We start from the raw sequence: 1,093,225 nt of genomic DNA, 5'->3' as shown, positions 1-1,093,225 counted from the left end.
AATAACGGAGAGTTATAGTCAACCTTAATATGAATAGATAAATGTTAGAAATGTTACCATAAAAATCTAAATTCTAAGCGATCATCTATTTTTAATTTAAAGATCGACAACAGAGGTCGAACTCTCAGACTTCAAATCAACCACTAAACTCAATTTATTTTTAAATAAAAGTCTTCACGTTTATTGTCATTAAAAGCTGACATTAATAAATATTATATTATTATGCTCAGTATGTACATTAAAATTTAGATGACATTAAAATATCGTATAATTTATACAAACTACGGAGGACGGATTCTTAAAAATCCAAATACGTCACGTTGACGTCATGAGGTGATACTTTCAAATAATTCTCAGATTAGCAAGTATTATACTGATGTGTCGAAACCCTTATAGGTGGTGAAATACTAATACATACATATATACAATAAATTATATGATAGATCATCCAATTAAGGAATAAAATAGGGCATAATATGCTGAATATACGTATGTTATATGCATATCGCAAACACCACTTCCGGAAGCTCTTATTTATTTACTTATTCGTCAGCTAAGAGGAGTTACTGTTGAGTAAAAGTCTTGCTTACGAGATCGTAAAAGCAATAAAGTACACATAAAAAGCATGCATCACAATAAAGTAGACTTAAATATAAAGTATTTAAAAGAAATCAAACTTAGGTACTTATAAAAAAGAAAAAGAGTTATACGTCCTAGTTTAAGTGTTAGTAAGTTAAGAAGAAAACGACAAACTGAGACAAAGAAAGAGGATATGATATTATAACTTATGTTCATTTACCTATCTACATCCACGCGGTATAAAAGAGATATTGTATACTCAGTTTTTCTAGAGTATATATATACTCAATTGTATAGATATACTCAGTAGTTGTGGACAATCAATTTTGTTTTTAAAAGGAAAGTGAAGTCTAATAAATCAAGCCGATTACGAAGTCGAGACATATGTCTGTACCTAAATGTACGTTTTAAGTTTATCACTTATATAGGCGTATACAGACAAGACCAGAGAAACGAGCTAGGCGCTATGTACATATATTTAGTATTTTTCTTCCCAGTCTTAGGGTGTGTGTCCGAAGCAATTCAATGAGCTGCACTATCTAGAAGCACACCCAAGTCTTTGTGGACATTTACTTCTTGCAACGGGAATTGGTTAATATTACTCGTATACAAAGATGACACAATATATTTTATATGTTTTGGCGGAGTTATAATAAAGGTTTATTTTTAACCGATTTTAACAAAAAAAGAAAGAAATAGTTTGTAACGTAAATATCAAATTATAGAAGATGATATAATTAAGGACTAGGCAACCGAGTTTATATTGTTCATTGCAAACAAATATAAACTCGCAGAAAATATTTTATTCTTCATCAACAGAATTTATTTTTTTAGTTTATGTATAATAAACTAAAAAAATAATTTTCACTATTCGTGTACAAATCTAACACTGGAACCAAATTCCCAAGAAAAACTTAATTTCTTTAGAAATTATTCAAAGATAGACTATGATTTATTAAGAAATATCTAATTGCAATTTAGCAATATTAATTAGAAATTTCTCGCATAATTTCATTGTTCTCAGGGCGGTGTCAGGAAGTTGATTTACATAATTAAACGGTGAGGAAGTGTTTTAAGGAAAATTTGTGACAATATTTTGTTTTCTAAGGACTACTGTCTAATCTGCATTAACTTACTGACGTTCATTGTGGTATTTTTACGATTAATTTCGTGGGCTGCACTTAGATTTTGTTTGCTTTTCTTAATCACCGGCCCTTAAGCCTTTTCTTATTTCTTAAAACAATTAATATATAATTAATTGTCTTGTCAAATAAAAGTGGGAGCAAAAAGGTCAGTGATTTTTGATGTTAATAGTCTTATGACATTATTAATAAGATTTCCTCTAAAAAGGGAAGGGAAATAATAATAATAAAATAATAATGTATTTTTATTTAGGATTCAAAGCATCTTTCAAAACACTAGCAGCAGCGCTGGCAGCGTTGACAGCTCCCTCCAAAAACTTTGGTCCCTCATCTGCCAACGTCTTCATCAAAACATCAACATTCTTCTGCTGCTCTGTAGCGAGTTTGCTTATGGCCGCTTGGAATTTTGACAACTCCACATTTTTAACGTCAGCAACATCGGCAAATAGCTTACGCGCCTTTTCTTCTGTTACTTTCACGCCGTCGATGATTTTGGCTATAAATTTTAAGAAAAAATATTGGAACAAACTAATATAATGTAATTCACATTCTCTTCCAAATGCGAATATATTATAACAGTTGCAATTTAATAGACAATACGTTTAACCAAGACAAGCGTGTATCAAACCTGGTATCACTTATCCATAAACTCCAACAATTACTAAAGAAATTCTTATTAAATAAATATATATGTATGTGAAATACTACATTTCTTTACATATTATTATTGCTTACAATCCTTCATCCATTTTATGAGATTATCAACACTGTTTTGACTGTCACTTTGTAATTTCTTAAAAGCGTCCTCCATCACAGAATAAAATTCGAAAAAACAATATTAAAAGGGTATAATAATTTCCTAAAATATGTTGGTTCGTTTTTTGTATTTGCTTTATAAAATTATTCAAAATCTAGTAGGAAATGTTGTTTACCTACATAAGTCAATATGAACTGTCATAGAAATCATTCTAAATCCAGAGACATCGAAGCATAGCATTATTAGCTGTGGTTCTTAACTATCAAAACGACGGATCTGTTGCAATGCGCACTGCGCAGCGCGGTATTTCAAAATTCATTTTGCATGTTCAATTGATTTTCCTTTTGAATAAAATTGCGTTAACTTTTCAAATACTACATATATCTAAACTCTTGAACTTTCATCCCATCACCTATAAAAATGTGTTCATAAAAATTTTGTCTGTATAAAATGAAAGAAAGAAAGAAAGAAAAAACTTTATTATACACAATATACAAGATATTTAGATTAAGTAAAGTGCACTGGCCCCCACACTAGGATTCCCTGTGTTGTGAGCAGCCAGTATCTTCCTTTTGACAAGTAAACAGTACTTTAAAAATTAGATTAATGATTTCTATTTCTGACACGTTGGGTGCGCTCAATTTTCAGCATTGAAGACAATGCCGCTCCACCCCAAACCGATATGCAGTAAGATAATATCGACTGGCATAATGCAGTGTACACTGTCTTGATTGTATGTGGATCAGCAGGCTTTCTAAGGCGTTTGAAAACATTTATAAGTTTGCGAACTCGGGAACATAGGTAGTTTATTTGAGGACCCAACAAAGCCTTGAATCAATAATTAATCCCAGGTATTTGGTTGTTTTAGTGGGTTCCAGAAGAGGACAGTTGCAGTTGCTGTGAAAGTTCAAAATGCAGTGTTCTAGCGCTACGCTACTTGTTTATAAGCAAGAAAAGCATTATAATGTTTTTAAAAGTGAATATAGAGTGGATTTATAGTGTGAATTTAAGAAACGATGGGTTCTCTGTAGTGCCCTAGCAGCGGTGGCGATGGCAGTTCTGGCACCAAAATATGGGGCTTCCGGAGGCAAATTTTAAGCATGCACACGTAGTTTAACAAAATGCACAATCAAACGTGTAATAATCATTTTACTTCGTTTAACATAAGCTTTATAAATAATTTATCCGACTTCCTTAGAGTATTTAAAAAGATTAATGTCGCATCAAAACTCTTTATAAAAAAAATTGTATTTGACCCAATTTCATTTCATTTCAAATTCACTTTCTTCCACATTCATTTCCTCTCTGTATTGCGATACTTATTCGTTGAGCGAGGAAAGCACCAGCTCTGGAGTCACTGGTACAATCTACCAGGCGCCAACTTAGATCTTTAATTATTTAATTGCCAAATTTAAATCCACTTGTTAGGAAATAAATAAATATTTGAAATAAATCATTATGAAGATTTGTATTTTAGTTTTAGTACTACTAATTATGTTCAAACAATCAGCTTAGTATCACAGTAGTGAAGAAACGGATAGAACATTATTTTATTTTAGACTGAGAAATAACATTAAAACGTGCTTAAATAAAATGTATCATATTCGAATATAGGCAGTCCTCGTACTTACGTTAGGTTCTCGAAATACGCGACGTAAATCGAAACGACGTAAGTCGAGACATATTTTTTCGTATGTTTACATGGAAAACTCAATGCCTGTCTGTAAATATATTTTCATAAAAACGCACAACGGGGAAGGGCCCCGCGCACTTCCGCCATTCCGGTCCGCGTGACGTCGGAGATAGCATGCGCTGTAGATTTTTTTTTGTCACTCCTTATAATTTTTAGGGTACTTTCGGAAAGAGATAAATAATACTGTATTTATATTGTAATACTTTGATACTATACATTTTTAATGCTTGAATACTGTAGAATTTATGACAGAATATGAATACGTTACATACTATAATATATTCCATAATTAATTTTGAGGTAAAAAAAAATCATCTAGTTTGATAATTCCGCGCGAATAGGGCGCGAAATTGTAAACTATGAAAAGTATGTTTTATTTATATTAACTTGTTTCCCTCGATAAAAGAGTTATGTATATACTGATACAATTTCTAAACTCATTGAGATGTCATCGTTGAGTGAACCTTTAGATTTTGTCGCACTTTGGCCGAGTTTCTTTATAAAGATTATAGTATTTTATCCATCGTATTAGATTTTAACTTTTAAATAAGAATATAAAATTATTTTTCTATAGGCATTTTCCATACGGAATACACCAGCCACCTCCCTTTATCCTGTATCTACTTCAAGTTTCAACTCGGGGCATCTTCCATTTCAACCGCTTCGCGCCAGAGTTTACTTTTTTTTTAAAAGACAATTCATACCAATTGACCGAGTCCCATGCTAAGCTGTTGAAGCTTGTGTTTTGGGTACTAACTAGGCAACGGATATACATACATATTATAGATAGATAGACATATAAATACATATTTAAACACCCAAGACCTACGAACAACACCAAATGCTCATCACATCGATGTTCGTCTCAGCCGGGGATCGAACCCGGGACCCATGGATTCGCAGTCAGGGGTACTAACCACTAGACCAATGAGTTATCACTTCTTGACAGCCTTCCACATAAATATTGCTAACGTAATTTTATGTGCTGTCACTGTTAATGCACTATCTGTGGCACTTGACAGACGTGTTATGGAGGGAGGACTTTGGGCGGGAAATCCAAAAAGAGCGCGCGTACATTATAGTTTTATTTTCAATTTTAGTTATTTTTGCTTAAAATTTAGTGTAAATAGCCGAGTTTAGAAGTATTGACCCTTAGAAATGGGGCGGGGATAACCCGCCCATCTCAAATAAACGTCCTCGCGTTGAGGTTCGTGGTGATGATCCCGAAGCGGACTTTGGCGTTGGCGGTGGCGGTGAGCGTAATGACTCTTATTTACCGTTTTACAAACCGAATTATAAAAGACTTTATACCGAGAACTCTGTTAATACCGAGTTTAAAGTATTTGTCGAAGCTAATAAGGACAGTCTGGGCAACAAGAGCACCATTTACTTAAACCACATTTTTGCAACTGAAGTTAAAGGTGTGACGGCAATTCAAAGAGCTGCTTGAATACTGAATCCCACTAAAATTGCAGTAATTTTAAAATTTTTGAAAAGGTGGGAGCTTGTAGTTTATTGTTTATCAGAATGCCAAATCATAAAATGACTGCTTAACGACTGATTTGAGAGCGACCGCCGATGCGAAAACCGCTGTGTGAGTTCGTGAAGTGAGTTACAGAATCGCAGGGCTGTTGTGTAAATTGCAGCGGACCTCATCTAGCCATTTCAAAAGTATGTCCAATTAAAATGAAGAAAATTATGGAAAAAAATACTGAAATTACTTATGCAAGTGCTACCTCAACTAAACAAGTGAATAACAATGACTTTCCCCCACTACCAACATCAAAAACACATGTATATAATTCTGTAAATACACATGTAGAATCAAAAACACATGTATATAATTCTGTGAATACACATGTTTATCACTAAAGGCGCGTGAGGAAGTGTTTTAAGGAAAATTTGTGACAATATTTTGTTTTCTAAGGACTACTGTCTAATCTGCATTAACTTACTGACGTTCATTGTGGTATTTTAACGATTAATTTCGTGGGCTGCACTTAGATTTTGCTTGCTTTTCTTAATCACCGGCCCTTAAGCCTTTTCTTATAAACGAATAAAGAAAAACATTAATAATTAATTGTTTTGTCAAATAAAAGTGGGAGCAAAAAGGTCAGTGATTTTTGATGTTAATAGTCTTATGACATTATTAATACGATTTCCTCTAAAAAGGGAAGGGAAACAATAATAATTAAATAATAATGTATTTTTATTTAGGCTTCACAGCTACTGCTAGTCAAAGCACTTGAAGCAGATCTGGCAGAGCTGGCAGAGCTGGCAGAGCCGGCAGAGCCGGCAGAGCTGACAGCTTCCTCCAAAAACTTTGGTCCCTCATCTGCCAACGACTTCATGAAAACATCAACATTCTTCAGCTGTTCTGTGGCGAGTTTGCTTATCGCCGCTTGGAATTTTGACAACTCCACGTTTGCAACGTCAGTAACATCGGCAAATAGCTTACGCGCCCTTTCTTCTGTAATTATCACCCCGTCGATGATTTTGGCTATACATTTTAAGAAAAAAATATTGGGACAAACTAATATAATGTGATTCACAGACGCAAATATCTGATAATTCCAAATGCGAATATATTGTAACAGTTGTAATTTAATGGACCAAGACAAGTGTGACAAACCCGGGGTCTTATCTATAAACTCCAACAATTACTAAAGAAATTTTTATTAATATATATATATATGTATGTATAATGTAAAATACTACATTTCTTTACATATTATTGCTTACAATCCTTCATCCATTTTATGAGATTATCAACACTGTTTTGACCGACACTTTGTAATTTCTTAAAAGCGTCCTCCATCACAAAACAAAATTCAAAGAAAACAATATTAAAAGGGTATAATAATTAGGTATCTTAAATCTGTTGGTTCGTTTATTTACGTTACAAAATTATTTAAAATCTAGTAGGAAACGGTGTTTACCTACATAAGTCAATATGAAATGTCATAGAAATCATTCTATATCCAGAGACATCGAAGCATAGCATTATTAGCTGTGGTTCTAACTGTCAAAATGACGGGTCTGTTGCAATGCAGATGCGCACTGCGCAGCGCGGTATTTCAAAATTCATTTTGCATGTTCAATTGATTTTCCTTTTGAATAAAATTGCGTTTACTTTTCAAATACTACATATATCTAAACTCTTGAACGTTCAACCCACCACCTATAAAAATGTGTTCATAAAAATTTTGTCTGTTTAAAATGCAGAGTTCTAGCGCTACGCTACTTGTTTATAAGCAAGAAAAGCATTATAATGCTTTTAAAAGTGAATATAGAGTGGATTTATGGTGTGAATTTAAGAAACGATGGGTTCTCTGTGGTGCCCTAGCAGCGGTGGCGATGGCAGTTCTGGCACCAAAATATGGGGCTTCCGGAGGCAAATTTTAAGCATGCACACGTAGTTTAACAAAATGCACAATCAAACGTGTAATAATCATTTTACTTCGTTTAACATAAGCTTTATAAGTAATTTATTCGACTTCCTTAGAGTATTTAAAAAGATTAATGTCGCATCAAAACTCTTTATAAAAAAAAACTTTTTTATTGTGACCCAATTTCATTTCATTTCAAATTCACTTTCTTCCACATTCATTTCCTCTCTGTATTGCGATACTTATTCGTTGAGCGAGGAAAGCACCAGCTCTGGAGTCACTGGTACAATCTACCAGGCGCCAACTTAGATCTTTAATTATTTAATTGCCAAATTTAAATCCACTTGTTAGGAAATAAATAAATATTTGAAATAAATCATTATGAAGATTTGTATTTTAGTTTTAGTACAGTAGTGAAGAAACGGATAGAACATTATTTTATTTTAGACTGAGAAATAACATTAAAACGTGCTTAAATAAAATGTATCATATTCGAATAAATATATTTCCCTAAAAACTAATTTAGATTTCAAATAATATAAAGAATGTACATATATACTAATAACATAATTTTTTTTTAATTATATCTCAAATTCGTTTCCCATAATGCATGCAATATCTTATATCATTTATTTCAAATTTATATTATTATATTTAGTTTCTCAAGTTAGCAAAATTATGCACTGTTAATTATTTAAACTTTTTTTACCACGCTTCTTTTTATTAATCTCGATTATTCAATTTAAACTTACTCTTAAGTCAAATCCATGGTCAGCGTATATTAAATTATATTTAATAATTAAGTACCTATCGTATTATGTAAAAAGGCAAAGATTTTTTATTAGTTAATTTAATTTAAAGTAATAAATTGGTTGTAGATTATGAAATTATTGAAAAATGAAAAAATGAAAAAATATTTATTCAATCACTTACAATGATAACAACATGTGGCTGGAGCCTCCATTTAAGTATGTATAATATACTTGTGTTTGGAGTATCCGCTCTTCCTAGGTACACTTAATTAGGTATGTAAGTTTAGACAAAAGGGAATAATATTACAAAAACAAAACAATATTTATACAAGTTAAAAGATGCATCGTGTATGAGTGATAAATTGAGGGGTGTTCGTTGTATTCAGTTAAGTGTATGTTGATGTGTGAGAGTGTAAGTGTGTGTGAGTGAGTGTGTATGAGGTATGTGTGTATATGTCTGTATCATATGTTTGAGTGTGTGTGTTCTTTTAGAGTGTAAGATAAAAGTAGACTTTAGAATAGTAATTCTTAGATAATAGATTCAACTTCTTCATAGGTTTGAGTTTTTAACCAACAATTTATAGTTATTTTACATTTATATTTATTCATATTATATAGATTTAATTCCTTGTTTAATTTATTATATAAGTTAGCAGACTGGTAGCAGTACTGTCTATGAGCATATTTAGTTTTAAAAGTTGGTAAAGAAAAAAGCGCGGGAAACTTCGTTCATGGTAGACGTATTTTTCACGGTGTTGAATATTTAATTTAATTTTACTAGTTAAAACGCAGAGGATAAGCTGGTAGTTTTAATTTTTGTATTATATGTAATCTTTATATCATATTTGTGTATAGTGTCATCGTGTAGTCGGTAAGTTTTTGTAATTTCTGTAAATATTGTATGAACAAGCCCCCCGATCTAGGTCGGGGGGATGATGGCCTTGTTGGCTTGAATCTCCCTGTGGGATCAAATGTATCTGTTGGTTCACAAGATGAATTTGACAAAATGGATACCGATTGTTCGGTATCATCTCAAACAGGTGAAGGAAGTCGTAAACGAACACGTTATTTGCGCCTTTGTCGGCAATGTACGAAAATTAAGAAAAAGAAAGGTAGTGGCTCTAGCGGTGATTACTGTCAGTGCGAAAGCTTATGCAATGTAGAAGATGAGTCAATTTTAATTAAAAAGGTTACTTCAAAACCTATATCTCAATCCACGTCATCTCCACACTTGCAAAATAATAATAATTCACATAGCACACCCTCTCGACCATCAACATCTTACACGGAAAATTCAAATATCTCTCAAGACTCTAACGCGGGAAATTTAAACAACACCACAACTTCAGTAACCAATACGGACCCCCGTTCGATTGGCCGTACTGAATATGTTTCTACCGATGTTTCCCCTTATTTTATACATGTTCAACGTATTCAAAGTTCACCTGACGACGGGACCATTCTCCATCCAATAACATTTGGCAATTTTTTAAAGCAGAACAAATTTAATAATATTATTCCCGGAAGTGTAAAGCGTATAGGAAGAAACAGGTGCGTAGTTGGCTTTTCCGATTATAAAGACGCCAATAATTTTCTTAACTGCAATCTTTTGGAAACGAAAAAGTTAAAAGCCTTCATTCCCACTTTCAGCGTAACAAGAATGGGTCTAGTTCGCGGGGTCCCAGTAGATTGGAGTGTAGAGGAAGTTCAACAAAATGTATCCGTACCTATAGGCTGCGGCAAAATACTTAAAATAAGACGTTTGAATCGCAAGGTAAAAATTAATGACTCGGTTTCTTGGAAACCCTCTGAATCAGTTGTAATAACATTTGATGGGCAAGTTTTACCAAAAAGGGTTTTCATGTGCTATAATGCTCTTCCAGTAGAAATATATATTTATCCTACCATACAATGCTATAAATGCTGCCGTTATGGTCATACCAAAGTTCAATGTCGTTCTAAGACTCCAATATGTTATAACTGTGGAGGTCAACATGCAGGTGTATCATGTGACAGGTCAGATAAAGATCCTCTGTACTGTGTAATGTGTGAAGTCGAAGGGTCCCATTCAGCGATAGATAAGTCATGTCCAGAATTTGTGAGACAGACAGAAATCAAAGTTAAAATGGCTCAGAGCTGCATGTCTTATGCCGAAGCCAGTAAATATTTTTCTTCTATTAAGCCTTCATACGCAGATGCATTAAGTTCAACAATTCCGGAAGTACCAAAACCCGTATCTTCCGCAGCGAAGTCTGTATCTCGTAATAATTATACTAATGCCTCAAATAAAAAGACAATATTCTTAAAACCTCGCTCTCCTCGTAAACCACAACATGGTTATGATCGTGTTGCTCATTATAATGTTTTAAAAGATTTCCAAGTTCCAGAGCCTAAAAATGGCAGTGCTCTGGTTGGACACAAAAATAAAGAAGAAGAAGAAAAATCTGATGTATTAGAAATGATACTAGCATTATTAACTAGTTTAATAAACTCAAACTTATTGAAACCGTCCCACGTTGCCTCTATTAATGAAAAAATTAAATCAGTTAATGTTATTAAAAATAATGGATTCCAAGATAATTCAATGGAATTGCAGGAGTGTTGTTCCAAAGAAACATGATTTGATATACTTGATAAATAAACATTCTCCCGTTGTTGTTGCGTTATCTGAAACGTGGTTGAAGCCAGGGTACCTATTAAGGATCCCAGGATATACCTGCTTGCGTGATGATAGATTTGATGGCCATGGTGGCGTAGCGTTACTTGTCAGGAACTCAATTAATTTTTCTGAAATAGCGTTTTCTTCATTAATCTCTAATGATGCCATTAATATTGTCGGCATAAAAATTGATAATATTTCTATAGTTTCCATTTACCTAGCTCGTTCCTCTTTTGTTATTCTCAATAGCGTTAATAATTTACTTTCTTCACTTAGTCGTCCATTCCTTCTATTGGGTGACTTTAACTCTCATCACCAAATGTTTGGTTGTGGCACTACTGACTCCAATGGTGTACGTTTAGTTGAAATATTAGATTTACATAATTTGTGTTTACTTAATACTGGCTCACCAACCAGACGTACAAAGCCTAATGAAAAGCTTAGCGCGGTTGACTTATCAATTTGTACTCCAGATCTTGCTTCTTCTCGTTCTTGGTACACTTCATCATCTACTTTTGGCAGTGATCATTTCCCGATTATCATATCCTCACCTATTAGACGCTCTCCTTATCAAAAACGACAACCTCGTGTGAAATATAAATTAAATAATGCTGATTGGCTTGCATTTAAAATCCTTGTCGAATCTAAAATAAATGATTTGCCTGAATTAGTTAGCGGTGGTGAGACCAATTCCTCCAAAGCTTTGGCTACATGTTTAATAGAATCTGCCGATCAGATTTTTTCTGTCAAACGAAATCCGTCTAATAAGATTCCTTTTCCTCCATGGTGGGATAGAGAATGTATGGTTGCTGTAAGCAGAAGAAAGGAAGCTGAGAGAGTCTATGCTGAGGACATGTCCAATGAAAATTTAGATATTCTCAATGAAGTTATTAGTACCACACGTAAATTCCTCAGAGATAAAAAGCAGGCAGGCTGGAAAAAATTTTGTACTTCTTTATCTCCTTCTACGTGCCCTTCAGAAGTTTGGACAAGTATTAAACGTTTTCGATCTGCTTTCAAAGAATCTTTATCGTCGTCTTCACTTCCCCCTTTTTTAACAAATGCCTTTTTAGACAGATTAGCTCCTCCATCAGCTGCTGAATCGATCTACTTTCCTTTGGAATCGTCTTTGATAGATGACACTTCCTCTTTAAACTCTCCTTTTTCATTACATGAATTGAAAGGTGTGCTTTCACATGTTAAAGATTCATCTCCTGGTCAGGATGGTATTATGTACTCATTTTTATCTCATCTTGGTGATACTGCCTTAATGTATTTTTTAAATTTAATAAACTCCGTCATGGTCACAGGTAATATTCCTGAAACATGGAAGTCTCAAGAAGTTATAGCGATTAAAAAACCTAACAAACCTACCAATGATGTTGCCTCATATAGGCCTATTGCGTTGTCCTCCGTTTTAACTAAAATTGCTGAACATCTTGTGAAGAATCGTTTGGAATGGTTTATAGAAAACAATAATTTAATAGCCAATAGTCAATACGGTTTTCGGAAGTCAAAATCTACAATAGACAATTTAGCTATATTGACCACAGATATTCGCATAGCTTTTTCGCGTGATGAAGATATTGTTGCTGCCTTTTTGGACATCTCTGCCGCCTATGATAATGTGAACATTTCTATTCTACAACGCAAATTATTAGAGCTACAGGTTCCTACGTTATTAATACGTTTTATCATCAATTTACTATCATGTAGATACATATCATTAATCGTTCAGAAATATGATAATATTACCGAGTTAAAGCGTACAGTTTTTAAAGGCCTTCCCCAAGGTTCGGTACTAAGCCCACTTTTATATAATATTTACACGTATGATTTAGAATTATCTATAAATTCCCATATAAATGTGCTACAATATGCAGATGATCTTCTTTTTTATTCCGTTGATAAATCTGTGGTTAAGGCTTGCAATTCCATGTCTAGTTCACTTAATTGTCTTAATATCTGGTTAGTTAAAAATGGCCTAGATCTATCAGTTTCCAAAAGTTCTATAGTCGTATTTTCCAAAAAACGCACAACTCCTATAATAAATGTGACCTTCAATGGTCAATCTTTGCCACTCCAAACAAAAATTAAATTTTTAGGAGTTATATTGGATTCAAAATTGTCTGGACTTGCCCATTATGAACATGTTGTTATGAAATGTGCACAGCTGCTTAACATCATGAAATGCCTTTCAGGTGTATGGTGGGGTGCTCATCCGTTTTCTATGAAACTTGTGTATAACGCTCTTATAAGATCTGTTTTAGATTATGGCACATTTCTCTTAGATGGAGGAAGTGTCTTGGGAAGTAAAAAACTTGATGTCATTCAGTCAAAAGCTTTGAGAATTGTGACAGGAGTAATGAAATCAAGCCCATCCAATGCTTTACAAGTAGAATGCTGCGATCCTCCTTTAAAATTAAGAAGGCAATTTTTAAGTGATCGATTCTTGTTCAAATCTATGCAGTTTTCTAACCACCCTCTATATGGAAGGCTGCATGAATTGAACAATATTATTTATACATCCCGTTACTGGCGTCACAAATCATTACCATGTCTAATAATAAGCTTTCGTAAATTTTTAACATTACACAGCCGCATTCATCGATCTCCATCATTACCCATATTTATGACACAATTCAATTCTTTAATTCTTGATCCGGATATAAGATATAATATAGGCGTCCGTAAGCAAGATATTCTGGAAACAAATATTCGTTTCATGAGTAGCGTTGAGGAACAAAATTGGGAAGGTTGGGATTATATTTTTACAGATGCCTCTAAAATCTCTGTTGATAATTGTGTTGGAGTTGGTCTAATTCATTGGCAACATAAAATAATTCAAAAGATTAAACTTCCTCCTGAATCCTCGGTTTTTACTGGAGAGTGTTTTGCTCTTTTAAAAGCTTTAGAACTAGTTATTTTATTAAAATCTAAAAGTACAATCATATTTTCAGACTCACAAAGTGCACTACAATCTCTTGAAAAATTTCCTTTCCAAATGAAACTTTGTTATCCTATTATTTGCGAAATACGTGATAAGCTTTTAATATGTTCTCAAAGAAATTACACCGTTATCTTTGCATGGATTCCAAGTCACAGTGGAATTAAAGGAAACGAGAAAGCCGATGAGCTTGCTAAAGAAGCTATAAAGGATGGAGACATAGTCCCATACATTAATTATTGTCATGATTTAGCTGCTCTTCCGAAAACCCATCTTTGGAAGTCATGGAATGATGTTTGGTTGAGAAGCAGCAAGTTCAAAGGCAAACATTATGCTGAAATTCAACCCAGGATCCCCAGTAGACCATGGTTCTTTGAGGTTAAAAGTTCTAAAACTGTCACTTCTATCATTTCCAGAATGCGTTTAGGACATGTTTGTACACCTCATCATTTAGCAAGGCTTCGTATTATTGATAGTAATATTTGTGAGTGTGGAGAAGATATTGGTGACCTTGACCATATTTTCTTCTCTTGTTCCCAATATGACCGTACCTCCTTTCTGAATTCTTTACAATCACTTCATGTTCCGTTTCCGACTAAAATCTCCTGCCTTTTGCTTTATCCTTTATTGTATTATAATGTATTAGCTTCTTTCATAATCTATAATAATATTAAGATGTAATATGTTTATGTACATATTTTATTTTTAACCAGCTTATCCCTTTATTTCCTTCTGATGTCTTTGTTTATTTTTTTTCGCGTGTAGTTTCCCAACCTTTTACTTGAAACTGGCATAAAGTTGAAGCTGTTGCCATAATATAAAAAAAAAAAAAAAAAAAAAAAAAAAGTTGGTAAAGGTGCCACATTATGCCTTCTACGTCTGTTCAAAATACTAGGATCATATCCAATATGTCGATGGGTTCTAAGAGTAGTTTGCAGTACATACAACTTACGTACTGACAGAAGATCGCTAACCGCATATAACATTTCCGTAGGGAATCTGTATGGCTTAAAATGGATAACTTTGAGTAGTGACCTTTGTGCTCTCTCCAGTTCCAGGAATTTTATTTTAATGGCACCACCCCAGGCCGGAATGCAGTATATTAATATTGACTGCGCAAGAGCAGTATAAATTTGTTTTAGGAGGGCCGAGTCAGCTACGTGTCTTAGATTTTTAAATAACCATATGAGTTTTCTTACTCTAGCCATAACTAGCTCTATATGATCGCGCCATGATAGGCGTTGGTCTACCATAGTACCCAGGTATCTTACGCAGTTTTGCCGCTTAATAAAATCGCATGAGCATATTATAGAATGAGGTGAGCCACAAGTATGTATTTGAATAGCAAACGTCGGAGGTGGTTGAGAGGAGTTATAATTGGAGAAGCATACATAGTTAGTTTTAGAGGTATTGAGGGTCAAAAGGTTATCGCTGAGCCACTTAGCTATTCTTGCAAGGCCCTTTTGGGAATTATTTTTAACAGCCTCCCAGGTGTCAGCTACAAAAACGACAGCAGTGTCGTCAGCATAAGTGAACATTGTTCCCTCTTCTATATCCATGTTACATAAATTATTAATATATACAAGGAATAGAGTGGGCCCCAATACACTTCCTTGCGGAACTCCGAAGGTGATTTCACATTGTTCACTTTGGTGTTTTCCTATTTTTACACTCTGTTTTCGATTGCATAAATAGTCTTTGAATAATTTCAAGGGAATTCCTCTTATGCCTATTTTCTCCAACTTGTCGATAAGGTCTGTAATTGATACTGAGTCAAATGCCTTTTTCATATCCAAAAACACTGCAGCACATTTTTTGTTTTTATCCACAGCATTAGTAATAAGCGATGTGAGATCCAACACGGCATCTTCTGTCGATAAATCCCGTCTAAAGCCATATTGACTTGGGGAGAGGATATTAAATGTATTAAGGTAGTTCATTAAACGTTTATTAATTATTTTCTCCAGTATTTTGGCAATAGGTGGTAAAACAGAAATAGGCCTGTAATTGCTTATATCCGTTTTATCATCTCCTTTGTACACTGGGGTAACTACAGCGATTTTCAGTGCATCTGGAAAGACACCTTGAGCAAAGCATAGATTGATCAAATGAACAATAATAGGGACAATTATATCAGCAGTTAGCTTTAAGAATTGGGTAGGAATGCCATCCCAGCCTGGAGCACTATTTGATTTTAACCCCATCAGGACATTAAGAACCTCATCATTGTCAGTATCTCTTAATACAAATGAAGTTAAGTGAGGATAATTCGAAGTAGTTTTGTCAGAACAATTGTATGCGGGTTGTTGTGCAAGGATACCTTCTGCTAGTGATTTGCCAACTTGGGTAAAATATTGATTACAATGATCTATAGACTCTTGTGCTGTTTCTTTACAGTGGAGCAGTTCGTAATTGTCGCTTTTATTTTTATTCCGATTTGTAATATTGTTGACAGTTTGCCATAATTTTTTTGAGTTGTTTTTATTTAGAATTAGTTGCTGTTTATTATAATTTCTTTTTAGGTTTCTGATTAATTTATTACAATAATTTCGATATCTACGGTAAGTTATTTTTAAAATTTCATTATCAGGGTCTAATTTTAGCTTTTTCTGCATGTTATTCCTATTTCTGACACATCGTAGAATGCCCAAAGTCATCCATGGCTTAACTACACGATATTTGCATGTAATGATCTTAGTGACTGTATGTAAATCTAAGGTTTGTCTTATTTTACTTAGTAAGAGCTCTATAATCATGTTGGGGTTGTTTAATGAAGTTAAGTCAGCCACCAATGTGCTATCTCTTAGAGTAGCTATCGCCTTATCGTAATCAATGAATGTTTTTGTCTTAGTGGAAGCACCTGACTTTGGTATATTGAAGAGCCTTAAGAATATGGTGGAGTGATCAGTGACAGAAGTATTTATTACATTTATATTTGCGGAATGTTTATTTTTGTCTAGTCTCAGCATAAAGTGATCCAGACAATTACCATACCGTGTAGGTAGTACATGGCCAGGTAGCAAGCCGTGCATAGCCAGCATGTTTAAATAGTAAAGCCGGTTATTACGCTCCTGCTGCGGAGCATCATTTCTGTCAATCAGGTTAATGTTAATATCCCCGGTTATAATTAAATTAATACAATTTTTCAAAGATGTTAAATGTCGGTCTAATGAGTCCGTGAAGGGCTCGGAATTAGTATGTGAAGGGGACCGGTATATTCCTAGCACGGTAACTCCACAAAATAAAATTTGGAGGCAGGATGCATGTGTTAGAATAATTTCTTTGACATTGACACTGTGTTTTCTAGAAACATAGATAACAACACCATCACATTGGTTTATATGGTTTGTAGTCGAATAAGAAGTGTAGTTCTCCATTTGGGGTATTGGTTTATCACTATCTATTCTACATTCAGTTAAAATTATCAAATCTGCTTCAAAATTAAGCTGGGCAAGGGTGAGTTGGAAATCATCTAACTTGCTGTATACCGACACAATATTCTGAGAAATTATTTTTAAATCATTTTTATGAAATTTAGGGGATTGGTTACATATGTCATGAACATCACATAAGCTAGAATTAGCCACCTCACTATTGTCAATTTCTGTTATCAATGAGATTACGTTATCCATAATTGGATGGAATTTTAAATAAACCATTCATTTTATTAGCTTGTTGGTTATGAAGTGTGTTAAATAGTCTACTTATTATGAAAGTATCGCGTACTGATAATGTGTGAATATGTTTGGAGAAGGTGTGTGTGTAGTAGTGTAGGGCCGAATCCAAGCCTTTGTTAATAAAGTATTTATGTGTCTTGGTAGTAGTAATGAGTAATGTGTGTACAATCGGGAACAAAATTTGATAAAAGAATAACATAAGATATTTTACTATGTAGTTAAAAAGATGTGGTTTGGGTGCTATTGGGGCAATATGTAAAACTAGTATGAAATAACATAATATGGTAAAACAAAAATATAAAATGGGCCGAGCAAGCAAAGACAGAGAGAGATAACAAGGTTCAAGAATTAAGTCTAGTCATTGCTCTCCTAGTAGTTTTTGGACGATTGCTTCATTATTTATAGTGATAATGGGTGAATTTTCAGATTTTCTGACGTAGACACGGCCATAGGAAGTCCAGCAAAACTTATAAGATTTTGATCTCATTAGATCTCTAGCAAGGAAGTACAGCCGAGCCCTGGAGGCGGTCAGCTGTTCTGCTACGTAGACAGGGATATTTTCTTGACCTTGTGATTTTAATCCTAGGTGTTTAGCTCGTAATTTATCCTTGTTCTTCAAGTTGTATGTTTTACAGGCCTGTAGAAACTTCATTTTTAATAAGGTAGTGCTTAATTCAACTATTATAGGGGAACTAGCATTTCCCTCCCTCTTAAATCTTATCCTGTAAATATCATTAATGTCTTTTTCACTCAACTGACAGTTGACTGATTTAGCCAACTCTAAGGTCATAATTATAAGGTCTTCTTTTGTTTCCTTATCAGCCTTGGGTGCATTTTTTATTTCAATGTTATTCTTCAATCTATCTCTTTTTAAGTCTTCTAGCTGTCCCTCCAAAATAGAAATATGTTCCTTGTCCTTTTTCCTTTCTATTTCGAGAAGTTCTAACTTCTTTTTAAGTTCTACATTCTGTTCAGCGAGGAAGGACATAGTTGTCTGGATATTTGTGTTTGTCTTACTTATTTCGGTAAGAGTGGATTCAAGCTTTTTGGAGCCACTTTCTTGCGATTTAAACATTGTTAAAATGAGTGTTTTTATCTCTTCTCTAAAAACGTCAAATCGGTCCACATTCGTATCATCTTCTCTTCTTCTCTTGTTTCTCAAGGCCACATAGTTGGGAGGAGTGATTTGTTCCATTTCCATACCAATTTGATCAATGGCAGATTCAGATAGTGACTTATCTCCAATAGGATTCATCCTTTATTATAATGAGTTTAACAGTTGTCTATTCGATAGTACAAGCAGATGTTTGCAAAAAATGTGAATGCACTAAACAATGGAATGTCCGATAAGAAGTTCCCGATGGCTCAAGGTAAATAGGCCAATAGATAATTAGTGGGCGTGGCCACAGTCACCTGTTGCAATCAGCGCGGGCGCAGGACGCAGGTAGTGGTGGTAAGCGGGGCACGAGTGTGACGCTGGTAGGGATGTGGGCGTGGCGTAAATTCACAGCTTTAGGGGATTCGATAAGATTAATATTGAGTGGGATCAATACCTTCGATAGTGGGGTGATCGGGCGCAGTACCAGGAGCGCACGTAGTAATTAGATGGTTGCTTGACTACACTTCACTTTGTTTATGTTCTCCTAGTAGACAGTTATATTTATTTTTCGATTTGAATTTATTAAAATTAAAATACAAATAAAAATAAAGCACTCAGCACGTCTACACCTTATGGCGATCCGGGGGGAAGAGGATTTATTAAATGATTACTTTCAACGGCTAAAATATACACAATGGTAAGCGAAATATGTTCTCATTTTAAAACGAATGCTAACTGGATATACTTACATAGTACCTATTTTTAATTAATTAATATATTTCGAATATAGACATCATCCGCTCGTGTACAAAAAACTTTTTTTAAATCTTGCTAAAGTTAGATTTATTTAAGATTTCAAAAGTATCCATTCCATGTACTTAGGTGCATATAATGAAAACACATTGAGATGTCATCGTAGAGTTTGTCGCACTTTGGCTGAGTTTCTTTATAAAGATTATATTATTTTATCCATCGTATTAGATTTTAACTTTTAAGTAAGAATATAAAATGAATTCTTCTATAGGCTTTTTCCACACGGAATACACCAGCTACCTCCCTCTATCCTGTATCTACTTCAACTCGGGGCGTCGTCCATTTCAACCGCTTCGCGCCAGAGTTTACTTCTTGACAGCCTTCCACGCAAATATTGCTAGCGTTATTTTATGTGCTGTCACTGTTAATGCACTATCTGTGGCACTTGACAGACGTGTTATGGAGGGGTGAGTCTATAGTTTACACCATTTAAATACATCACAATATCACCCTGATATTTATAAAACGAGACTTAGCGCGAACTATGACTCCCGTAGGATAATATCCAATACAGTTTTGACTTACCGGAGTCAAACTTAGCACTAAGTCTCGTTTCTGAATCTTACCCTTAGGTTAGGGATACACGTAAATATAGATTTGAAGCTTGAAGGTAAAAGTAAGCTAAACAAATAACTTCAATTTCGTGGTTAGTTTAGAATATTTCATACTATAAGATCTTAATTTAATCGATTTCTGTACTTTTAAGTGCATTGCTGGCCAGCTCAAGTGGTCCGTGTGGGTGGTTATCTCTGTCTCTCTATGCGAATGGTGCTACCCCTCTACTTGTTGGATGCAACTATGTATTATCCTTGCTTACTATACCAGTAATACATCTTTTATTGGTAAGTTTGAGAAACTGATACGGATTTCACTAACATTTTATGGTACCTATTTTCACCGTCATATAAGCAAAAACATATTTTATGTGAATGAAACTGTTTAATAATTAATTGTACCAGCAGTAGGTACTCGGTTGCTTTATTGCCTAATAGTTAACGGATTCTTTCTATTTCAAACGAAATATAAATTCGTAAAAATCATCCCGAGAAAAGCATCATTGCAATTGAAACGAAAACACGATAGTAAAAATATAAAGGAAAATTTATATTCTTTCTTTTTTGATATTTTACTCGTTGCCTGCTATCATATTGAACTCTGATGTGATATAACAAAACTAGTTGATTTTAGTGTGGCAAAGCCCCGACCCCTTCTATGGAAGATCTAAAAACAGCAGCAGTTACAGCAGTTTTGCCCTATTTAGTGGGCATTTGTGGTGCATCAAAAGTGCAGAACAGTAAGTAAATAAAGTGTATTGATGATCTCTGGCTTAAACAATGTTAAATTTAGGTCAAAAGGATTTTCAATAACAATCGATTGTGTACAATATGTATGTAGAAAATGCTTAAAAGTAGGTTTTCACTACCTAACAGCATAAGTAAAGATATCATAAATTTAAAGAGAAACCCCCTTTTCTATGATAATCGTAAATAAATCGAAATTTGTATCTGTAAATATAAGGTTTTATTTTTTTAAACAAATAGGAAATACCAAATAGGAGATACTTATGTTGTTAATTAGATATTGTGTTAGTTCATTATTTTTTTTAATCAATACATTTTTGTTGTATACTCCTTTTTAAATCCTTTTACCTCCTTAAGGCTGATGAATATTACGACTAGCTAGCCTGGCTAGCTAACACTATTTAGTAAACAATTAAATTTAATGAATCAGTGGCGCTACAACCTCTTTTGGTCTTGGCCTCAGATTTCTGAATCTGTTTCATGATCATTTTTAAATCTTATAGGTGATCAGCCTCCAGTGCCTGACATAGAGATATTGAATTAATGAACGACTCTGAGTGTGACAGTTAGGATAAGATATAGACCTTACATTATAAGTATGTGTTTTTTACTGATTATATTTTTGTTATACCTGGATTCCAAATTGATACCAGACGCAATTGTCTATGTTACACGTAACCATCACGACTGTTGTTTTCGGACATTTTTAAATCAATAGGCCGAACGACCAGCAAACTTGCAGCGTTAGTGCTGTTATATGTGGACTGCTGTAATTTGCTGCGGGAAGCTGAAGGCGCTCTGTATGTGTCCGACGTCTTCACCGCATTGGTCCTCGGTAAGTTCATTTCTATTTTTATTATAATGCTCTTAAAAATATTCATGTTTGTGTCTGTTTTCCATTGTTAAATTAAATACACACTTTTAAATACAATTTACCTATTGTGTCTCTTGAAGTATCCAGTTAGAAACAAATTTAGTAAAAGTTTGGTGGGCTTGAAAATTATATGAAATTTGCGACGAATACTTAATAAAATATTTGTATACGAACCTTTTTTTCAGTGGCCAGCTGGCTGAGCACAGTAGCGGCATCGAGCTATTTATACGTTAAATGTACAATTCTGGACATTAACGAAGCGCAATTGTTGCAGCTCGTAGCGACACCAAAATCGAGATTTGGTGAGATGAATACCACAGACTTTCATAAATAATTAGTTTAAAAAAATAAAGTCTTTTAACATTATGACATTATGATAAAAGACTCATTTCTTTTCATTAATTATAGCATCGTTGTAGCATTGTTGCGATCGTGTCTATTATTGAATCTTAGGGACTAGCATAGTAGACTTTTAAACGAATTCTGAAGGATGTTTACAATTTAATGAATATTTTTTTATAATAGCAGAAATACTTAACGACTTTTATTTTTGTGATCGATTTAAAGTCTATTTTATTATAACATGTATTTCATTTTTCTTTTATAATTTCAACCGTTAGCCATACTGTGTCGTCCATTATATTATCTCAATGGGACATTTTTTTTCAGATTGGATTTCATCAACTTGTCCCAGAGAGGGATTATACCTACTTCCCACCGTGTTCCTTGCGCCGGCGCAGGCATTTTTACTGTCATCTATATTTTTTGACACTGATTTATCTAACCTACCTGAATAGTTTGATTGATGAACATGGAAAATACCTACTAAATTAGACCCAACACATAAGAGTTCAATTTCTTTCATAAAAAATCTCTAAAAAAAATTGATTCATATTATGACCGTCTGCGATCTTCACTTTATTGGTTTCTGATATCGTTGGAATTGGACATTTGATGTATTTAGGCTTGGAAGCACGTGGCTAAATTTCGAAAGTGTATATATGTATGTTTATCTACAAAATTCTCAGTTGATCTCGGTCTCCAGCTTTAGCTGATTTAAATCAGCTTTGTTCCAAGTTATGGAACACACTAAGTTTAATCAAAACTGGTTAAGCAGTTTTTAAGATGTGTATACACATTTCTAGATCTATAATATAGGTAAGCATCTAGGTAAACAGGTATTTGAAGTCGATTATTTTTTAATTACTCCTAAAATAAAAAAGATAATTTAATTATTCGTAGAAATAGTTATTACCTATAGCTACCTCATCAGAAGCAGTAGATTACAAAAGTAAATAAGTTTTATTGAATCATTTCGTCTATAATTGGAATTATAATTAAATTAAACTTATGACTGAAGTAGGCAACTCATTTAGACAAAGATATAAACAGAAGCCTACGAGAAGCATATGATTTATATAATTTGAAGGCTACCTTTGTTAAATTGTAATAAAACCTTCGAATATAAATCTACGAATTTTATATTTATGAGATAACTTTATTTAGCAAACTCGTTAAAAATAAAAATTACCCAAGAAGGTACATTTAAGTTAAATTACCATCTTATACATTGACAAATGACTTGTTTTTATTAATAAAAGACTGTTTATTCAAAGTTTTTGTTGTATTTTTTAAATAGTTGCTAAGAATCTAAAATTACCACTAAGCTGGGACTCCTATCACTGTTGCTCTCTATAAACCTGTAACGTAATAAAAACAATAATAAAAAAAGATTGATTTTAAAGAACGAGAGTCAAACAAGATTACACAACATTTTACACTTTAGGACTAATAGGATACTACTGCTGAACTTCCTTAGTTTAGCTGGCAACAAAACTATATAGAAAAATGGATGTAGTACTACAATTATAACAAAAATACACATCATTAATACTCGCTGTATGGGTATTAAATGTTGCGTGTAATATTTGTATTTTGGATCGTTTGTTGTCTACCTATTTACATTTTTTATCTGTTATAATTTGATATGACAACTGTTCTTTGAATATTATTAAAATCATGATATTTGAATTTCACAAAATTATAAAATGTGTGTTTTGCTTTTTGTCTACCTATTTCTTACTTTTAAAAAACTAGAAAATTCTCAGTTAAATTCAGTGGACAATATTATTTTGTTGCTGAAAGATAGTGAGTAAAATGTCTATCTAATCTACAAGGAAGTATGTAAATTCAACTAATAAATTACCATATATTGAGTAACCAAGGTACCATACCTACTCAAATAGGGTTGGGTGTTAAATACCACCGCACTTTTTTGACGATACTAATTATCTAGGAGTGTCCGGGGGACCTTCATTGGAACACCTCCAAGTGAGTTTTGCTCCGGAAACGCGTCTAAATATTTTTATAAAAAATTTAAAGTTTTGTGTAATGTATTAAAATTTGTAAACAATCCGCCATTTTCTACTTTTCTATTGGTTATAAGTGATGTGACGTTCACTTAAAAAAATCGTGTTTTTAATTTATCGATTGTTAATAATCGTTTTATTTATTTATCGATTATTTCCTCATTTTTGAAATTTAAAGTTATAGAATAATCAACATTGAAATTAACCTAATTTCGTGTTGATAGATTATAGGGTTCCGAAATTTTTTGAAATTATCGATACCTACTCGTCTGTATTTTCTAATTAGTACTTGTATTTCATTGTTTGCAACTTTCTATATTATTTAATTTTTACTAGAATAAAGTGTTTACTTTAATATCCAAAAAGTACCCAAAACCGAATCAGAGCACCCCACTATCCACGTGGTCTTGTCTGTCTTACCCCTAGAGTGTATATAAATAATCGGAGGCGCGGAGGAAGAGCAGCCCCCACCCGCTGTAACAAAGCACAGGCATTATGAAAGCTGTAGCGGCTGAGGCTGGTCGCCGAAGGCGACCAAAAAGCCGAGGTTGCGGAGGCTTGAATAAAATGCCTGTGCTTTGGTACGCAAGGGTGGAGGGGCTGCATTTCCCGTAGCGCCGGAGCTGTCCACAAAAACAAATATTATTTAGATTGGTTAGGTTAGAGTTAGTATATGAATATGTGGTCGCCGAAGGCGACCAGGACGCCAAGAAGCCGAGGCTTGAATAAACAATTACTATTTAGATCGGAGCTTTCCACAAAAACAAATATTATTTAGATTGGTTAGGTTAGAGTTAGTATATGAATATTTGGTCGCCGAATTTTCAATTATTTTTAATATTAAAATCGAATACAAAAATCGATTTTCACTTTAAAAAAAATCGATTATTTTTCACATCCCTATTAATTTTATAAACTTAATCGGCCATTTTGAATGTGGTTTATGCTAGACTAGCGGTAATTAGTTTTACAGTGCAAAGTTTACTTTATAAATCTTTATAAAATTTTTGACGCGTTTCCGGAGCAAAACTCACTTGGAGGTGTTCCAATGAAGGTCCTCCGAGACTCCTAAATAATTAGTATCGTCAAAAAAGTGCGATGGTATTCAAAACTGTTACCGAAATGGCGCGGAAACTATTTGATGATGTCGCAGATGTCACACACGTCAAGTTGTCTAAATTTGAATCGGTTTTGACGAAACTCGTACACAATCAAACAAAAAGTGTTGGTGAGTTGGTGAATATGGTGTCGAAATCAAATATTTACGAGAGGTCATCATTTTTAGACACTTTAGCTTATATAGCTGGGTATACAGATAAAAAAAATTAAGTTAACGTTGATAAAAACTGCGGTTTCATTTATGCTAAACATATAAATTACTAGCAACTATTCCTTTTTGATAGCATGGTACTAATCAATTTGTAATGTTCAAATGCGTTACTAATTACATTTTTCACATTCGACGTGATAATATTGTTTTAATAGTAAATTATGTTACTTCTTATTTATTTGTTTCATAATCGAATATATAATGCTATTAATAATATTATTTCACAAGAGTAAGGCCAGCCGTACACGGACTGCTTCAAGCAGTTATGACCGACTGCTTGAAGCCGCGACCGCGCGGTGAACTATAGCCATTCATTCGCTGCCGTACACACGACTGCTCGAGCAGTCGCGACCGCTTCAAGCCGTCAACTACATGATGAAATTCCATCGTGCTGTCGACCGCTCGCGAGCAGTGGCGAGGCATACACTGACTGCTCGAGCCGTCGGCGGCTCTAGAGCAGTCGACAGCTCTACGACCTCCCCCTCCCTTCTCTTCTGGCCTCGCGGCGTCTAGTGTCTCTCTGTCTGAATCCATGACTAGACTGCGGTAGAAATTCAACTGCTCGAGCGGTTGGTAGAGACTGCTCGAGCAGTCAACAACCGACTGCTCAAGCAGTCAACGCCGACCGCTCGAGCGGTCCGTGTACGTCGGTCAGCCGCTAACTGCTCGAGCAGTCCGTGTACGCCCGCTCTAACTGCTGTCTCTTGACAACGATGACGCTGAACCAATAATGTAATTTTATTTGATGTATCAGATGTGATAATATAATAGGGATAATTAAAAAGTTTTTACTAAAAAAATCATAGAAGTTTTTATGATTCATGCAATTATTTCTAAAAATAAGCTACTATTTTGTTTCAATATCAGATTTAATGATTTGATTCAATGAGTAGGTTAGGTTTCATTTCATCTCATTAAATTTCATTTCATATCAATAAAAAATTCTACTGAAGACTTGGCTGCATGGGCGTACCGCGTAGTTCCCTTTGCCTACCCAGAATGAGTGAAGAAAACAAAAAAAAATCTCTGCTTATATTCATTAATTACGGTAGGCGCCAAAAAATGTCTTTGCGAGTTTAGTTGTTTGTTGCACAAAATAAGTAATTTCGACGATATTTAGTTTGAATTAACACCACCGCAAAATTATAAATATTTTTAATTAAATTTCTTCATTTTTTCGCAACTGTATTAAATTTAGTTGTTCAGTACACGCGTGGAACCGTCATCGACCTCACATTTGTCGGAACTCTTTGCAATGACAGGCTTTCCGCACTCGTAATGAAATATACTATTGTACTTAGATTACTTCGTAAAGGGGAAAATAAAACAACAAGTCCGGTAACAATATTAATTACATCAACACTATTCGTAATAAAACTAATAATTTACATTTTAGTTCGTCTGAATGAAACATAAATAAAAATTATATATAAATTATTCATCGCTACAACCACCTGAAAGCAAAATAAATAAAGGCGTATGTTAAACTGTAGGTAATGCAAATAGTGGCAATAAAAGTCAAAGGAACTGAAACCATCAAACCGGCAAAGTGAGACCTTATTCTCTAGAATAACAAAACAAGATTATGGAATCTCTTTGTAAATAACACTGATACAGAAATATGACTCCAGGTATTCGCTAACAGAATGCTTTTTGACGTCATAAATAAGGAAATTTGTTGGGTCATATTTGGCCAGAATAAGGTCTGGGACAGAAGCCGTATTGTTCGAAGTCTAACACGAGACGAGGTTAGCACGTTGTTTTATAATTTCTCACCTTCTGCAACAGAGGTGATACTATAGGAAATGCGCAGACACGCCCAACTGAATGCCCGGCGCGGGCGCATCTCCCGCGGCCGCCCGCAGAGGGAAGCAGTAGTTGAGCTCGACGCGAGCCACTCGCCCCAAGCGAAGCGCCACTCCCGCCCCGCACGACACTCGCACGGAGGACAGTGACTCGATTATGGCTTGCGTCTTCTCTTCTGCGGACAGACGGTTTTTCCTTTTAGACAGATATTTTATTAAGCTATTGCATAGATTTTATCGCGGGTTTTGAGCGTGGCGACCGAATTAAGAAATTCCTAACACACAATAACGTAATATAGGTGCGGCCAATACGCGTTAGAGCGGGACAGAACGCATACTGCGTCTCACATCTCTATGACGAGATCGGTGACGTAGCGTAACCGCGGCCGGTACGCGTTAGAGTGAGACAGACCGATAGTAGATAGTGGTCGATTGAATTAATATCAAAGAGAAAATCTGCATAAATAAAAAAGAAATAATTATAATTGCATAAGGTGATAAGAAATTCTATGCAATAGCTTAACCGCGGCAGTTCACACGTTTTTTTTAATATATTTTAGCGACGCCTAGTTTTAGTTAAAGTAATCTTTCACTATACAATATTTACCTGGATGCGCCAAACATCCTCCGTTGAGGAACAGGTGAGATCTAAACAGTTCTCCCAACCCTCCCTTCCCCGGCTGGAAGGGGAGAGGCGTGTACAGGTGTAGACCGGACGCCCAGTACATCTGGTGACAAGCCACGTGACAAAGAAATAATTATAAGGATGTCAAAATTAGAATTATTTTAAAATCTCGTCTTTTATAATTAGGTTCCGAAATTTAGTTTAACCCGATTTGATCAATTAATTGCCTCCACTCACCGTGCCACCGGTCGCGAGTCCATCGCAATGCGGCCCGGCGCCTCTCTGCTGAAATCCACGTATAGTGGCAGGTCCGCCTAAGTAGAAGAGCTCCGGTATCTCCGTCCCGAAGACGTCGTGGAGCACCCCGGCCGCGCCCGTCAGTTGGACGACCTGAAACAGATAAATTAGTACCGGTTTGTTTTTAATTAGAGATATAAAAAATGAATGCCCACTTACGACACCGGGCAGGATCTCCTTATTGGCCTCGGCCTGCAGCTCCGTCTTAATGTTAGCCACGCCCCCTCCTAACCCTGCCAACTCGCTCGAGAACTGAACCCAAGTACCGTGAGTGGGGAAAATGGCCTCGTCCCGATGGTCCACTGTCACGATGTGACGGATCACCGACTTTAGGACTGGACCTGGAATAACATTTATTTATTACTACTGCATTTTTATGAACACTTTGTAAAAGAAGTCAACTTAAACTAAATGTTGGTGTATAAATCCACATATACATTATACATAGTAAATATTTAATTACCTACTAATATTAGTATATAATATGTTCACAAGCAGTAAAAGACATTATTCTTACCACTGCTCTCTCTTACTTTGAAGCTGGTAGTTTTACTAAGAACGGACGCATCGCGCACCATGCCCTCCCATTGAAGGTTATGTTTGGTCTGAAAAGTGTCCAAAATAACGGCATAAATATACAACATTTCTTGTCTCAAAGTTAACTTATAATGTTGAAAAATCTCACAGCGGGTGAAGTCCTAAAGGCGACGTCCAATAAGACACCTCGATCCAAAAGCCTGTACCCAGACCATGGATATTCATGATTCTGTTGGTACACCGATGTGGTCACGCTGGAAATAAAGCAACCAAATATGATACAAATACAATCGATCACACCTACTATTATTGGGCATCTCAGTAAAGTGAATGAATAACTTACACCGGTTGCAGGGCACTCTTCGGGAAAGGCTTAGTGGCAGCCACGCTGAAATTAGAAGAACTGCGGTGACCGAGGCTGTATTCTGCCGACACCCGTTCACCACGACCCGCCACATTTGGCAGACGGACACCTAGATGAGTGAAGGTAAGATTTGTACCTTACTATGACTAGGACCAAAAATGTGAATAGACATATATTTCTTAATCTAACCTAGAATTATATAAACATGAAAAGTTCTGCAATGATGACATTTTTATTTAGTAGACCCAAAGGAAAAGTTTCTTTTAATCCAATGACAATGCAGCAACTGAGTATAATTTTCAGTGCATATTAAATATATTACTAAACAACAGTTCTGTGAAGGCAAGGCAATACCCCGATCTGGATTCGTACAAACTTTCTATGATAGATAGGTATGTTAAGACGTACCTAAAACTAAATTCCCTTCATTTTCACTAACAGTTGTGTTGATACCTCCCACTATACGTGATAACTCACGCACTTGAAATGTCACCTGAAACTCATAAAAATACTATTTTTAATTTCCTTTCCAGATTTCACAGCTGAATACTGAAATTTCAGTTACACTTTATTTTGCAAAAAGACTACATGGAGAACATTTAAAACTAAAGACACAAACGCTTAGCTGCATATGAAACTCAAAACTTGATGTAAAGAAATAATTAAAAAGAAATTGTATACCTCTAAGCCTTCAGGTGTAGATCCAGGACCGTTGGAAACATCAATATATACACCTATATCTTTGAAGCATCCCAATGAATCTAGTGAGCGACGAGCCTGAAGTTTTTTATAAGTCACTTTATATTTATATTTGTACAGTTGTTTTTATAAGACACTAGATCACCTTGTGAACTTACTATCACCTACGTCTATTTGTGTGTTGTTAAACATTTTTATTTAAAACAGGCCAAAGAGGTCAAGACTTCATACTCAGCTATGAAACACAAATTACACAACACACAACCGTTGACAATTTTTTTATTTCTAAAAAGACATCAACAATTTCCCAGGTAGGAACAGTTTTTATTGAAAAATTTAATTGTAGTTTTTAATATTTTTCATTGTTTGTTTACCAGCAATGGAACTTTCCCTAAACTTACCACAAATAACAGACAAACAAACAGTAATTTATTTTACATACATATATAGATAATAAATAACATTTGAAAATTTTATGATTGATTACTTATGTTTACCTTGTGTGCTTTCAAAATTACATCTTCAAAATCTGTAGCATGGAACAGTTCATCAACAGCACTACGGACAATATCATCTTTTGTCCTGCTTAATCCATCTACATGGACTCTGTCAACACGTGCCTATAATAACAGGTTATGATATTGATAAAATTCAGAACAATGTTTGAAAATGCATGTAAACAAAAAGATTACTCTAGTTGGTGAACCAAGTTCTCCACAAATGTGCTTAAAGCAACATTTTATGGATAGTAATTTCATAATAAATTAAAACAAAATTATTAAAATGTAATATTACCATTAATAATATTATAAACAAATACTGTCCCCCGGACAAACCTTACCCTGACTCCATTTAGTTTAATTGTGGGTTTTGATATAGCCACCTCTAATGTTTCTGGTTCATCAAGCTCAAACAAACCACCCACTGTGCTTACATTGTCAGCTTGTGCCTAAAAAACATTCATTTATCAAAATAGTTATGGGTTGAACACACTTTAAGATAACAAACACAAAAAAGTTGTCTCCCCTTTTTAATGGCAGAATTAAAACAAAAATTCGTAGAGATAATAAAATAAAACTACGGGTTTCAATGCGACTATATTTTGTTTTCCTAACCTTTTCGTAAAGACATTCTTCTGAGAAAAAACACTCACCTTTGCGTGCACTGTGCCCATTTCTATTTAAAATATTATATTCCAGAATTAAATAATTCCAGAAGTTAATTTTGAATTTTTCTTGTTTTTTTAATTACATAAATATTTTTCACATTGACAAATGACAATTGACATATTGTCTTCCTTCCAAATGTTTAATACTCTCTGAACTCTGAAGGATACTTCCAAATCCAAAGTTCAAGATGACTTGTGATCAAAAAGATTCTAAATCCTTTTTCACCATTTTAGAAACTCTAATAACGTGGTAGCTATCATTGACGCAATCAGCGATAAGGATTTTCACTATTAAGTACTTGACTGTGAAAGCAAACCACTTACAAATTACAATAGTAATCCCAAGCGGGGATTCCGGGATTTACTACAGCGTGGCAGATTAATATACAGGGAGATACCTTGTACCTAGTTAAGTACCTCTACCAAATATGAGCCTCATATATATGGCCACCCGTCAAGGATAAAGGATCAGATTAGTAAAAAAAAATAATCATCAAATATTTTCGAGCGCGTCAGATTAAGGTAGGGTGAGTTAATTACATGTGCCGATTTCCACAAGCCGAAGTAAGAAAAATTCGTCGATAAATACGTGCGGCTGTGTGATGTCTATATTAGTTTAAAAATATTAACTATGAGTAATATTAACATAAAGTGTGTATTTTTTGGTGAAACTACTTTGCAAAAATGAATAAAATTTACATTATAAACATTAGAAAAATGTATAAATATTTTAGAATATCGTCGACGTAAGCCGGTTCTTTCGGTTAATATTTATTTTTTATTTTTTTTAAGCATTTTTTAAAATTAATATATAATTAATACAAATTATAATTGAACAACATACACTTTTTGATATTTTCAGAACTTATCAATCAATTAAGCTCAATGATTAAACATTTTTTTTAGATAAAATTATCTAATTAGGTGAATCCCTCCAGATAATCGTTTGATTATGAAACATCACGTCTAGGACATAAAGATGAACCATATACTTATATCTTAAACTGACGCGGTTGAGTATTTCAAAATGGCGATTTTTTTGCACATTCTATTAATGACTGCGAGTTTACGTCACATCCAAATCGAAAGATTATAAGATGAGAGCTTTTTTTAGGTTCACTTAACATCCCCTTAGAAAATCTGACGCGCTCCTTTAAATTTTTTTTTTCATATTCAACCCATACATACGACCACACCCACCATGCGTACAATCAGATTAACATACGTACATTAATACAAATACGTGCTATCAATATCTGAGGCGCTCGAGTATGTCCATGGCACTGTTTTTTTACATTTTTGAAAATCTGTAGCCGCTCCCCCCACCGATGAAAAGATATCGCTGCCATGTAATGTTTTCAAGGGGAAGGTGATTAGGTTTTTGAAGTCAAGGTGCTTCTATAGCGTAACCGAATATTTAGAACATGTATGATATGATATGTACAATAATATAATGATACAAATAATATAAAAACTGACCGATTCATATGACTAATAAAGTAAAATTCCTTTAAATACAAATTTGCGCGCCATTCTGTGTGGCAGAATATGCGAACTTATGATTGTACCACCTGACACATTTTTGTACCATATTCTTGCAATAAATTATTATTATAATATTTAATGAACTTTATTTCTCATTACAAAAATTATTTTTTATTTACATGAGAAATTTAATATTATATACGAACGAGATACACGTCGCCATCAGCTAGCCCAATTTTAGTCTAATGGGCTCATTCTGATGTGTATCTTTTTCTGATTAATCACTCTAATATTACGAACCTTAAACGGCAACTGATTAAACAATTGCACACCCTCAATCCTCATACCTAATAGACCTCTTTAAATAATTTGTGCGCGGCTTTGTCGAGATAAGCAAGTTCGGATTATAGGAGATATACATTATATTAAAAAAAATCTTTTTTATTATCTAAACTTCGCAACTCAATAGGTCTCAATGACGCTCGAGTAAGTCCGAATTTAGCATTTTTAAATTTATTTTAGTTGCCTATTTATCAATTTTTAATAATTATTATTATTTCTATATAGGCTATGACTATTGTAAATACTTTTTGCCAATCATTTCTTATATTTCACATTAGATTAAGTTATTTAAAACCTGCTCTTAATTTAGTGTTTTACTAATAATAACACGGTAGACGAGGTTATAAAGTTGATATGTTTGGGGGTATTTCAATGCTTTTCTAATTTTCCACTGATGTTTGGAGGAAGAAAGTTGTGCTATTTCTTCAACTTAGTAGGAGGATAATATCTCAGCACTCAGAAACAGTCATAAAAACTAGTGTCCCCATAATAGATAAGATGGGGTACTCGTTTACTTAATTTTTTACCCAAAAAAATTCAAGAAAGTTTTAGCCATAAAATACATATTAAATTGGATATTATTGGATTGAATACATATTAGATTGGCTCATTGGTCTAGTGGTTAGTACCCCTAACTGCGAATCCATGGGTCTCGGGTTCGATCCCCGGCTGAGACAAACATCGATGTGATGAGCATTTGGTGCTGTGCTTAGGTCTTGGGTGTTTAAATATGTATTTATATGTCTATCTATCTATAATATTATGTATGTATATCCATTGACTAGTACTCATAACACAAGCTTCACCAGCTTAGCATGGGATTAGGTCAATTGGGGTGAATTATTGTCCAATCAAAAAAAAAATTAAATAAATAAATATTAAAAAATCAAACTAAGAGTGCAGCAACATTTTATTTACAATTATGCTTGACTAGATTTTAACTAATTTAAAATTTTAATTATCTACTTAATATAAGAGTGACAATACTAAAAAATTCAAATCCCGACGATACATAGGTGAAACTTAATAATAACATTATCACTATCTCACTTGCGCGTTAAGAAAATGATAAAAGAAACAGACGCCTTTTTTACTTTTACCGTATACGATAAACATAAGGATAAACCAACATACAGGATGTCACTATATGACCATCATATCCCCTCTTAATATGTATAAGAAGTGCTACAAAAATACATCGAAATATCCTATTCAAAATACACATACAATCGTAGGAACTTAAAATAAGGCGCAAATAAAATATTTCACTAATGAGTGCCCTTTGCGACGTGGAATATGTTGCATATTAACTATTATATTACGTTAAGATTACCTATTTCTAAGACAAACAAAATTGCAGTATTATAAAAAAAATAACAACGTGATACTACTTATAAAATACAGATATCCGATTCATTTATTTAAAACGGTTTTGTGCTACTAAGCTAATAACTTCATATTTATAATATTATATTAAATGTTAGGAAATAACGACAATTTACAATTTTCAATAAACTATCCTTTACGGTGACTGCTGATAGACTTTCACATATCGCTATATTTTTCCTAGTGCTTTAGGCTTAGTGTTGAAACAGTAAAAAAATCGGGTGAAATTATTATTTCTATTTAAATTTGTGCTGCGAACAAAAGAGAGTAAGTATATTTACGATAATGAACGAATTCCGTCTTTATTTACTACTAATCCATATGTATATATATATATATATCCATACCGATACATAAGCTTTTGATCTCAGGTTCTCCGTCTTTTATTTCCATACGTACCCGTGAAAACGTATGACACAGACAAAGTTACAATAACGTATCAATATTTTAATTGAAAGTGGTAAAAATATAACAAAAAGTGATGTGTAACATAAATTATCTAGTGTTTCATTTCACTTCGCTTGCAGTTTTTCTAGTAATTCTTGTAGAGCAAGTGCTTTGGCCAGACGGCGTCTAAAGTCCTGAAAAAAGAGATATAATATAAGAATATGGATTATGGTCCCATATGGCTTCACTATTGTTAATCAGTTGTCTTTCGACTAAACTGCAGTTAAGCACTTGAAGAGTCGAGTTATCTAAGTGATGCTCGCAGTCGTTCAAGGCGCGTATAGATTTTTCTTAAACGATAACACGCATTGAACAGCAAAAATATTCTTTGTTCGATTTATACCTGATGTAAAGCTTCACCGCCCTTCGGTACCCTGGCAGCAAACATATCTTTGGACATGAGACACAGTGCCTTCCCGTTCATGGGAAACCGTTCGGGTAGACCACCTCGACGAGAGACCCAGATGCCCACGTCGGCGCGACACCAGCTCCGCGGGTCTGGAATCAATAATTGTTCATTACAGGAGACCGTTTATTGTGTTTAATATTTCTAAAAAGAAAAGTGTGGCAGAACGAATACAGTAAAAATAATAATAAATTTAAATAGTGTATCTACCTAAAGGTAAATCATCTTCTTGTAAGACTCTCAGGTCCACTGGGCCCCATACCCCATCTGTGGGGGGAACTCTGTCGCAGCGAGCTTGACTTGGCATTTTGAGCATCTGAAAGTAAAATATGAATTTACTTCTTCATTTGTTTCAGTAATAAATAATTATGTTTTTTGTTTATAATTTATTAATATATACTGGTCGCGGTTGGTGACTTGCTAGTTCTATTTATTATGCTGTTAGAAAAGTTATTTAAATCTATTTATAGATTTGTTATCGATCTTATCGGTATTAATAACTTTGAGGTCTCGATGACGCTGAGTTAGATGCACGGTTATACTTTCAGATTTACGAAAATTATTAGCAAAATCATTTTTGTAAATAGTTTTTTTACTACGAGTATTAGATAACAACTGTCATTAGTTCAGTCGCGTGGCCCACATCCGGTTTCCGCTATACTCTATAGTCTACGGTTTCCGTCGTATTGTCGCCATACAAGTTTTTATTTGCGTTTCCCGATTTTTGTGTAACGGAAATCCGATGTTATTATGTTTATTGATGTACGTCCTTGCAATGACAATACATAATACTTTGAACTAATAATCCGTATAGTTAGCTGCATAATAGAATGTATCTATCGGGGCCATTTACACGATTATTGGGATTTTATATTGCAATTTTCATATTTTTCTCAAGATACCTAAACATAATTAGGACATGCTCTGATCAGAATTAGTTATACTTTTTTGAAAACGTCTATCTAAATCGATGCCTAAGTCCATTCATTAGGAAACATAAACGAAAGCTACAAAACATCCTTATGCAATTACACTGAAAGTTTTCTCGTTTAATCTTAATTAATATATAGTACATACAGATGTCCCATTAATCTCTAATTTTTTTACCAAGAGCATGTGCCGTATATTTCCCTAAACGAGTGTAACGGAAACGTTCGCGCCGTCTTCCCGCCAAACAGGCGGACGCTCCATAATCGAAATCGACACTTCCGCTCAATTCGAAAAAGGAACGTATTGTCGGTGACGTTCGATCGTTTAACGTCTCATTGTTTTGTAAATAGGCAGATGTAATTAGCTTCCTTTCATAATTAGCGGCTGCCTAATATCTCATACTGAAAGCGTTATTGGTTTTAGCAAATATATTATAGCAATTTATAATTACTACTACTTTTGGTATAAATTAAATATAGATTCTTTTCAACAATTTTATTTGCACTTTATGAAAATTTTGTAAACATAAATTGATAACACACATGATTATTAAATATTAATAAAACAAATTTAAAATCTACCTTATCTTAATACTTATAATTAAAATAATATACCTACTAGTTTCATAATAACCGCTACTTGCATAAAGAATGAACATAGTAAGTACTAAGTATTGAAAAAAGAAGGTACAACGTGATTTGGTTTAATTCAAAGAAAGAACACGACACCGGAAGAGAGAAGAACGCGGGAAAGTGATAATTATGGCGGCGGTGGTCGTTAGAAAGTTCGCAGACAATTGGCGGAAATTGGCAAAAATGTACAGCGAATATTGCTTCCTTATGAATAGCATGCTATCATTATATAAAAAAAGAGTTAAATTGTAACGACGTATTGGGCTAGGGACCAATGAGTATTTTATAATACAAAACAGTTTAAATTTTCTATGTACCTACCTAAATATCAAAAGTAAGCCTAGGTAAATTTCAGAAATAATTGTAAATAACCTTAATTATACATTATTAATATTTTTTTCTCGATTACGTATTCATTTACTATGAGACTGATAGGTATATATGTTATTTTAATTTAATTGAAATCATAAAAATACAAATGTTTGTATTTCATGTATGCATTAACTAAAAAATATAATTTCATGAAATAAATTAAATTAAATTTGCAGAAAAGAATATATTTTAGGTTTCCTAGTGAATAATGGAATGGTGTACAACTCACCAGACTAAGCTGCAAAATAAGCTAGACTATGCAATCCTTAAACACCACACAAACACTTATTTACGTCTAAAACACAACACTTAATAATAATTTACGACGTTTAAAATGAAATACTGCAGGAACAAGCGCATCTGTGCAACGTTGAAAACAGAATGACCGATTTTGATTTCTGTCTTGACTCTTGACTCTCGAGTCTTGACTGACGCAAATTTGAATAGAGCCGAGAATACCCTTAACCTTTTTCAACATAAAAGAGCACATGTACTTTGACTTTGACATGCAATTTAGACTCTTTCCCACGATGTTTAAGACGACATTACTAAAACAACTTTTAATTTTCAGGTCATTTTACAGTTGGGTGATATTTAAACGCACATTGCGCGGTTTTGTAGCCGGATGCGGGATTTTCTCTGTCCCTCTCGCACTTACTCAAAATTTAGAAGTGGATATGTGATAGAGATTGTGTTTTTGAATCGATAATGAATTCACGCATCCTGTCAGCATGTGGCCTGAAACTAATCGTTTCCGTATCTATGTTTATAGCTAAAACATCAGATGTTCCTGTCTATCATCATGAGATATTCAACCATAATTTCTATGTGTTACAGTGTATTTTATTTTCTTTTTATACTTGATTTTGATGTTTTAGTTATACGAGTGGTAATAAGGGCGCACGTTTCCGCCGCTATTTCGGTTTCCCGCCAAATTTATTTTCGGAAATGGCGGTCGTTTTTTTCTGCATATTTGACACTCTTATGAATGGAGACATGTGTTTTTGATGTGTATGAAAATTTATGAGTGTTGTATCGTAATTTTAATGAGGTTCAAATAAGCTACACATTACTATGAATTAAATAAGTGGATTAACAATTTTGAAAAAACTAATATTATTTGGTCGGTTGGTTTTGATGAAAAGTTATTTGCTAGCACTTGCTACTCTGGCTACGAGGATATGTGGGACTCAAATCAAATGAGGCAGTCTCTCTGCCACTCAGCTCAGAGCTGGATGAGCAATAGCTACATTAAGTACACCTTATGTGATGATGATAGTTGTAAATTAGTAAACGCATTTGAAAGCTGGACGGTGCATTTTTTATTTGTGTAATTAGGGTTAATACCAATGATATAATAGGTACATTAATTTTTTAATGGCTCGAGTAAAAGCATTAAAAAAACCAAGGTATGGCTGAGCTACGTAATTGTTAATTTGTTAATTTCGTCAGATCGTTTGATGCAAAAAGGAAAACCATGTTGGTCAAGACGTCTGAGACTATATAAAATTAATAAAATAAACAATAATATCCGCTCACCGGACGTTGGGATCAAAAAGTTAATATTTGAGTCTTCCGTCTGCTAACTGCTTCCGTTAGGTTTTTGTATATAATAAAAGTATTCACAAACGATTTCTGTTCCGGTGGCTCACAATAGGCTATAAAATTAGGGATCTTAAACTGTCCCTTTCCTGTTTTTTTTAACCAAAAGACACGTATCCTGACCGGAAGTCGTGATTTGTAAATGGAACCCAATTAAGCAGATTATTTTTCATGTAGATTTTTTTGGGGTTATTTATTTTTTACGATTGTACTATAGTTAGCTTCTTGATGTACATATTGTATAGGTCATTTACCGGATTTGTTTCTATATATAATATAGTACAGTTATTTATCACCTTTTTCTACGTCTATATCCACTAATACAATTCCATTTATAGATATATATGAAAAAAAGACAAATATCAGAAACAACAAACAATGTTCTTTTTATCCCGATTCTATGCAAAGTCACGTATAACATTATGTAAACCGGCATCGGCTAAAAATAATAAGATGCAGTGGATCTGCAGCCTGCATGTCTGTTTGTCGTTATGACAAAAGCTACGCACCTACGTGATTGTAACAAAAGTCGACTTTGTTTACTCTCGTCTCCGGGCCGAAAGATATTTATAATGCTTTCCTGTCTTTTGTTGAATCGTTTTTGTTTGCCGAAATTATAATGACAGTACTGAAACGTCCGGTCCATAAACAAAGAGTTCATTATTTCAGAGAAAATCTTTTATAACTCTCTTTGTTGTAATTGAAAACAAGTTATTACAGAAGTATTAGCACGATTTAATATAAAAAATAATCTTTTTATTTTAGCACTTTTATACTTGACTTATCATTTTTATTTGAAAAGCGAGCGGCACGGGCGCACTGTAACTGTAACTATTATTTATTTATTAACACTAAATGGCCCCCATATTAAGTTATCACAACACACAATAATTTCATTAAACAGCTTTATTCCTACTACCGCTATTTTATTTGGTTACGTCATAGTTACAAAAAGAAATTCCCAATGTAAAATATGAAAAAAATTGTACTTAGTAAAATTATAGCTTTTAATAAAACGTATTGGTTGGTCCGAAGACCTTTAAAAAACTGTCAAGCGGAAATGGCGGCAAACAGTTTTGATAAAAACAAGCATTATCCGTTAACAATATCTAAATAGATTTGAGTTGGGTTTGCGTCAAGCCGGAATTCATCTAAACAGCTTATTTCGGGACAAAATAAAGAAATTAGTTACATCCGTTTAGGTGCTGTCAAAATTTGGCGGGACGGGTGCCCGCGCAAAAACGCCACAGAGCTTAGAAACCTTTTTTTAGAAGCAATTAATAAATTAACTCATAATAAAACCAAACAAAACTTCATATAATGTAAGGTAAAGTATAAAATTCGCGGATGCGTTTAATAATATACAGTAATATGTTATTATGTGTATATTAACATACATATATGTATGTATGTATATTTAGATACACACAACATTAATTATATATAAATGAAAGCCTAACTAGAAGAATAAAACGTTTATTTATGTTTAAATTGAGACATGCAAAGTTGAGATTTCAATAAGTCTTTTAAGACGATTAAGGAAAATGAAATGTTAATTATAAAAAAATAATTATATGGATCATTATTGATTTATCTAAAGAGATTTGATTTGTTAGTATATTTATTTTCAACATGACTTAAAATGTTGGGTACCCCTGTCTTTTTTAGGCCCTTCCTGTGGATCTCACGTGGCCACATATTTTAAAACCCATCAATCTTTGGTGTATCGTGCTAATCTTGCCCTTTTTATTGACATTTCTGATGTCACATTTTCTTTTTTAACGTTAACTTTGAATTTAATGACTTTTTACACTTTTTTTTAACGTTTAGATATCGTAAATTAAAAACTAACTCTTTACCACTTCATTACCACTTATTACTAAAATATTTTTGATGTAAATCCTGTGTTTTCATCAAATATACCGGCTATATATATATATAAAGCTGGACCCTCGATACAAAAATAAATAAAATGTAGTTGGTTGTGAAGTTAGTGTTAGGCGAATGCTACACGCTCGAATGTGCTAATAAGTTAATTAGTTGACGACACGTCAAGTCAATCCAAGCTGATTGTGTCAATATCGTTTTACCTTTCAGAATCATATAATTATCATTACATAAATTATTAAAGAATTTATGTAATGTTCTAATGATAATTAGTTTGGCTATCAGCTACGAGTACAATATTGACAAATATATATGAGATCCCGTGTTCCGGTGACTTGTCCAATTATTAATTTTAAGGGTGGCCGACTTCCGTGATTTGTTAAAATAGGAAATGTATGCAAAAGCACAAAGAATAATAGTTTTATTGTCCTGTTCCGTTTCCTTTTGTAAAAAGGACATCCGCAGGGACCAGGAAGACGGATTAATTGTTGTTTGTAGTAACTTTGTCGGTCAGACCTTCCGACGCCCCAGCGCATTTGTTGTATACTGACGATTAATAATAATAATTTATTTATTGCAAGAATATGGTACAAAATGTTAAGATGATAAAATCATAAATCGTTCGCATATTCTGCCACACACGATGGCGCGCAAGTTTGTCTTAAATAATTTTACATTATTATTCAAAGTCAATTCTTATATTATCTAGTCTATTATATTATATACATTACATCATTAGCTTTATATCAATTACGGTGTTTCATGCAAATAATCATTTATTGAATAGTACATTTTTTCTAAAAGTAATTCACTAAGTCGCTTTTTAAAGAATCTAGACGGAAGATCTTTTAATTCTTTTGGTAATTTGTTGTAGACTTTAATTGCCATACAAAAGCTGTTTTTCCGAAACAGTTCCAGATTGATTTTTGGCACAGCCAATTTCTTTCCATGTCTACTTCTTACTTCAACAGCTACATTCGACTTAAAAATATGTATGTTTCTGTGCACGAATAAGGATATCTCTAAAATATAAATACATGGAAGAGATAAAATGTTATGTATGTAATTTCTAAAAGGATAATATGTACAGTGTACACTCAAAACATGCGTACCCGAAATGGTATACTGATGAAATCAGAAATTAATCGTCAAATAAAATGGAAATCTAAGCTTCACAAGCGTTATAAGAGAACTACTCGTGAAAAAATAAAGGGGATCATTATAGACCGGTGGCGATTCTGTCAACACTAGCGACGGTAATTGAGTCAGCGCTTCAAAAGTGCATTCTCGGCCATATTAGCCATCTCAACTCTCTGACTCCCAACATGGATTTCGACGAGAAATTTATTTCTAGCTTCTGGACAGGCATAATACCAGTTGTGAACAGTGGGGGACAAGTTCAAGCAGCCTACTTTGATTTGCAAAAAGCATGGTTGATAATGATCTGCTCTTGCAGAAATTAGCGAAATTGGTTTCACTGCGTTATTGATTCGGTTTATGGCTAGTCACATACAGACAGGGAGCAGTATGTTTAATATGCTGTCATTCAATTTAAGAAATATTTAAGTTGGTCTTGAGTTTTTGAAGTGAAACTTCTTTAGGCGCATGAGCGTAAAATTTTTACGGATGAAACGCAATAATAATATTAGCGTCACGAAGATATGCAGCGTTTTTGTCGAAGAAAAGGGAGAGAGCGATTTACATGAGGTTCTACCTATCCATTTTACCTCGTTATGTATCTAACTTTGTTTGTCTCGAGTATGGTAGGGTACAAGATAGAGGTAAGGAGGGACCTTACTATTACAATATATTTTCCTTAGAGGTAGAATATATAACGCGGAAATGTTGGAGAGACTGGGACTGCAAGTGCCAAATAGTCACACTCATCGTCGTAAGAGGCCGTAATGGCTTGCAGAGCCGCGAGCGCGTAAAAATTTACCTACTCAGGGAAGCATCATTTACGCGTGTCTTGCGCATTCTGTATATAATTGCATGTAAGACGGATATATTTGTTGGATATAATTGCATACTGGCGGAATTAACAAGGATTAATAAAGGAAATAAAGTTAAAATTATTTAAAACGTAAAACCTAAATTTAATCAAAAATAAAATTATATTAATAAGTTTTCTATTGTATAAGTATTAAGTTACTGCAAGAATAGAAAATAAGGAACTAAATAAATTTATTTTCCGACTACCACGAAAGTTTTTTTTGAGTACACTATAGCCTATGACATTCTAACAACGTAGCTTTCTCTTAGTAAAAGCCAAAATCGGTTCAGTAAAACCAGATATCCTCACAAAGTTTACCTCGTTATAATATTAGTATAGACTTGCAACTAAGGAAAACGATTTCGTGATAAATTATTTAAGTGTTCCCGTTTTTGCTAAATTTTTCATTGATGCATCGCTGCTTTTTCAATTTGTGAGTCTAGTGCGATTTATCAAACGAACAAACTGTTCAGCTGAATCTGATATTTTTAGCAATCTATAATTGAAAATGTAGGAAATCACTGAGAGATAAATTCAAGGAAATTAATATACTTACCTTTCCCTCGCAATATATTTATGAAAATATTATGTATGTATACAAAAATAGTGATAAGTTTACTAGAATAGAACATACGCACAATGTTAATACTCGCAAAAAACGCAGGCTGCAATTTCCCCGTACTAGACTATCTAAAGTGAGTAATTCTTTTTTGGGAAAAGGGATACTCTTCTTTAATAAAATCCCAGAGGCTCTTTTATCTCTGCCTTTTAATAATTTTAAGAAATGTATTAAAGAAAAGCTGTGTAAAAAAAATATTGGTTGTTTGTAAAGTAGGTTTACGATCGAGATGTTTACGTGATAACGTCTTATTGGTGATATAAGTTTTTGGGAAGTAAGGAATTAATGAAGATAACAATTTTTTCAAATTTTAAATTACATCTATCGTTTTATTCACACTTTTGATGATAAATTTCGGGTGTAAAATGACAAGTTTACTTATTCGACTATGATATAATGATATACATTTTTCTTCATACATTCACGGAATGACTGGCAGCGCTCGAGATGAGACGGGAGATCGGTCCGTCTCTCTCTCGTTATACCTGCGATCGCGCTCGTGAGGTTTTGGTGTGACACAAGTTTCTGAACATGTCACCCGACTTAAACGATTTTAAAGACGACTACCAAGAGTTTTTTACGCCGGCTTTTTCTCTTGGCCTACACCCTCGTCTTCTTTGCCGATGAGTAGGGATGCCCACAAATTCAAATTGAATGACGTGGAATAAGTAGTAAGTGGCTTATGTTCCATAATAAACATATTTTAATTTACAAAATTAGTTTCGATGGTGTAGTGCAGTGGTTAATACAAAACTCCGATTCCCAACCGTGCATACCGCATAGCATGAGCTTCCCCGGCGCGTGAAACACTTTATTATTATCTACACATCTTTTTTTGCAGATAGAGTCACAAGAAATGAAACAAAAAGAATAGTTATGATTGGAATTATTTATTAAAATATTATTTACAATATTTTAACGTCTAACTACTTATGGCGACATCTATGATCTAAACTTAAAACTATACGTTTTGTTCAATGATGGGATAAAAAGGATATTTTAAGACACTTTCGTATAACTTAATTATTATCACATGAAAACCTTTTTGGAAAAGGAAAGAAACAAAGAAGAAACGTCACGAACCAGCCGTGAATCATAACCAAAGCGAACGAAATGCAACAAAACGGTAAATTCGGTTTAAAAAAAGCTTAAAACTATATTTACACGATTTCGGAATAAATAGAACAAAATATACAAACAGTTTATACATAAAACTTTACAAATTAATTCTATATACAATATTGAATATTCGATTTGATGGAGGACATCATACACCCCAAAAACTGCTCGTCGATCCTTCGCTATGGCCGTAAACAAAAGTAGTAAAACGTTAAATTATGGCAAAAACTTTTCGAGATAATTACGTTAAATGTACTTTTATCAGAAATTCGCAAATGTAGGAAGTCCCCCACGTAACGTTGAAATTTGGTTTCAAAAATGGGAATGATTAAATACAGTTCGCATAAATGCTCGAGCTCTCGTTCAATCGAAGGTTTGTGATGACACCTATATCTCATAAATCGGATTTTCTGTGAGGACCTTCTTAACTTCATAAAATGACACATTTCTGCAGGACGGTTTATTTTGGAAAATAAAAACGACACGGAACTAGGGCAACGGGTTCTATTAAAAAAAAAACTGCTGTTAAAAGGAATTTCAATAAAGACATACAAACTCAGTCATAATATTCCCAGTACCCTAGTTCCATTCACAACCTCTCAAACGGTCAAGCTGGTGATCAATTGTTGACATAGTTTCCCATACTCTCTCTGGTCTCCGGAAATTCTTCTCATTTTCAAGCCCTTCATCTCTTTCGCTTTATTCTCGCACACGACCAACTCGATCTGAATACCTCCGGAATACTCCAAATTCAAAAAACCGGTCAGCTCATCGGTGTTACCGGTTTCGACGATGTTCTGGGGCGGGACGGTCTTATTTATGGCCTCTTTCAGTAATTCCACTATCCTGTGCGAGTCGAGTCGGGAGCAGACCGTGGAAAGCGCGACTTCGTAGTACTCCTGGACGCACGAAACCTGTTGCGGGCTCAGCAAAATCGGGATTCTTTCTTCCGGTCGACATATCTCCGTCAACCTCAAATCCATAGTGGACCGTTGAATCTTATCTAAGTCTTCTCTTGGCAGACACACGTCTTCGTAATACTCCTTGACCTCTCCTAAAACGCCTTGAGCGGAGAACGACGTGCGAGGCGTTTCGCCCTTTTCTGAAAAACTACCGCGACCAAAATCCGACTTTTCCGAAAAGGAGGATCTGCCTAAATCACCTCGTTCGGAAAAACTACCGCGGTCGGAGAACGAAAACGATTCCCGGTGTTCGGAAAAACTCCCCCGATTTTCGCTAAATCCGGAGCTGATGGAGACTATATTCGAGTAGATAGATTGAACGTTTTGCTCACAATTCGGGGAAGCGTTGGCCGAATCGTTGCTGAGAGAATCGTCGCTGAAGCCGAGCGACTTGTCGCTGCCGCGTCTCGGCCTTTCCAGAAATTTGTCATCTTCTTTCGGAGACGACATTTCCGAGTCTTTGTCTACCGTTTCCGTTTCTTGGCTGACTTTTCTGCCGATGCCCTTGGTTATCGACGGTCTGTCGTCCAAATCTGACGGTTCCGAGATGACGAATTGCGGGAGCGGGTATTTAGAATTCTCCAAACTGTCGACGCTGTCTTCGGAACTCGAAGCCACGAGGGTAATTTCGGAGCCGAGACAATCTGTCAAACTGATCTGCGGATGGGTCGACGGATACGTCGAATATCGCTGGACGTGGTCGCCGACGTGGTTTCCGTTGCCGATTTCTTCTCGGATCATGTCGAGCGGGGATCCAGGATTCGATATCGGGGAGTTGTTCAAAGATCTATGGGCGACCATATGGATCTGTGGATGAATCAATAACTGCGGGAAGTTGGTTTCCATTTCCACATTACTACGGAGGTCTAAGGGAGATTGGCTTTGAGGAGTGCCCCTGGTGATGGACCCGGTGTGGAGATAGCTCAGACCTTCGGTTATCTGGTGTAAGGGAGACCCGGGACTGGAAACTCGTCCGAAATTGGTAAACGAATGGATAGACTTTAAGACGTCTTGAGACACGTGAGGCGAGTAGAGGGAGTTCAGGTTCAGCCCGAGCTTCAACGCCAGATCCTGTAAAGAAGAAGATATCACGTAATCGGATTGAACGGTTCCATTTCAATTTACTCAGAAGTAGAAATGCACATTTCTGATTGATCAATAGAACGACAGATTAAATAAAAAGTTACCCTATCTCTCGGATAATCGCCGGACAAGTCGAGAGGAGGTGACGCGCCCGCGTGTATCGGCGATCCTGGAAACGACAAAATTCACGCATATTGTTATATTTTGTGAAAAACAAAAATAATTTTACTGTTTTCGTCATATTTACCGGGCAGGGAGACCGGATAAAGCCGCGGTTCAGACGGCGAAGTCCCACTCTGTCCCGAACGGCGCTCTAATCCTCGCTGAAATAAAACATACAAGAAAACCGTAAAAGTATTTGTGTACAATTCGTTTCATAATACGTATCGAGGACAGAGAACTGAGAAGTCAACACAAATACAATACCCATACCTGCAGCTGCTGATATTCCAATCTCGCCGAAGCTATGTCATGAGTCTGTCTCGGGGGCGAGCACTCCGCTCTCCTGACTGGCGAATATCGTTCCGAGTGCTCGCGAGCTGTTTAGTACGACATTCATTCATTAATATATGTCCATCCATATAAATTGTCATTAAATCTGATTCTTCCCGACAAATATTCCTACTTTCATTCAGTTAAGTAGATATAGTTAATAATTCCAAATGCAAACACACTCAACAAGCCAAAAACCACAAAAACAGTGCATAATTATAAACAAATAAACCTCACCTCGCCTCGCCGTAATTACACATCCATTGATTTATTCTTAACATCGGCGAGTCGAAATAAAATAATATCGGAAAAACTATAGAATCGGTCGATATAATTTTATTTTCCTAATCTAAAACTCTCCTCCACCCGAATAACAGTAAATCAATTTACCCATTTCCTGGACTGTCGGCAACATTTGAAGTTTACCGCGTTGAGGTCCCGAATACTTTCGTTGCCTGTTGTACGCGGTGCCGGCCGTTATGGAACCGCTCGGAATCGTGTTGCCACTCGACAAAATGTTATCGACCGGCGTCCCGCTCGTGATGGATCCCATCGGAGTGCCGACGGAGCCCGAGTCGGGGAAACCGTTGCCTCCGAAATTAGAAAACTTCGCGATTCCGCTAGTTATCGAAGCCACATTCGGGTTCGCATTTGGATAATTACACGTGTTAAGATTAGGAGTCCCGCTCGTTATGGACCCCGTGTTGTTCAGAGGTGGGCCAGTATTCATCGAAGCGATGTAATTTTGCTTCTCTGCGGGGTAACATTCACTATCCATATTATTATTTAAGTTGTGCGTCAGGGCCGCGTTGAAGTTCGGTGTTCCGCTAGTGATAGATCCAATGTTGCCAGAAAAGTTGAAATTAGTAATAGAATATTCGACGCTCATCGGCGTTCCGGAGATTATGGAGCCTTGGTTTTGGACGGGGACCGCGACGGCACCCTGATTGGGTGAAAATGGACCCCCGCTCGGGGTGAACGGAGACGCGGCTTGCGAGGGTGTCCCGGATTTGATCGACCCCATAATGCTCCCCTGTGGAATCGTTTCTAGAACCGGTTTCATAGATTTGCCGAAGGTGGGGGTGCCGGCCGTTATTGACCCCTGATTTGGGGGACTCTGGCTCGCATGCGGGGGACTCGAGTAGCCCTGATGGTACTGTCCCGGTATGGGTGGCACGTATTTATAATTAGGGGTTCCGGCGGTGATGGACCCCTGACTCGGCGGGCTCTGGGTGGCGCGCGGGGGACTGGAGTACCCCTGGTTATATTGTCCTTGAATCGACGGCGGTAAGTAGTTCCTTTTCATCCTCGCTTCGACCTCCATAACTAATTCCGGACTTATTACTAGTGTTAAAAAAAAATAAAACAAAATTAAAAAAAACACAAAAATGCATAGCCGCATGCGCCACTACAGAGACGTGATTTATTTAAATACCTCTCATAAAATGCAGTACCGAGTGTTACGCTAACTTAGCAGTTGTGTTTAGATAGGCCAAGAATTATTTTAATAAATCACGTCGATCGATCAAATGTACAAAACTACCTACAGCAGGCGGAATTCTACTTAAAAACAGCTCACTGACAGGGACAAACATACTTTTTACTTTAAGCGAGAAATTCAAGAAAATGGAAATCTAAATAAAGAAACACATCGACATACACTACAACACTTAAACCAATCTTAAGATGGATTCAATTTTTCTACGTATTTCAGAAACTCAAACGCCAATTTGTATTTTTGGGTTGAGGGGAATGGGGTTTAGTCTACAATATTTTACGCTTAATCAGTCTTTTAGAAACGATCTCCTTTAATATTAAAGTGCAATAGAAAGACGGGTGACTACAGAGTCGTAAGAAGCCGATCCACTCACCGGGGGGTCTCTCGGTGACCGTCAGTAGACCGGTTCTTCTGACACGTATATTGGCCGACGACGACGGAGAAGAACTCGCCTGCTGAGAGAGATATATAAAAAATTAAATCCGTGCCGGTAAGATAAGAATCTGGCATTGCGCGTCTCCGTCTGACACTCACCATGTTGCTGGATGCGCAGACGGTGGCGGCGTCTTCCGGCGTGGCCATCGTGTGGCGCTTGTTACTCCCGCGGTTCAACATGTACCTGCAAAGTAATTACGTGCTTTACTCGAAGGGACCGAGGGCAAACGGCGAGTTCCGTCGAGTTCCGTTAAGGGCGGACCTGCACAGATTGGTATTGTATTGCGAATCCGACGTCTGCTCGTCCGTCCGGTCGCCCTCCTCTAAGCGATTTGTCGTTCCGCTGTCGGAGACCTGCGAAAAGCAAACGAAACACTGAGATTAATATCAATTCATTGAGAAGTATCGTATCGTTATTCTCAATTGAGTCGTAACAGTGCGTATACGTACGTGATGCGGCGCAGTGTGCGAGTGTGCGCGTCCGACGTGCGCCCCTCCGTCCGACGCGCGTCGCCCGAACGATGAGGCTAAACATATTATTCATATTAGTAATTAAACTATGATTATTTGTGACGTTTTTATTTTTAATTAGTGCATGTAATTCACTGGCGAAAGCTTCCACAGTTAACATAAGATTGACTCCTCACCGTGCTGGAGCATAGCCTGCGGCGGCTTCAGCAGCTGGTGGTCTTTGACGCTGAAGTGGTGCGGAGGCCTGTGCTGCACGGCTGGCAATTTGCCCGCCAAGTCCGTGTGGGGCAGGAGGGACACGCGGGCCGCGGCCTGGCGCTGAGGAGGCAAACGGTGCCGGTGATGTTGATAGACATTAAAGCGTATTTGTAAATTCATTAATATCACATTATATTTTCTGTAGCTCTTTAGAAATGTCGGAGAGACTGGCCGTTTTCTTGTTTTGTTTAATGTATGTTTTGTATATTAATAGTTTTCTATTGTATTAGTATTAAGTTACTGTAAAAATAGGAAATAAGGAAACAAAATTGTGTGAATATATATCGGTTTAAAAATAAATTTGTGTTTTTGAATTTTTTTCTGCAAAGCTAGTAATAATTTATATTATTACTAGCTACTAGTTAATTATAAATTGGCAAAACACGAGAAAACAGACCGGTATTGTTCTGATTGTGCTCCCGACTCTACCAAAAATGGGTCACCGTTAGGTAAGAATAAATGTTATCTTTGAAACGTGTCGTCCCATTTCGATCGAATCCATGACTCGGCGCTGGTATAATCATTCCAAACAATAACTTACGTGTAAATGAGTCGATGCGCAAAGTGGCGCCGGTCTGAGATCGGCCGAGGCGGCTCCGAACGACGACTGCTCGCCGACCTTCAAAAGTTTTAAATAAACATAACAATTATTTAAACACATAATTAAGATAATTGTTTACCTAAAAATAAATATATTAAAAAGAAAAAAGCTTCCCGTACCGGGAATCGAACCCGAGCCTCCTGGGTGAAAGCCAGGTATCCTAGCCACTAGACCATACGGGAGATGAGAAATTGTCTGAAATTGCCGTTTCGATTACGAATTTCTAGAATTTTCTCATGGGCCGCTCCTTCCTATCGCATACGGTAAGTGTTAACAGAAGTAAATAGGTAAAAGGGGCACAAAGACGCACCTGCGCGTGCTGCGCGTGTCGGCAATCGCCCGGCCCCACGGTGTGGCGTCTCGTGGCGTGACAGTCCGTCACTCGCTGAGGGGGCTCCTCTTTCGGGATCGACACTTCGCCGAACTGAAAGTCAACATTACCTTTATCGTATGAGGACAAATGCCAATTTCAACCACAAACATTTCTGTAGCGAGGATGACCTTCCTCTGCCTTTAATTCATTTTAGTATGACCTATCTTTTAAATGGCAAGCGGTTCTCACGTAATATTAGTACGTAATTATTGATATAATAAAAATGTTTACCCTCTCGAGTCCATCCTCGTTTCCATCTCCCGTGAGATAGGCTAAGGTTTCTTCTGCTTCCATACTCTCTTCACCTTCAACCTCATTCTGAAATGCAGAAAAGAATAGCGGATTATTTTATCTAGTGCTTGTAAAATACATAAAACTCTACGTAATCTTAACAAACTCACCTTACAGCTGGTGAGATCCAAGGGCAGGCCTAGGTTTGATTCCAGTGAATCTGAAACCATTCATAAAGTATATTTGTACAGTATCGGAATCTGTTTTGTTCTAGTTTTAAAAAAATACATTTTATCAGAATTGAAACGAGATAAATCAAAGCAAGCTCATACCAATTTGTGCGATCTCGTCTTTTTGAGTATGTTTGTCCACAAGAAGATGGTAAATGGCGGAGATGTGGTCGAATCTCTCTTCTTCGACTGACTGAAATGCAATTATAAATTATTATAATACATTCAAAATTTACTCGGATACACGAAAACATTTCATAATAATAATAATTTAATTTCAAGAATATGTTATAAAAATTTGATGGTGGGACAATCTAAACTTGGAATATTCTGCCACATATATTATTATAATAATAGTTATATGTTACATTACAATATGAGTCATATCATTACAGACAATTCTGATATTATTTGTTATGAAATATTAATAAATATTTCACGCAAATATTCATTAATAGAATAAATTATTTCCAAAATGTACTACACATTAAGTCGATTTTTAAAGTCTAGTAGGAAAATCTTTAAATGTTTTTGGTAAATTGTTATAAACCTTGATTGCCGCAGCCAATTTCTCCCCATGCCTACTTCGACAGTTGTTCATTCCCAGTTGACTTGAAGATATTGATGTTTTTATGAACGAATAAGGACATTCAAAAATATACATAAATTACCTGTTGTATAATCTCGTGTGTAAGCCCCGGTAAGGTCAGCATCTGCGCAAGCGCACTGCTCGCCCCAATCGACGTGTCGTTTACTCCAACGTGACATGCGCAATGGCCATCTGATAACTCTAAAAAAAATATGAAAACATTTAATGCAAAGTTCATCACATTTTGTATCTTCCTCTTTCACAGCACGGACACTGTTAAATATAAATATTACCTACAAAGTAATATCTATAAATAATTAAATTAGTTTATTATTTTTTAATATGTATTAGCAAGTAGACAAAACTTTATGTCTCAAACACTTTGACCACTGATAATATATGTATATCTATAAGATAGCATAAAACTCTAGGTTATACAAATATTAATATACCGTATGTTTGTGCGGTTAACGTGTTACAATGTGTCCGAAGCCACCTGTGCCTGCCCACCGCTCGAAGCGTCAGCCGCCTGTCCGGCTCGACCACAAGCATGTGACGGATAAGATGTTCGCAATCTGAAATGAATATTCCTCCTTCACGTGTCGGTTATCGCAGCGGCTGCGCAAAGCACCAGCAGGACTTCCGCTCACCTTGTGACATAAAATAAGGAATCCTAAACTTCCCGCTGACGACCACGCTTCGCAATTCACTCAGCGTACCACCGTCGAACGGCAGAGCACCACAAACTAATACGTATAGTACCACACCCAGTGACTGAAAATGTTCAAATTGAGATGATGAATTATTTCTTGTGTTAGGTTAGGAGACAATATCTCTGCAGCATACCTACCCAAATATCAGCTTTCGGTCCGTCGTACTGCCGGCCTTCAAACAACTCGGGCGCTGCGTACGGGGGGCTCCCACACCACGTCGACAATGGGGAACCCGATGTGTACTCGTTACTGAACCCAAAGTCTGCTAACTGCAATAAGTGAGTTATTCCAATATTTTGTGCTCCTGTAATGTGCCTTTTTTTAAATACCAGTTTAGCTGAGTTACCTTAATATTCATATCCTTATCCAGCAGTAAATTCTCCGCCTTTAAGTCGCGGTGGACCACCCCGTTCGCGTGGCAATAGCCGACCGCCGCCACCATTTGGGCGAAGGCCCGCGCCGCTTCCGACTCGGGCATACGGCCTCGCGACACTAGGTGATCTACCCGCAGGTGGGAAACATATCATCGATATATTGACGGGTTCTTCACGTTCAAACGAAATTATTAACTTACTTTTCGACGGTATGAGTGTAGATACGATTAAATGAAACGCAGTAGAAATTAGGTAAATACATAAAGAGAAGACATGTCGCAAACTCGTCTCACGCGCATATGCTGAGTCTATTGTGTAGGAAATTCTACAATTTCTATACGATTTGTCTATTACCTACGATACCAAAGATATATAAATCACACACTACGAGTGATGGAATTAAAGTGAACTTCTTGGGTACATAATTATACTACTATAGCCTGGACAAAATCAAATTGGTTGCTGATTTTTTGCTTTAACATATTTTTGTTATTATTATTATTTTAATTTTTTTTTAATTTATAATGCTACAAATTTAATTTTTTTTTGTATCCCACACACTGTTTTGTTGTGTTTTTTTTTTAATATTTTTATTACTCTTTAATGTTAATATTCTACGGTTTCGATATTTGTAAATATGTGAGGAACATGTATTCTAACTTTTTTAGTATAGTAGTTTATTCTAAGAGTACATTGTCTTCACATATAATTATTTAGCAAATGTAACAAAATATTGTAAACCTATTTTAAAAGAGTAAGTGTGGAGTTTCTTGCCCATTCTTCTCCACACGAAACTACCTTTTGGAAGGGGCAACTAGAATCTTCTTTATATATTTTTTTTTGACGTTCAAAAGTGCCATTTTAGATGGTCTAATTGAAATAAATGATTTGACTTTTGAGTTTTTTGACTACAACTGTCACTCCTAAAAATTTTATTCGAGGCATGTCTCGTAATTGTGGGACCGGTGGTTAGGTTATAGAAAATTCTTTTAATACTTACCAAATATCTCTCCGTTCGGAGCATATTCTGTCACTAAGTATAATGTATGTGTACTCTCCATCACCTGAAACATGAAAAGGCATTTCTGTAATAGAATACTCAGATTTACAGAGGTAAGCCATCACTATCTGTAATGCCACTGTCCTTACTCCTCACAACGGCATGAGATGAATATTTTATATGTACGTAGTTGTGTATTTTCACGATACATTTGTTATCAGTTAGATAACGTTCCATTGTAAGTGAATTTTTGAACTCTTGGGACTGAAACCTGATCTTCAGAAAACGAATGCTCACCTGATACAATTTGACTATGTGTGGATTCCGAAGTCTTTTCATTATTGCGATTTCCCTGAATGTCTTTTTTAAATTGTCTTCGTCTAATCTTGATTTGTCTATTATTTTTATTGCCACCTGAAAGAGAATAAAATATTTTCAATAGTCGTTTTAGTTTGACAACACAACAAACAGATATTAAAATAACTACAGTATATTTTTTTTCTTACGACATCTATTACTGATGTGATTTTGTTGTGTATGGATTGAAAAGGTATATTTTTTTAATATTTATTTATTAAGTCAATGATTTGCATAATATTTTAAAGACTTTTATCTTCTTGACTCAGGCATAGCTCCCTATTCGCTTTGGATTCTGATTAGGAGTACGAAAGATAACAAGTGTCTGGGTGTGTCAAGCTCTTTTAGCGTTAGTCTCATCTGCTCACAAATCTAGCAGTATGGTAGGTAAAATCGTTAGATCTTATTCTACAAATTACGAGATTGCGGATTTAACAAACATGATAAATGGTGAGCATCCGGCTCAGCCTTGATTATACCGTCTAACGTCAAGTTTCAAAGGAGCTGGGACGATCCTCTTTATAAATTTGAATTCCTAAACTTATTAGGTCAAATCTAAATTACTGACTGGCTGGTAGCAGTGGGGTCTAAGTAAGCCGGCACCGGGCCTTGGGAGGATGGGACGAGTTTTGGTATGGGAGTAGTATCCCATACCAAAACTGCCCTTGAGCCGTTTAATATTTTCCGCCTGCTCTGCGGCCGCCCCAGCTTTTGTGCTTGTCTGTGGGAGGTGAGACAGGGCTATCGTGTCCACACAAGTAGCATAGCAATCGCATACCAAAGCCCGTCCCATCCTCCAAGGCATCAAAGACTTTCCATCCGGCCGCTCGCCACGTAGTGTTGCCCAAAATCGGTCTTGGTCTTGCAGTCTTGGTCTTGTTCTTGCGTTTTTGCAAGACCAAGACCAATACCAAGACCGCCTTATTATAGCAAGACCAATACCAAGACTGAACCCTGCAAGACTTGAGCAAGACAATACTTAAGCCTGCAAGACTCTTGCGTCTTGCAGTTAAGACAAACTGAGATTTGGGCGTTATTAAGTAGGTATTTGGTTTCAATCCCGATTTTGAGAAACGTTCCTCAGTATCAAAACCGTAGGTATCACAAATCATAACACTAAACTAAGGGCTGCAGTTGTATTTGTAATTGGCAACGTGCCGCTCGTCTGAAAGCACCCTGAAACGTATTGTATTGATTAGGTAGGTAAGTACTTATTATATTTCAACAATTTATTAAGTAGGTAGCGTGTTAATACTCACAAATCTGTTCCCTAATAACTTTCTAGCAAAGTTCATACCTTGTAGGTATCTACCTATAATAATATGTTATGCTTGTTAATGTCTAATGTGCAGATCTAACGTTAGTACTCGTAGGTTGGTATGTGCTTAAAATTATAGTTAACAAAATTATATAAACATCATGTAGGTGTGAAACTTATGTTTCAAAGTTTATATTATTCTTCTATTTAGCAAAATTTAAAACTAACAGCGAGTCGAGTAGGTCTAGTAACAGTTTCTACGGCAGCCAATACTATGGTACAGACGCCAGCACATCAAGGTACTACAATCTATCAAATTTCTTCAACAGATTTTCAAGTTTATCGCTAAAGAATTAAGGTTCAAAGTTGATTGGGGAAATGTGACGTTCTGCGAATAAACTGTTGGTCGGTCGGTGTATTAAATACCTACTTATTTGATAATTTACCGACAAAGACGCGGTTTGCAACAAGTGTAACACAGCATTTGACACTGAGCGCCGCATTCGCCGACAGAGGCACACAAATTTTTACCTATTTTGGTAGGGTTGGTATAGCAGTATAAAATTAAATGACCTTGAAGATGTCCCAGCAGTAGGTAGGTATAAATTGAATGCCCTGAGTTTTTTTTATTTAAATACATTCTCACACTGGCTTGAATTCGAACACTACAGCGTTAAAAGCTGTCGGGCGAGATGATAATTAATAACTAAGTAGGTATTGCATCTATTGAATTGCGAATATTTTGATTTCGAAATAATCATTGTTAATATCGGTAAATGGTAGATAGTGAGTGATACCTAGGTACTAAAATGTGAGCAGCAAGATTGAAAAGTGTATATGCCATGTCAGTGCTTTCAATAAGTTTATTTTAAAAAAGCTCTCTAGTAAGATTTAGAGTTTACCATACAATTACACACAACATATTATTGAAAAACAAAAATTATGAAAAAGATATTTAGACTGAGTACTTAGGGTCGATTCGACCAAACAAGAGTAAATCTTAATCTTAGAATAAATCGTCAGTTAATCGAGAGTAAATAAATTTTACGTTTTACCAACTACAAATTCTAAGAATAGTGGGCTTATTCGGGAATTGTAACTATACCGCCGTTTCGCACGGAATAACAGCTATTCCTAGAATAATTTAATGGCGTCAGTCAGTCCAATCAGCTGATTTCTGTCATTTCACAAATATGTGTTCTGTGTTTTAATTTCAAGTCAACGCAACGCACTACATTAATAGGCTGGCATTGTATAATGAAACGTTTAAACAATTTATTATTTATTTATTTATTTATTTTTAGATTTTTTATTTTCTATAATATTAGAATGAAATTCTCTAAAAAAACTGGGCTCAACAGAAGTTCCTGTTTAGACGAAAGCCTCAAACAAACAAGAAATAAAAACTTTTTGTTGTCGTTTGACACCTGTTAAAAGCTACTTTTTCACACTATAATACGGCAAAATCGAGTTGACATGATGTATGCTCTTACACTGTCCCGTTGTAGAACAACATTTATTTGCCGAGTTTTATTTTCGTTCACCATTTTCTTGCTATTCGCGTATTGTTATTCCTAGCGCAATTATACTATCGATTACGTGGACAAACGACTATGGATTTACTCGAGATTAAAATCATGGAATAGATTATTCTTGGTATAGTTACTCGTGTATAAATTGAAGTTTGGTCGAATCGACCCTTAGGAAATTAGTAGAAAAAATATTCTATCGTGGATACCTAGTTATTAAAAAGTGGATAAACGTTGTGTTTACTTAATTTTATTTTTCTGTGCTAATGCCAACATCGACAACCCCACCAAAATAGGTAAAAATTTAGTCCGCTTCTAGACTTTGTGTTGCCGCCGTCGCTTTCATGTCAAAGGTCGCCGCCACTGCCCATGTTCTAAAGAATAAAATAAGTTTCCGGGTGCTCAGAACGGACGCAAATAGATTATGTTGTCCTCGCAAGGAAGAATGTAGTCGTAAGGATAGGTAGATTTTATAAAAATTGTTATAAGTAATAAAAATATACCTAGTTTATATTATTACTAGCTGGCCTGGCGAACATCGTACCGCCTAACAGTCGATTCTTTATATTTATACTTATTCTGCTATTCGGGACACCGGTCTAGCTAGTAAGATAAAAAAAGAAAATTGATAAGACAACAAATACATTATGTCAAAAAATAAAAATTTACCTTCCCGGAACCCCTCCACTAACACTTGAACTTTATGCTATGGTATTAAAGTTCAAATTCACTTTTAAGTATTATTACGAATATTTTGTATGGGAATATAGAAAAGTGTTGTTTTTAGACTGATTCACTCAATTTTATTTTAATTTTTCTCCGTAAGAACCATCTTCGTACTTCAAGGTATATTATTAAAAAAAATTAGACAAATCGGTCAAACTGTTTTCATGTTATGTCGTGACAACGGAAAACGGGTTTCATTTTTATATATATATAGATTACCTATTATACCTTTTTAAAGGACATTGCACTGCAAAATTGGAAGTGGGTGATTTTAACAAACTTGAAACGTGGAAAAGTTCCAAATATGAGCGACGTCATATTGCTTTACGCATTTTGTTTTAAAATCATCGAGAATTGCAGTGTCGGTTTATCAACTTCTATCGTACCTACTCTAGTAGCGACTATTGTCTTCAGCGATGATTTAATAAATAAATAAAAATAATCGTCGTGTATGTACGACGATTATTTTTCTAAGGAATACAATTTTGTTGTAGTAGGTACCTACATCGTTTCTTACTTAGGTACACATACTTTAACGACAGTACCTACGTAGCAAAGCGCGCCAGTCACGAGTACGACAAATTGCCTAAAAAATGTACCTACGCACACTGCAATGAAATCTGCTAATCTCAACACAATGCCTGTAGCCTGCCTGCTATTATTGGTTGATGAACATTGTACATTGGTGAATGCTCCAGGATAGCCCGCAAGCCCCCACAAATAGCAATAGGCAAATAGGTATTTGCAAGTCTTGCGAGACTTGCGAGACTCTTGCTGCAAGATCAAGACCAAGACCAAGACTGAGAGCGCAATACCAATACCAAGACCGAGACCAGGTGTATTGACGCAAGACAATACCAAGACTGGCCTAAGTCTCGTCTTGGTCTTGCATTTGGGCAACACTATCGCCACGTCTCTAGCGATGCCAGTTGGCTCCAAAAGGACTGACTAGTTTCTTTAATATCATATTTACAATTTATTCAGTATTGCATACGTACTTAAGTCGATAATTTATGTACAGAAAGTCACTGACATTTTTCGTAAATTACTTCTATTTTGTATAAACTAAATAGATTTTATAGTGGGCCGGACAACTTTTAATGCATCAGCTAGTAGTCCTAGAATGAGGAACAAAACATGTTTTCTTGTTATCAAAAGGTGTCAATGTAAATAATCATAGTGTTGAATAAATTAAATTCAGTTTCGTAAATATGTGATGTATGGCGCAGTACATTTAGGGTCTCACACAGGTGGGCAGTTATCAGCGAATTATCATTATCAGCATCACTATCAGTTTATCAGCAACTGATCTTGAGACATGTAATATCACGTGACCGTTCACCGCAATTTCGACGAGTAAACTCAATAAAAAACTTTGTTCTTAAGAAACTCATGAAACTGGCTTCATTAAAAGAAACTTCGACTTTGAGAGAAAAGAGGGCGTTACCATGAGCGCTTAAAACGTGATTGATATCTTATTTTTGTGTATTGTAAAACAAACCTTGAGCGAGAGCGATACAACGCTATTTTCTTTAACAGAAATCGAGTGTACCAGTGACTACCTATAGGCACTGAGGTTTTCTCGAGTCTAACACATTTGAAAAACAGAGCTAAAAGCATATATTTTAGAAGCTCGATATACCGTATCGTCTCACTTGGCACTCCACTATCGATTTTTTTAATCCACTATAGTAAAGGTTAGTGTGCGATAGGACTATACGTGAATCTCGCAATTAGTCTGTAAAATGCCTGGTAAACATTTTATTTTAAAATTTTGTCAGACCTACCAATATGTCTGACTAAATTTTTAAAAGATTATCAGCACGTCTCGGGTCACGAGGCTAAGGGCACACCCTTGACACGTGACCTAATTGCTGGTAGGGTCGCTACAACAGTGTACTTTCTACAGTGGTTCAAAGAAACGGAAAAAACTCCAGCAATCAAAAGTGTTTTAATATTTATTCTGAAGGTACTATTACAAATGCGCACTTTAATAAATATACTAGGCTTATATTTGATACATTTTCTCTAAATATAGGTAAATAACATTAATCAAATAAAACTAGAACTGCGTATTGTTAAATTATACATTATAAGTTAAATAATATTTTTTCAAGCAGCTAACAGTTTAAGAAAACAAATTTTGATTTAAGATTTATTACCCCACTGTGAAAAATATAATATAATGCAGACAAAGTCGCAAGCTAGCTGTACGTATCAGGATTGCACTCAAATGCGAATAAAAAAGCCGGCAACCAGTCGTCGACCCGCCTTGGAGCGGCCTTGCGTATGGTTTTTTCTTTTGTTTTAGCCCTTTTACGAACATCATTTTTTACCTATGACTTTGTCCACATATGTATATTTGTGCCAAAATAATATAATTTTGCATTTGAGAAAGAAATATATATTTTCATAAATATATCTCATGTAGTTAAAATGTTTTTTTACTATAATACTTTTCTTAACTTGAAAAAGAATTACCAAAACGGTTATAGTCGAGTGTCGGTTATATTTTTGATTAATTCATATTTATTTTCCATACATTTAGTATATTGGCATTTGGTATATTTTATATACTTTTCGTTACTACATGACGAATACATATATATATACATATATGTAAAGGGTTTGTAGCCCCTTTGAGTTCCAAATACGGCTGCGGACCGCTGCTAAAGTTTTTCATACAAAAAGCCAATTTTTAATTCGATTAACTATTAGTTTTTAACAAGTGCTAAACCTTGTGGCCAGGCTGAAATGACCGACCGTAAACGTAAAATAAGAAGCATTTAGCATTTAATATGTATTTCTTTATTGATGTTCATAAGTGTACATTGTGTTACCTAAATAAATAAATGATTTTTGACTTAGGCCCAAAGGATTTGCGTAAGGAAAGAAAATTAGGCCGCCCCAATCGATCTTCGCGACGCTCGGTGCTGCAACTAGACATCGACAATATTATGCTTGTCGTGGGCCGAACTGAAGATAAGAAGACAAGTGGGTACATACTTTAAAAGTCAATTTCAAATGCGTCGCCGGCTCATTATGCTGGAAATTGACAATTAAGCCTTCAAAAATGTAGTGTTATACATTTATTTTTGTACCGGAAATAATAAAATCTACCTATATTGAAACATATATATTTTTTCTTGAGCCAAATATAACTATGAAGGTGACATTTTTGTCATTAAAATGGCGTAACTTTTTTCATATACGAGTACATTCTGCGGAATAGTCTTTGAAGTCGGTATTGGTGTTACTGCTACCTCTTTACCTAATGGCAAAATTAAACTTTTCCCAACCATTGACCCAGTAGTCCAGTAGGATGTTCAAGCTATCCAATCATTTTAGAGTGTGACTTGACTAAGTTATAATACTGTGCTTAAATAATTATTATAAACCCACAGTGTTATGCAAGCTCGTACAATATACAAGAAAAAGTTTAAACTGAAGGTGCCCTTATTTATGGACAATTAGCATTAGGAATAGTATAAGATCCCGCTATACAACGACCTTCACCGAGATGCTTATTTAATGAAACTTATTTTATATTTAATTTAATATGTCAATAAATATAATCCATATGGGTTGCCTAGCAAATTTCAGTCCAGAGTATGTTTAATTAATATTTAAAAAAAAAAATTTTTTTAATAATTTGCATGTAGTAAATTTTTTGAACTTTTTTCAATCAATATTTTTAATCAGGGTAGTATTATATATGTATCACTATAACCTTCTTTTATACTAAAGATGTATATATACTTTAGTGTCACATAAAAAATATACACATAAATAATTAATTGATTAAAAACAACCTAACGTTTGCATATTCTATGGTCTTCATACGTTCGATTGGTATAGAATTTATCTAATAATCATACCGGTGAAATGTTTAAAAAAATATTTTTTTTTTAAATTAATTAAACATAGTCTGGACTGAAATTTGCTAGGCAACCCATATGGATTATATTTATTGACATATTAAATTATATATAAAATAAGTTTCATTAAATAAGCATCTCGGTGAAGGTCGTTGTATAGCGGGATCTTAGACCAGAACTAAATAGGTGAAATTAATAATTTATAGTACACGATGTAATACGCAAATTAAAATATAATATGCTATAGTATTAAAAACTATAATTAACGTAAACTAGAAAAAGTAAATACATATATTATACATATACCTATGTGTATTATAAATATATGTTTCATCCGTATGACCATACCACTGCGTTCCAGGAAAATATATTTGAAATTTATCATTCCTCATAATTTATTTTATAAATATGCTTACCTCAGATGTGTAGCCAGTGATAATAAATAATATTTTTGTTTATATGTGCCACTCAAAACAACTATAATTATTTCAATATGGCCACATTTATTTTGATTAGCTTTGAGCGAACTTATCTTAGATAAACTGTTTATGCTTTTATACTAGTCTCCCGGCAGGAATCGCACGAGTTACATGATTGAAAAAAAAATCTTATAAACCGTAAAAGCAATTATCGTGCAATTATAAGAAACATAGTTATTACGGAGCCTATGACGTTATTTAAATTGATTAATATAAAAATCATTAAGATTTTTTCATACATTTCATTTAGGCAGACATAAAATTGTCGTTTATTATATTATACTAATACTTGCTAATTCCTGATTAGTGATCCTTTGATTATTGAGTTGCTTCTCTATTGTCTAAATAATAATCTAAAATAAGATACAAAAATATGTTTGGGGATACGAGTGCAATAGGGGTAGGATGACGTTTTGTCTATGGGTAGACCGTTTTATAGGAGCCCCATAACCGAAGTTTTCTACTTTACGCGGTGTAATGTTATAGAATTTCACAACCACTAACACTACATACACATGTACATAGTTCAAGTCTAATAAATGGCGATACTTATTCGTTGAGCGAGGAAAGCACTAGCTCTGGGGTCACTGGTACTATCTACCAGGCCCCAACTTAAATTAACACCAAATGGAACAAAATCGAAGTTTGAGGAAAGAGTTTTATATTTAAGCCGTTTATAATTTTCCGCCTGCTCTGCAGCCGCCCCAGCTTAAAACTATACTTAACTTTTAAAGTACGAAATATATAAATAAATAAGATGTTTTCATCTCATTTATTTTAAACGATGATAGTTTATTTTACTAAGCGACCCACCATTGAGGTGAAAATTATTACGTACAACCTTCAAAATACGGAAATGAACCGCGTTTTAAAGGTCTTAAAAAAAAAATATGCAAATATTTAATTTAGTTTTAGGGTCAAATTAAGTCGAATAATTTCAAAAATGTTGATTTCAAAAATTTTATTTAAAAAAAAATTAAAGGAATAATTTATAGATAATATTAACATGTCGACGACGACGACATAGGTGGAGGTTTCAGTTACCTTAAGTTATTAAAAAATAAAATTTACCATAGTTCTTCAGGTTCTTGCTTAACTTTCACTTTTGTATATACATAGTATTTATAGCATATAGGTATCAAGTGTAACCTTATATATTTCTTTAAAACATTAAGTAGATGGAATATGAAATAATACACTAAACCTAATATGTAGTAGAAAATCTTCGATAAAGGATTCTTTTAGTAGACATCTCACTTTATGATACCGACAAAAAGTGTTATTTTAAATTTAGAGGATAGAAACAATTTTAACCTTATGTATGTTTAACAATAGCTGCCAGATTTCCTTAGCATGTTTAAAAAAACTATTAAGTTACTGGAAAGGTTTAAAACTAGCAATTATTATTAAGACCAAATGTTGTTTTAAATGCAGTTGTATAGGGAAGGACACATTTGAAGTATACAATTGTATTACAGTGTGCATTTGTAAAAAAAAGCTTACTATATTATCTACTATAAAATAAATATATTTATTTTATATATATATAAATTTAAAAAAAACCAAATTAGTTTATTTTAAGAATTTCCTAAAATCCACTAAGTAAAAAAATGTTTAAAGAACTTTATTTCTCATTACAAAAATTATTTTTTATTTACATGAGAAATTTACTATTAAGTATATACGAACGAGATACACGTCGCCATCAGCTAGCCCAATTTTAAAAGGCATTCTTCGCCTTTTAAATGTTCTAAAGCATGCTTTCAGACAGCTGAAATGCTGCAGCATGAATTGTTTCATATGAATAAATGTGTCTTAATAACTATGTTATCTTATATTCCTAATTATATTCAAGAAACCACGGGTTGGGTGCAGGAAATACATATAAAAGCTAATAATGTAGGCATAATTTCTATCTTACAATTTCTTTGTGATTATAACAATAGTGAGCTGTGGGAAGATTTCTAAGACATGCGGAAACTATAATTGTCCATAGGTATGAAGAAGAAATTATATGCTCTCATTATACCAGTTCAATGTACTAATAAACTTTGTAACACAAACTCTTGATCTAAACTTAAAGTCTTGGCACAGAGATTTTTGAAGAACAGCTGCAAACACTAACAAAACTTGATATTGCTAAATATTAATTTTTAAACTAAATAGATATAAATTATATTTGCTGACCTGTATTTCAAAATAAATCTTATACTTATCTAGGATATATTATATATACAGTATTCCAGAATGTCAATTAATCCAGTTTTAAGAATGATTAAATGCTCAACATGCTTTGTAAATAGTGAGGTGCAAATTTTTCATTAAACTTCTGCCATAAAAATTAGTTTTTTTAAGCTAAAAGACTGCAGACACATTGATAGAAGTTGACTGTCCCTATTTATTATAGTGTAAACATAATTGGACAGAAAGACACCTGATTGCTTTTGCTAAAACAGTGTAATGTGTAAGTTTTCTATCCAAAATACACAGTAAAGAACATTTTAGAGTTTGTTTTTATTATATAAGATTCCAATAAGACGTCAGAAATAGACTTACTACTAGGTTTCTATGCTGTGTTTATATGATTATTAAAATATAGCAATATATTTTATTAACTTTGTCAAACTTTAATAATGTATATTTCAAATTGGTGTGAAACTTTAAATTGGAACGTAAGTGGAATCTAACTCTGCTTTTCAGGAATAGTCAAACTATTGATATAAATTATCAGTCAGATGAATGAGGAATAAGAATCTAGCTAAGACATGTTTTAATTGGTAATTTTTCCTATACTACAAATAGTATATCTGTTTAGTATTTAAGTAGTGTTACTCCAAGATGGTTTTAACAACATAATTGATCTGAGTACATGAAACGATGTTGCCAATTGAGAATAATTGTCGCACAAGCATTTTGGAGGTCACATTTATGATAACAGAATAAAAAAAGGAGAACTTTTTAAACGATTTGTATAAGCCGGCCGTGTTAGAAAGCGATCAAACTAACACAATCCAATTGTAAACAATGTATCACACAACCAGCCGGGTTATAAGTTTATTTTTTTTCTCAAGTCCAGCAATTTTGTCTGTCTCATTCAAGGGATATCTCTAACCTGATTTTAGGTCTTCGCCCGATGTCACGCCAATACCAACACAACACATACACTAAATAAATCCGGTTTCATCTGGTATAACAAGAAAACAGAAAATAAAACACAGAACCACTCGTGATACCCACCTTACTTTTAGTTATAACATGTGTAGCGAGTTTAACAACTGCAAAATTTCCGGTCCCTATTGTTTTTTCCAGCTCGTAGTTTCCAACACATACTAACTGGTCGATCGGAAAATGCTTGCTTTTGTGCAATGGCTTAATATTGCAAGCCATTTTACTATCCGATCGCGAAAAAACTACGTGAACCCATACGGTATGGTTGCTCGCAGATTACTGAAGTTAGTTCGACTATCGGCCGCCGCAGCGCTGTCGTCACTCACGTCACTCGCTAGGGAAGTACAACTGAGTCTTCAAGGTTTCATTAATGATTTCCAAATCACAATAACAATTATAGATGGGATAACATTTCGAGATTTGATTTCTTTTTAATTATAATTTTATCTAATACAGCAATAACCCTACAAGATACATAATAATTATAAATGTTAACTTATGAAATCGCTCAAAAAATGATAACACTGTCATTATCATTGGCTACAGTTGTACATCCCTGACTCTTGAAAAAAGTAGCTTAATTCACTACCTTTACTCTACGCGTATTGTCTCGCTCTAACTGGTAAGCTGTGTTAACGTATGATAGAGATGGCATATCCAGTGGGGTGCAGTGACGTCAGAGGTCGCTGCTTACGTCATACGCGGCAAATTCAAACGAGTGATCGCTCACGTCAGTAAAAAATATCGATTTTTCGTCTCAAACTAATATTCAAAGGTACAAAGGACTGACACTATTTAGGATTTCTTTGTTATAGATACACTTGGTCATGTGAAAAGCTCTGTAGCCATCATAAAATTTGTAGTCATTGTACCACCTTCCTATATGATGAAAATAAAAGTATAGTGATGAAAAAGAGATTTCAGTTTAATGAAAAATATTACTTTATTAATTTTATAAAAACGACTTGTCAAGCCAAATACTAAGTACAATTATCGCGATATGTAATAGTTATTGTTTCATCGGTTATACACAAAGCAAAAAAGCCCTTAAAAAGGCACGGTGGCGATGCAATTAATTTGATCTTCTCTCGATACTGCTTTCGTTCTAGCAGAAAGAATGATTCTTCGGAACCATTCAAAAAAGTAATTTTCAAACTGATTAATTATTTTAGTTTGAAAAATGTAATTGCATTCAAATTTGAGAACCTCCGCCATTTTTGAATTCGGTAAAATTGGCCAAACATTGTCCATTCAGTTGTAAATGCATGTAGTTTATTCATAAACCTGATAAAACATATTATATGCTTTCTGATAAAGGAGACAGCATGATCTATATAATATAAGGAGATTGAATGGGTCATTTACCCATCCTAATTCATTCATGTGATATTATTGATTCATAAGCACTTCACAAAAGCGCCCTCTAGTTCGAACGTTTACAACTTTCACTTTCCACGCACTGACCTGCCATAATTCTGTTGACCCTATATCGGTTGGGATTTGGATCATTATTTTAAGTATTTATTGAGCAACGAATTTTGGCTAATGACGATTTTATTACGTGTATTTTATTATTACCACATTAAATGTGTTATAAAAGTAATGTTGGAGAAAATGAAACACAAATTAAATAATTTACTCATTTATATAATAATAATATATATCTATATAATCTGTTACGTATTATACAATAATGGACCGGAGCCCAGCGATTTCAAAAATGAACAATAAATTATTATTAATACAGCATTCGTAACAATCTTTGGCTAAGTAAGATTCTTTTGCAACTTTGGGGACCCCAACTTTGGACCCTAGCGTGAGTTTCATCTTACATGAACCGCGGCCTTCGAAAGTATAGATTAAACCAAGACCGACACGAAAAAGACATTCAACATCCATTTAAAATGTATAGTATGTAGTTTCTCAGTTTCTCTATTTCAGTGCAATAATAATAAAGGTGAGAAAGAAGTCCGCAGCCATTTTGAGATATATTCGAGACGATTAAAATGTAATAAAATAAAACTCGCGCTAGGGTAAGACGATAAACTTTGCAAAGACAACAAACATATTAATCCTTAACTTATACCAATCGAAGTCCCCAAAATCATTAAAACGATCAACAATTAATAGAATTATAAAACATAAATGAACAGAAAAACAATCACGCAGGCGCGCTTACCGACGACTTATATTAAACTAACGGCCATCATTCAAATCGCTCGTGATTTTTTTCGTACCGGCTATAGTCTCACACGCAAGTAGCGAAGATGAACATAATTGCAAATAAAAGCCCATCGAACTCAAACTCCACGAGCCTCGGACGCTTCGGACGCCGCGTCAGTTCACCTATTTATATTCTGTATGACGTAATTTATGATTTCTCAATTTTTATAACTATAAAAACTTTCACTCGTAGAAAGGACTTCGGACACGATGCGTAAAAGCGGACGTGTCCGGTCGAGTTCAATTGCCGATGGCCGGTCGATGGAAACCGTTGGTTTAAAATTTTACCTCTTCAAACCACTTTCGCACTATCATTAAGGTAACATAAAAGTGTAGGACTACGAGTATTCAAGATCGTGATGCGATTTCGAGAAACACTACTAACGTTAACGCAAACCGAGCGGCTAGTGTCAACGTCATACATTGACATTTTTCCAAGTTTTTATTATAATCTATAATAATAATGAAACGGCACTCAATAAATGTTATTTTTATATATATATAGGTTTGAATTAGGCAAGTAACAATATACAATATTTAAATGCTTTAATTATTATAATACAATCCCGTTTGTATTCAGGTTTTTCTAATATTTCAGGTATATTATAACCGTTGATAATGGCCAGAAGCACCTTTGAATTATCAAAATCGTGAAGTATTTTTATAAATAATTTGTTCTAATCTCTCCTTGCGTTAAAATAATTACTATGTGCTTTCGACCCTAACTCACGTATTATATATTGTTACAACATAAACGCGCGTCTAAATGTATTTGTAAACGGAAATACTGAATATATTTGAGGTTCAAATAATAAACGATACTAAGAGTGTTGATAGATATACTCTAGTATCTAGTTCTCTAGAACGGAAATCAAATTAAAATCCATTTTCAAGAAATAATTTACTCGTGAATGAACATTTATAATATAAATTGGACGGAGCACAAATTTCATTATCAAATTTTAGACGCGCGTCCAATTAACGTCCGACTCTGATATTGAATGTATACATAACCAAAAACTGATAAATGATTTGGTGAATTACTAACATTGATTTGTAAGTAGAATACTGCAATCGCCGTTTTTGATACAAGTTTATACAAAGAAATGCAAAATTCTATCAAAAACAATGATGACGGCGCGATGATATATTTACATTTAACCTAAATTAATAAATAAGCACTGGACGGGCTGTTTCGATAATATTTGAAAGGTACATCGTATTAGTATTCCAAGCGACATAAAACAATTCCAGTGACGTGTCGTATCGAGTTCTGACTCAATTATACAAACACTAAATAAGCATTTATTTTGCATTTAATACCCTCCCTTAACCGAACTAACAAATTAAAATCCTATTCTAGTTCAATGTACCTTTGAAACATCCGCAACACCCCGTATAAATGATTAGGCACGACGAACGTGTACGACACACGACAAACGCTTTCGCGACGCGTTTATGCAAATCTCAATCAAATCTCAAAGGTAATAAGGTCTAAATCAATATGTTCGGCTATTTCCTAATGTAATCGTCTCCTAAAGTCGACGCATTTTAAACTGAGTCGTCGGGCAATAAATGTCGCTATCGATACTTAGCTGCGCACGCGCTCCGACTTCTGATTGGTCGTCACGAGTAAGGGTTATTGTTTTTCTATAAATATAAGATTGTTTGTTATGACCCTCATTGCATTATTTACGCTACGGAGAATTTATTTACTAACGTGGTTTTGATGAAATTAAATGGTGACATGTATCTTACAAATTATTATTTTTTATTTTAGATAGCGAAAAATTATTCCTATTAACATAATTTAGCATATCGACCGTACTTATCTCGTTATCGATATACATCTCTTCAATTCTTACGCACAATCTCCCGTAAGTGCGAGCGAGACAGACAGATAAATATGAATTACGACCCGAAGCCTCATTTCTAATGCGTCGACTGCAGTCAGGAGAGCAACCTTTACAACTAACTTCTATCACTATTTGTTCATCCCTCTCTATCCGCTACTTAATAAGGCAGCCGTTTTGTACATGAGAACTGTCACACGATGACTATTATGTATCTAAAAACACCGACGATTCCACACGAAAAACCTATTCCACGGTCACTGACGTTCGTCCGCTAAACCGTCGCGCGCGGAATCTTCGGGTCGTTTGGCGGAAATTGATCTAAATGTATGAACGACCGGGACTAGCCCGTTCACAAAAGCTCGGTCGCGTGTGGTACACGTGTTATGTTAGTCTGTTCACAGCAGACGGCAGACTCGAGGACAGACGACCGCCGTCGCCTTTGCGGCTCTCCATTCTGGAAACACATTCAATTTGTTACGAGAGCTCTATACGTCGAATGAAATATACAAAATAAAGAACTCACAGGGCGGAGGCGGCGTTCGCTACGTGGAGGAGGCCAACTCGTAGAACAGCACGTAGGCCTCCGACGACACCACGTCGCGGGGCTTTATCGGGGACACTCTGCAATCGTAAGGTGGCGGGTGAGAGGTCTGAAGGGCGAGGTTTTATTGAATTAGTCGGATCGGGATGCGGACTCACCTGGAGTCGTTGTACTCGTGCCAGTCCCCGGTGTACGGGTGCTTGCAGTACGCCGTGTAGTGGCCGGAGTACGTGGTGCCTGCGATTTCAAATATACGTCGTAAAAATAAAATTCTCGTGTGACAATGTTCGTTCCCATACTCCTTTGAAACGGCTCGATCGATTCTTATGAATTTTTTTATGCATATTCAGTAAGTCTGAGAATCGGCTACTATCTATCATTCAAACCCTTATGTGATAAGGGGTGTCCACCCAAAATTTTATTTTTTATAAACAAATTTTGTTTTCGTTTTTTTTATTACATATTTTCTCTCACGTTAAATTTTATGAATTTATGTGTCTGTCTCTTTTTACTGTTGCTTTTTATTTCATCGAATTTCCAACTTTCATTATTTTAGTTTTTACCAAATTAAAGATATAAATAAAAATTTAACATTAAAATATTTATTTTTGAAAGAAAAGTTTATGATAGTGAAAAAGGCTTGATATTATTAATTATAAAAACTTCGTTTTTGAAGATTTCACTTCTACCACGTGTGATTGCATACGTGAGTTGTTTTTATTACTTTTAACCAACAAATATAATGAAAAACAATCAATAGATATATTCAAAGCCTCTCACCCGAATGGTTACTGACGGCGTAGAGGTTGTAGACGGCCGAGCTGGTCTTGTTGGCCGCGAGAGGAGACATGTCGAGGCCGGTCAGAGGGAACTCCACCACCACGCTCAGCTTGCCCCGGAACCGCTCGGTGGGGGAGAAACTGCGGGTTTGAGAGATGTATAGTTATACCGATCTGTCTACGAGAGAAGTGAGACAGGAACGGGAAGAACAAATTACCGCTTCAGATGCAGCACCAAGACCTGCGGGAACTTCTGGACCGTGAACCATTTGAGGCACTTCCGTCTCACTCCGCACTTTGAACACGTCTGAAAAATATGAAATGATATTCAACGCAACCGTATATCGAATCTAACATATCGGTGCAAGAAATAATTAAAAGAATCAATTAAATAGAAAAATTACCGGCTTCTCATCTCCATCCAACTCTTCCTCTTTGACAAAGTGCTGAAGACATTGCTGCAACTTGAGAGTGCCCGTGCGAGACGGAATTGGCAAACTGCAATAGGAAAATTCAAAAAATGTAGATGCAATCAATGAAAACTTGGAATATTGGCCGATGTCGCCAATATAATAATTCCATTAAAATATATTATAATATTATAAAATATATTAAAATAATATATAATAAATCGGCACACGAAATGTCTTAATCTTCCCTTTCTTTTCTATGAGTGCAACACTCCATTTCTACCTACAGTGCGTAGAAAGTACACATGTCAAGAAGTAAAACTTCTTTGTAAATTAACTATTGCTAAGGTAAATGCCCCAATAGGTGATCATGTACCAGTATATGATCACTCCATGTATTTATATATCTATATTCACACTGTTTACACACTGTATACGTACTAATGATAATATAAATAAATAAAAAATACTGCACAAGACGTTATGCGACAGAATTGCCATCTAAAGTTCTAATATGTTCCTACTAAAGGAATACATCAACAATAGCGTGTTGCTTCATGCTACGATCGCCCTTTCTCACTCTCTCTCAATGGGTCTCAATCGCTCCCTCCCTTTCCTTTGACAAAAACGCTGCACACGTGACGATAAAATAATCAATTGGATACGAAATAGCGTTACCTCAAATCCCAGAAGGGGTCGAAGGTGACGCTGTCGTGTTTGCAGTAAGTGCAGCGCAGCGTGGACTTGAGTTGTCCCACGAAGATGTCTCCCACTCGGCTGTCCTCCATGCGGAGGTAGCGGTTCCAGGCTTCCGCCGCCTTCGCTGCGTCGCTGAAACGTTTCGACCACTTCTTCACTCGTTTATTGTAATATATCGAAACCAAAAAAAGATATCCTGGATAACAGAACCCATTAAACTTTCAGCAAACACGAACCATTTAACAATGAGATACAATTTGTAATGTATTCATTTTTCAAGTCGCAATTTTCCTTTTAAAACATGATAATGAACATTGCGTGCCTCAGTTGCAAGGTTTCAGGCATTCGTGGAATAATAATCGGTAATCAGGGAATCAAACTCCCGATCTCTGCGCTGATTCCGTAGACTTACCATGGGCTGTAACATAATATGATAAAATTACCTCAAACTTTCGTCAATCTCTGTCAAAATCGGTTTGGGTTTAATCGTGACTCGGTTCACATCTTCGTGAAGACCTTCGAGCAGGTAGCGTAGAAACTCCTGAAATAAAGTTTTATATTTATATTTACCCTTTTAACATGGTGCCAAAGAAATAGAGATACCGACCTGTGCATCCTGCTGACTGTATCCCATGAAGCGAGGCGCGAAACGTTGAACCTGCGACTTGAGCGACGTCGTGTTCACGACGGTATCGCGTTCACCACTGCGCCACAGCTCTTTAATAACGCTCGCGAACGCTGCAATCGAAATCATTATTTAAATATCCGCGATTATTTAAAGAGATGAGCATAACTACAGACGGCAAATTATTTACCTGGTTTTTATATTTTAAATAGTAAAAAAAAAACTTCAAGGGACACCCGGATGGAACGAAGTTCCTTTCGATTAATTAGTGCAGGAATTGTAATTTTTTTTTAAAGTTATTCTAATATTTTTTAGTATTAACAAATATAATGTAATATAAACTTAATCAGTAGGCTCAATTTTAGTAATAATTGGCTTGTGGTAACTGAAGTAGGAAACGTTTGGGATTCTATTTAATTAATATTTATTAATTAAAAATATAAATAATATAAAAGTTTATTGATAATATAATATTACATTTAATAATAATATATTAATATATTGGAGATGCGATATGTCATCTTGCAACACCAAATATGAAATATTATATTTAAATTAATACATTTACACTGTTCAATACGAAACGAAAATAACTGCCTTGCTTTCTATGAGAGATAGAGAGAGAGAGACTGACTGACTGACAGAGAAACACGGGCACGCCGCACAGCTTATAACTAAAGCAAAAAGTGTCGTTACAACTTTTGGTTTTAATTTTTCCATCTGTCCGTCACCTTTCGCAACGCGCGATAAGGAACTTCGTCCCAATAATATTTAACACTAGCTATACTCCGCTGTTTCCCCACTTTACACGGTTGCAGCCTAATTGATTCACAAACTCCGACACAGACCACGCAGACGTCCTAAGGAGTTCATCTAAAAAGATGAAGAGAAAGAGAAAGACAACTCACCCTTGATCAACGCGCCCTTCATACAGCTGAGCGTGGTGTTAATGTCGGCCGTGTACTTCTCATCCGACACATATTCGAGCAGTGGGCGAGTGTTCGAGAGACATTGGAACACGCTGTTCATGAAACAGGTGTTGCCGATGTTGCGGAGACCATTGAGACCTGCAAGAAGAGTACATAAATATCAATAAGTATTTGCGAAGTGAATTAGAGTCGCCAAATGTTGATATCTGATATGTGTATCTGTAGTATCAGTCTGAGGGAATATTACTCTAAAATTTCTCACCACTAGCAGTGGAAAGTTGGTCTGTCTGCGGCTCGCTGCTCCTGCGTAGGCCGCTCGGTCCACTTTTACCCCCAGCCAACTCCTAAAATTTGCATTTATACAATTATTTACTCAAATAATATTAATTTGTACACGTCCATTCGTTATTTGCTGTCTATTTGTGAGTGTCGAGCACATTCACTAGCATGGACATCTCAAGCTCCCTATCTCGGACTTAGTTGATAGCGTATTTGCAGAAACGAATGGATATATACACGATTTTATTAATAACAGAAGCATTCCAGCGTTCATCCTCAAAATGAAGGCACACAAGCTCAAAGCGATCTACATTTCTCTAATTGGTATGCTTTTGGCAAAAGTAATTTAATATTTACACTATTATTTGAAAGAATTCATTCACAAGTGCCTAAGTATACCAACTAAAGGCCTACATCGTGCCAAAACAATGAAATTATTTTCTCATGACCATATGATCAATTTATAAGCAAAAAAACAAGTATTTTTTACTTAGTTTTAACCATCTGTTGAGCTGTATTATTTAAAACTCAATCTAAGTATAATTTAAGATCACATTCTACCAAATATCAGGTGAACTCATGCTTTACCTTGTATTAACAAAACATGTTTTTAGACCTCGAAAGAGACCTTTTAGGTTCTGTGTAAGAATGATTGATACTGATTATGCGCAAGTTCTCAATTGTATCTCGTTAGCCATGACTGATATAAAGCACTCGAAAATGAAATTTCGCTTTTAGTTTAAAAAAACAGTTTTATTTACATGATTAACAGTCTTGCAGGAGTAGATGTATTAGTTTTATTTCAAACTAACGCGTTAAATGCATGCGTCAGACGTTAAATAGACACACACTTGTGTCTCTTTCAATTAAGTTTGCTCAATTAATGAAAGATAATGATTTCCTGAGTACACGAAAAAACACTATAATGTAGCTTGAAGCAACAATAACAAATCCACTCTAAATCTTATCATAATGTACGTAAGAAGATAAATGTAGCCGATCAGAGCCCAGAAAGAACTTTAGAAAAGTATATTAGGTCTTAACATTTTTAATATAAATGACAATGGTATTTATCCTAAGGAGTAGAGAGAAGGCAGTCCGGGATAATATAGCTTCAAACTACATAATTTGTTTTACCATCCGAGGGTAGTTCATCGAAACGCCCGACATTCGACGCCTGTCACCTCCCAGACGAGCGCCAGACGCGCGAACTATTGGACGTGCCGCACGGACAAAAACATTATATTTATTATTAAATAGATACAGTTGTTTTGTCGTTAATTGTAACAATAATTAAATCGCGGAGATTATTGAAGTTTATAAATGTCGTGTCTACCTGATAGTGCAGGCCATAAGTGGGTACTCTTGGAATGGCCGGTCGAGGTTTGTAGCAGCGCCGGCAGCCACACCTCATTGCGCAAAGCAGACAGTATCCCCGTAGTCACGCATGCTAGTATCACGAGCTCCAAGTACCAGAACATATGTTGATTGGAGTCGACTTGTTACTAATTTTATCACTAGCACTGACAATACGCTTTTAGCACTATTAAGTTCAAACTTCTGATTTCTCACTATGTCACTAAATCACTTCGGTTATTATTTGGTACTTTTAAGAGAAGTTAATTTAAAATTAACTCGAAAAATTGTTTACTGGTAACTTTAACTTGGTGTTCTTGAGTTTCAGAACCTTTAACGAACTAACTGACCTAATATTATGATGTTTTTATTATAGATTTTCATTTCAGATTAATTTCTTTTTTAACCAAATTCGAGAGTAGTTGCCACTGTCTTTAAAAAGTATATTTTAAGTTCCCTAATATGTAGACTTTAAATCTGTTTCATAGAAAACTCGTTCAGAATAATATATATTATTTGTTTACACGTTTGAATTAAGTTCCGCGCCTTTTGGCTTTCAATCAAAATCCTCAATGTCTAATTATTTCGGTACAAAATTCTAATATCTAATAATTTATATAATATAATATATAATTAAAAGTCCCACCGCTATTAATTATCACAGTCATTTGTCTATTCATATTTTTGTTCCTTACACAACATATAAGTGAGAAAGTAGCCCTTATCACAAAATTTGAAATGGGCAAAGAAAATCGGGGTTTCAATCAAAGTGTCAATATTACACGAAAAGTCCCCAAATCACACACAACCTTGAACAAAACTGTCTCTTTCATTATCATTCAAATAAAAATAAAGTTTATAATAAGGAGCACATGAATCAGAATCCAATAACCACAGATATGCGAAAATAGACAAGGTCATCGTCCATAGTTCAAGCATAATTACGTAATACACGGATTAAAAATGGCGGAATTTTCGATTCCCGCCGAAAAGTGACGTCACGATGTGGTCATTTCGAAGCCGCGGGCCCGACTGGGCAGACGCCGGTGAAGTAAGCCAAAAGACGTTGCCAAATTTCACAATGCATTTATCAATGATTTGAATGATAATAAGGGGCGTTATCGAGAAAAATCGTTAAATTCAACTATCGGAATACAATAAATAAACTTCTGCATGCGATTTTACTCACGTGTTTACAAAATTACCTCTTCAAAACAACGCAAATAAAAGTATTCAGAGGTAGTATACTTTTCCTCGGTGTAACATTAGTTTGAAGGCAATTTTCTCTTTACTTAAGCGCCTAGCAACCGAACTGAACGAGATAATGATAAGATATCAACGCCCTCACATTTACGTTTCAATAGCGTACTTGGATGACGTCATACACGACCAACACGCAAGCACAACTTTTTCACGGCACGTTACATACTATCTTTACTTTAGAGGGCTTCATCAAAAGAAAAACATATTTAATTAAAGTGGTGACTAACTAATTTCAAATATCGTAAATTTCTTTATCCAACATATAAAAGCTGTCCGTATTTATTGAAGGAGCTGTCGAAACAGGCTGCCACGGCACGAGCAAATACTCTAGGATCTCTCAGGATGAGTTTCACTACGGAACAGTGAGTATCATCGTGGAGACCAGAAGCCACCGAAAACCTTATGAGATAAGATAAGTATGCCAATTATAATAGGTGAAAGTTATATTAGCATACATTGCGAATCAGTCTTTTAGGTGATGCCTATATTTATTTCGATACGATATCAATCGACATGTAGTAATAAATATTTATTCTAATAAAAAACAGAATATAAAGTTCAAGAGATACTTTCGCACAAATACCTTACACGATTTGGAAATTCACCAAAGAAAAAAAATATTAAAACGCATTCACCACCGCCACGAAAACGTAACAAAATTAATATAAAATCATTTGTAAACATAGAAAATTTGACATTATTTTTTACTATTTGTCATAAGACATCATAGTTAAACAATTGGTAATTCTATAAAGGTTTTATATAAACTCTGGACTTGTATTATGATGCTAAATAGACTTTTTCAGTTTGTCAGTTTAATCCTATTTCATAGAAGAGACCGTCATTCACTCAATTATTGTATTATTCTTATTCAGAATACAGGATACAGGTACCACAGATATGTGTCCATTATATTAAGTTATGCAAAGTCCTGGCACAAGATATAATAAAATTTACAGATTCTAACAATAATGTCGCGGCTTAGTCGTTCTGACGCATTCTATAACGTAATAGTAATCTACGTTCATTTCTATGTTGATTACACAAACGACTAGTTATAATGGTAACAACACCTACGATGATATCTGGAAAATATAGTTTGTAACAAGGCTTCAAAATTCAGAATAAAGTCGAATAAAAATAGGAATCTTCAGCAGAAATTAGTCAACTCGGGATAAAGTCGGTCATCGGCCTAGTTTATCTGCCAAATTGTATTTGGTACACACCAACACTTATAAATCTTTTCTACAACCCTATTTCACTATGAAATACTTTAGATTTACTTAAATTACAAAATAATAAGCACTTTTTATTTAAAGGGGCAAATCCGTAAATCTCGCGGGCTTTTCAACAAAATGGCAGCTAGTGGTCAGATGTCATTTACATGATTTGATGTTAGGGTACATAAGTTTGTTTGATTTTAAGTCGTTAGACGAAGCCTTTTCAAGATCTCGATTCATTGTAATGCACTTAAAAAGTTTTTTTTAATTAACTACCTAAATATTATGTCAATGACGCACAAATTTAAATGCACTGACGAAAAGGAAAAATCTCTAATAGCGCGGGCTTTTTCGCAAGATGGCAGACCAGTGTCAACTGTCAATTCGCACGTGGCTCAAACGTGGCGCTAATTATTTTTGCTGTTTATATATAGAACAATTCATTTGACATGGCAATTTTTCAATTTCTCTGTTCGGCCTCTGATTTAAATAAATCAATTAAAATTAGCAATTTACATTTAATGCTGATTATAAATCACCACTACGTAAATCTTTGATATGACAATGGCTAGTACGTCTGGCTAGGCTATATTATAATTGTCTGCGACCGGCATTTTGATCTAGATTCGAAGCATCTTCCGCGTTCTAAATATACCGCGTGGCTAAATATTTTCATTTCAAATGTAGTCTACTTATACAAATTAAATTTTCACCAACTTAAACTGTATTAATAAAACTGTGCAAAAGATATGATTACCTTTAATAAAATACTTTACATGGACATACTAGTTAATGTATATAGTGCACGCAGTTATTAAAAAGAACGGTCGAGTATAAGGTTTAGAGTGAAAACGTAGCGCTAAGTTTAAGCACAGATCCTTCATTCAAAACTATTTATTAGGAATTTATTTTGCGTCAAACCAGTATCAAACAAAATAGTTTAAAGAGTCTCTAGTCGTCGTCATCAATGTTGCGATATGCCAAAAATAAGGCCAAGATTCAGAGTCGAAACTTAACACAAGCATGACTCCCGTGGTTTTTGATATTATTAGTAGTTTGATAATATTTAGTCGTAAGGATGGACTCTGAATTATATTGACTTAATATTAATGATTGTTAGTGAAAATGATAATGCATTCGATTTCATATACTCTACTAATAACCTTCGATAGATGTATCTAATGTAAACTAAAAATAATAATTACGGTTCTAAAGTATAATATACGAACTAGGGAACATTAGTATGACTCACCGTTTTGATATCATCATAGTCTTTGTCCAAGATCCTCCTTCGGGCGGGTGGCGTTTCGGAACTAGAATCAGTGGGCTCACTGATCGTGCTCTCCGTACTAGTTTCCATAGAGTTTATTCCATCTTCCAACTTTTCCGATCTTTTCTTCAAGTAATTCTCGTGTTCAAAGGTCTTATTCTCAAAACCAGTCGGCGATTCTTCCAGTTCTGTATCTATGTACTTAATCTTCTTCTTATCTGCTTTCGGGGAAAGCCCTGAAGCCACCGGTTGCGAAATCTGTATATAGGACGCGAAATTCGACGTATGTTTTGGCGTTTTTACTTGCTTTTCTATATCGTTCTTCAAATTCCTAACTTCAGGGCTACTTCTCTTATCTTCTACGTCTCCATTCTCCGTTTGTATAACCGTTGATCTTTCTAGAATCTTCCCGATTGGGTTATTAGGATCCAGTTGACTCTTGATACTGGCCAACTTATCGGTTTTCGAAAGCGAGGTACATGTGATGGATTTGTCTAAGGACGGTTTCGCTAAAGACACTGGTTCAGATAAAGTCTTGCTGATGGTTATATCCGAAAGTTTTGTTGGTGATTCGTATCTGCCATTCTTTTCGCTCGGCAAATGTATTGGGACAGGTTGGTCGTCTTTCGAGTTGTATTTTGTATATCCGCTCGTTCCGTTTTCGCAATCTTTGAGCTTATTAAGATATTGCTCCACCGTGTTGTTGGTATATTTGGGATCGTTTGCAGGTAGTTTGGTGACTGTCATTTTTGAGTCGATTCTCTTTCGTATTTCGGAAACGGATGGCACTTCGTTTCCATTGGTATCTTTTATGCCGTTGGTCATAGAGTTTCGCTTGCTGTACATTGGTGGGTAGGTGGGCGATGTTTCTTTGTATCTTCTGCCTTCCGGTTTCTGGTCGAAAATGAACACTTAGGGCTTTGCCACGTTTAGCTTAGGAATAAAATTGATTTCTCAGTTATTGGAAACTGTCAGATTTCAAAATCATTCCTAGCTAAATGAATAAATTGAAACATTATATCTCAAAACGTAAAAGTAAAGTATTTATACGCAACGTTTTAAAATATGGTATTGTAAATAATGGGATATAGCGTGTGATTGTGTGTTAGTTCTAGAGAAAACGCACATGCGCCTAATATTTGATTTGCTGTTACTACTACAATGCATTTGCTTATGTCGCTTTAAAGACAATCGCTTTCAAACCCCTTAGCAATCCCTTTAACAAAATCTTTGAGAGAAATACATATCTTATATATCATTGTTCCCATTCGCAAATAATCCTAAATACATATCTGTACGTCGTGAAGATTATTAATAGTCTTTCAAACGGCATATTTGAAGCATATTGGATAGCTCAGTGCGATGTTAAGAACATGAACACACAACACACGCTCAAACGTGGCCAACTATATACAGTGCCTGCATTTTATAATTAAATCTATCACTGGTCTGGAACTATACTTTATTCTTTGAATATTAGTCCAGTCCTTGAATATAATACAGCTGACTCTGTTTTTTATCTTATATGATGCGAAGAGAGATAGCAATGAAACAACTTTAATGTGAGATTTATTACAGAATGAGACAAGTGATAGACTTTATATATTTATACTTTATGACTAATGTAACCATTTACTTATTTTTCTTTTCTTTTATGGGAATTATTTAAAAATTATTCATATTTCTAAATTGTACACCCCAAATTTCCTTCAAGTAATAACAAAGGTATTTGTATATAAATATATGATAACCCTTTTCCTGATTTCCCCGAATTGTTTCTCTCTATTAATATTCGTAAAATCTACTTTGCACAGATATTTATTTACCTCGGATATGGTGGCTGTCCTCGGCTTTCGTATTCTCAACTCGGAAGCGGGAGGGCGGCCTATATCGTTCGAAATAGACTTAGATCTTGATATCTCGTACTCTTTCTGAATCCGTTGTGTTAGCGGCACATAGTTAGCCGGCGAGTATTTGTTGTAGAGCTCAGCGGTCGACATGGCAAGAGCCGCCGAGCTGAGGACGTCCCTTTTTTTCCTGAGAAGCAACGCTTTTTGTCATAAGCCGGACAAAAAAGTCACGAAAATTCAGTTTCATTCAGTTATTTGGCAAATGTAAATAACTCAGACTATTCGAGGTCGATCGATTTGCTAAGTCAGAGCCGAGTTCGTCAAATTACGCAGTCGGTTTCAGTTTTAATTGGTGGAGACCTTAGAACAGCTGTTTTATCAAAACCAAGACGAATTCGAAACACAAATAAGGGTAACAATTCATTAAATGTGATTCATCGATTTTGGATGATCTTAAATTGACACTGCTGCGTCACTCGTTGTACTTCGCCCTTCCACGCCTTAAGCTCAACCGTGGATATAACACAATCATCAGGGCCGATCTCAACAATGCTTCCGCTGAAACCTTTTCAGCCTAACAAGGAGTGCTATGCTCTTTCGTGGCCTGGCTGAGGGACCATAGCAAAAGGACATGCATAAAGTTCCACTTCATCAGTACATATAAAAGCAATTCCGCTCACCTGTTAGCATCATTCGTTCTGCTACTTTCGCTCCTCGTAGTCGACACATCTCTAGATCTAGATTCACTCCTTTCTGTCCTATATCTCGAAATCCCACTATCCGAGTCTGTCACACTTGGTGCTCTGGATGTCCTCGAATACTCCACTAGCGAGGTTTTTCTTTCCCTCTTGCCGTCGATTTCTGAATATTTAGATCTAAATTCGGTAGTTCGATCTCCAAAACTACGGCGTAGAGTTGACGTGACATACGTTCCACTACTGCGGAAGTAGGGGTTGTCTAAAGAGGACGTGAGTGAAGATCGGCACCCCGTAATGGGGGAGGATGTGGGGGTAAAACGGGATTGAGATACAACAGGCATTTTTCTATTTGATTCTTGGTGGGCGCTGTCTTTGCATTTTCATTTGGACCTGAAACAAGGAGATTTTTGTAAAATCTATTGTCACATTATTCAGCTTTTTTTTAAATACTAGGAATAAAATATATTGTAATGCTACTACTACATTTGTGAAATTAAGTCAGTAGAAACCTTTGCTAATGAATAACGTCAAACCGATTGAAGCTTTAACAATTTGAATTGTTTGCAGTTTAAACAATAGTATATATTATATAGGGACTGGCTAAAAGCCAATTCACTAAATACATTATCAAAGGTATGTATGTAAGTCTGTTAAGAGAGTTTTACTAACCTAGTCATAAAAATATTTGAAATATATATTTTATTATTGTGTTTTGAAATAATAATTATAATAATGACTCCATTAAGGATATGTTTCCTGATTATTGAGAATCTGCGATTAAACATTAATTACAATAGTACAGGGACAGACAAACTAACTTTTGAATGTTTAGGGTCTCTATTCATTTCTGTCTCTGTTAACGTGTATGCCACCTAATGGCTGCACGGTCAAACCTACTATTCATGTAAAACCTATATTGAGGGCAGAATCAGTTAAGTAACAGTTATGTAATAATGCAGTCTAAGCTGAAGTAATACCTGTAAGGCTTCCCTGCAGAAACTAATGTTTGAAGATATTACAGAAACAAATGCACTACAAGTGCCATAACATTAATACAGTTCTACATTAAGGTGCTTTACATATTAAATAATAAAAATACACTTTCTATGATTGTGAAATGCTAAGGGTATGCTTGAAGTATGTATAGTATACTGCTGCTACTCTAAACTTAAAATTGTTTATTATTTACTTACATGAAAATTTTAAATGTTCAAGATTACCTTGGTCACAAAAACATCGATTTTTGATTGGAAAGAGTCTTAACATACAATAGTATGTTAAAAAGCTGTGGGTATCTATAAAAATTCAAGCATATTGCTGAATAATCTTCAATATTTAATATGATTGTTTTAAATTATAATTATTTTCTAAATTTAATTGATGTAGCTACAAATTATGTTATTGGAATATAATATTATGCTTGCAAGGTCATGACTATGAATATCTTAGATTGACTTGAAATATTAATAAAAAATTGATAACATTAACAAATCTTCTAATATTCTTATAATGAATTGCTTACATTTTAATATTAACATGTGTATATAATATAATAAAATGTTTACAGTTGTGTTTTCTGATTAACTTTTAAAATACATCAATAAAATTAATATCAAATAGACAATGGAGTTGCTATAACCAAAATACAGATGCAGAAAGTAAACAACATATGTATATTAATATTTTAATACATATTTAATTGTTAGGTTTTATCAAGGTTAATTTAATAAGGAACAGCAAACATATGAATAATTTTAATTCTAGTCCTCATGATTAATGACAGTAAATTACAATGAATAGGACAATCTGGATACTTTTGTAAAGGATTATGCTATAATATGTCAACCTTGATGAAATAGCAGCCAGTTTAACCATTTAAAAGTGAGTACTATGTCAAGGCCATGAGAATTTTAGAAAATTACGAACCGTGGCCTTAAGTCATAAAAATATTCTTTGGCGACTTTTTAGGTGAGGTAATTTGATACTACGATCAAAATTTATATGTAATGACGCGAATACAAAGCCATTTCGTCATGATCATTTCAAAATCTGTTTATTCACTTTCTCACTTACCGGGCCTCTGGCAAAATCACGAAATCACTCCAAAAATACACCTTGATTTATTTTTAGCGACAACAAACTTTGTGTGTTCAACGCAATAGGATTATGAAAATGTTAAACGAATTCACATACAGATAATCGATAACACAAATAGATTATCGAAATAACATAATACTCACAATAAATGAAGGAATCTTCGCAACTGTAACTAAATTTAAAAAAATATTTATTCTATCTTCACAGTTCGGTGGAACTAGATTTATAGCACACACACACTTCTCCAGGCACTTTCGTTTTGTAAAATTGATGGAAAATGGACCGTAAACGTCCGTATTAGATTTTTCTTGATCGCTCTTGTAATTTTAGAAAAGCAGGCTCCATTTGAGTGACGTCACTCGAATTGGCAATCCTACCTATTTGCTTGACTTCCGCCTCAAATTCTTCAAGGATTTTAGTCCTTCGTCCCTTTTAATAAAGTTTATAGTTAGCACAGGCACTACCCTACACTGACAGCTGACTTTTGGTATTTAGTGTTGCTCTACAAAATAATTGTCTCTTTTTACACCCATGGAAATAAGACGTCACCGCATGACTCATCGATGGTCTTGTTTTAAATTTAATAACATTGAGTGTCTGGAATGTTTGAATAATTAAGCAAATTGTTAGTCATTGCTTGAAACAACTCAGATTGTTTTTATTATTAGTAAAAAAAAAATCAACATTTAAAAAAAGGAATCAAATGTATCACTAGATGGCGCTTATCTCGATAAAAATATTTAAATCTTCTATTCAATAATGGATGACGCCACCAGTGATTTTGGTTCTTGAAAATAAATTAATATCTCTTGATCATGAAATATTATAAGAGGTAATGATTAACCATTTAACGCCCAAGAGAATGACATATTAGAACCTAGAAGAATTGGAAACCGAAAAAAATTCTGATTCGGGCATTCAATAATTAGACTTATTCAAACACCTAAAGGCATATGAGATTTAAAATATTTCACGTAAAGTTACATCAAAATACCTCGTATAGTTATAGTCTTCCAAAGTTTGAACGAAAAAACATTTTTCATGGGTAGGCAATACCCATTTGCAAAAAAACACAATACTTTTGTTATATATAGCGTGTAGAATCTTATTCTTTTACTTCTAGTTAGGTGGTTTTATTTTCTCAGAAATAAAAGTGAGTTTAGTGTTAATATTTGAAACATTTCTGGAGATTTGGTATATCTCTGTATATATAAAATTCTCGTGTCACAATGTTCTTTCCCATACTCCTTCGAAACGGCTCAACCGATTCTTATGAAATTTTTATGCATATTCAGTAAGTCTGAGAATCGGCAACTATCTATCTTACAAACCCTTAAGTGATAAGGGGTGTCTACCCCATAAAAAAATATTTTTAGACACATTTTTTTGTTTTTATTTTTTTACGTTAGGTACAACATACATGTGATGTTTTCAAGGGGAAGGTGATTAGGTTTTTAAAGTCAAGGTGCTTTTATAGCGTGACCGAATATTTAGAACATAAGTTTAACAATTACTCATAAATGACTTGACTTCTTATTATGACATTTGCATGCCTATTTATATATGGCTGATTGTGCGGACTTTTCTTGTTGTTCGATTTTTTTATTTTGTACCACTATCTTGGCAAATAAAGGATTTATTTATTTATTATTTACAAAAATACATACAACCCTTAATTTTCACCCCTCTACGATTAACTGCTATTTTTTATTATAGCAAAAAGTTATGTTTATTGAACTAAAACAATGTTTCTTAGAAATAATATAGGTACATGGCAAAACAACGTTTGTCGGGTCAGCTAGTAATATTATATAAAACAAAATATTATATTAAATTGTAATTTTATAGCGACGTCCAAGGGATTTTTATTTCTATGTGCGCACTTAGCTCGAGTGTTTTTTTTTTTTTTTCAATAATTGGTACGCTCTTTTCTTGTAGGACCTTCGTGCAGCGAAGGAAATTTCGTGAGGCCTGATACGGTATTAGAAAGAAAAAATATCACGAAACAGATGAGGCCTATATAGGTATAGGTTTATATATAAATGATTGTAGCGCCATTATCGATATTGTATGGCTTACCAGGCCATTTCAGTATTTATAAGTTTATTACGTTTAATAATAAAACATTAAATATGTTTGGAAGTCATTTAATTAGGTACACAAAATACATTACACTATACATTTCTGGTTTAGTCTGTGAATAATTTAGTAAAAACAATAAATAAATTTAAATAAATTAGTTACTTCCAGAAGTAATATAACTATACAGGATGGTCAAAAAGTCGTGGATCAAATGCAAGTAGGGGATAGATGAGGTCATCAGCTGCAAAAAACGGGAGTTGTTCTACGGGAGGTCTATAAGCTCAACCTCTGCAGAGTTATAATTTATTTTGCGTTTTTATAAGAAAATTGACTTTTTTTACTAATTCTTATTAAAATTCGAAAAAATCTACATCCTGTATCTTTTTCATAATATCCACTATAACTAGGTATTTATAGTTATTTATTGAGTGTATTGAAGATAATATTAAGTTATACGATATAAATTTTTTTTCAAATCATAACTTTTTGTTTACTTCGGACTCCACTGTGAAAAAAAAATACTCTACCGAAAAGTGACCCTGTAATACACGATTGTGAATTGTGTGACTTTTTGGCCAACCTGTATATACTTAAAACAATAATTATATAAAAATAACTTAAAGAGTCAATAAACAGAACCGTAATCAGTTTTTATTATTAGATTTTAATTAATTTACATCATCATTAATCTACTTTACAATATTGAATTTCAATTAAATATTTTTTCATATTTAATACATGTTCGGCGCAGTCTTCATTTTGCTTAATCTAAACAAAAGATGAATTTGTACTCATTGCGATGTCGGTAAACATCAGATTGCTAACTGTAAGGCCACCAAGTAATATTCAATATAACTACAACTATATTTTAATATTGAGTTTTTTCTCTTTTATTTGGTTTTTATACCTTTTTTTTTACCTAAAACTACTTTAGTAATTAGAATAAAACAAGAGAGGAGAGAAGTATGAATACATATTATTTACATTTAGATACAGAAATATTATTGCATTTTATTCCTTTAACAGAAGGAATGTGTGCATATTATCGCCATTTCATATTTTAAAGGAAAAGCTGTGAGAAGGAAAGGAAATAAATTTTTCCTATTAACATTTGACACCCAGATGGCCCCAAAATATAAGTTTGAAGTACTTAGAAAGCATTACAAACTTATCATTTGGAGTTCTCATCAAGTTCCTCCTATTCAGAGGTGAGGGGACGCTTCTTTACATTATTTCCACGTATGCTTCTATCTCGTCCTCCAGTATGCTCTGTAGTCTTCTGGTCTTCCTAGTCTTCGTGTGGAATGTCCCACAGCGAGTAAAGTTAGCAGGCTATACAGTCTCTCCTAAATGGTGTAATACTGTACTATACAACCTACTACCTCAACCCGACATGGTCTATTTTACCTAGATAACACTAACAATCATTATAAATGAAGAAATTAAGAAGAGAGTTCTCTACATTTTAGTACATTTTATTAAAAAGATAAAATCATTATTTGCACAAAAAACTAGCTATATGAAAACTAATTACATAAATTTATAAAAACAAAATCTACGTAATAATAACACAACACACATAATAAAAAGGTAACTAAAAATGTTGAAGCGTCGAAATCCCGCCAAAACTGTTCCCGCGTATCACCAAACTTGTGTGGATGACGTAGACTTGCGACTAATAGCCGTCACACGAAATTCGCATTCCTCTATCTTTGACAATTGACATTTTATGAATCTCAAAAATATAAATCACGTCACGAAGACAGATTATACTCTTTAGAGCAACATAGATTATAGTCATTTATGGTGTAATGCGATACTAAATGCTGATGAGAATAGATCAATAAATTGGATATCGGCAAAAGAAGGGGCAGAATCGTCCGTCAAGAAACTTTGTACGGACGCAATACGCGGTTATAAACGTGAGACGGAAACGTCGCAGTCTACTCTTCCATACGACTTTGCGCACAAGTTCGGGTCTACGGGTCCCAGTTGAGAGGGTCCAAAGCTAAGTGGGAGAAAAATTATAATAGGTCAACAAAATATCAAGTAGATGTGGCAGACGCAACAAAATGTGCTTTTGCATATCGATTAAATTAAAAACAATAATGAACATAATATGTTAAACAAGCAAACATCAAAATAAATATTAACTACTTAGCGTGATTCTAAATTAAATGGTACATGTACAATGACGAAAATCCAAATATGAAGACAATTATTCTATTACCAATAGCCACAGTTGTATGGAGTCTTGTAACGTTCCCACGGGGCATGGGACATTTATTACATCTGTATGATTAATTTTGCTTTTATATCCAAGTAGTCGGCCTTTACCTGATACACTTAACAGGCAAAACGAGACAACTTCCGCCATCCATTTTAAATTATATGATAAAATACAAATCGGGTTCTTAGTTAGAAATATGTTGCGAATATATGTAGGTATATGAAAAAATTGCGAAATGAGCAAAGATCTTATCGACTCAGTTGTTTCCAAGGAAATCGCGGACTAGATATTGACTCGGCTAAGATCCGTCAGTCCTTTTATAGAAACCATAATGAATAATATAATATATTTAAGATTGACATTCCAAAAGGATAGAAGTAATGAAAATCAATAGTGAATTCCCGTGACGTATGGACGGATGGGAACAAAACCATCATAGTGATAGAATCTTCATTGGTGCATCCGTTGGCTGCTGCGACTGGTCCAGATTTCTTCACTTGGCATTTCCTCATCTGCGCCCACCGTCCTGAAAAGTGACGATTTTTTATATCATACGTGCAAAATGTATGTTTTTTTAAAAGACCAAAACTTGGAGTTTCCTTAATTCACAATCAAAACTATTTCTTTTCAGAGCTGGTGCTTTTCGCAACACAGTTAGGGAATGCTGCCAGCTTTGAAGGTACTCTGCCACAGGGGCTGAACTTTTTAAATTAATTTCTTAAAATAAATCTGGATTTCGTGGCACGTATAACAAACAATAAGCGAACGCCGAGGAACATTTTATTTCCCAGATTGACGCGAGCTAAGTCTTAGAGGGAAGTAAGTGTAATAAAAGCAAAAATTTGCACAACAGGTGTGAAGCTCAACGGTAAGTCGTGGGAAATTGAACAGATGTTTCGCGATTTTACAAAAATAAGAAAAAAAACCGCTAAAAATGTTGAAAAAACACTAAAAAACCGAGCGTCGACAACAAAAGATCGTCTTTGTGCTTTTTTATCGATTCGCTACAGTTAGACGTTTAAGGGAACCGAACGGAAACATCACAATGACCTAGTGTAAATAATTAGACAATTGGTTAATAGAATTAAATAATCTAATTTCTATAACGTTATTGGCAAAATATTATTAAAGACGCAGAAATCTCATTGATTAGGTAGCTTATCAAACGCACGTAACAAAATTCTATGATATTTTAATGGAAACTAAAAAAGGCAGTTGAGGAAAACCCATTTATAAAGGGAAACTATACTTAAATCCCAAATAATAAAATAGTTATTATTTGGGTTTTAAAACAATTAATTAAATTATATCGTAGAAATTGTATACCACAGTATATACTACTCAGATCACCTTTACAGTGATAAGCAAGATAGTGGTTAACAAAACACAGGAAGACCACAGATCCATAGACGAGATCAGCTGTCTAGACGAAGCCGCCACCCCCGCCCTCCAGCCGTCTAGACATCGCTCAGACACCCCCTGGCTAACTTGATAGCGAGATTCTAGCTGGGAGAATCTATTTAGTAGTTTTTGTTAAGTTGCATTAATGGGATTAATGTGAGCGTGACACTCGAGTGCCACGGAGCTAAGTCTTCTCTCTTCTCATCAGTTCTTCTCACTTCTCGTAAATTAAAACTAAATTCAGAGTTGTTGTATACGATGCAAGGCATGTCTACTGCCTATCATCAAGTAGTCCCAGTCGGAATTGCTACGTTACTTTTAAACCATCTGAAAAGTCCGAAAATTTCACAATTCAACGTGTAATTATTTCAAAGAGAAACGTTATCAAATGCGTTTTCTAAATAACCGCCTGTTTCAGTGTGAATAAGTCATTAGTTCCAGTAGAGAAATACAAGAACAACGCGACAATACTGTACAAAGTGTACTGTACTGTACGAGTAAACATTTTGATATTTAAAATTCTATTTAGATTTAAAATATTTATAAGTATTGAAAAGTCTTGATCGGAACTTGGCTCACCACTAGATGCTAGACTATAGCGATCAAACCCCATACAACAACCTCAAATAATAATGTAAACAGAATTGCATCAATAATAGTCAATGTATGAAAATTCATGAAAATTGGCATACGTTGAACTCGACGTAATCGGTCTTTGACCTCTGCCACGCAATGACCCTCGACAGGTCGTAGGTTCAATACCCACTCGATATAATGTTCCTGTCTGTTTATTTTTATACTTGTATTATATCGATTTTATAAGTCGTAATATATTTTCAACTTAGCTTTTAATTTAGAATAGCCACGTAAATTTTCTTTCATAAAGGTATCTTCTTAGAATAGCAAATTCAATTAAACTTAATATTTGCTTTTAATAGCATCTTTTGTGTCAATTATGTATTAATATAAATATATAATAACAACCTGAATATATCTCCTCCTCAATTTCCCTTAATGCTGACTTTCACCGTTTTGCTCTTCCTGGAATTGAGAAAAAACTAATTAGAAATTATATTACGATTGTTAGAATTAAATTCTTAACATCCTAACTAACAAAAAGAGTGGCGGAGAGTTTATTGCCAGTTCTTCTCTTCCGTTCTACGCTCTTGATTTGAGAACTGGCAGTAAATGATTTTTTTTTGACGTTCATAAGTGTACATCTATATGAATAAATGATTTTGAATTTTCTGTCATAAACTGGTGCGGAAATATCCTGATGTGTTCATATGGCTTATAAGTTATAACTATACCATAACATTAGCTACCTTAAGGATATATATAGTAATAATAATATTGTCTAGGACGGCGTGTCGAAGGCTCATAATGTGAAATCTTGTGTAATATAGGTACTTTTAATGGCAAAAATCTAAACGATTTCTTTAAAACTTATCTGCCAGTGTTCGAACTGAATACATTTGGTTGTTTGTTTAATCTTGATAACAATAACGGTTGTACACAAAGCGATATGATTTTCAACATTGTAAACTGTTTTGCTAGTGAGAGCTGCTTTATTAATTGTAAAGTTTACTCGATTTCAATGAAATCAAATTTTTTTTAATAATTTCTAATTTTCATTGGTTTCTTAAATTTGGGAAATTGGTCTTAAATTTTTTTAAATGTCTCGGTTACAGCAAGTTGTCACCTGAAACCGTTACTAATGCAAACTCTAAACCAAAACTAATGTTGGTTGTCCCCGTGACTCCCAATGGGGCAAGGGATATCCATCTTTACGTCTTTGATTTCCAAGGCAAGTGAATAATCAGTGCAACCATCCGTCTACGGTGCCTACCAACCCGCAACAATAAGCGTTCCGACAAGAATCAAACGGTGTACCTTCATGTCATTTAACAACAAAGCCAGGCTGGTACAACGATACAGTAGAAGATCAGAGAGACTGCTGCCTCACTGGGTTGAGGACCGGAATCATTGCATTGAATGTGCCTCAAACGAATAAGCACCTCTTACGCTATTATTCAGCGTATGCGTCTGCGCGTCTGTCCCGTTTCCGGTGACAATTATCGCGAGTGACGTCACAACTCACGCCTCTAAAGGGAGATGGTACTATACACTATCCTCCTCTAAGTAATGCTAGTGATGTATGACCACATATCATTCGAGGTTTCACTAACTTACTTCACTTAAGTTAAAAAAAATCCTTACAAATTATTCCAAAAGTTTCCAGTTGAAGATTAGGTCAAGGAACTGGTTTACTTCTCTTCTTTATTGGATTTTAAATGATTATTTCCTTCTATTTATAGCGCATTGTCTAGCTTATTTGGTAGTAATTCTCTGATATTTCTCATGATGAAAATAGCAGTGGATATTATATAATATGTGCATAGGCTCCGATATGATTTTGTCCCATTCGGTAACGAGACCCTTGGTTTGTTGGATCCTAGCGCTATAAGGCTTTTTAAGGAAATAGCAAAAAGGTTAGTCGACATCACAGGAGACCGAAGAGCTGGCAGCTACCTCGGACAAAGAATTAGTCTAGCAATTCAAAGGGGGAACGCTGCCAGTATCTTCGGAACCTTGCCAAAAGGCACTCTTTTTAATAATATATTTTAGTTATTATATTATATTTTTTAAGATTATTATCGTCATATTGTATATATTAATGAGAATATATGCAATAAACAAATTACGTTCGAGTGATGTTCAGGTACTGCCAAAGTCATCTCTACTTTATTATTCCTCGAATGACATAAAGACGTCTTTATCGTTGACAATAAATCGCTCTATTGACGATTGCAAGCGAGAGTGCCTTTTGCCTGCATTTTCGGTTTCATCCTTAATTCATATCAGAAGCAGTATTTTCCGGCTTTTGGCTATATGAATATATGTTACACATATACAAATTTCGATGAGATATTGTAAAAGTGTTGCTTTTGTTAATATAATAGTTCCTATGCATTTTAATTTTATAGAACAGGGGATAAACGGTCGGAAAGCTCATCAGCCTTGCGATTCTGTAACTCACTTTTTGAACTCGCACAGCGGTTTTCGCATCGGCGGTCGCGCTCAAATCAGTCGTGAAGCAGTCATTTTACGATTTGGCATTCTGATAAACAATAAACTACAAGCTCCCTCCTTATCAGAATGCCAAATCGTAAAATGACTGCTTCAGTTAAATATAGATTTAACTACGATGTAAGCTAGACCTCGACGGGACCTTGGCAATTGAAATGTCTGTTTAACCCATATTCAAGAAGCCAGACATGCAATTGACCGGTTTGCAGCCACATTTGGGATAAAAATATCAACTCGCGGCAGACTGCAGCTAGACATTTTTTTTCTTTGTGACCTCCTTCGTAACCGGTTGGCGTGTGGTGTACGTTGTGAGATAGGGCGGGTCATTTTATTTTTACAATTAGCTCTTCAAATATGGTCCTATAATAGTTTATTTGTTCTGCAGTTATTCTCTTCCGTTCGCCCTTGATTTGAGAACTGGCAGTAAATGTAAAATTAGAAGTATTAAATGTATATTTCTTTTTCGACGTTCATAAGTCTACATTGTGTTACCTATATGAATAAATGATTTTGACCTTTTGACATTTATAGGAGAAATGTATAAATGTGCCGAAAATACTTATAGGTTAAGATTTTACGCTCTCATAGTCATCTATTAAATGAATGATTAAATATGGAATAAAATCTGTCAAAAACTATAATTACGTATCAGGATACATTGCTTTGTTCTTATTAATCTACTTATTTGATTACATTTACATAAATGTACTTTCTCACGTATAATATGTATATTTATTGGATTACTTAAACCCAGAGACAACAAAGCGCAGCCACATATCAGTTACCCGCCTCAGCGAGTGAGTTACACCAGCTCGCTTTCCTCGATACTTGAGGTGTAAGAAGCCAGGCTGGTTCTTGGAAGTTAGTATGTCCGTCTGTGCGAGTGTCACGAATTGATTGACGAGTTTAAATCTAGATTCTAGAATTCAACCGCTGCATAACTAAGTAGTTGGAATTCTCAAAAAACCCGTTTTATGCTGCCTTCGCTTAAATAACTATCATCGTAGTTATAGCTCAACTGTAGGTACCTGTTAAGCCTTTTATTTTCAAAAACATGACACACCGTAGGTATATACCATATAGGGCCTAGTGTTTTAAACCAGTTTTTTTAATTGTTTTGTTTTGCAATTGCAATTTGTTTTGCGCAAGTAGTACCTATTCGTATAGGTCGCCAATTTACGCAGTATTTTTCTTAACTCGACTTAAAACCTTGACTTTAAAAACCTTAATGCGTCAGAATACAGAAAAAGAGAATTTTTGTGTAAAACAGTGGGTATGATTAGCGCCATTACCTATTAAAATCGGTTAAAAATTGGTTGAAGCAAAACGCTACCCAAAATTTATCTTCGGATTGTTCTTATTTCGCCAAACGGAGATTCTTTTGTTACACGCGAATTTTGTTGTTTTTTTACGAACGAATACAAATGATATGCCTCTTTTTCATATATAAGGGTACTCAGAAATATTGTTGCTTTCATTTGAAACATTTGTGGCTATCAACAGAAAACATTTTAACTTAAATTCTAAAGAGCCTCTAACTTTCCACTTAACAGATGATCTTAAAATTCTACCCAAATTGGTTTAGCCAACCTATGTCCAATATTATCTGTTCATAATTCCTGTTTTCAAGAACAGTCTTCTTCAAAAAACAAATTTCATATACATGTACCTAAACTATTTTTAAATATTTGAATTTATTTTTTTCACGTAATCATGAGTAATATCCACACGACTCTAGCGCATTATAAAATGCGAAAAAAGTAAAAAAAGTTGTATTGTACGCATCCCTTTCGGGGTCGACAACTTTTGTTCCATCGCTTTTGGCGCAGCTGATTTCAATTCGCGCAGAAATAAATAAAAAAACTCAATGGCTATACTAATTATTTTGGCGGGTACAGTGATAGCGAAAAGATGTTATATTACGATACTTGGTACACACATACGCACTTGCATTAACTACATAAATGCAAAAGTTGTTTTGCAGCTGACTCTGACAAAAAAGTTGCTTTTCTGTTTTATCATATATGACTACCACAAAGAGTATTTTAAGAGTTAAAGATTAGTGTTTAACCAACCAAACAGACAAACAAACTCTTGATATTTTTCTCTGCGTAAATGTAGGTACGTAGGAGTGCCAAACATTGTTGAATCGAAGCGAGGAATTAAAATAAATAAAATTATTGACAACTGAGAATACTAATTATTCAATGCTTTTTAAATGTAACATTGCCCACGACTGTACTTTCGCGAAATCCCTTTTTACCCCAAAACGGGGTATAATTTTTTCCGCTCAGTCACGCGATTCTATTGATTTTTTTAAACCTTTATCAATTTTTTACTTGACAAAAGGGCGCGAACAAAAGATCGATTTTTTGTATCGGATATCGATTTTTTGCGAATTAAAAGGATTTTTCAATTGGCACCTAATTTGATGTATAGATTGCAGAAAAAGTTTTCGGTTCGACGAGCTCCGAATTTTAACGGATAAAAAGTTATGTTAGGTTAGGCAATGTTTTATTTTGTGTTTGATAAAGTAGTTATTATCAATTTCTATGTGACATTGTTGTATATTACATACTAGCTGATCCGGCAAACGTCATTTTGCCATGTTTATCATTTATGGTTATTGTGCCTCACTCGACATAGACAGGTATAGTGTGTTGCGGACTTTTTTGTAGATATTTATAAGATCTACAATTACTTAGAACATTTTATGGTTCTATCTTTAATAGTTTAGGCAGGGTACGCAAAATAAGTAACTTTTTTGGTTGATTTTTTACACCTTGTGTCCGAAAAACCCTAATATCTTACGGAACCCTATTTTTGTTCAAAATTAAATATAGCCTATATTACTCGTGGATAATGTAGCTTTCGATTGGTGAAAGAATTTTTAAAATCGGTCCAGTAGTTTATGAGCCTATTCATTACAATCAAACAAACAAACAAACAAACAAACAAAGTTTTCCTCTTTATAATATTAGTGTAGATTTCAAAGCCGCCTTCGTAAGTGTAATGTATATTTGTATGTTTAAAAAAAAATCTCGAAAAAATCTGTAAAGTTAATAAGAATTAGTATTACAACTTTTATCATCCGGAGACCTGTTTGTTTTGTCTAATATTATTTAGGTATATACATTACAATTTTTTTCGATGGATACCCTCCTATCCATCCAACCTATCCTATCATATCCATCGAGAAAAGCTGCAGGGCGTGGCACAGCTATCTATGGTATTTTCTGGATTTTTCTTTAATTTATTGATTAGTTATTATTTTAAATAAAAAAGTGTGTAAATCAAGACTGTTTCTCTTAATATTTGACTAAAGGTCCACTTATTTATCGTTTCGATACAACTTTATTAAAAGCATTAAACCAGTCGAAATTCGACTAGAAGTAGTTGAACTATTCGTGAGCACAAATATAATTAGAATTACCTCGTCGAAGGCTCCACGTGCTTTTTGTTGTATATGAAATTATCCCATTTTCCCATCGCCCAGCTGTATTAAGGCGTGTGGGCAACAATATGTCTGACGCAGTGAAGCGCGGAGTCTCATGACCCACAAGGTTATTCATAATAGATTTAAATACGTACAATTTGGGAATAATTATCTACGAACGACTCCGCTTTGAGGTGGCCTTTTTGTGGCTTATGAACTTCACTTTGTTGCGAGGCCTTGCGAAAAAGACACATGACATGATTGTGCTTGCATAGTCTCCATTATACTTCGATGTGCTTATTTGCGAATTAATGTGGATGAAGCCGCGGTCCTGCTAATGTTTAGCCGACTCTGTTCGCCTTAAAAGCGAACCTCTTTGACGCTAATATTTTTTACGACAAAGACATTGCTACATGTCAATCGAAGGACATCAGCCAATTGAACTCAAATCCACCTTTGTGGCTTTGGGTAACGTTTCGATTCCCGAGGTAAAACAATTGTTCTGGGTTCCATGGTTATGTCTATCATAATTAAATAATGGACACAGAATATAATTTTTTTTAATAGGTACAAACTTTACAATGACAAAAAGACAAGGACTATTCGTATATAGGGTCGTCGTTGCATTTAAGTGGAGAATGGAGATGTGATCCATGGGGGCATGGGACATGAAAAATAAAGGACAAAAACTTCGGTGCAAATTATTGAATGATAAAAAAAGAAAGGAATATTTAAGGCTTTTAAGTATAATTCTGTTAATTAAATCTTAAAACTGAAACACCTATAAACGTAGTTTCATTAGAAATGTTTTTTTTATTGATAAAAATGGTGGTCAAAACGTTACCTGACTTCCATTTAAAAATCAACCCCACCTTCACATAACACTCTTTTTCACTATTTCTATAATAACACCTCATTTAAAAGTAGATTCAATATTCTAAAATCTCTACAATTCACAAATAAATACAGTACAATCAAATCTACAAGCGACATACAAAATTTACGTAAAGAATATAACTTTTTGGTTTCGACACGACACGACCTTCCTCTGCGGATTTCGCACGAAACTGGCGTATCAATTTTTTTATGTCTCGTCTGTACTACCAACATAAGAGAATGTCGAAACACTTTGAACCATATTCGGTTCCATTAAGGTTCAATTTTCATTCACAAGTTATCCAGACAATTTATCGTCAATAATAGGGCATAGTGAATGGGATTTTTATGAGTAGACGAGACCATAGTGAGGAATATTTTTTTAATAATCTCAATGGATCTAGACTCAAAACTTATTTAGTTAGAGGGAAATACTAGAAAATAAATGTAATGAAGGTGTGTATGGTTTTTTGTCTAAAGTAAATGTAATAAAATTTTAAACTTACCAAACATTAGGTCCCGCTTCGATTTCTCAGAAATCTGAAACAAAATAAATGAATTATAAATATTGAATTCCCCAATGTGAGACATAGGGCAGACACATTTCTGAGGCTATTTCTTTTATCTACAGATTTGCGTGGGATTATGGCTATATGATTTACGAATTATTTTAAGATATTCTTGTAAGTTTAAATTTATTAAATTATGTTTTCCTATTACTTATTTCATAGTTTATTTTTTTGAATGTGAAAAAGTTTGTAGAATCAATATCTCTCTTAATATTATCTCCACACCAAACTATGTTAATCTGACGAACCACTGAGCTTATTGATAGATATAAGTTTTTGTTTCTGCTCCTGACCTAGGATAAACGATACATTGCGGTAGGTCATTTATGGATTATTACAAAACCTAAGTCTAGTTTTTGCCAACGCCTTAGTAATATAACATTTATTCTTTACATTAATGTTAAAATATTCAGTAAAAATCGAAAAAAATCTAAAATTCGTTGCACATAAAAATAAAGTTGGAAAAAATTATTCACCCCATGCATTTTGGACTTTGGCCCCGATTGGTTAATAATATGGGGTCGTATGCACCAATGGCGGGTAACTTTCTCCCCATGGTGAAATTTAGGGTTTATATAGAATAATAGGATTTAATCCCCAATGCACAAAATGCATTTAAAAAATTAAAAATAGTTGTGTTCAAGTGGAAATAGGTGACGCCACTGATTCACACAACAAACTTAATATTACAAAATATAAGTATAATAATATACCCATATATATGAATTAACAAAATAAGAACCTTCACCATTAATTAAGGCAAAAACAACTGTTTGTGAATTATACCTACCTATGCTATATTCAGAATTGTTAATTGTTTTATTATAAGTAAACTAAACTAATAATAATCTCTAAATGAGGCTAAGGACAGACCAACATATCTATTCACGTCTATTTGAAATAATTGTTGAATCACCGGGAGTCAAACACCTCGTCTATACGTTATGTGCGTTAAACACTAAGCTACTGAGATGTTCCAACATTTGTATCGACATCAGATCACAGCGCATAATATATTTATGTAAATAATTTCAGTTACGTGTCCCGAACTAATTAACTCAATTAATATAAATTGTTAATAGCATTCACTAAACGAAATAATTATTGGATTGAAGCCACGGACGAAAGGTAGTTTATAAGACTAATAATACACGTAAAACGATTCGTAATCGTTAAGTTATAGAAACGCGGATACAAGTCTGTGTGTGCGTGATTCAGTTGAGTACTCGTCTCGACCGGTTTGGCTACCGTGATACGCAGACAGTGTTCTTTATCACACGACACGAGAATTTCCCGTCTTTATAAAAACATACGAATTTAAATGTTTGCCAATGTTTTTACGAAATATAATATAGATCTCTCTAGCCTCTTTTATATCCACCATAAATTAAAAGAAACAAGTAGTTAATTAGTGTCTTGACATACTACTATAACCTAAACATCTAAAAACAAGTTTTTGTAATAGAGAAATGTGCTTAAATATAATATAGTTAAGTATATTAAGATTTATTAGACAAAAATAGGCAGAAACTCACAACGGAATAGAAGAATGTTTCATTATTATCTTATTAAGCAATGGCATAATATAGGTATATATTTGTGTTTTAATAAAAAAAATTACCTTTATATTTATATTAAAGTAATGTATCTCATGATTGTGATTATTTAAACTAGTTAAATTATTGAAAACTGATAACTTTCATAATGATTCTCATGAATTTCCAAAGAATTGTTAGAATATTTTGACTTAAAAGTTGATAGTAAATTAAACAATAATTAGACACTTTTTTATTTAGCTTTATGAAAGTCACTTAATCATAAAATACAATAAATTTAAGTTAAATAATGACATGAAATAGAAAAACGTCTGTAGATAACTAACGCGCAACACAATGGAAACAAAGCAGAGTTCACGTGGCAATGACACGGTGGCGGGTTCGAGTCCCGTCTCGGAATATTCTATCTTCAGATCAATGGAAAGATTCAAGACCAGACAAGATGTGACATGATAAAATGTATTATGTTGCTAAAACGCAAGCATTGTTCAAGGATATACGTACAATCTTTATATACATACATAATACTATATTTTTGTTTCTCTTTCTCAATATAGTATACTAGTTATCTTGTTAATATGTGACATACATGCCTTATATGGGTAATTTATTTAGAGGTTAAAAGGACTATTTTTAGTAGGAAAACAAACCCAGGACCAATGAACAAAACAATATTGTATCTATTGAGATGGCCCCTCTCACATTGACACTGATTTTGTAATTTATGCCTTTTAATTATTACTATTATCTTTATGTTAATATCCCATTTTAACTGTTGTATCCAAATTTTAATTCTATTGTATTAATAAAAGGACATCTTAAAAAAAATATTAAAGTAAAAAGTCCAATTGGAAAGTATTTTTTTGACATTAATTGCCCTACGATTGCTCATAATACATATTTAATTACATATATTTTATTTACGTGATTATATTTAGTAACAAATCACGTTTATCTTATTAAATTAATAATGATATCATTTTAAAAGTCTAATATATATAACCCGAAGGAGATGAAGCAGACCAATGGTATAAAAAATATTTGATGTTAGAAATAACTATGTAAAGAAAAACCCGCGTTAAGAAAAATGTAAGAATCTGGCGTGTATAAAATAATTATCTATTTAATAATAAATATAAATATAAAAAATGGATACGTATAAATAATATCCTATAATAAAATAAATTTTTTTTGTCTTGTGAGGGACGAGACACCGGTATGTACGCCGTACAGTTTATAATAAATAATTTCTTTTTCGTGAAAACATAGTTTTGAATATCTTGAATATAGTTTTGAATATTTTAAATTCATATTAACAAAACTAATCACTTTGCACTTTTCTGCGCTTATTATGGTTCTTCTACTTGACGCTAGATGGCGCTAGTATAATTGAAAATTAAAAATCTGAATTGTATAATGGTTTGGAGATAAAAATTAGTTCATCAAGGAGATACTTAATTAAATCCTAATGAATAAAATAAAGGTAACTAAAAAACTGCTCTAGCAATAAAATAAGAATTCATTAAAAAGAAATTGATCGAACAATGAATTACATTACTGTGTAAATATATAAATAGCGAGTCGAAATTAAATATCTTATAGGATTTTAATATATTTTTCGGTTTTCTTGATATTTTGTACATTAACGATTTTGATACTTATGTCCTATGTATGTTAAAATAACTTATTTAAGTGATATACATTTGACTTCGAATTGAAATTGTTTAATATTCACTGACTCATTTAAAAAAATATTGTAAGGACAACACTTAATACCACTTTTAATCCACCACCATACACTAGTGTCGATTTCATATTAAGTTAACTTTGAATATAATTATTACGTAAAACATTTTTTTTTTCACACAAAAAAAAATTTATAATATAATTAGGGTTATTTTGTTATCAAGACACAAATATTACAAAAAATCATCAATATTATTTTGTATACAAATTTAAACATTTTGTATACAAAATAATATTTTTTTAGTCAAAGTACTTAATTTTATAATAGATAGACAAATTAGAAATAAATTAATAGATAAATTAGATAAAAAAATAATTTTGAAGTAGATTTAATAATAGGTACATACCCTTACATAATAATTACCACAATCACATTAAATGAAATCAAATACACAAAATGTTGGTAAACTTTAAAATCACTCCTAAAATGCTTTCACTAATTAAACATATTTTGTTTTATGATATTTCTTTCGAATTAAACACAAACCACACAAGTTCTATATATCACAGGAAAGACGCTAAAAAAAGTTTAAAAAGCCCAAACTGGTTCATCAATTACTCGTAAAATAAATTTGAGTCAGATTTATCACACTGCATCCGAAACTACTGCACTACATTCTGAAAAATCTAGACTTAAAAAAAATGTCAAATCACCTAAGAAAGTCGTGAAATACGGAGAGACCTAACCTCTTTAAAATGTATTAAATTCAGCTTGAAGGAGATAGCTGCTATTTTAGGAGCTCTGTCTCAAATTAGGGTTCAATGTACCGGCCTACTGACGTCGCGTAGCTATCTCGCTCGAACTTACGTAATTTAACGCCGTGCGGGAAGGACGGGGTACAGTCTACTTTTTGTTCCGAACTTGAATTTCGATCAATATACTGCGACTATGCAGTCTTGATTGTTGGATAAGTTTGAGGTGTGCTCAATTTTTTTTATTTTACAAGTATCGTGTAAGGAGAAACATTAACCTAAGTGGTATTTATAAGACAATATATTATGAAAGTATAGGCTAAATTCATTTTATTGTAGTGCCCTTTGTGAATGTCGTCAGAATTTTAACGAATAATATATTATATAACTTAAATACGTAAATATAAATAATCTTATTAGAATCTTGTTTGCAAGTCAAATATATAATAATACTACATCAATACAATAATTAGTAATAATAACCTGTTTTTATGATATTTATTATTATTATTATTTTTTAACAATCAAAACTCAGTATAACAATTGAACGCCAATGTGGTTGAGAAAGCAGCGACCTTGAAGCAGTGAATGGCGCAAAAAGTAGAATGCGTGAATCATGCAGCTTGGCTTCATAGAATTTCGCATAGCGACTGTCACCTAGCAACAGGAAACTATTTATAGATAGCATTAAAGTGCGACTAAGGGTTGTGCAAAATTTAACGAAATTATTTTATATATTAGTTATGTATTTAAAGATCACACTTATGAAAACAAAACAAATAACATAAACAAAAAAAGTGCGAGCGAGGGAAAATTCTTTGACAAACAAATTTTTAAGTCTTGTTCATATTTATACAAATCTAACACTTTTGGTTTCTAAGACTTGAAGCGAGGAAAAAGGAAGATATGTTAGGAATTTAATTGTCATTAAATTAGTAAAAGTGTCGAAAATTATTACAAATTATGAATTTAATTTTTAAATTTATTTCTTCGATCACGTGTCATTTTAATTTACAATTCGTCATTTGAGATTTCAATAAATTATTTTGCATAAAATATAAAATACCTACTAATATTTCATAAATTCTCTTTACGAAATTTTAATTTTAAAAATAGAATTTCTATAAGGTAATTTGCCCTTCTCACTCTCTCTCAATCGGTCTCAATAGCTCTCTTCCTTTTCTTTGACAAAAACGCTGCACATCTTCATGACGCTAATATTATTATTATTGCGGTACATCCGTAAAAATGTTACCCTCATGCGCCTAAAGAAGTTTCACTTCAAAACTTTTCTAAAGCCTCGATAATAGATGTAGACGAAGTACCTGAACACAATACTTATAACATCTTATCTATAACTTTACTAATCAGAAGTCTTGTTATGTAGTACTCATAGTACTGTTATTAGTAGGCGTAATAAATTATAGATGAATAAAAATAAAGATTTAATAAAAAAATTGAATAATTGGTAGGTAGGGTAGGGCGGGGCTAGTTGAGCAATTTTTCACTTGCTTGGATATAGCTCCTCAATGATAAGTCTCAATGAGTTGTTATGTGTCCTGATGGATTAGTAATTTATCCCTTAACAAAAGTGTCCATAGTATTATTTTGTAACAAGTCCAATATAATAGCTACAGATGTTTAAATGCAGAAAGTCAAGTATGCTCAATGTACCCCATAGGTGGGGTAAGTTGAGCAAGGGTATGGGGCAAGTTGAGCACTAAGAATGTCTAGGCCAAACCATGGGTTCTATGTTAACTTGAGATGAAGTAAAATATTTGTTAGACAGTCAGCTTTTTATTTATAGTCTTTTATTGACAGAACAACAAAACTTAAAGAAATTTTCTTTGTATAATTACCCGAAACTAGAATCAACAAAACATGAGCATCCATATCTATCCATTACTTCCAATAATTTCTAAAAAAGATTACCAAGGCTGGTGGGTTCGGGTTTTTGTATTTTTTTGTTTTAAAAACATCATCAACCATTATTTTCCGGCCATCTTATTTGCAATTCAGCTGGGTGGAATTTCAATGCCAAATTTAGCAGCACACTCTTAGGCAAGGCGATGGTCGTCTTTTGGAGAAAAATTCCATTTGTAGCAAGTATTTTTTCAAATAGTCCTCCTGTAAGGGAGGATATACTTCCCTCGGTGTTGTATAGCCCATAAATAAACCATCACTTTCATTTAATTTTTTTTAAAGTCAACCCATACCGAATTCTTTAGCGGCGGCATTCACACTTTTTTCCTCATCGTGGACAGCCTTTGCAGCATTATTTAAGTATTCAGTAGTGTAAGAACATCTCCTCCTCTTGTAAGCATCCAAACAAATATAAAAGATTCATTACTCATCAGTTGTTTAAGTCGTGGAGTTAGTTAAGCTATAGTTGCTCAACTTACCCCAACCCGGAATTTTAAAAGAAAAGTGGGATTGTAAAAAAATTGCCTAGAATTAGACCCAAATCTTATTTACAAATCAAAAATACAATAATCTTCTGGAAGATTAACACTGTCCTGATTGAAAACAGAGAACATTAGACAAAGACAGACGAAAACTTGCGATAAACAATGTTTTTACTTTTTGGTCACAAAATAAACAAAACGCCGTGACACTTCACTCACTCGTCGAGCTGCCACTAGCTATTGTGCGATGATTACCCCTCCTACGACTCCTTCTTTTCGCTATTTGATACTCCCGCGTAAGGTGAATAGTTTCCGAGATATTTCGATTGCCCAACTTGCCCCTATGCTCAACTAGCCCCGCTCTACCCTAATGTTTTTTGCATGTAAGTTATGATTTTTATTTAATTCATTATAACGAGAATTAAAATAAAGGGAAAAGGTTCTTGTTGGCAACCCTTTTCTCTGTTAATTAATCGTCTAGGCAACTCGATTGCGACAGTATGATAAAGCCACTCGAGATTCTTGATTCATAATGTGGTTATCATTAAGAAAACATTACTTAGATACTATTAAATAAAATTAATCCCACTGCAACTATTTAATAAAATAAGATGTTTTACATCAAAAGAATGCTCATAGTTTCAAGCCGAATGTAAAATAAATTTTACAACATCTAATATTGACTCCTGCCTTCAGCATTAATTTTTATTATTATAAAACGACCATAAAATTCAGCTCACAACAATTACAAATGTTTTATGCTACTCACAATCGTCATTGGTATTCACGCAAAATACTAAAACATCTAGTAAATATACCTACTAATTATGAAACTTTACGACAAAGACCCAATTAAAAGCAAAATACAAAGCGCAATTTATTAATCCTTGTTCCATGTTTATTATCACAATCAAACTGTTGACATAAGGTAAGTGTGAGTTATTTTTAATTGTCCAACAAAATCTGAGTTACGGACAGAAACAAAATAAAACTTTGCTTCGTTTTACCAACGATAATAAGTATATTCTCAGTTACATTAACTTTTTTAGTACTTACTAAGTTCACACTTTCATATTATTATTATTTTTTTTATATTATGGCAATAGTTTTGACTTTATGCCAGCTTTCATATTTTTACGTCTACATATTTTGATCTTCAATAGGTTTTTTTATGACAGGTAAACAGGCAGGAGGCTCATCTGATGTTAAATGAGCATACATACCACCGTCCATGGACACTCACACTGTCACAAGGCTGGCAAGTGTTTCAAGAATGAGGGTAACTAACATAGATCCAAAAAAGAACCTAGATATTATGCTGCTTATTAAACGAAATGTTTATTTTTATTTTCATTTTCAGTGAAAAACTTGTACCTAGTAGTAATATATACTATTTATACAATAAAGTTGTGTTATACGCCTACGTTAAATAAAAACAATATAGCATTTTGAGATCAAACTCTGCTTTGCGGACATCTAACGGACCTCAGATATTAAATTACACCGAGAAATTTAAAAAACAGTGGGATAAAAATAAAACCAATAAATATCACAAATGACCATTTAAATTTGCATTAGTGTATAACGCTATCCAAAAATAAAGTATCAAGACTAATTATTGAGAGTGCCGGTTTTATGTAGGCGGGAGGCGTTGCGTTAGAGCGAGACGGCTGTAACTTGTCAACTTTGTCTTTAAAGCTAACGGTGCCGGCGCCCGCGCCACTCGACCTCAACGTTTTATAAATCGAACGTTCTTATTTCTTAACCAACTTTTATAAAAGGAGGATCTTAAGTTCAATCTTTTTCTCTTCGACAAATCCAAGGCTTGAAAACCAATGACTAAGTACGACATAAAACTCGTACTTAGTGAATTTTTGGTCTTCACGAATTCACGTATTTCTCAGGTATGGTTCGATATTAAGAAAAAATTTAATTAAAAATGTGCTAAGTATATTATATTACAGTCTGAGTTTTGAGATAAAATATTCATTGTTTTTCTTTTGTTGTAGAAAGTTATTAATTTTTATATAATTAAAAAAATGAATTCGTCACAGCCTCTCATCTTGATTAGAATAATTTTGACACGTTTACTCGTGATGCTTGATAAAAATTGAGATCAATTTTTCAATACAAAAGATATAGTTTGCCTTATTCTTTAGACTTCACGCGTAAATAAATGAAAATATACTGGAAAATATTTGGGAAATCGGTTACTGTTGCTAGGCTTTATAATAAAAAAATATGTTTTCTAAATAAATAGTAAAATACAATCACTTTATTAAACAAGTCAGTCTCACTGAATATTGTTTTGAGAACTTGAAATAACAAGGAAGTAAACAAATATGGCCTTAAAATATAATGTCAAATAATACTCTTATGTATGTAATTTGTAATTATTATTTTTCCTAAGAGATCGTTTATATTTTTTAATAATGACGATAATAACATTTCAAAATATTCATGTGGTTATTATTTAATAATGTTAGGTTGAATTGTAATTCACCTAAAACAATATATTATATGTAAATTGTGTTTTTGGTAAGCGTCTCAAATTGGTCAAAAGGTTGAAAGTTGAAATAAATAATACAATTCGCTTTAAATTAAATTGGAGCAATTTAATGATTTTGTGCGAAATATTTGGTAAGTGCAAGTTGTGACGTCACTTCCCACCGTCGTGGGACTTCCTGTCGATATCCGGCCCACGGTTGTAATTACCTAACCACATAAAGGACAAATACGATATTTATTACTATGTAACATGCAATTTAACGAAAAAATAAAAATGGATTAAATGAGATGATAGGAGAAGAACGTCTGAAATTAATTTTGTTCAATGTTCGAGATATTTGAGAAGATTTTAAAAACAGTTTCAGATTATTTATTCATGACTAAACAATCTTTACCTAGACATTAATAGTTCTAATTCTGTAAGTCTCTGTAGTGGTCTATATTTTAAAAATCATAATTTCAAAAACGTCAAAACGCATCTGTATGCAAGATGGCGTCCGTATGACGTTTGTCAGTAAACACGTAAACAAACTTCAAGTTTTTTACGTGTTCATTTTTATTCTTAAATTATATAAATACACTTTCATTATATTTAGATCAACGAAATTAAACTTGAAGACAGCATTAGAATTAGACAGGCGATGACATTATTTACAACTGTCATCAGTGTCGATTCAACTATGTAATCTGTGAGCGTTTTGTGTCACGTGACTAGTGTTTAAAAATCAATTGTTTACGTCATGGATGAATTTAAAAATGAGTGAGACGAAACAGAGTTTAATTGTTATCGGCTATAACGTATTTTTTATTAAAAATAAGCAAAAATATTTCAATATGCTAAGATATTTATAAAAAAAATAAAAATAGGGTAGATAAAGTTGGAGTAGGCTATTCGGACAGAGGCCGCATCTTAGAGTAGTAAAATTCTAAATATAGATACCTATCTGTTTTTGTATAATCTATCTATGCCAATAAGATGTTGATGAATAAAGACTTATTATTATTATATGGTAAAACAAAAGCAGACTTTGTTTAATTATGTATTAGAACTTCTGCCCAAAGACAATAGAATACAATTTTAAATGCGTCGAGTTTCTTTTTGATTTCAGACAGTGTTAGGTTTATCATTTTGTATAACGCAAACGCAATTTGAATCAATATTTATTTATTTTCAAAACATGCATCATTTATGATATTTAATCGAAAATGTGTAAATTGTTATCAATACTAACCGACACATTCAAACTATTGAAAATAATAACAGTTGTACGACTTATCAAGGCTATTAGTCCTAACATTAAAAGTTACACAATATTTATTAAAATTGTAAACTATATTTACTATGAATATTTTCAATCTGTTACATAAATGCATTTTAACGAAAACAATATTGTGTCCAAAAGATTTCGTTGACGTATTATGACGTAAGTTCATTCTATATAAGTACCTATTCAGGAAACTGAAACATCAGATGCCCTATTTAGCATCTGATGTTAAGTGATAACATGCTCATGGACACTCTCAATGCCAGAGGGCTCGCAAGTGCGTTGCCAGACTTTTAAAAAATTGTACAAGATTTTTAAGTTTTTCAGCGCAGTTTTCAACGAAGGGCAGCCCGTGTGTCTACCACCGAATGCCGAATGTTCCAATGGTGGACGCCCAGAGGGGGATCCCTGGAGAAACCCTGGGTAAATCTCTGTTCGAACTGCAGCTTCATACTTTTTTATGGGCACTGGGAGTCTCATTTAGGCACGAAACTAGAGTACAATAAGATGAACATATTGCATCTCTTCGCGCCGGTTCTCTGTGAGAGGTACTCCCTCGTTCGTGCCTGTCCATTTGGCTGAAGCACCAAAGCAACAGTACCTATGGCACTCCCACTAGGAACGGGGTTGACTGATTGCACTGGTGAAATAACCTCATTATGAAGAGGTAGAGAGGAATGCTTTTGTAATTTTTTATGATGGGGTTTATATGTTGCTTATATATTAACTTAACTGCTTGATTTCGATTATTGATTTATATATTAATTCAAATCTCTCTTAACTAGACCTTGGTTTGGTGCCTATATGTTTAGTCTCTAAGCTAAACATGGTAGTAGAGTAAGGAGGAACGATTACCAAAGAGATGCAATCTCAGGCAACCCAAGAGAACGTAGCAACACTGGATTATTATTAGCAGCAGTTTTGGTGGTTCGAAGTATAGACAGAAAATTAAAGGGATTACTTAAAAAAAATAAAATGAAATAAAAATAAAATATGTTTATTATGGAATATATGATACAGGTATCACTTATTCCACGTCATTAAATTATTAATCCCTACTCATCGGCAAAGAAGACAGAGGTTGTAGGCCGAGAGAAAAAACCGGAAGAAAAAAACTCTCGGTACTCTTTTAAAATAGTTAATAATCAAACAACACTTATTTTAAAACAAATATTGCAAATTAATTAGCCTGTCTAGCACTAGTCCCAGGCCCTTTTATCAACTAGATAATCGTTAACTTTATAGTAAGCCTTTTTACACAGCTTTTCTTTAATACATTTCTTAAATTTATTAAAAGGCAGAGATAAAAGAACAGTTAATAAGTACTTATCAAAATTAAACTATAGAAACAATAGTTAGACCACATTAAATCAAAACGCTGACTAATTCGACCTTGTACAATGTAGGTGTTATCGCGTGACGTCATTATAAACGTCACCCACTCTAGGAATGTTTATAATGTACACTGGCCTAGTATAAAACATTTGTACTTATAATCGAACTCTTGATTTAGGTGTATGGCACCCGTGAACAATACGTTGCGTGGTGGTGAGGAGATCAAAGTCATTCATAGTTTTATCAACACAAAGATGGTTTATAAGATTTTTTTAAATTAAACATTGACTGCCAGTTCTCAAATAGAATGCGTAAAATGGACGAGAATAACTGGCAACCATTTCTAATTATCAATATAAACAAAGATTAAAGTATTTGATCTCTTCAAAGGTGGATTGTTCATATTTAATTTCTTTCGGAAAACGTTCACGAGTTAGCCAGAAATGCGATTCTAATAATATAAATAATAATGAGAGTAATCCACTGTTTCAAAAGAGAATTTAACGCGTAGATATATAACAATAATTAATGATCATAGCGTATTATTAAAAATGTAACTAAAATACTATAAGAAATTATAAAAAAATTTGTTCCTGACAATTTCATCCATAACATTGGCAGCCATCGAATAGATAACAATTGAACATGTATAAATAAATCTTTTTCGGATTAACTCTGAATTTCTTTTTTAATTTTATGAGCTGAATCCCATTAAATAATTCTTTAATTAATACAATTTAAATCTTTGTAAATGATGAGTTGAGTTTAATAGAAATCAATTTGCATTATAAAATACAAAAAGTAATAAAATGCAAATGATGTCCGCGCAGTTTGACAGCTCGAAGGCGAAAGGGCTCGAAGGGCGTGCGCGCACGCATCGCATTGGCCAATTCGAACGACGCATCTTGCATTCCATATTCAAACTCATAGACATTTTCTATTGGTCTATTTTTGATTGGTTATTTTTTTCGGATGCACTCGTGCGGTTTGGGTGTATTTTTTGTAGCTTTTTATTTTATGGTCTACGCGATGTGTCTATTGGCCGTATGATAAATAGTTCAGTAGGTTTTGATATAAGGGAAGGATAAAACTTATATATTTAATTATAAATATTTTGATAGTCAAAATATTGTATCTTTTACGATTTGATAAAAACATAATGAAATAGTGTCGTGTTTCTCAAGGGACATTATTTTAATATTTCAATGTCCGTAAACATATTGTACCTATATGTGTCCTTTATCAAGTGCATATCTATATATATCACGTAGGGCTACGTAGCTCTCACAGATATGGGAGAACGAAAAATTTCCACGTCTATTTCTAGAAAGCACAGGAATTGTAATTTAATTAAATAAATAGAAACAGTCGAAACGTCGAGCTATGTGAAGAATGTAATAAATTTAAGTTTGTATTATTTACGGAAGTTTCATTATACTTATTCTAAAATAGGTAGGTACTTGCTTTTTTTCGGTAGGTAGGTACCTACCTATTTTAATGCAGAACCTAAATACGCTGATGGACAGCCAATGTACGGTAGAGCGAGTTTCAGAAAGCATGAACGCAAATAGTTTTAAATAAACTATGATATAATGCAGATATAGAGTATTTGGTTTCTTTGCTGAGTAAGACGTGTTGTGTGTCAGTAGGTCAGTTACAGTTGTAAGCAATTTAGAATATGTGGGCAGACATTCCTAATTATTCTCCGTGATTCTTTGGCGTAAGATTAGAGCTAAAAATCCTCTCCAATGTCTTTTATCTATCTATTTCTTAAGGGACTTCATTAAGAGTTAACGGTTATATTTACTGCTGTAGGTACGCCTTCTTTAATCTGCCATTAAATGTAGCAGCTGAAATGTGTTCTTTATACCTAAATAGGGATAATTGAATGGATGAATATCGGTGTATGGATAATTTGCTATTGTACCAATTATTATACAGACGTGAATACCTTTTATGCAAAGTATTTATTTATTTACACTTCGTTTCCCTAATATACAAAATCATACATATAAAAAAAGTTATTAGTTACATAAGTTATTAGGCAACGGGCGGCCTTATCCCAAACAATCGATATATTCCAGGCAACCCTATGGAACAATTAAAAAGAAACACCTACAGAGGGTAAAGTACAAGAAGAGTATAATTAATTAACAAAAAAAAACATGTAACTAGGTATAATTAAATTAAGTAAAATAGGCAAAGTAATGTGTAGGTATTACGAAAACTTTGTTCCTTCAGTTTACACTCCATGCTCATTTTGAAATTGATTTGATGAATTAACCATCAGATATTAATATGAAGTGAAATATTATTGGGTAGAATTGTCAGTCTCTAGTGCAAGTGACATTTGGAGAGATAGAAAATATGGTTTATTGATCATAGAATTGATAGTCAATAGTCAAATCATTTAACTTAATCACCTAAAATGGCACTTTTGAACGTTTAATAGAATATAAAGATGAACTAGAAAGTTGCCTATTCCAAAAGGTAGTTTCGTGTGGAGAAGAATGGGCAAGAAACTCCACACTTAGGTACCTACTCTTTTAAAATAGGTTTCAGAATATTTTGTATAGGTACATTAGTTAAATAATGTGAAGACAATGTACTCCTAGAATAAAACTACTATACTAACGTAGGCACAAAGTTTTACAAATTAAGCAATGCAGCGGATAGGTCAATTGATGACTTCATATTGTGGCTGATCATGTACCTAATAGTCATAACTCATGAGGCATAGGGCAAAGACATTCTTTCATCTTTGACTTACACATATTGCCCATTTAGCTCTGAGAGCATATAGGAGCCAGCTTGCACATGATAAGAAAATCCGTTGACGAACCCAATCTCATGGTTGAAAATCTTCTATCTTCGTCATCTATGGTGTATGTCGTCACCACATAAGGCACTAGGTACCTGCCAATGCCGGCCTACGAGTAATAGCTATATTCTATTGTTTATATAAATAAACGCGTGGTTTAATGAACTCCAATAAGTTTTATTTGAAACAATGCCCTTTATCAAATATCAATGCACTCTGCAAGGTCATTGCACTTTGTAATGCGATAGTCATGTTGTCATAGAGCGTCAATAACATTTAATTACGGAATGGGGATTGGCGCAATTACTACTATGATTTTCTATTTGGAATACCTAGACATGTTATTGCAGAATCAGTAGTTTTTTTTATAAAATCAATAAATTTATCTAATTTTACAGATTTAGTTTATGCTATGCTATGCTGGCTAATTCTGTATGCTAATAAATAGGTAAATAATATTTTTTTAAATTTATATTTAAGCATCTTGATATGATAGAGATATGGGTTACGCAAATACTACACATTTTATGATACTACGTATGACTTTGAAAGCATAATGTACCTTTAATAAAACAAAAAGGCTGTAGCTGGTACAATGCGAAAGGGAGGGAGAGTCTCTTGATGCGGTCGTGGTGGGACTACTCAAAATGGTATTACTAACCCGGTTCTGTTACCCGGAGTAACAGAGTAGGTACCTGGAGGGCGAGTCCCACGTACCACTGTTGCTTTTAGTACACAGACACCCAAAACTACAATATTTATTCTCGTGTCACAATGTTCGTTCCCATACTCCTCCGAAACGGCTCGACCGATTCTTATGAAATTTTTTATGCATATTCAGTAAGTCTGAGAATCGGCTAATATCTATCTTCCAAACCCTTAAGTGATAAGAAATTTTTTTTTTAAATTTTACCTAGGATACAAAAATACATAGGTACAACCCTTAATTTTCATCTACCCTCTATATGATCTCCCCTATTTTTTATTTGTTAGTTAAGAACTTATAACTTGAACTCTGAGGTTTATATAGGTAGAGAAAAGTCACAGAAAAACCTAAAAAGTTTTCATTTCAGAAAACCGAACAGTCTCTGGGGTAGCATAGCAAAACTTTCCATGTTGGTATGTACTAAAAAGGTAGGCTAGGCATTAGGGAGAAACGAAGTTCGCGGGGCCAGCTAGTAGGTATATTATATATATTATGTTTGGTAAACTAATTGCCTCTGGCATTAGACCTGTGAAAATAAAAGTGCCAAAACGATAGCACGCTATGACCAGACGCAGTAAAAATAGAAAATCCAAGAATGATTGACAGTGACACAGTTTTCCTTAAATTTTATTATTGTAGCCAACATCAACTTTGTCCTTCGTATATGAAATCCTTTTAAGTACAGTCTTAACAACGAGTTTATTAAATCCGTTTGAAGGCACACAAGGAGAATAAGTGTAACATATAATACACAGTATTTTTTGTTGTATAGGTCTACGTAATTTATTGTGTTTTCGCTATATTTATTTAGGAATGTATTTTTTTATAACTTAACATAGGTAAGAATTAATGTTCAATAGTGATAGTAAACAAACCCCTTATCATATAATGTAATTAATTATTAATTATAAGTAATTGCGTACTTGAAGCATTTATTTATAAAGTTTGTTGACTTGTCATTGTTCCTTCAACGTATTGACATTTAATACTGACCTACGACAAATCTAGTTATTAATATATATTTAATTAAATACAATTGTAGTTTATTAGAAGAATGGAATATTAGTTATAAAAAGAAGTATAACGAAGTATATTTCGATAGAATCACACAATTACATTATGTAATTGAAAGAAATTGCAACATAACATAGCCCCAGCTTTAGTTCATATAATTTCATTGGATCGATTCAATCTATGTTTGTAGTAAATAACTCATCGTACGAGGAAGGCAAACCGAAAAAGAATTAGATCGATAACACGAGCGAACACATAGTAAGAGCTCTGAGCCTTGGTCATAAGGGATTTAGTGTCATGGCCGTGTCAGGAAGAATGTATTTTGAGAAATTTGTCAAGGGAAAGGAAACTTTTTATACCATTCTTAGTCCAACGTACTTGCCTACCTGATACCAGATTGGAGAAGATGTAGGTTAAAGAAAAAAAATTTTTTTTATTTCAGAAATAATATACCTACATGTCCCCCTCTGAGCGGACTTATGTATTAGGTCCTACCTTCATACCTACTTTTAAATTTTTTTTTTTTTTTAAATCAGTCTCTATAATCGAAAGTTCTATATAATAACGATATAAAATAAAATAAATCAGTGGCGCTACAACCTCTTTAGGTCTGGGCCTCAGATTTCTGAATCTGTTTCGTGATCATTTTTCAATCTAATAGGCAAGTAGGTGATCCGCCTCCAGTACCTGACACACGCCGTCGACTTTTTGGGTCTAAGACCTCCGGTTTCCTCACGATGTTTTCCTTCACCGTTCGAGCGAATGTTAAATGCGCTCATAGAAAGAAAATCCATTGGTGCCAGGGATCGAAACTACGGCTTTAGGGATGAGCGTCGCACGCTGAAGCCACTAAGCCAATACTGCTCAACCTGCTCAATAACGATATGTCTTTCATTTTCTTTAATAGACAAGTAGGAGATCAGCCTTTTGTGTCTGACATATATAGGTACCCTATGTTTATTATAGGATGAATGCCATTACCGTAACAGCAAGTTTTAATTGTGTATATTGAAAAAAGGAGTTGAGATTCATGATATACAACTATAAATTAATTATAAATCGGTTCGTGTAAATGAGGAAATCATTATTATGTTGTTGTTTTCTCAAAACATTGTTGCTCTCACCTTGAAAAAGGTTTTGTTGTTTAAGACAATACAAAAAACGTTAAATTATTGAAAATATTTAAATGAATATTCACAGCGTATCTATTATATTTCGGGGCGCAGAATTTGAATTTCTTAGATGTCCGGGGACATTAAATTGGTAACTCAGCATCATGGTGTGGACACTAGAGTATACTGGGGTGGGCACGGCCCACTTTGCCACCCTTCTACATACGTCTATGACAAAAACTGGCGCAGAATCTGTGGAGCACAGGGCAGACTCTGCGCCAATCTTTCCGTTTACATACAAATATCTTTTGTGCCTTATTAAATAAATGAATCGCCAATATATGGGAGCAAAATATTATTCTGATCATTTATTTATGAAAACCACAAGTTACAAAAGCTTCAGAGAGAGATACTTTTTATGCAGGTTTCATGGTTCTTTATTTCAGGTTATTTATTGTCTGGGCTGTCATATGGTTATATTATAAGTAGTTAAGAGTTTAACAGTTAACTTATAGGAATTTATGTCCTAAACCCTTCTTTTTTATATTTTTCCGCAGCTTGAATAATGACTAAAAGAAATATTACTTATTTTCCATGTTAAGAATAAATTGATTTTGTTTTCAATAAAGTATTTTTAGTTGTTTTGATTTAATCGGTTTTATTTATAATATTTCCTGTCTTATGCAGTTCTTACATGAACGAAAAAGAGAGGGCGAACCGAAGCTATGTAAATGTTGGTACAAATTACACAAAGACATGTATTTGTAATAATATAAATTTAATTTTAAAGTTCTTTTACAATGTGTCAACAAAACCCAAAAGATCTTTTTATGTACATAATTAATTCTCTACATATTTTACATTAAATAATATTAACAACAAATATACCTTATTTTTTTTAAATTATATTTCTGCGTGTAAAAATAATAAAATCATAGGTATAAGTAAACCTCTTTTGTAAGACGTCGACGCCGATTTTCAATATGGCGCTCCTTAAGTACTTCTTGTGACGTAATGGTTTTAAAAATACACCTCCTTTGTGCTTTTCTCACTCAATACTTCATAAACAGCCTTAATACAAGTAAATTAATTGAAGAATTAAATTAAAAAAAAAACTTTGGGAAAAATGCCAAACAATTACCTTAATTGAAAACAACCGAGCAGATGTTCGATAAAAAAAACGATTTTCAAAATGGCGTGTTCATGTTCCGAATTCAAAAATTGGAAAGCTACTTACGTTGACAACATGGCGTCGGACAAAGACGACGAGGTATCCATTTTCTTTCACTGTTACCGGGAAAATGTGAACGAATTTTCATTTCTAACACTCCTGAATGATTTTCATGATATCTGATTTGATTCATGATTTTTTGCGAATAAAGGCGATGCAGTCGCACGGATGCACTAAAGTGTACTGACCTAGGGCGCGATGCAACGCGCAGGGCTCACACATATGCATTACGCACACAGGCGAGCCGGTGTAATCGACTTTAAGCTTTATAACGTGAAAAGAAGGTTTTATATTTCATTTGAGAGCGTATTATGTACTGCGTGGCAACAGTCTGAACTCTGCAAGGCTACCACGATAAGTTAAAATTGTGATTGTGAAATTATAGAAAATTCCAGACTGTCTTACATAGAGTTATAGTCTAGGCCGATGCCGTCATCGTTAAGGAAAATCCAGAATTACGAGTTATTCTTATAATTGTTAATCTCGAATAGGTGAAACGGAGGCGAAAAAAATCAGAAAAGTGTATTTTCCGGCGGCAGTTTCTTACGATTTGAAGTATATTTGATAGATTGTTCCAAATACCCCTGAAACTAACTTAACATAGACGCTTGGTTTGACGTGGTACAAAAACGTACTTTATATACTTATTAAGCCCAGTATATAGAGAGCTAGCAACGAAAGGTCATGAAAATTTCTTTAGTTGCATTGCCCTATAAGAAAAAATAGACCTTAAAATAAATTATTTGATACACAATCCCGTATAGTATATGATATTTCTTAATCAATCATTAAATATAACTTAACAAACGACTCTCAGTACGTGTTAGTAAAAACCCCGCACCACTGAGAGTAGATACGATGGTATCTATCTTACTACAGGTAAACCTTTTGCTGCTTAGAGCCACTTTAAACCACCATGGCTTCTATGGCACAGTTCTACGGAATCATAATTTATGCTAAATGTCACCCTTAGAGGTTCCCAGAGTTGCTTTGTTATTCTAGCAAGGAGACATGTGAAGACGGTTTAAAAAAACTGGATAGTTTTGAACAATTAAGTTTACTATATCTCCCTATGTTTATCTAAGAAAGCCCATATTATTACCAGTTTAACGTGCCAAAAGAAGAAAGCTGGCTTACAAAAATGAAGCGAAATCTATTCACTACATTTCATAAAAGAAAGGCTTATAGGATCGCTTTTATTCGATCTAGGTACGTTTACCGGAAAAACGTTTTTTCTCTGACAGTTTCGAGAGGGTCAATCAGTGTTAGAGATACGAATAAAATATCATTATATTTAAGCGTTGAATATTTTCAAATTTTAACTGTAACTGTATCAAATATCTAGGGCAAAAAAATATAATTTAAAGACCGAACAGATCTTGCGCCTGAAAGATACTTTGGTCCCTTACAAGAAGTACTTAAAAATAAAGACTTCCCATTGGTAGCTAAGAAAAAGGTTTTCAACTAATATATCTTACCATGTGTCACAAACGGCCAGAAACATTTTTTAAAGTCGAGAAAATTTCAAAGAGGCATGGTTGGTGTAACATTAAGATATCGCAAGATTTCAATGGCTTCGCGTACCCAAGATTGGTACGCGAAGCCATTGAAATCAAAAAAACACCCCAATTTCAATAGAGAAGACGGCCTAAAATTGTCAAACACCTGGGATCCAATAATATCCAAATTAAAATCTCAAAAAGAAAAACAATCCGCGAAAACAGAGGACACCGTGAGCCATTTTTGCCAAAACCCTCCATCTTTTAGTCGATACCAACTCCGGGGAAATAAATACAGATAATGCAACTTTCTCTGCAGCTGTGATACTTTTTGACATTCAACATCTTTTGTCTTCAGTCACCGTGACCACGCACGCTGTAAAGCACGCGAAACGTCGGATAAATTTAAAATTATGTCAAATAGTTGTAAATTTATAATAATACATAACTTTAATCCGGTAAAAAGCGTTTTTCTTTAAATGTGCAATAAGGGTTATGTTAATCAAAGACAATACTAGAGATAAGATTAACGATCAAAGTAGAGGCCATTATAAACAAAATAAGGTAATTGAAATGGCACTAGACCGGGCACATGACGAGAGATAGCAGGTTGAAATGGACAAAACTTATTACAACCACGTTATGGCAACCACGAGGAAAGGGGAAGACAAAGCAAGATATGGGCAGACGATATAAAGAGAATAGGAGGCACAACTTGGTCAAGAAGAGCTAACATTAGAAAATAATGGAAGCAGCTGAAAGAGGCCTATGTGGCACAGGACACACTGATCACCAGATTAAGTTAGGTTATGTAACCAAAACAAATGTTTATGTACCTACATTATACTGGGTGTAAGCAATAAAGGCTTAATAATATCTAATAATAACTTTTTTTTTTTAATTTTGTAAATTTTGTCATATTTAACACTACTCAAGACGAAATTGTCACTTCATTTACACAATACGTACGTACCAATAGCATCATTATTTTTAAATTATATATTCAACCATCCACCGAACCAAGAAATTAGGTACTGTTCTATCCAGTAGAGCATCTTTTTAAGTAAACAAAACTTTTACATAAATTTGACGAAATTTTTCTAGTGCTCTCAAAAACTTGTTTGGCCTTTAGAAACAGCACATAAAACAGACTTCTGTACTAATTAAACATATTGAAGTTATTACATATTAACAAGAGAATTATTCAATTAGACTCCAATTCAATTAGACAAAATGCTCAGACGAATTCCGTCGCGTGACATGGATATTTATATGTATCTTAATCAGAAACTTCGTAAGATAACAATCAAATAATATATTTCTGAGATAATGTACAGAACAATAACTAAAATTAAAATATAGTAACTAAAATATATTATTAAAAGGAGTAGGTACCTTTAGGTAAGGTTCCGAAGATACTGGCAACGGAAGGGGGAACCCTTTGCATAGCTAGAAATAAATTATGTCTTAATGATTGTATCTTATAGCAGTGTTGGCCTAGTGGCGTCACCGTGCGACTCTCATACCTGAGGTCGTAGGTTCGATCCCCGGCTGTGCACCAATGGACTTTCTTTCTATGTGCACATTTAACATTTGCTCGAACGGTGAAGGAAAACATCGTGAGGAAACCGACATGCATTACACCCAAAAAGTCGACAGCGTGTGTCAGGCACTGGAGGCTGATCACCTACTTGCCTATGAGATTTAAAAAAATATCATGAAACAGATTCAGAAATCTGAGGCCAAGACCTAAAGAGGTTGTAGCGCCAGTGATTTATTTATTTTAATGATTGTATTTTAATTCAACAAAAACAAACAAGAGCTATTATTACATCTATTGTTTTAAAATATATTTTTTATATAAAGTAAGCTGATGATTACATTTAATGGTGTTATTGTAACCATAAAAATAATTTCTTGGCCTTTTTTTGTGTTGTTTTGTATAGTTTTTGGTCAACGCTCAAAGTATTTAAGGGAATCAAGCAGATCTGCTTACGTTTTCTCAAAAGACACTTCTTATTTCTGAAACATGGTTTCTACCCACTCCTCTGTTACTATCTCTCTTCCCTGTTACAATTTAATTGGAAATAACTGACTCTGCACGCGTGGCGGCAGAAATTAACTTGCGGTCTTACATCTCCTTCTCCACCACTCATCGCCACAGCCCCCACCAAGCAATGCAGATGAGCGTCTTTTTATTGAAGTTTTTCTATTCAAATCTAAAATTCTCGAAATCAGAGTCATCTATTACCCTTTTTCATCTGTAGACTACATTGCTTCCTTTAATTTTCTCCTAATAACAAAACACAAAAGACATGGTAACACAAGCTTGTTAAAAAATTATTCTCGCTCCAGAAGACTTTTACTCACTCCTACAACGTACAAATATTAAATCTAAATGCTATGCATTCAGGCCCGGGCCTTACTCCCTAACTTTTTCCTTTTCCTCTCCTCCCCTTGTCAAAAAGAATAGACAACTTGCTGATTTGTTGCTTGTTGCTTGCTTTCTTATACCTCTTTTCTCAGGCTTTTTTATTTAATTTAATGAAATCGTCGTTGCATAAAACTAAAGATAAAAACATAAATTACTAGAAGAACAACAGGCGTCCTTATCGCTAGAACGCTAGCGATCTCTTTCAGGCAACCCTAGTAGGAAATCAAAAGACTACTAGAAGTGAATAACTAAATAAACAAAAAAAAAATTACAAGTAATGATGAAAAATTATACAATTACTAAACTGAAATAAAATGAAAAATTTAAAATAAATCATTAATCACACTTAATGCTAGCTAGTTTCCAATATGCAATAAAAATTAATGAGAAAACACATGGGTTGTCAAAAAAGTTTTGTCTTGTCATAATTGTCAAGTGCTGAAGGGGTGTTTATGTAGAATAGTCTAGTCGACAAGTTGAAAATGGAACAAAATAGAGATACTGCTCTTAAAATTATGTGCGATAGCTCATTGGATCCGGAATGACGTCTAGAAAAATGTGCTAAAAGCGTGTATTAGCACATAAAAAATTGCAAAAGTTATAGACAATTAAAGATGATGCCAATATTTAATAAACTATTAATATTTAAGAAATTTCAAATAAAGATTCTGAAAGAGGAGGAAATTTCCAATAGAAAACTCCTAACTCCCGGAACTCTATCTCCATTATTTATAGTTTTAATTTAACGCTGAAAATAGGTCTGCGCGTGACATTTTTAGGATTCGCGCGTGGCGTCAAAAGCGAGTACGGCACATTAATTAATTTATATAAGGTATTGAATTTTTTTTTTAAATTTGAAAAAATTATGGTGTGTTCTGAACACTATAATTAATTTATTCCCGTTGAAAATTTTACTTAAAGTTAATTTTTCAACAAGTTAAATAATTGTTAACTAACGAAATTTTCTCGAACGACCGTCTTAATTGTAAGTGAAAAAAAAATGTTTAAATAATGGTCGTAAAAATATTTCGCTTCGTAGAGCCTTTCTTACATACATACTTAACAAGATCGTGCCATAAAAGTTAAAAAAATATTTATACTTTGTTTATAACAATTTTTTTACTTAAACGAAAACTTAAAAATCCATGTAATGTTGTTAAAAAAAATTTTTTTTTCTAAATCATCATATAATAGTTTTTTTATTAATACAAGATATTTATTGATTTGCAAAAAAAAAAATTCCCGCCATTTGTTGATAATTTTTTTTTTAACAAATTGATTAAATCAATATTTTTAAAAAAAAATTTCACACAACTTTATTACATTAAAAATTTTATGATTTTTAAAAAAAAATTTTCCTTAATAACAATTTTTAATTGTTTATAATCGTTTTTTTTAATTTTCTATTGTTATATATGGTCGTTAGTTAACAATTATTTAACTGGTTGAAAAATTAACTTTAAGTAAAATTTTCAACGGGAATAAATTAATTATAGTGTTCAGAACACACCATAATTTTTTCAAATTAAAAAAAAAAAATTCAATACCTTAAATAAATTAATTAATGTGCCGTACTCGCTTTTGACGCCACGCGCGAATCCTAAAAATGTCACGCGCAGACCTATTTTCAGCGTTAAATTAAAACTATAAATAATGGAGATAGAGTTCCGGGAGTCCGGAGTTTTTTATTGGAAATTTCCTCCTCTTTCAGAATCTTTATTTGAAATTTCTTAAATATTAATAGTTTATTAAATATTGGCAAAAAACTAAATGCCATTTTTTTTTCATCTTTAATTGTCTATAACTTTTGCAATTTTTTATGTGCTAATACACGCTTTTAGCACATTTTTCTAGACGTCATTCCGGATCCAATGAGCTATCGCACATAATTTTAGGAGCAGTATCTCTATTTTGTTCCATTTTCAACTTGTCGACTAGACTAGAAGACTTTAAAAGACGTTAGAGAGGTAAGCAAACGTATCGTTTCAGGGAGCGTTTTTTACAACTCACAAGATCATAATTGACTTGGCGAAAAAGGATGAACTTCGAGAAGTAATTTCTAAAATGCATCTTTCAGAGGAGTGTCATATATATTATAGGGACCTAAGAATTTTATTTTATTTTTAAGATAAATTTAGTGGTTAAATTAGCATCAACCGACGAACGCCTTTATAATTTTCGCGTCAGATTTAGCAGTTCTCATTTTTGCTATGGCCCTGTTTTTCTGATGAATTGTTTTGATCTCATCAGAGGTCCAGGAAGCAGGTAAATGTTTGAGTTTAACAACTGGGGCGTCCTTGTCAAAGAGGTCGGTGATGGAAGATGTGATTAACACAATTTTATCATCGAGGAAAGCAATTGAACAAACTCACAACAAATGAGAAAGCAATTGTACTCCAGTCAATTTTGAATGCATAACCGAGCAGGCATTGATGGCCTATTCGACTAAAGCCACCCATAACTTCTGTTTAGCTGGTTTAAAGGTGACATAGAGAAGGTCGTGGTGAGTTAAAATTGTCATCTCGGGGATAAGCAGGCAGAAATTTTACTTCTTCTGGTGGTCTCCATAACTGAATGTCGTACTTTTCTGAAATGCCTTGACTGATTCCAGATTGTTCACTCTCCATTTTACACCCACCATACTTGTACCAGTCCGAAAATTTACAAATTAGCATTTATTTAAAAAATCTCTTAATCACCCTAACTCTGTGACAACCGTTTAATTCGTAGACACTATTTAGCTACACTATTAGTACTGAAAGGTAAGTTATAGGTTTAAACAAAATATTGTGTAGAGTCTTTTATAGTGTAAGGTTTCAATGGAGACAATACAAGTAATTTTAGTAGTAAATTGATCTTCGCAATTCGTATTGCCAAACTGCCCGTTTTCTCAGAATTTTAAATGTATAAATTAATAATCTTTCTTTATAATATCTCTACAGGTACTTTTAGTTAACTGGGGTCGCCCAGACCTTAAACTTCGATCACATTTAATTTTTTTTTTGGTCTATTACTAATAATAAAGTTATATTCATATAAGTTAGGTAGATATATTTGAATGAATAAATATATTTTCCACATTGTATAATTATATAAATATTAATATTTTATTTATTTTATTTACTTACAGAATATGTGCCAAGCAATAATTGTACTCCCTCGTACACACTAGCTTTAACTACTAAAAAACTTTATTACTCTGTATAGGTACGTAAATAAAAAACAAAAGCATCATACATTCGTCTCTCAGTATCCCCAACCTTCTATAGACAATTTATTTGATTTCGTTTTTAAATATTATCTTCTACAACCAAACCACAACAGGCCTGCTTAGGTGTTCAGGAGTAGGGAACTTTATGTCCAAATTCACGGCTAAATAAGCAAAATGTTGAGATAAATTTACTTTTATATTTTTTGGGACAGCAGTGTTGGCCTACTGGTGCCAGTAGACAACACAACATTTGTTGACGAAAGGCGGCCCAAGGTATCAAAAGTGTAGGTTCGCTGTGGAGTGCAGATGAGGAGTTAAAGTTATGACTGTTTAAGAGGCTGGATCCATAACATATAAACCAGGAACTAATTGCTTTGTTTCTATATAAAGGTTTCAATATGTTGTAAGTTACCTACTCTCAATCTTGATCGTACGTTTGAATCAGGGCTGTGCAATAATGTATACTAATTCTAGAAGCGCATCATCATCATTACAGCCTTTCAATATTTGGTCCTATGAGCGACAACTTTTAGAACCTGTTAATATTTGTTTCCATCACCGGTGGGCGGTGAGGCATCACTTTAGTTTCACTATCTCTCCCGATTGTCTTCTAAGAGTCTGGGCACTCTCACTTGCTTCACTCGGGTAATCTATTCAATTCAAGTCTTTTAATCCACATAGTTTTCATAATATCATAAAAGAAAATGTATTTACATATTGCATATATTTAATAATGATATTGGATTTTGACAAACATAGGACGTTTTTCATTAAGAGAGCTTGGCCGTCAGTATCATGACGCGTCCTGTCCTGAGAAAGAGGCAGCAATATGTGGCCCAGTAAGCTATTATCCAATGTTTAACATAAAAAAATCGTTGAATGCTTTAAAAAGAGTTAATAGATAAGATTGAGGGGGCAACACTTTATACATGCCTAGCTATTGGTCATATGTTGTTGGCTAATAGCGAACCGGCAAGTACACGTTATCACCACGATAACCCTTCACCTTGTGGCCATGAATGCACTCGAGATATTAACGTTGTTGCAATGGACTGTACTGTCGTGAAGGAGAATCGGTAAAATGGAAACAATTCAGGCAAACATGTAACAGATTATAATGTAGAGACGTAAGGTCAGTTATTTTAAATGTAGTTTAAATCACAACAACTGCCAAATGATATTTCTCGACAAAGTAGGTACGACAAGACAAGAATGGGACTGGATACACGTTTTTGTTTTAATTTTCCAATATGTATGTCAAAAAAGACTTCTTTGGGCATAGGTGGCATGGCCTTATTAACTTCCGGGTTCTTTCAGAAGAACCACGCATTAATCGAGTACGAGACTGAGGTATGGTGACTGTTGGCATATACTGCTAGATAGATCCAATGGCAGTGGACAATAGTACTGACGAAATTATGCATCCTGCATAAATTCAATTCTAGATCTCTCTAGTGCCTAAAATAAACCTAGCGTTTGACACTTAGGCCATCGTAGCCTTTTGATTGTACCTCTTAATTATAATTGTAACATAAGTACTGTATTGTCAAACACCACACACACCTATTGTAATACATATCTGTTAATAAATAATAAAAAAATGTAACAATGCAACTGTTTCTTCTATAGCTTTTTAAAAAACAGAATTTATTATAAATTAAATTACGAGCAAATTCCTATTAATTTTGTACAATTTCCTTTTAAATTATAATAATTCCTGGAGACATTTAAAATTAAAAACAATTACCTAATAATAATAATCATGTATACGCAATTTAGTTGTATAATGTATGTTTTATAAATATTGTATATATTTGTATTCAAGTATATATTGCAATTCAACATCGTCTTAATCCGATAAAAGCAGTATTTAAACTCTTTCCAACCCCCATCAAGGTCGTGGGCCCAGAGCATCGCCTTGAGATACTCCGCATGAAAAAACAAATAAAAAATCCAAAACTTGTACGCTTATCAATTATTCTCCGACCAGTTTTATGCTTGTAAGTGAAATGGCGATTTTGCAATCAGATTTTGGACTCTCTCTCATACAAAATAAAAGAGATTTTCGAGTGTCGCACTGCCAAAGGCCTTGGTGAGGTAAGACAGTGGGGTGTATAATGTATTGCTGTTGCTACGTGCGTCTAAGCTTTGAGCTGGTTTCTGGAATCGCTTTCTGTTTACGTTTTTTTAATAGGACAATAATTGGTGTTCTAGAGATTATCAATACGCATATTATTAAATTACTTAAATTATAGAGAAATGTATTATGTATTTAAAATATAATTTGATTTAAAAACTTTAAACGTGTGATTATTAAAGAATAGTATCTACTAATCATACAAATAATTTATGACAACAATTCAATAAAACAATCAAATATAATAATACCCTATGATATTGTATTATCTAATAAAGGTTTGTTGGGACTGTAGAGAAAATATATATAATGAGTTTGAGTTTGAGTTTGAGTATTATAGGTGTCTATGTCTATGTCTATGTTGACAGTTATTAATTTAAAAAAAAATGTTATCATGGTAAGGTTTACACCTAAAGGTTTATGTAGCTAATTATATAATTCGTTGAAAATATTAAAATTGTTACTATTCACAAATCTAATTTTAATCAACATATTGTTAAGGCGAAATTATCATGAAATTGTATCCAACCATTTGGCTTATCTATTGCACGAAATGAAAATGCTAAAATGAGACTCCACTTCAATAATGCCAAACGCAAAGTTTTCAGACGGCTTCATTTTCCACGATTTCGGAAATAAAAATAGAAAAATTCAAAATATACCAAAATCGGATAAACTGTTCAATCACAACAGTGTCGTAGAAAATCGTTTTCATTTTATGTATTTTTCTACTAATTTAATTCTCATTAGTGGTATTGGTATCTTATACATTTACTGCTCACCAAAATAGTTGGTGAAGCTATTGGTTTATTCCATACCTTACAGTCGAAGGTCTTAGGTTCGAGTAGCTTGTAATAGTTTTCAATTGAGTGATGTCACTCAATATGGAAAAATGCCTTTTGGGCGTAGCGTGACTCGCAGACGTCCTTTAAAATGTTAAGGGATATAGACTTATCATCATGGAGTATCTACTACCTTCAACAAATCTGATATAGTTTTATCTTATTATTAATTTAGTTCGTATCCTTATTAAATATGAAGTTTTGAGCCTTATTTTCTTTAAATTACCCAATACACTCCGGTATTAAAATACATGAAAGAATGCAAAAAATATATAAAAAGTTTTATTATTAAGTGAAGTGAATTCAATTTTAATTTTCCAAACGAATCCACGTTAAAAGTTAGACCAAACCTGCAGCCAAAACAGCAGTAGCGCAGTGATATAGTAGTAATTCACAGACAGACATATATATAGAGCCTTGTGCGGAAACTCAGCCTTAGTTCAACGACCGGATCGACAGACCGTCTGCAGTGTGGTGCCAAACAGAGCGGTTTTATCATAACGCCACTAACTCACAACTAAATATTACTCTATTTTTTATGCGCAATCGGTAACATTTATACGTCTTATATAATATACACTATCTTGAAATATTGCGGATGCTTTACTACAGGCACAGATAAAAGTATTTTTATACACAACTTTTTTTACATAAAAATAGGTTCGATCATGAAATCTGGCAGCATCTGTGGTACACATAATAATTTCTCGTTACTTTAAAAACTTACTTGTGTTTTTATTCTCGACAGGTCTCGGTTGGAAATATGTCTGGAGAGCGAAACTACTTTTCTTAGGAAAATGCTAAGAACGACTACTAAATATCTAAATACACTTGTCATGAATCATGATAGATTCAAACATGGGTAAAATCTAAATTGAAGTGAGAAACGCCGCAGTGAAAATCTAGTAAAGTAGGTACACCTACGTAAACAACAATCACTCGTCCCTTTTAACACTAAACATTTAGATCACGATGTAAAAAGTGTAGTTAATAATCATGAATGTGACCTAGATGGGACGACCTTTACCTAGAAATGACAATCAGGTGGTATGAAAGTCAAATCAATCGTTATCGTTGTGTTCTGATAATAAACACCAATTTTCTCACTACCGATAAGAAAATATTCGCATTGTTTAAATTCATTTTATGTAAATCATTTATATTTATTGATTTTAAATTTAATCGCCACTTTGCTATGATACCAGGGGCACCTTCTATTTCTAGAATGGGTGACGAAAGATCATATGGTCTAGTAGACGTAGACAGTAGACACTTATAGTAGATTTGAACACTTATGTATCACTTATTATCTTAATGTTCAATGTTTAATAGGTATTTTTTACACTTTATTATATAAAATGTATATGCATTGCATTATGAATAAAGCACGCTACGAAGTTGTTATAGTGTCTATACAACAATTTTCTCTTTATAAATGATAAATGATTTATTTCTGTAAGTAGGTTTTTACAAACACTTTTACACGTCAAACATTTTTTTTTTTAAACTAGATGAGATCGACGTTTCCTATCTGACTACTCTGAGAAGAAACGCCGAAACAAACTCAGAGGTCACAGTCTCTTTTAAAGTCCAGACATAACTAACAGGATTATCATCATTGAAATGGGCAAAGCTGAAAAGAAGAGCAGTGAGCATGGAATCTCAATTAATACCGTCAATATTCTGTTTGTAAGATTTCCATACTTTGCAGTTAATTCCCTTTACCTTGTCCTGACAATAGAAAACATAACAGATATTTTAATAAGATGCTGTCGTTCATCAGCGTGCGTATCTACATTTTAGCAATTCATCATTATTATTTTAACATGAGACGTAATAAAACAAAAATATATTAATTTTATTTTCTAGAAACCAGAAATTAAATTAAATATAGTTAATGTAGGTACTTTAAGATGTGTAAAAAGGTTTTATGTAACGAAATAAACGCGTAATAATAGAACAGTCTTAAGCGAAATTTTATTTGAAGTGGGTACCTAAATAAAAATACTTTACGATTTTTGAATGGGTTCGCTTTAACTCGGGCCATACAACACCGAGACGCCCAGACATAGGAAGCCTTTCTTTCGTCCCCGTCATTCTCGTGCAACGACCATATAACCATCTCACTCTAGTCGCTGACTATCGAAATCCAGGCAGAATTGAATCGTCGGGTCATTGACCTGCGAAATCTTCTAGATGGAGCAAAAACGGGTTTACTAAACTAATATTTTAGACCATCCGGGTTCCTATAACTTACTAACGTATATGGACAAGCCCTAATCGTATATATACAAGTTTTAATTTTATATGCATTGGCATATTATATATATATGTATATATACTTTTTTTAAAGTAAATTACCATCAACATGAATATCGTTGCCAGAACAGACTAACACTAATACAAATACATTTCATTTTACTTCGGTTACACGTATAAGCCTTCGCTTTACTCAAAACAATCACTGCATCGTCAGGAATCGAACCCAGAATCGAGTATTCTGATCCAAATGCCACGTTGACGGCTACGCCTTTATTTATTAATTAAATTATTTCTGGCATGGTACGAGTACAAGATTGATCTGCGTTTTACAGTATGTATAATAAGTACATCTATCTATCTATAAATAGATCTACGAGATGTCAAACTCCAATACGTTTGTGACATACCCTAGTAGCGTTGGGCCTCTACTACTCTACTACTACTGAATCTAACCACCGAAGTAGTGTGTTAAATAATATTATTTTATGAATTTATTGATTGATAACATATTTGAAATATTTATATAATTGAAAAATCCGGAAATCATTACGCTAATAGGTATGAATGCTATAGGTAGGTAGTCATCGATTGATGGATTTTGAAATAGATTGGAACCTTGGAATTAGCCGAATGTATAAATGAATACACAAAATGTGGTGAATTGTACAAGTTTAGTGGGCAGCGTTTGGTTTATTAAGTGCAGAGTGTGCATTGAATTCCTGTCGAAACAATAATAATCATCTAGGTACCTACTCGTACAAGTTTTGCATATAAATTAATTTAATGAATGCCTCGAAGATTTCGTACAATGTATATTTTTATTGCAATCGTAAAGAGGCTCCGCTCTTTAAGAAATGTTAAGATAAATTTTTTGGCAAATGAACAAAATTCTTCATTTTGATTGAATTGGCTAAGTGGCTTTGGAATTTAATAAACTCACGATCATGAGTGCTTCGGCTAATGTGTAATCATAATCGAATCGATTTTTTTAATTACTAATAAAGTACCTACACCTTATTCGCATAATATCGTTATATGGTTTCATGTAGGTAATTATCAACTACAGTCAAAACCGTTTATAACGACATCGTTTACAACGACCTATCGGTTATTACAACCAGATTGTATGGTCCCGTCCGAATCCCTATTAAACTATTCAGTAAACAAACCGCTTATAACAACATCGGATATAGCGACATATCGCTTACAACGACGAAATTTTATCGATATTCATCGACTATAACGACCAACCGCTTCTTGTCTCAGCAAAACAAAACAATACAAACGATTTTAAATCTTATTTATAAGCATTGAATGAATATTTAGGCATATTATTACCTACGCACTTTCTCCCAACGAACAGTTTCAGCCAACAACGATTTCGGAGGCTCTTAAAGCTGTAACAATTTTGCAAAAATTTGTTGCCTTTAACGAACAGTTTGATACTGGTGATACTCATACTTTGAGGAGTATGAAACGTAAAATGCAAAAAATATTTGAGACTGGGCTAAAAAAAAAACAGACCAAAATGACTGATTACTTTTGTACCTAATTATTTCGTAATAAATATTTTTGTTTCTTTTTTGACTTGTTAACATATTATAATATTAACATACCATATTATAACCCATACCTACCTATTCTAGATCGATAACTATGATAACATAACTATGTACATACATATATACTGTACATACATATATACTGTACTTGTGTATATGACATTGCTTATAACGACTATCGGATATAACGTCGGCAACTATCGGTCCCTTCAATGTCGTTATAACCGGTTTTGACTGTATAACCAAAAATACAATTGCCATAAATATACAAGTGTCCCATAAATCAATGTTAAATCGTAATCGGATGCTAGGACACGGTTACACCCAAAAAATTAACTATAAGGATTACAGGTTCAAAATTATAATTTCATCCAGCTCTCCGAACGAAAAAATGTACCAAGCAATCTTGGCAAATGGCATAAAAAGATGGCGCATTTATGTCAAATTTCAAACACTTACAAATTGTTTCAAACTTCAAAACAAAAAAAAATATTATTTTTACTTCGACAGGCGACTTCGTATTGTCGTTGATTTATCGGACCTTCGACATAGATTGCGAGAAAGAGAGATCTAATCTCAGATATCTACTAAAATATATTAATTCATCTAGGTAACTTAATTAAAATAAGTCTAAATTTGCATTTACTGCCAGATCCATAATATAACAGACACAATTAGTGTTCCCTCTCTATGGATAGAGTAGCTTATTTAAAAGCACATTCTTAGTGCTATGTTGGCATGGACTAATATAGATTGAAATATCTAGATCACCTAGATAGCCTATCGGCGATTATCGCTATCCGAAGATAAGCGCAAGGACACCTAAATTTGCATATTATCAAAAGTCCTATTCAATTTATTTTGTTTTATACTAATTTATTCACTGCTTTTAATTAAATATCGTCATTAAGGCATGTGCCCAATTATAAATCACTAATTAAACTCTATCAATAAATTGCTTACCTACTAGAAGTGAAAACTCTTTAAAAAATGGACACCTAAGGAAATTTATCTTCTATGGTCGATTTAATTTAATTAAATGAAATTTAATTGTGTGACGGAGTCAGTATACTTATAATCGTGTAAATTAATACGCGTGAAAAGAATTATAATTTTTTTAATGAATTCTTTAAGAAACAACAATAAGACGTGTTGGCAATAAAAGCAAGAAGTTTTTTTACGATTTTTAAATTATGTGAATTATTAAGATTAAAATTGCCATTGCAATTGTCGTTCACACAAATGAAATCTTCCTTAAGAGGAGTAGAAGGTAGTTTGGGGACGGTCAGGAGGAAACTTTTGGCTGCCAATATCAGGAGTTACCGCCCGGCCCGTGGCTCTAAATTACTCAGCACCGTGAAATTTTTATTTGATTCAATTACCTGAATTCAACCTTAGAACATATATTTCCTTAGGTGTCAGATTTTTTGCAAAAGTGTATATTTGATTGATTAAAAATATTCGTAAATATCACATACAAACATTTCTTAGAGCTTTTACTTAATCAAAAGCGTTATTTTGTAGTATTGCGTTCAAGGACAGTATCTAATATCCAATTATTTCGATTAAAAAACAAAAGCAACACTGTTAATGAAACAGTCCCTTGTCCCTCGCAATAAAAAGCAAAACACACGCGTCCCTCCAAAACTGTCTGTCAAAAATAAATCAAAATTGGAACGCCCGCCCATTGGCCGGTTCTTTTTCTTCTACGAATGGGGAGCGCTATAACGTATATAGCTATTATCTATGCCTCTAGGATAGGTTATGTAAAACAGGTAAGGGTCCTTTTTTATGGTCATAGACCAATCGTGTGTTGCCATTTTTTGTGGCAGGGCTTTTTGGTTGAATATCTTAAAGTATACATAGAATTTTTTGTCGGTTATGTTATTTATAACTGTATATTATATTAGAGAATACATACTTCGTCCTCAATTTGCATTTCAGTAATAATTATCTATATGCTTTGTTTAGCTTTTGGTTATTTATAACGATTTTTATATTTAAAACACAGAGTTTTAAATTTAAAGGTTGATTGCTACGTCTACTACGTCATTGATAGGATCTACTACGTCATATTTTCATATTTTTTGGGTATTTGGATTAATCAAAATATATGGGTACAAGGTTAGTAGATAATATTGTTAGTATGTTCATTTAAGCAATTTCTTATGTCTTTTGAGTTCGAAAATTATATAGATATCTACTAATTATATTTAATGCCAACGTGTTTATTTTAGGGAATCATTTAAAGTGGAAATATAAACTCAAACTGATCTATGAATGATCCTTCGGTTTTTTTATTATTTAAAAACCGGAATTTTATTTTCAGCTTATAATGCCACAGATTGTAGACGCCTTAATTTTTTTTAGATTACCTGGCTTGTTTATAACAAATCTTTAACTTGATAAGGATGTATATGTATATCTAAGCGGAATAAATAAATATTAACCCTGATTCATAGGAACTAAATCAGTTAGTAACAATGTATTAATGCAATGATCTAGAAAGATAGTTACCAAGAAAAGAGTGTCATCGCAGCGGAAAGGGAATTTATAAGAGAGTGACGAGCTAGCAAATTGAGTGATTTTTTTTATAAATCAGAGTTATTCAGATACACTGTGATTATTTTCAATTTAACAAGAACACAAAAATAATATGTCATGTTATGCCCATGTGAATATAGTGATGGTCAAGCCACATAATCTGACTATGTTGTAGAGTAGGCACGCGAGATTAGATACTTTTTACAGTGCGAGCCGAGTTCCACGCCTATGCAACTTTTTATATCAATATCTATGGGGAGATTCTATACTAGAATAGAATACTATATAGAATACGCAATTCCACCCATATCACCTCGACGTCCGTTGTTCCACAAACTGAGCGTTTTTACGGCAGTTTTCGCACCACCACCATGTGGAACTACCGACATAAGGTCCTTCAAGAAAAGAGCGTACCAATTCTTAAAAGGCAAAGCACTCGCGAGCCCTCTGCCATTGAGAGTGTCCATGGGCGGCGGAATCACTTAACATCAGGTGAGCCTTCTGCCCGTCTGCTCCCTGTTCTATAAAAAAAACTTTTTTGATGGAATAGTGAGTTTCCGAATTCCAATGGAAGTACAAAGTAAGGGAGCGAGCTAGTAACGAATAAATTTACAGGAACCATTCGATCAAGCAGACGTTGTTATCATCACAATCTGTCAAGTAAACATTGACGTATTTTTTTTAAACAGACGATAAAAAAACGTCTAACACGTGTAGACACGTCATCGGTATTCGGAGCTTACTCGGAAGTCGATCTCTATTACGTAACTTCCGCCTTCGTCTTTTCAAATCAGAAGTAAAAATACACTCCTCGTGTCAAGAGAAACTTACAATCGGAGAAGTTCTAATTTATAATATGTGCGTTTTCGCTAGACCGTTGCCAATGTGCGAAGCAGTCTTCGTTGCCCATTGAGGTATTAGGAACTGTTTTGTGTTTTTTTTAAATATGAGCTTCGTTTTTAAGAGAAAGAGTTGAATATTTCGCAAATTGGTGATAAACTTAAACTCAAAATTCATATAGGTAAACAAGTACACTTATGAACGTCAGAAAATAAGTTAAATTAATTCTAAATTTACATTTACCTACTACCAGTTCGCAAGTCAAGGGCGTAGAGCGGGAAAGAAGAACTGGCAAGAAACTTTACGCCACTCTTTTTAATCGCTAAGTTTTGAGTACAAATTGTTTGAACTGGAGCTACCCAATCAATCTCAAGGATTAGGATCATTTAAGTATTCGTCAAGTTTATAATTTGAGTTTATAATGTGTCTTCAGTCCTATACCACAAATGAGAGCAGATACATTTCTGTGGCTGTTTCCGTCATTAGTTGTAAAGCAAATTATTAAGTAGCGGCCTTTTATGTCTAGCAACTCGTAACTAGCGGTTTATACTGCTTGTTAGATTAAAAAAAGAAAATAATACAATCCTGGACTCACCTACAACTTTTACTGTCTTCTGCTTGTCATCCTCAGCCATACCCAGCCATGGACACCATTTTCGGCAGCATCTGTCAACAATCAAATTCAGTTTACGTTTATTTACATTACAGGACATTTTCTCACATTCTTTACATTTTCTCTGCCGTCCAAATCTTCTGATCTTTTTTATACGCGAAACAATGTACCTACACAATTAACCAAAAAGCTAGTTGCAGCTGGCCAACCCGTTGCTTCGATATCTATTAAGATTTTAGTATTGAGTCTTACCACGCAATATCAGACGATGTAAAATTGTATTGAAATGTTATAATGGACTCTTTATATCGCAATTTTTATATAAAGTAAATAATGGGAAATATGTTTAGCAAAGCCCTGCTGATGGAGGGGGTCGTGCCTCAAACTACTTACTGAAATGGGGTCTCATAGACCAATAGAAGAAATAGAAATATCTAGGCGACATTCCCATAGCACCCCTATAATTAATATTCACTGTACCTGTTTCCTGGGAATGTCCTTGCCTCGAAGAAAGGGTTAAACTCGTCCTGTCCTTGCTTATGTTAAGGGGTAATTCAAGTTCAAGGTTAAGACTAGAATCTTAACTGAGGGTTCAAGATTCTAACATTCGCAGAACAGTGTGCCCGTGGACGAATGGTTCAGCCTTAGTTTGATGACATAATCTTAAGGTGGGAACTGACCAACGTTACGAGGTGTAATGTAACATGTAATGTAATGTCACACAGCGAGCATTCGTGCAGTCAGTACGTCGTGTTACGGGGAAACCAGCGAGCAACGAGCCGCTCGTTGCTCGCTATGAGTGCTCCACCCGGCTGTCGGTTTTTTGGCGAATCCTTTGACTGTTACGCGGTTCAGTAATTACGCGTCGCACATCGCGAGTGATCATGATTATGATTTTCTATAAATTGTGTCTTTTTAAGTACTTTTGGTCCAATTAAATTCAACAGTTCTTCAAAATCGAGACCTGCGTACAAAGTTTTTATACTGTCCAGTAATCATTTGGTTTTTAATATTGCAATCAATAACAAACCACCTCATACGCCTGTGTTTTTAAATAAGTTTTATGTCCAATAAAATTTTCACTTCTTCTTAATTTGGATGAAACAATAATTAAATAGAATGAAAGATATCAACATTATCACTATCACATCTCGTGAACACTGGCGGCGAAAGTGGAGCACAGAGTTTTGACGAGCATGTTACGCCGATTTTAGAACACAGCGTAACATGCTCGATGCGTAAAGGTGGGAACTGACCAACGTTACGAGGTGTAATGTAACATGTAATGTACTGTTACACAGCGAGCATTCGTGCAGTCAGTACGTCGTGTTACGTCGTGTTTCCCCGTAACACGACGTACTGACTGCACGAATGCTCGCTGTGTAACATTACATTACATGTTACATTACACATCGTAACGTTGGTCAGTTCCCACCTTAACACGCTTGATGCGAATGCTACATTACACCTCGTAACTTTGGTCAGTTCCCACCTTTATATGACTTATAATAATAACATGTAAGGCTTGTGGTGCCTAGTGGTTGCGGGTTAACCCTGAATCACGGCTGTGCATCAACGGGCTTTTCTTTCTATGTACGCAATAAATACTCGCTACTTTGAAGGATTAGAGAGAGTTATGAGGGTGAGGTAAAGAGATCCTTTAGACCTAAAAGTCGACGGCGTTTTCCAGGCACAGAAGGCTGATCACCTACTTTCCTATTAAGGAGAAGAATAGAAACCGCTTGTAGCGCCACTATTATTATAACTTCTACACTACTTTTTTTACTACAAAGACAAAAAACGCTATCAGGATGTTTAAACCATGTAATGCATATTGGCTCGTGCGTGCCGGCCTCTTTTTAAACACTCTTCCCTCATAGGGAATTGGTGTTTGGGAATACATTAATTGAATGTCACTGACATATTTATTCGTATCTTTTTTACTTTAAAACTAACAGATTGTAAATGAGAAGTTAAAATTTAGCAAAATTATTCTTATAAGTAAATGGTATGCAATTAGTAGATTTTTCTGTAAAAAGTATTTACAATAGACACAATGTCTAAATGAACTCGTTGTGGGTTTGTCTATGAGGCGGGCTCTCACGTTAAAATAGATTATCTATTTGGGGTGAATATTAAATGAGTACTAATAGAAATAGAAGAAATATACATTACCCTAGAATGACCCTCGACTATGATTATATAGAGAGGGTCATAAATCGTGGATAACTAGTATATAACTATTTCAACCAAGCCGGAACACGATTGGTAGATACCTAAGTTTAATTTTTTGTCAAATCCTTTTATGTATAACTTTTTTACTATTGATAATAGAAAAAAAGGTATTTTATACAAGGGATATAAAATAAAGGACGCTTATGGTAGATACGTTTATTAATTTAGTCTATAATAAACTAACGGATATGGAATGCAATTAATTTAATATTATATTTTACACCACACTCATATTATAAGATTTATATTATTCCTGTAGATATATGTATAAATAGGTTCCATTAGCAGACACGTTTGTGTTGCAAGAAGATTACCTATATAGGTTTACTATTTATTATTAAGGACCTTCTGACCATCAGAAGACCATCATTATCCTCATCTTATTATATCATATATTATATAGATTTATTCATATATATTTTATTCAAGCGAGAAAGGTTGGTTTCTACCTATATACCTAGCAAACATTAAAATTAAGACTAAAAGTCAGTTGCGAAAACCTTGGTCCATTTTGGGTTAACTTCCCAAAAAATTTGTATTGCTTCGATGGCCAATTTAGCCGAACCTCTCAGAGTCAACCATTAAATCATCTCTGATGGATTATTTGAATGAGTTTTACTCAAGAAGTAATTTAGAAACATAGAGCAGTGGAAGACTGAAATGATAGCTTCGATCTAAACTTATTTAGATGTTTAATAAATTGTACAAATACAATTCTTAATCAGTGACTCTGAGGAGATACGTCTACAACAGTTTTTTTATATTATTTTCCTTTACCAATATAAATTGAATAAATTGTTATAAATGGAGATTTGACTTATAAATGGTTTTATTTATAAACTTTTGTTAGCTTACGTCACAAATGTTATAGAAATGTTCACTCGGTTAAAAATCTATGAGTGTTTAAAATGTAGGATACCAGTCCATAAAATTATTGAAGTAGGTCGTACATTTTCACCAAAATATGGCAATGCTGCTAATTGGAGACAATCCAAATGAAATTTCACATCACATTTCAGTGTGAAAAAATAACTATTTTTACGAGAAAGGTTAATTCAAACAGAGTTCATTTCGAAAACTAAATATTTTATTCATGAACTTGTGACTCTTTCGACAATCGATGAGTCTTGAAATATTATGAAATTATTCATTTAAACCACTCAACTAATGTTGATGAATCGAGTCGAAGTTAGCGACTCCAACTAGCAACGAGGCGACGCTAAAATGTCACGGTACAAAATTGGTCTGTACAAATCTTAATAATTTTTTTGGGCATGATAAGCACGTGGTACCAAGTAAGGTATAATACGTTCCATTCCAGGGACGCCTTATTATATTTTGGTTATCATATACCTAATCCTATGGTTTTTACACAGTAGCTTATGAGGTAGATTTAGTAAGGTGAACTGTTAGTGATGCTAAATTCTATATGGTATTGCGTAGATATATTTGGCATGGCATGGTATTATCAATAGATAAACCAATGATTTCAATAATTTCTTGTGTAGTTTTGATTAAGACTGTTTTGGATCAAACATATTTTGTATGTTTTGCCGTTTTAATTTAATAAACTGTTTCTAGTTAATGTGAATTGTTTTTACTTTGGCACACAGCATAATAGTAATATTATCAATTTATATCTAAAAAATTATATACTGGTATATTTTATTAACAAATCAAGAATGATGAAATAATAACAAAAGTCCACTGATTGAAATTACGTATTACTATTAGAGCACATTATCTATATAATATATTCACATTTATTTAAACTTTGCTTAATTAATTAACGAACAACATTCACCTACCTACATTGCAAGAAGAATGCATTTGTTATAAATATAGAAATACTTGTAAATATTATAAAGTATGGTTTTTTTAATCGTGTAATACATATTTTTTTACAAATTGAATGTTATACTTACACAATTAGTCAGTATTTAGAGTGAGGTTTCGAAGGGTTCACCTCTATGGATATTATATTTTATCCACTTATTCTGTGTTGACAAGTAAATATAAATATAATGGGCTATTTTGTACGTAATATAATTTGAGGTAAAAATCCCAATATATACGTTGTTATATCTATTATACAGATAACATAGTTTTCAACGCTGTTTTTCGATTTGTTAAGGAAACGTTTGATTGCTATAACATATAATTTTTTTAAGTAAATATTTTTTACTACATTTAAATAGTATTTAAAGTAAAGGGACATAAATAAAAAGTTGAACTTTATGTGAAACATCTCGTCGCTGATGGCTTAACGAATTTGTATGAAGTTTGGAGTAGGTACCTATACATAACGGAAATATAGAAATACCCAACGTAAAAGCGCTGTCTTCGTAACCTTTTTATGTCTGTCTGTCATTTGGGTTTATTATGAACGGATGACAATGACATAAAAATAAGTTAGGTATTTTGATTAAACCATGGTATTTCTTAACATAAGTAGGTACAGGCATCATATTGAAATCTACATCTTTTGAATATCTAACATTTATATTTATCTAAAACAATCTCATTGATCTGTACATTTAAGAGGAGAGGCAGACACCGAGACAATTTACCTATACCCATAGGAACTTGGAAGGAATAAGAAGAAAAATATATTAATATTTAAGTTTAACTTGTCAAAAATGATTTTTCTTTTAAATATAATATGTATTACGTGTACATTTATACAAAATAATCAGTCGAAAATAAATAAATATGACCATTTGTAATATTAACACTGGGTCAATATCCAATAGGTATGTGGGATGTGATGACGATATATATAGGTACGATAGTTGTAAAAAAGCCTTAATTTAAATGAAATATGTGTTTTACTTACCAATATATAAATAAAATCCAGAAATAATCCAAAATTGTAATTTTCACAGAAGCTTCTCTAAAACCGTTCCGCGCCAAACACAATCACTCAATAAAATGTCTATAGACATAATGTTTCAGCTCTTTTTTTACAAAAATACACTTTAATAATAAATACCGGGGTCCGTGGATGATAAAAATAAAGTCACTTTTACAGGCCTATTGAAATCTTATTAGAAATTACAATACTAAACATGTGCAAAAATTTCGCGAATTCGCGCGTTTGCCGTGAATTTAGGCCTAAAATCCGTTTGATAGACACGCGCGCGCGCTGGCATAGAACGTATTAAACATTTTTTTCGACAATTCGCGACAGATAATAAAAGGATAAACGCTTGATAAGGATTTCAGCACAATTTAATTTAATATTCACAATTGAGAACTAAAAACACTTCGAAATTCGCGAAACTATTGTGAACGAAAGAATTAAAGCAACAGGAATAAGGGATGCTTAGGGGTTGGCGAGTGATTTGAATATGACATGGTTTTTTTGTTATAAGGGTCTGGAAGGGTTGCAGAAGGGTTGCAAGGGGTAGCTAGGTACGTCTATGGGTGATGCTCGGCCGACTAGCACTTGCCAAATGGTAAAGTTAGCTCCGCCAGTCACCTTGCCCGGTCGACCTTATGGATTGTGTTATGCCTAAATGTAACACTCGTAGGTATGACATATACATAAAAAAATGGGAATAATTTATGCCTATTGGTATCAACTGTACTTAAGAAAAGTACGCATTTGTTCGAATGCCTACTAATTATTATACAATACAAGGTGCCTACCAAGTGCTTAACTAAAACTTAATTAATTATGAATTACTTAATAGTTAATATTAATATCTTATTATCTCGACACAATATACCTAGCGTGCAACTTCACCAATTTTTTTAACCATAAGTTTATGTATGTTTCGTCCTAATGAGATGAACTGATTTTGATGCAAGAGTGTGTGTTTGAAAGTGGGTAATTGACGTAGGCACAATTGTATGCTTTAGAAAAATAAAACTTGTTTTCTTTTGTAATAATTACTTTAATATACTATAAATAATACAAACGTATTTCTATGGGTTTACTCTTTGTAATACAGATACAATGTTTAATATTTTTACAGTAGGTATAAAATAAAATCATTTAAGTAGATATAATATTATGTACCGATCTCCAATAAAGCTGTATCACAAAACTTTTACAGAATGATTTAATGATTAATTTAATTAGGTAACAACCTTTTTCAATAGCTACCTATTCCTTATAATTACTACAAATGGAAAAGTGAGTTCTTTAATTGTCGTGTAGGGAGGGTCAAAGAATAGATACATCTCTGCTCCTGTTTCAATGATAATTTATTTTAAGACAATTCGGTGTTCCATCTTTTTGTACTCTCAAAATGATGTTTTGCCATATTACGATCCTGGGACGCCCTAAAAATTTAGTAAACCCCTAAGCCATTAGGGAAGCCACAGGTTCAATGTATCTATCTAGTAGTTGCGTACGGGGGCTTCCTGGTTGAGTTTTACATTTTGTATTAGATTACTTAACAAAAGTATAAATACATAAAAATGAGGTCTAGAACTAGGCCAGTTAGGTCTAAACCATGCTTGGAGGTAGACAAAGGAATGTCTTTCTTATTCTTAACACACCGTAACTCTTAGACGGGGAATTGAGTAAGCACATTTCTGCGCCTGTTTTCACAGCCAGTAGGTACCTAACACAAAACGTCGATTTATGGTCTAAGCCATCCCGTTTTCTTCACGTCTTTTTCATCGTACGAGCAAGTGGTATTAGACTCATGGAAAGTAGAATTGGTGCACTTGCAACGCAAGATCGCAAGCTTTAATACCAGCTCTTTTTTTATATACAGAACTGGCCAGACGTTTGGAGATGTTGGTCTGTAGGATACCACGCCTGTCCAGGAGATGCTTATTTAGACGCCGTTTAAACGAACTAGGGAATATTAAACTTTCTAGGGAAGGTGGAAGGGTGCAAGGAGTTCCATTTCATTGCTGTTTTTACAAAAAATGTCGACAACGAAGGAGTGAAACTCCAGCGTGCTTCTAGATGAGTGTTGTTCAAAAGGGGAGGGCGGAATCAGGTTGTGTGAGTGCAATCTATAGAAGACTGAAAGGCAGATATTATAGTTATAAAATGAGTTAATTATTCGTTCTCCGTTGTTTATGTTGTTAAAATAAAAATTATACCGGATTACTAGAAAGATTTAGCTTGCCATGTAGTAAGGCTTATAAATTATGAGCGTTTGACCCACTTAACGGACATTTTTACTGTCACGTAAGTTTTATCCTAGACATTTCTATGGTAATATTTAAAGCTGACGAGTTTCTTTGTTAAGTTGAATGATATAATCTCAGCAATGACTGATTAGAGTTAATAAAATCTTTTTATTTTAGATAGACAACATAAATTTATCAAAAAGGGGTATAGATATCACCACTACGACCGAATAAAAACTATTTTCTTCGTTTTAATATATTAGGATTTTTTCTTGACAATACCATTGTTTGCGGTTATGTTTTTAAGAGATATATTTTTTTTAAAGATCTTAGATAAATAAGCTCTGATGTCCAAAAAATCTTATAATTTATTGAACTAAGAGTAATAAAAATAATATATTAACACAAATAATAGCTCAATAGCCAGACACCTTATTAATTAGATCCATATAAGGAAATCGAATTATAGCACGATAAAACTTTTCTTAATTAGGAGGTGTTATATTAAAAATAAAAATGTTAAGCTTGCATTATTAATCTTTGATGTTGCCTGTTGTGAGTACTTCTACTGTCATCTATAGTGTAGTAGTAAACGATACTATTTTTCTATTATATGCCATTCAACACTAGAGGGCAGTATACGAAACTAGGAGTATAACTACGAGTTACTATAATTTAAAAAAATATATAATTATAAAGGTTATAATGATTTTTAGACATAATTAAAAAAACCCTGCCATTGTTCTATTATATTTAATGATGGCTACCCGAACAACTAGCGTCACAACGATGACATATCATATTTTGACAGTCGAATCAAGTAGCGGCTAACTTCTCACAATTACGCGAAACAATTTTTAAAACATGGCTTCAGTTAAGTTCGCTGTTATTGATGTTAATGATTTTCTATCTAAAAAGCAATCATCCGAGCCAGAATTGGCCGCAGATTGGGCTAAATTAGAAGAACTTTATAACAAAAAGTAAGTACCTTTCGCATGCTCTTAAACTATTTTAAATTTCCACTTATGTTTGACTTTGTTTCCAGGCTATGGCATCAACTCACTTTAAAAGTTCAGGATATGGTCCTCCTTCCATCATTGCAGAAAAACGACAATTTAATACAGCTTTACAATAACTTCCTTACCATATTTGAGAACAAGTAAGTTTCGATTGCATATTATTAGGCATTGTACACAGATATGACAACATTTTGTACAGTAGTCTAATTATTTAAACGTCTACAGGAACTAATTTTACCAGTCCATTAAATTGTTGAATTCAATAGATGTTTATCTAGATTTAATACTCTATTTTTCAGAATAAATCCACTCTCACTTGTGGAAATTGTTGTACATGTTATAAACCAGTACACTAACAAAAAAGATGCAGTTGCTTTCCTGGAGAAGGTTGAAGCAAAAGTGAAGATGAATGATGAGGCTCTTGCTCTATGTAAAGTAAGCATAACCAGTATAGTAAGCACTTTATTGCAGTTAAATTAGAATTTTGAGACCAGATTTTAGGGGTAGATAGGCAGGCCTCTGTAAAATATCATAATGGGAAAACTATTAGGCTTTAGTTTAAACTTTAAGAAAAATCCTGTAGTATCCATTTGGACTCAAAATTACATATAATCAGTTTATTTCATTAGTATTGTAATGAACATGTATACTTTGAGTTAAAAATAATATAAATATTCTGGCTCTGGTGTGATGAGATCATTTGTGTAATATGTTAATATATGTTAATCTTTTCACATTGATTTATTTCAGTAAAGGTTTTATCCCGGATTTTATAACAACTTTCATCCTGAAACAAAGTAAAGTGACCTTTCTTGAAGGGACACCACTGACCTAAAGTCATTTGAATTACATTCACTATTAGTAAATTAATAATATTTTTTAGGTTCTTCAAGGTCAGATATATTTAGAACATCTAAATGATTTAGATGCTACAGAAAAGATAATTGAAGATCTAGAAGGGAGCTTGGAAGATGCTGATGGAGTAACCCCTGTCCATGGACGGTTTTATAAGCTAGCTTCTGAATATTATAGGTATAAATTAAACTTATGCATTATGAAACACTCCACTACCTATTTTAGATTAATACCAATATCACTGATGTGTATCAAATAATTGTATAAAATTAAACTTGGTTAATTGTGAAGTGTCTAACAGAATAGTATAAAGTTTGGTAAGGTTTTTAACTTTATTTTTATTAGGGTTCGTGGTCCAATGGGTCGTTACTATCGTGCAGCCCTCCGTTATGTGGGCTGTGCAGGTGGTGGTGCAGCCCTTGAACCTGCAGAAAGGCGTGCCTGCGCATTACGCCTTGCGCTAGCCGCTGTACTTGCTCCAGATGTTTATGAATTAGGAGAATTGGTTAGTATTTGTATTTAATTTCACTTACTGTATGGAATAAGTTAATACAACATTATTGGTGATAATTAATAATTATACAAAAGAGGTTAATATATCCTTACCAAATTATTAATATAATATAAACAAAATAAACACATTTCAAAAATTGTTTTCATAATTAATTATTACAAAGAAAAGAAATTAATAAAAATAATAATTAAAAAGTCAAGATGTAATCAGAAACTCAAAAGTCAAAATCATTTATTCATATAGGTAATGCAATGTATACTTATGAACATCAAAAAAGAATAGATATAGAAAACCCATCTCCAGCATATAAACTTTATGAAAAACAATTTTATAATTAGTCTTGTACTAAAATGCCACAGCGTTCATTCTGTGGTTCAAACACATTTTACTTTCATTTGTTAATAATCTCTTGAAATTTCGTTTTTGTATTTCCAGCTCGCTCACCCAATATTGGAATCATTAGAAGGTACACCAGATGCCTGGGCGTGTGAACTCGTCAAAGCTGTCGCTTCTGGGGATGTAGTCGCCTTTGAGAAGATACGGTTAGTCAGAAGTGATATATTTTCTGGTTTCACCTTATTTGAGTTTTAAAGAACACCCTACCTATTACTGAGAAAATTTCTTGTTTATTGAAGAACTGACTTAAACGAGCCAATGATGTAAAAATTTAAAAGGTTTTTAAATATTTCAATAAAATACTATTTCAGGGCACAAGCCCCGCACCAGGAGTTACATCACGCAGATCGTCAGCTGAGACAGAAAATCGCCATCTTGTGTCTTATGGAGGTAAACTTTAATATGTATACAACACACAACCTTTTATACATAACTAGCATATTCTGCAGACCGTATTCAGTCAAAATTCCTTTTAAAGGATGTTACCTAATAAATGTAAAAAAATTTAGATGGCCTTCAACCGTACATCTTCTCAGAGAAAGCTAACATTTGCGGAGATCGCTCGTGAGGCGAGGGTCCCTCACGATGAAGTGGAATTGCTAGTAATGAAGGCCCTAGCCGAGAAATTGATAAGAGGGCATATTGATCAGGTGAGTTTCTAAAGATAGATTGCTTTTTTGTAATTTTTTTTAAATTTAATGACACCAGGGACAAAAACTGGTAATGTAAAACATAGTGCTGTTAAAAAAGCTAGATTTAAGTATATTTCAAAATATATAAAATGCACTGAAGCACTACTTACAATAAATTACGGAAAAGTAAGGATCGTTATGAAATTTTCGTACAATTGTCGTCGAAAAAAATATCTTTTAAAATTTCATTACAGTATATCAAAGTAGAATCTATAAAATCAGTGTCGTTCGTTGAATATGAAAATGAATTTTCGTTTTGACAGGTGAGCCAAACGGTTCACGTGAGCTGGGTCCGGGCGCGCGCATTGGGTCGCAGCGGTGCCGGTGCTCTGGCCAAGCGACTCGACATCTGGTGTGCGGCTGCGTCTGGCGCCGCCGAGCTTCTGGCAAACGCGACGCCTGATATTCTTACCTTGTAGAAAAAGAATTATATATCACGTATAAAAATAAATCTGTCTACTGTCAGATGACACCCAATAAACAATTTAATCTACTATCAAGTTAATTGTCATTTGAAATTGTTTTAATTTTATCATTGCAGTCATGAGATTTAGGTGATTCCAGCATTATAATTTCAATCATATTATTACATAGAACATACAAAACATGATACTTAGTAGGTACGTACGACATTCTGAACTTTTAAAGACATTTCACAAATCATAAAATAGATAAAGAATTTGTTAATGCTACGACATCGCCCATCTCTGGGTTGGCTGTGCTATTAGCTAAGATATTAAAATTGCAGCTTATCATTTAAACTCGTACGTAGAGCAATATTTTTTTAGTAAAAAAAAAAACAAATCTTGATAACTTCATAACGATCAATAACATCCGTATTTATCGCGTTGAAATCCTATTTTGCAAATTTAATGCCGAAAACTTCGTGTATCAAACCTTCGTTAATTCCATGATTTAGTTTTTTTTTCCCTAGTATCCTTAAGCATATTAAAAAAACGTTTTAATTTGTTTAATTTTTTTACTATCCAATAAAAAATTAATCTCCCCTTGCAACTAAATTACGCTCTCAGTATCAGCTGAGGAAATTGATTTTGTATTTCCCGCTAAGTAGTAGACACGTCATTCTGAGTCTATTTTCCGTAAATGTTGCTATTTCGTGAACTTGCAACTGCTCTGTTTATGGCAAATTACCTTTTTTTGAAATACCATTGAAGGTAAATTTACCTTTAATAATTACAATATCACAGACCCAGAAAATTAGGAAGTTCAAAAGATTACCATAAATGCACTACACTAAAATATTAATTCGACATGCTAACCTAACTATATAAGAGAAAACTCTTACATTCTTGTTTCAACAATGCGCACGCACTTACGTTAGTGAATTGATATAATATAAATCCTATAGAAACTCGCAAAACGCCTACTTACGCGGTAAACAAAAGGTAACAAATTATCATTAGCTCAAACACCTAAATAATTATTTGTTTGCTTCAATTTATTTCTTAACTTAACATAGTAAATTCTTATGTGGTTGAAATTGTTAATGGTATAAAAAGCGTATGCTTTTATCAAGGGGAATTTATGGCACTTATAGTGGCAACACCATAAGGCACGCTCGGCGTTCCTGCAAATGGTGTTCGCTTGACGGGTGATCGCTCGCCGTCAAAATGCAATCGCGATGTTTTAAACGTAATTAAAACACTAATTGGACATATTTTCACGTTAATAAACCACCGTGAATGGTAAGTACGATATGCGTGGTCTTAAATTTTCATAAAATTACGTAATAATTTTCGTGTCTTAGGGGCCATTTTCCGTCCCGCTCGTTTGTTATGAGTGTCAATTATTTACAATTCGGTACATACATGCGTCTCGCTCGCACACAGTTTTCTTGATACGTTTTTCTGCGAGAGAAAAGCGGGACCCGCGATGGAAAAATATGAATAAATTCTGTGCTCTTAAAAATTATTGATTTTTCATCAGTTAAATAAGCGACGCAGCTAATTTCATACGCAGCTAGCGGTCAAAAACGTAAGTAACTAGAATTCAATAGTTTTTCTTATTTGTGCTCATGAAAAGTCACATTTTTCAGCGCATGATGGTCCGTCGACCATTTTCTTACGTGTTTTGACCTCATCTAAACATAGATTTGAGTAATTGTTTAAATATTGATTTTTTTGAGTTCGCGTGTGTTGACTCAGGGTTGTTTATAACTTGGGGCCTTTAACTATTTTGGGAACGACCAAATGCTTCGCTCTTATTTAAATCATTACATTCAGGCGTTGTGCAAGTGTTTCACTGGGCCCAATAAATAGACACGATTTTCGTAGGTAAGTTTTTGTTATTGTTTTAATACAACTTACTTCATTACGAAATAAATGTTATAAGTTATATAAAACGTTATAACGTTTTCTTCAATATTCATTTTGTATAATATTTTTTTATAAAAGGAATACAATTTTTTTAGTTGAGATTTGGTATATTCTCTTCTACGCTCATGGTATTTACGCATTCTTACAATATTTAACCTGTTTTAATAAGTAGAGATCACGAACAATATCAAAAACAAGCTAAATATCGCGTTTTTTTAATGTATGTAAATATATGTAATTTATTTAAATAAAATTCACATTCGGGTTAAAGCATATCTTCAGATTTTTAATGATTTTTTAACTACTAGTTGTTGTCCGCGGCTTTACGTGTGGATTTAATCAATCAACGTTTCAAAACAAATAAAGTAACGTAAACCATCGCTAACACGTCACAAACATACATATACTTACATCAACAAGTATATAATATATAGACGCGCCACTACGTATTATTAGAACTATCGTGTTCTCTCTATAGATGTATCTCTATTAATTACTATCTATTGATTTCAAATATCTAAATAAGTTTCTTTGTTAAACGTATAAAACTTAGTTTTCGTTCATTTGGTCTCATTTTTATCAGCGATGACCAAGCCTGTGCAACGATAAGATACTAAGGGACCTATATATCAGAGATCTCAAGATAACACATTAAGACCCTTAGAGATTACAAGTCTTTTATATAAAGATATAGTCATTTTAACGCATATGGTTTTGGTGTTGCCTGCTCAATTCAAATTTTGAAAAGAAATTATCGCAAAACTACACGTGTAATATATTAGAATTAAATGAATTTCCATTATTCGCAAAAAAAGTTTTTACGAATTATATTTACTAATTAGAAAAACGTTTTCCATAATGGTTCGTAAAAAGTCCCTTGCAACCTTATCAGTGTGATAACAAAACCGCATGGAAAACGGTTCAGTTATTTAGGGGAAAACCGCAACGTTGCCATTTAATTGGTTAAAATTTGATAATAGAAGCTGGACATCCTATTTCTGCCCAAGCGGCCTTATACCAACATCTATTAACACTTCGGTAACAGCACAGTTTGTACTATAATTTACTTATGCGAGGTCTTTCCCTGATTGTGAGCGTTGTACCTAGCTGTGTAAAAGGGATTTTCATTACGCCTTTGAGTTCATGTCATTTTCACACGTGTATATTTCTAATATATTTTCATAAGTGTTTGATTGTCCACTTTGTTAAATAAAATTCTATGAATCACTATAGTATAGGTTATAATATTATCTACAAGTAAAAGAATGTGGTCAAATTATAAACCTTCGGCATTTTTAATTAAAGGTTAATATCTACTGTTTCTTCGCGACGTAAAAGACAAACATAAACCGAGAAACATAACATATATATTATATGGTATATACGTATATTAATTGGTAAGGTAGATTATGCCCTAAAACCTATCATTAAGATCAGACATCTTTGTACGCGGCTATAAATATAATCTTCCAAAATGACAATTCACGACGTTCAGATTATGTCATAGACCAATAACAATGCAATTTGTGTTTCAATTATTGTATTGTTAACCACATAATCTTACATTTATTTATATTAATGGATACACGTTAGAGCCCAAAACTGGCTTCACTACGATCCTAAATCATTTAAATATTAAATGCTTACGCTTTTAAGCACTGAATTAATTATAAGTACGCACTCTACCTTCGCTACAGAATTTCTGGAACCATTTCTCGGAATGACTGCACCTAAGCCTGTGAGCGAGAATGGTTACCTATCAGTCTTTGCATCGTTCTTCGTTCATCGTAAAAACTACGTCAGTAATATCGAAGATATTAGCCTTATATCTTTTTATTATTAGTATTTTCTTTTTTTAATTTCCCAAAATTTTAAGTATCCCATTGAGCGTATTAATAATCTCAAGGTCCCATCTATACCTTACCTATAGTTCTTCAACGATTTTAGCGTAAAAGTATTAAAACATTTATTCATCGTAAATAACATAGGATGCAATCGTAATGAATAGGTCATCTTACAGTCGGTAAATATTCATTGCGCTACCAAGAAGCATGGTCTGGCCTCAAAATGTATCCGAATATAGCCCAGCGCTACAGACCCCCGCCCGGGTTTATTTTAGGCGCGCCCCTAAGGTCAACAACCCTGGACCCTCGCTTTGTTTTTTAACGTCTAGCGTTTGTTTCACTTACTTTGAATTTTCTAAACCTCAAGACTCAGATAAGAAGCGCACCGAAGACAATTTCTTATAATCTTTATTGAGTATATAGACCCAAATCTATATTATTACGAACATAGCACAATGTTTAATACTGAAAAGTATTCTAATATAATCGTAATAAAATAGAAGAACAAGTGTTGTAAATTGTATTATAGATAAATTATGGTGGAAATCGTTTTAATTCATTATCACTGTTTAAATATTATGTATTAAAATCACCAAGTCTTTTCCTTTCCAAGCAAATTATGCGACAAAACAGACTTGAATAACCCCTCATTACGTATATTTATTTCATGTCAGACAAAAGAAATAGATAGAGAGGTAATTAATGCGTGTGAGAGAGACGGTGGCATGCCGGAAAATCCCCTTCGTAAAAAAGTTATGAAAATCAATACGACTGACTAGGGTCTCTTGGCGGCTTATGTTAAATTCTTTTTGACCCTACTTTTATAACTTGTGTATTTTTCAATATTTTGTATCGTCATTAAATTACGTTTCAGTATAAATGTTTTTGAATTTGAATTTTTGACACTTTGATCAATTTTCTAAGTCATACAAATGAAATAAATGTTTTTAATTTTCGATATTTGTTTCAGATATAAGCGGCACTCCAGTATTTACTTATAATCTAGTCTAAAAAGTTTCTATATTCTTTGTACTTATATAATCTGTGATACATTTGGATTTGTGCAATTTATCGGCCAAAGATATATTATGTTAAACTAATCGGTTATGGAAACCAATATGGCGTTACCTCCACAGCAGTTTTGCGTGAGGTGGAACTCCTATCATACTAATTTACAGGTCAGTTTATATCACTACTATGTTTTAAGTGACAATTAGTTAATAATAAATAATATATTATGTTAATAATAATGACCTTCGTATATTGCTTACAGTCAGTATTTCCTCGTCTTCTCCTCACGGAGCAGTTCGCCGATGTGACGTTGGCCTGTGAGTCTCGGCAGTTGAGATGTCACAAGTTGGTCCTCTCCGCCTGTTCGGCCTATTTAGAGAGATTGCTGCTTCAGAATCCTTGCAAGCATCCCATCGTGCTTATGAGGGATATGAGGTATGTAGACGTGGAAATGCGTGATTTGACTCTCAACTTAGTTGGTTGATCTTTTTATGAGTGATTGAAACTTGAATTCGGAGTGAAGATTTCACGTAGGTCAACGGAGTGAGAATTTTCCGAATTCCGTCTGCAAAAACCAATCTTTATTACAAAATAAACACTACCAATTTAAATAAAAACATTGTTAAGTCATAAGTGCCTTTTACTTAAGGCGCTTTGTTAAGCAAAATTTTCTAGTAAAGTCTTTTGTATATTTATTACATTTTTAAAATAAAATAATATTTATGATTACCATAATTGTCTTATATTTTAGAAAAGATAGCTTATAACATCAAGTGTAGGTAAAGCACTATATATGATCTGGTGAACTTTAATAATAAATAAATAAGTCTAAGTCTTGTACTAGCGTCAGTATTGTCGCATAATTAAATATTAATTTGAGTATTATTTCATCTCCAGGTTCAGTGAAATGCAAGCGCTAGTGGATTTCATGTATAAAGGAGAAGTTAACGTAACTCAGGAGGAACTCCCCAGTCTACTGAAGTCCGCTGAAGCGCTGCAGATCAGAGGTAGAGCATAATATATGTAGTTAAAACAGGCAGGAGGCTCACCTGATGCCAGTTCTTCTCTTCCGATTTGAGAACTGGCAGTAAATGTAAAATTAGATAAATGCTTCTTATATTTCTATATATATATTTCTTTTTGACGTAAATGACCTATATAAATGATTTTGACTTTTGACTAAGTGAAACCGCCGCCCATGGACAGTGGACACTCCCATTGCCAGAAGGCTTGCAAGTGCGTAGCCGGACTTTAATTTATCTTAAAAAGTTGATTAAAACCTTCGAAGTCACGCCCTTGAATCCGTGACTTAAGAGGTAAACTCGTGTCAAAATTATGCAAAAGGCGTCCCTAATTGTTATCGTATTTATAATTTTGTTGGTTTTGTTTCTTAAACTTTCTTGAACGTAATCGACATTACATTGTGTGCTTGGCTTATTAAAGGCCAGTTCCAATAACGTATACGTTCATAATCCTACATGGAGTTGCCTACTTCAATATGATTAGTTTCCATTTTTTTATAATTCTGTAGTCATAGATCAGACAATGCAATTCATTACTATGTACCATACTAGCCGTTTCGCGCCCGCTTTGCTGGACGAATTAAAATAAATTTTATGTTTCATTATTTTATTTTTTTTCAAATTTTTATTATTCTTCTTTTTAACTTCCCGCTAAGAAAATTGAAATATTTCGAAAATCGAGTTTTTAACAGATGTTGACGTTTAGAGGTTCTAGGAAGCCTCCCCGAATGTTTCCGCGGTGAAGTCCGTATGGATAAATTTTCATAAAAGTAAAACAGCAATAAAAAAATGAAGGAACGTTGGAATTTAATAAATAAGCCATAAACCATCTAGGAAAAATTTCGCATCGAATGGTCGATACGATCAGTGGTTTAGGCGTGATTGAGCCTCAAACGAAGACCATTTTCATTATATATATATAGATAGATAGAAATATATCATATTCTGACCTATGGCCACAGAATTATAATGACGGGCAGAAGGCTCACCTGATGTTAAGTAATACCTGCGTCCATGGACAGTCTCAATGCCAGAGAGCTCACGATTTGAAGGCATTTTAAGAATTGGTACGCTCTATTCTCGAATTGGTTCGATAACACTTCAGTGGGTAGCTGTGCAAAAAGGGGTGGATGCGCGGCCAAATCTGCCATAAAAAACGCCCAGTTGTGGAACGACGGACGTCGGAGTGATACTACTGGTGGAATTTCGTATTATGCCTTGCGTTAAACGTTCCGAAAATATTTGCATCATACGTAATTGAAAAGTCTTTAAATCTTTCTTGATTTGTATCTCATTTAAATAAGAAATCTTTTTTGCCAGGCCTATGTTCGAGTGACCCCGGTTCGCTCTCAGAAGTTAAGACTGAGAACAAGGACTATTCGGTGGCGAGTGAGGCCTTGGTTGCGCACGCGCAGCGAGACAATACTAACGGTGAGATGATACATATTCTTAAAATTATATTTTTTTTATAGGAAAGTAGAGGCACAAAAACTTAATTTAAACTATATAAAAATATTTACAGGCCAACAACAGCAAAAGATAACAACGAACGGACAGAAGAAGCGTAAATCAGAAGAGAGGGAGAGGGGTTCCGAAGTGAAAGAGGAGACGGTAGAAGAGGATGGACTTTACTACGGCGAGTTGGACCAGGAGCATATGGAGTATCAGGAGGTGAATTTGTTTTTTTTATTCCACAGAGAAGAAGAGGAAGATTTATTTATTTTATATTGAATAGCTATAATAGGTTTTTTATTTTGGTAATTTTATTTATACTCAAAACATTCGTATCAATAGTTAGTATATTCTATCTTAGTAAAGCTTAAATTTAAATTTAATCATTGTTACCTTACTGTTAAGCTAGTAGGATAGTCTAGTTATATCTTTGTAAATAAAACTATCAAAATCCCTCATATTTATTTAATAATCAATTTTATATTAAAGTTATAGATTTCGTCTTTATATTAAAGTTACGTTTTTCGTTTAACAGGAAGAGGAAACTAGCAAACCCGGAAGTAGCTTAGGACAAACTTCGGGTAAGTTTTCTTTTATATATATTTTTTTTTATTTTTCAAAACAATGTTTATTTGCAATGTGACTTCATTCGTCACTTGCTTTTTGTTTAAAATTTATTTTTTAATTACGCGCGGCTAAATCGGGTTTAAGTGAGTGAAGATCATATTGTGAATGGCATTGACAAGATAAATGACAGTCTGTAAGGTAGGCCAATTTTTTTAGTATTGCAACTGGATTTGATAGATTTCGGTAGAGACGTGAACCATGAATGTAGTTGCGAGATATTTCTCTTTTTAACCAGCTTTTTCTCTTACAGACATGTCATTTGTCATCGCTGCATTCATGGTTCACGGTAGTTGCGATTTAAATTGATTTCTTTTTATTTTTTTCAGCTCGTAAACCCTACTTACGCGTGAAGCCCGAGAGCGAATTGTTTTTTCAAACGAAGTTACAAAACTTAGCCAACTCCCAATACATAAGTAAACTATCAAAAATGACCCCGACGGAAATCCAAAACGAATTTTCTAAATATGGCATCACCAATGTGAGTGACGATTTCGTCCAGAAAACCTTAGAGAACGACTACTACAAGTCCTGGTTGGAACAAAACGGCGAATTAGAAGTGTCCTTATTGAAAGCTAACCAAATAAAAAAGAAAAACGAGGCGAAAAACCAAAAATCTGAGGTCGAACTTATTCCCCGACCGAAGGACGCCGCTAAAGAAGTTTACCCAAAGATTGGGGAAAAGTCGATCAGGCGTCGCGGCCGTCCACCGATTTTCAAGGACAAAAACGTTGACATCGGCGACACAGTGTTGAAAGCGGATTTGGATCAATTTCTGGAGGGAAAAGAAGTCAGTTCCTCGGGGCTTTCGAGGAAGGACTTGGAAAGGGTTATGATGGGAAAGTTCAATCCAAACAGACGCTATTCTAACGAAGCTATGTGGGCGGCTCTCATGGATGTCAAGAAGGGAGGGAGCATCTACAGGTAAACGATTTCTGTGTTAAAGTGAATTAAGTGAATAGGGACACATTATTCAGTCAAAAATTAAACAGTGATATATTTGTTTTAGTTGTCAAAGCTTATTAAAACAATTTGACAATTTCAGAGCTGCTCAAACACACAAAGTGCCGAGAAAATCGCTGCGCAATTGGATGAAGAGATGCCACATTAAGTCTTCGTTCCCGATGCCGCAACAGCTTAAACAGTTCGTGGAGAACAGTAAGAAACAACGCGAATTCAAAACTGACAATATCGAACCACAAATCCTGGAAAGCGAAGAAGCCAATTACGATCCCGAAGTCGATTTCGGAAAGCATTTTTTGTCGTTTACAACGCATATGTCGAGCGAGGACGAGAACGGTAGAACGCTCGAGGATTCTACCAAAAATGAGGGCAACTCTGCTCTTAATATGTCAATGCATGAATAACTTATTCATATTTAATATTACGACAGGGTTAGTTTGTGTGTTAGTCTCGTACACGTTTTGTATTTTTCAAAATTAATATTTTTTATGATTTCTATAGATGGAGCTTAATTATTGTTTATTTTCGAAATAACCCTGTGTGAACATCGCGCATAATAGTATTAGGTTAATCGGCACCAAACAACTATCTTTACCTATACATTTGATACTGCTTTAAGTGAAAACATCATTCGGAGAGTTGTCTCTCAAAAAAAATAGTATTTTTAATACAACGCGCATTGTAAAAATATAACATATTTTTATTGTTTCATACATATGAAACAATAAAAATATGTTATATTTTGTTAATATCGGTTAATAGGTTCTCGTAAAGTAAGGCAAAATACACATGTATTTTGCCTTACTTTACGAGAACCTTGTGCCCTAGCACCAACGTATGGGAAACTTGGGATTTGTCAGACTGTTCGTCCAAAGAACTGCCTTATATTATGCCAAATTGAATTTTAAATTACCAAAGTTAATCACCATATAATAAATATTTAAAATATTAACATTTTTGCCAAAAAATAGAAACACATTTGTCGTATGGTGTGAAAATGGCTGCCAAAGATATTAACAACTTGCAGATTTAAAATTTATATTTATTTGTTTCCATTAATTATTTTTTTAAATCCAAAGAACTCGAAAATGATATGCTGTGCATAAAAATATTTAAATTGGTTTTACTTTTTAATAAGATTTTATTTAATATTATATTTTAATAGGGAATTTAAATTATTATTTTTAATAAATACTAACAGTATATAGATTGAATCAATTTGTTCCACGTAATATACTGTTTAATTTATTTTAAATGTGCAATAATTAGTTTGAATGCTGCCAGTAAATTCTACCATTTTGGTAGTCCCGGCATTTTATTTTAGTTGTTATATAGTAATAGTAAATGTAATGTAGTCGGGTAACATTGAAACGTTAAAGTTAGATACCAAAATGTTCATTTAGAACAGTTTTGAAATACTTTAAAACGATTTATTTTCCTCTAAAACAGTTATTGTATTGATGTTATCCAAAAGCCACGTTATCTCTATTGAATACTGCCGATTAGTTCTGGTTTTCAAATATAATAAAATCATCTTTATAACACAAAAAAATATATTTGTGATGAACGTAACGTAAGTTAGGACTGATAATTATGCTTCTCTTTTGACAAATTGATGATTTACAGTACTGACAGGCAGATTATTCAATAGAGATAGTAAAAGGCGTTTATAGTACATAAGTAAAAATTTGGCCTTAACCTCGTGCTTGTCTGGACATTGTCCGTTATAAAAGACTTAAAATTTTAGTATCTTAGTGTTTTATCCAAATACACAAAAGTCAATCTAATTAGGCGCTGCTTAAAATTTTCTACACTTTTAAGTAAATCCTACATTTGAGTGGCATTTGAGTGTTCGGGGATTATTGCAGCAGCTATAAGTTTTTAATATTTATTATCATATAGAAGTATTAAGTGTTTTAGATTTAAACGAGATACAGTTTGTCATCTCTCAGAGATGCCAAAAGCCCTTTGAACTATGTAGTGTGTAACTGATGTCGTACTTAACGTGGTACTACATCTGTATAAACTTTAAACGTATGTTTAATTGAACTGAGTATACGGTTGCTGTGGCTTTGTAATCTTACTTGTACTTAATATCTATTTTATATAACTTGTTAAACAGGCCTAACTGAAAACATTATTTTTTTTTGTTGCTTAGGCGTTAACGTTGCGACGGTTTAAATAGTAAACAAACAATTTTATAACATTAAATAATTTGAACGAAGAAACCTAGTAGATATATTATGATTGAAAGTAAAAAAGCCTAAACTACGTTCCTATCTTAATTTAGCTCGCAAATATTCTACTACCAATAATGATTATGTCTGATCTATTCTCAAAAGAAAATATAGAACTCGAAGTGTCCTTTGTTCGTAATAATGAGGGTAACTTTGGAATTTAATTCAGAGTTTGGATGCCTTTCTTTACTTTCTATGGACGTATTCTACTAAATATTGAATCGTATGTGTTCAGTAGTGTTTTTAATTGGAATTTATGGTTATAGTGTTGCCAGTAACAAATATTTAGTAGAATATTACGCCCGTAATCCATGAAGTGCCTATGTAGTATATATAACATATACATAACTTTAGTACGTAAGTATAATTATTGTAGATAGTTTATATACCAATATGTACTTATTGCCTTAAGATTTTACGGTTTTATTTGACTATTTCATAGGAAAATTTCGCTGATAAGTATGAAAAAAAATATAAAAATTAAATCCACTGTTGAAGTGTATAAAATCATTATCAAGTTATGTTATTACTTCTAAACGTTTGTTCACAGTATTAATTTTGTCTTATATTCACGTTATATTATTTACTAATATTATGTACTTAGTAGAATAATTGGAAGTTTGAGTTTTATAATGCATAGAGATAATGTTATAGTAAATGTATTGTCAATTTATAAAATTATACGTTTATTTTATCCGGTTTCTCTAATAATACGAAATTCTAAGAATTACATGAAAGTAAACAGAACTGCTGGCTTGCTTCAATTTTTTATGTTAACAGGAAGATAGAAATAATTCGTTGCTACGGAGTGATAATTCACAATAAGACGACAATTTTGTATTACTATTAATATATTTCGTGTTTAACTTCTTTAGGGGGTTTTTGTTTACTGTATATTTAATGTTATGTTAGAAACCGGATTTTTTAAAGTAAGTTGACGAGTCTGCTATATAACTCCGCCCGAAAATAATAATGTATGTTATATGTCAATAAATATTTATATGTATGCAACATACTTTTTTTATTTTAAACGTTTACTAAATATGCATATTTATATACTGTAAAATCCAACCAGTCGCAATACATCTTCATTGCAAAGTGTAAAGTACAACCCAGTGCGTCTTTTCCTCGCTTTTTACGCGCTTTCCCACCCCTATCCTGTATGAAGCCAGGAAAAGAAACCGCCGTATTCGTAACTGTCAAAATGACGTTTGTCATTTGACGTTTTCTGTGTTGCCACAATTTTCTACCATTAACCGGTTTCTTTTCCTCGCTTGCAGGTGTGCGGACCTCCACGGAAATTGTGACGCGACATTTCATCGACATGGATGGAATACCTCTGAACGTGCACGCGAGGCCGAGGCTAGTCGGACGGCGACCGAACGCAATCGTCAACATAGAGACAGACGTATTTCAAGAGAAATCGTACAAGCAATATTCGTCTCAGCATCTGCGAGACGCGTTGATTGCCGTCAAAAAGGGATATAGCGTCTATGCTGCTTCGAATAAATATGGCGTGCCGCGGAAAACTTTACGGAACTGGATGGAAAAGTATGATATAAAAAGTCAATTTTCTAAAGGACGACGCGGGACAAATAGGCCGACACAAATTTTGGATCCTTTAGACTTAATGTCGGAAACCAGGTCCGAGAGGTTTGAAGATGGTCTGTAAGGTCAAAACTTAGCAGGTGGTTTCGATATAAAATGTTATCCATCGAGATTTATGTATGACCTTTAAAAATTATAGCTCAAAGAGTGCAATTATACTGCGGTATTTCTTGAGGAGGATAAGAAATACCTACCAGATAGCACGTGATTAAGGAATATAAATTAAAAATGGTTTGAAAGTTTTATACAACATGTAAACCCCTAATTTAAATGTATGCATTTAGCCTTTTATTCAAGTACACGTTTACTTAATATGCCAAAAGTATTTTAGACTGTAATCGTAAAATATTATTAGGATTAACTGTATAGTTAAAAGTCAAGTTTTGTCTTATTTATTCAATAAAAAATGAAAGTATTTATTTGTACAAAATATCACCATCTATTGTGTCTAGTAAGTATATTTATTTTAAGTCAATTGAAGATGTACTTAGATAGCTATAATTAACCAATACAATCTTCATAATATTATTAGTGTTTATGAGTGTTAATAATTAAAAGTCGCGGGTCTTGTTTTTTTAATCTAGTCTATACATAAACATAATTTCAGTTACATTTTACATTATTTATGTACCCCTGCATTGATTTATGTACTTACGATTAATATAATAAATTTATGTAATTTTACATGTATAGGTAGGTATTGTAAGTGTTAACAGCCTGCAACATAGTTTTGTAAACTACTATTTTTTTATATTGCAATTTAATTTCTACCAAAAATATTATGTGCCAATGTTTAATTTTAATTTTGTTCCTAAAAACCAAAGTTGGTCATAAAGAATTTATTTAAATGAATTTAGCTATATAAGGAATTTACGAAAAAAATAATTAGCAAGAATCATTAGATCAATTTAATAAATAAGCAAGTTTTGTAACGGTCGGGGATTTTATATGCTCCAGCAGGTGGAATTTATTCATTTTAATATCGATTTCGGCGTAAATAATTTGTTTTTATAAGCACTTGTAATGACGACACGTGTGTGACATCGTCGTATATTGAGAGCTAGTGCATTAAAATCGAGTTTCGTTGCAAGAGACCACCTAATTATGAAGTAATTGAAATCGTTATGGATCTTACAGAGAGACCTGCCATGGCCGTGACGAATGCTTTTTAAGGAAGTTTATAAGTAGGTCATAAGCCAACAATTATTTTTAATGTATCAAATATTTATATATAACAATTTGTACGAGATATATAAGGTTTGTAAATTAATATAAATAAAATGGTAAATGTTGTGTATATAGTATTTTATTTAACTAAACAAATTTTATATATCACATATACAAAAAATATATTAAGTAAATGTAAAAAAGTACATAAAAATACTACTAATATTCCTTCGGAATGTCTAAAAAATTAATAAAACTTCTTTCAGGGATGTATAACGCGATTAATTACGTTAGTAACGTAACTCGAAGTTTTATTGGCGGTCTGTACGTAGTTTCACGACTCTTGCCTTAGGCAATATATTTAGCATATCTATGAAACTCTGAATATCTCTTTGAATGGTTATTAAAACCTCTTTAGAAATAAAGAACACTTCTGGTTGTATAGAAATATTTTACTTTTAAATTGGATGTAGTCTGTGACCAGTTGTCAAACACACACAAAGATGTCATTTCTAAAAAAAACGTCAGTATGTATTGCGCATTATCTCTATATATTATATACATATATAAAATTCTTGTGTCACAATGTTCGTTCCCATACTTCTCCGAAACGGCTCGACCGATTCTTATGAAAATTTTTGTGCATATTCAGTAAGTCTCATAATCGCATATATTTCAAACCAGTGATAAGGGGTGTTCACCCGAAAAGATTTTTTTTTATTTTGTAGACAACATTTTTCGTTTTTATTTTTTTATGATACAGCATACAAAAATACATACAACCCTTAATTTGACCCCTCTACAGTCAACCCCTATTTTTTATTTGTTAACTAATCTTATGATTTGAACTCAGAGGTTTATTCCGGAAAACCGAACAGTCCACGGGGTAGCATAGCAAAGTGTTCCATGTTGGTATGTACTAAAAAGGTAGGCTAAGTAAATTCACATTAAGGAGAAACGAAGTTCGCGGGGGCAGCTTGTAAAATATATAATTTTGTTCAATCATTTTCAATACTTAGCAATCAGAAAATGAATTGAATTCGTAATTTATTAAATATATTTTCTCTTTCTCTGAACCTAATAGTTTAACATGGCATCATGATTCTAAACAATTTTTTTATCTAATAGTGTATCGTTTCAGAGTTCGCGATAGCCAACGTGCAGTGTCAATACGATGGAAGTGATTCTGAGAAATCTGAAGGGTCAATACGCACTACGGGCGTCACTGGAGAGCACAACTATGACGCTAGAGACGAGCCCCCAGCGTTTATTATACAGCAAGTGCCAACGGTAACCACCTCATGGTTTTCGGATCATCGTTTTTACAGCGGTTTTGATTAGTTAGCTTTTCTAAGAAGCCTGGAAAAGATAGCTTGCCTATATATATTTGTGTATCTTTCTGTCAATTAAAATATATTATTTTACAATCAATGTTAATAGAAATTTGTATAAAAAATAACGGATTCATAAATGGTCTTTTTTCCAGCCGCCAACATCGCAGTCCAAAGGTCCATTTGTAGAAGTGAGACCTACCATCATGACTATTGGGCCAGGGTATGGGCCCTCCGTCAATGTAATTCACGTCGGGGACCGACCACCGGTGAGAAACTTGCCTTAACCCGTTTTGACTAATCACTGTTCTGTCTCTTTCCATTAGTGAGTAAACATGGTTTGATAGAAAGAGACGAATGAGCTCAGTTGTAAATTTATTTCTATTTTAATAAATTCTATTGAAATGCACATTTTCAGACCAGCCAATCCCAAGGCCCAGAATTCAACATGAACAAGCGAATCCGGCGCAGCGAGGTGGAGCTGCGTCAGGCGGCCGACTGCGTCAGTCGAGGCCTCACCTTCCAAACTGTGTCTGAGCAGTTTAACATCCCCATATCTACTATACGGTAACATTTCAATACTCAATGGTTAATTATCAAAATGAGTGATTTTCGTTGATTTTTGGGCCAAAACTTGCCGGTTTCGGCGCGATATCTTTTTTTATGACGTGAGCTAAACCTATGCAAATCCACTGGTGCACATCTGGGGTTGGGTTCAATCTAAATATTTGTTGTTGTGGTATTTAATCGCCTTACAAATATGTTTCGTGGAAATTAACTCCAGAACTTCGGGTTGTATTTATAAGAACGTTGTGTACCTAGGTACGTCTGTACCACAAATAAAAATATATTAGGTATATAATATAATGTACGTTACTAATTAAAAATATATTAACTAAAAAGCGACTCGGTTTTTTAGGCATGTTTAGGGTATTGAACTGTGTGTAATTTCATATTAGGATTGCAATGTGATCATTTGCTGTCACAGATGTACAGATTGCGGACATCCTCTTGATAATGAGTATTGAATTTCTTTACTATATGGTTAAATTTACCTATATTTGTATATTTAGTATGTATAGTGAAACCTCGTAATACGGCCATACGAAACGGCTATAAGAAATTGTGGAAATAATATATTATTAAAACATTGATATAGACATGCCTAAGAAAAATTTATTGTGAATACAAAGGAAAGTTCGTTGTTGCAGAGTATATTGAACACTTGTTTTTCTTTAAATTTTTAGCACAGACTTTAATATTTTTATAATTTATTTGCAAATATTGTATAGTCTGATTTTCTTCGCATACTATGCCAGCCACAATGGCGTACACATATTTCTTATATTCACATAAGCTAAAACCATAGCTTACAAGGTTTGGTTTCACTTTGGCAACACAAAGCTTGTAAGTATTTATTTTTTAATACAGTTGCTCAAAAAGTGGCGTATTGCAGGGACGTATAGCGTTTGGGATGTGGGCTATTAGTTATTACACACTCGTGCTTTTTCTTTATCTTTTCCAAACACGTGCGTTCTCTTTCTCAACTGTCAAAATAATGTCTATTAAAAAGAAAAAACCAACCACGAAGTTTTTATGATTCATGCAAATATTTCTAAAAAGAAGCTATTAATTTGTTTCAATATCAGATTTAATGATTTGAATCAATGAGTTAGGTTAAGTTTCATTTCATATCAATAAAAAAATTCTACTGAAGACTTGGCTGTATGGGCATAGTCCCCGTTGCCTACCCAGAATGGGTGAAGAAAACAAAAAAACTTATATTGCTTATATTCTTTTACGGTTGCCGACATTTTCCATAAATGTTCTTTATTAAATTGCTTAATTTTTTCGCAACTGTATTAAAAATAGTCGTTCAGTACACGTGCGGAACCGTCATTGCAACTTGTTCCGACTGTCAACCTGACATTTGTCGGAACTCTTTGCAATATCAGGCTTTCCGCACTCGTAATGAAATATACTATTGTTTCAAGGTGTTTAATACGATTTCAGTTTCTTCATGGCGCGCAAAGGCATCTTACCGAGGCGGAGGCGAGGACGGAGTGCTCAAGTTAGTTATATTATTAGTCTTCCCAAAAATAAACTACTACTTTATGAAGTACCCTAATAATCCTTGTAAGAACCAATACCTCAATTGGTCAATAATGTTATTTTAATGCCGTTAAACAAACAGCACTAAATTCCTTAAATCCCATTGGCTACGAAGTTGAAGATGTATAAGTTATTGAAACTGCTTTCAGTTTAGTCGCCAATCCACTAGCCCCGAGCCACCTTTTCACATGCAACACTTCAAGTTGCCCAACATGCTCGCGTTGCCGGCCGAAGATGACCCCCCGCAAACCTAGACTATCCTTGACACAAATGTAGTGAAGTGTAATCGATTAAGTGACTAAAAGTGTACAGTGATGACGTCAAACTTGACAACAGTGAAATATGTGTAAAGTGACTAATTCGGTTAAGTATAATTTTATAGAGTATCAACATTTTATGACATGTAATTAGCATGCTATTATTTGTATATTATATCTATCGCACATGAATAAAACAAATTGGGTTATTTTTGTTCTGTCAAAGAATTAACATCGGTATTTTGACTAATAAATATAAGTGACACAATTATTATTTATACATACATATATGTATATTATACTATTAGTTATGAGTATTTGGCAATGGCTATCTGTATGTGCATTTTTGTGTTTGTTCAAATAATTTATAGAACAAGAGTATTAAATGTATCGTGTTTAGAATGTTAAATGTGAACTTCGTTGTATTAACCATTTTGCGATAAATTTAAACAACTATAAATAACGGCTTTAATAATGAGATCTTTCAGGGTCGCAGGTTCGATTTCTGCTGGTTAAAAGTTAAATATTTTAGATATGTAGGTATCGTTGAATATAAGAATAATGATAAAGAATATATAGTGGCCTAAGATAAATATGTAATAAGTATATTATTATAATTTTAATATAGTTTTATTTTAGATCTGCATTTTTATTATTATTTAAGAGGAGAGTCACATTAACAATTTTATTACAACCTAATCATCACACTTTATTAATAAATAAACACAGATTGATTTTTATTTAAGATCTGCCACCAATAAAACAGTATTATTTTTTTGTTAAATAGCAATAAAACAGTGAAAATAGTCTACAGTTTACACATACATAATATACACAATGTTATTTTTGTGTCCCTTTAGTATATTTTAATATGTAATGTAGTAATTAGCTTATACGAATTCCAATCACGAGTTGTCATTAGCATAAGGTTTATTACGATCAAATATTAAAATTGCAGTTTTATGTGCAGACAATTACAACGTGAATAAAGCAGCAATATAAGTTATGTAAATAATATATTTTAAGTGCCATAAGTATTTAGATTGATGTATAGAAAACTATAGTTTTGCAATGTGTAGGCGTGATTGTATGTAGAAATAAATATTTTTATCTAACCACGTTTTTATTTCAACAATACATCAGTCTTATCCATTTCAAAGTCATTCAGCGTTAGAATGCTGAGTAACAAAGGCTATATTTATTTTAAACTGTTTTGCGAATTGCACCTAATTAAATTTACGTTCTAAGGGCGATTTCAGTTAATTAAATGAAATTTAATTGTTTTTACGTAGTCTGTATACTTAAAATCGTGTAAATCTAAGGCCAAACAATAAGAAGTGGTCGGAAATAAAGACACGAAGTTAGAGTAGAATAAAGTTACAAATGTAAAAACCTAATGAGTGTGATCTCCTCTTGCCAAAATCGCAGCTCGGCCGAGAACATCTGTTTTAAAGAGTTCATCAAATTTGAATAATTCACTTCACGCGATTATAAATTTATTTAAAAGAAAAGGTCTAGTCGTCTCGCCCATTTATAAAACTAGGATTAAAAAACACCAATATTTATATGCCACATTATTGATGGGTGTTCAATACTTCAAATCTAAATAAAAGACAATTATCTAAAACAATGTTTATTACACTAACAATGGTAAGGCATCAGTATATTTTGTACTATAACAATCGTTCATGAAGATAATTCTAGAACATGAAAGGTTTTGTTTGTTTGTTTATGTCCACCATTAAGTTATTATATATCACTTATCCTTACAAGGCTGAACATTATCACTTCAAACAACAAAATCAAGTTTATATATTATATATATAGTAGACTTATAATTTAAGTTAATCTGAAATTGCTTGACATCAAAGAGTTGCCAGAACGAAATAAACTCATTGACATTTAACAAACTGATGATTTTGTTATCTTCCGAAACATTTATATCAGCGACAAACAAACAAACAAAAACGCTATAAGCATAATTACTAAAGAATTCAATGATATGTTCAATTATTGTATTTCGTTGTCATGAAAATGATAAGAAATTCCGTAACTCTTTAAGTACATTTTTGTGCGAAAGCTGTGGAACAATCAAAACGAGTACCCGTTTCATAACTACGATCTCAAAATATCACAAACACTAAACCCTATCATTAGATGGCGCTAATGAAATTTCTTTTTCTTGTCTATGGCAATTTCCTCTCTATATATCTTACTTAATCCATAACATTTTAAACAATATAAAATTATGTGAATTTTGACGCATTGCTTGAGTCAATTAAAGAAGAAAACAGTAAATAAACTAAATAACTAAAATAGATTTATATTTATGAAACAGGCAAACAATCGAAACGGTGATGACCTATTTGACATAGAAAATCTAACACATTTATATACACTTATTTATACATAAAGCAATTTGGTCGGAATTTTCAACTTTATTGATACAATTGTCTTCAAAATACATAAGTAATAAAGATTATATATGTGTTTAGATTAAGTTTTGTTAACGATAAAAAATTCAATTAAAAAAATTTTTTGCGAATTCCACTATAAAATATTGTGTGTTGTATTTTGAAGAAAATGCATTTCCTAATTAGCACATTTTAAAGATCTTACTTCCGAGATGACAACTCCTAATTTATAGATATATTGGCGACTTTGGTTACACAATTACCCTCCTCCAAAGTCATTCAAATGTTAGATCAACAAAAAACTCATCTAGCATTTCTCTCCTACATTTAGTTAGTTTGGCAGATCACATACTCTTTGCCAGTTCGATTTGAAAAACGCACCAAGAAATATCTCTGCCCTCATACTGAGAGAATTATGCTTGGAGAATGCTTGTTTAGTTCTACCAAAATCCCCAATTTATGTTAATATGTATAATTATCAGAGTGCAATCAACATATTCCTTTATTATACAGGGTATCCTTATGTTATTTTTTTCAATTCTGATTTAAAATAAGTAAATATTTGTCTGAATTAAAAATAATTTGCCAAATCAGTTCAATTAAAATATAATTAAAGGGCTTTCCCTGTAAACAGTTTTGTTTGTTAATACTTTTCAGGACACCCTATAACTTATCGTACCCGCGATATATTAAAATCGTAATTCACCTAACCGCCATTTTTGCACGAAAATGGCTTAACTTAAAGTAAAGTCGAATCAATTTTAAGTAAATTAAAAGAAAACATAAAACCAGTTAAAAGTAATTTTGATAACGGCGATACTAAACTTATTTTCAGTAATTTTACTTAAAATTGACTCAACTATATAAAGATTATATACACATATGAGTATTGTAAGAAGGAGTAACAAACCACATATTTACTGTAAACAAATAATTTTATGAAAACCAGTTTTTTTCTATAGAATGCAGATATATAGCTTTAGAATCTACTCGTAACGATTACGATTGGTTGAATATAGAGCCCAAATAAAAGCGAATTCAAAGATTTGTGTAACAATATCCATATACAGTTGAAGTTTGATTAGGTACACATCGCCATCTCGTGAATGAATATTATTATGTGTACTCTTAAAAGTGGCAAAACATTCTTCAAACAATCTATAAATATAAAACTAATTATCATAATCAGCTGGAATATTAACTACAGATCTTTTTCACCGAGAAGCAATATTTATTTGAGAATAGAATCATTCAAAATTAATTCTTGTCTAAAGCTATGACGACTGACTCTCTTCCAGCAGCATAGCAACAGATAACACATGAACTTATTTTTCTAAATAAATGATTTATTGGGAAGCAGAAATTGCAAACGCAGGTGTGAGGCAAGACAAACACATTCGTTGATAACGATCACAGAGACATTGACATATGACTTTAAAATTAATTCTAATGATGTGTTTCGAGGTGAGCTGGTGACTTCTAATCCTAAGTTTCAATGTGACACGAGTCAATTAAATCTAGGAGCTCCATGAAAATCCAAGAAGTCCTATATTCAATTGGCATTTATATTGTACATTTTAAGCTCAATATAGTCTATGACAGTTGACACTTGTCAGTGCACCAAAAAGCCTATTTATGACAACGAAATATTAACTCTCTTCAAATTTGTTCGTGTCAAAACAGCCTTTTTGGCGTGAGCGTAAACCGCCTCGATTCACTGACATAAAAATAGAATACAAAACTATGCTTAGATGAAACATTATAGAAATCTACTACTTTATGTGCAAAACTAATGTGTAGGTAGCTAAGGCACAATAGACATATGTGGCACATGGGCCTACTCACGTGGGCAAATAAGGTGAGGAAGTAGAGTGGTCCATAGATTTGTTACATTTTGTCAACGCGTTAAAGTAAAACACGTAATTAATATATATTATTTGATTAACGTGTTTATACAAGCATTTATTAAAACTAAAACGCGTAACAGATATTGAAAGTAACAATTATTTTATATCTATGTTGCCCCGAGAGCTTTAGTATACACTATTATTTTAATATTAACCTTTGATTCCACAGGATTCCGTTTATTTATACTTGAATTTATTTTTTATTCTCTATTTTAAATGTATCTCTAGAACGGAACCCTCATTCGGCAACAACGGTCTCGTTGTACACGTTATCGTTAGCATTAAAATCACTGTCTATGGCTGGCAAGTTGTCTATAACAGAACTTATCGTTTCTGGAATATTATTATTTATATTTTCTATTTGGGAATTCGTAACATTACCGTTTGAATCGTTTTCGGTACTCGGGACGTGACCGGCGGTTAATTCATTACCGTTTGTATTATTACCGTTACAGAACGCAAAATTACTCGTTGAAGTACCGGTAACGCGACCGGGATTACCGTTTTGACCCACGTCGTCGTAGCACGGCGGCATTTCAATGTTATTCGTGGCCTCGTTTTCCCTATTGATGCCCTCTCGACTTAGATATTCCGGGGGAGGTCCATATATTTTGTATCTCATCGCCTCGTTGTACGGCGGGGGTCGATTCCCATCCAGATGCGGGTAGTTCTCGAAGTCCGCCCCCAACAAGCGAATGGTCCTGCCGTTCAAAGTGTACGTGTCGTTCGAGTTGAGACGCACGAAATCCAGATTGTCTATGTCGATTTCGGCGATGTCCGGCGTGTCCGGGCGGGGCTCGCGACGGTTGAACCTCGGTATGCTGAGCTGAAACCTTCCCAGCTGCAGCGTCAGCGGCCGAGGGGCGTGAGTCAGCTGGTCTATGACCCTGTCTAAGGTGTTCCGACGTAGATTGCGTCGTCTGAAGAATTCTATCGGCGTCGCCATGTAATTGAGGTCTCGGCCTAAGTTGCTGAGATCCGGGTTCGTGTAATATAATTCGGAACTCGGAATCGGCGAGCGATAGTCCGAGGGTGGATTCCGCGTCGGCGAGTTGTCGAGTGAAGAGGATCTCACGTCGGTCATTTCGACGTCGCCTTGAGTCGGGACCTGGAAATTTGTTTAATATAAAAGAATAATAAATATTAATTAGCAAAGTCTACCTAATAACGATTACGTGACTATAAAAAATGAAGAATTTCTCGAAACCTCATTTAAAACACATAATTTAAATTTTTCTTAGATTCGTCCCAGAGCCGAGTTCCTCTAGTGACTTAAGCCTACGTCTCTCATCCCTGAGGTCGTAGGTTCGACCTATTAGATTGGCAAATTTTCTGAGAAACAGAAATTCAGATTTCTGTCAGCTCGGACCTAAAAAGACCTGAATAATTTTTTACTTATTTTAATAGATTCGTAATATAAGTTTGTCGTCGGGTCGATCTCCAACCGGTCCAACCACTGAGAGTAAATAAATAATTCTACCTGAGAATATCTCGTACAAAACATGGAGCCGAGCCGCGAAAGAGCGAAGCCAGAGTTGACTGGATTCGTGACTTCGCACATGGGCGTAGAAGTCGCGCTTTCGGGTTCACCCTGAAATATAAAATATGTATAAGAATTGTTCTTATATTATATTGATTTCGGCCCAATTTAGGGCCCATGCTCAGTCGCTCTAGTGCGCAAAATTAGACCTCAGATATAAAATTTAAAAATTGATTAAAATTATAGCAATTTAAATGTCAAATTACCTGTGTCTGCTGCCGCGTAGGGCTTAATGCGGGTAGATCTAAAAGTCGCGTAGATTCGTAACGCGGAGGGTAGCGAGCCTGAAAATTCTAATTCTTATACAAACTGCAAATTTAGTTACACCGCTGAATTAATCTCGATAGATCTTTAAATTTTTAGCTAAATGTATTGTCTTTTAAATAATAAGTTAATACAAACACCAAATCACACAAATTTTATAGGTAAAACAATATGCATACTCACCGAGTAGTGATGCGCCGTATCGCGATGCGCGTGCGCATAACCGCGTAAAGCGGCTCTCTTCATGTGCATCTTGCACAGTGCCGATACTAACAGAACCACTGCTATCATGAAGATCAGGGCGCAAGCTGGAATTATTAAACGATATAGAATTAGTTGGGAATCAATTTAATATGAACGCAGCTGTTTGTAGTTCTTAATTCTGAAATGAAGAATTGTATTTATGGATGTCTTTGGTTTACGTGAGTGCCATTAAGAATAAGAATAATTTTTATTTTCTCCCAAATAACATTAACAGCCACACTGACCAAAAACATAAAATGATTTAATATAATTTATTTCAGGTTAAGAGCAACTTCGCTTTACTTGTCATACATCAAAAACAAATAATAAAAGTGTATATCAATTACATTTAAAAAAGTTTTCAGTTTTCACCTTAAGAATAGTTAAATTGGGACAAAATTACCTGTGACCGTGTAAATAGTGGATTGTATGAATGTTAGATCGTCTGTGGCGTGTCTGTCTTCAGAGCGAGTATATTCGAGTACTTCGTCGCCTTCTGAAATTCAACAATATTTCAGTATTCCATCTTCCAGCATCGGTCGTTCCACAACTGAGCGTTTTTAAGGCAGTTTTTGCCGTACACTATGTGGAATCAGCTGCCCACCGAAGTATTTCCAAACTAATTCAAATTAGCGTCCTTCAAGAAATGAGCGTACCAATTCTTAAAAGGCCGGAACGCACTCCCGAGCCCTCTAGCATTCGAGTATCCATGGGCGGCGATATCACTTAATATCACGAGCCTCCTGCCTGCCCATTTACAAAAAACTACTATATTATTGCCCACACGAAAATATATTAACAATTTTGTTTTATCACCTTTAGACCTACGGTCTTACTAATAAAGATTTATGCACATCGTATAAGCCTGTTATAAGAAAAATGTTACTAATAATTCCTGAATTGACAAGGTTGATGTATACTGCAGTTGTAACAAGTGTCTGGTTTGTATGAAGACTTGTACATTGCTTATACAACGCAGAGGCCTAGTTTAACGGGTGCATAAGACAAAAATTGCGTAATTTTATCTGATTTCGCGTTTGACAGCATTTTTTGACTGTTTAGTTCAAGGAAAGATTTAAGTTAGTAGGTATTTGTGTTTGTTGAAAATAGATTTTATAGATCAAATGGAAGATTTAGATAATGTTGATATGCAGCTAATACATACGATTGAAGATTTGCCGCCTCCAAGGAAAGTCTAAACATACCAAACTCGGTGCAATCCGTTATTACTTTCGCATGGCGATTTCAAAACAAAATACCGCTTTTCAAAGAAGTATGTTATGAAGATCTGTGACATAGTGCGAGCTGATGTCGAAAAGAGTACTAGAGGTGGAGGGTTTTCGATTTAGGTGTCTTCTTCATGGCTTCTCAGTGTCATTAGAAAATGCCAAATTATATATAGTAGCACTGGCAATCCTCCCCAATATTGCTATTGATATCAAAGAAGACCTGGATGTTACGAAGACCTAGACGCCCCCAAGCAATCTGGCTGGACAAGCTGCTAGAGCTGCTTTTATTGAAACATATTTTTAAGGCTGTTTTATTTACATAGGTGTGGATAGTTAAGGACTTGAAATAAATAAAAAGTTATATTTCATTTAAAACAGGGGTTTTATTTTTTTTATAAGTATATAATTATTTATTTAATTGCTGCTGTAACAATTTGAGCCTTAGAAGATGCTTCTGTCTAGCCCTTTCCTGAGCTTCGGCAAGTTGCTTCTGTTTGAGCTCATGTGTTTCAGCCATCTGCCTTTGTTTTGTTTCGTGCTCTTCCTGGAAACACTGGAACATTACCGTGTTGCGGAGTTTGGCACTTTCCACTATTTGAGATGCCTAAAAAATTTAAGTATGATCGTTGAGGGGTTTTGAATGAAATAGTCCTTTCTCTATCACATTGATACTAACCTCTTCTAACTTTTGTACTGCAGAACGCGGCTTTTTATGTAAAATTCTAGTCCTCTTTGTCTGAGGTTTTGGAGTTTCTATTAGCTGCAAATAATAAAATGTTATTAGTATATTAAGTAAATGTGTATATAATAGCTTTGGTTGATAAAATAAATACAACTTACATTAGAATTATGAGTTGTATCAGAATTATTAAATCAAACGTCAATCAAACACGGCGGGTTGCCAGGGTAACAATAAATAAGGGTCGTTTTGTTATTCAACCAATACACATCGATTATTGGTCAAAGAGGTGTTTATGCCCTGTACAAGCTCTATTCGCTGAATTACTATCACCTTGTCATAACGCATGTATAGTGATTTTTTATTAGTAAGACCGCTAGTGTATAAAACGCGTATAGACCTCGGCGGTCGTGAGATCCAACCCCGGCTGTACACTAAACATTTGTACCTACGATGTGTAATATTAGCTCCCCATTATTTTTATAGTTCCTCATAATCACCATCAAGCCGTGCATATCTGGGATGCTCTGAACAGCAACTGTCCTGCTGACAAAGGACATCCGCCGTGTGACAACACGCCGCTTCCGGTATGCACCTGCCGGTTGAGCAGTTCAGGCGATCATTTCCTGTAAACATAAAATAATTCCTATAATTGTTTTTAAGAGGATTAAAATTAGCATTTCTATTCATTAACGTGAACTAAAGTTTATTATAACAGTAGTTTTCACCGATTTTACATAAAAACAGCATCGCAACCGTTGTCAAAAATTATGTAAATATATGATGTCTGCACATAAGGCTATTGGCAATTGCTTTTATGTATGTGAACAAATTTATCCTTGACATCATTAACGTTCAATTAATATCCTCAAATAAAAAAATAAGGGCATTTATGGTGTAAGTAATGAATAATATGCACTTACTCTGACAAGGCAGTGGTGGGCATATATCGAGCGCTTCGTCTTCGCCGCGTGCGCAGTCCGGTTTCCCGTCACACACGTACCGAGGCAGCACGCAACGAGCGCCGCAAGAGAAAGCTCCGCGGGCGCATTGGGAGCCTAACAAATAATAATACACTGTATGGACTGTGATGATTTAGCCTTCGAGCATGTGAGATACATTTGAATGGCGGATTTCGGCGAACAGATAGTTCTTCAAGTAAGGAATAACAAGGAAACAGTTATGCAGCCTACGACACCAGGTGGTTCGGCAACAAGAAATATTGTCCCAGCAAATTAAAGTACATACTTGTCTATAATAAAGTCTCTTCCGTGGTAGGGGATAATTTTAAAAAAACAAGAACAGAGGTTCTTTTTCTTCAAAATTCGCCTAAAAGAATATACAGTGTAAACTCTATATAACCACACTCAAGGAACTGTGCATATTGTGACGTTAAATAGAAAGAAGAAAAGTGTATTTCAGACTAGTGTTAGTAATTACAATTACATAAAAAACAATTCTTATTTGAAGAAGTGTGTTATTGTATGAAAGACAAGCTCAACCAACTAAAGCCGAGTGATTTTGAGGCTTTAGGGGGCTTGTCTTTAATTCGAAGGTAGTTTACACTGTATATTTTTAGTTATTATAATTACCTCTCTTCTGCACTAGTAAATACTTAGTGATGCTAAATGGTGGCGATGAGCACATGTAGTGACCACTGTCTGTCAGCTGAAGGTCATACTTCTCCAATTGACTGCTGCTGGCCAGACCGGAAGGCGATACTGTGAAGGTGCTGAAAGAAATATTCCTGATACAGAATCTGTTAACTTAATCGTCGAAATTGATTAGTTTTCCAACGAAAATGATGATGACTCAACAAGATCTATGTTTATCCTTTTTCTAAGACATTAAAAATAACAAACTTTTGTGTATACAAATACAATATACATACTAGCTGAAGCATGAAAGTGGAATGATTGGACATGGAACCTGATTAAATCTGAGACAAACCTTCATATTTTAATGAAAACTTATTCACTCATATAAATATGATGCTCAATAAATATTTAACTATGTATTTTATTATAAAATAAATTTATGCAACAACGTTATTGATTATTGTTACCTGGCCCCAGTATTATTCCCAACATAGTTCCACACATAGGCTCTTGCAGTACTATCTCCACGAGTGGCACAAACCAATGTAAGGTTATCGTGCACCCGTCTCACAAGTACATCTATGTACTCCACTGCCCCAGGACTGTAGAGTGTCAACGAGGGTATTTGGAGATCACTGGTACCTAAACATTAAAGCTTTATATTATACATACAAAAAATATACAATAATTATTCAGTCTTAATAATATTTAGTTGGGTCTAATGAGATTCATGCATTCTTCCTAGAACTATAATTGTATTTGTACGATAGAACCTCGATAAGTCGAAACTAGAAAATATTTTTTTGACGTGATAACGTCTTTAAAATCGTTTTAGTCGGGTGACATGTTCAGAAACTTGTGTCACACCAAAACCTCACGAGCGCGATCGCAGGTATAACGAGAGAGAGACGGACCGATCTCCCGTCTCATCTCGAGCGCTGCCAGTCATTCCGTGAATGTATGAAGAAAAATGTATATCATAGTCGAATAAGTAAACTTGTCATTTTACACCCGAAATTTATCATCAAAAGTGTGAATAAAACGATAGGTGTAATTTAAAATTTGAAAACATTGTTATCTTCATTAATTTCTTACTTCCCAAAAACTTATATCACCAATAAGACGTTATCACGTAAACATCTCGATCGTAAACCTACTTTACAAACAACCAATATTTTTCCCTTTCCTTCAAGTCCCAATACCACAATTCCTTGAAACCTCACCCTCTATTATACAAAATAATCAGAGAGTCCCTGTAAATCGTTTTGGTACATAATTTACCTCTAATAACGCGAAAAATTTAATTGGAATTCGGGCCTCTGTAACTCGAATATGTATTATTTTCTCAAAGAAGGATAAGTTACCAACTTTAAGGCTTTGTCGGGAATGTTAACCGCAAGTAATTTGTTGTCATAGTAAATTTTACAGCAGTTCTTTGGCAAAACACTAGTTCTACCACAGTTTGCAAATAAAATTGTTAAAAACATGAGTTCTGTGAACTTCAAAGAGCTATCAAAAAGATGTTGCTGTACAATTTGTCCTATTAATAAATAGTGCACAAAATCAAAACGGTCAAAACTTGTCCTGCAAAAGATGACAAATTGCAGAATTTCCAGGCTTGGAGGAGGGGTTACCCTTAAATGATTTGAGCGGTGTTGGAGCCAAAATATACTCTAAATCATAAATAAATTTCAGGGCTTGTAATGGTTGTGGCAGTTCAAAAAAAGGCATGAACTTGTATTTAAAAATGTTAATGGGTAAAATGCAAGTTTCAACAAGGAATCTTGTAAAACTGTAACCACTATAAAAAACTGTTATGAACACTGTCATTATCATTTGTCGTCAACAAAAGCTGAAATCGAAGAGATTTCTGTTTCACAATGCAATTACCAATAAAAATTATTAAATGTATAAACAATACTGCCTTGAATTTATATTGCAATCTATTTACCTGTAAAATGGAAACGGATGGCCTTTAACTTTGGGAAGTAATGCAATCAGTAATCAAGGATAATGTCATCAGTTGTCTATTTAATCGTTTATTGTTTTACTGACCATGATTTCAGCTATTCATAGTAAGGCATGTAAACCCTTAAAGGACTAATATAATAATTTTAAATAAACATTTCAATAATAAATTAATTTAGATAAATAAAAGAAGAAATAAGAGAAATATCACAATTATAAAATCCACTACATAATTATAACAATTTTAAACATTAGAGATTTAAAACTACCCCACAACTTCATTGTTTACAGCATTAACTACTTTATTTGTAAATAACTTAAAACAAATAAGTTATAATGAATATTAGAGAGAATTACTTTGGTCATTGTATAAAAATTGTGTATGTACTTATGGGTAGTTATAAGTTATATTCTTAATATAAATGACTTTTTTATAAAATGCACAAATTCGAAAAACAAAGCTGCCTCATTCAACATAATCAAAGATTTTAAAATTTGGTTACAATACTGTCTTTTTCGTTTTAATTATTCATATTTAATATATATTTTATAATATTTAGGACGAGAGTGAAAGGATTCTAAGATTTTATAGTTACCGTTAAGAGAATACGTAGGATAGCTCGTTTCACCAAAATCTTACGCATCGATATACATCTATGGTGTTCGTATTTGGGCAATCTAATGTTTTATTTAAATATATTCACAACTCAATTTTAATAAAAGCCTTACAAGCATCAATAATTGAAAAAATAAAACATTCTTTGCTAATCGTTTAATAACAACCTGATGTTGATATTGTTTTACCATTCAACCTATTCTGAAAATTATAATACTTACATGTTTTAAAACTTATTAATAGGACGGATACAAACAAAATCACATGTTTTACGCGGTTAAACATTTTTATTTATTTTACATTTTCACTGAACTGACATCTCACAAATTACGCCATTTTTGTTATTTTTTTTAAACTACAACAACTTATAACTTTGTCTAATAGTGGTAAATGGATTCAAGGCTTTTGGTTTTTAAATTTTTTATTATTTTGTTACAACTTCACATTTATCAAATATTTTAGGATAGTATTTATTTTATTTTCTGGCACTTAATATAAATTATAAACCAATGGTAATAAGTAATAACAGTATCGAATGAAGTGAATCATAAAAATAATACTCAAATAATTAATTTCTTTGGTAAACACCGTAGATAGAGTATACAACCATAGTCCGTCTACGGTATTGACTCAAGACTGAGCCAGTAACGTTTCGAGTTTTGACAATTGACAGTAACATTAGAGAAAATCACGAAAGACAAAACTCAAAAGTCAAAACGTCTAAAAAGTAAAAACACAAAATATATACACAAATGATTCACTTGTTAAATCTTGATCATAAATCGTAATATTTTCTGAACATTAAGAGAAAGAAACATTGGGCACATAAGTGGAACAAATTCTCCTTGCTAAATACGACGTATCTATAAAATGGATTTAAATAAACTCCCAAATGACAAAAAGCTTGAGCTTTGTAGGAACTATTTCAAAGGTAAGAAGAAAGATGTTTTTATCTATTTAGCTTAGCTTCGTTATAAATGCTGATTTGTTTGATTGCAATGTCTGAAGTAAATGACTATTTTTATCTACCTAGTCGCAGGCTTTATTCTACCAGATTTGATAATATAAATTGGGCTCAATGTATACTTACTAAACTGTAATTATTTCGCCTTAAGGTATGTGTTCATATTTTTGGGGTTGAAGGTATATCTCCCTACCTCTGAAAACCTCTTTATAAAACTTTTTTTCACAAATAACTTTCCCCTAATAATTTGTATATTAAATATCTATCAATGCAAAAAACTGCTAAACAGTTACCTCCTTCTTGTGATCTAAACTATCAGATTAAGATTTCTAATAAAAAATTGTGTATGTTATTGAACATTCCTTTATGCATATTTATACACACAACTTTCATCATAAATAAATTTTATGTCTTCATAAATTTCAGCAAAAATCAATCGACTTCAATGTGTATACTCAATTATGTTGTATACCAAATTTAGTTTCATTTTGAGATGAGTAATAATTGTATAGGATGGAAAATGAATAAACATTTAGGATATTCTAAATAAGTATATTTTTTTAGTTGGATGTGTATTTTTGCCATTTGTGTGGGCTGTTAATGCAGTGTGGTTCTATAATGATGCCTTCAAAAAACCAGCATTTGAAGAACAAAAGGAGATAAAAAAATGTAAGTCCTCAAATACTCTTAAAAAATATAAAGCTACTGTAATTGCAAAGGAACATGTTTGAATATTTAATCTGGTTAACTTAGAAACATAACTAGCTAACAATTGAAAAATTCATGTATACTGTTTACTGTAAATTAATTTGTATAAAATTTACCTAAATAGGTTTTATATGCATGTAATTGCATTAGAGTTACGTTTTAGGAATATTACAAGATTTGTTTCTTTTTTAGATGTGGTATTTAGTGCAATTGGAGCAATAATATGGATTATAGTGCTCGCTGTTTGGGTGGCAGTATATCAACTGAATAGAGTAGCATGGGGCTCTGTTGGAGATAGTCTTACATTTATTTTACCTTTGGGAAGGGCTTAATATGTTATAAGTATAAAGCTATTGTTTATAAGTAAAATGATTGTACGAAATAGAATTGACATATGCTGAGTGCATTGAATGTGAGTGAGTTGTTTAAGTATCATACTTTACATCACCTGCTGACTAGAAATGATAAAAACCTTGTATTTAATTCATTAATATAGTCAAGATTAATTTGTCTTTTTAATTATGTAATATATATTTTGTTATAATTATTTGGCTCATACAGTGCTGTCGCTAATTCTTGTAGTATGTATGTAGCGAGTTGTAACGAGTTGTAACATTTTTCTGTACCCAAGTATAGTAAAACGTTTCGTGACCACCTAGTGACTCTTTATACCTAAAAGTTACCATTATGTGGTGTAAAGTACTGGAACGTCAAAATAATATGAACAATAACGCCTAATTGCTCCGCATCGTAACGTTTTATTAAAAGACAAAAAAAAAATCATTATGTTAATACTTGAACGCTCCCTAGACCAGAATACTATTTTGAAAATAGCTATTGAATATACCAAGAGCAGTGTTGGCCTAGTGGGTTCAGCATGTGTCTCATCCCTGAAATTTTAGGTTCAATCCCTGGCTTTGCACTAAAGGATTTTCAATGACTTGTTTGTCACACTATTTTTATTATTATTATATAGTTTCTTTGTAGGGTCTTAAATCAGTTTGAAAGCCAAACATTTGTAGATAAGTTTCTAAAACTTTAATTTACATATTATCTACCTAACATACTGATGTGTGGGTAGCATCAAAATGAGTAAAAAAAGTTACAGTCAATATGTTTATTATAAATATAATACTGCTACTCGATGCGCACGAGTCGCGGCGATGCCAGCCTCCTGTTCTGACGTATTTTTTGTACTTCTGATTTCACTATTCTGTAAATAAAGTTTAGTTATAGAACCAAATAAATTATTATTTTACATTTGTATTTCTGATTATAACTTACAGCTTGTTAATTAAATATGGTTGCCCTATTAAACTTTTTATAACTTACTACGGAGGATTATTTATTATATGAAATGAATGGCAGAAATCAATATTGATAAAGAAAAGTATAAGAATTTCGTTTAATCTAAATTCTAAATCATTTTAAATAAAACTGTCAAATATCGAAACTTAGGTCATCACTTTATATGTTATTGGATATAAGCAAATACACAAGTATTATTAAGAATGCTAAAAACAGGTATGACATTTTAAGTTTCGCTTTTTGTATTAGAGAAAATTACCGTATTAGGAAGACGAGAGCCATATAGTCGCATATAATTAGCATATAAAATACATGCGACCAACTTCCAGCACTTGACACAACTCCTGCTAATAAAGGACCAACAGCTGCTCCTAAACAAACAAAAACACATATTGACATATTTTCTGATGCCCACATCATCACATGTAACCTTGAATGAAAAATTTTCCCATCCTGGTTATACATTTAGCACTAACCCAAAAAGGAAGTGGGGTTGAAAGTGACAACACTAAATAATACATACAACAGTTGACTAATATTATAATTTAAAAAAATCGATTAAAGATATATTTTTAATCGTAAATTCAAATTTTATTTCTACAAATTACATTCAAATGATGGTTTCATAACAAAGCAATAATTATTAGACAAATGTAGAATCTTATTTAATACATCAAATTTAAAAAAGCTTACTATACTTATGTACTGATAATAAATATATATACTTACCAATACTGCCCGTCCCATCAATGATGGCAGTGACAGTGGCTAATGCTTGTGAATCACCCGACAAACTGCTGTGTGTTCCTATTGAAACAAAAATAAACAAGTTTATTCTATACAAATAAAGTACTTTCTCAAAACAATATGTTTACTAAATGTTTATTTAATATTACTTTTGGGAACTTTTATTATACATACAGTAAAAGCTCCCTATTCGCGCTTCCTTTATTCGCGTTTTCACTATTCGCGGATAAAAAAAATGCAACCCAATTTCTTTATTCGCGGCAAAAAATTTCTTTATTCGCGGATCTAAAATTTCATACAAAATTCCAATAGGTGTTTAACGCAATATCATATAGATAATATGGAGTGTAATCCTGATATGAATGTTATGGAATGCTGGAAGAAATTTGACATAGCAAAATGCATCGTAAACATAAAAGAATCATTGGACGAACTGAAACCACACACATTGAAGTCATGCTGAAAAAAGCTATGGCCTGCTCTGACTGCGGAAAATGACGAAGAATCCGTGCAAGTTCAAACTTTGACTGCAAACATAGCCGAAATTGCAAATGGAATAGGACGAGATGGGTTCGAACGGACAGAATCAAGTGACATTCAGGAATTGCTTGAATAGCAAGATATAGGTATTAAAAACTGCCAAGCAAGAGAAAATAACAAAATTCTTCAAACCATTGCCTAAGCATGAGGATAATAATTACATAATCAAAATGTTCAATAACATCAATAAAATTGATTTTCTTGTATATTTGTGTTTTTTATTTTGGCACCTAGGAACGTAACCCCTCCCTATAAACCCATATAAATTACCATTCTGTATTCACGGTTTCTGTATTCGCGGCATATTTATGGAACGTATACCCCGCGAATAAAGAGATTTTACTGTATATAGATTATGGGCTCTTGAATCAAGAATACGATTTATAAACTCTTGTGCTATTATGACCATTAAATAAAAGTTTTGATTCAATGTAAACTTACCCAGCTCCGCACTAACCGCCGTAGTTATCAATGCATACGGTCCGTTAACTAATACACCAGCTATTACAAGTAACCCTATGTTCAAATAATAAGACGTGGCACCCCACCACTGGTAGAAGAGAAGCTGAAAAAGATTAATTTAACATAGATTATAGCGCTTAATAAGAGAGATTTTTTCGTTCTTAAAGTTATACGATTTCTAGGGGATTCTAAGATTTGAAGGCGAGTCGGGACTGTCAAAAATTGTGTTGTTAAGTCTCTGAATCATACCCATTTATAACAGATATAGTGACAATACCAGTTCCAGTAATATTATGAGGAAAATAAGGGAATTGTTAGAACAAAGTGAAATCAAGTGACAATTACAATTAAAACAAAAACCAACGATTTACGATTATGATTAGGTTAAAATCGCAACAGCTGTATAACTCACCGTTGGAGCGCATAGGAAGTAGAAAACGGTGCAGACTATACCCGGACATCCGACTACGTCCGATAAAAGTCCGGCCACGATGGCGCCCAACACTCCACCGACGTCAAATGCTGTACTAACTTCACCAGATTGCCGTGGAGTTAGGGATGCTGGAAATTACGTACATTTAACATACAATACATAACTATATATATATATATAGTTATGTATATTAGTTATATATACATATTTATTATATCTTAATATATATATTTCTTGTGTGCGTGTGTATGTGACTGAACTCCTCCTAAACGACTGGACCAATTTTGATGAAATTTTTTGTGTGTCTTCAAGGGGATCTGGGAATGGTTTAGATTCACAAATCAGCCCGCCGCAGTATGATACAGCATTAAAAAATACATACAACCCCTAACTTTCACCCCTCTACGATCAACCCCTATTTTTTTATTATAAATGATATACATGGCGAAACGACGTTTGCCGGATCAGCTAGTATATGTATATATATATAATATGACATTCCGCAACCCAGTATGTTAAGTCTAGTCACTAGTGACACATTTCTGTGCCTTTGAGAACATAATGAAAATCTTTTTTACCAAAATTAAAACCCACTTACGGGAAAACTTATCCCGTGAGATCTCTTGGGTGTAGTTATTCGTAATTAAATTCGAATAATTTTATTTAAATCTATTAAGTAAAATTACACACATATTTTGTAAATTCGAACGCTGAATATACCTAATTCTATGTTATTAATAGAATTAAACATTAATACTATATACGGACGTAAATTAGTATTATATAATAATAATAATAATAATAATTTATTTTTTGCAAGAATATGGTACAAAATGTTAAGGTGATACAATCATAAATCGTTCGCATATTCTGCCACACACGATGGCGCGCAAATTTGTCTTAAAGTATTTCACATTATTATTCAATGTCAATCCTTATACTATCTAGTCTATTATATTATATACATTATCATTAGCTTTATATCAATTACGGTGTTTCATGCAAATAATCATTTATTGAATAGTACATTTTTTCGAAAAGTAATTCACTAAGTCGCTTTTTAAAGAATCTAGACGGAAGATCTTTTAATTCTTTTGGTAATTTATTGTAGACTTTAATTGCCATACAAAAGCTGTTTTTCCGAAACAGTTCCAGATTGATATATATATATTATCTCACTGCGTAGTCTATTTTCGTGTCCATACATATTCTGGTAAAGAAGATTACTCACTGGAAGACTTTATATAAAGCGGCAGCCAATAGAGAAAGGTATAGCTGACAAGCTTTGCGAAAAACAAGGATAGAGAAAATTCTATCACTCCGGGTATCAACATCGCGCGAGAGAGAGAGACGGCGCCAGTGTGCGATCGAGAGCGACCGAGGAGTGCGCTCGATTCTGAGGGCTCCTCTTCTTGATACTGTAAAATAAAAATACAAATTATGGATTTTCCGAAATATGTGTATATTATTAATTGGGGATTTTAAAGTGGCTATACATACATATAATGTTAGTCATTTTCCAACTATTGATTATATGCAGTATTATATCCGTTAGTTGTTTATAGAAACTTACCGGGGGCGAGTTAGCAGAATGTCGGTTTGGTCGTAGGCTGGCTGTCTGGAAAGCATGCGATTATTACATTGTTAATGTGCAAATATCAGTTTTGTGATATTAGTATATTAATAATCTCCTCATACAACGTAGCTATATCCAAATATGGTTCAAAGGTGACGCGGTATAATAAAATAGAAAATTAGCCGCAATTACCTGCCATTAATTATTGTAAATAAATTGCTAAATAACCATTATTTTTACAATTCTTTAAAGTATACGATATACTTTAAAATGACGTAAAATTGATAAAAAAACATTATCAGCAAATAATTAACACGAAAATGAATTTCAGATAACTTCGGCAATTTCTTGTAGCAACCTATCGCTAATCCATTGAATTAATTAAAAATTAATTATATTCAATAATACTGCGTCACCGCGAGCAATAAAATTTATGTAAATTAAAAAAATATACACACCTGATCACCAACAATGACCTGTGACGGCTCTTCTTCATCAACAGATCTTCGGGCCTGTCTGCTCGGCTGTAAAGGTCTAAATTTTAATATTTTTGTGTGGAGCTTGAGTTAGGAAAACCAATCAAGAGATGCACTTGAACCAATCAGGAACTTCTTTGAAAACTTCTTTGGAAAATTAATTTTTGAGTCTTGTTCATATTTATACAAATCTAAAAGTTTAGATTTCTGAAACTTAGAGTTTAATGAATTTAAATGTCATTAAAATATTAAAAGTGTCGAAAGTAACAATTAACAAACAACAATTTGTTTTAAATTTATTTCTTCGATAATAAAAACTCGTGACATTTTAATTTACAATTCGTCATTTGAGATTTCAATAAACTATTTTGCATAAAATATAAAATACTAATATTTCATAAATTCTCTTTACGAAATTTTAAAAATAGAATTTCTATAAGGTTACCCTTCTCTCTCTCAATCGGTCTCAATCGCTCTCTCTTTACTTCGACAGAAACGCTACAACTTCGTGACGTTCCGTAAAAATTTTACCCTCATGCGCCAAAAGAAGTTTAACTTCAAAAAGTAATACTCACCATTGGTCTTTCTACAGTGAGACCAACGCATCTCGGTTCGGCAGCGAGAAACAAAAACACCAGAAAGCCTACTATTCCCATAACTAACGCTGGGTAGACGAACGACAACGCCCAATCACTTTCCACATATTCAGCCGCCATTACTGTGCCTGTAAAATAATAAATATTTACCGAAAAGAAAAACTTATTTACATACGTCATACTAGTCGTTTTAAAGTATATTTAAGAATTTTTATAACTTATTATATATTTAAAATTTACCGTATGTTATAACGAATTCTTACCCAATATATTTCCCAAAGACGTATGCGAGTTCCAAATTCCGAAAATGAGTCCCTTTTTACTATTTCCGAACCATTTACCAACTATGGCCACCGTGCCGGGCCACCCAGTGGTTTGAGCTATGCCTGCACCTGCCTGAAAGTTTACAGGTGATTACTATAACATAATATTTTTTCATATGTTTTATGTCCGAGGGCAGATTCCCTTTACCACCGTGAACACCATGTGGGACTCGAGTTTCTTGTACCCTAATGCCATTTACGAGTATAACACTATTTTTAACTCTACCGGGGCTAAGCACTTTGTGCACAAATCATTTTCTTAAAAATTAGTTAATTACATCACATTTACCAAAACCTCAACAGTTTTCTAAGTGACACTGATGGAAACATTGAAATAGCTATTCGTAGAGTACCGCAACCTCCGACTAACGTTAGTTAGTCGTACTTCTTAATGTTTTTTAACTTATCTAATAATATACATTATTTATTTCCTCACCTGTACAATGATATAATATGATATGTCATGTATATTAAATGTTTTCGCGAGGCCGAAGAGATAACACAAAATTGCTGAAAACAGCATCCCAAATGAGAGGAAATACCTCAAATCCACTCTTTCGGCGATCATACCTGAAATCCGACACATTCGTAGAATAACAAAAAGAATTCATATTTATAAGGAGAAGATAATATAGAAGTGATTTAGAGGGTAGACTTGAAAAAATTAAGGAAATGAAATTGTTCGAAGTGCAGTAGTTGTATTGGCAGATACATTTCAGCATTTGATCAGCATATGAATTATTACTTGCTTTGCCGCACTCCTACATACTATAGATTAGACGCTTATCAAAGTAGTCGTCTAGTTAGACGGATATATACCGAGGACTCATAGCAATTAAATAAAACCACTTATTTTTCCTCGTTGTAATTAATGCCAGCAGTTTAACATGCAAGCTAATAATATAATCAAAAATGAGGTATACAATGGAAGTGACACTATATTATTGAGCACTGTCATATACAATCTATTTAATATATCTTACCGGATATAAACATAGCCCCTGCATAGCTGAATAAGAAAGCGGAGTCAAGAGCGCCAAGTAGCGTATTCGCGTCATCCGTATCTGTAAGTATAAGCTACATATATTAAAAATACAACCTATGTCCAAGATCTTCTTAATCCTTCATATTGTACCAAGTTACTAAATAAATTATTATGTATGTCCAATTGCTAAATAAAAATAAATCAGTGGCGCTACCACCTATTTAGTTCTGTGCATCAGATTTCTGTATCTGTTTCATGATCTATCTATCTATTTGTATTTATCTAATATATATTTGTCTATCTAATTCTAAATCTAGGTGATAAGCGTAGTGTGCTTGGCACGTGCACGTGCACGCCGTCGGCATTTTGGGTTTTTGGCAAGCCGGTTTTCTTACGATGTTTTTCTTCACCGTTCGAGCGAATGTTAAATGCCCACATAGAATGAAAGTCCATTGCTGCACAGCCGGGAATGGAACCTACGACCTCAGGGATGAGAGTCGCACATTGAAGCCATTAGGTCAATTCCTAAATACTAGAATATGTATTTACTTACTGAACGGAGCCCAATTACACCACTGGTCATCAGCGGCAGTCAAGCCCGGCCGTGGTGGTAGCGCACTGCAGTTCTGATGAAGGATGCTCTTAACCACCGATATCGGTTTTCGCGTTAGGTGATATGTCATGTATGTAAAGTAGGTGAGGATTAGTACGCTCGCTTGGTACCTGAAATAACCATATCGCTACATTAAAATTGTACGCAGAGCATCAATGATATTTAAAATGTTAATAATCCAATGTAGTATAGCCCTTATTGTGTCTGAAAGAAGTCCGTTGTGTATGACACGCATTGTAGAAGAAGTCTGATTTCTGTATATCACCCTTAGAACCACTTTCCTTCTCTAATCATCCTTCTGAATCTTACGCTTAGTAAGCCGATAAATATGGTTTTTCAACACAGCGCATGTACGATTTTTTTCTATTAATATATTATTTTCTTGCCGATGTTAACATCACCAAGAAAATAACTCTGAGGTGCAGGTAAACTATATAATATAACACTTTCGCGGAGTATAAAGTTTCATTTGATCATTTTTTGTTCCTAGTGATAAAATGCATTACCGTGACTCATTGGGATCGGATGTCACATGTGTTATGTTTTGTAATTTGTATGTATGTTGTGTATATAGTCTTGTAGGTGATTGATTAACGTGTCGTATTGAAACAGTGACGTGTTCAGACAAGAACATATCAGAATAGTTACGGTCGTGTGTTCTGAAAAGAACAGTTTCATCGTGTCGTAAGACACGGTAATTTGCCCTGACAAGGGCAGTTGTCAAACGTTTTCGTCGTGAAACAAGAATAATATGTCCTGAAAAGGACAGTTGTTAGACGTTTAGTCGAGATACGATAATTTGTCCTGAAAAGGACAGTTTTCAGCGTTATCGTATTGCTACGATACCGAAGTGTTCTGAGAAGAACACGTTCGTACGCTTCGACGGCTGCGTGCAGAAAAAGGCCAACTTTTTGCCGCGCCGCAGTTTTATCGCCTACTCTGGTACCTGCGCAACCAATCAACGCTCCGCATCTTGGCACCACATGTCAATATTAGTTGTAAGTGTAGGATAATTTTTAAGTATAATTGTACACAGTTTTGTAAATAAATATCATTCATTCACTATTCCATCTTCACCTCTTCTCTACAAGTAATTAGGGAGTACTCATTTAACATCGACCAAGTAATTCTGAACCAGTCAACTTCAAGCAAACATCCCTAAAGTGGTGACCCCGAGAAGAACAACCCCGTGAAGAACAACCCCGAGAAGAACACCAAGAAAATTGAAGATGTCGACAACAGAAAATTCCGGTACAGAGCGTCAAACTTCATCAACACCGTCGAGCCAAGAAGTCTCCGGTATTTCACTGTCGCTCCGCGTGCCACTACCTCATCCGCAACAGCCAACCATCGACACACTCATCGGTGAAATAAGAAGATTGTCTTCGGAAGTTGCTGAGCTACGAGCACAACCTCGCGACAATTACCGCAACAACCGCTCTCGCCACCGTTTCCAATCACGCCCGCGGAACGCATCTCCATATCACAGCGAAAACCGACGAGAGTCGCAGATGGAAGACCGAAGCCGAAAAAAATCTCCGATGCCGTACTGCTATTACCATCATCGCTACGGTATGGACGCGAAGAAATGCGCACCACCATGCAGTGTCAAGCCCATTAACCAGTCGGAAAACTAAAAGTAACGCTGGCCGCGGCGGGAACTGGCGTTACCGAATCATCACACCGCCTTTTCGTTACCGACAGGGTAACGAAACTTACCTTTTTGGTCGACACAGGAGCCAATATCTCCGTGCTACCAAAGAAAAAAGGCTCACGCGAAAAACCACTGCCGTTTCAACTTTACGCCGCCAACAACACTGTAATTCCTACATACGGAGAGAAGTCACTCACACTCGATCTTAACCTCCGAAGACCATACACATGGAAATTCGTCGTAGCAGATGTGTCCAAGCCAATCCTGGGAGCAGATTTCTTACAGTACCACCACCTCATTGTCGACGTAAAAAACCGACGATTGATCGACGGGAAAACACAGCTGGTAACTAACGCTCAACTCAGTACTGCGGGCATACCTACAGTTCGCAGTATAGACATTGGGCAAAATTACCACAGCATACTAGCCGATTTCCCAGGCACAACTAGGCTCACTTCAATGAAGCTTAGTCCTAAACATTCCGTCGAACACTTCATTGAAACAAATGGACCGCCTCTTCACTGCAGGCCACGCCCCATTGCGCCGCATCGCTATTCGCTACGAAATGGTCAGGAAAGAATTTCAGAGCATGATTGATCAAGGGTTATGCAGACCAAGCAAAAGCCCTTGGGCATCACCTCTTCACGTCGTGCCAAAGAAGAATGGAGACCTACGCGTGTGTGGCGATTACCGAAGGCTCAACGCTATAACCAAGCCCGATCGGTATCCCATACCACGCATCCGTGATTTCACTTACCAACTCGCAGGGAAGAAAATTTTCTCCACACTCGACCTCAACCGCGCCTACCAACAACTGCCAGTCAGCGAGCAAGATGTGGAGAAAACCGCCATAATCACACCATTTGGCCTTTTCGAGTTTCCGCGCATGTGTCCTGGTCTAAAGAACGCCGGCCAGACATTCCAACGTTTTATTCACGAAGTACTGCGCGAACTCGACTTCGTATTTCCTTTCGTTGATGATCTACTGATAGCGTCAATTGACGAGGAACAGCACCGAAAACATCTACGCACCGTATTACAGCGACTAGAAGAATACGGTATTACCATCAACCCATCAAAATGCGTTTTCGGCCAGCCAACTGTCAAATTCCTCGGTCACCAAGTCACGGCGGAAGGAATACAGCCACCCCAAGAGAAGGTACAGGCTATCACAGACTTTCCAAAGCCACAAACCGTAGAGGAACTGCGACGTTTTCTCGGTATGATAAACTTTTACCGCGAAAATGTCAAAGACGCCGCCTCCATACAAGCGCCGCTAAATACTTATCTGCACAACATCAAGAAGCGTGACAAAACTAAGATCGAATGGACCGCTGAATCATCGCAAGCTTACGAGGCATGTAAAGAGAGCATAAAAAACGCCGCTTTACTCGCTCATCCGTCTCACCATGCGACGCTTGCGATATTCAGCGACGCGAGCGATAAAACAGCTGGTGCCGCACTCAACCAATTTGTCAACAACACATGGCAACCACTCGGCTATTTTTCGAAGAAATTCAGCGACGCACAGACTCGCTACAGTACATATGATCGAGAGCTACTCGCCATCTATATGGCTGTAAAACACTTCCGAAAAATGTTCGAGGGACGTGAAATAATAATATACACGGACCACAAGCCGCTAACTTTCGCTTACACAAAATCAAATACAAACAGCGAATCACCGAGACGCACCCGACAGCTACTTTATATCAGCGAATTTACCACTGATATTCGACACGTCAGTGGGTCTCAAAATGCAGCCGCAGACGCATTATCACGCATCGACGCAATCACGTGTCCATCGCCGATTGACTACAATCAACTTGCAATAGCTCAAGAGCGCGATAGCGATACAATTCAAGCACTCGGTTTACAGAGCAACTTATCTTTCAAGGAAGTAAACCTGCCCGCGTCAAACATCAAATTACTCTGTGAAACTTCGACCTCATACATACGTCCGTACCTACCTGAAGAATACCGACGTACCGCATTCGACGCAGTACATAACGTTAGCCACCCTGGAATAAAGACCACGAGGAAATTAATTACGCAACGCTACTTTTGGCCCTCAATGAACGCAGATGTCGGCAAGTGGGCAAAAGTATGCCTACAGTGTCAGCGCGCCAAAATACAACGCCACACAACAAGTCCATTATCAATTTTTTCACCAACCGAACGATTCGAACACGTGCACATCGATATCGTTGGTCCGCTACCTACCGCGGCCACCGGTCATCGATACCTCGTGACAATGATCGACAGAGCGACGAGATGGCCCGAAGCATACCCATTATGCGAAATAACAGCCGAAGACGTCGCCAAAGCATTATACGAAGGTTGGATTTCCCGTTTCGGTTGCCCTGCTACAATAACAACGGACCAAGGACGCCAATTCGAAAGCAGAGTATTTGCATCTCTTTCTCGCTTACTCGGAATTGAGAAAACGCGTACAACATCATACCACGCACAATGTAACGGTATCATCGAACGATGGCACCGTGTCCTTAAGGCCGCATTGAAGGCAAGACTACAGACCGCAAGAAGCTGGATTAACGAGCTACCAACCGTCCTACTCGGATTACGCGCCGCTATGCGAAGTGACACCGGCGTAAGCGCCGCCCAACTTACCTACGGATGCAACATACGCTTACCCGGTGATTTCTTATCAACGACCCGCGATAACGTCATTATGGACTCTGCCTACATCGATCAGCTGCGCGACGCAATTCGTAACTTGCAACCAATGCCTAACCAACCACACAGCAACACAAAACATATATTCGTACACCGCGACCTGCAAACATGTGAATACGTATTCGTACGCATAGACGCCGTAAAGAAGCCATTACAAGCACCCTACGACGGACCCTATCGCGTGCTAAAACGAGACAGCAAGATATTCACGCTGCAGTTACCTAACCGTGAAACAAACATCTCTATTGACAGACTCAAACCCGCCTACACAATTGCCGAGCCAGATGTGCCCACTGATACAGTACCGAGTACCTGCAACAAGCAAATCACATCAAGTGCGAACGAAACACATGAACCATTAAATAGCCTGAAACATCAAAACGACAACAACCTGAAACATCAAAACGATAACAACCTGAAACATAAAAACGACAACGACCTGAAACAACAAGACATTGGGAACAACACAATACCTACAAGGACAACTCGCCGAGGCCGCGTTATACGCCTGCCGGTACGCTTCGCTAGAGGGGGAATCCTGTAGGTGATTGATTAACGTGTCGTATTGAAACAGTGATGTGTTCAGACAAGAACATATCAGAATAGTTACGGTCGTGTGTTCTGAAAAGAACAGTTTCATCGTGTCGTAAGACACGGTAATTTGCCCTGACAAGGGCAGTTGTCAAACGTTTTCGTCGTGAAACAAGAATAATATGTCCTGAAAAGGACAGTTGTTAGACGTTTAGTCGAGATACGATAATTTGTCCTGAAAAGGACAGTTTTCAGCGTTATCGTATTGCTACGATACCGAAGTGTTCTGAGAAGAACACGTTCGTACGCTTCGACGGCTGCGTGCAGAAAAAGGCCAACTTTTTGCCGCGCCGCAGTTTTATCGCCTACTCTGGTACCTGCGCAACCAATCAACGCTCCGCATCTTGGCACCACATGTCAATATTAGTTGTAAGTGTAGGATAATTTTTAAGTATAATTGTACACAGTTTTGTAAATAAATATCATTCATTCACTATTCCATCTTCACCTCTTCTCTACAAGTAATTAGGGAGTACTCATTTAACATCGACCAAGTAATTCTGAACCAGTCAACTTCAAGCAAACATCCCTAAAGTCTCAACGCGAGGTCGCGCTGGAGCGTTTTTAAAAATAATAAATTTTATTTCTAATCAATATTTATTTGACCGGTTACAATGGTGATTAGCTTAAGACTCACTTAATATCTATTATTTGAGACTGGGAGCTAGACAGTCCGTCAGTAGTATTCATTGGAATGCACGTGGCTGTTTCTCATGATGTCTTGGGCCTAGACAGTCAGTGGGTGTTTCTCTTTACAGATTGGGAAATATGTCTTGTGACTGTGTAACTATATATGCTGCACGGCCATTTAAAAATGTTTTCATTATTACAATGATTGTAATGTTATATGTTATCTATAGCTTTAATTTGTCATCGCCGTCCCCCGAACTAAATTTTTTTTAGACAATTCCTTAACTATTTAGGATTTATTTTAAACCTGCCTTAAGATGATGCCCAGTTGTGATATTATACATTTATGATAAGCAAATTACAAACTCGTTAGGGCTTGATTGTTGTCCATATGAACAAAACAAAATTCACCTGCGAATAAAAATAAATATCTTCCTCGGTCCTCCTAACTCCCAGTTAAAGCTGTCCAGGCAACACATTATTAATAGCATTGTGTTGTTAATTATTTTCTTCTTCAACGTACTAGCCTATCCATTATCATTTCATTTATCTATGACCAGCTGTCTCTATGAAAAATTGCCTGTATTTACATCGAACACTAGACAAACGCCTTTTCTTATAATCAAAGAGCATTCGATTTAAATAGATCAGGAGAACTTGAACTTAGGCAAGGGTTAAGGGCTACCTTGGCGTCTGCGACCCAAGCCAGCTTAAGTTACGTTACATCCAATTTCCTGATAAGGAGATCATAAGGTTATTGGCCTTGCAATATATAATTGCGATTACATATGTGTTTTGCATATCGTTGTGATATTCTTAATGATAAGACAAAAAAAAAATGATTAAAAAATATTAGAGATGTAACCACCAAATAAGGCATCATAATACATCATCAGTTTTTATCTTAACAGATGATACACACGAACTATTTTTCGCTAGGATTCGATACCAGAATTTCATAATAAAATAAAAAATAAAATATGTTTATTATGGAACATAAGATACATGTATCACTTATTCCACGTCATTAAATTTGAATTTGTAGGCATCCCTACTCATCGGCAAAGAAGACAGAGGGTGTAGGCCGAGAGAAAAAGCCGGCGTAAAAAACTCTCGGTACTCTTTTAAAATATCAAATCATCAAACAACACTTATTTTAAAACAAATATCGCAAATTAATTAGAGGTAGCCTGTATAGCACTAGTCCCAGGCCCTTTTATCAACTAAATAATCGTTGACTTTATAGTAAGCCTTTTTACACAGCTTTTCTTTAATACATTTCTTAAATTTATTGAAAGGCAGAGATAAAAGAGCCTCTGGGATTTTATTAAAGAAGAGTATCCCTTTCCCCAAAAAAGAATTACTAACTTTAGATAGTCTAGTACGGGGAAATTGCAGCCTGCGTTTGTTCCGTGTATTAACATTGTGCGTATGTTTCCGAAGTAAACCTTATAAATGAGTCCATTAAAAAAACCGCTTACTGATGTTAAAGCGATCATAACTTAGGAGAACTTTTGTCGTAAAGATTTATTTAATAGTATGTATTATAGTTAAGACAATTATTGCTGCCTTTGGAGGAGATAAACCTGCGTGCATTGGTTCATTTAAATTAAATTAAGATTGACATCTATACGGGTTATCGTTTATAATCCGTGAGAATGTTGAATTAAATCTATTGATCTGTTCATTCATAAAAACTAGACAAAACCGTGTCGAGGACGATAAGATCGTTGCACATAGTCATATGCAAGATTGAATCACGAAGTTAGATTCACTAAGGTCAAATTAACGTAATCAAAGTCTTGGTAAAAATATTAACAGATTGATAGAGAATGGAAGACAAAGAATGCTTAAGCAATTTACTGAAATAGAAAATCCTATTCTATAAACAAATGTGTCAGCTTTTGCCTTAATAGATTATATTAAATGTTTAACAATTAAATAACCTAATTTTGAGAGTGAAAAATTTGGAAACTCTGATTGAGTAAACCATCCAAATAACATATGACGCAACAAATAATAAGTGGTTCTATTGTAGTTCATTAGTGCAGTTAAATAAACTGTTGAGTAGGATCTCTCAATTTCTAAATAAATGAGTTGGTCCCTCAGTACTAATCTATCAAGTAACAATATTTAACAACCTAGTTATAAATGGGGAATCTATTCAGGCAACATACTTAAGTATTTACAAAACATATTATTCCTTTGTTTGTTTCTAAGCAAATATTCAACTGTTAACATTCAATTTAAACCCATTGTTCTGTGATTGTGTTTCTTTTTAATATAAAATTAGGAAGTAATGCTATATTGGAGAATGATTAGATATATAAAAGTGTTTTTAATGTCTTTGATTAAAATCTTATCACCAATAAAGATTTATTACTACTTTAATATCGCTTCAGAACTATAATTTAATAGGTAAACTTAATATCTAAGCCCAATAAGCAACAAAACCTATAGATTAATACATCATCTAGATTCTAGAACATGATTTGGCACATACAAAATAGCTGGTTACTATTTGTTAATTAAAGAAATAAATATAATGTATCAACAAATTTTAATCATAATAAATTACTGCAACATTAAGATTAATGAAAGAAATGAATAAATTTTATTTGCCTTTAAAATACTAAATTTCAATAAAATTTATTATGACTATAAAACTATATTGTATTATCAGCAGCTCACTCATTAAATGACAATGCTAATATGAGTCATATCCAAAATGTTACCTCAATACTTGTTTAAATATTATTACAGCTTAAGTTATAATTGTATTAGTTTATTTAAAGTAAAAATATTCATTTGCTAAATATGAGCCTATAATTGAATTTGCTCACTTGAATTTTTCTAGTCAAACATTTAATTGTTTCTGTTATAGGATTAATTTTACAGACACTATTGTTTCACATATAATACATACCATCTCAGCCTGTTTATTTGCCATCTCGGACACCACCAACTATTGAACTTTTCTAAAAACTGTAAACCGATTGGCGCGTCTCTATGAATACCGCTCATTGTAATGAAATGCAAAAATTTTCTTTTCATTAAACTTAAATCTACACCACTCGGGCGTTTCATTCATTGTTTAATATCATACACATTGTTTCTAAATAAATTAATGTTTACATTCACTAAATAACTTCACTTTTATTTATACACAGTACAGAACAGTTTATAACATATTTGATTTGAATACTTAAGAGAATATGAGGAGTCTATGCTATGAGCTATCGTAAAATAAATTATTGTTGTTCTTTGTTTTTTTTCTTTGAAAATACAAAATCAAAATATTTGTAGGAACACACGTCTGACATCGGTGAGCTGACACGTCAGTAATCAAATAAACACAGCGCGTTAACAATACAGTGACACTTGTGACAATTCAATCCAAGTGTTTCTAATCTAACGTTATACATTAAAATTTTTTGTCTACGAACGGCTATGTCAAAATTACAGACTATGTAAACATTTGTGAAATTACAGACTATGTAAACATTTGAATAATTTCAAAATTTTCGGAACCCTACACTAATTGAAAAATGAAGTTAATGTAATGTATGTACATTTGACAAGTAATGGTTAAATTAGGTTTAACTTTAAAATTAACAAATGAGGAAATAATCGATTCGATTAATTTAGCGAGAATGTCACATCACTTTAAACCAATAGAAAACGAGAATGTCACATCTCTTATAACCAATAGAAAAGTAGAAAATGGCCGTTTCACAATTTGACGATTTCAATTCGATAGATTACAATCTACCGAATAATAATACGTTAAATTGTAAGCAGTACGCTGAGGTTCACAATCTTTCGACACTTTATAATCTCGCGAGATAGATTACAATCTAACGGTTTTTACAATTTTACGTTAACATATCCAATCAATAGAATCACCGATTATCATAACTTAGTCATAAATAATTATTTTTAATTGCAAAAGTATTTTTGTTTCTTCGACTTTGTAATGAAACCTCTGCACAATCTAGACTGAGAATCATTGGTTTTTGTATAGATTTTCAAGACATTAGTATGCATACACAGTAGTTATAAGTAGTAGTAGTATAGAGTATGTTATGAAGGAAATGATAAAATATGAAATACCGTAGCGTATTATAATCATTTAGCCTAACTATAGTCTCCATCGCCCTAATGAGGTCGGGGTTGGCCCACCAAACTTTATCTCTTTGCTATTTGAATTAGTTATTTATGTTCAAGTATGTTAGTAATTTTTTTTTTTAAATTTTATAGGAGGCAAACGGGCAGGAGGCTCACCTGATGTTAAGTGATACCGCCGCCCATGGACACTCACAATTTCACCGGCCTTTCAAGAATTGGTACGCTCTTTTCTTGAAGGACCCTAAGTCGAATTGGTTCGGAAATACTTCAGTGGGCAGCTGGTTTCACATAGTGGTGGTGCGCGGCAAAAACTGCCTTAGAAAACGCTCAGTTGTGGAACGTCGGACGTAGAATTGTATATATAAAGTACTTGCAGTCAACCAGTCTTTGTTTAGTATTATATAAAGTTTAATTGTCACCAACTCTTATTAGTGCATTCTATTAAAAAAATCAATTGTGTTTTACTATATTTTATTTATACAACTACGGGAGGGCTTTAACTTTCATCATGCTAGAATTGACGTTGTTATGATGTTTAAATTGCTCCCACAAGATAGACCAGAAAATTTACCTCCTACATGTCATAAAAACTTGGGAGTGGGTGGTCTAGTGGTAAATAACAAAAATGAAATACTGGTTGTAATGGAGAAACATTGAACATTCACATTGGAAATTACCTGGGGGATATGTGGAGAGAGGTATAAGATGGCTTTTTATGCAACCATAAAACCAAGGAATTATTAGAAATATTATAATCTAATGTTATGTTTTTGTAGATTAAGACATAAAAGATGCTGCAATAAGAGAAGGAGGAAACTGATGTTGATACCATTTTTGAATCTATGGTCACCTTAAGACACACACATAATGCTATGTTTGGCAATTCAGACATTTATGTTATCATTTTGTTAAAAGCTATCTCAGATATAATCACTAAATCAGAATTAGAAATCAAAGCTTGTAAGTGGATTAATGTTGATGAGTTTTTAAACCATCCTGAGGTCATTGATTTTAACAAATTCATTGTGAGACAAGCATTAGATTTAAAGACAAGAAAGATTAAATTTGAACTTCTTAAAAAAACATTGAAACTAAAAATGTTTGTGAGAGACATTACTTGCCTTACAATTGAAGATGTTTAACATGCAGATATTTTAAATCACAACTCATGGTTAGTGGGTCACCTATCATTCCAAAATAACTATTGTTTATGGTTGGTATTTAAATTATTAAATACATTAAGATACACAGATTGGTTGATTGGCAGTTTCCTTTCCTGAAAATATATTTTGGAATCTGTATAAGTAAAAAATGGTTAATGAGCTCAAAAACTAATTAAATGGTTCTTTATTTGTAAGATGTAGGTACCTATACAAAAAATAATTACAATAATTATATACACAAAAACAGACTATCCAAAGACAAAGTTTAATCTAAGTCAGGGACTTGGGATTTTTTGCCAAAATGCTGCCATCTTCTTAATAACTGTCAATAACCTCAAGCATTGACTTTATAATTCCACCTAACATTGAATTAGGGTAATTAACTACAGTTCCCTGGGGCAGAAATTCCAAACCAGACATGGGCAATTGTGTCCAAGTACCCCGAGTAGTGAGGGTCACGCTTTAGAAATTTATCATAGCTTTTACGTAGCATTAAAAATTTCATAGCATTTTTTCTGAAATGAAAAATACAATTTTCAATTGTTTTGACTTACTTTCATATTGATTTAATATTTAAAAAATTACAAAATATGTAAGAAAAATGTAACTTACTGATCAATAACTTTAAGAAGCAAGTATAAAAAATTTAGTAATGGATATTGAAATGGTGGAACTCTCTCATTTAAATTTGGGTGAGACCTTGTATATTCCTTGAAAGCCTCATGAGCCATTTCCTTATTTTTCAAACAAAGAATTTGTAGCATTGCCTGAGCTATAAACATAGCTATTTCTGACTTATTTCCTTTAGTTGTATGTAATTCTATCAATTTGGTAGCAAAAGCAACACCATCATTTGAATGTAAGAAATGCCTATAAGCAGATGTTAACTTCTTTTCTTGCCAATACACTTCTGCAATTCTCTGAAAATTTCCTTATAACATGATTTAAGAAAACATTGATATGTGTCATACATTAAAAATGGATGGAGAATGAGATTGTACAAAAAAGATAAATTGATGGTACATAATATAGTTTATGGGCTTGGACTAGAGATGCTGTTGGCCAATAACTATCAAAAGAAATCCACCATATGTATGTATTACATTCTCATGAAAGTTGAGTATATTATACATATACCAGTATCATATTAATTTGTGTATCCATGTATACAATATCAAATTTAAAAGAAAATGTATACCTTATGGAGTAAAGGATGGCCTCTCGTATTTTTATCCATTGACCACTTTAATGCAGTTATCAAAAAGGTTTCCCTCTCCACAACATTTGGTTTTATCTTAGAAAAGAGTTGAGCAATTTTTTCAATCCATTCTTCACATGGTTGTGTGTGCGATTTTATGAGTACATCAAGAAGAAGTATCGCCAAACCTGTACCACTACCTTGTTGATCACATTCTAACAATATGTTTGCACCGCTTTGTAATAATTGTAGCAAATCACCATACTTCTTTTGATTAAGGTATCTACAAATTAGGAACATCAGTTAAGTAAGTAAATTCCATCATTAACAAATCTATTTAAGTTAACTATGTAGGTACCTAAAATAAAGAGTTCTGTACATTTGAAGTGCTTCATAGTATTGACCCGCATTTACGGCTGCTTCAAGTTTTTCCAAGACTCTAGCGACACCTCTTTCTCCGCGGGCCATTGTTTATATATTCTTGAAAACTTAGTTGTTAAGATGACTTCTTCAAATTAACATTGAATTTTACAATAAGCAACGAGGAAGGAAATTAGTTTACTTCGGTCAGCGGTCATTAACAATTAGCAAACTGAGAAATTTGTAGGAGGTTCGTCTTACAGTCATAAGTCATAACATATAGTCAGTTCAGTGTTGTAAATTTTCATTGTCAGAGGAACTTAAGTTTAACAGTTGTCATAGGTTTGTAAACTATCAGCTATCTGCCGTCATACCATAGACATAAAATAAAAAGCTAATTTAAGTGAGACTATAAATGTATAGAAAAACATTCAAGAAAGCCGAACTAAGCAACCTCTTTATGTCTTAACTAGGGATGTGAAAAAATAATCGATTATTAAAAAAATCGAAAATCGATTTTTTACACGATTTTTATAATTAAAATAATCGATTATTTATATAATTGAAAATCAAGCATAGTCGATTTTTCATCTGCCACCTCCCGATATTATGTCTGGTCTTTTATAACCCGGACCTCGAACTATTAGGGATGTTCGATATACTTACATCGATGTTTACAATGCGATAGGTACATTGAATCCGATTCTTTGAAGATATATTGATATACTCGATGCATTGATGTTTTTTTGTAAAACATCGAAAGGATGATAAAACCAGTTAATTTTACAAAAACTCAAGTTTGAATGGAGTAAAATAAAAGTAAAATAAATTTATTCAGCATCACAAGATTACATACAATTAAAAAGACAACAAAAATACTGCAATGTGCTACTGAAAAGGCATATACTCAGCATTTATCAAATTTCACCTAAAATCTATCAAAACGAGATTAATAAAAAATCGATTTTTTTTTTATGCAGAATGTCACATCCCTAGACTCTTTACTGTCTCTTTAGTTCTAATTGCACTCTTTTAACTAAAATAAATTTTTGTCTCTTTCTGTCAAAATATGTTTATGCTGTGCTTAAAATAAACAGACTTGTACTTAAGTTAAAACGGTGCAATAATACTGATTTATTTTTAATGAATGAGTTCTAGTGGCGTAAAAGCCCCATTGATTACTTTCATGACTAAAAGCATTTGTGTAATATCTACCACCTACCACAATAATTAGTAGTTACTACCAACATATGTATATATACATTCTACATACCCATATAGGTATAATTTAAAATTAACAGCTAATTATTGTATAAAACAGTAATGTTATCACTATTGCTATTACGAATAATTAAAATTTTATTATCCGTGTAATTATACAATAAAATATAAGTTTTACCTAACATTATTATGTTTCCTATTGTAAGTTTTATATAAAATTAGGTTTTTAACAACCTGAAAATATTATTAATTAGTTTTAAAATATCTCCAGAAATGGGTAGGAGCTTTCATGCTGGTATTGGTCCAGGGGAGCGTGGATATACGCAAAACAGGCTGGCTAGACCGATTGGTGGAATATCACAGACATCACTTTATCCAAGATTTACAGAAAATACCAGATGTCCAGCTAAAGGGTAAGATAGCCACCATAGATATAAAAAGGAAACTACGTTAGGATTTAAATCGCCGTATTTTCAGCCAAAGTCGCCAACGCCCCACCTGGCTATTTAGATTCTGAGGATTGGGATTATTCGTCTGTACTACGTCTGCTATCGCTCATCAGACAAAGCGAAGGGCTGGGTCCTGTGAGACGTGTGTTACGACATGCTTTACAGGCTACACGACGCATGAGCATTAAGGAGAGTTTGAAGTTGTTTCCCAGTTTGCAGAAGGTACTAGCATTTTTAATCTTATATTATGTCTTTTATATTATCAGTCTTAGTCAAGATTCAAAGATTCAAAGCCTTTATTTTTTAACTAATACAAGAGAACAAAATATAGATGTATATAAAAGAAAAAAGTTTAACAAGCACAGCTGTCCTCTTGTATAGCTTGCCTTTGTGGCACAAAGGCCTCCTCCCACTGTTTCCATTCCTTCCTATCCCTGGCAAGTCTTTGCCACAGAGGACCAGTGGCTTTTTTAAAGTCATCAGCCCACCGGGCACATGGTCTTCCTCTCTTTCGCTTGGTGTTGTAGCGAGGTGTCCATTGGGTGACTTTTTTCGACCATTTTGCTCTCTGGCCTCTGAGCAGGTGTCCTGTCCATCTCCATTTAAGCCTTTTGGCTCTGGTCATTCCATCTTCCCAGTTGGTGATCCTTCGGAGATCTACAGCTCTTTTCCTATCATTCCGTGTGTAACCTAGTATGCTCCTTTCCATACTTCTCTGGCAAGTCACAAGCTTTTGACTTGTGACTTGCTTAGTGGTCCAAGTTTCGCAGCCGTACGTTAGGATAGGTAAGATACAGGTGTTGAAGATGCTCCTTTTGATCCTAAGTGGGTACTCTTTATTCTTTAGGATGTGTTTTAATGACCAGAATCTTTTCCAGGCATTTGAGGTTCTTCTCTCTATTTCCTGATGGGCTTGTTCTGTCATGGAGATGAGTTGTCCCAAGTATATGTAGGTTGTCCATATTCTAGGTTTTCGTTCTCTAGGATAATAGTATCTGCTGTTCTGTTTGTCATGGCTTTTGTTTTTGATTTGTTCATTGTTAAACCCACTTCTTTGCTTTTGGTTGCCAGTTCTTCGATCATAGTTTGTAGTGTTCCCGGGTTGTCAGTTATGAGCACAATGTCATCTGCAAATCTCAAATGGTTGATCCTTTCTCCATCTATGTTTATACCGCAATCTTCCCAGTGTAGGTTTCTGAAGACTTCTTCCAACACACTAGTAAAGAGCTTAGGCGAAAGAGGGTCTCCCTGTCTGACTCCTTTTTTGAGTGGGAATGATTCTCCCAGCATCTCCAGCTTCACCCTGGCCGAGCACTGGCTGTAGACATTTCCGATGAGTCTAATGTATTTCCCTTCAATGCCTTGGTTTTTTAGCGCTCTCCAAATGCATGGGTGCTCCAAAAAGTCGAAAGCTTTGCTGTAGTCGACAAAAGCCAGATACAGGGGATATCCATATTCCTGGCACTTTTCGACAATTTGCTTCAAGGTGTGCATGTGGTCTATTGTGGAGAATCCAGACCGAAATCCGGCTTGCTCGATAGGTTGTTGTTCGTCAAGTTGTTTGGTGATGCGGTTGAGAATGATTTTTGCAAAGACTTTATACACGTTGGACATAAGACTGATAGGACGATAGTTGCTAAGGTCTTCTTTGTCTCCTTTCTTGTGGATTAGGATTATTGTGCTTTGTGTCCATTGTGTAGGTATGTATTCAGTATCCAATATTTCATTGAATAGATTTGTTAATGTTGTTAGTGTGTCCGGAAGTGCAATTTTGATTGTCTCATTTGTTATGTTGTCGGGGCCAGGGGATTTTTCATTTTTCTGTGTCAGGATTGCATATTCGACTTCCCTTTCTAAAACAGGTGGGATAGGTTCTTCGTGTTCTGGGTCAGGGTTGGCATATGTTTCGGAATTGTTGTTACATGAGTACAGTTCTTTAAAGAAGGATGTTGCAGTATCTAGTATTGTTTTTCTATTTGTAACTAAGTTTTTGTCCTGTTTTTTGAGTCTTGGTATCCATTGTTTAGGTGGTTGTAGTTCTTTTAGGGCTTTTCTTATTCCTCCTGTTTTAGTAATATGATTTATTATGCAGTCCATTGTTTTTTTTGCTTTATCCTTTTTTATACTCTTGTTAATTTCTTTGCTGATCCTTGTTATTTCTTTTAATATGTCTTTATCCTTTTTGTTCTTGAATAATTCTTTTCTTTCCGAAATTAGTTGTTTGGTCTGTGTGCTTAATATTTCCTTCGTCTGTTGTTTTGGTTTTTTAGCTTGATACATTCTGTTTATTTCTTTATTGTATCTTTCCTGCATTGCGTTCGGGGATTCTAGCAGATGGTTTGCGTCTAATTTGGTAGTAAGGGTGTATTCCTCAGAAGGTAGCACTTGTTTGTAGCGTTGCCTAGATTTAACCTGGTTTTTGGAGTGTAAGGTTGCTCTGACCATTCGGTGGTTGGTGTAGAAGTTGAACTGGTTGATTACCTTTACGTCTTTGAAAGCTTTGGGTTGATTGCTTGTTATGAAATCGATTTCGTTATGGTAGCTACCGTCTGGTGACTTCCAGGTCCATTTTTTGCTAGGTTTTTTCTTAAAGAATGTGTTGAGGATAGCCAGGTTGTTTTCGTGACTCAGATTTACTAGTCGTTCTCCGTTATTATTTCTCTTTCCTATGGTGTATTCGCCGATGATATTTTCTTCTCCTGATCTTTGCTTGCCAATTTTCCCATTGAAGTCTCCCATAATTATTAAGTTTTTTTCTGTTACATCTATTGCTTTGGATAGTTGATGATAGAATGAGTCTTTTGTGGCTTCTTCTGCTTGTTCTGTTGGTGCATACACTTGTATCAAGGTCCAGTGTTCTCTGTAGCCTGTTATCTTTATTTTTAGGATTGCTATTCTTTCTGAGATGCCTGTGAATTCTAGTATGCTGTTCTTGAGTTCCTTTCTGACCATGAAGCCTACTCCGTAGTGTCCTTTTGTCTCTCCAATAGAATATAGAATGTAGTCGTCATGTTCAGTGATTTCTGTTCCTAGTCTTCTGACTTCGCTAAGGCCTAGAATGTTCCATTTAATGTTCTTGAGCGCCTCTTCCAGTTCCATAAGTCGATCGCATGTTCTTAGTGTTAGTACGTTGAGCGTGCCGATATAAATATTGGTGTTTATTTGACTTCGTTGCTTAGACTTTGGTAGGTTGGGCTTTGGTGGGTTTGGATTTGGTAGGTTGCTGGAGTCAGCTGGAGGGCTGCGGTCGCGCTTCCCCACGGAGACCGCTGTCCGGCTTGGGGAAAGGTATATTTTGTTGGTTGTTTGTATTTGTTCTTTGGTTTTATTTTTGTTTTGATTCCGGGGACAGCTGTGTACTAATTGTTATTGGTTAGATGTTTCTGAAATAGAATTTGTTCTGTGGCGTATCATTTTTTCAAATGCATTGGTTACAATCATTTTCTTTGGCTCCGTCTGCCTTGTACCTTCATAGCAGTCAGATTGCGTTGGTGTTTTAGATGGTGAGCGCTTCCTTTTCTCAGTTGCCTTGGTTGAGTTTGTTTCCTTTATTATGAGCCGATCATATCGGATGAGAGCCAGATTTCCTTTCTTTCTTTCTTCTTGTTGTAGGGACTTTAATTCTTTTCTCTTCTGCAGTACTTCTTTGGGGTAGTCTTCAGACACGTATATGTTTGCAGGGAATCTTTTGTTGTTTTTTAAGATTTCTATTTTTCTCCATGCTAGAGTAAACTTTATGAGAATAGGCCTGCGTTTCTGGTCGACTTTAGAGCCAAGTCTACGAGCTTCACTTATTTCCCATTTATCAAAGTTGTCCAACTCGCAATCTTTCCCCACCTCGTTAAGGACCTTCAGGACCAGTTGTAGGAGTTCTGCATTATTGCTTTCGTTTTCCTCTACTCCGTGGAGTATTAAATTATTTTTTCTGACTTCTCTCTCCAGATTTTGCACCTTATTCTTCATAATTGCCACGTCGTTTTTAAGTATTTTATTCTCTTCTACCAACGGTTTCAGTTTTTCTTCTATTGTCGACGCCATACTTTGGGTAAGGCTTTTGGTGAGGGCAGTTGTTTGCTCACGAAATTCGTCCCTAGTATCCTTTTTGTTTTTATTCAGCTTTTCGTCAATTTCCATTATTTTTTCTAGTAGACGTGCCAGCTGTTTCTCCATGGCTGTGAGTTAGCGTTAGTACGTGTGTGTAAAATCGATTTTTAGTTGGCAACACTAAGTTAGCAGCACTGGTTGGTAGTTGGTATCACCGGTTGAAGTTTTTTATTTTGCACCCTGGTATGCTTATTTTCGCATTTACGAAAACAATCTTGCGGGCACTGCCCTCTATTGACAATTAGTTAGATTAGTTACTTTATATTATTATTAAATATATTTCCGTAATTGCACAACAATAAATGCTCTCTTTAAAAATGTCTCAGTAAGAATTGCACTGCAATAAATGCTCTTCACAGTAATGTCCGTTTCAGTACTTATACTTTATATTTAAGCAACTCACAATAACGGTCGTTGATCCAAAATAAACACGTATTAGACAGAAAAAACTGTCAATCTGGGATCTCAGTTCACTTACACAAAGTTTTTTTTTTTTTAGTTCACAATTTATAGTCACCAACACAAAATCAGTTTTGAAAAGTCGAACTATTTGTATATATTCCGTACTCCACAAAGCACCTATCACTTCCAGAGATGGACAATTCACTAATATTGCCTTATTATTGCTATTTATGATATATTTCTACTTTTAACTATATTTAATTAATTATGTTATGACTACCCGCACCGGATCAGTCTTAGTACCTACCTTAAATTCTAAAGACGTATTATGAGTTATAATATAGCCTCTGTTGAACGTTAAGTATTTTAAGTACCTACGTTAATAACCTTTTGTTCTTTCTAAACTAACATACACGTTTTATAAAATAAAACAGAATTCACTCTCACATCTCGTTTTGTATCTTTCTAATTCATTTGTGTAAAAAAAAATTGCAAAAATATAAAAGTCAGACAAATATAAAAATTTAAATGTGTCTAGACCTGTCTAATCTGCGTAGACCTGTTTAATCAATAAACAGTTATATTTGTTTCAAGATATTGAGATTTTTCAGGAAATACCAAACGATTTGTATTACGACATCGAAGAAACTGTCGAATATTACGACGATGTGAAAACACCGAAATATAGCGAAAATAAAACATTGGAAAATGCAATTATTGTTGTAAGCAACCCAGTGGAAGCCAGGCTGCCAAGTGCTATGATAAGTGTTCATTTACTCAAGTATGTATTTTTTTTTACTATTTTTTTTAAACTTTTATCACTTATCACATTGTTCGTAGAATAACATAATTGTATTCAAGAACAAAGTGAAGTCGCCTGTAATTTAAACCCAAATAATTAATTCGTTATCTATTTTCGTGGTCCATACATTGTTTTGTTGTACCTTTGTTTTTTTTAGAGAAATCCTAGAAAACCGAGCGAAAGCAGCAAGATATATGCCTAAAACAAAAATGACATTGTAAGTAGCGTATTTAATGTAAGTAATTTGGATAAAGCAGTGTTGTTAGTGGCTTCAGCGTACGACTCTCATCCCTGAGGTCGAAGGTTCGATCCTCGGCTGTGTACCAATTGACTTTCTTTCTGTGTGCGCATATGTGTGTCAGGCACAGGAGGCTAATTAGCTATTTGCCTATTTGATTGACAAATAATCATTAATTTGGCTATTGTATTAATTTTTTTTAAAGGCTTTGTTTATTAAATGCATTGAACTCTATGGCCGTGACTTTGATTAACGAAATGATGATTGGGATATAAGTAAAAATTAATAGCGGTGCCGATGCAGATTTTAATAATGACGCCTTTAGTTGCAACCACAGCACAGATAAGTAGAAACTTTACAATCGTACCTTCTTAATAAGCCAGGACCTACGCACAACGGACCAAATCTAAGGGCGGAAACTGAATCAGACATACAGATAATCGTATATCTTTAGCTATCACCGTTAGTATCTGCCTAAAAGGGCAGTCTCATCAAATGAATATGTTTATATTTCATAAGGGCAATGTGTGTTGAAAGGAAACTAGGAATTTGAATTTAATATATATTTTTTTATCAACAGCATATGGAAAGCGAAGAACAATACAAGGCTATCTTCTAGCGCACCTCAGGATGCCACTACTCTGGGAGACAGCGCGAGCGGTAGGTTTATTCTATAGTACAGACACAAAAATCATCAAGATGTTAAATGAATCCATGTTAAACTGTCACTTATTCGGTATATAGTGATACATATTTATGAAACATTAAAAAAACAGACCATCGAACCGTATACGAAAACTGTTTCCATATATTTTGTCTCAGGCCCATAAATATAATTCCACTCATTCCATTTCAGTGACCGGGATCCATGGATCAGGCAATTCGTCTGTTGATACCACTACTGTTGAGTAGTGGAATTTTGGTTTTAAAAAAGGTTTTTAAATAAATAATATGATCTATATTTAAATATTATTCCAATTCCTATGAAGCAACTTCATGCTAAACATAATACAAATCTATTCTAAAGCGAAATTTTATTGATTTATATTTAATAACATATTGTTTATATCTCATTTCAGCATAAACATTTGAATAATAGGACTTAATATAAAATTTAATAGAATTAACAGATTGGCGATTTTTTTGAAATTCCATAAACTCTTTATATCTTCAAGTGCCAGGTCCAGGGCATCTGTGATCTGTGAAAATAAGTATTTTTATAAGTAAAATAGTTGCATAATCGTTGCTTAAAGAGTACCTCCAATTTATGTTGTGTTGAGATATTTAACCAGGTATAAAGGAAATTACTTGCATTAAACAACTTACCAAATGCGGTAACCAACATATAATAAATATCATGGATATGGCCACAATAAGTTTGCTGAACACCACCTCCTGTTTCTCAGCCGATTTCATACTTTTCTTATTTAGGGTATATTTAGATAATGTTGTAACTACACCTATGTTACATAACACTAGGGTTATGCATATTGAAAAACCTGAAAATAACAATTAAAGTATCAAGTTGGAACTCTCATTGGGAGGATACATTTAGTTTAAACTCGACTTAAAAAAGTAATGATTTGTGAGTGGCTTTTCACGTATGTAGGTACACGAGCAATTTTAAATGAATGACATTAGGCGCGTTATTTAAAAGCGCGCAATAGGCTAACAAAATTTATTATTTCACTTATCTTCTTTGTTCTCACTCTTTAAATAAGTTATATCAATATTTTGTATTGATAAAAAACTTACCAAAAATTACAAATGCTATACCATACGCGTAGTCTAAATCATTTGTAGCACCGTTGAAACTTATACAAGTCTCCTTTTCTGCGTTGTAGTATGCGCCTAGACCCATTAAAGGGGCTAAAGTGAATAAAGAAGCCAGCAAAAGTATTGCACATAGCCGTTTTCGGATCGTAGATGTTGTAATTCGCTGAAAAAAGGACATAAGTTATGACTTTATATGAATAGACCCACTCAGGTTTCGCTTGGACAACCTTGGACCTAACAATTATATACTTACCTAATGGTCTAAGATCCCGCTATACAACGACCTTCACCGAGATGCTTATTTAATGAAACTTATTTTATATATAATTTAATATGTCAATAAATATAATCCATATGGGTTGCCTAGCAAATTTCAGTCCAGAGTATTTTTAATTAATTTAAAAAAAAATATTATTTTAAACATTTCACCGGTATGATTATTAGATAAATTCTATACCAATCGAAAGTATGAAGCCCATAGAATATGCAAAAGTTAGGTTGTTTTTAATCAATTAATTATTTATGTGTATATTTTTTATGTGACACTAAAGTATATATACATCTTTAGTATAAAAGAAGGTTATAGTGATACATATATAATACTACCCTGATTAAAAATATTGATTGAAAAAAGTTCAAAAAATTTACTACATGCTAATTATAAAAAAAAAAATTTTTTTAAATATTAATTAAACATACTCTGGACTGGCAACCCATATGGATTATATTTATTGACATATTAAATTAAATATAAAATAAGTTTCATTAAATAAGCATCTCGGTGAAGGTCGTTGTATAGCGGGATCTTATACTATAAACCTTCCTCATGAATCATCATAATATATTGGTGTACATAATCAATTTAGTATTTTACCGTAGTTTTTGAGTTGATCGCGAACAAATAAACTGACAGACTGCAGGCAGAGGACTTGTTTATATTTAATACAATAATTAGACATAATATACAGTCGCTGACCCTTTTATGGGCCTTATTAAGCCTTCAAAGTATCAAGTATCAAGGTTTTTTTTTCTAGATCGCAATCATATATCTCTCATCGTTAGGGCAGCGATTGTATTGCGTTTTCGTTTGTCAATTTTTTCAACAAACCAACAAAAATAACCAACCAGTTATTATCCAGAGATTTGTACACAAACTTTACCTCTTTATAATATAATTATGAGATATGAGAGTTTTGGGAGTCGCTGCCCTATCCTGCTGGCACGCTATGCTCGGGAGCATACCGAGATAGTCAGTCTGTCCATTAAGTCGTGTCATAACCGTGCTTAGACCGTGTTTATATGAGACCGACCTACTTTATATGAGTTTATAAGTCAAGTCCTTCATACGTTCGTATTCACAATGGTGGTGATAAATATCATTTTCGCCTTAAATATCATATATATCCATAAGTGGGCATATACTTACGTGGGAATAAAAAATCGGGTTTCTTATCGCGAAAAAGCGGTCTATCGCTATGACAACGTCAGTGCAACCTCCATTTATGCCAAACATACGACTGACAACGTATAATGCGCAGTAATATCGACTTTTAGATGCTGTAGGGCTTAATTGATACAATAATTGTGCACAAAGCAGAGCAATCTGTAAACAACAACGAAAAAAATCTTTTTAATTAACAGGCAAACGGGCAGGAGGCTCATCTCATATTAAGTGATAAAGCAGAGGGCTCTTTTTTTGAAGGACCCTAAATTGAATTGGTTCGGAAATACTTCAGTGGGTAGCTGGTTCCACATTGTGGTAGTGCTAAAACTGCATTAAAAATCGCTCAGTTGTAGAAAACACACAAATACATAATTATATACATAATCAAGCGTTAGATTAATTTACGCCTAAATTAATAAAACCAAAAATAATTTAAGTTTTAGATTGAAGCTACGGTGAACTAATAAAAAAATCATCCACAGGAACTCAGTGGCATTCAGAGATGGCTTTGAGCCAAGTGTGACTGTATGTCGAATCCAGATTTTTTTTATTGCGAGAGTCGACTAAGTAGACCGCTACTGACATAAACGTATATAACAGCTTTATTAAAAAAACTTTCTTCGTTAGTTAATAAAAACGGTAATATGTATAAAGATTGTTTTAGGATGGATTGTTAGATATATAAATTCAAAAATAACTTACCAAAGCAGCTGCATTATTCAGAGTCAATATTGTGAGAAGTAATTTTTGTTTTGCACTTTTCACTTTATTACCAAATAGTATAAAAACAAATGCTACTAAGTTTACTAGAATACCAAATGCCGATCCTATATCAACTATAATTGATATATAATACATTAATGAACTATTATTCGTTAGATGAATATGTGACGTCCCATTATTCAAATATGCCATGTTGTCCTGAAAATAGTTAGAAAACAAACAAAATCTAGCAAAATATAATATAAGAATTTAAAGTTACGAGCGTGTTGTCGGTTAAGATTTTCACCACTATAATGAATGGCAAAATAAGTAATTCAGATGTATACTGTTGGAGTATAAATATGATTTTGATTTATCAATTACATTATTCCGTTTGACCCTTTGTTTAGTAATGAAAGTATTTTGGTGTAATGCGTCAGAACGGGGAAAATAAAACAGTTTAAACGTCATTGTGGGTTTTCCATTGTTCTACCACGCACGATAAAATCAATATAGAATAAGGAATAGCTATTGAATATTACGAATAAAGAGATTCATATAATATAGTAACAGTAACCCGCGATTTCGTCCGCTTGGAATATTGACTTTTAATTCTTTAAGCTTATAAATTTGCAAATAAAACGCATACATACATTAAAATACATAAATTAAATAGCTATTTACGGTATTTTACTGCATATATTTAATTAAAATTTTATACACGATGTTTTTAAGTTTTCCCATATTTTTTCAAGATTTTGTGGGATCACTCGTGAGCATGTCTACAGCCTTGGGAATTTTTGTTCTTCTAAATGAACACCTACTTAAGCGTATGTCCTTGAGCTTCATTTATTAGCTTTCAGGGGAAACACTCTTAAACTGAAGTGAAAAACATTTTCTCATCTCATGATTATAGCATTAATTATAATGTTCCAGATGTGTTGAGTACCTTTCAGAATAGGACTGGAACATCATCTTTCACGGCGTACTCCTTATAAAGAGCTAAGAAACTCTATAAGGGATATTGTTGAATACCTATGAGTGTCTATAACATTACCTACTTATAGGTATACACGACAACATCCCCCTCCACTGACATTATTTGTTTCTTTATACGGTTAACTATCGAATTAGTCTGCGCCAAAATTGGCCTATCACACAGCCAATCCTGTTGAACCATCTTTATTTGAAGATCAGGATAGATATTATTTTCAAGGTTTTCTGTTTTATCAACAGAAATCTCAGTGTAATCATATCGTTACTGTCTGTTGGCATGTAATTTTTAAAAGAGGGGCTGCATGTTGCCCTTTATGAGAATAGTTGAGAAGTTCTTCTCGCATTTTTAAAGTGAGATAAAACTTTTTTATTTGTACCCATAATACATATCAAACAGGCATTTTTTTTATTTGTGGGGTACTTCTTCAAAAAATAAGCGGGAGGGTTTGTCTAAAGTCACTATCACTAGCCAAAAGTACCACTATCCCTCTTATCTCATTTTATGACATCATAGGTCAACCCAAACAAACAGATACATTCTTTCGAGCTCACATAGTAGTTTTAGAACTGAATGTGTTGGAATTTGTAAAGTGATATCTATTTCAACTCCTTGAATATTTAAACAATAACTAACTATTTAAATTTGAAAAAATGTTGGCTGATCATCTATAGTAAAGAGCCAATTCTATGTTAGATCTGTCCTTGGATTGTAAACGTAGTAGAAAATCCAGCCCTAACAGCATCATTATCTACTCCGAACGACGACATTCAACGACAAGACGACAAACAATAATTATATTTCCTTATTCTATTTAAAAAAGCCGCAATTTATAGTAATAAACTAATAGTCGTACAAAAAAAGAATTTAAAACACGTTTACTTTTCGAATCTTCATGACTCTGCAGTAATCAATAACGCATGAAGCTCAGCCTCTAAAAGGCGACGTTGCCCAGTTTGCTCTAATGTTTTTTTTTTTTATGGCTCTGGCACGATTTGTGCATTAGCCAACGTCAAGTATAGGATTTTTTATAATTCGTGCTTGTCTTTAAAAATTCGACCGTGTCCTCCATGTACGGTTTAGGTACCGGTACCGCACAACCCTCCCAAAGGCCGAGAACAAATTTAAATTAAATTAAAACTTGCCCTCGGACCGGGAATCGAACCCGGTACCCGGAACCCTCACCTAGCTGCCACTTAATAAGACCGCTAGGCTATGAGGCCCCCTGCTCTAATGTTTACCCTTCGGCATCCAAACTTTCAATTATTAAAAAAAATATGGATTACTTGAGGGTTTTCTATACATTATCAACCTTATTTGTTCTACAGAAGTGGTAGTTTTTTGAAATTAAGGGTACACTCATTCATCCTGATTCATTGTGGAGAATAAATTTTACTCTAAATCTTACACATACTGCTTTCAAACACTGTTCGAACAGCAATCGAACCTACGACTTGAGGGTTGTGAATCGCGTGCTTAACTACTAGGTTAGTTAATGTTAAATTTTAACTATTCCAATACTGGGTAGTTTAGTAGGTAATTTTTGTTTTAATTCTTACTTTCAAGGTCTATTGGTGTTTCGCTAAGACGAAGAAGTGTAATATTAATTACCTACTTTAATTTATCTACTTCCATCTCAAAAGCGCAATAAATGCAACGTGTTTAAGTTAGTCCCACAAACCCGTACTGCGTATATAATATTATAATGGTGGAATATTCAACGGTCAATTATTTTACTCTAGCCAACTCCCAGAAGAATTATAATGTCAATTGTCGAAACTGCTGCGAAATGTCAACAGTCTTGAGTCTTGCTCTTGACACATATATAGCATACGCAATACGCATAGTCTCGGCAGGTTTGGCTCATGTTTGTTTTCTTTTTTCTAACCTAACAATGCGTGGTACACTAAATAATTTTTAAAAACTTAAACTTTGAGTTGAATGTGTAATTCTACAATGAATCATTTAGAGGTATTTAAATTCTGTAAAAATCTTGGCTGTTGTGATATATGTTGTATTCGTTACATGGGATACAAGAAATATAGTGTTTACGAAAATTCTAAAACATTTGTAGAACAGGTATGTTTTTTTACAAAAACAATTGAATTTGTTGAAATTGCCCACACTGCAATATTAAAAAAAATATTTTGGAGAAATAAACTTTCAGTAACATTGAAACAGGATTTTTTAATTTAGTCCAGTAGTTTTTTAGATTATTTGTAACAAACCTACCAAAAACAATAATTAGAACCTTTATGTCTATAATAATATAAGTTTAGACATGATTAGCTTCATCTTAAGATTGTTGAGACAAAAAATAAGTGATTATAATTAACCATAACTGTGTCTTGTTTTATTAATACAGATACGGATAATCTATTTGTACTAAAATGTATACTGATTTCTAGTATCAAGATGCAGCTAAGGACAAAATTCTACATAATAAGGATAGTATAGTTACTAGTGAAACTATTATAGCTCAAAATAATGAGACAGGTACAGAAATAACGAATGTTTGTGTTATAAATGATAATTTGGATATTAAAGAATCTGAAAAACAGGAAACCATAAATGTTGTTGATAAGATAATAGAAAATTATGAAGAAAAAAGTGAAACTCCACCAAGTAAGAAACGTAGGTTGGATGTATGTGTAAGCTGTCTTGGAGTATTGCAAGAAGAATTCTGGAGAGATACATTTGTGGTTATCAAAGATATGATTTTAAAGAAGGGGTACATCTTTTATTATTATTTTTTTTAATTTCGTATCAAATTTTAGGTTGACTTATACTTGATTTAAAAAATTTCAGGTATGAATGCAAAACCTACACTTGTGGACTCTCTGCTCCCATATCAACTATACTAAGAGAGAAAATAATAACATTAAAAATTGTTGAAGCATTTCCAGAATATGATCCCAGTGAGTAATAACTTTATTATAATATTTGTATACATTATAGAAAAATCTTGTATGTAGTCAAGATTAAAATGTCCAAATTTATTGCAAAAAGTTTATTAAACTGTTTATTATATAGCCTAGCTATGAAATTAATATTTGATCTAGTACATAGAATAATGCTTTTAAAAATTCTAGCTATATACACACAGCTCAAGGATGCATGGAAAATGTCCTTCAGACCTAAAGTCGCTGATTTTATTGACAAGTCATTTGATTTGGACTCACCATTGCTCATCATGGTACATTTGGATTATCCGGATGATTTACAGGTAGGTGGGGAGATATTTCTGTTTTTTCCATGTTATAATATTTTGAGTAAAATTTTTGTATTTTATTTTTATTACAATCCATTATTTTGATATAATGATAGCTTCTTGCCTTGCTAAGTGTGAAGATACTACTTATTATAGAATTTAAAAAGCTTCATTTGGATTTATATTTTATTTTGTTGGTGGAAGTAAGTAAGTAGGAAGTTCTCAAAATATTTTTTTTCCTGTTCAATCTTTTAGTCAAATGACAGAATTGTAGTAAATTTTAATAATAAAAAAATTAATTATATTAATATATTTCAGGAGTTAGAAGTCTTAAAGAAAGTTGACCCAGATCTATTTGAAAACCGCAATAGATATAAGAGGAGATTTCCTACAGAATTCACGAGGCAGTCAGTTGAACAGGTATTATTTTGTATTTAAATAAGTATTATTCTTATATTTTAAGAAATCAATTTAAATGTTTTATTTTCCTATCAGGCTCTAGAAGATGTCAAGCTCTCAAACTTAATGTCTTCAGGTGCCCAATTAACAGTGAGAGGTCACGCTCAGTGCGTTAGTGTTGTAGGTGCGCATGAGCCGGTCTATTTGGGAGGCAGGTGAGGCATTTCTTGCTTTATATTTTATAATACTACAAAATATGGTTCTGTATTTGTCAATTAGTCTTTTTCTTTTAATTAGTATTCATCTGTTACGATCTCGCTTTGGTTAAAAAAATATTAAAGATTTATTTATTTTCTAGATTCGACAAAACTAGAAAATAAATAGTTAATAAAAAGTTTTTTTCAGATATATAAAACTAAGCAGAAATCTACCTCAAACGCCGTGGATTTTAAAGAACGTAAGAGTACTACCGAATTCAGTAGAAGAAATCATATTTGAGCCTCTCGCGAAACTGTTAAAGTAAGTTTTCATCATTGTGCATCCATCCACTTGCCACTGATCACTGTTAGCCACTTCTGATGATAACTTGGGTTCGCGTGGGACAAAAATTCAGCTGCCTTTCCAACTCCAACTGACAATAACTTTATTCATGTAGGTAACCAAGTACACTTATGAACCTCAACAGAAAAGAAGATGAAATTGATCCTAAATTTACACTTACTACCAATGAGAATTGTTTGAACTGGAGCAAATCAATCCCAAGGATTAGGATCAATTAAATAATCGTCAAATTTATAAAAAAATAATTTACGTTTAACGAGAGTTTTTAGTTTATTCAGTGATATTTCTCTAATTTCTCTCTCGGGAGTTTGTTGTAAAAACGAATACAATTTCCATATAAGGAGTGGTTTATCTTGGAGCCTGGTTGGTGGTACGCTTAGATTTGTTCTGTTTCGAGTATTATACTGGTGAAAGTCACCATTTGTTTTAAATTACATTAGTTTATATTTTTTTGTACATACAACAAAGCTTCAAGAGTTTATTGACCAGATAGTGTCATAATATTTAATTCTTAAACTTATTCCGTACCTCCTTCCTCGGAGAAACACAACGAATACCCCGAACAGCCCGCTTCTGCAGCACAAATATGGATTGAACCTCTGCAGCAGCACCCCACAGTAGAATACCGTACGACATAACTTTAATAATAATCGTTATCCCTTTTGCTTTTGTAACTACTACTTGAGTATACATGACGCATTTAAAACAATTCTACATCTCTTTTTACGAATACAGACACATTATAATTATTAATGATTTCGTCGGTGTCACTTAATATCAGATGAGGCTCCTGTGTTTTGGCCCCCTGTTATAAAAAATTCAACTTCGTCAAATATATATTTTTTTTAAATCTGAAAACATATTACGGTGCGCACGTTGGGCGCCATTGTGTTAATACACCAAAACGGATCTGTGTTATCTAAATGGAATTAATTGTATTATTTGTTCTACAATCTGCATAATGCACCTTATTTGAGACACAAATTCCTCAACACAGCATTTAGGTTAATTTTTCAAAAAACATCATTTGAACGAAAAATACTACGTACGGAATGATACGCTTCTACAATAAAATCTAATCATGACTGTTAAATAAATTACCAAAGAGAGAGCCACTTATATTACCTTGAATAATACTGGAAACTTGTACACAAAATATAGATAAATATCCGAAACATTATATTCCTAGGACGTCATTTTGCTATTGCGGTTTTCAAATGCAACGCCATCTGTTTAGTTAAAAGGCTAGCCTGTTAATTGAACGGCTAATTAAGCTAGTTGGCTGCGACATATATATAGTTGTCTGTTATAATGTTTATAGCACTCTATTTCTCTGATAATATAATTATTAAGAAGTGTTAATAAATAATAATTTAAAACGTCATTTAATCTTCGTTATGTATGTTTTTAGTTTGTCTGACTCTGACGTGGAGACCCGGTTAAAATTTATATCGGCTGGAAGAGAAGATGTGGACGTGAGATGTTTGGGCGATGGAAGACCATTTGCTATCGAAGTATATATATATAAATTTGATTTTCGTTTAAATTGTCTTTTAAATATATTTAGTTGTGTTAAGAGTTTTTAAGTCAGTCTTGAAGTTAGACCCTTGATTTATTACTATCTTAAGTATGTAAGAACATAATTGATCCATACATGTGTGACAATATTTTTACGTTTGTGTCCGTAAGCTCTCTATTAAATTCCAGGTTCTTCAATTTATATTTTAAAAAACCTTACCTGTGAAATATAATTCTCGATTAGTATAGAATGTTGAAAGATCTTTTAAAATTCTTCTTAATGTACGAATCTGAAAACATAGTAGAATAGATGGATATACAATTGATTTCATTGTCTTAATAAATAATATATTATTTTGGCATTCAGCTACCAGAATATAGTAAATAAATAGGGGTACACGATTGATTATCCTTTAAATAATTAGATAGCTAGTTAGGGAATAGTTCTGCATCTTAATTAAATAATCATATAGATTTCAGATCCAATAAGGCAACTTACTAGTGAGGAATTAAATGGCGCATGCGCGGAAGTATCCAAAAGTGGTGACGTCATTGTGAAATATTTGACTTATTTGACCAAGTGAGTTTTTAAATTATCTTAAGTTGCGATTGTTTGATTGATTTGTTGTTTTTTCTTATTTAATTAATTTTGAATCTACTATTTAGAAAACAACAATAAGTTTCATTTACTCTTCTATAATTTTCCATTAAACGTCCATAATATACTTATACTTTTAAATAAAATAAAACACTTGTTTGGTTGTATAATTCTATGAGGACATAATATATCTTATCTTGTTTTAATTATCATCAAATTTATCCACGTAGGTCTGTGTCTAGTAACACAAAAATTGTTTCACCGAGGATCGAATGCAGGACCTCCGTCTTTTTACGTCATATTTAACCACAAAGGCACAAATGAATTTTTTTCAGAGACGATTTAATTCAATTAAAAAAAGGTGAAGAAACAAAATGTAAGACGTACGAGGCGTTATGCATCAAACTGACACACTCCAAGTTTGACGACGTACGTATAATCCTACTTAAGGTATTGGGCATATCCCTTTGTTCCCTGATCAACCCATTTCGAGGGTTTTCTTTTTCGCTATTAACAGTTCTTCGTTCGGCGAAAGAAAACATCGTGAGGAAACCGGTAACAGTCTGAGTCGAGACTTAAATTGTGCTTAATGCAACTTCTGTATGTTAATTCGACAATTTCACTGAATCTAACCCTTACTGATCATATTCTCACAATTAAAAAAAATACCAATGAAAGAGGCAGAAACGTGTCTGTTTCGCTATTCTCGTTATTCGCTAGTCTCTAATTGGTTTAGGGTCTCTAGGTCCGCTATTAAAATATATTTGTCATGTTCAATTGTCTACATTTGCTTCTATAGGACAAAAACATTTTTTTGTCATAAATTCATAGTATCCCGATTCTCCCTTCAAAAGCGAGATATTATACAATTTTACCCTAGAGATTCGAACCCAAAACTTTGAGTTTATCCAACATTCAGCGAGACTATGAATAAGAATAATAAATATCAAATCTATATATATAAAAATGTTATGTTGGTTTGTGTACGCTTCAAAAACTCAAAAAGTTCTGAACCGATCGATATGAAATTTTAGCATGAAATATAATCCGCATCAAGGATTGTTTTATATTTTTTTATTATTTTGCATTTTTTTCCACAAGTATTGCAAAATTAAACTTATATATGAAATGTTTTCTTTGTTTGTTTCTCATTTCTCACACAATGTGCCACAGCCCACAGGCCTTACCTTACCAATACTTTGTCAGGCCAATGGTTGTAACGATGTACATTTTTTAGAATAAAACAGAATCCGTAAAGGTGACCCAAGAAGATATAGATTACATAAACAAATATCGCAATACAGAGGCGGATGACCCGGTCCGGATACAAATCACTCAGAAAACCCCAATTCGGGTGTTACATCGACGACCTTTGCTTACAAGAAAAAGAGAGATCCTGGATTTACAGGCCAGGATTGTGCCAGGTATGGGTTTTTAGAGGCAATATATATTTTGTGCGCATTTAACATTTGCTTAAACGGTGAAGGAAAACATCGTGAGGAAACCGACATGGCTTAGAACCAAAAAGTCGACGGCGTGTGTCAGGCACAGCCCTGCGATTCTGTAACTCACATAGCGGTTTCTGATAAACAATAAACTACAAGCTTCCACCTTTTCAGAATGCCAAATCATAAAATGACTCCTTCACAACTGATTTGAGAGCGACCGCCGATGCAAAAACCGCTATGTGAGTTACAGAATCGCAGGGCAGGAGGCTAATCACCTACCTGCCTATTAGATTTAAATATGATCATGAAACAGATTCAGAAATCTGAGGCCCAGACCTAAGGAGGTTGTAGCGGCACAGATTTTTATATATTTTGTGAAACTGGGTAACTTGTGATGTTGTCTTTCAGCATTAAGCTTCTTAGTATTAAATCTTTAAATGAACAAATGATTTCAGACCAGCCCCAACTATTTCTCCTCTCAATTCGTACGTCAGCGGGAACGTACGTAAAAGAGTACGTACACGGCGAACTCGCCCGTACGCATCCGTCTCTTTCGCACGCGTTGAACGCCGATATCGATCTTCTCGCTCTAGACGTGACTCAAGTGCATTTGGAATGGCCTCCGAAATAAAATTATTTTTGAATTCTTTTCATCTTTTAATATCTGATTTAATCACTAAGGTGAAAATAAAACAATAATATTAAAATCACAATTTAATACTTATTTTACTGGAATGTCTTCCACCACAACCATAAACATTCAAAATACAAAGATTATATCACAGACAGAAAAGCTATTAGTGTGTCAAATGTCAAATTCTTTTTTGTCTGTGCACAAAACTTAAAACTATAAGGACGGAATTCAAATCTAAAATACAATAGATTGTTATTAGAAGTAAGTATTGAATGTTTTGTCCCTATCATTCTCATAAAATAATTAAAATGAATAAACGGGACAAAACATAATATGATCATTTTTGAATAGTTTAAAAATTATATAATTTTCCATTTACCCTTCCATCCGCTGGGTATTGACAAATAATCTTTATACTAATATAAATACACAACCAATATGTTATATGTTTCTTTTTAGTTGAAATTCTATAGAGTATAGACAATATTCTTTTTAAATCAGGCATTTCTTCCTTAAAATAGGAATCATAAATATAGTTCTCCTAATTCACGTACTTCGAAAACGTTTATATATACATATATTTATTGATTATACTTATAGACCAGTCATTATAGACATTCGAAATCGAAAATTGATAATAATTCCAAAAGTTTTCAAACTTCGGTCAAGTGAATGGTACATTGGGACGACAATAAATCTCATTTTGCACCTTGTCCGCAGTCCGGAACATTGTTAAAATTGCAATTAAATTAATTTTTGCTGTATGGTCGTGAAAAAAATTCCAAAAGTTCTGCAAACTTGGGGAAGTTTTCGATATAATATTTCATATCACGTATAAAATTTGCAACCAACCTAAGTGTACGGAACATTTTTTGTTATTTATTTTATTTTCGATATATCTGTCAAATTTGCAGAACTTTTGGAACGTTTTCCTTCAGTTTAATAAAGAAAAACATTAATTTTCAATAACAAAAAATGTTCCGTACACTTAGGTTGGTTGCAAATTTTATACGTGATATGAAATATTATATCGAAAACTTCCCCAAGTTTGCAGAACTTTTGGAATTTTTTTCACGACCATACAGCAAAAATTAATTTAATTGCAATTTTAACAATGTTCCGGACTGCGGACAAGGTTGCAAAATGAGATTTATTGTCGTCCCAATGTACCATTCACTTGACCGAAGTTTGAAAACTTTTGGAATTATTATGAATTAATTGTCTTGACTGACTGGACTATTACGAGTATAACATAACACTTAAATTAATTAATGTTTCATCATTTAAATGAAAGTACATAGATAATATAATATTATAAAAAGATTAAAGATAATATATGTTCAGTAGGAATTATTGAAAATTATCTTTTATAGTGAACCTCCACCATTTACAATTAAGGTTTGAATTCACTTATATAGACAACAATTGGTGCATCTAAGAACAAGTCTTGCTTTTGTAAATCGATCTGAATAATTTAAGACATACAAACATCTCTCAATACACAATTAAAAATCTCCTAAATTTGATTGTGTAACAATTTAATACTGATATATGTTACTATAGCAACGTGTACAAGTAGTAGATAATCGCCGGAGCCCAACAACTCTGGAGCATTGTGAAGCCAAAAATGGCGGCAAAAATGAACCACAGCAAGACTATAATCATAACTTGCCATAAAATATGGACGACTTTTAATCTGAAAAAGAAAAACTAAACTAAATGGGTGGGCCTTACGTATCAACAAGATTGTGAATTCACCATTAACTCCACGACACGGTTCAGCAGTATGGGTTCTGCTTTTTAATTACGTTATGTAACATAATATATAATGAATATATATTTTTACTAATATACACTACTACCTTAAAATGAACTTTAAAATACTCACATGGCGTCTTTAGTTTTTGCGGCAGGAATTGACTTCTCACTCTCTTTGTTCAAATATCTTCTCACTCCCAAATGGAGATTCACAAAGTATTCTATCCACTGGAAAAATAATAACTCCCTTTCATTAAAACGCATATGTTTAAAATGGTTAAATATATGTACTTCTTAAGTGGTTTTAGGTCCCTCAAGAGGGTAGACTATTATTTCTTATTTCATTAATTATTTAAGATAAGTAAAATATCCTTTCAAACCCATCAGGCAAAGTAAAATTATTTAAAAAAATGCCGTTAATAGAACACAAGACATATATAGGAAGGGGCACACTCACATATATAGAAGATATATTAATATAGAACAAATCCTCATCCACACTATTAAGCTGCGTCGCTAATTCCCTTGTATTAGGATTATGGAACCTCCATTCGGAGAAAATGAATGTTTCCAAACGAGCCAGGGAATTCCAGACATTTTTGTGTAGACGGAATAGTCTGAAAATACCATTAGAGTTAATAAGCCTTACAATTCAATATATCTTTTCTGAGAAGCGAATCCACCAAATAAATAAATAAAAAGATCTTTTTTTAAATAGAAAATTCATAAATTCTACTTACATGGGCTTGCCTCCAGTAATCCTTAGTAACATGTCGAGCAAAATGGCGGGAAAGAAATGAACAAAGATGGCCGATATACGGAAGAGGAAGAGCGATGGAACAAATTGTAAATGCGGGTACCTGAAAGAAATATTGTAAACAAATGAACAATATTTCTAATAAAAATGTACTACTAAATAAAATGCTTTATGCTTTATCTGTTAAATTAAGACTGATATATTACTTTATTTACATCAAGCCCATATAGTAAAACATATTTCACATAAAAATCTAAGCAGTACTAATGCAAGGAATCAAGTTATCTTTGCCATTTAAGATAATCCAAAATATATATTTTTTTAATTACACATATTGGGAAATAACACACAAGTATAAAATATTAAGGCCAATGAACTCACAAATCCATTGAATAGATAGTAAGATTTAGCCAAATGAAGTTTTGTTCTAGAACTAAAGTTACTGCTTTTTAAATTGTCTTACCAGACAGCACTCTTAAGTGGGTAATTGTGAAGCATTTCATTGACAACAGAGTTCAGCATATTCCAACGGAAAGGATTCTGTGTTGAAGTCGTACAGTGGTAAACTGTTAGACCTGACCTGAAAATATCATATTCGCATAGTTTAAGGAACGCTTTTATGACCTTTTCAGAAAATACAGTGTACACTGTACACTCTACATAACGACACTCAAGGGACTGCATAAAGTTAAATGAAAAAAAGAAAAATCTGTATTAGTAATTACATAAAAACAATTCTTATTTGAAAGCTATCCTAACGCTTTTGTTGCATCAGCAAATATGTTGTATTTTTTTACTTGTTTTATTCATATCTTGCGATATTGAGACTTCGTAACCTTCGTGACAAAGCACGTGTAAGCAATCCCAATTTGTCACAAAAAACGGATTTCTTAGAAAGTTCGGTACGTACCTATGATTATATAAGGACAAAAAGCGACAAAAGAACGTACACAGCTCCGCAGTCTTAACTAATTTCGGAAACTTAAAAAGTACATTTTATTATTTTAGTGTCGTCATTGAGGGTAGGTATTTGTAGAGTTTTCGACTCTTTAGAGATGTTTGTCGTTAAATCGATGAACGTTACATAGAGTTTACACTTTAGTTAAAGTAGACTAACAAAGTTAAACTAACTTAATTAACACACTTAAAATATTATAACTCCATAAATGTCTCCCATACTCACTTCTGTTTAGCAGCGTGCCATCCTGCTACAAGTAGTTGGTTAATAACCACATCAACTGGAATATAATCAGCTATGTTTTCTGTTGAGAGGGGTAACCGACGGACAACACCTAAAAAATATTATTAATAAAATCCAATTTGTCAACCATTGCCAGAAAATGATTGTCGAAATATGACCGTGGTAAGAAAAACAACAGTAAAACAGATTTGTGCTAAGTGGTTTCAGAATAAAGAAATGTTCCCACAATTTTTGTTTAATGACAATAATACAATTTGCGCGAAACCTCATTATAATTATTTATTTAAGAAACTGCTAATACTCCGTATTAATATTGTTTTGCTCGGTAAAACTTTCAAATAATAAAAAGCATATTGGTACAGAAATAATGATATAACTGATATGATTTGAAATCATTGATGTGACCCAAAAACAGGATATTGTTCTGCTAGAAATGAGAGAAAATAGAAACACAAAATATTATATCAAAAAGATAAAATATAGTCAAAGCATTATGTTTGTTTATAATATAGTTAAACTAGTTTTAAGCTGGGTGATTGGGCTGTTACAAAATCATACCTTTAGCGGCTCCCATAAGAAATCCTTGGGGTCCAACTTTTGAACAAGTCCAGCCAATCACAGGTTCTTTCCAGGATGCCACAACTGGAAAATAAATAAATAATAATCAGAAATATTTAACAGCATGTTGTACCACTTGCCTGATAAATGTGGTGAAGCTGATGATGATAAATTAATCCTTCAGAATCAGTGTCACATCAATATTATTGCAAAGAGTCACAAATTAGACAAGATATAATAGATATCCACATAATACTCACTCATAGAAGGCCGGACAATTGTACAAGGGAATAGATTTGAGCAGTTCTTAACTTCATGTTCTGCAAGGTGCTTTGTGAATGTGTACGTATTTGGGTGTCCACGAAGGATGCTAAAAAGTTTTAAATAATATTCGTAATTTGCTGTAAGTGTAAATAGTGTTATTACGTATTTGTAATTTTTTAATGTTACATTGAACCTAAAAAAATTATCAGTATTATGTATCCTTAACTTATTTGCAGTAAGCTCCGATGTTAAATGTTACAACTTTAAATATATGTAACAAAACAATATAAAAATATAATATTGAATAGTTTCAACTAAGGCATAATCTACTCACGTCTTCTCCATATCTTCCAAAGCTTCATCAGACAAGCGGTTAACAAGATTAATCACACTGTCAACATCACCTGGAGTTTCATATATTTTTTCTTCAGCTTCTTTTAAAAACGAGTTAACATAGGCCGAGGATACATGCACCATTACCTGAATTTAAAATATGTACTTATTTATAAAACAGGTAACTTTGGAAACATTTAAAATTATTTATTATTATTATTAAAAAAATAAGTAATAAATAAATACTTTAACAAACATTATATTTTGATATCTATCAAAAAAGTAAAACCACATAAAAATTCATGCAATTGTTTGAAATCAAATTAAATCAAAATCATTTAAGGCTCATTTAGAGATTTTGCCTTTTCACTGTGGTTTTCTAGATTACTTACCTTCAAATCTTTAATCTGTTTACACAATTCTAAAATTCTCTTTGTCCCTAATACATTAATCTTGACAGTTGGTTTCAAGCCCTCTTCAAAATCAAGGGTAGCTGCTGAATGTATCACCACATTTACATTATCTACAAGAAGCTGCCGATCTTCTGGAGATAAACCTAAGTCCTCTACACCTACATCTCCAGAAACTGGGATAAGTTTATTGAAAATGTCTTTTGAGTGGTTTTCTAGCAATTTTTCGAAGACCTGAAATTTAAAAATAAAAAGTTTTTTATTGACTACTAGAACACCTGCTACTGACTAGTCCTTTGTAAATGCAGAGGTTTTCTAAAAACTGTTATTTTATGTTATTTCTAATTAAATTTAATATGGTCTTCCTAATAATATAAATATTAAAAGTTTTGTCAAATTGTAAAAAAACTAATCAGGTAAACTATGAGTGAAGTTATATGTTCTTTAGGATTAATTCATATGTGTAATATGTATGAGTGTTTGTGTTTTAATTTTCAACTAACTTTATTTTAAAATTTTGTTTTGAATGGTTAATAAAAATCATAGGAGCTTTTATTACCAAGTGATATCTTATAAAATTATAGTGTTTAATATGAGAAACTTGTGGCCAAACTATACTTACAGGATGACCAGGAAACTCATTCAATCTCTCTGATATCTCCTTGCCCTTCTTCGGCCGCATTAGCAAATATATTTTTCCAGAATCTGGTATACATCTCAGTATTTTCTCAATAAGGCACAAACCTACGAATCCCGTGCCGCCAGTAATAAAAAAATTCTTTCCACTGTAAAATGCTCGAACTAACGACTCTCCCGTCATTATTTTAGTTAATAAAGAGTTTGTCTGTAAAAAATGTGTTTGAAAGTTATTTTTATAAATATAACGAGAGTAAAAGTAAAACTTAAATCATAATAATATGTCAAATCAGTAAACAACAGGAGGGCTGGAGGGACAACGAGTTGAACAGTAACTTCAAATTTCAATATTAGTCGAAGTCCCCTTTTGTCACTGCCAAATGCCAATTGACAAATTTGAAAGTTCTCATGTTGTGAGTTATTAATTGTTTATGTAATTTTTTTAATAATTGATAATTAATTCATTCAATAATACCAACAGCTAAAAATGTATAAACTCTTAATAATGATTAAAAAAAACACATAAAAAATAAAATAAATATGAATGCAATGAATAAATTTTACACTTATTCAAAATTCCAATAAGTTTTATGAAATTCAAAGAGCCGTGAACCGTAAATTATTGAACTACCTATTTTGTAATTTACTATACTATACAAAGTATATTAAGTTTATTATTTTTATGATTATTCCCCTGTTTGGATACATCTTATTCGCTAATAAATGGTTAGGTTTTCTAATGATGTTAACAATTTCACAAATAGCAAGAATTCCATCGCAACTATCTCTGTTCTCAGTGTGAGTTGTGACCCAATACATATTTGATGGATTTTCTTTTTAGCTTAATTACTTAACCAATTTCGTTGAATATTTATTTGTTTAAATATACCTAGACGACATAAACGCTCGATATATAAAAATCGATACGAGGGGGGGTTAAAAACAAATCTTAAATAAACTAAGCGAAAGCCAAACTGAATAATAATAATAATAATATTATAATAAAGTCATTTAATCATTTAGGTACAATTTGTACTCTTATGCATGTCAACTTCCCATCTTACAGCGGCACTAGTGCCCACACATTGTCATCGTCTATGAATTCCCGAACAGTGTAATATCCTTCCTTTGTTAGGGTTTTCTTGATGCAAAGCTTAAACTCATGTATCGGAAGTTTGGTTACACGGTCCGGAATCTTGTTAAATATCTGTATACATTTCCCCATAAATGAGTGAGCAGTTTTATGAAGTCTGAAATCTGGAAAATCAAGTCTATTCCTTCTTCTTGTGTTTAAATTGTGACAGTCACTACGCTTTATAAATTTATTAACGTTTTTATAAACGTACATAATATTTTCATACACATATCGGGAGGCAACTATTAAAATACTAATCTCTTGAGTATCGAATCACCTTCTTATTCGTAATAAGATACATTTTAATGTTCACTTGGCTTATGATAAAAACAAACTTAACAAGTGTCTAATAGCATCGGTAAACAACAATTATTACAGGTGGTGGACGCAATGTAACCAGATTTCTAAGTAAACGTTACCTAATCACAAACAATCAAATCAAACATCCTTAAAAGGTGACATTACTACGTTTTGGGGTTAAGAAAACCTACGATCGTCAATCATACATACCTAATATAAATCCTATATTATACAATTAATTGAACGGAAACCAAATCGCAAGAATTCCGAAAGTTTTGGGTTCAATTTTTTCGAAATTTTTTTTTAAATTTTTTTTACAACGATATACAGTGTAATGTGTATTTTTTTTGTTTGGTTTAACACAAAACCCATACATTAATTCGCTCTCTATAACGAAAGAATGTGTCTGTCTTAATGCCCAATTTACGGGATCTCTACGAAACGAACATTTGGACGATAAAAAGTATTATACGAGGTCTATAATAAGGTTGAATGGCCGAAACCAGCGAAGTCATTGCATAAGTAAAAAACTTTTGATGGCCCAGCTCCGATTAGTTTCAAAGGTTGTGTTTTTCTGGACCCGAATAGCATGAGTTCGGTTAATTTGTCTGTGGCGAGAATCAAAACGTACTTATTACGCTTTCTGATTTCACTAATAAGCGAATTTCGATAATTTTGTAGCAAATTTGTTGAGAAAACAAAAAATAAAGTGGAACAGACACATAGATGTGCAATTCTAAAGATGTTTTCCTCACGGTCTTGTAAAGCACTTTTTATTTAAATGTAAGTGCATTTTCTGTATAGGCAGGATGGGAGCATATTTTATGTTGTTTAAATTGCAGACACAAATGTCTGCTATTATGATTTTATTGTTCCAATTATTGTTCCACCAGAAATCAACTCTAAGATATTCTGGTTTCACCACGTGTCATCACTATGAAATTATAATATTATATCAAAAATCCAAATTCAAAATTCAATATCTTGTTTTAGAGACTAGATTCTTTAAGCAACTTAGATAAACGCGATATATAATACAATTTTCCTAATATTAACCGTTGATAATAATTCTACAATGATGAAGTCGCGAGCAAAGGCTTGTAAGTAGGTGTTATATTATACGTAATAATGGAGAATGTCGAACGTGCATCGGCCTATTTATTGCCACTATACCTAGGTGCGGTGTTACTTAAACTATAACACAGCTTTGCTTGTACCTTATGAGAAACTCTATTCATAACAGAAAACATCAATATTGGCTCAGCGTAAATAGTGGGAAAGATTTGGAAGATATTTTACGTATCATAAAAATGTTACCCGATAATAATCGTTACTTGAAATGGCAGCAACGTTTGTGAGGCTACAACATTTTTATATAATCGAATATGATAAAAAAAACGAAATGTGAGTACACTTTGGTAGCTTGTTTAAAGATATTTTTTCCGAGATTGCGAAGTAATTAAGTGCCAAAAATTTGGAACTTTCTTTTTTGAACTCAAAATCTTCATAACCTTTTTAAACCAACTCGGATACTCCACGCTCAATGGAGGAATTTTCCACTGACCAGAGAGTGCCAGTGACCTCAAACATTAATAACATGCGAGCTAGTGTAATTTAAAAACAATGTAAAATAGGCTTTTCAACTATGGAAAATTTTAGAAGATTTTATATCCACGAATTATATTAGAATTTGTAAATACTCTTTTTATATTAATGAAAATAAAGATCATTTACTTTATATACTGCATTGTTTACTTGTTTATGTAAACAATGGTTCTCACAGTTACATTAACTCAGTAAATATATAATTCTATACAATGCAGTTATCCTTGACCAGTTATTTTATTAGTCTCCTCGATTATATTGCGTAGAATAAATACAGACTAAAATGTCCTCCTTTTAAAATATAACAATTTAAGATGCTTTTAAATAATTACTCTGATAATCTTCTCCATTACACTGTCTTTTCTATGTGCGCAAAACACTTTCTAATATGATGAAGGAAAACATCGTGAGGAAACCGACACTTTGGCTAAAAAGCGATATAACATTCGCATCAAATGGACAAAAACAATTGTAAGTACATTAAATTAAAGAAGGAAGAGGAATCAAAAACTAATTTCTTTCTACACTATTTCACTCAATTCAATAAAATGGTACTACATTATTTATTATTAATATTCTCGTCTGGGAATATCCAGCCAGTAACCTCTAACTGCATTCCGTTTCATAACTTTCCTTCTTTATAAACCCACTATCCAAGCACAAATTAGGTGCCATATCTGGGAATTTGCTTAATTAAAGTATAATTTAATTATCATTTCGGCAAACCCTCGCAATGTTTAAGATAATAAAAACATACATTTAGCTTTACTGCAACTTTTACGGATGTCATAACTTTTACGATTATATTTTTGGGTACATGAATATTAAATTTGAAGTCCTGCATCTCAACTTTCTAAAGGTATGCTCTTTAATTGTATTTTTTAAACGAGGTTATTATCTTGTGTTTCATGGCTGTTGCCTCAAAACCGACTATAGTACTTTTAACTTGTCTACATAAAATACCTTATAAGTATACAATGAAGATTCTTAACTATCTTTAATATATTTTAGGAGATGTCATAAGATTGTAGGATGGGACATGCTGCGAAAACAAACTCTAAACAAACATCGCTGCACATACTGCTGGACTGTCCGACGTATGGGCATTCAGTTACGAACTAGAGCTAAAAACAAATGTGGCTGACAAAAGCTTCATTGCCCCAGTTAATGACACACCCGAAAATAATGTAACTGGAGAATATTCGCGAACGGATAGTTCAGCAGCTTTTGGTGAGCAGTGTTGGCTTAGTGGCTTCAGCGTGCGACTCTCATCCCTGAGGCCGTAGGTTCGACGTAGGCACCAATGGACTTTCTTTCTATGTGCGCATTTAACATTCGCTCGAACGGTCAAGGAAAACATCGTGAGAAAACCGACATGTCTTAGACTCAAAAAGTCGACGGCGTGTGTCAAGCACTGGAGGCTGATCATCTACTTGCGTATTAAATTGAAACATGATCATGAAACAGATTCAGAAATCTGAGGCCCAGACCTAACGAGGTTGTAGCGTCACTGATTATTATTTTTGGTTCAGCAGCTTTAAGTAAGGAATAAATAAGAGACAGTTTTGCAGCCTGTCAAACCAGGTTCGGCAACTCATGGAATGCAGTCCCAGAAGATTGAAGTACATATATGTCTATAATAAAGTCCATGTTAGGGAAAGAGATATGTTATTATGATTATTATATAAATAAATAAAAAACTTATAATGGGATACGATTTCTACTTTTACGGAGTATTTATAAAGTAATATGAAGACGTTCCATATTTGGTTTATAATTTAAAGAATTTCCGAGGAACCAAATTATGGATTGACCACTTGACCCTTAAGTGGTCAGTGAAACAGATTGTGTATTGTCGTAAAGGTTACATTAACCTTTTATTTTCTCATTTAAATTACTTCGCCACAACCAAGGTATGTATTACAACTGTGAATTGCAAAACCTCTGCAAGAAAGTTTTGCTTTCCCACCGCAAACCGCAGTTTTACATAAACAAAGAGGGTTATATATATATATGTAAACTTTTGTTATGTAACATTTGTACTCGTCAAAAATCGTACATGAAACCTGATCAATATCGATCTGCGAATCTCTTTTTATGCAATGGTATCAGACGAATTCTGCAATAGTTGAAATTCTGCATTATATAATAAACTATTGAACCGTTATTGCTTCGAAACGACGTTTTCAGATCGCCATTTTGATTGAACGTTTTTGTCGTATATAACCGTTATACCTATATAAAATCTCGTATTTCAGAAAGTTTTTGATCCGTTTCCCTGTTAAGCGATATTAGTTCTTTAAGAGCAGTGTGGGCCAAGTGGCTTCAGCGTGCGACTCTCATCCCTGAGGTCGTAGGTTCCCCGGCTGTGTACCAATGGACTTTTTTTCTATGTGCCCATTTAACATTCGCTCGAAAGGTGAAGGAAAACATCGTGAGGAATCCGGCATGCTTTAGACTGATTTATTTTACTCAATCTTTCCTCAATCAGGAACAATTATTTAAAGCAGTCTATTGGATTAGTCAAGGTCAGTTATACATCGCATGGAAAATGGAAATACAAATCTAAACAATCAGCCTTCGTTTTCAATTTATCTCAGTCTTTAAATTTCATTTCATATATATTTCATAAATATTATAAAGTAGTAATTGTTTTCGGATAGGATTTTTGGTAAACTTATTTAATAACATGCTTAATAAATGTACACGAATTATAAAAAAATTAAAACCTATCTTCTCTTTAATATTATATTTAATATCTAACTGAACTTCATGAATGTTTTAATATGCATTAATTTAATCTAAAAAATCACATTTTAATGTCTAAAATCTTCTAAATGAATTTGGAACTTCTTTGAATTCAACCGAAAGGTTTCCTTTAACTAAGTTACGAATTCAAACGTCTATATAATTAATTTATATTATGTAAAATATATACAGTTATTTTAACGGCCATTGCGGAATAAAACGTCCAAAACATAATCTATAATTAAGCTTGCTTCTTTCTTCTGCTTCCGTTGCTGTGCACATAGGCAAGATTTTCTAATTGTTTCAGATGAATATACTCAGAGAATTAACAAGCTTCAATTTTATTTTAAATAAATAAATATATGTATGTTTTAATTGGCGATATCAACATCTAGCAAGTCCGTTCCTTTATATAAAGAAATTGATGTTTTTATAACATTTTTTTTTACATTATAATTTAAACTACATACATACTAGGTGTGTTATGGCAGTTGGCACTGTATTTGTTGTGTTTACAAATTGTCATGCTTGGGAAGTTTTCCATTATGAAAGGAAGAAAATTAAATGTTTTTCCATTTTTTCAAAATAATTATATTACTTCCTATAACCAAAAAGTATTGTTAGGTAATTATAACGTCTTAATAAAAATAACGCTAATATTTAAAAATTAATGGGCCGACTTGAAACATTTAAGTAATTACTACATAGTATACGAAAGATTGGCGTAAAACCTTAAACTGCCGGTTAATATTCTGTATGCCCTATGAATATTTGAGTTAAATAGAAACGCCTGACCATATTTATTTAACTTTCACTTACCCAAATGAAGTTGGTAAACAAATTCACACAGTACTCCACTGACGTTTAATATTCGCGACAGCACGCCTTAAACTGGTTTTACGGTTCACTGTTTTAGGGATACCACTTTAAAGCTACACTTTTTGAACTAAACAAAATTAACTCGCAATAAAACATTAATAAATAACCTTTTACACTACAGAATAATTATATGTATAAATATATAAATTCAATTAAGCCCTTAAATAGTTAAAAAGATTTCTTTAAGAGGACTGAAATAAATTAAACAACAACCAACTTGAGCGGAAATGTTTTTTTATTGAATATACGTATAATGGGACAAGTGAGATTTTTTATGTTCATTATTAACCATATTGAAAAAGAGGCTCAATTTGCGGGAAAATAGAGACTGGCAACATTCAACGTAAGTCTTGATCACGCACCCGTTAAACTTCTTCCGCGCGTGGACATTTCGTTCTATCACAATAATATTTCTGAAGTAATGACATTTTAAAAATTAATTTTATTTAGCCAGAAATGGATATTTAAAAATTTACTAACTTAATAAACTCAGCGTTTGAACAAAAATTAACAATAATGTATTTTTTTAAATATTATAGTTAATTCAAAAGGTACATCACATCACCTTTACTTAATTGATATTGTTTGTTTGTTAAGTAGGTCATTTGATAAAAATTTCTTTACTGAACGGATTAAAGAGTGGAAAATTAAACACAAAATGTCATTTTAATACATATTTTTATTGCAAGATTTCTCTACATAATACTACATTTAAAGACTATTCAATTATTACATATCAATAATTAAAAATTTACGATACACAATAATCGAAAAATCCATCACATAAAAAATGTATTATCTACATTACAATATATTAACGTGCCTTAAAAAATTAAACGTCATACAAAGCACCGAAAAACAATGGCAAAAAAACATTTTACATTTAAAAAATAATATAATGCAAAAAAAATTAAATATCGAAAAAAAAAATCTAAACTGCCATCTTTTATGGCAAGACTGTAAAGCTTAATCTAGTTCATTACAAACTATGCAAAACGGTGCAGATGAATAGTTGACAATTAACATTCTCACTAGAATGAAACGTGAAATGTCAATTATATTATATTCATTGATTCAAAATTGAATTAAATATTTCTAATTTTTAAGTAAAATGTGATAAAAATATTATTTTCGTTGTGATTTATTCTTACATAATAAATAATTAATTAATTTACTTCTATGAATTTTCCACTATTGTTTTTTCATACATAAAATGAACATCTATCGAATTACTCTATAATAATCAATATGAGATTCTTAAATAGAAAAAAATACTTTTTACAATACTACAAACGATTCAAAACCGGTATTTTAATAACCTTGTTATTAATGTGGTACGAATAATGAGTGATTTAATTCACGTATCAAAGGTCGAAATGTATTCCAATAATTCCATTAAAAAATTCCATTGAAATCATTTACAATTTTATTTATATTTTAACTGAAATCTTTTTCGATTTCATAAGAAATCCAAATCTGCTCGTACCCATAAATTATTACTTATACGAGATAATGTATGGGTTCGATTGTTTTTAATCGGGTAAAAATAAGCTTTTTATTTTTGTTTCTTAAGTTTTAAAGTTTAACAACTTTTGAAAATTCCTAACAATTTCATACGAACGTATATTAGATTTTTTGACTTTCATCTCCTCTTTATAAATGTCAAGAGCATACAAAAGCTTATGAAAAATGTAAATGAAGAACCGAAGAATTAAATTAACGTTAAACCTAACCTAAATGAGCATAATCAAAATTCAATGTTGCCACATAAAGCTACCATGCAATTAAAGTACTTCTTAAAAACTACTAAATACTCTCAACTTACACTAATTAAGTACTTTAGGAATGTGTGAAAATAAAATAGGACTACTTTTCAGATATCTTATAAATAAAGTAAAATCTATATAATCTATAAACTTTACGTCTTGTTCTAAACGGGGTTGCGCGTTCTAATAATTCATTACGTGGAAAAGTAATCAAAGGAACTTTCAAAGATGTCTACCAATTAAACCTAACTTAATTTGATTGTCAAAGGTACTATACACTTACCTACATATTACCATTAAAGCAAACTCTTATGGCGACTTTATTTTTAACACATAGTAAATTAAACGAAGTCTCAATAAAATAGCACCTATTTTGTGCTGCAGATAAATAATTCTGTGAAATATAAATGATATATTAGAATTTAACGATCAATGGACCTCAAATTGCTTTTTAAATTGATCTGTCACGTTAATTATTTTCAAGATCATAATATATATTTGCTCTCATGGATTTCAATTGGCTATATTTGTCGGAAAATCAAATGATAATTGATAAAATATTTGTAAAAATAAAATCTAAAAATATAAATTAAAGACTAAAATTAAAAAACAGGTACAAAAAATAATGATTTACTTTTATCTAACCTTAATTTAATAAGTGATGTCTTGTTAAAGGCAAATGGGGCAGACACAAACAGCTCTGATCTTTTTTTTTGTAACTGGGTAGTAATAGTTGACTCACAATTCTTGTGAAAATCAGATAAGCGTTTATTTTAAAGGAATTAATTGCTTCTTGTTTACTAAGGTAATAATCGTGTATTTTTTAAGTTAACTAATTCATTTGCAACTGAGCAATAGATGGTTGACAAGAAGAAACGAATAAAAAATTAAGTTTCGTGATAAAAATCTGGGTTCAAAGGCACCCAAAACAACATGAGCTTATCTAATATCTAAAAACTGAGAAACGTAATCAGTTAAAAAAAATCATACAATAAATATAATGTATTGATACTGATAACTGGGAGTATTTTCTTATCCTATATATAAATCTATTTCCCATTATATATAAAATAATGTCTAGGACGGACAATAATATAATTGCACTTTTGGGAATGTATTTCACTATTTCTACCATTTATTTTTAATTATGGCAATCTCTGTAGATGTGTATGTTGAATTCGACGAACTGTATTTTGCTCTCTGAATTCAAGTAGCATAATTCCTGGAAAGAAATGATTATTAGATTACAGAATACTTATATTATAAATACGTCCTCCATTTGATACAAAAGAAACTAATTTCTTAAATGCAAGAGAAATTTAGTTTAAAAATCGTGAAGATTTTACACTCAGCGCTTAGATTCATTATTACGTTCTTGTGTGAAGAGAATTGTCAACAAATAAATAAGATATAGTAATTAAGGAATTACTTAATTCTAGTTCTAAATTGCTTAGCACACAATATGTTTTCCGTTTGAGAAAAGCAACAAGGCGCTTAGCCATTGCATTTAAAACTAGTCCTTTAACAATATTGTAATAAAATCCAATCCAATCATATTAGAAAAACAAAGACAATCAATTAAAATGGTTCCATACTGTAACACGGCACATCTGAGGCCAAAACCTAAAAGGTTGTAGGACCACTGTTTTAATATAATAAAAATACGTTTTCGACTTGTGGGACTTGAATAAGTGTAATAATAAAAATCGTGTCGAACTGTAAACCTCGCTTGAATAGAGTCCCTTTTGTGTTTCTTCACGCCCGAACCAAGTAACCTATCTCAATCCATAATCCACCATATGAGATAGTAATCTTAATCCTTAAATAATAATTAAATATTGTAACAAGTGTGCCAATAACCAATCGACTGTATGATTGTAATAGCCATCTGTCGATACAAGCTATCCATGGGAGGTCGGATCGGTGTCTGTGGATAGACCTTTGTATGAAAATGACAGTTGACGAAAGCTCGATTTCAACAGTTAATTATTTTAACAGATTTTAACGTACACCAGTTTTTTAAATAATTAAAAAAGTGTTTGTTATGTTTTAAACATACACATGTATATTTTAATGTTATTTGTACGGATTTATTTACATACTTTACTTATTTGGTTTACATTGATTATCAAATATGAGTGAAAACTCGGTAAAATGGAACATCAAAGATCTTTTTTATCCGTCGTCAAAAATGGATTTTCTTCGTAAGGTTTGGTTATTGGGATGCAGATAGGAGATCGATCGGTGTCACGGTCTGATCTCAGATTATTATCAATCTGAGATTGTGGATTAATTATTGGGTTCGGTGTCAGGCACTACAGGGATCTTTCAAAATAACAATCTACTAAACCATACCCTAAATTCTAAAACAACAAACATTTGGAAATAGATCAGAACCAACCTTGATAGGGACGAAACTGCCTCGTAGCTTCAACGTCCGGTCCATGTTACACTCGAGTGTGAGCTTCGAAGACCACACATCCATGCTCGGAAGAGGCTTCGCTATGTCTTTGTTAAGTTGACAGTTCTTGTTCGTGTCGTATTTGCATTGGAGATCGCATAGACGGAGATCGCGGAGTTTTGACGATCTACAATTTATTTTATTATAATATTGTTTTTTAAATTTAGTTTAGTGATAATATTAGTAAAGCTAACTTAATAAACCTTCCCTGAACCACCACAAATATTTCAAGATTATAATTAGCAAAATCGGACCAGCCATTCTCGAGTTTGAGTGAGACAAGCGAATAGCAATTCTTTTATCTATAGATATTATATCGGTGTATTGTGGATATAGTATAATATTTATGTTTTAAATTTAATTAGAATTTTTGAATAGTCATACCTAACGAAACAAATCTTATTAATTACAAACGTAAAACTTATCTTACCTGAATAATATATCCACGTGCTTATGGTGCAAACAATGAGAGAGCGGGATAGAGTATGTATAGTTGTGTGGGGCGCGAGCGCACACTGACTCAGTGAATACGGTTATATTTGAAATCGATTTACTGCTTATTCCCACCGAAATCGTGTCGCATTCTGTGGATAAATTGCATAATAAATATTTGTTTAAAGGTAAGAAAATATATCACATATAAATGACATAATTGACTACACAAATATATCACATAGACCTTTTTATTCTTTGTTATATGAAAAGGACCCACGTTCTTTAAATTCTCATATAGAGTATTATGCCATGTTTATTCATTAAAGTCTCAAAAAAGCATAGTTGTTAGTATTTATTTTTTATCTAGAATCTAGATCAACTGATAAACAAATGAGATAGGTATTTCTCTTCTTCCATTTTATATGCACTACATGTATCAGTAGAAACACAAACCTCGTCCAATCTCGTCCGATTGACTTAATATCATCTCCTCCGAACTGCTCTTCAAAATCCCTTCTCCCTCCTCCCCCACTTCGACTTCCCTCTTCATTCTCCCCTCACTAATATTCTTGGCGTCTAGGAAGTTCGACTCCGCTATAATTTCTTCTTTTAAATGTTTCTTCATCTCCTCTTTTATTTCCGATGTGTTTTTATCAGCTAAAAAGTTCGAAAGATTGTTATAAAGTTTTTAGCATTTCTGTAATAATTCTTATATTTGACATCAAATAGTAATGTAAAAATGTTATGTGTATGTGTTGTTTACTTTTATGTGTCAATTTATAATACATACCAATGACTGGTGTAATAATTTTCTCTTTGATAATAGGCTCTAGTGGTCTAGAGTAGGTTTCATTGAGGACTTTGTCGGGTTTTCCGCGCTCCAAAGGTTCCTGGCTTTCATAGGTCTGTGGGGCGTCTAGGCACGACGACTGCAATTATAAGATTAATCAGAAATCTATTAATTTGTACGAGCAAGGTTCTGGCCCCTTAGCTTTTCTATTAAACACTTCGTGGCTCTAAGACTACAAGAAAATTAAATTATAAGGAGGGCAACGGACGGCCTTATCAAAACAAATGAATTCTTTAAGTGAACCCTGGTGAAGAAAAAAAGAACAAAATAGAATGGAAATGTTTAACAAGCGTTAAATTGTACCTCTGTTTATGGTACTATAATCAAGCTCTACTATTTCTATTCTTACCAATACATTCATCAACCAATGAGAAAATTTTCCAATATCCTGAAGGCAGCAATAAACAAAAGATACTGGTAAGATTGCGATATTTATATATAAAATGTTACGACAATTTCTCAACTAAGCCTTTATATTAAAACTAGAAAGAACTTCATTTGTAACTTTTGCTTCAAATACCCACAATTTTTAAAAAATAGTTTCGTTCTTTACTCTTGTTGTAAATAACAAAGATAATAAGAAATATTTTGAAAGTAATTTAGGCTAAATTATTAGCTCTTGTTCCCTTTGGAGTAGAGACTCTTAGACCATGGGTTCAAGTGCACAGGAGCTAATTAAAGATTTAAGTTGGTGCCTGATAGAACCGGTGACCTCAGAGCTGGTGCTTTCCTCAACAAATAAGTATCGCAATACAGCGAGGAAATGCTGCCAGCGTTAAAGGTACACTGCCACAGGGACCAAACTTTTTTAAATTTTAAATTATTTTTATTATTACTATTAAGGTTAAGAAAATTGTAAATACTGTAAATAAAGTAATTTAGTCTAATATTACATTGGCGAAAATTGATTTAAAACAGGACAATTAATTACCTGGCACTCCGCATCCAACTCATTGTCCGTGTTGATAGTGAAGGCACATCCTCCTCCAATGACGTCTGCGATGCGACTGATGGAAATGGGTCCCTCCCAACGAGGGGTCGTCGAAGTTTGTTCCATGTCTGGTAATAAATCAGTAATTTATAATATGTTTTGTGTCTTTATAATAAGACAAGTCCCGTATCTTCAAACAACATGATAACAATTATATTTATAGTACTGCAATACATCGTATCAGAAGATCATTATCTCGATTTTAAAAGATATTTGTTGCGCTTGCGACCGCGACGTCTCGTGGTAAATTTATAAACTAACTAAAAGTCAGTGATTAATTCGTGTAGTTATTTCGACACTATTTTTATGTTATATATATTAAACTTGTAAGATTACTAGAGACACCGGAAACACGTTATAATTACAGAGGATCTTTTACTATGGAATTTGAAAATACTTACGTAAGACATTTTTGACGTAGTTCCTAGATGCATGTAGAGTGGTCAAAGTCGGGAGTGGCGGATCTATTGATGTAAACTCCGGATTCTTGTGAGGGCCTTTCTCTAAAATAAAACTTTTCTATAACAAATACAGTATCAACAGATTAAAAAAACCTGGCTAGACTTAAATTGCCTTAAAGCGGCCACTGACGATACGTCCATTAATCCGAATGGAGTAGTCGTCGTCCAAAATCGTCTCATGAATGGTAAAAAAGTATTCCATTTGGATGGACGTCAGCCAGCTCTGGATTTCCAAAAGGATTGAAATCCATGCGTCCAGGCCAAATGGACGTCATCCGTGGCCGTCCGTCAATGGCAGAAACGTGCGCCACGCCATATGGAAGCAGTCCGAATTGTCCGTGAATGGGCGAAACGGCGTCCATTTTTTTGAGGTTTTTGTTTCAGTTTATGTTTTGATGTCGATGGTGGTGCATGTGCTGTGTATTTGTCAATCGTTATAATTTTTATTATGTCTTTGTCCGCGCGTGACTTTGTGTTGGAAGTAATAGAAAAATATAAAAGTATTTATATTTTTAAATAAATATATTTATATTATTAAATAAATAAAAGTATTTCTTTGTTTCAACCAATCCTTCATCAACCTTCTCTTAGGTTTTTTTTTGTCTTTTTAATAAAATACACACAACTGCTGCCACCAGTAAAATATTGTTATCCATAGTATTATTTATTTCCGTTCCGTACGATTGCAAAGTTTGAAGTGACGCCATGCGTCCAAATGGAAGTTTTGTGAATGGTACCGTATCTCGATAAATTTCCATTTGGAGTGCATCCAAAAGGAAGTCTACTAAATGGACGTATCGTCAGTGGCCGTCTTTAGACTCAAAAAGTCGACGTGTGTCAGGCACAGGAGACTGATCACTTACTTGCCTATTAGATTGACAAATGATCATAAAACAGATACAGAAATCCAGACCTAAAAACGTAGGTGCCACTGATTTATTTATTTTATTAAACTCAATGGTCAATAAACATGCGTATATATCGATAAAATAATCACCTTTCGCTGTTTTCTTCGTAGCTGCATGTTGAGGTTTTGAATTCTGAAAATTTATTAATTGTTAGTATAGTTTTTCTCATTTCTACTTTGGCCAAACAATTGGCAACTGTAAAACTGTTATTACCATTTAGGCCTGAACAAAGCTGGAATATTATATAAGTAGACATTGTTTATATACCTGTATTTGGTTTTGATCAGGCGGCGTTGCTCTATGTACGGGCGCATTGTTTAAATTAAACTTTCCATAATGTGGGTAGTTTGAAAATTTCTCGTGCATCCGTATCTCTTTCATAGACAATAGTTCTTGGTGCTCTCGGAAGTATAGAGCTGACATTACGACGAGACTGCAAAATTTTACATATTAGAATATTTTAAATTTAATAGGATAAAATAAATTCAAAGTATTAATAACAAGCGTAAAAGTAGAAAATTCCTAGTTATTGGATAGCCTAACGTTAATCAACATACAAAGTAAGTTAAAAAACTATTTTATATGCATTTGTCGGCCTCCTGACAAGACTGCTATTATAACATTTATACATCCAAACCACAGCAGTTTTCAAATGTAACATATCATGATTTAGATTATAATATTATATGTAATAAAAAAAACATCGAACTAGTGACAAAAAGCAATAAAATGTAACTGAAAACTTTATTTAATTGAAAGAATTCTTTAATATTTGGTTACCTAAACATAATACAAGATTAAAGTATAAAAACGTTAGTTGACGAGTACGTACCACACAGCCATAATAAACACCAATATAGTTATTACAATTTGTAACAGTTTATTCGAAATCAGTTCATTGCCATCATATCCATACTTTTTTCCGCAACACATGTTGCCATAAGCAACATCTCTCATCCATAGACACGACTCCTTCCTCGTACTTATTTCGTCTGGCATCTTTTGTGGAGTTTCCAACGTACTCACATACGTAGGATAATTGCTGTCCAAATTTTCAGATTTCTCCGATTTCGAATGATATCTAACACATGTTTTATTATAGTTATAATATTTTCCATATTTCGAGTAAACTTGACAATTTTTGCACTGTTTTCGGGTGTATTTCGGGGAGTTGTGACTGAGTTTATGGCAACCCTCGTGTCGGCGGATAGAACGCGCGATATCTCGTATTTGGTCTATGGAAATGTTGCCATCGCTGTAGAATGATTTCGAGGATGCCGAGAGTCCTGAGAAACGGGAGTCTAGAAATAAAAGAAATACTTTGTTTACATACTAGGCATTACATAATCGAACTGAGATGATCGTTATTTTAGTTCGGAAGACTGATAATGCCCTAATTAACAAAATAACAGACTAAGAAATATAAAAAAGCAAAAAGGGTCGCTTCGAGTAATATTCGCGTGTTGTTCCCACGAGAATGTAAATGCGTGCTCTTATTTCACCATTTCCTGATAGAGGACAAATCTTTGTTTTTGATTTATTTTATGATTATTAATTACTTAAGATGTCATGTGGAAGATGGTGTAATGGTTGCAGCTCCTTACAAACGTTGTGTAAAACAAAAAACTTGGCTATTAAAAAGAGTGGCGGAGAGTTTATTGCCAGTTCTTCTCTTCCGTTCTACGCCCTTGATTTGAGACCAGTTCTCAGCAGAGAGTATTAGCAGGCCAAAGTCGTTGCATAACAAAAACTTTAACTTTTTTCATTTTATTAGTAATTTTTAGTTGTTATGTTATTTGTATTATGTTTCAATGGATAAAACGAAATAGATAGATTGGCTAACCGTTACTAGCACTGGACCTAGCACTGTCTCTCCGCTGCAGTCCAATCTTGCAGAGTCGTCTATTCATCTTCTCGAGCTGATCTATCCGTGACTCCAGGTGCCCCGTCACCTTGCACAGCTCCTTGACAGCACCTAAGTTCTCCATGAAGATACGATCCTGGAACAATGTTTAGGACGATTTAAAATAACGCCATTTTCACGATAAGCTTAGTTGGATTTGTTTATTTAAAGTATTTTCTGTTATATTTAACTTGTAATTTGCTATACTAAAATTTGTCTATGTATCTATGTTACGCATGCAAATAGGTTAAGTAAAAATATAATACAGAGATCATTATTTGTAGAAAAACTTGCAAGAAATTACTAAAAAAGGGCAAACTCGGGCAAAAAAAATACAAATAAACTACTACTACAAGAACTGTATTGTATAAGGCTGTTCAAATATGCATTTAAAAATACATATTTGACGTCCATTAATAACTATATACACGGACTCTCTATCATATGTTTATATAATAAACTATGAAGTGATCCTAAGCGATCATGATAAAAAAATTTACTTAAAATATTCTGATTTCTAAAAAAACTTTTTCTCACCTTGTTAACAACCAAAAACTTGGGAATCGTATCTCCGTTGGGTAATGTGACATCGCCGGCCTCTTTTACTGCGTCGGGTAACACTTTCCTAACTTCCTGTGCCAGTACACCCGTGTCACGTGAAGTGGTCCGTGGGTCCCAGCCCACAAGACCCGAATGTTCCGCGAACGATGGGTCGTAGTTGAATCTATAAAAGAAAATATATGTAAGTATATAGCGAAATAGAATAAAAATAATAATAATAAATTGAAATTTTACTTAAATGTATGTAGCTATGTAGATATTTTACATACCTACAGATCGAAATAAAAAAATGGTTTTTGCCGACCAATAAGTTCCCCCCCTTAAAATAATTTATACATTTTTGAGATAAAGACTATCTATATGTGCACTATATTTATAATTAATTAAAGTAACAAAAAAATTACACCGATTTCAAATACTTAGGTAAATAATTGGCATACCTATTTTATATGTCTAGAAATGCGTAAAATATATACATATCGAGGAATAGATTATGACGAAAATAGTAATTGCTCAGTAAATTGTAATTTAGCTGATTATATTTAATAATAATAAATAATAAATACACAATCATTCACAGTTTTTTGGTTTTCCGTTAAACAAACACAAGAGATCGAATAAATGATACTTCACTTACTTAACAACGCGTATGTTCGCAACATTCTTCAACTGTTGCGCAGTGTCCAATTCCACAATATCATGCTTTGCGCGTGCGTCTGACGGATGCACTATATGACCCATCACTTTCAGGTTACCTGAAGACATAGTATGACTACTATTAACGATAATACTCGTCTTACTTATAGACACACTTTGAAGATTATATTTATAAATATACATTGATGGATTACCTACTCATTTATATTTATTATATTTTTGTCGTTTTTGAAGTTCGATGAGCAGAACATTACTGTTTTGTTAAAGGTAAAAAAATGAAAGGCTCTTTTAGACATAACATTTCTACTAAAAGAACACACAAAATAACAATAATAAAAAGAACGAGAGAAAACAATTGTTTTTCTTTTAAAGAACAAGGTATGTTTTAAGTGTGTATGGAATGTAATAATACTAATACTTAGTAGAAAAAAAAAATGCAAAAGTTAGCAGTCTGGGTAATGACGTATACTACTGGCATCTAAAATGCATTACTTTTGTCCCAAGATTTGATTCTCTTTCCCTCCTTATTCTTCTACTACATTAACTGGTAAATAATTATTAACATTATCTGACATCTTTGTTCCAGTAACAATAAGTCACATTTATCTTACGAACAAATTAATTTGCTTGACTTTTTACTGGAAGGCTTGCATGAGTGATGCTATGATGATGCATAGCAGAAATTTATGGGCGGTAGTTAGCGTTTAAAATAATCTACCATTAATAACACAGCTCTCATCCGGTCTGTCCGTGTTAATCCCAACTCGTCCGTTGAAATGCACGCTGTTCTCCGACACTCCTCGCTGCCACCAATTCTCTGAACAGTCAGACTCGAATTGGCCGGGATTTGATGCCTAGAACAATTAAAACAATGGTGCAAAATATTTATAAACACATAAACAAAAACATTATTATGTTGATTTTACCTGACATATTATAAAGACTTATTCATACAAATAGTGTTTGGCTCGTTTATTTATACATAACGACACAGGAGAGATCAAACATCTAATCTATTTGGGTTATAATTACTTTGTACCATTCACGGAATACAACAAAGTAGAATAGTATTAAAATTTATTTGCCTCTTTACAACATTGCATTTTACGGGTTTACATGCTGGTGCCTTTAATAGGACTGTAGAAGTCCTGTGGTAACAGGTCACCAACCTTCCAATACCGACAGATAATATACAAAAACATGACTATTACTAAAGAAGAATGAATGAAAGATGTAAGAATTAATAGTGTATGGATTATAATTTTACTTTAAAAATAGGTTTAGGTTTAAAGACTTTATTTCTCAAAAAAGACAATAAATGTCACTTACATGAGAATAATACTCTAGATAACATAACATTGTAGTCGTTCTTAAAATAATCACAATAAAATATAGCCGTACATGCAATAAATTTAAAAATAAATTATTTAAATTAAAATTATTATTTAATTGATTTTAAAAGTAATTTTGTTTAACATATTCACTTAGCTTCGATTTGAATGAATTGATAGAAGTAATATTTTTTATATTTGTGGGTAGTTTATTAAACAGCTGTGCGCCTTCGTAGGTAAACATTTTTTTGCCGTAGTTTGTACGTACTTTAGGTAATGCAAGATAACTCGTTCGACGCATACTTCGTACACGTGGCGGTTTAGAGAAAGCTAAACTAGTATGGAGAGAACTTGTTATAAATTTTTTTACAAGAATACATGTGTGATAAATATAAAGTTGTTTTAGATTCATTATGTTTGTGTCTCGATATATATTTATGGTAGGTGCAAGACAATTATACTGGAACAGTATTTTTATAATTTTATTTTGTAATACTTGAATATTTATTAATTTAGTTTTAGCGGCGCTGCCCCATACTTCAATTAAATAAAGTAGATGTGGCTTGACCAACGAGTTGTAGATGGTGTAAAAATGAATTGATAAATTCTAATACAAATCCTTTGGCTAAAATATTCAATTAGTAACCCACTTTCTCGCAACTTTTGCATGCTATATTTTTGCTGGATTTGACTTGTTTGAAAGGGTTGGCATATCACCATACCTACATACATACATGACTCACATTGAACTAAGATTTACAAGGATAAACTCACCCGTACAATAATCCTGTCACTCGCATGAGCAGCCACAATATATTCACTGGTAGCCGTGTGAGCCTTGAGGGCTACCACCAGCTGGAAGTGCCTCTGGTCAGGGTTGGGACGACCCTTCTTCCGCATATTGTTGTTCGTCGTTTCCGCAAAATGCAGTCGACCGACAGTTATTTTAGAGCCTTCACGACGGAGTTCCACACTAGAAATAAATGTTACAATTTGTCTAACTGATCAATTCGTGCAGCGAACCGAAAAAAGATGGAATCCGAGATGTGGTTTTGGAGGAGAAAGTTGCGAATACCATGAAAAATGCAAAAAGAACCAATAATGGACTTATTTTTTACTTTATTCTTTCTAAACCAACTTTTTTTATCTTTCAATAAAGTTCACAAAAAAGAGTGCGACTTTACATGAATTACAACAATCTAGCCTATACAGTAATTATGGCTAATAAGTAATATTACGTTGACTTTTTTATTTTCGACAATACTAGTGAATAGCTTTCTTCTTTTTTTAGTAATGTTCATTAACAGTCTTAGTGTTCTATAGTTCTGACACTATGTTCGTGTGTCCGAGATACCGCACTTGCACTTACATTCACTACACTAGGTTTATTAACTCAAAAGGTTTGGTTCTCTCTTATAAAAGGGTGCTTAGCTACTTCGGCCATATTTCCAGGAGAGAACCGAATAGTCTCGACAAGCTGCTAATGGTAGGGAGGAGTGATGGAAGAAGAAGTCCTAAGGGAGGAGGGGTCCCTTGAGACAATTATGTGTCTTAACATCCCTAAAGCACTAAGACAAGCTGAGGATAGAGTGGTGTGGAGGCAGCAACTGGACGTATTGGCTTTCCAAGACAGGCACCACCTTTAGTAATGAAGACTACGAAGAAGAGAAGAATTGCCGGCGGAATTGAGGCTTATAAATTAGTATTACTGGCTATAAGAAGAAAGGACTATTAAAAGTAGTGGTGGTGACTTATGGTAGCACGATGCTAAATGGGGATTTACTCGAGCGTCGTAGAGACCTATTGGGATGCAAAGCTTAGATAATAAGAAGAAAAAAATGTTATATGATATATAAATTTTCATCGGTGGGGGAAGCGGCTATAGATTGTTAAATATGTAAAAAAAAACTGTTGCATGGACAACCTCGAGCGCGTCAGATATTGATAGCATCAATGCCCTACGTATTTTTAATAATGTACGTATGTTAATCTGATCGTTTGCATGATGCGGGTGGTTGTATTTAAGGGTTGAAAATGAAAAAAAAAAATTTATCGAGCGCGTCAGATTTTCTAAGGGAGTGTTAAGTGCACCAAAAAAAAGCTCTCATTCACTAATCTGACGATTTCGATGGGACGCAAACCCAAGGCCATTTTCATAATTTGCAAAAAAAAAATCGCAATTTTGGAATACTCAAGCGCGTCAGATTAAGATATATGTGGTTCATCTTTATGTTCTAAACGTACTGTCTCATAATCTGACGATTATCTAGAGGGATTCGCATGATCTGACAAAAAAAATTTTGTTCAAAGAAATAACATTTCTATGCATTTGAGCTCTCCCAGCTCGAAAGTCTGATAGAAGTTTCATAGAACACTATTTTTTGAATTTTCAAACAGCAATAACTTTTGAATGGATCAAGCAATTTTCGCGGTTCGCGGCATTCGACGCAGTTTTATCATCCTCATAAGTAATTTTGCAATTTTAATTGATCGAACCACAAATTTCGGAGTAATCCCGAAAAAACACTTTTTCGAGTTTCTTTTGTTCACGATATCTCTCGAACTAATCAACCGCTTTTGACCAGCTTGGTGGCGATCGACGTGGTTTTTCAAGCTCAAAGGCGGATTAGTTTTTGAAGTTGATCGATAAAGAAACCACTTTAAAAAAAAAAAATCTTATTTTTTTAAAATTTTTCAAAATCTATCGGTCCGAATCGGTTCAAATTCACAGGAAATGTAATTTTGAGGGAAATATTTAGAGCGCCGTTTAGTAGATTCCGATCGGTTTAAGGAAATGTAGGCATCACGCAGCTGCACGCATTTAACTTTATCGACGAATTTTTATTATTTCGGCTTGCGGAAATCGTTAGATTATATATTTTTCATTCTTCTTGAATTATTTCCTTCAAAATAAAAAAAAATTAGCTACGCACGAGAATGTCGAGAAGACGTTTTTTTTTTACAACTTTGTTGCCCTCCCCTTTTTTTCCGTCACTCTCAAATTGTCAGATTAGTGGAATATACACTTTTTAGGATGTAATTAACTCACCCTACCTTAATCTGACGCTCGGGAATTTCTGATGGTCAATTTTTTTTTACTAATCTGATCCTGTCTCCTTCACGGGCGGCCTTATATATGGGCCTCATATTTTGTGGAGGTACTTAACCGGGTACAAGGTATCCCCCTATATATTAATCTGCCGTGCTTTAGTAAATCCCGAAATCCCCTCTTGGGCTCCCCTACCATTATAAAATTAAGTAAAATATTACGCAAAAATGTGCTTAAACTATGTACATGAACTAATCATAATGCATTTGTAATTTTCGCACTAGTTACATTTATCGATACCTAATCTAAATCTATCTAGCTAAATGCAGTATCAAGTATCAAGCCATCAGGCCAGACAATAAGCTAGTGAAAATACTCACGGGACGGGATGAAATGGCTTCTTTGTTCTATCGGATTGACTCTGTTCTATCCGCACTTCTTGACTTGGATCTTCAGCCTAGGAATGCAAAAGTATGTTATTAAAGGACTTTAGGACATACGGAAAAGATAAATTATTTTATTTTACCAAAACCTTTTTAGAAACTTTATAGCATTTATTTATTTATTAAAGTTCAGCACATCATATATAATGCTATATCTACAGTATATGTTACAAGTTATCTTTTCTAAAATACATGACAAATATGATGTTACAAATGTTACAATTAATATTATATTTCCAATTTTAGATTTTCCTAGTTTTTTTTTGGTTAACAATAAGCAGACAACGGATTAGCTATCAGATAGTCACTTAACTTTTCTTGAAAAGCAAAAGCTATTTATATTTAATTACGAAAAACAAACTATTTATTTACTAAAACAACTAATTCTGCTGCTTTTCATATATATATATTACCTTGACTCCATAAAAATGCAAACAAAAGCTGTTAATCTTCTTATATCCGTCCACAGTCTTCGTATACTGCGGGTCGCCTGACACTTGCATCTGGCATGTGACCTGGAAGTGGTTCTTCTTCTGGCAGACGAAGGCTTCGTCTATTTGGGAATAGTTAAAGCCTTTGTCGGCACCCACTATGTAGGACGGGGGCAAGCTGTGGGATCAATATACCATATTTTTAAATAAAAAACATGGTTTTCTTTTAAAAAATTTAATAAGAACATACACATATATCTAGTTTGTGGACAATACTTACATTGGCTTCAAATTACTATCAAACAGAGCGTGCCACGAGGCCTGTTGGAAGTGGCTGAAGCGTATACTCTGCTGTGGAACGTCATCACCAGCCTCTGAACCGTCTACTGAAGGTGGGGGACGGACTATATTTTCCGGGGACAGGGCCGCTGCAAGGAATATTATTCACGATTAAACTGACGGATGGATTCTGCTATATACTGGGAAATGTCATGTATTAATAACGTAAGTACTAAGTACGCATTCAAGATTCATACATCAACTTTCTGATAAGATTTTTTTTTAATATAACAGGGGGCAAACGCGCAGAAGGCTCACCCATAGACACTCACTTTTCCGGAGGGCTCTTTTCTCTTTTCTTGAAGAGAATTCTACTTAGGGTAAGTAGAATTAGTTAAAAAACTTAAATAGGACTGTCACTCGACTCCACTGGCGGAGGCCAAAACGAACTTCGTTTTTACTGTTGAATTTAATATTTTTCATGGATCGCCCTATACCTAAAGATTTTTCATTAATCCGTTTCTTATGCACATCTAGCGGTCTAACATTTAAATGCCTTTTTCCTTATAGGTTTAAACGAGTGCATAAAACAAGTCCTCAGTGAGTAACTATTATAAAACTGTTTCCTTATTAATAAAATAAATTATTATTGTATTCATCCGTTTCATCAACACAGCGTAAACAATAACAGAAAGAGAAGAAAACCTGACATAAAACATTCGTTTAAACAAATGAAGATCACCTGGTTCACATTTAACATCCTGCGAAAGTTTCCTCTTCTTCGGCTCTTGTAGGTTGGTATACACTGGTGTGACTTCATGGCCTAATGACACGAGCTGTGTCGTCATCAGACCCGGTTCTATATCCGGCATGTCTACTCGCATTTGGCTGTACCTAAAAGAGAATATATTAGACCACAAGCCCATGAACAAAAAATACCTGTGAAATGACCCAACGTGAATTACGCTTAGAAGGCTGTTACTCTATCTGAAAATAGCTCTGAGCAATATGCCGTCATTTCTGAGCGGTACATGTGAGTACGTGAGTGAATGGACTTTCTCAGGTACAATGGGGGAATTTCGACTAATTATTAATGTACGGCTTTGTTATAAGTGTATAGATGATTAAAAATAAATGTCGAAAAACCTAGTGCCGTACAAAAGCGATGGTGCCGGAAGTCGGTGCAAATTTTTAATTCGACGACAGTTGCAGAAGCAATATAGGTCATTTATTACTGTACGGCATTTGTGTGATTCCTTTTGGACACATATACAGATACTTTACCCGTAAACGCCGTACATATTTCCAGCGGAGCGGTCGAAAGCCAAGGGTCGGAACCCTACCCCTACACCCATATACCCTAAGGTCATTGTAAAATGTACGGCAACATGTTCAAAATATTATTTAACACGGACAATAATGTTTTATATTTATGCCGTCCAAATATTATAGTTAATATTTGTGTAATTAAATATTTATCGAAATTTCAGGATTTACCAAGTTCTTACTGCTGTAAGATCAGAGCATAATGTACGGCAACTTGTTTTTTTACATAATGTTACTAAATATTACCGTTGTACATTATAGCCGTTCATTATAAATGGTAACAAATAAAAATATTATGATAAAAAATATATGAAATTTCCGAAATTTAGATGACTTTTCAAATGCTCCTAGAGTAATATGGGGAGTAATATTTTCAAAGATTATTGTTATTTTATATGTAAAAAATATAAATAAACAAAAAAAACCAGATGCCGTACATTTTACTCCAGATTATTCTTTACAGCTGATAAAAACTTCGACGACGTTTGAGGTGTCCCTTAAGGTCATTAATAACTGTACATGTCTGAGTATACTACCATAAGGCTGTAAAGTATATTTACAGCCTTATCGTACCAGCAGAGAGAGGTAAAGGAAAAATATTTTTAACAAAAATAAAAATATAATACAGGGCGTCCCAAAGTTATGAGACATGAAGGGAAAGTACCTTAAATATCGCAGATAGGGTATTTTACTAAAAGAAGACTTTATGTTATTTTTAAAAGTTAGTAATTCTGCATTCAAAGATTCTTTAAAAACTACTTGCCTCGTCTGGAAATCGAACCGGCTTAAATTAAAAAAAAAAACACCCCTACTTTTATGATGCCAATCGAAAGAATGGCCAAAACCTAATAACTTTTCTAAAGTAACAGACTCGTAGGGGATTTTTTTAGGCCGAATACGATAGATAATGTTTTTAATTTGATTAAAAAGATATATTCACGCTCTTCCTTTCTTTTAAAATACTATGTTACTTAAGAAGAGTTATTAGTTTTTGGCCATTCTTTCGATTGGCATCATAAAAGTAGGGGTGTTTTTTTTACATTTAAGTCGGTTCGATTCCCAGACGAGGCAAGTAATTTTAAAAAAATCTTTGAATAAAGAATTAATAACTTTTAAAAATAACATAAAGTCTTTTTTAGTAAAATACCCTATCTACGATATTTAAGGTACGTTCCCTTCATTTCCCATAACTTTGGGACGCCCTGTATTGGTAGGCGGTGGTAGCGGACTATCGAAAGTGTACGGCATTTATCTTTTATTGAAGATTGTCTAAAGTATTAATAACCTGTGTCATTGCCGTACAGATAAAAGTCACCGGAAAATGACTCTTTTCTGAGGAAAGTAATTTACCCCATACACCTATGTGTTCCACAAAAAATGTACGGCATGCTGGAAAATGTTATCTATTTGTGAAGTACTCTCAAGATCATTTAATTTTATGTTGTTTCATATCATCATCACCTATATGCTAATCAGACATATGTTGCGACCCTTGGCTTTCGACCGCTCCGCTGGGAATATGTACGGCGTTTACGGGTAAAGTATCTGTATATGTGTCCAAAAGGAATCACACAAATGCCGTACAGTAATAAATGACCTATATTGCTTCTGCAACTGTCGTCGAATTAAAAATTTGCACCGACTTCCGGCACCATCACTTTTGTACGGCACTAGGTTTTTCGACATTTATTTTTAATCATCTATACACTTATAACAAAGCCGTACATTAATAATTAGTCGAAATTCCCCCATTGTACCTGAGAAAGTCCATTCACTCACGTACTCACATGTACCGCTCAGAAATGACGGCATAGTGCTCAGAGCTATTTTCAGATATAGTAACAGCCTTCTAAGCGTAATTCACGTTGGGTCATTTCACAGGTATTTTTTGTTCATGGGCTTGTGGTCTATATCAATTAAGAACGTCTTTGAAAAAGCAGAGAATAGTTCGTATTGAGGGAATGTAATTAAACATGCATGAGATCCGGCTGCAGGATTAGTGCATTCATTGGTTATTTGCTAAAAACCAAATTTTTATATATATTTATAATTAGGAGAATCTACCAAGTTGCCTATAAAAATTTGGACGCTAGTCTTTTTAATTAAATGGGAAAAAAATAATTCACTTGTTTTTTAAATAAAATATTGTCTCTACATCACGGCAATTTACATAATGATTTAAAAAACATCACGGCCGCACCTCTTTGCAACCAGATGTAAACAGGTATGATTTCGATACATTTATATCAATTATTATATATCAAATCGAAGCTGTTTTTTTTATTATATGTATATCATTTATGGGTGCCCAATCAAATCTGGCCGCGAATAAGGGTTGCTGCCTGTTAAAGATGATAAATATTTAAGGTAGAGTGAAAGAGAGTTAACGCGTAACATCATTTGTCAGACGAGGATAGCGATTGCCGGCTGTGCGACGCTTTTAAGCCATTGCGCATGCGTCGAATGTAAGTGTATCTAAATGACAAATCACGTTAAACCTACCTGTTCTGATACACCGGCTCCAATCCAAGCTCATGTCTGACGCTTCTCAGACCTAAGTCTGACTCCTGCATCACCACTACATCATTTCTTAGGACATCCTGCTCTATATTGTCTTTTATTTCATCGTATATGTACTCTTCGTTTTGGAGGACCTGGGATAAGTAAAAGTTAAGTTTAAAAACTTCGGTAAGAAACCATTGCTAGATTCATGTGTTATTTTAGATGGCAGAGTGTGTTGTATAAAACGGGGGGCAAACGGGCAGGAGGCTCACCTAATGATACATGGCAACTCACACTGCCAGAAAGCTCCCAAGTGCATTGACGGCTGTTTAAGTTGTCCTGGGTAGCTTCCGCATAGTAGCAAAAACTGACTTAAAAAACGCTCTGGTTCCTTCAAGAAAAGAGCAATGTACTGACGAGCCCTCTGGTACTGAGAGTGTCCATGGGTGGCGGTATCTCTTAACACCAGGTAAGACAATTGCCTGTTTCCTTCTGTTCTCTAAAAAAAGTGTGGAGGTGACACCAGTGGAATTTCGTATTCTGCCTCGACGTCAGAAGATATAAAATCGTACAATTAGTTTTCTGGTATAAGCGATAAGCTTTTAGTGTTAAGATTGCAACAAGGATACATTTAATAGGTATTTGACGCTTTATGTTAACGAATAATATTGCTTAAATGTATTTGTGGATTTGATAAACGTTGATTTCTGCTTTACCTCATGAATGTTAAGATGCTCGGGCAGTAGCATATAATCTGGAGCCAGTATCGTCTGGGAGACCGCAATACTTTGTGAGACATGTGTGTCTGGACTATAGGGGTTCTCTGAACCCGAGTCTGGTGGACTATCAGGCAATTGGTGCCCGCTGAAACACAATCACACATTTGATAAAGAATTTCATAACTTTTGAGTGTTCCCTTAAGTTTGGCACAAGAAACAAAAGAAAATCTGTGATCGTCATACGTTGAGAAAGTTTTGTTTAATATATAATTTCCTATGTTACATGTACCCCCCTCAAGCGACATACACTGACATCGCTTACATATCGTGTATTAATTTTGCTACTACTAATGGTAGGGGAGCCCACGATGCTAAATGGGGATTTACTCGAGCGTCGTAGAGACCTATTGGGATGCAAAGCTTAGATAAAAAGAAGAAAAAAATGTTATATGATAAATTCCTTTTCATCGGTGGGGTAAGCGGCTATAGATAGTTAAATATGTAAAAAAAAACTGTTGCATGGACATCCTCGAGCGCGTCAGATATTGATAGCATCTATGCCCTACGTATTTTTAATAATGTACGTATGTTAATCTGATCGTTTGCATGATGCGGGTGGATGTATTTAAGGGTTGAAATTTAAAAAAAAAAAAACATATCGAGCGCGTCAGATTTTCTAAGGGAGTGTTAAGGGCACCAAAAAACAGCTCTCATTCACTAATCTGACGATTTCGATGGGACGCAAACCCACGGCCATTTTCATAATTTGCAAAAAAAAATCGCAATTTTGAAATACTCAAGCGCGTCAGATTAAGATATATGTGGTTCATCTTTATGTTCTAAACGTACTGTCTCATAATCTGACGATTATCTAGAGGGATTCGCCTGATCTGACAAAAAAAAAATTAGAAAAACGATTCACCGAAAGGGCCATCCCTGCAACTTCCCGCTACTTCCATTCCTGGGCGCTTAAAATTGATATTTTGAGCTCGCTGAGTTCAAAGAAATAACATGTCTATGCATTTGAGCTCTCCCAGCTCGAAAGTCTGATAGAATTTTCATAGAACACTATTTTTGGAATTTTCAAACCGCAATAACTTTTGAATGGATCAAGCAATTTTCACGCGGTTGGCGGCATTCGACGCAGTTTTATCATCATCATAAGTAATTTTGCAATTTTAATTGATAGAACCACAAATTTCGGAGTAATCCCGAAAAAATACTTTTTCGGGTTTCTTTCGTTCACGATATCTCTCGAACTAATCAACCGCTTTTGACGAGCTTGGTGGCGATCGACGTGGTTTTTCAAGCTCAAAGGCGGATTAGTTTTTGAAGTTGATCAATAAAGAAACCACTTTAAAAAAAAATATTTCTTATTTTTTTAAGATTATTCAAAATTTCTCAAAATCTATCGGCCCGAATCGGTTCAAATTCACAGGAAATGTAATTTTGAGGGAAATATTTAGAACACCGTTTAGTAGATTCCGATCGGTTAAAGGAAATGTAGGCATCACGCAGCTGCACGCATTTAACTTTATTTGTTATTTCGGCTTGCGGAAATCGTCAGATTATATATTTTTCATTATTCTTGAATTATTTCCTTCAAAATAAAAAAAAAATTAGCTACGCTCGAGAATGTCGAGATGACGGTTTTTTTTTACAACTTTGTTGCCCTCCCCTTTTTTTCCGTCACTCTCAAATTGTCAGATTAGTGGAATATACACTTTTTAGGATGTAATTAACTCACCCTACCTTAATCTGACGCGCTCGGGAATTTCTGATGGTCAATTTTTTTTTACTAGTCTGATCCTTTCTCCTTTACGGGCGGCCTTATATATGGGCCTCATATTTTGTGGAGGTACTTAACCGGGTACAAGGTATCCCCTATATATTAATCTGCCGCGCTTTAGTAAATCCCGAAATCCCCTCTTGGGCTCCCCTACCATAAAGAGCATACAACGTATTCCTTGAGCCAGATTAGATAAGAACACTCTCAAGCATCTCTTAATAAAATCAAAATGCCTTATATTCATTCAGGATCTCCGACTTCATCAATGCAGTCTAGAAGCAGACACAGATCTCTTCTAAGGTATAGAGAACTAAGATTGGAAGGGCATTTTTTTACTTAAACAAATTTTGCTATAGCTCTTTGCCATATTTCATTTAGTGGTTAGTTTTTCTGTAGATTATTGTCCCAGGTTCAAATCCAATAGTTCAAAGTAAGTTACCGTGCGATGTTTGCATACAACTAGTGCCACAGACGAGTACGTAAAGCCATTGCGCGGATTATCGAGCGTAATATCCAGACAAATACGCAGACTCAATAAAAACTATCATGGCTAAATCGGCATTATTTGATATTTAGTCAGTAATCTCTAATATGTGACTTATAAGTCGATACCGAACATGCGTGCGTCCGAACTAATACCAATTCACACTTCACACAGTTAACTTTCTTTGTACGTAAAATATCGTAAGAAAACATGTATTAGCCCATTAAGGTTTATTAAACGGGATCTTACCCGATTCGGCGTGCATCCAAAGGTTGCGGCGCGTAGCAATTTTCGCTAACCGGCGCCATGTAAGCCTCCAACTCGTCTATCAGACCTGGACCTGAAAAGTATACTTGTTAATAAGACATTCGACAAACGTTAAATATTTTGTCACGTTTATATGCAAAAATGTGATAAGGGCAGAATATTCAATAGCTATTTAGTGATTAAGTTTTGTATTAGATACAGGCTTGTAATGAATTTATTTAAATTACATAAGATTACAAAGACTACGTGGATGGAATCACACGGGAAAAGAAGAGTGGCCAGGCCAAAAGTGGGTTGATGACTTAATAGAAATAGCAGGAGAAGACTGGGAGAATATTGGCAAAGATAGAGTCATGTAAAGGGTTGGAGGAGGCTTTACCAAAGAGGGGTTCATTTTCACAGGCGAAGCACATTTTACTACCAACATTTAATAATAATATAAGCCTTTATTCAGACAGAAATTTTACATAATTTTAATCTTAACTATTGTCTCTAGTGACAACCCATCTGTTTGCCCAACTTTGACAAAGGCCTCCTCCATTTCATTTCACTCTGCTCTGTTCTGAGCTTTCCTTGTCCATATTTTCCCAATTACGGATTTTATTTCGTCTTCCCATCTTCCAAACTGTCTACCTCGTTTTCTTCTCTTATTTCTTGGGTACCAATATATGAAAGACTACCAACATTTAGCTATAAGTAAATACTAACAACATTTGAAATGTAAATCAAGAATTTGAAAATAAAAAAGACTTTATAATTACGTTACATAATATTTAAACAATTTAAGCCGCTAACATATTTAGAATGTACAACACACGGCGAACAAAATAGCGATATATTTATTTAGTCCCATTAGCGCATTCAACCAAGGAAATAGCAGGAATTCTAATTGAGACATGACACTTAATAATTTCTTTGTAGCTAGTCCATTCGTTGAGGCTATAGGATTAACTACAACCGTACGCGGTAAAAATACCGAAATAGATTAAATTTAAAATCCACTTTCCATTTTAGCGTGCTTTAGAATGCATTAAATTTACAATAATTAATCACATTTCCGCCACATTACGCGTTGTCATATTCCAATAGGACAGGTCGATTTATGTTCTTCCTCAAAAAGCTGTTGCTAGGGGATCAAGCTAATACAACCACTATTTAAGCCTTGACTTGTTTAAGCTGTCGCGGAATATGCTTAAAAGGAGTATTAATAATATCCAAAGCGCTAAATAACGTACATACCCTCACACACCATCACACAACACATGTGAATTAGGAATTACTTTGTTACATTTATTTAATAATTTTAATTGATTTTTTCCTTTCGTAAATGTTTGAACTTTTTGTATATATTCCATCTTTTGCTATATCATTAGTATGATTGTTTAGTTATAATTTCTGTTAGCTGGATTAAGAAATAAATAAATAAAATATTGCTTCTAGAATTATGCAGCTTTAAATAAAAAACGAATAGTACAAATTATGACAAGTGCTTTTTTAGATCAGGCATTTAAAACAAAATAAGGATTATTTCTCAAAATGTAACACCCGTAACAGGTAAATTTAAATATGTTGACAAAATTAACTTTTTTTTAAAGCATTGAGAGTGATACCGGACATTTGCCCATGGACATTCTCAATGCCTTTTAAGAATTGGTACGCTCTTTTCTTAAAGGACGCTAAGTCGAATTGGTTGGTGAATGGTTGGAATGTAAAACCATAATTAACAATCCTTTCTCTAATTTTATATGACAGTTAAAATTAACGAAAAACGTTAAATGGATTAACCAACAATGACCTAATTAAACCAGACCTGTCTTTGTGTGTAAAACTGTAATTTCCAAAAAACACTAGAAAACTCTTTCACTTAACGTCTGTTTGTCACAAGTAACACACGCACTGTGTTACATGTTGCATTGCGTCACGCCTAACCAAGTGTGAAGAAAATGCTGTCGAACAAAATTAATTTGGATGTTTTACGAACAGACAAAAACTACTTTTGTCACGGGTTTATTATGGGATGCTACTTGTGTGGACACGTTAACTCCGTTTTACCTCCCTCGGACAAGCACAAAAGCTGGGGCGGCCACAGAGCAGGCGGAAAATAACAAACGGCTCAAACATAAGAATCTTTCCGCCAACTTCGATTTTGTTTCCTTTAGAGACTCTTGGGCAGAGATTCAAGTGCACGGGTGCTAAATAAAATTTTTAGTTGTTATATATACATAGTAGGTACCGATGAACCGAGCTGGTGTTTACCACGCTCAACCAATAAGTATCGCAATACAGCAAGAAAATGCTACCAGCGTTAAAGGTACACTGCCACAGGGACCAAACTTTTTAAATTTGTTTTAATTTTCTATTCATTAATTTTTTATTTATTAATTTTAATCATTATTATTACTATGTAGGTATACTACAAACCGTACTCCTGCTAAACAAGTGTTTTATCTATATACATAATTAATGTTTGGATATCTCAGGGCATCATCGTGGTCCATGATATTCGTCAGTTCGATATAAATTGTGCTTTGTGAAAAATCAATAAAATCCCCAAATGTCTTAGATATTATTTGTAGAGCCAAAATCAATTTTTCTGTTATAAATAAAATAATATATAAATCGTTACTTTATACAAAATTGTTTCCTTGTGTAACTTCTTCGCCTCGATTTCTCAAGGATCTCGTGACTATGGGGCAACCTTGAAATTTTTATTAATTATCAGATAAGAAATAATTTTATAAACCGATAATTTAATACCTGCTCCGTAAGTCCGTCCGTAGTTTTAATTTAAACTATAAAATCACAAAAAGACTCCGAGATAAAATAGGACATTTTAAAAGTTTTCTCTTTAATCTATTTCACAATAACATAACAATAAGATAAAGAATCCGAGTGAAACGGGGTGAATGGCTGAAACTGAATTCACTTGCACTGATCTCGTGACGTCATAATTATCTCGAATAAGGTGGATAAGCGTATAATTAGATTCAAAGAAATATTAAATAATACTAACTACAATTTACAATTATTCCGTGGTACATGGTGCACGTTTAGTATTACAACTAGGGATGCATCCGATACCGATACCGATATATCGGCGATACTTTGGATTTGCCGATATATCGGTATCGGCGATATTTTAATTGCCGATACAACGATACTTTTCAAATTTCGCGCTTTAAAAAAAGTAATGTAAAAGCGCATCTTGTTTGATCTGGGGCGTGGGAAACGAGGCACGGACTATCTATGCCCCTCACACCCGCTTAGTCTCCGCGTATTGCATTTCGCTAGACACTTTAGTTGGTTTTTAAGTGCTATCGCGCGGAGTATTTTTTCAATACCAAATTAAATAAAATACAGAATTACAAAAATCTTATCAATGTTAATTTTAATTATTAACAGTTATTTATTTTAATTTAACTATTACTCTTAATTTTATTTACTAAACCTTTAATCTTATTCAAAGTTTGTAACTGTTTATATTTTATAATAAATATTAAAAACTTTAACCAGACTTGATATATTTTACCTTAATTTAATTTGAATTCAATAAGCATTAGTATCGGTGGTATCGGTATCGGAATCGGCGATATTTCTATAAGAGTATCGGTATCGGTATCGTATCGGCAAAAAGGCGTATCGATGCATCCCTAATTACAACTAATCAAACACAAGTCTTTTAAGACATTAAGTATGTGTGAATGTGTAAATGGGTGAGTGTGCGCGTGTATTTGAGATTGCAGCTGAGAGTTGTACGCTGTCTGTTAGTTTTTGGCACTTCAGAGTCATGCCAAAATACGTAGTAAGGCCTCCGTAGATTCGAAATCAATTCGAGATTTGTGAGTCTGTATCTGGATAGTTTGAATATCTCAGTAACCATAGATTAGGAAATTTTATTATAAAGGATGAATTACGGCAAGTTCGCAAGTTGCGGCAAGCATTTGAGGGAGCGCAACTTTTAAATACGCCTGCCTGCGTTGACAAATGACAACTGACAACACAGTTGGCGCCTTTAAGAGACGTTTGGCGTGCTCTGACTGACAATTAACTATAGATTTTGTTAAATTACTTCTATTTATTATTTATTGTTGTTGTTTCTTTGTATTCATTTTTGGATTGTGTCTATTAAACAATTTGTAAATGCTGTCTTCTGTTTCTTCCTTAATTTTGAACTTTTCGTATGAATTAGTAAAATTTCTCATACGTAAGTGAATTGTAATGTTCTTAACGACAAATAAATAAAACTTAAACCGTATTAATAAAAAAAAATAATCAGTCATCAATTTATCGACGTGGAACCAGCTGCCCACTGAAGTAATTCCGAACAATTCGACTTAGCGTCCTTCAATAAAAGACCGTACCAATTCTTAAAAAGCCTGCAACACACTTGCGAGCCTTCTGGCAATGTGAGTGTCCAAGGGCGGCGGTATCACTTATTATTAGATGAGCCTCTTGCCGGTTTGCCTCATATTACAAAAAAAGCAGCCTAATTGCGCTTCTTTAACTATATTAGTTTTTCATCTCTTTCTGTCAGATTGTGATTACTCTATGATGACAAGTGACAGATGAATACTTTAGTTGAAACGCCTGCACTGATCTAACTTTATTATTTGTTTAGGTTACACCAAAAAGTCATCTGTAAGTGAGCTCAACTCAGCTTGATTGAAACAACATTTGACACTTCCACCATTTGGGAAAATCTCGCAATTGCATGTATAAGTTTTAGACTCACAACTCCAAAGTTGTACATTCGAACCCAGCCAATTTACCAATTTCTAGTGCGCAATTAACACTTGCTCGTAGGAGAAAAGCGTAAGTCCTCTAAAACTCCAGAGTCAGAAATCGAAAAGCTAAATAATTGCTCTATACGCATAAATGTATGTCCCATGCCCTGATTGGGGGTTACAGGACATGATACATCGTATAAATACACAATTCACGTATCCACCTGTTTCACGCATGACCAGCACGGGTTCCCATAAACACGACAAATTAGCGATAACATTAAAGGGCGCGTGTGTGCGCTGATCCGAATGATTTTGGTAATAACACAGGTGGCCAAGGGTAAGTCACCACCTTTCTAATTTAAAAATATAATATCCATGAGGCCGTTTACAAAGAGAGTAGTGGAAATAGTGATGGTGACGCTGCGTAATTCTTAATGTTTTATTTTTATCAGAATAAAGTAAATGACATTAGCTAGACGACATTGACACTGACAAGAGCTACACGACAGATGATGATGGTTTGAAAAAAAAAAAGTAGCGGCGGAACACAAATTGTCCACAATTTATCAGCCTTTCACAGTACTTTAAAATAACTACTACAATTAATTACTTGAATTCATTTCATTAAATGAATTCTAAATCTAATGTTACAAAAATAACATAAAGACGACCAGATCTTTCGATCATGCACGACATGGTTTCGCGTCTAAACGAAAAAGGCATTTCTATGCATAATAATCATAATTACATATATAATTTATAAACACGTGTTTTCTACATCCGATTATTTCAAGGAAATATGAATGGAATATTATACCTTTTGATTACGCGTAAGCATACCGGCTGGTAATGTTTTATCATCAGAAGAATGAAAATCAAGAAAAATATCAAATTGTACTTTAAAAGCAGCAATCGATAAAGTACAGTGATAAAATTTTTTTAGTAAGTATAGTTATTATAGCCTGACTCACAAGTTTCGAAATAGGTTACATGATTTACAAAAAATTCAATAGCAAATTTATAGCTGCCTTCAAGTAAATTTTATACAGGCTTTTAGTAAATGTATCTGTCAAATATATACGCAACAAGGTGTATTATTTTTTATCATATTTTCTGTTTATTTTGTGATGTGTTTTTTATGTATCTAATAATAAATAATTAAAAGATTTTCATTTTCAGGTGAAATAAATTGGATCTTCATTTGGACAGATGATATAATCCTATTACACATCCTGAATGATAAATCTATTTCACAACAGAAGCCATCTGTTCCTCTAAAAATCTCTCCTTTCAAATGAACCCAGTGTTTCTAGATAAATAAACCTAGTGCAACTCAGCCTATAGACATCTTACAAACATGAATTACAAGTTGTGCTAAAGCGTTTCTAAAATAATTATTTCTCACGAAAAAATAGTTATATTTTACTGGTTATCGCCATTAACGCTTAACTAAACGGAAAATACGCAATATATATTTATTATCACTATATCAAATAACAGGTTTTTTAGGAACTGAATTTAACAGGAAAACTCTTTTAAAATACTATATAATTGATAAGGCCAAAAAACAATCAAATCATTCATATCAAGACGTGTTTTTAAGTGAACTAAAACTGATTGGATAGGGATTGAGTACTATAGAAAGCGGCCGGGAAACATTTGATGTCTAGATGATGCAATTGTATTATCTAATGATGCAATTACATCATCCACGAAATTTAATAAAGTATTTATTTTTTATATATTCACTAATAAGTCGTATTCAAACGACTTATGGCTGTTAAATCGTTACTTCGTTCTGTTGATATGACCGAAACGTATACGAGTAGTTATATATTTGCTTTAATTTTTCTTTTTTTCTGAAAGAAATCAACTTAAACGTAGCTCACACACTGTTTGACTGTGTGTTCATGATTTTTTTTTTAGAGAATAATGTAATTAATCTATAGTTGTAATATTTGTAAATATGTGAGCTCATGTATCTACATAATAATTTAGTATAGTATTACTATTATAAATATTAGTATTTATAACACCATGCTCCTATTTTATTTTAGTACAGTAGTTTTTTTCTGGGTCTTCAGATGTAATTATTAATCAATGTACCTATTGTAAAAACTATTTAAAAGAGTAAGTATAGAGTTTCTTGCCCATTCTTCTCCATATGAAACTACCTTTTGGAAGGGGCATCTAGTAAATTTTTTTAAATTTTTAACTTGTAATTTTGATTTTCAAAAGTACCTTTTTAATAGGCTTAATTGAAACAAATAATTTGACTTGACTTGACTTATTTCCTGAAAATCGAATCTCAGTAACTACTACACTTTTGAAGATTGTTTTATTAGTTAATTATGAAGGTGGAATCTAATAAATCAAACAGTGCCACTTACAGTACATAAAACACGTTATTTCGCTCCATTAGCAATGCTTACTAGAGCATTCGACACTGCAATGTTATTCCTAATAATACATAATATTTTCCAATTTGACATATAGGGACTTCTCCATATGGCTAACAGTGTCAATGTAATTATACAATTAAGTAATATTGACAAATTACTAGTGTGTTCTCTATTGACGTCACAGCAAGGTAACATAATAGTACCTACTACCTACCCAAGACAGGGAAAGAGAAAACAGCGCCGCACTGGTATACTGAAACTTCTGGTCTTGTGGCCAGATTTCTAGCTATGTCTTGTGATAATTAATCTTCTTCTTAATTATTAAGAAGGTGGTCAACCTTGTGTCAGGCATAGACCGATCGGTTTTGTAGGTCTAAGGCATTTTGTCACCGTATGAGCACAAAATACAAATGCACAGAGGAAATAAGTTTCAATGCAAAAACACGAACTTATTACAAAACTCACAAAACACGACGTTTCATGCGATAATTAATAGTAATATTACCTAACTGTAATACCATTATGTCGAGTTATAAGTAGCTTAATTCGCCTGTATAATCTTGAAATATTAATGTGCAAATCTTTGTTGAGCGTGATTTACGTAAAAACCTAAAGCATTAAATACCTTGATTTCTTCCCGATGGCCTAGGCCGTGTAGTTTCTCTATTCCCGTCCTCCATATGCCAAGAATATTCCATTTTAAACTCACATTAAAACATATTTTATGTCACATCTAAGACGCAGACACAAACACACATTGCAAATTCAAGTCTTCAATTAATCAATTAAATTATTGTTGATAATTAAATTACTCTAACCTTAATCTAAACCGTAACTAACAATGATTAAAATGCTAAATTAGCAATAAATTAACACAATCGAAAGTGAAAAAATTAATGACACAAAAAATGCCAATGCAGACAAAAAACAACTTCAGTTTTCGAATATGTTTGCTCAATACGTCCAAAGACAAGATAAACTTGAAACGCACTGATCAAACAACCCCTGCGCGAAAGAGATATCATGTGTATTAGGGTGTAGGAGGGAAAAAGACATCCATATTTACTATCATTCGGTTTCAGCGGCGAATGCGGTTTTGAGGGAAATATTGACCAATAGGGGTTGGATTTATATTTAGTTGCTCTTTATACAAAAACCAGATGTATTTTAAAGCAATAAAGTCGATAATAGTCAAAAGACTTATTTTAGGGTGTTTTGTATGGGGTAAATGAAATCAGTGATTAGCCGTTTAGCGTTTAGTAATATATTTACTTTATTAAATATAGGGTCAGATTCTATGTTTATCTATCCATCTATTGAACATCGTAAGGCCAAAATGTACATTTACATGAAACTAAATTGCACGAGTTTTCCAAAATTTCTTGCCTGACTAAGCGATGTTTCAATATACTTTGTATTTGACTTATACCTGGAGAAATACGAGATGATGCCATTTTATTTCAATGAAAAACACTTATGCTTTTTTAATGGGACGCCAACGGACAGGAGACTCATCTGATGTTAGACCAGGAATTCCTTTTAGGAAATGGTACGCTCTATTCTTGAAGGACCCTATAGGTGTCATGTTAGGTGAGCATATTTCACGCTTCAACGTAGCCAAAACTGCTGCACCATTCTCGATGCGATCGTGCGTGAAATGTGATATTGTCAGGTGTGCTGTGAGCTGTGACATACAGCTGGCGATTGATTTTAATAAAAACGGTTAAACAACGTATTTAAAGGATTACACATAAAGAAATAATAATACACTAAAGCTGCAAGTATATATGGGCCTTGGCTTGATATTGCATCTGTTTCTCATAGAAGTAGCTAGACAATAATTTTTTGGGTCTAAGGTAAGTCGACACAGCCGTGATCAGAACATATGATCCTAGAGTTGAGAGACACGGCTCTTATCACGAACGAAAGTGTGATTTGTAAATCTCTTTCAAGTTCCGAATCTATTGTCTTTTCTGCTCCTTTAATTATGGGCGGGTCCACATACTTGTCGATCCAAATATATAGGTGTATCGTAGTACGACAAGAAATCTGCGAGGTCAGGGAAGAAATTGTGATCTTTCAAATGGCTTCTACTCGAATAGAAGGGTCGGGTGTGATAAAAATAGAAAAAGAAGATTTTTTTTTTTAAATTTAATATTTGCGAATAAAAATAAAACTATTAACATGCCTTTAACTATAACTGATGTCAAATTAATTATATTTACAGGATTTTTTTGTACCAAAGCATTACAAAAAGAGGGGTATGTGCACTCCTCCACTCACTCCAGGCACTTTGATCTGATCTGGTGAGCTATACCCATTAAAACCTCGGGTCAAAGAAGACAGGCAAAGCACATTTGGGTAGCTTTTGCAATCCCGCAAAACCAATCCTATTTACAGATACAGTTTTAATAGGTTTTGTTTTCAAATCACTTACGCCCCTACCATTCAGCCATGTCAAATAAGTAATTTGAATAATTGCTATTTACGACAAGTAACTCCCCCATAATAATAGTAATTACACCGTGGGAAGTACGGGTTTCGACAGGTGCGTTCAGGTGGTGGCGTCCTTTTTTACTTTCATTTTTCCTATCTTACTTCTTTCTTCATTACTGAAGGTCCTGTTGGTGTTTCCTCCTGTCTTCGGCAAGCAGAGGATCAGTCTCGGCGTCTCATGCCTTCCAATCTTCCAATCACCACAAGCTTCCCCAAGTTATCGGTACCTCTGCGTGCTATGTGTCGAAGTGCCGTGAAAGAAGCTTAGGATGCTTTAGTAACACATTGAAGAAAGATCAGTCATCACTTGCAATTGTTTGAGAATTACGTCCTTTTCGTTGTCCAGGGAGTCCTGAGTCTAATCCTGGATATAGGTTTAGTTGGAGTGACGAGTTAGGTTTAAGAAGATCTATGATGAGTATAGAAAAACTATAACACTGCTTAATTCTGCGTAAAATATTCGCATGAACACCTGTTAAAGGGGCAAGATTTGGACATACTGTCAAAATCATGATATTCACTGATAGACCGTACAAAAAGAACTTCAAATGTAAAATTTTAATTTCAGCGCTTTTTTCCGGGAGACTTATTCCCAAATTTCATATTTAACATATATCTGTTAACATAACCGCAAAGTTATAAAATCAATTATTAGCTATGACGCGCTAAAAGTTCTATTTTAATTGTAACATTACACCATTGATAGCACGGCGCCACACGACAGGATTTACGCGTTAGATAGACACGTGCATCATTGTGAGTTGTGACATTCAAAAATCTTCAAATTAAAATGATGTCATTCCTTTTTTACTCCATAGTGGTTTATTGGTGTTTCCTGTACTTTTAGTTTATATTTATTAAGCAATAATAAATTTTAAAAATTACTATTATTAACCAAACTGTGGATCATCGTAACAAAAATACAAAATTATACTACAATCTGATATGAACTATGTATGTGACTATTCTTTGGAAACACAAAATAGTGTATCACGAAACATCTCGACAATTATCCAACTATAAACGTAAAGTTGAAAATAAGATAAGAACTATCATAAACATTAATTATTGGAAAGCTCAAACTATACTCCTATTTCACCATTATACCCAAAACATTGATCGAGAATTTTCTTATTGAGCAAACTTTCCATGGTAACTCCAGGGTGAAATGTGAAAACATTAAATTGTATCACTTGATACCTGCGATATCGACTCCTTACGTAATAATAATCCCGCATAAGTTTCTCTGATTACCTATCTTTACAGACAATTGGTCAGCCAGAAGAGAAGTTTTAAAAGGAAACTACAGCCTAGATTTAAAAAGGACTTTTATGGACACTAGCATTCTTCCATGCCTGGTCTACGGGGGCCAAACTTGGACAGCTACCAAAAGAGAGAAGTCGAAGTTGACTAGAGCCCAGAGAACAATGGACCGGAGTATTCTAAGAATCAAAAAGATTCACAAAATGCAAAGTGACCACTTTAGGGCGAAAACGACCACTTTAGGACCAGGAGAAATGGATCTAGTAATGAGGCCTTTACCCAAAAACGGTCCATACTGCAGAACACGAAGTAAAAGATATCATTTCAATTAGGAAAAACACCTTTTGTATGGCAATTAAGGTTTACAGTAAATTACTAAAAGAATTAAAAGATCTTCCGACTAGAGTATTTAAAAAGCGACTTGGTGTATTACTTTTGCAAAAATAAATAAATTATTATTATTATCAGCCATCTGTGCCTCAAGACCAAGTTTTGGGTCTAACACTAAGATGGAGTCATGCGGAGTCGAGACTTAGGGTGAGATCTATAGAGCGGACTTAGACTTTGCTCTGACTTAACTATCGAGCTAAGACACAGTCGGTATTTATAGAGCAAACTGCGAATCTCTCCGAGTGTTGGCTTAGCTTAATCCCAAGTCCACGAAATCGACGACTTACCAAAAACTTTGACTATAAGCCTAACAAAAATAATGGCCTAACATTTGCTTTACCATCATATCTTTTACTGGACTTTTTATTTTTGTCGGTTTTTAATGAACGGTGTTGCCATTTTGTATCGGAGTTCCATAGACTTTGGGAAAAATAGAATTTGAATTCAAAGAAATTATAAATGATCTTGATAAATACCTATGAAATGCATGAATTAAAATAATTACACATTATTATGGTATTTATTGTTGTTTATTTATATTATTTATGTAATTGTTTAAACCCCATTTTTGAGAAATCTTAAAAATAACTGGTGTGATTTTGTATGTCACCTGGCAGCCCTGGCATATTATAGTGACAACGAAATTCAAACTATAACCTAACCGATGTCTCTCGCTTCACATCTGTTATTTTCGTTTCCCTGAATCTTCTACCATTTATTACCTGACCACCCTAAAAAATTTGAGATAGGAGTGGAACATATGAAATTAAAAAATCTGTTAGAAATAGAATTTCTTCAACAAAAATATAAATTAGTATTAGAAATATGTATTACACTTAAAAAAAGAATCAGAAAATAAATGATTAAAATGAAACATGTTTTGTTTTGATATTCTTTATTACCAAACAAATTACCTAGTTAAATTGTGCAATCACAGATTGCCGGAATGCTAGACCTGTAGGAGATCTTTCATTGTTTCTGTGTTACTCAACTTCTGCTGTCAGCAAGATCACCATCATCATAAGCATCCCCTCTCTGTATACCTATATTATGCAATACAGCACAAGCTATAATTATATATAACTAGTATTTGTCAATTTTGACTATAGTCCTAGCTGTAAACATGGAAATTTCCTTTTTCACACTCCGAAAAACCTTTCAAAAATATGCCTAGTTCTTATTTAAGAATACATAATTATAAATATTGTCAGCTCTTGTCATTGGATTTAAAAGTGTTGTTAAAGTGAAGTTAAGTGCTGGATAACCGCTGTCACCTACTAAGACAGGCGTTTTCTAAATATCCTGCTGTCGTGTGAACTGCCAGGCCACCTAGTCACTATAGCAAATATTTCCATATCAGGCCCTATTATTGCTTGCACATTTACAGAAAATTACCCTTTTTTATTTCTGTATGCTTCAGAGTGAGCAATACCTTTGGGTCTATTAATTTTTATATGGGTGCAGTCAATAGCTCTGATTATACTGTTTAGGTCATGGTGAGTATTATATGATCTTCCTAATTCTTCTAACTTCCTTTTGGCTGTGTTCATATTTCTTGGAAAATTTACAAATCTAAGAAGTAATTTACTCAATTCTGCAGAGACTTTATTTATAATTAAACAGACTGTAGATTGGTTTATGCTGTTCAGATCACTACACACCATCTGAAATGTCAATGAATTATTATTAGTTACATATATGTTATGTTTCTGAAAGTCAGAAGACAAATGTCTTCAACATATTATGTATTTAAAATCATTTGAGAATACATAGGTATAATATTCAAATCAAAAAACCATACATATTTATGAACACAATATTACCTGAAAACATCCAGTTGCATTTTTATGCCTTAATGCAATAAGTATTTGCGGTAGGTTTGGCGATCCTCTGTTGTTATAAGGTTGCAAGTTTGTAATGATCAGTGGCAGGATCACATTTAATACCGTGTGTTTCAAAATACGGTTCCTTCTTTTGAATTCATTCTCACCGTACAGGATGGAAGGATTTTGGTTGTATTCGTTCCGAACATATACAACACTTTAGGCAAAATTTTCAATTGTTGATATTTGATACAAGTGCTCTGTTGCTGTTGTCAAAACAATGCGATCCGTTCTACGTAACAAAATTATTGTCATCTTTAAATAATTAATACATTTTCTAAAGGTTACTCGTAAATTTCTAGTTATTGCAATAATAAAATAAATGAATACATAAATAACAATTAATTGAAGATATATGTGTACCGTTTTAGATGCTTAAATATTTGTTATTGTTTACTTTTTAAAAGGATAATAAAGAAAGTATTGCATGAAATGAAACATCAATTTGTATTTTGACATTTGCTGTCTTAGCTTGGGCTTAGCTTAATCTCACCCTTAAAATGTCTATAAATACGAAAGCATAGTTTAACCTTAGTGTACACTAAGCAAAGTTTTTCGTAAGGTAAGTCTGAGAAAAGTCCAAGTGCGCACTATAGATCTCACCCTTAGTGTTGTCTCTCGTATGTCAATTCCATTAGTATTTGATATAGGTACGTTAAGTCTCTAAGGGTCAGATTCAGAAACGAGACTTAGCTAAGTATGACTTCCATATGTCGAAAACGTATTGGATTTGAAGTTTCGTTTCTACCCTAACACGTATCGTTTTCCTAACGGTACCTTTATAAGAAAGAGCAAGTGCGGACATAAATCCATTGCTGCATAAGATATGAAGACACACGTCATGATTAATTCACACATTTAGGCATAGACATAACATTTATTACTTACAAAACCCACACACAGAAACACACAAAATAACAATATATGAAAAAAATATAAAAAAGAATGAGAGATAACAATTTTTTTCTTTTAAAGAATACGATATGTTTTAATTGTGTAATGCGTGTGTGCTGTGGTTGTAATTGGCCCTGGCTCAGCATTATACTGAGGAGCAGAATGTTCCACAGCGCTGGTCATTCTGCCAGAGACCACAGCAGCTAGTTTAGCATATATAACTTACTTGTGTGCCTAAAAGTAGGTCATACAACAAATTAGTCCCTTGCTAATTAAAACTATGTACCAGCCGTAGTCCTAGGTTTTTCTAGGGAAAGCGCATTTGACTCACGTATTATTGAATTCTGCCACGAGTCATAGTTCGTTGAAACTTCACCTGCAAAACGGCACGTCTTTATGGAACGTGAATAAGTAAAAATAATATTAAATAAATCAGTGGACTTACAACCTTTTTAGGTCTGAGCCTCAGATTTTTTCGTATCCGTTTCATGATAATTTGTCAATCTAATAGGCAAGTAGGTGATCAGCCTGTGACTTTTTGGGTGTAACTTTGGTTTCCTCACGATGTTTTCCTTCACCGTTCGAGCGAATGTTAAATGCGCAAATAGAAAGAAAGTCCATTGGTGCACAGCCGGGGATCGAACCTACTACCTCAGGGATGAGAGTCTCACGCTGAAGCCACTAGGCCAACACTTGTGCTGAGTAAAGATTACTTTAGCATTTTCGAAGAATTTAACAGGATTAATTTAATAAATGCCGTTTATGATTCTCAGTAAAAAAAGTTATTGGTTCGATGGAAGTAACAGGCTTAAAAGGCTTATTTATTTATTTATTTACACTTCGTTGCATAAAACAATAAATGAAACACAATACAAAAAATTATAAGGGATGGGCGGGCGGCCTTATCGCTAAAAAGCGATCTCTTCCAGGCAACCCTAGTTAAAGAGAAAAACTAAAAAAAAGAAACATGATTCGTGCGAGAAGTGCAGAAACAAATGTTATATAAAAAAAAAATATATATACATAGTACCTTAATCTAAAGTACCTAATACAGAAAAAAATATTAACAACAGACTAAAAACTTAAAAGCTAATCTTACAAATTTATTTTTTATCGGTACAGTCTATTTTTAAAACCCTAGGTAGAATTGGTTCTAAAATTCTTCAGTGGGCAGCTGATTCTACATAGTGGTGGTGCGCGGCAAAAACTGCCTTAAAAAACGCTCAGTTGAAAACGACAAACGTCAGGAAGATACTGGTATACTTTTGTATTCTGCCTTGACGACCGATGATGAAACTCAGCTGCAGATATTATCTAAGCACCTCATCCGATCACTCTCCATGGTAAATGCGATAGAAGATCAAATATCTCTACGCAACACCATGGGATCCAGCCGCTTGGAATTGTTTCAAAAAATTATAGGTAACTAAACCTACGTAAGAATTATTTATTAATTAATAACTGTAGTTACCTATCAATAGAATAAGTGTGATATCAAGAAAAAAAAAATTAAGTATAAAATTTGTTTCAAAGCCCTAATGCTACGCGTCAAGTGCTAAATATTTTCGAATATTGCAGTTGTTTATTTTGATACAATACAATACAAAGCCCTTTCAAGGCTGTATATTATTGATCCAACAAGCCGAAAGGCGTGGCCACCGTAAACACTTGACCAATCAGAACATCGCGTGCAAGTGACAATTAAGTATTATGTCAATTTTGACATATTAAAAGGAGTTAGTCTAGTTTGTTACCGTGACGATGTTTAAACTTTTTAAATAGGTATTGGGACACGTTTCTAGCGTCGTCTGTATGTCTTCTTCTTGGGAATGTTAAGCGTTCGAAAACTATATAAATAACACAAAATCACAAAATATGTTGATAAAGAAATTCGAAAAATTTATGTTTGATAATTGCTTGAGCTTTGAGGAAGGTTTTTATGGTGAGAAAAAATTGGAAAATATTAAGTTTGATTTAGTACTTAGCTTTTTATTTCGGAAACGCGAACACTATGGGGAAACAAAGCAAAATGTTCTATTATATTTGTATGTAGCTCCTAAAACGCTAAGTAAACAATCATTATTAAGGTGAAACGAATATCTACGACGGGAACCTGGTATAAAATAAAATATATATTTTATACCGGCTGCCCCCGCATTTCTGGATACATAATATGTAAATTATTGCAGCAAATTACTTTTATTTTTCAGTTTTGACAGTTATTTCAAGTCGGTTTAATTACCTTTCATTAATTTCATTTAACAAGGACGTTGTTTGCTCTTTAAGTAAGAGCCGAACACCGGATCTGTACGTTTTTTTATGTCAGCTCGAAAAAGAAATTATTAATGCATGATGCGGGGATATGAGAAATATATAACACCAGTCGTAGACGGAATAGTTCGAGTGCGTTCTGTGCCTGACAAGCCGTCTGTACGACGTTGACGTTATACCTTCCAATTGAACGCACGACCTCACTAGGCCTAGTGCTTCTAACTCTCGCCGTCTTCAGTCGGTAGCTCATGTCTGAGCGTCGTGGTTAGCAAGAAAGCGTCTGGAGTAGACAATCTGTTTCCACCGCTTTCTGTCCAGCCCCTCTCTTATGATAGTGTATAGTTTTGAGGACGATGAGTCTTTCACGGTCCATCTGGTTGGTGAACAGCCACGTGAACTTTTGCCTTCTGTGTTACCAACCACGATCAGTTTCTCCAAGTTCTCATCGCCTCTGCGCAATGTAGCTTCTAACAATTCATAAATACCCAGCCTATCCAATATCGCACGAAGACGTGAAACGAGTTACTTTAATCAATTCTAAAAATCAAACCGTGAAATCAATTCGACGGCCTTGACATTTAAATGATTACATAAATCTTTTCACATACCTAATTTCTATCCAAATAAAAGTGATTTAATTTTACACTCACGCTAAACCAAATTTTATTACACGAACGTACGTAATTGTTTCTGGGTATAGTCGAAGAGAATTTGTACAAAAGTATTCTTTGAACAAACAAATATGAAAAAGTATTGATTAACATACTTATTAAATGATTTAATAATTTATATTACAGTACAGTTCATAACTTTCCCCAGCAACAATGAATGTAACCTAATGATTGGATTCATAATTTGTTATTAAATCATTTTGTAACACGCGTCTTATGATGTTTTGCCAAACGCCTACAAACAAGCCAAGACAAGGCTCTTCGCATCCCACAAGGGGCAGAATCCGCCACGGGGCTTCTGAACATTATTTACACATTCAAACTAAACATAAGCCCCGTGTGCAACTGTGACGAAAGAAACAACCGAACGATGGATCATTTACTACGACTGCCCGACTTTCGCAAGAACGTTGCGGTCTGGAGCTGGAGACTGAATGAGGGTGTCCAGGGATAGGCTACAACTTGCTCGAGCACAGATATGTCACTAATACGATTAGTACAAGAAGTGACATGGGTAACGCGGCCATCAGACCTAGTCAATAAAGTCTCTTTTTAGGAAAAGGACAGAATAGACATTCAAAAACACTGAATCCTGTTGCTCTGTCATAATATAAAAATGTAATTCCAAAAATTCTCTAAAACTCCATTCAAATCATTTAAGTCTCTACTTCGTGTTTATTGCATTATCGGCCACTTGATCACTTGATTAAGGAAAATATATAATTGAATTACCAAAAATTACATTACTTTGAAAAATAGTATGATATCTTGTAACCTCCCAATGGGACAGGACAACTCCCACAAAACAAAAAAACAAAAAGAAATAAATTATTAATCGTTTTTCTTTAAAGAATATAGGTTCAACGTTTGGTGTTGACACTTCTTTTTCTTATTATTTTTAACAAACAAGTGCTGATGCCTATATAGACTTCTTGTTGCCAGCTGTGGTGCTATACCAGCAACAGCCACATCTAAATAATCCAACGATTTTTAAACAACACAGTGCACAATCAATGTAGCAGACATTCGCAATAACGAATCCATCGGGACCTTAATGTAGAGGACGTCACCATCATAGTTAAAATGATTGCTGGAGCCTACGAACAAGGTTCCACCATGAATTATGAGGCTATTCAAATCATTGACACCATGGGCCTAGTGAGAAGATTGAAAAGGATTTGAACTAGTGAATTCGTGTTAGTGCACGTTAGTATTAAGTGCTAAACAGTGGCAAGTGAGAAAACCCCACAAGAATAGTCTGTGTTCCACTTAATAGAGACTGAAGTAGCGTTATTGGACACACTATAAGTTAAATATTCTAATTAGTTACTTAGGTAAGATATAAATTACTTATTAGTTTTAAGTTAGGTTAGATCGTAATGTTCCATTATGTCTAAATGTAGAGACAATGTATTAAGAGAAAAATCTTTTTGTTAGACATGTCAGTTTCAAGTTTGTCTTTGGCGTTAATAGCGAACTTCGGAAAAAAATATCGGAGCAGGAGTTCAAATGCACTACCACTATGTTGAGAACGCTTAACCACTAGGCTAACATTGATAAATGCTTATATAGACTTCCTAAACATGTTTTATATTTTAGTCTTTTATTGTATGTATGTCATACATATGTAACCAACTACAAATTGTGCAAACAATGCTTGTCAATCAAACGTCAAAACAAGAAATTGTGTTTGGAATTTCAATTTAAAATACTAGAATAAAATCTGGTTTTAGTCCTGATTACCGACAAATTTGTGACGATCCAACCTGAACGGTACATGGGGCGGAAAAAAATTTATTTTATTGAAAAGGGCAAGAGGCGCTCCTAGTGACACCGCCATCACTTATCTAAGAAGGCTCTCAAGTGCATCAGCAAGAAATACTTCGATGGGCAGCTGTATGCATTAAAAACTGTCTGTGTCTGTATCTACATTGTGTCTTTAAATGTTTGAATTACACAAATATTCAGATAATTTTTTGTGTATTTTATTATATATAATATTGGTCCCATAATACCCACAAATGAAGGCTAGTTACACCAACCACCAGTTGAGACAGACTTTAATCCATATTTTATCTAAACACAGGTGTTCAGATGTTACACACGAATTTCAACCTTAATTCAACACCATAATATCGCACTTCCCATAAAATTAAGTACAATAGGTGTTTTTCTATTGTTAATCATGGGAAATTCTTAGGTAAGTTTTCCTTTGTCTATCGTGACACTATTTTTTATATTTGCCTTTTGATATTTCCAATGTTACGTATAGTTGATACTTTAATTGAAATTTCGTCTGTATAAAGTCTGATTTCAAAATCTGGTATTAAATAAGATATTTACGGGGGCAAACGGACAGAAGGCGGCTCACCAGAAGTTAAATGATACCGCCGCCTATGGACATTCACAAGTGCGTTGCCGGCCTTTTAAGATATGGCACGCTCTTTTCTTTTGCAAAACTAATTGCACTATAACAACTAAAGTACTCATCCGTCTCTTTTCAAAACAGCGTAAACACAATTTCACAGAAAAAGACTACAGAGTCCTTTAGCAGTCCTTTTGAAGGTGCAATTCATTTTTTTGACACATGACAAAAACAAACAAATTGACGTACATAGAAAAAATTATATGTTAATCTTTATAATATCGTAGAAGGTATAAGCTGTTAAGTTCAGTTGGCATTGAACCTTGAGTAGCTCGTATATTTTGATTTGTAATCGGCTATTTAAAAAAAGTTACATAGATAATTTTCGAATATTATTAATGATTTAGAAAGTAGCATTATAACATTAATTTTTTATTATTAAAAACAACCGAATGACTTTTCCATCTTGACCTGTGTATAAAATTTTTAAAAGTTTGTGATATTCCTGAGTTTTAAACAGTATCAATGCTTTATAGTTATGCAGATTCTTGCAAATATTTTAATTAAGACTCATTAGAATGTCGGCGAAGTCAGCAAAACTTATTATTTTTGCACGATATTCTTAATGGGCGGATAGATAGCCCAAATTTTGCTGTCGTTAATTTCTCGAAGAATCCCTCCACCGTATGCGACAAGATACAATTGTTCCATATGCCTCGTACGAACACGAATTACCTGCATTATTCCGTTGTTTAGCAGGAACAATTTAGTTTTTCCTTTGGAATATTCAGTATTAATTGTCGTTTGTTTATTGTTAAATTTCTGTTTTCTTTTATTTTTTTTTCTTTTTGTCTATTAATGTGTCTACTTATGTTTTCTGTTTCATCTATATTATTTAAGTAAACTATTTTGTTTTATAATATGTATTATAACTGTGAGATTACTAATAAATAAATAAAACAAATAAAGTTACATGTTAAAATCTAACTTTTTAATAAACTTCGAAGCAGATACCTTAAATATTTCACAGAAAGGTATAAGACAAAAAATAATCTCATAAGGAAACCATTTTTAAATATCAACCACAAAAATATATCAGATGAAAAAGAATATGCAAATATAACCTTTTGATAGTATATGCCCGCTGAAAATCAGTGTTGTCTTTGAACAGTGTTAGGCCCACTAGCTAAAGTAATTTTGTTTTATATGCATTAATTAAATTATTTTAATCAGTGTTGCTAAAACCGTTTAAGATCTGGGACAGATTTCTGTATGGTTCGTGATTATTTCTAATAGATATGTAGATGATCAGCCTTCTTTCTGTGCCTGACATATTCCGCCACCTTTTTGGATCTAAGGCGGTTTACTCACGACGTTTTCCTTCACCGTGAATGTTAAATACGCACATACAGAAAGTCCATTGATGTACGACCAGGGATGAGAGTCGCACACTGAAGCCACTAGGCTAACAGCTCTCAATCGTTTTTTGGTGGTTACATTTTAGAGCACTGTTAAAAAAAATATAACCGACAAAAATAACCTTGGATTACACCAAAAGTTTACTGGTCTTTTTGCGAATACAGCTATAGAAAGGTGAAAAAGTCTGTTTATATAGAAACTTTGAATAAACCAACGCTTGAACTGAGCTATGCGATCATTCCACATAGCGGTACCAAATTTAGGTCAAATGGCCATAGGAAATACAAATTATGTAAGACGTGAGTCATTTGAAAGCTGTCTCAGTTTTAATGCGATATAAATTTCATCCAAAAAGGATTTTTCCTCAAAACCTTACAATCGAAATGATGTTTTTTGTTTTTTGTTAAGTTAAATTAAAACACCTCAATGTTTTAATTTGAACTGAAACATGAATAATAATAATAAATTCCGTTCCGACCTATACTAATATTATAGAGGTAAGATTTTTTGTGTATTCGTACCGAGAGATACTGTTTCATAAAATTATCTCTACTAAGCAACTACTGTGAGAAAAAGAAATAAAGCCTTTTAAGAAATGGTATGCTCTTTTCTTGAAGGTCGTATTGGTTCGGAAAAAATATATATACACAAAAAAAAAAAAATATATACATAATACATATAGTTATTTAGATAAAACTAATGGAAAAAACAAAGCAATTTAATCATCTGGACAATATTATAAAAAGGACACATGAAAAAGAAAAAGTGCACATGAGTCACGATAATTTTAGATCAGTTCGTACGAAAGTTAGGGATACGATGTGAACAGGTAATGTTTGTACAGTAGACATTTAAAGGAAGATAGAGAAGGAGCTAAGCGAAAAGGGATGGGATGTGAATTCCATAGCCTCATTGCTATTTTTTGGATTCAAGGATTTCAAGGATGTAGTTTTATGGATATACCTAAACGGAAACGAAATGCAATTAAAATTGGTTATGTAATATTTCTATATATAAATACATTATAATCCAGTGAAGTGTACGTAATAAATAAACTCATATATATGTGGGTTTTTCTCGTTCATCAATATCAATAGAAATCTTGCTGTTATTATATTATTCTCTATTATTTATTTTCTAGTATTATAGTTTCTTTATTCCTACATAATTATGTATTGACAGTATATATTGGATTGGCGGAGCCATGTGACTTCTTCGATAGAAAGTCCCCTTCCTTATTCAAAGTAGGTATAATAAGATTTAGTAAAGTAGAAGTCTTCCACAATCCGTTTCACAGGGCATTTTTTTGCGGACTGTGGAATCGACTCCCGGTGAGGTTCTTCCCTGAGAGATACGACCTCCAACTATTCAACGTTAGAGTGTACTCTTCCCTCAAAGGCCGGCAACGCACCCACTAAAAATGGGTGTGTGCGAATATCTTACTTTGTTTTACTCATCGTAATGCCCGTTGGCACACCTTTTTTAAATAAATAAATAAAATTCTAGAAATCGATTTATGTAAATAATCTTATAATATAGCGATATCGGTATTTTACGTTTATATATAGGTATGTGATAACATAATCGTCGCGTTAATTATTCAATAAAAATTGGACACAGGATGAGAAATTTCATAGAAATACAAATATATAAAATCTGTTCTATTAAACTGTTAATTAGACAGAAGTAGAAAGCAAGCGACGCTGGTGCGGGTCACTCGAAGGGTCAAAGGGCTTGAGAAGCATGTCAAGGGATGTACTTGGCTAACTATATGATAGGAACACAATGACACTAACAGACCAGCAGATAATGCGGCTATCCGCCGTTTATTATCTGTCCGATAGGGCTGACACTGAACAAATATTATTAAATTAAAAAGAATTGTATTTACTCATTAACTTTATCTGAATTAGTCGTTCAAACCCGTCCACAATGCGCTGTTGTTTCTATACAAACATTTGTTATTATTTTACTTGGGTTTGGACTTGACGCATTATTCATACATCTTGTATAATTTTATTCTGAAATTAACGATTTATTCCATTATAGAGTTTTAATTTGTTCTCAATGATACAAGGTCACAATACCTGGCGTGATTATGGATAACGTGCCGAAACGAGTGCAGTGTTCAGTATCAAGTGTTTTAATTTTAAACAGCGGGTGGCAACCCTAGCGTCAGCTGAACGATTTGATTTGAGTACAATTGATATTGTGAATGCGAACTCCGATACACTGAATAACTCAAGGTTCAAAGATATTTTTAACTGCCTTTTTTGGAAGGAATAAACACTAAATGATTAAAAGAATTTGACATGATAGAGGCGTGTTACCTTACATATAAATATGTCACTAAAACATATGCAGACATCTCTGGTCTTGACCTATGACGAAACATATAGTTATACCTCCTATAATTCGTTTTCGTATAACGCGTTTTTCGTTCCCATATAACGCGTAGATGAGTGTGAAATTTATAATGATCTGTCAATTCCATAATTAGTCTCAATTGTGTTGTTTTAAATTTAATTAAATATGTTGATATATCGTGTTTAATTTTACTTACTAATTAGAGTACATTTCTCTTATAGACTTAGCGTTACATATACGTATGTTATCTTATTTTATACTGACACCATAAAGTACTGGACCGATTTAAAAAATTCTTTCACCATTTGAATGCTACATTTGTCACTGATTAATATAGGCTATTTTAATTGCATGAAAAAAATAAGTAACCCTACTAAAACTGCAATAATGTTACCCAAGGTGTAAAAAAATGCCTATAAAATATCTTTCATCGCATGCGCTGCGAAACCTATTGATAATAAAACAAAAAAAATGTCCCACAATATTAAAGAACATATTAATATCTACAAAAAATTTTAAACAACAAATGACTACCCGTGCGAAGCCGGGACGGGCCGCTACTCGCTAGTAAGGTATATTAGTCATAGATATTATAGCACAAAGGTAAGTTACTAGACTTATCTTATTTACAATTATTTTGGAAATCACAAAACACTTAATCAGTGTAATTCTATCGTTTGAAAATGACTCACCTGTCTCTTTTCATCATAGTGTAAACACAATATGAGAGGAAAAGACGTAGTAGACAGAAGTTTAGACAGGGTACGTTATCCTCATACTATGCATCTAACTTCCTTAGCTATAAATGAATGTTATGTCCTTATTACTGACCTTATAAATAAACGTGACAAAACATTTAAAGTATTTTAGACCAGGTATAAAGCAGTTATAATTTCTGAATTGCGAAATAATGTATAATTACTAGCCTACAATTATTGTCTATGATCTGTCTATAAAAAATTTGTAAAATGAACATTTACAAAACAATGGGATGTTTAAACTATGACTCATGTTATAGTACATTGAACTTACAGTTGGTAAACTATGACGCAACATCACCGTAAGCGCAAACAAAAACAGATAAAAGTTCATTTGTGCATTTTTAAGATGTCGGGACTTGTTAAGCTCACAACTTATCACATTTCTGGTAAATAATAAGTCAGATTAATTAATTGAATAGTAAATGGAACTTTAATGTTAACTAACCATTTTTTCAAATTATGAACGTAAGTTTATTTGCATTGTCAAATAAAGCAATGATTAACACACAATAAACATTAATTTCACATAAAAAATAACTATGTATATCAGTCTTCCAATATCATAGCAACGTATTTAGCTTTATTAAACTATCTTTCTGAATCATACCAGTTTTTATATAATAAGAATTATCAATTATGGTGTTGAGATAACCAGGATCCGTGCAGTTTTCATCTGGTGATTGTGTAAGGTATCAAAGGTAAGCATAATTGCCGCACAGACATTTAAATTCCAACGAATATGTTCTTTAATGCAAACCGCATAGCAATATTTATACAAATAATGTTAAATAGAGGTCTTAGGAAAAGAGGGGACAATGTGTTTCTTCTACTTTAATTCTCAATAAATTGAACCACGGAAAGGAATTTTTTATAATATTTTTGAATAATATATCAAAATTGACATTTCAAAATAATATATAAGATAACTGTCACCACTACTGAACTGTAAGCGAATCCACGTAAGTGATCTGTTTTAAAAATACCGCAAATTTACGATAATTTACACGCGCTTGTAAGTTGAATAACTGTTTCATGTTTGTTAACTGTGCTCTTGGTTCTTGTCAAAACATGCCAGAATTAAAAATGAACATAATTTCACGAATTTCATTTGCAGATGTTAGAATTAATCTCCCTTCTACACAGCCGATTTGAAAAATAATCCGTAGAAAAAAAAATCGTGTACAGCAAGATCTTGTAAGTTTGACTACAATTATTGAGTTCAAATTTTCGGTAGTCATCTTTGGATTACGCAAAAAAGAGAATGGGAAAGAAAAGTTCACGGTCAAGTCTTTCATTAAACCACTTAAAAGCTCGATAGGTACATCTTGAATAAAAGTTCTACTGATATCAGTGTTGACATTAGTTCGTTTCGAGTTCCTTACAGCAAAATGACATAGTTCCTAGCTATAGCAATTTAAAAAAAATTGAATTGCAATGTCATCGTGGTCATATGCGTTTCACAATACAGGTTCCTAAATTTTTAAATACACAAAGACCTGCGTTCAAAATAAACCCACCTCTATTTGTCATCCTATTCAATAAGACGACATCAATTGACGAGCTCTTTTTGACTAACCTTTTAATATCATTATTACCTTTTGTCATAGTAACACAAAGTATCGTAAATAACTATTCAGTCTTAAATTCTATTCGGGTCATATACATCTCTAACAACTTCTCTTCTCTGAAAATATCAGCACCAATTTAAACAATTAGGCTCTTCCTTTTGAAACACTATTTGACACTCACGTTACTTCTGATTATATTTACTTTTAAATACCCATTTCTTTGATCGTTTAGTTTAATAAGAATGTTCAGCCTACTGTGCCTGACACACGTTCTTGAATTTTTGGGTATAAGACATGCCGGCTTTCTCACATAGTCTACCTTACGAGAAATTAATTGTACTGTCAACTGTGTATTATAACATAGGTGTTTTAACGTTTAGGGTAGAAAATGGCACACCTAATTACTAAGCCAACACTGATCACCTACAATACAATACCACATACAATACAAGGTAAATACGGAAGGTTTGAAAGTATTAGTTTTAATAACTAGTTTGTTAGAAAGTGGGACGCGTTTTCTACGATTTTTTTATTGATAAATTTTAAACTAAAATATAAATGATACTCACTCAGAGGCTCAAGATCGGAAATTACATCCATTTTTTAAACTTCTTTTTCACTTTAAATGGATGTTTTAATTTGTCATCCATTTCTGTATTTTCTCACTTCACCATTGCACATATTAGACAATTAAAAACACATTGAAACAGATATAATCAAACAATCACTTCACAATGTCCTAAAAGATTTTAAACTGGTTTCACTCATGGATTAATAAGTATAACACTTTTATGACAATTTCACCATATTACATTAAGCGCTTAAAAGTTTTTATAACTTAGTTTTGTTTATTTTATGTTGTTATCAAGAATATTCTTCATAAGTTCACAGCGAAAACACAGGCGCACGTCATCCGTACAAACAGGTTTTGTTTTTTCTCCGTACTATTGACCACGTGATCGATTCCTGCTGTTTAGTGAACGTGCGTGTCGCTAGATGGCAGTAAATACAATACATTTAGTTTGAGTAACGCATTTTCAAAATCTTTATACCAAGAACTATGAACTTCTTATTATTTCATGGCAAAGCATTTTTGTTGTTTGACATAAAGCTTTATTTTAACTAAGCTTTAAATTGAAATATAGATATCTATATTCATTTTATATATAATTACTTCGTTATTTATATATAATGTGTACTATGGTAAATGTTTTATTTTTTTTATTTATTTATTTATTTATGTAATATGTATAATGCGTATACGCAGAAGAAATAAAGATCTATAAGTTTAGTTCCAGATATACATATTTTGTAACCACAATCCAATAGTAAACTGCTGGATGGCTGCTGCATCTGTTTTAAGAGCTATGAAGAGCTAACCGTTCTATGAAATTTTTGTAATATGTGGCTCCATCTAGTTTGCCATAGATACATAATTTAACTTGATCGTCGGGCTTTCCGCAAAAATCTATTTATATAACATATTAATTACTACGAGTAAATAACAATAAAATTAAAAAGTATGTAAACACAATACTTTAGAAATAAAGGAGGTTTTAGTTTAATTTCAATTAATTATCGATGTCATCTATCTTCTTCGCGGTTTTACAAATAAATTTGAAAAATACGTAATAGACCACAAGCCCATGAACAAAAAATACCTGTGAAATGACCCAACCTGCATTACGCTTAGAAGGCTGTTACTATATCTGAAAATAGCTCTGAGCACTATGCCGTCATTTCTGAGCGGTACATGTGAGTACGTGAGTGAATGGACTTTCTCAGGTACAATGGGGGAATTTCGACTAATTATTAATGTACGGCTTTGTTATAAGTATATAGATGATTAAAAATAAATGTCGAAAAACCTAGTGCCGTACAAAAGTGATGGTGCCGGAAGTCGGTGCAAATTTTTAATTCGACGACAGTTGCAGAAGCAATATAGGTCATTTATTACTGTACGGCATTTGTGTGATTCCTTTTGGACACATATACAGATACTTTACCCGTAAACGCCGTACATATTCCCAGCGGAGCGGTCGAAAGCCAAGGGTCGCAACATATGTCTGATTAGCATATAGGTGATGATGATATGAAACAACATAAAATTAAATGATCTTGAGAGTACTTCACAAATAGATAACATTTTCCAGGATGCCGTAAATTTTTTGTGGAACACATAGGTGTATGGGGTAAATTACTTTCCTCAGAAAAGAGTCATTTTCCGGTCACTTTTATCTGTACGGCAATAACACAGGTTATTAATACTTTAGACAATCTTCAATAAAAGATAAATGCCGTACACTTTCGATAGTCCGCTGCGACCGCCTACCAATACAGGGCGTCCCAAAGTTATGGGAAATGAAGGGAAAGTACCTTAAATATCGTAGATAGGGTATTTTACTAAAAGAAGACTTTATGTTATTTTTAAAAGTTATTAATTCTGCATTCAAAGATTTTTAAAAATTACTTGCCTCGTCTGGGAATCGAACCGACTTAAATGTAAAAAAAAACACCCCTACTTTTATGATGCCAATCGAAAGAATGGCCAAAAACTAATAACTCTTCTTAAGTAACATAGTATTTTAAAAGAAAGGAACAGCGTGAATATATCTTTTTAATCCAATTAAAAACATTATCTATCGTATTCGGCCTAAAAATATCCCCTACGAGTCTGTTACTTTAGAAAAGTTATTAGGTTTTGGCCATTCTTTCGATTGGCATCATAAAAGTAGGGGTGTTTTTTTTTTAATTTAAGCCGGTTCGATTTCCAGACGAGGCAAGTAGTTTTTAAAAAATCTATGAATGAAGAATTACTAACTTTTAAAAATAACATAAAGTCTTCTTTTAGTAAAATACCCTATCTGCGATATTTAAGGTACTTTCCCTTCATGTCTCATAACTTTGGGACGCCCTGTATTATATTTTTATTTTTGTTAAAAATATTTTTCCTTTACCTCTCTCTGCTGGTAAGATAAGGCTGTAAATATACTTTACAGCCTTATGGTAGTATACTCAGATATGTACAGTTATTAATGACCTTAAGGGACACCTCAAACGTCGTCGAAGTTTTTATCAGCTGTAAAGAATAATCTGGAGTAAAATGTACGGCATCTGGTTTTTTTTGTTTATTTATATTTGTTACATATAAAATAACAATAATCTTTGAAAATATTACTCCCCATATTACTCTAGGAGCATTTAAAAAGTCATCTAAATTTCGGAAATTTCATATATTTTTTATCATAATATTTTTATTTGTTACCATTTATAATGAACGGCTATAATATACAACAATAATATTTAGTAACATTATGTAAAAAAACAAGTTGCCGTTCATTATTCTCTGATCTTACAGCAGTAAGAACTTGGTAAATCCTGAAATTTCGATAAATATTTAATTACACAAATATTAACTATAATATTTGGACGACATAATTATAAAACATTATTGTCCGTGTTAAATAATATTTTGAACATGTTGCCGTACATTTTACAATGACCTTAGGGTATATGGGTGTAAGGGTAGGGTTCTGACCCTTGGCTTTCGACCGCTCCGCTGGAAATATGTACGGCGTTTACGGGTAAAGTATCTGTATATGTGTCCAAAAGGAATCACACAAATGCCGTACAGTAATAAATGACCTATATTGCTTCTGCAACTGTCGTCGAATTAAAAATTTGCACCGACTTCCGGCACCATCACTTTTGTACGGCACTAGGTTTTTCGACATTTATTTTTAATCATCTATACACTTATAACAAAGCCGTACATTAATAATTAGTCGAAATTCCCCCATTGTACCTGAGAAAGTCCATTCACTCACGTACTCACATGTACCGCTCAGAAATGACGGCATAGTGCTCAGAGCTATTTTCAGATATAGTAACAGCCTTCTAAGCGTAATTCAGGTTGGGTCATTTCACAGGTATTTTTTGTTCATGGGCTTGTGGTCTATAAATAATCAACTCTATTTTTCATAAATGAAATATAGGGTCATAACAAGGTCACAGAGCACATACAATACATAATTACCTCAAAAGATAAAACTATACCATACTATAATATAATATATACTCTGATCGTTACGAATCCCGTTACTATAGCAACCAATAACAAACTTATATTCGGTGTCGGAATCAGTAAAAATCTTGAGCATATTTTATAAAAGTGACATTTAAAAAGGCTTAAAAGTGAGTTTGTTTTATATTTGTAATGTAATTTATCTATATTACATATCAATACGATATAGTAATTCAGCTAGTATGACCATGCACTTCAGCAATTAAAACGTTCAAATAAAAGAATTGCAAAATTATTAATGTTAACAAAACATTGCAGGGAAAAACCTAAAAATGCCGGAATTAATAGATCAGATGTACTGTTCGCAACAGATCGTCATCCCACCGAAGTTTCCCTACGCATTAAAAAGATATTGTAAAGGTATTTATAGAGATTTAAGTATATACAGGGACTACATAGCACTCGCATAGACCATTTCTATTGCTAAATTCTTTATACACAATAATTTATAATGGAAACTATGAATTGGACATAGAAAAAGACACAACATTATACCTATTTTTATATATCAGTGGCGCAATCTAGGTTTCAATAGCGACAACTTTTTTCTCAATAGAAAGACGAAGTAATAGGCGGCTATATATGAAATTATTATTTTTTATATGCGGCCCTGGTTTTGGTCCTGTGATAAATAGTATGTAACTAACGTCACGAAAATAATTAGAGACCTCACTAGCTTTAGGCAAGCCAAATATATTATATCTTATGATATATTTTTTCTAGCGGCAATAAAAACACAACCATACGATCTTCTCCGTTGGTCGTACGAGTATTTTACAGCGTTGGCAGAGAATAGGCCACCGCCAGTGAAACTACGACTGGAATATCCCATTTATAGTACAGAGGGAGGCCTAACTAGGGGGTGTTTAAAGGTTTTAGCTGCTCAGGTGAGAAGTGAAGTGGTAATGTTAAAATATATACGAAGCGATGATGCATTTCGTATGATTATAATTGGTCAATCGGAAAGACAAATCGTGTCGCAAGTCTGTGATTGGACTAGAGATACTTTTGACCAAGGGCTAATAGCTCGTATGATACAATTTGACGGTTGCAATATGTTACGCGCCATTGATTCATCTATTGTTTTGCATTAAAGGCTTAGGCGAGAGTTTCATGGAGATTTGAAATAAAACAACCTTTAAGCAACAATTTTGGTTTATTCAAAATATCTGATATATTGATTGCTGAAGATCCTGTTTGACAATTCTTAGTACTTTTTTAAATTACGAAATAAATGATATTTTCATGAAAACAACCATTTCATGAAATTGTCCTCATTTTTACCTTAAAATAAATAAAAAATCTTTATATTTATTTGGTACATCTTCTATTATACATACCTACTGTAAAAATCTTGTGTCATAATGTTCGTTCCTATGAAATTTTTTATGCATATAGAGTAAGCCTGAGAATCGGCTACTATCTATCTTTCTCATCATTAAGTGATAAGGGAAGTCCACCCCAATTTCTTTTTGTTGTTTATATTTTTTTATGATACAGCAAACAAATAAAACATACCCTTAATTTTCATCTACCCTCCACGATCAACCCCTATATTTATTTGTTAATTAAAATCTTATCACTTGAACTCTGAGATTTATATAGAGAAAAATTCACAGAAAAACCTATAAAGTTTTCATTCCGGAAAACGGAACAGTCTCTGGGGTAGAATAGCAAAATGTTCCATGTTGCTATACGTACTAAGAAGGTAGGCTAGGCATTAAGGAGAAACGAAGTTCGCGAGGCAGCTAGTTATTTAATTATTAGTTATTTTTTAGCTTTTTTTCTTTTTTTCTAACTTTTCAGCTAAGTCCTTGTAAATCTCTCCCCCTACCAATGGTCCGTAAAGCCTGGAGAGGCTTCTGTCTGGACCCGCTAGAGTTGAAAAGGATTTTCTGTCTCTGCGAGATCTATTTGAGGGAGGAGTTCGTCTCTTTTCTACACTTTGTTGCTGTAGCCGCTGGGTTACTCACAAAGGTAAGGGCAAGTTCTAATAAAAAAAAATCATTAGTCATATGAATGTTGGGGTATATGACGACATATTTAGTAAAACTAAGATATTTGTTAACTTGGTTGACATTTAAAGTCTCTGCAAAGTTTATTTATTAATATCTTCACTATGAAAAGAAAATCCAGGAAATAGGACTAGATAAACATACTTCCAAATTAAAAAAAACCTTTATTGGTAACTTCTCTTTAAGTCTTTAAATAAATTAAGTGATTTTCGAGATATGTTAAAGAGTTTTGTTCTGAAAAGATTAAGAAATACTAAAATCGCAATATTTTTGAATAATAACGACAAACTTTTTATATTTGCGGTGACAACAATGAATGCTCAGCTAATAATACGTGGAGTAAAATTTATAACTTCCTTTCATGATATTCAGTCTCTGACACACACAATGATCCTTCTGTGTGAGACTCTCACCAAGGAGCCAGACGGTGGATCAGCAGCTATTCCGGTGGAAGACTTCCTGATGATGTACAAGTTCTTGGCTAATGTAGACGCATCGAAGGATGTGAAGTATTTGAACGGTTATAGAGAAGGTAAAATTAATACTCCAAAATGTCGTAGAAAATCAAAAACGTTATAAAATATAGGTTTATTGCTGGCGCTGGTCTTATATAGTTTTTACCCACATAAAAATACTTTTAAAGATTGTTGCACCGGTGTTTGTTGTTTGATACCAAGTTGAAAGTTACTTAACTGGACTTTTAGACTTTTCGAGCCTAGTAGACTTAAATTGGGACGGCTGATCTCGTTCGTATATACATATTAAGTTTCTCATGTAAGTAAAATACATTCTCTTTGTAATGAGAAATAAAGTTCTTTAAACACATTTACGTTTATCTGTTAAGTACATTTAAGTAAATTTTTAAAACTTACTCTATAGGAGCGCCTCCAAAGACCGAAGAAACGGTTGAAGAAGAGATCTTGACTAGCACTATCTCCGAAACACCTTCCGTGGTAAGTTACAGATATTAAAACTTAGACTTATTACTATTTTTTTATTAAATCCTTATTCTATTAAATCCTTCTTGAAAGTAAGGCATACGCCAAAGAAAGGCACTTGAATTATACATTTATTAAACACTATGAAAAGCACCATAAGCACCACCCTTATTGCACATTTAGTGTCTCAAAGGCCGGCAACGCACCCACTAAAAATGGGTGTTTTTAGGCGTCTCGCAGGCTCGTTTGGCCCCCCTATTGTATTAAAATAAAACCTGATCCAAAGCTTAAAGGAATTGTTGATTGTCTGTTCTATTGTCTGAAGTGTGTATCGCTATACTCATAATTAATCAGAAAAATATAGGTATAGATTCACTGATATTTTAACGATCGGATACATATAGCAACTCTTAACAGCTATCAGATGATTATTGGCAAGACACGACCGATCTCCAAGAGCTCACGGTGATAAATGACCATCTTCCCCGAACGCCAAGATTAAGTCAACGGTTGAATATGCCTATTTTAGGCAAGATTGAAAGGTCTCCATCTATTGAAAGAGAGGGACAGATAGAGCGGGAAAACTATTTAAGGGAAAGGAAAGGTTATACAATATGATTGTCATTGGTAAATCTTAATTTTGTCATCATTAAATTTCCTTGTCACTAGATACGCCATAACTTTAATACTGATTCCGATAGCAATTTTGACCTATCGTACAACATTATTTTGAAATACAGTAAAAATAAATTGAAAGAACTACATAGAAATTACGTTTGGCCGATAGTTTGAATTACAATTATTGGAATTGACACTATTTAGAGCCAATTAGTGGGTCTAATTGTAGATTTGCAAGGGTTTTCCTAGAAGTCGTACAGTCAGTGAATTTGCTTAAAATAAATTAGAAATAGATACCGGCAAACATCTAGAACAAATTTCGTTGCGCAGAAGCGATTTTTAGGTATCACTGGGAGAGGGGGCGGCGGGCGGCGATACACAGATCACGTGATTGGTAAATCAGTTGACGTTTGTGTCCCGCGCTGCGTAACATTCCTCCACTCCTTTGTTTAATGCTCAAGAAGTTTGCCGGTATCTGTACGAATATTAAAATCCAGAAGGTTCTCTGTAATATTCCTGGGTAAATAAAGTATAATGAAATATGAAAATTAAAATATATAGCATGAGCAGCTTTGAGTCATACACTCAATATATAATATGCTTCATACATATATACAAGTAGAGCAAATTAGTTTTGTTAGGTGATTCAGGAAGTTTTTTAGCTTTCGTTATTAAAAACTACGGAATTTAAACCTCGTGGGCTTTGAGGTTTGCAATTGACCATTTTTGTAATGTTGAAAGCACTGTTACGTTATTATAGTTCGTTAGTTATAATCTTAAATATTTTTCAAATTACGTTGAATTTAATTTATTTTCTATACTATTTTGAAACTAAAATACAATGTTGCCCTCTATATAGACTGTATTATCCACATTTATTATAAAAAATGTTACAGGTAGAGCTGTACCGAGTGAAGAAGTCGAAGTTAGTTTAATTGATATGTCTCTCATCTCAATTAGACAAAAGTTGAAAACCATTTTTCAGGCTTACATTTTTATAGAACAAGGGCGCGGGTAGGTGGCTGGTGATAACTGCCACGCATAGTCACTTTTGCGTAGGATCCAAGCATATCTAGAGGACAGGGCTGTTGCCTGTCTTTATCTTAGGTATCCAGCTTAGTGGTTCTAGTCATCAGTAATTCGACATCATTAGATGGGAACTAGACCATTAGACCATATCCTGGATATGGAATGGCCCGGACCATTTAGTCCCAAGGTCATTTTGCAAATACAGTTGTGACTCTTCGATTCCAGAAGATAAACCACTCCTTATATATAAATTGTATTCGTTTTTACAACAAACTCCCAAGCCAAATTAGGGAATTATCACTAAATAAATTCAAAACTCTCGTTAAACGTACTTTAATCAATAGAGCTTTTTACAAATTTGACGAATATTTAAATGATCGTTATCCTTGGGATTCATTTGCTCCAGTTCAAACAATTTGTAGATAAAAAAGAGTGGCGGCCAGTTCTTCATGCCCGCTCCACGCCCTTGACTTACGAACTGGTAGTAAATCTAAATTTTGAATCAATTTAAAATCCTTCTGTTAACGTTCATAAGTGTACTAGTTTACTTATATGAATAAAGTTATTTTGAGTTTGATAGTTACTTATAGTAGTTAAAAAAAGACTAGTATTTTTTAAATAGTATCCACGCCCTTATAGTTTATAATATAGTAATATTAGAATTTCATTCCCTTTATTCACATACAGGCTACAGCGCAGAGACTAGAGATTTGCGTGCGAATTAGATATTAAACTCATTTTAAGTACTTTGTTTTAGAAAAAACTTCGAGAATTAAGTGCTTCCAAAATGGGCCTGGAAGAAAAGAAAGAAGGTAAGTTTCTTATTACATATATATTCGAAAATAACTCCGAAAGAACTTTAACCACGCAAACGGATGTGATGTGTATTGATTGACGATGAAAGGGTGTATGAAACTATTTTATTTTATTTAAAGCCTTAATTTATTTTCTGATACACTAATATCTAATTATCCTATGTGTTGTGAATATCTTTTTTTAGTTAGTATGTATCAAGAGGGTCTACGTAAGGGCCTCCTCCAAGGCTTGCTTACCGTTGTACCTTTTTAATGTTTAGCAAGCTCCTTTCCATACCTCGTTGACATGTATTTATATTTTTTGTTTTATTAGAATATTTCCATGTTTGGTATGCAATTGATTTAATAATCGCGTTCATAACATGTAGATAAAAAAGAAGAAAAAGCAGAAAAGAAGAAGGACAAAGTTGAAATAATCGTTACTGATGAAGAGAATAGGGAAATACCATACGAGATTTACGGTTACGAATTTATTTTTAGCTATCATTATAGTAGTGTGTGACTGTTTGTTCGTTCGTCAGTTGTAGTATACGATTGCCAACAATGATCCAATCACGATAGCTAATAACAAATTAAAAGCCGCCCTCGCGAGAAAGCAGAATCAATTATATTACTACAAGATTTTTCTTAAATTTATTAATTTTATTATATTAAATTAATCATTTATTATATAATATTTAATTAACATACGTCAATTATTAGTCTTCTCATCATATACAAGGGTTTTGCTTACGTAGATTACATTTGTCACAAAATTTATCAATAAAATAAATTAAATTAGTTACATTTAGGTACAAGCAGTCATTATCATAGTAAGTAATTTAATATTGTTTTTTTTTATATCCCCAAGATTGATCATTCAGCATTTGAGCAAAATTTTAACTAGTGCACGGTATATTTTATGCCTAAACTTACCCGTTTTGTTTTGGCACAGTTATCAAAAGAAATAGTATGTTATCGCATTACTATTGTATGTGAACGATATATAGCTAAAGAAAGAATGTACATGAATTCATTTATTAGGAGAAACAAATACTACGGCAAACGACCATGAAATAGTAGAAGAAGAAGAAGAAAAAGATCAAACCAGTGAAGAGAAGTTTGACGCTGTAGCATTCGTTAATGAAGTAAAGCTTTTTCTTAAACGTAATTTTAAACTGATATGGTATCGAGTTGATCACAATGGTTTCCATATAAAAAAGGTGGTATGGTAACAAACACAGAACTATGTTTTGATTTTGATAAGAAGGCCGTAGTTGTGTCATGTCTGAAAGAATTTTCTCCTTTTCTTTCTTGGGTCGTTAAGATTTATATCTCACGTAGAAAATTCTTATCCTTCAAAATAAAAGCCAAGTTTCAGAGATCATTTTGAATAACTAACACGTAAGATTTTTAAGTCGAAGCCAAAATATTTTTTTTTGACGATCTTATGGTCGATTTATAAAATGAATAATCAACTAATATTATTAAATAATTTAGCTATACGTTGAACGTGAAGAAAGACGGGAAGACCTCGAGAGAACGTTTGAGGAAATAGGCGACATCATCAATAGATTCAAATCAGCTAATTATGATCTTGGTTAGACCTTTCCTTCCTTTTTCCTTTTAGTCAATAAGACGTTTGCCTTAATTAATTAAATTTGATATAGGTAGATCATCAGCACCTTTGACTCCTAATCCTAAGACCAGTCCTATAAAACTCACATAATCATAAGAGTTTACCTGCTGCATATTATTTATGAAACAAATTTCGAAATTGTTCGGAAATTTATCTCAAAATCTGCGTTTGCGCGATACAGTATTGATGTCTGACACACATACAACTACCCAATTACTTTATAGTGTTAACATGAAATGTCGTAGGTTCTCTCAAAGCTCATTTTAAATCTGCATAAAAAGGCATGCAATGCAATCAAAGTGTTGATGTCCTAGGGATGGTGGCTGGGCGTCAAATGTCCACAACGAGTGGGGAGTTCATCGTGCAACACATTGAGAGGGAGATTATGGATTACATTGATGAGCAGATCGCTATTCTACCGGATCCTGATTTGAAAAAGAAAAAGGTACTTAAAATGTTAAAAGGTACATAACAAGAGAAGAGAGTTGCTTATGTATTGTTCCGAGCTTCTGAAAAACTATGCTTCTAGTTCTCGGCATATAGTTAGAAAGCCTAGAAAACACGCAAAATATATCCAAGATGGGCCGCAGTTTATAGTCATCTATCTTATATTTTAAATAAATTTAATTACCCTGAAGTATAACACAGACATCATATTCTTGTCTCTGTTTTAATTAAGTCTCTAAAACCTGATGAAATTTAACGACAACTTGAGTTATACCTCTAAAAGTTTACAATAAACAAGCACATTTTAGTTTATTTAGTTTTAGTAACACATTATGTACAAATACATATAGCAAATGCTACGAAAGAAATTATGTAAATGTTCAGGCTAAACCAGAAGAAGTGGCAATGATCCGAGAAATCTTGGAGACGTTCCTGGATGAGAATATGGATGTGATTGTACCTGAAGTTGAAGAGGTGGAAGAGGAAGAGCAGCCCATACCTGAGGTACTAGTTCCAATGTTACGAGGCTGCTTATGGGTTCTAGATAAATGTTTAGTTTATAGATTTTGAAAATAAAAAGCGTCAAATATAATCTCTCATCACATTAAGAATGATTTATAGTAATTATCGATAATTTATTTTCTAGTTTAGCTTTTTAGGGCCGAATTCAAGTGAATTGCGTCTTGTGTACACAGATATTTTTCTTGACAACTAATAATATGAAAAAAAGAAATATAGCTAACAGTGATACAGCGTTTGAGACTTACAGAGTTTCTTTAGATTACTCCTGAGGCCCAGGGTTAGAAATAAGAGAAATGATTAGGGACCTCATAGCCTAGCGGTCTTATTAAGTGGCAGCTAGGTGAGAGGTACCGGGTTCGATTCCCGGTTTGAGGGCAAGTTTTAATTTAATTTAAATTTGTCCTCGGCCTTTGGGAGGGTTGTGCGGTACCATGCGAGCCGTACATGGAGGACACGGTCAATTTCTAAAGACAAGCACGAATTATAAAAAAAATCCTATACTTGACGCTGGCTAATGCACAAATCGTGCCAGAGCCATAAAAAAAAAGAGAAATTGTTAATTAAGAATGACAAAAGGTTGCATTAGAAAAGGTAAAATTACAAACTATATTTCTTATTTCCACTTTCTTTTAGATAACTGTGGTATACGCAGTCCCAGGTATAGGACCCGTGGTTCCAGAAGACTTAACAGTGGACTTTGAAAATTACATCCTAGAAGTTAGCAAGGTCCAGGCAGATGTCGTTATGCCCAGGAATATACGACACTTTATGTGCCCGCCACTGGAAAAGTGAGTATATAAATCCAGAAAGGTTTGTGCGTATGTTCACATGTCAGAAATGTTTTACATAATGAGCACTTCGACATCATTTTAATATTGGAAATGATTAATAAAGATAATTTAGTTTTTAAAATACTAAAACTTAAATGATTTACCCCAGCTTTAAGCTGCTGTCAGCTTTTAAGTCAAGTGAAACTATTCAGGCTGATAGTGTTACAAGTAAAACGTAAAAATTAACTTTCCATCTTAATTATAAAAGTAACTAGGAACTTAAAATGTTTTGTCCATTTCACTCGTCTCTCTTCAAAAATAATGGAAACGTGACAAATCATCTATAAATAATTTATTAAGAGTGAATACTTAACTCCGTCATTGGTGGCTTGCATGTTGAGTAGCAGATAGTAATAGATTTGTGTTCGATTCTCGCGTGGGTCAAAAAATAAATAAGTGGTTTTGATTACTAAGAAAACGTTTAATGGTAGTTGTACCTCGAATACGCACGTAAAGCTGTTGGTCCTGAATGTACTCGTGGTACTGTGATCATGTCGAAGATCTGTCCCGTTGTAGTATGAAGGTAGATCCAGGGGGAGAGTCATGGGGGTCATGTCCCCACCCCTCCTGGAGCTTGGACAGTTTCGCTATGATCTATAAAACTTAAGGGTGAGTACCCTGACGCAAATACAATATCCGCCGTTTTATCACTTATGAAAAAGATTCCTTATCTTTTAGTTTTTTTTTTAATAAAAAAGGGGCAAAACGGGCCAGAGGCTCACCTGATGTTTAGAGATACGGCTGCCCAATAGACACTCAAATTTCCAGAAGGCCCGCAAGTGCGTTGCCGGCTTTATTAAGAATTGGTACGCTCTTAACAACCTATAACATCTGCGTATATGGCAAGTCTCATTCAAGATATAAGCCTCTGTGGTCAAGTTATTATCGAGAACCTTATAGTTATCTATACTTTTAGGTATGAAGAATATAATTATGAAACACCGAAGAAGGAGGAAGTGCCCATGGGCGGTGTAATTACTGATTAAAAAACATCTTATTAAATCATGAACACTATCTCTTTAGTAGCTTCGTCTTCTACTTGTCTCTGTAGTATCTCTGTTCTAACGCAAAGTATTGCAATTAAATCACAACTTAGCATTGAAATCCTTAGTATACCTGTAAGATTACCTCTCCCCTTATTCATTAAAGTACTCATTTGTATTTTTTCATCACAGTGTAAAGAAATGTTTAAAAAGGCAGTGAGTACTATGTGTTGTTTCTATGAACAATTCATATACTTGAAATTGTATATCAGATTAGGCTATTTTAATAAAGACATGCACGTGTTATCGTATACATAAGGGTATAAAATAAAACATCAAAAACTTTACATTGTTTTTAATTTAATTGGAATAATCGTAACCTCCCTATATGCCGTCCTATCACCACACACCGATTTCCTAACATTCTATCTCTGTCTCGCTATAATTGTTAAAATTTAAGATTTTATTAGACATGAATATGTCAAGTGAGACATATTGCTTGGTCTCAATCTCCTAGAGAACTGGCCGGTTAGAGGCAAAAAAACAACGTGTCACAGATTTAAATAGAACCTCTTTTCCTAATCGTCTATTAATAAAGGTTTTTATTAAATATCCAAATAGTTTTTTATTGGGATAATATAGATGTTTTATTTACACGATTTCCTCGCATATTTAATTTATGTACGTATACAGAAAGGTACAGTATGAGTAAATTCTTCTGTGAGACAGAGACAATCCAACATTGAGCGAATTATAGACCAGCACTAACTTTCCACGAAGATACGGATTTACAATAACCGTTGCTAAGCGAAATTATTTTAAAGCACTCATACGTCTTAATGAATGCCACTTACCAGAAGTCTTTAATGCACAACATTTTCATACAAATAATAGTAAGAAATAAGTTTAATCATTTTAGATTCTTCACTAAATTGTTTATTACTTTTTTAAATAAAGAACCACAATCAAGTTCTGAATGCTTCGTTTTGTCTATTGACAACGCCTTTGCTTACATTGATTTTTAACAACAATTACAAGTTGAGCTTTGGAACATACACCGTATTCAGAAAACGGGAATATATATGTTAAAGTGGCATTCATTAATTACTATCTCGATACACACTCTACAGCCAAAAAATAAATGTAATTTTTGCATATTTATATATTTGGATTTAACTATAACTAAATTCTATATACACAATTATATACCGCCGAATTAAAATGTTCAAATAAATACAATTCAACGCAAAATATTACAATAAAGTAAGGGAAGTTCAAAATGTACATATATATACTTACAGTAAGAAAACAAATCATCGTTATAACTCACTTCCGTTTAGGAATCAAATATCACTCTAGCTCATTGCCCTACGCAAAAATGATTTATTCTAAGCAATGTATTCATTATTGTACATTTTTCCTCTTTTAGCGACAGCCTGTCTAGCGAAAATAGCATCTTATGACTTTCAGACCACAGACAGCAGACAAATAAAATTAATTATTTATTGACACTCGACGTAGGCGTCATTCGATCTTTATTTATATATTCTGTGGACTTTGAACATTCAGAATTAAGACCTCAAATATGAAAGGTGCAATCACTTATTAAACTGCTTAGTTGTTTCGTAGCTGATGTGTCACAGTGCTCATGTTCAAAAGTGTTGCAACAATATGCATCAGAAATCTCAGAAGGGTTGACAATTCTTAATACCAGCAATCTTACTGTGTAACTTCAATAAGAAGGCTTTCAATATTCGTAGCGCTGATTTCACATACTTGGAATTACGTATTACGAGAACTCAATCAAAATCGCTATTAAAGTTACACTGTAAGCTTACAGGAGTTAATTGTAATATTACAATACCCGCCTCACTTTGCTGTGAGTTATATTACACTTAACGACAACAAAAGATTTCACCTCGCGTTATTTAACAAGCGATTGTTTAAACAACAAAATGGCTGCCATGTCGCGCCATCAAAATGTCACCTAATGAATACGAAGCTTTATTACTATCTACAATAAATAAGTCAGCGAAAATCATTGAGACTCGATTAAAATCGAATCGATTCCATACTCGCAAAGTTAACTTATAATTATTTAACACTGGTTAAGGAATCGTCTTCCTAATGTCGATCTTTAACCGATACTACTGGCAGCATCAAATTTGAGTGCAAACGGAACAATCGATACTAAAAACCGATTCTAATCGAACTGTGACGAATCGAAAGCTATCGCGATAGACTTATCATTAAGAAAAAATGCTAATCAACATTTTGTATAAACTTAGGCATTACTTAACAGTACAACTTACTTCATATTGCGTGGGTATTTTTACACTGTCAATGCGAAAATAATGAATTTTTGGTTGTTATTCGGGAGTTCTAAAACATTACAAAAACCAAGTTCCTACAACGAATTTATATGGTGATAAAATAAATTTTGTTAATCATAACATTCAGATTTCTTCAGTCTTTGTGTTAATGAGTTTTTACTAATAAAACGAGGGTTATATCGATAAAATTTGCTGTCCTTTTCTGCCTTACGCTCAACGATAGAGATAATTGAATTCGATTTACATTCCAGATTGAGTTCTTAAGTAATGTCCGATCTAAAAGAAATATCAAAACTCTTTGGAAAATAACAAGAAAGATTTGAATAAGGACTAGATAAATGTAGTGCTGTATACTTCCCCAGTGGCTAAGCCGAATCAGCCCGACATGTGGCACAATTGTCTTAAACCATGATTTCATATAGGAAAACTAGCATAATTTCATATAGTTCCATCTCTTACGTACTTTAACTGTTAGAAAGAGATAAAATTATTTATCACACCAACAAACTTCACAATAATGCTTGCAAAGAATTCGCATTATTGTGTCTTGTCTTTATCCTTTAAATGTCCGTAGAATGAGACAAAACATTGGACGAGAGCTATCACAATAAAATAATTCTTAATCCAGCCTTACTTTGTCCATCATTCAAATTTAGTAAGTTTTGTAAGTTGTATTAATTACACACACCAAAACATTAAATCCCGATGATAGGGTAATGCAAGTTTGTTGTGGGCAGGACAAAATATGACATTTCTAAACATTATTCATTATCCCAAGTTTTAAATAACATAATATTATTAAGCGTCACTTTCTAATCTAAAAATTCGTCATTAACATAAATCTTTGGAAGCAGAAAATTGGGCACCATATAGAAAAAGGGAAGATTTTTATACTTATTATTTTTAAATACCACAATGTCATGACATCACACACACGCCTTGGTGGCCGTAGACAAGAAACTTTGCCACGGGTGTGAACCACTAACGCCTCCCTAACGTGACCAAGCATTAGCCACTTCATTCTTGTCTATGGCCCCACGTCACTTTCCATTTGGAAACATTGAACGTTGAACTTCTACATATTAACTAAGCAATGTTTCAAAACTTAAAATTTCCAATTTTCATTGCAACCTCACATGCGCAAGTCTCTTAATTTTAAATACATTTTTAATTTTGTGTCACTAACTTTGAGCTTATGGTTATCAATGGCCAATTTGTAAGCCGATCACTTAATATTTTGAATGACAGTTGACGGGTTAAAAGTTACTGTCAAACGTCAATTTTATTCCACAAGGTAAGACAAGCATTCAGTAGTTTCTAGATCAATATCAAAAAATTTCCTAATTTCCCTACGAGTCTAGCACATAAAAAAATTTACTAACAACTTTAAATTTAAACCTATCAAGCTATTCAAATAGCCAAGTCAAAACGGTTGCTATTCCCAATATTTTTCTGACAGTGTGTTCTAGTGTAGCTTTATGCAAGAAAATAATAATTACGGTCTGTATGCAATAGGTACACAAATAGGCGATTTAGAATTAATTCGCGTTTAAACCCTACCTTCAAACACGGCCATAAAAACTAAATCAGTCTTTTAACAGAAAAGTGCTAATCTATCCCCTTTAATCACCACGTAAACACAAATGGCCAGAAAGACACGAATTATGAATGAATTGTGAAATTAATGAAAACGGGGCTAAGTTAAAACTTAATGTATTAACAACTACCAAGTTAACAGTGTATTTCAAGTATTTAAACGGTAATTATTGACAATTCATTTAGATAAGTATCGAACACACTGTCAGTAACATTTGAAACCGGACAAATGAATTATCAAAATAGTTTGACATGACAGCTTGGAAAGATCTCAGTTAGCAGTTAGGCAAAGAGCAATTTCAATAGTTAAGATTCTGCGCCGCCAAGTCAAAATGGTGCCCATACAATACGGAGAATTATTCAACACAATGAAACGAATTCCGAACGGAAAGAGCAAAAGACAAACATATGGTACGGAATATGACAGCTGACACTTTCCGCGTGGAAAGTTTTCAATTGCCGAGAATAACCCCGCAGGACATTTGACATTACATTTTACGTTCCTGTACCTAAAAACTGACATCTTATGAAAAATTCGCAGAGACTAACGGAGGTTAAGAACGTTTCGAGAACTTACAAGTGTAATGGATTGTTATTTTTTACTATTGTACATTATATTAATAACAGTTTTGAACTAATTCACCATTAATTGATTACGTATTGAGCTGATATATACTCGCGCACGAAAAACTTGGGAAGTCCACAAATGCCTTTTTCATTAAGTTGACATAAATTCAGATAATAAATATAAAACATATTTACTGTGAACAGTTTTCTAAATTTCGTTTCGTCATTAATGGTTTATTTAGAAATTACGTTTTATGATCGTCCCAAATTAGACGGACGCGAGTGTTGTTACAAAATATATTAATTAACGTTACATTGTAACAATAAGGTAACGAATTAAAGGCTTAGCTGGGAAGAGAAAGATACCGTGCGACTTTCAACCTTATTCCTTGTCAATTAAGTTAGAAAATTAGTAAAGGACGAAAATCATAAATTCTACTTAGATTTTAGGAAATCAAGTTGGCAGTTAAATCGTTAACAAATTCTACAATTACGGGTCATTCACAAAGATAAGTTCCGACGTAAATATAAATTTAATAATCTGTCAAGCCGTCAATGTCAAAAGTCGCACAGACTAAGCGGCGCCATCTCCTGAGCTAACCGCGGAAACAGCGTGAAACAAAATCGATTAGAATGCAGAAGCCCCTAATAATATTATATTAAGCATCAGGCGATCGGTAGGAGGCGGGCAATTCTAGATAATAAGTCCCAGATTCGATACCAAAGCGTTCGAAGAGCATTCGAGCGGCTGAACAAAAATCGCCAAAGGATGAAAACTGTCGCCACTTTGGTTAAAGTATGAACTATGTGTAACCTGAAACGAAGGATTCAACATATTAAAATAGTACTAATTTAACGTAAAATAGGAAATAAAATGTTGTATTAGTTAACACCTCTAGGAGGGAATGTTTAACATATGCCCTGCCCGTATTGAATAGAGAATGTCAATCAGTGGCGTTATTTTTATGCTTGACGCTTATGAGTACTTTTAACTTGTCCCTTCTCTAGTACCTCCTGGATTTGGTCCAGGTACGACAAGGCCTACCCAACCCGATTTCACCACCCACGGTTGCCTTGTATGTCCTACTTCCGCTTCTCATTCATCCGTTCCTTCTCATCTCGTATCCTTGTCATTACGCCCCCTTTTAACACACACTGCTCATGTAATACTTATCCTATCACGCAATGTTACACCACACATACTTCTTAAAGCTCTCATTTCCGGCACATACTCTCGTTCTCTCTCTGCCGCACCCAACAGTTACTACGGTAAGTTAACGTCGCCATAAGCAGTCCAATATGTAGAGCCACAACTTTCACTTACAGTGTTTGTATAGATACCCTTTATTAAAAAAACTCACCGCCATAAAATAGCTCGCGACTTTGGCAACGTTTCGGGGCTCTCCTTGAAGAGAAACCTCCGGATCCCCAAAACGTACGACTCGATATACGCGTCCCAGTCGATATTGCTGACGTCGAAGTCGAAAGTGGTCCTATCCTGAGGCGAGAGATAGGTGCAGAGAGCCTTCACGTTGTCGTCGCTGAAGGCCCATTGCCGCGTCGTGAAATACTCTAAGCAGGACGAGGCCTTTTCTAATTTGCTTTGAACGCGCATCATTCTAAAAAAATACAGGGGTTAGAACTACCTCATATCATTTGGGTGCTTAAGACCCTATCCCAGCACGAATTGCTGTGTCAGTGTCTCGAGGTGGACTGCGGGGCGCAGTGGAGAGCTGGGCGCGAGGCCCGTAATAACAATTCTTATGTAAAACATTAAATTAATGTAATTTTATTAATTTTTTTTCTGAATTGGATTACTTGGCTTGCATTTACATTTTCGTCATAAAATGAATCCAAAGTGTCAAAAATTGGCTATATTTGGATTTTTTTCAATCGAGCGAAGTTATTTAAATCGTGTATCGATCTTTCAAAATGGATACATACTAGGGAATGCAATCTCGACTCGAGATCGTAAATTCGAGATCCCGCGGGATTAGAAATATCAATTCAGCGGGATCCCGAGATTTTCGAGATCTCGTCCAGTTTAAAAAATGTGAATTTCACATGACTGAATACGATAAAAACTGCTTCTTTGTGATAATGACGTTAATTAAAACAAATTATTATTTGAAAGAAAACTAAGGCTAACTTAATAATTAACAGTTTTACTAACATAAACATAATCAAAACAAAAGTAGATATAGTTTTGAAAGTTACTTTTAAAAAAAAAAGTGTATCAAGAATGCTTTCTGATAACCGGGATCTAATGTTCGTTGCGATGTACCCAGCTGCTGAGAATGCTCTCTCCAACTCATCACTGGTTGGCTACAGCGTGAATAAGCAATTTTATTATGTAAACTGCAAAAATCGCCCCCTTGTTCCTCTACACTCAAATAAATCCATTTCTTTTTTTATTACTGACTCTAATTTGTCTAAGCTTGTGGATACACGTGTAAAAGGACTTTTAGACTCGGAGAGTTTCTTCTAATTAAAGTGATGTATTAGTTAGTGTAGCAGTAGCACTTATACATATTCCTACTACTACTCTCTATTAATCTCTATTTCGATATTTGCTTGGCAATTGGAAAGTCTCGTTGCCTTTCCATTGCTCCAAATCATTTTGAAAATTATTTGGATTTATCATCGAAGAGACCAACTTTTCTGAGAGAGTAGTTTTTAGGTCTTCTAGCTTTCGAATCATGAAACGCAACGTATGTTCTGCACTAACTAAATCAGTATCTCCCAATCCCGTCAATCCCGAACGGGATCTCGTCATATTGTGCTTCGGGATTGATCCCGAAAAATTACACGGGATCTCGCGAGATCAGAATCCCGCGGGATCGGGATTGCATTCCCTAATACATACACTACTCAACTACACCATATATTTTTTCAATACTTCAAGAATCGATGACGAAAAATTAAAAAAAAAACAATATACTTTTTTGGAGTTTGGCGACCAGATGGGTCATTATCGCAAGCATAATATCTTAGTATCTAAATAAATTGGCTTACGAAGGTTTATTTCCCGTGACAGCAGTGAGGATATCAAAGAGAGCTGCAGGTGCCCGATGCTGAAGTAACATCAGAATCCGATGTTTGAGACGATTGTTCGTGATGTCTCCTCCAGGGTACCATACTAGGCCACCTGCAATTCATATTGTATCTTGTTGGTATTGGATGACAACATTTTTCAAGCTAATTTAATAAAAAAATACAAAAACATACGGCAAGTAATTAAAGACTGTACGGTATACTCACTAAAAGGATGTTTTCTCATGTATTTAAAGCTGGTCTTGACAAAGCGACGCCACGTGATGGGGTTCTGTTGTCCGGTACAACAGTTATACACCACTACCCCTTCGCCACTGAAATTATTAAAAACATAAAATACATAGTTGACACTTTTAGATTGATATCTGTTAAGTACTTAAATATTTTAGGAGTGAGAAAATTCGCGCACGTACCTACTCTTAGTTAGTTAGTCTAATTAAGGTTGCAAGTTGCAACGTATATCTTGGATATGCAGAAGAAATAGAGTCGGGGATAGGCCTTGTGGGTCCCACAAGGGGGACCCCAGATTTCACCGGTTTAAAGTCGGAACATGCTCCATCCATGACGACCTTGATACTCCGATCTGCTAGATAGCTGAAGATCCAGTCGCATACTAAGTCAATCTCGGGGAGCCCATAGGCTGGAAGCTTCGAGAAACTTCGAAGCTTCCAGCTAACTTCTTCTGTACACTTTATGCCACACCCGATCGAAGGCTTTCTTGGACTCAATTGCATCTATGTGTAAGTTGCCTAATGGTTAATCTGATCAATCACTGAACTTAAGTTCAGTTAAACCAAAGTTTAAGCTCATTAAAATTTTTGCCAAAATGACGCTATATTCTTCTAGACTATTGTAACTCTAGTTTAGTTTAATTGACATATGTCTATACATACCACGCTAATTACTTTTTTTAATATTAAAATAAATAAATTTTCACAGTCCAAGTTAATTCAGCCACACACTATTTATCGCTTACCCTAACTTAAGAGAATGTAGCGTTTACCGTCTCAAATGCGTCCTCCAAGCGCAGACTATCATCAGATTAATCACAGTATCCACTGGAACCAGGTCTGCCACCTTATTCCCAGTGCCCAACATAGACCTGAAGACACCCTTTCCAACCGCCGCAATTATCCCGTTGGGACCATTCCAGTTGTCCACCCATCCTTTCACTGGCTCTTTGACAGAGGACAGCACTGGAATGAAACATTAAATGAAATAAAACTCGTGTAAGTGTTGCAAATCTTTTTCCATTCCCTTTAATCTTCGGCGGGAGAAACTAAGGGGTTACTGTGATACAAATTGAAAATAAGAAATGCTCACCAATCGAAGGTCTGACGATGGCAACCGGCAGATTCCCGCATTCCTTGATAAGCATGTCTTCCGCCAATGCTTTGGTAAATGTATATGTATTTGGTCTGTCACCTACACAAACAAATTACGCTAATTAGCTTACGCACGAGAAACATATATGCTGAGGACAAAAAATCCCTTTATCGACGCTAACCATATCTCAGTTAATCAGGCTATTACTCAATGTCTGCTTTGCGATTCTGTAACTCACTTTTCGAACTCTCACAACGGTTTTCACAGCGGCGGTCGCGCTCAAATCAGTCGTAAAGCAGTCATTTTACGATTTGGCATTCTGATAAGGAGGGACCTTGTAGTTTATTGTTTATCAGAATGCCAAACCGTGAGTTACAGAATCGCAAGGCTGTACTAAATGTTTCAAAATCCAGTAACCAATAATCCGAATAAATTAGTATTTATAGAAAAGCATTGCGAGTGTAAGTCCAGCATGGTAGCATTTTTTAAAAATCTTTCAAATCTTCCAAAGTTCTGTTTATTGGACACTGCTTAATTGAAAAAATAATATAATAACATTTAAAGAAAATTGTATCTTTAGTTTCACTCTTAAAAATAACTGTCATTGGACTCCGGTCCGGTCATACCGACTAGATCCGGCGTGATCCTATCGACAAGATCATCTGGCAACGTCTGCACCAGTGTGACTACGTGTTCCGGATGCGCTGGAGGTGCGTACACTCTCTCCTCGACAGCTTCGCGCTCGCAGTTGCAGTACGCTGTAGAAACGTGTACTAGGGCCTGCAATATATTAGGGAATCTGTTGTTATAAACAATTATTTAATGCTATTTCAGTGTCTTAGATGCTTATTTTGCGCATACACAGTATTTTCAATGACTAGAAAAAATGTAGTAGGTGACTACTACGTACTGTTTTAGCAATGGTGATATATATATATATATACAGGGTGGTCAAAAAGTCGTGGATCAAACGCAACTAGGGGATAGATGAGATCATCAGCTGCAAAAAATTGTTCTACGGGAGGTCCCTAAGCTCAACCCCTGCAGAGTTATAATTTATTTTGCGTTTTTATAAGAAAACTGACTTTTTTTACTACTTCTTATTAAAATTCAAAAATATCTACATCCTGTCTTTTTCATAACATCCACTAGATTGGTTCTGATGAGTCCTTGTGTTAGACATACTATTTATCGTTGTTTATTGAGTATATTAAAGATAATATTAAGTTATACGATATAAAAATGTGTCAAATTATAACTTTTTGTTTACTTCGGACCCCACTGTGAAAAATAAAATACTCTACGGAAAAGTGACTCTGTATAACAAGTCTTGGCGCATTTAATAGGGATTCTGAAAAGGTATTACACATGGCCATGAGTCGCACTAATAACTTTCTTGTAACTTGTAATTGATTGTCTCATTCAATGTGTGATACTAAATTTTATACACAAATGTCAAGCAAAGCAAAGCAGTAAGCACGAGTCACTTACTTCCAAAGCTAGCATACGATGACACAGCTGAACCAACTGTTGGGTTCCCAGCATATTGATGGTTACCGATAGCTTCAGTTTCTCATCAAACTTGACAGTTGCAGCTGAATGGAAAACTATTGACACCTGCCAAAAAAGAAATAAAAATTAATTTGGCATTTAGTTCGTGATATCTATCATGTGCGTGAAACGGAACCCATAAAACCAATTTAACCAATTCATAAGGGCAATAATCAGAATGAGCCTAGTAGACGGCTGATGGTGACATGTATCTCGTTCGTATATACATATTAAGTTTCTCATGTAAATAAAATACATTCCTTTTTGTAATAAGAAATAAAGTTCTTTAAACAATATAAAAATGTAATTTTGAATAACTTATGAAAACCGGAAATACCTTTTGACACAGCATGGTTTGATCGGCAGCGCTGATGCCCAACTCCGGCTCCGTAATGTCCCCCACTATCGGAACTATTTTGGTCAACTCCTGCGGTCTCTCTCTTCTTAATGTCTCGAATAACTGAAAAAGAGTTTAAGAAAAAGATGGTCATATCTAACCGATTTCGTTAATTTATTCACCGGTAAAAAGTTACATGAAGAGCTTGGGGTCGTAGGTTCGATCCCCGCCTATGCACCTACTGTCTATGTGCAAATTTAATAATCGCTCGAACGGTGAAGTAAAACATTGTGAGGAAACCGGCATGGCGTAGACTCAAAAATTCCTATATATGCCTATAGAAATCATCACGGAACAGATAAAAAAAACTGAGACCCAGAACTAAAAAAGGTTGTAGCGCCTTTGGTATTAAAAAGTTACATTCCTAAGTGACATATATCTCATTAAGATTAATATGTTTCACTAAAGAATTCGTACAGTGAACTGCACAGTGATAAGTAAAATTCAATAACGTTATGATAACGTCAGATAATAGAAACAATCAAATTTGTATGAATCGAAAACTTGAATCACGCCGTAAGAATCTAATCAGAAGTACGGATGTATATATTGAATAACCTGCTACTCTACGAATTCCGATTGCCACAGCCGATCGAATTGTATGCACTTCTCTCAATAGATATAAATCGTAGCGCTAATGACACAAAAAAGAAACCGCGCGGGTAAATACTTAACATTAAAATCGGCATGGCAATCGTCATGGGCTTTCGCATTCGGTCTTTTATGAAATGGTACAATATTTTCTTGAATTGGTTCGGATATACTTCAGTGGTTAGCTGGTTACACATAGTGGTGGTGCGGGCAAAAACTGCCTTAAAAACGCTTAGTTGTGGAACGACGGACGTCGAGGTGATACGGGTGGATATTTGTATTCTGCCTCGACGCTGCTAAACAACCAAGGATGGTCAATCGCTCTAGGCCACTGCTGCTTCACGACAACTAAACTGCACACACACACACACACTGCACAACAGACTGCTACCAAATCAGATGGGCTTCAATCGGAATATCTAAGACATCCACCGTACTCCCCGGACCTTGCTCCAACAGTGAGATTAAATTTTTTTTGGAAATTTGGATAACTTTTTGCAAGGTAAAAATTCAACTTTTTGGGTAAAGGAATCAATGAACTACTTTTAAGATGGCAAAACGTACCAATATGTACCAATGCTATATATGAACAGATAGCATTGGTACATAATATTATTAAAATATTAATTAAATACATTTTATTTAAAAATAAAAATACTTTTTGTTCCTCCCATACAAAACGCCAATTTCATATGTAAGGACCTAATATATTTGATTATGAACGTCATTAAGCATGTTTGCAGGCTGTTTAGAAACGCCTCTGAGACGAACTGCTCTCTGAAATAAAACCCTCCGTAACGGAGATTAACGAAATAGTTTTTAACTTACCGGTGACTGTGTAAGTTCGCTAAGCCGTGACGCCACATCCTGGCCCCGTTTAGGCCTCATCAACAAATATATGTTCTTTATTTTGGGACAGCTTCGCAACAATTTCTCGACTAACACCTGGAAATTGTAAATCAGTCAAATGAAATCTACGCACTTAGTCTCGTGTTTAATTCGAGAACCTGTTTCCATCTCATTTCTTCAGGTTATATATAGATATCATTTACACTTGATACAAATGATATTATGTAAAATATATTTATAGATAAAATTCCTGCCACCCAAGGTTCATATTAAATAGGAGCACCAATAAGAATCAAATCAGAACAAACCTAAGCGTACGACCAACCAGGCTCCAGATGATAAACCACTCCTTATATGGAAATTGTAGTCGTTTTTACAACAAACTGCCAAGCGAAATTAGATAATTATCATTGAATAAATTCAAAACTCTCGTTAAACGTAAATTAATCAATGCTGCTTTTTATAAATTTGACGATTATTTAAAAAAAAATAATCCTTAGAATTGATTTGCTTCAGTTTAAACAATTTGTTTGACTCAAAAGTTGGCGATTAAAAAGAGTGTCGGAGAGCTTCTTGCCAGTTCTTCTTGCCCGCTCTACGCCTTTGACTTTTGAACTGGTAGTAAATTTACATTTAGAATCAATTTATTATCTTTTCTGTTGACGTTTATGAGTGTACTTGGTGAACTATATGAATAAGGTTATTTTGAGTTTGGGTTTGAAAATACATAATAGTAAAAAGGAAATTTTATTGTTGTTTAACAATGATTATAACTTTGAATATATAATTGACTTTCTCTTAAACATATAATGTACAGTGTTAAAAAGGTATGTGCTTGCACGCAGCGATTGATTCGTTTGCCTCTGCCCCTTAGGTTTACGCCTAGTACGACTAAACCCCCTTAAATGAACGTGGGTTAAAACTTTGATTGGTTTTTCTTACCTTTCCCATGAATCCCGTGCCCCCCGTGACAAATATAGATTTCTCGGCGTAAAACTCGGCGACGGGCACATACTCCTGGCTCGGGAAGGGAAGGCAGGCCATCTTGATAACGGTTATGCTATGTGTGCGTTCAATTCACTTCATGCCTTCTACCTGCCATCTGTAAAAGAACATATTGCATGAGGTTCCTCTAACATGGACCTGTGAGATGAAGAGGTAGTGTTTGACTTCTCAAATCTCTGTTTTCATCTCAGGCTTAAAACAATTGATAAATGTATACATTCATTTTTATTTGTTAAATGTGATTATTCCTAATCTTTTATAAGATATTAAATATATAGGCGGGCGGCGATTACAGAAATATCATAGCGTAGATTAAATGCGATAAATCGTATTATGAGTATTCCTAGAATCATTTACAGGCAATTGAGTGATAAGATTATTTGAACAGTAAAAAATCGGAAATCGGACTTTTTTGATAATATCTATTTTTTGATAATTCTATTATATTTCAAGGTCAGAAATTTATCAAAATTGCATTGACGTATATGTGAGGAGTCCCGGAACCCTCAAGGGTTTAGTTATCCCCATGGTTTTATGAACATTTTATAAATAAATAATAATAATAAGACTTGGGAAAACCCTGATCGATTTCTTCATGATATTTTGCCCATAGAACCGTGGTTTTAAGGCACGAGATCAGTGTTGCACGGTTAACCACTAGACTAGACACTCTTCGTGTGAATTTTCGCTATCTAAGAAATCCAAATATTGAAGCTAATCGATTACCACGAAGATATGTTGTAGACACATTATTGTGTCGGTACGATACAAGGCTGTACATTTTGCTCACTCAGGCTTTCTTAGTTTTGTAAGCGTGGCGAATTCCTAAATCGTCGGAGTTACGCCCCGAGAGTATAGACGTAGGCACTCTCTTCAACGGTTACATTACATTCATTCGTTATTATTATATATTCATTATTTCGCTTCAATTCTATTGTTGTACGCGAGTGGTTAATACATAGTAAAACTAAAATCTTCCATTATTTAAAGCACCCCGATGACCCAAGAACCGTATAGTAACTGTCCCACTAACGATTTTCTCTTCATATTTAACATATTGTTAGTATATGATGGTGCTATGTCAAGTGCCGGAAATTGAATCAAGTGCGTGACTAGGCCACGGAGGTAGTAGAAACAAAGGCCAAAGAGAAAAAAAAACTTTTACAAAAATGTCGCAACAAAATTACCCATTTTCTACATACAACACACTAAACACAATACTCACATAGTATGTTAAAATATTTTATTATTTTCTGCACAAATTCCTTATAAATTGTCAAATTTCGGATATATGAGCGACATTGTATTTTTGTAAAATGCATGCAATTCATAGATAATAATTGATAAAATCGATACGAAACTGACATTTTATTGTATTATCTATATACTCCAGGGTGCAGCTTGTCAGTTTTCCTTTTTTTGAACCAAAAAGTTTAATAATAAAAGTTTAATATATATATATATATACATACATATATCTAATATATATACAAGTTGACCTGGCAAACGTTGTTTTGTCATGTATATTATTACTTTTTTTAGTCCAATAAAAATAACTATCTATCTTCTTTAATAAACAATAGGGGTTGATTTCGGGGCTGAAAATTAGGGGTTATATGGATTTTTGTATGCTGTCTCATAAAAAATAAAAATAAAAAATTAGGGATTTCATTAAGGGGTTTGAAAGAAAGATAGTAGCCGATTCTCAGACTTACTGAATATGCATAAAATCTTTTTATAAGAATCGGTCGAGCCGTTTCGGAGGAGTATGGGAACGAACATTGTGACCCGAGAATTTTATATATTAGATAATCTCACATGTATTTTTGACAGCGCTTTCAATGCTTTTAGAATATTCTAGGTTCAGGATATCTCTAGCCGGCCTAAGTTCCTATTATAACATCCTACTGATTATCTTAATATTTTTTAGCGCAGTAAATAACTTATTTGTATTAATTGTTTTTCACTACCTAAAGAAATGTATTAAACGATAAGTTATTATTTTTATAGAGAGACAGGGTACTATCCTATTAATTTTATATGTAGGAATTTATTTCCAACCCACAAATATACCTACAGTATTTACAATATTCTTAACCTAGATAGTAATAATAATAATAATTTAAAATAGATGATTAGAAAACTTATTTGAATTTAAAAAGTTTGTTTGCAGGCCTTTAATGCTGGAAGCATCTCCTCGCTGTATTGCGATACTTATTCGTTGAGCCAGGAAAGTACCAGCTCTGGGGTCACCGGTACTATCTACCAGGCGCCAACTTAAATCATTAATTAGAGAGTGCCTGTGCACTTAAACCCCACGGCCGATGTCTCTACTCCAAAGGGATCAAAATCAAAGTTGGAGGAAACACTGTTATATTTAAGCCGTTTATTATTTTACAATTAACTACGTACGTTTTTACTACGTTTGTAGTACTAGCGTAGTATACACACAAAAGAAACGTCGAATTGATAACCTGCTCCATAGGTTTTTAGGTGGTACTAGTGCTTCACTTCATTCACTTACGAAGTGAAAAACACTTCTCTATACAGATTTTCATCAAAACTCTTTAAAATATGGCGATATTTTTAAAATATCACGCCTACGTTTCGCAATAATCCTGTATTGGTGTTATAAGCTATTATTAGGAAGTGACATTGTAACTCAACCCACATTGAATAAGGCTGGTCATATGCTAGAGTTTTCTATATAATATATCTCAGATTGGTTATTTTTTATATGAGTTATCTTATCTTATTAATCAGTATCAAAATTATATTACTTAGGTGTTTGTTACTCGCGTGTATAAGTAAATAATTCAAAGACATATGGCAATTTTGTTAGCCAAAAATCCAATACAAACTTCCATAGTTTTTAATTGAAAATTTCCCTTAGTTAATTTACCTATTCAGATGCGCTACTTCCAGGAATCGTTCCTTAGTAGAGTTCACTGTTATGCAAATATTTCAACTTAACCAAGGCTTTAAATAAACAAAGCATCTAATAGACAAATAACTTTCTCTTTCTTCTGTTTTTTCCATAATTACGTAAAATATGCGTATCATAACCACTATCATGGAGCATATGTATTTTTTTAAACTGAATTTGTGCGTTAAAGCTTTTTTAAATTTTATAAACAATTTAGCGCACCATAAACTCAAAAGAATTGTTTAAAAAACGTTTCGTATGTAAAAGCCTTAAATATAATACCTAGTTCCCCAGTATTGTGACCTAGCAAATCGCATTGTGTGGCTTATACAAAACATGTTGCTAGGTATAACGCATTTTACTGAATATCGATAAAACCTTAGCAAAAACTAGGCTTTATTTTATTTAATGCGTTAAGATTATATTTACACGTTGCAATATTAAAAAAAACAATTTGTCAGTAGACTGCCGTGTGGCTATTAATCTCTTCCAGCCACAGATTATAAAAAAATACAGCCAAAATGTTTATGTAATCTTCTGCTAAAGAAAACACTTTTTTACCGGATTGAAGTTATGTATTATTATAAATTTACAATTATTTTACATAATCTTCTGCTATAATTAGTCCCTGTATCATCCTACGTCTTAAAAGGTCCAGGCAGACCAGGAAGCAGCTGCTTACCTTCTTCGGTCTCTGACCTAGCGCCTCTACTACGATAAAATTGTCGGCGTACCACTATAAGATTGATAATTCGGTCGCGTCTCCACAATTATAATTAATAAATTTTACGATTGCATAAGCCTTTCTCAACTCAGAGGTCAAATCACGGCTGGCCGGCGGTGGACCAATGGATTTTGCTATGTGCCAACTTTTTGTGTGCCAACTTTCTCGTACAGTAAAGGTAAACATCGCGAGGAAATCGGCATGTCTTAGACCCTAAAACCGACATGTACACGCAGAGCACTCACCTGCTTATTGTTTTACAATTGCATTAAATATATTTATTTATTGAAGTTTACTACATATTATATAATATATCTACAGTATATGTTACAAGCTATCTTTTCTTACATATATGACCATATTGGTAGATTTAAATGCTACAAAAAATTCAATAATAAAAATTAAATAAATCAGTGGCGTGACCTCTTTAGGTCTTGGCCTCAGATTTCTGAATCTGTTTCATGATAATTTTTTAATATAATAGGTGATCAGCCTCCAGTGCCTGACACGCGCCGTCGACTTTTTGGGTCTAAGACATGTCGGTTTCCTCACGATGTTTTCCTTCACCGTCAGAGCAAATGTTAAATGCGCACATAGACAGACAGTCCATTGGTGCACAGCCGGGGATCGAACCTACGACCTCGGGTATAAGAGTCGCACGCTAAAGCCACTACGCCTGCTCTACAGAAAAAAATGCAATAATACAGGAAAAATACTAGCAAAACAGTGGATTAGGTATCAGATAGGCACGTAATAATGCGTTCTTTAAAATTAATCAGCCCACTACCGAATATTCAGCTCCGGTTAAGTACTATTGAATCCGTTATAATCGCGAATTCAAATGAGAGGTGCCTGAACTAATATGCGATAAAAGTACGTGTTCAGTCTTCTGCTCTACAAATTTTTGCAGTTATTCGAACCGAAGACCTTCAACCACATTAAAAACCAGCACGTGAGCCAGTGGCGGTTTGCATACCATTAGGGTCTGAAACGTGCATTTCCAACGTGGCTATGTTGTAGCGTTGTCAGCCAATGGTGAGTCACCAACTGTGACAAATCATTTTAGTGTGTCAGTGAAAGTCGGAGAAATTACAAATAATTCATTCATAGCTGAGAAGTTTATAGGTTAAGTCAAAGTTCCATAATTCCGGGATTCAATTATCAAAAGAGAATTAGTTGATTTGGGCATTTTTTATACATATTTCAAGAAAACGTTTGGAAGGATGTGTATTGTGTAATGTACGTTCATCAACGCGAAAGTCTATAAAATTAGAAATGTTCGTAATTTCAAATCAAAACAAACTATACATTTAGCATTATGTAAATAGGAATATTATTTTATTTATTACATTATTCGTATTTGTATTTTCCATTTCCGTAACCTAAAAGTAATAATAAAAAATTAAAACAAATTTTAAAAGTTTGGTCCCTGTGGCAAATTTAAATTTTAAAGACTCTAATATCTTTTCATTCGTTACTTGTCTATTTCTTAGTAGTATACAACAAATATAGTAGTACAAGTATAAAAGTACACTGCAACAGGGCCCATATTTTTAAATCTGTTTTAATTTTCTATTTATTAATTTTTAATTATTATTATTACTATTTAGATTAAGAATATTGTAAATAGTGTATATTCATTATATAAATTTAAATTATGAATTAATTTATTGATAGCTCACGTATTTATTAACAATTCTTCAAGTTTTGTCATTACTTTCACTGTTATTAAGAATTTAGCTTATGCAACGTTTTATAACGATTATAAAAATATAATATAATGACCGAATCGTTTATCAGTGCTTATCCAGAAAGTGAATCAATCAAATAGATAAGGTTTTCTTGCACAAAATTTCCTGTTGGACAAGCCTTTTAGAGATAAACTTTAGCGTCGACATACTTTCAGGAAATAGTTAAAGTACGCAAAACACATAAATTGTATTTGTTAGAAAAATGGATCAATCAGAATAATTTTTTGAAAGAAATAATAAATAAAACATTTTCGAAGTCTAATAAAGTATTCGTATTTTTCTGATATAAATAAATTAAAACTAGATAAAATACTCACAAAATGACCAGTATAAACGTAAAACTTAACTATTCAAATTACTTTCGAAAACGAAATTCGTATGTCTCACACATTATGGTTAAAAATAGCTTACCTATTGGTTGGTTTGTATCGAAAAATGTAAATTAAATCAAAAAACCTAAAAGCACGCAGTTAATTATTTAATTTAAAAGCATTATTTCTTTGAATTCCTAATTTATTTCTCTACTTATGGTTTTAAATTACAAATGCGCTACGTACAAACTTTTTTACGTTTTAATTTCCACCACACCGTATGCTAAAGGATTCACTGCCCAATCTATAACTTCCTTCTTAAATAACTGAACGTCTTGAGTTACACTTTTCTTTACAAATATTATATATTCTACCATTGATAATTTAATTCAAGAACTACTGCTGAATAATAAATGAAATTAAAAATAATATTGATATTGGTTACGTACCCAATCACAATTTTATATGACACACTTCTTTTCCCGACGAGAAACGCAGGCGCACTGAAGAAAGATAAACATTACGCTTCTATAATAAAGAAAGTTACATCTTAATGTTTAAAGTAAAAACAACTGGAGGTATTATAATAAATGATCTTTATAAGATTGATTTATCTTGTAGGGTTATTAAGAATTTCGATTTCGAAAAGCTGCTTAGAAACAATTAAAAGTAAAACATGTTTTTGATATTTTTTTTTAAAGATAATCAAATATACAGTATTTACAATTTTCTTAACCTACATCGTAATAATAAAAATAAAATTAAAACAAAATTAAAAGGTTTGGCACGTATGGCAGTGTACCTTTAACGCTGGCAGCATTTCCTCGCTGTCTTGCGATACCTATCCGTTATTAATTTCGGAAACCACGACTCATAAATATATGACGTTACAAAAATGTTGTTCACTTTATAGCTTACTTAAAAAATAAAAGGCATAAATCACTCGGAACTCTAAACTATTGGTAGAAGGCGGTTGGTATGAAACAATTTGGTTATAAATGAATATTATTAGAAAAACACACGCATAAATATGTCCCAATACATGGTCGCGTAACTTCACTTGTATATGTATATATATGTGTGTCTATATAACTTTGGGTAGGCTAAAATTTAGCGACTACTTGGTGTTTTTAACTGCGTGAGAGTCTGGAATCGTCGGAATATTTTTAATATAAATCGAATCTATTATGGGGTGCGATTCCTCAAGACTTATTATTAGTATAATTTTATACTGTTGAAAAGCAATTTGGTGAATTCGAATAGATGCTGAAGACCATTCATCTTTTCAAAGCATTTCCGTTAGAGTTAAAAAAAAATGAATTCGAGTTCATGGTTAAGGTAAGCACTATGCGTTACCCAAAGATCCTCAGGTAGATTCTTCCTGAACCCTTGATAATTCCTGGTTGGCACAGAAATATATAAAATAGAAATGAAATTCGTATACCGCATGAGTTTTTAAAAGTACTCTTTATTTTGCTTTGGATCTTTAAAAACAATATCAGGGGCCAAAAAAGCCCAAAATTCATTTCGCACAGATACAAAGAAGCATTTTTTCTCTCAATATAAACAATATTAGCCAAATGAGGATATCCTTACATTATAAGGCGCGGGAATGGAGTTAGGGCTGTCACTCTTCACTATATTTCGGCACTAAGAAGCCATTTATTAAATTGCCACTTTGTACACTGATTTTTACCATCGACTAGCGCGACTACATTTACTTGAAACCCTGCAGTTCATACAAAGTAAAAGCGTGAACTAACTTTCTCGTCTGACAAAATCCTATCGAATCTTGTCTCCTTTCTAAACGTACCTACGTCTTTCGCCGTTTACGTACGTTCGATTACGAGTATCGTTAGAAAGTATGGTGCGTAATTACCAGATGTACAGATGTATGTATCGATCATCAGATTCATTCAATAATAGCTCACAGTTACTTAGGTCGATTAAAAAAATAACGTTATCACTTAACGTCGGGTGAGCCTCCTGCCCCTTTGCATTAAAAAAAAGTGCGTGCGTACAAAGTACACATGTCAGAAGTGAAATTTCTTTGTAAATTAATTATTGAGTAATTAAACTGCCCAAATCCCATAATTTAATTATGCCAGTCTTTCTTTATTAATGAATGATACTAAAACTACTTAAAAACCAGAACTAAAATTAGTTGTTATTTATATAGAAATACCACCATAAATGTGGTAACAATTACCAAATAATATAACAAATTAATTATTATCATAATTGCTAACTTATGTCCACATTTTCTAAAATAGCCAACTGGGTCTTAGCAAAAAGGTCTTAGTTCTGTGCCCTTAAAAATACAAAACCAACAAAAAAAATGGTAATTCTGTTACTTAATAAAATAATAATGATATTGATATGTATTAAAAACACCATTGGTGTTCAAGTATGAATAATTGCACTACAGTATTATACTAGCACATCTTTATTATAGAAAAAAATCGACAAAAACGCTGCACCGCTTCGTGACGTTCCGTAAAAATTTTACCCTCATGCGCCTAAAGAAGTTTCACTTCAAAACATGGAGTCACGGTTTATATAGCCTGGCACTACTGACAAATATAATCATAGCTAAAACATGTTATATAATACAAATCACAGGTATATTTACTTACTTTAACCTCCGCCGTCCGCTGGGCGTGAAGATAATTTATTACCTAAGGTTTTTTATTAAACAGTGAGTTGCTCTTTGGTTTTACGTGACTTAACGTTAAATTATTTTTATAATTACATATACAATTTTTCCTGTTTGCACGATTTTAAATATATTTTGGTGATAAGATAACCTAATTCCAGTTATCAAGATAAAGTAAATAAATAAATAAATCGTTTATTTGCAAAGAAAGTGGTACATTTCGATCGATTAATTATAGAAATCCGCAAAATCAGCCATATAAATATAGCTTTTAAATTAACGATTTGTAAGACTTAACAAATACAATTCGTCGTACTTTTACACTACATACAAACTTTTGAAATTTTAATATTGGTTTCTATTATATAAATTTACAACAAATTACTATTTGACACTTTGATTTATACAGAATTCTTACTTATTGAATACATATAGATATAAATATTGTTTTAAACGAATGACATCCCTAGCAATCTAATATTAGGCGAACACTGAACTTTAAGTGTTAGTGACCTACATTTCGCACGTGAATCTGTCAACGTCGTCAAATCGTCGTGTCGCAGATGGTTAGAGGTTTGATATCCGGAAAAAGAAATATGTAAACCTGTATTATTTTCTAATTTATTTTGATATATATATATTTTTTTTAAACTGTTATTGAAATTTACGTTTTTGGTAAATGTGTATTCACTTTGATTATTATATATTAGTCGACACTCGATAATTTGATATTCTCAAAACCAATGTTAATTGGTCCCCTCGCTAATTTGAAGTTAAAACAATAGTATCTTGCTTGTCAACGTGCGATAATTTGAAGTCCGGGCCTCAACTATTATTTGAAGTGTTTATAATACACAGACCTGTCATTTGTTTTTTTTTTAATTTGTTTTGACAATGATAGTCTGTAGTCGCTCACTCGAAGATTACGGACTTCTTTTCGAAATAAAAATTTGTGACTAATGGTATTTAATTGTTCATACATAATAATAATATAGAAATAATAAATAACGAATTATCAAACTCTTATTTACTGGAGATCCTACCCTAGTGGTTAATTAAAAGCTTGTTATTTTGAACTCTTGGTTATTAGAAATTTACCTCTGGTCTGGAGTTTTAAATTATCAAGAGTATACTGTACTGTTATTATTAGTAGCTGAAGCAATACTAATAATAAAATAAATTAATTAACCAGTTTAACAAAAAGAGGTGTTACAAAATATTTCAAGGGGGTTTAACTTAAAGGTAATTTGAATTATACATTGCAATGACGGTCAATTGGAATTATAGCATGTTGAAGTACGTGTTTCAAATTTTTATTATAGTAAAATAAACTGGTTATGCGATTTTCTAGCGTCGACGTTATGTAACCGATAAAAAACTTAACAATTATATAATGTCAAAGATATGTCTTCATTTCCAAATCCTTTGATTGTATAATAATACGTTTTAATATAGTTTTTGTTAATTTGTATAATGGTGCACCTTGGTAACGGAATTTAGTAAAAAATTAAGGATTATATAGATTGATATATGACAAAATCTAAAATATGTTACCCAAATGTCATAAGTAACTGTTAAGTCTAATTAATAATATAAGTTAACTCAAACACAAAATAACTTTATTCATATAGAGACAAAGACCACTTATGAACGCCAACAGAAAAGAAGTTAAATTGATTCTTATATCACATTTACTACCAGTTCGCAAGTCAAGGGCGTAGAGCGGGCAAGAAGAACTGGCAAGAAACTCTCCGCCACTCTTTTTAATCGCCATGTTTTGAGTCATACAAATTGTTTGAACTGGAGCAAATCAATTCCAAGCATTAGATTTAAATTTTAAATAATAATAGTAAAAATGATTTAAAAGTAAATGATTAAATCGCAGCAGTATTGGCCTAGTGGTTTCTTCGTGGTAGGTTCGAATCCGGCTGGACCTGGCTTTCCTCCTATGTGCGCATTTAACAGTCGCTCGTAAGGTAGGGAAAATATCGTGAGCAAACTGGCTCGCTCGGCTTACACCCAACAAAACGACGGCGTGTCTCAGATACAGGAGGCTGATAACCAACACAATTAGATTGACATATGATCATGAAACATATAGAGAAATCTGAGGCCCAGACCGAAAAAGGTTGTAACTGGTTTTTTTTAAAGATTTAAATACTTTTTACTCTCTAGGTCCGTATATATGACAACAATCCCATACTTAATATAATATGTAATCGAAAAAAGTATTTTCTGTTTTTATATATTAAAATTTAAAACCGTGTCAAAATGTAGATCGCGTTCCATGCTTTAACTAGACGCTTCCAACGGAAACATAATCAAATTAAACGAGTTACCACTTTTAACTGGTTACGGCACGTTATTGTCTACAGAATACCCAACTATCATACATTGTCTGTAGCTTGTTTTATTTGGGAATCAAAGCCCGAACTGAAATTCGAACTTAATGAGCTGAATGAGGAAGACGATTAAAAGGAGTTAAGCTTAGATTTTCAATCGGCGAGCACACCCTGTATCTTCAATAAGGATTTCGATGGTAGTCTCTAATCGCATAATTCACCAGTAGACAAGAAATAAGTAGCTTTTGTAGGGTGGGCAATGGGCTGAAAAGGCTCACCTGATGTTGAGTGATACCACCGTCCATAGGCACTCACTCTGCATGCTCGCGGATGTGTTGCCGGCCTGTTACAAGTCGGCACGCTCTTGAAGGACTTAAGAATTTTCTTAAGTCAAATGACGTCATATTATAATTGAATCACAGACTTAGAAGATTATCAGTACATATAACCCGTGAATAGGTTTATGCTGACTACTGCCAGCTTGCAATGATAGAACATGCTACTGTACAGTAGCAAAAAGCTTTCAAAAAGTAAGTAACTTCTTAATAAGAGATTTCCAGTTTGTTATTTCTTATGTACGCTCTCCGGTTGCTCGAAGACGTCTGGACCAATTTAGAAAAATCTTTCTTGTAAGTGCGTGCTCCTATTTCACCATGTCAACTGTTAATAGAGGACTACTCTTTGTTTTTAAATTATTAATTAACTATTAATTACTTAAGATGTAACGTGGAATATGGTGAAATGGTTGCAGCTCCACAAACATTGTGTTAAACAAAAAAACTTTATTGCCAGTTCTTCTCGTCTGATGTACGCCCTTGAGAACTGGCAGTAAATGTAAAATTAGAAGAATTTAGCCTTTTATATTTATTTCTTTTTGACGTTCATAAGTGTAGATTGTGTTACCTAAATGAATAAATTATTTTGATTTGATTTATTTTTAAGAGGATTGATCAGCAGGTTAAGTAAAAGTTGAAGTTATGTTTTTTTATAGTGAAACACAATGTGGTCAAGTCGAAGTAATGAATAGCTTATGTTTTGAGTTGGTTTTAAAGTCCAATGAGGCAACAGGTAACACCGGCTGCCAGCGGGCTCCAACTTGAGTATATTTACGGCAGTAGTCCTCGCTCGAGTCCGGAGGGAGACGACAAGCCCACCAGACCTAGCTTAGTAAATAAAGTCCCTTTCTTGGATAGGGGAGAATAGGCACTCCCCTATTTGAGTTTCCTGCCATGGATCTGTCCGATCGCCTGGATAGTAACGTAATAGGGGACTAAAAAACCAAGTTCGAAGATAACGTTTTTAATTGTAATATTTAATTAACAACATATACAACTGTTACAATATTGCTTACAAACGTGGCACAGCCCTAATTATCGTCATATTTTATTTATTCCACAGTAGTACAAGAGATTTTTAATTTTCATCTTAGAGTCAGGATATGACTCTCGTATTCACTAATAGCTTACCTGAAGATTCAATATCTGATATTGTCTAGATATATAGACCTTGGTACTAAAAGTAAAAAGTAAAAAATCATTTAATCATATAGGTAACATAATGTACACTTATGACTTGTCAGTAAAGAAATACATATTAATGCGTCTAATTTAACATTTACTGCCAGTTCTCAAATCAAGGGCGTAGAACGGGAGAGAAGAACTGGCTGGAATGCACATAGCACACATAGGAAGACAGATTTTAAATTTAGTGTAACCTTTTATGAGATTAAATATCTATAAACCTTATGTCAAATCCCATAAATAAATTTGACAGTTAAAGTTTAATTGATCAGAATTGAAAAATTCAATGCTTTTTAGATAAAAGTGCGCAAAAGAGCAGGAGGCTCACCTGATGTTAAGCTATACCGCCGCCCATGGACACATACATTGCCAGAGGGCTCGAAAGTGCGTTGTCGGCCTTTTAAGAATTGGCACGCTCTTTTCTTAGACCATAAGTCGAATTAGTTCGGAAATACTTCAGTGGACAGCTAAAACTGCCTTAAAAACGCTTAGTTGTGGAACGGAAGTCGAGGTGATACGGGTAGAATTTTGTATTCTGTCTGAATTGATTTAGTCAATAAATACCTCAATAGTACCTGAATAAATATTCACAGATCTCGCTAAGGGAATTTGGGTGTATCGATCGCAAAATTCAACTTCCATAGGACTCCCAACTCTGAGGTCATCGATTCCAATCACGGCTTTCGTGTCTTTTTATCGTGAGGAAAAAGGTCGTGTCTTAGACCCACAAATCGACATCTGTCAGATCTGACTGATAGCCTATTTAACGATAAAAAATAAAAGGAAACCGATGCAATCTGAGGCGAAAAACTATACACAGTTGTATGGTAATTCTTTTGAAGGACAAAATGGGTCCGTCCTAAAGAAATGGGGCATACGCATCGTATGCTTGTAGTGGCGTCCATGCGTTGGGTTGTCTCTTTCCCTAAAATATATCGATAGGGGCTGATGGCTGGCCATGCGTCATACTCGTGACGGGTGCTACTTTTGGTGTACCAGTCACTTGGATTAGTGGACTTGTGACACAGGACTTGAATTAGTGTTTGCGGTGATGTTAGTTATTTCGACTAAGTATTTGCGTGTTGTTCCCACGAGAATGTAAGTACGTGCTCCTATTTCTCCATGCCACCTGCTGATAGAGGACAAATCTTTGTTTTTTTCGTTTATATATTTATATTTTTTATTATTATAGTTAATTATTTAAAGTTGTCATGTGGAACATGGTGTAATGGTTGCAGCTCCTTACAAACATTTTGTAAAACAAAAAACTTGGCAATCAAAAAGAGTGGCGGAGAGTTTATTCAGTTCTTCAGTTCTTCTCGTCCGTTCATCCTTCATTTGAGAACTGGCACTAAATGTAAAATTAGAAGCATTTAATATGAATTACTTTATTGACGTTCATAAGTGAACATTGTATTACCTAAATGATTATGAATTTGAATGTAACAAGTTAACTATCCAACTGCGGATCCAGACAGATCCAGACAGACTGCGGATTAAAAAAATTAATTCGTCGACCAGAACGAGTTTTATGTTATTTAGTTTTCAGACTTCATGTTTTTAAAGTTTTTATTATTGTTAATTAGCAAGAGAATTCGCGAGCGGAAATTATAATTGAAATTGTTTATGCTCTGTGTTTAATAAATGTATATTGTTTGTTTGAGTTTACAAATATGTAGTCATCATGTTTGTGTGTCTATACAATAACTCAATGGCACATATACAATGATATATTAATCATTTCTGGCAAGTAATGATCAGTCTGCTAATCTAAAACAAATATTATAATGCCGCCAATCAAATAGAGCCTTCTAGTTATTGAACTACCTATTGAGGTACAGTAACGTCTACATACGCCGAGGAAAAGTTTGATATAAGACTTTTCAGTTTCAAATTCGATATTTGGTATAGCAAATATTGAAATTGCTGTGGCGATTTAAGAGTAAGGGCGTGAGAGATAAAGATATTCCTTCTTTTGTAATTCTCTCAGAATATTTATCAAATGGATTATGTTTAAACGTTACTTATATAATTTACATGCATATGTGGGTTAGATTCTCAGGGAAGAGAAAATTTCACCAGACATAAGGAATCGGTGCCACTCTAGGTTATAAGCTACATGTATGTTAGGTTTCACAGTTCTTTAACGATATTTTAATATCATATATTACATACATTGGGGTAAACGCCTTTTTTAGGTATACGGCACGCCTAGATCCATTAAAAATTATCTCATCGTTTGAGAGAGTGCGCATGCTTATCGCCTCATTCAGGCCCGACAAGGACAAATATATAATTTTGAGACCTCACAAAATTAGGTAAAACCTCTTTAGATTATTATGTCATTGAATCATTAATAAAAAAAATAAAATGTCAAATTCAAAATTGGAACGGCGTTTAACGCCGCATTATATCTTTATAGGTCACTGTTTGTAGGTCAGTATATAATATGAGAGTAAAAAGAAAATTACTTAGATAATTGAATAAGTACTCACCTATTTTTGAAATTACGGTAACACAAACTTCACTGGCACATTATAAATGGGTTATTTATTTTTGAACGTGTCAAATAAAGGTTTTATTTATAAAAATCGCGGTCGTTTCGGTGTTTTTGTCGAAGCCGGTGTAAGAACGTATGGAATAAAAAAATCAATCGGGAGACAGCGTTAGGCGGTAGCCATTTTGAAACTGCTTCTAGCTGCCTGGATCGCGCATGCGTCCCGGGTCGTACAAATATAGACTAAACACTGTCCTATTGCTAGCTCTAAATAACGCCTACACATATGCAAACATTAAAAACAAAAGTTTAGTTAGTCAAAAAAAACTTCGATTTTTTTTTCGGGAATCGAAGTAAAGTTTCACTACTAACCCCAATTAGAATCATAATTTTCGCGCGGAGTCCATCATCGATGTTACCATTTAATAAATTACAATAGTCAAGTATTCTACTTCTCAAGTTTTTATGGTTTTATCGAATATTAAAATAAACGCAGATAACACAAATCACACCAGCTGACAAAATAAGAATACAGACAAAAACTCGAAATCATATCTTTATATTTTTCCTTTTTTTGTTATCCCTAAGAGTATAATTTTACTAACACAAATCAAACACAATATTTTAGAATTACGAAACTATGCCGAGTTTGTTTCGTTAATAGGTAATTCTCACAAACAATCGGGAATAGGTCATCAAACAATGTTACTTATAACTCTTATGCCAGGAAAATTGCAAAATAATGAAACAAATTGGTTGATATACAGGCTAATTCAGTTCTCTTAAAAAAATAACTTTGCGACAAGCGTTACCCACGTAACGCTTGTCGCAAAGTGATTTTGTCTCGACCCCAGGTATAGGTGTTTAATAAAACCCGCTTTAAATCATATAATTTATTTCATATCCTCATCTTTCAATTCAATTTTATCACTATGCTTTATTATTTCGTCGATTCTATGTAAATCTTTTAGGGAGACCTCCCCGGTGCCTCTTTCTCGTGGCTGTGGTTGTGTCGGGTCAGGTTTCCACCCCACAAAGTTTATTATCTGGTATGTCGCTGGTACCCCACGAGAGTCTTTCTCGGGAAAATCCTGGAAACAGCGATATATGAGGAAACCAATACTTAAAATGACGGCAACGGACTCGCGAGCCTGGCATTATGAGTTACCGGTACTTAAGAAGGTTCTTAACTAGCCCCTTTACGGGGGTATGTAAACACCTAAATTGCGACAGACGCACTTTCGTTTTTTACGTGCGCGCTATACGTGAAGGCCATTTAAATTTCCATGGCAATTTTTTTCTTGCGTTGAATTTTAAATCACGTAAGCTGTTGGGTACCTGATAAAAATAAATAAGTGAAATAATACTAATTGTGATGTAAACGCATTAAATAGGACAATGTAGTCTATGCAAAAAACTCTGTACATGTCTTAATAAATTGACATTTAGATCTCTTTGGTTTTTGGATAATCTGTATAATTTGGCTTAAGTGACATTCATATGCGATGTAAAAGAAACAGAATTTTAACCATGAATTTTTTTAGGAGTAATATTTGTCCACTCATGTTTTCAGTTAAGTATTCTGTTTTATTGTAACAAATAATAGCTATTTTACCGGAGACTTAAATAAGTCTCCGGTAAAATAGCTATTATTGTAGGGGAAATCCCCTTAAAAATATTATCAATCGAATTGCACCGTTAACTAAAGTAATTTAACTGACATTTTTAAACACAACATAGACATTATTTGACAGAAACAGTACTTTAGTTAAAATTGTGCAACTAGACGCGCGTCTGAATAAGGACGAAAATCTACAGAGATTTCCTTTCGTACAAAGAATCTCCAATCCGTAAAATAATAATAATAATAAATTGATTCTCACGATACAACAAGCAGCGCTCCGTGGACGTATTTGGAACTAAACGGAACCACGAGCATTTTCGAATATTTTTGTACTATCAATCCCTATAACCTATGCTAAAACTAAACAAATCCATAAAAAAATTTAAAATGGACACCAAACAAATATATAACAAGTCTACAATACAAAAAAAAATATCGATAATAATTATTTTGGTTAAAATAGTTAAGTCTGATTTAAGTTTCACGACTCACGAGTCACGGGGTCTGTTTTAAAATGAATGTGAGTTTAAAAAATTAAACAACATACTACATTGCAATTCAGTAATTTTCGAAATATTTTTTTAAGCAATATAACATTAGATTTAAATTTTATTTAGTAATTCCAAAACAATAAACGCGCTGAGGTGGTTCGTCAAAGTTATAATATATTGTCGCATCGGAATCTGAGAGCTATGGAATAGATTTTGCACTGTGTGTATGCAGACACTTGTTTTCTATAACTTCATTGTAAATGGACAATATCGAAACATTATACTACAACAGTCATTAGGACTGTACATACCTAAATACGTATTTCATATTTTTTTTGTGTTATTTTTATGTTCTAATACTATACGTGTAAAATTCATAAAATCATATTTTTCTCGTATTTTTAAGCATATTGTTTTATACCTTATAAATAAATACCATTACAGCAATATACTTTAAACTGGTATAGTGCCATTATACTGTAATTCAGGTAATAAAGGTAAATATATTTTACCTACCTTTCCATACATCTCTTCATATATAGCGGCAGCCGCGAATTGCGTGTCCTTACTTAAGCGCAATGGTCTATTTAACGCCGAGTTTCCTTCCCCAGCTAATCGTACGTCTTTCATCAAGTGCCAGGCAGACGGATAGTATACAGTTATCGAGTCTACATCAACTGTTTGTAGGGTAAATCCTGCTCTAAAAGCCAAGAAATAAGGGTCTTGGTTTTTGTTTGTCTTTCGAGCAGATTGACTTGGTTACCACCAAAACGAAACGATCAGATGAGAATGTAATTCGTTTGATTGTGATTGGACAACTGAATCGCTAGTCGATGTGATGTGTGAGTGATGTTTTCCTTCACCGTTCGAGTGAATGTTACATGCACACATAGAAAGAATGTCTATTATTGCACAGTTGGGAATCGAACCTACGACCTCAGGAATTGTAAGTCGTCAGCTAGAGCCAATAGGCTAACACAGCTCACATTCAAAATGCGTGGATGTCCAAAACTACTGAACCAACTTTAATGAAACTTGGGATTACACCCTAAGTAATATGCCTGATTTAATAAAACGATATTACTGTCATACAGAGGACTGACCAGATCATCAAACTCATATATGCAATTCCAAAATAGTCAAACTGATTATCTCCTTTTGTTAAGTAAATTAAAAATAAAAGATTAGTCAACATAAATGGTCAAAATTTAACCTTTAACTTACGAATTCAACAGTCCACCAATATCCCTTATTCTTGTGAATGGAGAGACATGTGGATAGACACCACCGAGTCGCTCGGTCTCAGCTAATTGTAGGGACTGTCTTAACTCCATTAGAGTGTCACCACCAAACACACAGGCTATAAATACCTAAAAGGAATATGAATTAGCTAGCGGCTTCATTCGGAAAATATGTTATATGCAATATTAAGTCATCACAAAAGGATGTGAAAACAACCAGCAAGAATAGTACAAGTAGTTCAGAAGTAAAAAACAAGTAACTTAATGATTGGAAACAGGATGCTTTATCATGTATAATAAGAGATCTCTTCCAACCAGCCCTAGCTTAATGTATCCTGTTCCATACCTGGATAAACTGAATAGACTCATAGACACTCTCTCTCATATACAAAATACTTCTATTAACGTAGATATTAATCTCTGGCTAAGTAGTTCAACACCTAGAGTATATGGGGTTACCTCCATCTTCATGGCTAGCAAATAATGTTTCAGATTAAGGAAATATGCAGACACATAATATTTCCCTTATTAGGGGGAATAGAAACAACTTTATTTTAGTAAAAAGGTAAGACAAATCTGCCTCATCTCTCATACAGTTGTTATGGTTAACAAATAGTTAATTTGCTGACATAGACTGCATTTTATTTATATGCTAAAGATAAATTGTATTACCCCATCTGGTGTTAAACATTTCATGACTCGATCAAAACATCCTGGTAAGTCGTTCACCCAATGCAATGATAGTGAAGAGACCACAAGGTCTACGCTGTTTTCTGGAAACTGAAAAAAAACAAAATAAATACAGATAGTCTTTTTAGTAATAAAGTCAGTCAGTTTTTGTTTCAACCCATGATACATTTTAAATTGTTTATTTATTGGCATAGTTTAAAAAAAACATTATTCATATTTATTCCTTATTACTTGATACAATAAAAATTTATGTTAGGTATTATATCTTTTGCACTAAGATGTATATTTTTGAAAATTTATATAAACAATACAGGTAGAAAAAAATTAAAACCCCTATATCGTCTTTATTGCATAATATACAAGTACTGACATCAATATTTTCTTCATCCATAACATATTTTTCTACTTTCACACCATCACCGACAATGGCTTTATCTAAATGTGTTTGAGATGTGTCACATAGAGTAACTTTTTCAACACTATCTGGTAGAAAGTGGCGGGAGACATAACCTCTGCTAGCACCTGAAAAATGTACTACATTAAAGACAAGCTCAAACCCATAATTCATTCCCCAGCCAAGTGTTTTTAGACCAAAACGTACCAAGCTCAACTGCATTTTTGAAAGTCCTTTTGATGTCAAAAATACGATCAGCTGTTCTCCAACCAATCTCTTCCTTTACATACTCATATAAATGATAGTCTTCTAGCTGCGCAGATCTTTCCTTTTGCAGAATCTTAGCTTTTCGATCAAATATGTTCATAGTACGGTAAACAGAACTAGCTGTTTTCTGCTTGGGAGAGTTTGTACTTCGATAGCGAAGAGAATTACGTAAAAAAATATTACTTTTGTAACATATTCGTGAGACAATTCCCGCCTGAGCCATTGTTCACTTTAAAAACCAACTTTATACTACTCGACTCGATAAATTAAACCTTAAATTAAGATTTTTGAGATCCACTCCTTTAACTCATAATGTATTTTTATAAGAATTTACTCTAATAATAAGCCAAACTTAAGTTAATAATCCCAGTGAATACCCAGTTTACAGACAAGCAAATTATTTCTTAATGTTTATTAGTGAATTAATCAACTTCAAGATCAAGTATCAGCTGATTATGACAACTGACACTTAATGTGATAATAGTTTGGACTTAAAGCAAAACCAGTAACTAATGTCTAATAATATTATATCTGTGATCTGTCCTGTGAGTTCTTAAAATTCTATCACAACATGAAAGTCACTCGAAATTTTTCTATTAGTTTACATTAAAGTGCAAAACAGCGACAATAATAATTGTAATCATATTACAAGACCTTTCATCGTAAATGTGTTAAAGGAAGATTACTTTTTAATAGACGTCGAATTATTGATGTAAAGGTATGCTTATTGCTTATATCTCATAAAAATTGCCCAACTAAGTACTACTAGTGAGATAATTTTATTAATACCTCGACGTAATTGCTTGATTTTATTCTAGAATGATGTGGCCTTTAATATTACGGTTTTTACGAACAAATGCGCCATATATTACATTGCCTGTCGCGGCTGTAGTTGGAGTTATAGGTTATAATATAGAAGGACTATTATCTGATAAATACACACCATATTCAAGTAAGTCTTCCCAATTTATTTTTATATAGTGATTTATTTAAAATATCGTTTCGAGCCATATTATGGAAATTGACGTTATTAGCTGTATATCTAACAAAACTGTCATCATAAAGTTCATTAAATTGCATGCCTATTTTTTATAATACTTTTTAGATACTACTTGATTTATTTAAAAAATATTTTGGCTTCCTGCGTTTATCTCGATATAAAAAGATAAGGTGTATAATAGGATAATTTTAAACTTTAATAATTTAATGATATTCTTTATTGCAGAACCAGTTCAAGATCAAAGACTAGATAGATTAGAGGATGAACTATTGAAAGATCCAACAAATGTACAAAAATTGAAATATAAAGCTAATGTATTAGATAAAAATGTATCGCCTTCTTTACAAAAAGATTAGTTGATTTTAGGTTATGTTATAGCTATTAGCTAGTTAATTTCTGTTTTTGTTAATATAACATTTTCTATTTGAAGAATGGTAATCTTATTGAATAATACTAAACTGGCAACAGTTTACGTTGATCACAGATTATAGTAGCGAATACACAGACTACTTCATTTATTCATTAATGGTTGTATAATGTACAACCATCTGTGTCTTCTATATTATTCTATTATAATATGTATTTGCTTAAGAAATTTCAGCGCTAAATTTTCATCAAATGAAAATACGTTTATTCAGTTTAGATGCGTCTAAGTGCATGCATATTATGAATTTCATCAAATTTATTTGATCAATTTGCTTGATATAAATATGATTGTGTTCTTCTGTAATATATATTTTTTAAACTGGTAACAATCAATTGTCAAACAAAAAAGATTACGCTGTCATTGGCTGACGAAAAAAAACCAACGCGCTTCGCTTCTCTTTTGGAATTTATCGTATCGTAACAAGGCTTCCTTTTGTATTACACTCAAAAATGTTTTAAAATCTTCATCACAATCATGTAAACAATAGTGAGAATTTAAATTTTTGTACCTTAAATCTTGAATTTGTGCTATTTCTTGAAATAATTGATAATTACCGATCAATAGAACAATGGCATAGGCATCGCGTCACAGGACTCGGGATAATTTTGGAATTACCGTTCACTGTTGAAGAGTATGGAGCCGGCCGGTAGCGACAACAACGACAGATCTGGTGTTAAACGTGAAAAAATGGCAGAATCATACAATGGTCAGGAGAATGTCACCTACGAAATGCAACCAAAACAAGCCACGGTGCGTTATTGTTGTGACGATTGTGATTTAACGTTTGAAGGCCTAGAATACTTGATTTTACATAAAAAGTTTCATGGGAATGAAAAAGATACTCCACAAATGGTACCAGAACCTACAATGGTTGTAAGAGAAGGTCCAAAAAAGAGGAGGAAGTTTAAATGTGATCAATGTGATGTTAAAGTAAATTCTCAGTACCATTTGGATATACATCATAGTAAGCACGAAGGAAATGCAGCTAAAAAGTATATATGTCAGGTATGTGATCGTAGCTTTGTAGCCGCCCAATTTCTTAAAAGTCACATGCAGTCTCATTCAACAACAAGCACAATTAATTGTGAAATTTGCAATAAGAACTTCACAGGGCAAGCTTATTTAAAGCTCCATATGCAACTCCACAATGATATAAAAAAGTTTAAGTGCTCTAAATGTGATGAGATGTTCCCTACTAAAAACTGCTTAAAGATTCATATGAAAAAACACTCTAAAGTGAAGAATTTCAAATGCGATTGCTGTCAGAAACTCTTTGTATCAAAGATTACTATGGAAAAGCATCGCCAGAGCCATGAAGGGCAGCCTATGGACTGTCTAGTAAAATGCAATCAATGTGACCGAACAATGCATTCAACTTTGCTTCGGACACATATAGCCAGAGCACATCCATCAACAATTGATGATGATGTCAAGCGACCACATAAATGTACAACTTGTGGTAAGAGTTTTATTGTTAAGATTAACTTGAACCTACATATTCGTGTCTGCCACCCTGATCTAGCAGACCCTGAAGATGAAGATGATGATGTAATGACGGATAATTCTTAGTGTAGGAAGTATAACCTATAGTGCTAAGGCAAAGTAAGGTATAATCTGTACATACAAAAAATTGCAATTCTGGTTCCTATTTTTAATTTTAAAGAATACTGAATATATTATAAATTTCCTTTTATGAGAAACATTGTATTTATTTATATATAATCTAATTAATTAATTTTTAACCAATAACATCAGAATATACCTTACTATATGACTGGCTACTTAAAATAACATAAATTATATTGATTTTATTTCTGGCAGCTTCCTAACTAAAATTTAATTGGATTTAAACTCAGTAAGCTTCTACAAATATAAAGTTTTTTTGATCTGACTATAGTGACTAATTTGTCATATCAGTGTGTTTTTTTTTTTGTAAACATTCCTTTATAAAATGTTTCTAAATCTATGAATATTTATTTATTGAATTAATTTGGATTAACAATGACATACCTTACATGGGACTTGAATCATGATTCAAGTACATATATGAAATGAAACATAAAATTTATAATCTTAAGTAATCAGCCATATTGCCTTTTTTAATTTTAAGTTTATATCACAGTTTTAAGTATTGCTTATGTGATTTTTTTACACAATAAATATTAAGCTTTAGATTTTGTCTTATTACCCAGTTTTAGTACAGTACTATATTCTATTCAGGCTTATATATGTTTATAATAAATTATTAGAAATAAGAAATATAATATATATTATAAAAAACAATACAAATATTTTTTTCATGAAGAAAAGAGTATTAAACCCCTAATTCTTTTTCATGTACCTATTATAATTTCGCGGTTTATTGCTTAAAAGCCGTTTTCAGAAAAAAAATTATATATAAACGCAATTAAAGTAAATCTAAATGTTAAAAATTGCATAGCAAAGTCTGATTAAAAGGGCGTTACAAAGATTATCGACATTAAAAAAATATAGTGATATATAAAATGTATTTTCACTCTGATGAAGTCGCGAGAACCAAGTAAGACAGTACATACAAAGGAATAGTTATCTAATGGTATGTGGAAAAATCAACGTCTCGTAACAATTACGACTGTCAATTCGTATCGTATCATATCGTTAGTAGGTGGATTGAAATCGGGAAGATTTCAAAAGAAGAAGAAAAAGTTTTAATAAAATTTCTTGAATTATTTATTTAATTATTATATTTCAAGCTTAAAACCTAGGAGAAATAAATTAATTCCATCATTGTGATTTCTGTTTTTCAGACTCTTCTTTCGTCTCTTCTTCAGACCCTTCTTTCGTCTCTTCTTCAGACCCTTCTTTCGTCTCTTCTTTTTCAGCGGTTTCTTCAGTTTCAGTTTGCTGTAAAAAATATAGAGATTTAACATTGTATAATAGCATTTATATCTCGTAAAGACTTTTTAATGACAATTACGAGTAGGTTATAAACCTACTAAATAGTGTTTTCTCGAAAAGTGAAACCGCTGTTGTTTTTTTCATGAGGTAAGTTTAGTATCGTCACGTAACAGCAAGATTTGCGATGTAGAGGATATTTCACGCATTACCTTTTAGCAGAAAAAACCTATAAACGCGCCTAAACCACTGCGCTTCTCATCTCAAGACAGTGGTCTTATTTTCCAGCAACTATACTTGATCAAATCTGCGCTTCCACCCGAGACCATAAAAAATAAACCGTGCTTTTTTGAAGTTATACTTCTTTAGGCGCGGTATGAAAAATTGATGAGAGTGAAACTTTACGATGCGCGCGCACCGTGACACAAAATTAACAGAATGAAGTTAGTGGCGCATGTTGGCACGCACGCCGCCTCTGTTCACTGTGTATTTATAATATTAATCCACATGCTTTGAGTTTCTACATTTAAAACACGTGTTTTCATAATACAAGTGCGAATTTTATATGTGCGTCTGAATTATAATCAGAAGTGATTTAAATTGAATATTTAAATCAATACTTAAATTAATATTAGAAAATAATAATAAATATTTATTTATTTAATTTTTCAAATGTAAACTGAACTTTATTGACTATAATGACTCCTTTTCCAGTCTTTGATTATTTAATTGTAATTAATTATTTGCATGAAATCAAAAACTATTTTTAATAATGCCAAAGAAGTATAACTTCTTACGCGCGTACATAAGTACACGCACCCTTTTTTTTTTTAATTTGTCCCTATTTCTAAATGAGAAAAAACCATCAAAATCGGCTCACACTAATTCATAACATTTGTTAAGAATTAGTTAGGCACATTCTGCCGCGTACGACCTCTGTGAATCCAGCTGCCCGTAGAGGTATTTTCAAGCCGATACGACTTAGGGGCCTTCAAGGAAATAGCGTACCATTCCTTGAAAGGTCGGCAACACACCTACACGCCTCCGGGGTCGTGTCCTTGCGCAGCGGTTATGACTTTTTTCAAAGTGATGCTGGTTGGCCTTCTATCCCATAAAAGGTGTTATGAAATATACTCACATTCTGCTTCGCAATATCATCATCTTTCTTCTTCTGTAGAAAGGCACTGATTTCTCTTATCAACAGAAGCTCCTCATTTTGCTTTTGGGACAAAGCATCGAATACTTTCACAGGAGCTATATCGGGGTTTCCCATACTCTCGACAAATTCGTTGTAGCGAGACATAAGTGCGTTATAGCGCTCTTCCGGAATTTGCATTTTGATCTGAAATTTTATTATAAATCTTACGTCTGTTTCGATTGTGACTTATGTACATATAGATTTTAAACAAATAAAGGTGGCTCTGGTCGTAGTAAAAACCTCGGCATTTTTTAATTTAAAAATATAGTAGAAATATTGCTTAATGGTTAATTCGAGATCTCCAAAAATCGTATAAAAATTTGACTTTTTGTAAGCTAAGTAAGGGAAAAACGGGGGCAGGTATTTAAAAATTTAACAAAAAGTACTTTACCTTTTAGACAACCAATCTTTACGGTAACAAAAACTAAAGTGTCAATTAGAAATAGTAATTTAATATTTTTTAAAGTCACTACGAGAAGGGGATATCAACACACAAATCTATACAACTACATTTATACTAATATTTACAAAACAGGAAATATTTGTAACTTACTAGTACCTACTATTAATGAAATAACTATGGCGAAAGCACAATGAAAATGCTGCACAAAAATTGTTTTTTTTCTTTCTAAACATGGCATAAAGTAGCTAACGAAGTCAAATTAAACTTATTCTAGTTAGGAAATGAACATACATATTTTATCAAGCGATTTAAAAATGTTGTCAACATCTAAGGCCAAAAGTCGTTCTAATTAAAATACATTTAAAAAATAAATTTACATAGAGACAATACAAATAATTAAGTCAACTATGCCAAGACTTGATTATTTTTACCGATTTTGATAGTTTCGGTTAAATTCAGGAAAAAAAGTCAAACTTCTATAAATTATATCTAGGTGGCGCTACTTACGGATTACATAATATATTTATATAAACACAATTTCCTTTAATAGATATATACAATTTGAAATATTGAGAAGTGAAGGCGAAGTAAAAATGTAAATTATTATAATAGAATATAAAAATAAATTTCACCCCTTGTTTTATTTAGTACGTAAAACGGAACGCAAAACCACCCCTCGAAAGTGATTCAACCCTCCGACTAGCCCCGATGTTTGCCGATCAAAACCGAGCGCCCCGCTTGCGAAATACCACCAAAAACAATTTTTACACCACCACAATTATGTAATTAGTCAAAATAAAATATTTTTTACAATTTTACCAAGTTAGTTAGGTGTAAAAATATTCAAAATCAAAGTTTCGCCATGTAAATCTATTTTTGTGTTCAAAAACGTGATGAGAGGAATATTGATTTTTTAGTGACTGACGTTGTATGCGGAACCTGTGTTTAGTGTTGTTTTAGTGTTTCTTTTAAGGTAATGTATACATTCCATTACTTCCCACTTATTTTGTTCATAGAAATATATAACGTTTTATATTATACGAAACCAGAGACGAAACATTTGTGTCCTAAAATAAATTGAAATATCGAATTTATTTATTCACGAATCTATGATCGAATGTTAATCGCATAATATTTAATAAATTAAATTCGACCTCTTTTTATTTAACGACGTTTTTTAATATTAACAATGACCACATTGTTCACTGCTTATTTCTTATAAGCGCTTGTAATTAAGTAAATTGTACAATAAAATGTCAATATAATAAAAAAATAACTATACAGATACAAAAAGAGATTTTTCAAATAATAGATTTGCTAAGAGATGTTAGCAAAAATATGAGATACTTGCTATCTAAATATAAATGATAAATATATATTAATTAATTTACAAGAATATGGTCATAGAATAACACTACGTTGTTATTGGCATATGAAAATACTTTTTGTCTTCTACGCAGTCGAACTCACAACCAGTGTGTCTGATATACGCGGGTTATTTATAAGAAGTTAAATCGATCGATCGGTACCAAAAAGGCACAAAATTAATAAAGCATGTGGCTTTACAAATTAAATTCATAAAATATTAGAAAGTATTTAAAGTTCGTTCGAAAATTATTTAACTGAAATAAACGCCCTTTAAAAAAATTTCTCTCAATTATATCTGCAGTCGCCTTTAATTTTCTACACAAGATCAGATTGCGGTACAAATATTCTTTTGGGATTATGCCAATCGTTTATTTATTTAAAGTGACCCAATACGATAAGTCAATCGGCAGCAACGTCTATGATTACGTATTCAGGAAAAGATTTTATCGCCGATTTGAATCCTGAACTTAATAATTGAAGTAATCTGTGTAACCACTTGTGGTATGATTGTAGTTAATGTGATATACGAAAAGCTGATACATAAATAGCTTTTATTTTAAATTGATATATACAATAGGCGTAATGGTACGATTAAGTCGGGAATTAGCGCTATGAGTACGTTTGTCAAAACCGTATTCGTTGTGTCATAAATATGTATATTGTATATATTAGATTTTAAATTAATGATTCGATTTGGCTAATTTATTTACATGATTTAAATTAAAATTCTACTTTCGTAATAAAGATCTTTTAACTGATATGTTTTCGTAATACATTTTTTAACTTTAATGATACTTTAACGCTTAGAAATATATCAAAATTAATTAAATTAACGAGCTATGCCATCACTGACAAGTTTATTTATAGTATCGACAATCTAAAATATATGTATTCCTATCTATTTTAAGTCCTTTTCTCTAAATAAATACAATATCTTGTTACCCTTTATTAGCACACAAATATACAGAATTTACAATAGTCTTAACCTACATAGTAATAATAATAATAAAATGATAAATATAAAAAAAACTAATTTATTTAGTTTTGTCCCTGTGGCTTTGCTTTTAAAGCTGGCAGCATTTCCTTGCTGTATTGCGATACTTATTTGTTGAAATCGAGGAAAGCACCAGCTCTGAGATCACCGGTCCTCCGATCTCCATGGTCAACTTAAAACAGTCTGACGATAACAAAATGTTAGCTTTATGTCCCGGCAAGTAAATGAAGTTCTTAGATAATACAAATTAGATTTGCTTGTTCGTGAAGTATTTATTGGTGTATAGCTTATACAAATGAATGTGTTACATAGTGGGTACGATAAGCGTCAACTAGGAATATCAACAAGCAAGTTTCTTTTATAGAAGACGAAGGGTAAATAGTATTTGTTCAAGAAAGTTATGTTCGGCCTCCTGTGGCTTCCATATTACAATTTCTGGGCCTAGTAAAAGCAAACCAAACAATAAAAAATAGGTCAAGAATACTTCAGGTAATTTAAAACTGCTTTCACGCTAAGGTACAAATTCTTTTTAGCATATAAATTTTCTTGATTTTTCGCCGTCTTTCATATTACATATTTCAGAATGTAACTGAAATATCATATGATTTAAATGATATTGAGTAGGTACAACATGAATAATGATTATCAATTGTTACCAAAAAATTACCAGGCTTATTATTATTGATTAATATTTTTTATTCAAAATATTTGAAGCGTATGACAGACACGAGTTGTGACGTTTGTGTAGTCAGTTTGCTAAGAAGTTTATTGCAGGCGCTAGAATTAATTATCGTTGCTGAAAACAATATTATATTAACTATATTTACAACCCATTAATTTCTATAGTTAATATGAAAAAAAAATTAACTACAGAAATTAATCAAATTAATGAAATTAATTTATTTGCGCCTGTTTTCTTTAGGTAAAGGGTTCAACCGACTTATTAAAAATAACTTGTGTGTTTTCCAGATATAATGACCGTCCAAGCAGGATTGAGAGTCCACCAAGAGTCGACATGACGCTGTAAACATGGAAGGGGGCACCACGGCCACGGAGGCCTATCAGTATGTGGGGCCTTTTCGCCTCGAAAAGACCCTGGGCAAGGGGCAAACTGGTATGGTCTTATTGTCTTGTCTTACGTTGGTTGGGACATACCAATACTGTTATTGTTTTTGATTCCCTTAAGATAACTTCGCATACATCTTACATATTCAAACATAGTGAGTAGTTTTCTGTAGATGAAAATATATGGGTATGGGGTAATATTTACAGTATTGACTATGTAAGTGTTTATGAATATCGTTGAGTAATTCATGAGTGGGGTATTTTCTATTGAAATTCGTTTGAATGTTACATATTTATTATCATTTCTAATACAAATTAAAATATGTCTCTGTATCGTTGAACTCGCCTTTTATTATCGCTTTCGTCTAGAACAACTTGAAAGAGGGGGTTTGTGAGTTGATCTGAAAAAGAAATGTTTAGTATAGAAGTTGCAAATTTAAAAATTCCTGAAGTCTTCAGGTCATGAGTTTATTGATGATTGTTCCCGTCGAATCGATCGGATACCTAAACCATGTAATTTTATTAAACCACAACTATGATGTTTAGAATTAATGCGTGTGTAGACAATATTTTTTTTTTTGCAATTCACAAATTGTTTATGTATAGCATTACCTAGTTATCTGTGGAGATTTTGACATAACAACATTATTTCAAAAGACATATATTCTTCGTCTTTGACGTTTGTTACTGTCTGGAGTTGGCAAAATAAATAATTCTCTTCAAAATATAGTATAATTTGCTCTCACAGTTAGTAATTAAATAATAGTAGTGTATAAAACATTTTGCTCCTTACACAATACGTAACAAACGTCAAAGAAAATATGGTTTTTGAAATAATGTTGTTATGTCATACAGAACTAAATTTCCACAGATATGTAGCTGTAACACAAATATAAAGTATGAAACAATGATGTCTATTTTTCATGATATTTTATTGTAAATATTATAATAAATTGTAATAATGAAGAAATTATTGCTTACTTATATGGATCCCATTTCCATCTATACGACTATCGCTCAATTGTGACAGAGTAACACTAGGCGGCACAGCTTCGATAGCGCCCAAATACTCTAAAGTTGGTTTTGCGAGTACCCTCGATATTAGGATCAAAATAATGCTGTAAAATTAATAATATATATATATATATATATATATATATAATAATATTCCTAAGCCCTTGATGGATTCCTAATATAAGTAATGGATGCCACAGGAGGCTGGTCATCAGTGAAACAGACTTTTACGGTTCAATAAAAAATATGCCCTGGATATCACATAGTTTGCTTGAAGTAAAGCTTTTTAACACACCGTTTTCTTAATACGATATACTATTATAGATATTTGGTGAATATAGAATTTAAATTGTTAATTCAAAGACAACTTACCACACTAAAGTCTTCATTTTGATTGTCGTTGATCTACTTAGTACTTACTGCCGAAGATGGTACTCACTTAACATGGAATTATATAGAGCTGTTAACGGAGTATAATTTTCCTAATCAACATTTGTAAAACCCATTGTTTTTGTGTAAGTTTTTTGAATTGTATTGAATTTAATTTACTAATAACAATTTTATTAGGTATCACGTTTGACCCGCATCACGCATGTCTTTTTCAATATCAGGATACATAAAATAGATGTAAAGTTGTCCTTTTTTAATGTCATGAAAAAAAATGAGTATATAAAATGATATTAGATAAAAAATGCATTAATTATATTTGAATTTGTGCGGCGCCACTAACACAATCTTCAGAAATCAAGAGTGCGACTGAAGGGAATATATCTAATATTCACCTTCTCCCTTTTTCTATAATGATATGTCAGCGCACTGAGTACAGTTCTAGTCCAAACTAAATTCACAAAATGCATTTAAGCAATGGGTATGTTTTAATGAAAATAGCTCGTTATAAATTTAGATAGAACAGTACAACCTTAATGCTTTGTTTACGTTAGACCCCTTTTGTTGCACTTGAGAGGTTTTTGTGCTAAAATAAAGTCAGACGCACTTAGCTGTAATTGGATTGTCTACATTGGCATATGGCCGTGACATAGTGTGACTGTGTCGTATATCAAAACAATTATACTATGTATACATTAATGCAACATTCTATTCAGGTGTATAAGGAAACATAAAAATAATGAAAGTATACACAATCAAATCAAAGTTTGCTTATTCGACACTTTAGGCTGTTCGAAACATCAAAGTGACAAACACACTGAATCGCGTGAAATATGCCAAAATAAAAATAGATTAAATGGTACGTACAGGAAATAAAGTTACAATTAGCGCTGGTGGTGTGTCTGTGTTTGCCATGTATTAAATTGAATTTCAACTGTCGGAAGTATGACCTACTTCTCGAAATTGAATTTTTCGTCTCGTCCTATTTCATGTTAACGGCAGGTTGCAATACAATCAGTATATCACATATACATGTACAATATTTATTAAACAATTCATAGTTGGAGTATACTATAGTAATATGATAATAATATATAAATGAACAAAAAAAATCATTATACCCATTTCATATTAACTTTGGTATTATTTGAATAATATAATAAATGAATCGTCATTTATATTATTATTATCTGGAGAACGCTCCAGAGTCCATTTATGTGTTTTAAAAAAATTTGGTAGCAAAAAAGACACACATTTAAACGTTTACAATTAAATATAAAATTATCGTTATAACAACTCTATATAGATACAAAGCTTTCTTAGAATAATGAAATGTGATGCGCCCATTACTTGAAAAACACATCGGTTGTTGTTTTGAAAACTTTTTCTTAAAACCAATAAAGATCATCTTCGTAAATATTTTTATCGCAAAGTTTTTGAACCGAGAAAATCACGCTTTGTATTAAATGAAAGGCACACAACGCACTTGCGAACCCTCTGGCAATGTATGTGTATCACATACATCAAATGAGCCTCGTACACATTTGCCACCTGTTCTATAAAAAAATGAAAATGCATGTCGATATTACAGTAAACACTTCATTAAGAACTGAGTTATATCTTATAAGGCACAAAACTGAATAAACCAATTGAAAGTCAGAAAAAGAAAAGAAACTTTAAATAGGCAAAATACTTATGTACGTTCTCTATAATATCAGTTAAATAACGAAGTATTCAGAAAGACACCAATTTTCATTTAAATGTACCAATAGATACAATATCTTTAAGAAACTATAATTTTGTTATTTTTGCTTTCAGGCCTCGTTAAGCTGGGTGTACATTGTGTAACTGGTAAAAAGGTGGCAATCAAAATTATCAACAGAGAAAAACTTAGCGAATCTGTGCTTATGAAGGTAAATATAATAATTTGAGTATAGATTAGTATTGTACGAGAAAATTCTTGTTAAGGAAAGCCAACAGAAGTGTCAACTGTTGGAAGTAAAAGAAGTCTTGTTCTGATTAAGAATCGAGTACTTCATATGACTTCAGTCAAATTAGGGATATACCTTATGACATACGGCAATGCACAATCTATATCAAAGGGATAACATTAAACCGAGTCCCATAGGGACTGGACGGGCTTGGGTATGGGATGCTACTTGTGTGGACACGTTAGCCCCGTCTCACCTCTCACGGACAAGCAAAAAGCTGACGGAAGAGCAGGCGGAAAGTAATAAACTGCTCAAATATAAGAGTCTTTCCTTCAACTTTGATTTTGTTCCCTTTAGAGTAGAGACTCTTGGGTCGTGGGGTTCAAGTGCACAGTCGCTATTTAAAGATTTAATAAGTTGAGTTGGCGCCTGGTAGATAGTACGGGTGATCCCAGAGCTGGTGCTTTCCTCGCTCAACGAATAAGTATCTCAATACAGATAGGAAATGCTGTCAGCGTTAAAGGTACACTGCCACAGGGACCAAACTTTTTAAATTTGTTTAAAATTTTATTTATCAATTTCTATTATTACTATGTAGGTTAAGAATATTGTTTTAATTAGTAATGTTCGATTCAATCTAGTATTTAAGATGTTTAATAACTATCATAATTAAAATCAAAGAAAAGTCTTACGAAGAATAAAAATATATAAAAAGTACAGTAATTAAGTCTGTCAGTCCGTAATTTCAGTAATTTGTCGTGGCCCAATTATATACGTGTTTAAATATAAAATGTTCGTAAAATATTTACACGATCCATCGAAAACGGTTTAGTATTTCGAGCGTATGATACAGGTAAATGTAACGTCTTGTTAACATATAACCTTCGAATAGTAATACCTATATTTAGGTAAGCAAAGTTTTCTTTTAAACAGTAAAGTTAGTATTTACATGAGAAGTGAAAGATATTAATTTCTAATGGTTTGTTACAGGTGGAACGCGAAATAGCCATAATGAAATTAATTGAGCATCCACACGTATTGGGGTTATCTGATGTTTACGAAAATAAGAAATATCTGTAAGTTTATTTTATTAATAAAAAAACGACGCTCTTGCAAGCCTTCTGGCAGTTTCAAGATGGGCGGGCAATATCAATGAACATCAAGTGAGCATTTTGCCTTTTTCTATAAAATAATAATACTTTAATCAAAGATATTCGGGAGAGTACATACATAATATACTCGGATATAAGAATATAGAAAACAAGGTTTAAAATGATACTAAAGCTAGAATTAAAATAAGCTGTATAAAAAATTTATCAAAAACCGTTTTTTTTATTTAATAGGTAGGAGGCAAACTGGCAGGAGGTTCATCTGATGTTAAGTGATATTGCCCGCCCATGGACACTCACGCGACTAGCGCACTAGCGAGCCTTCTGGCTCGCTAGTGCGTCGCCGGCCTTTTAAGAATTTTTAGTTTTTATTTATTTAATTCATTATCTAATCGCGCTATAAGTCAACTGGGCCTTAGTGTAAGATTTCAACATTTCTTTTATTAGTATTTTTTCTTCAAAGACTAGATTTATGACATTCAAACATGCCTCCAGGTTACGGAAGACAAATTTTGTATACGAGTAAACTTATAACCAACATCTTCTTCTTCATCTTCGGTGATAGAACGAAAGTATTCCACTAAGAGTGCTATTTTATTTTTTAATTTCAGGTATTTAGTTCTAGAACATGTTAGTGGGGGTGAACTGTTTGATTATTTAGTGAAGAAGGGCAGGCTAACCCCAAAAGAAGCGCGAAGATTTTTCCGACAAATAATATCTGCTTTGGATTTCTGTCACAGCCATTCTATATGGTAAGTATAGAAATAATAATATAGTTTAACAATTAAGTAGTACCAGCCATTTTACCGCGTATTTTTAAATGAGCAGTCAACGATTATGGAATAATTAGTAATTGGCACTCCATAGGAAAAGGGTTGTTACAGGAGTTTCATTGCCGAACACCCAATTTTAAGGAAGTTCTTTAAATATCCGTAGCGCTGTGAAAATGTTGGAATTACGTAGTTAAGTTAAAATTGAGATCGCTATTTAAATTACGTAAGCTTGCAGAATGAGCTATCACCTTTCATTTGAGAACCATGTGAAATATAGAAATATTCATGCTGCGATTGGTATGGCACCAAAAAACTAATGAAGTACCAATGGGGTATGAACCATCGTGGTGCACACTAGATAATCTAGGAAGTAGGTGACCGGACTGTACCTTCCGAATCCTTTATTTTCCTAGCGAGAATCGAACTTGGAACTAACTACGCAAGAAATGCTAAAGCAATTTCCACAAGTAAATATCTTGTTTATTTTTTTTTAATTATTTTATAGCCACCGAGATTTGAAACCAGAAAATCTGCTGTTGGACGAGCGGAATAACATTAAAATTGCTGACTTCGGGATGGCGTCGCTTCAGCCTGCTGGTTCTCTATTGGAGACGTCATGTGGAAGCCCGCATTATGCTTGCCCTGAAGTTATAAGGGTATGTAATGGAGTACCTACGCTAATTAAGCGTATCTAGACAAATTAGTGGCTACGCGGGGTTCTTGATTTCAAGCTCTTGCTTTTCTTCATGTTTCTCACCACAAACGACATGAGAAAAAGTATGTCATACGCCCAATTCATCGATGGGTCTTATAAAAATAATATAAATAGGATCTGCTATAAAACGGAAGTTGTACGTTAAAGGCCGCTTCACACATATCAGTAAAGCCACAGTTCCGTCAACGTGTCCGCTCAGTTCAGTATCAGTGATACAGTATTGCGTCAGTCATTCAATTCCCACATGTCAGTACGGAACTTCAGTGAAAACGTGTTCGTTGTCTAGTAACATGATTATGGCTCTGTTCAATACTACGGAGCTAGCAATGATAGCGCAGCATTAAGGAAAATATGAAAATGGGTGCATGAAGCGTAATTAAGAGAGACGGAAGGAAAATTCATCACATTATACAAAGAATTAGTTAAAGAAGAAAGAAAATATTTTCAAATGTCAGAGAGCTGCTTTAATATTCTTCTACAATAAACAAAATGTAAGAAATAAAACGCGGCGTCAGTGATCCGACAAAAAATATCGTTGTCAACAAATCCGTCCGTGATTGTCGGTGTCGGCACTGATACTGACTAGTGGGGATGCGTTCATAGACTTCATAGAGAATATATGAAAGAGTATTTCGCACTGTGCCGGTATTGTGGCTTCACTGATATGTGTGAATCGCCTTAAGTCTTTTTTAACTTTGGGTTCCAACCATGCCTCGGGACATAATTATAGTAAATATTTTTTAAGTTTGTAACAAATAAACTCAAAAAGTACTGGATCGAATTAAGTAGCCTAGGCTATATTAATATTTATTCTAAATATCTATATAAAATCAGCCGTATGGAGTAGCGACATGCCATTTCCATTACGATAAACATTCTTTGTAATATAATATGCTGAAATATGTACTTATAAACTATTTACGAGCAGTGTTGGCCTAGAGGCTTCGGCATGCGACTCTCATCCTTGAGGTCGTAGGTTCGATCCCCGGCTGTGCACCAATGGACTTACTTTCTATGTGCGCATTTAACATTCGCTCGAACGGTGAAGGTAAACATTGTGAGGTAACCGATATACCTTAGACCCAAAAAGTCGACGGCGTGCGTCAGGCACAGGAGTCTGATCACCTACTTGCCTATTAGATTAACAAATGATCATGAAACAGATATCTGAGGTCCAGACCTAAAAAGGTCGTAGCGCCACTGATTTATTTATTTTTTTAAACTATTGTACTATGCGACCAAATTAGACAAATTTTTGCTATGTTTTATACAGCTCAAGTTTTCGTTTTCAGGAGAGATTAAACAAAACACCACCATGTTACATTATATACATATATTTAAGGGAAAATGCAGCGTTCTACATTTGACAATAGTTCTAAAATAAAATCAAGAAATCTTAATGAAACAAATACAATGTTTTTAAATGAATCAAAATGGGAAAAATCTATCCCGAAGATGCTTTACATAATTTTTTATTGGAAAACTAGTTACACTAATGATTATAAAAAAAAATTAATTTCGAAATTACAATTAACTAAAAGTGCATTCTAAAGGACTCAACGGTTTTGTATTTAGTCTAATAATTAATTATAAGTGTTTATGAAATGCGGATTTCACACTAAACAGTTAGGCAAAACTTAAATAAGTTTGGGGCAATGGTAGATGACATACATAACGCAAACATTTTTAACATATTAATAGTATGCTGGCATGTTATGTTATGTTTATTGAGTCATATATATATAAAATGAATAAATCTAAAATATATTATTATATACCTTACCAAAATTAAACCTAATTAAGTACTACATTACAATTTTCTAAAAAAAATTAAGTTCAAAATATGGTGCATATTTGTGAAACTATTAGAGTTTAATATAAATAGGACCAATACTTACATAAAATAAAATGTTTAGCAAAATTTAAATCCTCCATTTAAAGATCGTTATACATAATTTGGATTATTGCATTGTGGGAAACTTCAAATAGCTATTGTATGTTTTGGATAAACAAAACAAATATCCTTCAATGGATACTTGTATATCTAACATTATGACAGGATTCATAATTCAGTTGAAAACATTTAGTAAAAATGAAAGTTTGATAGAAAAGTAGTATAAAGTTTGATAGATTTAAATAATATGGATCATTTAAAAAAATAAAATCTATCAATCAGACGGGAATATTATTTTTATATTCTGAATGTGAAATAGACTGGTCCTATTTTTATATTTATTGTGTTCCATTTTTGGGGATGTTTTGATTTCCTGAAAATGATGCTTATTTTGTCTAGCATATGTTTAAAACATATGTTTAAAAATACCAGAGCAATAATTTTCCACCAATCCAAACTGGGCCTGCATGGTGGATTGTACTTGCCCCATGGTGTTATTAATAGGCAGCAATACTTATGTCCTGTAATTTTGAATCAAGTCAGGAATTTTACCAATTAAATTTTTAGTACCCCAAACCCACCAAAACCGTGTTACAAGAACCTACTATATGATTATATTATCAAAAGAAATGGAAACAAGTTCATAAATATTATGTACCAAAAATACCAAAACTTAGGTTGAAACCATAACTCTTAGTGATATAAAGATTAATTTATCACATAATTTGTACTAAAAACAAATGTGTAAGGAACTGATGTCTTAATGAGCAAACAATATTAAGTGCTTTACAAAAATTTTCACACAGTAAAAAAAAAGTGTTAGTTCATAACTAAACATAAAAGACACACACAACTTCTGAAATATTCTCATTATTACTAAAATACTCAGATCTACAGTTGTTTTAAAAACATAAATTGTTAAAAAAAAATATTTAAGAATATTTCACAAGTTCAAAAAAACTTAATCATCATCTACCCTCTGTTTCTTCACTGTTGATGGTGTTGGTGGTGGTGAACAACCAGTGTCTCTTCTTTTACCTGAATGTCTTGCACATCCAGAAGTTCTGTTTGAAGATGGCTCTCTTTCGTTAGTTGGTGAAAACTGCTTAAGCATCTCAACATCATTAAATATCACCTGCGCCCCGCCACCACATGTTGGTACAATATCTCCTTTATACAATTTTGTTTCTAATTCACCGTCTGTATCTTGCTCTTGAGATATCAAGCAATATTTAGATGTCTTTGTGTTAGCAATGTCTTTAACATTAGTTAGTTTATTTACAAGCTTACTGTTCCCAATGCTTGGTTTCATTACTGTGCCCATGGGAACAAGTTTGTTTGGGGCATGTTCTACCCATCCTTTGCCATCTGCTGATAAAGACCTGCGGTGGCGCGGATTCGCGATGGCCACACCACGTCTGGAGCGTGATGTTTGAGAATCTTTTGATTGTGCAATGAATGGTGAGAGTAAATGGGCGGGAAGGGCCCGAGGTGTAGAACCAGGAGTAAAGTCCCTCACACTAGTTTGTGCCCCAGTATCTAAACGCTTTTCACCTTTTAAAGCATTTTCAATTATTCGAAGCCTATTTTCCTTTTCTTCATTGGCATTTTCCAACCGTTCTTTTTCTGATATAATTTCCTTAGCTTTTTCATGTTCTGCAGCCATTTTGTGCTGATATTTTCGTTCCAATAGCTTCTTTTGCTTTGCCTTGTCTAGCTTATTTTGGTTTAATAAAAGATCCTTTTCTTGCATCTCACGTTTTAAGGATGAAGAGTACTCAGTCATTTCTGTTAGTTTTTTTTGATAATTTATGACCTCATTTTCTGACCTTGTAAGGCGTTCTTCAAAAGCATGATTGCGACGTTTCTCTGTAGATAACTGAGCATTTAAAGATGCGTTTTCACTTCTCAGTTCTAGGACCTCTTTTTGAAGTTCAAGTAGGGCTGAACGGAATTTTTCGTCTTTGAGAGCTAAAGTTCTTCGTAGAGTTTCTCGACGATTAATACGCATTTCCAAGTGCGCCATTAATTCTTTAGTAATATGAGCTGCCTGGGAGCTATTCAACTCAAGACTAGGGAAGTCTGGGCCAAGACTATAAACAAGACCTAAGTCCAACTCCAGATCTTTAGCTTCAGGTTTTTCTAATTTATCACGAGCCATGTTAAATAATCTATTAGCTTTTCTCCGACCAGACATCAAACCAATAGAAGCTGCTATATCTGTTATTTGAGGCTTTGCTACTTCTACTTCTGCAGCCATTTCAGCAAATCGCATTACTTGAAGTGTTTCATCATAATCTTCCGCCCTAGGATTTGCACATACTACCATTCTAACCTGACCTTCTCCCTCAAAGAAGTTCTTAAATAAGTGAGTAATCCTTGACTCACGGTAAGGTACCTTATTTTTTGCAGAATTAAGTTGATTTTCTCTTAACACTTCTAAGCATGTTCTTAGAGTCATAAGAGATTTATTAATGTTACTGGCCTCTCGCAGCCTGTCTCCAGTGTTTTGTGTTCTGTTTGTCCGTTCACTGCCAGCAAGATCAACAAGACTCAGTTGACTAATTGTAATAAATTCTTTTTTTTGTATCACAGCTTCTCCAACCTCATCAACTGGTGCCTGCACCAGGCGTATAGTAAAAACTGAATGGCTACGACTAGATTCGGCATTTAGATTGGTGTGAGCCATACGTTTTCTTTTTAAGCCTAAATAAAAAGTTTCAAATGCTTCTTCTGCCGACTTAATCTCTACTTCTGTTACATTATGAACATACATTTTATGAGATGCATCTTCTCTAATCATTTTTGTAGACAGACTTTTGCTAGGTGGGCCCTCTTCGAGTAAATCAAAAACACTGTTGTTGTATATCTCAATGTAAGTGACGAAAACAGCATACTGATTGTCTTCAATAACACCATCTACCTTACTTATATCTGTATTAGACATAACTAAATCTGGATTAGAATTATTTTTTCGACCACTGCGAAACTTGTGTAATTCTTTCTGCCGTTCCAGCATAGCTTCAGCTTCTGTCTGAACATCAAACATATTCATTCTATCTGGCTTGAAGATATATTTATGTGCTTGCAAATCATTTATTGTTTTAAAAATAACATTCAAACATCTCGGAAGTATCCCACAGTTTTGAGTATCACCCGTCATGGTGAAAGTTTTACCGCTCCCAGTGACTCCGTAAGTAAATAAAAGTCCATTCTTACCTTTGATAAGGCCATCCACTAAAGGGTATGCTACTTTATCGAAGATTTCTTGTTGATTAGAATTGGGCGGGAATACTTCTTTAAAAGTGTATTTCATCGTTTTACTATTTTCATTTCGGTAGGCTAACGCTGTAGGGGGTGGCACCATAAGGATAGTTGTTGGGGAAAGTATATTGATACAGGAATTATCATTATCATTCTGCATCGGGCGTAAGCGGCAATAAACATGTACCGGGTCTCGATCTCCCTGGTATAAATTTTGTTTACTTCTACTTGGCGTTCGCATATCATTTAGTCGCGTTCTTGACTTAGCGGACTTCATTTTTAATGAAACACTATTTCACTTTCGTAAACTTATTTTCAACCGTTGAAAACGTTAAGAAAACTCAAAGCAACGGTCAACGGTGGTATGATTTCGTAAAAAACATGAATTAATTAAAGAGACTAACAACAATTTCATGGAAGTTATGTGTTTCTCTTTTTAACATTGGGTATTCCAAATCCTTTTCTTCTACTTGTCTCTGTCTATAACAGAATCTTGTCAGTGCACGTGTATTTCCATTAAGTCGGTTAATAGTTGTGACAGTTGACAAAGTCATAAAATGTTAAAAGATCACTGTGAAAAATTCGAAACATCGTAGACTAAAAATTAAAATAGACAACTTTCGCTAATATCTATGAATACAATCTACTGGAATATTATTTCTTATAATTAATTGTTGTGCTGCGCATATGTTGTAAGTATATGTATGAAAAACAAATTGTAAAAAAATGTGGACGCGACATAGATAGAGAATCATAATTATAAAATCACTGTTATAGTTTAGAAACAAACTAAAAAATATTGCCTATAAATTACTCATTGGATGTCATTGTCAAGCAACGATTGATGGATTTTTCATTTCGATTTATATCTTGCTCTGTGGATTTCTCGTTACCGGACTTTATTTGATATACTTTTACTTAAGCGGGGATTTTAAAGATTTTGGTATAATATTCTGGGAAATCCTAGAAATTAAATATGAAAATACCTTACAGGGAGAAAAATATGACGGCAGACGGGCTGATGTTTGGTCTTGCGGTGTTATATTATATGCGCTACTTGTTGGGGCATTACCGTTTGACGACGATAACTTGAGACAACTTCTTGAAAAAGTAAGTTTTCCAAGCTATCTTTTACCAACACCAAAACTCTTGAATATAAGATTTATTGAGTAATTTTTTGAGTAAATAAGTTTATTAATTTGGGAAGCTTTTCCTTCTTCATGTTGCTCTCAACTATTCATGTTGTATGAGTCTTTACATATCGAACAGATGTTTAAATCTAAAATTCAAATCAATAATAATTACAGGTGAAGCGTGGAGTGTTTCATGTGCCACATTTTGTGCCTCCTGATTGCCAGCAGTTATTACGAGGAATGATTGAAGTCAATCCTGAAAAAAGAATGACAGTATGTATGATACATAATAATAATAATAATAATATAAACTTAGTTCCAACTGACTTAGAGTAGATTTCTATAGGCTCTTAACTATTTGATTTGTTAATTTCCTGTTATATCTGTTTGGATTTCATATGGTATTATATAGAGATTTATTATGGTTTTAGACAAAATGTTTATGTTAGTGTACAATTGGTGATTATGTGTATTATTTTTTCAGTTAGCAGAAATAACAAGACATCCATGGGTGACAGCTGGAGGCCGTGGAGAGTTAGAACAAGAGTTGCCGATGATGGAGGTGGTTCAGACAAGAGTCTTACCATCAGCCGATGCAATAGATCCTGATGTACTACAGGCTATATGTAGTCTGGGGTGCTTTAAGCATAGGGAAAAGCTGATACAGGATTTATTAAGTGCACAGTATGTTAATAATTTCTTTCCTAGATTTAACATATATACTTATTTTAGACCTAGTATCGAGGAATAGAGGAACATAATAGTTATATGTAATTTGCAAAAAGCATTGTAAGCAAGTAAATTAGCTATTATATGTATGGTATAGGGAACAATTTCTTCATATTGTCTGAAATAAGTATTTAGTACTTTTACATTATCTTTGTATATATATAATTCTACTGTATGTATGTATGTCACTGAACTGTTAAATGGCTGGACCAATTTGAATGATTTTATTGTGTGCGTTTGGGTGGCGCCCTGGATGGTTAAGAGTAACAAATCACCCTGGCAGATGTCGTCGACGTCTGTCGGGTCCGTTAGTTTAAAATAAAAACGTTTTGTTTCAAAACACATAATTTTTTCTATTATTCTAGCCACAATACAGAGAAAGTGATATACTTCCTTCTGCTGGAGCGTAAAAGGCGTCGGCCTGCTAGAGACGATGAGCCCAGGCCACCTGCTTTAGCTGCGCCCACTGATCCTCCACGGAAACGACTTGATACCTGTCGGGTGAGTTATTTTTATTGGTGATACAAGAAGTAAACATCTGGTTAAACTTGGTAGATGTAGCCGGAACAATTATTATGCAAATACTTTAAAAACATGAAATATATTGAGTTATTATTATTTTCGTTTAGTGTGTGTGGACTCCCGGAAACTCATCCCCTATCCCCATCTCTCTGAATCATGGCAGCGTTATAACATTTTACCCCAGGAAGGTACCCGCACTGCTGGTGCTGGAGAATCCGTACCTGAGTGCATCTAAGCTGTCTCGCGTCCGGTAGTCTTCCACGGTCCGCTTCACGAGACCCTTTTTTTTTTCGAACTGGCGAACTGTGGAATCGACTTCCGGTGGTGGTCTTCCCTGGGAGATACGACCTCCAAGAAAGAGTGTAATCCTCTCATAAAGGACGGCAACGCACCCACGAAATTGGGTGTGCATGGTCTGCGATGACTGTCCTTTTTTAACTTCTGTAGGCTCATTTGCCATATCCAATAAGAAAATGCATAAAATTATCCAATATTTTTAATGTTTATAAGTCATTTGTTGGAAACATCATTTATATTTTTATAAAAATTAATAGTTTTTAAGACTATGACACATATGAATTATTTGTCTGTTGTTCGCAAATTAGATTGCCCAATTTAATTTGCGACTGTGTTATAAAATATAATGTCAGATTATATATCATAGGTTATGTTTGGACAAGAAATGAAAAAGTATTAAATTTATTTCAGGTGAATGGCCAATCAGCACATTTTGGTCAAATAAGTGAAGGGTCACCTATTACCCCAAGGCGATCTCAATTCAGGTATGACTTAATAAAAAAATATCATTTAGGACATTTATGCTAGATGCAGATTTAAATTAAAATTCAAAAATCATTTAATCATATAGGTAACACACTGTACACTTATGATCGTCAAAAAAAAAAGAAATTTATATGAAATACGTCTAACAAGCAAGTAAGATTAATTAAAAAAATTATTTTCAAAGATAAAGAAGAATTGGTGAGGAAAACGTCTTGCCTAAGACTCAAAAAGTTGACAGCGTGTATCAGGCACAGGAGTCTGACCTACTTGAATATTCGATTGACAAATTAAATTAAAACAAATACAGAAATAATTATATTTTTGAATATTAGGTCTTCCAGTAGACGCGGTGAAGGCAGAAGTTCTCCCCAGCTCTCAGCGAGTCCTCCTGGTGAGACTTATTATCACATATTGTTATTTTATCTCGAATTTACTGATGTAATGTGCGACTTCTCTGAGGTCGTAGGTTCGAAACCCGGCACAACCGATTGCGAGGAAATATGCCCTAGACCCAAAAAGTGTACTCCGCCTACCTGCCTATTAGAAAAAAAACATACGATTACGAAAATTTATAGAGAAATCTGGGGCCCTAGAATTAAAAGGTTGTAATAAAAAAAAATATGGCAAAAGCTTTAAAAATCTTCGAAAATAAATTAAAAAACCAAGGTACATTTAATTAATTAAAATTATATTGATAATGGAATTTATTTTTATAGCTGGTCACACTCCGCACCGGGTCTCTTCCCTGGGAGGAACCCCGGCTACTCCTGGTTCACCTTTAGGTAAATAAACTCACTTTCAAAGTAGATATAATACTAAAATGTAACTAAAATTGAATAATACTTAATAATTTTTGTATTTATATTTTTTCACAAATTTCTCGGTAACTAAGTGATATTTATCTATTTCGTAATACAGCTAAGATAAATTATATATAACAAAAACATACTAAAGATATAACTAAAGATGGAAAATATACGAAAAGATCGATTCAAGGAAAAAAGTAAGAAAATATATATATATTTAACTAATTAATACATAATTCGGCTGTGTTGTGTGATGGTGAGCTATTTAGGTAATTCTTGGATGTGAATAAGATATATTACATTTATAAATTGCAGCATCACCATCAGTTCGTGAACATCATCATCAAAGAGCGAACTCTACTGGACCTACCATTAGCTTAAATATTAGTAAGTATTACGCCCAAATATTGTATGGAAATTGAACTTAATATATTACATTTTATTTTGAAACACCAGTAGCAGCACCTTCGGTGATCATGAGATTTTAATTAAGGTCGTGAGAATATTATTATGAATAGTGAAAATTGCTTATCAAAAATGTTTTTTACGTCTTCGCGAAGTTTACCCCCGCTTTAATGTATTATTAACGCTATCTATTTTTTTAAATAATTACAAATATTGACAAAAACCCGTAAATTAAAATCACACCACACATGTGATATAACGATATTTTATTTTAAATGTATAACTAGACTGCTATACTATTATTATTGAAAAAAAAACTTATTTTGATGAAAGATCCCTCTTTCAAATTCTTCGCGATAGCAAAATAAACACTGCTTATCCAGAACTTGATATATTCGATAATGATCAATTTAAAACAAAGCTTTGTTAAGTGCCTATCTGATCCGCTAATCCGCTGTTTGCTAGTAATTTTTTGTAACATTTATGATTACCATAAGTGTCATACATTTTAGAAAAGACAGCTTTTAAGCTTTTTTTATACTGTAGATTCACATTAAATCAAATCTAAATCATTCATTCATATAGCTAACATAATGTACGCTTATAAACGTCAAAAAAAAGAAATACATATTAAATGCTTCTAATTTTACAATTACTGGCTGTTCCCAAATCAAGGGCGTAGAACGGAAGAGAAGAACTGGCAATAAACTCTCCGCCACTCTTTTTAATCGCCAAGTTTTTTGTTTTACACAACGTTTGTAAGGAGCTGCAACCATTACACCATGTTCCATCCATTCCAGGACATCTTAAGTAATAAATAATAATAAAATAAATTAAATACAATGATTTGTCCTTTATCACCAGGAGGCATGGTGAAGTAGGAGCACGCACTTATATTCTCTTGAACTTTAATAAATAAATAGTATTTTTTTGAAAGATCTCAGATTGAAATTGACCTCGATAGATGGATGCAATGATTCGTTTACTTTTAGGTGGTGAACCAGGCGAAGCGGTGATAATAATAAACGAATCCCCAATGGTCGGGTCCTCAGTGGCCGTTCGACCTCATAGTCCTTCGCATTCGCATAGAGGTGAGAGATAATAAATATATATATTTACTTCAGATATATGTATTTTCTTTTGTTAATTTAGGTAAAAGTCTGATAATATGAAAAGTAAGTTAACCAATATAATATAGATAATATGGGAAAGACGAAATAAACGATAAAACCATCAGGAAAACATTAGTTTAAATATTGACAACATTTTTGACATAAACATAAAATAATAATTTTTTATTACGTAATCCTACAGCTATCATAAATTAATATAACAAAAAACAATAACTAACGTTAAAATATATAATTAAAAGCAGTCCCTTAAGGCAAGATTCCGAAGATACTGGCAGCGTTCCCCTTTGAATAGCTAGACTGATTCTTAACATAAATATGTTAAATAACATTATGTATAAAAAATTAATAGATACTACATATTTTTTGTCCACACACGTGGGTCCCCAATGGATCCAAATAGCTCGACGTTAGAGAAAGATGGCAAGATATATTTAGATATTATATTAGATAATTAGTGTATCAGGAAATAATTTAAAAATAAACAAACACATTTTTTGTAACCAAAAAACTCTTAACTATGGTAGAAAATTTATCAAAATTTTCTTTCTAATTTTTTATGACAAAATAAATAATTGTTTTTCAATAATTGTAATTGTTTAATTGTACTAATATTTAAATCTAATATATTTTTCCAGTACGTGAGAGGTCTTCCCTCCCCGGGCCTACGACGCAGTCGCCTGCGCAAACGCTATTCCCAAATTTAGGCACTATAGCAGGTACTTAATCAAATTGGTATTTTTTTTTAATTACCATTTTTATACAGATCTGTATACCCACTGAAGGTCTAATGAAGCCGGCTTATTCCGATATTAATCTTATTAAACTTGTTTGGGCATATAAACTACTTTATATGCTCTTATGCCCCGTGCCCCAACAGTTCCAGGTGGGGCATCTTCATCGGGCGCGGCGGCTCCTTGGCGAGCGAGATTAGCCACAATCAAGAACTCCTTCCTTGGATCACCTCGGTTTCATAGGAGGAAAATGCAGAGTGAGTAGCAGAAAACAGATCTTTAAGAAGAAAATCACATTGAATTGAACACCAGTTCTTGTTGTAGTCGGTTAATAAAAAATAAAAAACTTTTAGACTGACTTTGACACTGTGTATTAGAGATATTTTTTTACTATTTATAAAAGATCTTAGGTTTTTGGAAGATCACACACTAAGGAGCTATGCCCAAATATACAAAAAAAAAATAACTTGTCAAATTTATAATTTTTCAAAGTATTTTACCTATGATAATCATAAAAAATCATGAAAAATATGTGAATGCGTTCGTGGGCGTATTTGGAACAAACACGTATCGAAATACTTTCGAGCTGTTAAAAACTTAATACTCGAAAAGAACTATTTTTATCACTTCAAAATAGCTGAAAATTCTTTAAATGATCCACGTTATCATGAAGAATTTTTTGCTTCCAGCGTCTTCAGAAGAAGTCCACCTCACACCGGAGAGCTCCCCGGAGCTGACCAAGCGTTCCTGGTTCGGATCTCTTCTCCTATCGGCGGATAAAGAAGAGACGTTCACTGCTCTGGTTAAAGGGAAACCGCTCGCTACCGTCAAGGCTGATCTAATACACGCTTTTTTGAGTGTATGTATGAGTTGTTATGCCTTTTTAAGGATATTTTTGATCCCTTATATTTTATGTATTTAGCATACAAGAGATTAGTATGTTTAAGAATGTATCATATTATTTACATTAACAAAAATAAAAATAAAAACTGGATATAATTTGTTTTTGACAATAATTAAAAAAGGGCGTGTGTACAAAGTACACAATATGTCAGAAGTGAAACTTCTTTGGCCAACAAATTTTTAAGTCTTGTTCATATTTATACAAAGCTAAAACTTTAGATTTCCGAGATTTAGGGGGAGGGAAAAAGGAAGATATGTTTCGAATTTAATGACTTTAATTTTCATTAAAATATTAAAAGCGTCGAAAATTAATACAAATAATAACTTTAATTCTTCGATAATAAAAACACGTGGCATTTTATTTTACAATTCGTCAATTGAGATTTCAATAAATTATTTTGCATAAAATATAAAATACTAATATTTCATAAATTCTTTTTACGACACTTTAAAAATAGAATCGTCCTTCTCACTCTCTCTCAATCGGTCTCTATCGTTCCCTCCCTCCTTTCTTCGACAAAAACGCTGCACGTCTTCGTGACGTATCCGTAAAAAAATTACCCTCATGCGCGCCCAAAGAAGTTTTACTTCAAAAAGAGACAACTATTTCCTAAGACATTCCTGTCAAACCCAACTTTGACATACAGAAGTCAAACTTAGCCTTAAATGTCAATTCTGAATATTACTCAAGAACTTCCGACTTTTGCATTATAATAGCTCTTCAAAAGTAGTTTTTTTATTACAGATAGCGGAATTATCACATAGTGTGCTAAGTCCGATGTCATTCCGCGTGGAATACAAACGGGGTTCCAACGCACCCGCCATGTTCCAGAGACATGTGAGATTCCAGGTGAGTGTAGCTTTTAACGTGGAATAAGTCAATCCTTCTTCATTCCTGAAATTATTCTACATTTTTACTTTTGACGGGAAAACTGTATCGAGCTTTGTTGAGTTGGGAATGGCAAAGGGGTTGTTGCAAAAGGTATTTTTAAATAATTATACGTTAAAAATTAAGCAAGTAATTTTAATGTTAAAATATTTTTCAACCGAATACTTAGGACAGTTATTTTGACGTGATAACGTCTTTAAAATCGTTTTAGTCGGGTGACATGTTCAGAAACTTGTGTCACACCAAAACCTCACGAGCGCGATCGCAGGTATAACGAGAGAGAGACGGACCGATCTCCCGTCTCATCTCGAGCGCTGCCAGTCATTCCGTGAATGTATGAAGAAAAATGTATATCATAGTCGAATAAGTAAACTTGTCATTTTACACCCGAAATTTATCATCAAAAGTGTGAATAAAACGATAGATGTAATTTAAAATTTGAAAAAATTGTTATCTTCATTAATTCCTTACTTCCCAAAAACTTATATCACCAATAAGACGTTATCACGTAAACATCTCGGTCGTAAACCTACTTTACAAACAACCAATATTTTTTATAGAAAAATTCTAACTACCCTCACGACTGTTATATGACTTGGTTGTATTTAAACTACCGCCATTTAAACAAAATTTCAGGTGGATATATCAACAATAACCAAAGCGCCGGGTGAGAACGGGAAAGAATATTTATATGCCATCACTTTTACACTACTCTCTGGTGAGTATATGTCTTAAGTCTCAGTTTTTTAATATATTCAATTAACAACAATTAGATTCGATAAATATGTTGTTGTTAAGTATGATGTTTTATCAAACTTAATTTAATATCTTTACTACCAATTCTTAAAAGGCCGGCAACCCACTCGCGAGCCCTCTGGCTATGAGTGTCCACTTAACATCAGATGAGCCTCCTGTCGGTTTGCAGTGTTCTCTAAATGATTTAATATTTTTATTTAATATAATTCAATATAAATAACTGTTTTGTATAATCTCAATTTTTCTCTGAAAGCCCAGAGATTTCTTTTTCGAAAAAAGTATTTTGAATTTTTATTATAGTTAAGTATTTATTTTATTAAGTATTTTTATTTTCAAAAAAAACACTTTCACAATTTATTATTTGTGCAAGGAAAGTAGATCCAATCTCCGGTTTTTAAAGTCGGTTAACAAATGACTCTTACCCCATTGGCATAAGATGCACGAGATGCTCATGAGCATGGTTTCAGGTAACATCCGCCGCTTCCGGCGAGTGTGCGAAGTGGTCCAGGCGGCGGTGTGCCGGGCCCCCGGGGCCTCCAGGGCTCCGGCCCTTCATCCGCCCTCGCCTAGGGCTTCGAGGCGGAATATTCAGCCGCTCAGTAAGTAACTAATGTGTCTTCTACTACGTATAATTCTGGTGAATAAAAACTTCACGGTGTCAACCTCCTTTATAAACTTTATATTAATTGGGCATGACATTTAATTTATGAATAAGGGTAAGAGCAGTGTTGGCCTAGTGGCTTCAGCGTGCGACTCTCATACCTGAGATCGTAGGTTCGATCCCAGGCTGTACACAAATGGACTTTCTTTCTATGTCGATTCTGAATATTACGCAAGAATTCTTAACATTCACTAGAACGGTGAAGAAAAACATTGCGAGGTAACCGGCTCTTCTTAGACCCAAAAAGTCAAGGGTTTGTGTCAGGCACAGGAGGCTGATCACCTACTTGTCTATTAAATTAACTAATAATCATAAAACAGATATAGAAATCTGAGGACAAGACCTAAAAAGATTGTAGCGCCACTTATTTATTATTTTATTTTAAAAGTATAATTAGTTGCAGTTAATCAATGACTTATCCAACTTGAATATTGCGGTAGGTAATTGTAGTTTATTATTTCGGGCCTAACTTCGTGATTTTAATGGTTAAAACACGATATCAAACTTGTGAGGTAGAAACAGTGTTTGATCTGATGACGTAGCATTACGACACATCGTCATCAGCCAATCAGAGCTTGAAACGTCACAGAAAGCACTCTGATATTCCAATACTTTTCCCATTCTTTTGTTTTTATTAAATACTCTACTTTGTAACTCTGTAATTATTGAAATTTTAGATGCGAACGAAATCCCGGATAGTCCAGAGACTCCGCAAAATCAAGAAGACAGCGATTGTTCGGTGTTCGACTCTCACACGCCCGGCAGTCAGACTTCCATTGAGAGGTTCGACCAGGTGAGGAAGAATTGTGCTTAAAACTTGCGGCCTATTATTGAAGTGAAACTTCTTTAGGCGCATGAGGGTAAATTTTTTAAAAAACGTCACGAAGATGTGCAGCGTTTTTGTCGAAGAAAAGGGAGAGAGCGATTGAGAGAGTGAGAAGGGCGTATTACCTTATCGAAATTCTATTTTTAAAATTTAGTAAAGATAATTTATGCAATATGTATTAGTATTTTATGTAAAATAATTTATTGAAATCTCAAATGACGAATTGTAAATTAAAATGCCACGTGTTTTTATTATCGAAGAAATAAATTAAAAAAGTTAATGACAATTAAATTCCTTAAATGTCTTCTGTTTTCCCTCCCTCTAAGTCTCGGAAATCTAAAGTTTTAGATTTGTATAACTATGAACAAGAGTTAAAAATTTGTTTGCCAAAGAAGTTTGTAAGCATGCACTTTTTTTTGACTGGATATACCTAGATTTCCAGGTTACATTGTTGCTTAGCTGATTGTATATTATAATGCCACTGCATTAACTGCAAAAGATAAAAATATCACAGCATCACCTTATGGCTGGAAGTATTCCACTCTCTGGCATTGAGAGTGTTTATGGGCGGTGACTCAAGATTTTTTCTATTACAAAAAAAAATATTGCCATTTGAACTATAAACTATTTGAACGGATTTACCGTTCAAATAAATCAATATGGCGAGGTTTTTTTATTAATTAGCCAGGCTTAGAACAGTTCAATTGATGCACATCACACTGGCTAAGGTTTGAAAGGCGCACGCTGAGGGCAACGAAATACTCAATAATATATCTTAAATATTTTCAGAATGGCACTCATACGTTAGGTTCAAACTCGTCTGTCGCGAGTGGATCCAGTGGATATAAGGTTAGTAAATTTCATACCACTAATTTTTAATAAATTTAAGCGTAATAATTTAAAAAAAAATGTGACACTAGGGAACTGCCGTGGTAAAGCTATTGCATAGCATTGTTTATCAACTTATGAAATTATAATTATTTATTTATGCCGTATTTTTTTTATTTGATATTAATTCAATCTACCACTCTACCAGACTCAGACTAACACGCCTATATAGTCTGTCTCACTCTAACGCGTACTGGCTGTACTGGCCGCGCTTACGCTACGTCATCGATCTCGTCAGAAAAATGTGAATGCGCAGTATGTATTCTGTCCCACTCTAACGCAACTGTGCTACGTCACCGATCACTCAAGACCTATGTGAGACGCAATATGCGTTCTGTCGTGCTCTAACGCGTATTGGCCTCACCTATGTTACTTCATCGTGTGTTAGGTTTTTATTTTGGTTAGGGTATTACTTGATACGCAAAAAGATTTTATCGCGAATTTAGTCCGAATTCCAAAGAGGTATTGGTATTTAAAAAAAATTGTAAGTAAAACAAAAAAGATGTTGTTATTATTTTCTGGATTTAACCTCCATCTGCCCTATCAATAAGCTTCGGGTTAACACTAAACAAGTTAACAATTTTAGTTTCAGTGCCCTTTTATGCAATTCAGTAGAATCCGGGTTCGATTCCCGTAATTATTAAATAAAGAATTAACTTGTAATAATAGTCGCAACCAGTGTTTACCAACGTGGGGCCCATGCCAGGGGTGTTGATTGTTAATGGCTTTAAATTAATTTCGTAAATAGTTATTTTAGTTTTCCTTTGTTTTGAAAATTTACTTACTGTTCGTTAACAATTTCGTAGTGATTTCTTTTTAAACCTATAATTTTTTCAGTGAACTATAATATATTATTATTATATAGGCGGGAGGACTTTGTCTAGCTGTATCAATTTAGTTTTTTTTTCTTTGAAATGTTAAGTATTAATTGTCGTTTGCCTTATGTTAAATTTAATTTTCTTTTTGTATTAAAATGTACTTGTGTTTTCTGTTTCGTATATTTTGTTTATCAATGTAATCTGTTTTAGCTTTGTATATTATCTAAGTGTTTTTTTACAATATGTTAGCTAGCTAGATAGCTGTAAGATTACTAATAAATAAATATTTCTCGTCCAATCGCCACGACCGACTTCTTTTACTTTCTTTTCGTTTCGCAAACCGCATTAATTTGGCATAATAATGGTTTGAATATAGCAGGGCGTGCGTTGTCGGCGTGCTGTAGAGCCGGCGTCAGCTTCGCTTGACCACGAGATTATGAGTTGCGGAAGAGACTTGCCCGGTGAGTCTTTGCACGCTCTTAGCGTTGTAGCACTTATTTTTAACTTTTTAGTTATGTCGAAATTCGATACATTTAAGACGCTTCGATTCTGTATCTTACCCAAATAGCACTCTGCTATTTTTAACAGTGATATCAAATTCGCTTTAGCATTCTAGTAGCAACTTGTTATTTTCAAATTCATTTGTATTACCTATCAACCATTGTTAGCACGCCGAACTTTTCTCGTAAAATTATATTTCATTCTTATAAACTTATTTTAAGTGCTAATCACTTAAAATAATAATTTTGTAATTTTAAGTATTTTAAATAATTTAATTTAATTTAGAATATTATATGACATTTAGTGGCTTCAGCGAACGACTCTCATCCCTGAGGTCGTAGGTTCAAACCCCGGCTGTGCACCAATGCACTTGCTTTCTATGTGCGCATTTAACATTCGCTCAAACTTTGAAGAAAACCAGCTTGCCATAAATCCAAAACGTCGACGGCGTATGTCAGGCACAGGAGGCTGATCAGCTACTTACCTATTAGATCGACAAATGATTATGAAAAAGATACAGAAATCTGAGGGCCAGACCTAAAAAGGTTGTAGCGCCACTGATTTATTTTTGCACTTCAGGTACACATACAAAGAGGTCATCATCCGAGTGTAGGGAGTCCACTTCGTCTCCTCGCCGGGGACTCGAATCCCGGGACTCGTCTATAAAAGACGAGCTACGCCGCAACAATTCACTACGCGAACGTCGCGACGTCACACCCACGTCACTGGCGTGAGGTCATCAATTTGTGCGCAGCCGTTTTCGTCGTTTTTGTCGACGTATTGTTTTGTGCGATTGGCATTTTTAATTTGTTTTAAAATTTAATTGGTTAAAATTGTCGTTGGTTTAGTGTACACATTTAAATGAATTTTAATGGTATAAACGTGTATTTGATTATTTACAAAATTTGACGTTTCCAGGGCTTTACTATATACCAAATAGTCGTTAGCAAGAGGAAATGTCTATGTAAATAATTTCGCGTTTGATTTTATAATTTTATTCGTGATTTACATACTATATATATACATATGAATGTTTTCTTTACTTTGCTTAGGATTTTAAAAATGTCAATCGTTTATTTGTGGCAAGAAAAAAAACCCTGTCGATATAATACTTTTAACCAAATTAATTTAAAACTAATCACGAAGATTTATATCGACAGTTGTGAAGAAACGGACGCTTCTAACTGTACGCTCATTTTTGACAATGTCACTGTCAGATCGACGACTGCCATCCTTCAGAATGACATCTGACAGTTTGACTTTAGGCTAAATAGCTGTAAGTAGCAAGCTTTATATGTTACAAAATTGAAACCGGCCATTCACTAACGCTATCCAGTACTGATTATTTAGCTAAGGCCCGACGCCATGACATCCAATTATTAGTAAAGTTAATATTAATAATATTAATAATAAATTTAATTAAAAATACCATCATTTCTATTGCACATATATCACTACTTCCTCGACACCCGGCCGTCAACTGTCAGAATTGTCGGGTGTCCTTACTAAAATTGGAAAGCGCGGCGTCTGATATATCGCTGTATTTTTGCAAAATCCCTTTACTGCCTATATGTATAAATTGCACATAGACAATGTCCAATTTACGTATAATACCTATGTGTAAGCGTTTTCGCTGACGTCTATTATCTATTCCTAAAAGTTGGCGGGAAATTTGAATGAGTTCTGTAGTTCTTAGTATTTACGCGGGGATTTAGTCGATATTTTTGGATTTTTTTTCTAGGTTTTAGTTCAAATCCAATGGCAAACCCAGCAGTTTCTATATTTGGTTAACTTTAGAATGTTAGATAAAGAAGATGGAATTTTTAATGTATATAAAAAGATTTTTATTCGTAAATAATTTATTGCATTTTTTCGCTTCCATTCCAATGTCAGTAACTTCCAAACAGCGATATCGAACTTGACAATTTTTGCACACAATGTCAATATTCGTAGCGCCGTTGTCGCCTTGAAATCGCGCGGTTGTATAACACGACATTGGAATCGCGTTTTGAAGTTACAGAGTACCGGTACTGTCTAAGTTCCAACTTGGTAATTTTTTTTTTTAATAAAACTAAATCCCCGCGCCTATCGAAATACCAATTCTAGTTCTATGCACGTGGCATATGTTAAAGTGTAAATAATATTATATTTAGATTCAAACGCACATTCCCTGTTAGACTTAATATGATTTGTAGTTTGCGAAGATTTAATTAAATAGTTGGGGTTAATAAAATATTTGGAAACTGAACAATGAAAAAAAATAGTTTGTTCTTTGGCCTTAATAATCAGCCTTATCTCAAACTCAAAATAACTTTATTCATATAGGTAACCAAGTACACTTATGAACGTCAACAGAAAAGATGTTAAATTAATTCTAATTTGATATTTACTACCAGTTCGCAAGTCAAGGGCGTAGGGCGGGCAAGAAGAACTGGCAAGAAACTCTCCGCCACTCTTTCTAATCGCCAAGTTTTGAGTCATACAAATTGTTTGAACTGGAGCAAATCAATCCCGAGGATTTGGATCATTTAAATTATTGTCAAATTTATAAAAAGCTTTATTAATTTACGTTTAACGGGAGTTTTCAATTTTTTCAGTAATAGCGGTATCACAACACTACCTGATAGCGGTTTAAATATTTCCCAACTATTTAGTGTAATCTGGAACAACTTTTGGCAACTCTAAAATGTTAATTATTTTATAAGTATCAAAAATATATAAAATAAAATTTCATATGTTTTCTCATTTACTCTTTGGATATTATATTTTTCATCTATGGAGATGCTGTTTATTCTGTGACCTTTTTGAGAGTTGTCAAAAGTAAAATAGTATATTTATTGGCTAGAACCGACGGTTCTCTTAAAGTTATAGACTGTGTATGGCGATACTTATTAATTTTGAAATAATATGTTGTATTTGAGTACTATATCTAAGACTCATAGACAAGACTTATGACTCCCGTACGCCAAAATGAGTTTTTGACATATGGGAGTGGTAGCGCATCAATCTTACCCTAAACCTTGTAAGGTTTATTTCTATATAACTGTTGTTTTTATTTTTTGGAAATATTAGCGCGTATGTTATGATAGATAGAAAATTTTGTTTTATTTGTGCAGGGGCTATCAAATGGCATGTTGGCAAATGTTATCAAAAGAAAAACCCTAAATCTTTTGGGTATCAGAGTACCGCTGCACTATGTATTATATAGCCAAAAGTCTGGGACGCGTGTACATATGTTTTTCGTCATTAAAAGAGGTAATTTATGACATCACACGCATGGATTAAAAATTGATTTTGAACTTTTAATTATTTTTTGTTCTAAACTTCGTTATTATTTAAATAAAAAGTTATATAATATTTTAGAAAAAAAAATAGTTTTTCTTTTGTCTATAAGGTCTCACATTGAACCACATTTATTTCACTTTTTTAATATTAAGTTTGTCAGGTGTCATAAATTTCCCCGCCTCTTAATATCATGCAATATGTAACCTGATCACCACATATCACAAAGAATCTCACAAATACTCATATATTGGGCTTGAATGAAATTATTTTTATTGCGTTTTGGATATGATACGTGTTCTAATGTTTATGGTTAAAATGGTTGTTGCCTCCTTAAAATGTAAACCCCTTCACAAAAACTCTAATTTTGTTTTAACATAATCCCTTATCTCTCTCATTTCGTCACAATTATTTTATAATTATTAAACAGTTAATTAACATTAATTTAGTTTTATGAGGGGGCGAAAAAGTTCCAGCAACTGCTTCAGAACTTTTATTAAAACGAAATAGTGCGAAGACGTTTTATATTTGACGGTACTTGCAAATTAATCATTCAACAAAAACTTTTAAAGATGTTTAACAATTTGAGATTTCATTAAATGAGTGAATGCATATCGTTTAATCGAAAGTGGTCTTGTTTTGAAATGAAAATTGAAAACATTAGAACACGTACCCACATATAAATGATAGATGCAGTGTGGCAGTGAAATTATTTTCTAGTCAAATCAATCTGTATATTTTATTAGTGCTTTATAATCTATAGAAGAGCTTTGCAAAAATACACTATTTTTAAGAGGTCGGGGTGAGTTATTTCAGTAATAATTTTCAGTTTTCCGGTTAATTATGTCATTATATTAATGATTATAGAATACGGTAGAGGTATTGAGAACTGTTCCATAAGACAAAGAAAAAGATGCCAAACCTAAATTACAAGTATTATTAAATTAATCATTTATGTGCTTCAAAAAAAAACACTTGGTTTAAAATTCTCACTACATTCATAATTGTTCGCCCCGAGCTTTTAAAACTGTCAATGTCAAAATGTAACCCAAAGTAATATTTACTAATCGTTCAGAATAATGTATGTAATAATTTTACGCGTAATTATTTGTATAAATGCCTTTATGATAATTGTACGGTAAAACATATTATATTTTGCATTGAAGAGAGTAATTTTTGTACTCGTTTAATTGTTAAGAAATTGTGCGGAAATCATTTCCTCTAGTCTGTGGTGTGTTTATACTCTGTGGTTGTTTACGATTTCATGATGCTTATTTAAAATATGTTTGTTTTGATTTGTTTGAGCGCATTATGGCTTTTGCTCGTTATTACATTCAATTGAGATCGTTTATTTATCGATCAATATTATATAAGCGTTATAAAATCTAAGTAAAGAAGAATATAAGAAATTTTTCTTTTTCGCGTATATATTTTTGACAAATTATATTTGTCTTTATTGTTTAAGAAATTGTGTTTTGCCAGTAACTATTTTGTATGTATTAGTAACATGAATATTTTGTATATAACCTCGTTATAGTTTAAAACGAAGCAGTAGAGTATAAACACAATCTGTCAAATATACTTAATATTACCTGTGTTCGTGATATAATTTGTAAAATACGCTGTAACTTCACTACGTTCGAAGCTGTAAATTGTATGAACTTCGCTGCGCTATATACCTACTGTACTGCTTAAGAGTCATTGGTTAATATTGAAATAAAATGAAAATCATCTTACATTGTTTTATTTCTTATACGTTATAACGTAAATTAATGTTATTCCTTCCCTCTCGGAAATACCAGAGATATTAAAAGACAATCATGACATCCTTATACGAATTCAAGAAATGTTTTACTTGAGGAATTTTGTAACGAACAAACGATTGACTTAGGAAAGTAAATCGTTCACCCATTCACATCACAAGTACTCCAACTGAGCCTTGTCGAAGAATTTCATTAGACATTTTCGAACAAGACGAACTAACCTAATGTTCTTCCGCATATCCAATCCGTAGTACAACAGCTGGAGACACCAGAAAAAGCACCAGGAGCGACGTATCCTAAGTATGTGCGCATGCGCAAAATATATTAATACACTCGTGAAATAAAGTTTTAGGATTCATTAGGAAATCCTAGAAATCTTCAGTTCTGTTTTGACTCTCGTAATCTTTCAGTTAAATATAAAACAGGAGTTTATGTATATTTAAAAAAACTATTGAGATTCTGTAAAGCTCTCTCACCTCTCGAAAGGTTCTTACAACGTAGTTAGAGTAAACGACAATAACACACTTACTCTATTGATAAATAAACGTCATTTCACATCATTTTGATCCAATTAAGTTAGGCTGAAGTTGTCAATAAAAAAACAAATGGGTTGTTTAATCAGTTCAGATATTAATGTAAAGAAATAAAAAACACATTGATTTTTAAATATATTTCAGTAATCAAAATATAATAATAGGCTTACATTAATAGTTACAAATCGTATTTCGTGGCGCAATCAGTAGAAATACATAAAAGGAGCACAAAACCTCGACAGATTTCGAGGTTTAGAAAAGAAATGTATGTAGCCAAAAAATAAAAAATATGTACAAGCCGAAATTACAATTCCAATACATATATTTTACATACAATGTCAGTGCACCTATTCACAATGTGGCATTTCTTATTTTTAGATTTTCATTCATAAATTAAAGTTTCCAAAAAGCTTTTCAGAGGGCAATAACAGCAAACTGTCAAACTTGACATCCGGCGACGTTGACAGCTGCTGTCATCGTGCCTCTCAACTATTCACTATAGTGTATTACATATATTGTGCATTTAACATCTTAAATTTAGATAAAAATTATAAATAAACTTTCCGTACATTTATTTCGTTATAATTCAATTCGACATACCTACATTATTATCTTTATAATGTCCTGTATTTTAAAAAATTGTGATACGTTTACAAAATATTACCAAATTATCCCACTAGTTTATTTACAATAGTCATCTCGGCTAAGTTTTATTTATATTTTTAGAAATATTTTAGGCAAGCATCGATAATTCTTATTCTACACGCGTGAGCTTTGAATTTGGGTTCGTCGTAAAAACATTTATTTAATAACATCACATAAAGCGACAGATTGGCGCCAAATGGAGAAGGATCCGGAACTACCTGCATTTAGTTAATTTGATGATCGGCTTCAATTACAATATAAATTACGGCCTCCCACTAGGTGGACAGATGGGTGGAGGGAATCCGTTGGATGCAAAGCGCGGGGAGCCTTCTCAACTTCTTGATGTCCATAAGTGGAGATCAAGAAGTTGAAACGACGACTACAAAATGATAAAATGAAAAATAGATGAGAGTGAAATTTTACGATGCGCGCGCACCGTGACAAAAAATTAACAGAATGAAGTTGGCTACGGCATAATTTAAAAACAACATTCGAATAATAATAGAATTTATGTTACACTTAATGTAAGAGAATAATAATAAATATTTATTTATTTAATTTTTCAAATGTAAACTGAACTTTATTGACTATAATGACTCCTTTTCCAGTCTTTGATTATTTAATTGTAATTAATTATTTGCCTTCAATCAAAAACTATTTTTTTATTAAAATGACCCTGCGACTCTGGATCGATATCGCTGCTTGGAAGACACAGAGTACTTAAAATGTTTTGCAAAAAATCCAAATTCAACGCTCGCCCAAACCATACAGTTGTTAAATAATAAAATGAGGAACTCGATTCTAGTTTGTATTTACATATCTTAAATATTTTATATCACAAATAAAATTTCGAACTATGAGCAATATATTTAATACTACTATTGGTCAGGAGTTATAATTAGCGAATAGTAAGCGTTGAGTAGAAAAAAAGGTTTCAGCAATTTTTAATCTATTTCTACCATGTTTGTAAGTTACTCTAAAAACTCAAGAATAACAAAACTGGGATTTTATTTGTACATATATAAAATTATAGCTGCCAATTTCTTTAGTAAAAAAAAACATGTAAATTTTATTTAAAAAAGTCATAAGTTGTGCCCTCGTTCTCTCTTTAACGACGTAAAAGGTATATTCCAAAAATTTGAAGGAAACAGTTAAACGAGTATTTTATCTCACTGTTTTTCTATTGACGAAAATGAGACGACGCTAGTTACAATTTGCGAAATATACCTCGTAAGAAAACAGGGTTTATTCTTATTATTAATCTATCTAACTTATATATAACATACAATTACGAAAGCGTGTCGAGACAGATTCAGACAATCTAACCAGTAGAATATAAAATTAAGTATTTATACATGTCAAAGAGAAAAACAAAATGACAATGCACCAAAAAATCCTTAAAATTCTCTTTTCAACATTGTATCTTCCAAAATGGATTTATATCCTACAAGTTACAAAATCTAATTGTCCATACTATTTTAATATCCCTCTTATTTTACTTCAAGGGATTTTGAGCTTAGCTAACCAATTATTAAAAATGGTTAAAAAAAATATGAATATTATTTCAGGTTTAATTAATGCAATAATTTTAAATAATTACAATTAATCACCACTGTAATAAGCAAACCGCATATATTTACATTTCTTTCGTACTTAGTAGGAGACACAGTTAACCAAATATTTTACAATCGTACCCATAATGTAGTGATTCTACCAGATGCCAAAAGTTGCAATTCCAGAAAATTATGGAAAATGCTGTTTTAAAGTATAATAATATAGTAATAGTAATACACTTAAATCAAACATTTAGTGAATCTCACTGAGAATAAATAACGCGAACCTTAGCTGCTAGCGCCAATAATGGCAACATTGAAAATTTCCCGCCAAAATTTATTTATCACAAAGCAACACTAATTTTAAATGCGCTAATTTTTTGATATAAACTTGGGCCTATATTTTAGTTCAAAATAACTATAAGTTGTTTTGTGAACATCTCACAGGTATTAAAAAAAAAAACGATTTCTAGAAAATGTATATTTAAATAAGTAGAAAGTATATTTTGAAATTCAAATTTTGCTCTAAGTTAAAAGTTAATACAAAAACATATTTGTTAAAGTAAACATTTACTTTGTATATGGGTAGTTCTTATATAAAAGGTTTTTTGTCTATGGAGGAGACGGCCAAGGAGAAAAGTTGGAGTTTTTCCATTATACATATATATTATGACTTTTGGCCCGTTTGTGTATCTACTCACGTAAGGGCAAGTTACTTAAAACATATTTTGTCACTTTTTAGAGGGCCAGGATAAATACATCAGGCAGGGTAGAGACATGAAGATCAGGGTAGATACGTATTTGACCAGGGGAGATAATTAAAAGCAATAAAACAAAGAATACAATTGAAATAATCAACTTTTATCAAAGATTGTTCTTGAAATTTATAATCAGGCAACATTTTTTATCGTATTTATTATTAATCAGACTAAATGCGCCGTTTTTAAGCGTTTATTTTCATGTCGACGGTTGTTGAATATTTTTTATTTGGTGCTTGCGATCTTTTGAAGTTATTATTTGTTCAATGTCAAATGGAGTCTCGTTTTCGGACTCTGAATCGGGGCCGTAAACGTCCTCGACTCGGAGACGAGATTTTTTTATTAGACGAGTATGTCATATTAGTAGGTGTCAACCAAGCTTAAAATGATCGCAATGTATATCTTCATTGCAAAATCAGCTTAAAGACTTCATTTTCAATGTTATCGGATCTTCAATGTTCCATGACACCTGATGGACGCGCAAAGTCCAGCAAAAGTCTTTATGTGTGTTTTACCACTAGCAAGCAAAGCGTCTTTGTCTAAATATCTTTGTCATTTATAACGAAATCATTAATGGTAGGACAGTTTTTCTGAATAGCATCTGACAAATCGCTCAGACATGCTATATCTTTGCGACTATCTACTAATAGGTCGGCTGATCTTTTGCAAACAGCACCGACACCATCTGGAACTACCTTACCGTGTCCAGCTTCATGGTAATTCCAGGTAAAGTCTCTAAGAGCTGGGTAAAATTATATTAAATGAGTGACAAAAAAATAAAACATGTATTTGTTGCAACATTGTGTTACGGGTCCATCGCTCCAAAAATGAAGGATCTCTACTTCTGGTGGCAAGCTGTTCAAAATTGGCTGTAAGTATACCCATATAGCTGGACATGGTAACAAAATCTGTGACATCGAACAATAGCATGTTGTCTTTACTTCACTTGATGCCTCTTCTTTCGTGTAACTTACTTAACTGACTTATCTGTTGACGTGCACCTCCAAAATGGAATGCTTGAATTTCTTCTGCGTATTTTGTTTAAAGTCACTAAGGTTCACGTGAATCACAGCTTCTCTTACTGTCAAATTTGTCTTATTAATTTTAAAAGCAGAATGTTGGTGGACTATATTCAGTTCATGGTGAAGAAAATACTCCAAGTTGTCTTCTAACTGTATAATCAAATTACGTAGATAAAATTGAATCACCTTTTTCAAATATTTAGTAACCTTTCTGGTCTTATGCGTTTTAGGATCAGTTATGTTGGTAGTCTTGGATTCCCACTTTCTGCAAAAATTTGCTTACTAATATCAAATTATTTGTATTGAAGTCCTTTATTTTTACAATGCATTCTCGCGATAGACACTGTTCGTTACACCTATTGCAACAAATTATTCCAAGAAGATTTTGATGGTTTGATATTGATGTAGCTTTGGCTTGGAATAGTGCCGTAAGAATCAGATCCACATTGGCGTGTGCAACACACAAACATTAAATAGGTGGCACAATTACTATGATACATATCTCCCCTGGTCAGTAAGTCTCTCCCCTGATAGTAATCTTACCAGGGGAAAGACGCCAGGGGAGAGACGTTTTCATAACATAATACATTATTTTGGTTTATACAAGAAAGTTTTCAATGAATAATAAAGCAAGCTTTGACTATAACAGTATTACTGAATTAGGACAGGAATTGCAAATAAATTAAATGATTATTATAACTTTTATTACTTACCAGTGGAGAGACACAATGACCTTACGAAACCGTTACATCGCACGGACGTGACACAAAAACTGGCAAATGGCGTCGATCTAACCGCTTCTGTGCTTAGTATTGCGAACTTCACGTTGTTAATTGTCAATGAGCGAGTTCGATAATGTGGCCATCTTATATTTTATATTGTAGCAGCGGTGCGAATATTGCCAGGGTAGATACACAAAAAAAGCGGGACAACAATTAACTTTTAAAAATTATTGAAAATAAGCAAATATTTTTCAATTTTTCATTAATAATATTTAAGTATATTTAATTAAGTTTGTGGTAAACATAGTTTGTTTTAGCAAATAATACAAATATTGTATGTATTGTATGCTTGTTAAGCTGAAACCGGTAAGGGGACAGGCCAGGGTAGAGACTTTTTTAGACTATATAACGAGTTTTACAAAAATATGCTTTAATGAGACATTTAATTATAATGTTATTTAATAAAGGACATTTAAAAGAAGTGATTCATTGCACAAAATAGCAACGTATAGATTAAAAAAACACTTTTAAATAGATTGCCACTATAGTTACCTCTTATAAGAGAATCACCCATGGGTAGTTCTTATATAAAAGGTTTTTTGTCTATGGAGGAGACGGCCAAGGAGAAAAGTTGGAGTTTTTCCATTATACATATATATTATGACTTTTGGCCCGTTTGTGTATCTACTCACGTAAGGGCAAGTTACTTAAAACATATTTTGTCACTTTTTAGAGGGCCAGGGTAAATACATCAGGCAGGGTAGAGACATGAAGATCAGGGTAGATACGTATTTGACCAGGGGAGATAATTAAAAGCAATAAAACAAAGAATACAATTGAAATAATCAACTTTTATCAAAGATTGTTCTTGAAATTTATAATCAGGCAACATTTTTTATCGTATTTATTATTAATCAGACTAAATGCGCCGTTTTTAAGCGTTTATTTTCATGTCGACGGTTGTTGAATATTTTTTATTTGGTGCTTGCGATCTTTTGAAGTTATTATTTGTTCAATGTCAAATGGAGTCTCGTTTTCGGACTCTGAATCGGGGCCGTAAACGTCCTCGACTCGGAGACGAGATTTTTTTATTAGACGAGTATGTCATATTAGTAGGTGTCAACCAAGCTTAAAATGATCGCAATGTATATCTTCATTGCAAAATCAGCTTAAAGACTTCATTTTCAATGTTATCGGATCTTCAATGTTCCATGACACCTGATGGACGCGCAAAGTCCAGCAAAAGTCTTTATGTGTGTTTTACCACTAGCAAGCAAAGCGTCTTTGTCTAAATATCTTTGTCATTTATAACGAAATCATTAATGGTAGGACAGTTTTTCTGAATAGCATCTGACAAATCGCTCAGACATGCTATATCTTTGCGACTATCTACTAATAGGTCGGCTGATCTTTTGCAAACAGCACCGACACCATCTGGAACTACCTTACCGTGTCCAGCTTCATGGTAATTCCAGGTAAAGTCTCTAAGAGCTGGGTAAAATTATATTAAATGAGTGACAAAAAAATAAAACATGTATTTGTTGCAACATTGTGTTACGGGTCCATCGCTCCAAAAATGAAGGATCTCTACTTCTGGTGGCAAGCTGTTCAAAATTGGCTGTAAGTATACCCATATAGCTGGACATGGTAACAAAATCTGTGACATCGAACAATAGCATGTTGTCTTTACTTCACCTGATGCCTCTTCTTTCGTGTAACTTACTTAACTGACTTATCTGTTGACGTGCACCTCCAAAATGGAATGCTTGAATTTCTTCTGCGTATTTTGTTTAAAGTCACTAAGGTTCACGTGAATCACAGCTTCTCTTACTGTCAAATTTGTCTTATTAATTTTAAAAGCAGAATGTTGGTGGACTATATTCAGTTCATGGTGAAGAAAATACTCCAAGTTGTCTTCTAACTGTATAATCAAATTACGTAGATAAAATTGAATCACCTTTTTCAAATATTTAGTAACCTTTCTGGTCTTATGCGTTTTAGGATCAGTTATGTTGGTAGTCTTGGATTCCCACTTTCTGCAAAAATTTGCTTACTAATATCAAATTATTTGTATTGAAGTCCTTTATTTTTACAATGCATTCTCGCGATAGACACTGTTCGTTACACCTATTGCAACAAATTATTCCAAGAAGATTTTGATGGTTTGATATTGATGTAGCTTTGGCTTGGAATAGTGCCGTAAGAATCAGATCCACATTGGCGTGTGCAACACACAAACATTAAATAGGTGGCACAATTACTATGATACATATCTCCCCTGGTCAGTAAGTCTCTCCCCTGATAGTAATCTTACCAGGGGAAAGACGCCAGGGGAGAGACGTTTTCATAACATAATACATTATTTTGGTTTATACAAGAAAGTTTTCAATGAATAATAAAGCAAGCTTTGACTATAACAGTATTACTGAATTAGGACAGGAATTGCAAATAAATTAAATGATTATTATAACTTTTATTACTTACCAGTGGAGAGACACAATGACCTTACGAAACCGTTACATCGCACGGACGTGACACAAAAACTGGCAAATGGCGTCGATCTAACCGCTTCTGTGCTTAGTATTGCGAACTTCACGTTGTTAATTGTCAATGAGCGAGTTCGATAATGTGGCCATCTTATATTTTATATTGTAGCAGCGGTGCGAATATTGCCAGGGTAGATACACAAAAAAAGCGGGACAACAATTAACTTTTAAAAATTATTGAAAATAAGCAAATATTTTTCAATTTTTCATTAATAATATTTAAGTATATTTAATTAAGTTTGTGGTAAACATAGTTTGTTTTAGCAAATAATACAAATATTGTATGTATTGTATGCTTGTTAAGCTGAAACCGGTAAGGGGACAGGCCAGGGTAGAGACTTTTTTAGACTATATAACGAGTTTTACAAAAATATGCTTTAATGAGACATTTAATTATAATGTTATTTAATAAAGGACATTTAAAAGAAGTGATTCATTGCACAAAATAGCAACGTATAGATTAAAAAAACACTTTTAAATAGATTGCCACTATAGTTACCTCTTATAAGAGAATCACCCATATAACTAAGAAGCTATTATTATCATCAAATAATAAAGTGATAATATATCAAATCTGATTTTAATTGAAATAAAATATAGGCCAAGTTGAATGACAAGTCATATCTAGATATCGCCAGTGTATCACCTGAGAGCTGTCAGGGAAAGGGCAAATATCAAAATGGCCGCCGGCGCCATTTTGAAAGCCAAGCTATTGTATTTGCTGCTCTGCTCGCATGTACCTGAAATTATTAGTAGGAAAGAATATTACAGACACATTTTGACTGGGAATGAAACATTTGTTTTATCAGGAGTCAAACTCAGGAACTCCGGGATAATCGCCATGTACTTTAAGGCAGGAAGGCCAAATTTACTCAAAATGCTTTCATTATAAAACGTTCAATTCTTGTCAATTAATAAACCATTTAAAAATGGAAATCAAATACAAGTTTATTAAGTATACTCTGATTTATAATTCCGTAGACTTCTGACAGCCATCATTTTTTGACATGTCAGAGATGGCAAACCTTTTTGGCCAGGCACATCTTTAAAGTATAAAATAAAATAATAAAAGTTAATTCGATATATTGTTCGTGATATTGAAATATTTGTTATTTTTGTATTAGGTCACATGAGTAAGTAAATATTTAGATTTACCTTTTTGTCGGTAAAACATTAAAAATACGTAGCATTTTTTTTATTGCCGTCAAATAAGTCAAATTTGTCCCTTTATCGGTGGAGAACTTTTTAGTAGCAACACTTATGAAATGTCAGAATTCTACGGAATAAAAAATAAGAGTATATTCGTATTGTTTTTTTTACATCGTATATTTATCGGGTTTTTGTCAAATATTTGTGGTACAAAAAGAGAAATAAAAATAAAATCTTTACTCACCATTAGAAGTGAGGTTGTAGGCTTTATCACCATGTCGTCCGGGAATGGCTCGTCTGTCACACGACACGCTCACGGCGCTAAGAGACACTGATTCACTTCCGCGGGTCTCTGAATTAAAAATGAAATGGATTATTAGAACAATCCAAGTGTTTGGCAATGCTTGCACAAGAGGGAAATAAGAGAAAAAAAATCATAAAAAAGTGTATGTGTAGACTTATTTATTGTAAACATTGATATAAGCATTATGTTTGTGCACGCTGTCCATAGCGTTACTATCGAGTACACACATTAGTTGCAAAATTCCTATTTATTTTTTATGTGTGGCCTTATTGGCGCAGCTATTAATAAATAAATAATAAATAGCTCGATTACGATTCGATCTGGTTTGAAGCAGTATAGAATTTAAATCAAGGAACAACGAAACTAAACTGAAACATACAGCTTTCGAGTAATACGTTCGTATACATTATATGTATTCGATCACATGCAATAAATTACTTTTTATTACTAAAAAATAAATGAATATTTATTTATTACCATTGGCAGGTCTGGTGGTATACATGAAGCAGAATGTCCTGGGATGAGAGGAAGAGCGGGAGACGGGAGCAGCCACCAGGAAGCCCCGCCCGTTCTCTTGCCAGCTGCCGTAGCACGTGTATACTGCAAGGAGATTTATTTACTATTGGGATATTATTCAACAATTTAATATTTATTATTATTAACAACTTATACGAAAATTGTATAAGGATTTTGCCTTTGATTATACTCTGTAGAATTCTGACATTTCATAAGTGTTGCTACTAAAAAAGTTCTCCACCGAAAAAGGGACAAATTTGACACATTTGAAGGCAATAAATAAAAATGCTACGTATTTTTTATGTTTTACCTACAAAAACGTAAATCTTATATTTACTTACTCAAGTGACCTAATACAAAAATAACAAATAATTCAATATCACGAACAATATATAGAATTAACTTTAATTTATTTATTTAATTCTTTGGCTGGCATCACTGCCTACCAATGCCAGGGTTAGTAAACCTTTAAAAAAATAGAATTGTATCTTTACTTGTGCGTTTTTTACTGTTTGTGATGAAAAGGGACGTAATTATCAGTCGCCGTAAAACTACTTTTAATGTTTGCTCAACATACTTAATAAAATGGACATATTCACTAACAAATAAAATGTTTGTAATCTCTGACATGTCATAAAATGATAGCTGTCAGAATTCTACGGAATTAAAAATCAGAGTATAGATTTTTAGTTTTTGAATAAAAAGTAAAATCCACTTTATTATGAAAAGCATTATTTTATTAAGGCGTTAATACTTACCAGTACTACTACAAGAGGACTTAAACTCAATCGTATCCTGTCCAGCGCCACACCCAATGCTGGCACTGTCGTAATCCCCTGACACACATTCAGACATTTCACTACTTTCTGAATCTGGGTCACCTAGAATATTAAAAAAACTTAGACTATATTATGCTCCTGATTTGTTGTTCTAGACAGCTAATAAAGGTAACAACGTAGGTTTACATGAGAGTGAACAGGACGAAACATAGTTTTTGTCTCTATTTGCGTTTTTGTTTGCCACCACTGTGTGATGGCAGACAAGTTGTTGTATTATACTGTTGTAGGTTATATTGTAGTACAAGTGAAAATTTAGAATTTATAGTGAATTATTGTAAAAAACCCAGTTTCTTTATGCGTAGTAAAATAGTAATTCTTTAAATAATTGATTTCTACTAAATAAATAGTCAAATTTAACGACACACATTTCGTATAGAACTTTACAAAGCAAAGAACGTAATCAATGCAATAACTAATCGTAATGCTTTTGATTGCATTCATGTTAATTATGCTTAAAAAGAGTTCTTACCAATTTGTTGTCTGCGCCTGCGACGATCGGCGAGCGAGTTCACGATCGAGTATCGGCCGAGAATAGGACACCGCATTGGTGTTAGTGAAGTCGCTGGAAAACACAATTTTGACATTAACATTTAATAAATTTACAATAGGTACTGGTTTTTCTTTATACGAAAACCGTAAAGTGCTCGATAAAGAGGTACATAAATCTTACTTATAAGCGTTATATACGACGGTTGAGTATTCTCTGCGCAGGCGTCTTGAGGCGACTCCCAAAGATTTGTTCCTTGTTGCAACTCCAACACGTTGCCCTCACGACGATAGAACTTGAGGCAAATGTGACCGGATTCACTGAAAGTAGTTAAAGAGGTAAGAAACCAAGAAATAACTCTGTAAAAATAAACTTCAGTGCTTTTTCTTTGAGTCTACACAGCATTAGACAACTAATTCTCAATACGTACCATCCCCTAGTTACGTGTGCGACCAGTTTTATATGTTTCTTGTCTTTCTGCTCCAAAATCGAATGACATACCAATCGCTTCTCTTCGAATGAACCGTCCGAGTTCATTATCTGAAAAAAAAAAACAAATGTACTGTGGCACATTGAACAAGGCAACACTATTCTTAATTGCTCTATGTATTTTTAATCTTTGTTTGTCAATTTTGTACAATTAAATCGTAGACAAGCAATTAATTTTATTAATTTTCTCATACATCTCGGGATCTTAATATAGAGGACGTCGCCACAACAATCAAAGGACTGCTGGAACCCACGAACAAAGGCCCCACCATCACTTGAATGTCAAGGCTATGTTAGTCTTAAGTGTTTAGTGGTAAATGAATAACAAATAGTACACTAGAACAGAATGTCTTCCCCTTAATAGAGACTGTAAGTAGTGTTGGGCACTTTCTTAAGTTAAATATCCTTTTTAGTAAATTAGGTTAGTTTTTAATTACTTATTAGTATTAAGTTAAGCTAGATCGTAATGTCAAGTTATGTCTTTGATGCAAAGACGACAAAATAATTTAAAAAAATGACAAACAAGTGAACAATAAATAAGATAGTTTTCTGTCCTACGTCCGATAATATTTTTTGGCATTAATCGAACTGCGACCCATTTTCAACAAGCCAACGTAACAAAAGTCTCACCTTGAGAGTTGCATTCTTGGTAGTAAAGTGGTACTGATGGGTGTGGTCGAGACTGAACCACTTGTGGTGCTCCACTATCCATCCGGGGAAATGACAGCGGTTGTGCTCATCATCACCTGTAAATAAATTATTAAACATTTTAAAGTTTTACAAATACACCATCACATAAAATATGTTTTTTTATATATAATTGATGAAAGCTTAGTGAAATCAATAAATTTTTTTTTTTTTTTTTTTTTTTTTTTTGTTAATAATCATACAATCAGTCTTTGCGACTATAAGTAGATACGTTGAGAGCTTTTTGACGTGTTAGGCGCTTCTCCCAGCGGAGCCTGCCTATTCTTATTTAAACTCAGTCTGTTGGGTTGTGCTGATCAAAAATGTCTCGCCGCTTTTTTAGTCGTCGAGTAGTTTCTGGTATAGTTAGCTGTCCTGCTAGCTGATTGGGGTGCTTTTGAAGTCTTAGTTTGTAGTTATACCCATGTGTGATTATTTCCTCTTTTACCATGGGCATATTAAGAAATTCATGGACTTCTGTAGTTTTGAGAAACCATGGGGTGTTTGATATTTGCTTGAGTATGTAATTTTGAGCTCTTTGTATTATTATTATATTTGAGGCACTAGCAGATCCCCAAAGCTGTATTCCGTATGTCCATATGGGTTTGAGAATGGTTTTGTACAAGAGCAACTTATTGTCAGTGGATAGTTTTGAATTTCGTCCCATTAGCCAGTAAAGACCCTTGTATTTGTGGTTAATTTCGTCTCGCTTTGTTTGAATATGTTTTTTCCAGGTGAGTCTGCGGTCTAAATGCATTCCTAAATATTTGACTGTGTTTTGATGTGGTAATTGGGTGCCATTTAGAGTGACAGGGGGGCAGTCTTCCTTTCGGAGCGTGAAAGTGACGTGCACCGATTTGGACACACTAACTGCAATTCTCCATTTGGCCAACCAGTCTTCTACCTTATTTAAGCCATTTTGTAGAATTTTAGAGGCTAGAATGGGACTTCTGTTGGAGGTAAGTAGAGCCGTGTCATCAGCGAAGGTGGCGATAGTAATCTCTGGGCTCTGTGGTAGGTCGTATGTATACAGTGTGTACAGGACGGGTCCGAGGACTGAGCCCTGTGGCACACCTGCGCAAATTTCGTAAAAACCGGATGTGCTGGCACCTTCTTTAACTTGGAATAGTCTGTTAGACAGGTATGATTGTAGAATCCTATAGAATGTGTGTGGCAATAAGGATTTTATTTTAAACAAAAGACCCTTATGCCACACTTTGTCAAAGGCTTGTTGTACGTCTAGAAATGCAGATGAGCAGTATTCTCTCCTCTCGAGGGAGTTTCTTATTTTTCTACATACTCTGTGGACTTGTTCTGTTGTGGCATGTTCTTGCCTAAAGCCAAACTGATGGTCTGGTATGATATGCTTTTCTTTTATTATGTCCAGCATTCTGTGTAGTAGCGATTTTTCAAATAATTTGGACATTATAGGCAGCAGACTAATGGGTCTATATGAAGTTATTTCGTGAATCGGTTTTCCAGGTTTGTGGATCATAGTAACTTGTGATACCTTCCATAAGTCTGGGTAGTACCCAGCTCTTAGGATTGCAGAAATCAATAAATAAGTATTTTAATTTTTAACTAATAATTAATTATATGGAACTATACAGTAACCAGTATAACGCGGTAGACCCGGACCGCGGTATACGAAGTCGCGTTGTAGGAGTATTCTCGTAAAAACGTTTTATTGTTTATTTTTTATTTAGTTTAATTTTATAACACCACAAGTTATAGGAAAACGTGTTATAGGGGTACCGCGTTGTAGATAACTGTATTTCTAAAGCCGTATATTAAATGTATTTATTCATTAACGCCCACAAACTGATATTAAAGTAGTTTGCTAGTAATTCCAACTTTGCAATGTCTAATAACGTAAAATATTCTTCAAATCTATATATATTATTTCACATAGATTCATTCGTATATGGGTTTACACATACTTGTAGTTAGTTTCATAGTTCTGCTGCCATCTGTCGGTGAGGACAAGCCATTGCAGGTAGCATCACCCGATTGAGCTATGATGTAGGAAGTACTCTTGTCACCATGGAGGCCCTTGTAGATGAAGCATCTGGAATATATTTTTTTATTTTAGATCACAATCCGAAGAAGAAAATGAATGGATAAAAGAAGTTATAAAATATAAGTCTCTAGATAACGATAAGATGTTTCAAATCCAAGGATGGAAGATGGAGAGTAGGAGAAGATATGGACGGACTCATCATCTATTAAATTAAAATAATGGTGCAAATTGGATTTTTTTATATTCTCTACGTTAAAGCTTTTTGCTTTCCATTGCATTTGACCATTAAAGTAATGAACGACTATTAGTATGTCTGTCCAGTAATGTAAAGCGTTAAGTTATTGTCAGTTAAAATAACCGGTAACTTCAAGATTTTTAAATTGTCCTAATCAAAGAATCACGCCGCCAAATCTTGTGATTCCTAATACTTTTCTTAAAGATTTATAGATTATTATTATTAATAAAATATATTTAAAATTAAATACACAACAAACATACCGATAAGTATCTTCATCAGATGCGATAGTGTTCCGTCTCTGCACTTGAGAGATCTGCCCGACTAGGTACCTTGTGGAACCTTCCTTCCATGTGGCCAGGCAGACCAGCTCTTCAACTGGAAATGGCGTTACAAATTAAACTTTTAATGTATAAAATATATTGTACTAAAGGATTTAATATATAAATAACAATACTCCACATCCTTAATGCATTTTATGGATTTTACGTATAGGCTTATGTACGTACGCTGCTTTTTTTTATATAGAACAGTGGGCAAACGTCCTGCCTGTGCATTTCTGGCATTTTAGGAATTGGTACGCTCTTATCTTGAAGGACCCTAAGTCGAATTGGTTCCACATAGTGGTGGTGCGCGATATATGATGATGGTGCTTACCATTACTCTCGGTACCAGGCACATCGGGACATGCCATATATCTCAGAAGCAGTCTTGAATCGTCAGTACACGACTCCGCTCGCGAAGGCGGGTACACGCAGTCGCCGGAACCACTGAAAATACGGAATACCATGATAATTATGAATTTGTTAGTAGTTTAAGATGTAAATTGTAATTATTTGGCATTTTTTTCCAAAGTCATGTTGGTTTGTGTACGCTTCAAAAACTCAAGAAGTTCTGCACCGATGGAATTTAGGCAAAATATATAATACGCATCAAGGATTGTTTTTATCTATTTTTTACTATCTTTTTTTTATTATTTTTTTCCAGAAGTAGGTATTGCAAAATTAAGCTCATATGAAATGTTTTCTTTGTTTTGTTTCTCATTTCTCAACCATTCAATCACAATGTGCCACAGCGAAGCGAGGCAGGGAACAGTTAGGAAAATACATATATAAATGACGAGTTCTGTCGAAAGTCGAAACTTCATCAGAAATAGTTCGACGGAACTTGATTTTAATTAGATTTATGGTTCTTGGTTCATTTACTTTTACATTACACACAAGTACCATTGTTTATGAATGTAACGATAATGTAAGAAATGTAAGTATTCTGTGCATGGCACTTCGTAAGTGTTTATCACGTAATTAAAATAAATTATACACACCTAGGGTTCCAACAGAAGAATCAACGAAAATAAGCTAAAAAATCTCACCGGTTATAAGTGAAAGTGAACGGCGCCGGCCTAAAAGGACAGGGCTGCGGAACTGCGGCTGGATCCTTCCGGAACATGGAGTAGAGAGGAGCATCACCGCTGATTTCGTCACATATTGAGGAGAGCGAGTTTTTTTGACTGCAGTAAGCTGAAATTAAGAAAAACAAGTTTCAGAAGGACGTGGGTTGCTTTTGGCGGATATTCTATCATAGTTATTTATACAGTATTTACAATATTCTTAACCTACATAGTAATAATAATAATTAAAACAAATTTTAAGTTTGGTCTTGGGCCGTGGGGTTCAAGTGCACAGGCGCTAATTAAAGATTTAAGTTGGCACTTGGTAGATAGTACCGATAACCTCAGAGCTGGTGCTTTCTTCGTTCAACGAATAACTATACAGCGAGGAAATACTGCCAGCTTCAAAGGTACAAAACTTGTTATAATTTTCTATAATATATACAATTAATATCTGCGACATATTTTAGTTACAAATACACACATTTATTATATTATATCGATTTACTCATACCGACATTGTATTCGATTAAACTTACTTTCTTTGTACTGCAGAACATATTTGTGCTTTTCGTGTATCACCATACACCTGTAGCAGTCAAAGGTCCTGAAATTGAAAAACAAATATGATATAACAGAACCAAAGTCCTCCTTTTTCGCATTGCGTAATATGTATAAGTGTAAAACTGAAAATTAAAAAAAGCTTGATTTGTGTAAAAATCTTTTGATAAACACAACTTACAGAGAGATTAGTTTTTGTTTTACTTATAAACCAGTGGCGCTACAGATTTCTGTATCTGTTTCATGATCAATCTAATAGACAACTAGGTAATCAGCCTCCTGTGCCTGACAAACGCCGTCGACTTTTTGGGTCTAAGGCAAGCCGGTTTTCTCACGATGTTTTCCTTCACCGTGCGAGCTAATGTTAAACGCGCACATAGAAATAAAGTCCATTGGTGCACAGCCGGGGATCGAACCTACGACCTCAGGGATGAGAGTCGCACGCTAAAGCCACTCCTTTTTTTACTTGTAAAATATAAATATCTAAATTGCTAAATCAATTTAAATTATGATGTGATAAGTCAAAATTGGTTATATTAGGCTTCTATCCCTACCAACCCAATCAATTATTTTGCCGAGATTTGAACACAGGACCACCAGGCGGCATTACACCCTCTACTACTACCCTGTTTGGTAGTTTTCTTCACTATATTGCTATAATTCTGCACTCACCTATCATGCAACAAAAACTTGTCGTAGGACTCAGTCTCTGAACATTCTCCCTTCATCTGTATATGGGTGGAGTTGATATCTATGAGCGACGGTATGCCTGACTGGAACCAGCTGCCGGTCCATTCTGCTGGGAAGGTGCAGCCACCACCTGGAATGAGATAAATCAATAATAAATATGTGTTAATTTCTAGAACGCTATCATGGTGCCAAAATGTCAGGATGAATGTTATTGACATTAATTCTTTTAAAAACACAATCGCTTTTCTAAAGTTAGAGATAAAAAAGTGGGTTACATAAGGCTGCCAACCCATTTGTCTGTGCAGAAAGCAATCAATAAAACGCCATTATCCTATTTTGAGATTTTTATCTATATCTTAATATATATAAATTACGCATCACGTTGTTTGTCCGCTATGGACTCCTAAACTACTGAACCGATTTCAATCAAATTTGCACACCGTATGCATTTAGATCTAACTTAAAAGATAGGATAGCTTACATCTTAATTTATACCCGCAATAGTATTTTATTGCAAATCATTTGTTTATTATTTGACAGTCACAATTCTAACAGATGGCGCTGTGTTGAAAGAAACCAACGTCTCACATAAGCTACCATTTAATGGAATAACCACCAATAAAGCATGGTGTTCTCCTACCGTTTCCCTTGAATAGATTACTACTATGTAATATAACAAAAACCTTAGCCACATTCCAAAGCTTCCAAGCACCTTAGCCAAAATTCTTTCACCATCAGAATACATTTTTCCCGAGTAGTTATATATGTTATATTTAATACCCAAATTTAAAAAAATTAACCAGTTCTGGTAGGCCGTAACATACCACTATATCTATTATATACACATACAATATCACTAGAGAACGGTGTACAATTCTACGGTCAAACAATTTAAATTTAAAATTCTTATTTACAAGTCCGTTCAAAACATGTTTTCGACGTTCATTAGCGTCAAAACAAAATCTAGGGCTTTCTTAACGTTCAGAGCCCTACTTAGGGTTAGGGTTCATATTCCGAACAACTAGGTACGAACAATGGAGTTTTGTTCAAAGGTTTTTGCATTTAAAATCAATGTGTTATGAAAAATATTTTTGTGTGTGATACAAGTCAAAAGATACTCATTCTAACTAAAATACGTAATTATTTTTTTTAAATCAGCTTAGTATATCGGATACATGTACAGCTATTACATATTAATAATATGTTAAAGAGCAGTGTTGGCCTAGTGGCTTCAGCGTGCGACTCTGAGGTCGTAGGTTCGAGCCCCGGCACCAAATGATTTGCGATTTTAAAAGAGTACCGAGAGTTTTTTACGCCGGTTTTTTCTCTCGGCCTACACCCTCTGTCTTCTTTGCCGATGAGTAGGGATGCCTACAAATTCAAATTTAATGACGTGGAATAAGGGATACATGTATCTTATGTTCCATAATAAACATATTTTATTTTTTTTATTTTTATTTTAATGGAATTTCTGTCTATGTGCGCATTTAACATAAGCTCGAACGGTGATGGAAAACATCGTGAGTTTTAAAATTTAAAATATAAATATAAAACGTCTTGTATTATACCCAAAAAGTTGACGGCGTGTGTCAGGCACAGGAGGCTGATCACCTACTTGCCTATAAGATTGATAAATGATCATGAAACAGACACATAAATCTGAGGCCCAGACCTAAAAAGCTTGTAGCGCCACTGATACAGTAACAAAGTTACAAAAAGAGCGAATTTAATAATATTAAATCGCTTTCCACCTTAACCTTTCACCACACGAATACGTAATAAGAGCGATTGTTTTCCGCTCTTTGTTGAACGCCAGGTGGTGCGCGGTTCAGATCCAGACACAAATGAATGTCTGTTTATGCGGTTCATTGAACCACAACTAGGGGTTTTGCGGTTTCTACTTGATAGTATAATAACCCTTTTAACTTTTGATTTCTTCATTTCTCGTATTACTAAGTTTCGTTAGTGCGACAGTGTTTTGTTTTAAATACATTCAAAATTTGCATGTACGTAAAAATATCCCTTATATTTATCGTGTGCAAGTGTCAATAAAGTATTTTTATATATAGTTATACAGTATCTCCTAAATCACGGTAGATTGGTTCCGCGTTATAGGAAACGCGTTGTAAATCTCGCATACTGCGCTTGTACGAACCCATATAACGCGTCATGTACAAATAAATCACGTTTTAATTTTCTCATTAAAGGGCATTTAAATCATTATAAATGCCACAATACAGAAATATATCGTATACGATCCCCGTGTTAAATAAAAGAACCCATGTTATACGACGTACAGAAATCGCGTAATATAGAAATGCGTTATAAGAGTAGCGTGTTATAAGGGGGTTTACCGTAATTAATAATAATTATAAACGAAATTATCTTTGAGGTGTAAGGAAGTCCATACTACTATTAAACTGAGTTATACTCAGGTCATGATGTAGGGACATCACGTGTGTAATCTCGTGGTTTTAATACAGAATTTATACTTTGAAAATCATTCTTTCATTAGAATGGGAAATATTGTCCACTCCAGATGTTTCCTTGCTATCGACTGAAGAAAGAGATGTCTTCGAAAAACTCGAAAGTGATTAGCCAATCTCTCAGTCTTCTCAGGGCAGTGAAGCCGTGAGAAAAGCCGCTGACAAAAGTTAGTTAGTCATATAGTCACGTGAAAAGCATATTTAATCACTTCTGTATTGAACTGACCTATAATATTGGTTTTCATTGCGAGGTAATGAGTTGTTCCCGTCTCTTTCGCACTAAGCATTTTACATAGACGCGAGCGAGACAGCTACAAACAGCAATCTTATATGCAAATATGTATTATATTTCAAAGAGGATAAGATTGAATATTGTATGAAACTGAAAGGTAATTAATTTTCCACGGAACGGACCGTATTGGTAGATAATTGAAATTGAAAAATTTTCATACAAGTCATTTTTCATTAAAAATTTGTTTTGTATCAATCATTCTCGATATTTGAGGCTAAACTGTGAATCGAGGTATTATTAAACACTATTATTATTATTTTCGAGCAGTGTTGGCCTAGTGGCGTTAGCGGTCAACTCTCATACCCTGAGGTCGTAGGTTCGATTCCCAACTGTGCACCAATGGACTTTCTTTCTATGTGCTCGTTTAACATTCGCTCGTACGAAGGAAAACATCGTGAGGACACAAAAAGTCGACGGCATGTGTCTGGCACAGGAGGCTGATCGCCTACTTGCCTATTAGATTAACAAATGACAATTAAACAGATACATGAGGTAGAGACTGTAGGCGCGTTTTTTTTAATGTGGCATCCCCAGTGGGCCTATTCCACAAACAACTTGCTGATGAGGTAATCTTCGAAGATCCCCCTACATGTTCCATAAATAAAATTGCGTCCTCTAACAAATGTTCAGTTTGGACCTCAAATTTTAAAATCTAAGGCCCAGACCTAAAAAGGTTGTAGCGCCAATATTTATTTATTTTTATTATTTTCGAATTTAATATGGTACGGGGCAGACACATTTTTGTATCTTATTGTAATATTTTCCTTCGTGGCATTTATACATGCCATAAAAAATTTATTAACACATATTTAAAAAGAGTTTTTAAATATAGTTTTTACATATACATACAAATATACATTTTCGCTACAAGCATACAAATTAACGAACCGCGCAACCACTTGCCTTAATAGTCCATAAAAAGCTTTCAAATAATGATAGATCCCTATCTAAATGCCGGAAATCGTTAGACACATGTTACAAGCATAATTATCGATTGATATCGCATGAGGCTCTTGTTTTGGAATAGTCTGTTTTATTCAGCAGGCAAAGTCATTCAAAAGATAAGTATGAGCTGGGCCTAGCAGTTGCGTAACTATACCATCTGGGGCCCGTGGCAAATTCTTTTGATGGGGCCCTATCAGTAAAAATCGTCACGTGTATACAGTTTAATTTTAATAAACTTCGAGATTTTCAGCGTACTCCATTGATTACGATTAATTTTGACATAGATAGGTACACCGCTATTTTCCGCCTCCTAAACGCCGAAATCTATATTTAAACAAATATGACTAATAACACTCTTTCTAAAGCAGGATTAAAAACGTACTTGCATCAATTCTAAAGGGATCGTTATGAAAAAACAAAACCGTCTTATATTTTTTAATTTCCGCCCGACTCGCTAAGCCGATTTTGGTAAGCCTTTAATCGGTTCAAATATGGAAAAACATGCGATTTTTCTTCAAATAATGAATACATAATTGTAAAATTCGGCTTTTCATAATCAAATACAACACTGCGTAGTATTAATTCATATTTATAACTCGACGCGATTTTTCTGCGATGTTTCAGCTCAAAACGCCAGGCGTACTTAGCGGTAAATATTATTTTTATACCCGCGGACTTTAAATTTTTTTTTAACCAAGAATTTAATGGCCTTATAAATTATTGACGTTTTTAATAATTCGCTAGAGTATTTTAGTTTTGAAACGAAATTCAATAATTGAATAATAAGAAGAAACTCCTTAAAGCGGACATCCTACACGGGTACCCTGTAACTTGTTACAGCGATTCTGACTTTTTTGTATAATATACAAGTTTCATGTAGTTCTCTTAAAATCCGTAGCGTTGATGTCACCTTAGGGTGCATACACACCACATGGTCTTTTTTCCTTATAATGAATTAATGATATGAATAAATGATTTTTTACTTTTTTGACCTTACCTCTTGATATCAGACGAGCTCAATCTTTAAAAAATCTTCTTTTTGAGTGTTCCTTTTCAGCCTCGTAATTAGCTACTTATATTAATTACGACTCATTAACTCATTAAGATTATTTTATTATACTTTTAGTCTGTATATCTCTAGTGCTCTAGGTTTTTTATTTTTCCATACTAGAGTTGAATGGTTGAAATCGCTTGTTAGCGATAATGCCGCCCGTTGCCTTAATAACTTATGTACTCTATTTTTTATATGTATACGTAAAGAAGTGTAAATAAATAAATACTAAGTACATAGTTATACAAAAAAACTTTTCAGAAACGCTTAGTACAGTTAAAAAAAACATTTTCAAAAGATTACGTGCTCAAACAATTTTTTTTTAAGTCCCTATACACTCTGGGAAAGATACATTTCTCTCTGGCAACTGTTCCATCGATTTCCTTTAGACAAGCAAATCAGTCTAGACTGACTGATTTTACAGCAATACAATAGCTGACTGATTATAATGTTAAATTAAAATTTCGTGTACCCTCTAGATAACATCTTTTCAGAGGTAGCTTAGCTTTCACCAACACGAGCAAGGTAAAATCACACTTAAAATCAATTTTCCTTTAGTTTGTACAATTTTTGAATTTCATATTAAAAATTAAATTGCGTGTTGTTCCCACGAAAATGTAAGTGCGTGCTCCTATTTCACCATGCCTACTGCTGATGGAGGACAAATCTTTGTTTTTAATTTATTTTATTATTATTTATTACTTAAGATGTCATGTGGAACATGGTGTAATGGTTGCAGCTCCTTACAAACGTTGTGTAAAACAAAAAACTTGGCGATTAAAAAGGGTGGCGGAGAGTTTATTGCCAGTTCTTCTCTTCCGTTTTATTGAGATTGAGAAGTGGCAGTAAATGTAAAATTAGCATTTAATGTATATTTCTTTTTTGACGTTCATAAGTGTACATTGGTTTACCTATATATGAATAAATGATTTTTGACGTTGACTTGACTTGATATCTAGTATTTTATTTTTCTTATGTACCAATGTATATGGATCTCTGTTAAAGTTTCTTCTGTTTCGTTACACTCTGCATTGTGTCGTCTCAGACGCACTTGACTTAATAATTTAATGTGTACGACAATTGTATTTGACAAGTTCAATTACATAATGCGATCCCACGTCGACCACTGTCAACATAATATTCACAGGTTCCTAAATATAACTGACGGATAACGAATAGTATAATACAACAAATTTATATTTCCTACGAAATACAAATCCTTTTTGTAATTTTAAGTACCCCAAACCAATTTCCGACTCTATTCAAATTATAAAATAAATCGCCATTTAAGGGTCGATTTACAAACAAACATATAAAACCAGATCTAGTTAATATATTGGAAATTGTCTCGTGGTAACACCTGTGGTTACCTGTCGTGTACTGCGAATTAAAACTTTGATACTTTATTATTTCATTTAGATAGTTTAACTGCCCCTCGTAGAGAGAAAATATATAAACACGCAATTGTCTATCAAAGTAGATTGTTCTAAAAATAACGAAAGAGAAGACAAAAAATAGATTAGTTTATATGTCTTGATTGACAATTAAAGTTTTAAGAAACATCTGGGGGAGGTAAACGGGCAGGAGGTTATTCTGACGTTAAGTGATACCGCCGCCCATGGACACTCAATGCCAGAGAATATATGTAGTTGATAATTTTGTTAATAAGTATTTGCTAATTCAGCCGACGGGCAACGCAGATTAAGAAGGTAACATTCATGAAATTTTGTTTATCATGTTAGCGTTAAAAATCTCAGGCTATCTCATACTAAAAGCGTATTAAGTATTTCCAATATTAATTATTTAGATATTAATCTAAAGTAAACAGTTATTGGTCCTATCTTCTGTGATGGGTAAACCTTGCTATGCCATTAATATGGGTATTGCTCACCCGGTCTCTGAATAGCAGAGATTCTAGTGTGGCCATTTCCATCTCGGATTAAAAAAAAACTGATTCTTGTGACGGCAAAACTTGTCAGAAATATTTTTTATTAATAAAATAGAAGGAGCAATGTAATTTCTTTGAAAACAAAAGCGAAAAGCTCAAAGTAACGCTTCTTTCTTTTTAGTTTTACTTCTCGGCTCAAAACTTTCCAATCGAAGTGTAGTCCGGCGCCCAGGTGCGTTATTAAGACGTTTTTCTTGTCATTGTCTGAGAATAGGGCTGTTCTTTAGCGATATAAATTTATCGACAGGATTTGTGGCTCCGTTTTAATCTTAGAGTTGGTACAGGTGTTTCTAACGGATGCTTTCTGGTACAGTTAGCCCTAAAGTGATATACTGTTAAAAATAAAACATTTTTTAAAATTGTAGTTCAATGTAGAAAAATGTATACAATTATTTTCTATTAGGTACATTATGTGAGTAAAGTTTATTAAGAATTAAATTGTATATTTATATACCTAAATATACTATTTATTTAAAACTACTACTGCTATACGTATCAATAATAAATAAATATATGAACTGTTTCATGAAAAATAGTCAATTTCCAATTCAATCTTTTATATTCAAGGCATATAAGGTATATCGATATTTTTATCGATAACTAGCACAGCACTATACGCGTATCTATCAAACTATGACAGTTATTGTTTTTACCGCACGTAAAGAGATTTTGCTTGAACACAAAATGAATTTTAAACAAAGAGGCTTACTGCCTGAGTTATTTACCTTTTTCTTTACAAATAATTTTAATATTATGGTTGTAGTATAAACTTGATATAATATATCTTATATGTGTGTGAGCTTCTTCACGAGAAACTTCATGTTAAGTTTAGCACTATGTTTGCTTTTGGAAGCAGTTTATAATGAACATACTATTTTACTATGTTCAAAGGGAAGACCAAAAGATGAATATAATACATGATGATGATAATACAAGCATAAAAAACTGAAATAACGCCTTACATATCTTTTTAATTTCACGAGAATCTCGTGGGACAAAAACAAGAGAATACTCTATGGACACAGACTAATGTTGGTAATACACTCAAAAAAAGTAAAAAAATTCAAAATTAGAAGCATATTTGACACCTTTTGGCGCTGCGCCAATTTCTTATCTGTACTCGTAAACTCTAAAATCCAAGATGGCGGTCCTATCTGGCCTTCGTGAAATACGGCGGGATAAATTCAGTATGCCTTTGTCGGAGCCTTTCAAATGTTTTTATTAGCTTTTGTCCGCGACTCCATACAACTTTTAACACTATTTGGAACCTCAAACTGAATTCATTTTTCTATAAAGATGCATCATTACATAAAAGGAACCATTTTACCAGATTATATACGCAAACTTTATGAATTGGTGGCTTCTTATAAGGAAATTTTTCACCCATAGCACGCACTTAGTAATATAATAGAAATGATACATTTTTGTTTGAAAGATTTGATTTATACAATACACTAGTATAGTAATACAATAGTATGGAACTCATAGGATTGTTTATAAAATATATGTTCAGATAAATATAACATTTTAAGTATTAGGATTAAGTTTATAATTTTTTATTACTTTTCTTATAGTCTCATCTCTCGTTGGAAAAAGTTGACATAACACTCAGCTCACATTTCAGCTCGGCTAGAATTGGCGTTTTCGCCCGACTAAGCGCAAGGGCGTCTCCTGCGAGACTCGGACCTCAACTTGGGCCAACGACCAGGTAAATCGCCTGAAGGGCAGTATGGAAGCTTACGAAAATTTAATCTGATTTTGATTAAACGCGCTTTTAATTTATCAGTCTTCTAGATAGGCGATCGAACTGTATACCTGACGAAATTACTTCGAGAGTCCCCCATATCATTCATGAGGTTTAAAAATAAGTTATTATCATAAATATTACGTCATATAAAAATATCATCAGCATACAATTTAGTTTAAAGTATCGTTCAAATATATATTTACATTTTTTAAAAGAGCCTTAGAGAAGACCACTTCAGTACTTAAAGTCTGGGAGCTACATTATTTTAGGGTTCCGTCACATTTTTACAAGAAAAAACGTGAAATCAATCACATTGTTAAAAATTCATAGATCTCTCTATCTAATGATGATAAATTTACTGTTGCGAGCAGGGCCTAGTAGTTTCTACGTGCGACTCTTCTCTGAGGTCGTAGGCTGTGGACCAACGGACTTTCTTTCGAAGAAAAATATCGTGAGGAAACCGGTATGCCTTAGACCTAAAGTCGGCGGTGTGTGTCAGAGACAGTAGGCTGATCGCTTACTTGCCTATAAGATTGACAAATGACAATTAAACAGATACAGAAATGTAAGGCCCAGACCTAAACGGTTGTAGCGCACAACTCGCAGAACACATAAAAAATCACCATTTCGGGTTGATATTCTCCTAAATTATTCAGAAAAAATGTGAGGAGTTCGAAAACTAGTAGATATATCTAATTCATGTTCTATTTAGATCAAATGACATTTATCATTGTGGAGAGTGCTTTCATCGCAGAACGAATAAGTATCGCAATACAGCGAGAAAATGCCTGCATTAAAGGTACACTGGCACAAGGACCAAACTTTTTAAATTTGTTTTAATTTTCTATTTATCAATTTATTATTATTATTATTTCCATTAAGAACATTGTAAATACATATTTGAGCGTTGGGAATAAATATCAATTAAATGAAAACAGATGGCAACCTCCGACTCGCTCTTCGCCACTTATTCATGTCTGCGAGAGCAATCGTGGTTTCAAGGATGATGTAAGTAGCTAACTGGTATGCTCGGTTGCTATATTAAACTTGTAGATGATCGTAAGTTCAAAAGTACTATTAAAACAATCTTAATTTCTTGCTATTTTCAAAATCTAAATCAGTTGACTGTTTTAATTTGAGTTGATCTCTCTCTTTCTCTTTCAGTATAAACACAAAAAGTGACGAAAACAATGTAATAAGACTGATTAAATATAAAAAAAAAATTTAAGCAATTTTCTTAGGTAAGCAATTTTTTTCTAATATAACTAAAACCATCCATTCTCGTAAATATTTGTAGCTAAAATCATTTTGTTTTTTTAAATAATCACTTAAATCAATTAATTAGCTAACAAAGAAATAATTTTTGTAACAAAGTATACGTTGACTTAGTTGCTAGATATTTATCGACAAATTCTAAACCAAAACACAGATTAATGTTTCCACACTGACCACTCAACAACCCTCGAATATTCGATCAAGCAAATTAGTTTTGGTGCGAACTGTCACTTGTCATCTGTCAGCGTCAAGTTGTCATTCGACCGAGTTGTTTACTCTGTGACGATGGGTAGATAACGAATTTGATTTTGTTTTATGGGTTTATGGGCTTCTGTTTAATTCAATCTGAATGATTTTGCAATTTTTAACGTATCTTTAAACATAAAACATTTCTATAATATATAAAGCTTCCGGCTACCAATTAAGGTTTTATTTTATATAGTATTCCAAGCTATAAAATAATATAAAGTATAAGTTATGCCGGTTTTTTCCGGATTAGATGAAGCTCACATAGAAAAAGAAAAACAATTGGCACTGGTCGAGATTCGGACCAACGACGATGTCAAGAGGCCCACGCTACCAATAGGTTAACATAAATTGTTCTATTCATGGGATGGTGAAATCAAGTTATTATTTATATAAATAACGAAGACATGGGCATAAGCTAGTACAATATAAGTTGTTGAGAATTTCAACAAACAAAACACCGAGGGCAATGATATTTCAACATCATTAATTAATTTAAGAGCATTATACATTTTCATTATCATAATATTACGTCTGTACGCTTGGAGCATTTAGGCGTGTTAACTAACGAAGCGTTTTCTTAAAACGCAAGTGTATTAGATTTCTTTAATTTAGAAGGAAAATAAATCGAACTGTGGAATCGATTCTCGGTGGGTTTCTTCCCTGAGAGATACGATTTCCACTAATCAAAGTACTTCTCCCTCAAAGGCCGGCAACGCACTCCCTAAAAATGGGTGTCACTATTATATAAAAAAAGCACTCTTCTTTTCTGAAGGTGTCGCCGCATAACTTTCTCCACACTCTCCTGTCTTCGGTAGGGCTCTACACCAGATGGTATGACCTGTAAGGGCCTTTACGTGATCGGTACAACGAGTAGGGAATCGGTCTCGAGGTCACGTGCCCTCCACAACATAAGTAGGAATAGACTAATATATATAATATTTTAATTAACCGCTCGTATACAGACAGCCTAAGAAATATTGCGTGTTTTCGTCATTACGGTCTCGTCTAATCCCTCATTGTTTTACATTTTTACCGACGATAATAATTTATCATTAAAATTAATTGTTTTCGACTTTTCACCTCGAATTATAATTCTTAATTTATGGTTCATTTGTAAAACTTTTTTTCCCGAAGTCAACTTTGTATATACTTTTTTTTTTTTTTTTTTTTTTTTTTAATATAAATTTCCCACTATCCCCGACTCTTGTGGTGCGGGACCTTATTTTGTACATATATTTTGTAGAAACATATACATACATATATACATTAAGAGATTTCCTAATATACATATATATCCATATATAAAAATACACATATTTCCATTTTATATTCATGGGCCAGTGGGGGCCCGTCTCACCTCTGCTACGCTCTTGTTGCAGCGAGTGACACATCTCACTACCTTACTGCAGAAATCTTCCAGTTGCGATCTGAAGTTTTTTAATATATCCGGTAAATGCTCGGTTGTTACCTTTGTATTGATTTGTTGCTCGAGATCGCACCTGGAGGCTCCGAATACAGGACATTCTACAATGAGATGTATCACTGTCTGACTCGTTTGTGAGTCGCACGTACACGACGGATCTGACTTCAAGCCAAATCTGTGCAGGTATTCAGCAAACGCCCCATGTCCTGTTAAGATCTGCATCATTTGTGGGCTAGGTCTTTTTTGTCTAATAATTTTGTACCCGTCTATAACACTACTTATAAAGAATTTTGTTGTTTTAGCGGTATGGGTATCTTTGTACCGTTTGTCCCACTCCGATATCGTTTTCTGTCTAACCTCTTTCCTGATGTAAGAAAGCGGTATCTTTACGTAATCCACTTTTGTCCCCAATGTTTCCGCCGTCTCCTTTGCTAAGGCGTCCGCTCTCTCATTTCCCGGTATACCGATGTGGGCCTTAATCCAATGAAGGTCTATGTTGATGCCTTTTTCTCGGCTTGTTCTTAGCTTATGACGAATTTCAACTACCTGAGGATTTAGAGAGCGTTCGCCCGTGACGGCTACCAGGGACGCGCGTGAGTCACTATAAATTGCGGCATGTTTTTTGTTTTTGATGACATCATCGACTGCACTGCGGATGGCTATTAATTCAGCTTGGTATACAGTACAATGTCGTGATAGCTTGATTTTTAGATTTTCCGTTTCGCTTCCATTTTCCCATTTAGACCAAGCCGCGCCCACTCCGAGGTTAGTCTTGCTACCATCGGTATACATTTTTAGGATTTCTTCGTTATCCAGCCGTTCGTGGTTATCAACGATGTTAAAATGTAGGCCTGTTTGTTTTGCAGGGTGTGGTAGATCCTTAAATGATGACCTTCGTTCTATCTTAAGATCCTCTAATCCACTCGGAGATAAACCCCTTCTGGCTTCATACATAGTAGCTTCCTCTTGTACTCTTAAATCCAGAGGCAGTGTGCCTGAGAGTAGTATGGAGGCGTTCAGTGAAACCGTCCGGTAGGACCTACATATTTTCTGGGCAAAGCCTCGTTGTAGCTTGCCCAGTGTTTTGCGTACATAAAGCTTTTTCACAGATGGTGCCCAGGCCGCAGCAGCATAAGTAATAATAGGTTCTATTACAGTGTGATATATACTTGCGATAATATCCGAATTTAGTCCCCAGTTAATTCTGGCTGCTTTAGATAGCTGTTTGTAAATTTTGATTGCCTTATTACAAACGTTTTTTATATGGCCGTTAAATGTAAGTTTTTGATCTATTTCAAGTCCCAATACTTTAATTTGTTTATCGATGCTGATTGGTTCTGAGTTCATGGTAAGGCGTGGGGTATAAAACTTATGTTTGCGCGTTACCACCATGGCTTTGGTCTTGTGAGGCGCAAATTTAAGTTTGTTTCGGGCACCCCACTCGTGTACGAAGGCAAGGACACGGTTGGCTTTCAATTGAATCTCCTGCCCACTGTTCCCTTCAAATATTATCAGTACGTCATCCGCGAATGCCTGCATATATTCCGTTCTATGTGCCAACTCCTTAAGAAGAGGGTCAATTAACAGGTTCCATATGGTAGGGCCTCCGATAGAGCCTTGGACGCACCCTTTTGTTGTTCCCTTGCTTATCTCTTCTCCAGCATATCTTAGTGTCACCTTCCTATTTTCTAAATAACTATCCATAACTCTTCTGAGGTTTACCGGACAGCCTTCTTCTGCCAGTCGAATTTTTATTTTGGGCCACCACGTGCTGTCAAAGGCGCCCTCTATATCGAGTGAGACGAGAGTAAGTATTTTCTTTTGTTCCAGTTTTTTGCGTATATATTTCACTGTAGTATAGAGAGCGTCCTCGGTGCTTTTCTGAGGCATAAATCCGTATTGGTGCTTGCTGGTTTTCGGTATAAGGTGCCACTTAAGTCTGCTGACAAACATTTTTTCATAAATTTTTCCCAATATAGGCAGTAGACCGATCGGTCTATACGACTTTGGGTCACCGTAGTCTACTTTGGCTGGCTTTCTCAGTACTATGGTTACTGCTTCTTTCCATTTGTTTGGAAAGTAACCTGCTTCGAGACACTTGTTTATCACAGCTAAGAATATATCTGGACTTGCATTAATTGCATGCCAGCAGATATCTGCTGTAAGACCATCATTTCCCGGAGCTTTCTTCGGATTGAAACTGCAAGCGGCGGTGTTTAGCTCCTCCAACGTAAACGGTGGATCGTGGGTTTCATTATGTTCCACTTTGTTTACCCTACTTGCTGTTTCTCTGACTCGCCTGTGTTCTTCAGTATCATTTTCCTGATCATCGTCCGGAAAGAAGGTTTTGACAAGTAATTCCGCGGATTCTTTGGGACTCTTGTATTCACCGTCCTTGAGTAATAGTTGATCTTCGTATCTTTTGGATGTTCTAGTGATGACTCTGTATATTCCTTGCCACATATTTTCTTTGTCTTGTTTGCTACAGAAGTTTTTCCAACTGTTTGTTTGCGCCTCCCTAGCTTGGGTTTCGTATTTTTCTTTCGCGTCTAGATAGTCTCGTATTACTTTTTCTTTTGTATATACTTCTAAACCTTGTTTTTTTTATTTACAACAAACGAGGAGGAGGCTCACCTGATAAGTGATACCACCGCCCATGGACACTCACATTGCCAGAAGGCTCGCAAGTGCTGGTCTTAAAGGTTACAGGCTGATGGACTGTTGTGCGTAAAGTCCTGGCTAACTAAGCCAGCCTACCTCCTTCCAGAAGCACAGAAGTCTCCTGTGCACTTCGCAGGCTTCACGGAGCGACCTCACTGTTCCGAGGGTTTCTGTACGTTGGTTAACCAACGCCATTCGAGGACTACGAGGGTGACTGAATTGTGTCGGCCTTTAAAGAATTGGTACGCTCATTTCTTGAAGGAACCTAAGTCATATTGGTCCGGAATACTTCAGCTGGTTCCAGCTGGTGCGCGGCAAAAGCTGCCTTGTTATAATGCCTCATAGTAGTGGAGGATGGATACTCATTATATCATCCGAAATTATACTAAAACCGGCGTCGTACTGTACATGATGTAGATGCTGTTACATTATTACTTTCTATACATATATATAGAAAAGCGTTAAACGGACGACCTGGTGAGGGTGGAGGGAAGGCATATGGCCAGCAGTTGGCGTCTTCTTTTAAGGCTTCCGTTTATAACTCAAATATTTTATTACGGGGGTAATTCCTATATCAACACTGCTAGAGTCTAGGTGGTACCAAGGCGATACAAAACATCTTACACTAATTACTGATTATTTATTGAATTAACCACTAAGTCACAGACACTCATAATATTAGTACAGAGAAAAGGAAAACAATTTGAAACCATAGATAATAGCTGAAGCAAACAGCGCAGGAAACGGATGTGACCGAAATCGCGCGAATCGACGGCCCTCGATCGAAAACGATTTGTCAATAGTGATTATACTACGCGACGCTTGCCTTGATACTTTTGCAGTTATTGTAAAATTACATACCGCAGATCTATACCCGTGGTGGAAATGCGTTTACCCACACCAAAATATCTGCTATTCAGAGACTGAGTGAGCAATACCCACAAAACCAACTGGAGTAGGTTCCTACAAAGGCGTGTTACAGAGGCTCCGGGGTCGCTTTCGCATTTTACCGGATCTCAATGGCATAACTGTTACACATATCGCCTACTATGCTGTGGAATACTACTGTGAACATGATATCATAATGATAATAAGTAAAAACAAAACGATTTTTTATTCAAGTTTAACTGTTTTCTATACTAAATTAGGTTTTTGGCTAACTTACTTTAATCTGCGTTTTATAACTACCAAATTAAATATCAGCCACTTTAAGAAAAGAGCGTTCCAATTCCTAAAACATCGGCAACGCAATTGCGAGCCGTCTGGCAATGTGAGTGTATATGGGGCCCATTTGGCCCCTCTTACATAAAAAATAATTAGCTTACGACATTACGAAGTATGACTTGCGGCTTAATTCATTTTATTAAGTTATAAAAATATATTTATAGTTGTATTACTACTTGCCAATGTGAGTAAATCGTATTAATTTCCATTTGGGTGAGTACTATCCTTACCTGAAACAAAAGGAATATTATAAGAAACTATTACAAAAGTTGCAAGGTGTGGTCGTTTATCATAAAGAAACAATGGTAAAATATAATGGCAATAAGAATGTCATAAATTTGGAAAAAAGTTCTATCAAATTCTGACATTGACAGTGACAGATACATAGTGTAAAAATGTTTTTAACTTTCTCTAATTATTCAGTATCTTAATCTTATTGCATAAACTAAAATATAAAAATGAATCAATGTAATTCAAGTATCAAACCTATTTTACCGCACTACACATCGACAAGTTTTGATCGTCGCTCGGCTCGTTAAGTGATTGCCTCTTATAGACGGACGGACAAACGACTTTTATATTTATACCAACTTTTCTGAAATAGGTTTCTGACTGTTTTGACTTGTTAACGACCGATCTCAATATGCTACCTTCAACTAAAAGTAAAAATTGTTATAATTGCTGGTTTTGAATTTTTACAGAAACAACAATTTGTTTCGCGGCATTGATCTGTCAACGGGTTTATATTATCTATAACTACCCCCACAACTAATTTATATAATAACTAAATAAAATAATGGTGAAAAAGAAACATATTATAAATATAGCTATTGTAGTTATGTTAAATATTTAGTATGGCTAGTGCATATGTCTAACTTTAACCATTTTTTATTGTATCAAATTAGGTTAGGTTAGTTGTATAGTTATAAATATAGACTTTAGCAAGTGCAAATAATATGAGGAAATAACGAACATTGAATTGTAATTTTATATAAAAAAAGAAGCAACCAAATATAAAGATAAGATATTATATAATTTATATTTAATATAATGTAGAGCAATAGATAGAGCAATGTTGGCCTAGTGTCTTCAGCGTGCGACTCTCATTACTGAGGTCGAACATTCGCTCGAACGGTGACAACATCGTGAGGAAACCAGCCTGCCTTAGACCCAGAAGTCGACGGCGTGTGTCATGCACAGGAGGCGAATCACCTACAATTAACACCGTCACTGATAATTTGAACAGAAACCTGGTGTCGCAGTTGCAGATGAGGCAAAGAAAGCCGGAAAGACTTTGAGCGAGGTAAATTTGTAATCGTTGGCGATGAACAGAACATTAAAACAACTGATCGACACTTACATATGAGCTGACTAAAATCACCGTCATTTTTCACCAAGCACTAAAGGCGTGATTTCTATAGCGAATATTATGACTCAACCCTTGTATTCGAAACAGACCCTGAACACAATAATAGCCTCCATTACATCTAGATGTGTTTTATTTGAAGCCTAACTGCCCACTGGGTACTGGGGCAGACATTATAACAAAAATGTTGAATGTATCAAACTAGGTTGGTCGGTCTATAGAAATATTATATATAGACCATGTCTTTTTCAAATGTTCACTATTTGTAAAAACGCTGGCTGTAAATCTCAGACAACACCTGTGGTGGGTTCCATCCCTCGTGAATAGGTCGTATTAACAAAACCACAGAAGCTAAATCAGGTTTTTAACTAAATCCTAAACTATTTGTATCTACGGTCGAATTTTGTACTAAAATCAGTCTCGCAACAAATCTATTTTATATTCTATATGCAAAACCTATTAAGTATGAATTAATCCCTCAGAATACCTACATTTATAATAATGATGTTATGAAATAAAATATTTTATCTATGTTTAAATAATGATACTTAACCGTAATTTCACGCTATCCAAGTACTTATTATTAAAAAAGGTTTTATATAATTAAAAACAAACAAATAAGGGTTGTCTTGTTCCATAGAGTGGACACGGTCCTTCCATTTGCCGCAGCGAAGTATGCCCCCGTGGGATTTGAACCCTGGTACTGTAATGGGGTACCTCATATCTATACTATTTCCTTTGTTCGGATTTCACACATTTTTAAGGGTTGATACGACTTTTAGATGTATTACGACGCTTTCAAGAATACTTGTTTGTACTTTATAACAAATTTTAATATTAACGTTATTTCTAATACAGCCCTCGATTAACTTACGTTTTAATTTAACTTAAAAATATCTAATATTTAAAACTCTCGTGTCACAAGATTCGTTCCTATGCGCCTCCGAAACGGCTGGACCGATTCTTATGATTTTTTTAATGCATATTCAGTAAGTCTGGGAATCGGCTACTATCTATCTTTCACATCCCAAAGTGATAAGGGGTGTCTACCCAAAAAAATAAAAATTTATGATACAGCATACAAGAATACATACAACCCTTAATTTTCACCCCTCTTTGATCAACCCCTATTTTTATTATTGTAGATAGTTATTTTTATTGAACTAAAAAAATGTTTCCTAGAAATAATATACACGGCAAAACAAACGTTTGACGGGTCAGCTAGTATATCGCACGCTAGTATATAGCACATATCAATAAATTGAACGACGACAGAACCAGGTATATTAATTAATGTTAATTGTAAAATCGACCTCGGTTCGATTCCCGGCGGGCATATATTTATCGCTACACGCCAACGGGAAGGGACACTGACGAATTTTTGTCATTAACGCCGACAAGTGTAAGGGACGAAATAAATATTGAAATAAAATTGTCTATTTATTTTCTGTAATAAAAATTTTCTTTTTACGTAAATCATACAAACGTGTCAAACCGTTTTTACGTACCTTTTAAAACGTACCTTGTTCTTTAAAATAAAGAAATTGTTATCTTTCTTTCTATTTTATTGATTATTGTTATTCTGTGTGTTTTGTTAGTATGTAATAAATTTTGACTATGTTTACTTTGACGTTTGAAATTTCTGACAACGCTGAATATTTAATTCTAGTTTGAGATAATATATATAAAGACTAAATTACCTAGAAATAGGCTTCTTCACAATTATTTATTCCCTAGGTACAATGTAGGTACGCCCAGAATTGCGCTTACAATGTATCTGTATGTTGTTACCTGGCATCCGGCAGTGCTCCATTGCCTAGGCCTGTGGGTGCCTGATGGTTACGTTAGGCGGCGACCCTCAGCGAAAACTAACCTCTCGAAAAGGGCAAACATGACACAATGTATGGAAATTAATGAACTGTATAGATTCACAGTCGTTTTTAATTGTCCGTTCAGTGAACTGACAAAAGGTCTGCGTCATTTCAGTTCCTATACTGTGAAAAATAAGTAATTATTCCTTTTTTAAATATTTTAATCTATTACTGTTTAATGTTGTGTTGTTTTCTGTGTATGTATTGTTTTGTATGTGATATAAATGTAAATAGGTGCCGCATTGGAGTAATCTGTAATGGTAGCCGTAGCTTAAATAAATAAAATAAACCATTAGCGCTACAACCTTTTTAGGTCTGGGCCTTAGATTTCTGTACCATGATCATCTGTCAAACTAATAGGCAAGTAGGTGATAAGCCTCCTGTACCTAACACACGACGTAGACTTTTCGGGTCACATAGAAAGTCCATTGGTGCATAGCCGGGGAACGAACCTACGACGTACGGGATGAGAGTCACACGCTGAAGCCACTAGGCCAACACAGCCAGCTTTTTATATTAAACATTAAAAAAAATTATTATGCAATGAATAAGTATTTTATTATTGGTGTCATGACACTACCAGTTAAGCGTTCTCTTAGTTACAGAAAAACTTAACTGGCAAGCTTACTTATTAAGTAATTTTTCTTTTATTTACATAAAATTACGATTTACAAACAGGTACTCCTAGTAAAACGATAATCTTCAGTCTCGCGTCGCTTTAAAAGACACTTTTCCAATCTTTAATCGTCAACGACATCTCATGGCGATAACATGTTTCTGATAGCTCAAATTAACAACCTTAATATTTTAATTAAAACGCTAACGATTCTCAAATTTTAATTAACGTAACACAAATCCTCATTACTGCGCTTACAATTATATCGATTTTGACTTAACATTGATGCTGTTTACTTAAATATATATTTTAAACAATCATTAATTTATTTACGCATTTTGTACAAGAATTGAATAATGATATTGTCAATAAACTTAATGGAACAATAAAATTGTGCCATCTCTTTCAGGCAACCCCAATTACGATTTTCTCCGCTGCCTCCGAGGTTATAACACACAGTCACTCTTTCAAAGCAAGAAACTTCCAGCTCTTCCTGTCCTGTGCCACCTCCTGTCAACTGCTGGCTTTCAGATGCATTAGGTCCTCCTTCACTCTGTCTACGAGGTATAATCAGCAGGTTAGGTATAATCGATTGTAACTAAGTCTTGTATTAAGTTTTTTTTTTCCTTTCATCTCTTCAACGATTCTTACGTTGGATTATGATTTAACAAACGCGTGTATCATATCGCGTGTCAACGCATATTGGAACAACAGTCGTGTTCAGTCGGGTTTCAAACGCACGACCTCAAAGTTGAACATTGAATTAAAAAAGATAATATCAGCAATTTTACACTTTGAAGTGGATTACTTATTTATTGGAAACCTTCTTTGACATTAGCGTAAGCTTCTATAAATACAATACTGTATAAATACTTATAATCATCATGGCCCTCTGGTGTCAAGAGATCCGACGCGCGTTAAACAGAGACGTGAAACACAAAGAGACCTCAACTTTGACGAGGGGTAATACATAAGGAATTCTTAATTTTAAATGTAAGAATATGTTATTATTGCAATAATCGATTTCTAGGTAACTAATTTTTAAAGACAAAAGATTAATAGTTGTCTCATCTGTAGGTCTGCCGTTGACTAGGTAGACCCTAAGACGCTATGGTGAATGAAAATAAATGGCAATGGGTAGGAGTTTCATCTCATACTTGTTGATAGTTGATCATAAGTAAGAAAAGGATTTGCAGGTAAAATGAAAGGGCACTAGCTCCCACACTAAGATTCCCTGTGTCGAGGGCAGCTAGTCTTTCCTATTTGACATAATAATTTCTACATAACACTTACATTTTATAATTAAACTACTACACAATAAAAATACTTTCCGTTTCAGCAAAGTACAGGTTTAGAAGATGAAATTGTTATTGAACGTATAAAGTCTTGAATCGGTAGTGAAAATTTAGTATTTTAGAATGTGGTTAAAGATGAGAGTAATACCAGCTCACGAGTACGCCCTTTAGGAAATTACATCGCTCTTATCCTTAGATTCAAATCATGGATTATTGACACAATGAAAGATATTTTCATATAGAATAACAGAAAGAAGAATTCTTAATTCTTTACAATAACATACGCTTCAAAACACAATAATGCTATCCATTATTTTTTAACTTCACAATTGCTGTATAAAGTTCATAACAATAGCAAGTTTGAAGTTAAGTATAAGTCTGACAATGAGGCGATGACACATTCGCAACTTTCAAGTAAGCTTTTTTACTTATAGTAGGAAAGTGGAGTTAGGTTTCAACTTTTCAACTAGCTGGTGCTTGCGACTTACTATGAATTTTTGTCATCACTGTATATAAAGCAGTGTTGGCATAGTAACTTTAGCGCGCGACTCTTATCTCTGAGGTCGTAGATTCGATACCCGTCTGTGGACAAATGGATCTTTCTATGTGCGCATTTAATATTCGCTCAAACGGTGAAAGAAAACATCGTGAGCAAACCGGCTTGCCTTAGACCCAAAAAGTCGCTATTAGATTGACAAATGATCATGAAACATACAGAAATCTGAGGCCCAGACCTAAACAGGTTGTTGCTTATTATTTTAATTCAGAATGGCTCCCACTGTAGACTGCATTGGTCACAATAGACAGTACTTTGAAAAGGGAATTATAAATTATTTTTTTCTTCTCGTAGTAATAGTTTGTATGAGTAAACCCGCAAGCTTAGTATTAAGATTGTTTAGAAGGAAAACTTGCTGAGAGGTTTTCCGTGTAAGTGAAAAATATAATGTTGCCATACATGTATTGATTTCACCTGACGTGATCGGCACTTTTATTTTCACTTGTTTCTGCTTGCGGTCTCACATAAGGATCAAAATATAGAAAAGATATCACTATTAGATACTTGTTTTCTATAGACAATTTCGATATCTAAAGTACTATATTTTTTAGAGAAATATTGTATTTATTAAATTTATTACTTTGTAGGAAGAAGGAGGGTAGTACTTTTACGTGGTGTTAGAAAGTACCCTCATTTTTAAAACAATTCAGAAGTATGAAATGAGTAGATCGAAGGTTGAATGTTTTTTAGGGGCAAGGGGCAAAGGAGCAAACGGGTTACCTAGTTAAGGCTTGCATATGATTTATATTTATACTTAAAATATTCCTTCGTCAATAACCTGATTCAAGCATCACAGGACTTAGGTCTGACTTAAATGCACTAATAAATATAATTCAGGTCTTCCCAAAGGAAGGTCTAGCTCAAAGTTCTCTACACGAGTTGGTAATTACTTACTACACTGCCGGACACTTAACCAAGAACGCAAAACTATTTAATTTCTCCAACTTTATAAGTACGAAAACATGAAAAAGTGGGCTGTTTATTTTTTGAGTCATGCAAAATAATCCAACTATTAACATACGAGTTGAACTACATAACTGGAAGTAGCCTTTTTAACATATACACAAGCTTATCTCAATTTTAACTCCGACCCAAATAATTATACCATGAAAATGCACAGAATATAAATAAATTGTTTATACATTCGTAAGCCTTTAAAAACTCATAATCCATTAACGAAACGCAACACAAACTTTTGGCTGGGAAACTAAATGTGCCATTAGGTGTAGGAAGTGAAGCTATTGTAGCCATTGAGTGTGCTTAATTAGCCTGTACACTTCCGGCCGTGTAAACATGTAACTTTTGTTTTGGTGGCCAACAAAGGGTTATTACTACGTGTCGTTTTGTGTTGTTTTAATACTTTATGCTTTTTATTAGAATCTACTCTGGCTTAATTCGATTTTGATGTACACCACTTAATCATATGTTATCTATAGTTCTAATAAAAGGTTCTTTACAAAAGTACACTCTGCACCTTCTACCGCATTTACCATGGAGTGTTCAGAAGAGTTGTTCGAAATTATATCTGCAGCTGAGTATCCACTAATATGTGGAACCAGTTGCCCACTGAAGTTTTTCGAACCAATTAGACTTAAGGTCTTTTAAGAAAAGAGCGTAGCAATTTTTAAAAGGCCGTCAAAACTGTTTTATAGAAAACGGCCTTTTAAGAATTGGTACGCTCTTTGAAGGACCCTAAGTCGAATTGTTACGAAAATACTTCAGTGGGCAGCTTGTCCCGCATAGTGGTGGTGCGCGGCAGAAATTGCGACATTACTAACGACATCTAGACAGATAAAAACTTGAAAACTAGAAAATAAACAAATATCAGTTTTTGGTTTTTGTCTTAAATTTCATTTCAGAGTGAAAACCCTTTAATTGTCGTCTGTCTCTATTTATGTGACCAGGAGTGTACCTGCGGTAGACATTGAGTACACAAAGCTCTCTAGTATTGCTGTTTGCCGAGTTTTAGCGCCTGTGGCTACTTCATATGCACGCAAAATTTAAATTATATTTGTTCTGTAGATATTTTTCATCGAACAATCACTTGCTGTTGATTGAACACTTCAATTCTGTTAGACGAAGTGCTTATTATAAAAATCCTTTAATAAGATAGAAAATTAAATCAAATTTAATAAGTCTGTATTGCGATACTTATTCGTTGAGCAAGGAAAGCACCAGCTCTGGGGTCACCGGTAATATCTGCCAGGCGTTAACTTAAATCTTTAATTAGCACCTGCGCAATTGAACCCCACGACCCAAGACTCCAAAGGGAACAAAATCAAAGTTGGAGGAAAGACTATATTTGAGTCATTTATTATTTTCCACCTGCTCTTCCGCCAGCTTTTGTGCTTGACCGAGGGAGGTGAGACGGGGCTAACGTGTGTAACAAGTAGCACAGTTACAAGTTGTTTATAACATAGTTTAAAATGTCTCTTTTCATCATACAATGCGTAGTCAGATACAAATACAAAAACATCAAATCAAATCTCATTTCAAGATCTGTGACGCCATTTTTTCTCTGTGACAAACGAGTTTTGAGAGCAGTGTTTGCCTAGTGGCTTCAGCGTGCGACTATCATCCCTGAGATCGTAAGTTCGAACCCCGGCTGTGCACGAATGGACTTTTTTTTATATGCGCATTTAAATTTCGATCGAACGGTAAAGGAAAACATCGTGAGGAAACCGGCCTTAGACCCAAAAAGGCGACGGCGTGTCTTAGGCACAGGAGGCTGAACCTACTTGCCTATTAGATGAACAAATGATCATGAAACAGATAAAGAAATTTGAGGCCCAGAGCTATAAAAGTTGTAGCGCCACTGATTTTAAACGAGTTTTGACAGCCCTCAAAACAATGATGTCTTGAGCTTTCTTTCGGAGGATTCAATACACGAAAGAGTCCTTTAAAACAATATAATAATCATGATTTATAAAAATTCAAGTTAGACTACATATGTTACTCTGGACACTTCATCAAGACTTCCGACAATTCGAATGCTTAACAGTGGCGTAACTCCGTACTGTCCGCTGAAAGTGCGGCACTTTTCATACAAAGTCTCACGCGTCACAAAGTAAACACGGGCGCGCCATAACGACACCGCACAAACACTGTTGCTTGTTCTGTGGTCATTATGAAGATTGATGTCATGTGTGACGTCATGGAATAGCAAACAATTCGATTATTGTACTTGGGTTTGGACTTTATGTAACTGTATTTTTTTATAGGTATGACGGCGCATTCCTAGCGCCATCTGTTAAGAAATACTGGAAATACGTTGGAACGAGATTTGACAATTGTCAGTCTGGCCGGAGCGTCGTGTCGACGGTCAGCGCAGCCATGTTGAATTTCGTTTAGTTTTCGAAATTCGAACGTCAACGGCGAGCGCACCACGTCTGCGACGAATCGCTTTTGTTCCAAATAATCTTGTATCTTTTTGTTACAAAACTAATTAAAAGTGATTGATTAAGTGATTCCCTAATTACTAGTGAATAGATTTTAGTGAATTGCAGTAAGGGAGATACTTTTTGTGATTCTGTTGTTCCTACCCACATAACAACTTATTGAAGACATGGCTTATTCTTATGATAAAGGGCATCCGCCCATAGGTAAATAAGGATTTTAATCTTGAGTTTTATCCAACACACACTGGCAAGGGATGTGCCTGCAGCCTTCACAACCTTGAAGGCCGGCAACTTTCTTTCTTAGGAACAAGACGCCTAAAGAGAACTAAACCTTTTGAGTTTCTAAAACTAGTGTAGTGCGATACAGATACCGGCAAACATCTTGAACAAATGTCCTTGGCTGCGCTGAAGCGATTTTTAGGTATCACTGGGCCGTGGTGCACGGCGGCGGGAGAGTGACGTGTCGATCAGGTAATTGGTAAATCAGTTGACGTTTGTGACCCGCGCTTTGCAAACTTTCCCCCACTCCCTTGTTGAATGTTCAAGATGTTTGCCGGTATCTGTATCTCGGCTATACGGACATAGTGTCAAAATATTATAGAACACTTATGACTGTTAATGAGCAGCTACCTTAAAGCTATTCACTAGTCTTGTAGAAAATTAAGTCAACATAATATTACTTATTAGCCATAATTATTGTATAGGCTAGATTGTAATTCATGTAAAGTCGCACTCTGTTTTGTGTTTTATTTTTGTTGGAAAAGAAAATCTTACAATTTAAATATATTTAAAAAGTGTGTGTGTACAAAGTACACATGTCAGAAGTGAAACTTCAGTGGCAAACTAATCTTGAAGTGTTGTTCGTATTTATACAAATCTAAAAGTTTAGATTTTCGATACTTAGAGGGACGGAAAAAGGAAGATATGTTAGGAATTTAATGAATTTAATTGTCATTAAAATATTAAGTGTCGAATAATAAATAATAATTAATAAATAACAAATAATAATTTATAATAAATAATAAATAATAAATAATAAATCATAAATCATAAATAATAAATAATGTGACGGTAAATTTTTTTCCAACGCCGATAAAGAAGTTTGACTTTAAAAAGGAACATGGCGCGTAACCGAAAAACGTGACGTGTAACGAAAAAATGTTACACTAAATTTTTTTCCAACCCCGATAAAGAAGTTTCACTTCAAAAACTGATAAGACTTTATTTTCCGAATCTGGGATTCGAATCGTCGAAATAGACGTCTTGTTCAATACGGAGGCACTAACAGGCTGAGGCTTTGGAAATTGAAATGTTTACAACCTCAAAAGAGGTATATAATAAAACAAGTAATAAGATTTAGCACTCCATCACGGTATATTTACGACGCAGCTGTAAAACTACAGGGTTTATCAAATATCAATACGAAGAGGCCGCTAAATCTACGAACACTTTTTAGAATAAAATGAATATAAATTTACAAAACTTATTATAAATTGATTAATATAAGTAATACGCTCTCTCAGTTTCTTTATTTCTGTGTGTATCTTTATATCCTACTAATATTATAATGTTTATTACTATTTCATGTAATAAGTACTGCATGCATTTTAATGAAACTTTACAATAGTATAGCTTATACATCAGTATAACACATAGGCTACAATTTATAAAGATATTGTGTGAATTCTCCAAAATATCAAGTAGGAAAAAATTCTACCATCTGCCAGCTATTCTGGCGTGAGCTGCCAAAACCACTAAAGGTACACATATGTAATGCATGATGGAAATGTTTATCTTAAATAGTCCTACAAAAAAGCCCGTCACACTATATATCTATATCTTATGTGTAAGCCATTATAGCCAAAATAGTTAACCATAACTACTATAAAAATGGATAATTTATTTCAAATGCACATTTGGTAGTAATAAATTGATTCCTAAATAAAAATAGATACTTTTATCGCTTGACGCTTCTAATAAATTGTAATTTTAGGCTTAATTTATACAAAAAAATATACAAATGTTATGTATATCTATAGCGCTTTTGGTATTAAAAGTAGATAAAATATGTCTTTCATGCTACATCATTTGAACTAATGTTAATCCTGCGCAGACGAAATCTTGGTTCGCTTGCTTGTAGTCAATAAAAAGACAACTATATGGAAAGGACCAAAGTTAAGGAGAAGAGAGGTCCCTAAAAAAGGTGGATAGAAGAAATAGAAGCGTTAGCAGAAGCGAATGAAGATAGAAAGCCATGGATATATTTGGAAAAGGCTGAAACCTTTACCCGTGAAGCGGTTCCGATTAATGGCAAGGAAGGAAGTTAAGATATTAGGATGACAAGAAGAATTATATTCTTCATTGGTAAAGATTGGAAATAAACAGGCTTCATTATTATTATTATGTTTAAATAATAAATAGTATTCATTCATATATAGTTCTATTTCATTTTCTTGCAAATAAATAAATAATTGTTATTTGGAAAAATAAAGTAAACATTTTACGGTGGTACAATCTACACTCCGCATATTCTGCCACATATAATGGCGTGCAAGTTTGTCTTAGATAATTAAATGAGAGCATTTTACATAGTAGTTACATATTACATTACCAAATTAATTAATACCCTTAATAATGTCTACATTTCCTCGATATACTGATAATGATACGAAATGCAAATGACGTTATGAAATAAAAATTTCCGGCGACGCACTTGCGAACCCTCTGGCAACGTGAGTGTCTATGAGTGTCATCTAATGTTATCACTTAATATTAGATGAGCCTCCTGCCCGTTTGCCCACTGTTACATACTAAAAAGGAACTGTATCCAAATACTTTCGGTATATCTATGATATTTTGGTGCCCTACAAGAAACGAACAAGTTAAAAAAATCTCAATCACACAATAAACTATGTTACAATACAAAGTATTTTTAAATAGAATCTCGATAAATAAATCCTGAGCAAGTAAATGAATATTCACTTCCAACTACTTCCCATCAGCTGATGTCACCTGTCAATGTCAAGTTCCAGCAAAGCGTCGATAATGGCGGCAAACTGTATATAGGCTCAGACTATAGCTTCATTAATCATTTACAGACACCGAGGTAACATTATTTAAGAATAATACAGCTTCGTTTATATATAACTCATAAAATATATGTTGTCAGGTACCAAGGTCCTATTTAAAATTAAAAAAACCAGTGGCGCTACAACCTTTTTATGATCATTTATCAATCTAATAGGCAAGTAGGTGATCAGCCTCATGTGCCTGACACACGCCGTCAACTATTTGGGTCTAAGGCAACGTCCTCACGATGTTTTCCTTCACCGTTTGAGCGAAAGTTAAATGCGCCTATAGACAGAGTATATAGGTCGATAGTCGGTAGAGTATATATGTATATATAAGTCGATTGGTGGACAGCCAGGGATCGAAGATACGACCTCAGGGATGAGAGTCGCACGCTGAAGTCATTAGGCCAACGCTGCTCACAAGGTCATACTTATTGAAAAAAAAAACATACAATAGCAAAGTCTGGTAGAAGGTACTGGTAAAGAAGATAAATGTGATTATTTTTTTCTTAATATAACATAATTTTGTATATTCAATACAATCGCGTATAACGTACCTATAATCTTTCGCACTACAATTCAAAATTGAAAAATTAAAGACCTCTATAACGAATGCCCATCTGAATAATGAAAATCTCTAAAAAATAATTTTGCTATCGCCTATTTCACGGGCACACGCGGAATATCTCCGCCATTTTATAGCCAAATAAAACATTGTTACAAATAGTTTTGCTTTACGTGTGGATTTCATACGATATTATTCTTAAAGAAAATGCCTTCTCACACCGGGTATAGCCACATCAAGTTGACAGACTTTGTATTTATATATATTATATTATTGAGATTTTTTTAAAATAAACCACAAATTGTTTCTCTGTAAAATACAAAGAAACGACATTTAAAGTTCACTCCTATCGCCTCCTCAATCATCTCCTTTTTATCTATCTCTCTCCAAGCTTTTTATCACCATCAAAAATCATCACACGTCACCTACCAACCTCAACAGACAACTTATAAAAACACTTATGAAATGTGATTTCATTACATTTCTTTATTTAAAATTCGTTTCATAACAAACAAATAACTTAAATTATTAGGCATGCAACGGGCGGCCGTATCGCTAACAAGCGATCTCTTCCAGGCAACCCTACTAAGGAAAAAAACAATTACCAAACTTAATCTAAAATAAAAAAAATATATTAACTTATATCATGACTGAATGTAATTTAAATGTTGCCATTATAACGCCACCTATTTAAAATTGTGATTTACTCAAATTCAAAGTTACAGTATTAACACAGAACTGGAAATTTCTTGTAACAAATCTAACTCATCAAAATTAGTTAAGCGATTTAGTAAATTTCAAAAGGGGTACAAAGAGAAATGAGTTCATAAAGGCACGTATACACTTAATATTCAGCTCGTATGGCAACACTGATTCGGGTCTTTACAGCGGGTTAATGATATTATGGCAACAATGTATTCGTTATTACTGGTTATTTTTTGAAAATAGAATTAAGTAAACACTTGTGATTTGTATCTTCATTCAGAATATGGTACAGAAATCCCTAGTACACGGTAGATTTTGGTTCCGCGTTATAGGAGTATTGTTAATACGCGCTTAAATGACCCCATATAACGCGTTATGTTAGAAATTATTCATATTTAACTTTAAAGAATATTAAGAAGAGAAAAACTATGTTATGAACGAAATATTTGCGTACAAATTATTATAAATGTCACAGTACAGAAATATAACGTGTGAAATCCTCGCGTTTTATGGGGGAATACCCGTGTTATACGAGGGACTGAAATCGCGTGTGACAGTTTTTTTTTATAGAATAGAAGGCAAACGGGCAGGAGGCTCACCTGATGTTAAGTGATACCGCCGCCCATGGACACTTAATGCCAGAAGGCTCGCGAGTGCGTTGCCGGCCTTTAAATAATTGGTACGCTTTTTTTCTTAAAGGACCCTGAGTCGAATTGGTTCGGAAATACTACAGTCGGTAGCTGATTCCACATAATGGTGGTGCGCGGCAAAAACTGTCTTAAAAAACGCTTAGTTGTGGAACGACGGACGTCGAGGTGATACGGGTGGAGTAGCGTCTTATACAGGGCATTACTGTATAAAAACATGAGGGAATCATGAGGTCATGAGGGTCTACTATAAGCTCTTTGTGTATAGTCCACAAGACATACACTGCTACCAGAAGAACAAGACTTTGGCAGTCACGACACTGCTGACTAGTTCAAGTCCCATTACGTTGGCCAGCTTCTTATAGCAGCCCAGGTATTTCGGCTTATATGGAACAGGTGTTATGGTGTACCCCCTTGTCACCCTCAAAGGGGCTCAGGTCTTCCCATCATAACAACTAAAATCTGCGTAAAATTTGTACATTCACAAACAAAACAGAACACTAATAATACACATGAATAATAAATAATTTATATCACAATAATTGGAAAACATAAAAAGACAATAGTATGTAGTTAGGTCTGTTTGTAATTAGTTCTGCGATCGATACCCGACACGCTCCATTATGTGTTTCCATTTTCACACGTCACGGGAATTCAATAAGTAATGTAGTTACCCAAACTATTGACAGCGAGCGCGTTGTTACTATTTTCGCTTACCGCTTTCCAAGAGTTAACTTGAAAAACAGGGTATGTGTGGCACAGATTAATTTTATAATTATTAAATTGTTCCTAAACACTAATCCAATCAATATATGATGTAATTAATGTCCAATACTAATCTACATAGAATACAATAATAGACGCACGGAAGTCATTCTTAGCACTGTATTTGTTTTTTTTTATTTATGCTATCAACACATGTTAAAATAAGAAATAGAAATAAGAAAGCGCAGCGCTAACCAGATCTATGCTTCCTCATAATCGAGTAGCCTAAAATATCGCAGCACACAACTCCCGAGGGGACTCTTCGTATTGAAGAAGTCGCATGGGTCCGCCAAGCATCCGCGAATATACATTGTAAATACATAATAATGTAGGAAGAAAGAAAAAAATTAAAATATTTTTATTATGGAACATAATATACAGGTATCACTTATTGCACGTCATTCAATTTGAAACGGTAGACATCCCTACTCATCGTCAAAGAAGACTGTAGGTCGAGAGAAAAAGCCGGCGTAAAAAACTCTCGGTACTCTTTTAAAATATCAAATCGTGATACAAAATGACATGGCAAACAACACTTATTTAAAAACAAATATCGCAAATTAATTAGAAGAAGCCTGTCTAGCACTAGAGCCAGGCCCTTTTATCGACTAGATAATCGTTAAACAAACAAAGCAAGGTTGTTTTAAAGTACTTAGTAGGTCGAGTAAGGTACCTTACGTAAACGACTTCCCCGTCTTAGTGCCGAGAACTAATATATTATATCCAGACTAATTCTAATTTAAAATGAATTTCGTGCTTCTATATTATTTGGCAATGCTAATCCTGAGTATTAGGCGATGTATTGTGTTCGCCCTGCGTTTAGAAAAGAAAGTGTCGTGTCGTATAACAATGGAGACGCACGTTGGCGTGTCACTTTGCCCTTAACCCTAAGCCACTCGTAATTCATGTCAGAGCTCAATACTATTGTCCCCGCTACATGAACCTAATTATTGCGGGATGAACCTCCGAAAATACCTTTTTACACAACCCCTTTGTTAATCTCTTTCAGTATTTTTTACGAAAATAATTGTCGACAAACTCATAATCTAATTCTACCTAAGTATAGAACCAATTTCGGTAAAAAAAATTGAGCGTTGGGGTATAATAGACTTCCACAAAATATAAAAAGTGCAGACAGCCAGGCAATATTTAAATTAAGACTAAAAGACCATCTCTTGAGTGATCCCAGTTATCTACGTAAATGAAAGTCCACTCAAGTTCTACTTCGCTAATTCATCCTTGAAGCTCTTCAATGACCCACGACGTAATAAATTGTATCTTTAGTATATAATTTCTCATATAAGTGACTATTGTCTGTTATAAGAATAAATATCTTTAAACCTAACATTATGGAACGGTAGTTCTAACTCAAAAACCATTGAAGTGATTTTGATGAATTTAGACTGTTCTCTGAATTAGAAACTGCGTTGTTTTTGAAGGTTATAAAGCTTTCCTAAAGGAAATACATTTCTTAGGTATGGTAGGAAACAACAAGTTAGAGGTAAGGAGGGACCTTACTATCACATTATATTTTATAAGGTCGTTAGAGGTAGAATAGATAAGGCACAAATGTTGGAGAGACTGGGGCTGCGTGTGCCAAATAATCACACTCGACGTGGTAAGCGGTCGCAATTGGTTGCAGTGCCTCAAGTGCGTAAAAATTTACTCAGAAAAGCGCCATTTACGCGTGTTTTGCGCACCCTGAATATTATTGCACGTGATACGGATATATTTAGGTGCACACTGGCTGAATTCACAAGAATTGCATTATTTTTGATTTGTTTATATGTTCTTAGTTAATTTTTTATATAAATAAGATTTCTATTGTATTAGTATTAAGTAACTGTAAAAATAGGAAATAATAATTGCATGATGTCTTCCAGCAATAAAGTTTCCCGTTCCAAGTCTGATTTCGACGTAATTCTTAATTAAATTTTTAAAGTTATAATTTGTTTAAATTAAAAGATAATTATAACTACATACAGAAATATACGACAGCTTTTTATTAATTCTAAATGGCGTTTATGTTTTGGGCGATCTTATAAGCTAAACAATTATGTTACACAGAAGGATAAAGACGCAAGGAAGAAGTGGCTATTTGATACCTTCTTTCTTCTCCATTGCAAGAATAACAAAAGCAATAGGCAAAGAGGCAGGTAGCAAGAGACCTGGACGCAGACGCACGTCTTGGTTTAAAAACCTTGGACAATGGTTTGGCCAAAGCACTAAGTCATTGTTAAGGGCGGCAATAAAAATTAAAGTAGCCATAACGATATATATGTATATTGTGTATATATATATATATATATACATATATATATAAACAAAGGGGTTTCTAGTATTATTGTAATAGAGTTAACAATTAAAATTTATTTAAATTAAAATACAATTATAACTACATACAGAAATGTGTAACAGTTAGACATAGTGAAATAATATAATATAGACTATAGGGTATACAAGGTCAATTGATTATTAATTCAACCCTTACAAGTCAAGAAACATAACAAAAACTGAGAAACCCACCTCGTCTGTATAATTTAAAATAACATCAACTAAGTAATTTATAAAATAATCCTTTCAATAGGATCCAAATACTAATTGAATACATTTTTTTATTACTTAAATTCATTGATTACAAAAAGACCTGTGGAATGCTTCTGAGGAATGCCACATTTTCCTTGCCTGTTAATAAAAGTCACAAAAATACTTGTGTATTTTCAAGTCTGCTCCACTCGCAAATATTCTTTCAAAAGAATAACAATAAATAAAGCATAATAGAAATTACTCAAAAACTGGGACAACATGAAACATGTCAGCAGTGCAAAGTGAAAATAGGTTGCATTGAGTACATCCGGCCCGCGATTGGATAACGAGCGGATATTGCGACGTGACGTCACGGCACTTCCGGTGCGATACAGCCTCTTAGGGGGTGACATAGGTATAGGATACACTATACACACTGAATATTTGAATTGATTTATTGAAATTGCGAAGGTATATAACTCTTTACAAAATGTATTTTTAAGGAATGGGGATCAAGAATCGTGTAAATTTAATTTAATTACACAGTATAACACTTCCTAACACTAACAAAGTTTCCTAAATTCAAAATAATTATTTAAATTGACATAATTAATTTTAATCCGGTAAATGAAGCCCGGTCCCCTTTAATTGTAAACAACTCAGCCACTCAGCTGTTATGCAAAGTTGTCTATATATGGATAACGTATTCCTTTTACCCTTTTAATTTTTTTATTATGACAAAAACCTGACACCTGGGAACCGTTTGAATATAATTACAGTAGAAATACCACTCCAAAGGTCACACGTTCGATTCCCATTGTTTTTACAAACACAAGGAAATTCGTTATAAACTCTAGTTATGCGTAAAGGTTATAAGATATGATCTTAAAAAATACGTCTGTAAACAATCCAGAAACATTATTTGACCAAATGACTGGGCTGTGTACCACTGGATATTTCGTTCTAAGTTATCATTTAATACTCTCGTACTGAGAACGAAAAACATCGTGAGGAAACCGGCATTATTAGGCCTAAGAAGGCGTTGGTCAGGCACAGAAGACTGATCACCTTCGTGATTATTAAGAAAAATACCACGAAACAGTAAGGTTGCAACGCCAGTGGTTTTTTTAAACATATTTGAAATAAAAACGCCCAAAGTTGACAGATACTACTGATTGTCACTCCTTGATATGCAGTCTTTTTTGGAAACAAACACCCGTCACACCACATCAAACACAACGCAACCAAACCAAACCAAAAATCGCACTTTCTTCACCCAACGCTTTTTCTCCTTCCGAGGCCCTTTCATCTTTAACCATTTCCTTAAAAACAAAATTATCACTAACATTTCAAAACTCAGACTACATACACTTACAAAAAATATCAAACAATATATTTGTCACAAAACCTGTCTTATGCTGATTATTCTTGTAGTGCGAAAATAGTTTAAATATAAATTTGTGTTATGTAGAAATCATTAAGTAAAATAGAAAAAAATGTCACAAGGAAGAGACTGGCTGCCCAATACACAGGGAATCCTGGTGTGGGGGCCAGTGCACTTTACTTAATATCCTGTATATTGTGTATAACAAAGTTTTTTCTTTCTTTCTAATAAGGTAAATGATAACCTGTGCTTCGGTTTCATGGCATAATGATGGGAAAAACATTTTCCCACCATTACCATACCTTTTACAGAGCGTCCCAAAAAGGATCTATGCAAAAACATTTCACATGTGCAATGGAGTGTAACATTCAAAGCAATTATGTAAAGCGTTATGTAAATATGTATTTAATATTTATGCTTCTCCTCTTAATGACGTTTGCGTTTACGGCCACCGCTTGGCTTAATGCGAACAACCAAAGTTCGATTTCTGGCGAAATATTCTAAAGGGTACCATTAGCTATATTAACATAGTCAAATTAGGTTTTAATTGTATGCTGTAAAGTGCTGGAATTAAACGTTTCTTCGCATTCAAAAAGACATCGTAAATTTACTTAATAATCTAGCAATATTGAAATTATTTATTTATATTATTACGCCTTGTCCCAAAGGGTGTGGTCCTGTCATACTTAGCTTCATCCACTTTCATGGCATTCCCCATGCATCATTGGCTAACTTCTTTTAACTTGTCCATTCTTTAGACCACCTGGATTTGGTTCAGGTACGAAAAGACCTACCCAACCCGATTTCACCATCCACGGTTATCTAGATAACTTTTTCTTTACAAAATCAAATATGGCCAAAACAAAAAACCTAAACTAGTAACACATTTTTCAGTTGATCTGTCGATCTGTCAGTCCGATTAATCGAATGGAATCCGGCCAACCGAGAAATTACATTCTAATTCGATAACATCCCTTTTTGATATTTGTTTATTTGTTTTGATTGGGGGCTAATTTCGTTTTTGGCACCCCAGAACTTGCTAACCACTTTAAAGGAGTCGACTTATACCTGCGGGTTCTCTTATATTGGCGAGGGTTTAAAATCTCAAATGCCAATCAAATTTTAACAGTTTTTGTAATTAAATATAAATTCGAGGAAAACCTTCATAATTAAATAACAATTAATATTAAAGAGGGTTTGATTTCAAGCGAAAAAGAATCATACAAGCATGCGTTACGAGACCACAAATGATTTTCAAGTAACAGGGGGCAAACGGGCAGGTGGCTCATCTGATGTTAAGGCCTACAACGCACTAGCGGCTGGCCGCAATGCGGTGTGCCGCTGCGGCAGGCCGCGGTATATACGGTCTGCCGTAGCGGCATGCCGTATTCCGGCTAACCGTCCCTATTGCGGTCCCATTACGGTCTGCCGCAATCGTCACTCGTCAGTGCTTCTTGAAATATTACAAATTCAAATTTAATGACGTGGAATAAGTGATACATGTATCTTATGTTCCATAATAAACATATTTTATTTTTTTATTTTTACTCTTTTAAAATAGGTTTACAAGATTTTGTTTACATTTGTTAAATAATTATATGTGACGACGTAGGTAGGACAGCTAACCGCGCCGAGTGCGTGGAGGGGACGCGGCGCGCCGCATCATTCAACCGGTGCGGCTCGCCGCAGCTCCAGATCAACCGGAGCGGTTGACGGTTGACCGCAAGTCAGTGCGTTGTTATCGTGCGGTTTCATGTAATAATCGATGTGCGGCCAGCCGCTAGTGCGTTGTAGGTCTAAGTGATAGCCACCGACTTTCTCAATGCCAGAGAAAGTGCGTTGCCGTTTTCTTGAAGGACCCTGTGGAATTGGTTCGGAAATACTTCAGTGGGCAGCTGGTTCCACATAGTGGTGGTGCGTGGCAAAAACTGCCTTAAGAAACGCTTAGTTGTGAAACGACAGACGTCCAGACGAATGGTATTTCGTATTTTATTAATCCGTTATCAGAAAAACTGTTGTACTAAATTATGATAAACATCTTATCAATCTTCACAAATTCCAACTTTCACGTTGACGTCGGTTCTTTTTAGTTGAAAAAGTTATTTAAACGAAGGGTTAAACTGAAAACGGTCGGACAAGATTGGTGTACGTTTGACGTGACGTTAATTCGTCCTAAAGTGTTTTTCAACGTAGGTATTAAATAAAATAAATAAATCAGTGCCGCTACAACCTTTTTAGGTCTGGGCCTCAGATTTGATCTGTTTCATGATCATTTGGGAATCTAATAGCCAAGTAGGTGATCGGCCTCCTCCATGCTGTCGTTGGGTCTAAGGAAAGCCGGTTTCCTAACGATATTTTCCTTCACCGTTCGAGCGAATGATAGATGCGCACGTAGAAAGAAATTCCATTGGTGCACAGCTGGGAATCGAACCTACGACCTCGGGGATGAGAGCCGCACGCTGTAGCCACTAGGCCAATACTGATCATCGTAGTCATTATTTCTACATTTTTAAAGCATTAATTATTGAAGTGATTAGTTAGTTTAAATGTTATGTAAGAAAAATAACAATATTCAAGTCAAAACACAATATATATAATACATATTAGTTATTTTTGTAAAAAAATCAGTGGAATATTGCAACCAACTTCGAGCACTAAATGTCGTTCAAACAATATTATCACCTCACTTCTAGAAATACCGCTCTTTAATGTTCCTGCCTATCAGACATCAACAACAAATTTGCAAACAACTCAATTTTGTATCGCGCAGCCCGAACATACAACGACCACTATTTAAGCCTCGACTTCAATATCCATAGTGCTAAATCACCTGCATCATGAGCACACCACTCATACACACCCTTACACACTACCACACAACCAGTATTACATAGTTTAATGTATTTAATAATTTTAATTGATTTTTTCCTTTCGTTAATGTTTGAACCTTTTTGTATATATTCCATCTTTGGCTATATATTTAGCATAATTGTGTTTTTGTTATATTATATAATTTATGTTATTTATTACGAATTAACAAGGCAACATTTTAATAGATTCTGGCATAAAGCAGACCTGTTAATGAATGTTAGTAAGTTCTCTTGCTGAGAACCATTACTGAAACGCCGAAACGTCGCATAATGTTTCGTGAAGCGAAGTCACGGACCAACGTTAGCAATTTATGTGTAGGCCTCAAACCGATTATAACTGCAATCACCAATATGGCTAAAATCGAACTAAAACTAGGTCGCAACTCCCGGTTCGGTAGGGTTGCCTCTAAACTGAAAAATTATACATAGATTTTTCTTTCTTTTATTGCTAAAAATAGTTTTAAGGCACGTATAAGCGTCTGCGCAATAAGCTTATTTGGTCTAATAGGTACGTGGATTGAACTGGAGTATATGCAGATTGAGCTCCATAAAATAGTAAATTTTTCTACTTATGCGAAATTATTGAGAATAACTTTGAATATATTTTATAGGACATTCTTAAACCAACTACATATGTGGAACTAGATACCCGTGAATATATTTATCAACCTGCCTTCTGGCAGTGCATGGGCGGTTAACACAACATTAGATTAATCAGTTGACCTACTCGTGCGAACTCCGCTCTCAAATAATAAAATATTTTTGTGACAGCCCTACCTTCAATCAAAAGCTTCATTTAGTCCAACTGTTTGTCAACCACTTGTCCTGCTTTTGATTGAGATTTCCAAAATTTAAAAATTCCAGACTCCAATTGCCATTCCTTATTTTCGGTAGTACTAACACAGTAATGATGTACTCATAATAGAAAATACTCATCTAGTAATATTATATTTTATAACATTATAATTTATTAACTTATATATCTATATCTATATATATAAAAGAAAGTCGTGTTTGTTACAACACTTATAACTCGAGAACGGCTGGACCGATTGCCATGGTTTTTGATTTGTTGGATTTGTTTCCGTCCCGAATAGCAGAATAAGCAATAAAATATCAGATAAGTTATCGAATAACAATAAATAAATTAATTAATTTTACGAATGCAAAAACCATATGGTGCCATCTGTTGACAAAACTACGCATCATTTTACGTCGAATTCGTGTCAGTTCAAGAAATTCCGATCTTGAGGTGAATGAGGAGATGCATAACCATGCTTTGATCCTGATCAAAAGATGTTAGATATCAGAAAGTGCTTAACATGCAGTATCGCCATATTGACGCTAGAGAGAAGATGCCTAATGTGTAAAACTGCCATTCTTCTTTCGCAATGGCAAGCAATAAAACATTTCTGTATTTGCAAAAAAGTTGTATTAATGTAATACTTAACATTAATGAAATCCTAAAATAAGTTAAATTAAAGTTACAACGATATTATAAGGTTGTAGGGCGGAACGAAGTTAGCCAGGTCAGCTAGTGTTATATAGATATCTCTCAAAGGCCAGGAACGCATCCACTAAAAATGGGTGACCATTTGCTGCGATCACTGACCTTTATGGGCATCCCGCCCCAAAATGATATAAAAAATGCGTCTTTTCCACAGACTAAAAACAAATTAAATAAATCATCAAGTTAACAAATAATAGATAATAATCAATAATCTAAAGAATCTTATTTAAGAAATATAATGATTTCTTTACATATATATATATTATTTACTTAGACAGTAAAAGCTAAATAAAAAAATAATCAGTGGCGCTACAACCTCTTAAGGTCTGTGCCTCAGATTTCTGAATCTGTTTTATGATAATTTTTCAATCTAATAGGCAAGTAGGTGATCAACCTCCAGTGCCTGACACACGCCGTCGACTTTTTGGGTCTAAGACATAAAAAAATACTTTAATAAAACTAAATCTGAGCAGTCTGTTAGTGGATTGTAAAGTATTTAAGTATATACGTAAAGGGGTGTTAGGAGTCTGTGTGAAGTCACTGTGTAATTATCTTGACAAACTGCACTTACGGCCAAAATTAATAATGTATCCTCAATCTATGATTATAACCAATCTTGGACTGATTCATATCTAAAGACCGATCTCCAATCTGCATGCCAATAAACATTTCTGCTATCCGATTGTTTATTTGACAAAAGATTGACAGCAATCTTTTGCGTGATCCTTGCCTCTCGACCGCGTTTCGTTCAATGCAATATGTTGTGTTCAAGCATACCAAAAGTTTGCTGTTTTTGGAACGAAATAAAATAAGTAAGACTAATAGGGTCTGTTTCACAATGTATGGATAAAGTAGCAAATAGCTATGCAACGTTTTGTTTGTTTTTTTGTTACGAACAAATAAAGTTACAGAATTCTATAGAAAAACATAGAACCTCAACCTTTTTGTTGGTCATTTAATATTACTTGTAACGAAACGGGCTGTCATTTTCATATGGTATTTTTGTTTGTTAGGTTATTGAGTATTTTAGTACTTATTATTACAAATATAAATTTTCTCTGAGTAGTTTGTGTATCTTGTTTTTGTGATTCGAGGTTGGTTCTTTAACTTAAAAAAAGGTCTACGCAAAAACGTGAAAGAAGCGTCAATTTCAGCCGGGAAGAAGTTGACCTTCTAACTTCGCTCGTTGCTGACCATAAAAATATATTAGAAAATAAAAAGAGTGACTCAGTCACCTGGCAGGAGAAAGAGCAGTGCTGGAAGACGCTGGAGGCGCTGTTTAATAGCACAAGTGGGGTAAACTTTCGCAGTGCTAAAGCTTAAAGAGGGCTACAAGAAAAAAGTCTGCCTTGATACATGCTGAAACATATCGTACAGGAGGTGGCCCTAGTGCTGCTACTCCTCTTACCCCGATCTCTATCGAGGAAAAAGTCAAAGACATGATATTGTTGTCTGTCGAAGGAAATGAAAGTCAATTGAAAGGAAAAGCTTCTAAATAAGAGAAAGCAATGGGCATTTGAAGAGGAAGAAAGAGAGCATAAAAGATAATTATGGGCCATAGAAAAAAATATATTGTTAAATAAATTAGAAAAATAATAGATTTTGTGCCTGGAGCGAGGATGTATTGTATTAAAAATTTGTATTTTTATTTAAATAAAAGCATTGAATTTTTATTTAATTTATCTCAAAAATGTTGTAATTTATAAAATATTATAGTAATAAAGCAAAATAATCACTTATAAGATTACTTCGCACACTTGCATTTCCCACGTTGTCAATTGCGCTTTGATCAATATCATCAGCTTGTTCATCTACTTGTTGCAGTAGTTCAAAATGTTCATCTCGCATATCAATAGCAATATTGTGCAACACTGCACATGCCACTATCACGGCTTGTACACGAGATACTTGAAGCAAAACCTTTTTTGACAAACCGATTTTGGGGAACCGATTTTTTCCAAACACCATATTATGTCCTTTCCACCACATTTCTGCTTCGTATTTGAGATTCGTTATAAAGATGTTCTGCTGGAGTCTTGAGGTTTTGAAGTGGATTTAGTAGGTAGTATCTATAGTAACAAATATTTTTGGTTGTAGCTAATATTTTTTTTTTTTTACAAAAGTTGATGAAAAGATGAAACCTGCAAGAAGTCATATATGATAGACATCACTTTGTGTAAAAGTGTCTCCAAAGCTTCTTTTGTTAAATGTGAATTCGGCGTCATTCAGGCCCTGGATATAATAAATTCTTGTCTTCTTTTGTCTTCGCACAGAAGTACATTGTCTTCTTCCAGCTTCAGAATTACTATCCCAATCGGATAATTGCATTTAAACTTCCGAATCACTATCACTAGAACTGGAAGATGACGAAGATGAATAAATTTTCCCAATGAATATTAAGTTAGGTCGCAATCCCAAACCCAAATCATACGAGTTTCACCGATAGCAATCCGAGATTGATTTGGCCAATCGAAGCACTGTCAAAATGGACAGATAGGTTGTTGGCATGAGTAAACATTCATTTTCATACAGAGGGCAATCTTCAATCTCTTATCCGTCCTCTGAACGATTGGTTGAATAATTAGATTGGTATCTCAGTCCATGTATTGAATATTGGCATGCTTTTCTTTAGAAATGGATTGAATTGTCAGTCTATGACAGCTAAAATTGGATTGAGATTGCATATTGGTTTTGGCCGTTATGCGAGAGGGTGAAACTAAGAGTCTAAGCACTACATGTCTAAAAGCCCTACAGTTATAGCCCTAACTCATACAAGGCCTATGGCATCGCAAGGTTGGTCATTAATTTTTTAAATATATGTTACTGAGGGATATAGCATTCTAATTTGGTCCAGTAATTATTCTCCTGTATTATTCGTAACAAACATACAAAAACCTTTATTGTATTAGTACAGGATATCTGCACCAGGAGACCTGCAAGTGGATGCCAGAACTAAACAAATCGTGTCATTATTCTACCGGGTTTTAACTCCTAGTTTCAATATGAAACAATACGAGGCGTAAACGTAACGTAAGAGAATTTGACGGCTGTTCTTTACGTATCCGTAATACTTACGAGCCATATTTTATATGAAACTCACGAATATATTATATATATATATTATATATGTGTGTACGGTTCTTGGGTCATCGGGGAGTTTTACATAATAGAGGATTTTATTTCTACTCTACATTAACCACTCGCGTACAACAATAGAATATAAGCGAAATAATGAATATATAATAATAACGAATGAAGGCAATATAATCGTTGAAGAGAGTGCCTACGTCTATACTCTCGGGGCGTAACTCCGACGATTTAGGAATTCGCCACGCTTAAAAAACTAAGAAAACCTGAGTGAGCAAAATGTACAGCCTTGGCTAGTACAATATGCATTTTTTTGCAATTTGCTATTACATATACTGCATACAATACTATTGCGATGTCCCACTATGTCTTGAACAGGCATAGAAAATTCCTTTGTTTCTTCTGACTAAAACTGTTCCCATTTACACAAACTCTATTTCTTCATACTACAAGTAGAAACGTTTCTTAAAATAAATAGAAATACAGATAACCTGCGGAAAATACCAATAGTATGTGCATTGAACGATTACTAATGTAATGTAACGTTAGAATTTCCCCTGAGAGACGAATTTACCCCACTTGGACAAATAAACACCCATAAAACAGGGTAAACGCTCATGAATTTGTAAACGACCAGTTTGTCTAGACGACATCTCTGCCTAATATATTATTTACATCGAATTAATGGTAAGGGGATGAAGGTATATAAAAAACGAGCCCATACATGACATTTCATGACAACTATCATTCTTCAAATTTCCTACACTATTCGTTAAGAAAGAGCAGTGTTGGCCTAGTGGCCTCAGCGTGCGACTCTCATACCTGAGGTCGTAGGTTCAATCCCCGGCTGTGCACCAATGGACTTTCTTTCTATGTGCGCATTTAACATTCGCTCGAACGGTGAGGAAACGTCGTGAGGAAACCGACATGTCTTAGACCCAAAAAGTCGACAGCGTGTGTCAGGACTGGAGGCTGATCACCTACTTGCCTATTAGATTTAAAAATTACCATGAAACAGATTCATAAATCTGAGGCCAAGATCTAAAGAGATTGTAGCGCCACTGATTTATTTTTATTTTATTCGTTAAGAAATCCTTAAGGCAGTGTTAGTTTTCTAAAGTCGAGTTTTGGGACTGGTATCTATGATACGCTTGTTGTTCCCACGAGAATGTAAGTGCGTGCTCCTATTTCACCGTGCCTCCTGCTGATAGAGGACAATTTTTTATTATTATTATTAATTAACTATTAACTACTTAAGAAGTCATGTGGAACATGGTGTAATGGTTACAAAAGTTGTGTAAAACATAAAACTTGGTGATTGAAAAGAGTGGCGGTGAGTTTATTGCCAGTTCTTCTCTTCCGTTCTACGCCCTTGATTTGAGAACTGGCAGTAAATGTAAAATTAAAACCATTTAATGTATATTTCTCTTTTGACGTTCATAAGTGAACATTGTGTTACCTATATGAATAAATGATTTTTAACTTAGACTTTGATATATATATACATACGTATATATGTATAAGATGATGTATACGTCGTATAGGGCGAAGCTACTCTTTAGTTACCAATACATTTGTGCGACTTTTTCCCAAAAACAATTTGGGGCGCGCGTTCATTGTTAACGGCATTATATGAAATAGGTGAAGTGTGTGTAATCCAACGTATTGTTATGAAATGGGGTCGCGCTTCGATTCCGAAAATGTTAATGTTTTTAATTTTAACTCGTCAGTATTTCCTGTCCATTTCTGGCCTTCTCCGTCTTTTTTTTATGTAGTAGGAGGCAAACGGGCAGGAGGCTCACCTGATGTTAAGTGATACCGCCGCCCATGGACACTCAAACTGTCCGAAGGCCCGAAAGTGCGTTTCCGGCCTTTCAAGAATTGGTACGCTCTTTTTTGAAGGACCCACAGTCGAATTGCGGCAAAAACTGCCTTAGGAAAGGCTCAGTTGTGGAACGACAGACGTCGAGGTGATACGGGTGATATTTTGTTTTAGTTTAGACATAAGGTATTGCTTGCCCTGTCCTGAGTATTGATTAAGGTCTCTTCTCAAATGACAATCTTGTCTTGAGCGGTATTAAAATAACAGCATAAGGGATGTATCGGTTGCTTGATTGGAATCCAGAAGGAAAGCAGAAGCACCCACAAGCAAATCTGACTTCATACAGCAGATGACGCAAAGAGAGCCGGAAAGACTTGGACCGAGGTGAAATACGAGGCTCAAGACCGAACGCGATAGAGACTCATTGTGTTTGCCCTCTGCCCCATCTAGGGGTTATTAAGTTAAGTAAGTCATATGGCCTGTTATTTTGAGTATAGTTAAAGAGAGAGAATAGAGAGAGGAATGAGTGATAGTTTACCAGACTTATCGTGCTTCCGTTTCACATATTCTCTATATGTTAAACCTATCGCAGCGACCGCCTGACATATTAAATTTAAATTTCTCATAATATAAAGGCCAGTTGAAATAATAAATTCAATATCCATAACATGTCGCTGTGCAACTCGTAAACCGGTCGCTTCGCAAAACGTCCGGACGTAAATAATGTATTCCGTCTTCCTATATTTTTATGGGCCAAAGCGCAATATTACTAAGTGACCGAGACGCGGGAGGGTTAGCAAATAAATTGTTGAATGTCTCACGAATTGTTTATCTTAGTTTTAATGAATTTGACATTTATAGAGGATATTTAGGTCCCACAGATGTGGAATGGAAACAAATTAGTATTTACAACTCGTTGGAGGAATACACCTACTTACAAATAGTTATCTCATTTGACAGTTGGACATCGAGTTACGTGTGTGGACCTTCGTTCGTCTCTCTCTAATCGGCAGCTCATGTCTGAGCCTCTTGGTCAACACGCAGCATCTGGACCAAATATTTCCACCGGCTTCTGTCCATATACTCCGTCAACTTTTTGGGTCATAGGCATTCCGGTTTCCTTACGATGATTTCCTTCACCGCACGAGACAGATAGAAAGCAATAGACAGAAAGTACATTAACGGCTAGTCGTGATTCGCACAGGCTCAAGCTGAAACTATAAGTCACAGAGCTCCCAAATTTTATACCAATGACTTCGAAATTTAAAATCAAACAATAATTGTAATATATTTATATTTGTTTGCTGTCGGTACTCCGTTGTGGATAAGGACAAGTCGTTTCAATGCAGCGTGTATGCACGACTACAAAAGCGCACATGTATTGCAGAAATAAACCTATTTATATCATGCTTAATAATGTTTTAACTATTAATTTTACTTGCAATATTTATTCAAAATGAAACCATAGAAAATATATTTTATGCTTATATTAAAATATAAATGTTTTATCTGGTTCTGTGATGGGTCGACAATTTTTAATTTATAATAAAAATAATAGCAATAACGTTTCACGTATTTTATTGAACTTTGACCATTTCGTAACTGTCTAGGTGATCAGCCTCCTGTACCTGATACACGCTGTTAAATGCGCACTTAGAAATAGAGTCCGGGGATCGAACCTACGACCTCAGGTATGAGAGTCGCACGCTGAAGCCACTAGGCCAATAGTGCTCTAATTAGTTTTTTGTTTCGTATAACCCTAAAAACCGTTCAGTTTGAACGAATAACTATTTAGTTAGAAAAGGGATCTCTTGTGAAATACATCCTTCAGATTCTTCTTCATTAACTTGATTTGTCTTTCCGTGACTTGTCTCAGCATCTCTGTATCAAGATCGAAATGATATACGTGCAGTGAAAAAGTACAAAGTATTAAAATAATATATTTTGCTTCTTTAGTCATTCGCATAGCGTTACCTTAAATACATTCTATATGTACATTAACGGTCGCTTACAATTGTATTAAAAGTACGTGATTCTATAATACTTGTAGATGTGACCTTCTGAAATAGTTCCAAGAGGAGGCAGGAGGTATTTCACTTGATACATCAGCGCTTACCCAATCAAATAAAAATCTATTAATATCTAGATTCAGGTTCTATTATTATCTCAAATGCAATTAATATTAAATTACAAGAACACAAGCTTTGGAATTCAAAATATTAAAGAAATATCTTTTACGAGACGTACACAAACATGATCTGTCTGCGAAACTTAATAAAATAAAAAGTAATACACTTAAAAATAAGCTGAAAATAAGAAAGTGTATTTTACAAAACCCGGTCATTTTTAACATTGTCTTTCTTTATGAGTTTCGCTGGAACGTGACATCGTGGCTGCACGGTGGATATTGAAGGGAATATTTCTATATTTTGCACTGTTATTGTGAAATTGGTTGTAAGAAGTCTTAATACTAGTTGAATAACCCACCCGGTCTAGATTACAAAAGGTATATTCTTTAAAAACGCAGACAATATATATTTTGTCATACGGGTTTTAATTGATGTAATTTTGCAAGTACAGTGAACTCCCTTATAAACGGTAGTCTAATAACGCATTTTCATATTACGCGATTTCAATCCCTCTTATAACACGGGTATTACCCCGTATAACCCGGGATTGCACACGTTATCTTTCTATACGTTTATAATGATTTGTACGCACATATTTCGTTCATAACATAGTTTTCTTAATAATCGATTTAAATCCCTTTTAACGACAAAAGTTAAACGTGAATCATTTGTACATAACGCATTATATCATACAACGTGTTACTAATATAATATACGTTATAACGCGCGCAGTCAGTTTTAATTTACGGTTAAATACAAATATTTTTTATGATACACATACACACGTGTGGATGTAATCGTACAACCACATTCTGCATTTCAAATACACAAATAAAGAACATTGTTTCTTAATTTATTCGTGTGCTGTAAAGCAGACATAACTAACACATCAAATCATAATATTAACGTTGCGAACAAAACCGTCGGTGCAAAGTCCCAAAGCCAATGTAAATTATATTTAAATATTCACTAAGACCGTGTCAAAATAGCGACTATTTTGAATAACTTTAATCTCAAAATAAATGACACCTGAATAAACAGATCTTCAAAGCGCAATGTTTTTTTAAGCAAATGGACATTAAAACGCGCTTTAACAATAATTCACGTCACCTCTCATCAGCAAACGTCATAAAACACAGCGCATGACGCGTAACTGACGGCAACCGGACGTTTCGCGGAAATACTGATTTATGTGTTGCGCTGCGGCGCGGTGTATAAAACAACTTTTGTATGTGAGGTCGTTTTTATTACTATAACTTTTGACTTCTGCAAAAATTACAAAAGCTATTTTTCCGAAGCTTACTAAACTGATGCCATGCTCTATTCTCTTTGAACGTTCATATTCTATCAAAGTCAAATATATTAATTAATGTATAATTATTATAAACGTCAAAAAGTTAAATGGCACAATTTACATTAACTGCCTGTTCTCAAAGTGCATAAAACGAACGAGAAGAACTGAAAATAAACTTTCCCGTGTTTTCAACAATTAAATTGTACAAGATGTACCTGTGCGTAGTGAGCAGTTTTGGCCTAGAGGCTTCAGCGTGCGACTTTCATCCCTTGAGGTCGTAGGTTCGAACCCGGGCCGTGCACCAATGGACTTTCTTGCTATGTGCGTATTTAAAATTCGCACGAACCGTGAAGGAAAATATAGTAGGGAAACCGGCTTGCCTTAGACCCAAAAAGTCGACGGCACTGGGGCCCCTGAAAAGGTTGTAGCATCACTGATTTTTTTGTTATTATACTGCTTTTCTATAGATTCAGTTAATCAAATCGAGATCTTTTAATTAATAAGGCGTATAATAACCAACATATAAGTTGTCAAGTGATGCGCAGAACTTGCTTTGAGAACTTTGGGTGCTAAAAGTATGAGCGAACTTTCTACCGCGACGCAAAACTTGCCAAATATGTGATGTGTGTTATAATGAGGTGTATGCAAATCGTCATTGAGCAGTGGCCAAGCAGCTCTCAACTATGAGGTCGTGCGTTCGAATAACGGCGTCGTAGCCATGGATTTTTCCATCTATGTTCGCAATGAACACTTTGTCATATAGTGACGGTGAATATCCCGAAAAACGGCAGGTTTTGGAAGTTATACTTCTTTAGGCGCGTTATGAAAAATTGTGAATTTTTACGATGCGCGCGAACCGTAACAAAAAGTTAAAAAAAATGAAGTTGCCCATGGAAGATGCTACGGCATTGGACATAATTTAAAAACAACATTCGAATAATACTAGAATTTATGTTACACTTAGTGTAAGAGAATAGGTAATAATAAATATTTATTTATTTAATTTTTCAAATGTAAACTGAACTTTATTGACTATAATGACTCCTTTTCCAGTCTTTGATTATTTCATTGTAATTAATTATTTGCATGCAATCAAAAACTATTTTTAATAATGCCCAAGAAGTATAACTTCTTACGCGCGTACAAAAGTACACGCACCCTGTTTTTATATAAAATATAGCAAACGAGCATACGGGACGCCTAAAAAGGGCAGTCATCGCAGCCTATAGACACCCATCTTTGTGAATGCGTTGCCGGCCTTTGAAGAAGGAGTATACTCTTTTATTACCCCCTCCCCTGGAAGTCGCTTCCACAGTTGTACAACAGTTCGTTAGTTCGAAAAAGAAGGCGTCTTGTGAAGCGGATCGTGGAACCATGGACCGTTTCATCAACATCAGCCATTAAGGAGACGTTGATGTTACCTAGACCTCTATATAGTCTTAGACCTAACAACCCACGACGTGTAACAGACAGAGAAGGCTCAAAAAAAATATTGCCAAAATAAAATCCTAAAGAATTGTAACACCACCGGATTATTACTATTCAAAGCGCCATCTAGTGACAAAACTAACCATTACTAACTAGTTTCATTGTATTGAGTGATGACTAGCCATATTAGACAATATAATTGATTCTATCTTGATTCCACACATATGCCGCAAACGATTCGTCACGTAGCATTTAGTGCTACGTCATTTTGTATTCGGTTAAACGCATTTGAGGGATGACAGGAAAAAGATGGGTATTCATAATTAACTTAATTTTTTTCTATTTCGCCGGAAAAAATGTTAATTTTTGGACTATTTATTAGACAGCTTATCAGCTGAAGCCTTTTATTTAGTAATGAGATAATATAATTTATTATTAAAATAAAAATGAGAGAAAAATTATGTTTAATATAGGCACCGTGAAGATTGGGGTATCAGGTTCGATTCTCGATTCGAAGCACAGGTTATGATAATATATGTTGTTCTCTGAACTGTGTTGACCTAATGTCCAATCTGTGGTGGGCACTGGGACTGGCACTGGTGATTGTGCCTTAGCTGATCGTGTGCTGTGCCCTTGAGATAGATAGATAGAATGTCTAGACCCACTAAAAGCCTTTCAAAGCGGCTTGAAACAAACTGTTTTTCGCTGTCATATTGAAATAGTATTGGCTTATAAAGTCAAACATAACAAGTACTGCAATAAAAACAATTTATACGATAACTCAATTTATCTGGGTATCATGACGGGGCATTTTTGACCCTAAGCGGGGTCATTGGGACCCCCTAGTCAAACCAGATGGTACGCAATCTCTGATTGATTGTGTAATTATTACGTTACTTAGAAAAATTGCTTAATAACTCGGATAATGTCGTTTACACGGATCAGGTTCGATACTACAAAACAATTTGAATTCAAACACGAATGGACTTAAAAATTTATATGTAATATATAATTTATACTAGCTGACCCGGCAAACGTGGTTTTGCCATGTATATTATTTCTAGGAATAAAATTAGGGGTTGTATGTATTTTTGTATGCTGCATCATAAAAAAATAAAAACAAAAAAAATTGTCAAAAAAAAAAATTTGGGGTGGACACCCCTTTACACTTAGGAGTTTGAGAATAGATATAAAGATAGATAGTAGCCGATTCTCAGACTTATTGAATATGCATAAAAAATTTCATTAGAATCGGTCGAGCCGTTTCGGAGGAGTATGGGAACGAACATTGTGACACGAGAATTTTTTATATTAGATAGATGTATGTCACCGGAAAATAATAAAATCCGCAAGTTTATAAATTTCCTAGGAAACACATTATGATAGGCCGAAAACTAAGATCACCGGCGCGCTAACACACGCCATACAGCTGAAATGGAAATGTTTGAAAGATTTGTATGTTAACGAACAAACTGTGTACCACTACTAACTTCACAGTTATCACGCTACATTATGCCTGAGTAACATATATTTTCTTTGTTTTTTTTCAAAAAATTAAAAATCTAGGCCTAAATCCTTAAGATGGCGGAAAGAATTATGTTAAATTCTGGAGTAACAAAGATTGCCACTAACAATACAATAATAATTGACCTACCCACTGCATTGCTTAATTTGTAAGTAATACTTTGTGCATATTTTAGTATACTAGTTTTATTCTTGGAGTAGGTACATTGTCTTCACATATAATTATTTAATTAATGTATACAAAATATTGAAAAACCTATTTCAAAAGAGTAAGTGTGGAGTTCCTTCTCATTCTGCTCCACACGAAACTACCTTTTGGAAGGGACAACTAGAATCATCTTTATATTTTATTTAATGTTCAAAAGTGACATTTTAGGTGGTCTAATTGAAATAAATGATTTGACTTTGACTTTGATCAAGCTTGATCATCTGATGCAGAACATCCCGGCCACTCTAGGTCTTGCTTGCATATTCCATTTTTCTGGGGGAAAATTCCACGAAAATTCGCCGACAGACATCATAAAGGAAATTGAATAACCTAACGTATAGGATAAAGTGATAAACTTAGTTATCTTCAGACGGCAAATGGGGGGTGGGGGGTGCCGAGGTGATATATTTTGTGAATAATTCACGCGAAACATCAAAATATTAATGAAAGATGGGGAGTGGCTGATGGCGATACACCGGGTTTAAAAATTCATTTTGTGTGAAAATGTTTCATTCTTAACAATGTGTATGCCTAAAAAATACAAGAAAATATGACAACACAAATTTAACTCACACATCAATTACATTAGAACATAAGAAATGTATCAAAGGCAAGAATTAAACAAATGACCACAAAATAAAATAAAACAAAACAAAAATAATTATTTTGTTTAAAGTAGTAGTATTCCTACTGGATCAAGTTGGAGAACTTCTCGGTCAAATTATTCTTTTTGTACTGGATAGTCTATTTATTGCGCTGCAGATGATAATATCCGACCACGACACGAGCTACCGACCCAATGGTGAGATTCAGAAATGAGACTTATCACTTAATCTGACTCTTACACGTCAAAAATGTATGTTGACATATAGGAGTCATAGGTCACCCGAAGACAGAGTTTTTTGGAGAGTGTTCAGAAGAGTTGTTCGGATTTATAGCTGCAGCAGAGGTCATCATCCAAGTCGAGGCAGAATATAAATTCCACCCGTATCACCTCGACATGTTTCTTAAGACAATTTTTCCGCGCACCACCACTATGTGGAACCAGCTGCCCACTAAATTATTTCCGAACCAATTCGACTTAGGGTCCTTTCAAGGACCAATTCTTAAAATAGACCGGGAGATAGTGACACAAAATAGTGGGTCATTTGTACCAGTATGGCGGTTCTTCAGAAGTCATATTACGCAATGAAAAGAAGAAAAATGATGGTCATAGCGCTGGTACCGGCGGCCCAGTCGCGTGGGCGTTAGTGGAACTCGTCGTGTACTACTGCATGCCACGTCTCCGATGGCACTGCATGCCACTTACAGCCCGCCATACCGACGCGAATGCGTTGATAAAAAAAAAATCAACTATTTGCACCAGGCTAATTTTTGTACAGTTAATCATCGTCGTGCAGCCATTAACGAAAATCACCATGCCATATTTTTCGGACAGTTCAAAATGGCAGTCATACCGCCGAAAATTAGCAATTTTTTTGTTGCAAACGATTTGTACCAGCCAAAAAATTTTTTTAACAGGCCCTGTATGATCATAAATAGAAGTCTGATAATGCCATACCAGTGGGAGGTAGCGAAAAAATAGACATACCTACTTGAAAAATCAAGTTCAACAAGACCCTCTAAGAACGCTTTGTGAAACATTGTCGACACTTTCGAGTCCAAAATGGCAGAATCTCCCATTGTACCCCAACCTAATCGCAAATCATGAATAATGACGTCACACCATCAAGTTATTAACTCATTACCTATTCACTCTCCCTTTTGCATCGATTTGTCATGTCTTATTTAATAAGAATTACCTTCATATAATAAGCACTTTAACTATTAAAGAATATTAGACAAAGATCTCGCTTATTTCTCCGAGGTGTGAACCTAATACATTTCTTTGTTTTATATACAACATACTTATCTTCTTGGTGCTTTTATACAAAGCACGGCCGTAAAGCAGCAAACTTACCTGTAAGAAGAAAAACATAGATTTTATAATATGTAGCATAATTTACTTATAACTCATAGAAAAAAACAAAAAAATAAACATTGTACCGTGTAAAGAAATTAACACATAGTAATAATAAGTAGTCTTTAGGCGACCATCATCATCATCATCATCAATAGCTCTTGTGGGCCTTAGTCTCCTCAAGTATATTTCGCCATCGCAATGCTTCAATTTACATATTTTTTTCCACAAGTATTGCAAAATTAAACTTATATATGAAATATTTTCTTTGTTTTGTTTCTCATTTTTCAACCATTCAATCACAATGTGCCACAGCGAAGCGTGGCAGGGAACGGCTAGTATAATATAATAATTTGTAAAACAATTTGGACATTCTAGATATTTGGTTAAAATAAGAAATTACCTATATTATATTTAATCACGCCAAAGCCATAAAAATAATATCAATTGGTAAAAGCTCTGAAATAATCCTGTCATCCAATTAAAACACAAATGTGCCCACGTTTTCCGTGAAAGCGTATCTACCGTCTACATAAGTCAAGAAATACTTAAAACATTTCAATATTTCTTTGTAAAAATACTTCATTTCCTTGCTTTAATTTATTTGTATTAGCGTCTGTCTCCAATAATTAAAATAGAGAGTCTTCCCATTTTTCTCGTGTTCGTAATTGAATTGTACAAATCTCGCCTTGGGGAGGGCTATTGCTTGAAAGTCAATATTCCATGTGTTTTTATCGTTGCTTTGTAAACAATTCTTACTTCGAAATAAAATGAAATAGCAACTATTTATGTATTTATAAGTAATCTTACACCTACACATATACATATAAAAAAAAGAAAACTCTAACGGCCACTTTCTATACTCGATCAATAATCTAAAATTATTTCCAATTCAGATTTTTTGCGATTGATCGAAAATCTGCCTTTCAAAATTCTGCTTTTCAAATGTAAAAAAATATGGTTTCGTTTTACGCGTTGTCTTTATTTGGGAGGAACTATATTACTACTTGAAGACGTGATAATTTATATAAACCGTATATATTTATTGTAAAATCATAATAATTTTTATATAACAGCATATTAAATTTGAGAGTAACAGCTGTAAAATACTTCAACAGCAGAAATTTGTTTTGCATAGTGTAGCAAAACAAAGACAAAACAGATTAGATCGATAAACAAAATATATGAAACAGAAATATAACATTAAAGACTGTTATCGTAGAATTTTAAATAAGTAATAATGCAAAAGTATTTCTATGTATTCCTCTCTTTTCAGCTTGTTATTTGAAGGATATTATTCTAGTAAGACGTAGAACAAAAGCAGTCGTTATTATATTATTGCCAAAGTTACAAAAGCTCTGTTTCGTTATTCGGGCGTAATATGTTATATTGTAGCACCATTCTTTAGACATATACTGCCATTAGAGATATTAATTTATATATATATATTAATTTATAACCTTAGTAAGAAACAAAAATAAATAAAAAATATAGAATCACTTTTAAAAGATGTTAGGGGCTAATTGTATAGAGTCGGGCAGCCTATTCCACGAAAGGACCTATCTGGTGGCCAAACTCCAAAAAGTACATTGTTTCTTTCCATTTTTCGTCATCGTTTCTTGAAGTAGGGCGAATGGAAAAAATATATGTGGAGTTGAGTAGCTTATGTATACATTTTGACAGATCTAATACACGATTTAAACAACTTCGCTCGATAGAAAAAAAATCCAAACATAGCAAATTTTTGACACTTTGAATTCATTTTATGACGAAAATGTACTAAGAACATGATTTTAATTTACACGATATAATTTATCGCAAGCCAAGTAATCCATTGCAGAAAAAAAATGATAAAATTACATTAATTTAATGTTTTACATAAGTAATTGTTATTACGGGCCGGCGCGCCTCAGTGCTCCAGCTCTCCACTGCGCCCCGCAGTCCACCCCGAGACACTGACACAGCAATTCGTGCTGGGATAGGGCCTCAATGGCGGAGATCACGAACGAACGATCCTATTTAATTTACGACCTTAGAAATCCCAACTTACTCAAAAATGGCCCTAGAATACCATCTAAATTTTTTATCTTTGACTTCGTGGTAGATCTGGACTGTCAAGATCTATTCATGAAAGAAAGGACGATTAGCCGAACCAAATTATCCAAGCGATGCTGTGAGCTGAATCGCGAACAATAGATGGGCTTACGGCTCAAGATAAGGACGGTACTTATGAAGATAATTTATATATGGATTTTATTTCCAACGACAATTGATTTCAAAGGAACTGAATCTCACCCACTAATATATAAAGCAAAATGACGCAAACATAGAAGCATCTTCCCCTGTCTCCTGAGGGTTGTAAGACACACGCAATTTAATAAATTATTTCAATGCTATTTTGAAAATTATTTTCACTACCATCGGGATAACCTAATGGTTAACACCCGTGATGTACACTTACCGTAAACGGGTTCGATTAGCGAAGCAATGGGTTATTTGACAAGATTTTAAAAGAAAAATGTCACATAGCCCTCGATTGTGATGACAAATGGGTCAGAAATACCCTTACTTGGAATGGCCCAGTGGGAACAAAAAGAGGGGATGCCCACCACAAACATTCGAAGACGAAATAAAAGAGATAGCAGCAATAGTGAAGATGAGACAAGTGGAAAAATTTGGAGACCTTTACTACGTGGGTGTCGTGTACTTGTTTTCAGTAGGAAAGTGGTATTTCCCCGATCATGTCGGCTCGTTGCCGGCCTTTGAAGGAAGACCCCCACCGGGACTCGATTCCATGGTTCGCTAGTTCGCAAAAGAAGGTGTCGTGTGAAGCGGACCTAGTAAGACTTCCAGCCGTCAAGGCAATGATGCTGCTATTGCTGTTCAGCCATTTCGTTTTAAGTCCTATTTAGTTAAGTTACAAAATGATTTATGTCATAGTGCTCGGTATAAAGATTTAACTCCACAAAAACGAACACCTGAAAACCGCATTTGAAAAGGTAATTTTTCATACAAATCCGTTTCTTTTTTTAATAACGCTTGCAGTCTGCCGGTCTGTCTGTCCGCAAAGGTCATTGACCCTAGCCATTTTTTGTTATACACTATCCCTGCGACAGAGTAATTAACTTTAGAACTATTTTAAATATTTAAATACTTCTCAATAATATTTAAATAGGATTGCTTTATAAAGTTTAATGTAACTTGTCATTTTTAATTTCAAAAATATAACTTTTACAATAAAGTTTCGTACGGCTAAGTTCATTTAACTTTGTTAATAATAAATCATAAATTGTATCAAAAGTCAAAACATCAAGTTTCTAATCCCTGTGGTCTTGCCTCAGCGATGATAAATGACTCAGGACATAACATATAAACATTATATTAAAGCTATAACACACTTGATATATAAGTTGACGTTATTATTTACATTGTAGTAGGGATTCAACTGTTCAAAAGAAACATTATCAGAGAGGAAAAAAAAGGCAACAAAAAAGGCGTTAGCACTTGTAAACTATCTTTTCTAAATGTATGATTTTATAAGATTCTATTGTTTTCTCCTTATCGCATTGATAAAGCTAATTATAGTGGTAATTCGTGTCTGCTTATTCGGCTGCTAATGCAGCATGACACTCCCGCTCTTAGCCTAACTGACCGAATAACATAATTAACATAATTTTAATATTATCGTGCAATCTCTGTATGCAACTACGCTGCAACAGTTAAATCGAGTTTGAAATTGGCGCGGTCGGCCCGTGCCAACTTTGAATTGAAACCACGAGTTTTTGTTACTTGTTTACAAGGTTACAAAGGGTTTAATCCCAGCCCTGAAATACCATAATTATGTAATGGGCATTGCGCTGTTAATGATCGCGGGTTCAAATCCCGTCCAATGCTTTTTATATAAGAAGAGCTAAATTATTTCTGCCTTTGTAACGTACAAACAGTACTTAAATACTGTTTTTATAACATTTTTATCCTACATAGTAATTAATAATAATAAAATTTATAAATAGAAAATTAAAACAAATTTAAAAAGTTTGGTCCCTGTGGCAATGTACCTTTAATGCACTAAGGTATTTCTTCGCTGTATTGCGATACTTATTCGTTGAGCGAGGAAAGCACCAGCTCTGGGGTCATCAGTACTATCTACCAGGCGCCAACTTAAATGCACTTGAACCCCACGGCCCACAACTAAACTAATAACTATAATAGCTTTACTATAAATTATAGAAAAGAAATACTAGTCTAGAGAAAATATATATTATAAATTATTATAATTATATTATATTATAAAATTATAATTATATTATAAAATTATAATTATATTATAAATAGATATTTGTCTATATTTTCTCATCCGATTATACCGTGATTCATTATCAACGTTTTATTTTAATAAAGAGAACATTAAAAATATACTTTATTTAATTTTTCCTATAACTAGTTAAGCAAACAGCTTAACTTGGCTTATTTTAATCCTTTTATCCTCCTACGTATAATTTAATTTAAAATATATATTTTAAAAAGAGTGGCGGAGAGTTTATTGCCAGTTCTTCTCTTCCGTTCTACGCCCTTGATTTGAGAACTGGCAGTAAATGTAAAATTAGAAGCATTTCATATAATATATCTATTTCTTTTATGACGTTCATAAGTGTACATTGTGTTACCTATATGAATAAATGATTTTGACTTTGACTATGATATAAAACCAACTCTTTTTGTATGGTTACAAAGTATAAACTACTTCTTTCTTATACGGTTAAATTACGACCTAGAGACCTAAAAACAAAAACTGTATTTAATACAAACTACAAACCATTACAATCGCTAAGAATCATAAAAATTATTGATTTTTACATACACACACAAAAATCTCCTTTAATACGACAGCATAAGATCGATATTCATACAAAAATAAATAAAAACTATGCAAAAAGGGATCTTATTACACCCGTGACGTCACAGACACTTAGGCTGTTTTAAAACTGAGACGGGGTCATTCCAAAATCCACTTTAACGTGTTAAAGTTAAAGTTTAATATTCAGTGACGTATCGAGTTCCCCTTCAGTTGGCATTGTAAACAAAACGCCCATTATAATGGGATAACTTTAGTGGTGCTCCATGTGTCGATTATCGATATATTGATTTAAGTAATTTAAAAGGCAAACAAACATATACCTACATACATACATAGTAACAAGATATCTTCCGTATAGTTTGAAATTTTATTCAAAAATCAAAAGTGTTTTGTAAAACAATACTTCGAAACAAAGCCACAAGCTAACCTCAAAAAGCTATAATAGTATATATATGACATAGTCTTAAAAGGTATTGTCTCTTTTGCTCAATCATAAAAAGCAACAAGAGCAATAAAAACAAAACATTTAATATAAAACATAGAGAGAACATATAGATTCGCTAAAATAAACAATTTACTTCAAGTATTTTTTGGCAAAAGTTTTTATTATACTATCATTACATATAGAAATTAGCTCATATTTAATTCATATATTATCCACATTCGTCAAAAAAGAAAAAGACAAAGAGAATATTTGATCTATAACTCTAGTCGACATCAAAAATTCCCAGACATTGTACAAATATTAACGTTGATGTTATCATAAACTTGTAGGATTCTGAGAAATAATAATACATTAGAACTAAGTTTTTATGTTTCTTGAATTTCGAGAAGATTTTAAATATTATATGAAGACGAATATTTGCTCCTCCGCCTTCTAAAGATTGTTCTTAAATACGCATTTGATTACGAACGTTTTGTTTTACAACTGAGCGTTTTAAAGCAATTTTTGCCGCGAACTAATACTATATAGAACCCGCTGCCCATTAAAGTATTTCCGAACGAATTCGACTTATGGTCATATAAGAAAAGAGCGTAGGCAACGCCCTCGCTAGCCCTCTGGCTATGAGTTACTATGGCGGTATCACTAAACATCAGGTGAGCCCTCTGCCCGCTTGTCCCCTATTTTATGACGAAAAAAAAACATACGAGCAGTTTTGTGGGATAGGGTTTTGATTTTACATCAACGATTAAACTTAAAATGGTCACAAATGTTTGTTGTACATTACGTTTTATATATAAAATTGACCTTAATTAATAAAAAAAGAAAAAAATTTACGAAAGACGTTTTAGAATGGTATTCCAGAGAAAGAGGCAAATAAAGAGATGGGAAGACGATTTGCCGGAATGATGGAGAAGATCAGCTGGTGAAAGGGACGAGTGGAAACAAGAAGGGTGCTATAGAAAAAATAGTATTTATGTTATCGCTTAGGTAAAATTATGTTAATGTTTATATTTGATTATTGAATAAAGGCTTTTATTATCATTATTGCGCATATTTCCACAATCGGTAAGAAATATCGATAAGCCGCCCCATCACTAGGTAATCCTAACCGTTGGGCAGCGATGATATATGAACGTATTATTTGATTGCCGAATATCCGATAATTGGTGCCGTGTGACGGACGTTATTACTTTTCACCAATTTATCGATTTATTACATCACTACTGGGGTATTTACCGACTCAGTCACCCTCTTGGAGCATTCAGAACTTGGAGTACGTAGGTAGGATCAGAGGACGAACAAAAATAGTACTCGGTTGGTGGAAAGTGCTTAGATCATCACCAATGCACCTGTATGCCTAATAAATCTTCATCACATTAAAAACCTAATTTCACAGAAAGAGAACAGTAGACATATATTCAAATGCCATTCAAAAGAAGCAGTTTCTTATTAGTATAAAGATTACTGTCGAGCTATAATGACGTAACAATGCTGTCAATACCACAGGTTGTATAGCACTGCAAATTCAAATTCAAAAACCTTTTATTGCCAACCTTAAATAACATTACTTTAGCTGTGTTAGTATTTAGTTTTATTAATTTATTGTTAGTATTATATTTAATAGTATATTAAATAACTAATTGTTTATTTAGTTGTATAGCACTGCTGAAACTTCAAATCCCACGACGATTTTATTTCCGCACAGTCACCTACTGATGACCCATCTTGATAGACAGAGCAACTTATATTTCTTTAAACCCTTGGTTTTATTATATTAACTATTACGAGTCGTTTGAGTAAATCTATTTGTTTTCATTTTCTATAATTGAAAATATTTTGATGATAATTTTATTTTATTTACTATCCACCTTTACGCAAGACTTCATTACTTACACTGCTAACCTTTACTAATATTATTAATATTTGCTTTTATACTAATTATTATTACATTCTTTTTTTTTTCTTTTTTTGACCGAGGCGCAAATTAGCTGCTGTGGCAGGCAGAATGACCAGCGCTGTGGAACATTCTGCTCCTCAGCATAATGCTGAGCCAAGGCCAATTACAACCACAGCACACACGCATTACTCACTTGAAACGAACCGATTGGGAGAAGGGAAAAAAAATATTTTTTGATATAGCTCTCTTTATATTTTTCATTTTTTCTTTTCTTTTCTTTGATTATTGTTATTTCGTGTATTTATGTGTGTGTTTTTGTTAGTAATAAATGTTATGTCTATGTCTATACATAGTTGTATTAACAGCCTTCGCCATTAAAGCTATTGTTACTATTATAAAACAGGTCAACTATTTGCGTCGTGTACACACATATGTAACTACTAATGGCCCGTACTCGCTCCTTCCCTTGCCATTCCCGCAAGCGCGAAATTCCCCCGGATTCCCCAAAGATCCACAGAACTCCAACATCACCAATTCGCAAAACGCGGACTGCAGACAGTCCAAAATGGCACTGCCAGCAGTTAACCAAAGCGACTTCTAGCCTCAACAGAATTAATGCTGCTAATAATGAGATGCTAAGTATCTCTTTGTCCTAGGCTCGATAGACAGTCCCTTCTACAGGCAGTTTCAGCGCAGAGGAATTAGTCACCCATGTAGTCCTAGAATACGTGGCTCAACGAACAGAAACATTCGGAGCGAAATTCCCAGGAAATTTCTGACGGACCAATACATAAATATGTGTGAACGTGACCGAAGATGTTGTTAATATAATCAATAAAGTATAATATATCAACACTATATCTTTAATATTTAGTTATACCCTACATTTGAATTTGTGATTTTGTAATAGAATATGTGAGTAGGCACTTCGCGTTTTTAAATAAGGTAGTTTGTTGTCTGTGGGTTAGGTCAGTTTCAATGCATTGCTCCCAAAGTCAAATGTTTGATAATTATGCCATTGCATAATTAATATTTTATTAGACATAACAATGCATAACAATAACAATTAGATAAATATAATAAAAATAAATTTAAAGATCCCTGTGGCAGTGTACCTTTAATGCTGGCAGCATTTCGGTAAATTTGTCGAATTTTATATGTATTTTCATAACTCGGCAATGGTGTACCATGCAATAATATGGCAGCGTTTGCTCTTTAACCCCATAGAAATTAATTAAATATCTTAATTTGTGAAATTAATGAAAGAAGGTACAAATTTTTGGCTTTAACCTAACCTAACAACGCCATTTTATTAAATTAAAAAAAAACCTGACCTAATTCACTAGGACCACTGGGAACTGAGACATCATTTACATCATGCATGTAATATTATCAGTTTTATAAAAAAATTTAAAGGGTCCAAAGAATACAAGCATACTTAAAGAACGATAGAAAATAAATTGATGCGGTTTTATTGTGCAGCCGTTATTCGAGAAATTTACCAGCATTTCCTCGCTGTCAACAATCAACATCAATCTATATAATATTAAAAAACATATCCACCCAAAACGATTTTGATATAGTCAAACTCTGCGCTAAGTCTGGATCTTGAATTTTGATTTATCTTGTTCGTGCTAGATATTTAACAAATCACATCAGATGGAACCGCCCTATTGCTTTGGAAAGTGATTTTAACATATTGAAAACATATTTTTTAGGATCATTACTCAATAGACGATAGATATACTAAGATTTTTTAGTATTATTATAGAAGCAACTTTGACAATTCAATTTCATAACTCAAATAACATTATTCTTTTCTTCTTATAGTTTGCAAAAAATGCCATTCAATTTAGACACCTAAAGTGGATCGTTTTAACAGAGTTTGGATGACAAAACATAATATTTAATTAAAATCCATTCGGTGGTTTGACCGTAAGAGTTCCAAATGCAGGAAATATTCATTGAATAAAAAAGGACCCTCGAAAATTATCGTAAGTACAATAGTAGTTATTAGGTACCTCGCTAGGGTTGTCAACCATATTTCATTCATAATCATATTTACAATAACTGTCTATAGTATTTGTCTGTTTGATTTAGGGGACATTAGGGTTGTCAATTTTACAAAAATCAACGGATTAAGAAAAAAATAATATTAGTATGCCGTCGTTTTGATGACCACCAATTTTTCTTAAACCTTTTACAATAATTTATAGTCAATGCTTTCTTTTTTGATAGCAGCGTTATTTCTAATGTCTTAGGTTCGAATCACCAATAAACTTTTCCTTCTATGCGCGTATTTAACAGTGTTTAACCGTGTAGGAAACAATAGGTACTGGCAAAACCAATAATTAAAAAATAAACTTCTTAGAGACAAAAAGTCGATGGTGTGTCTGACCTACATGCATATTGAAAGTAAATCAAATAAAACAAATAATCACTAAACAGATACAGATATCGAAGACACAAAAGGTTGACACACACAGTAATAATATCACATAATATATTCATATGTATCCAACGTCTTTAGCACAGTCTGCAAAACTATTTCTTCTTTGTAAAACTATAAAATTTATCAATACAAAATTGTACCACAAAAAATAATTATGACGTGTGACAACCCTAGCATACAACCCTTGTGAATTTCCTACCGAATTTGTTTATGATTTAAGCGTTTTTAATTATAGTTTATTTTAGAATATTATGCTTTATGTCCGCTTCTTGAGCCTCATTCCCAAGGTCTCATTCATTTGAAACCATGCGTAAATTAAATAATATGTGTATGTACAACCCTTAGATTAATCCCGTTTACTGGAAGAAGAAAAAATTATAGCTGGGGTTCAAACACAGGACTTTGACTTTACTCAAACTATCTTTATTCATATATATGTAGGTAAACAAGTACACTTATGAACGTCAAAAAATAATTAATTAATCGTAAATTTACATATATACTACCAGTTCGCAAGACAAGGGCGTAGAGCGGATAAGAAGAACTGGCAAGAAACTTTCCGCCACTCTTTTTAATCGCCAAGTTTTGAGTCATTCAAACTGTTTGAAGTGGAGCAAATTAACAAAATACTTCACTTTGTTTAAAGACATTTTTTTTATTTGTCTTTGTATCGAATAGGTGATCAGCCGGACATGACCGCATGTCGTATATTTTTAGGGTTAAGGGTAAATTAGAGTCAAAAGGGACTCGAACACAGTTGAAATCGGCTGATGTCTCCAACAATATTATAGAAATGTATTCGGTTGTTGAAAAATAAAATAGTTCCCATACAAAGCATGTAGCTGACCTGTATTCGAACCCGCGACCCTTATGCAAATGAGAAACGGTGCTTGGTCGTGCCATTTCGTAAAGGAAATGCCAAATGTGTCTGTTGCATATATATCTTTTTATATGACTATTTTTATATTTGCTGTGTAGTTTAAATAAAAACTTCTATCAAAATTGTCGGGTTTTTTATTAATCTAAAAACTGTAGTCGTTTCGATAAATTACTCAAATAAAAATACGTTGACATATTACCGTTAATTCTAAAAACTGAGGACGTGCGGTCATGTCTGGCTGATCACCTATTTGACTAAATTAAAAACATGCTAAAAATTGTTTAAATATTAAACTACTAAACCGATTCTCTAAAACTTAGATTCAAAGTTGGACCGTTTAAAACCCGTAAGTCGACCTTAGGGACCCAACTAAGTCATCCAAAAACACTTAATGGCCTGTTACACAACAATATTATTTAGTTATGAAAACATACGGTTAGATATTATATTGTATATAATATATAATTATTAAATAATAATAAAAAAAGATCCATTGTTCCTGTTATTCAAACATATGACCTCAAGGTTGAAAGTCGGACAATTAGGCAACTGGACCAACGCTGCATTTTATATTTAATAATTAGAAATAAATATAATATCTATAAACAATAGTTGACTGGAAGAGATCGCTCGAAAGCTATAAGGCCCCCAGTTACCCTCTTTTCTTAATTATTTTCATTGTACTATATAACTGTATACTTGCAAATAAGTGTTAATAAATAAATACACGTTAAACACTAAAAATAACAAACTTTGACAACTACGATCTAAATCAATTACAAAAACGCTTTCTTTGTTTGTCAAATCTGACATAGGATAGATAGCTCTGTGTTTATTTCATAACGATAAGAGCAGGAGCTAATAAGCAGTTAAATTTAACCCACGATGTGCGTTAACCACTAGTTAAATCACTATTTAATAGGTTGCCAAACACTTGATAGGATCTGAAATTATCAAGTTAAAATACAAGTTCTTGTGTGTTCTAAATTCAAATCACTAACTCTCCCTCGAGCCCAGGTATTACAACTAAGCAAAATCTGGTCAAACAATTTACTTGTAATTAAGTTACCAACTTAGCGGTCTGAGACATTAGTTCTTAAATATCGTCTTCGTAGATACCAGCCCCGATGCAAAATACTTCGTCTAGTGTGAAATATTCTCATTACATTCATTATTTTTGTATCTTTATATATATAATTCTTCTGTGAGTGTGTATGTCACTGAAATTCTCTCAAACGACTGGACCGATTTTAATGAAATTTTTTGTGTGTGTTCAAGGGGATCTGGGAATGGTTTAGATTCACAAATCAGCCCGCCAGATGGCGCTGCAGTCGGTACTTTCATACTTTGCTTTACTAATCGCTTGAAATATCATGCAGGACAACGTCTGTCGGGTCCACTAGTATGTATATAAAATATTAAGTTGTTTAACTATCACATGTGGCGTTAGCGTTACTTATGCCAATTTTCAATTATGAACCAATAAACTATTTTAGCTTTTTAAATTTATACATATCTGTTTTAAATTCGAAGAAGTTCTAAGTAAAATAGTACGTCTTATTGCTAATCGTTGCCAAAGAGTTCGTCTATTTTTCATCGGGGCTCGTACAATAATGTTTACGACTAGTCTTTAGCCGAAATAGAAGAGGTGGTAGACCAGCCCAACATTATAGGCGGTCTATCGACTACGTTGGCCAGGGCTACACCTTGAGGTCATGGGCCAAGATCGGGCAGTGGTTGGAGACCAGTAGGTCGGCCTAGGGACCACGGATCCCTTACGGTCCTGACATACCTCTTTCGCTTCGTCCACTTACCTGACATTCATCATGCAGCATTGGTTATGGAAACTTTTAACTTGTCCCTTCTCTACTACCTCCTGGATTTGGTTCAGGTACGACAACCCGATTGCACCATCCACGGTTGCCTTGTAGGCTTCAAAACTATAACGCGTGTTTCTGTTTTCTCTTTATTTCTCTTCTGTCAGCTTGAGCGAATTTTTTCATTTTCATAAAAACCCCGTCAGGTAGGAAAAAGTCAGGAAGGAAACTGACTCACGCGCGAATTCAATTAATACGCTTAAATCATACTAATGAGGTTTATCCTGTATGTTCTTTGTATGGAGAATGGAATACTAGTTATTTTTTATATGACAACGGGAAAAAGACGTGATACTATACGTTTTTTTATTTGTTGACTTCAATATTGCCAGACTAAAAAAAATTGGGAGCGCGTTTGTAGGGTACTTTTACAACCTAACATGGTAGAAATATTTGTTTCATCGGAGTCAAACATCTCATTGACAGAGGTAACAGACAACACCGTAGGTCCTACGAGTTCAAAATGTCTCAAAGAATAAACTTCACTATGCTAAGAAAAATATACTTTAGAATAACTATGTCATTTTTCTTAATTACAGTAAAAATGTTCAAGACAAGGATAATATTTATATAACAGTGTTGTTTTATGAATCAGAAATATCACCGGTTTTACTATTAATTACTTTTAATTTACGATTAAAAAGAGTGGCGGAGAGTTTATTGCCAGATCTCTTCCGTTTTACGCCCTTGATTTGACTGGCAGTAAATGTAAAATTAGAAGCACATTGTGTTACCTATACGTATATGAATAAATGATTTTTGACTTTTGACTTTTTATAATACATGTATCAATGAAACAGTTTTTATGGGAATGAATATGGAACTACACCTGTATCACAAAGATGAAGTGAATAATTTTGTTGTTGGTGACGGGTTTCACTATAAATTTTGCGCTGATGAAGAGGTAATCGCCGAGGTAATCGAAGAGGTAATCTATTTTAAGGCTAGACAAATGGTATCGAAACATTGTGACCGCTATAATCTTTGTATCGCTCTCAAAGGCTCGAATAATCAAATCAAATTCTATAAAAAAATTGCCTAGTAACTTTTCAGCCCACCTAATATACACCAATCTGTTTGTGTCTAAAATGTGTATTAAAATAGACCAAAAATACTAAAACTGTGAAACACAAATTTCTGAAGGCTATAAATATATGACAACCAAATGACAATTTTTTATTTCTTAAAAGACAATAGAGATCAAATATTTCCCAGCTAAAAACATTTTTTATTAGACGACTCAATTGTTGTTTTTAATTTTTTTTTTACTTATTATTTATGTTTCTTACCGTTAAAACCTTCCCTGAACTTCCACATATATTTCAAGATTAAAATTAGCCAAATCAGTCCAGCCATTCTCGAGTTTTAGCGAGACAAACGAACAGCATATGATTTGTGACAAAAACATAAAATACATATGTACGTAGAAACAAAAAGTCTTTTCTTTGCTCCAAGCAAACCAATAATTTATCGATACAATATCGGCGACACATCACTAGCTCGGTCACGTCCCTACCCACGACATTACAATTTATGTTTTTGCTTGGGCTTAGCTGTCGCTATTTTTTCTTTTACAAACTTCGCAAACCTCGTGACTCAGAGGTGTATGTAAAATTCTTTCAACTTTCTGTTCTTAGGAAAAAAATAACGCGATTCCGCCCGGTCAACTTACTCTGTAATCCACAAATAGTCCTTATAAGGGTGATTCTCTTATAAGAGGTAACTATGGTGGCAATCTATTTAAAAGTGGTTTTTTAATCTATATGTTGCTATTTTGTGCAATGAATCACTTCTCTTAAATGTCCTTTATTAAATAACATTATAATTAAATGTCTTATTAAAGCATATTTTTGTAAAACTCGTTATATAGTCTAAAAAAGTCTCTACCCTGGCCTGTCCCCTTACCGGTTTCAGCTTAACTAGCACACAATACATACAATATTTGTATTATTTGCTAAAACAAACTATGTTTACCACAAACGTAATTAAATATACTTTAATATTATTAAAGAAAAATTGAAAAATATTTGCTTATTTTCAATAATTTTTAAAACTTAATTGTTGTCCCGCTTTTTTTGTGTATCTACCCTGGCAATATTCGCACGCTGCTACAATATAAAATATAAGACGGACACATTACCGAACTCGCTCATTGACAATTAACAACGTGAAATTCGCAATACTAAGCACAGAAGCGGTTACATCGACGCAATTTGCCAGTTTTTGTGTCACGTCCGTGCGATGTAACGGTTTCGCAAGGTCATTGTGTCTCTCCACTGGTAAGTAATAAAAGTTATAATAATCATTTTATTTATTTGCAATTCCTGTCCTAATTAAGTAATACTGTAATAGTCAAAGCTTGCTTTATTATTCATTGAAAACTTTCTTGGATAAACCAAAATAATGTATTATGTTATGAAAACGTCTTTCCCCTGGCGTCTTTCCCCTGGTAAGATTACTATCAGGGGAGATACTTACTGACCAGGGGAGATATGTATCATAGTAATTGTGCCACCTATTTAATGTCTGTGTGTTGCACACGCCAATGTGGATCTGATTCTTACGGCACTATTCCAAGCCAAAGTTACATCAATATCAAACCATCAAAATCTTCTTCAAATTTGTTGCAATAGGTGTAACGAACAGTGTCTATCGCGAGATTGCATTGTAAAAATAATTATCTACGTGATTTGATTATACAGTCAGAAGACAACTTGGAGTATTTTCTTCACCATGAACTGAATATAGTCCACCAACATTCTGCTTTTAAAATTAATAAGACAAATTTGACAGTAAGAGAAGCTGTGATTCACGTGAACCTTAGTGCCTTTAAACAAAATACGCAGAAGAAATTCCATTTTGGAGGTGCACGTCAACAGATAAGTCTGTACACAGTTGTAACTTACACGAAAGAAGAGGCATCAGGTGAAGTAAAGACAACATGCTATTGTTCGATGTCACAGATTTTGTTACATACGCCTCCAGCTATATGGGCACACTAACAGCCAATTTTGAACAGCTTGCCACCAGAAGTAGAGATCCTCCATTTTTGGAGCGATGGACACAATATCGCACTCATTTAATAGAAGTTTACCCAGCTCTTACAGACTTTACCTGGAATTACCATGAAGCTGGACACGGTAAGGGAGCTTAAGATGGTGTTGATGCTGTTGTGTGAAAGATCAGCCGACCTATTGGTAGCTAGTGGCAAAGATATAGCATGTCTGAGCGATTTGTCAGATGCTATTCAGAAAAACTGTCCTGGCATTAATGTTTTCGTTATGACAAAGATATTTTAGACAAAGACGCTTTGCTTGCTAGTGCTAAAACACTCATAAAGACTTTTGCTGGTACTTTGCGCGTCCATCAGGTGTCATGGAACATTGAAGATCCGACAACATTGAAAATGAAGTCTTTAAGCTGCTTTTGCAATGAAAATATACATTGCGATCATTCTAAGCTTGGTGTCATGACATACTCGTCTAATAAAAAATCTCGTCTTCGAGTCGAAGATGTTTACGTCCCTGATTCAGAGTCCGAAAACGAGACTCCTTTTGACATTGAACAAATAATAACTTCAAAAGATCGCAAGCACCAAATAAAAAATATTCAACAACCGTTGACATCCAAAGAAACGCTTAAAAACGGCGCATTTAGTCTGATTAATAACAAATATGATAAAAAAATGTTGCCTGATTATAAATTTCAAGAACAATCTTTGATAAAAGTTGATTATTTCAATTGTATTCTTTGTTTTATTGCTTCTAATTATCTCCCCTGGTCAAATACGTATCTACCCTGATCTTCATGTCTCTACCCTGCCTGATGTATTTACCCTGGCCCTCTAAAAAGTGACAAAATATGTTTTAAGTAACTTGCCCTTACGTGAGTAGATACACAAACGAGCCAAAAATCATAATATATATGTATAATGGATAAACTCCAACTTTTCTCCTTGGCCGTCTCCTCCATAGACGAAAAACCTCTTATATAAGAACTACCCATAATGGACCTGCTAGACGATACTTTCAAAACTGGACAGCTGGGCTGTAGCCCATTGGACCGATATATATAGACCAATTCTAATAGTATACTCACATATACTACACTATACTCACATCACGGAGAAAACCCTCATGACAACCTAGATATAATAGAAAATAGAAGGGAAGTGATCCACCCATATGTGGGACTCACGACTGTAAACCAACTACAACCCTACGAAGTCTCATCTGAGTGGGTTGCGGTACTGACAACTGACAGCAATACTTTTGATATATTTATTAACTGTATTTAAAAAAAAAATAAAGCAAATTAAGTGAGGACCAGCGGTGAATCCCAAAAAAACCTAAATGTATTTAAATTACTCTAATTGATTACTAGTACAATAATTGAGACTTAATTAAATATGACTATCGGTCCGATCAATGAGATATATAAGGTATCCGATCAAAAGCTGTTGGTATCTGTTGTCCATTTCCTTTTATAACGCAGTTGCTTCAGAGGGGTACAGGTATTGAGTACGCGGAGCAAAGGGGGTGCATATGTAACAAGCATGACCACAATTACCAAAACAATCTTATTTATTTTATTTTTATAGAATAGGAGGCAAACGCTGGTACGGTGTTATTTCACATATAAGATATATTAAATCACTATGCAGTTCATACTTGTTGAGTAAAACCTCGGGTTAAAACTTGAACGAACAAAACTTACTCCCATTCAAGTAAAGGTTAGTAACATAAGTTGTGCAGTTATTAGAAAAGGGATGAAGAAATCGATCAATCTAACTTATTCTTACGTAAGGATTAGGGTTGACAAAGGCCACATTTTATAGAATTACTTTTATTTATTTCCAACACACAAATATACAATATTTACAATTTACCTACATAGTACAAATAATAATTAAAAATTTATAAAAAGAAAATTAAAACAAATTAAAACAGTTTGGTCCCTGTGTATTTATTGCTGGCATTTCCTCGCTGTAATGCGATACTTATTCGTTGAGCGAGGAAAGCACCAGCTTTGGGGTCACCGGTACTATCTACCAGGCGCCAACCTCAATATTTAATTAGCGCTTGTGCACGTGAGCTCCGCGACTCAAGAGTATCTACTCCAAAGGTAAATGTTTCTATGTACTTATGAAAAATTACATTACTGTAAATAAAAAGTAATAATTATGATAAAAATTACATCACTTAATTCATTTTCTTAAAAACTTTCTCTTATTATATCCCAAAGCTTAATTTGAATAATCAAAAAAAAAAATATTATTTCACTGAAAAGCTTTATTTTTTTTGTTTTTGCATTTAGATAAGATACGAAATTCTACACACATTCATCGGTAAAGTTATTTTAATCCAAAGTCATAAAAAGGGTTCTAGACAATACGACCAAAACAAGTATTGTCTATTTCCAAGCGAGACCATCCATCAGCAAAACACTTTTCTCTAGGGTCCCGACAGTGCCAGCCCTACGGAGCGAAATAGAACCCGCAACTTATTTCATTACCCCGGCACTACGCTATCGATTGAATTATCGTAATATATTGCAATTATTGGCGTCACTGGCACTTCCCTGCATGTCTCGACGCCATTTTGAAAATATTCAATTTAAGATGCACTTCAAATACTTTCGCAATTTCCACTACTGTGAAAGGTTCTATAACTTCTAGAAATTCTTTAAAAACGCGTATTTTTCGATGCATTTTGACATAGCATTTTCTATTACTTCTTCCTTCCACCAATAAAACTTTAAATTTAATTCATGTTTATTTTTAGAGCAGCGTTGTAGGTTTGATCCCGGCTGTACACCAATGGACTTTGGTTCTATGTGCGCTTTTAACATTCGCTCGTACGGTGAAGGAAAACATCGTGAGGAAACCGGCTTGCCTTAGAGCCAAAATTTCGACGGCAAGTGTCAGGCACAGGAGGCTGATCACCTTGCCTATTAGATTGACAAATCATGAAACAGATACAAAAATCTGAGGCCCAGACCTAAAAAGGTTGTAGCGCCACTGATTTAATTATCAACTTAATTAGTTCATAGTGCCTTTTTTCATTTAGTCCGTTCTACGCCCTTTATTTGAGAACTGGCAGTAAATGTAAAATTAGAAGCATTACTTACGTATATTACTTTTTTGCGTTCATAAGTGTACATTGTCTTACCTATATGAATAAATGATGACTTTGACTTTACAATAACAACCAGAACCTTATGGTTCATTACGATAACTTTCTCAAGTGGTTTTACCTCTCAAAATACGTGAAAAGAACCTCATTTTTGCAGTCAGTAAAACTCAAACAGTGATAATTAAGTTTATTTTACAGGATAAATATTAAGACTCGCCCGGGGCGTCATTCCTTGTTCGCCGTGTAATTTGTGAAAAAAATAATTCATCCCCCTATTTATATAAAGTAGAAAAGGAATTTTTGATTAGAACAATTCGGTTTATCATTGCGGGAACCGAATTTCAAATCTAATAAAGCAAGTAAGAAGAGTAGCTTCACGCCGCAACAGATCAGACAGTATAGTGAATAATAATAAAAACTTTATTGTGACAAAGTGCATCTTTCGCTTATCCCCACTCTAGGGAGTCCCTGAGTGGGTAGATAGCAATTAATCCGTGGTACATAGTATTAGTGTTACAACTAATCAAACATAAGTCATATAAGACATTAAGTACCTATGTGTGATTCGGTGAGTGTGTGAATGGGTGTGTGTGCGCATGTATTTGAGAATGTAGCTCTGAGTTGTTATAAGCGTGTTAGTTTTTGGAACCTCATGTCAAGATACGTAAGAATACTTAGAGGTTTCGTCTAACATTTTATAAGTACATAAAAAGCTCAACAGTTGAGAATAAAATTGAAACGAATAGATTAGCTTTCGTAATTTTGTGGAAATATTCTGAATATAATAGAGACCCAAAGTTGTTAAGTGATACACCCATGGACACTCGCACTGCCAGAAGGCTCGCAAGCGCGCTGCCGGCCTTTTAAGAATTGGTACGCTCTATTCTTGGAGGTCCCTAAGTCGAATTGGTTCGGAAATACTTCAATGGGCAGCTGGTTCTAAAGAAACACTCAGTTGTGGAACGGCGGACGTCGAGGGTGGATCAGGTGGGATTCGTATCCTGTCTCGACGTTCGATGATGAAGCTGCAGGTTTTGGGATTTATGAATCACCCTATATATTTGTAAATATATAGTGCATTTACGTACGTTTCACTTGATGGGAATTAGCATTGTAATCGGTTTAAAGGACGCCTATCACACCGTATCGATGCGCAAAATACCTAGAAAATGTCTTCAAACGGCTATAATGTTTTTACAATACCGCAGCCACCGCGATGGACACTTCTTCGGCTTTTCGGCCTTTAAGGGAGGAGTAAATTTTCTTTTAGAATAATATTAAGGCCACATCTCCTAGGGAAAACCTTCACTAAATCATAATAATATATCACGGCATCTTCTACCGCATTTACCATAATGAGTTCAGAGGAGTTGTGCGGATTAATACCTGCAGCTGAGTTTCACCATCGAACGCCATGGCATTATACGTGATTCCACCTGAGCGTTTCCGAAGGCAGTTTTTGTTGCGCACCACCACTATGTGGAACCAGCTACCCACCGAAAAAAAAAGAGCGTACCAATTCTTAAATGGCCGGCAATGCACTCGCGATTACTCTGGCACTTAACATCAGGTGAGTCTCCTGCCCGTTTGCGTTATATATAAAAAAACATTTTTTCTGAAGGTACATATATCATACATTGGTATTACATCATATGCTAGCTAAAGCTATTAGACCTGTACATAAATAGAAATGTTCCCTTTGGAGTTGACTCTTGGGCCGTGGGGTTCAGAGATTTAAGTTCTCGCCTGGCAGATAGTACCGATAACTTCTCAGAGCTGGTGCTTTCCTCGCTCAAACTCCTTCGCCAAGTACTTTCCGAAATCTCCAATTCCAAAATACTGATATAAATTATGGTTCAACATTGCAGAGACAGTGTTCAAAGACAGGGTTCATAGCAGAACTAATGTTATTTCCACTCACGAATTCTAAGCACGACGCAGTTGAAGACATTTCAATACTATTATATCATTAGTGCTAGGTTTCTAAACCTCCAACACAAGAGGGGTGTTAGACCACCCAATACATTGTGTTTATGTCTGAGTTATGTGTTGGACGATATATACGAGTATAACAGTTATACTGAAGAATAGCGTTATTCAGGCTATCTGTACTAAACATTTAAAAAGCTTTTATCGAGTAAAAGTATTGATTTTTGTACGTCAGTCACGTGATACAAAACTGACATAATTAGTCGAATCAACGATGCATAGCATGCCTATATCTTCATTTGACTGTATTCTTATACAGTCTTAGATTTTAATGTCGTCGGAGACGCTTTATTAAAAAAACATAAATTGGGTCCTCTTAGCTCTCAGCATAAACACAGTTACACTCAAATATAATAATGTCATAATACAATACGTATATTTAAACTACGCAGCCAGATCCTGGAAAAGACCAAAGGAAAGAAGGAGAAGAGGGCGTCCGGCGAAGAAGCGTTAGCAGGACGCGAATGGCTTTCTTTCTCCATTCGCTTCCTGCGCAGACAGAATTTACTGGACAGAGATATTTGGAAAAAGCTGGAAGAGGCCTTTACCCGTGACGAGGTTCAGATCGATGGTAATGGTACCGAAGGCAGCTATAATATTAGGATAACAAGACAAAAATGTATATATATAACAAATCTTAGCTGTATATTTAACATTTGTAAAGACTTGAAATAAACGGGCTTTATTATTATTAAACAACGCAGTAAATAGATACTCTTGTCAATAATACAACATGAATATCTACTATAGCAATATACATTAGCATAATGCCTGTCTCAGTACCGCACAACCAGCAGTTTTTGTTTCCGTTTGGTGTCACAGACGGTACAAAATCACCTGAGCTGAGATTAGGGAAACTATTAAACAATTCAGAGGGGCCGGCCCTTTGGGACGGACCGGTAAATCGTTTGAAATGTTAATCTTTACTTTATGCTCAAATTAGATGAATTTATGTCCTGTGATGTTATTTTTTATTCCTCCCACTTGATTATTCATACAATTCATAACCTATAAACAAAAAGTTTCTTATACATTACTAGTAAGCATTCGCTATTGCATTAACTCGATATTGCCCATTAAAATGCAGATTTAAGAAACTATTCGGCTCAAAATAAATCTAAAATTGGAAGTGTAATATTTTTTTGTGTAACATTTATGTTTACCAAAATTGTCATATATTTTAGAAAATATAGCATATACAGTAGATATAGCATTATATTATATGATGTGGTGAACTTTAATAAATCAACATACACCTAAACTATATTGTCTTTAGTCACTAATAATCTTTAAATAAAACACCTTAAACAGATATTTATAATACCAATAAAGATGACAATATGGCAAGATCCAGAGAATAACAAAAACACGCGTTTTTAGTCGAACAGTGTGATTTAGAATGACTCTAATAATGCATATAAAAAAGGGAATTTCTTCGTTTTTACGTAAAAAGTTTTTAATATGAAAATTATTTTTAAAACTGTTTAAAAAAAAAGCGAAACCAGGAAGAACGTATGTTTAATATAGGAATAGAAATAACCCCGACACTCGCTTGACCGATCACAGGAAGTATGAACTAATAGTAACGATATTCGGAAGTTATAAAAATTCCTCTTCAATTGATGTATTTTAGGTGAAAATTCAAAGAATGTCTTTTTAAAAGAAAACATATTCGTTAAATAACATAAAGGCAGGTTTTACAGGAAAGTATAGTTTATTTTTCTTTATTTACAAACATAATGTCGTTAAAAATATTTAATATTGACTTAGTATAATTCTTATTAACCTACATAGTAATAATAATAATGAAAAATTGATAAATAGAAAATGCTGCTGGCATTTCTCCGCTGTATACTTATTCGTTGAGCGATGAAAGTAAGAAGAATTAAAAATATTGTAAGTATATATGTGAAAAAATAAACGCTGCAAATAATCCATAATTTAGGGTCACTAAAAATACGTGCATTTCAATCTAAAGATTAATAGTGATTTTTGACAAAACAATGTATTTTATTCTGAATTTCAAAGGTTTCCCGTTCAAACCAATTTTGTAACCAAAGCCTATTGGAATATAATATTCTCCACTTGACCAGTGATTCGATACACAATTGTAGAGGGTTCTATTTGAAACTATATATACCTCAATGCAATATCACACACAGGAAGCAGTTCTATGAATCCCATTTGGGCTTGGGACATATATTTATATCTGTTTAATTCTGAGATATGTTCTATCATTCTGAGATATGTTGTTAGTTCATATTTTCGTCTCCGTGTATGACCGCTCAGGTCATACTCTAACATAATAGACTCTAACATAATTTAAAAACATAATGTAAAACTGCACTTTAAATTCCAAATAATTTTAATAAATTTTCGAATAGCCCCCCTTAACAATCAAATTACCCTATGGGACGTGGACCCCACGTTGGGAAACACTGGTCTAGAAGCTTAAGCATGTGACTCTCTAAGCACTCTCTCTCTCAGTCGCTGGTAAGCGAAAACATCGTGAGGAAACCGGCATGCCTTAGACGCAAAAAGTCGACGGGGTGTCTCAGGAATAGCTCACACCTCTTAGAAAAACATGACCACAGAACTGATCTATACAGAAATCTATACCAAGGGTTGTAGCGACTCTGTGTTTTTGGTACGAGTTAATTGTGTTATTTGGTTAAGTGGAGAAATATTTTCAAAGATTCGAATAGACGATCTCAGGGTTGCAAGGTTTACTTTTCTTGATCTTTAATTTATTTCTGATGAAATGAAGTTAAACTAAAATTTAGGTATGTTTATTAAATGTTATAGAATTTAAGTAAAATAATAGACTTTTGTAAACCTAAACAAGATTAGCCTTTTTCAACAAAAAGCTAAAAGAAAATAGGATCCACAAGCGAAAACACTTTAAGAAAAACCCTTAGATCGTTGAAAAATCAAAGCCTTAAGAATTTTCATTAAAGGCTCTGCACCCTTCTTGCCTTGCAAGTGTACAAGCGGGATTAGCGATTTTTGATGAGATAGACTAAGAGATAATGATTTAAATATTCACAATTACATTCATAATTGCGTGATGTTCCCACGAGAATGTAAGTGCGTGCTCCTATTTCATGCCTCCTGGATCCTCATGATAGAGGACAAATCTTTGTTTTTAATTCATTTTATTATTATCAATTAACTAATAATTACTTAAGATGTCATGTGGAACGTGGTGTAATGGTTGCAGCTTCTTGCAAACATTGTGTAAAACAAAAAAATTGGCGATTAAAAAGAGTGGCGGAGAGTTTATTGCCAGTTCTTCTCTTCCGTTCTACACCCTTGGTTTGAGAACTAGCATGAATTGTAAAATTATAAGCATTTAATGTATATATTACTTTTTGACGTCCATAATTGTACATTGAGTTACCTAAATGAATGATTTTGATTTGATTACAGAGGCGTGGTTGAGCTGGGATTAATCAAGTGGTTATACTATATAATATTTTTTGCTCTGCAACGATTCTTATCACCTCAGCAGTTGCTTATCAGTAGCAACACAGGATTACTCTCTAAAGGAAAATCTTACAATTATAAAGCATAAGTCCAAAAGCTAATTAATTTGCCCTTATCATACTGGTTGGCAAATACCTTGTCTCAAACTTTATTTTCGTCTTAGTGCACCCTATGACTGCATAGTTAACTATAAATTAATAATAATAATATTAAATTGATATATATAGAAAATTAAAACAAATTTTAAAAGTTTGGTCCCAGTGGCAGTGTACCTTTAATGCACTTCCTCGCTGTATTGCGATACTTATGCGTTGAGCGAGGAAAGCACAAGCACTGGGCCAACTTAAATCTTGCACCGTTTTGAATCTTGCGACTTAATTCGTGCACCCCAGGACCCAAGACTTAACTCCAATGGAGTTAATAACTAGATTAAGAATATTGTAAATACTGTATATTTTGTATTATATGATATTGGAAAGGGCTAACTCTTGGGCTATAACGAATTATTGGCGTGTGCTCGCGACTGCAAACAAGTACGTACAAAGGCATGCCTTCGGGTATAGACTACAGCTATCTACGTTCGCCCAACCCTTTTTAGGGTACCATACGATTTTCTAGTACAATCATATTATCAGTAACAATATTTATAGTTATTTGAAAAATCTTTATGTAGAACGTTAAAAATTTAAGGACCGCAGTGTTGGCCTAGTGGCTTCAGCGTGCTACTCTCATCCTTGAGGCCGTAGGTTCGATCCCCGGCTGTGCACCAATGTACATTCTATGTGCACATTTAACATTCGCTCGAACGGTGAAGGAAAACATCGCGAGGAAACCGATCTGACCACCTTGTCTATTAGAGATTGATTTGAATTGATTGATCATAAAGCAGATACAGAAATCTGAGGCCCAGACCTAAAGAGGTAAACTACCGAAGCACATTTCAATTCAATTTAAAATTATTTATTCATACAGGTAACACATTGTACACTTATTAACATTAAAAAAATAAATATATATGGAATGCTTCTAATTTTACATTTACTGCCAGTTCTTAAATCAAGGCCTTAGAACGGAAGAGAAGAACTGGCAATAAGCTCTCCGCCACTCTTTATCCACCAAGTTTTTTGTGTTACACAACACAAACAAAGATTTATACAAGTACTGTGTAGGACCATGATCCTTTGCATTTATTCTAAAAGAAATATTATTCCTAACTACGATAAAGCATCATAAATTCAATATAGTTTCATCACTTCATGTAGGAAACAAGATGGATTTAATAATTCAAGAGGCTGTCAGCTCTCGCAATTTCTCTTCTTTGCAGGTACAATTTCAAAGAAAATTATACCAGTTAAAGTGTGGGTAGAATACGAACATATATGTTTTTTAAACTGTATGGAAATTCATATTTTATTCATATGCAAAATGGAGACATCTTTGGATAGTGGGCCGTGTTTGTTTATCAAACTCAAAAACTACCTAACGAAGTTTGGTACTTTGTTTTTATTATAGAACAGAACAGATAAACAACAAACTACAAGCTCCCACCTTTTCAGAATTCCAAATCATAAAATGACTGCTTCACGACTGATTTGAGAGCGACCGCCGATGCGAAAACCGCTGAGTGAGTTCGAAAAGTGAGTTACAGAATCGCAGGGCAGGGGTCAAAGGAGCAAGAGTCTCACCTGGTGTAAGGTGATAGCGTCGCCCATGGACACTCATTGCCAGAGAGCTCGCGCGCGGTGCGCGGTTAAAGTCTATTCAAGTGTTTAACATGATATGTTAATATACGTTTGTTTACTATGTGCAAGTACATTTTAATGGAAGTAAATAATATAAACAAATGACCCAGTTTTTTTTTTAATGGCTCTGGCACGGTTTGTGCATTAACCAGCGTCAAGTATAAGATTTTTATAATTTGTGCTTTTTGTCTTAGAAATTCGACCGTGTCCTCCATATGCGGTTTAGGCACTCGCCCGGTACCGTACAAACTCCCTCAATCCTCCCAAAGGCCGAGAACAGATTTAAATTAAATTAAAACTTGCCCTCGAACCGAGAATCGAACCCGGTACCCTACTGCCACTACACCTAGCTGCCACTTAATAAGACCGCTAGGCTATGAGGCCCCTAAATGACCCAGTTAAAGTACTTATTCTGAAAACTTTTAGATATATACATGAAAAGTTATCATAGATAATAAACATAAAAAAATTCTGAAATTCACAGACTAACACTAGTACAAAGTGGTCGAAACCACCTGACATAGCTATAGCCCTATGGGGACCATTTTTAATCTGTGCCGCTGTTCGCTAAATTAACCGCTGACGGTGCGGAATGGCCCCAAACCCCAGCAATTAAAAACAACATGGGCCTTAATAGTGTGGGGGACATGTTATATGACGCGGTTACTACTGCTAACGGATCGTTATTCGTTACTTGAAGATTGAAGTTTTCCGGAAAGACTTTTCTAACTTATTGCGATGGTATACCCTGGAATTATTTCTCGTAATCATTTACGCAAACTATTGTGAAAGATTTCAAGTAAAAAGTCTTAAAAGAGTCTCTTTTTTACACAAGAACTGCTGAACAAATTTGTAATATACACATTGAAAGCTATTCTTTGACGAAAAGACATTAAATTATTACGTATATTTAAACAAACCTTAAACGATCGTCAATTTGGTAATAAATTTTGTCTTTAATGCCAAGTTATAACAAGCCTAAACATAATACATTAAAAAAAATCATAGCACTACAACCCATTCGGGGTTAGGCCTCAGGTTTCTGTATCTGTTTCATGATCATTTGCCAATCTAATAGGCAAGTAGGTGATCAGCCTCCTGTGCCTGTCACACGCCGTCGACTTTTTGGGTCTAAGGCAAGCTGGTTACCTCACGATGTTTTCCTTCACCGTTTTCGAGCGAATGTTAAATGCACACATAGATAGAAAGTCCATTGGTGCACAGCCGGGGATCGAACCTACCACCTCAGGGATAAGAGTAGTATGCTGAAGTTAATAGGCCAACACTGCTTGTGAACGTCAAACTCTAAACTATAGGCCTCTCTTTTTTATATAAAAGGGGCAAACGGGCACAGATTAAACAGGCAAAAATGATGTGCTGCCGGCCTATTAAAAGTTAGAAAGCTTTTTAAAATAATAACAAAATCATTTTATTTCAGATACTTTTACATTTAAACACATTTATATTCCTATCATATCATTCTTTTTCGGTATCTGCGTGTGCCACTGTCTGCCACCTGCTGTTTCTTTGATCTGGTCTATAACCTTCTAAATTGCGTATACTGTAGCTTGGGCACCAGTTGAATAATTTGTTGCTCCACTTTTTTGTCCTTCTTGCCATGTGCTTTACCCATTTCCCCTTAAGTTTATTTATTTTTATGAACATAAGTCAAATTGAAACAACAATATAACAGTTTTTTTTTAATTTGTTTTATAAGATTGTAACCAATATAAACACGAACACAGACTACAAATAACAGTCTGGACATTGTTAAAATACCATTAGTGTTAATTTTCGTTTGTTTGTCAGTACCAGATGTTTGGCGACACGCAACACAAAATGAACAAACACACGGTATTTATGGCACGGACGTGTGTGTGGTACAAAAAAATGTCTGCGATTGCAGCATACTTAGACCGGAATATAATTAGTAATGTCTGTAGACATAAACCAAAAAAATAATACCCAACGACACCATTATGTGGAACCAGCTGCCCACTGAAGTACTTCCGAACCAATGCGACTGGCATTGAGAGTGTCCATGGGCGGTGTAACTTAACATCAGATGAGCCTCCTGTCCGTTTGCCCCGTTCTTAAAAAAAAACACAAAATAAAATTTTGTTTTCGACATTTTTCAATATATGTATTTGACTTTTTGAACATCTTGTTCAGGGAAACTACGCTTTAATTCGAAATATCAATTTGTATAAATGATGTAATATTTCCGTGAATATATCCTATTTAAAAGTATAAACGTCTTAAGACTGACGAACTAATATAAGACGTTAACACTTATTTATTTTATTATCTTTATAATATGTATCTGCTTTATATTGAAATTAGGCAAATGACCTTGGTATAATATACATTAAATATTTTATTTTTTAATTCTTGTTATTCTTTATTTGTTAATTTTTATTACAATGTAGGTTAAGAAAATTGTAACTAGATCCTGGTGTGTTTAAAGCCTAATAATAATAAAAATAGAGCCCGTTTATTTCCAATCTTTAGAAATGTTAACAATATAAATTAGAAATTTGTTATATATTTCTCTATCCGTGGCTTTGTTTCTCTATTCGAATCGCTTCTATATCTTCTATCCACGTTTTAGAGCGCCCTCATCTACTTCTTCCACTAAGTCCTTTTAATATGATCTTTAAAGTCCACTTTTATCTGTGCATCTTGCTATTTATTGGCGATTATTTACCCAAAATCTCCTTGCCGTCTTAGAAAACTGATTCAACGAAATTACTTCGAAGTTTGAGTATATCAGTATTCTTTGCTGTATTATAATACTAGGAAATATTGTAAAGAAAAAGTGTAAAATTGTCGACATGATATCCTAAACCAATTTTATAAACGTCAACACAAGACTAAGTGAGTAGAGACTTCATTTTAAAACAAAAAATAGGTAATTAAGAATATACCAAGGGGTTCAAGTGCATAAGTTTTGGCGCCTGGTGGATAGTACCATTGACCGCAGAGCTGGTGGTTTCATCGCTCAACGAATAAGTATCGCAATACAGCGAGGAAATGCCTGCATTAAAGGTACACTGCCACAGGGACCAAACTTTTTAAATTTGTTTTAATTTTCTATTTATCAATCTTTAATGATGTCATGGTGTAATTAATGGTTGCAGCTCCTTACAAACGTTGTGTAAAACAAAAAACTTGGCGATTAAAAAGAGTGGCGGAGAGTTTATTGCCAGTTCTTCTCTTCCGTTCTACGCCCTTGATTTGAGAACTGGCAGTAAATGTGAAATTAGAAGCATGTAATGTATATTTTTTTTGACGTTCATAAGTGTACTTCGTGTTACCTATATGAATAAATGTTTTTTGACTTTGAATTATTATTATTACTTTGTAGGTTTAGAATATTTTTCCAAGTAGTTAGTAAGCTTCGGGTTCTAGCGGTCGTTATTTCTACTAGTCGTTTTTCTAATCAAATTTAATTGCGTAAGAAAATTTTTGCACAGAATGTATAAACTTGTGCGTTAATTAGCTTTTGACGGAAAGACGTTTGTTAGTATATTTTTTAAAAAATATTCTTACAATAACCTCCATTCCTTACTCTGTTCTCAGCATTTGTAGAACACGTGTCGTCGAGACAATTTGATATGAGTTCAGGAAACACCATTGAAATATTAATAGAATTCTTTTGAATATGACAGACATATCTTCATGTCAAGACAGTATTTTATTAACGCTAGTAAATAAAATATATTACGTTTCAGTCTTCTCGTATATCAGAACTAACTTAGATATGTTCAAAACAACATAGTTTAGGAATAATTGCAAACCTTTCCGAATTATTTCCTAACAATATTAGCACAGTTGTCACATAAGACAATTAAAGCGAGCTGTCACTTGTCAACATTCTCGCCAAACGCCCTAATGGCGGACTATTTGAAAAAAGAACGCGACGAGAGCGGCATAAATAAGTACGTCTCAGCAAATTACCCAGAACGGGCGGTCGGGGAAATTGATGGCAACACTGAAACGTCGCACTGTCTACTGTCTATGGTCTATACTCTATACAGGACATGGTAGAATAGTGGTTATGTAACACTCTTATTACGGTGACTCTGAGGGTAATGAAAAATTTTCTATAAATAAAATAGAAAATTAAGCTATCATATTTTTTCGCTAAAATATGTTCCTAATCAATAAGGAATGTTTTAATTGAATATTTCCATTAACACACACATATATTGTTTATTATAATTGTTATACAAAACCTAACCCGAACGTGTGTTAATGACAGAAGAGAATCAACTAGACCTGAATTCAAGTCGAAAAAATTGTTATCACTTATCACCCATCGCGTCATACCTTGTATTATTATACCATGGTCGCGATGTCTATGCCGTCTACGTATTTCCTTTGCCCCTTTTTCAAGTTTGAAATTAGAACTATTTATTGAAAGGGTTATCTATTCATGGAATTTTAGTTTTGTATTTATAAATAGCGAGAAAATTAATTAGACATTCGATTTTTAAATAAGTTTAAATGGTTGAAGCTAACAAAAAATATAGTATTTAAATATTTTATTAAAATTGTAAGAGCACAGACTATACTTAATACAGATTGAGTAAAATCATAGACAAATTAAATCAAACGGGTTGTTAACTCTTAAATAAAACCTTGTTCCCGCTAAAACCCTAGTTGTGTTCTGATAGCTCTTATCTTTCGATAAGCAATTTATTGTGAAGATAACACTGAATGCCGGCTTTGTATTTAAAACTGACCATCGACCCGTATTCCAGTTAATCCACTCTTGAGCTGTAAATAATCCATAAAGTAAACGTAAAGCCATCGAATTGTGTGTTTAGTATCAAATTTTGAAACTATAAGTTCCGATACATCTCACTGGGGCATGGGACAAACTTTATTTCTGAGTATACCTAACATAGGTTTCTCAAGTTATTAAGTCATTTTTAATTTCATTGTATTTATAAGCTTTGTCCTAAAGGTCCTAATTGTAGTCCTTTGTCTGGGAAAGAGCAGCAGAAGTTACTGATGATGGAAAGCAAAATACTACGTAAAATCCGGCAAGGACGGGTCATGGAGAGTCCGAAAAAAGCCGAAATTGAAGAGGTGGTAGTCCAGCCCAACCATATAGGCGAATACAAGGCCTATCGACTACGTTGGCTGGAGTACCTTGAGCTCATGGGCCTAGATCGGGCGGTGAAGGGGCCCTAGTGGTCGGAGACCAGTAGGACGGTCTAGATACCGCTGGATCGACAGAGTGGAGGACCTGCTGCAGTTAAAAGCCAGTAGGTGGGAGGTAGCATAAGACAGGGAGGGCTGGAAGTTTTTGTTCACAGAGCCAGAAGAGTAAAGAAGTTTGAAGTTGTGTTTTTTTTAAACAACTATATTTAAATATTTAAACTATAAGAAAATGTCTTAACAAAGACCCAAGTTCGAATCACCTTTAAGAAGCTATATATAAATCAGTACACGTTAAGTCACTTAATAACTTGTATTAAGTTAATTTATTTACCTTTTACCGTTCAAACGGAAGGGGGGTTCCGTCATAAATTTCAAAACCCCGCCTTGCAATGTATCAATGGAACAAAAATTTATGGAGCCGCTCGGCAAGTTTACACTTAATTTATTTTAATCACTGATGTCACATTTTTTAAGTTAATTATTCATATTAGTGAGCAATGCCACTATTTTACATAATTATAATTGCATAATTTGGAATTGCATTATTACTATACTAGTAAGTATTAACTATATATCTAAGCTAATTTAACCCTAAGCAATGTACCGAATAATTAATACATATGGCTAGAAAATGGAGTGGATAATTCATTTAAAATTTTATAAAAATATTAATAATATTCAAATCTACTCCATACCTTCGAAAACTTTTGCTCAACTAAGAGCTTTCCTACAATCGCCTCTATTCCTTTACAATAAGACCAACTTATAATATTTAGTTTCGAATTTAATGACCAAAAACATCAATATTTCTTAAGTTAGTCTCGTTTAAGCCAGGGTTTGTGAGTATCAGAGATTACTTACATCTAATAATAGAAAATAAATAGGCGTTAGGCCGGATATCAGGAACTGGCTGTCACTGGGCTAGTTAAGAACCCTGGCTGTGCACCAATTAATACTTTCTATGGAGAAGAAATCGACAATTGTTAGAATAAAAATGTTAAAAAAACATTTTCATGTAAATACTCATGTATCTGCCCCTTTTTGTCCCGAATTCTCTATACAAAATACCATGCGTATCACCACGACTTCCATCGTTCCACAACTGATCGTTTCTAAAGGCAGTTTTTTTCCCACTATGTAATACCAGCTGCCCACTGAAGTATTTCCAAACCCATTTGACTTAGGGTCCTTCAAGAAATGAGCGTACTAAGTCTTAAAAGGCAATGCACTTGGGAGCCTTCTGGCAATGTCCATGGGCGGGGGTATTACATAACATCAGGTGAGCCTCCTGCCCGTTTGCCTCCTATTATATATTTAAAAAAAACCTGCGCTCTGACCACTCAGGGTACGATTAAGAAACGATACTTACAATAATTATTACTTCCGTATGTCAAAATCTATAATTTTGAGACGGGAGCGTTTAACTCTGAATCCAAGGGCAGACGTGACTTAGCAACGTGTGGGTGTTATTTTCCAAGTTTAGCCCTCGGATCAATAATCTACTTAATATAAATAAGCAATTATTTATTGACTCATTTCAGGTCAGATTTCTGAATGTTTTATAATCAATCTAATAGGCACCTGCCTCCTGTGCACAAGCCATCGACTTTTTGAGCCTAAACCGGTTTCCTCAAGATATTTTCCTTCGCCGTTTGAGCGAATATTAAACGCGCACATAAAACAAAGTCCATTGGTGCACATCCGGGGATCGAACCTACTACCTCAGGGATGAGAGTAGCACGCTAATGCTTGGACAACGCTACTCCATATTTACATTTACATTACATACAAAACAATACATACACATCTAGAATCAACTTTTTTGCCAGTTATTCTCTTCCGTTCTACGCTCTTGATTTGAGAACTGGCAGTAAATGTAATATTAGAAGCATTTAATGTATATTTCTTTTTTGACGTTAATAAGTGTACATTGTGTAAAACCTATATGAATAAATGATTTTTGACTTGACTGGACTCAAATATTTCCAAAAAAACTAACTATTTCTTACAGTATAGGAACTGACATGAAGCATACCTTTTGACAGTTCTTTAGTAAAATGGTAACAATATTTAAATTGTATGTATATTATTAAACACACACAAGAAACAATAAACGCATTACTCATTAAAATATTAGTCAGTCGTTTTAACCACAACTAAAAATAATCTTAAACGTTCGGAAGCTCTTTGAAGGCGTTATTTTTACTCTGTGCTGTCAAATGTCACGATGACAGATGGCGCTAAACGCGTAGGCGAGGATTTGTGAAATCAGCTTACTTTCATGTGTGAAGCGTTTTTAAAAAAATTACGTTGCCATGCAACGTATTTAAAAATAATTCCAACCAAGGAAAAGTAAGGTAATTCTAGCATCTCGTGCTTAGATGACCGGTATCAATGAGTCACCGTGGCTGTGGTCTCGAGAATTTAATGTATTACCACACCACATCATACACAACACAAACCTACATAAAATGCACATTCTTCGGTCAACGCTTTTTGTCTTTGAGAGGTTCTTTCACTTTCTCAAAAACAATTTTTTTCCTAATGATTCAAAACTTTATACATTCATAAACAATCTTAAACAAAAACTCAACCTGTACTATGCTGAAACAGAAAATACTTTTATTGCAACAATTTTATTATAAAATGTTAGTGTAATATAGAAATTAGTACGTCAAATACAGTTAATATAGTAGGTACTCAGGGAAACCTATCATCTTCTTCTTCTAGAAGTAAAGTTTATAAAAAGGAAAAATCGACACATAGGCACGAGTATTCAAAGTAACATTTTTGCATAAACTTGGGACTTGTATTGTGAAATGTCTAGTTGTCATTTAGCAGCACAAGAGAGTATTTTTACTTTTGCTCTCAAACATCACACATCGCAAGGAGGACAATCGGATACTTATGAAAATAACATGAGAACTTGAGAAAGCGCAGTGCTAATCAGATCCATGCAACTTCCTTACATTCGATTAACCCACTATATCGCAGGACACAACTAGAGGACTCTTTGCATTAAAGAAGTCGCATGAGTCCGTGGGTAGAGTCCTAGTAATATTAATCGATAAAAGATAAATGAGTCCACTTTAAACCTATTATATAATAATAACCTAAGGTTCAGAGGTCATTGCACGCTTAAACGACGCTTCAACGCAATATGTCTGAAGACGCCATAACATTCTAAATCCAGTAATCGGTATTAGGGAAACGGCACGTTTCAGCTATTAGCTTTCAAACATCGAACGCTTTGACAGTTGACTTTTTAACATCATCTGACGTATAACCACAGACCTCGCTATTCCATAGATTCTTCTTGATTTAGAATCTTCTAGTAAATTTTAAATTATACTAATTTGTTACTTACGCAATTCACTTCACACACAGATTCAGACTTAACGTAAACTTGAGCTATATTTATCAGTGAGCCGGCTAAATAATGCAAAAAAAACCTAAAAACCCACAATAAACCTGACCAATACAATTTATTTCGCTTAATAATCTATATAGTTGAAATAATTGCTCAGTGACGAAAAAGTGGTCGTTATGTACTTAAGTAGGTACTCCCTCAATTCCAATAAGTGGAGTCAACGCAAAATCTTCTATTAGCTTTTATCATTTCATCCCTATTCCATACTTGCTTATTTGTATAAATTAAATTGAAGGACATAATAAAAACATTAAATTCTCCTCATATTAGATTTGTATGCCAATCGAAACTATGGAATAACCAGTATAAAAACTCCCTTTTGCCAATAACAAAATCGCGAGAATCAGAGTGCGGTAGCTTTAAATGTAAATCCCTTCGAATTATTTGGTTAAATAGCGGTTCACGGGTTAAACGCAACCAAATGTACATAATAGTACAATCTTAACCCTTACCGCAAATATCACGGTAATTAACCCTTGAATCGCCGCGGTTTTCATCTATTCCGTTAATACGGTATTATAGTTCCTGTTCACAACGAGTACATGTTAGTTGTTAACCCGTTACATTTAAAAATACCTTTTTGAATATAGTAAGTAACTTATGGGCCCCGGTGAGGTTCCTTGGCGTACTCCTTCCTACTTGAAGATGCCTAAAAGTATCGTTATGATTAATAATAATAATAATAATAAAATATTTATTTGTTTTCTCTCACACAAAAAAATACAGACACAAAATACAAATTTCAGCATTAACAGGCAAAATCTGTGTGAGAGACTGGCGACTGTACTAGGATACCTGTATTACAGATTGCCAGTCCCTCCGCATCCGGAACGAATGGAATTTAAGTAGGTACATCAATTTGATCGAGAAACTATTACAAATATTACAAATATACTCACATTTAAGTGGGTGTATGTGATGGTGCATGTATGGTTTAGTGTATGTAAGTGTTAATGTATGTATGTGTTAGTGAATTTATGACTTAGTGTATATATGTCTTAGTGAAGCATATATGAGCATGGGTGATAGTGTACCTATGTACTCGTATGACATAACGTGTTAGTGTTAGGTATTAGCTGAGGACTACTAACAACTTCTCAGTCCCCTCGTAGTCTAGATTTTTAAGCCATTTGACTGTAGCTTTTTTACACTCATATTTAGTAAGCGGATATATGTTGATCAACCTGTTTATCTTGTTATAAAGGTGACAGCCCATAAAACCAAAAAACCTTCTTGAGAAAGCTGTGGACCAACGGGTATCTGAGGTGCAGACTTTATATTTGCATCGTTTGTTGTCATTCAAAGAAGGATCATAGCGAGTTATGGAGTGTTGTTTGAGCACAGTGTTCAGTATAAATAGTTGACGAACACTCAACACGTCAGATAAAAGATATAGATCTTTGGTAGGGTAAAAAAATGGTTTAGAATAACTTACTTTCAATAACGCACGCTGAGCCCTCTCCAGTTTTATAAGATTAGTTTTACAAGCCCCTCCCCAGACAGTAACACAATAGCTTAAAACGGATTGGCAGAGGGATTGATAAACCATTTTAATTATCGATTTTTCAGCAATATTACGGAGATTCTTAAAGGTGAAGATAAGTTTCCGAGTTCGCGATAGTAGCAGGTCAATGTGGTAGTTAAACTTTAGCGTGCTATCAACAACGACACCTAGATACTTAGTATTGTTGGCAACAAAGATCTTTTGACAGTCACAAGAATCAGTATCAGAACATACATGAGCAGTTAAACCAAGGTTAGTACTAGAACCAGGAGTTTTTATATAGAACGGTATACATTTAGTTTTATTGACATTGATAGTTAGGGCATTCATTCTGAGCCATTTGTTAACAACGTCGAATCCTCTTTGAGCAATGTCGACAGTATCTTTCCAGCTATCACCATGAAACACAAGTGCAGTATCATCTGCAAATGTTATTATTTTACCATTTTGTAACTGGAGGTCACAAAGATCATTGATAAATGCCAGAAACAGTGTCGGACCTAAAACACTACCCTGTGGCACACCATAGCGTATCGGCAAATCGTCACTAACAATGTTGCCCACCCTTACTCTTTGCTGTCTATCACTCAAGTAGCTTTCAAATAGTTTAAGCTGCAAACCACGGATACCCAAAGCCTCCAATTTATCCAGCAGAATAGGACCAGCGACCGCGTCAAAAGCTTTTGCAATGTCCAAAAATACAGCTAAAATTTTATTTTTCTTATCTAGTTTTGTAACAATATGATCAGTTAATTGATGAACTGCGAGCTGGAGAGTAGGTTATTACTTTCTAAATAATCGATGAGGCGTTTGTTTATCAATTTCTCAATGATTTTGGATAGCGTAGATAGTTTAGAAATAGGTCGGTAGTTACCGACACAATCTCTATTACCACCTTTATAAACCGGAATTACTTCAGCTAGCTTGAATAGGTTCGGAAAGATCCCTGTAGAAAGAATCAAATTAAATATATATGTAAGTGGAGGGACTAAGATTTCATGATAACGTTTGAGAAAGGCTCCAGAAATATTATCTCTGCCCGCAGCACCGTCCTTCTTCAGTTGCAAGATAAGAGATTGAACTTCAACTTCATCAGTAGGTAGCATGACGAATGAGGACAGTGTAGGATTGATTGATGGTTTTTTATAAGAGCTATTAGAATATGCTTTTTCGGCAATATCTTTCCCGATAGAAACGAAATATTTATTAATGTTGTTACCTATGACCGATGACCTAGATGTTCGTCAATGTAAAGTGGAGTCTTTATTCCTGGCAAACCGATAGTATGAGTATTGAGCTTCTCAGAAACCGGCCTTCCTTTGTTAAAGTTTCGCAGCTTAGTCAATAAATCATTTTTAGCGTTAACACTCGTAAATTCAACAACAACAGGTCTTGATACTCCTGGTCTACCCGGCAGCCGATACAAGTCACGTACATCACTCCTATTTATATCGACATCCACAGCTTTGCCGATGACAGAAAGGGTCGAGAGTAAGTTGTCAAACTTTTCGTTTTCAGAAATCGGGATATTGCGAATCTCCAGAGTTGCATCTCTTGTACGGAACTGTATATCCTGGATATGCGATTCTAAGTTTTTTATGGCATTTTTATTATTTTTTTGGTTAGTTTCAATTTCCTTTACTCTGTCATTGGTCTCCTCCTGAGACTTGTTAATAAATTCTATTCCTTTTTCTATTTCTGAGTTAGACTTCTTTATTTCCTGGAATTCAGTTTTTATATTGGATAATTCAGAAAATAATTTGTTTAAGGTGTCATTTAGAGTGGACTTCCATTCACGTAGGTTTCGTTCTTGATCCTCTCTCCATTCAGAAAGCATTTTCAGGACATCCGCTCTTAAGTCGCTACTTTCGGAACTAGAATGAGCATTCGGGGAAGAGGTCTCCATTCGTTGTCGCTTGGAGCGCGTTGTTATATTGGTGTCACCCTTGGCAATACAGCCCGCACTCGTCATCGGAGACTTCGAAAGATCAGACTCCGATCGGGAACAAGACATCACAGAAGTGTTACGAGGGGGTGAGTGTTGGATATTGGGCATATCTTCAATGAACCCAGAGTTCAATATCGCAAAGCAACAATAGACAATCGCACCAGTTGATCGTAGCAGGTATAACAGCTTTGTAGTAACGTAGCAAATCACAAGCGTCGTAGTCTAACTTACGTCATTAGCCGAATGTGATGTAGAATTTCGACTCGCCGGCACTCAACCGTTTGGTGTAATGGCAAACAACAGCGCTCACCTCACAGCTTATCCAAGAAGAGGCACGGGTTCAAAACCACAAAAATCCAAATAGTTCAATTTAGTATTTTAATTTAAGATTTTAAATTTAAATTTCTCACAAAACTCAACACAGTGGACACGTCCAAGCGCTTCCGCGGTCCGGAGGGGAGAGAGGATTATAATAGATTGACATCTATTATAACGCAACACATTAATCTGTTACTATAAATTGATTTATGAAATGACAAGCCAAATTTCACGTTTGCCTTCAGCACAAACCTGAAATCGAATAGTTAACAATAAAATAAATTATATTTTTGTATAGGAAACGCGCATTCAACATTTTTCGAAATTTTTGTTCGTGTAACGTTTGAATTGAATTCGTGTAATAAACTTTACAATACAGCAGCTTGCTCTGGCTGTCCTATTTTTGACAATATTGGTACAAATAATGTAATGGGAATCTATTATAGGATAACATCCATTGAAGAAATTGATTTACACACACTGTATAGAACGCACAAACTATTTCTAAATTCTTAATAAATATCACACAGCATAAAAAATTCATAAACGTAAGTGTTCAAAAGTTGTTCACAGACACAAAAGCGTTAATGACATATAAAAAATGTCAAATTAGGGGCCCATAGATAATCGCGCCGCCATCATTTAAAATACATTATCTATGCGAGCGGATAGTTAAGTGGACATCAAAATGGAGATTATTATGATTATATGTCGTGGACATAAATGATCCTGTGGTGGTTAAATGTTCGAAGTAAATTAGAGTAAATATCGTTCTTTTGAGGCCAAATTATTATAGATTTATGATTATTTATGTTCGTTCAGTTGGCTAGTAGAGCTAATAAACAAATTCTAACCTTTGCTTTGTAAGAAATTTTACGCGAGTAAAAGTGTACTTTCTTTCTATGTGATTTAACATTTGCTCGAACGGTGAAGGAAACTATCGTGAGATCGGCTTGCCTTAGTACTAATAAGGCGACAGCGTGTATCAAGCACAGGTAGGTGATAAGACTGATCACCTTCTTGCCTTTTAGATTTACAAATGATCATGAAACAGATACAGAAATCTGAGGACCAGACTTGAAAAGGTTGTACCGACACCTGTTTTTTTTTCGTTTATGATATGACCTTGGTACCTGTCAACATAGTCGGTATATTTATAGAACGGAAGCTTGATCCTGGAAATCAATAAACAATAGTTTAAAAAAACTAAAAAACACGCTTTTAAAGCACATCGTGAAAAATAAATCCTAATTAAGGCTGAAAATGGTAATGAACAAAAAATACTGGTATTATTGTGAAAAAGCGTCGAGCAACCCATTTTAAACCATATTTATTTTTTTATTTTTTTTTTCGGATTATTGCATTGTCATCGATCTTTGACAGGTGCGCAAAGTTTGAATTAAATCTGTCCGTTAAAAGTGGGTCAAAATCGAGTCCGAAGGAGTCGGTAATACATACATACATAATATAAGCTAATATAAAGCGTGTAATAAATAACGTAGCTCACGAGAGCACTGCCAATTTTACTGAATTAAAACCCTGGATAGATAGATAAAACATTGCTTTATAGACATTCATAATAAAATCAAATCATCCAACCGTTGCTGACGTTGCAAGACGTTGCTAATATTAGTTCTGCCTAATATTTTTCGAACTAATGGTAAATTGAGACAATTATCATTCCAGTCTGGAATGTCGATCAATAAATTTCGTTAATTAATTCCAAAGAAAACTGGATTTATAAAAATTACGGCTTGTATCCTCATCCTACCGAGACGTTAAAGTTTGACCTTCACTCCGTCTCCGTAGTTATAACACATGACAGAACCCGCAGTTGTTCGATTTCCTCTTTAGGTCTTGGCCTCAGATTTGTGAATCCGTTTCATGATCATTTCTAAATCTAATAGGCAAGTAGGTGATCAGCCTCTAGTGCCTGACACACGCCGTCGACTTTTTGAGTCGGTCGACAAGTCGGTTTCCTCACGATGTTTTCCTTCATCATTCGAGCAAATGTTAAATGCGCACATAGAAAGAAAGTCCATTGGTGCACAGCTGGGGATCGAACCTACGACCTAAGGTATGAGAGTTCAATATTACCTTTTTTTAAATTATTACAAATACAATAGCATTTATAGCACAATTTGAAATCTTCAAAATCGATTGCCACTCAAGTCCTTAAATCTAGAGTGGTCTATTAATAATTCCCTCAATTCCTATTCGTTTTTTAACAGATGTTATAAAATCTTTTGATACGTCACATAGATTGGATACGCTTGTCAAATGTAACCCTCGCACTTACAATAACAAGGGGAGACAGAGTGCTTTATATGGTCAAAAATATTGGGATAATTTTTGAACACTTTGCCCAGAGGATACATAAAATTTAATTTATATTGAGTTAATTTTTTTAATACCGGTGACCCCAGAGCTGGTGCTTTTCTCGCTCAACGAATAAGTATCGCACTACAGCGAGGAAATGCCTGCATTAAAGGTACACTGCCACAGGAAACACACTATTCAAACTTGTAGAAAATTACAAATTTAGAAAATTGTATAATACTGTATATTGTGTGTTGGAAATAAATATATCTATAATAGCTTTTGTACATGTTGATCGTTGTATGAAGTATCTATTTCATTTTTGCTAAATTTCATATTGTGTGTCATATCAAACGGTATATTGAAAATAAGTTAAATTTTTACATACATGCATCATTACCTTCCTACTAAACAATTTATCTATACAAATATAACCAAGTACGTTAAATAATAAATATTCAGCCGGGATAGGCCGCTAGTTTGAGATAAACATAAAAACTTTCACCTAAAATAGTTTTAAAATGTCACGCAAAACAAATATATACTATGCTTTAGCATTATAGAGTTCCGTGGCTCTGTACTTAACGCGTAAATTATACTAATAAAAACACATAATAACCACAAATTACTAAAGTTCGGCTCCATTCGTTGAGCATTTTAAAACACGACCGTAAATTATGTACAATTACTAGTGGAGATGCTATTAAAATCATGTTCAAGCCGACATTTTTCCAAACACAAAGATATACACGATATTTTCGTCTTCAAACCGAAGGCCCGAGAAAATGTCGTACCTACTAGGTAGATAAAATATGTAGATAAAATAAAAAATATATATATTAAAGCTTGTTTGGGCTATAATAATAAATTATTTTCATAGTTGATATTTATTTTCCACGCTGGATTGGAAAATTGCTTGCATTGCTTTTCGCGATACTCATATAACCCCTATTTTTTACCCAAGGTTATTACTATCAATGGCTGAGGGCACTTTGAACTATGTGTGTGTGTAAGTAATGCTATATCTTGTACCTTCACGAGTCGAGAATGAACAAATGCATTTCAATTGCAATACAAAATTATACATAGTTTTCACTTAATTGAGCAGTAAGTGATATGTACTCACCATAAGAGGAATACACGGTGAACGAAAGCAGCACGAAGATTCGCGCCAAAACTGCACCAGCTGTCAAATTGTACATTTTCAAAATGGCCGCCATGTTCACAGATCACTATCACATAATACTGTTTTCATACGAGTCCTGTTTGATGGCATTCGGGGTGAAATTCTGCAACAAAATAAACATTTAAATATATATCTTAAATGTTAGTGTATTATTAATCGGTGTACATTACTATAAATGTTTAATATATAGTATGTTATAAAATAGTAATTAAAAGTTAAAAAAGGGAGACTAAGTGAGCTAAGTGTCGATAAAATAATAATAATTTTGAGACTAAATAGGTGTCTGTAAGTACATAGTTAAAATAAGTATTCTATTACAAGTTTACGCCGGAAACTTGCAACCAAATGTTAAAATTATTTTACTGGTAACACTCGTGTCGTAAATCTCAATAATTCCCACATCAAAGGGACAAATATAGCACTTCTTAGAACAACGATTATCATTTTTTTCATCTATAGTCTGCTTTTAACAGTCCATAAATTCTATAGTTATTGATAAGGCAAAGTCAAACTCCTTAATAAGACGTTAATAGGTGGGCGATTTGTTAGCGGTTCAATAGTGTTCTTTTAAAAGGGCTGCCAAAGCACTCTCTCCTCTAATCTCTTAGGATCAAGAGGAATTGCTCGTTTGCCCCTCACCCTATAAAAATAGTTTACCGGTAAACAGAAAACGTATTCTATAAAGATAATAACCAGCAAGAGTTGCCTGTTTGCTCTTCCCATGGTTCAATTGATTTAATTGTATTTTTCAAAGGCAAGGTGCCTTGATAGCGTAGGAAAGTATTTAGTTAAGTTTTGACAACAATTATAAATAACTTATCTTAATCTTATGACGTTATGATAATTAATATGACATTTGCATGCCTATTTTTCTGAATGTTATACTTTCTTTGCAAGTTTTATTATTATTACTTTTCGAATATAATTCCAAGTTTGCGACATCGACAAGAATATCGTTTCGTTCGTGAATTTGCTCATGAATGGCAATTTAATCAATTATTTGAAATCTGTGTTCAGCAGGATCCTATGAACGATAAATAAACGCTGGGTTTTACTGCATTACGGCTGGCCTGTGTAAAATAAAAACAACTACCTTTTATGGCCTATAACCCTTTTTATCTTTCTCAAAACCGAAACCCTTTATTGCAATTCCTATAGTAACCCGATATTAATTTGCACATCTTACGAAATACGAAACCTTTGTTTTTGTGTATAAAATCCTTTGTCAAGGTAATTAAAGCAAATCTTTGAAGTATATGTCAGCCATGATGAAAAGGGGTCGGCGGGAAAATAGAAAAACAAAATGGCGGCGCGCATTTATCATTGCGTTTGGTGACGTTTGAATATTTTATTTACTCACGTATTTTGCTTTTTAATTATAATTCATTTATAGAGCTCAGTAGTAGGTACAGTAAATTAATGAATAAAATAGCTGATTAAAACTTGCAAAACGCCAAGATGGGTAATTAAGGTAGGTACGATTGGCGTATATTATGTGCAGAACTAATAGTAGAGCAGTGTTGGCCTAGTGGCTTCAGCGACTCTTATCGCTCAGGTCGTAGTTTCGATCGACGCCTGTGCACCCATGGACTTTCTTTCTATGTGACTGACAGTTCTTCTCTTCCGTTCTACGCCCTTGATTTGAGAACTGGCAGTAAATGTAAAATTAGAAGCAGTATAGTATATATATTTCTTTTTAGACGTTAATAAGTGTACATTGTATTACCTATATGAAAAAAGATATTTTGAGTTTGTGTTTAACATTCGCTCAAACGGTGAAGGAAATCGACACACCAAAGTCGACTGCGTGTGTCAGACACAGGAGGCTGATCACCTACTTGCCTATTAAATGATCATGAATCAGATACATAAATCTGAGGCCAAGAACTAAAAAGGTAGCGCCACTGGTATATTTTTATTAATAGTAACCAAAGACTATATTATTTTCTATGATTTAGTTTTGTTTCCATAGCTTTATAGAAGTCACTCTCTAGCTGAACAAGATATATGTAGACCAATTTTGATTCGTATTCTATTTGTACGTTGGTTACCTTTATCAGCTTTCGGGCCTGACGCATGGGTAGCATCGTATTGGAAATTGGTAGCTGTCCTTAATGAAAGGGGCTAACATTTGAATGAAAACTTTAAACTTTACCACGATATAGTTGATTTAGATAACATTCTGTCATCTAAAATTTTATTTTGACCCACAGTTTTATGTCTAAAAACGGAAGTATTTTGCGTATATGATTATTTTCTTTATTCTATAAATTCGAAGCGAAACAATGAACTAAAAATATTCCTATCTTAGGGATTACAGAAGCGTCGACACTTCACATCTGTCCGTCAAAAAACAAACGAATATAAACAAAGGCGTATAAACATAACACTTTTTTGTGCTATTTTTTGTTGAAAATGCCACCTTGATGTATTTTTATAACTTGAGCTGTTTACTTCTTTATTATAGCCCAACCTTTTGGGTTCGAGTTCCGGGAATGTGTTTTATTGTTTAAAAATGAAAACAGCACTTTGTAATCAAGAAAAACGAAATATTTTCCCATTACCAGCGCTGAGGAAAGCATCTGCTCCACAGCATAATGCTGAGCCAGGGCCAATTACAACCACAGCATACACGCATTAAATTAAAATGTAACTTAATACTTTTAAAAATCCTTCATGCGCGATGCGCGGTGCGCGTTTTTAAGCTGCAGAAGGCAAACTTGGAGACCCTTAGCGTTACGTATTTATCGTTGGCACCGACACCTGACATGACTAGACTTGCAAGTGCGTTGCCGGCCTTTAAGGTGCGCGTTTCTAAGCTGCAGGATGCAACCTTGGAGGCTCTTTGAGATAAGTATTGCAATACTAGACTTGCAAGTGCGTTGCCGGCTTTTAAGGTAGAACGTGGTTCTTTTAAAAGCTTCTTAAAAGAAGAACAATAAATACAGTACCTTAACTTTTTTTAAAGTAAATAACGACACATACTTTTGCAGTGGACATTTATCAGCGGGACAAAAGTGTGTCATTCTATGTCTGAATTAAAAAGGTATTGTGGTCCAATCTACGTCTATTAGCCTCCCCGCATCATTGCGCAACGCTTTATTAAAAAGTAAACTTGGCTTATTGGCTGTAATTGAAAAAACATATTATGTATACCATATCTTGGTCACTTCAAATAATTTAATAGAAAGGAAATTCTAATAAAAACACTTTGGTTCGGCTAGATGATATATTTCCACAGGTTTTGCAAGAGTTATAATTTAACTTCGCCATCAGCTTCGTGAATTAACCAGGTCTTGGGTAGTTTGATCCAAAGAACGAAGCCATCTACTTCATCAAATCAAGAACATCTACTTGTCTACATGAAGATTATGGCGGAACATACTTCACAGTATCAGCCACCTTTATAAACTTCTGTAAGAAGAATATCTTGACGACCAGGTGATACAATACTTTATATAACATAAGTATTAACACATATTCTGTAAATAGAACCAGCTACAACCATTGACCTGGGTCTCAGATTTCTGTATGTAACATTTCGTGAACTTTCTTCTCATATGCTGAGGATTTCTCTCATTTCCGTCTAACATACGCTACGACTACGGGTCTAAAGCGGGCCATAGACGGACCGCATGAGGTTTGCTCAGGAACTGCTCGAGCGGTCCGTGTATTGCGAATATGTATGGAAACTGCAGATCGCCCGTGCGGCGACTGCAGTCAAGTCCGTCTGCAACATGCGGTCCGTCTATGGCCCGCTTAAGGCAATGTTATATATATACATATATATGCACATCTAACGTAAAGTGTATAGGCGCACAGCCGTGTTCCGATCCTAAATCATCAGAGATCTTAAATCAAACGAGAGCTACTAGGCCTCATTTGTTTATTGATGGAAGACCATCATTAATCCGACTTCCATAAGATATATGACCAGAGAAGAACTACCACATATCACATTTTGTGAATGTGTTTACATACAAACTAAGGGTCCTTCCTATAAGCGCGTATCAATTCTTAACAGGCCGGCAACGCACTTGCGAGCTTTCTAGCAATGAGTGTCTATGGACGGAGGTATAACTCAACTTTAGGTACCTGCCCGTTTGCCCCCTGTTATAGTAAAAAAATTGTAAACATAGAAAGCTTGTAATCGCTTAGAAATAGAACAAAGTAGCCAATTAATTCTCTAAGGTTTTATCCATATTCATGCAAAAGGGTTCAGCGGTCTAAGGGTCAAAACTTGCATAAATAACATAGGTATTAAAAAAACTCTCTTCAAGTAATTAATTTGTTAGCATTTTTGTAATACAAACAGAATTTATATATTTTATTCAATTTTCAAGAGTGTTGGCCTAGCGGTTTCACCGCTTGCCTGACCCAAACAGTCCAGACCCAACTTGGGGCCATTCAAGGATTTACTGCAATTTACCCCCCCCATCTCAAAGCAAAGCTCTCAAAAATAATAGTACATAAACGTATTAATTTTTTGTAGGTTAGCATAGACAATGTGTGGGTACTATGTGTAAAAAAGGAAATAATTACTGTTGATGTAATGACCTAATAAGAAAATCAAAGACCTACAAAGGTTGTAACACTTTATTTATTTTATATAATTAATTATCCTATGACAATTAATAGCTTTTCAATTAAAAATAATAGTTATTAAAATTATAAAATATATTTTAATCCTTCTATAGATACTTTGGTTTAACCAAAGCTAGGCCAGTTATCTATTTGTTTTTTTAGTTTTTTACTTGGGTTGCCTGGAAGAGATCGCATGTTAGCGAAAAGGCCGCCCATTGCATTGTTGCTTAATGTAACAAAGTTTAAATAAGTAAATTTAAAAAAATTCTAACAAAGTTTGATTTCAAAATGTTTTTAATTACAATAATAGTAATAAATAACAGTAGAAGTAAGAAACATAGTAACAACATAGTCCCCAAAATATACTTAATATTGCATGTTCATTTTGTTGAAACTTATTTTTGGCGGACAAAACGCAATAGTAATAATTTTAATGCATTTTCATAATTAAAGTTAAAAATGTATTTTTTTAATAGAGTCTAGAGTGGACACCCAAACGCGGGCCGTATGACCTGATTTTTAAGCGCTGCTAACACAAAAAAAATCTTAACGTTCAACGGGAGTGGACTAGTGATGTTCGGGTAGACCACTTCTATATCGATAAAATTTGTACACAGAATATAAAAATGTTATATAATATTCAGAATTAAATGACTTTATTAAGAAATGGTACACTGCCAAAACAAACTTTTTAAATGTGTTTTGATTTCTTATGTACATATCAAAGATAATATTTTTTTTTATACAGAACTAGACAGATATTTGGCCACAATCCCACCTGATGTGAAGTGAGATGTGACCTATTGAAGAGAACGTCCAAGAGATGCCTGTTCAACCACCTCTTGAATGAATGTGCCTAGGGCAGTGGTTCCCAATGTGGAGCCCACGCCCCACAGAGGGGGCATTTGATTGTTAAGCTATTCGAAAATTTAAATTTCATTTTTTCATTATATTTTTATATATTAAAATTTTCTCACTGTGTTTCGTTAACAATGTCCTAGTAATTTATTTCTCACACCTATCATTTAATATTAAAAACTATGCATGTGATATGGGGGAAAAATAATTTTAGAAAGGCTAAGGTAGGGCACGACACAAAAAGGTTGGGAAATACTGGTCTTGGGGTAAATCTTTTATTAAAGATTCAACGTTATAATTCCATCCACAATTTCCAAGCAATTAATTAAATTAATATTCACATCCATACCGGCTTCTTTTATTGAATACATGGCAATTAAAGTAATTATACGTAAAAAATTAAACCACATTAGGCGTATAGGCTATAACCATTATTCATGAATACTCCGATACATCGATAACATTTAGGGCCAGTACACACCTGCTACTTAACCAATATAATCACTTTTTAATGGCAAGTCACTTACACCTTAAGGCTTACAAGTGACTTGCCTGTGTCCCATAAAAAAGCGAATACATTAGTATTTATTTATTTATTAAAGTTATTTATTGCAGTAATACAGAAATACAGTACAATAATTGAAATAATTAAATGAAAAGGAGAGCAACTGGCAGCCTTATCGCTTTCAAGCGATCTCTTCCAGGCAATCACTGTGAAAAAAAATGTAAGATATGGTGAGCGCAAGAAGTGCAATATTACATAAGACATAAAGTAATGGAACAAAGCAAAGCAATTAAAACATAATATGTACTATTTAATTTATTATGTATTGGAAAATTTTTACTCCTAGTATTAAAGAACCGCTCAACATAGTGGCTCTGTTTTAACACTATATCTTAGGAAACTGCTTTTTTTATATGATATTGACTGGATATATATATATATATTATATATAGCTGCTAGTCGCTAGTCAATATAATCCTTAGCAGTTCAAATATGGTAGAACATATAAATTGTGAGTCACGTACTATCTTTTGAAATGTCTAGATTTATATCTAGCTTTATTAGCGATTAAGATAAACTATAGCCACTTTGTCCGTGACCGCCTGCGTAGCTCAAGAATGCAATGTATGGATTTAAAGTTCCATTCCTTGGAATAAGACCAGAATACAAGGCCATAATGGTCAACCAATGTAAAGAGCTGAATAACGAAACCTATTGATTTGCGCTGAAAAGCTTTAAAACAACGTTTTACTCTAAAAATAACTAAACTATCTTTATTTCTCAAGAAAACTTACATACATAGTGCACAAAAAGTAAAAGTTATTAAGTAAAGTTATTTATAATAAAAGGAAATGCTTGACTGTGTGATACTGATGCCTGTTAAACGTACCTGTGTTACAGATCATCCCCCCCACTTCGAATCGCCAGAAGGTCTTAAAACGTAAACTTAGTGTAAATGTATGCTTAATAAACAATTAAATAACAATTGTTGACAATAATTGTTTGACATACACCGATTTAGCGCAAACAGTAACGTTCAATATAGATTTCTTATTTTTCTTTGTAGGTGATCAGCCATATTTGTAAACCAATTATTGTCCAAATTGAAAAAGAACCGAGAGAAATTGAAATGGCACCTTTTTTTAGAATAGGCGGGCAAACGCCCAAAAAGGCAGTCCAGCCGTCATCACAGCCCATTTTCAGTGGGTGCGTGGCCGATCTTTGAGGGAGGAGTATACTCTTATTTTGATCTTTGGAGGTCATATCTCTCAGGGAAGACCCCCCCACCGGGAGTCGCTTCCACAGTTCGCAAAAGAAAGTATCTTGTGAAGCGGACTGTGGAAGACTTCCAGCCATCAAGGTGATGCTGATGAAATTTTGAATTGACACGGCTCGTACGTTATTGAAACGATTTAATTACTGAATTGTAATCATACAAACATCTCTGAGATTTCATCGATATAATCCATCGACGTGCCACAACTCTAACAATTCACCTGTATAATTTGAAGGGCTCTCGACAACTCCCGACCCCTTTACCTGTCTCTTTCTTTTGTACGAGGCGTTTAGCTTCAAGTGAATCCTTGCACGTTAAATGAAGAAAATACTAACTCATGTTTCATGCTACTCGTGTCTTTTTGTTGCATTTTGTTAAACTTCTAAAGCTAACTCAGAACAACGGACCTTAATTATGGTAAAGGTAAGATTCTAGGTATAGACTACGCGAACTTCCGCTCTCATGTCTGATACGTTTTTGACATACAGCAGTCTATAACTTCGAAAAGCGATAGTCATACACGTCACATCACGTTGACGTCCACAGCTGAACATAGGTTAACAGGTGCGGTGAACAGTTCGTAGGCTGACGCATTGCTGCCGCTACCAGTATTTTCTAAGAATTGGGCTTCAAATTGCTTCCGTATCCACAGAATTCACCACATTTGGCCCCCAGTTTTCCTGTTCTCAGACCTCAAGAGAATGCTCTATGGCCGTAAATTTAGTGCTGAAGAAGAGGTAATCGCCGAAACTGAAGCGATTAAGAAGCAAGAGTAGTCGTACTATAAAAATGGTATTGAAAAATTGTATGACCGCTAGAATCGTTGTATCGCTCAAAATAATCAAATATTATTTTTCTTTCTTTGTTTTTCTCCCCTAATGTACGTTTTTGTATGCAAATCTTGTATCCTTCTGTAGAGCATAAGTCCAGAACCGTTTGGTGCATGAATGATAAAATGATACGGCCGTACCATCCTTTTCTCGAAGCAGGCCATTTTCGATCCCCCCATAACTTCTTCTTGAGCGCAATAAAGATTTAATGACATATAATTATTGATCTACTGTCAGAGATAATGTAATGAAACCCCTTGACTGATATGGTATCAATTTTTATAAATGATACTTTCTTTTAAATATTATGACAGTAAATTAAGTATTTAATCTGGTTCAGCGAAAGTTAAAGGTTAGTGGTACATAACCGTACCACATTTCATCATATTTAAAGGCTTAGTACTTATTTTTTTAAATTGCCGATTTGTACAAATAACCGACCCATACTCTACATAACAAGTAACGATTTCAAAGATTTATTTTATTTAGATAAATAGATTTTGCAACCCAATTTCAGTTTAGTTTCAGTATCCGCAGTGTTGGTGTAGCAAGTATTAAACTTACACGGTAGGCTTGCTATCAAAATTTTAATTATTTCGCTGCCATATTGTGAATAGAAAATTAATTAAGTGACCATTTTCAATCAATCAATCATTCAAAATACGTTTATTCAGTTTAGATGCGTCTTAGGGCATGCTTATGAATGTCAACCGGCAACGCCTGGCAATGTGTGTCCATGGGCGGCAGGGCGGTATCATGTAACATCAGATGAGCCTCCTGCCCGTTTGCCTTCTGTACCTTCCACGCTTATAACTGGAACCCAGAACCGCCACTACGCACACAGTTTACCAATCAAGACATAAACAGACTAGTATTAGACAAGGTAGCAAAAAATAAAATTGACAGAAATCTGTGGTTATTAGACCAGAGACAATAAATCCGGTGCGTGTAGCAAATGACATATAAAATTGTTTATGGCTTACTTTTTATAGCGTGGTTTATGTGCACAGTTAATACATACTTATTATATTTATGTACTGGGTTATTCCTACTAGGTTTTTTTTATTTAGGACCAATCCGAGAAGAAACGTTAATTATAACATGATTTGTATAACTATATTTCGAATAATATAATATAACGACATGATTTGTTGCATATTATTATTAATTATTTATTTAAAACCTCCTAATAATTAATATTTTTTTAACAATACAAAACATACTAGTGAACGATTAAATTCATGTGATATTTGTAGTTTTTGTAATAATTACTAATAATAAAACATTTTTTGGTTTATTAATGAACGCAATGCGATATTCTCAAAAAATCATAGACACACAATACTACGATGTATTTCTTACTTTTACTTGCTATACAAAGTATAAAAAACAATGAGTGTCGCTAATACCTTTATAGGACCTGAGGATTTCTGTAGCTGTTTCATGATATTTTGTCAATCTAACAGGCAAATAATTGAACAGCATCCTGTGTCTGACACACGCCGACTTTTGGACTTTTCATCTAAGGCAAGCCGGTTTCCTCACGATCTTTTCCTCGAACAGGGTCGAGCGTGTTAAATGCGCACATATAAAGAAAATCCTTTGGTGCACAGCCGGGGATCGAAACTACAACTTCAGGGATGAGAGTCGCACGCTGAAGCCACTAGGCCAACACTCTCCTCTCCTCTCCTCTGCAACACAACTCAGCTTACGAAGTATGGTATGGTTAAATATAGGTTTAGGAAAAACTAATTGGTTCTAGCATTGGCGGATAACGTTAGAAATATATGATATTTATGGATATTTGAATAATGACAAGATACATAGTATACATATAAAGAACAGTGTTCTTAGCTCATAAATTGACTGTATTTAAATATCTACGAGTATTAAATAACAACTCTCTATGTTGGTTAAAATATGAAAGCGTAGCAAATAAAACCCGTAGGTAGGTACTACACTAGTTTTATACCCATAGTTTTGGCGGGAATAAACCTTTTATGAATCATATAATTTTAATGTTGTTTATTTTTTTACACTTCTTAAAGAAAAGACGATGCTTACATAGCTAGAGTATATAAAAACTAATGGCGTGTGATACCGATACTAAGTGAAACCGCTGTCGATGGACAATAATATCGCCAGAAGGGTCGCAAGTGCGTTGCTGGCTTTTAAGTAATTTTTACGCTCTTTTCTTGAAGGGCCCTAGGTCGAATTGGTCCGTTCTAGTAAACAGCTGGTTCTAAAATGAATAACGTGTAAAGAAGGTGATAGGCTTAGAAAAATCGGACACTACGTAAATGTTTTTTGGGTTCAATGTAACATTGGCAAACGGGGAGGAGGCTCACCTGATGTTCAGTGAAACCGCTCGCCCATAGACACTCACAAGGCTCTCAAGTGCGTTATCGGCCTTTATTTATAAAAAAAAACAATAACGAACCTTTAAATATAATAACAAAAATAGATTAAAAAGAGTTCCTTTAGGCAAGGTTCCGAATATACTGGCAGCCTTCCCCATTTGAATAGCTAGACTAATTCTTTGTACGTGGTAGCTGCCAGCTCTTCGACTAACCTATTTGCTATTTCCTTAAAAAGCCTTATAGCGCTAGGACCCCACGGACCAGGGGTCTCGACACCGAATGGGACAAAATCATATTCGGAGCCTAGACCCCTGTATTTGCATACTTTAAAGTTTAAACCATTTATTAGAATTTAATAATGAAACATCGAATCATTTGTTTCGACTAAATTTCATGAAATTTCTAAACCTTTATCATATTTTAGTTTTAGTTTAATTTCCCGTGTCCAAAGATGAAAGCATTTCACTTGAAGGTCACCCTCTGGCCATTTGTATGCAAAGGTATATCTCATGTTTATGTTGCAAAAGGTTTAACTGAAAAGCTTTGATTTAATATCTTTGTGTAAACTTAGTCAGAGATTTAGACGAAAACTGTTAGATATTAATTAATTCTTTTAAAAATATTACCGTCATATAATGTTTAATAAAGCCTTTAATTACTGAATCGTTTATTAAAACCTAAACATAACAATCTACAGTATTTACAAGTTTCTTAAAAAATTAAAACAAATTTAAAAAGTTTGATCCTTGTGGCAGTTGTACCTTTAATGGCAGCATTTCCTCGCTGTATTGCGATACTTATTCGTTGAGCGAGAAAAGCACCAGCTCTGGTCACCGGTACTATCTACCAGGCGCCAATTTAAATCTTTAATTAAAGCCTTGTATTAATATATTAAAAAAACGTTTTTTTTTTTCACGGGTGTGAAGATCCTAACACTATTTATGGATTTCACTGTCAAGTCATGAAATATAAACTGTAAAGTAGTTATCTGTAAGTATTATCTTTTTTTTATATTTTATTATATTAAAGATACCGATTCGAATCCAGTTATTATGCTGACGACACAGACACCCAAAAATCAGCTTCTAAAAATCCACTAACATGAAAATCTTTCCAAGTTTTTACACAAACTTTAGAGCTCTTTCAATAATGATTTAACAACATTTTTACCATCTCGGTTGCTAAAGTGTTTGCACACATATGGCGTACAACTTGGGAGATCCAGTGTTTGATGCCCGCCAAAAAATTATAATAAAAGGAAAGATATACATAATATATCTCATATTTAATCGCTACAACCTACAAATTAAGCCCCCAACCGACCCATGTTAAATAAGTTTTGTCAACTGTCCCGCGCAAGCTTAAAATGGGTCACATACTTCATGTCGCACCTTCACGGTTGAATCGTACTTACCACTAATACGTTCCCATAAACTACTTACAGTTATGCGTTGGTTTTTGAAATCTTTTGTGAAAATGCGCTTAGTAATTTTTTTTTATTTACACTTTATTAAACATACATGTAAAAAACGGATTACGTAAATTATTAGGCAACGGGCGGCCTTACGCTAACAAGCTATTTCTTCCAGGCAATCCTAGAATGGAAAATAAATTTCACAAACCGAAACAAATTGTTTTACTAGGAATCGAATACAAGATATATATATAATACTAGTGGACCCGACAGACGTTGTCCTGCATGATATTTCAAGCGATTAGTAAAGCAAAGTATGAAAGTACCGACTGCAGCGCCATCTGGCGGGCTGATTTGTGAATCTAAACCATTCCCAGATCCCCTTGAACACACACAAAAAATTTCATCAAAATCGGTCCAGTCGTTTGAGAGAAGTTCAGTGACATACACACTCACAGAATAATTATATATACAATAAAGATATCACTATTCGCTTTAGTCCAACTTACTAAGCTCACACTTAAAGTTACAAATACTTATCGCGTATCATCAAAGCAGTCCACGTACGCTTCTATTTCACGAGATTAAAACCTTCGACTCCAAGATAAGCCATACCTTAAGGCTTAAACTAATTTTATCAGTAACGCTAATTAAACAACGATATACAAAGATATCGAAAAAGAAGTTTGTTTAAAAAAAATAAGAATTTATTAGTGTTAGAGATGCTTTTCAGACCTAGTATGTAGTTACACACTTTATTCATTCGCTCACTGACTCACTCACTCACTTACACATTTGCACCCACACACTCACTCATGCACTGGCGTTTTGATAATTGAATAATCAAAAACAAAATATTACAGAATGGCAATCACGAGATGGAAGCAAGAGATGGGCAGACGATATAACGAGAATAGGAGGCACAACTTGGACAGGAAAAGCTAACATTAGAAAATAATGGAAGCAGCTGGAAGAGGCCTGTGTCACAGGAGACGAGCAAATAACGTATCGATTTTCGAATATACCTTTCTCTTTAGTTATCATTCGCTATTATAAGAATACGCGGGATAAAAGATGGACACTAGAAATAACAAAATGGACTGGACCTACTGGAAAGAGACGTATAGGACGACAAAGGAAAAGATGGACAGATGACATTGTAGAACTAGCGGGGGAAAACTGGATGGATGTTGCGCAAAACAAAGAAAAATGGAAAAATATGGAGGAGGCTTTTACCCTAAAAGGGGCCATACAAAAACCAGATATAAAAAATAATAAATAAAATCTAACTTAAATTTTGTTAAAACTTACTAACTTAACTAATCCTAATAAAATATTAAGGAATATAAACTAACAATTGTTGTATGTATGGATTAAATAAAGCTTTAATAATAATAATTATAAGAATACGTAAGAATTCTTCAAATGATTACACATATACTCAAAACAACGCAATAATGTTGCCAATAACAACGGTCGTTTCCCACAATTTTGTATGAATATATTCCAAATAACCCCACTTAACTGATAGTAATTAGTTGTAGGGTTCATATAATACACTAATTGGTTCTAACGACTTAATTTCACCTTTGTGTAACCGACTTCAGAAAAGAACTAACTATATATATACTGGTCTGGTATCAGTTTTAAACTATGACTTACTTGTAGCTTATTCATTAATTTTTACTTGAATAAGCATCACCCATGCATGTCCGTATTATTAATATGGGCATACGACTGAAGTCAATTAATTAAAGTTCGCCACATAATATTTAATGCTATATCTACAGCAGTTTTCCCAACTTGGGACCCACGCCCCACAGGGGGCAATCGAAACCAGCTGGATATAGCACAACGTGGAGACTTGAGACTAAACCACTGAAGCTAACCAAATTGGAACCTAATATAAAAATTAATATAGAAAATTCTTTATTAAAATTATTAGGTATTTGAATTTCAGTTCTTCATTATATTTTGAAAATTTACTTATTGTTTAGTCAACAATTTCCTAGTGATTTCTTCCTAAAACCTATAATTTAAATTTCTTAAGTGAACAATTCAATTTTTTTTTTTCATATAAATTATATGTATGTTATACGGGGGGCATAAGAATTTTTGGTAGGCTAAGGTAAGGTTGGGAAACACTGATCTACAGTATACGTTATAAGCTATCTTTTTCCTAAAATTCATGACAATTATGGTAAACATAAATGTAAAAAAAAAATTAAATTCTCCCAATTTTAGATAGAAAATAGCGGATTGGTGGTTAACAATGGTTTTTTTTAATTGTTTAAATCCATCAGATCGATCTATGAAAATTTACAATGAAACCTGTACCTTTATGAAGAACTGTATGTACAGTGTGTATTTAAAATGCGAATTATTTGAAGCACGAAATATATTAAATTCAAATGAAAACCCGCTTCCCTTGGTCGGCAGTCACAAAGAAACAAATAAACGGAGATACAACCGTTTACATCAGTTAAAGGTTGCGATTAAAAATTTTGTATTGATTTCACTCTGACTCATTGGGTAGCTCAGGTAAAGTGTGTTTCCATTGTAATAAACCTCACGACACTCATACAAATGCCACGTTAGAAATGCTTTTCAAAGTCAAATAAATCAGTTCTCTAAAAGTCGTTACATTTAAAGAAACTTGCCTGTATGTACCGAGAGATCCAACACAGCTGTGGGTGCCTGCATGTTGCACCACGATGTGGTTGAAAAAGTGTTACGCCATGGCTATCAAACTATTTAATCACCTTCCCAGAAGTTGTAGATCACTGCCGTGTAATGCTTTCAAGGGGAAGGTGCCTTTATAGGGAGTGTATTTAGACCATAAGTTTTGACAACAATTATAAATTACAAACGTTGTGTAAAACAAAAAAAAACTTGGCGATTAAAAAGAGTGGCGGAGAGTTTATTGCCAGTTCTTCTCTTCCGTTCTACGCCCGTGATTTGAGAACTCGCAGTAAATGTAAAATTAGAAGCATTTCATATATACATATATTTCTTTTTGACGTTCATAAGTGTACATTGTGATATTATATACCTATATGAATGAATGATTTTGAATTTTGAAAAAAATAAACGCTCTTATTATTATGACATTATAATAATTAATATGACATTTTTGTATATCGGCTGATTGTGCCATTTATAATCAATCAATCTACATGTAATATTTCTTTTCGAATAAACGATTTATTATTATTACCACAATAAACAAGACAGTAAGGGTGAGATTCAGTAACGCGCCATAGAACCGCTGCATAGCCTCCCGGTTTGGTTAAATGTTTCAGACTAAAGGAAACTAAAAAAGCTGTCTACTTTGTACTTCAGACCAATTAGGATCATTAAAAAGCGTCTCAATAATAATTAGGTCGTTTTAATTTGCTTTCTCGCGCTATTAAGACCAATTAATACTCCTTATCTTCGCACCGTTTTTAGTAGCTTATTGATCTGAGCTTAATTAAATAAACCCGTCTTAAATTGGGCCAGCGTAATTATAGAGCTTTTAAAATCTGTATATATGGATTTTAAAAGAATAGAAGAGATTACCACCAATGCGATGTTTCTTCTTTTTTCTAAGAAACATGTAGTATTGCAACAGTTCTCAAAAACGACGTCTGCGCATCTATAACTTACCTTTTGGTCTTCTTTCTCTCTGCTAACTTATTTTCCTATTATATTATTATGGGAACTAAACTTATTTCTATACTCAATTTTTTAAAAAAGGATAATATAGAAGATAGAATAGTGAACTCTTGTACTTATTTAAATGTTGGCAGAGTATTGTGTATATTATGTATTTAATATCACATACTTTAATTTTTTTTTGACATTACCGTACTGGCTTAGGGAGCGTTCAAGAATTACGTAACGAATTTTGGGGGTGGGGTCCTTTCGTAAAACGTTACGATGAGGGGCAGGGATTAATGGTAACTTTTAGGTATAAAGTGTCACTTTGGTGATCACGAAACGTTTTACTATTGGGTACAAAAAACGTTACGGCGCGCTACATGGGGGGGGGGGGTTCATAATCTCAAAATAAGACACCATTTCTATATCTTCTGAAGGTCGTTCCTGACTTGAAAAGCCCTTAGCGATAAGTCGACTTGCTGCTTCCACACCACTCTATCAGCAGCTTAGTGCATTAGGGATGTTGAGACCCATAATTGTCTTTATTTGGTCAGAGATCCGGGTAGGCGATCGACCCCAACTTCTCCTGCCATTACTCCTCCATTACCAACTTACCATCACTAAGATCGGCCTTATAGTGATGGTATTTATTGTAACCATGGTAACAAACATCTTAATTCCACGTTTTATAAGGACGGAAATATATGCATCAATGCGAATTCAGTATTCCCATGACGTTTTAAAGGCAAACTATAAAAAATCTAAGCTTTGGCAAAAAGCTCTCCACTTTATCCGTACAATGGAAACACGGCAGACGTATTTATGAAATAACAAAACATTTCTGCCGCTCATCGGTACCTTTCTTTACCTGCACTGATTTATCCTACTGCCTTCGAGTTTTTTAATTTGGCTTTTGTATTGCGTTTGAGTATTCTTTGATATAAACAGTTTAAATATACCTATTTATGTAAAATTTCAAGAATATTAACGAAGATTTTTATAAGCGATAAATTTTAAATATTATATTGCCGTAGACCTACTATCGTTATATCGTAGATACACAACAGGGGAAAAAACAACTTAAATCAGTCTATCTAGTTATAAATTAAGAAAAATATTAATAATAATAAATGCATTATTAAAAAACGAAAAATATTTATTTCCAACACACAAATATCTATCACGTTTTTACAATATATATATCTTAACCTACATATATATAGTAATAATAATAATTAAAAATTTATAAATAGAAAATTAAAACATATTTAAAAAGTTTGGTCCCTGTGGCAGTGTACCTTTAATGCACTAAGGTATTTCCTCGCTGTATTGCGATACTTATTCGTTGAGCGAGGAAAGCACCAGCTCTGGGGCCACCGGTACTATCTACCAGGCGCCAACTTAAATCTTTAATAAGCGCCTGTGCAGTTGAACCCACGACTCAAGAGTCTACCAAAAATCAAAGTTGGAAGAGGGAATCTTACATTTGAGCCGAAAACGATTATTTAGTTTTCTTAAATCGTTGACTTGACAATCAAACTAGATCGATTTGTAAGTCACATTTTTTTGTGAAATAAGTAATAAAATCAGTGAGAACGTACCAAATCATTTGCCGATCGACACTGAATAGGCACATTTTTGAGTTTACAAAGGCCACTTACCTCGCCGTATAGAATTTCTAATTAGTGCAAACCAAATACAATGAGATAAACTCAAACCCAATCGGAGAATTTAATTAAACAAAACATTTTCACAGTTAACTGAGTAAAAATTAAACGATTCCCTGAATCTACGGATTAATCTGGATTAAAAATAAAACTTCCACGAACATCACCTGGTACGTTCCATTAGACGCATATTGCTAGAACGCATTAGCGCATCGAGTTTCTGCAGTTCGAATTTCTGTTCGCGCCTACTTTCTTTTTATTCTACACTGCCAGTCCTCAAAGGAGTTTTATGATTTACTATCTATGGCTCGTTTTAGTTTTTAGTCTGGATGTCTACGTGCTGTATTCCAATCACATATTCCCACCTTTTTTTAAATTCATCATTTGGTCACATTTTATAATTGTTGTTCTATTATCTCTTCCAGTTCCACAAATTAAGTATTATTATTGTTAGGATGTATGTTATATTGCACATATCTTAAGCAATAGTGTATCAGTCATTGATATCGAATTTTAAAGAATCTTAACATATATTTACTATAGAGCGCAAAGATAGTCGATAATTTCTTCTGTGACTAATTCATTTAGTAGCTGATTAATTCTTTGATTACATTTTGTGAATTCTTGTATAAATTACAGCTATATATATATTTGTGTTGTCCTAAGTATCGAAGTCCGAACTTCCGGAGTAAAAACACTTCATATACCAGTGCAATGTCTATTTGACAAACATCGTATCTCAGTTGTGTGTCATTGACCTTATTTTGGGTAAGTTACATTTGTAAACATTCATAATCTACACATCTTTCACACGCCCACCATATTTTTATCAGAGGAATCAAGAACAATAACTACTCTCTTATCTATTTAGGTTTCTTTTGTCTTTTCTAAGAACAATTATGTTATACATACATATTTAATGGGTTATTGTTTGATATATATATATTGATTGATTCAAAAGTTTTGTTTGAAACGTACAACATGTATAATTAGGACCTGTACGAATAATTTAAAGTCCTCCAATGGAGCATGGGTCGGAGATATCTTTACCTCTATTGTTTTTAGGCAAATAGAATTTCAGTCTCCAGCGAAGACACGTGACTTAAATTATTGGGTCTATAACAAGAGGTAATTGCATAGGTATTATATGTAGAAATAATATCCCTTGTAACCGCGACTCAAATATATGATCTCAGGTTAGAGAAAGGATAACTTAACTACTAGAACACTGTTGTTAACTGTGAAATATAGTATTATTCAAGTTTATACGTAATTTATGGACGTAACAAAGATTACGTAACAAAATATTACCGTAATCGTTAAAAATGTTTACAATAAAATATAGAAAAGTCAAGCATTACTATAATCATTGAAAATAACAAGTCTCCGTTTATAAACCACAAGTGGCGTGAAGGTATATACTTCAGTAGACCAAAGTATGGAAAAACAGACGGAAAAATATGTCTGCCCTGTGATTGAGGAGACAAGACATAAAACGACAGAACGTTACTTATGTATTTTCTAAAATAAGAGGCATGCATGAAAGTTAGTATAATTTCACATATAAACTTTACACTTAATTAAACCGCTGACCAAGTAAGATTAAAAATAGAAACCCTTATTTAAATCTAGGTCTCCAGCCTCCATATAAAGACTTAACATGACTAGGCGTTAGACTAGTTTTTACCCTTCTAGGTCGCCGAGATTATTAACCGGAAACTTGCTTTTTATAAGTACACCCGTAGTACACCGAAACACTTATGTTTTGTGAGTGCAAGATTGTTTCATTATTACTTTGATTTGTAGTGAATTGTAATGGCGACATTATTGTGTCAAAATGTATTCTTAAAAGTACAAGTTTGGCTTTGACAATTATGTGAAAAAATAAATTAAACTTATATAAAGTACTGTATAGTATTTATTAAATAATAATAACTATAAAGTTAATTTCAAAAATTAATACATATACCAGTCGGAGGATTAGATTTAGGTACCATTGTCTTTTGTACAAAGTATATAATATAGTTTGTATTAATAATTTGCATTTGTTTGGTACTTAATATAGCCTTTTTATTTTTTTTTTCTTATTCTTTCTCTATCTATTATATATAAATCAAAATTTCTCGATCTTTTAAAAAACTATTATTTTAATATTAAACAATGGTTTTTATTTAAGAAATAAATTTACTTGGCATGCTTTAAACCAATCATATGTCATCACTATATTACTATATAATACTTAATTAATATAATTTATACTGAATATCCTACCAAAAATATGTTGTGTTCCTTTCTTTATTTCTTAATCAAGAATTAACTGGGTCTATCTTTGTAAGATACAGGTATTTTAAATAAACCTTATTAAATATATTTAATCCTAACAAGGTAACATAATCTTATTCAGAGTTCAGACTATGTCACAGCTGTGAGTGTATAAAGTAAACAATGAAATCACTGAACACAATAGCTAGTCCTATCACAGTATTATTCATTATAGTATCAAGTAACGCTATTAGTAACACTAGATTGAGAATAACATCCTCCATGTTTGGGTTAGGTAATGGTGGACTTTCTTTAGTGTATTTAGGTGAATGAGTTTAAACAATCATTCAGATGTTAAGATATCTTCACTGCTATATATGTACTAATAATCTTTTATGCCCTATGTAATATAGAAACTAGCTTTTTGTTACTTAATGAATATGTCAAGATTTAAATTAACAAGGCAAGAAATTATCATATATTCTATTTATATCAAGTTTTATTTTAATGTATTTGTATTATTTTTAGTGACCCATAATACTAAGAATATTTAATAATAAAACATAATGTTTATTATCACTTTCAGTAAATTTTAGTATATAGTTAATCATTGTAATAACTATGAAAAAATATCATTGAAATTGCTGAGTTTCTACAGTCTCCTATCCTATATATAAAGACTTGCTACATTCCCTTCATAAATAAATATAATTTCCTGTTCAACAAAATTGAACATTTAAATAAGCAAAGCAAAGCAAGTGCAAAGTTAACTGTGTAGCTGGATTCTTAGTTAAATGTAAACCTGTTCCACTGGCTTTGAAACTGTGGAGCTAGACACTATTTTAGTTATACAACACATTTCTAAAGTTCTGCATGGGTTAGACATATTCCTGATATGTATACAATCAATTGCATATATAAGATATACATATTATGTAACAAAACAGTTAAGCAACCAATTCCATTTTGTTTATGGGAAATTTTGTAAAATATTATAATTAAAACATCTCAATGATATGGGGTAAATTATAGAAATAAGAAAGTTGTATTACGCTACATTTTATACAGGTTTACTGTATTTAGTTTTATATGAAAGTTACCAAACATAATTTTTCAATATATTTGCCTATATGTAATGTGGCAATAACAAAACACGGACCTGTAGATACATACTTAATTTAAATTTGACTTGAATAATGATAGTTTAATCAGGGATTACTAAAAGCCATTCAGGAGAAACAATCTCAAGCACACAAGTAGAAGCATGTAAGTACTAATATACATAATGTATAATAATTGTTTTAAATAGAACAAAACTATATATAACATTGAAGAGTGTACTCCACAAAGTGTGCCGGTAAAGGCAGAAAAGCCTTCTATGGAGCTACTTATGTTATCCCCACAAGCTCATCGTCATAGCTTTTCATTTAAAGTGGCATTGTGTTGTGAATGTTACACAATTTAAGAGGATTCTGCACTTGTTCTAACTTATGGGATAAACAACATATAGTTTTTACATAAAATTGTATATGGACCTTAGATACAATTCTTCCAGTTTATTATATATTATATATTTGCAGTATTGATAGCAAATTGTTCTTCAATAGTGAAAATATTTGCATGTAATTTTGTAACAAACAAGGAATGATAGTAAGATTTTATATTTATTATAAATATTTGTCACCACAAGCTTTATTGTAAACATACCCATATCTTAAAAAAATGGATAAGGACTTATGTAAATAATTATAGAGGTCAAGGAAAGTCAACTAATTAAAAGTAAAAAAATATATTCATAGTAAAATAAGTGAATTGAATAGTTTTTAATGTCTGGTATTATACCAAACACATTATCGTAGTTTGGATGTCACAAAACAATGGTAGATTTCAGTTTACGATAAAACCATCACGCGATCATAAAAATTATATATCTAAGCATTTTGAATAAATTACAGGGCATAGACTATTTAATAATTCACAATCTACATGAAACCATTTTTGGAATCATTATCATTAGCGATTAAAAACAACAAAAAATTAATGTGGAGGGAGGACTATATGTGGATACGACTTGACATACAATTTTAGAGAATGTAGGTGAATAATTATAATAGTAATGTTTACTAACCTTCGTGTTCAGGTGAATCACAATAATTTATTGCACATATCACTAACACTGGCACTATCAAGAGCACAACAGCGGAAAAAACTTAACCGGTATCGAACCGATTATACCACGGGGAAATTATGCATTTTTTTATTTACTTTATCGATATTAAAACCATCTAAATTTAACGAGATTTTGAACAGGTTCTACACAATATCACTTGGAGCACCTTAGTAATTTCATTAATAACACCTAATATCGATTCCCACAAACGACAATTCAAACAAGCGCGATAAATTCAATATTAACTAATATACATTGCCTTGCACGAGTTACTTTGATAAATTACAAAGAGTGAATAATTTTTTAACTAATTGCAAGTATTTATTTGTATGTTTTGGTGATTTTCCGTATGATTTATCTTACAAAGGTTCTAAGCAAGAGGTTGGGTACACAACCACTACGGTTAATGCTCGCGTTGACACTAAAAGCGATATAGACTGTAGATGTCGCATTCACGTTTCGGCCATCATGGAAAATGGCGATGGACATGAAACGTCAAACACAAGCTATAAAATTTAGACTTTAACAATTGTGCAGAAAGTCTACATTTCTAAAGCAGGCTCTTACATCAAAACCATTCGATCGTATTACGCGACTAATTCAAATCGCCGCCTAATACATAAGTGTTATTCGAGTGCCTGTGCACATTTGTCTACTCGTATTAAAATGTTTCTCTTCTAATTGGATGCGTTTCAGATTTTCAAACAAATAAATGTTATTACGCTTGCGCGATCACTGTTTTGTTTTGTGTAACAAACGCCCTAATCGCTCTAAAAATAAGGAACAAAAATATATTTTGGAAACAATGATTAGTTTTACCGTTCATTAAACATTCATTGAAGCATTGGTAAATCCAAAGTAATACTGTCACTGAAAATTCTGATACAGTTAGATATAATACTATCAATATGTTTTTTATTTAAACAGTATGTCAAAAGGTGCTCATTGATAGGTAGGTATATAAATGTATTATTCCTAATAGAAAACAGTGGTTATTATAAATTCTAATGTTTTTTTAAAATCTATTGAACAATGGTATGCAATAGACAAAGAGTTAAACCCTTACGAGAACATAAAAGAGTTCTTCCCTTCGAAGTGGTAGTCAAGAATTATCAATAAAAATTAACTTTCACAAACTTTCAGTAACCCTTATGATCTCATTTAATAAATTCGTTATGACAAGTAGGCCACGATACTTTTCACGCCAATTATTTTAATTTAAGTCAAGGTATTATTATTGCTGTCTATGGTTTCACTTGAATGTAATCATTTAGAATGTTTATATAGTCTACTTTGCACGATGTGCATTTTTTATAGTTTTCTGTGATTTTCTATACAATATTATATACTTTGGCCTAAAGGTCTAGATACCAGGCCATAAACTCCAAAAAAAAAAAAAAATTATATACTTAAGACGAATATTTTTTTAATATTCATAAGAATTTTAATTCAAAAATGCGCCTATTAAATAAAATTCACTGGTGCATTATGGAACGTTTTATGCTACGGTCACACGCGCGCCGTGCAGCCCGGCGGGCTGCCTGGCGGGCTGCGCAGCATGCAGCCCGTCCCGGGCCGGCGGACATTCAAGCTGTTCACACGCACGCCGTCGTGCCAGTCAGTGCCAGAATGGCGAGCAGCGAGGATCTCGGTGTTGTTGCTGCCATATCCTTTGGCTTATCTTATTTTTATTGGAAAAAGAAACAAAATGATTATATTCCGCCATGTTGTAATCTCCGATCGTAGCGACTTCCTTAGCAACGTTGAATGAAGATCCACTCGTCCCGAAAGCGCGGGAGAGACTGACTGCCTGCGCGCGTGTAAACGGTCACCGGGCGCCCGCACATTCATCCTTTGAACTTTGCCAAAAAACCGACACTTGCCCGATTCGCGGCATTCACGTTCACAGGCGCGTTCACGGGCTCGGGCGTACCGTTTACACGCTCCTGAATGTGAATGTGCACGTTGAATGTAGAGTTGAACGCGCGCGTGTGAACTAAGCATTAGATTATAAAAATAAACTCATACATAAATAATTGGTCTTATTACTATTATCCTTGAAATTCGAATACTTTGAAATTCTAAACAAGATATAAAAAACTCAAAAGCTTTTAAACCTATTTTGAAACTCGAGTTGAAGCGTTTGATTTCAGAAAAATATGGTCTATGAAAGTTTTTATTCAAGTAATTTGATAAAATATTGTCTATGAACAACCCAATTAAAATCAACAGTGCGGAAAAAGCTTACAAAGTTTAGCTTTAATCGCAGAAATGAAAAAAATAACAAAGCCTGCAATGCCTTAGGCGTCAACAAGGTAAGGAATAAGAAATATCAGGTAGGCTTGAAGTCATGATGATACGAAAATGTGAAGATTGTTAAGGTATACAGGTAAACTTTTATTATCTTATTTGATATTAATTTATACTCAAAATGGTCAAGTAATTGTAATCAAACAAAAAATGGTTTTATGCACATTAGAAAATTTAGAGCTGGTGCTTTCCTCGCTTAAGAATTATTATTACAATTATTACTGTGTTGGAATAGAAGAATATAATTATTTCATATAATCACTACATAGTATAAAACAAAGTCGCTTTCTCTGTCCCTATGTCCCTTTGTATGCTTAAATCTTTGAAACTACGCAACGGATTCTGATGCAGTTTTTTTTAATAGATAGAATGATTCAAGAGGAAGGTTTATATGTATAATAACATCCATTAAATAGTGGAGAAGTACTGTTATTTTTGAGGTTTCTAATGTGATGTCGTAAATAATTACATTTTTTCCGCTTACATTGCAAACGCAGGCTGAACCCTACGAGTTTTATCAAAATAATGTACTTAGTATTGTACACATTGAAAAGGTCTACAGAAATGTTCGTGATGGTATATGTCTATCTCTTATGGATAACCCACAATAACTTTTTTTTGTCATTTACTTTTTACGACAAATAATGGCTAATTTTCGAAGCGATTTTAACCAATACAGCATAAATCCTTATCCAATTAAATCCCTTAAATAAATTGTCGATTTAATATAGATTTATATGGCCCTTTACAGCATATGATTTAAATGAATATTTTCGATGATATTACAAATTTAATAATTGCGGGACGCAGCGCGTCGGAGGCCGCGGTTCTCCCTATACTCTATAGCACTTTGAATTTAGTATCAGCATTGCATCCGTGCGAAGCCGGGGCGGGTCGCTAGTTTTATATAAAAAAAGAAGTGTTTGTTAACGATCCATAAATATATCAGTGCAATGGGCAGGAGAGTCCGCCGAATTTTTAAAAAGTTTGTTGCTCAGACTTTGCTTTTGACTAATAAATAACCAACACGCAATCGTGTATTTAAAGACTCGGTTTTATTCTGCCATATCGCAGACCTTCCGAAACCATAATTTTTGAACAGAGAAAGCGATCTTTTAACTGACAGCTCTTTGAGTTGAAGATTAGTTATTCTATTTTTCAATTTTGTATCAAACCTCAAATCTATAAAGTTATATCTTACATTAATTTATTAAACTCAATTTAATTTGCTTTATTATTTTCGGGTAATATTTATTATTCGTGTCTTGTGAACATATACATATATACAATTGCTGCAAAAATTGAATAGACATCATTGAAAAAATGTGTTCTAAAATTTTGATGAATGAAATTTTTTTGAAGTGAAACTTCTTTGGACGCACGAGTTTTTTTTTTACGGATGAATAATAATAGTTTTTGTCGAAGAAAAGGGACAGAGCGATTGAGACCGCTTGAGAGAGAGTGAGAAGTGCGAATTACCTTATAGAAATTCTATTTTTGACGTGATAACGTCTTTAAAATCGTTTTAGTCGGGTGACATGTTCAGAAACTTGTGTCACACCAAAACCTCACGAGCGCGATCGCAGGTATAACGAGAGAGAGACGGACCGATCTCCCGTCTCATCTCGAGCGCTGCCAGTCATTCCGTGAATGTATGAAGAAAAATGTATATCATAGTCGAATAAGTAAACTTGTCATTTTACACCCGAAATTTATCATCAAAAGTGTGAATAAAACGATAGATGTAATTTAAAATTTGAAAAAATTGTTATCTTCATTAATTCCTTACTTCCCAAAAACTTATATCACCAATAAGACGTTATCACGTAAACATCTCGATCGTAAACCTACTTTACAAACAACCAATATTTTTAAAATTAAAATTTCGTAAAGAGAATTTATGAAATAGTATTTTATATTTTATGCAAAATAATTTATTGCAACCTCAAATAGTATAAGATCCCGCTATACAATGACCTTCACCGAGATGCTTATTTAATGAAACTTATTTTATATTTAATTTAATATGTCAATAAATATAATCCATATGGGTTGCCTAGCAAATTTCAGTCCAGAGTATGTTTAAGGAATATTTAAAAAAAAATTTTTTTTTTATAATTTGCATGTAGTAAATTTTTTGAACTTTTTTCAATCAATATTTTTAATCAGGGTAGTATTATATATGTATCACTAAAAACTTATTTTATACTAAAGATGTATATATACTTTAGTGTCACATAAAAATATACACATAAATAATTAATTGATTAAAAACAACCTAACTTTTGCATATGCGAAAATATTTTTTAAAACCACTCTTTTTCAGATACAGTGGCGCCACCTATTTGGATATATACTAACACCTTGTTATGTCAAACGCCATCTATTGGCAAATAGCTAAATTAAAAGTTTCTATTCACGCAACTAGGGGGAACTACTTACGATTGAAAATTAAATTTCCCGTAACTATGTTTGACGATCAGAGTGGGTAAACTTGCTCTTAACCCGAAGGTCGTGCATTCGAAGCTCGGTTGTGTACCAACAGATGTTTCTTTGTATTTGCGTAATGTTACGTATCGTGAACCAGAATGTTTTAGGGTAAAATTCAGCCGTACTTTGCCGTATGTCAAAAATTAATTATAAAAAAAACACACAATAAATGGGTGTACTTCATAAATATTTGTGTGTTGAATGCATTTCGTTAAAAGACATCAGAATGATAATACATAAGTAAAATTAATACTTACCTATCTCCAGCAGAAAATAGAATTTGAGACAGAAAAAATCCTTAAAAGACAAATATCATCACCAAACGCGATTTGGCAATAACAATGCGTCATTCTTTGTTCCAAAGTTGGGGACAATATAACAAAAGCTTCTTCATTTCTTTTCTAAGAATTTTGTGTTTTTCAACTAACTTGCGCCGGTGATGTTGTCTGCGTTAATTTTTCACTTGTAACATTAACCATGTCGAGTGGTTCAAGGTTTTGCGCTAATCCTATAACCGACTTCTAGAAAGTGGATATTAGATACTATGATGTTTGCGTGTGCTAATGGAGCATGATCCTAAATTTCGTAACAGTGTGTGTTTGAAATGTTGACAGGTATTTGATGTTAGTTGAAATATTGAAGTTAATTTTTAATACAAACTATTATTACTTAGTAAATATGCTAATAGCACATTATAACCATATTCTGACCTTGGTGAGAAATGTTTACCTGTATAATACAGTCAATAAAACTTTAATCCGCGGTAGGTATCTATATAACGGTATATACTAACACGGTCTTAAATCACAGCCTTCACTTAAGCTATCTTTGTCTAGCCTGAATACTATGTAGAAAACATTCTCAACTCTTTCTGGTAGAGTAGTGTGAATGTAAAACGTTGCGTCTATGAAGTATCATGACGCGAAACATTGTATTAGGGTTTTTGACTAATCACAATCAACCCAATAGTTTTCTGCATGGTGTATGGAAAGGCGTACACTTCTTCTAACATCAACTAGTCGAGAGGCTGTATATATACAGCTGAGTTTAATCATTGGAGAGGCAGAATACGAAATTCCACCCGTATCACCTCGACTTCCGTCGTTCCACAACTGAGCGTTTTTTAAGGCAGTTTTTGCCGCGCACCACCACTATGTGGAACCAACTGCCCGATGAAGTACACCGAAACAATTCGACTTAGGGTCCTTCAGGAAAGGAGCGAACCAATTCTTAAAAGGCCGGCAACGCACTCGCTAGCCCTCTGGCATAAAGAGTGTCCGTGGGCCGCGGTTTCACTTAACATCAGATGAGCCTCCGTCCCTGCATTTACTATATAAAAGTAAGTTCCAAAAAAAACCAGTTGATAGCGATACCTACAGGGTTGTTTTCGCAGTAATAGGTTTTGGTACAATTTCGTCTTTTAACTTTAAAATCTCACTCCTGTTTACATTGTTACAAACAGAGATATGGTAAATATGATAGGTATTTATGTTTCTTTAATTTAAAGATATTTTTTTTAATTAAAATTTATGTATGTTGAATAGGGCATAAGAATTTGAGCAATGCGATGGTGGGGCATGGCACATAAAAGGATGGGAAACACTGGTATAGAGTGCTGTAAGATGCTCTTCTCTTCACACTGAAAAGCACATATTCACTAGAGGTCGTTAGTTGTTAAATAAAAAAGGTTTATTAAAATAATTTAAATATTTATTAATACTTTAACGTTTAAAGCCTAATTTCAATAAGTACATTAATATAAAATTATGGTAAGTCATTAGTTTCCGCTACCGGCTCAGTGGTTAAGGTCTACTCTCTGAAATAATGAATTTATTTTTCATTATAATATCCATATAATAAAAAACTAAATATATGTATATATTTTAAATTAAAACTACGGCTGTTTAACGCTAACCACTGAGCTGAAGGGGGGGGGGGGGTATCTATTGGACGTAACATGCATAATAGCTTTCAAAGCATTTTACAAGTTAATTATAAAATTGTTTTCAAAGGCCGATTCGTACTAAAATTACAAATTAGATAATCGGCCTTTGGAAAGTATAACAAAATATATTTTAGTCTATTAATAAAATTCTATTAATTACGTAGGTACCTAGTTATAATAATAGATCACATTAGACGCTTTATTTGTAAATATTTAAAAAAGTAATAATGGGGGTCAAATTTTATTAATCATTTTTAATACGATTATTTATATAAAATATATTCAAAATAACATTTCAATTACGAATAACAACCGGCTCTTACGTCTGTTACGTAGTGTTTTTATGTGAATTTGACAGCTTTTCATAGAAAAATCTACGGCTCGTTCTTATTACGACAATTTAGAGTTAAGACGCCATATTTCGTAGAATTTTGACTGTCAAATGCAGTCTCTCTTTACTTATAGCAAATCTTTCTGCATATTTGATGGACATATTTTATTTCGCAAGAATTTAAGACATGATTATAACAAAAACCTTTTCAAGGGTCTCGATTGGCAGACAATTTTAAGCATAGTACGACAGAAATACTACACTACCATCACGATGTAACCTATATCGCGCGTTATCAACAAAACGTGCTCAATTTAATAACAAAATTATATGATACATTGATTATAATTTAAAATGATTCAGCTTATAATTGAATTGTACGAATAACACTTTATAACGTATACTTATTTTTTGCAACGAATGTTTTTTAAATCTTCTAATTGAATTAATTCAAAAACTACTGGGCCGATTTAGAATTTCTTTTCATCGTTATAATTATTCTAAGAAACATAGGCTAAATTTATTTCTAAATTAATAAAAAAAAGCGGTGTGAAGGCGGGATTGGCCGCTTTAACACAATAATGATAAATAGAAAATCATTATGTTTTACATTTATTTGGTATTTACATAATCTAGTCACATAATAATACTGCTGCGTTTTACACTAGCCCTATACATTGGGTGAGCCATGAGCACTATAGCAAGTCCTACCGAGGTACTCAGAGTTAAAGATTAAGTTCACCATAGATCCAATAGGACGTTAAAGACTTCCTCTGAAATTTGTTAAACTGCCCCATTATAATACATTTGTTAAACTGTCCCATTATCTTACATTTGTTAAACTGCCCCATTATCTTACATACAATTAGTGATAGTTTAATGGATCACTCTGAGTAGACATATTTGTTGTTGTCATGGTTGCATACGATTGATTGATGAATTTCACGTGGTTTTAGTACATAAATCGAACTCTTTACTCTTACTTACCTATTTCGTGGTAAACATTCTGCTTTCGTTTTACACACTTACTCTTCCATATTCGTGAAAAATGTATATGTATGTTATATGATAATAAAAAATCTATACAAGGAATAGCCGGATTACAAACAATAATTCTTTCGGAACATTAAATACTTAATAATTTATTATATGTTTTAGAAAAAGTGGTCTATTTTATATATTAAATATAATTAAGGTAGGTACTTCATCTCAGTGAATTTGATAAAATACCGTTTACTAATCTAGAATTATTTTTATGTTGTCTTTTATATATCACATTTTAATCTACATTAAAAAACGAAGGATTTCCAAATCGACGACATTTTTTTAATGTATTTTTTTTATTTCTAAAATTTACATAAAAAGTTCTTTCGCGTAGCTCCGATCGAAATATATATTTCTGTATTTGGACAAAATTAGTGCCACGTAAAAAGAACATGACAGAACAATAAATAAATCGACGCCACAATAAGATTTCCAATCATAATAGGAAAACCAATCTTCAAATACTCCATAAACGTGAATCTGTAGCCGTGTTGTTCGGCGACTCCTGCGCATACGACATTTGCGCTGGCGCCAATAAGGGTTCCGTTACCTAAAAACGTTACTGATTTCACAACATAATAACTAAAAATATATAATATCAGAGACGATATCTATCTGTCAAATAATCACAGAATAATATTATCTTTGGGTTAAACTCAAACTCACAACTTTATTATATAGGTAACCAAGTACCCTTATGAACGTCAAAAGAAAAGAAGTTAAATTGATTCTACGTATAAATTTACATTTTTACTACCAGTTCGCATGTAAGGGCGTAGAGCGGGCAAGAAGAACTGGCAAGAAACTCTTTATTCGCCTAGTTTTGAGTCATACAAATTGTTTAAAATTCATAAAAAGCTTTATTAATTAATTTACGTTTAACGAGAGTTTTGAACTTATTCAGTGATGATTCTCAAATTTCGCTTGGGAGTTTGTTGTAAAAGCGAATACAATTTACATATAAAGAGTGGTTTATCTTCTGGAGCTAGATAGATTTGTTCTGTTTCAAGCATTATACTGATGAAAGTCACATTTATTTTAAAATCTTCAAGAATAGTTTGACCAGATAGTGTCATAATATCTTATTCCCTAAACTTAACAAGTTCATTATATATTTTTTTCTTATACAACAGTGTGGAGGCTCGCCTGATGCAAAGTGATATTGCCCATGGGCACTGACAACGCCAAGGCGGGAGTGCAAAGTGTTTAGATTTGTATTTGAATTGGCGATATTTTTATGTAAAAATATGACTTAAAAAAATTTACGAAAACTTATATGAGAGATTTATTGTTATTGACTATTCATTTACAACCGTCCAAACACCACATAATACTCACCACCCAAACAAGCCCCAAAGCTCAAAGCCCACGCCAGTGGTTGCAGTGGTAGCGCCAGGCCAGTGGGATCAGACAAGGCTGCCGTTACTCGTACCATCATGGTACTCAGTGGTATATTGTCCACGAATGCTGAAGCCAGGCCAGACACCTTAAAGTACATTAGCACAATTGTGTTAGAAAATTTAAAAAAAAATGAAAAAATAATTAGGGGACTTGGGTTCCACAAGTGAACCGGAATTGACAATAATTTATTTATATTTTTTATTTTATACTTTCTAACAAGGAATCTTTAAATAACATAGATCCAACAAAAAATTCTGAAATACCCTCATGGACACAAACTAATTTTAGAATGTACTTAAGATGATCTTAATTACTTAAGATGTCATGTGGAACATGGTTTAATGGTTGCAGCTCCTTACAAACGTTGTGTAAAAGAAAACATGGCGATTATAAACTGGCGGAGACTGTCAACACTGTAAAAATAGAGTCAAAGATTCCTTACCCATAAGATCAGCATAATGGCCACAGCTAGTCTTGATTCTTCACCAACTTGTAAAATAAGGTTCTCTGTTAGTCTGCCAATCCATGCTATGAGCCCTAACTTGGCCAGGACCTGGAGATCACATGTTATGGCGTTAAATGTTTAATGACGAACTTTATGGTGCGAAACATACAGAAAAGGCGTAAGGTGAAGGCGCGGCGCAGGCGCAGAGCCGGCGTGGAACAGATAAGGCACGGATGCGACTTAAATTATATCAAAGAGGCGAAGAGACGGCACAAAGAGTCATTACGCAGGCTGACTTTATCGTGATAGCATGTCTTCCTCTTCAGATGACGGAGATGCGAAATTCCACTCTAGTCGCGACTGCTAGCGACGCGGAACTAGCGACGAAACGACGTGCCTGTGCCACGCCGCTTGAGTATAATTAACAACGTGCCGCTTACGTACATTTTGTATTGACGCGTTTTGAAGCGGCAAGATGTCTGTTTCGCGCCTATAGCAGGGGCTGAATATATTGACCGATGTAATACCTACACATGGATTTTATCTTTTTACGGTAGAAGAACTGCGTTGCCAGACTTGGTTTTTGCATAATATGTTTTTGATGGCATATATATTCCTGTTCATATAATATATCTCAAAAATAATAAAGGCTTAACATTAACAAACCTCCATTAAAACAAATAAAGCACCAAAAAAGAGTAGAGTCGACCACTCAACTCGTGCCAAAATCGGCTCCAAGTCTTCCCTCTCCGCTAGTAGGAGTAAGAGAATAGCTCCTAATAATGCTGTCCAACCTAGAGAGAGATTTTCTGCAACAAAAATATAATTCACCAAACTTAAATTTGTTTTAATTTTCTATTTATCAATTTTTAATACTATGTAGGTTGAGAATATTGTAAATACTGTGTATTTTTGTGTTTTTTTTTTTTTTTTTTTTTTTAATTAGAACGTTTCCAGATTATTCCCCGACTATATAGTCGTCGGAGGTGTTAAAAAGCTTACATAAATGTATTGGTAACCCGAATGTTTACTTTCTATTACTATATTACTACTCTACTACTACCTATTTCTTTTGACAACCCCCTGCATGACCCTCACAGCAAATCCCAAAAAGATGCCTCTCAACCTAACATTGAGCATTATTCCCTTCAAACTCGTCTCCGTTACCCTCATGCCCATAGCTTGCTCAGCGTTATACCTGTCGTATCCATACATGGGACAGTCGGTCAGAACATGCAACACTGTCTCTTCAGCTGCATCGTCACAAGGACAGGCAGCACTTTGTCTAACCCTGAACCTGTGAAGATACGACAAGAAGCCACCGTGGCCTGTCAACATCTGAGTAATCAATCCCGTTGGTTTCATTTGTTTAATTATCGAAAAGGCCGAAGCAACATTTGGAAGGAATAACTTGGTTATTGCAGCTGTTTCACCGTCTCGATATCTGTGATTCCATTTTTCTATCGTGTTTCCACGTAGACAGTTCTTCAAATGCGATATGGGAAATTTATTGTACACGGGCGCCTCTTCTAGATGCGCAGCTTCCTTTGCTAGTTGGTCTGCTCTTTCATTCCCCTCCATGCCCGAATGCGCTTTAACCCAAAAAATATCAATTTTTTTGTTGAGTAAATGCGCTTTATTTATGTTCTTACGAATTTCAACTACAAGGGGATTGAAAGAGCGACCACCCGCAACACTTTCGAGTGCACTTCGGGAGTCACTATATACGCCGTAGGTTGTTTCTGGGTGACAAAGGATCCTTTGAGTCGCTTTAAGAATAGCCACCAGTTCAGCTTGATACACGGAACAGCATGAAGATAGTTTCAATTTAAAAGTCTCGAATTCGGCACCATTTTTCCATAAGGAAACGCTGGCACCGACCAATTCGTCTACTTTACTTCCGTCCGTATATATCTTTACTGCCGGTGCATCTGTTCTAGGACGCTCTTGTTCTCTATAGGCTATAAAGTTGATATCAGGTTCTTTGGAGGGGTGAGGAATACTCATCCACGATACTCTTTGCTCCAGGTCACCTTCCAATTCAGACTGAAATAATCCTCTCTTTGCTTCGTATAGCACAGCGGCCTCCTGAATTCTAAGGTCTAAGGGCAATAGTCCAGCGAGGATCAAGCTGGCATTCAGTGATACGGTTCGGTAAGCTCTGCAGAGCTTCAGCGCGAAGCTTCGTTGTACTGAATTCAATTGCTTCCTAATTCCTAGCTTTTTAGTGGCTGGAGCCCAGACTGCTGCCGCATATAAGATTATCGGCTCGATGACTGCTGTATAAATAATATGAATTACATCTCGGTGTAAACCCCAGCCAATTCTCGCCGCCCTTGCTAATTGTTTGTAAATATTTGTTGCTTTCCTGCATATATTGGAGATATGTTTATTAAAGGTCAATTTAGCATCGAGAGTCAAACCATGTATTATGTGTATTTTTGTGTTGGAAATAAATATATTCCCCATAAACATTTATTTATTTCCTTATTTCCTATTCTTACAGTAACGATACTAATACAATAGAAAACTTTTTAATGTAAAAATTAAACTAAGAACATATAAACAAAACAAGAAATCATAAAACCTAAATCTTTTTATAACTAATTATAGATATTGCAATCCTTGTGAATTCAGCCAGTGTGCAATTTTCTATATACATATCTTTTTCACATGCCAGAATATATATATAACCTAAAAATGGGAATTTATAGTATTTGATCAGGGTTGGAATAACTTTTAGTAGCGCGATTCAAAGAATGATTTCATTGTAGCCTGGGATTGTCGCTACACATTCTTAGCATTAATTAGTCACAAATTAACTGGGTGGATGAGTGATTTACGATTCTATAAAAAAAATTAAATCGACTTCAAATATCAGTAAAAGATCTTGTAATGTTTTATTTTTGATATATCTCGTATATCCATTCAGGTTTTTTAAAAGTCGGTTAATAGTATGTACGGTATAATAGTAATTTACGTTTTTTTAGGTAACTTAAAAAAAAAAATTTTTTTGGCATATACCCCGAAATCTCATAGCTACATAAATTATTAGCAAATAATTTAATGAATGAATAAATACTTACGCAGCTGTGGTATCGCGTGTAGGAAGAACACCACCACAACGAAGGTGACGCAAATGGAGGCTTTTATAAGCAGCGGCTTGTCTCGGATACAGTACTGAAATACACCACATCCGATTCTTAGGATTATTTAATATAGCATATAGCTCTTTATCATACACTAAAAGCGATAAGAACAGATTACAGTAACTAAAACAAAAATAAAATATATTTTTTTTGTTTGAGGCTAGAAGGTGCGTTGCCGGCCTTTTGAGAATTGGTATGCTCTACGTACGGGTAAGGATTCGATGAAGCTGATTATTGTTGTAAATAAGTGATGGTCATTTCGATGCTAGAAAGATAGCAAGTGCGTTGCGGGCCTTTTAAAATCGATATGCTCTACGTACGGGGACGGATTCTATGAAGTTGATTCTCGAATAGAATACGGGATACCTTTACGAAGGATGAAGGAAATAACGATTTAGTAGCATTTGTTGTAAGTATGTCTTAAAATAAATGAACACATTCAAAGCCGTAAATATAGCGGAATAATAATAATAATAATAATAAAATATTTATTTGTTTTCTCTCACACAAAAAAATACAGACACAAAATACAAATTTCAGCATTAACAAGCAAAATCTGTGTGAGAGACTGGCGACTGTACTAGGATACCTGTATTACAGATTGCCAGTCCCTCCGCATCCGGACCGAATGGAATTTAAGTAGGTACATCAATTTGATCGAGAAACTATTACAAATATACTCACATTTAAGTGGGTGTATGTGATGGTGCATGTATGGTTTAGTGTATGTAAGTGTTAATGTATGTATGTGTTAGTGAATTTATGACTTAGTGTATATATGTCTTAGTGAAGCATATATGAGCCTGGGTGATAGTGTACCTATGTACTCGTATACATAACGTGTTAGTGTTAGGTATTAGCTGAGGACTACTAACAACTTCTCAGTCCCCTCGTAGTCTAGATTTTTAAGCCATTTGACTGTAGCTTTTTTACACTCATATTTAGTAAGCGGATATATGTTGATCAACCTGTTTATCTTGTTATATAGGTGACAGCCCATAAAACCAAAAAACCTTCTTGAGAAAGCTGTGGACCAACGGGTATCTGAGGTGCAGACTTTATATTTGCATCGTTTGTTGTCATTCAAAGAAGGATCATAGCGAGTTATGGAGTGTTGTTTGAGCACAGTGTTCAGTATAAATAGTTGACGAACACTCAACACGTCAGATAAAAGATATAGATCTTTGGTAGGGTAAAAAAATGGTTTAGAATAACTTACTTTCAATAACGCACGCTGAGCCCTCTCCAGTTTTATAAGATTAGTTTTACAAGCCCCTCCCCAGACAGTAACACAATAGCTTAAAACGGATTGGCAGAGGGATTGATAAACCACTTTAATTATCGATTTTTCAGCAATATTACGGAGATTCTTAAAGGTGAAGATAAGTTTCCGAGTTCGCGATAGTAGCAGGTCAATGTGGTAGTTAAAATTTAGCGTGCTATCAACAACGACACCTAGATACTTAGTATTGTTGGCAACAAAGATCTTTTGACAGTCACAAGAATCAGTATCAGAACATACATGAGCAGTTAAACCAAGGTTAGTACTAGAACCAGGAGTTTTTATATAGAACGGTATACATTTAGTTTTATTGACATTGATAGTTAGGGCATTCATTCTGAGCCATTTGTTAACAACGTCGAATCCTCTTTGAGCAATGTCGACAGTATCTTTCCAGCTATCACCATGAAACACAAGTGCAGTATCATCTGCAAATGTTATTATTTTACCATTTTGTAACTGGAGGTCACAAAGATCATTGATAAATGCCAGAAACAGTGTCGGACCTAAAACACTACCCTGTGGCACACCATAGCGTATCGGCAAATCGTCACTAACAATGTTGCCCACCCTTACTCTTTGCTGTCTATCACTCAAGTAGCTTTCAAATAGTTTAAGCTGCAAACCACGTATACCCAAAGCCTCCAATTTATCCAGCAGAATAGGACCAGCGACCGCGTCAAAAGCTTTCGCAATGTCCAAAAATACAGCTAAAATTTTATTTTTCTTATTTAGTTTTGTAACAATATGATCAGTTAATTGATGAACTGCGTCGCTTGTTGATGAACCCGGTCTGAATCCAAACTGTGAGCTGGAGAGTAGGTTATTACTTTCTAAATAATCGATGAGGCGTTTGTTAATCAATTTCTCAATGATTTTGGATAGGGTGGATAGTTTAGAGATAGGTCGGTAGTTACCGACACAATCTCTATTACCACCTTTAAAAACCGGAATTACTTCAGCTAGCTTGAATAGGTCCGGAAAGATCCCTGTAGAAAGAATCAAATTAAATATATATGTAAGTGGAGGGACTAAGATTTCATGATAACGTTTGAGAAAGGCTCCAGAAATATTATCTCTGCCCGCAGCACCGTCCTTCTTCAGTTGCAAGATAAGAGATTGAACTTCAACTTCATCAGTAGGTAGCATGACGAATGAGGACAGTGTAGGATTGATTGATGGTTTTTTATAAGAGCTATTAGAATATGATTTTTCGGCAATATCTTTCCCGATAGAAACGAAATATTTATTAATGTTGTTGACTGAGACCATCGGGTCCAGTGGAGAGACCAATTCAAGTGCAGTGCTAGTTGTATTGTTAGAGTAGGTTAGTTGTTTAATAGTGTCCCAGAGAACTTTTGTATTAGTCTTAGCAGCTTTAAGTAGGCGGTTGCTCTCATAAGTATTTTTAATATTTTTTAAAAGTGAGTTGCAGAAATTTCTATACCTCTTGTAAGTTAACGTTAATATTTCGTTACTAGGATTTTTTCTTGATTTTTGATGTAGTTTGTCACGATGCTTTACACATCTTAGTAGACCTGCAGTCATCCAAGGCCTCTTGATCCTTTTACGATTTGGGATGGTTAAAGTTTTCGTATTTGCTTTAATTACAGTGTCAAGCGCAGTCAGAAGAAATGCTGTTGCCTCATTGGGATCAGTCATTTTATATACAAGGCTTAGATTTAAGTTCTTCATAGCATCGTCCAGAGACGGGTAATCAATCTTTTTCAGAGATGAGTATTTGTCAGTCATAGTGCTACGTTCAAGTTTCAGAATTAAAGTGTCGTGATCCGTGACTGAGGTTTCAGCAACATAACAAAAGACGCGATAAGAACATTTTAGTATTACATGGTCAAGACAAGTCCTGCCATGAGTTGGAAATATGTGGGCTGGCAATAAACCGTGAGAAGCCAACATATTCAAATACGTTGAAGAATTAACATCCTTATTGTTATCCAATATATCAATATTGATATCACCTATCAGAACTTTATGTGGACTACTAATCTCAGAAAGAAGTTTGTCAAGAGATACCAAAAACCGTTGAACATCTTTGTAACCAGGTGGTCTATATACTGCAATTAGTGATACATTATCCTCAAGGTTAATCAGTAAACAGTTGGCATCACAAAGGTCAGGCTCGGATATAACTAATTTCAAATGTTTTTTGTAAAATACTACAACTCCTTCATTCTGTGTGAAGTTTTTCTCGGTTAGAGCAGAGTTGTATCCCTCAAGAGATGGTAAGTTACGATTATTATGCAGCCAACATTCCGTTAAGATTATTAAGTCCCAATCAGTCCCGGATCTAAACAATAAGGTTTGAAAATCAGAAAAGTTACGGTTTATACTACGAATGTTTTGATGGATAATTTTTAGACACTTATTCGGGCAGTTCATAAGTCTCTGGCAGTCCTCTATGTCACAAAGAGAAGATTGTGCAACATCAAGTTTATCGATATCATTTATAATTGCATTAGTTTTATCGAATTTTATTTATTGAGTCCGCAACTATGGTAAGACAAAAAGGCACGCGGTACAGCACAACCCTACGAGGATTCCACAATCCCGGGGACAACGCCACACAAATGAGACCAACACAATACACATACACACGGCACGAAAACAGACTGAGATTGTTGATAACAGTTACATTCTTTCTATGAGTACACTTTGTATATATTGAGTGCAAGTGATGTATAATTTCAGTGAGTGTGTGAATATAGGTTAAAATTAGTGTAAGAGCAAATACAAATTCAAACGAAAATACATTATAGACTAAACGAGAACTTAACATGAAAAAATTGACTAAGGTAATTTTATTACTAGCAAGACTAAAGTAAATCAATAGAAATAAATGACAATATACAGTTAATTGGCAATATAGGTTAATGAGAAAGCAGTTACATACAATGAGTCATGATTCCTTTGCCAGCTGAGATAAGCATTTTTCTGATTGGATTAAAATCGGTCTACCAGTCGAATCCTTACGCAAAAGTATTCTTCCATTTGAATGCCAGCACGAGTAGTTATGTTTCTTGGCAAATTGACGGGTTTCAAACATAAGTTTTCTTTGAGATGGACCTAGATGTTCGTCAATGTAAAGTGGAGTCTTTATTCCTGGCAAACCGATAGTATGAGTATTGAGCTTCTCAGAAACCGGCCTTCCTTTGTTAAAGTTTCGCAGCTTAGTCAATAAATCATTTTTAGCATTAACACTCGTAAATTCAACAACAACAGGTCTTGATACTCCTGGTCTACCCGGCAGCCGATACAAGTCACGTACAACACTCCTATTTATATCGACATCCACAGCTTTGCCGATGACAGAAAGGGTCGAGAGTAAGTTGTCAAACTTTTCGTTTTCAGAAATCGGGATATTGCGAATCTCCAGAGTTGCATCTCTTGTACGAAACTGTATATCCTGGATATGCGATTCTAAGTTTTTTATGGCATTATTATTATTTTTTTGGTTAGTTTCAATTTCCTTTACTCTGTCATTGGTCTCCTCCTGAAACTTGTTAATAAATTCTATTCCTTTTTCTATTTCTGAGTTAGACTTCTTTATTTCCTGGAATTCAGTTTTTATATTGGATAATTCAGAAAATAATTTGTTTAAGGTGTCATTTAGAGTGGACTTCCAATCACGTAGGTTTCGTTCTTGATCCTCTTTCCATTCAGAAAGCATTTTCAGGACATCCGCTCTTAAGTCGCTACTTTCGGAACTAGAATGAGCATTCGGGGTAGAGGTCTCCATTCGTTGTCGCTTGGAGCGCGTTGTTATATTGGTGTCACCCTTGGCAATACAGCCCGCACTCGTCATCGGAGACTTCGAAAGATCAGACTCCGATCGGGAACAAGACATCACAGAAGTGTTACGAGGGGGTGAGCGTTGGATATTGGGCATATCTTCAATGAACCCAGAGTTCAATATCGCAAAGCAACAATAGACAATCGCACCAGTTGATCGTAGCAGGTATAACAGCTTTGTAGTACCGTAGCAAATCACAAGCGTCGTAGTCTAACTTACGTCATTAGCCGAATGTGATGTAGAATTTCGACTCGCCGGCACTCAACCGTTTGGTGTAATGGCAAACAACAGCGCTCACTTCACAGCTTATCCAAGAAGAGGCACGGGTTCAAAACCACAAAAGTCCAAATAGTTCAATTTAGTATTTTAATTTAAGATTTTAAATTTAAATTTCTCACAAAACTCAACACAGTGGACACGTCCAAGCGCTTCCGCGGTCCGGAGGGGAGAGTAATAATAAATTATGATTATCTTATAATTTATTTATATATTTTCTAAGAGTTCAGTTTATATACTAACATACCTTTTCCTTCATCTGCGCAAGAGTGGAGCAGAAAAGCGGGTCTTTCTTGTTCGTACCACTTCCGTTCTCTTTTCTCAACAACAGAGCGTTTAGTCTCTGTACCTGAAACATATCGATCATAAAACATATTTCATACACAAAGGACGTATACATCTATTACGTATTCATCGCTTTACATATAATACTTTGTAAAAGTAACGAAGGTAAGAATGACATTATTACTTAAATTTTAATTATTTAAACCTGATTTAAGAGAAAGAGAGATACATTATTCCTTTTTAATAATTTAGGGTACAGATTACTTGGAAGGAGAAAGGGAAGGAGGCTCACAAACAAATATTTTAACATAAGAAATATATAACTGTAACAAGTGATATTTTTTGGAAAATTTTATAGATAACTAGCGAAGCTTGGTTTAGTGGATATAGACTAAGCAATAGTTGTCTAAATCAGTGTTTCCCAACGTGGGGCCCACGCCCCACAAGGGTGCATGGGAGGCTATAAAAAAAATTATTAAAATTATTTGGAATTTGAATTTTCATTATTAACCTATCATTTAAGTATCTTAAGTGAACAATTATTATTTTTTTAATATTAAAAATTATGTATTACATGGGGCATAAGAATTTTAGTGGGGCAAGGCACAAAATAAGCTGGGACACACTACCTAAATATAATATAGAAATTAAAAAAAAAAAACAGTGGCGCTACAACCTCTTTAGGTCGTGTCCTCAGATTTCTGAAACCGTTTCATGATCATTTTAAATCTAATAGGCAAGTAGGTGATCAGCCTCCAGTGCCTGACACACGCCGTCGACTTTTTGGGTGTAATACAAGTCGGTTTCCTCACGATGTTTTCCTTCACCGTTCGAGCAAATGTTAAATGCGCACATAGAAAAAAAGTCCATTGGTCGCCGGGGATCGAACCTACGACCTCAGGTATGAGAGTCGCACGCTGAAGCCACTAGGCCAACACCACTCAAATATAGAAATTGCTCGACCTTTTTTTCTAGAGCCCGCTTGACAATGTCCTCATCTCTTGAGTAGGGACTGAGAGACGCCGACGCACGCTTCCAAACGGCCAGCTCTTGGCGAAGTTCTGGAATTAAACATCTGAAGATGTAATCGACAAATACCCATATAGTGGGTGATCCGAAAAATAGGAAAATCAGTTCAAAATAGAAATACAAAGACGAAACTTTAACATTTTAACTCGTGTATATAAAATATGATTAATTTAAAAACGCATTCTTGAGTGCCTATTTGATGTCTAATTTGTTGTCTTGTTAGTATTTTTTTGCTGATTGTTAAGCAAAGTAAAATCTAAATTTGGAAGTGTATAGTATTTTTAATATTTTGTAACATTTATATTTACCATAATTGTCATGTATTTTAGAAAAGATATTTTACTACATATACTTTCGATATAGCATTATGTTGTGTTTTACTCGACCTTGAACTTTGCTAATTCGTTTAACAGGTCAAGGACGCGCGGATCTATCGTTCAACCAAATATTTGTACCAAATATTTGTTTATTCCTTTTTTAATAAGTTGGGTAACACATATGTATATAAAAAATATTAAAAAACCAGTGGCGCTCCCCCTATTTAGGCCTGGGCCTCAGATTTCTGTATGTTTCATGATTATTTGTAAATTTAATAGGCAAGTAGGTGATCAGCCTCCTGTGCCTGACACACGCCGTCCACTTTTTAGGCAAGCAAGAGGACACCCTCACGATGTTTTCCTTCACCGTATGAGCAAATGTTAAATGCGCACACAGACTGAAAGTCCATTGGTGCACAGCCGGGGATCGAACCTACGACCACAGGGATGAGAGTCGCACGCTTAAGCCACTAGGTCAACAGTGCTTTACATATTAATTTCAGATTTGAAACGCCTTATTACTTCGAAGCAGCGATCTAAACATCCTGTACATTGCAATTACATGCGGAAACTGTTCACTTACCCACAATATCTCTCGGTACAGCGTGTCTTAATGAATTTATATCTCTAAATATAAATCGGATTTGAAAGTATGTCTGTACGCTCACGAACAATATTCCGAGGCCCATGTGAAGTGTGAAGTTTGTGAAGTTTATATTCTGAAAGAAAGATTAATAATGAAACAATCTTGTTATGGATCTGTTCATCCGTGTGTCTGCGAAATAATTTAACAGGGAATCGAATCCCCAGAAATTATAATGATATTAATAAATTTAAAAAAAATAAACTCTCAATGCCAGAGGGCTCGCGAGTGCGTAGCGGGCATTTCATGACTTGTAGATTAACTAAAGTTATATATATCTAATGTATAAAATTCTCGTGTCACAATGTTCGTTCATATACTCCTCAAAAACGGCTCGACCGATTCTTATGAAATTTTTATGCATATTCTGTAAGTCTGAGAATCGGCTACTATCTATCTTTCAACCACTTAAGTGATAAGGGGTGTCCACCACAAAAAAAAATTTTTAGAGAATTTTTTTTGATTTTTTTTTATGATACAACATATAAAAATACATACAACTCTTAATTTTCACCCCTCTACGATCAACCCCAATTTTTTTTTATAGCATATAGTAATTTTTATTGAACTAAAACAATGTTTTTTAGAAATAATAATATACATGCCAAAACAACGTTTGTCGGGTCAGCTAGTTTAATTATAAAAATCAGTGACCTTTTTAGGTCTGGGTCTCAGATTGATGTATCTGTTTCATGATCAATATAATAGGCAAGTGGTGATTAGCCTCCTGCGCCTCATTTCAATAAATGATTATTTAATTGTTATGATTGTCTCACCGCATTCAAAATGGATGGATGACTGGCGATGATGACATTGGGCGGGTCTCCCACGGGAGTGGCAGCCCCTCCCACGTTACTGAAGATCACCATTGACATCAGAACGGGAACTGGGTTCAGCTGCATCACTTCGCATAATCTGAAAGAGGAGAGACAGATGGTATTGAATTCACAAAACATGTTTATTTATTTATTTATTTAGATAAATAATGTCCAAATAAATATATTACCGTATTGTTACCGGTGTCATCAACAGCACAGTAGTGACGTTGTCCAGAAATGTGGAGAAGAAAGCGGTAAAGAAGCAGAGGCAGTTGATCAGGGGCCAGGTCCTTCCTCCGGTGACCTGGAAATCAATGTTATCTGTACATCCTAAATTTAAAATAAAAGGCAGAGGCTTTGTAATTCTTAGCTGAAGTTTCCCCTCGAAAGTGTCAACTTAGACTTGTTCGGATATACATACCTACGATTATAGTGGGTGAAGGCCGGAAGGAATTCCAAAACAATAAAGATAAACATATATTATAAACGTATAAATATATATATTATATAAATCATAACTAACAAATATACTGTATTTAGAATTTTCTTAACCTACATTGTAATAATAAAAATAATTAAAAAAAAGAAAGTTAAAACAAATTTAAAAAGTTTGGTCCCTGTGGCAGGGTACCTTTAATGCTGGCATTTGCTCGCTGTATTGCGATACTTATTCGTTGAGCGAGAAAAGCACCAGCGCTGGAGTCACCGGTACTATCTACCAGGCCCGAATTTAAATTCCACGGCCCACGACCTCAACGACATGTTGTGCTCAAAAACATCCGATGCAGCACAAATTACATATGTGGTAGGAAATGGGCATATGTTCTCTTTAACTCTGCGTCTTCTAACCCTAGGAATCGTCCTCAAGCCCTCCTCTCTCGTTCTGCTGCCTCCTTCTGTAGCATTACTTGCTCACAGAAAAATACCACCGCATTTTACCTCGAAACTGCCGATCATTTTTTGGATACCACAAGTCAGAGCAAGGTTGTTGTCTACACAGGAGAAAGATTACGTAGCTGAGACCACCGTGGACGTCCTAATCAGCTCGGTATTGGTTCTCGCCACATGATGTTATGCAAGTATCGCCCAAAATATGCATGTCCAACACTTGCACAAGACGAATTACCTCTACCGTTCTAGGCCCAGCTAAGTCTTCGTTCTACCATTTCTGCACAGTAGCTAAACGTCTCAAATCTTGTCGTTCTCCGGATTTATAAATTTTGTGCCGTCATGTTTTGTTTTGCTTTCCTTTATATGATATTGATATACCTATGATATTTTTTATTATTGAAACTTTTTGTGGATACATCCAATGTGTTATTTTATGTTTTAACTTTTTTGATGGTACAGAGATGTATCTACTTTGTTTACCAAATAAATATATTTTTGTAAGAGTCCTTTGTTTTATTAAAAGTGTCCAATTTAGAAAAATTATCATTATGCAAAAAATCTGAACATTCTGAATATTAGGGTAAGATCTTTGGCCTAAAACTTACCTCAAAAGCAACAACCGCGAGGTAATCAAAAAGCCCTGTCTCCGCAAGTAACGCAACTAAAATCATCATGCTGAAGAGGAGCAGCAGCGTCTCCGAGTCCAGCCACGAGACCAGCTCCTGGAGTGTTGGTCTGGTGCCATTGATGGCCAGAACTGCGATGCCTAAGGATGACGATAGAAGCGCGGCGATTGTCCGATTGACTATCTGTTCAAAGAAAGTATTTTAGATATAGACCAAGTCTATTATGTAAAGTAAATGTAAAGAAATTAAAATATAAAATGTTTTTTTTAAATTATAATAAATGTTTGTGTCAAAAATGGTGAAAGAGAATGCTCCACTATCACGTGAATGTCGAGGCTATTCAACTCCTTGACACCACAGGCCTAGTGAGAAGTATGAAAAGGACAATACCATTTGAACTAGTGAATTAGTGCTAGTGCACTTTAGTATTAAGTGCTAAACAGTGGTAAATGAAAAAATAGACACAAGAACAGAGACACTTTCTTATGTTAAATATCATTTTTATTAAATTAGGTTGGACTTAAATTAATTATTACGTATACGAAACATATGGATCGAAACATCATAGTTCTTACCTCAAAAATAATTAAAACGTAAAGCGTCAACAACAGAAGAGCCGCATATATAATTCCATCTTCCTCTGACAGAGGATCTAGCTGATACGTGAGAGTGAGTGGCACTGTCTTATTGCTGTTCGTTGACATACTGAGCGTAACTGTTCCTTAAAAATAATTTGGGGTCAAATTTATATGTATGAATCTGTGAATCGGTGAATATTAGCTGTTGGGGGTGACATGACATGAGGTATATATAAATATATAAATAAAAGAATGTTATTCTAAATACCATTTCGAAAATCTTCATCTTCTGTGCTATTCTCTTTTCTATTATGCCCCCTATTTTCTAGAGTGAGTATTTTGGATTCGGAGGCACTTGGAGAAAAGTCTATGACGTCATCTGGTTGCAGGTTGATTTTCCATTTTAAGGATTCCTAAAATAAAAGTTTTTTTTAAGACAAGGGGCAACCGGCATTATCTGATGTTTGATAATATCGCCGCCCATGGACACTCAATGCCAGAGGGTGTCAGTGCGTTGCCGGCCTTTATTGTGTAGGTAACTTTAGTAAAATAATGTAAAAATTTCCGATTAAGAAGTTTCTTAACTAACTTTTCTTAAGATCTTAGATGCTTTGTAATGACCTATTTTTCAGTCTAGAAAGTTCATGTCATTTCATAAATAGTACCTTACGCCCGTAGATTTCATGTATTTCTAAGACCTCTATATAAAGTTTATTTGCCTCTTTATAATATTGACAGACAGACATAACATTTATTCCAAACAAAAACACACACACACATAAACACACAAAATAACAATAATCAAAGAAAAAAATAAAATGAGAGATATCAAAAACAATAAAAAAAATCTCTTTTCCTATTCGGTTCGTTTCAAGTGTGTAATGCGTGTGTGCTGTGGTTGTAATTGGCCCTGGCTCAGCATAATGCTGAGTCATTCTGCCAGAGACCACAGCAGCTAGTTTGCGGGTTTACATGCTACAGGTATAGATGATCTGGTGCCTATTATAGGGCTGTAGAAGTCACCAGCCTTCACAACAACAAAGATATGATTACATACTATGACTAAACAAAAGTAACGAACAAAATAACACAATAATTAAATAATGAATTTTGTTTAAAGTCTACGTCAAATCGATAACAAAACTTCAGTTGCTTCGTACACAGCTATTTTACACATTTATTTTGACTTAAGGAATAATTAAGTTTATTATACTAAAATGACCCAAGGAAATAGAAAAAGTTATGCGTTTGTTCGTGAGCGTGATGGGGTCAAATCTATGGAAGAAATCCCTTCGGTACTTACTTGAGTTTTAAAACCGTATTTCAAAGGGTAACTCATGTCACAATCTCGGCTTCAGCAATGTCAAAGTCAGATGTAAGTATGAGTGACGTTCTAGACGGGCCACAGATAGCCTGACGGGCCAGAGATAGCTAGACGGGCCACAGATAGCTAGACGGGCCAGAGATAGCTAGACGGGCCACCGATAGCTAGACGGGCCAGAGATAGCTAGACGGGCCACAGATAGCTAGACGGGCCAAAGATAGCTAGACGGGGCACAGATAGCTAGACGGGCCAGAGATAGCTAGACGGGCCAGAGATAGCTAGACGGGCCAGAGATAGCTAGACGGGGCACAGATAGCTAGACGGGCCACCGATAGCTAGACGGGCCAGAGATAGCTAGACGGGCCAGAGATAGCTAGACGGGGCACAGATAGCTAGACGGGCCACAGATAGCTAGACGGGCCAAATATAGCTAGACGGGGCACAGATAGCTAGACGGGCCAGAGATAGCTAGACGGGCCACAGATAGCTAGATAGGCCGGATACATTTTAACTTAAGAATTATCATGTGCACTTTCTGTACGTCAGGCACACGTCCTACGTTTTTTTTAAGCTGTCATTAAAATACTTGAGTCTCGGTAATTGCATTCTCAACAAGTGTCATAAAATAACTAAATGTTAAACGAATTAGCAAACTAACAATGAGTAATTAACAATGTAACTATTATGTATCTGAAGGATGTTTTAATTTAACTACTACAATAGGGAGCTTAAGTTTAAACTAGTTTTTAGGTTGTTAATCTAATATGTAAATAATAGCCGAGCGGTGATAATAAATTTTGACAGCAGAACAAAGATATTGGTGTATTCGTTTAAGGAAACTAAAAAGTTATTTAGAAGTATTTAGAGAAAGCGCCTACTCCTCTCGCAAAGGCCGGCACAGCACCAAATTATTAAACAGCCTTTCATGGCCGTCCCGTAGGCACGTAGGCATCTTTTTTACTAAATACATATTACATTATAATTATGTAATTATAACTAAATTATTATAAGGTTAGTCGACATCACAAGAGACCGATAAGCTGGCATCTACCTAGGACAAAGAATTCAAAGGGGGAACGCTGCCAGTATCTTCGGAACCTTGCCTAAAGGGACTCCTTTTAATGATATATTTAAGTCTTTATATTTTAAGGTTAGTTATTGTTTTTATTATATAATATATATTATAACTTCAAGCAGGACAGTAATAAAAAGATATCAATCAAAATCAGTAGGTATTACTCGTACAAAGGACAAATAACAATGCGGTCATAAAAAAACAATAAAAAATTAAATGACACCACCTTTGTAACGTAAGAAGATACATATATCTATACATTATGTTTGTTTATCCGAATAATACGATATTTTACGTATTTATTTTTTTCATAATCCTACAGCTAAAATAAATTATAGATAACAAAAAATACTCAATTATACTAAATATATTACCGAAGATAAAATATATAATATATACGAAAAGGTTCAAACATTTACGAAAGGAGAAAATTAATATTAATTATTAAATACAATACGAAGTAATACCTAATTCATCTGTGTTGTGCAATGGTGTGTGAGGGTATGTACGGGAGGGTGTGTGGGGTGTGCTCATGATGCAGGTGATTTAGCGCTGAATAGTAATATAATATTTTATTAATAACAATAACCAAAGAAAAAAAATACAATGAGAGATAACAAAAAAAATATGGTTTCCCTTTTCCCTTTCGGTTCGTTTCAAGTGTGTAAGCGTAAGTGCTGTGGTTGTAATTGGTCCTGGCTCAGCATAATGCTGAGGAGCAGACTGTTCCGCAGCGCTGGTCATTCTACCAGAGACAACAGCAGCTAGTTTGCGCCTCAGTCGCAAAAAAAGAAAAATAATGTAATAATACTAATACTTAGTAGTACTTATTATAAATTGAATTGGATTAATTATAAGGATATATCTACGTTGATAGATCAGTAGATTATCAGCCTTCTGTGCACGACATATATCGTAGATTTTGGGTTTTAAAACATGCCGTTCTCCTTGTAATGTTAGCCGATCAAATGTCAAATGAATAGATAGCAAAAACATACGTGAACTAAACTCTTTCTGAATCATTACTTTGATTGCTACATTAAATTGCTTATGTTTACTCATATGACATATTACTCAAAGTAAGTAAACGATGACCTTCCAATAACATAACGATATCAGATTTCTGAGGCTTCTCAATTTAGGCTTTTATATGGCATCTGATAACAAGAATTTCTTAAACATAGTACGTGAACATCTTTGACAATTGGGAAACATAGGAATAAACATTGAAAAAGGTGTAAATATTTACTGAAACATATGTCTGCAACAGCACCGGATCAACAATTAATGATAAACAATCGTTATTCTCCACTTCACATGTTTGATATTTAGATGAGAAACTTCCGTTTAACATCCTATGGCATAGTACACGTATGACAAGTATTATATATTAATACTAGCTGCCCCCGCGAACTTCGTTTCTCCTTAATGCCTAGCCTAACTTTTTAGTACATACCAACATGGAACATTTTGCTATGCTACCCCAGAGCCTGTTCGGTTTTTCGGAATGAAAACTTTTTAGGTTTTTCTGTGATGTTTCTCTATATATTATTATAACTTGAACACAACCTGTGTTCAAGTTATAAATTCTTGACTAACAAAAAAAATAGTGGTTAATCATAGAGGGTAGATGAAAATTAAGGTTGTATGTATTTTTGTTTGCTGTATCATAAAAAATAAAAATAAATTGACTAAAAAATATAAATATTTTTTTGGGGTGGACACTGGACACCCCTTATCACGGTTTGATAGATAGAAGCCGATTCTCAAACTTACTGAATATGCATAAAAAAATTCATAAGAATCGGTCGAGCCGTCAAGCAAAAGTCTCCTTTAATGTCATGGAATAAAATAACAATTCTAGGTCGTCAATTAAGCTCAAAATAAAAGCTTGTATGCCTCCAGAACTACGTAGGTACTCTGTATTGTAGAATGTACGTTGTGTGCCCGCCCAGGTATCCAACTTTATTCTGTGTTCTATGCTATTATATATAGGCTATAACGATTTCAGAGTGCACAGAGAATTTGATCTTACCATGCATCTGATAAAGCTGTTACCTACGTGGAAATAAAACAATCCGGCAGTGCCTAGGCCACGGATGGCCTGATGGTTACGTTAGGCGGCGACCCTCAGCGAAAACTAACCTCTCGAAAAGGGCAAACATGACGCAATGTATGGAAATTAATGAACTGCATAGATTAACGGACGTTTTTAATTGTCCGTTGAGTAACGTGACAAAATGTCCGCGTTATTTCAGTTCCTATACTGTAAGAAATAAGTAATTATTCTTTTTGTAAATATTTTTATCTATTACTGTTTAATGTTGTGTTGTTTTTATCTATGTGTGTGTATTGTAATTACCGCATTGAAGTTAATAGCAGCTAATTTTGTTATATATATATATATAAAACAATTTAGTTGGAATAATATACAGTTAATTACCCTAGTTTGTCTAAACGGTGTCACATGATCTGTTTTTTCCGTAGCCAGTCGTGCGTTACTATTAACTTTGTATTTAAGTATTTAATGGTTAGATCGTGACAATAAGAGTTAAACGAATCTAGACCTCTTTTTAGTCTTAGTTTCCATGATGATAACATAAACTAAAATGATTAAATCGCACGTGTTGCTAATATCTATACTAATATTATAAAGAGGAAAGATTTGTATGTAAGTATGTTTGTAACGAATTGGCACAAAAAGTACTGAATCGATTAAAATTCTTTCACCATTTGAATGCTACATTATCACTGATTATATAGGCTATTTTAATTGCAAGAAAAAATAAGGATCCATACTAAAATTACAATAATGTTACCCAAGGTGTAAAAAATGCCTATAAAATATCTTTCATCGCATGCGCTGCAAAAACGATTGATGATAGAACAAAAAAATGTTCCGCAATATTAAAGAACATATCAGTATATTTACAAAATTAAAAAAAAAAATGTCAACCCGTGCGAGTCATTTATGCGATTAATATTTTTGCAATGCATATTAAAGTTTTTTGTTTTTTGCCCATGTCATAAAATTTCTACTTAATATGATCAATATTTAAAAAAAGATGTGTGTGTACTTATGTACACGCGTTAGAAGTTATACTTCTTTGGCGTAATAAGATAAAAATCTTTTCAAAAATTTTATCTTTCGCCTTATAATACGTTTGTAGAAAAAACAAAACTATAGAAAAAATTTACTCTCATCATTTTTCCCTAACGCGCCAACAGAGGTATAACTACAAAAACATACACATACCTCAAAGGTCGGCAACGGCTAACAAAATGGGTGTTCATGGGTTGCGGTACCTGGGCCTTATAAAAAAACCTCACCTGCGCCTCGCCATCTTCGTAACTCCTGCGCAACCATATCGTTAATTGTTTTGAGGTGTTGTGACCTCCAAAAGGGCCCGTTAAAGTGATTAGCGTACTGAAGGCATCTCTTGAAGTGTTTAGTACGTATTCTGAAATAAATATTGGGTAATTGAATTAACGGACCCCAAAAATGGGCATCTCATGGGCATACCCGATATGGAATTTCAAAAATACTTTTATTATCTATAACACTTTGTATAATTCTTATGATTAAATTTATATATATTCTCAACCATTCAATCACAATGTGCCACTGCAAAGCGTGGCAGGGTACAGCTAGTACATATAAATAATATCTTAAAGGTATAAGGCCTAAACTAAGGCCTAAACTCCAAGCTGGCCGACCATTCCGCTACCTGCTCACCAGCCGACCGTTTCCTGGAACAACATCTGCCAGATACGGATGGTATTTTGTATACAGCTTCATCCATAAACATGTAACAGGTCAGAAGGCTCGAGAATGCGATGACGACGTTTTTAAGAATCTTAAGGAGTTTTGGTTCCAATATACTTCGAAGACGTTTATGGTATGATGGAAGTCTCAGGCTTATCTACCAAATATCTGCATCGCGACTATATTTAAGTATTCTTTCGTTCAGTACAAACCTTTCACTTCACCACCACTGACTGCGGTGTGGAGTAAAACATCAGTTTTCTCTCTGTTAAGTAGCAACGCTACTGTGAGCACGACCCAGCCGGCTACTAATAGTGTGAGCTTAGCGAATTTTAGCCACTTTTCAATCTGAAATAAGTAGAACAATTTATATTACTCAAAACTTGGCGATTAAAGAGTGGCGGAGAGTTTCTTGCCAGTTTTTCTCGCCCGCTCTACTCCCTTGATTTGCGAACTGGTTGTAATTGTAAATTTAGAATCAATTTAACATCTTTTCCGTTGACTTTTATAAGTGTACTTAACCTATATGAATAAAGTTATTTTGAGATTGACAAGTTTTTATGTTAAATAGTATTTATGATAAATAAGGTTATGTTAATTAGTTAAACGAGGTTACTTACTATCTTCAATGTTCGAGAGACAATAAAAGTAAAAAATCATTTATTCATATACGTAACACAATCTACACATGAACGTCAAAAATATACATTAAATGCTTCTAATTTTACATTTACTGCCAGTTCTCAAATCAAGTGAGTAGAACGGAAGAGAAGAACTGGCAATAAACTCTCCGCCAAAGTTTGTAAGGAGCTGCAGCCATTACACCATGTTCCACATGACATCTTAAGTAATAAATAATCATAAAATAAATTAAAAACAAAGGTTTGTCCTCTATCAGCACGAGGCATGGTGAAACAGGAGAACGCACTTACATTCTTGTGGGTAATAATAATTTAATTATTGTCTATGTTTTACGATTAGCAGTGTTTGCTTAGTGGCTTCAGCATGTGACTCTCATCCTAGAGGTTCGATTCCCGGCTGTGCAGTAATGGACTTTCTGTCTATATGCCTATTTGACGCTCGCTAATATGGTGATGAAAAACATATTGAGGAAAATTTTGGATCGCATTTAGGATCAGAATTTTAGGCATCGGATCCTAGGTCATCAGGGTGATTTAAATAATAGAGCTTTTTTTTTCACTTGCATACAACAATAGAATATAAGCGATATAATGAAATGATAATTGCTATGTACGTATGAATGCAATGTAACCGTTGAAGACAGTGCCTACGCTATACTCTCGGGGCGTAAGTCCGACGATCTAGGAAATCGCCACGCTTAAAAAACGAAGAAAGCCTAAGTGAGCAAAATGTACAACTTTGGCTCGTACAGGCTTTGCGTGTTTTTGTGTGTTCTAAATCACAGGTAATAACAATAAACTTAAAATTGAAAATTGAAAAATTTATTGATTAAAAAAGTTACCTGTTTCTTGCGTGACGATAATTTCTCTTTTTTTGAGGATTTTCTGAAAAAAACAATGTAATATCAGTATTTTTTTGTATTAATTAATATTATTTATTATGTAACAGGAGGCAAACAGGCAGGAAGCGCACATGTTAAGTGATACCGCCGCCCATGGGCTCAATGCAAGAGAGATCGCGAGTTGATGGCCTTTTAAGAATTGGAACGCTCTTTTCTTGAAGGACCCTAAGTCGAATTGGTTCGGAAATACTTCAGTGGGCAGCTGGTTCCATATAGGGGTGGTGCGCGGCAAACACCACCTCGATAAACGCTCAGTTGTGGAACGACGGACGTCGAGGTCGATCTTGTATTCTGCTTTGACGTCCGATGAAACCCAGATGCAATTAAATCCGAACGAAGTTAGATGATTCTGTTCTTTGCAGTTTGTAACAGAATTATTTTTAACTTTTAATTTAATTTAATTTACTACACACAAGACTTAATTTGCAGAATTTGAAGACACTGCTAACTTTTACTAATATTATTATAATTTTTTCTACTATGTATTCCTTTTCTTTCTTTTCTAGCGACTGATGCGCAAAATAGCTGCTGTGGACTCTGGCAGAATGACCAGCGCTGTGGAACAGTCTGCTCCTCAGCATAATGCTGAGCCAGGGCCAATTACAACCACAGCACACACTTGAAACGAACCGAATGGGTCAAGGGAATTTTTATTTGATATCTCTCATATTATTTTTTCTTTGATTATTGTTATTTTGTGTGTGTGTTTTGGTTAGTAATAAATGTTGTCTTTGTCTATGAATTAAGCAGGAAAACTTACCTATTCTCTTTGTTCTCGTTTTTCTCAACGGCTATGACAGTGTCTGATTTTTTAATCAAAACATTCCCGTTTTCCTCAGGCGATGAATCGATTATCCCTGGAGATAATGGCTCACCTGACGAAGAAATACACGTTTAAATTTTTCCCTAAAGCAGGTTTTCGTAGGGAAACTTGTTGGCTTTGTGAAGAATTTTTGTTTCTTTTTCAAAATACTTAAAACCATAACATTTCTTCTTCTTCTTTATCGTTTTCAATTAAATTTAATGTTAGTTTAATAAATTAATTTAATTAACGATTCTGGGTACGGCTAAATGCCTATTATGTATGTAGAATGAAACCACAACTCACCATATCTTTGTTCGTATAGCTGCTTAAACGGCGCAAGTGCTGGATCATATTTAATGGAATCTGGAAGATCCTGCCACACCTCCAAGCTGCCTGGTGTCAGGTCACTAGATGACACCATAGAGTACAGACTTAACACACTCTTATTTTCTTTTAGACTTTTTAAAAACGACATTTTTCACATTGTTTTGGCACTGGTTTTTAATTGTTTCTTAATCGAAAAATACTGTGGATTCAAATGGTTTGTTTGAGCAATTTGCGGAACAATTTGTCATCAAAACTAATCGTAATTCCTACGAGCCGTAAATTCTGTTGGCGATTAGCAGTTATGGAACCCGGACGTTAGACAAGGAACTAACGAAATGCCTAACATATGATGTTATATACATAAAATTCTTTGAGCTGACCGTTTGTAAACACCTAGATAATTTCCGCATAGCTTATCAAATAAAAACCGCCATGTGTGTGTCCAGTTAAAACGTATCGGGTTCCGTATAATATACATATTAATAAAAAATATTCACGTTGTATTGTTGGTAAGGAAATTTATTAAAAAACATTACTCGTTAGACTTAGTTATGATAATAATAATTTAAGTTAGAAATCATAAAACCTAAATTGAAAAATTTAAGTATCTTATCTATAAAATTCTCGTGTCACAATGTTAGTTACCATATTCTTCCGAAACGGCTTGACCGATTTTTATCATATTTTATATGCATATTCAGTAGTAGGTCTGAGAATCGACTACGATCTATTTTTCAACCCTAAGTAATAAGGGTTTACCCCTAACATTTCATTTTAATTTTTTGGACGAAATTTTAATTTTTTTTATAATTCATTAAAAAATACATACAACCCTTAATTTTCACCCCTCTACATTCATCCCCTATTTTTATTTTAGTAGAAAGTTATTTTTATTAAATTAAAAAAAATGTTTCCTAGAAATAATATTAATTCTTTAATATTTATCTTTAATATTATTATTATTTTTCTACTTGGTATTATAATTATTTATTTTATTTTATTAGAGGCGCAAACTAGCTGCTGTGGTCTCTGGCAGAATGACCAGCGCTGTGGAACTTTTTGCTCCTCAGCATAATGCTGAGCCAGGGCCAATTACAACCACAGTAAACACACATTGCACACTAGAAGCGAACCGAATGGCAAAAGAAAATTTCTTAATTTTAATTTCTAATTTTTATTGTTTGTGATGTATGATGATTATTTTATGTTTTCTTTAAGTATTGTTATTTTGTGTGTTTATGTGTGTGTGTTTTTGTTTGTAATAAATGTTATGTCTATGTCTAAATAATATACATAGCAAAACAACGTTTGCCCCCGGCAAAATTTTTTAGTAAAAAGTAGCTAGTTTTTTAATAAAACCCTAAAATCACGAGAGACATGTAAACAGTAACCTGTCAACGATCAAATGAAATTTGACAGAATGACCAAGATTTACCTTATAATGCTTAATAATTAAAATGACTTGTAAAATACTGAAAAGTATTATTTCTATTTATAACTAGCTATACCCCACGTCACTCGTGTTAATTTCGTAGCGTGATGTCTATGGGCTTCCTCAAAAAATGAAGAACAAAAAAAAATCAGTCTGGTCATGTCTTGTCAATACAAAATATCATTAAAACAGGCTCATTCCAATTTTAAGAAACTTCCATCACATATAGTTTGCTTCATAACGTAACGATTCAAACAACTCTTTGTATGTTTGTCTCAATTTATTCGCGCATATTCAAGATGGCGTCGGAAAGTTACAATGACGTAACCGCCTTGAACCGGATCGAGGCGGTTGTAGCCAGTTATAACCGATTCGAGGTCAACAAACTGATAGAAAGTGTTTATTGCCGCGTTCGAGTGAAATTTTTATTTAAAATGTATTTTGCAACGTAATAAACGTAGTAATAAAACCTTAAAAAAACGTTACAACGATAAACAATCCTATAGTATCGACAAAAGTAGCAGTGGGACGAAAATCCATTTTTTTACTCTATGCTAGTTTAATATCTTTTAGTTGTAGTAATTTTGTTGTCTTTGAGAATTTTCAGCAATAGAGAGACGTTGAAGAAAGGTACGATTTGTATTTTGTTTATAATCCTAATCCAAATGACACCAGGCACCTATATACATTACAACGAGGTCGTGATTGTTAAATTAACACAATTATAGATATATTACTATAATAAGATCGTGCCTCTCTGGACAAATTCACAAATTGGTAAATATTTATTATCTAATTGGTAAAGTACAAGAAGTGCATAAGTAATTAACAAAAAATCATAAAATTCCATGTAACACTGGAAATATACTAATTAAAACTAAACTAAGATGTAAAATATACTATGAATAGTATTTAAAACCTACTAAGTCATAATTAATAAATACAAGTAGCTTATTACGAGGCAGTAGATAAACACTCAAAAAGAAGATTCTTAAAACGATTTAAAGACTGAGCTCGTCTGATATCAAGAGGCAAGGAGTTCCAAAGCAGGATGCTTTGCACACGAAGGAGTGATAGAACTCAGTTTTATGAGTAGGAGTTTCAAGAATTACATTGTCAACGGAACGCAAACCAAAGATTTGTAAATTCAATCCTGCTTATTAAAAAAGCAATGTTTTGAATGGTTTTTTTTAAATTGGCATATTCGCTGACTAAGATGGCGTCAGAAATGACATTAGACTAAATTTAATGAATTTGACACATGTAGCAATGATCTGGAATTTAAAACTTGGCTTAAATACCTATAGTGTAGAATCCATAGCAAACATAGGAAGAAAGAAGTAGTCGACCAAAAAAGGGGCACGGCTGTGCTCGAAACAGTTCAGGCCATTTTCAAACCCCTATAATAACTATAACCCCTATAACTTCATTGTGGATAAAATCAGAAGGCTGAATTTTTAAACATAACTTTAGTATATTAATATGGTCACTATAAGATGTTGTTAAGTTAGCTAATTAGAGCGACTCATGGAAATGTGTAATACCTTTTCAGAATCCCTAATAATAATGAAGATATTTTCGAATTTTAATTTATTTATTTATAGCCTTATATCAGAATACAAAATATATACATTATAACTGTTATTTTCCTTAATCTATGATAACTTATTCTGTGTGCCTACGGGCAAAGGCCTCCCCCATTGTCCTCAATTTTTCCTTATTGTAAACCAATCTCGTCCAGGGTTTAGTCTTTCCTGCCATTTCCACGATTTCCAAAGAATATAACATCCAATTTTACTGTTGCTTTATAGACTACTGCAAGGCATTCGATTCATTGGACCACTCAAAAATTTGGGAAGCTTTGCGAAAGCAGGGTGTGGAGCACAGAATACATAAGGATAATTAAGAACCTCTACACAGGTACCACAGCAAAGATCAAAATGGAAAAGGAAGGCTGCGACATAAATATCCTTAGAGGAGTAAGACAGGGCGACCCTCTATCCAAACTGTTTTCGAATTTTAATAAGAATTAGTAAAAAAAGTCAATTTTCTTATAAAAACGCAAAATAAATTATAACTCTGCAGGGGTTGAGCTTGAGACCTCCCGTAGAACAATTTTTTGCAGCTGATGACCTCATCTATCCCCTATTTGCGTTTGATCCACGACTTTTTGACCATCCTGTATAAGATATACAGGATGGTCAAAGTTTTACTTAAGACAAAAGGTCCCTTATGTAGGGACTGAATAAAGTTATGTTTTTGATAATAATATATGTTTCGCTAGTAAAACAGCTTTGTTGGATTAAATTAAATTTCCATTGATATGTGACGCACCGGTTATATCCAGATAAATAGTTTATCGATGATAATATAATGATATATCAATGAAAGTATTATATAAAATATAGCCTTCCTGATATATAATCAAAGTAATTAATACAAAGGAATTTGTACTCAAATTATAGTTTATTGAACATTCATAGTAATGATTATTATTTATTGTTTTTGAGTTTGATTAAGTTATTCATTTTTTTAAACAGTGGCGCTAGAACCCTACTTCTAGGTCTCAGATTCCTGTATCTGTTTCGTGTTATAAAAAGGCAAGGCAAGTAGGTGATCGGCCCTTTGTGGCTGAGTTCTAAGGGTCCCCGCACATGGGCCACCGGCCACAACCACAAAACGCCGCCACTGGCATATTTCCTGTAATTTTCATACATTTTATATGGACTCGCCGCACACGGTTGGCGCCGGTGGGGGCCACACGCTACAAATCGTCGAATCTTGCTTCTTGTGGCTCGCACCGGCCACTAAACGCAGACACAAAAAGCCGCCACACGCCACTCGCGCCCCTCTCTCCCTTACCTCAGTTAACCTGAAGTCGACGGTGAAGGCCTGGGTAGAAATCTGCGAATTGTTTGTGGGAAATTTTTCGAATAAAACTGCCAAAGAAAAGAACATTGAAGCTAAGTTTAATAAAATAATATAAAACCATATATTTATATTCTATTTTCGTGCCACGGTATTGCTCCTTCATTCATAAAATAATCTTTTAACGTATCTCTTGCAGTAGACGCTCGTGTTACTGGCCAGCCTGTATTTTGTATATTTTCGAGACCCACTATTTTCGAAGTGTGATGAAAATGGAAGGAATGATTTCACCTTTTGCGAATAAAGTTGTGCAAAATGCAACAAGATTTCACAATGTCTTCTGAGAAATGAACAGAAGTGTTTAATGGGCGATGTAATATTTTCCATTTGTTTGCTAGTACGCCGAAGGTACACTCAATGCAACGTCTGGCACGGCTTAACCTATAATAATTGAAAACTTTTTTGTCTAAGTCCAAATATTTTTATGAATATGGCCTCATCATATTTTCACTGAGGCCAAATGCTTCATCATGTATAGTTCAATGGTTGTCGATTACCGACCTGTGGTGGTGAGGGGAAAGACATTAAAGTCTTTCTGTGTATCCAATAACTACGGTTTCGACTTCTACGACGACGTCTTTTTATCAAAAGTAGCGCAATTAAACCTTCTTCGTCAGAGTCCATTATGATACTGCAGGCAAGGGTTAAAAAAAGTAGCAGCCACCGACCGCAAGTATCGACCACCGGTCACAAGTGGCTGTCGCGCGCTTCAGCTACCTTTGTAGCCGCTTCTAGCTTCTCGTGGCGGCGTTTGTGGCTGTGGCGTGTGGCCCGTGTGCGGCGACAGTAAGGTATGCCCTGTTATGTTCTACGTTTTCCTCACAATGCTTTCCAACACGTTCCTTTCCGAGCAACTGTTAAATTCACACATAGAAAGCTCGAACCTACCTTAGGGATAACTTTCGCAGGCTTAAGCCGGTGTGCCCTGCTCAGACTATAGACTATAGAGACTATACAGACCATTAATTGTAGGAAGTGAATTAATTATTTTAGATAATATTTTAATGTAAGTCTGCTTTTCTATTATTCAATCTGTTTTATGTAATCGATGCGTGCGCCTCTCATCGGTAAGGTCCAATGGACCAATGGACTTTCTGTCTATGAGCGCATTTAACATTCGCTCGAACAGTGAAGGAAAACATCGTGAGGAAACCGGCTTGCCTTAGACCAAAAAGTCAACGGCGGGTGTCAGTAGGCTGATCACCTCCTTGCCTATTAAATTGACAACCGATGTACTTACATAAAAATATATACTTTTTCAATTTAGCTCTAGGCATTTTTACTGATTTTCTATTTACTACCACCGCGTCAATCACATAAGGAATATAAGAAATTTAAATGAATTTTCAAATTTAAATTATTACTTCATTTTAATTTGAGATTTGATTGATTACTTCGATTGAACACCTGTTGCTTGGTATGTGATGATTAGTTCCAAGTGTTAATTACATAACTTTTTATGTGTTTCCATTGTTTACTATTGTTTATCTGCGTCATCGGTCATAAATGTTATAACTCTAAGAATTAATCTATGTCATGCTAATACTGAGCAGTTTTGGCCTAGTGGCTGCAGGAAGCGAATCTTAAGTCGTGCGTTCTAATCCCAACTGATAAATTTTTGTTTTTATGTGCAGGTAAACATCGTCAGATAACCAGGCAAAACTGATCACCTACTCCCATCCAAAGCCAACAAAATATAGGGTTGTGACTGCATCTTTCGTTGTATTTGTTATTACTTATAATAGAAAATAAACCTTGTCACAATAATAGGTAAAAAAACTAAACTAAAGCTGTTTCATAAAATTATTTAATAGATGTAATGAAAATTCCTTAATAAACATACTTTCACATTTATGCGATATGTTTCAAGAACCATAGCAGATATACTAAGTAGCTAATAATGATAGATAAGATAGTTAGATTACAGATCAATAAATAATTATCTATTGTATCGATTACCTGGATATAACTGGTACGTCAGTGAAGACCATAATTGTGATAAAGACTAAAAAAAATCCAAATTTTACTGTCAGTAAGATGCACTGCAATTCCTTAATTATCTTCAAACTCAAAATAAGTTAATTCATATAGGTGTAACCAAGTACACTAATGAACGTCTACAGAAAAGATGTGAAATTGATTCTAAATTTACATTTACTACCAGTTCGCAAGTCAAGGGCGTAGAGCGGGCAAGAAGAACTGGCAAAAATATCTCCGCCACTCTTTTTAATGGCCAAGTTTTAAGTCATACAAATTTATAAAAAGCTTTATTGTTTAATTTACGTTTAACAAAAATTTTGAATTAATCATTGATAATTCTCTAATTTCGCTTGGGGTTTGTTGTAAAAACGAATACAATTTCCATATAAGGAGTGGTTTATCATCTGCATCTGTTTTGAGTATTAAACTGGTGAAAGTCACCATTTGTCTTTAAATCGTTTATATTTGTTTGTACATACAATGTTGCAAGAATATATTAGACCAGTGCCGATAATTTTTGAAACCAAAAAAAATTACAGTAGGATGAAACCCATTGGAAAAGCAGGGGACTATGATCAAAATGAAAGGAAAAATAAATTACGGTCGATCTGAGGTCGGGAAGGGGTCGGGGGGGGAGTTTTAAGGGTAAAAAACGGTTTATCTCGATTTCCGGCAAAACTAAAAGTCCTATCGAAGAAAGTTAAATAGAAAAGTTGTAGGTAATAAAAAGATCTAAAACTTTTGTATTCACACATTTTTCACATAATCTCAAAATTTATGTGAAAAATTCAAAAAACCAAGTTTTTGGTTTTTAATTTTTATCTTTTACAAATTTCTTTTTTTTTTAACGAAATTTGGTGAAAACTTACCTTATTATGTCCCAAATATACTGTAATTTATTTGATTAAAAATATTTATTTTTTCACCTTATTTTGAATTAATATCGAAAAAACACCCTAATTTTCAATCGAAAATTCTGACGTCAAAATTTCAGCTTTTTTCAAAAAGTTGGTGTGCTTTCAGTTCGTTGAAATCTCTACTTTCCTATGGTAAAAAAATATATATATATAACCATAGTAAATCTTCTCAGAAAATGCAAAACTTCGTATGCAGTAACGCCCAGACCCGTCATACCCTTCCCTACTTCTCTATGAAATACGAAAACTTTAGCCCATCTAAAGGCTAAAATTTTTTTTTAGGTCACTCAGGTATATATAAGTTATCTTAAAATAGTAATAAATAGGCATCTAATTATAATTTAAAGAAGATTCAAGATTGTGAGGAAGTTGCATGGATCTGGTTAGCGCTGCTCCTTCTTCTTATGTCATTTTCACACGTGCATATCTTTTTCCTATATTCATAAGTATCTAATTGCCCGTTTTTAACATGTGTGATGTTTGAGAGCAAAAATAAACGAGTAAAATCGTGTTGTAAATTGTTTACACATAATAGTAATAATTGTTATTATGTAGGCCTTTGAACTTTAAAAATTTGAGGTTGACATAATTAGATAACATTTGACGTACATGTCTTACGTCTCATAGAGTATAGGGGAAAGAGGCCTTAAAGGGAGATAGAGGGAATTTATATAAAACCATCATCTCCTAGAGAAGTTGTAATGTTTTAAATATTTTTAAATAACTCATACTTTAGAGTTTAGACTGGTACTCCATTAAGACCATTTGTAAAACCAGCTTAAAATTAAAATATTTAGGTTTTTTAGGTACTACCCACCAGGCTCCAGAATATAAACCACTCCTTATATGGAAATTGTATTCGGTTTATACAACAAACACCCAAGCGAAATTAGAAAATTATCACTAAATAAATTCAAAGCTCTCGTTAAAAGTAAATTAATCAATAAAGCTTTTTATAAATTTGACGAATATCTAAATGATCCTAATCCTTGGGATTGATTAGGTCCAGTTCAAACAATTTGTATGACTCAAAACTTAGCGATTAAAAAGAGTGGTAGCCCGCTCTACTCCCTTGATTTGCGAACTGGTAGTACATGAAAATTTAGAATTAATTTAACTAATTTTCTGACGTTCATAAGTGTATTTGTTTACCTATAATCTATATGAATAAATTTATTTTTGACTTGACCAAAAAACACGAAAAAACCGAGTAACGTATGAAATGCAGTTAAAAGGTTTGTTGTGTTTACATTGGAGTTGAATGCAGAACCTAACACCTAAAGGAAAATATCTGGTGCAACGTGAGTCATTTGATAGGCATGAAGAATTCTTGCATAACATTTATCAGTTTGTTTCACTATTACACGTAACTAATAAACAGGGAGTTATTTTTCAAGTACGACGAAATTCGACACTATCAGAAGTTGGGAGTCTCGGCTGATTCTGACGTAAAACAAAAACAGATTTGGATTAAGATATTTCAGTCAGTTAAAAGTCGTTGTTTTTAATAAATAAATAAATAAAACAGTGGCGCCTACGTTTTTAGGTCTGTCGCTCAGATTTCTGTATTTGTTTCACGGTCATTTGTCGTTGCCGTTCGAGCGAATGTTAAATGCGCACATAGAAAGAAAGTCCATTGGTGCACCAGAGATCGAATCTACGACCTCAGGGTTGAGAGTCGCACGCTGAAGCCACTAAGTCAACACTGCGTTGTTTTTAATAAGCGATTCGATTAATGAAAATATGTAGGATGCTATTGTTTGGATATATTGTAAAGGACAAATATTAATGTAGTTTTCTGCTCAATGACTACTCTAAACTGAGTTTCGCAGTGAAGAATGGTTTATCAGATTTGAGTTTATTCATGATTTGATATTGGCTTCGTAGTTCGTGGTTTAAGCGTGTGACTTCCAAGCCAATTCCCCCCCCCCCCCCCATTAAAAGAATAGAAAAACATTGGAGGCAATCGAAGGCCAACACACAGTAAGGATTGAAACGCCACTAAATAAATCAAAGACAATTACATAGACAATCATTAAGGGAATGGTAATTACAAATTTTGACGACTCGTATAGTCGATAAAAAAATTGTGAAATTGAATAGTTTTACTTGAAAAGAAATGACCACAACCTTCCCATATGAGGAATATCACAATAGAATCAAATTTATATGTTCATAATCCTAATTATACATAAAATTATTGTGTCTGCGAACATTCTATAGACATACATTCTTATCAAAAAGATTATTAGACCAATTTTGTCCTGTTTCCTGAGTTACACTATGTTTTCCTTTGTAACACTCGGCTTTATGTGTAATAATATATTATTGTATATTTTAGTTTACACTTACTGTTAATTCAGCTTTATTTCATTAATATTAAACTTAGCCTGAAAATATGAAATTTTTATTTTTCTATTTGCTATTTTAAAGTCACCAAACATTACAATTTTATTTACTTCCCAAAAATACTATAAATTCTAATTAATAACCAGTATTAAGGCAAAAAAATTAACAATTCGCAATAAATTTGCGTGTAATCGCATAAAATAACTAAATTCAAAGGTTAATTACGCATTGTGTATAAAATTACGAAGTATTTAAAACTATAGCCATCTCTATCCACAATATCTTTAAAAAAGATTTTAGAATTCACTCAACACAAACTTTTTCGAGTTGTTTTGAAGCGCGATACAACACGTGTAGTCGAAATGAATGCGCGGGAAATACTAACTCTTATCACCGGACACCGGTTAACATGACTGCTTTAAAACTAGAGCGCGGGTTAGAAAGCATGAACCGATAACCTATTCGGACAATGTATCATAACTGACACTGTATTCATTCATACACACCTAATAGTACTATTAATCAAAACCAAATTCTCAAATCATGAGCAAAGCAGACGCAAAAAATTCCATTCCTAAGCCGACAAGGAAATGAAGCGAAAGGAAAAGCGTGCATATCCAGTGAAAATAATTTGTCCGATGGTGGTACTGTACATATTTCATAATTATTTATATATATGTAATACACTAATAATTATTTAACTGAAAAAGGTCAAAGTAGAATCTTCAGGCACGGCAGTACGCGGCCAAGTCGAACAAAAAGCGACATGGCCGTAAAATCTTTTTCTCAAAACAGTTCAGGCCATTTTCAACCCCCCTTTTTACTGGCATTTGAATATTCGTTTATTATAATTATTTTGTCATAGTCATTGCCTTCGTTAACATTAGATTTGATGATATTTATTTACGTTCCCAAGCGAGGACGTTGTGTGGTCACATTAAAATAACATTAAACGTTTTTTGTGAAGTGCTTTCCATAATTATTAGGTAAATTATTGTTGTCTTCAAATATTTTTACTAGACAGTTGGAAATTAAAAATTAATCGACATAAAATAGAAAACTTATTGTTTTCTACTACCGCGATAAGCTACATTTATGACACTTATAAAACGCTTCGCATCGAGATAAAATTATCCTTCAAATCATAAATGTCACGTTTACGCGTTCGTTCATTGAGTTGTATTAATAAAATATATATTTTTTACGATCACTACTTTCGTAGGTATTTTTAAAGGTATTCCTTATTGTATAGTATGCTACGGTTTAGGTGTATTTTGGTGGAGCGCTGATATAAGCTATATCAGCGCTCTACACTTGAGTAACCCGGTGTTGTGTTTTAGCTTACCTTTCAAGCATATCCTGTGTTTAAAAACGATTTTTCAAAGAGAAAATGAGATATATTGATATGTATTAAAAACACATATATATTATACTAGCACATCTTTGTTAAAGTGAAAAACGCTGCACATCTACGTGACGTTCCTTAAAAATTTTACGCGCCTAAAGAAGTTTCACTTCAAATCTTTTCGCTCCCATTTCAGATCTAAAAATTTACCTTATTTATAAAACAAAATAGTTTTTCTTTATCTCTTTCTGTCCAGTTGTGTTAATTCTGTGATGAACAGAGACAGGTGAGTATTGTTTTTTAGTTAGCTTTTTTTGTATTAACTATATACTCGGCAAAACTGTCTTAACGCTCATTTGTGAAAAGTCGGACGTCTAAGTGATAAGGAGTGACCACCCCAATAAAAATATTTTTTTACTTTTTAGACATTTTTTTTATGATACAACACACAAAAATACATACAACCCCTTATTTTCACCCCACTACGAATAACCCGTATTTTTTATTATAGTAGATAGTTATTTTTATTGAACTAAAAAATGTTTCCTACAAATAATATACATGGTAAAACAACGTTTGTCTAGCTAGTTTAAACATATAAATGATTCGGGAAGATGAATTTTGAGATGGATGAAACGGCAATGAATGTATACATACAACACGTGGCCTTTTTATGTTAAAGTATAATTATGTTTAATATACATACAGTCGACTCTCGATAATTTGAAACTCAAGGGACCAGAGATAAATTTCAAATTATCAAGAGTTCAAAATAACAAGTGTTTGAATAAGCACGAGGGGGAGGGGCAACTGAAGGAAATAAGAATTTGATCAAAATTTGTTACTTATTATTTCCATATTCTTATTATCTATTAACAATTATTATTACATATAACCATTATTCACAAATTTTTATTTCAAAAAGAAGTCTGTAATCTTTTTTTGAGTGAGTGACTTCAGTTTATCATTGTCCAAAGAAATTTTGATAGTGGTGAGAGCTGCAAAGTAATCGTCACTTGTGTCGCCAACAATTGACAAGTATGTGCATGTATGCAAACAAACAACAGGTACATGCATGATAAACGCTTCAAATTATAGAGAGTAGGGAAGACTGGATTTCAAATTATAGAGAGTAGTGAAGACTGGATTTCAAATTATCGCATGTTGGCGAGCAAGATAATACTTTTTCAACTTCAAATTACCGAAGGGACCAATTTCTATTGATTTTATTCAAATTATCGAGTGTTTTCAAGGGACCGGATGTTTTTTTCAAATTATCGAGAGATTCAAATTAACGAGTGTCAAATTATCGAGAGTCGACTGTATATGATTACAAAGTGATTGCATTATAATAGCTTAGTTTTTTGTCATTTATACTTAAGACCCTTTGCACACTATTTATAAAATAAAATGATTATTACTCTACATAAAGGGTGGTATCTACTTGTCATCTAAGTTTGTATACTATACATATGTCGTAGCCAACTAGCTTAGTTAGGGGTTTAATCAACTGCCTAACCTTTTAACTAAACAGCGCCGTTCAACTAGCGGCCTGAATCATGATTTCATCAAACATCTAGGAATATGACTTGGATCGATGACGTAACATTACTTGCCTATCCTGCCCTGCGATTCTGTAACTCACTTCACTAACTCACACAGCGGTTTTCGCATCGGCGGTCGCTCCCAAATCAGTCGTGAAGCAGTCATTTTATGATTTGGCATTCTGAAAAGGTGTTGAGATTGTACTTTATTGTTTATCAGAATGCCAAATCATAAAATGACTGCTTCACCACTGATTTGAGAGAGACCGCCGATGCGAAAACCGCTGTGTGAGTTCGTGAAGTGAGTTACAGAATCGCAGGGCAGTTCATTTCTATTTAGTTCCACTTTCTGCCACTAGTCAATATAGCATCGGCAAACAACGAATTTAATGATTTTTTCAAAGTAAGTGTTAGAACACTAATTTGTTTCATTTTAAATATATTAAATAAAGAATTTCTTCTGTCAGATATTTCACCTTTTTTTAATTTTTGTCAAATGCTCTAATTTGCAAATGCTACGGCTGAATATCATTTAGGCCGCTAGTTAGTAAAAAGGCTAGGCTGGTGTTTAAACGGCTTACTAAACTAGTTGGCTGCGACATATATTCTAGTTAAAGTGACCGATTTCGATCGTTTGTCAAAAACCCCCTTATCCAAGATACGTCCTTGCCAAATATCTTTCATATATAAGATACACTTTTTTAAACTTCGGCAGCGCTGAGTATAAGCTAAGAAACATACTATATTTAGGAGATTCCCACGCATTTGATCTTGTGGCCAGTAGCCCCCCATCCTAGATCCGTCCTTGCCCAATATCTTTATCATATAACTCTTGTCTCACCTTCAACATAATTTTAAGAAAGTATAAGTATCGCAATACAGCGGGGAAATGCTGCCAGCGTTAAAGGTAGACTGCCAAAGAAACTAAACTTTTTTAATTTTATTTTCAATAATAATTATTACTGTGAAGGGTAACAAAATTGTAAATGATGTTTATTTGATAGCTATGATTATTAATAAATATTTAAAAAAATCACGTATATTGCTCCGTGTGCGAAGGCTCTAAAACTTTTTGTTTAACACTGGAACCGGATTAGACTGGTTTCAAAACTGCTTTTTATTGTTTTTGTCTTTTTTTAATGTTTGTTGAGATTTTATACGTCCATGATAGATAGGATTTATTTTATTGATATGAAATTAAATTCAGTCATTCAATATAAATAATTTAGCTTATTGTAATTTGCGATTATTTAGATATGGACAAAAACACAAATACACAGTATTTAGAATTTTCTTAACCTACATAAAAAATTAAAGAAATTTAAAAAGTTTGGTCCCTGTGGCAGTGTACCTTTAATGCTGGGATTTCCTCGCTGTATAGCGATACTTATTCGTTGAGCGAGGAAACCACCAGCTCTGAGGTTGATCCGTTTTTTTTATATTTAATGTATTTTACTGGTAGGAACGTCTTGGGCTTATTAAAATAATATTTTTGAAGTTATACTTCTTTAGGCGCGTTATGAAAAATTATGATAGTGAAATGTGACGATGCGCGCGCACCGTGACACAAAATTAACAGAATGAATGATGCTACGGCATTGGACATAATAGAATAATTATATATATTAATTTATTTAACATTCGAATAATAATATAATTTATGTTACACTTAATGTAAGAGAATAATAATAAATATTTATTTATTTAATTTTTTTAATTTAAATGTAAAGTGAACTTTATTGACTATAATGACTCCTTTTCCAGTCTTTGATTATTTAATTGTAATTAATTATTTGCATGCAATCAAAAACTATTTTTTTAATAATGCCAAAGAAGTATAACTTCTCACGCGCGTACGTAAGTACACGCACCCTTTTTTTTCTTTTGATACTCAAATCAAATATTGATAAGTAATTAAAAATTTACATTTACATACCGATCACAATCAAACGTGGACACGTCTCCGTCACCACTAGATGCGCTGAGAGCCAGTCTATGCGTTTTAGAGAATGACAGCCACCTCCTGCTTTTGCTTTCTTCTACACTTGAATCTATGATGGAGATGGTGGACGAATGTGCTACATCATTGTATGACATCTGAAAGGTAACACTAAAGCTATAAGAAAATAAATAAAGGTAATAAATAAGACGTCAACTTTTTTTTTGTTATTAAAAATGTTATATATGCAACTAATGAATAAATAACATATTTTTTTAAATCTCGTAATAATAATGATGCATTAATTATTTTTTGCGTCTGTTTTATTCATAATATATAACAATAAAATTAAAAATCAATTTGTTTTATATGGTGAATAAAACAGAAAAAAATTAACCGTTTAAAAGAGCGTTAAGATTGTTAATGAACATTACCTTAAAGCTATTCATCAGTATTGTAGGATATTAAGTCAATATAATATTACTTATTAGCCATAATTATTGTATAGGCTAGATTGTATTCATCTAAAGTCGCACTGCACTGTCTTTTGTGAACTTTATTGTCTGCCTGTGCCTGATATATACACACACATACTTACATATTGTATTATTTTTTTCTTATTGTCTAAACATCATGATGTTTGACACCAGACAAGTAAGTTTTAATTACGAATATAGAAAGATTCGGGGTTCTAACCACACGATTTCCAAACCCTTAATAACCCTAATCTTACCTTTGGTCTTATCTATATGACATACATTACATAAACAATTTTTTATAACATAGAAATGTAATTTTAACAAGAGAGGTCAACCCAAGTCTCACGAATGTTTACAATATAATTTAATATTTATAAACAAACCTTTAGTAGTTAAAGTATCCTAATTAATATTCTTCCTTTAATATAATTATCAAACCAAACTTAATAAATGATAAACTTTGTAAATTGAATTTTGATTACTACGTCTCGACTTAGCGTTTTTAGTAAATATGAGTAAGCATTTAGCCTTTGAAGGTATTCACAAAAATATCTACCTTCAGCATCTTAAAATAGGGCTAAACATCATAGATTATCGAATTTAAGTCTATGGCTTGGATTAAAATCATACGTGTCAAATTAAAAAAAAACACTATTTAGTGCCTATCCGATACTACGAGATACGATTACTAGTGAAATTTAAAACTGGAAGTATTCGTGTGTATTTTTATTTTTTATAACATTTATGTTTACTTATTTTAGAAAAGATAGCTTGTAACATATGTAGATATAGCATTATGTATGATGTGGTGAACTTTAATAAATAAATTTAAAAAAAGAAGCATTATTAATATCAGTGATCTGCCATCTCTTGAGGAATGATACAACTACAAACAGTTCAAAATTATGTCTAGTATAGCTATTTTAAACTAGATGTCGCTGGAACACGTAAAACATATTGTTTTGCATTTTGCTTAAATTCCAACCAAATGGTAATAATAATGTAATGTAGTTGATATATTAAAAAAACAACAAATGTTGTGTTATTTGGTACGGCAATTGAATTGGTTTAAAACGTGTATTTCAATCTTTACAACAATTTTACCCACAGATACCTTACTCTGCTAGAATCAAATCCCTACTAATATTTTTTAACGGCGAGTAGCCTATATGTAAATGTGTATTGCTTATATTAGTAAACAATAGTAAATAATGCTACCTACCAAAATCATATATTTTTTTCCATTCGAGTTGTAATTTCTGCTATAAAACTGCTAACGCCCCGTTAAAAATATTGTCTACTATTTTTATACTATATAGGAACAAAAATATATAAATATACGTAGATAGCGCCAAAATACACGCCATAATTTTGACTGTCAAAGACAATAATTAAATATTTAAAAATAGAAGTGAAAAAAAAGATAATTAAATAGCTCGTTAGGTAACAGAGTATTTAACTTACTTGTATCACATCAACATGAAGGTTAAAACTTCAAATAATTATTATTTATTATAAAATATAGATATATTGATTAGGTATAAAGTATAATAATATGTACCGGAGTGGCTATTTAATAATTATTTCACATCAAGTTCGAAGTTTAAAAATAAGAGATTGTTTAATTAATATATTAGTACATTTAAATATATTTCAGAGTTTTCTTTACATGATCGATAGTTGTAAAATACTAATAAATAATATAGACAAAATAAAAAGTAATTCCAAATTACAATAGAACAATTGTAGAAACACAAGATATCGAAATCGAACTAAAGATGTCGCCGCTACCCCCACCGAAAACAGTCAATACATCGACTATGTTCCAACTCGTTCTAACATCTAACAAATAAAAGAGATGGATTCTATGACTAACCACAGACACAGCGTACAAAATCAACGTTTTTCTCATTATTTTTCGGTTGGACATTGTTTTGGTTGTAGAAACGTAATGAAAATGTCGATAATGTTGAGAGTTGTGTAAATTGTGTTTTATTAAGCTTTGTCTTGTGATATTCGTGTGTTACATCTGTTTATTTGAATTAATCAATAGTTCTTGTGGTTTTCCTTGATCAATATATAAGTAAGTATTATGTTGTGTTAGTGAATTCGTACATTTGTTTCTTTATTTACTACAAACCATCTTTTAATCAACGCATTGGCGGCATTTATAAGGCTTTGGAGGAATTAAAGGTCAAATTGAAGTTGTATAATATGCAAATAAGGTTACATTTAATTTATGAATTGTATTGAATATTTTAATAAATGTGAAGTCACGAATAATAACAATTTTAGATTTCAAGGTTTTCAGTGTAGGTTTAAAAAACCCGTAAATTTTCGAATATTTAAAACCTTGAAATTAATAACATTAAATTTAATTTAACGAATGATTAAAGTTAAAATTATTTTAGTGTTGGTCTATGCTTAATCATTCATCTACAATTATATAATTTTATATTTATAAAGTTAGCAGTCGCAGTAACCATGGTTACAAGTCCTATAATCCAACTTATCGAAGCAACATTAATATATATATAAAGTAATACTAAATAATTATCTTCTTTATAAACCTCTAATGCCTAGTTATTGAAAATGTTGTCCTAATCATTCGCATTGGCATTAGGTGACAAATCTTAATTAATTTAGATGTAATTTAGTACGTTCATAAAGCCGTAGTTACGTGCACATATGGCCGTAACTATTGCTTATAATTCTATCCGTAGATGACAATGAAGACGCGTTTAACATCAGTGCTGTACCTCGGGTACACGGCGATGGACAGACGATTCTCCACTTCCATGCTACCCTGGTTGCTGAAAGAAATAAGGGCTACTGGAGTCAGAGACAAGGTACCCATTAATCGACTTTATACCTCTGTAGGGCTACTCTGCAAACTCGATCTGTGATCGATCGATCGTGTCTCAATGGCTGGAATCGGCACACTTTTTTTTATAGAATAGAAGGCAAACGGGCAGGAGGCTCACCTGATGTTAAGTGATACCGCCGCCCATGGACAATCTCAATGCCAGAGGGCTCGCGACGGCGTTGCTGGCCTTTTAAGAGTTGGTCCTCTTTTCTTGAGGGACCCTAAGTCGAATTGGTTTGGAAATACTTCAGTGGGCTGGTTCCACATATTGGTGGTGCGCGGTAAAAACTGCCTTAAAAATCGCTCAGTTGTGGAACGACGAACGTCGAGGTACGGATGGAATTTCGTATTCTGCCTCGACTTCCGATGATGAAACTCAGCTGCATGTATTAATCCGAACAACTCGTAGAAGATGCAGAGTGACCACACATCTCTACATCATTAATCTATTAAAAATGGGGAGTCTTACTGCTACTGTTAAACGTCTTAAGGGTATGAAATCAGTTTAAAAATAAGGGTTGAGTATGTTATTATACTGTAAGTGTATCTAGACATACGCGAGTCACAGTTAGTAGTCTCGTTTCTGAATCTCACCCTAAGTGTCGACTCATTACGTTATGTTTTTGTGTTTATGTAAGCCAAACGATGAAACCCAAGTATAATACTTTCAACATCAGCGTTATAGTCGTAAACATGGATTCGCAGGATGCTTTGTTAAAGTCGATTCCAACCAATTCACAATAATTTCACTAGTAAATTCGTTCTTTACATTCTGTTCCTTTTTTTTTGCGTCTGAGGCGCAAGCTAACTTCTGGCAGAATGACCAGCGCTGTGGAACACGTCTGCTCCTCAGCATAATGCTGTGCCAGGGCCAGTTACAAACACAACATACATATTACAAACTTAAAATATTATTTATTGTTATTGTTACTTATTATTATTTTGTGTGTTTCTGTTTCGTTAGTAATAATTGTTATGTCTATATCTAATTCCTGAAAATCGGTACCAGTTTTTCAGAGTAGTCCTTAAGTATTTTATTACCACAAATTCAAATAGCGATTTCAATATTGTCATACTTAAATTACGGGTGTATTCGTAAAATGGTTGTCATGTCCTTGCTGAAGGTCTCGCAAATGTATCCCTTTTGATATGCAGTTGCATTATTCAACAGTGGCACCTCGAAATACGATTGCCCTAATACGTGTGTTTTGAGATGAGAGCAGGATGTTTGATTTTTACTTGTTTTCCGCGTTTTCAAAGCATTTTTTCGTTGGGTTCGTGGTGGTTGCGTGGGAACAAACGCAGGCTGCAATTTCCCCGTACTAGACTATCTAAAGTTAGTAATTCTTTTTTGGGGAAAGGGATACTCTTTTTTAATAAAATCCCAGAGGCTCTTTTATATCTGCCTTTCAATAAATTTAAGAAATGTATTAAAGGTAAGCTGTGTAAAAAGGCTTACTATAAAGGGCCTGGGACTAGTGCTAGACAGGCTACTTCTAATTAATTTGCGATATTTGTTTTAAAATAAGTGTTGATTGATGATTTGCTGTTTTAAAAGAGTACCGAGAGTTTTTTACGCCGGCTTTTTCTCTCGGCCTACACCCTCTGTCTTCTTTGCCGGTAAGTAGGGATGTCTACAAATTCAAATTAATGACGTGGAATAAGTGATACATGTATCTTATGTTCCATAATAAACATATTTTATTTTATTTTTTTCTGTCCATGATGTCCGAACATGATGTCCATTGAATTAAAGCGTGAAATCATTTCTTATACGTTTCTAAGGCAGTTTTAGTCGCGCACCACCACGTGGAACCAGCTGCCCACTAAGTATTTCCGAACCAAGTCGACTTAGGGTCCTTCAAGAAAAGAGCGTACCAATTCTTAAAAGGCCGGCATGGCACTTGCGAGCCTTCTGGCAATGTCCATGGGCGGCGGTATCACTTAACATCAGGTGAGTCTCCTGTCCGTTTGCCTCCTATTACATTAAAAAATATATTCAATAACCCCTTAACAAAAACAGCTTTGGTGGTGTTATGGGTGCTGGGGTTTCAATGGGGAAAATTGCTTTGAGAAGCATGGTTACAGAACGAATTGAACTCGCATGTCGAGGTACCACTGTAGTATTAATACTTTCCGAAATTATTTAATATTCCGAATCTAACAACTAAATTTATGAGCTTTTCCACAGCGCTCACAATAACAGATTTTTTATTGATAATTTTTTCACACCTTGCGTTATATTATTGTATGGTTAGGAAGCCCAATTTTTAAAAAAATGTAATATATTATATGTCAGTCAGTGATGATGGGGATGGCTTTCTAATGGTGAATGAATTGAAATCGGCCTAGTAGCTTTTGGGTGAATTCATTACAAACATAGACACAAAAACACAAATGTTTTCTCTTTACAATATTAGTATAGAATATAGATGTAGTTTTGCACTTCTTGCACTCACTTAGCTAATTTTCTACTCACTTCCGTTGCCTGTAAGAGTTCGCTCGAAAGCGATAAGGCCAATTGCCCTTTTTATTAAATTATTTTAATCGTACTATATTTAACGAAGTGTTAATAAATAAATTTATATAGTGTGGCTGACGCTTTTCATTCAAAAGTTATATCTTCCAGCTCAGTATCGCAATTGAAGATGGCTGTTTGAAGGCATACAATGAGAACTTTGAGCCGGTCATAATTCATCGTCTTGTGGATATTTTAAGGTATATTATATTATATATATTTTATTATAGTTAATCATCTTTTTAATGCGTTTTATAATTGAATGTAAAATAATTGTGTCGAGCAGTGGAGTGTGCTAGTCTATGAGCGTTCTATGTATATATTAATAATACAGAATAATCTACATCAACATGATGACTGGAAGTCTTCCACGGTCCGCTTCTCTAGATATTTGATTCGCGAACCAGCGAAATTTGGAATCGACTCCTGGTGGGGGTCTTCTCTGGAAGATCGACCTGCAACTGTTCCCAATCTTTTCAAAAGTAGAATATACAGCTTAGATTAAATACAATTTTTTTCTTCTTATCCTACGATAGCATATTCCTAGCTTTCTTCAGTACCGTTGATCGAAATCCCTTCTCGAAAAGGGCCTCCTGCAGCTTTTTCCAAATATCCCATGGCTCTTCATCGTTACATATATATTTGGATTATATATATTTAATTTTGACGTTTATAAGTTATCTTCATAAATTATATATTTTAAAATGAGTGTCATATTGCTTAATAATTTGGCTGTTCCTCCAGAGCAAGCCAAGTGCCAGGCCGTGCTGATGAGCTATTCTACATTCTACTTAATGAGAAAGAGGGTCTTCTGCAGTGCTTCCTCTTCAAGACTGCAACTGTTGCTGAGGTAAGTCACTAAGAGATACGTTATGTCCAACATATAACTATGTTATTAATTATAACTATTTTTGTATATTATTAATATAGCCGCAGGAAAAATGAAGTGTAGTCGCTTCCGTGCCAATTATCAAGTCTCAGTTTTCCATCTGATCTTCCTTCTTTTCAATTAACATCTTTTAACCATAAATGCGTAAAAACACGCAGATAAATTACTAGTTTATGTTCTCAAAGAGGTTCTTTCCCTTAGAGGTTTAAATTTAACAATTAAACTGTTATTCTTATTTAACTGTTATATTTTTTGCCAGTAAATCTTCCATAGTTACTGGTAACATTAACAGCATGTTAATTGCCGGAGCTATTAAAGGCCGGTGATATAATTATCGTGATTTGGTGGGCGTGGTCCATTATCATAATCCATCAATGTCTTATTTACGGTACACAAACATGTAAATGGGTCAATGTATGCAGAATGATTAGATATCTTTGACAATATACAAATTAATGCGCACAGGGTTTCACTCGGAAGCCTTAAACCTATCAATTAAACAGACTAAATTATGGTTGTCGACATAAAACTAGATAAAAGTGAGCGAAATTTCTTATAAAAATTTAATAAATTATATGTTTTATATGAAGACATTTCCGTGCAACTAATTTTCCTTAATATGTAAGAAGATATACTTTCTGCTTTGTAAAGACTATTTACCCAAAATCTTGTTCAGTAGTCTTAAATTAAAGCGACAGATAACAATAGACAAATTTGCGCTTAAAACCTCTAAAAAGGTTTTATAACCGCGTAAAAGACATAGACAAAAATATCCAATGTATAGTTTATGAATATAGAACATTGCTTGACGAATATTCCTAGTATATTTAGCGTATTATATAATAATTTTGAATACAATTGCGGTACTGATGACCTATAGGGACCTCGATTCAAACCTTGACAGGGAATGAAAATAGACGATTCGCATTTGCTTTTCAGTGATTGACCGAAGTCATAACATTACAGTTGGCAAACTGATTTAATATATTGTTTCAACAAATGTGGTAAAAATTATCCTAGCATTTAAGTTTTGAAATTTGAGTTGATTTTGAAAGGGAAATAAAACACTTAGTTTTGAGGCTGAAAACACTGAAAGGCACAAGCGAAAAATCAATTTTCATCAACAAGATATGATGTTGAAAATGTGTGTCCTGTGTGTGTAGTGAATAGATAATATAAGGTAATTGAAAATCACAACAGCACGTTGCAATTGTTGAATTTGTGCGTACACAAATCGTTTAAAGAATCAATGAAAATTAATTGTGTCGCTTGATTTGTGACGACAAATATGATATTATATAATCGACTGTTATAGAACAAATATCATTTTGTTAACAATATATTGTTTTAACGTAGCTACGAAGTGTTATTTATAAATTAAAATAAGCAAGTGTAGTGTGGAGTAAAGCAAAATAAGTACATTATTATGTAACACATTTGCAGTGTATAATTTAAAATATTACCTGTCAAAAAAACCATTATTATTATTGTATACTCTTTAGTTTTTTTTTTGTTTCGGCGCCAAATCGTGACGTACAGCATGTCTGCATCAGTATGGTGTTCCCTTTCGCGCCAATCGCTCGTGTGTTTGTCAGTGTCGCAACTGTCAAATCTGGAATTCTGGGTTGGCGCGCTTTTGATAGTACTCGCGTGTGAAATGGATTTTATTTATTTTCATATATTGAATGCAAATGATATTATGTATTTTTGAGTGCAGTTTTTTATAGTGTTTTAAAGCGATTTTAAGGTATGGGACCTTTTTAGACTATTATACTTTTAAAAATTTAGTATGCTATTTTTATTGATTATTTATTTTATGCGTAAAATTTTTGTAAGATTAGAATCTAGTAGATACCTGTCAAAACTATTTTTTCAATATGATATTTGGTATTTTTGATAGCTCTCTATGCTGCTTAGTTATAAGATAGAATGAAAAAGTTATAGATAGCTTTGAATTATATTATTTTTGGTATAGAAAAATTGCAATTAGGTTTAGTTCTTTTAATTTATTTATGTTTTTCGTAACTGGTAATTTTCCCCTTTATTACTGTTGGTGTTTAATGTCTGCTGACCACTTAATTAGCCTTAATGTCTCAAGTTCGAATCCTAGGAAAACAACAGTTAAATATATATAAGTGAAATAGCATAGGATACTTGATGCGGGATTCTATTTTTAAATTAAGATATAAATGTATACGATATATGAATATTTCCGGGTGAGTAATGAGTTGTTTTCTTAAATGTTTGCCCTTGGATTTGAACTTAGGACTCGCGTTACAAGGGCACAAGGCTAAGAGTTATTAACATAATGTTGTTAGTGCAACGGTTCTCCGATTATATACATGTTACTATATCTGTATTGGCCCGTGACTATGTCTCTTAGTAAATAAATATTAAGTAATATTTATGTGTGTAAAATTATTTAAAAAAAAATATTAAATATCCTTTTTGGGGTTAGTTTAGTTAGAAATTAGATCGTAATGTTAAATTGTGTCTTTGTGCAATTTATAAAAAAATGTGTGTAAAATTAATTTGTCTATTAAAAGTGATTTATTGACCTATTTCGCGTCAATCACATAATTTACGCAGTTATTAAAAATAAAAAGTATATGAAACTGTGATAAGTAATATGCGCGAAATATTAAATATTTTTTTTATTTATTTGTATATTGATATTACGTAGTTAGTTTTTCTCAGAGCCGTCTGTGTAATAAACATTGTCGGAAAAAGCTGAGCTTTTGTGGATTTAACTTCACTCTAGGTAATGACCATTATTTGGTGAAAATGGCCGTCCATGAAAAGCCGCGGACATTGACCTTTAAGCTCGGAAAATATATTTTTCTGAGAATTCTCGTAGAAAAAAATGTGTGAGATTTAATAAATATTGTTGTACTTGTTCACCTTGTCATTTTAAAATAATTGTCTATGGTCTTTAGTTTATCTCAAAAAATCTACAGTCATTTTGAAATAATTATACCTATGTATAATTTTATTTTTAAAACTTATTGTTCGACGCCGTTTTGAATTTTTTTATCAACAGTGTTTTTTTAATGTATTAGAATCGATATTTGACGAGCCGAGCCTAGTAGCTTCAGCGTGCGACTCATCCCTGACGTCGTAGGTTCGATTCCTGGCTGTGCACTAATGTACTTTCTTTGTGCGCATTTAACATTCGCTCGAACGGTGAAGGAAAACATCGTGAGGAAACCGGCTTGGCTTGCCGGATACAGGAGGCTGATCACCTACTTGCCTATTAGATTGACAAATGATCAAGAAACAGATATACAGAAATCTGAGGCCCAAACCTAAAAATGTAGGCGCCACTGATTTTAAAAGTTTATTTAAAAGAGTCAGTATGATAACGCACTCATAGTATGACCTTGAACTCCCTAAACGTTGACACGAAAATTTTGTTGGTTTACCTTGTTTTCCATACAATGTAACGTTAGTTAGTAATAGATGTGCCGTAACGTGAATATTACTACACATCTATAGCGCCAGAATGTGCCCAATACAGTCTTATTATTTTTATAAATTGTCTCTGCACAAAGACATCATTTAATATTAATGCGTGGTGCTAAACAGTGGCGAAACTATACCATCTGGGGTTTACAAATTCTTTTGATGGATCAGTAAAAATCGTCACGTTGTCAGTTTAATTTGAATAAACTTCGAGATTTTCAGTGTACTCAATTACATAGGCCATAGGCCTCATCTCTTAGGCGAGAGGGAATGGTCTGCAGTTCCCACGCTAGCCCAATGCGTAATGGAGACTTCACATTCATCCATAGAACATAATATCTCTTGGGTAGGGGCCCTCTTGGATTGGGGGCCCGTGGCATTTTGCCAGCACTTCCACCAGCATTGTTATGCCACTGGTGCTAAACATTGGCACCCTATTGATCCTTGAATCACTTCGCATTGGTTAATGCCCATATGTACCCCATAAGTGTCCCTGTGGCTATGAAGTAAGTAGCCTTGGACCCCATGGCCTCCATTGCCAAAAGAGTGCATGTCGTTTTCCTCGCCACGCCACGCTTAACGATATCATACGTCGCTTTCTTGCCACCGACATAATTTTTTTAAGAAAGTGTTGTTTACCTGACAGAACATTGACTCTGTTTTCACTTAGAATTTAAGCAATATTTTGACATGAGCACAATGGCGACACACGTCAAGAGCATTATGTAGATTTTGTTCAATAAACATGTTTCAATGTGTAAATATGAATATTAATTTATTCAGTTATTTACCTACGCTCAAAGATATTTTATTACTAGAAACTCGGGATTTTGTTGTATACTGTTGTTACCGTCCTTTTCAGTTTCTAAATCTCTTTAAATTCACTCTTTATATATATATTTTTTAACAACTACACATATCCGAGGCTGCGTTGGTGGGATGGAGTTGTCAAGAACCTCGAAATAATAAAAAAACTTTCATGTAAAATATTTAATTGATCTAAAGGTCAAAGACAAACTATAAGATAGGGATGAAACTTTACTAATATTTTTAGATTTTTTTTTAAATAACACTTTATTTACATCTATGGGGTAAATAACTTAAAATAACAAAACTCAAAACTATGGCTTCGAAACGTTAGCGAGTGGACGGGTATTGCGACTGCGGAAAAGTTGCTGCATCTGGCACAGGACAAGACACGCTTCAAGAGACTGACGGCTAACCTCCAGTAATGCAGAGGCACTAAAAGAAGAGAAAATGAACAAACAATAAAAGAAGACAATGGATGTAAATGGGCGGTTATACTGCTAAAAGAACTCTCTTCAATGCAACCAGAATAAAGATTAAAAAAAATAATAAGAATTATGTTTTCGAAGATCTTTGTTTATGTCCGTAACATCATATTTGAACTTCTCCATATATTTGTATACCGCCTAGGTTTGACAAACTGGCTTACGAGTATGGCATATCCGTAAAACAAGTTCTGGTGTATAATTATTACCAAAGTTCGAGTGGAAAAGCACAGAACACCGACCTACGTGCTTTTGACGCGCTATGTCCCATGATGTACACAACCAGACACAATAATGTGTCCGCGTAGTAACGTGGAAGACCCTTATGATGCTTAAGGGCAGCTTAAAGGTTAACCAGAAACGATACGTCAATTAACAAATACATCGGTTCCTCACGGCCTTTAACTACGATTTCCTTACAGACTAATAAAGTGACCGAAATGTGTCGACTTTGACGAGTCTTCATACAATTATTGTCTATTACTTATTATTCTTCAAATCTAACTTTGATGTTTTTCTTTAGTAGTTCGTACTTAAGAATATGAAGTACGCCATTTCTGGACATTTTACCATATTTTTATTTACTTACAACTTGTTGAAACTTTCCTCACTCCCGTCACAATGTGACTTTCTACATTTATAGAACAGGGGACAAACGGTCAGGAGGCTCGTCTGGTGTTAAGGGATACCACCGCCCGTGGACACTCAATGCGAAAGGGCTCGCAAGTGCGTGGGCGGTTTAAGAATTGGTACGCTCTTTTGAAGAACCCTAAGTCGAATTGCTTCGGAAATACTTCAGTGGGTAGCTTGTTCCATATATGGTGGTGCTCAGCAAATATGCTTTTGCAACAAAAACACTCAGTTATGGAAGGGCGGATGTCGACCTGATACTCGTGGTATTTCGTATTCTGATGATGAAATTCAGCTGCAGGCATTAATCCGAACAACGTCAGGTTCATTGATATTTTTTTTACGTCAAGTATTGCCTATTGCGCTTAACAACTATCCCCAAGTACGAAGGTATCAACAAGATTTATCATTGTTTAATATACATAGTAGTATGACAAGCCTTGACTTGAAGTTGTCGAGGAAAATGCTTAAGGCCTATTAAGAATATCCATAGCGCTAAATCACATGCATCATGAACACACCCCATACACCCTCACGCACCCTCACTTTCACACCATCACACAACACAGCCAAATTAGGTATAATTTATTTAATAATTTATTGATTGGTTCCATTCGTAATGTTGGAACCTTTTTTGTATTTATTATGTATATATATCTTTAGTATATCATATTTACAATCAAGTATACAGTTTATACAATTTTCTTAACCTACAAAGTAATAATAAAAATTATTAAAAAGAAAATCAAAATAAATTAAAAAGTTTGGTCCCTGTGGCAGTGTAACTTTAATGCTGGCAGCATTTCCTCGCTGTATTGCGATACTTATTCGTTGAGCCAGGAAAGCACCAGCTCTGGGGTCACTACATCTACCAGGCGCCAACATAAATCTTTAATAAGCGCCTGTGCACTTGTACCCTCTAGACTCTTATATTTGTGCCGTTTATTATTTTCTGCCGGCTCTGCGGCCGCCTCAGCTTTTTTGCTTGTCCGAAGGAGGTGAGACCGGGCACAATTAGCATCCCATAAAGCCCGCCCGTCGTTATTATTATTATTTGATATATGTAGTTATATATTTTAATACATATAATTTATGATAGCAGTAGGATTACGTAATAAATAATTTCGATTAAAGTAAATGCGCATTTAAGGACTCCGGCCATCTTTATCGCTCCTCGTAAATGACAATAATAAATTTTACTAATGCTCTAAAGACGTGTTAGGCTAATTGAGGTCAAGCACAAGGGCAAGTTCATTAAACGGTTAAATCTTTAAGTTAATTTCAAGAAATATTACTTTTGTGGCTTTTTATAATTATTGCCTCGAAACTGGTATGATATTAGTGATTGAAATCCCACGCCAAACGCATATCTGAGTATTTTAATACGCTATTAATAAGAAATTCATAACTTTTATTTATTAATCTTCTGTAACCTAAACATATTTTATAAAAAAAACGTGTGTGTAGTTATGTACATGCGTTAGAAGTTATAGTTCTTTGGCGTAACAAGATAAAAATGTTTTTAAAATTTTAATCTTTGCCTTATTCTACGTTTATAGGATACGACACTAAGAATAGAAAAAAATGGGTGCGTGTACTTATTTATGTACGCGCATAAGAAGTTAAACTTCTTTGGCATTATTAAAAATAGTTTTTAATTGCATGTAAATAATTCATTACAATTTAATAATCAAAGACTGGAAAAGGAGTCATTATAGTCAATAAAGTTCAGTTTACATTCGAAAAATTAAATAAATAAATATTTATCATTATTCTCTTACATCAAGTGTAACATAAATTCTATTATTATTCGAATGTTGCTATTAAATTATGTCCAATGCCGTAGCATCTTCCGTGGGCAACTTCATTCTGTTAATTTTGTGTCACGGTGCGCGGGCATCGAAAAATTTCACTCTCATAAATTTTTCATAACGTGCCAAAAAAAGTATAACTTCAAAAATATTTTATTCATGTTACTAAACATAACAATCAAATATACACATCAGTATCATTATATCATCAAAAACTATTAATTATTAATTAAATATAGAAACCATCTTCATATTGTACCATACAATTTAGCTCTATAAAAAACAAAGCCATTAGTAAAATAGTTTTTCGTTCGTGTCTAATGAATTTTCCCTATGTAGGGCAACTGACGTCATTGTGCGCTGTCCCTTTCCAATATACGCTAAAAAGAGAGAGAATACGTGTATTTTTGTCACGCGCTCTTGAAACTGAAAAAATTGGTTCAGGTTATTCACAAAGTAATATTTTGTAGACAAAGAGACTTCCCAAGATATTATTTTGGTTAACTGGCCCAATTTATGACCTAATGACATAGGTTCTATCAATAACATAGGTTTAATATATGTCAAGTCCCGTATGGGTATGGGTGCATGGAGCAACTCTTCAGCGTCTTTTTCATAGATCAGTCTTCAGCCACGTTGATTTTAGTGTCTAAGACATGCCGGTTTTCACGCGACGATTTCCTATTAGATTAGTTTGCAGCCAGAATTCGAACCTAGGACTTGACGTTTGATTATCGTACTCTTAAAATACGGCTATCACGCCCGACATTTTTTTTAAAATCCATCTGCAATCAGCCTCTTGGTTTTTATCAGATTTTATGAGAAATGATGGCAATTAGGGAACGCAAATCCATTTTTTTCCCCTCCGTAATTCGTAAACTGTCAGACTGCGGCAAGTTTCGCCCTTTTAGTTACGCCCCGACATAAAATAGTAATATCAAGTTCAATTGATCTCTTAATTAATTATTATTAATTATTTTGCCTATGACAAAACAATTCATCTTAAAATATTAAATTAATAATCTTGCATAAATTACTCAATAACTATATACAGAGCAGTGACCTCTTACAGGAAATCAAATTTGTCGTCCCTCACTCATTCCCTAGGTTTAAAATCAATAATATCTTTCAAATTCCTTTTGCCAAAACCAACCTAGGAGTTCAGGCACCTCTCGTTCGAATTCTTCGCGATTTTAACAAATTGAACACAGCGTATCCAGAGCTGGATATATTCGGTAGTGGGCTGATCGGTTTTAGAGAAAGCATTTGCAAGTGCCTTTCTCACACCTAATTTCGCTGTTTTGATGATGATTTTTCTTTTTTTTCTGCTCTAAGTGCCAACAAATTTCAGTAAAAAAAATTTTATTTTATTGTGTGCTTTTACTATCGTATATGTTTTAATTGTAATTTTTATTTCTATTTAATTTTTTTTTTTTGTGAAACTTATGCTTACATTAATTGTCACACATTTTAGATGCGAGATTTTTTGTAAAATAATTAGTAATTGTAGTACTGTGTGTGATGTTATAAGCTTAAACTAAATAAATAAATAAATAAAATAAATAAATAAATAAATATTAGCTTACGATTTACATCCGGTCACGAACAAACAAAACCTATGGTTACCAGTTAACCTATGGGATATGTGCGACAGCGAAGGCCAAGGTTATTGGCGATACCAAGTGCCAGAACCAGTCTGATGCACAGATCTCCGGTATTAAAGACGTTACACCTACTGAATGCTGTCTCCGATACTATCGACATATTTATATGTTCGCAGAGTGGATTCACAGTAGCGATATTGTGTATATGTGTTTAATATTATATATGTTCTTTATTACATTTTACTTTTCTAGACATTATCGTATTGGCATAGTTTGTTTGGATAACGTATGTATTTCTGTAATAAATAAATAAAACCGAACAATGATCGTCGAACCGAATGATTTACTCGTCTCTTTTGACCAGCTCGAAGTCCTGATCTAAAGAGACGAGTAAAATCAGCGCAACAGGCAATGCAGAAGAGTGGAAATTCCTCAAAATATATATATATATAAAATGATATTAACAACATTGCGGAAAGCCAGAAGGATCTAAGCTGTGATTTTGGCAATAAATTGGAGGTGAAACTCGTTACCTATTAGGTTTTAACAATTGTAACTTTATTTGATTAAAACAAGTAACAAAAACTTCTTTTCTTTATTGCTGACCACTACTCATTGTTTGGCCGTGTACATCGGTTTTAAAGAATTCATAAAAATATCAGAATTCATACGTTATTACGTTATGGAGCATTGTTAAGTGCCTATCTGATCCCTAATCCGCTGTTTTGCAAGTGGCTTTTTGCTGAACAATAAGGAAAAATTTACAAGTAAAACCTAAAATTCGAAGTGTATATTTTTAATATTAATTTTTTGTAATAGTTATGTTTATTTTTGAATTACAAATTAACGTTTTGTAGCTTCATGCTTTGTAGTTTAAGACATAAATAAATAGAAAAATTATAAAGCGCACTACAAAGCGGAATTGTGGAAGCAAACGCGACAGCGTTCTAGTACAAAACTCGACCAACTGCCGACCTTATTTATCCATGTTCTATGAAGATGCTTTTGGCAATGTTACCAGGCAGTCTGCCAGTGATTGTAATACACAACACTTCCGGTTGGAAAATACCTTTGAGTAGTTTTTATCGTGGTGGTTTACCTATATAAGAATAAATGTTGTGATAACGCATGTTGATCACAATCCAAGAAAGGCCCTTCCCTTTACCCTTAGTTTATTTATTAATAAAAGCTTGCCAGCGTTCGGCACACTCTGAATCATTAAGTACCTACTCATCATCTCATTCTAACAAATTGTGTTTTATGCGATGAAAGAAGATATGAGTACCTTCGTTAAAACGATGCGATTGATATACTACTGATATTATAAACGCGAAAGTTTGTAAGTATGGATGGATGTTTGTTACTTTTTCACGTAAAAACTACTGAATGGATTGTAATGAAACTGTACGATAATATAGCTTATACATCAGAATAACTCATAGGCTACAATTTATAAAGATATTGTGTGAAACGTCCAAAATATCAAGGAAAAAAATCTACCATCTGCGAGCTATTCTGGCGTGCGCTGCCAAAACCGCTAGAATTATACATATGTAATGTATGATGGAAATGTTTATCTTAAATAGTCCTACAAAAAGGCCCGTCACACTATATATCTATATCTTATGTGTAAGCCATTATAGCCAAAATAGTGAACTTATGGTTCACTATTTTGGCTACAATAAACATTGATAATTTATTTCAAACGCACATTTTGTAGTATTAAATTGATTCCTAAATGAAAATAGATACTTTTATCGCTTCTGGTATTTAAAGTAGGTAAAAATATGTCTTTCACGCTACATCATTTGGACAAATATTATTATAATCCTGCGCAGACGAAATCGCGGCCACCAAATGGTATTTTTATGAATAATTGTAAGTGTCATATCTTTGCCATCGTCATACCATCTCTATTTTTATTATGTTTAAAGGTTTATATTTCTTCTAGGATCATGCAACCCGTCCGACCCCTCTATGGGTCACACTCAGACACGTCCACAATAAATGTGAAGACGCTGGTAAGGGGTCCCTTTCACCCCCTAACCCATAATCTGTCTGGTTTTATTGGCTAACATAAACTAACTAAATGAAAATTGAAAAGAAAGCATGATAATACAGGGGTCTAGGATCTGAATATGATTTTGTCCCATTCGGTGTCGAGACCCTTGGTCCGTGGGGTCCTAGCGCTATATGGTTTTTAAGGAAATAGCAAATAGAGTCGACATCACAGGAGACCGAAGAGCTGGTAGCTACCTCAAAGATTTAGGCTAGCTATTCAAAAAATGCCAGCATCTTGGGAACCTTGGAAGGGACTTCTTTTAATAAAATATTTCAGTTATTATATTTTTAGGTTAGTTATTGTTATTTATTAATTGAATTAATGTTTAATGTGTGAAATTATAATTAAATAGATTAACTAATTAATGAGTATCTATAAATACCCAATGTATTTATAGATACAGTTTTGTTGGACTTATACCGGAAATTCTAATACCCTTCCGATGTTTAGCGTACACGTCTATAAACTTTGTTGTTATTAGGAACCTAAAAGTACCCAGTAATCTTTTTAACCGACATGCATATGTTTTTTTAGGATCTAAGTTTGTGTATCAACCGAATTCTTTACGTCCTTTCATTTTACTTTTCTCAGCCCAGTTTTACAGTCTGCATTGTCACAATGTTTCAAACTCGCATTAAAAAGGCAATATTATATAAAGTAAATATTTATACGTAAGTATATGTATTGTCTATTAATAGCGACATAACGTGCATAGCAATTACTATAGAAAACCCATCAATTATCTTGCCCTTGACTAAAATCAATTGCTGTTGAATATCGATTAAGCTTGTTATACTTCTATTGTTTTTAGAACATAAAGAGGTTAGAGAAAAATACAATCAATACAAAAACGATAAAAATACTAAATAACCAAAGATTTGAAATACGTTTTTGTACCATATAACATCTATCTTACATTTATTGAGCAAAGCAATCACACCAGGTTGCCCCTGGTTCTACATAATGGTGTATTGTTGCTCATTGGTCCAAGCTATGTTAATGAAGTTTGTATCGACGTTTGATGAGGACGCAATTTTATTTATGGAACATGTAAGTGTCAATACAAGTTTTAGGAGTTGGCGCCCTTGTCCTCCGGCCGCCATCTTGGAAAAAGGGGTGAAAACCCGTTTTTGGCTATATCTCCTAAACTACGTACAAAAAAGTTTTAAAGACATATTTTGTAGCAAATTGCTTTAAATTGAAATTGCCTCCTCTAACAAATGTTCAGCAAATGTAACATTTCAATAGACTATTACGTAACTCCAAGTGCAAAGACTAAAGTCATTACTTACACTAAGTATATGTTATTATTGTAATATAATACGTTTAACATACATTTAGATTTAAAGAGATCTTTGTTGTAACTGAAATACTATACCTACGTGTTATCAAGTTTTTAACTTCTATAAGTGTACAATCAAACCTACAATTATTCTATCTATATAGTGCAACCGGATTATTATTATTCATACATATCCAGGACATTATAAATCAAATCAAATTTGAACACCCAAAAATCACAGCGCTATTGTAGGAGTATTATTTGATTTTCACTTCAATTACGTAATGAATTTCCAATTTAATATAGCATGCTACGTTCGTAGGTTCGTTCCCCGGCTGTGCACCAATGGAATTTCTTAGCGCATTTAACATTCGATGGAACTGTTAAGGTAAATATAGTGAGGAAACCGGCTTGCCTTAGACCCAAAAAGTCGATGGCCTGTGTCGGGCACAGAAGTGACCACCTACTTGCCTATTAGATTGACAAATGACAAATGATCATGAAACAGATACCGAAATCTACAGCCCAGACCTAAAAAGGTTCTAACGCCACTGATTTATTTTTGATTTTACTACTATATAGGAGTTGATACGTTGATTTTCGAGCTCTGCCTTGACTAAAGCAGTCATTTTACGATTTGGCATTCTGATAAACAATAAACAACAAGCTCCCTCGTTATCAGAATGACAAATCATAAAATGACTGCTTCACGACTGATTTGAGCGCGAGCCGCAGCGAAAACCGCTGTGAGAGTTCGAAAAGTGAGTTACAGAATCGCAAGACAGCTATTGAAGTTTTAAACCATATAGCAACACTGTATCAAGAAAATATCTTAAAGTTAAACTGTCTGTGTTTACCGTATTGTGTTCGATAACAATTAACTCAGGAGTGTTAACTGATATCGAAATGCTGACGAGGTCTACGACCATGGTCATTTATATAAATATATTTTTAATTTGTTCCCACTTTAACGTTCATCATCATCATCATCATTAAAATCTTTTGCTAAAAAATCTTGGCGTTTCTGTTAGTTTTATAATATAATATGGTTGCATTATAAAACTATACATCTATTATATAAAATTGTCGTGTCAAAATTTTCGTTGGCATACTCCTCCGAAAAGGCTCGACCGATTGTTATGAAATTTTGTATGCATATTCAGTAAGTTTGAGAATCGGGTTTTATCTATTTTTCATCCCCCTAAGCGATAAGGGGTGCCCCCCCCCCCATATTTTTTAGACAAAAAATTTTGTTTTTAATTTTTTATTATGTGGCACAAAAAAATACATACAACCCTTAATTTTCACCCCCCTACGTTCAACCCTAATGTGAACCTAAATGTTTTCTAGAAATAATATACAGGACAAAACAACTTTTGCGCAGCGCATACTAGACAGATAACAAATGCATTCACAATTTAACCTAATTGTATGTGTACATTTATCTAATCGGATATATTTTGCGTCTGTTTTAAAGGTAATAACTGTAAGCATGCACTGTAATCGAACCTCTATGCCTGGTAAAAATAATCCAGGTTTTTGAATCACGCAACGATAGATCTTTGAATAAGACAAAACCCTGAAAATAAATGTTTTCCCAAAGACCTTGCATTACATCGGTTTCAATTAACTCAATTTGTTGTTTTCATTTGAATGGCCTGTGCTGTTACAATATTTTGATTACAATACTGAAATATCGAATTACTCATCGTAATAATGACATTCGCTTGTTATGATTTCAATTTAGACTTCTATTGTCCGGATTCTATTACAAAATACCAGTCATCGTAACAAATCGTATATTTAATAAGAAATTGTTCCTATTCAAAATCTGTGGTAATTTGGTAAAAATTGTTTACTTAACAAAGTATGAACTTGAAATAATTCTAAATCGGATCTCAAGATCTTATTTATTTATTATTAATAATTTGTAGGAGAACAGCATTCTATGCCTTCGTGTTGTTAGTATGTTTGATGTACTGGTAAGCAAGTACATAAAGTCGGGATTCCAATGCACGAACTAATTGGAGAGAATAACAATCAATCTCACATTGCGTACACTTTTCCGATATTTATAAAACATTAAATGTTCTACTATAAAAATATCGGTATTTTGTGATTATAAAGACGCTATAATACGGGGTATTGAGTAATATAGGGAAGTATGGTGATTGCCGTGTATAATGTGTAATTAAAATTAAATTTTGTATAGAAATATATATAATATACCTAAGTAAGTTTAAGTAATTTAATTTAGGGTTGATTTAATATAATTAATGGGGGCAAAGAGATAAAAGAATCGGTTGCATAGACCTAAAACCCTTCTGACGTCTTAGTTTCCATAACTATAAAATAAATATGCTTCGTCGATTAATAAAAAGATCTAAAAAACAAATGGTTTGTGTGATTTTAAGTTAATAACACTAAAAACATATTAAATAATATTATAACAAACCTTGAATCATGTTAATTGATGATGTCAAATATTAATTGATTTCACCGGACTTTTGAGTTGTTTATGTTAAGATCAAGGACAGGAAAATTGTTGTTTATTTAGTTGTTTATAGTATGAAACTATAAGAGCTTACTTGTTTTACTAAAATTGTTTACTGTATAAGATAAAATTACGTAATACTGAGGCGCAAACTAGCTGCTGTGGTCTCTGGCAGAATGACCAGCGCTGTGGAACAGTCTGCTCCTCAGCATAATGCTGAGCCAGGGCCAATTACAACTACGGCACACACGCATTACACATTTCACAATATACAAACATAACACAAAATAACAATAGTCAAAAATGACTATTGTTATTTTGTGTGTTTCTGTGTGTGTGTTTGTTAGTGATAAATGTTATGTTTAGTAACTAAAATCCTTTAATTTTTACCGAATTAAAATAATTTATTAAATTTACATGGAAAGGAATCTTAATCATAAATTGTAATTTCCAGGTGACAGACCTCTTCAACCAGATGCGTGATCCGTCATCAACCGCTTCGACCCCCAAGGGCTCCACAGGATCTTTGAACATCACGAGGAATGTCGGGTTTCAGCAGCAGAATGGGACTGAACATTTACCCTGGGCCAGTCCGGCCATATCTTTACCGGGGAACTGTAATTCTAATTTGTAAGTGATCTTTTCGGAAATAAATGCAGATAATACAACTTTTTCTACAGCTTTGACACTTTTTGACATCCAACACCATTTGTCTCCAGTCACCGTGACCACGCACGCTGTAAAGCACGCGAAACGTCGGTTAAATTTAAAATTATGTAAAATAATTTTAAATGCATAACTTCTATTCAATCCGGTTAAAAATTGTTTTATTAAATGTGTAAAAGTTATGTCAATAAAAGACAATACTATAACCTATTATTATTATTATTGTTCGTTTCACTTAATCTTGAAATCAAATGTATGTTCTCGACTTGATGGTTGATATTTAAGAAATTAAAATCTCAAATCAAAATGATCCAAGTAGATTCAGACAACTGAGTAATTAGGGGACATACTCAAAACGCATTCGCTTAGCTCCTTCTCTATCTTACTTTAAATCTCTATTGTACAAACATTACCTGTCCACATCGTATCTAACTTTGGTACTAACTGACGTGAGACTAATCTAGAATTGTCGTGATTCATGTGCACTTTTTATTTTTCATGTGTCCTTTTTTAGTTTAGTTTTTGTTTTGTTCCTGTATTAGTTTTGTGTAAATAACTATATGCATTATGTATTTTGCACTTCTTGCTTACCTTATCTAATTTAGTTTTTTTTTCAACAGTGTTGAGATCGCTCGAAAGCGATAAGGTTGCCCTCCTTTTCATTTAATTTTGTCAATTTAATTTTGTTATTGCAACGAAGTATTAATAAATAAATAAAACAAGAGGGTTCGATGAATGGAGATCCTCCTTTTATAAATTAATAATAATTTTTACTTGTAACAAAACTTAAATCAATTACTGGTTTGACGCAACGTTTTATGATAAATTTGTGCATAATGTTTCCTGTTCAACTGTTAGTAGGAGCCATAAACACTAAAATTATTCACCTTAGTTGATCTTCGCCATATCTTCAATTGGACGAGTGCCAACATCAAAATAGATTGAGCATTTCAAGAGCATTAACAAACTAACAAAAACAAAGAGAACATCGATAGAAAAGATAGAAAAGATGTTTTATTGTTGCAAATTTAATAAATGAATAATTAAATTCAGCTATTGAAATGTGTAAAAATCAGCTATCCGCGAGTGATATTATAACAATAATAAAATTAAGTAGATATTTTTGTTATTACATGCGTCTTTACTAAGACATAAGGAAACATTACGATCTAGCCTAACTTAAGACCAATAAGTAGTAAATAAAAATGAAAATAAATCAGTGGCGCTACAACCACTTTTAGGTCTTGGCCTCAGATTTCTGAATCTGTTTCATGATCATTTTAAATCTAATAGGCAACTAGGTGATCAGCCTCCTGTGCCTGACATACGCCGTCGACTTTTTGGGTCTAAGACATGTCGATTTCCTCACGATGTTTTCCTTTGCCGTTCGAGCAAATGTTAAAATGCGCACATAAAAAAGAAAGTCCATTGGTGCACAGCCAGGGATCGAACCTATGACCTCAGGTATGAGAGTCTTACGCTGAAGCCACTAGGCCAACACTGGTCTACCAATAAGTAATTAAGTCTAACCTAATTTGCTGATAGGATATTTAACATAAGTGTACGAGCCAAGGCTGTACATTTTGCTCACTCGGGCTTTCTTAGTTTTATAAGCGTGGTGAATTCCTAAATCGTCGGAGTTACGCCCCGAGAGTATAGACGTAATACGTATTGCCAGACGTAGGCACTCTCTTCAACTGTTACATTGCATTCATTCGTTACATAGCAATTAACAGTTCATTGTTTCGCTTATATTATATTGTTGTATGCAAGTGGTTAATATAGAGTAAAAATAAAATCCTCTATTATTTCAAGTACAATAAAAAAGTGTCCAATATCACTACTTACATTCTCTATTAAGAGAAAGGCACTCTAGAAGTAGACAGTAGATTAAATTAACATTATAATACTTTATCTAATAAAGCTAATATTTTCAGAGCAAGCGAAACACCAGCTTTAGTTAGAAGTGTCAGCAACGCATCGGCGTTGACGTCGCTATGCGCTGGTCTGTCCCCTTCTGAATCACATTTCTTTGAGGTGAGCATAATTTAATCCAATCATACATTAAAATTTTTGTTATAATTCAAGCTTAAAGTATTCATTACTATTCGAATTTTTTACGTGAAAGTGTATAACGCAAACTTATAATCGTGGCTAAAAAAAAATTAAAGAAAAAAGGATTTCTGCTAAACACACGCAGAAGTGACTATAATTTGTTTTAATTTTCTATTTATTAATTTTTAATTATTATTATTATGTAAATTAAGTTTATTGTAAATACTGTATATTTGTGTGTTTAAAATAAATTCTTTACTAACAATATAAATGGTCATAAAATGTTAAGATAAAAGTTGCGTTTATCATTGAAGCAATACTTTTTATCTTCAATCATTGAAACCAACATTAATAGAGCAAGGAAGATGTTTTGGACGTCTCAAATTACAAGTAACTCTCAGGCTTACTTGATGTTAAGTGATTCCGCGGCCCATGGACACTCACATGGCCAGAGGGCTTGCAAGTGAGTTGCCGGCCTTAAGAATTGGAATGCTCTTTTCTCGAAGGACCCTAAGACGAATGTTTTTTTAAGATTGTTAATAATGATAATAAATCTTATGTAACGTTGAAATATATGTATAAAAAATTTCAGGTTTTATATATCGGTAAAGTAAGAATATCTCAACGAAAAGTTCCAGAATCTTTAATAGATGATGCTTTACACAAATTCGCTCAACATGAAGCCGAAAAGATGGGATTACAACGAAGACATAGTCTCTTATCTTCCACAGGGGTAAGATTTCTTTAATTTTTATGCTAAATTTAATTTATAATATTAAAAACTTTTAGAGAAAGGTTAATTTAGAACTTAAACTAAACACAATGAAAGCATAAACTACGAAAATGTCTCAGTAACTTAACAAATAAATAGATTACTGATAGAGATTATTAATAATAATAGTAATATTATTATTATTACTATCCTAAATACATTTTAAAGTAAAGCCCTTTTAAAGCATAGTAGACCAGTCCTGTGCAGTACATTTTCTAAATGTTTATCGAGCCGATATTTGTGATTAATTTGCTCTTCAGAACATAACCCAGAACATCCATTATATATGCAATTGATAATTTCAGACGACGATTAGTAATAATTCCATAGAAAGTCTCCAAGACTCGTCAAACTCACACGAAAACTTCAAAAAAAATCTAATACCAAGTACAACACCGCTAGAACCAGATAAAACGACAGCTTGGAAAAGCGCTGAAAACTTAAAACAACCAGAAATATTAGTTGATAAAGAATTCGACGCGTTTACAAAAGAAAGAATTGAGAAGAATGCTAAAATTGAACACAGCATTATCAATAACTTGGGTACGGTTAAAGAGGATGACGAAATCAGCACAAATCCATTTAAAGAAGTAAAAAGAGTTAAAACAGTTACATTAGATCCTCTGGTTAGGATATCTGATGAAGAAAAGTGTGATGAGGAAAGAGATGTAAATGTGATAAAATTTACTGCATTAAAGAGAAGTAATGAAACAATGCCAGAAAACAAGCCATTTCTCAGAGATCGCTCAGCGTCGATTGGAACTTTGAATTTGAAAACGCCGCTTGCGCATCTCATTGGCGAGCAAAATAGGACTATGTTATTTCAGGTAAGATTTAAGGTTAAAGTACATTTCATATACGTCATTGTTATCATAACTGATTACTTATAAAGTTTTAAATGTATATTTAGTTTTTTTCAAATTATTATCTATTATATTTATAGCACATTCAGGCTGGATTTAGGGGAACTGGGGCCTCACAATAGTCTTCGGAAAAATAAAATGTTTTAAATTCCGTTATGATATAAAATACGTTATTCCATTATGTTTGTCTCAAATATTAAATAAATAGATAATTGGTTTGTTAAATACTAAAAGAATCTACTTGGTTTCACAATAAATTATTTTCATTTCGTCACACAGACATAACAAACCTATAATAATAATAATAATCCTTTATTTATCCACATCTTATAACATACATTATACAAAAAGAAATATATATACAATTTCATAACTCTCAGATGCGATGCGATGGAGAAGGCTTCAAAACTCGTAATATTAGCGCGTGTAACCAATTCAAAATGGCATTAAAGATACATATCAAAATGAACCTAGTAGACTAAAATTCGGACGGCTGATGGCGACGTGTAATTCGTATATATACATTTTAAGTTTCTCATGTAAATAAAATACATTCCTTTTTGTAATGAGAAAAAAAGTTCTTTAAACATTTTTCTTCCAACTTTATCTACACTATTTTATTTTTTGCCAGTACCCTTTCAATCGCGTCTGCTCTTTTGGTCTACCCTCGTTTCTTTGTCCTTTTGGGCCAGTCCATTCGGTTACCATTTTTGACCATCTGCCGTCTGTATAACTTCTACTTCTATTTCTATCTTTTTAACAGGTGGGTCGTTCAGAGCTTCGGCTCATAAGCCCGGACCGCAAGCAAATCCTCCTCCACCGCGGCTTCAAGGACGTGGCCAGCTGCGTCCTCGGCAGAGCGAGGAAGGAGCACTTTGGCTTCGTCTGCCGAGAGACCAACGACACCTACGCCTGCTACGTCTTCAAGTGCGAGAGTGAGGATATCGCCAGTGAGGTGGTTAGCGGTGAGTTAAGTTAGGGTTGTCACAAATCTGTAATTTCCAATTGTTGTTTTGATTTTCATTTCAATTTAGTTAAGTTCTGCATTTTGCATGCATTAATTATAATTTAAATATTTTAAGGTAGTTAAGATATACAAATGTTAAAAATACCTTACACACATTTATTTTTATTTTTAAAGTGAAACTTTTATTACATCGTCTCAAACGTTTTCGTCTGTGTGTCGCATGTCGCGTGACGGTCGGCCGCGGAGTAGGGATAAAGTGAAAGGGGCTCGTCAAGCAGCCAAGGCCAATATGGCGGTGCCTATAGCTCGCAGCAGCTGATCGTGTAGTGTATAGGCTATTATTTAATATGTGTATATAATAATCTATCTATTGTTAAGTATTATGTATGTCGTACTCTCTAAGACACAGAGTTCAATAAAAATATTAGTTGGAGACTTAGTCTACTTAATTATTTCCCATTATTATTCTAATTTAAATTAAGAGTGTGATAAAGCGATTTTTATACCTTTAATATTCCAAAAAAAATTAGTTAAATGTCTATAATGTGAAAAAAAGTTTCACTTTTACCGTGGTTTCATACAACCACACAATCCTTTTTTCCCCTTCATTAGATTTTTTTTTAATTCAATGTTTCAGCAATCAAACAAGCATTCGTCGCACACGCAGAGCTATTGAAGAAATCTCGAGACAAATCCCCGAATATGACATGTGAACATTGTCCCATGCTCTGGTACCACAGGCTGTGTCATGATGTCGAAGGTGAGTTCCATCGTGGGGCAAGAGGATAATTATTATATTAGTAAAAATTTGATTATTATTATCTATGACTGGTCCTTAGAAGAACTTGTAGAACCTTCGGCTTTGTTGCTTATATTAGGAGGTTTTAGGTTCGATTTCCGATGAAGCAACACACAGAGAGCTAACGTATACCTTAGAAACAAACGGAAATAAAAACATTTATTAATTTTATAAAAACCTTAGATTCACATTTTTTAAGATTTCATATTTATTTAGTAAAATACATAAGACAATATATATATCTATTTTCTCTGCCCGAACCGAAACTATTATGATTTCCACAAGAATTGAACCAACACTTCTAGTTTCCAATCATTTAAATAATTTCATACGTTTTAAAAATATTTTAGGTATGAACGAGAAGAAAACGCATGCGTTCCTCCTCAGGCGAATGGAAACTTTGCCTGAAGATGAACAGGAACTAGTCATCACGAAGTACCAGGGCGGGACCAATCATATGTTTGAGGTGATTTGTTTATTTCTGAATTGTGAAAATAATATATTATAATATTGAATGGAGTGTCTCAATTTTGACGAATTAGTAGTATTTATTTAATCTTGAATTTCCAAATTAATATGTATCTACGCTTAAATAAGCATACACATGTTATTTATTTTTATCAACATATTTAACGTTACACGCACATAACTACATAAAACTGGCTTTTCATGTTTCGCGCGTATATGTGCGTGCACGCAGGTAAGCGAGTGAGTGCGTTTTTACCTCTTTATATTATTTTTGTAATCGTAACAACACATTAAATAAATTAAATTAATTATGTGCGAGTTACGATAAAAACGATAAAGTGTCGATAAAAGTAAATAACATGTATATAAATATATGCTACATTTATTTTTTATTTTTTTTACTACATTAATGTTCTCAAAATAGAATGCGACTTTACATGAATTACAATCTAACCTATACAATAATTATGGCTAATAAGTAATATTATGTTGACTTAATTTTCTACAATACTGATGAATAGCTTTAAGGTAATGTTCATTAACAGTCTTAGCGTTCTATAATATTTTGACACTATGTTCGTGTGTGATACCGCACTTGCACTCTTCTTCTCTTTAGGCGTCTTATTCCTGTCATGTCATGAAGTTTGATTGCCTCAGCATTCACATGGCTATGTAGTCTGTTGAAGTTTCCCCGTATTTAGGACTGGATTCACATTAAGATCCTTGTGGATACTTTCATTTTTAATATACCATGGAAATTTTACATTTCGAAGAAGCTTGTTCTGGAACCGTTGTATTATTTCTAAATTGCTCTTCGCTGTACAGCCGCAAAGCTTAATAAACGTGCGGAACTCGGGGACTGCCGCGGCGTCTCACATAGGTCAGTACGATGTGAGACGCAGTATGCGTTCTGTCCCGCTCTAACGTGTGTTGGCCGCACCTATATTACGTCATCGTGTGTCAGTCTTGATTCCGTCGTCGCGCTCAAAGCCCGCGATAAGATCTATGCAATAGCATAATAATTATTACATTATACAAATACAATTGTTGGTTATTAACATGATTTAAATTTAACTGATTTAAATGGAACGTCCATTTTGTTAAGACTAAATAATTAATTAAATATATTTCTATTATATATTCGCAGGTCAACGAACACAATGCTTTCCTAATGATGTTACTACGAGCACACTGTGAGGCGAAACAACAAAGACACGTCCACGATACAGCGGAGAATAGGTATTGCGATTGTTTGGTAGTTTCAGAATTTTAATATAGTCGTAATATTACTTCGAGTAGTTTCTGAGATTATCCTACGAACAAACTCTTGAAGAGTAGTAATATTTAGTCAAATGACTTATTTATTAACATTACACCATCATTTATAGTATAAGTCACAATTATTTTAAAATATATGACATATGGTGAACAAAACATATTACACTTCCAATTATAGTTTTTACGACAAATTTTTCATTATTTAGATCTGAAATTGAAAAATAGAGTAAAACTAGAAGAAATAAAAGACACGAATTTAGAAATGCTGTTACTTCTAGTAATAGATTGAAATGGAAATGGAACAGGACACATTATGAGAGAAGACAAAGATAAATGGGGAATGGAAGATGATAAAAGTAGAGCAGCTAGCTCTATGTGGCTACGTAAAGCTAGACACCGAGAGGAGTGGAACCTCTTAGAGGAGGCCTAATACGTAGGGACCAGACAGACCTTTAATGGGATGGAGATAGAATTTCAATAAAAATATTTTTTAGGTCGGAGTTCCTAAACCAATACCTAGGAGGCAGCACTATCTTCATGAAGGCGAAACGATCTCTTTCCAGTGGCTTCGATCATCTCCTGAAACGGAAACAGGAAGCACCGGTCATTGTTAAAAAGGTAAATAAAAATACCCATCTTTAAAAAGTCACTTGAAAAAGAGTTTCTCGTCTGGTTTTGTCGAATTGTTTTTACATTGTGATTAAAAGAGATATGATCTCATAAATATTTAACCAGTTGTATCTCTTATTTGCTTTTTTTAAAATTATTGATACATATACTGTAATTATAATAAAATTTATTTGTAATTAGAAAAAAATAACAGTTTAAAAAAATTCATTACAAGTTTTTCATATTGCTGAAGGAATTTTCTTGGGTATAGCGTTTCTACCTAGCTATTCTAGTTACCTTTAATATTACTGATAATAATTCTAGGAACAATCACCAAAACCGCCACCCTTAAACCTTGAGACATCATCAGAGCCGAACAACTGCGAACTTCTATCACCAGATGTCGTCCGATGCAAATCCCTGTCTCCCGCCGTTATTACAGGTACCTAGAAGTTTGCGAGAGGCTTAAAGATATCATTTTTTGACAGCTCGGTTCCAACTTTCCATACAATTTGTTAAGTTTACCATATATGTATTTTATATTAGCGCATGAGTTTGCTTCTAAACTTAATAAGTTTTCCATGCAATAAATTATAGTTTTCTATTAAGATATTTATAGAAGATACTATTCTATCTTAAGTTTTTTTATTACTTTTTTTTAGTTTTTTTTTTTGTAGTTGCTTGTTTAACTTTTTCCCTTACCAACTTGCTTATCTACATATATAAAAATGAAACCCGTTTTCCGTTGTCACGACATAACATGAAAACGGCTTGACCGATTTGTCTGATTCTTTTTTTATAATATTCCTTGAAGTACGAGGATGGTTTTTACGGAGAGAAACATTAAAAAAATTGAGTGAAAAAGTCTAAAAACAACACTTTTCTATATTCCCATACAAAACATTCGTAATAATATTTAAAGGCAATTTGAACTTTAATACCATATCATAAAGTTCAAGTGTTAGTGGAGGGATTCCGGGAAGGTAAATTTTTATTTTTTGACATAATGTATTTGTTGTCTTATCAACTTTCTTTTTTTATTTTACTAGCTAGACCGGTGTCCCGAATAGCAGAATAAGTATTTGAAAAAAAAAAATCGACTGTTAGGCGGTACGATGTTCGCCAGGCCAGCTAGTCTTATATAAAAAAATGAAACCCGTTTTCCGTTGTCACGACATAACATGAAAACGGCTTGACCGATTTGTCTGATTCTTTTTTTATAATATTCCTTGAAGTACGAGGATGGTTCTTACTGAGAGAAAAATTAAAAAAATTGAGTGAAAAAGTCTAAAAACAACACTTTTCTATATTTCCATTATACAAAATATTTGTAATAATATTTAAAGGCAATTTGAACTTTAATACCTTATCATAAAGTTCAAGTGTTAGTGGAGGGGTTCCGGGAAGGTAAACATAATGTATTTGTTGTATTATCAACTTTCTTTTTTTTATCTTACTAGCTAGACCGGTGTCCCGAATAGTAGAATAGGTATTAAAAAAAATAAAGAATCGACTGTTAGGCGGTACGATGTTCGCCAGGCCAGCTAGTGCTCTAATATAAGTGTACGAGTGTAAAATTTGTGATGTCATATAATCTTGTATGATTTTATGCCTACACTTTGTTTTAGAATTTGATTTAATTGGATGTAGTTTTCGAGCTGAGGCTGCAGATTCTCAAGCTTTAAAAAAATCCGTTCTCTATTAATATTTTTAGATCCACAATCACCGAAATCTCTACCGATGGAAGACCAAGATGGATCAAAGGAAACCACGCCGACGATAAATTCGCCAATGATGGACATGTGAGTGTTTCATATACGTTCTTTCACGTACAGATACGCTTACTTTCCTTTTTGTATTGTTAAAATAATATTTAAATGATTCGTTGGGTTAAAACTATTTTTTTAAGCAGTACGGAGGGAAGACCGGCTTTCGGACTCTTTAGGATTTTGGTATTTTTACTGAACGTCCGACTCTTTAGTCCACGTGTGTCTTTACACATACATAGATTTATTTGTCAACATGGCATATTTTCACCGACTTCAAAAAAATACGAAGGAGGTTTTATAATCGATGACTTTTTTTCAACTATGGTCCAAACACCGTATTTTAGTCCACTCTATAATAAGGCCGGTCTATTTTTCTTCTCTCTATCTCTCCTTCATTATTATATTGTTAGAAATCTTGCTAACGCTTGCATTATAACTAATCCATTTATATAAACTAAATTGTAAATCTGAATGCTCTCTTAACTAAAGTACTCTTTCGTCTCTTTCTGTCAAATTGTGTTTAAACTGTGATGAAAAGAGACGGATGAGTGAATGAATGAATGTAGCCTTTATTTCAAATAACCTAGTTCTTACACCTAACTAATCGTATGAATTTACATATTTTGATATTAGTATTTGCTTGTCTTCCGACATAGGCCTCCTCAAGATTCTTACACTGTAGTCTATGAGTGATAGACCATATATCTTCAATAGTAGTATAGTTCAATTAATCTGCACATATTAATAAATAAGGATGCCTAAACACTTAAAGACATGTTTTAACACTTTGATGCATAACAATAAAGTACTAAATCGACTAATCTTCGACACATTATTTTTAATATAAAAGATAACATTAATGAAACATTTCTTCAGATTTCTCAAAGTAAGCGACTCTCGCCCAACACAGACAGAATCGAACGAGTCAGACACAACTTGGAGACAGGCCATCTATGAGAAGGTGGTCCAGCATGATGCCCTTGACGGTACATAGCAATTCTTCTAGAGATATTTAATTTTTACTGACTGATTACCAGTAAGACCTGTATGTGATATAGTCGGAACGTGATAATATTTGATATCGAAACAATTATTTAATTCAAATATTCCATCTTTGGGAAAATCTTATTCAACATCGGTTTAGTAGTTCTTGAGAGAGTATCCACGCGTTTTTCCTTTCTTATAATTATTTTTATTACAATTGTAATATTATGTAACTTAATTGAATTTTCAACGATTTCCTACAACTGTAATATAAAGGGTTTTTCAACAAGAACTTTGTTTTCTAAAACAAAATAAAACAAAGAATTTAGAGGAAAATGAATAAAATTTTTATTGTATTACAAAGAGAAAAGTTTGGCAATTATGAATGAAAAATGATATCTGGCAAATGTCCACCACGACCACGCTGACAGATGTTGATTCTTTCATCAAAATTTTTAATCACTTTTTGGCAAAATGGAGGGTCTATTTCGTTAATGACATCACGGATTTTGAGTTTTAAGGCTGCAATCGATTTGATTGGCTCCGTATAGACTCTGTCTTTAACATAGCCCCACAAAAAATAATCCAGTGGTGTTAAATCACACGATCTGGCTGGCCACTTAACAGCTGAATTTCGCGAAATTATGCGCTCGGGAAATTTGGTTTGCAATAAATTGATCGTTTCATTGGCTGTGTGACATGTGGCACCGTCCTGTTGAAACCACATTTCAGTGATATCCATGTCATCAATAATAGGCCAAAATTTAGTGGTTAACATCTCGCGATACCGTGATCCATTGACTGTTACCGCATTTCCAGCCTCATCTTCGAAAAAAAACGGCCCAATCACGCCTCCAGACCACATAGTGCACCACACAGTAACACGTTGAGTATGCAAAGCCTTCTCAATAATTGCTTTAGGATTTTCAGAAGCCCAAATGCGACAATTTTGCTTGTTGACGTACCCTGACAAATGAAAATGGGCTTCGTCTGAAAAAATGATTTTTTCAGAAAAACCAGCAGGTTGTTCCTGAATGAACTGAGCGAATCTGCGGCGATTCGAATGGTCGATCAGCTTTAATTCCTGCACCAGTTGAATCTTGTAAGGCTTCAAAGCCAAATCCTTTCGCAAAATTCGCCATGTTGTGCTTTTGGATAACCCCAATTGTTGAGAACGTCGTGAAATTGACAAATTTTGATCTTCTGCAACACTGTGGCTCACGGCGGCGATGTTTTCTGTTGAACGACCCGGTCGAACACGTGTTGGTGTTGGCACATTTTGTACCGAGCCTGTCGACTCAAATTTCGCGACCAAATTCTTAACAGCGGTCTCAGAAGGACGATTATGCTGGCCGAAAATATCACGAATTTTACGAAATGTAAATTTAACAGAACCACCATTTTTATAGTGGATTTGAATTATTTTAATGCGATTTTCGAGCGAAATTGAATTCATTGTAATAATTGCCAAAGCACCTGCTACGAATACCGCCAAAAACTAAATGTCAAAACTATCACGTTCTCGGTGTTGCCACAATTGAAAAACAAACTTCTTGTTGAAATACCCATATTCCTTTTTAATTTTGTAAATGTAATCTATCAAAGGACAGAATATAGTATAGTATATACATAAGTATTTTTTTGAAGTTATACTTCTTTAGGCGCGTTATGAAAATTTGATGAGAGTGAAATTTTACGATGCGCGCGCACCTATGACACAAAATTCGGAGTGTGATTATAGCGTGCGCAATCTACAAAAGAAATAGAATATAAGCTAACTTCACGCATATTCTATTTCTTAGCTTAGCAGCTTAACAAGAATTTTGAATATCCATGACAATTGACATCTGACATTGACATTTACCTTTTAAACAAATATAGGAGTTTGAATTATTGTTTAAAATAAAAGATTATCTATGTATCTAGTTATTTTCATTATACAAGTGCGAATTTTATATGTGCGTCTGAATTATAATCAGAAGTGATTTAAATTTAATATCTAAATCAAAACTAATTAATATGATAAAATATTTGTGAAAAAACTGTGCCAACCTTCCTGAGTGCTTCAATACAATTGAGGTTAACTATCCGTAGGTATTATCGAGTATTATTGTTGATTAAAACTGAAACATGAACCATTATTCATTGCTTATGTTTATTGCGTTTGTTACAGCAACGTTTTAGAAATATTCTATATATCAATAATTGAGAACAAAGATTTAAGCACAAATACTAATAAGGAGAAAATGAAGGCTTGGAGCGATATAACAGAGAAGTAAACATTTTAATAAGTACCTGCATCTCAAAAAAATGACCACATTATTTAATCAAAACATGTAATTTTTCAGATTTAATCTAGCAAATATAAGGACAAGAGACAAAAAACAATTGATGAATCAGTGGAAGTGCACTAAATTGAATACAAAAAAAGAGTTGTCATCTTATCGCCGTGAAACATCTAAAACTGGAGGTGGAACAAAGCCACCATCACCTTCTCGAGACACAATGGATATGGCAGAGATGATACCGCAACGGTTTGAAGTAGATTTCAATGAATTTGATTGTGATGGTGTCGACGTAGGAATGTTAATTATAAATATGATGTATGGTGATGTTCAAGGTTCAACCTTTCAAGCATAGGCATATGCTCACAACAGTACTTTATTCCCCTACAGGTAGTTAGAGATATTGTAATACCTCAAAACATCCATGTTGCACTTGTAGTACCGAAACTCTGTCCAGCCAGAAGTGAGCCCATTCCCACTTATAATGGACAGTGGGTATAATACACCTTAATACCTGAGTGCGAACCACTCACCATGATACTTAAATTAATAGATGTTATTTATATATTTCAGGATATTACAAATAAAATCATTTTGGAAACAATTGATATCCCAAAAGCCAACAATGACAAGGTAATAAATCAGTTTTGACATAACTTGAATACTAAAAAAGCCAAACAAAGGTGTGCACAACAGTGACAACATAACTTAACAATTTCATTATTTTGTAGGATTAAAGAAAGGTTAAAGAAAATCATGTCGAACTGAACAACAAGAATCCCCAAACAACTCCAAAGAAACCTACAAGGAAGACACCGGTATTATATTTAAATTATCTCTATCTCTAAATAGAATAAAAGAAAGTTGCTATCCAGGTCTGTAGCATGTGCTACAAATCATATTATTAACACATTTATATAATTATATTAATATAAATGTGTTAAAAAATTTATAATATGAATTATAAAAAAATTTAAGTTTTGCATGGACAGAGCTTAAATTAATATTCTCTTATTTGTTGCAGAAAGCAAGTATGTAGTAGTTTTAGTTTTGGAGAAGCCTCGTAGATGCACAACCAAGTAATGATTAATTTAAAATTACAAACCGAAATTCTGATGAAGACAGTCACTTAAAAATAAATAGTATAATGAAATAAAAATGTTTTAAAGATAAATAGTGTTTTATTTGTTTAATGTAAGAGAATAATAATAAATATTTATTTAATTAATTTTTCAAATGTAAACTGAACTTTATTGACTTTAATGACTCCTTTTCCAGTCTTTGATTATTTAATTGTAATTAATTATTTGCATGCAATCAAAAACTATTTTTAATAATGCCAAAGAAGTATAACTTCTTACGCGCGTACATAAGTACACGCACCCTTTTTTTTTTTTAACATAATTTAAAGTCGTCTTACTCTAACACACATTCAACTATTCAATGTTTTGTACTAATCACTCTCGTGTGAAATCCTCACAGGAGACCAATCGCTCCTGGGCAGAAGTAAATCCGGGAAGAGGTCTAAAGATGAATTGCGTCAATTGTGGAAAATGGCCATCGACCAGACCATACTACTCGTTCGAATGGAAAAGGAAAACGCGAGACTCAGAGGTATTATTTTTAGGTTTATATATATGTTTAGGATTTAGGTTTATATATATATTTAGGTCTTTTAGGTATATTTTTTAACACACAAAACAAGCAACTTTCAACACGGTCAGTTATTTTTCAATCTCATTTAAATGACACTAGTATTGAACCAAACACTGGCACCCTTTTGGACCCTGAATAACTTCGCATTGCTATTAGCCTCCGCTTTGGTGTGCCCATATGTACTCCCCATAAGTGTCATTTGTTTTCAAAAGTCAAGTCAAAAATCATTTAATCATTTAGGTAACACAATGTATACTTATGAACGTCAAAAAAAAGAAATGTACATATGTAATGCTTAAACTTTACATTTAGTGCCAGTTCTCAAATCAAGGGTGTAGAACGTAAGAGAAGAACTGGCAATAAACTCTCCGCTACTCTTTTTAATCGCCATGTTTTTTTTTACACAACGTTTGTAAGGAGCTGCAACCATTACACCATGTTCCACATGACATCTTAAGTAATTAATAATAATAACGTAAATTAAAAACAAAGACACTTTTCTTTCCGTAACTCGCAAACTATCAAAGTGTGGCAAGTCTCACCATTTCTAACGACCGATATATAATTTGAAAAGAAAAAGAAAAGGTTTGATTAATGTTGCTTCCTTAACTAAAATGTATAAAAACACAATGGCTGCGAAGACTGCCCTTTTTGGTCGTCCCGCAAGCTCGTTTGCCCCCCCCCCCTATTATATTAAAAAAAAAACTTAACCAAAAATATATATAATGTTCCTCATTCCAGAAAGCGCAGAATCTTCCGCAGTCCGCCGAATAAAGTTGGAATACAGAGAACTGAGTGCGGTGGAAAGTGGGGTTAGTCTGATGTGGGACTCGCTGTTGTCCCGGGACTCCACTCATCCCGTCAACAGAGTGGACAGACATATGCTCATACAGGCTGTTAGGCAAGGTAATTTTTGTATTTTTTAAACTTGGTAAATACGTAATAAATTTTCGTTTTATAAATCGCTTGCCCCAAAGAAAAATCTACTTTTTTCCAGGAAAAGTAAAAGAAGGTAATGGTATTATTACAAGGGTACTAATTAATTAAATATAGACAAATATATATGAAATGAAAGCCTTTTTTTAATTTAATTTAATTTATTTATATTTTAAACATTGTTGTTATGTAAATAGTATAAAAAGGGTAACTAATAACTAAACGTTAAGTAATCTATCGAATAAAACTGAAGAGCAAAACGATTACGATTGTTTTACCGATTAAACATAATTACGGACAACACAGTAACTGCACGTTACGACGGCACATTTTGACAAATGTCTAGAATGTAACACTTTATTACCAATTATTTTCATGGAAATATTATGACGTTGGTAAAACAGAGAAATATTATTACCACTCTTTGTTTGGTTTTAAACTGTCTCAACGTTTATGATTATTTGGTAGAATTACAATCTAAACTAAAACTACGTTTGTGGTTGTTACGATCTATTTCAGGAAAGTTAATTTAGGTAAAGGAGTATTGCCAACATTGTGCCCAAAATAATTTCCGTAGAATAAAGACATCCTCGTGTTTTTTTTTATAATAAAATATTTGCAACAATTCTGAAAAAATATAGTTATCACCCAAGGAAGTCGAAAATGAGAAAACGAACTAATAGTCCAGTCAGTCAAGACAATTAATTCATTATAATTCCAAAAGTTTTCAAATTTTGATGTAAGGTCGGGAGTGGTATTAAAACAAACTATAAAATTTTGCAACCTGCTCTGCGGTCCGGAACATTGTTAAAAATGCAATAAATGATAATTTGCTCAGTTCTTGAGACCAAAATTCCAAAAGTTCTGCAAAGTTGGAGTGGTGTTAAATATATTATTTTACATCACGTGTCAAATTTGCAACCAATTTAAGTGTACGGAACATTTTTTGTTATTAAAAATTAATGTTTTTCTTTATTAAACTGAAGGAAAACGTTCCAAAAGTTCTGCAAATTTGACAGATATATCGAAAATAAAATAAATAACAAAAAATGTTCCGTACACTTAGGTTGGTTGCAAATTTTATACGTGATATGAAATATTATATCGAAAACTTCCCCAAGTTTGCAGAACTTTTGGAATTTTTTTCACGACCATACAGCAAAAATTAATTTAATTGCAATTTTAACAATGTTCCGGACTGCGGACAAGGTTGCAAAATGAGATTTATTGTCGTCCCAATGTACCATTCACTTGACCGAAGTTTGAAAACTTTTGGAATTATTATCAAATTTTCGATTTCGAATGTCTATAATGACTGGTCTATAATCTTAATAGTGCTTTATGATTTTCTTTCCCAGGGCAAGCGAAATATATTTTGTTCAGTACTCTTTCATTTTCATAGTTCAATTATATTTTCCAATTTTTTGTTGTTAAAAAACAGTAATTTCATTTAATTTTAATTTTTATTTAATTTCTTTATTTTACAAAATAATATAATACAATCATAATAAGTGACATTAGAAAACCGCTGTGGTTTGTAAATTTTAGTGTAATTTATTTTATGTAACCTTAAATTACATTTGTTTATTTTTAGGTGTTCCAAGGATAGTTCGCGGCGGTGTGTGGTACTTCCTCGCAGAGCAAGCGTGTCTGCGGTTACCACCTCCTGACACTAAGAACTTTCCAGACTATAACACGCCTTATAGGTATGGGTGTACAGTCTCGTTTAACTTTTTCTAATCAAACCAGAAACTTTTAGTCTCAGCAAAATTACCACTTGGCAATTAAAAATAATGGCGGAGAGTTTATTGTCAGTTCTTTTAGTCCGTTCTACGCCCTTAATTTGAGAACTGGCAGTAAATGTAAAATATATAATAAAAAAAACGTTCATAAGTTAACATTGCGTTACCTATATGAATAAATGTTTTTGACTTGACTCCATAGTTTCTGGATAAAATAATTTATTTTAAATACTTTTTTTTCAGGACACTCCTCTCTGGCCTTACTAAGCATCAACACGCCATTTTAATTGATTTAGGCAAGTGTTCATTTATCTAACTCGTATTTTTTATCTCGTATACAGGGAGCGTTCAAGTATTACGTCACGCATTTTTTGGAGATTATAGACCCCCCCCCCATGTAACGCGCCGTAACGTTTTTCTGTACTGTACCCAAGTATAGTAAAACGTTTCGTGACCACCTAGTGACTCTTTATACCTAAAAGTTACCATTATGTGGTATAAAATACTGGAAAGTCGAAAATAATATTAAAAATAACGCGTAATTCAATTTAAAATAATCCTCGCCCCGCATCGTAACGTTTTACAAAAGGACCCCCTCCCCCCAAACTTCGTTACGTAATACTTGAACGCTCCCACTGTCAATAGAAAATATCAGAAAAATAAATAAATGTTATATGATATCTTTGATCACAGCATAATCACAGTTCAAGTATGCATAATACATAAATTAGTAACACTTTTTCATATATAAATGTATTTTAGGCAGAACATTCCCAAAACACTCGTACTTCGCGTCAGCTCTGGGTCCAGGGCAATTAGCTCTCTACAATATTCTGAAGGCCTATTCCCTCCTCGACCCAGACGTGGGCTACTGCCAAGGACTCAGCTTTGTGGCTGGAGTACTTCTTTTGCATGTAAGTTAAATATATCGTGTTTAAATGAAGAATTTAATTTGGTTCTATTAACACTATTTTTTTTAATAAATTTCATAGCTATACTTAGAGTTATACATTATCTTTTTTTAACAGAATAATATAATCTAAATCATGGTGTTTAAAATACAATGCAGTTATAACTTATTTTAACTATAACAATAATAATTTATTATAAGAATATGGTACAAAAATGTGTAAGGTGGTACAATCGTAAGTTCGCATATTCTGCCACACACAATGGCGCGCAAATTAGTCTTTAAAGGAATTTTACTTTTTATATTAATAGTCAAAGTCAATTCTTATATTATTTGTATCTCACATATCATATCATAATTTATTAAATTAATATCAACTACACTGTCTCACGCAAATAATCATTTATTGAATAATAAATAAATACATTTTTTCCACAAGTAATGTATGTATGTGGTGGTAACCACATAGATTTTTCAAAACAAACAAACAAATTATTGTGAACCTTGCTTGCCATGCAAAAGGTGATTTTCCTAAACCGTTTCAGATTGATTTTTGACACAACCAATTTCTCCCCATGTCTACTTATTATTATAATATTATTTTGTAGATACATGGTGCTCGCATATTTATTCCTAACAAGTTTTCGCGCGATAAAATTGTAGTTTAATTATGATTTATTTGCGGTAACACACGAATTTCATTATAAATTTTCAATATTTTTTTTTACTGTTAAATTTAGGAGTTAGTTTTGAAGGTTATTCTTATTTCAGATGGAAGAAGCCGAAGCCTTCCTGTTGCTGCGACATCTGATGTTCAGGCGTGGTCTTAGGAAACAATATCTACCGGATATGAGCGCACTTCAAGTACAAGTAAGTATTTTATATAATTAAAGCTAAACAAATTGAGGATACATAATTGAATCAAAAGTTTCACAGAATCTGTAACGGAACTTACTATTTACGGATTTATATATAAGTAATTTATATGTGTAAACGGTATGTGAGGAGATGGAGATGGTATTAGTATTTTGATTTGCTGTTTTAAAAGACTACCGAGAGTTTTTTTACGCCGGCTTTTTCTCTGCCTACACCCTCTGTCTTCTTTGCCGATGAGTAGGGATGCCTACAAATTCAAATTTAATGACGTTGAATAAGTGATACATGTATCTTATGTTCCATAATAAACTTATTTTATTTTTATTTTTACAATAAAATATTCCCTTTCTATATGGATAATTAATAATTATTATTTTAAAATTAAATTTTAATACTTTCAACAGAACTTTTACTTTATTTTAAAATATAAACAAAAAAAACATGTGTGTACTTATATGTACACGCACTTTAGAGGGACGTTTCCCTCTTCGAATTGCATTTTTCTTGTCCATTTTAATGGTCACTTCCAAAAGAAACGATATAATATGTACTAATCATTATGTTTTACAATTAACACTATGGTTTTATTACATTGGAACGGGTTTTCCACTACTCTAACACTACGCCATGACAGCACAATGCAACTCGTCGATAAAACAGAGCAAGCGCCAACTAGCGGTCCAGACTGTTTTATCGGCCTTTTGAACAGATATTCAAGGTGTCGGTTTTTTGTGACAGTGGCCTTCCCTAACGCGCCAAAAGAAGTATAACATCAATAATAAAATAAATGAATATCGACTTCTTCCGCGCTGTTGCAATACTTATTAATTAAGTGATTAAAGCACCAGCTCTTGTTCTTGTACCCAAATAGTCTAATTTTACGCCAAAAGAAAGAAAAAGTTAAATAATATAAAAATATACTTTTTTAGGTTTAATTTAAGTAAATTAAAAATGACTTTAACTTTTTAGTTGTACCAACTATCCCGCCTCTTGCGCGACCATGAGCCCGAGCTGCACGCGAAACTGGAGGCTTTAGACATCTCCCCAGCCTTGTACGCAGCTCCTTGGATGCTCACTTTGTTCACGAGTCAGTTCCCGTTAGGATTCGTCGTAAGGGTATTTGGTAAGCTTGCTTTCCTATACGTATTAAACCATAAACAAAAGAGAACATTAGCTAGAAATATAGTATCATTAACATTTATTAAGAGCCATTTCTGCCAAAACCCTCCATCTTTTAGTCGATACCAACTCCGGGGAAATAAATACAGATAATACAACTTTTACTTTTTGACATTCAACACCTTTTGTCTTCAGTCACCGTGACCACGCACGCTGTAAAGCACGCGAAACGTTGGTTAAATTTAAAATTATGTTAAATAATTGTAAATTTATAATAATACATAACTTTAATCCGGTTAAAAAGTTTTTTCTTTAAACATTTATTAATACAACGGGTTATGTAGTAATCATAACAGCGACCACTTATTTAAGATATCGCGGAATATGCTTAATAATGTATTAATAATATTCAAAGCGTTAAATCACCTGCATCATGAACACACCCCACATACACAATTACTTTAAAAAAATTGTTTTCAAATAAAACTGTTTTTTTATTTCATGAAACGAAACAATTTTTATATGCTATTGAAGAAATATATTTTTCTAACACTAGACAGAAAAGAAAACATGCAAATGTATTTTCAGTAGGTCTGAGAATCGGCTACTATCTATCTTTCAACCCCCTAAGTGATAAGGGTGTCCATCCCAAAAAAAACTTTTTTATTTTTTAGAATATTTTTTTCGTTTTTATTTTTTTATGATACAGCATACAAAAATACATATATTTCACCCCTCTACGATCAACCCCTATTTTTTATTATTGTAGATAGGTACTTATTTTTATTGCACTAAAAAAATGTTTCCTAGCATATTATACATGGCAAAACAACGGTTGCCGGGTCAACTAGTAATATATACAAATTTCTACTTTCAGACATGGTGTTCGTGGAATCCCTAGACGTGGTCTTCTCGATATCGCTGGCCCTTCTATCGGCTCACAAAGATGGTATCATGATGTGCGAGAGCTGCGAAGAGGCAGCCGAATACCTCAAGCACAAGTTGCCGGACGTTAACACCACGATGTACAACAAAGTTATGAAGATTGTACGTATAATAGTTTAAACAATTAATACAATATTTAATTCCAATATACAAATATACAGTATTTACAATATTCTTAACCTACATAGTAATAATAATAATAAAAAATCTAATTTAAAAGTTTGATCCCTGTGGCTGCGGATTTCCTCGCTGTATTGCGTTATTTATTCGGAAAGCACCAGCTCTGAAGTTATCGGTAATATCTACCAGGCGCCAACTTAAATCTTTAATAAGCGCCTGTGCACTTGAACCCCACGGCCCAAGAGTCTCTACTCCAAAGGGAACAAAATTGAAGTTGGAGGAAAGACTTATATTTAAGCTGTCATTTTCCGCCTGATCTGCAGCCGCCTCAGCTTTTTTCTCGTCCAAGGGAGATGAGACGGGGCTAACGTGTCCACACAAGTAGCATCCCATACCAAAGCCCGACTCATCCTCATCCAGCCGTTAAAATCATAATTTCTAAAATATACATATTTACGATTTCTTGTTTTGTTGAATTTACAGGTCCACAAATTAGACATATCCCGTCAACTAACAGAATATGCGGTTGAATACAGCGTGTTGCGAGAAGAGATGCCTAGACTTGCCACACTCACAGAACAGAACAGACTGTTGGTGGATGACGTACAGAGGATGACGACGGAACTCGACGTAAGTTGATTATTGAGAAAACTCCACTTTCATCTCTAGTGACTGATCAATTAAAAGCAGGTATGTGTCCCGAAGCTCCAAATTATGATTATCTTCCAAATTCTGAAGTTTTGAAAGAAGACGACATATAGAACCATTAAAAGGCCGGCAACGCACTCGTGAGCTCTTTGGCATTGAGAAAGTCCATGGCCGGCGGCGGTATCATTTAACATCAGCTGAGCCTCCTGCCCGTTTGCCCCCTTTTCTATAAAAAAACAGAGGTAACATATTTTACATCATAACTAATAACTTAAACTTTGCTCTAGATTTCACTATCGACTCGATAAAGTAAAAAAAAACATAACTTTCTCAACAGTAGATGATGTTATTTTTATTTTCAGGCTGCAATGGATGCTTTGACGACCTACCAAAAGACCCAAGCCCGTCTCGACTCTCAAAACAAAATAATGGAACAACACCTGACGCTTCTCAGCCGATACATATCAAACAAACACGACGTGCCTCTCGAGATAAAGAAAATAGTACAAAATTACACAAAAAAATTATCATTCAGTTCAAAAATCACCTCTTTCACGAAATTCTCGACAAACGAAGAAGAGGAGACAAAACAAAAGAGTGCGCCCAATCTCTACGCGAAAACGACAAAAGAAGATGTCATAAATGCGATGAGAGCTAACGAAGATAGAAAACATTTCCTCATGAAGAAGTCGCAGTCGGTTCATTCCGGGTTAATCGCCAAAGTGCCTTTGAAGGTACTGGAGGAAACGGAGAATTACAGAAGCGAACGAAAACACAGCTTGACAGACGCCATGATGAAGGATTTGGGGAAGAAACATTCGAGTACACACGAGCAGATAAGACAGGAGAGACTATTCGAGCAGGAGTTGAAGCACAATTTCGACGAGAACCTTCGGAAATTGGAGGAATCGACGCGCAATTCTGAATCCGATTCGGAAAGCGATAGGAATCGGAACGTCTCCGAAGACAGAAAGAGCGATAAACTGTCGCTACATTTTGCAGATAAGAATGACAGCGGGTTCGTGACGCCAATCACCCCGGAGAATGACAGGAAGTTGGAAACGTCATCTGTCATTTCGCATCCGTTGAGCGATTGTGACGTTGACATTAAATTTGACGGACAGTCGACAAAGTTGAAGCAAATTAGGCCTCTGCGACACCATTAGTTTTTTTATAGGATAAAGGGCCCTGGACACCCATTTTAGTGAGTGCGTTGCCGGTCTATGAGAGAGGAGTATGCTTTTTAATTGGTGGTCGTATTGTAAAGATCCCCACCGGGAGTCGATACCACAGTTTGCTAGTTCGCAAAAATTCTAAAATCATTTATTTATATAGGTAACAAAATGGACACTTATGAACGTCAAAAAATAAATATATATGAAATACTTCTAATTTTACATTTACTGCCTGTTCTCAAATCAAGGGCGTAGAACGGAAGAGAAGAAGTGGCAATAAAATCTTCGCCACATCTTTTTAATCGCCAAGATTTTCGTTTTACACATGTTTGTAAGGAGCTGTAAAAAAAAAGAAAGTATCTTGTGAAGCGGCCCATAGAAGACATCCAGCCATCAAGGCGATGCTGATGATATAAGTGAATAGTTCCAATAACTTACGGATCGTAGATAGTTAAAAATTGGTTCATGATAAAACTAAGATATTTCGAATTTAAATCAGATTCATTTTAAATACGGCCCTTAATAGCACGCTTGCTTTAGAAGGTCCTAAGCGTCGAGCTTAACTATAGAATACTGGTTTGAATCCAGTTTATGTTACAAACTAATTAAGTTATTAATAAGTAGAGGGTTATTTTCTGTTATTTTGGCAGATTTGGTCTTGCCATAGTAAATATATTTTCCATTCGCGGTCTCGAACACTTTTAGTTCTTGAAAATCTTGGTTATCTTTCAAAATTAATTGAATTTATTAACATTATTATCTTATGTTTATTTAACAATTAAATTCGTTCGATATTCATGTTAACATCAATGTATAAAATATATTTAGATTAGGCACGCGAGACCGATAAAGATTATTTTTAAAATATATTTGGTATTAAGTGATATATTTTTGTTATTTTTCTCGTTTCAGTATTCTTATAAAATAGTGATAAACATGTGTTCCGCTTTATGTAAGTAGAGTTATATGAAACTGCATATTATATGTATTAAATATTATGTACTTAAAATGAGTTTTAATAAATAAACCTAATTTGGAGTATTATTAATTAAGAATAAAATAAAATTTAAAAGTAATTTCTAACAACAAATCACCATATAGTTAAGCAAAGTAAATTAATCTTTTTAGATAAAGTAATTGTTTTTGTTTGGAAATGTCCAACGGCGCTCCGTGGATGTATTTGAAAAGAAACGTGTGAACTATACTGCGTGTATGTATGTGTGTATATATACTAATATTTTGCAAAACTTTCCAATTATTCGGAGTTATAGTGTAGTAGTTAAGTTCATACAAAAAAAAGATATGAAGAAATAAAACGCTATTTTTACAAGATGTTTTGTTTGTTTCATATGAATAAGGTCTCTTATTCATCCAGTTCTGCCATCGCACGGCTGGATATTTAATTTAAGATAATTTGGAAACGAAACTAATCTTTAAACTTGGGGATAATGTCGCATGGTGAAATAATTTTTGATTTCAGAAATACGTTTGGAGTATTAGCGTTAATAATAAGAAAATCTATTTGTTTATTTCAATCATTCTTAGTCTTCCTATAGCTAGTTGTAGTAAAATTAAAAAAATACTCGATACATAATAGCCAAAATCATTTATAATATTTGTATTGATATGTATGCCTCTCTGCTTCTTCTACCACATTTACCATGGAGATTGTTCAGAGGACGACAAGGCAGAATACGAAATACCACTCGTATCACCACGACTTCTGCCCTTCCTGAAGTGAGCGTTTTTTAAGGCAGTTCTTCCGCGCACCACCAGTACGTGGAACCAGCTGCCCACTAAAGTATAACCAAACCAATTGGACTTTGGATCCTTCAATAAAAGAGCGTACCAATTCTTAAAAAGGCCAGCAACACATTGGCGAGCCTTCTGGCAATTTGAGTATCACTTAACATCAGTTAAGCTGGGTTTATATTAAAAAACCCGTAAGACCCCAGTCCGCACCTTACTTGGCAAACTTGTGTAGCAAATCAATTTAATTGTTCGAGAATTAGAATCTTTGATTACCAAAATCTAATATGTTTATTTCTGTTGAACAAATTAAAAAAAACACAACAGTAAAGTTCAAAAATATTTATTCTAAAATATCACAGACGTAATTCACAAAATTTTTACCGAAATGGCAAGAAATATTAACAAAAAACAACCTTCTTAAATCTTAAAACTAAAATTTTGCATTATTAAATACGTACTTAAATGGGAGTTAATTGTCCATATTATCTAAAACGGAAATCTATGCTAATACTTGTACAATTTGTTTGAAATTATAGAGCTTTCAAACCAAGTGTTAAACATTTGAGAGATCTTCCTTATAAGATTTTCACACAGACAAAACCACGATTACATAATTAAGATTTAGAGGAGTAACTTTAACCAGATTTGAGCGCGACCGCCGCTGCGAAAACCGCTGTGTGAGTTCAAAAAGTGAGTTACAGAATCGCAAGGCAGTATTTAAAATTTTAATTTACTCTGTGATCATTCTCTAATTTCGCTTGGGAGTTTGTTGTAAAAACGAATACAATTTCTTTATAAGGCATAGTTAATCTTCTGGAGCATGATTGGTCGTACGCTTAGATTTGTTCTTTTTCGAGTATATTGTTGAATGTCACCATTTGTTTTAAAGTCTTCAAGAATATATTGACCAGGTAGTGTCATAATATTTAATTCCTTAAACTTATTCCGTACCGAATCTTTTGGGGAAACACAACAAACTCCCCGAACAGCCCGCTTTCGTGGCTGCTCAATGTTAAATGTTGTTTAATGCAATAAGTTATTGTCGCTATAATTTTTCTATCCTATGTTTTGTTCGTAATTAAGAACTTCTCAATCAATATCTAATTTCCAAGAAATTTACATTTGTGATTTTGAATATAATGCCTAAATAAATATTAGTTTAGCCTCCTTCATTGGTGTTATTCGTATTAAACTTTTATTTTAAGAGACATTATCATTACGTTTAGATCTAGCTGACAGACGAATGGATGCTCTGATAGAGGCTCGCGAACCTATTCCTGGGAGGGGCCTCACAAAGCTCTCTTGGGGGGCCTCTAATCGTTGTACTGGAATCTCTTTTTTCCTAGAATTGATAATAAATTATTATTGAATGTATTTATTCATTATTTTTCATATATTATTATTATTTAATAACATACAGGAGCCGTCTAAAATTTTTACACATATCACATTCATAAATAATAATAAAAAACTCATAAATTGATCACTTGCATTCGATTGAAATGCACTTGATTTTAGTGATCAATTTATGTGGTTTAAAGGCACACAGTAACACAAATTTTTCGACATCCTCTCAAACATTTCTACTAACTAATATCTATCTATCTATGCACAAGCGTTTTAAATATTTTAAAATGATCAAGAACGCGCAATGGTCTGAGTAGAACAGAGCAAAAAACTCGGGTCTTTGAAGACATTGAAATAAAAACTGGTGCTTAGAACTTTTTACACACCTAAAAAGATTTATATTTAGATATTTCCAAGTACTAAAACAACGTAATTATTTTCTACAAGCTTTCTTACCTGGGGAAACAAGGGTTGTCCCAGAACCTCTGATCTTTCCCAAACTCCTCTCCGTCCGCCAGAGTTTGGGGCAACTCCGTGTCCATAGTCTCCGGCAAGAGGAGGCAAAGGAACCCACCGATGATACCCAAAACCCCTAGAATTAACAGAGGTAGTTCCGGGGATATCGTAGCCTGAAAACGATATATTTTCTTTGTGATATATTCAAATTTAATATTTTTTTGATAATGGCAAAGTTTTATTTTTGTTAGTTGCAACGAACTAATAATTTATTTAATTGTTTATCTTTTTTTTATAAGATAGGAATATATTATATCCTACGGGACGCTTTAAAAGGCAGTCATCGCAGTCCATGAACTATTTAAGTGGGTGCGTGGCTGGCCTTTGACGAAGTATCCTTTTTTTTAAACAATCTATCTACATAGTTAACGTATATTGTTCTTAATTTTCGTATATATATATGTATTTTAAATGCCTAACGAATTGAAATAAAATATGCAAGTATGCGACATACCAAGTAAACAACAAAAGGTGCCAATATAGATGCCACATATCCCATTATATGTATCAAAGCCACGCCCTGGGCTCGTACAACGGTGGGAAGTAGCTCTGCTGCGTATTGAAGACCGATGTTGTACGATATGTTTATTGCAAATCGTCCCAATATTGCTAAAGATGCAGAGGGACCGCCTGAAAAAAAAATACAATTTTTTGAAGAGTTTCATAACTCCAGCGAGACAAGAGACAGTCTTCGTATCACTGATATTTTGATCGGTGTTCATTAAACAGCCATGCGATTCTGTAACTCACTTTTCGAACTCACACAGCGGTTTTCACAGCGGCGGTCGCGCTCAAATTAGTCGTAAAGCAGTCATTTTACGTAAAATGTGTGTGTGACCGCCGCTGTCAAAACCGCTGTGTGAGTTCGAAAACTGAGTTACAGAATCGCAAGGCTGTAGATAAAAATAATTTTCAATATAAGAGGGCTATGTCGCAAAATAGCTTAATTTGTATTAATCATAATATTTTATTGTAACACTTAGTTCTTAGGTTAGCCCATTTTCTATAGTGCAACAAAGACCTGGTTGTAACTGGGCCCGGGAATGCGATTCAGGGCAAAACCATTACGCATCCCAATAAGTACGGGGAGGTTTAAATTCTTAAAAGGAGAATTGATATGCATAGGTACAGCAAGCGTAATTTTATTATTTGAAAGAACAACATAAGTTCTGGTAAAACGTATTTTTATTTAAAATATCTAGGAGATGGTTGATCCAAATCGAGCGTGGAAGATATAAATACACTTACCAATTGGTACAGTAGTTGCGAGTAGACTGAAAAGACCACTGATGACCATTGAACCACAAGCTAGCCATCGTCTACCCCATCTATAAAATGTATTTGATTAATGACATTTACCTTAAAAAGTCAATTGTTTTTACCGATCTAAACGTCAATGTCAATCATCGTAATAATAAATCGAAATACAATAATCAATTTGTAAAAGTAATTTAATCTCAACACTTTCATTCATTAACTCTTAGTAGGGAACCGAAAAATTTGGGACCAAAGTCTGGGGAAAGTATTTCCATGGAAATCATCTAGTGTAACTCGTGTAATAGTTATCACTTTCCACATCAGGCGTCAATTATTAAGTTAACATTTCATATGTTGATATAATTTTACATCCAACATTACAAGTTGTAGCTCAAGTGTTGTTCCCACGAGAATGTAAGTGCGTGCTCCTATTTCACCATGTCTACTGCTCATAGAGGACAAATCTTTGTTTTTAATTTATTTTATTATTATTTTTTACTTAAGAGATCATGTGGAACATGGTGTAATGGTTAGAGCTCCTTACAAACATTGTGTCAAATAAAAAACTTGGCGATTAAAAAGAGTGGCGGAGAGTTTATTGCCAGATTTGAGAACTGACAGTAACTGTAAAATTAGAAGCATTTAATAGGTATATATTTCTTTTTTGACGTTCATAAGTTTACATCGTGTTCCCTATATGAATAAATGATTTTGACTTGCCTTGACAACTAGGATACAAGTTACAGGTGTTCCAAAGCAATAATTTTTCTATTTACTTTAATCTTTGGTAAAACAAATATATATTACGCACGTAAGTTAGCAAAATTCTAATTATCTTAGCAATCGTGTGCCACTACCAAAATGATTAGACACCCTACAGTAATTTCACTATCAATAAATTCTTCCAAAACTTACCGATCCAACACGAGTGTCAGAAACGTATCAGCTGGAAATTCCGTTGCCGTTGCCACTGTGAAAGTCATAAATATATCCAGGCCCAAAGATCCAACATTCCTGACATGGCCGTCGAAGACTAATGATATCCCCATCCAGATAATGATGAGGAGGATCGCGTTACGCCTTAGTCGAGGGGTTTTGAAGATATCCAGGACTGAATAAGTCCTTTGGGTTTCAGAATCTTTGAGGGCTTGTTGTGAGGCTTCCTATAAATGGGTAAAGTTATTTATAATTAGAGCAGTGTTGGCCTAGTGGCTTCAGCGTTCTACTGTCATCCCCGGCTGTGCACCAATGGAATTTCAATGTACATTTTACGTTCCTTCGAACGGTGAAGGAAAATATCGTGAGTAAACCGGCTTACCTTAGACCCAAAAAGTCGACAGCGGCTGATCACCTACTTGCCTATTAGATTCACAAATGAAACAGATATAGAAAGCTAAGGTCCCAGACCTAAAAAGGTTGCAGCGCCACTGATTTATTTTTACTTTAGTGATATCTTGTACTATTTGATATTTTTTTAAGTCAGGCGTTTTCTTATTAACCTAATCACAATTGAATAATCAGATTTAAATGATTTAAAATTCCGTTAAAAACTTACAGTAAATTCATTGAGTATTTTATCAGGAATTTTTGTTTTATTAATCCTCTCAAATTTCTTCATAATTATCAAAGCTTTGTCAACTTTTCCTTGTGAAAGGAGCCATCTGAAAAATGGTAAAATATTTTAAGCAGCAGTATATTATATGTATAATGAAGCGTACACAAATAAAGAAATAACCAACCAAATCAACAGTAATGGAACGTAGTGAACAAAATTTAAAACTAGATAAGAAGTACAGAAAATAATATTATTGATAATTGATGCACTATCCCATTGCAAAAAAGTGGAAATGGGCGGGCCACACTGCTCGCAGGAACAACGGCAGATGGCAGGGTAACAAGCTGGAGAGGACCACCAGGGAAAAGAAAGAGAGGTCGCCCTCTTGGCTGACGAGCTTAAAGAGAGATCGCGCCAGTCGCAGGAGGCCTATACTCTACCGCTGACGCATTCCTGCAAGCATTGTACCCGGCGCGGCCTCTCCCAGCTTTAGAAGTTAGAGCGAATTGGCCGAAGTGAATGGCCCTTGCTGTGCCAAGGTCCATTCCACATCATTCGTGGCCGTAGAGGACGTGAGTTTAACGCCTAATCGCGTGGCTGGATGCGGACAAGGCTACGCTGTGGGCAGCAGCAGCGAGTCCCACATAAGTCCCTTTACCACGAAACAACCGTGCCGCGGGAGGGTATGCGTAACGCATTTCCCCACAAAAAAATGCCTTTACTCTATTCTTGTAGAAGGACCTATTGGTCCTTTAATAAAAATATAATTATTTCTGTATAAAATTTTAAGCGTGTGTAACTTTTGTACAGCTTGAGTTTCAAGGAATAAATGAGGCTTAATTATAATTATAATGCATATATTAACCACATTAGACACGACAGGAAAAAATTCTGTTATGCACACACAGGATTTAATAAGACCTGACACATTTAGTTTAACATTGACAGAATTTACTAGAGTATGTAACTTATTATTAAACTCAGATAAATTTTTATTTTTAGTAAATTTTTGTTGTTTATTTCTATATTTTTTTATAAAGTCAAGGTGCCTTTATAGCTGGGAATATTTAGACCATAAGTTTTGACAACAATTATACATAATTGTTTTTTTTATGATAATTAATATGTGATTTCTATTCCTATTTTTATTTGGCTGATTTTGTAGTTTTTCATAATTGCTCAATCTGAATGTACCACTTACTTTGCAAAGAAACGATTTATTACTATTTTTATTATAATATTTACAGCTAAATATTTATAAGAACCAACAAACTATAATTTCCGTTCCATCCGTACGGCGGATAATTCTCGTTGCTAATGTGTGAATGCCGTGCCCTACATTCTCAAGTACCTAGCTATTATTCAAACAAGAATAAATCTTACCGGGCACTTTCAGGAACCACCCAAGGCGTAGCAGCAGCGAATATAAATGGCAGACTTATTCCTAACGCATATCTCCTCCAATCGCCTGCCCACAAGGCGATCCAGGGCAGAATTGATGCGCCAAAAGTGAAGAATATAGCTATGGACATATTCGCAACGAACGTACGCCATTTCGGTCCTACGTATTCTAAAACTAAAAACAGATACATATTTATTAATATTGGAAATATACTTTATTTGATTTAACATTCTTTCATTTCATTTTAACTATCAGGTATCAGGTATTCAACTATTTATTGAAGTTTTATGAACTATATACTTTGTAATATACAGTGGAATTTCTATAATTCGAATATCAAGGGAAATTCAAAAAAATCGAGTTAATAAGTTTTCGACTTTACAAGAACTTCGAGATACATATGATTTAACTACTGAATTGTCGACTTACAAAGGTGCGATTGCTAAGCGTGTTTTTCGTAAAATCGAATTTGAATAACAATTCAACTTAAGTTTTGTAGTATATATGTTTACATATTAATAATAGATTACAATCCCCTAAGCCTAACATTCATTTTGGATTTTATTGCTATTATTTCGGGGAATTTCAAGTAATTCGTCTTTATATTCTACTAGTAAACTACGACTTACGGAGTCTCCTTTTTGAAAATCGTGTTATACAGTATTAATATGAATTATTAATACTTCGTAAGGAAATAACATTATGTTCGAGTTACAAAGACTAAATAATTCCAGATACCGCGTATCTTATGTTAATAAAGGTAAAACCAAAACGTTTCTAACACCGATTGAAGAACGAGTTCTGATGATAATGATTTTCAAAAGTACTTACCTAAAATGTACATCATGGTAAAACAATTATCAAACGCCAGCCCAACGAAAAACCGACAGAGCACGAAGGACCAAAAACTATGACAGAATGCAGTTCCCACGCCGGCGGCAAATCCCATCATATTTGTGCCTGTAACAAACATAGATATTATTTTTAATCTAACTTATTTTTTTATTAGTTGTTTAAGTGTATGTTTTAATTTTTTAGCTAGAAATTTTTAATGTTATCTTTCATTATAAGAATGTTAGATCCTATTTCTTCTATTACAAAGTAAATATATTTTTAAAAATTAATATTTGGAAATTTAAAACTGTTTACAACCATTTCTCATTCTTTTTTAACAGTCCTATTACGCGACGCTTATGAGTATGTGGGTGTATGTTAGTGAATAATTGTATTTTTTCTAAATAACCCTTTAATGTTATGAGTTTTCAAATAAATAACTTCAAATATGTTAATTTAATAACTGTATGTTAAAATACGAATGCAGTAATTAAATGTAAGTAATGCCTGTTGTAATATTCGATGCGACCTACCTGCACTTTTAAAAAAAATATTGTACATATTGTTAGAAACTAATATTTTTATTTTATATAGTTTATTTTCAAAAAATGTCATAACACAACAAAAATTTTCTCGCTGTCGCATTTTGCCAATTAAAGCATATTTCGTTATGTTCACCTATATTTAAAAAAAATATTGAGTGAATGAAACCTTGTATGTAATTTACGTAAAACTTACCAACTAAAGCCGGTATCCTTCCATATTTATCAGCGATCCATCCGAAGACAAGACCGCCGACGATCGCCCCGCAGAAAAAGATGGCCTGAGCTGTAGCTGCTAGGTTGTCTTTGTCGCACACCCAGTCAAGCTGTATACAAACATAGATGTATTAAAACACTCCTTATATTGTCTATCTAAACAGAAGTGCCAACTGGCCTAGTGGTCGGAGACCATTAGTAGGTACCGCTGGATCGACAGAGTGGAGGACCTGCTGCAGCTTAAAGCCAGCAATTGGTAGGTAGCACAGGACACGGAGCGCTGGAAGTTTCTCATTTCGGAGACCAAGACACTTTTTGGCTTGCGTGAGTAAATGAGTAAGAAAATAGAGGGAAGAATCCATAAAAATAACCCCTTTAGGAGGATCGTTGTATAGTGCTTCAATGGCGTATTGTAGTTTAGTGTCAAAAACAGGAAATCTACAGGATACATCGATAGAACTGGTGATAGGCCAAAACATTTGACTTTGCATGATTGTATGAAAGGTTGGTTGGAACTGTGAGAACATCGTGGAATGTCAAGGGAACGTCAACGGTCTGTTAGCTAACCTTGGTAACGCTGAAATGTTATTCACTAATTATATTACCTCTATTTAAGATTCAAGGAGGCTCAAGCATAGTTTAGGAATATAAATAGTATTAAATAATAAAAAATCACTTCAAGACTTTTTCATTATATAGTCGAAAGAGGCTCTTCTTGGGAGATCTCCGAGATTTGTTGTGATTTTTATTGCATTGCAAACTGATGTTGAAGAAAATATTTTTTTTAATGTAATAGCAGGCAAACGGGCAGGAGGCTCGCAAGTGCGTTGCCGGCCTTTTAAGAATTGGTACGCTCTTTTCTTGAAGGACCCTAAGTCGAATTGCTTCGGAAATACTTCAGTGGGCAGCTGGCTCCACATAGTGGTGGTGCGCGGCAAAAACTGCCTTAAGAAACGCTCAGTTGTCAAACGACGGACGTCGAGGCGATACGGATGGTATTCTGCCTTGACGTCCGATGATTAAAGAAGATAGTAAAACACTTAACCAGAGAATTGTATTGCTAATTTTAAGATATATTTAAGCTACTCTAGGCTCTTGAAAGTAGGTGTATTAAAAAACATTTACAATTATTCTATTAAAATAAATGCTAAATATTATAATCGTTTGCTTTCCCCGAAAATTTTTCTTTCTAATTTGTTATAAGTATTGGAAAAACAGTCAGGAATTCGCGAGACTAATCAAATTTTAATATAAATTTCACTAATAAGCTTATAATAAAATTAAATTTCTCCATCGTCCTCTTCCCCCCTCTTGCCCAAGTATTTTTTGGTCTATCATACAAAACCATAACATCATATTTTGATTGGCATGTATGAATCAAGTTACCTGGGAAGCTATAGTTTCGTATGGCACATCTGTCCTGTTATACTCCCAGGTGACACATGGCACTATGGGCCATTCATCATCGGGTGTGGTTCTTCCTTGCGCCAGCGCAAGTGACCAGTTAGTTGAGTACATTTGACATCTGTCGTGTGAGAACTGACCCCCGATTTTAGCTGGTATTGCTAGCGCTCGGCTGTAAAAATATTAAGTACATATATGAGCAGTGTTGGTTTAGTGGCTTCAGCGTGCTGTGCACCAATGGACTTTCTATGTGCGCTTTTAACATTCGCTTGAAAGGTGAAGGAAAGTATCGTAAGGAAACCTGCCTTAAACCCAAAACGTCGACGGCCAGTGTCAGGCACAGAAGGCACCAACCAACCACCAACTTGCCTATTAGACTGACAAATGCTCTTGAAACATATTATACAGAAATCTGAGGCCCAAACCGAAAAAGGTTGTAGCGCCACTCATTTATTTTTATATATTTATATACGATATTTGTTTATTCAAAGTCATGCAAGAGTGAAGCTTAAATTTCATAGCTTTTTGAGGCCAATTGTAAATAAATTAATCAGTGCAACACACTACTCTTATACGCATTTTCATATTACGAGATTTCAATCCTCCATAACACGGGTATTCCCCCATATAACGCAGGGATTGAACACGTTATATTTCACGTTACATTTATAATAATTTGTACACATAATACAAAACGAACAAAATAGTTCTTTCTTAATATTCGATTTAAATCTCATTTAATCAGATAAATTAAACGTGAATCATTTGTACATAACGCTTATATGGGGTGAAACAAGCGCGTTATGCGAGAATACTCCTACAACGTGTTTGATATAACGCGGAACCTTTCACGGTGTTATAAGGTGGACTGTATGTTGTACCTCGCAGCAGAGTTGGTATTCTATATATCCTTTCTCATGTCCGGAAATAATGATTTACATACTCGAGACATCACATGGAGAGCGAGTGTTCAAATAGGATTATAAATTAAACCTAGATTAAATTAACTACTTAAAACCAGTTTAACTATTATCGTCACTGAACCGTAAGTTAATAATTGCAACCGTAATCTCATAATCAAGGTCCAATATTCGAAGGTATTTCCTACAACTAAACGGATATCGCCTCTTCCTATTTTGATAACGCTAATCTAAGCATTAAAGCTGTGTATAGTCGTTCCTTAGATCTCTAATGACAGATTAATAAGTCAATCAGTTAGGCGCAGGAGCCTGATCTCCTACTTGTCAATAAAAAAACACATGTCAAAGAAACAGATGCTGTCTAACACTATGGCGTAGTCCTGCTCTTTCGTGAATTTTGTAAACGTTGTTGACATTCATAAGCATGCTCTAAGAAGCATCTAAATTGAATAAATGTATTTTGATTTTGATTTTTTGACTAAATCAAAGCTTATTATAAGTAATCGTTGATTCTGAGGACGTATTAGTAATCAAGTCTAGTTTTAAAGAAAAAACTTTTTAACCGGATTAAAGTTATGTATTATTATAAAGTCACCGTGACCACGCACGCTGTAAAGCACGCGAAACGTCGGATAAATTTAAAATTATGTTAAATAATTGTAAATTTATAATAATACATAACTTTAATCCGGTTAAAAAGTTTTTTCTTTAAATGTGTAAAGGTTAAGTCAATAAAAGACAATACTAAGTCTAGTTTTACAAAAACTTTATAAAACTAGACTTGATTGATAACACATTGAGTTTAGAGATCCTAGGTTCGGTTTCCGGTGAAAAACTATAATCTTAAGCTTATGTTTGTATATAATGGATGGATAAGTAGTTTTGGTTATATAGCGGTGTGTAAATACAAAAAATAATGCAATGGCGTTTTTTTCCCGCCAAAATTTTAGCCTCGAAATAATAGCTTAATAAAACTAGACCAATGAAGCAGTTAAATTGGATGAATTATTAGATGTTTAAACCGGGAAGCAAACCCACGGTCTACGGTTGACCTCGCTCGAATTGCACGACCAGAGCGACCTTAATACGACCTTTATCTAGCAATTTTGTTAAATAATTGTCCAATCAGTATGTAAGGCTAAGTGTTAACTGACACAGAAAGGAGAGTTTTATCGTACAAGTGAGAAATTAACAAAACAGTCATTTAGTACGACTTCACTTGCCTATAAAGAAACATTTTATTAAAGATTCTCTGCAGCTCTCTAAGAGTCTCTGCAGTACTTAGTGTCGCTTCGTGATAGCACAGATTGGGTACATGCTAGAACTAGAATTTAATGAGAGGTTTCTGGATTTCTGACTACGTTCTTACATATTTTAATGTCAAAGAACATAATCCTATACATCCTTGCATCAATGAAAATTGTCGTTATTAACGTTAGGTATACGAATAAACGAAATGGAACCAATTTTTAGTATTCAATTCTCAATAAACATGATTGGAATATGCCAAAGTTAAAGATAAGTAAAAAACAGCTTAATCTAAGTTACAAAAAACATAAAAATTTGGTTTTTAGCAAATAACCGATGAGTGCACTAATCCTGCAGCCGGATCTCGTACTATTACAAACATATACGCTATAACACATTCAAAATTTTTAAAGTGGAAATGGGCCGGTCACATTGCCCGCGTCATCACAATGACAGATGGGTCAAAAAGACCCTTGCTTGGAATGGCCAAGTGGGAAGAAAATACAATACACCCACCGGTAACCTGGGAAGATGAAATAAAAGAGATAGCGGGAATGATTGGATAGTAGCGAAGATGAAACAAATAAAATAATTTGGAAGCTTTTTTTGGAAGATTAAATATAAACTAAATAAATATAATAAATAACATAAACTTAATGTAATCCTAAATTAAAGTAAAGTACTCGAATGCTTGGGCTGTTTTTTTCCTCTAAGGAATGTAATTTATTAAAATTACATTTTATTCATGTAACTGAACATAACAATCAAATAAACTGCCCTGCGATTCTGTAACTCACTTCACGAACTCACACAGCGGTTTTCGCATCGGCGGTCTCTCTCAAATCAGTCGTGAAGCAGTCATTTTATGATTTGGCATTCTGATAAACAATAAAGTACAAACTCCCACCTTTTCAGAATGCCAAATCATAAAATGACTGCTTCACGACTGATTTGAGAGCGACCGCCGATGCGAAAACCGCTGTGTGAGTTCGTGAAGTGAGTTACAGAATCGCAGGGCTGTATTTAGAATTTTCTTAACCACAGATATAGGCACGAGACTTTTAATGATGATAATGTCACAATAAACTTTAGATTGTACATCATTAAAGTTGATGCGACCACAAAAGTCCTAATGGACTTGGACGGGTTATTATAATAACATAATATTTCAATAGTTTTTACTAAAACCGGAGCTAAACGTAGAACAAACCGGAGGTCCGGGTTGTTTTTTCAGGTTATTGTTTCGAGTTTGTACGCATGAAAGGTTCATCCACTTGTTGTAAACATCTATATATATATATATATAAAAATTAATCCCTATTTCCCTTGGTCACGGTTGGACCGATTTCGCGAATTCCTTTTTTGTTGTGTTTTGTTATTGCCAGGAGAAGGTTTATATGAAAATAAAGAAAATTGCGCGGAAAATTAGATAATTTTAGAATACTTAACCACCATACAATTCAAACTTTTTTGATGTAACCTTATGGCGTTTGACATTACATTGACAGAATGCGTGCTGCAAATATCGTCAAAGAGAATGTAAGAAAAATTAATATCGTTTAAAACAAATGCTTCGATCGAAATTATTATATTGATAAAATACATATAAAATAATAATCAATAAATTTATTTCAAAAAGTTGTAATATGTAATAGACTATACTTATCACTACATCAGCACACTACATCAAAAATGTTTTAGAAAGGGAGACAAGAAGAAACTGTATGAACTAAAATGTAGATATATAATATCTTTATATATATAATTCTGCTGAACGTGTGTATGTCACTGAAATCCTCTTAAACGGCTGGACCGATTTGATTGATATTTTTGAAGTTATACTTCTTTAGGCGCGTTATGAAAAATTGATGAGAGTGAAATTTTACGATGCGCGCGCACCGTGACACAAAATTAACAGAATGAAGTTGCCCACGCGACGTGAGCGAGCGAGATGGGAATAAGACAATCTACAAGTAAAAAGAAATAGAATATGCGTGAAGTTAGCAGCTATGCCAAGAATTTTGAATGGCCATAATGACCTTTGTAGTACCTATTAAACAAATAAATGGGTTTTAATTATTTTTTCAAAGAAATTTAGCAATGCTTTTTCACAAAGACCTATTGTTACTTAGTTAAAAGGTTATGAAACATACCTAGTTATTTTCATTATACACCTAGTTATTTTCATTATACAAGTGAGAATTTTATATGTGCGTCTGAATTATAATCAGAAGTGATTTAAATCAATACTAATTAATATCAGAAAATATTTGTGAAAAAACTGTGCTCATCAACCTTCCTAAGTGCTTCAATACAATTGAGGTTAATTATCCGTATGTATTATCATTATATTTATTTTGTATGCGTTTGGGTTTTACCCTAGAATCTGGATGGTTTAGATTCACAAGCCCAGCAGATGGCGCTGCAGTCGGTACAATCATACTTTGTTTAATATACTAATCGCTTGAAATACCACACAGGACAACGTATGTCGAGTCCGCTAGTATAATATAGAAATAATAAAATTGTTTGTTATTCTAAACTAATAGAAGGTTAATCCTTCTTACCTATACATTATACACTCTAAGGCCACCTGGATGTCGTAATATACTTCAGTCTGTCTAGATATTATACCGTAATGCACTTATTTAATACAATTAATATTTTATTTCAATTAAAATCAACCTTCATACATTGAATTGAATTAAAATTATTGAGGATATCCTTTTTGAATTATTAAATTGTTTCATAAAACTTAAAGCTCTCAATTAATAAGGCTTCCTATTCCTGGTACGTGCCAGTAATTAAATTGAACGTGCCAATTCAACAGAGTGTCAACGTCAATAAATAAAACCTTATTTGTAAAATAATTCAGTTATATATTATTTTTTCTTATTGGTCTGTACCTGTTCAAACACATGTTTTGAATTATATTCGACTCTTAGTTAGATTTTCTTTGTTTGTCCTACACAAAAATTTTATTACAATTTGTTCTAACGCTTTCAGAACATTAATTAAAACGTGTTGTACATAAAAACAGTTTAAACTTAAAGAATGAAGATTTACTCTAGACTAACACGCTTTTAATCCAAACGTACAGTTTCAAATTTAGTGGTCAACTGATTACTATAATATTATTATTTATTGTAATAAAATTATAATGCTTCTATTAAAATATAATATATAACGATGTGCACTGTTAGTACTTACCGTTCTTCAGCTGTCAAATTCGCTAACTCCGGTATCCAGCACCAATGCTGTTCCGGGACAATTGTCATGAAGATTTGCGAAAAATACACGAAAGCGACGAAAAATGCGAATGGAATCATCAATAAGAACAATATTTTTTGATATAAACCGAATTCGCCTATATATGGCAATAGATCGTCGAAATCTGTGGCTTTCCGTTTATCTGTGACATTTGTACTATCAGATTTATTAAAAGTGTCTATGCTTGGTTTGTCTATGTCTCCGCTTTGGCGGGAGTCGTCGCAGCAAGGAGTTCGCTCTTGGGGCGCCATCTTGTTTGACTTAAATGAGAACTTTCACCCACATACTCTGTAGGAACTACCTGGAACAAAAAATAGACAATGTTATTGAGCGATCGAGTAGAAATAATGTCATGGAATAGAGAGTGCTCTTCTATTTTGGCACAGACAAGTGTAAGTGGCCAGTCTTATTAAAGATTGCCGTGGCCGAATTGGCCTTGAAAACATTATATTATTTTATATAATTCTACTGTACGTTTTTATGTCACTGAACTCCTCTTAAACGGCTGGACTGTTTTGAATGAATTTTTTTGTATGCGTTTGGCGGTGGAGCCTTGATGATTTACATTCACAAATCAGCCCGGCAGATTCCGCTGCAGTCGGTATTTGGTTTATTTATATATATACTGCAATTAAACAGCTGGTTTTTCAGGTACGAGTCTCGAATAGCTTAACTGATGGAGTTCTTGGCGCGTAAACAAACGATCTGGGTTCGATTCCCAGTCTAAGCCGTTCGAATTTTTCGTTGGCATTACAGGACAACGTCTGTCGGGTCCGCTAGTTTATCATATAACAAATCATTCATTAGAAGTATCATAGATAATATATAGGTGTTAGACATTATGTAACCTAATTCTGACGTATTAAATTCAAACCATATGTTACCTCGAATGTTCTGAGAATTATAAAAAGACTACGCAACTGGCATTGAACGGACCTAATAACTTTATAAGGAAATTGTTGTTCGCGTTTCGCACGTGTACTTGTTTAGGGCTAGAAAATGAACTATTATTCAAAATACACTGTATTACTTGGTATGGGAGATACACAATTATAATGAAGCCTTTCAATGGTTTTGTAATTAAAAAATTAACATATAATTATGCATTTTATTTATGTGATTCTTCCGGTTCTGGGTTCGAATCTTAGGCAACTCGTTATTTACCACTCTTTAACTAGTTAGTTATGTATCCACATAGGATTGAAACAGGAAGTGTTAGTTTCGATTAATGACGAAACAACAAATGTGTACAGGTTTTATTTGCCTTAAAACATGAGTAGTTTTTTGTAGTCAATTAATAATTTGTGATATAGGTGAAAGATTCTAGTTTCCTAGGCTAAGACTGAATCCCTGGGTAATGACACCTTGATAACTCTTCGTGTATCCGCCCTTGAATTTAAGGATAATTACTGTTACGAAAACCATTAAAAAAATAAACAACTTTCTCAGAGGTTCAAATTTCTATATCTGTTTTATGATAATTTGTCAATCTAATTTGCAAGTATCTTATCAGCCTCCTGTGCCTGACACAAGCCGTCGACTTTTCGTGTCTAAGGCAAGCCTTCCTCACGATGTTTCTCTCACCGTTCGAGCGAATGTTAAATGCGCACATAGACAGAAAGTCCATTGTACAGCCGGGGATCGAACCTACGACCTCAGAGATGAGAGTCGCTGAAGCCACAAGGCCAACACTGCTCATATTTACCATTCAGTAAAGATTAAAACTAAAAAATAATAAGTTTAATTGATAGTAAATGTTTTGCGTGAGTTATCCGTAATTTTGTGTAAATTTATTCAGTTTCAAATTACCTTGAACGCAATGCCACGGTCAAGATAACATTATTAAATGAATTATTTATCAGGTTAAGTTAGTGCAAACTTCAATTTTGAACCATGAAGCACAATTAAGATATTTTTGAAAGGGTTCCTTACCATTTAAAATGGTTATCATGGTAACCTAAGTTACTATTTGCAGTCTAAGTTTTACAATTAGTGTATGATTTAGAGTGCCTTGGACTTTAAAAAAGCTTTAAAGTCCTTACTTTGATAATAGCCGAGATGAAACTGCGAGACTTAATAAAAGCCTTTTATTTCCGATACATTTATACTTGAGCACATTTATATCTAATATATAAAATTCTCGTGTCACAATGTTCGTTCCCATACTCCTCCGAAACGGCTCAACCGATTCTTATGAAATTTTTTATGCATTTTCAATAAGTCTGAGATCTTTCAAACCCCTAAGTGATTTTTTTTTATATTTTTAGAAATTTTTGTTTGTTTTTATTTTTTTATGATACAACATACATACAACCCCTAATTTTTCACCAATCTACGATCAACCTCTATTTTTTATTATTGTAGATAGTTATTTTTATTGAACTAAAAAAATTTTCCTAGAAACAAACGTTTGCCGGGTCAGCTAGTTCATATATATATAATTCTTTTTGGCAAAAGCCTCCAATCCTTAATCTGTTTTATCCACCTTCTAAATTGATTGCTCTTTTTCGTTTGCTGTACCTTAGGCACCAGTTTACTACTTTCTTGCTCCACTTTTCTGTTCCTCTTGCCGTGAAACTGCAAGACGAATTACTAAACTTGACGTTTTTTTAATTCATCAGCGTGTTTTAAGTTTAGTTGATGTTTTACGCCTTAAAAACCTTATAATATATTAATAGAAAACGAAAAGAAAATTAAAAACTTGTAAGCGATTTTCTGAGTTCCTCATTTCTCTTTGCCATGTTAATCAACAAACTCAACATCATGACCATGGTTCTGACTGCTAAAATAGTACAATTGCGCGTTTGTGACTGTCAGTAGTAAACGGTCTCTTGTTGGCATACAATAATATACCTACTATGAGTTTACATTACATAAGGTCATGCTAAGAATCCTAACTAATCCGCAATTACAATACAGTAGAAACTCGATAAGTTAAAGTCCAAGGGAACCACAAAATATTTTAAGTTATAGAAGTTTTAAGTTATCAAGGGTCTATGTTAGGGATAGGTTAATATAGAAGTAGGTATGTACATATGTATGTATGTACCCTTATTCCTATTTTTACTCGAATGCGTCAGAAGGATTGGTTCAATAAATTGCAGAAATTTAAATAATCCTATTTATTTATTCACATTACACACGTTACATAAAAATAAAACAACAATTAGAGGTTTAGTCTGTGATTTTCTTTTGTTTTAAACAATTCCCTGTTTCTAAATCGATTTGATTTTCAATGACAAATAGAGAAGATACTACATTATCTTTTATGTTGCTACACTGCTCTATAAATGATCTTAGAGTTGTTAAAGCTCTTTTTGCTTCATTAATTGATCCGCACACTCTTTCAAAATGACTCATTGACAAACAATTTTATGTTATAGAGGTTGTGGAAACATTTCTTTAAGTTATTGAGGGCCAATTCAGAGATTACTTATTTAACTTACAGAGGTTGCGTATATTAAGTTATGGAGGTTTTTTGGCTCTGATGGGAAGGGAACATATTATTTTTTGAAGTTATAGAGGTTTTTAAGTTACCGAGGTTTGAGTTATCGAGGTTCTACTGTATTTCATTACTGCCTTGCGATTCTGTGAATCACTTTTCGAACTCACACAGCGGTTTTCACAGCGACGGTCGCTCTGAAATCAGTCGTGAAGCAGTCATTTTATGATTTGGCATTCTGAAAAGGTGGGAGCTTGTAGTTTATTGTTTATTTGAATGCCCAGTATCTGTTTCTTGATATATTATTTTCTTATTAGCCTGCCTGATACAAATTTTTGGCCCTAAGGTTTCGCTAAGATATTTTCGTATTAGTTGTTCAAGTGTTACACTCGCTCGTTGAAGCCACTGCAAATACTGCCCAATAATTATGGTTAACAAATTATTTGTGTGATAGAAAAGTTCTATGACTACTGACCAGCTGTGCCTTAACCTATCGAAGTTTTATTCAACTAACAACCTTATTACAAATACATACAGTATATTTCTATATAAAGCAAATTTGAATGCAACTCAAACAGACATTCTATTCTGGACTTTATCTGCTTGTGCTAAGATGTGTTTTGCGTATTTTGGCACAAGTAGCAATGACCTCAATGTTTTTACCATGTACGAGTAATTGTTCAATAGTTGTAATTCTTTACATAATACTTTATAATACTGTATTTTGTGTTTATTGATAAAAATAATGCCTTCAAAATAGTAAAAAATCTTGTATTTGAGTTGGACGAGAATTAATTGATTATAGATTTATTCAATTATCTACGAGGACGTATTTTTAGATGGTCTGATTGTGTTTTTACTGTTTGTGAATTGTATAAAAACGTCGGCAACGCACTCGTGAACCCTTTTCTTTGAGAGTTCATAGAGTCCAAAATTGCTGTGCATTAAATTAAAAAACTAATTGATGCACAAGTATCTGTCTGTTAGTGTGCCTAATAAATAAAAAACATTCACATCGTATTAGAGATCATACATTTTAAAGTCGGTTTCAAACCAGTGTGATTGTGAATAATTTTAGAATATTTAAATCAATTATTATTATAAGCAGTCGCCTTTCAGCATGCGAATCTCAATCCTGAGGATGGATTTTGCTGAAGTGCCTTCCAGGTACACGCAATTTTTCTGCTGTGATTCCCAGAGAGGAAAATTTCGTGCATAAAACTGCATCTCATACAAGGAGCATTTTTTGTTTGTCAATTAGTACTTATAAAAACATTGATTATATTCAAAAGTTTCTTTATAAAAACTTATATTGTGTTTTTGTAGCGAATAATCTGAAACACAAGACAAAAATTCAAACCGTTCGGAGGCGGTTGTTGTAGATATCTTCAAATATATGTTAAACGAAACACTTTGTTAGAAGCTGGGTGTCAACTTTACTCCAGTTCAAACAATTTGTAAGACTCAAAACATAGCGATTAAAAAGAGTGGCGGAAAGTCTCGTGCCAGTTCTTCTTGCCCGCTCTATGCCCTTGACTTGCGAACTGGTACTAAATGTAAATTTACAATTAACTTCTTTTTTGACGTTCATAAGTGTACTTGTTTACCTATATGAATAAAGATATTTTGAGTTTGAGTTTGAGTCTGAACTGGCTTTAATTGTAAAATATGAGCTTATAACAAACATAAAATTAGGGGTAGTGCGGTAACAAAATACTAACATAGCTTATTTAAGGTTCTTAAATCTAAGTGACACTTCAATACAAGTGTATTCGATCTTTTTGGAGATTATCGGAAACAATAATGTTCTAGTTATTTATCAAAATATATATATGTAACTTAACTAATGTTACATAACTCGTGCAAAGCCAAATTAGCGCTGGAAGTCTATACCTTCCAATAGCGATCTATTAGAAGCAACCTTGGAATCGCGGTATGACTACATTGCAATCAGGATCGCAAACGCTATCGCTATTATAAGAGTAGCAGACCGAGAATTTAAAATATTTAAGCGCGTGTTTTTTTATTTATGTCAACAATCTGTAATATATTTTAATGAAGGTTAGTAATTAAATGGCTATAAATTTAACACTTGCGACTTCATTCATGTCGATTTAATTTTAATAAATTTAATTTTGAGGTTTAATTTTGAGTTTGCATACTAGCGATTTTCATTAAAACATTTAAGGGTTAGATTCTAAAACTAGCCAGCGATAAGTGTAACTTCCGTACGTCAAAATATAGATTTTGGCAAAACGGAGTACGCGTACGCGTCTATGGTCTAGTACTTCTTCATCGAGTATAGACGCGAATTCCTTTTGATTTTTCGATTTTCGGAGAAGTTTTATTTTAATTATAGTACGCGGAAACTAAAGTCGACATAAAAAAACACCATAACTACAATTATAATACAAAAAACTAAGCAATGAAATCAGTGATTTCCGACTTCACAAAAAAGTTTAAAAAACAAAAACATTGAATAAATAAAGGCGAAGTAACTGAATAATCATGAATGAACAAAAACATTTATTAAGGTAACTAGGTACACTTATGAATGTCAAACAAATGATTCTTAATTAACTGCTCGGACGAGAAATACTGGTATGGTTTGCCGGTCATTTTTATCGGCGAAAAAAATATAAAAACTTTTGTATCACCTTCGAGGTGTAAGTCCTGGGTTCTACAACAATTTGGTGTAAGATCAACTAAGCGGGGAAGCAGGGGTCCATGCGTTGCGAAGAGATGGTGATCCATTCCTGCAAATATTCCGATCTCCCCTAGCTATTACTACAGCGAACGACCCGGTGTTTGAAGGGTACTTGCGGTGTAATCTTCACAATCTAACAACGGACGTGGCAACCGTGGCAACGCATAAGACTCTGTACCGCATCCCGCCTAGGGCGATTGTTGGTAGCGCCTAACCCCGCATAACCCCCTCAAATTAAGCAGTCGCGCCGCGGAAGTAGTCAATAGATACCCAATTATCGTATGACCTATCCTAGATTTAAAAGTCAAGAACTAAGGTCATGACAACTATCAATAAGTCATTATTCATAATTGAACAATTTGTAATAACAATTTGCACTTATTAATTATCTGCGAGCTTCAATTACGTTAAAGGAAAAATGAATTTATTAATATGACTTCCGATATGTTGAGTATTTTTGTAGGGTTGTGCTTACTCATACTTTTTCTTCTTATATAATTATTAGTTGACTTTTGTAGTTATCTAATCTCTGGGACGTATGCACCCTGGATGCCTTTCTCATCTAAAAGTTCTATAAGAAAATGTGGTCTAACATATAAAAATATGATTCGTTAACGACACAAACTATGTAATACGGTCGTATTTTATTGTCCGTTGGGTGAACTGACGAAAGTTCTATTATTTGTTTGTGCCTATTGTAGTTAGTAAATTTTTTGTATATTTTTACTATGTAATTTTATTAATTTCTTATGTTTTCTTTGTTTCTTGTTTTCTTGATTGGTTATGCATTCTAGCAATCTGTTAGGACTTTGTGTTTTTATAAATATATAAAAATTACAAATTTAGTTTATGTTTTAGTAAGATCTTGAATAATAATTTAAATTGTTTTTTTTATAAGGGAATCATCACTGGTTCTCGATTACACATCAAATACCCAAGAAGAATTAATTAATTTATGAACTGAATAAGTCCGGTTTGGTTGAAATTTAGTTAAAAAATCCATTTCAATATTGAAAGCTAAATGGTACCTAATTACGCATTATATTACATAACTATTGTATTAACCTACATCAAACAAGATGGTGTGTATGTATGTATTATGTAAAACACACGTAACTTTATTTTTAATTCCATCAACGTACCGAACTCCTTTCAAAAATGTTTTTGGATTTTATAATCTGTTTTAATATATCGTAGTAAAACATAAATAAACTCACCGAATAAAATCTCCCTTTTACCACAGAACACAAAACAAAAGCACAAACTTAATGCCTGACGATTGACACTATTAAAAAACGATTAAAAAAATAAACCGTCAGTCAAAATTGGCGGCAAAACGCATACGCGACTACCGACCGACTGTGTTTGAAGGCAGCCTTGCCGCTTAAATAACTTTAGTTTCAATGTTACTTTTAAGATCTTAATAAAATATTATTTTTTAGAGTTCGTTTGTGTTATGAATAAGAGAATTGTTAAATTTTAATAGTACTTATCTAGTACCGTAAAATAAGCCCAAGATTTCTCCATGTTTCATTATTTTTTCTTTATAGACCCGTGTTACTTACCCGTGTATACAAAGAACAAGCGTCCAGTCAACATTGAAAAATTAAACCGAGATTCTAACACATGGTTTCAGGCTTGAGGATCTCACATCTAACATTATACTGGTCATTATATGTGGAGTATATTTTAAATCGAGATATATGTTATCAAATACAGTGACAATTTCTTTTTTTTTACATACTGCAACGGGTTACAGGCAATTCTAGAAGAGAATTAAAGTTATTATCGTAAGTTTGGCAATCAATGATGGATAAAATCCAATTGTTTACGAGTGTATTTCAGAAGAACTTTGCCTTTTGAATGTTTATTTTAATACTATTATATAGACCTATTAAAAGCTTATTAGTAAAGTGTAATCCTTTAAATTAATGAAAACTATTCGAGTTGTACGGAACTGAATAAAAAAGATAATAAATATTAACAAAAATCCGTGAAATTATCTTTTAATTGTAAGTTTTTTGTATTTCATTCAATTTAATTTAAAAAATCTCAATGGTCTTACGAGAAATGTTAAACAAGGCTTTATTATTGAATACTGGTTAATGCACCCAGCTTGCAGTCAAGTACATTAGGCGTTTATATGTAAATAAGCATACCAAATTCAACCAATCTAGTATATAATAAATGATGGAGGTCATGCGATCAAACCTCGGCCGATAAAGTACACAGAACGTCTAAACTCAATGATAAGACGTATGCCAGGAAGGCTAATCACGTACTTACCTATAAAATGATTAAGAATTATACATATGTACTCCCTATAAGTGTCCCTGTGGCTTTGAAGTACACCCTGACACCATGGCCTACATTGCCAAAAGAGTGCAGGTCGTTTTTCTCGCCATGCCGCGCTCAACGATATCATACGCCGCTCTCTTGCCTCTGTCTATATTCTAGCCATTTTTGAGCCGACAAGCATCGCAAGAGGCGATGGCATGCGGCCGGATGGGATGTCGTTGATCCCTTGGAAGATGGGACGGGCTTTGGTATGGGATGCTACATGTGTGGACACGTTAGCCCCGACTCACCTCCCTCGGACGAGCAGAAAAGCTGGGGCGGCCGCAGAGCAGGCGGAAAATAATAAACAGCTCAAATATAAAAGTCTTTCCTCCAACTTCGATTTTATTCCCTTTGGAGTAGAAACTTTTGGGCTGTGGGTTTCAAGTGCATAGACGCTGATTAAACATTTAAGTTGGCGCCTGGTAGATAGTACCGGTGACCCCAGAGCTGCCTTGCCATTCTGTACCTCACTTTTCGAACTCTCACAGCGGTTTTCGCAGCGGCGATCGCGCTCAAATCAGTCGTGAAGCAGTCATTTTACGATTTGGCATTCTGATAAACAATAAACTACAAGCTCCCTCCTTATCGAGTGCTTTCCTCGCTCAACGATTAAGTATCGAAATACAGCGAGGAAATGCTGCTAGCGTTAAAGGTACACTGCCACAGGTACTAAATTTATTAAATTTGTTTTGATTTTCTTTTTATTAATTTATTATTTTTATTATTACTATGTAGGTTAAGAAAATAAAATACTCCATATTTGATTGTTACGATTACTAATAAATGCATCTCATTAAGAAAATAGTTATAAAAATGCCATGAATAATATGTAGCGCCACTGACTATATACGGACAATCGAAATTATTTAATATATTTGAATAAACAAAACCCGATAAAAAGCGGTAATTTTAGTCAGTCATAAAAAATGTCGTTCGAATTATGCGGATGTAAGCCCATTGAAAGTGGGTGACATGAGTAAATTTAAATAAAACTAAAAAATTGTAAGTTTGTTTGTATAAAGAAATAACTGAAATTTAGAAATAGCTAAAAAATAACAATTCTTTTTCCTGATTTAATCAGTAATCTTTAATCGGGACAGAATTGTTTTGCTATTTTTTTAGTATAAGATAGGGGGGATTCTATTATTAATATTATAATTATTTATTCGATTTCTCTTTTGCCGCACTGCACGATTTGGTTTGTTGTTTCTTATAAAAACAGCAAAAGAATGGAACTCCTTGCCACGTTTCAACAACCCTAGTATATTCTTGGATCATTTAAGCAGCGGTTAAACAGGAATCTCCTGGACATTCCCTCCAATAGGCCACATTAAGTGACATGTGGGAAAACATCAGTTGGAATTGTGGCCATTCTAAAAACCCCCACAGACAAGTTGGACTAGAGTTGGTTCTAGCATCCTCCGAGGACCTGGAGAGGAAGAAGTAAATCATGAAATCTTCTTTGCTGAATCCACTTTTGACGTCATGACAATGAGGAGTATCTCTATGAAACAGAACATCAACTGTTCTTCCATCGATCTTCGTACTTTGATCCGGAAACATACCTACATAAAAATCAAAGATGAGGAATCTCTTGTTGGAGTGTCATTTACCCAGTAGCGTAACAATAGGGTGGCAGGCCTGGCAAAATGCCACGGGCCCCCGACCCAAGAGGGCTTATGTTCTATGGATGAATGTGAAGTCTCCAATACGCATTGGGCTAGCGTGGGGACTAGATACAGACCATTCCCTCTCGCCTGAGAGAGGAGGCCTATGGCCATTAGTGGGTCATATACAACGTGTAATTGAGTACGCTGAAAATCTCGAAGTTTATTAAAATTAAACTGAGTACAACGTTACGATTTTTACTGATAGGGCCCCATTTTTGCCACGAGCCCCAGATGGTATAGTTACGCCACTGCATTTACCTTTAATTACATTTGAATATATTTTTAACTTCGATAATTAGCAATGTTGAGAACATTTCATCACTGGTATGTAATTCAATATTTAGTAGCCTCGAATTTCCTACAGTTTTAAGAGAATATGACGGAAGTTTTTGTTATTTATAAAATATGTTTATTCATTCAGCACGCTCTTAATTGGTGTGTTTATCAACCTAGTGGTTGACCGTGATATTGTGCTGTATAAAACCCCCTTATTCAAAAATACTGATTTCTAATTCTACTCACTTAAATAACTAAAGTACTAGTAAAATTATAGTGGCATCGTGGGCTTCCTATACTATAATGAATGTTGAGTTAGCTATTCAGTAATATTTTTATTGGTAATAATGAATCCTCAAAATATAGAACCATATTTACTAAAGCCGAAACAGGTTTTAGGAATCAAAGGGGGCTAATCCTTTCTATAGGAAGCCCACGGCCACGATGCAATAAAAAAAATGGGTATTTATGCGAGCGTAATTTATTTTATTCAGTAATTGTCGACAATCATTCTTGTTTCGGAAAGTTTTGAAAAGGAAAGTGAAGTCTATAGAATCAAGCCGATTATGAAGGGAATTTTCGTGTATCACTTCAAAAGGCCGTTTAGATACGCTCAGAAACAAGGAAGGTGTTTAAATGATTTAACGTCTTTAAAATCCTGACAATAAACTCCTAACATTTTGATTTTTTTATTAATTTTCATATAATTTAAATAAATTCAAAAAATAAATAAAATCATTTCGATTTGCTGTCTACCTGACACCCAAATCTTTCATAACACGTACTTTTTGCAACGGTATCAAACCGTTGTAAAAAGTACGTGTAATACGAAAATTACACAATATTATGTGTTCATGTAAATTTTATGTGATAATATTTTTTATAAATGGCTCATAATATTTATGTCACACATTACATAACCTATTAAATTATAGTCTGTTGTTTTATTCTGTGTATATAAATATTCTGTTTTTTATAAACATCATTGATTATAAGAATATGAGTAGCTAGTTTTATATTATCTGCATAAAGAAATGACCTAGCATTGAGGAATATGGTAGGAAGTTCGTTAATGTTAAACAGCGTAAATGTTATGCAATAAACAACGTAATAAAATAAAAATAAAATTGCGATTTGTCAACTGTGATTCAAGCCATTTCAACATTGGTCCTGAATATCTATAGGCTTCTTAACAAAGTAACAAAGAATGGGAAATCTTGTCAAACGCTTAACTATTATCACAGTAAATAACATCAATCTGGTTTCTGTTATCAATTGATTCTACTTAATATTCCAAAGAGCAGTTGATCGATTTAAGAGAAAAGATGGAGATATCCATTGGAATTGCCCTTGAATTATTGGGCAAATCCCTCATTTGATTTTGGCGAAGGTAGATAAATCCAAATTAGGGGATAGTTGCTAACAAAAGTGGTATCACCATCTTTAAAAAGGGAAATACCTTACTCATTTTCCAAATATTAGGGAAAGTGCTTGTTTTCAGAGACACTTTATAGATTATGTGTAATAGCTCGACTAGTTGCAACTTAGTATGTCAACGTCAGTGACTTCATCTATGATTGTGGCATCGGCATCAGTGTATATGAATATTGAATTGTATACAGCCTTGCGATTCTGTAACTCACTTTTGGAAACTGACACAGCGGTTTTTGGAAACTAATCAGTCGTGAAGCAGTCATTTTACGATTTGGCATTCTGATAAATAATAAACTACAAGCTCCCTCCTTATGTGAGTTCGAAAAGTGAGTTACAGAATCGCAAGGCAGCTCGTTATCATAATGGTTACGTTAGGAGGCGACATCCCTCAGCGAAAAATAACCTCTCGAAGGGCACACGACACAATGTATGGAAATTAATAAACTGCATAGATTAACAGTCGTTTTTAATTGTCCGTTGAGTGAGTCAAGTCAGTTCCTATACTGTAAGAAAGAGTTAGTATTTTTCTATATATTTTAATCTATTACTGATTAATGTTGTGTTATTTTTTATTTATGTGTATATATTGTAATGACAGCATTGATGTGATGGTAGCTTATTTGGTTATAAATAAAAATAATAAATATGACATTATATATTCAATTATTTAGCCACGATTCGCTTATTATATAATAAAATAAAAATAAATAAAATAAAATATGTTTATTATGGAACATAAGATACAGGTATCACTTATTCCACGTCATTAAATTTGAATTTGTAGGCATCCCTACTCATCGGCAAAGAAGACAGAGGGTGTAGGCCGAGAGAAAAAGCCGGCGTAAAAAACTCTCGGTACTATTTTAAAATAGCAAATCATCAAACAACACTTATTTTAAAACAAATATCGATAATTTATTAGAAGTAGCCTGTCTAGCACTAGTCCCAGGCCCTTTTATCTACTAGATAATCGTTAACTTTATAGTAAGCCTTTTTACACAGCTTTTCTTTAATACATTTCTTAAATTTATAGGTATTCATATAAGGGTTTTTATAGAAATAATGAGTTTTGGTACGAAGCCTCATAGCATTCTTAGCATTCCCCAAGATTCAAATATCAGGGGGAAAGTATCATAGCCACTCATAAAAACCTTTTACAGTTACTTTACCATAGTTCTACAGTCTAAATATTAAAATATAATAATTTTAATTATTAATAGCTGTTATAATAATAACTTTCATTTCTTAAGACCACAATTATAATCAGGTAAATCTCCAAGGAAATAAAAGTAATTCAATAAAATAAGCTATTACGCCCAACTATTAAATAATTATAAAGCCGGCAATTCGTCATTACATTGTCACTGCTATGTCAAGGTATCATCAAGATTATGGGATAGGCTTAGTCACAGGCTTTGTCCTTCTTCAATTCTTCAGGAAACTCCAAATTACGCGATTGAGGCATACTATATTACGAAGATGGTCAATGGTAAAGAAAAACAATATGAGGAAACTGCTGTTTTAGGGTTTTTATGGAACAGCCCTGCGATTCTGTAACTCACTTTTCGAACTCACACAGCGGTTTTCGGATCGCCGGTCGCTCTCAAATCAGTCGTGAAGCAGTCATTTTATGATTTGGCATTCTGAAAAGGTGGAAGCTTGTAGTTTATTGTTTATTAGAATGCCAAATCATAAAATGACTGCTTCACAACTGATTTCAGAGCGACCGCCGATGCGAAAACCGCTGAGTGAGTTCGAAAAGTGAGTTACAGAATCGCAGGGCAGGCGGTAAAGTAGGAATTGGTTAAGTACATCGCCTTGGACACTGCAAGACCTGGAGCATGTCGGCGTCCTTTTTGGACTAAAATATCACCTTAAGTGAAAATACAACAACAAAATCAAATTATTCAAACACCATCTTTTTAAAATTTATCAAATAACTAAATAAATTAAAAATAAAATTGTCTGACATAATTTACCTAGTAGCGTAGTTTTATTCAGAGATTTGTATTATTTCAATGCACAGATTATATACATCTTATATTATAAAGAGGAAAGTCTGTTTTTTGTTGTGATGCAACTACAGAATCGAAGCTAATTTTTTCACCTATATAAAGTGACAACCAGCAAGTAGCACACTAGCATCATGCTATCAATAGAAGCGGCCTATAGATAAAAGATGTTGCGAATACGAGAAAATTTACTTCCTTTGAAGAGCTTTGATCATTGTAGTTAGTGTAGCACTACTACACTAACTAACACTAATTTGTGTAAACTAACAAAAACAACGCAATTTCTCAAAATTCATATAAAAAACTAAGGATATGGAAAAAAATATAAAACTTTGACAAACAAGACAATGCACAGCAATTATCTAGATTTAGATAAAACCGTAACAAAAACAATTAGTGCAAATCTAATTAACCTTCACCTCAATTAAGAAGGTTAAACAGGACTTTTTTGTGTGTCTGTCTCGGCCACAGAGCATTCCAAAGACGTGCAAATCTTTAAGCATTTTTTGCTAAGACATCGTCATTGATACTTGACAAGCAATCTATAGTCTCGCTTTAACTTGATATAAAAACCCGGAAGTTCAGGTTTCGATTCCCGGCAGAGTAATTGTATCGCGTACAAGGCATATCACATACTTGCCTTAAAAAATTGAAACCAAATCAAAATCATTTATTCATATAGGTAGCACAATGTACACTTATGAACGTCAAAAAAGAAATATATATTAAATGCTTCTAATTTTACATTTACTGCCAGTTCTCAAATCATGGGCGTAGAATGGAAGAGAAGAACTGGCAATAAACTCTCCGCCGCATCTTTTTAATCGCCAGGTTTTTTGTTTTACTCAATGTTTGTAATGTGTTACCATGTTCCACATCACATCTTAAATACGAAATTGATAAAATGATACTAAAATAAATTAAAAACAAAGATTTGTGCTCTATCAGCAGGAGGCATAGTGAAATAGGAGCACGCACTTACATTCTCATGGGAACGACAGGCAAATACATAGTCGAAATGACTAACATCACCGCATACAAGTCGAACATACGTATTCAAGTCCGACCAGTCACCACAAGTAGCACCCGTTCACGAGTATGTGTAAACGAAATTATCAAAAATTTGTTCTATGCATTCATTAGGTAACATATTTTCATGATAACGCTGAAATCTGTTATTTGGTCCATCTGGAACTCACCTTAGAAACCAGCGTAAAATATTCTCAATAAGGTGAAATACACTTAATTATTTGAATAAATCCAGATCTAAGGAAAAACTCTGCCGAATCCAGGATCCTCCTCCAACCATCAATGTGCAATTTCTATATATTTAACCTAGAAATAAATAGATAATAAGTAAACAGAACAAGAACATGTTTTTCTGAAAAAACATTTTAAATTTTGTATTGTTACGGTACTCCTAATATAAATAGTTAAACCCAAAAATTATTACTTCAATCATAATAGTACAGCAATCAGTAAATAATAAGTGTTATGTGGAACAAGGTTACAACGTCAAATCACTTTTACGATTTAATTTAAAATTTGTCCCTAAACGCACAATTTATTATTAGTTTGTGCGCTAGGACATAAATCAAATTAAAATATTATTTATTAACTATGTAACACTTATGAACGTCAGTAAAAAAAATGTTCTATATTAACATTCACTGCCTGTTCTTGAAATCAAGGGTGTATTATATACCATATTATAGTTAGAGAGACAATGGCATGTATGAATGGCATGGACACCATAAGCATTGACATTTAAGTGAGCATGACGGCTCTTTGAACTGTGAATTTGGTCAGATAAATAAATAATCATTGATACCACATGGATCACAGTCAAAAAATAAATCAGTTTCGCTACAACCTCTTTACGTCTTGGCCTCAGATTTCAGAATCTGTTTCATGATCATTTTTTTAAATCTAATAATAGGCAAGTAGCTGATCAGCCTTCAGTGCCTGACACACGCCGTCGTCGACTTTTTTGGACATGTCGGTTTCCTCACGATGTTTTCCTTCACCGTTCGAGCAAATGTTAAATGCACATAGAAAGTCCATTGGTGCACATCCGGATCGAACCTACGACCTCAGGTATGAGAGTCGCACGCTGAAGCCACTAGGCCAACACTGCTCCACACATGGATCACAGTTAATTGACTGAAAAACCAGCCAAATTTTTTACATCAAACTATAGATACTGATGAACTGGAGCAAATTATATTTAAGTACTAACATCATTCACATTATATAATTAGGCTTTAGCAAGCAGCATATATCCTTAATCGAAATCAGTACTTGTGTATACGTATTTGTTGATTTTGTTTTTATTTATTAACTGAATTTCGTATCTCATATCTCATTATAGCCTTTTTCTAGAAACTGCTAGCAGATCACCTTCTTGCAATTTTTTGTTGATTTAACTGTAATGTCTTAAATACTCGTACTATTTCTTTCTTTTAATTTGTGTTCATTTTATATTGTTGAAAAGCTTAGCTCTGATTACAGAATTATCTAGTTTTTAAATAAATAATACATAAATAAAATAAAAAGCCTTTATTGTTGTTAACAAGTTTTACACAGAGTAGTTTCGTGTGCCTAAAATTACTTATGACTACTATCTAAAAAACACATTTTGACTATTAACTAGAGTTTAACTAATATACTAAAAAATTTAATATTTATTGACTATCGGCAAACGGTAGTTCGGATACAACTTGTCTTCCGACAAAGGCCTCCTCTAAAGCTCTCCAGTCTTTTCTCATTTTTGCGGTGCGAGTCCATGTTGAACCCGCTATTTTCTGAACGTCATCCTCCCATCTCTTAGCCTGTCTTCCTCTATGTCTCTTTCCGTCTAAAGGGTACCATTCTGTGATAAGTTTTGTCCATTTTTCTTGCTTTTCTCTCATCATATGCCCTGTCCACCTCCATTTCAGCTGTTTGTATGTTGTGTATGCATTCTTAAACTTGGTTTTACTTTTGATGTCTATTAACTTTTCTCGGTCTTTTCTTTTGACACCTAATGTACTTCTTTCTATGCTGTTTTGACAAACTTTAATTTTATTTGCTAGATGTTCTGTCAATGCCCAAGTTTGACACCCGTATAGTAAACATGGTAGAATGCACATATTAAATACCTTCCTCTTTTCTTTCCTAGGCATATCTTTGTTCTTCATCACTTCACTGAGTGACCAATATCTTTTCCAAGTATTGGTAACTCTTCTTTCAATCTCTTTTTCCATGCAGCCTTCAGTAGATATTAGCTGTCCTAAGTATACATATTCCAGTACGTACTCTATTTGCTCATTGTTTACTTTTATCGTGTCTGTTTGTGATGAGTTTGTCATGATTTTTGTTTTATTTAAATTCATCGATAGTCCAGCTTTGTCACTTACATCTGCTAGTTGTTGCAGCATCATTTCTAGTGATCTTGAATTTTCCGAGAATATTATTAAGTCGTCTGCAAAGCGTAGGTGGCTCAAGTTTTCTCCGTTTATGTTTAGTCCCTCATTTGTCCAGTCTAGGTTCCTAAATATTATTTCCAAAACGGCAGAAAATAATTTGGGTGAGATAGGGTCTCCTTGGCGTACACCTCTCATGATAGGGAATTCTTCGCCTATAGTTTGTAACTTAACTTGCGCAGTACTCTTGGTGTATACATTACGAAGTAATCGTATGTATTTTGTTTGTACACCCTGTATTTTTAGTGCATCCCAGATATATCCGTGTTCTAGTGTGTCGAATGCTTTATTGAAATCGACAAACCCTAGGTAGTAGCTTTTGTTGTATTCTTTATATTTTTGTAATATTTGTCTAAGGGTGTGTATATGATCTATGGTTGAAAAATTTCGACGGAATCCAGCTTGTTCTTTGGGCTGATTCTCTTCAAGAATATTTGTAATCCTCAATAGTATAATTTTAGAAAATACCTTATAAATATTAGACATTAAGCTTATGGGCCTGTAATTTGATATATCTCCTTTGTCACCTTTTTTGTGTAGTAATATAATTGTAGATTTAGTCTAATCCTCTGGAATATTTTCCGTTTTAATAATTTCGTTAAATATATTTGTAAGCATTGGACCAATTACTGGTGATGTAATTTTCAGTATTTCATTTGTTATGAGGTCTGATCCTGGAGCTTTATCATTCTTTTGTGTACTAATTGCTTTTATGGTTTCTTCGTTTAGTATTTCAGGTATTTCCTCTTCATCGGTAGATGCATCATATTCTCTTACCACTTGTCCCAACTTTTGACTTTGATATAAATTTCGATAAAATTCTGTAGCAGCTTTTAGTATCTCGGGTCTCTTCTCTGTAATTTTACCATCCTTCTTTTTTATATTTAGTATCCAATCCTTTTTTCGATTTAGTTCTTTCAGTGCCTTTTTTATTCCTCCGGTTTTTTCTATATAATTCTTCATAGTATTAGATCGTTTCGTTTTTCTTTCGTTCCGTAGTTCTTTGCTTATACTTTTGCTTATTTCTGCGATTTTTCGACGGTTGTCTTTAGTTTTCTTTTCTTGTAGTAGTTCCTTACGTTTCAGTAGTAGTTGTTTACTTTTGAGTGAGACTTTCTTCTTGCTGTTTGTGTTTACTTTTCTAGGTATAGTTTTTAGTTGGTTTAGTAGTTTGTTGTATTTTTCTTGTATTGATACGCCTTCTTTACTGTCCATTGATATTTGTAAATTATTAAGTAGGACTTCTGGTTCGCCTTTGTATTGAATAACTGCGTATTTATTATGAAATCGTCTTGTTTTCTTAGGGCGTATCCCTGTCAGTGTAGCTCGAACCATTCTATGGTCTGTATTAAAATTTAAGTTATGTATGACCGACACATCTTTGAATATTTTTCTATTGTTAGTCATAATAAAGTCGATTTCGTTCTTATAAAGGCCGTTCGGTGAGATCCATGTCCATTTATTTCTTAATTTCTTTTTATAAAAGCTATTTAGGATACTTAGTCTGTTTTGTAATGAAAAATTGACTAACCTTGTTCCATTTTTGCTTCTAGTTCCAAACCCGTAGCTTCCTATACTAAGTTCTTCTCCGATATTTTGTGTACCGATTTGGCCATTAAAATCTCCCATTATTATGACGTTTTTATATGAAGTTTCAATTGAATTTTGGAGGTCTTCGTAAAATTTCTCGATTTTTGTTATGTCTTCCTTTTTGATAGATTCCGTCGGTGAATACGCCTGGATAATGGACCAATCTTCTTCTTTTTCTATAGCCCGGTCATTTTAGACATAAAAATAGTGATCAAATAAAGAAAATTCCGACAAAGCCAAATTTTCGTAGAGACCTTAGGTTTACCACAAGGAATAAAGTGTCAAAAGTCCCCATCAGTCCCATGTGAGCTTAGCGACTTATTCGGGGTCAAAGGTCAAAATTTTAGGTTTTTTGGATTTTTCTCGAAAACGGTAAGTTTTATCGAAAAGTACCTCAGAGCACAGTTGTAGATCTTAAAATTCTCTAAAAAAATAGTCCCTATGATTTTTTCTCTAAGACTCACTATTTCCCAGATATTGCGCTTGTAAGAATCATATTCCACATATGCCACGTATATACATATTTAGGTACTCAAGAAAGCAAAAATGCCTACTCGTGTCTCTTTTATGTATACATTATTAGTATAACCTGGGAAGGCGCAGCAACGGACAGAAATATATTCTTCTAAAAGTTTATCAGCTTATCCAAAATGCCAAAACTTTATTTTATTTTTACATGCGATGACCGGATGCGATCCGAAGGGAAGGGGCAAAAATTCAGTATTAAAATTATTTGAAAAAAATGATTTGATTGACTGCGCAAAAGTATTTACAGAAATTAATTCTTCACCTCAAATACTAATAATTACTAAAGGAATTCGGTTTCTTCTTGCGGTTTATGGAGCTCCAAAAAAAATTGATTGCATAGATACGTACAGATATTTAACATTTGTAAAAAATACACGAAACAAAAAGCAAGTACAGCTATCTTGTCTTCCTCCAACATCGGCATCTGCTAGTCAACATTTGTTTCGAGTATACTATCAAGTTCAGACATGGCAAGGCAATGAACTGAACCCTGAAGACTGGGGTTGGAAATTGATAAATAATACTTTGGAACCGATTCGAACTTTACTGCCCCCTGCTCCAGAAAAACTTCTTAACACTATTTTTTGCAATTGCAAGAAAGGTTGTAGTGACAAATGTGGCTGTAAAAAAGTAGGCTTGCAGTGTTCTCCAGCGTGTACCAATTGCCAAGGTGTCTCTTGCTCAAATGTTCAATTAAATACAAGAGAGGAATATTCATGTGATTTTGATGAAGAGACAACTGATTCATCTTCATTTGAACAATTTCTAAGCGCTTATCAACAGGAAAGAGAAGAAGAAGAACAAGAAGAAATTGAAGAAAACATGATTGTTGAAGTTGAATATGAAGAGTATGAGTCAGATTAAAGTAATAAAAAAAAGTTTGAACGACAGTTAAACTCAATAACCCATATCAATAATCTTCATACTATTAAATAATTATTGTTCCTGAAAATATCGTCAGAAAGGTTCGTGAAATAGGGATACCACGTTAAAAAAAACGCGCCGAGTACACTACCTCACAGGTGGTGAGGAAATGTGTGCATATTATGTAGAACGTGATTCTTACAAGCGCAATATCTGGGAAATAGTGGGTCTTAGAGAAAAAATCATAGGGACCATTTTTATAGAGAATTTTAAGATCTACAACTGTGCTCTGAGGTACTTTTCGATAAAACTTACCGTTTTCGAGAAAAATCCAAAAAACCTAAAATTTTGACCTTGGACCCCGAATAAGTCGCTAAGCTCACATGGGACTGATGGGGACTTTTGACACTTTATTCCTTGTGGTAAACCTAAGGTCTCTACGAAAATTTGGCTTTGTCGGAATTTTCTTTATTTCAATTGTCTAAAATGACCGGGCTACTATATTAAGTTTAATGTTGAGAATTGCGATACGTTCAGTTATTCCCCTTATTTCTTCTATTTTGCTTATAAGATGTCTTTTAATCATGAATCCTATTCCATACATACCCGGCGTCTCTCCTTTATGATATAATATATACTTTCCATGGTCTTCTATATGTTCTCCAAATCTTCTCATTTCGCTGATCCCTATAATATCCCATTTTATTTCTTGTATAGCTAGTTCAAGTTCTTCAAGTTTTTCGGGTGTTCTAAGAGATCGACAGTTGATGGTTGCTATTTGAATATCATTCGTTTTCTTTTTAGTGTGAGTATTGACGTTGACGTTATTTTTAACCTTTAGAGGGTCGTGGTCATTTTCCCCCACGATGACCAGTCGGCTTGGGGGAGCGTGGTGTTTTGTACTTGTGTTGTTTATATTATAGGTATGTCGTGTTTTCCGTTTACCGATATTCAATTGTTATTGCTTATTATCTAATGAGTTTGAGGGGAGGGAATTGCTTCTAGTTCGCATTAAATCAAAAGCATTTAATCTGTTGGCGTTCGATGGCATGAAGGTTTGTTGTTTCCTTGGTTGATTATTATTTTCTGGTGATGTTGATGTTTCTCTTCTCCGTTTTCCATTGCTTGTATTGCTTTTTCCTTTTATTATTATTTTATCGAATTTTAAGTATGCGATATTTCCTTTCTTTCTCTCCTCTATAAGTTGTGGCTGCAGTGTTTTCCTTTTCTCCAGCACTTCCTTAGTATAATCTTCTGAAATGTATACATCTTTAAGATTTTTCTTCATTTTCATTATTTCGTTCTTTTTCCATTCATTCACGAAAGATACCAAGGTAGGTCTTGACTTATCACCTGCTTTTCCAATGCGATAGATGTTATTCACATCGTGATCTTCAATATTTATGCTTAAGTCGGTTTTAAGAACTTTTTTCACTTTTTGTAGTAGTTCTAGGTTAGAGTTTTCGTCCTCTTTTATACCAAAAACTATTAAATTATTTTGTTTCTTAGCTCTTTTTAAGGTTTCCAGGTCTTTCTCGACGTTTTCTAATTTTGTTTTTATCTAGTTTTTATTTAACCAAAAATTACTGTTATTTTTACTCCAATTATAACCCTTTTTAGGTCTGGGCCTCAGATTTCTGTATCTGATTCATGATCATTTGTCAATCTTTCATATCTATTTTCCACAAGTTATAGAAATTACAATAGGATAAATTCATGTAGCTTTGTTTGAAAACGCAGAGCAAAATTCACACAATACTTGTTGAATGTTTTCTAAGATTAGGTTTCAGTATTACGAGAGTTCTCGGAGAAGTAAAGGTCTGTTTAAAGTATGATTTAGACTTTTTTTAAACATGTGTATTTTTTAAGGCAATTTCTATGTGCAAGCTGCTGTCCCATCGGCCACGGTTTTTTGGGACTCAAAAGGTTTGATCTACATCGACTACCTACTGAAAGGCAAACCGTTCACAGGGATCTACTATGCCGAATTATTGGGCCGATTCGACGCCGAATTAAAGAAAAAAAGCCCCCTTTGGCGAAGAAAAAAGCTCTCTTCCATCAGGATTTTTTTATGTAATAGGATGCGGGCAGGAGGCTCGCCTGATGTTAAGCGATACCGCCCATGCACACTCACACTGCCAGAAGGCTCGCAAGTGCGTTGCCGGCAAGATTGGTACGCTCCTTTCTTGAAGGAACCTAAGTCGAATTGGTTCGGAAATACTTCGGTGGGCAGCTAGTCCTACAAAAAGAGCAAACGCACTCGCGCGCCCTCTGTCAGTGAGAAAGTCCATGAGCATATCACTTAACAAGAGATGTAGTCTTGTCTTGAATAATTTAATAATTTTATGAAATGGTTTTATGTGAACGCAGCCTAATTCAAAACATTTGAAGATTACTTTAATTTTCTCAAAGGCGTCAAGAATTAGTTCGCACTTTGAGTTAGCCATGATAACTTATCTAGTATTCATTAATTTAAGTTTTGTTGTATCTTTAAGGAATAAAATCGAGTGTGGATATAAGGTATGTCATACGTTAGTAAGTTATAGGAACCATAGCCTTGTATTTTGAACTAGAAAAAATAAAATAAATAAATCAGTGGGAATACAACCGTTTTAGTTCCGGACCTCAGATCTTTATTCTGTATCTGTTTTGTGATAATTTGTCTAATAAGCGAGTAGGTTATATAGTGTGTCTGAGACACGCCGTCGACTTTTTGGGTCTAGGGCAAGCCGGTTTTCTCACGATGTTTTCCTTCACCGTTCGAATGTTAAATGCGAGCATAGAAAGAAGGTCCATTGGTGCACAGCCGGGGATCGAATCTACGATGATGAGAGTCGCACGCTGAAGCCACTAGGCCAACACTGCTGTTAATTTTGAACTAGAACCGCCATTTATAAGGTACATCTGTAAAGTATCTTGTTTTATCATATTTTATAGATTTAATATTTAAAGTCTCTGTATTAATTCCCCTAGAATTCGTGAAATTTGTGTATACTTGGAATTTTGTAGAAAACATGATTGTTGTCAAACGGCTAAACAAAAACGTTATACAAAATTCACAAATTAACTAGCACTTTAAGTAATGTTGGCCTAGTACCTCAATCGCGACTTTCTACCCTGAGGCAAAACGGTAAAACCTGGGCGTACAATAAATTCTTCATAATGTCATTATTGGCACTGCCGGATAACGATAGCATTGTGACCCAAACACTTGAGTTTGTGAACCGCATGATCCGAAATTGAATACAAAAATTTCAATAAGTTGGTCAAAAGATGGCCAGATGAAAGCAGTAACCGAATGGACTGGTCTAAAAAGAAAAAGGAACAAAGGAAGACCAATAGAGCGATGGGCCGACGTGATCGAGAGGATAGCTGGAAGAAATTGGATGACGATGGTACAAAATAAATTAGGGTGGAAAAAGTTGGAGGAGGCCTTTTCCCGGACAGGGGCTGCATTTTAGTTAAATTTGTATCATTAATGTCAATAAGTTGTAATTGATTTGATTTCAGCAATGCCCACAAACAAGAGACGGAGCCTTGAACGTGCATGTTATACCACACTCACACATGGACGCCGGTTGGGTCAAAACATTCGATGAATACTATTATGGGAGTAAGTATTTTGAGATTTTTTATGTTACAGGAGGCAAACGGGTAGGAGGCTCACCAGTGTTACCGCCGCCCATGGACACTCGCGCTGCCACAAGGCTCGCTCGCAAGGGCTGCAAAAAGACAGCCTATACCTTGAAAACTTGTAAATCTGCCATTGGGTATTTCTCCACATGCTTAACATACTATGCACTGAGCCACAGGTGCGGTAACCACAGGAATAGGTAGAAACAGGGTCTGTACAAGTCGATGCAATTTATTATGAATTTCAATCCCTGTTCACGTATACTTCTAGCGCATGGCTTTATGAGAAATTCAAAATTATTTATTATTTATTTATATATTTATTATTATATTAATTATGTCAAATAATTGTAAATTTATAATAATACATAACTTTAATCCGGTAAAAGCTTTTTCTTCAAAATTATTTATTCATTTAGGTAACACAATGTACACTTATGAACGTCAAAAAAGCAATACATAAGAAATTAACATACTTTTTTTCCAGCTAAGACATCAATCAGTACCGCAAATGTCCAGATGATATACCACTCTGTACTTTCAGAGTTGTTACACGACAAAAGACGGAAGTGAGTAAGAACTTGTTATAACATAATATATCATGTATAATATTTTGGATATTAGAACAGTTGGAGAGTGTTTTTGGAATTGAACGGAAGTACAAATGTGTTTCATTTGTATAGAACATGTGTAGGGGACTATTTAAATTGTATGAGTGAAACTTTCGGCCTCTCGAAAAATCTTTTTTTTTTAATCGTTGCGCTAAAGTCTACGACCACACCATACGTTTCTTTATATAATTTGCGTTTTACTGCGCATACAGAAAAATGTATTGCATATTTCCTTACTGTGTGTAACGTATTTCATTTTTTTAAATTTCCTAATTATAACTTAACAAAAAGTACATACATATTTACAATATTCTTAACCTAAATAGTAATAAAAAATAATTAAAATTTGATAGGTAGAAAATTAAAACAAATTTAAAAAGTTTGGTCCCTGTGGTAGTGTACCTTCAATGCTGGCATATCCTCGCTGTATTGCGATACTTATTCGTTGAGCGAAATAAGCACCAGCCTTGGGGTCACCGGTTCTATCTACCAGGCGCCAAAAATAATTATTATAATATTTTTTATGAAAACCCACTAAAGTCATGTAAAACAATATATTATTACCAAATCGCATCAAAAAACTATAGCTGCTACTCTTTTATAGGAGTGCACACAACTAAGCTGCATTTTTTATTTTTGCAGGTTTACCTTCTCAGAGACGGCATACTTTTGGCGCTGGTGGAAGGAACAGCGTGGGTCCACTCGAGCCACCTTCAGGAGCCTGGTGGCGGAAGGCAGGATCCAGTTTGCTGGAGGTGGCTGGGTTCAGGGTGATGAGGCGACTTCTCATTATCTGCATATCCTCGATCAGTATACTTGGGGGCTAAGGTATGTGGACCTGGTTATCTTAAATCGAATCGAATCTATTTCGTTTTGGCTTACATTATATGAAATTCTGCAACCCGTAAACCATAAGTCCAAACTCCGTATTATTCCCCTCCCTTCTTTCTTTACATATACAATAAAAAAATATGTTTATTATGGAACATAAGATACGGGTATCACTTATTCCACGTCATTGAATTTGAATCGGTATACATCCCTATTCATCGACAAAGAAGACAGAGGCCGAGAGAAAAAGCCGGCGTAAAAAACTCTCGGTACTCTTTTAAAATATCAAATCATCATATAAAATGACTATGGCAAACAACACTTATTTTAAAACAAATATCGCAAGTTAATTAGAAGTAGCCTGTCTAGCACTAATAAATGAACACAACACACATAGATACCTCCGTATCATACACCCAAAATCGACATTATCTAAGACATGGAGAAATATTTGTGTGGACACGTTAGCCCCGTCTCACCTTCCTCGGATAAACATAAAAGCTAGCGCAGGGTAGGCGTAAAATAATAAACGGCTCAAATATAAGAGTCTTTCCCTCAACTTTGGTTTGTTCCCTTTGGAGTAGAGACTCTTGGGCCGTGGGTTTCAAGTGCACAGGCTCTAATTAAAGATTCAAGTTGGTTCCTGGTAGATAGTACCGTTGACTCCAGAGCTGATACTTTCCTCGCTCAACGAATAAGTTTCGCAATACAGCGAGGAAATGCTGCCAGCAGGACCAAGTTTTTTAAATTTATTTTAAATTTCTATTTATCAATTTTTATTATTACTATGTAGGTTAAGAATATTGTAGATATTGTATACTATTTGGTTTCAGGAAAATCAATGATACCTTAGGCCCTTGTGGTAAGCCAAGGGCGGGATGGCAGATCGACACGTATGGGCATTCGAGAGAACACGCGTCAATTTTAGCCCAGATGGGTTACGATGGACTGTTTATAGGTAACAATTTAGAATTAAAGATTTTTTTTCAGCCACAACATATAATAATTCATTTCACACCTAAGGGTGATAATAATATAGAACTAAAGATCTATTTTTAGTTACAAACGATTTTCGAAACAACAATATAGCAGTAAGTGATGAAGAGGCATTCGACATTTGGGACACTAAAAGTATTAATCACTTTATTTATTTTTTTGTGTAAATATTAAATTGTGTACAAATATTAGAATAAATAAAACAATGGCACAATGTGGATTTTAATAATAAAAAGAAAAGAATGTATGTTTCGTGCCTATTTACATACACGGTATTATTTAAACTTTTGGACAAAAAGATATGACTACGACTTCTACATAGAACACAAGAACAAAGTTTCTTCTTTTTATTAGAAAGTGTAAGTAGCGTCACTACCTTGCGATTCTGTAATACTTTTCGAACTCACACAGCGGTTTTGGCGTGTGTGAGTTCGAAAAGTGAGTTACAGAATCGCAAGGCTGTACACTTTCTTATGTTAAATATCCTTATTAGTAAATTTATTAGACTTAAATTACTTATTAGTGTTAATTTAGGCTAAATCGTAATGTTTCATGATATCTTAGTACATATATAAAAAATACATTTCTACATTGAATTGCCAATCGCTGAAAAATTACTTTTATTTAATAATTGTAATTATATCTCATTAAGCATAAACCACTGGTTGAATTAATTAATATATATAAATTAATATTAATTTATCAGGAAACACATTCTCTTAACAAAGTAAGAGAACAATAACAGTACTCAATATAAAATCAATTTATTATATTTTTTATTACCTTGCATTTTGTAAAAAACACAATTTGGCGAAAAAGTTGGCTACACTCCGGCAATCGCTCACTTTTCCTGTTATAATATAACGAATAATAATAATAAATTGTTTATTTGCCAAGATACAATTAGATCGATTAATTATAAAAATCCGCACAATCAGCCATATATAGGCATGCAAATGTCATATTTATTTTACAATGTTATAATAAGAACATTAACATAATGTCATCATAATAAGTTGCGTTATTTATAATTGTTATCAAACTTATGGTCTAAATACTCGCCAACGTCATAAAGGCACCTTGCCTTTAAAAATTTAATCACCTTCCCCTTGAAAGCATCACACGGCAGTGATCTATAACTTCTAGAAAGGTGATCAAAATTGTTCAAAACTGACAAAGAAAGCTTTTTTACAGTCAGTTTCAAGGATACTGTCAAAATACCGAGTTCATAAAGAAACGGTCTACAGCTTACTTAATAATGTTTAAGATTATTTCGAACTAAAATGTACTTTTACAGGCAGAGTAGACCATAAACAAAGAGAGGCAATGATAGAAGAGGACAGAATGGAGTTTATGTGGCGTGGGAGCGATGTTCTAGGTAAGGCTTTCTGGATACAACCTTAACTAATGTTTGTCTTCTAGAACCAAACAACATGTGTCTGGAGTATTTGTTAAATATATGTTTACCTAGTGGCTTCAGCGTGTGACTCCCATCCCAGTCTTTCTTTATATGAGAGGATGTATAATATCGAGACGAAATATTATCAGATTATTATGCTTAAAAGATTGACAAATAAATGATCATGAAACAGATACAGTAACGTGAAGGCCAGACCTAAAAATGGTTTTAGCGTCACTAATTTATTTTATTATTTTCTATAGCATTGTTGCTTAAGATTTGAATGACATTGTATATATTCATATAATAAAAATACTATGATAAACTTATTTATAAGAAAACCCTCTTTTAGCTTATATAATTTCGATCAAAACTTTTGTTTTTTTAATTTATTTTGAATTTAAAAATGACACAACTTTTCCGATATCCTTCTTGACAGGAAGCTGCAAGGTTGCCCAGTTCGATGTTCGTTTTGATATCAAATATTATATTCGTAGGCTTTAACAATCATTAATTTTCAGGCAAAATGTCAGACATAATGACACATACATTATACAACCTTTACAATGCACCGGATGGTTTCTGTTTCGACTTCCTGTGTAACGATGAACCAATCGTCGAAGACCCTGATAGCAAAGTTTATAATGCTGATAAACGGGTAAGGATTCCTTTAGTATTTTCCATTTGGGTGGTCCATTTTATATATACAGTATATTCACACTGTTTACACACCATGTATACGTGCTAATGATAATATTATAAATAAATGAAAAATCTGCGTTTACTACACAAGACGTTATGCGACTAAATTGCCATATAAAGTTCAAATATTATGTAACTAGTAAACGAATACATCAACCAATACCGTGTATTTGTTTTCACTCTCTCTCTCAATCGGTCTCATTCGCTCTCTCCCATTTTCTTCGACAAAAACGGTGTACATCTTCGTGACGTTTCATCTGTAAAAAATTGTGAAATGCGCCTAAAGAAGTTTCGCTTCAAAAACATCTTGCCTTTCAGTAGAAATACAAAAAGCTCATAGCACGTCCAATACACTCGGAGACGGAATAATTCCAATTTAATTGCATTTGATTATTTTCAGGTTAACGACTTCATTTCCCAAATCGAGCGTCAAGCGAAGTACTACGACCATGACAACATAATGGTAATGATGGGTGGTGATTTCACCTACCAGAGCGCCAGTAACTGGTTCATGAATATTGACAAACTCATCAAGTAAGTTCATGGATAATGTTACGAAAACAATTTAAACTGTCTAACAACGATAAAATACAGATTTTGTAAACAGTAGTACAGATACCGGCAAACAACTTGAACGAAATAAATGTCCTTACCTGCGCAGAAGCGATTTTTAGGATATAAATAGATATTTTCACTGGGAGAGAGTTGGCGGGAGAGTGACGTGTCAATCGCGTGATTGGTAAATCAGTTGACGTTTTTGTCCCGCGCTGCGCAAACTTTCCCCCATTGTTTAATGTTCAAGATGTTTGCCGGTATCTGTACTGTTGTGCACAAGGCTAAATGTGATTTAAAGAAAAGGAATGTATAAATTTGGTGGTACTAAAATATATTTAACCAAACAAAAATGTATTTAACTAATTTATAGCTTTTGCTAACATTTGAAGTAGTCCTTGACATATTCTTTTAGCAGCAAAAGGGTGTCCCAATTAATCTGCTACTGATTTCATTTAGCAAAGTAACATTAATATTCTAAAGACCTTCGTCTTTGACCTTATAATTTATATGTTTAAATTTACTAGATTTTTTTTTTGTACAATTCACACCAATTGACCTAGTCCCATGCTAAGCTGGTGAAGCTTGTGTTATGGGTACTAGGCAACGGATATACATACATATTATAGATATATAGACACATATATACATATTTTATTTAATTAAAAGTCTTCTATATGTTAAAACTTTTGTCTAAGCCAGAAAGAAATACAATTGTGCCAGAGTGACACGTTTTTGATGCTCGATTGGTGACAACTATCGCAAACACTTCCGGTAGGACTCAGACTTGTGAATGTCAAAGTACAATGTACGGTTTTGACATATAGGAGTTATGTCAGTGCTGCTGCAGGTGGAAAAAGCTTGTTAAAGAGTTACCAATATATAAAAATTTTGTTTTCAGCCATGTCAACACACATCCAGCGAACATGTCAGATATTAATATATTTTATTCGACGCCATCTTGTTATTTGAAGTCTATCTATTTGTATGGAAAGAGAGATAAGGCTGTATATACTGAAAAGGTACTTTTTAATCAGAGTTAAATTCTTATACAAATAAAATAATACTTTTTATCTTCAACCACAAATTGAAAAATATACACAATCAATAATATTTTTTTTGGTAAAAGCCTCCATTTTCTTCCATATCTGTAACCTTCTCCTTTATGTGTATAAACCATTGATATACAAAAAACCCAAGATGCACAGTCTCAAATAAAAGTAACGCTCGAAAGTGTCCCGAAACACTATTTCTGTCCCTTTCTATAACAGTATGTCTATAACAGTATATGTTACAAGCATATATTATTGCAAAATCAACCTTACGCGAATTGCTTAAAGTTGTTATTACAACGCAGTGTATACGTACTTAAAGCAATAAAATTTTACGACCGACCGTGGTCGGTAGGACAAGGTATTGAGTGGAGTCGAACATGACTTTTTCATTTATAACGATTTATTTTACCTAGTTATATAATTATAATGTTTTCAGTCTGATCATTTTCCATACGGCAGTGACGCGAACACATATTGGACTGGCTTCTACACATCTAGACCTAGTATCAAATATCTAGCTGTGAAGGCACATGCGTTTTTACAGGTAACAAAAATAATTGCGTCGAATTTATAAATCCAGAAATTTGATAGGTTAAGTAGATTTACAAGTATAATCTCTCTTTGAGTTTTAAAACTATTATCAAAATCAAAATGAGATTTTGTAAAAACCATTTTTTTATTCTTTAAAATGTTTACTCTTTCTGCCAATTTAGTTATGATAAAGAATAAATGTTATAGGTGGTGAAACAGTTGACGGTTCTATCAAGAATGAGCGATTTTTACGAACTTCATTTATTGAGACACGCCGTAGGCCTAATCTTACACCATGATGCTATCACAGGTAAGTTCCAAAAGGGGCATGGAATGGACACGATGCCATATAATAATTGTATCGAACAGGCGAAATAGTCCGGCCCCATATGACTGCTAGTTTTCTCTAAGAATTTTATTTAGTTTATATATTAATGTATTTTGCTGCCGTTGAAAGCAGAGACTACAGAAGTTTTCTTTCAGGTACCAGTCAACATCATGTAGCCAGTGACTTTATACGGCTGGTATCCGAGGCCATTGATGGCTGCACAAAGAAGGTTTCGCAGTTTTTAAGGTATAACATGCTCTTTTATAATACTAGCTGACCCGGCAAACATTTGTTTTGCCATGTATACTATTTCTAGGAAAAATTTTCTTTAGTTCAATAAAAATAACTATCTACAATATAAAAAATAGGCAAAAAAAAATTGGAGTGGTTTTATCACTTGGGGATTTGAAAGATAGATAGTAGCCGATACTCCGACTTGCATAAATTCGGAGGAGTATGGGAACGAACATTGTGACACGAGAATTGTATATATTAGATTACTAAGATCAAAGAATTATTATACGCATATAAAAACAAAAATGTTATAATGACGAAAAAAAGTTTAAAAAAAATTATAAATATATGTTTATTGTTTATTTTTTATATGTTTTTAATTCCGTATATTTTTAAGTACTCAAATTAAAAGAGTTTTTTCAGTATTTTAACACCATCGTGGGGTGGAAGCAGACGTCCAAAGACAAATCAGCAATTCATTGTCTGCCATCAGCTTAATATAAGTCAGTGCCGAGTAAGTATATGAAATGTTTTTTTAGTCTGCTTAGGGATTAGGGAAAGGGATATTCGTAAATATTAGTAACTTAATAACCTGAAAATCCGTTCTATAATTTCAGTCATCTTTATGATATATATCTAATTACATATCCAAACTCAATTTCTGCGTTAAATTTAATATGTTCAGTCAACAGAAGATTTCAAATTTTGCACGTATAAGCTGTATTACATTTTTTATATGACCAAACAGACATGAGGCACTTGCCCATGGACATTCACATTGCCAAAAGACTTTCTCGTAGCCGTTTAGGAATTGATAATCTTTTCTCGCTAAGTCGATTTTTTTCGGAAATACTTCAGCTGGTCCCACATAGTGGCAAAAACTGCCTTAAAAATCGCTCAGTTGGGGAACAACAGACGTCAAGGTGATACGGATGGTATTTCGTTTTCTACCTTGACGTTCGCTGATGAAATTCAGCTGCAGGTATTAATCCGAACAACTCCTGTGGACACTCTCCATGGTAAATGCGGTAGAAGATCCAGAGACACCACCTCTGCGCACCTCGGAAAGAAGCCGCTCGGAAAGTGACTGGACGTCCACGATTCGAATCACTCTTCGTTGAAAACATGTTTATTTTACCTTCGAAAGTTTGGCATAGAAAGAAGAAATTATGTTTACAATAAAATTTATTCAATTAGATTAAAGGATATTTTAACCTATACATATTAATCTAGTTTACAGAAACTCAAGACTCGATTCTACTACTAGTGTATAACCAGCTTAGTTTCAAGACATATTACCACATTCGGCTACCAGCGATCGCATTGCACTATTCCATACGAGATTTTAACGGTATGTATTCAAAATTTTTTTCAATGACTACATTTTCTACAAATTTAGATCACACTTATTATTTTAAGTAAAAATTACAACTATACTCATATCACAAACGTTACAGCATTTTACAGAAAGAAAGAAAATCTTTATTATACACAATAAAAAGGATTTGCGGTTAAAATGAAAGTACACTAGGATTTCATATTAACTGTACTTGACGTATTCATTTCTATATTACACTTACATTAAACTATTGTTACGATAAAAATATGTTCCGTTTCAACATATGACAGGTTGAAAAGATGTTGTTTAAGATTGTTAGTGGATGTATAAAGTTTTGAAGATACAAAGAAGGCTACAACTAGAAGGCATCAATTTTATACAATTTATTAAGAAATTTTATAGTATATTCTATATAAACATTTGGTACCACTGTTCTATGTATTACGTACAGATCATGGTACTGTAAACATAAAACTAAATATAACCTGTTTCATGGCCAAGTTGTAAGTATATTAGGCAAGTAGGTAATCAGCCTCCTGTGCCAGACACACGCCGTCGACTTTTTGGGTCGCAGTCGGTTTCCGCACGATGTTTTCCTTCACCGTTCGAGCAAATGTTAACTGTGCACATAAAAAGAAACCCTATTGGTGCACAGCCGGAGATCGAACCTACGATCTCTGAGATGAGAGTCGCACGCTGAAGCAACTAGGGCAACAATACTAGTCTTCATTTATTTAATTCTTCTCCTGTTGTTTCATGAAAATAAAGAGTCAAATTATTATCATAATTAATTAACAATTAATATACCTACATATATATTAATTGTTACTACAAATGTGATTACACCTGTCTCGTTTTAGATGAGGAGGTAGAGTACCAGCTGGTTCCTCTTCCAGCGTCAGTGATCAATCTTCCTGGAAGAAAGTCAACAGCGATACAAGAGCTTTGCTTCGAATCTGAAAATATACCTCCATTGGGTTTCACTGCATATTATATTTCTCCTATACGCGATCAGTTGGTAAATATCTATTTATTATATATTGTGTGAATTGTCCAAAATATCAAGTAAGTATGAAAAAATCTACCATCTGCGAAGTATTCTGGCGTGCGCTGCCAAAACCACTAGAGGTACACATATGTAATGTATGATGGAAATGTTTATCTTAAATAGTCCTCCAAAAAGGCTCGTCATACTATATAACTAAATCTTATGTGTAAGCCATTATAGCCAAAATAGTGAACCATAACTACAATAAAAATTGATAATTTATGTATTTCAAATGCACATTTGGTAGTAATAAATTGATTCCTAAATGAAAATAGATACATTTATCGCTTCTGGTATTTAAAGTAGTTAAAATATGTCTTTCACACTACATCATTAGGACAAATATTATTTTAATCTTGCGCAGACGAAGTCGCGGGCACCAGCTAGTGCATATATTAAAATAAGAAAATGAGAAAACATTAAAAACAGTCGTATTACTGCTGTACGACTTTTTTCCCCGTGGCAAGCTTAAAATTCTACGAGACTGTTTCCCACACACATTTTCACAGTGAAAACATATTTCTATGCGTTTCAATGTTTTCTTTAGCAATAAAACCAAACCCGTTGGCACATTCTGAACTTACGTTCACCGAAAAACATTCGCTGAATAATAACAAACTGTAAAATGTGTATACTTTCATTGTACACCATTAATACCTTTAATTATTTCTCTCAACAGGCAGAAGGTGCATTTATTAAAAAACAGTTAAAGGCCGACGCAGATTCTGAAATAGCGCCATCTATATCCAATGAGGTGAGCTTAAAAACGCTTTCACGTATTTTTATACTTTGAGATTTTAAATAATTTAATTAGTAATAATTGGAAACCAGATCTTACAGTCTACTATGTACTGAGTAGTACTGGAGTTCTGGTAGTGTGCAACCCAAGTGTGCTCAAAGAACTGAGTTTCTTTGTATGGGATATGTACGACGGCGAAGGGCTAGGTTATTTGCGATACCAGAATCAGTCTGTTGCACAGATCCTAGTGATCAAAGACGTTGCGCCTGCTGAATGCTGTCTCCGACACTATCGACATATTTATATGTTCGCTGAGTGAATTCACAGTAGCGATATTGTGTATATTATGTGTTTAATATTATATACTTTATTATTTTTCTCGACAACGTAATGTCTGTAAGGATGATGTATGTTTTTTCTGTATTAAAAAAAAAAAAATGTTTTACTAAAAAAAAATTTATTATAATATGGTGTGTCTTGGAAGTCTATTAAAGCTACTACAAAAGAGTTTTTTGTAATGTGTTCATTTTGTATAACGTAGAATATATAGATAGTTTTTTGAAAATATGTATGAAAAATACATTCTTAAGCAATTATTTTATTTCAGTATATAAAACTAACAGTAAACGAGAAAAGCGGTCTTCTTGAGTCCATACAGCACGTCGACGGAGTCAAGATCCTTGTGGACCAAAACTTTTACTTCTACAGTCAAAGCCAGCAAGGTCTCCAATCAGGAACTTACAGCTTTAGGCCTGAGAAGACCAGGCCTACACCAGTGAGTCCCAATTAGTCGAGCAAACTTATATTTCGCACACAGTAAAAGCATTTGTTTTGGCCTCAATTTTCATGTGTCCTTTATCATTTTTTATAGGTGATCAGGCTTGTGGGTTTGACATTGCTGGCGTTTTTTGGATCTTAGTTATGTAGCAACATGCTGTGACGTCATAATCGCGCAATTTTTTTTTATTCTAACCTCTAAGGATTTAATATAGTACTTGCTTACGTTATTTATACGTATATAACATAAATCTCTTTATATAATTCTCGACGTTAACTGGGCTATTCCGGCATATAGAACTGGTCGTTCTCCCTTTAGGTTGGTGGAAGAGCAGCACCTTCCTTCCATTCGTATTGATCTTAAAAAAACTGTTTAAACGGTTCTATAGAAGTTCTGTGCTTTGTAGGTAACAGAGAGAGTAACATTTCACACTATACGAGGTTCGTTAATAAAGGAAATTCGGCAGCGTTTTTCCGATTGGATCACACAAGTTATTCGACTTTACCGGGGCGAGGAGTTTGTTGAACTAGAATGGATTGTTGGTCCCGTGCCTATTGGGTGAGTATATGTAAAGTGATAACAAAAATCTGTGTAGTCATCATACCAAAAGTATGTGAACATAGTGTACTAACTACAAGACGTTATAGTGGTCAGACACATACAGACATGAACACAGATCAATGTTCTGTCATGATATTGTTTTTTTATTGAATAGCATTTTCTGATTTTGTGTGTCATTAAAAACGATTTTATTATGAAATATAAAATGTAATACAATACCGTACAGGACAGTACATTACAGTACAGTACACCTCAGTGCAGTACAGAACAATGAAATATAGAATAGTGCCATGCATTGCAGTGCAGTATAGTACTTATATACGTAGTACAAATGTATTAATGGTAATTAATTTAATGCTATACACACTTGCATGATTAAAAATTATGTGTTTATTGCAATATGTAAAATTGCCTTTATATATCTAAAAAAGATGCGAATTTTGCGTGAATAGTTTCTCCATTTTGAGCTTAATGTCAACTAAATTTCTTTTACAGGACGGACGTGGGTAAAGAAGTAGTAAGCATACTTAGAACGAATATAAGCAATAATGGTGAGTTTTACACGGATTCGAATGGACGACAAATGATGAAGAGAACCTGCTGGAATGAGACAGCTAGTGAGTATCTTTCTAGACTAATCTGCAAGAGTAAACGGTTTCTTTTGGTTTGTAAGATAATTTTTATTCCACACAATTTGTCGGTTCCTTGGCCAGGGGTTTTTTAATTTTAAAATACGATTTTTAGAATTGTATGCTACGCTTATTAAAATGTTTGAAGAGTGTTCACATCTAGATTTAGAAGAATATAGAATATATTCGAGAGTATACTCTCGGGTTTTAAACGAAATAACTAACACAAATGTTTTTTATTATGTAACAGGGGGCAAAGGGGCTGGAGGCCCATCTGATGCTAAGTGATACCGCTGCCCATGGACACTAACATTGCCAGAAGGCTCGCAAGTGCGTTGCCGTCCTATAAATTTATATATACATTTCCATCCATAATCTAGATGCTGATTTTTCGAGATGAGAACAGATAAATCTCTGCCTCTTTCTAATTCTTCATTATTTTCAGGCCACCAAAAGAAGTCAATATCTGCCTGTTTCTACCCCGTGACGTCTCGTATTTGCATAGATTCTGTGAACAGCAGCGTCGGTCTCTGTGTGTTAACTGACAGAGCACAGGGCGGGACATCTTATAATGATGGTGCAATTGAACTTATGGTATGTTTCTACAGTTTACTAGTCTCTGATCTGAGAGCTTCGTAAGATGGTATAATAAGTAATTAAAACTTGGAGGATGGGTTCAGGGTAAAAAATCATTATATTCGAAAATAAAATGACATGATGTTTATCAAGCTCGTTAAGGAGGAGGAAATTTCCAATAAAAAAGTCATAACTCCCGGAACTCTATCTCCATTATTTATAATTTTAATTAGACGTAGAAAATAGGGCACCGCGCGGCTGTTACGGCATACGCGCGCCGCCGCTGATTTTTTATAAACATTGAAAAATTTAAAATCAAAAAAAAATGTTGATAATTTTTTTTTTTAATTAATATTTAGCTACAGCTGTTTTTTTTTTTTAATTTTTATCAACATTTTTTAAATTTTGAATTTTCAATAGTAATAAAAAATCATAATTAACAAATTCATAAACTTTTATTAAAATTTACCGCAGAATCTTATACAGTTCATATATCAAAAGATATTTAACGACTAATTAACGCGCAGGTACACAGACGTCTCTTAACTGACGATGGTTTTGGTCTTGAAGAGACCTTGAATGAGGAAGCATTTGGTGTGGGTCTGGTCGTGAAGGGCAGACATAGAATTTACTTCGGTAACACCCAGGAAGGTAAATAACAAAAAAATATTTAATTTAATTCATTCTTGAATTTACATACAAAATATGTGCCCATATACGTATATAGTACGATTATGATTTAACTATAGAACCAGAGACCAGTTGCAACAAATTTTTAAAATCGATTAAAAATTAATTACCTACTTTAAATTTGTTTTAGTTGACGATCTGTCATTCAGTGAACGAGCTGCATATCATTCAAGGAAATGGTTGTATGAACCCTGGATGTTCATGACCCCGGGAGAGAAGATCAATAGAAGAAAATGGCAGAATGTTAGAAATAAACGGGTATTTGATATTTATTTATGTGTTGCTAGAGTAGATCAGAGTTATGACTTAGGAAGCGTTCAAGTATTACGTCACGCAATTTTTGGAGATTATTAACCCCCCCATGTAACGCGCCGTAACGTTTTTCTGTACCCAATAGTAAAACGTTTCGTGACCACCAAAGTGACTCTTTATACCTAAAAGTTACCGTTATGTGGTGTAAAGTACTGGAAAGTCGAAAATAATATTAACAATAACGCGTAATTAAATCCCTGGTCCGCATCGTAACGTTTTACAAAATGACAAACCCCCCCCCCCCCTCCCAATTATTACGTAATACTTGAACGCTCCCTTAGCAGAAAAGAAGTATTTATGACTTCCTTCCTCTTCGTCCACATTTAAATTAACAAGACAAATAAAATTTTAGTACTCGGCTCTTCGGCTACATGGTTTACCACGTCATATCAGCATCGTCACTTTGGAGCCGTGGAAAGGTGGATCTATTTTACTTAGATTAGAAAATACACTGGAGAAGCAAAAAGGTACGTATTCTTCTTCTATACAGTCATATAAAGTCTTCTGATCCCTTACTCAGTATCGTCCAATAAAAAATAAAATAATCAGTGGCGCTACAACTTTTTTTAGGTCTAAGCCTCAGATATCGGTATCTGTTTCATGACCATGTGTCAATCTAATAGGCAAGTATGTTATCAGCCTCCAGTGCCTGACACACGTCGTCGACTTTTTGGGTCTAAGGCAAGCCGGTTTCCTCACGATGTTCTCCTTCACCTTTCGAACGAACGTTAAAAGCGCGTCGAACCTACGACCTCAAAGATGAGAGCCGCACACTGAAGCCACTAGGCCAACACTGCTCCACTACGTTTAGTGCCCTTATACAGAAATAAAATACAATAAATTCTGATTGTATAATGTATATGACAAATTTTTTTAATCCTATTTTTTTTAAATATTAATAGATAAAACTTTCACTATCATTAAATTAAATAATAATTTAAAACCTTTTCCAAAGTTATACAATACTTACTCCTTCGTAATTTTCTGCCAAATTGTGTTTTCGAAAAGAGAAACATAGTTAAAACTTAATATTTGTATTTATTTTTATCATTAGGGTCATCAGTCATTTAGTTGCAAACGGCGTTAGGCGTAAAACTAAACCTGACTAACATGGTCTGGACCACGTCCATGATCTTTAATGTACTGAATCAGGCTGTATGCTGATGAGAGCCTTGCTACATCCGACCTTGCTTAAATAATGTACCTACTAGCATGTATAACGATTTTATTTTGTATTGTACATTGTGATTATATTATGGTCCTTCCAGGTCTTAAACCAGATAAGGAAATACCAGATGATTTGACCAACTCTCACATAACGGTGGAATTACAGAAGATCTTTTTGCAATTGAAAATCAAAATGGTTCGAGAGACAACACTCGGGGCTAACCAATGGTTGGATGAGGCCAGACAAATGGACTGGAGTACCAGGTAACGGACAAGACAAGTACATCCGGATATATTAAATTTATTTGTATTATAGATTTTCCACTCTTTTCACTTATTGAAAGATTATATAACCATTTTGTTAGCAGCCCTGCGATTCTGTAACTCACTTCACGAACTCACACAGCGGTTTTCGCATCGGCGGTCGCTCTCAAATCAGTCGTGAAGCAGTCATTTTATGATTTGGCATTCTGAAAAGGTGGGAGCTTGTACTTTATTGTTTATCAGAATGCCAAATCATAAAATGACTGCTTCACGACTGATTTGAGAGAGACCGCCGATGCGAAAACCGCTGTGTGAGTTCGTGAAGTGAGTTACAGAATCGCAGGGCAGATGTCAAATAACAAAGACAGAAACAGAAAATACTATATGTCACTGGTCAAAGCTAAATTTAAACGCAGTCCTAGTGAATCAAATCTTAGAATGTCCTGTTGATAACAAAACATTTCAATCATATATTGTTCCATTTGTCAGAAGATACACGGCTCGTAAAATTTCAAGCAAGCAATTTCGTTAAACAGATAGGTTTAGTTAATTATATATGTATCTTAAAAAGTATATCTAAAAAATATTATCTTTAATTACTATTGCCAACGACAGTGCTAGAAGTATCTAGCACTATCGTTGGCAATATTGTCGATAGTATAGATGCTTGTAACAGAGGAATTGAGTTTGAAGCACCATCATCAAGCGTGGCAGGTGTTTCGATTAAAAAATCAACTTCACCGGGGATAGCAAGGTCCTGTAAGCTTTCATTTTGCCAGCTGCCTTGCAGGCGATTGACTATCCCACGACGGTCCAAGCCGAGGTGCGAATCTCGTAGGAGGCGCCCTTGTGCTAGTCGTGGGAAAAAGCCTATTTCCGCTCGCCAAAACAGCCCGAGGCCAATACCAAGATTGAAAAAAAGTGGCAAATAAAATAGGCATTCCATTACATTCGAACGTTTAAATCTGTTTGATTTATTATTTATTTAGATTTATGTCGGAACTACACGGTTTTGTTATTTTTGCTAGATTTACTACAGATATTTTTTTTTAAAAGCAAATAACTCTACAGATACGTATACGCGGGTGGAGACGAGGGAATCTTACCCGAAGATAATCCAGATTATATCCACGAAGCAAGACATAAATCTGATAAGGATTATTGTAAGTATAGCACGGAATACAAAATCAGTTTCGAATATCTAATACTAAATGTTAGTCTTGGATTAACCGCAGCTTTGATATGGTGTCCAAGGGTACATTTTCTATAACAATACGGTATCAATTAGAAATACATAATTATTTGTGTTAAATAAATAAAGCCTAATCTCTGACCGTTACTAACAAAATAACAAATAATTGTTAAGAATGAAAAATAAATTATAACCTGTTTTCTGACATACATAGGCCTTCCCTATTTTAGACCATTCTGTTCTATCTTGGGCTAACCTACTCTGTATCTTCGGCAGATCATCTACCCATGTTTTTACTTGACCTCCCCTATTCCTTTTGCCTTCTCTTAGATACAATTCTAATACATCTTTTGTCGATTTCTCTTTTTTTATTTGGGTTAATTAAGATTACTACTAAAAGTGAAGAGATAATATTATTTTTTGCATTAAGTAACAAAGAATAAAAAGGTTTATTTGTTTAATTACATACACACTTTTTTATAAAAGAAATACAAAAACAATCACTTTAATCAAAAGTGGGCCCAACTTAGCTTTAAATTGCTGTCACCAACACTGATTTTTCAGTGGACCCATAGTATCTTGGAGTGACTGGGTATAGGACACTGAACAAATTAAAAAAATTAAAACTATACAATAAAAATTACACATTACGAACACAAACAAATATAAAACATAAAATATGAGAAATACAACTAAATTCCTTGCATTTTATTCTGGAAGACGCCTTGAATAATTGTTGCGGATTGATTGATTGAAAACATTTTCCAGCACACTACTCAGACGAAGAGACAAAAATAAAGACAGCCAACTACGAAAATGAAAAGGGAAGATACAAAAATCTAAAATATGAAGACTATAGACGAAAACGCGAAACTCCAAACACAACGGAAATAGAATTGACTAAAAATGTAACAAGAATTAAACCAGCAAAGGCAGCATCCATTAAAAAGAGGCGTAACCGATTTGACAGATTCGATATAACTACCAGAAGACCGAAGTATATGTGGAATTCGCAAAAGCTTGTTCAGGATTCCTTAGAGGGATTTTTAAGTAGACGAAGCAAAAAGAAGAGTATTGATTATGAAGAGACTCCAGGTAGGTTATAATATCGTTAAGACATTCTTGAATCTTGATCTAATAATATATAAAGGAAGTTTGAGTTGTATTGTTGGAATTGTATAACATTTGAATGTTTAGTCCATAAAACTCTCGCAGACTGAAATCCTTAACTAGCTTATAATTAATTAATTAATATTCCAACTTAGGGAAGAGTCAAATTTTACAAAAAGTTTTTCGAAATGGTGATTTTTTTCCTTTCCAGTTGACAGATATTTTAAGTTGTTTTTTTATAATAAATTATTAATTCTCTTTCAAGGCGCGGTGACCACAATTAGCAACCCCAACCCTAAATAGTTCACCATACCATGACCACCTTTAGCAAGATTGTTACTTTAATACTTTGAAATCTTCTAACGCTATAGCTTTGTGTTTATGCACAAGTAATATTGTATCATCAAGTCAAAGAATTAAGATCAGCCTCTTGCATTGAAAGTGACTAAAGTCTTGATGGTCTCATTAAAACCTCAAATTTCTTCACGAAATCCAAAAATCTTGGATATTATTTGAAAAGTGCCGGTCGCAGAATTATTTATAAATGTCGTTTGCATGTAGAGGCTCTATTCCTATCTACTAGTTAACACTTAACACACATACATTGTCTAGATTTCAATGAAGGATACACAGATGTTGATGATGGCATCACACGGTCAATACAAGAAATGTACTATTCAAAGCCAAAGAGGAAATACAAACCATATCTAAGATTCTCTGAAGAGTTGATACGGCATTCAAGAGGCATGAAAAATCGCGACAGTGTCTGGATTAGTCCTGAGGAAGTAGCAGAGGCGAGACGGGTTAGAGGTAAGCGGTTAAATAGACGAAAAACATGAAAACGAAACATTTAATTATTTTTTATTGGTAAGGAGTTTAAAATCAAATATAGCTTATTCGTTTAAAAGACTAATTATTCTAAATTTACAATAATTTGGGGTTTGTTATCCGAAACTATAACTGAACATTGAGGTTCAAATGCTGCTAAAGAACAAAAAAATATAGCTTTAGAGTTTAGAGTGTGATTAGTATGAGACTATACCTAAAATTAAAACAACTGAACTTACAATTCACTTATTAAACAATTTCTCCTTGTTAGGTTTTGTCAAAGTTAAACTAGGTAATTATTTCATGATTACTTATTTTATTAGATTTTTATTATAAATTACTATTCTATTTGTTGTTCTTCTTGCCAGCTCTACGCCCTAGATTTGCGAACTGATAGTAAACGTTAGAATTAGAATCAATTTAACAACATCTTTTCTGTTTACGTTTATAAGTGTACTTCGTACATATGTGATTGAAGTTATTTTGAGTTTGAGTTTGTTTAATAACGTTTTATACACAGGTTTGAAAATGGACAAAAAACTTAAAAGATTTCGCTATCCTAACTCGGAAGAGTTCATTGATTTTAATAAAAAAGAAATAAATATGGAAAATAAGAGAATACAAAAAAGAAGAACAAAAAAGAGCGATCGCAATTTTGAGATCTTCGAAAGTAAGAGAAGAAAATCAAATGGCGAGGACATGCCGTTTTTCGTAACTGAAAAGGTTAAGAAAGATGTATCTTTTGAAGATGATGATGATAAATGGAATAAGGATGACCAGCAGAGTGGAAAAGGTGTTTTTTATTTATTTATATATACCTTATTACAATGGTACTTGGTGTATATAATGAATAAAACTTTTTAACGGATATAAACGCGAATTTAATAGGGTTTCTAGTTTAATTGTACGTAATGCGCCTACGTTATGTAAATTATGTTTTTCTATATACGAAAAGATTTTTTAAAATGAAAAAAGTCATTTTATTTTTAAATATAATATTACTATGAATAAGTTTGAATTAAGTTAGGTCTACAATGCAATTTATTTTCCATATTTTAATACTATTTTATTTTTAGGTATAAATCCAAGAGAATTTATCAGCGCCAAATTTAAAGTTGACAGTTCAAATGAAGGAGAAATTCCACTTGGATTGCGGAGAAAAAGGTAATGATGGAACATTGCATAAATACAGGAAAATATTACTTAAAGTAGTGAGATTAGGGCAATTAACCAACATTTTGGTCTCTCACTCCACAGGGATTATTTGAAAAGTATTTTTTCAGATCGATGGATGAAGACAGTTCGGAAGACAAGAGAGAGATGGACTATGTTATATCGCTTCGTCCTACACAGATACGTACATTCATTATTTGGTTTGAAGAAAAGAAGCCGTTTGTTATGTAAAAAAAAATTATATAGATAACCATACGTCAAATAGGTATTGTTTTGTCCCTTGTACTCTCATGACACATCGCACATTAATCTAAGTGACAAAACATTAGTTATTAAGACAAGGGAATTGCTATCTCTATCATGCTTTATCATATTTGTGGATTTTAAGTAGAAAAAAATGTTTTATTACTAAATTTTGTTTCGTCACAAAGATATAATACATAGTTAAATTGTTTTGTATGTAGAGTTCTACGAACCACAATTTTCTCTGTGAAAATAATATAATACTAAATTATTATTTGCAATTGGTCACTGTTGTATATGAACAAATGTTATAAAAATAAACTTTAGTTTTGTATATGAGTTTTTTTCTAATCAGTAAATAAATGTAATTGATTTCTGTAAATTACTCGTAATATAATATGTTGTAGGGTCGAGGATTAACAATAAAAAAAGTAATTTAAAATATTTATTAAAACAATCTTGTAAAAATGAATAATCACAAAATATATTTAATTAACAATATAAACTAGAAAAATAAATAAGTACAAAAATCACTATTCGTCTAGACGCTAAGAAATCAAGTTCTTCATAACTTAGTTTAATAATACAAAATTCTTTAAAAAATTAATCGCCTATAGCTATACAATGCACTAACCATTGCCTACTGGCGTAAGTATCATTAGTTTTACCACTAAATCGCTTTAAATATGTCTATAAAATTCCAAGAATTCCCGTCATGTTTGTTTGATCAAGGGACCACCTTCCAAAAATCTAAGAATCTGGACTTTTAAGTACTATACACTTTTAAGTATATAAGGGGGAAACAAACGAATAGGTACATGTTCGAGAATTGAATACCATATCATCTTATTCTGGGTTATGGGACCTGGAGTCACCATCAATAAAATCAAGTGCAACCCAAGCTACCACTTACCAGTCTTACTAGTAGAAACTTCTAGAACCTTCAATTATGTCGTTTAACCACCGTTTTTCTAAAATAGAGTTTGTGTGTAAGTACGAAACTCTATTATATATTTCGGAAAAACTCAAAAGTAAGTACCTTTAGCAAAAATAACAAAAATCATGAATTTACTAAATACTCTTCTTGATATATCGTAAAAATAAAACATGTTTATAAGTAGAAAACGCTCAAGTAATAAGTACAAACACTGTGCTTAAGAGGTAGACTATTTTATTCGATAGCTTCTATGCATTCTTCTTTGCTTGTAGTTTTGCATAGCTCTGAAAACAAAAGGTGTATTTTACTTGATTTCACAAATTCATATTTTAGTTATTAAAGAAATAAAATAAAAAGAAAAATATTCATTTATTGCTATTTTTGGACAAAGAGCAGTGTTAGTCAAGTGACTCTAATACTGAGGTCGTAGGTTCAAACTCCGGATAGGTACTATGATTTTTTTTGTACGTACACTTGTACTGTCATAAGAGTCAAATCATTTTATTTATAATTGTTAAGATAACGATGAAAAATAATAATTAAATTTTTAGAAACATTTTCTATGAGACATAAACTCTATATATAGTTTAAGATAACAAAACACAACTATAATTTTTATTATAAAACCATTTACTACATACGATATATATCGTAGATATCGTGAAGAGTTGTCTAATTGCATACCTAGATGGCACTAACTTATTTTTTTTTTGTTTTTCCTTAAACCAGACTAGTTTCTTACCTCTTCCGCCATTTTGTAAAGCATAATAGCCGATTCAGCTCCAGTCTGTTCCACTAGAGATTGGAAAACTCCACTTACTAAGATCTCTGAATTATTTACCCTATAAGCAAACGTTACAAGTGTTATATTGTGTACGTAATGAACCATTAAAATAAAAATCGGAGGACAAGGCAATGTCAGATACATTTCCGTTTATTTGATGCTTAAACAAACACATATTTCACTATAAACCAGACTAGTCTTGTTATATGCTAAACGCGTTAACAGCTAAGGAACAGTTCAAGAATTACGTAAGCAGATTTACTGCAATTTATTCCCCAAAATGGGGGGGGGGCAAAGCTCTCAAAAATAATAGTACATAAACGTATTAATATTTTTGTAGGAATCCTTGAAAATGCATTTCGTTTTCAAGCATAGACAATGTGTAGGTTATAAGTGTAAAAAAGTAAATAATTACTGTTGACGTAATCACCAAATAAGAAATTCCTCCGCCCCAAAAAAAAAAAAAATATATATATATATATATTTTTTTTTTAAATCTAATAAGTAATATTTTTAAGAAATTGCAGATTTTTTTATATATGTATAATATATATTGTATAGTCTTATGAGCTGATGATTATCCAAGATTTTATTTCTTCTTTAATTTTCTCTATATAAATAAATTCACCCAATACATAATAGTTATTATTACCTTTTAGAGTGATCGCCAATTGATGAACCGACTTTATTCATGTGTTCAAATATATGCATTTGTTCTGTCGGGTTCTCTTTCTGTAAAAGAAGAAAAAAACGAAATTAATTTCAATATAAAAAACCTAAATAAATTATTATAATCATTTAAATACAAAAAAACTTACCCCACCACCAGGTCCTGTGGAATTTTCAGGTTTTAATAATTCGTAAGGGTGACCAGTTTCAACTACGCGGCCCCTGAAAGTGTTTAATAAACCATCTTGAATATTATCACATAATATTCAAGATCACAGAAAAGTACTCGTAAAAACGACCTAAAATATCCTATCACCTATGTTACGATGACAAAGTTACAACTATCAAAAATAAATAAAAATAAAATATGTTTATTATGGAACATAAAGCTAAGCTATCAGGGTAGATGTATTAACTATAAATAAAACGTAAATAAATAAATCTTAACTAATAGTATCTTCTTAAGGATTAGGTCATAGGCAAATAATATATCGAAAGAGAACTTATGTAATCTAAGCGTACGACCAACCAGGCTCCAGAAGATAACCCACTTCTTATATGGAAATTGTATTCGTTTTTACAACAAACTCCCAAATTAGAGAATTCAAAACTCTCGTTAAACGTAGATTTATTTATAAAGCTTTTTAAACATTTGAGGATTATTCAAATTATCCTAATCTAAAATATAATTGATTTGCTCCAGTTCAAACAATTTGTATAACTCAAAACTTGGCGATTAGAAAGAGTGGCGGAGAGTTGCCAGTTCTTTTTGCCCGCCCGTTCTCTACGCCTTTGACTTGCGAACTGGTAGTAAATGTAGATTTAGAATCAATTTAACATCTTTTCTGTTGACATTCATAAGTGTGCTTGGTTATCTATATGAATATAATTATTTTGAGTTTATACGACTTACTTGTCCATAACAATAACTCTGTCATAATCCATAACAGTATTGAGTCGATGTGCAATTGTCAACACAGTCGAGTTGGAGAACTTCGTTCTTATCGTATTTTGGATATGACGGTCCGTTCTGAAAAATATTTAATAATAATCCCTTATAATAAAACCAGTGTGGGCCTAGTGGCTTCAGCGTGTGACTCTCATCCTTGAGGTCGTGAGATCGATCTGTGCACCAATGGACTTACTTTCTATGAGCGCATTTAATATTCCTTTTATTCCTCATACTCAATAGATTTCTTTAAATAATTTGTGCGCGGCTTCGGCAAGATAAGCAAACTCGCTCTTATTTGATTTTTTAAATGATAAGCTACTATGGATAGAGTTATTTTATTTTTTTAAATTAAGATACAGGTGCTATAAACATATAGTTGTTTAATCGTCATAATTTTGGTTTCTTGATAGATTAGTAGTTGTTAAAAAATTGTATCTAAATAGTGCGTTTATTAATTTATTTTGTAGCGTTTGTATCTTAGAAATTTTGTATTTTAATTAGATATATGAAATGCGTCTTCACTAAACTATTATAAATCAAATGACGTACAGATTGCGGAATGCACATTGATATTGACCAAAATCTGCCTATAAGTGATTTTAGTTTGGTAATTATGTGTTATATATGAAAGTTCCACTTCAAATTTGTATCCATTTAATTAAGAATCAATGTCACAACCATAAAAACCAAATTGATATAGTAATATATTAAAAGTTTAAAAATTATTATAACTTACTCTGAATCGACATTAGCTGTAGCTTCATCCAACACAAGAACAGCTCGTCTAGCCAACGCCGCACGCGCAAGACACAAGAGCTGTCTCTGTCCTGTCGATAAGTTTCCACCTCCATCTCCTACTCGGGAGGCTAAACCACCAGCTAAACTTGATACTAAGGATTCTAGTTCGACCTGAAATAATACTAGAATATTATTTAACCTAGAGCAAGTATAAAGGTCCTTATATTGTCTTATATATAAAAAAACGTGTGTGTACTTATGTACACGCGTTAGAAATTATACTTCGTTGGCGTAATAATTTCTTTAACACTTTAGATGGACGTTTCCCTATTCGAATTGCATTTTTCTTGTCCATTTTAATGGTCACTTCCAATCAAAACGATATAATATATACTAATCATGATATTTTACAATAAACACTATGTTTTTTATCACATTGGAACAGTCATATAGAAATCATTATTTTGGTTTCAATAAACACAACGCTATGACAGACAATGCAACTTGTCGATAAAACAGAGGAAGAGCAGACTGTTTTACCGACGTTTGTACAGATATTCAGGGTGTCGATTTTTTGTGACGGTGTGCGCGCGCATCGTGAAAATTTAATCTCATCATTTTTCCTTAACGCGCCAAAAGAAGTATAACTATAAAAAAATAATGTATTTCCTCTATTTATATATTTGACAAATTCTTACCTATATTAAGGAACGTTTTTGTAATATTATATTTAATTAAATTTGAGTTGAATAATGTGACCTGAAAAGAAGTGCTTATAGGCATCAGTCTCATCAAAGTAACTCTCAAAATACCTCTTTTAAAGCAGCATTTATATCAGCATCGCTATACTTCTGCTCGGGGTCTAAGTTGTCCCTTAAACTGGCTGCGAACAAGGCAGGTCGTTGTGGCAATGCGCAAAGCCTTGAGCGCCATGTTCGTAATCCAGCTGTTTCTGCACTAACGCCATCTACCGTCACCGAACCCGTTATTTTGTTCATTCTACAAAGAGTTTTAATAAACCCATTAGTACTACAACCCTTTTACGAATTAGAGGGACATTTTTATAATACATTTATGAGGTTTTATGTTAAACACAGGTTGAAAATTTGGAAGAATATGACTTTGGAAGAGTACAGTTCGAATTTCCGAACGAATTCGACTGAGAGTCCTTCAAGGAAAGAGCGTTCAAAGGCCGGCAACGCTCTCGTGAGCCCTCTGGCATTGATAGTGTCTATGGACGGCGGTATCTATTATCTAATATCTGTTCTATAAAAAAAAATTGCCAGGTCCACATAATGTTCTTATATCCTATCTTCTATAATTTCTATTCAAAAGAAGCGGCAAAGAAATTTCGCATTTAACTTGGTTAATACGTAAACACCTTCCTTGACTTGTGTTTTCAGATTCTATTGTCATTTTTCCTACTCACCTAAACAAAGCAGCAATAAGAGAACTCTTTCCGGCTCCAGTTCTACCAACCACAGCCACTTTCTCTCCAGGCTTTATCTTGAAGGAAACGCCACGTATCGCTAAGTTATCTTCTTTTCCCTTATCCTCTGTACTCTTTTCTTTTGGAGGCCTCTCATACTCTAAGAATACATCTTCGAAGACTATTTCACCTGAATCGTAAGTTCAATTTATAAATAACAGTTTCTATAGATTCAAAACGTGTCTAGGTTTACTTGTGTACAGAATCAGTAAAACGTCACGAACCTAAAAATTATGTTCATCATAAGAATCTGAAAGGTATACAGCTTCTGCACAAACTTCAATGAAAGAGAATTTCTCGTCAAGTAAAGTTGCAATTAAATAAATTCGGTTAATATATATATTAACAGACGCGACTTATCTAAGGATACATCTTTTTAAACTAAAACTCAAAATAACTTATTCATATAGGTTACGAAGTACACTTACGAACTAGAAAAGATGTTAAATTGATTCTAAATTTACATTTATGTACTGCCAATTCGCAAGTCATGGGCGTAGAGCGAGCAAGAAGAATTGGCAAGAAACTCTCCGCCACTCTTTTTAATCGGCAAGTTTTGAGTCATTCAAATTTTTTGTAAGACAGAGCAGCCATAAATATTTGAATTGGAACAAATCAATGCCAAGGATTAGGCTCATTTAAATCATCGTTGTTCACAAAAAAAGGATATTTGCTTGTAATATCTTACCCTTTTCTGGCCATGTATTAAAATCTAATCCAGGATGTTCTTGAAGTAAAGCTTTGGTGTTGGGCTCAGTTGGTTCTTCTGGTGGTAAATCTGCATATTCTAATATTCTTTCTACCTATTGAAAAATTTATTTATCATATAATAGGTTTATGCGTTTGCACTTATCATTAGTGATTTATTAAGGCTCGGACACAAAAAATAATTATAAAAATGATTAAAAATTATAATGAAAAACTTTGGTCCCTGTGGCAGTGTACCTTTAACGCTGGCAGAGTTTACTAACTGTATTGCGATACTTATTCGTTGAGCCAGGAAAGCACCAGCTCTGGGGTCACCGGTACTATCTACCAGGCGCCAACTTAAAACTTTATTTAGGAAAAAAAGATTTTTTTTTCTGATATTTTATTGTTTTAGGGTTGCAGAATTTCTACTTAAATTACCTAAATGAATGTATTATCTTTTACTCCTACTATTAGTACTCCATTATTTTAACCATTATAAAGTGCATTCATCAAAAGCAAAGAACCTGTTTACAAATAAAGTGTAATAATTAAACAAGCAAGCAATTAGATAACAATTTAAAATTACAAACTTACGCAACAAGCGACTAAAGAGTTAGTCTATGAATTTAAGTCTATTGGTATGACTCAGAATGGCATATCTGTCAAAATCTTATGATCATGACAGATGGGAGACTTCATTCGCAATTAGATTCTTTAAAAACTTACAGATGTCATCTGGTTCTCTACTTCGGCTGTCTGCCTCATGCCAAATTGACACATGCCAACCAAACTGATCGCTTGAGTGATTGCTAAACCCACGTTACCGCCCATTTTATCTGAAATGTATAATAATTAAAAAAAATATTAATATAATGGCCATGTACCATCATTAAAGGTGCGCTTACACGAGGGCAATAATTGCTCGGCAACACGAATGGACCGATCTGGAGCAATTAATGGAGCAATTTCAATAAATTCAATAAACTATTTCGGCGATATTGCTTCTAATTGCTCCAGATATTTCATACCGCTCAATGTCGCAGATACGAATTGAAGAATATCCAATGGACTTGGAAATTCCTAGCAATTTTTGTATATATCTCATTCGCACTTGTTTGTTTTGCGGCTTGTCGTCTTGCTTCCGCGGGGAGAGCGAGAGGTCTAAATAATAATAATTTCTAATTACTCTATTCAAAAGTAATTCAATGTATGTATGTTCGTGACATTCTAGTAAAGTTTTTGAATAATATATCATCTCGTAATTCTTTACACAATGAAAATTGCGGGCTCTTTGCCAAAAACGATCGCACCCAGATCTATTCGTTTTCTTTCTTTTTTGTTTTTGATTAATAATAAAAAAGCGCTACAAGCCGCCGCAGCAACAACAATGTCGTCCATAGCGAGCGAATACTGAATTCGCTCGAACGGTGAAGGTAAACATTGTGAGTAAATCAGCTTGGCTTAGACCCAAAAAGTCGACGGCGTGCGTCAGGCACAGGAGGCTGATCACCTACTTGCCTATTAGATTGACGAATGATCATTAAACAGATATTTCAGAATTCTGAGGCCCACACCTAAAAACGTTCTAATATATATTTTTTTTAACTACAGAAAATAAATAGAATTAAAATTATATCAATGTTTTTATGTAACGAAGTTTAACCATTCTTTTAATTATCGTATTAATTAACACTGTAAAATGGCAACACTCACCTCCCAAAGCAAACAAGAAAAAGCTGAAAGTGACAAATGCCAGATACAAGCAACAGACTATATCCATCCAGAAACCAAAAGCTCTGTCGGTGGTCAATTCCACACTCTGTGCTGTTGTGTGAAAATCTTGCAGCTTGTCAAATTCTTTGGCTAAAGTTTTCAACTGGTTCTTCACTGAACGAATCGTTGTTAATCCTGACACGGTAGATGTTGCGTGGTTCAAACTTAAACTGACAGCTGAAAAGGTATTCGGGTATCATTCTTTGTATGCAAATAACGTGACAATTTACAAGTAACCAAAGTATGAAAAATTATTTTGCACTCAATCGACTATTATATAGGGTTGAAGATTGCACGTTCTACCTCTATTTCTTTTTTGACGTTAATAAGTGTACACTGTGTTACCTATATGAATAAATGATTTTTGACTCTTGATGTCAAAATTCAATTCATTTTTAACGTATGTGAGTCAGATTCAGCGCAATTTCTCGTTTCTGAATCTCACCCTTAGAGCTTAGAGGATAGATATTTTTTTAACCTTATTGGAGGCAAACGGGCACGAGGTTCATCTGATGTTAAGTGATACCGTCGCCCATGGACCCTCATTGCCAGAAGGCTCGCAAGTGTATTGCCGGCCTTTTAAGACTTGGTACGCTCTTTTCTTGGAGGACCCTAAGTCGAATTGGTTCGTAAACACTTCAGCGGGCAGCTGGTTCGCGTGGTGCGCGGCAAAAACTAATATTTGCGTAAGTAATAATTGATTTGTTACGATTAAATACTTGAACAGATAATAATTATTATTATAAACTTACTAATGGCCTGAACCCTCTTCAACTCGCGACTCGTGGTAAGATATAGGGACCGGAGTATCCACAGTAAACCAGCAATCACTGCAGTTGGGAAAAGTAACCACCAGTTCACAAGGCACACTACGAACAGTACTGCGATGACTTCTAGAAAGAACTATAAATAAACATTTCAATAAATGACAGAAATTTTGACGCTTTCCTGTCACTACCAAAGATATAGGTATGTTAACTAAAGCTGGCGGCTTCAACACATTTACACTTTGTGCTTGTGTAGTGTCTGTGAATAAGCGCGAGACGTGATGTCAAACTTAAATACATCATGAATAGACTGTCCGTCGTGTATGAGTGGACTAAAATGTATAGCATGGCAAAAAAATCAAATTTTGAAACATACTGTATGTGAAATTGCATTAGTGTGAGTACTGTGAACCCGCCAGCTTTCGATAACCGACCTATACCCCCGATAGGAATAAAGAATCTCTTCACCTGTAGGTGAAATAGTATATCTAGCATTAATATGGTAGCAGGAATTTTAATACTTACAGTAAGACATTCAGACAGTGTCCAGTGTAACATGGTGTCCACTTGGCTGATATCATTGGAGAATCGGTTCAGAATACGCCCCGAAGGGTTGTGGTGAAAGAACCACATTGGAGCGTTTGTTACACCCCTGAAAAGATTCGACACATGACAGCTAGCTGGCAGCCATATTGACAAACTAATTAAATTAATTCGAAGCATATCAATTAAAATTTATGTACACTTATCAAAAAGGAAGATTAAATTTACAGTCAATCACTCCGCGAGTTGTAAACAGTTGAAAAAATAATAAGAAAATATATATTTATTGAATTTACTATTTAGTTTCTTATGGAAGAAGTGGGAACCGTGACACAGGTATTTTTCTCAAATCTTATACATTATAATTAATTGTTTATAATAAATAAGCACTTTTTTTTACTACCAGTTCCCAAATCAAGAACGGCGTGAACTGGGAGTTGGGACACTCAGCCTCATTTGACAATAACTAGGCAGACAAGTCAAAAGGTGAAATTAAGCTAAATTTATGAGATTTAACCTAACATAATACATGATATTTTTATAGATTACTAATGTTGCGTTGTCTGGACGTAGAACGCGTAAAAAAATAGCTTTTTCATAACTATATATAAATTCTGGAATACTTTCATCGCTTTAATAAATATACGATTAAATCGACCTTTAATTAGTAAATAAAGTAATAAAACAGTGGCGCTACAACCTTTTTATGTCTGGGCCTTAGCTTTCGGTATCTGTTTAATGATCATTTGTTAATCTAATAGGCAAGTAGGCAGCTGTGCCTGACGAACGCCGTTGACTTTTTGGATCTAAGGCAAGCCGGTTTCCTCACGATGTTTTCCTTCACCGTTCGAGCGAATGTTAATCAAAGTAAAAAATAATAAAAGTAAAAGTTATGTAAGTCAATTGGTGCACAGCCGGGGATCGAACCTACGACCTCAGGGATCTGAGTCGCATGCTGAATCCACTAGGCCAACACTGCTCTTCTTCAATTAAAATACAAACAGATATATCATTAAAGTTACTTACGTGAACATCCTTTCGTGTAACTTGACAGATGCGCGTAAGCACGTATTGTAGAAATAGATCATTTTACTCCACGTCAGAAAGAGACAGACGATTATTAAAGCAGCATAGATATACACGTAGATGTTTCGAGAAATGTTGAAGGTATTATGGTCTAGATCTTCGTAATTCACTAAAAACAATAATGATAATAATAATAATAAATCAAAGAAGAAAAAAATAAGAAATAAGAACAATATGGTAATAATCAAACTTAAAAAAAGACAAAAAGTTCAGTTTCCGAGCCTGATGTTGAATGAACCATGCCAAAACTAAGACGCCTTACAGCTGAAATGGAAATGGGCAGGCCACATTGCAAGGTCTACAGACAGAAGATAGCCCGCCGAAGCCACCCGCTGGTGGGTACCTACCTCCAGGAAAAAGAAACTTGGGAAGACCACAAAAGCGACAGGCTGACGATGGAGGAAGCAAAGAATAGATCCAAATGCAAAGTTTAGGAGGGTTAGGGGATCCCAAAAGGGATTCATGCTGCAGACCAATAACAATGAGGAGTACCCTGATGTACAGGTTTCCCTAGACTTAGTTTTGAACAATGGAGAAATAATATCTAACGTGTATAATAACAAAACCATCGCATTTGTTATTCTGTAGGTATGAAATAAAAGTGGCTTTATTTTAATGGAACGTCTCTGGGTGGTTAAAATTTAAACTAATTGGAGACTCTGAGTTTGATTACCAGTGAAATAATAATTATAACAATAATATCATTAGTTTGAAGTATTTTTAATATACAAGTTACAATAAAGCGTTTAGCTTAAAAGTTGTATTATCGGAAATACATAATCAAGTCAGTTAAGCATTTATTTAATTTAAAATACCTGCAGTGGAGTTTATATTTGTGTCATTATTTGTAATTGACACGTTCGCCATATTGATAGCACTGTTGGCTTCTTCGACATTTACCCTATAAAAAACAAAATTTTAAAATAGAGAATAATAGTATTGATACTTTGGGCGGGTCTTTAAAATATTTAAGATGTTTTAGAGCAAATCCATGAAGCACTACTCTCCTAAATAAATGTTATAACACAAGAGTAAAAAAAAGTTAAAACAAGTTAACGAAGCATTTAAATTAGTAAAATTCTTTAATATATAATTTTATATATCTATATCACGTGACCTTGCGCAATATCGACAGCAGGGGGGTGCAAGCAGATTTACTACAATTTATCCTCCCCTCTTATCAGCAAAAGTAAGCAAAGCAAAAAAATAATAAGTTGGAATCCTCGCTAATGCGTTTTGTTTTCAAGCATAGACAATGTGTGAGAAATATGTGTAAAAAGTAAATAATTACTATTGACGTAATCACCAAATAAAATCAAAGACCCCCCCGTCTCCCCTATAGTGCTTACGTAATACTTGAACGGGCCTTTTATGTAGGTCATGAGACCCCTCTGGGGCCTGGACTCAATTTTTCAATTGGTAATTACAGATTCTGTATAAAACAATTCAAAGCAGAATAAGAGTCTTTTTCATAAAACATTTACCCGTTCTTTTCTTCCTAACCAGCCCAATAGAGCGAAATTGTAGTATACAGTCTAGAATATGTCTAGTGAATAAAATGATGAATTATTATACCACAGTAATGTCCACTCTGCATATATTGTTTTGCTTTGGCGTTTTAAAAAGTTTCTGTATATCTGAACTTACCATTCAGCAAGCCACAGATTGATCGACGAATAAAACGACTGTCCAGCTACGAAGAGTACCATCAAAATGAACATAGCAGTTTTGCCCCCACCGCTCGTTATGTATGATACATAAACGCTGCTAGACACAGCGCCCGCTGATTGATTTTCATCTGAAATTAAAAAAAAAAATTGGTTTATTAAGCCTCGTATGGAGATGTTATCCCTAGAATCTTTAAAAACTCTTTTAGACAATCATTTCCAGGATACTGCTCAATCGTGACTTTTGTAATCCTTGTATTTCTTATTCTTTTGTATTGCATCGTAATTCATGAATCCGTGATATTAGCTTTTTAGTTTATTTTATTTATTTTTTTGTAATTTTTCGATGAAGGTTGGTTTTTATAAGATTTCGTTATGCGCTTCGTGCACATTACCCTTACTTCTTTTTTTAGTATTTTCCTTACTAGGGTTGCCTGGAAGAGACCACTTAATAGCGATAAGGCCGCCCGTTGCATCCCTTATAGCTTTTATGTATTATTTGTTATCAATGTAACGTATCTAACGAAGTGTAAATAAATAAATAGAAATATGATACTGTGAGCTCTGCTCAGTTCAGATTTTTTCGACTCCAACCATATATTATGAAACATCATGATCTGCAGTCGAATATGCTAATCGCTGGACCAAGGCAGTCAAATTGTGGATCCAGTGAGGCATTTGAATGATGTACGAACTTGCTTCGAAACCTGTACACTAGGCCAACATTTCTCACTACCTATATTACAAGGAATATAAAACTATAAAGAAACTTCTAAGGATATCCTTTTTTAGATAATTTGAAATAATTTTTTAAAATGATTTGAAATGAACCTTGGTGCTGCGGGCTGTCTTCAGGTACATTTAAACTATGAACCGATTCGCTCATGGATTTTTGAGGTTTCACCTTTTCCGGGCTCTGTTTGACTGTTTGTTCCTCATTTACACCAGACATTTGTTCCAATTCCGATACTGTGGCTTTTAAATCTTGATAGGTTCCTTGTGATACGATCTAGAAGAAAATCAATGGATTTAAAAACAAAACTAAGTTTAAACTTTAGTACTTTTTCGTCTGTTTCTGTTAAATTGTGTTTTACGCTGTGACGGAAAGAGATAGTCGCTGTGATGGAAAGAGATAGTTCAGTTAAATTGCAAAAAGATTAATATATTTTTTATGACAATGTGCCAATTGGCAACGCAGCGTACAATGGTGGCAGACGTAGTCCTATTCCTTGTCGTATAATGATTGATATTAAAAAAGTATACCACATGAGCAAGCCAGCTCCCATAGCTATATGTTTTTTGAGCTGTATGCCTTGATGGATGTTTGGCTAGGTGAAGGATAAAAAATAATTTCTCATGCCCAGGTGGTATTGGTTTTTAATTTTAATTTTATTTATGCAAATGTATTTTTGATACATAATAAAGATTCCTTTTCATTCAAATAACAATCCAATATAGCTAGGAAATGCTGCCAGCGTTTAATTTTCTTTTTATTAATTTTTAATAACTTTTATTATTACTATGAAAATAAAGAAAATTGTAATTTGATGGTTATGATTACATACTAATAAAATCTACCATTTTTTATTGGATTATATGAGCAACTAACCTTCCCACCTCTTACAACACAAATATTATCAGCATGTCGTGTGTATTGCACGTGATGGGTCACAAGTAGGACTGTTTTATCGCGAAGAAAACCCCTAATGCAGTCTTCGTATATTGCTTGGGAAACCTGCGAAAAATTTATTCCATTAATTTAAAATAATTGTGACTGAGCGAGAAAATGCTATCAGCTAAGGGAACATTGATTTTAAGAGTTTTCTTTTGCAGTAATTATTATTTTTATATAGTTAAATTAATATTATATTATTTTAAAGGTACACTGCCAGCGTTAAAGGTATACTGCCACAGAGATCAAACTTTTTAAATATGTTTAAATTATAATTTTATTAATTTAATAAATCTCTAATGATAAGTGCAAACGCATTAAACCTATTATATTATAAATATTTTTTTAACAGGTAGAAAGAATATTAGAATTGCAGATTTACCACAATAAGAACCAACTGAGCCCAACATCAAAGCTCTACTTCAAGAACATTTTAAACTTTTAAAATTTGTTTTAATTTTCTTCTATATTTTTTTATTACTACTACGTAGGTTAATTACTGTTATTATAGTAAATGTTATTATTATTCAAATGTTGTCTCGATTCAATGTAATAAGTCTCATCTTGTAAATTATTTATTAAATACACATTTAAAAAAAACATACACACACAGCTCAAATACACCTGGGTCACAATACTTTTTTGGCACTACTGATCACCTATTTGCCTGTATTGAAGCTTATTAATAAAGATAATAACGAAATGTGTATTACTATATTATATTTAAGATAATATCGGAGTTTGTTAATAGTGATTTATAATTAGAACCTTAGCATCAACAGCCGCCAACGGATCGTCTAATAAATAAACGTCCGCTTCTTGGTAGACGCAACGAGCGAGGGAGATGCGCGCGCGCTGACCACCCGATAATGTTACACCTATAATTGAAATATTAGATTTTTTTTTAATGAATTAAGGTAAAATTATCCCTGTATTCCCAAGATATAAATGAGAATATAGAATATAGAATATAAAATGCATTAAAAAATTACAATACAATAATAATAATTTAGCGCTTACTAAGAATTTACATCAAAAAGCTTAATGACAGTCGACTCTCGATAATTTGAATTATATTTCCGGGATCTTGAAAAATTTGAATAAAATCAATGTTAATTGGTCCCATCGGTCCCCCTAATTTGAAGTTAAAGGACTCTCTCGCCAACATGCGACAATTTGAAGTCCGGGCTTTCCTACTCTCTATAATTTGAAGTGTTTATCATGTATAGTTAGTTGTATTTAAAGTTATACTTCTTTTGGCGCATGGGAAAAATGATGAGAGTAAATTTTTACGATGCACGCGCACACCGTCACTAAAAACCGACACCCACACACCGACACAAAATCCGACACCCTGAAGTTAGCATAGTCAACATTTTAAAATAAAAAGAAGAAATATTTTTTTGTGATATTTAAATAAACTTTATTTAACTAGATAATGCGTAATAATAAAACTTTCAATGTATTAAATGTGTTGTTAGTATCTTTTTTTCTACAAACGTAGAATAAGGCGAAAGACACAATTTTAAAAAAAAATTATCTTGTTACGCCAAAGAAGTATAACTTCCAACGCGTGTACATAAGTACACACACGTTGTTTTTAAATTCCTTGTACAATGAAAGACTGTAGCCACATTTAACATTCGCTCGAACGGTAAAGCTTTACTTTGAAGCTAGACTTTTTGGGTGAAAGACATGTCGGTTTTCTCACGATGTTTTCCTTCACCGTTCGAGCAAACGTTAAATGCGCACATATAAAGAATGTCCATTGGTGCACAGCCGGGGATCGAACGTACTACCACAGGTATGAGAGTCGCACGCTTAATCCACTAGGCCAACACTGCTCAAACAAACATCGTATACTCTTGATGATACTTTTAAATAATTTTTATACATTCTTCCTACGCAATACTGATGAACCAGAGTCGACTCTCATAGAAAGGAGAAGATCTATGCCAAAAGATGCGCGATATTTTTCAACAAATAAAATTAAATAATATAGTATATATACCTTTATCTCCAACAAGGGATTGATCACCATGTCGAAAGTCTTTGAAATCACTCTCAAGTTGACAACAATTCACGACCCTCCTATATTTATCCTTGTCAAAGTCCTGACCGAATAATATGTTTTGTCTAACCTAGAGTAAATTTATTGCATTTATTACTGCCGCTTTAATAGCATAATGTGCCTCTTTTATAACATAATATGTCCCTTTTATTGTATAGTATGCCCCTTTACTAGCATAATGAGCCTCTTTTATAGCATAATATGCCTCTTTTATAGCATAATATGTCCCTTTTGTAAAAGTGGAGTCAATCGAGTAGAACAATATATATGTATAGAAATTGTAGTACCTAAACGAATTTTAGTTTATGCTTACCGAAGCATCAAACAGCCAAGACTCTTGCGCAGCATACGCTACTGAACCGTTAACTCTCAGTTCCCCACTTTTTGGAGGTAGTTCCTCTAATATCGACAAAAGGAGGGTAGATTTTCCTGACCCTACTGGACCTATGATTGTTGTAAGCGTATTGGGTTTAATCTGAAATGTCATTAATTGTATGATAGTGGGGTTTAGCAGGAATCGTAATTAATTTTAGGTATTTCACGCTCCTAAAGTTAGCTCTTATAGAAATAAAACTTAAATATTATTTTAATTAAGTTTCATCATAGGACGTCAAGGCAGAGTACAAAATACCATCCGTATTACCTCGACGTCCGTCGCTCCAAAACTGAGCGTTTCTTAAGCAGTTTTTGTCGCGCACCACCACTTTGTGGAACCAGCTGCCCACTGAAGTATTTCCGAACCAATTCAACTTAGGGTCCTTCAAGAAAAGAGCGTACCAATTCTTCAAAAGGCTGGCAACGCACTTGCGAGCCTTCTGGCAATGTGAGTGTCCATGGGTAGCAGTATCACTAAACATCAGATGAGCCTCCTGCCCGTTTACCTCGTATTAAAATATAAATAAATAAATTACATTAAAAAAAACTTCTAAGTAGTGGACACATTTTCTAAATATTTTGAACTCAAATAACCCATCAAACAGATGCATGATTTAGGCAAAAAAAAGCTGTATTACCGTCAAATTGATATCTGAAAGCACCGGCTGTGTCTTCGATTCTGTGTTTTCCACCCAAAAAGCAGTAAAATCTTTAAATACTATAATTTCATTCTCGTTTGTTTTTGGTTTAAAGTCTGGAACGTAACTAAAACAGAATTACTTATAACATTAACCTTAACACAATTAATTAATTTAATAATGTCACCCACAAATTGAAGCGAAATTGCTTAAGAGTTCACGTTTCATATAATTTTTATACAAATTCTGATCTTATTAAATTTAAAATTTATTTTAAAGCTTTTCGAGGAATATGATTAAGTCTTATTTATTTATTTTTCCATTCTACAGCCAACATAAATCATAAAAGTATATCAAAAAACAATTATACCAAAGATATAGCCAAATATAATCCTTATAATATTTTTTCTTAAACTAGACAAATCAGCTGTAATCGTGAGAATATTCGTGGGTTTTTCTAAAATATTACTTGAAACCAAGATGTCCATAGTCAGAATTAAAAAGCACCCCATACTCACCCGTTAGTATCAAAAATCTTCGTCAAATCGACATTCTTCGTCACTTCCGGTAGTAATAAAAACTCTTGCAAACGCTTCACGCTAATATAAGCTTCCAAAACCATTGTAATCGCCATTGGAAACGATTCCACCATATACATCCGAATACTTTCATAGTATGATATCACTACAAATATTTTTGCAGCAGTAATGACATTTTGGAATGCGATAAACGATAATATACTTATTAGAAGTGCAATTTGTGTGTTAAGCTTCGAACACGAGAACATGGACGCGTACAGCCATGTTAGTTTTTTTATTATGCTCATTTCTTTTCTGTCAAAAAAAAATGGTTGTCTATAAAGTCAGTCCTTCTTTTTTAATCATCACTATGTTGTATGGATACAAAGATGGAGTGAATCCTCGGACACATAGGCCAATCGAGGGGAAGAGAGATGCGGCGCAAGCGACCAACGAGCGTAATGGGACAATGAGCGTAACGGGACAATGAGTCGTGGTTTTACGGGCGTGCAGCCGGCGATCGTCAATTTATTTGACGTTGTCACGTCAAAAGGATACGTTTATATGAGCTATCCTAACTTTTGTACTAACATATGGACCTCAAACTTGGGCGCCCACTAAAGCGCAGCATACAAAGCTACAGGTGTGTTAAAGATCAATAGATAGACTCACATTGCCACAGGGTTCGCAATTGCGTTGCCAGCCTATCTTAACGTAGGTAGGTTTTAATTTTAGTTATAGCCGTTTACTAGTTTTTGAGTTTACATATAGACGCGGCCGGGACACTTTATTTTATAATATGTATACACATACTACATATAATAATTTTGAGGTAATACTTCTAATACGTAACAATCGGTCCCAACAGATGGCGCTGTAATCAAACAATAGAACTTCTAACCTAGTGCTATAAAAACGTTACCTTCTAGCATTCCCAATGATTTTTTCAAAAGCCTTTTCCCAGGCGTACATTTTAATAACTTCTATACTCTGTACGACTTCGTTCATGAGTCGTATTCTGTTGTCTGTGCGCACTGTCATTTTTTCAGTGAATTTACTTGCTATTTTACCTAAGTAACCTGAAAATACAATAAAAGATATAATATATCGCTTTCAATTCTTTTCAATAAGTTTTAACTAATAAAATAGAGAATAATTTTAAAAAGAGTTATGTATATATCTAAAATAATATTACGGAGCAATTAATTTCCAGAATTATACAATTTAGTTTAAATAAAGTTTCCTGCGATCAATAGTTTAATTTATTGCAATGACTTTGAATCGGAAAATTAACAGTATAAGTAAAGAAGTCTTGGAAGATTTGTGTGTAAAAGTATATAGTAAATAAAAAAATATTAATAATTGTTAAGATATGGATAAATAAATATTTTTGGGCGGATTAACTAGATTTTAATTTAGAATTACAGTCTACTTACTAAACAGCGGTATAAACATAAGCAAAAACCCAACTCCGAATAATGCTGATACACCTATCTGTGTGTACATTAAGTAAACTATGACAGTTGTCTCTATTGGTATCCTAACTAGGTCTATGAGATATAAGCTGGCCATCTGGAACCTCTCGGTGTCTATCGTGAGTAAGTTTATTATGTACCCCGTTAAGCCTTCAGAGGCTTTGCCCCCAGCTGTTAAATTAACTCGAAGTAACTGAAAATAAAGACAAATGACATTATACCTTTTTGCATTGATACCTGACATTCGAGAGTTATAAAAATATGCAGTAGACATAGTCGAAATTCAATAAATTTTTGACAAATGACAACGAAAGGCCGGAAACGCTTTTTGGGCGTCCCGTATAGGGTTGCTCGATGCATCGATGTTGAAAGCAAAAACATCGATGTTGCTATATCAAAAATATCGTAACATCGATGTAAACTCACGGCTTTCCGCACGACCAATGCAACTTACGAAACAAATTATGTCTTTTATGAACGCTTTCACATAGGTATTCATTCTTTGCGACCAGGTCGTTCCCTTCATTCGTTCTTCGTAGTCTCGCTCGCTCTTTCTCTCTCACACTTCCTCACTACTCTTTATCAACAAAGAAATATATTAAAAGGTTCTTCTTTATCAACACTTCTTTTCATTCAGTCAGTTGATCGGAATATGCAAAATATCGGATACGTAACAATTTGTTATGTTTCTTAATAAATTTCGAACCATTTCACTGCATTGTATTTCTTTGTCAAATATTAATGCAAAAATCAGTTCGATTTTCGATAAATATCGAAGATAAGCTTTCGATTATGACATAGATTACGGGATTGTTAAGGGATGTTAGAAAAACATCGATTATCCCTAGTCCCGTATGCTAGATATGCCCCCCTATAAAAAACATACGGGAATCATAGTTCGTCAAGTATCGTCTCTGATTCTTAAACGATGGCGCTTTGTTCACGATGTTTTCTACACAATGCACATTCAAAATGCTTATTGCGAAGATACAAAAAATCTTTTCCGGCAACGCACTTGCGAGCCTTCTGTAAATGTAAAATTAGAAGCATTTAATATGTATTTGTTTTTTGACGTTCATAAGTGTACATTGCGTTACCTATATGAATAAATGATTTTTAACTTTTGTTGCTATTAGTCTAGTCGACAAGTTGAAAATGGAACAAAATAGAGATACTGCTCTTAAAATTATGTGCGATAGCTCATTGGAACCGGAATAACGCCTAGAAAAATGTGCTAAAAGCGTGTATTAGCACATAAAAAATTGCAAAAGTTATAGACAATTAAAGATGAAAAAAAAATGGCATTTAGTTTTTTGCCAATATTTAATAAACTATTAATATTTAAGAAATTTCAAATAAAGATTCTGAAAGAAGAGAAAATTTCCAATAAAAAACTCCTAACTCTCGGAACTCTATCTCCATAATTAAACGGTTTTATTTAGCTCACCCCGTTTGTTTTATTCTTGGGTCAAATTTAGTAATTCAAATTTCACCCTCTTCCTGTCAACCGATTAATCTGAAATTTTGTATACACTTTGGATTTTGGTGACAATACAATAAACTAAATAAATAAAATAAAAAAATAAATATTATATAATATTTATTTTTTTATTATATAATATATATATAACATTATATTAAAAACCGTATCTATTTTATTAATTAAATATATATTATATTTATATTATAGAATTGATTTATTTATATAAACTAACTGGCAAGGAACCTTGCAATAATGAAGCACTAAATGAATTAAACAGAATGCGAAATAAAAACTAAAAACTAGAAAATAAAAATAGGTAAAAAAACTTTTTAAGTTAAACGGTTTTATGTTAAACATACATTGCAATGTTTAAGATAAATGTACTAAAAACCAAAAAATAATAAAATAGATACAGTCGTGGGAATTATAAACATATGCAGTTCAGTTTCGCGGTCACTTGGAGGGAAAGGCTAAATTAGCCTCCAAAAAGCTTGGTGTGCTCAGCAAGGCGAGGCGGTACTTCACTCCGGGCCACCGCATGCAACTATATAAAGCGCAAATTCGGCCCCACATGGAGTACTGCTCTCACCTCTGGGCGGGGGCTCCCCAGTACCAGCTCCTTCCACTTGACCGTATACAACGCAGAGCGGTTCGAATCGTCGACGACCAATCCCTCTCCGATCGGCTTGATCCTTTGGCGTTGCGTAGAGATGTGGGGTCACTCTGTATCTTCTACCGCATTTACCATGGAGAGTGTTCAGAGGAGTTGTTCGGATTAATACCTGCAGCTGAGTTTCATCATCGGACGTCGAGGCAGAATACGAAATTCCACCCGTATCACCTCGACGTCCGCCGTTCCACAACTGAGCGTTTTTCAAGGCAGTTTTTGCCGCGCACCACCACTATGTGGAACCAGCTGCCCACTGAAGTATTTCCGAACCAATTCGACTTAGGGTCCTTCAAGAAAAGAGCGTACCAATTCTTAAAAGGCCGGCAACGCACTCGCGAGCCCTCTGGCATTGAGAGTGTCCATGGGCGGCGGTATCACTTTACATCAGGTGAGCCTCCTGCCCGTTTGCCCCCCGTTCTATAAAAAAAAAAAAAAAAAAAAAAATGCATAGACTAGACTAAAATAAAACCGTAGGGCACGTCAATTGTCTACAATCGTTGATTAAAATGTTTGTTTTGTAATGTTACACTATAATTAGGCAGTTGTTCAACCGACAACGATGGACGTGTGATAAGTAGGGCTAGAATGTGGAAACAAGCTAGCAAGCTCGATTATAAGCGAGTTTTAGGGTTTCATAGTGGTGAGCGAGTAGTACTTTTATCATATGTTTTGTCGATTAAAGACAAACTACGAGCAGTGAAACGATTCCTCGCCAGCCAGCAGTGTGAATGTCCAACGATAAACTAGTTGAAACATCTCTTTTATTTACATGGAGTGTATAACTATTGGAATTTCCATGAGCAAGAAAATAGTAAGTAATTTCAGGACGTCTGCGGGCCAACTGCCTATTTTAACGACGAATTAAACGATTCTTCTATCGCACATTAAGTCAATAATTTGTAGACAATTGACGTGCCCCACGGTTTTATTTTAGTCTAGTCTATGCATATGTTTATAATTCCCACGACTGTATCTATTTTATTATTTTTTGGTTTTTAGTACATTTATCTTAAACATTGCAATGTATGTTTAACATAAAACCGTTTAACTTAAAAAGTTTTTTTACCTATTTTTATTTATAACTTTAATTTAACGCTGAAAATAGGTCTGCGGGTGACATTTTTAGGATTCGCGCGTGGCGTCAAAAGCGACTACGGCACATTAATTAATTTATTTAAGGTATTGAATATTTTTTTTCAAATTTGAAAAAATTATGGTGTGTTCTGAACACTATAATTAATTTATTCCCGTTGAAAATTTTACTTAAAGTTAATTTTTCAACAAGTTAAATAATTGTTAACAAACGAAATTTTCTCGAACGACCGTCTTAATTGTAAGTGAAAAAAAATGTTTAAATAATGGTCGTAAAAATATTTCGCTTCGTAGAGCCTTTCTTACATACATACTTAACAAGATCGTGCCATAAAAGTTAAAAAAATATTTATACTTTGTTTATAACATTTTTTTTACTTAAACAAAAACTTAAAAATCCATGTAATGATGTTAAAAAATTTTTTTTTTTTCTAAATCATCATACAATCGTTTTTTTATTAATACAAGATATTTATTGATTTGCAAAAAAAAAACTTCCCGCCATTTGTTGATAATTTTTTTTTTAACAAATTGAATAAATACATATTTTTTTAAAAAAATTTAACACAACTTTATTACATTAAAAATTTTATGATTTTTAAAAAAAAAAATTTCCTAAATAACAATTTTTAATTGTTTATAATCGTTTTTTTTAATTTTCTATTGTTTAAATAATTAGTAAAAAAAATTTTTTTTTCTAAAAGTCATAATTAACAGTCCTCTATAAAGTAACAGAAAAAAAATTTTTTTTAATCAACAATTCTATTGTTTATTAACTTACCAAGTTGTTATAAACAAATATTCAACTTTTTTTTATTTTTTTTCTAAAACTTCTAAAATTAACAAAAACAACCATATATAACAAAGTATAGAAAAAAATTTTTTGTAAATTTTTTGATTATCATGAATATTACTTTTATTTAAAATTAAAATTTTTTTTTTCTATACTTTGTTATATATGGTTGTTTTTGTTAATTTTACAAGTTTTAGAAAAAAAATAAAAAAAAGTTGAATATTTGTTTATAACAACTTGGTAAGTTAATAAACAATAGAATTGTTGATTAAAAAAAAATTTTTTTCTGTTACTTTATAGAGGACTGTTAATTATGACTTTTAGAAAAAAAAATTTTTTTTACTAATTATTTAAACAATAGAAAATTAAAAAAAACGATTATAAACAATTAAAAATTGTTATTTAGGAAATTTTTTTTTTTTAAAATCATAAAATTTTTAATGTAATAAAGTTATGTTAAAATTTTTAAAAAAAATATGTATTTATTCAATTTGTTAAAAAAAAATTTATCAACAAATGGCGGGAATTTTTTTTTTTGCAAATCAATAAATATCTTGTATTAATAAAAAAACGATTGTATGATGATTTAGAAAAAAACAAATTTTTTTAACATCATTACATGGATTTTTAAGTTTTTGTTTAAGTAAAAAAAATGTTATAAACAAAGTATAAATATTTTTTTAACTTTTATGGCACGATCTTGTTAAGTATGTATGTAAGAAAGGCTCTACGAAGCGAAATATTTTTACGACCATTATTTAAACATTTTTTTTCACTTACAATTAAGACGGTCGTTCGAGAAAATTTCGTTTGTTAACAATTATTTAACTTGTTGAAAAATTAACTTTAAGTAAAATTTTCAACGGGAATAAATTAATTATAGTGTTCAGAACACACCATAATTTTTTCAAATTTAAAAAAAAATATTCAATACCTTAAATAAATTAATTAATGTGCCGTAGTCGCTTTTGACGCCACGCGCGAATCCTAAAAATGTCACCCGCAGACCTATTTTCAGCGTTAAATTAAAGTTATAAATTATGGAGATAGAGTTCCGAGAGTTCGGAGTTTTTTATTGGAAATTTTCTCTTCTTTCAGAATCTTTATTTGAAATTTCTTAAATATTAATAGTTTATTAAATATTGGCAAAAAACTAAATGCCATTTTTTTTTCATCTTTAATTGTCTATAACTTTTGCAATTTTTTATGTGCTAATACACGCTTTTAGCACATTTTTCTAGGCGTCATTCCGGTTCGAATGAGCTATCGCACATAATTTTAAGAGCAGTATCTCTATTTTGTTCCATTTTCAACTTGTCGACTAGACTATATGAACATGCCGAACAAGTAGCCTTTGTGTTCACACAAAAAACCTACAGCTGATGGATCAGCCGGACAGCAGGAGCGAGCGTTCTGATAATGACGGTAATGATCTTAGTGCCGTCCAAACATAGAATTCGTGTTACATTACGGAGCGGATTACATTACACGTTACACTGGTCTGGACCTGGCTTTACATACAATAAATATATTTACATACCTTTCTATATATAACTGAACAACATGATTTTGTGAGTATCATACTGCTTTCCAGTTGGAATAGTAGCATTGCATGTGTTAATACTGAACTTATGAACATCAATCTGAAAAAAGTTTGAGAGAATCAGTCAATCTATAAGTACTTAAGATAAATGTGACTTTATCTGGTTGAGGTCTTGTTGTATGTACAAAAAAAATATAATCGATTTTAAACAAATGGTGACTTTCACCAGTATAATATTCAAAACAGAACAAATGTAAGCGTACGACCAACCAGGCTCCAAGATAAACCACTCCTTATATGGAAATTGTATTCGTTTTTACAACAAACTCCCAAGCGAAATTAGAGAATTATCATTGAATAAATTCAAAACTCTCGTTAAACGTAAATTAATCAAGAAAGCGCTTTATAAATTTGACGATTATTTAAATTATCCTAATCCTTGGGATTAATTTACTCCATATCAAATATTTATGCCTGCTCTGCCTTAGAATTAGTATGACTCAAAACTTGGCGATTAAAACGAGTGGCGGAGAGTTTCTTGCCAGTTCTTCTTGCCCGCTCTAACTAGCTGACTTGCGAACTGGTACCAAATTTACAATAAATTTAACATCTTTCTGTTGACGTTCATAAGTGTACTTGGTTAACTTAACATTAATAAGAATAATACAATTATTATTCTCTAAAAATTGTGTTGCAGTATGGTCACGGGTTTACGGGTCTATAATAACACACGCATGAAATAAAAACTTAAACTAATTAACTTAGAATAACAAAAGATCATGGGAGAAGAAGCAAAAAAGTGGTAAACGAAAGAGAGACAGATAAGAAGATGGGAGAACGATATAAAAGAAGGTTGAAAATCTTATGTGGGATTGGGCCACAAATTTACGTACATACAAAAATATAAAAGCGCTGTCCCTACTACATGCGTACACGACCAGCGAAATCAAGTAAAGAAAACAGTGGTGCATTTATCATGTAAGTTAAACAGCATTAAAAGCTTTTTAATTATTAACAAAAGACCTTACCCAACAATACCTACGGCGTACAAATATGCCTGAACTTCAGTCATTCCGGAGTGTAAAGGAGAAAAATAATTTATTAACCCTTCAAGGCACAATGGTATAGATATCCTGAAAAATGCAATGATCATAGCTTCGTAGTGAGTTTTGCAACACAGCCAGAAATTGTATGCAATTCAAACAAAAGATAAGAAGTGCTTGATACATTCGTAAAATCAAATTTGATATTATTAAATTTAAATATTACTCATATATATTTCCAGCACACAAATATACAGTATTTACAATATTCTTAGTAATAATAATAATAATTAAAAATTGATTAATAGAAAGATAATACAATTTTAAAAAGATTGGCCCCTGTGGCAGTGTACTTTTGCTGGGAGCATTTCCTCCTTGTATTGCGATATTTATTCGTTGGGGCGAGGAAAATAAAAAAAATTAAAATTAATTTCATTTAATTTTAATTGTTGAGTAGAGACTCTTGGGGTTCAACAGTACACAGGCGCTAATTAAAGATTTAAGTTGGCTCCTGGTAGATAGTACCGGCGACGCAAGCTGGTGCTTTCCTCGTTCAATGAATAAGTATCGCAATACAAGGAGGAAATGCTGCCAGCGTTAAAGGTACACTGCCACAGGGACCAAACTTTTTAAATTTGTTTTAATTTTCTTTTATTTAATTTTTAATAATTTTAATTATGACTTTGTACGTTAAGAAAGTTCTAAGTAGATCATTTAAATAACTCGAAATAAAATATATATACTAACCTAAAACATGAGTCTAAAATGGCAAACGTAACGTTATAAAGTAGGAACTTGGGACCGTATATCCTGAAAATGGCTCGTAAAAGATAAGCTTTCCCGCCAGAATCTGAAATTATACAAATTACATACATTAAGCCGTCTGCCGCACAATTTTCCATTCACTGTTTTTTACTTCAGTGTGTGTATGTGTATGTAAAGTCGACACTTATTTGGTCGGTTAATCTTTCGTCCCAAATAAATATATTGTTTTCTTTTATCAGTAACTTGTCAATGATTAAACTAAATGTTCAACATTAAACATTTGCATAAACCATCTGTGATACCACTAAAACCATGTGTTTTGTAAATAACAATGTGCAAATAATTAGTGCTATATACTAAATTCGCGATTAAAATGCAATTAATTAAAAAAGAGCGCAAATATTTGTTCAACAATAGTAGTTTTTATCGAAATGTAAGTGGCCAGTATCATTCCGCACATGGCAGAACCTTTATATATAAAACCTTTTTTGTCATTATTTTATTCACATAGTTTTCTAACGCGCTGAGGACGTTTGTAAATAGTTTTTTTTCCAGCTTTGAAGCCCGTTTTCGGTGACTACCATATGACCAAAATAGCTATGGCGTATTGTCCGAGCAGATATAGTTAAAAGACAAAACCTTTCCGTGTGACTTCTTCTTTCCATGCTTCTGATAAATGATCACCATTTAACGCAGCTCTATGGTGTGCCAAACACCTGAAAATAAAGATATATAAAAAACTGTGCAGCTCAGTGCTTCCCTGAGGTCTTGCGTTTGAACCTGTGAACTTCTGGATTGTTCTATATGCACAGAACCATTTAGAAACTTAGATTGAAATGTGCGTCAGGCGACGAAGCTTTCATCCTATAGAGCCGACGTAAATAATAATTTGACGGGTAACAGTGTTGAATACCACCGCACTTTTTTGACGATACTAATTATTAAGGGGTCTCGGGGGACCTTCATTGGAACACCTCCAAGTGAGTTTGCTACGGAAACGCGTCTAAATATTTAAAAAAAAAAATTTTTTTTCACCTGGCGAAACCCGATTACGGGCCCCCGCGCCTGGGAAAGTGTGATTGGCGCGGGGAGTGTGGGGATCAAGGTCGTAAAATGCGATGGCCCCCATACAGACAGACAGACAGATAGACAGCTCCGATCTAAATAATAATTGTTAATTCAAGCCTCCCTAACCCGGCTTCTATTCATATACTAACCTAACCTAACCGATCTAAATAATATTTGTTTTTTTGGACAGCTCCGGCGCTACGGGAAATGCAGCCCCTCCACCCTTGCGTACCAAAGCATAGGCATTTTATGTCACAATGCCTTTTCAATGTTGATTATTCTATAACTTTAAATTTCAAAAATGAGGAAATAATCGATAAATAAAAAAAACGATTATTAACAATCGATAAATTAAAAACACGATTTTTTAAAGTGAACGTCACATTTCTTATAACCAATAGAAAAGTAGAAAATGGCGGATTGTTTACAAATTTCAATACATTACACAAAACTTTAATTTTTTTTGTAAAAATATTTAGACGCGTTTCCGTAGCAAAACTCACTTGGAGGTGTTCCAATGAAGGTCCTCCGAGACTCCTAAATAATTAGTATCGTCAAAAAAGTGCGGTGGTATTGAACACCCAACCCACAAACATTGTGACACGAGAATTTTATATATTAGATTTAGGTTAAAATATTAATAATTACCTGTACAAATCGTTTATAGTAAGCTGACGTTTTCTTCCCAAGTGGAATATATGTCGAGTGTACCTGAAAACACTCAGTCTTTAATAAAATTGTAATACAATGATATTTATTGTAAAAAGAAACGTCGAACAATAGTCAATAAAGTAGCAATCAACGTATGGATCTATACAATGGCCCTGGAGCGATCTACCTAACTGATGTAAGGTTGAAAAAACAAGGAACGCTGAAATCAGCAAGCATATAAAAGTTCCCAAGAGGTCACTTTAAAATGTTGATGACCCTGTGTCGTATTTATGTCGCAGCCAACTAGTTTAATTATACGTTCAGTCAACAGCCTAGCTTCTTAACAAAAAAGCCCGTTTAGCTAGCGGCCTGAAAGATATTCGTAGCCGTAGCATTTGTGCAACATTTAATAAACTGGCTGGTTACTGCTTAGGCCTTTCATACCTGTTTCGTTTCGGTTCATGTGACCGACATAAAAAAGCTGAAATATCTGAAATAATAAATTCTTTATTTAATATGTTTTTCGCAAGTAAATGAAAGCACCAGCTCTGGGGTCACCGGTAATATCTGCCAGGCGCCAACCTAAATCTTTAATCAGCGTCTGTGCACTTGAAGTCCACGGCCCAAGAGTCTCTACTCCAAAGGGAATAAAATCGAAGTTGGTGGTAAGACTTTTATATTTGAGCCGTTTATTATTTTCCGCCTGCTCTGCGGCTGCTGCAGCTTTTTTCCTCGTCTGAGGGAGGTGAGACGGGGCTAACGTGTCCACACAAGTAGCATCCCATACCAAAGCCCGTCCCAACTTCTGGGATCAACGACATCCCATCCGGCCGCTTGCCATCGCTTTTTTTGTTTAAAAATAGTTCTAGTTGAGTGATTTGATTTGTAGGACAAACTTCTGACTTTTTTATTTATTTTTAATTTACATTTACTTACGAAAAACATATTTTCGATAGAAGGCTGGCTTTTTCTCGTGGGTTTTGTAATCGTTCCGTGTCGTATCGCCCTGAATCCATATTTAATTTATTCCCATAATTATTATAACAACAAGGTGAAATAACTGTAAAGAAATACATACTATTACATAAATTAAACGATATCTTCATAAGAAAATTCTACAACATTTCAAGTAAAGTGATAAGATTAAATAAAGAGAAGAATAGAAGAATTAGAAAAATAAGATTAGAAATAAAACCAGCCTTAAGCCTAAAAAGGCGAGGTCATCATTAACGGAATAAAAACCATTTCTAGGTTAATATCAAGACAATTAATTAGATATTAGATATCTTTTTCTTTTTTTTATAGAACAGGGGGCAAACGGGCAGGAGTCTAATCTGATGTTAAGTGATAGAGGAGAACGTGCGTTGCCGGCCTTTTAAGAATTGGTGCGCTCTTTTCTTGAAGGACCCTAAGTCGAATTGGTTCGGAAATACTTTAGTGGGCAGCTGGTTCCACAAAGTGCGCGGCGAAAATAGTCTTGCCGCGCACCACCACTTATATTCAATAACATTTTTAGGTTTACTGAATTTCACAGTTTTTTTATACGTGAGCAAAGAACCCATGTTTATTAACAAACTCCGTTTATGTCCCTCATATAATATAGGAATCAATAAAAATCAAGTAACAAATTTTTTTCAATTCAATAACAGTTACGAATACAGAACAGTAATATCTGATCTGTGAGTACACTTTTTTATTTAGGTCAAAGTCGTTGACCTCAGTTTATTGACCGTAAAACGAGCGCATGCCGGTCATAATGAAATATTTACCTTAGAAAATGCCTAGATAAGATATCTTAATAAGGTATTTACAATTTTCTTAACCTACATATGTAGTAATAATTAAAAATTAATAAATAGAAAATTTAATTTAATTTAAAAAGTTTGCTCCCAGTCTATTGTTTCTTTTCTTAATAATAGTTTGCAGAACAAAGTTTAGTAATAGTAACACTGAAAATGTTTAGAACTGGCCAGTTAGAAACATTGCTAATGAAAACTTTTTGAATTTCAATTTTAGAACTCTTTGGTAACCTAATGTAGTATATTGCATTCATTTGTCATTTGTTTTTGTGAATTGGCGGCATATCGATCAATGATTTATTATGACTTTCGTTGTGGGCTTACTCAACTCAAAGCTATGACAGGCTGCGATTAGCATTTCTTAATGAAGCCCCATTTCGTGCCACTATTTACAATCTGTTTAACGAGTTTAAGCGTAAGAGGGACGTCCTTTAACAGCGACTACTGAAGATAACATCAGTGCTGTGCGACGTATGATAGAGGAAGATAAGAGAGTGACCTATCAGCAGATACGGGTATGAGTCAAGTTCAAAAAATATTACACGAACATTTAGGCGTCATGAAGCTTTGTTCCAGATGGATTCCCCATACTTTAACCGACGACCAGAAACACTTTCGCATGGACTGGTGTCGCCAAATGTTTAGATATGTTCAACGGCGGTAACTCAAATGCTGTATTTGACATCGTCACAGGTGATGAAAGCTGGATATTGCTACGAACCCAAAACTAAAGATAAAAATTCGAGGTATTAGCTTTACGAGCCCTGAAGAAGCGGTGAAAGCGTACGTAAATGCCAAATGACAAGAGACCCCTAAAGAAGAATGAGCCCACTGCTTTTCTAAGTGGTTCCATCGAATGCGACGATGTGTAGAGAGGAACGGAGATTACTTCGAAAAACAATAAAAGTATTGGCAACTTTCTACATTAAGCCGTTTTTCATTTTCTGAACATTTTCAGTGTTACCTAGGTAATCATTATTTATTTATTTAAGCAGACAGTATCTGCCCATATTTTATAAGCTTTAAAGCATACACAGCCATGCAGTCCATTGCAATGACCCATGTATGGGCAATCCAGCCTTCTTGGTATTACCGCCAGAATGCTGTTGGGGCTCCCCCGCACGCGCCCTATCACAGATACAGCTCGCTTGCGCATCGTAGCGTAAAAACTCATTTGACTGATACAAATAATCAAAGAAACGGCTAAAATCTGAGGCCAATAGGTTTAGTACAACCGAATTATTGTTGTCTATGATAATATTTCACAATATGCGATACCTTCTTGACATAACGAATAGGAATATTTATTATAAATTATATTTTATTATTGTAATCAAATTTATATTTCTCAAACAAATTTCATACAACAGACTGTTTGAATTTATGATTTCACAGTTTTCAATAAGTTTATGGCATTACGAATTATCACGATCATTTCACTGCTGAAATATTAAACAATGTTTAAGAAATAGCTATTGGAATTAACTATACATTTATGTATCGTAATAATTTAATAACTATAATTAATATCGGGACAAGGCTTTTGTTGTTATAAAATAAAGAATTAATATTTATGGGAGTTCAGATTTAAGTGTGTTAAGTTATGTAAGAAACATTTAAAAGATTTATATTGATTTTTGAAAAGTTTAGTAATACAAAACCTGATTAGTTTCGTGTGATTTCGTTAATATATATTTGGGTTTTAAGGCCAAAAGGACGAAAAAATATATTATTACGCAATGTTTCCGAATGAATCGTACCTCGCAATAATATGCAATAAATATCCTAAAATGTACAGTGCATAAAAACAGGAAGTCCCAAACAATAGATAAGCTTGAGAAAGAAGTTTCCATTTGTAATACACCGGCAAGTCTAGACAAGACTCCAGTATGTCCAAATCCAATACATTTTTGACGTACGGAAGTGAGACTTAGCGCTAAGTTTTGTTTCTTAATCTTACTTACACCCAAAAACCCACAAGACATGTCACCTGCCCATAGAAATTATGAATCAGACGAAATGGGTAAATGGTGGGCCAGGAAAATTATTATTAAATATGTTGCAATACTCATTATTTTTACTGTGTAACTACGCTTGTTTCACTTATTTTCCTTAACTGATCTGTGTGAGACACACATAATATCAAAACTGTAGAAGATACAAATATAAACAGAAATAAATGCTTTTAAAGAAAGTTGATTTATTAAAGCTGGACCTACATCTGGAAGCTTTAAAAGCATCGAGACTTACAACCTTAATAATTTAATAACATTACTTTTTATAATTACGTATCACATATTTTAAAATCGATTCGTCACTATGAATCTAAAACTGACAGATGTTAAATGTATTAAATTATTGCCCTAATGTAAACAACCAAATATATAATTCATATAAACCATCCTATTTTTTTATTGTCAACTTATTTTAAACATAGATTTTACGCTATTAAAAACACCGCCATTTTAAAAATACTAATCAATAGTTATTAATAATAACTATATGGGTTCTCTATTTACAAACATATCAAATAAATTATTAGACATATGTTCAGAAGATTTTTATGTGAAATACACACAAGAACGGCAGACAAATGAGGTTTTCAAGCGTAATTGGAAGTCTAGCGTATTACGAGAAATGTCAAATTTGTGATACGGAAAATTTCAACAATTTCATCATGAAATTTTAACCTAACATAGCCAACACGAACTGATTGAAATTCTAGTGAATTAATATTGCATCTTTCATATTATAAAGGGGATTATAAATATTTATAATAAGAAATTAGTTATAATTAAAACATTATAGGTACCATCTGTATCTAATTCAAAATATTTACATTAACTGATTTGAACGAGAAGTCTCTACAAATATTATGCAGGCGAAGTCTCGGTGAGTCTTGGTACTCAGAGTTGTTTATTAAGAGTTAAGACTTACTTATTTTAGTAATTTAAGTCAATTTAGTACTCGTATATGACTGTAAAAAGGTTTACTCATGTGTCCTTAACCCATCGGACATTAAATTTCATAATTCAAATGTAGCTTTCTTAAGTTCTTTTCATTTAACATGACTCTTGTACCGTTGTTTAATTCATCAAACGGGATAAATAAAGCTATATTGCAACATATTAATGACACAGTATAGAATTCATTTACTAACATACGTACCTATTAGACAAACGGACTTATATCTTATAACTCAATATAACTTTTGAATAAACACAATAATTCACAAATTATAATCGAAACACATTTTGCACGTCCGCTCTCGTAAATCACAAAACGAAACTGTCTACAATTTTGTAATTCGGCCTTGACTCTGTGACGAATGGTGTACAGTCATTAATAGCAATTTATCGTAGGAAAATTGAATCCTAAAAAATAAACTTAATTTAATTAATCGTTCAAATAATATTTTTTTTTTACCAAAGGAGCAGGTAATTCTAAAGTAAACCTTTTTTTTATAAACAACTGAGCGTTTCTCAAGGCAATTTCTGCCGCGCACCACCACTATGTGGAACCAGCTGCCCATTGAGGTATTTCCGAACCAATTCTACTTAGGGTCCTCCAAGAAAAGAGCTTACCAATGCCGTACTTAAAAGGCCGTCAGGCGCTTGCGAGCCTTCTGGCTGTGCAAGTGTCCATGGGCGACGGTATCACTTAACGGTGAGACTCCTGCCCGTTTGCCTCCTATTACATTAAAAAAAAACACAATCGCATAAATAATCAAAATAAAATACTGTTAAAAACATTAGGGCGTCTTTATGTTTATATTATTTAATAAAGAGGGATTAGAAACAGGAATTTATCTTTTAAATTAACAACATATCATTGATATTAAAATTATGAAATAATTGTAACAAAGTGAGAATGATGTTAAGGCCGATTTACATTATCATTAGTGTTTAGGAGAGTGCTTTAGGATAGTACTTTAGTTGAAACATGTAAACGCTACTTGCTTTAGTAAACGCTACGCTAAAGAACTTGCCTTTCAAGTTGTACTAAAGCACTCTCCTAAACACTAAGATAATGTAAATCGGCCTTTAGGACCAGTGTTTGTCCAGTGGTTATACTCTACTCGCCCGACCTTCAACCCTGAGATCGTGAGGTGAAATAACGGCTGAGCTAAGTTTTTTTTTATGTGCGAGACTTACTCCTTCATGACGGTAAGTCATGAGGAACCGACAACCGGCATGCCGGCAAAATTCGACAGTACTTCAATCAATATTTCAAATTCAAAATCATTTACTAATTAAGGTAACACAATGTACACTTATAAACGTTAGTAAAGAAATACATATTAAATGCTGTAAAATTAGTTACATTTACTGCCAGTTAAAAAATCAAGGGCGTAGAACGGACGAGAAGAACTGGAAATAAACGCTCCGCCACTCTTTTTAATCGCCAAGTTTTTTGTTTTACACAACGTTTGTTAGGAGCTGCAACCATTACACCATGTTCCACATGACATCTTAAGTAATTAATAATAAAAATAATAAAAACAAAGATTTGTCCTCTATCAGCAGTAGGAATGGTGAAATAGGATCACGCACTTACATTCTCGTGGGAACAACATGCAAGACAGAAGGGTGTAAACCTTTCCACCTATTAGGCAAATAGGATCAAATCAGTGAATTAAAAACAATAATGAAGGATAATATTCGTACATTTAGAATCAAACTCTGATTTATTTAAATTTTTGAAATTTGTGGTTAGGTAAAAACCGACATTGCATTGGGAAATTAATCTGTTTTTAACTTTTCGAAAACCCGAAAAGAAGGTTTACCGTTTGACAAGCGTTTTATTAAATATTTCATAACATTATGATAACCTTAGCCTAAGCCATCCTAGCTGGAAACGTGATAAAAACATAAAAAATCAGTTTACAGATAACGAACATTGTTTGAAGTTTGAACAAGTTTATAGTGTTTTGACAAAATATCTTAACATTTATTTGAAAAAAAGTGCAATTTTTTTGTAAATTATTATATTACAGATAAACATTTTGTATATTTCGAAAATAAATATAGCCTATGTTACTCAAGGCTGAGATTATTCAAAGGGCCTCGTAGCTTTGTAGACGTTGCTACGCACGGGGTATCGGTTTGAGTTCCGGTCTTTTGTTAACTGCCTCAGGTTGGGCTGTGCTGGCCGAGATAAGCCGTACATGGAGGGAACGGTCGAATTTCCAGAACAAGCTCTGTGGGCTACCATAGGTCCTAGGGCAAGGGTGGAAGTTGAAAGTAGTGAAGGAATTCAAAATCCTTTTTGCCTAGCTGGTTGCTTTAGCTGCCTATGCTCGGTGGTTAGGAAACCTGGATTGCAATGGTCCCTCTATCAATATGTTATATTGCAGAAGGAAGTTGCTGAGCAACTGAGAGTGGGATCTGGGATTGACCGCAGATTAGTCGGTGGTTTGAGGCTGGGGACTCGCTCCCGAAGAGCCCGGAACCGCAGGTCTTGATTGGGCCCTTTATTGGATATACATACACCATTGGGTTGAATGCTTTGGCGAACGCCGAGGGCCCATCTTAATGGCGTGTTGAAAGCTGTGGTATTGTTAGTAGGTAGAGTCTTGCTTCCCCTCTGAATAGCAGATAACTTTGAGTGTAGAAGCAGCCCTACAGTAAGTCGGGACTGCGTAAGAATTAAATTAAAAAAAAAAAGGCTGGAATTATTCAGGCAAAATAAATATACGTATAGTGGTTAGATGCATGCAAATAGACACATTCGCATTTAATGCTTAGGTTACATCGTGATTATGATGATGATAGTATGATTGTTCATAAATTCTATAATTTAACATTTCAGAGCGATACCGGAAAATATAATATCGGTTTTAATTTCTATATAAAATTAAATTCATTAATTACATGTATTATCATCAATTTCATGAAGAAAATACATTTGATAACAAGAACAAAGTCCGGATAATTACAAATAATTTTCGGCTCTTTGGTCCAGAAATACCGACTAAACATCAAAATCCAAAATATTTTTCCCATTGTGACTATACAATTAAGGGTCACTGTCTCCTTAATAAACATCTCTTTGTCTCTTCTTCTGCATAAGGAATCAGTCACGTAGTCATGGAATGCGTGGGTGTGCGTGCGTTTGAGCGTTACGTGAAATAGTAATTTATATCAGATGAATTGAATTATAATTTTAGATATTAATTTATAACTTGTATTTTTCTTGTAACATATATAAATACGATTTATGAAGATTGATCAATATGATTGAAGACATACATAGCTCTCTATACATATAACAAAATTAGTAGATACTGCGTGTATTATGCGTTATATGTATTGCTTGAAAACAGAAAACCCGGGTTGCATGCCATCCCTGGAGAGGCTTTAAAAGAAAGCAGCACTTAAAACTTATCGAAAAAACCAGAAGCGTTCAACCTATTAAGGCCTACCGTTGAAATACCTAAAGACCATCTTGATGGATAAAAAGTCTATTAAACCATAAGTTTTGTAAGTTAAAGTACGAGTATTCGATTAATAGTGATAATGCGTTGCTCCTTGGAAAGAAAACAAATAATACTGGCAGTCATAGCCCTGACATAATATATAATAAAAGCAAACAATTCTCCTTTGGTTTTAAAAAAAGACGTCATTTGTTTGCGTCGGTTCGGAACGTGCGCGAAAATTAAATATCTCCTTTTGAAAATGTTTACTGCGGAGCTGGTAAATCAAAATGAATGAGTGAATGAGTGAGTGCTATGTGTGTGTATTTCAGAAGCCAGCCATTTAACGGTTTTTGAGGTTATGCTTCTTTTGGCGCGTTAAGGAAAAATGATGAGAGTAAATTTTTTCTATTGTTAGTGTCATTTTTTCTACAAACGTAGAATAAGGCGAAAGAAAAAAAAAATAAAAAGATTTTTATCTTGTTACGCCAAAGAAGTATAGATACTAACGCGTGTACTTAAGTACACACACATGTTTTTTTAATTGTGGGCGGTTATTGAATTTATTAAGGTATACACTAATATACAGATAATTAAAGTCCTACTCTATTCTAGCGATATTGCCGATTGACTCGGAATTGTCTCATGAAAAATTAAACTCGCGCCGCCGCATGATGTCTGTGTCAAAAATCAATGAGGATACAATGCAATACAATCGTCAACGTATCTTCATAATAATTCGGAAGTATAAGAATAGACTTACAAAATCGATAAACACTTAGACTACCGTGCCGTCAAAAAATATCCTGTGCATAAATTAATTATCATTTAATACCCTGATACAAAACCAATTAATTGAATGAAGAAATATTGATATTTCATACTTTTTAGTGCATTCTGAAGTCGTTCAAAGGAATTTACTTCAACTAGGTGAGCCAGTGTCTGACACACGGAAGAGGTAGGTATTCCTTATATATAGGTGTATATTGCCAGAGGGCTCGCAAGTGCGTTGCCGGCATTTTAGGATTTGGTACGCACTTTTCTTGAAGGACCCTAAGTCGAATTGGCTGTGAAATGGACGTCGAGGTAACACGGTTGGAGTTTCGTTTTCTGCCTCGACAATGATGAAACTCAGCTGCAGGTATTAGTCCGAACAACTCTTCTGAACACTGGCGTGGTTAATGCGATACAAAATTTAAAGGGACCCTATCTCTACGTAACGCCAAGGTATCAAGCCGCTCGGAAAGGGATTGGTTGTCGAGGATTCGAACCGCTCTTCGTTGAACACTGACCGAAAAATACCACATCGCTACCACAATACACAACTACAACTTCTAAAAAAACTTCCGAAAGCACAACGCAACGTGTTTCATTTACTTATCCTAACTGTATTAACATAAGTAAGATACGAATAACACTATAAAAGTTAATTAATGGGTGATAAATTTGACAAACAAAAATTCAGATACATTAGTACCTAAGCTTCTATAAATTTTGTTTTTGGTCGATGACGTCATTTGGCTAGTGGCTTTTAAATGGTAAATTGCAATATTATCATATAAATGTTGCACGTTTCAATTATTGTTGTGCAATATTTTACAATATTCTTAATATATATCTTAAAACCTCCTGCTTATATACGTCATTCAATGCAACACGAGCGTAGAAGAAGAGAGATATTAGGTATGTAACACAACAGTTGGGGATATTAAAAGAAATATTATTCAAAAAACCCCCCTTGCCCTGCTTTCATTTAGGACCCAGTTTGTCATATTATTGTTAAAATGGCGATTTTTAGTGCTAGTAGTGTCACTCGTATTACATATGTGATAAGGCACTTCATTACTTTTTACGAATCATAACTTTCACAAATATGTTGCAAATACACATTTATACAGAAGTTGACGTAATAAATTTTATGGTTGACATCTATTTTGAGAAGTAATGATATCTATCGTCTTATCACCATTCAAACAAAGATATACACATAGCTTAACCAACTGGCGTCGTGCAGATTAAAAACAAAGACGAACTACTAGTGACCGTGTTTGGTTTATTAAAAAAATACGAAATATTTCTGCAACATATTCTTGGGACTCATTTTCACCGAATCAAGGAATAGGTTTTCTTTTAAATAAAACTCTTGTATAAGTTGTAATAAGCCATATAGAAACATTTGAAAATAATTGTTATCTATTTTATGCGAAACACGTCAAGGGAGCGTTCAAATATTACGTTGCGCAATTTTTGGACATTCCTGATAAATATGTCCGATCACGCTGCTAAAAACATAAAGCTATTGAGGAAATAAAAAAATTAAATATGTTTATTATGAAGTATAAGATACTTATTCCACGTTATTAAATTATTACGGTAGACATCCCTACTCATCGGCAAAGAAGACAGAGGGTGGCCGAGATAAAAAGCCGGCGTAAAAAACTCTCGGTACTCTTTTAAAATAGCAAATCATCATATAAAGTGACTATGGCAAACAACACTTATTTTAAAACAAATATCACAAATTAATTAGAAATAGTCTGTCTAGCACTAGTCCCATGCCCTTTTATCAACTAGATAATCGTTAACTTTATAGCAAGCTGTGTAAGCTTTAATACATTTTTTTAATTAATTAAAAGGCAGAGATACAAGAGCCTCTGGGATTTTATTAAAGAAAAGTATCCCTTTTTCCAAAAAAGAATTACTAACTAAAAATAAATAGTCTAGTACGGGGAAATTGCAGCTGCGTTTGTTCCGAGTATTAACGAGCGTATGTTCTATTCTAGTAAACTTATGACTATTTTTGTATACATACATAATATTTTCCTAAATATATTGCGTTACCCCCGCTATCTACTGCCGACTCAGAGGACCTCTTACCATTCACTTCAACCTTCTGAGTTCTACCGTGTAAGTAGGAAGTCAGAAGATTCCGTGCGGTATTCTTGATGCCATAGTGACGGAGTTTCTCGATTAAGGTCTCGTGTTGGACACAATCAAATGCTGATCATCTACTCACAGTCCAGCGTTAGCAAGGTCCATTCCCCACATACTCTCGTAGCTTAACAATTTTCTGGACTCAAACTCAAAATAACTTTATTGCTATAGTCAACAAGTACACTTATGAACGTCAAAAAAGAAGTTAAATTAATTGTAAATAACTACCATTTCGCAAGTCAAGGGCAAGAAGAACTGGCAAGAAACTTTCCGCCACTCTTATTAATATTTAATTGCTATGTTTTGTGTCATACAAATTCTTTGAACTGGAGTATGCTATGCTCATGATGCAGGTGATTTTGCGCTTTGGATATTCTTAATACTCCTGTAGCATGTATTTCATATTTTATTTTATTGTTTTTATTATATACATATATTATTTAATTGTATTAAGTATTCAAATATATATAATAACTATATTTATATTTTACTTAAAATACAATTATACACATACATAAATTTACATTTTATATATTTAAAAACATTATGCTTACCTACTTAAAAACAAATATATCAAATTTCATTAAAATATTATGGTTGCAAATTAAATCGTCGCATCGCGGTCGTCGAGTGCAAAATCAAGTTCCTCAGACGACATGCAACAGGGCCACATCAGGGTTCACAACCGTACGATAATTATCGTACATTTGCGATAATTTCATAACTACGTACGATGTACGATGGTACATGACTATCGTACGCAGATTTTACGATAATTTCCAGTCTGATAAAAAATTTGATGATTACACAGATAGCCCAATAACAATTACAGTTTTTAGTGTCAGTGCCATCTATTGGCTTATTTTTCTATTAGGAACTTATGCTGTCACAAGGCAACTACAGCAGATGAACAAAGCGTTAATGTACAAACACAAAAACGCATCAGAATGCACAGCCAAAAAATTCACGATTTGTATGGTGACGCAGATTTGGAAGTCTTCGATAACATTTTAATACCTAACGAATTTTAAGTGATAAAAATAATATGCGATGTTTACGGACAATAGGTATATCACTTAGAGTGAACACCATATTGTTCAACGAGAAAATATTGCGTATTTTTGTTCCTCTTTGACGGAAGAGATTGAATTAAGTTTATTTTTTTTTAAGTATTATTTTTTTCAATTTGAAAAACACAAGTTTACAAGATTTAAACTATAAATCGTTTGCAACATTTTATTTTCACGTTTCATATGATTTTTAAAGTATTTTTAGCCATTTTCCTGACTGTACGATAATTTATCGTATATGGATCACATATACGATAATTTTACGGCCCTGGTACGATAACTGCCTGGCTTCAGGTTGTGAACCCTGGGCCACATCGGGTTCCCCGCACCAGTGCGCTGCGAGTCATTGACGCGAGAGGACGTTTAAATTATTCTGTCATATATTGTCATTGTATCAAATTTATAATAATAAATAGTGGTGTTCTGTAAACGTATTTATTTCTTTTAAATAAAACAATTGAAGAATCAGACAACCCTAAATTGGTGACCCCTACTGAAGAATACGCCAACTAAGGTACGACAAATTATTGCTATTTATTACAATGTCACAAGGCCAGCCGCCATCAACGTCAGATGCCAAAGATGGCGAAAAGACTTTTACACCATACGACATTTGTCGTGTCGGAGTCCGATTGCCCCCATTTTGGCCTGAAGAACCCGCTGTTTGGTTTGCTCAAATTGAAGGCAGCTTTGCTCTTTCTAAAATTAAGGATGATGAAACAAAATATTATTATGTCAGTGCTCAACTCGAACATCGATATGCGGCTGAGGTTAAAGACATTCTTGTCAATCCACCGGCAGTTGGGAAATATGACACTCTTAAGACGGAGCTTATTAAACGTCTTTCAGCGTCGAGAGAAAAAGAAGTCACCCAGCTTCTAATGCACGAAGAACTTGGAGATAGACGTCCTTCGCAATTTCTGCGACATTTACGTCACTTAGCTGGTAAAACTATACCAGATGATTTTATTCGTACTATTTGGACTAGCCGTTTGCCAACCAGCTTGCAGACAGTTATCGCATCACAGCCTGAGTCTTCGCTACAAGCACTCGCCGACTTAGCAGATAAGGTGCATGATTTGGTACCGTCTGTACCACAAGTTGCATCCGCCGATGCTGTGCCTGGCAATTTATTAGAAAAGCTTACAAGAGAAGTTGCTGAACTGAGCCGTCAGGTTAAGTCCCTCTCCATGACCAATGCAGGTAGATCTCGGTCAAGAGATAGTGGTAGTCAGCGCAATAGAAGTCGTACGCGTTCCCAGTCAAGTTATAGGAAGTTCCCTACCTGTATTTTCCACCACAGATATGGAGATAAGGCACGAAAATGCCTGAAACCTTGTGATTATAAATCAGGGTCGGGAAATGCCAAAGGCAGTCATCAGTAGCGACACATGATTGCCGTAGCCTTACTACTGGTCGCTTATTCATAACGGACAGAAGGACAAAAACGCAGTTTTTAGTTGACACTGGGAGTGACATCTGCGTTTTCCCTCGCAAGGCCCTGAAACAAAGGCGACCACGCACAACCGAACTCAACATTTACGCAGCGAACGGAACACCAATCGCCATATACGGTGTCCAACAAATGGAACTCGACTTAGGTCTTCGGCGTGCATTTTCCTGGCAGTTCATAATAGCTGACGTTACAAAGGCTATTATCGGAGTCGATTTTTTATCGTACTACGACTTAATCGTAGACTGTCGTAACAAACGCCTGATCGACAACAAGACCAGCCTGTCAGCAAACGCAAATCCAGTCCCTGCATCTGATGCCATAACTTCAGTCAAAACGATAACAGGCGAGTCCAAGTACTTGAACCTTCTTCGAGATTTTCCAGAAATCACTCGACCAGCAAGTACACATCGGGTCATACGTCACAATACGGTTCATCACATAAGAACAACCGCCGGACCGCCCGTATATTGCACTCCAAGAAGACTTGCCCCAGACAAACTGAAGATTGCAAAACAGGAATTCGAAGAAATGCTGAGAGTAGGGACAGCACGACCGTCAGAGAGCCCATGGTCGTCGCCCCTTCACCTCGCCGCAAAAAAGGACAACGGCTGGCGGCCATGCGGCGATTACAGGATGTTAAACGCACGCACCATTCCAGACCGATACCCTATCCGGCACATACAGGACTTTACTCAGAACATAGCAGGCTGCAAGATATTTACAAAAATTGATCTCGTCAAGGCATTTAACCAAATCCCGGTTAATCCTGAAGATATCCCGAAGACAGCCATCACAACACCCTTTGGAATGTTTGAATTTCCTTACATGACCTTTGGACTACGAAATGCCGGTCAGACATTTCAAAGATTCGTCGACGAGATGACCAGAGACCTGGATTTTTGCTACAGTTACTTAGATGACTTCCTCATATTCTCCAGGGACCTGGACAGCCACTTTCAACACCTGCAGCAACTGTTTACAAGGTTTAAGGAATTTGGAATGGTTATCAACCCTTCGAAGTGTATTTTTGGGGCAGCAGAGGTCACGTTTTTGGGATGTGTTGTATCATCAGCAGGAATTAAACCTAGCGAGAACAAAGTTGAGGCGATTAAGCAGTTTCCCATCCCAAGGAATGTCAGGGAACTTAGAAGATTTTTGGGAATGATCAATTTTTATCGCCGATTCCTCAAAGACGCTGCTAAATCACAAGCTCTTCTTCATGACTTACTCAAAGGGACAGTCAAAGGCTCTCACCCTGTGGTACTGACTGGTGACACACTGAAAGCATTTGAAGATTGTAAACAGAGTCTGTGTGACGCCACACTTTTGGGACACCCTAATATGGATTCAAGACTGGCATTAGTTACTGACGCCTCAGATACTACCATCGGAGGAGTCTTACAACAATATGTGGACGAAGGTTGGCAACCATTAGCTTTCTTTAGTCGAAAGCTAAGTTTAACTCAATCGAAATACTCTCCGTATGACCGAGAGCTCCTTGCCATTTATGAGGCTATTAAGCACTTTCGCCATCTTGTGGAAGCACGTCATTTTACGGTTTTTACGGACCACAAACCAATCACTTTCGCATTTCACCAACGTAAGGATAAATGCTCGCCTAGACAATTTCGTCATCTAGATTTTATATCCCAATTTACCACAGACATACAACATATATCTGGTAAAGATAATGTTGTAGCAGATGCCCTCTCTAGAATTGAGGAACTTGTGCAGCCTGTTGATATGGAAAATTTAGCTATGACACAGTCTTCTGATGCAGAACTTAAACAGATTTTGGAAGGTAACACCTCACTGGAACTGGTAAAAGTGACCATACCTGGAACACGGACGGAGTTATACTGTGATCAATCTACGCAGACACCTCGCCCGTATGTACCAGCGGAGTTGAGAAAACAAATTTTTTGTAGTTTACATTCACTCAGCCATCCAGGTGCAAACGCTACGGCAAAATTAATTAGAGATCGCTATGTTTGGCCTGGAATAAACAAAGATTGTCGTGAATGGACAAAATGTTGTCATTCCTGTCAGACCGCTAAGATTACGCGACACGTAACACCATTATTGGGCAACTTCAAATTACCACGGGCTAGATTTCAGCACATACACATAGATTTAGTTGGCCCACTACCCCCATCAAATGGTTACCGATATTGTCTCACTGCAGTCGATCGGTTTACAAGATGGCCCGAGGCGATACCCATTGTTGATATATCCGCTGAAACGGTCGCCAAGGCTTTTGTTGCAAACTGGATTGCTCGATATGGATGTCCAATTGAGGTAGTTACAGATCGTGGGAGACAGTTTGAATCAGCTCTTATGAGACAGCTCGCCGAGCTTGCTGGATTTCGTCGAAACAGGACAACTGCATATCATCCTGCAAGTAATGGCATGGTTGAGAGGATGCATAGACAGCTAAAGTCAGCGATTAAATGTCATGAGAACCAGAGCTGGACTGAAACTTTACCTTTAGTCTTACTTGGTATGAGAGCAGCTTTCAAGCCAGATATTCAAGCTTCGCCTGCCGAGCTCTTATACGGAGAGACGCTCAGATTACCTGGAGATTTTCTTCAGCAAGTTAAAGATATGCATACGACAGATGTGACAGACTTCTCAGCACGTCTTCGTTCGTTAATTAATACTATTCGTCCTCAGCCAGCTTCCAGGCACTGTGAAAAGAAAATTTTTGTCTTCAAAGACCTACCTTCGGCAACCCATGTATATGTCAGAGATGACAGCGTGAGGGGACCTCTTCAACCAGCGTACTCAGGACCATATAAAGTCCTGCAAAGAGGGGACAAGGTTTTTAAATTGCTAATGAAGGGAAAGGAACAGACAGTGACTATAGAGCGAGTAAAACCTGCGTTTTTACTTACCTCTGAAGAACAGTCTACGAAGACGGAGACAGCATCATCTAAAAACCTGGAAGAAAGCATTCAACCAACAACTACCAGAACACGCTCAGGGCGAACTGTCAAGTACCCAGATTATTATCGCCCGTCTTAAGACGGTCTCTGGGGGGGAGAGATGTAGCATGTATTTCATATTTTATTTTATTGTTTTTATTATATACATATATTATTTAATTGTATTAAGTATTCAAATATATATAATAACTATATTTATATTTTACTTAAAATACAATTATACACATACATAAATTTACATTTTATATATTTAAAAACATTATGCTTACCTACTTAAAAACAAATATATCAAATTTCATTAAAATATTATGGTTGCAAATTAAATCGTCGCATCGCGGTCGTCGAGTGCAAAATCAAGTTCCTCAGACGACATGCAACAGGGCCACATCGGGTTCCCCGCACCAGTGCGCTGCGAGTCATTGACGCGAGAGGACGTTTAAATTATTCTGTCATATATTGTCATTGTATCAAATTTATAATAATAAATAGTGGTGTTCTGTAAACGTATTTATTTCTTTTAAATAAAACAATTGAAGAATCAGACAACCCTAAACTCCTTTTAACCATATTCCGCGATAGCTTAAACAAGTCAAGGCTTAAATATTGGTCGTTGTTTGTCCGGGCTGCGCGATATAAAACGGATTTTTTTGCATATTTAGTGTTGATGTGAGGAACATGAAACAAAGCACGATTACGAGTCTGGTAGGCAGGAACAAGGAATGGAAATTTTTCTAGAAGGGAGCTGCAATTAATTTTTATTTAAGATGATATCATGGATTATGTCTTATGGAAAGGCATATAGTGATGTGCGTAATAATTGTAGAGGTGCATCGATAACGGGATAGGTACGGTATGACCTCATGATCATGATGCATCCGGTCAAACGCGCCTTAGATACGACTGACTGATTGAGGTGGCGCTGGGTGGGCGAGTGTAAGAAATGGCGTCCACGCTGCGCAATCGCGTCGCTTTGAAATCGCTCGCAAATCGCCAGTGTGATAGGGCCCTAAAAAACATTAAAAATATATATATGCTAGCGTATTGCTCGCGTGAGTGGCGCTTCGCTAACCAACTTCTCTGATCCTGTATTAGTCCCCATTAAATCATTATTATGAGTAATATTATTAAATTTTATTACTTTCATTTAAATACTAACACGAAGTTCCATAGATACTAATATAACCGCTTATTAAGTTTTCTAAATAAGTATAATTGTTTAGAAATGTTATAGGTAGGTACTCTTTACACTTGCTATATAAAATACTTTTTTCTTTCATTTAAGTTCTCCTAAAACAGGTAAGTAAGAGAATTTGTATGTATCTATTTTCCTATTACTTTAATCGACTGATGTATTCATAGACAGCCTTAAATACGCTGACGATAACTTGCTACCTAGGACACAATCAAGAAATCGTAAGAAATTTTTGTCGTATTGATTTTATTTACTGGGTCAAGGTGTGACCGAAATTTTCAGTTACTAAGTTAAAACCGGAATTTCTAGGTTCGATACACGTCAAACAATGTGATAGAAAAAAATACCTAAAAAAATTTCGTCTACGACAAGAATTTGTCTATTTTTGCTAAAAAATTTCACCAACCTAAACGTTCTTTAAGGCTAGTAACATACCCGTAACGTCTTTTCGGTTAGTAAAAGCAAAAAATGTAATGATCAGAGCAAGCAAGAATATAAAATATTCTTCTAAATGAAAGAAGAATAAATAAAAACGTGTGTCACTCGGGGACTGCCGTGGGAAAGCATAGCAATTTTCATCAACTTATGCAATTATAATTATTTATTAATTTTTTATTTATGGAGTATTTTTTTTTTATTTGATATTAATTCAAGTTGTATCTTTGATATTAATTCAATTTACCACTCTACCAGACTTACACTAACACGCCTATATAGTCTGTCTCACTCTAACGCACCTGCGCTGCGTCACCGATCACGCCAGACCGATGTGAGATGCAGTATGCGTTTTGTCCCACTCTAACGCGTATTGGCCGCACCTATATGATGTCATCGTGTGTTAGGTTTTTATTTTCGTTACGTAATTTCTTGATTCGGTCGCCGCGCTCAGAGCACGCGATAAAATCTAAGCAATAGCTTAAAAAGAAGCTATCCAGATTCCCTAGGCCTAGAACACTAGTCTGTAAGAACAATACTTACCTTGAAATACATACCATATGAAACGAAGTAGCTGAAAGATAAAAAATCAGACGAAGCTGTAACGTTTAGGTCGTGAAACGGGGAAACTTTTTTTTTTGGGCGGTCACAATTTTTTTGCAAACATTTTTTACAAACAACAAAAAACCCACAAGCCTTTTTTTTCTTGTGTTACAATTATTCACCGCCTCATGCACTGACTTTATTAAAAAATATTTTTTAGCCGTCATAATATAATATTTGGTGTAATTTTTTGTTGACGGTATTCTTAATTTTTTCTTTGTACAGGTCATACATCTAAGTCAGTTAACACGTTAATAAAACTAAATTCTACATTACATTAAGAATCTTAAGTATACGAAAAACCTATTTACAATGGGCAATTTTCAGGTAATAATTTAAAAAAAAAACTAAATCACCTAGATATTAACAAAAAATAGCGCTGAAAATTACCCATTTTTACAATCTACCCTAGGTAACAATAAAAATCTATATCTATAATATGCAGTTAAATCCACACAATAACAAAAACAACTATTTAATTATAACTAAGCGAGTAGAATATAATGAAAAAATGAGGGTAGTTCAATTTTATTAAAACCACCTGTAAGCATGTTTCGTTGGCAAACGCCATTCGTAAGAGCGCTGCTATTTAGAACGGAAGTCAACAGCTTGAAAGCACGCATTAGCGCGAAATAAAACGTAGAAGTTGATTAAATATGATTTCAGCAAAATTGCTAAAAATAACGAACTATTCAAAAGACACAAAATATTTTTGTAACATAGAAACCAAGTACTGTCCAAAATTGTTTGCCAATCCTTCGTCCGTCGCTCCTAACACAACCAATAAATGAATTATATCGATCTACATCAAATATACTCAGTATCATGATATGGTTAATAGTCATTATCGCTAAACGCATTCTTGTAGCATGTATAATAAAATCTCAAAATGACATCAATTTAATAACTGCTAAAATTTCACGTTTGAATGTACAAGGCACCGATTTATTATATTATGAATTTGCACACGAATCAGGTTAGCGTTCCATGTCTCTACAATATTGCCTATCATTGAATCTTTATGACGTTTATTTTGGAATCATTAGTTTTGGGATTGCGTGTAACGTGTGTATATCATAAAAGACTAGTAATAATGTCAACTGTCAAATAGACAAAAACGTTCTGCAATTTATTCCTTGTATATTACGTGAATAAGGCCATTTAAGCTGTCAGAAAAATCTATCACCAATTCTACACTAATGTTGAGTAATCACTTTGTACGTATTGTTTAAATTTCTACTTGTGTATATTCAAAAATTCTAAGCTAGCTTTGCTAAAAAAACACTAGCATCGTCCTAATTGGCAAATATAATTTTCGACATAGGCAGGCACTTACACTTCTTTTCTTCTACTACTGTCTTTGTAAATATTTCAACTGAGAGGTGAGTCCGTGTGAGTATGAGTGACATATGTCAATATATCTCTATCTCTCAAAGTACATATCGTCATGATTGTGAACAATGTCGGATTTGAAAAAAAAACAAAATCCACTTTTTATCATATTTGGATATTATATTGACTAAATGTTACGGCTACATTAAAAAACATTCCATGTGTTTTAAATTTCAAATTAATCAGTCGGTAAAGTGACGGATTTCATAGACGCTCATAGAAGCATGTGATTTTTCTAGAAAGCTGTGTAATGTAATGTTATTATTTTTATTTTGTTTCAAAATTTCATAATAACAGACTATGAATTAAAAAAGTTATAACAAAAACCTAACATCGTTATATTAGTTAGAAATGGCTGCCCTGTAAAGTTTACTATTTGTCAGATCCGTCACTATTCTACGACTATGACGATATGTATGTCTAGTGTCAATAAGCGTGGTGTTCCAAATGTTCACCATTTCTAGAATATTGTTTCTCATCTTACGAGACTTTTATTGGATTGGTGTACAGAGCTACACAAAGACAGTATTCGAGCGCTCAATTTTGCATACTAATAGCAAATAATTTCGCACATTAACCATTCAAATTGTCACTTTCCTTTGTTTCTATGTAAACATAGCTTAGTACTTTCGGTACATTACAAATACTTGCCAATTAGGACATACAACTATGTGTAAAACTACGCGTGTATATCAAATATATATATGTATTGCTTTTATATGAGGTACAAGTTACCAACTATAATGTAGATATTTACGTTGTACACAGCAGCCTAGGATATATGTGAAATCAATTATTAGTCTTATTAAAAAGCAAAGAAAACTGTTATTGTATAGTACTAGTTATTTTTTTTAATATTTCAATTTTTAAACATATTTAACTTTGCGCCAAGATGGTGTCAATTTTGTATCTATACTGTACTAAAGTAGTTAAATAACTGACTTTGAACAATTGCAAAATAGATAAAAAATATTTAAAATTGTTTATTCCTAATGTATAACAATCCTAGATGCTACTTTAATTTTAAATATTTATATACTTATTTTATGAAGCGTTTTCAGCTGTTTTAGAATTTATTCTTATATATAGTATAAATATTCGATTAATAAAGATATAATAGTTATTTAAACATTTAAGTCACTATGGCAAAGTCACTATGGTACGTCAGATTGTCAAATTCATGCATCTTTGAAACAGTCAATTGTCAAAGATTTCACTTGTCTGCGATTAACTTAACTTCTCACCTGTATTGTCATTATTTAGTTATTTTGACAGTTACCTAATATTGCACCAATCAACTGTACGTAAATATAAACAACCGTTTTATATATGTTCCGCCTATCGTTTAGAAAATTATACTTATCGAAACTGTCAATAATGACAATTGACTATTTCGGGGGCTCAAGACAGAGTCACTTTGCGACATTCGTGACCCGCCCAAAGGGATTTGTATGAAAACGGTCTCGTGACACGAGCTAATGTCTTTCTCACACAAACTCTTTTGTGGGTGACGCCTGTCGTAAACTGATTTTGTGTAAACCCCAGAATCAAGTTTATGCAACAACTTGGCAAGTTTTTAATATATTCAGAGACAAATTCTTGACGACAAAATCTTCCATTTGTGTATAAATCATGTAATACGACAAAATATAGCTTATATATCACTTTATATGTCGCGTAACACCATTCAGGTGAATGGAAAAGTTAGGAAGACACGTCAAACTATTGAAACTGGAATATGTTTCTGTAAATTGAAATGACGACCAAATGCAAGGCAATTTCGAAACCTGAGTCTAGGCTAATCTACCTTAACAGTCTATTTCATAATGTACTAAAGCCTCAAAGAGTTTAACTGGTTTCACGTTAACGGGACACTACTATGTAAGACTGATACGTAAATGACAGAACGACAGGAACCATAAATACTATTTTTCTTTCACTTTAAATACATTGGCAGATACGATGAATCGTAAACCGCAAAGAACCGCCGGCAACTGGTTAGTGGCGCGGATATCTCACGTGACCATATTGATAAACAATTGATTGGCGTGAGCGGGTCACGCTTCGTGCTTACACTTTTGTCTAAGTTACAATGTAGTATTGACGACTTGATGAGAATATTGACTGATCTAGTTGGAACCCATATTCCGAAGAAACGAACGCCTAAATTCAGTAGATAGTTGATTAAAAAACGAGACAATGGAAGTCGAAATATATTTAAAGATATTCAATACGAGAAGATAGTCTAGTAGAAAAAGATTTAAAGATAGCCTTTGTTAAATTTCGTAAAAAAATGTTTTCCTATACCTTGACAATACCCAAGTATTTGAAGCACTTTTTTATGAATCCAAAATCCTTATTTATCAGCTAGAATATTTGCCATTATTGAAATTAAATTTGCTGAAATTCATTACAGTCCGTTATTATATTATGCATTGTAAACTATTTGGGACTGATTGCAATTTCATTTGAATAATTCAATTTAGCAAAATTATTTACATTAACAAATTATACAAACAATTATTCAAAGCCAAAACATAATTTCCAACACATAGCCCAGTATTAAGGTGTTAAATAGGCCGCACTGTGATTTTCCCCGCAGCTTCTAACCGCAAAGCGTTAATGCCACCTATATGACCTAAGTGATAAATACTTCATTGTTATGTACTATATATATATATTAAAAAAATTTGTCTCTACTAATACCATACTTAGTTTAGTTAATCTATAAAGTGAATAATAAGTTAGTGTATATGAATATTGCTGATATATTTATAACATTATATATGAGAGAAAACCCGCATTTCTTTTGCGGTTAAAAATTGCTGGTTTAACTTTAACCACAGTGAGGCCTAAGTTAAGTGTCAATGTCAAATGTAAATTTATATTCTATGTGTTAGTACAAATCGCTAGTCTAGCTAGCGGCCAGCGCAGCGTCAACGCCTCCAAGACCTTTCTTCGTCGGCTTCATCCTCATCTTCCTCATCGAACCGGAAGTCCTCGCTTTGCTCCTGGTTCTATGGAGGCAAGGACATTAGCTTTTTGCAAAGTACTTTTTCACTAATAGGACCATTTACCGCCTTCAGAGCCACTCATTTAGGTGAATTTTAAATGCACATACATTTATAATAATTTGTCTATAACAAAAGACCGTACCAATTCTTAAAAGGCCTGCAACTCACTCGCGAGCCCTCTGGAATTAAAAGTGTCCATGGGCAGCGGTATTACTTAACATCAAGATGAGCCTCCTGCCCGTTTGCCCCCTTTGCCCCCTGTTCTATAAAAAACAACTTTCTATATACCCTTTGATAGATTTGAATAAATGTCAAAGTTACCTGCGTATCCTTACTGTTCTCCTGCGCTGGCGCATCTCCATTTTGGGTCGCGCTTGGCGCTGCTCCAAGGGGCTTATTGTTGGCTACCCACGTTATCTGAAATACACAAAAACTTTTTTATTAAAAAGAAATAAATTCAGATACTAGTGATACACGTGAACAGACACGAGAATTTTATATATATATATATATAGAGATTATCAATACACTTACACTGAGCGTCCGATCATTGTAGTTCCTGCCACGCATCAGAGCCATTTCAGCTTGGGGTCGGATTTTGTACTGCACCGTCAGTTCCGGGACAGACATGTTCACGACTTTACCGACAATCTCTCCATATTTCTGTAAGATAAACATATATATATATTTTTTTATATTTTCTCCTCTTATTATGGTTGGATAATGGATATATTACTACTCAAGTAAACCAGACATGTTTCATGATCATTTGTTAATCTAATAGGCAAGTATCAGCCTTCTTTGCCTAACGAACGCCGTCGACTTTTTGGGTCTCAGGCAAGCCGGTTTCCTCACGATGTTTTCCTTCGCCGTTCGAGCGAATGTTAAATGTGCACATAGAAAGAAAGTCTATTGGTGCACAGTAAATCAAACCTACGACCTCAAGGATGAGATTCGCACGCTGAAGCCACTAGGCCAACACTGCTCTTAACACACACACACAAAAAAAATAAACAAAGAAACAACAACAATGAATAATAATAAATAGAGCCGTGTTTAACCTACCGCAAAATGCGTCTGCACGGCCTCCAATTCATCCGGTTCAAAGCCGGATATCAGCAGAGTGCGAGGCCGGTGATCGACAGACAAATCGCTGAACGTCTTCGGGGCCGGTGCGGCTGCGTTACGCGTGTAACGCATTGCGGGGTTAAAACGACCACCCCTGAAAAAAGATAACTCTCAAATATTTGCCATAATATATTATTAATAACTAACAGGTCTTTCGTCTTTTTCTGTGAAATTGTGTTTACGCTGTGATAAAAAGGGACAGTAGCGTACTTTTAGCTAAAATAGTGGTAAGTGATTTTGGTGATTAAGGGTAAATTCATATGTACAAAATTTTTGGTGAATAAGGGAGCGTTCAAGTATTACGTAACGAATTTTGGGGGATCCTTTTGTAAGGGGATTGAATTACGGGTTATTGTTAATATTATTTTCGATTTTCCACTACTTTACACCACACAATGATAACTTTTAGGTATCAAGAGTCACTGAGTGGTCACGAAAAGTTTTACTATTGGGCACAGAAAAACGTTACGGCGCGTTACATGGGGAGGGGGTGTCAATAATGTCCAAAAATTGCGTGGCGTAATACTTTAACGCTCCCTAAGGGTAAATTCGTATATAGAATGTTTTAACAAAAACACTAAATGACTGAAATTTTAAGTATCAAACTGTATTGAAGTGAAACTTCTTTATCGGGGTTGGAAAAAAATTTAGTGTAACATTTTTTCGTTACGCGTCACATTTTTCCGTTACGCGCCATCTTTTGAAGTGAAACTTCTTTATCGGCGTTGGAAAAAAATTTACACACATTTGTCACATTTTTCGGTTACGTGCCATCTTTTTCTTGTCCCTACCACGGTTGATCCGAAGAGATTCGAAGGCATTAGTAACAAAAATATATAATAACGATAACAATGATAGTAATACTAATAATTCTATTACAATTAATGAAATTCTGTAATAATCTTAGTACTACATTACAGTACAGTAATAAGTTAAAATGAAATAATTGTATTTGTATTCATGTCTATGATAATAAAAGCCTTTTGTTAAACTTTATCTAATTTAACTTTATTTAACCAATTTCGGTAAAGTTGCATATAGTAGATCATTTTTCGAAAAATAAGGTCATAAAGAAGTTTCACTTCTTACGTGTGTACACCTAGTACACGCACACATTTTTTTTCTAGAACAATATATACTTATTTGAAACGTAAGCAAGCAGGTCAAACAAATCATCCCTGTCATATATATTTACTCTTACGTTCTACACTGATATCTTTTAATTAGGTTTATATCTTAAAATAATGATAAGTAGAGTCGGTCTTACCGAAGCCGTCTCCTGATAATTCGATAGCTTGAAAACCATAAAAATATTTTTTATATAATAAAATAAAATATGTTTATTATGGAACATAAGATACAGGTATCACTTATTCCACTTTATTAAATTATTAATCCCTACTCATCGGCGAAGAAGACAGAGGGTGTAGGCCGAGAGAAAAAGCCGACGTAAAAAACTCTCGGTACTCTTTTAAAATAGCAAATCATCAAACAACACTTATTTTAAAACAAATATCGCAAAGTTATTAGAAGTAGCCTGTCTAGCACTTGTTTCAGGCCCTTTTATCAACTAGATAATCGTTAATTCGTTCTTCTTCTTCTTCATTCGTTCTTTTTACATAGCTTTTCTTAAATTTATTAAAAGACAGAGATAAAAGAGCCTCTGGGATTTTATTAAAGAGAATATATAATTTAAATTCCACCTCCATGGCTTAGTTTTCAAAACGTTTTACGGTTGAAAACAAACCGAAATAGACAGTTACTCACCTAGAGTGGACTTTTCTAACGCTTGTGTGAGATGGAAACTGTATGGACATCTTGCGTCGCATGTCTACAATTTTCTTCGCCAATTCCGTAACGTCTTGCCCCTCCTGTAGAAGAAAAATTATTCTTAAAGAAAGCGAATATATACGTAAGCTATGGATTTAATTAATTTAAACAACATTAACACGGGTTATGCCTATTAAAGTTTAGTTATGTGTATATATACACAAAAATATTAATTAAAATGTGTTAATAATAATGCGAGATAATTCGAATAATAATAATAATAATAATCTTTATTTTCTTCTCTCACATATACAAACAAGGTTTTTATGATTAAACTAAGATGATAACATTAGGAAGTGTATGTCAGAGACTGGTCTCTGTAACAGGAGACCTGAGTGACAGATAGCCAGCCTCTCCACCACCGGACCGGAACACGTACAATCAGGTCATTGTCATAAGTTACAATAGAAGAAAATAAGTATTAAGTGCTAAAGAAAACATTGCAAACGGAGTCTTAAAAATAAATTTGGTGTGTGTTTGTGTGTGTGTGTGTGTTTGTGTGTGTGTGTGTGTATGTGTGTGTGTGTATGTGTGTGTGTGTCTCTCTCTCTCTAAGTGTGTGTATGCGTGCGTGGGTGTGTGTATATGTGTGGGGGAGTGGGTGTGTTACAGAATAACAGTTATTAGATCTTCTGTTTCATCATAACTCAACGTCTTCAGCCAAGTAGTAACCTTATTTTTACATTTTTACTTTAACAACAAAATACACAAATTCTCTGATATTTTTATAGGTTTTGTAGAAGATATGTTTACATTATAATAGAACGAACAAATTTTATTTATTTTAATTATACATAAAAATATGTATGATATGAGATATCATCTCTAAGCTTTCTTCTTTAGACATATTAAAAAATGTAAATATATAAGATTTGGGTATAGTAGTAATAACTAATTAGGCTGTCAAGCGCGTGCTTAATTTCGTAAGTGAATGTTAGTTCACATCTTGGAATCAAAAGTAATTTAGAGAAGCTTCTTGTTAAATCAGGTATATTATAACTTAGGGTGAGAGTTTTAAGTGTCATCAAAATCATTACAGTTGTTTATGAGATATTGCTTTCCAAGCACGTATAATATACCTATGTAAATAATGCACTTCTCTACATTAAATTTAACTCATTTTTTATTTTTACATAAATAGCACTGCAAAATTGCTTTTAATCACAATAATCACACACACAAAGCTTAGCAATGTATATAAATAATAATCACCTGTTGTTTAGTAATGATATCCAGTTCAGCATCCAGAATCTCTTTTTGGGCCTCTGCAGCCGTTTTTGGCTTCTTTCCCTGTAGAGCATAAAGCGTATTAAATTTCAATTGTTTTCTTTTTTTTTCAACAAAAGGTCATCCTGACCTTTTGTCTCTTCACACTAGTCTAATATTTAAATCAGTCAGCGATTAAGCAACTTTATTGTTTATATACAGCACTTAAAATTCATGATTTACAATCATCAGGGTGTTCCAATATTTTAAATTTTAACACGGCGGTTTTAACAGCAATTCAAGGTAATTTAAAATATTATCGATAATATTCCCGTTTTATACAATTTATACCAAAACAAAGATTTACAAGAATTTTGAAATGGACAAAAATTATTACATAATGGAAATCACGAGATGGAAGCAAGAGATGGGCAGACGATATAAAGAGAATAAGAGGCACAACTTGGACAAGAGCTATTATTAGAAAATAATGGAAGCAGCTGGAAGAGGCTTATGTGTCGCAGGACACGCTGATCACCAAAACCGGCGTCTGATGTATTAGATTAAGATAGGTTATGTAACAAAACAAATGTTTATATATACTATAGTGGGTGACAGCAATAAAGGCTTAGTAATAATAATCATCAGTTACATGTAAATAACACTTTTTTTGATTTGATTATTATTTGTTGATGAGATGAAATTATATACCCATTCGTAAATTTTGAATGATATATAGCGAATCGTGTCTTATTATTGGAGTATCTTGCCCATCCTTCTTCATATGAAACTAACTTTTGGAAGTGGCAAATGATTTGACTTTGACGTCTCTGACTATAAATGGTTTTATTTATACGAATGGTAAAATAAATAATAAACCAAATCGTTTTATTTCCAAAGTGCTCCCAATTCCAATACAGCGGCGGAATTTGGAAGCTAATGTTTAAAAAGGTATTTTAAGCCAACCTGGGATGTGATTCCTTGGCTACATAAATTTAAGATAGATGTCATATATACCTATATATAAAAGTTGTCTATAACAAAGTACAAAGTCGCATTAAATAGGACATCATGTCTACCTGATCTTTTATTTCTATGCCTGTCTTACTGGTGTCCACAATTCCTTTTTGGATATAATGGTGTCTACACGTATTATAGCACAAAACGAAAAACTCATTGGTAGTTATACTTTTCATATCATGCTTATTTATTCATAATAGCATTTTTTGAATTAACATGCGTAGAAATTCAATTATTTGTAAATAGTAATATTTTAATGAGTTAATAATTTATATAAATATTGAATAAAATTGTTTAAATTAAAAAATATTAACTAAAGGCAAACTACAAGACAACTTTTTTTATTTAATATTAATTTCAACTTTACTTTAATTTATTTCTAAATACTTGGTCAATTTAATACATACAATGAAGGCATGAAGCTTTTATCAAATGTTTTAAATTATGTGTTATCTACTATAAATATACAATTAATATATACATTACAACTGTTACCTACTATATACAGTTTACTATCTAATGTTGGTGCACGAACGATATGGCAAAGGAAACTTGGTTTAATTATTTAAAAAATAATCAAAAATAGATTTTTTTTTTATTTTTTCTTAATAAGAATTACGTCATCGACACGTAGATTTTAGACTCTAGTTTCCTTATCGTATGGAAAACTCCAACTGGGGTACGAACGCAGCATCAAGTGTTACTCCCGCGCCTAGCCACTAAACAAAACTACATATAAAAACGAAAATACTATAAAGTTTTTTTTTATAGAGTACTTTTCTAGGCTCGATAGTAACCTCCAAATTGAAATGCGTTAAAAAAGGTTAACACATAAACGATAAACAACAACAAAAAAAAGACAAACAATACTTGCACATAACAAATACACGAACACAATGCAATCATGCAGTATCAAACTCCGATATTTATTCTGTACCTTTCATTAAATCTCTAACAAATAGCCAACTGGATAGTTGCAGAGAGCTCCGTTAAGGTGTTTCGCCTACTTACTACAAAATACTGTGTGGGATATAACCGACATCTTTCTATGTTCGCGAAACGAGTAACAGTACTGATATTATACATATAAACAGTATATATGTCGCAGTAAAGTAGTTAAATCAGAGAGTTAATTGAATCTCTAGACATTTAATTAAATATCGATATTCAATCAACTCGCTAGCGTTTTGATTTAAATAAAGCAGCGTCGAAAAAGTTTAACTATCTGTCTGACCGAAACCCAGCGTGTTGATTAATAATGTTTAACAAGATGGCGGTCACGACAACAGCTGATTACTTTCAGTCTTTCTTTTGGCAAACGTTGATTTTAAATTTGTTGTTGAAGATATTTTATAGTTCCCGTAATTTGTCAGTAAAATCTAAGGAAATATTTTCTGTTTCCTTGTTTTTTAGTTAAAATTATATATGTAAGTGAAGCTATGAACCCATGTTTTTAATATACAATGAAGGATTATCGTTAATAGCCACAAATTATTTTTTAATAATATACTGAAAATGATTAATGTGCCAATCGAAAATCGGTAAAAACCAAGATGTGAAAAGTGGGATAGCTCAGGCACAAAATGAAATAATGAGGGTAGTTGCACAAAGTGCGAATGAGGGTAGATGCACATAAACGTCCGCGCACGCAACATTCCGGTACCTGATTCAGTTGTAGCCGAGACATGGAGCGCGACACATTCTCCTCCTGTTTAATATTTTCACTTCAATTTCTAGTTATATTATTTGTCACGTATAAAAAAATCTATACTAATTTTGATAATAAAATAAATTGAGACTATACATACATAAATATTTCGATTGGCGGTCATTTATTACTTAGAAAATTAATTTCCTATAGAAATAATTCATACCTGCAGATGTTTGATCATGCCATTGTATGCAACAAGTTCTTTCCTCAATTTCTCTATGGCCCCTTGTGCAGCCTTTATCGTCTCCATGAATTCTGTTTTCTGCTCTTCACTGACGTTACCTGTTAAAATACGGTTGTCTTATTTATCCTCTAAACATAATAATAAAATAATAAATCCTTTATTTGCCAAGATAGTGGTACAATTAGATCGAACAACAAGAAAAATCCGCACAATCAGCCATATATAAATGGGTATGCAAATGTCATAATAAGAAGTTAAGTCATTTATAATTGTTAAACTTATGGTCTAAATACTGGCTCACGCTATAAAAGCACCTTGACTTTAAAAACCTAATCACCTTCCCCTTGAAAACATTACATGGCAGCGATCTATAACTTCTACGAAGGTGATTAAATATTCTTACAACCTCGAATTAAAACAATTTTAGTGACAGTAAATTATTTACATAACATATCAATATAAAAAAGAATGGCGGAGAGTTTATTGCCAGTTCTTCTCCTCCGTCTACGCCCTTGATTTGAGAACTGGCAGTAAATGTAAAATTAGAAGCATTTAATATGTTTTTCTTTTTTAACGTTCATAGGTATACATTGTGTTACGTAAATGAATAGATGATTTTGAATTTGAACGAACGAAACTAGTTAATTTAGTGAATTCCCGTTTACCCATTCAATACATTTGAAAATAAAGTTTTATTTAATTTAATTGCTGGAAACAATTGATTTTAAAAATATTGAAAAAAAAAATACATTCGGTAACTAATTAGACAGCATCAATACTTCACTTACCACTCTCCAACTTGCTTATGGTAACTTTCTGCTGCGTCAGCTGCGTCTGAAGAAGCACCTGGGCACGTTTGTACCTCTCCATAACTTCCTTGTACTTGTCCAACGGTTTCTCGTCTTTCTTCTCTGTTTCGCCGTTCGTCTCTTTCAACTGGAAATTATATCTTAATCAAAATGAAGTTCTGACGAATACGGGAGGTAGAACTTGGAAAAACAATTTTTTTGTTCATATTTTCGTGTAACCTGTCTTCTGGAATCATCAACCAATCTAACAACGAGAAGAACTAATAAACTCTGGGTCCTTTGTTTAAATCGCCAATTTATCGATTTTATATATTAAAAAAAAAAAGGTTCAAAAGTTGAATTTCTAAAACAACAAAACATTTTTGAAGTGAAAACTTCTTTAGCGGCGTTGTACACTTTTTGGAATGGGTAACAAATGTTAAACTCGCGTCAGGACACGTGACCTGATCGAAAATTCGTAAGACGGATGGAGAGTAGACAGCTAGCGCGGCGTATTTAATGTAATATAAATTGTCATGTTTGTGTACGATAGCGCAATAAATAAATATTGTATTCTACCACATAAATGATAGTACTTTTATACTGAAAATTAAAGCAATTCGTGCAAAATTATTCCCTAACCATTCCAAAATATCAAAAATACACAACGTTAATATTCAAGTTTTCACTTCTGCCGGCGCTCCCGGAGTGCAACACGTCGTTTTTTTTATATAAATACAATACTAAATTCTTATAAGCAGTGTTGCTTACAGGTTTGAATCGGTCATAACTACCAATTCTATGTGCGCATTTAACACTCTCTTGTACGAAGCGAACCAATAAGTGAATCAAATGTGACGATCATCCTAATTAAACATTATAAAATAAATATATATATTCCAAACAATACCTTTTCTTTCTGTTTATTCTGCTCACTCGCCTTAATGTTGTCTTTGTTGATGTAGACTTTGTTGTGCGAGAGTGGGTTGCTGTTCTGGTTTTTCTGTTGAGCGGTTGGCGCTGCGTTCTCTTGTTTGTTCTGTGACAAAAATAAATGCTTGAGAATCAAAACCTCAAGTTGGAAAGTTTGATAAATGCAAAAAAAACACGAATTTTGTGGAATTTTCTAGAAAAACGCAATAAGAGTACAGACTTGCCTTAGACCTTAAAAGGCGACGGCGTGTGTCAGGCACAGTTGGCGAATCATTACTTGGCTATTAGATTGACAAATGATCATAAAACAGACACAGATATCTAAGGCGCAGATCTAAAAAGGTTGTAGTCCTGGTTTATTATTTTATTTATTAGGTCGATTTAATCGTATACAGTGGAGCGTCGATTATCCGAACTAATTGGGGGACGTGGGTGTTCGGAAAACCGGTATTTTCGGATAATCGAACTATTTTGAAATACATATATATACTATAATCGAAGTACACATTTATTGATTCAGCCATATATATTTACGTACAGGTAAATGATTGTCTTTACTAGTTACAATTAACGCTTAAAAAAATCTGGAATCTTCTTCTGCCGAAGCAAGCCTACCCGCTTACGAGCGGCTAGATCACGTACTTTTTTGAGAACAGATATTTGATACTGGTTGCTCTCGGCCTGAGTTTCGAACCAGCGCAAGGCAATATCTAAGCAAGTAAAGGCTTCAGAAGCACTAGTAGTAACTATGTTTTCATCTTCACTATCTGAACTTGTAGTTGATGTGGTGCTAGCGGTGGTGCCAGACTTATTAGTCATGAGGTCTAAAATTTCGTTATCCTGCATAATTTGGTACCCGGGATCTTCATCGTCGATATCCATCCATTCTTGAACCTGTTCTTCATCACATTCGTGGCAATCGAGATTTTTTAGCATATCTATCATTTCAGACATATCTTCCTGTTTCTCATTTACACATCCATTTTGAGGATTTTCCCCTATACCCAAAACTTTATTCCACGCTTTTTTCAAGTTCTGTTCTTTTACACTGTCCCATGCTGCTCCGATCATATAGGACGCGTCTTTTAAATCAATATTTTTATGAATTTTTATCAGGCTTTCTTCTCCATCCTCTTCTTTTTCCAAAAGTAACTTACGTAACAATTCTTTTCTATAATATCGTTTGAAAGTCTCAATAACGCCTTGATCCATGGGCTGTAATAATGAAGTCACGTTAGGTGGAAGAAACATGACTTTTATAAAGTCGTCTTTTTCATTTAAGATGTCACATGATGGATGAGTTGGGGCGTTATCAAGAAGCAATAATGTTTTCTCTCTTTTACCATTTTTTAATTGGTGGGCTTTTACAGAGGGTATAAAAGTTTCTATAAACCATTTCACGAAAATTGTACTATCCATCCAAGCACTCTTTTGCGAAGTATAAACGATAGGCATAGCAGACATATTAACGTGCTTGAAACAACGTGGTTTCTTACTTTTGCCAATTACAAGCATGGGAAATCGGTGGCTGCCAGTAGCATTAGCGCATACTAAGGCAGTGATACGATCCTTGCTTATTTTAGGACCAGGTGCTGCTAATTCACGACGTGAAGCAAGAGTTTTTCGCGGCAAAGCTTTCCAATTAAGCCCGGTTTCGTCTGCATTGTAAACGTTTTCCAGAGCGTAATTTTCTTCGTTCAGTATACCCCTTAGTTTAATTTTGAATGATTCAGCTGCTGATGAATCAGCAGATAGTTTTTCTCCTTATATTTGAAGCTCACGAATGCCATGTCTAGACTTAAATCGTTTTAACCAGCCTGTGCTTGCTTGAAAATTAGATTTCCCTCCTAGTTTGTTGTTAAATTGAACCGCTTTTTCACACAGTATTGGGCCAGAAATAGGTTCTCCCTGGCATCTTTTTTGAGTAAACCACTTATATACAGCATCATCTAAATTCGTGTTTGAGGCAAGTTTCATCGTTTTACGACTCGAGGATCCGTCAGAAGAATCCAGCTGGGATATAAAGTTATTTATGCTCTTCTTTTGTTTTTTTATATCCGTAATGGTAGACTTACCAACTTGGTATTCATTGGATAACTTGGTTGCAGATTCGCCTTCCTCTAACCGTTTATTAATCTCGTATTTATCTTTCATAGTAAGGACAACACGTTTACGTTTAGGCATTTTAAAAAAAGAGTTTACTTTCACGCGGCAAAATTTAGTTTATCGACTAGCGGTTACTTGGAAGTTACATATAAGTACAATAACAAGTGAACGAGGCGACAAGTGCGCGAAAACTGAAGCGCGGAAGGCGTGAGCATGGGGCCCGCGAGGTGGGGAGAGCGTTGACTCGCGCGTTATTACTGTTCGGATAAGCGGTCGTTCGGTTGAGCGACGTTCGGATAATCGACGCTCCACTGTATTTATTAAAGCGATAAAAGTATCCTAGAATTTATATAAAGTTATGAAAAAGCAATTTTATTTTTACGCTGGGGTCCGTGTCAAGTCAAGATAAAATTACTACTATTTTATTCAAGTAGGTAAACATTAAGCTACATGTAACGACACTGATTTATTTTCAATTGAAAGTGAATGTGAATGTTAATATAACAAATGAAATAAAAACTCACCTCAGGGTTGTGCCAAAACAGCTTGATGAATCTATTATTCAACACTGCTTCTGTACTTTTGTAGGCAACATTTGCTTCCGTTGGATTAGAGAATGTCACAAGGGCTGCTTCGGGATCGCCTTCAAAGCAAACCTGTTAAAATTAACATTTTAAACAGTGCGAGGCTGTGGCTGACCAACGTACAGAAAGCTCCGTGAAGCTTGCGAAGTGCCCAGGAGGCTTCTGTGCTTCTGGAAGGAGCTAGGCTGGCTTAGTTAGCCAGGACTTTACGCACAAAGGACCTAGTGAGAGTCTAACATTCACTCCTTTTCCTTGAGAGTCCTTTTAACATTTTAAACCAACTTAGAAAGTTACAATTCTGCAAAGTGAATGAACTGTATATATAAAATTATTAAAATCCATTGACAATACAGGTCAAAAGGAAGGTTCTAACAATAAGACATTGATAGTTGATTCTTCACAAATAATGACCATTTAATTGTCAACTAATTAACTAATGATGATTAGTTTACACAACATTTGAATATCTGCGTAGATAGCTTATCAACCAAATTAACAATTTATACTTCTACTTTCATCTATTTGGGCAAATCCCTAAGAATGATTGGTAATTTAAACCATATTGATTGATTCAATCAAAAAGAGTTTATTTATTTATTTATTGAAATTCACCGCATCATACAAAATACTATATTTACATTATATGTTAAAAGCTATAAGTTTCTAAAATATTTTTTTTAAATATCGCAGTCATCGCATCCCACGGACGCCCATTTTTAGTGGGTGCGTTGCCGGCCTTTCAGTGACGAGTACACTCCTTTGAATATATATGACAATTTCAAACATTAATGCTTCAAAAAATTAAAAAAAAATACTAGCAATTTCTTGCTTAGTAACAAGTCAAAAAATTACCAGCAAAACAGCGAATTAGGTATGAGATAGGCACTTAACAATACTTCTCAGTCTCAAACTACCACTTATTTCCCACTTACTTCCCACTTACCTGAATATTAACGATCTTGCCAAACTTGCTGAAGTGGTTGTTCAGATGTGTTATGTCGTTGAGTCCGTGAGGCACTTTCTTCACTTCTAAGGAGCAATTCATACCCTTTCCCGGTAACGGTGGTCTGTTAGAGCCTAGTAAATATATAATACAGTTAGATCTGGGGGTAACTGTTTTGTATTTATTATTTTTTCTTTAAACTTTTACTTTTCTTTCAATTATTTTCGGTTTCGTATTGGAATCTATCCAATAATTTTTGTAGTGAAACTTCTTTAGGCGCATGAGGGTAATTTTTTTACGGAACGTCACGAAGATGTGCAGCGTTTTTGTCTAAGAAAAGGGGGAGACCGGCCGATTGAGAGAGAGTGAGAAGGGCGAATTACCTTATAGAAATTCTATTTTTAAAATTAAAATTTCGTAAACAGAATTTATGAAATGACGAAATGTACATTAAAATACCACGTGTTTTTAATACCAAGGAAATATATTTAAAAAATTAAATTTATAATTTGTATTAATTTTCGACACTTAATATTTTAATGACAATTAAATTCATTAAACTCCTCACATATCTTCCTTTTTCCCTCCTTCTAAGTATCGCAAATCTATGGTTTTAGATTTGTACAAATATTAACAAGAGTTAAAAATTTGTTTGCCAAAGAAGTTTCACTTCTGACATGTACTTTGTACGCACGCACTTTTTTTTTAAGTATAATCCTATTATACTTAAACAGATACGGATAACAAATTCAAGTACTTTTTATATTTTCCTTTTTATTTAATTCCTTAAACTCTGAGGAATGTTTTTATCGTGAGATAAGTTCTTAAATAAAAAAAAAAATTGCTAGTAGGTACTTCACTACATAGTATAAAAGAAAGTCGCTTTCTCTGTCCCTATATCCCTATGTATGCTTAAATCTTTGAAACTACGCAATGGATTTTGATGCGGTTTGTTTTATTTTTCTTAGTTCTATCTACATAGAGTGATTGAAGAGGAAGGTTTATATGTATAATAACATCAATTAAATAGTGTACAAATACTGTTATTTTTGAGGTTTCTAATGTGATGTCGTAAATAATTACATTTTTTCCGCTTACATTGCAAACGCAGGCTGAACCCTACGAGATTTATTAAAATAATGTACTAAGTATTGTACACATTGAAAAGGTCTATAGAAAACTCGCCGATGGTATATGTCTATCTCTTATGGATATTCCACAATAACATTTTTATGTAATTTACTTTTTACGACAAATAATGGCTAATTTTCGATGCGATTTTAACCAATACAACATTCATCTTTATGCAATTAAATACCGTGCGAAGCCGTGGCGGGTCGCTAGTTGGTTTATATTCCGTAAAAGCGAACAGTCTCTATGGGGTCTTTTATTATTAATAGCAAAATATTAATATGTTGGTATTTATTACATTTTATTTTTGCTCTCAAACATCACACACATGTTAAAATAAGAACAATCAGATAACTATGAAATTTTGTTATAGAAAGCATATACACGCGTGAAAATGACATAAGACCTTTAGAAGACGCCATACCAGATCCATGCAACTTCCTCAGCAGTAGCCCGCAATATCGCAGCACACAGTTACAAATACAAATGTGTATGTAATATAAAATAGCTGCCTATAGTGAACAGTCCTGTGTTTGCTTAATCATATTATTTCGCGAATTAAAATCTCATTACGTAGAACACAAATTTAAAAAAAAACTTCTTAATTTTTAAATAAATTTTACGTAAATAAAAGTATTAAACGTATTGAAATAGAGATAAATTTTTATTTAAAAAAGAATTCCTTACCAAGTCTATTATAGTCAAAGTTCTTCTTCATCGGCGGAGGATGTCTCGGCACGGGAGGTACCATCGCTCCAGTTGGCATTTCGTGACGTACTCTGGATAAATAATTTTTGTTTAATTACAATTTCAGTTTTATTTATTTTTACTACAATTATTACATTCTAAATAATACATTACATATAAGTTTAATTTTGCAATACTTGTGGAAAAAAATTAAGAAAAAACAATCCTTAATAAAACTTCAGCTCGATCGGTGCAGAACTTTTTGAGTTATTGAAGCGTACACAAATCGACATAACATTTATATATATATATAGATTTGTTAGTTACCTAGGTATAGGCACAAGTTCCCTGGGCGTCATGTGATGGGCGGGCGGGGGGTGAGGCGCCGGGGGGAACGCCGCGAATCCTCCTCCCACCCAGATGTCCGGAGTAGCCGGGTTGTATTCTGAAATGCATATATACTTTGAGCAGTGTTCTCAAGTCACACGCTCGTTTTGAGCTCTGTCAAATATGTCAAACCTTATACAGAACAGTTTGACAACTCTTGATAGCTTTAATTGACGTTTTAGAATGTGGGCCTCAGACATTATGTTGTGTCAGGTACGGAAGGGTGATCACCTACTTGTCCATACAATACTCATATAGGGTTTTATCACTGGATTATTACATTTTATTATATATTTTAAGATTTGATTGTTGGGACAAAAAAAAAACATATTTTTAAGTGTGTTAAGAGTCGGTCACAAGCTATAAACTATTATAATAATAAATTTAATTTAAAGAAATTATTAGACAGTGGCATTTTAAATATATATTTATGTCACTATTATTTTAACATGAGTAGTTCTAAATTGATAAAAAGTTAATTAATTTACGACAATTTTATTACAGGAATATGTAATACATATCATATCAAGTACTATATTCGATTCCAGATAAAACAAATGTTAAATTACCAATATCTTTACCTGGTACAGGTGGTGGCAAAGCCAGAACTCTGGTAAGAGCAGCGTCTTCCAGCACAACGGGATCCACACCGTGATCCCATTCGCAAAGATCGCCGCGCATACAGTAGCCTTTCACTGAAATATCATTATAAAATCGTTTACGTTTAAAAATTAGATTAAAGAATAATTTCGAAAAATACGTCAATAACACGCAATATAACGTATAATAATAATAAAGATTATTTGCTTTTTCAAAATATTGGATTTTACAGGTCTACATGCTGTAAAACGTTACGAAGCGAGGCGGGGTTTGAATTACGCGTTATTGTTAATATTATTTTCGACTTTCCAGTACTTTGCACCACATAATGGTAACTTTTAGGTATAAAGAGTCACTGGGTGGTCACGAAACGTTTTAACCGTCACATAAACAACTAACTATTTAGTTAAAAACTGAAAGAAAAAACTAATAATCTTACCGTCAAAGTCTCGACATCTCCGTTTGTACGTGTCCGTGTGGTCTAATCTTGTGTCGTGCGGCGATAACGTCCTATCGCGCGATCTGTCACGAGACCTGGTAAAAAAATGTTAAAAAACTTATATAAAGGCAATATTACATAAGTTATATAAACTTCTAAACAAGTTTTACACATCAGCCAGATCTCACCCTCAGTAATTCAAAGGCAAAATTTAAAAAAAAAACGACGGGTTGCACTCCGGGAGTGTCGGCAGAAGTGAAAACTTGAATATTAACGTTGTGCATTTTTGATATTTTGGAATGGTTAGGGAATAATTTTGCACGAATTGCTTTAATTATCAGTATAAAACTACTATCATTTATGTGGTAGAATACAATGTTTATTTATTGCGCTATCTTACACAAATTTGACAATTTATATTACATTAAATACGCCGCGCCAGCTGTCTACTCTCCATCCGTCTTACGAATTTTCGATCAGAACACGTGACCTGACGCGAGTTTAACATTTTTACCCATTCCAAAAAAAGTGTACTACGCCGCTAAAGAAGTTTTCACTACAAAAACTTTGGAAAATGGATAAATGGATATGAGTCGCATGCTGAAGCCACTAGGCCAACACTGCCAGTAAAGAACATAGACTATACATAAAAATATTGAAAATTTAGATCATAGAAAATGTAAAACATAAAAATATAAATATAGGCAATAATCTATATATATAAAAGAAAGTCGTGTTTGTTACAACACTTATAACTCGAGAACGGCTGGACCGATTGCCATGGTTTTTGATTTGTTAGATTTGTTTCCGTCCTGAATAGCAGAATAATCAATAAAATATCGGATAAGTTATCGAATAACAATAAATAAATTAATTAATTTTACGAATGCAAAAACCATATGGCGCCATCTGTTGACAAAACTACGCATAATTTTACGTCGAATTCGTGTCAGTTCAAGAAATTCTGATCTTGAGGTGAATGAGGAGATGCATAACAATGCTTTGATCCTGATCAAAAGGTGTTGGATATCAGAAAGTGCTTAACATGCAGTATCGCCATATTGACGCTAGAGAGAAGATGCCTAATGTGTAAAACTGCCATTCTTCTTTCGCAATGGCAAGCAATAAAACATTTCTGTATTTGCAAAAAAGTTGTATTAATGTAATACTTAACATTAATGAAATCCTAAAATAAGTTAAATTAAAGTAACAACGATATTATAAGGTTGTAGGGCGGAACGAAGTTAGCCAGGTCAGATAGTAAAATATACAAAGAAAGAATAGATTTAACAAATAACAAACAATAAACACTCTTTTATTATTGAACTAACCTTTCTCGGTCTCTAGAGCGAGACAAGCGATCCCGGTGCTCTCGGTCGCGCGACATTCTATCTCGCTCCAACTCACGCGCGGGACGCAGTCTATCTCTTTCTCTCTCGAGATCTCTATCACGAGTCATTGGAGATCTTGACCTAAAACATTATCAATAAATTACTTATATAATACAAATTACAAATTATATTTAACTTACACACCAAGTTTACCAAAGCAACACCTGTCTTACTAACACCAAAATAATGACAGTTAAATTTATTATCTGTGTAACTAAAATGTATTTCTTTATTTAGGTATAGTCTGTAGATGTCATGCTGCAAAATAGAAGTTGAGACGTGACAATGTAGACTGTAGCCTATAACTTGTAGACTTTTAATGTTTTATAATATGCAAGCATTTTCACATACTGTTTTCAATATTTATTTATTAAACAATTTTTATATTCCTTCTAATCAAATAATCTGTTGTAGTAAAGAAAGCTAGAATTATATCATAAGACTAGATAGTAGACACTTTTCATATGTAATAATTTGTGTTTCTGCTTCTATAATAAAAGTATTTCTGAAAAATTTACTGACTCATTAGATTAACAGAAATCCTTTTCATTCCAACTTCAAATACCTGTCCCCATTATTAACCTAGGTAAATATTATACATGTGCAAGCGTGGGTAACTTAAAAACAACAGAACCAATTTGTTTGAAACTCGTTGTATTATGTTGAATTACAAAGTGAAATAAGTGAAATAAACCGGCATGGCCAGATCTAAAAGTCAGGCCCATCACCTACTTGTCTATAAAAGAAAAATTGTCAAAGACTAAGGCAATTTAAGCCGAAACCAAAATAGATTTAGCCCCACGGGTTTATGATTTATTATTACAATAGGCCGAAAAAAAGCAGCAAATAAATCTTACCTAGACCGGCTAGGCTGTCTATCCAATAATGCAGTCGGTGGACTTCTGTTCCTATACCGACCTCTTGGTGATGGAGATCGTGATGGTCTCCTAAAATGCAGTTAATGTTAATAAGCCTTCAAACTTAGATTCAAACAATGGACATTAACTGAAGCGATTATAGTTTGCTATTTAGATGATTGTTAGCTGACAAATATGATGAAACCCTCGGTCAGACTCATAGCCATGAACTTATTATTAAAGCAGGTTTTGTACATATTTTTAATGGTTATACTATGAATGTTAAGTTTTTAATATAAGTATTGTTTTACCTTTATTAGAAACATTTACTTATTTACATTTATATACTATAATTAAATAAATGCAATATCCAAAATTATTTAAAAGCCCAAAATAATGTTAAAAAAGAATATTAATTTAATCTAGTGTAAACTCTTTATAACGTCATTCGTTATAACGAGAAAGTCTCTATAACGTAAATATTGTTACATTTATTTGGTAACACAAAACCCATACATTAATTAATTCTTTATAAAGCATTAGTCATTCTCTATAACGAAGAAATATTTTCGTATTTAGACATCAACAACATACTTAAGTGTAATTGTTTTTATAATCGGCTTACAAAACTAAATTTTAGAGATGCCGGAATTTCTAAGAAAAGACACCTGAGGTCATAAACAGCCGTTTCGCCTTTGTTATTGTTAATTTCATTAACATGTGTGCCATTATTCTTAGATAACATTGCCTGTAGGAAATTTTGGTCTGTTACTATACACACCATCGTCACCTATCGTGTATTATCAGTCGTAAACAAACTTTGAAACTGTCAAGATGGCCCGTAAAAGAAAAGCGTTATGTATTATATGTGTTTAGAATAATTTACCTATTGATAGAAATTATTGAAATTGGTTAAATTTAGTTTTTTTTCTATTATCCCTATAACGAAAGAATGCGTCCCTTGAAATTCGTTACAAAGAGTTTACACTGTATTAAGATAAATATGTCCAGAATTAAGTGGCGCTGTCAACCAACTTCAACTGTCATTACAATGACATTTAACATGTGACAGCTAGGTAAATATAATTTTAACATTATGTTATAGTAATGTTAAATTAATATTGTATTTATTATTTCAAATTATGATCTATGAATCTGATCTTGATGTGATTAGTACTGTTAGGCGAAAAGCGATGTATGTTAGTAGTGTTAGTTACCTCTTATCATACCGTCTATCCGGATGTCCATCGTCACGTGGGTGTCGTCTCGCCCGGGAACGTCTCTCCCATGACCGGGAACGGCGGCGGCGACGGTCATCTTTATCACGTATCTGAAATCGGGAGACCCCAGTTTAAATATTATGCAAGTGGCTTAGGGAGCGTTCAAGTATTACGTAACGAATTTTGGGGGAAGGGGGTACTTCTGTAAAACGTAACGATGCGGGGCGGGGATTGAATTACGCGTTATTTTTAATATTATTTTCGACTTTCATTACTGTACACCACATAATGGTAATTTTTAGTTATAAAGAGTCACTAGGTGGTCACGAAACGTTGTACTATACTTGGGTACAGTAAAACGTTACAGCGCGTTACATGGGGGGGAGGGGTGTCAATAATCTCCAAAAATTGCGTGACGCAATACTTGAACGCTCCCTTAAGCATATTCATTTTTGTATCTAAACCCTTCCGTCAGCCGTCATGCTTTTCATTTGGGCTTTGAACATTTGACAGTGATTAAGATTTAGACTCTTAGCCATTATAATTGTAAATGTGGAAAGAGACACAAAAAGAGATAAATATTGGAAGAAGAGAAGATATACATATTTTTTTAAATATTAAATATACAGCTAAAGTTATAATAAAGTGTTTTCTTACCAAATCATTCCTTCTATCTCTTCTCCTTGGAGGTTCCACTGGTTCTTCTAGGAGTTCAGTAGGTAATACCTGTGATTGACATTCCAATATACAATATTTGTATTATATAAAAAGTATTAATTATTTTGCTCTTGATTAAAAGACAATGATTCAATTAAGATCAGTCATTGGAGTCTCTAGTCTAATAGGTGTTCACACATAACATGACGCGTAATATTACTTTCTAACCTTGACTAGAGTATGCTCATGTTGCGGAGGTCTCCTTGGTACCACGACTCGGTGTCGAGGAGGCTCCTTCACTTCTGCAGCAGGGGGGGAATGGTTCCGTTGCTTGTCTTCAGGCATGTCCGTAGGCATTGGAGCCACTATAAAAACATTATCTTAATATTGTTAGCTTGCAAATAGTCATTGCCAGGGAGAAAAGTGTCTTTATAATCAAAGATGTTTTGCTTAAATATGATAATGACAACAAATTAATTTTTAGGTTAATTGAATATATTATTGTATGAACATTATATTTTTTTTATTTATTGCCAAGTGCTCGTGCTTTATTTGGTTATTAGCCATGTGTGCCGAATTGTCTCAAATAACATACAAAAATAAAATACAAATTACTAATATCTTACAAACATCAATTATAAACATTTTACATTAGATCTTGTACTCATCACTGACCATGATTCTCAGGTTGTGGCTCCTCAACTGGTACTTCAGGTTCTATTGCCATTTCATCTTTCTTCTCCTCAACAGGCTTTAGGTACTCCTGGCTCTCCAATGCCTTAAACAGCATCTCTACAAACGGTTTGGTCTCTGTAAAGAATTATACAAAGTTCATAAAATAATTACCAAGTTGATTGTCGAAGATTGTCTATGCATTTAATTTAACTAAGCAATTTTAGTATTAATAATAATGTCAATGTTTTTACTGCTAATTTTAAAAAGTATTACCTTGTTGCAAGAACACATCAAGCTGATCCAGCATTCCATCACGAAGCTCATCCAATGCCTTGTCTTTCTTAACAAGTGCATAGACATATTTGGCTAATGCTGCCGGATCAGCATCACATCTGCAATAGTAAAATATTAATATATTACAGTTTATTAGAATTTAAAACTTAAGGTTAGGTTAGTTAGTTTCAATGTCTTAGATGATTAATCTCTCTAAAATAAAAATTTGTAACATGTTTTTATAATATGTATATGTGTAATATTGAAATAATTACTATGTAATAACTGTCATACTGTTTTTATCATGAATGGTTGACTAATATATCCAATGATATCTAAAATTAGATAATGTGTGTGGTAACAGCAGTGATACTAAAATAAACTGGCATTAACAATTCACTGCATGAGTAAAAACTTATTTATAAATCTATACTTTACATACTGTTCGATAAATGTTGCTTAAAAATGGGATCTGTATAATCCAAAGTATTCCAATATCTATTAAATGATTTAAGTCAACCATGAAGCTTAGAATGGAGATCTATATAAATAATATATGGTAAATACTTTGGTATATAGCCCTAAATAACAACTAGGGCAAAAAGAGTAATTATTTCTCAGAGCAATGAAAGGTTGTGATTGTGTTATGTAATTTAAATATTGCATAAATAAAATGTACTTTAAATTTACATTTTTTTTTACAAACTACATTACATTACAAATTACATTTATAAATTGCAAAAACTGTATTTTTTATCAAATTGTTTAATAGTATGCCTTACTGTAGGTTATAACTATAGAAAAGGAAATAAATCAAATTAGATTGATATTACATTATTATAGAATTTAATTGATATGTTTTGAATTAAAATTGATTTTATTTATTTGATTACAAAATTAAGTAATTATTTAATGAGCACCAAAGGTTACTGCCTAAAATCATTACATTATAATTAAAAACGCTGGGAATATAATCCATCATCATAGATCGTTAATCGTATATTTATTTCCCATGCAATATTACAAAAAACTAGAGCTCTCTTGGAATAAAAATAATTAATCGAATTATACCTGATAACAGCTTTTAGGTTATGTCCTAATTAATATTGCAGACTATGATTTGAGAGAGAACTTGTACCGTAGTTTATTTTGTAATTTAAAATTAACTATATGAGTAATATCAAAAACCCGAAACATTCACTATAAAATGGATTTGAGAAATTGAAACGTCAAGATAAGTGCATAATTTGAGTTTCGACATTGCGAAATGGTCTAAGGGTGTATGTGCTTCCAAATAAATCGTATATAAATAGTAGTTACTTCGAGTCTTTTAAAAAACTTTAAATTAATTTAGAAGTACCTAAACTCTAAATAAATAACTATCATTTCAATTTCTAGGGATCTTCCTTAAATAATACTCACAGGGGTTCCAATATGGAGGTCAACCATGTTTTGAACGCATCTGGATTTTCTATAATCATTTTTAGCACTAGGTTCGATGTTTATACTCAAATATCCATGCAAAATATCACTATTAGATAAATCACTGTAAAAAATACTATATAGTTTATTTCTCAAATATAATTGATGACACGACTTTCACGTTTGTCTTTTCCTCTTGAAATATTTTTTTTCAAACTTCAAAGATTATAATATAAACTTGAAAGCGAATTGCGAATTCCTTAGTATTGCCATCATAAATAAGCGCATGCAAAAATATTCATTATAATATTTCATATTCATTGGATTTTATTAAGCTGTTATTAAAATATATATACACAGAATTTGTTAAAGTTAAAGAAAATCTGTTAGACTCACGTCAAGAAATTTTCTTGCCTACATATGAAAAAACAGATGAGCTTTCGATTTCTTTAACCGGATTTAAATAAGTAGTAAATCAGTTACGTAAGTGTATATTATATGTATGTAGGTTTAGAATACATATTGAAAATACTCTATGTTTGTGTGTTATTAAAAGAATATGCAAGTAAGTAATATCTGAAGTGGCCCGAGTGGGATGTTTTACTGTGCTGGTCGCTGGAGTTGTAGATTAGAGGAATACAGGAGGAAAAAAACATCAAAAGCAATAAAGAAATAGTTTAGAAGGTATATTTCGTAAAAGAGATTTTTGCAAGAGGTTTCGCAAGAGTAACAGCATAAAAAAATAAATAACAACCATTACTAAAGATGCGCTTACACGGGCAACTAAAATTGCTCAATTCCAGTCAATACTCGTCAATTATGACGTCACGACTACATCAAGAAATTTACGGCAACGGCAACAAGCATCAATACTGCGCAATACAATATTGAGCGATATGGCGCAACTTCATCAACTAGGCAATACTGTCATACACGAGCGTTTCAGTTTTCGCTCGCTATGGACGACATTGTTCTTGCTGCGGCGGCTTGTAGCGCTTTTTTTATCATTAATCAAAAACAAAAAAGAAAGAAAAGGAATAGGCGCATCTGGGTGCGATCGTTTTTGGCAAAGAGGACAAAATTTTCATTATTTAAAGAATTAGATGATATATTATTCAAAAACTTTACTAGAATGTCACGAACAGACTTTGAATTACTTTTAAATAAAGTAATTAGAAATTATTATTATTTAGACCTCTCGCTCTCCCCGCGGAAGCAAGACGGCAAGCCGCAAAACAAACAAGTGCGAATGAGACATATACAAAAATTGCTAGGTATTTCCAAGTCCATTGGATATTCGTCAATTCGTATCTGCGACATTGAGCGATATGAAATATCTGGAGCAATTAGAAGCAATATCGCCGAAATAATTTATTGAAATTTATTGAATTTATTGAAATTGCTCCATTAATTGCTCCAGATCTGTCCATTCGTGTCGCCGAGCAATTATTGCCCTCGTGTAAGCGCACCTTAAGGTTGAAAGAGTATATAACGTAGTTTTAATAGATGTGACATCACATAGACATTTGAGCAATATAGTGTTTACAGAATCCTTAATAAGTATTACGGATTTTACATGCGTATATTTTGCCAACAGCCTGTAATTTTCAGTCAGGATAACAGACAGGATAATATGTATACACGGATAACTAAATACGTTCTTTTTAACGAATCACAGATTTCTAATACAACGAATCATTTGTTCATTTAATATAGTTAAAAATTTAAGATAGATTGATACTAAAAAAATATTTACTATAAAAAAAATATATTTTAAAATCGAAAAATAAAGGCCGATAGAAACAGTTATTACTGTTGTAGCTTCCTTTTTTGAGTCTGTAGAGTAGAGATTTGAATTCAGGTCTGTCCCCAATAATGCATTGTGATTGGCTATTCTGATTTATGAATAAAAAAAAAATAGGCTTGATGTTTTAACTGGTGTTCGATTTTCGATATATTCTTGAATTTTGACAATTAATTTATTTATTCGAGGCATAGAAATTATCAATAAGCTTATAAAATGGTAAGTAAGGAGTTGAAGCGTACACGTACGTAAATATTAATTTATAGCGTCAAAAATGGCGGTAAAGTCAGGTTATGTTATTACAGTCGCACACAATTCTTTTGGTTCAACCGGGACAAAGACCTGAGACGAGAACATATTCAGACTACGAAAGCGTTAATGATTGTATGGAGGGTGTCTGCAAGATATACGAGGAACATTTAAAACGGAGAAACCCAAATACGCCGACAATAACATATGATATTTCACAACTATTTGATTTTATAGACCAAGTACGTATTGATCTTATCCTAATATAGATATTTCGACGTTTAATATTATAAATGTAACTAGGAACAATAATAATACTGTACCGAATACAGCCAGCTAATTAGTAATTATGTCAATACTTAATGACAGACTTTCAGTAAGTTTGCTATCACCTGAGTTTTTAATAGATTGTATTCAATACTATTTAAAAAAGTTCTGCTATTTCCTTCAACATATGAATATAAAACATAGGAATTTACATCAAACCAGTTTCAAGTCTAACCACCATATTATGTTCTTTATAAAACTGTAACATTTATTTTTGTTTGGAATTAAACCAAGTTTTTTCACTACGAATGTAATGTGTAGATAATAATAAACTACTATAAAAGTTAATAAATTTATAATACTAATTTTCTTCCAGTTAGCAGATCTTAGTTGTCTTGTGTACCAAAAGTCAACCAACACCTATGCTCCATACAATAAAGATTGGATAAAAGAAAAGATTTATGTATTACTACGCCAAGCAGCTGGACAAGGTGATTAAATTAACATAAGAAAGTAAATGGTCTGCCAAGGTTTGTAATGGATAAATGGTATTAATTGTTTCAATACAATATTCATGACAGTTTGTTTAATTTTTTTTTATAAAATGCAATGTGCACTAAAATACTTATTAATGTATGTTAATAACTTAATAAATACTTCATTGTATATGGTTAGGAAAGTGTTTTACTGCAGTTGTTAAAATTTCATGTATAACCCACAAACAACATACAGTAGAAATGTGTTATAACAACATTGAAGGGAGGGACTACTCATATTTGATAGTAAAAACTGATACTTGTAACAGGCGATGACATTTTTATTAGGTATAATAGAATTCAGCCGGGATCTTTGTTTTTGGTCAATATAACCAGTATGTTGTTCTAAATGATGTTGTCGTAAACAGTTTGTCTGTAATACTTTCTTAACATCTAACATACAAAAATTTTGTCAAAGACCTTCATCGCAAACTGAGGCATAACCTAGGTAGGAAGTAAATCTGATATATGTAAATGAAATCCTGTAACTTTTGATTTTAAAGCATACAAAGTTATATTTAATGTAATAAGTTTTTTGTCAGACATTAAATTTTGCCGAAATTAAAAAAAAAATCAGTTTTAACATCATATTTAAGTGTTTCATGTATATTTTTGCTACATTAAGGTGGTTTGTAGTTGTCAAAGGTGCTTCAAAAGAACTATTGTTGGTAATTGGAGCCATATAGGTTATAGATGCTTTTTCACCTGCCTGCACATTATGCAAGCCACCCAGTGTAGACAAAACTAAATTTCTGTAAAGGGAGCAAAAACTATGTCCATAGAATTTTTTTTTACTTTTTTTAAATATAACTTCATACTAAATACAGTGTGTATATCAAAAGACAGTTTGACACAAACTGCCAATTTTTGTTTTGTTTAAACTCCTTTTATTAGTGATAAGTATCAATAAAGATTTAATTGTGTATATGTTTCTTATTACTTAACCTTGCTTTATTATATTATATCAAATAACATATACAATATCATGTATATTCCTTAGAGTTAGCCTATAGTATTATTATCTGGGCTCTAAGTGATGTAATAAAGATTTCTTTGATTTAGTTCTTACACACAATTCTCAGTTTTCAAAGCTCCTGGTAACCAGGGCCAGCTCTAAACAAGAATAATAATAATGTTATAATATGAGATGTAAAGGATATAGAAAAAAAATTGATTCAATAATATTTATTAGAACGACATTCTAAGACATTGAATATTTACAAAAATTTGGTAATATTCCTTAATTACAATAGACATATTGAAAATACCTTATATAATAACAATACTCTGAAATTATGTATTCTTAACATTTAACTTAACTATTCCTTAATACCTCTTACTTTGTGTTAAAATATATGTATACAAATAATTTGTAACAAAATTTTGAGATTTTTGTTTCAGTACCAATTTTCCTAAAAAGTAACATAATAGCTTTATTAACATTAAATTATAACAATACTCATTTTTTAATGGCGAGCTTAATTGATATGTTTTAAAAAAAATATCCATAATTTATCCTTTTGGGCCTTTGAAAACATACTGAGTTTTATGCTACAAACACCAAATATATAAATATTTTTCATATTTTAGCAAAGCAGCACATGAGTGATAGGGAAAAACAAAACATAAAAAAGTAAGGTTAGTAGTGTTTGTTACCATGGTTACAATATTTTTTACATAGAACAATAATTGTAACCATAGTAACAAGTACTATATATTACTTTTAATCTAGGTTTTTAAGGCTTTTTGTTATAATTTAAATTAATCTTTTTATTGTGTCAGTAATATATTATTATATCAATTTGTTTCTTTGGTTAATTAAAAAATCAAGTCCCGCCAATAGAATTAAATAAGCTAAATCAGTATATAATAAATCAATGTAATAAGAGACGGGTTGAATTACACACAGAATTTATTCAATAAATAATTTTTGAGACACTAATGATTAATTAACTCAATAAATATATTTTCCTTTCTGATACAAATCGGTTTTGTATTAAAATTAGCTATTAACCGTGTTATATTCAAGTTAGTGCTTTAACCAACCTTAAGAACTAAACTTAAAAACAGAATATAAGAATGTGCCCATATTAATATGTAAAATTTCCCTAAAATTATCTATATACCTAATTTTTACATTAATCTTAGGCAACGATCTATAAAATTGTAAAAGTTGTTTATGTACAAAATAAAATATCTGTTCACTATTAGATGTCTAATAGTTAATTTTAATTTAAATAATGACAAAGCATCATAGTTACTTTAAGTCTTGACTTATTTTATATTACTTTTGTCTTGACAAATAATGTCTTCAGTTAAGTTTTTAAATCGCTTTACATGTTTGATCTTCCAAACCATAGACAAATTCAAACATAAAATCCTTTATATCTAAAACTTTCTGTTACAATAAGATTTTGGAAGAGTTTTTGAATCTGGGACAGAATTTTCTCTCTGTAACATAAAAAACCATTTTCTCTATGTAGTTTGAATTTGACATCTCTAAAGTTGGTAAACTTGAACTACCCTTTTGAGTGCTGGAACTTTTATGTAGACCACGGTCACTATAGAATTTGAAAGTAACTTGAGTACTATTTCAATGCACACATTTCGTTTTACCAGTGATAGAAAGGAAAAAACTTTCGTAATCCGAATCCCACAATATTCGAAGTATTTGTACGTCGAGTACGTTCTATACGCGTACACGTATGACTTGAAGACGTTTAGATCTCGTACTATTCAGAGTAATCATCATCAGAATGTTTCTTTCTTTTAACTTTTGGGTGCACTTTATAAAGATGTTTCTTTAGATCCTTCATTTCAATGAATTTCGATGTACATAATTTGCAAGGATATTTGAAATCTTCCGGGTTGCTATGGAGACGTAGTTCGTGGCGATCCCGGATCGATTCCTGCATAAAGCATCTGTGACAGGTCCGACATTCGTAAGGTTTTGTTGTGTTGTGTGACTGAGAAAATATAATAAGATTATTATAAAGGCTAAAGAGATTAAATAATACTACATTTATTAGAAGTTCAAAAAAAAAAATTGAACTGTCAGAAAAAATGCAATCCTGTAATATAGATTATGATCAAATATTTTATATGACAAATTTTCCAAAGCTATAAAGTATAAAGGTAACCTAATTATCTTTAACTTTATTTATTATATAATTGTGTAATCTTTTAATTCATTCGAGACTTAGAGCTGATTTACACAGGGTCAGTAACTGACTTCAAATTCGAGGCAAGTCAGTGCTGACCCGAAAAAAACCCTGTGTAAACTGATTTGAAGTCAGTACAGTGGCTTGAAGTCAGCGCTGACTTGAATATTCGGACACGAATATTTTAAAGTCAGTTGGCGCCCCCCGCCACCCGCGCACCCCCGCGCCAGCCAAATAAACACCGTGTAAACAGACAAGTCAGTGCGTGGTTAGTCACTGCCGCTGCGTTGTAGAGTGACCACGTTTTTTTCGCTGGCGATAAAAATGAAGCTTCTTCGCTAAGACGAAACCTTAAAATTGGTGCAATTATATGGCGAAAACGAGTGCCTTTGGGATATTAAATCCCTAAATTACGCAATAAAGAAATACGGTCAACAGCGTTGCAAAATATGGCTCAACAAATGCAAATCGAAGGGCTCACTTCTACTGAAGTAAAAAATAAAATTAAAGCCATAAGGGCTACATATTATTTAGAGCTCGACAAGATATAAAAATCCACCAGATCTGGTGGCTAAATTTTTCAACAAATAATTAAATCGTCGTTTCAGTTGTTTTCGCGAATTCATTTTTCCCACTGACTTCACACACGTGTGCTCATCGTAAGAAACGCACCACTACTACTTACTTCATGTAAACAGTTAAAGTCAGTCGCGGCGCCGACATTGGCGCTGCGACTGACTTGTCTACTTACCCCGTGTAAATCAGCCTTTAGCTAAATGATTTTTCAAATTCTAACACATTTTTGACATACCGTAGCTAATCTCGGCGAAATACGGGCTAAATAAAAAAAAAACAATTTGCTAGTAATAATTATAAAAAACTTACAACTTTCAAATGTCGCTTTAGACTGGAATTAGTTCCAAAGCTGGAGTTGCAAATATCACACGTGAACGGCTTTTCATTTCTGTGTGTCCGTTCGTGTGCCTGTAAAAAAATTAATAACACATTAATAAAAACAATACAAGACACTTCGTACACTATTCTATTTGGTTTATAAAAGGACATAATTAAATAAATATTCCTTAACGCATATTACAGATACCGGCAAACTTCTTGAGCATTAAACAAGGGAGTGGGGGAAAGTTTGTGCAGCGCGGGACACAAACGTCAACTGATTTATTAATCACGCGATATACACGTCACTTCCCCCCCCCCCCTTCTTTCAGCGATATCTAAAAATCCGCCCCAAAAATCGCCACTGGCAAGCAATCAACCTTTTGTGCCTGACACACGCCACCGATTTTTGCATCGAAGGCATGATTTCCTATGTTTTCATTCACCATATAAGTGTTAAATGCGCACCAAGACAGAAAGTCCATTGGTGCAAAGCTGGGTATCGAACCTACAACCTTAGGTATGAGGGTCGTATGCTCACTAGGGCCAACACTACTGTTTATGTATGGATAATGTATACTATATAATAAATTAACGTTAGTCAAAAAGTTTTAAATCATAAATTTACAGCAGCAATATTGTGCATCTCATGTATTTAATATTAAATGTTGTTTTATTTTTAAAGTGAAACTTCTTTAACCGCATGAGGGTAATTTTTTACGAAAACGTCACGAAGATGTGCAGCGTTTTTTTCGAAGAAAAGGGAGAGAGCGATTGAGAGAGAGTGAGAAGGGCGAAATTTCGTAAATAGAATTTATGAAATTATTTTAGATTTTATGCAAAATAATTTATTGAAATCTCAAATGACGAATTGTATTTATTATCGAAAAAAAAAATTATATATTATAATTTGTATTCATTCTCGACCCTCAATATTTCAATGACGATTACATTCCCAACATTTCTTCCCTCCCTCTAAGTCTCGGAAATCTTAAATTTTAGATTTGTATAAATATGAACAAGAGTTAAAAATTTGTTTTTACAAAGAAGTTTCACTTCTGACATGTGTACTTTGTATACAAGCCCTTTTTTGACATTATCGTATTGGCTTAGTACTATAAGGATAGTGTATGTATTTTTGTAAATAAATAAATAAATATTTGAAGGGATTGGTTGTTGAACCAAAACCAAAAAAACTGTTGTGTAACCATAAGTATATGACTATATCATCTCAGAAAATGAGTGAAAGAGTAGAAAACTCGCGGACAAAGCAAGACAATTTTCGTTTACAATATTTTTCGCAGTTAAATTGGAAAAAATGGCAGTCTAGAGAACGTGTTTAAATCGTTAGGCAGATGTCCCAGCGCCGACGATAAACTAGAAGAGCTAGAATTGGAAACGAGTTTTGTCACTGGGCTACAAGTGTGCGAGTGAGACGGGCGATTACTCGTAAAAGACATCATCATCGTCAGGACTCAAGGCTGGCAAAATCCCACGGGCCCCCGACCCAAGAGGGCCCCTGCCAAAGAGATATTATGATCTATTTATGAATGTGAAGTCTCCAATACGCATTGGGCTAGCGTGGGGACTACAGACATTTTCTTCTCGCCTAAGAGAGGAGGCCTATGGCCATTAGTGGGACATATACATTATACAACGTGTAATTAAGTACGCTGAAAATCTCGAAGTTTATTAAAATTAAACTGAGTACAACGTGACGATTTTTACTGATAAGGCCCCATCAAAAGAATGTGCCACGGGCCCCAGATGGTATAGTTACCACCACTGTCTGAACTAGACAGCGATGATCTTTTGATATTCATAATAAATAAAGATACGTGTACTTTTAGATCCGTCGTCTGGTTGTTCTCTCGGCGTGAGTTTTGATAGCTAAGAGGTAATTATCTTTCATAGCTCTTGTCGCTCAGCGACGAACTAGTGGAGCGAGTCCTCGCCGGCAGTATGAACAGTCAGCGATCAACTATTTACATATGCATCTCTTTTGTTTACACGGAATGTATATCTATTGTAAGTTTCTTGAGCGAGAAAATAGCCGATAGTAGTTTCCTCGACGTCGCGTTGGTGGGACAACTGCCTTACTCTTGATTTTGATGAGACTGAGTCAAATATGCATATAAAATTTAATGTATATGACCCATTGATATACAAAAAACCCAAGATGCACACTCAACGTCAAAAAAACGTCCTCAAAAAATGAGCGCAACATTCTAAATTGTGCGCTCATTTCAAATAGTCTCGCGTCTACAAGTGGAGTCGATGTTATTTATTTGTGTTTTTTTTATAAATAAATTTATGTACTCTTGAACTTTTTTGTGTGTAGTTTTTGACAAATATATTTACGCTATATAAAGTGTGGGTCAGGAGGTAGCCAATTTAACATTTTTTTTTAATTTAAAGAAAAAACTTTTTAACCGGATTAAAGTTATGTATTATTATAAATTTACAACTATTTAACATCCAACACCTTCTGTCTTCAGTCACCGTGACCACTCACGCTGTAAAGCACCCAAAAAGTCGGATAAATTTAAAATTATGTTAAATAGTTGTAAATAAAAAAGTCATGTTCGACTCCACTCAATACCTTGTCCTACCGACCACGGTCGGTCGTAAAATTTTATTGCTTTAAGTACGTATACACTGCGTTGTAATAACAACTTTAAGCAATTCGCGTAAGGTTGATTTTGCAATAATATATGCTTGTAACATATACTGTTATGGACAGAAATAGTGTTTCGGGACACTTTCGAGCGTTACTTTTATATGAGACTGTGCATCTTGGGTTTTTTGTATATCAATGATATGACCTCATAATTATTCGACAATTTTAGGCCGTCTTCTCTATTGTCATTGGGGTGTTTTTTGATTTCAATGGCTTCGCGTACCAATCTTGGGAAGAATCTTTTCTCTTTCGCAAGTACAACCGAAAGTACTGTCAAAAGTCAAAGCGTATGTAGTGATTAGGCCTATCTAGTATGTGTTCACAGACTGCTGATTTTGTGTGTCGTCTATGTCTTATGTCCGCAATGTGTTTTTTTTTCTTTAAATGTGTAAAGGTTATGTCAATAAAAGACAATACTAGATATAAAATTAACACGATTCAAGGAAAAAGTTAGTACATACTATACTTCCAACTATAGCTTTATTACCAATTGTCTTGTAAACTTACCGCCAAACTAAAGGATTCATAATAACCCTTTCCGCAGTATGTACAACGGAAAGTAGCGCCACGGATCATACGTTCGTGCGTCTTCATATGAATGTTAAGCAAAGTCGCCGAACCAAACTTCTTCGTACACTGAGCACATCCATGTGTTTTCTCCTGGATTATTAAAAACATTGTATTTAGGTATGTGTACCTCAAGTTTATTATACACATGACGTATAGGCATGATTGATTGCACCTAGATAATTTATGAATGTAAAATGTCACTTTGACATATAGATGAAAATGTCAGCCATCTTAAGTTTTTGTTCTAAAATAGTTTCATTTAATCTTAATAAATAGTTAAATATTAAACAATAATTGGAGTGTTCTTTCATTAAAAGGGAACATTTACGGCCCTATACTTTGATTTTTAATTCCGTAAAAGTCTGATAGCTATAATTTTTTGATATGTCAGAGATGGCAAACCTTTTTGGCCGGGCACATTTTTCAATTTCAATACGAGTCTGAACATCTGCTTCTATACATACATTTTATTGTTAGTTAATGTATCCATTTTATTAAGTGCTCCACATTTAAAGTGGTTTAACGGCGAGTGATAATTACATACGTCCCTTTTCATCACAAACAGTAAAAAACCCACAAGTAAAGATAAAAATTGTATTTTTTTAAAAGGTTTACTAAACCTGGAATTAGTAAGCAGTGATGCCAGCTAAAGAATAAAATAAAGTAATCAAAGTTAATTCGTTATATTGATCGTGATATTGAAATATTTGTTATTTTTGTATTAGGTCACTCAAGTAAATATTTAGATTTACGCTTTGTAGATAGAACATAAAATACGTAGCATTTTTTATTGCCCTCAAATTAGTCAAATTTGTTCCTTTTTCTTTGGAGATCTGTTTTAGTAGCAACACTTATGAAATGTCAGAATTCTACGGAATGAAAAATCAGAGTATAGTAGGCGCAAAAGATCACCTGGTTGAAAATGAGAAATGAAACAAAGACATAAATGAATGCGCCTGATAAACCAACAGACATAGATTATTGGTACATGATTGTTGGCCTAGTGGCAGATCACAGCTGTGAACCAATGACTTTTAACACTAGCTGCTATGGTGAAATCATCGTGTATATTATATATATATTATATATCAATATTTCCTATATTACCTTAAAGTCGACGGCGCGTGTGTGTCACATAAGGCTGCACACTCACTATCATTAATTTCTTAAGAAAAAAAAAGATCACAAAACTGATACAGTATTGAGGGGTTCACGTTCAAGCCACTAGGCCAACACTGCTATAATGTTAAAGTAGTTGAATTTTTTTTTATTAAAAAATAATGGTCACCTTATGTGTATCTCGGTGTTTGGCTAAGGAATGTGCATGTTTGAACCTCTTCGGACAGTCTGGACAGTTGAAGCTGGCTTCCTCGTGCGTTGTCATATGTTGCTTCATAGCAAGCCAGCCTAACACATTCTTACTGCATATCTTGCAGGTTCTTGCACGGGTTGGGTGCATTCTATGGGCAAATATATTCAGTATTAACTTATATTAATCAATTTGCCAAAAGACTAGGCAGAGGTCATTTGGCGGGCATTTGAGGATATCCAAAGATATTGTAGTGCATGATGCTGGGCCAATCTGTTAATTTTCTTGCAATGATTTGTTCAAGTATAGTGTAGTGAATAGTATTTTTGAAGAGAAACTTCTTTATCGGGGTCGGAAAAAAATTTAGTGTAACATTTTTCGGTTACGCGTCACATGTTTCGGTTACGCGTCACATTTGACCGTTACGCGCGTCTTTTTCTCGTCCCTACCACGGTTGATTTGAAGAGATTCTAAACCATTAATAACAAAAATTTATAGTAACTATAACAATGATACTAAAAATTATATTACAATTTATGAAATTCTGTAATAATCTTATTGGTAATAAGGTAAAATGAAATATGTAATTGTATTATTTGTATTCAAGTCTGTGATATTAAAAGCCTTTTGTTAAACTTTATCTAATTTAACTTTATTTAACCAATTTCTGTAAAGTTAGTTGCATATAGATAATTTTTCGAAAAATAAGGTCATAAAGAAGTTTCACTTCTAACGTGTGTACACTAGTACACGCACTTTATTTTCTATGAACTAGCTTATTTGTATGGTTGCCAACGTCTACCCTGCTATTTAAAATTATGGAACACCTACTTTTGTCTATGGGTTTTTAAGCTGCTGTATGTGTTGAATTCCTTGTCACAGATTGTACATTTATTAGGGCCCTCGTGTTCTTTCTTCTCTTCATTTTGCTTTTTTATCTGTATTCTGGAATTATTGTAAATTTATAAGATAATTGTTAGGTTCTAAAACAAACATTACATTTATTTACTTGGAAACAAAATAGTTACATGAAAATTAAAATTTACTTATTTCTAATCATCGATATTGAATCTAACATTTTCAGTTGGTAAAGGAAAAAATCATAAGGAAACTAGCAAGTCGTAGACATAGTCATCGTCACATAGTCATCGTCACATATTCAGTATAACTTATATGTGAATCCCAAAAACATGTTGTAGTACCATACCTTGCCTGTTTTTTCAATACTTTCTTCATTTCTTTTTCCCGCTGCAACTCGAGTCTCTTCTCATTTGTCAAACCAAAGGAATGCCACTTTATATGAATTAAATAACGCTTTGGGTTGTTAAAGTAAAGACTACAATATGGACATTCAAAATAGGATTCTGTTGTACCACCTGTGGAAAATAGTGTTTATATTAACAAAACAAAATCTTACATTGTTACATTATAATAATTATAAATGCATGATAACATATGTATTTGAACTGTGTAAAAGTAATTCAAAGTCTAATGTGTCAATCAGAAAAATGTATACATGAGACTAGAGGTATCTATAGCTTAATATCAGATGAGTACTTATCTGTCTATTTTGAGTATGTAACTAGACTGATATAGATTTTATACATATATTCTCCTTTCTTACTTAATAGTTAATACATATAGCAAAAAATATATATATTTTTACTATATAAATCTTTACTTACCATCTTTAGCAAGTTCCTTAGCAATATTTACACTATTTTCAGAATCTAAAATGTGACAATTATAAACATGTTCACTTGGAACACCAAAAGTATCCTTTTGAAATGGATTTGGTGTGTCCAGATCTGGTGTCCACTCTTCCAACTTAACTTCAACTGTGTGTACGGTTTCTTGTTTAATTTTATTTACAGGCAATAAATCATTAAATTGTTCATCATCACTTGTTTGCTTAGATGCTTCTGGTTTAGTTTTTTCTTGATTTTTTGTTTCTACTAATGTAGAGTTAAGATACTGTGATTCTGAACTTAGTTCTTCATTTTGTTCTGTATCTGAATATGGATCTGAAGTATCTATAGCATTATCAGTTGGAGTTTTAAATGTATCAGTATGATTTCTTGGACTTTCTGTTGTTTCAGCAATTTTTCTGGAATTTGTACTATTTATTATGCTTATTTCAAGCATTCTTAGGGTTTTTTCTAAGCTACGCTTACGAGAATCAGAGTCCTTAAAGGTTCTCAAACTAAAAGTGTCTGTATCACTTGGATGAGTTTCAGTCAAATTTTTTTCCACATCTGTTACTGGATTACTTGAGATACAACTATCAGGTTCCATTGTAAGTGTCTCTTTTACTTTATTTATAACATCTTTTTGTAAACAATTTTCATTTGGCTTAGAAATCTTACTTAGATTGCAATCGTTTTCAACTACTTTACCAGATAAACCTAAATTACTTTCGAAATATTGTTTATAATCTCCAGCAATTCTGTGTTTATTTGTTGTGTCGTCATCGTAGCTTGCATGAACTGGTCGATAATTTTGATTACTAAAGAGATTGTCGTTGTAATGAGCGTAATTGTTTACGTGGGCATCTGGCTTATATTTAGGAATTTGAGGGACATTTAATAAATTTACTTCTTTTTCATAGGTTTTCCTATCGACAGACATACCAAATGGGCCATTTGGAGCATTCAAGTTCATTGGAAATGTGTTGTTTGGCCAGTTCATTGAGTTTTGTGACATTACATTATGTGGAAATCCAACAGATGAAAAATTAGGATATTGGCTCATACCAGCGTTCATATTTAAGCCGTAAGGAAATTCTGATATACTACATCCTGAGTTTGCAGGCAATGGCATTGGCTGAGTTATGTTCTTGATACTATTCACATTATTTGGATTTATAATATCAGACGTCAAATTTGCCTCAGCACTTATTGGAACATCACTCGGTACAAATTGATTGTTATTATGCAACATCTTTCTGATGCTTGTACAGTTTATGCATGTTTTAAACCCGTTACCGTTACATAAACACTGTAAATTTGGGTAACAAATAACATATTGACATGTGTTTAAAACAAAATCTTGGCCTTAAAAATAAAAATAACAACGACACAACAGCCATCAATACTACTAAAACCATAAACTAAGATATAGAGACCATAGAGATTAGATTACCCTGAAATAAACTACAGACTGCTATTATAACTAAAGGTTGGATATAACAGAAGAAAATAGATTATAATTTGTTTCATTATTCTGTTATTAATAAAAAAAAATAAAAGTAGTATTTTATCTATCACCAAAATTTTTTTAAATGTAAATCAGAGTATTTCGGAATTATACAGAATGTAGATAAAATTCACGTCTTAATGTGTTAAATTATATGTACGGTATTCCTGAACAATCTAATTAATGTGTTTAAAACTATTACATTCCGCTTTAATTTATATACCTTTTCATTGGTGTTGTTACAAAGTTTGTACAGAGTAAATATAGATATTAAAAAATATACTTTCCATATTATCATATATATAGCGCTGTAGGTACTTGTTACTTTATAGTCTATAGCTTTTACTTTAAACGTCAATAAAAAAAAACAACGTCAACTAACAGTTGCTTATTTGCCTATAAAGTCTTTAATAATTAGTCTGTGTTTGTGATTTGCTATATGAAGGCGTTGTCTATTTATCAATTTGCTGCCTAAAAATATATTATAAAAATACAAAACAGTTTACACCTGTGATAAAATAGTATGTAAGATTATATAAATTTATCCCGTATTATTATAGAAAAAAATGTCGCTTAACTCGGTAGCGGAAGAGTACTTTAGTACGATGAACCCGATCGCAACTAAAATTCATGAAGATATTGTAGAAACACGGAATACCTTTGAGCATATTTGGAATACGCTTTCGGAAAAAGAAAAGGTATGAACAGATTATTTTTTATCGTTCTGGTTTTAAAACACTATCGCTTTTATTATTAGATTTTTAGGTACCGCTTAATATTTAGGATTTATTTAATTTAAAAAATACAACTAAAAAATTGGTGTAAAATATGACTAAACTTACATACATATTGATTAAAATATGTATGTTAAATATATTGATTCATAAAAAAATATAATATAGCGAGTAAAGCGTTTGGTTACTCATACGGAAATTGTATTAAAAAAAATTGCAACATATTTCATATAGAACAGAATTTATTATATCTGATATCATTTTCACCAAAATATGGTAATCTCTTTGCAAACTTTTCTTTTTAAGCTTATTCTATCTTTATTATTTATATTCTCTTATTTTTATTTATAGTGTGACTTTTTAAATTGTAATTATATTGTTAAAAATTAAAATATTACTGTATTTTTTTTAAACTGTGTATTAGATAAACCTATTAATTCATCATTAATGAAAACATCTACTTATTATTCAAAAGCAATTAAATAATTATTCTTATATGTACATTAAACATTTCCTGTTTAGCAATTACTAATTGATTGCATGTTGCAAAATATAAAATTTACAGGGAAATTTTAAGTTAAAAGCTCTTGTTTAGTTGTGTTATTTCTGTTGGGTAAAAAATAAGTTATGTTTCCTGTTTAAATTATAAGAAGGATGTTTGGTTTCACTACAGGAAATATGGCTTTATGTTGTAAATCATTCTAATATGCTCAAATGTTTATAAAAAATATATTTTATTTGTTGTATCTTCTGTGATCTTAAAAAATAAAAGATGTGATTGACATGGACATAAGAATTATCTGAAATGTTCCATTCACATCTATTTTGTAATGGGGGCCAAATCATTATTAACATATTATACTTTGCACATACTTCTAATGGAGTCTTTTTACAAACTATCAATAAAAAAAAACTTCAAGGTATGTTTTCTGTTGGTATTATTGTATTGGTTCCTGAGAGTTGGTCACACTGATAGTTCTCAGTAGAGCTTATTCTTAAGTTGTCACCTATTGGTTTATTCAACGACACTTTGTATGTAAGACTTAGAATTACTTATAATGTAATTATTTGCATTGAAAAGCAGATAGAATGCTAATTACTTACATTAAGCAAAAGTATCACAGACACAGAAAGTAACTGAGTGTATAATGTATATGTCGCAGCCAACTAGCTTAATTAGCCGTTTAATTAACAGCCTAGCCTTTTAACTAAATGGCGCCGTTTAACTAACAGTCTGAAAGATATTCAGCCGTAGCGTTTGTTACAACATTTAATAAACTGGCTGGCTAATGCTTAGGCCATTTGTACGATAGAGACATTATTTGGCAGAAATTAAAAAGATAAACATATGGCATAAAATATTTCTTTTAAAATTTAATTGCGGAGTCAAATTCTCATTATTATTGTCACACCACTCTTCCATTGTACTTGTTGTTTTCTTATGAAACTTTGGAAAACACCATTAAATTTGTGATTTGGCAACGGCATATTGACAGTTTAAAGAGATTCGTTTCGAGTTTGAGAGTGGGAGAATTAAATTTAAATTAACAGTCAACAGGCTAGGCAAGTAAAGAAACGTCATCGAACCAAGTCATCCTAGCTGTTTGATCAACTGGCTGAACATCTTTCAGGCCGCTAGTTAAACGGCTAGGCTGTTAATTGAACGGCTAATTAAGCCAGTTGGCTGCGACATATACACTGTTAGTAACTGGCTCTTATAGAATTTTAACAGCCCTGGCATTGATGACAGAACTTATTATCATGAGTTTCGCAGTTGTAGGGTCGGAAGTATATGGTGAATAATTGGTTAAATACAAAAATAAATTTTGTACTATAGTAATAAATAACTTTAGTACGACTGTTCTCATCTAGCTCTATATAATATAATGTACAAAGGCTTTGCTATTATTAATGCGTGATTATGTATACATTACAATTTCAGTCGGAAATAATCAACGAGTCGATTATAAAACCGGATATAGCACTCAAGTACGCTCTATTAGACAGTTTAGATTTCGATATAAATGATCCACCAGTTCATAAGGATGACCTTATGTCTTTCTTCGGACGCGATCACGCACAGAAAGTAGTACAGGATGAAAACGGGTCCTACAGGGACGAATACTCGGCACCATTTCTTTACCAGACGAAGAGTCAGCTAAATCTCTGTATAGAGAGTCGAAAATCGAAGGAAGAGCCCCCCTCACCACCTGTTATGTCGGAATTGGTAATATCGCATTCCAAAGTGGTAAATGAATTAAAGAACGCGTTGAAGAATCATGAAGTATCGAGGTAAGGGTGAAATCAACAAAATTAATTTTACTAATATTTATATGAAGAAATAAACAATGATATTTGTGATTTTTAGATATAAAGACTCGAATAGGGAGATCGTATCTCCTACCAGCTTTATTACGAAGTTTATTGGAAATTTCAAAGGGAAAGATGAAGAAAAAGAGTGCTTGGTTGAAAATAATCAAACGCAGATTGTAGATTTTAGGAATTATAAGAGTCAAGACAATTATAGAGGCAGTATTGCTAAGTCTAATGGCGGTGAGTATGGATTTGAACTATTGGTTAGAAAATGTTGAAATTATTTTGCTAAAATGTACTAAATGTTATGGTTTTAAGACTGCTCGACGAATTTTAGTACCAATTTGTAGATAGGATAGCAGTCTTATTTATTTATTAGTAATGTTACAGCTAACACACATATTATAAAACAAAACACATAGCCAATTTACAAAGCCAAAACAGATACATAGATAAGCAATATATATGAAACCGAAAATATAAGTAAATACATTAATAGACAGAAAGGAAACTGAAATTTAACATTAAACAAACGACTATATTTCCTCACATCCTCTTAGGTGAGGTGGAAAATATCAACATCCTAATAATTTGTGTCCTAGTTAGGTAAAAAAAAAACGACGGGTTGCACTCCGGGAGTGTCGGCAGAAGTGAAAACTTGAATATTAACGTTGTGCATTTTTGATAGTTTGGAATGGTTAGGGAATAATTTTGCACGAATTGCTTTAATTATCAGTATAAAAGTACTATCATTTATATGGTAGAATACAATTTATTTATTGCGCTGTCGTACACAAACATGACAATTTATATTACATTAAATACGCCGCGCTAGCTGTCTACTCCATCCGTCTTACGAATTTTCGATCAGGTGACGTGTCCTGACGCGAGTTTAACATTTATTACCCATTCCAAAAAGGTGTACAACGCCGCTAAAGAAGTTTTCACATTTCAAACAAACCGAAACATTGGCGAATTGTTCAGGTAATTCGTGTTTGTACGAAGCACATGAAACAATTATGAGTATCTTATCGTATACGGTCGATGGAGGGATTCTATCCGCCCATTAAGAATATCTTGCAAAAATAATAGGGTCTGTTATTATGTATAACTTTTGATGGACTTTATGTGACGAATAGCGCTATCTGACAGTCGTGAAACGCAACAATAGTGTTTATCCTACCAATAAGTAATAAAGCTAATTTGGAACTTCTCCGTACATTGTGAAACAGACCCTAAGTCTTTATACCAAAATTTATCTAGAAAACAGAGAAAGAAACTCCATAAAGTAATTCTATTACTAAGAGACCACATATTCAATTATCTTAGCACCATTATTATTCTAAGCGTGAGTCAGTCATGCATTGTTCAAACCATTGTTGTTCGTTAGATAAGGTGATCGTAATGACTTCATTTGAATAAACATAGCTGTAATACCTAACATGTTCTATTAAATACTATGTTCGCTACGTTCCGCTATTACGCAGCATTATTTAAAAATTTAGCTATCTATATAAAAAAATTACCTTAAATAAAAAAGTATACTTTGTATTTTTAATAATTTAGCAGGGCCAACACTGGCCTAGTGGCTTCAGCGTGCGATATCATGAAGTCGTAAGTTCGAGGCTCGGTTGTGCACTGATGGGCTTTCTCTCTATGTGCGCATTTAACATTCGCTCAAACGGTAAAATAAAACCTCATAAGGAAACCTGCCTTAGACCCCAAAGCGGCGTGTGTCAGCCACAGGAGGCTGATCACCTGCTTGTCTATTAGTTTGACAAACGATCATATAACAAAGCCACTTAGTTAGCGCCACTGATTTATTTATTTTAATTTTTATACCTTACGGTTAATAAATTTTGTTTAAATAGAGTATATGTATTAACTTTTTGTATTCTTAGATATTGGTGGAAATAAAAAGTTATTTGCCTAAGGTTTGGTCCCTTCAATATAACTTTTACAGTAATATATACAATTTAAATCAGTTATCAATATTTAGAACGTCACATACTAATTAGACAAGGAAATAATAAATTAGGAAAATTTAAGTATATTAATTAATGTTAAACGACTACGACGAACTCCAGGAAAGACTCCATTTACTAAGAAGGCAAATAATATTTTTGACCCTATTCAATTTAATAAATATTTAGAACACCTGGTCTCATTTCGTATTATTTTACGAGTATTAAGTCAAGTCAAGTAATGTCAAATCATTTATTTCAATTAGACCACCTAAAATGGCACTCTTGAACGTCAAATAAAATATAAAGATGATTCTAGTTGCCCCTTCCAAAAGATAGTTTCGTGTGGAGAAGAATGGGCAAGAACACACTTACTCTTTTAAAATAGGTTTACAATATTTTGTATACATTAGTTAAACAATTATATGTGAAGACAATGTACTCCTAGATAAAAACTACTGTACTAAAAAAAAGTTAGTGTACATGTTCCTCACATATTTATTCTAAAAGGTATTTCACCTATTACATTTTCAGATCTCTCAGAAGAAAACCGCGGTCTTCTGTCAAGCCAGGCATCGTCAAACACGGACTTCCATTCGACTGAAACACTGACAGACTCTACAGTGCCAAAGACAGGTTTCGACTTTTTGGATAATTGGTAAAATTAACAAAAATCCTGTTCTGGAATATTACTCACTAAGTTTATATTGAAGTAGTAATGTATGGTATATATTTATTATATAGACGCGAAATAATAATAAGCCCGTTAGCTTTTAGGTCAATTTAAATATGTTTGAACTAGACCTCACTGAATGTACCAAAACCGATATCTGCGGCCTTATTATAAAACTTGGGCTAGAGATTGTTACCATGGTTACAATTTTTATATGGTTAAAATATCGTAATGGAAACAAGTACCGTTCGATAGTCCACGTTTTATAATAATAGTCTATGGAATAATTTGCAATTGTCAAAAAATATACATATTTATTTAGTTATTAACACTTCTTTGCACACATAATTAGGTGTGTGTTGGAATAATTTTTAAAAGCAACATGTCCTACGGACATGGATAATATAAATTAAATTAAGAATTATTTATTTAGCAAAAGATGCTGGAATCTCTAAAATCTACCACTCACATTGCCAAAACGTCAGCAGGAATAACATATATTTAAATTGTTGATGGAATAGTGTATTGGGAACTAAAAAACGGAAGGTTGAACTTACGTGCCGTTTTAGCTGTTAGCATTTCAATTACTACCTTTACATCTCGTCTTAAGCTAAACTTTTAATAATATTCTTAAAGCACCCTAAGCAGATACTATACGGATAAATCCTATAAGTTTATTATTTATTTATTTATTATTAAAGAGGCACTTTTAAAAGTCAATATTACAAAAAATTACTCTAGTTGCCCCTTCCTCAAGGTTCAAAACCTCTATACTTAAAATAAACTTTTTCGTTTCTATAACTCTACAATTGGTAAGTTTTTTTCATATAGATTTCATATTGCGTTACATTATATAAAGTCTCTATTGAAGATCTCAATTATTATCATCATAGTTATATATTGCGTAAGTGGCAGGCCATGGGCAGTCCTATACTTTGTATTCTTAGACATGAATCTTTATTCATAATACAATGAACATAGCGGCATAAACATTTGCACAATATTTTCTTATAGAAAAGACGTGTTCTGCGCCAAAACCTAACCTCCAATTTTTACTAGATATAAAGGCCGATTTACATCTTAGTGTTTAGGAGAGTGCTTTAGTACAACTTGAAAGGCAAGTTCTTTAGCGTAGCGTTTACTAAAGCAAGTAGCGTTTACATGTTTCAACTAAAGTACTATCCTAAAGCACTCTCCTAAACACTAAGATAATGTAAATCGGCCTTAAGTGTGGGAAATTTAGTGTGTAGTAACTCATACTACGGCATATTTATAGAAATTATTCTTTAAACACCATTGAGATTATTGTTTACGCTTGACTATAGATATTTTTTGGGTTTTTTTTTTAATTTAAATTGTCATCTTTAGTCAAGTACAGTTTAAAATAAACACTTTCATTCGCCTCACATAATATATTTTTGCAAATTTTAGGGAAGTTGTATATGTAATAAAAGGGAAGTTTGCTAAATGATTTTTTGTTATTAAAACACGTGTATGATTATTAATATTATTTTAATTACTGAAAATGTTTTAATTGTATCATGACAAACAATATTAATATAAAGGTACGTGGATTAAGGGAGGATTTTTTTTAAATACAGATCATTTCCTCTTCAACTCACGAATTTTATTCGTCACGTAAATTGGCCGCATTGGATTTGTGGGCTGGGTAAAAGCCAACAGGTACTTTTAGCAAAGAACAAACGACGTCACACGGCTCTTGATTACTCAATACTCATGCACCGGGATCAATACTCATAACGAAACTTGGTATAGTCCTTTTGTAGACCGTCGACGACCCTGCATTTTATCCTTAGTCATTTTAAAAATATAACGTTTATGGATAAATTCTTATCTACATCGACTCGAAAGCATTTGATATACTTATAACGCTTGATTCGCTAGATGTGCAAATTGTTGGCCTTTTGCTAAACATACAACTTCCCTCCCCAATCCTGCCAAGTTGCGTACCAGCCATTAATTTGTGGGTAAGACATGAGACATTAATATATTCACTCAATTTATCGATATTATGATAAAAATATTTAAAAATTCGACGTTTACGCCAGAACCAAAGCGATTCTTTTGTCATACTGACACTTGTTTTAAAAATCTATGTGTTATATATGTTCTAGTATTAGATACTATTTTCTTTTAAGTCATGCATTTATCTTGTGTACGCTTATTTTTGTAATCTTTTTTTAAATAAAATATTAATAAATATGAAGTTTTATTTTTAGCATTAAATAATAATCACCAATAACCTGACATTAGATTGTTTACTACAATTAGTTATTAAGGCATCTCAATAATCATGGTTGTGTTGTATGACATTTACACATTACTTAAATACACGTAGAAAACGTCAGTGGCTACTATTGGAAAGCATATTCTACTGATAGGATGCATTTCTACCAGGCAAGTCATTCAACTACATACAAAGGTACTTTAGGCCAAATTATTGTGACGTTTAGGTAAAAATAGTCACATACCGTTTTACTAGGGTTACAGAAAATCGTTACGACGCGTTGATTAGGTGCACCAAAATCTCCAAAAGTTGCGTTATAACGTATTTCATTTATTTTTGGTTCTAATTTTTCAAGCCTTATGGTTATTGGGCCAGATGGTTGGTATCTTATGGTAGATATTCCTAATGAGAAATATCTTCACCCGCAAATCATCCTACAACTCATCTGCTCATAGTCAGAAGACGATTGCACGATGCTCTCTATGAAAAAAAGGGTGCGCGTACTTATGTACGCGCGTAAGGAGTTATACTTCTTTGGCATTATTAAAAATAGTTTTTGATTGCATGCAAATAATTAATTACAATTAAATAATCAAAGACTGTAAAAGGAGTCATTATAGTCAATAAAGTTCAGTTTACATTTGAAAAATTAAATAAATAAATATTTATTATTATTCGAATGTTGTTTTTAAATTATGTCCAATGCCATAGCATCTTCCGTGGGCAACTTCATTCTGTTAATTTTGTGTCACGTTGCGCGCGTATATTAAAATTTCACTCTCATCAATTTTTCATAACGCGCCTAAAGAAGTATAACTTCAAAATAAAAAAAATTGAAGCCTGCTCCACAACTAAGTTACTTTTGCTGTCTTCGTGGCTTAAGTGTACACAGCATAAAAATAAATCCGGGGTTCATAGAGGAAACAATTGTTTTGGGTTAATAAAAAATAATAAAACTGTATGCCTATTGGTGTAACAATCTGTTAAATTACTACCAAGTATTGATTGTTTAAATATCAAATATGGCTTCTCAATGTACTGTAAGGGGAAATTAAATGACAATTTAATATCCAAATTTTATTTTGCGACTAAACATTTATTCTTAACATCTCAATTAATATCCAGTAATAATCATTCCTTTCTCTACTTGCGCAGCTTTTTCTTTGTCAGTCAATAACTCTATCAGAGATAGTCCAAACCAATAGGCCGTGCCGGGACCCTGAAAAGTTTAGGTTTAGGTTAGGTCTAATAAAGTTTAGGGATTGTTATCCTCATTAAAACTTAACATATAAGTAAATAATTAAAAAAAATATTATGTTTATGAGAAAAAAATTTGATAGAGGAAAGCTGCAACTCCCAATGTGTTAAAAAAGTAAAAATAGTCAAAACCTGGTATGTGACTAAGCTTTCAAACATTAGCACTAATGACATAATGTTAACCTAAGCTTAGCAAGTTAGATTTTTTATATTCATTTGAAAGTCCCAGATGTTCATATTACCTATGGTTCTATGCTTAAATTCCACCAAGTTTTGGGATGGTAAGGACAGAAGTTTTGTCAGTTACTTGTCTTAAAAAAGGTCTAATGCAGAAATAAACCTCTTGGGTATATGGGGGTTAAATAAATGTCATGTAAATATACTTTACCCGGCTAGTAACAAAGTTCCCATCAATAACAACTCTTTCACCCTCAATGTATGTATAATCTGAAGTGATTTTGTCCTTTGTAGTCGGGTAAGATGTGATTTTCTTCCCTTTACCTACACCATGAGCTACAAATGCTGTTGGAGCTGGAAAATATGAAAACAGATTTATTAATTCTTACAAATAAAATGATAAATATGAGAATAAATATTTTTTATTATTATTGTAAGTAGATAATATACAGTCAAATAATATAAAAATATACAATTAAGTTAAATATAGATACAAAATTCAGTACAGGCACCTAAGCTTAATATATGTTATAGTATCAGTTGACTACAGACTTTACAAAACAAATTTACCTATATTTCTAGAATATTCAATGACAGTGTAAACAATTTTAGTTTATGTTTGAATATCAATTGAATATCTTTTGCTCTTCTCAAATGGTTGTATCATATACCTGCGCAGATAGCAGCAATAATTTTTCCTGATCCTTCATGCTCCTTCAGTAAAGTGCCCACAACATCAGATTTTGATAGCCGATCCGATCCTTCTAGACCCCCTGGCAGAATAACCTAAAATTGTAAAGCATTCAATGATGGGTACACATCCCATAACTATAATGTAAAAAATAAAATTAAGCTCCGTATTGTTATTTAATATTGGAAGGCCTACTTGCCTGAATTAATTTTTTTTGTAGAGATACAGAATATACATACACATATGTCTCTAATTTAAATGATTACTTTTCTTCAGTGCATGTAAACTATATTACCGCATCATACTGTGGTTTCTCAGCTAATGCATCAGCAAGTGATTTATCAGGCACCAAAGTGACTTGTCTGGAGCAAAGTACTGGTGAATTTCCATCCAAGCCAGCCATTGTCACTGATACCTGAAACAAACGTCAGATTTTTTTGAAATTTTATTGCTTATATGTAATATAATTTACGAAACCAATTATATTTATATCTGTAAAGATAACTTAAAATGTATTTAAATTTGATGAATACTTACGCCGGCTCTTCGCAGCATATCCACTGTTATCACTGTTTCCATTTCTTCAGACCCTTGGGCGATAATCACTAACGCAGATTTCGACATTTTAGATATTTTTAGGTTCCTAAAAAAGATAATTTCACAAAAAAATCAAATAAGGAACGATACTAAAATCTAAAAACCTACCTATCGAATCTTGACGATTAGATCTAAGAACAAATATTACAGTTTGAGACGATTTCACAGGGTTCTTTCTACTTTTAGGCTGTAATAAATAACGAAGTTTCAAATTAGAGGCAAAATTTCGAGGTGCCAACAAAATAAACATGAAATAGAATTTTTGTTTTTGGAATTCTTTGATGTAATAATAACACATAATGTAATAGTGAATAAATACCTATTTAAGCTGCAATGCAAACACAGAGGGTGTTACAATTCCTTTATAATGATGATATTAATTTATCCCTAATGGGAAAGGCAAAGGACTATTCATCGATAATGTTTGAATTTTCAATTTATCATCATTAGTTCTGTACTAGAAGTAGTTAAGAAGAATCCAAGAGATTGATTTAATTTTTACTCTATTCTGAGATATTTTTTCGAATTAATATAAAGCTACAAAGTTAATCTTAACAATAAATTAATATTATACCTCTATGCCTTTGTTAATTCAAATAAGGGAAAATATTAATTAGTAATTACGTATCGGTAACCCGTAGGCCGTAACTGTGAATGTCTAACCCAGTGTTACCAACTCCAATTTTAGCGAGTAGGTAGATACAATTTCAAAAGTTAGTAGTTTCCAACCATCTTCAATTCGAAAAGTAGGTAGATCTACCAACTATAATTTCGAGTTTTATATAAAATCCTACCCTAAGATGTGATACCTTTAATTCATTTTTTTTCGTAAAAAAGTAATCACTAATAGTACTGGGTGGCGCAAAAGTATTGGCACTGAAGAAATTTTTTTTTTTTATATGACATTTCCTGTCATTCTGTTGTTTAAAAATTGTGTAGTAAACAAATGTAAAGTACACTGGAAATAAACATGGACCGTTTTACTCCCCGAGAACGTGGAATAATCGTGTCAATGTTCTTACGGAATAATTCATCAGTGATAAAAACACAACGTGAATTTTGTCGACGATTTCCCCACCGTCCGGCACCGATTGGTCGCTAGACGACTAGTCCATTGAAATGTTACATTTTTTAGGCCTTACCTTGCGTTTTTTAGAGGACGCAATTTTATTTTTTTGATGTGTAGAGGGGGTCAGTGTAAAGCTAAAAACGGCTTGTCATGAGCATTGACGCACCTAGTCAACTTTAGAAATAAGAAATATTTTTACTTTTTTACTTATAACTTTTTGAATTTTGGATTTATGATAAAAAGTAACATAGACATAATTGTAGGCACAGCGATTTGCTACAAAATGTGTCTTTTCAAGTTTTATGTACGATGGATAGTTTAGGAGATATAGCCAAAAACGTGGTTTTTGGACCCCTTTATCCAAGATGGCGGCCGGGGGACATGCACGCCAACCCCACAAACTTGGAGTTAAGCTTGTATTGACCCCCCCTACATGTTCCATAAATAAAATTGCGTCCTCTAAAAAACGCAACCCCAAATGTAACTTTTCAATGGACTAGACTACTACCTACAAGTTGCTAAATTTACCTAAAAAGTTGGTAGATCTACCTAAAGGTTGGTAGAGTTGGTAACACTGGTCTAACCGCTAACGGACAACGGTGCATTACTTTTGAAGGTCAATTTCTCAAGATTTTTTTAATATTTCAAAGTCGATTTAAGGTCAAACATTTAATTGCTAGTAGTAATTATGTCGTAATCATTTTAATAATATACATTGTATGACTTGTGGGTAACTTTTCGTAAATAATTAAAAAAATTAAAATAATAATATCTTTAGGAGCACATTTATATAATTTTAAAACGGGCAACACTCAAGCCTTCGACCGCGACAGATGTTCGTTGACGTTACTCTATTGCCTTTGGAATAGTTTCCTTTCTTTCTGTTAAAAATAACGTCATTGAAATAAAAATCATGTCTTTTTGTTTAAAGTTTTAATCGGTTTTTTAATCTTGACCTTTACGCATGAATCATGTAATGTAGACTTAAACTTATATTTAGTTTTTTCTATTTAGTATAAGGTGCAACAAATGTTAAATCCTTTTAGAATTAACAGAGGTTATACTTGGTTCGTTATGATTTAACTCTTTCTCTTCAAATTTGCTCTCACAATGGATTTTGTGAAAACCGAGGATCGTGTTTTATTAGATGAAGAAAACTATAAAACCTACATGGAAAACGTGAGTTACTTTTAAGTTTATTTACCTTAGGAAATAAGATTTTGTTTCCATGGCAACAAAATACTACTGTAGTCATTCTTATCTTTATGATAACAAATTCTGATATCTGGAACAGCTGTATCGAGGCAAATTAATCTTAAATTTTTGCAACCTTTCCTATATTTTATCTTGTTGCTATAACAATTTTGAATATAAATTAAATATGTCTTTAAATGATTTTACATGTTTTAAGTAAAACCGAAAGATTTATTTACGATTTTGATTAATGTTTTCCTTATACCAAGTCATATCCAAGTAAAAAAAAATGGCTTTTGTTCTTTGATTAATCTATATTTTGTGATTACAGCTTCAAAAATCCCATCAAATTGAGAGTATGGATTACCAATATAATGTAACTATGGAACAAATACAGTTGGCTATGCAGTCTTCCTTAAATCCAAATTTAATGCATAATTTCCAATTGCCACTGTCTCCACGACAAATGTCCACACTTATGTTGAAAACCAATCACCTCTCACGCACACTAAATTTCAATGAGATACCTGCACATTTACAAAAAAGTGATTTGGAGCTTATGAATGAAATAAGACAAGATGATTTATTAAATCAAAACTTGAATAGAAACCTAGAGATGGCAAGGAATGATTTAGCTCAAAATATAAATAGGAATTTGGAGTTAAGAGCTGATTTAGCACAAAACCGAAGTTTGGAGTTAGCACGAAATGACTTAGTCCAAATAAATAGAAATGATTTGGCACAAAATTTGAACAGAAATCTTGAGTTGGTACAAAACTTCAATAGAAATATGGATTTAGTTAGGAATGATATTGAAATGCAAGCAAATTTACATATTGATACCCAAAGAATGGATATGCAGAACCCAAACATAGATATGATGAACAGAATAGACAATGACCTTGCTAATAGCCAAGAGGAAAGACGGTCACCATTATATGATAGTCATGTGCTGAAACAACATTTAGACAGATTTGATTATTCGATGAACCAGAAAATTGATCAAATATTGGCACAAAGGATGGAGTTGGGCCAACGTTTGGATCAAAGAATAGGGAATGGTATAGAGCACAGGGTTGAACAAAATGATTTGCCAATTCCTTTTTATATAAAGCCAGAACAGGAGGAAGATTTAGGATTTTATGATAATATGAGTCAAGGGCTAGCTAACACAGTCAATGGTAAGTTGTTTTAATAATTTGTAGATTTTTAAGGAGTCTTACATTGAAAATTTAATTAATTTAGAAAATGTCTAATCTTGATCAGTTCAGAATTTTTTAGGGAAAAACTTATTAAAATAAATTTTATAAAAAAATTGGTATAATTACTAATATAAACACAAATTTAAACAAAATTATATCTTCATTTTAATTAAATATATAGACATCATTCTTCAAAAACTGGGAGCCATTCACAAGTCAACAATAGTTTATAAAGTGCTTGGAGGTATTGTTTAAATCAATCCATTACACAATAATGTTACCATCAATATAATGAAAACATGACAGTAACACAAATTTATTGAATTTTTTGGACATAAGTGCCTTTTTTGATAGGTACTGGCTACCCGGCTATGGTATGCCGTGCAGGCTTTATACCATCTTTTAATAAAATGTAAAGTAAGAAGTTCTTTTCAGTCTAATATAATATATTGTTGCTTAATGAGATTTTTTATCTCTGGAAAAATAGTTTCAATTACCGTTTTAATTGCTGATCACATGTTTCAGTTCAAAATCTAAAAAAAACACAATTATTATTATTATATAGAACTATATAATACTGAATTATTTTGAATGTATGTAATTAATGCATGAATTTGAATAAATAATGTGAATCTATAATAGATGAAATGTTAATCAATAGTTTCACGTGTTTATTATCATTATTTATGAAAATTGAAAAGGTTACAATATTGTAAAATATGAGTAGAGTCGCGTTGTATGTAAATGTACATTTTTGATTTTTTAAAGCTATCATTATCTAAGACTGGTAATAATTTCAAACTAAAAATTAGACTTGACAACCGAAGAGATTTTAGTTGGTAATGCTTAAATGATTAATTCAAATTATGCCCAATCCTACCTCTACGTATTGTCAAATTGCGAGGATCATTTGACAGTTTGTTTCGCCTATTATTAGTAGTATTAGTATTGAAGATATGTCTATTCAAAGACAATACTTTGAATAGACATATCTTCAATTTGCGCGGGATAATAGATACTCGCATAAAAAACCATAAATATTTTATTTACAATTCAGTTATAAGATAGGTAAAAACTAACGCAGCAATGTTTAATGAAACCAAACTTTGGTTGGAGTTGTGGTTTTTAACAATAATACAAACTGATATCCTAAAACATCGAACGAACTCCAAAGAATCTAGAATTGTATCGCGCATGCTCCGATATTAATGACAGAAAGTCGTCGATACTCAAAAGAAATTTCTTGAATAAACTGTAGTGGTTTATGGTTAAGTGAATCAAGGCAAGTAATTCAATCAATAGAAGTTCAGTTTTTAAATTTATGAAAAATGTTTTAAACAGATTTTCTTTTTAGATTAGTCTTGAGGTTTATTTTAGAAATATAATCTTTGTAAATAACATCAAATATTGAGATTATATAAGCATATTGGTATCGTATTAAAACACGACTGGATACATGGTTTTAAATAGTACGTATCATCGGGTCGGTCGAAGTGACTGCCAAGCGTTATTAAAAATTAATCGCAATCATCTTTTTTTACTCACTTTATAATAAGAAAACCAGTCAGCTGACCTTTCTAATTTGACATTATCAAATTTTATAGATGTTGCGATGAATTTTACATGCAAATCACCTCGAAAAATAAATGATTTACGTCTGCATGATTTTTATTGTATTTTATTATTTACATATTTATTTATTTATGATTTACACGACTTTATCTTGTACTTTTTGGCTAAAGGATATCATGATTAAATTGATAAAAAAGTCGAAAAGTGTACAAAACATACATATATATATATATTATACAAACAGTATTAAAATGGTGTCTCATTGTCTTATCTGTAATTAATTAATTGGCATAGCTCTCATTCCATCCTCTGTCATTTTAATCATATTAATTGATTTTGATACATTATCGCAATGGTTGTACAGTACAGATAAAGATAAAACGTTATAAAAGATCCATCTTTTATTTATTTAAATATTATGCAGACTAGGACGCAATTTAAGTTTTATCATCTTATAGACATAACATTTATTACCAAAAAACACACACACAGAAACACACAAAATAACAATAATCAAAAAATATAATAAAGAATTAAAAATATCATTTTTGAAGTTATATTTCTTTAGGCGCGTTATGAGAGTGAAATTTTACGATGCGCGCGCACCGTGACACAAAATTAACAGATTGAAGTTGCCCACGGAAGATGCTACGGCATTGGACATAATTTAAAAATAACATTCGAATAATAATAGAATTTATGTTACACTTAATGTAAAAGAATAATAATAAATATTTATTTATTTAATTTTTTCAAATGTAAACTGAACTTTAGTGACTATAATGACTCCTTTTCCAGTCTTTGATTATTTAATTGTAATTAATTATTTGCATGCAATCCAAAACTATTTTTAATAATGCCAAAGAAGTATAACTTCTTACGCGCGTACATAAGTACACGTACCCTTTTTTTTCTTTTAAAGAACACGGTACGTTTTAATTGTGTAATGATTGAAATTGGCCCTTGCTCAGCATTATGCTGAGGAGCAGACCGTTTCATAGCGCTGGTCAGTCTGCCAGAGTCCACAGCAGCTAGTTTGCGCCTCAGTCGCAAAAAAGAAAAATAAATTATACATGTAATTGTACTGTTTAAACTAATGTACTCGTTTTTCGAGAGACGAAAGAGTTCTTAGCTATAACAATACTTATATATTTTTTTGAAGGAGCCATGTGTTTGCTTTAATATTCATCAGTTAAATTAAAATTAGGTTAAATTTATGTTTTGAAATTTAAGTCGTAAATAAAGTAAATACTTATTTGAGTTTATTAACTTTCAGGTGAAATACCACAGCAGGAACTGCAATCGCCTACGACTCATCAAGACCATATCTTCTCAGTTTACAATAACCATTTGCCCATACAAGCTCTAAATTCCTTAGAAATTTATCAGCGCCAACAAAACTATACCCAAAACTACGTAAACGAAGTGGCCAGGGACAACCCCCAAAATTTAGTCATCCATAGACAATTTGACACCCCTACCTTTAACGACGAAATAAAAAAACTGCGACAAGATGGCGGCAAATTTGAAATGTCAAAACATGAAGACCCAAAGGAAAATCTTAAACCGGATGAAAATAAGATTTTTTATTACGAAAAAAATGAGAATGATTCCAGCGTGAATAATAAAATTGATGACCTCTCAATGAATATCAAGGGGCAGTATAGCTGCTTTAAATGTAAGGAGGTGTTTCCTTCGAAGAGGATACTTAAACAACACGCGAAAAACTGCGAAAATGGTTTGAGTGTCGAAGAATTGGACAAATTAGGGAAGTTCAGTTGTTCCCAGTGTGCCTACCGGTGTCAATCACCTGCCATATTGAAAATTCACGAACGTACGCACTCAGGGGAAAAACCGTATGCGTGTACATTTTGTGACTACAAATCTGGACAGAAAAACAATGTAGCAAAACATATCCTTGTTCATATGAAGCAAAAACCGTTCCGCTGTCAGTTTTGTGAGTATCGTTGTGCACAAAAGAACAATTTAGTCGTTCATGAGCGAACACATACCGGCTATAAGCCATTTGCTTGCCCTTTCTGCGAATACCGAACGGTGCAAAAGCCAAATTTAGTCAAACATATGTACTTACACACCGATCAAAAACCATTTAGTTGTGATATGTGTAGTTATAGGTGTGTCCAAAAAACAAACCTAACAAAACACAAACAGAGACACATGAATGAGAAAGAGGGGGAAAAAGTTGATTTCAAAGTACAAAGTAAACCCTATAGACCAAGACAAAAGTCTGTCAAATGCCCTCATTGCCCGTACAAGTGTGTCCAAAAGTCTAGTTTAGAGAAACACCTCCATTTTAAACACAGTGAAGAAGGAAGAAGTGATTTTAGTGTAGGACAAAGTGAATTTTCCGCAGCTCAAAGTGAATTTAATGCTTCCCCAAACGATTTTAGTGCTGATAAAAGTGATTTCAGCGCTACACAAAATGATTTTAGTGCTGATCAAAATGATTATAGCGCTGATAAAGGTGATTTTAGTGGAAATGAAGAGTTATGTGATACAATACAGAATTTAAGTGTTAAAAAAGATACTCAGTTTGATTGCGTTGACAAAATTGTTGAATCTCTGCCGATTCAAGCATAGTCAATGTGATATAAAAATCCAAGATTATGTATTTGGCCAATATTTTTGACATAACATATGACAACTGTTCAAATCTTGGGTTTCTATATCAATACTTATTACAAACCATGGACAGTTTATACATTATTTTTATTAAAACATTTAAAAGTTAATAATAATAAAAATAGTAACCCAACAATTGGATTACATGAATAATGTTTTAAATTTTAAACTGTAGTTAAATAATTTAATCAGATGTAATAGTTAATTAAAAATAATTTAAATAATAATTCTGTCTATGGTTTGTTCCTGTCTAGTGATCTGATTTGACTTAAGTTTGTTTATGTAGATGGCGCTACAACATTCAGTTACAATTGAATTCATTACACTTAAAACACTTTTACATGGCTGGTCCAATAGAACAACTTTGTTAGTGTTGTCTAAAATAATTAGATAGCTCTGGTTATAAATAAGCAAGGTTTAAAAATTCTGTACCACCGGTATCGTTTTCACTTGTATTGGTACAATCGTACACGTACACCAATGTATCCTAATTTATGTATTCTGTCCCATGCCGCCTCTTATTATTCTTTGCAGACCGAAAGTGGGATAAGAGGTCGAAGCCCGTTAAATCTTTTTTATTATGTTGACAACACTTGCATAATCATGATACTTGATAAAACGGCAGCAACGCACTTGCGAGCCCTCTGGGAATGTGACTGTCTATAGGTATATATACGGGGGGTTATCACTTAAGATTAGGATGTAATACGTAATACTTTAATATTATGTCTCGGAGATTATTGCCCCCCCCCCCCCCAATGTAACGCGCCGTAACGTTTTTCTGTATCCAAGTACAGTACTGTACCCAAGTATAGTAAAACGTTTCGTGACCACCTAGTGACTCTTTATACCTAAAAGTTATCATTATGTGGTGTAAAGTACTGGAAAGTCGAAAATAATATTAAAAATAACGCGCAATTCAATCCTCGGCCCGCATCGTAACGTTTTACAAAAGGACCCCCTCCCCTTCAAAATTCGTTACGTAATACTTGAACGCTCCCTTGCCTAGTTTCATAAAAAAATATATAGCCACATAAGCCATTCTTTTGTAAAGAAATGAAATCACGCATATAATACGAATTAAATTGGTCCAAATAACCGCTACACCGGTTTTGTTTATTCACACTACACAGGATTATATTATATTATATCGTACTAATATCTTCACAATATTGGAGGTGAGTTTTTTTGTAGCGCCATCTATCGCAAGGACAAATAAAATGGAATATTTCAAATCGGATTCTAGATATTGTAAATAATTGCTTGTGTTTTTTTAATGATTTTTGAACGACTTTGGCGCTTTAGTACTTTTGTGGTTTCGAAATGGAAAAAATATTGTTTAGCTATGATTTTTTGTGTTAATAGAAATTTCCTAGAATGACAAGTGTTGATATACACAGAAAATTGTTGAGTGTTCCTTACAATACAATATAAAAAAGATTCAGAAACAATATGAAGGAAAGTCATAGCCAAAATAGGAATTTTAATCCAGTTTCATTATACTCAATTTATGTAGTACAGAAGTGAAAAAAATAAAGAGATGAAATTTTACAGATTCAAGATGATTCAAATTATATATGTGTATCTTTAACATTATTCTAAATGAAATAATACATTTTTATCTTATAATTAACATAAAAGTTGTAGGTTCAAAACTGTAAGAAAAATGTATAAAATAATAAAAAAACTAATTACTAAAAGAACTTGGCGGCTTAGGAACATTCAACAGTTGTCTGACACAGATTGCAGATGTTTTCTCTTACAATATTTAATATAACTTAAATATTGCCTCAAAAATATGCAATTCCAATTCAGGTTAAATACATAGTGTCTATTTATTATATTTTTAACTTTGATACAACCGCAAGTTTGAACGGCATGTTGAATGAAAAGTTCATATTCACAACTAGGTAAAGGTATGTTTACCGAGGGAAATGTATCCAAGATTATTATCATACAACATTGGTTATCTATGGTAGATCAAAATTTTACTTTATCAGTAGCGGTGGAATTCCAATTTAATTAAGAAATAACTTGAGATTTAATTTAATTTTTAATCTGCCAAATTACTTAAATGACGATTAGTTAATGACCCTGAGTATAATTGTTAGAAGTCAAAGTCGTAGCTAAATATAAGAACCACTGCTAATGTGAAAAAGTATTTAAAGTACTGGATTTTTGTGTAAAGCGCCTAAAGGCTGTGAAAGATTTTCCATTGTGTTACCAAGAGATTTGTAATTTACATCACATGAGATATTTTTTGTATGATTTTTTTGTAATTAAATGCCGCTTACCAAAGTATTTTTGTTTCTGTTATGAAATATAATGAATGCTTGAATATAAGTTTTATCTCATATTATTGTAAAAATGGTCAATTCCTAGCTACATTCGGTTAAGAAAGTTCGGGTTAGAAGGCTTATTAAACGAAGGGGGGAATTAAGTCGGAAAAACAGGTTTTATTCCCGCCGATATAATTTTTCATAATGAAAAATAAATAGAATCCCGTTTGTAAGGTAAAGTTACTCATAATTCATTTAACACAATATTTTTGTTTTAGCTAAGATCTGATTTCTGAAAGAGAAACAAAACTTGATCATTCTCTCCTAAGTTTATTCTCGTCCGTGCATGCGTAAAAGTTAAGTAAAACTTTTGTGTTCTCCAAGTTCTATGTATGTAATACTAGCCGTTTCGCGCCCGCTTTGCTGGACGAATTAAAATAAATTTTATGTTTCATTATTTTATTTTTTTTCATATTTTTATTATTCTTCTTTTTAACTTCCCGCTAAGAAAATTGAAATATTTCGAAAATCGAGTTTTTAACAGATGTTGACGTTTAGAGGTTCTAGGAAGCCTCCCCGAATGTTTCCGCGGTGAAGTCCGTATGGATAAATTTTCATAAAAGTAAAACAGCAATAAAAAAATGAACGTTGAAGAAGGAACGTTGGAATTTAATAAAAAATAGCCATAAACCATCTAGGAAAAATTTCGCATCGAATGGTGGTAGTTTCATGTCGATACGATCAGTGGTTTACGCGTGATTGAGCCTCAAACGAAGACCATTTTCATTATCTTAATATATATATTTCTTGTGTGCGTGTGTATGTGACTGAACTCCTCCTAAACGACTGGACCAATTTTGATGAAATTTTTTGTGTGTCAAGGGGATCTGGGAATGGTTTAGATTCACAAATCAGCCAGACATATATATATAGATTTTTCGAGAGCTTTGAAACCAAAGTGTTGTCCGACATTGGTAATATAGTAACGTAAAGAGAAATGCCAGGCCAAAACCAATGAACAAAGTCTCATTTCGTCTCTCAATTCTGTAGTCGTTAAGAAGACAGATAGAAAAATCTGAGATGAAGTCTGAAGAGCTGTTACCTAAATGATTTTTAGGTTATATACGATAAACGATTGTCAACTAAATTTTATGTCAAATAAAATCGAAATTAGGATGTTGTTTTGAAAATAATGCCAATTTATTTTACGGTATATTGATTGAACAGTCATCTAGTAATACACAATGCGTGCTCCAAATTATATGCCGCCCACACATTGTCGAACAATATGTTTTGACCTACTGACATTTATTTGAGTCCGATTGTGTCTTGTACCGTAATAAATGCAATTTTACCATCGCTAATTCTTACTTCCCTAATCCCTTGGATCAATCTTCTTACTTTCTCCAAAACTTTTGAGTGAAAATAAAATTAATCTAAAAATATAAAGTATCATTGCCATTGCATCCCTTTATTTTATCATGTCGATTTCTTGTGTTTGCCTTCACTGTAGGAGCAAGTATTAATAAAAATGAAAATTCAACTGAAATGAAGCGTGTCCTGTGACACATAGGGCTCTTCCAGCTGCTTTCATTATTTTCTAATGATAGCAGTTCTTGTCCAATTTGTGGATCCTATTCTCTTTATATCGTCTGCCCATGTCTTGCTCTGTCTTCCTCTTTTCCTTTTTCCATTTCGTGGTTGCCATGCAGTAATAATTTTGTCCATTTCAACCTGCTATCTGTCGTCATGTGCCCAGTCCAGCGCCATTTCAATTGCCTTATTTTATTTATAATTCCTAATTCCTCTACTTTGGTCGTTAATCTTATCTCTTCTGCTCTTTTGCGATGTCTCAGTGTTACACCCGCCATGCTTCTTTCCATTCCTCTTTCTTCTTCTTCTCTCTCAACTTTAATGAGATAATGACCAATTCTCGCAGCCGTATGTGACACATGGTAAGATACATAAGTTGAACTTTTCCTTTAATTTTTATTAAAATGCAACGAAATTACTTTCGATTTTTTTTAAAAATTTCCTGACAATAGAGTAGGTATCCCGCAAAATCGCAGCACACAACTCACGAGGGGACTTTTTGTATTGAAGAAGCCGCATGGGTCCGCTACTATGTAGTTATTTAAAGGTAGTCTAGTAAAAATATCATATTAAGGCGAAACAAAGTTCACGGGAGCAGCTAGTTGAATATAAAATTCAAGTAATAATTTATATTATTACTATAGAAATTATTTTCTTATTTGTTCTTCCGAGAAGTCGTTTTATTTTTCAATTATTCAATAAGGTTGCATTTTACGTCGGTAAATAATTACTTCCTCTCAAAATACAGCCCACGGAAATTTTTTAAAACGCAATTGTCACCACTATCTAAAAGTTCATAGAAATATGTTTACTAATTAAAAAATGCTAATAAGTATGAGTGCCTGATGCAAGACGCAATATAATTGCACACGACTGAAATCCACGTGGGTACGGATAGCAAATTATGATTAAAAAAAATAGTGGCGAGTTAAGTTCGGTGGCGGTTGTTGAAGGGATTTTAAAATGTATGTTTCACCTCACGATGAAATCCTTCACCGTTGGAGCGAATGTTAAATGCGCACAGTCAGAAAGTCTATTGGTGCGTAGCCGGGGATCGAATGCTTAGGCCAACACTGCTTTAAATTAATAATCAACTAAAGAAGAAGAATCTAGGATATAAGTTTTCCGACATACATTTAACTCAGGACTTCCAGGCCATTACTAAGCCATGGAAGCGGCAACATAAGACAGGGTTCTCAACAAATTATATGTAATTTTTCTAATGTCACCAAGTAGAAAGGTCACTTCGCTAAATCAGTAGGCACTTGCAGGAAGTGCGAAATGTTCAAAACGGATCAATAGTCAAATCTGTCTTTATTACCTAACACACCTCTACGCATCGGCCTTTGCACATATTAATATTGGGTCAAAGTTACACTATAGATAATATGATAATTTTACGTGTAAATGGAGCGCTAGTTAAGGCGGAGCTATTTGGTTTGAACCGGTTAGAAGCGGTTTTCAGCTGTCATTACTGGTTAAGGTCCATATTTTTGATAATCGTAATTTGTCGCTACAAATGTAGTAATGCGTTTATTTATATTTTATTTAATGAATCATTACAATTAGAAGAACAAAATTACAAAGTTTGTTAAAGGTATTACGCAAAAAACTTCACAGATTCCCATAGAATTAATAGTGGAGACGAAACACTACTTATTATACATATATATTGCAGATGTACTTTCTACGTCATATCTGTATACCATACTTATATTAATTCTTGAAATCTGCGGATTAATATTGATAATAAGAGTTTTTGGATATGGTGGTTGGACCCACTGGCTGCTTCTGAAAGGGTTAAGTGGACTGTAACTACAAATATCACATCAGGCACGTCAAACCCGACCAGCCCTCACAATAGCAATCTATATGCGAGCCCGCCACGAACTTATTTTTAATGTTTTAATTATTTGACATCGCGTTAGTATAGTATTATAATATAAATATTATTTGTTTACAAAGTATATCTTTATTCTTAACCTATATAGTAATATAAATAATAATAATTAATAAATATAAAGCTCTGCTCTGGGTAAGTAATAATAAAAATTTATAGAAATTTTAAGTTTGGTTCCTCTGGCAGTCTACCTTTAAAGCTGGCAGCATTTCCTCGCTGTATTGCGATACTAATTCGTTGAGCGAGGTAAGCAACAGCTCTGGGTTAGTATAGTACTTACTTTTATGTAATAGAACAGCTTCACCTTAACAATAAGTATTTCAGTTGTGCATGTATATGTCATAATTTACAGGGAAAATCTATGCATGTAATTTCTATTAAGATAAGGTCGTCTGACATTGGTTGGTTGCACATGATATTTGTTTAGAAGATTTATTTTAAATAATAGATTTTAACTGAATTGTGTTGACGTAATACTTGATCGATTTAGGTTTAAGCAACTACTTATATACCGTTGGTAGTTGTTACACTGAGCTGTTTAATCAGAATTAATAGTAATCAGAATTAATATTATACTATTTAGATTTAAATATATTCACAATACATATATCTAAATAAATATAAAATAATTAATGTAAATCAGTTGTTAGCTAATGGGGTATTTAATTTGAGAGTAAAGTTTACTTATATATATATTTTTTTCATTTCTTTCTTACTTTATTGCATACATAAAAACAGGAATAATAGGTGCTATTTCTACCAATTCCCTATACTATATTAGGTGATAAGATCAACTAAACGAAAGATGGGAATTAAAAATAAAATAATTTTTATGAACTATTTCAAAATTTGTCCTTAACTATTTGAAACGAAACCTTTGCCTATGAAAAATAATAACAGTTAGTAGAAAGTAAAACCACATGACAAATTGAACAATAGATGCATCTTCGGATCTGTCGCCTGACCTACATACTTGTACATCGGCACAGCCTGCGTTACAATTTAAAAAATAAACTTTAGTAAGATGAATCATTACCTTTTTAGCACTCAAACTGTTAAAACGTTAGTTTTATCTATATTTTAAAAATATCTGTGGTAGAGCTTTCATTGCTTTGGCGCGAAACCAGTGTTGGAAAATAAATGAACAATATTTTCGTTTAATAAACAAATTCAATTAATGAAAGTGTCAGCGAAAAAAATACAATCAGTTAAAAACGCAAGTGTTAGCGAATATATATAAAATGTTTAAATTACTTTTCTTAGCAATATCATCAGAATTAGTCCTGGGAAATATTTTTTTAAATCATGTTAACCACATGGAATATTATCGAAACAAAACACGACCAACCAAGGCGTTTAATAGTTTTTCCACGAGTTATTTTAACCAGAATCTCTTACCAAAACCTGTGAGGGAAAAAGTGCAGTGTGGTACCAGAACTGTGGACTTCACTCTAAGGAGAGGAAAAATTGTTGGGGGCTCCGAAGCCCCCTATGGCGCATTTCCATGGCAGGTTTGTTTGTTTTCGACAATTTATAATGACAAAGGAATTCAAGGAAAGGCTAGACATTCATTTTTATGTCCAATTTATTGGTTTTCAAGATAGGTTAAGTCTTCAAGGTAGATTTTGAGAAGGATTTAAAAACTTTTTAGACTTTTACAAAACGTTATTAATTTCTTTATCTAATTGCCTTTTTTATTCCAAGATACACTCAAAAGTTGGGTTTGGGTGTCAAAAACAGGATATAAAACCTTTTATAGTCGAAAAAACTTTTAATTCTGAAAGGCATTCTGAAGACACTGGGGTTTTCTAATAATGAAATACATATAGCTTTACATATAACTTCCACATACAATTTCAGTATGTCTTAATTCGTAACACATCCCGTAGGTCCGGGGTACCATTCCCGACGAAGCGGTCTATGAATAAAACTTATTTGTGATGTCCCAACGGCATCTACTAGGCTTTAGATTCCCTCGTTTATTTTTTGCAAAAGTTCACACATCTCTATTCAATTCAAGAAGTTGCGCAATGTAACCTCCTTACGAGTTGACGTAAAAAAACGCGCGAAAATTAACAAAGCGCGCCAAATAGCTTTTGACAGATGGCAGCCGTGTTGCAATGAAACGATGGATATTCTTCAAGTTAAAACTTTCACTACTTTGGCTTGCTTATTTGTTATCATCAATAATTACTCAACAGAAAATACTTGACCTATTTTATGTACCGGCTTATTTTAATTTATTTTTTACATTACGAGAAGAAAACGTAACGGACGGGTGCACGTATTTCATTGTAGCGAATACGCCAAACACCGTTGTCACAAACAGGGCCATCGATTCTTCGAAGAATCTTCCCCTCGAAAAAAGGAGAGCCAGCTCGTCCTTCTTGCTAAGGGTTCAGGTTTCAAAACCATAAGTAAGCGCTGGTCGCAGCAGAGTTTTGTACAGAACAAACTTTGTATTCTTTCTGAGAAGTCACGAACGGAAAAATTATCAACTAAGGCCAAAGTAGCAGCGATTTGGTAGCATGAATCTACTGATATCACCAATACTTTAAACTCTGGATAAAATATTGTGGATTTCTTAATTTTCAAAATATTCAGTCCATAGATAGTAAATTTTAATAGTTACTTGGACAATATGTATATGTATTTTGCTTTTGCCCGTTCTTGGGTGGCATGAATTTGGCTTTTGTGAGCAAGCAATGCTACAGAAGGAGAACGAGAGAGGAAGCGCTTTAGGATGAATCCTAGGGGTAGAAGATGAGGAGTAAAAGATATGCCCATCTCTTACCTCCTATGTAGTGTGTATTCAACCGGAGGGTAACGCGGCTTTGTAGAAACTACTCGAGGTGGTTTTAGTGGGTATTGCTTAGCCAGTCTCTGAATAACAGAGATTCTGGTGTGCGTCGACTCCCTGCAATTTTTGAGGGCAGGGAGATGGGCATTTCCATCTTGGAAATAAAGAATTTCAGGGTTAATTTATTTATTTCAGGTGGAGATTCAGATGTTGGATCCGAATAAGTTGGCGTTTGAGCACCACTGTGGGGGCGCTGTAATCGCAGAGCGCTTGGTGTTATCAGCCGCCCATTGTTTTGATAAGGTATTTATTGAAGATATAGATACATTGGAGGCTAAATACTACACCACTTTCTAACATACAATACTCGAGAATTCGTAATTGTGAAATAATCTATTTATTTTAAAACACACTAACACAATACATGCATGTGCGTCTCTTTTATCTCTGCCTTTTAATAAATTTAAGAAATGTATTAAAGAAAAGCTGTGTAAAAAGGCTTACTATAAAGTTAACGATTATCTAGCTGATAAAAGGGCCCGGGACTAGTGCTAGACAGGCTACTTCTAATTAATTTGCGATATTTGTTTTAAAATAAGTGTTGTTTGATGATTTGCTATTTTAAAAGAGTACCGAGAGTTTTTTACGCCGGCTTTTTCTCTCGGCCTACTCTCTGTCTTCTTTGCCGATGAGTAGGGATGACTACCTATTCAAATTTAATGTACACAAATTTAAGGTATACAAAGATTTCGACAATTTCAGCAACCGCTAGAACTGGAGCATCTGCGCCTGGTGGTTGGCGAACACCGTCTCAAGATTCAGGACAGGCACGAGAACAGATTCCTAGCGGAGAAGGTGGTTCCACATCCCGACTTTAGAAAGGGTAAGTAAGCCTGTAGAACTTGTTTTTTTTTAGGAATAGACACACAGTCGCCACAGATTATACTTGTCGATTGCATCCAGCCTTATGTTGTATCATTAATTTTTTTATCAATCATTAAATAAAAACCTTTCTTTAATGCATTAGATATGTCGCAGCCAACTAGCTTAAAAGGCCTTTCAATCAACTGCCTAGTCGCTTTACTAAACAACGCTGTTTACCTAGCGACCAGTGGCGTAACAATAGGCAAAATCCCCCCAACCCAGGAGATACTATGTTCTATGGATGAATATGAAGTCTCCAATACGCATTGGCCTAGCGTGGGGACTACATACCATTCCCTCTCGCCTAAAAGAAGAGGCCTATGGCCATTAGTGGGACTTATACAACGTGTAATTGAGTACGCTGAAAATCTCGAAGTTTATTAAAATTAAACTGAGAACGTGACGATTTTTACTGAAAAGGTCCCATCAAAAAAATTTGCCACGGGCACCAGATGGTATAGTTACGCCACAGCTAGCGGCCTAAATGATATTTCATTGTATGTTGCGACAGATCACCAACAGGGCATGTGTGCGAAGTGTGCGGTGCACACAGGCGCTAATACAATAAGGGCGCCGCCACCGAAATTATTTATACTACCTTACAATATTAAGAATATACGTACGTACGTTTGAAGTTTCATTTTACGCTTTGGGTTTTAGTTTACATTAATTACTCAGAGCTTAGCGAATCAAAAGAAAGGCCGCTGCGCCGTGAGTTTTTTGAGTGTGTTTATGTCTTATGATTTCAATAATATGCCGACATATCTTGATAAAATCCAAAATGAACTATTTTGTATACTCGGTAACCAAATTCAACATTTTATTTTAAATTTATGTCGAATTAATAAATATTTGTCAATAATACTGGATTGTACTCCTGATATTTCACACCAAGAGCAAATTAAGTAGTATGATAATAAGATTTGTAAACTTTAACATGGAAACTAGAAAGTTAAGAATAAGAGAGCATTTCCTAGCTTTCTGCCCAATCATAGATACAACTGGCGCTGGAGTAACGTCATTTATAATAGAAAAACTAAACGAAATTAATTTGGACATAAACAACTTAAGGGGACAAGGCTATGATAATGGCTCAAATATGCGCCGTAAGAATATTGCTGGATCTAAATCTCCGCGCTTTTTATGTACCGTGCGCTAGCCATAGTTTAAATTTAATAGTAAACGATGCTTCCAACCTCATACACGACTGGGATTTTTAATATTGTGCAAGAATTTTATAAATATTTTTCGTCCCCTATGGTAGGGGAGCCCACGATGCTAAATGGGGATTTACTCGAGCGTCGTAGAGACCTATTGGGATGCAAAGCTTAGATAAAAAGAAGAAAAAAATGTTATATGATAAATTCCTTTTCATCGGTGGGGAAAGCGGCTATAGATAGTTAAATATGTAAAAAAAAACTGTTGCATGGACATCCTCGAGCGCGTCAGATATTGATAGCATCTATGCCCTACGTATTTTTAATAATGTACGTATGTTAATCTGATCGTTTGCATGATGCGGGTGGTTGTATTTAAGGGTTGAAAATTAAAAAAAAAAAAATTTTATCGAGCGCGTCAGATTTTCTAAGGGAGTGTTAAGTGCACCAAAAAAAAGCTCTCATTCACTAATCTGACGATTTCGATGGGACGCAAACCCACAGCCATTTTCTTAATTTGCAAAAAAAAATCGCAATTTTGAAATACTCAAGCGCGTCAGATTAAGATATATGTGGTTCATCTTTATGTTCTAAACGTACTGTCTCATAATCTGACGATTATCTAGAGGGATTCGCCTGATCTGACAAAAAAAAATTAGAAAAACGGTTCACCTAAAGGGCCATCCCTGCAACTTCCCGCTAATTCCATTCCTGGGCGCTTAAAATTGATATTTTGAGCTCGCTGAGTTCAAAGAAATAACATTTCTATGCATTTGAGCTCTCCCAGCTCGAAAGTCTGATAGAAGTTTCATAGAACACTATTTTTGGAATTTTCAAACCGCAATAACTTTTGAATGGATCAAGCAATTTTCACGCGGTTGGCGGCATTCGACGCAGTTTTATCATCCTCATAAATAATTTTGCAATTTTAATTAATCGAACCACAAATTTCGGAGTAATCCCGAAAAAACACTTTTTCGGGTTTCTTTCGTGTACGATATCTCTCGAACGAATCAACCGCTTTTGACCAGCTTGGTGGCGATCGACGTGGTTTTTCAAGCTCAAAGGCGGATTAGTTTTTGAAATTGATAGATAAAGAAACCACTTTAAAAAAAAATATTTCTTATTTTTTTAAGATTTTTCAAAATTTCTCAAAATCTATCGGTCCGAATCGGTTCAAATTCACAGGAAATGTAATTTTGAGGGAAATATTTAGAACGCCGTTTAGTAGATTCCGATCGGTTTAAGGAAATGTAGGCATCACGCAGCTGCACGCATTTAACTTTGTAAATCCCGAAATCCCCTCTTGGGCTCCCCTACCACTACTAAAAGATGGGATTTATTACAAAGATATGTCATAAATCTGACCTTAAAAACGGTTATATACGAGTATGACATCATAAATTAACTATGTAACAATTTAATTCACGTTTTATTTTTCACGGCAATTGGCCAGCGGACGTTTTACCTATTTAAGTATGTTAAACTATAGAAAATTTTTCTTTCGGTCAAAATTAAAAAATAATAAAAAATACATTGAAACTTGAAGATTCGTAAAAAATAGGCCGAAAAATATAAATAGTTCCCTCAAAGGCCTGCAACACACCCGCTACAAATGTCTATGGGCTGCGATGACTGCCATTTTTGTCCGTCCCTCAGGCTCGTTTGCCCCCTATAAAAAAGGAGGCGCTTCATGGGTTTCGCACACAGGCGCTGCCGGGGGTCGGCGCGGCCCTGATCACCAATCACATATCTGAAGCTGAATATCGTAAAATAAAATATATTTTTAATTCATTCGCCTTACACACGCCGTTGAGTTTTGAGATTTGGGAATCCGTCCTTGCGATGTTTTTATTTATTGAATGAATAAATGACCACAATCAAAGAATTCACAGTATTGAACTAGTGGCTTCAATCTCCGACTACACCAATGGACTTTTTGTCTATGTGCTCATTTAATGCTCGTACGGTGAAGGAAAAAAAGTCGAAGGTGTCAGGCACAGAAGGCCAATCACCTACTCACCTATTAGATTAACAAATAATTCTGAAACATACAGAAATATGAGGCCCAGACCTAAAAAGGTTCTAGCACTGGTTTTTTTCATAGAAGTCGAGATGCGAAAAATCTCTAAATCAATTTTTACATCAACAGCATGAACTAGAATCTAGATAATCATTCAAAATTGTAAGAATTACCTTGTAATACCTTCAAATACAGAAGACGTAATAAAAAGAATCTCTTCTTCAGACGGTCCTCACTCGAACGACATTGCCCTGGTCCTCGTGGCTCGTTCAGGATCTGGAGTTCAGTTCAACTCACACGTTAGACCCATTTGTCTCCCGGATACATTGGATACGGCTGGCCGGTGGTGCGCTGTCAGTGGATGGGGATACCAGGAAGGTAAGTAATTAAGTAAAAAGTTGCCAGATTTGATAATAAGATAATAACTTTACTTAGTAAGTTAAAGCAAACATTTATTTCTATTCTTCATATTTGGTTTTAGTAGAATTGAATTTTCATTTCAATTTGTCGATTCAGCAGAATTTTCCAAATTCAGTCTTCAAAAACCTAGGACCTCTCATTCGAATTCAACAGATTTAACACTACTTCTTCAGAGCTTGGGGGTGATCAATTAAAAAAAAACCAAAAAAGCATCCGCTGTTTGGCTAGTGATTGCTGGTAAAATTTAAAATAGAAAGTGTAATATTTTTATTTTCGGTAATATTTAATTTACCATAATTGTCATGTATTTTAGAAAATATAGTTTGATTAGCTAGATATAGATAGCATTATGTATGTGGTGTACTTTAATAAATAAATAAAGAGCGCAACGGGTTACTTTATTCTAACAAAGTATTAAACCAAATTATAAATTCGTCGCTGTAGAATGATAACCTCGTATGTCCAAAGAACCAAACATTAAAAACGAAAAAAATGTTTCATTTCGTCAATGTTTGTTAAAATATTATTATGTGTTTCTGTCCATAGTTTAAGTTGGTAAAATGGACTTGTTTATTAATAACATAAATAAGTCCTTACTTCATGATTATACCAGTTAAATGACATAAGAGTCTAAAAATAAAAAATAAATGTTTTTTTTGACGAGGTTTCCAAGGAACGTAATGCAAATCTTAAATCTAGCTGTTACTTAAAAGAAGTAAAAATTCTGGTAATCCCTTTTCAGAGGGAACAGAGCAAAAATTTGCTCCTATATTAAGAGCTGCTGCTGTACCAATCCTCGACTTGGCCACTTGCAGAAAGGAACAGGTTCTAGGAGGACGGCAGCAGACTATATTGGACTCTATGCTATGTGCTGGTGAGTAACGGTTGTTCATTAAATTTATATATTTCTTCAAGTATTTATGGGTTTCTCTTCAAATGTGGGGTTTGAAATTAAATGCATTGCATTCATTTGCATTGCTTAACTAATCTTTTGTAAGTTGTACATCGTAAAAATTTACACGCACATGTTTTAAAAGATAAATTTATTGCGCTTATCAAAACCGAAGTCGAAGTCGAAGTCGAAGTCGTGTGTCAGGCACTGGAGGCTGATCACCTACTATTATATTTTTATTATATATATATTATTCCCTATTAGATTTAAAAATAATCATGAAACAGATTCAGAAACTTGAGACCAAGACTGAAAGAGGTTGTAGCGCCACTGATTTTTATCAAGTTATCCAGCATAAACCTTTTCAGGGGTCCTATCAGGCGGAGTAGACGCTTGTCGTGGGGATTCTGGAGGTCCACTCGCCTGTATGTCTGGGGACAGATGGCAGATTCACGGGGTCGTGTCGTGGGGTTCTGGTTGTGCCCGTAGGGCCCGACCAGGGGTCTATACGCGAGTTGCATCATATGTCAGCTGGATTAGACGTACTGCTATGAGCTTAGGACATAAGTTATAACTAAGAGTCTAAGATTTTATTCTTAAATCTTTAGGAAAATGAGGGTATTCCAAAATCTCGTGAATTTGGAATACCCTCTCGTCATTGTAATATAATAAAAAATATGTTATATGTATTCAGTTCAAACTTTTACATAGCTTTTTTTATATAGGTTTCGGTTTCTAAGTTGGGTCAAATCGATCGCGATCCAAATAATTGGCAAAAGGTTAGACCGAACAAAGTGGAGAGATATCACTAGCAGTGCCTTCAGCAATGAAGAATAGGTACGACCGTGAAGATAGCTCCCAGTACATAACCTAAATGCGACTTGACATTTCTACTTATATACCTTTTAATAGAGTTCTTAACAGGAAACAAATTTCTTTTTTTGCTAACCAGGATAAAGAGGTTTAATTTACATTAAACAAAATAAGAGATTGTAATTTGAATAGTTGGTCGTATATGAAATATTCACGAAGAAATAATTGCTATTGCTTTTGTAACAGGCGTCAAATGTGTTATGTGCGCAAATGTCACTCGCACGTAAAGAAAAAAGTCATAAGGAAACCGGCATCCTTTAGACCCAAAAGTTAATCCTATTTTAAATGTATGAGATACAGTGTTGACCTAGTGGCTTGAACGTGCGATTCTTATCCCTGAGGTCTTAGGTTCGATGCTCGGCAATCAAACTTTCTGTCTATGTGTGCATATAACATTCTGTGGAACGGTAATGTAAAACATCGTGAGGACACCGGCTTGCCTTACACCCAAAGAGTCGAAGGCTTGTGTCAGGCACATGAGGCTGATCATCTACTTCACTATTAAATTGACAAATGATCATGAAACAGATACAGAAATCTGAGGCACACACCTAAAAGGTTGTAGCGCCACTGATTTATTTTATTTTCTTTGTATTATAACGTTCAAAATGTACAGCAGATTATAATTGTATTTAGTGAATTTTTTCTTACGAAATAATGATTTCTTTCCCAAATTATTTTTAATCTATAGAGCCGAAATTGCGCATAAATATTATATTTCTTTCAGATTTTTCTTTAGCTAGTAGGTATTTCTATTGTAACTAGTGTAAGTTAATTTATTAGTAAATAGTTTAAGACAATGCCAAAGATTGAATTTATAATAAGAATAATTAGTAATAATATCAATAAATGCTTCTTATAAATCTGACATTTTTATTAGTTCACAGACTGCGACCCGACAGCCAATCATTTTGATGCGGGCATTGTAACAATTAAACTAAATATCTTTACAATACATATGACAAAACTATAAACTAAATGTTTGTTTAATACGTCAGGAAGTACTTTTAATAAGGGAATCTTTTTAAAAGTTAACTTAAAATTACCGGTTTAAGCTTACTTCCGGTTTTTTACAGACTGTTTATAGTAGGTATACAGCATAGCGAATATAAAATACGAAAATATCTTTACATTTCTGAAATATATCGTTGTGTAAAATTGGTTCATTATATACAAGAATAAGAACTAATATAATATAAAATGCTTATGTCACAATGTTCGAACCCATACTACTCCGAAACGACTCGACCGATTCTTATGAAATTTTTTATGCATATTCAGTAAGTCTGAGAATCGGCTACTATCTATCTTTCAAACCACAAATTTTTTTTAGATGAATTTATTTTTATTTTTATGATACAGCATACAAAAACACATACAACCCTTAATTTTCACCCCTCTACGTTGTTAATTAAAATCTTATGACTTGAACTCTGAGGTTTATATAGAGAAAAATTAATTGAAAAACCTAAAAAGTTTTCATTCCAGAAAACCGAACAGTCTCTGTGGTAGCATAGCAAAATGTTCCATGTTGGTATGTACTAAAAAGGTAGGCTAAGTAAAATCACATTAAGGAGAAACGAAGTTTGCGGGGACAGCTAGTATTATATATTATTATTACAGCATATTCCATGAAGAGTGTTCAGAGGAGTTGTTCGGACTAATATCAGCAGCTGAGTTTCATCATCGTCATCAAAGCAGAATACAAAATACCATCCGTATCACCTCGACGTCCGTCCACAACTGAGAGTTTCTTAAGGAAATTTTTGTGGAACCCACCACTATCTGGAACCAGCTGCCCACTGAAGTATTTCCGAACCAATTCGACTTCTGGCAGTGTGACTATCCATATCCACTTAACATCAGATGAGCCTTCAGCCCGTTTGACTTCAGTAACATAATTTTTTTTAAATACTATTAATGCTATATAATATTTTATCAAATTGCACGTTCCCTAATTATATTTTCAAAAGGCACTGAGTGTTTTTTGTATCGTCATTACTTCCTGATATTAAAAGTCTACTTGCTATTATTATAATAATAACTTTATTTATGACAAATAGGTTGTGACAAAACTTATATATCGCTAGTTCCCACATTAGGGAGTATTAGTTCGGAAGTACTTTGTTCACATTTGTTTATATTATTAAATGATTCATACTAATATATGCTTTTTATTGATCAACCCATGAGGTCGCGCTGCGGTTAAATCGCTGCGGTTAAATTTGCATCAGTTTCCGCGTACACGCGTACAAAAATATAGGAAACTTTAGACAAATGCTTAGCCTTTTATATTGAAATCTATCAATATAGATTATAGAAATAGAAACATCCTCCCTAATCTATTGAGATGTTTTGACGGTATTTAATTCCGTATGGTTTCGATTATAATTGCGGAAAAACTCTAAACCTACACCTTAGACCACTGTTTCATAACATTTTGGAAATTCCTTTGAAACCCCCTCATCCCCTATGTAATCGTGTATGTATGTATGTATACATAATCTTCTATACTACAAAAAATAATTGTTTACTTAAGAAACTTAAATGATAGGTTTGAGGAAGATATTTCTAGGAAATTCCCTCCCTTATCAATTGCCCCCCAATGGGGTCTGGGCCCCACGTTGAGAAACACTGGCTTAGACTTAGACCAGCCTTATTGACAATACCTCCACAATGTAAATAATCATATTAATTTGCCAAGTTATTAAAGAAATGTAACCTTTGACCTAATTAAGGAAAAAACGTATTGCAATATTGTATTAATGAAATTAATATTAATATTTAAACATTTAAATAAGATTTATAATAAGTATTAATTGATTCGTTTTTGTTTTATTGATATACCATAAATTATAGACAATTGTCTGTAGCTTCGTCTATGATATATTAGAGAAAAAGTTTTGAACTAAGAGGTTATAATGGAATTTCATGAATGAAACTCAGCAGGTAATTTTCGAATACATCAAACCAGTTACTGCTGATGCTGATATTATGTTAATTAAATATTGTAATGAATACTAGCAAATTAAAGATTTAATTTGGAGCCTGGTAGTACCGGTGACCCCAGAGCTGGTGCATTCCTCGCTCAACGAATAAGTACAGCGTACTAGTAATACAGCGAGGACATGCTAGAATTAAAAGGACACTGCCACTGGGACAAAACTTATTCAATTAATTTTAATGTTTAATGTATTATTTTATTATTAAGAATATTCTAAATACTGTATATTTGTGTCTCTGTGTTGGAAATAAATACTAGCAAATTGTTTGGTACGTTTTACATTCTATTGTAATATCAACGATGTTTTTGCTAGATTTTTTTTGTAATAAAAGTAAAATAATTATGCATATCAGGCAAATAATCATTTTATCATTATAATCATTCATAAACTACAGAACTGATTTTTATGGAACTGTTTACTGGAACAAGTATGACTAATACAGGTCAAAAAGCCTCCATATGAAATCGATTAAAAGCAGTATTCACAACCATGAGAATTTATAACAATAATTTGCTGATAAAATATAAATAGAAGTTTATTATTAAATATCCAAACACATACTAGATATTATATTACGTGCGCAAACGCACGTGCCATTAATTAAGTAATGAGGACTATCGATTAATTATGCTAAGTCAAATAAAGTCTGGTGACACTGTCAATATTAAAGTATGAATGGGGTGTGGTGAATGATAAAGGAACACAGGTTATTTGTAATAGATTACCTAAAATTAGTTACTTTAATAAAAGATTCCTTACTTTAATACAAGATGACTTTCCCTTTGGAGTCTCTTTGGTCACAGGCACTAATTAAAGATCTTGGGTGACCTCAGAGCTAGTGCTTTCCTAGATAAATATATAAAATAAATCAGTGGCTCTCCAACCTCTTTAGGTCTTTGCCTCAGATTTCTGAATCTGTTTCATGATCATTTTTAAATCTAATAGGCAAGTAGGTGATCAGCCTCCAGTGCCTGACACACGCTAAGACGATGTTTTCCTTTACCGTTCGAGCAAATGTTAAATGTGCACATAGAAAGAAAGTCCATTGGTGCACAGCCGGGGATCGAACCTATGACTTCAGGTATGAGAGTCGCACGCTGAAGCCACAAGGCCAACGCTGAATAGGTATATACAGCGAGGAAATCCTTTATGTTATGGGTACCTTGTGGCAGACACAAGGGCCAATTATAGTCTTTTTATTTATTATTAAATACAAGTTTGATTAAGATTGATTTTTTTATGGAACGGGCAAACGGGCAGGAGGCTAAAATGAAATGGGATGGTTTAGGACAGGTCTATTGCCAGTTCTTCTCTTCCGTTCTACGCCATTGATTTGAGAACTGAGTAAATGTGAAATTAGAAGCATTTAATGTATATTTCTTTTTTGACGTTCAAAAGTGTACATTGTGTTACCTATATGAAAAACTGATTTTTGACTTTTGACTCTCTGAGGCGACTACTGAAGATTTAATCTATAGACTTGTTTGTGTGTTTTTTTATTTCTATGTGTTCAAGAGGTACGGTAACCAAACATCGAAATGGATTTCGTTTTATTTAGAACATAACATCCTAAAACATGAATATATATTTTGATACGATAAATACATATGTTCAGTACAGTAGTGTATATTATAGTAGTGTTTTGCTGACTACTATGTTATTATTATTAAACAGCATATTAGCAATTCAGCGAATACAACATATACGAGTATATACAACACCTATCTTATTATATTGTTTGGATAGCTTAGGGTACACATTTAAATAAGATTTCTTTAATAATAATAATAATAATCTTTATTCATTTTTCTCACAAAACCTTAGTACATAAACAAGTGACAGTTATATACTATTCTAAGGGTCTGTTTCACAATGTATGGATAAAGTACCAAATAGCTATGCAACACATAAATTATTTGAGAGATTGTGCTATTTGACACTTCATCGGACTCATAACTTATGATGGACTTTATGTGACGAATAGCTCTATCTGACAGTCGTGAAACGCAGCAATAGTGTTTATCCTACCGATAAATACAATATATTGTTATGTAAATTAATCTGCTTGAATGCTGAAAGTTTTCCCATTGTCAGCGGAAAATTTGAAAATTTAAATTTTCCAATCATTTCAGGCCAAGGTATCTAATTAAATTACGAAATTGTTTATTAGTTGTTTATCAATGTTCTAGTAACACTCGACCTGATCTAAGATAATTTAATGTTGCGACATGCTATTATAAAATTAATTTATAGAGCACATAGTTAGCTATTGTAATTGGTATAGACAATAATAAGTACCGCTAAAATTGTCTATGGGTTCTGAAACATGTTAATTGTTTTTTACGGTAGTGTCTTCATTCTTCAGCCTGACATTGACAATTTTGAGCAAAATTAAAAGAGAACATAATTTTAATAAGATATTTTTTTTAATGCTCATATTTAACGTTAATGTGTTAGTATCGCGAAACACCCATGCTTTGTGTCTATGAGGAATTAATAATTAGGCGATATTTTTTTGTAGATATCATAAATTTATTATTTATTAAAGCCTAATGTTTACTGCCAACAAATAAACACTTGTTAAAGTACGGGCAATTTAATAGATCCAATTTAACATATCATCAATACATAATTATAGTAGTAATAATAATAGAAGTTCTCTATACGATTTTATGTCACTAATAAACATTCTCAACTTAAAACATTTCTGCCCTGCGATTCTGTAACTCACTTTTCGAACTCACACAGCGGTTTTCGCAACATTTTATGATTTGGCATTCTGATAAACAATAAACTACAAGCTCCCACCTTTTCAGAATGCCAAATCATAAAATGACTGCTTCACGACTGATTTCAGAGCGACCGCGATGCGAAAACCGCTGTGTGACTTCGAAAAGTGAGTTACAGAATCGCAGGGCTGTTCTAAAATACAAAACTAAATTAATATTAACTAACAAAGAATAAGAACATCATATCTGCAATTAACTAATTAAAATCTACTTTTTTTACTTGTTTGTTTTTGTAATTTATAATGGTAAGTGGTGAGTATTTTAATAAGATATACTCTTAGATGGGGAAATACCCTATGGGTTAACTGGTAACACGCGTTTACCAAGGTATTCCCAGCGTATGAAGTCCATGGTGCTCAGTCCGATCAAACCGATAATTAAAATCTATAACCTTAAAAAATAATAACTAAAATATATTATTAAAACCCTTTAGATTTCTAAGATACTGGCAGCGTTCCCCTTTTTGAATTTTGTTTTTTTTTAATATTCATTACAAAAAAACACAAAAAAAGTTTATCCCTGTGGCAGTATACCTACCTTTAATGTATTTCCTCCCTGTATTATTCGTTATTCGTTGAGCGAGGAAAGCACCAGCTCTGGGATCACCGGTACCCGGAGTACCTCCGGTCAACTTATTGTTGACTAGCGCCTGTATACCTACTTAAATCACACGGCACTGACACATTTTAACCATAGTTTCTAGAAGTAGTGCGGTCGTAACTTGAGATAATAAAATATTTGGAATAGTTATACAAGGCAAATTTGCGAGTTATCTTACATTTTGAAGTAGGTTATTGTACTATAATACTCACGTTTTTAAACACGTGTTTAACTTAAATACAAATGTAAACAATAAATTGTAATAAACGGGAATAATATAAATGTGTGATGTGAATTCTTACATTACATTTGCCTACTTCATATACTTCAAAGGAAAATGTCCCTGAAATAATTATGCAATACATTCAGTCGTAATAAGATGTAATGTAAATTGCCGTAGAAAGTACATACGATAATACTGGTATTATCGTGTATCTATTAATAATATCTGAGAGTCAGAGATCATTTGAAAGTGTATTTTGTTGTTTGTCCGCTATGGACTCCTAAACTACTTAACCGATTTCAATCAAATTTGCACACCGTGAGCAGTTTGATCTAATTTAAAAGATAGGATAGCTTACATCTTAATTTATACCCGCAATGTTATTTTATTGCAAATTATTTGTATATTATTTGACAGTTACAATTCTAACAGATGGCGCTGTGTTGAAAGTACCAACGTTTCACATAAGCTACAATTTAATGGCATAACCACCAAAAAAGCATGGTGGTGCCCATGACTGGTGTTCTTCTACCGTTTCCCTTGAATAGTTTACTACCATGTATAACAAAAACCTTAGCCACAGCAACGCTTGGCCGAGTCTGCTAGTCTTAATTTATATAAATTACGCGTCACGTTGTTTGTCCGCTATGTACTGCTAAACTACTTAACCGATTTCAATCAATTTTGCCGTGTGCAGTTTGATCTAACTTAAAAGATAGCATAGCTAACATATATATTATATATATATATATAATTCTACTGTACGTGTCTATGTCACTGAACTGATTTTTTTGTATGCGTTTGTGGAGCCCTTGTTGGTTTAGATTCACAAATCCCGGGGTTCAACCCCAATTTTAAAAGTAAAGGGGGCTCATTTACCTATAGCAAAATTGTCCTTTAGGCCGTCGTTTCGGAAAAGCCATTTTAAAGCAGGTGTATAGTCCTAGCAAATCAAAGTACCTACATACACGATATCTTCTTCTTTCTTCAAATTTAAGAGCCGGGCTCTTGTCTGTAGATTAATCGGCACTCAGTGCGGTCTGCGTCAGTGTCACGACCTCAGTTTTCTCCTTGAACTGGTCTATGTAAGCTATTCTTGGTCTTCCTCGTCTTATCCTGCCTTCTATCTTCCCCGGTCTTAAAGAAGTTGTCAAATCTTCCCTCTTCGGTTTTCTATGGTACTCAGCAGATTTCATTTTTCTCCGACCATACCCAGCACCTATTCATTGGTCTTCTTTTCGGTCCAGCTTATCTTCATCATTCTCCTCCAGAACCACATCTCAAATGGTTCAAGTTTTTGTCTTTCTTTTTTAGTAAGAGTCCATGTTTCGCTACCGTAGAGAGCAATGCTCCAGTCTAGACTATATAATCTAGACTCTAGTCTATCATCTAGAGTCAAACAAGATACAGTTGATAACAAAGAAAAAAAATTTTTTCGCAACACACGTGGCTTTCTCTCTATAGAATGGATGGTAATTGTATGCAAAGATTCGTATGCCATTTAAATATAAATTAGGTTCATTACAACCGGTCTCGTTTGAAAAGTTATTTTTAGCTATTATCAAAAGGTCACTCACACATAAAAAAAATTTAGGAATTTATTTATAAACTGTATCAAGAAAATATTGTATTACAACGCACACCCGCAGTGTCTGACAGCTGCGAACTATACAGTTTGACTCCAACGAAAATATCGATTTCGATTTATATTATTTAAATTATTTTGTGCTGCGTACCCACAGGCAAAGGCTGTCCGTTTTCAGTATATATTTGACTGTTTTCACCTATTTTCACTATAAACCAATTACCATCCCTATAAAAATTTAATCAAATGGATTAAATTAAATAATCCAGAAATATATATGTATATAATAATATTCTGTTAAATGAGAGTACATTTCGCTTATCTGTGGACTAGAGATCTTGATTATATACTGTTTTATAATGTCCTTATAACTATATAACCAGATAGCCTCTCGATGGCGTCGGCCGGATGTTAATATGAGCAAATAGACAGAAAGTCCATTGGTGCACAGCCGGATCGAATCTACGAAAATAATTTATTTATTTAGGTAAAATAATGTACACTTATGAACGTCAAAAAAGAAATATATATTAAATGCTTCTAATTTTACATTTACTGCCAATTCTGAAGTCAAGGGCGTAGAACGGAAGAGAAGAACTGGCAATAAACTCTCCGCTACTCTTTTTAATCGCCAAGTTTTTTTTACACAATGTAAGGAGCTGCAATCATTACACCATATTCCACGTGACATCTTAAGTAATTAATAGTTAATTAATAATAATAAAAAAAGGCTTGTCCTCAGCAGTAGGTATGGTGAAATAGGAGCACGCACTTACATTCTCGTGGGAACAACACGCAAATACATAGTCGAAATAACTAAAATCACCGCATATCACCATAGCCACTAGGCTAACACTCCTCTATGTACAAATAACATAATTTATAAAAACCTTTTCCTATTTTATACAGTAGATATTTATATACAGTATTCAAAATGTGATTTTGATATATACAATGACTACGACGATTTGATTTGATCGTGTTTCTCACGTGTTTATGGAAATTTTATTTTATATACTAATGTATTTTAAATGTAATTTGACGTCATTAAGTCAACCTCAATAAATGTTGTGTAAACAAATCATAAAATTGCTTTTAGTTAATTGTACTAATTACAAAAATAAATACCTGACAAAGGTGTGTATTTCAAAGCTTTGACCGCGTCTTTGTGTAAGAAAGACATGAATGCAGAGTGTGAAATCTCAAGTCAGTAAAAGAGTTTGAGAAATGAAAACTATCACTAAAATTGATTTAAATATTGATATATTTTACAACAATCTTCCAATTTACCGTAACTTTGTTTATCATGTATCATGAGAGTTAAGTTTCCATTTTATTTTTTTCTGCGGATATTTGTAATCAGTCCTAAGGCTATGAGCGAATATGTTCAGTGGTACTGTCATGTGGAGTGGCTTCCCATTGGAAGCATCTTATGATCCAACTTTTTCCACCCTATTTTATTTTTTGCCGTCATCATCCAATTTTTTCCAGTACCCTTTAAATCTCGTCTGCCCATCGCTCTTTTGGTCTGTCCTTGTTTCTTTGTACTTTTGGGCCAGTCCATTCAGGTTTTTGACCATCTGCCATCAGCTCGTCGGCTACGTGACTTGCCCTGTATTCAGTGGCGTAACTATACCATCTGGGGCCCGTGGCAAATTCTTTTGTTGGGGCCCTATATCAGTAAAACTCACATTGTACTCAGTCTAATTTTATTATCTAAACTTCGAGATTTTCAGCGTACTCAATCACTCGTTGTATATGACCTACTAATGGCCATGGCCATCTTAGGCGAGAGGGAATGGTCTGTAGTCCCCACGCTAGCCCAATGCGTATTGGAGACTTAACATTAATTCATAGAACATAATATCTCTTGGGCAGGGGCCCTCTTAGGTCGGGGGCCCGTGGCATTTTGCCAGCCCTGCCACACTATTGTTACGCCACTGCCTGTATTTGAGTTGCAGGCCATGATCCTCAGCATCCAATATTTTATTAGGTTTTCCCTCGGATACTTACAAGTAGTACTGGAAATTAACTCTCTCTCACTCTTTTTGATCGCTAAGTTAAATGCTTCATATCTTGAAGTCCTTCAAGGCAGCATATTACCACCTAATACGAGCGGTGCATCTGAGGTTTTGTAGGTATTGTCCACTCAGCTGTTTGAGTTTGAGTAGCAGAGAATGCCTGGTAGGGCTTGAGTTCTAGATATTCGGCATTCGCATTTCTAGAGCAAGACGCACATATTTTTTGAAGTGAAACTTCTTTATCGAAGTTGGAAAAAAAATTACGTACGCGTATGCGACACATTTTTCCGTTACGCGCCATCTTTTTTTTGTCCGGCGATTTCGGATCCAATTTATTGATTAGTTGCAAGATTTGTTGTTTGTGAAGTTTGCCTACCTCTGAAAACTAACTTCAGGCTTACCGCAACGTTATATTTACCTAATAAATATTGCAGTATTTAATTTAGTTATAAATAGAAATTATGCTTTTAAATCATTATAATTTATGTCAAAAACCGTGTAGTGCGTTCATAAAATGTATAAAATTTATATTAATTACAAAAATATATAATAACGATAACAATGATACTAATAATTCTATTACAATTAATGAAATTCTGTAACAAAACACACACACACAAACACAAATTTTGAATTCATAAATAATAAACTACAAGCTCCCTCCTTATCAGAATGCCAAATCATAAAATGACTGCTTCACGACTGATTTGAGCGCGACCGCCGCTGTGTGAGTTCGAAAAGTGAGTTACAGAATCGCAAGGCTGAATAAGATCGATCGGCATTGTAAAATAATCTTTGGAAATTATATACATACAAGTAATCATTGTAAAATTTATTAGTTGTGTCTATTTTTATTTTTCGTATTATATCAATTATTATCAATTGAACTTAATCTTGGCGGAGTTTTCTATAGACAGAAAATACTTGTATTTGAGTTTGTTTGCTAGTAAGTAATGGGGAATCTAGTCACGTCTTAGGTTTATGATAACTTGCTACTAGCAAGGAGGTGTATTAAAATTAGACTTTCTTACTTAAAACCGCTTAGGTTTTACTAAAATAAAATAAAAAAATGATATTTTAAATTATTCCCAAAATATTTCCTTCCAATTGTGAAAGGTTTCGTATCGAATCAATTAGATAATTGTCAAGTTAAATAACATTTTTTACTTACACACACTTAGATTAATTAAACTGTTTCTGGACTTAAACATTAATTTTCAATAAGCGAGTAGTAAAAACCTACTACACAAACGCCTTAATTAACGAACAAATTCGTGTAAGTTATATTCAGTACTTAAAGCTAACATATTACGCTATTGAGATCGGCCGTTAAATAATTTAGATAATAGCTATTATCGAGTTGTAACACATTTATTATTGATGCGGTCAACTGTGCGTTTGTGTCTGTGCAAGTGTCATGTGCTTGGCGACGATTGGATTGTCTACGTAAGTTTTTGCTTTTTAATTTTAGGCTTCGATATTTAAATAGTGAATGAGAGTGACATTATAATTATATACGATAAGACATTTAGAACTATAGAAATAGGTTTCGTTCGTTCGTTCATTTTCAGTTTGGGATACCGTTTCCAGTGATAGTTTTTGAATGTGGAAATCAGTTTAAGTTAGTAATCCTAGTTCAGAGGTTCGTTCAAATGCGTTCAGAGCAAAATTTTATATAGAATTGAATGGGAACTTAGTACAGTTCTGTAATGTGAAATTTTTTCGTAATTCTGACTAGCGGATTGTCCCGGCTACGCAAGGCTGAATACTTTTTTTAATTTTTAAAATATGTCGTGTGTTATAAAAAATAAAATAAAAATACCCTTTAGACGAGTACTAAAGGGTATTTTTATCGAGTAGTAGTTATTAAGTAATTGTAATTTTTTTAACACTGGTACTCGACTTCCGATGGAGTGAAGGCCTTCTCCAAATTCTTCCACTTCTCTCTCATCCCCGCCACAATTTTCCAATCCTGCCCCGCTATCCCTTTTATTCCATCTTTCCAGGTTTCTGGTGGGCTTCCTCTCTTTTCTCTTCCTTCTGGGCCATTTCAAGTAAGAGTCTTTGAACCATCTTTCATCACAAACGCGGGCAATGTGACCGGCTCATTTCCACTTTACCTTTTTTGTATGTTTTGTCATCATATCTTATATTACTCGGGGATAATGTAGCCTTCTAAGAACCTTTAAGGAATTTTTGTATAAAGAGCATACCAATGCTTAAAAGGCCGGCAACGCACTCGCGAGCCCTCTGGCATTGAGGGCCATGGGCGTCGGTATCACTTAACATCAGGTGATACGCCCTGCTTTGCGCCTTGTTCTATAAAAAAAATAACAGTTTAAGTTTCTTACAAAACACAAATTATTTATAATTTTAGTATTGGCCATAATTATAGAATAATTGTCTCTTGATTGAAGAATTAAATTAATTTAGCCGACTTGGCCGTTCTCACTAGAGGTTATATACATAAGTTCAGACTCGTTTGATTTTAAGTATGAAACAATGTCGTTAATTTCTGTAAGGAACGAAAACAAAAATCGTTATTTTTTACATCCATAAACGTGGCTATTTTTGGCCGCACCTCTGACTTACAAAAGTTTATTCTTGGAACATTAGGAATCCACAAACAGGTTTATTTGTTTTAGTACTCGCCATCCCGCCATCCATCAAATCAAGGGCGTAGAACGGATGAGAATAAACTCTCCGCCACTCTTTTTACTACTTTTTACTTACTTTTTACAACGTTTGTAAGGAGCTGCACCATGTTTCACGTGGTGTATCTTAAGTAATAAATAATAATAAAATAAATTAAAAACAAAGATTTGTCCTCTATCAAGTTTGTTTTGGGAAACTAGAATTCAATTATTCCGTGGTACATGGTGCATGTTTACAAATTTTTTGTAAAGACAAAGTAGTCTTAGTTTTCCAACTAAGCAAACAAAAGTCGTGTAAGACTTTAAGTATGCATGAATCCTTGTGTGCGTATGTGTGTTTGTGTTAGTTTTTGGAACCTCATAGTCATGCTAAAATACGTAGCAGATTATATGTGTTCTGGATGAATTATATCTTGATAGTTTGACTACTTCAGAATCCATAGATTGGGAGATTTTATTATTTAGTTACATTTTGATAAAGACACGCACACGCTATACAAGATTTCTTTAATAATATTTAAATTGTTTGTCATAATATGATTGTTAAACGTAAAACATATCGTCTTTTGTTTTAATAACATTTCTTATCAGTCACAAAATGCATCCATTATATTGAATATTATATTTTTTTTTATTATATCAAAATTTAAGATTGATTTTTCTGTTTCACGTTCCTCACATATACACCAACTACCCAAAAACTCGGTTTTATCAAGCAGCCCGGTCAAACGTCACTATGTATCCCTTGACTTGATTAAGCTATCGCGAAATATGAATGAATATACCCTGACTTCCACACCATCACAGAACACACCCGAGTATACTTAGTCAAAGTTATATAACATAATTTTATTGATATTTTCCTTTCGAAAACGTTTGAACTTTTTTTATATGTCTTCCAATTTCGGCTATACCTATAGTGGAACTGTTTTTTGTTATATATAATTTAAGTTATGACACGAAATATATAAATAAATAAGATCTTTATATACTGCTTGCCGGTGATCAGCTTTTCTTTTTCTGTCTTGTGTAAAATAAAATTCAGAGCATAGCACGAACTATAACTCTCATTTAAATGTCAAAATCCATATGTTATTGACATACATGAAACGATTTTTACAATACACTATGTGATCTTTAATTGTTAAATAAAGTTTAAGTCTATTTAATATGACCGTAGTTTTTTATTAAATTAAATTATTATTAAACTTTGGCCATAGTAACGGTTTGTTTGCTGTCAAACTTCAAACAAACTTCTTTAGCGGCGTTGTATACTTTTTGAAATAGGTAAAAAAAAATTAACTCGCGTCAGGACACGTGACCTGATCGAAAATTCGTAAGACGGATGGAGAGTGGACAGCTGGCGCGGCGTATTTAATGTAATATAAATTGTCATCTCAATTGTCATTGTCGTACGACAGCTCAATAAATAAATATTGTATTCTACCACATAAATAATAGTACTTTTATACTGATAATTAAAGCAATTCGTGCAAAATTATTCCCTAACCATTCCAAAATATCAAAATTGGACAACGTTAATATTCAAGTTTTCACTTCTGCCGGCAATCCTGGAGTGCAACCCGTCGTTTTTTCCTTCTGAAAGGTCTCTTGGCCACCAACATACCTGGAGCAGATTTTTTTGCATCCTGGGTTAATCACGTTTCTCACGTGTCTTAGTCAATTTATTACGGTCACATAAAAACAAATGAATATTTTTATCATTACATGTTTCGTCACATGATAAGTTGACCTAAAATGCACAATTTTGTTATAACATAATTTGGTCTGTGGCGGCGTCTATAATTCAGATAAAAATGATTTTTTAAAGATGTTTTCCCCTTATTTCAATTGGAGTCTTTCGAAGTACACTTCCGTCTCTTTCTGTCAAATTACAGTTACATTGTGATGAAAAGAGACAGATGTTTTAGTAAGAATTGTGAAATTTGAAAGATTCTTTAAAATATACAATGACAACAAAAATACAGTCTCTACTCCAAAATTTTGTCCCCTTTGGATTAACTAAGACTGTTGAAGTTATTACAATAACACGTGTTTAATACAAAAAAGCAAAATTAATATATCATTATTTAATAATTATAAAACATAGTCAGTTGGAGTGTGTAGCATAAAGAACAAAGTTGGCCTTTTTTAAATAAAATTAATCAGTGGGAATCTGTTTCATGACCATTTTTAAATATAATAGGTAAGTAGGTGATCAGCCTCCAGTGCCTGACACATCGACCTTTTGGGTCTAGATCATGTCGGTATCCTCATGATGTTTTCCTTCACCGTTCGAGCAAATGGTAAATGCGCATATAGAAAGAAAGTCCATTGGTGCACAGCCGGGGATCGAACCTACGCCGTATGAGAGTCGCACGCTGAAGCCACTAGGCCAACACTGCTCTGTTGGACTTTTTTAATATTTTGAAAATATGTGATTTTGCGTTGATTAATTACAGATACTAAAATACTTTATATGTATTTTAAAAGTATATTATATCGACATACATGAACTAAATAAACCGCGGGGTCATTCACATGTAAAAGATCACGAATTCTAACCCCAATTATCAGCATTATTTGGTGTCAATTGCCGGAATAAAACTTGCAACTTACATCCAATTTTTTCTAAATTTTTGCTTTTTCTCTACTGTTTCTTACCTGTTCAAAGAATTACTGAACCCGCTATATATTCACAAATGTATAAAAATAATTATTCTTTATAACCAACACACAAATATACTCATAGTAATAATAATAATTGATAATTGAAAAAAAACTAATAAAGCATTTTTTATTCCAGGTACATGGGCCCCAGTGCGATTTATATTGTAAAAACATTAATTTTGACATTAATTATTAAATTAGTGAGTTAACCCAATCGATTAAGTTTTATCAGTGATCAGCGATGATGATTTCATTTAACCGTAAGTACATTTTATACAGCATGTATTTTAAAAAAAACTGATTTTCATACAAAGTTTTGACTCGATAATTTCACATGCATGTTAAGGAAACGATAAGCCGAATTAATTATATAAAATTAATTAAAATAGAAAAACAAGAACAAAATGTCTTTCCCTTTATAGAGACTGTAAGTAGTGTTATTGGACACTTTATAAATATCTGTTTAGTCAATTAGGTTATGTCTCAGTAAAGACGCATGTATTAAAAAAAAAGGAGGAATTCAAGTAAATCGGGTCAGCGAGAGACCAAAATATGTTTCTGTCAATACAGTTTACGACCAATTTGTGCCAAAACATGATAAAATAAAGTACCCATAAAACTTATAAAAAACAAAAAAATATCAGTAGCCTCAAAAAAGAAGTCTCCTGTGCCTAACACACGCCGTCGACTTTTTGGCAAACCGGTTTCCTGACGATGTTCTCCTTCACCGTTCGAGCGAATGTTAAATGCGCACTTAGAAAGGACGTCCATTGGTGCACAGCCGGAGATCGAACCTACGACCTCTGGGATGAGAGTCACACGCTGAAGCCACTACTGCCCTGCGATTCTGTAACTCACTTCACGAACTCACACAGCGGTTTTTGCATTGGCGGTCGATCTCAAATCAGTCGTGAAGCAGTCATTTTATGATTTGGCATTCTGAAAAGGTGGGAGCTTGTAGTTTATTGATTATCAGAATGCCAAATCATAAAATGACTGCTTCACGACTGATTTGAGAGCGACCGCCAATGCAAAAACCGCTGTGTGAGTTCGTCCTAAGCTCGTCCGTAAGCTCCCACCTTTACAGAAGTGAAGTGAGTGAGTTACAGAATCGCAGGGCTGCTCTCTATAAAACTTATAGTACTCGTATCAAACATTCTTAACAGTATTTTTATTTGTCTATACTTCAAAGAGTCCATTCTCGACCAATTAAAGATGTCGAGAAGCTTCTCGACTATCATTTACAAACGGGTGCTTAGCTACTTTGGCAGTATTGTCAGGAGAGAACTGAATAGTCTTGACAAGCTGGTAATGGAGTGATGGTAAGAGAAATCGGGGGCGAACGCCTACCCGTTGGTCAGACCAAAATAAGACAAGTATTCAGGGTAGAATCTTAACATCCCTAATGTACCGAGACAAGTTGGTGTAGATAGGGCCGGATTTAGGGGAGGGCAACCGGGGCTACAGCCTCGGCCTAGACAAAAGACGGGCCCTCTGGGCCTAGACAAACTACCACTATAGACTTCGGATTTTTTTTTAAAATTCCGATTAGTAAACCATAGTAAACAATTTTTCTTTTGATATTTTTTTTTTGCTGTGTACCTTTCTTTACCTTTGCACAAACATGATTACATTGTTCTTAAATATTACCAGAAATTATTGATGGGTTTTTATTTATCGTATATGTTTGTTAAATACTAAAAGAATCTACTTATTTTCACAATAAATTCTTGATTGAAAAATCGACGGAAAAAATTGTTCATATTATTTGTAAAATAATTTGGGGCCTCCACTGCTGTGTTGCCCCGAGCCCTCCAGACCTGTAATTCTGGCGCTGGGTGTACAGGTAAGTATCAGTTAGGGCTTTTCAAGTCAGGCACGATCATCAGTATAGACAACTAGAAGAAGAAAAATAATACTTTAAAATATTTCGTTAAAATGGCCCTGAAACATCCTATATACGTCTAAAGGAAACAGTTAAACTAATCTGTATATAAATTGGCTATAATAATATTTTAATTATTAATTTAAGATGCGTAGTTTGGCGAATACGTTTAATTACTGGTTCTTTAACGATAACCAAATTATAGAAACCAGTTAACTGTAATTAAAAATCATCAGATCCTCTTAGTTTTTAACTCGTTTTTTGTATACTGGTTCAACTGCTGCGAGGCTTTTTTATATCAATAAATAATAAATCGTTTATTTGAATGCAAGTTGTTCAGATTGATTAATTATAAAAAGCACATTCAGCCATATAAAAAGAATGCAAATGTCATATTGATTCATCTAATATATAAAATTCTCACAATGTTCGTTCCCATACTCCTCCGAAACGGTTTTTATGCATATTTAGTAATTCTGAGAATCGGCTACTATCTATCTTTCAAACCCCTAGGTAATAAAATAAAAAAATAAAAAAAAATCGACAAATTTTTTAAATCAAATCAATCACCATGCAAAAATACATACAACCCTTAATTTTCACCCCCCTACGATCAACCTCTATTTGTTATTATTGATAGTTTTTTCTTCTCTATTTTTATTGAACTAAAAAAATGTTTCCTAGAAATAATATACATGGCAAATAATATATACAGGGTGGCCAAAAAGTGGTGGATCAAACGCAAATAGGGGATAGATGAGATCATCAGCGGCAAAAATTTGTTCTACGGGAGGTCTCTAAGGTCAACCCCTGCAGAGTTCTGATTTATATTGGTTTTTATATGAAGATTGACTTTTTTTTACTAATTCTTATTAGAATTCGAAAAAATCTACATCCTGTATGTTTCTCATAATATCCACTAGATTGGTACTGATGAGTTCTTGCGTTAGACATACTATTTATAGTTGTTTATTGAGTGTATTGAAGATAATATTAAGTTATATGATATAAATGTTTTTCAAATCAAAACTTTTTGTTTATTTCGGACCCCACTGTGAAAAAAAATTACTCTACCGAAAAGTGACCCTGTATAACAAGTTTTGGCACATTTAATATGGATTCTGAAAAGGTATTACACAAGGCCATGAGTCACTCTAATATCTTTCTAGGACGAAAAAACAACAACGATTCGGACTTATGATTATTTACCTACCTGTGACCAGTACTGTGTGAATGGGACTAGATTCAAAAAATTGAAAGATGGCTGTAGGGTTACGTAGGAATTTGATTAGACGGTGCAGATTAAGTATTATGATCAGAGTCACCTGTATAGATGGCAAAACAACGTCAGCCGTTCAACGTCAACGTTGCCGGGTCAGCTAGTAATGTCAGAATAATAAGAACAAATAAGTTAATTATAATTGTTGTCAAAATTTATGATTTAAAAACTTTATAAAGCTTTGCCTTTAAAAATTTAATCACCTTCCCCTTGAATGCATGTTTATTGTTGGAATCGGAAGTTAATAACGCACGTTTACATATTTCGTTTATCCACAAATTTTCAGAAAAATCAAAAAGCTTCTAGATTTAATTTCTTATTTAGGAAAGACCCATCAAAATCGGTTCAGTAGTTATTAAGATATCGCATGTCTGGAGAAGAGATATATATATATATAAGTTAATAATATTAAAAGGTAATATTATTAACATACATAGAAATAATAAAAATAATTAAAAATGAATAAAAAGATAAAACAAATTTAAAAAGTGTAATGCTGGCATTTCCTCGCTGTATTACGATACTTATTCGTTGAGTGAGGAAAGCACCAGCTCTTGGGTCACCGGTACTAACTACCAGGCCAGTGGAAGAGTCTCTATTTTTACTTTTAAATTAATAGACGTATATCCCTGTTACAATCCAGCTAGAATAAAATCTCCTAAGATATCTAAGTCTACTTATTTTACCACCAACTTTGGTTTTATTCCCTTTAGAATAGTCTCTTAAACCGTGGTGTTCGTTTAACTGCTGCATTTAATCCATATTTACACAGCCCGTAGGACAGGGTCAGTGAGCAGGGAAGTTGTCAGCGAGCGTAAATATACCTCTATAGTCTATTGCCATTGTTATATTATTGGTATAACAGTTGAAAAGCTGAACGTCTACTTATGACTTGCAACAAGAAGTATTTAAGACAATAATAATAATAGTGATAAGTATTTTCACCAGCAGAATGAACTCTGGTTCATATATCTGGTATTAATGTCATATGAGATGAGCAGTGCTGGCCTAGTGGCTTCAGCGTGTGACTCTCATTGCTGAGGTCGTAGGTTCGATGTGCACCAATGGACTTTCTTTCTATGTGCGCATTTAACATTCGCTCGAAGTTCGAACGGTGAAGAAAAACATAGCGAGAAAACCGGCTTGCCTTAGACCCAAAAGGTCGAGGGTGTGTGTCAGGCACAGGAGGCCTACCTACTTGTCTATTTGATTGAAAAATGATCTTGAAACAGAAATCTAAGGCCTTAAAAGGTTTCAGAGCCACTGATTTTTTTAATGTCTTATGAGATAAATCAAAGGACACTGTTTCCGACGACAGATACACAGATTATTAATTTAACCTTTCCAAAAAAGGTTTTAGCTCAACGGCTGTAACATTTATAGGAAGTATTAAACACCATAAACGATGTTAAAGGGGCAAAAAGGCAATACATATAAAAAGTTATGGGATATCAAGTTGAATTCGGTAAATTATTACACGATTATACGCTATTTTCCTTAACAGCAAGTTAATGGCATCATAACAGATGTCTGCGATGAATATTTTAAAAGTATCATTTATTTCTGACCAAACAATAATATTATAATAATAATGTTTTGTATCTAGGTCTCTGGACCTCTCTACCACAACTTATTTCTATCTATACCAAATATGGTCTCTCTGGACCTCTCTTCCACCACTTATTTCTATCTATACCAAATTTGGTCTCTCTGGACCTCTCTACCACCACTTATTTCTATCTATACCAAAATTGGTCTCTCTGGACCTCTCTACCACCACTTATTTCTATCTATATAAAATTTGGTCTCTCTGGACCTCTCTTCCACCACTTATTTCTATCTATACCAAATTTGGTCTCTCTGGACCTTTCTACCACCACTTATTTCTATCCCGTGCAACTCCACACAGGCTCCGCCGTGGTTAGTAGATAGTTTCCATCGCCCGACTTGTCTACTTCTTTTCTTTTCCCATCTCAGTTCATTTGTCTCGAGTTGTGTCTTCATGTGCCACGGCCATGGCCATTAGTCGTCGTAGTTTCTGTTTAACATCATACATTTGTAATCTTTCTGACTAGGTCAGAGTGCTCTAACTAGACTGACCCAACATGCTCCTCCTCTTTGGTATGTACGTAGCTAAGAAGAAGGTATCTGGTTCCGTGCCCACGTTTGGCATCCATATGTAAGGCATGGATGCATGCTATAATATAAGAAACATAATATACATATAGACTATAGTGTGAGGGATATAAAACCAAAAAAAAATCATTCATGTTTATAGCTTTTCTTTTGTTCCATAAAAATTAAACACATTACACAAGACTTTTACAGTAAGTAATGAAATAAAATGTTTTATTTAAATTTATATGGACTCTATGACTATTTATATGGCCGAGGAGGCCTTCGGGAGTCCATAATTTTCTATATTTTGCTATCAAATCTTAAATAAATGATTGAAGATATTATTCTATTACGATTATTTGACTCCAACTGAAAAACTTTACAGAGATACCAAACCAGACATACGTTTACAATACCTCAATTTTAATATACAAAATTATTAACAAATTAATTCATATAAATCTATCCTTTACACAAAAATCAGATACAGAATATTCATTACGAAATATTGATAAATTATGTTTTAATACAACCAAGGACTAATTACGGAAATCTTAATATTATGTATCAAGGCGCACAAATATTGAATACATTGCCATCCAGTTTAAAAGAAACATAAAAGTAAACAGTACATATAATTAACAACATACCTATACCAAAAATAAAAACAAACATATTATATATCTGTGTCTGTAAAAATCTTAAAAGTTCAATATAAATTAATGGAATAATGACGTATTTACAAAACATCAAAAAGTCCCTTCTAACATTAATACGTCTGTGAACGAGCGTCTAAGAAATTATTACTTTTTTTTTAAAGACAATAATTCACACTAGGCAAGGGATATACATACATATTATAGATAGATAGACATATAAATACATATATAAACACCTAAGACCTAAGCACAACACTAAATGCTCATCACATCGATGTTCGTCTCAGCCGGGGATCGAACCCGGGACCCATGGATTCGCAGTCAGGGGTACTGGACCACTGAGTCGTCAATTACTATTCATTAGTCACATAATGCCTGTTGTAACATCGATGCGACCTACCGGCACTTTTGTAAAAATATTGTACATATTGTTAGAAACTAATATTTTTATTTTATATTTATTTTTAAATAGTTTCATAACAAGACGTACATAACTTACTCTAAATTTTCTCGCTAAGTGAATGTAATTAAATAATTGATAAATGATAAATGATTTATTTCTGTAAGTAGGTTTTTACAAACACTTTTACACGTCAAACATATTTTTTTTTTAAACTAGATGAGATCGACGTTTCCTATCTGACTACTCGATGAGAAGTAAAGTATCTTTGGACCGAACCGAATATTTCGCCCCGTCATAGCAATTTCGTATGTCCTTCAGGTACAAGGCATTAAGTATACATGTAGCCAATAAAAGACGATTTTAAATATACAATAACAGTCAGTTCTCAAATCAAGAAGATCGGAGGAGAATTGGCAAGACTACGCCATTCGTTTTATTGCCATTTTTGCGCGTATGCTAGAAAGTAATCATTAAACACTCAACATATACGTTTAATAAAGCCTTCAAAATTTTCGCCCTATGCTTCCCGCTCTGCTTTAGTCCCATCACAAGACACGGAAGTATATTTCGCGTCATTAAATAAGATGATTTCCTTCCTTTTCCTTCTTAATAAATACTTCCGTAGAACTTTCTTTGTGTAAAACTTTCTGCAAAATACGGCCGTTTCGGTTTAATAATTAAGCAGTTGTTTGGTTCTAGTTTTAGCTGACTTGTAAGATTTATATATATACATACTAGCTGTTTATTTGCTGTATAGATAAATAACCTAGATACCGACAGCATCGCCATCTGCCGGGTTGATTTGTGAATCTAAAGTCTAAACCATCCAGGGCGCCACCCAAACGCATACAAAAATATTCATTCAAATCAGTCCAGCCGTTTAAGAGGAGTTCAGTGACATACACACGTACCAATTGTGTTATTAAACATGCAATTTTAAATTACCTTTGTGACTTGAGAATTAAAGAGAGTCCGGTTCAAAAATTAATCTTATTTTAATTATTTTCACCTATTGACGTGTTTTTAAAAATAAACAATTAAAAATACATTTATTAGTGGTTTTTCTTAATTTGAAAGTTTATCAGCGATGACTTAGCGCAATTAGAAAGAGAATTAATTGTAGGTTCAATTAAAATTATATACTACACGTCTCTCAACCCAGAGGTCGTGTGTTCGAATCCCGCCTGTGTAGAAGTACTTACCCTTTTTATTTGAACGCAATTTAACACGCGAATACTCTTAATTAAAAAAAACCAAATGTAATCCAGAAGAAGAATATGTACAACAAAATCTATAATTCGACTTAGGGTCAAGAAAAGAGAGCTTTCTCAAAAGGCCGTCAACGCACTTGCGAGCCCTCTGCCAATGTGAGTGAGCCTCCGATTAATAAATAATTGTAACGACTATAAAACGATTTTAAAGTAAAATACTAACCTCTTCATAAAATCTAAATCTGTCTCTGTTCATCACAGCGCAAACGTACTTTGTCAGAAAGAGACGAAATACAATCCTGTCCAAACAGGTGACCCTAAATCGACAAGAATGCATAACCAATAAAAAATTCACACACGAAGAAAACAAACATAAAATTATTAGGAAAACAAAATTACATAATAAAAATATATAAAAAATTTACTAACTTCTATAGGCGCTAACAAATAATAGAAAAAAAGAGAGTAAGGTATTAAGGACCGGAACGCTGTACTTTAGTAATACAGCGAATCATATGTGCCATTTTCAGAAGGTTAGTCCTAGTGAGCACATGAAGTAACGGCGGACGATGTCGCCTTCTTGCGTACCCATCAGGCACATTGAAGCTAAGGTACTGTTGTACTCCCAAATTACTGTCCCTGCTATATATATAAATATATAACAATCGATGGAGTGCCAAACTATAACAAAAGTCATCCAAATCCTTTTAGATTACAGTATGGAATTGTTCGTGATACAAAACCGGAATTCTTTATGTCAAAAATGTATTCGATTCTGACGACATTCCTAATTCTTGACTGTATATATAGGAATGTATAAATCGATGGAGTGCCAAACTATAACAAATGTCACCCAAATGTCAAACTTTATACCTTGCAGTATAATGTTATGTTTAAATAATATTGCGACAGTAACTTGTATATGATTACTTCCCCATTAAAAATAAAATTTTATTATTAATAATAAAATATGTTGATTGAGTTTTATACGCAGGTTCAAATGATGTAGGACTTGTTTTTGTAAAGGCATTACATACGGGCTGCGACAGCGACGACTCATAATTTACCGATTTTCTTGTTTATACGTTGTAAAATTTGTAAGGACATTATTAGGCTTATCTTATATAAATTATGTCTTGAATGCGTTAAACAACATTCTATCTGAATGGACTGCATATGCCTTTTTTATTTATATGATTGAATATACTTTAAAGCTAAAAATATAACATTTAGAATAATATGGTTACTAACACAATAATAACCATATGGACTTATGTCTGGTTGAATAAATAAATTATTATTATATTTTCGTATATTCGACGCTCCATGGCGACTTAATTTTGTCACCGTGTTTACAGAATTGGACTAAATAAGATTATTAGTTTGAGTAGTATATATGTTAATAATATAAAAGTAGTCCCTTTCAGTGGTTACATATGTTTTAATTACTTTGTTTTTGTCAAACTAATTTTTTGTGTTACGCTTCTTGCGCTTCTTGCGCTCACCTTAGATAATTTAATTTTCTTATTCTTTTTATGACAATGTTGACCTGAAAGGGATCGCTAGGGAACGACTAGCCCAGTTGCCCTCCTTTTTATTGAATTACAGAGCAGTGCTGGGCATCAGTGTGCGACTCTTATCCCTGAGGTCGTAGGTTCGACCTCTGGCACAGGCTTTCCTTCTATGTGCGCATTTAACATTCGCTCGAACGGTGAAGGAAACCATCGTAAGGAAACCGGCTTAGGCACAAATAATTGACGGCGTGTGTCAGGCAAAGAAGGCTGATCACATACTTGCCTATTAGATTGACAAATCATCATGAAACAGATACAAAAATCTGAGGTCCACACTTAGAAAGCTTGTGTTTTTTTTTTATTGTTATTGTACTGTATTTCTGTATTACCGCAACAACGTGTACATAAATAAAAATGTGTGTGTGTACTAGGTGTACACACGTAAGAAGTAAAACTTCTTTATGACCTTAGTTTTCGAAAAATGATCTACTATATGCAACTTAATGAAATTGGTTAAATAAAGTTTTTATTTCTTTTATTATCATAGACATGAATACAAATACAATTATTTCATTTTACCTTATTACTACTAAGATAATTACAGAATTTCATTAATTGTAATAGAATTATTACTATCATTGTTATCGTTATTATATATTTTTGTTATTAATTAATGGCTTCGAATCTCTTCGGATCAACCGTGGTAGGGACAAGAAAAAGATGGCGCGTAACCGAAAAACGTGACGATTTGCTACAAAATTTCTCCCATACATCGATAAAAAATTCATTCTAACGCCGATAAAGAAGTTTGACTTCAAAAAGCAACATGGCGCGTAACTGAAAAACGTGACGATTTGCTACAAAATTTCTCCCATACGTCGTAAAGAACTCTCATTCCAACGCCGATAAAGAAGTTTGACTTCAAAAAGCAACATGGCGCGTAACCGAAAAATGTGACGCGTAACGAAAAAATGTTACACTAAATTTTTTTCCAACCCAACTTCAATAAAGAAGTTTCACTTCAATAATCCCCAAACCCAAACGGAATGTCACAACTGCCCAACACAGTTTTATCGTACGGTAATTTATGCAAATTGTAACTATTGCGAGATAAATCGCCGCGCGTGAGTCATGTCATAACACAATTTCCGCCATAATAAAATATTCCCTACGCGACCGCTCGCCTTGACTTTAACTAGAAAGGAATGACGGTGTTTGATGACGTTTGCATTTCTTTGATTTTGACGTCATCTAAGGTTATAAATTAATAATAAAGCGATTTAAACAATTGCCGTGTTCTTCGTTTATTTATTTTATGTATTTATTAAAGTTCACTTCATACATAATGTTATCTAGATCTACAGTATATGTTACAAGCATTTCTAAAATATATGACAATTATGGTAAACATACATGTTACAAAAAAAAAATATTGGTTGTTTGTAAAGTAGGTTTACGATCGAGATGTTTACGTGATAACGTCTTATTGGTGATATAAGTTTTTGGGAAGTAAGGAATTAATGAAGATAACAATTTTTTCAAATTTTAAATTACATCTATCGTTTTATTCACACTTTTGATGATAAATTTCGGGTGTAAAATGACAAGTTTACTTATTCGACTATGATATACATTTTTCTTCATACATTCACGGAATGACTGGCAGCGCTCGAGATGAGACGGGAGATCGGTCCGTCTCTCTCTCGTTATACCTGCGATCGCGCTCGTGAGGTTTTGGTGTGACACAAGTTTCTGAACATGTCACCCGACTAAAACGATTTTAAAGACGTTATCACGACAAAATTATTTATAAAATTGCAATAAAAACATTACACTTTCAGTTTTAGATTTTATTAGTATTTTTACTAGCGAAACAGCGGTTCCCAGGCTGTGCACCAATGGACTTTCTTTCTATGTGCGCATTTAACATTCGTTCGAACGGTGAAGGAAAACATCGTGAGGAAAATGGTTTGCCTTAAACCCAAAAAGTCGATGGCGTGGGTCATGTAAAGGAGGCTGATCACCTACTTGCCTATTAGATACATCATGAAACAGATACAGAAATCTGATGCCCCGATTTATTTTTATTGATTTTATACTACGGGAAAAGCGCAATATCGGAGAGAATTAATAAAATATGATGCAGTTAGGTAGTGAAAATATTGCTTTCTAAGACAATTATATGTAATAAGACGGTATTGGCGTGTGGCCTCGTAACCCATATCTTTATAATTGGCTTACCACTTTCATAGTTTTAATTTGACGATTCTATCTTTATTTTGTAACATAATTAAAACAGTAGTAATGTAACATTTCTAAACAATGAGTCTTTATTTATTATTTATATATCCTATGGAAATAGCAAAAAGGTTAGTCGACATCACAGGAGACCGAATATCTGGCAGCTACCACGGACAAAGAATTAGTCTAGCTATTTAAAGGGGGAACGCTGTCAATATCTTCGGAACTTTGCCTACAGGGACATCTTTTAATAATATATTTTAGTTATTATATGTTAAGGTTAGTTATTTATTTCAATGTATCTTATTTACTTAATTTAGGTTCACTTTAATATATCTATGTATCATCATCACCCATTTTAGGCCGAAGACCTCAATTATTTTTCAACGCGACCGGCTTTGCATTAATTTGCAGTCTATAAAAGATATCCTTTCGTAAATTAATAAACAACAAACAATTTTTGGCCTTCACTGGGGAAGCTTTTGAGTTTTCAAGCGTATCCTTAGCGATAGTCGTCAATTACGCATCGGTGGGATAATGTCAATGCCATAACGAATGCATAAACTTTCCATAGATTTGATATAATTATGATCTATTTGTTGATCACCTCACGAGGCAAGGGGATAGTCATTAGTCAGCCTTCAGAATTTATATATACATTCTTATAATACTTTTGGGTTTATGTTCTCGGTTTCCTCACAACTTTTGCTAGTATTGAATCGTGTATTGAGAAATAAATGTTGGCGCGCTCACTACTTATCAAAATGTATTGTTAATAAAAATTATAATGATACATATATTTTCTAAGAAAGTGCTACATTTAGATCGATTAATTATATATATAGCCATATATAAATAGGCATGCAAATGTCGTATTAATTTTCATAATGTCATAATAAGAACATTAACCTAATCTCTTCTCTATATTTATAAAATTCTCGTGACACAATGTTTATTCCATGCTACTCCGAAACGGCTCGACCGATTCTTATGAATTTTTTTATGCATATTCAGTAAGTCTGAGGTTCGGCTACTATGTATTTTTATTTTTTTAGATTCAATTTTTTGTTTTTATTTCTTTATGATACAGCATACATCACAAACCCTATTTTTATTTGTTAGTTAAAATCTCGATTTTAAATTTTTTTTTAAAGAAAATCGATTTTCTTAACCTATATATGTAATAATAATTAAAAATGAATAATTAATTTACAAAAACATTTTATTGTCCTAGTCTGAGTAATCAAGGATTTCGGGATTCCGTCCTGGAACTGGTAATAGTGCAGGTTAAAGAGTTAATTGATATTATTAAATAGTATTTGTACAACAAAAAAATGTATTAAGGCAAATCGTGTATTAGAGCAGAAACAATCTTGATAGTTGCGTACCTATGTTTAAGAAGCTAAAAATTGTATCTCTTTTGTGTATGAATATTTTATATTATAGAAATGTCCTTATTCGCTTACAAGAACATAAATATTTTTAAGTCAACGGGAATACACATCTGTCAAAGTAGACATGGGGAGAAAATGGCTGTGCTAAAAAATTATCTGTAATTGTATAGGAAAAACAGCTTTATACAAAAGGTTTAGAAGAAGCAATCAGGGTTTAAAATAATTTACCAAATACATTAAACACTACTAGAGTTTTTAAAAATCGACTTATTATGTCTTGTACTTTTGGAAAAAAATATTATTCTATTAATGATATATTTATTAATTTATTTAATAAGAATTGACTATAATGATATTACTCATAATGTATGTAACTATGTAAATGCCTTTTACGATAAATTTGCACGCCATTATGTGTGGCAGAATATGCAAACTTTAGATTGTACCACCATAACATTTCTGTACAATATTCTTGCAAATAAATTATTTCGATCTTATTAATATTAACTTTGCCTATATAACGCGAATTGTAACTCCGCCCTTGTGCGTACAATATAGTAATTTAAATAATAGCTAGATATGAAAATCATTACTTAATGTAAAAAATATGTAAATACCAATTTTAATGCAATTATTACATGGAATATTACCGCGGACTATTTAACGTGTTTTTTCTTCAAGATATAATTATAAACGAATCAATAAATCAATAACAATAAAGAAGCAATCATTCTGTTATGACAACGTGAATAATTAGAAGAAAAAATATACTAAGGTTTTACTAGACAGACATTACGTCATAGTCGTAGAATAGTGACGGATCTGACAAATAGTAAACTTTACAGGGCCAGCCATTTCAAAATAATATAGTCATATCAGTTTTTGTCGTAACTATTTTAATTCATATTCTGTTATTATGAAAATTGGCATAGAAGCAAACAAAAGGGTTTGTTTTGAAACCAAATAAAAATAATAACATTAAATTACACAGTTTTACCGACTGATTAATTTGAAATGTAGTATCCAAAAAAGTGGATTTTGGATTTTTTCAAATCCGACATTGTTCTGACGAAGCAGCGCGAGCCTTCTGGCATTGAGTGTGTCCATGGGCGGCAGTATCACTTGATATCAGATGAGCCTCCTGCCCGTTTGCCCCCTATTCTATTTAAAAAAAAAATGGATTGCACATATATTTAGGTGATATCTTTATTTATCTATTTAGTCTTTGTCCCCTTATTAGGGTAAAGGGCATTCATCTGTCATCGTTTGTGAAGCCAGTCAGCCAGTCACTGGGTGTCTCTAAGGGTGAAATCTATAGTGCGCACTTAGACTTTGCAGTTTGCTCAGACTTAACTACAACCATTCTTTACTTTTTTAAAGGATAATAAAGAAGGTATTGCATGAAATGAAACATCAATTTCTGTCTTAGCTTGAGCTTAGCTTAATCTCACCGTTAAAATGTCTATAAATATACTAAATCATAGTTTAACCTTAGTGTTTTTCGTAAGTAAAGTCTGAGCAAAGTCCAAGTGCGCACTATAGATCTCACCCTAAGATTAAGATTTGGAGTCCTGTCTTAACCAAGATGCAACCATTTTCGACAATCGAACGCTACTTAGGGTCCTTCAAGAAAACAGCTTACCAATTCTTAAAAGGCGGGCAGCGTACTCGCGAGCCCTCAGACATTGAGTGTCCATGTATCTATCTATCTGTACTGAACATCAGGTTAGTTTCCTAGGCGTTTCCCGATGTTCTATAAAAAAACTGGCACTTACAACAAACTCAGAAGAAAGTTAATTATATATGTTGGGAATACCTGGGTAAACGCGTGTTACCAGTTAACCAATAGGGTATTTCCACATCTAAGAGTGTATCTTATTAAAATACCACTTACCATTATAACTTATAAAAACAAACAAATAAACATTTTATGCAGGTGTTATTCTCATATCCATGACTTTTATATCATAATTTGGATTAACCAACATTTTCGACGCGTGCGACTCTCTCTGAGTTCATAGGTTCGATCCCCGGCTGTGCTCCAATAGACTTTCTATGTGTGCATTTAATATTCGCTCGAACGGACCCAAAAAGCCGATTGTCAGGCATAGGAGGCTGATCACCTGCTTGCCTATTAGATCGACAAATGAAATAGATACAGAAATCTGAGGCCCAGACCTAAAAAGGTTGTTGTGCTAATGATTTATTTATTTAATTGCATTAACTTTAATACCGTGAGTAAATTTGCTACTATACCATTGCTAATACGCATGGTATATCGTCTGCTATATTTTTGCCAAAACTTCTACGTAACACTTACAATTTTATAATTAAAATACTGTTGCACAATAAGAATACTTTCCGTTTCAGCATTGGTCAGGTTGATATGTTGTTTGAATCAGTGAAAATTTAGTTTTTAAGATGGAAGGGCCAAGAAGAAAAAACGTTGGACCAAATAGCACGCATTATTAGGTAGTTTGTGCCTACGCTTGTCCGTTCTGGGAGACACGCGTAGAAGGTACGCGTAGCAGTTTTTGTATTTATTTAATTTTTGTTACTACATGTTTGGTACTATAATTATTCTTTAATTATTTATCTAAATTATTATTAACGAAACTCACATAGCAAACAAATGGTTAATATCAATGTTTGTAAAATTGTTCGCAAATTTATTCGTTGAATTTATTGAATTGATACTTCGTCACTTAAAAATCAAATTTCGACTTAGATATCGTAAACACGAGAATAGATTCATCAGGTTTCTCAGGATAAGTGGAAAGTTCCTAAGGTTTGCACGGTTCAATCGAAAATCGGAAATACCCAATGACGGCAAGCGGTTACAGTCTTATTTTATAACTCCTTGAATTACTTTATTTTATTTATTATTGGTTAGCGGAAAGTTTTAAAACTGCAAATTATTATTTGAAATAAAATCACGAAATCTGTCAAGAATCGGTTGTATTAAAATCTATGATAAGTATGAATCGATGTGTTAAAAATAATATTTTTCCCCCTTCGTTATAAGATAAACCTCATATTATTAACCTATTTTTCTCCTGATCCATTTTTTTATGTATCCACATTTTTGGCATACGAACGATATTTTCTTATCTTTAATCTGAAGTCTACGCTAATAAGCCGACTTCTCCGGCGCAATTGAAACAAAATATCCGTCACGAAATGGCGGCCATCACTGAGTCCACCTGTCAAAAGTAATTTTATTGTTCGATTAAATGAGTGCCGCGGTATTATTTTAAAAAATACATTCCCAAAATGTGTATTTTAATAATGAATTAACACTTTTTGATACACGACTTACTTTTTTTTTAATCGATTAACTAAATATGAACTTTCTTTTGACACACGTTGTATTTCCAATCTAATTCGACTTTCGAGTAGAACCCTTCCTTCAAGAAAAGAGCGTATCTTAACTTAACACTTAACCAAAACATATATATGCATAAAACGCTAATACTTTCCCGCTTTGATACAGCGACATATGCTGCAGGGCAAGATTCATCACTTACAGAGTCTTTTAAAAGGAAACAACTGCATGAGATTAATTTTTTACTATCGAAATAGAACCGGTTATAACTTATAATGACGTCAATTGATCAATCATAACAAATAAATCTCTGAATTAAAAATAAACGTAATCAAATTTAATTAGAATTAAACTCACTATAACTCATAATATAAATTAAGCCATTAAAAGCGTTTACAATAAAAATAAACCTTTTTAGGTCTGGGCCTCATATTTCTGTATCTGTTTCATGATCTAGATGATCATGGGCAGGCAAGTAGGTGATCAGCCTCCTGTGCCTGACACACGCCGCCGACCAAAAGGTCTAAGGCAAGGCGGTTTCCTCTCGATGTTTCTTTCACCGTTCGAACTGATGTTAAATGCGCTCATAAAAAGAACAACATAGTGCACAGCCGGGGATCGAACCAACGACCTCAGGGATGAGAGTCGCACACTAACGCCACTAGGTACTGCACTCAGCTTAGCTTTTTTTAATAAGACATTCCTTCCACATCTACAAGGTATACTAATGATCGGCAAAGGGGCGGTTAGCGTAATAAATCAAATAACATCCGGCTTATGTTATTAGTTTATAAGTAACGCAGTCGATAAACAAATATTATATACAATACTAGCTGACCCGGCAAACGTGGTTTTGCCATGTATATTATTTCTAGGAAACATTTTTTTAGTTCAATAAAAATAACTACGTACTTTAATAAAAAATAGGGGTGGATCGTAGAGGGGTGACAATTATGGGTTGTATGTTTATGCTGTATCATAAAAAAATAAAAACAAAAAGTTTTGTCTAAAAAATAAAATTACAGGACCACCCTTAATATTAAGGGAGATGAAAAGTAGATGTTGTCCGATTCTCAGACTTACTGAATATGCATAAAAAGTTTCATAAGAATCGGTCTAGCCGTTTCTGAGAAGTATGGGAACGAACATCGTGAATTTTATATATTTATTTTCTTTAATTCAAAACCAGACCGAGTAAGGGGAATTATAGAAGATACCGCGTTTGTTACCATAGTAAAAATTTAACATACACGGTTTGTTTAGGGTGCGAAGTAACTAGTAGTGCAAAGGCTAACATAGTAAATACCTTTTTTGATAGAATTTGATTTGATTATTCAACTACTACTACTACTATCTCTCTCTTTAATCGGCAGCTCATGTCGTGGTTAGCCATAAAGCGTCTGGAGTAGACTATCTGTTTCTACCGGTTTCGGTCCAGCGCGTCTTTTATGACAGTGTACAGTTTTGAGGACGATGAGTCTTTCACTTGATCGGTCCATCTGGTTGGTGAACGGCCACGTGATGTCTTCTGTGTTACCAACCACGATCAGCCCTGCGATTCTGTAACTCACTTTTCGAACTCACACAGCGGTTTTCGCATCGGCGGTCGCTCTCAAATCAGTCGTGAAGCAGTCATTTTATGATTTGGCATTCTGATAAACAATAAACTACAAGCTCCCACCTTTTCAGAATGCCAAATCATAAAATGACTGCTTCACGACTGATTTGAGAGCGACCGCCGATGCGAAAACCGCTGTGTGAGTTCGAAAAGTGAGTTACAGAATCGCAGGGCAGTTTATCCAAGTTCTTATCACCTCTGCGCATTGGATGGCCGAAATAAGATACAATTCGCTGTAGGCATATGTTAAACAACAACGACAACGATTATAGCGTTCATTCAATTTTTCGATACCATTTTAATAGTACGTAATAGTTATTGTGACTCAGTTAACCTTTTGATTGGCATTTAAATTTTATTTTTTTTATTTTTATTTATTATCATTTTTTCTTTAGATTCTACTTTATTTTATTTAGTTATAGTTACGTGTTATTTTGAGTTTTTTTTGTTAATTCTTTATGCACTTCTTGTACTTTACCCTCTGTGGGTGTTTTTTATTGTTCCATATTAGGGTTGCCTGGAAGAAATTGTTTGTAAGCGATTAGGCCGCCCGTTGTCTTATAACTTATGTACTTAACCTGCTTTTTAATGTTTTGTATATGTATGTTTTTGTATAAGGTAATAAAGTGTAAATAAATAAATTAATAGTACGATTTGTCTTTAGGCTCAAAGTAGGCTTCAGTTTCGACGATTATCTCTTCATCAGCACAAAATTTCTGTCCTGCCTTGCGATTCTGTAACTCTGATAAGGAGGCTTGTAGTTTATTGTTTATCAGAATGCCAAATCATAAAATGACTGCTTCACAACTGATTTGAGCGCGACCGCCGCTGCGAAAACCGCTGTGAGAGTTCGAAAAGTAAGTTACAGAATCGCAAGGCAGCGATCACTCTTTTGAGGTCAGAGACATTCGAAGGCCACTTCATGGCATTTCTTCATCGTTTTCATTGATTTGTGGCCGTGAATTGTCATGATGACACAGCACTTTTTTAAATTTTCAATTTTTAATTGTAATTAATTATTTGCATGCAATCAAAAACTATTTTTAACTAGCTGGCCTGGCGAACATCGTACCGCCTAACAGTCGATTCTTTATTTTTATTTTAAAACTTATTCTGCTATTCGGGACACCGGTCTAGCTAGTAAGATAAAAAAAAGAAAGTTGATAATACAACAAATACATTATGTCAAAAAATATAAATTTACCTTCCCGGAACCCCTCCACTAACACTTGAACTTTATGATATTATGGTATTAAAGTTCAAATTACCTTTAAATATTATTACGAATATTTTGTATGGGAATATAGAAAAGTTTTGTTTTTAGACTTTTTCACTAAATTTTTTTAATTTTTCTCTCCGTAAGAACCATCCTCGTACTTCAAGGAATATTATAAAAAAGAATCAGACAAATCGGTCAAGCCGTTTTCATGTTATGTCGTGACAACGGAAAACGGGTTTCATTTTTATATATATATAGATAGATAATGCCAAAGAAGTATAACTTCTTACGCGCGTACATAAGTACACGCACCTTTTTTTTTCTTTTAGTTTTAGTTATTATTAATTTTTAGTTTTAATATTATTTATTTTTTAATGTTTAGATTACTTATGTTTTAATATAATTGATGTGTATGTGTGTTTAATTTTGTGATGTCATATTTTCTTGTATTTTTTAAGCATACACATTGTTTTAGCACGTATAAATAAATAAATTTAGAAACGAAACGAGATTGAGTCTCTTATGGCAAAATTGATTTTGACCTACCAAGTACCCTCAAATTTTTTAATAAAACTAATTTCTTTAATCGTTGTTTGGTCTCTCACTGAAGTGCTTAGAAGTAAAGTACTGTTAAGGAATAAATAAGATTTCAGTACTCATTGAATATTTATTACAAAATAATCAATTTACATCTAAATATCCTATTTTATTTCTATTCATCAATTTTTAATTATTATTATTACTATGTCTTGTAAATTCTGTATGTTTATGTTTTGGACCATTTTAGACTTAAAAACTAAAATGGCTTTGGATAACATAAAGAACATATTACATCCTATTCTAATTCTACCAATCGTATATCTAACTCAATATCTATTTGTGTTAGTATCACAATTGAATGACAGATTTTTATATAATTAATACAGAATAATCTATATAAACAAAAATTAATCGCAAAACATGTTGCTAAACGGTTGGAGCAATTCGAGTATTTTTTCTTTATAAATTCTACGAACTCTGAGGATGTTAATGAAATTGGAAATTGAGTTTCTATGTACATAGCATAATATTCTATATCTATGTATGTAGCTACTAAAACAGGAAGGCTAAGAAAAAAAATTATAGGCGAAACGAAGTTCGCGAGGATCGCTAGAACAATTAATAATTACAGAAGAACACTTTCGAATCGATAAATACGTATAGTTCAGTCGGTCTTTAACCGGGTTACCGGTTTATAAATTAATGTCATTACCAAAGAGAAAATTCAAAGAATGAATAATTGAACCGGTTGTTAAATTAATTTTTTACTTTAAACAATCATATTTATAAATTCAGCAACGACCATTTTTTTTACCGGTAAATGCGCCATTTTGGAAGCAAGGGGTTAGATTTGGTTTTAATAGATTTTAAAGTCACTGACAGACATATATATTATAATAGACAACTGTCTGTCAAAATGACAATTAAAAGAAGTGTTAATTAACATTTAAAAAAAAGTGCGTGCGTACAAAGTAGACATGTCAGAAGTTCTTTGGCAAACTAATTTTTAATTCTTGTTCATATTTATACAAATCTTTACTCTAAATAAAATCTACTTTAGATTTCCGAGACTTAGAGGTAGGGAAAAAGGAAGACCGTATGTTAGGAATTTAATGAATTAAATTGTCATTAAAATATTAAAAGTGTCGAAAATTAATACAAATAATAAATTTAATGTATATCTTCGATAATAAAAACACGTGGCATTTTAATTTACAATTCGTCATTTGAGATTTCAATAAATTATTTTGCATAAGATACCTACTAATATTTCATAAATTCTCTTTACGAAATTTTAATTTTAAAAATAGAATGTCTATGAGGTAATTCGCTCTTCTCACTCTCTCAATCGGTCTCAATCGCTCTCTCACTTTTCTTTGACAAAAACGCTGCACATCTTCGTGACGTATCCGTAAAAATTTTACCCTCATGCACCTAAAGAAATTTCACTTCAAAAAACTAGTGGCGCCTTTTAAGTATCTATTTCGTGATCATTTGTTTTTTTCTAGACAAGTTACTACACCAGACACCGTAGGCATTTTTGTGACCAAGGCATGCCGGTTTCCTCACGATGTTATCCTTCACCGTACGAGCGAGTGTTGAATGCGCATAGACAGAAGTCCATTGGAAAGCCGTGGTTTAAATCTATGACCTCAGGGACATGTCGCACGCAAGCCACTAGGCCTCACTTTTTTCTTTAAACGTAGGTATTATATGCTAATTCAACGCGTATTATGTACTAATACTTTCCCGCTGTGATACAGCGACATATGCTGCAGGGCAAGATTCATCATTTACAGAGTCTTTTAAAAGGAAACAACTGCATGAAATTAATTTTTTACTATCGAAATAGAACCGGTTATAACAACTTATAATGACGTCAATTAATCAATCATTAGAAATAAATCTTTGAATTAAAAATAAACGCAATTAAATTTAATAAGAATTGAACTCGCTATATCTCATAATATTGTTTTCGGATTACGAATTGGTACAATAAATTAAACCATTAAAAGCGTATACATTAATAACTTAAAATAAAAAATGAATAAATCAGTGGTCCTTTTTAGGTCCGGACCTCAGATTTATGTATTTAGGGAAGTAGTGCCTGACATAGGCCGTCGACTTTTTGGGTCTAATATAATATATAAGGCAAGGCGGCTTCCTCACGATGTTTTCCTTCACCGTTCAAACGGATATTAAATGCGCACATAGAAAGAAAGTCTATTTGTGCACAGCCGGGGATCGAACCTACAACCTCAGGGATGAGAGGGACGCTGACGCCACTAAGCCAAGACTGCTCTTTATTTCGAGAACATAAAAAAAAAATTGTTTATTTTTCAATAAAGAGTTGAGTAGAATTCCGTATCAAGGGCATTTCCAGTGTGTCATAAAATTTATCGTAAATTTTACAGATTTAATTCGTTCAGTCTATAACAATAAAACCAGACTGGGAAATACATAATTAAAAAAACATAATTGTCCGTTGATTTTCATAGTTTTTATGAACCTTTGCGTGTACCGTGCGGGATATTTATTGCAAAAATTGCTATAAAAACTGTTGATGGTAATAAATTAAATCCGTGATTTTGCGCATCAGTTTATCATAAAAATCTTTTGCTATTTTAACTAGTCAGCATGACTTTAGACCCGAGTCGTGTTTGGTAAATGTAATTAAGGTTGTTCTAGAAATTTCGATTTAATTATATTAGTTTATAATAAAAAAAAAACTACCCCAGGTAAGATTTTTAATATTTACAAATTTTATATATATTGCTGAATATGATGATAAATAAAACGAAAATGTTTTTTTCTATGTATTACAAAAGGAAATAACAAATGAATAATTAGCAAAATCCATCTTCTATCTTAGGTCAATTCACATCCGGGTAACCCAAAAACTTGACTCTGATCCTCCAAGCCATGTCTTTCTTTATAAAACACTAATCTATTGTTGTGTATTAATTAAAAAAACCAGTTCTCACACGTCATCCACGCTAAGCCTCCTTGTGCGAAATATATAAACGGAACATATCATGAACGAAGGTTTCATTACATGCTGACCGTTGACCAGTGCAGTCAACGCGAATAAAAAAAAACGTGCGTTATCTGTGGCATGCGATTGCGCGGGAAAAGAATGTGACATTTCTTTCACAGCTAATAAATCGTGATTCTTATTTTGTGATTTATGTGTTTAGTGTAATCGTGACAAACGCTTGAAAACCGTGTTATTACGAATATTACAGAATCATATGCGATTATATTAATTAAAAAAGACATTAGTGTACTGGAAAAATCCGTCCGCGTTATGCTTAGTGCGTAAAATGAAGGATATAGTTCAACTTTGGGGCCGTGTCACGGGAAGACCGTATTCAGGGAATACGGAGCGGGAATTAAGGGATTTTACAAATAATAGATTGAAAAATATCGAGTCAGTGAATTTTGAAGCGAACTTTTCGGAGTGTGAGGACTTGAATAAATACGATGAGTTGGACTTTAATGAAAGGAAGGATGCCATTATTAACAGATTGTTCGAGAGGCGGAAGAAAGGGCGTATTACACGGCAGCCGAAACGTAAGTTATTATAATAATTAAATCAGATAATTTGTGTTAATAAATTGTTTTTTTTTCTAGTCAAAAAATTTTCAACTGCTTTTCGGTTTGACGGTAGATAGGCTACCGCTCAATTTAAGTAGTGAAAACAATGATACTTTTTAAACAACGGAATTGTGTAATTTTGGTTAATACGCTTATAGTATTTGTCTCACGATCACAACAAAGAAAATCAGTCGTAAATATTCGCGGACGAGTCGTAGAATATAAATTTAAGCATTATAGATGAGGCAACAGTTACAAAATCTATTAAATAAAAAAGTTGTTTATGTCATAATAATTCAATTTTATAATCTATGTTTATTTAAAAAAATAGGTTTATTATTGAAACGGTGTAACAAATCATTTTAGTTAGACAATCGCCTCCGTAGTTAAGTTATCCGGAGATTTTGCGTTCGATTCTCGGCGAATCTTTGTTTCGGCTTACTTCCGCTTTCTATACTCAATCCCAATGCAATTAATACTTAGAGATTGATATTTCAATCCATTTCTCATAAAATACTTTTCAATAACCGATCGATGAATCTTTTTGTAAAATATCTTTGAATTCGACAGTTCGAATTTTGAGATTTATCAATCTAAATTTGCGAAAATCTCGATTGGAAATAAATTATAGATCAAGTATTAAAAGCGGCCGTTAGTCATGCAAAGCTGATCTCATACTCCACTCGCTCTATTCTTTGTGGGGATTTACTCAATGTCGTGATATTTTATTTTTTCTTCTTAATTATCAGTCTAATTGGACCGTTAATTACTCAACATTCTCGTTATTCCTGATCAGGGTATGGAAATACTTTTTGGACGTCTTAAGCTACATACAAGTTTGCTATGACGAAAGTTCGCAATATTCGTATCTTTTTTTTAAGACGCAAGGATTATTCCTTGGTTTAATAAAATGCCTATAGCGATGTGCACATTCATAACTGAAGCAATTTCTTCTAACCCTGCGTTTAAATTAGCAGTTCCGTGATCAAATTTGCTAGGAGCATTCTTGGTGTAACCACCGAAAATTGGGCGGCTATAAAGATAGTTAGGGGAGGATGTCTGGTTGGGGGTCGATCTTCTTTTGTTTTGAATAATTCTTCTTTACTATATCAGACGTTACGAAGGCAACAACGTGTATCTTCTTTTGATGAAATAAAAGATAACGAACACATAAAAAGTTTGTGGTTGCTTGTTTAAATATCTTCTTGCTAAAGTTATGTAACCTAACATTAGTTAAGTTACATATATTTAGTTAATAATTAGAAGAAATCATCGCACACTTAAAGCCAAGACCTTTAGCTTTTCGCACACTCATATATTGTAATATAACATTCTCGTTTCCATAAGTGTGTGTCACTAAGATTTAAGAACTCTTGAATAAGCTAAGTTAGGTTTTTGTTTTATCTCTAATTGAATGATAGTTACGATTAAAGCCAGTTGATCACCGTTTTTGGTCTACAGATATCTATATAAAAGTCAATAAGTATCGTATAGGGACATCGGTTTATGTATGGAAAGCAAAAGCTATTGGAAATTTGGCATTTGGAAGCATCGTTCGAATACAATAATAAATATTAATTCCTTTTTTTGCAAAGAAAGTGGTGTGTAGGGATACAAAAATACCCCACAGACATGAAAATGGCAAACTATAATTAAAAATAGTTTAAATTTAATGTCAAAATATACGTCCGTGTCAGAAGTTGTAATGTAAGAACTCATCCGTATTATAAAAGCACCGTGTCATCTCCTTGAAATTATTACAGTTGGGTATGGAACTTCTGAGGTCAGGACCGAATTTAGTGGAGGGCAACCAGGGCCCACAAAATAGGGCCCCCAATAGATTACGGAAATAATATGTTTTTTTACTCTAGTAGTAAACAAATTTTAATATTTTTTTTCACTGAGCCTACCTTTACCTTTGCACAAACATGATTATATAACCAGAAATCATTGATCTGTATTTATATTTTTATATGTTAGTTAAATACTAAATTAACTTGGTTTCACAATAAATTATTGATTGAAAAAGTCGACTGTTCAATTTATTTGTAAAATAATTTGGATCTACGGGGCCTCGACTCCTTTATTGCCCCGAGGTTATCAGCCTTGCGATTCTGTAACTCACTTTTCTAACTCTCATAGCGGTTTTCGCAGCGGCGGTCGCGCTCAAATAACTCGTAAAGCAGTCATTTTTCGATTTGGCATTCTGATAAACAATAAACTACAAGCTCCCTCCTTATCGCAAGAATTAGAATCGCAAGGCTGCCCTCTAAATCCGGCCCTGGAGTTGTTGATTAAATAGTTTGACTGCCATAGCTGCTTTTAGAATACAACTTGGTGCCTACAGTTGGTTCCTTAGTAGATGCAGCCAAGTTTAAATGTTCTGTATGTGTAGTATACAAATAGTTTGGTACGTTTGAGCTGTCAAAAACCCGAGTCCACGAATACTTAAAACGATAAAAGTATAAACTACGTTTTGAACTTTATACTCGACTTTTGATCTCGATATTTTTAATGAATCATGGGTAATACAAATTAGCATAGCTGTTTTAACATGCAGGTATGTCTTCCGGATCTAAACTGTTTACGAATAAGATAATGTTGTTTCCTTATACTTTATAGGTTAATTAATTATAGGTTTAGGGAGTTTCAATTTTTGTCTGACAAGCTATTAATCTTGTCATTTTTTTAAGTACGACAAACAAATGTATATAACATTTAAATTTTGTTTGGCAAATGGGCAGGCTCACCTAATGTTAAGTGATGCCGCCGCCTGTGGACACTTTCAATGCCAGAGGGCTTGTGCGTGCGTTGCCGGACTTTTAATCTGGTATTCATCAGAATCTTCAGACATTACTTTTCATGACTAATTGTATTAGGTAAACATTGTATAAGTATTTAGACCTTTCTGATATCGAGTATTGCAACAGGCTCAAATGACATTATAAGAAACGATCGTTCAAACGATTAATTTATGAATATATCAAAATTTGTCAACACTTTGATCGTTTACGTTTCCTTCTTTATTTATAATATATTAAATGTTTAGTTTATATACTCAAGAGTTGTTGATAACATTTTGAATGAAAAATAGATTTTATTTTATTTTATTTTTGCTCTCACACGTTACAAGGAGGACAATCAGATACTTATGAATATACATATCTTCATAGTCGTAGAATAGTGACGGATCTCGCAAATAGTAAACTTTACAGGGCAGCCATTTCAAATAATATAATCATGTTAGTTTTTGTTATAACTATTTTAATTCATATTCTGTTATTATGAAAACTAGCATACAAGCAAACAAAATAAAAATAATAACATTTAATTATACAGTTTTATAGAAAATTACATGTTTCTATCAAATCCGTCACTTTACCGACTGATTAATTTGAAATTTAAAACACTTGTTTTTTTTTTTATGTAGCCGTAATATGTAGCCAATGTAGTATCCAAATATAAAACGGCGATTTTGGATTTTTTCAAATCCGTCATTGTTCTATGATCATGATGATATGCTTTAGAATTACATGTGTAATAATAACAAGAGAACTTAAGAAGGCCCAGCGCTTACCAGATCCATGCAACTTCCTCACAATCTAGAAGCCCGCAATATCGCAGCATACAACTAACGAGGGGACTCTTTGTATTGAAGAAGTCGCATGGGTCCGGAAAGCGCGAATATACACTGTAAATATAAACATATATCATAGACTATGTTTTGTAAAATCAGATTTTAACTAAATATTATTAAAACTTAATTGATAACTAGCTGTTAGCTGCCAAGCTTTGTATTGAATGGTTGAGAAATGAGAAACAAAACAAAGAAAACATTTCATATAAGTTTAATTTTCCAACACTTGTGGAAAAAAATAATGACACCAATGATAAAAACAATTCTTGATGCAGATTATATATCATGCTAAAATTTCAGCTCGATCGGTGCAGAACTTTTTGAGTTTTTGAAGCGTACACAAACCAACATAACATTTTTATATATATATACCTATAGATAATTGTTTACTTTACATTACTTAGTATAGATGTTGGTACAAGTTCTAATTGGTTGGTTTTGTTAGTGTTCTAGAATATGTATAGCCCTTTTTAGGGTAAAAGTTCTTCCAATTCTCTTAGTCTTGAGAAACCTTCATCCAGTTTTCCCCCGCTAGTTCTAATACCTCATCTGTCTATCTCTTTTGTCGTCCTATACATCTCTTTCCAGTAGGTCCAAGGTTGTTGTTTCAAGTGTTTAAATGTCAATAGTTATACCACAGAATATAATGGATAGTACGTAATGATTCAGAAAACTGAATGCACACCCTACATTATTATGCCATGCGGTTGCAAAATTCCTCTCACCATACTATCACGAGGCAATACGAAATCATCTAGATTGTTCGACGGTTAAGGCCAAAACTTAACGGTCAAATACCCCAATTTGGGCCAATAACTTATGGGTTAATTAACTTTATGCAATATTTGACTCGACATAAGCAATTTGTTTGGATGTTAAGAAACTTAATGTATAGCACGTTCTATCATAGCATTGTTAAAATTAATTATATTTGTCATTTTAAGTAAGAGACCTTGTAAATACTAACGTTTTTGACATACAGCCCTGCGATTCTGTAACTCACTTCACGAACTCACACAGCGGTTTTCGCATCGGCGGTCGCTCTCAAATCAGTCGTGAAGCAGTCATGTTATGATTTGGCATTCTGATAAACAATAAACTACAAGCTCCCACCTTTTCAGAATGCCAAATCATAAAATGACTGCTTCCCGACTGATTTGAGAGCGACCGCCGATGCGAAAACCGCTGTGTGAGTTCGTGAAGTGAGTTACAGAATCGCAGGGCTGGAGTCACACTTAGCGTAAGTCCCAACTCTGATTCGTTTCCTTTTGACCAAACTTAAGCGTCATTTATCCTCATGAGATTTCAAACAATCACGTAATTATCAAATAAAATAAAATTATGACACCATGACTCAGTATGGGATGACCCTCTGCTCATTAAAATTAGTGTCACGTAGATCAAAGTCATCACCATCCAAACCCAAACTATTTGTACCGAAAATTCAACCCATAAGGAATAAGTTATTTGAAATGATTTAGCAAAAAATAGTGACATGAAATCTTGCAAACAAAATTTGGTTTTTATTTATATTTATCCATTGATTGATAATGATCTTAATATTGATCAATCACTAAACATGACTGATACAATATTAAGACGTTCTAAAAACTTGCTTTATTCAAACTATTATCATGATCGTCAAAGTAAGACGGATAGAATTTATATAAAAGTTAAGCAACAAACAATAAAAACTCAATTTCAAGTAATATTGCAACAATCTTGCTTTCTAAATGATAGTTGACTTGAGGTTGTCTTTAGTTGGTTGAGAAAGGACTTATTGGTTCTTTTTGCAGTCTATGGGACCTGCGTGGTCCATACATACCCTTAGTACGAAACGTAAAATCGTGAACAGTAAATATACATATTTGTGTCGAAAATTGAGCAGAGTGTATACAATTTTGATACTAAACTATACAAAATGGAAAATCTATGCGTTCGATCTTTACTATAGTCTCGTCGAGTATTCGTTCACGTTAACTTGTCGTGCGAATTCTCCTTAGTTTTCTGTTGTCATTACTGTTCTTTTAACTATTCGATTTTACGTATACGTCTGACATCATCGTATACGAATACTTGATAAAAAATATATCGTTGTTGTAATAGTTTGTTTTCAACTAAATAAAGATATGCATATATTAACAACTCAGGGTCGGTTCTTTATTTCGCAACGTCTCTTCTAGAACATACTTAACGGCTAAGGTCGTTACTTACTAATCTGTGGTCATTTTATATAATTTGTCACTGCGCGGGAACAATTAATGTTATTAAAATCTTTGTTCTTATTACGCTTGGTGGATCTTGCTTATATGTATAAAAGAATATATTATATTTAAAAGAAGTAACTTCTATTTAATATGACTTAGCAGGTAGAAAAATGAACTTCTTAACTTGTTGAATGGACTTGCAATGGCCCGTAAGCGTAGGCCACGTACTCTGTTCCCGACAAAATCTAATTCCTTTTTGACGTACGCGAGACAGACTTAGCGAGAGAAGTCACAATGTCTTCATTAACCGTATAAATATGCAGAAAGTCCAATTGTGTATAGCCGGGGTTCAAATTTAACCCTCAGGAATGAGAGTCACGTCGTTTCTTGTTAGATTTTTTATTGAACAAAATACATATGTAATGTAAATATGTATGTGAAGGTGGAACACAAATTGGTCACCATTTCTACTTCCACAGAAGCGTGTTCATTCATTACAATAATATTATAATACTTTAGTAAAAAGTAAACCAATTAATTCAAGGCAAAGAGATTGCAGTCTACCACCTGTCCATTAACAATCAAATTAACACACTGGAAGTAGAAGAATGAAGATTCTATGCGTTTTAACTTGCCTGTTTTACTCATCATACTAGGCGCTATCTAACGCTATATAATAATGGTCTATATAAGTTAAGTGATATATAATATGTATATATCACTTAACAGTTGATTGAATCGTCAAATGCTTAAACTTAAGCGATAAAGCCACAAGCTAATGTGTACCGTTTCTAATGATTGACAAATTGGCACTCTGTCACACTTATTACAATATTTATAACTGGTTAATTATAATTAAGTCTTATAGATAAACGACTGTGAGTAGGATTTTACCATAAAAAAGCTAAAAATAAAACGTTTTATTATTATTGTTTAGTGTGATTTAATTTGGAGGTCGCTAAACCGGTATTAGGTTTATTTCCTATTTTAAGTTTAACTATTTTTAAATGATACAATAAATAGAAAAAATATCATACTACATCCGTCATATTAAATTTGCGCATTTTCTTCTCTTATATTAGGAATTTTGTAAATTTTTTTGCAAGCAAGAATTAGAAATAAAAAAATAAAATATGTTTATTATGGAACATAAGATACATGTATCAGTTATTCCACGTCATTAAATTTGAATTTGTAGGCATCCCTACTCATCGGCAAAGAAGACAGAGGGAGTAGGCCGAGAGAAAAAGCCGGCTTGTTAAAATTACGTTCAAATTGTTTAAAACATGAGCGTATAACAAAAATAACATTGGGACGCTGCGACGCTGGATTAACAACAAACTAACTTGACTTATTGACAAGTTCGTAAATCTAAGTAACTTTATGTTATTGGACATTATCGGAAACGAGAATGTTAAATTACAATTTATGAGTGTGGTAAAAACTAAAGGGCTCATTTTGGCTTTTTACTAAAAAATGTAACTTAACTTATATTATGTTACATAACTCATGTCTTTAATGAATATTTATCTCGTAGATAAAGACATGATCTCAATACTATAGTTTCTCTATATGACATTATATATGTTAGTTAGTTAGTTAGTTTTTGGACTTTTTTATGCCATCACCAGCCAGATACAAATAACAAAGAGACTTTATTAAGTTTATACGTAAATGCGAAAACACTTCGTCCTATTAATCAAAACTTGGTCATTATAAACATAAAATTTTACAAACCTATTTTGAGTTATTGTTGATGTAAATAAAGCGTTATTATTATTAATTCGACGAAACAAACTGTGGTACCCTAATGCTATATTTCGGGTAATCAGTTAAAAATATGTGTTTAAATAGTAAACAGATTTTGATATATGTACAAGCAAATTTTGTGAGGTTTTCGTAGTTGTCTTATAGATTATTATATTAAACTTAAGGTACGCTATGCCCACTAATTCATTTAAGAAAAAAATCTTACGATTGATCACAAGAAATCGTCAGGAGATCTTTATTCTACGCAAATAAACAATTTCATAGAAAAGTTACAATTCGAGGGATCACCGCACATAATCGTTTAATTATTTATTCAAATTACTAAGAATAGTTTATTAGTATACACCACATTAAACCTAGTAAATTATTTATTCAACGTCATATGGTCGACTTACCGCGAGCCATTTAAAACCGAACAATAGACTTTAGCCGGCACTTCATTCTTTACTTTATAACACTTTTTGACAGCTAACGCATCATACAATCTGTTTCATTTTGTAGAAATTATCGCAACTTATCTATAATGTAAAACTTTAAGGTGTTTTTGCTAATTAGCTTAGGAAGCGTTCAAGTATTACGTCACGCAATTTCTGGAGATTCTTGACCCCCTCCCCATGTAACGCGCCGTAACGTTTTTCTGTACCCAATAGTAAAACGTTTCGTGACCACCCAGACCACCTCTTTATACCTAAAATTTACCATTATGTGCTGTAAAGTACTGGGAAGTCGAAAATAATAATAACAATAACGAGTAATTCAATGTCCAAATGTCAATAATTCAATTCCCAAAAGACTTGAACGCTCCCTAAAGACTATAATATAGTGTATCGTTTTAAAGGTTTACGTTATATAAAGTGTGTTAACAATATGTTATTTCCATTAAGATGGTCACACTCACGTGAGGCATAAGCAGATGTTTCAAACGCGTGATTTCCTTGGTATTACTTCAATGAATCAATAACAGTGATTATCTATTGAATATGCATGTACTATTCCAGTTACGGTAAATAGTCACTAGAACGCAAAACGATAATATGCTACCTACCTATGCTAGTATCTACCTAAGGATTCTAATATCATCTTCCTCTGTAAAGAACAAACGAATCACCAAACTTATACAGAATCCTAGTGGCTTCAGCGTGCGACTCTCATCCCTGAGGTCGTAGGTTCGATCCCCAGCTGTATAATGGATTTTTTTTCTATGTGCGTATGTAACATTCGCTCGAACGGTGAAGGAAAAGGACGGCGTGTGCCTAATAGATTGACAAATTATCATGAAACAGATACAGAAATCTGAGGCCAAGACCTAAAAAGGTTTATTTATTTACCAAAACGATTTGGAGAAGCTCCAGTTAGGTTTTAATTGGAGGTTCAAGAGTCATTTCCTGTTGAATAAATAAGTAAATAATAAATAAATCGTTTGTTTGCAAAGAAAGTGGTACATTTAAATCGATTAATAATAAAAATCCGCACAATCAGCCAAATAAAAAAATAGGCATGCAAATGTCATATTAATTTTCATAATGTCATAATAAGAACATTAACATGTCATAATAATAAGTTGAGTTATTTATAATTGTTATCAAAATTATGGTCTAAATAATCGCCCGCACAATAAATACCTTAATATACCTTGCCTTCAAAAATTTCATCACTTTCCCCTTGGAAGCATCACACGGTAGTGATCTTTAACTTCTAGGAAGGTGATTAAATAGTTTGATAGCCGTAACAATTTTTTGAATACATCGTGGTGCAACATGCAGGTACCCACAGCCGTGTTGGATCCCTCGGTTTTATTTTTTAATAATTTATCCTATAGATATGTATTATCAATCAGATCAAATGCAATTCAGGCAATGGCAGACAAGTAAAAAAAAAAAATATTTCCTGCTGTATCACTTCATGGACTAAAAAAACCCAAAAAAATCGTATTTTTATTAAATTTACTTTCACAAAAATATACTTTAAATGATACTTAAATATATCGTTAAAATAATAAAATTATCATTAAATAAAAACGTGCATTTCGCCAAATCGTGATAAAATATTAAACTATAAAATATAACGTGATAGAGAATTAATAAAAACGTCGGAAAATTTTCATTTAAACTTATTAATGGTTTAAGTATATTTTTTAACTATTTGATTAATAAGCTATTATGATGTAATCTTATCTAAATATAAGACTTGATTTTTCGTTTATAGTTTCCAACGTAATATTACTAAATTCCTTAAAAAAATAGAACCGACTCCAAAGAGCACTAAAAAGTATTAAATTACAATATTTTTTGTTCACAATTATTGATTTTGAATTAAACGATAATTTTATGTATATTTGGATTGTTTTTTGGAAGATTGTAAGAAAACTTCTAACTTCAATTCCACACGTAGCCGGCATAACACCAATCATATACATCTATTTAAAATCAGAACCAAATGCGGTCGCAATAATATAACCTTTTTCGCGAGTCTTGACAACAGCTTGCCTCCTGAGATACGGGAAATAGTAGCAGAACCGTTTCGAATACGCCGAAGGTTTTGGTGGACGGACTCTAATGCAACAGCGTGGTGTGATATATTTTACTATTATGTTTTTTTTCTCATGTTAAACACATGTGGTAAGTGAAAAAAAAATAGAACACAAGAACAGAGTGTCTTCCATTTATTAGAGACTGTAAGTTTTGGACACTGTCTTATGTTAAATATCCTTATTAGTAAATTAAGTTAGACTTAAATTACTTATTAGTCTTTAGTCAGGTTAGATCGTGATGTTCCATGATGTCTCACTTTACACATGTATTAAAAAAAATGTAAGACACTTGTATGTTTTAATGAGAATTATTTAAACCTAAGTAAGCTCCGAATCATACAAATCGATCCACGGATGGAGACCACTTGAAAATACAAAAAATACACGCAGAATTAACAACCCCCTTAGTTTAGTTTTTTAGCAGTTAGTTAAAAAACCTTTAGCGAATATAAATGCGCATTTACTATATTTTTCTGGGTCAGCAAGAGACTGACGCGTCAGCGACTCATAAAACTGTTCTCAGTATATATAAAAACCACACTAAAGCATAGTTATATAAAAAAAATTATCAGTGCCAGATCTCGCGATTTCATACCTGTCAAAGCCGACAGTCGCACAATTAATATTAAAAAAATTTGGACTTAAAATAGAAGTACAAAAAGTTTGTGAATTTTCCAATGGAAAATTAGCATACCTACAAGAGATAAACCCAAGCGCTAGTTTTCGCCCCATTATGTGTACGTGTCTTCAGACATCATTGGTATTTTTTATTTTTTATCTCAACGAAGACGGTATTTAAACTCTGTTTTTTACTATATATATACCAAGCCAGTAAATAATAAGTTGTTTTTCTCCCAATGGAATTTTTTTTTGCGGAACCGTCTGCTTCTCAAAAACGAGTCACGTTTTGTACCACATGTTGAATAAATTAAATTTAATTAACAGTGAAACATTGCTAATCACGTGTTTAAACTAGTTTTAAAATTTATTAAAATAATTAAAACGTTACTACGGTACCATTAATTATTTGTCAAATTTGACCCGCCTTATTTTCAGTTCTTATTGGAATTGATATAAAATGTCTGAAAATATCAATAGATCTATTTTAAAACTGTAGAATACTTTTAGGACATATTTTTTTAATTCTTTAAAGACAAGAAAATGATACAGTAGGTGATTTATGGTTATAATGTCAACGTGACGTGATTCGCTGTCTTCCTAGTACTACAGAATCCTCACAAAGCATTATTTTAAAATATGACGAGGTCAGACTAGACATATCAAATATATTTATTTATTTATTCAGGTTTATATACTATATCTATGGTATATGTTAAACTCTTTTGTCTAAAATGCATGACAATTTAGGTAAACATAAATGATATAAAATAAATAAAAAATACAATAAAAATAACAATGCCAGAAATGTTTGTTAAGCAGAAACAAATACCAGAAAAACAGCGGATTAGGTACGAGATTAGGCACGTAACAATTCTTTACTTCAAATTGTTCAGCCCACTACCGAATATATCCAGCTTCGTTTTCATCACCAAGAACTCGAAAGAGAGATGTCAGAAAGAGAGGTTGGTTTTTGCAGACGGATTTTGGAAAATATGTCTGGTTTTAGACCTTAGGAATGAGTAAGGGATGACACCGTTAATGTCAATATAGTTATAGTAACAAACATAACCAAATATGAAAATATAATTTTTTATTGGACCCTTAATCACTTAAAAACAACCTGTATTCAAATTATCCCGGCAGTAGACTTCTTAAACAGCATAATTACTAGTAGAAAGCCTTGAACATTATCTGTGTATTATTTTTCTAATTAAGCTTTGTTTTAACTAACCTATACTAACATATGGAAAAACAAGATTTGGAACCAGTAATTAATTGAACAGGTTTTTTGCTTGAATATTTTTAAACATAAAATTCCTATATAAACTATTAAGTTGTTTAATTTTTTTAAATATGGCGTGTTTCCAATATTTAACTATAAGCTAACTATGTAAGGATATTCACACACACTTCACGCTGTTTAAGTTTTTATGAACGAAACCATATAATTTTTGTATGTACATTTTAATAAACTAAAACAACTGATTTAGATTTTATACAGATTATTATGTAAATATGTTTATAAAAATGAATCCTTATTTTACAATTCATACTTTTTGATGTAACCTTTTGGCGTTTGACATAATATTGACAGAATGCGTGCTGCAAATATCGTCAAAGAGGATGTAAGAAAAATTAATATCCTTTAAAACAAATGCTGCGATCGGAGTTATTATATTGTTAAAATACATCTGTTCCCGTGTCGGAATACCAACAAAACTATCATAAATAATAAAGCATAAAGCATTAAAATAATAATAACCACTTTGTTTCTGAAATATTTGTAATTATACCAATTCGAAATCAATATTCATATTTAAGACATGACAACTTCTGTCGGGTCCGCTAGTATCATATCAATTCGAGATACAACGAGACTCCTGCTACCTAGACTTGACCCTTGCAGAATCCTTGCTTGCGTTCTATATCTATATATATAAATCTATCAATTCTAATATTTTGTAAATTTTTATAATCTAACTAATAACTACCAAATGTTTTAAGGTTTACAACATATGTTTCAATTATGTATTATAAAGTTTTTTTTTTTCAAAATTCAAAATGTCTTTATTCAATAACAAGTTACATTGTTTTAGCAGATATTGGAGTATAGGGAGGCCGGTATTCCGCTCTTCCAATTGCTTAATGAAATTGTAACTTAACTACAAAATACATTATAAAGATAAATAGAAAACTGAGACTTATTACTAAAATAAAGATACAGACTTACATGGTTGTTTCAACCAAACCATGCTGTGAGTACAAACCAGAATTGAATGACTGTGATAATGTTAGGGAAGAGATAAGTAGGTGAACGTTACCTAAACTTGCTTCAAGATTAGCGACATAATTTGTTTAGCATTGATATGAACTCAAAATCAAAATCATCAAAATATGTTCGAAAAAATATAACGTTACCTCAAGATTTAATAATCCGGTTCCAAGAAATCTTAGCGGAGATGTTGTTTCATTGACGTTACAGCTTAATGTGTTATGATGATTTGGTACTTTGGCAATTTGACTACTCACGTTGTCGTAATTAACTGGGAATACTGAAATACATTTCAATAAAATCTATTAGCAATAAAGAAATATTATTGTGAAAATTACGATTTAAAGCCGCTTTAATAGAAGGCGCCATCTTTTATCTGAAAGGCCGTTGTCCGTCCATCTATTCAATCATTTAAACATTCAGATATACATATACATCTTATACTATAAATATAAATTATAAAAAAGTAAATAAAAACAAGTAGGTCATCAGCCTCCTGTTCCTGACACACGCTTTCGACTTTTTGGGTGTAAGGCAAGCCGGTTTTCTCACGATGTTTTCCTTCATCGTTCCAGCGAATGTTAAATGCGCACATAAGACAGAAAGTCCATTGGTGCACAGCCGGGGTTCGAACCTACGACCTGATGTATGAGAGTCGACCGCAGAAGCCACTAGGCTCTAATCTCTATCAATTATTATAACATTATTTTTGTTGTTATACCTCTGTGGTATTATCGTAATTCGAAAGATTTTTCTATTAAATATTACATCATAATTATTATAGATTTGTCACGTTCTACAGTCATTTAACCGTCGTGGACGCATAAATTTAATTATATTTGCGTACATTAAAAAGTATATTTGATGTTGGTTTTGTATTCGTTTAAGATAATTTGCATGTCATCGAAACTCGTTCGAGAAGTTAAGTAAAGCACTCTAATTTCAATCAAAGGCCTAGGGGTAGATTACCAGCTGATTAGCGATTGTCAATACGGTTTACATCATGGTTGCTCAGCTGGTGACCTTCTTGTATACCTTAGACATAAAAGGGCAATAGGAAAAGAGTTTGGATATAGGGAAAGCCTTCGATCGGGTGTGTTGCATAAAAAGCTTGCTTTATACAAATAATACCTTTCTCATTGTCTGTACCTACTTCTATTGGCCCCTGCAATCTTGTCAATACACAATTATAAAAGGACCAGATCTGGGGTGACCGACATTGTCTTCCTAGATGCCAACTTAAATCTTTGATTAGCACGCGTGCACTTGTGCCCCACGGCCCCAGTATCTCAAATCAAAATTGCAGGAAATACTCTCGTAACATTGTTTAATATTTTCCGTCTGCTATGATGAGGTTCTTCCTACTTGGCTATTAATTTACTAATATTTAAAATAGCACTGTTTTACGAGGATAAAAACTCGCAAAAAATTGTGGATAAAAACAATTTTGTCATTAATTGCTGTGATTAATTGCCACTACATAATAAATCCTTGATAGGACCTTCAGGTAAACAACAAATTCAGCCCGGATACTTTTTTTAAACGTTTTCATTGTTATTGAGGTAACAGCATGATGTACTCTTGTAGGCTTTCCTTTGTTTTAAACTTAAGCCTTTTAAAGAAAGGTCACATAGAATATCCAATATGGATGTCCAAGTCTGCCAAATGGAAACTAACGAAATAGTCACGTGATCATCCAACGAGATTAGTATTTCTCCACGCTGAATGTCATTGCTATTTGGCAGCTGACATATACGTGGGAGGTCTTCGAAAATGTGACTTATTTTTTGTTTTATACACCGACATTTGCATGATAAAAAGATCTGAATGTTTGATTTGAATCTCAAAAACCGTAATAAATAACAAAAAAAACCTTAAATATAATAACTAAAATATATTATTATTAAAAGGAGTCCCTAGGCAGGGTTCCGAAGATACTGGCAGCGTTCCCCCTTTGAATAGCTAGACTAAATCTTTGTCCGAGGTAGCTTTCAGCTCTTCTGTCTCCTGTGATGTCGACTCTTTCTTACTCTAGTTGTGTTGGTACTCCATCCTACCAGGCTTAAATAAAGTGTACACTAAATATCCTTTATATAAATAAGACTTTTTATATAGCTTTTTGTTTATAGTTTTTTGTACATAAAACTTCTCGGTATTCTGGCGAGGTTGTTGAATTGTGAGTAAAAATACGTAAGGTATATGAGTTAAAAAAATAATCTCATGTCATATTCATGACGATTTTACTGAGCCAGAGATCCTGGAGTACATCTCTGATAAGAGCGCCACCCCGATGTTTTCGTTGTCATGTTGTGCATGAATATTCATCAATTTGTGCACAAGGTTGTCGGCATTTAAATAAATGTTAAGTTTTTATTTTAATTAAAATATAAAAACACATAAGTTTTTGCCCTTGTGTGCTTTATATATATGTTTCATGCATTATCCTGACGAATATTGCTGTACCAACCAGAAAGAGTAGTATCGGATATCGAATCCAAACTCCTTGGTGAGTTGGTTGTATTTACCAAGAATTTTCTTCGCATAGTTGAGGATCTTAAAAGATCTTCAACCATTAAGTCCTATAACCCCTAGATGGGGCAGAGGGCATCCACAGTCTCCATCGCGTTCGGTCTTGAGCCTCGTATTTTACCTCGATCCATGTCTTTCCAGCTCTCTTTGCCTCATCTGCTGTACGATGCCAGGTTTAGGACGGCCACGCTTCCACTTTCCTTGCAGGTTCCAATCAAGCGCCTGCTTGGGTATAAAATTGAATTTTCTTCTAATCTTCTTGCGTCGCTTGATCTTCTGGCTAATCGGGGTTAATCGGCAGCGCTCCCATAGTTGCTCGTCAGTGATCTTCTCGAGCCAGTAGATGCCCGGAATACGGCGAAGACGGTTTACGAAGATTTGGAGCTGGTAATTAAGTAATAAGTATGGCAGACATTTAAGAAATTATTATCTCAGTTTCGTTATAAGGCAATCGAACTCATCACTCATAAACGCTCATTAAAACCCGAACCAGACTCCGAAACGGTACATAATTGTATTATCAGGGTTCCGTTAAGCTTAATCTAGTCATAGACTCGTGATTTTGACCGTAATATTAACCGCGGAGTCTAGGTTCTATTCTCGGCAAAACGATAATTGTTTTATGTATCGTAGCACAGTAATACTAGCACCCGAGAGATATCGCATGACATCTTGTTGAGACTATGGGACTGGGTGTAGAGGGGAGAGGCAAACTCGGGGGTAGCTGCTCCTCCGAGATATACAAAAGCCGGCAGCCAAGTTGTTTTGACTATCAAAAATACTCATCACGTGAAATATCATCACTGAACAGTAGATTGTCTGCTCCATCCAATAGCAAGAACCCAAAAAGTTTTGAATTATATACAAGTTTTTATTTCCCAACAAAAAATAATGAATATCTAGAAATCATGGTACCTACACTGTAATGAAGGCGGATTTAAAAGAAAATTCAAGGTTAAATGAAATAGATTAAATATTTGGGTCTTCAAAACAAGTTATACGCTTAGAATTTTCTTGAATTGAAATGAGCAGAGAAAATTTATTTGTACAGATAATTAATTTCATAAAGTGTATTGAGAAGTTATTTTAATATTTAATGTTTAGGATATTTTGCATTTTCGTATATGCAGGATTTTTTCATTCGTTCTTTTTTAACTTCGTACGTACGTAACCAAAAATATTATATTTAATTAAAATTAAAATATAGTATTTTTTGCTCGAAAATCGCATTTAAGACAAAAAATGTGACCAACTTGTTAAAAATAAAAAGTCGTGGTCAAAACCCCCGCTGAGTTTCGTGGTTTCTTTTCGTGTGTTTCATTATTCAAACGTACTAAAAACCTATTTGAGGAGTTGATACGTCGTATACCTTTTTGGATTCATTCAAGTCGTTAAAAGTGACACAAATACTAAAATATTAAAGTCCTGTTTATAAGTTAAATTTTCCATCCCGTGTCGTTGAACTTTTAAAGAAACGTAATTGTTACTTTGCGGTTAATTTACCGTTTTAATCTCAACTTTACCACCTGTGATTAAATCCTTCTTTAGAATTACTACAAGGCGCCTTTCAAGAAAGAGTTTTTTGATACCGAGTATAGGTTTCTCGAAATGTAAGAAATCTTACAGACTGTTTAAATAATGTTACTAGTAGACTCGGCCAAGCGTTGCTGTGGCTAAGATTTTTGTTATATTACATAGTAGTAAACTATTCAAGAGAAACGGCAGGAGAACACCAATCCACCATGCTTTTTGGTGGTTATGCCATTAAATTGTAGCTTATGTGAAACGTTGGTATTTATTTTGATAAGGATCAACGTAAAAGTGAAACGTGAAAGGACCTAGGTACGAATAAAGAGCCTTTCCTAGCGGTTGTATTTTAATAAAAAATAATTATAAAAGGAGACATGCTGTCGTTTTTTATAGACTGGCATTTTTTATAGATAGTAATGTGTCCTGAAAAATTGTAATACATCATTTTGTACCATAATTAATAGTTTTCGCAGTGCGCGCAATTGAAGGAAGTTTTTTGTTTATTTTTTTACACCTTGGGTTAGATTATTTAAGTTTTAGTAAGCATCCCAAATTTTTTTGAAAATGAAATATGTTTCATTTTCAAACCTATGTCACTCGGGAATAGTGTAGCTTGCCAACGGTGAAAGAATTTTTGAAATCGGTCCAGTAGTTTCAGAGCCTATTCATTTCAAACAAACAAAAAATCAAATCTTTCCTCTTTATAATATGTATTAGTATAGATATAGATTACTACTAATATAGATACTACTACTTAGGCAAAGCCTAGGCGTGTCCCGAGGTACATTAGCAAAGGCTTTTCAGTATAGGCCTAGCAGTCACTGTGTCAAGAGCCGCAGGCCTGTGTGAGCGCATTATTAACCGACTTCGAGAAAAAGAATGAAGGAGGAGGTAATCAATTCGTTGCAGTGGCTGATATAGCTATTTCTTGAGTAAATTTCAGTAAATCGTGATTTGTAAGAATAGTAATTTCACAACGATTTCTTAATGCACAATTATACTAATAACAGAGAGCTGATATAATGATGACGAATGAATTGCAATGTAATTGACGAAAAATTTAACTAATATAATTGTAAAATTGGATGGCAGAGTTAGTAGGCGTGGCAAATGTGTAAACACGCCGCTGATTCGTTGTAATTTTTATTGTTCTTAAAAAAGTGTTAAAAGTTTAGTATATACCTATGTTGCTGTGGTCTCTGGCAGAATGATCAGCGCTGTGGAACAGTCTGATCCTCAGCATAATGCTGAGCCAGGGCCAATTATTGAAGAAGATTTTTTTTATATCTCTCATACTTTTTTCTGTTTTTTCTTTTATTATTGTTATTATGTGTGTGTGTTTTTGTTAGTAATGTTATGCCTATGTGTATAGATAGTCCGTCCTAGCGTTGGAATTAGGCTAAAACTAAACCTCAAATATATATATCTATAGTGCGGGAGAGTATTTAGACTATAAGTTTGACAACAATTATAAATAACTTAACTTATTATGATGACATCATGATAATTAATATGACATTTGCATGCCTATGTTTATATGTCTGTGCGGATCTTGATAATTAAAAATATGATCATTAATTAAACAAAAAACAGAATTAAGATGCTTCCTCAAAACTGTAAAAGTTATCAAAATCTTATTGTAATAAAAAACAGTAATCTCGTTATTGTTAACTGTCGGCTAAACACAAAACAACTTGGAATTCCCCAGTGGAATAATACAAGTAATGTAATACACAATAATCTTTAGGTTAGTGATACAATGGGCACAAACTCAAACTCAAAATATCTTTATTCATGTAGGTAAAGTAATTTAATTTACATTAAACAAGTACACTTATGAATTGTCAGAAAGAAGTTAAATTAATTGTAAATTTACATTTACATTTACTACCAGTTCAAGTCAAGGGCGTCACAGTTCTTCACTTACTTAATAATAATTTATTTGCAAGAATATCTACAATCTAAGTCACACATAATGGCGTGCAAATCTGTCTTAAAAATTTTAAAAGGTAGCATTTTACGTTACATTATTATCAATGTTATCATCATAGTCATATTATTTTGTCTACGCTATAACATCATTCAAATATATTAATACATATATATTATCATATAAACAATATGCAAATGTGTTTCTCCAACTAATTTTCCTAAAAAGTTGTAAATTAATTAAACATTTTTTTGTATACGACAAAGGGTAAACGGGCATGAGGCTCATCTGATATTAAGTGTTACCGCCTCCCCTTAGCACTCTCCAGAGGGCTCGCGAGTGTGTAGACGGCCTTTTAAGTATTGGTAAACGTTTCTTCAAGATACGGCAGTTAGTTATTTCGACTATGTAATTCCGCGTTGTTCCCATGAGAATGTGAGTGCGTGCCTTCTGTTGATAGAAGACAAATCTTTGTTTTTTATTTTATTATTAATTAATTATACATTGCTACATCTTTATGTCATGTGGAACATGGTGTAATGTTTCCAGCTCCTTACCAACATTTTGTAAAACAAAAAACTAGGTGATTAAAAAGAGTGGCGGAGAGTTTATTGCCAGTTCTTCTCGTCCGTTCTACGCCTTTGATTTGAGAAGTGGCAGTAAATATAAAATTAGAAGCATTTAATATGTATTTCTTTATTGACATTAATAAGTATACATTGTGTTACCTAAATGAATAAATGATTTTGAATTTGAGAAACTTAAATAAAATGTTATACTCTGTATACTTACAACAACAAAAACTTTTATTTATACAAATTTATTTTGATCTTACTGCATCCATAACTTTACTGAATTGCGAATGAATTTCTTGTAATATTTTTTTGCAACCTAATTATAGATTTTGTTGAATACAATATGTTGTTATTTATAATTAAAGCTCTAGTTCTGGGTAATAAAATACAAATAATAACAATACCGCAGGTATAAATTAACTATAATAACACAAATTGCTTACAATTATAACTTGAATATAACGTCAGTGGTATCTTCGCTTGGCCGTAGATTTTTGGCTTAAGATTTGTCTCTTTCCCATATTTTCCAATACGGGCAAGTGTTTACATAGAATCAATACTTGACGTATTGCATGCATATTATTATGCAACTATTACTGTTCGACTTAACTACATATTTATATACGCCCAAATTTAATAATAAACCCTCAATCTAAGATTATAAACAATCTTGGATTGATTCATATCTAATGATCGATCTCCAATCTGCGTCAAAACAAATCTGCTATCCGATTGTTTATTCGACGAAAGATTGCAAGCAATCTTTTGCGTGATCATTCCCTCTCGACCGCGTTTCGTTCAAGCATACTAAAAGTTTTCTGTTTTTGGAACGAAATAAAATAAGAATAGACTATGTATCTATAGTAACAAATATTTTTGGTTGCTAATAAAAAAACGTTAAAGTTCTCTATTTAAATATAATATGATAATTTATGTTATATAGATATATAAAAGCTGTAGCGACTAAATAAACCGAATTAAGTAGTCTTCTTCGAATCGAGTACAATTAATTCATATTGAATTGTATTCCTAATTAAATTGATTCAATATTTGTAACTGTTAATGCTGTTACCGTATACTGTGACCTTCCTTTTAAATGCCAAACAAAGGCAATGTATGATTCAATAAACCGGTGAATTGCAGAAATTTTATGGATACCTATATAATTTTATTGTCTCACTTTGGCGTAATTAATATCAAATTTTGATTGAAATTATTGACCCAAATCCTCCTTTTCTTGGAGTTTAAGCATGATTGTTTTTTTTATAATTTGATTTGTATTTATTGCTTTTACAATGCACAAATTGAAATCTCTGACTGTCATGGTAACCCTGGTATGGTAAGTGGTACGGTACTGGTAATGGTAATTTTAATGGTAAAAATTGTAATGGTATGGTATCATGGTATCAGAAATTGAAAGCAGTATTTTTTAAATTCTTCTCGTATTAAGTTTATATTTTGTATTTTAAAAGAATCAATGGGGCTACAACCTTTATAGGTCTGGACCTTAGATTTCTGAATCTGTTTTATGATCATTTTTATTAGTGAAACTTTTTTTTATTTTTTTTTATTAGTGAAACTTTTTTTTTATTTTTTTTTTATTAGTGAAACTTTTTTCGAGGATATGTCCAATATGTCTATTTATTTTATGTTTACATTTATTTTTATTTTTTCTATATAGTGATGTATCTGTTTAGTTTCCAATAAATAAATAAATTTGTCAATCTAATACGCAAGTAGGTAGTATCAGCCTGTGACTGACGCCTGGGTCTAAGGAAAGCTGGTTTTCTCACGATGTTTTCCTTCACTGATCGAGCGAATGTTAAATGAGCATATAGAAAGAAAGTCCATTGGTGCACAGCCGGGGACCGAACCTACGACCTCAGGGATGAGAGTTGCACGATGAAGCCACTAGGCCAACACTGCACTAGTGATTATTAAAGCAAGTTCAATCTGAGATATATTTATAATAATAATAATTTTGTATTTTAAAGTGCCATTAATAAAATGTACAGTTAGAGTGTTTGGTATTTATTTGTTATTCGACAGTACAAAACAACAGTAATATAAGAATCAACAAGTTTATACTCAGATTACTCAGAAAGATTAGATAAGCATTAATAAGCCAAATGACATTAGTTTAATACATGTTAATTATGGGTTTAATACCCAGCTTACTTGATTTTACTACGATCAAAACAAACGTAAAAATAAAAAATCTTTTATCAGCTTCAAAGGAAATTTAGTGTTATTTTTTACAAACAATATTGTTTTGAATATTCTCTGTTGTCCATTTAATGGATCTCTTTATAGTAAGGAGGTTCACCTGTCTTCTTTTTTATATTTGAGGGGCAGAACGTTTTTGGTCTTCTAAATTCTATAGTCACCGGACTATGTCTCTCAGAGAGTCGAGTGGTCAGTTTATTAAACCTCCTTGGGAACATTCAACTGCCGCGCATTCCCTTAGTCTCAACGGCATAGCATTTTGGCCACCTACACATTTAATAGTGTTCAAAATAAATATATTCAAACAAGTGCAAATTTTAAGTTGCTATTCGAAGAATACGAAATTCTCTCAACGGTTCATATACACTAAAATTAATAACTAGAAGCATGAAACGTTGCACAACCTTGCACATATGTCAACAATAGGCTGACACAGATTTTGTGTTGTTGAACACAAACATTGTTTTTATAGTATACATGATCGTTCATTATAATGATAGCGTAATATGTATTTATGAAAAGGTACTTATAGCTAATATGTACTAGTATTTTTACCACCCGTATCACGTTGACGTCCGTCGTTTCCTCAACTGAGCGATTTTTAAGGCAATTTCTGCCGCGCACCACCCCACTGTGGAACCAGCTACCCACTGTGAAAAGAGAGTACCAATTCTTAAAAGGCCGGCAGCGCGCTTGCGAGCCTTCTGGCAGTGCGAGTGTCCATAGGCAGCGGTACCACTTAACATCGGGTGAGCCTCCTGCCCATTTGCCTCCTGTAACATAAAAAAAAAGAAAAGATTCAGTTATTTGTTTGCGATCAAAACTACTGGATAAATAAAAATAAACCAGTTAAAATCACTTTATTGCGTACTCTGCGGAAACTTGACAGCAAAGTTATGTACTACAATTTTATACAAGACATAAATATTTACAAATATGCAAGATACCATATTATGTCTAATTAATTTGCGTGAATATGGTACAAAAAGTTCGCATATTCTGCCACAGATAAAGGCGTGCTAATTTGTCTTAAAAGGAATTTCACAAGTTACATACATTGAGTCATATCATGGTAGTAAATTCTTATAATAATTTGTAGTGATAAAGTCACATTATTTAAATATATTTTTACGTTATCAAATTAATATTATATATTAAATTCCAGCCGCGGATGGGCCTGGCAATAGTGGACGAAGTGCTAAAAGAAACACTATAGTATAAGATCCCGCTATACAACGACCTTCACCGAGATGCTTATTAATGAAACTTATTTTATATTTAATTTAATATGTCAATAAATATAATCCATATGGGTTGCCTAGCAAATTTCAGTCCAGAGTATGTTTAATTAATATTTAAAAAAAAAATTTTTTTTTATAATTTGCATGTAGTAAATTTTTTAAACTTTTTTCAATCAATATTTTTAATCAGGGTAGTATTATATATGTATCACTAAAAACTTCTTTTATACTAAAGATGTATATATACTTTAGTGTCACATAAAAAATATACACATGAATAATTAATTGATTACAAACAACCTAACTTTTGCATATTCTATGGGCTTCATACTTTCGATTGGTATAGAATTTATCTAATAATCATACCGGTGAAATGTTTAAAAAAATATTTTTTTTTTAAATTAATTAAAAATACTCTGGACTGAAATTTGCTAGGCAACCCATATGGATTATATTTATTGACATATTAAATTATATATAAAATAAGTTTCATTAAATAAGCATCTCGGTGAAGGTCGTTGTATAGCGGGATCTTAGACCACTAGTTTAAGTAACGTAAGTTTTATAAGGAAGCATTTCTATGCTTCATTAGAGGGCATTAAAACCTATAAGCTACCATTTGGATCCGTGGTAAAATAATTTAAATCGTTATCTAGACACACCACCACTATGTAGAACTAGCTGCCCACTGAAGTATTTCTAATTCGAGTTAGAGTCCTTTAGGAGAAGAGCTCACCCATTCTTAAAAGGCCGACAACGCACTTGCAAGACAATGGGAGTGTTCATGATCACTTAACATCAGGTGGGCCTCCTGCCCTTTTGACCTATTAAAACAAATACTGAGGTCCTAGGGTAAGATCAGGGATGAAATTTAGTCCTGACCTGCTATATAGCCTCTTGACTCTAAATCATACCTTAAGGCTTGGAACATAAAAGAGAGTGTGAAATATTCCAACTGGAATTTTTTAAGGCAGTTAATTTAATATAACCCAGATAATGCCAAAAATAGTATCTGCATAACAGGTTTGAGAAACATCCAGCCGACTCTCAGAATAAACTTACAGAATGTACACGTTTTCAGGGCTCCAATTTGAGGTCATTCACCTCTTTAAGAGGAATTTGAATTACATCATTATTCATAAAACCTACACTTGTTTGATTATCAATCAAATATTTTATTTATTGTATTAAAACGTTGGTATGTACATCTACATATTATATAAGGTCAAAAAGGACGTTGTATTTTTTTTGGGTTTATTAAGACATTGATAAATTGTTACATAGAAGGATATTTTTTTTATTAATATACTTACACATAAGTTTAAAAAATACAATTATACCAACGAAAATCTTTTATATATTTTTTTTTGATAAAGTCATCAAATTAACCTATATTATCCTAGAGTATTGTTAATAATTATGTCTTTCTCAGATTGTGTATACGCTGTGATGAAAAGAGATCAGTGCAATTACAAAGAGTGATTTAGTTCTTATAAATAAGGGGTTCAGTTTTTCTATTTCCCAAAATAAAAAAAAACAAAATTGATAATATTCGACCTGGAACAAATCTATCCACTGGTTAGTCGACTGATCAAGTTTTAAATCCAAAACAAATAGTAATTTTATTGAACTGCTTAGTCAGATTATTATTTAAAAGAAGGATAAAAAGAAAACATTCAAGGAAAATGTTTATTTAATTTTCTCACAATTTCTTCAATATCACGGCTACTACATTGTAACCTTCAATTTTTCTGTTAAAAGAATACTAATAATTGCAATTTAAATATCATAAAAGAGAATATTTTTTTATTAAGTTATTATTTGTTTAACAAAAACTGTTAAAACAAATCTCTGGTCAAACTAATAACTGACTCATTTATATTTTCAAATCACCAGTTGTACATAAATAAGCAATACTTATTCATAAATTGTTCTTCATTATAAAATATAATCTTAAATGACTATAATTAATTTGTAAACACACTTTGAACTACTCATAAACACACATAATTTAAAATGGCATAAATTATATATTTAATTTAATTCAAATGAATTATTATGTTCACCTGCCACGTGTTTCTCTTTCTTCTTTTCTAAGAATGGTATATCAAAGAGCTTCTGGTTTAAAATCATGTTCTCTGCATCCGCAAAGGTTTGTGGCATTTCCTTGCCTCCAGTTTCAGGTATGACGCATGCGCATAAAGCCCCAATAATGCTTAACAGACCAACGATTAGCAGCGGTAACCATATAAAAAAATTACCTAAATATACTATGTAGGGGGATATGCCAGTTGCTACATAACCACATATATGAACTATTGATGCAGCTGAGCCTCTCACAGAAGTTGGTACTACCTCTGCACACCACTGCATTCCTACACTAACTGAAATATTAACAGCAAATCGTGCTATAATCGCACATATAACGGAAGGTAGACCCTCCGCAACAAACGCAGTTAATATACAAAAAACAGCGCATATAGCTAAAGATGTAATAGACATCCATTTACGACCTATTATGTCTAAAGTTAATGTTATTAAAATCAGCGAAGGGAATTCGGTAAATGATATTAAAGTAAATGATAGGAAAAAGTCAAAACCTAAGGCACCGATACTCCGTAATAAAGCATCAAAGACAATAACACAACACATATATTCTAAACACACACAAATGAACACTTTTCTGGTCAATGGACGTCGGAAAATCTCTAATGAACTCGTGCTTTCTTCGTTCCTTTGATTTTTGAATGATTCTTTAAATTCTTCTACCAATTTCACTGGAACTGGTACACCGTTTACTTTGCCTATATTAACAACTTTCTGGACGGCTTCATCTAATCTATTCTTTGACAGCAACCACCTAGGACTCTCTGGGATGATGAATGGCGCTAACAAAGCCAATGCCATAGGCACACTTGTTGCTAAACTTAAGATCTTCCAGTCATTACACGCTAATGCTATCCAGGGTAGGATCATTGCTCCGAATGTAAAGAATATCGCAAATGGTAAATTAGTTATGACCGTTCTATATTTAGGCGCTACGTATTCTAATACTAAGAGATATGTCATCATCATACAATTGTCGTAGCACATACCCATTATAAATCTACAGATAGAAAACTGTATTATATCGTTAGCGAAGATGCTGATCACCCCAGCAACACAGCCGATAAGATTACTTATGGTAGCAGCTGGTAACCTTCCGTATTTATCAGCAATCCATCCAATAATGAATCCTCCAACAATTGATCCCAAAAAGAAGATAGACTGGGCCGTTGCCTGGTAGCTATTTTTATCACACACCCAGCCTAATTCACTGGAAATTGTTGGATATGGAATTTCCGTTTTATTAAACTCCCATCCATATTGACATTCTTGTACCCCCCACGATGTATTAGGGTACTGTCCAGTTCTTAGGACCTCTGTCCAATTGGCGTTGTATGTGGAACATTGTGAGTAGCCGAAGCGGCTATTAGGATCCGAGGGTATAGCAAGAGTTCTTCTTTCTAGCGCTGTCAAGTTCTCAAGCTCTGGTATCCAACACCAGTGGTTAGGTGATACTTCGGTCATGAATAACTGTGAGAAGTATGCAAACACATCGAATATATAAAACGGTCCCATAATAAAGAACAAATATAGCTGGTATTTCCCGAATTTTCCAGCTGATGAGAGTAACTCATCATAGTCAACGACCCTTTCTGGTTTTCCTTCCATTTTTATTTTTTTATTTTTCTCTTAAGCGTTCGGTAGCTAAATGTATACCGACATAGATCCATAAGGAATTGTTTTAAGAATCGCGTTACCTTGTTGCGAGGTTTCTTTTTATAGCCATTATCTTCACTATCGTTAAAGCCGGTTAATTATTAAGATAATAATGTAATTGCGGCTATTAATTTTATAATTTCGTTTTATAATTAGAATGTTTGGTCATATTGTTGTATGGACAGGAAAAATAAATCGCGTGCTGGTTTATAGGAAGGACATAAATGACATAGATTTTGAAACTTCTTTAGGCGCATGAGGGTAAATTTGAAATTAAATTTGTCGGAGAAAAGGGAGAGAGCAATTGAGACCGATTGAGAGAGAGTGTGAAGGGCGAATTAACTTCTATAAATTCTACTTTTAAAATTAAAATTTCGTAAAGAGAATTTATAAAATATTAGTATTTTATGCAAATAATTTATTGAAACCTCAAATGTGCAATTGTAAATTAAAATGCCACGTGTTTTTTTTCGAAGAAATAAATTAAATTAATAATTTGTATTAATATTCGACACTTTTAATATTTTAATGATACTTAAATTCCTAACATATCTTCCTTTTTCCCTCTCTCTAAGTCTTGGAAATCTAAAGTTTTAGATTTGTATTAAAAAAGGTAAAAAATTTTTTTTAACCTAACCTAACCTAATCTGATAGAATCAAAAGAAAAAAAACCTAACCATAATGTAATAATGTAAGTTCATCTAATGTAATAATACACTGATACCCACTAGGAACTGAGACAGTTACATCATGCATGTAATGTCATCAGTTTTAAATTTTTTTAAGGGGTCCAAAGCCATGCGCCTCCTTAATATTACTTAATTTACTACATACAAAAGTCAAAAGTCATAAATAATTTATTCATATAGGTAACACAATGTACACTTGAACGTCAAAAAAAATACATTAAATGCTTCTAATTTTACATTTACTGCCAGTTCTCAAATCAAGGGCGTAGAGCGGAAGAGAAGAACTGGCAATAAACTCTCCGCCACTCTTTTTAATCGCCAATTACAAGTCGTAAAGAACGGCACAAAGCCTTAATATTTATTTTCGTTTGCGGAAGCGGAATTATGCCCCGATCGTGGGAACTATTAAAAAACAAACATAATTAGCTAGACTACTGGCAAAATAGAATTGTTAATTTTTTTTTTTAATTTCTGTGAAGATGAAACACAAATTGGTCACAATTTCTCCGTCCACCGAAGCGTCGATCATCACAATTTAACTTGTCTAATAATTTTGTCACGTGAAGAAGCAGGCAGTAGCGGAAGGATTTCTTTCTTTATCTTTAAGTTCTGATTCTATGGACGTAACTAAGTTATTTTCTATACTTTTCCTTATGATAGGACAAATAATGTCCGCGTAGTGATAATTAATTATAATTATAGAATTACAATTTTTAAGTTATTAAAACATTCTCAACTAAGCCTTGTAAGTTGCGTTTAACATTTTATTCATAGTGACGTCAGCACTTATTAGACAAAGAATAAATCATAATAAATACTTATTGCATAATAAGTTATAATACATAGAGTTTGCAGACAGTTGTATCATATATATTTAAACCGTAGTTTTATTAAAACAATTAAAATCTTGATGGTAAATACTTAATACGAAAAATATTTTTTAATAATTGTTCTCTGGATTCCAACCCTAAACATTAATAGCAACCGATATCAATCCCCGATCTTCGGAAAATTCGCATGGAAGTAATTACACTATGAGCCATGGAGATAATTATTATACTAAAACCCAGTTTTGTATCGCGCCTGGACATACAACGACCAATATATGCTAATATGCTTTAAAGGAGAATTAAGAATATCCATAGTGCTATCACCTGCATCAGGAACACACCCCACATACACACGTACATACCTTCACTTTCACACCATACACAATTATTTTTATTGATTTTTTCCTTACGTGTTTGAACATTTTTGTAAATATTATGTATTCCATCTTTGGCTATATGATTAGTATAATTGGTTTTTGTTATATATAATAATTTATGTTAGCTGTAGGATTACGAAATAAATAAATAAATACAAGTATAGATACAAACACTTGTAACAGTTACTTTTAAATTTAACCACATTTTATTATGTATTAAATCAAGGGTCATTGAATCTTGTATTTTCGCAAAGGCCGACCTGACAGCCTTAACTGTAAGGTTATATCCGGTTTGAGAAGTGCCAATCAGTCTGAAATATTTTTACGTACAAAAAATATTATTTCAATCGTTAAGATTTTAATTTGTAATAAATTTAATTTACATATACAATTAGACTGTATGAGAGAAGAATTACGTGTTTAAATTAAGTATGAAAAAATTTAATGAAAAATCAAAACTAAGATTTTTTTTATCAAACGGGCTCATCTGATGTTAAGTGATGGACGCCCATGGACACTCACAATGCCAGAAGGCTCGCGAGTGCATTGCTGGTCTTTTAAGAATTGGTACGCTCTTTTCTTGAAGGAACCTAAGTCGAATTGGTTCGGAAATACTTGAAGCTGCCCACGCTGGTTTCACATAGTGGTGGTATGCGGCAAAAAATCTTAGGTTAGATTCAGAGATTTAGCAGAAATTCAGAAGTCAGACTTCCAGTACGTCGTGCATAGTCTCGTTTCTGAATATCACCCACTTCGAAGTGTTACTTTTTTTGATGACATAAAAGAAACGAGTTGGCTCTGTACATCATGAGCAAACAACGTATATGGCGAGAGAACGTTGAGGTATTTGCTACCGTGGCTAGTAAAAGGACTGCCCGGTTAGTTATTAGATAGCCTAACGTTAACCAACATAAAAAGTAAGTTGAAAAACTACTCAAATCATTGCCGCGATCCTAAACAAGACTGCCGCGCGATTCTGTTAATCCGTGAATTCGCCTCGCACTAACAACGCTCCCTTCGTCACTCACGTCATTTTTGGAATCTCATGGTATTCTGTTAAGCAATTTCACATTACGTCTTGACAAGCGGAGGGAGCTTGTAGATTATTATTTATCAGAATGCCAAATTGTAAAATGTCTGCTTCACGACTACTTTGAGCGCAACCGCCGCGGCGAAAACCGCTGTGAGAGTTCGAAAAGTGAGTTACAGAATCATTTACATTTATACAAACCATAGCCATTTTCCTATGTATTTATATTAACCTAGCTATATATATAACCTATTAAACTAGCTGCCCCCGCAAACTTTGTTTCTCTTTAATGTGACTTTACTTAGCCTACCTTTTTAGTACAGAGAATGTTCAGTTTTAGGAAATGAAAACTTTTTAGGTTTTTCTGTCTATTTTTCTCTGTATAAACCTCGGAGTTCAAGTCATAAGTTTAAATTAACAAATAATAAATAGGGGTTGATCGTTTAGGGTAGAAAATTAACTGTTGTATGTATTTTTTAATTCGACATAATAAAAAAAAAAATTTTTTTTGGTGGACACCCCTTATCCCTTAGGGGTTTGTAAGATAGATAGTAGCCGATTCTCTCTAGCCGAACTTACTGAATATGCATAAAAACAAATCATAAGAATAGGTCGAGTCGTTTCGGAGGGGTATGGGAACGAACATTGCGACACGAAAATTTTAAATATATAGAGATTTTATTATATTATTCTGTAAAAGAAAAAATATAAAGTGAGACTCTCGTATGGCAAAAACATATTAAAAGTGATTTAGACATACTTAGTTAAGTCTAGTTATTTCCACCTGATTGTAGTCTTCTTTCGAAATCATGTCGTCAGATACTACGTCATACTAAAACAATTAAAAGATTTGGGTAATATTATGTATGTAAATAAGGATTATAAAGATACTATAAAGATATTATGATGACTCAGTTACTATGTACAATAGTAATTACTCAAGAATTAAACCATAAAAAAGTCTCAGCGTAATGCTCGACTCTAAAGATTCATGAGGAAATTTTAGCTTCCGGATAACCTCTACAGCCTATATTGCATACGCTTGAGCAGTATCATTTACATTTTCTTGTACTTTACGTTTATTGCTAATTTTGTTATGAATGTTCCCATTACACTTACTTGATTTAATAACCCTTAGATGAGGCAGTTCCAGATTGAGTCTCCATCACGTTCGGTCTTGAGCCTCGAATTTCACCTCGCTCCAAGTTTTTCTGGCTCTCTTGTTTGCTTGTATCAAAGTTCTGAATGGAAGAAACTCCCAGCTGTAAGCGAATTATCTTCTAGCAAATTTTATTATTAAGAACGGTATATTAATAAAACCTGCACGGCGTTCAGCCGCTGAATCAATACCCCGGCTTTTTTGCAGAGGCACTTGTCCCCATTAATTTTATATATTCAAATTTCTTGTAGTCTATGTATTAGTAGCGTCCTGTGGTGAAGTGATTTGATGAAGGAATACTGTATCTTCAAGCTCATAATTAGTGATGATTGAGTGAAATGTGTTTTTGGAGAATGCTGATATCTATAGAGGAATTTAATTGTTGAAAGTATTAATAGTTTTAGCTACTAATCCTATTGCACCTATAACTGTATGTATGACACTTCGTTGGGTATTCCACAAATTAAATAAATTAAAATAAATAAGTGGGGCTGTAGGTGATTAGCCACCAGTGCCACACACGCCGTCGACTTTTTTTTGGGTCTAAGACAGTCAGTTTCCTAACGATGTTTTCCTTCACCGTTCGAGCAATAATTGCTTAACAATTATTGTTAAATGCGCACATAGAAAGAAAGTCCATTGATGCACGGCCGGGGATCGTACCTACGACTCAGGCATGAGAGTCGAACGCTGAAGCCACTAGGCCAACACTGCTCACTTACATTCCACAAATTATGTTTTAAGTGGATGATATTTGCTAAGTTTTATATTTCTTTGGCTCATGACATATACAATTATATGTATCTTATCTAAAATACCGTATATGGATAGGTGGCACTAGTATGACGTAATCGTTATCGTGACGTAAAATAAAAGCCCCTTTTCTGGGGCATCTGTTTATTTTGTTTTATGAGCGTAATTTAAGAGGTGTTAACTGAGATTTTATTGCGAAGGCAACAGATAAAGGTTATCATGTTTGCTTTGTAGTTAACTGATAACAATATAAATAACTCGTGATGTCCAAAAGCATTAGAAAACATTCGTAATACTGTGGGAGTCTCAATGATATTTCCAGCCACGGCCTAACTTTTAATTTATTCAAATATACTAACCTTGTTTGCGAATTTAGTGAACACTTCCGTTGTTTTAAATATTAATGCAGTATATGCAACTATTATAAAATCTTTTTACTAATATACATAGCAATTCAGATTAGAGATATTTTAGGTTTTAAAATCAAATCAAAATTTATCCCGTTTCACGTACGGCAATGATTTGTAGCAAGAAGATTAAAAACTGAAAAATACATATAATGGTATCAATCGCTTTTACGAGTACTGGGAATAAATAAGGCGCAACTGCGTTTCTCTGTGAATACAAAAGAAACAACATTTAAAGCCTATATTCTAGGTTTTATAATATAAAATAATAAAATTAAAAAATTAAAACATCTTACACTATTATGTCAAGTGACAAATTAAACATCGTCGATCAGACGGCAAAGAAGAAAAATAAAATATAAAAAGAGGTTGTATAGGAAAATATATTATGTTTTCCTTACATACATATACATAATTCAAATATTCATTTACCCCATAAATAACTTATGTCTTTGCAAAGGTTTTTAATAATAATTAATTCTCTCGCTTAGCAGTAGTTACAAGTACATGAAACTTATAATTCTAATATTTTTATATGAGATGTGGCCAGTTGGTGGGAACATCCAGGTCATGCCTATTTAATCGCACTTCTTTGCTGTTTTTTGCCGCGCACCACCACTATGTGGAACCAGCTGCCCACTGAACTATTTGCGAACCAATTCAACTTAGGGTCCTTCAAGAAAAGAGCGTATCAATTCTTAAATGGTCGGCAACGCACTCGCTTGTCCTCTGGCATTGGAAGTGTCCATGGGCGGCGGCCTCCTACCCGTTTGTCAGTTTCTTTTAAGTAATTGCTATTACGATGCAATTACTTAACCTTTAAATATTCGCAATGTTTTGCTATACATAATTATATTGTATAACATAAATTATTATATCATACAGCTGTCATGTGAGTTTTTTTCAAGGTAAATCAGATTTAGTGAATTGACCTTTGCAAGGTAACTGATAAGAACCTTTCGCGTAAAGCTTTTAATGAGTTTTATTTACAGTCATCAGTTATGCAATTTTCACGGACATGGGCCATGATATTTTAATTACTTTTTGCGACTTTTAAGTAGAGGCCGCGAGACCAATAAAATATTTACTAGAATTAATTAATTAATTATGATTTATCAAACTATAATTAATAATTAATTGTTAAACTATACTTAATTATTAATTGTTAAACTCTAATTAACTATAAACGTCATTCAACGTGGATAGTCAATATCGACAATATTTTAATTGTGGATTTTTTAACCGATTTCAAAACTTAAGAAGCTTCGGAGGACCGATCTGATGATCAAGGTGTCAAATAATGTGGTCTTCATATCCCGTATATAAATAAATTATGGTTTAATACATTAAATTCCCTTGGATAGTAGTATCCCTTGGATATAAGTAGAAATGTTCTTATTTACTTTTTAGTGCTTTTTGATGTTTTATTTCGATCGGTTCACGGACATTAGGCGGAGTTACGAGAAAAATGGTTTGAATTCTGAAACATTAATATTTCGTTCCACGATTCGATTTGGGATCGTAATAGCTCTGCTCGAATTTTTTTCATATCTTAGATGTCTTTGGTATTATTTTATTTAATTACAAATTAAGCTATAAATGAAATTAAAGACATGTTAGTAAGATAACTTAATTATTGTTTAATAATTATTTTGTATAATATTTGTATTATTTCTTCGTGTATTACATATTTGCCTATAAGTTCTTGTCATATTAAAAATTGTAGGTATATTGCAGTTCTTTTAACAATATATGAGTGTCCTTAGCGTTGGCAAGCTTTTATCAATAAAAAAATCACCTGATCGTCTTTTTCGTGTTGTAAGGATTTAGGTGGGTATGTCTAGGTCAGTGCGACCGTGAATTCTGAAAAATAAAACTTTGCTCCATTTTAATTCCGGAATCCATTTATAGATATGACCGCGGATTTAAATATATATTATAATTATTAGCTGCCGCCCGCGGTTTTACTTGGAAAGGACAAAACCTTGGTAGCAATTTCAAAGTCACTACCATAAGAAATACGGTTTCTGGTTGTTTAATTCTAAATTGCTTTTTACCTTCAGACTCCTACTCCTATTGTGAAGGTTTGCTAATGCTTTTGGACATCGCGCCAATTCTGAGAACAAGACAGTATGTTTTTCCTTTTAAAAGTTTATTAACATTGTTATCAGTTAACTGCGAAGCAAACACAACGAATTTCAAGGGACCCAGCATTTTTTTAAATAAAGAATTATATTATTACGTCATACGAAAGGAAGAAAAAAATCCAAAATTTAACCAATTACAATAATTTCTATGCTGTGTAAACTCTATATAACGACACTAAGGCGACTGTCCATTTTATGGCGTTATAGAGGGTAGTCGTTAAATGGATAGAAGAAAAATCAGAATTAGAAAAAGAAAAAGTTTATTTCTTCTTGTAACCATGGTTACACCACTATCGTGGGTTTCCCTTTATGCCAAACACATTGATTAAAGTCCGTGAACAAATCAGCCCGCAATATTTAATGCTAATTTTAAATAGCCTTACACGCGTGACTTATGAATAGACAAAAAGTCGAACTGAGAATTTTACATAAAAAACTTTAATTTGAATATATTGTTTCAGGTTTGTTCGTGTTGTTGCTGTTAGGTTTCTTCTGTCTTGGAACTGGATTATTTATTGCTCTGGTACAACCCTACGACATACTATTCAGATGGGTAAGTGTATATGTTGCTCTGGTATTCAAGATCCTAGTAAATAAATTGTTTAATAATTACGAAATTAATTACTATATAGACAATCGAATCTCCAACTTCGGGACTCTAAGCGCTGATCGGTTAAAACTAAAGACCTTGAACTGTTGAAAACGGATCTGGTTTTATAAACAAGTTCAAAGATCGAACTATTATGTATATATTATAAAAACATATAATTCATTATACATGTTTTTTATGGTTTTTTGTGAACTAGAGAATCAATCGTAATATAAATGCAAAGTTTATTTACAACTGAAAATTGTTTCAGTCCAAAATATTTAATGACAATTATAGATTATTAATATAGTAATTTATATATTAATTGTATGGTAAGCTAACGTTTAGCAGAGAGTAGAGCTGGCCTTCAGCGTCCGACTCTCATCCCTGAGGTCGTAGGTTCGATCCCGTCTGAGCACCAATGGACTATATGCGCATTTAACATTAGCTCGAACGGTGAAGGAAACATCGTGAGGAAACCGGCTTGCCTTAGACCCAAACAGTCGACGGCGTGTGTCAGTTTCTTTATTTTAAGCTAGCTAAGAACTAAAAATACATTACACTAACAGTACGCTTAGGTGCGAATGAAACGCTTTGACAAAAAAGAATTAACGAGCCTAAATTTTACAGAAAATCAAATTCCAAGAAGGCGGCGAGATTTTCGATATGTGGAGGAAGCCAGAGGTCGAACTATACACTCGTGTTTACTTGTTTAATGTCACCAATGCTGAAGAGTACATGGCTGGTACAGACGATAAACTTAGGCTCAAAGAAGTTGGACCATTTGTATATCGGTAAGAGTTATTACATTCAAAATTCAAAAATCATTTATTCACGTAGGTAACACAATGTACACTTGTGATGCGTCATTAAAGAAATACATATTAATGCTTCTAATTTTACATTTACTGCCAGTTCTCAAATCAAGGGCGTAGAACGGAAGAGAAGAACTGGCAATAAACTCTCCGCCACTCTTTTTAATCGCCATGTTTTTTTTTTTTTTGTTTTTTTTTACACAACGTTTTATTAGTTAGCCCATATGACGGGTGTCATACATATTTAATAGCTGCAGAAAGCAATTCAAACCATTCATACAGACTAGTATAACGTGGTGATAAAGTGGCGGCGGCTCTTACACTTCATCTACGGTTTTGTTAATATTTTATTGCGCCTTTTAAAATATTTATTTTTTCTTGGAACGGTTCATCACAACACTTTGACAGTTTGACAGACAGGGAATTCTAGTGTGGGAGCTAGTGCACTTTCTTCTTTATTATTACATTTAATAAAGTTTTTTCTGTGTTTCTTTTAACACGACTTATTTATTTTTATTTGTAATTAACTAACATATCATAGAGTTTCTCACATTTAAAGACACCGGTCAACAGTTGGGTTTTAATAATAATAAATCGTTTATTTTCAAAGAAAGTGGCACATACAGATTGATTAATTATACAAAACCGCACAATCACCATATAAAAATAGGCATGCATAATAATTATCATGATGTCAAAATAATAACAGTTATTTATAATTGTTGTTAAAACTTATTATCTAAATACTCCCACGAAGGCAATGCCTTTAAAAAACTAATAGTTAGCTTATCCGGAATACGCAATGAATGAATTTCGGAATGCGATCAGGAACCTTTTGAGTCACCGATGATCACCTTGATTTGTACAAACATGCTAATTTAACTCGCAATTACATTTAACACTTCCGTGCGTACGGTGCGCAAGTTAATACATTTAAATCTTTCCTGAGATATACGACCTCCAACTATTCAAAATTCAAAAGCCGGCAACGCACCCACTAAAAATTGGACGCCCAAAATGGGCAGTCATTGCAGCCCATAGAGCTCGTTTGCCCCCTTATTATAAAAAAATGGGATAAAGTAATGAACATTAGTACTTTGTAGTAATATTATTAATTTCCCATTGATTGATTGTATATTTAAATGTTTATTACTCATAATCAATTTTATATAGTTGAACTTGTTTTCACCTTATTAAACTTTCTAATTATACATCTAAAAGTATATATTATGACTTAAAGCATATTAAAACGCCTCAAAAAAGGTTGTAGCGCCATTGATTTTTTAATTTTATGCAGGTTAAGGTATTGGGTAGGTTACACTGTATAATGTTATATTTATTAATTACAAAAAAATTGTAAGGGTTTTAATATTACGAGGTAATTTCAACCCAATTCCCCCTGAAGACATTCGTAATTGAAATTGTGCCGTCTCATTGTGAAGTACTACTCAAAGATGTCGGTGATTTAAAATTAATGAAACCTATTTTGCTAACTATACCTGACTTATAACCCCGCCGCAATCCTTGTATTAATTGCAACACTTTATTATGATTTAAATATTAGTTTTGTGTACTGTCACGATTTGCTTCGACTCGCGGGTTTGCGTGTGGCAGCTTTAAAGCTCCGACCTCGTTATTACAAAATCACATGACAAAGTCGAGTAAGTTCTTAAAGGATTACTTGAACGAGAGAAATGAGAATTATCACGTTATCGTTATCTTTGACCAATGCTGACATGAATGCCTAAACTGGCAAGATAGAGAAGCTGTTCAGGTTAGGTTTTTAATAGGCAAAGGGAAGTCGTGATAGACCATAGGCGCAGTTGGGGATTAAAGCCCCATCCCCATGATAGACGGGGCGGTTGGGTCTTAGTGGACGGTCCATTGCAGAACAGAACCGCACACTCCCCGCGTTACTTTTATAAGTTGCCCCGGCGCAAGGGTCTGTAAAGGAATTTACCAATTAAAAAATATATATACAGTGTCAATTCTTTATAACGTCATTCGTGATAACGAAATACTCTGTATAACGTAATTTTTTTTTAAATTTATTTGGTTTTTATCCAATAGCCATACATTAATTCTTCCCTACCTATAACAAAATTTCTCTATAACGAATAAAAATGCTATGTCCCTTGAAATTCGTTATAAATAGTTAGATACCTAATTTAAGCGATCATATAATTCAGCGATTTATTTAATTCTATTTTAATATAATCTAACTAAACATAACAACCAAATATACAGTGTTTACAATTTTCTTAACCTACATAGTAATAATAAAAATAATTGAATAGTAAATTAAAACAAATTTAAAAAGTTTGGTCCCTGTGGCTGTGTACCTTTAAAGATGGCATTACATCACCGTATTGCGTATCTACCAGGCGCCAACTTAAATATTTAATTAACGCCTGTGCACTTGAACCCCACGGCCCAAGACTCTACTCCAAAGGGAACAAAAGAAGTTGGAGGAAAGACTCTTATATTTAATTAATTGTATGTTGTGGATTTGGTTACATAATCTATATATATAAAAGAAAGTCGTGTTTGTTACAACACTTATAACTCGAGAACGGCTGGACCGATTGCCATGGTTTTTGATTTGTTGGATTTGTTTCCGTCCCGAATAGCAGAATAAGCAATAAAATATCGGATAAGTTATCGAATAACAATAAATAAATTAATTAATTTTACGAATGCAAAAACCATATGGTGCCATCTGTTGACAAAACTACGCATCATTTTACGTCCAATTCGTGTCAGTTCAAGAAATTCCGATCTTGAGGTGAATGAGGAGATGCATAACCATGCTTTGATCCTGATCAAAAGATGTTGGATATCAGAAAGTGCTTAACATGCAGTATCGCCATATTGACGCTAGAGAGAAGATGCCTAATGTGTAAAACTGCCATTCTTCTTTCGCAATGGCAAGCAATAAAACATTTCTGTATTTGCAAAAAAGTTGTATTAATGTAATACTTAACATTAATTAAATTCTAAAATAAGTTAAATTAAAGTAACAACGATATTATAAGGTTGTAGGGCGGAACGAAGTTAGCCAGGTCAGCTAGTATAAAATATATAAAAATAACTATACGTCATTATTCTATATTATGGTCATGCGAAGTCAATATTAAAATTAATTACAAATCGGTTTCCTGTGATCTCTAATTACAGGATTATTAAATGAATTACATGTTATTACAAAACTACTTAAACACTACATTGGCAGTCTGTATGAACTATGGATATTTCAACTATTTTGCTTCTGTATCCATAATAATAAAATTTGTTTATTTGCAAAGGAAGTACATTCAGATTGATTAAACAGCCATATAAAAATAGGAATGTTAATGTCATATTAATAATGGCATAATAATACGAACAGCTAAGATATTTATAATAAAACTTATGGTGTCAAAATATCCACATAATAAAAACACCTTGCCTTTAATAATCTCCTTTATTCGTTCTATGAAAAATGTCGTAAAGAGGGCTTCAGCCTTAGGGAGGAAATTATCCCTGAATTTTTTGTGGTTGTGGCACGTGTGTAGTAAGTGGCACCTGAAGAAGATTTTGAACTTCAACACAAATTCAATCTATTATATCTTAAAAATACTGAACATCTTGGAAACTTTATGCTTTTATAAATATGTAAATAAACATACCAATTACACTTACGAAGTATAGTACACGTTCTTATAATAAATCATCATACATACAACAACATATTCAAACAGGTCACAGATAAGCTGTACCAAATTATTTATTTATTTACTTGCACCAGGAAACTTGTGCTAAAAGATAGCTGTATCACATTTAGAGTCAATAAACGCGAACTATGACTCCTGATGCCCTCCTGATGCAGGCCAGGCTTGATTTGAGAACTGGCAGTTAATGTAAAATTAGAAGCATTTAACCTATATTTTAGGGGTCTTATTAAGTGGCAGCTAGGTGAGGGGTACCGGGTTCGATTTCCGGTTCGAGGGCAAGTTTTAATTTAATTTAAAATTGGTTCTCGGCCTTTGGGAGGGTTGTGCGGTACCGGGCGAGTGCCTAAACCATGGAGAACATGGAGGACACACATCGAATTTCTAAAGACAAGCACGAATCATTAAAAAACATCCTATACTTGACGCTGGCTAATGCACAAATCGTGCCAGAGCCATAAAAAAACCCATATTTCTTTTTCGACATTCATAAGTATACATTGTGTTACCTATATAAATGATTTTGACTTTGATATATGTTTTTGGCTGAATCTTTCCCTAAGAGTAAAACAGAACAGTACACTAACTTGAAGTATTTGTTTTTGTAGGGAACATCTCGAGCACAGCGAAATTAAGTTTAACGATAACGGGACGTTATCCGCAATACCGAAACACCCGTTGACCTGGGTTGAGGAACTGTCTGAGGGGAACAAGGAAGACGACATATTATTCCTACCGCATATCGCTTTGTTTGTAAGTATACTTATATTATAAAGAGTATGAGAGTTAAAGAGCTTGGTAAGGCTTGAGCTGAGGTCATAGGTTCGGTCCCGGCTGTGTACACATACCGGCAAACATCTTGAACATTAGACAAGGGAGTGGGGGAAAGTATGCGCAGCGCGGAACACAAACGTCAACTGATTTACCAATCACGCGATCGACACGTCACTCCCCCCCCCCTCCCAGGCAAAGACATTTGTTCAAGATATTTGCTGGTATCAATTCCAGCAAACTTATCTATGTGTAAATTTAACAGTCGCTTGTAAGGAAAACATCGTGATGAAACCTGCGTTAGTGCCTAAGAGTCTACGGATTATGACACAGAAGGCTGATCACCTACTTTTTTATTTTTAAAAATGAACACGACACAGTTACTGAAATCTGGGGCCGAGGGTTTTCTTTTTGTTTTTTTTTTTTCAGTTAGTTCTTAGAACCTATTGGTAGTATTTTTAATTTTAATTTGTGACCGTTTATCGAAGTTAAAGACGCTATGACCTAATATACGTAAATAATATACGGATGAAACCGCTATGGCTAGTTTATAATCTTTTTAAATCTTTGGATTACTCTAGCAGTAAGTGGTAAAAACGAATAAATGAAACAAACAATTCCAAACAAACACGTCCAAAACCATTATTATAGCTATGCTGGTGAATTACGTTGTAGATATTGATATTTTCTAAATTATCGATGGAATCACGAATATTGCAACTTTGTAAAATGTCGATGACTTCTTGCTTAACACATCGAAATGTCAATTTACAATCACCATAGGTTAGAAGTCAGTTAAAATTATAAATTCATCCAAGCAATTTTAGAATATTGAAACCTATTTATTCTGTTTCGTATATTTTGTCTAAGGATGTAATGTGTTTTGGCTTTGTATATCATTTAAGTGTTTTCTTTTATAATACGTATACAGTGTAGCTGTAAGATTATAAGTAAATAAGTATACAAAATTATAATTAAAAGCTGTTAGTAGTGGCTAGGCGTACTCTAAGGCAGGTCAAAATTTTTCTTTTAACCAATAGTTTCTTTTATGTATTAAATTTGCTCATTCTTATTCCTTATACTTCTTTAGCGTACTAAAATAAAAATCTTGTCAAAAATTTTATTCTACTTTTGTAGAAAAAAGGACACTAACAATAGAAAAAACTAAAATGTTGACTATAGCATCAGGGTGTCGGTTTTTTGTGACGGTGTGTGCGCGCATCGTAAAAATTTACCGTCATCATTATTCCCTTACGCGCCAAAAGACCCAAAGATCGACCGCGTGTGACAGGCACTGCCAGAAGGCTACACTTCCCTATTAACATCCGATCAAGGAACAGAAACCGATACCTTCAGATGTCTGCTATTCCTTTTTTTATTTTTTTACAAATATTAATTGTATAAACACTTCCTTGTAACCTTTATGGGCCTTTAAACTTTAAAATAAAAATACTGCACTGAGCAGTGCGATTTATTACATTTAAAGTATAAATAATTATCAAAAGTGTAATAACAATTAATTACTACATACTATTTACTACATATTCTTGATACCTTGGCACATAAATTTAAAATATAATTACGATTTTTTTTATCTTGCACATTTATAATGCATCCAAACAATTCTGTTTCCAAGTTCGTTGGACACACTGTAATTTTTATTTTTACTTTATTGTGTGCTTTTACTATCGTATATGTTTTAATTGTAATTTTTATTTCTATTTAATTTTTTTTTTTTGTGAAACTTATGTTTACATTAATTGTCACACATTTTAGATGCGAGATATTTTGTAAAATAATTAGTAATTTTAGTACTGTGTGTGATGTTATAAGCTTAAACTAAATAAATAAATAAATAAAAAATAAATAGTGTCAAAACATTACAACACTAAGACTGTTAATGAACATTCAAGTCAACATAATATTACGTATTAACCATTATTATTGTATCGGCTAGATTGTAATTCACGTAAAGTCGCAGTCTTATTTGTGAACTTTATTCTAGAAAAAAAATCTACAATTAATTATGATGTACAGTTATTATTTACCTAGGATAATTTATAATAAAATATTACCTGTAGTTAACAGATCTTATGCCTATAATTACAGACATTAAGTATACCCGGATATAAGGATGATTAAAATAGCATTAAGAAAAACCGAGTTAAATTATTAATTAATGATGTTACTGATAATTTGGATTAAAATCTTTCTAAAACTAATTGCTGCCAACGTCATATATCAAACAAAGACATTTTAAGCAATAAGAAAGAACATTCCAGGCTAAAACAGCCTACAGCCTATTTCCTCCAATGGCTTTAATTACAATTGCTCATGAAGTCCGCGGTAAGCGCATCGTCAACATGGTGGCCAGTCTTAATAGACAATTAATAAATCGTCTTTGTGTATGTAATATATCCGCGTTTATAAGAGAGAGAGTTCAGTGTTGGCCTAGTCTTTCGCGTACAACTCTCATCCTTGAGGTGCGATCTCCGGTTGTGCACCAATGGACTTTTTATGTGCGCATTTAATATTTCCTCGAACAGTGTAGGAGAACATTCTGAGAAAACCGGCTAGCCGAAATCGACGGCGTGTTTCAGACACAGGAGGCTGATCACCTACTTGCCTATTAGAGACAAATGATCATGAAACAGATACAAAAATCTGACCAGATCTAAAATGGTTGCATCACCACACATTTGTTTTTAATATGAGCCTTCAGCATGAAGGTTTTAGTATGATGTTTGATTTTAGTGATCTTTGAAACTGAACTCTATCGGTGTTTCAGAGTATAGCAAACGTGGTCTCCAGCCAAAGTTTCGTGACGCGTTTTGGTTTGAACAATATCATCGGATTCACTAATAGCCAGCCACTCGCCCAGATGACAGCTAAAGAGTTCATGATGGGTTACAAGTCTGAGATCATGACTTTGGGCCATACGTTTATGCCCGGATGGGTCTATTTTGATAAACTCGGCCTTATTGATCGGGTGAGTACAATTCTTTGTCCAAAAAAGATTTTTTATGTAGAAGAGTTAACAAACCAGCCGAAGTCATACCGCCGCCCATGGGCGCTGACACTGTTCAGAGGGCTCGTGCTGGCCTTTAAAGTATAGTACTCTTTTCATATTTGCCTTTTAACTGCTGACAATTTTTATAAATTGTATGGTATTGTCTATTATATTATTTAATCGATTATAGCTTATAGCTGATAGATAGTGACAATAATGTGTATTTCATGCCTGTTTAGAATATTTCATTCTAAAGTAAAGACCCTAAGTCGAATTGCACTTGATTCCTATGCAATGCGATTTTATTATCATATCATAGTTTTTTTTTATTCATATGCATTTAGTTTTTATCGCCGATTCTACAGCCTACGTATTAAAGCCTACTTTGAGGCTAAAGACAAATCGTATTATAACAATTGTATCGAAATGTATGACCACTATAATCGTTGTATCGCTCTCGTTAGCAACTACATACTATTGAATTATCAAATCAAATTCTATAAAAATAAGACTTTTTCTATGTTAGTCTACGAACTTTTCAAACATGTCAGCAGTAGTTTCGGATTTACACTGATACTGTTGTTGAGTGATTACAATTTCTAAAAGCGATTATTTTTCAGATGTACGACTTTAATGGCGATTTCGAAACCGTATTCACTGGTGAAACAGAGCTAACACATTCAGGTCTGATTGACACCTACCGAGGCTCTACAGACTTGCCGCAATGGCCTGAGAAACACTGCTCTAACGTGCAATACGCGTCAGATGGCACGAAGTTCAAGAGTGCAATTGGGAAAAATGATTCTCTGTTGTTTTATAGAAAGAGTCTGTGTCGGGCTGCGCCATTGGTAAGTTGGTTTTTCTTACCAAAAAGATTATTTCTATATCGCTTGCCCCGGGGAGTAAAATCGTAAAAGGAAAATCTATTTATTTCAAGAAAAATAAAAGACGGTAATGCTATTATCACTAGGATTCTATGTACATTACATATACTTTTTTTTTTAAAGACAATTCACACCAATTGACCTAGTCCCATGCTAAGCTGGTGAAGCTTGTGTTATGGGTACTAGGCAACGGATATACATACATATTATAGATAGATAGACATATAAATACATATTTAAACACCCAAGACCTAAGCACAACACCAAATGCTCATCACATCGATGTTCGTCTCAGCCGGGGATCGAACCCGGGACCCATGGATTCGCAGTCAGGGGTACTAACCACTAGACCAATGAGTCGTCAGTATACTAGATATATATCAAATTAAAGTATATTTTTCTTCTATTCGAAGATAAAGTCATTGTTGTTATGTATTTATTGTAGGTACATAAGTCATATAAGACTGAAGAACAAAGGCATTTTACGATTGTATAAATTTTTAAACATAATTACGGGCGTCACAGTAACCGCACATTACGATGGCACATTTTGACGAATGTCTAGAACGTAATAATTTATTACCACTCTTTCGCGGAAATATTATCACGTTGGTGAATCAGAGATTTACCACTCTTTATTTGTTTTAAACTGTCGCATTAACTTTTATTACTATTTGGTAGAATTACAATATAAACCAAAAATATTTATGGTTGTTGCCATCTCTTTCAGGAAAGTAAAATTTGTAGTATTACTAACTTTGTGCACAAAATAATTTCCGTAGAATAAAGACATCCTTGTGTTTTTCACATTAAAATGTTTTGCAAATATTCTGAAAAACGTTATAGTACATCACCCAAGAAAGTCGGAATTGACGAAACATTAAAATAGTAGTAATATTGCTTTACGACTTTGTTCCTCTTGGCCAGCGATAGCTAAATGTTTACAAATATATTTAGCCGCCCTATATTCGCATCGTCCAGGCACGACCTGCCCTGCGATTCTGTAACTCACTTTTCGAACTCACACAGCGGTTTTCGCATCGGCGGTCGCTCTGAAATCACCCGTGAAGCAGTCATTTTATGATTTGGCATTCCGAAAAGGAGAGAGCTTGTAGTTTATTGTTTATTAGAATGCCAAATCATAAAATGACTGCTTCACGACTGATTTGAGAGCGACCGCCGCTGCGAAAACCGTTGTGCGAGTTCGAAAAGTGAGTTACAGCATCGCAGGGCTGGAGCAACAAATGCAGATGACTGTAGACCGTAACGGCCTTCAGGACATGTTAATAAAGCACAGACCGTGCCTGGAACGAAACGAACAAAACTGAAAGAGCGGGTCTCGCGAGGAAATATTACTGATGTAGCCGGGGCATATTTCGCGATACGCGTAACACACCATTCGTGAACGTTTACTGTTATTAATAAAATGTATCTTTATTTATTTAAAAGATAGAAAAAGTCCCTGGACGCAATGGCAGAATAGAGTATTATTAATAAAAAAAATATTTAAATTAAAGACAGATAAAGAGGTTTGACCGAAACCCATGTGATTATGGATTCATAATTAATATTTATAATATGTAATAGCAATTAAAAGTGCAATAAATAAGTATATCAAAAAATTCCAGATCCCAGTGAAAGAAGGCGAGAAAAATGGTTTGAAAGGGGTGATGTATACATTTCCCGAGCACATGATGGACAATGGAAAACATAATGAGGAAAACAAGTGCTTTTGTCGACACGGTAAGTTCTCATGACGTCCCCTAAAATATAGACTTACCTTAGGGTTAAGTTGAGAAACGGGGCGGAACGCTAAATATGAATAAAGTAGGTCAGAGGTTGGATTTTGACATACGGGAGCCAAGTTTTGAATCTCATCTTTAGGGTAGGAAATTAAGTGTTACATTTTTTTATGGCTCTGACACGGTTTGTGCATTAGCCAGCGTCAAGTATAGGAATTTTAATAATTCGTTTTTGCCTTAGAACTTCGACCATGTCCTCCATGTACGGTTTAGGCACTCGCCCGGTACCGCACAACCCTCCCAAAGGCCGAGAACAAATTTAAATTAAATTAAAACTTGCCCTCGAAGCGGGAATCGAACCCGGTACCCCTCACCTATCTGCCACTTCATAAGACCGCTAGGCTATGAGGCCCCCAAGCGTTACATTGTAAGTAATGGTAGGGGAGCCCAAGAGGGGATTTCGGGATTTACTAAAGCGCGGCAGATTAATATATAGGGGGATACCTTGTACCCGGTTAAGTACCTCCACAAAATATGAGGCCCATATATAAAGCCGCACGTGAAGGAGACAGGATCAGTTTAGTAAAAAAAAATTGACCATCAGAAATTCCCGAGAGCGTCAGATTAAGGTAGGATGAGTTAATTACATCCTAAAAAGTGTATATTCCACTAATCTGACAATTTGAGAGTGACGGAAAAAAGGGGAGGGCAACAAAGTTGTAAAAAAAAAACGTCATCTCGACATTCTCGAGCGTAGCTAATTTTTTTTTTATTTTGAAGGAAATAATTCAAGAATAATGAAAAATATATAATCTGACGATTTCCGCAAGCCGAAATAACACAAATTCGTCGATAAAGTTAAATGCGTGCAGCTGCGTGATGCCTACATTTCCTTAAACTGATCGGAATCTACTAAACGGCGTTCTAAATATTTCCCTCAAAATTACATTTCCTGTGAATTTGAACCGATTCGGACCGATAGATTTTGAGAAATTTTGAAAAATCTTAAAAAAATAAGAAATATTTTTTTTAAAGTGGTTTCTTTATCGATCAACTTCAACAACTAATCCGCCTTTGAGCTTGAAAAACCACGTCGATCGCCACCAAGCTGGTCAAAAGCGGTTGATTCGTTCGAGAGATATCGTACACGAAAGAAACTCGAAAAAGTGTTTTTTCGGGATTACTCCAAAATTTGTGGTTCGATCAATTAAAATTGCAAAATTATTTATGAGGATGATAAAACTGCGTCGAATGCCGCCAACCGCGTGAAAATTGCTTGATCCATTCAAAAGTTATTGCGGTTTGAAAATTCCAAAAATAGTGTTCTATGAAACTTCTATCAGACTTTCGAGCTGGGAGAGCTCAAATGCATAGAAATGTTATTTCTTTGAACTCAGCGAGCTCAAAATATCAATTTTAAGCGCCCAGGAATGGAATTAGCGGGAAGTTGCAGGGATGGCCCTTTAGGTGAACCGTTTTTCTAATTTTTTTTTGGCAGATCAGGCGAATCCCTCTAGATAATCGTCAGATTATGAGACAGTACGTTTAGAACATAAAGATGAACCACATATATCTTAATCTGACGCGCTTGAGTATTTCAAAATTGCGATTTTTTTTTGCAAATTAAGAAAATGGCTGTGGGTTTGCGCCCCATCGAAATCGTCAGATTAGTGAATGAGAGCTTTTTTTTGGTGCACTTAACACTCCCTTAGAAAATCTGACGCGCTCGATAATTTTTTTTTTTTTTAATTTTCAACCCTTAAATACAACCACCCGCATCATGCAAACGATCAGATTAACATACGTACATTATTAAAAATACGTAGGGCATAGATGCTATCAATATCTGACGCGCTCGAGGATGTCCATGCAACAGTTTTATTTACATATTTAACTATCTATAGCCGCTTCCCCCACCGATGAAAAGGAATTTATCATATAACATTTTTTTCTTCTTTTTATCTAAGCTTTGCATCCCAATAGGTCTCTATGACACTCGAGTAAATCCCCATTTAGCATCGTGGGCACCCCTACCATAAAGCATGTTGGCCTAGTAGCTTCAGCGTGAGACTCTCATCCGTGAGGTCGTAGGTTCGATCCCCGGCTGTGCACCAATGGACTTTTATGTGCGCTTTTAACATTCGCTCGAACGGTGAAGGAAAACATCTTGAGGAAAGCCTTAAACCCAAAAAAGTCGCGTGGGTCAGGCACAGGAGGTTGATATGTCTATTAGATTTAATGATCATGAAACATATACAGAAATCTGAGGCACAGACCTAAAAAGGTTGCCAGATTTAAATATTTTACTTAGCCTTAAGTAATCTCTTATGTTACCATTTTTATTTATTTAAAAAAGTTTGCCACATCATAAATAATGCAGTATATGTTACAAGCTACTTTTATAAAATACATGACTATTTGACGAACTACTTTTGTGTTATGTTTTTTTTAATTTTTTATGTTATGTAAAGTCATGAAAGAATTTCAGTTATATTACAATAAACTTAAAAATGTTCCTCAAATTGTGATTTATTTTTTACTAACTTTACTTTCTATGTTTTACGCTTTGCACTACTTTCCATACTAGACGAACTATTTTGCATAGGGCTCGTAGTAAACATAAAAGTTACTAAAAATTAAAATAATACACATCCGATTTAGGTTTTCTTATTAATTTATGCTTTCCAATAACAGCGGATTAGGAATCAGATAGGACAACAATTTCTTTTTATAAATTGATCACCACCGAATAGATCAAGCTCTGCTACAAATGCGGCTCCCATGGTACAGATGATGAAAGTGGGGATCTCCGGCAAGCATAATACAAGTAATAGATTTAAGCGTTTTTTCTGTATTTTCAGGTAAATGTCTACCGGAAGGTTTATTGGATGTATCCGACTGTTACTACGGGTTTCCCATAGCTTTGTCCTACCCTCACTTTTACAAGGGTGATGATGTTTTATTCACGAAGATCGAGGGTTTGAAGCCGGATAAAGAACTGCATGAAACAAGGTATACTTGCCTTTTACAAATTGCCTTTTAGTCGAAAAAACCGACTTTATTTTATTTGTTTTCGAAAATAGTTGTTTTAATGTCCACTGAACACATAAAAACAAAAATCTATTTATGATAAGTATCATTTATTTACCTATTTATCTTTAAAACCTTTCCTAGGTAAGACTATACCAGATAGTCTTGATACGATATACAAACATACTTACACATGTGCTGTGCAAATAATTACAAATATGGGAACCATAAACTCCTTTTGGATATTGGCTAGTGGTAGTAGTTCTTTTTACAGTATCTTCAATTATCCAAAGAAGCTGTATTGCTTTTCAACTTCGTCTTTCGAAAATTGTGTTTTCTTGTAAATTTTGTTGTGGAGCCAGCCTTAAGTGACCAATTTTGAACCAGGTTCTGGATCCAACCCGACTCCGGTCTTCCGCTCGACGTGAGTGCCAAGTTCCAGATCAATATGCCCTTGGAAGATATTAGCGGTATCAGAAACACTGGCAGATTCTCCAACATCTACTTGCCGCTTCTCTGGTTTGATATTGTAAGTTTTAGTATATTTTTAACTTTTGCTAGTTGTCTAGTTCCAAATTTGAATGTTTATATTTGCAGGATTAATAACATTATTTATTCGATAATGTATTTTTTTTATGTCACTTATATTAAAGAATTTCGCACGTTATGAAACTTTATTATTGTTGAAATCTTTTTACTTTTTGTCTGGCATACGTTACTTATGAATCATTTCTTTACAGAGAATGTTCCGCCTACCATCGTCAATGGAGATGCGCTTCAAAATGTACCTAAACATACTTCCGATAGTCGAAAAATCAATAATGTACCTGAGTTTTATTTCTGGTACGATCCTGATATTCGTTACCGTCTACATCCTAACATTCAAAATCATGTTTAAGTCATACAAACACAAAAAACATTGGTGTAATAAAGACAAAATGAAAGATATCTACGTGCCATGTGAAATGCCTTTAGAATCAGAGGATAATGAAAAAGAATCAAAGTCTTTTATTAAAATACCCTCGGATAAGTTAAAAGAATTAGGACATAAAATCAGCGATAAAGTAGGTACAAGAATTTTTGATTCCGAACGCAAAAACTCCCTCATTGTTCCTGAATCTTCGGAAGTCAATGATGCGTATAGGAGTGAGAGTGATGGTAGGGAAAGTGATTATGATAGGCGAGAAAGTGATGATAACGTAAGAGGTGATGGCACTTGTAAATATCTAGAAATAATTGATGATGGAAGTGATTTTGATTATGTTTATACTGAGAGTGATCGAGCGAATACATTGCGGGAGTTGGATAAGTGAAATCGTTGATCAATCATTGATGTTAGTTACTAAGTCTAATTGCGTTTTAACTAAACTACTTTGTCTCTTTCTGCAAAATGTTTATACTGTGATGAAGAGGCAGATGAATAATGGAGATATTTTTCCTCTCAGAAGATAAGTTTAAACAGCCCTATTTTTGTCTTGCCAACTTAAAACCCTTGCCGGTCAAGGGCTGAGTTAAAACTACCCGCTTTCGATGACATAATATGTCTAGTATTATTAGTAATCTTTTGGGATATATATATTTCTTTATTGTTATTAACAAATGTAACAATTTCTCCTCTAAGAATTAGTCTATATTTACAGCTTTTCGTTTTATGAGAAATTAAAAGTTATTCATCTTATTATTTTTGTGGACGAAATGTGATATCGATTTCATTATTTGCCATATGTACTAAGATGTTGACAAAAATTTACTACGCCAGCGAGATTACCAATGATTTTTAATGTTTCTATAAAATCTTCTCAACGACCTCACAGTTCAAAGTGTCGTAGTATAATGACACATTTGGTTCTACGATTTTTTGTGATACCCGCTTTTTACATTAAATCGCTTTGTTTGGTTATTGTCGACTGCATCAATGATTGATGTAAGATAAACTAATCATGACATTGTTATTCTAAAGCCTACTTAAGAATTATCATTTTGCGTCAGTTTTTTAGGTAGTCCAAGCTCAATGTTTGCTCACTATAAATAAGGTAATTAGGAAAATTAAGGCGGCTAAATTGCTAAACCGTTTAAAATAAGATTTAAGACTGGTGTCAGAATTTCATTCTTATTGTACAGTGAGAGACTGGCGAATATTTTATAATTGATTAGGTATTTTTATTTTATCATATTGTGCTGTTAAGTTCATGTAACAACAAAAAGTTCTATACCAATTTTAAACAATAAAATATTATTAAAATTACGCATACCATACTTTTTATTGTTCTATGGATTTACTAAGCTTGCCGTTAATGTATAAGGTAGGTAATATGTGATATTTAAATTAAATATTAAATAACCGATCTACCTGAGAATATAAGTAAATTAATTGTAAATATAAATTTAAGGATTGAAATTAAATGATTATAATATATTATCTGTTTTTTTTTGTTTAATCCCACAAGTTGTTTAGAGAACAATGATTTTGACGGAATACACGTACGTCGTATTCTGTCTCACACTTGATGTCACCATTTTGATCCCTATGTCGGAATTGTCAAATATCTATACAATTTTATAGTATTGCTAAACTGCGCAGTAAAACAATCGCTGGAAAACATCCAAAAATATTTAAACTTCTGCAACAATTTTCTAAAGAACCTTAAAGCAAATTACGACAAACGATTAGGCAGAACAGACATCACACCAAAAAACTATGCGATAGGATAGCTAGGATAGGCATTAGCTTAGCAGAAAGGGCTATCACATACATATCTGAGGCAAATAATAAAGAAAATTCTATGGGGACAAAAGCTGCACTTATAAGTTGGAACTTGTACAAAAACCAATTCTTAGAATAAAGAAGCCTCTATTGCAAACCGTTTAGATATCCCACAGTCAAACTCCACCTAAAAACAAAAACCTTTTCAGTAAGAAATCTATACATCTTAGCGATCAGTTCAAGATATCACAAACTCCATGGACTATGCAAGGAAGAAGGTATCAAATAGCCACTTCTTCCTTGCGTCTTTTTCCTTATGTGTAATTATTTTATTTATTTATTTATTTTATTTTATTTATTTTACAATTTTAGGGAAACTTACAGCTAAAAAAGGTTCAATAATATACAATTAACATGATGACGGCCAATTATCAGTTTCCACACTTACACATTATCACATCATTACACACCAACGCTCAAAAAAAAAGAAAAAAAAAAACTCTCAAGGCTATAATTAAAAACTAAATCTCAAAGTATCGATCACAAAGGGCTTTCTTCGTTGCAGTAACACTTGTGCAAAACAAATCCAAATTAAGCTCCCGACATGCCACATTAAAAGAACGACATGCTCGCAATAGGTAAGAATTTTTTCTGTATGTAGTTCTTGCTATGGGGACGTACAATAAATTTGGTCCGCGCAGAAACAATGATGGTGCGTACAGGCCCACCCTAGATAACAGTTCTGGCAACTCAGCCGCACCATTAAATAAAGACACTAGGAACGTAATGTCCGATATTTTTCTACGCTCAGCTAAAGGCAAAATATGAAATTTTTTGCAGCGTGTATGATAGTCAGGCAGGTAACAATTAGATTTAAATTGAATGTACCTTAAAAATTTTCTTTGTATACTTTCAAGGCGGTCTATATAAATGTTATATATTGGGTTCCATACCTGTGAGGCATATTCGAGGTGACTACGAACGAAAGAGCAATATAATATTTTAATGGTTTTAACTTCCTGAAAGTCGGAAGAGATTCTTATAATGAAACCTAACGCTTTTGTGGCTTTATTAATGATGCTCTCAATATGCAGATCAAAGAGAAGTTTGCTGTCAAATATAACTCCAAGATCTTTGACAGATCCAACTCTTACTAAAATAGAATCTTGAAGTTTATAGGTAAGGCAATAGGGTGGACTTTGCGAGTAAATGTACAAATGTAACACTTAGATACATTCGAGCTCGTTCAGAACGCAATTATTTTGAAAGCGGTCCAGATCTTCTTGTAAAGAGAGTGCATCAGCGACAGAGTTAATCTGTTTCATGATTTTCATGTCGTCTGCATACAGTAGAATTTTGGACGACTGAAAACAATGTGTGATGTCGTTAACAAATATATTAAAGAGAAGTGGGCCCAAAAGCGATCCTTGTGGAACTCCTGAAGGTATATATCTAGTTCTTGACGAGTATCCATTCAACACCACAGTCTGACATCGATTCTCTACGTACGATGAGAAACATCTGAATAGATTACCCCGTATACCCATGGAAGATAACTTGCTTAAAAGTATGTTGTGGTCGATTTTGTCGAAACATTTGCTATAGTCTGTGTATATAACATCTACCTGGGATCCATTAGCCATAGAGTCTGATAGGAAGTGACTACAGAGGATCAAATTTGACGTAGTCGACCGACCCTTTATAAAACCGTGTTGGTATTCACTAAAGTCCAGTTTCAGTGCTGAATATACTTGTCTGTAAACGATTTTTTCCATAATTTTAGCGAATACACATAACTAGAATTGTTTAGCTTATAAGCTCATCCAAAACACAAACGCCACTTTGAATCAAAGAATAAAAAAACTCAATTGTCTAATAAATCCGGACACATCTAAGATGTTTTGTTATCGTACTAAATTTCATGCCAAAACTAAATTTCCCGATCTATGGGTTCTGAGATAGTCAAACTATTCAGTTTTAAAACTCATAAAAATTATGCTAGCCAATTTGGATGTCGATTCTGCAGAGGCACATACGTAATTTGGTAGGAGGTTCCAAAACCACAGTACAGTGCATGCTTACAACGTCTTTCAACCCCACTTTGAGTGTATTATATACACGCACACCTATTCATTCATTCAGTACATTCACGAATACTTTAGGTCTTATACGACTTTTGATTACCCTACTAAGAACAAAAAAAATCTTTTAAACATGCACACTCACATACACACACACACAAAATCCAAAAAAATATTAATAGTAATGTTACTTACCAGCTTTTGATATCCATGTACTCTTATCAAATATATTTCATTTCTGTTAACTTTATTTCTGTAGTAAGTGATTTGTTTTGCTTTTTTTTTAATTTTAAATTTGTTTGCCTACTCATGTATGTACTTTTTGTTAAGACTGCTGTGGAATGGAAGCCTGGTTAATTTAGGGATGTGAAAAAATTATCGATTATTAAAAAAATCGATTTTAGTACGCGATGTTTATAATTGAAAATCAATCATAATCGTTTTTTAATCTGCCACCTCTCGACATTGTCTGATTCTTTATAAGCTCAAACTATTAGGGATATTCGATATACATCGATGTTTACTATGCGAGACATCGAATAGATCCGATGCTTTGGTGAGGTATTGAATTTAGGGATGTGAAAAAATAATCGATTAATTATATAATTATATTAAGTAATTATAAAAATCTCAAGTTTGAATTGAACACTATAATTTAAAAGTAAAATAACTTTATTAAGCAGCACAAGGTTACATACAATAAAAAAGACAACAAAAATACTGTTATGTGCTACTAAAAAGGCATAAACTCATCTATCAAATTTCACCGAAATCTATTAAAACGAGATTAGGTTAATTTCGATTAATCTAAAACTTCAATTTGTGTTTATAATTTCTATTGTTTATTTTTAATGAAGAAAACCATGATAAATAAAATATGTAACGTGTGTATTTTGAATGAATTCAAAAATTTGGATAAAATCGATTTTTTATGCAGAATGTCACATCCCTACTGGTTATCCATATCATAGGTTACCTAGTTTGGAAACCAGTCTCCCAAAACCTTCTTAACTGTAATTATAGTTTGTTTCAAATGTTACATGAGAGAAAAAAAATATTATTATTATTAAAACATGCACCATTTGCAGGGCATAATTGTAATCCACTTACATATGCTCCCTGGTGGGAGCTTTAAATCAATTTTGTCACAAGCATATTTTTATGTCATGAATAAAGATTTTTTGAAGTGAAACTTCTTTAGGTGCATGAGGGTTAAAATTTTTACGGAACGTCACGAAGATGTGCAGCGTTTTTGTCTAAGAAAAGAGAGAGAGCAATTGAGAGAGTAGGGCGAATTACTAAAGACATGCTATTATTAAAATTTGGTAAAGAGAATTTATGAAATATTAGTATTTTATGAAATTATTGAAATCTCAAATGACGAATTATTTGTATTAATTTTCGACACTTAATATTTCAATGACAATTAAATTTATTAAATTCCTAACATGTTTTTCCTTCCCTCTAAGTCTTGGAAAACTAAAGTTTTAGATTTGTATAAATATTTTAGAGTTAAAAATAAATTTGCCAAAGAAGTTTCACTTCTGACATGTGCACTTTGTACACACGCACTTTTTTATCTTAGTAAAACTTGAGGTAAGTAAATCACTGTTTTGTTGTTGTTAGTTTTTAAGCAGGGATCTCCTCCATGAGAAACTCTAAGTGAAAGACATGAATAATGAAACAAGCATTTATTGATACATTAATAATTAAGGCCAATATACAACATAATTCACAGCTCCCATTCAAACTTTGGTCAAATCTACAAACAAAAATGACAAATCAACAATTTTTGGTCGGAAATGGTTTATACATATTACGGAACTTAAATTTCTAATCCAATTACAATTTTATTTATTAAAAACATCGAAACGCCTTACAAAATTTCTACCAATGACAATGTTTATAAATTTTTAACATTCAAACACACAGATTTGACCACAACATACCATGTGAAGAGACGAATTCTTGAGATCGGTATCCTCATGGTACAATAATTCAGCGCTACACCCTATATTATTGTACCATGGTCGACTAACTACTGACGCTCCACCAAGTGGAGTAGTCATAAATAGATTAAATACGGGTGGTTCAATTTAGACCATTTTCAAAAACATTTGACATTTGACAGTTTATCAGCAAATTATATACATACATCAATTATATATACAGAAATGAAAAGTTATATAGATATTAAATTTGAGGTTTTTAGTCTAAATTGACCCATCTGAATTGATAAATGTCAAAACACCACAGATTAATAAGGTTTATTAAAAAAAAAATACTTCATCCACTAAAGGAGAGCCCTAAGTGACAACTTATGTACCTAAAATATGATTAAAAGGCACTGTATCTTAATCTATGAAACTACCAACTAAGTTTACAACGATTTACACTTGTACATAAATACATATTTAAGCTGCCTATGTCTAAATTTTATGTAATGAGTACATACTGGATAATTTTTTTACATTTTTAAAGTATTTTTATATCTAGCATCTAAATAACTCACTCCAGCACTTATTTTATATAACATTTTCAAAAAAGGTGTCCCGTAGGCTGTAATGGCTACTTCACAAATTTCACCCTAACTAACAAACAACCTAAAAACCTGCACATCTAAAGTTTTAAAGAAAAGAATTTAATAATAACGACAATATTCCACTTTAAAATAAACCTACTATAAACCTTAATTAGTAAAAGAATACTTTGCTGTCGCTATAAAGACTAAAAAAATATTCAACGTCATAAGTTGGATATTTTAGTTAAACTGCCTTTTATAACTAAATTAGTATAGTGTTTTATTTTTTTTTTAAACTAAAATAATGATACCTACATTATATATTTAAAAAAATGTATTATTAGGGCGCCAGTTATATAACTTATATGTCCAGTTGTATATGTGAAAATTCCAAAGTTATCAGCTACTTTTGAAATTTTCCTTCATACTTGTTATATATGTAATATAGTTAATATACGATATTCGAAGCTTTCGGGACACTAAAGACATCTTAGCTAACTAATCTAAAATTTATCACAAAAATGTTGAAATGGAAGATTATGTCAAAGACTTTGAGTCGTAAGGAACTATCACAAGATCTTGCTAGCTTATTTCTCGTAAAGGTATTTGATCTTCATTTGGGGCATTAACATTTCCACGCCTTCCTTGGCTGTATTTAGACAATTCACATTTTAATTCATTCAGCCAGGTAACTAATGTGAAAAGCACCGATTTTTTGTACGATTACTATTCAATTTTCAACGTTAAGATTTTTTAACTAATTTTATTTGTAACTTGTAACAGCCACTCAGGGAGCGTTCAAGTATTACGTCACGCAATTATCGGAGATTTTTAACCCCTCCCCCCCATGTAACGCACCGTAACGTTTTTCTTTACCCAATAGTAAAACGTTTCGTGACCACGCAGTAACTCTTTATACCTAAAAGTACTGGAAAGTCGAAAATAATATTAACAATAACGCATAATTTAATCCCCATCGTAGAGTTTTACAAGAGGACCCCCCCCCCAAATTCGTTACGTAATACTTGAACGCTCCCTTATACATTTCAATTTCAAAAATTATATTTGCAGACGTATTTAATAGTTCTTAAATACAGAATTAATTAAGGCACACTTATTGTAGATACGTAATAACGAACTATATTAATTAATATTCAATATAACTAGTTGACAACTTTGTTCAACCTTGTGCGACAATACACAGTAATACCCCTATAACGCGCTTTCCTTCCATCAGTTCTGTAGTGTGAAATGTATAATGATTAGATCATAATTAGCGTCAAATGTGTTGTTATAAAATTAAACTAAATAACTTTATTAAATTCGTGTTCCGAGTTTTTAAATTGTTCATAAACGGTTTTTACGAGAATACTCGTACAACGCGAGACAACCGCGTTATAGGGGTTACTGTACTTATAATATTATTTTTAAATAAACATTTATAAAAAATAAATCGGTTTCATTGCAGTATTTTAATTCTTCCGTCCCTTTCAACCCAATCAAACAGGGGTTTACATTGTGTTGTGAAGAAAAGAGACAGATGAGCTTTTTAGTAAACTAAATGCAACTACTGACTTAGTTTTAATAAGAACGATAGATTTAATATATTTGTAAATAACCGGTATTGGTATTTAGTTACCGTATCGGTAATTACCGGTAAAAGGTGGGTTAAACATGGTGGGGTTACTGAGGTTTGGATTCATCATACAATAGTCTATTAAACTATGGTAGAATAATTAGATATTAACGAACGAAATTTAAAGCCAGATTATTTCTGCCTTTACTAAAACAACTTTGTGTTGCAAGGTTAAAATAAATGTTATATTCGAGTTAGTTTATTTAAACGTATAAAATACATTTCATTGTACGTAGAAATACTTAAGTAAAAAACGGTTTGAGATTGGCCATAATTTGACCAATTGCAATGAAGATTTCGCCAAGAACTATAAATAAAATGCTAAGAGCTTTTGCTTAGAGCCTAGTGTTAGAGTCACATTTGCGGTGACACGATTTTTCGACCTGTAGTCTGATAAAATCGACCCCTTCAGGATTTTATTTTGTATTAATCCTGTATAGAATTTTTATTGGCTTTATTTATGGGTCAAACCATAAAAAACTTTCTGAAAACGATTATAATGAATAACCGTTTTCAAGCCAATTTAAAATCTTCTATCAAGAGCTGTCTAAAAACGTGGCTTGATACGAAACGGGTATCATAAAAAAACCTTATTTAAATCCGTCTTATTCAACGTTACAAAACTTCCCATATTTTTTTAATTATTCACGATATTATATTACTATGTATATTATAAATTGACGTAACCAGACGGATATTATATGTAAATAAATATAACCCACAAAATAACCGGTTTTTTCGTTACTACTAATAGTAGGGCGACTCTGAAAACCGGTATCGATGTCATCTAAGGACAAGTTATGGCGCAAACTTGAATTGCTTGGTAGAATAACTTAGTATTTCAATATTAAGTTATCTTCCCATTACTCGAATCAGTATTTTATATACAGAGTGGATAAGCATCGTAATAGTCATTAATAATTATATTATATTTAAATGTCGATAAAAACTAAAAAAAATATATATTTTTTAAAAAATTAGCAAAATTAAATTATTTCGGCTCCACTTTTCGTAATAAATCGTCCATATTTCTCTATAATCTATGCAAGATTATATAAAAACAGTGGTCTGCTATATTTAAACCAGATCAGATCAGACATCCGACCAGGGAAAATATCCATGCTTTTATTTATCACAATGCAAAATAACTATGCCCTGAATACTTCTTATTGTAATTCAAAGTGATTGACACGAGTTACTCTCTGATACTCTCATGCCCACTTCCCTATCTGTCAGGGAGTTAATAAATAATAAAGTCATGTAAAACTGTAGTGTGAATATATATATACATATATATATAAACCACAAAACAATTACTAGGATGCATCAAGGTAAATTTCCAATTTAAAATTTAAAAAAGTTTACTTTCGGAACCTTTTGTCTATTGTAGCAGACTCAACCCTGTGCGTTTGAACCACCAATTTATGCAAAAATTGTGAGGCAACCTTCGGACCCAATAATAACAGATACAAAAAATATAAAGCCAGGGGTTGTAACGCCTAACGTATATCAGCCTACGATCCTTGTCCACTCTGTATATCATTTATAAATGGTGTTTATAAAGCGTCGTTTGCAAATTGCCATCTATTTCAAATATTAGCCAAACATTTATGTCAAATATATAGCAGTGAAAATAGCTATTAATAAAAATCACCTGCTATTTATTGTAATACTTGGAATTCTTGCTTGGGACGTCACATTAAGGTTTTGATACTTTGTGTAATATTTTTTAATTAATAAATTTTATTCCTAAAATATTTTGATAATGCAATTTTTTCATATTAATATATTATGAAGTATCTCAGATTTGCTTAAAAACAGAAATTATGATTCTTTATTTTTTTTAGTATTTTCTGGCCAGTATTCTAGAACATTCCATCAACTTAAATCTAGCTTCGAGAGCTGTCAAAGCATGTTTTCTGTATGACAGCGCTCAAGACGAGATTACGACTTGAGATACGAATTAGAACCACCATATGTGACGTCTTTACAATTGGAAAAACTAATTTTGATACTTGAAATAGTCCTTATAGTTAAACATTTATACATTTTGAAATACACTTTATAACAATATTTGATCTTATATCTTTTTACCCTGTTTTCTGGCCGCTACGGTACCGCATAACCGTCTTGGTGACGTCACTGTCCGAATATCTTCGATGTCAGCCCCTCGGGGTTGCAAGCGTTTGGAGGCACGAGTGCGGAAGTTCGTGTCTTGGCTGGGTGTTAACGATTTTATACATCTGAAAGGAAACATTTCTATTTTTAACATATCTACTAAAAAATATTGTTTTACTAAGTTAAACAAAGTAAATGTTGCCAACTTAAAAAGCAAGTTGTTAAGAACTTAAAAAAAAGAATGTTGCCAACTTAAAAAAGTTGTTAACATCTAAAAGAAATGTGATACCAACCAAAAAAAGAAATTGTTCACAACTTAAAGAAAAAGAATAAAATTGGCAACTTTAAACAAATTAATCGTAAGATTTATTTGATAATTAGACTTGCACATATACTAAATTTCTGTATATGTATGTCGATAAATTTCCGGGAAACTATACTATATCGTTATTCTTTTAAATCATATATGTAAGAGACGTTTGACGTGCTCTATGACTGCCAAAAATTATAGATTTATGTGTTATTTATTAAACTAATTTTATTTATGGTTTCATTGTTGTTTCCTTGTATTACTTTATTTTATTTTCTTCTTTGTGTTGTGTACCTATTAAATTTGATTTTTTGAAGTGAAACTTCTTTATCGGGGTTGGAAAAAAATTTAGTGTAACATTTTTTCGTTACGCGTCACGTTTTTCCGTTACGCGCCATGTTCCTTTTTGAAGTCAAACTTCTTTATCGGCGTTGGAAAAAAATTTACCGTCACATTTATTATTTATTATTCGACACTTAATATTTTAATGACAATTAAATTCATTAAATTCCTAACATATCTTCCTTTTTCCGTCCCTCTAAGTATCGGAAATCTAAACTTTTAGATTTGTATAAATAAGATCAACACTTCAAGATTAGTTTACCACTGAAGTTTCACTTCTGACATGTGTACTTTGTACACACACACACTTTTTATTTTGTATCTAATAATTTCCGTTTCTTGCCTGCTGTTGTACTTACTATTGTAATATACAATTAATTAATAAGTGTAATGAGTATATTTCGTATTGTATATGTTGTAACATTCTTAATCAGAAATAAAAATCTTAACCCAAAAATCTCCATTCCAATCCCATACAACAAACAAATAATTACCTTGTTTCCCGGGTATTCTTAGGGGGTAAAATCCGGTTGAGAAACGGTGACGTCACAGACCGGATGACGTCATCAATATTCTCGGCACGTGTGTGTAAGCGTTTCGAGGATCGCGTGCGGAATTTAGCCGATTCTTGACTTTGCAAGTTCGGTGTTAGAGATTTTATGCATCTGGAAGAAATAAATTTATGTTGACTATTCTGCACATTTTTTAAAGGAAACTTCTTTAGGCGCATGGGGGCAAAAGTTTTACGGGTACGTCACGAAGATGTGCAGCGTTTTTGTCGAAGAAAAGTGAGAGAGTGAGAAGGGCGAATAACTTTATATTCTATTTTTAAAATTAAAATTTCGTAAAGAGAATTTATGAAATATTAGTACTTCAATAAATATAACATTAGCAAAATTATATTTATTGAAATCTCAAATGACGACTTGTAAATTAAAGTGCCACGTGTTTTATTATCGAAGAAACAAAGTAAATGTTGCAAATATTTTATTATAAACAAACACGAGTATGTCTTCATTCTACAGAAATTATTTTGTGCACAATGTTGGCAATACTCCTTTACATAAATTTAATTTCCTCAAAAAGATCGCAACAACCATAAAGATAGTTTTAGTTTACATTGTAATTCTAACAAATAATTAAATAAAGATTTTTTGAAGTTATACTTCTTTAGGCGCGTTATGAAAAATTGATGAGAGTGAAATTTTACGATACGCGCGCACCGTGACACAAAATTAACAGAATGAAGTTGCCCACGGAAGATGCTACGGCATTGGACATAATTTAAAAACAACATTCGAATAATAATAGAATTTATGTTACACTTAATGAAAGAGAATAATAATCAATATTTATTTATTTATACGATGTAGTGAGTGCATTTAAATAGTGTCGTGTCAAGCGACTTTTATATAAAATCCCTGCTAGAAGAAATTACCTCGCAGCCTGCTCGAGCTGGCTATTGAGCAGCTCGTTCTTGAGTTTCGCCTCAGCCAACTCCCTACGCAACTGCTCTTTACTCTTGTTGCTGGACGAGTGGAGAAGAGAGTGACGACGCAAACGGGCCGCTGTGGGACGATTTAAGGGGTTCGGATCCACCATTTTCTAAAAAAAAAAAATATAGTAAATATAGTTCTCTTTTAGTAAAATTGTGTTTATATGCGATGCACTGGATGAATAATTAACGATGTCATGTGGAACACAAATGGTTGCACCTCCTTACAAAAAAATTGTAAAACAAAAAACTTGGTGATTAAAAAGGGTAGCGGAGAGTTTATTGCCAGTTCTTCTCTTCCGTTCTACGCCCTTGATTTGAGAACTGGCAGTTTATGTAAAATTTGAAGCATTTAATATGTATTTTTTTATTGACGTTCATAAGTGTACATTGTGTTACCTATATGAATAAAACTATTTTGAGTTTGAATATTTCTATAAAACTTACCTTCAATAATTCATTGAATTCCCGAGACACTTTAGGTAAATCTGGTAATTTACCATCTCTGATGTCGTGCCATTCTTGTCCATTTTTGGGTAAGGCACCACCACCCGCCGCTTCGAACAGGGTGAGACCTGCGAATTAAAATACATTTAATTATTTAGCCTATATTTTAATCTGTATCAAAAAAACCATAACTAAAAATATTGACCGATTAATTTCACAGAACGTCACGAAGATGTGCAGCGTTTTTGTTGAAGAAAAGGGAGAGCGATAGAGACCGATTGAGACAGATTGAGAAAGGGCGAATTACCTAATAGAAATTCTATTTTTAAAATTAAAACTTCGTAAAGAGAATTTATGAAAAATTAGTATTTTATATATTGCTTTTATTTATTTATTATTTTAAAATGCCACGTGTTTTTATTATCGAAGAAATAAATTCATTAAATTCCTAACATATCTTTCTTTTCCCCTCCCTCTACGGAAATCGAATGTTTTAGCTTTGTATAAATATGAACAAAACTTAAAAATTAGTTTGCCAAAAAAATTTCACTTCTAACATGTGTAATTTGTACACATGCACTTTTTTATGAAAAAGGATATACATTTGTAACGACATCTATCTACCCTGAAACACGGCCTATAGGAATATTTACCAGTAGTAACTTAAGATTTATTCTCTTTAAATCAATATTTAAGGATTCGATATAGGAAATTGCAGAATACCAATGCTGCAAGCAACTTACCAAAAGCAAATATATCGGCCTTGGGGAGGTGATTAAAGTTCTCTTGTAGTATTTCCTTGGGCAAATATCTGCAATCGCCCTCTTCTACCGACGGTGATGATATACACGTCACATGTCCTAAGTCACCTAGAAAAAGTTTAATATATATTTAAGTTATACTTCTTTTGGCGCATCAGGGAAAAATGATACAGACAAATAGAGAGAGTAAATTGTTCGATGCGCGCGCACATCGTCACAAAAAACCGACACCCTGAAGTTAGCTATAGTAATCATACACTTTTCTACCGGATTTAAGTTATGTATTATGAACTTATAATTATTTTTCATAATTTTAAATTTAACCGACGTTTCGCGTGCTTTACAGCGTGCGTGGTCACGGTGACTGAAGACAAAAGGTGTTTGTATGTCAAAAGATTAAAAAATTTTTTTAGAATTATGTTAAATAATTGTAAATTTATAATAATACATAAATTTAATCCAAAATCCAAATTTGGCGTTTTTGAATACCTTAGACACACTTATTAATTTTCGTTTACTACTCTATTTATTTTGTAATAGAAAAATATCCTTATCAATTTGGACAACTGTAGCCGAGAGAATTAACATGCAATATATATTATAATTTTTCTTTATTAAAAACTCAATTTTGGACCGACATGTTGTTTTCTTTGGTCTTTCATTACAATGAGAACTATAAACACGGCATTTTTTTTTAAATCACAAACACATGTCTTTTTCTTTCACACAGTCACCATATCTCTCATACACACCCAACTGTGGAGAATTTACATAAAAAATAATACCATATATCAAAACTTACCAATCTTATATTTATGTCTGCCTGGTCTGTTCGGCGCATCATCATCGTCATATCCGTCATCTGAATCCGTGTGTGACGTCACTTCCTCTCGACAAATGAATATATTTCCAGGCTTTATGTCCATGTGTACAAGGTGCATTGAGTGAATATATCTGAAATAATATATAACATATATATTATTTCAAAATACATTTAAACATATAATTTCAATGAAACTGGGCCTTATTAGAAGGTTTCTTTCTTCAGCTTCTAGAAAATACTTAAAAAATTGTAAAAAACTTCTTAACCTTTGAACATTATTTTGTTTGGGAAAATTTGTTAAAATGTTTATTTTAAAATAATTAAAGTTATCCCTCATATCCCTATAACTTAAAACCGTAAAACCTAAACCTAACCTAACCTAACCTAACTTAAGTAAAACCGTAAAATCGTCATTAAACAATTCAAAACCTAGCAACACGAATTTAATGAAGTTTTTTAGTTTAATTTTATAACAACACAATTGAAACTAATTATGAACTTGTCAAATCATTATAAATTTCATATTACAAAAATATAACTTGAGAAATCTCGTTATAGAGAGATTACTGTATAACACTTACGACAATCCATCACTGATATGGGCCAATAGCAGCAACAATTCACTTTCGGGTAGCGGCCCATGTTCCATTTTCTGTTGTAAGGAACCACCATCGCAGTATTCGTTCTGAATGATCATATGATCATCCTCTGCCCAGGCCGAGTAATATCTATAGTAAATAATATTATAATTATTAGTTGAAAATTAGCATTATGAAGAGACTAACTTTACTACGACTTCTTATCTATGTCAATAAATTAGCCCAAAGTATTTGTAATTTATTTCTATATATGTAAAGAAAGTAAAGACTTACATGAAGTCACCTCTTTTAAAATCTAAAATTTCACATCTCATTGCTAACATAAAATAATATTCATAGTACCTATTGTGTTCTTTAAAAAATATTCTACTGAAAAAAACTTAACAATATTTATATAAAAGTTGTAAATAAAAATTAATTTAAAAAAAAAGTAATAAAAGATACACAAATAAATGCAGCATGAGTTTGACAAAGTAAATTCAATTTAAAATTATAATAAAAAAAATAATCGTCATCCGTGAGTTCTTCGTTCCACCCGACTATAACTTTTTATAAATTTCTATAAAAAATTAGAAAGTAAAATTTAATACCCATAATTTAAAAAAAAAAGTGAAAGTGAAGTAAACATACCTGACAACGTGCGGATGCTTCCCAAGCGCAGCGTGCGCATACACCTCCGTGATGGCCGCCCTCTCGGCGTACGAGCCCGCGACCGGACGCAGCGAGCGTTTCAGTGCGTACACGCACCCGTCCAGCTTGTTCAGGCATTTGGTCACGCGACCGAAAGAGCCGCATCCGATCACTCCTAGCTCTTGGAACTCCACGTTGTAGCGGGATATGTTCGATTCCTGGGGATTAAGTTAATAAAATAAACAAGTCACAATCTCGTCTTGGGGACTGTCAAAGGGGCCGTTCAAGTATTACGTAAGCACTACAGGGGGTAGGGGGGTCTTTGATTTTCTTATTTGGTGATTACGTCAACAATTATTTATTTTTGAAGTGAAACTTCTTTAGACGCATGAGGGTAAAATTTTTACGGAAGAGAAGAAAAGGGAGAGAGCGATTGAGAGAAAGTGAGAAGGGCGATTCTATTTTTAAAATTAAAGTTTCGTAAAGAGAATTTATGAAATATTAGTATTTTATATGTTATGCAAAATAATTTATTGAAATCTCAAATGACGAATTGTAAATTAAAATGCCACGTGTTTTTATTATCGAAGAAATAAATTAAAAAAATTAAATTTATTATTTGTATTAATTTTCGACGCTTAATATTTTAATGACAATTAAATTCATTAAATTCTCTAACTTATCTTCCTTTTTCATTGTTTTGACCTTTCTTGAAACTAGATTAAAGTTTGAACAATGAGCCTAAATTTTAATCTGTGTATTGTATTATTTTTGCTGTCTATAAAATAAACTTTATGTTTACACATATACATTACTGTAAACATCTGTTTTATTCTCATACTAACTAATTTTAATGTATCCATTTTGTTTGCTTGTGTAACAAATAAAAACTGAAACTGACACATATCTCTGTGTCGAACCTAAGATCTACGAGTTGCTTTGAGTGTACATATTATTGGTAATACATACCCTTAGTCTTTTCGCTGGATTCTCAGGTGTTGAATCAGCATTAGGAGTTTTAGACAAGGCTCGTTTCTTCTTGTTCATCGCTTGACCTAAAAATATTATGTACATATACATATTATCGTTTCCTTGCTTTTACTTGATCTATTACTTTTCAATAAAGCATTTGATACACACATTCAATCAAAGCCTTAACCACATACAGGCACAAAGGTATTTTATAAAAATTATTCAGTCGCACTATTTTCAGATTTCAGATTTTTTATACATTTATAAAATTTTTGGTCTCAATTGTAAGGTCATCAAATTTCTAGTACAACTTTTGAGACTTAGAAAATAACTCCACATAGCAGTCAAGATAACTGAAGCCTGAATTTTTTGAGACTCATTCACATAACCTTTAGGTATACTTTTGATATACAATTAATAATATATATTCCTTACCGTCGGGTGTAAAAGGATTGATGTTGACCAAAGGTTGTTTCCGAGGCTTTGGTTCCTCGATATCCTCAGGGGCTATGCTTATAAAGGCACTGTCTTCATCCATGGCTGGCTGATTAGATGGTGGATGAAGGTGATGGCTGGAGCCAGACGGCATGCCTGCAGACAACATACATATATTGTTAATACTGCACACCATAGAATCCAACGCTCAGCACACCGATACTTTGGTACAAGAAAAATAAAATACAGTATTTAATGTGACAAGCTCTTATAGTCCAACATAAGAAACATGAAAAGATAATTTTTTTTTATAAAAACTAAAGGAAAATCGATTTAAAAGTGCACTAGTCTGGTTTCGTATGTTGGCAACTCTTTTTCGAGATGTCAATGGAAAAAAGTAGATAGGTAATTCATCATTAGCCCCATAATCCCATAAAGCGTTGATATTTATGTATGAGTTTCAGTGATGTTACTGGACTATCAGATCTTAGCTTTCCTTATACAAAACTCAGACTGCCTCTTTTAAATTATATAAGTACAAGAGGAAATAAATAAAATTGACGTCACACGAAATTTCTAGAACTTACCCGCCGGAATCTCAAGTTTCGGTGGGAACAAACGAATCCTAGATCGATTAATAGATGGTGTTGAACATTTCTCGAGTAAGGTCTTCGGAGTGCGCGGACTGTCGAATAGTCTGAAACATTAAAAATTATACTTTTAGTATATATTGTAGCCATTGTTATTCCTGTTATCCAGGGCCGTGTTGGCCTATTGGCGATTCTCATCCCTGAGGTCGTAGGTTCGATCCCCGGCTGTGCACCAATGGAATTTCGTATGTATGGCGTATGTTAAAATCCAATACATTATTGACGTACGTCAAACTTAGCGCCCAGTATCTTTTCTGAATCGTAGACATAGACCCCACGGCCTTGCTATAGTGATTATGTATCAAAAGAAAAAAGAGTTTCAGAAAAGTTATGTATAAAGAGTATTACCATGTCTAAGTTAATAGTAGTTAGTTTATGCAACTGTCATATAATAGAAGGTATTAAAACATGAGTGTAGTTTTTTTTAAACGAGCCGCAGGCGAGTTCAAAAATAAGTTTACACGAGTGTTTTCATACCTAATTATATGCAGTTGCATACACTACTTTATTTAATCTCATGGCTATAGATTTCCAAGTCATAAAGTCTTGGTAACATTTGTCGTACGCTTTTCTTGATTTTTCTAGCAAAAGACTATTCTTCAGTTTCTACAATGTCAGGTGGAGTTAAATTTTCATCGGTATCGTCGGTGTTGCTTGACATTTTTGCTACTAAAATTTTATCCAACAAAATATTACTCAAATTCGTATGTACGAAATAGCGCCAAAATGGAAAAAGTCTGTTATTGGTCTATTGGCTCGGAACAACCACAGATTATGTGTAAATTGAATTGAAACCTCCTTGGTCGGGACACATTGTACTTTAATAATTAAAAAAATATTTTAAAGCATTATTTTGTTATAAGAATAACGCTTTAATTTAATTTTTTTAAATAAGTATGTAAATATGCCAATAAAAGACTGTATTTCATTTCATAATTAGAATATTACCGAATGAGATTATATAAAATATATTTTTTATTTAAGTAACCTTTGTACTTATGAACAACTACTTTAGAACAGTTCTCAAATCGTAAAACGGACGAGAACAACTGGCAAGAAACTCCACCCGTTTTTTTTTAAATCGCCCTTTAATAACGTATACGTTATCTATACGTAAACTAATTAAAAAAAAAATAAGCGAAGCTAAAGCGTATAGTTCGAAATAGGATATAACGTTATCTAATTTAAAAAAAAAACTATTTTCATAATCAGAAAACAGGGAACTAAATTTATATATTTTTTTATCGATAACGAATTGTTAGTCATCATAAATTAGGTAATAAAATGCAAATTTAACTTAGGAAACACCTGAGGATGAAAAAAATCTGAGCACAATGATAAACGTTGTCAACAGGTAACAATAATATAAAAACGAGAAATAGTCCATACAAACATACACATAAAGAATATGTTCCTTTGAATGACTTATAAAATCCGTTGTAGTAACAATAATAGCGCTCGATGTTTTTGTATATTTAGGCGAAAAGAAATCATATGCACCTTGTGCCAAGGTGCAGATTCTGTACAGGTTTTTTTAAAGGTGCTCCCATTATATCGTATTTTTTGTGCCAAAATCGTAGGAGTATGGGCAGATGTCAGCTGTTTCATCATATGTTTCTTTATAACTGTTATTTAACCGATTTCCAACGACATTTTGTGCGTGGGAAGAATTTACGTGTAAAATTTTCCTTACATCTAGGACATAACCAACAACGAAGTTCACGAACTCCTTAAAATGAAAACTATCAAAGAGGAAATCCGGAGCCTGGCAGCTAAATACAAAGAGCGGTTAAGCTGTCACCCGAATGAACTTGCTCGTCAACTCACCATTAGACAGTATGTGAGTCAACTAAAACGTCACCACATTCTAGAGCTAGAAGAATGGCAGTAGCTCTAGACAGAAGATGAGTAGATGCTTCCAATGGGAAGTCACTCCACATGACAACACCACATAAATAATTCGCTCATAGCCTTGGGGCTGATTGCAAATAACCGCAGAAAAAAATTCAAATTCAATTCAAAATTCAATCAACCAACAACCCATATTCAAAACTTTGTCAGCAGATTATTATTACACGAAAGGAAAGCTTCTACCTCAGTAGCTAATAAGTTTGGAAAAGATAAGGTCATACATAAATATAAATGTGATTATGATCTCACAATGGACCATGGGGCTTATATTTGTCTTATGTTATTGTTGTACAATGTCATTGTAGATCCTTCCAATTCAAAATTAATTTAATTGAAATAATTGTGTTTCTATACAACTACATAGTGTTTTACATTAATATAAAGACACACTTATTTAGAGACCATCAGACAAATTGAGAACTGTAGACAATTGCCAATTAAGGCTAGAACAAATAAATCAAGTTTTGTAATTTGTTTCTTAGTGAACTTGTTGTATCTCACATACTAAAGAGGTTTCTGGCAAATGCTTGCCAAGTTGGTAAAACTATGAAGGATATTAATGTAATGTTTTAAGTGGGTCTTTGGGCAGAGTAGGTAGGGCCCAGGTAGGGTAGAGTCTCAGATGAATACATGGATATTAACAACATATTTCCACTTAGATTAACAAACTAGTGTACTGAATGAATAAATGTGTGTATAGAATGATTTAACTTACACAAACCGACTGGTCATGTCACTGTTTACTTTGGTAAGAGAAAACTAATTCAAGGTGAACTGGTTATCGCTACATAAAGTGTATGTAAAGCAGAGAGTAAGTTTGAAATAGGAAAAGGATGATTGATAACATATTAATCACAGTGGCTTGAGTTATGCAGATAGTTAAGATGATAACTCTTCACCAGTGTTAGCATAGTGGTAATCATGAACTCTAAGGTATGTATTTAAATGCATTCAAAGACTGATTAATAACATATCTTTTAAAAATTATTCAAACGAAACAGATGCATATGCAAGACCCTTTGTTTTATGGTGATATTCAAAAACAAAACATAGTGCAAACAATGACTCTTGTATGTGAAATTCCAATACATTTACAGAAATTAGATTTGATATTAAGTTTACTTTCTGAATAAATAGCCATAGATAGTGCCAGTAGATGTATATGTAAGTATCAATTACAAATTTTAATATTTAAAATTACAATCAAATTATAAAAATTATAAGCATCCCAGTAAAAAGTTTGAGAGAATTTTAGACATAGGCTTTACGGGGAACTCTTATCTAATACAGCAAGTCAATATTGGAACAAAATTATTACTTTAAATAACTGGTATAAATATTATTACTATTTTAATGTTAGCTATGGTTGTAATTGTGTGATATGTGCCTAACCTGTAAGACACCTATAATTTTATAGGCATAAACAAGAAAGGTACTTATAATACATACACTCCTTATTTGTATTCAGTATTATCTGTTCTTATTTTAGACATGTTAAGATTCATGTCGTTTTTAAAATTAAGAAGTTTCTAGAAATTACATCACATCACTAGTAAACAAGCATGTGATGTCCCATTTTTAAATGAATATAATAAATGTGTTTTGCTGTCTGATACAGTTACTTACTTATCTCACAATAAGAGAAAGTCTTGTAAATAATTTGCATATTTATTACATATTTATGATATTGTTTATGGCCAGCAATAGCTATAGGATGTTTTGTTATGGTAATTTATGTTTAAGACCGACAAAATATTCATTAGTTATGAGCCTAGCTAATGAATATTTTTTGAATTTTATGTTTATAAAGGAAGACTACTAGTTTTATGGTCAAATATGTTGAGAACACTAAAAGAAACCGGAACAATGGTAATACACTAGCAGGCAACAGATTCAAAAGCCAGTATTAGGTCAGACATGAGTTTAACACTGCCCAAATAAGTTTTTTGGACATGCACTGACATGATTAAATGAAACAACACATAGGTGTTGCATGTTTTTTACTAAGTGATTTTTGAGTTTTACTTACTCCTTGCAGACTTTGTAAGATTAGAAAACTACAGTACTTAGTAAGATTTTAATTTAAGTAGCTATTTGTTGCAAAAATTATAGGACTTACTTAAATCCTAGTAATGGGTTCAAGTTGTTTTATACACGGTTGTCTAATGAAAAATGGGACCTCTCATGTCCTATTGATATATAACTTCTAGAAAAATTTTAAAAACAGCATGGATGTTAACATGACAAAAATAACAAACAATAATAAGTAATGCTATTATTATGACTGAAATGAAAGTGTCATTTTCTGGAATCTAGGCAATTTCTAGACACATTCAGTAGAGGTTTAAAGCAACAACATATAAAGCAACCTACACAACATAGCAAGATTGTGGTGAATGACATATATAGTATAATTTAATCGACCTTCCAAACCATTCATAAGTTTATTAATGTCAAAATATGGAGTTTTAAGGTACGCTGGTGAAAACGCATTGGCAAACAAGCATACTTTGATTTAAATACCTGCATATTACTACTGCTGTAGTACTGATTCAAGTATTGTTATTTATTAAGGTACCAATAATTCAGATCGCCATAACAAGTTCATGATTATTAAGGCTACACAGATCTACAAGAGAAGTTGGGCCCGTGGAATATGGTATTTTACGGGAGGAATACATAACGAGACATGTTCTACTTACGTCAAGGCACCAACTCGCTTATAAGGTGGGCTGAAAGACATTGGTGCTGTTGAAGCTTTCCTGCCACAATCATCATCGTCCAAACTGTTAAAATCCAATTTCCTAGGCAATAATAACGTTGGTGGTATAGGACTTAAATTGCTCGAAAACATATTGAAAGAATCTGACATGTCACTAGATGTTTCCACTGATAGTTCTGAATGATTATATCCAGTCTTCATTCTGTAACTCTCACTCATTTTCAAACACTTGGTAAATACACTTTTCTAGTTACAATCATATAAAATTACGTTATTTTCACAGTCAAACAAAAGCTCACTTTCACAATTTACAAATCTCTTTTCTCAAACGTTATGGCGGATGACGCATAGCACCTGTTTGACTGGTCGACCAATTACAGTTAAGTATTCGACCGGTAAAAAAAATATTTGAATCCTATTGGCTGCGGGACGTTTTTTGAATAAACAGCTTCCATGCTTTGATTCTATAACCTATGGTTGTCTATGGTAATGTGAATTAATAGTAACAAAATATAACCCTAAATTATTTTTAAGTAGTGATTACAACTGTATGTAGTCAAATTTAATAGAAATATAGATACTGATAAATATAGTTAATAGTAAATTAATGTGAGCTAAACAACACGTTTTAAATCGCCTTCAAATTACACAAATAGATGTCACTTTTATTTATATTTATTAATCCTATCAACTATACCACCATTTACTATTCCTCGCTAGATGTCACTTGTTAACTTTTTCTGAATTAAATTTAAGCTCTACCCATTACGAGATGTCTCTTTACAAAGAAAAACGTGGTCGATGTTGGTAATTCCATTATTTAAGGCAACTTCATAGAGAAATAATATATACTGGGAACATGTAAGCCTTTGCTGATTACCCTAAGCAATTATTGTAACATCCGGGTTAAAACCCAGAATCATCCATCTTACGCGACATGAACAGCGACAGAAATATTTTATTTTAGGTATATCTTAGACATAGGTTGTATAAAATAATGTTTTGGAAAAGGTTAATAGTATAGTACTACATGTATTTTCGTAATAAAATAAGAATAAATTGTATTATCTATGGTCGAATGAGGTTGACAGTTGACACACATTAGCGCGGGAACCGCACGTGCCGCCATCTTTTGTTATTTCGTTGCGCTTTCATTCCATAATTAGTTACGCAGATTAGATTAATTTTTGTCAAACGTTTTATCTTAAATGAAAATAAATTGACATTTTGGATTTCATGCTCGTTTCAATTTATTATTCAAATGCGTTATGGTTTAAAATGCGGTAAGTAAATTATTTAAATGGATGACAATAAATTCGTTTTAAAAGCTAATCACACTATTCCTCATGTGAAGAATTAATATGATAGACAATTGTTGGCTAAAATATAATATCTGAAAGCACATTGTGTTTTATCTAGACTCTAGGGTCTCCTGGGGTCGATTTCGGCGATTGCGCTTTTGTAGGCATAAAAGTGTGGTCGCCTAATTCAAGCATCTAGACAAGCACTTAAACATTGTTTAATGTATTTAGTGTAATCAAAAATAACTAAACGTACATAACAGTAATTTATCTAATGAGACTAAAGAGCAAAGGCGTTTTACGATTGTTTCACTGTTTAGACATAATTACGGGCATCACAGTAACCGCACATTACGACGGCACATTTAGACGAATGTCTAGAAGGTAATAATCTATTACCATTTTTTTCGGAGGAATTATTATCACGTTGCTGAAACAGAGATATATTATTACCACTCTCGCTTATCTTGTGTGATTAGTTGGTAGAATTACAATCTAAACTAAAACTATATTACTAACATTGTACAATAAATAACCTCGTGTTTTTTTATAATAAAATGTTTTACAAAAATTCTGAAAACAGTTATAGTACATCACCCAAGGAAACAGTGCCGGATAAAGCCAGCGCGGGGCCTGTAGCAAATTCTGCCTAGGGGCCCTTGGTTAGGCTTTAGGATTTAAATAGTTCGTCTATTTCCTCGAAATACTTATAATCGATATTATATAAAAATCGATTAGAAAAGTACAATCTCGGCTACGTAAATTCGCAAAATAAATGTATACCTATATAAAAATAAAAATCTGAAGGGTACAAATAACATGCTAGTCTAAATATGTATATCGATTATAATTAAAATTTGAAAATTAACGTTAAAAAGATAAATACGTACTTATTTTTACGATTATACTTGACGAAGTCGAGTTTATTTTTATGTGGAAGTGAAGCATAGTCTAAGCGCTTCGCGTTAAAGGTATGCAAGATATTTGACGCTACTATCTAAATTAATACTTTTTTTATTACGGTCAGACAGGCATTGGAGCGCGGGGCCCCTAAGCTCGCAGGGCCCGTAGCATTTGCTACTACTGCTATATGGCTAATCCGGCACTGCAAGGAAATCAAAATGACAAAAGAGTCGTAATAGTGCTTTACGACTCTGTTCCCCGGGGCAAGCGAAATTCCAATACATTTCTGCAATATGGGAATTCTTGTAGCATTTCAGTAGGGAAACATAAACAAAAGAAGCCTGCGCATCTAAGGTCAAATTAGCCTTTTTAGTTTTTTCCATTCTACCATAACACCCTCTAAACGCTTTTTTTATGGTCTATCCAACCCTTTTTATTTTGCATACATTAACGATTGGTTATGGACAGTTGTGGAGGGTTAACGTCAAAACACTAGTTAAAGGGTGAAATGTATTTTTAATAGGTATAATAAGGTCGTAGTAAGAAAAGAATTGAGATTTGTCGAAGAGTAATGTAAAGTCAAAAATCATTTATTCATATAGGCAACACAATGTACACTTATGAACGTCAAAAAACAAGTTAAATTAATTCTAAATTTAGTAATTTCAAGAAGAACTAATAAGAAATATAATCAAAATAGATTTAGATTAGGGTACCTACCTAATACCTTACCTACGCCTACTAAAGCGCAGCAAACAAAACTACAGGTGTGTCAACCATCGATGGAACGATGTATGATAGGGAAGAAGGAAGAGACAAAATAAAGAATAGAGCTTTAAGAAAAATAACTAAGGTACTCGTAACACATGTTACAATAACAATAAATAAGCTAAAGTGGAAATGGCAAGAGGAACAGAAAAGTGGAACAAAAAACTACTAAACTAGTGCCCAAGGTACAGCAATCGAAAGAGAGACAACTTAGAAGGTGGATAGACCAAATTAAAGAAACAGCAGGTACATGGCAGAGGCAGAGCTATTTGGAGGAGGCATTTGCCAAAAAAGGGTCTCAGATAAACTAGAAGAGGATTGAAATGGAAATGTGTTTAAATGTAAATGTATCTGAATAAAGGCTATTATTATTATTACTGCTATTATTATTATTATTATTATTATTATTATTATTATTAGGAATACAAGGATAGATGACATTAGAAGAGTATTTATTTTTTGTATGTAATATTGGGCAAACGGACAGACTGATCAGATGTTAAGTGACACGACAGGACACTCAATGCCAGGGTTGGCGAGTTGATGGGCTTTTAATAATTGGTACGCTCTTTTCTTGAAGGATTTGATCTATTATGATAATGCGTGTTGTTCCCACGAGAATGCAAGTGCGTGCTCCTATTTCACCATGCCTACTGCTGATAGAGGACAAGTCTTTGTTTTTAATTTATGTTATTATTATTTATTACTTAAGATGTCATGTGGAACATTGTGTAATGGTTGCAGCTCCTTACAAACATTTTGTAAAACAAAAAACTTGATTAAAAAGAGTGGCGGAGAGTTAATTGCCAGTTTTCGTCCGTCTCGTCCCTTGATTTGAGAACTGGCAGTAAATGTAAAATTAGCATTTAATATGTATTTTTTATTGACGTTCATAAGTGTACATTGTGTTACCTAAATGAATAAATGATTTTGAATTGATATCGCAGAACAAATAGTTATAATCAACAAAATATCAGAAGTATCAGTTGTATTCTTGGTCTCTTGGCGTTATATAAATGAACAAAGTGTTGCACTTATAACATTGAGTTTAAATACGATAACAATAAACAAGTCATAAAGCTTAAACAATTTTCTCTAGACTACGAACGATTAATCTCCTTCAAATACAGACGTATAAAATTCATACAATTACCCACTTTTTTTAAAGCCATAAAAACCTAATAATATTCTTTAAACCATTGTGGTAAAAGCTAAAATAAAATACACGATTGGGGGTAGTTACGGCGTTTGGAGGTGAACACTGCCGCCAATAACAATAGGTGGGTGTGGCTAATTTCAAAATTGGAACGCTTTTTCTTCGAAGACTGTTTTTCAGTCAGTCTTAGTTTGGACTTTTGTAGCTTGTGGTAATTAATTAATGTAATTATTAAAAACTTGACAGGTACAGTTTGTCGGTAATTAAAATTAAAATATACTTTTTTGGGAAAAGAAAATTATCAGTAGATATAACAAATACTACAAGACAATTATCAGTAGATATAACAATAACCTACAAGATACTCAAAACAATTTTTTCAAACAAGAAATTCATTTTTTTAAGTTATAAGGGCATATATACCTTAACGTTAACTTAGACAAGGTTAGCCAAGTCATGTTCAAGAATGAAAGCGTCACAAACACAATATTATAATAATATATAAATGAAAAGTCTATCATATTAAGTTCCTCCCTTAAAAGCTGTAGTCAATAAAAATCATGAGCCTTCCACTAACATCTCTGTCTTTATTTAACTTATGAATACGGCTAAAAATATAAAATCCATTATTACCATCAAACTCTTATAAACATAGCAATAAAGTCGATATTGCAATATTTTTACGGCACCTTAAAATGGCGTTCTTATCACGTGAACCATTTTATGTGACCCCTATTATCGTTCTTATTTTCTTTTCTCAACCTCAACATTTATAGAGAGAGAAGGGATAGAAAGTCCATGTTACATTGGTTGCATTCACAAAAGCTAAAAAGCCACCCCTACCCGCCCCTTTTACCAACCACTCCCTTTCAAGTCAGTTCACCTCCAACCTTCGTAGGGAACGCACGTATCATTTCGCATTTGAATTTCGAACGTATAGACAATGACAGTTAAGTGACTAGCTCATGTGTATAATGTACCCAACGGAAAATATAAAACATGGACTAAAAATAAATCCGTTTATAAAGGAAAATATGTTGAAAACTATTCAGAATCTGTGCTATAATAACACAAATGTAAACAATTTTAACATGTCATCACCTTTTTTGGTTGACAATATTTTGCATCAACAAAAATCGGTGATACATAATCAATACTTGAACCAATTGGAGTTCTTACAACGTTCCAATTTCGAAAGATCCAGAGAGAATTCACCAGAAATAGAGGAGAGTAAAATGGCTGAACCAGACGATGACAGGAACGAGGAAACCGCAGACAAAGTAGACGACGACGATTCTAAAAGCGACGAAGGTTTTGTCAAGCACGAGGTCTATTACAACGATTATTATCGTAATGAAGATCGCGAGAAAGAGGTTTTGAATATTCCAAATTTGAATCGCCGCTGTCACTGTGGTTCTTTCGACTGCCCGCCGTTTTCCTGTAAGAAATCGGGCATTAGGCGTTTAGAAGAGCTAGAAAAAAGGTTCAATTTAAATAATTATCAAGATAACTCCGACGAGGACGTTAGAGAAAAGACTGAGGACATGGTAAAAAGTTGTGATGATTATAACGAACAGAAAAAACCGCTTTTGAAGTTTAGTGTCAGTGCCATACTTGGGGAAGACCAGGTGAAAACTAATGTCAATGGTAAGTTCTTTCTTCTTTTTCTTGCTGGAAATGGAGCTGGACTGCCTCAATGTCCACTTAGATTGTATTGTCTATTGTCATGAACGCTATTTAGATATCAACAATTTAACCGACTAAAAAGTACACATATTGACTGGATTAAATTCAAGACACGAATTAAATTCTGTGGCGGTTGTTGCATGGATATGTTGAGATATCTATATATTAAATGAAACCTTTGTTTGAAGCTGTGTAACAACTGGCATTAATTGTTTAAAATATGAGCGTTTAACTATATAACATTTGGGGTAGTGGGGTTGCGACGCTGGATTAACAAAAAACTAACTTGACTTATTGAAGAGTTCGTAAATCTAATTGACAATTATGTTATTGGACAACATTATCGGAAACATATTTATGGGAAAATACGGCTCATTTTGGCTTCAGTGCGATGATTGTTTACATTTTGTTTTAAGTAATAATTCAATATGTATATACGTAACTTAACTAATGTTATGATACTCACGCTAAAAGTCAACATTCTAAAAACAATTTAAAAACGTATCACGGTATACGCGTCTTATGATTGCAGCCAATTAAGACAAAATAAATACATTTAGATATCCTCCAACTAAACTATAGACACTGCAGAGGCTATTATATACCCGCAGTTTCCATGTGTGGTGTTATTACTTAACATCAGATGACACTTTATAAAAAAAACATTCCTATTGACACTCCAATTCCTATTGAACTTTATTCGTGAATTGTTTCACTTTAAAAAAAACTCGTCTTTATTATATATATAAATAGATTTATATCCAACATATACAGTATTTATTCTTAACAATATTAAAATGGATAAATGGAAAATCAAGACAGATTTATAAAGTTTGGTCCCTGTAGCAGTGTGTTTAATGCTAGCATTTGCTCGCTGTATTGCGATACTTATTCGTTGAGCGAGGAAAGCACCAGCTCTGGGGTCACCGGCACTATCTACCAGGCGCACACTTTAATCTTGAATACTTTATATGTATGAGTTCTATAATCGCCCAACAATTGTCATGTGTAGGTAGGTATAGGTAGGTCGTTTTTGACTTCTGCATCTTGGACAAAGTATGTTATAAGTATTCTAGAGACTTCTAATTTAAAAATGTATCCGAACTTGACATACGGAGTCATATTCACAATTGGACAACTCAAACATCAGTTGGTGCAATATCTTAGACAGTAATGAGCTTTCCGACTGGAGGACTTGTTGTTGTAATGATTATTAAAGCTTTTGTGTTTGTTGTCTAATAGAGTAACTTTTTAAAAAGACATGTAAAGTTATTGATTGACACGTTTATGATTTTTAAAGCCTCGGATGTGTAATATTATGTCATTAATTGGACAATATTTTCTTAAAACACTAGCTGACCGGCAAACGTCGTTTTGCCGGTCATTATTTCTAGGAAAGGTTGTTATTTCTAGGAAACATTTTTTTAGTTCAATAAAAATAAGTATCTACTTAAAAAAAATAGGTGTTGATCGTAGAGGAATGATTAAGGGTTGTATGTATTTTTGTAGGTATGCTGGATACAGCAATTGCTACCTATAGGTACTGAAGCAGTATTGTACAAAGTAGTTTGAAATATTTTATGACGTGGGGATATTGTTGTATATGTGTGATTCCCGGTGATAACAGAAATAAAATTCTTTAACATCGATATTCCTGAAAACAATGTTGGGTTTTATATCTTGTTAATCTGAGCGGAAAGAGAACCGCCCCGGGATTTGAGGTCGCAGCAATGTGGAGGAAGGATCACTCGACCACTGAATGGCCCAAAGATACCAGAGAGTATTCAAGAATTTGTAGGTTTATATGCTTAGTCGGAATAACTTCGTAAGCGCGTTTCATGACGACATCGTAGTGATTTGTAGTGCACTACACTGATTACCTTTCTTGTCATGTTGACTCGTACGTCAGTGTGTGACAGCTGATACTTAACGAAAAAAAAAATCTTGCTAATAAAATGACACAATTGAGAATTATGTTATTATTTCACTTACTATATTCTTATCTGAATTCTGACAGCCGATAGATTAAGAATTTTATTTTAAAAGTTCGATTAAAAATATGTTATATTATAGACCGTTAATTATTAAGTAAGTCAGTAGGTATTAAGTAATACATTCGGAAACTACCAAGTTACAAAATTATTTCACAAATATAGTTTATTTATTAACACTTTGTTGCAGTAATACAGCAATATAAAAAAATAAAAAATACAATTAGATAAGGTAACAAAACTGTAAGAGACTTATAGTTATTTAGACAAAAGTACCTAATGCAACGAAAGCAAAGCAATTAAAACATATAATGTAACATAGGCTTTATTTATTTCCAAAGCCTGAATTAAATTAATAAACAAATTCTATTAAAATTATTTAGCCGCGTCAGGCCGCTAGTGTAAATCATAATTCCGTGTTTTTTATTTAAAATTTCATCATCTTATTAAAACATTAAAAAGGCTTTATGTTGATAATTACTCTCTATGAACGCCTTTGTAACTATTTTTTTTTTATTTTGAAGAAAAAACATGTAAATGCTACAAGCATGTAATCTTTTTAATTATATAGAGGTTTTTAGCAACAACTTTAGTGTCCACACGTAATATGATAATATATTGTTAAGAAATTAATAAATCGCTTTGAAATTTATTATATGATTAAAAAAACTACGGGCGCCTTCAGTGTCTGACACGCCGTCGACTTTTTGGGTATAAGCCATATTACCTCACGATGTTTTCCTTCACCGTACGTAGTAAGTCCATTGGTACGCAGCTGGGTTCGAATCACGTTGACTAAGATGAACACTCCTCTCCAACTCAGATTGCAGATTCTCCTAAATCGACTTAAATCACTCATAAACGTGATTATAAAAAAGGTTTAAATTTACAATTACTATCAGTTCCCAAATCAAGGTGTTAGAGCGAGAAGAACTGAACTCCCCCACTCTCTTTATCCAGTTTTTTGGTTTAACATTGTATGGAGCTGCAGTTATTGATACGTTGTTTATCGTTGAGAAACATTCTCCACTTGACATATTGAAACAATAATAAAACAGCATAAGCTCGCATTAGTGTCATTAAAAGGCTTAAAAACGGCCGCTTTCCATAATCTATGGTTCAGTGACTTCAAGAAAAGAGCGCACCAATTCTTAAAACGCAGAGTCTCCTGCTCGTTCTATAAAAATGGGAAACATAACATCAATAGGTTATTATATCCGCAATTTACACTCAGGGGAAGATGCAGATTCCAGGCTGAACATCTTGTTTTGATGCCACTCCATTACTGGATTGTTGGCCGCCTATAAAGATTTTTGTTTGTTTGTAACTTGGTCATTTGAAAACTTCTTTCTCAGTTAGAATTTCTGAGTGACAAATGCGGGGAGTGGTGAATATTTTGTAATTAAATAGAGCCTGTAAAATACAAGTATCTAATGAATAGCAAAAGAAGTGCTCAGTAGAAACAATTTCTTATTGAGACCTATACCGCCTATTTTCATAGTTTTTTTTAATAAAACAAATTATCGAGACCAAATAGACGCTATAGCTATTCCGACATCTTAATTCACTGAAACTTGCAATATGGCGTTGACTTTTTCAATAAAACGCAACATCTGGACGGACACTTAAGGCTGGGGGCGTGAAAGAGACGGCATTACGATATAGCGATAGGTTAGAGTGGGACGGGTGTATGTGGGGGGTTCGGCGAAATTAATATGTCTTTTCTGTACATTTTCGTTCGCTTTATTATTTTATTATTGATGTTGGGATTTCTCTATTAATATGTTGGGGCTATTACGTCTTAGTGATGCTTATGTTATGTTGCGATTTTTAGAGGGTAGATAAGAAAATTATGACATAAACTAAACATTTAAATATAACGAAGTTTCAAATGCTTAACAGTGTAATTATATACAGGACCTAGCCGTGTTTATGTATCGCAATTTTCACAATTTCATACACAGTTAAAAATAATGCACGACTCTAACTAAATGAAGGTACGAGTACTTGCCAAACGGATACTTAGTGTATAATTAATTTTATATAGAAAACATACCCTACAATTTTAGTAAGGGATGGACCCTTTACTAAAAAAAGGTACTGAAGCTTCAATCACCACAAAATACTCCCAGGAATCAATCGAACAGTCGTCAAGATATGCAATGAAAACCACCTGCTAAAACAATCAACCTACCCTCTTTTATTTCACTCCATCGAAAACTTTCCTAAACGATCCGTTATTACCGATAAAATAACGGGTATAACGCTCCAGTAAGGTTCAAATTGGAATTCGAACGTTCCAAATACGAATTCAAGTTCAAAATAACGACTATAACGCCCCCGTAAGGTTGAAATTGGAATTCGAAATTCGAATTCGCCAATATGGCGCCCAATGACATGTTAATATGCGAGTCCGGAGCCGAAATGCATAATAAACTTGAATTTCTGTTATTTTCTTTTCTTATTGATGGGGTGGGGTTTTTGTTATTCTGACAGTTGCGATATAAGTACATACGTTCTTAGTATTTATACCAATTATTTTAATTATTATGCATGGATGCAGCGTTCATCTAGTAGGACATTCATCTCTGAGGTCGTATATTCGAACCCTTGCCGTGCACCAATGGACTTTCTATATACGCATAAATTAACACTTGCTCATGGTGAAGGAAAATATCGCGAGGAAACCGGCCTAAAATAGACGAAAGCGGAGGCCTATTAGGATATTAGGAGGATATTATATAAAGGCAAATTTTTGCTTTTTTAAAACAAATACATGGATTTCGTATGTTTTACTAAAAATCAAAATATTTCTTTAATATAAGACAAAACGTCCGACCATTTTGAGGGACACTAATGCACTGAAGCCCCCATATAAACACACGTTCGAATTTCGAAACAGTAAACTGTAACCGTTTAACACAACCGCAGACATGTTCTGAATTTAAACGATCCAATGAGCGTGCGGTCGCGATAAACGGCCGATTTTCGAATTTCGAATCATTTATGAATTTAATATTTGGCGTACGCGTAGATTAGTGTCTAGTGTTTTTTAATAACTACCTACTTATTATTAGTAAAACATTTAGTTATACTAAATTAATTTTGGACTACAGTTTTGCTTAGTTCGGCGTACCTCTTTTTTTCTCTTTTTTTAAGTAATAGGAGGCAAACGGGCAGGAGGCTCATCTGTTATGTGAGCTGAGTTCACTATCGGCCGTCAAGGCAGAACACAAAATACCATCCGTATCACCTCGACGTCCGTCGTACCACAACTGAGCGTTTCAGGCAGTTTTTGCCGCGCACCACCACTGTGGAACCTACCGACTGAAGTATTTCCGAACTAATTCGACTTGGGGTCCTTCAAGAAAAGAGCGTACCAATTCTTAAAAGGCCGGCAACGCACTTTCTAAAAATGTGAGTGGCCATGGTAGCATGACATGAGCCTGAAAGTTTTCATACCTTGTTGTAAAAAAAATTGTTGTAAGTTTATATTTATATGTTGGTATTTATTTAATAAACATCGACAATAAAAAAACTATATTACAATTAATCAAATATACAGTATTAAAATTTTTCTTAACCTATATAGTAATAATAAAAATAATAAAAAAGAAAATTAAAACAAATCTAAAAAGTTTGGTCCCTGTGGCAGTGTACCTTTGTAAATTGTAAATATGTACTTCATATTTGATTGTTAAAAATATTCTATGAATTAAAATAGAAAATTTATTTTATCTAATTTAATACATTTTTTTCTCACAGTGGTTGCCTGGACATCGCTCGAATGCGATAAGGCCGCTAATTGCCCTTCTTTTCATTTAATTATGTACAATTTTTATATTGTAATACAACGAAGTGTTACTAAAAAAATATATATTTATTTAAAACATTATATTATGTTCATTTATTACCTATACGTGTTTAATTCTGATTAAACAGATTAAAGTTTAACGTTAATGTAGTGTTCACACGGCGTGAAACATAATAATGTCACGATGTCGTGAACACAAATGTTCGGTTACGAATATAGGTGTTCAAAATTACTATTTAGGTAACATACGTGTTTCGTCATCCTGGCGTGGTATATCGTCTATACAGATCCAGTATTTATTTATTAATAAAAGTCAAAAGTCAAAAATATTTTTTTCATATAGGTAGCACAATGTACACTTATGAACGTCAGAAAAAAAAATATTGGTTGTTTGTAAAGTAGGTTTACGATCGAGATGTTTACGTGATAACGTCTTATTGGTGATATAAGTTTTTGGGAAGTAAGGAATTAATGAAGATAACAATTTTTTCAAATTTTAAATTACATCTATCGTTTTATTCACACTTTTGATGATAAATTTCGGGTGTAAAATGACAAGTTTACTTATTCGACTATGATATACATTTTTCTTCATACATACATTCATACAAATCATTTACATTCAAATCAATCAATTACAAGCTTTCTTTTTTAAAACACATGACAATTATCAGTGGTGGATTTACCAGCAGGCTGAGTAGGCTGGAGCCTAAGGCAGCAGAGTTTAGGGGCAGCAAATTTGAGAATTTATTTAGCTTCCTTCTAGAAATCAAAAGGATTTCTGCATGAGGTTTTCTGATGTTTTACAGAAGTCTGCAACAAATTTTGCCAATGACTTTCCCTTCTCACTTACCATTGTTCATTCGGTGTAGCAAACTTCCAATTATTTTACGTGCAATTTCAAAGAAATTATTGGATTGTAAATAATATCTTGGATATGACAATTGTAGAGGTAAAGGCGGCAAAAACTTCACAGCCAATTATGATATGTTACAAGAAATTAAATAATAAAAATTACTAGCAAAGCCACTTTACTTTTTATGTTTTTTATATATTACTAGTGGACCCCACAGACGTTGTCCTGCATGATATTTAAAGCGATTAGGATATTAAGCAAAGTATGAAAGTACCGACTGCAGTGCCATCTGCCGGGCTGATTTGTGAATCTAAACCATTCCCAGATCCCCTTGAACACACACAAAAAATTTCATCAAAATCGGTCCAGTCGTTTAGGAGGAGTTCAGTCACATACACACGCACACAAGAAATATATATATTAAGATGGAAGTTACATGTATGTTTTTAATGAGAATGAACTTAAGTTTATTACATATTGATATAACTATGTACTTCTAACAGTAGTAGCTTTCACTAACGGCTTTGTCCGTTTGCTATATTATTTGATTGTATTAAATCGTAATGGTTTTTTATCGATTTTCATGTCTTCTACAAAACTGTACGACATCACTTTGTTCTATCGTCAATAGTTCCGCAGCGTAGGTACGCGATAGAGTAATTGTGGTATTTTTTCCCACCTTGGGTTACATTATTGAAGTTTTCATACGTTTGCCTAATTTATTTAAGAAAGAACCCATCATGAAATTATGTAGGAATGTTGATTAATTTTCAAATCGGTCCAGCAGTTATGAAGTCTTCAATGTATACAAACAAACAATCAAATCTTTCCTAGTAGTAGAACCTAAAGTTTTTAAAATCGTGGCAGGAATTACTGAATCTATTTGGAGACACATTTTTGTGTATATTGCTGGCTTCTAACGTATACAACCATATTTAAAAAGCCTTAATAATAGTTACAATTAAATAATTATAATACAAATTCTTAACTCTAGTGTTTAAACCATCATTCAACCAAAGTTCCCTTGTTTGGATGTTGCAATAATCAAAAGTCTCAAATCCCATACGTCTGATTAGTGAAATAATGTCTGTAAACTAAATCTTACATCCCCATAGCTATTGTTTTTCCTAAAATGGTTTTCCCTAATAAAGAGGCAGTTAAAATTATTCCCCACAAAGGACCGTTTAAAAGTGAATTTTCCGATCACCGTCCCCTGCGAATCAATTATTTTCACACTTTCCCCGTAAACGCCGACAGTCTATGGTTTAACGGTTCATTAAATACCGGTTATTTACCGGTTTTACTGTCGTTAGTGTTATTAATAATAATAATTGCGATCTTTGATAATAATTGTGACTTTTAATGTAACGTACAATTAAAAGCAAAGTTGGCCTAGTGGCTTCAGCGTGCGACTCTGATACCTGAGGTCGTAGGTTCGATCCCCGGCTGTGCACCAATGGACTTTCTTTCTATGTGCGCATTTAACATTCGCATGAACGGTAAAGGAAAACATTGTGGGGAAACCGGCTTGCTTCAGACCCGAAAACTTAACGACATCTGTCAGGCACAGGAGGCTGATCACCTACTCGCCTATTAGATTGACAAATTATCATGAAACAGATACAGAAAGCTGAGGCCCAGACCTAAAAACGTTTTAACGCCAATGAATCATTTATTTTTTACAATTAAGAGAATATTTTTACAGTTTCAATTATAAAATTTATTCACATATCCAAGTAAAACAAATATCTAATAACAGACCGTTAATACATAATAATAATTTGTCCATCTATTAATATAACAATAAAGCGGCAATATTTTTCTATAATGCACAAAAAACGTACGCCATAGAATAATATTTTATTAATTCACATTTAATCTACGATAAAACCAGGCAATAAACAGCTCACATCCCGCCCACAGATAAAAATAGCTACCAATTCACACCATAGACACTTTTTAACAACAAAGCTAATCCTCACAGCTATCATAACAGCTAATAAAATGTCCGAACAATAAATTATAAACGGGGGTCGTAAAAAACTATTGTGTTGAGGGATTTTTGCATTGTTTGTTGCATGTTTAATATTTTATTGATCCCATTGTTGCAAAAAGGGATTGCAGTCTTGTTTTCTCAAGTGTCTTTTGCTCTTTTTAATCTGTTATTGCGTTTGTATTATCTATGGTTTTTTATAACCATTCTATTGTGTCTTCGCGGTTTGATTCGAATTGGGTGGATTTATTTGTATTGGTTTTTGTGTGCTTTAAGAATGGTTCATTTCACACATATTAATTGATATTGGAGAAAAGTGTTTTATTGAGATCAACGCGGCAAAACAACTGTATAGCCGCGTTTATTTGGTCGTCACGAGTTCATAGGCGTAGTTTTTCTTGATTGACTATTTAAACCAGTGTTTCGCAACGTAGGGCCCACAGGGGGACAATCGAAATCAGCTGGATATAACACAACGTGGAGACTTGAAACGGAAACTAACGAAATTGGAACTTAATATATATTAGCATCAAGCGCAAGGACCTCACAAAATTAATACAGTAAACTAAATCTAGTAACAGGTCGTACCAATTCTTAAAAGGCCGGTAACGCACTCGTGAGCCCTCTGGCGTTGAAAGTGTCCATGGGCTCTATCACGTGTCTCTATCACTTTTCTATATAAAAAAATATATGGAAAAGTCTTTGGAATTTTTAATTATGATTTAAACATTTATTTAATGTTTCGTTAACAATTTAAGTACCTACTTCCGAAATCCTATTATTTAAATTTCTTAAGTGAACTATTCTATGTTTTAATACATAAATTCCTATATAAAACCATCCTAAAATAAGTGATTTGAATTCGTTCAAACTAAACGTTTAATTTACAGTGACGGAAATATGTTCATACAAATAAACACTAGATTTAAGCTGTCCCTTGTCATTTGTCAAATAGAGATGTGTTCAGCTATTGCTTGTGGTGATGATAATGATGTTAGCGCTTTATAGAAAAACAATACACAAAAATTATACTAAACCGACGGGAAACAGTTAGTAATAATCTAACTGAATCCTAATATTAGTATTTTTTTATAGAACAGGGGGCAAAAGGGCAGGAGGCTAATCTGATGTTAAATGATACTACCGACCATGGGCACTCTCAATGTCAGAGGGCATTAGTACCGTCCTTTAATTTTTAGTATAAAATTTATCTTTAGTTAAAAAAATGCTCTATAATCTATACTCTATAGTCCGTGGGTTTTAAAAATATTTGGAAATTTTATTTATACAGTATTTATAATTTAGTAATAATTATAATTAATGTACCTTTAACTCTGGCAGCATTTTCTCGCTGTATTGCGATACTTATTCGTTGAGCAAGGAAAGCACCAGCTCTGGGGTCACCAGTACTATCTACCAGGCGGCAAAATTCATCTTTAATAAGCGCCTGTGTGTCCAAAGGTTTCTATTCCAAAGGGAACAAAATCAAAGTTTGAGAAAAGACTATTTTATTTGAGCTATTATTTTCGGTCTGCTCTGCGACCACACAAGTTTGAATATTCTTAGTTATTAAGCGAATCCAAAAAACTCAATTTACAATTCAAAGTAAATTTTATTTTGTATGTCTAAGCATAGTTCCTGGGTAATCAAGTCCAATGATTCGATTTGCAGCAAAACCAACGTTTTTGTTTTAAAGAACATGGGGCAAACGTGCAGGAGGCTAATCTGATGTTAAGTGATATCTCCGCCCATGGACAATGCCAGAGGGCTCGGGAGTGCGTAGCTGGGCTTTTAAGAATTGGTATGATATGTCAATATGATACTCTGGATTCGACGACTGTTTACTAACTACCTTGATTTGTCTCTGCCCTATGCCCAATTCGGAGACACTGCCTAGGGCGGGCGCAGAATAATTTTATTATTATATACCTAATATTTTAGTGCAGTGTTGACCTAGTAGCTTCAGCGTGCTATTCTCGCGGTCGTAGGTTCCAGCCCTGTTTGTGCACCAATGAACTGGTATTTGTGCGCATTTAACATTCGCCCGAACGGTGAAGGAAAACATCGTGAGGAAGCCGGCTTGCCTTAGACCCAAAAGTCGAAGGCGTGTGTGTCTTGCCTTTTTGATTGACAAATGATCATTAAATGAAAATCTGAGGCCTAGAATTAAAAAGGTTGTAGCACCACTGATGTTTATATACCTACTAATACGCTTTCAATATAAGATCCATTTTAATAAGTATTACCCAATTTTATGGTAAGAATAATAAAAACTTACTGAAGCAAAATGAAGATTTGGAGGGCGGGCGGGGGCGTCGACGTGGAACTTTTACCCCGGGGCTTGTTGTTTTAATTATTAATACGCTATTAAGGATTTAGGGGTAATCTCTGTAAGAAAAATACTGTTTTCTTTATAGATATTAAAATTAAACACAATTACCCTTGGTTTTGCGTTCATTAGTGGAATATTAAACCGCCTTCGCTATTTTAGTCTGTAGTTCTTGAAATTATACGGTACTTTAATGTTCTATAATTAACCCCATGCAATATTTATAAACTATAATCAATTGTTTCTTACCTACTGTCACATCCGGCTGCCAAAAGTGGACATACAACACAAAAATCAAAAACTAAACTAATAGAAGCAATGGAAAGAAGTAAACCGAAAAATAGCATAAAACAAGCAGAGATGCACAGATAAAAGATGGACTTTAAAGACATATGGAAAATACCAAGAGGAAGAAAGAGAGGACGCACTTTTTTTATCCGAGGTGGAAATACACACCTGTAAAAGTTATGACATAACTTTTACACATTTAAAGAAAACACTTTACTATAAATTAAATAAAAGACAATACTATAAATTATCAATTTATTTGTAGTTATTGTTCACTATATTGGCTATAATGGCTTACACATAAAACATAGATATATAGTGTGATGGACTTTTTTGTAGAACTATTTAAAATAAACATTTCCATCATACATTACGGTTTTGGCAACGCACGCTAGAATACTTCGCAGATGGTAGATTCTTTCCTACTTACTTGATATTTTTGACAATTCACACAATATGTTTATAAATTGTAGCCTATGTGTTAGTCTGATGTAAAAGCTATATTATTGTACAGTTTCAATAAAACCCATTCAGTAGTTTTTACGTGGAAGAGTAACAAACATCCATCCACACTTTCGCGTTTATAATAAGGATTAACACGTAAATTTTTATATTTCATTATTAACCCCGCGACGGCGTTTATAAACGCGTGAACTGAAATTACTCCAAGCGCCAAAGCGATCACATATAGGTTTAAATTAATATGAAGTCAAAAACAAAACACTTTGATTAATGGCATTACAAAGGAGGTACAATATATTAGGGGCGGCGTGGCATTGACAGAAGGGTGGTAAGAAAACGTGGGGTGATGCGGGCGAGGTGCGAGGTAGGAGCGGTAGCGATTAAAATAAAAAATATTTATAGATACATTGATTATATTGTTATTATGCCCTCCATACTAACCACTTTATGCTAAAATCCTTGACGACATGATGAAATTACAATTTTAACAATTGCAAATTCAAACGTTTAAAAGTATTTATAATCTACGCAGTATAATAAACAGTGATAAACTCTAAGTGATTTAAAGAAGCCCCTCGCTAACCAAAACATCGAACTATGTTACACTAGTACCGTTTACTTACATAATCTTAAATTTTATGCTAAAGAAGGTTGTTCCTTTTATGTCTGGGCTTCAGTTTTCTGTTTTCCAATAAATAGGAGTTCAGTCTTCTGTTCACGGCGTCGGATTTTTCGGTATAAGATTTTCCTTTTTCGTACGAGCGAGTGTTAAATGCTCATTAATACCGTCTTATTATTTTAATGTACGATGAGATGAGAGTCATACGATCAAGAAACTAGGCCAACAGAGTTGTACCTACCCTCTTTTTTTCGTGGGGAAATGAATTACACATCCCGCGGAGCGACTGCCTTGTGGAAGGTTGTGGGGCTTGCTTGTGCATACCCACTCAAACCCCACGGCATCACCAGCAACCGCCCGAGGCACTATAAAACAAACCTGTAGAGTGTAGGTATAGTTATTACTCAAAACAAATTAGGGACTAAATAAAATAGATTTTTTTTTTTAATTCTCGATAAAGTACAAAACGCTATCAGCTCATGCTTTAACAAATGATGATGGAGATTTGAGATTCGCTTGTATTTGTAATGGTTTCGCGATTACGCCGTTTAACGATTAGCGCATTGAGACGTCTTGACTTAATTGGATGGTGGAAAAATGTTTATTGAATTAATAGGCCTATTGTGAAAACGTTATTTGAACCAACATTGGTTCAATTAAAAAGGTAATACACTTCGTAAATACAGAAATAGAGGAAAGAGAGGCAGATAAGAAGATGGGAGGATGATAAAAATCACGCCACGATTGGAAAAATTTAAAGGACGCCTTGTCTAAGCTGTAAATAAATAAAAGACCGTTTGCCGAATGATATTAAGTAGATATACAGTATTAACAATTTTCTTAACCTATATAGTAACAATAAAAATAATTAAAAATTAATAAAAGGAAAATTAAAACAAATTTAAAAAGTTTGGTCCCTGTGGCAGTGTACCTTTAATGCTGGCATTTGCTCGCTGTATTGCTATACTTATTCGTTGAGCGAAGTAAGCTCTGGGGTCACCGGTACAATCTACCAGGAGCCAACTTTAATCTTTAATTAGTGCCTTTGCACTTGAACCCCAAGGGCTAAAGCTTAGGTTTCCTAGAAAAGCGGTGCAGTTAACTAACGTCCGTCATTTTACGGTTGTTAATAACGGCCGTCTTTTTATAATCATGCAAAAACTCATCATTTTCGCTCGTCCAAGTCACGTTTCCACTCATGGTATTAATTAAATATGGGCACGGCTACACGCGAAATACATTGAACTAATGTTTATCACCGCTATGACGGCCGTCATGCAAATGACAGCACCACTATTTGACGTTACGGTGACACTCAACGTTCTCTAGAAAACCTACTCCGATGTTATTTATAGACAACGTATGGGTTACGTCACCCAACGTTAGATTACGGCCGTTGGATAACGGCACCGCTTTTCTAGGAAACCTAAGCTTTAGAGTCTCTACTCCAAAGGAAAAAGTCGAAGTTGTTTAAGAATATTAGTTTAGGTATATGTATATACTTTATAAGAACTGTCAAAAAACTCTCTCGCCAGGAAAAACTCAATTTCACAGAGACAAAAACTGCTTTATTTTAGGCTGTATTTTATAGATTTTTATGAATAACAGTTGGACTTCTTTTTACGATGAGAACAAGTGTTCAATATAACGTTCCAAATTCGAATATTCAAACTTCGAATGAAAATACCCACAATAATTAAATTATGAAGTACGGCAGTGAACATCGCAAGCGTGCGGCAATTGTCCGTCACGTGATAATTATACGTTTACCAATATTTTACATCTCTTAAGGATACGGTATTTAAATCATTACAAATAAATTACAGATTACAGACAACCGATGGTGGGTAACCCATGGCCGATAGCAAAACCCATCGCGAGCCGCCCAATTCCAGTACAGCATCAGCACTTGCAGCATCTACTTGCTCACTGTCACCATCCATATTTAGCAGGTAAGAAGCTGAATACCGTAAAAATATTTTCTTTTTCTATGACATTAGTGGAGAAAGTAGATGGAAGTTCCAAGTTCGGAGATCTTGACTTAAATTTTTTGTTTCAGTGAGGCCGTCGCAAGCTCATACCCAGGTCTTCCCGCTTCCAGGTGGATTTCCATGGGCGCATAGTTCTAGAGGTAATAATGAAAAAACAGATGTAGTCAAAGATTTCCTTGTATTTTATTTAATAGTTCTCGGCACCTCCGTCGGCAATTTTATAAAATTAAATCTATCTTCTATTATTTATATATATAAAAAGAAAATGGTGTTCGTTTGAGGCTCTTTCACGCTTAAACCACTGATCGTATCAACATGAAACTACCACCATTCGATGCGAAATTTTTCCTAGATGGTTTATGGCTAGATATTTATTTTTTTAATTCCAACGTTCCTTCATTTTTTTATTTCTGTTTTACTTTTATGAAAATTTTTCCCGCTAATAAAAACAAAAGAGGCTTCCTAGAACCGCAAAACGTCAACATCTGTTAAAAACTCGATTTTCGAAATATTTCAATTTTCTTAGCGGAAAGTTAAAAAGAAGAATAATAAAAATATGAAAAAAAATAAAATAATGAAACATAAAATTTATTTTAATTCGTCCAGCAAAGCGGGCGCGAAACGGCTAGTTAAATTATAAATAAAACCAAAAGCAGTGTTGGCCTAGTGGCTTCAGGATATGACTCTCATCCCTGAGGTCATAAGTTCAAATCAATGGTCTCTCTATGTGCCCATTTAACACTCGCTCCTACGGTAAAACATTGTGAGGATAACAGCATGCTTTAGACATAAAAAGTAGACAGCGTGTCAGGCACAAGAGGCCTCACATACTTGCCTATTAGAAAAAATAATATTGACGCTTGTATGGGCTAGTTGATCTAGTCCTTAGTGTAAGAAATTAAACACTCCAATGATGACTTGATTCATTATAATTCACTTCACTGATTTTACGTAAACTGTATAACTTCAAACTTGAACAAAGGAATTGCCCGTGCGCATGTGTTACAACCTCTTTTATAATCTATTCCCTACTCTGTTGTACTCTGATGTTCGAGTACATTCGTAACAATTCGTAAAGAACCGAACGGGTCAAATGTATGGTCAAATGAGTAACTATTGCACATGCGCACTTGTAGCAAGATTCTTAAGAATATGTTTCATAAAAAATGTTTAGAATTTAATTAAATAAATATTAAAAGCTAACACGCTAAAACCAAGTGTTGCAGCGCTCTGGCATTGAGAGTGTCCATGGGCGGCGGTATCACTTAACATCAGGTGAGCCTCCGGCCCCTGTTTTATAAAAAAAGCTATTTATAGCACCATAAAGCAGTTTTATTTGGTGTCTTTGACTCAAAGGTAAGATATCAGGAATATTTTTCTATCTGTGTATTCTAATATAAAGGTCTTTTTAGGAAAACCCCGCCGTGGGATGATGCGACGTGCGGTATTTTCTGATCTCCAAAGAAAAGGGCTGGAGAAGAGGTTTCAAGTCCAAAAGTACATATCCAAACCGGACAGGAAGAAATTGGCCGAGAAACTCGGATTGAAGGATAGTCAGGTGAGATTATTTAAAACTACCTTCAATTTTACGCGGGTAGAACGATAAATTCTTAATAGTAACTTAAGAGCAAATATACTTTTTGGCATATACACAAAAATGTAAAATTAAATAATTTATATATATGTTTTATGACACTTATTTATTTACTTGTGTGTGTTGTCTATGATCATCCCTGAGGTCGTAGGTCCCGCCTGTGCACCAATACCTGTGGACTGTCTATAGGTATGCGCATTTAACATTCGCCGAACGGTGAAGGAAAACATTGTGAGGAAATCGGCTTGCCTCAGACGCCAAAACTCTACGGCGTGTGTAGATTGAAAACGATCATAAAACAGATACATAAATCTGAGGCTCAGACCTAAATCTAGGCCACTGATTATTTAAATTTATATACCCAATACATTCGTAATAACGACTACACGACTCATTGCCACCAAACATCACTAAATTGCTTGCTACCTTAACCCAATATCATTTTAACATAAATAAAATCGAATCAATGATTAACTTTTTAAATCAACCGCAAGAGGCAAAAAGCTCTTTAATCTAACCCAAATGTAGAAATGCAAATATCGAGTTAGCATCAAGTAATTGTTTAGGCCCGGGGCGGACGGCTGCGGATGACAGACCCCTCCCATTACCCTTGGGGTAGCAATTTTTTTGTAACACCCTGTGTTACTCCCCTAAGCTGTGGGGTTACCAGTTATTTCAATAAAATGGGATACACTGTTGGAAAATAATTATCTTAACTGTTTTTAAAAGAGTTCTTAGAGTCTATTATTTGAACTGACTATAAAATTAAAATTAATAAATAAGTGGCGCTACAACCTTTTTGTCTGGGCCTTAGATTTATGTATCTGTTTCATGATCATTCATCAATCTAATAGGCAAGTAGGTGCCTGACACACTTGACTTATTGGGCGTAAGGCAAGCCCGTTTCCTCACGATATTTTCCTTCACCGAATATTAAATGCGCACATGGACAGTCCATTGGTGCACAGCCGGGGATTAAACCTACGACCTCAGGGATGTGAGTCGCACGCTGAAGCCACTAGGCCAACATTGCATCGCCTTATTAAGCTGCTAGTGTGTTTATTTACATAATAATAATAATAACAAAACAGCACATTCAATAGATTTCACTATACCCAACAACACCCACAGCAAGAAACAGCTCGTAAAACGAAATATACAGATCTTAAAAATGTGGATCCTTAACAAAGTATCAATAGTCCCTGTAATATTGTCCACCACGGGAATAATCCCAAAACAGTTACATGAATCTATAAAATTGTTAGACCTCCCAAAATCCATTTATATAAATTTGAAGCCACTAGGCCAACACTGCTCTTTTTCACTATCCGGAAGCCTATTCAACTCTACCACTTTCGGTTTGGGACAAAGTTCTTTTGGGAATTTGTATTGAGTGGTCTTTTTTAAAGAACTACTCCTCAAAAGTGAGAACACTTTGTAAAGAAGATTATCAGTGACACAAAAGCCTAATCGTAGGAATACTAACTAATTTTGGTTAAGGCTTAAATAGGTAACAACAACAAAATAGGTCTATCCTATTTGGAGGTATGATGCCTAAACATGCCTTTTTTATAGAACAGGGGGCAAACGAGCAGGAGTCTCATCTGATGTTAAGTGATACTTATGACCTCTCAATGTCGGAGACGCGCGATTGTGTTTCCGGCCTTTTAAGACTTTGTACGATATTTTGAAGTGGCTGAGCCTTCTAGCATTGGAAGTGTCCAATGGGTATTACTTAACATCAGGTCAGCCTCCTGCGTATTTGCTTCCTTACCTGTTCTATAAACCAATTAAATTAGATTTTGTGCTTTATATATAGATATATGTATTCCGAATATAAGCTTATTAAGTTCCAAAAGCTGTCAGATCAATCTTCACAATACTGTATAATATTTTAATTCTAAACAAGGTGACGTTCATTCATATCCAAATAAAGCCTATTTTCTATAGTCGTGTGGTCACCCTTAGTCAGTTTGTTTTGACTATTTTTCATATTTAGTTTTTCTTTTATGATTTTCCGTGGAAATACTTATTCTTCCGGAATGCCTTTAACTGGCATAACCTTTGTTGAACGAAATCTCGTTATGAGGAAAGGATTTACTTGAGAGTTATTTCCGTTTCGGGATTATATTAGATCATTCAACATATCACAGATTGTAAAGACAATAAAAAGGGCGTTGTCAGAATTAAAGCGACGTTAATAGATATTTGCAAGAATATACAAAGTAGTAGTAGTGGCTTCAGCGTGCGAATCTCATCCTTGGGGTCCCAGGTTTGATTCCCGACTATGCACCAATGATTCTTTCTATGCGCGCATTAAAATTCGCTCGTACGAAGGAAAACATCGTGAGGAAGCCGGCTTCCAAAAAGTCGCGTGTGTCAGGCACAGGACGCTGATCACCTACTTGACTTTTAGATTGGCATATACAACAGATACAGAATTTTAAGGCCCAGAGCTAAAAAGGTTGTAGCGCCACTGATTTTAATAGGTTTAAATAAAATGTCCTGACGTTTCGCGGGCTTTAAGCAAATCTTAGAATTAATCTGTGGCCAGGCAAATCACATTAGGTAGGTATAGCAGAACAAAGTCATTAAAAATAGCAGGTGTTTTCATATGATTTTTTCTAGTTTAAAGTCATTAAAGCATTTACGTGTATATATCCTGTCCATGTATATTGTATATATTTATTTATTATTATTATACGGATTTGGAGACTTCTATAACTAGCTCTTTCGTGCATTAAAACATTCAAGTAAGGAGGGAAATTAACGGGAGGGGAGATTTAATTGACGGCGATTATACCATAGGGGACAGATAACATATGCCACAGACAATATTGTCTTTGCTCTATTGTCTATTCTTGCATCTCTTAAAACAAAGTAAAAAATAGTTTTGAGAAGTTGTGATAGAAATAATAGAAAACCCAACCAGCCTTACAATAATTTATCAAAGAATCTACCCTTTCAGGGCCGGCAACGTAACCACAATGTACAAACATAGGTCCGTGAACTACCGTCGCTACCTTTTTTGAAAGTCCAATATGCTCCTTTGCTCCTATTTAAAAAAAAAGCATCTCCTTTTTCTTCGATGATTGGTACTTTGATTTGAAGTCATATATTGAAACGTTGCCATTAAAATCTCTTTCCTCATTGGGTAATTTTATTTAGAGGTCTGAATATTTTGTCGAATTACCGGCTTATGTCCAATTAATTAGAAAAATATAGATTTGTTTTCTCATATATTACATTCTGTGTAAAAACAATTATGTGGCCATTCACAAGTTCTCTAATATCCTTTAAATAAATGCCAATGTAAAAAGCTGCTCTGTTAATAGAATAATACTGAAAATAATATTAAATCCCTTTAGAAAGCAGTTCATTCCAGTCATAAAAACGAACTCCATTACACAAGAGAAATAAAATATCGTAACATAATAGCCAGACTGAAGCAATTGTGTCGAAATAAAAAGGAAACGGAAAGAAATGGCGCGCTGAAATGTACTCTATAGTCTCTGGTACGATCGACTTAAGAAACCGCGACGGATATAGTATTTACTTAGGTTAGAAAGAGATGAATAATAGCGGTTATTGCGTCTTACAATGGGTTACTATTGGTCGATTTGTATCGGATAAAAGTGAACGGTGGCTCCGGATTGGTTGAAACGATTTTCTTTTTTTGGCGGGCATTACAATTTTATATTTATAGCTTACCGCAGTTTGACGAATTCCATATTGGGATGTTCGGTTATAATTTTCGCGTGAAAATATTTTACTACCATTCTGTTCGGTCTTCCATACCTTTAGCCAGATGGTCCCAGATACGATTCTCGGGAAATACAGAATACGGCACATAAGGTTGTAACGGTCTATTTATTTTTCTGATGTTTATTAGATCATAGATGTATTTGGTCCACAAATTTATATTTAGTTTAAACAAAAACAATACGTTTGAATGTTTTATTTTTACTGTTTTGAATGAATTCAATTGTAAAAAGGGTTTAATATTCTATGCTAATAATGAAATTCACTCCGACACTATTTGCAAACTATTTAATAATATTAAACAAATGTTAACAATATTTCCTTTGTGACATTTCGCATCTTACAATATTATTACAAAAGAAGGGTTAAATGCCCTCTAAACAATTTGGTTAAGCAAACAAAAATTTGACTATAAACAAACATGGCACGCTGTCAATCAAAAACCGCGCCAACAAAAAGTTCCGAATTCAAAATAAATAAATGCAAATATTTGAAATTGGAACGCCGTGAATGTAAACGGTCCGACGTTTGAATATTCATTCGAAATATGAATATTTCAAATTTTGGAACGCGTCCGAAAATCAGATTCATTGGACGGCATAGACTGTGGAGATGCTATAGCTACACAATTTTAGTTTGAATTATGCATTATTTATTTTCTATATATAACTTAATAGCTAATTAATAAATTATAGTACTTTTTTCATGTTTAATTTACTAATAGGTTTTTAATAACATTGAATTTATAAAAATGTATAAAATTTTAATTCATATAAAAATAAAAAGTAATTCTATAGAAATAAATATACATAGGTATATGCCAAATAAATAAATAAATCCATAAAAAAATTTATCTTTACTTTTTTTATTATCAATTTTGTAGTTAGTATATCATATAATAGTATCTACTACTGGGTCAAATCTGACCCAAAGGACAGCAACGTTTGTAAAATTAAAGACATTTAAGTTATTTTTACTAGGTATATTTGTGGATTCTAATATAAATAAACCAAACTTAACTTTTAATGATCCGTTAGTAAATTTCTTAACGCTATAATCTTTATTCTGTCTCTTCTTTTCTTCCCTATCATACATCGTTCCATAGATATATCTAAGTATATATTACATATATACTTACCAACATTTTATCTTTATTGATAGGTACTAAGAGATTGTTTCATCCGTTTTACGCCCTTCATTTAAAAATAAAAAGAGCCAAAGACGAATTAGTTTTTTTTAATATTAGCATAAAAGTAAATGTTCGAAGCTATGCGTAATAAATTTTTCTATGAAAAACCAAGATTTCCCCAATCTGAAATCAAGTTATAATCTGCGTCTAAACCCTCGTCTTGACCGGGCCCCGACAATATGCCGCCAGCAGCTGACGCGCGGCCCTTTCGACTTGCTAGTGATGTCACTAAATGTATAACTGTTATCGATTAAATGTCTTCTATCACCCGTGACATTGCTGGCTTAAAACGATAAAACTTTAAAATGGCCCTGTTTTTCTTTTTATAAATTGTAGACTATAAGTAATTTAAAACTAACCCTATTTACTAAAAAGGATATTTAACATAAGAAAGTGTCCAATAAAACTACTAACAATATTAAGGAGAAGACCCTCTGTCCTTGCGTACTATTTTTCCACTTGTATGGTTACTAGATTATAAAAGAAACTTTTATATCCCACTATATCTTTTTATGTAACGGGGGTCAAATGGACAGGAGGCTCACCAGATGTTAAGTGATGCCACCGCCTGTAGACACTCACTTTGTCAGAGGGCTCGCAAGTGCGTTTCCGGCCTTTTATGAATTGGTACGCTTTTTTCTTGCAACATGGTTCTTTATCATAATTGCAAATTCCTTTGGAACAATATCATAATCCGACGACAAAGATAAAAGGAGAAGCACACCCTTCTTATATATATACCAATGGCGCTACAACCTTTTAGGTCTGAGTTATGTATAGTAGACCGAGGCGAATCGGATCACTTTTTCTTTGAGGTTGAGTAAATCATACTAAAGTGCTATATAATGTTATTTTTATTGATAAAATCGTAAGAAGTAACAATTACCTATGAAATAAATATTTGAAAACTTAAATCATACATATATTCTCTTAATTAGCTATTAAAAACTAAAAAAAGGAAAATATCCGATTCGCCCCAACTCTCGGGGTGAATCGGATCGTGCACAAAATATAACAAAATTTTAAGGTATAGTGTTAAATAACTTTGGAATCAGTAAAAATATATAATAATAAGATCAATTTTAATTATTGGCACATAATTCACATATATATTATGGTCCTTTTTTTCTGTTAGCTCGTGAACGGTACTGAAAAACTCTTAGCAGCTTTACGCAAGGTCAACTCTTTGTTCTGGACTTAATTTACAGCCTCTTTCATTTTTTCTTGACACCATTCTCCGGTGGTCATGAAATAAATATGAATCAATAACCTCAAACATTTAATAAATCAGTTTAAAAGTATCATCCAATTCGCCCCTAAGGATATGATCCGATTAGCCCCATAATTAAGACTTTTGAAATAAATATGTTAGACGTTAACCTCTAAGATTATACTTAAAAGCGAATTGGTTCTTCAATATTAACACCTTGCTTAGGAATATAAACCAAAGTAGTTAAATTTTAAGACAAATCCGTCATATGACACAAAGAAAACGTAAGTACGTAACCTTAGATGAGCGCCAAATTGCGACACACACAAAAAACCGAGTGGCTGACGAGCGGCATTACCACTGATCCACAAGCCCAATCGAAATACTGCTTATGTCGGGAGGTGCTCAGTAAATGGAGAGACATAAAACGCCGGTTGAGTGCGTTCTATGTGAATGTGATATTTGAATTATCAACACATTTCTAATTTTGATCCGATTCGCCCTGTGATCCGATTCGCCTCGGTCTACCCTATGTGTTTTATGATCATTGTCAATCTAATAGACAAGTAGGTGATCAGCCTTCTGTGCTTGACACACTCTAACTTTTCGAAAGTATATTTTTTTAATCAAAACTTACGATAAAGTACTATATTTAAAATTAATTTATTCAACGTTTTATCGACAAATATCTCGCACATCCCTAAACTAACAAGGGTGACACCGAGCGGGAATTAATTACTTTTTGACATATTAACTTTTATTACAATTTATACGGGATAAAGATGGGAGACGAATTGTTGGGATAAATTGCGAACTGATTATCATAAAAGGCGTTATGTTATTGATTATTATACTGTGTGTCTCTCTATTTATGTATATTTACTGATTAGATATCTATATGAATTAATATACCCAAATATATAAACGTCAAATGCAAATTTGCGTTCCATAAAGAATAGAATGTAAAAAAAATAAAGCTTATCAAGGTGCCGAATTGAGGCTAAGGGGCTAAGGCCCGTATTCCAAAAGGCATCTGAAGTTACAATCTCCGCTTGAGCACAATAAAATTTGACAAAAATATTAATACTTAATATAAACGTCATAACGTACAGAGACAGTTGCGAATCATAAAGAATAGAAATTAAAGCTAAATAAGATGCCAAGACTAAGGCTGAGGGGGTAAGGGGCTTAGCCCCGTATTCCATAAGGCATCTCAAGTTACAATCTCCGCTTCATAGTCAAATATGTCAAATTTGAAAAAATATGACAGCTCTAGAAAGCACATTGAGGTTTAAGACTTTCTAGAATAGGGGGCCTACATCTCGACTTCTAATCTTACCCTTTTACTTGAAACCCCAGGATGGGGCAGAGGGGCATCCACAATGAGTCTCCATCGGTTCTCGTTGCCTCTGTACAACCCCAGATTTGCTTAAGGCGACCAAGCTTTCACTTTCCAATAATCAATCTTACGGTTAATTCCCGTCAAAGATAAACAACATGCGCAGGAGTCACTTTTAAACCTAACAAAAAAGTTAGTAAACTAAATTATAAATTATTTCTTTAAAAATCTCTAATGCAGTAAGCCTAGTGGCTTCAGTGTGTGACTCTCATCCCTGAGGTCGTAGGTTCGATCCCCGGCTGTGCAACAATGGACTTTCTCTGTATGTGCTTAATTAACATTCGCTCGAACGGCGAAGAAAAACATCGTGTGGAAGCCGACATGCCTTAGAACTAAAAAGTCGACGGTGTTCGTCAGGCATTTACAGGAGGCTGATCACTTACTTGACAAATATAATAGTTACATAAATCTGAGGCCCAGACCTAAAAATGTTCTAGCGCCACTGATTTCTTTTATTTCAAAATCTCGTTAATTATAACATCGATCATTCCTTACATTCGATTTTGTCTCAATCGAAAAATTCACACAAAGGTGACAATTCAAATTTTGACAAATCATTTTGCGCGCTACGCTAAATCAATTCGTTTCAGCCAATCAGCGGGCGCAATTTGTCATTCCAATTTCAAATTTGTCTTGACATTGACAATACAAATTGCAGACAAAAGTTTTTTAGAAATTTCGTTCTATTGAACCGTGCAATTAAATGCTTCTCTGTATTAGATATTTTTCACAGCTGATTTTAAAAAGGAGTTCTTATATTGAAACATTTTACAAATTTTAAACCTGTCATAATGGATAATATTATCTGCTACTTCTTTTATCTATGGCTTAAAGAAATTGTCTAAAATAATTGCGCCTAACAGCCATAAACAGCCTGCTCCGGTATTCTCGCTTTCGCACTAGGGACATTTGGGCACTCGGAACATCTAGTTATGTAATTATACGATAAATTCGTGTTTATTATACCTAATCACGTAATCCTATTCTCCTTAAGACCTACTTATAGTGAAAAAAAAAGAAAAATGAATTGACGTTTTATCACAAAAATTAAAAACAAAATCAAAATTATTTATTTATTTACAGAAATATAATATTGAGAAAAATAAAATGAAATATAATAAAGTACCTATATAATATTTAACACATAACATACACGATATCGCACGATTCACTCTGCGAACATATAAATATGTTGAAAGTATCGGATTTTCAGTAGGCGCAACGTCTTTGACAACTGGGATCTGCCCAACAGACTGGTTTTGGTTCTTGGGATCACAAACAATCTTGGCCGCCGTCGCGTAAAATTATATTAGAACATATAAATATAAAACACAAGCAAACAGAAAAAAAATCTAAAACTAAATAGAAACTTCAATCTCAGTGCGTGATAATTTTATTTAATTCATTCATATAATTCTATAAATTCTCCAAATCACTATACTCTGTTCACAATGGAATAAAATTGACCTAACTAAACGCATTTTTAAACGAAACTTGCATAGAATAGAACACTATTGTTTATGCCATTTTCAGTTCAAAATAAGAAAACTGTTGCCACGTTTCGCTTCAATGTTCCTGTTTATTATTTTCCTAATTGTAAAATTGTTATTAATACACACGTTTAATTTATTAAAATCATATTGGTAAAAATATTATTATCAATGATATAAAGTTATGGATTTTTGTCAAGACTTTTTCACAATAATTTCTCATAATGGAACCGCGTTACCACGCCTTTATATGATTGATGTTGCCAATTCCCAAAAACTGTTATTTCATCAAAAAACTGCGTAAACGACAAATCCCGAGTTGCCCCTTTAATAAATCATTGTTATTTTTTATAATAATGTATTTAATAGTGATGAAGCGTTTTGGACCCTTGCGTAATACGCCTCCACGGTGGCGTAGATTATTGTCGTGGTTCTAGGTTTGATTATTGTTAAAAAAATAAAATACTAACATATTGGACAAGGTCCTTCCATTTTTAGTTTTTTTTCTAAAAGTACCGTCAGAGTTACCATTAAACTGTTATTATAAAAGCGAATTAAAAATAATGCTATCAATTATGTATTTAAAAATCTAATTACATTTAATTTTTTATAGGTAAAGATCTGGTTTCAAAATCGCCGAATGAAATGGCGGAATTCAAAAGAGCGCGAGCTACTCGCATCTGGCGGGTCCAGGGAACAAACTCTTCCGAACAAAAACAACCCACATCCAGATTTATCAGACGCCGAGGCTGATAAGCAAAAATTCTCTCCATTACCCGAAGACGAGGAATTAAAAAACAAAATGTACGCGTCAACATCGAACTGTCAAAATGACAGTTACCGCATCGATGACAAGATGGCGGCTGGGATATTTACGCGGGAAAACTATCAAAATGAACTCGATGATTTTGAGAGTGATAGCGCATCTGACGAGGAAATAAATGTGACATGACCTGTTTTTGTATAATTGTATAAATCTATATTTATAATCCTAGAATAAACCTAGTATTTATAACCGAATTAGTCATATTAATTTAAGATAATTATTACAATGTGAAATAAATTTCTCTTATAAATGCAATTTTCAATCAAATGTCATGTTATGTAATTACTGTCAAATAAGAGATTCATTTTTCTATTCTATACACAAAAATTAACAGTCAAACATAATATTATGTAGAGGTATCTCTGCCTCATTGGAAGTGTCATACTTAATCTCAAAAATCATTCATTTAATTCCACGTCATTAACTAAAAAATACAGAATTAATTTATATTAATATTTTAGTCTATGCTAGAATTGCAAATATAAATAACTTTTGTAAATTGCACCTTTGTAAATATATATAGGTCTATGATAACGGTGTAAATTGTCAGATTTATCATTGTGTTAATATTGATGACATTTTAGAATTAAAAAAATAATGTACCTTAAATCCTTTTTAGTTAAGATAATAAAAACTAAATGGGCGAATATTTTATGAGTGTAATCCAGGTAATTTCAGAGGTTTTGGTGGGATTTATAATTTCCATAGATTTTTTGTAATAAGGAAATAACAGTGACAGTCAATAAACCACAGAACACCGGATCTCCGTTGCATTGTAAAATTAGTATGTAAATGAAATTATGGTCATGATCTCATTTGTTAATTGTAATATAAATCAATGTGAAAATAAAACAAATGTAATTAATTTAATACTGCCTTTTCTTTCGCCCTTTATATTTATTTAGACCAAAATATGAACATTTAAAGTGGCTTAATGGAGATATTAACTTTAAAGGTCAAAAGACATAACAACAAAAAGATCTTATACTACCTTCTAAAGACCCTTTCGGCTACTGATAGAGATTTTTGGAAGATCGGGTTCAGATCGTTATTAGCTTTGTGACATGATATACCCTTGTAGAGAATGAACTCCAACATAAAGAGAGAATCCTCCACCAAACGAACGATTGACCCGTCCAGTTAGCGGGAACTCTGTAAAAGCGCGATTGGCGATTCTAGTAGTACAGTGTTCTATCCTTTTTGGTTTTAAAAATGCCCGTTTCCTTCGCCGTGTGAACAAAACAAAGAAAGAAAGTTTCATAGTTGTAAGGCAGTGGTTTTAAGGCATGATCTTAGGTATGGGAACCGCATTCTCAAGCCACGGGACCAGTAGGTACTCTTGTCGTTCATCAGAATCCTAAAAGGATTAGAGATTGCTGAGAGCAATTGTAATAAAGTAGCGGAGATGTCACACCTCAACTAAATCTATATATACCAGACAACTAGCTTAATAAGACGTTCAATTAACAGCCTAGCCTTTTAACTAAATAGCGCCGTTTAACTAGCGGCCTGAAAGATATTCAGCCGTATCGTTTGTGACAACATGTAATAAACAAGCTGGCTAATTTTATGCCATTCGTACGATCATGTGACAGAAATAAAAAGCTGAAATATCTGACATAAGAAATTCTTTATTTAATACATTTAAAATGTAACTTATTAGCGTTCTTACGTTTACTCTCAAGTGTCACTAAACTCTTCCAAACAATTTTTAATTAAATGGAAAACATAATCAAATTTGTTGTTTGCCGACGCAACAGAATAGGCATGTAATGTATCGACATCGATTCAAGTCATTTGCCTAGCTGTTGGAATATCTTTCAGGCCGCTAGTTAAAAAGCGCTGTATGGTTAAGAGGCCAGACTGTTAATTGAACGGCTAATTAAGGTAGTTGGCTGCGACATACCTATACACAGGCACATAGTATGAACGAATATTTTTGCTCTGGAGCCATGAATTATTAAATTAGATGTAAAAGCTACGAATATCATAAACATTTTTTTCTAAATCGCTTGGGGTGTGGTCACACGACATAAAGTACAAAGGTGCTATGCCTGTCACACACACGCCCGCTAAATCACCGCCCGCCACCCGGTGTGTTGACACCTTAAATGTATATCGAAAAAAGGTTTTACATTTGAATTAATATATAACTACCTAATTAAACTAGTTGGAAAAATATTTTTTTTTTTAATAATAGAGGACGGAATGTCGAAGATTTATATAACCCGATTTAAGATGCAGTAAAGGATGAACAGTGTTGGTCTAGTGGCTTCAGCGTGCGACTCACATCCTTGGGGTCGTAGCTCCGATCCGCGGCTGTCCCAACGGACTCTCTGTCTATGTGTGCATTTAACATTGATTGCTTGAACGGTAGGGAAAACATCGTGAGGAAACCGGCTTGCCGTAGACCCAAAAAGTCCACGGCGTGAATTCCAAGGCTGATCACCTACTCACCTATTAAAATGACAAATTACCACGAAACGGATACAGAAATTTTAGGCCCAGACCTAAAAAGGTTGTAGCGCCACTGATTTATTTTTAGACGTAGTAGACTCAAACGTTTCATCATGAAATAATCGAATAAAATGTCGTTGAAAAATTCTTGTAATTGAAAAAAACTTTTCGAGAATTTATTCAAAGTATTGATCATAATCTGCGAAGGAGCATGTAAGTAATGGTTCGCCGCGTGCTGTTGACATAATCTGTGTAACGCGTGGCGCGCACGTGACACTGACATCTGGTGGACATCGATTGACTCTACTGTTTACGACTTGAGGAATCTGTTACCTATGAACCTTTGGAGGGAAAATAAAATACTTTGATAGGTACGTAATAAATTGTATGTACGTCAAACATATTTGAATATATGAAAGTTTTGATTAGAACTTGGTTTAAGTTTACATAAGAATAATTAAGTACGCACAGCAAAATGTATGGTCGGACAAAATTTTTGCGTTTGTTTTAGTTCTAGACGAATCTACTGAGGTGATCAGCCTTATGTATCTTATGAGCAAGTGTTACTCGGGTCATGCTTCGAACGCCCTCTGGAGAAGAAGATTTCAAAATGCTAGTCCAAGCAATTTTGAATTGCATTAGAAAAATTATCTGTGTAGGCATGGTTTATAAACTTAGATGTTCCTTCTCGCTCGCACAGCAGATGTCACGTGCAAGTCACGTGGCCACTTGGTGGGATTTTCTATGCTTTACTGCTTTTATTTTATTGCCGGGTTGAGCTCTTTACAGAACACCCCCTATTTTAATCTAATCAAAACACATCTTTGATCTCAAATGAATTTATTTTAACACCAGCGGGAACAGATTGGGAATACGTAATAATAATATGTCTGCGAAAGAGCTGTAATTTCTGTGTGAAGTTTGACACATTTGACAATATTCAAGACGTAATTGTGACTTAAGATACGAATTAGTCTTTAAGATTTCTTTTCTCGGAGATTCCTACCTCATAATATTAATTGTTAGACCTTAATTATAACAGCGTGATCAGACTGATTTTTATGAACAAGGAGTATTTACAATCTCATAATTAGGATCTCGAAATAAAACTGGCCATAAATCTTTTTAAATGAAAAAAAATAATAATCAAATAAACGTTTTATTGTATTTATTAGTTACGACACCACAGATGCGAAATTCAATAGTTATAAACACTTTAATCGTATAAGGGGTCACTGGATGATATAAATTGTATCTATATTTTTAATATTTTATATTTGTAACCTAAGTTGTAAGCTGTTAAACCCTGTTGATGACAAGCTGTAAAACAGAAATCAACCGGCTTGCCGATTAATTATTAGTATTTATTTTTTATTTTTAGTGTCACATTTTTATGTACTAGTATTAGTAATTACAGTAACAAAGGCTTTTATTATTATTATTATATGATAGCGTTAATCCTATATAGCGATAGCCTTACAAACGTGTAAAAAAAAACATGGTGATTAAAAAGAGTGGCGGAGAGTTTATTGCCAGTTCTTCTCTTCCGTTCTACGCCCTTGATTTGAGAACTGGCACTAAATGTTAAATTAGAAGCATTAATATGTATTTCTTTAGTGACAAGTCATAAGTGTAAAATGTGTTACCTATATGATTAAATGATTTTTGAATTTTGAATTTTTAAGACACCGCTCGCAAGTAGCTGTAAATAATATAAACGCGAACTTTTTTCAAGATTTTCCTCACTACGGAAAATCTTGCAAACACATGATAGATATTACAATTTAAACGCGTAGTATCAATTGATTCAATTAACAAAATCAATCAGTAACATTAACCGCAGTTAAATATTGACACATGCACTTAGCAGGACAAATATGTCAATTGTCAAGGGTCTAGTTCACTATGACCGCGTGTTTGTTGTTTATGGTCAATTCACACGCGCAACGTCTACAATTTGATTTTTGTAATCCCGCTTAAAAGTGTTATTAAAGTCCTTCCATTGAAGTGTAGTTTGCAAAAATGATACCTATAAAACCTATTACTAATTTTAGACATCGACTTTAAAGACATTACGATCTAGCCAAACTTAAGACTAATAAGTAATTTAAGTCTAACCTAATTTACTAATAAGGATATTTTACATAAGGGCCGATTTACATTATCTTAGTGTTTAGGAGAGTGCTTTAGTAAAACTTGAAAGGCAAGTTCTTTAGCGTAGCGTTTACTAAAGCAAGTAGCGTTTACATGTTTCAACTAAAGTACTATCCTAAAGCACTCTCCTAAACACTAATGATAATGTAAATCGGCCTTAAGAAAGAGTCCAAAAACACTACTTACAGTCTCTAGTTAACGCTCTGTTCTTATGTTCTACTTATTTTTGAATTGAAACTTCTTTAGGCGCATGAGGGTAAAGTTTTTACGGTACGTCACGAAGACCGCGTTTTTGTTGAAAGGGAATAGCGATTGAGAGAGAGTGAGAAGAGTATATTACCTAAAAGAAATTCTTTTTTTTTAATTAAAATAATAATATGTAATTAAATTCATAATTTATAACTCATTATAGTTCATATTTATACAAATATAAAACTTTAGATTTCCGAGACTTAGAGGGAGAGAAAAACGAAGATATGTTAGGAATTTGATTAATTTAATTGTCATTAAAATATTAAATTCGTCATTTGAGATTTCAATAAATTATTTTACATAAAATATAAAATACTAATATTTCAAAAATTCTCTTTAATTTAAAAAAAGAATTTCTTTTAGGTAATTCGCCCTTCTCACTCTCTCTCAATCGGTTTCAATCGCTCTCTCCCTTTTCTTCGACAAAAACGCTGCACATCTTCGTGACGCATCCGTAAAAATTTTACCCTCAAGCGCCTTAAGAAGTTTCACTTCAAAAATGTGAAATATTTAATCATTACTTTATTTAAAAAGAAAAAAAAAACAAGTCCGATCTTTGCCTTATACGGTGACATATCTACCTCATTGCGTGTTTATGGTTATATGTTTATTAATAGCTAAATTTAGACAATTCCCGGTCAAAAGCAAAACCGAAACAATTAGTATGATTGACGTTGCCCCGGGTTAACCTGGCTCTGACGTCACCGGTTAACTTTTTAATTTTAATAATAGCCATTGGTTAACGGGGTTTTAAAGGGGTTTAAAATTGTAACTGTTATTCAATTATTTTAATATAATGGTTAAAATACAGTAGAATTAGTTTTTGATATTTGTAGGTTTTTATTTCTGTATATTTTTAAAAAATAATAACTTTATTAAGATATCAAATATATACCTAAGTCAATATTCACTCCATATTATATTTAAGACAACTATGTTATAATAAATCTATTTTACCTAAATATTATTAAATATTGTAAAATAGAGAAAGTAAATTTTAGTCGGGTGCTATTTTTATGTGGCGCTTATTCACTATGAATCCTTCAAGAAATTAATGAAATATTTAAAAATCCGGCAACGCAACCGCGAAGTCTGTTAATGTGAGTGTCTCTGGGTAGTATCAGTTTGCTTCATAATCCATTTATATCAAAGAGTAAAATTTTCGTCGGTTGCCATTTTTATGTGGCGCCTAATAACTGTGAATCCTTCAAGAAATGAGTGCAATTCTTAAAATCCGGCAACGCACTCGCGAACAACGTCAATTGTAGTATCACTGAATTTGCCCCCTGTTCTATAAAAAAATGGCAATAGACGTCAACGCAACCGCGATTCCTGATTCAGTGTGAGTCTATGGCCGTATCACTAAATTTGCCACCTGTTCTACTAAAAAGTCTAACCAACTAGAATTTTATCACACACAAATTTATTCCCAGAAATCGAACCAATGTGAAAATTTCTGCATCTAAAAATACCATTTAGTGGTCAGTCAGTTGCGTTGAAACTTTGTTGATAGTCCTGTATCAAGTTATCACAAATTGCTACAGAAACGTTATACGCTTTTGAGTAGAGTGAACACAGGGACGGACCCGAAAACCGGGATTTAAAACGTATTTTAATTTCCTCACAGGCTTTGTTTATACACTCAAACTCAAAATAACTTTCATATAGGTAAACAAGTACTTATGAACGTCAACAGAAAAGATGTGAAATTGATTCTAAATTGTTAATTTCTCCTCTAATTATAAGTTAACTATTCATAACTGTGAATATTTTAAGTGGGCAAATGCATTACGCATACTCCCGCTGAAGTGCGCTCTAAGCGTCCAGCGTAGGTCGATTACCAGCCCGAGAACTTGAGCGTAGTACCCGTATGGCCACGTTTTAATGTTGGGGAAAAAATTGACAGACCCCCACGCCAGGGTAATTAAAAGTGACACGAGGAGTGTCGGGTGCAACGCAACACAATAAAACCCAACAGCCCCATCTGCTCACTATGAGAGACACGGTAACAGTTTCCCTTAAAGCGTGTCCCCGTCTGCTGCACTACTGCGAACTTCTTGCGCCTTGGGATGGTGCTCTGCGGTGGCCAGGGAAACAGATCACCTCGGATTTCGCAAGGCGGCGATGAGAGCTAGCCTTCTAATTTCGGAGACCACTCGGACCACTCAGTTGCACGTAAACACGCTTCCTAATAACCCTAACCACCAGCAACTGCAAGAAGTTCTGCCCTGAGCCCTCTGTCATAATGGATTTTGTAGCGTAGTGGCCTAAGAACGAAACCCTGTGGAACCCCGCATCCAATTAGCCGTTCTCTGATTTTGTCTTTAAGACTTTTTAAATAGTAGCTCCTACTAATACTCGAGGTCGTCCTGGATGCTCTCCCAGGGCAGGGAGTTGAAGGCGTTTGCAAAAGCAACACCACCCTGCCTCGAGATAATTGCTCCCCCCATCTCACTCATCGCAGTACAATTTTCTAATTTATGTGATTGACCCTCACCTGAAACGGTCAGAAACCGCGTTTCCGCCTTACGATTCTGTAACTCACTTTTCGACAACAATAAACTACAAGCTCCCTCCTTATCAGAATGCCAAATCGTAAAATGACTGCTTCACGACTGATTTGAGCGCGCCACTACAAAAACCGCTGTGCGAGTTAGAAAAGTGAGTTACAAAATCGCAAGGCAGCTAGCTGAAAACGTGTCAAACTTGTGGAAAAATCGAGAAATATTAAAAATCGCACAGAAATGAATGAATACTCCGTCCCTGTACTTGTCATGTTTACATGCACTACAAACAAGCCTGTCTGTACATCGCTATTGATGGGTTTGGGACTACGAACTATGGATATGGTAACTATTACATAATTTATTTCTTCTTTCTAATTTTATTTACACTTTGGTAGTAACTATAGACACATAAAACTAATAATAAAATAATATACATTGAAATAAATAACTAAACTTAACATAAACTAAAATATATCATTAAAAGGAGTCCCTTTAGGCAAGGTTCCGAAGATACTGGCAGCGTTCCCCCTTTGAATTGCTAGACTAATTCTTTGTCCAAGGTAGCTGCCAGATCTTCGGTATCCTGTGATGTCGACTAACCTTTTTGAAAAAGCCTTAAAGCGCTAGGACCCCACGGACCAAGGGTTTTAATTTATGTTAATATATATTAAAAAGTTTATTTGAATAAAGTTTGCTTTGGCATTTGTCTTTTTCCTGATAATCAGAACTAGCTGTTGCGGTTTTACCTTAGTTAAGGTTAGGTTAGTATATAAAAAGGGCCTCGTAGCCTAGCGGTCTTCCTAAGTGGCAGCTAGTAGAGGGGTACCGGGTTCGATTCCCGGTTTGAGGGCAAGTTTTAATTGAAATTGAAATTTGTTTTCGGCCCCTGGTAGTGTTGTACGGTAACGGGCGAGTGCTTTAACCGTTCATGGAGGGCACGGTCCAATATATAAGGCAAGCAGTGCGGTATGCTACCTATAAATAGACGTCTCTCTACGTTGAAATGCTTAGTACAAACCTCCAGGAGCTCATGCGGCGATATGGAGGGCTCACAAAAAAAAGGTTAGTATGCAATAAAATTAATATACCTATAAAATCAAAATAATACAGCAGTGGCGCTACAACCTTTTTAGATGTTAAAAGTCAAGGCCAAAAATAAATGACGATTCAGTGTTGTTGAGTGAACAGTGATGGCTTTAGCGCCTCTCGTCCTTGAGGTCGTAGGTTCGATCCCCGGCTGTGCACCTATCTAGTATCTATGTGCGCATTTAAATTCGCTCGAATGGTGAAGGAAACATCGTGAGAACACCGGCTTGCCTTAGACCCAAAACAGTTAACGGCGTGTGTCAGGCACAGGAGGCCGATTGACAAATGATCATGAAACTGATACAGAAATCTGAGGCCCAGACCTAAAAAGGTTGTATAAAATCTAAAGCATACTTTTGTTATAACCGATACTAGCGATCTGTTGGTACATCCAAAACTTTTATACATTCCGTTATTATGTAGTTACCATATATTTCGGAATTCATTTAAACTGTACATAGTATATCATCTCCTACATATGTTCTATATAAAAAAATAAACCAGTGCCGCTTCAACCTCTTTAGGTCTACGCCTCAGATGTCTGAATCTGTTTCATGATCATTTGTCAATCTAATAGGCAGGTGATCAGCCTCCTGTGCCTGACACACGACGTCGACTTTTTGGGTCTAAGACATGCCGGCCTTCTCGCGATGTTTTCCTTCACCATTCGAATGGTCCATTGGACGGTCTTCTCTATCATCCTCCAGAAGCACTGCCCTCTATGCATCCACTGGCTGCTTGTCCTTGACAATGTCGTCACTCCAACTAATCGGTGGGCGGTCTTTTGTTCCGAGGTCTCTGTTTAAGGAGACTCGGTCCATTGGATTTTGACCATGCGCGCTATGTGGCCACTGCCACATGTCGCGACAGCCCTTACACATTAAATATATTTTAGGCAATACAATCGTGAGCCCTCTGGCATTGAGTGTCCATGAGCGGCGGTATCACTTAACATCAGATGAGCCTCCTGCCCATTTGCCCCCTGTTCTATAAAAAAAAAAAGATTTCAACCAGGGCTGGATTCAGGCAGGGCATACGGGGCTACAGCCCTGAGGCCACAAAGGAGACTTCGGAAAACATATTTTGAATCCGACTAACAAACACCAGTTATATGTTTGTTAAATACTAAAATACTTTTGACGTGATAACGTCTTTAAAATCGTTTTAGTCGGGTGACATGTTCAGAAACTTGTGTCACACCAAAACCTCACGAGCGCGATCGCAGGTATAACGAGAGAGAGACGGACCGATCTCCCGTCTCATCTCGAGCGCTGCCAGTCATTCCGTGAATGTATGAAGAAAAATGTATATCATAGTCGAATAAGTAAACTTGTCATTTTACACCCGAAATTTATCATCAAAAGTGTGAATAAAACGATAGATGTAATTTAAAATTTGAAAAAATTGTTATCTTCATTAATTCCTTACTTCCCAAAAACTTATATCACCAATAAGACGTTATCACGTAAACATCTCGATCGTAAACCTACTTTACAAACAACCAATATTTTTTTTCACAATAAATTTTTGATTGATTAACCTCTGACTAAAATTTTATATTGAAAATATTTGGGGCCAGGGCTTTCACTCCTTTGTTGCTCCGAGGCCTCTAGACCTCGAAATGACTTCAATCCTTCCATGTTATATACTACTAATAAATGTTTTTATTATTATCTCAATGCCAGAGGGCTCGCGAGTGCGTTGCCGGCCTTTTAAGAATTGGTACGCTCTTTTCATGAAGGACCCTAAGTCGAAACAACTTTCTTCTTAATTCTTTTGAAAGAATACTGTCTTAAAACACTGTCGTCGAAACAGAGGCTCGATCCTAGAATCGTACATTAAACCCCACTGTATAATTAAAATTAAGAATTTAAAAAAAACCTATCCAAATATAAAAAATTATAAGCTGGGTTTAAATAATCGCAAAACAGGTGTAAGTGCAATTCTTAAATTCCCACAAACTGTTACGAATCTCGTTTAAAAAGCCCTAAACATTCTTCGTTGGATTAAAAAAAAGTAATCCGAAGCCCACACGCAATCTAAAAGATACAAAACCCCGTATAAACATGAAACTCACCCCTTCAAAATAAAAGATACGAACGCGTGAACGCACCCAAAAAAAGAACAATAGCATTGACAATTGACAAAATGGCTCCTAATTTGACATTAAAAAACGCGCCAATTCAACGCAGATAATTTATTGATGTTTTGATAATGGATGTTATTAATGATGTTTTTAAGTCATACTTTTCAGACCATAAATAATTTTTAAGAATCACGCTACAGTTGGCAGGTTTACAATTTGTTAAATGTAACCGGTCGATGTGTTAATTTGATATTTTTACGCTAGATAAAGTTTTAATTTGTCACTTAATTAGGATTAACGGTTTGAAGATTTTATTGTTGTTCAGAATACCGGTATTTTAGGCGTGAATATTGAAAGATAGTTTAAATCTGTCGTATGCCAACGTATTGAAACAAAGTTCTTATTGTATACATACAACTGAAATGCATATAAAATTAAAAAGTCATAGTTCAAAGTTCAGAGCTGTCAAAATTGAAAAATAGAAAGAGTTTTCATGGAACGTCAAAGCGTTCGAATTTGGAACGTTGGTTCAATCAGCGCGGCGCTGTACGCGGCAGCTGCCACTTTGTTGCGTTCAGAATTTTCACTTTTTCTTTTTTTGTCGACTACAGAGCAAAGTTTAAATCGATGCTGTTTTGTAGGGAAAACTAGGGTTGCCTATGCTTTTTTATACTAGCATAAACAAAGTAAGGCAATCACGAATAGGGAATTATCAACATAATAGGAAATTCAAAAAGTCAAAAAGAATTTATTCATGTAACAATGTACACTTATGAACGTCAAAAAAATATATATGAAATGCTTCTAATTTTACATTTACTGCCAGTTCTCAAATCAAGGGTGTAGAATGGAAGAGAAGAAGTGGCAATAAACTCTCCGCTGCTCTTTTCAATCGCCAAGTTTGATTTACACAACACACACACACAATTATCAACATCAACATACACCACACCGATGACTGATGTCTTCATATGCTAGAGAGCGTAAGTGAAATTATTAGATCAAAGATAAAATATCGTCAACTATTTTCTATATATTCATCAATGCATTCGTTATTTCCTATTTTATAATGAATGCACCAACTTTCCTACCCCACGAATCTTCCCAAAATACCAGTTATGCTTACCAATTACAATGTATCACTTAACATCAGGTGAGACTCCTTGTCCATGTTCTATAAAAATAAAAATACTAAATCTAATACCTGAAAATAAGCTAGTCAAATTAAACAAACCTACACACATAAGAACACAGTTATATATTCCACCATAGTAGCTAAAACATTATAATAATAATAGCCTTTTAATTCAGATACGTTTACATTTAAACACGTTTGTATTTCAGTACAGTAATCTTCTTTTAGGTTCTGTTCCTTTTATGCCAAAGGCCTTCTCCAAATCCCGCCATTCCTCTCTGCCGTGTACCCGCTGCTGTTTCTTTAATTTGGTCTACCCACCTAAATTGTCTTCCTCTCGAATTTAGTTCTTTTTTTCTCCACTTTTCTGTTCCTCTTGCCATGTGCCCCGCCCATATCCACTCAAGTTTATTTAGTGTTATTGTAACATCTATTACGAGTACCTTAGTTATTTTTCTTAAAAACATATTTTCTATTTTGTATCTTCTTTTCTTCCCTATCACACAGACACACCTGTAGCTAAAACATAGAACAAGATTGAAGATTAATAATAATTTATGCGTTCTCATTGAAAGTGTTATATTTATATACTATGTATTAAACTATAACTTTGTTTTAATGATAGGTATATTTAAGTAAAGAAAAGATTTATACGATATTACTACAAAAAATGCCAATTCAAATTCGTTCTCTTTGCTGTCAACAACAAAGTATTCATCTCAAAAGAGTTTGACTGCTCTATCTATAATTTATGGTCCTTTAATTTCACATCTGTGGAGTCGTAACTTACATTTGTATTCAATAAATGAATTTCACGGACGATTTGGTAATTAATTTTTACAAGGGAAGATGCGATTTTGAATATTTTTATTCACTTTTATCTGTACGACGGAGGGGAATGCTTTAAATTATTATTATATATATCGATTTAGTTTAATTAATGTTAAGTGTTGTAAATAGTGTTAGTAAATTCAAATTACTATTACTCTAGGTCGATTGTAATTTGTAAAATTGTGTTAAATAATTTATTCCTATTAATTTAATTTATTAAGACACCTCTAGGCGGGAGCTTCCCAGTACCAGCTTTACCGTCTTCAACGAAGAGCAGCACCACTGTCCAAGCTGCTTGATCCCTTGCGTAGAGATGTGGGGTCCCTCTGCATTTTCTACCTCATTTCATCAGCGTTTTTAAGGCATTTCCGAACCAGTTCGACTTAGGGTCAGCGAAACTTAGCGCGAACTACGACTCTCTTATGTCAAAAATGTCTTGGACTTTGACGTAAGGGAGTCGGATTTAGCGCTTAATCTGATTGTCACTCTTAGGTTCAGAGTCAAGACTTGACTATGTTAAAAGTGTTAGCAGCACATATAAAACTTATATAAGCCCGCATAAATCTGACCTTGGATTCGATTCTCTGCTGGCAATTCTTTTTTTTTTTGCTTTCACACATCATGTTAAAATAAGGACTATCAGTTACATATGAAAATAATATGTTTTAGAAAGGATATACACGTGTGAAAATGAGATGAGAACTTAAGAAGGCCAGATCCATACAACTTCCTGACAATCGAGAGTAGCCCGCAATATCGCAGCACACAACTCACGGGTGGACTCTTTGTATTAAAGGAGTCGCATGGGTTCGCTAAGTATCCACTAAAATACAATATAATACATAAATAGCAATTGAAAACAATAATAATAGCAAATAATTAACACACCAAGGTTTCTAAAACGACGGTAGGTAACAAATTCAACTAAACAGATAAACGCAAACGGGCAGAAGGCGCGGCTGATGCTAAGTGATACATGTCCGCCGCCCATGGAAAATCATATTGCCAGTTGCTTGCAAGTGCGTTGCCGGCCTTTTATGAATTGGTACGCTCTTTTGGAGGACCTTAAGTCGCATTGGTTTGGAAATTCTTCAGTGGGCAGTTGGACTGCAAGAGATCTCTGAATGGATACCGGAACCATAGAGATTTTGTAACAATATTTAAAAAATTGGCTGTGTTAGAAAAACACCTCCGTGTTTTGGAAAATACACCAAACAGTCTAATGTGATACTCCGTTCCGAGAGTAGCTGTCATATATCTGCGTTAATTGCCATTCTCAATAGGCAATGAGCTTTTTTGACTTGACAATTGATTGAGTTCTTTCAAAGTTTTAGGCAAATATAGAAACGGTAATAGCGGGAAGACTGGCGTGCCCTAGGGTCATTGCAATGGGCTGCATGTGCCCTTTTTAATTTTATGATTTAATATACTTTGAAGCTAAAAATATAATACTATATTATTAGAATTATATTACTATAATTATAATACTATATTATTATAATATTGAAGCTAACAAAATAATAACCATATGGACTTATGATTGAATAAATAAATACTATTATTATAGAGCGAAAAATTAGTATGTAGGTAAGGCATGTTTGATTGTCTTTGATCAGTCAGCTATCTTTTTCCGGAAATCCTTTTGATGAGATAAGACAGTTATCCTTTACAGATCAAATGCACTAAAAGATAGATTTATCTCTATAAATTACCATATATTTAACAGAGATAGTAGATTCTGGTTTTAAATGAGACTTAAGAACAATAGATTCACAATTAAATTTTACCTTATTTAAGGACTTTTCTTGGACGAAAATAGTAATATTAAATTTAAAGTGCTACCATCTGTAGTCGATTAGCAAAAACTTTTACCATCTCTTGTCAAGTAAATAAGTTTTCTCTTAGTGTAAAGTCTTAAAGTATTGTTAAATCAACATCGAAATATACTTTTATTCTTAATTCAATTAATTCAAAACAAATAATACAGTTATGAGATACATAGACGTGGAATTCACTTCATTCACTTCACTTCATTTCTGTTGTCAGCGCCATCTAGCGAATTATACATAAACTACAATGAATCGTCACAAAACACGTTATTTAGAGAAAAATACAGTAAAAAAATGATTATTATTTTATTAAATCTTAAATATCGCCTTAGATATGCTTCCGGTTTTCAAAGCCTCCAATGCTGATTTGTATTCTGATAGTGCATATGTTTTTACACCAAGATTTTCGTAGTTCAAATACCTGAAAAATCAAATATTCAAAATAAACAATAATTATTATTAGTTAATTAATCTTAAAGAGTTGCACAGACTACCTGGCGGCTTGGGGATATTTTTATTGATTGAATTGACATTAACAAAATATGTTTTGTCAGTACAAATATGTAAGGCATGGCATGTAGTGTTTAAATGTGACCAACTTAAAAAAACATGTGCAAATGCCAAACTTCATAAAAGAAAACACATTTTCTGATGAAATATTACCTGCTGCCCATAGCACTTAACAGTCCAAGTGCTTTAGGGAAACTGAATGGGTTAATTTTTACACCAATAACCGTCAATTCCTTATCGTATACAGCGAAAGGGTTAATTCTGAAAAGTTAATAAAAAAAAACATCAAAATCACTAACAAAAAATAGATCGTACTAAAGCGAATAATTTGAAAAAATACTACAGCCTATACTTGCGAAAATTTAATTTAAATATACTTACGTGGCCTGGTGTGTAGGAGGGCAACACCCAAACAGAATATATTTGCCGCCATGACGTAAATAGTTAAATGACACCTCCATCACTTTACCGACACCTAAAAAATTCAAGCATACAAAATTAACAACTTATAATACCGTTTAGAAATGAATAAGATAACTTCTTGCCTTGCGTTTTTTTATTTTAAATTCATTTCATTATTTTTAATCTATCGCTAAATACAGAGTAAAGACAAAGCGAAGTCACTACGTTTGTGAGTAAGTCTTGGACCATATTCTATAATGTTAAAGTTAATATAGAACAGAAAAATATTTTATTATATACCGGTACAATCAACGATGACGTCATACAGCAGCTTCTCCGAAGCCAGGACATCTGGAGTTATTAATCTGTAGCCAGTCTCTGAAAAAAAAACACGATAAAGTACCAATTAAATGAAAATTTGCTAATTTCCACAACATTATTCATTAGAAAACCATCTTGTTTTTGTAACGTACTTCTTGCACTTTCTTTCTTTTTTCTTACTAGGATTTGCCTTTCCTAATCATTGAAATTGCCTGTTTTTTGTACTCTTAATAACAATAATCGAATCGGAATAATACATTTTTTTTTAATCCTATTCAAATATTGACGGGTGTCAGGCACAGAAGGCTGATCGGTGTCAGGGTTGTAGCGCCACTGGGTACTAATTGATATTTTACTTATCTTTATAAATTAGGTTTTTATTTAACCGACTTCAAAAAAGGAGGATTCTCCATTTGACCGTCTATATTTTATTTGTGTCTTCGCGGATAACTTCGTCATTTATGAAGCCATTTGATTTTTTTTTATTGGAGAAGAGATATCCCAAGAGGAAATCAGTATTTAATAATGGCATCCCACAGAAATTAAGGGAAACCTTTGACAATCTGTCCAAAATAAAAAAATATAAAAAACGTGTGTGTACTGTGTACACGCGTTAGAAGTTTATACTTCTTTAGCGTAACAAGATAAAAAAATTTATTCTACGTTTGTAGAAAAAGCGACACTAACAATAGAAAAAACTAAAATGTTGACTATTGCTAACTTCAGGGTGTCGGATTTTTGTGACAGTGTGCACCCATCGAAAATTTTACTCTCATCATTTTTCCGTAACGCGCCAAAAGAAATATAACTTCAATTATGAAATGATTCATTCGATAATCTGTATTAGGATACTTTAATTATAAATAAGGTCTGTAAATGTTAAATTATATTAAAATTACAAAATAATCAGTAACAAAACATACCTAGTTTCTTTACAATGTCGAGTCTGGTTTTGTTCATTTCCGAAACAGTTACATCTTTGTGGCCTTGAAGATGAAGAGTTGTCAACCACAAATTACCTTAAAAAAATTACGATCATATCATTTATTTTCTGTCCTTACCCGATTGTGGCGAGAACTTTTAGGAAAAATGTGTATATTTGTATAATTTTTTGTGATACATATAGTCCTTGTATACTTTATTAGGAGTCTTCTTCTTTGAAGTCTTCACTACTGACGGTTCGGTTAGGGCTTTCTGGAGGCACCCTTGGAAAGCCCTAACCGATACGACGACGTGTCTTAGTGCATTAGGGATTTGGTCAGACCAACGGACATGTGATCAACCTCGAATTCTCCTGCCATCACTCCTCCACACCATTACCAGCTTGTCGAGACTATTCGGTTCTCTCCTGGCGAAAGTTGCTAAGCATCCGTTTATAAATGAGTCTTGTCGACATCTTTAGTTGGTTGAGAATATAAATTATTAGGAATGTAAGCTGGTGCAGATTAAGGGTGAGATCTATAGTCCGCACTTGGACTTTACTCTGACTTAACTATCGAGCTAAGACACAGTCGGTATTTATAGAGCAAACTGCGAATCCCTCCCTAGTGTTGGCTTAGCTTAATCTCAAGTCCACGAAATCGACGACTTACCAAAAACTTTGACTATAAGCCTAACAAAAATAATGGCCTAAAATTTGCTCTACCATCATATCTTTTACTGGACTTTTTATTTTTGTCGGTTTTTAATGAACGGTGTTGCCATTTGGTATCAGAGTTCCATAGACTTTGGGAAAAATAGAATTTGAATTCAAAGAAATTTTAAATGATCTTGATAAATACCTATGAAATGCATGAAATAAAATAATTACACATTATTATGGTATCTATTGTTGTTTATTTACATTATTTATATAAGTGTTCAACCCCATTTTTGAGAGATCTTATAAATAACTGGTGTGATATCGTATCTGTCATCTGGCAGCACTGGCATATGTTGACAACAAAATTCAAACTACATAATATAAGCAAACCAACTTCGTCTCTCGCTAATCGCTTCACATCCGTTGACCGTTATTTTCGATTACCTGAATCTTCTACCTTTTATTACCTGACGACCTTGCTTGCTCAACGGATTTTGTACCTGCTTAAACGACTGACCACGGCTATTCTCACTCGGACCGGACTCGCTCACAAAAAATGGATAAAAAAAAACAGAAGCCTTACTCGGAATATGAGAGGCAACTGCTTGTACAGTTGGTTCAGTCAAAGATTGGCATTCTAGAGAACAGGAAGACGGACGCCGTTTCCCAAAAAAAGAAACACGAGGCTTGGGAAGAATTAGCAATAGAATTTAATAACTCTAACGTGTCACATACTGTAAGTAATCCACCAACATACACTATCTATAAATATCAATATGCTGTACGATAATTACAAAGATAGATATATAACTAGAGTATAGTTAGGTACAAGGATAGAATGAGCCAAAGCCAAAGCAATGCTAATGTAACCTTGGTGGTAAATTTTGGTTTGATAAAATTTTCATGTTTGTCATATGAACTTTTATATTTCAGTACAATTTTTTTTCGATTTTAGGCTGATTCTAAACAATTAAAAAAGATGTGGCAAAATATGAAGGCAAAAGCTAGGGATGCCAAAACCCTTGAAGCCCAAAGGAAGAGGACAGGAGGAGGACCAGCACCGCCTGAAATGGGGCCAATGGACACTCAAGTGATTGCAGTCATGCCACAAATAATGCCATCAATAGATGTGCCAATAGACTGTGACACATTAACTACAGTAGAAGGTAAGATCATTTCCCAAAGATATAATTCCTCATCATTTTCAACCAACTCACATCCACTGCTAAACATAGGCCTCTCCCAAAGTATGTGACAACACTCTGTTCTCACCCCTACCAGACTTCTGGACAGGTATATTAGTTGACCTGCATGTTATCTTATTCTAACCAATAAAAGACATACCTATATGATAACTTATTTGACTGTTTACTTTTATAGCTGGTACTGGTTATGACAACGACGGTGAAAGCTGGAGACCAAAGAGGGCAAGAGTGTCCAGTATAGAGGCCACACTTGAATCTGTAATTCAGCCGGGAACAAGCCAGGACTGGACTGATGAAGCTGGGTTAACGGAAACCAGTGTTGAGGTCACCACTAAAAGTGAACCCTCTCAGCTATCAGCTACACCATCAGCGATCAGAAAAAATAAAACTTCATTTGAGGATATTAAAAAAAAATTGCTGTGGCAAGAGTTAGACAACAACAAAAAAAAATTTGAGATAGAAGTGGAACACATGAAACTAAAAAATCAGTTAGAAATCGAATTTCTTCGACATAAATATAAATTAGAACTAGAAATTTTACAGTTTAAAAAAGAATCTGAAAATAAATGATTAAAATGAAACAATTTTTGTTTTAATTTTCTTTATTACCAAACCAACCTAGTTAAATTGTGCAATCACAGATTGCCGGAATGCTAGACCTGTAGTAGATCTTTCATTGTTTCTGTGTTGTTCGACTTCTGGTGTTTGATCAGTAAGATCACCATCGTCATAAACATCCCCTCTCTGTATACCTATATTATGTAATACAGCACAAGCTATAATTATGTTGCTGGTATTTGTCAATTTTGATCGTAGTCCTCTCTGCAAACATGGAAATTTCTTTTTCCACACTCCGAAAAACCTTTCAACAATATTCCTAGTTCTCAATTGAGAATAATTATAATTATTGTCAGCTCTTGTTTGTGGATTCAAAAGTGGTGTTAACATGAAGTTCAGTGCTGGATAGCCGCTGTCACCTACTAAAACTCCTTCTAGTTCACCATTTACCAGTCTTGCATACGCCTGGCTGTTTCTAAATATCCTGCTGTCGTGTGAACTTCCAGGCCACCTAGTCACTATATCAAATATTTCGAGATCAGGCCCTATTATAGCTTGCACATTTACAGAAAAATACCCTTTTCTATTCCTGTATGCTTCAGAGTGGGTGATACCTCTGGGTCTATTAATTTTAATGTGGGTACAGTCAATAGCTCCGATTATATTATTTAGGCCATGGTGCGTATTAGATTTTCCTAATTCTTCAAACTTCCTTTTGACTGTGGTCATATTTCTTGGAAAATTCACAAATCTAGGAAGTAATTTACTCAACTCTGCGGAAACTTTATTTACAATTAAGCACACTGAAGATTGGCTTATGCTGTTCAAATCACCACACACCATCTGTAATTTCAAGGAATAATTATTAGTTACATATATGTTATGCTTCTGAAAGTCAGAAGACAAATGTCTTCAACCAGTGTGTCCTGCCAATGATGATGCATGGTGAAGAAACATCACTGACACTGGTTAAGCGAGCAATGGGGAGAGCTATGCTTGGTATTTCTCTGAAGGATCAAATTAGAAATGAGGTGATCCGTCAGAAAACAAAGGATACCAATATAGCTGTCTGTAAGGTGAACTGGCAATAACAATTTGTCCGATAGTGACCTAGAACAAGCAAAAATAGCATGGGACGCATTCTGGCCCACTGGACTGACAATCTGAAAGTACTGTCTATATCAAATCGAAAAACAATACATATTTATGACTACAATATTACCTGAAAACATCCAGTTGCATAAAACCTTAATGCAATAAGTATTTGCAATTGCGGTAGAATTGGCAATCCTCTGTTATTAAAAGGTTGTAAGTTTGTAATTATCAGTGGCAGGATCACATTTAGTACCGTGTGTTTAAAAAAACGGTACCTTCTTTTAAATTCATTCTCACTGTACAGCTCGAAAGGATTTTGGTTGTATTCGTTCCGAACATATAGCTTAGGCATACGGGGATTCATATCGGCTGCAGTTCCTAACGTTTCAATGTTTTCTATTGAAGTTAGAACTCTCTCTATATTCTCCATTGTCACTTTCGATATTGAAAATTCGTATCAAAGCCAAAACACAAAACGTCACAGTCCTTCAGGAAAGCGTAGGTCTTAAGTAGGTATACGGGATCGGTACAGGTCCAAGTCACAAAGCCAGTCGTTGTTTTAATAAATATTTATATGCTCAAACAAACAGAAACAGAGAAGTGAAAAAGCGGTTGAAACTTTTGAATTGTTGATACAAGTTCTCTGTTGCTGTTGCCAAAACAATGCGATCCGTTCTACGTAACAAAATTATTGCCATCTTTAAATACATTTTCTAAAGGTTACTCGTAAATTTCTAGTTATTGCAATAATAAAATAAATAAATACATAAATAACAATAAATTGAAGATATATGTGTACCGTTTTAGATGTTTAAATATTTGTTATTGTTTACTTTTTTAAAGGATAATAAACAAAGTATTGCATGAAATGAAACATCAATTTGTATTTTGACATTTGCTGTCTTAGCTTGGGCTTAGCTTAATCTAACCGTTAAAATGTCTATAAATACGAAATCATAGTTTAACCTTAGTGTACACTAAGCAAAGTTTTTCGTAAGGTAAGTCTGAGCAAAGTCCAAGTGCGGACTATAGATCTCACCCTTAAACTTAAATAAATAAGAGGCTGAAGTACAACATTTCAAGTTCACGTGTCACAAAATTATACTAAAAATGTGTTATAGATTACGATTTGGCCAAATCGGCGAAGGTGGCGCTATCTATTGTCGGGGGGCAAAACTCACTTGGAGTAAGTAAGAGATAGAACTGTTTTATTACACAAAATTTTAAGAAGGCTCAGTGTAACTATTGACTTGCCGATCTGAAGTCCCTACTCCCTAGTGGGTAAAGTCAAGATTTTGTATCTTAGCAGTCGGAATAACTTCTTAGCGTGTTTCAGGTGTCTACGTTCTGTTTGACGTTCAAGAATATAGATGTCGCTTTACTACATTTATGTTTATTTACAAATGCGAGTACCACAGAATATGTTGTTGTTTGAACTCAAAGGTCAGAAATATAGATAAATTAATGACACAGGCGACGATTATAAAGTAATGCGGAATAACAAGCGAAATAAATATAAAATCCGACTTTATATAACAATCGTTCAACAACCAACTAGGGGTCCTCCATAAAAGATAATTTTAATACTGCTAAATGACAATAAAGATAGTTGAAATGTAAATAAAATAATTTAGATAATACACTATCGTATTGTTTTATTGTTTATGTGTTTGTTTTTAAACACGTAATATGTTTTTCAAAACAATGTTATCAGAATATGTCAATATAATTTATATTGTTATATTGTTTGTGTGTGTATAAATAGTTTGAACCTTGGCTTTCAAGTGCACAAGCGCTAATAAAAGATTGAAGTTGCGGCCTGGTACGGGTGACCCCAGAGCTGGTGCTTTCCTACAATAAGTATAAGAATACTACGCAATACAATTTTAAACCTATAAATATAAGGTACCTTTTCATATGCACCATTATTATTCTCACACACACATACACGACATATCAATCGTAATACATAAATAAAAAAATATCTTTCGATATGTACAAGGGAGACATGGGCCTGTCGGACATGAAAGTCCTAGACTCGATATCCGACGAAACAATTATTATCATTTCGCTTATTAAAGAAAGTTTCTCAACTACTTGCAGTGCTTATCAGAGATGTTTGTGCCTAGGTAGCTATGGGAGGTATTGGGTGTAAAAAATACCTATGATTTAATTAATTGAAAAAGATAATTATTTTTAACTAGCTGCCTTCGCGAACTATTTTTCGCTTTAATATGATTTTACACCCTACTTTACGACCTCCTTTTATAGTAACTACAAACTAACATATGGAACATTTAGTTATGCTACCCCAAATAATCTGTTCGCTTTTTCAGAATAAAAACCTTAATACTAAATAAAGCTTTGCTAATACTTTTCAAATTTCCATAAATAATAGAGTTCAAGGAATCCAGAAAAAAAACCAAAAGTCCAGCCGCCATCGAGTTTTGCGCTTAGCAACATATTTTGCGATTCATTTTGATTTATATCACTTTAACTACACATGCCTAATATCTAATATATAAAATTCTCGTGTCGCGGTGTTTGTGGTTAAACTCCTCCGAAACGGCTTGACCGATTCTCATGAAATTTTGTGTTTAATTGGGTATGTCTGAGAATCGGACAACATCTATTTTTCGTCCGCCTAAATATTTTATTTTTTATTTTTAAATATTTTTTCTGTTTGTATTTTTTCATGATACAGCATTAAAAAATACTTGAATAATAATACTACTACTTTAATACTACCCCTTTTTTTATTATAAACGATATACATGGCAAAACGACGTTTGCCCGGTCAGCTAGTATTCTATATTATTATTCACTTACCAATAATACCAGCTCCGACAACAAGTATCTTGGTACCGACAGGAATTGGCGCAGCTCGGTCAAAGCCATGTGAAACACACGAGTATGGTTCGCACAGACCCGCTGAAAAGTCAGTAAAAACATCCTTAAATCTGTCATTCATTGAACGATTCGAGAGCAGTTAAAATGATTCCCGTATGTCAAAATCCAATAGATTTTTAAGCCCCTTTAATTAATCTTATTTATTTATTTACAGCTTGCCACCGCTCGGCACACTGGTACATTGGTCCATAAAGAAAAAAAAGATTTAATGTTACTTATTGGCAAACAAGTCGAACCGTGAAGGAAAACATCCTGAGTTAACTGTCTTACCATAGACATAAAAAGTCGTCGTTTGTCATATTTATAAAAAAAGCTTTAATAAAATATCTTAAAACAAATAGGCATAATATTAATTACACACAGAAACACACAAAATGACAATAATCAAAAAATACAAAACATTTTCTTTTAAAGAACAAGGTAGGTACGTTTTAATTGTGTAATGCGTGTGTGCTGTTGGTGTAATCGGCCCTGGCTCAAAATAAGAAAAATAATGTAATAATAATAATACTTAGAAGTAAAAAATCAGTAAAAGTTATCAGTGTAAGTAATTCAAATGACAAATTGAATTCAAAAAAGAATCTGAATTTTATTTATTTTAATTAATTTTCGATTTGTTTTACTTTATTCTCACCCTGTTCTGTAGTTATTCCATCAGGTAACAAATATACCTGGTCCTGTGGACACCTGACATACTGGGCCCAGCCTCCATCCTTCCAAATGCCAATGGTGCTGTTTATTCCAGCAGTTAAACAGTACTGGTATTTACCATCGCGGCAGAAGTTGCAGAGGTTGCAGGCGCTGTAAGGGATTGTGATTGCTTTTTACTTATGTTATCGCATGAAAAGGTCCATTTATTAGAATTTTACTTGACATGACACTCCAGATGGTTCGTCACGAGACTTTATAATCATAATAAATCGTTTATTTGCAAAGAATGTGGTACATTCATAAATTAATAAACTGTATATATATCATGTGTAATTTGTACTATTATTTTATAAAATATATCTTTTTGCTTTCATGATATATGATTTTAATAAATACATAGGTATGTCTTTTGGACCCACGGTTGCTATAAGGCTTTTTAAGGAAATAGCAAATAGGTTAGTCGACATCACAGGAGACCGAAAAGCTTGCAGCTACCTCGGACAAAAAATTAGTCTAGCTATTCAAATGGGGAACGCTACCAGTATCTTCGGAACCTTGCCTAAAGGGACTCCTTTTAATAATATATTTTAGTTAAGATAGTTGTAAATAAGTACTGAAAAATATCCGTATTATGTTACCTAAAATAATTATACAAAAACCGCAAAATCAGCCACATAGAAATAAGAATGCAAATGTTATAATAATAATCATAATGTCATAATAATAAGAACAGTTACACGCTATAAAAAATCCTTTAAAAATTTAATCACCTTTCCCTTGAAAGCATCACACGGCAGTGATCTATAACTTCTGGGTAGGTGATGAAATAGTTTGATAGCCGTAACAATTTTTTTAATACATCGTGGTGCTACATGCAGGCATGTTGATTGTTGGACCCTCGGCAGATACAAATTTCTTTAAATGATTTGAATAATTTCGTATTATTGGATTTTGGGATTCATTTAATTTATATAGGTAAATACTTTAACCAATGTGAAAATATGTTTTAATTCATTATTATGCATTCAATTCAAATACATTATGTCTGTTCGTCACAGGCTTGGTTTAACATACGTTCGATTCCCAGATATAGGAAACAAATTGAATGATTTTAAACAAATCATGTGTGAGATAGAAGCCCTAGAACTCACCTATTTGGATCCACAACGACCTTCTGTCCAACCTTAAAGATCGATTTCTTTCCCACTTCATGGACAATACCACTGAACTCGTGCCCTAAGGGCAGAGGTCGCTCCTTCGATGCCGGAAATTCACCCTAAAATATTTTTTAACTATTTTATAATAATTTCAAATTCAGCTCTTTATCAAGATTCAAGTATCGCAAGGCAGCGAGGAAATTCGACTTGGATATTTTGTTAAGTGTCTATATCTTCTAATTATGTAGATTAAGATTGTAAATAATCTATTATGTAAAGCAAAATATATAAGTCACTTTGCAGCTGTTTAATTTGTAAGTTATATAAACTAGTAATTTCTAGTTTAGAAGATTTTAAAACGGAAACATCTTACGATAATAATCTTTAAATATTGGTTCAGAAATTTATACAAATTCAGTGTCATAATTTGCTGAACTGATTTGTCTGAAAATTGGTGCGGAGGTAGCTTAGAACCAGGAGACGGACATTTTTATCCTGTTTCCGTGCGACGTAAAACGTGGTATAACAAAACGCAACAAACAGATAAACTAAAAATTTATCAGTGAAACATCAGTGCAGCCGTTCATTTGTTAAAAATGGTATAACAAAACGCAACTGACAGCTAAGTGTAATGTTATCTATGGTTAATGTTCTTGACAAAGCCGTATGCAAATGCAATAATTAGGCGGACCGATGAAGTGGATTTGAGAATAGCTCCGAAAGAGAGAATAGAGAAGATAGAGAATAGTTAGTTAGATGTTTTTTGTTTATTGAAGTGAAACTTCTTTATCGGCGTTGGAAAAAAAAATACCGTCACATTTTTCGGTTACGCGTCACATATTAATATAATTCCGTTACGCACATCTTTTTCTTGTTCCTACCACAGTTGATTCGAAGAGATTCGAAGCCATTAATAACAAAAATATATAATAACGATGACAATGATAGTAATAATTCTATAACAATTAATTAAATTCTGTAATAATCTTAGTAGTAATAAGGTAAAATGAAATAATTGTATTATTTGTATTCGTGTCTATAATAATAAAAGCCTTATTATTATACTTTATTTAACCAATTTCTGTAAAGTTGCAAATAGATATGTTTCGAAAAATAAGGTCATAAAGAAGTTTTCAACACTTCTTACGTGTATACACTAGTGCACGCACACATTTTTTTATTTTTAGTTTGATATTTTGTATTTAATATGTGTGTACAGTACGTTTGTCGGGTCCGCTAATTTTATATAAAGTATTTAGGATTAGAGTATTGTAATCACATTCTTTCTTATCTGTTAAGCAATTTAGGGACACTTCTGTCTTCTTGATGTGTCTGTTGTTTCTTGATGTGTCTGAATCAAAACTCCACTCCAAATCTTAAGGTAATATTCTCGTAGATTAAACCTACCTGTATAATATGAAGATCGGTACCACAGACTCCAGAATATTCCACTTTGACAATGACATCATCATCATTTGTTATCACTGGCATTGGATAGTTCTCGTCATATTTGAGAGCAAGGGATTTCCCATCGAATACTACAGCCTTCATTTTGTATCTGCAAGATTATTCTATCGCTATTGTATGTGCCGCTTGCCTATCCTCGATCTCATCATTTATATAAAATACATGTCATGAAAAGGATGTTACCGTTGCAGTAAAGTATTTTAAAGAAAAAAGCGTTTTATAATCAGGGCCGGATTTAGTGGTCTGGAGGGTCAGGGAAACAAAGGAGTGGAGATAAATTCAGTCGAGTTTTTCAATCAATAAATTATTGTGAAACCAAGTAGATTCTTTTAGTTTTTAACAAACATATACAAATATAAATACAGATCAAGGATTTCTGTTAATGTTTAAGAAGAATATAATCATGTTTGTACAAAGGTAAAAAGGTAACGGTATAACAGCGAAAAAAAATATCAAAGGAAAAGTTGTTTACTAGTCGGAATTTAAAACAATTTTTATCCTCTATTGTGGAGGCCCTCTCCTAACTCCGGCCCTGTTTATGAAGATTAAAAACACATAGGATGAAGAAATATCTAACTAACTAACTTTACACCTAAAATCAATGACAATAAAATTTAGCGTCTCTACGCCTCTAGGTAAAACATTGAAGGTTTAAATGTCCAGGGTCCATAAAAGCCAGTCATTTTCTGGGTCCATTTTGCATAAAAGCTTGTATGTGTTTATGGGATCATCTGATGTTGGAGGACCATGGATATAGCGCTGAATTCTTTGCCGGGCTTTAATTTTAAGGTAGCGTAGTTCACAAAATGGTCAAATCAAATCAAAATATTACGTTTATTCAATTTAGATGCGTCTTAGGGCATGCTTATGGATGTCAAAAACGTTGACAAATTCGCGAAAGAGCAAGACTACGCCATCCGTTCGCAAAACTACCAGGAGGCCTTGTTCTGAGAAGAACGGGCAAGAAACTCAGCAAGTTTTACCCTCCATCTACATTACAAACGGTCCGGAAACACATTCATTTCGCCTGGTGGTCATAGTTCGGCTAGGTTTATGTTTATTAGGGAACGAAGATGCAAATAAAACTTAGTATATATATATATAGTTTTAGCTAACTACGACATAAATTATTAAGAAGTCATTTTCCTTACCAAAGAGGATGTGAGGAACTATTTTGAGGAGCGAATTTGATTTTATTTAGCAGTAACAAATTAGTTTTTACTTTAAAATATTATGTTGTAGTTTGTTTAATGTTTAATTTTATTGTCTATTAATATACTTAGTTTTATTAGTTACTTTGTTTAACAATGTAATATGTTTTGGCTTTGTATATTGTCGAGTGCTTTCTTTTAGGTATAGATTTTCTTGTAAATAAATAAATATATTATGAACTTACAGAAATCGTCCGATGTTTATCACAGTTCACTTCAATCTAAATATTGCTGAGCGTTGATAACTTGTTACATAATTACTATAGTGACTATGTTTGTTGACAAACGGCGATTTCTTTAAAACACCTTATATTATTTATTGAAGATATCTTAGGTACCTACTGTGTCATTAGTCATTACAGCGCACTAAAACGTAGCTTAATAATCTAAAAGTAAACTTAAAGTAACTTTATAATCGCGACATACATATACAAATATATTGTTTGGTTTATTAGTCTGTTTTAGATAAAGCGGTTCTTGAACGAGGATATGAATTTTTTTATTATTATCCAAAAAGATCGGTCACAATCCATATTTTTGAAGTTATACTTCTTTTCGCGTGTTAGGGAAAAATGATGAGAAACCGACTTTAGACAATGTTTCTACAAGAATATTTGTATCATACTTTAGCTATCATAAGCCTCTTGTAACTCACATGTCTACTGAACTCCAACCAATTGACGTGAATTAATTACTAAATATCAATATGTATAAGTTGCATGCTAAAATCAAAAAAATCCATTTCTTTAATTATGTACCAATTTTTTTTTAAATATTTAACATAGTCTTAAGACAGAGAAAGGTTACAACAATGCTGGACGCATCTGCGTTTTGCCTATGCTGTACGACGAATGCTAGACTGCGGGTGACGGCACGTATAGGTCAGAAGTGGTGAGTGGGTCTATTAAAATGATCTTTGATATTATTAGGTCAAGGTATGAGTAATGGTTCTTAAATATTTCGAATAAGGTCAGGGCGTCGCTTGGGTAGGTGGGGGAACTCTCTAGAGAATCGGAAAAGCCTTTTTTTATATAAATAATTTATGTAAATTTATTTTGATTACTATGTGATACCCCATTACCAACATTCCCCAACCCAGCTGGTCCCAGTGGGGAATAAGACCGAAACCCTTCAATATTAAACCAACAACAACATAATGAGGAAAACATTAAAAAGAATGGAGAAGATTGGAGGAGGCCTTTGCCACCTGGTAAACGGACACGTAAAAGTGGAACAAAAGAACAATCTACGAAAAATAAAGAAAAAATACTGTCATGTCCGAAAAGAAGCTATAATATACGTATAATATAAATAATATATGTGATACCTATTATGCCTACTACCGGGGGGTTTCTGCCTCCTTACATAGTGTGTAGTTCCTATAACACTCACTTTTTCAAAGTATGATAATATGTTATCGTGCTTTCAAGCGCTTTTTTAATTGTTTTGTATTTTGTGTATGTAGATACTCTAAATTACTGAACATTTTCGTGCCTATTATTGTGTTTTCTTTTTAATTTTTGTAGGATAGGGGGTAAACTGGCAGGAGGCTGACCTGCTGGTAAGTGATATCGCCGCCCATGGACATCTCTATGCCAGAGGGCTCGCGAGTGCGTTGCCGACTTTTTAAGAATTGGTACGCTCTTTTCTTGAAGGACCCTAAGTCGAATTGGTTCGGAAATACTTCAGTGGGCAGCTGGTTCCACATAGTCGTGGTGCGCGGCAAAAACTGCCTTAAGAAACGCTTAATTTGTGTTTAACTCATACTTTTATTAAAAAAATATAACTTGTCTATCTTGCATTTGTGATGTGTCTATGTAATATTTCCATTTTAATAAATAAAAACATTTTATTTATTCAACCCATTTTCTGTAGGTACCTACTTTTTCTGATCCTATTCAAGGGCACTTAATTACGCAAAAACTAAATAATAAACTTTTTTAAGTTTCAAAAGCTATCTATTGTTATATATAGTATACATATCTTTAATAAAAACATAGCATAGTCACCCATTAGTATTATTGACCATACTTAAATAGCTTGTTTTTGTAACCCGTAGTTATCTTATCATAATTATATTGCAGGCTCAACTCGTGAATTTTGCTAAATTGAATGAAAGCTGTTAAACTTTATATTTTTAGAGTTTTACGATTTACGATGAAAATCTTCATTATAAAAAGAATCTTTCACATTTAGATACAGCAAAAGACTTTTAGTTTGTCTGTTTTGGCCTAGCGGCTAGTTGCTCACTCTCCCTCAATCCTAAAGTTTCCACGTTGAGTGTGCATTTTTGGTAAAAGAATATAGGATGAAGCGACCGATTGAATGACCCAAAAATCGACGACGTGTCAGAAGAAAGAAAATAGATTCAGAAATTTCTAAGGCCAAGAGTTGTAGCGGTTGTTTTTTGAACCAACAAAAATATTTTAATGCATGCGCATATTTATCAAATTGGTTTTTATAACATTTCATTGATGTAGCTGACAATTAGGTATCAAGTTCGACATTGCGTCTGTCGATTTTTTTTGTCGTGACAGTGACAGCTGCCACTTTATTCAATTTGTTTGACTGAATCTTGATCATTCGGAAATCGAATATTGACGAGGAGTGAAGCGTTGTTTTTAAAAATGGCGTGGTCTTTTTTGAAATATTTTGCCGTTGTTTTCTATTTAATATCGATTGGTAAGTTGTCTTAACAATTACCGCGTATATTATTTATGTTTATTTGTTTAAAAGTTTCAAGCGTCAGGACAGTAACTTTCATCGCACCTTTTGTTTTGTTACCTGACACACCCAGTTTTCAAAAAAAGAATGCTTTTCGTAAGACACACATCCCCAAAAAGATTTTTTATGTTTAATATCAGAATAAATTAAATCAATTTGTCTATCCAAATGATTTAGTTATTTTATAATTTCTTTAAACTTCCGAGCCTATTTATCGGCGTCCTGGTGTAAACAAACACTGAATATTATCACGTTTTGTTTATAATATACTGAAGGTCAAGACTTCATTTCCACTAGGATATTAAAAATATGTATTCTGAAGGCCTCAAGGCTGTACACCTAAAAGACGATATTTTAAAACAAACAAAAACCTGTTTATTCTTTGACTGATTGATATTATACCTGTATTTTGATATTATTTAAACCCCATTAATAATTGTCAAATATATCTTAATAATTTAATGCCTTGAGCTTTGGTGAATTCAAATACAATACATGCTTGAATCAGAATAATAATAAAAATTAATATTTAAAAGAAAAATTAATTCCAAGTGAAACCAACCAACTGGGATTGTCCTTGTAAAAGTAAATTATAATATCCCTTTTGTAAATTTCTGATTTTTTATCTGTTTTAATAAAAGTTAACATTATTTTAGCTAATGCCCAGCGTACCCCAACAATATCACATATCACTCAAGAACAGATAAGAGATATTGGTGGACAGGTAGACTTGGACTGCTCAGTCCATTATGGTCAAGATTATCCTGTACTGTGGGTAAGTAATTCTTTTATTGTATGCAGATACTTTTGGGAAATTAAATCTTGAAGAAATTTGTTCAAAAATATTGCTTGATGCAAACCGCTTAGGGCTTTAAGAAAAATGTTTACAATTCTTAAAGGGCATAAAAAAAGTTAGTTGTGATATAAAAATTGTGATAAGTTTGCTAAAGAAGTATACTGCAATAATTTGTAAATTTTATGAGATGTAATGTGCCCAATTTTTTCACAACTGATCTATAAAAGCAAGCTGATAAATAAGTATTGCTACCAGTTTTGTTAAAAGGCAACAAAAACATTTGCTGACAATAGTAACAAGTCGAATAGGGAAGGTTTGTTCTTATTATCTACACATTATTTTAGTATACTTTATAGCTTTGTTGGTGCATGGAAAGCGATATAAATAGAAGTATATTCTTAATATGGTTTATATATAATGTCTAATGCAGTAAATTTATTCACTATCGATCATATTACTATTTTATAAATAAAAGCAGAGTACAAACAATGTAATGTAATTTGATACTTGTGGTTTGAAACTATATAATTCTAATTGTGATATTTATTCTAATGGCCTAGATTCTCTTCATTGTATATAATATTAAGGTATTCATTACGCATCTATGCAGATAGTATACATTCTTATGTGAGTGTTTCAATTTGAGATAAGGATGTAAAATCTAAAATTAGCAATTAAGTGAATTTATCATGTTATCAGCAACATTGTAGGTATATCAAGTATAGAAAGAGAAGCTAGTCTTGTGATATAAATTTATTATGAATCTATATAAAGACCTGACCTGACTGGCCTTTTATCAGAGAAAGTGATAAGTGTCAGGTCAAGAGCTATCTATAATAATATAAGGAATAAGTAAACAAAATTAAAAATAAAGATCTACTTTCATAATGTTAAAGATCCCATATACTGTGTAAAAATTGATGTTTAAAGTGTGAATTATTATTATTAACCATTACAACAGCTAAATCTACCAAATATACTAGATTTCAGATAGCAAAGAGCTTGTATATTATAATAGTTTTTCCATAAATTAACTGTTTAGTTAAGAATGATAATTTTTGTATAATACATTGATACTTGCAATTTTTTTTATTTATAGTAACTAAACATAACTTTAAATTAATATATTGTATGTTTTTCCAGGTTAAATATGACCGTCTGAAGACAACAGAGTCATTACCCCTGTCTACCAGCTCTGGTCTCATTATCCGTGACTCCCGGTTCTCCTTGCGTTATGATGATGCCTCCGCTACGTATACCCTTTCTGTAAGTTACTGCATTATACAATACCTATCAAAAGGAGTTCTTGTATGAATTACTTTTCACTTTACAGTTCATATTCTTATTTATATCAAGGAACAATCTCGCCTTGAGCGGTGTCAAATATGTCATACTTTATACTGAAAAAGGGTTTGACAGCTTTTGTAGATGTTCTAGAATAACTATAAGTCCATCAACAGTTTTCATAGGAAAGTCTTTATTATTTATTCCCATTTAAGATTTGAGCCAAAGACCTTATATTCTACAGAACATACTAGACTACAACATATACCTATATTATACCTATTATGTAATTTATACCTAATATATACCTAATCTTAATATATATAAATTACGTGTCACGTTGTTTGTCCGCTATGGACTCCTAAACTACTGAACCGATTTCAATCAAATTTGCACACCGTGTGCAGTTTGATCTAACTTAAAAGATAGGATAGCTAACATCTCAATTTATACCCGCAATATTATTTTATTGCAAATTATTTGTTAATTATTTGATAGTCACAATTCTAACAGATGGCGCTGTGTTGAAAGTACCAACGTTTAACATAAGCTACAATTTAATGGCATAACCACCAAAAAAGCATGGAGGTCCCTATGACTGGTGTTCTCCCACCGTTTCCCTTAAATAGTTTACTACTATGTAATATAACAAAAACCTTAGCCACAGCAACGCTTGGCCGGTCTACTAGTATATAATATATACCTAATATGTAATATATACCTATAAACGTTCATATATATTTAGATTTAAATATTTACAATTAATTTAACTTCTTTCTGACAATTCATAAGTGTACTTGTTTACCTACATGAATGAAGATAGTTTGAGTTTGAGTTGATGATAATGATATATTTCAGATCAAAGATATCCAAGAGACAGATGCTGGATGGTACCAGTGTCAAGTAATAATCACGGTGAGCAGCATAATATCAGCAGAAGTGGAGTTGCAAGTGAGACGGCCACCGATCATCTCTGACAACTCTACTAGATCTATTGTCACTAGTGAAGGAGAGAGTGAGTTTGTTTTATTATTTTAGCTGTTAAATAAAAATCCAGCAGTATTTCAGTAATTCCCAATGGCCAGAGCCATTATATGCACTGAAATATAGTTTTTTTTAACAACCACAAACAACTTGGCAGAGCAGTGTTAGTCTAGTGGCGTCAGCGTGCGACTCTCATACCTGAGGTCGTAGGTTCGATCCCCGGCTGGACCAATGGACTTTCTATGTGCGCATTTAACATTCGCTTGAACGGTGAAGGAAAACATCGTGAGGAAATCGACATGTCTTAGACCCTAAAAGTCGACGGCGTGAGTCAGGCACTGGAGGCTGATCACCTACTTGCCTATTAGATTTAGTAATGATCATGAAACAGATTCAGTAATCTGAGGCCAAGACCTAAAGAGGTTGTAGCGCCACTGATTTATTTTTAAAAACAACTTGGACTAGTTCTGATAAATTAATTTTGTCTGATAAATTGTTGGTTTAACATAGATTTACATAATTAGGTACACAAATGGAATGCTACTCTGATGGTTTCCCGCCCCCGAAGATCTCTTGGCGCCGGGAGAACAACGCCATCCTGCCTACTGGTGGCTCCATCTATCGGTGAGTTTTAGCATTAAGCTAGAGACACTCGAACTTGCTAGAAAAATATTCTAAAACTATGTGGAGGACGACAATTAAAAGTGTTTTTATTCACGTAAAACTCTTTAATTTCTTCCGGGGCTTGTTTATAATACAACTAGCTGACCCGGCAAATGTTGTTTTGCCATGTATATTATTTCTAGGAAGCTTTTTAGTTCTATATAATAACTGTCTACTATAATAAAAAATAGGGGTTGATCTTAGAGGAGTGAAAATTAGGGGTTGTGTGCATTTTTGTATGTTCTATTATAAAAAAATAAAAAATTGTCTAAAAAATAAAAACAAAATTTTTGGGGTGGACAACCCTAATCACTTAGATGTTTGAAAGATAGATAGTAGCCGAAACTCAGACTTATTGAATATGCCTAAAAAACTTTATAAAAATCGGTTGAGCCGTTTCGGAGGAGTATGGGAACGAACATTGTGACACGAGAATTTTATATATTAGATGAATAAATAAAAAGTTATATAGTTATAATAAATAAAATGCCGAAAACCTTAAAAGTGTTGGCATTGGTCGTCTCCGAATCATAGCTACGGCGCAGGCGCAAGAGACGGTGAATCACGTGACAACAGTTTTCAAACAAGGGATTTTTGCTTCGGATGGATGATTCTATCACACAACGGACGGACACATTATATTATAATACAATTGTGTTTTTCAGTGGCAACATTCTGAAAATCCCAAAGGTACACAAGGAAGACCGTGGAACGTACTACTGTGTGGCTGAAAATGGAGTGGGCAAAGGGGCCAGGAGGAATATTAACTTGGAAGTCGAGTTCGCCCCAGTTGTGACCGTCCCCAGGCCCAGATTGGGACAGGTAAATAAGTGTTATTTGTGTACATATATCGAGCTGCTTTCACAAAGGTTGTAAGGTGTCGTAACGTGATATTTCAGTCGACCTCGATGTATCGAATATCGACCAATAACTACCCTTTTTTTTATATTCGAGGTGGAAATGCAGTTGCGCATCCCCTGCCCCCAAAAGTTCTATTCAGAGATTGGGTGAGCAATACCCACTAAAAGCACCTTGAGTAGTTCCTACAAAGCCGCGATGTTCCTACAGAGGCTTCGGGGTCGATCCCGCTTTCTATCGGGAGCTTAACGGCATTACCCTCAAAAACCTCCCATGCAGAACACACCACATAGAAGGTAGAAGATGGGCATCTCTTCTCCTATTTGCTCCGCATCTTCTAAACCTAGAATTCGTCCTAAAGCGCTCCTTCTGTAGCATTACTTGCTCACAGAAGAATACCACTGCCGACCATTTTTTGGCAAAGCAAGGTCAACCCATCACAGAACAAAGATTATGATGTAGCTGAGACCACTGCGAACAAGTACTCCCCTGAGATCGCCAAGGAAACAAACTAAATATACCTACTCTTAAAATATGTATGTTCAACACAATAATTTTGCTCCTGTTTATGCAAACTGTTTGAGGTAGTAAAATGTTTCATACAAACCTAAATATTTGGTTATTTAATTTTATAAGACATATTTTAATGAAATCTCTATATACTGCTTCTGCTGCGATAAGTTGTTTATGTCAGCGACGTTAAGCATACAGGCAGACAGAACTTTTAATAGTTTAAAAAAACTATTTTTCACTTTTTAGTTTGATGTGCTTTAAAAGCGTGTGTTCTAGTTTTTTTAAACTATTATTTATTTTCCACTTTTTAGTCCTAGCAGCAATACGTGTTGTGTCAATTTAATCGTATTGCTTTGTGGACTTAAAAAATTTCATTGTTTTTTCGTGATAAACCTATGAAATTATTATATTGTCGCTGATTCTTTATAAGTGTACAAAGTTTGAATTAAATCTGTCCGTTAAAAGTGGGTCAAAATCGAGTCCGAAGGAGTCGGTTACATACATACATACATACAGGTGAAGCTAATATAAAGCGTGTAAAAAAAGCTTCTGTTATATTTTAAAAATGTTTTCAGGCTTTACAATACGACATGGACTTGGAGTGTCACGTTGAGGCCTATCCTCCACCGGCTATCACTTGGCTCAAGGATGAAGTGCTTCTGTCCAACAACCAGCATTATAGGTATGTATTGTTAACTTATTATGTATATAATATATCTAAATAGTTATTTCAGTATTAAATTTGCAGTTTATATTTATGCTTAAGTTTCTTAGGGCAAGAAAAAACCCTAGCCAAAATATAGGTATATTTTAATATATCTCTAAAAATCAAATAAATAATAATAAACAATTTTATTATTTGTTTAAAATCACGTACATATATTGTATGTAAGGAGACATTGTTAATCTGTATGTTTCGATAAAGTTTCTCTTTTATAACTAATATGTATAATTAACAATGTTTTGAGTATGCTTTCTCACGATTATTTTAAAAATATCCTAAGAACGATTTATTATTATTATTTATGAAGTTAAGGGTTCCTTAACATTAAATAATATAAATACGAATTTATGACATTTTTAATTTAGCAAAACGATGCTATAGTAGAAGAATATTAGGTCCTTACATATGAAATTGAAGCTTTGTCGTACTGGCCACTTTGACCTCAACTCTTGCATTTGTTTTTCGAAAACCATGGTTCATTTCATTTACCCGTTTAATTTTTTTTACCCTGTACTCAACGGACCTTGCTTTTTTTTTGGGTAACTTTTTACAAGGTAAAAAAGTCAACAAGGGGGAGTCGAAACAGCCTTCAAAGATTTTATTAATTCCCCTCCAAATGGTTTTTTAAGATGGCAAATGTGCATAGATAGCAGTGGCACTAGCACTTTGATTAATTAAATATATTGTATTTTAAAAAAAATCTACTTTATGTACATACAAAACGCCAATTTCATATGTAAGGCCTCCTATATACAAGTTGAAAAGGATTTTACTCAAGTAAAAATTATTTAAAGGTAATAATCATGTAATGAATCCTCCTTTCAGAATATCTCACTTCGCGACCGCAGACGAATTCACAGACACGACGCTAAGAGTAATAACTATTGAGAAGCGGCAATATGGGATGTTCACTTGCAAAGCACAGAACAAGTTGGGAAGGGACGAGGGAAGAGTCGAGTTGTTTGGTTAGTACTCTGACATTTGACAGTTGTCACGACTGCCAAACTGTCAATGATTCAGTTTTATTTTGACATAAGTTTTGATGTCCTTGACGTTTGTTTTTTTATTTTTTTTATTATGACTTAGATGTTTTTTTTATGGAATGTCAATAGTGCTAGATTTTTTTACAATTTATAGACGGGTTTTAAGATCGTAATTCCGTGTTGTAGACTATAGAGAGGTAAAATGCGCTTTCTACATATGTTGCTTAGAATCTGGCTAACGAAAGAAGATAACGAAAAAGCGCGGCAAATTAAAAAAAAATAGTATGGTATCCCTAAAAGTTTGATATATTTTGTGGATTAAACTTACTTGATACTTGATTTTATTTTTATTATTTTTTACATTGATAGTAACTGTAGTAATATATAATAGAAATAAAAATGATTATTTTTCCGACCCAAATATCGGCCAATAGAATTGCACCATTCGACTTCACGTGGTACAACCTACATGGTATTATACTGAAAATTTTTTGTGAAAATTTTCTCTGGTCGTTGCTTCAAGAAAAGTATTAAGTAGTTGTTTTATTCATTATGAAATTCTTATTTGTTAACTGTACATTTCGTCTCATGGTGCAATTCTATTGGCCGACATTTGGGTCGGAAAAATAATCCCCCGAATACCACACGAGCTTCAAAATTATCGGCCATTTCCCTCAAGGTTCCCTGCAAACAAATATAGTCGTCATGACGACTATATTAATTGTTTGCAACGAACCTATCGGGAAATATCCGATAATTTTGAAGCTCTTGTGGTATTATAAGTGAATAATTGCATGAAGTATCAAGACAAAAAATCATACTAACCTAAGAAATTCAATGACATTCTGTGTTGCCATCCGAAAGTTTTCAAATAATTCAATTATCTTCTTTCATTAGCCAGACTAACAATTACGATTAGAAAAACAACCCGGGTGATAATGCATTTGTAAAAAATTTTTTTTATAAATTTTTATGACTTTAAGATTTCATAATTTTTTATAGCGTGGGAATGCTTAATATGGAATTTATAAAACTACATTATAACGTATTTTCTTAAACTCAATTAATAGTCATTTTGAGATTATTAAATGCGTTGTAATTAAAAATTAATAAGGAAAAATATTTAAACGAAAATATATTCGGTTATTCGAGTATTTTGGATTGAAGGCCTATTTGTTCCTAGTCTTATTATTTATATTATTTTATAAGTAAGAAAGCAATGCATGGCATGAACGTATGTTTGTATGTAGAAACAATTATCCCGGTGTGTCCGCCGGCGTGTGGCCAAGCGCGCTACGGGGCTGCAACATCGCTCGCGCCCTCCATTGAAACGGTCGCTGTTATGTTCACGGCCTATGTTTTATACGCCTTCCGGTAAGTTGCACGAGTGATTTATTATAACCCTTATTCATAAAACTTGACTATTTAAATTTGTCTATTTTGGTGATTGCTTGACACTTGTTTATTTTATTAAGAAATATTTCATAAAATTAAATTAATTGCCTCCCTCCACTTCAGTTTTGAAAGGAGAATTCTTTGGCAATTTAATGGAGGAATTATTGTCTTTTTTTTTTGAACGTTTGCTGTTTTTTTTTCATACATTAAATTTATTTCTTCGACAATAAAAACACGTGGCATTATAATTTACAATTCGTCATTTGAGATCCCAATAATTTTTTTTGCATAAAGTATAAAATACATACTAATATTTCATAAATTCTCTTTACGAAATTTTAATTCACCCTTCCCACTCTCTCTATCGCGCTCTCACTTTTTTTTTCGACAAAAACGCTGCACATCTTCGTGACGTTCCGTAAAAGTTTCACCCTAATGCTCCTAAAGAAGTTTCACTACCATATTAAAATGTTCCGTCATTCTGAAACGATACAGCGCAACCCATAATAACGTATTAGATTTGGACACATCGGAGTAACGCTTAGAGCTAAGTGCCTGTAGATCCCCCTAAGTAGACCCGTAGACCTGTCAGTTTCCTCACATATCTTCACCCTTGCACAAACATATAGGTCTGAATATAGCTCAGTAGTAAATTATATATTATTTCGTTTTCAGAGTCGCCTATACCAGACATTAATCACGCCGGATTACGACTGGACCCGCAGATCTACGGAAACGGGGTGACCAACAAACAACACATATCGTTGACACTTACACCGCTTCTTTACGTTTATAGAATTTACATCCAATAAAACAGTGTTGCTAGATAAAAAACTAGAAATATAGGTTTCAAAAATCGAAATACAGAAATTGCAAAAAGCAGACGAAATTAAATTTAATATCAATTTTAGTTTAAAAATAAGAATACTGTATATTTTGCAAAGAAAAAAGTGTTGCCAGAACTAAAGTTTACAGATTTTAACGATATTGCCAGTGAATTGCAACATCGGTATTTTAATTTAATTTTTAATACAAGCAACAATATGCCTTACGATTCAACGACTTTTGAAAGACAATAGGACTAAGAGTAGTTTTTGACAATTTTAATATTCCAGTGAAAATCAAATTAAATTTTTACACAAATATATTTAAGGTTTTTAAACCAGCAATAATTTTTGGCAAAAGTCAATTTCAAATTAAATGTACAAACGAGCTCAAATCAATTAAATTCGTACAAATTTTGAGAATCTCAATTTATTATACAAAATTATTTACATTTTTTTAATGAATTAAATTTTCATAGTGAGTAACTTAGTATGTAATTTTATATTTTTGTAAATTTAACATGTATTTTAACTTTTAATTTACATTTTTGACCTCAAGACTATACGCTTGACGTAAAATCCAATTTAATGACAACTTATTTGACATTTTACACTCAATTTTATTTATGATTTATTATTATGAAATCGCGACGAATAATATTTTATATTAATAGGATTTTGCTGTTAATGCAAAATTTCAGCGCTAAGTTTGACTTCCGTAGGTCTTAACTATGAACTTTAATCTCTAGAAATGGAACCAAAACCGACGTACAGTACCAGGCCATTTATAAGTAGCATCGGGTTGACAAGGGTGACAGAGACGGCGCTCTACAAAGCCGGTATCTCTTTCTAAAGCACGATGCGACTTATAAATGGTCTAGTACTGTAGTTATAAAAACCAAAGCTAGCCACTGACTGCGCTTTTGCCACCATATAGCGGAATATTTTTACGCTTTAAACAATTTGCACTTACCGCCCAATCCAGCGCTGTTGTTAAAGGGAATTAAAACTGAGCTGGGATTGAAGACTAAATGAAGCGCTTTCTTAGATTCAAAAACGAATGTCAGGAATTGTATTATAGGGAGCGTTCAAGTATTATGTAACGAATTTGGGGGGGGGGGTCCTCTAGTAAAACGTTACGATGCGGGGCGGGGATTGAATTACGCGTTATTGTTTATATTATTTTCGACTTTCCAGTACTTTGCACCACATACAGGTAACTTTTAGGTATAAAGTTACTATTGGGTACAGAAAAACGTTACGGCGCGTTACATGGGGGGGGGGGGGTGTCAAGAATCTCCAAAAATTGCGTGTCGTAATACTTGAACGCGCCCATAACATTGAAAGTAAATCCTTCGGGCATCACCTCTAAGCCATTTCTAGTGTTCTATAATCTCAATAGGTAAAACCTAATATTGTTCTAGAACCCACCAAATGAAACCAAATCATACAGAAGTTACCATACTCAAAAAATACATTCCTAAATGCATTTATTAACTTTACTTTTATAGAAGTCATTCCAAATTAATTTTTTAGACTGGTTTATTCCATCCATTTTTTTTACTTAATATTTTATATTTTAAAATTAATCTAGATATATTTTTTGGAGTTGTTTGAATAAAAAAAAACTGATCAACAGCTGTTCTACTCTGTAAGACATCGATTCCAACTATTTACTCACCATTCAAATTCTCTTGGCTTAACGAGGTACGAAATAAATATTAAAATCGGAATTGTTATTGAACTTACAGGGTAAGCTTGCTGATATGGATCTTTTTTTGACATAAATGGACTAAACGTTCTTGCATTTTTCTTAACTATTTTGTCATGTATCTTATTTTATTTTCTTCGCAGGTTCATGTAAAAGGGCATATTACGGTATTAATAATATTTTTGTTCTCTACACTCAAACTTCGAAACAGTTATAATTTTATAATAATCCCGTATAAATACTATGTATAAAGCTTTATATGACAAGCCTAATATGTTAGAATGGGTATAGCTCCTGTTAGTTGCAAAAGATGCGCAGGAGTCATTTTTATCTGATAAAATACATGCGCGAACTTTCACGCAAAATCTAACCGGAGATAAAGAAATTTTGTAACAATAGTTCTACCCATATCGCGTAATTGCCTTTTTAACAGTGATTTCTAACTGTGAATTTCACTTATAGCAGTGATTTCTAACTGTGAATTTCACTTATAGCAGTGATTTCTAACTGTGAATTTCACTTATAGCAGTGATTTTTATAACTGTGACATGTTTTATCGTATGAAATGTTTGCATGTGTGAAGTTTTAATAAAGATTTTTTTTAAATGTATGTCTTATTATTTAATACTGGTTGTGAAGGAAGATTGGTGTACTGTTCCTCCAACCAGACTAACCATTGGCCCGAAGGCCCCGGGTAGGAAGGTAAAGCGGTATAGATCCTTAGAGCCCGGAATATCTTTGTTAGCGCTTTTCTGTGTATGACATCACATCATCGCAGTGATATGTACTCGTATACGCAGATTACAACTATAAACATGAAATTGGACTTTGATTGCAAAGCATTAAATTTCGGTAGTTTAGGTCGTAATAAGACGGAAAAATATATGGCATGAAAAACTTTGCTTTTGTGCTTAGAAGACTGATTGAACGAAATTTTTAAAAATCTCGGATTTTAATTTTTGATTGAAAATAAAACTATTGAAATAAAAATGTTTATTATTTTTATTAAGTTTTACTATCAAATTAGCTTACAGAAAAGTGGAAAATAATTTAAAAGTGCAAACTTTTACTTTTTCTTTTATGTTCATAGCTACTTTCTCTCAATAAACCCCAAATATAGTCGCCCATCATGTTTTCATTGTATTGGCCTTGATAGCGTTGTTCAAAATTCATGATGTCCTGATGGAAACGTTCTCCTTGCTCTTCGGAATAGGCTCCCATATTGTTTTTAAATTTATCCAAATGAGCATGCATCATATGTACTTTTAATGACATCCTGCAGCCCATGGCCTTAAAATTTGTAAGCATATCCTTTTCGTAGTTTTCAGCTTTATTATTTCCTAAAAATCCAGAAACAATAATAACACCTGATGGTTGTTTATCACTCGGGTGCCATCTAGCGGCACAGTGTAAAATCACCCCACGCTCACCGCGCGGTCTTTTAAAAAATATCAATTTAATTTAATCAATTAAAATTTATGAAAAAATTGAAAAATGAGTATTATTATTATAACTATCACAAAACTTTATACCGAAAAAAGGTATTTTCTTTTCGTTTTTGTGCATAACTAACTGGAAAATAATAGTATAAATTTTCGTTGTTCAACATATTTCTTGAAAAAAACACTTTATAAAATTAAAATATTATAAATATTTTTAGATTGTGAAAGTTATAAATAAAATATTTTTTCCTGGCAAACATAAGCAACCACGAGAGGACCACGCTTGGGCGTTAGTCGAACTCGTCGGATTAATTAGTGTGTCAAACGATTTGTTCCGCAAAAATTCAAGTATTTTCCGATAGTCCATAAAAAAATAAGAGGCGGCAGTGTCGTGCTATACTTTACTGGTGTGACTTACAGCCCGCCATACCGACAGCCGCTACTGGCAGCTGCGCCCACGCGTTTGGCCCCCGGTTCCAGTGCTATGACCGTCATTTTTCTTTTTTTCATTGCGTAATAACACCCCTGAAGAACCGCCATACAAATGACCCACTATTTTGTGTCACTATCTCCCGGCCTAAAAGCAATTGTAGCCAACATGGTCGAAAATTATAAAAAAACTGGGATACAATATGAACGTGTAACTTCATTACCTTGATTCTCCCATTGACTCTTTTTTCTTAAAAACGTGGACCAGTCAGCGAGGAAAAGGGAGTGGTTGCATCAAGACATAAAGGAGAAGGAGAAATGTTATCATGGAAGATGGATATTAACATGATGGCTGCTACCTTGAAGCTGGACTCGCTTACAAAAATCTAACGTAGATTATTATTTATACTCCATTGTTTGTTTTGGAAAACTTTTCTTTAATATTTTTGGCAGTTTCTGTGAAAAACTTCAATCACACTTTTCCTGAAAAGCTGACGTGCTGGAAAAAAACTAAGCACAGATTCGTGTGTGTTACTTCATATTAAATTTGAAACACTTTGTCATGAATAAAAAAATATATAGGCCTGTGTAAAATTAGCTTAACTTTTACTTAATCGCATTATACGGATATCATCCGCTAAAAAATTATATAATTAATATAATGAGAGATGACAAGGTTAATATTCTGGAAAAGGTTATTGTTCTGTATTTGACCATTTAACAATTTGTGTAAGAACTTAACTGGCTGGCGTTCGTACAACATTTTAAATTTCCTAAGTCGCTGATGGTACGCCTATGAGAAAATCTTGTTCTAGTGAATGCATGAATGAAAATAATGAAATGATCTTTGAATACTTTCAATGCGTTGGGAAAGGATTACATATAATTCTACCATATTCAATAAGACTGCACGTTAGAGCGTTATATAATTGTCTTAAAAAGAAGCGTCTTGTAGGACAAGTGGGCTGAAAAGTTATGTACAAAAGTAGAAATTTGATTTGATTGTTCAATATAGTTGCCTTCGAAAGCGATACAAAAATTATAGCCTTAAAATAGTCTACAGTTTCGGCGATTACCTCTTCATCAGCGCAATATTTCGCTGGGCGCCAAATCTGGAGAATACGGTCAGCCCATGAACCACGTAATAAGTCAGTAGTTTTGGTTTTGCAATCAAAATACTACATCGTCTGAAATTTTCTGAAATTTCCCTGATAAAAATCACTTTTAAGGTAGGTACATTAATATTATACTCTAACAAAAACTGCTGTTTTATTTACGACCATGTTCCCCACCTCTGATTCTTAGGCTTAATGTATAATTAATTATGCTTTTAATAAAATAATTATTTAGCAAACAATATAGACTTCCTCTCTACTCACTCAGTGTTCTTTTCGCTTTTTTCAAAGTGTGTTTACGCTGTTTTCAAGAGTACCTACTACTACGAGATAGATTTTATATATTATATACTTTACTATATTTACTTTGGTTTAGTACGAATAACCTTCTACTTAATGCAAAAAACGACATGCATTAAATTTTGTGCAAAAAATGCAAGGGTTATGGATACTAGACCAATAATAGGTAAATGATGAGGAATTGAATCTGTATGATACAACTGTATTTCTTGGAATCACAATGGATTAAAAACTTCAGAGGTCCCCTCATATTAACGGATTGGCGAAGAGACTTAGTTCTGCAGCCTACGCGGTTAAAAAAATTCGCTCACTAACTGATGTCGATACAGCTAGACTTGTTTATTTTAGTTACTTTCAGAGCTTAATTTTATGATCTTGAAACTTTTTTCATCCTGCAGATTGCACAAATAGCCAAGAGGGCTATAATCTATAATTTTAAATGTAGGGAATCTCTGAGAGATAAATTCAAGGAAATTAATATACTTACATGGCATTATATTTATGAAAATATTATGTATGTACTATGTATACAAAAATAGTGATAAGTTAACTAGAATAGAACATACGCACAATGTTAATACTCGGAACAAACGCAGGCTGCAATTTCCCCGTATCTATCTAAAGTTAGTAATTGTTTTTTGGGAAAAGGGGGATACTCTTCTTTAATAAAATCCCAGAGGCTCTTTTATCTCTGCCTTTTAATAAATTTAAGAAATGTATTAAAGGAAAGCTGTGTAAAAACGTTTACTATAAAGTTAACGATTATCTAATTGATAAAAGGGCCTGGAACTAGTGCTTGACAGACTTTTAATTAATTTGCGTTATTTGTTTTAAAATAAGTGTTGTTTGATGATTTGCTATTTTAGAAGAGTACCGAGAGTTTTTTACTCCGGCCTTTTATCTCGTCCTGCATCCTCTGTCTTCTTTGCCGATGAGTAGGGATGTCTACCTATTCAAATTTAAACAAACATAACAACAAAGTATCTAATATTCCATAATAAACATATTATTTTTTTTTTATCTATACGACGCAATTAAAATTTTTATAATTTATGAATTCTGTCTTTCCACATCGTTGTGTGATAATTGATTTAGGTATGTCATAAATTTATTTCAATGTCAGTTTTATTTCACGGTCCGTTTGACACATTATTCATTATTTAATTAATTAATTTAAACCTGAAAACGCGTTAATTACGCTATGGCGTCCACCATTTGACACGTAGCTAAACAATTGTTTTAACTTAGAATATTAAGCTTTTGCTTTAGGTGTTAGTTTTGTGCGGACATTAAACAATATTTTTAAAAGACCCTTTGAGATGTCTTTAGAGACCGCCATCTTCGTTTGTCAAAATCTTAAATCCATTGAGTCATATTTAGCTCTAAGTCTCGACTCTGAATCTTACCCTAAGCATATACTTAATGTGCAAAGTTATCATAGAGATGCTTATAACATGCTTCTTGAAACGGTACAACACCTTCATTTGTAGCGACATTTACAATATGCCACTCTGATGTCATCAGAAAGTGTCCGTGGGCAATACCAAATCAAACAGTCACTTGGGCCTTCGGTCAGTGCATAATTGGATTGGACGAGAATCCTCTCTTTAGATAACAGCACAACTGATTTTCCACACATCTGTACCGCCTAAAACAAGAGTTAAAAATATAAAAATTTTCTGGCCGTCTGCGTAAAAGTAAAAAATTTTGGACATACTACATTAAAGATATATGTATAATGTTCGTAATATTATATATTTGAAAAGTTTCGAGAGACTTAACTTCAGTTACACAAGATGTATCGAAAAATGCTAAAGTGTTCAATAAGGAAAATCATTGCCGACCCCGTAAAATTTTACCACAGTGAGTATGTTTATATAAAAGACACTGTTTTGGCTCGCTTTGTCGGAAATAAAGGTTTAATTATTACATTATTATTTCGTCAGTATATACACGAATTCCTTTTTTTCCAGATAAGTCCGATTGCCATGTGACAGTACCTCAGGGAAAGATGAGAGGTAAAGTGTGCACTACTCCGTGTGGTAAACAGTACTATAGCTTCGAGGGGATACCCTACGCTAAGCCACCTGTGGGACCCCTTAGATTCAGGGTAAGTACAATTAGTCCACCCTTTTGGGGCCACTAACAGACTGTATTATCAGTAATGAAAATGCACGTCGTCATTTCACTCCGAGTTATTTTTTGCCGCGTTAAGTAAAAACGCTGCCTATAATAACATTTATTTATTTACATTATCTCGCCTGTATCCGTGGTAGGCAGAGACCACAGATCTCCACTTGCTACGGTCCCTCTTACATACCTCTTTTGCTTCATGCTTTCATGACATTCACCATGCTCGTCGGTTATGGGTACTTTTAAATTGTCCCTTCTCTAGTTTCACTTCCCAATCCGACTTCACCATTCACGGTAGCCTTGTATAACTCTTGTTGTACTTATCAACTCTTCCTCAGTCATCCGTTCTCCATGGCCAAACCACCTAAGCATTCCCTTTAATATCCTTGTCATTATGCTCTTTTAATCCGTATTTATCCCGTATCCTACTATTACTAACCCTATAACGCAGTGTAAAACACATGCTTCTAAACGCTATAATTTCCACGGTATTTATTCTACTTCCATTCTTTTTCTATTACACTCAATATTCTCTCCCCTATGTACGGCCAGTCGAGCCTCGTTTGAGCTCACTTTACTACTTGGCTTGCTACTTGGCTCAATTTACTTTATTTCCAGCATTCACTCGTCTTTCTATAACATAGTCATACGTTCCATCCGAAGTAAACATACATCCTACGTAGACGAACTTTTCCACTTATTCCACTTTTTCTCCATCTATCAAAATATCGCATACAGTCCTATTGACACCTATTTCAAATACCATGGATTTTGTTATTCCTATATTCACTTTTATCCTCTTAAAATTCAAAGTGTTTTTCATAACTGTTACCAGTTTCTGCAATACCGACACCAAAGACTCAAGTATCACTGGCCTTTTTAATCTCCGTTTACTATCATATCTTTCAGACAAGTGCCAATTAATAGGTTGAACAGCCACGGGGAGGCAAGATAACCCTGTCTCACACCTTTATCGATAGGAAACCAACCCGTGCAGATTTTGTTGGTTCTGACGCTTGCTGTAGAATCAGTATTTAGATATTCCAACGCCTGAATCAACTGGCCGCTCACCCCGTACATAGACAACGCTGACCATTATTTATTTCTCGCCTCGTAAGCCTTTTTCAAATCTACAAAAGTACAGTAAACCTTTTGGCCTTTCGCGAAGGAAAGGAAAGGAAAGGACCTGATCGAAGCACCACTTTCTAATTCCTGCTTTCACATACCATCCTTTATCACTCTGTCAATGAATATCTTCGCATACAATTTTTTGACAACGCTAGCAAGCTTATTCCGACAAAATTTTTACAATCTTCTTTTTCTTTAAATCATGGGACCATAACCGATTTTCGCTAATCGTACGGCTTCGCGCCTTGTTTTAAAATAATCGAAATAATATCAAAACTAATTTACAGGATCCTCAGAAATTTGATAACTGGTGTGGAGTACTTGACGCAACGAAACCTGGAAATAAACCCTTGCAAATAAATCCCTATAACCAATCTATAGAAGGTTCAGAAGACTGCTTATATTTAAATGTGTACACTCCAATATTGCCCGATGAACAACAACAAAGTCTTCCAGTACTATTCTTCGTATATGGCGGTAATTTACAGTGGGGATGCGGCCACATATATCGTCCAGATTACTTAATACGTCAAGACGTCATTCTGGTCACAATTAACTATCGTCACAGTATTTTTGGATTTCTCAATCTTGAAACACCAGAAGTGCCCGGTAATGCCGGACTGAAAGATGCAGCTACAGCCCTTAAGTGGGTGAAACAAAACATAGAACATTTTAATGGTGATTCAAACAATATTACAGGAATGGGAGAAAGTGTGGGTTCTGTTATAACTACATTAATGTTGATTTCAAAGATGACTCAAGGTATATTAAAAAGAATAATTGGTTTATCAACAGCTATATCTGATGTAATGATAGGCTATGATCATCTGAAAATAGCAAGGGATATTGCTTCAAATTTAGGAAATAACATCAATAGTTCTGAAGAAATAGATAATTTGCTTCGAAACTCTTCTGCTGAAGATTTGACTAGGGCTTTAATGAAATCAGCTTCTCGTGCAAATAAAATTGGCGTACACAGCATTATACAGCCAGCAGTTGAAAAGGAATACGATAATGTCGAACCATTTCTGGATGAGTATCCTCTACAGTCGTTAATAACTAATAATTATACTAAAGTTCCAGCACTTATGAGTATGGCAACCCACGAATCAGCATACTTTATAACTCCTCCGTCCGGACAATTTCAATTTAACAAAGATATATTGAAATTCGTACCGAGTCCTGCATTAGAAGATAAGAATGCTGTGCAATTAATGGATATCGAGAAACAACTAAAAGAATTGTATTTTCAGGATAAAGAAATCGGTCCTTCAACACTAGTCCAATACTTAGATCTAGTTTCAGATATGTATGTTACCAGAGACATAATCTACACAGCAGACTTATTTTCTAGAAACGACGATTTCTATTTCTGTAGATTTGCTTACGAAAACTCGCGTGTTATGAAAAGCTTAGGAGTAAAAGGTGCTACACACGGCGATATTTTACAATTTCTATTTTACACAGAGAAGAGAAGAAACACTTTTAGTGAAAAAGATATGAAACTTGTTGATATGTTGACTGAGGCGTTGTGTAACTTCGCAAAAAACGGGTGAGTTTTTATTAATTACTAAATACTAGAAGAAACAGGCCCAACGCTGTGTGATAAAGTTTAAAACCACCGAAGGAAGGTGAAGGTTAAAGGAAGAAGGCATTTTCTCTTTTATTGTGATCATTGAGCGTATAATAATCATGTTGGCTGTAACAACAGTCTTAAATATGCAGTGCTAATACGATTTTTTTATCATCGCATAATTAAATATATAGAATATATACTATAGGCAGGAATAGAAGAACATGTTTTCTTGGTCAAACATATTTTTTTTTCAGAAAACCAACGTGGACGGGGCAGGAAATATTGTGGCCATACTATAAGAAAGATGAAAGAATATGTTTAAATATTGATGACGGAATAAGCTGTGTCCCATTACCCGAATATGATAGATATACAAAACTAATTAATATACTTAAACAGAAGCCGAAGATACGACAACAATAACAAGACAATCTTGTATGAAAAATAATTTTTGTTTAAGTACAAAAAACTAATGTGTATGTACGTAACGCACTCTTCATGAATTTTTAGTTAATGGTTAATTTTTATATTTAATTTAATAGGTTATAATTAATTGATAAATATTAAAAATATTTATTTGTATGACGGATTTAAATCTACGCATAAAATATTTAAAAAAATAGAACAGCCTATATAATAAAAATTAAGTTTATGTTATTATATTTAATATTAGTACACGACCTTCGACGGAGTGAAGGGCACCTCCAAATCCTTTCATTTGTCTCTTCTCCGCTGCTATTTTCCAATCGTTCTCCGCTATCTCTGACTCATTATATAATTTAATTAAATGAATAATTCTCAATGTGCAAAAATAGTTTGATTATACATTTGTGTTATATAGTAATTATAAAGTAAAGTACAGACATGTCAAAAGGAAAAGACTGACAACACTGGGAATCCTACTAGTACACTTTATTTTACCTAAATATCCTTATTGTGTATAATAAAGTTTTTTTCTTTTTAATGATGTCGAAATCGAAAATTCAAGTACTAAGCTATTAATATATTGTTACGTAATTGTACTGTTAGTTTACTATGCTTAAATTAGATGTCATAATCAAAGGAAATATTAATTCCAACTGTTATTGATCATTGTTTATATAGCTGCAAATCATAACTCATTAGCGTACATTCAAAACTGTTTGCAGCATTGTTATCATGTCTGCTTATTTGGTGTCAATGTAAAATCGAATAGGTTAGTAGAATAGTAACAATTTATTTTTCTACCAAAATTGTAAGTTAATTAGGCGTATTTGGAACAGCCCTGCGATTCTGTAACTCACTTTTCGAACTCACACAGCGGATTTCGCATCAGCGGTCGCTCTGAAATCAGTCGAGAAGCAGTCATTTTATGATTTGGCATTCTAATAAACAATAAACTACAAGCTCCCACCTTTTCAAAATGCCAAATCATAAAATGACTGCTTCACGACTGTTTTGAGAGCGACCGCCGATGCGAAAACCGCTGTGTGAGTTCGAAAAGTGAGTTACAGAATCGCAGGGCTGCAGGCTGTCAAGTTTAACAGGGACGGCACTGCTAACTCTATGTAAACAAATGCAATATTTTTGACATGCGAGGATCTAATTTAGCCCTAAACTCAAAGATAAGTATAGACAAAATTGTTTATATATTTATAATAACTACATTAATTAAGCAACGTAAAAATGACATTCTCTGAATCTAAAACTAAAATCTAACAAAAATATAGGGTCAGCCTTGGGATTCTGTAACTCACTTTTCGAACTCGCACAGCGGTTTTTGCAGTGGCGGTCGTGAGCAGTCAAATCAGTCGTGAAGCAGTCATTTTACGATTTGGCATTCTGATAGACAGTAAACTACAATCTACCTCCTTATAGTTACAGAATCGCAAGGCAGGTGGGGTAAATGCGAGTACCATAACTAAATTGACACATTCATCTTTATATATATAATTCTTCTGTGAGTGTGTATGTCACTGAACTTCTCTCAAACGACTGGACCGATTTTGATGAAATTTTTTGTGTGTGTTCAAGGGGATCTGGGAATGGTTTAGATTCACAAATCAGCCCGCCAGATGGCGCTGCAGTCGGTACTTTCATACTTTGCTTTACTAATTGCTTGAAATATCATGCAGGACAACGTCTGTCGGGTCCACTAGTCTATATATATTTTGTGGTCTTTTATAATTTACAAATAATTTTTACTGTGAGTAATAAACAAGTTGTAGGCTTTTGTTTGATGTAATTACTTATATTTAATTATGGATGATTACAGATTAACTCTCTATTGCATTTTCCCGGTGTAAAGGGGTAAATGTAAAAAATATGTTAAAATTCTATTAGTGTAGATAGTTACTAATCTGGGGTAATAGCAATAAAATACGCAAATTGAAATATACTTTGGTTTTTATTGCAACGAGATCGGTAAAAGTCATCAAGTATCATGTCAATCCATCAGATTCAATGAGTTGTCAGAGTGTAGTGCAAGAAGTACTTTACGTGTATAGAAGATGCCAGCACTAGTTTCTTTTAAACAGTTAAAGTTATGGTATTACATTTGTGAACGGGTGCTGCTTGTGGTGACTGGTCGTAGACCGTACTTGAATTCGTGTATGCGGTGATGTTGGTTATTTCGACTATGTGTTTGCGTGTTGTTCCCACGAGAATGTAAGTGCGTGCTCCTATTTCACCATGCCTTCTGCTGATAGAGGACAAATCTTTGTTTTTAATTTATGTTATTATTATTAATTACTTAAAATGTCACATGGGACATGGTGTAATGATTGCAGCTCCTTACAAACATTTTGTAAAACAAAAAAATGGCAATTAAAAAGAGTGGCGGAGAGTTTATTGCCAGTTATTCTCTCCCGTTCTACGCCCTTGATTTGAGAACTGGCAGTAAATGTAAAATTAGAAGCATTAATATGTATTTCTTTACTGACAAGTCATAAGTGTACATTATGTTACCTATGTGATTAAATGTTTTTTTTATTTTATTTATTTTTATTTTGCCCCGTTCATGCATTTACCCCACCTGACTATAATATACAGTAGAACCTCGTTAAGTCCAACCTCGATAAGTCAAAAACCTCCAAATCTCGAAAAAATGTTTTGTTCCCTTCCCTTAAAACACCAAAACCTCCATTACTTGAAATCTTGACCCTCTGTTAATCGAAATAATCACCGAGTCCCTCCAAGCTATTTTGGTACATATTTTCACTCTATAACTCGAAAAATTAATTTTGACCTCTGTATCTCGAACATAGGAATGTTTTATTTTACAACCTTTACAACTTGATCATTTGGAATTTATTATCTCTATTGTTCGAACAAAAATAAGTTACAGACCTTAAAAACTTGCCGACAATGTGAGTACACTATTGTTTCTTAGAAAACATTTTAGGAGTATACAATAATAAATTTATGACTCATGGTAGTACGGGAGGTAGCAACGTTTGAAAAAAAAGAATTTTAGGTCAGCTGATTTTGTGATATGTCTTCCTTCTTGCACTTCCGGTTAGAGTCTGGGCAATCTGGCTGGCGGTAGTGGTTGCGTTCATTAGTGCGCATCCTATCTGTCCAGGTAAAAATCCTGGATTTTAAAAGCATTTTAAGAAGCGTAATTTTTAATTTTTCGTTTTTAAATACGTCTACCTGACATACTTTTTTTATTGCCAGACATTTTTCACGTTGCTAACTATGTGCCAGACGCGATTTTAAGTTTTATTTTTATGAAAATTTCAAAGCATTTTAGAATGTCTGTAATTTTAATATTATGTTATTTAAATATAAGGAAAACTGAAAATGAATTTGCCAGACATTAATTCGGTTGTTAAGTCTTGAATTAAAATGATAAAGTTTTGCAGTATGATGAAGCATTGCATTTTAAGAAGCGTAATTTTTGATTTTTCCTTTTTAAATACGTCTACCTGACATACTTTTTTTATTGCCAGACATTTTTCACGTTGCTAACCATGTGCCAGACGCGATTTTAAGTTTTATTTTTATAAAAATTTCAAAGCATTTTAGAATGTCTGTAATTTTAATATTATGTTATTTAAATATAAGGAAAACAGAAAATGAATTTGCCAGACAATAATTCGGTTGTTAAGTCTTGAATTAAAATGATAAAGTTTTGCAGTATGATGAAGCATTGCATTTTAAGAAGCGTAATTTTTGATTTTTCCTTTTTAAATACGTCTACCTGACATACTTTTTTTATTGCCAGACATTTTTCACGTTGCTAACTATGTGCCAGACGCGATTTTAAGTTTTATTTTTATAAAAATTTCAAAGCATTTTAGAATGTCTGTAATTTTAATATTATGTTATTTAAATATAATAAAAACTGAAAATGAATTTGCCAGACATTAATTCGGTTGTTAAGTCTTGAATTAAAATGATAAAGTTTTGCAGTATGATGAAGCATTGCATTTTAAGAAGCGTAATTTTTGATTTTTCCTTTTTAAATACGTCTACCTGACATACTTTTTTTATTGCCAGACATTTTTCACGTTGCTAACTATGTGCCAGACGCGATTTTAAGTTTTATTTTTATAAAAATTTCAAAGCATTTTAGAATGTCTGTAATTTTAATATTATGTTATTTAAATATAATAAAAACCGAAAATGAATTTGCCAGACATTAATTCGATTGTTAAGTCTTGAATTAAAATGATAAAGTATTGCAGTATGATGAAGCATTGCATTTTAAGAAGCGTAATTTTTGATTTTTTCCTTTTTAAATACGTCTACCTGACATACTTTTTTTATTGGCAGACATTTTTCCCATTGTTAACTATGTGCCAGACGCGATTTTAAGTTTTATTTTTATAAAAATTTCAAAGCATTTTAGAATGTCTGTAATTTTAATATTATGTTATTTAAATATAATAAAAACTGAAAATGAATTTGCCAGACATTAATTCGGTTGTTAAGTCTTGAATTAAAATGATAAAGTTTTGCAGTATGATGAAGCATTGCATTTTAAGAAGCGTAATTTTTGATTTTTCCTTTTTAAATACGTCTACCTGACATACTTTTTTTATTGGCAGACATTTTTCCCATTGTTAACTATGTGCCAGACGCGATTTTAAGTTTTATTTTTATAAAAATTTCAAAGCATTTTAGAATGTCTGTAATTTTAATATTATGTTATTTAAATATAATAAAAACTGAAAATGAATTTGCCAGACATTAATTCGGTTGTTAAGTCTTGAATTAAAATGATAAAGTTTTGCAGTATGATGAAGCATTGCATTTTAAGAAGCGTAATTTTTGATTTTTCCTTTTTAAATACGTCTACCTGACATACTTTTTTTATTGCCAGACATTTTTCACGTTGCTAACTATGTGCCAGACGCGATTTTAAGTTTTATTTTTATAAAAATTTCAAAGCATTTTAGAATGTCTGTAATTTTAATATTATGTTATTTAAATATAATAAAAACCGAAAATGAATTTGCCAGACATTAATTCGATTGTTAAGTCTTGAATTAAAATGATAAAGTATTGCAGTATGATGAAGCATTGCATTTTAAGAAGCGTAATTTTTGATTTTTTCCTTTTTAAATACGTCTACCTGACATACTTTTTTTATTGCCAGACATTTTTCCCATTGTTAACTATGTGCCAGACGCGATTTTAAGTTTTATTTTTATAAAAATTTCAAAGCATTTTAGAATGTCTGTAATTTTAATATTATGTTATTTAAATATAATAAAAACTGAAAATGAATTTGCCAGACATTAATTCGATTGTTAAGTCTTGAATTAAAATGATAAAGTATTGCAGTATGATGCTTGTAGTACGAGCATAAAAAGGAATATAAAATTAGATTAAAATTAATAATCAACACTTTATTTAAATTGTCTTAATTACTAAATGTAAGTTATGAATAATTCATGCAACGTGAAAAATGTCTGGCAATAAAAAAAGTATGTCAGGTAGACGTATTTAAAAAGGAAAAATCAAAAATTACGCTTCATAAAATGCAATGCTTCATCATACTGCAATACTTTATCATTTTAATTCAAGACTTAACAATCGAATTAATGTCTGGCAAATTCATTTTCAGTTTTTATTATATTTAAATAACATAATATTAAAATTACAGACATTCTAAAATGCTTTGAAATTTTATAAAAAAAAAACTTAAAATCGCGTCTGGCACATAGTTAACAATGGGAAAAATGTCTGGCAATAAAAAAAGTATGTCAGGTAGACGTATTTAAAAAGGAAAAATCAAAAATTACGCTTCTTAAAATGCAATGCTTCATCATACTGCAAAACTTTATCATTTTAATTCAAGACTTAACAACCGAATTAATGTCTGGCAAATTCATTTTCAGTTTTCCTTATATTTAAATAACATAATATTAAAATTACAGACATTCTAAAATGCTTTGAAATTTTCATAAAAATAAAACTTAAAATCGCGTCTGGCACATAGTTAGCAACGTGAAAAATGTCTGGCAATAAAAAAAGTATGTCAGGTAGACGTATTTAAAAAGGAAAAATCAAAAATTACGCTTCTTAAAATGCAATGCTTCATCATACTGCAATACTTTATCATTTTAATTCAAGACTTAACAATCGAATTAATGTCTGGCAAATTCATTTTCAGTTTTCCTTATATTTAAATAACATAATATTAAAATTACAGACATTCTAAAATGCTTTGAAATTTTCATAAAAATAAAACTTAAAATCGCGTCTGGCACATAGTTAGCAACGTGAAAAATGTCTGGCAATAAAAAAAGTATGTCAGGTAGACGTATTTAAAAAGGAAAAATCAAAAATTACGCTTCTTAAAATGCAATGCTTCATCATACTGCAAAACTTTATCATTTTAATTCAAGACTTAACAACCGAATTAATGTCTGGCAAATTCATTTTCAGTTTTCCTTATATTTAAATAACATAATATTAAAATTACAGACATTCTAAAATGCTTTGAAATTTTCATAAAAATAAAACTTAAAATCGCGTCTGGCACATAGTTAGCAACGTGAAAAATGTCTGGCAATAAAAAAAGTATGTCAGGTAGACGTATTTAAAAAGGAAAAATCAAAAATTACGCTTCTTAAAATGCAATGCTTCATCATACTGCAAAACTTTATCATTTTAATTCAAGACTTAACAACCGAATTAATGTCTGGCAAATTCATTTTCAGTTTTCCTTATATTTAAATAACATAATATTAAAATTACAGACATTCTAAAATGCTTTGAAATTTTCATAAAAATAAAACTTAAAATCGCGTCTGGCACATAGTTAGCAACGTGAAAAATGTCTGGCAATAAAAAAAGTATGTCAGGTAGACGTATTTAAAAACGAAAAATTAAAAATTACGCTTCTTAAAATGCTTTTAAAATCCAGGATTTTTACCTGGACAGATAGGATGCGCACTAATGAACGCAACCACTACCGCCAGCCAGATTGCCCAGACTCTAACCGGAAGTGCAAGAAGGAAGACATATCACAAAATCAGCTGACCTAAAATTCTTTTTTTTCAAACGTTGCTACCTCCCGTACTACCATGAGTCATAAATTTATTATTGTATACTCCTAAAATGTTTTCTAAGAAACAATAGTGTACTCACATTGTCGGCAAGTTTTTAAGGTCTGTAACTTATTTTTGTTCGAACAATAGAGATAATAAATTCCAAATGATCAAGTTGTAAAGGTTGTAAAATAAAACATTCCTATGTTCGAGATACAGAGGTCAAAATTAATTTTTCGAGTTATAGAGTGAAAATATGTACCAAAATAGCTTGGAGGGACTCGGTGATTATTTCGATTAACAGAGGGTCAAGATTTCAAGTAATGGAGGTTTTGGTGTTTTAAGGGAAGGGAACAAAACATTTTTTCGAGATTTGGAGGTTTTTGACTTATCGAGGTTGGACTTAACGAGGTTCTACTGTATATTATAGTCAGGTGGGGTAAATGCATGAACGGGGCAAAATAAAAATAAATAAAATAAAAAAAACATTTAATCACATAGGTAACATAATGTACACTTATGACTTGTCAGTAAAGAAATACATATTAATGCTTCTAATTTTACATTTACTGCCAGTTCTCAAATCAAGGGCGTAGAACGGGAGAGAATAACTGGCAATAAACTCTCCGCCACTCTTTTTAATTGCCATTTTTTTGTTTTACAAAATGTTTGTAAGGAGCTGCAATCATTACACCATGTCCCATGTGACATTTTAAGTAATTAATAATAATAACATAAATTAAAAACAAAGATTTGTCCTCTATCAGCAGAAGGCATGGTGAAATAGGAGCACGCACTTACATTCTCGTGGGAACAACACGCAAACACATAGTCGAAATAACCAACATCACCGCATACACGAATTCAAGTACGGTCTACGACCAGTCACCACAAGCAGCACCCGTTCACAAATGTAATACCATAACTTTAACTGTTTAAAAGAAACTAGTGCTGGCATCTTCTATACACGTAAAGTACTTCTTGCACTACACTCTGACAACTCATTGAATCTGATGGATTGACATGATACTTGATGACTTTTACCGATCTCGTTGCAATAAAAACCAAAGTATATTTCAATTTGCGTATTTTATTGCTATTACCCCAGATTAGTAACTATCTACACTAATAGAATTTTAACATATTTTTTACATTTACCCCTTTACACCGGGAAAATGCAATAGAGAGTTAATCTGTAATCATCCATAATTAAATATAAGTAATTACATCAAACAAAAGCCTACAACTTGTTTATTACTCACAGTAAAAATTATTTGTAAATTATAAAAGACCACAAAATATATATAGACTAGTGGACCCGACAGACGTTGTCCTGCATGATATTTCAAGCAATTAGTAAAGCAAAGTATGAAAGTACCGACTGCAGCGCCATCTGGCGGGCTGATTTGTGAATCTAAACCATTCCCAGATCCCCTTGAACACACACAAAAAATTTCATCAAAATCGGTCCAGTCGTTTGAGAGAAGTTCAGTGACATACACACTCACAGAAGAATTATATATATAAAGATGAATGTGTCAATTTAGTTATGGTACTCGCATTTACCCCACCTGCCTTGCGATTCTGTAACTATAAGGAGGTAGATTGTAGTTTACTGTCTATCAGAATGCCAAATCGTAAAATGACTGCTTCACGACTGATTTGACTGCTCACGACCGCCACTGCAAAAACCGCTGTGCGAGTTCGAAAAGTGAGTTACAGAATCCCAAGGCTGACCCTATATTTTTGTTAGATTTTAGTTTTAGATTCAGAGAATGTCATTTTTACGTTGCTTAATTAATGTAGTTATTATAAATATATAAACAATTTTGTCTATACTTATCTTTGAGTTTAGGGCTAAATTAGATCCTCGCATGTCAAAAATATTGCATTTGTTTACATAGAGTTAGCAGTGCCGTCCCTGTTAAACTTGACAGCCTGCAGCCCTGCGATTCTGTAACTCACTTTTCGAACTCACACAGCGGTTTTCGCATCGGCGGTCGCTCTCAAAACAGTCGTGAAGCAGTCATTTTATGATTTGGCATTTTGAAAAGGTGGGAGCTTGTAGTTTATTGTTTATTAGAATGCCAAATCATAAAATGACTGCTTCTCGACTGATTTCAGAGCGACCGCTGATGCGAAATCCGCTGTGTGAGTTCGAAAAGTGAGTTACAGAATCGCAGGGCTGTTCCAAATACGCCTAATTAACTTACAATTTTGGTAGAAAAATAAATTGTTACTATTCTACTAACCTATTCGATTTTACATTGACACCAAATAAGCAGACATGATAACAATGCTGCAAACAGTTTTGAATGTACGCTAATGAGTTATGATTTGCAGCTATATAAACAATGATCAATAACAGTTGGAATTAATATTTCCTTTGATTATGACATCTAATTTAAGCATAGTAAACTAACAGTACAATTACGTAACAATATATTAATAGCTTAGTACTTGAATTTTCGATTTCGACATCATTAAAAAGAAAAAAACTTTATTATACACAATAAGGATATTTAGGTAAAATAAAGTGTACTAGTAGGATTCCCAGTGTTGTCAGTCTTTTCCTTTTGACATGTCTGTACTTTACTTTATAATTACTATATAACACAAATGTATAATCAAACTATTTTTGCACATTGAGAATTATTCATTTAATTAAATTATATAATGAGTCAGAGATAGCGGAGAACGATTGGAAAATAGCAGCGGAGAAGAGACAAATGAAAGGATTTGGAGGTGCCCTTCACTCCGTCGAAGGTCGTGTACTAATATTAAATATAATAACATAAACTTAATTTTTATTATATAGGCTGTTCTATTTTTTTAAATATTTTATGCGTAGATTTAAATCCGTCATACAAATAAATATTTTTAATATTTATCAATTAATTATAACCTATTAAATTAAATATAAAAATTAACCATTAACTAAAAATTCATGAAGAGTGCGTTACGTACATACACATTAGTTTTTTGTACTTAAACAAAAATTATTTTTCATACAAGATTGTCTTGTTATTGTTGTCGTATCTTCGGCTTCTGTTTAAGTATATTAATTAGTTTTGTATATCTATCATATTCGGGTAATGGGACACAGCTTATTCCGTCATCAATATTTAAACATATTCTTTCATCTTTCTTATAGTATGGCCACAATATTTCCTGCCCCGTCCACGTTGGTTTTCTGAAAAAAAAATATGTTTGACCAAGAAAACATGTTCTTCTATTCCTGCCTATAGTATATATTCTATATATTTAATTATGCGATGATAAAAAAATCGTATTAGCACTGCATATTTAAGACTGTTGTTACAGCCAACATGATTATTATACGCTCAATGATCACAATAAAAGAGAAAATGCCTTCTTCCTTTAACCTTCACCTTCCTTCGGTGGTTTTAAACTTTATCACACAGCGTTGGGCCTGTTTCTTCTAGTATTTAGTAATTAATAAAAACTCACCCGTTTTTTGCGAAGTTACACAACGCCTCAGTCAACATATCAACAAGTTTCATATCTTGTTCACTAAAAGTGTTTCTTCTCTTCTCTGTGTAAAATAGAAATTGTAATATATCGCCGTGTGTAGAGCCTTTTACCCCTAAACTTTTCATGAAACGCGTGTTTTCGTATGCAAATCTACAAAAATAGAATTCGTCGTTTCTAGAAAATAAGTCTGCTGTATAGATTATGTCTTTGGTAAGTAATAAATCAGAAACTAAATCTAAGTATTGAAGTAGTGTTGAAGGACCGATTTCTTTATCCTGAAAGTACAATTCTTTGAGTTGTTTCTCCATATCAATTAATTGTACAGCATTCTTATCTTCTAATGCATAACTCGATACGAATTTCAAGATATTTTTATTAAATTTATATTGTCCGGACGGAGGAGTTATAAAGTATGCTGATTCGTGGGTTGCCATACTCATAAGAGCTGGAACTTTAGTATAATTATTAGTTCTTAACGTCTGTAGAGGATACTCATCCAAAAATGGTTCCACATTATCGTATTCCTTTTCAATTGCTGCCTGTACTAATGTGTGTACGCCGTTTCTATTTGCACGAGAATCTGATTTCATTAGAGCCTTAGTCAAATCTTCAGGAGTAGAGTTCCGAAGCAAATTATCTATTTCCTCAGAGCTATTAATGGTATTTCCTAAATTTGAAGCAATATCTTTTGCTCTTTCCAGGTGATTATAGCCTATCATTTCATCAGATAAAACTGATGATAAACCAATTATCCTTTTAAATATACCTTGAGTCATCTTTGAAATCAATAATAATGTAGTTACAACTGCGCCTGCACTTTCTCCCATTCCTGTAATATTATTTGGATCACCATTAAAATGTTCTATGTATTGTTTCACCCATCTTAGGGCCATAGCGGCATCTTTAAAACCAGCATTACCGGGCACTTCTGGTGTTTCAAGATTAAGAAATCCAAAAATATTGACACGATAGTTAATTGTGACTAGAATGACGTCTTGACGTATTAAGTAATCTGGACGATATATGTGACCGCATCCCCTGTATAAAGTACCGCCATATGAGAAAAATAGTACTGGCAGACTTTGTTTTTGTTTATCGGGCAATATTGGAGTGTACACATTTAAATATAAGCAGTCTTCTGAACCTTCTATAGATTGGTTATAGGGATTTATTTGCACGGGTTTATTTCCAGGTTTCGTTGCGTCAAGTACTCCACACCAGTTATCAAATTTCTGAGGATCCTGTAAATTAGTTTTGATATTATTTCCATTATTTTTAATTTAAAACAGGGCATGGGGCCGTACGATTAGCGAAAATCTGTCACTGTCGCATGATATAAAAGTTTTCTTTTATATCACAAGAAGATTGTAAAAATTGCTGTGGAAGAATACTACTACTACAGCTACAGCTACTAGCGTTGTCAATGAGCGAAGTTATTAATTGAAAGAATTATAAAAGAGGCTGATGAAAAAGTATAGGATGTGAAAGCAGGATCTTGGATCAGGCTTGGATCCTTACTAAGCATTGTCGAAAAGTTTTTGGTGAAAAGGTTTTCCGCATTTTTGTAGATTCGAAAAAGACTTACAATCGTGTGGCAAGGAATAAATTATGGTCAGTGTTGTCTATGGGATGAGCGGCCAGTTGACACAGGCGTTGGAATCCCTGTATAGGGATTCTACGGCTTGCGTCAGAACTAACTGAGTGTGCAGGGTTGGTTTCCTATCGATAAAGGTGTAAGACAGGGTTGTGGTGCCTCCCCGTGGCTGTTCAACTTATTTGGACCAATGCGGACCGTATTCTGCTACTCCTTCTGGTATCTATGTTTGCCATAGTCATTTTGTATCATGATTTAATATTTTCAAAAAGTGCCGAGAGTTTTTTACGCCAGTTTTTTCTCCCGTTCTACACCCTCTGTCTTCTTTGCCGATTAGTAGCGATGTCTACCGATAAAATTTAATGACGTGGAATAAGTGATACCTGTATCTGATATTCCATAATAAACATATTTTATTTTATTCAATATTCATGGGCAATTGTCTGAAATACTTGAAAGAGAGTGCTTAAAAATGGACCAGCTCGTGTGAGATAGTAGTAGTAGTCGTAGTGAGACGTGGGCACGGATACGAAAGGGCATGCTTAGGTGGTTTGGCTATATAGAACGGATGTCAATGGTGAGATGGGGTTGGGTAGGCCTCGTCGAACCTGGACCAAATCCTGGAGGTACTAGAGAAGGGACAAGTTAAAACTACCCATAACCGACGAGCATGCATGGTGAATTTCACCTGGATGAATTTAGAAAGATAAGTAGTTAGTGGATATCTATGGTATTTCCCTTCGGGAAACAGGTGTGATAATATAAATAAATAAATATTATTATTCATTTATATTAAACAAAAAATTTATACTTTGCCATAAAAATTTTATTGTTAAGAAAAGACCATACACGGTGCACTTATTACTGATAATACAGTCTGTTAGTGGCCCCAAAAGGGTGGACTAATTGTACTTACCCTGAATCTGAGGGGTCCCAAAGGTGGCTTAGCGTAGGGTATTCCCTCGAAGCTATAGTACTGTTTACCGCACGGAGTACTGCACACTTTACCTCTCATCTTACCCTGAGGTACTGTCACATGGCAATCGGACTTATCTGAAAAAAAAAGAAAATCGAGTATAAAAGACTGAATCTCACCTCACCTTTAATATTTATTTCGGATTCATATTATAATAATATTAACACTTAACATCTCCTTATTCAGCCTCATAAATAATAATAACACCGTTTAAATTAAAGTTTGTTTCTGATGAAAACAGATACTAAAAAGCATAGAAAGTTGAGAGTTTCTTTGTCAAGAGAAACATCGAGGTACTTAATTGAAAAGTAATTATCTTGAGGTAAATCGCTAGACTGTCAAAACATTGTCTTTATTATAAATATACTCACTGTGATAAAATTTTACGGGGTTGATTTTCCTTATTGAAAACGTCAGCGTTTTTCGGTACATCTTGTGAAACTGCAGTTCTAGGCCTAATGAAACCTTTTTAAATATACAAAAGAAAAACCATTATACATAGAGTCATCTTGAATGTAGGATGGCCAAACATTTTTACTTTTACGCGGACAACCACAAAATTGTATATTTTAACCCACCTTATTTTAAGCGGTTCAAATGTATGGAGAATAAGGGGATGTGCTGTTCTCTAAAGTAAAGAGATGATTTTCGACCAGTCCAATCACTGTCTGGTCATTGGCTGATGAGCCGCATATTGTAGATGTCGCAAACAAATGGAATTGTACCGCTTTAAAAAGCCTGTTAGGTTAAAGAGGTATTACGAACCAAAAAAGGTAATTTATTTTTATTTTTATTAAAGACAATTCACACCAATTGACCTAGTCCCATGCTAAGCTGGTGAAGCTTGTGTTATGGGTACTAGGCAACGGATATACATACATATTATAGATAGATAGACATATAAATACACATTTAAACACCCAAGACCTAAGCACAACACCAAATGCTCATCACATCGATGTTTGTCTCAGCCGGGGATCGAACCCGGTACCCATGGATTCGCAATCAGGGGAGTACCCCTGGTTAGTGGTGGTTAGTAAACCACTAGACCAATGAGTCGTCAATTACGCACAGGAAGTCTATAGTGAGATTCAGAGTCGAGACTTTGCGCTAAGAATGACTCCCGTATGTCAAAATGGATAGATTTTGACAAACAAAAGTTCACGCTAAGTTCTAAATCAAGATTTCTAAAGGAGAGGGTCTTATTTAATGTACCTATTGGTCCGCACGAAACTATCACAGCAAAAGCTTTATATTTTAAATTAAAATAAATAGCTGTTTCAAATGATGGACGCCATAGCATAATTAATGAATTTTTAGGTCCACAATACATTAATTAATGCTATTATATATGTCGCAGTCAACTACCTTAATTAGCCGTTTATTCAACGGCCTAGCCTCTTAACTAAATATCGCCGTTTAACGAGCGGCCTGAAAGATTTTCAGCGAGTTGATCAAACAGCTAGGCAAATGACTTGGATGGATGACGTTTCATTACGTGCCTAGCCTGTTGACTGTTAATTAAAATTCAAATTTTGTTCCACTTTCTGCCACTTTAAAACTCGAAACGAAACTCAAAACTCAAACTGTCAATATGGCAAACCACAACTTTAATCGTGTTTTCCAAAGTTTAATGAAAAACAACAAGTACAGTGGCAGAGTGTAGTGACTTGTCAATGTGAATTTAGCTGTGACTGACTCTAACTCGATTGTTTAAAGAAATGTTTTTTATGTCATATGTTTCATTTCTTTTATTTCTACCACATGATCACTCTATCGTACGAATGGACTAAGTATTAGCCAGCCAGTTTATTAAATGTTGTTACAAACGCTTCGGCGTTAACATCAAGGCCTACAACGCACTAGCGGCTGACCGCGATGCGGTGTGCCGCTGCGGTAGGCCGCACATCGATTATTACATGAAACCGCACGATAACGACGCACTGATTTGCGGACCACCGTCAACCGCTCCGGTTGTTCTGGAGCTGCGACGAGCCGCACCGCAATAGGACCGCAATAGGGACGGTTAGCCGGAATACGGCATGCCGCTACGGCAGACCGTATATACCGCGGCCTACCGCAGCGGCACACCGCATCGCGGCCAGCCGCTAGTGCGTTGTAGGCCTAACAGTGACAGATTAACAAATTTTCAAGGATATGAAGTTTTTGCCGTCTTTGACTCTGTTGTCATGTCCAAGAATATTTTTCAATTGGATTGAAAATCATAAATTCATTCGTTTCAATTTCATTAAAAATACACAAAAATAAAATAAATTTTTGGGTTTAATTTTAGCACAAAATTAAACACAAACCATCCAGTTTGCAGCCTCCAAACAGTAGTAGGACTGACATGTATGGGTTAATAGGGGAAAACAGGGTAGAGGGATATACATTTTGTGAAACATCGCTCTTTTTACTCATACAAAGTGTGAGCTGATGGCGCAGAAGTCAATTAGTGGTTGGGTGACAGACCCGAGTTCAGGCGCCTGCTATTACCACCGACGATTTAAACATGAAGCGCGAAAATATGAATCTCCATGTAATTACGATGCTCTGAGTACATGCCAAGCAGATCCATTTAATGACAGTCTCCATGTCTTCAGGCGTAAGATGCAGCAGCCACTGTTGATCCGTGACCAATAGTGATTATTGCAAAGTAGAAAATTATTGTTTTTTTTTTATATGTAATTATTGTAAATTGCATGTTTTTTTTAAAATCTAGTTTGTTTTTTTTTTACTTTTAATGTTTAAGTTATTTTCTCTTCTTCATTGTAATGTTTCCCTTTAAATGTTGTGCACACTTGTTATTGATGCACATGCATGTAGGTATCTTGTTTTATATGTTATGTGTTCTCTGTAAGTGTTTGTATGTGTTTCGTTAGTGTGCCTTTTAAAATAAAATAAAAATAATTACACTCAGGAAAACTGAATGAACTGAAAAACTACGACCATCAAATTACCACCTACCGCCTCTGCGTGGTCAATATTAAAATCAAAGAACAATCCTTGTCGAGACCGTCCATCGGTCCTAGCAAAAAAATATAGCAATTACTATCAAGCACAAGATGATACATATGATACATACAGATACAAGTAGATACATTTCGAAATAATTAGAAAGAAGGAAAGGAAGAAAAAAGTTTATTATACACAATAACAGGATCTTTAGGTAAAATAAAGTGCACTTGCCCCCACACTAGGATTCCATGTGTTGTGGGCAGCCAGTGTTTTCCTTTTGTCATGTTAACTGTACTTTACTTAATAATTTCTACATAACACAAATCTATAATTCAACTATTTTTGCACAATAAGTATATTTTATGTATCAGTATTATAATTCATTAAATTACATTATTGAATTAGAGATATCGGGTAAAGATTGAAAAATAGTAGCGCAGATGAGAGACAAATGAAAGATTTAGGAGGATGCCTTCACTCCGTCGGAGGTCCTGTACTATTAAATATAATAACATAAACTTAATGTAATCCTTATTATAGTACTGTAATATAGGCTATTTTATTTTATTAAATATTTTAATCGTAAAATTTCAGAGATTTAAATCCGTCACACAAATAAATATTATGTCTTATTTATCTAGTCAACATAACTAACCGTTAACTATAAATTATGTTGAGCAAATATGTTTTTAACTTAACTTAGGCAAAAAGTAATAATCGTACAAGATTGTCTTGTTATTGTTGTCGTATCTTCGGCTTCTGTTTAAGTATATTAATTAGTTTTGTATATCTATCATATTCGGGTAATGGGACACAGCTTATTCTGTCATCAATATTTAAACATATTCTTTTATCTGTTTTATAGTTTGGCCACGATATTTCCTGTCCCGTCCACGTTGGTTTTCTGAAAAAGAAAAATATATATTTGACCAAGAAAACATGTTATTTAATTATGCAACTATAAAAATCGTATTAGCACGGCATATTTAAGACTGTTGTTACAGCCAACATAATTATTATACGCTCAATGATCACAATAAAAGAGAAAATGCATTCTTCCTTTAACCTTCACCTTCCTTCGGTGGTTTTAAACTTTATCACACTGTCTCTGCTAGTATTTAGTGATTAATAAAAACTCACCCGTTTTTTGCGAAGTTACACAACGCCTCAGTCAACATATCAACAAGTTTCATATCTTGTTCATTAAAAGTGTTTCTTCTCTTCTCTGTGTAAAATAGAAATTGTAATATATCGCTGTGTGTAGAGCCTTTTACCCCTAAACTTTTCATGAAACGCGTGTTTTCGTATGCAAATCTACAAAAATAGAAATCGTCGTTTCTAGAAAATAAGTCTGCTGTATAGATTATGTCTCTGGTAACATACATATCTGAAACTAGATCTAAGTATTCGACTAGTGTTGAAGGACCGATTTCTTTATCTTTAAAGTACAATTCTTTTAGTTGTTTCTCCATATCCATTAATTGCACAGCATCCTTATCTTCTAATGCAGGACTCGGTACGAATTTCAATATATCATTGTTAAATTTAAATTTTCCGGATGGGGGAGTTATAAGGTATGCCGATTCGTGGGTTGCCACACTCATAAGAGCTGGAACTTTAGAATAATTATTAGTTCTTAACGACTGTAGGGGATAATCATCCAGGAATGGTTCGACATTATCGTATTCCTTTTCAACTGCTGGCCGTATAAAGCTGTGTATGCGATTTTCATTTGCACGAGAAACTGATTTCATTAAAGCCTTAGTCAAATCTTCAGGAGAACAGTTCCGAAGCAAATTATCTATTTCCTCAGAGCTATTGATGTTATTTCCTAAATTTGAAGCAATATCTTTTGCTCTTTCCAGGTGATTATAGCCTATCATATAATCAGATAAAACAGTTGATAAACCAATTATTCTTTAAAATATACCTTGAGTCATCTTTGAAATCAATAATAATGTAGTTATAACTGCGCCTGCACTTTCTCCTATTCCTGTAATGTTATTTGAATCACCATTAAAATATTCTATGTTTTGTTTCACCCATCTTAGAGCTGTAGCGGCATCTTTAAAACCGGCATTACCAGGCACTTCTGGTGTTTCAAGGTTAAGAAATCCAAAAATATGGAGACGATAGTTAATTGTGACTAGAATGACGTCTTGACGTATTAAGTAATCTGGGCGATATATGTGACCGCATCCGCTCTGTAAAGTACCGCCATATGAGAAAAATAGTACTGGCAGACTTTGTTTTTGTTTATCGGGCAATATTGGAGTGTACACATTTAAATATAAGCAGTCTTCTGAACCTTCTATAGATTGGTTATAGGGATTTATTTGCACGGGTTTATTTCCAGGTTTCGTCGCGTCAAGTACTCCACACCAGTAATCAAATTTCTGAGGATCCTGTAAATTAATTTTGATATTATTTCCATTATTTTTAATTTAAAACAGGGCACGGCCCCACCGTACGATTAGCGAAAATCTGTCACTGACGCATGATATAAAAGTTTTCTTTTATATCACAAGAAGATTGTAAAAATTGCTGCGGAACAATACTACTTAGCGTTGTCAATATGCGAAGGTATTCATTGAAAGAATTGTAAAAGAGACTGATGAAAAAGTATAGGATGTGAAAGCAGGATCTTGGATCAGGCTTGGATCCTTACTAAGCATTGTCGAAAACTTTTTGGTGAAAAGGTTTTCCGCATTTTTGTAGATTTAAAATACAGGGATTCTACGGCTTGCGTCAGAACTAACTGAGTCTGCATGGGTTGGTTTCCTATCGATAAAGGTGTAAGACAGGGTTGTGGTGCCTCCCCATGGCTGTTCAGCCTATTAGGACCTTTGCGGACCGTATCTCCCTCCTTCTGGTATCTTCTATCTATGTTTGCCATAGTCATTTTGTATCATGATTTGATATTTTCAAAAAGTGCCGAGAGTTTTTTACGCCGGTTTTTTCTCTCGTCCTACACCCTCTGTCTTCTTTGCCGATTAGTAGCGATACAAATTTAATGACGTGGAATAAGTGATACCTGTATCTGATATTCCATGATAAACATATTTTATTTTATTCAATATTCATCAATTGTCTGAAAAACTTGAAAGAGAGTGCTTAAAAATGGACCAGCTACCAGCTCGTGTGAGATAGTAGTAGTAGTCGTAGTGAGATACGTGGGCACGGATACGAAAGGGCATGCTTAGGTGGTTTGGCCATATAGAACGGATGTCGATGTTGATCGAGTCGTCGATGGTGAGATGGGGTTGGGTAGGCCTCGTCGAACCTGGACCAAATCTTGGAGGTACTAGAGAAGGGACAAGTTAAAACTACCCATAACCGACGAGCCTGCATGGTGAATTTCACCTGGATGAATTTAGAAAGATAAGTAGTTAGTGGATATCTATGGTATCTTCCTTCCCTTCGGGAAAAAGGTGTGATAATATAAATAAATAAATATTATTATTCATTTATATTAAACAAAAAATATAAACTTTGCCATAAAAATTTTATTGTTAAGAAAAGACCATACACGGTGCACTTATTACTGATAATACAGTCTGTTAGTGGCCCCAAAAGGGTGGACTAATTATTGTACTTACCCTGAATCTGAGGGGCCCCAAAGGTGGCTTAGCGTAGGGTATTCCCTCGAAGCTATAGTACTGTTTACCGCACGGAGTACTGCACACTTTACCTCTCATCTTACCCTGAGGTACTGTCACATGGCAATCGGACTTATCTGAAAAAAAAAAGAAAATCGAGTATAAAAGACTGAATCTCACCTTGAAGTAATAATTAAATATTTATTTCGGATTCATAATATAATAATATTAACACTTAACATTATTATTACATATGAGGCTGAATAAGGCCTCATATGTAATAATAACACCGTTTAAATTAAAGTTTGTTTCTGATGAAAACACTATATTGAGAGAAATCGCTCGACTGTCAAAACAGAGTCTTTAATATAACCTATACTCACTGCAATACAATTTTACGGGGTTGACAATGACATTCCTTATTGAACACGTCAGTATTTTTCGATACATCTTGTGTAACTGTTGAAACTTTTCAAATATACTATAGTTAAAACATTTAATTAATATAGTATCTTTGATGTAGTATGGCCAAACATTTTTACTTTTACGCGGACGACCAGAAAATTTTATATTTTTAACTCATCTTCTTTTAAGCTGAAAAATGTATTGAGACTGAGAAGATGTTCTATTCTCTAAACTCTAAAGTAAAGAAAAGGATTCTCGACTAGTCCAATTACTGACTGGCCCGAAGGACCAATTGGTTGATGTCGAGACTTTGTCTATATGCCCAGCGATCGGAAATTCTAAGGCAACCGCACGCCGGATGTTGTACATGTAGCAACAAAAGATGGAGTTGTACCGCTTTAAATAAAGCCTATTAGGTTAAAGAAGTATTTCTAACAAAAAAAGGTAATTGCGCACAGGAAGTCTATGTCTGGACCCTTTACTTCACGCCTAGGATAAGATTCAGAGTCGACAGTCAATTCTTATTGCTAAGTACATAATTGTTTGTATGACAAGGATATTAGATTATGACCCGAAATTTCACGCAGTCTAAAAATCTAACCTTTAGAAAGACTTCTAAGAACCTTGCCTCTGTCTCTAAAGACGGTCCTGAAAAAAAAATTTAATGTATCCGCACAAACTAACACAGCTGTATGCAAAAAATAATGTACATACTACACATGCACTACACAACAACAATACTATTAAGAAACTACTGGCAACATAAATACTAAGAAAAGAAGAAAACAAGTCAGCCCTGCGATTCTGTAACTCACTTTTCGAACTCACACAGCGGTTTTTGCATCGGCGGTCGCTCTCAAATCAGTCGTGAAGCAGTCATTTTATGATTTGGCATTCTGATAAACAATAAAATACAAGCTACCACCTTTTCAGAATAGGCTAACTTCCTTCAGCACTATTGATCACCCGAAGGCTCTAAAAAAATCATGGTGAAATGTCGCGAATTTTCTTTTTCTATCGCAGCCGTGACGTGGAAAAGGTCTTGTCTTAACGATGCCGTTTTAAAACTCTTTATTATTCATACTAATTCCCTTATACATAAAAACTAATCATTATAATTACACTCTTAACTTTATTTTTATTTTTTATTATTGCTTAATATATTACAAATAAGCTAAAAGTAAAATGAGTAATATGCGCTATTTTTACTACTAAAGTAGTAAATACTTAAAGTAAGTTTGTTTTTTAAGATTATTTAACCTGAGCGGTCCCAAAGGTGGCTTAAGGGGTACCTTTAAGACCCTATCCCAGCACGAATTGCTGTGTCAGTGTCTCGGGGTGGACTGCGGGGCGCAGTGGAGAGCTGGAGCACTTAGGCACGCCGCCCCGTAATAACAATTAGTTATGTAAAACATTAAATTAATGTAATTTTGTCAATTCTTTTCTGTAATGGATTTGGCTTGCGATAAAATATATCGTGTAAATTTCAAAATCATGTTCTAAATACCTTTTCGTCATAAAATGAATACAAAGTGTCAAAAATTGCCTATGTTTGGATTTTTTTTCTATCGAGCGAAGTTTTAAATCGTGTATCCATCTTTCAAAATGGATACATAAACTACTCAACTCCATCATGACGAAAAACGGAAAGTAACAATGTACTTTTTTGAAGTTTGGCGACCGGATAGGTCCTTAACCTGTAAAACTGCACAGTTGCACACTTTACCTCTAATCTTACCCTGAGGTACCGTGACAGTAGTTACGAAGCAATCAGTATTTAAAAAAATAGTCATAAAAAATTTAACCAACGTTCAATTTTACGCACACTTCATCAATCATATTTTTTGCAAAATAATTATATTTTTTTAATCGCAATGAAATAAGACAGCGACTTAATCCGCAAAAGTAATGTCATTAAGAAAATCGTACTTTATTGAAGTAATTACAGAATTCAATTTGAACAAGACAAGATACCGTTGCAGGAACTCAAAAAATGGGAGCAATCTGTGGTAAGGATCCACAACAACTTTTTACATAATATTAGCCATCCAACACGGAAAAAATTCGAATCATAAAGAAAAAGTTTTTAACGCAATATTTATTAAAGCAAGGTCAAGGATCGAGACCAGTACCAAGAGGAGTACCCATAAAATATACGATTTTGAAAAGCCTTCATAATTGATAAATGAAAAACTTTGTGATTCTTCGTAGAAACTCGAAGATACCATTAGGTAGTATTTATTTATTATTAAAGTACACATTTATTTTGTAATGTATTTCCTAAATACACATTTACAGCTTCAGGGTTAGATAAAGTGCTGCCTGTCCTTGTAGCAATACAGCTGAAGAGACGGTGTTATATGTTCTGACCGATTGTCTTATGTATGGATACGACAGGTAATAAGCTATGAATAAGCTATGGGCATAAAACTAACAAAGACGAATTTAAAGGAAATAATGTTGAACATTAAGGCATCCTTTTGGAATTTGCTGAATGCAAAAAGTTGTTAACGACGACATAGTCAAGGAATTATCCAGAAAACAATAAAAAAAGGATTTTCTACAGAATGTTACTAGTTATCTATTCTAAAATACGTGACTTTAAATTGTTTAATTATGATTAACACCATTTTTACAAAAAAACTAGCGATTACCTAGTATGCTTTGCTTAAGTCGGACAGGCTATTAATAAGGCTTTTAAAATTGATCAGCCTTCTACCGAATATATATCTTGTAATTAATGTTTATTCTGTTATATTCGTGAAGAATTCGAATGAGAGGTGCATTTCATAAAATGAAATTAATTTCCAAATTATTACGTCAGTTTTGGAAGTAGGAAGCTTTGGAATTTAGGATTTTTTTTTCATTTTTAACAGATGCTGATTTTTTGTGTTGACCAAATTCCATATAAACAAAATATTCCAAGCCGGTTGAATTTACGAGAATTATATATATATTTAATATGTATGGAAAACATAATATATTTTCCTATAGAATGTCCTGTCTAAATTGTATCTTGTATAAACTCTTGTGTTCTTAAATTGATTTCATTAAATAAATTAACCAGACCTTCTCAGAATCAATGTGACCTCTGCCATCAATTTAAGAACACGCCTGCAGTTACTGACGAGCAACTCCAAATATACGAAAAACATCAGAAGGAGAAGGAATATGCTCGAATGCTAAAGCTGGAAAACAAATTATTATTTCCTGGGAATCAGAGATATCGGATAAAAATTGAAAAATAGTGGCGCAGATGAGAGACAAATGAAAGAGTTGGAAGGATGCCTTCACTCCGTCGGAGGTCCTGTACTATTAAATAAAATAACATAAACTTAATGTAATCCTTATATACTATAATAATAAAGGATTACATTAAGTTTATGTAAACTGGAATATAGGCTATTTTATTTTATTAAACATTTTAATCGAAAATTTTCAGAGATTTAAATCCGTTTCACAAATCAATATTATTTCTTATTTATCTAGTAAACATAACTAACCGTTAACTAAAAATTATGTTGAGCAAATATGTTTTTTGTACTTATTAACTTAACTTGGGCAAAAATTATTATTCATACAAGATTGTCTTGTTATTGTTCTCGTAACTTCGGCTTCTGTTTAAGTATATTAATTAGTTTTGTATATCTATCATATTCGGGTAATGGGACACAGCTTATTTTGTCATCAATATTTAAACATATTCTTTCATCTTTCTTATAGTATGGCCACGATATTTCCTGCCCCGTCCAAGTTGGTTTTCTGAAAAAGAAAAATATACATTTGACCAAGAAAACATGTTATTTATTTATGCAACTTTAAAAAATCGTATTAGCACTGCATATTTAAGACTGTTGTTACAGCCAACATAATTATTATACGCTTAATGATCACAATAAAAGAGTAAATGCCTTCTTCCTTTAAACTTTATCACACTATCTCTTCTAGTATTATATAGTGATTAATAAAAACTCACCCATTTTTTGCGAAGTTACACAACGCCTCAGTCAACATATCAACAAGTTTCATATCTTGTTTACTAAAAGTGTTTCTTCTTTTCTCTGTGTAAAATAGAAATTGTAATATATCGCTGTGTGTAGAGCCTTTTACTCCTAAACGTTTCATAACACGCGAATTTTCGTATGCAAATCTACAGAAATAGAAATCGTCGTTTCTAGAAAATAAGTCTGCTGTGTAGATTATGTCTCTGGTAACATACATATCTGAAACTAGATTTAAGTATTCGACTAGTGTTGAATGACCGATTTCTTTATCTTTAAAGTACAATTCTTTTAGTTGTTTCTCCATATCCATTAATTGCACAGCATCTTTATCTTCTAATGCAGGACTCGGTACGAATTTCAATATATCTTTGTTAAATTTAAATTGTCCGGATGGGGGAGTTATAAGGTATGCCGATTCGTGGGTTGCCACACTCATAAGAGCTGGAACTTTAGAATAATTATTAGTTCTTAACGACTGTAGGGGATACTCATCCAGGAATGGTTCGACATTATCGTATTCCTTTTCAACTGCTGGCCGTATAAAGCTGTGTATGCCATTTTCATTTGCACGAGAAACTGATTTCATTAAAGCCTTAGTCAAATCTTCAGGAGAACAGTTCCGAAGCAAATTATCTATTTCCTCAGAGCTATTGATGTTATTTCCTAAATTTGAAGCAATATCTTTTGCTCTTTCCAGGTGATTATAGCCTATCATTTCATCAGATAAAACAGTTGATAAACCAATTATTCTTTTAAATATACCTTGAGTCATCTTTGAAATCAATAATAATGTAGTTATAACTGCGCCTGCACTTTCTCCTATTCCTGTAATGTTATTTGAATCACCATTAAAATATTCTATGTTTTGTTTCACCCATCTTAATGCTGTAGCGGCATCTTTAAAACCGGCATTACCAGGCACTTCTGGTGTTTCAAGGTTAAGAAATCCAAAAATATGGAGACGATAGTTAATTGTGACTAGAATGACGTCTTGACGTATTAAGTAATCTGGACGATATATGTGACCGCATCCCCTCTGTAAATTACCGCCATATACGAAGAATAGTACTGGAAGACTTTGTTGTTGTTCATCGGGCAATATTGGAGTGTACACATTTAAATATAAGCAGTCTTCCGAACCTTCTATAGATTTGTTATAGGAATTGAATTGCACGGGTTTATTTCCTGGTTTCGTGGCGTCAAAAACTCCACACCAGTTATCAAATTTCTGAGGATCCTGAAAAGTTAGTTTTGTTATTATTTGCATTATTTTTAATTAAAAAATTAATGGGGCGAAAATCTGTCATTATCGCATAAAAGTTTTCTTTTATATCAGAAGAAAATTACTACGGAAGAAGCCTACTTAGCGTTGTCCATATGCGAAGGTATTCATTGAAAGAATAATAAAAGGAACTGATGAACGGATGAATGGGAAGCGGTTAACAAGTAGGATATACAAGGCAACCGTCGATGGTGAGAATCTCACCATCAATCTCACAGTGAGATGAGGTTGGGTAGGCCTTGTCATACAAACCTGGACCAAATCCAGGAGGTACTAGAGAATGGCCAAGTTAAAAGTACCCATAACCGACCAGTATGCATGGTGAATTTCACTTGGATGAAGCTAGAAGCTATGTAGTAAGTGGAGTTCCGTGGTATCTGCCTTCTTTTCGTAAAAAAGGCGTGAGAATATAAATAAATAAATGTTATTATTCATTTATATTAAACAAAAAATAGTAAGGTTAGGGTAAAATTCTAAGAACTCTTAAAATTTTATTTTTAAGAAAAGACGATACGGTGCACTGTTATTACTGATAAAAAAGTCTGTTATTGGTTCCAGAAGGGTGGACTAATTAGTAAGTAAGTAAATTTACTTACCCTGAATCTGAGGGGTCCCAAAGGTGGCTTAGCGTAGGGTATCCCCTCGAAGCTATAGTACTGTTTACCACACGGAGTACTGCACACTTTACCTCTCATCTTACCCTGAGGTACTGTCACATGGCAATCGGACTTATCTGAAGAAATAAAGAAAGTCGTGAATAAATACTGAATCTCACCTTAAAGTAATAATGTAATAATTAAATATTTGTTTCGGATATATAATATTATAATAATGGACAATAATAAACTTAACATCTACTAATTCAGCCTTAAAAGTAATAATAACACCGTTTAAATTAATGTTTGTTTCTAATGAAAACAGATACTAAAAAGCATAGAAAGTTGAGAGTTTCTTTGTCAAGAGAAACATCGAGGTACTTCATTGAAAAGTAATTATCTTGAGGGAAATTGTCTTTATTATAAATATACTCACTGTGATAAAATTTTACGGGGTTGATTTTCCTTATTGAAAACGTCAGCGTTTTTCGGTACATCTTGTGAAACTGCAGTGCTAGGCCTATTGAAACCTTTTTAAATATACAAAAGAAAAACCATTATACATAGAGTCATCTTGAATGTAGTATGGCCAAACATTTTTACTTTTACGCGGACAACCAGAAAATTGTACATATTTAACCCACCTTGTTTTAAGCGGTTCAAATGTATCGAGAATGAGGCGATGTGCCGTTCTCTAAAGTAAAGAGAGGATTGTCGATCAATCTCTGATGTCTCTAAATCAAAAGACTTCTAAAGACGTCATAGCATAATTAATACATTTTTAGGCCCACAAAACATTAATTAATGCTATTATTATTAGTATGTCGCAGCTAACTAGCTTAACTAGACGTTTAATCAACAGCCTAGTCTCTTGACTAAACAGCACCGTTTAACCTGAAAGATATACAGCCAGTTGATCAAACAGCTAGGCAAATAACTTGGATCGATAACGTTTCATTACTTGCCTAGCTTGTTGACTGTAAATTTAAATTTAGTTACACTTTCTGCCACTCTCAAACTCGAAACGAAACTCTTAAAATTGTCAATATGGCGTCGGCAAACCACCAAACACTGGAGGGTAGTGACTTATTGTCAATGTGAATTTTGCTGTGACTCAAGCAATTTAATGTTTAAAGAAATATTTTTGTGTCATATGTTTCATTTCTTTTATTTCTACCACATGATCACTCTATCGTACGAATGGCCTAAGCACTAGCCAGCCAGTTTATTAAATGTTGTTACAAAAGCTACAGCTGAATATCTTTCAGGCTAGTTAAACGGCGCCGTTTAGTTAAAAGGCTAAGCTGTTGATTGAATGGCTTATTAAGCTAGTTGACTGTGACATATAGATATAAAGGTTTAAATTAATTAATTAAATAAATAAAGAATAATGTGCCAAACGGACCGTGAAACGGAAAATTCCCAGCCGTTATGCACTAAGACTGTCTAATTAAAATAAATTTTAAAAGCTGAAATACCTAAATAACTTTTAAATAAAATGTCTTAAAACACTACGTTGTGGAAATACGAAAATCGGGGAGTTTGCTTGTTGAGGTGACCAGAAAATAAATAAGTTTAATTTATCATTCGTCATAACTTAGTAAAATATTTAAAAAAAAGTTCGTGCGTACAAAGTACACATGTCAGAAGTGAAACTTCTTTGGCAAAGTAATCTTTAAGTCTTGTTCATATTTATACTAATCTAAAACTTTAGATTGCCGATACTTAGAGGGAGAAAAAAGGAAGATAATGTTAGGAATTTAATTAATTAAATTGTCATTAAAATATTAAGTGTAGAAAATTAATAGAAATAAAAATATATTTTTTTAATTTATTTCTTCGATCATGAAAACACGTGGTATTTTAATTAAAAAAAAAGAAATAAATAATAAATCTATATATATAAAAATGAAACCCGGCTTGACCGATTTGTCTGATTTTTTTTTATATAATATACCTTGAAGTACGAGGATGGTTCTTACGGAGAAAAATTAAAAAAAAATGAGTGAAAAAGTCTAAAAACAACACTTTTCTATATTCCTATACAAAATATTCGTAATAATACTTAAAGGTCAATTTGAACTTTAATACCATAGTATAAAGTTCAAGTGTTAGTGGAGGGGTTCCGGGAAGGTAAATTTTTATTTTTTTACATAATGCATTTGTTGTCTTATCAATTTTCTTTTTTTTATCTTACTAGCTAGACCGGTGTCCCGAATAGCAGAATAAGTATTTTAAACAAATAAAGAACTGACGACTGTTAGGCGGTACGATGTTCGCCAGGCCAGCTAGTAATAAATAATAATTTTAGTTCATACTGCACAACACAGTTTGACAACTTTATTCTGCGTCCTGCGATTTCTAAGTTTATTGATTAGTTGCAAGATTTGTTGTTTGTGAAGTTTGCCTACCTCTGATTGTCATTGCAAGCGTGTAAGTGTAAACGATTTATTAAATAAATAAAGTCAAGTTCAAACAGCCACACAGTTGTTATAGTCTTATCGGGTTCTGAGTTTTAATAACTAGATGGCAGTACATTCATATTTTTGTAGTGAAAACTAGCTGGTTCCACATAGTGGTAAGCGGCAGAAACTGCATTAATGTTCAGTTTCAACTTCGCACGCTAGACCGTATTTACCAACCGCATATCGTTTTGCTGCATTCAAAGCTCAACACGATGTATGCCATCCCCATGCTCACCCCACTTTTTATGTTCATAGATTGTAGGTATAGGTCGGTTATCGAAAGCTGGTGGGTTCACAGTACTCACACTAATGCAATTTCACATACAGTATGTTTCAAAATATGATTTTTTTGCCATGCTATACATTTTAGTCCACTCATACACGACGGACAGTCTATTCATGATGTATTTATGATTGTATTTCAGTTTGACATCACGTCTCGCGCTTATTCACAGACACTACACAAGCACAAAGTGTAAATGTGTTGAAGCCGCCAGCTTTAGTTAACATACCTATACAGGACCTCCGACGGAGTGAAGGCATAAACTCTTTCATTTTGTCTCTCATCTGCGCTACTATTTTTCAATCTTTACCCGATATCTCTAATTCACAGGAAATATACATATTGTGCAATAATAGTTTAATTATAGATTTGTGTAATGTAGAAATTATAAAGTAAAGTACAGTTAAGATATTGTCAACAGGAAGAATCTGGCTGCCCACAACACGGGGACACCCTAGTGCACTTTACTTTACCTAAAGATCCTGTTTTTGTGTATTTTAAACTTTTTTCTTCCTTTCTCTCTTTCTAATTGTGTCGAAATGGAAAATTCAAAAACTAAGCTTATTCATATTTTGTGTAAGATAATTGCTCTGTTAGTTTACTTTGCGTAAAAAAGATGACATAATCAAAGGAAATATTAATTCGCGGTTATTAGATTTATTGCGATTTAATGCAATTAGCGTATATTAAAAACTGTTTAATCCATATACCCTTTGTCAGAAAATTTTGTGTCAATGTAAAATCAAAGATCGAAATTTCCGATTTTACGCATTGCTTAAGTAATATTAATTCACAATTCGTTGAAATCGTAAATCCTAAGTATGATTGTTTGCACGTAGCATGCTCTCAGAACGTTGTACAAAGACTATAATTATTATTTTTTGTTTGGTAATTTCACGGTTCGTTTACTATGCGTAAAATAAATGTCATAATGAAAGGAAATATTAATTCCAACTAATGACCATTATTTATATAGCTGCAAGGCATAATTCATTAGCCGAATCGTAAGGCATATTGTTGCTTGTGTTAAAAAAATTAATTCAAATACAGATGTTGCAATTCACTGGCAATACTTAAACATATTTCTATTATATTTTTTTGTTTATTCTATCAACCTAAACAGTATTTTTATGTAAAAATAAAATAAAAATATGTTTATTAAGGAACATAAGATACATGTATCACTTAATCCACGTCATTAAATTTGAATTTGTAGGCATCCCTACTCATCGACAAAGAAGACAGTGGGTGTAGGCCGAGAGAAAAAGCCGGCGTAAAAAACTCTCGGTACTCTTTTAAAATATCAAATCATCAAACAACACTTATTGTAAAACAAATACCGCAAATAAATTAGAAGTAGCCTGTCTAGCACTAGTCCCAGGCCCTTTTATCAACTAGATAATCGTTGACTTGTTGTATGAACTGCTATTTGAAACATTAATATATTCTAGCAATGCTGTTTTTTTGATGTCTGTTTTTCTATTTTCAAAACCAATATTCTTTTTTTTTATCAAAATTTTTTATTTTCTTATTGGTAGTAGTCCTACTATTAAATATAATAACATAAACTTAATGTAATCCTTATTATAGTACTGGAATATAGGCTATTTTATTTTATTAAATATTATAATCGTAAATTTTCAGAGATTTAAATCCGTCACACAAATCAATATTATTTCTTATTTATCTAGTAAACATAACTAACCGTTAACTATAAATTATGTTGAGCAAATATGTTTTTTGTACTTATTAGATTAACTTGGGCAAAAAGTATTATTCATACAAGATTGTCTTGTTATTGTTGTCGTAACTTCGGCTTCTGTTTAAGTATATTAATTAGTTTTGTATATCTATCATATTCGGGTAATGGGACACAGCTTAATCTGTCATCAATATTTAAACATATTCTTTCATCTGTTTTATACTTTGGCCACGATATTTCCTGCCCCGTCCACGTTGGTTTTCTGAAAAAGAAAAATATATATTTGACCAATAAAACATGTATATACTTATATTCCTGCCTATAGTATATATTCTATATATTTAACTATGCGTTATAAAAGAATCGTATTAGCACTGCATACAACTGTTGTAACAGCCAACATAATTATTACACGCTCAATGATCACAATAAAAGAGTAAATGCCTTCTTCCCTCAACTGTCACCTTCCTTCGGTGGTTTAAAACTTTATCACACAGCATTGGGCCTGTTTCATCTAGTATTTAGTAATTAATAACAACTCACCCGTTTTTTGCGAAGTTACACAACGCCTCAGTCAACATATCAACAAGTTTCATATCTTGTTCATTAAAGGTGTTTCTTCTCTTCTCTGTGTAAAATAGAAATTGTAAAATATCGCTGTGTGTAGAGCCTTTTACTCCTAAACGTTTCATAACACGCGAGTTTTCGTATGCAAATCTACAAAAATAGAAATCGTCGTTTCTAGAAAATAAGTCTGCTGTGTAGATTATGTCTCTGGTAACATACATATCTGAAACTAGATCTAAGTATTCGACTAGTGTTGAAGGACCGATTTCTTTATCTTTAAAGTACAATTCTTTTAGTTGTTTCTCCATATCCATTAATTGCACAGCATCTTTATCTTCTAATGCAGGATTCGGTACGAATTTCAATATATCTTTGTTAAATTGATATTGTCCGGTTGGATGAGTTATAAAGTAAGCCGATTCGTGGGTTGCCATACTCATAAGTGCTGGAACTTTAGAATAATTATTAGTTATTAACGACTGTAGAGGATACTCATCCAAAAATGGTTCGACATTATCGTATTCCTTTTCAACTGCTGCCTGTACTAAGCTGTGTACATCATATCTATTTGCACGAGAAATTGATTTCATTAAAGCTTTAGTCAAATCTTCAGGAGAACAGTTCCGAAGCATATCATCTATTTCTTCGGGGCTATTAATATTATTTCCTAAATTTGAAGCAATATCCCTTGCTGTTTCCAGATGATTATCGCCCATCATTTTGTCAGACATAGCTGTTGATAAACCAATTATTCTTTTAAATATACCTTGAGTCATCTTTGAAATCAACATTAATGTAGTTATAATTGCGCCCACACTTTCTCCCATTCCTGTAATATTGTTTGAATCACCATTAAAATGTTCTATGTTTTGTTTCACCCACTTAAGGGCTGTAGCTGCATCTTTCAGTCCGGCATTACCGGGCACTTCTGGTGTTTCAAGGTTAAGAAATCCAAAAACATTGAGACGATAGTTAGTTGTGACTACAATGACGTCTTGACGTATTAAGTAATCTGGACGATACATGTGAGCCCATCCCCTGTATAAGTTACCGCCATGTACGAAAAATAGTACTGGAAGACTTTGTTTTTGTTCATCGGGCAATATTGGAGTGTACACATTTAAATATAAGCAATCTTCTGAACCTTCTATAGATTTGGTATAGGGATTGAATTGCACGGCTTTATTTCCAGGTTTTGTCGCGTCAAGTACTCCAGACCAGTTATCGATTTTCTGAGGATCCTGTAAATTAGTTTTGGTATTATTTCCACTATATTATTTTTAATTTTTATTATAGACAGCGTTTTCAGTTAACATAAAATAACTGAGGGGTTTTAATAAAAGTTCCAATACTTCGTGTATTACATTTTATTGTTGAGAAAAGACAACGTACAGTGCATTTTCAGTACTGATACCCAACTCTGTTAGTGTCCCCAAAAAGGTGGACTAATTGTACTTACCCTGAATCTAAGGGGTCCCGTAGGTGGCTTAGCGTAGGGTATCCCCTCGAAGCTATAGTACTGTTTACCACACGGAGTACTGCACACTTTACCTCTCATCTTACCCTGAGGTACTGTCACATGGCAATCGGACTTATCTGAAAAAATATCGTGTATAAAATACTCAATTTTACCTTGAAGTTATAATGAATTAAATATTTATTATATATAGTAACAAGCTTTAAAACTTTTAGTATTTATAGCCAATAGACAATATTATTAACTATTAACATCTAATTCAGCCTCATAGGTAAGTTATAATAACACCGTTTAAATTATGATTTGTTTCTGATGAAAGAGATACTTGAAAACATAGAAAGTTGAGAGTTTCTTTGTCAAGAAATACATCCATAAATACCACAACATTTACTATTAACGATGGGAACAAACACTGCATATGTTAGTAAAGTTTGCTACAAATAGTGATTTGCATGTGTGTGTATATACTGAAGGTACCTTATTGTAAATTAATTATCTAAATATATAATATATCGCTTGACTGGGAAAACAATAGTTAAATATAAACATACTCACTGTGATAAAATTTTACGGGGTAGATTTTCCTTATTGAAAACGTCAGCGTTTTTCGAAACATCTTGTGTAACTGCAGTTCTATGTCTGTTGAAACTTTTCAAATATGTAATAGTACTAATAAATATAATAATAGCCAAGTATAATGTAGTGTGTCCAAATGTTTTTACTTTTACGCAGACGACCAGAAAATCTTCATTATTCCTTCAATATAAAGGATGGATATTATACAATCTAATTACTATATATAAATAACAGACAAGTTGCCCGATGGGAAAAAATTTTGATGTCGATACATTGTCTATATGCTCAGGGAAACTCTTTGACAACCGCAGAGCCGCATGTTGTACATGTAGCAACAAAAGGTGTAGTTGTAGATGTAGCAACAAAAGGTGTTGTTGTAGATGTAGTAACAAAAGGTGTAGTGTACCGCTTTAAATTCGGTCAAAGAAGTTTTTCAAACCAAAAAAGGTGATTGCGCACAGGAAGTCTATGCCTGGACCCTTCACGTTACGCCTATTATAAGATTCAGAGTCGTAGCTTAGCCTTAAGTTCATACTTATTTTTTCACTTTATATTAGATTTTGACTTACGTCTAAAGTCTCTAAATTTAACCTTTAGAAAGATTTCTAGAAGAGGGTCTTTAATTTTTTATGTTTAGCCCGTAGAAATCTACCAGCCTAAAAACAGCTTTATATTCTAGATTTAAACAATAGTTTAGCTGTGTTCCGTATTACGTATACAACTCAAATGATGGACACTATAGCAAGACTAATAAATTTTCAAGCGTACAAAAAATTAAGTAATGCCATAATTTAAACATTTATGTCTATATAAAAAAAATTAAATAAATTAATTTACATAAAATAATTTTCCAGCACGTGTCTATGACGTGTTTCAAACGGACCGTGAAATAGTAAGAACCACTTTTCATCGTGAAAGAGTTGATTTAATTTAAAAGATTTAATAAGAAGTAGTAATAGATAACTGCTTGCATATATAAGTAATTAACCAATATATAGAAGAATATAGCATTTTAGGAGAACAGAAAAGTTGCCGGAAATATAGCAAAGCTTGTAAAGAACAACTAATTCTGGACTCAATCACATAAAACCTTGCAGAACATAAAAAAACATAATCAAACTCAATCTCAAAATAACTTTATTCATATAGGTAACAACTTGGTTACCTAAGTCGTCTTATGAACGCAAGTCAGGGGCGTAGAGCGGACAAGAAGAACTAACAAGATTTTCAGAGCCCCCCCCCCCCCTCACGGGTAAAGGCCTCCTCCAAATTCTACTCTATCCATCCTCCGTTTTCTTTGCTCTGTAGGAAAGAAAAACAAAATTCGCGACATTTGGTCATTGACTTTTTTTCATTTTGTTTTAGAAAAATCAAACTGCACAGCAAAACCATGCAATCCCTTTTTTTGCAACCTCTATAACTATGTTGGAGGTTGCAAAACGTTTGTACGTGTACGGAAATGTGAGCGGAGCAATTAATGTAATTCACCTAGCACTGGTGAGTGGTGACCCTAGAGCTGCCCTGCGATTCTGTAACTCACTTTTCGAACTCACACAGCGGTTTTCGCATCGGCGGTCGCTCTCAAAGCAGTCGTGAAGCAGTCATTTTATGATTTGGCATTCTGAAAAGGTGGGAGCTTGTAGTTTATTGTTTATCAGAATGCCAAATCGCAGGGCTGGTGCTTTCTTCAACGAATGAGTATCGCAATACAGTGAGGAAATGCTCCCGGCATTAAAGGTACCTACACTGCCATAGGGACCAAACTTTTTAAATTAGTTTTAATTTTTATTATTATTGCTATGTAGGTTAATTGTATTGTGTATGTGTTGGATATATCTAGGAATAATAAAATACCCTATTTAAAAAACACCTAAATCAAGACTATATGGAAGAGAAAAGTCGCCCGGTAGCTCCACGGGTACGCTGCCAGGGACAGGACCTATAAAAATGACCTGACCTTTCTGGCATAACCTTTACCTACATTTCATCAAGGTACGAAGTCAAAACTACCTACGGTCGAGTGCGTAACGCGCAATAACGCGTAAATAGGTATACGAAAAGCATAGAAATAATTATTTGGACTGTAGGTAATTATTTTGTTACACTTGCATAAAACAAAAAGACTAGACTTAAATACAGATTAAAGTATAGTAGTAGTTATTGACATATTTTAAATTTTTGTTGAATATATATTTGTGTAATTCTTTGAAATAAATATATTCTTAAAATTTCGTCTCTCGCCGAATCAATCTATAAGATTATATTCTGTCGTAATGTGGGAACGGAACACATTCGATATGTTCAAACAAAGTCTGTCTTTTGTAAACTTTAAACTTTGTGACTTACCATGTTGGTTCCCTAAAACAAAAACGAGGTTTATAGCTGTATATAACCCAGGTTTTATTAGGTTTGACTTCAAACAATGAAAGAGAAAGAGAAATGAGAGAGAAACAATATCTTTAAAGTTATAATACATGACGAGAACGCGTTTATTGCTTTTTAAGTGTGATTTAATATATTTTATTTACAAAAGCTTGCCAACGCTGGGCACATTGATACATAAACAATAAATAAGTAAATTAATTTTACGAACGTAATCAGCATGTGGCGCCATCTGTTGACAAAACTAAGCATTATTTTAAGTCGAATTCGTGTCAGTTCAAGAAATTTCGATCTTGAGGTGAATTAGGAGATGCATAACCAAGCTTTAATGTTGATCGAAGACATGACGTGTTACCTCATCAAAAAAAGTTTTTTTTTTTTATATATAACAGGGGCAAACGGGCAGGAGGCTCACCTGATGTTAAATGATACCGCCGCCCATGGACACTCTCAATGCCAGAGGGCTCGCGAGTGCGTTGCCGGCCTTTCAAGAATTGGTACGCTCTTTCCTTGAAGGTAAGTCGAATTGGTTCGGAAATACTTCAGCTGGTTCCACAAAATGGTGGTGCGCGGCAAAAACTGCCTTAAAAACGCTCAGTTGTGGAACGGCCGACGTCGAGCCTCGAGGTGTACGGGTGGAATTTCGTACTCTGCCTCGACGTCCGATGACGAAACTCAGCTGCAGGTATTAATCCGAACAACTCATCTGAACACTCTCTATGGTAAATGTTTATGCGGTGATGTTAGTTATTTCAACTATGTTATTCCCACAAGAATGTAAGTGCGTGTTCCTATTTCACCATGCCTCCTGCTGATAGAGGACAAATCTTTGATTTTAATTTATTTTATTATTATTTATTACTTAAGATGTCATGTGGAACATGGTGTAATGGTTGCAGCTCCTTACAAACGTCGTGTAAAACAAAAAAGTTGGCGATCAAAGAGTGGCGGAGAGTTTATTGCCCGTTCTTCTGTTCCGTTCTACGTCCTTGATTTCAGAACTGGCAGTAAATATAAAATTAGATATATATATTGACGTTCATAAGAGAACATTGTGTTATCTATATGAATAAATGATTTTGACTTTGACTTCACTAAAGCTAATGGACATTAGACCACGAACATTGCCAATATCAAGTGGAACTGCCAACATGTAATTCTTCACAAGTATACACAGACGAAAATTGATATGAAAAAAAGATTAGAAATATCAGGCGATGATGGGGCTGTAACATTGTGAATTTTCATGACCGAAAGACCACATTTTTTTTATAAAACACAATTTCTTTTATTAACATGTTATTTTTAGTATCTTTTGTTAATTAATTATGCATCTCTTGTACTTTACCCTCTGTATATGTATAATTATGTGTATTATGGCAATGAAGTATAAATAAATAAAGAAATAAAACATTTCGGATTATTAGGAATACTTGCCTCCTTATTTCGCTTATATTTAGCACAGCAAGTATCGTAAATTTTGTGAATAATACTATTTGTACGGCTAGGCTTAGGTACGGGTAAGGTCAAACGATTAAATAAAAAACGGAAAAATTCCAAGCACCTTATATTTCAACAAAAAAATATAAATAACATTTCTTCAATAGGTAACAAAAACAATGTATATATTTAAAACCCTTGTAAAACGTCTAAATGCGGAAACTGAATCCACAACCCAACCAAACCAATACTAACGTCATTTATACTATACAATACTATATAATTATCACTACAAATATATGGAAAGAAACAAAGGCATCGCCAGGCGGGGTGGCACTAGGGAATGGAAAAAACCTTTTCTTCAAAATTTATTTATCAACATTTATTTTTATTTTATTTTTCGCGGGCTTTGAGCGTGTGTGACGTAATATAGGTGCGGCCAATACGCGTTAGAGCGGGACAGGACGCATACTGCGTCTCACATTGGTCTGGCGTGATCGGTGACGCATACTGCGTATTCACATCTCTCTGACGAGATCGGTGACGCAGCGTAAGCGCGGCCGGTGTAGCCGGTACGCGTTAGACTGAGACAAACGCCTGTATAAGGCATGTTAGTCTGAGTCTGGTAGAGAGGTAGAGTGGTCGATTGAATTAATATCAAAGAAAAAAATACTGCATAAATAAAAAATAATTATAATTCCATAAGTTGATAAAAAATGCTATGCAATAGCTTTACCGCGGCAGTCCCCGAGTGCCGCACGTTTTTTTTTATTGTAAGGGTCAAAACCATATTGCAGGTTTCCCATCCTCTATAACATCTACTGGCCCCCTGCCCCCTCTTCACGAGCGGGTGGCGACGCCCTTAGAAGGAATATAATATATAACGGAATACATATCGTGTTCTATCGTAAAAATCAAAACGAAACAAAGGCGTGTTACGTTTGTTTGTGATTGGTCAAACGGATTGAGTTTCGTATCTCTGATTGGACTAAAGTAAAGTCTTTTGTTTAAAATTTTCACCACTCAAGTAGCTTGATTTGGATTTAGGTGTTTCACCAATAAAAATTGCCACGCCATTCAATATTTCTAAAAGTGCATCGATTAAGACAAGGCTATTTTAAAAGTTATTAATAATATAATAATTATTTATTACAAAGCCACAGATACTCATGTCAAATTTACCTGTTGACTTTGACACTTGACACATCATTTGAGGTGTTAAAAACTTGAAAAATTACAATACTTTTAAGCTATTGCAAGTAGCAACAAAGGTTTATAATACTCTATACAGTATTAAAAAAGTAAAAAAATATATTAAAAAATCATGCGCGTACTAAAATACATAAAACGATGATTTATCTCATGATTATCATACATATGCCTGATAGTTAAGTCACAAAAGCACTTTTTATAAGTCGACAAGCCCCCAGTTAATAGAACAAAAATATTTTCTATCTAAATAAAGAAGTAACAAATAAGATACATCTATACTCTGCTTTTTAATTCCGTAGAATCATCGCCATCATTTTTTGACTTGTCAGAGATTACAAACCTTTTTGGCCGGGCACATTTTTCAATTTCAACCCGAGTCTGAAAATCTGAGTCTATACATACAATTTATTGTTAGTGAATGTATCCATTTTATTAAGTGCGGTGCTCCAAATTAAAAGTGTTTTTACGGCGAGTGATAATTACGTCTTTCCTCTTCATTACTACTCCTACACACTACTCCTTTTCATTACAAACAGTAAAAAACGCACAAATAAAGATAACATTTTTATATTTTTTTAAAGGTTTACTAAACCTGTGAATAGTAGGCAGTGATGCCAGCTAAAGAATAAAATAAAGTCATTAAAGTAAATATATCTATTGTTCGTGATACTCAAATATTTGTTATTTTTGTATGAGGTCACTTGAGTAATTAAATATTTTGATTTACCATTTTGTAGGTAAAACATAAAAAATACGTAGCGTTTTCCTTTTTATATAAATAATAATAGATATTTATTGCCCTCAAATGGATGAAATTTGTCCCTTTTTCGGTGGAGAACTTTTTTAGTACTAACACGTATGAAATGTCAGAATTCTACGGAATAATCAGAGTTTAGATAGATTCTAAAACTAAAATTATGGAAATTTAAAGAAGAATTACTATTATTCTGCTTATATAATTACAATTTAGACCTTTGGCATACTAAATCTATCCAAACCTTATTCCTACTGAACTCTGGTAACGGTATACATTGAATATTATTTTCAGCTATATTAAGGCATAATTTTTGGCTCTTCTTATATGGTAACCACTCGGTGTTCTGATGTTTCCATGATGGTTTTCTGCAAAACAGAATATAGGTAAACCCAGGTAGGTAGGTAAAAAACATAAAGTTTACCAAATCAAACATACGTTTAAACTCTTTATCTAAAGTGTATGACAATTTAAGTAAACAAAATATAAAAAAATACAATTAAAATATATACAAGATAAAATATCTCCGCAACAAAATATCAACGTTATAAGTAGATAATAGCCAAGTAGTCTTGTGTAAATTCGGTATATATAATTAATAAAATACATATTCTTAAGTCGAATTTAGAAGTCGAAGTAAGAAGTAGACATGGGGAGAAATTGGCTGTGCCAAAAATCAATCTGGAACTGTTCAGGAAAAACATCTTTGTATGGCAATTAAGGTTTACAATAAATTACCAATACAATTAAAAGATCTTCCGACTAGTCTTTAAAAAGCGACTCGGTGTATTACTTTTGGAAAAAATGTACTATTCAATAAATGATTATTTGCGTGAGACACTTTAGTTGATATAAATTTAATTAAGTATGATATGTACGATACAAATAATATAAGAATTGACCAATTCATTTGACTAATAATGTAAAATTCCTTTAAAGACAAATTTGCGCGCCATTGTGTGTGGCAGAATATGCGAACTTACGATTGTACCACCTTACACATTTTTGTACCATATTCTTGCAATAAATAAATAATTATTATAAAAAATAAAATTGGACAGAAAACAATAGTTAAAATTCCCACAATAAAAACTAAATTTGCTAGAGTTTTAATTTATACGGACAAAGTCATCGCTGTACCGTCATTTATGTAAATAGTATTTTTACACAATGTCAAAGAATGATAACATTTTATGTTTGACACGATTTTCTTTTACAGTAATTTTATTGGTAACTTATAAATGATATTTATTTCGTAATATATTTGTGATACTTTTTAATAACTGTTGTAACAAATACTCTAGGGTAGCAGTGAAATTTTGTAAATTTTTGATCAAAAAATTTTTTTCTTATGGGGGGGGGGGAAAGGGCAATCATCGCAGCCCATAGACACCCATTTTTAGTGGGTGCGTTGCCGGCCTTTGAGGGAGGAATAACATTTGAAGATCGTATCTCTCAGGGAAGACCCCCACCGGACCCACAATCTAACCGTTTCAAGATAGCGCATCATGCCATTTGAGTGTGCCTACGTCAGTCCTAGAGAATGAAAAAGCGAATTTGCAGCGCCATTAGGTACTGCTTGATTTGTGTTATTTCATATAAGACCCTACATAAGGCGTTGTCCTAATTGGCGAAGATCGCACGATGACACGATGCGGTCTCGTCGTGCGATGAGTTCAAACATACAGATTTCATCAGAGTGTCCTATTTGAATCGTGCGAGCACATGAAATGCTTTAATAACGATCGTACGATGCGTTTGATCGTGCGATCATGTAATCAAAGCAACAGATCTCTTTTGAGTGTCCTAATCGGTTACTACGCGATGCGTCGACGCGCGAGGGGCGCACGACGGCATCACACGATGGACATCGCGCGATCTATTAGGACACCTGTTAGGTTATCGCACGACCACTTCGATCGTGAGATGAAAAAGGCATCGCGCCATCGTACGATCGCTCCCAATTAGGACGCCGCCTAAGACTTAAAATTATTTTCAAGGACTAGAGCCATTCATTTAAATCAGTCAATTACAGTTTACGGCAATTACAAATTACAGCTGAAATAAGAAACATTAATTTTAGGGTAAATATTTGTTTAGTTAAGAATTATACATACCCAGTCTTCGCGAAATTGCACCACGTTTCACATAACATATCTATAATCGCTCTATCACTATCCTTACACGATTTCGCCTTTTTCTCCTTATAAAACACATATTGTATTAGATCACCATGCGTTGTACCTTCAACACCGAGTTTTTTCATGATTCGCGTATTCATATTTCCCGGGTAATCGAATCTACATAAATAAAAACTGCATTTTGAAGATAAAATTTCAGCTGTATAAATGAAGTCCCGTGCGAAGTAAGCGTCGGATGTTAATTTCAGATATTCCGGAAGCGTCGAAGGACCAATTTCTTTGTCTTTAAAATACAATTTTTTCAATACCCTCTCTATATTGTACGCTTCTTTCGATTCATGGTCGACGAATGCGTAGTTTGGTATAAATTTTCGTAAATTATTGGTAAAGATTATATTACCAGAATCGTCGCGGTTTAAAAATAATGCAGCTTCATGTGTCGCCATACTCATGAGACAGGGTATATTTTTACATCGATTATTTCTTATCGATTGAAGAGGGTATTCGTCAAAATACCGTTCGGTATTCTCGAATTGTTTTTCAACTACCGGTAGAAGGTACGCATGAATGGTTGTAATTTCCCTACCTAATTCCTGTGACATATATGCTCGAATTAAGTCCTCTACGGAAGCATTTATAAGTAAATCATATAGTTCCCCCGTATTTCTTACTTCGTGACTCAAACTTGTCCCAATTGCTTTAGCCCTTTCGACTGGGTCATCATCTACCATAAACAAATCTGATAGAGATGTACCTGATTGCGCAATTATCTTTGAAATACCATTAATCATTTTTGAGTTTAGGAAGGACAATGCAACAGCCGCTCCAGCACTTTCTCCAAATGCTACAATATTATTTATATCACCGTTAAAATGTTCTATGTTACTTTGTACCCATTTGAATGCCATAGCAGTATCTTTAAGTCCTGCATTTCCAGGTACTTCTCGAGTGTGAAGACATAGAAAACCAAAAATAGTTAGCCTATAATTTATTGTAACTAAGATAACGTCGTGTCGTATCAAATAGTCTGGTCGGTAATAATCACCATAGCCCATTAAAAACCTGCCACCATGTATGAAGAACAGAACTGGGAGTTTTTGTATTTTTTCGAATGGCAAACTTGGAGTGTATATGTTTAGGTATAAGCAGTCTTCTGATCCTTCAATTGAACCATCTATGAGGTTCATTTGTACACATTTGTTTCCTGGTTTTGTTGCATCAAGAACTCCAGACCAATCGTCACATTTTTCTGGAGCCTGAAAATAATAATTGCAATATAAAATAAAGTCTATATATTCAGCAAAACAACTGAGGTCATTTATACACAGGTTGTGTGATTATTGATGCATGGGAGAGAATAGCGAAGAAATAGTAATAGCATAAAATAAGTACACAAGTAAAACTTCTTTATTGGAATTTTTATTAAATAAATAGAACTGTGTTTAAGGTATTGTAATAAATTTAAAAAAATACCTCTTATTAAACGTAAATCCAAAGTTACCTTGAATCTAAGTGGGCCAATAGGTGGTTTTGCGTAGGGAATACCCTCAAAGCTGTAATACTTTTTACCACAAGGAGTACTGCAAACTTTACCCTTCAGGAACCCTTCAGGAACTCTTACTTGACAATGCATTTTACCTGTATACCTACAATGCAAGAGGATTAGAGATTACCTATTTATAATGACATTGCAACTTGTTACTGATATCATATAAACTAAGAGCAGGTAAGGGTAAATTCAGACCTGAGACTTAGACATCCAGTCTGGATATTCTGAACTTACAAATAAGAAATTTTGTTAATTTACGAAGAAACGTCTTTTAATATTAACTCATTACAAATATGTGTTGCAGTACTGTACAACCTAATAAGGTGATTTTCATCACCAGCACTTACATAGTTTAATTTTACAGCATTTTGAAAAATAGTTACTAAATAAATAAATAGGTACTTTATTAAAATATTACGTAAAGTTCAAAATCCTAATTATGTATTTAATTAAGATATGGTAATTTATAAAAAACACTGCATACCAAAATGTTTTGCTAATATAGATATTCGTCAGAAATAAATTAAAAGCTAGACACAATACATTTGATAAGGCCACTATGTCACTCTGCGAATGAATCAATTATTTTAGTAACATTTGTGAATTATTTATTGACTATTCCAATTATGTAATATAATCTATTGTTTTAAGAACAACATATACTTATTATAAAAGTAACCACAATCCAATAAGATTTAGATTAAATCTATTAAGATACTTACAAAAATATTATTCAAATCAAAGTTTGTAAAAACATGACTTTCAACTATACTAGAAACTTTTAACTATTATAGTCAAAGTAATATCTAATAGAAAATATAGATACTGATTTACAACTACAAAATTATGGAATAGGTTATTTAAATTAATAAAAATATTATAAAGAAAAGATAATCTGTAATTATATCCTATCCTAAATCATAACAATAACTTTAAGCATATAAATATTAACGCATTATCACATAGGAAGGGTAATAAAAATACATATAAGAAATGTTATTACGACTTGTGACCTTGTAACATAAAATAATTATTAAAATGTATATATACATATATACGATAATTGCATCCGTTAGAAAGACGCATTTCGATGAGTTTATTCAATTTAAAGCAAATTGATTTGCGTTAAATACGTAATGTTTATTTTGACCAAAAATATTACTAAAGTTAAAACTCTATTATATAGTCTTAATAATTTTATTAATTAATATTAAATCGATACATACCAAATTACTTTAAACTTAATATAAAGGGATCTGTAGTTTCACTAATTCCTATAGATATATATAAATTATTAGGATAAAGGATGAACATAAACATTACAAAATTATATTTATTATCAGACTGAATTTTATATGAATAGGAAAAATAAATAGTAAATACGAATAACGAATAACACATTAAAATTGTCAGCTGTCAACAACTCGCTTTCGACTGCACAATGCACATCCAAATCGACAGTCTGTGGTAATATTCTATTGAAAAAACACTGCCACACTGCCACTGCCACGGGACCAAACGTTTTAAATTTGTATTCATTTATATTTATTAATATTTAATTATTGTTATTATTACTATGTAGGTTAAGAGTATTGTAAATACTGTATAATAATAATAATAATAATAAGTCATTTAATCATTTAGGTACAATTTGTACTCTTATGCATGTCAACTCCCCAACTTACAGCGGCACTAGTGCCCACACATTGTCATCGTCTATAAATTCCCGAACAGTGTAATATCCTCCCTTTGTTAGGATTTTCTTGATGCAAAGCTTAAACTCATGTATCGGAAGTTTGGTTACACGGTCCGGAATCTTGTTAAATATCTGTATACATTTCCCCATAAATGAGTGAGCAGTTTTATGAAGTCTGAAAGCTGGATAATCAAGTCTATTCCTACTTCTTGTGTTTAAATTGTGACAGTCACTGCGCTTTATAAATTTATTAATGTTTTTATAAACGTACATAATATTTTCATACACATATTGGGAGGCAACTGTTAAAATACCAATCTCTTTAAATAATTCTCTTAGCGAGTCACGCGGTTTTAATTTGTATATAGCGCGTATTGCTCTTTTTTGTAAAACAAAAATATCTTGAATATCGGCCGCTGAGCCCCACAACAATATACCATATGTCATAACACTATGGAAGTAACTGAAGTATACAAGCCTCGCCGTTTCGACATCAGACATCCATCTAATCTTTCTTATCGCAAAAGCAGCCGAACTAAGTCTTGCCGATAGATTTGTAATATGGGGCTTCCATTGCAAACGAGAATCTAGAGTGATCCCTAAAAATACAGTTGAATCAACACATTGAATTATTTCCTCATTAATATTAATGTTTGTACTGACCTGTTTTACGTTAGGCAAAGAAAATCTAATACATTTTGTTTTATTAGAATTTAGTAACAAGTTATTATAAGTAAACCAACACATAACTCGGGAAAGGGCATCATTTACCTCGTCAAAATTTATTGCGTTCCTACTGATTTTAAAAATAAGAGATGTATCATCTGCAAATAATACCGTTTCACATAAGTTATTTATATAAAATGGCAGGTCATTTATGTAGATAAGAAAGAGCAACGGCCCCAATATCGACCCCTGAGGCACACCCATGAGAATAGGAGCTCCTAAAGACTCTGCTTTATTTATAACCACTTTTTGTAATCGGTCACTCAAGTATGAATTTATTATTTTTATTGAGTTTGCTGAGACGCCATAATACTGTAATTTTCCCAATAATGTTTTATGCTCTACACAGTCAAAAGCCTTGGACAGGTCACAGAAGACAGCTAAAGCATCCTGTTTATTTTCCCAGGCATCGAATATTTGCTTCATGAGCTCCACACCCGCATCCGTACTACATCTACCCTTAGTAAAACCGAATTGTCTATCATGAAATAGTTTATTTAATCTAAAATGTGAAAGCAATTGATTATGAATAATTTTTTCAAATATTTTACTTAGAGTTGGTAAAATTGATATAGGGCGGAAATTCGTGGGGTCCGATTTGTCTCCAGACTTAAATAAAGGAATAATTTTACTATATTTCATGAGATTGGGAAAAACCCCATCATCGATACATCTATTAAAAATAATCGTTAGATAAGGAGAAATATTTCCAATTATTGGTGCTATTACAGCTACTGATATTCCCCATAGATCTTCTGTTTTCTTCTTATTCAACGATCTAAATGCCTTTACAATAGAATCCGTGTTAATTTTATGAAAATCGAATGCACTACTATTTTTATTTGTGCTAGACGTTAAAAGTGAAAGCGCGAATTGCGTAGATGAATTCAGTTTACTAGTGATTCTTGCAGGGATTTCAGAGAAAAAGGACTCCATAGCATTTGCGACCGCTGCATCTTTTTTTATAATTTTGCCATTAATATTAATTTCAAAAGAGCTATCTTTAAATGAAGTTTTACCAGTTTCTTGATTAATAATGTTCCAAGTATATTTGTGTGGTGGTAATAAGAATTACGTATTTTAGTTAATATTAGTACATGACCTCCGACGGAGTAAAGGCCTCCTCAAATTTTTTCCTGAAATATTGAAAAGAATGATTCTCTGAAATTTAAAATCAAACAGCGTAGTAGGTATATGTAAACCAAACAGATGCTATTTTATGATACTATTGAAAATGAAACCTATTTGATTTAATTTGGATGATACCCATATAATTTTATTTGTTAAATAATTAATAAAACAAATCAACTAATACCAACAATATTAGATGAAAAAAGGGTGCGTGTACTTTTGTACGCGCGTAAGAAGTTATACTTCTTTGGCATTATTAAAAATAGTTTTTGATTGCATGCAAATAATTAATTACAATAAAATTAAATAATCAAAGACTGGAAAAGGAGTCATTATAGTAAATAAAGTTCTGTTTACATTTGAAAAATTAAATAAATAAATATTTATTATTATTCTCTTACATTAAGTGTAACATAAATTCCATTATTATTCGAATGTTGTTTTTAAATCATGTCCAATGCCGTAGCATCTTCCGTGGGCAACTTCATTCTGTTAATTTTGTGTCACGGTACGCGCGCATCGTAAAATTTCACTCTCATAAATTTTTCATAACGCGCCTAAAGAAGACGTATAACTTCAAAAATAGATAATTTTTTTTTGTATTGGTAATAACACAGATGACCTAAGTTTCTACATTATATGGGTAAGTACGTCTCGCCATTTAACACGCATGTTTCATACGTACATGACAATTGGCATCAATCATAAACTGAAATACATAATACCATGATAAAAAAGAATCATTTTCATATACAGCTTAGAATTTCACAGTAGCAATTGATACTCTTGCCACGTGGTCAATCTGTTAGCTGCGTGCTCTTACACAGTGTATAATATGTCGCAGTAAAGTAGTTAAATCAGAGAGTTAATTGGATCTCTAGACAGTTAATTAAAGATCGATATTCAATCAACTCGCTAGCGTTTTGATTTAAATAAAGCAATGTCGAAAACGTTTAACTATCTGTCTGACCGAAAGCCAGCGTGTTGATTAAAAATGTAAAACAAGATGGCGGTCACGACAACAGCTGATTACTTTTAAAGTCTTTCTTTTGGCAAACGTTGGTTTGTTGTGACTGTGGTTTTTTGTTTCAAATTGTGGTCTTTGCCCTTTGGTGAAATTGTAAACATGTTGTCATTGATATACAAAAAACCCAAGATGCACAGTCTCGAATAATAGTAACGCTCGAAAGTGTCCCGAAACACTATTTCTGTCTCTTTCTATAAGTTACAAGCATATATTATTGCAAAATCAACCTTACGCGAATTGTTTAAGGTTGTTATTACAACGCAGTGTACTTAAAGCAATAAAATTTTACGACCGACCGTGGTCGGTAGGACAAGGTATTGAGTGGAGTCGAACATGACTTTTTTATTTACAACTATTTAACATAATTTTAAATTTATCCCACGTTTCGCGTGCTTTACAGCGTGCGTGGTCACGGTGACTGAAGACAAAAGGTGTTGGATGTTAAATAGTTGTAAATTTATAATAATACATAACTTTAATCCGGTTAAAAAGTTTTTTCTTTAAATTAAAAAAAATGTAAAATTGGCTACCTCCTGACCTACACTTTATATAGCGTAAATATATTTGTCAAAAACTACACACAAAAAAAGTACAAAAGTACATAAATTTATTTATAAAAAAAAAAAAAAACACAAATAAATAACATCGACTCCACTTATTAGAACATGGTCATTTTATAATGCGACTAAAATAAAAAGAAGACTGTAATGCGTTGTTCTAACACTGAACAAGCAGCCATTGAAGTTGGCCGTATAGAAGTTTGTGCGTTGAATGAATTTTTTAGAAAAAATAAATAAAAATCACACATTGCTTGTTTTAATCAGTCATAAAAACAACAAAAACTAATCAATAAAGTTTTTTACTTACCGAAAATACGATATCCCATCCTTTTTTAGCCTTCTTGACGTTATATGTTTACAATTTCTCACAGAACACTTTGGCATTTTTAACAACTGCTCCCAGACGCGAGCGACGCGAGACTATTTGAAATGAGCGCACAATTTAGAATGTTGCGCTCATTTTTTGAGGACGTTTTTTAGACGTTGATTGTGCATCTTGGGTTTTTGTATATCAATGCATGTTGTTTACAATTTCGGTGTGATCGTGAGAGCTTGGAAATTCCGTGTTTTGTTTTTTTGTAAATGGTTAGGTTAGGTTAGTAATAATTTTAATTGTGTTGGAAAGCATATTTTTCATTTGTATCGTTGATTTTAATTTTGTTGTTGTCTGTTGAAGTTATTTTATAGTTCCTTTTTGTATGCCTTGTCTCCCCCATAAATTTTTTGTGGAATAGGTTCTAGCTAGTATCTAGTTTATACTTTTTTTTTATGGCTCTGGCACGGTTTGAGCATAAGCCAGCGTCAAGTATAAGATTTTTATAATTCGTGCTTTTTTGCCTTAGAAATTCGACCATGTTCTCCATGTACGGTTTAGGCACTCGCCCGGTACCGCACAACCCTCCCAAAGGCCGAGAACAAATTTTAAATCAAATTTGAACTTGCCCTCGAACCGGGAATCGAACCCGGTACCCCTCACCTAGCTGCCACTTAGTAAGACCGCTAGGCTATGAGGCCCCTTAGTTTATACTTTGGTTGAGCAATAATACTTAAAATGTCATTAATAAAGGTAAAACGATCGAGACAAATGTACCAAATATCTGCAGCATAGCAGGTTTAATTTTTTTTTAATTAAAGAAACATAAAACAAAAAGAATAGATTTTTATTACCTATTCATTTTCCTAAATAATGAAATATTAAACGACAATATATGTATATAGGAAAATATATAAATATATATTTTTTTTTCAATCAAATATCTTGGTCACCCTACCAAAGTTGAAATGCGTCTTGTTGTCGAACGTTTAGGAAACTCGTTAAACGTTTCATTCAGTCACTTGTCTGACGGAACTTTAGCGAGTTGATTGAATATCCATATTTAATTAAATGTCTAGGGATTCAATTAACTCTCGTTGCGAATACCCACAATGCAATTCAGTTTAAAAATATATAGGTGCTTTCTGATTTCACATTCATAGATAACTTTTATAGTTATTTACAAATATAGTAGGGACTAGTGACTGTTCCCAAATTTATATTGAAGTGAAGTTCAGAAACTACACTTAACGTGAACTACGACTCCTGTATGTCAAAATCTATTATAAACAGCTGGAAATTAAAAAATATACTTCATGCTTATTTTAATAATTAGTTAAGCAGTTGAATTTTGTACGTGAAAAGATTCTTAGTAAATATTATTATCAAAAAGGCTGTGTACATTAAATTTCATTAATGATTCAAGTATAATCTATATTATATGCTGTTTCCGGACGTAACATCGACGATGGCGCCATAGCTGTTGCGAGTTGCGACACAATAGCGTGACAAGTCATGTCATTTTTGCCCATGATACATGAAAAAATCCAATGGCAGATTCTTTTTTCGGGTTCGATACTTCGTCATCGGTAAGTTATTATACTTTTACGTGAATAAAGACCTTTAATTTGATATATAACATCCTATATATCGTAGATAAAGTTTAGGTGCCAGCGTGCCAGTAACACCTACTTTGCAACAATTTGTTTTTTTATATCCCCATTCCTATGTATATATTTGTTTTTCCTATTAAATTCTGGTTAATAGTATTGTGGACTATGTGAAGTGTTTATGGCATCCCTTAATTGTTATAAAAATGACTAAGAAAGTGTTGAAATCAGTTGTCTATATGGTATGTAGCACTTATGTATTCGTTGTTTTCCGATACAAATGCTTGTTTTGATCGCTATATCATCAGTGTTATTTATAAAACAACGTTTCTGAGTAACTGTTTAATGTTTCCTGTTAAAAAGGTTTCAAAACTTAGTCTTTTTCTTTAACCTGGATACTTAGTACTTATAGTATTGCAATAATGTCAGGGATTTCCAGTCTGCATATTGAGTGCTTTTTAACTTAATTTATGGAGAACATATTATATGCTTTAAGCACTAATAAAAATAAATATTTTCAAAATAACATTTTATTTACTTATTAGAATTTATATTCATTGTAAAGATAAATTAATTATATTTTATTTTTAATTAAAGGTAATAGGACTTACTTCTTACTAAATATATCCAGATCATTATTACAAGACTGTTTATGATTATTTTGGATTTTCAATATAAAAAACTTAATGTAATGTATTTTCACATAAATGATAACCACCCTGATTCATTAAATATATTTGATTTATAGTTTGTCAAAAATGTTGAAGTTGAGACTTTGTGATACTTAGCACTAAATAGTGAATAAGAGGCACTAAATCTTGACTCTGGATTTTAGCCTTTCAAAAGCATAACCAATACTAAAAGTAAAAAGAACCCATTTGAAAATTATCATCTAAGGCTATTGGAGAAGGGTGTTTTTTATATAATCTAATTCTAGTAGGATTACTACAATTGTGTATTGGAAAAGGCAATAGGACTAAATATTTAAAGATTTGTTAGTAAAGAACATACAAAACCAATATTGATGCAGTGATAGAACTACATGTGATAGTGCTATAATATAAGTATTCTTGTATATAATTGTGAAAATTTTTCTAGAACTTAAATGACGACTGTGGTGCAGAACCTTCGGAGGAGGAGTATGATGCTCTTAACAATGAGACCTTTGGACATGATGGTAAAACAATAATAAAATATTCAATGTTATTTAAAAACTGGTGAACTTACAGTTCTTCTTTATACTTCCTCACAGTATGTGCAAATAACCATGAATTTATAAGTAAACAATAATGTGGCGGCAACAGTTTGAGATTCTTCATGAGACATTTCAACCCCTTCATATTGGACCATTGTGTTGAGCCAAATCATTTAATCCAGTCAGAATCAGCCGGTTTATAATTTTTAAAAATTACAAACATAATTTTCAGATGATCTCGATTGGGAGGTGGAACATGAGCAACACGCAAACCAGGTGGAGAGCAGTAGGCGTCAAAATGCTATGGATGAGGCTGATTCAAGACTCGGTACGATATAATGATTTCATATATACATTCCTTTTGTTATTTAAACACAACTAATGCTTCGGAATAACTTTCTCTAGTTGTATTAACAGTTGTTTCGGAAAAAGGAATTCCCATCTGCATTTCTTGGCCTTTCTGATCAAGGCAAGTTCTCTAATGGCCTCTGAGGCAAAATATCCTGTTTGTCTTAGTTTCATATTATTTATAACACATATTATAACATATTTCATGGTATTTTAAAAATATTTCCGGTTTTTCTCTACAGAAGCATCATTATCTCAGCTAGTGTTGGATGATGGTGATGTGCAGCCAAGAACATCTCTTGGCTCCAGTGTGTGGAGACATGACTTCTTTCCTACACCACCTGTGGTAAGTTGCCTGAAAGCGATTGGTTGAGTCGCCAGTTGCCCTTTTTTTGTTTAATTATTTGAATTCTACTTTATTTCTGTATTAGTGCAACAAGAGTTAATAAAATAAAATAAATAAATATATTTTTACCAAATTTGAATGTTGAAATTAATGTGCTATGCAACAGGAAACAGAAAAATATATGTTAAAAACATTTGTGTAACTTGATTAAAACTGAAACACGTCTGATATCATTTGTTACTGAAATGATTTTGGCCTGGAAATGTACATAAAATAGGAAGAATTCAGCCTACTTACATACGTAATTACATTAAAGTAAAATTACAACATTAGATATGGCTTGTAAAAATATTACTAAAATGTTTACCAATAAGAGACATCAGAAATTATTTTCAGATTTGCAATGATACATAACAGTATCAGAATTGTATAGACAGCGGGGGTTATAAAGTGTATATTTCACAATCTTCTTAATGTAATGGAGTAAATTGTGTTCAACTTATATACAAAATTGGATAACTTGGAATAACTTCAGTTGTTACTTGTTTAATTAATAATGCACACAATGTTATTCAAAATGTTTTACAGAAATATATAATATTTGCAGGCTGCGGCTCCACCTCTTAAGAATGTTTGTACAGTGGAGGAACTGGAAAGGCAATTGCGACAAAATCAACCGCCTCAAAATTACAACCAAAATTACTTTCAGGTGAGTCATCAACTTTGGCTTGCATTTGTCTCATTAAAATATTTGTAATATTATATGATGTCAAGTATGTGTAACAATGTGAAAAAGTCAAAATGGGCCAACAAAAATTTTCTTTTACTCTAAGCACTTAATGTCAGTACGTAATAATATAGTATTTTCTGAAATCATTGATATAAAAAAATCTTTAGTGTCAAATATAGAAATAAAAAAATATATAAGATAAAGATGAGCATTATTTATGTTTCTGTAGATATGTAATATGATTAACAATTAATTTATTTATTCTATTCCAGCCAAGGTTTCCACCGGTTATTTTACAAAGACCACCCGGACTACAAGCACCGGTTTCATTACCTTTCGCGCCACAACAACCAATTGGTCATAATCTGAACCAAATGAATAAAGCTATGGGTCAAAATCTACCCAACAACCAGCTAATGAACCATTTACCACAAAACATGAATTTGGGACAGAGCAAGTTGAACCAATTTCTGCAAAACAACCAATTTCAAAATGTGGGACATGGTATCATTAACCAAATGCCACAAAATATGAACCAGATGGGTCAGAATGTCAACCAGATGGGTCAGAATGTAAACCAGATGGGTCAGAATGTCAACCAGATGAGTCAGAATGCCAACCAGATGGGTCAGAATGCCAACCAAATGGGACAAATGCATTTAAACCAATTTCCAAATTTAAATCAAAATCAGATGCCACAAAATTTTAATCAAATGGGACAAATGAATCACATAGGACAAAACCAAAATTTGAATCAAATACATAATGTCCCTATGAACCAAAATTCTAATCAAAATAATCAGATGGGTCCGAACTCCCATCAAATGGGTCAAAACTCCCATCAGATGGGTCAAAATGCCAATCAGATGATGCCAAATGGGAATTTTGGCGGAAATTTTCACAATATGATGGGAAACCCAAGAATGATGGGACCACCTCCCGGTATGGGAATGCCGAGGCAGAATTTTAACTCAAACGCTAATCAATTTAATCAGAATTTTCGGGTGAGTTTTTAAAAAGAAAATCTCTTTAAATTATGCTTAAATTTTCTATCTTTTTTCTGTCATCACGAGTGTTCTATGTCATTATTATATTTAGTTACATATTTATATTATAATACTTATTTTATTTTTAATATTGATATAGATAATATAACACCAGAACGCATTAAAATAAATTACACAAACATTAGTAAAAAGGTAAATCAGACTCGGCACATTTCATGTGACAAAGAAGTTTTAAGCTCCATTCGTTAATTCTCCATTCTATACAAATCTATTTATTACTACTAGAGATACTAAAGTACCAAGTTCAAGATATGTTCAGAGATAATTTTCACATAGGCAAGCTACTATACTCTGAGCTCATTTCATAAGCGTTGCTACTAAAACAGTTATCTACCGAAAAAGGGACAAATATAACCCATTTGGGCAATAAAAAATAAAATGCTACGTATTTTTTATGTTTTACCTAAAAAAGGTAAATCTAAATATTTACTTACTCAAGTAATACAAAATAACAAATATTTCAAGATCACGAACAATATGTCGAATTAACTTTAATTACTTTATTTTATTCTTTAGCTGGCATCACTGGCTACTAATTCCAGGTTTAGTAAACCTTTAAAAATAAATGTTATCTTTACTTGTGCGTTTCTTACTGTTTGTGATGAAAAGGGACGTAATTATCACTCGCCGTAAAACCACTTTTAATGTGGACCACCGCTCTTAATAAAATGGATACATTCTCTAACAAATAAAATGTATGTATTGACTCAGATGTTCAGACTCGTATTGAAATTTAAAAATGTGCCCGGCCAAAAAGGTTTGCCATCTCTGACATGTCAAATAATGATAGATGTCAGAATTCTACGAAATTAAAAATCAGAGTATAAAAATGGTTCATCAAATCAGAATCGACTTTGTAGATGATAAAGGATACTGAATTACTTAAGTCAAAGATCAAACTCCAGATTGCATAACGCTATCTTAACTTTGATTTTATTTAAATTTCACAGGCCCCACCACCAAAACCCGAACAGATAAAAGCTAAACAAAACCAATCCCAATCACCGAAAAAGCGTCCGGAACCAAAAATTAAAAGTCAAGTTTACAATAATTCCCAAAAGCTGACGTCACAGAATTTGGTTGAAATGATTCAAAATACGCATCCGATGTTGATGTATAACAGTTTTCACAACGCGAGCCATCATCCAATGCTGGGAAGGAATTTTAACAACATAATCCACCCGATGTTGGGACAGCGGAATGGTGGATATAACCTCAGGTATGTTAAATGGCAGAGGTTTTTTAATTTATTTTGTCTCCACAGCTAACTTAATAACAAACAACAATTCTACTGAACAAATAGCCAATGGAATACATCATCGAAACATAAAAACGTTAAAAATAGGAAAACTATACATATAAATTTTACTTATTACCATTCTGGTCGCCAACTCCAAAAAAGTAGTTTCTTTCCATTTTTCGTCATTGTTTCTTGAAGTAGGGCGAATGGAAAAATATATGGTGGAGTTGAGTAGTTTATGTCCATTTTGAAAGATCGATACACGATTTAAATAACTTCGCTTGATAGAAAAGAAATACAAACAGCCAATTTTTGATACTTTGAATTCATTTTATGACGAAAATGTATATAGAACATGATTTTGAAATTTACACGATATATTTTATCGCAAGCCAAGTATCAATTTCAGAAAAATTGATAAAATTAAATTAATTTAATGTTTTACATAACTAATTGTTATAACGGGCCGGCGCGCCTCAGTGCTCCAGCTCTCCACTGCGCCCCACAGTCCACCCCGAGAGACTGACACAGCAATTCGTTCTGGGATAGGGCCTTAAGAAAAAAACCCATAATATGTGTGTGTAATACTATGTGTTGATGGTTAAACCCTGATATGATGCCTTGATTAAAATAAAAAATTTAGTAGTGGACCACCCTTAACATTTAGGGGAAAAATAAATGTTGTCCGATTCGCAGACCTAACCGATATGCACAGAAAATTTCACGAAAATCGGTCGAGCCATTTCGGAGGAGTAAAATACAAACACCGTGATACAAGAATTATATATAATAGATTTAAGTCTGAAGCCATTCTTGTTACATCTTACGTACATAGATATAACTATTGGTCAGTTATTTGAAAGCCCGAATTCTTTCAGTTAAAAGTTTTATTAAGTAAGAATTTATATTTATTTTAGCCAAGACTCCACCAGCGACGACGGAAGTACGTCCAGCGATGTGGACGAATACGCGGGCTTGATGACGCAACGCGAGAAACAATGGCTCATTAATATACAAATGTTGCAACTTAATACGGGAACACCCTATATACACGACTTTTATTATACGGTATGTTTATATTTAAAAGTTTATTCAATAAAAATATTTACCCTAAGGTTTGGATGTCGGGACTCTTTACCTCTTTTACCATGGAGTGGTCAGAGGAGTTGTTCGGATTAATACCTGCAGCTGAGTTTTATCATCGGACGTCAAGGCAAAATACGAAATTACATCCGTATCACCTCGACGTCCGCCGTTCCACAACTGAGCGTTTTTCAAGGCAGTTTTTGCCGCGCACCACCACTATGTGAAACCAGCTGCCCGCTGAAGTATTTCCGAACCAAAACTTAGGGTCTTTCAAGAAAAGAACATACCAATTCTTAAAAGCGACATTTCTTAAGGTCGGCAACGCACTCGCGAGCCCTCTGGAAATGTGAGTGGATGGGATGGATGTGTGAATGGGCGGCGGTATCGCTTACCGTCAGGTGAGCCTCGTTGCCCCCTGTTCTATAAAAAAAAATCTTAAGACATATAAAAAAAAGTAAGTTTTAATGGTTGACGGTATCACTTAACATCAGATGAGCCGTCTACCCTCTTTTATATAAAAAAACACCATGTCAATTTCGCGGATATGAAGCTCTTCATCATGAAGCATTTGTTTCATCGGGACTTGAACTTATGACCTTGGTGATCTATCAGTGCTGAGTGGTGATTAAGTTTATTATAAAAGTATTTTTTTAAGTATATATTTTTTAAATTTGTAGGTGTTCTTAGAGAGAAAAGCGAACAAAGAGAAAGCCGGTATCAAGGAAGCGCACAAGGCCAACCAACAGAACCATCCATTCTATAGTGGAGGTATTGAAATATTTTACTTACGGGTCATTTCTTTTATATTTTTTATTTGGTTATTAAAGTTTATTATTTATAAAATTTTATCTACAGCATATGTTACAAGTTATCTTTTCAAAAATATATGACAATTTAATAAACATACAATTTACAAAAAAAAAAATATTACACATACAATTTTAAATATTACTAGTAATTTTTTGCTAAACAGTGCGGATTAGGTATCAGATAGACTTTTAACATTTGCTTTTTTTTAAATATATAGTAATACTGTGAACATTGTTTATAACGTAAAAAACTCTATATACCATAAAAATACGTTAAATTTGTTTGGTTTAACACAAACCCCATACATTAATTATTCTTCATTCACTATATCGAAACCTTTCTATAACGAATAAAAATGCTCGGTCCCTTGAAATTCGTTATATAGAGACACTGTATATAAATAATTTCTTTCTCTCTTTACTCCTTTTTCTTTCTCTTTTTCTCTTTACTAATACCGGCTGTGATCTACTTACGGCCAAAATTAATAATGTATCATCAATCTATGATTATAACCAATCTTGGACTGATTCATATCTAAAGACCGGTCTCCAATGTGCATGCCAATAAACATTTCTGCTATCCGATTGTTTATTTGACAAAAGATTGACAGCAATCTTTTGCGTGATCCTTGCCTCTCGACCGCGTTTCGTTCAATGCAATATGTTGTGTTCAAGCATACCAAAAGTTTGCTGTTTTTGGAACGAAATAAAATAAGTAAGACTTAGGGTCTGTTTCACAATGTATGGATAAAGTAGCAAATAGCTATGCAACGTTTTGTTTGTTTTTTTGTTACGAACAAATAAAGTTACAAAATTCTATAGAAAAACATAGAACCTTAACCTTTTTGTTGGTCATTTAATATTACTTGTAATGAAACGGGCTGTCATTGTCATATGGTATTTTTGTTTGTTAGGTTATTGAGTATTTTAGTACATATTATTACAAATATAAATTTTCTCTGAGTAGTTTGTGTATGTTGTTTTTGTGATTCGAGGTTGGTTCTTTAACTTAAAAAAATGTCTACGCAAAAACGTGAAAGAAGCGTCAATTTCAGCCGGGAAGAAGTTGACCTTCTAACTTCGCTTGTTGCTGACCATAAAAATATATTAGAAAATAAAAAGAGTGACTCAGTCACCTGGCAGGAGAAAGAGCGGTGCTGGAAGACGCTGGAGGCGCTGTTTAATAGCACAAGTGGGGTAAACTTTCGCAGTGCTAAAGCTTAATGAGGGCTACAAGAAAAAAGTCTGCCTTGATACATGCTGAAACATATCGTACAGGAGGTGGCCCTAGTGCTGCTACTCCTCTTACCCCCTATCGAGGAAAAAGTCAAAGACATGATATTGTTGTCTGTCGAAGGAAATGAAAGTCAATTGAAAGGAAGAGCTTCTAAATAAGAGAAAGCAATGGGCATTTGAAGAGGAAGAAAGAGGGCATAAAAGAGAATTATGGGCCATAGAAAAAAATATATTGTTAAATAAATTAGAAAAATAATAGATTTTGTACCTGGAGCGAGGATGTATTGTATTAAAAATTTGTATTTTTATTTAAATAAAAGCATTGAATTTTTATTTAATTTATCTCAAAAATGTTGTAATTTATAAAATATTATAGTAATAAAGCAAAATAATCACGTATAAGATTACTTCGCACACTTGCATTTCCCACGTTGTCAATTGCGCTTTGATCAATATCATCAGCTTGTTCATCTACTTGTTGCAGTAGTTCAAAATGTTCATCTCGCATATCAATAGCAATATTGTGCAACACTGCACATGCCACTATCACGGCTTGTACACGAGATACTTGAAGCAAAACCTTTTTTGACAAACCGATTTTGGGGAACCGATTTTTTCCAAACACCATATTATGTCCTTTCCACCACATTTCTGCTTCGTATTTGAGATTCGTTATAAAGATGTTCTGCTGGAGTCTTGAGGTTTTGAAGTGGAGTTAGTAGGTAGTATCTATAGTAACAAATATTTTTGGTTGTAGCTAATATTTAATTTTTTTTTACAAAAGTTGATGAAAAGATGAAACCTGCAAGAAGTCATATATAGACATCACTTTGTGTAAAAGTGTCTCCAAAGCTTCTTTTGTTAACCTAAATCTAAATGTGAATTCGGCTTCATTCAGGCTCTGGATATAATAAATTCTTGTCTTCTTATGTCTTCGCACAGAAGTACGTTGTCTTCTTTCAGCTTCAGAATTACTATCCCAATCGGATAATTCATTTAAACTTCCAAATCACTATCACTAGAACTGGAAGATGACGAAGAAGAATAAATTTTCCCAATGAATATTAAGTTAGGTCGCAATCCCAAACCCAAATCATACGAGTTTCACCGATAGCAATCCGAGATTGATTTGGCCAATCGAAGCAACTGTCAAAATGGACAGATAGGTTGTTGGCATGAGTAAACATTCATTTTCATACAGAGGGCAATCTTCAATCTCCTATCCGCCCTCTGAACGATTGGTTGAATAATTAGATTGGTATCTCAGTCCATGTATTGAATATTGGCATGCTTTTCTTTAGAAATGGATTGAATTGTCAGTCTATGACAGCTAAAATTGGATTGATATTGCATATTGGTTTTGGCCGTTAGTGTTAAGATTGCAAGCACATTTAGCTATTATAATAATGTAAGTGAAAATAAAAATTAAAAAAGAAGCCACCAATTACTGAAGGTCGGCAGTCAATCTCCCAAATCTCTTTTTTTATTGACAATTGAAAAGACAGCCAGGCCAAGACATTTTTCGATTACCCGCAATTTTGCCCAACATTATGGATTGCCAAAGTCGAGACTGCTGGTTACGGAGTATGCCTTAATGATGAGGAGGATTTCTTAATAATATTTAGATTTATGTGTAGGTGTTAAACAAGAAGACAACCATAGACACAGAGAGAGACACAACTCACACAGACACAACTCGACAAGTGAAGACCAGACAAGGACATATGTGCCGCTGCAGTTTGAGAACTCTTTGGGGAAACTACAGGTATTTTATCTGTCACTTACATCAAAAAGAGATTAGGTTCTAGGTTCTAGGTCCTAGTTCGGTTCACTGTGAAATAACATCCGCATTCGAGCGATCTCCTCTATAGTCGTATTTTTAATTAGACGAAGCCAACTGACAGTAGCTAATGTCACTTTGTAAAATAATGTTGCCATATTTAAAGTAATAGTGATGCGTTCAGTTCTTGTTCAATCAGATGAATGAACAATTAGTGTGAATAGTTAATCATTACAAACAATAAAAGAATATTATTTCTATTTCAAACTTGTATAAAAGTGCTCTGATATATGTTAGGTACTAGTACTATGTAATTGCAATCAGTTTTTTGACGTCTTATTACAAAGCGCTGCGCGGCGACTAGTGCCATCACCGATCATTAATTCAGGGGTTTTTACTTTGTCACAACACTATTTTTATTTCATTAAAAACTGACAACACCGTAAACGTCAGTTGACTTCGTCTAATTAAAAATACGACGATAGGGAACTCTCCTCCATTGAGAAAAACAAATTATATCTACCCACGTTTTTTTGTTTAATTTGTAAAACTTAAAGAAACAACATTTTAATGGAAAGACGGCTTATATCTTATATATCTTGTATTTTTCAGTGCGGCAGTGTAACAGCCCCACGTAAGATCATCGACGTCGAGGTAGTGGGTTCGGAACCAGCTGGGTCACGATTGTCACGAGCACCCAGTGTTGCTAGCTCCACTCATCCGTCTGAGGTAATGTTGCCAACAATGTTAATTAGCTTTAAAGTATGTTCAATAATAAAAAAAAGGGCACTAAAATTAGTGGCTACAGCGTGGTACTCTCATTCCTGTGGTCGTAGGTTCGATCCCCGGCCGTGCACCAATGGACTTTCTTTCTATGTGCACATTTAACATTTGCTCGAAGGAAAACATCGTGAGAAAACCGACATGTCTTAAACCCAAAAAGCAGCGTGTGTCAGGCACAGGAGGCTGATCACTTATATTTAAAAATGATCATGAAATACATTCAGAAATCTGAGCCCTAGACCTAAAGAGGTTCTAGAGCCACTGATTTTGCAATCCATGGCAATGACTCATGTTAGGGCAGTCCAGACTTCCCGCTATTACGGCCAGCATCAGGTTAGGGCTGCCATGCACGCGCCTTTCCAGAGATACAGCTCGCTGACGCATCGTGACGTAAAAACAGTCCACTCCTGCACAACCAAATATTGTAGACACATTACAATAGTGTGGGAGCCCTATAAGCATCCTGAACTATTTAATATTTCAATACTGTCTTGCAGATACCTCGTGAGATGAAAAGAACGAAACAGCTTCTATTGGACATCGAAGCTTTATACCTTATTTTGTTGAGGCTGGAGGAACTGAATGATCCGTTGGCGATATCTAATGCCCTCATATTAAAGGTTAGTTACAAAATAAAGCGGTAGAATCGGACCGCGTTATAGGAAATCGCGTTGTAGAGTATTATCGTAAAACCGATTTTTGAACAATTCATAAACACGAATTAATAGTTATTTAGTTTAATTTTATAACAACACAATCGAAACTAATTATGGACTTGATAAATCATTCTAACTTTCATAGTACAGAAGTATCACGTGAGAAATCGCCGCGTTGTATGGGCGACGGAAAACGTGTTATAGAGGGGTTTACTGTATATATATTTTAGTTTAGCAGACCAACGGATAAAAATCTAATCACCCTTGTTCGTTTTGAGTTAACAACTTTAAATATAATGTTTTGGTCCTTCGAGCCAGATAATTGGAGACAAAAAATTTATTATATTAAGTACTACACTATATTTTACATTCAATCTTCAGGAAAGAGAAGAGAAGCAGAAGCAACTAGAAGCAGCGCAGAAAGAGTCTGAAGTGCAGGAGGATGATTCGAATGTATTCTTAAAGAATATAGAGTCGGTGCAACGAAGGCCTAAACAGGACAGTCCTAAGAGTGATTGTGTGGATAAAAGACAGGTATAATGATAATGATAACTAAATCAATGTTATTATAGATCTAGGGATATAATCAATGTTATATAAGATTCAGAGTCGCAACTTAGCTAAGTCAGACTCCCATATGTCAAATGCAATTTTTGGCTTTAAAAAGTCAAAAATCATCTATCTATATATATATATAATGAAAATGGTCTTCGTTTGAGGCTCAATCACGCCTAAACCACTGATCGTATCGACATGAAACTACCACCATTCCTCGATGAAATTTTTCCTAGATGGTTTATGGCTATTTATTTTTTTTATTCCAACGTTCCTTCATTTTTTTATTGCTGTTTTACTTTATATCCATACGGACTTCACCGCGGAAACATTCGGGGAGGCTTCCTAGAACCTCTAAACGTCAACATCTGTTAAAAACTCGATTTTCGAAATATTTCAATTTTCTTAGCGGGAAGTTAAAAAGAAGAATAATAAAAATATGAAGAAAAAAATAAAATAATGAAACATAAAATTTATTTTAATTCGTCCAGCAAAGCGGGCGCGAAACGGCTAGTTTATAGGTAACACAATGTACACTTATGAACGTCAAAAAAGAATACTTTAAATGCTTCTAATTTTAAATTTACTGCCAGTTTTCAAATCTAGACCGTAGAATGGAAGAGAAGAACTGGCAAATAACATTTTAATTGTGAATTGAGATCTATCCAAAAGTCTTTAGGTAGTCATTAGAAACATACAAAATCAAATCCTTTCTCCTTCATATTTACTAAAAAAAATAACATTTCTGCGGATTCCATTTTTTTAAATAATTTAATTTCAATATAGGTAGTGAATCTGGCGATAAATCAGAAGCCAGTTCCCGTGAAGAATCTGTTGGATGAGGACAGAGATGAATTACTCAGCAAAATGTTCACCGGGTTATTGTACGGAGACAGACTGTCTCAGATGTTGACTGTGAGAAAGGGACGGGTGAGTATTTGATACAGAACTATACTCTGATTTTTTATTCCTTAGAATTCTAACAGCTATCATTGACATTTGACATGTCAGAGATTACAAACTTTTTTGGCCGGGCATTTTTCAATACGAGTCTGAACATCTGACTCTATACATACATTTTATTTGTTAGTGAATGTATCTATTTTATTAAGTGCGAAGCTCTACATTAAAAGTGGTTTAACGGTGAGTGGTAATTACGTTCCTTTTCATCACAAACAGTAAAAGACGCATTAGTAAAGATAAGATTTTATTTTTTTTAAACGGTTTACTAAACTTGGAATTAGTGCGCAGTGATGCCAGCTAAAGAATAAAATAAAGTTAATTCGATATATTGTTCCTGATATTGAAATATTTGTTATTTTTGTATTAGGTCACTTGAGAAAGTAAATATTTAGATTTACCTTTTTTAGGTAAAACATAAAAAATACGTAGCATTTAATTTTTTATTCCCTAAATGGGTAAAATTTGTCCCTTTTTCGGTGGATAACTTTTTTAGTAGCAACGCTTATGAAATGTCAGAACGCTATGGAATGAGAAATCAGTTCTTTTTTCATTACACGGTTTTATAAACGATAGGATGATGACATATTAAACATTAAAACTTTAAAAAAAAACAAACTTATAAATCCTTTTTCAGGTTCTTGTCACCCGTTTCATCACACGGGTACCGGCGACACATTCGCGACTTCGCTTCCTCTGGTGCCGTATGTTACGCGCTCTGCCTTCCACAAGATGCAGGTTCGACTCCCGGGTGGCTGAATTGTCGGAACATTATCGCAAGTGAGTATTTTTACTATTGCATTTGTTGAAGGTACAATTTAATGATGAGAAATCCGACATGTGAAACATTTTAATTAAATAAAAATAAATCTTTTTATGTATATATTTCTTCTGTGTGTGTTTGTAATTAAACTCCCAAATGGATGGACTCATTTGGATGACATTGTGTTAAAGTGGATTTGAGAATGGTTTAGACTTTTTTAAGACGTGTACAACGTCTGGAGGTTCTAGTGACAGTGAAAGAATATATTTAAGTAGATTGTAGTTATTAGGTTTTTACATATAAAATTGGCGTTTTGTATGGGAGAAACAAAAAGTTTTTTTTAAATAGAATATATTTACTCAATCAAAGTTTGTTCTTAAGCCATCATATAGGTCCTTCATTGATCCCTATTCTAAAATAACCTGGTATGTATGTCAATTTATATAATGTGTTTGTCCTAATTTTGTGGTCCAAATAAAAAAATAAAAAAAAGTCGAAATTTCTAGAACGAAAATGTTGGAACCAAATACGGAAAATTTTATGAATTTTATGCCACCGTTTTTTAAGATGCGGTTCTTGTCCGGGAGAAGACCTCCACCTTTTTCCACCCTATTTTATTTTTTGCCGTCATCATTCAATTTTCTCCAACCTTTCAGTCGCGTCTTTTCATCGCTCGTTTCGTCTGCCCTTGTTTCTACGTCCGTTTGGACGTCCGTTATATATGTGTGTATATAATATACATATTATTTCAGATACATACAAAACAGTTCAGCATGGATAGCAGTGTTGGAGTGTTGTGGGATTATCGCTGAAACTCTGGATCCCGCTAGGACCCCGTATGCGCTTACTAATCCTGTAAGTTTGAAGAACTAATGTTGGTTTAATTTGTATATAAGGGTTCAAACCCCCTACCGAAAATAGGGGGGTTTTGTAACATAAATTTGAATTCACTTAAGGTGTCGGAACCAATACTTGTTTAATAGTTCTAAAAGTTCTAAATAGCTGAAGGGAGCGTTCAAGTATTACGTAACGAATTTTCCTTTTGTAAAACGTTACGGCGGGGCGGGGATTGAATTACGCGTTATTGTTAATATTATTTCCGACTTACACCACATAATAGTAACTTTTACGTATAAAGAGTCACTAAGTGGTTACGAAACGTTTTACTATTCTTGGGTACAGAAAAACGTTACGGCGCGTAACATTGGGGGTCAATTATCTCCAAAAATTGCGTGACGTAATATTTGAACGCTCCCTAATTCAAAGAAAAGAAAATAATAAAATATTTAAAATTAAAATTTATTTTATAAAATATTTTGTTTAAAAAAATTACGATTTTTTACAGTTAACTCTGAGCTGCGTTTGCGCATTAGCCGAAAAGGCAATGGTCCTCTCGAACACGCCAGAAGCGACATCCAGCGAACGGCAGTGGTTCAAATTTCTCAAAACTGTCGCGAGAGCGCTCAAAAATACAACTTTGAATGTGGCAAAACCGGTTTCGCCACTGTCAGAGACCAAGCTGCTGCATCATATCAAGCAGCTGGAATCCAGAAGTACCATAGAGATACTCCAAAGAGGTAAAAGGGCGTCCGATTTCGCGGATTTGACGAAAAATGACGTTTCCGAGCTTTTAATAAGGTTTTTGTGCTAGGCGTATAAAATGGCGGTATTTTCATACTATTTCCATTTTGAATGTTTGAGGTTCAAATTTCGATGAAACGTTTGGCAGAATTTGGAGAAGAATGAATTGTAAAATGCTTGACGAAATCGTATTGTCTCACTCTAACACTTATATTTGCTATTGTTGTGAGTGGGACAGCATTACACCGTTTATACTAAATCCACCACGCTATTTCCAATATTCGGTACCCAAAAGGCTATGTTTACACGTATGGCGTATACGTAAATAGCTGACACAAAATCTCCTATAGAAACTTCATAATACATATGTATTATAAACCGCGACACAAAAATGTGTAATGGAACCCGCAAACGGTTAAAATATACCCCAAGTTAAATCATATGTCAATAATGACAGACGTCATTCTGGAAAATAACAAGTTTCTTTGTCAATGTCATGTCATAAAATTCAAAACCCTTTTAAAGCCAGCTAAAGAGTTCAAAGTTCATTAAAATTTTCTCAAAAATTAGTTTTTGACAGACAGTTTTTTACAATACAGTTTTGACGTCTCTTTCTGTCATAATATTTACGCTTTGATGGAAAGAGACAAGATTATTTCAGATAACTTCTAACGAAACTCTTCTGTCTCTTTTCATTACAGCTTATTTGATAGAGACGGAAGAGTGTTTAGTTTTTTTATATTATTATAATCGCGTGGTGGATTAAACGGACTCCGAACTAAGATAGGTGGAATTGGGCAAGCTTTAGCACAAATATTCGATTTAAATTATTTTTATTGCTTGTAAATTACGCGAAATTGTAAATATGCTCGGTTCCACATTTGCCCGATGTCTCTCTCGTTTATTAGGGTTTAGAGAGGGAGGGATATATTGTCGTTCTCATATTAGTTTGGAAGAATGACAGGTGCGGTCACACTGGATTTTATTATTGGAAATAAACGGTTTTTACATTTTTGCCCAAAATTTAAATTTGAGGGTACTTTATTCAGTGTGGTCACACCGAAACGCTTTTTTAATAATGGCAATTTGAATTTTAACGGTGTTGACAGTTTATCATGAGCAATTGCAACCGCAAATCACAAAACGTTAGAATGGAACATCACTTAGGCCTATCACTGGCAACACCGAATAGTGATGCGGCGATAAGTCCGTCGATTTTATCGATAGATTTATAATTTATTTTAATCCATTTATTTATGTAAATATTAAGAAAATAAATTTTACCCCTAGATTTAGTTAGCTTATGTTACGAAGTAAACAAATATGAAAATTCGCTTTTTTATTAGTGTAATAAATCCATTGAATTTTTGAAACATGGAACAATAATATGTTTAAGGTCCATAAAAAATTCATGGAAACAAAAAAAACCGGTGGATTGACCTTTTCGCTTTTCTAGACTGTGATCGATAGCTTTTTTTACAGAATCGATATTTCTTAGATTTTAATTTGTTATATAAGCGCATGGTATAATATTAAATGGTCTGACGCTCTCTATTTAACTAAAATTGGACTGTGTATAGCAGATTTGTCAATCAGAATTGTCAAATTTGATGTCAAACAAATCATAAATAACGCAATTACCATATCTTATGATGACTATGTCGTTGTTATATGACATTACACGTCAAAGTCACTGCCTTAATCATTCTAAATATGTGTGGTTAAAATAATATTTTATACAAATTATATTTATAGAAGTGAGATATAAAGATTTATATAAAGTTAAATTACAATTTTTTTTATTAAACTATATAGAAGCGACTGCGGTTAGTAGAAATAACGTAGTGTTTTTTATATAGAACTCGGGTAGTTGTTACATACATTGTTATATACTAATATATCCATTTAACTCCGAATGCATTAGAATTTAATTAGAGTAAAAACAGTTTTATAGTCGGCGTCATACCTTATGTTATTGTAACGTGTAGGAAAAGTCAGTCCATCTCAAAATCACATTAATATATTTGTTTCGACTAATGTGACTTTGTTTCTAGGTTTAGATATAGTAAAATGTATATGGTATGATGCAGCATATTATATCTCGATACACGTTTTGAAATTACGATTTTGTTGGACTCACTAAACGGAATTCGCTGTAATAGGAAATGGGAAAAATTCTAAATTTAAATTACGGATAACATACACAGCAAAAACCTTAAAAAAAACGAATGGTTGTCCGTAATTTAAATGTAGGAACGCGGCGTTAATTGCCAATTGTTATAAGTTATTTTGGCTTGTTTGTTATTTTTTTAACGACTTTTGTTTCGTGTACGAGAGATCCGATTATATAGTTTTTTTTACTAAATATTAGTAGTTTTTAGTTTATTTTTTATCGGTAAAAATAAAATGGAGAATTTGTTTATGTATATTGTGTTTTATTGTCCTTAAAAATAACACTAATACGAGAGGGGTTCAAAGTTACGCATTAAGCCTAAGTGAGGGTAGGGCGAAACGTCTACCCTCACTGTCGACGCAATGAATATAATGAATAGGCGACTAAAACTTTGTATTTTGTGTAAATTAAATATGTATTACATTTTCAAGTCACCAATATTTTTCATCGAAATATATAAATAAATATTTTTGAGCTTATCTATCTCTATCTATCTTAGCTCTTCACAATATATGTATCAAATGACAATCTTAAGTTCAACTCATTAAATTATTTTGTACTTATAAAATTATTATAAATACACATTATACTAGCTATTTTTCAAATTCCAAATATCTACAATTAACAATTATAATTAAAGCAAAAAGATTTACGAAAGGTACTCAGAGTCGTTCATTAATAGTAAACGGTAATCACTTTTTAATATTGTTTTTGGTATAGTCAACGAATTCAGACGTAGAATAGAATCGCAGAACATAAGGATATCGTGTGCCGATTCCAAGTGGACCTGTCCCCATTTTAGATCGTAGTTGGCGGCGCTGGCGTCATTCTCCGTCTCTCTTCCTCTCTCTTCTTCGTATTGCAATGCGTAAGAGAGAGACAGCTGCCGCAGTGCAGCGCCACGCCGCCAAGCGGCAATTTGGGTTGCAGAAAGTTTGTCTTCAGAGCGCCAAGAAGAACTTTGCTTATATCCTACGTCTGAATTCGTTGGTATAGGCTAGTATTATACATAAGACATAGACATAACATTCATTACTAACGAAACACACACAGAAACACACTAAATAAGGTACATTTTGAGTGTGTAATGTGTGTGTTGTGGTTGTAACTGGCCCTGGCTTAGCATTATGCTGTGGAGCAGACGTGTTCCACAGCGCTGGTCATTCTTCCAGACTCTTCTTACTTTCTTTCTTCAACATTGAGTATATACGTCAAATACGTCCTAATGCCATTCAAAGACACAATGACAAATCAAAAGGTACACGGAGCAAACAACAAGATGGCCGATCATAATGGGAAAACCTACTTTGAAGAACTTCGTGAATGTAAATTTATATCCGTGCTGTTCTGCTACTCCTGCGCACACCACGTTTGCGCTTGCGCCGATTAGTGTACCGTTGCCTGAAATAATAATTACCTTACTAAGTATCATTCAACAGATTTTTTTCTTCAAATATGCAGAAAGAAATTTGGAGCTGTTTTAAAGTAGAATGGACAAATTTACCAAATATATTTTTTCTAGGAAGGAAAATCACAAAATAAAATATCTAAGTTAACTATTTTATTACCTCCCAAACATGCGCCATACAACAAAGCCCAAATGAGTGGTGCCATCGGCAGGTTCAACTTGGGATTGGTACCAATTGATACCACAACTCGCACCATCATTGTTGTAAGTGGTATATTGTCAACGAAGGCCGATATAGTGCCGGATACCTGTAAGTTTGACTGAAAATGAATTCACAAGGACGAATTTAAGGAAAACAATCAAGCATTGCTCCAGTGCCTATGCCTCAGGGTGGCTGATGGTTACGTTAGGAGACGACTTCGACCGCTGTTACTATTTGTACTTTCAGGGAAAACTAACCCCTCGAAAAGGGCACACGACAAAAAGTATGGAAATAATGATCTGCAAAGATAGATGATTTTAATTGTCCGTTGAGTGATCTGACAGAAAGTCTGCGTCATGTCAGATCCTATACTTTAATAAATAGTTAGTCTTTTTGGAAATATTTTAATCTATTAATGTTTAATTTTGTGTTGTTTTTCTATTATTGTTTTTACGTATTGTTTTGTTTGTGATGATATTATGTAAATAATTGCCGCATTGGATTAATCTGTTCAGTTCTGACCAGTTCGAGTATTTTTTTATATATATTCCTTGAACTCTGATGAAGGTTTTTTATGGAGAGAAAATAAAAAAAAAACCTTGAAAAATGTAGTTTAATACAGAACTTTGGTTTTTATTCCGGAAAAGCGAACAGTTTCTATGGGGTAGTATAGCAGAATGTTTCATAATATGTTGGTATGTAGCTACTAAAAAGCTTAGTAAAATCATATTAAGGCGATACAAAGTTCGCGGGGGCAGTTATGTAATAAAATCTTATTACCCATATAATCAATATGAGAGCGACGGCCAATCTTGAAGATTCGTCCACTTTTAATATAACTTGTTCCATTAGACCTCCGATATATAGGATTAAGCCAAGTTTTGATAACGCCTGAAAAAACATATAAAATAAACTATAAACCTACATTTGTTAAAGAATATCCTGCCACATTAGTAACAGTGATAATAACAAAATCTGTAATAATAATGATAGTAAAGCCTTGTTTTATTTCTATATCTTTTCCAGTATTTTCCTTAAGTCAGAAAGAAAAGGGGACCTGCACTGCCTTTAGGAAGTTAATATTATTTATTTTTGTTAATGGTCAAAGAGAGAACTTTACTGATTTTAATTGGTCATTTTCCTCAGATCAGAGCGTAGTTTTGAGCTATAAACACTGGCTCATTCAGTGTGATTCTAAATTAATAAAATAATTTGGCTTAAATTATACCACATCTGGCTAAAATATTTATTTATTAATAACAATGGGCAAAAATATCTAGATTTTTCGGGCTCTGTAGCCGACTGCACAGTCTTTCAGTCAGTGGAGCTCTACGCTCCACTAAACACCACGGCTACCTCCCCAAATTCGAGCGCTTACTGGAGATAATATCTGTTTTCTCAAACCTGTACGAACAGAAATGCTCCATTTAAACATGATTTGCGGTGAGTCCAGCATATTGTTGAACAGTTTATAAAGAAACATAGCATCCAACAGATCCCGTAGACAATTTATTTTATTATTTGAACTACAAATGAATGAGAAAACTCCCTTGGCACGCACCACCATAGAGTCAAAAGTCACAGACTTCTAACACTGCTTCTATGGGCGTTATTATTCTAATAAAATTAATGTATCTCGCTCTTAACTTACCTCCATAAGCACGAATAGAGCAGCAAAGAAAAGTAGAGTAGACCATTCAACTCGGTGTAATATGGGTTCAATATCCATCCGATCAGCTAATAATAAGAGCAAAATGGCGCCCAGAAGAGCTGTCATTGCGAGTGATACCCTATCTAAAAATTATTTTTTATGCATTTAGGTTTTAAATTTAAAAGGACTCGCAATTTTTTACACTTTTTAGTTTTTTAAACTTCTAGCAATGCTTAGTGCATGTGCGTAAAGAGTTTCTTCAAATATTCGTATACGTCAATATAATAGTATTATCTTTTGACAGCTAGAACTCGACTACTCGATAATATACAATAAACAAAAAAAAATCACTGTCACTACAACCTTTTTAGGTCTGGGCCTCAGAATTCTGTATCTGTTTCAGGATCATTTGTTAATCTAATAGGCAATCTAGTAGGCGATCAGCCTTCTGTGCCTGACGCACGCCGTCGACTTTGCTGCCTCGACTGCTCGATAATATATGATTCCAAGTTGGTGCAAAATTTTTAATACTTACTTAGCTCTGGTATTGAGTGTAAAAAGAATACTGTCACCACAAAAATTATAGCCACTGATGATTTTATTAGAAGACCTTTGTCGCGGATTTTGTACTGAAAAAAAAGTATAAATCAGTAATTAAATATTATATATAATTCAGTCTACTGAGCGGAATGGGCCTAATTTAATCTGTTATAATATCTTTCATCGACAAAAGGGGTTATCACAGAAACTAATCGGATACAAAAATACTACATACCTTTTCTTTTAACTCGACCAAAGTGCTTTTAAAGGTATCTTTGGGGCAGGCTCGTTTATTCCTCTCTTTAACCATGTTCTTCAACTGTTTGTTTAGTTTGTCTATCTTTCTCTCTAATCCCTCTCTAACCACGGCGACGCCATTACTCAAATGCGGAAGGGATTCCGCCGCCCGACGCCATATCGATATTTGATGGTGTAATTCTGAAAGAGTAGAACGTTAGGTGGACGGGGATTGCGATAGAGTTGCTGCATCTGACACATGACAAGACAAGCTTCATAAGACGGCTAACCTCCAGTGATGGAGAGGCACCGAAAGAAGAAGATAGTACAAGGTATATATTTTAAAAAAATCGAGAAAGGTAAATTAAACGTAGGTTTTGCAGACACACCTTACACACTACCTTAGTTAACAAATAAATTAACTTCATTAATTATATAAGATCAGCGACCAAAGTAGAAGACATTAAAAAGAAAATAAGGCAATTGAAATGGCGCTGGACTGGGCACATGATGAGAGATAGCAGGTTGAAATGGACAAAAATAATTACAGAATGGCAACCACGCGATGGAAAAAGGAAAAGAGGAAGACAGAACAAGAGATGGGCAGACGATAAAAAGAGAATAGCACAACTTGGATAAGAAGAGCTAATATCAGAAAAGAATGGAAACAGCTGGAAGAGGCCTATGTGTCACAGGACACGCTGACTACCTAAAAAGGGTCAAGTGACGGATTAGATTAAGTTTTATTTATGTAACTTAAATAAGTGTTATTATATTGTACTGGGTATCAGCAAGCTTATTAAAAAAAAAATATATTTGAAATAATTGTTAGTTACCTTGTATTTCCCTAGGCACCCTAAGGCGAAGCTTGTTCACATCCCTATACATGTATTTTATCTGAAGTGTAGTCTGAAGTACTATAAACACTACACCAACTGACATGTGTGCTGTGAAGTTAGTGAAGTTTATACCCTGAAAAAAAAACAGAAAGTGTTTGCACTTACGTGAGAATGTAGTTAGGTACTTACAGTGCTCAACTGTCAAATTTCTGCTTCTGTTTTTTTATTCCTACTTTATTGTTATAAAGCTTAGCAGCCGGAAATTAATTGTTATTTATGGCAGGAGATTATAAGCAATAGCTTGTTTAAGCTATCATGGAATATGCTTAAAATGAGTATTAAGAATATCCGTAGCGCTAAATCATAAGCACACCCCACATACCTACACACCCTCACATTCAGACCATCACACAACACAGCCGAATTAGGTATTACGTAAAGTGTATTGAATAATTTTTATTGATTTTTTCCGTTGGTAAATGTTTAAACCTTTTTTTATATATTATGTATTCCATCTTTGGCTATATGTTAAGTATAATTGTTTTTTGTTAGATGTAGGATTACGAAATAAATAAATAAAAGTTTTTTTTAACCTTTATTCACCTAAAGCCAATGTTAAAATTATCCTCGTAACCCAGGCTTTGGTGAGAGCTGCCTGTGACCAGATGATGTCATTTTAGCGACTCTCATCCCTGTGCTCGTAGGTTCGATCCCCGGCTGTGCGCAAATAGACTTTCTTATGTGGGCATTTAACATTCGCTCAAACGGTGAAGGAAAACATCGTGAGGAAACCGGCTTGCCTAAGACCTACAACGCACTAGCGGCTGGCCGCAATGCGGTGTGCCGCTGCGGCGGGCCGCACATAGATTATTATATGAAACCGCACGATAACAACGCACTGACTTGCGGTCAACCGTCAACCGCTCCGGTTGATCTGGAGCTGCGGCGAGCCGCACGGGTTGAATGATGCGGTACGCCGCATCCCTCCACGCACTCGGCGCGGTTAGCCGCAAATACCACGTCCTACCCGCCTCAGTCATCGCTTGTTCTTTGCGCTAGACACTATGCAGAGATTTTTTGACGATATTTTCTACGATTATATAAATAAATAACTGCCGCAACTTCTTCAACGTCCATCATGCGCAATATTTGCAAGAAGCACTGACGAGTGACGATTGCGGCAGACCGCAATAGGACCGCAATAGGGACGGTTAGCCGGAATACGGCAGGCCGCTACGGCGGACCGTATATACCGCGGCCCGCCGCAGCGGCACACCGCATTGCGGCCAGCCGCTAGTGCGTTGTAGGCCTTAGACTCAAAAAGTCAACGGCGTGTGTCGGGCACAGGAGGCTGATCACCTACTTGCCTATTAGATTGAAAAATGATCATGAAACAGATACAGAAATCTGAGGCCCAGACCTAAAACGGTTGTAGCGCCACTGATTTAAATGAAATAATATCGGAATCTAACAAGAAATACTTACAGCATTGATGACAGCTTTATTAGAAGCAACAATGACATTAGGTGGATCTCCTACCGGGGTGGCAGTCCCACCTATATTGCTGTATATCGCCATGAACATTAATATTGGTACTGGATCCAGGTCCATTACTTCGCATAATCTGAAAATAATTCTTGTGTTTCAGTAAGCTTATGAGGCCATTCAAGTAGTACGTAAGCAGATTTATTACAATTTATCCCCCCCCCTCATGTTGTCAGCAAAAGTAAAAAAAGATCTCAAAAAGAATAGTACATAAACGAATATTTTTTTTCATCCTCGAAAATGTATTTCGTTTTCAAGCATAGACAATATGTGGGTAATATGTGTAAAGAAGTAAATAATTACTGTTGACGTAATCACCAAATAAGAAAATCAAAGATCCCCCCTCTGCCAATAGTGCTCAAGTAATACTTGAGCGGTACCTATGGTACTATAAGCTACACACATTTGTTCTGTGGAGGAAGAGATGGATTTTCTTATTGTAGAACCTCCTATTATTGTTAGTTATACACCAGGAACGTGAAACTTGTTTCATAGGAGTGCGTAAATTAATGTATGGGAAAAATAATGACAACGTTCACCAAACTTCATTGATGACGGTGAAGGAAGGTGCGTAAGAAGTTTAATAATTCATAAATAAGAATTGTTTACCTTATAGTAACAGGCGACATTAGTAGCACCGTGGTCACATTGTCCAAAAAAGTAGACAAGACAGCAGTTATTATGCATAGAAGGAAAATCAATGGCCACAGTTTTCCTTTCGTCACCTTGAATAATAAATATTCTTGGTTCAAAAGCTAGCCAAAAGTTTTATTTGCGTTAATTTGGTCGTTATAGTCTTCGTCGAACGTGTCTTTTCATCCCGATATTAGCGCGAAAGTATTTTAAAAGAAAATAAACTATTATATAGCGATAAATAAAATTGTCATGAATATGTCACAGCCTAGCCTTTTAAATAAACAGCGCCGTTTAACTAGCGGCCTTAAAGATATTCAGCCAGTTGATCAAACAGCTAGGCAGATGACTAGGACCGATGACGTTTCATTACTTGCTTAGCTTGTTGACTGGTTATTTAAATTTAGTTCCACTTTGATGGTGTTTTCCAAAGTTTTGAAACAAGTGCAATGGAAGAGTCTAGTGACAATAATAATCTGATTTTAGCTGTGACTGACTCAAGCAATAAATTTTTAAAGAAATATTTTAAGTTTTTAAGTTTCATTTCTTTTATTTCTACCAGATGATCACTCTATCGTACGAATGGCCTAAGCATTAGCCAAACAGTTTATTCAATGTTGTAACAAAAGCTACGGCTGAATATCTTTCAGGCCGCTAGTTAAACAGCGCTTTTTATTTAAAAGGCTGTTAATTCAACGGCTTAGTAAGCTAGTTGGCTGCGACATATACACTAAGAACACTTCTTGGACAGATAAAATTTAATAAGTTAACGTTTTTAAATCGGTAACACATACGTAAACCAAAAATAGTTTGATACATACTTCAAAAGTAAACACAGCCAAGAAATCGAAAATGCCAGTCTCCGCCATGATAGCCACTAATATCATCATGCTGAAGAGCAGAAGTAGTGTTTCCACGTCCAGCCATGAGATCACCTCTGGCAAACTCGGCCTTTGTCCAACTAGAGCTAAAGCAGCCAGTGATGTTGTCGATACTAATAACGCTGCCATGGTTCTGTTAATAATCTAAAAAACATTTTAAACCTAAATAATATACTTAGAATACTTAACGCGATAGATTTTATTTATTACTTTATGGTCTGTGCACAGAGATTTTAAGTGAGAGGAACAATTTCTCAAAAAGCCAAAATATCTTGAGGAATCAGCAAGTGTAAGAATATTCACCAATACATATGAAATTCGTATATAGTCTAACCTCTTACGCCAAAATACAAAATTCAACGCGTGACCAACTGAAAGTGTATCCTACCTGCCAAAATAATTAAAGGAAACCTATTAAAATTGTCTCGAAGAATGCCAGTCTTTTCAGTTGTTCGGATTATTACCTACAGCTGAGTTTCATCATCGGACGTCGAGGCAGAATACGAAATTCCAGCCGTATCACCTCAAGGTCCGCCGTTCCACAACTAAGCGTTTTCAGTTTCCTTTCAAGTATTTCCGAATCAATTAGACTTAAGGTCCTTCCAGAAAAGAGCGTACCAATTCTTATAAGGGCGGCAACCCACTCGCGAACCCCCTCCCATTGAGAATGTCCATGGACGGCGGTATCACTTAAGATTAAAAAAATAGTAAGAGCCGTATCCTAAGAAGCTAGACAAAAAGGTTTTATAGATAACTAAATATTACTTACCTCAAAAATAATTAGAACATACAGTACAAAAAGTAGAATAATAGCGTAAAGAACGCCGGTGCTGCCATCTAGTGGATTCAAATCAAAACTCAGTTTAAAGGCAGTCACGCTAGATGCCGTTGTTCTTAGTTTTAATATATAGCTTGTTTTATTAAGCTGGAATATATGATATCGCATTTCTCCTCTATTATAATTTAAATTATTTGAGAGTGTAATGTACCAGGGCTGTGAAATCTGAAAAAAAAAATGTTTTTTTAAACTTTTTATATTTGCTCTGAAACGTCACAAATTATTTGAATAATGTTATGTGTGTTTGATAAAGTGCTAAATAATATAAGAATTAACTATGATGATATGTTTCGTAATGTAATATGTAATTCTGTAAAATTCTAACTTTTAAGGCAAATTTTCGCGCCATTGTGTGATTGTTTTACCATATTCTTGCAAATAAATTTTTATTATTATAAATACCATTCACAATACCTCATCTCCTTCAAGCCAGACCACCATTTTATCAGCAGAATCATATTCACTGGAGTTAAGATTTCGTTCATCGCGAGCCGATAGAAATGGTCCATTTATCTTAACTGATATCGCTTCCGCATTTAATGTGCCGAGTGTATAATCTGTAAAGAAATATAGTATAATTTTTATTTACTTATACTTCGTTACATTTATAGAAAAACAAATAACATAATACATAAAAATTATAAGGGATGTATCAACTTCATATGTTACGTGGAACTATTTAATTTCATCATGAATTACTTACTATTGATATCTCCGGGTAGAACAGCGGTGGTTTTAAATATTTCTTCCTTTTCATTATGCGTTAAGAATACACCAGTAAAAAATACCCAACAGCCAAGAAGGAGTGACATTTTTATATAGTAGCGGGTTCTTTTTGCCTGAAAATTATGTAATTTTTATCTAAACTGTCCACTTCTGTAGCTTGTATCTTTGCTTAATAAATTGTCTGCTATATGTGATTAAAATAATAATTTGTTTATTAAAATTTTACTCATAAATTAGTATTTATGTTTTTATGCATAACAAAATGTGTCGGTGAAAACTAAAAAATATTGCGTAGTTTTTAATTATGTATATGTCGTAGCCATATCGCAGATTAGCTCAATTCATGAAATGTTTCATTGTCTATTGGCCACATCGTGATGTGGTTTGGGCAGATCAATGATAAGAAATCGTTTCTCGATATGGGCAACTAAACGGGCGGCTTATATACCAATATATACCAATGGTGCTACAGCCTTTGAGGTATGGGCCTCAGATTACTGTATCTGTTCCATGATAAGTGTAGGCAAGTAGGTAATCAGACTACTGTGCGTACACATCTACTTTTCGGGTCTAAAGCATGCCGGTTTCCTCACGATGTTTTCCTTCACCGTAGTTTTAAAGTTATAAGTATCATTTTAAAGTAAAGTATTCACAAATATACTTTGGACACATAAATGGGTAAAAAATCTAATTGGCATACCCTTATTTTTTTAAATTTATAATTACCTGCTCGTGTTTTTTTCTGTTCTGTGGTGAAATATGCAATCTGAAATGTGGATCATACAGTCACTTCACGCAGTTAGGAAAAAAAATATCTAAGCGGCTTTAAATTTTTTGAAGTGCGTCACGAAGATGTGCAGCGTTTTCGTCGAAGAAGAGCGATTGAGAGCGAGTGAGAAGGGCGAATTACCGAAAAATACCTTTTTAAAAATAGAAATTCTATTTTTAAAAAGAATTTATGAAATATTAGTATGTATTTTATATTTTATTAAAATAATTTATTGAAATCTCAAATGACGAATTGTAATTTAAAATGCCATGTGTTTTTATTATCGAAGAAATTAATTAAATGTATAATTTGTATTAATTTTCGACACTTAATATTTTAATGACAATTAAATTCATTAAATTCCTAACATATCTTCCCTTTTCCTTCCCTCTAAGTTTCGGAAATCTAAAGCTTTAGATTTGTATAAATATGAACAATACTTAAAAATTAGTTAAAGCTAAAGAAGTTTCACTTCTTACATGTGAACTTAACATTTCATTGTTTCGCTTATATTTTATTGTTGTACGTGAGTGGTTAATATAGAGTAAAACTAAAATCCTCTTTTTTTTTAAAGCACCCCGATGACCCAGGAAACGTACGTACTCAGTATTTTCGTGATCCTGAATAAGAAATCCTTCATGTTCATTGTTGGGGACCAGTATGGGGTCATTGTTAATGGTGAATTTAGCTCTTTTGTCTCCGTTCTGAGCATTATTGACATCACCTGAATCACCTGAAATTATATTTATAAACAAAATACAGCTGTTATTTATTTATTTCATTTGTTTTTGGTATGTTTAATTTAATTTTACTTTATTGACAATTCTCATACAGTTGACAGAAATAAATTGAGTAAAAGAAAAAATGTGAACACACGCTACAACTCTCAAACTAACTTTATTCATATAGGTAACCAAGTACACTTATGAACGTCAACAGAAAAGATGTTAAATTAATTCTAAATTTACATTTACTACCAGTTCGCAAGTCAAGGGCGTAAAGCGGGCAAGAAGATCTCTATATGGACCTTAGCCTTAGAATGCATGCGTTTATTTGACGTTTATGCAACTAGGTGATCAGCCTTCTGAGTCCGATTTTTAGGCGGCTTCCTCATTGTGTAATGAGGATGGGAAGATTTAAGCACAAAGAATAATTTTTTTTTTGCAAAGTCGTTTCAAACACGAAGATTCAAACAGTGGAGAATCTAAATGAATACTTTACATATAATTTTGGGTAAATAAATGACGTCACCGGAATCTTTATCAGAAATTACTGTTTGCCATATAAGGAATCCCGGATTTTGATAAATTATTACACAAACACGAATATTTTCGTACAAAATATGAGAACCTAATATGTGTGTGTCAAAGTCAACATTAAGTAACATGTAATATTTTTATTGAGTTCTTGTAAATAACCCAAAGACAGTGGTGCTACAACCCTTGGTTATTGGTCTTAGCTATCTGTATTTATTTCGTGATTAATTTTTAAGCAATAGCATCAACTTTCTGTGTCTGACACACACCATAGACCTTTTGGGCCTAATGCATGGCGGTTTACACACTATGATTTCCTTTACCGTTATTTAGAAAGAAAAGTCCATTGGTGCAAAGCCGGGATTCGAACCTATGACCGCATAGTCAAGACAACAATTTTTGTTTTCAAGTAATTAAAGAGAGATTGTAAAATAGCTCACCCAATTCTTCATACTTCTGCCGTATCTGCTCAAACGATGGGTCCTTTTTAATCTCGTCTGGTAACCCATTCCATAGCTGTAATGTGTCAGCGGTGAGTTCTACACATGATACTAGGGAGTACGTACTTTTGTGGACCTCCCTGTCGGTGGTTTTGTGACACAATAGCTTATTCATCATATGGCATTAGGCTGGAAGCAAATAATATTTATTTCCGACACACAAATAAACAGTATTTACAATATACTTAACCTCTAATAATAATTATGAAAAATAGGTAAATAGAAAATTTAAACAAATTTAAGAAGTTTGAATCTACCAGGCGCCAACTTAAATCGTTAATTAGCGCCTATGCTCTTGAACCCCACGGCCCAAGAGTCTTTACTCCAAGGGAACAAAATCATTGTTAAATAAAAATTCGAATTTAAGTATTACGCTTTTACCGGCTAACAGCCCTGCGATTCTGTAACTCACTTTTCGAACTCACACAGCGGTTTTCGCATCGGCGGTCGCTCTCTGAAAAAACACTGTGTGAGTTCGAAAAGTGAGTTACAGAATCGCAGGGCAGGTATAATTAAAGTAGGATCATTTATAATTTAAACATTTGTCATCAAGGACCTACCCCAGTAAAATACCATATATGTATCTATGTATGTATGATAGATAGAGGGATCATACATAGAGTGTTTGTTTTTTTTTAAGACAGAGCACATATTTTTAAACCAATATAGAAACTAAAATGATATATGTACAGTGTGGTGTTACATAATATAAATAGTGAATAAGTGTAGTATTGTTGCCAAGTGCATCGTGTCTATTTGTGCCTACAATAAATAATCGTGTTAGTAATACGTTAATAATATAGTCAAGGTAATGTAACATAGCACACATTACAGTAATAAAAATAGTTTATAAAATTTAAAAAATAGATCACAAGATTAATCTAAAAAAAAATCGGTCGGGAGTCTGCTGCTAATGCTGGCAGCATTTCCTCGCTGTATTGCTGTTGAGCGAGGAAAGCACCAGCTCTGGGGTCACTACTACTATCTACCAGGCGACAATATAAATCTATAATTAGCACATGTGTACAGCGCCACGGCGCAAGAGTTTCTACATGAAAGGGTTCAAAGTTGAAGAGTAGAAATGAAAAAACGAAAAATCGAAATGTATAAACCGTATCTATAATTGAAAGGTGATGTTGAAACACTCCGGGTGTGTATGATTCGGAAATAAATATTGGAGTCACATAGCGAGCTACGTACAACGTTGATTCGGACCCCTGTCCAGTTTTCTCATGATATTTTCCAATGTACATGTAATTATATTAATTATATTGTATAAAAAACTCTTGAACCCACGACCTTGGTGTAAAAGTCGCTAACAAAATACACAGAAGAAGTTTAATTTTGCCTATCCGAATTTATCTTTTTATAACCGAAATAAAGATATATTTTATCTTTTATCTGCTATATCTGCGACATATCCACATTTTAATTCACTATGAAAATGTAAATAGATTATAACTGTGAGATGATTATCTCCACATGCATGCGCATTGACAGATTGATTCAATTATCTGCATCTGTTTATCTGTGACATTATTTAATCGCCTTCGTTCACAGTTTGCCTAGAATTAAATAAAAAATGCTCTTTTTTAAAATGGACAGCCCACTACCGAATATATCAATCTCTGGATAAGTAGTGTTTGATATTCGCGAAGAATTGCAATGATAGGTGCCTGAACTCTTAAGTTGGTTTATACAAAGGGAATTTGAAAATTCTGCTGATTACTATTCTGTATTTGATTTGTATATTTATATATTCGGCATTAGTGTAACTATTTTGATTACTAAAACCTTAAAACTTACCGACACATTGCCACACACACATTGCCATATCAAGGTAATGTTGGACAAACTTCGTATATGATCTCTTGTCTTTCTCATGTAATACATGGATCAAATAGTTGTGTTTGCTCCGGCGCTGCGGGAAATGCAGCCCCGCCCTTACGTAGGGGCTGCTCTTCCTCCGCGCCTCCGATTATTTATATACACTCTAGGGGTAAGGCAGACATGACCATGTGGATAGTGGGGTGCTCTGATTCGGTTTTGGGTACTTTTAGATTTTTTTTTTGGCAAAAAAGGTCATGCGTCATCATAACAACACTAGTTATGATGCTGAGAACTCATGACGAAGTCATAAAAAAAATCAGCCTCAAAATCGCGCAAACGGAAAATTTACCCAAGATATAAGATAACCTGTTTCTTTCGGTTTTTACTGGTTATAACTAATATAATTTATCCGGTTAGTTATAATTATCATATGTCTAATAATGGATTGCCTTCATGGTCTCAAGCATATATAATTATAGAACATACTTATATAGAATTATAATATGATATGGCCTTCCTAGGAGGGCAGTCGTACGAAAATTATTGAAGGTTTCTACCACGTGTGAATTGCACACGTTTTTTTTTATTGCGTGTGTGTATCTTAGGTATATTGTTGATTTAGGGTCACCTGTTAGGACAGGATTGTGTTTTTTGTAAACAAATAAATCTTTTATTCGCAGCGTACGCAATTCGAAAGACGTGAAAGACTTTAGTTGGAAGAGTACAATTAGAATAATTGGGTCTAACCCATTTGGATGTATGAATTTTTAATCAATAAATATACCTGCAGCTGAGTTTCACTATCGGACGTCAAGGCAAAATACAAAATACCATCCGTCGTTCCACAACTGAGCGTTTTCTAAGGCAGTTTGTGCCGCGCACCACCACTATGTGGAACCAGCCCACTGAAGTATTTCCGAACCAATTCGACTTAGGGTCCTTCAAGAGCGTACCAATTCTTGAAAGGCCGGCAACGCACTTGCGAGCCTTCTGGCAATGTGAGTGTCCATGGGCGGCGGTATCACTTAACATCAGGTGAGCCTCTTGCCCGTTTGCCTCCTAATACATTAAAAAAAATATATATATATATTTTCATAACTTCATTGAAAGAAAACCGGTATTTCAAAAGTCGGTAAACATCGACTTTAAATGTTTACTGCGAGGTTTCTTTATAATTTAATACAGTAGGTACTTAAGCTACTGCTTAGCATATTTCAAAGAAATTTAGTTCGATTTCCGGAAAAAAATTCTTCATTTTGCAGAAATAAAATCTTTAAAAAAACCTTAATAAAACACGTAAATGTGTGCCGCTCAAAAATTTTAATGTTTTCCTGGACATCAGTCAAAAGTACTTTGTACGAATCAAAACAAAAATGCTTTACTTATAATTAAGATATTAGGATTTAACTACAGTAAGAAAAAATACAATACCTATATTATCTTTATAAAAAAATAAAATTATAAATTCCGTTGCAATTTGTTTAAGATAAATTAAAAAAAAATTGTAAATTTGTGTGTATTGAAAATATAATATAGAAGTAAGTGTTTATGAATGAAATGCTGAATTTTGAACTGACTCATAAAGCGATATAGTGCTACTGGAGTGTATGACTATGAAGATTATGCAAGCATAAAAATCAGACATAAATATTAATTATATAAATAAACAATAAAGTTAAAGAAACATTTCTTAGCAACAAAAATAAATATTTACTCACAGACCTCAATGTAAAAACGTATCTAATAATAATCTATAAATAACATTGAATGTCTAAACACAATACCTTATATCCACCTAATGTTCCAAATAAATTCCTTGGACTTATAAATTATAATAACTAAATATGTATATTAATACTAAACGCAATTTTTTCGTGATTATTTGCAAATCAATCATGCGCGCGAATGAACACCATTGTATTACGATAAAAACTGAACTGACAACAAATTGCAAAAATCAGCGAGAAATGTCATATTATTATAATCATGACATTGGAATTGACGCTGTCAACGAGCGCCATTTTGAAATGATTAAACATAATATATTATGCGTCATTGGAAAAGTCCAATTATTTACCACTAGATGGCGCCACACAGTTTCATAAAAGTAATTATTATATGATAATATACAGTTATATATAAACACTGGTAAAAATTCAAGGCTCATACACAAACAGGGCTGTAGATTGTAGTGTTGGCCTAGTGGCTTCATCGTGGGACTCTCATCCCTGAGGTCGTATGTTCGATATGTTATCGAGGTTATATGAATCGATATGGGGAACATATTTTGAGTTATAGGAAGGTCCGTCACATGTGAGCATTACAATAGGTATTTAACTAGGGAGAGCAGTGTTGTCTGTGGCAGCAACTCTTATCACTGAAGTCGTAGATTCGATCCCCGGCTGTGCACCAATGGACTTTCTTTCTATGTGCGCATTTAAAATTCGCTGAAGGAAAACATCGTGAGGTGAAATCGACTTGCCTTAGACCCAAAGTCCACAGCGTGTGTCAGGCACAGGAGGCTGATCACCTACTTGACTGATAAAAGATCATAAAACATATACAGAAATCTATGGCTCAGTCATAAAAAAGTTGTATGCCACTGATTTATTTTTTTAACTAAAAATATTCAAAGACTCTTATGTTTTATTGGAAGTAAATTAATAAAATATGTAACTAATGAAAATATTTATTGCTTAAATGATTACAACAAAGTAACGATATCTTATTTAGCTTATAAATTAAGATTATATAGGCATCATACAAAACACATTTTCTCTAGAAATAATTTAACATCACTTATTACGTATTAAAATAAATAGTCGCACATCTTGCAAACATTTTATTATTATATTATATTATCATTTATTTTACGTTTCACTTTCATATATCGCTTGCCCCGAGGAACAAAGTCGGAAAGCACTCTTCTAACTGTTTTAATGTTTTTTTTTTTTAATTTTTCACTTTAATAATAACTAAGATTTTTTTTAATTTTTGCAAAACATTTTATTATAAAAAAACACGAGGATGTCTTTATTCTACGGAAATTATTTTGTGCACAATGTAATTTCCTGAAATAGATAGTAACAATCATAAAGATAGTTTTAGGTTAGGTTGAAATAATTCTACGAAATTATCATATAAGTTAATGCGACAGTTTAAAAACAAATAAAGATTGGTAATGATATATCTCTGTTTCACCAACGTCAAAAATTTCCGCGAAAAGAGTGGTAATACATTATTACCTACTGGACATTCGTCAAAATGTGTTGTCCGTAATTATGTTTAAACAGTGACACAATCGTAAAGCGTTTTTGCTCTTCAAACTCATTAGATAAATTACTGTAATATAAATTTATTTTTTAAAACTATTTACACTAAATACATAACAGCAATATTTACATCGTCAAAAAGGAAAAAAAAAGCTTTCATTTGCTATATATATTTGTATATGTAATGTACTTATTAATCTAGTAATAATAGCATTACCTTCGTATATTTTTCCTGAAAAACTGGATTTTGCTTTTACGACTTAGTTCCCCGGGGCAAGCGATATATTTCCAATTATAAATTTATGTCCCAAAAATGTTAATGCTTACAAAACTATATCTAATCAAAGTCCTAATTCCTCATTTACGTATTGAATCAAAAGTTTTATAATTATACAAAGACAGTTTTCCTTTTTCTTAATTCCGATACAATTTCGACATATGGGAGTTTTACTTAGCGTGAAGTCTCGACTCTGAGGGTAAGATTTAGAAACGAGGCATAGCGGGAACTCCATATGTCAAAATCCAATACATACATACATATTTGACGTTCGGAAGTCATACTTTGTGCTAAGATTAGTTTTTAAATCTTCCCCTTGACTAATCGAAGACTGAGTTGCTCATCTTAGAAATCAAATAATTTAACAATAGACATTATTAATGGACGAAGTGTATATGTTTATATGAATAAGGATTATTTATAAAATATAGCGAGGGAATGTCGATCTTATAATGTAAAAAAATGGCGTTTAAATAAATACTGAACATGTAATAATCTAAATCAATCACAATATAAATTAACCTAAATATTAGCACACTATTTAATTATATAAAGGCGTAGGCCTTCATTTTTAATAATAATAATTTTAAAAAAGTTTAAATTTTATCTAAATCTTGGAATAACTACCAATTTCGTTCCGAAACCGCCGACAGGTAATCGGACACAGCGCGTTCATTGTTTAGATCCTCTTGTCAAGTTATACTGTTAGGCTTCGAATTAAACGCAGCTTTAATAATAATCTCAAAAAAAATACTTGAGTGCTAATTAAATGAAGGTAGTTTTTTTATAGAACAGAGGGCAAACGGGCAGGATACCTGATGTTACGTGATACCGCCCATGGACACTATCAATGCCAGAGGGCTTGCGAATGCGTTGCATAGTGGTGGTGCACAGAAACTGCCTAAAAACGCTCAGCCCTGCGATTCTGTAACTCACTTTTCGAACTCACACAGCGGTTTTTGCTTCGGCGGTCGCTCTCAAATCAGTCGTGAAGCAGTCATTTTATGATTTAGCATTCTGATAAACAATAAACTACAAGCTACCACCTTTTCAGAACGACCGCCGATGCGAAAACCGCTGTGTGAGTTCGAAAAGTGAGTTACAGAATCCCAGGGCAGTTGTGGAACGACGTCCAAGTGGAATTTCGTACGTCGACGTCTCCATGGCAAATGCGGAAGAATACGCAGATAGACCCCACATCTCTACGCAACGCCAAAAATGAAAGCGCGTTTCATTCGCTTTGACAAATCACAAGCAAAACGCGGTATTGTTGTGTTTTGTCTGACATTCTTACTTTTAATAACCAAATATCCTAATCTATCACAGTCGTTTAAGGTACAATTGAAACTGTATTGTTCTATAAAAATACTGTATTTTAAACCAATTTTATCTTATCTGTATAAAAAATCGTGTTTATTTGCTAACCTATGATCGATGAGAAAAGAAAATCATGAATATGTCGTGGGAATTATTGGCTGCTTTATACGTTTTGGCCATAAAGCAAAGAAATAAATTAGCTGAGAAAAATTAAGGCTTGCGATCAAAATATGTCAATGATTGCATATGAATTCTACTATATGTTTGACAAATTATTTGATAGGGTGGACTAGTAGCTAGGAATTAATTAAAATGCAAAATAAATCTTGTTTTCTTGTATGAGAAAATATAAATTTTAAAATGAGCTCGAGTATCAGAAGCATAGAACCGTTGACAAAATCAAATAAAGATACCTGGTGCTTACAAGCACAGGCGATTCTCATAAGATACGATTTGTGGGAATACGCTAATGGTGAAAAAACGTTAACGGCAACTGCGACTGCGGAAGAAAAGAGTGCGTTCTTAAAGGTAGACTTAAAGGCAAGGTCAGAGCTATTTTTACTTATATCTCCACCAGAACTAAAACAAATTAAAGGGTGTAATACAACCAAGGAGGTATGGGACAAACTAAAGTTTTATATATTTTCTCATACAAGGAAACACAGTATTTTCAAGTATTATTTGTATTTTAATTAATTGCTATAGCCACTAGTCCCTATCATTATTAATCGCTTCAAATAATCCTCGTCAATTATTTCTATGAAAAACAAAACGTATGTATTGACGCACGCTTTGTATGTGTATAAATTTTTGTTTGCAATTATAAACCTGTATAACATACTCTATTTAAAAATATTTGATTTATAAATCGGGAAATTGGCCCAATTTGAAGAAGAAAGTGCTGTTTCATCAAGGCAATGCACGGTCACAAATCAATGAAAACGATGGCACAATTACATGAATTGGGCATCGAATTGCTTCCACATCCACCGTATTCTCCAGATTTGGAAACCCGGGGTCTTTTTCCTGTTCTCAGACCTCTATAGAATGCTTGCATAACAGAAATTTTGCGCTGATGAAGAGATAATCGCCGAAACTGAAGCCTGTTTTGAGGCTAAAGACAAATCATACTATAAAAATTGTATGATTATATATATCTTCTTAATATATAAAATTCTCGTGTCGCGGTGTTTGTGGTTAAACACCTCCGAAACGGCTCGACCGATTCTCATGAAATTTTGTGTGCATATTGGGTATGTCTGAGAATCGGACAACATCTATTTTTCATCCCCCTAAATGTTAAGGGTAGTCCACCCCTAAATTATTCTTTTTTATTTTTAAATATTTTTTTCTGTTTTTATTTTTTTATGATGCAACATTAAAAAATACATACAACCCCTAACTTTCACCCCTCTACAATCAACCCCTATTTTTATTATAAATGATAAACATGGCAAAGCGACGTTTGCCGGATCAGCTAGTATATATATAATCGTTGTATTGAAGGCGGATTGAATAATGAAAAAAAAATATTAAAAAAATCTATGTTATACTACGAACTTTTAAGCCCGTACACTTGTACCTAGTTTTCCATTGATGAAGTCATGAGACATAACACATTTCAGCATTTCCACAGCCTATTCCTTTCTCTCTAAAATATTTTATTGTCACAGGAGATAACATCAAAGGATATTTGAGCTAAACGTTTGATGGTCTATGGTCGTTAATTTGAAATTATTAAAGAAAAGAAAATACACTTCACCAGATTTGAACCATTTATAACAAAAAAAAATCAAAACGCACTTAAATCAATAAAGTGTATTTTCTTTAATATTTCCTAATTAATGCCAAGTAAAAACGCAATGACACAAAAGTAAATACGCTGTAGCCACGACAAGATGGCCGATCATAACCGGAAATCCGATCTTGAAGAATTGTACGAATGAAATTTTGTAGCCGTGTTGCTCGGCCACTCCTGCGCATACTACATTCGCGCTTGCGCCGATAAGGGTCCCGTTTCCTGAAATTATACAACACTTTAAAATTTTAAATATCTATCACTTTGTTTCAACCTAAATAAAAATGTAATTCCCTCTTCACCAGTTTACATAATATAGTATGTACAGGACTCCACTGTATATATATACTGGAGTAAAACTTAAAACAGAAGCCAAAATATCGTGTCTTGATTGTAATTAGTCAACCACATCCCGAACCAATGACAAACGACTCGTTTTTCATTTCCAATAAACAAACGAAACGTTATTTCTTTTTTAGATCTTATGTATTCGTCAAGGTCAATCCTTCTCAAAAATCTCGTCAAACTTACCACCCAGACAGGCGCCAAATGACAACGCCCAGATGAGAGGCTGTATGGGCAGATTCAGCGTCGGATTGGATCCTAAAGCAGTCACAACTCGTACCATCATCGTTGTCAGTGGTATGTTATCAACAAACGCTGATGAGACACCTGATACCTGGAATAAGGAGAATATCATAGGAGAATCAGGCAGATAGATATATTTAACAATATTCCTACTTAAGAGAGACAACGGAATTCAGTAAACGTGATTTAAATAATCTTTTTGTGTCAAATATTATAAGTATTTAATATTATAAGTTAAATATTATAATATTATAAGTCTTTTTATTTTTATTTTTTATTTTATTATTTATTATTATAAGTATTATGACGTAATACAAGCTAGCCCTCTTACGAAATTCAGTTTTCAATATCTTACCTACCCCAAATAGGGTCCTTGCTGATGATGAGCAAGTTTTGAAATAAAAAGTAGAATTTATTTATAATAAATAGATTAAGATAGAAAATAGTGTAAAGCAAAAAACTAAAAGGCTTTTATATTACATATAATTTGATAATATAGTGCCAATTTAATACAAAATTATCAATTGATATATATATACTTATTAGGTTTCATTCGAATTTTCGAATATACCCGCTGTATCTATAATTATTGGAAGTGTAATTTTTTTTATTTTTAAAAAATTTATATTCACCATATTTGTCATGTATATTAGAATAGATAGCTTGTAACATATACTGTAGAAAATGCATTATATATATTTTTTTATAATAGGGGGGCAAACAAGCTTGCGGGACGACCAAAAAGGGCAGTCTTTGCAACCCATAGACACACATTTTATATGATGACTGGCTGACCTGGCAAACGTCGTTTTGCCATGTAGGCCATGTATATCATTTATAATAAAAATAGGGGTTGATCGTATTTTTAATGCTGTATCATAAAAAAAAAAATTATCTAAAAATTAAAGAAAAATAATTTAGGGGTGGACTACGCTTTACATTTAGGGGGATGAAAAATAGATGTTGTCCGATTCTCAGACATAACCAATATGCACACAATTGTTTTATGAGAATCGGTCAAGCCGTTTCGGAGTAGTTTAACTACAAACACCGCGACACGAGAATTTTATATAATATTAGATTACATTTTATATGATGTGGTGTAATTAAATAAATAAGTCTTACCCATAGGAGTAAAATCAGTGCAACGGCCAGTCGTGATCCCTCATCAACTTTCAGAATAAGAGCTTCTGTCAAACCTCCGATAAATTCTATTAGCCCCAGCTTTGACAATGCCTGGAAAAAGATATAGTATTGAAAGACTAAAAAAAAATTGTTTATCTACCATTACAAATTACCTAAAGCGGCACCTATTTACATTTATATAACATACCCATTATCCAGCAAACGTTGTTTTGCCTTGTCTATTATTTCTAGGAAACAGTATTTTAGTATATTAAAAATGACTATCTAAAAATAGGAGTTGATCGTAAAGGGGGGAAAATTAGGGGTTGTATGTATTTTTGTATACTTTATCATAAAAAAATAAAACAAAAAAAATTCTAAACAATAAAATATTTGAAAGATAGATAGTACCTAGCCGATTCTCAGACTTACTAAATATGCATTAAAAAATCATAAGAATCGGTCGAGCCGATTCGGAGGAGTATGGGAACGAACATTGTGAACGAATTTTAAATATTAGATAGAGATTGAAATACTAAAAATTTTTTTTATCTACCATTACAGATTACTCAAATGCGGCACCTATTTACATTTATATAACATACAAGACAATACATACACAGAAAACTGTTCAGATTAAAATATTTACAAAAAGACTAAATATTTCTTCCAGTATGACATGAATGTTAGGAAGTAATGAATTTTACAGCGGTAAGTTCTGTATGTACATGTGGTTTCAGGTTTGATCTCTGGGGAAAGGAATTATCTAGGCAGCAACATGACGCCAGCCGCGTCTCTCTATTTTTTCCATTAGAACCTTGTTAGTCTTTCCTATAAATCTAAACTTTTAATTAATGACAACTGCCTCTGATTATCGATACCACTTTTAAGCTAAAATAAAACTTGCTGTGAAATATGCTGAATCTCCACAATCATACCTCCATAAGCACAAACAGAGCAGCAAAGAACAGAAGCGTGGACCATTCAACTCTATGCAGTATCGGCTCCAGGTCCTCTCGATCTGCCAGCGTGAGAAGCAATATAGCACCGAGGAGTGCTGTCCAGCCTAGGGACACTCTGTCTGTAAAATACATAAATCTAAATTTAGTTACTCCAGAAGGCTGATTATACATTTTCGCATAAGGAAGAGAAATTAACTAGACAAAGTCCTGTAAAATTCCCGGTCATGTAATGGTAACCATATACTACCTGACCCGTAATCGTGCTTTGTTTCACGTTCCTCACATCAACTATGCAAAAAACTCAGTTGTGTGTCGCACAGCCCTGCGATTCTGTAACTCACTTTTCGAACTCATTTTATGATTTGGCATTCTGAAAAGGTGGGGCTTGTAGTTTATTGTTTATCAGAATGCCAAATCATAAAATGACTGCTTCACGACTGATTTGAGAGCGACCGCCGATGTGAAAATCGCTGTGTGAGTTCGAAAAGTGAGTTACAGAATCGCAAGGCTGCTCGGACATACAGCAACAACATACAACAAGCCTCGAAGCGTAATATGCTTATGGTATTAATAATGCCCATAGCAGTAAATGACCTGCATGAGCACACTCCCACCATCACACAGTCGAGTTAGGTTTTAGTTAAATGTATTCAATAATTTTTATAGACTTTTTCCTTTCGTAAATCATAATGTGTATCCCATCCTTGGCTTTATCTTTAGTATTGGGTTTTTGTTTTAATTTAGCTGTAGGATTACGAAATAAATAAAAAGTAAAAAATAGTAATATCTTTATTTATATATTTTTTGCCTGCGTTTGGGTTGCGCCCTGGATGGTTAACATTCACAAATGATCCCGGCAGATGGCGCTGCAGACGGTACTTTCATACTTTGTTTAATATCCTAATTGCTTGAAATATAATGCAGGACAACGATTGTCGGGATCGCTAGTAACTATGTAGAAACAGGAAGTATTCCACTCTCACTTCTTATTACAAGTTAATATAGACTTACTTAATTCTGGTATGGAGTGCAGGAAGAAGACAACAACGACGAAAGTGATAGCAAACGTTGCCTTCAGGAGGAGTGGCTTGTCACGAATTTTGTACTGAAAAACAAAACGAATACCACTGAATAAGCTACATTAATGATTAATTATCTCTCTCTAATCTCCTAAGATAGCAGTGTTGGGTTAGGCTTCAGCGTGTGACTCTCATCCATGAAGTCTTAGGTTCGATCCCCGGTAGCAATGGACTTTCTTTCTATGCGCGCATTTAACTCTCGCTCGAATGGTGAAGGAAAACATCGTGAGGAAACCGGCTTGCCTTAGACCCAAAGAGTTGACGGCATGTGTCAAGCACAGGAGGCTGATCACCTACTAGATTGACAAGTGATCATGAAACATACCGAAATCTGAGGCCCAGACCTAAAAGTGCCACTGATTTTTAATCACCTAAGATGTCAGATTTTAAATGTATCAGTGCTATTTGGCTGTATATACCGAGAGACACTGCTGTGTTACGCCATGGCTATCAAACTATTAAATCACCATCCCATCTGAATGTATATGTGTACTTTCTTTCCAAATAAACGATTTATTATTACTACTATTACTTTAAAAATGTGCAAAATGTATATTTTATTAAAATTTTCGTAATGTTCTTGTCCTGAACGAATTAGTTAAGGTATAACTGAAGTTACTTAAAAGGATTTCTTACGAATTATGAAGTTATTTGGTTTGGCACGAAAGGCAGCTTGAAAATTTTAAGAAAAATACGCAAACGTTTGACCACCAATTTAATTGATAATTTATGTACTACTTGCTGAATTTTCGCATTCTCTATATATTTTGCAAGAGATATTCTTAATTACCTTATCCTTAAGCTGTGTCAGGGTTGTATGGAAGGTATCCTTAGGACAGACTCTCTTACTGCTCTCTTTTATCATCACCTCCAGTTGAGCGTTCAGCTTCCGCATCTTTCTTTCAAGTCTTTCTCTGACAACGTGCGTGTCTTTGCTTAGGTGAGGAAGAGATTCTATCGCCCTTCGCCATATAGATATTTGGTGGCGTAAATCTGAAAATTATAAATTTATTTTCCTTATTTTCTATTCTTACAGCAAATACTAATGCAATAGATAACTTATTAATACAAATTGATCACAACATAATATCACATAAACCCTTTTGCAAAAAAACGAGCACCTAAAGAAATTTACGTTCTAATTGTCTGAAGTCCTATACTTATAACCTAAAATACAATTAATACGTTTTTAGATTTGTTACTTTACTTAATTAAAAAAGTAAAAAACTCTTTTCTGTATTGCCGCCCTTGGACACATTGCCAGAGGGCTTGCAAGTCTGTTGCGGGCCCTTTAGGAACTGGTACGTTCTTTTTTTGAAGGACCCTAAGTCAGAAATACTTCAAGTGCAAGCCTAGCCAGCTGGTTCCACAGTGGTGGTGTGCGGCAAAAAATAATTACAACACGGTATTTGCCTATGTAATATTTTGAACTTGTTTTATTTATCTCCAAGTGTTTTACTTGCAAATAAAAATGATGCTTTACAAACTAAAGAAAATCCTGAATCACCCACCTTGAATGTCCCTTGGAACATTTAGTCTGAGTTTGCTCGTGTCCCTGTAGATGAAGCGGAGCTGAAAGTACGTTTGTATGCAGACCAATAAAATACCCAGGGTCATATGCATCGTGAAGTTCGTGAAGTTGATACCCTGCAAAAAGTTAAAGTATTCAATAATGGCTTCTAGGCAAATCTTTCTTCGTGATGAAAAATAAAAGGTTAATTTGGTCATACATGCCATCATCTCAAACAAAATGAATTGCATCTCACTTCTAGAAATGTTGCCCTACCATGTTGATGCTTACAAGACTCGAAGTCGTGCATTGTTTCATGTTCGTCAAATCAACACCAACTATCGCGCAGCCCGAACATACAATGACCAATATTTTAGACTCGACTTGTTTAAGCTATCGCGGCATCTGGTTAAAATGAGTATAACTATTATCCATAGCGCAAAATTACCTGCATCATGAGCATACCCCAACTTAACCTACCTAAAATTCTTATGACCCTCATGTAATTGTTAACTTAAGAAATTTAAATGATATGTTTTAGGAAGAAATCATCATTCACCAATCATCAGTCTATTTTCAAATCATTTTCAAATATAATGAAAAACTGGAATGTTTGGAAAAAAAAATCGATATTAATTTAGTAAGATTTGCGCTTGGTGCTGCACAGAGATTTTATATTGGGTTCCAATTTGGTTATCTTCAGTCTCAAATCTCCACGTCGTGTTATTTCCAACTGATTGTTCCCCTTAACAATCAAATTGGCCCCTTTGGGGCGTGGGCCCCACGCTGGGAAACACTGTTTTATGATGAATTTAACACTTACTGCCAGCACTACTGCCCGATTCGAAGCTATAATAACATTCGGCGGGTCTCCTACTGGAGTGGCTGTGCCTCCAATGTTACTGAAGAGCACCATCGACATCAATATTGGAACAGGATCCATATCCATCACCTCACAGAGTCTGAAAGCAGATTAAAATTCCTTTAAAGTTTTGGCAGAGATAGGAGGTTTATTAAATGTTGTAACAAACGCTTCGGCTGAATATCTTTCAGGCCGCTAGTCAAACGGCGCTGTTTAGTTAAAAGGCTAGGCTGTTAATTGAACGGCTTATTAAGGCTGCGACATATATACCGTAACATAGAACATTTGAACTATATCGCTTTTGTGAGTTCCCTGTGCGATGTAACGCCTTTTCGTAAAGGGCCTGATAAATATATTAAAACAATATTGTGAATTTGGGGTTTTTTTGATAACTGACTTTTGTGTTTTAATTTTAAATAATGGATATTAAACATAAAGAATAATCGAGTCTTTATCAGTCTGGCATTTAATTATTACTAGCTGTGAACCAATGAATTCCTTTTTGTATACATTTTATTAATAATTAACTAATAAGGTGAAGTAAATTATCGTATTTATCTCATCTTCTATGGTATCGTATATTTAGTCAAAGTCAAAATCATTTATTTATAGGTATATGTATTACAATGTACACTTATGAACGTCACCAAAGACATACATATTAAATGCTTCTAATTTTACATTTACTGCCAGAGAAGCTGGAAGAGAAGAGTTGGCAATAAACTCTCCGCCACTCTTTTTTTATATAAATTATCGACACATAAATGTACAATGTAGCGCCCCTGGATATCATGAGATTATCATACCTGATAGTGACAGGTGTCATGAGCAACACAGTGGTGACGTTATCTAGAAATGTTGACAGAAGAGCTGTGATGGCGCATAGCACCGTGATAAGTGGCCATAGCTTGCCTTTGGTTACCTGAAACATATCATCACTTTAAACAAGGTTAAATCGAAGACAAAAAAAGAAAGATAAATAAAGAGATGGGAAGATGAGCGAAGAGCAGCTGGCCCTATGTGGCTACGTCAAGCTAGAACCAGAGAAGAGTGGAAGCTGTTAGAGGTTTATGTCCAAGTTGTATAACAGAAATCAACCGGCTTGCCGATTAATTATGAGTGTTTATTTTTTATTTTTAGTGTTAATTTATTAGTACTTCACATTTTTATGTACTAGTATAAGTAATTACAGCAATAAAGGCTTTTATTATTATTATTATTATTATTCAATCGTAATTCGATTGGGGGGTCATCCTTTCAGGGAACGATTAAGGTAGGCAAGTTCCTGGCAGTTGAACAGTAGGTATCATAGTTGTTTTGCGGCGTTTCCTATAAAAACTTGACAGATTTTACGACAAAATCTTGCCACGTTAAGTGGCATTTTATAAATTCCCGTTTTATAATTAAAATACGCTAAAAATAAAAAAAATATATTACTTTTTGCGAGTTGTGTAAGAATTCTTAAAAATTGTGGCAAATTTGGCTTTATTCAGACCAGAGTTAAAAGCTTTAAAGTTTGTTAATAAGAGCTGGGAAGCAGGTATTTTGCTCATCGATATGCATTGTTATAATGAATAAACAGATTATTATAAAAAAAAACTCACTAGGTCAACCAACGCCTTTTAAAGCTTAAATTGTGGCTAAACTAACATTTACCTTTAAACGCCTATGCCTATCAAGAGATTCCTTCGCGTTTGTGAAAATTAAAATGGCATAATTAAAATCACCCGTCACTGGACTGACATCCCTATCTATTAATTAAATAACAATTAACATTAGAGTTATCTTACTGTTCATAAACTTATCTATAAGTAAATAAGTCTCCCACGCTTATATGCCTCGTTAAGTATATGGTTAGATTGGTATTTCGTAAAAACAAAATATGAAAAGCGAGTATAAATTAATTCATGTCTCTATATAGGAAATATTTTTTTTTAAATCGTCGGAGTTACGCCCCGAGAGTATATCCAGACGCTCTCTTTGACTGTTACTTGGCATTCATTCGTTTCATATCAATTAACATTTCATTATTTCGCTTATATTCTATTGCTGTACGCGAGTGGTAAAACTAAAATCAAAAAGTATCTCTATTATTTAAAGCACCCCGATGACCAGTATAAGATACGGTTTCTGAACCGTACACATCCCATCATCCCATTTGTCCCTCATTTCAGAAGAACTCGTTTTGGCCAAATTTCCCTGATATCCAGATTGAGCACTCTGATGAACGAGCTAGGTCTGGATATCCATAGTTGCTCCTCTCACACTTTGAAATCAATTTTCCTTTAGTTTTAAGGCCGATTTACATTATCTTATAGTGTTTAGGAGACTGCTTTAGGATAGTACTTTAGTTAAAACATATAAACGCTACTTGCTTTAGTAAACGCTACGCTAAAGAACTTGCCTTTCAAGTTGTACTAAATCACTCTCCTAAACACTAAGATAATGTAAATCGGCCTTTACAGTTTATGAATATATTATGTATTTATTTTCTTTTCGTGTTTCTTATGTTTGCATAAAAGAGCTTGTCACGTTTTAGTTTTGTACATAAATAAATATTTTGTCATACCTCAAATGTATAAACAGCCAAGAAGTCAAACATCCCAGTTTCCGCCATTATCGCAACCAGAATCATCATGCTGAAGAGTAGCAGCAGGGTCTCCACATCCAGCCACGAGATCAGTTCTGGCAGACTCGGTCTTTCCCCAAGTATGGATATCACCCCAAGCGCAGCTGTGGCTATGATGACAGCTGCCATCGTTCGGTTGATAACCTAAAAAAATAAAATTCACTAAGTCGTACCGAGAAGAAATATATCTAATATATAAAATTCTCGTGTTCGTTCCCATCCTACTCCTTCGAAACAGCTCGACCGATTCTTATAAATTGTTTTATGCATATTCAGATAGTCTGAGAATCGGCTACTATCTTTCTTTCAAACCCCTAAGTGATAAGGGGTGTCCACCCAAAAAAAATATTTTGTTTATTTTTTTGAAATTTTATTTTTTATGATACAGCATAAAAAAAATACATACAACCCTTAATTTTCATCTACCCTTTTCGATCAACCCCTATTTTTTATTTTTTTAATACTTCTCACTTTAACTCTGAGGTTTATATAGAGAAAAATCACAGAAAAACCTAAAAGTTTTAATTCCGGAAAACCAAACAGTCTCCGGGGTAGCATTGAAAAGATAGGCGAATCACATTAAGGAGAAACGAAGTTCGCGGGGGCAGCCAGTTATAAATATATTTTGAACATGTGATGAGTCTGCTGTCTCTCGAAACGCTTTTTGTTTTGCCGGGAATAGAACCCAGAAATTTGGCTATGCGACATGTTTTAGCTTAGTGCAAGGATGTTTCATTTGAAAGATTGGATTAGGATGTCATTTCAAATTAGGCTTACTAATCAATATTTCAAATACGAAAGCGGCTACTCAACTTCATCATCGATCAACCTTTTTTTTGTTGGGGAATCCATTTACAGACCGGGAAAAAGGGTGTTTCTTTAAGGTAAGGTGCAATGGACCCCCTAAATCCCAACAGCCCCATCTTTTCGCTATACACAGGCCCCGTGCCCCCGTCAAGAACCTAACTTTAAACTCGTGTATGTCTGATGGGATTTTAATGTTTATTTTTAAATTACCAAGTCACCTAATTAGTCGTACTGTTTGTATATTTAGTGTTATACCAATCAAATGAATCGTAAAATGATTATCTCCTATGCCAAATCAACATTGAAATTTAATACAATATATTAAAGTTTATAATTGCGTATAAAATGTATGTAAACATAATTTTATTGCACTATTCACATGTAATTATTATCTCATTTCCTCGTTTAAGATAACTGAACTTTGATATTACTTTAATTAGGTTTTATACACAAACTGTTATCTCAAACTAAAAATTTCTATGAAGTCACGTAAGCCCGAAGTGCCGGAACTCTGGAACTCCAATAGCGGTTCTGACTTTTTTAACAGATTAGACATCGTTCAAGTATTACGTCACGTAATTTTTTGAGATTATTGGAAACCCCCCCCCCATGTAACGCGCCGTAACGTTTTTCTGTACCCAATAGTAAAACGTTACCGGGAGTATTACTATTGGGTACAGAAAAACGTTTCGTGACCTCGCGGTGACTCTATCCCCGCCCCGCATCGTAACGTTTTACAAAAGGAAACCCCCCCAAATTCGTTAAATAATAGTTGAACGCTCCCTAAATCACGAACTCTTTATACATTAAATCACTACTATACAATCGATACTACAATTATTGTAATTTAACACTTCATAGTAAATATTACAACAATTATATTTATAAAAAGGATTGTATGCAATTTGTGTATAGTTCTCTCAATGTTCCTAAACGGTGGAAAAACTCAATTTTGAAGACAGTAAATTGGGAGTTACAGAGTACATCAGTGTTGCATCTCAATTGAGAACATTTCTTTATTAGTTACCCAAAGTCAAAGTCAAAAATAATTTATTCATGTAGGTAACAATGTGTTATGAACAAAGAAAATAATATGCATTAAATGTTTCTAATTTTACATTTACTGCCAGTTCTCAAATCAAGGGCGTAGAACGGAAGAGAAGAACTGAGGCAGGGTAACAGTTTCCGATATTCCGTCAGCGTCTGCTGCGCTACTGCGAGCCCAACTTGTTGCCAACTCCGGTTCGAAGGTCGTATTGGAGTAATGGCGTCACCGCCAGTTTTATTTTGCGTTTACAGTAGAACTTGGTACAACCTAGTGTTAATTATTCACATAGAAATCCATTGTTTGTAAGTTGTTTACATAGATACACACAAAGATACTATTAAGACTAACAGAATTGTTTCATTGCGTGAATTTAATTCTTATGAAGCATTTTATTTCTATTTAAATACTAGAGAATAACGATTTTTTACGATGCGCGCGCACCGGGACACAAAATTAACAGAATGAAGTTGCCCACGGAAGATGCTACGGCATTGGACATAATTTAAAAACAACATTCGAATAATACAATATAATTTAAATAATATAATTTATGTTACACTTAATGAAAGAGAATAATAATAAATATTTATTTATTTAATTTTTCAAATGTAAACTGAACTTTATTGACTATAATGACTCCTTTTCCAGTCTTTGATTATTTAATTGTAGTTAATTATTTGCATGCAATCAAAAACTATTTTTAATAATGCCAAAGAAGTATAACTTTTTACGCGCGTACATAAGTACACGCACCCTTTTTTTTGTTTACATAACAATATTGGTGTCGGCGTACAAAAACTTATATCATTCAAATGAAAATCATAGAAATTGTATGGAGCGTTCGAGCTGTTCACTATGGACAGTATCGTATACTTGACGAAACTATCTAAAGCAAGGCAATGGCCTTTCATATGGGAACATTATTTCTAAAAATAAATAAACAATTTAATTTCTGAGCTGTCATCATCAATTTACCTCAAAAATAATCAGCACATACAGTCCGCAGAGCAGCATACAAGCGTAAATAACACCAGTTGAGGCATCGATTGGATCAATGGTGTAAGTAATTGTAAATGGCGCGCTCTCATTGGCCGTTGAGGTCATACGTAATGAAATATCGGCGCTGCTATTCGTCGAAATTTTGAGTACGGACGATCTTGATTCGCCGATTGAAAAATCAAAGTCCCCGTCTTGGAGTACGATTGGCCATTGTTTTGAGACCTGTAAATTTTTTTTTAAATTAATCAGTGACTTAATTTCGAAGGTTTCTAGTATGAAGAATGTCCAGCAGTCGAGAAGTCCTTCTCGGCTGTATCTTGATCACACCAGCCTGGGCCATCTGACATATTATCATTAAGCTTGCAGCCAAGTTCTAGACATGGCCAATACGTATAATTGTTTGGTAGTCAAAGAAACAGACACAGAATTGCATAAAGTTAAAACTATTGCCATAATATGAAAAAAAAACAGACACAGAATATCTGCCCCATGCCCTAAAAGATTAACACTGACGAATTTAAAATATAGATGTAAAGTCATCGATTAATTTTCATACATTACAGATCCGAGCCATTTACCTGAGATTATTAATATATTTAATTTCCACTTCGTAATTAATTTATGAAATGTGTCACTAATTTTATACTATATATTTCTAATACAAAAAAACAAATTAGTCTCATTACATTTTAATTGATTATGTAGTTAGGTAATGTATTAAAAAATGTAATTAAAACAAAATTAATGTTTCGAAAAGATTTTGATATAAGATATGTATATATATTTATATATAGATATAAAAATGGATCAAGGAATTACGAATGGTATATATATATTAAATCCATTTTCTTAATCAATCTAAGTCTTCTTCTTAGAATTAGGCGCTAGTTTCTTTACGATGTTTTCTGCTTTGCTCTCTCTCTTAGCTGCCCACTAAAGTATTTCAGAACCAATTCGACTAAGGGTACTTCAAGAAAAGAGCGTAATCATTATTAAAAGACCGGCAACGCGCGAGCCCTTTGTCTTTAAGTGTGTGTGTACTACAAGTAAGAATTGTAACTATTATCACCACTATAATATATAGTAATGGAAAAATTTACTACTTACCATACCAGTACTCATTTGCTCCAACCATACAATAAATTTATTGGACTTATTGAATTCACTTCCATTCATTTTATCTTCAGATTGTTCTGTCAAAAATGGTCCTTTCAGATTTAAGTGAACTGCTACATCATTCCTCGACACGTTCAGGGAGAGGGCTAAAACAATTAATAATAATAATAATAATAAGTTTATTTGCCTCTTCACAATATTGTATTTTACGTATATATAGTAATATAGACTTATAATAAGGAGGACGAACTAAAACTAACAGCAGGCTACAACTGGAGAAGAGTCGCAGAAGATAGAGAACAGTGGAAATGGTTAGAGGAGGCCTTTGCCAAGAGGCACACCGAACTCCGAGACATACTGGAGTTAAAATATATTAAAGTTTATATATATAAAAATCACAGAGTTTCGCAATATAAATGCTATATTATTATTATATAATATAGACTTTAGAAGTTCTATGATCCACAGGTCACCAGCCTTCCATCGCGGACAGCATATATATGAAGATATAACTACATACTATGACTAAACTAGAGTAACAAACAAAATAACACTAAAGCATGAGTGGTTGTGGGTGTGTTAATGTGTGTAAGGGAGTCTGAATTAAACGTAAAACGTAAATTTTAAAGTAAAATAATACAACTTGCAAATGCAGCAACAAAATCCATATGCAATGTAATGTCTTATTTTGTATGTAAGAAATGAGGTTAGGTTTTATTAAATGCTTACTAGTGGCGGAAAATTACAACTAAGAATGAAGACGAGATCGCAAACTCAACTGTTTCAGCAGTTAAGTTAAGTAGGGGATAAAATTCCAGTCCAAAGAGCAATTTTATCCCCTACTTAGTTTGAGAAGTGTTAGACAGGGTGCTCCGATATCTCCAAAAATATTTATAAACTTCTTACAAGACGTAGTGAAGGAAAACGGTCTGAGAAACGCATTACGGTGGGGTTTAATTTTCTGAGTCACCTTGCTTATGACATATTTTTACAGAATATTCACACAGAATGACATTAAAAACGATCTAACGGCCAGTGAAAGAGTCTTACTAGAAATTTATCTTGACAAAAAAGTTACCACAATCTTTCCAACAACAGTTTCGGTAAATAATATCCCTCTAGTATACGTTAACTTAAGTATTTAGGAAAGAAAGAAGTAATGAAGAAATAGAAAGAGGAATTGCGATCAGTTGGATGCGGAAAGTCATTTGTTTTAAAAATAAAACAATGCCTTGAGAAAGCTAAAAGTAGAAAACCCGTGGGTCGATGTAAATATAAATACAACTTTTTATTTTTGTTACGTATTGTTAGCTATTTTTATGTAAAGGAGACAACAATTAAAAATTAATTAAAAAATGCTGCGTTAATCACCATCATTAAAGTATGTTTTGGTCCCTGAACGAAATTTTAAAAGGGGAATTCCCTTCATCTCTAGAAAATTGTCTGCCTACCGTAGACAATACAATAATAAAAACTGAACAAGTAGCATGCCAGAAAGCAATGGAAAAAAGCGTACTAAAAATGATTTTAGAGAGGCTTGGAGGCTTTTGCCCGTGAGAGGTTCCTATCAAATCCAAGAATAAAACAAAAAAAAAATATATACCTACAGTTTAATGTAGGTATATTTTTTTTTGTACCAGAAGGCAAACGGGCCTTCTTAAACTGTTACAAAAGGAATGAAAAAAATAAGTCTCATCTGATGTTAAGTTGTTCAATGTTAACACATTGCCAGGAGGCTCGGAAGTGCGTTGCCGGCCTTTTGAGGAATGGTACGCTTTTTTCTTGAAGGACCCTAAGTTAAATTGGTTCGGAAGTACTTCAGTTGGCAACTGGTTCCAAATAATGTTGGTGCGCGGCAAAAATTGCCCAAACAAACGCTCAGTTCTGGAACGACGGACGTAAAGGTGATACGGATGGCATTTCGTATTCTGCCTTGACGTCCGGTGATGAAACTCAGCTGCAGGTATTAGTATTGTTAATATTTGTAAAGAAATAAACAGCTTTTATTATTACTAAAATTATGTTTATACTTTTAATTAATTGTTAAAATAATAGAGTATCTAGACATTAGACATAGTTGTGAAGGAGATTGGGACTGTATGTATAATAACGAAGCTTTGTGTACACAAAATGGACTATATACTTATTATTTATTTTTAATTATTAAATTAATAAAATAAATCTCAACCCTAACTCTAAATGAAAGACTAATATTACTCAGTCGCTTTTAATAACAGTAACTTACTTTTCGTCTCCCCAGGATATAACGCTGATTGCCTTGTAATATGTTCCTTCTCATTGTACATCAGGAAGGCCAGCGTGAAAAACGTCCAACAGCCCAGAAGGAAGGACATTTTGATGTAGTGACCAGCCTGGGCCAACTGAAAATCATATGAATATTAAGCAAACAGCCCAAGTCGAGAGTTCTCATTTATTTTTCTCTATCATTCTATAGACAAGGCAAGGTAAGAGGATGCTAATGGCTACTGGTTAACAAATATGACATATGACAGGTGGGATTTCTTGCTCTTTCTCCTTTCTTCTTCTTTCCTACTGTTTGGTAGTATATAAATATGGTAATGATAGTATATAATAATAAAATTTCTCAATCTATGCCGAGCCAAATCAATTAGTTAGTTGGTATCTGTATAGATAGCAAATGACATAAAAATTACTCTCAAATACATGCGCATACACACCCATCCACACTCACACATGCACGCATAATGTCTTAGTTAAGACTTGTGTTTGATTAGTTGTTACACTAAAACTATGATAAAAAAACTGTTTTAAAAATTCACCACCGACTAATTGCTATCTTAACTCACTACACGGGGACTCCCTATAGTCCAGTCAGTCAAGACAATTAATTCATTATAATTCCAAAAGTTTTCAAATTTTGATGTAAGGTCGGGAGTGGTATTAAAACAAACTATAAAATTTTGCAACCTGCTCTGCGGTCCGGAACATTGTTAAAAATAAGTTTTGGTCGTGAAAAAAATTCCAAAAGTTCTGCAACCAACCTAAGTGTACGGAACATTTTTTGTTATTAAAAATTAATGTTTTTCTTTATTAAACTGAAGGAAAACGTTCCAAAAGTTCTGCAAATTTGACAGATATATCGAAAATAAAATAAATAACAAAAAATGTTCCGTACACTTAGGTTGGTTGCAAATTTTATACGTGATATGAAATATTATATCGAAAACTTCCCCAAGTTTGCAGAACTTTTGGAATTTTTTTCACGACCATACAGCAAAAATTAATTTAATTGCAATTTTAACAATGTTCCGGACTGCGGACAAGGTTGCAAAATGAGATTTATTGTCGTCCCAATGTACCATTCACTTGACCGAAGTTTGAAAACTTTTGGAATTATTATCAAATTTTCGATTTCGAATGTCTATAATGACTGGTCTACTAGTGTGGGTACTAGCGATACATGAAATTTGTCACAACCTATTTGTTATGAATAAAGTTATTATTATTATTAGTCAAAAAAACAGACACGGAAATGTGTATGCCCATGCCCCAAGGGAAGATTAGCACAGGCCATAATAAAATATAGATGTTAAGTCATCTATGAATGTTCATAGATTCCATTCCATTAAATATATGGAAATTATTCCATTAACATAATTTAAAATGTGTCACCATATTATAAACTAAATATTTCCAATACAAAAAACTCAAAACACTTGTCTTATGACATTTTAATCGTTTATATAATCAGGTTACAAAATCAATTAAAAACAAAATTAACAGACATTAGTGAGGTAATTATAGATCTGCTACTTCGCTACAAATTTGCTTGTTTACAAGCTAAACTTCTGACACATTTGTCTACCTAGTATCAATATAATGCATATTCAAGGTCAACATTTTTACACACCTTACTTTGTTTCTCAGATGATTTGTGGCCGAGACTGCAAGAATAAGAAGATAAAAATTAAAACATCAATTGTGCTTCTATTTCTGAAGTGTCATTTGCAAAGTATAAAAGAATTCATTAATATTCTTTTCAAATTCCAAGAATATTTTATTTTAGTTTCACGATACAGCGTCTTAAATGCCACTTAATAAACATTTATTTTCCTAGTAAAGTTATTTTATATTTATCTTTGATAATATATTCCCTCTTTATATACCGTACTCTTACGTAGGTATATGTACATAAAAATACTCAAGTATATAGTAAACATCTTTAAAACAGCTGATTTTGATGAAATTTTGTAGACATATTCGAAATTTAGCGTTATGTGTTTGGAAGGCTAGATAGATATACTCAAATATTATATGTATTTCAAAAATATCACACACATAAAGGTCAAAATAACCAAAAATTACTACCATCAATAAAAAATTAGAACCATCTATAATTGTATGTACCTCTCATCATTGGGCTTCTCATCAATACCATCGAAAGCTTGGCAATCCTCTTTGTTGTTGTTGAGATGTGGAGCAGATTTCACGAGGGGCAACCTCTTCGACTCCCGCGCACCATTCTGTTCTAATGGTATATCTGATTGGGCTAAAAATAAAAAAAAATAGAATTATTGACTCAGCTACCCATCATGAATCACACCACAATCTGGGTTGCTTTAACCAATTAATCTTCACAATCTTGTTTGTGCACTAACAAAGCCAGCATATTTCCGCTTCACACAGATTGTTCTTAGATCGATCACACGAATATGAGAGAATATGAGACTATATTCCTCACTGCTCGAACGTAGAAAAGGACTGATGTGTTTCTTGTGGTTTTAAGAGGAAATTCACTGGACTTAAAACATTTGGTAAATCTACCAAGTTATTTAATATTTTATAAACAAAGATACTGTCAATCAACTAGCTCAAATATAGAAAATTCTCGTGTCACAATGACCATACTCCTCCGAAACGGCTTGATCGATTCTTATACATTTTTTTATGCATATTCAGTAAGTCTGAGAATCGGCTTCTATCGATATTTCAAACCCCTAAGTGATAAGGGGTGTCCACCCCAAAAAAATTTTTTTTCGACCATTTTATTTGTTTTTATGATACAGCGTACAAAAATACATATAACCCTTAATGTTCTACCCTCTACGCTCAACCCGTTTTTTTTATTTGTTCGTTTAGAATTTATAAACGTATAGAAAAATCACAGAAAAACCTAAAAAGTTTTCATTCCGGAAAACCGAACAGTCTGGGGTAGCATAGCGAAACGTTCCATGTTGGTATGTACTAAAAAGGTAGGCAAAGTAAAATCACAGGAGAAACGCGGGGGCAGTATAAATATATAAGTAGGTATATAACTATATTGTCTTTTTATTATGATATTATTTATAAAAACAATAGTCGTAGCTCATGCCAAATGACTTTGATTGCCAAATATTTGTCTACGTATATTGATATTTTAATATGTTTGCTGTGATTTCATCATAATTATATTGTTGTTGATGTGTCTAAAAAACTTATAATGAAGTATCTATCTTCATTAGAAACTTACAAACTGTATTAGCTTCTATAATACAACACATAGATGCATACAATCTATAACACACGAGTTGGGTTAGTTTCGCAAAACCAGATTGAACCGGTTCGAAAATAACTTCGAGCTTGGAGCTGTGACAAGTTTTGTATAAACAGATACGCGATGCGCTGTTTTGCGCTTTTAACTGCGCAGACACTCACATTTGGTTGAACAGGAAATCTTTAAGGCAACATCTAATTCATAGTGATTTACGTTAATTTAAATTGTCGTTATTTCTATTAGAATCCCTCCTCCGTATGCGACAAGTTACACGCAATTGTTCCACGTGCCTCGAACTCGAATGTTTTATCTAACTGTAACAATAATTAAGAGGATATTGATATTTTACACCTCACCAAAGAGGATGTGAGGAAATATTTGAAGAGGTGGGAACACTTTGATTTTGTTTAAACAGTAGCACTCTATCTTTTTCTTTGAATCGTTTATCGTTTGTTTCATGTTATTTTTTGTTCATACTCATGTTTTCTGTTTCATACGAATATATATATATTGTTTATGTATGTAATCTGTTTTGGCTTTCTATATTATCTTAGTGTTTTGTTTTATAGTATGTACGTTTTAGCTGTAAGATTACTAATAAAAAAATAAATAGTAAATAATTCGTTGGTTTGTATGTATCATTGTGTATTCGAAAATTTATTCAAATTATTCGGAATTTAAATTTCAGTTTATCATTGTGTTTTGAAAATTTCGTTAACAATTTTATAGTTATTTCCTCAAACCTATAATGACTTAAATTATAGGTTTGACTTAAGGGAATAATTATGTGTTACATAAAAATTTTAAAAAGTCCTAAGGTGGTGGCTGTTCTAGACGATCTATGGACGTTAGATAATACACACTACAGGATCAGGCGCATCAATTCAATTAGAAAGGGAGAATTTTGGAAAACAAAAGACGGTTTTTAAGCAAATTTTTTTTCGATGGTAAGTTTCCATGGACCAACTTTTATTTTCTGGCAGTTCTTTTTACCTAAAAATCTAATCTAATTACTAGAACAAGTTAAGTGGTGAAATCACGTTCGCATCATAATTATTTAATAACATTGTATAAACAAATTTATTCCGCCATTTTTGTCAAGTGTTAATTGTCATTTAAGTGACATATAACCTTCAAATTAGAAAAATATTTATCTTTATGTGCGAAGGGCTTCGCCAAATATGGCTTGGTCTAATTCCATATACAATAGACTTTACTAAATTGTATATTATGTCCTTGAAGGGCCTTTAGAGTAAGACCGTTAATATAAATTCAGTGTTTCACTCGTAAATTTTTTTGTTGCTTTTTACTCTTAATTTTTTCCTTACTCGGGTTGCCTGGAAGAGATCGCTTGTTCGAAAGCCGCCCGTTGCATCCCAAATAATTTATGTTATTTGTTATTCTTTAAATGTAACGAAGTTTATATAAACAATTAATATCTTCTAGAAGATGGTATGTAGGCTATCAATTAACATCAGGTGAGCCTCCTGCCCGTTTGCCCACTGCTATATATAAAAAGCATTCCATACACATGTGCACTGATTTCCTATCGACTTTATTCTTCAAAATTAACTAAGCCATAAAAAACTTAAATAAACATGGATTGGATGACGAAGAACCTAAATTTGAATATATAATTATTACGGTAAACATACAATGATATTATATGTAAAAATTATCATGATATACTGTAAATATTTGCACGCAACTACGCAACTGTACTGATATAGTATGGGTTTTTTATTATGTTTGTTTAATCGCCTTATTTGGACACAGTAGACATCTTCTTTTAGTGTCTCTCCCATCAACCACGATCTCTTTATCGTTTACGAAACTAAAAGTAGAGTAGGCAATTGGAACTCTTTCACTACTGTAAGGTTTCTGTAATATACTTTTAAAAAGTAAACCAGTGGCGCAGAGTATAGATAAGTAGCAGTCTCACTTACGGAGGTCGATGAGGGAAAAACGACACAGCTATTAGCGAAATACAGAGGTTTCTGTATCTCGCTAATAGAGGTTTTGGGAGCTAAAAATGACGGGTCCCGGCTATTACTCTCACTTATCCAGTTTCACTTACCCAGGTTTGACTATATTAATAAAAATGAAGGTTAGTCTGCTTCGTGATTAGAAAAAATGTCTTAAAAATAATCGATATTTTGCGACCTATTTAAATCAACAGGTAAAATACGTTATTAAGTTTCAAACATAAATGCAATATACAAATCTCCTTCGACATGTATAGATGTTATGTAATAAACATCTTATGTATTATTTATGACCATTTATGAATCATTAAACGGTATAATTCTTTATAAAACAATTCCACATGTATTACGCATTGTTTTAAACTCAATAATCTTATTTATTTATAGTTTGCTTAAACGTTCCCAGATCACAACCGCAATGGTTTCAAGGACGTGACACGGTGCTTTTATAATACGCAGTTTATCCTACTAATATTATAAACGCGAAAGTTTGTAAGTAACGTTGTTAACTTGACGATTCAAAAGTGTACTTGGTTACCCACTTGAATAAAGATATTTTGAGTTTGAGTTTGAGTTTGAATTCGGATGGATATTTGTTACTCTTTCACGTAAAAAATACTGAATGGACTTTAATGAAACTTTACAATAATGTAGCTTATACATCTGAATAACACATATCCAAAATATTAAGTAAGTAGGAAAAATCTGCCATCAGCGAGCTATTCTGGCGTGTGCTGCCAAAACCGCTAGAGTTACACGTATATGTAATGTATGATGGTAATGTTTATCTTAAATAGACCTACAAAAAAGCGCGCCACAGTATATCTTATGTGTAATAACTACATAACTAGAATAAAGATTGATAATTTATTTCAAATGCACATTTGGTAGTAATAAATTGATTCCTAAATGAAAATAGATACTTTTATCGCTTCTGGTATTTAAAGTAGATAAAATATGTCTTTCACGCTACATCATTTGGACAAATATTATTTTAATACTGCACAGATAAGTCACGGGCTACAGCTAGTAGATAATAACTTTTGACATTGACGTAGAATATATGACATTAAATTTTAAAAGAGGACGTTAGATACGAAAGAGATGATTAGGTGGTTTGGCCATGAATGATGAGAAGCGGTTAACCAGTAAATCAAATCAAATCAAATCAAAATACGTTTATTCAATTTAGATGCTTCTTAGAGCATGCTTATGAATGTCAACAACGTTTACAAAATTCACGAAAGAGCAGGACTACGCCAGTAGGATATACAAGGCAACCGTGGATGGTGAGATAGGGTTGGGTTTATATAATAACTAGCGGACCCCACAGACGTTGTCCTGCATGATATTTCAAGCGATTAGGATATTAAACAAAGTATGAAAGTACCGACTGCAGCGCCATCTGCCGGGCTGATTTGTGAATCTAAACCAGCCAAGGCTCCACCCAAACGCATGCAAAAAACATTCAAATAGGTCCAGCCGTTTAAGAGGAGTTCAGTGAGATTCACACGTATAGTAGTATTATATATATTATATAGAAGCTATCCTATCTTTTAAGTTAGATCAAACTGCAAACGGTGTGCAAATTTGATTGAAATCGGTTAAGTAGTTTAGGAGTCCATAGCGGACAAACAACGTGACGCGTAATTTATAAATATTAAGATAATTAAAATAATAATAGTAATAATAATAGCCTTTGATTCAGAGACTTTTACACGTTTCTATTTCAATCTTCTTTTAGGTATCTGTGTGCCCAAAGTTGTGTTGGCAAAGATTTCCTCCAAATCCCGCCATTCCTCTCGGCACTGTGCCTCTCACTGCCATGTACCTGCTGTTTCTTTAATTTGGTCTATCCACCTTCTAAGTCTCCCTTTTGTTTGCTATACCTTGGTTACCAGTTTAGTTATTTTTGCTCCACTTTTCTGTTACTCTTGCCCCGCCAATTTCCACTTTAATTTATTTATTTTTATTGTAACATCTGTTACCTTAGTTGTTTTTCTTAAATCTGTAATCTGTATTGTCGGATATACCTGGACCAAATCCAGGAGTTGCTAGAGAAGAGACAAGTTAAAAGTACCTATAACTGATGATGCATGGACCAGTGACCAGGACCGTAGCAAGTGGAGATCCATGGTCTCTGCCCACCCCTTCGGGAAAAAGGAGATAAACGAACAGTTTTAATTAAATTTTGTTATTCGCATGTTTATCTTCATTCTACAGATTTATTGTCCATCTTGTCTGGTGTTGTAAAAAACAATGACCCTTGGTATTGACCTCAACCTTCTGTATATTTCCGTAATCTATTGAAGTGATCAGCCTTCTGGTATTTTCCTCACCAAATGAGAAACTTTTATTTGCTCACATTGATAAATCATTAATAAACATATGTCCTTGGCGGGACAGTCCCTTATGCATTAGATTTTTCAGCGCAGAGGGATCAGTCAACCACGTAGTCCTGAAATGCGTGGCTGCTTCCCAACGAACAGAAATCTGTAAAGCCTGTGAAGTGCTCGGGAAACTTCTGAGCTTCTGGAAGGAGATAGGCTGGCTTTATTAGCCAGGACAAAACGAACCGAATGGGCGGAAACATAGTCCATACTACATACGTACATTCATAAATGTATTAATGCAAAGAGATATTTACGACCTCAGGGTTTAGAGTCCCACGTACTTGTCTAACTTTGCTATATAATAAATGATATCCTCCCCAAGCAGGCTGATCACCGAGGGGTCCAGCGACCATCCTCCGAGAGGAAAACAGAGACGAACACGAAAAATAGCCACAAAAAAATACTTTCTTATTTAACTACTAGAAATATTTATCGTCAAATGAGAGTTACCTAGTAAGGTATAATAGGTGTAAAGTAGGATAGACAGTAGTCTATCCTGGCTATGATGGCTATCCTTGGCTTTCCGAAGTAAGAAAAATTGGCTGTAATATTGAAGAATACGACCACTATGTCTTTTGCTACATTGGGCAGATAAAGGGTCTTCATGGAGTGAGCTTCTCAATAAATCAAAAAAAAATTAAAACCACCACTTGTTTGGTATATGGCTAGATAGATAACTGAATCTCACCTAGGATAAATGAATTATCCGTGTTAATATTACCCGCTTACACACATTTAGAGACGTGACAATAACAAATAAAAAATAAAGGACAAGGCCAAAACAGTAATTTGAAAAAAAACACACGAAAAGATAAAAGTTATTAAAGCGTGTCAGTGCTATTTAAGGAAAACCTTAGTTTAATTCAGGTTCATTCAGTACAAATCAAATTGAGGTCATCAGTTTTTTTTTAATTGTTTTTTTATAAATTGTCTCTGAACAACGACATTATTTAACATTACGATCTAGGCTAACTTATCTAGGAGAACTTAAGACTAACAAGTAATTTAAAACTAATCTAATTTACTAAATTTAAACGTTTAATAAAAAATACGTTATAATCATTTACGTAAATTAATTGTATTAATATAACCTAATTTCGTTGCGGGTAGGCGCAAGTTGAATATCGAGTCCTCACAAAATAACCAATTAAAAATAGAAATAAGTGAGAATACACAATAAAAAGTAAATATCAAACTGAACCAGGAGAAGATATACCATAGGCAAACGTATCTGCCTCATTATTAGTGTAAAAAATAGAACATTTTCACGTTTTAATTTGTGTTATTGCAACGGTGACTTTTCGTTTTGACTAAAACAATTAAAAGTGCGTGTACAAATCTAGTGCAAGTGACTTGGAACAAGGATCAGTCAATTTTTGTTGATATTACTACAAAAAGAAGAAAAAACTACGACTTTGTAACAGTGATGTTAAACGGGTATACGTGACTTGCAGCGACCTAATATTACATTAGTCACTCCTTGTAAACGTCACTCAAGAAAGAAACTGTTCAAGTAATTCGTCCTCTTCGTCATACAGTATCTCGGCGTCGCAGATAAGCTGTGTTCCTGAATCGAACATTTGTATCGGCCCTAGTTCAAACCTAGACACGGAATATTGACACTTCAATTAATTTCGAATTTTTGTTTTTATAATTTTACTTGAAGATATCTAATCTATTTCTAACGGATAGAATATAAAAGGAAAAATAATTCTGTAATAAAAAAAAAAAAAAAAAAAATTAGAAACAACATTTCAAAGTATGGACAAAAAAGAAATGGAATACCTTATAGAATCGATACACCAAAAGCTGTGCGAAAAGTTGGAAGATCAGACGAGAATTATAACAGAAAGTGTAACAAAGTCCGTCGTAAGCAGTATAAATGTGAAGTTAGTAGAATTAACTGAAGAAAACAAGAAACTTAAATCGGAGATCGTCGTTCTAAAAGACAAAGTAAAATTCCTTGAAGATGGGAAAAGGAAAAATAATTTAGTATTTTTTGGCATACATGAAAACCAACAAGAAGAACCTAACCTGCTTACACACATGCTGAAGTTGATAAATAATTCAACTGGTTTATCCTTGGACCCTAAAGAGCTAAGCTCAGCTTATAGACTGGGCAAAAAGAGTGAAAATCCTCGCCCAGTCCTCGTTAACTTTACTAGCCTTTGGAGAAAATACGAGGTACTGAAAAATGGAAACAAACTCCCATCTAACATGTATGTAAAAGAAGATTTTTCCAAAGAAGTATTAGAAAAAAGAAAACTATTACAAATCGAACTAAAAGCTGAACGTGCTAAAGGGAAAACTTGCCACATTAAAAAAGATAAGCTCGTTATATACGAGAATACGCATGAGAAATCTGAAAAAAGAAAGAGAAACTTCTCAGAATCTCCGAAACAATATCAACCCCAACCAACAAGTAAAAAAATAAACTTACTTGATTACTACGAAGCGCATGGCTCGAATTCAACGCCGAAACAGCAAAAAAACTAGCATGCGCCCCCGACCGCTCGAACCAACATAATTCTTTCAAACACAACAACAAAAGACAAAACGCACTAACCACCCCAAGCCGGCTGGTCACCGTGGGGGCTGTCGACCACTCCCTTCCAGCTCAGAAACGAGATGAGAAGATTCACAAAAACATTACAAGTTCCATCACTCCAAGCCGAATCGAAAATAAGATACTTTATATCGCCACTCTGAACTGTCTATCATTGAGAACACACGAAAAACTTACCGAGCTAGAGTTAGCTCTTTTAAAGATAAACTGGGACATATTAGGATTAAGCGAAATAAGAAGAATAGGCGAAAGCATTGAAGATCATACAGAGTATATCTTCTATTATAAAGGCGAAATAAAAGGATCCCATGGAGTAGGCTTTATGGTTAAAAAAATACTTACAGCCAAATATAGAAGAATTTAAGGGCATATCAGATAGAATAGCCATTCTTAATATAAACTTTCCAGGTTTCAAGGACAAATGGTCAATTATACAAATTTATGCACCTACTGAAAATCATGAAGAACATATCAAAGATAAGTTTTACAACCAATTGACTACAGTTTTACAAAATACTTTCAAAAACATCATAGTTATGGGCGATTTCAATGGAAGAATAGGACGCAGACGTCCTGGTGAAGAGAACATCATAGGCGACTTCGGCTTCGGCCCAAGGAGCAAAAATGGAGAACGAATGCTCAATCTCGCTCTCGAAAATAACTTAGCATTCATGAACAGTTTCTTCAAAAAAGTTACGGCGAAGAAGTGGACATGGATATCACCGGACGGACGCCACAAAAATGAAATCGACTACATCGGAACCAACAATAGGAAACCCTTTCAGAACGTTAGTGTATTAAATCAACTCAACTTCAACACCAATCATCGATTAGTAAGAGCCACCATAAAATGTATCGAACCAAAGAAAAGTAGAAATAAATACAACACAAAAACAAAGCTAATGATAGTAAAACAAATCCCTGACAATGAAGTCAAAAACCAGATAGAAGGAAAATATATCAATGAAGTAAATGAAATATTTGGAACTCTAAGTCGCAATCCCCCAAAAACTAACAAGAAACAAATTGGAAAAGAAACTCAAAAGCTAATGGAAGAAAGAAAACAGCTCTTAAAACTTGGAAAAAACAAGCAAAATCTAAAATTGATATCAGAAGTAAGTAAGAAAATTAGTAACAATATTAAGAAAGAAAGAACCAAAAGAAGAATAGAAGCACTTAATTACCATATAACCAAGACAGGAGGAGTTAAAAAAGCTCTAAATGAACTCGTAGAAACAAAACAATGGATACCGAACATTAAGAATTACGTAGGCAAACAACAGACAAAAAGAAAAGATATATTGAAAACTGCAACAGACTTCTACAGAAACCTCTACTCACTAGAGACTGATAATACCTCACAGAATCCAGTAAATCTTGAACAAGACGAAGAAGAGGTACCTAAATTTCTCCTTTCAGAAACGGAGCATGCTATCAAAAGCCTACAAAATGGAAAAGCGCCTGGACCAGATCACATAACTAATGAGATGATCAAAGTATCATCAGCAGCACCAGGGAACCTAAGAAAACTTACTGAACTATTCAACACCATACTAAAAACGGAATACATACCTTCTCAATGGACGAAGAACATAATTACACTGCTCCACAAAAAGGGTGACAGGAACATCATAGAAAACTATAGACCTATAAGCCTTATGTCCAACATGTATAAAGTTTTCTCCAAAATGATCCTGCGAAGAATAACGAAGGTAATGGATGAACAACAACCCATGGAACAAGCTGGATTCAGATCCGGATTCTCAACTGTAGATCATATACATGTTATAAAACAGCTAATACAAAAGTGCAAAGAATACGGAAAAGCACTATACATCGCTTTTGTAGACTACAGTAAAGCATTCGACTCTATAAAGCACGATTCCCTCTGGAGAGCCTTAATACAACAAGGTATACCAAAAAAATACATACGTATAATTAGAAATATATATACAAGTAGCACGGCTTATATCAAACTAGAGACAACGGGTGAAGAATTTCCTATAGCCAGGGGTGTGAGACAGGGCGATCCTTTGTCCCCAAAACTCTTCTCAGCCATTTTGGAGAGTTTATTTAGAAATTTGGAATGGGATAAGGTCGGCATAAACATAAACGGCAGACAACTGAACCACCTAAGATTCGCAGACGATTTAGTGATCATTTCAGATAACGCAAAGACGCTTCAAACTATGCTGCAACAGCTGACAGAAGCAAGCAAGATAGTTGGGCTTTCTATGAACAAATCTAAAACGAAAATAATGACAAATAGAGAAACTATTATGATACAAATAGGAGGAGATGCTATCGAATATGTAGATCACTACGTATATTTAGGGCAAATAATATCATTTCATGACCAAATGGATCTTGAGATAGAAAGAAGAGTGTCTAGCGCCTGGAAGAGATTTTGGTCACTCAAGGAAGTACTTAAAAGTAAAGACTTCCCAATAGTAGCTAAGAAAAAGGTGTTCAATCTATGTATCCTACCATGTGTTACATACGGCTGCGAGACTTGGGCTTTATCTCAGAAACATCTTCTAAAGTTGAGAACATGCCAAAGAGGAATGGAAAGAAGCATGGTGGGTGTAACACTGAGACATCGAAAAAGAGCAGAAGAGATCAGATCAACGACCAAAGTAGAAGACATTATAAAGAAAATAAGGCAGTTGAAATGGCGCTGGACTGGGCACATGACGAGAGATAGCAGGTTGAAATGGACAAAAATAATTACAGACTGGCAACCACGTGATGGAAAAAGGAAAAGAGGAAGACCGACCAAGAGATGGGCAGACGATATTAAGATAATAGGAGGCACAACTTGGACAAGAAGAGCTAATAACAGAAAAGAATGGAAACAGCTGGAAGAGGCCTACGTGTCACAGGACACGCTGATCACCAAAAGCGGGTCATATGATGCATAAGATTAAGTTTTATTTTATTTATGTGTTAGAATTAAGTGTTTTTTTTTTTATGTAACTTAAATAATTGTTATTACATTGTATGGGTGTCAGCAATAAAGGCTAATCAATATAACCTAATTTAATAATTTATAAGCTATGTTTATATAAAGCGAATTAAATGCAGTCAAACTGTGTAAGCAGTTTTGCGGGGCATGGTTTAATTGAAAGTGTAACTTTTTATGAATAAATATAAACATACATACATACTAAAAACGATATTTAACATAAGAAAGTGTCCAATAACACTACTTTCAGTCTCTATTAAGAGGAAGTCACTCTGTTCTTGTATTTTTCCATTTATTACCGTTTAGCACTTTTGACTAACGTGCACTCGCACGTAGTTTTGTTGGGTCAACGTTTGTTTGCCATTAAGCCACGAAGGTGGTACTCATACGCAATGAAGATGGGCATATAAGTAATAAGTATATTCTCCAATTATACAAAAAGCTAGCGAACTGTGGAATTGACTCCAAAAAGAGCATATTCATCCCTCAAAGCACCCACTAAAATGAGTGTCCAAAAAGGCCAGTCATAAGTCAGTGATAAAATATATTACCAGAAGATGCCAAGCAGTAAAATACATCATCATAAGACTCTTCAAAACGTCAATGTAAACATGGCAACAAAGGTCAACCTTTAATTAGCTGCAACATTGCACTTGCGATATTTTGTTGTAATTTACATTTTTTACGACGTTGCTCGTTGCTTTGGCTCTTAGCAACTTTGTATACGAAAAATTTAATATATAGAATGTGTGAATGTGATCAGTATGTACATTGTTCACACACACACGTATGGAGTGAGTAATGGAGTACTATTCTAATCTGTGGGCGGAAGCTCGAATCGTCGACGACCCTTTCCGTTGGCGTTGCGTGGAGATGTGGGGTCACTCTTATCTTCTACCGCATTTATCAAGGAGCGTTCAGAGGATAAGATTCAGTACTTGCAGCTGAGCTTCTTCATCGGACGTCGAGGTGATACGGGAATTAGTATTCTATACTGTAGTCCGTCGTTCGAAAACTGAGCGTTTTTAAGGCAGTTTTTGCCGCGCACCACTATGTGAAACCAGCTGCCCACTGAAGTATTTCCGAACCAATTCGACTTAGGGTCCTTCAAGAAAAGAACCGTACCAATTCGCAAGCCCTCTGGCTTTGAGAGTGTCTATGGGCAGCGGTATCACTTAACATCAGATGAGCATGCCCGTTTGACTCCTGTTCCACCAAAAATATGCTTACATATTAAGCACTTTGAGGACTGGTTATCAGAAGCCTTAGGGTTATATATCCCCAAGCAGGCACTTGATTGGAACCAGCACGGAGAGCGGGCTTGCAGATGAGGCAAAGAGAGCCAGAAAGACTTGGTGTGAAATACGAGACCGAATACGACCGAAGACTCACAGTGGATGCCGTCTGCCCCATCGAGATAGTAAGTCATATCCAAATGAAAGAATGCTCCTTGAATGAAATGAATGAATGTCTGTCAATAAATCTGTGCAAAGTCGGAGCGGGTTGCTAGTAAAATTATATTTCCACCTGGCTATTTATGTCTTTTGACAAGCGGTGTAATTCTATCCGTTCAATGACCTAAGAATTTGCATGCAGGTTAAACACAGTACACAATAGATTTGGTCGGATAGGTACAACATTATTTTAGTCAGGGGAAAAACCTCACTTTAAAGCGTAAATAACTTTTATAGTATTTGTAGTCACCACCTGTGTCTACCCGAATAAATAGTTGGTACGGAATCGTGACCTCGGCTTGCTTCAATATCTGTGAACAAAATCTAGAAAAACAAACTCGTCTGCCAAATGTGTATAGTCTTTAAGCCACAATAGAAGTTGCTTCTCGCTAGATACTTGGATTTTTTAATATTCCAATCACGCGAACTATAACTACTAAGATAATATTTATTTATCTATAATTTAAATACATTTGTTTAAATTAAGATCAGGAAAGTGAGCAGAGAAGACGGCTGTGCTATCTTGTGCTAGCACGGTATTGCAGCAAGATTTAGTGTGAATTCAAACAATTATGATACTCGGAAAGTGTGACACTTTCGTAACTTAAACAATAAATATTAATCTAAATAAAGTACATATTGACTCTACTGAGCATTGATCGTTGGAATTAAAAATTATTTGTCTAATTATTGAGGAAATACTTTCAATTCTTTTTGATTATTGAAGTTACTCTTAAGAGCGATTAAAAAGAGTGGCGGAGAATTTCTTGCCAGTTGTTCTTGCCTGCTCTACTCAACTACTACGAAATTGATTCTAAATGTAAATTTAGAATCAATTTAACACCTTTTCTGTTGACGTTCTTATGAACCTTCACTTATGTGAACTTGGTTACCTATATGAATAAAGTTATTTTGAGTTTGAGTGTGAATATATAGACACTAAGCGCTAAATTTAAAAACGTATTTGATTTACACACTAATACCAAGATTCGTTCGATGTAATTTTTTTGGCTTTATATTTATTCCTTGAAACAATTTACGAAAATACACTTAAAATATTTTTTTTTCAAGGACCTCTTATTGAGTATAGACCTCCTCCAATTGGCTCCATCTCTCTCTGTTTTGAGCATTTTTCTCCCAATACTCTCTACCAACTTCCTAAGCTCGTCAGCCCACCGTGCAAGAGGGCGAATTCGCTTTTATACGCGGTATGGCCCGGCCATTTCCACTTAAGTTTTTTGGCTATATGAATTGCCATCAATTTGGATCAACGTGAACGCCTACCGCCTTTCATCCTCAAAGGTCACCGGCGTCCTAGAGACTCTTAAAAGTCCGTACTAAACAATGATACAGTTCATACATACATTGTTATAATGATTTAATTTACGTGCGACTTACGAATACGCATATAAAATAATTATAGTGAAATCGCATTTAATAAACATATAGAAATGTTTACAAAGCCATCTAAACAAAGACTGTCAATCATCATTTTGTAATGCCAATTCTAAGATAAGCTAGACTAAACAACCTTTAAAGACTAAACAACAATTTAGTCGCATAGGCAATTCAAGTGATAATAAAGTATTTGAGTTGTTGGCAGACAACGATGATATTTGAAGTCCCGAATAGCGTGCGATGATTAACGATTGTTTGTCTTAGAAATACAATACAATACATTAGAAACAAGACGGGATTTACAGTTGGCCTATTATATACAGGGGGTCTCAACTGAATGTTCATATTTAGTTGATCGATTAAAAAAATTAAGTCGTGTATCAAAAAAGTGGTTATTTATTTTTAAGTACACATTGGGAAATTATTTCTTAAAAATAATACCGTCCAAATGTAGATCCGGAAACCGGCAGATTTTGTGTTTTTAGTAAGTTTTAGATTATATTCTTCAAAATAAAAAAATCGCGCTCGAGAATGCCGGATTAACGTTTTTTTTACAAGTTCGCGACCCTATAACTCGGCGGCGTCAAGGACTTATCGTCAGATTAGTTAAACTTAGTCTTAAAACACTAAAATCAACCACCAATATCTTAACCTGACGCGCTCGAGTATTTCAGACTATCGATTTTTTTTTACTAATCTGATCGTCTATCCTAGGCGCGCGTCACTACATATAGAGCTAAATACTTTACAAGGTATAGGCTATTAGGTCTAAAGGCCGATTTACATTATCTTAGTGTTTAGGAGAGTGCTTTAGGATAGTACTTTAGTTGAAACATGTAAACGCTACTTGCTTTAGTAAACGCTACGCTAAAGAACTTGCCTTTCAAGTTGTACTAAAGCACTCTCCTAAACACTAAGATAATGTAAATATTATTATATATATTATATATTATTATTATCATATATTAAACTGTCACGCTCGAGTATTACAGAAATTTCCCCTATTCGCCTACCTAACTATAAGTGTACATTGTGTTATCTAAATGAATAAATGATTTTTGACTTTAACTTTGTATTCAGCCAACTACCCTAATAGGAGATATTTTTATGTTTAGGGGTTATAAGTTTAGAAAGTCTACTATGAAAATAAATAGGCGACTTACCGATTTCTTTCTCGTATCTCTTCTGAAAGGGCTCCAGGTCCGGATCATACTTTATCTTCCTCGGCAACTTCAGCCAGACCTGAAGGGCCTCTGCTGTCAGCTCGCCCGTGGAAACCAGGGAATACTGACTCCTACTGAGCTCCGGTTCAGCATTTCTGGAGACACTCCGCCAATCTTTAACTTTTTTCAACAGTTTATCCATTGGAACATAAGAGAGTCACACACAGAGCACTTCAGAGTATTTAGTTTCAAAACAATTTTCACTTCAAAACCCGTTTGTTTTTATGCGTATAATTTAGTTTCTGAGACACTATTAAGATTCTACCTAAAATATATATTTTCAGTTTTTGCAAAAGCGCAGCGTTTTCGGTTATTTCATTGGAATATTTGCAAGAAGAGATTTCACATAAATTTGTGCTCTGAAATACACGAAAAAATTTACTGAAATTTGAAAGTTGTATTTTGACGTTACTGTTTATAATGCCACGTGTCTATGTGACTTAAAGTATATGGCTAATGTGGTACCATGATCTTTTTCTACGGTACATATTTCTACGCACAGACACCAAGGGAGTGTTTCCTATGTACATATGTATGTATTCCCGGCTTTCATAAATTCCACAATTTCATAGGCCCAAAGTAGACGGCGTGTGACAGGCTCAGAAGACTGGCACTTGCCTATCAGATTGACAAATGATCATCAAACAGTGCTCTGAAGCCCAGACCTAAAAAGGTAGCGCCACTGATTTATTTAATATATAGTTAGTAGTATGATTTTTTAAATATAAAGTAAGCATAAACTCTTCAGTACGTTTAAGAAGTCACGTGTGACGAATATATAAGTATGTAACATATATAGAATGCAATTCAGCAAGTGCATAAACAATTTTTAATAGTCTCTCCATGTTGCTTATGGTTTATTCATAGTAAAACTGAATTGCCTACAATGGTGTCATTGTTTGCATTGCACAACTACAGAGGCGAATTGCAAGATAAAAGATGGTTCGTCAATATAAATACAAATACAGCGTGATACCGTTTCGTACAGCCCTGCGATTCTGTAACTCACTTTTCAGTAGTGAAGCAGTCATTTTATGATTTGGCATTCTAATAAACAATAAACTACAAGCTCCCACCTTTTCAGAATGCCAAATCATAATATTACTGCTTCATGACTCATTTGAGAGCGACCGCCGATGCGAAAACCGCTGTGTGAGTTCGAAAAGTGAGTTACAGAATCGCAGGGCAGTAGCGTGATTCTACCTATAAGATGGCAAAAGTGAGATAGCAATGGTATAAATAATTTCATATGTTAGGACCTAATATAAACATTCTGAATAGTGATTACAGCTCTGTACACAACAGATAACGACTCAATCCTTGCAATGGGTTTTAAGAAACTTGCCAACATGATATTATATATTACATTGGACAAAATACCTACGATTAGTAGCACTTGCCCGTGTCGTGAACAAACATTGTAAAGAAATCTTTCTTAGACCCTCGTGTTGCCCAAATGCAAGACCAAGACGAGACCTAGGCCAGTCTTGGTCTTGGTCTTACGTTAATACACCTGGTCTTGGTATTGCGCTTTCAGTCTTGGTTTCCAGCAAGAGTCTCGAAAGCCTTGCAAATTCCTATTAGCCTATTATTATAAAATATTCATGTGTATGTTTAAAACATAACAAACAGTTTTTCTAATTATTTAAAAACTAGTGTAAGTTAAAATCTGTTAAAATAAATAACTGTTGAAATTGAGCTTTCGTCAACTGTCATTTTCATACAAAGGTCTATCGACAGACACCGATCCGACCTCCCATGGATAGCTTGTATCGACAGATGGCTATTACAATCCGTCGATTGGTTATTGGCACACTTTTACAACATTTGGTTTAAGATTACTACCCCAGATGGTGCATTATGGATTGAGATAGGTTATTGGGTTCGGGCGTTAATAACGCCCAAATCTCAGTTTGTCTTGTCGACTGTAAGACGAGCCCTCAAGAGAGTCTTTCAGGCTTAAGTCTTGTCTTGCTCAAGTCTTGCAGGTTTCAGTTTCAGGTCAGTTATCAGTCAAGACCGACGTTGGGCAACACTATTAGACCCGAAAATGCCTCCGGCTGGCCTCTACTAAAAACATGATGACAAAAACGGGGAGCGCTTTAGGACAAATCGTGGGGTTAAAAGACGCGGAGTAAATAGGAGAAGATACGCCCATCTCCTACCTTTGTAGTGTGTATTGCACCAGAGGTTTTTGAGCGTAACATACCGTTGATATTCCGGAATGCAAGAGCGACGTCGGGACCTCGGAACTACTCGAATTGGATTTAATGGGTATTGCTTACCCAGTCCTTGAATAGCAGAGATACTACTGTGGGTCGAGCTCCACATACCCCTGCAACTTTTGGGGGCAGGGGGTGCGCAAATGCATTTGCACCTTGGATATTAAAAAAAGGGTAGCGCAACTGAGTTCGATTAAGAATAAAATAAGTACCCCTAATTTGAGGGTTTGTAGTATTGGTTAATAGAAGCTCCCAAACCCTATGCTCTGTTATGGGTTCGGCATTGGCATGTCTACTCATTACCCTTGAAGGTAATTACAGCCACACCCGGCCCGACCCTAATTAAAAATTCACACATTATGTCATTTTAATAACTGTAATTTTATAATATTAATTTATTACTGAAGGATATAAAATATTTTTTTTATTTTGTGATACAGACTTTTGAATTGAAATTTTACCGTTTTTTCAGTGACTATTTTTAATACATTTGAAGAGATACCCTTAAGCGGGCCATAGACGGACCGCATGTTGCAGTCAAGACCGACTGCAACATGCGGTTTGCTCAGGAACTGCTCGAGCGGTCCGTGTATTGCGAATATGAATTTAGTATGGAAACTGCAGATCGCCGTGCGGCGACCGCATGTTGCAGTCGGTCTTGACTGCAACATGCGGTCCGTCTATGGCCCGCTTTAGAGTATGATTTTTTTTTATAGAACAGGGGGCAAATATATTTTTATTCCTGCACGTATATACGCGAACTTTCTCCCACGATCTGACAATATTCGTTATGGACTCTACAGACTATAATCTCGTATATATCTTCTTAATATATATAAATTACGTGTCACGTTAATTGTCCGCTATGGACTCCTAAACTACCGAACCGATATCAATCAAATTTGCACACCGTGTGTAGTTTGATCCAACTTAAAAGAATAGCTTACATCTCAATTTATACCCGCAATCTTATTTTATTGCAAAATATTTGTTTATTATTTGATAGTCACAATTCTAACAGATGGGCGCTGTGTTGAAAGTACCAACGTTTCACATAAGCTACAATTTAATGGCATAACCACCAAAAAAGCATGGTGATCCCTATGACTGGTGTTCTCCAACCGTTTCCCTTGAATAGTTTGCTACTATGTAATATAACAAAAACCTTAGCCACAGCAACGCTTGGCCGGTCTGCTAGTCTAATATATAAAATTCAGAAACGAGAATTTTATAAGTGACTCTTATACGTAAACCAATACATTTTTAAGATACGGTACTTACGTTGGTCCATATACGAAATTAAGTTTGCCCATACAGCGAAGAAAACATGTCTTAACATTTTGTTGCGCTGATATGTATATGTAATAAGTAATTTCGGGAAAGATATTAATAAATGTAACACACAAAAGCTACACCACAACCTGAAAGCTGGAACTGTCAAGAACTTCTCTTCTATCGAGAAGAGAAGCCCGTAGAAACCTCATACGAAACCAACAAGTCAATTCAACTTCATAATTACTGAATGTCCTCGTGACTGTATTTCAAGGTATAGTAGAATAGTAACACGTGTTAAATACAATAACTAAAACACAATTTAAATTTATGGTAAGAGTGTGAAAATCTCTTGTGTCGTGTTTATTGCTCATAAATAATTATCTAGCATAACATATCTTTATATGTACAGTGAACTAGACAAATGTATTCATTATCAGGAGTTTAACCTGTGTTCTGTATGTATCAGTTTTGTCGCGTGTTCCTCCTTTTGTATGGCAATTAAAGTTTACAATAAATTACCAAAAGAATTAGAAGATCTTCCGTCTAGAGTCTTTAAAAAACGACTAGTGTATTACTTTTAGATAAAATGTACTATTCAATTAACGATTATTTGTTTGAGACACTGTAATTGATATAAATTTAATGATATAATGTATAATATATGAATTGACTTTGACTAATAATGTAAAAATTCCTTAAGACAAATTTGCGCGCCATTGTGTGGCAGAATATGCGAACGATTTACGATTGTATCACCTTAACATTTTGTACCATATTCTTGCAATAAATAAATTATTATTATTATTACATTTCATAACTACACTAAAATCGGATACCTGCACTTGGCCTGACATTTTTTCAACACTATACATATTGAATTCCCCTCGCAACTCTTTCAAAAATGATGTCACTTACACCCACACACACACACTAATATACACCCGCACCCAACACTCATTCTCTCTCTCATATTATGAAGTCATTATTTACTTTTTCTTAATAAATAAGTATCTTTTGTCGTGTAAGCTTTGGCAGATTAGATGCTAGAAGTAGTACTTTTCCTGCACGTGTATACGCGAACTTTCTTCCTAGACTCTACAGACTAATTATACGTACATATAATTAATAATATTTTCTATAAAATTCCTCTTTAGACAATTAGTTTAAATTACTTGTTAAGTTGGGCGCACATAGTACAAAAACTATGTAATATGCAGAATCAGTCGGGAATAATTTCTTGTAACTGCAGTTTTTTGACAATATCTATTACATCTAATATATAAAATTCTCGATTTTAATTCAATTTTTTATGTATATTCAGTAAGTCTGAGAATCGTACAACATCTAAATGTTAAGGGTGATCAAACAAAAATACATACAACCATTAATTTTCACCTCTCTACGATCAACCCCTATTTTTAAGTAGATAGTTTTCTTTTGTGTCGGCTTGAAACAATTATTGTTTTCTAGATATTTTCGATTATGATTACATTCTTAGATAGATAGTACCGGTGACCCGAGCTGTTGCTTTCCTCGGTCAACAAATAAGTATCGCAATACAGCGAGGAAAAGCTGCCAGCGTTAAAGGTACCTACACTGCCACAGGGACCAAACTTTTTAAATTTGTCTTTATTTTCTTTTTATTATTTTTTAATAAAAAAAATATAAAAAATATAAAATAATATGCGTGTTATGTTTAGGTATGAATAAATGATTCAATATACTCATTACATTCTTCAATTCGATGTATGTATAATGTATATACAGTACTTACGAAAGTTTAAGTTACGTATATATTAAGTATTAAATAAGACTGATCTTAAATTATCGTGATTCATGTGCACTTTTTACTTTTTATTTTTCATGTATCCTTTTATTAGTTTAGTTTGTTTTTTCTTAATAACTATATGTAATATGCATTTCTGCACTTCTTGCCTACCTTATCTTATTTAATACATTTTTTTTACTCTCGCAGTGGTTGCCTGGTAGAGATCGCTCGAAAGCGATACGGCCGCCAGTTGCCCTCCTTTTCATTTAATTATGTTCAACTTTTATATTGTAATGCAACGAAGTGTTAATAAATAAATAAAATTCATTTATTTTGTACACAGGACCCAAAAACCAAATGTTAAAGGTACGCTGCCACAGGGACCAAACTTTTTAAATTTGTTTTGATTTTCTTTTTAATAAATAAATATATTATTTTTATAAATGCTCCTAACTGTACAGCAATTTGCGATAATATATATTGATAGTAATGACGTTAATATGCTAATTATCGTTAAACAAACCGGGTAGATTAATAAACGAGGTTTACGTTCGTGTTAAAAGAGCTCAGATCAGAAAGAAAAAGAAGAATTGCATTTATTGAAATGCAAAAAAAAAAATACGAATAAACTTTAACCAGATATGAGACCAACTAAGCGTCACCAACCAACGGCCCATAAAATAAATCAGTGGAGATTTTGTGGAATAATTTTTAGCCTTATATTACTTTATTTGTTACATGATTTGTCAAACGAATAGGCAAGTAGGTGATCAGCTTCCTGTGCCGTCACGCCGTCGATTTTTTGGGTATAAGGCAAGAACGATGTTTCCTACACCGTTCGGTGCACAGCCGGGGAACGAATCTACGACGTCAGAGATGGGAGTCCTACGCTAAAGCCACAGTGCTCGTGCTCAATCTTTAAGAAATATTCTAATAGTTGGTTTCCCAGCCTTCTGCTCTTTGTATGACATACGATTATCCAATCCTCTAGAATGGTACAGTGTTGCTGGAAACTTTTGTAATAAACTGTTAACCAAGTTAAAAAAGGCGTACATACGCCTTTTTGAATTTCTTTACAATGTAATTTTAGATCTCTTAACTGACATAACCAATTCAAGTTACTATTGACAACAGAATTAAGTGAATTTTTACGGAAGTCAGATTCAGCTTTCTTCCCTTATAATGGTTTGTATGTGTGTATAGTAAGAAAAATGACTGCGCAGCCTCCTGTGTGTTACTTTAGTAAGTCATTATTAGGATATGTCATTTCGTAATCTGTTCTAATATGCAATGTCTTGCTATTTGTAAATTAAATAATGAATAATTATAATTATAATTTGCCAGCGTTAAAGGAACACTGTCACAGGGACCAAACTTTTTAAATTTCTTTTTAATTATTTTTATTATTACCTACTTTGTGGGTTAAGAAAATTGTAAATAAAAAAGTTTAAGTAAATTATACGTATGTAGCATGATTGAATAATATTTATAATCAATAGAATAACCTAAGTGATTGATTCGGAATTACATTTCGAATTTATTAATAGAAAAGGTTTTTATAATTTCAACCGATTAATAAATTAAACTTATTTACTAATTACGTATACAAAAAGATTGCTTGATTAAAAATATACTGTTCAGCTTAGTAATGTTTATTGCCCATAAAATAAGCGTATTGTTTAGCATCAAATTGCAAAAAATATTGATTTTTTTACGCGTTAAAAATAATTTCCATGACAACTATGCAATGTATAAAGACTTCCAGAAACATTACCTATTTCATATATGTATGTCTGCCTTAAAAAAGACGCAAAACTGTGTGTGTATTATGTACACATATAGTGAGGTCAATAACCTCTCGAATTTAATACCTTGTTTGTTTTGTTTTTTTCTGCCTTTTTCTGTTTTTTATTTAAAAAACAAAAACATATTTCCTTTTAAAGGTAATTTGGACTTCTATCAATTTGTGTAAGCATATATTATAATTTATACAAAATAATGTAGAATATTTGGTTGTAAATATATTTAGAGCATAAATTATTCATACCTTGAGTTATCTTTAAAATTATGCCTTATGTTTTCTAATCAAAACATACTAATTAGTTGATAGCGATAAAAATGATAAAACACTTCACTCAATAAAATAGCAGAAAACGCGTCGCTGCATTTAAAATAATCCATTCAAAAGCAAACTGGCAACATTCCAACAAATTTTTGTAAAACATAAACAATAAACTCACGAAAACAAACGCTATCCGCGCAAAAAACCTCTTTTGTTTTTATTATTCGAAATTCGAATGTTTACGAGCACACGTTCGCTGTGTTTCGCGCGCTTTCTGAGACTAGCTTGACAAATAAAAATAGCGCATTTTTTATCAACATGCAATGTTATCAATGAAGTTAGAATTAGTTATGGAAAATTATTGCTGCACAATAACGTCGAAGATACATAAATTATGTATATAGGTACTATATAAATGAACTTATGACTACTTAATGCAGCGGAGCAACTCTTTATGTGTATTACGACTTTATGGAAAGTGACTTGATCCCTTGGCGTTGCGTAGAGATGTGGGATCTTCTACCGCGTTTACCATGGAGAGTGTTCAGAGGAGTTGTTTTTTTTTATGTTACAGGAGGTAAATGGACAGGAGGTAAATGGACAGGAGGCTCACCTGATGTTAAGTGATACCGCCGCCCATGGACTCTCGAACTACCAAGGCTCGCAAGCACGCTGCCGGCCCGTTAAGAATTGGACGCTCTTTTCTTGAAGGACCCTATGTCTGGTTCGGAAATACTTCAGTAGGTACTTCAGCTGGTTCCACATAGTGGTGGTGCACCACAACCAGCTGCCCACTGAAGTGTTTCTGAACCAATTCGACTTAAATTTCAAGAAAAGAGCACCTATTTTTAAAAGGCCGGCAATGCACTAGCGAGTCCTCTGGCATTGAGAGTGACCATAGGCGACAGTATTACTTAACGTTTACCCCCTGTTCTATGTCAACAACACCAAAGTCATGATTGTTATGTTTATCGTCGTATATTTACTGAAAAAATCCTTGTATTTACATAAAATATTTTTTTTTCTTCACACTTTGCTTTGTGATAATAAAAAATAACATTTATAATGTCTTTAAATGTTTTGTTAGTGTGTTTGCCTATGGATTTAGAGCATGTCGTGACGTCATTTAAAATTTATTTAAAAACTTACTCAAAAGATATAACAGAAAATGACAATTTACAATATATTATTTTACGAAAAATTTTTAGAGTAATTTTTTTATATTTTTAACTTGTAATTTTGACTTTCAAAAGTGCCTTTTTAATAGGTCTAATTCAAAAAGATGATTTGACCTTAACTTTTAAAGGGCCAATAATATTAATTTATTTAATCGTACGACAAAAGCAGAATCAACGAAATAAATATCCTAATCTAAGCTTCGGATAGGAATATTGTAAAATTCTCGTGTCACAATAAATGAACATGACAAAATATTTAACTAGTTGCTTATTAATAATGAAAGAACGTTTTTTTAAATAAGATAAGATTTTGAAAAACAGTACTCGACAGTTATTATAAATAATTGACACTCAACATCACATATTATCATGAACGGATGAAGATTCTATTTATAGTAAAAGGAAACTTAAAATAATTTTAATTTGATTTATATAATACGAGTTTACTTCATAGGCGTAAAATGTTTAATTAAAAATAATATGATATGTTTTCCAACACACAAATATACACTATTTACATTTTACAATATTCTTAACCTATAACCGTAATTATAATAGTAAATTTTGTTGGCGCCTGATAGATAGTACCGGTGATTCAGAGCTGGTGTTTTCCTCGCTCAACGAATAAGTATCGCAATACAGAGAGGAAATGCTGCCAGCATTAAAGGTACACTGCCACAGGGTCCAAACTTTTTAAATTTGTTTTAATTTCCTAACCATAGATTCGTTTTATAGAACACAACTTCGAACTAATGCATTATGTCCAGGATGTCCGATAAAGAAATTAGTTGTAGTCTTGGCTTAGTTGTATGGTCTTTGATGATAATTATTTTCCAACTGATTTCGTCTCAAGTGATCATCGTTTATTAAGTCCAAAAATTTAAACTTTTCGTTTTATAGGAGTAAGAAGTAACGGTTTCCCGTTAATTGTGATTGCCTTTAACGTACAAAAATTTGTTGCGAACATTAAAATAAAAATTCATGGATACTCTGTCTGTGTATGTAACCTGACGTTAGTCTAAAAGACCGCCCTCGTACCGCCCTGTATTAGAAGGCCCAAACCAGCATACCAAGGGGGCCTCGGAGGGGACATACGCCACGAACGGGTCCAAACACCTCCCTCGTCCCTCGCAAGGTGTTGGTGGAGTGTGTAACAAGATCATTGAAGATTAAAGACTGTTGAGACTTCGGTGCGACCATGGTGTTTCATTAATTTGAACATCTTCAAACCGCCACCGAACTTAACTATAGTCGGGATTTGAATGCACGACCGCTATAACTCGGGAAGCTAACATACTTAGTTAAATGCGTATCAAAGTATAAATCTCACATAGAAATCAAATGTTTCGTCTTCAATATTCTCACTGGTGTCTGTTTGAAAATTAATACGTGTTAATGAAATAGTTTGCTCCTGCAAGAAAAGTGTGAGCAAAACATCGTTTATACATTTTATTTTGATTTTGAGTTCATAGATCTTTTTTTTCTGTATTAGTTCGAGTGAGTTCATAGATCTTATTAGTTGTTTCTTTATTAGTATTTGTTCGTACGGAGAATTAAGGAAACTGACTTTAGGTATGAAGGGCCTTCTATATGTAAATATTCTTATAAATCTGGCTTAAAAATAAAAAATCTATAAATCTGAATGTATCAACTCAATCAATTTGTGCTATCAACTTTCCGGCGCTTTACGTGAAATACTTCCAAAATATAATCTGAAATACTTACAAATTGCTAGCTTGTAGATCGTTCTTCATGGATCTCTTCTTCTTCTCTTCTATACTTCTATACACGCCCTCAAACTTCTGTAATCTCCTTGAATCGAATCCTGTGTCGCTTATGCTGAATTCTACGTCTCCATTGCATTTATTTTCATTAAAAACAAATGCTTTATTTGTTACACCTTCCATCTGTAAGGTATAATTTCATTTAGCTGTGTGTATCATATTGTGTATTATAAAAAAATATTTTATTATTTACTTAAGGCCCTATCTCAGCACGAATTGCTGTGTCAGTGTCCCTGTGTGATACCGAATCAACAAAAAAAAAACAAAACACGACCAATCCTCAAACTACTAAAAAGTGTGATTTTAAAAATGAGAAAGAGCCTCAAAGAAGTATACTTTACCGAAGATTTTCATAAAGAAGTATTGGAACAAAGATGTGAACTGAAACCTGGCATACATAAAAATAAAGAAAAAGAGAACTATCCAATTCACTGGAAAACCTTAAACAGAGCAAGAACAACGTTATAGCAATTAAATACAACAGAAAAAAAGCATTGCAAGCAAAAGCAAGCAAAAAAGCACTTAAAAACAACAACCAAAAGCAGAACCAGACCAGACCACCACCACCTAAAAATACATCCTTGAGTAAAGGAAGTAACAATAAACTGGATATTGTAACATATATCACGTTAGGAGAATTGGAAGAAGCCATAAAGTTTATAAAAAGGGACGTCTTTGGTCTTTGCGAAGTATGAAGAATATCAAAGACAATAATTCATTTTCAAGAAATTTCATATAGTATTGCATTTTTTTCCGAATTTAAAACACCATCAACGATAAATAAAAAGGAAAAGGACAAAAATATGCGATGTATTAACAAAAATTAAAAACCTAAATGGAATTAGACTGGGCATATCATGAGGTCGAAAAAAGAAAAATAGAATGAAGAAGGAAAACAGGCCGTCAAATAATGAGATAGGAAGACGATCTGTCGGAAGGATGGAGAAGATCAGCTCGTGAAAGAGATGAGTGGACAGGAGGAGGCCTATGCCGGAAAACAACCTGACCAACTGGCTGTTAACTAGTATGTTGTAAATAAAAAAATATGCTATCGCTTAGGTTAAAATTATGTTAATGTATATGTATATGTATATGTATATTTGGTTAGAGAACAAAGACTTTTAAAAAAAATCGTTATGATTAATTAATTAATTACATGTACTAAAAATCAATTAAAAATCCACTGGTATCAAACTCATTCTATTCGTTTCAGAACTTCATATATTCGAGAAACATATTTCAAATTTTTTTCACATATACGCTGCTTTGTTTAAAATTGATATTAATACGAAGGAATCGTAATAAGTGTTCATAATTTTACATATATTATACCATGACATTAATTTGCATGCTACAATTTACATTTTTAAGTAAAAACTTACGTAATTTAATATGTATTACACTTTTAACTTACCTTTTATATTACTAGAAGTAAAGAACTAAACACAACGGGGCGAATTCTACAATAACTTAGCATGAATGCCAACAATTATTGAATACAGTCAACGTTTGAACGAAATATAATATACATTGAACAAATGAAGATAATATTTACGAAAACAGCACGTACTAAAGGTCATTTCATAATGTTGTCACACATATAACACACGGTTTTTGTGTTTCATATGTTTTTTTAATCTGTTTAAGGATCACGCTTACATTTATGAAGATGTTATAAATAATACTATATTCATTAAATATTAATAAATATTTTTTTTTAAAACAAACTTTTAAAAGTTTAAAGTTTAATACCGGCAGCATTTCCTCACTAAATTGCTATACTTATTTGTAGAGCGAGGAAAGTACCAGCTCTGGAGCCATCGGTACTATCTACTAGACGCCAAATTACATCTTTAATTAGCCCAAGAGTCTTTAGTCCAAAGGGAACTAAATCGAAGTTGGAGGAAAGACTCTTATATTTGAACCGATTATTATTTTCCGCCTGCTCTGCGACCGCCCCAGCTTTTTGTTTGGGGTGAGACGGGGCTTACGAGTCCACATAAGTAGCATCCCATACCAAAGCCGGCTCATCTTCTAAGGGATCTACAACATTCCACCCGGCCGCTTGCCATCTTTTCTAGAGATGCCTGTTGGCTCAAAAATTGCTGGAATATTGTCGGAGGCAAGACAGCGGCGTATGAGGCCTTAGTGTCCAAGGCTACTTACTTCAAAGTACTGGACACTGAAAGAAAGAAAGAAAGAAAGAAAATATTATTCCCTACACTTAATATTTTTTGTAGCCGTACTTGACCTTTTGATTCATAAAAATTTTTTTACAAACCAAATGTGTATTAAATAATACCCTAGTAAAATATAATAATTATAAATATTGCTGAGCCTGTGCGTACGTATGCGTTTACGTGTGTTCCCGTTTGTGTGCGTGAGAGTTTTGTAAAACAAAGGCTAGGAGTTTAACTGAACTCTAACTCTAACTGAAAACTTGAACTCCTAGCCTTTGTATTATTAAAAATGACAAATAGAGCAAATAAATCATATCACACAGCTGTTTACTTGATGGAAATAATATAAAAAACATTGGAAAATTGCCAAAAATCATCAAAATTTCGCATGACGCGGAAAATTCAGTGCTAAAGGAACGAATATTATTACTGAATCAGACTGACACAATCGTATAAACAAACTTCTCGTCTCTTCTTGGGGCAGTAAGCAAGTACTTAGCTTTATTGTTTGTTTCGTTAACTTATTGTGTATGACCACCATGATTTAAAACAGTGCGAACGCCGCTTAACAATCCAAAACACAATACTCGTTAAAGAACAGTAGAAGTATTTCATGTCGCACGTTATTAATTTTTTTTAAAAGGCACACTAACGAAAAACATCTTACACTTACAGAGAACACACAAAAACATATATGCATGTGAGTGGATGATAAGTGTGCACAACAATAATGCTAAAATAAATAATAATCATCATTATAATAATATATTAATTATTTTATCATTGTAATAATACAATAATAAAATAAATAATACAATAAACTAGACTAACAAATACATTAAAAGCAATTATGCAATTTAAAAATGTAATATTTCACAGCATCTTACGCCTGAAGACATGGATCATAAGATGGATCAGCCTCGCTGTGTTTCTCTTCGAGAGATTTAACTAGATTTAAAACATTTGGTAATTCTACTAAGTTATTTAAAATCTTGCAAACAAAGAAATTTA

At 33.6% G+C, this 1,093,225-nt stretch overlaps 53 protein-coding genes, 7 long non-coding RNA genes, 1 other non-coding gene and 1 pseudogene across 109 annotated transcripts; 23 read left to right on the top strand and 39 right to left on the bottom strand.

Moving 5' to 3' along the window:
• Positions 1-6,361: 6,361 nt before the first annotated feature.
• On the bottom strand, positions 6,362-7,102 carry LOC125055007. The gene is made up of 2 exons (XR_007117809.1): positions 6,914-7,102; positions 6,362-6,641 (listed from the first exon to the last, which is right to left on the bottom strand). It is a non-coding gene; the product is annotated as an uncharacterized LOC125055007 (long non-coding RNA).
• Positions 7,103-7,104: 2 nt separating this feature from the next.
• Positions 7,105-22,497, top strand: LOC125055005. Of its 3 annotated transcripts, none has more exons than XR_007117808.1 (7): positions 7,105-7,615; positions 19,719-19,914; positions 20,214-20,349; positions 20,686-20,801; positions 21,527-21,643; positions 21,868-21,984; positions 22,352-22,497. XR_007117808.1 is itself a non-coding variant. In XM_047657189.1 (7 exons), the coding sequence occupies exons 1-7, from the start codon at positions 7,391-7,393 to the stop codon at positions 22,477-22,479; spliced, it is 975 nt and encodes a 324-aa protein (XP_047513145.1). In that variant the 5' UTR covers positions 7,187-7,390; the 3' UTR covers positions 22,480-22,497. The 3 variants fall into 3 exon arrangements, 2 of the variants coding, with proteins under 2 accessions (XP_047513145.1, XP_047513146.1); XM_047657189.1 differs by having other exon boundaries at positions 7,187-7,565; positions 20,696-20,801; XM_047657190.1 differs by having other exon boundaries at positions 7,187-7,615; positions 20,696-20,801.
• Positions 22,498-23,287: 790 nt separating this feature from the next.
• LOC125055285 (sorting and assembly machinery component 50 homolog A) lies at positions 23,288-31,002 on the bottom strand. 2 transcript variants are annotated; one of them, XM_047657677.1, is made up of 13 exons: positions 30,862-31,002; positions 30,550-30,657; positions 30,206-30,328; positions 29,691-29,786; positions 29,418-29,502; positions 28,989-29,118; positions 28,794-28,899; positions 28,626-28,713; positions 28,268-28,449; positions 28,049-28,201; positions 27,794-27,914; positions 27,158-27,362; positions 23,288-23,382 (listed from the first exon to the last, which is right to left on the bottom strand). In XM_047657677.1, the coding sequence occupies exons 1-12, from the start codon at positions 30,880-30,882 to the stop codon at positions 27,178-27,180; spliced, it is 1,398 nt and encodes a 465-aa protein (XP_047513633.1). In that variant the 5' UTR covers positions 30,883-31,002; the 3' UTR covers positions 23,288-23,382; positions 27,158-27,177. The 2 variants fall into 2 exon arrangements, with proteins under 2 accessions (XP_047513633.1, XP_047513632.1); XM_047657676.1 differs by lacking the exon at positions 23,288-23,382 and adding an exon at positions 26,763-26,835.
• A 3,893-nt stretch (positions 31,003-34,895) lies between these two features.
• Positions 34,896-37,319, bottom strand: LOC125055538. The gene is made up of 3 exons (XR_007117922.1): positions 37,106-37,319; positions 35,153-35,258; positions 34,896-35,034 (listed from the first exon to the last, which is right to left on the bottom strand). It is a non-coding gene; the product is annotated as an uncharacterized LOC125055538 (long non-coding RNA).
• Positions 37,320-43,848: 6,529 nt separating this feature from the next.
• LOC125055060 (serine/threonine-protein kinase par-1-like) lies at positions 43,849-65,095 on the bottom strand. 5 transcript variants are annotated; one of them, XM_047657268.1, is made up of 23 exons: positions 64,871-65,095; positions 53,704-53,820; positions 53,407-53,470; positions 52,379-52,533; positions 52,170-52,301; positions 51,970-52,093; positions 51,772-51,894; positions 51,402-51,520; positions 50,833-50,923; positions 50,671-50,720; positions 50,501-50,587; positions 50,207-50,320; positions 49,837-49,914; positions 49,214-49,355; positions 49,017-49,093; positions 48,829-48,920; positions 48,666-48,750; positions 48,505-48,586; positions 47,024-47,977; positions 46,574-46,680; positions 46,389-46,464; positions 46,246-46,310; positions 43,849-46,129 (listed from the first exon to the last, which is right to left on the bottom strand). In XM_047657268.1, the coding sequence occupies exons 1-23, from the start codon at positions 65,018-65,020 to the stop codon at positions 44,696-44,698; spliced, it is 4,518 nt and encodes a 1,505-aa protein (XP_047513224.1). In that variant the 5' UTR covers positions 65,021-65,095; the 3' UTR covers positions 43,849-44,695. The 5 variants fall into 5 exon arrangements, with proteins under 5 accessions (XP_047513224.1, XP_047513225.1, XP_047513227.1 ...); XM_047657269.1 differs by having other exon boundaries at positions 48,505-48,583; XM_047657271.1 differs by lacking the exon at positions 47,024-47,977.
• On the bottom strand, positions 50,007-50,078 carry Trnae-uuc. The gene has a single exon. It is a non-coding gene; the product is annotated as a tRNA-Glu (tRNA).
• A 1,332-nt stretch (positions 65,096-66,427) lies between the features above and the next one.
• On the bottom strand, positions 66,428-83,341 carry LOC125054998 (ubiquitin carboxyl-terminal hydrolase 2-like). 4 transcript variants are annotated; one of them, XM_047657177.1, is made up of 15 exons: positions 83,040-83,336; positions 80,782-81,189; positions 80,078-80,288; positions 78,234-79,145; positions 73,126-73,207; positions 72,843-73,001; positions 71,917-72,047; positions 71,753-71,850; positions 71,289-71,441; positions 70,605-70,698; positions 70,419-70,507; positions 70,202-70,341; positions 69,580-69,658; positions 69,404-69,501; positions 66,428-69,334 (listed from the first exon to the last, which is right to left on the bottom strand). In XM_047657177.1, the coding sequence occupies exons 2-14, from the start codon at positions 81,138-81,140 to the stop codon at positions 69,423-69,425; spliced, it is 2,586 nt and encodes an 861-aa protein (XP_047513133.1). In that variant the 5' UTR covers positions 81,141-81,189; positions 83,040-83,336; the 3' UTR covers positions 66,428-69,334; positions 69,404-69,422. The 4 variants fall into 4 exon arrangements, 3 of the variants coding, with proteins under 3 accessions (XP_047513133.1, XP_047513134.1, XP_047513135.1); XM_047657178.1 differs by lacking the exon at positions 83,040-83,336 and adding an exon at positions 82,873-82,983; XM_047657179.1 differs by lacking the exon at positions 78,234-79,145.
• A 2,309-nt stretch (positions 83,342-85,650) lies between these two features.
• LOC125055221 lies at positions 85,651-115,169 on the bottom strand. The gene is made up of 4 exons (XR_007117832.1): positions 114,979-115,169; positions 96,518-96,551; positions 89,594-89,650; positions 85,651-87,734 (listed from the first exon to the last, which is right to left on the bottom strand). It is a non-coding gene; the product is annotated as an uncharacterized LOC125055221 (long non-coding RNA).
• Positions 115,170-141,068: 25,899 nt separating this feature from the next.
• Positions 141,069-144,220, top strand: LOC125055121 (26S proteasome non-ATPase regulatory subunit 13). The gene is made up of 9 exons (XM_047657375.1): positions 141,069-141,228; positions 141,294-141,407; positions 141,567-141,702; positions 142,151-142,299; positions 142,468-142,627; positions 143,072-143,178; positions 143,344-143,422; positions 143,542-143,682; positions 143,988-144,220. Exons 1-9 carry the CDS (start codon positions 141,113-141,115, stop codon positions 144,141-144,143), a joined length of 1,158 nt encoding a protein of 385 aa, XP_047513331.1. The 5' UTR covers positions 141,069-141,112; the 3' UTR covers positions 144,144-144,220.
• A 1,052-nt stretch (positions 144,221-145,272) lies between these two features.
• Positions 145,273-162,331, top strand: LOC125055120 (protein bric-a-brac 2-like). Of its 5 annotated transcripts, XM_047657372.1 has the most exons (12): positions 145,274-145,430; positions 148,875-149,082; positions 149,178-149,350; positions 149,813-149,922; positions 151,258-151,368; positions 151,460-151,608; positions 151,925-151,970; positions 159,130-159,278; positions 159,475-159,588; positions 159,738-159,886; positions 161,333-161,390; positions 161,581-162,331. In XM_047657372.1, the coding sequence occupies exons 2-12, from the start codon at positions 149,011-149,013 to the stop codon at positions 161,683-161,685; spliced, it is 1,236 nt and encodes a 411-aa protein (XP_047513328.1). In that variant the 5' UTR covers positions 145,274-145,430; positions 148,875-149,010; the 3' UTR covers positions 161,686-162,331. The 5 variants fall into 5 exon arrangements, with proteins under 5 accessions (XP_047513325.1, XP_047513328.1, XP_047513330.1 ...); XM_047657369.1 differs by lacking the exons at positions 159,130-159,278; positions 159,475-159,588; positions 159,738-159,886; positions 161,333-161,390; positions 161,581-162,331 and adding exons at positions 152,343-152,937; positions 153,059-153,687 and having other exon boundaries at positions 145,273-145,430; XM_047657370.1 differs by lacking the exons at positions 145,274-145,430; positions 159,130-159,278; positions 159,475-159,588; ... (1 more) ...; positions 161,333-161,390; positions 161,581-162,331 and adding exons at positions 145,543-145,719; positions 152,343-152,937; positions 153,059-153,687.
• Positions 162,332-164,539: 2,208 nt separating this feature from the next.
• Positions 164,540-174,546, bottom strand: LOC125055117. The gene is made up of 10 exons (XM_047657366.1): positions 174,368-174,546; positions 172,030-172,204; positions 171,557-171,696; positions 170,888-171,022; positions 170,465-170,590; positions 168,460-168,552; positions 167,997-168,121; positions 167,756-167,833; positions 167,490-167,600; positions 164,540-167,117 (listed from the first exon to the last, which is right to left on the bottom strand). Exons 1-10 carry the CDS (start codon positions 174,429-174,431, stop codon positions 166,248-166,250), a joined length of 1,917 nt encoding a protein of 638 aa, XP_047513322.1. The 5' UTR covers positions 174,432-174,546; the 3' UTR covers positions 164,540-166,247.
• On the bottom strand, positions 169,502-170,300 carry LOC125055123. The gene is made up of 3 exons (XR_007117819.1): positions 170,126-170,300; positions 169,962-170,045; positions 169,502-169,889 (listed from the first exon to the last, which is right to left on the bottom strand). It is a non-coding gene; the product is annotated as an uncharacterized LOC125055123 (long non-coding RNA).
• A 315-nt stretch (positions 174,547-174,861) lies between the features above and the next one.
• Positions 174,862-176,324, top strand: LOC125055122 (gamma-secretase subunit pen-2). Its single transcript, XM_047657376.1, has 3 exons — positions 174,862-175,077; positions 175,675-175,779; positions 176,011-176,324. Exons 1-3 carry the CDS (start codon positions 175,017-175,019, stop codon positions 176,148-176,150), a joined length of 306 nt encoding a protein of 101 aa, XP_047513332.1. The 5' UTR covers positions 174,862-175,016; the 3' UTR covers positions 176,151-176,324.
• A 596-nt stretch (positions 176,325-176,920) lies between these two features.
• On the bottom strand, positions 176,921-192,809 carry LOC125055118 (glucose-6-phosphate exchanger SLC37A2). 2 transcript variants are annotated; one of them, XM_047657367.1, is made up of 14 exons: positions 192,376-192,809; positions 183,818-183,987; positions 183,263-183,343; positions 182,716-182,849; positions 182,220-182,352; positions 181,936-182,084; positions 181,343-181,408; positions 180,882-180,926; positions 180,540-180,726; positions 179,288-179,436; positions 178,855-178,978; positions 177,856-177,933; positions 177,386-177,497; positions 176,921-177,031 (listed from the first exon to the last, which is right to left on the bottom strand). In XM_047657367.1, the coding sequence occupies exons 1-14, from the start codon at positions 192,534-192,536 to the stop codon at positions 176,956-176,958; spliced, it is 1,665 nt and encodes a 554-aa protein (XP_047513323.1). In that variant the 5' UTR covers positions 192,537-192,809; the 3' UTR covers positions 176,921-176,955. The 2 variants fall into 2 exon arrangements, with proteins under 2 accessions (XP_047513323.1, XP_047513324.1); XM_047657368.1 differs by lacking the exon at positions 180,882-180,926.
• An 868-nt stretch (positions 192,810-193,677) lies between these two features.
• LOC125055579 lies at positions 193,678-194,796 on the top strand (annotated as a pseudogene).
• Positions 194,797-194,896: 100 nt separating this feature from the next.
• Positions 194,897-196,439, bottom strand: LOC125055443 (Golgi to ER traffic protein 4 homolog). Of its 2 annotated transcripts, none has more exons than XM_047657907.1 (4): positions 196,297-196,439; positions 195,939-196,221; positions 195,353-195,660; positions 194,897-195,255 (listed from the first exon to the last, which is right to left on the bottom strand). In XM_047657907.1, exons 1-4 carry the CDS (start codon positions 196,404-196,406, stop codon positions 195,120-195,122), a joined length of 837 nt encoding a protein of 278 aa, XP_047513863.1. In that variant the 5' UTR covers positions 196,407-196,439; the 3' UTR covers positions 194,897-195,119. The 2 variants fall into 2 exon arrangements, with proteins under 2 accessions (XP_047513863.1, XP_047513864.1); XM_047657908.1 differs by having other exon boundaries at positions 195,124-195,255; positions 195,349-195,660.
• Positions 196,440-197,749: 1,310 nt separating this feature from the next.
• LOC125055316 lies at positions 197,750-204,440 on the top strand. 2 transcript variants are annotated; one of them, XM_047657738.1, is made up of 6 exons: positions 197,760-197,932; positions 197,997-198,190; positions 203,086-203,255; positions 203,434-203,493; positions 204,095-204,174; positions 204,371-204,440. In XM_047657738.1, exons 1-6 carry the CDS (start codon positions 197,809-197,811, stop codon positions 204,424-204,426), a joined length of 684 nt encoding a protein of 227 aa, XP_047513694.1. In that variant the 5' UTR covers positions 197,760-197,808; the 3' UTR covers positions 204,427-204,440. The 2 variants fall into 2 exon arrangements, with proteins under 2 accessions (XP_047513695.1, XP_047513694.1); XM_047657739.1 differs by lacking the exon at positions 203,434-203,493 and having other exon boundaries at positions 197,750-197,932.
• Positions 204,063-207,860, bottom strand: LOC125055315 (prostaglandin F2-alpha receptor-like). The gene is made up of 5 exons (XM_047657737.1): positions 207,437-207,860; positions 206,717-206,893; positions 205,270-205,453; positions 204,841-205,013; positions 204,063-204,713 (listed from the first exon to the last, which is right to left on the bottom strand). The coding sequence occupies exons 1-5, from the start codon at positions 207,647-207,649 to the stop codon at positions 204,585-204,587; spliced, it is 876 nt and encodes a 291-aa protein (XP_047513693.1). The 5' UTR covers positions 207,650-207,860; the 3' UTR covers positions 204,063-204,584.
• A 2,403-nt stretch (positions 207,861-210,263) lies between these two features.
• Positions 210,264-216,812, top strand: LOC125055286 (putative tRNA pseudouridine synthase Pus10). Of its 2 annotated transcripts, none has more exons than XM_047657678.1 (12): positions 210,264-210,509; positions 210,839-211,161; positions 211,239-211,348; positions 211,523-211,656; positions 211,960-212,061; positions 212,137-212,255; positions 212,446-212,559; positions 214,013-214,115; positions 214,593-214,699; positions 215,053-215,146; positions 215,955-216,141; positions 216,621-216,812. In XM_047657678.1, exons 1-12 carry the CDS (start codon positions 210,372-210,374, stop codon positions 216,794-216,796), a joined length of 1,707 nt encoding a protein of 568 aa, XP_047513634.1. In that variant the 5' UTR covers positions 210,264-210,371; the 3' UTR covers positions 216,797-216,812. The 2 variants fall into 2 exon arrangements, with proteins under 2 accessions (XP_047513634.1, XP_047513635.1); XM_047657679.1 differs by having other exon boundaries at positions 210,265-210,401.
• A 1,209-nt stretch (positions 216,813-218,021) lies between these two features.
• On the bottom strand, positions 218,022-229,421 carry LOC125055362 (putative fatty acyl-CoA reductase CG8306). Of its 2 annotated transcripts, XM_047657792.1 has the most exons (12): positions 229,324-229,421; positions 222,703-222,924; positions 222,063-222,314; positions 221,672-221,817; positions 221,334-221,443; positions 221,074-221,157; positions 220,498-220,606; positions 219,778-219,894; positions 219,298-219,417; positions 219,015-219,174; positions 218,688-218,785; positions 218,022-218,495 (listed from the first exon to the last, which is right to left on the bottom strand). In XM_047657792.1, the coding sequence occupies exons 2-12, from the start codon at positions 222,898-222,900 to the stop codon at positions 218,357-218,359; spliced, it is 1,533 nt and encodes a 510-aa protein (XP_047513748.1). In that variant the 5' UTR covers positions 222,901-222,924; positions 229,324-229,421; the 3' UTR covers positions 218,022-218,356. The 2 variants fall into 2 exon arrangements, with proteins under 2 accessions (XP_047513748.1, XP_047513747.1); XM_047657791.1 differs by lacking the exon at positions 229,324-229,421 and having other exon boundaries at positions 222,703-223,021.
• Positions 229,422-230,044: 623 nt separating this feature from the next.
• LOC125055110 lies at positions 230,045-279,395 on the bottom strand. 2 transcript variants are annotated; one of them, XM_047657357.1, is made up of 23 exons: positions 279,043-279,395; positions 252,979-253,069; positions 250,454-250,601; positions 249,738-249,889; positions 246,652-246,803; positions 245,911-246,058; positions 245,613-245,817; positions 245,137-245,213; positions 242,482-242,680; positions 241,095-241,230; positions 240,357-240,474; positions 239,696-239,882; positions 239,099-239,255; positions 238,088-238,556; positions 237,523-237,688; positions 237,345-237,387; positions 236,288-236,389; positions 235,827-235,954; positions 234,836-234,974; positions 234,499-234,702; positions 234,041-234,194; positions 233,551-233,737; positions 230,045-232,371 (listed from the first exon to the last, which is right to left on the bottom strand). In XM_047657357.1, the coding sequence occupies exons 1-23, from the start codon at positions 279,071-279,073 to the stop codon at positions 232,291-232,293; spliced, it is 3,474 nt and encodes a 1,157-aa protein (XP_047513313.1). In that variant the 5' UTR covers positions 279,074-279,395; the 3' UTR covers positions 230,045-232,290. The 2 variants fall into 2 exon arrangements, with proteins under 2 accessions (XP_047513313.1, XP_047513314.1); XM_047657358.1 differs by having other exon boundaries at positions 245,613-245,808.
• LOC125055111 lies at positions 265,153-266,492 on the bottom strand. The gene is made up of 2 exons (XR_007117818.1): positions 266,098-266,492; positions 265,153-265,938 (listed from the first exon to the last, which is right to left on the bottom strand). It is a non-coding gene; the product is annotated as an uncharacterized LOC125055111 (long non-coding RNA).
• A 3,157-nt stretch (positions 279,396-282,552) lies between the features above and the next one.
• LOC125055223 lies at positions 282,553-292,716 on the top strand. Of its 3 annotated transcripts, XM_047657577.1 has the most exons (16): positions 282,553-282,667; positions 282,816-282,917; positions 283,281-283,444; positions 284,364-284,534; positions 284,945-285,104; positions 285,452-285,525; positions 285,928-286,114; positions 287,025-287,053; positions 287,915-287,969; positions 288,341-288,433; positions 288,996-289,099; positions 289,452-289,551; positions 289,905-290,035; positions 290,422-290,541; positions 291,193-291,347; positions 292,306-292,716. In XM_047657577.1, the coding sequence occupies exons 2-16, from the start codon at positions 282,830-282,832 to the stop codon at positions 292,373-292,375; spliced, it is 1,701 nt and encodes a 566-aa protein (XP_047513533.1). In that variant the 5' UTR covers positions 282,553-282,667; positions 282,816-282,829; the 3' UTR covers positions 292,376-292,716. The 3 variants fall into 3 exon arrangements, with proteins under 3 accessions (XP_047513533.1, XP_047513534.1, XP_047513535.1); XM_047657578.1 differs by lacking the exons at positions 285,928-286,114; positions 287,025-287,053; XM_047657579.1 differs by lacking the exons at positions 288,341-288,433; positions 288,996-289,099; positions 289,452-289,551.
• A 2,015-nt stretch (positions 292,717-294,731) lies between these two features.
• On the bottom strand, positions 294,732-320,576 carry LOC125055224 (putative fatty acyl-CoA reductase CG5065). Of its 4 annotated transcripts, none has more exons than XM_047657580.1 (12): positions 320,367-320,576; positions 305,579-305,738; positions 304,616-304,732; positions 303,137-303,259; positions 302,740-302,865; positions 301,875-302,028; positions 301,246-301,347; positions 300,926-301,118; positions 300,130-300,236; positions 299,884-300,016; positions 298,230-298,487; positions 294,732-297,682 (listed from the first exon to the last, which is right to left on the bottom strand). In XM_047657580.1, the coding sequence occupies exons 2-12, from the start codon at positions 305,678-305,680 to the stop codon at positions 297,535-297,537; spliced, it is 1,563 nt and encodes a 520-aa protein (XP_047513536.1). In that variant the 5' UTR covers positions 305,681-305,738; positions 320,367-320,576; the 3' UTR covers positions 294,732-297,534. The 4 variants fall into 4 exon arrangements, with proteins under 4 accessions (XP_047513536.1, XP_047513538.1, XP_047513537.1 ...); XM_047657582.1 differs by lacking the exon at positions 320,367-320,576 and adding an exon at positions 312,950-313,099; XM_047657581.1 differs by lacking the exon at positions 320,367-320,576 and adding an exon at positions 311,803-311,873.
• Positions 320,577-321,246: 670 nt separating this feature from the next.
• On the bottom strand, positions 321,247-325,493 carry LOC125055067 (arginine-hydroxylase NDUFAF5, mitochondrial). Its single transcript, XM_047657280.1, has 6 exons — positions 325,016-325,493; positions 324,785-324,936; positions 324,397-324,504; positions 323,708-323,853; positions 323,000-323,183; positions 321,247-321,459 (listed from the first exon to the last, which is right to left on the bottom strand). The coding sequence occupies exons 1-6, from the start codon at positions 325,296-325,298 to the stop codon at positions 321,262-321,264; spliced, it is 1,071 nt and encodes a 356-aa protein (XP_047513236.1). The 5' UTR covers positions 325,299-325,493; the 3' UTR covers positions 321,247-321,261.
• Positions 325,494-325,605: 112 nt separating this feature from the next.
• On the top strand, positions 325,606-326,504 carry LOC125055070 (small integral membrane protein 12). The gene is made up of 3 exons (XM_047657283.1): positions 325,606-325,793; positions 325,894-326,027; positions 326,301-326,504. The coding sequence occupies exons 2-3, from the start codon at positions 325,895-325,897 to the stop codon at positions 326,429-326,431; spliced, it is 264 nt and encodes an 87-aa protein (XP_047513239.1). The 5' UTR covers positions 325,606-325,793; position 325,894; the 3' UTR covers positions 326,432-326,504.
• A 257-nt stretch (positions 326,505-326,761) lies between these two features.
• On the top strand, positions 326,762-328,674 carry LOC125055068 (gastrula zinc finger protein XlCGF52.1-like). Its single transcript, XM_047657281.1, has one exon. The coding sequence runs from the start codon at positions 327,136-327,138 to the stop codon at positions 328,069-328,071; it is 936 nt and encodes a 311-aa protein (XP_047513237.1). The 5' UTR covers positions 326,762-327,135; the 3' UTR covers positions 328,072-328,674.
• A 519-nt stretch (positions 328,675-329,193) lies between these two features.
• Positions 329,194-331,100, bottom strand: LOC125055069. The gene is made up of 3 exons (XM_047657282.1): positions 330,966-331,100; positions 330,515-330,718; positions 329,194-329,385 (listed from the first exon to the last, which is right to left on the bottom strand). The coding sequence occupies exons 2-3, from the start codon at positions 330,710-330,712 to the stop codon at positions 329,266-329,268; spliced, it is 318 nt and encodes a 105-aa protein (XP_047513238.1). The 5' UTR covers positions 330,713-330,718; positions 330,966-331,100; the 3' UTR covers positions 329,194-329,265.
• Positions 331,101-331,673: 573 nt separating this feature from the next.
• Positions 331,674-359,377, top strand: LOC125055266 (serine/threonine-protein kinase BRSK2). 2 transcript variants are annotated; one of them, XM_047657655.1, is made up of 25 exons: positions 331,674-331,950; positions 334,309-334,453; positions 337,624-337,718; positions 338,727-338,812; positions 339,457-339,597; positions 340,124-340,274; positions 346,485-346,601; positions 346,799-346,897; positions 347,109-347,308; positions 347,719-347,854; positions 348,584-348,657; positions 348,991-349,049; positions 349,375-349,440; positions 349,780-349,851; positions 350,862-350,960; positions 351,638-351,718; positions 351,880-351,990; positions 352,423-352,592; positions 353,382-353,486; positions 354,162-354,243; positions 354,749-354,880; positions 355,620-355,735; positions 356,558-356,617; positions 357,854-357,935; positions 358,555-359,377. In XM_047657655.1, the coding sequence occupies exons 2-25, from the start codon at positions 334,369-334,371 to the stop codon at positions 358,707-358,709; spliced, it is 2,574 nt and encodes an 857-aa protein (XP_047513611.1). In that variant the 5' UTR covers positions 331,674-331,950; positions 334,309-334,368; the 3' UTR covers positions 358,710-359,377. The 2 variants fall into 2 exon arrangements, with proteins under 2 accessions (XP_047513611.1, XP_047513610.1); XM_047657654.1 differs by having other exon boundaries at positions 357,851-357,935.
• On the bottom strand, positions 334,688-335,909 carry LOC125055267. The gene is made up of 3 exons (XR_007117839.1): positions 335,791-335,909; positions 335,386-335,522; positions 334,688-334,805 (listed from the first exon to the last, which is right to left on the bottom strand). It is a non-coding gene; the product is annotated as an uncharacterized LOC125055267 (long non-coding RNA).
• Positions 341,652-345,989, bottom strand: LOC125055265 (kinesin-like protein KIF23). Its single transcript, XM_047657653.1, has 2 exons — positions 343,204-345,989; positions 341,652-342,748 (listed from the first exon to the last, which is right to left on the bottom strand). The coding sequence occupies exons 1-2, from the start codon at positions 345,766-345,768 to the stop codon at positions 342,725-342,727; spliced, it is 2,589 nt and encodes an 862-aa protein (XP_047513609.1). The 5' UTR covers positions 345,769-345,989; the 3' UTR covers positions 341,652-342,724.
• An 11,947-nt stretch (positions 359,378-371,324) lies between the features above and the next one.
• Positions 371,325-495,701, bottom strand: LOC125055053. The gene is made up of 16 exons (XM_047657259.1): positions 495,228-495,701; positions 473,642-473,804; positions 380,149-380,296; positions 379,455-379,522; positions 378,898-379,045; positions 378,183-378,295; positions 377,789-377,903; positions 377,211-377,338; positions 375,214-375,329; positions 374,525-374,634; positions 374,278-374,414; positions 374,077-374,169; positions 373,527-373,649; positions 372,730-372,852; positions 372,193-372,300; positions 371,325-371,539 (listed from the first exon to the last, which is right to left on the bottom strand). Exons 2-16 carry the CDS (start codon positions 473,733-473,735, stop codon positions 371,442-371,444), a joined length of 1,722 nt encoding a protein of 573 aa, XP_047513215.1. The 5' UTR covers positions 473,736-473,804; positions 495,228-495,701; the 3' UTR covers positions 371,325-371,441.
• A 7,100-nt stretch (positions 495,702-502,801) lies between these two features.
• On the bottom strand, positions 502,802-543,215 carry LOC125055172 (P protein-like). 3 transcript variants are annotated; one of them, XM_047657459.1, is made up of 20 exons: positions 543,077-543,215; positions 542,212-542,372; positions 527,757-527,860; positions 527,409-527,523; positions 526,589-526,631; positions 525,318-525,453; positions 524,670-524,800; positions 519,209-519,353; positions 518,938-519,083; positions 518,342-518,545; positions 517,034-517,149; positions 516,804-516,942; positions 515,968-516,103; positions 515,002-515,099; positions 514,001-514,102; positions 508,322-508,415; positions 505,902-506,044; positions 505,233-505,343; positions 504,728-504,875; positions 502,802-503,939 (listed from the first exon to the last, which is right to left on the bottom strand). In XM_047657459.1, exons 2-20 carry the CDS (start codon positions 542,370-542,372, stop codon positions 503,761-503,763), a joined length of 2,451 nt encoding a protein of 816 aa, XP_047513415.1. In that variant the 5' UTR covers positions 543,077-543,215; the 3' UTR covers positions 502,802-503,760. The 3 variants fall into 3 exon arrangements, with proteins under 3 accessions (XP_047513415.1, XP_047513416.1, XP_047513417.1); XM_047657460.1 differs by lacking the exons at positions 542,212-542,372; positions 543,077-543,215 and adding an exon at positions 537,705-537,759 and having other exon boundaries at positions 527,757-527,979; XM_047657461.1 differs by lacking the exons at positions 542,212-542,372; positions 543,077-543,215 and adding an exon at positions 537,705-537,721 and having other exon boundaries at positions 527,757-527,964.
• A 1,417-nt stretch (positions 543,216-544,632) lies between these two features.
• Positions 544,633-588,254, top strand: LOC125055175 (TBC1 domain family member 4). 3 transcript variants are annotated; one of them, XM_047657467.1, is made up of 26 exons: positions 544,633-544,776; positions 545,417-545,542; positions 548,189-548,277; positions 548,822-548,927; positions 564,058-564,233; positions 566,207-566,306; positions 566,917-567,057; positions 567,402-567,923; positions 568,723-568,924; positions 569,564-569,686; positions 570,076-570,191; positions 571,341-571,432; positions 571,966-572,089; positions 572,405-572,522; positions 573,795-573,882; positions 574,726-574,835; positions 578,601-578,732; positions 579,516-579,680; positions 581,305-581,416; positions 581,696-581,748; positions 582,215-582,366; positions 583,134-583,232; positions 584,208-584,361; positions 585,235-585,404; positions 585,906-586,052; positions 586,433-588,254. In XM_047657467.1, the coding sequence occupies exons 2-26, from the start codon at positions 545,417-545,419 to the stop codon at positions 587,234-587,236; spliced, it is 4,221 nt and encodes a 1,406-aa protein (XP_047513423.1). In that variant the 5' UTR covers positions 544,633-544,776; the 3' UTR covers positions 587,237-588,254. The 3 variants fall into 3 exon arrangements, with proteins under 3 accessions (XP_047513423.1, XP_047513424.1, XP_047513425.1); XM_047657468.1 differs by lacking the exons at positions 544,633-544,776; positions 545,417-545,542; positions 548,189-548,277; positions 548,822-548,927 and adding exons at positions 550,052-550,713; positions 559,717-559,786; XM_047657469.1 differs by lacking the exons at positions 544,633-544,776; positions 545,417-545,542; positions 548,189-548,277; positions 548,822-548,927 and adding an exon at positions 550,054-550,713.
• Positions 588,255-589,321: 1,067 nt separating this feature from the next.
• On the bottom strand, positions 589,322-611,003 carry LOC125055602 (organic cation transporter protein-like). The gene is made up of 12 exons (XM_047658061.1): positions 610,875-611,003; positions 603,449-603,809; positions 598,053-598,242; positions 596,647-596,776; positions 595,906-596,034; positions 595,056-595,248; positions 593,673-593,778; positions 593,033-593,280; positions 592,109-592,188; positions 591,315-591,490; positions 590,801-590,973; positions 589,322-590,339 (listed from the first exon to the last, which is right to left on the bottom strand). Exons 2-12 carry the CDS (start codon positions 603,757-603,759, stop codon positions 590,198-590,200), a joined length of 1,878 nt encoding a protein of 625 aa, XP_047514017.1. The 5' UTR covers positions 603,760-603,809; positions 610,875-611,003; the 3' UTR covers positions 589,322-590,197.
• Positions 611,004-627,116: 16,113 nt separating this feature from the next.
• LOC125055578 (lysosomal alpha-mannosidase-like) lies at positions 627,117-647,533 on the top strand. Its single transcript, XM_047658035.1, has 30 exons — positions 627,117-627,230; positions 627,346-627,448; positions 627,956-628,037; positions 628,722-628,907; positions 629,744-629,868; positions 631,204-631,284; positions 631,827-631,963; positions 632,408-632,541; positions 633,461-633,581; positions 634,051-634,158; positions 634,353-634,455; positions 634,629-634,719; positions 635,131-635,221; positions 635,941-636,058; positions 636,907-637,064; positions 637,774-637,848; positions 638,441-638,608; positions 639,018-639,169; positions 639,668-639,789; positions 640,247-640,395; positions 640,905-641,028; positions 641,198-641,325; positions 641,732-641,846; positions 642,648-642,810; positions 643,882-643,973; positions 644,771-645,097; positions 645,725-645,922; positions 646,461-646,733; positions 647,017-647,104; positions 647,224-647,533. Exons 1-30 carry the CDS (start codon positions 627,117-627,119, stop codon positions 647,342-647,344), a joined length of 4,047 nt encoding a protein of 1,348 aa, XP_047513991.1. The 3' UTR covers positions 647,345-647,533.
• A 285-nt stretch (positions 647,534-647,818) lies between these two features.
• On the bottom strand, positions 647,819-649,792 carry LOC125055325. Its single transcript, XR_007117848.1, has 3 exons — positions 649,730-649,792; positions 649,036-649,135; positions 647,819-648,577 (listed from the first exon to the last, which is right to left on the bottom strand). It is a non-coding gene; the product is annotated as an uncharacterized LOC125055325 (long non-coding RNA).
• Positions 649,793-649,797: 5 nt separating this feature from the next.
• LOC125055577 (probable multidrug resistance-associated protein lethal(2)03659) lies at positions 649,798-680,404 on the bottom strand (the record flags this gene model as incomplete). Its single annotated transcript, XM_047658034.1, has 30 exons — positions 680,276-680,404; positions 676,245-676,368; positions 675,306-675,368; positions 674,229-674,305; positions 673,572-673,674; positions 672,810-672,914; positions 671,779-671,881; positions 666,162-666,393; positions 665,648-665,804; positions 664,726-665,040; positions 664,208-664,334; positions 663,508-663,669; positions 663,135-663,264; positions 661,892-662,001; positions 661,061-661,186; positions 660,283-660,460; positions 659,432-659,582; positions 658,600-658,685; positions 657,725-657,893; positions 656,681-656,807; positions 656,141-656,291; positions 655,329-655,565; positions 654,342-654,451; positions 653,614-653,728; positions 652,866-653,055; positions 652,249-652,435; positions 651,435-651,607; positions 650,660-650,776; positions 649,896-649,968; positions 649,798-649,809 (listed from the first exon to the last, which is right to left on the bottom strand). Coding segments are annotated over exons 2-30 (3,966 nt in total), but the record flags the coding sequence as incomplete, so codon positions are not given.
• Positions 680,405-697,746: 17,342 nt separating this feature from the next.
• On the bottom strand, positions 697,747-720,951 carry LOC125055207 (RNA-binding protein 26). Of its 9 annotated transcripts, none has more exons than XM_047657539.1 (25): positions 720,736-720,951; positions 719,314-719,432; positions 719,041-719,175; positions 718,594-718,730; positions 718,366-718,434; positions 717,706-717,818; positions 716,489-716,578; positions 715,572-715,712; positions 714,241-714,335; positions 713,771-713,896; positions 713,142-713,259; positions 712,815-712,906; positions 710,997-711,130; positions 709,994-710,125; positions 707,341-707,469; positions 706,431-706,578; positions 705,622-705,740; positions 705,411-705,455; positions 702,734-702,811; positions 701,459-701,562; positions 700,959-700,985; positions 699,629-699,785; positions 699,098-699,226; positions 698,885-698,980; positions 697,747-698,566 (listed from the first exon to the last, which is right to left on the bottom strand). In XM_047657539.1, the coding sequence occupies exons 1-25, from the start codon at positions 720,792-720,794 to the stop codon at positions 698,486-698,488; spliced, it is 2,673 nt and encodes an 890-aa protein (XP_047513495.1). In that variant the 5' UTR covers positions 720,795-720,951; the 3' UTR covers positions 697,747-698,485. The 9 variants fall into 9 exon arrangements, with proteins under 9 accessions (XP_047513495.1, XP_047513497.1, XP_047513498.1 ...); XM_047657541.1 differs by having other exon boundaries at positions 713,783-713,896; XM_047657542.1 differs by having other exon boundaries at positions 717,718-717,818.
• Positions 720,952-722,610: 1,659 nt separating this feature from the next.
• Positions 722,611-724,516, top strand: LOC125055355 (enhancer of rudimentary homolog). Its single transcript, XM_047657782.1, has 3 exons — positions 722,611-722,758; positions 722,845-723,030; positions 723,432-724,516. The coding sequence occupies exons 1-3, from the start codon at positions 722,756-722,758 to the stop codon at positions 723,552-723,554; spliced, it is 312 nt and encodes a 103-aa protein (XP_047513738.1). The 5' UTR covers positions 722,611-722,755; the 3' UTR covers positions 723,555-724,516.
• A 1,545-nt stretch (positions 724,517-726,061) lies between these two features.
• On the bottom strand, positions 726,062-735,324 carry LOC125055357 (zinc finger protein 184-like). 2 transcript variants are annotated; one of them, XM_047657784.1, is made up of 7 exons: positions 733,891-735,324; positions 733,413-733,581; positions 733,037-733,150; positions 732,185-732,356; positions 730,834-730,986; positions 727,638-727,736; positions 726,062-726,557 (listed from the first exon to the last, which is right to left on the bottom strand). In XM_047657784.1, exons 1-7 carry the CDS (start codon positions 735,143-735,145, stop codon positions 726,324-726,326), a joined length of 2,196 nt encoding a protein of 731 aa, XP_047513740.1. In that variant the 5' UTR covers positions 735,146-735,324; the 3' UTR covers positions 726,062-726,323. The 2 variants fall into 2 exon arrangements, with proteins under 2 accessions (XP_047513740.1, XP_047513741.1); XM_047657785.1 differs by lacking the exon at positions 730,834-730,986.
• A 448-nt stretch (positions 735,325-735,772) lies between these two features.
• On the top strand, positions 735,773-742,484 carry LOC125055496 (uncharacterized protein C1orf198). Its single transcript, XM_047657958.1, has 4 exons — positions 735,773-736,098; positions 738,077-738,426; positions 738,503-738,687; positions 740,946-742,484. Exons 1-4 carry the CDS (start codon positions 735,967-735,969, stop codon positions 741,071-741,073), a joined length of 795 nt encoding a protein of 264 aa, XP_047513914.1. The 5' UTR covers positions 735,773-735,966; the 3' UTR covers positions 741,074-742,484.
• Positions 742,485-744,394: 1,910 nt separating this feature from the next.
• LOC125055513 (protein dj-1beta-like) lies at positions 744,395-746,755 on the bottom strand. 3 transcript variants are annotated; one of them, XM_047657975.1, is made up of 6 exons: positions 746,629-746,755; positions 745,995-746,100; positions 745,753-745,872; positions 745,438-745,552; positions 744,978-745,120; positions 744,395-744,551 (listed from the first exon to the last, which is right to left on the bottom strand). In XM_047657975.1, the coding sequence occupies exons 2-6, from the start codon at positions 746,079-746,081 to the stop codon at positions 744,447-744,449; spliced, it is 570 nt and encodes a 189-aa protein (XP_047513931.1). In that variant the 5' UTR covers positions 746,082-746,100; positions 746,629-746,755; the 3' UTR covers positions 744,395-744,446. The 3 variants fall into 3 exon arrangements, with proteins under 3 accessions (XP_047513931.1, XP_047513932.1, XP_047513930.1); XM_047657976.1 differs by lacking the exon at positions 746,629-746,755 and adding an exon at positions 746,374-746,582; XM_047657974.1 differs by lacking the exon at positions 746,629-746,755 and adding an exon at positions 746,200-746,320 and having other exon boundaries at positions 745,995-746,102.
• A 1,222-nt stretch (positions 746,756-747,977) lies between these two features.
• LOC125055277 lies at positions 747,978-754,297 on the top strand. The gene is made up of 3 exons (XM_047657666.1): positions 747,978-748,302; positions 748,649-749,498; positions 752,368-754,297. The coding sequence occupies exons 1-3, from the start codon at positions 748,234-748,236 to the stop codon at positions 753,690-753,692; spliced, it is 2,244 nt and encodes a 747-aa protein (XP_047513622.1). The 5' UTR covers positions 747,978-748,233; the 3' UTR covers positions 753,693-754,297.
• A 6,304-nt stretch (positions 754,298-760,601) lies between these two features.
• On the top strand, positions 760,602-768,354 carry LOC125055642 (trypsin-like). The gene is made up of 6 exons (XM_047658113.1): positions 760,602-761,017; positions 762,502-762,609; positions 763,069-763,189; positions 766,636-766,788; positions 767,573-767,704; positions 768,091-768,354. Exons 1-6 carry the CDS (start codon positions 760,748-760,750, stop codon positions 768,294-768,296), a joined length of 990 nt encoding a protein of 329 aa, XP_047514069.1. The 5' UTR covers positions 760,602-760,747; the 3' UTR covers positions 768,297-768,354.
• An 11,830-nt stretch (positions 768,355-780,184) lies between these two features.
• LOC125055126 (lysosome membrane protein 2-like) lies at positions 780,185-858,323 on the top strand. 3 transcript variants are annotated; one of them, XM_047657380.1, is made up of 11 exons: positions 780,185-780,264; positions 784,279-784,402; positions 841,829-841,920; positions 842,587-842,750; positions 847,090-847,234; positions 850,041-850,241; positions 850,883-851,110; positions 852,775-852,889; positions 855,750-855,900; positions 856,306-856,447; positions 856,659-858,323. In XM_047657380.1, exons 2-11 carry the CDS (start codon positions 784,384-784,386, stop codon positions 857,229-857,231), a joined length of 1,830 nt encoding a protein of 609 aa, XP_047513336.1. In that variant the 5' UTR covers positions 780,185-780,264; positions 784,279-784,383; the 3' UTR covers positions 857,232-858,323. The 3 variants fall into 3 exon arrangements, with proteins under 3 accessions (XP_047513336.1, XP_047513337.1, XP_047513335.1); XM_047657381.1 differs by lacking the exons at positions 780,185-780,264; positions 784,279-784,402 and adding an exon at positions 792,242-792,308; XM_047657379.1 differs by lacking the exons at positions 780,185-780,264; positions 784,279-784,402 and adding an exon at positions 806,593-807,121.
• On the bottom strand, positions 831,889-834,017 carry LOC125055128 (carcinine transporter-like). The gene has a single exon (XM_047657382.1). The coding sequence runs from the start codon at positions 833,925-833,927 to the stop codon at positions 832,248-832,250; it is 1,680 nt and encodes a 559-aa protein (XP_047513338.1). The 5' UTR covers positions 833,928-834,017; the 3' UTR covers positions 831,889-832,247.
• An 8,395-nt stretch (positions 858,324-866,718) lies between the features above and the next one.
• On the bottom strand, positions 866,719-879,442 carry LOC125055380 (wee1-like protein kinase 2). The gene is made up of 12 exons (XM_047657823.1): positions 879,056-879,442; positions 874,380-874,489; positions 873,793-873,948; positions 873,355-873,440; positions 872,386-872,603; positions 871,738-871,884; positions 871,136-871,287; positions 870,316-870,441; positions 869,573-869,700; positions 869,069-869,235; positions 868,125-868,295; positions 866,719-867,103 (listed from the first exon to the last, which is right to left on the bottom strand). Exons 1-12 carry the CDS (start codon positions 879,292-879,294, stop codon positions 866,941-866,943), a joined length of 1,863 nt encoding a protein of 620 aa, XP_047513779.1. The 5' UTR covers positions 879,295-879,442; the 3' UTR covers positions 866,719-866,940.
• Positions 879,443-884,091: 4,649 nt separating this feature from the next.
• On the top strand, positions 884,092-911,517 carry LOC125055599 (homeobox protein DBX1). Its single transcript, XM_047658059.1, has 5 exons — positions 884,092-884,850; positions 899,068-899,193; positions 899,301-899,372; positions 900,645-900,790; positions 910,490-911,517. The coding sequence occupies exons 1-5, from the start codon at positions 884,169-884,171 to the stop codon at positions 910,826-910,828; spliced, it is 1,365 nt and encodes a 454-aa protein (XP_047514015.1). The 5' UTR covers positions 884,092-884,168; the 3' UTR covers positions 910,829-911,517.
• A 13,809-nt stretch (positions 911,518-925,326) lies between these two features.
• Positions 925,327-938,426, bottom strand: LOC125055505 (D-arabinitol dehydrogenase 1-like). The gene is made up of 10 exons (XM_047657968.1): positions 938,294-938,426; positions 936,838-936,988; positions 935,425-935,549; positions 934,257-934,423; positions 933,542-933,643; positions 927,196-927,291; positions 926,252-926,329; positions 925,931-926,024; positions 925,703-925,810; positions 925,327-925,460 (listed from the first exon to the last, which is right to left on the bottom strand). Exons 2-10 carry the CDS (start codon positions 936,979-936,981, stop codon positions 925,349-925,351), a joined length of 1,026 nt encoding a protein of 341 aa, XP_047513924.1. The 5' UTR covers positions 936,982-936,988; positions 938,294-938,426; the 3' UTR covers positions 925,327-925,348.
• On the top strand, positions 927,713-929,643 carry LOC125055506 (myb/SANT-like DNA-binding domain-containing protein 3). Of its 2 annotated transcripts, none has more exons than XR_007117916.1 (3): positions 927,713-928,590; positions 928,788-929,020; positions 929,235-929,643. XR_007117916.1 is itself a non-coding variant. In XM_047657969.1 (3 exons), the coding sequence occupies exons 1-3, from the start codon at positions 928,411-928,413 to the stop codon at positions 929,627-929,629; spliced, it is 786 nt and encodes a 261-aa protein (XP_047513925.1). In that variant the 5' UTR covers positions 927,713-928,410; the 3' UTR covers positions 929,630-929,643. The 2 variants fall into 2 exon arrangements, 1 of the variants encoding a protein (XP_047513925.1); XM_047657969.1 differs by having other exon boundaries at positions 928,810-929,020.
• On the bottom strand, positions 929,644-931,510 carry LOC125055504 (putative nuclease HARBI1). Its single transcript, XM_047657967.1, has 2 exons — positions 930,840-931,510; positions 929,644-930,460 (listed from the first exon to the last, which is right to left on the bottom strand). The coding sequence occupies exons 1-2, from the start codon at positions 931,140-931,142 to the stop codon at positions 929,678-929,680; spliced, it is 1,086 nt and encodes a 361-aa protein (XP_047513923.1). The 5' UTR covers positions 931,143-931,510; the 3' UTR covers positions 929,644-929,677.
• A 2,232-nt stretch (positions 938,427-940,658) lies between the features above and the next one.
• LOC125055502 (lachesin) lies at positions 940,659-950,624 on the top strand. The gene is made up of 10 exons (XM_047657966.1): positions 940,659-940,790; positions 941,489-941,607; positions 942,772-942,894; positions 943,771-943,927; positions 944,421-944,520; positions 945,225-945,381; positions 946,506-946,612; positions 947,480-947,619; positions 948,888-949,011; positions 949,708-950,624. The coding sequence occupies exons 1-10, from the start codon at positions 940,736-940,738 to the stop codon at positions 949,727-949,729; spliced, it is 1,104 nt and encodes a 367-aa protein (XP_047513922.1). The 5' UTR covers positions 940,659-940,735; the 3' UTR covers positions 949,730-950,624.
• A 6,037-nt stretch (positions 950,625-956,661) lies between these two features.
• Positions 956,662-959,670, top strand: LOC125055575 (juvenile hormone esterase-like). The gene is made up of 3 exons (XM_047658033.1): positions 956,662-956,716; positions 956,827-956,963; positions 958,402-959,670. The coding sequence occupies exons 1-3, from the start codon at positions 956,662-956,664 to the stop codon at positions 959,668-959,670; spliced, it is 1,461 nt and encodes a 486-aa protein (XP_047513989.1).
• Positions 959,671-970,322: 10,652 nt separating this feature from the next.
• On the bottom strand, positions 970,323-973,721 carry LOC125055574 (esterase FE4-like). Its single transcript, XM_047658032.1, has 4 exons — positions 973,611-973,721; positions 973,180-973,316; positions 971,227-971,910; positions 970,323-970,367 (listed from the first exon to the last, which is right to left on the bottom strand). Exons 1-4 carry the CDS (start codon positions 973,669-973,671, stop codon positions 970,323-970,325), a joined length of 927 nt encoding a protein of 308 aa, XP_047513988.1. The 5' UTR covers positions 973,672-973,721.
• Positions 973,722-976,899: 3,178 nt separating this feature from the next.
• LOC125055573 (cholinesterase-like) lies at positions 976,900-979,937 on the bottom strand. The gene is made up of 3 exons (XM_047658031.1): positions 979,766-979,937; positions 977,338-978,634; positions 976,900-977,101 (listed from the first exon to the last, which is right to left on the bottom strand). The coding sequence occupies exons 1-2, from the start codon at positions 979,893-979,895 to the stop codon at positions 978,117-978,119; spliced, it is 648 nt and encodes a 215-aa protein (XP_047513987.1). The 5' UTR covers positions 979,896-979,937; the 3' UTR covers positions 976,900-977,101; positions 977,338-978,116.
• Positions 979,938-983,124: 3,187 nt separating this feature from the next.
• LOC125055305 (juvenile hormone esterase-like) lies at positions 983,125-986,854 on the bottom strand. The gene is made up of 5 exons (XM_047657722.1): positions 986,728-986,854; positions 986,520-986,613; positions 986,084-986,220; positions 984,178-985,442; positions 983,125-983,963 (listed from the first exon to the last, which is right to left on the bottom strand). The coding sequence occupies exons 2-5, from the start codon at positions 986,578-986,580 to the stop codon at positions 983,795-983,797; spliced, it is 1,632 nt and encodes a 543-aa protein (XP_047513678.1). The 5' UTR covers positions 986,581-986,613; positions 986,728-986,854; the 3' UTR covers positions 983,125-983,794.
• A 3,624-nt stretch (positions 986,855-990,478) lies between these two features.
• On the bottom strand, positions 990,479-992,690 carry LOC125055307 (esterase FE4-like). Its single transcript, XM_047657726.1, has 3 exons — positions 992,560-992,690; positions 991,077-992,341; positions 990,479-990,795 (listed from the first exon to the last, which is right to left on the bottom strand). Exons 1-3 carry the CDS (start codon positions 992,656-992,658, stop codon positions 990,627-990,629), a joined length of 1,533 nt encoding a protein of 510 aa, XP_047513682.1. The 5' UTR covers positions 992,659-992,690; the 3' UTR covers positions 990,479-990,626.
• Positions 992,691-999,054: 6,364 nt separating this feature from the next.
• LOC125055306 (esterase FE4-like) lies at positions 999,055-1,004,025 on the bottom strand. Of its 2 annotated transcripts, none has more exons than XM_047657724.1 (4): positions 1,003,858-1,004,025; positions 1,002,584-1,002,728; positions 1,001,059-1,002,338; positions 999,055-999,309 (listed from the first exon to the last, which is right to left on the bottom strand). In XM_047657724.1, the coding sequence occupies exons 2-4, from the start codon at positions 1,002,713-1,002,715 to the stop codon at positions 999,147-999,149; spliced, it is 1,575 nt and encodes a 524-aa protein (XP_047513680.1). In that variant the 5' UTR covers positions 1,002,716-1,002,728; positions 1,003,858-1,004,025; the 3' UTR covers positions 999,055-999,146. The 2 variants fall into 2 exon arrangements, with proteins under 2 accessions (XP_047513680.1, XP_047513681.1); XM_047657725.1 differs by having other exon boundaries at positions 1,002,584-1,002,720.
• A 5,496-nt stretch (positions 1,004,026-1,009,521) lies between these two features.
• Positions 1,009,522-1,026,421, top strand: LOC125055056 (general transcriptional corepressor trfA). Its single transcript, XM_047657263.1, has 17 exons — positions 1,009,522-1,009,673; positions 1,010,793-1,010,871; positions 1,011,122-1,011,217; positions 1,011,480-1,011,583; positions 1,012,191-1,012,292; positions 1,012,586-1,013,317; positions 1,014,331-1,014,599; positions 1,015,538-1,015,688; positions 1,016,384-1,016,474; positions 1,019,389-1,019,516; positions 1,020,144-1,020,260; positions 1,020,812-1,020,934; positions 1,021,352-1,021,504; positions 1,022,312-1,022,455; positions 1,023,123-1,023,265; positions 1,024,001-1,024,103; positions 1,024,594-1,026,421. The coding sequence occupies exons 1-17, from the start codon at positions 1,009,635-1,009,637 to the stop codon at positions 1,024,897-1,024,899; spliced, it is 2,880 nt and encodes a 959-aa protein (XP_047513219.1). The 5' UTR covers positions 1,009,522-1,009,634; the 3' UTR covers positions 1,024,900-1,026,421.
• Positions 1,026,422-1,026,691: 270 nt separating this feature from the next.
• Positions 1,026,692-1,042,768, bottom strand: LOC125055057 (P protein-like). Its single transcript, XM_047657264.1, has 17 exons — positions 1,042,642-1,042,768; positions 1,038,968-1,039,156; positions 1,037,875-1,038,004; positions 1,037,229-1,037,268; positions 1,036,480-1,036,615; positions 1,036,191-1,036,333; positions 1,035,708-1,035,941; positions 1,034,879-1,035,082; positions 1,034,034-1,034,149; positions 1,033,365-1,033,503; positions 1,031,877-1,032,012; positions 1,031,039-1,031,241; positions 1,030,799-1,030,892; positions 1,030,264-1,030,406; positions 1,029,393-1,029,503; positions 1,028,571-1,028,718; positions 1,026,692-1,028,403 (listed from the first exon to the last, which is right to left on the bottom strand). Exons 2-17 carry the CDS (start codon positions 1,039,143-1,039,145, stop codon positions 1,028,225-1,028,227), a joined length of 2,334 nt encoding a protein of 777 aa, XP_047513220.1. The 5' UTR covers positions 1,039,146-1,039,156; positions 1,042,642-1,042,768; the 3' UTR covers positions 1,026,692-1,028,224.
• Positions 1,042,769-1,047,264: 4,496 nt separating this feature from the next.
• Positions 1,047,265-1,087,369, bottom strand: LOC125055367 (P protein-like). 4 transcript variants are annotated; one of them, XM_047657800.1, is made up of 17 exons: positions 1,087,251-1,087,369; positions 1,079,686-1,080,010; positions 1,064,636-1,064,777; positions 1,064,139-1,064,172; positions 1,062,492-1,062,627; positions 1,060,238-1,060,392; positions 1,059,107-1,059,352; positions 1,056,217-1,056,420; positions 1,054,454-1,054,569; positions 1,053,609-1,053,747; positions 1,052,787-1,052,922; positions 1,052,066-1,052,268; positions 1,051,208-1,051,301; positions 1,050,173-1,050,315; positions 1,049,235-1,049,345; positions 1,048,053-1,048,200; positions 1,047,265-1,047,743 (listed from the first exon to the last, which is right to left on the bottom strand). In XM_047657800.1, the coding sequence occupies exons 2-17, from the start codon at positions 1,079,885-1,079,887 to the stop codon at positions 1,047,565-1,047,567; spliced, it is 2,388 nt and encodes a 795-aa protein (XP_047513756.1). In that variant the 5' UTR covers positions 1,079,888-1,080,010; positions 1,087,251-1,087,369; the 3' UTR covers positions 1,047,265-1,047,564. The 4 variants fall into 4 exon arrangements, with proteins under 4 accessions (XP_047513756.1, XP_047513758.1, XP_047513757.1 ...); XM_047657802.1 differs by having other exon boundaries at positions 1,079,686-1,080,006; positions 1,087,251-1,087,357; XM_047657801.1 differs by lacking the exon at positions 1,087,251-1,087,369 and adding an exon at positions 1,087,058-1,087,227.
• Positions 1,087,370-1,093,225: the final 5,856 nt, after the last annotated feature.

Source organism: Pieris napi, chromosome 13 (genome assembly GCF_905475465.1).
Source record: "Pieris napi chromosome 13, ilPieNapi1.2, whole genome shotgun sequence".
Taxonomy (NCBI): Eukaryota; Metazoa; Arthropoda; class Insecta; order Lepidoptera; family Pieridae; genus Pieris; species Pieris napi.
This window is presented reverse-complemented; position numbering and strand designations above follow the sequence as displayed.

Coding starts and splice junctions, on each gene's coding strand:
- LOC125055005 (XM_047657189.1), top strand. CDS start 7,391: ATGCAGAGTTCTAGCGCTACGCTACTTGTTTATAAGCAAGAAAAGCAT. Junction 19,915..20,213: donor GACAGACGTGTTATGGAGGG/GTGAGTCTATAG, acceptor TGTACTTTTAAG/TGCATTGCTGGCCAGCTCAA. Junction 21,644..21,867: donor CTTCACCGCATTGGTCCTCG/GTAAGTTCATTT, acceptor CCTTTTTTTCAG/TGGCCAGCTGGCTGAGCACA.
- LOC125055285 (XM_047657677.1), bottom strand. CDS start 30,882: ATGGGCACAGTGCACGCAAAG. Junction 29,119..29,417: donor TGAAGGGAATTTAGTTTTAG/GTACGTCTTAAC, acceptor TCACTCATCTAG/GTGTCCGTCTGCCAAATGTG. Junction 28,714..28,793: donor CCTTTAGGACTTCACCCGCT/GTGAGATTTTTC, acceptor GACACTTTTCAG/ACCAAACATAACCTTCAATG.
- LOC125055060 (XM_047657268.1), bottom strand. CDS start 65,020: ATGGCTTGCAATATTAAGCCATTGCACAAAAGCAAGCATTTTCCGATC. Junction 49,915..50,206: donor GACACGCGCAGCACGCGCAG/GTGCGTCTTTGT, acceptor AAACTTTTGAAG/GTCGGCGAGCAGTCGTCGTT. Junction 46,311..46,388: donor TTATCCGGTCTCCCTGCCCG/GTAAATATGACG, acceptor TGTCGTTTCCAG/GATCGCCGATACACGCGGGC.
- LOC125054998 (XM_047657177.1), bottom strand. CDS start 81,140: ATGCCTGTTGTATCTCAATCCCGTTTTACCCCCACATCCTCCCCCATT. Junction 72,048..72,842: donor GAAGGGCGCGTTGATCAAGG/GTGAGTTGTCTT, acceptor TTTCGATTGCAG/CGTTCGCGAGCGTTATTAAA. Junction 70,508..70,604: donor TGGATGGAGATGAGAAGCCG/GTAATTTTTCTA, acceptor CATATTTTTCAG/ACGTGTTCAAAGTGCGGAGT.
- LOC125055121 (XM_047657375.1), top strand. CDS start 141,113: ATGGCTTCAGTTAAGTTCGCTGTTATTGATGTTAATGATTTTCTATCT. Junction 142,300..142,467: donor CTAGCTTCTGAATATTATAG/GTATAAATTAAA, acceptor TATTTTTATTAG/GGTTCGTGGTCCAATGGGTC. Junction 143,683..143,987: donor TAAGAGGGCATATTGATCAG/GTGAGTTTCTAA, acceptor TCGTTTTGACAG/GTGAGCCAAACGGTTCACGT.
- LOC125055120 (XM_047657369.1), top strand. CDS start 149,011: ATGGAAACCAATATGGCGTTACCTCCACAGCAGTTTTGCGTGAGGTGG. Junction 151,369..151,459: donor GCAGCGAGACAATACTAACG/GTGAGATGATAC, acceptor AAATATTTACAG/GCCAACAACAGCAAAAGATA. Junction 151,971..152,342: donor TAGCTTAGGACAAACTTCGG/GTAAGTTTTCTT, acceptor TATTTTTTTCAG/CTCGTAAACCCTACTTACGC.
- LOC125055117 (XM_047657366.1), bottom strand. CDS start 174,431: ATGTTTAACCGCGTAAAACATGTGATTTTGTTTGTATCCGTCCTATTA. Junction 171,697..172,029: donor GGGAATAATACTGGGGCCAG/GTAACAATAATC, acceptor TATTTCTTTCAG/CACCTTCACAGTATCGCCTT. Junction 167,601..167,755: donor CTACGCGGCAGCAGACACAG/GTAATTTGACAT, acceptor TTTATATTTCAG/GGTGAACCCGAAAGCGCGAC.
- LOC125055122 (XM_047657376.1), top strand. CDS start 175,017: ATGGATTTAAATAAACTCCCAAATGACAAAAAGCTTGAGCTTTGTAGG. Junction 175,078..175,674: donor TTGTAGGAACTATTTCAAAG/GTAAGAAGAAAG, acceptor ATATTTTTTTAG/TTGGATGTGTATTTTTGCCA. Junction 175,780..176,010: donor ACAAAAGGAGATAAAAAAAT/GTAAGTCCTCAA, acceptor TTTCTTTTTTAG/ATGTGGTATTTAGTGCAATT.
- LOC125055118 (XM_047657367.1), bottom strand. CDS start 192,536: ATGAAACGCCCGAGTGGTGTAGATTTAAGTTTAATGAAAAGAAAATTT. Junction 183,344..183,817: donor GTGTAATTGGGCTCCGTTCA/GTAAGTAAATAC, acceptor TTATACTTACAG/ATACGGATGACGCGAATACG. Junction 180,727..180,881: donor ATTCTGCTAACTCGCCCCCG/GTAAGTTTCTAT, acceptor TTTATTTTACAG/TATCAAGAAGAGGAGCCCTC.
- LOC125055443 (XM_047657907.1), bottom strand. CDS start 196,406: ATGGCCCGCGGAGAAAGAGGTGTCGCTAGAGTCTTGGAAAAACTTGAA. Junction 195,661..195,938: donor GCCATCCTTTACTCCATAAG/GTATACATTTTC, acceptor GGAAATTTTCAG/AGAATTGCAGAAGTGTATTG. Junction 195,256..195,352: donor CTTCTTAAAGTTATTGATCA/GTAAGTTACATT, acceptor TTTTCATTTCAG/AAAAAATGCTATGAAATTTT.
- LOC125055316 (XM_047657738.1), top strand. CDS start 197,809: ATGCTGGTATTGGTCCAGGGGAGCGTGGATATACGCAAAACAGGCTGG. Junction 197,933..197,996: donor ACCAGATGTCCAGCTAAAGG/GTAAGATAGCCA, acceptor CCGTATTTTCAG/CCAAAGTCGCCAACGCCCCA. Junction 203,494..204,094: donor CCTAAAACAAAAATGACATT/GTAAGTAGCGTA, acceptor TTTTATCAACAG/CATATGGAAAGCGAAGAACA.
- LOC125055315 (XM_047657737.1), bottom strand. CDS start 207,649: ATGGCATATTTGAATAATGGGACGTCACATATTCATCTAACGAATAAT. Junction 206,894..207,436: donor TGAATAATGCAGCTGCTTTG/GTAAGTTATTTT, acceptor TGTTGTTTACAG/ATTGCTCTGCTTTGTGCACA. Junction 204,714..204,840: donor TATGTTGGTTACCGCATTTG/GTAAGTTGTTTA, acceptor TTATTTTCACAG/ATCACAGATGCCCTGGACCT.
- LOC125055286 (XM_047657678.1), top strand. CDS start 210,372: ATGTGTAATTCTACAATGAATCATTTAGAGGTATTTAAATTCTGTAAA. Junction 211,657..211,959: donor ATTATCCGGATGATTTACAG/GTAGGTGGGGAG, acceptor AATATATTTCAG/GAGTTAGAAGTCTTAAAGAA. Junction 215,147..215,954: donor CACACTCCAAGTTTGACGAC/GTACGTATAATC, acceptor TACATTTTTTAG/AATAAAACAGAATCCGTAAA.
- LOC125055362 (XM_047657792.1), bottom strand. CDS start 222,900: ATGACGGGAGAGTCGTTAGTTCGAGCATTTTACAGTGGAAAGAATTTT. Junction 219,175..219,297: donor ATTACTGGAGGCAAGCCCAT/GTAAGTAGAATT, acceptor TGGTATTTTCAG/ACTATTCCGTCTACACAAAA. Junction 218,786..219,014: donor TTAATATATCTTCTATATAT/GTGAGTGTGCCC, acceptor TTATTTTTCCAG/TGGATAGAATACTTTGTGAA.
- LOC125055110 (XM_047657357.1), bottom strand. CDS start 279,073: ATGGATGTAATTTCCGATCTTGAGCCTCTGA. Junction 253,070..279,042: donor TTCCGATCTTGAGCCTCTGA/GTGAGTATCATT, acceptor TATACTTTTCAG/GTCCAGGTCTGATAGACGAG. Junction 240,475..241,094: donor TGAGAGCTGTGTTATTAATG/GTAGATTATTTT, acceptor CTATGTCTTCAG/GTAACCTGAAAGTGATGGGT.
- LOC125055223 (XM_047657577.1), top strand. CDS start 282,830: ATGCCGGAATTAATAGATCAGATGTACTGTTCGCAACAGATCGTCATC. Junction 285,526..285,927: donor TCTCCGAAACACCTTCCGTG/GTAAGTTACAGA, acceptor AACTCTTAACAG/CTATCAGATGATTATTGGCA. Junction 286,115..287,024: donor CTATTTAAGGGAAAGGAAAG/GTTATACAATAT, acceptor AAAATGTTACAG/GTAGAGCTGTACCGAGTGAA.
- LOC125055224 (XM_047657580.1), bottom strand. CDS start 305,680: ATGGCCTGCCTTCCCTTCCCGAGCCAGGAGTATGTGCCCGTCGCCGAG. Junction 304,733..305,578: donor GCACGGGATTCATGGGAAAG/GTAAGAAAAACC, acceptor TACAATTTCCAG/GTGTTAGTCGAGAAATTGTT. Junction 301,348..301,874: donor GATCACGCCGGATCTAGTCG/GTATGACCGGAC, acceptor TTGTTTGTGTAG/GTGACAGACCAAATACATAT.
- LOC125055067 (XM_047657280.1), bottom strand. CDS start 325,298: ATGGCTCAGGCGGGAATTGTCTCACGAATATGTTACAAAAGTAATATT. Junction 324,505..324,784: donor TGGATGAAGAAAATATTGAT/GTCAGTACTTGT, acceptor GTTTTTTTTCAG/TTTCCAGAAAACAGCGTAGA. Junction 321,460..322,999: donor ATGAAGAGATGTATGGAAAG/GTAGGTAAAATA, acceptor CGCTGTTTCCAG/GATTTTCCCGAGAAAGACTC.
- LOC125055070 (XM_047657283.1), top strand. CDS start 325,895: ATGATGTGGCCTTTAATATTACGGTTTTTACGAACAAATGCGCCATAT. Junction 326,028..326,300: donor TAAATACACACCATATTCAA/GTAAGTCTTCCC, acceptor TCTTTATTGCAG/AACCAGTTCAAGATCAAAGA.
- LOC125055068 (XM_047657281.1), top strand. CDS start 327,136: ATGGAGCCGGCCGGTAGCGACAACAACGACAGATCTGGTGTTAAACGT.
- LOC125055069 (XM_047657282.1), bottom strand. CDS start 330,712: ATGCAAATTCCGGAAGAGCGCTATAACGCACTTATGTCTCGCTACAAC. Junction 329,386..330,514: donor ATGATATTGCGAAGCAGAAT/GTGAGTATATTT, acceptor TATTTTTTACAG/CAAACTGAAACTGAAGAAAC.
- LOC125055266 (XM_047657654.1), top strand. CDS start 334,369: ATGGAAGGGGGCACCACGGCCACGGAGGCCTATCAGTATGTGGGGCCT. Junction 349,050..349,374: donor GCTCTCAGCGAGTCCTCCTG/GTGAGACTTATT, acceptor TTATTTTTATAG/CTGGTCACACTCCGCACCGG. Junction 351,719..351,879: donor AAATTTAGGCACTATAGCAG/GTACTTAATCAA, acceptor GTGCCCCAACAG/TTCCAGGTGGGGCATCTTCA.
- LOC125055265 (XM_047657653.1), bottom strand. CDS start 345,768: ATGAAGTCCGCTAAGTCAAGAACGCGACTAAATGATATGCGAACGCCA. Junction 342,749..343,203: donor CAACAGTGAAGAAACAGAGG/GTAGATGATGAT, acceptor TCAAAATTACAG/GACATAAGTATTGCTGCCTA.
- LOC125055053 (XM_047657259.1), bottom strand. CDS start 473,735: ATGGCGGCCATTTTGAAAATGTACAATTTGACAGCTGGTGCAGTTTTG. Junction 379,523..380,148: donor AAGTTTTTGTTGCATGATAG/GTGAGTGCAGAA, acceptor TTTCAATTTCAG/GACCTTTGACTGCTACAGGT. Junction 377,339..377,788: donor TCTGATGAAGATACTTATCG/GTATGTTTGTTG, acceptor AATATATTCCAG/ATGCTTCATCTACAAGGGCC.
- LOC125055172 (XM_047657459.1), bottom strand. CDS start 542,372: ATGTCATACAATGATGTAGCACATTCGTCCACCATCTCCATCATAGAT. Junction 526,632..527,408: donor AACGAGAACAAAGAGAATAG/GTAAGTTTTCCT, acceptor TGTTTTTTTCAG/AAAATCCTCAAAAAAAGAGA. Junction 503,940..504,727: donor CTTTGGGGCTTGTTTGGGTG/GTGAGTATTATG, acceptor TAACGTTTTTAG/GTAACGGAACCCTTATTGGC.
- LOC125055175 (XM_047657467.1), top strand. CDS start 545,417: ATGACAATGAAGACGCGTTTAACATCAGTGCTGTACCTCGGGTACACG. Junction 570,192..571,340: donor GGACCAATCATATGTTTGAG/GTGATTTGTTTA, acceptor ATATATTCGCAG/GTCAACGAACACAATGCTTT. Junction 578,733..579,515: donor GGAAAACGCGAGACTCAGAG/GTATTATTTTTA, acceptor TCCTCATTCCAG/AAAGCGCAGAATCTTCCGCA.
- LOC125055602 (XM_047658061.1), bottom strand. CDS start 603,759: ATGGCGCCCCAAGAGCGAACTCCTTGCTGCGACGACTCCCGCCAAAGC. Junction 595,249..595,905: donor TACCATGATGTACATTTTAG/GTAAGTACTTTT, acceptor ATCTGTTTTTAG/TTTTAGAATACGTAGGACCG. Junction 593,281..593,672: donor AAATACTCAATGAATTTACT/GTAAGTTTTTAA, acceptor ACCCATTTATAG/GAAGCCTCACAACAAGCCCT.
- LOC125055578 (XM_047658035.1), top strand. CDS start 627,117: ATGAAAGCAGTAACCGAATGGACTGGTCTAAAAAGAAAAAGGAACAAA. Junction 627,231..627,345: donor GAAGAAATTGGATGACGATG/GTACAAAATAAA, acceptor ATTTGATTTCAG/CAATGCCCACAAACAAGAGA. Junction 639,790..640,246: donor CTGCTGGAATGAGACAGCTA/GTGAGTATCTTT, acceptor CATTATTTTCAG/GCCACCAAAAGAAGTCAATA.
- LOC125055207 (XM_047657539.1), bottom strand. CDS start 720,794: ATGATTATAGAAAATCCAGATGCGTTCAAAACATGGTTGACCTCCATA. Junction 719,433..720,735: donor ACCTCCATATTGGAACCCCT/GTGAGTATTATT, acceptor TTACTATTGCAG/ATGTGATGCTGATCCGGCAG. Junction 713,897..714,240: donor GAGATGTCGAGACTTTGACG/GTAAGATTATTA, acceptor ATGATATTTCAG/TGAAAGGCTACTGTATGCGC.
- LOC125055355 (XM_047657782.1), top strand. Junction 723,031..723,431: donor TATTTGATTTTATAGACCAA/GTACGTATTGAT, acceptor ATTTTCTTCCAG/TTAGCAGATCTTAGTTGTCT.
- LOC125055357 (XM_047657784.1), bottom strand. CDS start 735,145: ATGTTGCATAATAACAATCAATTTGTACCGAGTGATGTTCCAATAAGT. Junction 733,151..733,412: donor GTATTGAAAAAACAGGCAAG/GTATGGTACTAC, acceptor CAATAATTCCAG/AATACAGATAAAAAAGCAAA. Junction 732,357..733,036: donor TTAAAAACCCATAGACAAAA/GTAGGTGTTCCA, acceptor ATTTGCCCATAG/AATGCACCCAACCCGTGCAA.
- LOC125055496 (XM_047657958.1), top strand. CDS start 735,967: ATGTCGCTTAACTCGGTAGCGGAAGAGTACTTTAGTACGATGAACCCG. Junction 738,427..738,502: donor AAGAATCATGAAGTATCGAG/GTAAGGGTGAAA, acceptor TGTGATTTTTAG/ATATAAAGACTCGAATAGGG. Junction 738,688..740,945: donor TATTGCTAAGTCTAATGGCG/GTGAGTATGGAT, acceptor TTACATTTTCAG/ATCTCTCAGAAGAAAACCGC.
- LOC125055513 (XM_047657974.1), bottom strand. CDS start 746,304: ATGTTTATTTTGTTGGCACCTCGAAATTTTGCCTCTAATTTGAAACTT. Junction 746,103..746,199: donor TGAAATCGTCTCAAACTGTA/ATATTTGTTCTT, acceptor ATTATCTTTTTT/AGGAACCTAAAAATATCTAA. Junction 745,553..745,752: donor AGAAACCACAGTATGATGCG/GTAATATAGTTT, acceptor TTACAATTTTAG/GTTATTCTGCCAGGGGGTCT.
- LOC125055277 (XM_047657666.1), top strand. CDS start 748,234: ATGGATTTTGTGAAAACCGAGGATCGTGTTTTATTAGATGAAGAAAAC. Junction 748,303..748,648: donor ATAAAACCTACATGGAAAAC/GTGAGTTACTTT, acceptor TTGTGATTACAG/CTTCAAAAATCCCATCAAAT. Junction 749,499..752,367: donor GCTAGCTAACACAGTCAATG/GTAAGTTGTTTT, acceptor ATTAACTTTCAG/GTGAAATACCACAGCAGGAA.
- LOC125055642 (XM_047658113.1), top strand. CDS start 760,748: ATGTTTAAATTACTTTTCTTAGCAATATCATCAGAATTAGTCCTGGGA. Junction 762,610..763,068: donor CCGCCCATTGTTTTGATAAG/GTATTTATTGAA, acceptor CGACAATTTCAG/CAACCGCTAGAACTGGAGCA. Junction 766,789..767,572: donor TGGATGGGGATACCAGGAAG/GTAAGTAATTAA, acceptor ATCCCTTTTCAG/AGGGAACAGAGCAAAAATTT.
- LOC125055126 (XM_047657379.1), top strand. CDS start 806,872: ATGAAGGATATAGTTCAACTTTGGGGCCGTGTCACGGGAAGACCGTAT. Junction 847,235..850,040: donor TACCGCATATCGCTTTGTTT/GTAAGTATACTT, acceptor TCGGTGTTTCAG/AGTATAGCAAACGTGGTCTC. Junction 851,111..852,774: donor TGTGTCGGGCTGCGCCATTG/GTAAGTTGGTTT, acceptor AAAAAATTCCAG/ATCCCAGTGAAAGAAGGCGA.
- LOC125055128 (XM_047657382.1), bottom strand. CDS start 833,927: ATGGAAGGAAAACCAGAAAGGGTCGTTGACTATGATGAGTTACTCTCA.
- LOC125055380 (XM_047657823.1), bottom strand. CDS start 879,294: ATGAGTGAGAGTTACAGAATGAAGACTGGATATAATCATTCAGAACTA. Junction 871,288..871,737: donor CATATCAGTGATGGATTGTC/GTAAGTGTTATA, acceptor ATATTATTTCAG/ATATATTCACTCAATGCACC. Junction 870,442..871,135: donor CAGACATAAATATAAGATTG/GTAAGTTTTGAT, acceptor AACTTTTTCTAG/GTGACTTAGGACATGTGACG.
- LOC125055599 (XM_047658059.1), top strand. CDS start 884,169: ATGTGTATAATGTACCCAACGGAAAATATAAAACATGGACTAAAAATA. Junction 884,851..899,067: donor GGTGAAAACTAATGTCAATG/GTAAGTTCTTTC, acceptor AATAAATTACAG/ATTACAGACAACCGATGGTG. Junction 899,194..899,300: donor TCACCATCCATATTTAGCAG/GTAAGAAGCTGA, acceptor TTTTTGTTTCAG/TGAGGCCGTCGCAAGCTCAT.
- LOC125055506 (XM_047657969.1), top strand. CDS start 928,411: ATGGATAAAAAAAAACAGAAGCCTTACTCGGAATATGAGAGGCAACTG. Junction 928,591..928,809: donor ACTCTAACGTGTCACATACT/GTAAGTAATCCA, acceptor TTTCGATTTTAG/GCTGATTCTAAACAATTAAA. Junction 929,021..929,234: donor CACATTAACTACAGTAGAAG/GTAAGATCATTT, acceptor TTACTTTTATAG/CTGGTACTGGTTATGACAAC.
- LOC125055504 (XM_047657967.1), bottom strand. CDS start 931,142: ATGGAGAATATAGAGAGAGTTCTAACTTCAATAGAAAACATTGAAACG. Junction 930,461..930,839: donor ATGCAACTGGATGTTTTCAG/GTAATATTGTAG, acceptor TTGAAATTACAG/ATGGTGTGTGGTGATTTGAA.
- LOC125055505 (XM_047657968.1), bottom strand. CDS start 936,981: ATGAAGGCTGTAGTATTCGATGGGAAATCCCTTGCTCTCAAATATGAC. Junction 935,550..936,837: donor CCGATCTTCATATTATACAG/GTAGGTTTAATC, acceptor AAAATATTTTAG/GGTGAATTTCCGGCATCGAA. Junction 934,424..935,424: donor GTCGTTGTGGATCCAAATAG/GTGAGTTCTAGG, acceptor AATCCCTTACAG/CGCCTGCAACCTCTGCAACT.
- LOC125055502 (XM_047657966.1), top strand. CDS start 940,736: ATGGCGTGGTCTTTTTTGAAATATTTTGCCGTTGTTTTCTATTTAATA. Junction 942,895..943,770: donor CCGCTACGTATACCCTTTCT/GTAAGTTACTGC, acceptor GATATATTTCAG/ATCAAAGATATCCAAGAGAC. Junction 945,382..946,505: donor CCAGGCCCAGATTGGGACAG/GTAAATAAGTGT, acceptor AAATGTTTTCAG/GCTTTACAATACGACATGGA.
- LOC125055575 (XM_047658033.1), top strand. CDS start 956,662: ATGCTAAAGTGTTCAATAAGGAAAATCATTGCCGACCCCGTAAAATTT. Junction 956,717..956,826: donor CCCCGTAAAATTTTACCACA/GTGAGTATGTTT, acceptor CTTTTTTTCCAG/ATAAGTCCGATTGCCATGTG. Junction 956,964..958,401: donor TGGGACCCCTTAGATTCAGG/GTAAGTACAATT, acceptor ACTAATTTACAG/GATCCTCAGAAATTTGATAA.
- LOC125055574 (XM_047658032.1), bottom strand. CDS start 973,671: ATGTACCGAAAAACGCTGACGTTTTCAATAAGGAAAATCAACCCCGTA. Junction 973,317..973,610: donor CCCCGTAAAATTTTATCACA/GTGAGTATATTT, acceptor TTTTTTTTTCAG/ATAAGTCCGATTGCCATGTG. Junction 970,368..971,226: donor CTCGTGCAAATAGAAACGGC/GTACACACATTA, acceptor TTTTTTTTTCAG/AAAACCAACGTGGACGGGGC.
- LOC125055573 (XM_047658031.1), bottom strand. CDS start 979,895: ATGAGAGGTAAAGTGTGCAGTACTCCGTGCGGTAAACAGTACTATAGC. Junction 978,635..979,765: donor AATTAGTCCACCCTTTTGGG/GCCACTAACAGA, acceptor TTTAAATTAAAA/ATAATGGAAATAATATCAAA.
- LOC125055305 (XM_047657722.1), bottom strand. CDS start 986,580: ATGTACCGAAAAACGCTGACGTTTTCAATAAGGAAAATCAACCCCGTA. Junction 985,443..986,083: donor TGGGACCCCTCAGATTCAGG/GTAAGTAAATTT, acceptor CTAACTTTTCAG/GATCCTCAGAAATTTGATAA. Junction 983,964..984,177: donor TGTAACTTCGCAAAAAATGG/GTGAGTTTTTAT, acceptor TTTCTTTTTCAG/AAAACCAACTTGGACGGGGC.
- LOC125055307 (XM_047657726.1), bottom strand. CDS start 992,658: ATGAGAGGTAAAGTGTGCAGTACTCCGTGTGGTAAACAGTACTATAGC. Junction 992,342..992,559: donor CGGGACCCCTTAGATTCAGG/GTAAGTACAATT, acceptor ACTAATTTACAG/GATCCTCAGAAAATCGATAA. Junction 990,796..991,076: donor TGTAACTTCGCAAAAAACGG/GTGAGTTGTTAT, acceptor TTTCTTTTTCAG/AAAACCAACGTGGACGGGGC.
- LOC125055306 (XM_047657724.1), bottom strand. CDS start 1,002,715: ATGCATTGTCAAGTAAGAGTTCCTGAAGGGTTCCTGAAGGGTAAAGTT. Junction 1,002,339..1,002,583: donor TTGGCCCACTTAGATTCAAG/GTAACTTTGGAT, acceptor TATTATTTTCAG/GCTCCAGAAAAATGTGACGA. Junction 999,310..1,001,058: donor TGCAATTTCGCGAAGACTGG/GTATGTATAATT, acceptor TCTGTTTTGCAG/AAAACCATCATGGAAACATC.
- LOC125055056 (XM_047657263.1), top strand. CDS start 1,009,635: ATGGCAGATTCTTTTTTCGGGTTCGATACTTCGTCATCG. Junction 1,021,505..1,022,311: donor ATTGTGTGGATAAAAGACAG/GTATAATGATAA, acceptor ATTTCAATATAG/GTAGTGAATCTGGCGATAAA. Junction 1,023,266..1,024,000: donor TTGTCGGAACATTATCGCAA/GTGAGTATTTTT, acceptor ATATTATTTCAG/ATACATACAAAACAGTTCAG.
- LOC125055057 (XM_047657264.1), bottom strand. CDS start 1,039,145: ATGATGAATAAGCTATTGTGTCACAAAACCACCGACAGGGAGGTCCAC. Junction 1,036,334..1,036,479: donor TCTACCCGGAGATATCAATA/GTAAGTAATTCA, acceptor ATTTCTTTACAG/ATTATACACTCGGCACATTA. Junction 1,030,407..1,030,798: donor ACACTCAATACCAGAGCTAA/GTAAGTATTAAA, acceptor AATAATTTTTAG/ATAGGGTATCACTCGCAATG.
- LOC125055367 (XM_047657800.1), bottom strand. CDS start 1,079,887: ATGGATAAACTGTTGAAAAAAGTTAAAGATTGGCGGAGTGTCTCCAGA. Junction 1,064,173..1,064,635: donor GAGAAGCCCAATGATGAGAG/GTACATACAATT, acceptor TTATTCTTGCAG/TCTCGGCCACAAATCATCTG. Junction 1,052,269..1,052,786: donor TGTTCCAAGGGACATTCAAG/GTGGGTGATTCA, acceptor TATAATTTTCAG/ATTTACGCCACCAAATATCT.